Source organism: Dysidea avara, chromosome 1 (assembly GCF_963678975.1).
Source record: "Dysidea avara chromosome 1, odDysAvar1.4, whole genome shotgun sequence".
In the NCBI taxonomy this organism is placed as follows: Eukaryota; Metazoa; Porifera; class Demospongiae; order Dictyoceratida; family Dysideidae; genus Dysidea; species Dysidea avara.
The window spans coordinates 11,773,906-12,917,375 of NC_089272.1; the positions used below are offsets into that span (position 1 = coordinate 11,773,906).

Consider the following 1,143,470-nt stretch of genomic DNA (forward strand, 5'->3'; position numbering starts at 1 on the left):
AATCACCTGGCTCTAATAGTCTTAAAATTCAACATTCCATAGTCAGTTTTATCCATAATACCAAGAATGACTGTTCAATTAGATCATTTTGTCTCTAGTGTGTGTTCTATTAGAGTAACTGAATAAATGGGCTTTGGTTATCCGAAGAAAGTTATGCAGCATTTCTACACAGTCAAGTATGCAGTGCACAAACATTTCTTTCTTTTTCATTTTCACTACTAGAATAATTTTTAACCAGGTGCCCTTCTACATTCACATTGCCAGTCCTGTACTGAGTCAGCCATCAATCACCTGATTGCTTAATAACAAATTATTAAAGGTATTCAAAAAACTAAGGATTCACAATGTAGCAACTCAGGGGTGGATCCGGGGGGGGGGGGCTTTGGGGGCTGAAGCCCCCCCCCCCCCCCCCCTTCATATTTAGGCTTTACTTGATCAATATATGCTGAGTATTATAATGAAATTTTGTCTTAGCATAATTATATGATCACTAATAATACAAATACTCATAAAACCACCTAATAAACATCTTTCCAAGGTATTATCAGTGGATTTATGCTAAAGTTTTAAAATTTAAAATCTGAGAATCACAGGCCACACTAGCATTAGTAGTAGCTTTAGTGGTGGTGACATTTTGAGGTGTACCAATGGCAGAATCATTTTCTTTATTAGCAACACTCCGAACACGCTTTTTCTGCTTTAAACAGGGCTCTGGTCTACTTCGTGGTGGGGGCCTAGGTGGCTTTGTCCAGGCGAAAATGGTCGGAACATCATCATCTCCATTCTTTTTGCCCCCAACAAAATGCCTGCTGCACACCCGTGAATTTGTATTCACAGGAGTATTCTGTCGCTTGATCTTCGCTAACCATTTCTTCAATAAAGCGGGATGATTCAACGGAAGTGCATAAAAAGACACTCCTATACAGCTGTTTCAACGGAAGCTATACAGCTGATTCAACGGAAGTGCATAAAAAGACACTCCTATAAGTTTTAAAATTTATGCTATCAGTGGATTTATGCTCAACAAGGACCTGGATCAGCATTGGAGGTGTACAAGATCAAGATACTCTAATAGAGCAGTCAGCTAACTACTCTAATAGAACATTCACTGGAAACATGTAGTTGGTTCTGGTATGGAATTTTTCCAAATCTGCCTGCACCTATACATACAATGAAGTGCATTGGTCTGTTTAAAGGGCTTCATTCATCTACTTGTGTAGTTAATATGTATGGCAATATTTAATTCAGGTACACAATTTCCATTGAAAATGCTCTCAGATTCAATCTTGTATTGTTCAAATTTCAAAATTTTCTACTTTCAACATTCTTACTCTAACATGCACCTATTCAGTGTTGTGCAATTGTGAGAGGGGTGCATCATGTACTTGGTTGTCTGTACCTACCCAAACTTTTCCATTAGCAAAATGCTTCACAGAGAGAGCCATACCTACAGTATAATCTAAAGGCAGTATATAAAATTTCTACAGGTATGAATTTTATGTGGAAATGTCTCCAAATTGCAGTATTTTAGCATCTATTTTTCAAAATTTTCCTGGGGGGGCATGCCCCCAGACCCCCCTAGTTCCAGCATACTTCACACACCTCTACCCAAGAGATTAGTACCTGAGTTAGCCCCCCCCTTTTATAAATCCTAGATCCGCCCCTGCAACTCCAGTATGGAAGTTGAGTCCTTGTATGAACTATGTAACCAGCTGCAGGAATAGTGTGGTAGTAAGTGGCTCAACTGGCTTTAAAATAAGGTATCCATTGTGTGGTTAATTCAGTACAGGACTAGAATGAAAAAGAAAGGAATTAACTGAGTAGTTGACTATGTAGAAATGTTGCATATTTTTTCAATACTTTGTATATTATGCAAACTCATATGCACTCACCTTTGATATACAGAACGTGCATGACTACATGTGCTTATACCCATGTGAAGCAAGTTGTGCATACGTATCCACACTTTACTACACATACAGCATTGTTTACAATAGAAGCCCTTAGGATCAGCACTTCTATTAACACCATGTATGTATCTCTACCGTAATAGCATGTTAGTATGGCATTTATAATTCATTTAACAATTTATAGGTAAAGGTCATCACTATAAATGAAAGCTTGCAGTTAATTACAACATATAAGCATCTTTCTTGTCCACAGGCAGAAGCCAGGTAGCCAGATATGACTCAAACATACTTAACATTGTTCTTCCCAGTGTTGAATTATTGCTGTAATTTATTTCCATTGTACAATATTTATAATTATGAAATTTCTTACACAAACTTTTTGCACAATTAGCTATAAGCATTAGCTGTGTGGTTTACTGCCTTTAATAGCTTTTGGCTAGTATTCAATTAATTCAGACACAGGAAGTGTCAAGGACACGAGAAAATCATTTTATTTACACCATTGTATATGTCTACTGCACCATTGCTGCAAAAATGTATGATGCAGTAATGGAGCTGTCACATCATAGAATTTTCCCTATAATAATAATATTAATAAATTAAAATTCACAAATCCTATCTGCAGTATAGTATAAATCAAAATAGTCAAGCTGTAAAAAATGAGTGCGGCCCCCAAAAAGGCCATGGTGAAAAAAGATGCGAAATCCAAGGTGGCGGACAAGAAATGGCTGTGATGGTAGGTTAATGGCCAAAATTTTAATAATGATGATTCAGCTGAATTTGTGTTGCCTCCTCCACATGTCACTATAAGATTCGGCACCGAATTCACCTGAATTGTCGTTATTAAAATTTTTGCCATTAACCTGTCATTTCTTTGCCACTACCTTGGATTTAACATCTTTTTCACCCTGGCCTTTTGGGGGCTGCACTTTTTCTACAGCTTGGCTGTTTTGGTTTAGATATCGCTTCTTTTTGTATTGCAAGCCACAAAGCTGGCCATATATGGCTTTGATGCTTCATTTTAACTTGTTTGTTTTTCTCACTGCAGGAAATGCCGAATTGCAGGAACAAAAACAAGAAGCAATTATGTGTATACCTTTTTGTCTGAGTAAATATTTGTATATTTTACACTGAATGATATCACACATGTAATAAGGTGATTTCTTTCATAACTGAACTGTAGTCGAAACTCAGTCTCATTGTTTGTAGTCTCTTTTCAGGGTGACTTGTTTCTAGCACATATTCTACAGGGTGATTTGTTTGTAGCTGATCTCTCTATAGGGTAACTTGTTTCTAGCTGATATCTCTGCAGAGTGACTTGTTTCCAGCTGATCCTTCAGGGTGATTAGTTTGTACATAGTATAAATAATATGATCTAGTAGGTATGATCAAGATCTATGGTTTGTAGTTGATCTCTCTACAGGTGACTTGTTTCTAACTGAACTCTCTATGTTGAGAACGATGAGTGACTTCACTCTATAGCTAAACTTTGTTCATGTATTAGGTTAGGTTTACTATAGTTACTCATTATTGTGGTTGTACACGTGATCCTTTGTGTGCATTAGTTAGAATAATCTTTCCCGCCTCGTGTGTGCAACGTGACAGGAGTAGAGTGGCTTTCATCGAACGTCCCACCTAATAGAACCTGGTAACACCGATATTGGAACTATTCGCACATCCATCACATTGGTGCTGTCACCAGAAAGTCTGGTACCGTGGCAAAAGGATAACGGTATCCAGTAAGGCAAGCGACTCTCCCTCTCGATACTGTTATTCTTTTTCGTTTATTAGTTGGCGACCTTCGATGGAAGTTTCACACCTCCGAGGGTTGAGAAGGGCTCACCGCGCTCACCCCACACGAGTGTTCGGAAAGATCGTTCCCACTGGCATTAGACAGTGATGAAGCTCCTAATGAGAGAGACACCGTACCGCCACTCTCCAAACGTCATTGGAGCAGATTGAGGCTATGAGATCTACCTTGGCAGACATGGGATACCAAGATCCAAGCAACAATAGAGGATGCTGATGCACTGGAAACGGAGATACTATATTCATGAGTTACAAGTTAGAAGGTGATCAAACAATATTATTCCAGTACTCGGGTAACTGCAATTGTGTGAATTAGTAATGGGAATCTTTGCTATGTACTACTAACCTGGAGTCCGGGCTGGAGGGCATTACTATTATTGCCTTCTTAGATGGACAAAGTAAAATCTCAAAGATCTTTCGTTGTGACTTCATAACAGATCCCACTGTATTACGTATATTCCAGTCCTAATAGCACTCTCTACATTCATGTTCAATATCCCAACTAACTACAGTATACTATATCATTAGGTTCCCACATTGAGTATCAGAAATGTGATGCTAGCTATGGACTATCCAGAGTTCTTCCTACATGATGTTGACGGGTTGAAGATCATCCTCAGTACCTACCACAATGCTGTCAATGTGGTAAGTGTACCTTATTATACAATGTAGTATCTGTTGTGTGTGTAGGGAGCTCTGTTCTCAGTGGATGCTCTTTATACTGAATGAAAAAATCCTATGGGACAGGTACAGTGTATGTGTGTATGTACTTCCTGTTTTACTGGTTTGTCTTGTTGATAGTTGTCATGGATACATCAAGGCCTCCACTGCCAAGAGTTCAGTTTCACCCAGTTCCCTAGTGGTCGTAAGATAGAAATGGGATCATTTGTGTCTCACCCTGATGAGGAGTCCAAGTTACATTACTACCTGGTCAGTATAGTGAGGTGTAGTGGTCTGTTGCTATAGTGATTGTTAGGATGTCATGGAGCTGGTGGAAACCCTACTCAATATTGCTGACACTGGCACCTTCGATGAAGTTTTCAATTGTTGAGTGGTCCACTGAAACAATGTCCTGAAATATTGTTATTTGGACTATTACAAGCTAAGGTTAGTAAAACTGTGTAATGTGTGTGGTCATATACATGTATATGTTATATAAAATAGATCAGTTAATAGCCACGGCTACTATAACTTGCAGCAAGTAAAACCCTGCAGCTACTATGGGAAGGCTGCTACTATGTTCTTGTGTGGTCGCAGTTCGTGGTGTTTATATGGATTCACAAGTGACTGGAAGCAGAAACCTGACAAAGGAGTTGTTTTAAGCCAGGAAATAGCATTTTTGATATAGGTGAGTGATGGTATCGACAGATGATTAAACAAGGCCAAACTTGTCTTATCAACACTTGCAACAGATCAACACTTACAACAGTTTTTTCAGATACAAGCTATAGCTCTTATCCGAGGGTGACTCTTATTACAATAATTCTAGGCTGTAAAGCATCTAGGGTGGCTATAACTGTACAGCCTAAATATTTCGAGGAAGTAAGTCATGGTCCTTTAAAGTCATAAATGTGGATGTCTGTGTGTGCGTGTGTGTGCGTGTGTGTGTGTGTGCGTGTGTGTGTGTGCAGGGCTTAAAATAATATGCGGTCAACAGACAAAACTTTAAATGTCCGCAGATTTCCATTTATGTAAGGACAAAAAATGTCCGTGCATAAAAGACCTAGAGATGCTACACAAGTAGTTCTATTCCTTCAGAGAAACTAGTGGTTTCAGTATCTACCATGCAGAAATGGATAAGGGGAAATGTTAAGTCTATGCAGTTGATGACGTGGCTGAAATTTAACAGGTTGAAAACGATGTCAACCATGTGACGAGTTTGTGTTGCTCGGTGTGTCAAGAATTTGGTGATAGGCTTAGAGGAATGAGAAGCTATAGTGCCACTTTTGTTAGCCACTAACCTTTGATGTTGAAACTTCAAAGATCATTTCAAGAGCGACATGTATATCTCTGTGTACCACAAAGACGGCTAGGTCTAGTGTTATGGAATCTGCCCCAATTGTCAGAGCTCTGAATATAATGGACAAGTCTCTTGAGGAGAAAATGATCAAAAAAATTTGAAGTTGTGTTTGTTATTGCTAGGAAAGGAATTGCTTTTGTGAAGATGCCTACGCTTTGTGATTTATTTGAGAGACAAGGAGTTAATTTAGGTGAAGGTTATAAAACAAACATGGCCTGTTCTGCATTTGTTGATTTTATTACTGAGGATTTGTGGTTAAATTTTTGCAAGGCTTTACAATGTCGCAAGTTTTTTAGTATGCACATTGATGACAGCACTGATACTGGCAGTGCTGAATAAGAACTGTTTTTATGTACTTACCTAGACTTCAATAACATTGATGGGACTGTTCATGTAAGAAACAATCTTTGTGTGTTCGACAGGCTAAAAATACAACTGTTATTGGCCTAACTGAGTGTGTTAGCAGAGCTCTGGCATACATGGGTCTTGAGCAACCAAAGAAATTGATTTGGATGTGATGGTGCAAATGTTAATATTGGTGATGAAGGATTAAGACAAAAGCTTGATGAAGTCTCAATGTACAAAAGTAATAGCAATAAATTTTTCAACCATATTGGTATATTATTACATCTAGTGATGTTCCACTGATTCAGACAAGGGATCAACAAACTCAATAAAACCACAGACAAGATGTTGAAATCTTACAGATTTTAAGTGAGAATTGTAAGACTTTTATAAGACCTTAATTATTATTAACTTAATTGTCCAGATTTCACCAGCAATCTACTCTTGTGGACCCTAAACTAGAAGCTTCTTGGCTCACGAGCCTTCATGGATCACATGGTCGGTAATCCTATATGGTAGTCAATGCCTAACAGGACTAAGATCCACATGTTGCACACATATACCATTGCATGTTTTGTGTAAATTGAAAGGGGGAAAAAAGACATATGTTTATTCAATTTCCCCAAGGGTTTTGCACAATAGTATTCATTTATGATTTGTTGTTTTTGTGTTAATCTAATGTGGTCTAGATTAATGAGTGTAATGTGAACATGTTACATGTATGTGTGTACTATTCCAATGTTTAGAGTGTTTGTGACTTCATTTCAGATGACAAGATCAGTGCTATTATATCCTCATTGACAATAAGTTGACTGAAGTGGATGTCACTACTGGAATGGACCACTTCACAGTTTTCACTAAATGTCAGAGCCAACACTAGTACTGTAGGTCTAAATTGTATACTTCAAAACACAGGAGCCTTTTGTTGAAATTCTGAAGACTCTATTGATAAGGTCTGAAGATGTTATTGGTATGTATACACGTGTGATGTGTGTGCTTGTGTGTGCATGCACCTGTGCTTGTGAGTACATATGTGACCGGATCTTCGAAAACAGGACATAATCGCATATTTTTCGAATTCCTGTTTATTAAATATTTATAATCTACTTAGCCAAATGTACCCACTTGCAAAGTTTCAGCTCCATATGCCAATAACTCTGGGAGTTACAGTCCTACAAAGTAGCAACAACAGAAAAATATATTTGTACAGCAAGTGTATAGGGAAAATAAATTACAGGCGCTTACTAAAACGGTTGTAACTTACCAACGGATTGAGGTATGGAGCTACAATTTTCACCATCGTGTTCGCCATGAATAGCGGAATCAATATCTGTGTGAGTTTTTCCTTTACTCACTTTTCTTCACTGCATACAAAGGAAAAATTCGTGAAGAAAAATCGACCGCGTACGATCGCTTCGACCTGATGTAAACAAATGCTTGTAACTTCTGTATCCTTGGGTCTACTGCAACGAAACAAAGATTTTCCAACTCCTCTTGCGCAGGCAAATAAGATAGATATCCAGGTTTTTATTGTTAGTCCCTTCCTTCACTAAGAAAGAGGCGTTCAAAAATCACTAAGAAAGAGGCGTTCAAAAAATTTACAGAATTTTTCAATAATACGCAAGTATTTCACCCAATGTATTCAATGCTTTATACTGTAAATTTAAGCTTGTGCGATTATGTCCTGTTTTTGCAGATCCGGTCACATATGTGTTTGTATACATGTTCATACATGTACATGTGTGTGCAGTGTTTATGTAGTATGTGTTGTGTGTGTTAATTGTGTAAGTGTGAGTGTGCGTTTGCGTGTGTGTATTTACATTCTACACTTATCTTGTATTAACTATTACACACTTTGACTTATTGTTGGGCAGTATGGCATTTTTGATCCCGGTATTTGGTATTGAGAAAATACTTTGGTATCCAGTATTTCACACTATCCTGGGAGTCAACTAATAACACACTTTGTTATTGCTTTAACTGTTCCAGTCAAATGTTCATCTGTAGTTACTATCAAATTTGGGTGTATACCACAAGTAAAAGTTAATACATGGCTAACGGGAATTTTGCTGACAACATCTGTACAGTTGATACAAGTAGGCTGGCACACGTTATAACCTGAAACCTCACAGTTTACTGTTAGGATGGCCTCGTGGTCACACCCAAACCATTAACACATTACTCAATTAAATGCCAAGATCTGATGTCTGGCTTCCCTCATAGCACAATATACTCATTCCAATATTACCTCCAATAGAGGAACGCTTATACTTCAGCTAGTGGGTACAATGTGTCCATCTTGAAGTGTTTTATAGTTATTATCAGTTATTGGGTGTAGCATGCCCACCTCAACTTCAGTACAAAGTGGGTATCTGAGCTATTGGGGCAGCATGCGTATATGCATCTCAGCTCAAAAATGGAAAGTGTTCATTGTCTCTGCTCCAAGGGCAAAAATAATTCTTGACTGGTTATTTGGTGTGTACACATTAGATGAGCCTGGCAGATAATGTGTTTTGGTCTCAAAGCAATAAGATTGTAACACCCAATACCAAAATGGGAGCACTATCTGTAAACTGTTATAGGATACTATGTGAAATACATAGGAACACATCATCATGGACATGTTGCACTAAATGACTGCAATAGGAGCACATTTTTCACGAACTGGGTGAGAGTGTGACACCTAATACTGAAATAGAAGTGCTTCATTCATGGCTACACAGGGAACACACAACTGACCATGACTTCTGAAACAGGGACCCACCGTCCACCACAGCTGATGTCTATCCATGTATAAATGATGCGGGAGGTGGTCAAGCGTTCACATCAGCAATAGGCCTTGGTAAATGTCATCGTGCCTTTAGCAGGTTTAAATCCACATAATTGAAGGATTGAGGGGGGGGGGGGGGGGGGGGGGGGGGAAGTCACATACCAAGTGGTGGAGATTAAAACCACTCATAACTCCCAGGAACATAACAAGGGAACCGAAACAGACAGAACACATTATCCTGATGGGAACACACTATCCATAGTACTGAACTACTATGGCATGCCACACCAAATAGCTAACAAAGATAGGAAACCAACACGTAGTCCATGAGCTGTAGTACACCACTATTGTTGTCAGGGTCCAGAAGTTCCTTGATGATACCAAGTTGTACCATGATGAAGCTTTGTATGGTTGACCTGACAGTGAGATGACACTAGGTAAGTAAGTGGCCGGTTGTAGGACTGAGAAACTGCTTGACTGTAACTGCCTGAACAGGTGCAAGTACCTTTATTCTCTATCCTTAGATATGATGCAGTAGTCCATCCATGGTGCACACTGAAGTAAAGTACCGTACCCCAGCTAAAGTAGACATTACAATGCCAGGAACTAAATGGTCCACGATAGGAAATTTTACTTGGTTGGAGACAAAAGCACAAGCTGTCACTCTGATATGGCTCTTGCATAAACAGGTAAGTAATCTGCTTGTCTCCACAAGCTACTCTTTACCAATCACGTGCTGGAGTTATTTGAAATACTATATATTATGGTGCCTGCTGATCCATACAGAGCAAAAAGGTGTTGCTTCAGGTTAACACCCTTTATCCTGCAATTAAATTTGTAGTCATATATTGCCCATTTATCTGGAATAATACTGTTAACTGCATGGATGCCTGGTTTTTAGAAGTATCAACTTGTTTTTGCATATACAGTAGTTGCATATATATTTTCATGATATACGGAGATAGTAAATTGTTATACTGCTGTTCAGCCTTGAGAAATACTGTATCTTATTGTAGAGTAAACCCCTAGACATTAGATGTAATATTGACAATAACACATATTGTGTGGTATTTCTATTATTAGCGAGTCATTCTGTTATCACCATCTACGCTATTTGGAGGCTCGCTTCAATCTCCATGTTTTGCTCAATGGAGTGAGAGGATTAGCTGCTCAGAAATCTGTGCCACATCGTGATCCGCAAGGTATATTTATATTATTACAGTGATATAGCAGTATACTGTGTAATTCCACTCACAGCTAGTTGCTAAATAGTTGTGAGTATGCCTGGCTTCCTAGAAACTAAATATACTCTGTGTGTTTGTTTTGTATCTACTGTATTAATCATCAGTCAGTCATATGTATCTGTCTGTTCATCTGTATATCTAACTACTGTATCTGATAGTGAAACTGTTGGGTGTGTATGTATAAATGTGTGCATAAAAATTAATTGACACTTTGGCTTTAGTGATGGTATAAATGATGTCATACCAGTAGTGTGTGCCTTGCAGCTATTGTGTGCTCCTGGTTACACTATACTAGTGTTTTTATACATTATTTTAATCCTCAGGTGGATACTCATGTACATGCAGCATCCTGTATGAACCAGAAACATTTACTGTGATTCATAAAGAAACAGATGAAGACACAATGTGACATGGTGGTCACTATTAAAAATGGGGAACAGCGTACACTGAAGCAGGTGATGCATATGCACAGTGTGTTTTTTTTGTTAAACCAGAGCTCACAGCCAAACCCAGGCTGGCTGTGGTTGCATGCCTACATGATTTCTTTAAATGTTTTGCGAAAACATGTGTGTTTGTGTGTGTGTGTGTGTGTGTGTGTGTGTGTGTTTTATGCATTTGCATTGCATTCACGTTCTCTAAGAGGAGCATTTGCATTACATTTTTTAAAATATTAGGCAAATGCAAAGGAAACTTTTTGCTTTTACTGCTAATGTAGTAATCAGTGAACTGTACATAACAAAAAAGAACTACAGCTTGATAATTTGAAGTCTCCTCCATGGCATGTTTGGCTTATGAAGACATCAATAGAGGAAAGGAGTGACAAAAGTGTGGTTATCAACCTATAGAAACAAGCAGCCAGGTAAGGTGAATACATACCTACAGGTACATGTATATACTTACAGCATTATATCAACTTGATAGGCTTTGACTTAGAATCGAGAAGGGTCTAGTTCACCTGTAGCCAGTGTTTTAGTGCCACCATATTAGTCTTGCGTGCCAGACAGTTTGTGTAGGGGGCAGCAAATAAACCCTTTGGTCACTGTTGCACACATTCCGGGACCACTGCCGGAATATTGGCAGAGCCAATCAGATCGCTTTGCTGACTCAAACACTAATAATTCTAATTCTTAGTGTAATAAAGAACTGAATCTTGGCTTCAGATTACTTTTTCGAAAGTTTGACACCGCCATGGGTTTAGGATCTTTGTTTCCCTAGTACAGGGCTCTTAAAAGTGTTGGTATAAGAACGATTATGGTTCACTATGGATTTGTGAAACGGCAGAATTATAGAGGAAGATGTTCAGCAATGTTTCGAATACGTCACCAGGACAATGCCAGTACAATTATCGTCTTAGTCTGCTCACAGAAGTGATTGGAACGATATTACATCATCCTTGGTGCAAAACAATACCATGATGTAATCTAATTGCATTCCAGTGAGTTCATGGAAAGTGTGCAACAGTAACCAGACAGTTTATTTGCCGCCCCCACACAAACCGCCTGGCACGCGAGACTACCACATATACGGCATACTACACACTGAGGGTATATTGTGTTCCATGCAAGCACAGCTGCACAGCAAACACAACATGGCTGCATGGTTGGGTGTCACACTTGGGGCCACATGTGGAAATATGCTAAGGTTATTGAAAAGGCACATCTTAGGCAAAGCGAAGTTGAACAGTGAAGATATCAATCCATAGCCGAGTTACAGATGCTTGGCTGGAGAAATCAGTAGAAAATTAAATTTATTGAAAAGAAACTTGTTGGAAGACTCTGAATACATTTACACGTGTAAGTCGCTTGTTACCAATTACGCGTCCAAACAGTTACAAGTATATCAGAGTGATCCAGCTACAAGGACCTCTGTTCAGTCTAAACCAACAATGTGTTCGACGCGTGATCCCACTGACTCCTCACGTGATCCCTCTTCTAATTGTTGAGTCCTTACAACTTCCCCCTCTTTGGAGAACAGACCTCTGGGATGTTCATCATGTTGAATCTAGAGGGTCTCCGTATTTCACGACCACTTCGAGTAGTGACTGTTGGCACTGGTGACTGTAAGTTGTCTGCCATATCACGGTCTTCGTCAGGTTCTGACATTCTGTGTCGGTTAATCTCTCGGCGTTTACGAAGCTTCCTGAATGCCCAATCCACGGGGTAGCATCTGCCATAGCTGGGCCACACAATGATAGCCTTTGCCTCGACACATTCAGCACATCTGCAGAGCTGTCACCCTGTACCTGTATCATGGCATTGGTTGGTGAAAGGGACTTAATCACAGGAGGACCCTTAAATGTTCTGTCTAATTTAAATTGTGGCTGTACCTTGAGCATTTCTCTATCACCAACATTCAATTTAACTTCTTTACTACTTCTGTCATAAAACTTCTGGCTTCGCTGTGCCGACTGAATATGTTGTTTCGCCAACTGTCTGGCCTGTTTAAGTTCTCTCTCAAGTCCCTTGTCATACTCAGTTTCAATAATTGAAAACTTTACCACTGGTGTCTGAAAATCTAGAGATGATGGTAATTTGGGGTCCCTCCCATACATCAGGTAAAATGGTGACATTCCAGTTGAAGAATGCAGTGTGGTTCTGTATGCAAACAAGACTGGTCCCAACAACTGATCCCAATCACGACCACCCCTTACTCACCAGCTTTGATAACATCTGTTTAAGAGTTCGAGTGAATCTCTCCACAAGCCCGTCTGTCTGTGGATGTCCACCAGATGTGGGAAATTGAGACACCCCCATTAGTGTCGCTACTTCCTGTACAACTTCTGATAGAAATTCTGCAGCCCGATCATGTATGATCCTTAGAGGAACTCCATGTTTCCACACAACATCTAGTAAACATTTGACCACTGTCTCAACTTTCCTGTTTGGTACTGCATAGACCTCGGGCCACTTAGTCAAATAATCTTGTAATACAAGAGCATATTTATTACCAGCTTTACTACACTCTAGCTCAATAAAGTCCATTCCTATACATTCAAAAGCACCACCAACAGGTATACTTACCAGAGGGGGTCTCCCTTGGTGCCCTTGCCCTCTAACTGACGCACAGGTAACGCAGGATTCGCACTTCTTGTACACTTGACTCTTCAGCCCTCTCCAGTAGAAATACTGACTGATTCTCTGAGCTATCTTCTTGGTGGCAAAGTTACCTGCGAAAACCGAATCATGGTGTTCATCAATTACCCTGTCTCTCAGATGACTGACGTCTATCTGGCATATCTGTTCCTTCATAATACAATAATTATGCCAAGCCAAGCTGTTATGAAGGAAAAGTGAGGCTGGTTTTTAGATAATATTCTTGGACAACTTCCATGATCCCTACTATACAGCACTATGATACATGTGGGTGTGTATTACAGTGTGTTTTGTAATTTCATTTTTAGGTATTTGATGATTTGCAATTGAAAGCATATGACTTGTATGTGGACAACCTTGATGTTCATGCTGTAAGAACTGTTGACACTTGTGTTGTAGTAGTGTGAAGTTATTTATGTAGTTGACAAACTACTGGTAAATAAAACAGCTGGAAACAAAGGCTTTGATTAGAATGGCACAGAACAAAGTGTCAAAGGCAGTACTATTTGAGAATACATGATTACAATAGTACCATAAAGAGGGACTGCGTGAATTATAAAATGTGATCTAATTTTAGAAAACCGTCGATCTATGCACAATAGTACTTTTGTAATAAAATGTATTCTAAAACAATGAGTTAAAATGCAAGCTTCAGAAGAAAAAAAGATACACAAGTTTTTACCCCAAGTTTTTAGGGAGTTCAAAATTCCTGTTTCATCTTCATAAACAGGTGGGTTTCTGAGTTACAAATGTTTGTTTACGTTGCGGGGACGAAAAAATTTATGACGATTTTTCTTCAATAAATTTGCCTTCTTTCCTGATCACAGAAGAATACCTTTGGCAAAAACTCCATACCTTGGTGGATTCACAATTCATGGCAAATACAATGAGCAAAACTTCAACTCTGATATTGTATCAGTAAGTTATGATGGCTTACGTAAGCGCCTTAAGATTATATTCTCGATGTCTTCTGTACATATTGATTTATTCGCTCGTCCTTGTGACTACTACTGTATTTCCCACACTGCTTATCTTGTGAAGCTGAAACTTAGCCAATCCATTCCTCTGTCCCTGTAAACAACAAAGAACTAATAAAATAGATTTTGATAAATGTGCATATATCACCGTTTTAAAATTAGGTCACAAATGTCATACTAACCATGTGGCTGGTTTGAGGGGTGTCATTGCCACTTCATTTTGTGCATAAAAATTTGTAGTTTTTAAGGCACTTACTTTTACATACATACAGGATCACTGTGCTTATCATTATCTATGCCCTTATAGCAAATGCTACAAATTTCCACCACCAACTAACTTTCAGACACTATGAGTTGATTTAAATACTGTACATGTACATGTGGTGAGCTGCAGGCACTGGTTGCCTACAGATCTCACCCCTTCAAGGTGCCAAATTTTTAGTGACTCATAAATACAGAGTGACTCGCATAGTGAATGCACCTGGCAGCGATGAATGTTGCGCTTGCATGCATGCATGGATGTGACGCTATCACGAAATACAGTTACTTGTCCTTCTCATATCTCCTCTACTTCCTGTGCTGGGGCAGCTGGAGAGGTGGCTATATGAATGCTAACTATATAAAGCACCTGGCTGCTTTGGATAATGAGGAAAAGATACCATCATATACTTCTCTATGGAGGCACTGGTTACGAACCTGCTGGGCGGCACAAGTGTGGAGAAACTCAGCATTCCCTGATGCTTACTTATCCCTTTCTTCTCCCTAACAGAGTGGTTGGATTTATCAGCCTGATGGCACCTACGGAATAGACTGGAAAGTGGCTGAGGTGCAACAAGTAATATAACATACAATGGATTTCTTGCTCGAAGGGTGTGGCTGCAAGAAAGGCTGTATAACCCTCACTTGTGGATGTTATAAGAAGCAGAGTTTCTTTGGCCCAGGGTGTTTGTGCCAAGGCTGCACAGATCTATGGTGATCAAAGCAGTGGATCGAAATAGCAAAGGATCGATTGTGGGTTTAGTTTCCATTAGTAACAAAATATTACTTGTAGGGTTGTTTTCTTAGTAATGGTTTACCGACTGAGCTTATAATTACTATTATGGTCTCATTTTTATTAGTGTTATTTGTGCCAGTCTGAGTACTGGGGAGTATTGACAATGTTGTTTGAGCCAATCTGCATACTGGAGAGTATGGATAGTGTTTGTTGTTTGTGCTATTTTGACTTCAATAACTGTACAAGTAGGAATATGTCTGTAGTAGTGCTGACACAATTATTCTGTTTTTTGGCTAAATGGTCGGCATGATACAATTTGATTCGTTAAGACACTATTTGAATATTCGTTAGCACTTTGTATGCTGTGATCAGATGGATAAAGCCAGTCTTGAAATATAATCTTCTGAACAATGTGGCATATTTATGACGTAAATTTTTTATTTCAGAAGAGATAGAAACTGTCAGTCTTTTCCTTGCTCCCTAGCAAAGGTTCAGTACTTATTGAACAGAAAAACATGATTAAAGAATAATTGAATGCTCAGTTGTTTTGTTCATAGCTATGCGAATAGAAAAAATTGTTATTCCTTTAGATGCGTACCTCCCTATATATATAGGAGAAATTTTGCATACCCCTGCGCAAAATTTCTCCTATATATAGAGGAGTGCTTGTACAGAAATAGCGTACCCCTACGCCAAGCAGCACCCCTCTATATTTTAGGAGAGATTTTGCGTACCCTTTGCAAAATGTCTCCCATATAATAGAGAAGAAATTTTGCATAGGGTATGTATGCAAAACGTCTCTCCTATATTACAATTTTTTTTTTAGAAATGTGCATATCTGACGCAAAATTTCTCCCATATGTTTTGCGTACATAGACATTTTGCTTGGTTGTGCAAGAGGGTTTGGTAAGCAAACAACCTGTACTGTGTTGGTGATAATGTTGAGTCACCATATTCGTACTGTGAGCTGGTTGCTTGGCCATCAATGGAGAGAATTAACTTTATGATGTGGCATGACATGACTTAGTGAGATGTTGTTTATGATATCAGAGTCAATATGTCTCATTTTGTGTACGCAAATGCAAAATGTCTCTTGTCTTCCATATCATACAGTATAATATAGTATCTGTATTAGGGATGAAAATTAGGAATATTTGACAGATTTTTGGCCAAAAATCTCACCCCAAACCAGCCTCACAATACCTGCATGGCACCGTGGCAGCATTGGTTAGCATTTAAAAGTTTCTATTCATCTGATATTTTTGCTAACATACTGATGTCTTCAGCCATAAGTTGACCAGTATTACTATTATGCTACCGGCTTGCCTGAAGCATGTCTTTTTGCCAATCGCAACAGCTATATTGCATGCATCATGAACTCATCCTTCCATTGTACCCTGCTATTGGTGATAGAATATGGTGGAGACAAACAGAATACTGATATAAAACTGTGATGTTAATGCTGCTTATCGTATGACGAAAATGGCTAAAGACTATTTAATTACAATTGCTGCATGTCCAAGGATTACACAAATCAGAAATAGGGATTCCCACACATTTGGGATGAAACCACTTTGCACATTCGGAGCAAGACTTCATAACATCCCTGGATTTGTATCATTGTCTGCATTTGCAGTGGATGTGATATGTAAATGTGCTTTTTATCTCGCTGTTATGTCCAGATTCCTTCACATTCTTTACTCTTTGGATGTCCAAAGGAAATGGAGTCATCTAGCCTGCTTCAAAACATTCTAAAATATGTTGTCACATCAAACTCTGCTTCCACACTATACTGGTTAGATCATTTCCATGCCACAATGAGGTGGCTACTGCAATAGCAAATGTTCCACATGCATCATCACCTTCTTGTTCTTACATCTTCTTACAGGTAATTGTTACACTGTCCTGTTCTGTTTGTATTAATTGCAGAATTTGATCCACTGCTGCCGTAGGTAGTGATAAGTATTTGCTATCATATACTTCAACAAGTGTCTTGTCTTGGTTCACTTGGATGCACACCCAGTGATCACATCGTATATACAATATTTGAATTGCACCTCCTAGTGGTGATTGCAATCCTTTCTTATCAGGAAATTGTTGTCTGAGCAGTTTGCAAGCTACATTCACTATGACATCATCTAGCCATAATTTCTGTTGCAATATAATCTTTTACTCATCATGTAGACGAAGATGACGTATCCATAGAGTTGGATCTAGTTAATGTACAATGTAATTTCACTATATTTTTTTGTGCTATTGTTACCATCTTGTAATTGACTGTTTTTTTACAACTGGTGATTTCTTGACACTGCTTTTCTTTGGCCTTTTATTGCTTACTAAAAGTGTACATTCATGAAATAATTACACGTGAGGCTATTTAAACACATATCTTACCTTGATGAAAATGTCTTTGCTTGTCTGGTGGCCCCTCATCATCTTCAATTTGACATTTCCTTTTTACACGGGACTTTTTGACAGCATTGTTTTTCCTAATCTGTATTCATCATTCCTTTCACTGTAATCTGTTGACAACCCGTCACTCCTTGCCATGTGCTCAAGAGCGGAAGCCATATCAATCTTGTAAGTTGTTAGCAATGCCACACAAAGAATTTCAGGCTTGTTAACTTTTGACAACTGATTGTAGGACTCGACAGCATTGGTTGAAGTGGGCAGGCTGTTGAATTGTTCACTCATGGTGGAAAAGTGGTGACTGAGCATGGCTGTGTATAAACATCTAATCATATACTTGTTAACAAAAAAATAGCATTGCTTACACAAGTGACGTTTTCTTGTCCACCATTCCACCCATGCTGCTGTCTGTTTCCACTCTACTATTATTTCACTATTCACTTGTTTTGGTAAGTTTGCTTTGGATACAGAACATTCTCCTTTCATTATTGCAAACAGTGTCATCACTTCAGCTGCGGTTTTGGCCTTTAGAATTTGTTGACCAATTGTGACAAATATTTCTCAGTGCTTCTTATTCTGATTACTTAACTTCTTAGCAACCCGTTGAACAGATCGAATGAAGTGTAACTGTATTTAAAATGGTATCTACATCCCCTTTCAACTGATACATTGTACCATCCTTACCTGACATCCTTTAAGAATGCTTTCAGCAGTGCTCTTACCAATGACCATTTCTAATCCATTCACTTTCTGATCAGACCAATCGGCAATTATTCCAATCAATGATTCCCCAACCTTAAAGGAGGGATGATCTTCACCAGCTTGCTCAAATATTGCTCTAAAGCACCGGGCATAAGCATTTACATCTATATGATTCATCCGAACATGAGAAACAACCATCCCTGTATGGTAAGTATAAACAAAATGAATGAGACATTTGAGATGATACTTACATCTCATAGTTATGTAATTGAGTGCCACTACGTTGAGCAAGTATGGAAGCTCAAAGCAACTCTTGTATGTAACGTCCACTTCAATAAACTGTGATGTGCTTAAAACTTCCGACATTAATGGGCTCATAACCAGCACCCAAGTGAAATCATCTCCGATTCCATACTTACGTATATAAGGATGAGCAAGTTTGCCATAATGATCCAGATTCTTGCCTAAGAATGGGATAGCAATACATATTATACATGTATTTGTTAAGTTCACTTTCTATCTTATCTATCATGGATTGATCATATTTCTTCGCTTTTGCTTCAAAGCTCAGTATAGCAGATCGTGCATCCAGGTTAGACTTTGCATCTCGTAAAGTGTTTAATCTGATGTTTTTGATTTTAGATCTGTTGGTTGTTGCTAAACATGCCATGCCTGGAATGTAATCCATTCCTTTCCCTACAACAACAAAAAATATCAGTTGTGGTTAATGGTTGAAAATGGCTGATAGAGCATACCTGTCAATAAATCTGATGTTTTCAAGTGAGGATTTTCTATTACTGCTCTTCTAACATCCATGTCTACCTTTACTGGAATTTTCTTCTCTTTGTAATGCGGATGGTTATGCAGATCAGATTCATGCATGTCAGTTCTAACTAGTCCAGTTAGCCACCTTCTCATGTCATTAGCATTCTCAGGCCAAAAGTACAAGAATTCAAATGGACAATTCCCTGAACGTACTAATGGTGAATCAGGGTACTGACTGCACAACTTTATTTCATTGGTAAGGACAACATAGGAGCATCCATCTGTGTACAATGTGCACCTTTTGACTCCACCACAAGGAGCAAATCGATAATAAACAAGAAAGTAATGAAATAAAGTAAGTCATCATTTTTTGGGCAGGAAAACCTAAACCTCCATAATCCCTACTATACAGTACTATTATACACTATGGTAATTAATGCACAGCACATGGATATAACATACCTCCATGACTGTGAAAATGAATGCAAAACACCCTTGTCTGACTTTGACCAAAAAGTAGCATGATAAAAGTCAATGTCTTGATAAAACAAAACACCTACATATGTTTGGCACATACCTATTAAAAAATAATGGAAAATTTGTGTACCTTTAGCAAGTCGTCCATCTCTTTCAGCCCTTCCAAATTCTTGAACCATTGACTCCAGTGTAGGTGGACATCCAATTCGTATCACAATTTCCACATCTGGCTGATCAGTTCCCATACCAAATGCCGTTGTGCACACCATGACTTTTACAGATCCATTTCTCCAGGCTTCAATAGACTGTAGCTTATCATGTGATGAAAGTTTCTGTCCATGATAACTACATGTACTGTATCCTGCTTGACGAAGTGAGATAGCTAGTGGAGCTGCATCTTTAACAAAATCTACATAGATGATTGCTCGCTGGTCTTTGCTGCTTATAACATGACTAATCTGCTTACACATTTGTGTGTATCGGTCTTCACCTAGAACAATGTACAGTACATGTGTATGATGTAATTCAGTAGTCTCAATCTGACATACTATACACACCATTTGACAGCAACTCTAATTGATAGCAACTATAGAAGATATTGTTTTGGTTGACACTTGCAACTGACTGGACTGGATTTCTAAAGAAGTTGATGATTTCTTGTCTAACTGATGAAGTAGCAGTAAGAGCCATGACTGGACAGTGGAATGATTGGCAAAACTTTAAAATCTATCCAAACGCCGGCCTAAAATTATATCACATGTGACACAAAACGTATAATATGTGAATTATCTGGGCTAGCTAATATTAATCATAATACAGCAGTGTACCGAATTTGTATGAAATGGTGCAAAAAAGGCACCAAAACAATTAAATCAGTGAATTTGTACATGTACCGTATTGTCTTGAATAGTGGCCCAGGCGTTTATTCCTTTCGAGCAACTTTCACCCAGACCCAGTGACCTGGGTGAAAAGCTACTTCAGTGAAATAAACATGTAGGCAACTTTTACCCAGGCTATTACGTATTTGAGACCAGGCCACTATCCGAGACCAGCCACTATTTGAGGCAATATGGTAAGTAACTTATGAGTGACTTTTGTTTGTACATTTAGTTGATATATAATTATTAAAATAACACCTTATTAGAATTTCAGAGTTGCACTGAAAGAATGACAATTTATAACTTTGAGGCTACCACTGACAACAATTACCTTATAACAGCCAATTTATATGATATATACCTGAAGTTTTTCCAGCTGTTGATTAAATGTGCTTCATCAATCGCTACTAATCCAATATGCCCTTCATCCATAAGCTGGCAGAATATACCTGATGGGCAACCATCACTGTTGAAAATTTTTTCTGGAGTTATGAAAATAATTTTGAATTCTCCATTTCTTATTTTGTCATCAATATGTGGATCACTTTGGTTGCTTCCTGTGTAGGTTGCTGGAACACCTTTCTTTTGTAAGTTGCAGCACTGGTCTTTCATTAGACTGATTGTTGGAGTCAGCACTATGGTCATCTTTCCATTAATGAATGGTACTAACTGAAAGCAAAGACTTCTTTTCCTGACCCTGTTGGTTGAACTACAAGAGTGTCTCTTCTTTCCAGACATGAAGATATTATTTGTAATTGCCATTCTTTAACTTCACCAACTCCAAAATGCTTAATGGCCATGCCTGTTATATGTGCTTGCAGCTGGTCTGTTATTAAACAGTAGAAATATTCAAGTACATAAATAATCACTAACCTGCTATCTCTCTACTTTCACTGGTTTCCCTTGGAATGATTTGTCTCAGCTTATGGCTAGCTCTACTTGAATGCTCATGTCTGAGTGTTGCACACATGTTACAGTAACTGTTGTTACACTGATCACAGTGTAGAGTTGCAATATCTTGGCAATTTTCACATGTATCTAGAAAATATTGGAATATGAGTAAATGATGGTAAATCAATGCTAATCACTTACCTTCATTATCTTCCCAAACTGAATTGTCAGGCTTAGCTGATTCTATTAGTTGAGGATAACTGTCTTGGATACAGTAGGGATTCTCTTCTCCATAATCATCCTCTTCTCCTTGACTATTCTGAACATCCTCTCCAGCTTCACTGCAATCACTCTTCATGTTGTGAACAATGTGTGGCTGACCTAGTTTTCTGAAGCTTTTATAATCTCCTGTAGGTGGCATATATTGGAAAAGTTAAACGAGACCAAATAAGGTGTTAAAAGATTGATAACAAAGAAATGGCAAAAGTGGCAAACTTGTATGTCTTCATCAAAGGTGGTTTATTAGCCAATGGTAAATACTTTTTTTTGCAGATACCATCACTTATAAACATCTTGCCCGTTTACTCAGTGAGAAGTGGAGTTCCCCATATTCTGTGGTTATGGGTAGGCTTTGCTGTAGTTTGGGGTTCTCCTTGTTGCGCTCTTCAGTAATGTGTATCAGGGGATCGCGTTCTAGATCCAAGCATCTCTGTGTGCCTCCAGCTGGTGTGCCTCCAGCTGTTGACCTTGCTGTTGCTGAGAGGCACCTGTCTCCTTTAGAACAAGGGGATCCCTACTTAAACGGTATGGTATTTTCGAAAGAGTATGCAAAATTTCTCAATAGATCACTTGCAAACTTTCTCAGTAGATCACTTGCAAGCTTTCTCAATAGATCACTTGCAAAATTTCTCAATAGATCACTAAGTAATAGTTAGACACTCACAATAGGTGTCTTCGAGGATTTAAAAACCTGAGGTGACGTAATTACCGAGGCGCAGCCGAGGTAATTATTGACGTCACCGATGGTTTTTAAATCCTCGAAGACGCCTATTGTGAGTGTCTAAGTGTTTTAGACAATGGCGTAGAAGCAGTGAGTTAGTATAGAGAGTTCCCATTGTAAACACCTAGGGTATTTCAGCAAGCAAAAGATGTGAGGTCGCGCAAGCCATGAAGCGCGAATAACTGAAGGTTTGTAAAGTCGATAAAAAGTATGTTTGAGGCATTATAGATACGTGTGAATGGCAGCAAATGGGAATAGCCAGTGCCAACATGGCTGTCTTGCATGGTCTACAGAGCGTGCTTTAATATGGCAAAGGCCACAAACTGAATTAATGGCTTGTACCACGATGGTCTATAAATCCGCTGAGCTACCCATGATAACAGCGTACCTGAGTGTAATTTCTTTGTAATAATCTGCTCGCAATTCCTTGGTGTTTACTGATGTGCGAAATACTAATTGTCCACAAAAGGCTAATTGCATTACTGTAGGCCACATTGTGGTTGTAAACAACTGTCGGGTGTCTTACCAGTAAGACACCTGATACCAGGTTTCTTCGCAAGTAAGAGACCTCCACACATCAAACGAAACGTTGCATACCATTGTCTAAAGAGTGGTACAGTACCACTCTACTTGAAATTTCTTTGATGTGCTTAAAGCAACAGGTTGACTTAGATGTTGACAGTTTTACCGTTCTACCTTATCTTTAGTCTGTCTAGGTGCTATGGAATGACAGCACTTTGCATAGAATATAGTAAATTTTGTGTGGGGTACGCAAGTTTTCTCCTATATTATATGGGAGACGTTTTGCATAGGGTACGCAAAATTTCTCCTGTAATATATGGGAGACATTTTGTGTAGGGTACATAAAATTTCTCCTATAGTATAGAGGGATGCTGCTTGGCCTAGGGGTACGTTATTTTGGTACAGGCACTCCTCTATATATAGGAGACATTTTGTGTAAGGGTATGCAAAATTACTCCTATGTATAGGGGGGTGCAAATCTAATTAGTGTAATTTTATCTTTTCCCAAGTACATGGGAGCCTGTAGTAAGGAGACATACAGGCAGAGACCCTGTGGAATCAGTGAAAGGTTGAGAGAATTAGGATGGTTATCCCACGGCAGGTTCGAGGAGCTGCCTAAAGGCAGGTGGAGCCACCACAGCGGCAGCCACAGGTGCCCCTGATCAAGTTTTCAAGGACCATAGTTGAAGAAAATAAGAAACAGCCAAGGATGGATTTCTTCAGTACTCCCAGTCAGAGAGACTATCTGTTACACAAAACCTGAGATTCTAGTTATATTCTTTACATCATTGGAGTTACATACACAGCCCTACATTACTGTGTATAGCCTTATTAAAGTGCAGTAAGTAACAGTGTAAATAAAAGGCATAATTTTATAGAGTGTGTGTGTGTGTGCATTCGTGCGTCCGTGCATTGATAGGTATTTCCACAGAGTTTCTGGCTTTAAGTCAACACTTCCCCCTCTTTGTTACTCTACATGGTATTAAGTAAACTGGTGGCTGCGCTTGATAGCTACATACCAATATGAATGTGTATGGTGCAGGGTGTGTGGGTATAGGTACTAGATGAGGGTGGAGGTGTATTATCTGTCGGTTGAATGAAGTGAATTATACAGAAAAGAACCTCCAACCGGAATTGAAAGTTGTTGCACGTGCCAGGCACATGTGGGTAGTAGGGTATTTAAATGTGTAAGGTGAGAACGCATGTCATTTCGTATTTCAAAGTGTAGGCTACCCCCACCACCTACCCTTGCAAGAGGTGATTAATGTATGTGTGATTGACATGTTTGTTGGAATCCTTACCAGTTGTAGACCATGACAATTATCATGGTGTTGAATTTGTTGACTGGACGCATACAATACAATTTTGCTGTTTTAGAGGGTGGAATTGCACAAAAGAAAGAAGTGTAAAGCCCATTGGGTTTTTCCCTTAGGCTAACTTGGGCACAGTGAGTCTACAATTTTGCACTGTACAGGCCCCCACCCTCTACTAGGTCATGCCTTGTTATATTTAGTCTTTGTTTTGTAGTAGGTATAGTTTCATATAATTATTGTGGTTTGTAAGTTGTGGTATTTTCTACATGGTATTAAGTAAACTGGTAGCCGCGCTTGGCAGCTACATACCAATGTGAATGTGTACAGTGCAGGGTGTGTGGGTATAGGTGCTAGATGAGGGTGGAGCTTAGCTATCTAACTCTTTGTATATAATACACAAATCACTGTGGCAAGTTCACTTTTCTTTTGTTCAAATAATAGCACTGATGATAGAGACCTATTGATTGGTGTTGATAAAGGCAAGTGTCTTGAGTACTTTTACTGATTGTATTCCAGTTAGGTACTCCATACACAAATGTTGCATGGTTTTCCTTTCTTAGTTGAAGTGTGGCTACCCGTGCCTTCGTTTTTCACTACTAGGTGTCACTCTCCGTTGACTCTCTGTGCCTATCTACTCTATAAAGAGCACCTGGCTATTAATAGTCTTTGATTCTTCGGTCCTTCTTAGCATGGAATGTAATGTTGATCTCTACTATCTTTCCATATATCAGTCCATGGGTTCATCAGGAAATTTTTGTGTATGCAACATACGTACATACCACTTTTGCTACCAAGTGTGTGGCTTTTTAGTTTCTTCAAGACATTTTGGTGCGTGCAATGTACTGTACGTACAGCTGAACTGACAATGCTTGGGCTTGCTCAGGCTCACCCAAATGACTTTTTGTACATTATAATTGCATCAATAGTGTAATTCTTGAGTTCCCAAATACCCTGTAGCATACATTGCACTGCTAGAGTTTCTAATAGAGAAGAATGATGCAGCTGTACGTGCATTTAAACTGGTAAAAACTATAGACAGTATTCACAAAGAAATTATAAAGGAGACACTTAAAATATGTGTGGAAAGAAGCCATTGCTACAATTCAAAAATATCACGTTTTTGTTTTTTCCACTAGACCTGGTACAGCAGCAGCCAATTTGTGGCTATGTGGTAATCACCAATGGATGGGTAATAGCATACTAGAAGTACAACCTCGTAACTGGTCTGCTTTGTGATATTGCAATAGAACTTCCTATCTGCTCACCCACACTTATCACAATATGACTGGTACTGTTGTGAATATTTCAAAAATCAGACCAGCTACTCCATTTTGCTTATAGTATGTCGTTATCGAATTAATAGACTATTATTATACTGCTACGATTTGGTTTTCTCTCTACCTCAGGTGTCAACAAACTATGTGCCAAAACGAAACAATTTTCAGCACATCTTCTCACCATCACATGTGCACTGAACAGCCACTTAATGGCAGTGCAGTAGTCGCCTATCAATGGAGAGTTAAGTATCACAAGGATATGAGTGTAATTAGTATGGCTTGTGAGAAATGACCATGGAGCCCGCCAAGTCCCTACACAAGATGAAACATTCCACTGCTACATCAGGAAGTACAATGTTGATGCTTCTAGTACGTTGTTACCCAGTCATAGGTGGTTATCACATGCCTTAAATAAATGCCGCACTTGTGACGTCACATGAATACGCTCTATTAACCACAAGTTTGCTCCTACTACACAGGTTGTTTAATACGCACAGAGTTTGATAATGAGATTTTTGTGTGCATACAGTACACACATACATAATATTTTAAAGAGATATGCTGCACTGTTCAACTATTCTTTTTTGGGCTGGGGAGAACACATCTGGTACAACTAATAATGTTTATAGAATGTAGCAGTCAGCAGTGATACTAGTATCAGAGTGTATTGGCTGTTGACTGTTTTATTAGAGTATTTTTTAGTATCTTGATCTGATACCATTGACTGTATGATTTTGTGTTCTCTCTTAACTTGTACTCGTGCACTAACACATGCACACAACACACGCACACACACACACATGCACGCATATACACCAGCACACATGCATATACACATTCATAAAAACACATTACCATGGACTTTTTTTACTGAGTTTTTATGGTTTTGAGTGTCTAGTGGTCAGAAAAGTTATAGTACATAATTAATTGTACCTGTGGCTAATGCATTTGACGTTGTGCTTCTCTAACTTTGTGTGCACAACCTTAAGCTGTCACGTGTGCAACTACCATCTTATCACGTGACATGATCTTGCTATTATAAAATGTGTGAATCTTGGTTATAATTGTATTCAAGAGAAAGTAACAATTTTCTGTGATGATTTGTTACTTCGTTGTGGCTAGGTGTTTCTCAATTGATTAGTAACAAGATTAGTAACTTCCTTACTTGTAGTAATAAAATCACTTTATATTCAAGTCATTACAGTAATTTTGTTAACGCATTACATTTGTAAAATAATAATATGCAATACCCAAGTACTCAGTTAAGTACTCAGTTAAGGATTTTGGTACTCAGTTGGTAAAATTGTTACTCGAGTATTTGTTAAGATCACATGACATGCATTATTCATCTGCTATCAGGGAGTGACACAATGAACGCTGTAGAGTTTGATTGCCACAATGTCTTGTCAGGAACACTAACATCAGTACTTTAATACAGTGTGTGTATCATTGTTGTTACTAAAAGATGTAAACTGAGTATTAAACATGTCACATGGTATGTCTACAAGTAGCTAGTATTTGTGAGTACTTGATCGTTAACTACAGGGAATACTCGAATGCTAAAAAACCATGATCATTTTGGCCCTATGTGTAAATAACTAAACTTTAGTAGTTTTTTTATAACATACTTCGATGCATTGCACAAAGGGTAATTATAATACTAAGAAATGTGTTACCTCCGACACTGCTACAATATACCCTACATATAAGCGAAAGTATACTGAACTGTTATTGCAGTTGAGGTGTGAACACGCAGGTACATGTGCATATGTAATAGTTGTAACATGGGCATGAGGGCTTGGCCTGATATGTATGCCCGACCGCCCTCGTGCCTGCAGACCTCCGGTGGTCAGGCATATATATCAGGCAAAGCCCTCATGCCCTGTGTTACAGCTAATATGTAACACTTATCAGGCTGATAGCCTGTATAGGGTAATCGATCACCCAAGCCAATATGAGTGCAGCCACTGGATGTATTATATACAGCTGTATGCATACCAAAAGTTTTTGATTATGGGTCAGCAGCTGGTACGTTTGGTTACGATGAACAGACATATCCTAGAGATATCACAGAGAATTTCGGTTACACGAGTTTAATGTTTTAATCAGTGCTATTGAATTGTTTATGGAATAATGAAAGAGTTTACTAAAGGCCTAGATAGGTAAGCTTGCTTGTAGAGTGGTTACTCCGTGCAGAGTGGTAGCTTCGTGATGGGGACATGTCCATATTCGAAAATGTGCAGAAACGATTGGTAAATGAACTACAGCAGTTAATTCTCATCTTATCCCAACGTTTTTCAGCTCGTAGGATGTCGAGGATAACAAAATGCTGAGTAGTTTTCATGGCGAAATCCAAGTCGTACATTCTAATCACGTGAGTATTTATCGATCCCCACAATTGATTTCAGCATCAACATCTATATAATCACTGCCCCAGTTGTAGCCCGGTCTCCATTTTGTATGTAGCCCGGCTAGCTGGGCTACATACGAAATGTAGCCTGGGCGGCTCCTTTGATCTGAGGTGTGAAAGTGTTACATGTTCGTTTGTATAATTATTTGTTCAGATGTATGCATGTATTTGTGCTCATTTGTGATTTCCACTTCAGATGGAAGAACAAAATGAGTGCCGTTCCCCTCGGTTGGAGGAGGTTGGCAAGATGACTGAAGTTGATGTCACCACGGGGTTCAATAAGATGGCCACTGTGGATGGTCCACCTCACAGTTTTCAGGCACAACAGCTTAGGGCCAGAGCCAACACTGTACCAACTAACCTGACATCACAAATGTCTACTGATGATGATGCGTTCCATCATTTGGCTGTGCAGCTAAACTTGATAGCACAGAGATGGCAGTCGTGGTGCTACTCCTGAATTAACGAGTTCTCCAACCATGAAATATTCACCAGATCTCACAACTGCTGCTGTTACTATCGACCTGGTACATTATTCTGGTCTTGGAGGGAGCATTGATAACATAGAAGTTGCTTCAAATAAATACTTTGAGCTACCCGAGACAGAGGAGGAAAGTCCTAAGGATCCACTACAGCAGAAAAGAGAGAGACATACTTCAACTGGAGATGTGCCGATGCCTTCAGTTTTAAAAGCCACTGGTGTTTGTGCAAGACTAGATAACCCTCGTGTTAATATCACTGGTAAAAGAGATATGAGCGATTTTGCTGGTGTAAGTTTGTATAATAGTTTAATATGTACCTATAAAATTTTATTTCTTGAATTAGTCTATAGTGCTGCTAATTTTTCAGTTGAAGCATGTACGTATCTGTGTGATGGCTCTTGTTGTTCTGGTGAAATTTTTTGTGTATTTGTTTAACTTCATTTGTAAAATGGAATTATTATGACTGGTGAACACACACATACCACATAAATGAAAGAAATGGTGCCGTGTGTCCCAGCTACCAATTATTGTCTGGAAAGTGAAGTATCCATTAAGCTTTGTGGTCAGCGACGTTCGACCCGTTACACAGCGTTACGAATCAAGAACTTTTGAAAAAGCACCTCTGTAATCAAAGTAACTGCTATGAAAAATACAGACAATTTCCATTGTGAAAGGAAGCCATTATGTGCTACTGCCAAATTGGCACCTTTCGCTGTCAGCCAAGATGAATGGGATTACAAAGGAAGACATTGGTTAGTCCATGTATAATGCACTGTGCGTACTACAGTATGCCAAAAGGCACCTCTTGATCTGAAGCAATGCCGAATGAGTGAAAAAAATCAAGCTCATAGCCTTAACTATTATCCAGTTACGCTTGTCTTAGGGCATCAGTCAGTCAGTCAGTCAGTCAGTCAGATAGTCAATTGGTAGAAAATTTTGTAGCAACTTGCTGAAAGCATTTCGGGTTGATTCAAATGCTTGTTGGGCCTAGTTTTACCTGCCTTATCATCGTCAGGAAAAATCGGGGCTGGTTTTGGGTAATGTTTTTTTGTGGGCTACTCCTACACCTTTGTGGTCCCTACTATATAGTACTATTGTACTGTATGATACTAATTTGTTTGGTTTTCTGTTACATGTATACATATGTAACTGTTCTATTAGAGTGACTGCACATGCTGTATTGGAGTATCAAGAGTCAGCCTTTCAGCTACCAGGTGTGATCTCAGTAGTTGATCGTTATTATTCAACCAAGATTGTGTTAATAGATGGGGTCTTGAACCTATTGTGAAGTTGCAGGTATCTACTGAGTGTAAGCATTAAATAATATTGTGGCACTAAATATGCTGCTCAAAGAAAATGTTGATACGGAAAATTAACGCCTCAATATGGTTTCATTGCATGAAGAAGGACGAAGACCAGAAGATAAAATGAAACACTAGGTGCAGAGGGCGCACACTTCCAGAACCTCAAAAGGCATATGCCACTGGTGAGTCTGTTATTGTGGTGTAAAATGGTGGCCATGTGCTGCTTTATGTGGCTTTCAGCCTTGTGACTATGGTCAGGCAGGCAAGCAGGTTGGCAGACAGAAATTAGAGTTTTAGTGATTTTTTAAAATAAATTCTGTATCCAGCTGCCTGTAAGTGTTTTCTAGTTTTTAATGCTATATTTGGTTAGATGGACTAATGTTGGTGATTTTCATTGTGTATGATGTCTCTAGGAAGATTTTTAAAAGCGGAAATTTAGGCATTGTGTGTGACTTTTGGGGAAATACCTGCTTTACCCTTAAACTCACATGTAATTTTAAGGAATACATGATTACACAACATCATTTAAAATGGTCTGTCTAGCTAGATTAGCCTAACTCTATAAGCCTAAAGCTATATACCAACAGAAAGTTTATTTATTGGGCTACTTGAAGAAGTCTAACTAACCACTGTAACAACATAGGCTTACTTGTTATGGAGCGATGGAAAATGGTGGCTTGATTTTCCATTATTTCTCACTCGTGACAGCAACCATGTTAACAATTAATTAAATCAATTGAGCGACATATGGCGTGACTCACCATTGGATAGGGAATCGCCTCGTGTTTATTTCACACGAATCTGGTGAAGTAGCAACGAGATATTAACCATTTTCTAAAGGTATGTAAGGGGTTTGCATACTTATTTTGTGTAACGATAGTTTCAGGGCGAGTTTTGGCCCCATGCTTTTGTGCTAGGGTAAATCCCAAGGTATCATTTTAATCCTTTTTTAATTATGAATAAAATGGTGTTGATTACATAGCCATAAGAAGAATGGTTTGCAAGTTACAGCACTTTGTTTGCAGCTATGCGACAAAGTCAATTTATCGGTGCATGCATGTTTAAGGGTTAAAGAGTGCTACTGTACTGTTCAATACAGAGCATGATAACAAACAAAGAGTTAAATTGGATTTAGTTACATATGTACAGTATTATTATCATGTCTTAAGAAGATATATCTTCATTCTCACCCGGTGAGCATGTACCAGTTTTACCAATTTGCATCAGTTATGTTTGCCATGTATGTACAAATTATATGCAATTACAATTGGTCACAGTATAATAATAATTATTTGCGTGTCGTTTATTCCTACAAGGTTCCTTTGATGACTTCACAGAATCATCAGCAATGTCGTTGTTTGCCTTAAGGCATTGTAGATACTACATGAGTGCGAGTCATCAAGAGTTCAGTAGTACAGCGAGTCTAATGTTAGATGGGAAGGAACCACCCAGTACGACTAGTGAAGTGAAACTTTCCTTTGCTGGAGATGTTATTGGTGAGTTTCTAGAATACTGTATCCATGTAGGTGTGTGTTGTGGTGTGTGTGTGTGTGTGTCGAGTGAGGGATTCAGTGAGCGAGGGAGTCAGCGAGTGAGAGAATGAGCAAGTGAGCAAGCGAGGGAGTGAGTGAGTAAAAACCCTTTCATATGGTCACTTTAAACCAGGTTGAACCCACATTCAACCCAGGTTAACGCATTCATATGACCACCATGACCGGGTTGAACCCAGAAGTCGTAACCGAGTTCAACCCTACAAAGCAGTAGTGTTGAACTCGGGTTGAACTCAGTTTATGGCTTCAAAAGTGAGCGGCGGTTTTTAATGAATACGTAACATGCATAGAAGACAATTATCACTCAACAAATGCCATCATGTGACGATTGCTTGTGAACAGAAACTGGGTTGAATGTGGGTCATTCATCCCTCACTTTTGGGTGGCCATATGAAAAGGGTGTAAGTGAGTGAGGGAGTGGGTGGGTGGGTGAGTGAGTGAGTGAGTAGTGTGTGGTGTAGTGTAGTGTAGTGTAGTGTGTGTTTGTGTGTACAGAACATGGGTGGGTGGGTGGGTAGGGTAGCCCATGCACAACTCAATTTTCCTTGTAACCCTGTAGATTTATTTGGTCCAGCTCCATATATGCTTCTACCATTGTAACAAAGATGCTACAATATTCTGGGTCTAACGGTAACCATTATAGAGAGATTCACACTCTTGTTTGTATTGTTCACTTCTTACAGGTCCCTTACCAAAGGGTCACAGCCAACATGAACCATACACACCACATGATATTGAATTTTCAGCTGCTCTTCCTTATAAGGCAGAAATGATAGATGATGAAGGACGTTTCTTCTTACTTGAACGTTTACCTGAACAGCAGGATGCTGACATCACTAAAGTACAATCTTCTAAAAGTGATTTTGTTCATTATTTGAGCAAGCTAATAACAATGGGATCAAGTGGACCAGTGTAAGTATAAGTATTCTCTGTAAGTGTATAAAGCCACTCCAACTGAATTATTATGTTTCTGGTCGTATGAAATTTAGCTCTGTACATTCGGTACTTTTGCAACGAGTAACAATTTAATGACTGCTCAATTAGAGTATATTTGTACTTAACTGACTATTCTATTAGAGTGTATCAATCTACAAGTATGTTGATCTACACTTATCTCATTTGTGACCATCTCAGCAAAAACCTGACTTGTTTACACAAGTATGTGTATTGAGAAGAAAATAAAAATAATAAATCGTAAAATTGTGCATGTTACAAAGAAAAAAATGCAAATTTTTATACATAGAGAAGGAAGATTCAAATCGATTAAAACTATTCACCATTTTATTTGTCTGCTGATGGAGAGTTCAAAAATCTTTATTTCGTTTCTGTAGCCCTAATGGTATCCATGTAATAAGTCTGCAGTAAACGTAAATAAGATCGTCGTTCCCTTGTTCTTTATACGATGTGTATGAAATTTGGACTATATAACATTGTTACCACTCTCCAACTCTGAAGAAAATTGACTAATGCATGCATAAGTTATAGCAATTTTTCTAAGTGGAACGAAAAGAAGATGAAGTAAAATACAAAGAAAAAAAAACTGAAATGAACTTTGAAGGCACATATCTCAGTGATGGTTTGGTGGATTCCTTTGAAACGGGAGGTGCCTCATCCCAAAGGAGTTTCCACAGCAAAATGGTTAATTTCCATAAGGCATTATCAAGCTACAGATTTGTGAAAAGGGAATTTTCTTGGTTCCTGTAAAATACACACTTGTCTGTTGCATGCCCACACTGGCTGTGCAAGACCACACAACACACTATCGTCTCCCTCCTTTTACCTGAAACCATCCACACTTCACTAGCTTAACATGTACTAACACCTTGGTGTGTAGCTGCAGGCACGGCTACTAACTTATTAATTTAATTCACACTCTAGAGTAATAAAGAAGGGCCAGTGTGACCACCTAACTGGTGACCACAAGGTACATGACACATAACCTAGATACTCTTTAAATCCCAATATTTCTTGGGATAGACAAACGATTCTTTTTGGAGTCTTCCACATAGCCATCCTTGGCCAGTTCAGATTTCCACCTTCTGTGTTGCCAGAACAGGCAGCCTGTGACGCCTGCTTTTGCTGCTGCTGAAGTCCCTCTGGAACGAAGACTATACATGCCAAATCCTTCTGTCGCATATCCCAGCTCTATAAGCTTACTCCTGAATTGCTCCCTAATGGTGGTGTAGCTCAAGTGACCAGAATCTCTCAGACTTTCTTGGTTTTTATAATGCCTTTAAAGACTAATGCATTACTGTTCAATTGCATATCCGCCACAGTCAAGTATCGTTCCAACATAGCTACGGGACTGGTTGAGGAGTCTGTTCTGACAATCAGTACTTTGCTTCCTTGTCTGAATGGCTGAATGGGTATGTCTTCCAGTGTTGTGGCAATGATAATCTAACCACATTTTGTGCTATCTCCATATCGTATGCTCTAATATGCATGGCTTCATCGCATCTCAGGAATCTGTCAAACACCAATAGGCTAATAGTAGTTGTTCTTAAGTTTGCAAGGGTTGGGAAAGAATTGGCATCTTCAACCATATCAGCTAGGATTGGTACAGTTATCAGCTTCTTCTTTTTGCACCGGCTTAGCATGCAACCATTTCAGGCCTTGAAGAATTGTCTGCACAAGTGGGTTAGTGGTTGGGGATTCCAGTTTTGCAAAATGATGCACCCAAGTCAGAGCGTGTACAGCCTCTTCCACTGCTGACTTTAATTGGAGCCGATTGCTAACTCCCTGCAGGTAAAGTACAATATGACGTGCACTGGCCAGAAATACTGGCAGCTTGTGTGCGATAGCCCAGTTCCTCCAGCAATGGTAAGTTTCCTGGGTGTATTGAGATTTCTTTGGGGGGTAAAACTTGTATGGCTGTAACAAACTGGGCAGGCCTTCCTCCCTCAGGAAATATGACTGGACAAAATGGGGCTGAAGGGCACTTTGGCATTATCAGGGTCCCATGCTTTACACCTTTGCATGTGTTGGATGATGTGAGAAATTAAATAAACTGGTGGGCAAACCAGTTGTTTTCTTCTGTCCAGTTGGTGGTAAAGGTATCAACCCCTTCATAGCCTGGGTTGCAGAATTAAAGCATGGAAGTTGTGTGTTGTAGTAGTTTGCAAAATAATCAATTGTGTGGGGCCCCACAGACTATATAGTTGCCTAAATGTATCACCAGCAAGGCTCCAGTCATCACAGTGAGCTGTTTCATTTTTTCCTCTTGAGATCTATCTCTATGTGTATCCGTCGTGCCACAGAAATTGAAAAAAAATAGCTAGAGCCTCTTCCTGTAAATCAGGCTTCCTGCTCCCTACTGATAATATACGTACAAAATTTTGATTGTCAGTAAACTATCGTACTCTCTCATTGGCCAGTTTAGATTCCAGTGTGTCGAGTATCAGTCTGATAGCTCTAAGCTCACGCCGAGTGGGCTCTTAGTGGATTCCTTATGCGACCAGGGGCCTTGGGCTATGGGACATTGATGATGTACTGTAGCCAGCGTAACGATTGTCACTGGCATCCGTGTAACTGTATACCACTCTTAAGGTAGAATTCCCCACCCAAATATTTTTCCCATTAAACCTCTGTATTTTGGTGTTCCAAATTAGGAATTCTGCTCTAGCTTCCTCTGATAATGGCAGTGCCTGGGACCAACTGACTCTGGTATTAAGCAAAGCATACAATCCCCTAGCCATTAACCTTGCTACCGGTCCTATTTCCATTGACATGAAGATGATTTTTCCTGTAAGGCGGGACAGGGTCCAGCGATGTTGCTTGCTATCTGACATAGTTGTGACTCGAGGGCATCAATTTTCTGTTGTGGGACTGAGACTATGCCTTCTGCTATGTCAATTTCAAAGCCAGCCTAGCACATTGTTACGATGGGGTCCACTTCAATTTTTTTGATGTTGGTAATGAAGCCTGCACTACAGAAGTCCTCCTGGATTTTCTTGCTGGCCTTCTGTGCATGTCCACCATCTGCACCTGCTGTGATGCCATCATCCAAATACACTACTACTGTTATGCCTGGATTTAGCCAGTACCTTACTAGGGGTCACAACAGTTTGGTGAACAGATAACATACTGTAGCTTGGCCAAAAGGAAGTACACAGAACACGTAGAATTGTTTTGAGAGGCCTTGACCCCAAGAAAAACCCTATGTTTTTCCGGTGAGAAGTTCAGGGTCACCTTCACCTACTGTTGGCAAAATTGTCATCCAGAGGATAGCAATGGATGCTATTTATCATAAGCACTGCTTAACAGGGTTTTTTACTAGGTACAGATCTAGCACGCGCCAAAAAAAAATGATTACTGGTGAAACCAAGCTGTCATTTGAAGCCATAGCATTTGCAGAACTTATCTCATACATAGAAGTAATAAAGGAGACAGAAGGCAGTATCATCAAGCTCTCCAATTTAGTACAACTGTACAAGTCTCATCTTGAAAAGCTTGGAGAAGACATTTCACAACAGATGAATGCAGCATGACTTAAAGAGAAACTTCTTATGCAAATTCCTAATCTGGAAGCTCATAAAAGCAAATATGAAGTCATTATGTCATTCAAGGAGAATACTGGAGATACCCTATTGGAGGCAACAAAGAGGAATCAAGACAATGATGCAGTTGTCCTCATGCGTGCTGCTGAAATAATCCAAAATGAGATATTTCATATCTAATGGATCCTTGCTTGATGATAACCATTCCACTTCTCTATTAGCATTAGTACAAATGATACTTGGTGGAACTAACATTGAGAAACAAACAGAGAACAACAAGGAGGTGAAAAGTGCTGCTATATCTATTACCCAGCTCTTGACATTCAATGCAGTGAACTGTAGCAGAAAAAGCAGCAATGATGTATGGCACAATGTGGACCAAGAAACAAGGCTTCCACTTTACCTAGGGCTTCTTGTTCATAACAAGACAAGGAAGCAAGAATTGATTGACATTCTATTTAAGAGAGGTTTATCAGTATCATACAACAGAGTGCTTCAACTGTCTACAGATATAGCAAATACTGTTATTGACCAGTATGAAGATGATGGGGTTGTGTGCCCAGCAATCCTGAAAGGTCTGTTCACACTAGGAAATCTTGACAACTTAGACCACAACCCTACATCTACATCAGCCCACACTGCATTTCATGGCACTGCATTGTCAATGACACAGCATGTCACAGATGAGAGTGTAGACCTTGAACATCATTGGAACAGACCATTACTCCATGAAGGAATTGAAAAATCTAAAACCATTAAGCCACTGATGGAATCATACTGTGAAATTCCACCAGCAGCACTTCCTGTTGACAAGCCATCCCCTCGAAATACTTCAGGAAACACTACCGCTCAATGTGCAAGACTTGAATCTGATGAAGCACAAGTTTCTTGGCTGAGAGAGGTTGTCCAGTTGCTGCAAAAAGACCAGCTTGATCACGGCGGCTGTGCTTTCTAAAACTGCGGCTGTGCTGGCTCCCTTTTTATACTATTCACTAGTTACGCCGTTTCCTCTTGTCCAGCTGCGACATTTCTCTCCAGGCTGTCTAGCTTTGTGAACATCTCATGGCAGCTCTTGTCGTGGGCACCTTAAGTGATTCCAGGTTCCTCAGGATGGCCTTCATTTGCTGTTTCATCTCATCCATCACTGGTGTGGTAAACTTATATGCGGAGATCATTGTAGCTGTAGCTGGTGATTAATGGCACGCTGCAGCAATGAAATAGTATTACTAATTAACTAAGAAAAGAAGTAGTAGCCTTCACACTGTTGCAGCTAGTAGTCTAGAATGATATGTATTCACACCTTAGACTTTATATATATACTCACTCACATGACCCACCACACAACACACACGCAATTGGGAGATTATTTTCTGTCTAATTCACAAGTTCAAATGACATAAAATAATGTGTCTTGATCAGTCAGCAGAAAATTCATTTAAGTGCTGTATATGATAAAACTTCTTGACTTACCTCTTTATGAAGATCAACTTGTTTCATTTCTTTCCTAGAAGTCTAGGAGACCAGATATGCTATTTCTGTTGTTTTATGCCAGTATAGTTTATTGTAAAAGGCATATTCACTGCATCTTGTGAACTTGTTTAACCTGCCGTATTTCAAACTGATATGAACAAATTGATCACCTGAAAGAAAACCTTACCTGTCTGGAAGTTTTATACAGACTTTAAATAGTGATATCCAACCTCGTATTGCTAACACAGGGCTGTATAACCTTCTGTAACAACCAATACTTACTTTCATCAAGTTATCACTAAGCGAAATTTTGTTCCTGGATGTCTGCGTTTCTAAATAAAGTTTATTTCAGTTTATTTCGTTTTGTAACTAGTAGGTTATCATATTTCAAAGTAAAAATTTAGGCATCGGATAATTAGAGACAAAAGGTATTACGGTCATGGCACCTGTTAGCTGATTCAGTTAATGGTGTTTCTGCGACATTGCAGCTGGGGTTGAGTTGGCTTCAAGGTGTAATAGGTTTTCAATGGTGCTGATTTCGAATCTGACAAGGTATTCCAGTTAGGTACTCCATACACAAATGTTTCACGGTTTTCCTTTCTAAGTTGAACTGTGGCTACCCGTGCCTTCACTGTTCACTACTAGGTGTCACTCTCCGTTGACACTCTGTGCCTATCCACTCTATAAAGAGCACCTGGTCATTGTCTTTGATTCTTCGGTCCTTCTTAGCATGGACTGTAATGTTGATCTCTACTATCTTTCCATATATCAGTCCATGGGTTCATCAGGAAATTTTTGTGTATGCAACATACGCACATACCACTTTTGCTACCAAGTGTGTGGCTTTCTAGTTTCTTCAAGACATTTTGGTGTGCACAATGTACTGTACGTACAGCTCAACTGACAATGCTTGGGCTTGCTCAGGCTCACCCAAATTACCTTTTGCATTATAATTACATCAATTGTGTAATTCATGAGTTCCCAAATACCCTGTAGCATACATTGCACTGCTAGAGTTTCTAATAGAGAAGAATAGTGCAGCTGTATGTGCATTTAAACTGGTAAAAACTATAGACAGTATTCACAAAGAAATCATAAACGAGACACTTAAAATACGTGTGGAAAGAAGCCATTGCTACAATTCAAAAATATCACGTTTTGTTTTTTTCCTCAAGACCTGGTACAGCAGCAGCACATTTGTGGCTATGTGGTAATCACCAATGGATGGGTAATAGCATACTAGAAGTACAACCTCGTAACTGGTCTACTTTTTGATATTGCAATAGAACTTCCTATCTGTTCACCCACACATATCACAATATGGCGGGCACTGTTGTGAATATTTCAAAAATCAGACCAGCTACTCCATTTTGCTTATAGTATGTCGTTATCGAATTAATAGACTATTGTCATACTGCTACGATTTGGTTTTCTCTCTACCTCAGGTGTCAACAAACTATGTGCCAAAACGAAACAATTTTCAGCACATCTTCTCACCATCACATGTGCACTGAACAGCCACTTAATGGCAGTGCAGTAGTCGCCTATCAATGGAGAGTTAAGTATCACAAGGATATGAGTGTAATCAGTATGGTTTGTGAGAAATGATCATGGAGCCCGCCAAGTCCCTACACAAGATGAAACGTTCCACTGCTACATCAGGAAGTACAATGTTGATGCTTCTAATATGTTGTTACCCAGTCATAGGTGGTTATTACATGTCTCTAATAAATGCCCCACATGCCTTAAATAAATGCCTCACTTGTGATGTCACATGAATACACTCTATTAACCACAAGGTTGCTCCTACCACACAGGTTGTTTTTAATACATACAACATTTGATAATGAGATTTTTGTGTGCATACAGTACACACATACATAATATTTTAAAGAGATCTGCTACACTGTGCATACCTGTCCTTTGGGGTGTAACTAATCACTGGACTGGACTACTGGACTGGAACACTGGACTGGACTACTGGACTGACATATTTTTGGTTTTTACACATTCTGAGGTAGGTTTTATTGAGTCTTGCTAGCCAAGGGCCTTCAGAGAACTTGCAGTCTGCTACTAAAATGATGAGTGTGAGGAGTGGAGTAAGCAGAAACTGACTTCTAGCAATTTCTCTTCTATTTATTATGTTCTTCTACAGTATATACTCCTTATCAGTATGCTGCAGGGAATGTGCTAGTTATGGTTAACCAACAATAATGTCTTGGAGATAGAAGCAAGCTTGTAAATTTGGTCACATATTGTAGTAGTACACCAACCAGCACATGTAAGAACTAATCATGATAGCAGAAAATACCTACAGTTGTACAATGAGTTTGTACATTGCATGTATGAACGAACTTAGCTACAGTAGTCTTAGGAAGGATAGGTTGTGTCCCAGGGGTCTGAGCTATTTAGTTCAAGGATACAGTGTATCATAGGTAGTACAAATATAGTAAAATGATTTTTGGTTAACTATTGCTAGATATTACAATCTCCAAAACACAATACTACGAAGTGTATAAATGCTGTAGAGCATAACAAGTAGTGAGAAGTCAGTTTTTGCTTACTCCACTCCTCACACCCATCATTTTAGTAGCAGACTGCAAGTTTTCTGAAAGCCCTTAGCTAGCAAGACCCAATAAAACCAACCTCAGAATGTGTAAAAACCAAAAATATGTCAGTCCAGTGTTCCAGTCCAGTAGTCCAGTCCAGTGATTAGTTACACCCTGTCCTTTGTTTGGCTGGGGAGAACACATGTGGTACAACTAATAATGTTTATAGAATGTAGCAGTCAGCAGTGATACTAGTATCAGAGTGTATTGGCTGTTGACTGTTTTATTAGAGTATTTGAGTATCTTGATCTGATACCATTGACTATGATTTTGTGTTCTCTCTAAACTTGTACTCACGCACTGACACACACACATGCACACACACACACACATACACACACACACACACACACACACACACACACACACACACACACACACATGCACACGTATACACCAGCACACATGCATATACACACATTCATAAAAACACATTGCCATAGATTTTTCTTACTGAGTTTTTATGGTTTTGAGTGTCTAGTGGTCAGAAAAGTTATAGTACATAATTAATTGTACCTGTGGCTAATACATTTGACGTTGTCCTTCTCTAACTTTGTGTGTACAACCTTAAGCTGTCATGTGTGCAACTACCATCTTATCACGTGACATGATCTTGCTATTGTAAAATGTGTGAATCTTGGTTATAATTGTATTCAAGAGAAAGTAACAGAATTTTCTGTGATGATTTGTTACTTCGTTGTGGCTAGGTGTTTCTCAATTGATTAGTAACAAGATTAGTAACTTCCTTACTTGTTGTAATAAAATCACTTTATATTCAAGTCATTACAGTAATTTTGTTAACGCATTACATTTGTAAAAATAATAATATGCAATACCCAAGTACTCAGTTAAGTACTCAGTTAAGGATTTTGGTACTCAGTTGGTAAAATTGTTACTCGAGTATTTGTTAAGATCACATGACATACATTATTCATCTGCCATGTTCAACCTGTTACACAGCATTATGAATCAAGAACTGTTTGAAAAGCACCTCTGTAATCAAAGTAACTACGTACTATGAAAAATAAGATAATTTGCATTATGAAGGGAAGCCATTGTGTGCTACCACCAAATCGGCACCTTTCACTGTCAGCCAAGATGAATGGGATATAAAGGAGGATACTGATAAGTCCATGTATAAAGTATTGCACGTACTGCAGTATGCCAAAAGGCACCTCTCGGGCCAAAGCAACATTGAACAATGAAAAAATCAAGCCCTGTAGTCTTAGCCATTTTCGAGTTATGTTTGTCTGAGGGCATCGGTCAGTCAGGCAGTCAATTGGTAGAAAATTCCATAACAACTGCATTTCGGGTCGATCTGAAAGCTTGTTTGGGCTTAACCAATACTGCCTCATTGTTGTCAGGAAAGTTGAGGCTGGTTTTTTGGGTGATGTTTTTTTGTGGGTCACACCTACACCTTTGTGGTCCCTACTATACAGTACTATTGTACTGTATGATACTTTTTTATTTGGTACACTACATGACATATGTACACAACTGTTCTATTAGGGAGACTGCGTATGCTGTATTAGAGTATCACGAGTCAGCCTTTCACCTACTAGGGACGTGTCACTATTTCATATTTTTGCTGTGGTAGCTTATGAATACAGCTAGACCAATAATAACATGTGATTGAGTAAATAGATCATTTAGAGGTGTGGTCTCGGTGGTTGATCATTATTAATCACCAAGATTGCATTAATAGATGGGGCCTTGAACCTATTGTGAAGTTACAGGTATCTATTGAGCATAAGCACTTAAATAGTTTTGTAGCACTAAATATGCTGCTCATAAAAAATGTTGATATAGAAAATTAATACCCTTATATGGTTTCAATGCATGAAGAAGGACGAAGACCAGCCTGATTCAAGATAAAATGAAACACTAGGTGCAGAGGGAGCACACTTGCTGGAACCCCTAAAGGCACATGCCACTGGTGAATTTGTTATTGTGGTATAAAATGGTGGCCATGCGCTGCTTCATTTGGCTTTCAGCCTTGTGACTATGGTCAAACAGGCGAACAGGCTGGAAGACAGAAATTAATAATTTTTTATTTTTTTTTAAATTCTGTATCCGTAAGTGTTTTCTTGTTTTTAAAGCTGTATTTGGTTAGATGGACTAGTGTTATTCTGTATAGGTGATTTTCATCGCGTAAGATGTCTCTAGGATGATTTTAAAAGTGGCATTTTAGCCGGCGTGCGTGACATTCGGGGAGATGCCTGCTTAAACAGTACTACTGTACTGTTTGATATAGAGCATGATAATAAATATTGGATATTGTTACGTATGTGCAGCCTTTAAGAAGAATATATTCATTCTCACCCGGTGAGCATGTACCAATTTCACTGCAATTTGTGTCAGTTATGTTTGCATGTACTCATGTGCAAATTATATGGAATTACAGTTAGCACTGCTGTATTTGAAATATACATAGTCTGGTCACAGTAATAATATGTGACCGGCTGAGCAAAAACCGGTCATTTTGTACATTCCTCAAATTCCATTTTATTGTATCTCTGTAATCTATAGTAACAAAAGAGTGGACAGCCAAAATTTCAGTCTTTTGTGGTAAATGGTCTTGTAGTTATAACACTTGACAGTTGGAACCATGATAAACTTGATTTGTACAGCAACAGTACAGGAAATAAATTACAGGCACTTAGATAATCAATCATAACTTACGATTAAAACAAGCTACGAAGATGGGACATGGCTCAATCTGTGCACCATAAGCTGGCAAATCAATCAATGTATAGTGTTTTCCCTGTACTCCTCCATGTTGACAGAGAAGAAGGCCATTCCAGCTAAGAAATGATGACAGTGAACACTGTTTTTATTACATCATAAATAAGCGTGCATAACTCACGTATCCTTTGCTGTGGGAACACAGAACAAAGATTTTCTTACTCTCCCAGAACAGGTGAATCCATTGGAGTATAGGTTGTATTTAATTGAGTTTAATTTCAGTGCATACAAATGCAATTAAAATATTCATATAGCATGCTTATTATTACCCATTGTATTTCAGTATGGTTTTATGACAAAATAGGATTTTGCGAAACGGCTGGTTATCACTCAGCGGGTCACATAATGTTGGTCACATAATGTTGTTTATTCAGCGGGTCACATAATGCTGGTTATCACTCATTTGCATGTTGTTTATTCCTACAGGGTTCCTTTGATGACTTCACAGAATCGTCAGTGATGTTGTTGTTTGCCTTAAGGCATCGTAGATACTACATGAGTGCAAGTCATCAAGAGTTCAGTAGTACAGTGAGTCTAATGTTAGATGAAGAGGAACCACCCAGTACAACATTCTATGTACCACCACAGTCTTCTACTGGTGAGGTGAAACTTTCCTTTGCTGGAGATATTATTGGTGAGTTTCTAGAATATTATACCCACCTAAGTGTGTAGTGTGTGTGTGTGTGTGTGCGTGCGTGCGTGCGTGCGTGCGTGCGTGCGTGTGCGTGCACAGAACATGGATGGGTGGGTAGCCCATGCACAACTCAATTCCTTGTAACCTTGTAGATTTATTTAGTCCAGCTTCATAATTATATGCTTCTACCATTGTAGCAATGATGCTACAACATTTCGGGTCCAATGGTATCCATTATGGAGAGATTCACAATCTTGTTTGTGTTGTTCACTCCTTACAGGTCCTTTACCAAAGGGTCACAATCAACATGAACCATACACACCACATGATGTTGAATTTTCAGCTGTTCTTCCTTATAAGGTAGAAATGATAGATGGTGAAGGATGTTTCTTCTTACTTGAAGGCTCACCTGAACAACAAGGAGCTGACATCACTAAAGTACAATTTTCTAAAAATGATTTTGTTCATGATTTGAACAAGTTAATAGCAATGGAATCAAGTGGACCAGTGTAAGTATAAGCATTGTTTGTAAGTGTATAAAGCCACTCCTACTGATTATTATGTTTCTGGTGATGTGAAATTCAGTTCTGAACATGGAGGAATTTTGCAAAAAGTAACAATTTAGTGACTACTCAATTAAAGTATATTTGTACTTTACTGACCATTCTATTAGAGTATCAAGACACACGGTAGTGTGTCGTGCGGCCCAAGAAGCCGGCGCGCAACCCCGTGAGTATATTGACAGGAAGAAAGAAAACGCAATTTTCGCACCTCCATAGCTCTGTGCTGCCTTGATGAAGCAAGACAAATTTTGCTGTGTACATTCCCTCCAACTTCAGTACTTCACATTCCAAATTTGAGCGAAATCGCTTCAGGCATTCCTGAGATATGTGACTTCAAAAATTGGCTTAGTTTCTTGGGTTTTTTTTCTTCTTATTTTTCTTCCTCTTTTTGCACACTTACAAAAACTGCTATAAAACACGAACGCGTTATCCGATTGCCTTGAAATTTGGCACACAGAAGGGGGGTATAAAGGTGCATCTCTGTACCAACTTTGGCTGGAATACCATAAACAGGCAAAGAGTTATGAGCGATTATGCACGAAAAATAACACCAATATGTTGTCACACCTACAGGGTAAATCGCGTAAGGGAAGAAGCTAAAAATCGGTGGGTGAATAGGTTAACTATTGAACCTCAAACCTTTTGTGGTTTGAAAGAAATCGAGTTAAAAACCAGGAAGATACAGCAAAAAAATCAACAGTGTGTAACAATTATGCAATCAAGATTAGCTAATTTTTATTATTATTATTATTATTATGCTTGCCACGCCTACCAGATAAACCACTTGGGGTAATGCTTTGAAAATCGCTGTACAGATGGAGTTATCATCTTAGAAAGGCTCTTCAATGGTGTAGAAAAATCAGACTTAAAGCCACGGAGTTATAACACGAAATCCAACTTGGTGTAGCAAGTGCGAGATCGAGATACTCTAATAGAGCAGTCATCCTAATAGAGCAGTCACCCTGAACAGAATTCAAGAGATCAGTTAGAAATAAGTAACCTGTATAGAGATCAGCTACAAACAAATCACCCTGTAGAGAGTTCAGCTACAAACAATTCACCCAGTTCAGACATCAGTTAGAAGAAGTTTTCTTGTAGAGAGTTCAGTTACAAACAAATCACCCTGTTGAAAGATCAGCTAGAAGATGTCACCTTATAGATAGTTCAGTTACAAAGAAACCACCATGTAGAGAATTCAGCTACAAACTAGTGACCCTGTAGATACATCAGCTAGAAGAAGTTACCTTGTAGAGAGTTCAGCTACAAAGAAACCATTCTGTAAAGAGCTCAGCTGCAAACAAATCACCTATACAGAATTCAGCTACAAACAAATCACCCTGTAAAGAGATCAGCTAGAAGAAGTTACCTTGTAGATAGTTCAGCTACAAACAAATCATCCTGTAGAGAGATCAGCTAGAAGAAGTTACCTTGTAGATAGTTCAGCTACAAACAATTCACCCTGTACAGAGTTCAGTTAAAAGAGGTTTCCTTGTAGAGTGTTCAGCTACAGACAAATCACCCTGTAGAGAGATCAGTTAGAAGAAGTTACCTTGTAGATCGTTCAGCTACAAACAATTCACCCTGTAAAGAGATCAGCTAGAAGAAGTTACCTTGTAGAGAGTTCAGCTACAAAGAAACCATCATGTAGAGAATTCAGCCGCAAACAAATCATGTATAGAGAGTTCAGCTACAAACAAATCTCCCTGTAGAGAGATCAGCTAGAAGAAGTTTCCTTGTAGAGAGTTCTGCTACAAACAAATCACCCTGTAGAAAGATCAGCTAGAAGAAATCACCTTGTAGAGAGTTCAGCTTCAAAGAAGCAATCATGTGAGAGTTCAGGTACAAACAAATTGTCCTGTAGAGAGATCAGCTAGAAGAAGTTACCTTGTAGAGAGTTCAGCTACAAAGAAACCATCATGTAGATAGTTCAGGTACAAACAAATCACCCTGTAGAAAGATCAGCTATAGAAGAAATCACCTTGTAGAGAGTTCAGCTACAAAGAAACTATCATGTAGAGAGTTCAACTACAAACAAATCACCCTGTAGAAAGATTAGCTATAGAAGAAATCACCTTGTAGAGAGTTCAGCTACAAAGAAACCATCATGTAGAGAGTTCAGCTACAAACAAATCGGCCTGTAGAGAGATCAGCTAGAAGAAATTACCTTGTAGAGAGTTCAGCTACAAAGAAACCATCATGTAGAGAGTTCAGCTGCAAACAAATCACCTGTAGAGAGTTAAGCTACAAACAAATCTCCCTGTAGAGAGATCAGCTAGAAGAAGTCACCTTGCAGGAAGTTCAGTTACAAAGAAATAAACCATGTAGAGAGTTCAGCTGCAAACAAATCACCTGTAGAGAGTTCAGCTAGAAACAAGTCACCCTGTAGAGAGATCAGCTAGAAACAAGTCACCTTGTAGAGAGTTCAGCTAGAAGAAGTCACATTGTAGAGCTACAAAGAAACTACCATGTAGAGTTCAGCTGCAAACAAATCACCCTGTAGAGAACTCAGCTACAAACAAATCGCCCTGTAGAAAGATTAGCTAGAAGAAGTTACCTTATAGGGAGTTCAGTTATGAACAGATCACCCTGTAGAGAGTTCAGCTACAAACAAATCACCCTGTAGAGAGTTCAGTTACAAAGAAACCACCATGTAGAGAGTTCAGCTGCAAAAAAATCAATCACTCTGTTGAGAGTTCAGCTAGAAGAAGTCACCTTGTAGAGAGTTAAGCTGCAAATCAATCACCCTGTAGAAAGATCAGCTAGAAGAAGTTACCTTGTAGAGAGTTCAGCTACAAAGAAACCACCATGTAGAGAGTTCAGCTGCAAACAAATCACCTGTAGAGAGTTCAGCTAGAAACAAGTCACCCTGTAGAGAGATCAGCTAAAATCAAGTCACCCTGTAGAGAGTTCAGCTAGAAGAAGTCACATTGTAGAGAGTTCAGCTACAAAGAAACTACCACGTAGAGAGTTCAGCTGCAAACAAATCATCCTGTAGAGACTTCAGCTAGAAGAAGTCACCTTTTAGAGAGTTCAGCTACAAAGCAACCACCATGTAAAGAATTCAGCTACAAAGCAACCACCATGTAAAGAGTTCAGCTGCAAAAAACTCAATCACCTTGTAGAAAGATCGGCTAGAAGAAGTTACCTTGTAGAGAGTTCAGCTAGAAGAAGTCACGTTGTAGAGAGTTCAGCTACAAAGAAACCACCATTTAGAGAGTTCAGCTGCAAACAAATCACCCAGTAGAAAGTTCAGCTATGAACAGATCACCCTGTTGAGAGTTCAGTTAGAAACAAGGAATCCTGTAGAGAGATCACCTAGAAGTATCGCCTTGTAGAGAGTTCAGCTACAAAAAAATCACCTGTAGAGAGTTCAGCTACAAACAAATCACCCTGTAGAGAGATCAGCTAGAAGAAGTCACCTTGTAGAGATTTCAGCTATAAAGAAACCACCCTGTAGAGAGATCAGCTAGAAGAAAATTAATTACCTTGTAGATAGTTCAGCTACAAACAAATCACCCTGTAGAAAGATCAGTTAGAAGAAGTTACCTTGGAGAAAGTTCAGCTACATAGAAACCATTTTGTAAAGAGCTCAGCTGCAAACAAATCACCTGTACAGAATTCAACTACGAACAAATCACCCTGTAGAGAGATCAGCTATAAGAAGTTACCTTGTAGATAATTCAGCTACAAACAAATCTCCCTGTAGAGAGATCAGCTAGAAGAAATTACCTTGTAGAGAGTTCAGCTACAAAGAAACCACCATGTAGAGAGTTCAGCTGCAAAGAAATCACCCTGTAGAAAATTCAGCCAGAAACAAATTGCCCTGTAGAAAGATCAGTTAGAAGAAGTTATCGTTTAGAGAGTTCAGCTACAAAGAAACCATTCTGTAAAGAGCTCAGCTGCAAACAAATCACCTATACAGAATTCAGCTACAAACACATCACCCTGTAGAGAGATCAGTGAGAAGAAGTTACCTTGTAGATCGTTCAGCTACAAACAATTCACCCTGTAGAGAGAGCAATTAGAAGAAGTCACCTTGTAGAGAGTTCAGTTACAAAGAAACCACCATGGAGATTTCTGTAATCAATATAATATTATGTGACCGGATTTGCGAAAAGGGGTCTTCCACACACATCCAATTCCGTAACCGTTGGAGACCATAACTCAGTGTTCAAGTAACATATTAACCTGAAAATTTCACCGCGTATTCAGCTATAGTGGTGCTCACCACTGTCCAAAATTCAAGGCAATAGCTCTTTCCAATCTGAAGTTATCAATTGTCAAAGTTGGCAAATTGGATGTGTGTGGAAGACCCCTTTTTGCAAATCTGGTCACATATGTATTATACAGTATATATAATTTGTACATTTACTGATAAAATATTTAAAGTACATCTACTTCATCTTTTCTTCTTCCTGTAGTAAAGAAAAAAACATAGGTTAAAAAAGTCCCAAAGCTGGCCATAGGCCGGCTTTGGGGTATACAAATACAAAAAGAAATGAAATCTAATCCAAAACAGCCAAGCTGTAAAAAAAGTGTGCGGCCCTCAGAAAGGCTATGGTGAAAAAAGATGTGAAATCCAAGGTGGCGGCCAAGAAATGGCTGTGATGGTAGGTTAATGGTAAAAAATTTAATAATGACAATTTAGGTAAATTTTGTGAAGCGGCACAAAAATTCACCTGAATTGTCGTTATTAAAATTTTTACCATTAACCTACCATCACAGCCATTTCTTGGCCGCCACCTTGGATTTCACATCTTTTTTCACCATAACCTTTCTGAGGGCCACACACTTTTTTTACAGCTTGGCTGTTTTGGATTAGATATCAATCTACAAGTATATTGTTCTATTTGTGACCTTCTCAGCGAAAACCCAACTTGTTTGTACAAGCATGCATATTATTGAAAAGACAAAATTTTTAAAAATGTGCATGCTACAAAGAAAAATATGTAAGTTTTATCAGGCCATTACTCAGAGAAGGAGGATAAATCGATTTATACTATACACCATTTTATTCACCTGCTCACGTAGAGTTCAAATATCTTCATTTCCCCAATGGTATGCATGTTACGTGTGTGCAGTAAACGTAAAAAATATTTTTGTCATTTCTTCATCTAAACCGCCTTCATACTCATTATGCGTATGTGACTACAGGGCTGATATGTGATCAGATATGCAAAAAGGGATCTTCCATACACATCCAATTTACCAACTTTGACAACCCATAACTACAGACTTGTAAATTTATATTGCATAAAAGGTAAAAAATGGAGTTATTACAAACGTTTGGTGTAATCACAACAATAGTACTTTCAGAACAGTGATGTAAGTGCACTATAGATTGTGTGCCAAGAACACTAATTCTGTTGTGAGGCTTTAGACAACTTCTCTTTTTTGAAACAATGTTACCTGATGTGCTAAATACCCTTTCAGAAGCAGAGCTAGATGCTGGAATACAGAAATATTTTTTAGCTAGTGCTGCCAACATTGGGTAAGATGACGCATGCACAGACCACCACTTTAGGGGATTAGTTTCCTCATCTACACGAGGTAATCTTCGATTTCTTTCTTCACCTTTTCTGTAAAGCTTCCTACTCCTTCTTCAACACCAGTTGTGACTAGCTTGGCTTTAACACCAGTTTAACCTGCTAGGCTGTACTGAGACGTTGTGCCATGATGAAGCCATTGTGTTGACAACTGCTGTTATAAGGCTTTTGCCACCTGGTATGCATGCCACGCGCCTGGAAGCCACACAATAAATAAGTTAAAACAACCACGAACCTCCACACTAACAACCAAACTTTTGCCACCATAGCAATTGAGAAAGGCTTCTACACTGTGACATGCTGCAACCACGCTGTTTCACCTGTTTAAACTGGATTAATAAGTTAACTTAGTAGCCAGGCGTATCCTGCTATATCCGGTGTACTGGTGTGGTCAAAGTTTGAATATCGTTGTACCGGTTTAATAAGCATACTTCCCAGTACTAATGGACGCCTGATTTTTAGAAGTAGCATCACATCAACTTGTTTTTCCATATACTTGCATATATATTTCCATAATATTATACCAAGATGCTAAATTGCTATACTGCTGTTCAGCCTTGAGAAATACTGTATCTTGTTGTAGAGTAAACCCCTAGGCATTTGATGTAATATTGACAATAACACATATTGTGTGGTATTTCTATTATTAGCAAGTCATTCTGTTATCGCCGTCTACGCTATTTGGAGGCTCACTTCAATCTCCATGTTTTGCTCAATGAAATGAGAGAATTAGCTGCTCAGAAATCTATGCCACATCGTGACTTCTACAATGTCCGCAAGGTATATTGATAACAGTACAGTGATATACAACTGTAGTAGTATGCTTTGTAATAGAGCTGTGAAACTTTACCAGTTAACCAATTAATTGACCAGTTATTTTTATAAATTCAGTTATCAGTTATTTTTTCTCATAACCAGATAACTGATCCCTAATATATATACCCTAAAATGCACGGTTTTCATTCTTAAACATTGGTATCCTGTTTGTTATAAGATTCAGCTTTACATATAGTGGAATTTTGGCTATTACTTTGGCTACTACAAGTATAATCTGATGAACTACGTTTACTATAAATTCTAAGGTGCATGTAGCTTAAAAACTAACTTCAGCATAACAATTAGAGAAAATTTTGTTAACCGGATAACCTGCAGTTATGATTTGCTCAGCAACCGGTTATTATATTCTGTCTGGTTTCATAGCTCTACTTTATAATTCCACTCACAGCTAGCTGCTAAATAGTTGTGGGTATGCCTGGCTTCCTAGAAACTAAATACACTCTGTGTGTTTGTGTGTTTGTTCTGTATCTACTATATTAATCATCAGTAAATCAAATGTATCTGTCTGTTCATCTATCCATCACCTATCTATTTATCTCTGTACTGTCTGATAGTGAAACTGTTGGGTGTGTACATATAAATGTGTGCATAAAGATTATATTGACACTTTGGCTTTAGTGATGGTTTAAATGATGTCATACCAGTAGTGTGTGCCTTGCAGCTATTGTGTGCTCCTGGTTACACTATACTAGTGTTTTTATACATTATTTTAATCCTCAGGTGGATACTCACGTACATGCAGCATCCTGTATGAACCAGAAACATTTGCTGCGATTCATAAAGAAACAGATGAAGACACAACGTAACATGGTGGTCACTAATAAAAATGGGGAACAGCGTACACTGAAGTAGGTGATGCATATGCACAGTGTGTTTTTGTTAAACCAGGCATGCGCTCACAGCCAGACCCAGGCTGGCTGTGGTTGCATGCCTGCATGGTTTCTTGAAAATGTTTTGTGAAAAGTGTATGTATGTACGTATGTAGGATAGTTGCATTTGTGTTTATGTTTGGATTTTCTGTGTTTGCATTGCATTCTTGTAAACTGTGTGTTTGCGTTGCAGTCTGCATTTCAGTTGGGTTGCAGTTTCCATGTGTTTTTAGTCTTGCCTGTTTATGAAGCATTGAAGGAAAGCTGGGGATTAACTAATAAATCAATGAAATACAGCGTGATGGTCGATTTATCAGGCTATAGCAATCATATGGCAATCTTTTTTATGCTTTTGTACATCCCATGGCTTTGATTTGTCGAGAGCACCTATAATAACCAGCCAGGAAAGCCTACTCAGTGACCAAGTCTGGACTAAAAACTATGTACCACACACACACATATACACATGCGCGCGCACCACACAAATATTTTGAAATAACTTGCATGGTGTATTTGTCAAAAGTTTAAATAAGCGATTTGTTCACCGACAGGTTGTGGTGGGATTCAAAAGTCTACAAGGTAGCTGAGTTAGTCATCACCTATACTGCTCAGGATACATCCATAAAGGCTGCCACGAGTTACACAAGATACGAAATGGTTAAGCTATCCTGTGAAAGTGTAAGTCCAAGCCCAAGCTGCCAAATTTCTATATGTATGTGACCATTGGGGTTTAAACTGTGAGATTTCGTTTTGTGAAGTGTAGTGTCAAGAGCCACTAAGTGGATACATAAAAGAAACAACAACAACAGAATTTTACAGAGTTGGGTGTTACAGAATTTTACAAAGTTCCTCATACCGTTGTTAATCATACAGTTATCGTACTGTATAGTAGGGACCACAAAGGAGTAGGCGTTGCCCATGAAAAAACATTACCCAAAAACCAGCCTCATTTTTTCCAGACGACAATGAGGCAATATTGGTTAGGTAAAACTAAGCCCAAACAAGCCTTTAGATTAACTCAAAATGCTTTCAACAAGTTGCTACGGAATTTTAAAAAAAATTAACAGAATTTTCTACTGAGTGACTGACTGACTGATGCCTTCAGACAAGCATAACTCGATAACGGCTAAGGCTACAGGCTTGATTTTTTCACTGTTCAATGTCACTTCAGCCCAAAAGGTGCCTTTTGGCATACCAAAGTATGTACAATGCATTCTTCATGGACTTACCAGTGTCCGCCTTTGTGTCCCGTTCATCTTTGCTGACAGCAAAAAGTGTCGATTTGGCAGTAACACTTGATGGCTTCCTTTTGTAACAGATATTGTCCGTGTTTTTCATAGTAGCTACTTTGATTGCAGACGTGCTTTTCAAAAATTTTTTGATTCATACTGCTGTGTAATGGGTTGAACATAGCTGACAACAAAGCGTAATGGATACTTCACTTTTCAGACAATAATTGATATTTGGGGCATGCAACGCCTTTTCTTTCTTTTGATGCAGTATGCATGGGTTCACCAGTCATAATAAAAAAGTTAACCATTAAGTACACAAAATTTTTTGGAATTTCCAACTAGAGTAGGGACCATAGCACATTGATAAAAAGTATTGAAACAAGCTGGAGTAGTGCATGATATTAAATCACAGTAAAACATTAAGAAGTGTTACGTATATCCCTACTGTGCTAAAGACATCACAACAGAAATGCGCAGTAGCAATATAACAGTTTTTATTGTCTTGCTGTGATTTAATATCATGCGCTACTCCTAGAGATGCACCGTTAATCGGATCGGTGATCGGATCGGTTGTTGATATGGCAATTTCTAACATATCGGTAATTGGCACAAACGCTCTGAGAACCGATATATCTGCCAATAGTTTGCATGGTAATGGCAAATATGTGTGCCATTATTTGCAGCAATGAAAAGTCTTTTTGCTCACTACAAACAAATAGAAAACCTCTCTATACTATTTCATAAAAGCGCTAAGTTACGAAAAGCCATACAACTGATCATGTAAGTACTGCTATTTGTGTTAAATCTTCTTACCCAGATCTCCTGAAAATGGCAGCTGTTACACTTTAACAATAAAGAACTACACGGAAAAGCTAAACTGATAATCTGTGTATAGTAGCCATCTTGATAACTAATCAAAACACGGAGTAATCCCGACAAGGGGGCATGTATTAATATATTTGTGTGCCTAATTGTCTGTGTTGTGTAATAGAGGCCACACCAACCAAAAGTAACCAGGTATGGTTGTGCCTTATATTTACTGTACATCACTTCTGTTTTCTCTAAAAAATCATAAGAATATGTATCATGCAGTAGCTATATACCTGTAATTCTATTTTACACTTTACAGAGATTATCTATATGTACAATAATTGGATTGGTATAATTGGTATCAGCTCTTTTAGGTACAGATTAATCGGATATCAGTACAACTGAATAATCCTAATCGGTACACCTCTAACTACTCCAGCTTGTACATACAGTAGCAAAAAATAATTACAGCTTGATATTTTGAAGTCTCCTCCATGGTGTAACAGGCATGTTTGGCTTATGAAGACATCAATAGAGGAAAGGAGTGACAAAGTGTCATTATCAACCTATAGAAACAAACAGCCAGGTAAGGTGAATACATACCTACAGGTGTATACCTACAGCATTATATCAACTTGATAGGCTTTGACTTAGAATCGAGAAGGGTTTAGTCCACATATAGCCAGTGTTTTAGTGCCACCATATATGGCATACTACGCACTCATGGTATATTGTGTGGAATGCAAGCACAAGTGCACGGCAAACACAAAATGGCTGCATGGCTGTGTGTCACACTTGTGGCCACATGTGGAAATGTGCTGAGGTTAGTGAAAAGGCACATGTTAGGCAAAGTGAAGTTGAACAGTGAAGATATCAATCCATAGCCGAGTTACAGATGCTTGGCTGGAGGAATCAGTCAGGCAGTCAGTCAGCTGAAAATTAAATTGATTGTCTGGAAAAGAAACTTGTTGGAAGACTCTGAATACATTTATGAGGTTGGTTATGCCAAGCCAAGCTGTTACAAAGGAAAAGTGAGGCTGGTTTTTAGACAATATTCTTTGACAACTTCTGTGATCCTTACTATACAGTACTAAGATACATGTGGGTGTGTATTACAGTGTGTTTTGTAATTTCATTTTTAGGTGTTTGATGATTTGCAATTGGAAGCATATGACTTGAATGTGGACAACCTTGATGTTCATGCTGTAAGAAATGTTGACACTTGTGTTGTGGTAGTGTGAAGTTATTTATCTTGTTGACAAACTACTGGTAATTAAAACAGCTGGAAAGAAAGACTGTGATTAGAATGGCACAGAACAAAGTGTCGAAGAGAGTACTGCTTTAGAATAAATGATTGCAATAGTACCATAAAGAAGGACTGCATGAATTATAAAATATTGTACTATCCATGTGACTGGCTTGAGGGGTATCATTGCCACTTCGTTTTCATGCATAAGCATTTGTAGTTTTTAAGGCACTTACTTATACGTACATACAGGATCACTGTACTTATCATTATCTATGCCCTTATAGCAATTGCCACAAATTTCCACCACCGACTAACTTTCAGACACTATGAGTTAATTTAATTACTGATCATGTGCATGTAGTGAGCTGCAGGCACTGGTTGCCTACAGACCTTACCCCTTCAAGGTGCCAAATTTCAGTTTGAGTAGATTACGTGTTAGAAGCGTGGGTAAGTTATGGCACTTGGCAATACAAAATAGCATATACAAAGCATCCATACCTCAATATTCGCCTTCTTCATGGTAGCAGGGGGCTTTATTTTGAATTAGTCCATTCCCCCACATGATAAAGATTCTAAAAATAAATAGTATGATGTCATCCAGTTGATTAGTAAGATAGTGTCGCCCATATTTTAATGCCATGGCGATATGGAGAAGACACACTTTCTTTGCTCCATAGTACATGAGTTGTATGTGTGATCTGTAAGTTTTTTAGCTATGCTGGTAGAAGAGAGACATGGCTGGGGTCCACACATTTCACATGCAATTCACACAAGCCATATATGTATAATAACTTTGGTAAAAAAAGGGTTAATGTGTGTTTCAAAATTCCTATGCACTCCCCTATTTTCAACCTATTTAATGGATTTAATGATAATTTAATGTTTATGCACAAAATTCTATGTCATAACATACTAAAGTCTGTTATTATTAATGTACAGTACAGTATGTGTGTCAGTACATATCACCACACCATCTTGTCATGTGTAGTTAATACGTGTGTATGTGTACACTGTTGTAAAGTATGTTTCTCATTTTGTAGGATAGAAACACATTTCATCGATTTAAGTTTAATTTGAAATATAATCCAATTGGTATGCACTGTACTATCTAGAGTGCATATGAATGTATGTATATTGATACAGCATGTACACTGTATGTTTGTTAGAATTTTGTTATTATTAAATTGATATGTTCACATGTTGCTATGGGTGACCTTGATGACATTTTATACTAGTGATATATGGTTCAGTTGGTTTTAATACAGTTGTCTAATTTTTGTAGGTAATAGTACATTGAGGGAGATATTTATGAAAACAGACAACTACATCCGTGGACAGTTCTTTGCATATCTTATCAAAGTTAGTATGTGTATGTAAGTACAACATGTTATGGTACCGCTCATGCGCAAATGTTGTCTCGCGAGAGTGTGAGCAATCAAAAAACTCACCAATTAAAGGGTGTGGCACCCATTTCGCTTGTGAGTATTTATCCCATTTCGTTTGGGAAAATAATCGCAAGTGAAGTGGGTGCCACGCCCCTTAAGTAGCGAGTTTTTAAAAATAGCTTGCACTGTCATAAGATGACATTGCATTTTTGAGCGGTACAGTACATGTGTGTGTGTTTATATGTATACATATGTAGATATAGTATATGTACACTGAGAATAAATAAAAGTTTATGGAAGATATTTTGTAAGTTAGTTATTGCATACTCAACTAGCTAGGAACTTTATTTGATGTGCACATTTAACCCCTACTTTAGTCATACTATAGTATGTACAAGTTGAGCTGGATCCTGAAAAAACAACTGAAAACTGAAAAGTTAAATATTCTCAAGAGAATTAACATTTCAGCCAACCAGATTATTAGGTGACATTAAAGGTGTCAACAACAGACATATGTAGTTTGGCTCCATTACAAGTTCAGGAGAAGGTTGTAATAGACAGTACACTTTATGGTTTCCCCATAGAAAATCTATGGTGAAAATTTAGATTGATCGTAAATGTCGGACATTTCAATGAAAAGATTTTGAAATATTTTTAGTGGGTCAAGCAGTGCTACAAATGAGCCAAATTTCAAGATCATGTGTAATTACATTCATGAGTTATTAAATGTTTTTGAGGATCCAGCTCTACACATACATACTATAGTTAAAGTATGGTGGCTAGAAGCACTTTGAGTCATACTGTCACACTCCAAAGCTCAATTACTGTAAATGTTTAACCAACAATGCCAACTAGTTGTTAAGTTTTGATAATGGCTGCTATTATTAGGCACACGAATACACACCTTTGTGATATCTACTACACAGTACTCTAAAGAGGGAAGAGCTTTATACCATTTTAATACTCTTGGAGTTGGCTGCAATATTTTATCTGTACAGTAATGAAGGTAAGTTAATAGTAGGTAATAACTTCCAGGGAAAAATATGTGAGAATTGCATTACTTTATTTGATTTGAGCCTGCCACTTTATCACAGGAAGTGATGTCAGACCTGGAGGAAAGCAAGTATCAGAATGCTGAGCTGAGGATTTCCATATATGGAAGGTCAATGGATGAATGGGACAAGTTGGCAGAATGGGCAGTTGATAATGAACTGTATTGTGAGAATGTGCGATGGCTGATCCAAGTGCCACGGCTATAGTAAGTGAACTACTAAACCCAAACCAGTTCAAATGTAAAACTACGGGATCTTTGTGATACTATAGTTGCAAAATCGATCATGGTGACTGTGAAATGGCAGCTATGTATGATGTTAACACCCATAATATCTATGACATACGTACATACTATTAAATAGCATTTCTTTGATACTTGTTTCACAAGATTATTGGTCTGCACAATGCACATGTAGAGACCACAAATAGGTTTGGGTGTGGGCAAAAAAATCATCACCCAAAAACCAGCCTCACTTTTCCCTGATGATGAGGCAGTATTGGTTAGGTAAAACTATGCCCAAACAAGCTTTCAGATTGACCCGAAACCCTTTCAACAAATTGCTATGGAATTTAAAAATAAAAAGTAAATGGAATTTTCTACTAACTGATTGACTGGCTGACTGTAACTGATGCTTTCAGAGAAGCGTAACTCGATAACGGCTAATGCTACTGGCTTGATTTTTCACTGTTCAACATCACTTCAGCTGGGAACGTGCCTTTTGGCACACTGCAGTACATACAATGAATTCTTCATGGACTTACCAGTGTCCTCCTTTGTGTCCCATTCATCTTTGCTGACAGTAAAATGTGTCGATTTGGCAGTAGTTCCCTTCATAATGGATGTATTTTTCATAGTGCCTACTTTGATTGCAGACGTGCCTTTTGAACAGTTCTTGATTTGTAATGCTGTGTAATGGGTTGAACATAGCTGACAACAAAGCATAATGGATACTTCACTTTTCAGATGATAATTGATAGCTGGGGCATGTGGCACCATTTCTTTCTTTGCTGTGGTATGCGTGGGTTGAGGTTCACCAGTCATAATAAGTTTATTTTATAACAAGCAAGTACACAAAAAAATCTGGTGAAGTAGGGACCATAGTACATGGATAAAAAGTACTGAAACAGCTGGAGTAGTCCATGATATTAAATCACAGTAAAACAATAAGAAGTGCTACTGTGCATTTCCTTTATGGTATCTTGAGCACAGTACAGTAGGTACATATATAACACTTCTTATTGTATTATTGTGATTTAATATCATGCACTACTCCAACTAGTTTCAGTACTTTTTAATCGATGTTCTATGGTCCCTACTCTAGTTGAAAATTCCATTTTTTGTGTACTTTTATCTTAATTTTAACAGCAGAAACAGTTAAATGTTTAATTCAAACAAAATGTTAAAAGTTGACCTGACATTAATTGTCAAGTGTTCAGCACTACTGCTTATAGATACATGGTCTCTGTTGTCAGTTATAATACAGAGCGGTATATTCATATCTGTACAAAAACAGCCAAGCTGTGAAAAAGGGTGCGACCCTCAAAAAGTAGTAGTGAAAAAAGATGTGAAATCAAAGGTGGTGGCCAAGAAATGACTGTGATGGTAGGTTAATGATAAAAGTTTTGATAATGACAATTCAGGTGAATTGGTGTTGCCTTCAAATCACCCGAATTGTCGTATTTAACCCTTCATTATTAAATGGCTAATATATTGCCAAAAATGCATGTTATGGGTGTCCTTTATATTTGGGCCCATAACTCCTTTGTCCTAGGGGCTACGAAGCTGAAATTGCCACCAATTTGTTGAGTTGGTCCAGGCGTTTCTAATAAAGTTGAACACGAAGCGACAAGAACAAGTATTAGGAACTATCAACACTTATCAACACACAAAAATTTACTAAAAACAATTATAGGCAAGTTCCACTGTACTGTATTACGTGCTGTGTATTTGTGTAACTAAACCCACAGTGATATTTCTCGCTCAAAGAATCTACTGAATAACTTTAATGAGTTTCTGGTCAACTTGTTCATGCCACTATATGAAGTCTCCATTAATCTTGAGTCTCATCCGAAACTGCACAAGTTTCTACAACACGTCAGAGCAAGATACATACATTATATATTAAGTACTATTAAATTAGATCAAAATATCATTTGGAATTTGTATGTTTTATTGGTGCTAAATGAAAAAATACTCTATTTGCTTTTCTTTTCTTCTATTGTATTGTTTATCCATGTTATATAACAGTACTAAGAGATACAGTATCTACAGCAAGTGTATTTAACAGTAGTGGCAATTATATTCTCATACCTCATCATATGTAACCGAATTTTGGAAAACCGTCAATCTACACACAATAGTACTTTTGTAGCAAAACACATTTAAAAACTATGGATAAAAAATGCAAGCTCCAGGAAAAAATTATACAAGTTTTTATCGCCTCACTGGTGGGTGGATTAACACTTCAATGGATAAATCCTAGGCATCGTCGTGTTCGCCTGTTCATAGGGAGTACAAAACTCTTTGTTTCATATCCATACACGAAAGGGTTTCAAATTTACAGACGTTTGTTTACGTTGCGGTGACGAGAAAGAATTTACCGACAATTGTTCTTCAGTGAATTCGCCTTCCTTCTCAAACACAGAAGCATACCTTGGGAAAAAAACTATACCTTGGTGGATTCACAAATTCATGACAAATGCAATTGAGCCAAGATTCAATTCTGTACACTGTTGTATCAGTGAGTTATGATGGTTTATGTAAGCACCTGTAGATTCTTTTCTCGATGGCTTCTATGCATATTGATTTATTTGCCCGTCCGGTTGTCTAGTGCTGTATTTCTAACACTGCTTAACTTATGAAGCTGAAACTCATTCCTCTGTCCCTGTAGACAACAAAGAACATATAAAATGAATTTTGAAAAATGTGCAGATATCAATGGTTTTCTAAAATTAGGTCACATATATGTAATGTTCCTTTATGGTACTTAAAAAGAAACCTTGAAATGGTGCAAACAATGTATGTGAGTTTTTATTAAGATGGTAACATTTCAGTATAAAGTATTCCTCCAGATGATAACAAAACCAGCAATTGAACTTCAACCTTTTGATTAGCTGCAACTATTACCTCCAGGGATAAGCGAGTGGGACCGTTACTCAGTATGCTAAACTTCACCTCACCTTTTCAAATAATTTCCAAATGGCTTAGATCACACAGTGATTGCATGCTAATGTGTTTGGGATTATGTGAAGATGATGTTGAGCATATCAGTGGTGTTAGGCCTGGTTTCCTACAGTTATCCAGGTGCACTCTACCACATTACGCCGGAGAGAAACTCCACCATATCAGGAAGGAGGTAAACCAGACTCTGCAGAAAGGTCAGATGACAGCACTAACACCTGGCTCAAGTAATAGGGAAGCTCCATGTGGAATCCCAAGCATCCTCCCAGCTTCCATTTTATCGGTCCATACAGGGGATCTACAGAAGGTATCGAGCAAGACTAAACTGCATCCCTCACCCTGTCTTCTCCAACCAGGAAAGAGCTACTATGGTGGCTCGCCCAATGGAATGGGGTTTGCCAAATGGTGATAAGGTCAGATGCATTCCTCAGGATTGGGGAGCAGTTTACAGCAGCTCCACCCTGGAGCTGTGAGAAGCAGGAAATTCATTTGGAGTTGATAGCAGCAACCTTGGCAGTGCAATTCTTCTTGGAGCATCAAGTGGGAATATCAGTCTGCTATAGCTCAACAATCAGACGGCTGTAGCATATGATTTTCCTAAATATCTTGGGGTAAAGATTCCAGTCTGTCTGATCTGTCCAAATCCTGGATTCAGCATCTGCCACACAAAATTGGTAATCCTGGGATATGTTTTGCAGCAAGGACAATGTTCTTGGATAGAGCCCAGATCCTTCTCCTGTCTTGTCAACCATGGGGAGACTGTCTTCCTAGATTGCTGATAAATATTTTGTCATTTAGTTGAATATTTTAGTGCTTTTTGTTGCAGTGGTCAAGTGGACAATAATCATGATAATGGCTCAATAATTGTATGGCAGAAATGTTAATACTGCCCATCCCTTGTGCTCATCTCCTCCTATATTAAGAGATAAGGGTGCTTATCGCCTCCTGTCATCCTCATGGGTGAAACTCTTTAATCATCTTTCTTGGCAGCCACATGCTCTACTCTGGGGTGGTGGTTCCTCTCTAAACACTTCAGTGTTGAGGTATGAATGGTCACTAGTGAGAATTACACTCAATTATTGTTTGATGTACATACTGTATCATTTTGTTTCATTGAAAAGTGTACCCTTTAGCATGGGAGTTGAAAGGTACTACTTGGAGTTAAACTATCATTATTTCCAGTACATATAGTGATGTTTAATACAACATATCAATGTATTGGGATATCATGATACTCTGGCTATATCTCAATACTGATACCATGCTCATGTATCAATATTTTTATTGCACAATCACAGAAATGTGAAGGTGTGGTTTTGAACAATTCAATAGTGTACAATTCAATACAATTCAATAGTTATGTACCTACACCACTTTTTCACTACCTATCCGATACCAATACATTTCGATGCAGAAATGGCCAATACCAATCCAACACCAATACTTTGTCACACAGGCATTACTCACAAGAAACAGCTACTAATTCTAACAGTAGTTAAGGTTACGGTATACCGGATGTCATTCAAATTTTTATTATACGCATTCTCCACAAAGTACAGTTATGGCACAAAGACCCTACAAGTTACACACTAAGCTTAGACTGTACATGAAAGAGCAAAGTGTCCTCTACTTGCAGCTATAAATTCAGGTACGTGGGATCTTTATTTGTCAAGTTGTGCCGCGAGATAATTGCGCCTTCAAAATAATGATTTGGCGTCAGATAGCGATAAAGGGAACTGGAGTTAAGCCACTATTGCAACACTTTATGCTAATATAAGGTACTAGTTAGTAACCAGTAACAATGAAGACTAGATAGCTTGTAACACAACGGTGCTATTAACCAGTAAAATTTGCAAGGCATCCGCGAAGTTGTGAAACATCACGTGTGCTATTCGCTACAGCAACAGAAGCCATTTTTTTACACCACTGGTTACTACGCCTATATATATTACACAAGCCAGCACAAATACAGAGGTCTTACTCACTAGTATACTGAGCTCTACTCACCGTTTTGATACCATACTAAAACCACAAATTATCCTTGCCGCGAATTTTTTGTGCGAATGACACAAATCCTCGTAAACAAAGCTCTTTCACTGTTCTACTCACTTGTTTAACTGCATGTCTTCTTCACTGTTACTTACTAAACAACAACTAATTGCTTCTTATTACAAAGCGATGCATTGTAGCCATATTATTATTGCGTAAATGTAATCTCATGATGCAACAAAATGAATTTTTGTGGTGACTATATGGCTTCTTTTCATATGGCTTCCAATAAGCTAAGTTTCCAGTATACCATAACCTTAAAACCAGCTTACTAAACACAGTTGCTAATCTCATCTACTGCAGCTTGCAGGTTTTGTGGTCATCAATCATGAGGATAACAATAGGGTATGGCTTCAATGAATCTTATTTTGTGGCTTATTACTGTTTCCACTGTGCTAATAATGCTAGCAACTGGCTTCTTTCAAAGAATTTGTAGCTTAGATCAGCTCTTACTCAACTTAGTTGGATGCGTCCACCATCTTGAAAAGTAATTAATTGACATCATTCACAGTATCAGTTGGTATTGGGCATTTACAGCTTTACTGATACAAGTCCGATACCACCAAAATAGGGCTGATACTGATACATCACTAATTATCAGCTACTTGCACATAATTAAATTTAATTTGAAGGTCTGTATTTTTGCACACTAAAAATGTATGAGTTGCTTACCACTTTCCTGAGCTTGTTTGTAATACACAATACTGTACATCTCGCAAGAGTACAAGTGATTAAGAAAAAATTGCTAATTAAAGGGTGTGGCACCCATTTTTCTTGCAAGTATTGAATACTTGCAATAGAAATGGGTTCCATACCATGAATTGATTGTACTCTCGCAAGATTACAGATTTGAGCAGTATCGCAACAGTGTGATGGGCATGAATTGGGTACTTAGCTATAAAAATTTATTAGCAGCCCACACATTTAATAGCATGTAGAGCTGTACTATTTGTGTACCTTATCGTATCAGTGACTACACAGCTACATGCTTTTTCAGGTATATCACACATCACTAATTACCAGAGCAATATACGTACTGGGAAGTGGTTTGCTCATCCTTTTATATGATTTATTATGTTGATTGTCACATTATATTGTTTACTGTAGGTGATAGGGTTTGACAGTGTGGATGATGAGAGTAAATTGGAGTCATACGTCTTCTCTAGTGACAGTCCACCACCTCAAGACTGGGATGGTGCAGACAACCCACCATTTTCCTACTACCTCTATTACATGTATTCTAACATCACACAAATCAACAAGCTTAGGAGGTGGGACAGGTTTTTGTGTATTTGTGTGATAATTACTGTAGTACATTTATTACTTCATGTACGTAATTGAATGGTTCAGATCATCATAATTAATTGTTGCCGTATTATATACAAAAGGTACTAGTAGCCACCAGTACCACATTAGCTTGTTTGCTTTTCACTTGGCCTGGACCTAATCTGATGAAAGGCATTTGTTGTGTCTACTAGAGGAACTGATTTTAACTGAGGAATTAGTCCATTTAGTAGGGCAGGCAGAATGCAACTCCAACCTCTCCTAGTAACATTGCTTCTCAGAAAATTCAACATAATTTTCAGTTTCAGGTTTCTGACTCTCTGTGCCACAGGCTAACTTGTTGCCTCCCTGCAGTTCCCTATAGGGATAGTTGAACAATGATAAAAAAAAAAATTTTAAACTGCTGTAGGTAATCTGGGTAATCCTTCATCTAAGTCTGCTACTTTTAACTGTAGCCAAATTGGTAGAGTTTTCATTCAACACTGATCAGCTTGGTGCAGTAGTGATCCAGAAGTCTAGACAGTATCCATGTCTGCTTTCAAAGGTGATACGCTTGGCTTAAACACATTCTGCTTCCAGTCAATGATGGTAATTTTGCATGGAATGCTGTATGCCATAACGTCATTGTTTTAGCCTGACTCATCCTAGTGGTGACTTCTTCCATGTTATGTAACATAGCAGTGTTGATTAAAGTTCTATTAAATCTGTCCATGATTAATACCTACTCCTGGAATGTTTAAGTTAAATTTTATTGTTTATTTAACTATTACATGTAATGTGATCTTTCAGGCTACACAAACTACACCCCTTTGTATTGAGACCACATTGTGGAGAGGCTGGACCAATTAATCATCTAATGACGTCATTTCTGCTAGCACAAAACATCTCTCATGGTCTGCTGCTAAGGAAGGTAATAACCTTTGATATTACATAGCTACAGTATATGTGACCAGCTGGGAAAAATCTCCAAAGCTTCTTTATTACTTCTCTGTTTTTAACAAGATTGTTAAAGTGTCAGCCGTTATTTATGACAGTTGCAACTACAAGAAATTTGATTTGTACAGCAACTATATGACAAAGTATGTTTCACAACTGAAACAAATTACGAAGATTCACTGTAAACAAATGAATCCATTATGAAAGTGCACCTACAAGAAGGCAAATCCAATACTATGGTGATAGCAAGCTTTATTTCTACAGCAAACCAGTGCTTGTAATTTATGCATGTGTCCTTTATTCCATACCTATTGAATCCTATGTTACAGAAAACATACATAAAATTATTTATGTAGCACATATTTTTACTGTGCTTTTTTTTACCCAGTGTATTTCAATAGCATTTATCTCAAAAAATAGTTATGCAAACGAGTCGGGTTTTTGCTTAGTGGGTCGCGTATAATAATTTAATATACTGTATAAGTATAGGTTAGGAACCTAGACTGAGGCTCTTTGTGGTTTTAGAAACCGAGCGAAGCAAGGTTTCTAAATCACAAAGAGCCGAGGGCATGGTTCCTAACCGAGTTAGAAAATGCGGGCATTATATATATCGCTATGTAGGTGGAACCATTGTGGGATAGAGTTATATGTCGTTTCAAAATCGTCAGTGTTAAAACAAGTCATACAACCAGTAGAGAGGATTGTATGTGTTTTCGAATTAAAGCTTGTAGCTAGCTAGCTACATTATCGCTGCTTCTGTTAGCTGGTGGATCAAAACAAAGAGTGATAGCTACTGTGACAATAAAGTTAAAGCCAGCACTAGCTACCAAGGGTTTAAAGTAAGTGGTAACATTGTTGTCAATGGTTAATATTAGAATAATACTTGGTCTGGCGCTAGGCCTTCTGTGTCTAAGCCAGTTCACACCTACATAACTTTTTTTTACAAGAAACATAAACATTAGAAAATGCTATGCATAGTATGCTTTGATCTTTGGCAGATAATGAGGTCTTTAAAAACTATGAAGAAACCTGCTAGTAGGTTTCTAAAATGGTTAGAAACCTGCTAGCAGGTCTCTAACTAACTTAGTTAGAAACCTGCTAGCAGATAGACCTCAGCATTGCAAATCTCACTTTATACCAACAGAGCTTGGCCTACTCCATTCCTTTTATAAGCACACCTACTCCAATTCGATTATGGGAGCTAGACTATAACGTTGTAGGTACGTTTGCTATCATAAGCGGAGAATTACAGAAATATAACGGGGTTCTATTTAATGCCCGTCAAAGTTTCAAGCCTGTTTAATATGCTTTTACTGTACTTTAAGCGGACTCCCTATTAAAAGAACTAAATAGGTAAGCTTTCTTGTAGAATGATTATTTGTTTCTTGTAAAAAAAGTTATGTAGGTGTGAAATCGTGTATAGAGCTTATGCAGGGGGTGTGGTAATTATCTCTAAGCGCCCAGCTCTTACACTCATTAGCACCGTTCCGCCATTTGTAGGGTAGAAATTAGAGGTGTACCGATATACCGATACATATCGTATCGGTGGGAGCCGATATTGCTTCTAAAAACCGATACGATACACCGATATATAACTGAACTATCTTGAGGACACTGTCCAATGATCAAGCCATATTATAAACCCTACTATTTAGCTAACAAGGGTGGGAAACAGTAGTTATCTTCCTTGTCTAAAAGCAGTACGTTACGCGGAGCCATCTAAGTGCGTGGATAATTACTGTTTTGTTGTCACAAAGCTTACCAATCATACAACAAACACTCATAGTGATGAGCCTGGGGAAACAGCAAAAAGATGAACCAAGAGCACAGCATAAAACAACCAGCCATCTCTACAAGCCATTAAAATGTGGAGTAATCCGGACTAATCTTGGCAGGGGCATGTATTAAAATATTTGTGGGTGCCTTATGGTCTGAGCTGTCAATAGAGGCCACACCACCATGGGTAACCAAGCATAGCCAATAATCTTCAGTAGTTTCTTCAGTAGCTAAAATACATGGCATATGTGGTTCTTCAAACATAAATAGCTACACTTAGTTATATCGGTATATCGTATCGGTATCGTATCAGTTTGAAAATGATTAATCCATATCGTATCGGTATCGGATCGGTTTAGTTTTCTTATATCAGTACACCTCTAGTAGAAATGTTGCTTAGTGAAACTGCTCATGGATAGTGCACAACGTGTAAACCAGGCGTTTTCTAATTCACAGTATTATTTAGAACAGTCAGGAGACACCAAGGATCGATATCTCGATAAATTGAAGTTGATTTGTTGCGAGGAAGATCCCTATTGCCAACTGGAGAAGCCTCCATCGTTTTCAGAACGTGCTATTGAGTGGAGTGAATGGCCAGATGTGATGTACGGAGGTGTATATAACTACCTAATACTGACACCTAGTCTTTACACACATGAACAACTTAAAACTTACAAAAGTCTGGAAGCTTTCAATCAAGTTGTGAATGGATGGGTGAGTGATGTTATTTGCAGTGTCAGTCGATCCAGTAGTACCAAGCTTTACTTGTTTACAGCACTTGTTAAACATTCACAAAGCCTTTCATTACCCTCACTGAAGGTATGGGTTTCAGTTAAACAGAGTGGAGAAGTGTTGTGTGCTCACTGTACATGTATGGCTGGTGCTGGAGAGGCTTGTTCACACATTGCTTCTGTGTTGTTTATGTTGGAGTTAAATACTCAGATGAAGCAGCAGTGTTCGTGTACATCATTGCTGTGTTCATGGCTACCAAGCACTTTTCGAAGTGTCCCATTTTCTGAAATTGGTAAAATAGACTTCACTACACCATAGCATAAGCTCAAACAAAATGTCACTGAAGGATGTGGATACCCATCTACGAAAAGCAAAAAGTTTTCTATTCCTAAGTCTACTGATTCTGATTTAGCCACTTTTCGTCTCAAGGGCTGGGTAAACCAGTTGTGCTGTCATTGATGGCTGAGTATAATGATTCTTATGTTCCAGAAACAGAATCTGGGGTTTTACCCAAACCTTTAACAGAGTTGCATGATCCGACAGCAATGGAGCTGGCATATAATGATCTATTGACGAAATGTGAAGATATTTATGAGACTGTCTTTCACATTTAATCAAGCTGTCATGGTGGAGGAGCGCACAAGAGAACAAAGTAAATGTCGAGCTTGGTTTGAGCAACGTGCAGGTAGGATAACAGCTTCTAAGTTGCGTGAAGCTTTGCATACTAACCATTTTCAACCATCTGTTTCCCTGATCAAGGCTATATGCTATCCTGGGCAGCATAAATTTACTTCTTCTGCATGCCAGTGTGGGTGCAAGCATGAAGATATTGCCAGGGTAGCATATACAGAAAAAATGCAAACTTGTCATGAGAATTTTGTGGTAATACAATGTGGCCTTATTTTGGATCCTGAATTTCCATTCTTGGGTGCCACACCAGACGGCCTTGTCTACTGTAAGTGTTGTGAGAGTCGTGTTTTAGAAACCAAGTGTCCTTTCTCCTGTAAGAATAAAGCATTTTCAGAAGCCATTCGTGATAATTCTTCCTTCTTTTTAGAAGACGACAATGGCAGACTCGCACTTAAGGAAGATCATATGTATTATTATCAAATTCCTACTGCAGATGAAGCTATGCTGCATGCAACATTGTGATTTTGTAGCTTGGAGGGAAGGTGAAATATTTCACCAGATGGTAGAGCTGGATTCTGATTTCATTGACTCGGCTATACATGACGTTGAACCATTCATTAAATTGGCCATATTACCTGAACTAGTAGGAAAGCAAGCAACCAATAATGCCACTGCAGTCATCAAGCAGTACAGCTGCTAGTGGTGGTGCAAGCTCCAGTACTAGCGTGTCTGTTGATGCAAGTGTAAACCAGGTGGATTCCACAGACTCTCACATTACTAAGGTGGATGCTACTGCAGGCTCGAGGAGCAATGATGTCCATAATTCAAGTTCTTCAGATGAACAGGAAGGATACTGCTATTGCGGTAAAGGAGAAGACTATGATAACATGATTTGCTGTGATAACAAGGATTGTTTGATAGGATGGTTTCATTTTTCATGTTTAAAAATGACCAAAAAAGATGTTCCGAAAGGGAAATATTTTTGTCCAGACTGCCACAATCAGAGGAGTTCTAAGAGATCAAAGAAGACAATGAAACATCATTAATATACTGTACTGTACATGCACTTTCATATCCTAAATGTAAATAAAATGAATGTTACGTAAATATCAACAATATTATTTATTATTACAATGACAGGTACAACTTAGTAAATAATTAAAATGGTACTACAGAGTCACAACAGTTACATAGCGCACAACATATTACAACTATTTTATCAACAGGAGACACACCACACCCTCTTCGTCACCTTTGAGCATATTAATAGACAGAGTTGATTGTAATATGGGATATTTTTGCCTTACTAGCCCAATAACTCTTTCAACATGAATTCTAACATGAGAAAGCTGACGAGCAGTGTCAACTTCTAGCTTACTTAACTGCTTTTTCCCTCTCGTAAAGGGAGGTACCTTGACTTCTGCACAATACATTCCTGCAGTCTTATCTATTGTGAAGCCACGATCTGCTAAGATGACATCTCCAGGTAACAGTTTTGAGAGGAGACCACAGTTCTCAGTTAAATGTACATCAGATACCCTTCCGTCCCAGCCTTTAGATATAAACGATACTGACCCCTGAGGAGTGATGCCTATTAAGAATTTGCATGTGTTGTGCTTCTTATAGTTCAACCATGTTTGAGCCCTTGCCATCAATGAAGTTGGCCTGTCTATGAATACTTCAAAACAGTCTATAACAATCGTACATTTCCGAAAATTTTTCCTGAAACATGTTGGCATTGTCTTCCGTAACTGATCCCTCTCTGGCCAATAAATCAACGGTGATAACTTTACATGAAGTACATCTAGCCACTTGGTAATGCATCGGGAAACCGTAGATTAGTTTACACCAAAACGATACGCGAAATCTTGATCAGGAATATTAAGTCGTAGTTTAATCAAAGTAATCAAGAGCTGATCAAACATGGGACAGCCAGAAAAATGATATTCAGGTAGACCCTTTATCACCAAATTGTATATGGCTAGCAAAACTGCAAACGATGGTAGGCCTGTATAAAACTTCACTTGCTTATCATTCTCTTCTAAGCTCTGTCGACTTACTATCCTTGTCTGCAACTCATCAACCTTTGTATTCAGTTTAGCTTCTCTTGTTCTTAGCTGTTCAAGCTCTTCTACAGCTTGGTTGTATTTCAGGAGTAGGTCATCATATTTCTTGAGTAGTTCGTGTCTCTTCAGCTTGTTGCAATCTGTTCATTTCATCCAACCTCTTTTGTTTGACATCTTCAATCTCCTTTCTTTGTTCAGCTTCTCTCCTTTCTTCTTCTCTCAACAATCTCTCCCTCTCATCTTCTTCACGTCTTTTCCTCTCCTCCTCTAACCTTTGCTGCTCTTCTATTTCTTTCAGCCTCCGTTCTTCTAATTTTCTTGCTTCTTGCCTTTTGCTAGACTCAGCAAGCTCTTGCATTCTGCTTTCCTTTGCTTTTTTCTTTTGCTCATCAGTGATCTTGGTCTGCTCTATCCTCCATTTTCTGGAAGCTGTTCTTCTTCAAAAATCCACGACCTGAGCTTCCATCTTTCGTTTCATAGGACTGTCAACGCGTTGAAAGATTGTAGGGGTGTAGTTCGGTGCAAATTGGTTGTTACTCTTTTGTACATCAATGAAATGTTCACTACATATTACCGTGTGCTCGGTTGGGTACCAGTTCTTCCTGTTTACAGCAGCAATCCATTTATTTCTTCGATCTAGATCCGTTGGGAAAGTATAAAAACTTAATCCACTCCCTCTTACACACAAAAATTAGAACAATTCACAGCACAACACTCCTTTGGCATCTTGTACCTGTATACCCTACAAATGACGGACTGGTCCTAACGCGTGTCTTAAATTGGTAAGAGCTAGGCGCTTAGAAATAATTACCACGCCCCCTGCATAAGCTCTATATACTGGCTTAGTCACAGAAGGCCTAGCGCCAGACCAAGTATTCAGTATTAACCATTGACAATAATGTTACCACTTACTTTAAACCCTTGGTAGTGCTGGCTTTAACTTTATTGTCACAGTAGCTATCACTCTTTGTTTGATTCACCAGCTAACAGAAGCAGCGATAATGTAGCTAGTTACAAGCTTTAATTCGAAAACATGTTCAATCTTCTCTACTAGTGGCCATGGTCGCATGACTTGTTTTAACACTGTGACGATTTTGAAACGACATATAACTCAATCCCACAATGGTTCCACCTACATAGCGATATATATAACGCCCGCATTTTCTAAGTTGGTTAGGAACCATGCCCTCGGCTCTTCGTGTTTTAGAAACCTCGCTTCGCTCGGTTTCTAAAACCACGAAGAGCCTCGGTCTAGGTTCCTAACCTATACTTCTACAAGAAAACTTACCTATTTAGTCCTTTTAATAGGGAGTCCGTTTAAAGTACAGTAAAAGCATATTAAACAGGCTTGAAACACTGACAGGCATTAAATAGAACTCCGTTATATTTCTGGAATTCTCCGTTTATGATAGCAAACGTACCTACAGCGTTATGGTGTAGCTCCCATAATCAAATTGGCATAAGTGTGCTTATAAAAGGAATGGAGTAAGTCAAGCTCTGTTGGTCTATGGGCTATTAGCCTGTATATACTTTGCAGAGAATACATAGCAAATCAATGATCAAAAGTGAGATTTGCAATGCTGAGGTCTATCTGCTAGCAGGTTTCTAACCATTTTAGAAACCTACTAGCAGGTTTCTTCATGGTTTTTAAAGACCTCATTATCTGCCAAAGATCAAAGCATACTATGCATAGCATTTTCTAATAATAACTTATCATGGCTGGTTTCTCTTCTGGCAGGCTCCAGCAATGCAGTACCTCTATTATTTAGCACAAGTTGGTATTGCAATGTCTCCATTGAGCAACAACAGTTTATTCCTGGAGTATCATCGTAATCCTCTACCAGTCTATCATGCTCGTGGACTGCTTGTCTCACTGTCTACTGATGACCCACTACAGTTTCACTTCACTAAGGTATGTAGTCACAAGGTTGTAGGGTCACTGTACTAGTAGTTGTAGTTTTACCACGCATCATTAACTTGTTAGGAGCCACTGATGGAGGAGTACAGTATAGCAGCTCAAGTGTGGAAGTTGACTCCTTGTGATATGTGTGAACTAGCCAGGAATAGTGTGGTCATGAGTGGCTTTGAAGACAAGGTAACTATTATAGTGCTAATGTGTATGTTAGTATCTGGTATGGTGTCTACAGAGTTAAGTAGTTGGTGTTGTACTACTACTATACACCAAGCACCCAAGTAGTATTCACTGTCTAAATACGGAAGTGATCAACCATGTTTAACCCTTCAACAGCCAATCTCCCATAATGCATGGACTTACATAACTTTATAACCTAGTCACAATGATCAAAAGTCTGTTCAATGGGCTACTTAGAGACTGTTAAATGAACACTGTAATAGCGCTTGAACGGATAGCAATTTTTATTATACGGATATTGTGAACTAAATCTTTGTGGATATCCTATGGATAGAGACATCATCACTTACTATAACATGACATATTTTGCCATGAACCCGCTTGCTATACTCATAATTTAGATCAGAAGCAATCATAGTATTCTACAATGATCAGGATTATAGTATATTAATTGGTGAGGCTTTGTATCAAAGCAAATAATTGCTTTAAATTATTAGGAACTATCCTGATGGCTTCAAATTACTATCTGGATATTGAAATACTATCAGGATAACCGGATCTCTGTTTCAGTCCTATACTGTTACAAAAGCAGCTACTGTAACTTGTTATGAAGCAAAGAATAACAGCAAATCGCGTCTCCATGTTTCAAAATTCTTGCCAACCTTCTTCAGGGGGCAATTGGAAACAATGGAAACTGGAAACGGAAAGTGGAAATGGAAAACGGAAATGGAAAACGGAAATGGTCAAATCATCATATAAATGTACCCTAGAGTGAAACTCTTGTTTAGTGGCCACTTCTTAAAGACCACCTTCTTATAAAGACCACCTCTGTACAGAGACCACTTTATAATTAGATCTCAATGGCATACTGACCACTTCATGGTCACCTTTTATAAAGATCACCTCTTTGCAAAGACCACCTCTTCACATTGCAATAATAGCTAGGTTCCACAAACATCCTATATTTGAAAATGACTAGACTCTTAAGGTCGTCAAACCTCATTTTTCATTGATACAGTAGGTTGTAGTGTACTAGCTACATTTCACTTACATGGAATATATTTTTTTTTGTATGACACATTCTGGTACAAACTAAGCAGTGATGGTATATGACTTGAGTGAAGTGTGGAGAAGGAAATGACATTGATATGAGTCATGAAACACATGTTTGAAGCTTACCAAATATTACCATGTAAAGTAGTGGTCTTTATCAAAAGTGACCACAAAGTAGTCCTTAGCCATCTTAGAGATCTAATTACAATGTGGTCTTTGTACACAGGTGGTCTTTAAGAGGTGGTGACTAAACAAGGATTTCACTCTAGGGTACATTTATATGATGATTTGACCATTTCCGTATTCCATTTCCACTTTCCGTTTCCAGTTTCCATTTCCACTGTTTCCAATTGACCTTCTTCAGGTGGTGTCAATTGTAGATTTACACAAATGAGTCATATACGGCCTGATAGAAAATTTAATTATTCTAGGAGCAAACTGAACTTGTTGCAAGTTGATAATAGTAACCACCATTGAGATATGGATCGTTTTTAAATAGTTTGTGTGTTTTCTTACTGAAAAGTTATGTTTTAGCCTCACCGTTTAACATTAGGGGAAAACCCTTGGTATCATTTAATCCTTGTTACATCACATTCAAGTTGCATGACCTAAATTGTATAGCCATAGGACGGATGCTTTGAAAGTTACAGTATTGTGTGTAAGGCACATATTTTCTGGGCTATGTGGTTTAAGAATTTACTAACACCATGTACTACTCATCAAGAATTTCCTGATAAAATGGTTACATAACAAGTATTGTGAATATCCTTGCTGCTAAGGAAGAATCTTTTTTGATAATCATCTTCCCCAATAATAATAATGGTTTCCCAAATTATATTAGGTTACATTTTGTCATTGTTTGATGACACATTCCTCCATACTTGTACAATAACTTGGCTCTCGAAGGGTAAAGCAGCATGAAGAAACCACCATCAGGCTATTACACCATCTGATTACTATTGTTAAGCCTTGACCCTATGTTGAGGTATTGTAATAGAACATTTAGTCAGTGAATACCTCCAGAAATAATCTTAGAAAACTAAGATTATAATCCTGGGCCAGAGATTGTAATCCTGGGCCAGAGATTTATCCCTGTGGATTTTGTTGTGAACCAGTAACTGATATTGATGAAGCTGTTTGTTGTGACTGCTGTGACAAATGGATTCATGTATCCTGCGATCAGGGGTTGTCATCTGCTGAATACAAGAGTATGGTAAATAATGCATGTGATGGTGTTTTGTTTTGTTACAACTGTGCAACTAAGCTTTCTCAAAGTGCTAAGCCACGTGCTAACACTGGATTGTTATCTTGTGTATGCTTAAATGCCAGAAGTGTTATGTCCAAGAGATTTGATTTCCTAACATGCATTTGTGCACGTGGCTTTGATATTATTGCAGTAACTGAAACTTTCCTAGATGATTCTGTACATGATTCTCATGTTGCACCACCTGGGTACTCAGTGTTTCATTGTGATCGTAATCGACATGGTGGTGGTGTAATGATCTTAGTTCGTGATTGTTTCAACTCTTTCCGTTGTCATGATCTAGAAGCTAATTGTGAACTGTTGTGGATAGAATTACCAACTAAGGCTTCAACCATATTGTTTGGAGTAGTCTATAGACCTCCTCTATCATCTGTGAGTTATTTAGAAGAGCTTCGTACCTCACTATTATGTGCTGTTAAGTATAATGTACCTGTTATTCTTTGTGGCGATTTCAACTTGCCAAACATTGATTGGACCACTGTCTCTCCTTCACCTTGCACACCTGATGCAAGTATGTTCTGTGAGACCATATCTGACTGTTTTCTTTCCCAATTGGTTTCATTTAATACCCGTAAAGATCACATATTAGATTTAGTATTAACTACACATCCAGATCATGTTTCCTTCATCAGTCCTTGTGATAGTTTACCTGATACCGATCATAATGCTATTTCCTTTTCAGTGTCTACAGTGCTTTCTTCATCATCAAATAACACACGGTTTTTGTACAATTATAGTGATATTGATCTAACCCACTTTAATTTTGTGTTCTTTAGAATTCCTTGGAATGTTATTGATCACGATGGTGACATTGAATTGTCCTGGTCTATGTGGTAAGATCTCTTTCTGTGTGCCATTGACTCAACTATTCCAAAAGTTAAGTGGAAGTCCAGAAAACTCAAACACTGGTTTAGTCCATCTACTATAAATCTGATACATAAAAAAGTTATATAAAGCTATGCGTAAGCATCCTACAGCTGCTAACAAATTGAAGTATCGCACCATTAGCAACTTGGTACGTACTATGACAAGATGTGAAACTAAGAAGAGAGCCATTGACCTTTCTCAGTCTTCTCCTACCATCAAGAAGTTCTGGAGTTGGTTCAATTTAGTGAAGCGTCACCGTACAAGTCTACCACCTCTTCATTCAGAAAATACCATTATTACTGACGATATGATTGTGCTAAAGCTGATATGTTTAACAAATATTTTTATTCTGTTTTCACTGATGAGAATACTTCCAATTTAGAGGCATTACAGAGTTCCTTAACATTCTTATCCTCTATCATCCAGTCAGTGACTTTTACGTCTGAAGACGTCTACTATGAGTTAACCAATCTTGATACCAGTAAAGCATGTGGTCCTGATCATATCACTCCAAAATTACTGAAACTTTCTGCAGAATTTATCAGTGGCCCGCTAAGTCAATTATTTAATCAGTCAATGTCATCAGGAACTCTCCCCAAAGACTGGACAACAGCTAATATCGTTCCAATATACAAGAAAGGTGAGCGTTGTCTAGTGAATAACTACAGACCTATCAGCTTGACATCCATTGTAGTGAAAGTAATGGAGAAAGTTATTAGCAGACAATTGGTAACTGCTTTAGAGAAGTCAGGGCATATCAATAATAATCAATTTGGATTCCATGCTAACCGTTCTACTGTTACCCTGCTGTTGTCTGTTATACATGACTGGAGTTCATGTTTAGATCGTCGTAGCACCACTCATTGTGTCTTTTTGGACTTTGCTAAAGCTTTTGACTCAGTACCCCATGAGCATCTTATTCTTAAACTTCATTGTTTAGGTGTCACTGGCCAGTTATTGCAGTGGATTTGATCTTTTCTAACTTGCCGATACCAATGAGTGATCATCAATGGTAGCTATTCCAACTGGTTCCCTATTACATCAGGAGTGCCACAAGGCTCTGTTCTTGATCCCCTTCTGTTCATATTATACATAGATGATTTGCAGAATATTGTAAGCCACTCCACTTTAAAACTATTTGCAGATGATGTTGCATTGTATAGAGAAATAAAAAGTCCTGCTGACAGTTTGTTACTGCTGCAAGATCTTGATAACATCTATTCTTGGACAATCAAGTGGCAGCTACGTCTAAACGCATCTAAGTGTTTGGCATTTTTAATTTCAAACAAGAGGAAACTAATTAATTTTATGTATAACATCAACAGCATCACCATCTCATGGAATTCTATTGTTAAATATCTTGGAGTTTATTCTACCTTATCTTGGTCTCATCATTGTAAAGTTGTTTCTGCCAAGGCCAGGAGATCACTAAACCATCTGCATCACAGTTTATGGGAAGCTACCACAGCTGCAAAATCTGTAGCTTACAAGTGTTTAGTTAGACCACTGCTTAAGTACGCTTGTCAAGTGTGGAGTCCACATACTGCTCGTGATATATCTGGCCTAGAGTCTGTACAACGTCGTGCTGCTAGGTGGGCATGTGGGAGCCAGTGGGATCCTATTTCCAGGAAATGGAGTAAGTCATCTAATGATTGTCTCAATTCACTCCACTGGCCTAGTCTCACTGATTGTCATAACTATCTGTCTGTGTCAACACTGTATGATATCCTCAACAACAGAACATCTCTTAACTTTTATGATTACTATCGCTGTAATACTTCCTGCACCAGAGCCCATGAACTGTCTCTATTGTACCTTTACTATCTTCCATCAACAGTCACCGTTATTCTTTTTTTGTGAATACTGCATTTTTGTGGAACACTGTATCATTTGATACACTCACTATTAAATCTGTAAATTATTTTCGTCGCACCATTTATCATCTTTTTTGTACGTAGCTTTTTAAGTCTCTGTGTGTGTTTTGCTTATTGTAACTATTGTTTCTTTTCTTTGTGGTGTACTTTTGTGTTGTTATTCTTTGTCCTTGTAGTGTTATTTTTGTAATGTATGTGTTTAGGGAAGCACCCTTGTACAGGCTATGCCTTTTGGTGCCACCCTGTCATTTTGACAAATTAGATAAATAATAAAATAATAATAATAACTATTGTAGGGATGAGAGCATGTCTTTTAGAGGTGGGGTGTTTGTATAGAAAGAACTTACTTCGAAAATCCTAGTAGATTATGTACTGCGTATTTAGCTTGTATCCTTAACCCTTAAACCAGAAAACTGGCCCAAATACACATGCCTTGCACAAACCACTGTGACTTTCGTAACATCCATCCTATGGCAATATTATGCAATTTACATCATTCTGCTTGTGATGTAACAAGGATTAAAATGATACCTAGGGTTTTACCCTAATGCTAAATGGTGAGGCCAAAACTAGCCGTGAAAGTATCTTTTCGGTAAGGAAACACTCAAATCCTTTACACACCTTAATAAATGGTCAATTAACTCGATGATAATTGATCCTATCACCAACTTCCATTCGATCCGCCATTAAGTTTTTTATCAGGTAATATGTGACCGGATCAGCAATAACCTGACACAATCGCGCAAGCTTAAATTTCAGAGTGAAGCATTGAATACATTGGGTGAGATACTTGCGTATTATTGAAAAAAATTCCGTAATTTTTTGAACACCTCTTTCTCAGTGAAGAATAGGACTAACAATTAAACCCTGGATATCATCTTATTCGCCTGCTCAAGAGGAGTTGGAAAATCTTTGTTTCGTTGCAGTACACCCAAGGATATGGAAGTTATGAGCATTTGTTTACGTCATGTCAAAGTGATGGTATGTGATCGATTTTTCTTCACACTTTTTGCCTTTGTATCCTGTGAAAAAAGGTGAGTAAGGGAAAAACTTACCAAGTAATTGATTCCCCTGTTCATGGCGAACACGATGGTGAAAACTGTAGCTCCGTACCTCATTTCGATGGTAAGTTACAACCATTTTTGTAGGTGCCTGTAGTTTATTTTCTCTATACTTGCTGTACAAATCGATTTTTCTGTTGCTGCTACTTTGTAGGGCTGTAATTATAACTCCTAAAGTTATTGGCATATGAGGTTGAAACTTTGCCAGAGGGTACACTTGGCTAAGTAGATTATAAATATTTGATAAACAGAAATGTGCGATTGTGTCGGGTTTTCACAGATCTGGTCACATATATTATTCATGTGAGTAAACCCACAATCAAAATCAAGATGTGACTCATCGCTTCATAGCAAGTAACGTTCTCGAAGTGGCTCAGTGAACAGACTTTTAATCGATGTACATTTGTGACCTAATTTTAGAAAACTGTCGATCTATGTACAACAATACCTTTGTAATAAAACGTATTTAAAGACAATGGGTAAAAACATGCAAGCTTCAGAAAAAAATATGGTATGTTTTATTGCCTTGCTGGTCAGGCGAATTGACACTCCAGTGGATAAATCCTGGGCATCATTGTGTTCCCCTATTCATAGGGAGTTCAAAAATCCTTGTTTCATCTTCATATACAGGTGGGTTTTGATTACAGACATTTGTTTACGTTGTGGTGACAAAAGAATCTTTCTTCAATGAATTCGCCTTCCTTCCAGATCACAGAAGAATACCTTTGGCAAAAACTATACCTTGATAGATTCACAAATTCATGGTAAATACAATGAGCAAAGATTCAACTACATATGCCATTGTATCAGTAAGTTATGATGGTTTATGTCAGCGCCTATAGATTATTATTTTTTTCGATGTCTTCTGTACATATTGATTTATTTGCTCGTCCGCTGTATTTCCCACACTGCTTAACTCATGAAGCTGAAACTTAGCCAGTCCATTCTTCTGTCCCTGTAGAAAACAAAGTACCAATAAAACGAATATTGATAAATGTGCATATATCAACGGTTTTCTAAAATTTGGTCACTTTTTTTGTAGGCTGTAAGAATGAAGTTACCCTACCTGGTGTCACCATGTGTGCCCATATTGTGTAAACACACATTTCCCAAAAAATTCTCTGCGGGTTTAAGGGTTAAGCAGCGTCCCTTAGTTAAACTACATTGCTCTTATACCTGTGTCATTGTAGTACAAGAGGCACTGGATTGGTAAGAACTACACTGAGGATGGTCCTGCAGGCAATGACATTCGTTGCAGCGATCTTCCCAACATCCGATCTAGCTTTCGTCATGAGACACTTGTGAATGAGTTAAAGACGATCATTGAAGTTACTCAACAACCAGCTTAATGGAATGTATCATTACCTTGACATTACACTGATTATTAATGAAACATATTTTATAATTTTGTGTTAATTTATTTATATCACAGAAACTGTACACATGCACACTTATACGTTGTGTACTTATAGTGAAATCATGCAATAATGAACTATTATTGTGAAGTGACATACTGTACAAGATGTATTACAGTTGTGACATACAATGGTGTATGAATGATCAAATAGAGCATGGTGTGTTCTCATTACAATAAGAAAATAATTCTACAATGTAAATACTAGCTAAATTCCTAACTAATTTTTTTGGTCCCTACATTACTTAACTATTCCTAACAGTACAGCATAATATAAAACTCCACACACAATATAGTTTATTAGTACCTAAGATAAGTCTAGTAATTGTCACAAACTTATTGTAGTGTATGTGTATGTGTAAATTTCCAAACAGAGTTTACTGTGCCGAATGCCTACACAAATTACACATAATATTGCAAAGAGTAATAACAGTTCACTTACATTTTTATAACATCATCTTCAATTTGTGTGGCAACAACATGTAATTGTTTAGTATGCCTCACAGCAGCTAGGAGCACTGTCCACGTCTTAGGATCACCATGATCAGTAGACAACCATTCTTCCAGTAAACAGAAGCAGCAATCTAATGGATCATGCTTGCACTTTACTCTGATTGTGTCAACTTCATGAAGACTAAAGTTTAAGTTGTAGGCCAGCTTGTCCCAGTGTGCTGCAACCTTATGGTAGACAATACTCAGCAGTTGTTTCATTGTGGGCTCTAATAACACTACAACTACACCTGATATGTAGTGAGGGTATTGTACTAACCTTGATCAAGTATTTCTTTACTATCTGATGTGCTGCTGTGATCAGGTGAAGTGGAGTGGTGAGCTAGTAAACAAAACATGTAATAATATTAAACATGCAGCAAAATATTTGTGAGCCACTTATCGTTTCATGCAAAATAATTCATTTGTTTTCAACCATATAACTTGCAATTGAATCAGTGCTTGTGTATTATATTGTTTGAAGCTATAATCAATATAAAAAGAAACACAAGGAGTCAACTGTTGTTGCTAACATTTTGTTTGCTGGATACTTTTCACAAATCCAGTCACATTTTGTTATGGAGTAATTATAATAAGATGTGAGAAAACGGTCTTATCGCCCTTGACGGCAAATATCAAGAACACAAAGCTATAAAATTAATTATGAACTATCAAATTACACAATCGTAATCAGCCAAACTTGAGTGGTCTGCTTTTCCTAAGTACAGTGGGGTCTGTACAAGCAGTCTGGGGCCCCAAAGGATTGGAGCTCTGGCCAGCCTGGGAATGGCTGTGTGTGGCTGTACAGTTCTGTGGGTTGAATAAAGACCTGCACTTTAATTTTATATAACCAGTTTTGAATCTCAATGGCCTACATTTTTGCCTAATAATTCATCCGTACGCCTTCCTGTTTAATTTTCCTAGACTAGGTCACATAATTATAAGTTCTGTGAAAGCCAATATAAAATTTTTAGACTAGCACTTCCATCACAAAAACATGGATGGAATATATAGAGGCAGATGCTATCATACTGTGTTTATAAAGAAATTTATACTGACTGACTGACCGACATACTAATACTTTCAGACAAGTGTAACTGTAACGGTTAAGGCTGTTCAATGTCGTGCCCAACAGGTGTCTTGACATACCACAGTATGTATAATGCACGAATCAGTTTATCTCCTTTGTGTTCCATTTCCTTTTTGTTGACAGCCCAAGGTGTCAAATTGCAATAGAATAGCACATGATGGTTTCCCTACTTTACTATTGTAAATGGGAATAGTCCACATTTTCTGTGGTGACTGGATTTATTGCAGAGGAACTTCTTCTACCGTTATTAGTTCGTAATCGGCTGAGCATAGCTAAAACCAAAGTGTATTGGCCACTTCACTTTTAAGTCAGTGATTTTTGATAGTGGGGTGCACATTCAGATGAAACCATATCAACCCAATCCTTCTTTTGATGCGGTATGTGTGTATTCAGCAGTCATGATCATACAGTACGATAGTAACTGTATAGTAGGGACCACAAAGGAGTAGGCGTGGCCCACGAAATAACATCGTTCAAAAACCAGCCTCAATTTTCCCTGACGACAATGAGGCAGTATTGGTGAGGTAATACTAAACCCAAACAAGCTTTCAGATTGACCCGAAACGCATTCAACAAGTTGCTATGGAATTTAAATTTTTTTTTATTTGACAGAATTTCTACTGACAGTAAGTAATTGACCGATGCCTTCAGACAAGCATAACTCAATAACGGCTAAGGCTACAGGCTTGATTTTTTCACTGTTTGACATTGCTTCAGCCCGACAGGTGCCTTTTGGCATACCGCAGTACGTACAATGCATTCTTCATGGACTTACCAGTGTCCTCCTTTGTGTCCCATTTATCTTTGCTGACAGGGAAAGGTGTTGAGTTGGCATGAGCACGTGATGGCTTCCCTTCGAAATGGATTTCATCCGTATTTTTCATAGTGGCTATTTTGATTGCAGAGGGGCTTTTCAAACAATTCAGCCTTGATTCGTACTGCTGTGTAATGGGTTGAACATAGCTGACAGCGAAGCATAATGGATACTTCACTTTTGAGATGATAATTAATAAAATTGGGGCGCGGCACCATTTCTTTTGGTATATGTAGATTGTAGAGGTACTTCCAGGGAATTTCTTGATTCGAAATGATGTGTAACGGGTTGAACATAGCTGCCAATGAAGCGTAATGGATACTTCACTTTTCAGACAATAGCTGGGGCGCGTGGCGCCATTTCAGATGCGGTATACGTGGGTTCACCAGTCATAATAAAATTATTTACAAAAAAAGTTAACAAACAAGTACACGAAAAAATTTGGAATTTTCAACTAGAGTAGGGACCATAGCACATTGATAAAAGTACTGAAACAAGTTGAGTAGTCCATGATATTAAATCACAGTAAAACAATAAGAAGTGTTATATCCCTACTGTGCATTTCCGTTATGGTATCTTGAGCGCAGTAGGGATATAACACTTCATGTACCATGAAACCACCTAACTTCAAAGAAGAATTTCAGGGTACATGGCTCATAAACCCTGGCTAGCCATGGTACATTTAAGTTAAACCATGGTTGGCTATGGTACATTTAAAATAAACCATGACTGGCCATGGTACATTTAAATGTACCATGGCCAAGGAATAATTCAAGTTTACACTGATTTTCTTATAATAGGATTACTTGCAACAATAACTTGTGGGTTTCAATCACATCATGATGAACATTTACCACCAAGCAGCAGCATTTGTACAATAAAGAAAGGTAAAAGCACAATAAAAAGTCTAAAACATAGCACTTGGAAGTCTTATAATAGCACCTAACAGCATACCCACATTAGCACAAATAAAACGTTCAATCATCAAGAATTTGTTCCAGGGTAACTCCCTCTAAGTGGTTCTCTCCATCTTTATTATTCTGGATAGCATCTCTTCCTGGAACCACTACTGAGCAACCAGAGAATGTACATCCACTAAACATGATGTTGGGAATGGTACCAAAAGTGGGGATAGAATTATTCTTTACTACTTGATTTGATACTGATACCACAGCTGCAGAACTATCACCCTTGTCATTATTAGACATAATGTTAGAAAAATCTAACAATTGCTTTTCAGAAGGATGCTCGTACTGATGGAGAGCCTCCAATGACTTGTGCCCAGTGCGCTGTTGTACTAACTTTTGTGAAACACCAGCACGAAACATAATAGTAGTCCCATAAGCTCGTAAACTGTGGTTTGTATAGGTTTGAGATATACCAGCTTCTTGACACATAGTCTTCAACGTACAATCTAACCTATTCTTTCCTACAGGCACACTGGTGAACCAAGGCATTGATGGATCACTACGCAATTTCTCAACTGGTCTCAGATAAAAAGCACTATCACTTTCTTTTGCTTTTTGTGGAACAACTTGGAAATACTTATCAAGAATCTTTACATGACATTTGTTGTTTTCAGGGGTACTTTGATACTGATAGACAACTTTGTTATCTAAATTTAGTGAGTTGAACCCACCTTGGTGATTTTTGGAGCCAAATTCACTGTACACATAACATATCCGCTCCATACCATCAACATTTCTGTGTTCCCTCCTAAGTTGTGAGAACTTTAAACCCCGTTGCTCCTTTCCACCCCTTAAACAAAAGTTTTTCCCAATGTAAAAGAAGACGCTCATAACAGGCCCCAAAGATTTTCAATGTTCATCACTCCAGTTTTCCACAACTGATCCTCGTCCTCAACAGATAGAGATGGGGTTTCTTTCTTTTCTGTACCAATTCCTTTGGCATGTAACCTCTTAAATAGTGAGTCACAACAATTCTTTAAGGGCTTAAATTCAGGATCTTGAAATAAGTTGACCACATTTCCTGAATTCCTCATATATCTTTGTAGTCCACATAGCAAGAGATATAAACTGCGGGGGGTATAATGCTCACCATTTGTTTTCCCTGTTTCAACTACAAACTTGCATAACCAATTACAAGTGTTGTTCTTGTCAGCAGAAATAAGAATGTTGTCGGGGTGCTTCTCTCCAGAGATTAAGATTTTCTTATTATTAGCTGTTCGCCAAGATTCAAAGTTGCAATAAGACCACTCCGTGTTCTTCACTGTGTTCTCAGGCACTTCACCTTCTTTATATTGTTCCAATACATTACCTTCTATTTCAAATGAAAAACGGCTCTCTGCTGTCACTTCGCCAAGTTCACCTTTTCCAGCACTGGAACCTTGTTTATCCAATTCTTTAGACAATAGTGCACCTTGTTTATCCAACAGTTTTGCTGTAGACGATGAGACAGTGTTTGCTCCTCGCTTGCGCTTTAAACTAAGCCGACGCTTCACTTCATCCATCACTGGCTGTGAACATGAATGACAAGGGCACCACCCTGGAAATTGTAAACAAAATCTAGGGTTTGGCTCTTTACATTGAGTGACCTTTAGTTTTAAAGCTTTCAACAACGTTTCACTCACAGCAGCTTTCTTCTTACACATGGCATTCCGTACACTAATAACGGATTTTTACATGTCATGTAGACAACATTATTTCAACGTCAATAATTGCCAACGATAATCGAATTCATCAGTCACGCTTATAAATTGAATCAGGAAGTAGATTACGTGTTGGCTAGGGTAATTTATTACCCAGCAGGCTATTAGCCTGCATTAAGGGCGTGGTCTATGTATACCAAATAGACCGCATGGTACATATTAGTTGTATCACGTGCCCTCGTGATTTGCCTGATATGTACACCCACGATCTCGGGCCTAACGGCCCTCGAGCTTGGGTGTACATATCAGGCAAATCACTCGGGTACATGATACAACTATTACTTATTGTTTTATCATGGACTACTCAACTTGTTTCAGTACTTTTTATTGATGTGCTATGGTCCCTACTCTAGTTGAAAATTCCAAATTTTTTCATGTACCTGTAATAATAATAATATAACAATAATAATAATATAACTGGTTGTAATAATTCAAGTGCTGTCAATTATTGGCTGCTAATGTATTTAAACTGTAGCTATAGCTACATACTAAGATAATGATAATCAATCTATATACTCAAAGACTTGAAGAAGAAATACAATAGTATAAGATGTACAAGCTTCAGAATTGTATAATTATGCAGTTAAATCCCTGATATTGACTGCAAATTGTTAACTTGAAATGACTTGACTGCTCTATTAGATTATTTGAGCATTCTATTAGAGTATATTGATATTTTAGAAGTTTTCAGCCTCTTTTCTGCCAGCACTTTGCAGCACTCGTATAATAATGTCAGCTATACATGATTCTTAGTAGCTTAACTTTCCTTCTAGCTATACTCAAGAAGAGACACACCCCTTATTCCCCTGGATGTCCGATAGTTCTAAAATTATTCCTGTAACCATCCTATTATTCCAGAATTATTCTCACAAAATTGGTGACCTATTATTCTGAAAATTATGCCGGCACGTTAGGTGCAGGCCTACTTATTAGGTTATATGTGAGTGCCGAGGATATTATTTTGATGCTCTCCCCCAGTTATGTATAGGCTTCGTATCATAGTGTCAGGCTTAACAGAATTGTTGGAACCTGCATGTAAGTGTAATAAGAGTGGAGATTAATTATCCCTGGGTGATGATGACAAAGTATCTGCTCATTGCATACATTAATTTTCATTTTGTATGGAAGTGATCATGCACAGTATACAAACAAGTGTCCAGTAAAAGCTAACTTACCAATTCTTTCCTTCTCTAAACAACTTTTAATTTCTGCTGTAGAGCTAGCAATGTCAGGAATTTGACTAAACACTTCCAATAATTTGTTGTACGTCTTAGGACCTACTCCTCTACTAGAAGTGATCCAATCCTCAAACAGAGCAGTACAACACTGTCGGGGATCACCCTTGTGTTTCTTCTCCAATTCCTTCTTAAATGCAACATCATATTCTAAGTGAACCAGTACCACATGCCAATAAGCTGACACTTTTGGTGCAATTATATCATTGATCAGTTTCATATCAGAAATAGACAATGCTGCAGCTAAGTGAAAGGTCACATATGCCCAGCCATATATTATACAGAAGTTTCAAAAACTTACAATCTGAATTTGCCTGTTGTCCAGTAGTACTCCTGGTTACAAATGGGTAGGGTAAACCTGTGTGTAGTAATATACCATTAAATGAAAGACATACAACTCTGTCAAACACAACTACTTGTTAACAACACAGAACACCATAAACTACAATGATAACCAAACAACTAATATTATTCACTAACCTCGACTAGCAGCAAGGTTGTGTGGTAGTTGTGGATCACTGAGGTAGTGATGTAGACAATCAGCTGCCAGTAGTGCAGCAGTTGGCTGACACACCCTATCATACTTACTATCTCCTAAATGACCAATGGCCTCCACTATCATAAAATGGATATCGTTTCTCCTGCAGTAATCTGATAAGCTTGCAGTTCCATCCATATCAATACCAATAATGTCATCTGAGCAAACACTTACTAGGTCTAGTTCAGTGATATCATCATTTGAACAATTCCAGCTAAGAATGTTGCCATGTTTCAAACAAGGACTTGACAGATTGGCATCATTCAAATGTGATACAATTTTATTATCTTTTCCTGGCCAGTGTGGTGGCTGATTAAACCACTCACAAAAGAACTGTGACGTTAAGATGGAAGATGTGTCTCTTTCTAGTTTACCATGATGATTAAATGTTGCCATATACAATTTTGAGGACACTAAAACATCCCACATCTTGACATGTCTCATTATGCCATATGCTTCACCAACAGCAAATACTGCACAAAGATTAGGAAAAGAGTTAAATACTATTCTTTTTGTAGTCTGCAAAGTTCTTTCATTTAACATAACAGCAGTTACACAAGAGCCAAATCTTCCAATGATACAAGACATATTACTATGTAGCATACAACAACAAAGTTTACTGTTCTTAGATGGATTGAGATACGTTAACACAGCAAGTTTAGCATGCTCACTGGTTGCTACAAGTACAATTTGAACATCTTGTAGTATTACATCACTACTAGTTATCTGTTCAATGTCATTTTTGTCGCTTGTTCTGCTCAACTCTTCAACAATTCCAAGATTTGCTACAATAAAAAGGAACACTAAATTATGTACTTTAAAAATAATAATGTATTTTCATGCACTGTAGGCCAATATGCATATTGAAATATTATAAACTAGAAGTATGTACTCTAAGGAGGTATGAATTCATGCATGCAAAATTTAATTTTATTACCAAAATTACTATAAAACTATTGGTTAGTTGTATTGAAATTCATTTATCTTACATTTAACAGAAGTGAGATCCATTCCACATGGGCTGTATCTTATTTTAGGTATGCCCTTTAGAGAAGTGGCCTTACAACAACTGAAATACAATTCCTCTTTCATGTAAGGTACATGTGGAGCATCAACATGTGGGCAATATGGACATGAAACGTGTGTAACAGGTTTAGTTGATGAAGGAAGATAAAAGTTCATCAATTTTACAATAGTTTGATTCAAATAAAGCAGTAACTCCTTGAAATTTGTCAAAATTGAGAAATGCAGATTTTCTTTATCCTGGCAACCCTCCTGTTGAGAGACAATCAATTTTATTTGATATGCTCTAAAATTGTAGATGAGTCTGTAAACTTGCAATGTTCCCAAACCAAACTGGCCAAATCCATAATGGATGCTGCAGAAAAAAAATTGTGTTAACACCTAAATACCTGAATATACACTGCTTACTTGTGAATAGCAAATCCTTTCTCCACTGACCATGATAAACACCTGACCAGTAGCTGGTTCACTACACTCTCTGGTAGGTACTGATCAGGGAAGTAAAGCAAGAAGACTTGATCATTATCAGTTGGTTCATACAGTGTGCATGCAGGATTGTTAACAAGTAATGAAGGAACAATGAATGTTCTTTTATCTGAAGCACGTGGTTGGGTTTCCCCTGTAAAATAAGTGCTATTAGGAACTTCTGCTAAAAGATCAAACTTTTTCATTATAGCAATCACAGCATCTTTGTGATCAAGGTAGCCACCTTTATCTAAAATGTAGTCAAAGAAATCTTCCTCTAGGATAGCATAAGTACTATATCTTTTCCAAGCACGTTGAAGTGCAAAACCTTTAGGAACAGAGTCATGAACATTTATAACTGTAGAGAACAGGTCTGATAACCACTGTGGACAAATAAATACTATTTTCAACAAATCGGGCACATCTGGGAAATGCAAAAGGACACCACGTTGAGAACAATAATCTAGTGCTGCTTTAATTGCATCACTATCCTTATCACCACCAATTCCTGCTTCATGGGCTAAATGTGTAAACACTGTAGTGTCTATTAAATTGGCTCCTTCTTCTACTTTGTCCCCAATTGATTCTTCTAGTTTCAAGTAGCTAATGGGACGCTTCTCTTCAAGAGCTGGTGTAGCTGCTTTCAGTACCACAAGCTGCAATCTTGCAATAGCTAACTTGAACTTCTTGCGGTTTTTGTTGCTAATGAAATGAAAAGCATCCTCATTTTTATCAGGTAAATGTTCAGCATATGGCTTTTCAAATAGTGACTCCTGAATGATAACCACAACATTTTCTTGTTTTGCAATTGATATTTTTTCAACATGAGTGCAACAAATAATGACAGTGGGTGAACGTCGAGACATACACCCAATGGGAACAACAGATGTTCCAAAACGTGCACTAATTGACTGTAGCCAAAAGTGGATAGCTTCAAGTGTTGTCATCATCCCTGCTGCTTTTTTTCTGTCTCTGGTATGTCGTAGTTCTTCACGAGGTACTATAGGATCATCCAACTTCACTGAAGCGTTAATAGTTAGAACTATTACATCATGTTTCTTTAGAAACAAAAGTTGAAAACAAAAAAATCTCAGCTGACCACCAAAGTCTGAGATGGAAGCTTTAACAAACAGCTGCTCAGATTTTTTACCATACATTACTTTAGCAGCTCCTTTAATGCTTTTCCCTTCATTTTCAACATCAGACTCTACTACCCCACTTAAAGCACTAGAACTTCCTTCTTCTAGATTAATAGGTAATACAGCTGAATTGTGAGTGTGATCATCATTGTCAATTGATATTATTGGTGAAACTTCTGGTATGCTTGGAACAGAATCAGGCAACAGCATATCATGCATTTCGTCTTGCTGGCTGTCTTCTTTAATCACTGGCTGAATAAGATTTTCTAGCTTTTCATACAGCTCTCTAGTGTATTCTTCATCTAATAAAGTTTTCAATTCTGCTGCAGTTGTTTCTTTCCAATCAACAACCATAGATTTATCCATTTTCAGATAATGTTGCGATGATTCTTCACTATGTGGCTCAAACCAACTGAGGAAGTAATTTACCAAGGCACGGAAAGTCAACGTTGTGCCAACTGTAGAAGGCTCTCTTTCATTGAAAGGTTTACCTAACATCGTACATACGGTGCTGGTCTTGCCAGCTCCCTCAGGACCCACAAATGTAACTTTATAAAACCGAGAGGCTGCTTCTCCTGCAGCACATTGTTTGTTGTATTCTGATATAAATGTGTTGTCAAAGTCAAATAAGACAATTTTTTCGGCAGTAACAAATAGTCCATTGTGATTACAAGAGAAAAACTTTTCATTTCTAAAGGTACCATCACTATTTCCATGCTGTTTCTCCTCCTATAAAGTTTATTACATTGCATAATCACAGTTATATAGTACTACTGTATGTACCAGCATTGAAACCGGGTCACTACTGCTGACCCGGATGACCCACTGACCTGGATTTGACCTGGATGTGACCCGGATTAAATAAAGCTGAGGCGTTCGATAAGAGCTATGTTTCGGGTAGTCTTGAGCGAGCGAGACTACGTTTTGAGCGTTCGATTCGTGCTGAGTAAACGAGTAGTTATGTGATAACTAAGCCGGTAAGTTTATAATTTAAAATCAGTAAGTGGGTTTGGTTCCACGTAGCTACTGTGAGTTTACAGACAGCAATTGGGTGTAGCTTCGTACATATCTAGTATTGCAATTTCTCGATATATTAAAATGGGTGTGGCTCACAAAAGTACTTATCCTGCTGCAAGACTAGACTATATATATACAACTCATACAATAATCGATTAGTGGGCGTGGCTCCACTTAAGCTTGCAGACAGCAACAGACACAGTTTCGTGCTACAGACTGCACTTACTAATAAATGGGCGTGGCTGAGTGTATGTTTGTAATGCGATTAGTGGGCATGGCTCACGAAAGAGCTACGCGATAGTGTTTATAGGTTCCACGTCATCAAACGATCAATTTCGTTTCTCACGTGATCCAATCTGGGTCAGACCCGGATAATTTGTAAACAGGGTCGGACCCAGAGAAAATGTGACCCAGTTGATCCGGATGACCCGACCCGGTTTCAATGCTAGTATGTACCAAGCGTTTTTGTATGGAGAAGACAGTATCTAACACTTCATAGTCCTGTTAATAATGAGTAGGTGAAAGTTAAATGGCTTCCATTTTATGTAATGTATACTAGCTAGAATGTTTTTTGCTTTTAACCACAAACATCATCCCAGACACAAGGGTGTGTGTCAATGTAGCCAGTAAGAGAATTGCTGTTGTATTAAATAGCATGGCTGACAATCTAGAGAATAACTCAGCGCAATGGCTTGGAACTTTAAACTGTGTCACCTTGTTAACAAACAAATCCTGCCTTTAACTGTTCTGTAATTGAAGGAGCACTGTCCTTTGTATACCCTCGCTCAGTCTTCAGTGGTTTGCTGGTTCAGTAGGACTTTAACATTCATCACTGTGCTGTTACTGTGAACTAACTGGTAAAGAACTAACACTAGAAGTCCATTATTTTCCATTGAAAGGAAGCTATCCAATTTCCATACAATTATCATTAAAGGATACCGTATAGAGGGAAATTATGATGGGAAGATCTTGATGAGTTTGGAGATATGCTACAAATCTGCTCAAGTTTAACCTGTCAATTAACTTGTAGCACCTGAGCTTATCATTTTTATAGTTAAAGATTGAGCAAACGTTTATTTTACTAAATGAAATACATTAGCTGGCTATTCACGAAAGTTTACCTCCACCAAACTTTTCCCTCTATGCTGTATACAGTGTTAGATACTCTCCTCTTCATTGCTTTTAATACTAGTTGTGTGTTCTTTATAACTGATATTTATACAAACTACTGTAAAATCAATAGGTAAAAAACCAGTTGATGCCATGAAGTAGAGTGACTACAACAATCACAAGAAATAGTAACTTACTAGCAACTCAACTCCAAAGTATTCTCCTCTCTTGGTAGGAAGAACACCCCTGTACCTGATGACAGCTTTTATCAGAACACTGCAATCGTCCAACTTGACAAGTACTTCATCACCAATTTGGAGTGCTGCAATCTTGTACAGCAAGTTTGAATTTTTGACCAACAATTCAATTCTGGTAGAATAATCCACAGGTATTAGTACTGGCAATAAAGCTGGTAAAATTTTCATGACATCATCAGATGTACATGATACTCTGACATTAGGATTATCAATTGAAAACCATCCTTTTACACCTTTATGTACGTGTATTAGAATACTGCCTTTAGGAATAATTTCTCTGGATATTGGTAAATAAGTAATCCGATGACAGTTCTTTAGAAGTAAATGACCCTATAATAACACACTGTATTCTAACAATGTACTGTAACATATGAATGTATATACAGTGATAATGTGTTTTTAGTGTGAAGGCAACAAACATGTGTATTTTGTATATAATATGGCAATCAAATCATATGTTTGTGGTCACTTGCTTAGCCTTCTTTGGTAGAAGGATTGCTGATATCATTATGCATTCAATGATGGCAAATATATGCAGTATTACATTTTTACACTTAGTTTGGTGATGTACCGATACTGATACGATAATCAGTTCATGTTCACCTGAGTCCCCACCGAAAACAGTCCTATCAAAGAGATGAACATATGTTCATTCCCAATGGTTTTGTACTGCAACAAACATGTTTAGTATTGTAAAATAAGTTTGTGTGCCTGAATTCCCCATACTAAATGTATGGGATATTTGAAAGCCTCATAATTCACCTGTTCTTACATGTAACAAAGTGCTTTTTGATAAACATTCCTGGTGTTTAAAGGGCTTCACAGCAATGCTATAATTATGTTTGAGTAGCTGACCCATGGAACAAGAGTTATTAACCAGAAACAAGGGCTCAAGTGAATGCAAACAGGCTATAGTATCAAAGATCAGCCACATTTTGGTGGTATCAGACTGGTATTGGTAATGCTATAAAATGCCCCTTACCGAGTGATACAGTACCACTCAAATGCAACATCGTCTCGCGAGAGTGCGAGCAATTAATAAACTCACTAATTAAGGGACATGGCATTCTTTTCACTCGCGAGTATTCATCCCAAATGAAACGGGATGAATACTTGCAAGTGAAACAGGTGCCACGCCCTTTAATTATGGAGTATTTTAATCACTCGCACTCTCATGAGACGACTTTGGATTAGGGCTGTACTGTACTTTGCATGACGTCTTTAACCTTAACAGCACATAAGCCTATACAGTATAATATAGTATAATGTAGGCATGGAATAAGCCTATTCATTGTTTATGCATGGCTGTAAACAATGTGCTGTAAATTTCAAGTGTATTTTTGATTTATTCATTACTGTAATAATGATTAAAATGACAAGTAGAAAAAGATCATTTGTAATCAGATTTTAAAAATCGCACATCAGGCAAAATCAAAGTGACACAACCAGTGGTTAGCTACACCACCACACTACTAGCTTTGACCCTCAAACTATTTGAGGCGGGTTTAAGAGACATCTTTCTGGGTGGTGTGTCAAGCTCATTATGGCAATTTTTGATCTTGTAAAGGACCTGGCGTGGAAAGAATCAGTGGTTTACTGGACTGTTTTGTTAGCCAACCGTTTTCTCTGTTGACTTACTGCATATCAGCCACTAAGAAGCTAGCACAGGCCTGTAATCTCATGACTGCATTTCCATTGTGGTCTGCCTCCACTTTGAAATCTATCTCTTGTCCACCCCACCACCCACCCTTTGTGATACTACTTCACTCGTCCAACTGCTAAGGTTTTCTATTTTATTTGGTGGGAAACTCCACAGGCATCTACAAGTGCTGAAAATGGTCTGAAAGGTAATAGATTGATGCATCTCTTCTGTAAATTTCATATGTGCGCTTGCTATCCTTTGAAATTTATACTAACTTGAAATATATAAAACTGTTTATCTTGAAACGTCTGTGTGATATGGATATTTTTTTCCAAAATTTAGTTACATATAACATTCATCTGGCTGTTAAGAAGCTAAACACACAAAAAAATACTTTGGAAACACTCCATGACTAGTCCTTGAGTCCATTATGCTCTACAATTTTCCTATTATGCTTTTTGACATTTCCCCAATTTTCTGCCTATTATGCTTGTTTTATGCTTTTTCAGAAATCCATTATGTTTTTATTTGAACTTTTCTTTGTGCAGAAATTTCTTTCAATGATTAATGTGAATGAAGAAGTGTTGCATCAATTACAACACACCAGTAATAGAAATGGTTTGAAAATGTGATGTGCTCCAGAGTTATTAGACATAATTTTAAAGCAGGATTCTGTAACTCTGGAGGCAAACTACACTGTCTAATACTTTTTATTATAAAACAATCATGCTGGTCTATCTGCATTAAACATGAGTTGTAGAGGCTGGTATCAAAGGACTGAGTACAGTATGTAACTTAAATGTAGCACCATGCCATGAACATACATATTAGTCTCCTGGGAATAAACACTTCAAGGATTCTCATTCTTGTATTGACTGTTCTATTAGAGTATTTGACTGTTCTATTAGAATATTTGACCGTTCTATTAGAGAGAAACATTTTGAAATATTCCCTGATTTGATATTAACCTCAGTTTCACTGCAGATTTTAATATTTTATTGTCTAGATATTCACTAGCACTATCTAACTTTATCATCAGAGTTTCCATACTCTCCGTATATTAGAGATCATGGAGGTTTGGGCTTACTTGTCCAAAACTATCACCAGAAAAACCAGCCTCACTTTACCTTCATGACAGCTTGCCAACATTGGTTACGCATAGACTAGCTGAAAAATCTCTTCAAATTGACTCTAAATCCTTCTAACAAGTTTCTATCATACAGTACAATAGTACTGTATAGTAGGGGCGACGAAGGTGTGAGCATGGTCCACGAAAATAAATCAAGCCAAAATCATCTTCGCAAATCCTTCACAGCCACTTGACAGTGTTGGTCAGGGGTAATCAAGCCCAAACATGTCTTCAAAATGACCCGAAGCATTTTTGAACAGGTGCTACAAAATTTTAAATATATATATACATTTTTGGCAATTTTTTACTGCCTCACTGCCTCACCGCCTGATGCGTTCAGTCAAGCGTAGTGGAAAATTGGCTTCAGCTACAGCCTTACTTCTTTCACGAAAATGCTTAGAATTTCATGGAGATGAAGCTTTTAGTATTTTAAATATCCTACAATGTATGCGCTATTGTCTTACTGATTTTCCTTTGATCCTTCTTTATCGTGGCCATCGCTCATCAGTAGGGCTTCCATAATCATACCGGTACATTACACAGTAATATATTGGAATACATGTGTTATCGCACCAAACTTTTAGAATATGTTTGCGATTTTGATATTTGGTTTATACGGGACCTATCATATGTCGTCGACAACATACACGCGTAAGACATCTTGTTTAGTATTAGTGTGTTTGTTGTTAGCAAAGTTAAGCGGATAGGTTTAACTGCTTGTGTTTCTAAATGCATTTCTTTGCAACTAACACATTCTTCGCTATTACAGTATTTCTCGCTAAACCCAGGCTTTTGTAGAGCCATGCCCATTGATCAGTTGTTATTGTATGAGTAATAATCTAGTACAATAGTGCTGTGATTAACTCTTAAAATATTGCGATTGGTTTTGTGAAAAGCAGGCTATTTAGTGGTCATGAGCTTGCAAAAAAACTTTACAAACAAGTATAAGAAAAAATTAGGAATTTAAAATAGAGTAGGGACAGTGTATAGTGCTGCAATAAAAAGTACTGAAACAAGCTGGATCGAAGTAGTACGTAATGTCCAAATACTGTAAAACAATAATAAGTGAATATCCCTACTGTGCATTGAGTGTAGCACAGTAGGGATATTCACTTCTTATTGTTTTACAGAATTTGGACATTACGTACTACTCCGATCCAGCTTGTTTCAGTAGTTTTTATTGCAGCAATATACACTGTCCCTACTCTAGATCTAATTTAAAATTCCTAATTTTTCTTACACTTGTAACATTTAAAAATATATGTACCAGAATTTTATATTAACTTCAGCCAAGCATAACTTGACAACAGGCTATATCTTCACCGTTCAATATTGCTTCGTCCCAAGACATGCTTTTTGCTAATTACAGTGCACACAATACGGTGCTCTCTTGATTATCTGACCCCCTTGGGACCAAGACATGTTCCGATAATCACAATGTTTGGAAAATCAAAGCCATTTTGTTCTCTGAAGTCTAAAAGTAATGGTAACCATTATAGTATAACTTAAGCTGAAACAAACATTTTTAAAAAATAAGCAAACTAAAGAAAGTTAAGAGAGTAAATGTGACTGGGCCTGTGAATATAGGGCATGTGAGCATATAAAATTAGCCTACGTTTTGAACTTTAATCACCATAACTTTATGTACCAATGTGCTATACCTTTGAAAATTTAAGCACATATTAAGCAATTGATTGGCTGTATAATACAAGTAACAGAATGTAAATATTTTACTGCAGTACTGAGATACGTCCTGTTGTGTGACAGGATGTAGTTTGTGCCCACAGGGCCTATGACAGTTATTGAGACATATGTAACTACGGTATGTATAATGATACCTTCAGGGGGTTATGGGACTATATAATCGTTCAGTTTTTTTCTGACATTAATTGTAATACCTCAGATTTGTTAAATGATCAGGTTATCAAACAATTTTGGGTAAAACTGAAACCCACAGAAGCTATTTTGTAAAATTTGTATGGTTGCTATGCAGCTAATTAAACTTTGGTTGCTATAGTGAAATTCTGAAGGCTGACACCTGTCCAGCAGGTGGAATATTGTTTTAGGTATACAGGACAATCCAAAAGTGCATTTAAATAAATTACAGACCATTTTGCAAACTTCATCCTGCTGTCTGCCAGATTAAATTCTTTAATGCTTGGTGCCATTTTATTGGGAAGTTGATGGTAAGTAACATGGTGGCTGTGGGATCTTTCTGTTGTTAATACCTGAGAAGTTATTTGAGTTTGTATAGAAGCATGCGTTATAGGCTTACAGTTGTCAAAGGGTTAAATATCAGCATGCACCCTTAAACTAAATATTTCATTTATAAAGCAGAAATTAAGTGAGGTGATCAGCTAAGATGGCAGTGGTTTCAGTGGTTAAATATGCAGGTGTTAGGTACAGAGGTCCCCGGTTCGAATTATGTTAAGTGTTTTTTATCTTTTTATTTTTTTGAATTTTTTGTGCATTTTTTACCTTGCAGTGACTGCTCTATTAGAGTATCTTGATCATGTGATTTTACACTAGTTTGATGTTTGCTATACAACTTTGTAGCTGTAACTAGTGCTCTGCGATATAACAGTGATACCGTCGTTTATCATGATAAAGTATCATAACAGGTTACAATATTGTGAAAGCCTCTGATAACCGATATATCGAAATACTGGTATATCGATGAATACCAGTATAGGATTGTTTTTAACCCAGCCTATGGTGTTTAATTACCCAGTTTGTTGATGGTTTAGCAGACATGGCCTAAACAAAAACTTGAGGTTCTCATATTACAACACATGTCTAATTGTATTTTTTTAGTTTTAGGGATGCATACTGCTTTATACTAGGCCCAAGAAATGATGCAATAGTCACAATAACAAGTTAACTATATATCAATATACTGTGATATTTTCCTGATACTAATACCGTATTCAAATTTCAATACCGCCTAGCACTAGCTGTAACTCTATTGCTATCCAAGGCACTACTACAATGATTAATCAAGGTACACACCAATTTTAAAGTTATTCCTGTACTCAGTTTACCCTGTAGCCATGACAAAAATTTGACTTCTTTACATGAACAAATGCTCATAACACCTTGAATATTCATCAGATTGACCTTAGTATGTGAATTCATTTTTACACACTCTTCATTTGTGCCAATGATCGAGGCAATCGAATTACTCATTTACATTTTATAGCAATTTTTGCCAAGTGTGCAAAACTAAATGGCAGCCCCTGTAGCCCCGTACTTCCTAAGGAAAAAAAAACATGAACAACAACAACAACAACAAAGAAATTAAATTGAAACTTTGAACACTCATATCTCACAAAAGGCTGTTACAAATTTGCTATGTGGCCTACCCTACCAGGCTATAATGCAAAAATGATGTACTTTGGAGGAGGAATCATGGAATTATGTACATGTGAAAAAAGCTGTTTGTCAATATATTCATGGTGTGGCACACCAGCTTGTTTGGCTGCATACTCACAGTGTGACACTCCAGTTTTCTTAGCTGCTCAACACACTATCATGTGTCTTGATCATATCAAACAGCCAAGCTGTGAATAAAGGTACAGCCACCAAAAAAGGCCAGGTTGAGATAAGTTTGGTGGCTGCCAAGGAATAGCTGCAATGGTGCTAATGCCAATCATTTTTAATGATGACAGTGTGACCATTAAAATGTTAATGTTATCAGTATCTAATCCAAAACAGCCAAGCTGTAAAAAAAGTGTGCGGCCCTCAGAAAGGCTATGGTGAAAAAAGATGTGAAATGCAAGGTGGCGGCCAAGAAATGGCTGTGATGGTAGGTTAATGGTAAAAATTTTAATAATGACAATTCAGGTAAATTTTGTGAAGCGGCACAAAAATTCACCTGAATTGTCGTTATTAAAATTTTTACCATTAACCTACCATCACAGCCATTTCTTGGCCGCCACCTTGGATTTCACATCTTTTTTCACCATAGCCTTTCTGAGGGCCGCACACTTTTTTTACAGCTTGGCTGTTTTGGATTAGATTTCATTTCTTTTTGTATTTGTATACCCCAAAGCCGGCCTATGGCCAGCTTTGGGACTTTTTAACCTATGTTTTTTTTCTTTACTACAGGAAGAAGTAAAGATGAAGTAGATATACTTTAAATATTTTATCAGTAAATGTACAAATTATATATATAATACATATGTGACCGGATTTGCAAAAAGGGGCCTTCCACACACATCCAATTTGCCAACTTTGACAATTGATAACTTCAGATTGGAAAGAGCTATTGCCTTGAAATTTGGGCAGTGGTGATTTCTTTGCAGCTGAACTCTCCACATGATGGTTTCTTTGTAGCTGAACTCTCTACAAGGCAATTTCTTCTAGCTGATCTCTCTACAGGGAGATTTGTTTGTAGCTGAACTATCTACAAGGTAACTTCTTCTAGCTGATCTCTCTACAGGGTGATTTGTTCGTAGCTGAATTCTGTACAGGTGATGTGTTTGCAGCTGAGCTCTTTACAAAATGGTTTCTTTGTAGCTGAACTCTCTACAAAGTAACTTCTTCTAACTGATCTTTCTACAGGGTGATTTGTTTGTAGCTGAACTATCTACAAGGTAATTTCTTCTAGCTGATCCCTCTACAGGGTGATTTGTTTGTAGCTGAATTCTGTACAGGTGATTTGTTTGCAGCTGAGCTCTTTACAAAATGGTTTCTTTGTAGCTGAACTCTCTAAAAGGTAACTTCTTCTAACTGATCTTTCTACAGGGTGATTTGTTTGTAGCTGAACTATCTACAAGGTAATATCTTCTAGCTGATCTCTCTACAGGGTGATTTGTTTGTAGCTGAATTCTGTACAGGTGATTTGTTTGCAGCTGAGCTCTTTACAGAATGGTTTCTTTGTAGCTGAACTCTCTACAAGGTAATTTCTTCTAGCTGATCTCTCTACAGGGAGATTTATTTGTAGCTGAACTATCTACAAGGTAACTTCTTCTAGCTGATCTCTCTACTGGGTGATTTGTTCGTAGCTGAATTCTGTACAGGTGATTTGTTTGCAGCTGAGTTCTTTACAAAATGGTTTCTTTATAGCTGAACTCTCTGCAAAGTTACTTCTTCTAACTGATCTTTCTACAGGGTGATTTGTTTGTAGCTGAACTATCTACAAGGTAATTTCTTCTAGCTGATCTCTCTACAGGGTGATTTGTTTGTAGCTGAATTCTGTACAGGTGATTTGTTTGCAGCTGAGCTCTTTACAGAATGGTTTCTTTGTAGCTGAACTCTCTACAAGGTAACTTTTCTAGCTGATCTTTCAATAGGGTGATTTGTTTGTAGCTTCACTCTCTACAAGGTAACTTCTTCTAGCTGATCTCTCTACAGGGAGATTTGTTTGTAACTGAACTCTCTACAGGTGATTTGTTTGAAGCTGAACTTTCTAAATGATGGTTTCTTTGTAGCTGAACTCTCTACAAGTTAACTTCTTCTAGCTGATCTCTCTACAGGGTGATTTGTTTGTAGCTGAATTCTGTACAGGTGATTTGTTTGCAGCTGAGCTCTTTACAGAATGGTTTCTTTGTAGCTGAACTCTCTAAAAGGTAACTTCTTCTAACTGATCTCTCTACAGGGCAATTTGTTTCTGGCAGAATTTTCTACAGGGTGATTTCTTTGCAGCTGAACTCTCTATATGGTGGTTTCTTTGTAGCTGAACTCTCTACAAGGTAATTTCTTCTAGCTGATCTCTCTACAGGGAGATTTGTTTGTAGCTGAACTATCTACAAGGTAACTTCTTCTAGCTGATCTCTCTACAGGGTGATTTGTTCGTAGCTGAATTCTGTACAGGTGATTTGTTTGCAGCTGAGCTCTTTACAAAATGGTTTCTTTGTAGCTGAACTCTCTAAAAGGTAACTTCTTCTAACTGATCTTTCTACAGGGCAATTTGTTTCTGGCAGAATTTTCTACAGGGTGATTTCTTTGCAGCTGAACTCTCTACATGGTGGTTTCTTTGTAGCTGAACTCTCTACAAGGTAATTTCTTCTAGCTGATCTCTCTACAGGGAGATTTGTTTGTAGCTGAACTATCTACAAGGTAACTTCTTCTAGCTGATCTCTCTACAGGGTGATTTGTTCGTAGCTGAATTCTGTACAGGTGATTTGTTTGCAGCTGAGCTCTTTACAAAATGGTTTCTTTGTAGCTGAACTCTCTACAAGGTGACCTCTTCTAGCTGATCTTTCTACAGTGTGATTTGTTTGAAGCCGAACTCTCTACAAGGTAACTTCTTCTAGCTGATCTCTCTACAGGGAGATTTGTTTGTAGCTGAACTCTCTACATGATGGTTTCTTTGTAGCTGAACTCTCTACATGATGCTTTCTTTGTAGCTGAACTCTCTACAAGGTAACTTCTTCTAGCTAATCTCTCTACAGGGAGATTTGTTTGTAGCTGAACTCTCTACATGATGGTTTCTTTGTAGCTGAACTCTCTACAAGGTGACCTCTTCTAGCTGATCTTTCTACAGTGTGATTTGTTTGAAGCCGAACTCTCTACAAGGTAACTTCTTCTATTGATCTCTCCACAGGGCGATTTGTTTATAGCTGAACTCTCTACATGGTGGTTTCTTTGTAGCTGAACTCTACAAGGTGATTTTTTCTAGCTGAACTATCTCTTTCCATAGTTGCATGAACTCCCTACAAGGTAACTTCTTCTAGCTGATCTCTCTACAGGGTGACTTGTGTGTAGCTGATCTCTATACAGGTTTCTTATTTCTAGCTGATCTCTTGAATTCTCTTCAGGGTGACTGCTCTATTAGGATGACTGCTCTATTAGAGTATCTCGATCTCGCACTTGCCGCACCAAGTTGGATTTCGCGTTATAACTCCGTGGCTTTAAGTCTGATTCTTCTACACCATTGATGAGCCTTTCTAAGATGATTACTCCATCTGTACAATGATTTTCAAAGCATTACCCTAAGCAGTTTATCTGGTAGGCGTGGCAAGCAGTCGTTTTTTTATTAGCTGATCTCGATTGCGTAATTGTTACACACTGTTGGTTTTTTCGTTGTATCTTCCTGGTTTTTAGCTCGATTTCTTTCAAACCACAAAAGGTTTGAGGTTCAATAGTTAACCTATTCACCCACCGATTTTCAGCTTCTTCCCATACGCGGTTTACCCTGTAGGCGTGACAACATATTGGTGTTATTTTTCGTGAATAATCGCTCATACCTCTTTGCCTGTTTATCGTATTCCAGCCAAAGTTGGTACCGAGATGCGCCTTTATATCCCTCTTCTGTGTGCCAAATTTGAAGGCAATCGGATATGGCGTTCGAGTTTTATAACAGTTTTTGTAAGTGTGCGACAAGAAAAAGAAAAATAAGAAGAAGAAAAAAAACGAAGAAACTAAGCCAATTTTTGAAGTCGCATATCTCGGGAACGCGCGAAGCGATTTTGCTCAAATTTGGAATGTGGAGTGCTGCAGTTGGATGGAATGTCCACAGCAAAAATCGTCTTGTTTCATCAAGGAAGCACAGAGCTACGGAGGTGCGAAAATTGCGTTTTCTTTCTTCCTGTCAATATACTCACGGGTGTTACGCGCCGGCTTCTTGGGCCGCACGACACACTACCGTGTGTCTTGATCATTGCAGCTACAGTACTGTATTTACAACCCAGCCTTTTTGAGGCTGCACCCTTTTTTCATAGTTTAGCTGTTTTGATACATATAGAGAACTGTACTTTGAGGATTACAACAAGAGGCATAATGGTAAAATATACATGTACTGTAGCTTTGTGAAAAATCCATATACAGTTATCATACACACGTCTGCTCTTCTGGTTGTCTTACCCTATGGAAAAGTAGAAATGCTCTGTATGTATAGTGTAATGTGTAACCAATACATCATGTCACCTGTTTTTCATTGTTGGATCACTAATGAATTAGTATGGTTTATACACTTACAATGTTAGCAATCAGCTCTGCCAAGCTGTATTTATTTTTTTCTCTAGCCAGGTCCCATGGAGAGTTACCATCCTATTGCAAAATAATATGTAAAACACATAGTATATTATACATCTGTAACAACTTATAGTACATACGTACATGATTGCACATTAACTTTGCATATGGTGTACACATGTTACATACGTACGTATATTAATATTCAGAAATATCAATGCAGATTAAGGACTGTTATAAAATTGCAGCAACTGCTACCAATCATGCAGAAGGCAAGATTCTGGTTACACTTACAACGTACTGTAGGCACCTGCAATTTTTATTTGAGTGCTACACTGTAACTTGGTAAAATGTGGTCTTATTCACTTAAACTCTTTACTAATGGGCTCTCCAGTGATCCCTTCTTGCCATTTCACCACATCACAACAAAATATGTTACTGGTTGGGCAAAAACTGGTCATTTTCACAAAGTTGTATTTTGCTACTGTCATAACATTGAAATTAACTGGGTATAAGTACGTAAAATAACTGTATACAGTTGTATTTTACGGTCTGCCCCACTCTTCCCGCTATTCTCTGCATGTAAATCGCTCTTGAATTTATAGACATATATACATAGAACCTTTACAACTTACTGTATGCACCTGCAAATTTTTGTTTGAGTGCTACACTTTAACTTTGTAAAATGTGGGATTTTTCACTCAGGTCAATGGGCTCTCCAATGATCCCTTCTTGCCATTTCACTACTTCACAACAAAAATATGTTACTGGTTGGGCTAAAACTGGTAATTTCACAAAGTTCTATTTTGCTACTGTATCATACAGTATGATAGTACTGTATATAGTAGGGACTACAAAGGAATGGGTGTGGGCCATGAAAAAAACATCACCAAAAACCAGCCTCACTTTTCCCTGATGAGAATGAGGCAATATTGGTTAGGTAAAACTAAGCCCAAGCAAGTCTTCACATCAACCTGAAACACTTTCAACAAATTGCTACAGAAGTTTTTTTAAATTATTGAACGAAATTTTCTACTGACTGACTGATGCCTTCAGACAAGCGTAACTCGATAACAGTTAAGGCTATGGGTTTGATTTTTTTCACTATTCAACATTGCTTTGACCCAAGAGGTGCCTTTGGCACACTGCAGTATGTATAATACATTTTTCATGGACTTACCAGTGACCTCCTTTGCATTCCATTCACAGCAAAAAGTGTTGATTTGGCAGTAGGACGTGATAGCTTCCCTTCGTAGTAGTAATTGTTTGTATTTTTTATAGTGGCTACCTTGGTGGCTACTTTGATTGCAGAGGTGCTTTTCAAACAATTCTTGATTTGTACTGCTATGTAACGAGTTGAACATAGCTGTGTAATGGATACTTCACTTTTCAGACAATAATTGATATATCCCATTTATGTCTTTTGATGCGGTATTTGTGGATTGCAAGGGTACTTTTCGAGCAGTCCTTGATTTGTAATGCTGCATAACAAGTCTAACATATATAGCTGACAACAAAGTGTACGCAATAGATACTTCACTTTTCAGACAATAACTGATATAGTTGGGGTGGGCGGTGCCATTTCATTCGTGGTTTGCATGGGTCATGATCAGTATTATTTACAGAAAAATTAACAAACAAGTACACAGAAAAATTTGGAATTTTCAACTAGTGTAGGGACCATAGCACATCAATAAAAAGTACTGAAACAAGCTGGAGTAGTGCACGATATTAAATCACAGTAAATCAATAAGAAGTGTTATATCCCTACTGTGCATGGAAATCTGTGTACGTGCTAAATACTAGTGTTGCACCGATATGCATATTTTCACTTTTACCGATACCGATGTTTCACTCATTCCTGTAGCCGATATGCCGATATTTACCGATATTCTTCTATTCTGTAGGTCAGGGGAGAAGGAGCAAAAATCATCTAAAGTTTATGTGTGTGTATAACATTAGTTGAAATAATTTAATTACTTGCGTGGGCGGCCAATTCTACAATGTTTGCTACCAGTGTGCCACTAACCTCTTACATGGAAATGAAAGCCAAGTAGTTATAAAACACCTCTCAAACGGAGTTTTGGTGGGATTCCAGACCCTTTCCAAATAGTGATTGGTTGATTGCGTGGGTGGCCGATAAATATACACAGCCTATTATAGCCTTGCAGCCACACTATTCACACATAAACAAGCCTAAATCAAGACACACGGTAGTGTGTCGTGCGGCCCAAGTAGCCGGCGCGCCACACCGTGAGTATATTTACAGGAAGAAAGTAAACGCGATTTTCACACCTTTGTAGCTCCGTGATTCCGTTGCTACAGAAATGCCGGCGAGGTAGGGGAGTCCACATACCAAATTTGAAGAAAATCGCTCCAGCCATTTCCGAGATACGAGCGGCCAAAGTTTGGGTTTTTTTTCTTGGTTTTTTCTTCTTCTTTTCGCACACTTTGCAAAATCCGAAATAAAACACGAACGCGTGCTTGGATCGGGCTGAAATTTGGCACACTTAAAGGGCTCATTAAGGCGAATCTCAGTACCAAGTTTGGTAGGAATCCGATGAACATTCACGGAGTTATGACCGATTATCTGGGTAAAATAAGGTCGAAGGTCTGTCACGCCCACAGGGTAAATCGCTTGAAGGAATGAGCTGAAAATTGCTATGTAGATGGAGTAACTATCGTAGGAGTGCCTTTTTGTGGTTTGAAAGGAATCCAGTTAAAGGCCATCGAGATATGACACAAAACCCAACCTATGTCACAATTACGCGATCGACTTTTATGAATAAAAAACTATCAGTTTTCATGCCTACCAGCCAAACCGCTTAGAACAGTGAGCTGAAAATCAGTGTGTAGCTGGAATAATTATCATAGAAAGTCCTTGCAGTAGTACAGAAGAATCGGATTACAAACCACTGAGTTATGATTCCAAAGCCAACTACGTGTAGCATATGCGAGATCGAGATACTCTATTAGAACAGTCACCCTAATAAAGCATTCAGCTACGTTTATAACTTACTCCATTATAGAACTTCTTTGGCATTGCAAGTTATTCTGTAGGGAGTTCAGCTACAGACAGTTAATCTTATAGACAATTCAGCTACAAGCAAGTCATCCTGTAGAGAGTTCAGCTACAAATATGTTGCTGTAGAGATTCAGAACATTATAAGTCACACTGAAGAGAATTCAACTATAAACAAGTCACCTTGTAGAGAGTTCAGCTACAACAAGTCACTCTGTAGAGAATTCAGCTACAAACAAGTCACTGCATAAAGGGTTCAGCTACAAAAAAAGCTACCTAGTAGAGAGTTCATCTAGATCAGCTACAAACAAGTTACTTTATGCAATGTTCAGCTACAAGTAAGTCACTCTGTAGAGAGTTCAGCTACAAACGAGTCACTCTGTAGTACAAACAAGTCACCGTGGAGAGAGAGTTCAGCAACCAATCAAAAAACCACCATGTAAAAGAGTTCAGCTATACAAACAAGATATAACAGTTACTCTATAGAGAGATCAGGTAGAAACTTAACAGATCACACTGTAGAGAGTTCAGCTAGAAACAAGTCATCCAGACTGAGTAGAGAGATCAACTAGAAAACATCACCTTGTAGAGAGTTCAAATCACCCTGCAGATAGTTCAGCTACAAACAAATCACCATATAGAGAGATCAGCTAGAAGAAGTCACCTTGTAAAGAGTTTAGCTACAAAGAAACTACCATGTAGAGAATTCAGCTATGAACAGATCATCCTGTTGAGAGTTCAGCTAGAAACAAGTCATCCTGTAGAGAGATCAACTAGAAGAAGTTACCTTGTAGAGAGTTCAGCTACAAAGAAACAACCATGTAGAAAGTTCAACTGCAAACAAATCAAACTGTACAGAGTTCAGCTACAAACAAATTACCCTGTAGAGAGATCAGCTAGAAACAAGTCACCCTGTAGAGAAATCAACTAGAAGAAGTTACCTTGTAGAGAGTTCAGCTGCAAACAAACCATCATGTAGAGACTTCAGCTGCAAACAAATAACCCTGTAGAGAGTTCAGCTACGAAAGGATCACCCTATAGAGAGTTCAGCTAGAAACAAGTCATCCTGTAGAGAGATCAGCTAGAAGAAGCTACCTTGTAGAGAGTTCAGCTACAAAGAAACCACCATGTAGAGAGTTCAGCTGCAAACAAATCGAATTGTAGAGAGCTTAGCTACCAACAAATCACCATGTAGAGAGTTCAGCTAGAAACAAGTTATCCTGTAAATAGATAAGCTAGAAGAAGTTACCTTGTAGAGTGTTCAGTTATGAACAAACCATCATGTAGAAAGTTCAGCTGCAAACGAATCACCCTGCAGAGAGTTCAGCTACGAGAAGATCACCCTATAGAGTTCAGCTAGAAGAAGTCACCTTGTAGAGAATTCAGCTGCAAAGAAACCACCATGTAGATAGTTCAGCTGTAAACAAATCATCCTGTAGAGAGTTCAGCTATGAACAGATGACCCGATAGAGTTCAGCTAGAAACAAGTCATCCTGTAGAGAGACCAGCTAGAGCAAGTCACTTTGTATGTAGAAAGTTCAGCTACAAAAAAAAATCACCCTGTAGAGAGTTCAGCTACAAACAAATCTCCCTGTAGAAAGGTCAGCTAGAAGAAGTCACCTTGTAGAGAGTTCAGCTACAAAGAACCATCATGTAGAGAGTTCAGCTGCAAACAAATCACCTGTATAGAATTCAGCTACAAACAAATCTCCCTGTAGAGAAATCAGCTAGAAGAAGTTACCTTGTAGAGAGTTTAGCTACAAAGAAACCATCATGTAAAGAGTTCAGCTGCAAACAAATCACCTGTATAGAGTTCAGCTACAAACAAATCTCCCTGTAGAGAGATCAGCTAGAAGAAGTTTCCTTGTAGAGAGTTCAGCTACAAACAAATCACCCTGTAGAAAGATCAGCTAGAAGAAGTTACCTTGTGGAGAGTTCAGCTACAAAGAAACCATCATGTAGAGAGTTCAGCTGCAAACAAATCACCTGTAGAGAGTTCAGCTACAAACAAATCTCTCTGTAGAGAGATCAACTAGAAGAAGTTACCTTGTGGAGAGTTCAGCTACAAAGAAGCCATCATGTAAAGAGTTCAGCTGCAAACAAATCACCTGTAGAGAGTTCAGCTACAAACAAATCTCCCTGTAGAAAGGTCAGCTAGAAGAAGTCACCTTGTAGAGAGTTTAGCTACAAAGAACCATCATGTAGAGAGTTCAGCTGCAAACAAATCACCTGTATAGAGTTCAGCTACAAACAAATCTCTCTGTAGAGAGATCAGCTAGAAGAAGTTTCATTGTAGAGAGTTCAGCTACAACAAATCACCCTGTAGAAAGATCAGCTAGAAGAAGTCACCTTGTAGAGAGTTTAGCTACAAAGAACCATCATGTAGAGAGTTCAGCTGCAAACAAATCACCTGTAGAGGGTTCAGCTACAAACAAATCTCCCTGTAGAAAGATCAGCTAGACGAAGTTACTTTGTGGAGTATAGAGTTCAGCTACAAACAAATCTCCCTGTAGAGAAATCAGCTAGAAGAAGTTTCCTTGGAGAGAGTTCAGCTACAACAAATCACCCTGTAGAAAGATCAGCTAGAAGAAGTTACCTTGTGGAGAGTTCAGCTACAAAGAAACCATCATGTAGAGAGTTCAGCTGCAAACAAATCTCCCTGTAGAGAGATCAGCTAGAAGAAGTTTCCTTGTAGAGAGTTCAGCTACAACAAATCATCCTGTAGAAAGATCAGCTAGAAGAAGTTACCTTGTGGAGAGTTCAGCTACAAAGAAACCATCATGTAGAGAGTTCAGCTGCAAACAAATCTCCCTGTAGAGAGATCAGCTAGAAGAAATTACCTTGTAGAGAGTTCAGCTACAAAGAAACCACCATGTAGAGAGTTCAGCTGCAAAGAAATCACCCTGTAGAAAATTCAGCCACAAACAAATTGCCCTGTAGAAAGATCAGTTAGAAGAAGTTACCTTGTAGAGAGTTCAGCTACAAAGAAACCATTCTGTAAAGAGCTCAGCTGCAAACAAATCACCTGCACAGAATTCAGCTACCAACAAACCACCCTGTAGAGAGATCAACTAGAAGAAGTTACTTGTATATTGTTCAGCTACAAACAATTCACCCAATAGAGAGAGCAGCAAGAAGAAGTCACTTTGTAGAGTGTTCAGTCACAAAGAAACCACCATGGAGAGTTCTGTAATAAATATATATAATTTGTACATTTACTGATAAAATCAGAAATATTTAAAGTACATCTGCTTCATCTTTTCTTCTTCCTGTGGCAAAGGAAAAAAGACAGGTTAAAAAAGTCCCAAAGCCGGCCTATGGCCGGATAGGCCGGCTTTGGGGTATACAAATACAAAAAGAATTGAAATCTAATCCAAAACAGCCAGCTGTAAAAAAGTGTGCGGCCCTCAAAAAGGCTATGGTGAAAAAAGATGTGAAATCCAAGGTGGCGGCCAAGAAATGACTGTGATGGTAGGTTAATGGTAAAAATTTTAATAACGGCAATTTAGATGAATTTTTTGCCAAGACCAAGCGGCACAAAAATTCACCTGAATTGTTGTTATTAAATTTTTTACCATTAACCTACCATCACAGCCATTTCTTGGCCGCCACCTTGGATTTCACATCTTTTTTCACCATAGCCTTTTTGAGGGCCGCACACTTTTTTACAGCTGGCTGTTTTGGATTAGATAGTTATAAACAGGTACAGCAAATAAATGTTTACCACTTACCACTGCATTCACTGCTTTCTTTTAATACTGTCACATGTTTATTACTGTCGTTAATGATTGATTGTGGGTTTAGGTTATCGGCAAATAACTTCCTCTTTGTAGCCGATACCGATACTTGCAAAATCACCTTATATCGGCTGTTACCGATTATTTAACCGATTATCGGTGCAACTCTACTAAATACACAATATTGAAATTAACTGGGTATACGTACGTAAAATACACCTGTACTACATAAAATTTTAATCGCTTTGTTATGCACTGAAACGAAGTTTAAGCAATGAAACCTATGCACTATTGGATTTGCCTATTCATGGAAAGGAAGAAAATTTTCGTTACATAATTTCACAGCAATAGGCATGTACATTATGGGTGCAGATTTACAATGCATTAGAAATGAAGTTTACCATTGTGATGAAATGGCCCTCTTCTTTGCATACACAGATGGGTACAGGAAAAACACTATAGATTGATGACTGACAGTATATGGTGAAGAGATTAAGCCAAGTTCAGTCTTCATAGCTTGTTTCAGTCATAAGGTATGATCAATTAATTACGCGTCTGTAGCTATTTTGCTGTATTGTTGCTCTATAATCAAATTTTATTGCTGTTTCAAGTATCAATCACTCCAACTCCAAGACTATTTCTCACAAAGAGCTGAAATTTTGGCAGTCCACAGCTTTGTTACTACATTGCATAATTTAATAAAGTGGAATTTAAGAAATGTGCAAAAACAACTGGTTTTTGCTCAGCCAGTGAGTGACATAATATAGCATCTTCAATTTGCTGAAGTTTACATTGCATATAATGTTTATAATGCCTGCTTTCTCATTCTCAGATGTACTTCACTGTTTTATTAGAGTACAGTATCTATATTATTTCTCTGTTTGAGTGCCTACCCACATACTACATTCTAATCACCACATGGTAAAAATCACCTGGTATAGTTATTGTACAATTAGTGTGATATCAGCCTTGTATGGTTTATTACTATACAACTAAGCAATAGAATTTGGACTTGAATCGCAGTCGTGTTTAAGTTGTTTGCATAAAAGTATAACAACAAAAAAAGAAAATGACAGACACTGGACAGGTGCAGTGGCGTAACTAGAACCAGACTGACACCAGGGCCCAGTGCAATCAGTGGCGTAGCTAACCAGAAGGTGATGGGGTGACACACCCCCACAGAACACATAATGTCATGATTGTACAAAAAGGCTAATGACCCAATGATGGGCTAGCCAACATACGGTGTGGTATTAGCTAACTTATATCATAAGTAGCTGCAATTACTATCTATGCAAGTATAATGTAACCACCGCAGATTGAGCCTCATCTCACTCTCACGTGTCTCAACTGTACTCCAACATATTCGTCCATGATCAAGTAGAGCTATACATCATCGACAGTATACAATTACTTGTTCTAATGCGTTATAGCTGTTCACAATAGACACTCCTGGCCACACTGATTTCGTCCACTTAATTTAGTGAATTACCACTTCAGGTTCCAGTTTGACTCCTTTTTAATCATCTCTATTTCCGAATAATTCCCTCTATAGCAGACCAACTCTTTCAACAATTCATCACCTTGTAGTGCAGTTTGTCAGTGTTATCTCAAGCCTCAATTGCAGAAGGTCAACTGCCTTTGTTTAAATACACTATCACGTGAGTAAGCTAGTCTAAAAATAGAACAATAATTAGTGTGAGTAACTAATATTTTCATTACTTGTTATCTCAAGCATGAACAATCCTTTTTGTTAACTGTTGCATCACAAGTTTGCTAAATGGAGTGAGTGGAAGTGTTGAAGAGAATAGCACTGACTGGCCATTTAGCATGACTGTTACCATGTGCTAGGACACATGCTCAACATTGTTTATATGGTGCAAACGCCAAAGCCTAATTTATATGCGTGAAATTAATTTAAGGGGCATGGTAGTTTGTGCTTCCATCAAATCAACCAATAGTCCACTATTGCTCACTCTAGAGTATAGACCTAAGACCAGTAAGTCTTCTTCGCTGTTTTGTTCGGATTTTTGATACATCGCCCACGGTCCGTGACGGTTGGCCAAGCCTATCTTGGTGTCGCGGTATACAAAATGTCTGTTTTCAATCTAATAATTTGTAGACACCCGGCGGGCCTAGGCCCGGGTTTAGTTACGCCACTGGACAGGTGTTAATTTATTTCATATGCATTACCACATTGTGTCCTGGAATTTTTAAGACATTATACTGTGACATTATACCTGTGCCTTTACTACTACAATTGTACACAATGTATAAAGAAGTCACCCAGGTGACATTTTTTTCCAGGTTGAGAGTGCATCATAGAGTATCCTCATCCCACATTGCATCACATATTAAAGAAAGCTTTATTATGCTTGACAATGTGTATCACAATGTAGGAGTATGTACTTGTAAGGTTTCAGAGTATATCATTGCTAGTAAAATGATTTTAAGTAAACATCATGAGCTCTTAGGTCCTTTCAGGCTGAATAAGTAACCATATTAGCCAATTTTCCTATAATAGCTAGCACCAATGATGATTAACTGATCTCTAACATACATTACTAACACCAAGAGTTTATAATTTATAGTAGTGAGGGAGAATTTCGAACGGCATATGCAAGCGCCAAATGCACTGCCACTAGTATTGACTTAAAACATCCTAGTGTCTACAATCTCACAGATTAAGTGCCATCAACTGTTGTGACGTGGATGCTTACAAGACCTTACAAAGTTGTTATTGATATCTGGATGAACATGAAAGCATGAGTGACAGTTTATTTTTACCTGTATCTTGATAGTGATGGCGCTGAACAAACTACTGCTAATAAGCTGGGGGGGGGGGGTGGGAGGAAGAGACATAGGCAGTTACATTGTGAAACTGCGTCCTCCATGAAGCAAGATGACAAATGGCACTGAAATAGAACCAGAGCATGAGAATCTACACAAAGGGTAAAAATCCAATGCCAAAACAACAAAAAATTCAATAGGGAAAACTTTGACAAGTGAAGTAGGACTGTTGAATATAAAGAAAGTTGCCATGTCCTCCAGTGAGGCAGGAATTTTGCATCTGGGATACAGGACATGTGTTCAGTATAGTGAGATGCCATTGCACATGCTGACAATGGCATAGGCATGAAGGAGTGCGCAAACACGGCATAAAAATAAGCAGCCAACCCATAAGCAGCCACATGTAGTGTAGACATTGCCTACCTGCATGCAGCAGCTAATGTTCTATTCAGACTGCGATTATCCATTAATACCCCATGCTATAAGAAGTGCACATTTTTGAACACTACATTTTTAAAATTCATGATAAGCAATTTTGTGCAATATTTTTAGATCTTCCTATAGTGAACTATATAAGGTAACACCTATAAATAGTAGCCAGGTTATTTCTAAATAAGGCTCAGACAAGAGAGGAGCTGTAAAGTTGTTTAATGGATTACGCATTCCTCAAGAACAATCTGTGTGAGTGATGTTGACAGTGAAGAATGATCTGGGGTGTTTAAAGGCTGGTTTTCACTGAATTCTCTCTCCCTACTCTGAAACTATCAAATGGGCCAGTCGTGGAATTATTTTGCAATGGTATAGGTGGACTGAGAAACTGTATTATGCGTTGTAAGCACACGCATGCATGCATATGCTTTTGTATTGTTGCAAGATCATCATGCAAAGTTTATCAGCTATTGCATCATTTCCAGCTGTTAACAGTAACTTTCTGTTAATATGTTCAAATTTGGGAAGAATCGGTTTAGGAGAACCATTAAAAAAGTTTCAGAACGTCTTGTGTAAAAATTCATGTCCAACATTAATTTTTGTGCCTTCAATTGAAGAACTACAGCATCACATGGGTGAGCGGTATTGATCAATATCATACCATAGCATTTTGATTATAAATATTGCGGTATTACTAAATATGTACAAGCCAGATACTGACTATTATCCACAATTAATGCTTAACTGTGTTTCTTTTTCTTATTAGGATTTGGAAAGCAGTTGAACAAGTTTAATTATTCACAATTATAATGTCATACTGTAACTGTATACAATCACAATTAACAATTTGTCTTGATGAGTTCTATAAGGTTGATAAGCTAGTCTTTCGTCATCAAAAAGTTGTACAACAAAAAGCTAATGCTTTTATAGACCATTAACTTACAAGTTTTTTGATAAAGAGACTAGCATATCAACCTTGTCAGGTTTCATAGTAGCTCTGAACGGTGAGACAACATTTCCTGCTGTGCGAAACAGCCTCTCTGATGCCAAACTGGTGGCACAAACACACAAATACTTTTGTGCAAGCTTTGCAAGTACTGGATAGTTAAACTGCTGCCTTTTCCACCACATCAGTGGATCCTCTTCAAAATCTAGCCTGTGTCCTGACAGATATCCATCTATTTCCTTCATCACAATCTGTATATGCTGCTCCTCTTGATTGACAAGGGAAGCGTGTTCTTGTTCTTGTTCTCTAATCCTAGACTCAAAGTCCTTGAACAAAGTTCCAAGGTTACATTCCTTCTTTGGGGCTGATGGCTGGAGAGAAGAGTGTGCAACTTCTTGTGTTCTAGATGATTCTGCTCTATATAGAGCTATTCTACTGTACTTCTTGTAGTTCGTGGCAAAGTTCTAAAGTATCATCAGTCACTTTCTGCTTAATGGACAGCAATTCAACTTCTTGAAAATGTTCAAAGTATTTTACCTTGAAGCAAGGATCTAAGAATGTAGCTACTTGAAGAATTTCATTCACGGTGTCATTTAATCTGCTATAGCGGCCTTTGATGTCATCAACAATACAATGCTTGATATCCCTAGTTAACACTGTATCTTCAGCACCTTCCTTCAGCAAGTCAGTTTCCAACAAATACAGCAGATGACAGCTGACACTGTAGCATACTGCTCTCCTGATAAGATGTCTGTCAAGCCAGACAGTGGTGAGACTGCACTATTAATTGATTCCAGAACATCAAGGTCCTGCCAGGTAGGTACCAGATGGCTAGTAGTGCGGTCACTGCTCAGCACTAATCTGATAGGCTCCTTCTGTTCCAAAATTCTTGGTACCATCTTTGACATTGAACCCCACCTGGTAGGGCAGTCCTACAGGTAAATGAAATATTTCATTTTTTATTTGTACAAACATGTTTGTACAAACATTGAAACATACTTCAAATGTTTACCATACTTACTGCAACTAAGGAATGCTGCTTGACATCGATATTAATCTGAGCTTTTGTCAGTTCCCTTTTCCTCTTCCAGTTCATTGAAAAAGAACTGACAATTTTCCTACACACACCAAGTGCCCGACTGCATCGACTGCATTGACTGTCATCTTGCACGGCTTTAGTGACAGCAAGGTGTAAATTTTGGCCAAAACAGGGAAGCCTTAGCCAGTCCAAGATCCTTGCAGCAGAAATGATGTTGCTACCATTGTCTGTTATAAGGCAAATTTGGTTAGTAACATCCAACATCCAAGCTCCAAGTCTCCAACGCTGCTTTCATTGCTTCTGTCAAATTAGCTCCTGTGTGATCCTCAGGTAAATATTGGATCTGTAAGCACTTATTACACAGCTGCCATTCATCATTGATGTAGTGTATGGTGTAGCTGATATAAGGTGCCATCCCCACACTTGACCACATATCTGTCGTTGATGAAAAATGGCTTATCGGGCTAATTTCTTGCTTAACTTGCTGCTTCACGGTGGCATGAAGGCTTGGTAAAGCTATTCTTGAAATATGATTGCGACTTGGAATGTCGCAGCGTGAATCAAAAGTTTTAACCATTTTCCTAAAGCCAGCAACTTCGACGGTGTTAATAGGTAAGCAGTCGTTGGCTATGAAATAAGTAATAGAATCGCTTAGTTCCTTCCATTTCTTTCCCTTCCGATCGTATGGCTGTGAGCGAACCATCGCTTTTTCATAAGTAGGTTGATTAACCGGTGGAACGCATCTTGCTCATCGTTAATTAGAGTCCTCCTTAGCTTTCACTGCGTCCATAGCCTCTTTGTACACTGTTCAGTAATTATTCTTTAAATGTGAAAACAAATTCGAGGTGCTTCCATGTTTAGCCAACACGCGTTTACGACAAAGACGACAAATGGCTCTTCCATCGTCAATCACTCTTCCATTGTCAATCACTCTTCCATCAGCGCCTTTCTCTAAACCGAAATAATCCCATGCTACACTCTTCGGTCCGGTTTTATTAACAAGTTCTGCCATACCGTATAAGCAACTGGCTTATTAGCACCAGCTGGAATAATACCATTCAAGAACTGGTTATTTCCGGTATTCTCGGTATATCGGTATGCGGTATTAATAAATATTAAATATTTAGTTAATCGGTTTTAAAAATATATTGCACAACAACTAAATACGGTATACCGCCCACCCCTACAGCATCACTTTAATCTTAGAAACTATGAGTGCTAGAATACTGATTGAAAGGCTCATCTAATCAAACCAGCACTACTGAAACATAAGGACCTGAGAGAAAGCAAGTTCTGCTGATGGGTAGACGTTTATTATAGCATACGTGTAAGAGTTATAGCAAAAGTCACTACACATGCAGACACTGGCAAAAGCCTAAGTGAACCCGCAACCGGAGCCAACAGAAGCGGCCATGCAGCAAGCCCTCAATGATCAGACACTGGGGCACAACCACACAACCACTGACAACACTAACACACATAGGGACATAGCAGCAAATAACCCTGTGGGTATAACGGTGCCTTACGAGTATCAACAAAGGCATGAAACTATAGTAATCTCAACTGGATCCTTGAGACCCACAAGCCTGGAAAAAACAAAAACAAAAAAACAAACAGATATCCCAGGCATGTCCCACATGCCACCAATGTGCACTGAAGCATGGTCAATAAGGCAAGTAACAACCCACATGCACAAAGACAGATGTGGCACATCTGGAACATGTGTGCAAAGCTTATTAGTGAAACTAAAAACCATTGTACATGCAATCACTGGCAAAAGTGCAAAAGAGGATGAAAATAGAGATTGGGATATATGGCAAGACCAACCCCAGTAATGACATTTTATTTGCCCTACCATGTACAGTGGGACCTCATTTATCCGAACCCGCTGGGACCAAGCCCTGTTCATAACTTTGGATAATCCGTAACTTTGAATCATCCATTAGTGCATGTATAAAAGCAGTCACTTATTCACTATATACCTGTTAAATGATGCTACTAATGGTCAACACTGCAATAAGAGCAGTTAGCACTTCAATACAAGTAGGTTACCCCACTGTCTGCTAGGGTTTGGTCTGTTGTCACCACCAAACTATCAACAAATTAACCAATGATTACCACCAAACCATCATCAATCCATCTAATTACATGCCAATGTCTTTGAATGGCTGCCCTCCAGCTGGCAAGCCAATAATTGCCTTCAATTATTAGTCACCAGCAGTACTTCAGACCCATTCGGTTAACCGAGTGTCCGGATGTTTGGGGTCCGGATAAACGAGGTCCTACTCTATGTAGCAAATCCAGCAAGCACAAAGCAACCACGCAGAGAGCAGCAGCCAACAAGCCACAGGCATGAGGCAGCTAGTGCACAAGTATAAGTGTAGCAGCAAAACTGCACAACCTGAAACACAAGACAAGCAACAAGTTCACAAACACAGTAAAATTTATATTATCAATGTAGATATCGGGGAAGAAACTGCAAATGGATTCAAAAGGCAGCTGCAGCAACCTACAGGGGTGTATGTGCATAATTATGCATGCAGCACAACTAGAATACACAGTTGAAAATCTGTCCTCAATTGGCAATAATCGCCATCAGCTCACTCAAACACTTCACTTATGAAGTTGACAACAAGACGACTAATCTTGAGGGACTTGCTGAAAGTGACGCTGCTTGAACAGTGCCACAATGGACCATATCAACTTGTAGAAGGACAGAAACATCTTCCACACGACTAGAGTCCACAGCATTTGCAAACCTCAAAGATATCCTCTTCTCTAAAAGATTACGCGAATTTACACTCCTGTGTTTAAACTGTCAAAACTTGGTGAAGCAGCATCAGAATCAGTAAAACTTGGACACCATTATTTTTATTCTTTGTGATGTCAGCATTCCGAAACTTTTAATTCTAAGTCCATGTGATCTTCCGTAGATGAGTTATCAATCAATTAATATCAATAGCCACTATAGTTAGTGGCTTATGCGGATGCGGTGCATGCATTTTGTAAAGTTTTATGTGGCTTTAAGGGTTAAAAAACACCTGTAATTTAATTTCTGTACAATTTGCACTTCCATGTGTCTATCATTATAACTCTAAGAGCAACACCATAATTATAAGGCTAAAACTATAACAGCCATTGTTTTTCCCGCTGCTCAACAAAGAAATCATAAAAGATATTCAAGAAAAATGAAAATGCAGGTTTTGCTCAGCGGGTCTCAATTTGTAAAACCATGCTAATGTAGAGAATTTTCCATATATGTAGCTGTTTTATTAAACAGCATTTGTAATAGTAAGAGCATAATACAATGGAACTTGATCATCTGCATTGGGCAGTCACCTCAGCATGACAGCCACGTGGCTACTGTCCGAACTGATTCATAATCAGTTTGTACACAAATAGTTTGCATTAAGCAGTCACCTCTATAACACTTATAACAGCCAGCTTTACAATCCCAAACAGCACTTCGCTATACAAAACACCTCTCACAAAGCAGCCAGCTCCAGCTTACAGCCATTATGGTGAGTAAACTAGCTGCACTATTTAATACTTCTGTACTCCCTTCTGTAACACAAAGAGAGGTTATAAACTTACAGTATAGCTAAACTCATGGCCACTCCATTCTTCACACTATTCTAATATAAGCTCACCTCATGATCTTGATTCTTGTATTTTCAATTGTTCAGTTATCAATTCACCACCTTTATGATGTAAAAGGCTGAAGTTCTATATTATAAACCACTGCTTTCCCTTTGCCCCAAGGAAGTCTATTTAGCTCAATCAGCTAATAATGCACTGTCTCCACTGACTGGTGCTGCCTAGCTTCTGGCTCTTTTCTCTGTCATTTATGTAAGAGGTGTACTGAAGTGTAGCTAAATGCATACATGTGTAGAGTATATAAGTCCCTGGAATCTTTGCATAAAGGCCAAACCTTGGTTTGTGGCCTATGGCTACTTTATGGAGGATATTGAGTTAGGCAGCCACCTCTTTATAAAGCCAAGTATTTCTGACTTGAAGGTGACCACTTTAGACATGTTCAACTGTATTTGTAGTTGTAATAGAGTAATAGTTGTATGTAATCTTTTGCATAACAATTAACATGCTTGCTGTGGGCTGTACCTGCATATAGTTATAACCTAAGTGCAGTAAAGTCATTAAATTGATCATCAAGATGGGCAGCTCATAAATTAGTTTAACAAGTTTCAGGTCATGTGAGGTACCATACCATCAAAGATTAAACTGTTTACCTGTGTTTACTGCAGGCTCACCATTTACTCACAATTCATTGCAGTGTACGCATACTGGTGTAGTTGTTTGAAGGTTTGCATTGTACGTATCTGCAGTTGCCTCACCTAAAATTAAATGTCACCAATGTGGAAATTTATGATAGTCATGCTGTGTTCATGAAATTTGTGCTAGAGATGCACCAATAATCGGATCGGTGATCAGATCAGTTACCAGTATGGAAATTTCTACCATATCAGTAATCGGCACAAATACTCTGAGAACCAATATCGCTGCCAATAGTTTGCATGGCAAATGTGAGTGCCATTATTTGCAGCAATGAAAAGCCTTTTTGCTCACTATAAACAAATAGAAAACCTCTCTATACTATTCCACAAAAGCGCTAAATTACAAGAAGCCATACAATTCCTTGTGTAAATACTGCTATTTGTGTTAAAATATTCTTACCCAGATCTTCTGAAAACAGTAGCTGCTACACTTTAACAATAAAGAACTGCACCACAGGAACTAAACTGATAATCTGTGTATAGTAGTCATGTTGACAACTAATCAAAACATGGAGTAAGCTGGACAAGGGAGCAAGCTGGACAAGGGAGCAAGCTGGACAAGGGAGCAAGCTGGACAAGGGAGCAAGCTGGACAAGGGAGCAAGCTGGACAAGGGAGCAAGCTGGACAAGGGAGCAAGCTGGACAAGGGAACATGTATTAAAATATTTGTAGTGCCTAATTGTCTGGGCTGTGTAATAGAGACCACACCAACCAAAGGTAACTAGGTATATCTGCTTTATAGTTGTGCATTATAGTTACGTCACTTCTGTTTTCTTTAAAATATGCATCATGCAGCCACTATACACCTGTAATTCTATTTTACACTTTACAGATTATATATACAATAATTGGATCGGTACAATTGGTATCGGCTCTTTTAGGTACAGGATTAATTGGATATTGGTACAACTGAAAAATCCTTATCGGTACACACAAGGAGAAACAATACTAACTGTTTTATTATTGATATCTGTAAGTATATAACACTTTCTGTTATGAAACAGTTGTTGGTTAAACATCATGTGTTTTCCGTGTATTTTTTATATTGCCACTATAGTGGCTTATGCGCCTTTAAGGGTTAAACTAATCATGATTCATGAGTCTAACAGGCATTGGGGTTGAGACTTGTCTCATTGTGTTGTGTTCAAGTTTAGAAACAGCGACCATAAAGATATATTTTACTGAAATGTAAATAAACCCACATAATGCCTGTTTGCTTCATGTTAAAGGAAACAATGAAAATATTTAAGATATTTTTACTATCCATGCAGAGACGAATGTGGCGGTAGCTGTACACATTGGCAATTACTGTATACATACAGTACATGTGAATATCACTACAAGTACTTTACATTAATTTTATTTAACATGAATATGCATGATAAGCTACTGACTTTATCAGTAATATCCACAGGAAATAGACTTTGTGTTATCATCCACTTCGTTAAATCAAACATGTTATTTTGTATAGCAATGTGTAGGATGCTTTGTCCATTCTATAGACAGTAAAACAATGATATTGTAAAATAATTACAAATGTATTAACCAATGTGTACACCCTAATAGCTCCCACACATGTACTTATTCATGTTACAATGTGTATCAGTTACAAACAAGTCACCCTGTTGATAGTTCAGCTACATACACTGATGTCACCCTGTAAGGAGTTCAGCTGCATGAACTAAAGTATACTCTCAAAAGGCATGTGCTGAATGAAAGATAATGACAACTGGTCACATGAATAGAAAGAATTCTGAGTAAACTTACACAGTTTGCAAAACTTCAATATTATTGCAGCAGCTCATATACCATTTCTGGTTAATAACTTTATCTTTTAGCAACCTACTGTATAAAAGTTTTATCCAGTAAAGTAAGGAGGTTGTTCTTCGTGGCTAATAATGGGTGTACACTGCAGGATAGATAAACTTCTAGGAACAGGCTTTAAACTTACCTAAATGAGAGTTTAAACATGTTATCTGTTATATTGTGAAAACTCAACATACGTACATACAGTAAGCCCTTGATAATCTGAACAATATGAATGTTTGTTCTATTAAATCAGTTTAACTAGGCTTTGTATATAAATGAATGGCTTCACTAATCACAACAAGTTCACTTACAGTATCATGATTAAACTGTTCAAAAAACAGAGGTCTCACTGTGAAAGAACCTTTTAAGATCCCTTATGACATCTTTATAAAATGGTCTAACAAATGAACTGGTAAATTTTCAACTTCAAACCAGGTCAATGTTACTGACTAGATGACCAATTGATCCAAATAGTAAACAGGATCTGAACTGGATGTGAGCCAACTAGTTAATAAATGCAGTAAAGCTACCTGCTCATCAGCACATTAAGCCATAAGCCATAGATTACAATCTATGATTAAGTCTCTAGATGCAAAATAATAGTTAAAGAACTGAACATGGGGATGATGTAGCCGACCACTACACCATCTCAACACATCAACATATTAATTGTAGCCACAGGTAGATATCACATATTTCTTTACTTTACTTAATATCTAATCCAAGCCGTAAAAAAAGAGTGCAGCCCTCAAAAAGGCTATGGTAAAAAAAGATGTGAAATCCAATGTGGCGGCCAAGAAATGGCTGTGATGGTAGGTTAATGGTAAAAATTTAATAGTGACAATTCAGGTGAATTTGGTGCCGCTTGGTCTTGGCACAAAATTCACCTGAATTGTTATTAAAATTTTTACCATTAACCTACCATCACAGCCATTTCTTGGCTGCCACCTTGGATTTCACATCTTTTTTCACTTTTGAGGGGCTGCACTCTTTTTTTACAGCTTGGCTGTTTTGGATTAGATTTAACTTCTTTTTGTATTTGTATACCCCAAAGCAGTCCTATGGCTGGCTTTGGGGGTTTTTTAACCTGTCTTTTTTCTTTACCATAGGAAGAAGAAAAAGATGAAGATTGTAAATACTTTAACTATTTCTAATTTTATCAGTAAATATACAAATTATATATATATATATGTATATAAATATACAAATTATATATATATATATATATGTATATATATATATATATAATACATATCTAATCCAAAACAGCCAAGCTGTAAAAAAAGTGTGCGGTCCTCAGAAAGGCTATGGCGAAAAAAGATGTGAAATCCAAGGTGGCGGCCAAGAAATGGCTGTGATGGTAGGTTAATGGTAAAAATTATAATAATGACAATTCAGGTAAATTTTTGTGTCACCTACCATCACAGCCATTTCTTGGCCGCCACCTTGGATTTCACATCTTTTTTCACCATAGCCTTTCTGAGGGCCGCACACTTTTTTTTACAGCTTGGCTGTTTTGGATTAGATTTCATTTCTTTTTGTATTTGTATACCCCAAAGCCGGCCTATGGCCAGCTTTGGGACTTTTTAAACCTATGTTTTTTTTCTTTACTACAGGAAGAAGAAAAGATGAAGTAGATGTACTTTAAATATTTTATCAGTAAATGTACAAATTATATATATAATACATATGTGACCGGATTTGCGAAAAGGGGCCTTCCACACACATCCAATTTGCCAACTTTGACAATTGATAACTTCAGATTGGAAAGAGCTATTGCCTTGAAATTTGGGCAGTGGTGATTTCTTTGCAGCTGAACTCTCTACAAGGTAATTTCTTCTAGCTGATCTCTCTACAGGGAGATTTGTTTGTAGCTGAACTATCTACAAGATAACTTCTTCTAGCTGATCTCTCTACAGGGTGATTTGTTCGTAGCTGAATTCTGTACAGGTGATTTGTTTGCAGCTGAGCTCTTTACATAAATGGTTTCTTTGTAGCTGAACTCTCTACAAAGTAACTTCTTCTAACTGATCTTTCTACAGGGTGATTTGTTTGTAGCTGAACTATCTACAAGGTAATTTCTTCTAGCTGATCTCTCTACAGAGTGATTTGTTTGTAGCTGAATTCTGTACAGGTGATTTGTTTGCAGCTGAGCTCTTTACAGAATGGTTTCTTTGTAGCTGAACTCTCTACAAGGTAATTTCTTCTAGCTGATCTCTCTACAGGAAGATTTGTATGTAGCTGAACTATGCATAAGGTAACTTCTTCTAGCTGATCTCTCTACAGGGTGATTTGTTCGTAGCTGAATTCTGTACAGGTGATTTGTTTGCAACTGAGCTCTTTACAAAATGGTTTCTTTGTAGCTGAACTCTCTACAAAGTAACTTCTTCTAACTGATCTTTCTACAGGGCAATTTGTTTGTGGCAGAACTTTCTACAGGGTGATTTCTTTGCAGCTGAACTCTCTACATGGTGGTTTCTTTGTAGCTGAACTCTCTACAAGGTAATTTCTTCTAGCTGATCTCTCTACAGGGAGATTTGTTTGTAGCTGAACTATGTACAAGGTAACTTCTTCTAACTGATCTTTCTACAGGGAGATATGTTTGTAGCTGAACTATGTACAAGGTAACTTCTTCTAGCTGATCTCTCTACAGGGTGATTTGTTTGTAGCTGAATTCTGTACAGGTGATTTGTTTGCAGCTGAGCTCTTTACAAAATGGTTTCTTTGTAGCTGAACTCTCTACAAGGTAACTTCTTCTAACTGATCTTTCTACAGGGCAATTTGTTTGTGGCAGAATTTTATACAGTGTGATTTCTTTGCAGCTGAACTCTCTACATGGTGGTTTCTTTGCAGCTGAACTCTCTATAAGGTAACTTCTTCTAGCTGATCTCTCTACAGGGTGATTTGTTTGTAGCTGAACGATCTACAAGGTAACTTCTTCTAGCTGATCTCTCTACAGGGTGGTTTCTTTGTAGCTGAACTCTCTATAAGGTAACTTCTTCTAGCTGATCTCTCTACAGGGTGATTTGTTTGTAGCTGAACTCTCTACAAGGTAACTTCTTCTAACTGATCTTTCTACAGGGCAATTTGTTTGTGGCTGCATTTTCTACAGGGTGATTTCTTTGCAGCTGAACTCTCTACATGGTGGTTTCTTTGTAGCTGAACTCTCTACAAGGTAATTTCTTCTAGCTGATCTCTCTACAGGGAGGTCTGTTTGTAGCTGAACTATCTACAAGGTAACTTCTTCTAACTGATCTTTCTACAGGGCGATTTGTTTGTGGCAGAATTTTATACAGGGTGATTTCTTTGCAGCTGAACTCTCTACATGGTGGTTTCTTTGTAGCTGAACTCTCTACAAAGCAATTTCTTCTGGCTGATCTCTCTACTGGGTGATTTGTTTGTAGCTGAATTCTGTACAGGTGATTTGTTTGTAGCTGAGCTCTTTACAGAATGGTTTCTTTGTAGCTGAACTCTCTACAAGGTAACTTCTTCTAACTGATCTTTCTACAGGGCAATTTGTTCGTGGCTGCATTTTCTACAGGATGATTTCTTTGCAGCTGAACTCTCTACTTGGTGGTTTCTTTGTAGCTGAAATCTCTACAAGGTAACTTCTTCTAGCTGATCTCTCTACAGGGTGATTTGTTTGTAGCTGAATGATCTACAAGGTAACTTCTTCTAGCTGATCTCTCTACAGGGTGATTTGTTTGTAGCTGAATTCTGTACAGGTGATTTGTTTGCAGCTGAGCTCTTTACAGAATGGTTTCGTAGCTGAACTCTCTAAAAGGTAACTTCTTCTAACTGATCTTTCTACAGGGCAATATGTTTGTGGCTGAATTTTCTACAGGGTGATTTCTTTGCAGCTGAACTCTCTACTTGGTGGTTTCTTTGTAGCTGAACTATGTACAAGGTAATTTCTTCTAGCTGACCTCTCTACAGGGTGATTTGTTTGTAGCTGAATTCTGTACAGGTGATTTGTTTGCAGCTGAGCTCTAAACAGAATGGTTTGTTTGTAGCTGAACTCTCTACAAGGTAACGTTTCTAGCTGATGTCTCTACAAGGTGACTAGTTTGTAGCTGAACTCTCTACATGGTGGTTTCTTTGTAACCGAACTTTCTACAAGGTGACTTCTTCTAGCTGATCTAACACAGGGTGATTTGTTTGTAGCTGAACTCTCTACAAGGTAACTTCTTCTAGCTGATCTCTCTACAGGGAGATTTGTTTGTAGTTGAACTCTCTAAATGATGGTTTCTTTGTAGCTGAACTCTCTACAAATTAACTTCTTCTAGCTGATCTCTCTACATGGTGATTTGTTTGTAGCTGAATTCTGTATAGGTGATTTGTTTGCAGCTGAGCTCTTTAAATAATGGTTTCTTTGTAGCTGAACTCTCTCAAGGTAACTTCTTCTAGCTGATGCCTTTACAGGTTCACTAGTTTGTAGCTGAATTCTCTACATGGTGGTTTCTTTGTAACTGAACTCTCTACAAGGTAACTTTTTCTAGCTCATCTTTCTACAGGGTGATATATTTGTAGCTGAATTCTGTACAGGTGATTTGTTTGCAGCTGAGCTCTTTAAAGAATGGTTTCTTTGTAGCTGAACTCTCTACAAGGTAACTTCTTCTAGCTGATGTCTCTACAAGGTCACTAGTTTGTAGCTGAGCTCTCTACATGGTGGTTTCTTTGTAACTGAACTCTCTACAAGGTGACCTCTTCTAGCTGATCTTTCTACAGGGTGATTTGTTTGAAGATGAACTCTCTACAAGGTAACTTCTTCTAGCTGATCTCTCTACAGGAAGATTTGTTTGTAGCTAAACTCTCTACATGATGGTTTCTTTGTAGCTGAACTCTCTACAAGGTAACTTCTTCTAGCTAATCTCTCTACAGGGAGATTTGTTTGTAGCTGAACTCTCTACATGATGGTTTCTTTGTAGCTGAACTCTCTGCAAGGTAACTTCTTCTATTGATCTCTCCACAGGGCGATTTGTTTGTAGCTGAACTCTCTACATGGTGGTTTCTCTGCAGCTGAACTCTACAAGGTGATTTTTTCTAGTTGAACTATCTCTTTCCATATTCGCATGAACTCCCTACAAGGTAACTTCTTCTAGCTGATCTCTCTACAGGGTGACTTGTGTGTAGCTGATCTCTATACAGGTTTCTTATTTCTAGCTGATCTCTTGAATTCTCTTCAGGGTGACTGCTCTATTAGAGTATCTCGATCTCACATTTGCTACGCGGAGTTGGCTTTCAAATGATAACTCAGTGGTTTGTAATCCAATTGCTATGTACTACTGCAAGGACTTTCTATGGTGATTATTCCAGCTATAGACCCATTTTCAACTCACTGCTCTAAGCGGTTTGCCTGGTAAGCATGAAAATTATTGGTATTTTTATTCACGAATATCGATTGTGCAATTGTTACACACCTTCGGTTACATGTCATATCTCCATGATCTTTATTTCGATTTCTTTCAAATCACCAAAAGGCACTCCTACAATGATTGATCTATCCACAAAACGATTTTCAACTCATTCCATGAAGCGGTTTACACTGTAGGCATGACAACAAATCGATCTTGTTTTACGTGAATAATTGGTCATAAATCCTTAACCATTGCACCAAATTTGATATTAGAATTCACCTTTAGACTGCATTTCTGTGTGCCAAATTTCAAGGCGATTGGAGTATGCGTTTGTGTTTTAGAGCAAACGAAGAAGAAAAAAACAAAATTTGGCTGCTCGTAACTCGGAAATGGCTTGAGCGATTTCCTTCAAATTTGGAATGTGGACTCCCCTAGCTGGCGGGCAACTCTGCAGAAAATTTGATTCCAATCGGATAAGGTATCACCGAGATACAAAGGTGTGAAAATGATGTTTTCTTTCTTCCTGTTAATATACCCACGGTGTGGTGCACCGGATTCTTCGGCCGCACGTGTATCTTGATATATGACTCTATATGGACCAATGTATAAATAGACTGCTATGGCTTAATACCTTCAATCTTCCCCTTTCTGTAGTTGCAAAGCTTCTCAGAATCTCTATAAGACTGTACCAAATGCCCCAGATACAACAAAAGGAATATTGCTGCTAAGTACTTAATTAGATGTTATAAAAATTCCATGCAATACAATACTCATCAACTACTGTTTCATAAATTTTTTGAGGTGCAGCTACCTGCATATGCTGTTATACCTGTTCCTATGCTAATGTAAATAGCCACACCCACCACTATTAGCCACACCCTCCATTTATTAAAACTTTATAACCCAGTAAGACCATTGTTTTCGATTATAATAATAAGCTTCTTCAGTTTTCACTTTCAATGTTGTACAAACAATCACTAATTATTTGCTAATTAGTTTGGGTGGCATTAAAAAGACCATGCATGACCATGTGGTCAATTGTGTAAACAGTTTTGATAAGGTTTCATGAATGAATAGTATTGGACCAGGGACTTAATTAAGGTTTGTAAATCAGTTTTTGTGTGATTATTAAGCTAGTATATTTCAGACAGCTGCTTTTAAAACATGGACATTAATTGGATTACAATCCTTCCTCAACCACTCAGTTCTCAATCTTCATTTCATGGAACTGGAATCAGTCTTTTCCAATTTCCAACAAAAGATAACCCTGGCACTAACAGACCACATAAACCATTACCAGATTCTACAGGTAGGAAATACAACCTCCCAGATTGCTATGAAATTGTTCCTGCTGTTGCTTTGAAAACTAATGATATTGCTGTTCCAAGGCAAAGTTATGTAGTAGAAAAAGGACAAAATCATCTTGATGAAGCAACCACAAAACAAAAGTCATGGGTTGATCCTGCTTTAGGTCTTTTGGCAAAGGAAGATCTTATAAATGACAACAAAATGGTTTGGGGTGCTTACCATGCTTTATACCAACTGCCTGTAGAAGATCCTCCAAGTGTCTGTACACTTCTTCCACTTTTCTATGAGAAAGCAGCTACTCCCTCGATGATTAAGCATGGAATGGATGCTCAGAGACAAGCAATTGCATATTTAAATCCAAACCAAATTCCTGTTACCACTTTTGACCAGCCTCTCTTTGCTATTGCTAAGCATGTACAATGGAAATGGCCAATTACGCATGGTGAACATGTGCATGTAGTGATGCTTGGGGGACTACATACAGAAATGGTTCTTTGGAAAACATTAGGAGATGTTCTGGAAGGCTCTGGCTGGACAACAGCATTGACAGAAGCTGAAGTAGCTTCCTCTGGCATAGTTGATTCCTTTTTGAATGTAGCACACCTTGCCCAAACCAAACATGCTCACCAAGTGACCATTATAGCTCTTCAAAAACTTCAGCAAGAAGCTTACTTGCAGTTGAATACTGACATTTTGTTTACAGTTTGGAGAGACAAAATGTGTACAAGTTGTCCTACCTTTAGGTTCTGGGACTTCATTTTAAGATATGAGATGCTAATTCTCATTTTTGTTGCTGCACATAGAGAAGGAAACATTCAGCTTTATGTTGAAGTTTTGGAGAAGCTTACTCCACTGTTTTTTGCAATGGACCATGTGAACTATGCACGGTGGATGCCAGTTCACATTAGAGATATGAAGTGTTTGCCAGAGTCAATCAAAGAGGAGTTTGAAAAGCAAGGACATTGAGTATTGTCAAAAACTAACAAATTGTTTTCTGCAATCCCCATTGATCAAACTCATGAGCAGGAGAATGCCAGTGTGAAGGGTTCCGGTGGTTTTACTGGCCTAACAGAAAGCCCTATTGCATTGAAACGCTGGATGCTGTCAGGACCTGAATTAGCCAGGTTACAAAGTCAGTTTGAAGCTGAATACCTCCCATTTAGTGAATCAGATGACCCTAAATATTTGCAGAACCATGAAAATGGATTTACAACTCAGAAGCTGTTTCACAAGCAAGTTTGCAGTCTACATTCAGCAATTATGAATATGGGAAACCCCTTTTTAGATGATTTTGCTGAGCTTGTTACTCTTGACAGTCGCAATTGCATGGATGATTTGGCAGTGCACACACTGTGCACACTTGAAGACACAGGCACAAAGCAGTATCAGGAGTTCGTAAAAAATGTACTGGAAGAATGTAGTATATCAATCCATGATCCAATAAAGAAGAATTCTATGTTTATTTTCAAGCAGGCTCAGCATAAAATAATATTAAAACAGGGTGAAAAGGTTAAGATGCTGCAAAACAATGTAGCACTTTTTGGTCAACTGTATATTTCTATGCAAAGCCGTGATGGTGATTTAAAAGAATTCTTTTCCCATGAGATACATCTTTTCCACCTTCATTGTCTGACTATGGAAAGCTTCACTTACCCAGCACCAAGTCTGAGTTGCTGAAATATATTCCACCAATTGCACAGTTTGAACCACTGCTGTTTTATGATTGTCGAGTTTTGGATGGTGCTGCAGTTATTCATTTTCTCCCAATTGCAGGCACTGTTACTTTTAATGATTATGCAGAAAACATTTTTATTCCTTATCTCTCAATGCAACTGCAGAACAGCAAAAGAATAGATGTTGTATGGGACACATACCTACCAGACAGCTTAAAAGAGTCAACTGACTCAACTTGAGAAAAGAGAGGTAAAGGGTTACGCAGAAAAGTATTGGATCAAGCAAAACTTCCTAGGAAGTGGATGGATTTCCTACATGATTCAAAGAACAAAACTGAACTGTTCACTTTCCTAACAGACCAAATTTCTAAGTTTACATTTCCACCTAGCAAAATAGTTTACGTCCGATCAATACATCAAGCAGGAGTGTGGACTACTAGTACAAGTACACAGCAAGCTGTTCCTTCACCTGAGGAGTTTTCTTGGACTAAAACATCGGGCACATGGATGCCACTTTGGATGAGTATGCCTGAAGTTTCGAAAGTATGTCATGAACTTATCAGGTGCTGCTGTAAAGGAAACTGTACAAATTGTACATGTGCTAAAGCTGGTATTGCTTGTTCACCACTCTGTAATTGTAAGTGTAACTGATGATAAATTTATAGTATACCAGGATTTCTCTTTCAATTGATGCTTTAACTTTAACAGACAGTTGTGAATTTATTTTTATAGTCTTTTTGGTATAATTACAATTGTATTTTATTCAATATATAGGTATTTTAGGCCAATACAATGGCAAATATTTATTATTAATGCTTAAATAATATAAAATAATGATCAAAAGAAAAGAAACCAAGGTTGATACTATCGTGTCAGCCATTTTGTTTTCCCACCCATCCCTAAATAGTTTTTGTGGGCACCCCTTCTAATATTGATCAGTACACTCTAAAGAAGCTGTGTACCAAAAAATGGCACTTTTATCCGCCCCGTAAACATAATTTTGCTAAGCTACCTCACTAAATGGAACTGTTGCAAAAGTTTCTAAGTCAGTATGTGGAAACAAAGGAGAATGCTCAGAGACACTTTGCTAACATTAAAGGATATGTATCTGGAGTAAGAGATGGTGAAAGTCGTCAAGGTTATCAGAGGTATACTCGATACCCGAATGATCATAACAGGGATACAAAACCATCCTCAGCTTCTGTGGAAACCTTTGCAGCTAATGTACAAAGGAGAGGTAAATTTGTGTATAATCCTTGTGCATTTTGTCAAGGTGAGCATTTTAATGATGAGTGTGATCAATATAGAGAGTTGTCTGATCGTAAGCAATGATTGCTCACTCAAGGATGATGTTTTCTTTGTTTGAAGACTGGCCATGTGTTTAGAGGTTGTTCATTTGTTCAGAAGAGTGGATGTTATTACTGTTGGAAAAGGAGACATCACAATCGGGCTATTTTCCCACAGAGATTTGGAAATTCGGCTCAACATCAACCGAAGAGTGAAAATGTAGTTGTAACACCTACTCAACTAGATGATAATGAAGCAGAGAAAGTGGAAGTCTTAAACTCCACAAGTGTTCAAACCCAGACATTGGTCAGTTTGGTAAGCGGGTTTTACTTCAGACTGTTATAGTCCCAGTGCAGTCAAGTGATAAAAGGAAGACTATCTTAGTCTGATAGTGCCAGCCACCGCTTCAACAATTACAGTTAACCCCACAGTACAAGGAGTCATTATCAGTTTCAACCTTTGCCGCTAGGAAGCCATAAGATGTGAGTACATATGTTGTTGAGTTTAATGTAATAACAAACGACAAATGTTGTATGCATTTTCACACCAGTGTCATTTAACAAATAACAGGACCAATTCAAAGAGGGTCTCTACAACCTGCAGGCATGGATTTTCGGAGGTCCATTTCAACTGATAGATTAGTTGATTCTATTCCTACTGTAGGAAACTCAGAACCATATGCTGTGGATCTATTGATAGGTTTGGATTATTTTTGGTCAGTTGTTGGTACGGAGAAGATAGTGTTACCATCAGGACTGCTCCTTATATCATCTAAGATTGGTTATATTTTAACTGGAAGTTACCTGAATCCCACGAGCTGTCAGAAGGGGATACCTGTATCATCATATCTTGTTATGACACAAGTTAACTGTGTTGTACCAGCAATGAAGTTGTTGTCATCTGCTGACAGCCCAGTTACTGGGAATCCTAATGTTGAGGATCTCTGGAACTTGGAAACAATTGGTATTGTAGAGTCGTTGGACATTACCAATGATGATAGAGCCATGGAACAGTTTAACAAGTCAACTTATTGTGAGAATGGAAGATACTATGTTACTTGGCCTTGGAAGTGTGAGTATCCTGATCTTCTGGAAAATTTTGATGTTGCTATGAGTAGGATGAGGTCTTTTGCAAAACATTTTGAAAGGGATAAAGATCTTTTAATGAGGTACAATGAAGTTATTCAAAGTCAGATAAAACAAGGAGTGGTGGAAAGAGCAGTTGAAGATAAGAAAGAAACTTTAAAACATTATCTGCCTCATCACCCAATTTTGACACCTACTAAAAGTATAACGAAAATACGAGTGGTGTATGATGCATCAGTGAAGTCCAAGAAAGGAGCTAAAAGCCTCAATGAGCGTTTGTATCATGGACCAGTACTTCTACCAGATCTTTGTGGAATTTTATTTAGACTACGACTTCATCCCATAGCAGTACTTGCGATATTGAGAAGGCCTTTTTGCAAGTGGGCATTCAGGAACCAGACAGAGATGTGACAAGGTTCTTATGGTTTAAAGATGTTGATGATGTAAGAGTGTCAGAATATGATGTGTACAGATTATGTCATGTTCCGTTTGGGATCATCTGTAGCCCATTTTTGTTAGCCGGAACAGTTAAGTTTCATTTGTAACAGTTTAGAACTCCAGTTTCTCTGTCTATTGGTGATAATATATATGTTGGATGCTGGGAGCTACGTCAGTTGAACAAGTTTACAAAATTTATGTGGAGTCAAAAGAAATTTTTCAAAAAGCATGTATGAATTTAAGAGAGTGGATGTCTAATTCTACTGAGTTTTTGAATTTGTTATATCAACTGCTGAGACATCAGAAGGATGTGTTGTGAAGGCCTTTGGGATACTGTGGAATTGTACAGATGACCTTTTACAAATTCAAGGTGTCACTCTTTCTGATGAAGATGTATCACCTACTAAAAGGGAAGTGTTGAAAGTTATTGGTAAAATTTTTGATCCTTTAGGTTTGGTTACTCCTGTGTTGTTCTATGGCAAGGTATTTATCCAAGAATTGTGGAAAGAGGGATTGACATGGGATGAGCCATTACCTGAGACGTTACACAAAAGATGGAACAGTGTCTTAAAGAAGTTGAAGCTAATCTCACAACTGAAGGTACCTTGTTTTATTGGTCATGTGAGTGATACTTGTAACTACGAACTTGTCGTGTTTTGTGATGCCTTTAAAAGGGCATATGGCACACAGTGATTTATCTTTGTGCTGAGTATCAGGATAATTTTAAAGTTAATTTAGTGTTTTCAAAACTGAGATTGGTATTGATTGATACAGAAAACAGCAAAAAGCCTAAGAAGGAAATTACTCTTCTACATTTAGAGTTATTGGTAGTGACTATTGGAGTTCGTGCTGCTAATTTTGTCACTAGGGAACTGAAGATCCCCTCTTTAAAACGAACAATCTGGACAGACTCTACCGGTGTTTTGTACTGGCTTTGAACTGGCAAACCACTATCATTGTTCGTGGATAACTGTGTGAAGGAAATTCAAAGGCAAGGTGGTTTATTTTATTATGTACCATCAGGTGAAAATCCAGCTGATTTTCCAACTCGGGGATTAACAGTACCTGAGATTGAACAGTCGAGACTTTGGTGGAGTGGTCCAGAGTGGCTAATGTCTTCACATGATTCTTGGCCTAAGTGGCAACCTCCACAGCCAGTACTACAAGATGCGGAAGCAGAAACTAAGACTGGAAGGGTGTTATATGAGTGTTCTAATGTCGTGACTCATGGTATACAGGATGAGAAATTGTCTGTATGTGGACTTGATGAAACGAAATATTCCACTTTACGAAAACTTCTCAGAGTGACTTGTTACTGTTTAAAGTTTGTGAAGAAGCGACTATGGGATGTACTTCAGAATCAAGGAGAGAGATTATTGGAAAGACACATGCTTTGTTGGCTGAGATGTTTAATTCATTGTGTGATGGACAGTTCATATGTGCAAATGATATCAAGTTGGCTATGTTATTGTGGATCTATTGTATTCAACAGAATAGGTTTCGTGATGTGTTGTCTGCTATTGAGGAGAATAAGTCTCATTGTTTGAAACAGCAACTTGGACTGAAGATTGATGACTTAGGTATACTGAGATGTTACGGAAGATTCTTAAATACCACTCTAACTGAGAGTGTAAAACATCCTAAGTTACTTCTCCTAGAAGAGAACACCTTACTGGCTTATTGATTACTGAAGTACATTGTAGACTAATCCATGCTGGTGTTGCCCATACACTGGCCCAAATAAGAGAAGAGTACTGGATTCCACAAGGAAGGGCAGAAGTAAAAAAAGTATTGTTTCAATGTTTATTGTGTCAAAGACTAGAAGGGCCATCATTTCGACTCCCATCTATGCCGCCTTGGCCTAGGGAACGAGTTTCCAGATCTGATCCTTTCCAATTTGTGGGTTTGGATTATTTGGGACCTATCAATGTGAAGTATGAATCTGATTTGAAGAAGACTTGGATCTGCCTTTTTACATGTCTCTCGATAAGAGTGATACACTTGGAATGGACATTAAATTTGTCAGCCAGCCAGTTTATCAATTGCTTAAGAAGATTTGTCTCTCGTAGAGGCAAACCAGATGTTATCATTTTAGATAATGCTCCTCAATTTGAGCTTGTATGTACAGTTGTGGACAGAGAATGGAGGAAAGTTTTTTAAGGACGAAGAAGTGATGAGCTATATTTCAGCAGAAGATATTAAATGGAAGTACACGATTGCCTTTGCCCCTTGGCAGGGTGGTTTCTATGAAAGATTGTTTGGTCTAGTGAAGAAATGCATGAGGAAATCAATAGGCAGAAAGCACTTTTCTTTGGAGCAATTAGCAACTCTTTTGACAGAGATAGAAGCGGTTCTCAACTCTAGGCCTCTCACATATGTCTACAAAGATCTAGAATCTGGCTTTACATTGACCCCTGGACATTTCTTAGCAACCAATATAAAGCTTGGACTCTGCAATTCCAGTGATACTGACTATCATTGTGATGAGGATTTTCAACCTAGCAAAGACTCTGCTACAAAGTTAATAGAAATTTGGAAAAAAGGACAAAAACAAGTCGGTTTATTTTGGAAGGTGTGGAAAGAGGAATACTTAGTAAGTCTTAGAGAAAAACTTCCTCTTGAACACAAACATCCTAAGTCACAGAGTCTTATGGAGCCTAAGGAAGGAAGTATTGTTATTGTGAAAGACAATAATTTACCTAGGAGTACTTGGAAACTTGTGTTTAATACCTAGCAGTGATTCTAGAGTTAGATCTGCTGAAATACTACTACCTGGGTAGTGAATAATTTCTCAAGCGATTAATCATCTATTTCCCTTGGAAACACCAGTATCTGATAAGCCTGTGTTGCAATGTTGTACAAAAAGGGACTCGTCAGGAACTCTTGCAAAGCAACAGATTGAATTTGAAGATGATAATACTAAAGATAGAAGCTGTGAAGAGAAAAGACCAAGAAAGGCATCAATAGAAGCTCGCAAGGCCATTTATGATTCATTTGAGGATGATTGTTGCACCGTACTATTTTATGCCCCCTGGGAGTGTCATCAAGATTCTGCACTAAGCTGGACTTAACTATTTGATTATCAGCTAATCATAATTGTAATGATGTAATATAATTAAGCTCACGTGATGTACCCTATAAAAGTTGTGTCTCTGTACAATTCTTTGGTCCTGACAATAATAATCACAGTTGTTACAGTGAACTTGCAGCTTGTCTTCGTGACACCAATTATAGTTTTGTACATTTGATTGGTAATTTTTGCAATAACTCCCTTCCTGTCGAAGGACTGCCAAACTCCCCACAAATTTTAAACTCATGATCCATAAACTAGAGCACTAGCTCAAAAACTGGCACAAAATCCTCTAGGGTTACATGAAATCAAAAATGTGTACAAAGAAAAATCAAAATCATACACAAGCACAAAAAATCTGAAGATCATAGTCCTAGGAAAGGAAAACAATTCAAAGGTCAGGTTTAGTTCAGAATAACTAGCCATCGTGATTGCCAATTGAAGAAGAAAAAGCGATAAGTTGTTTTAAAGATAAGAGTACAGCTACAGCCTCTGAAGAAGAGATAATGTATACGTGTGGATCGGATAGAAGAACTCACAGTAGGAGCTGTCCACTAAATCCTCGAAATCGTTGACTGTAACTTGACCTTTCATTTTACTGATCCACACTTACATTTCCCCTCTGTTCTTGAAGAGGTAGTATCTTGTTCATTGTGACTGCTGTCACCCAAGTCATCGTCATCATCTTCTTCTTCATCTGAGTCATAAGTATGCTGAATCCTTTGTCTGCGAATCCACTGCTTCCTTTCTTCTTGCTCTTGAACTTGGGTTTTCTTCCAGCTAGTAAAGTTCTCTTTAGACTGTTCTGTTTGCTTCTTTTCAAGGTTGTTTGCATGGACTTTATTCCCACTCTGTAATGCTGCTGCCATTCCATCAAACTAAGGCAATTGTAATTGGCAAAACAATTCCAGCAACCAATGATAAGACATCCCATATTTCTTGTTTAGCCAGGTTATGTTGGCTTGCATTAAGCCCGTGTTGGTGCTTAGTATGTAGTGAATGCTCTGGAGGTATTTGTCCTTTGACTGATACCTTACTAGAACATTGTGACTGGCCTCTGGGTAGTTTGAATAGCATCGCCCCATTTCGGTATGAATAATTTGTGGGGCCTGTGATGCATGGTTAAAACACTCAACTTCACAAGCAAGCGCATGAAATGGACATGTCAGAGGGTTCTTCGAGTGGTAATCCTTACCCTCACACTCTATAGTGTCACCTTTGCAATTACCACAACAGCAAGCCTTCATACCATGAGAATTACAACTGCCCCCCAATCACAACTGCCCCCCAATCACAACTGCCCCCTTTCCAAGTATGAATGTCATGGGCATGATACTTCCCTAAAGCAAGATGAGCCGCAAAAAAACTGTGAATCAGTTTCTGCTTGCAATAGACAATAAAAAAGTCAGTTCGAGCACCACACAGTAAAGACTTGGAAAGACAGGCACATTTCTTTTTATGTCGCTTTGGACAGTGACATTTTACTGTTGTAACTTCAAGAAATTTTTCTTTTAGTGCATCTGGCATTAATTGTTTCATAGAAAGAATTTTGCTTTGCATTTTCCCTGAGATGTTTAGTGTGAGCGCATGCAACATGACCACCACACAGCATTACTTTAGATTTTTGTGTATCAGTGTAATGCATCCTAAAAGCTTTTGCTGAAGATAAGTCTCCAACCTGCCACTGCACTTCTATTATCATAACTTCTACTTTAGCATGACCAAAAGAAATGTCAGCTGCATGCCCTTCTGAACCACGATACAGTTGATCCTGTCCTTTTCCTTGCATGCACAAGTGTACAAAATAAAGCAAAGAATTGTTGACATAGTTTCTTATAGTGAATGTACAGTTTTGACTGTATTTAGCCCTTGTCAACCATGCTCCATCTGAAGTAGTGATTACCCGCTGCCAACTGTCAACCATTGATGGATCAAATGCTTTCATTTCACTTTTAGCCATTTCACACATCTCAGTTACCATAGTATTCACAATGGGATGCAATTGTTTCATAAAAGATTTTGGTAGTAACTGCTGCCATCCCTAAGCCTTGCTTCAAAACTTTATTATACTGTGAATGCATTGAGCCACTGGCTATAAAAGTAACTTGTACAGCCAAACTGCAAACCAGGAGATGAGAAAATGCAACATTAACAGAACTTGTTAAACCAATCATTCGTTCAGCACAACCACTACACTTAAATGTAATCACTACACACCCACCAAGTCCTAAAAAATTTACATTTATAGGGATAAGTTTTCCAGCGCACTCTGGTGTGTAGCATTCTGTAGTTGCATTTATTTGGTCAATAAACTGTTGCAGTTGTGTAGTTTGGCATAAAAACATACTATTGCCAAGTTCAATTGGACCAGCTGCAGTACGAACCTTTTTCAAAGGGGTGGGAGAAAATTCCGAGCTACTATCAATAGAGTTAGTTTCACTTGTTGACAGTGTACTGTCAGTATCTGAGTCACTGCTTGTCACACCATTAGCAATTACTGATTCAATGACACTCACACTTGTCTGTGGTGCCTCATCGTTGTAGGTATTTTCACCCTCATTCTGTACTTTTGAACTCGTTCCAGGATTGTTGTTACCTGGGTCAGCATTACTTTCACCCTCCATCAGTATGTTCTGTATTTCTAAACTTGCTACAGAGATGTCATCACTAAAATTCACATTATTCTCACCCTCCATCACTGACGCTTGTACTTCTGAATTTGTTCCAGGGACATTATCATCATCATTTTCACCTTCCATCAATAAGTCGTGTACTTCAGAACTTGCACCAGGGGTGTTATTGTCTATAGTACGTTCACATTGAGCTGAATCCTGGGCTGTTGATTAAGAAGTCATACAAGATCAAAGGCTTTAAACATGATGTTCATGACACATTTATTCATAAGCTCATGTAACAGGCATGCACTTAACTGTCGAAAATATGGCGTCCAGTGCAGCGTCAGTGAGTGCAGAGTGAAACCCTCTTGAAAAGAGGTTAAATAGCCAAACAAAGGTTCTACTCATGAAGCTATGGGACTACTATACTTTGAGCAAGAAGCAAAGAAGTCTAAAGTTTCCATCAATGTGAAGCAGAGAATCTCGAAGGCCACTGGTATAAAATATTTTCTTTGCAGCTTGGTTTGGTATTCATTTCGCCACGTACGGATTTCGGAGTCATCTATTGTAAGAGCGAGGATGGAGTACAGCAAGAAAGGTGGGTTTTCTATGCCAAGAAAAAGACAGACGAAATATACATTCGTTGTATGACAAGAAAGAAAATCTATCACCGTCAAAGATTTTGGTGGGTGAATTTTGAACGCTCGAGCCTTTGGCCTTGTTACTCCATCTACAGTCAAAACTTCGGAATGATGGTGTTTTCTCCGGGGGGAAGAACATCACTTAGGAGGGTATTAAAGGATATGGGATTCAAGCATAAAACCATTAATGACAAGAGGTTAGCATTGCACCAGTTTGGGTGTTTTAATTTTACTACACATACATGCAGGGTATACTATGAGCAGCCCCACATAGTCCATCAGCGTCATAAATATTTGAGACGAATGAGGTGCAACAGAACTGAAGGAAAACCAGTGGTGTACTTGGATGAGGCTTGGGCCAATGCGCATGATGGAAAGTCCAGAGCTTGGGTAGAGGCTGATAAGACTACTGGGGGGACTATAGGAGGAGTCAGGTTCGTTAAATAGCTTTCAAAATTCTTCTTGTTTAACCTAATTTATATATAGCAAGCCAAGAGAATTTTGAAAGATGGTTTCAAGAAAGGTTACTTCCAGCATTACTAGCCAATTGTCTGATTGTACTGGACAATGGCAGTTAACATAGGTAGGTGTTACATTTGTCAACTGTAAATATTACTGTATTAACTGCAGTCGCTATTTGGAGGAGCAACTAAAGAAAAAGTGGCAAAAATCACAGCTGAAAGAGTGATTAGATAAGAAATGTAAGGCAGTTTGCATATACTGTCACTGTTTCAGTATGTGACTGTATGATGATTCACAGGTATAGCATATCCAAAAAGTTCACTGAACAGAGATCTGTGGGAAATCATCAAATGAGCAAAAACTCCTCCAAGATATGCTATAGATGAGATAGCTGGAAGTAAAGGTGTGTTAATTGTATACATTGTGGCTCTGAATTTTTCTGGTATGGCTTTTTTCTTGTATACTGTTGTGATTCCAGTTCTTTTGGCAGATTACCAGTTGCACACTGTGAACTGAATCTAGGCTTGGGTACATTGTACTGTTAGATGCAAATACCATAGCAATACTCTCCAAAATACCAAACTACATGGTAACATTCTAACATTAAGAAGGCACTACGAAGGTGCATGTATCCCATGGTGGACTGTCACAGTGTCACCCATGGAACTAGTGGGCCCACAGACCAAGGAGAGTAGATGATTACTGGGACCTTAGGTACCTAAAGGAGACGTCTAAGTTACCTACAATACATCAAGGAACAATTTCAATGTGCAAACATACCTGGAATCAGCACGGGACCAACCCCTACACCACCTTACCTTGAATTCTCTGACCAGCATGGGAATGACATCATTCATTGATGGTTTTCGCTTGGTGTTGCTGCTGCAACCCGTTCTGTCCATTGCCGTCATCTACCATCGCCTTTACCGTTATTTCTGCTGGACCTGATACTGTTTCCGCAGCCTGGTCTACTGCTGTGGTGTTCAGTGTTGTTGTAAAATGCCTCCTCATCAGTTTCTGCCATTCACTGAGTGCTGGTATCGCCAGGTGGGTCATGATCTCCCTGTGTAATTCAGTGCATTTTTAAGTTCTCTCGCATTGTGGTATTATCATAGGCTAGCAGCGTACACTCACAAACAGCTTTGCCATGCCTTTTGACATTTTTCTACCTGCCTTTTGTCCGACACATGCACAACAATTATTCTCCAGTTAATGATCACCCCATTTCTAGTTATTGCCACCTTTTCAATCCTTGATCACGAATGTTGGTGATATCAACTGTGCTTGCTACACTAAAAGTGACTCACACCTAGCCCACTACCATCAGGTCAGTATCACACCATCAAAGAAAAAACCACATTGTAATCAGTCGCTAAATTAAGTTAGTTTAACTGGTTAAACTTCATATAATGTAGTCTAGGCAGAAAAGTCCATTTAATGACATGTTTTATGGAACTGCTAGTATCACTGTTGCAGGTTCTATTCCAAAAAGTAACCTTCAGACATCAATGAACATTCTGCACATCTGTGATAACATTGGAAGGATGAGACATTGTGAACTTTGTTAGCAAAGGTTCATTCCAGTACATCAATGTATTATCACAATTACAACCAGCATATTAACTTAATTAAGAATCAACTATTACAAACTGTTTCTGGACATTTGTTTCTAGGAGTAATGAATGCTTGACAATAAAATTTCCTTCTCTCCTCACATCAAATAACCATAGAAGAAACCTATACAATGCTCTCAATTCACCAAAGCCAGTTCTATGGTTCGTCCTATTCTAGAATACTGTTCTACAGTGTCGGATCCATATTTACCGAAGGACATTAATGAATTCAAAAAGGAACAGACAAAAGCTGCAAGATGGACAATGTCAAATTATAACTGGTCAAGCTCTGTTACTTCTATGCTGGAATTACTACAATGGCACACTTTAACCACTTGTAGACACATATCAAGACTACACATGTTTACAAATCTAATAATTACCATCTTATAGCAGTACAGCTACCACCTTACTTCACCAGAACCCAACAATTTACCCATTAGTACCACCCTCTACATTTCATTATACCTATTACTGATTGTGATTATTACAAAATTATAGCTTTATCCCCCCAAAAACAATACGAGTTTGAAATGATTTACCTTGTGGCTTAATTGAAAGTAACTCTACCCCTGTTCAAATCCAAGCTGCAAGCAATAATTAACTCGACTCTTGATTGACAACTTTTTATAGCAAATATCACTGTAGATATAATATGTATGATTGTGATGTAATCTTTTGGAATCGTCCCATGAACGCATCAGACACTATCTGTCTGTCCAGTAAATTATAATAAATAAAATAAATAATTGTACATTACATAGAAATCACACCACAATTATACAGGCATAGCAACTTTTAAACATCACTTGCAAAATAACAAAAAAATGTTACTACATACACACGTACATATATACAGTCACTACCACAAACACTGTTACACTCACATTATCAGTACTATCCACAGGAACAAGATTTTGGTTAATAATCCACTTGGAAATATCAGAACGGTTGTGTTGTACTGCAATATGTAGTATGTTCTTCCCACTCTATAGATAGTAAAACATGTATTGTATAATTATTCATACCATACTGTATACAACTAATACTGTATATACATAGTAGCTATCTATACAGTAGTTACACATGTACTATGCCTATTATAAAAGGCTCACACTACACAGATACAGTGGACAGTAGATTATCCAGATGCCAAAACGACCGTTTTATTAGACTATTTTGTCAACAGGCGCATACTCTATTAAAGTGATTGACAAAGTTTTGTATACTATAATATTTGTGACCAAATCTGACACATTTGTGCAAGACAGTATAAAAATAGCTAGTTTATTCATTGGTAGCGTGTTTGTCATGTACGAGCACTAGGTGCCATTATTGATGCCAATCACTCCAGTCATTGTACTGCTTGTCTGCTCCAGTCATTGTACTGTTCAGGATTGATTATTACAAAATTATAGCTTTCCCCCCAAAAAACAATACGAGTTTGAAATGATTTACCTTGTGGCTTAATTGAAAGTAACTCTACCCCTGTTTAAATCCAAGCTGCAAGCAATAATTAACTCGACTCTTGATTGACAACTTTTTATAGCAAATGTAATATGTATGATTGTGATGTATTCTTTTGGAATCGTCCCCTGAACGCATCAGACACTATCTGTCTGTCCAGTAAATTATAATCTAATCCAAAACAGCCAAGCTGTAAAAAAACAGTGCGGCCCTCAAAAATGCTATGGTGAAAAAAGATGTGAAATCCAAGTTGGCGGCTAAGAAATGGCTGTGATGGTAGGTTAATGGTAAAAATTTTAATAACGACAATTCAAGTTAATTTTTGTGCCACTTGGTCTTGGAAAAAAAATTCACCTAAATTGCCGTTATTAAAATTTTTACCATTAACCTACCATCACAGCCATTTCTTGGCCGCCACCTTGGATTTCACATCTTTTTTTTCACCATAGCCTTTTTGAGGGCCGCACTGTTTTTTTACAGCTTGGCTGTTTTGGATTAGATTTCATTTCTTTTTGTATTTGTATACCCCAAAGCCGGCCTATGGCCAGCTTTGGGACTTTTTTAACCTGTCCTTTTTTCTTTACTACAGGAAGAAGAAAAGATGAAGTAGATGTACTTTAAATATTTCTGATTTTATCAGTAAATGTACAAATTATATAATACATATATTTATCATAGAACTCTCCATGGTGGTTTCTTTGTAACTGAACACTCTACAAGGTGACTTCTTCTTGCTGCTCTCTCTACAGGGTGAATGTTTGTAGCTGAATAATCTACAAGGTAACTTCTTCTAGCTGATCTATCTACAGGGTGATTTGTTTGTAGCTGAACTATCTACAAGGTAACTTCTTTTAGCTGATCTCTCTACAGGGAGATTTGTTTGTAGCTGAACTCTCTACAGGTGATTTGTTTGCAGCTGAACTCTCTACATGATGGTTTCTTTGTAGCTGAACTCTCTACAAGGTAACTTCTTCTAGCTGATCTTTCTATGGGTGATTTGTTTGTAGCTGAACTCTATATAAGGAAACTTCTTCTAGCTGATCTCTCTACAGGGAGATTTGTTTGTAGCTGAACTCTCTTCAGGTGATTTCTTTGCAGCTGAACTCTCTACATGATGGTTCTTTGTAGCTTAACTCTCTACAAGGTGACTTCTTCTAGCTGATCTTTCTACAGGGTGATTTGTTTGTAGCTGAACTCTCTACAGGTGATTTGTTTGCAGCTGAACTCTCTACATGATGGTTTCTTTGTAGCTGAACTCTCTACAAGGTAACTGATGTCTCTGCAAGGTCACTAGTTTGTAGCTGAACTCTCTACGTGGTGGTTTCTTTGTAACTGAACTCTCTACAAGGTGACTTCTTCTAACTGATCTTTCTACAGGGCAATTTGTTTCTGGCAGAATTTTCTACAGGGTGATTTCTTTGCAGCTGAACTCTCTTCATGATGGTTTCTTTGTAGCTGAACTCTCTACAAGGTAACTTCTTCTAGCTGAACTCCCTACATGGTGGTTTCTTTGTAGCTGAACTCTCTACAAGGTGACTTCTTCTAGCTGATCTTTCTACAGGGTGATTTGTTTGTAGCTGAATTCTGTACAGGTGATTTGTTTGCAGCTGAGCTCTTTACAGAATGGTTTCTTTGTAACTGAACTCTCTACAAGGTGACTTCTTCTAGCTGATCTTTCTACAGGGTGATTTGTTTGTAACTGAACTCTCTACAAGGTGACCTCTTCTAGCTGATCTTTCTACAGGGTGATTTGTTTGTAGCTGAACTCTCTACAAGGAAACTTCTTCTAGCTGATCTCTCTACAGGAAGATTTGTTTGTAGCTGAACTCTCTACAGGTGATTTGTTTGCAGCTGAACTCTACACATGATGGTTTCTTTGTAGCTGAACTCTCTACAAGGTAACTTCTTCTAGCTGATCCCTCTACAGGATGATTTGTTTGTAGCTGAACACTCTACAAGAAAACTTCTTCTAGCTGATCTCTCTACAGGGAGATTTGTTTGCAGCTGAACTCTCTACAGGTGATTTGTTTAAGGCTGAACTCTCTACATGATGGTTTCTTTGTAGCTGAACTCTCTACAAGGCAATTTCTTTTAGCTGATGTCTCTACAAGGTCACTAGTTTGTAGTTGAACTCTCTACATGATGGTTTCTTTGTAACTGAACTCTCTACAAGGTGACTCCTTCTAGCTGATCTTTCTGCAGGGTGATATGTTTGTAGCTGAACTCTCTACATGATAATTTCTTCTAGCTGATCTCTCTACAGGGAGATTTGTTTGTAGCTGAACTCTCTACAGGTGATTTGTTTGCAGCTGAACTCTCTACATGATGGTTTCTTTGTAGCTGAACTCTCTACAAGGTAATTTCTTCTAGCTGATCTTTCTACAGGGTGATTTGTTTGTAGCTGAACTCTCTACAAGGAAACTTCTTCTAGCTGATCTCTCTACAGGGAGATTTGCTTGTAGCTGAACTCTCTACAGGTGATTTGTTTGCAGCTGAACTCTCTACATGATGGTTTCTCTGTAGCTGAACTCTCTATAAGGTAACTTCTTTTAGCTGATGTCTCTACAAGGTAACTAGTTTGTAGCTGAACTCTCTACATGACGGTTTCTTTGTAACTGAACTCTCTACAAGGTAACTTCTTCTAGCTGATCCCTCTACAGGATGATTTGTTTGTAGCTGAACACTCTACAAGAAAACTTCTTCTAGCTGATCTCTCTACAGGGAGATTTGTTTGTAACTGAACTCTCCACAGGTGATTTGTTTGCAGCTGATTTTTCTACATGATGGTTTCTTTGTAGCTGAACTCTCTACAAGGTAACTTCTTCTATTGATCTCTCTACAGGGAGATTTGTTTGTAGTTGAACTCTCTACATGGTAGTTTCTTTGTAGCTGAACTCTCTACAAGGTAACTTCTTCTATTGATCTCTCTACAGGGCGATTTGTTTGAAGTTGAACTCTCTACATGGTAGTTTCTTTGTAGCTGAACTCTACAAGGTGATTTCTTCTAGCTGAACTATCTCTTTCCATAGTTGCATGAACTCCCTACAAGGTAACTTCTTCTAGCTGATCTCTCTACAGGGTGAATTGTTTGTAGCTGAACTCTACACAGGTTACCTGTTTCTAGCTGATCTCTTGAATTCTCTTCAGGGTGACTGCTCTATTAGGATGACTGCTCTATTAGAGTATCTCGATCTCGCACTTGCTGCACCAAGTTGGATTTCGTGTTATAACTCTGTGGCTTTAAGTCTGATTCTTCTACACCATTGAAGAGCTTTTCTAAGATGATTACTCCATCTATACAGCGATTTTCAAAGCATTACCCCAAGCGGTTTATCTGGTAGGCGTGGAAAGTAATCGTTTTTATTAGCTAATCTCGATTGCGTAATTGTTACACACTGTTAGTTTTTTTGTTGTATCTTCCTGGTTTTTAGCTCGATTTCTTTCAAACCACAAAAGGTTTGAGGTTCAATAGTTAACCTATTCACCCACCGATTTTCAGCTTCTTCCCATACGCGGTTTACCCTGTAGGCGTGACAACATATTGGTGTTATTTTTCATGAATAATCGATCATAACTCTTTTCCTGTTTATCGTATCCTAGCCAAAGTTGGTACAGAGATGCGCCTTTATACCCCGATTCAGTGTGCCAAATTTCAAGGCAATTGGATATGGCATTCGCGTTTTATAGCAGTTTTTGTAAGTGTGCAAAAAGAGGAAGAAAAATAAGAAGAAAAAAACCAAGAAACTAAGCCAATTTGTGAAGTTGCATATCTCGGGAACGCTTGAAGCGATTTCGCTCAAATTTGGAATGTGGAGTGCTGAAGGTGGAGGGAGTGTCCACAGCAAAAATCGTCTTGTTTCATCAGGGCAGCACAGAGCTACGGAGGTGCGAAAATTGCATTTTTTTCCTTCCTGTCAATATACTCACGGGTGTTGCGCGCCGACTTCTTGGGCCGCACGACACACTACCGTGTGTCTTGATAAATAAAATAAATAATTGTACATTACATAGAAATCAAACCACAATTATACAGGCATAGCAACTTTTAAACATCACTTGCAAAATAACAAAAAAAATGTTACTACATACACACGTACATATATACAGTCACTACCACAAACACTGTTACACTCACATTATCAGTACTATCCACAGGAACAACATTTTGGTTAATAATCCACTTGGAAAGTTTAGAACGGTTGTGTTGTACTGCAATATGTAGTATGTTCTTCCCACTCTATAGATAGTAAAACATACATTGTATAATTATTCATACCATACTGTATACAACTAATACTGTATTTACATAGTAGCTATCTATACAGTAGTTACACATGTACTATGCCTATTATAAAAGGCTCACACTACAGATACAGTGGACAGTAGATTATCCAAATGCCAAAACGACCGTTTTATTAGACTATTTTGTCAACAGGCGCATACTCTATTAAAGTGATTGACAAAGTTTTGTATACTATAATATTTGTGACCAAATCTGACACATTTGTGCAAGTCTAAATTTACAGTATAAAAATAGCTAGTTTATTCATTGGTAGCGTGTTTGTCATGTACGAGCACTAGGTGCCATTATTGATGCCAATCACTCCAGTCATTGTACTGCTTGTCTGCTTCGGATCATTTAGATGGGTGTAGCTGAAGTGTCTGATATTGATTGTTGAGTGGTGCAGCACTATAATAGCCTTGGTTAGCTTAATTTATTGGTAAATGTGCGAGTGGTATACAGATACCAATACAACCTAGCATTTGTACTGCTTCCCCATTCATTCAGACGAGTGCACTGTTGCGTGTTTATTCATAAAGAATGATTTACCTCCTTGTCAGTCCTTGATATATTAGCCTTGTACTGTGACTTCCTGTGTGGGTCTGGTATTTGGTTTTGTTTAAAAGTCATTGAACTACTTAGTGGTGAGACTGTGTGGCCAAACGAGGTACATAGCCATGTTACAATTATTTGTAAACTGGTTTACAACTGATTTGTAACACTGGTGATAGCCTTTGACATACCCACGCACCATACCACAAATGTAGTTGAAGTTTAACCATAGCAGCAGTAAAAAGTATCGTAGTTTGACATCGTACTACAACATTTAGTACAAAGTAGTGGAATGGAAACTACGATCATGCTATGCCACGTACATTTCAGATGGGTAGGTAGCTGATCATTGTATGCTCAGTGCTAGCTAGCTATGTAGTTATTTTATTCTTGCTATGCTGTATTGTTTCTCTCTACACAGGTGTTTGGTGATTTTCACATGGAACTAACTCTGTCTATGCAGGACATCAGAAACTATAAGATGCTATTCTATGAGCTACTATCCACACTTTCAGAGTATGTATAAACTAATGTGTGTGTGTTATGTGTTTGTTCTAATAGTTACACAGGTGTCTTTGAGCTGAAATCCCCCTGGAAATCCCTGATGTACACCTCGTCCTCAAGCAACCACTATTTTTGCTTATAACACATGTTTATAAACTTTTGTTTATACCTACCTATCTTTACAAGTACACAAAAAATTGGAATTTTCAACTAGAGTAGGGACCATAGCAAATCAATAAAAAGTAATGAAACAAGCTGGAGTAGTGCATGGTATTAAATCACAGTTAAACAATAAAATAGGTCCTTATACCAAGAGTATACAATAGTAACCAAGAGTGTTAATGGCATATTACCCTGTGATTAATGATTGCAGAGAGTTACACAAATATTTCAGTAACTGTTCATTTACTGTGTGCTATTGTTAATGGTTGCTGTATTTGGCCACTACAGTAAGTGAAAACATGATAGCGTTAAAGCAAAATGGCTAATGATAGCAGTGTACAATATAAGGGAAAATTATTGCTAGGACAGAATGGCCAATCAAAAGTAAATTTGATTGGTCATTTCTGAAATTGCATGGCCATAAGATAGAGGTGTACTATCCTAGTGTGCGAAGCACACCCCGCAGTGCGAAGCACAAGCCTTCTAGGGGGGTCTGGGGGCATGCCCCCCCAGGAAATTGTTTAAAAAGGATCACTCTGAGATTGAATCTGAGACCACTTTCAGCTACTTATCACTGAACTTTATGCACATGCATTTTACAGAGAATTAATTGTTTATTAGTAATACTTGTACAAATTTGTGTTGCTGCATACATATTTTACAAACAAAAAACTATGAATCAATGTATTGTACAGCCAGTTTGTAGACTTAGCTAGGCTAAATGCTTTGTTACAAGTGGTGTTGAGTCAGTACAGATTGAATTATCAACTAGCTATTGCTAAAGTTTCTCTTGTGTATAGCAATAGATCAAAACTTACACTCGCACTTTCCGTGTGCAGAACACTTTTATCACGTGACTCTCATTCCACTTTCTCCAGCCACTGCATTTCTACAGATTATAACTACGAAATGGCCATCTTATACTTAATATCGTACCTCCACTTCGCAAATATTACTTTCTTTTCTTCTCTTGGAAGGCGCCACTCATGTAGTCAGTGTAGTGATTGCTTCTTCACAACATCGACAGTAACCCACAATCGATAATTTGGGCAAATACGAGGTGCAGTGCTCTAGCTTACGCATGCGCATCGAGTCGATGCTTTGACGGGATCGAGACTTCACGTAGTGATTAAATAGCTTCGGTAAGGAAAGTTAACGATACGACAATAATAATAACTATAATATTACATGTTATAAAGACTAATAAAGAATTACAGTTGTAAAAAATTTGATCGGCACAAATGGCCGACCAATGGCTACATTGATCGGTCAACAGCATCACTTGGTCGGAAAATGGCCGAGGGCTGACCGTTATATTGTACTCTGGATAGAGTTCTGGTATTGCCAAGCTTATTCCCAAAGGTGTGGCAACATGTTTGTTTCACTTCTTTCAAGAGAGAGATGAAGTTATCTTGGGTCCTTACTACACTTTCCTTGTACAACAACCATTGAATATAACTGGTGAAAACAGACGCATTGTCACTTACACATTTCAAATTACGATTCATGTACAGTTAAATGAACAGTAATTATTACTGATATCTATGTTATTCTATCCAGACATTAATCACGAAGTAATAACCTGTTCCATAGTCATGGTTCCATTATACTTTATGGGCAATGAACTCTTGGAATAGCTGCAGGTGTAGACCTTGTTTCATTTCTATGATGCCTGCAAACATTGTAATGTGTGTAAGTAGTTAGGTCACAGTGCTCTTTGTGGTCAAACTAAAAGATTAACATGGGAATTCTGTTAGCTGCTACTGTGTTCCCAGAAAATTTTAGTGCTATCACATTACATAATGTCTATACTAATGTAATGGAGATTTAGTACTTGTAGACTTATTTAATGCCTACACCACGGTAGAGGAAATTTAGTGCTTTTGACATATTTTATTCCCTATATAATGTAGCCTAGGCAGAAAAGTCTATTTAATGACATGTTTTACGGAACTGCTAGTATCACTGCTGCAGGTTTTATTCCAGATAGTAATCTTCAGACATCAAAGAACATTCTGCACATTTGTGATAACATTGGAAGTATGAGACATTGTGAACTTTATTAGCAAAGGTTCATTCCAGTACATCAATGTACCATCACAATTACAACCAGCATATTAACTTAATTAAGAATCAACTATTACAAACCATTTCTGGACATTTGTTTCTAGGAGTAACGCTTGACAGTAAAATTTACTTCTCTCCTCACATCAAATAACCATAGAAGAAACCTATACATATGTTCTCTATCTACCAAAACCAGTTCTACGGTTTGTCCTATTCTAGAATACTGTTCTACAGTGTGGGATCCACATTTGCCTAAAGACATTAATGAATTCGAAAAGGAACAGAGAAAAGCTGTAAGATGGACAATGTCTAATTATAACTGGTCAAGCTCTGTTATTTCTATGCTGGAAGTACTACAATGGCACACTTTAACTACTTGTAGACACATATCAAGACTACACATGTTTACAAATCTAATAATTATCATCTTACAGCAGTACAGCTACCACCTTACTTCACCAGAACCCAACAATCTACCCATTAGTACCACCCTCTACATTTCATTATACCTTTTACCAATTGTGATTATTACAAAATTATAACTTTTTTCCCCCAAGAACAATACGTGTTTGAAATGATTTACCTAGTGGCTTAATTGAGTAACCACAAGCATTTTTACTTGTGGTATTCAATTTGAAGTTTTCTCAGTGAAACTGTTGGTTGAGTCAGTACAACTACATGTGTGTGTTGCAAACTTTTGAGACATGCATTTAACCTTTAATAGGCTGTGATTTATAATTTGTAAACAAGAACCAGCTCCATTTATTAAAAGTTCGAAAGATTCATGAATTTTAGTTGATGAATATTCGAACCCTGACAATCCAAGTTCATTTGGGCCCTAAATTCCCTAGCGTTTGGTGATTTCACATGGAAGGAAGTAACTCTGTCTATGGTAGGACATTGAAAACTATAAGATGCTCTTATATGAACTACTAGCCACACTTTCAGAGTATGTATAAACTAATGTGTGTGTGTTATGTGTTTGTTCTAATAGCTACACAGGTGTCTTTGAGCTGAAATCCCCTCAGAAATCCCGATGTACACCTCGTCCTCAAGCAATCACTATTTTTGCTGATAACACACGTTTATAAACTTTTGTTTGTGCTTACCTATCTTTACAAGTGCACAAATATTGGAATTTTCAACTAGAGTAGGGATCATAGCACATTGATAAAAAAAGTATTTGAGCATGGTAGGGATATAGCACTTCTTATTGTTTTACTGTGATCTAATATCTCGCGTTTCTCCAGCTTGTTCAGTACTTTTTATCAATGTGCTATGGTCCCTACTCTAGTTTAAAATTCCATTTTTTGTGTAATTGTTTGTTTTTTTTTTTGTAAATAATGAATATGACTGGTGAACCCACGCATAATACTGCATCTGAAATGTTGCTGCATTCCCCAGCTATATCTATTATCTTCTGAAAAGCAAAGTATCCATCATGCTTCATTGTCAGCTATGTTCAACTAGTTACACAGCAGTACGATTCAAGAACTGCTCGAAAAGCACCTCTGAAATCAATCAAAATAGCCACTATGAGAAATAAGGAGGATTTCCATTTCGAAGGGAAGCTACAGTCAGGCAGTCAGTTAATCATTCAGGCAGTCAGTCAGTCAGTAGAAAATTCCGTAATATAATTTTTTTAAATTCCGTAGCAACTTGTTGAAAGCTATTCGGGTTCATCTGAAAGCTTGTTTTGGGCTTAGGTTTACCTAACCAATACTGCCTCATTGTCATCTGGGAAAATTAAGGCTGGTTTTTGGGCGATGTTACTTTGTGGGCCACGCCTACTCTTTTGTGGTTCCTACTATAGAGTACTATCGTACTGCATGATAACTGAATATTTTATTGTAGTTAGCTGGCTACATGCATACATAAGGTCTGTAATTACTAGGCGAGGTAGCACAGTGAGGTGTATAGCTTAGCACTGAGCACAGCATCCATACGGCTTGTAATATAGATAAAGGCCTAACCAGTATTGAGCCAAATGAACACTACAATTAATTCTAGGACATTGACGTAGTTTTCTATTCAGTTTACAGCCAGATATAAATACTGCCATTTTTGGAATAAATAGGGTATACGCTGTAAAGTTATTCTTTAAATGGGTACTTGGAAGAGTTAAGTTTAAGACATACACGGTGCTATCATCATTGTACAGTATACAATCCACACTGCGTGCGTGGCTGAATTGTAGCTATGTAGGGGGTTGTTTGTATGAGCATAAGTTGTTACAAATTGCAGTACATGCAATTATTGCACTACGTGTGAAATTAGCTAACAAGCATGCAAACAGTCATAGGGAACTTCCAGGGCAAGTCCCAGTATTGGCACAAGCAAAGTAAACAGTAATGAGGACAGCTTGTACCCAACACAACACAGTGATGTCACCAGGAAACTATTATACTGGGAAGCTTTGGCTGTTGTATAAACTGAGTGTAATAACAATTTTATGATGATTACAGTGTGATTGTAAAAAATAGACATTTATAGCTAGTTACCTTATAGCTAATGTCCCAGTGTTGTAATTCACTTTCATCACAGGATAGTTAATGTCCAAATGCCTTCACTGCATGACCAATCTGACATGCAAAAGGCTGCAATGCATAACTATTAAAACATGGAACACTAATTGTCAACACAACAGTGCTAGGTGTCTTGAACTGAAGCCGTGAGGAGTCGCTTCAACTGATGTAGAGTCGTAACGCCATGACACTTGTCTATAATGCCACCGGCTACACACGTATACAGGGTTGCTGCCTGACTTCTTACAGAATGGAGAAGGAAATACAATGTTACTGTATCTGAATACATATATACTACAATATAAATTAGAACAGCTATAGACAAAATGTATAATTCGTAATACTTTTGTAGTTAGGCGTAGAACTAAGCCATAGTATGAAGCGTATTACTGTGTAGTATGGTTACTCCCATACTGTAGTATAATTGTAAAAACTTTGTACTATGACTGTAGTATGGCTATGGCTACGTTAACTTTGTTTTGATGCATACCACACGAGTAGCTGGAAATAGAATTTAAACAACTTGCCAAAACTCTAATTTTTGCCTCACTGCCTGCCTCCTTGCCTGCCCGCCTGCCTGTCTCACTGCCTGGACACAGTTGCAAGGCTAGAGCCCAAACAAAGCAGTGAATGGCTATCATTTTAAGCTACATACATACATAAATACACCTGTACTACATAAAATTTTAATCGCTTTGTTATGCACTGAAACAAAGTTTAAGCAATGAAACCTATGCACTATTGGATTTGCCTATTCATGGAAAGGAAGAAAGTCTTCGTTACATAATTTCACAGCAATAGGCATGTACATTATGGGTGCTGATTTACAATGCAGTTGAAATGAAGTTTACTATTGTGATGGAATGGCCCTCTTCTTTGCATACACAGATGGGTACAGGAAAAACACTATAGATTGATGACTTTGACCATATATGGTGAAGAGATTAAGCCAAGTTTAGTCTTCATAGCTTGTTTCAGTCATAAGGTATGATCAATTAATTACGTGTCTGTAGCTATTTTGCTGTATTGTTGCTCTATAATCAAATTTTATTGTTGTTTCAAGTATCAATCATTCCAACCCCAAGACTATTTCTCACAAAGAGCTGAAATTTTGGCAGTCCACAGCTTTGTTACTACATTGCATAATTTAATAAAGTGGAATTTAAGAAATGTGCAAAAACAACTGGTTTTTGCTCAGCCAGTGAGAGACATAATATAGCATCTTCAATTTGCTGAAGTTTACATTGCATATAATGTTTATAATGCCTGCTTTCTCATTCTCAGATGTACTTCACTGTTTTATTAGAGTACAGTATCTATATTATTTCTCTGTTTGAGTGCCTACCCATGTATTACATGCATAGTAAAAATCACCTGGTATAGTTACTGTACAATTAGTGTGATATCAGCCTTGTATGGTTTATTACTATACAACTAAGCAATAGAATTTGGACTTGAACAGCAGTCATGTTTAAGTTGTTTGCATAAAAAACATAACAACAAAAAAAATGACAGACACTGGACAGGTGCAGTGGCGTAACTAGAACCAGACTGATACTAGGGCCCAGTGCAATCAGTGGTGTAGCTAACCGGAAGGTGATGGGGTGACACCCCCCCACAGAACACGTACTGTCATGATTGTACAAAAAGGCTAATGACCTAATGATGGGTTAGCCAACATACGGTGTGGTATTAGCTAACTTATATCATAAGTAGCTGCAATTACTATCTATGCAAGTATAATGTAACCACCATAGATTGAGCCTCATCTCACTCTCACGTGTCTCAACTGTACTCCAACATATTCGTCCATGATCAAGTAGAGCTATACATCACCGACAGTATACAATTACTTGTTCTAATGCGTTATAGCTGTTCACAATAGACACTCCTGGCCACACCGATTTCGTCCACTTAATTTGTATAGGTAATCACACACATTTGAGTGCAATTAGGGAATAATTGTACGAGTAACAGTCAAAATTGCACGAGGCGAAGCCGAGTGCAATTTTGGTTACGAGTACAATTATTCCATAATTGCACGAAAATGCGTGTGATTGCCTACTAATCACATAGTGACCACCCTTCATGGTTTGTAGTACACATCTATCCAGTTCTATGTGGCCATTAACTTCTACCAGGTGATTGCATCATCCTTCTTTGTATTACATCATTTGTTTTTGCACTTAAAAGGCTTCGTGTGTCAGCAATTCTGATTGGCTACTCAAAATATCTACATATGTTGCACTTAAAAGGCTTCTATTGTCAGCTTCTTTGATTGGCTATTCATTATATCTCTTTCTTGTTGCACTTAAAAGGCTTCTGTTATTCTGCTATTTTATTGGCAACTTTACAGTGCAATTACAGAAACAAGGCCATGCGATTTGGGATTAATTGCACTCCTACTATTGAGACTAATGTATGGCAAATTAAATCACTATGTGATTAAGTGAATTACCACTTCAGGTTCCAGTTTGACTCCTTTTTAATTATCTCTATTTCCGAATAATTCCCTCTATAGCAGACCAACTCTTTCAACAATTCATCACCTCGTAGTGCAGTTTGTCAGTGTTATCTCAAGCCTCAATTGCAGAAGGTCAACCTCCTTTGTTTAAATACACTATCACGTGAGTAAGCTAGTCTAAAAATAGAACAATAATTAGTGTGAGTAACTAATATTTTAGTTACTTGTTATCTCAAGCATGGACAATCCCTTTTGTTAACTGTTGCATCACAAGTTTGCTAAATGGAGTGAGCAGAAGTGTTGAAGAAAATAGCACTGACTGGCCATTTAGCATGATTACCATGTGCTAGGACACGTGCTCAACATTGTTTATATGGTGTAAATAAGTCTAAGTCCTTGAAATTAGGTTAGGTAATCCTAAGGCTGCAGCACATGTTGCTGTCAGACCTTCAGTGCTGGTCACTGTAAAGTGTTAGTAATAAATACTTAGGTTTAAGGAAGAAAATCCATCCCTTCTGGAGGAAGACTGAGTGTGGCCCCGACTAGACATTGGGTGACCTGCAGTTCGAATCCTGGGGTTGGAGGGATTTTTTTCCTTTCTTTGGCCCCTTTTCTGTTACACCTTTTTGGTCATTAAGTCAGTCACTATGTCAAGTCAATAAGTCTAAGTCCTTGAAATTAGGTTAGGTAATCCTAAGGCTGCAGCACATGTTGCTGTCAGACCTTCAGTGCTGGTCACTGTAAAGTGTTAGTAATAAATGCCACAGCCTAATTTATACGCGTGAAATTAATTTAAGGGGCATGGTAGTTTGTGTTTCGATCAAATCAACCAATAGTCCACTATTGCTCACTCTAGAGTATAGACCTAAGACCAGTAAGTCTTCTTCACTGTCTTGTTCGGATTTTTGATACATCGCCCACGGTCCATGACAGTTGGCCAAGCCTATCTTGGCATCGCGGTATACAAAATGTCTGTTTTCAATCTAATAATTTGTTGACACCCGGGCCTAGGCCTGGGTAGGCCCGGGTTTAGTTACGCCACTGGACAGGTGTATTAATTTATTTCATATGCATTACCACATTGTGTCCTGGATTTTTTAAGACATTATACTGTGACATTATACTTGTGCCTTTACTACTACAATTGTACACAATGTATAAAGAAGTCACCCAGGTGACATTTTTTCCAGGTTGAGAGTGCATCATAGAGTATCCTCATCCCACATTGCATCACATATTAAAGAAAGCTTTATTATGCTTGACAATGTGCATCACAATGTAGGAGTATGTACTTGTAAGGTTTCAGAGTATATCATTGCTAGTAAAATGATTTTAAGTAGACGTCATGAGCTCTTAGGTACTTTCAGGCTGAATAAGTAACCATATTAGCCAATTTTCCTATAATAGCTAGCACCAATGATGTTTAACTGATCTAACATACATTACTAACACCAAGAGTTTATAATTTATAGTAGTGAGGGAGAATTTCAAACGTCATATGCAAGCCCCAAATGTACTGCCACTAGTATTGACTTAAAACATCCTAGTGTCTACAATCTCACAGATTAAGTGCAATCAACTGTTGTGATGTGGATGCTTACAAGACCTTATAAAGTTGTTATTGATATCTAATTGAACACGAAAGCATGAGTGACAGTCTGTATCTTGATTGTGATGGAACTGAACAAACTACTGCTAATAAGCTGGGGGGGTGTGGGAGGAAGAGACATAGGCAGTTACATTGTGAAACTGCGTCCTCCATGAAGCAAGATGACAAATGGCACTGAAATAGAACCAGAGCATGAGAACCTACACAAAGGGTAAAAATCCAATGTCAAAACAACAAAAAATTCAATAGGGAAAACTTTGACAAGTGAAGTAGGACTGTTGAATATAAAGAAAGTTGCCATGTCCTCCAATGAGGCAGGAATTTTGCATCTGGGATACAGGACATGTGTTCAGTATAGTGAGATGCCATTGCACATGCTGACAATGGAATAGGCATGAAGGAGCGCGCAAACACGGCATAAAAATAAGCAGCCAACCCGTAAGCAGCCACACGTAGTGTAGACATTGCCTACCTGCATGCAGCAGCTAATGTTCTATTCAGACTGCAATTATCCATTAATACCCCACGCTATAAAAAGTGCACATTTTTGAACACTACATTTTTAAAATTCACAATAAGCAATTTTGTGCAATATTTTTAGATCTTCCTATAGTGAACTATATAAGGTAACACTTATAAATAGCAGCCAGGTTATTTCTAAATAAGGCTCAGACAAGAGAGGAGCTGTAAGGTTGTTTAATGGATTATGCATTCCTCAATAACAATTTGTGTGAGTGATGTTGACAGTAAAGAATGATCTGGGGTGTTTAAAGGCTGGTTTTCACTGAATTCTCTCTCCCTACTCTGAAACTATCGAATGGGCCAGTCGTGGAATTATTTTGCAATGGTATAGGTGGACTGAGAGACTGTATTATGCATTGTAAACACACGCATGCATGCATATGCTTTTGTATTGTGGCAACATCATCATGCAAAGTTTATCAGCTATTGCATCATTTCCAGCTGTTAACAGTACCTTTCTGTTAATGTGTTCAAATTTGGGAAGAATCGGTTTAGGAGAACCATTAAAAAAATTCAGAACACCTTGTGTAAAAATTCATGTCCAACATTAATTTTTGTGCCTTCAATTGAAGAACTACAGCATCACATGGGTGGGCAGTATTGATCAATATCATACCACAGTATTTTGATCATAAATATTGCGTTATTACTAAATATGTACAAGCCAGATACTGACTATTATCCACAATTAATGCTTAACTGTGTTTCTTTTTCTTTTTAGGATTTGGAAAACAGTTGAACAAGTTTAATTATTCATGTCATACTGTAACTGTATACAATCACAATTAACAATTTGTCTTGATGAGTTCTATAAGGTTGATAAGCTAGTCTTTCGTCATCAAAAAGTTGTACAACAAAAAGCTAATGCTTTAATAGACCATTAACTTACAAGTTATTTGATAAAGAGACTAGCATATCAACCTTGTCAGGTTTCATAGTAGCTCTGAATGGTGAGATAACATTTCCTGCTGTGCTAAACAGCTTCTCTGATGCCAAACTGGTGGCACAAACACACAAATACTTTTGTGCAAGCTTTACAAGTACTGGATAGTTAAACTGCTGCCTTTTCCACCATATCAGTGGATCCTCTTCAAAATCTGTCCTGTGTCCTGACAGATATCCATCTATTTCCTTCATCACAATCTGTCTATGCTGCTCCTCTTGATTGACAGGGGAAGCGTGCTCTTGTTCTTGTTCTCTAATCCTAGACTCAAAGTCCTTGAACAAAGTTCCAAGGTTACGTTCCTTCTTTGGGGCTGATGGCTGGAGAGAAGAGTGTGCAACTTCTTGTGTTCTAGATGATTCTGCTTCTATATAGAACTATTCTACTGTACTTCTTGTAGTTCGTGGCAAACTTCTAAAGTATCATCAGTCACTTTCTGCTTAATGGACAGCAATTCAACTTTCTGTTCCAAAATTCTTGATACCATCTTTGACATTAAACCCCACCTGGTAGGGCAGTCCTACAGGTAAATGAAATATTTCATTTTTTATTTGTACAAACATGTTTGCACAAACATTGAAACATACTTCAAATGTTTACCATACTTACTGCAACTAAGGAATGCTGCTTGACATCCATATTAATCTGAGCTTTTGTCAGTTCTCTTTTCCTCTTCCAGCTCATTGAAAAAGAACTGACAATTTTCCTACACACACCAAGTTCCCAACTGCATCGACTGTCATCTTGCACAGCTTTAGTGACAGCAAGGTGTAAATTGTGGCCAAAACAGGGAAGCCTTAGCCAGTCCAAGATCCTTGCAGCAGAAATGATGTTGCTACCATTGTCTGTTGTAAGGCAAATTTGGTTAACAACATCCAAGCTCCAAGTCTCCAATGCTGCTTTCATTGCTTCTGCCAAATTAGCTCCTCTGTGATCCTCAGGTAAGTACTGAGTCTGTAAGCACTCATTACACAGCTGCCATTCATCATTGATGTAGTGTATGGTGTAGCTGATATAAGGTGCCATCCTCACACTTGACCACATATCTGTCGTTGATGAAAAATGGCTTATCGGGCTAATTTCTTGCTTAACTTGCTGCTTCACGGTGGCATGGAGGCTTGGTAAAGCTATTCTTGAAATATGATTGCGACTTGAAATGTCGTAGCATGAATCAAAAGTTTTAACCATGTTCCTAAAGCCAGAAACTTTCTACACGATTTTCTACATGATTCAAAGAACAAAACAGAACTGTTCACTTTCCTAACAGACCAAATTTCTAAGTTTACATTTCCACCTAGCAAAATAGTTTACATCCGATCAATACATCAAGTAGGAGTGTGGACTACTAGTACAAGTACACAGCAAGCTGTTCCTTCACCTGAGGAGTTTTTCTTGGACTAAAACATAGGGCACATGGATGCCAGTTTGGATGAGTATGCCTGAAGTTTCGAAAGTATGTCATGAACTTATCAGGTGCTGCTGTAAAGGAAACTGTACAAATTGTACATGTGCTAAAGCTGGTATTGCTTGTTTACCACTCTGTAATTGTAAGTGTAACTGATGATAAATTTATAGTATACCAGGATTTCTCTTTCAATTGATGCTTTAACCTTAACAGACAGTTGTGAATTTATTTTTATAGTCTTTTTGGTATAATTACAATTGTATTTTATTCAATATTTGGTATTTTAGGCCAATACAATGGCAAATATTTATTATTACTGCTTAAATAATATAAAATAATGATAAAAAGAAAAGAAACCAAGGTTGACTATTGGTAGAATTCATGTTTTAGCATGTGTTTTAGGTTGTATGCATAGAAAACATACTAAAACAATTATTTAATACTATCGTGTCAGCCATTTTGTTTTCCCGACCATCCCTAATTAGTTTTCGTGGGCACCCCTTCTAATATTGATCAGTACACTCTAAAGAAGCTGTGTACCAAAAATGGCACTTTTATCTGCCCACGTAAACATAATTTTGCTAAGCTATCTCACTAAATGGAACTGTTGCAAAAGTTTCTAAGTCAGTATGTGGAAACAAAGGAGAATGCTCAGAGACACTTTGCTAACATTAAAGGATATGTAACTGGAGTAAGAGATGGTGAAAGTCGTCAAGGTTATCAGAGGTATAATCAATACCCGAATGATCATAACAGGGATACAAAACCATCCTCAGCTTCTGTGGAAACCTTTGCAGCTAATGTTCAAAGGAGAGGTAAATTTGTGTATAATCCTTGTGCATTTTGTCAAGGTGAGCATTTTAATGATGAGTGTGATCAATATAAAGAGATGTCTGATCGTAAGCAATGATTGCTCACTCAAGGACGATGTTTTCTTTGTTTGAAGACTGGCCATGTGTTTAGAGATTATTCATTGGTTCAGAAGAGTGGATGTTATTACTTTTGGAAGAGGAGACATCACAATCGGGTTATTTGCCCACAGAGGTTTGGAAATTCGGCTCAACCTCAACCGAAGAGTGAAAATGTAGTTGTAACACTTACTCAACTAGATGATAATGAAGCAGAGAAAGTGGAAGTCTTAAACTCCACAAGTGTTCAAACCCAGATATTGGTCAGTTCTGGTAAGCGGATTTTACTTCAGACTACTATAGTCCCAGTGCAGTCAAGTGATAAAAAGAAGACTATCTTAGTCAAGGTACTTCTTGATAGTGCCAGCCATCGCTTCTTTATGACTAAAAAGTTAGCAAAACAATTATAGTTAACCCCACAGTACAAGGAATCATTATCAGTTTCAACTTTTGCTGCTAGGAAGCCACAAGATGTGAGTACATATGTTGTTGAGTTTAATGTAATAACAAAGGACAAATGTTGTATGCATTTTCACACCAATGTCATTGAACAAATAACAGGACCAATTCAAAGAGGGCCTCTACAACCTGCAGACATGGATTTTGGTCCATTTCAACTGATAGATTAGCTGATTCTATTTCTACTGTAGGAAACTCAGAACCATATGCTGTGGATCTTTGATAGGTTTTGGTCAGTTGTTGGTACGGAGAAGATAGTGTTACCATCAGGACTGTTCCTTATATCATCTAAGATTGGTTATATTTTAACTGGAAGTTACCTGAATCCCACGAGCTGTCAGAAGGGGATACCTGTATCATCATATCTTGTTATGACACAAGTTAACTGTATTGTACGAAGTTGTTGTCATCTGCTGACAGCCCAGTTACTGGGAATCCTAATGTTGAGGATCTCTGGAACTTGGAAACAATTGGTATTGTAGAGTCGTTGGACATTACCAATGATGATAGAGCCATGGAACAGTTTAACAAGTCAACTTATTGTGAGAATGGAAGATACTATGTTACATGGCCTTGGAAGTGTGAGTATCCTGATCTTCCAGAAAATTTTGATGTTGCTATGAGTAGGATGAGGTCTTTAGCAAAACGTTTTGAAAGGGATAAAGATCTTTTAATGAGGTACAATGAAGTTATTCAAAGTCAGATAAAACAAGGAGTGGTGGAAAGAGCAGTTGAAGATAAGAAAGAAACTTTAAAACATTATCTGCCTCACCACCCAATTTTGACACCTACTAAAAGTATAACGAAAATACGAGTGGTGTATGATGCATCAGTGAAGTCCAAGAAAGGAGCTAAAAGCCTCAATGAGTGTTTGTATCGTGGACCAGTACTTCTACCAGATCTTTGTGGAATTTTATTTTGACTACGACTTCATCCCATAGCAATACTTGCAGATATCAAGAAGGCCTTATTGCAAGTGGGCATTCAGGAACCAGACAGAGACATAACAAGGTTCTTATGGTATAAAGATGTTGATGATGCAAGAGTGTCAGAATATGATGTGTACAGATTTTGCCGTGTTCCACTTGGGATCATCTGTAGCCCATTTTTGTTAGCTGGAACAGTTAAGTTTCATTTGAAACAGTTTAGAATTCCAGTTGCTCAGTCTATTGGTGATAATATATATGTTGACAATGTGGTGCTGGGAGCTACGTCAGTTGTACAAGCCTACAAAATTTATGTGGAGTCTAAAGAAATTTTTCAAAAGGCATGTATAAATTTAAGAGAGTGGATGTCTAATTCTACTGAGTTTTTGAATTTGTTACCAACTGCTGAGAGATCAGAAGGATGTGTTATGAAAGCCTTTGGGGTAGTGTGGAATTGTACAGATGACCTTTTACAAATTCAAGGTGTCACTCTTTCTGATGAATATGTATCACCTACTAAAAGGAAAGTGTGGAAAGTTATTGGTAAAATTTTCAATCCTTTAGGTTTGGTTACTCCTGTGTTGTTCTATGGCAAGCTATTTATCCAAGAATTGTGGAAAGAGGGACTGACATGGGATAAGCCATTACCTGAGACGTTACACAAAAGATAGAACAGTGTCTTAAAGAAGTTGAAGCTAATCTCACAACTGAAGGTACCTTGTTTTACTGGTCATGTGAGTGATACTTGTAACTATGAACTTGTCGTGTTTTGTGATGCCTCTAAAAGGGCATATACCACAGTGATTTATCTTCATGCTGAGCACCGGGATAATGTTAAAGTTAATTATTTAAGTGTTTTCAAAACTGAGATTGGTATCGATTGATACAGAAAACAGCAAAAAGCCTAAGAAGGAAATTACTCTTCCATGTTTAGAGTTATTGGCAGTGACTATTGGAGTTCGTGCTGCTAATTTTGTAACTGAAGATTCCCTCTTTAAAATGAACAATCTGGACAGACTCTACTGGTGTTTTGTACTGGCTTCAAACTGGCAAACCACTATCATTGTTCGTGGAGAAACGTGTGAAGGAAATTCAAAGGCAATGTGATTTATTTTATTATGTACCATCAAGTGAAAATCTAGCTGATTTTCCAACTCGGGGATTAACAGCACTTGAGATTGAACAGTTGAGACTTTGGTGGAGTGGTCCAGAGTGGCTAATGTCTTCATGTGATTCTTGGCCTAAGTGGCAACCTCCACAGCCAGTACTACAAGATGTGGAAGCAGAAACTAAGACTGGAAGAGTGTTATATAAGTGTTCTAATGTAGTGACTCATGGTAAATAGGATGAGAAACTGTCTGTATGTAGACTTGATAAAATGAAATATTCCACTTTATGAAAACTTCTCAGAGTGACTTGTTACTGTTTAAAGTTTGTAAAGAAGCAACTATGGGATGTACTATCAGAATCAAGGAGAGAGATTATTGGAAAGACATATGTTTTGTTGGCTGAGATATTTAATTCATTGTCTGATGGACAGTTCATATGTGCAAATGATATCAAGTTGGCTATGTTATTGTGGATCTATTGTATTCAACAGAATAGGTTTCGTGGTGTGTTGTCTGCTATTGAGGAGAATGAGTCTCATTGTTTGAAACAGCAACTTTGACTGAAGATTGATGACTTAGGTATACTGAGCTGTTACGGAAGATTCTTGAATACCACTCTAACTGAGAGTGCAAAAAATCCTAAGTTACTTCCTAGAAGAGAACACCTTACTGGCTTATTGATTACTGAAGTACATTGTAGACTAATCCATGCTGGTGTTGCCCATACACTGGCCCAAATAAGAGAAGAGTACTGGATTCCTAAGGAAGGGTGGAAGTCAAAAGAGTATTGGTTCAATGTTTATTGTGTCAAAGACTAGAAGGGTCATCATTTTGACTCCCATCTATGCCGCCTTGGCCTAGGGAACAAGTTTTCAGATATGATCCTTTCCAGTTTGTGGGTTTGGATTTTTTGGGACCTATTAATGTAAAGTATGAATCTGATTTGAAGAAGACTTGGATCTGCCTTTTTACATGTCTCTCGATAAGAGCGATATACTTGGAATGGACATTAGATTTGTCAGCCAGCCAGTTTATCAATTGCTTAAGAAGATTTGTCTCTCGTAGGGAAAACCAGAAGTGATCATTTCAGATAATATTCCTAAATTTGAGCTTGTACGTACAGTTGCGGACAGAGAATGGAGGAAAGTTTTTAAGGATAAAGAAGTGATGAGCTATATTTCAGCAGAAGGTATTAAATGGAAGTACACGATTGCCTTTGCCCCTTGGCAGGGTGGTTTCTATGAAAGATTAGTTGGTCAAGTAAAAAGATGTATGAGGAAATCAATAGACAGAAAGCACTTTTCTTTGAGCAATTGGCAACTCTTTAGACAGAGATAGAAGCGGTTCTCAACTCTAGGCCTCTTACATATGTCTACGAAGATTTAGACTCTGGCTTTACATTGACCCCTGGACATTTCTTAGAAACCTTGGACTCTGCAATTCCAGTGATACTGACTATCATTGTGATGAGAATTTTCAACCTAGCAAAGACTCAGCTACAAAGTTAATAGAAATTTGGAAAAAAGGACAAAAACAAATTGATTTATTTTGGATGATTGTTGTACTGTACTATTTTGTGCCCCCCGGGAGTGTCATCAAGATTCTGCACTAAGCTGGACTTAACTATTTGATTATTTTATTGTATCAGCTAATTATAATTGTAATAATGTAATATAATTAAGCCCACATGATGTACCCTATAAAAATTGTGTCTGTAGAATTCTTTGGTCCTGACAATAATGATCACAGTTGTTACAGTGAACTTTCGGCTTGTCTTCGTGAAACCAAATGTGACCGGATTTCACATAACAAGGCTTCCACACACACAAAATCAAACTTACGATTTTACCAGAAATGGATTGCTGGTCTAATACACTATCATATTTCACACTGTACTTCCTTCAGCACTGACAAGTCTGGTTTCTGTAGCAGCTTTCTTCCGACCCTGTCAAAGCCACGAGTGTGAGATTGGCACCATTAAACGGCCATGGCTTTGTGATAATGGTGTGTAGTGAGCTGGGACTTCACAGAGAGCTCTCCAGTAGTGTTCTTAGGTCAATTTGGAGTAATTTGAGGGCCATGGAGGGCCATGGAGAGCCCAAACTTGGCCTCTGGATTCCAATCGTCTTCTTACTTCATTTTATACCCGTATATTAAGACCACCGTCCACCCCCACCCTCCCACCCTATTACTATCACCTGTGATATTATTACCCGCTCGAAAAAAGCTGCTCAAAACAGGGCAAATTTTGGGTATCAGAAATGCATACACCCACTGAGTGATAGCTAGTGAACGGATGAACAATTGGTGCAAATTTTGTTTGCACAGCTGTAGGAACTGGGAAGTTATTACACAATGATTCCTTAAAATCGCCATATCTACTAACTAAGCTTTGTGCGTCGAAGCCTTGTTTTGTCAAATTCAGTCACAAATATAGTTTTGTACATTTGATTGGTAATTTTTGCAATAACCCCCTTCCTGTCGAAGAACAGCCAAACTCTCCACAAATTTTAAACTCATGATCCATAAACTAGAGCACTAGCTCAAAAACTGGCACAAAACCCTCTAGGATTACATGAAATCAAAAATGTGTACAAAGAAAAATCAAAATCATACACAAGCACAAAAAATCTGAATATCATAGTCCTAGAAAAGGAAAACAATTCAAAGGACAGGTTTGGTTTAGAACAACTAGCCATCGTGATTGCCAATTGAAGAAGAAAAAGTGATAAGTTGTTTTTGAAGATGAGATTACAGCTACAGCCTCTGAAGAAGAGATAATGTATACGTGTGGATCAGATAGACGAACTCACAGTAGGAGCTGTCCAATAAATCCTCGAAATCGTTGACTGTAACTTGACCTTTCATTTTACTGATCCACACTTACATTTCCCCTGTGTTCGTGAAGAGGTAGTATCTTGTTCATTGTGACTGCTGTCACCCAAGTCATCGTCATCATCTTCTTCTTCATCTGAGTCATAAGTGTGCTGAATCCTTTGTCTGTGAATCCACTGCTTCCTTTCTTCTTGCTCTTGAACATGGGTTTTCTTCCAGCTAGTACAGTTCTCTTTAGACTGTTCTGTTTGCTTCTTTTCAAGGTTGTTTGCATGGACTTTATTCCCACTCTGTAATGCTGCTGCCATTCCATCAAACAAAGGCAATTGTAATTGGCAAAACAATTCCAGCAAACAATGATAAGACATCCCATATTTCTTGTTTAGCCAGGTCATGTCGGCTTGCATTAAGTCCATGTTGGTGCTTAGTATGTAGTGAATGCTGTGGAGGTATTTGTCCTTTGACCGATACCTTACTAGAACATTGTGACTGGCCTCTGGGTAGTTTGAATAGCATCGCCCCATTTCGGTATGAATAATTTGTGGGGCCTGTGATGCATGATAAGAACACTCAACCTCACAAACAAGCGTATGAAATGGACATGTCAGAGGGTTCTTCGAGTGGTAATCCTTACCCTCACACTCTATAGTGTCACCTTTGCAATCACCACAACAGCAAGCCTTCATACCATGAGAATCACAACTGCCCCCCAATCACAACTGCCCCCTTTCCAAGTATGAATGTCATGGGCATGATACTTCCTTAAAGCAAGAAGATGAGCCGCAAAAAAAACTGTGAATCAGTTTCTGCTTGCAATAGACAATAAAAAAAAGTCAATTCGAGCACCACACAGTAAAGACTTGGAAAGACAGCCACATTTCATTTTATGTCACTTTGGACAGTGACATTTTACTGTTGTAACTTCAAGAAATTTTTCTTTTAGTGCATCTTGCATTGTTTTAGAGAAAGATTTTTGCTTTGCATTTTCCCTGAGATGTTTAGTGTGAGCGTGTGCAACATGACCACCACTCAGCATTACTTTACATTTTTGTGTATCAGTGTAATGCATCCTAAAAGCTTTTGCTGAAGATAAGTCTCCATTCTGCCACTGCACTTCTATCATTATACCTTCTTCTTTAGCATGACCAAAAGCAATATCAGCTGCATGCCCTTCTGAACCAGGATACAGTTGATCCTGTCCTTTTCCTTGCATGCACAAGTGTACAAAATAAAGCAAAGAATTGTTGACATAGTTTCTTATAGTGAATGTACAGTTTTGACTGTATTTACCCCTTGTCAACCATGCTCCATCTGAAGTCATGATTACCCGCTGTCAACTGTCAACCATTGATGGATCAAGTGCTTTCATTTCACATTTAGCCATTTCACACATCTCAGTTACCATGGTATTCACAATGGGATGCAACAGTTTAATTGTTTCATAAAAGATTTCGGTAGTAACTGCTGCCATCCCTAAGCCTTGCTTCAAAACTTTATTATACTGTGAATGCATTGAGCCACTGGCTGTAAAAGTAACTTGTACAGCCAAACTGCAGGCCAGGAGATGAGAAAACGCAACGTTAACAGAGCTTGTTAAACCAATCATTTGATCAGCACAACCACTACACTTAAATGTGAACACTACACACCCACCAAGTCCTAAAAAATTTACATTTATAGGGATAAGTTTTCCAGTGCACTCTGGTGTGTAGCATTCTGTAGTTGCATTTATTTGGTCAATAAACTGTTGCAGTTGTGTAGTTTGGCATAAAAACATACTATTGCCAAGTTCAATTGGACCAGCTACAGTACGAACTTTTTCAAAGGGATGGGAGAAAATTCCGAGCTACTATCAATAGAGTTAGTTTCACTTGTTGACAGTGTACTGTCAGTATCTGAGTCACTGCTTGTGACACCGTTAGCAATTACTGATTCAATGACACTCACACTTGTCTGTGGTGCTCCATCATTGTAGGTATTTTCACCCTCATTCTGTACTTCTGAACTTGTTCCAGAATTGTTGTTACCTGGGTCAGCATTACTTTCACCCTCCATCAGTATGTTCTGTATTTCTAAACTTGCTACAGAGATGTCATCACTAAAATTCACATCATTCTCACCCTCCATCACTGAGGCTTGTACCTCTGAATTTGTTCTAGGGACATTATCATCATCATTTTCACCTTCTATCAATAAGTCGTGTACTTCAGAACTTGCACCAGGGGTGTTATTGTCTATATAGTACACTCACATTGAGTTGAATCCTGGGCTGTTGATTAAGAAGTCATACAAGATCAAAGACTTTAAACATAAGCTCAAGTAACAGGCATGCACTTAACTGTCGAAAATATAGCATCCAGCGCAGCGTCAGTGAGTGCAGAGTGAAACCCTCTTGAAAAGAGGTTAAATAGCCAAACAAAGGTTCTACTCATGAAGCTATGGGACTACTGTACTTTGAGCAAGAAGCAAAGAAGTCTAAAGTTTCCATCAATGTGAAGCAGAGAATCTCAAAGACCACTGGTATAAAATATTTTCTTTGCAGCTTGGTTTGGTATTCATTTCACCACGTAGGGATTTCGGAGTCATCTATTGTAAGAGAGAGGATGGAGTACTGTAAGAACGGTGGGTTTTCTATGCCAAGAAAAAGGCAGACGAAAGATACATTCGTTGTATGGCAAGAAAGAAAATCTATCACTGTCGAAGATTTTGGTGGGTGAATTTTGAACGCTCGAGCCTTTGACTTTGTTACTCCATCTACAGTCAAAACTTCGGAATGATGGTGTTTTCTTCGTTGGGAGAACATCACTTAGGAGGGTATTAAAGGATATGGGATTCAAGCATAAAACCATTAATGACAAGAGGTTAGCATTGCACCAGTTTGTGTGTTTTAATTTTACTACACATACATGCAGGGTATACTATGAGCAGCCCCGCATAGTCCACCAGTGTCACAAATATTTGAGACGAATGAGGCGCAACAGAACTGAAGGAAAACCAGTGGTGTACTTGGATGAGGCTTAAGCCAATGTGCATGATGGAAAGTCCAGAGCCTGAGTAGAGGCTGATAATACTACTGGGGGGACTATAGGAGGAGTCAAGTTGGTTAAATAACTTTCAAAATTCTTCTTGTTTAACCTAATTTATACATAGCAAGCCATCAGGTAAAAGAGAGCACCTTATTATCTTACATGCTGGTAGTAAAGATGGATGGATTCCCTGTAATTTTCTATGATGTCAAGTATCCAGTAAACGCAGTTGTTCTTTCAGGTTGTGATTGGGTTTTTAAAGCCGAGAAAGGATCTGCAGCAGATTACCATCAAGAAATGAATGCAGAGAATTTTGAAAGATGGTTTCAAGAAAGGTTACTTCAAGCATTACCAGCCAATTGTCTGATTGTACTGGACAATGGCAGTTATCACAGGTAGGTGTTAAATTTGTCAACTGTAAACATTACCGTATTAACTGCAGTCGCTATTAAGAGGAGCAACTAAAGCAAAAGTGGCAAAAACTACGTGCCTTTTGTCCGACACATGCGCAACAATTATTATCCAGTTAATGATCACCCCATTTCTAATTATTGTCACCTTTTGAATCCTTGATCACGAATGTTGGTGATATAAACTGTGCTTGCTACACTTAAAGTGACTCACACCTAGCCCACTACCATCAGGTCAGTATCACACCATCAAAGAAAAAAACCCATTGTAAACAGTCGCTAAATTAACTCAGTTCAACTGGTTAAACTTCATATAATGTAGTCTAGGTAGAAAATTCTATTTAATCGGAACTGCTAGTATCAAGTCTGCAGGTTCTATTCCAGATAGTAACCTTCAGACATCAATGGACATTCTGCACATCTGTGATAACATTGGAAGGGTGAACTTTGTTAGCAAAGGTTCATTCAAGTACATCAATGTACTATCACAATTACAACCAGCATATTAACTTAATTAAGAATCAACTATTACAAACTGTTTTTGGACATTTGTTTCTAGGAGTAATGCTTGACAGTAAAATTTCCTTCTCTCCTCACATCAAATAACCATAGAAGAAACCTATACAATGCTCTCAATTCACCAAAGCCAGTTCTATGGTTCGTCCTATTCTAGAATACTGTTCTACAGTGTGGGATCCACATTTACCGAAAGACATTAATGAATTCATAAAGGAACAGACAAAAGCTGCAAGATGGACAATGTCGAATTATAACTGGTCAAGCTCTGTTACTTCTATGCTAGAATTGCTACCATGGCACACTTTAACCACTTGTAGACACATATCAAGACTACACATGTTTACAAATCTAATAATTACCATCTTATAACAGTACAGCTACCACCTTACTTCACCAGAACCCAACAATCTACCACCCTCTACATTTCATTATACCTATTACTGATTGAGATTATTATAAAATTATAGCTTTTCCCCCCCAAGAACAATACAAGTTTGAAATGATTTACCTTGTGGCTTAATTGAAAGTAACTCTACCCCTGTTCAAATCCAAGCTGCAAGCAATAATTAACTCGACTCTTGATTGACAACTTTTTTATAGCAAATATCACTGTAGATGTAATATGTATGATTGTGATGTATTCTTTTGGAATCGTCCCCTGAACGCATCAGACACTATCTGTCTGTCCAGTAAATTATAGTAAATAAATTGTACATTACATGGAAATCAAACCACAATTATACAGGCACAGCAACTTCTACACAGCAGTTACAAATTAACAAAAAATGTTACTAAATACACACGTACGTATATACAGTCACTACCACAAACACTGTTACACTCACATTATCAGTACTATCCACAGGAACAACCTTTTGGTTTATAATCCACTTGGCAACTTCAAAACTGTCCTTTTCTACTGCAATATGTAGTATGTTCTGCCCTCTCTATAGATAGTAAAATATGTATTGTATAATTATTCATACCATACTGTATACAACTAATACTGTATATACACAGTAGCTATCTATACAGTAGTTACACATGTACTATGCCTATTATAAAAGGCTCATACTACAGATACAGTGGACAGTAGATTATCCAAATGCCAAAACGACTGTTTTATTATACTGTTTTGTCAACAGGCGCATACTCTATTAAAGTGATTGACAAAGTTTTGTATACTATAATATTTGTGACCAAATCTGACACATTTGTGCAAGTCTAAATTTACAGTATAAAAATAGCTAGTTTATTCATTGGTAGCGTGTTTGTCATGTACGAGAACTAGGTGCCATTATTGATGCCAATCACTCCAGTCATTGTACTGCTTGTCTGCTTCGGATCATTTAGATGGGTGTAGCTGAAGTGTCTGATATTGATTGTTGAGTGGTGCAGCACTATAATAGCCTTGGTTAGCTTAATTTATTGGTAAATGTGCGGGTGGTATACAGATACCAATACAGCCCAGCATTTGTACTGCTTCCCCATTCATTCAGACGAGTGCACTGTTGCATGTTTATTCATTCCAGAATGATTTACCTCCTTGTCAGTCCTTGATATATTAGCCTTGTATTGTGACTTCCTGTGTGGGTTTGGTGTTTGGTTTTGTTTGAAGTCAATGAACTACTCAGTGGTCAGACTGTGTGGCCAAAAGGAGGTACATAGTCATGTTACAATCAGTTGTAAACTGGTTTACAACTGATTTGTAACACTGGTGATAGCCTTTGACATACCCACGCACCATGCCACAAATGTAGTTGAAGTTTAACCATAGCAACAGTAAAAAGTATTGTAGTTTGACATCGTACTACAACATTTAGTACAAAGTAGTGGAATGGAAACTACAATCATGCTACGCCACATACATTTTAGATGGGTAGGTAGCTGTTCATTGTATGCTCAGTGCTAGCTAGCTATGTAGTTATTTTATTCTTGCTATGCTGTATTGTTTCTCTCTACACAGGTGTTTGGTGATTTTCACATGGAACCATCTCTGTCTATGCAGGACATCAGAAACTATAAGATGCTATTCTATGAGCTACTATCCACACTTTCAGATTATGTATAAACTAATGTGTGTGTGTTATGTGTTTGTTCTAATAGCTACACAGGTGTATTAGAGCAGAAATCCCCCTGGAAATCCCTGATGTACACCTCGTCCTCAAGCAACCACTATTTTTGCTGATAACACACGTTTATAAACTTTTGTTTGTGCCTACCTATCTTTACAAGTACACAAAAAATTGGAATTTTCAACTAGAGTAGGGACCATAGCAAATCAATAAAAAGTACTGAAACAAGCGCTGGAGTAGTGCATGGTATTAAATCACAGTAAAACAATAAAATAGGTCCTTATACCAACAGTATACAATAGTACTTGAGATTGAACAGTTGAGACTTTGGTGGAGTGGTCCAGAGTGGCTAATGTCTTCACGTGATTCTTGGCCTAAGTGGCAACGTCCACAGCCAGTACTACAAGATGTGGAAGCAGAAACTAAGACTTGAAGGGTGTTATATGAGTGTTCTAATGTCGTGACTCATGGTAAACAGGATGAGAAATTGTCTGTATATGGACTTGATGAAACAAAATATTCCACTTTACGAAAACTTCTCAGAGTGATTTGTTACTGTTTAAAGTTTGTGAAGAAGCGACTATGGGATGTACTATCAGAATCAAGGAGAGAGATTATTGGAAAGACACATGTTTTGTTGGCTGAGATGGTTAATTCATTGTCTGATGGACAGTTCATATGTGCAAATGATATCAAGTTGGCTATGTTATTGTGGATCTATTGTATTCAACAGAATAGGTTTCATGATGTGTTGTCTGCTATTGAGGAGAATAAGTCTCATTGTTTGAAACAGCAACTTGGACTGAAGATTGATGACTTAGGTATACTGAGATGTTACGGAAGATTCTTAAATACCACTCTAACTGAGAGTGCAAAACATCCTAAGTTACTTCTCCTAGAAGAGAACACCTTACTGGCTTATTGATTACTGAAGTACATTGCAGACTAATCCATGCTGGTATTGCCCATACACTGGCCCAAATAAGAGAAGAGTACAAGGAAGGGTGGAAGTCAAAAGAGTATTGTTTCAATGTTTATTGAGTCAAAGACCAGAAGGGCCATCATTTGTGACTGTCTCTGGGAAAACTGGTCTTATTACCCATTTAAAAGTATCGAGAAACATCGGTTTTAAATATTCAGTGTGTTGTAGCTGGCCAATGGTGGTAGCTACGCATACCAAATTTTCACATGTTTTAGAACACTTTCTTACCTTCCTGGTCATCCACTGAAGAAGTAGTCAACAGCTAAGTTTCCCGCCATTTTAGATAGTTTTTAAACTGAGGTTGTCTGTATCAGGCGAGCTCCAGAAGGGTGGGAGGCGGGGGCCCTGGAAGGCGGGCAAGATGGTGTTCAAAAATTGAAAAGAAACGTGCTGAGATGAATTAGGCCAAGTCATAGGCCATTCAGGGCTCAAAACTGGCTAAAATGAAAGGAAATTTACAGTACAGGTCATTGTCCAACACCACGGAGCTGTACAGCCACACACAGCCATCTCCTGGTTGGCCAGGGCTCCATCAAGACCCCAGACCACTCGTACGGCTCGCCACTGTGCCCTAAAAAAGCAGCCAGCAAAAGCAGACCACTTTACTCTGGTCGACTGTGGCAGTGAAACTTGATAGTGCAATCATTAAGCTTTGTGTTTGTGTGAAAAAAATCAAACTTCCTGTCTTGGGCGATAAGAACGGTTTTCGTAGATCCAGTCACATTTCGACTCCCATCTATGCCGCCTTGACCTAGGGAATGAGTTTCCAGATCTGATCCTTTCCAATTTGTGGGTTTGGATTATTTGGGACCTATCAATGTGAAGTATGAATCTGATTTGAAGAAGACTTGGATCTGCCTTTTTACATGTCTCTCGATAAGAGTGATACACTTGGAATGGACATTAGATTTGTCAGCCAGCCAGTTTATCAATTGCTTAAGAAGATTTGTCTCTCGTAGAGGCAAACCAGATGTTATCATTTTAGATAATGCTCCTCAATTTGAGCTTGTACGTACAGTTGTGGACAGAGAATGGAGGAAAGTTTTTAAGGACAAAGAAGTGATGAGCTATATTTCAGCAGAAGGTATTAAATGGAAGTACACGATTGCCTTTGCCCCTTGGCAGGGTGGTTTCTATGAAAGATTGGTTGGTCTAGTGAAGAGATGCATGAGGAAATCAATAGGCAGAAAGCACTTTTCTTTGGAGCAATTAGCAACTCTTTTGACAGAGATAGAAGCGGTTCTCAACTCTAGGCCTCTTACATATGTCTACAAAGATCTAGACACTGGCTTTACATTGACCCCTGGACATTTTTTTAGAAATTAATAGAAAGCTTTGACTCTGCAATTCCAGTGATACTGACTATCATTGTGATGAAGATTTTCAATCTAGCAAAGACTCTGCTACAAAGTTAATAGAAATTTGGAAAAAGGACAAAAACAAGTTGATTTATTTTGGAAGGTGTGGAAAGAGGAATACTTAGTAAGTCTTAGAGAAAAACTTCCTCTTGAACACAAACATCCTAAGTCACAGAGTCTTATGGAGCCTAAGGAAGGAAGTATTGTTATTGTGAAAGACAATAATTTACCTAGGAGTACTTGGAAACTTGGGAGGATTTTGTGTTTAATACCTAGCAGTGGTTCTAGAGTTAGATCTGCTGAAATACTACTACCTGGGTAGTGAATAATTTCTCGACCGATTAATCATCTATTTCCCTTGGAAACACCAGTATCTGATAAGCCTGTGTTGCAATGTTGTACAAAAAAGGAACTCTTGCAAAGGAACAGATTGAATTTGAAGATGATAATACTAAAGATAGAAGCTGTAAAGAGAAAAGACCAAGAAAGGTATCAATAGAAGCTCGCAAGGCCATTTATGATTCATTTGAGTATGATTGTTGCACCGTACTATTTTATGCCCCCTGGGAGTGTCATCAAGGTTCTGCACTAAGCTCAACGTAACTACTTGATTATCAGCTAATTATAATTGTAATGATGTAATATAATTAAGCTCATGTGATGTACCCTATAAAAGTTGTGTCTCTGTTCAATTCTTTGGTCCTGACAATAATAATCACAGTTGTTACAGTGAACTTTTGGCTTGTCTTCGTGACACAAATTATAGTTTTGTACATTTGATTAGTAATTTTTGCAATAACTCCCTTCCTGTCGAAGGACAGCCAAACTCCCCACAAATTTTAAACTCATGATCCATAAACTAGAGCACTAGCTCAAAAACTGGCACAAAATCCTCTAGGGTTACATGAAATCAAAAATGTGTACAAAGAAAAATCAAAATCATACACAAGCACAAAAAATCTGAAGATCATAGTCCTAGGAAAGGAAAACAATTCAAAGGTTTGGTTCAGAATAACTAGCCATCGTGATTGCCAATTGAAGAAGAAAAAGCGATAAGTTGTTTTTGAAGATGAGATTACAGCTACAGCCTCTGAAGAAGAGATAATGTATACGTGTGGATCGGATAGACGAACTCACAGTAGGAGCTGTCCACTAAATCCTCAAAATCGTTGACTGTAACTTGACCTTTCATTTTACTGATCCACACTTACATTTCCCCTGTGTTCGTGAAGAGGTAGTATCTTGTTCATTGTGACTGCTGTCACTCAAGTCAACGTCATAATCTTCTTCTTCATCTGAGCCATAAGTGTACTGAATCCTTTGTCTGCGCATCCACTGCTTCCTTTCTTCTTGCTCTTGAACATGGGTTTTCTTCCAGCTAGTAAAGTTCTCTTTAGACTGTTCTGTTTGCTTCTTTTCAAGGTTGTTAGCATGGACTTTATTCCCACTCTATAATGCTGCTGCCATTCCATCAAACAAAGGCAATTTTAATTGGCAAAACAATTCCAGCAACCAATGATAAGACATCCCATATTTCTTGTTTAGCCAGGTCATGTTGGCTTGCATTAAGCCCATGTTGGTGCTTAGTATGTAGTGAATGCTGTGGTTCTATTTGTCCTTTGACCGATACCTTACTAGAACATTGTGACTGGCCGCTGGGTAGTTTGAATAGCATCGCCCCATTTCGGTATGAATAATTTGTTGGGCCTGTGATGCATGGTTAAAACACTCAACCTCACAAGCAAGCGCATGAAATGGACATGTCAGAGGGTTCTTCGAGTGGTAATCCTTACACTCACACTCTATAGTGTCACCTTTGCAATTACCACAACAGCAAGCCTTCATACCATGAGAATCACAACTGCCCCCCAATCACAACTGCCCCCTTTCCAAGTATGAATGTCATGGGCATGATACTTCCCTAAAGCAAGATGAGCAGCAAAAAAAAAAACTGTGAATCAGTTTCTGCTTGCAATAGACAATAAAGAAAGTCAGTTCTAGCGCCACACAGTAAAGAATTGGAAAGACAGCCACATTTCTTTTTATGTCGCTTTGGACAGTGAGATTTTACTGTTGTAACTTCAAGAAATTTTTCTTTTAGTGCGTCTGGCATTAATTGTTTCATAGAAAGATTTTTGCTTTGCATTTTCCCTGAGATGTTTAGTGTGAGCGTGTGCAACATGACCACCACACAGCATTACTTTACATTTTTGTGTATCAGTGTAATGCATCCTAAAAGCTTTTGCTGAAGATAAGTCTCCATCCTGCCACTGCACTTCTATCATTATATCTTCTTCTTTAGCATGACCAAAAGCAATGTCAGCTGCATGCCGTTCTGAACCAGGATACAGTTGATCCTGTCCTTTTCCTTGTATGCACAAGTGTACAAAATAAAGCAAAGAATTGTTGACATAGTTTCTTATAGTGAATGTACAGTTTTGACTGTATTTACCCCTTGTCAACCATGCTCCATCTGAAGTCGTGATTACCCGCTGCCAACTGTCAGCCATTGATGGATCAAGTGCTTTCATTTCATTTTTAGCCATTTCACACATCTCAGTTACCATGGTATTCACAATGGGATGCAACAGTTTAATTGTTTCATAAAAGATTTTGGTAGTAACTGCTGCCATCTTGCTTCAAAACTTTATCATACTGTGAATGCATTGAGCCACTGGCTATAAAAGTAACTTGTACAGCCAAACTGCAAGCCAGGAGATGAGAAAATGCAACTTTAACAGAACTTGTTAAACCAATCATTCGTTCAGTACAACCACTACACTTACATGTTATCACTACAAGTCCTAAAAAATTTACATTTATAGGGATAAGTTTTCCAATGCACTCTGGTGTGTAGCATTCTGTAGTTGCATTTATTTGGTCAATAAACTGTTGCAGTTGTGTAGCTTGGCATAAAAACATACTATTGCCAAGTTCAATTGGACCGGCTGCAGTACGAACCTTTTTCAAAGGGGTGGGAGAAAAGTCCGAGCTACTATCAATAGAGTTAGTTTCACTTGTTGACAGTGTCTGAGTCACTGTTTGTCACACCATTAACAATCACTGATTCAATGACACTCACACTTGTCTGTGGTGCTCCGTCGTAGGTATTTTCACCCTCATTCTGTTCTTTTGAACTCGTTCCAGGATTGTTGTTACCTGGGTCAGCATTACTTTCACCCTCCATCAGTATGTTCTGTATTTCTAAACTTGCTACAGAGATGTCATCACTAAAATTCACATCATTCTCACCTTCCATCACTGAGGCTTGTACTTCTGAATTTGTTCCAGGGACATTATCATCATCATTATTTTTCACCTTCCATCAATAAGTTGTGTACTTCAGAACTTGCACCAGGGGTGTTATTGTCTATATTACTTTCACATTGAGCTGAATCCTGGGTTGTTGATTAAGAAGTCATACAAGATCAAAGGCTTTAAACATGATATTCATGACGCATTTATTCATAAGCTCATGTAACAGGCATGCACTTAACTGTCGAAAATATGGTGTCCAGTGCAGCGTCAGTGAGTGCAGAGTGAAACCCTCTTGAAAAGAGGTTAAATAGCCAAACAAAGGTTCTACCCATGAAGCTATGGGACTACTGTACTTTGAGCAAGAAGCAAAGAAGTCTAAAGTTTCCATCAATGTGAAGCAGAGAATCTCGAAGGCCACTGGTATAAAATATTTTCTTTGCAGCTTGGTTTGGTATTCATTTCGCCACGTACGGATTTCAGAGTCATCTATTGTAAGAGCGAGGATGGAGTACAGCAAAAAAGGTGGGTTTTCTATGCCAAGAAAAAGACAGACAAAAGATAAATTCGTTGTATGACAAGAAAGAAAATCTATCACTGTCGAAGATTTTGGTGGGTGAATTTTGAATGCTCAAGCCTTTAACTTTGTTACTCCATCTACAATCAAAACTTCGGAATGATGGTGTTTCCTCCGGGGGGAGAACATCACTCAGGAGGGTATTAAAGGATATGGGATTCAAGCATAAAACCATTAATGACAAGAGGTTAGCATTGCACCAGTTTGTGTGTTTTAATTTTACTACACATACATGCAGGGTATACCATATAGCGGGAAATTTTCGAAAGGTTAAATTTTCAAAAATAACAATGTGTTTTATATAAATGATTTTTGTGAGTGCACGCATGCATAGGTTTTACTAATATCAGTTAGCTATAGGCCTAATGTCTTATAGCTAGGCACTGGGCCACACACAAGTAGCTTGCCATGTAGCTATAGCTACCACACGCGCGTGCATATGAGCGAGTACGAATGACACCACGAGTCTTGAAGCCTATAAGAGCTCAAGAGACCAGAAATTACTAGGAAAGACTATAATTATCAACAAACATCTATATGGGCTGAAAAATGCCATGTACTTAGCTATGGCTTGATCCGCAGGCCACTGAGGCGAAGTCCACCAAACAACATGGTTCAACCTACAAAGGAAGACCCTAGGATAGCTATACGAGATTCTATCAAAGCCAGATTGAACGTTTATCTAGCTGTACTGAACAATTAAAGCAGCTATGTATGTGATCAATGTAACCACAGTTAGCTTCCTCCGTGAATTAATTATCTACGGTGCGGTGCGGCACGATAAAGAGACATTGTTTCGAAAATATTTTTTCGAATTTCCAATCAAGCAGTCTTTTTCGAAAATTTAACGTTTCAAAAATTTCCTGCTATACGGTACTATGAGCAGCCCCGCATAGTCCACCAGCGTCATAAATATTTGAGACGAATGAGGTGCAACAGAACTGAAGGAAAACCAGTGGTGTACTTGGATGAGGCTTGGGCCAATGTGCATGATGGAAAGTCCAGAGCCTGTGTAGAGGCTGATAAGACTACTGGGGGGCTATAGGAGGAGTCAGGTTCGTTAAATAGCTTTCAAAATTCTTCTTGTTTAACCTAATTTATACATAGCAAGCCATCAGATAAAGGAGAGCACCTTATTATCTTACATGCTGGTGGTAAAGATGGATGGATTCCCTGTAATTTTCTATGATGTCAAGTATCCAGTAAACGCAGTTGTTCTTTCAGGTTGTGATTGGGTTTTTAAAGCCGAGAAAGGATCTGCAGCAGATTACCATCAAGAAATGAATGCAGAGAATTTTGAAAGATGGCTTCAAGAAAGGTTACTTCCAGCATTACCAGCCAATTGTCTGATTGTACTAGACAATAGCAGTTACCACAGGTAGGTGTTACATTTGTCAACTGTAAACATTACTGTATTAACTGCAGTCGCTATTTGGAGGAGCAACTAAAGCAAAAGTGGCAAAAAGCACAGCTGAAAGAGTGATTAGATAAGAAATGTAAGGCAGTATGCATATATTGTCACTGTTTCAGTATATGACTGTATGATGATTCACAGGTATAGCATATCTAAAAAGTTCACTGAAGAGAGATCTGTGGGAAATCATCAAATGAGCAAAAACTCCTACAAGATATGCTATAGATGAGATAGCTGGAAGTAAAGGTATGTTAAGTGTATACATTGTGGCTCTGAATTTTTCTGGTATGGCTTTTTTCTTGTATACTGTTGTGATTCCAGTTCTTTTGGCAGATTACCAGTTGCACACTGTGAACTGAATCTAGGCTTGAGTACATTGTACCGTTAGATGCAAATACCGTAGTAATACTCTCCAAAATACCAAACCACATGGTAACATTCTAACATTAAGAAGGCACTACGAAGGTGCATGTATCCCATTGTGGACCATCACAGTGTCACCCACGGAACTAGTGGGCCCACAGACCAAGGAGAGTAGATGATTACTGGGACCTAAGGTACCTAAAGGAGACGTCTAAGTTACCTACAATACATCAAAGAACAATTTCAATGTGTAAACATACCTGGAATCAGCACGGGACCAACCCCTGCACCACCTTACCTTGAATTCTCTGACCAGCATGGGAATGACGTCGTTCATTGATGGTTCTCACTTGGTGTTGCTGCTGCAACCCGTTCTGTCCATTGCCGTCATCTACCATCGCCTTTACCATTATTTCTGCTGGACCTGATACTGTTTACGCAGCCTGGTCCACTGCCGTGGTGTTCAGTGTTGTTGTAAAATGCCTCCTCATCAGTTTCCGCCATTCACTGAGTGCTGGTATCGCCAGGTGGGTCATGAGCTCCCAGTCTAATTCAGTGCATTTTTAAGTTCTCTCGCATTGTGGTATTATCATAGGCTAGCAACGTACACTCATAAACAGCCTTGCCATGCCTTTTGACATTTATCTATGTGCCTTTTATCCGACACATGCGCAACAATTATTCTCCAGTTAATGATCACCCCATTTATAGTTATTGCCACCTTTTCAATCCTTGATCACGAATGTTGGTGATATAAACTGTGCTCGCTACACTTAAAGTGACTCACACCTAGCCCACTACCATCAGGTCAGTATCACACCATCAAAGAAAAAACCACATTGTAAACAGTCGCTAAATTAACTTAGTTTAACTGGTTATAAACTTCATATAATGTATGTAGTCTAGGTAGAAAATTCTATTTAATGACATGTTTTCCAGAGCTGCTAGTATCAATTCTGCAGGTTCTATTCCAGATAGTAATCTTCAGACATCAATGGACATTCTGCACATCTGTGATAACATTGGAAGGATGAGACATTGTGAACTTTGTTAGCAAAGGTTCGTTCCAGTACATCAATGTACCATCACAATTACAACCAGCATATTAACTTAATTAAGAATCAACTATTACAAACTGTTTTTTGGACATTTGTTTCTAGGAGTAATTCTTGACAGTAAAATTTCCTTCTCTCCTCACATCAAATAACCATAGAAGAAACCTATACAATGCTCTCAATTCACCAAAGCCAGTTCTATGGTTCGTCCTATTCTAGAATACTGTTCTACAGTGTGGGATCCACATTTACCGAAAGACATTAATGAATTCAAAAAGGAACAGACAAAAGCTGCAAGATGGACAATGTCGAATTATAACTGGTCAAGCTCTGTTACTTCTATGCTGGAATTGCTACCATGGCACACTTTAACCACTTGTAGACACATATCAAGACTACACATGTTTACAAATCTAATAATTACCATCTTATAGCAGTACAGCTACCACCTTACTTCACCAGAACCCAACAATCTACCCATTAGTACCACCCTCTACATTTCATTATACCTATTACTGATTGAGATTATTACAAAATTATAGCTTTTTCTCTCAAGAACAATACGAGTTTGAAATGATTTACCTTGTGGCTTAATTGAAAGTAACTCTACCCCTGTTCAAATCCAAGCTGCAAGCAATAATTAACTCGACTCTTGATTGACAACTTTTTTATAGCAAATATCACTGTAGATGTAATATGTATGATTGTGATGTATTCTTTTGGAATCGTCCCCTGAATGCATCAGACACTATCTGTCTGTCCAGTAAATTATAATAAATAAAATAAATAATTGTACATTACATAGAAATCAAACCACAATTTTTTTTATTTTATTTATCAATGCTTTACAGCACAAGTGCTGAAGGTCTGTAGGGCTCCTGGTCCTACAGCCTGCCCAAAGACTTTAGCTACATAAGGTGTGTTTGAAAAGTTGGAGAAAGGAGAAAAAATCCATGACTGAACCTAGGTAGCCTCGAACCTGCAGCCATCCGATTTACGCTCGAATGCTTACAGGAGTCTACCAGGTGGTCAGGATGTTTTCTCCTTGTTATTTTCATGTAATTATATCCATAGGAATTCTAGAGAGTAACTCATTATCTCTAAGTACCCCAAGTAGAACCAAATGGACACTAATTTATTTATTAATGCTTTACAGCACAAGTGCTGAAGGTCTGTAGGGCTTCTGGTCCTACAGCCTGCCCAAAGACTTTAGCTACATAAGGTGTGTTTGAAAAGTTGGAGAAAGCAGAAAAATATCCACAAGCATAACAACTTTTAAACATCACTTGCAAATTAACAAAAAAATGTTACTACATACACACGTACATATATACAGTCACTACCACAAACACTGTTACACTCACATTATCAGTACTATCCACAGGAACAAGATTTTGGTTTATAATCCACTTGGCAACTTCAAAACGGTTGCATTTTACTGCAATATGTAGTATGTTCTGCCCACTCTATAGATAGTAAAATATGTATAGTATAATTATTCATACCATACTGTATACAACTAATACTGTATATACATAGTAGCTATCTACACAGTAGTTACACATGTACTATGCCTATTATAAAAGGCTCACACTACAGATACAGCGGACAGTAGATTATCCAAATGCCAAAACGACCGTTTTATTAGACTATTTTGTCAACAGGCGCATACTCTATTAAAGTGATTCACAAAGTTTTGTATACTATAATATTTGTGACCAAATCTGACACAATTGTGCAAGTCTAAATTTACAGTATAAAAATAGCTAGTTTATTCATTGGTAGCGTGTTTGTCATGTACGAGCAACTAGGTGCTATTATTGATGCCAATCACTCCAGTCATTGTACTACTTGTCTGCTTTGGATCATTTAGATGGGTGTAGCTGAAGTGTCTGATATTGATTGTTGAGTGGTGCAGCACTATAATAGCCTTGGTTAGCTTAATTTATTGGTAAATGTGCGGGTGGTATACAGATACCAATACAGCCCAGCATTTGTACTGCTTCCCCATTCATTCAGACGAGTGCACTGTTGCGTGTTTATTCATTCCAGAATGATTTACCTCCTCATCAGTCCTTGATATATTAGCCTTGCATTGTGACTACTTGTGTTGGTCTGGTGTTTGGTTTTGTTTGAAGTCAATGAACTACTTAGTGGTCAGACTGTGTGGCCAAAAGAAGTTACTTAGCCATGTTACAATTATTTGTAAACTGGTTTACAACTGATTTGTAACACTGGTGATAGCCTTTGACATACCCACCCACCATACCACAAATGTAGTTGAAGTTTAACCATAGCAGCAGTAAAAAGTATCGTAGTTTGACATCGTATTACAACATTTAGTACAAAGTAGTGCGATGGAAACTATGATCATGCTACACCACATTTTAGATGGGTAGGAATCAACTATAGCTGATCATTGTATGCTCAGTGCTAGCTAGCTATGTAGTTATTATATTCTTGCTATGCTATATTGTTTCTGTCTACACAGGTTTTTGGTAGGGATGTGCCGATTTTGCAAGCAATTTTTTTGGAATAATATGTTGGTAAAAGCAAAGAGCAAAATGCTGGAAAAATAGGTGGACAATTGGAAAAATGGGCACCAAGGAATGGAAACTTAGCACATTTTGTATGAAAATGATCAAGATACTTTAATAGAAAAGTCACGTATAGTATTAAGACAACATATGCTCATAGGAAATGGTGACTAAAGACTGAGATACTCTAATAGAGCAGTCACTATGTACGAAATATTCTAATAGAGCAGTCACACATGTTGTAAGCTTGAGATACTGCAATTAATTTTCACTGATGCTCAGCAAAATATAAAAAAAGTTTGAGCAAAATACGTAAGAAATAAAGCTGGAAAGAAAAATAGGTGGAAAAAAGGAAAATAGGTTCATCCCTAGTAGGGCCCAAACGAACTTAGGTGAATTCGAAGGTTCGTTTGTTCAAACGAACATTCAATTGTGAGTTGAACAGTTAAGCTATTCATCTTGCTGTGTTCCATAATGATGTGGGGGAAGCTAGGCATGTGGTATTTGGTATTTAATTAAGTTATGTGTTGATGGTTTAGTGGTGGTCACAGGCCATGCCTCTATGAGATTTTAGGGTTTCTATGTGGTGTCACCACTTGTCTCAACTGTATAGCGGTAGTAAAATGTATTTAAAATCTAGTAACCACAAGCATTTTTACTTGTGGTATTCAATTTGAAGTTTTCTCAGTGAAACTGTTGGTTGAGTCAGTACAACTGCATGTGTATGTTGCAAACTTTTGAGACATGCACCAGCTCCATTTATTAAAAGTTCGAAACATTCATAAATTTTAGTTGATGAATATTCGAACCCTGACAATCCAAGTTCATTTGGGCCCTAAATTCCCTAGTGCTTCTTGATTTCATATGGAAGGAAGTAACTCTGTCTATGGTAGGACATTGAAAACTATAAGATGCTTTTATATGAACTACTAACCACACTTTCAGAGTATGTATAAAGTAATGTGTGTGTGTTATGTGTTGTTCTAATAGCTACACAGGTGTCTTTGAGCTGAAATCCCCTCGGAAATCCCGATGTACACCTCGTTCACTATTTTTGCTGATAACACATGTTTAGAAACTTTTGTTTGTGCCTACCTATCTTTACAAGTGCACAAATATTGGAATTTTCAACTAGAGTAGGGATCATAGCACATTGATAAAAAAGTATTTGAGCATGATAGGGTTATAGCACTTCTTTTTGTTTTACTGTGATCTAATATCATGCGTTTCTCCAGCTTGTTCAGTACTTTTTATCGATGTGCTATGGTCCCTACTCTAGTTTAAAATTCCATATTTTGTGTACTTGTTTGTTAATTTTTTTTGCAAATAATGAATACGACTGGTGAACCCACGCATACTGCATCTGAAATGTTGCTGCATTCCCCAGCTATATCTATTATCGTCTGAAAAGTAAAGTATCCACTATGCTTCATTGTCAGCTATATTCAACTGGTTACACAGCAGTACGATTCAAGAACTGCTCGAAAAGCACCTCTGAAATCAATCAAAATAGCCACTATGAGAAATATGGAGGATTTCCATTTCGAAGGGAAGCTACAGTCAGGCAGTCAGTTAGTCATTCAGGCAGTCAGTAGAAAATTCCATAATATAATTTTTTTAAATTCCGTAGCAACTTGTTGAAAGCTTTTCGGGTTCATCTGAAAGCTTGTTTTGGGCTTAGGTTTACCTAACCAATACTGCCTCATTGTCATCTGGGAAAATTAAGGCTGATTTTTGGGTGATGTTACTTTGTGGGCCACGCCTACTGTTTTGTGGTTCCTACTATAGAGTACTATCGTACTGCATGATAACTGAATATTTTATTGTAGTTAGCTGGCTACATGTGTACATAAGGTCTGTAATTACTAGGCGAGGTAGCACAGTGAGGTGTATAGATTAGCACTGAGCACAGCATCCATACGGCTTGTAATATAGATAAAGGACTAACCAGTATTGAGCCAAATGAACACTACAATTAATTCTAGGACATTGACTTAGTTTTCTATTCAGTCTACAGCCAAATATAAATACTGCCATTATTGGAATAAATAAGGTATACGCTGTAAAGTTATTCTTTAAATGGGTACTTGGAAGAGTTAAGTTTAAGACATGCACGGTGCTAACATCATCGTATAGTATACAGTCCACACTGCATGCGTGGTTGAATTGTAGCTATGTAGGGGGTTGTTTGTATGAGCATAAGTTGTTACAAATTGCAGTACATGCAATTATTGCACTACGTGTGAAATTAGCTAACAAGCATGCAAACAGTCATGGGGAACTCCCAGGGCAAGTCCCAGTATTGGCACAAGCAAAGTAAACAGTAATGAGGACAGCTTGTACCCAACACAACACAGTGATGTCACCAGGAAACTATTATACAGGGAAGCTTTGGCTGTTGTATAAACTGAGTGTAATAACAATTTTATGATGATTACAGTGTGATTGTAAAAAAATAGACATTTAAAGCTAGTTAGCTTATAGCTAATGTTCCAGTGTTGTAATTCACTTTCATCACAGGATAGTTAATGTCCAAATGCCTTCACTACATGACCAATCTTACATGCAATAGGCTGCAATGCGTAACTATTAAAACATGGAACACTAATTGTCAACACAACAGTGCTAGGTGTCTTGAACTGAAGCCGTGAGGAGTCGCTTCAACTGATGTAGAGTCGTAACGCCATGACACTTGTCTATACTGCCACCGGCTACACACGTATACAGGGTTGCTGCCTGACTTCTTACAGAATGGAGAAGGAAATCTAATGTTACTGTATCTCAATACATATATACTACAATATAAATTAGAACAGCTATAGACAAAATGTATAATTCGTAATACTTTTGTAGTTAGGCGTAGAACTAAGCCATAGTATGAAGCGTATTACTGTGTAGTATGGCTACTCCCACACTGTAGTATAATTGTAAAAACTTTGTACTATGACTGTAGTATGGCTATGGCTACGTTAACTTTGTTTTGACGCATACCGCACGAGTAGCTGGAAATACAATTTAAACAACTTGCCAAAACTCTAAATTTTGCCTCACTGCCTGCCTGCTTGCCTGCCCGCCTGCCTGTCTCACTGCCTGGCCACAATTGCAAGGCTAGAGCCCAAACAAAGCAGTGAATGGCTATCATTTTAAGCTACAATAGCAAACTCATCAGTGGGATGTACCTTTGGGGCTCTGATGAGCTTGCGCTCTCTGCGCCTTGTTTTTCCTTTTATTTTCAATCAGGCTCTTCATCTTCTTGTTGCAATAAAACCATATCAAGGCATTAATTTTCCCTATCAACACTTTCTTTGAGCAGCATATTTAGATGTCGCAAACTTATTGCGCTCGGTAGGTACCTGTAATTTCACGATAGGTGTAATGCCATGCGTAATAATCAATTAACATGATCTTTGTTGATTAATAATTATCAAGCACTGAGACCACATCATTTAATAAGTGCTCAATGGTATAACGACATATACTAAAGGACTCGCCTGACAATAATAAACAACATTATCTAACTTACCTAGATGTAGAGTCAATGATTTACACTGCACAAGCAAAAAGGTGAGTTTCAAACACCTACACATGATCGATTTCTTCGTGACACAATCAATAAAAATGGTCTGCCATTTAGTTTTAATAAACTGCATCATGTGATCTTGTATATCAAATTGTTTGTCTCTAATTGTTGAGCACTCTAAGCTTTATTTGAAGTAAATAGGATGAATACAGCCAAAGGTATGGAGAGATTTCTACAAGTTTAGTTTATTGTTGCTTAAATATTAAATGTTTATACTTTGTAAGGGTGGCTTAGTTTTGTGTGATGAGTTGGCTTTACCTATCAAGAATCACCTAATACCAAAGTAGTATTCACCCATCAGCAAAGATTTTACATACCAAGTATGGTTAAACTATGTATGAGCTTCTGGGGGTGTATAAATGGTGGAATGGACTACTGGAATGGTGAAATGGAAAAATTTTAAAGTTCAATATCATTTTTTTGCATATAATATTGCATATAATAAGTACAACTCCTCCCCTTAGGTAAGCAAATAAATAGTATTCCCCTTGAAGTCAGCTCTTTTAGCATACTTTTTCTCATCACAACACTTGTATGACTTATAACTCAATACTTGTCTGAAACTAACTGTCTTAATGAAGGTTCAGTTCTGTGTGCAATGTGATACTGCCACAACAAACTTTAGCTTAAATTTTGTTTTCTGACATAATTGTGGAAAAGGCTCATTGTAAACGCTTACAAGATAGTCCCGTTTCACTTTACCCAAAGATTTTGCTTAGGCTCCTAGGTTAGTGGTAAACACCTCATACAAGCTCTGCCTTCTGTGTTTGCCCTCCATAGCCAAACTGGTAAAGTTGATAATAAATAAATGTATACTTTGAATGTACTTTTACAATGCATACATGTAATCAGCTAGCTAGCTAACTTTTTATCATTTGGGAACAAGGGTTAAGTCAGGAGTCTTCTTGGTATACCCAATAAACTGCTTTGCAACTGACATTCCAGTATATTACATTTTGTCTATGGTGAGGTGAATTATGCTGAAAGAGCTGACTTTAAGGGAATCTTATTTATTTACTAAATTAAGGGGAGGAGTAATAGTTATTTGGATATAGAAACTGATATTGAACTTTAAAAAATCCCATTCCACCATTCCAGTGTTCCACCATTCCAGTAGTCCATTCCACTGTTTATACACTCCTATGAGCTTCCTGACCAGCTAGGCAAGCCAGGTATTTGGGAAAATTGCCCAAAATGGCACCCTTTCTTCATCACTTACTCTCTCAACAACTTAAAACCGTAATTCTTGGTGTAAAATAACTTTAATGAGGTTTACATAGCATAAAATAGGAGCAATGCATGAGTCAGTCGAGCATTAACTAGAGTATTAGTGAGCATCAATCAGAGTTTACGCATGCATAACAGTCAACACGTGCTTTAAGTGTGAAGAGTAGTATGACTGGTTAAGCGATAGTGCAATTTCGAGAATTATGCCTAGAATGAAGGGAAGTGACGGAAAGAAGAAAACAAATAGTCGTCTCAAGGACACTTCAAGGACGTCAGAGAGACAAGTGGCTACTACTGGAACCTCAACCGGAACAACAACAAGAAGAGGGGGCAAGAGCCGTCCGGCCAGTGCTGGAAAGGAGTCGTCACGGGCTACCAAATCGACCAAGACGAGCAACAGGACTGCCCATTCACCACGTCCCAAACGTTGTCGGTTACGCGAGCAAGATGATGACTCTTCCTCCAGCAAAGATGCTGAAGGATTCGACGATGTCCCACTGATGAAGGCTGACATCCCGAAGATAGTGGAAGCGGTGATGAATCAATTCTCAAAGAAAGGTGATGACTCTCAAGATGAAGACCAAGACAATCCTAATCCACACCTCAACAAGTATCTTACTGATGTCAGCATCTCTGTATGAGTCGCGTGACAGTGAGAGTTACGCGCAACAGTTTTAAAAAAAAATCGAAGGGTAGGGGTACAAAGTCTGCTTGTGGTTACAATATGTGACCGGGCCTGCGAAAACAGGGCATGTGGGCACAAACTACACCCCGTCATTCTACAGGTCATATCTCAGTACTGGAATAGTATTTCTGCATTCTGTAACTTGCATCATGATGCCAATGAAATGCTTACTAAGAGCTGAAAATTGCAAAACTGTAGCATAATGGTACAAAACGTTATGAATGATGAAAGTATGAAAAAGTAGGTAAAAATAATGTGCCCACATGCCCTATTATCGCAGGCCCAGTCACATATTATTTCAAACAAGGGTCACGTGCACTTCTCACGCGATTCAGACATTGTTGCAAGTATCACAGTAGTGTGTATGTATTATATATAGTAAAATAAAAAAATAGTAACTAGCTAGGTGCAGTAATGAGTGGCAATGTGCACGTGTAAAGCATTAGTATTAATAATGAAATTAGTACCATGCTTGTAAGTGTGTGGGTAATGCAACAGTTGCGTATTAGTAAAAAAATTAAAAAATAAATAAATAAAAAGCTTAGCTAGGTAACTACATTACCACAAAGCCTTATAGGTAGACTAGTCTATTACGTGTGTGAAAGTCCATGGGATCATAAACTCTAATTACATCCACTCATCCTATTCTGACCCTTTGCCAGTATATCACTTCATATTGTCCTGTCTCCTCTTTCTCAGATCTGGAGCACGTCAACGTAATCTCATCTCACCGGAAAAGAGCTCCTCCCCCCACTAACCACCATATTGCTTCAGCTCCATCTGCTGGATCATCTATGCCACCAGTACCATCCATCCTTGTGGCAAAGATTGAATCTGGAAAGTTTGTAGAGATGGGAGATCTTGTTCCAAGCCACTTAAGTTTTGAGGAGACAGCAGGAGCAAAGTCAAAACAACGATGTATTGCCAACATTTCTGAGTGGCTTCAAGCAATTGCTGTCTATGTATCAATTATTGCCAAAAAGCAGCCCCAGCGGGTACCAGATTTGATGGGCTACCAAATTCTTATGTTGGAAGCCAGCATCGAATACCAAAATAATTGTTGGCTGGCATATGATAGGCAATTTCAACAGCAAGCCGCCTCCCAACCTGACTGCAAGTTGTCTATTACTGAATCCACACTTTGGAACTTTGCTTTCACAGGCCAGGCCAGAGCAAGCCGTTGTAAGCACTGCTTTATCTTGTTCCACCAGTTGAAGGATTGTGAGTTTTCCCCTAACACAACCTCCAGCTCACATGATCTGCCACCATACCAAACTCCAGGTCATCGGAGATACATTTGTCGCCAATGGAATGAACAGTATGCCCAAGGGTGTTCTTTCCTGAATTGCCACTACGAGCATGTATGCTATTACTGTGCCTTTAATCCAGCGTCAAAGGATAGTAATCATAAAGAATTGTTCTGCCCAAACCCTCCTGCTCAGCAGTCAGTGACCCAGCAAAGGCCTAGACCACTCTTTCCATAAGTTACGTAAATGACTGGTACCACTTATGAAGGACAGGACTAACTGATGCACACACATACCTTAATATATTGTTTTACTTATGCTGTACGAATTTATGCAAATATTTAATAAATCTGCTATGCCATATAGTTAACAGGTCACTGGTATATTTCAACACAGTATTTACCTTTATGAATTGTCCTTACTCTTATATATTTTCAGACACTCTCCTGGAGCCAATCCATCGGCAGGATAGAAAATCAGTGCCATACCCTCAATGGCTACAACAGTGGCAGACTCACCTCACCCCCATCCCACTTTTCAATAACATTCCTTTAGTCGCCAGCTTCGTCCATACTCCACTAATCCCAGCTGCTTGGCTACATCACATGAGACACCACCCCCATCAAGACCTAGTGCAGTATTTCCTACAGAGTATCACCACGGGCTTCAGACTGGGTTCTGATGGAAGTGCCACACAATCAGCTAAAAGGAATCTTCAAAGTGCAGCTGACCATCCTGCCATAGTTGATGAATATCTTCACAAGGAATTATCTCTTGTCAGGATATCTGGCCCATACCCACCATCAACCTGCCCAGGAGTCCAGATAAACAGATTTGGGGTTATACCAAAGAACCACCAGCAGGATAAGTGGCGCCTTATTACAGGCCTTTCTCACCCCTCTGGTAGCAGTGTAAATGATGGCATACCCTCCCAGCTATGTACCTTAACCTATGTGACAATAGATGAGGCCATATTAAGCATACTTAAATCAGGAAGAAACACAATGTTGGCAAAAATTGACAGTAAAAGTGCCTTTCATTTACTTCCAGCGCACTCGGCAGATCGACATCTACTAGGGATGAAATGGAGAGGCAATGTTTACATTGATCATTGTATCCTTTTTGGTCTTCGCTCAGCACCGAAATTGTTTAAAATCCTTGCCGATCTCCTAGCATGGATTACAGAGAATGAAGGTGTTTCCTACCTCATTCATTATTTGGATGACTACTTGACAATGGGACCACCAGGCTCTACAATATGCTAACAGAATGTTAACATTTTATATCCTTATGTGCCAAATTAGGTGTCCCACTCGCATCTGAAAGTTTAGAGGGTCTTTCAACGTCATTGTCTTTCCTAGGAATTATATTAGATACCAAGCACATGGAGATATGGCTACCAGCTGACAAACTAGCTAGGATTAAGCAACTCTTGACAACATGGCTACCCAGACGAAAAGCTAGAAAGAGGCAGATTCTATCACTCGTAGGTACTCTCGACCATGCTACAAAAGTTGTCCGCCCAGGCAGAGCCTTTGTAGCAAGAATATACTCTACAGCGGCTAAGCTGTGCAAGATGCACTTTGTTACTAGGCTAAATAATAAAAGCATTCAGATCAGATTTGCTATGGTGGTATACGTTTCTGCAGGTTGGAATGGCTTTAGCATCCTTAGACATCCCACTATCTCACACCCAGATTTTTGTGTCCAAACTGATGCGTCAGGAGCATGGGGTTGCGCAGCAGTACTGGCCCCCTACTGGCTACAGTGACAATGGCCCCCAGAATGGCAGAATATTGGGATCATGGCTAAAGAGCTTGTGCCAATCATTCTTACTTGTATCGTCTGGGGGTCATATTTGTCTAAGCACCACATTAATTTTCAGTGTGACAATGCCAACCTGGTCATCTCCATTAATAAGGGCTCAAGCAAGGATAAGCTTGTAATGCATCTGCTCCGCTCTTTGTCATTCTTCGTCACACACTTCGATATTTATCTCACCACTACTCACCTACCAGGAGTGATAAACGCTACCGCTGATCACCTCTCTCGGCGCAACTTCAGCAAGGTTTCGAAACTGCTCGCAGTCTGACAGCAGAGCCTACACTGATACCTCCTTCCGCCTTGCAGTTAATCTCACCTCATAGGCTTGATTGGATTTCTCCTCATTTTCTTCAACTGTTTCAGCAAACTTTATCATTCATTTACCAACAGTCACGTTAATCATGTAACCTATACACCATACATTGTACATGTAATACTGTGTGACCATGCTATTAACACTGCAGTACTTCATAATATTATTATCACTGTGCTTATTAATATTATAATTATTACTAATTTCCTCTATATTTTGTACCTACAGACCTGCCATCGGTTACTGTAACCCAACTGAAGGCTGTAGCACAAACTTACCTTAATCTGGGAATATCCACATCCATAAAGAAAGCATATAGAACTGGCCTCCACAAGTACATGACCTTCTGCACGGAAACTAACCAGCGGCCAGTACCAGTTTGTGAGGATACATTGCTTTTCTTCGCTACATACTTGGCACAACAACACCTTTCATATGCGACAATACAGGTTTACCTCTCTGCTGTGAGATACAATCAGATTATAGCTGGCAAATTATTGCCCTCAGTAACTCTGCAGTTAAACTGTGTACTAAAAGGCATACGAAGTTCATATGCTATCACCTATCAACCCAAAGATAGATTACCTATTATGTTTCCAATTATGGCACGCCCTTCATGCTGTATTTTCGATGCACCCTGGAAACTACAGAGATGTTATGATTTGGGCTGCCTGCTACCTCCCTTACTTTGGACTTCTTAGAGTAAGTGAATTCACCACGTCCTCGCCCAATCACTTCAACCCTTCAACGGACCTGCTGTTATCTGACGTTGCCTTGGACAACCGAGCATCCCTTTCACTTGCACAAATTACACTAAAGCAATCTAAAGGAGACCAGTTCAGGAAAGGTGCACAGATATATTTGGGGAGAACTTCCCATGTTGTATGTCCAGTACATGCCTTAGTGCAATACCTAGCCAGGTGGGGTGGCACTCCAGGACCACTCTTCTCTTCTTATTCTCTGACAACAAATCATTAACAAGAACATCATTCAGTGCAGCTCTCAACAGAGCTTTAAAGGAGCTCCAAATGGACCCCTCTCAGTTCAATACACACAGTTTTAGAATTGGTGCTGCTACATCAGCTAAGCAAGCTGGCATCAGTGACTCACACTTAAGAGTCCTTGGCAGGTGGAATAGTGATGCCTAACTAAAATATGTTAGACTATCACCACAAGATCTGGCCGGATTGTCAAAATCTCTTGCTTCTATGCAATGCGTGAAACTAACCTACGTAGGTGTATTACTGCAGATGTATACAATACTTAACTAATTAATTTCATATGTGCATGATGGTATGTACACATGTTCATAGGTATACCATATAGAGGTCCCAGTAACCATGACTATGTGAATAGCTCACAGGATTGTAACAGTAAAAAAAAATAACAAAAAATATAATAAAAATAAATAAAAAACTAAGTAGCTGGTTCCTTATATATGCTTGGGTGGAAAGTCATGTGGTATGCCTTTCTATGGCCTGATACACCCAAGCTATGTCATACAGTCAGAATATTTGCCCTTAGCCATTCAAAGTACCCCCTCCAATCCAATTAATATGTACACAAATAAAAAATTATCCCAAAAAATTAAATCCCTGCCTTAATTGGTTAGGTTCCCACTGGCAGACAGAGTCCTTGTACAACTACCAACCCCACCATCATCAACCGACGGTGGTGGATTAACTGATTAGGTCAAGTATGTTGGAGGTGAGCAAACTACATTAAAGATCCATAACATGTACCATATATTAAAAAAAAAATTGGCAGTAAAAAAGTTTGGCGAATAATATTACAATTGCCAAAATTTTATCTGCCAATTATTTTTAGCAATCAGATGAGCAGATTAGCCATGTTGAAAGGACAAATGTACCATGAAACCACCTAACTTCAAAGGAAAATTTCAGGGTACATATCTCATAAACCCTGGCTTGCCATGGTACATTTAAGTTAAACCATGGCTGGCCATGGTTTATTTTAGTTAAACCATGGCCTTGATATCTGGTGAGGTAACGTTAGTTTGTTTTTAGAAGAATCCTGGCAGCATTCGATTGTGGGAGTTTAGTATTGTTCACGTGATGAAAACCATGAGGCTGATTTTCCATCCTACTGCACTCAGACGGAGGCGATTCGACTCCCTCACCACCCTATGAGTTGACAAACAAAAGTTCAAGATGAGAACTAGTGTCATGGGTAATTTACAAGCACTTCTCCACGTGTTTGATTATGTACCACGCCCACTTTTCATATATCACGAGGTAACCACTCTACAGCAAAGCTTACCCCTCTAGATGTTTAGAAAACTGTGTAAACAGTGTTTAAGTGATGTAGCAACTCTGAAACACTTGTAAAATCACTAAATTGAGTGTTTCTGTGATATCCTTAGGATTTGCCCATTTATGTTAACCCAATATTACCTAAGTTTTAAATAACGCGCAAGTCCTTTATTACCGAATGGCTAATATATTGCCATAATAACGGTGCGCGCTTAAACAAGCGTATCATCTACGGTGAATATCCGATTAATATGCGATTTGCACCATTGTCTTGGCAATGAAATAACCTTCAAACTGCTACCAAAACTGTTAAATTGTGATGAAGTATGGCAGGGATAACATTGCTGGAACTGGCGAGATTGTTAGAAGAAGTCTTCGACTGTAACAATTCAAGCGTGCGCGTTTAAACAAGCGTATCATCTACGGCGAATATCCAATTAATAAGCGATTTTTACCATTGTCTTGGCAATCGAGGAGGCTTCCAGGTGCTACCAAAACTTTTAAATTTGGACGAAGTATGGCTAGGATAACGTCGCTGGAGCTGGCACGCATGTTAGAAGAAGACAGTGACTGGAATGATTCGGATGAAGAATGTCACCGTGGCGATAGAGACGATTCTGATGATGATTTAGTCGACAACAATGGTGCTGAAGATTGTCCACTTGATTTCATCGAGCGATACGAGGTATTCCATTGTGTTTCAAGTTGTAACAGAGCTGGAAACTCTTATTTCTTCGCGCATGTTCTTTACCGTCTGGTCCCAAGGTGATTTCAAGTGAATACAATTTTTTGACAATGTTGTACTTATCTATCCAGTGCAAGTTACCTTTGTACTATGTTTTTATTAGTGTTATGGCAGTCCTTCTTAATCTTACAATTATTTTTACAGATGTATGAGGCTGATTTCCAAGACTGGGGACCACCTCCAAGTGATTTTGTGGACAAAACTGTAAAGCCCTTACAGTTAGAGGCTGGAATCGTTGAAGGTGACAATGACAGGGAGGTGGAACAGATGGCTAATGTCGATGTATGTGAATAATATGTTTGTACACTGTATATAGCTACTACTTAATTTGTTAGGTTTGCCAAGAAACCCTAGAGGCTGGTGTTATGAGTAGTGAAATACAGCAACTGGTATGTTCCAATTGTTTTGTAAGCACTTGTAAATAAGTTTACTCTTATAGGATGCTGATGTTGACATTGAGAGCATGGAGGTATGTTCCAGTTGTGCTTGTGAACAGTTTTTGATTCATTTTTTCAATAGCATGCTGACGTTGATGTCCAGGACGTGGCAGGGACAGCTGATGTTGATGTCCAGGATGGGACAGGGACAGCCGATGGTAACAATAGTGCAAGTAATGATAATGGACCTAACGGGGAAACACCATCTCTGGGCGTTTCTATAGATCTTTCCAGTCTTTTTAGACCACCCACCAGGCCAGCTAATCCACCTTTGCCATCAACCTTTACGATTCTCTTCTTCATCGCATTGTGTATGAGACCAACCTGTATGCAGAGCAAAAAGGTAAGTATGCTAAAACTTGGTATGATCTGACGGTCCCAGAACTTAAGGCCTTTTTAGGGGCGTGCATTTTAATGGGAATAACGAGAATGCCTCGAGCTACCCAATACTGGCTCAAAAGTGACATCTTCGGTGTGTTTCCCGTCATAACTGGTGCTTTAGTTCGTGATCGTTTCATGGATATCTTGTGGACCTTACATTTCAATGATAATGAGAAGGCTGCACCTAGGGGGTCCAGTGAGTACGATAAGTTGTACAAAGTTAATCCTTTAGTAGACAAGCTTTCTAAAAACTTCTTGGCATTGTATAATCCGCACAGGGAAAACTCCATCGATGAGGCTATGGTGATATATAAGGGTCAATCCTCACTTAAACAATACATGCCCAAGAAGCCTATTAAAAGAGGTTTTAAGGTCTGGTGTAGGTGTGATAGCAAAAACGGGTACACTTGCAGCTTTCAGGTTTATACAGGTAAGATAGGGAACACCACAGAGAAAAACTTAGGTGCCAGGGTAGTGAAGGATTTGTCTGCGCCTATCAAAGGTAAGGGTTACCACTTATACTTTGATAACTTTTTTTCTAGTCCTAGGCTATTGGCGGACTTGGTGGCTGAGGAAATCTATTGTGTAGGTACAGTGGTAACCAATAGAAAGGAGTTCCCTAAATTTGGTAAAGCTCGCATAAATGCATTGGGTAGAGGGGACCATTTAGAGAAGCAGGTTATAGGTGATGCAGTCCATTGCTTTGTGTGGAGAGATAGGAAACCTGTGGCTTTCGTTGATACGATTTGTGATCCCAGTGAGACAACTGTTGTATCTCGCAAGCTTAGTGATGGTAATCATGCAGATTTTACTTGCCCAGTAGCTGTCAAGCTTTATAACCAGAACATGGGGGGTGTAGATTTGGCTGACCAACTGCGGAAGGCATACACTTGTAGCAGAAAATCTAAATCTAGGTGGTACATGCGTTTGCTCTGGTTTTTTTATGATGTAGCTATTCAAAATTCTTACATTTTGTTCTGTGAGAGTCCAAACCATGATTTGCCTCGATATATCTCTGGACGATCAAAATATACCCACTTAGAGTATAGAAGAGACCTAGCAAAACAGCTCATTGCAACTTTCACAAATAGGAAGCACGTAGGTAGGCCAAAAAAACGCCCATCTAAATCTTCTGTGCATTACCCCAAAAGGTTTGATTGTGCGAGAGACTGTGTGCACTGTAGTACAACTGAGAAGCGTGTGCGTCCTTCAACTGGTTGTGAGACTTGTAACCTCCATATGTGTATAGATTGTTTCAAACCCTACCATATTAAGCATAAGCTAACATAGTATGTATATACGTAGCAATATTGTTTATCCACATAATTTAGCCTTTCAGATGAGATATGTTCTGCTGTTCGTCGATGTCGACTATATGGACACATATATATATATGTATGCGTGTATGTATGTGTTTGTGATAACAGCTAGGGATCGAGCTGAAACTCATGGGTTTTTCCTCATGAATGTATGAGGTTTTTTCCCTGGAGATGGGGGCCCTAGCCATCTCCTAAATGAGGCTAAACCATTTTATTGCTGGCCCCGGCTCGTATTTTATTGTCTTGTAATTTTATTGAATTTTACAAAATAAATTATTTTTTCAATAATACATTTTTTTAAAATTCATTACAACAACTGATAAGGTTTCGTGGTCTAGTAGATGTCACACACAGGAAGTGTGTCTCTCTGCGAGTTCCGTTTCCAACTTTGATGTTGATAGCTCCTTATGTGTCGAAGACATGGCCGCCTAGAGCGAGGAGTGTACGCGTCTTCTGTAATAAAAGGATGCATGGTTATCACTGATTCGCTATACTTGGCTTACCTTGTAAGGCCGTCACTGATCGACAATTGACGTTCATTTCAGCCAGTTCGGCGGTAGCACTTCGAAGATATTCACTGTGGAGATGAACGCATATATAATTTATCCCGCTCCTCAATATTTTTATAAGCTTGCGTACTTCCAGATTTCGAGGGCCCCACTCATCAGCACTGTTTTAAGTGCAAACGAATTTTTGTGGTTATACAAACGTCACACACCGGATGTTTATCTAGTTGTGTATCTTATGTCCAAATTTGGAAGTACTGGCCTTTTCTATGGCGACGATATGAATGTTTCGAGCGGATGGCGCAACTTTCCCCTGTAGTAAAAAGAAGAACGGTTTACGCTACGAAGTACAATATACTCCAACTACTAGAACAATTCATTGTGAGTTCTTATGCTAAGTTTCAGACGCCTAGGGACTTGGGTGTTGAAGTTAGAGCGTTTTGAACAAACTCGCTTATATCAAGAAAGTACCAAAAAAAAACTTCGGTAACGCCCGTTTATGGCAATATATTAGCCATTTGGTAATAAAGGGTTAACAAATGTAGTCACAACATTAGTTGTTGTTGTCCCATAATTGAATTTCACAAGTTGGTCTATATAATGAATTCAGTGGTTGGCCTCATATTGGTTTGGGTGATTAGTCTCCTGCAGGCTCTTAGCCTGAATTGGCATGGTACATATCAGTTGTATCACGTGCCCTCGTGATTTGCCTGATATGTACACTCACACTCTCGGGCCTAACGGCCCTCTAGCTTGGGTGTACATATCAGGGTCCGAGAGCGTGAGTGTACATATCAGGCAAATCACTCAGGTACATGACACAATTATTACATGATAGAATGGGTATTGGAATATCGTTACATGTATCATGGGCATTTCCAAGCTTTCCCTTTGACTGTCGAGAGATTCGTTGTCCCACAAGAGTTCACGAATATCCAAACATTGCTCTCGACATTACAAGAACCAGCAAATGATGTTTACAAAAACAATAACTTCCCCCTATGCTGACCTCTCTGGTTTGACCACCTACTGTGGCGCTTCGCCAGTATCTGAATGGCCTGCAGATCAAAGACAGGCTAGGGATAGATTTTTTCAAACTCCTTCTAGGCATTTGTCCCATTTCACTGTAGTCAACGATCTTTGCTTACGTTCCTTGGGTCATGGTAAGCACCTCGTACAAGCTTTTCCTCCAGTGTCTAACTAGTAAAGCAGATAAAAACAAACAAAACGAACAAAACTTTTATGGTAGCTACCACTTGAATGCAACGTTGCTCCGTACAAATGCAAGCAATTAAAAAAACTAGCTAATTAAGGAGTGTGGCAGCAGTTTCTATCGTAAGTCGTCATCCAGATAAAGACTCATGATTGAAATGGCTGCTACTCTCCTTTATTGGAGAGTTGTTTAATCAATTTCGCAGGGTTTGCACTAAACTTTTTTACTGAAATATATGTTACGTAACTAACAGCAAGAATTTTGTTATAGCACCAATAGTTTACTTCAAGTTATAAACTGTAGCATGTGGTGTGGCATTTGTATTTTTTTTTGTTTCTTTGTGGCACTACAAACATTTGTGGCATGACATGTTTAACTTTGGCATGTATATCTAAATTTTGGACTCACGTGGTTGAGTTTGGCTACAGCTATCAATAGCACTATAAGCCAAATTTATGTCCATAATACTGTACGTCATGTTATGGCTGTTAAAACAACTGGACAAGACATCAAGTTCGAGATCAATTGTTGAATCATCATAATGATGGAAATTATGTACATGAGCCTGAAGTTATTTGAATAAACGCCTACAAGTATATCAGTTTAATTTTATGATTTCTAACAAAACTCAACAAAATTCTGGATGTTACCTAGTATGTTAGCAATCTTAAAGTTGTTTTATGTTGAGAATTATGGTGTTAAGTTGTTGAGGGAGCAAGTGATGAGAAAAAAGAGCTATTTTGGATAATCTTTTGTCCAATACCAGGCTTGCCCAGATGGTTAGCAATCTCAGAATTTGGTACACAACTTTTTTGCTGATGGGTGACTACTTTTGTGGTGTGAGGAAGTTTGGGCTATCATTTGTTTAGTCTTCATGGACAAAAACCTGTTTTTGGACCTCAACATCCTGTCTAAATGATGCAGCAACAGTAATCATGCCTCACTAATCATTCCATCATTAGTGAAGGTTTGCTCACAGAGAAATGTTAAAGTGCAGTATTGTGATAAAAGATCATTGTTTCTGGGACTGTAAGATCGTGATTCGCAGATATTCTCATCGATTTCTACCACAAGAAGGCAATAGAATTTACTGCCACTGCAGCTGTATTCAAACGAGTGTTGGTCCAACATGTAACAGCAGTTAGCAAATTATGTTGAAGATGACAATTTTTACATTGGTAACCCTATCTTGGCTATCATCATGTACAGTAGTCAGCAAATGTTTGTTAACATTTAAGGGCAAACTATGAAAATAATTTAACGGTAAATTGAAGCCATACAGTACACTATCTATGCATGTCATGAGAAGCTCCAGAAATTTTGATGAGTCAGACCTGTCTCCAATCTAAACATTTAGTGATGCCAGGGACTACAGCAGGATTATGGCTAAACTCATGAATGTACAAAGGAAGGCCTTTACCTGTACTGTATGTACCTTAGTATGAGAAGCACACTAGCATACAAAGTCTGCAAATCTAGAGGAATCTGGCCATCTGGGGAGCTCCCCTTGGAAAGTTTTTGACTGTTGTATTAAGTTGACTATTCTACTATGGTTGATCTTTCTTGGTCAGTTTCTGTAAACCTCAGAACCCCCCATGGAGATTCCCTTGTAAGCATGTACATCCTTTTATTTAGGCAGCTATGTAGCAGTTTTACATGCTGGAATGCTAACAGTGTTAAAAGTAACAGAATTCTAACTTTTGACTTTATTGTACACTTCAAGTCATCGTAGTGCCAGTATTTATACATGTGTACATAAATGTGAAAAATAATTCTTGCACCTGTGTATCACAATCAAAAGTCATACATATCAAATAGTACAGTAATACCGTTTAAGTAACGATTGGGCCGAAAATTTTGTGTGCCGCCCAAAATTTCGCCTTTGAAAAGCACCCTAGAAACATCTCACGCAACGAAAATCACTTTTACGGAATAGTACTAGTTCATATGATATAATTATAATACAGCATAAAATACAACAAAACACTAACAGGTGGCCGGATGGATATGAGTAAAATGCAGAACAGATTGGAAAGTGGACTCGCAAACGGACTGGGCAAACTTACCCCAAATGTCTATTTATCACAGTTACCCACTCCAAAACAATATTAGATGCTGCAGTGACAGTAAATAAACCTCTGAACATCGTCGCAAAGTTTGCTTAATCCAATATTAAGCACCGCACTTAAAACTGCTCTTGGATTCATTCTTTAGTTGTGCTACAGTACAGCTCACGAGTAACGTCGCATGTACACGCATGACGCGCGTGATGTGCACTCAAGTGACACGTGTGGATGCAGCAAGGCTACAGTAATGCTCCATGATAGCTAACTTTACTCGAGAGCATCACGCAAGACCAGATAATAGGTCTTACCTATGGTCTTGGGAGGCGACACTGGCTCAGTTCCGCCATCTGTGAAATCTCCCATTGCAATGCCTGTGTTGTAGCTACCGAATACTTGGTAACTTAGCTATTGACTTGACCTTGACTCTGTCGCGGACTACAGTCAGTGCTGTAGCTAGCAGTATAGCTACCGTAAACCTAGATGGATTGGTCGCCAAGTATTGTCACAGAACCCCAGTTAGTCCATATTTCTAATTCGTATTTTCTTTATCTAGATAGTTAAAGGAATGGCCAACCAAAGTTTCAACTCTAGAAGCCAAGAAATTTCGAAGTTACAGCGCTACGAAGTGCTAACAGCAAAAAATTGATCTGTACAGTGACAATAAACTACAGGCGTTTAATAAAACGATCATAACATTTGGATGCAGTCCTCTACCAAGATGCAACTTGCACCATCCAATTTACCATGAACAAGCAAATCCATTGCTGGGTAAGTTGTGTCTTTCAGGCCTTTCCTACGTCCACGGGGGACTGGTAAAGGCAAACAAACATGAGAAAAAGCGATAGTGAACTGCTCGTCTAACGCAAGGCAGACTAACGCTGATATCTTCTGCCTCCTTGAGAGTACTGACATGAAACAAAGATTTTGGAACTCCTCTTGCTTTTGGGATCACGATGCTGCCAAAGTTTTTGGTGTTATCACTTTCTTTCATTGTGAAACAAGCGCTTTAGAATTTACGGATTTTTTTCTTTTTCGTAAATATTCCACCCATTGCGTTCTGCGGGCCCAGGCGTGCGTTTATTGCATTCTACTGTATAATTAGCTAGCTAGGCTTGCACAAACATAATTATGGGACCAATCACAAATGTTTATGTGGTTTAAGTGTTGTATGAAGTTACTAAACTCAGTAGCGAGTGTTCTCATGAGTGGCGAGTTTCTCGCACGGCTAGTGCATATTCACGCGATATTTAAACAGTGTTTATAAAGAGGTGGTCTTTGTTAGAAGGTGGTCTTTATAAAGAGGTGACTAGTAATTGAAATTACCTAAATACTATTCCATTGCACCATTCAATTCCAGTCAACCATTCCATTCCACCATTCCATTCCACTGATCCAGATGCCCCAGAGCCTTTGCCACCAGCCTTCTGGTGGTACTGCAGCTGCTGCTGCTAAATAGACCAATAATCTGCTGGCCACAGCCCATTACAACCAATTTCCAATTATAGTAAAAACAGCTAATTATCAGCTTCTAGCAATCACCGGGTTCTAGAAATCACCGCTCCGATTAGTAAAACTCTAGTATATTTGTACTTTCATGTGCTGACTGAACTTCTGGGATTCCTTGTACACAATATTGTTTTGTAAAATGATGAGTCATTCCTTATCACCATGCTTTTAAGCAAATCTAGACTGTTGAACTCCTGTAAGTCTGATTGTATGATTTGTGTTGGATTGAGCAGCAGTTTTCAGATAGACCGCATTGGCATCCTGAATCAAAGCTAGTGTTATTACTTGAGATATAGGCTTGTCTGGGTCTAGAAGTTTCTTTGACACTTGTTTAAAATATTGACGAAGAGTTATGGATACCGCCATTTAACAACATACTGCTGTGTATGTACATGCCCACACTATGCACATTTGACAACCATATAATTCAATATTTTGTATAATAGAATGTCTTGACATAAATTTAAGAATTATTTATTTGAATTATATACAAAATTATAAACCCTTCAATAATAACCCACTCTATGGAATACTGGTACTCTTAGCATTACTGTACAAGTAGAAGGAAAAATTAAAATTCGGCTAGGTTGGGCAATATTGAACTTGTGACATGCGATTATTACATGAGGCGATTATTGCAATATTGCATGTGAAAATTGAAACACGACCACAGAGTGAGACAAGCCAGAGTCCATATAACTACTTGTTTTCATTGAGAATTAGGTTAAAAGCACAATTTCTTTGCTAACAAGGTAACAAACTGGCATAGTTAGCAATGATATGCATGAACTGTATCAAATGTGAGGCCTAGATCAGAGATGCAAAATAGATAATAAATGCAATGATTATTGCAAATTATGATAAATGTTGCCTATGTAATAATATTACAAAGGTGAAAACTTGTGTCTTGTGATAATAGTATTGCAAGAACTTGCTTAGGTGATGTTGGTGATTTATTGAAACATTGCCCAACCTTAGAAGTACATAAACAAGTAAAAAGTAGTGAGATTTCCTATACCTGCATATTTAATTTACTAGTAGATGTTGCTTAATCCCTAATTCAGTCAGTATAGAATCAGAGATTAATGTCTATATACTAGTATGTCTGCAGTATACTTTTTAAAATGGTAAATACACAAGTACAATAAACAAAACAGAAAGCTCATACAGAAATCAGTTCTTTAAGCGTGATTCCAGTCTAACCAGATCCACTGGAGGTGGAGTTCTGTCAAAGTGACCAGATGATGATCAAGCACCATGGATACAGCCATCATACAGGCAATAGCAGAGTGCAGCAAAGAAAGATGGCAACTGAGCCAGCCTAGAGTAACCGAGTAACTATCCCCCCACTCAATGGACAAAAGAGAAGCCAGACGTTTGTAAAAGATAGTGGCTTCATCAGCCAGACCTCCAGTATACTTGAACATTTGTTAACCTTTTACATGCATATTGAATTATAGCTGGTGAATCCATACGTAATGGTAATACGGATAACAATGGTGATATGGGTATAAGTAAAAGTAATCCTGGCAACATGTATAATACTGGAGACATTGTACTGTAGCTATACAGCTGCATATAAAAAGTGTAAATATACAATTGGCTTAGTAGCATTTCTAACTCATATGAACTTACAAATCTAGGCCCCTTTAGGCAGATCGCCTTATTGGTAAGTACAGATCACTGGCCACTGAGTGATTTCAGAATTTATTCCACATTTTTTGATATACGTGACTGGATCAGCGAAAAAGGGTCTTATATTGTACAGTACACTGCAAAAGAATGATCCTGCGAGAAGATGCGAACATTACTCGAATGTGTATACTCACGACGTCACCTTTGAGCTGTACTGTAAATCAAAAATGCATTCTTCATTGTGCGTGATTGTATAATGCTGTAAACAAGCAAGATACAAGATTCAAGAATGTTGAAGAGACGTTTGTTGCTAATAAATTTGTGTTCAGGTTAATTTCGCAGCTGCTTCTCAGTTTAACAGGTGACGGGAATCTTTGAAGTCACACCACGTTATTTATTTCATCAGCTGGCAAGGCTGACTGCAACAATAAATTCACACTATGTTAATTATACTTCAACCTTGTTTACAGCACTGTGACAATTTCACTATGTTAAGCCCTAGTGTGACTTCGAAGCCTGTCCATCGTGAGCCCACAGCCACACTGGAAAGCAGCCGCAAAACTAATTGCAACAATAGACCTAAACATAAATCTATCAGTAACAGCATCTCTTCAACAAGTCTTGAATCTTGTATCTTGGCTTGTTTACAGCATTATACCGTCACGCACCATGAAGAATGCACTTTAAATTCAGCACAAAAACAATGAAGTTCAAGAGCAGTTTTAAGTGCGGTGCTTAATATCAGCTACAGTAAGCTTTGAGATGATGTCCAGAGGTTTATTTACTGTCACTGCAGCATCTGATATTGTTTTGGAGTGGGTAACTGTGATAAATAGACATTTGGGGTAAGTTTACCCAGTCCGTTTGCGAGTCTATTTTCCAGTCTGTTCCGCATTTTAGTCACATCCGTGGCCGCATATAGAATTTTTTTTTAAATTGCCAAAACTTGAATTTAGACTCACTGCCTGACTGATCACAGTCACAGGGCTAGAGGACAAACAATGCAGCACACGGTCACCATTTTATAACACAATAACAAACTCACTAGTGGGATGTGCCATTTGGGGTTCCGAGGAGTGTGGATTCTCTGCGTCTTGTCTTTTCTTTTATCTTCAATCAGGCTGCTTGTCTTCTTCATCCAATGAAACCATATTGAGGCATTAATTTTCCGTATCAACACTTTCTTTCAGTAGCACATTTAGACGCCACAGATTTATTTCAGAGCTTGATATTTGAAGAGTTTAGTCCTGGCGCTACTACAAGAGGTACAATAGCTAGATATCTGCAACTTCGCTATTGGGAAATGCGCCTGCAAAAGAGCGATTGCCGCCACACTAATTCGCGATAGGTTTGCGGCAGTACCCATCTAGGCAGACTAATCATGATAGAGTACGGAGATCACACCTCTTCACAATCTAGTTATTTGCTAAACAAAGAACAAGACCTTATTGGTGTAGCTAGCTGTACACCCCTTGTCCGACTTGAGATACTCTAATACAGCAGTCATGCATTTATGATATTTTAACAAATACACTGAAAAATTTGGAATTTTCAACTAGAGTAGGGACCATAGTACATCGATAAAAAGTACTGAAACAAGCTGGAGTAGAGTGCACAATATTAAATCACAGTAAAACAATAAGAAGTGTTATATCCCTACTGTGCTCATAATGGAAATGCACAGTAGGGATATAACACTCTTATTGTTTTACTGCGATTTAATACCGTCCACTACTCCAGCTTGTTTCAGTACATTTCATCAATGTACTATGGTCCCTACTCTAGTTGAAAATTCCAAATTTTTCTGTGTACTAGTTTGTTTACTTTTTTTGTAAATGATTATTATGACTCGGTTAACCCATCCACAATTATCATCTGAAAAGTGAAGTATCCATTACACTTCATTGTCAGTTATGTTCAACCCGTTACACAGCACTTCGGATCTAGAACTGTTCGAAAAGCACCTCATGCACACCGAAAGAAATGGTGCCATGCACCCCAGTTATATCAATTATCGTCTGAAAAGTGAAGTATCCATTACACTTCATTGTCGGCTATGTTCAACCTGTTACACAGCAGTATGAATCAAGAACTGTTAGAAAAGCACCTCTGCAATCAGAGTAGCCACTATGAAAAATACAAACGATTTCCGTTTCAAAGGGAAGCCATCATGTGCTACCGCCAAATCGACACTTTTCGCTGTCAGCAAAGATGAACGGGACACAAAGGAGGACACTAATAAGTTCATGAAGAATGCATTGTATATACTGCGGTATGCCAAAAGGAACCTCTCGGGCCGAAGCAATGTCAAACAGTGAAAAACATCAAGCCTGTAGCCTTAGCCGTTATCGAGTTACACTTGTCTGATGGCATCAGTCAGCCAGTAGAAAATTCCGTTAAATAATTTAAAAAAAAATTCCATAGCAACTTATTGAAAGTGTTTTGGGTTGATTTGAAGGCTTGTTTGGGCTTAGTTTTACCTGCTTCATTGTCAGGGAAAATTGAGGCTGGTTTTTGGGTGATATTATTTTGTGGGCCACGCCTACTCCTTTGTGGTCCCTACTATGCAGTAACTATTGTACTGTATGACAGAACAGTCCCCGAGCTATAACAAAAATAGTATTTTTTTAAAAATTGTCATTTAAAAAATGAAGTAGGGATCTACGCAATAAAAAAATTTTGAAACAAGAGATGAATGATGGTAATACAGCATGAAAGTCCCTACTTTGGCACTGTTACAGTATGTATGTACATGTACATGTATGTATACCTGTACCTACAATAAATCAAGACACACGATAGTGTGTCGTGCGGCCCAAGAAGCCGGCATGCTACACCGTGAGTATATTAACAGGAAGAAAGAAAACGCAATTTTCACACCTATGTAGCTCTGTGATCCCTTATCCGATTGGAAAGTCCCTACTTTGGCACTGAATAAAAATAATTGTTACAGCTACTGTGCCAAGGTAGGAACTTTACCACCGAGTTATGCTGTAATACCATCACTCATCGCTTGTTTCACTACTTTTTATTGCATAGATCCCTACTTCATTTTTTACTGTAAATTGAAATTTCTTTAAGATATAAATAATATTATTGTGAATACACTCCTCTGGATGTGTTGACTCATCTCACCATGGAAGTGGTATGCACAGTAAATACCACTCTGAGGATTTGTTTATAGTCAGCACGCATTCACCTGAGCCCCGCCAAATAGAGTAATATCAAAGAGGTGAACATGTGTTCACTCCCAATGGTTTTGTACTGGAACAAGTATGTTTTCATGGTGTAAGCATTTTTGTGCACCTGAATCATCCATACTAAATGTATGGGATATTTCTAGAGCATCATAATTGACTTAGTCTTGTCCATAACAAAGCGCTTTTTTGATTAACAGTTCCACATTTAAAAGGCTTCACAGCACTACCAAATGTTTGGGCAGCTGGCCCATGTAACAAGGGTTATTAACAAGAAATGAGGGCATTTCTATTCTTATACAAGGGGTAGTCACTTCAGTACCGTCTGTTGAAACATTTGCGACCGGAATCAATATTTAATCAAGCGATCAAGGGGCTTTTGTACAGTGAATCAAGTGATCAAAACGTCTGCAAAAGTGACGATCAAGCACCTTTCAAAGCTAACTTTAGCAACACAATAATTTACTAATATTTTACGGTAGACCATTAAGAATCAAGGCACTTTTATAAGTGTAATCAAGCGATCAAGGCAAAATTTCGACGATCAAAATTCTTGATCCCGGTCGCAAGTGTATCAACTGGCGGTATGGAAGTGACTACCCCTTGTTATAAGATTAATATATTTACTGTAGGTACAGGTATACATACATGTACATACATACTGTAAGTACAGTATGTACATACTGTATGTACACTCACACATACACATGTAATATTGCTACAAACATACTTTGTTCCTATGATCTACTGGAATAGTTGTATTGTCCAATAACCATTGGACACACTTCAAATGGCCTTTGTAAGCAGCACGATGGATAGCTGTGTCTCCATCCTGGTGTAAATAAAGATAACAAGTTAACGGATTACACAAACACAAAACAATTACACATACCCATTTAATACACACTATTGTATTACATGTAACTATTATTACCATATATGTAATGTATGTACTACTAACTCTTATTAGGTGTGGAACATGTAGATATAGTTTAGAACATGAACGGTGATTCTAACATTTGAGTATTTTCTTATTTGCTTAGTGTTCGTCGTTGTTAACATTTAGTACATAAGTTTTACGCTAGTAAGGAAATAGTTCACAGGAAAGGTTGGACTTGGTAGTTCATATGTAGTCACTATTAATCTTATGTATACAGTATGCTTAATTTTTTGGTAGAAAAAACTTTATACCTGTCATTGATAAAATTATACATTTTACATAAAGCTTTGTAAAGCTAAAGCTGCAGTCGAGCTCTGTTCATAAAGCAATAATAAGATTCCATCTGTAAATTTTATTGAGGAAGTCTCACAGTTCTCTAAATAACTTCATTTCTGTGTACCACAGACCTTCAATAGAGGTACCAGGGATGTGCTATTAAAACTATGAAGTTTTATGAATCCCACAAGTCAAAGGTAACACTGGTAAACATGATTATAAATGCATTTTCATAGCTGACAAGCAAAAGTAGGCTGGTGTTGATACCTAGAGTCTGTTTGAGGTTTAGTCTTGTGGCACCATAAATCATCAACAAATAACACTGCCTTTATAAGGCTGCTTTCTGGTATTATTTAGACACAGTATTCATGGCACCAAAGACCTGTCATGTGTTAGAACCTTTACCACATTACATCACAAACACAGCTTTGTGGTTCACATTATGTAACAAATCATCATGTTCCTTGCTCTATAGTGAGTAATTTGATATATATATGAGATTCATAAAATATTGAACATTTTAAAAGGGGAATAGGGATCACTGAAAAAGGTCAAGAAGGGATCGCTGGGATGGTGATGTACATGTAAACCGCAAATCCCTATTTTGACTCATCTCAAAATGACAGAGCATTTATAACTAAAATTTATGAAATAGGGATTGTGGTTTTCATTACCACCCCTTCTTGCTTCATGGCTTTTTTCAGCGATCCCTACTCCCTTTTAAAATTTTAATTTTTTATTCATCTAGTTTGTGTATTTTTTACTAATCCAGTAATGGATTTGTTTTATTGATAATGATAATTGTTATAGATACGCATAGCAATTTACATTAGTGGCTGTCAAGTTCAGTGTAAGCTTTGTTGTTATCAGACACACTTGACTGCATTATTAGAGTATTTAACGGCTGTAGACGAGACTATACATGTACATTACACACATTCCAAATATTGAGCAGCTGTTGTATGTGTCAGGACACTTAGTCATTGTAGTATCTTCATGCAGTGTTCATGAATACTCACCAAATGGTAAGATACTGAGCTAGCTACTTGTCATAAGACATGTAACTCTGACAAGGATATAAATATAAGTTAAACATTCAGTATTTGTGCATTATCATTTCAGCTAAGACTGTACACAATAAAAATCATATGCAGATTTTCCAGGTGTGCATGGACTACAATAATTATACTGAGAATAATATTTTAAATATTGTTAATTTAAAAAAAAAAGAAGAAGGGATCTATGCAATAAAAGGTAGTGAACCAAGAGATGAATAATGGTGATACAGCATAACTCAGTGGGAAGTCCCTACTTTGGTATTGAACAAAATGTTACCAGATCTGTGAAAACCCAACACATTTGTGCAAGCTTACAATTACAGTATAAAACATTTGAATACATTGGGTGAAATACTTGCGTATTATTGAAAAATTTAGTATATTTTTTGAGTGCCTCCTTTTTAGTGAAGAAAGGGACTAACAATAAACCCTGGATAACATTTTGTTTGCCTGCTCAAGAGTAGTTGGAAAATCTTTGCATCACTGCAGTAGATCCAAGGATATGTAAGTTATGAGCGTTTGTTTATGTCACGTCGAAATGATTGTACGCTATCAATTTTTCTTCCCGAGTTTCACCTTTGCATGGAGTGAAGAAGGGTGAGTAAAGGACAAACTTACCCAGTAATTGATACCACTCTTCTTGACGAACACGATGGTTAGTTCCATACCTCAATAGGTTGATAATTTACAACCACTTTTGTAAGCGCGTGTAATTTATTTTCCCTATACTTGCTGTACAAATCGATTTTTCTGTTTTTGCTACTTTGTAGGGCTGTAACTCCCAAGTTGTTGGCATAATTATGAGGCTGAAACTTTGCCAGAGGGTACACTTGGCTAAGTAGAGTCTAAATATTTAATAAACAGGATTTGAATTTGCAGATCCAGTCACAAATAATAATAGCTAATATGCCAAAGTGGGGACTTTCCCACTAGCTATGCTGCAACACCATCATTCATTTCTTGTTTCACTACTTTTTATTGCACATATGTAGATCCCTACTTTCTTTTAAATTAACAATTTTAAAATACTAGTTTGTTCAGTTGTTTTTTGTTGTGTCACAACTAGCTACATTGTAACTTGTATTAGTCCACTTGCATTTTCCACATCTGTAAGTATGGGAAAGACAGATACCATCACTATAGTATGTTCACGTTGAGCTGAACCCTGAAAAACAGCTAAAAATTAAAAGTGGATTTTTTCTCAACAGAGTTAACAATTCTGCCAACCAGATGATTATTGGTAACAGCAAAGGTGTCAACAACAGACACATACGGTTTGGCTCCATTACAAGTTCGGGAAAGGGCTCTAATGGACACTGTACTTATATGGCTTCTCCATAGGAAATGTATTGTGAAAATTTTGATTGGCCATAAATATTATGTCAAACATTTGAACAACAAGATTTTGAAATCATTTTAGTGGGTCAAGCAGTACTACAAATGAACCAAATTTCAAGATCGTGTGTAATTGAATCCATGAGTTATTAAATGTTTTTGAGGATTCAGCTCAACGCAAACATACTATAATAAACATCATAGGGGAGAAGTGGAGTTCCCCATATTCTGTCGTTATGAGCAGGCTTCGCTGTAGTTTGGGGTTCTCCTTGCTACAGTCTTCAATAATGTGTAACAAGGATCAAATTCTAGATCCAAGCGTCCCTGTGTGCCTCCAGCCATTGACCTTGCTGTTGCTGAGGAGTACCTGTCTCCTTTTGAACAATAATTAATTTTTTATATTGTGCTTGCTTATTTTATTTTTCTTATAAAATTAACCATGTCTACCAGAACAGTGTATCTGTTCTATCATACATGACTGCTGTATTAGAGTATATCTCATGTCAGCCAGGGATGTGCAGCTAACTACCTAGACCAATAAGGAGTGAGGTGATCTTGTTTATTGTAAGTAAATAGCTAGATTGCTAAGAGGTCGGGTCTCAGTACTCTTTCACTATTAGTCCACCTATAGATCTTTTTTCATTGTCACAAGCCCATTGTGAACCGGATCCCAATCGTGAGGTTGCAGATATCTATCAAGTGTACCTCTTGAATGGAAGATTGTAAGTATTAGAGAATCTGCACATAACCATATTTTAGATGTTAGCAGAATCAGCTGTTTATTGCTAAGAACTGTTGACTCTTTTTCCATATTTGGATGTAAGAATAAGCTGTTTATTGTTGAGGACTACATGACACATCAGGTGATTGGACTGAGGTCACAACAACAACTTGCTATATAAAAAGGGCTAACCGATAGCAAACCACCTGAGTCTGTAAGGATCAATAAGAGGAAGAACAGTTAAGCAGAAGAAAAATAGTCATAGGATTTTACCAGTGCTGGGGAAGAAGATATTTTAAGAAGAAGACTAGACTGAAATTTACTATCTATTTTTTTATTGCTGCTAAATAATCAAAATCTAAAAATATTGAAAAAAACTGGTAGCAGAGGATGGTTCAAGATGGCTGAAGATCAGGATAAAGGTCAGGAAGAAACTACTTTACAAACAGAGAATGGTCTTATTGATGGAGGCTTTCTGACACTGGAGAAGGCAATGGGGGTAATGGAGTACTTAGTAATATGCTGCTGCAAAACCATGGAGCACATTATTTATCATTCTATTATACCACATCTGAACTCCTTCAATGTACTCATTGAAAACCAACACGGATTCAGGTCTCAGCACTCCTGTGTCACTCAACTTATTTCCCTGTTAGAAGATTTATCATATTCCATGGATCATCACCAACAAACGGATGTTATTCTTCTTGATTTTGCAAAAGCATTTGACAGTGTCCCACACCAGAGACTTCTTGTAAAACTCAGACATTATGGCATTACTAATAATATCTGTCACTGGATCAGTACCTGGCTTACCCAAAGATCTCAGCAAGTAGTATTAGATGGTGCCTCATCTGAATCGGTATCCGTTCAGTCTGGAGTACCTCAAGGAACTGTCCTTGGTCCCTTGATGTTTCTCATATACATTAATGACATCACAGAGAGCATAAGTTCACCGTTACGACTATTCGCTGATGATTGTATACTTTACAGAACTATTACTACTGAAGAAGATGCTGTCCAACTACAAAATGATCTTGACCATCTATTTGCCTGGGCAATAAAGTGGCAACTACATTTTAATGTAACAAAATGTACTATTATGCACTTCACCAGATCTTTATCACCTATTCTATTCAATTATAAACTGAATGATTGCAATTTAACAACATCTGGTCAACACTCTTACCTTGGAATTTTATTAGATAATAAACTATCTTGGTCATCTCACATAAAAAACACATCTGATAAAACTTTAAACTTTCTCAAACGAAACCTTAGTAGTTGCTCGCCAGAAGTAAAAGCATCAGCTTACCTCACCATGATTTGTCCTGTAATGGAATATGCTGTGGTTGTATGGGACCCATACTATCAAACTGATATCCAACAGTTAGAGGCGCAGCATAGAGCTGCAAGATGGGTTTTAAATGATTTTAGTAGATACGTACAGTTCAGTCACAAATATGTTACAACAGCTTTCTTGGCCAAGTCTCTAAGTACGTCGTAAGATATGTAGGTTACAAACACTATTTAAAATCATCCACAATGTGTACCCTTTATCTATCCCATCCTACTATTTAGAAATGGAAAGAGCCACTAGACAATATCATCCTAGACGTTACATTCTTCCTACTTCATCCACCAACATATTCCAGCATAGTTTTTATTTCAGATCAATTTGTGATTGGAACGCTTTATCACCCAGATTAATTGATCATGATAACATTGATCAATTTACTAATGAAATCCAGCAAATTTATAAGTCCTTCTGTACGCATGTAATCATTGTAACTATGTTTGTAATTGCTACATTTTCCTGAGTTAATCAGCACTGAGTGCTGCCTGCTCAGTAATAATAAATAATTAAATAAAGTAACAAGGTACAAGATAGAGAAGGAACATAGAAATGTCGAGAAGCTTAGTGGAGAAATAGAACAGATCCAAATTGAATATAGCGATATGCAGAATCGAGTGCAACAAGTGGTAGATGTGCTAAGCAACCCCAGAGTCTATGATAAATTTCTAAAAGCACTATCAAATAAGGAAGCAGAAGTTTCAGCAGAGCAGACAGAGACACATCAGACACCCCCACCAGCCATAAGTGACAGTAGTCAGGAAGTGCCACCAACTGTAAGTTTGGATTATACCGTATAGCGGGTTATTTTCGAAACAGAAATTTTTGTACAAGAAGCAAAATATGAATTTCGAAAGATTTTAATTTCAAAGAGTGCATATTTCGAAGTCCGGATGGATTTCAAATAAACGGAAAATCGTGTCATAAATTATGAAGATGCGTGAATGTTTGCCGAAAACTGACTTACTGATGGAATAATCCCCATTCCTGTGCACTGGAGAGAAGACTGAGGGAGTCTCGGGTGGAGTGAACTCACTGGCACGATCACGCTTGATCATAGCTAGCTCATAATCACCATAGATTGTAGAACAGACGGCATCAATTCCCATTCTGGATTCTGGTTATTGGTACAGTAATGAAACAGTTTACCCATTATCATCAGCAATACTGAGCTAAAACTCGAGGAATACACTGGCGAACGAATCACCAAAAGTTAGATGGTTGCTTTCACTTGTGGGAATTTATTTTCGAAAAACAACCGGACGTGAGAATTTATTTTTGAAGAGAAGGGCCTCTTCGAAATATCCGAAAATAAAAACCTTTCGAAAATTACCAGCTATACGGTAGTGTTAATCAAGGTCAATTTTCAACAGACTTAGTTCTGATTGGGCTAGACATGTGGAAGCAACTAAAAAAAGAGTGACAATACCAGTATTCTCAGGAGATAAGAGAACATATTCGAATTGGAAGGCTGCTTTCACTGCATATGTAGATAAGGCACCAGCAACAGCTGAGTATAAGCTGCTGCAGCTGAGACAGTGCCTAGCAGGAGAGGCTTTAAAAGCTATCGAGAACTTGGGTCATTCAGCAACAGCATATCAGACTGCAAAGGAAAGATTAGATAGGAAGTTTGGGGGGGCAATGTCGTCAGATTGCTTTATATTGGGAGGAAGTCGATAACTTTAGACCGATATTCCTAGACAATTCCCGAGATTTAGAGAAGTTTGCTGATCTCTTGGATATTACAATCGTGGATTTAAATGAAGCAGATAGATCAGGATTAATGATGGTCTGCTGTTAATCAAATTGCAGAAGATGCCTGCACAAATGTTGGCTAACTATCATAGATAAATTTTTGAGAAGCAAAAGAGGAAGTCATGAAGCACTATAGGAGTGGGTAATTAAGCAAGCTGAGTTCCAAACCAAAATACTAGAAGCAGTTCATGAGCTTTCTACACCAAAATCAAGGAAGTTTGAGACTAAGAGATTTAAGAAGGAAATTGCTCACTCATTTCTTGGGAAGTCTCACACAAAGTCAGATGTTGGTGCACAATGACCGTATTCATAAGAACATGTACTGTAGAACGTGTGGTAAATCTCACGGGGTATGGGCATGTCCAGAGTTCAAGCAGATGAATGCACAGAACAGGCGGGCTTGTGCTAAGCAAAATAAATTTTGTTTTCATTGTCTAGGAGAAGGCCACCAGGGACAGTTTGTAACAGCACGAGGGTGTGTGGTATTAACAACTGTAAGGAGGTACACCATCGACTACTACACAGTGGTTCAAGTCAATCATCCCCAAACAATCAGACAAATGAATTGTATCTAAAGTGAAGGAGGAGATACAGCCACTTAGACAACAAGAGGTCAAAGCAGGAGAGAGAGTAGTGATTGCGGTGAAGGGAAGCCAAAAGAAAAGAGTCAGAAAGAAGGTACATTTACAACAGTGATAACAAAGAAAGGAGATACATCAGGTACAATGGCTTTAAGAGAAATTCCTGTATTTTTAAGAAATGGGCAAAAAATGGTGAAGGTAAATGCACTATTGGATGATGCAAGTACTAAGACCTATGTTAATTCAGATGTTGCTGCAGAGTTAGGTCTTCAGGAGTGTCTACAACAAGTGAGTGTTGGTGTCTTGAATGGTCAGGTTGAAACCTTTGAAACCTTACCAGTGCAATGTATAATTGAGAGTTTAGATGGGAAATCCAAATTAAATATTACAGCCTTTACAGCAGAAAAAGTTACAGGAGACATAAAAGCAATAGACTGGAGTACATTTTCCAGACGGTGGCCTCATTTACAGAAGTTAGAGTTTCCTAAGTTGGGATCAAGGCCAACAGTTGATGTTTTAATAGGCCTGGATTGTAGTGATCTTCACTATTCATTCCAAAATGTGTGAGGAACACCAGGACAGCCAGTGGCACATTAGACGCCGCTAGGTTGTACATGCATTGGTAACGTAGGAAGCAATAAACAAACTAACGCTAATACTAATTTTACTTACACTTACTATTCTGCAGGTCAACAGGACATGGAAAGAATTAATTTAATGGTACAAAACTTCTGGGAAACTGAGACAAGTGGCATAGAGAAAGGACCATTATTTAAGACAGACAAGAGGGCTGCTCTAGATATGGCAGAAAGATCTATTACATGCAACAACAGAAGCTGTAGAATTGCTATACCCTGATAGGATAATTTAATCAACTTACCAAACAATGTTGATATGGCAGGACAGAGACTACAAAATTTGGAGAAGAGATTGTCTAGGCAACCTGAAATTGCTGAAGAACATACCAGAATTATTGGTGAACACATTAAGAAGAGATATATTACTAAGTTACCTCCAGTGGAAGATGATAAGATTGTCAAATGGTACTTCCCTCATTTTCCAGTCATAAGGAAGGACAGGTCAACTACGAAGGTATGGATTGTATTTGATGCATCAGCTCGATATAATGATATTGCTTTAAATGATGTTATTCACCAAGGACCTAAGTTGCAAAATGACCTATTTGATGTCTTAATTCGTTTTCAAAGGTATATAGTAGCTCTGAGTTGTGATGATATGGCCTGTCATCGGTTCTTATGGAGAGATATGAATATGAAACAAAAACCAGAAGAATATGAGTTCAATCATCTAGAATTTGGAATAAATTCATCACCTTTCCTAGCTCAATTTGTTTCCCAGTTCCAGTTTGCTATCGGTTAGCCCTTTTTATATAGCAAGTTGTTGTTGTGACCTCAGTCCAATCACCTGATGTGTCATGTAGTCCTCAACAATAAACAGCTTATTCTTACATCCAAATATGGAAAAAGAGTCAACAGTTCTTAGCAATAAACAGCTGATTCTGCTAACATCTAAAATATGGTTATGTACAGATTCTCTAATACTTACAATCTTCCATTCATTCTCTCCCTCCTTGTCATGGTCAACATGACAAGTCAAAGATTAAAATTTATCACTATCGATATACGTACTTCCTATTTTCTTTCTAACTACAGTGTATTTAGTTAAGTATTCCATAACATTAATCAAATTCCAATGGACAGACCTTTACAATAGGTCTTTATTATCAACTTGTAACTTCACTGTTCTTACTTTGCCATCTTTCCCTGGATATACTTCTAATATTCTGCCTAATGGCCATTGACCTTGTGGTATGTCAGATGAAACTACCAAAATAACATCTCCAGGTTTAACATTTTTCATCTTGAACCATTTCTGTCTTGGGCTTTCTGTTGGAATGGCTTCTAATACCTTGGTTGCATTAAAAATCCATTTGTGAGTCTGCATCCCACAGCTCTGACAAGTCTTTGAAGAGTTTAACACCTTGTGCATCATCAATTACTGAGTCTATGTTGTCATCCGTATAAATATACTTTAAGATGACTTCTGCTCTAGGATACCTTTGTTCATAACGCTTGGCATGTAAGGATCAATAAGAGGAAGAACAGTTAAGCAGAAGAAAATAGTCACAGGATTTTACCAGTGCTGGGGAAGAAGATAAAGACTAGACTGAAATTTACAATCTATTTTATTATTGGGTTTAGCCTCTTTAAGGGTTTAGGGTAGGTGCCAACCTTATGCAGGATAGTGTATTTGTTTTCCTGGCTACATATGTTGTGAAGTAAGGTTCTCTACTTCTTTTTTCTGATATCTCATGTGCAGTGTTGGGAATAGCGTGTTACTTTAGTAACGCGTTACACAATAGTTATTACATTTTGTGATTTCAAGTAATATAACACATTATTATTCATAGTATAGTAATATAACTTTAGTTACTTTCAAGGAACCCACAGTTTGCTATATTAGTAACGAAAATAACGTGTTATTACCTAACGCGTTACTATTACAGTTTGTTAGTGACGTGTAACGATATTCATAACACATTACCAGGTCCATTACTAACCAACTAGTGTTACTCAACAGCTTAATGGCTGCAATAATCTACTGTCCTGATCCCCTATAACAAAATTATCCATATTAGTTCATACCTCAGACAACTGGTGATGTGATTTTCCAGCAATGCTTAGGTATGGCTGAAGAGAGCATCTCTACACAGGTGCAAGAAACCAGTAGCTATATTTACAGGAGTGTTTACTATATGCTAGCTCAGTAACTAACATGCAAGGTGTAAAGGAAAGGTATATGGTCAGAGCAAAAGTAACTTGATGTAATATATTAAGTTACTTTTCTTTTGGAGTAATATGTAACTGTAACTTATTTAATACATTACCCAAAAGTAAAGAGTAATATGTAATATATTACATTGACAAAGTAACTTTCCCAACACTGCTTATGTGGTTGTTGTAGCTGTGGTCACTCCACATCTACGTACCTTGATTCCTAGAAATGCCCCAGGCAGGTAATGGACCCCAATTAATTTAACTGTGATTGGTCTAGCAGGATCATGAGGTTGAAGATTGTGGACATGCAGTAGTTTCTTGTGCAGTCCCTTGCCACCGGCTGCAGTACAAAATCATCAATGGTGTCCAGTCCTTTTGCTTGAAATCCGAACACTAGCCCAGACATTATAAGAGTAGCCAACCTTGTTCATATAGATTGATTCGATACCCAGCAAATGCTGAGCTGCACAGCTGGGATTATCCTGTGTACTTTGCTTTTACTTAAAGAGAATCCAGGAGCTACTACAATAGCCGTGTCATTTTTTCAATGTGTGTAAGACAGCTGTGTTTCTACCATTTTCACTTAATTTTCCACAATCAAATAATTTCTGTTATTTAATTGCTGGAGAACAGCTTTACAAAGGCAGTAATATTTAATGTGGCATCTCAAGCCAACTTTTGAGGTTTGTACACCAGCCTACTGTACTTGTACTCGTCAGTTATGAAACATGTTGAAACCTGTTTTCCTGCTTGGACTACTACAAACAGTACATACATTATGTTATGACATTGGTTATACTACTTTGATTTGTGCACTGAAAACTCTGAACTGGTACTAGTACATCAGTACATTTTAGTGCTTTGTCCAGACAAAATCCGTGTTACTCTGACAGTTTGACATATGCTCAAAAATAAATAAATAATTATTAGGAGCCCTGTTATTATACTCCCCCACAAGGAGATCAGCAATCAGTTACTGTTTTTCTGGTTTACTTTATTAGGCATTAGTCTCAAGAAGACAACCCTTTGACATTGCACCCACAAAACACTTTTACCTTCTTAATAGTACCACAAGTCTTGCTAGATAGCAATCGCTTCGCTTTGATATGTTGCAGTGTATATTTACCATTTTTACTGCTCAAAATAGCATTCCACAAATCAGACAATTTCTGTTACTTTATTGCTGGAGACCAGTCTTACAAAGGCAATAGGCCACAAGCTTTATCTCACACCAACTTTTGAGGTTTGTGCACCAGCATACGTACTTGTACTTGGCAGCTATTAAACATGTTGAAGCTTAGCTTAAAGCACCTGCTTTCCTGCTTGGACTACAAACAGAATATACATCATATTATGACACTGTTACACCACTTTTTGTTTGCGCACTGAAAAAATCAGAACTGGTACTAGTACGTTTATGTGCTTTGTCCAAACCAAATCCGTGTTGTACTGACAGTTTGACAGTACAATCAAATATATATATATATATATATATATTATCGAGAGCCCTGTTATTATACTCAAGCACAAGGAGATCAGCAATCAGATGCCATTTTTCTGGTTTACTTTGCTTAGGTATTAGCCTCAAGGAGACAACCCTTTGGCATTGCACCCACAAAACACTTCTACCTTCTTTATAGTGCCACACATCTTGCTATATAGTCAATCACTTTGCTTTGATATGTTGCAGTCGATATTTGTGGTAGATGACTCTTGTACGTCCAAATAACCTTTATGACTACTGTCTGGGACAGCGTTGAAACCGGGCCACTACTGCTGACCCGGATGACCCAGATTAATTAAAGCCGAGGCATGCGATAAGAGCTATGTTTCGGTTAGTCTCAAGCGAGCGAACGAGACTACGTTTTGAGCGTTCGATTCGTGTTGAGTAAATATTGCAACTTCAGCCTAGCTGTAGGATGAAAACCAAAAAAAAAAAAAAAAAAAGGTCATCACCTACTGACAATAGCTACCTCTCACCACAGATACCCTTAGTTTTGTGCTACATACCGCACTTACTAATAAATGGGTGTGGCTGAGCGTATGTTGGTAATGCAATAAGTGGGCGTGGCTCACGAAAGAGCTACACGATAGCGTTTATAAGTTTCCACGTCGCCAAATGAACAATTTCGTTTCTCACGTGATCCAATCCGGGTCAGACCCGGATAATTTGTAAACCGGGTCAGACCCAGATGACCCGGAGAAAATGTGACCCGGTTGACCCGACCCGGTTTCAACGCTGGTCTTGGATATAATTAGCAACTGAGATATCCATGATCTGATAGTTCCCATATCCACTGCTCCTATATCCACTGCTCCAAACAGAGTGAGGGTATCCATCCCATCATAAAGGGATCAGTGGCTGCAGCCCTGTTTACTGTCCCAAACTCATAGGTGATTTATGTACACGTAATGGCCTTCTTTCTGAGAGAATATGACAACCAAGATAAGCAAGAAGAGGCCTGATAAATTACACACCCTGAGGTGGAAAGCCAGGCCTCTCCCTAATGCCATACCCTACTAGTCCTGAAGATCCACTCATCTGATCTGGTATCTAATAAACACCACATAGTTAATGGGTTTTTGAAACAAACAAACAGACAGGACCAATTGGGTATGGCATTATCTGGGGTAATCATACAATTGAAACATAATTCCTTGAGACCTGAGGTACCCACCGATTTGTCAAGTGTCAATGAACATAGCAACCACTGAGACGGGGATTCCTGTAATGGCTACTACTGATTTGTTGAGTCTGCTATTTTACAAAATTAAATCTTGCAGCAGCAGAAGTTGAACTGTGATTGTTGATAACCCCAATAGCAGGTTGGTGGCACCACCTGTATGTGCTGACTAGCCAACTTACCATTTATAAATGATATAACTTGCTATATACAAGCCCCTAACTGCCAGGTAACACTATGAGTACACCCCTACAAGCTAGTATGTACATCCCTGTCATACAGCAAGCCAGTAGGTACACCCCTACCATACAGCAAGCTGGTATGTACACCCCTACCATACAGCAAGCTGGTAGGTACACCCCTACCATACAGCAAGCTGGTAGGTACACCCCTACCATACAGCAAGCTGGTAGGTACACCCCTACCATACAGCAAGACGGTAGGTACATCCCTACCATACAGCAAGCTAGTATGTACATCCCTGTCATACAGCAAGCCGGTAGGTACACCCCTACCATACAGCAAGACGGTAGGTACATCCCTACCATACAGCAAGCTGGTAGGTACATCCCTACCATACAGCAAGCTGGTAGGTACACCCCTACCATACGGCAAGCCAGTAGGTACACCCATACCATACCGCAAGCTGGTAGGTACACCCCTACCATACAGGAAGCTGGTAGTACATCCCTACTATACAGCAAGCTGGTAGGTACACCCCTACCATACAGCAAGCCAGTAGGTACACCCCTACCATACAGCAAGCTGGTAGGTACACCCTACCATACAGCAAGCTGGTAGGTACACCCCTACCATACAGCAAGCTGGTAGGTACATCCCTACCATACAGCAAGCTGGTAGGTACACCCCTACCATACAGCAAGCCAGTAGGTACACCTCTACCATACAGCAAGCTGGTAGGTACACCCTACCATACAGCAAGCTGGTAGGTACACCTCTACCATAAAGCAAGCTGGTAGGTACACCTCTACCATACAGCAAGCTGGTAGGTACACCCTACCATACAGCAAGCTGGTAGGTACACCTCTACCATAAAGCAAGCTGGTAGGTACACCCTACCATACAGCAAGCTGGTAGGTACACCCCTACCATACAGCAAGCTGGTAGGTACACCCCTACCATACAGCAAGCCAGTAGGTACACCCCTACCATACAGCAAGCCAGTAGGTACACCTCTACCATACAGCAAGCCAGTAGGTACACCCCTACCATACAGCAAGCTGGTAGTACATCCCTACCATACAGCAAGCTGGTAGGTACACCCCTACCATACAGCAAGCCGGTAGGTACACCCCTACCATAAAGCAAGCTGGTAGGTACACCCCTACCATAAAGCAAGCTGGTAGGTACACCCCTACCATACAGCAAGCTGGTAGGTACACCCCTACCATACAGCAAGCTGGTAGGTACACCCCTACCATACAGCAAGCTGGTAGGTACATCCCTACCATACAACAAGCTGGTAGGTACATCCCTACCATACAACAAGCTGGTAGCTAGATACATACTTACTATACCTCAAGCCTACCATACAGCAGGTTTATAAGTTGTACACCTGGTCAGTAATGTACTTTACTACTTGAGCCCTGAAGAGTAAACACCGTAGTCCCCGAGATGTTCACAACAAATGTTGTTAACTAATACCTCCCATAAAAATTGCACCGGTCAAGAGTAAACAACACTTCTAATTCTAAGATGTAACAATTGGGTGCACATTTACATTAAAAATACTTATGCTTTAATTTCTGATAAAAAACTTTTGATAATTCTTAGCGTTCTAAGCCAACTATTAATGTTTCGTGTCCATAAATCATGGCTCTTACTCTGTGATTATTGAGTGAAATTGATACTACACTAACTATATTTTGCAAGTGAAAACCCCAACATACTTGTGTACCTGTGAAATGTGTCTTGCAGCAATTTAAAACAAAATTCTATAATTCCCACAGTTTAAGGGTATGTACTAGTTAGCCTCAGGCTGTTTAAACTAATTGGTAGAGTGGCAAAAATATTTGTTTGCTGCTCCATCCAATTTTCATCTTTAATAGTAAAGTTATCCTGATGTTCTACAACTTAAAACAAATATAAGATCTACAATTATGTGTTTACCATGAGTCTAGGTTTACCCCTGATCACCAGGAAGGTATAGTACCACCTCTACCTACAGTATCCCTGTAGGTACCATACAACAAATTAATCAGTGGGTACATCCCTACCATACAACAAATTAATCAGTGGGTACATCCCTACCATACAACAAATTAATTGGTAGGTACATTTCTCTAGCATTAAGGGATAGCTATGACATTAGAGGAGATGCCGCTTAACTGATCTCACTTCAAAGTCCTAAGCCAAATATACCTACTTCCAGAAATTTAATTATCACATCACAGTACAGTAGTAACCATCCTGTTTACCACATCATTGCCTTAAACAGGAAGTGAGGTGCTATCTCAGCCAGTGTCATACCCCTCTACAGAATGTATTTCTTCCATGAAATGCATGCTGTGTCCAGGTGCATTACCAGTCTGCTGGTTCCCCTATGCTGGATCCCTTGACTTATGCAAGACAACAAGCATATAGCTGCGGCATGCTAAGCATTGTAACTAACTATAAGAGCTTAATAGTACCCTAATTACCTGCATTAGCATACACACATGACTGTCAACTGTGGAGCCGAACAAACTGCTGTAGTTGTGACTCAGAAATAAGATATGCTTGCTGCCACAATAGCATCTAAAAGGCTAACTGAAAGTACATGCCTACCACAGCCACATTATCTACATGATGTCAACCTGGGGTGAATGGTCTAGTTGTAGCTCAGTGGAGGTTGATGATAATGTTGTAGTAATACTTTGCTGCTCCCATACTTGATAAGTTCCAGTATTAATATCAACTCAATAAAACTTTTCCAGCACTGCAAACAATTAGTGATACTGCTGCTCCTTATCTGCCATTGCTACCCTGCTATAGCATAGAATGATCTAGAACAGGAAGGCTGCTACATATGGTACCACCGCAAACCTGTTGTTGATACCTTCTAATACATACCACAATAACTAAACCCTATTGTTAGTTGTTTACTGACACCTTACCTGCATAGTGTTTAACCAGTCCCATAGACTAATGTTGCTATGGCTACCTTCAAGTTAACACTGTTTAACAGTTAACACTGTTTAACCTTTAATTAAACTTGTACTCCACCCAACTTTAGGCTTTGCTTGGAAAGGAAATATGGTTTATAGAAACTAATTTCATAGCAATGAATAATCTCTGATATTACAGCTATCACTTCGTTATGTCTCTGAAGCGCTCATGGTGGCTCTAGCAAATCGTGATCGTGCACTTACAGGAAGAAGTATACTATATTCACCATGCATGGATACTATGCGCGATCTTCTAAGTGTAAGAAGTGCTGTTACAGCTTTCAGCCTGACTAACCCTACAACAAAGCACAAAGGATTTCACACAATAGAATCCTGTAAATTTATTGTTATACGGTTTCTTTAGCATACTGAACTGCTGCCAATAGTGAACGGTGAGAGAACTTCGAAAATTTCAAGGTATAGGGTGATTGGCAATCTGTGGAATACGGGCATATTAATAGGTCAGAGACACACGGAAGGACTCTGTAAGCATGGCTATATAGCTTTTAGCATGAAAAAGTGGATAACTCTTGCTGTACATGAGTGAAACAGAATAAAAAGAATAATAATAATATGAACAAAACGACAAATTTCAGTTTTGTCCCAAATACACGTACTGTTTCCTTTTCACTTGATACTTACTAGTGGACCAATACTCATTGCAAATAAACACCAGAGGGTGGTTTTGAGTTGGAGGATACTTTCCAGGGTGGTTTTTTGGTGTACGTTCTATTAGAGTTTTTGCAAAAAACATGGGCGAACCTTATTATGAACCCACTATCGTGGTTAATGATAGTTTGATGGGCAGTTTAGAAGCAATAGACTGAAGCCTTTAAATGTTCAGTGGTGATAGGGATAATTATGTAATTATAAACAACAAGAAAATTACAATTTTAAGGACAATGAGACTATGTATATATGTAACTGACAGCAGTGAAACTGGGTCACAATTGCTGACCTGGATAACAACCTGGGTCAGACACACATTTGACCTAGATTAATTAAAACTGAGGTATGAACCAAGAGCTACATTTTGGGTGCTCCACTAACAGACAGTATAGCAGGTTTTTGTAGCAAGGAATTAATTTTAGCGTTTGGGGTCATTCACTAAAATTTACTTCATGAGAATTTTAGCATCATGATAATAATGTTGTCACGTGATTTAGTCTAAGGTCACAGCTTCATCACTAAACACTCTGGAAAGATACGTTGCCCAGCTAAAACCAGGGATGCAGCTGTGAACGGTTATGCGAGTAGAAGTAAGAAGTGCAGATATTGAAAGGTGCACATGACCCACACTAACCAATAGCTCAAACTAAAAGTAATTGTTATTTAACCTGCAGGCCTGTTAGCAAGGGTCCTGTTCTCTAGTAAATCTTTCTCCCAGCCAATTTAGAGTGTATAGTTTAACAATGGCTACAGTACGACCCAGGATGTGAAGGACAGCAGACAAAGCAATGTAATGGTTGCGCGTATGATACCATGCAGCATGAATTGCTCTGTTTTCACTCTACTACGTAGTTGAAACAAAACTGTTTTGCATTTGCTACAAGTATTACCACATAGGATTTTTGTGCGTATTTTAATCAAAAGCGATATTTAAATTTTAGCGTTGCCATCAATCACTAAATTTTCTGCCACTAATTTTAAATTTCGCAGGAAATTTCAGATGCTATAATATCCCACTGTACAGTACTACAGTAAGTTAAGTAAATGGGTAGCTATACAAGAACTAAACAGGTACAAGTTTTAAACAATCAGTCAGTAGGTGGGGTTCAAAATACATAGCTATGTACATTTACTGATAGCAAAACATTTTTGCTACCCTGTACTATAAATGGGTATTCTGTCATCCATACAAACTTCTTAGTGATAAGTTAATGTGGCTCCATGCCTACAGACAATATGACACATTCTTGATAAGTGGGTGTGTCTCACAAAAAAGCTATCTTGCTGCAAGTCTACACTATAACTCATACAATAACTGTGTGTATAATCACATTGATTTGTACATAAAAATAATTGGTTACTGGATGTGGCTCCACATAAGCCTGCAGACAGCAATGACATAGATTTACCTACAGACTGTACTACACTAATAAATGGGCATGGCTCCACACATTCCTATAGACAATGACACAAAATTTTGTACGTGGGTACAGCTCACAAAAAAAGCTGAGACTAGACTATGATGCACTAATTAATATACTTCCTCATTGCTAAACTAATTAATTCATTTTCAATCCAAATCATACTTATAAAGCAGGACAGACCCACATGACCTCCTGCCCAGACAAAACATGACCAGGGTGACGTAGTTTCTACACTGATAGATGACACTGTTGTAAAACTGCAATTCAATTGTTATAACTTGCTGACATAGGGATGTAAAATCAAGTTCGACAGACCCAGCACTTGCCAGACCAAAATGGCCACATTATGACAAATATACTCTAATAGAGCAGTCATACACTCTAATATAACAGTCAGTTATTCTTTCTAATGCATTAACTACACAGTATATTAACAAAAGAAGTTAACGATGATGAAAGGTCACTCACTGCAATTTTTTGTTAAAAGTTATAGTTACTGTACGTATGTGACTAATCTGAGATTGCTTTCTACTCACTTGCCTTGTCAAATGATAAGTATAATTTTATCATCAAGACATTTTAGTTACCATTATGTCAACAGACAAATATTTACTGTAGATATGTCAAGCATTTTGGAAAATTATTTTCAAGGATACACAAAACTTTAGTAAATAAAGTATTGTGCTAGCTTATCAAAGAAACAAAAACAACAAAATAGTATACTGTAATTTTTGCCCTTAAGGTGGCTCAGAACAATTTTCATAAGAGTTCAACATGGTTGTGTAAGCTATCACTGAGGCTTAAATATAATCATTGCTGTGGTTAACCACCAGATCCTATCAAATATAGACATGTGCAAATGAATAAAATTATATTATGATCATCAATACATTTAATGAGATAGCTGCGCACTATTATTAAACTACTCGCTGGTTTTTCAATACACGACTGTCAAATTTTTGGTGGACAAGCAGTAGTAGATACGTAAGATGCAATTGTGCAGAAGCTGATATTTTATATATACTCACTTCTGCCCGGTAATGGCAAATTTAAAATGAAGACATTTTAAATCTTATGTGACTTGGATAGAAGTAATGTGTGACCTAATAAGAAAGTAGCTCTGCACAATGAGGTAAATAGCAAATCTAGCCTCATTGTGCCAAGAGTGAAGGAAGAAGAGTTCACTCTGCAGGACTAAGTTTGTAATCCATGCTACATGCATCCCAGAGAGTTCCTGTTTGCTGTAAAGGATAGACAACTATAGATTTCTGTTAATACAAGGTGCTTCAGGTGATAGCTTGCTTGTTGTGGCTTACTTTATTCGACGGACTGGACTCACGTACTGGACTCGCGGACTGGACTGATGGACTGAGCTGGAAACAGCTTTTAAGCAATAATCCAGGCATTATCCATCTCTTGCAACACTGGAGAGTAGAAACACCACTATCGAGCTACAACTGCTGGTACTGCTCTTCCTTACAAGTCATGAATCTAGCGCGTGCACTAATTAATTAGAATCCACTTACAATACATGTGTACTAGCAGTGATATAGCGTGATAGAGGCTATTGATGTAGCGTAGATGTTGTTTTAGCACTAGCTAGTGTTACAGCTGTAGAGATGAGCCAGTAATTATTCTTAGCAGGTAGCTAGCTAGGTGGTAACACCAGGCAAGGTGATGGGGCTTTGCAAATAAACTGGCTCATCACTACAGTCCTAACGCTAGCTAGTGTTAAGTACTGAAGCAACAAAAGAAAACATCTACGCTACAACACTAGCCTCTATCACGCTTTATCACTGCGAGTACACATGGATCATAAGTGTATTCTAATTAATTAGTGCACGTGTTAGTTTCATGACTTGTAAGGAAGAGCAGTACCAGCAGTTGTAGCTCGATATTGGTGTCTCCGGTGTTACAAGAGATGGAGAATACTTGGATTATTGTTTAAAAGCTGTTTCCAGCTCAGTCCGTCAGTCCAGTCTGCGAGTCGAGTCCGTGGAAAAAAGTAGGCCGCTTGTTTTAGGTAATCCAAATTTCATGGAGAAACCATATGGAAACTGTTCCCAGCCACCTTAAAATTAATAGTTGTAGGCTGTTGAAAACGGTAGGTTGTACGTTATACAATTGGATAATATTGTCTTTACTATCAACTCTTACTGGAGATTTTAGGAGCCCCGTACATTGCAAGTTTCAAAATACACTAACGCATATTGTAACAATATCACTGTAACATTACATCATGTACAGATACTAGTGTACTAATTTTAAGAGTTGTATTATAAGTGAGGTCGTTGTGTAGTTCAACATAACATGTATAATACTTACCCAGTTAACAACATTAAAATTATATCCTGTTTGCTTCAATCTTTTTAGTTCCTCCAAGTCTCCATTTCTAGCTGCCTCTATCACTTTATACTCCTCATCCCACTATAATAGTAATAATCATATATACTAATTGGGGACAGTGACCATTACAACTAAACACATAATGGAGTACTAAAAAGGCACTTGAATAAAAGTATGAAGCTTAAAAAGCATAATTATATAAAAGTGGTGCCAGCCTTCGAACGTTGCTCTTGCTCGCACCGCTCAATTGTGAGTGATTAAAAAAACTCACAAATTAAAGAGCGCAGCACCCATTTCCTTCACGTCTTATGGGATGAATACTCACGAAGGTATGGGTGCCACACCCTTTAATTAGTGAGTTTTTGATCATTTACAATCAAGCGGTGCGAGCGAGTGCAACATTACGTTTGAGCAGTACTGTACCTGTATTGCAGTTAGCAAATAACCTGTACTCACTATTAGTAACTTTTACTTGTGGTATATGTATCTTTAAGCTAAACAGCAATTACATATGGTCTGTATGGATAGTTGAAATGTTACTGAGTAAAACATAGTGTGGTAAATGTGTGTAAAACTTATAACACTATATGGATACTGTGACATTTTCTTAATACCCACAATTGTCATACCACCCAGTACTATTGTAGTGTATGAACCAGTAGATGATCTAGAGGACTCCAAAAAGTTTATCATCCTAGGAAGGTAAGAACACTGGACTGGACTACTGGACTGTAGGGCTGAGCGATATTATCGTTTTAGCAATATATCGTGATATTTTTGAAAGTATCGATATCGCACTATTTTGTTATTGACTATAATTCCCATGTTTGAAGCAGTATTGAAGAGAGATAGCTACTGCTAGATTTGCACGAAGACACAGTGTAAAAAAAAATTTAGAGGATTAGATGTTGAAATGATGCACATGTACTAACCCATAATTGAATCTTTCATGGATGCATATATAATACATCAGTGGTTGCACTTGTATTGGGGCTTTTGTCTGATATGTATACCCTCAGACCTTGGGCTGTCAGGCATACATATCAGGTAAAGCCCTCATGCCAGTGTTAGAACTATTACATGTATTATGTGTTGTACCACTACTGTGTTTATGTACACATTGGCTTAGTATCATCATACATGTGCATAATTCTTATCTGTAAAATTGAATGATTTGGTAGAGAAAGCACCAAGTAGGCATTTCAAAGAACTAACAATAGGGAAATCAATTATAATTTATCACCATAACATAACCTCAAAGCATGTGTTACAATAACTGTTACTGTAAACAAGGATGATGTGGCCAGTTTGATGCTACCTTTAAAGACTTCCTACAGGAATACTGTATGTAGCACCAGCTATGAATGACTTATTCGTAAGTATCGTGAACTATTCAGTATTGTGAATAGTGGCTTTAGTATCGATCGTGATATCGCTCAGCCCTACTGGACTGGTGTATGATTACTGGTTTTTGGTAGTATTTTTCAATAGTTTTGTTAGACAAATTGGCTGTTATACTCTCTTCAACACACTTTTAGTCTTAACTGCTTGTCAATGAATGTGAGTGTGACATGTCCCAAGATTATTGCACTAGCTATGGTACTGGTGATAATACACATTCAAATTTAAAACAGAGTATGCTATGTATGTATGTATGCAAGTAGTCTGCATTAGGGGTGTATCCATTCATTGGACTGGACTACTGGACTGGCATATTTTTGGTTTTTGCACATTCTGTGGTTAAAATTTATTGAGTCTTGCAAGCCAAGCGTCCTGAGGGAACCTATAGCCCACTACTAAATGCTGGATATGAGCAGTAGAGTATGTGATAACTGTCTTTTAATAGTTTCGCTGTGATTTATTATGTCCTACAACACTTATTCCTTACCCTGGTGTATAGTGATGCTGTAGGGAATGTATATCAGCAATAATTAACCAGCGATCAACTCTCCAGTTGACAAGATATCCTTAGCGTGAGCTCAAGGAGCAAGCTATATGTAGTATAGTCTTGCATGGCAAGACCTTTACTTCTGGAGAAGGCTTATCAATTAGAAATTCTTTCAGCATGTGCATAATTATAATCATTGCGTCCCACAGCACTGAAAACAAGTCCGTCCATGCTAGCTCAATTCCTGAGCTTACACTAAGGATATCTTGAAGGATATTGTCAACTGGCAAGTCGATCACTGGTTAATTATTGCTGATATACATTCCCTACAGCATCACTATACACCAGGGTAAGGAATAAGTGTTGTAGGACATAATAAATCACAGCGAAACTATTAAAAGACAGTTATCGCATACTCTACTGCTCATATTCAGCATTTAGTAGTGGGCTGTAGGTTCCCTCAGGACCCTTGACTTGTAAGACTTACATTTTAACCACAGAATGTGCAAAAACCATAAATATACCAGTCCAATAGTCCGGTCCAGTATTCCAGTCCAGTAGTCCATTCCAGTGAATGGATACAACCCCTGCAATAGGATGCTTTGGTGGAGAATGTAACAAGTGGGCATTTCTTTTTCACAAATACAGCAACAAACACAACCATGCATATACCCAGGAATGTAAAACAATGAAAGTAAGAATCAAAAACACTAGTCCAGTGCTGGTTGTATACAATCACTGGACTGGACTAGTGGACTGGACTGGTGGACTCAGTTTTCTTTTCATTTCAGCACATATTTGGGTAATTGATTGTAGCTATTGCTACATTGAATGTAAAATATGCAGGTGGACCTGTCTACTTGGCACTATCTCTTATCTTAGGATCATGTGCAATTCTCTTTCTTGACATAATCTCTATTGTATGACTACCATTCGTCTTATCATGAAGTACAAACCATACAGCACATGTGTATGTAGTGTTGTAGTAACCATGTATCCTACAAGTTATAGTCATGGAGTCGGCTAAATTAAGTGGTGACAGTTAACTGTCTTGCTATTCGATAGCTGATACAAAGGTTCTATAGTTTTTGCACGACAGCAACAACAAGTGAAATCATGTGCTCAAGATTTCAACCAATCAAGTTCATTCAATTTGAAATTTAAACTATAATTACCGCATGTGACTTCTGTTTTAGATTTGTTGACGTGCAAGAACTATTAGAACCTCTATACATAGCTGAAGTTGACAAGTCTGGCATGATCACACCTTTCTTTAGTTTGTGTGTGGGTTTCTTTAAATGTGGGGGAGTGGTCTAACTACATGAGACTAGCATACTTACAACCAGTTTCCCAAATATTTGATTTTAAAAGGGAAAATACCTAAGTCCAGTAGTCCAGTCCACCAGTCCAGTCCACTAGTCCAGTCCAGTGATTGTATACACCTGTCCAGTGCTTGTACCTTCCCCATGACCTCAAAACCTCCCTAGGTGATGGTTGTATACAATCACTGGACTGGACTAGAGGACTGGACTAGTGGACTGGACTAGTGGACTGGACTACTGGACTCAGGTATTTCCCTTTTTTACCAAATATTTGGGCAACTGGTCATAAGTATGCTAGTCTCATGTAGTTAAACTACACATAAAGAAACCCACACAAGAAAAGTGTGATCATGCCAGACTTGTCAACATTACCAGCTGCAGCTATGTTTCAGCTATGGAATAGCAAGACAGTTAACTATCATCACTTAATTTAGCTGACTTGATGACTGTAACAAGTATTTAGGATACATGGTTACTATGACACTACCTACACATGTACTGTATGGTTTGTACTTCATGATCCCTGTGTTCACAGGCTTTAAGCCTTCTCACAGGTCCCTAGTGATAGCATTCACAGAATAGAACAGAATGATTAGACAAGTGGTAGTCTTACAATAGAGATTATGCCAACAGAGAGAATTGCACACAATCCTAAGATGAACAGGCAGTATGTTCACCTACATTCACTGTGTAACAATAGGTACAACCAGTTGGGTGTAACTAATCACTGGACTGGACTACTGGACTGGAACACTGGACTGGACTACTGGACTGACATATTTTTGGTTTTTACACATTCTGAGGTTGGTTTTATTGAGTCTTGCTAGCCAAGGGCCTTCAGAAAACTTGAAGTCTGCTACTAAAATGATCAGTGTGAGGAGTGGAATAAGCAAAAATTTACTTCTACCTCTATTATGTTCTTCTACAGTACATATACTGTACTCTTTATCAGTATGCTGCAGGGAATGTGCTAGTTATGGTTAACCAACAATAAAGTCTTAGAGATAGTAGCAAGTTTTTACAATGCTAATAAATTTGGTCATATATTATAGTACACCAACCAGCACATGTAAGAACTAATCATGATAGCAGAAAAACCCTACAGTTGTGCAATGAGTTTGTATATTGCATGTAGGAATGAATTTAACTACAATAGATTGTCTAGAAGGGATAGGTTGTGTCCAGGGGTCTGAGCTATTTAGTTCAAGGGTTTATAGGTAGCACAAATATAGTAAAATGATTTTTGGTAGCTATTGCTATATTTATTACAATCTCCAAAACGAAGTGTATATATGTTGTAAAGCATAACAAGTAGTGAGAAGTCAGTTTTAGCTTACCCCACTCCTCACACTGATCATTTTAGTAGCAGACTGCAAGTTTTCTGAAGGTCCTTAGCTAGCAAGACTCAATAAAACCAACCTCAGGATGTGTAAAAACCAAAAATATGTCAGTCCAGTAGTCCAGTCCAGTGTTCCAGTCCAGTAGTCCAGTCCAGTGATTAGTTACACCCCAACCAGTTGCCCAAATGTGTCCTAAAAAGAAAGAAAACCTGAGTCCAGTAGTCCAGTCCAATACAAGCTGCTGTGGTGGAAGCAATTGACTGCCCTTTTCCACCAAAAAAAAACTTGTTCTATATGGTAGTGCCACACCAAGGTATGTTCTGTTCCTCTAGCCTCTGTACACATCTTCTGGTATCAATGATACATGGCTTTTTAGAACCTCTTTGGTCATTAGAATTCAACAAAGTCACACCTTTCTTTTGTTGCAACTTTATTCAGTGTCATTGTATCATCGCATTTCTGTTCTTGTAACTCAGTACAGTAGTGAAACTATAATGTATTTTCTGGAGGTTGAACGTAGTGAATTAAAAAAGAAAATAAACTCCCACAAGAATAAATAATGTGTTGCATTACGCCTCACATGACGCAGGGGGTGTATAAGGTGGGTTGTCACAATTTACTTACATGGCAGAGTGGAGCTATTTTGGATTTTTCCCTGATGGTCATTAAAAAAAATGCCATCAGGTTTTTTCCTAGGGCTGCTTGGGCTGAGCAGTTCTGAAATTTTTTGTTGTTGATAAGTTTATTATTATTATGCTAGCCCCCACTCTGCCACCCAAGCATTCATGTAAATTGTCAATTATGATAGTAATGTAGTGTATGGTGATGTGTTTTTGCTTCTGTGTATGGTTACAAAGTCATTATCAGTAGCCAACCGCTGTGGTGGCACAACCCCATTGGGTGAGAGAGTATATGCATGTGTACTGGGGGTGTATGGTGTAGTCAGGGTATGATGTGGGAGTTTGTCTTTCAAGCCTTATTCTAATGCTTAGGTAGTTAAATAAAGCATAAGATGGTGACAAGCTTTGTTCACAGGTTCTAATCCTTTCTCGCAAAATCTCCAGAACTCCATCAATGGCCAAAAAACTTAGTATGCCATGCAAATATGGAAATCACACTGGCGTGTGACACCATTTCCAATAGTCGTATATCTGTAGGGAAGTTTGGAATACGGAATAACGGAATTGCGGAATAACTACACAAGCAAAACTTACTTTTGCAGATGTACAAATAGTTACATGCTCTATAGCAATCATACTTTATTTACACCTTGCAACAGCTCTGCATGGCACGCCACGGCGATGGATAAACAACAACTGATCGAGTCAACATGGAACTATTAGAAGATGAAGGTAAGTGGTAGTAAACAAATTATGACAATGCAAATGGGACAAATCAAAACAAACACAAATTTGTTCATTTGTAATGGAAGTACTGTAAGAATGTGTGACCTACGTCTGGCCTTGTTAGAATTTATTATGCTATTATAGCAAAATTCCAATAATAAAGTCCTCGTCTGCCACTACTGCGATTTTTATCAGATGTAGCTCATTAGTACATATGTACTATATACAAGCAGAAGGAAAAATTGAAATATTAAGTTAGATTAGTGATCAATTAATAAAAAGTAGTGAAACAAGGGAATGGTGACATAAGAGAGGTTGTCTACACCTTCAGATATATGTACTAATGTAAATCTAATCCCTATACTTCAATCTGACTGAATTAGTGATTAAATGAACATTAGTACACATTTGCAGGTATATAGGCGACCTCTCTTCAGTGTGTGAAATAACTTTTCATACATGTCCTGTCATACTGACAGGGCATTGCAAAACTTGAGTGGACATCAAGCAATTTGACCAGGCATTTTAACTTTTATTGTTTCTCCTTTCCTGTGTTTCTAACACTTGGAATGTTTGTTTCAAACATTGGGACCACCAATGTACTGTAGAGCTGATTACTTATCAACCACTCACTGATACTGATAGTACAGCATTTCAAAGGGTAGCTACTGGCCACATGAAAGGGTTTCTATAGATCCAATTGGGCCTTTGTAGGAAAGGAGTTATAAGGACATCAGTCAAGGCCTTCTACTTGCCTTGGAATGATATAGTTATATGGTCAAACTTTGCTTATGCTGTCATGGCTTAGAATATATAGTGGCTCTATCCCTAATATGAACAGATGCACTGATGACTTGTTCATTCTAGCTTAAAAACTGGTTGTGCAGGTGATCATGAATACCACAAGTATAAGTTATAAACACATTTTACTACTGCAGTACAGGTGACTGATACAAGTAGGCTGGCACCTTGTGTAATTGACCAGAAATTGTCTGGTGTCCGGATGTTACTTCACATGCTGCTCTTGTTTCATTACTTAGCTTTTTGATCCCTAATCCAACTTAAAATCTCTATTTTCCTTCTACTGGTTTGCTTACTGTTATGTAGTTATCACTAATAACCTATGAATACTGTATCAAAAGAAAGGTAAGTCATAAAATTAATTTTGCATCTAACCATGTGCCTCGGTAACCAATTACTGCAAAGTGCAATGCCAATTATTTTGCTCCATCTTCAGTTATGTTCCGCCTGTTACACAGCAATACAAATGAGGAACACAACGAGAAGTGTCTCAGCAACCATTACAGAAAATAAGGGACGATAAGCATAATAACTACCACCACAGCCACAGGGAAGCCATAATGCACTATCATCAATTGACACCTTCAGTTGTCAGTGAAAAGAACTGGGACACAAAGGAGGACCAAGGTAAGTCCAGTATGCGTGTATTGTATGTACTACAGTTGGCAAAAGGCATGTATTGTGACAAAGTGATCCATGTCAAAACAGTAAGCCTGTAGCCTTATGCGTTATTGAGTTATGCTTGGGAGAAAGCATCAGTTAGTTTAGTTAGTGTTACTGTAGATAAAAATTTTATAGAAACTTGTAGGAAATATTTGGAGTTGCTCTTAAGGCATTTTTGGGCTTGGTTATGCTTAAACAATACTGCCAAGCTGTTTTTGGGGGGGGATTTTGAATGGTAAGAAAGCTCAAAAATCCATGACCCCTGATACAGTAATGTATATGATTATGTTACAAGATTTTGTAATAGAATGTGGCACCTTAGCAATTGTATTTTTGTGCTTGTATGTACAGTAGGTAACATATTGGTTGAGTTTGCTGAAAACTTTAGTTCTACAGTGTACAGGCCAGCATATAAATTTATATCAGTAAGTTATTTTTGACATACAGTACAGTCAACAATGACTGTGTGAAGTTGCTTTTAAAGGAATTATGTCCTACTTTATGTGCTTAAAATATCTGATGGTATAATGCCTGTGATCAATAATACTTACTGTAGAAAATTTAGCACTGGAAAATATAATTTATTAACTAGCAGAGGGAGTAATTACAAACTACCTAAGTTTTAAAAAACCATCAGTTGTTAGATGAACTATACATGTAGTCACTATTCTCTATTGTTACAAGAGTCTTCTAGAAAATCACATCCATGAGGATCCAGCTCAACAAATACATACTATAGAGTTTGCTCAATACTATCAATTGACCATGTATAGTGACACACAATCTAGTACTACTTGACCAGCTAAAAATATTTCAAAATCTTTTTGTTCAAATCTCTTTATACAATATTTATAGTGAATCAAAATATCCACCAAACATTTCCTGTGGTGAAGCCATAAAAGTACACTATCCATTAACAGCTTTTTTTCCCTCAAACTTGTGATGGAGTCAAACCACAATTGTGTATTGATGACACTTTTACTCATATCACAAACTTCGACATATTTACTGTACAATTTATGTTTTACGAATTAAAAGTCACAGAAAATAACACCGTTTTTCAAACAATGCATCATAATTTCTGCACACTTCAGTTTACGGAGATGGGGTTGCATTTATCAGAATCATTGATAAATTGCGCATCGAGTGATATGAGTGATTTTGTATAGCGACCAATGGAAGAGAGGAGAAAGCCTTGTATGGTGAATCTATGCAACCAGGTACGAAATTGTACTATGAAAAACATTGTATTGTATTGTATTAATGCTTTACAGTGACCAGCACTGAAAGTCTGACAGCAACATGTGCTGCAGCCTTAGGATTACCTAACCTAATTTCAAGGACTTAGCTTATAGAAGGCTTAGAAGAAGGCCTTAGAAGGCCTTAGCAACCAATGGAAAAGAGAGGAGAGAGCCTTGTACGGTGAATCTATGCATCCAAGTACGAAATTGTACTGTGAACAAAGTATGTTTTGTGATGTATCTCTGTAGAATGGCCAATTAAGCCATTAGTATAGGTGGATTGTTAATCTGTACAATTCAACTTATTGAATGAGATCAAGTTTAGTGTATTTGGGTAAGGGCAATCTAGGGCACTTTTGAGGTTTAGGTACTGAGGTAATGAATTTCTCCTATAGAAAACTGTATGGAGCTTTCATTGTTGTGGAGTCAACTATGAATAAAAGTTTGGATGCCATTGTATAGAGAAATTCAAGGGCTTTGTTTTTATGTATGGTTTGTTGGGCAAATTATGGATTCTAACAAGTGTAGTTTTGCCTTATTTGTATATAATGTAATTTCTGTTGGGCAAGAAACAATGGCTGTTCAAAAAAATTTAAACTGATCAGTGGAAGCAAGCTAAAGCTACAAAAAGGACGTGAAGTAGTTTTAGGCTGTTTTAATACACATTTTGTAAGAACTAAGGTTAAAATTTAGTGCTTTGTAAAATTTTCCAAATGTTACAATTTCCATTAGCCTTTTTTGATATGTGTCACCAATAGTGTAAGTGACTGATTATCGAACAAGGTTTATACTTTACTTCATAAATATCTCCATGAACGTAGTATCAATCTCGAATTTTCACCAGGAGGTAGCATCTATCTTGTGGAACACCTCAAAGTCATGCATATCTAACTTGGAAGGAATATACTTGTCATAAAACACTATTACAAATAAATACAAGAACTATAAATGTATCATACAAATTACTATAATGTTGAAAACCAATATGGTTATCAGTCTAACCTACATGATGGGTATAAATTCTGTAACACATATCAAAATCTTACAGATTAAGTACCCAGGAAAGGTAGAATAAGTACACACATCAAAGGTTTGATAATTCATCATTAAGTAAATTGCTCCTGTGTACTGGTGTTTGATAATAGGCAAACTATAGGCTGTGTAGTTTTGGTAATATGATGTCATGTTAAGTTGTTTAATTTACTGCTCTACTGAATATTATTCAAATTAGGAGTCTGTGCATAAAGAGTTAAATGTATTTGTTAATATATAACATGTTCGATTGATGGTAACTTATGGAAACAATAGTGTAACAGAAAATAGTCCACCCATTTGGAAAATTTTACAAAGCACTAAATAAGTTCGCTGTACAAGCTCTCTCTTCTCTTTTCCATTGGTCGCTGTAAAAATGATTCTTGTTAGTGTGTCAGTGTGTCAGTGTGATAACTTATGACGTATGTCAAGATTTGCTATTTAAAGTAAAAGTACTAGCAATTCACCATGAGGCAGTTTTGATTTTATTTAAACTGCCAATCCAATGAAAACAATAGTGTAACAGAAAATAGTCCACCCATTTGGAAAATTTTACAAAGCACTAAATAAGTTCGCTGTACAAGCTCTCTCTTCTCTTTTCCATTGGTCGCTGTAGAAAATCTTGCATATCACCCGATGCGTAGTTTATCAAGGATTCTGATAAATGCAACCCTAGTTCCACAAACTGACGTATGTGGAAGTTATGATGCATCATTTGAAAGACAATGTTATTTTCCATAATTTTTAATTCATAAAACATTAAATGTACAGTAAACGTGTCACAGTTTTTGATATGCACATGTAAATGTTGTATGACAGAGTGGAGGACAGGAATATATTTCAAGTCTACAGCCAGTTGTTATTATTATTATTATTATCAATTTACCACAGACCGGGAAGGACAAGTACAAAAAAGGTGTAAGCCTGTACAAGGTACTGTCCAGAATACAAAAATAACTACAAAATACAACATTACAAAACAAAGACAACATTACACAACAAAATACCAATACACGAAAGCAAGAGTTAATAATAGCATAGATTATATATTCGTTACCCGGGATATGAAACGGAGTACTTCGCTTTTGACACTCCGTGTTGTTGAGGAGCTTAACTACAATGCACAGGTGATGGCAAACTCCTAAATGACTCGCTAAAAGAACCATTTGAAGGTGAGCTAAGATAAAAATAAGGTAGTTATTACCAAGCTACATTCTTTATCCTCATTTTTTTTTATCCAATTTATAGCACAGCTACCAGATGTCAAGCGTTAATGAGCCGCTAGACCTTACAGGAAGCCAGGAGAACTGTGTACATATTCTGGCGACTCAGTCACCAGAATTCATGGCACTTATAAGCACCTTCCCGAGCAGATGTATACCCGGCATGAGAGGAGCATGATCTGGCTACTGTAGTTGCTGTATGAAAGCATATGGCACTATCTATGCTGGCACGCATTCCGGACTAACTGGTTTTCGCACTTCAGTGACTGCTCCTGGGACTGATGGGTTTTGTGTTGTACAAGACATAGTCATAGACGATATTCGAATCTGTGACATTACAAGAACATATCTAAGGAACAGTAAGACGATGTCCTATGCTACATGCAATGCTACACCCATATCATGTGAATGAACACCTGAAAAGTGGAAGAGGTAGTTACAGTAGTTTAAACAAATGGAGTGCGTGATAATCGAGATGGTACTGTTTCATATCCCTGATAAAGATATAATAGTCTGTGTCACTGTGTAATCACCATTAACTAAGACAATGCAACTGGATTTGCCTGAACAACAGGCATGAATGTAACATCTGCTAAAGAATTGTTGTAGCTGCATGAAGCCGTAGAGTGGGGGTGTTTATTATCTAGGGTGAAGCATATGGCGACATCATTTGTTTCATCTAGAGTGTACCGGATTGCATTCATTTCCAACCAACCTCTGCAATTAAGCCTTTTCACAAGGTACTGGTGGAAAATGTATTGTACCAGAGATGCGATTAATGACATGATCAAACGATCGATGCCGCATGGTCATGGATGCAACCTCATAAATGGAATACCTCTGAGATTCACTAGTGGTAGATAGACATGCAAAGTTTCTTGAATGAATGACTGAACTCCAAGTGGCTGATGTAAAAATAATTTGAAGGACAGTCATATTTTATTACGTTTTCTACATACAGTGTGTTATATCACAATTATTGTGCTACAATTACATATACAACATGAGTACTTCCATTTTACTGCTAGATGTGCATGTGGTCAACTGACTACTGATTTACAAGTTGTGTTTCACAGTAAACGTTGGTATATGATGTACATGCAGATTTGAACAGCATATATATTATCACGTGGCCAGGTTGTACATGATGGCACTCTGTAGATAGCAGTGGAGACCACCATTAGCCTGACCATTAAAAAGTACAGCATCACCACTGACAACATATAGTGCTATCGTATTATGATGTCAGGTATGTGTCATCTAATGTGCTGTCTAGGGGAGTCTAATCAAAAAATTTCATCACTTGCCGAAGTCAGATATATATGATGAAATCCACTAAAACTGTTGAATAGCTCTCAAAAATGTAACTAGACAATTTAAATTTTAGAAGACGAAGGCAACCTGGCTGCTCTATTAAAAGTAGCTGAATTGGTGTTTCACATCTTTTGTAGTGCTAAATCACCTTCAGTAGTTTCCGGCCAAGCAGGCAGCTGCCTCCATTGCTCCAGTGGTAGCTACACAACCTTCCTTTATTGGAATGGCAGGTTGTTTTCTACTAAATTTATCTGTATAACAACTTAGTGTAATAAATACAACACATATAGAAGTGTAAAAATACATCACACATAAGGCCACTCCAAATAAATTCTGTTTCCCGTCCACCGCCAGCATCTAGTTACTGCCAGCTATAAATATTCCATTATTCCGTATTCTTGCATTATTTTCCGGTTATTCTTGCATACTGATAGGCTCAGTAAAAGCCATCTTGAAACAGTGTCAGCTCACTTGTCAACAGTGCTGTCAAGTCAGCACAAACTTCACGTTTGTGTTGTTTTTGCAACTTACAAAGGAAGGAACAAGCTTAAGCATGCTTTTATGCAGCTTTGTTGGCTGTGCCAGGCAAATAATGGCTTGAAAAGCTAGCCAATCTTATAATGAAATAATGGAAATGGACCGCCCGCCCGAATGCAAATATGCCCTAGTCCAGGACGGGAAACAGAGAATTTATTTGGAGTGGCCTAAATGAATTCTGTGAGTCATAGAAACAATCACCAGTAACACAACACTTTATTATATGGCTCATCTCAAACTATAACAACAGTAGATAACTTTCAATATAAAAATTATTGAAATAGTACCAGCAGTTCAGCTTGGCAGGTCCACAAAAGTTCTTGTTGCTATTAACAACTCTTACAAACAGCAGTCCACAACCAGACGTACCAGGATGAAATTAATAATATAACCAGTTATTATTAATCTTGGGTGAGTTCTTTACTGTAGAAAAGCATCGGACTGTCTAAATAGAAGTGTTATTGCAATGAATTTGGCACACAAAAATAGGCATGGTCCGCTTCGCCCCAATTTCTCAGAAATTCCATAGAAACGTCAAAACACGGCCGAATTTACCAATTCTTTTTAGCAGAATGGTCTTTCAGTTACTTAAACTCACTTTTAAACGAACAAACAATGAAGAAGAGTCGGTAGTATTGCTTCACCGCCTAGCAAGAATGAGGAGCGCATAGAAATAATTAACAACACGGATGCGGAATTTGGAATGTATTGTTGCTATTGGAGTGCGCGGTTACGTTTCATATCCCGGGTAACGAATATATAATCTATGATAATAGAGGGAGGGAGAGTATCCAACACTCAATAGGCCTGTGTAACATGAGCGCGCACCTTGGATGGCTTCTGGCTAGACGTAAAATCGATTATCATCGTACTTGTCCGTAATTCGAATACGTGTTAATAATTGGATTAGTCGCTTCTTGCTGACTTAGCCGGTTCAATATTTTGTACCAATATTGTAGCCGAGTGGAACCCATTGTGTGCGCGTCATGGATGCTCCGGTCCGTAACCCGGCACGTCGACAGATTAGAGAGGAGTCTTCTACCCGGAGAATCGAACCCCCAGCTGACGTTCAACAGGAGGATGTTTCTAGTAATGAAATGATGGATGGTTTGAGTACGCTTCAACTGGAATGGATCTGTAGTAAGGAAGGACCCAAATTTCCAGAGCTCGTAGTTACCCTCTCATACACACTTGACGGAAATAAACCTATAATGGTTGTTACACAGCGTGAATTAGCCTATCATCCATCACATCTCACGTTCAGATAACACTTCAAGAAGATGGAAGATATCAAGTACGCGTCTTACTGCAAGAACTGGAAAGTGGCACTCTCAGCAACCAGCAGGAAGTACACGAATTGTTGAAAAGGTTTAGCAAGACGACTCCATACAAATTTTGTCCAGGGATAGAGTGGACATATTACCAGGAGCACTACCATGAGGTGATACGTTTCCACATAAAGAGTGTGAGATACATAGAGTCACCATTTTATCGGGTGGAGTCTGTCAATTGCAATCGGTTGTTTACACTGCCATCCAATGCCCCAGTTGCAGACAAATGTAAAGCTGAAGTTGTCTGCTCAGCTTGCAAGAGATTAATCTCTCATCTAGACAGACAATTACAACGCACCAAATGTGAGAGTCCAGCAAGGAAGATCAAAAGGCAAGCTTCCTCTTCAAAAGCTAGATTATCTTATATGTCCCCAAGAAGTCAAATGAAGAGGAGAGAAAATGCTTCAATGGAACGAGGTATTGATAAGAGGAAGCTTGCCAAATATGAAAGTACCGAGATAACTTTGTCGGATCACCAGCACACACAGATGTGTGATGTGATGAGTACTGTTGATGGTGTTGCTGTTGATAAATTACAGCATATATTTGAGGAAAGAGAAGCCCATGGTGTTAGTGACAAGTTAAGGGAGATATGGACGACAGATAAGAGGGATCAGCTGGAACAATTTAAGGAAGATCAAGCAAGGAATGGATAGTAAATGCGAAAAAAATAAAATTAATGCAATTTGTATTTCCTAGTCACTGGCAAACGAAACAATCGATGGAATATGATCACTATCCGGATTGGTAAGGCTATTGTAGTATGTCAATTTTGAGTTCATATGTGGTCTATATTTTATAGCTTTAACTATTTTTACCAGAAGTGCCGCAGCTTATGAAGCACTTAAGAGCTTTGATATTTTGCAGCTGCTTTCTAGGTCATTATTGCAATCATACACTGGTACATTTTTGCATGAACCAAGTGCCAGTAGCAATTCCATATCTGACCAGGTTGCTCAGTATGTCTTGTTCAAAGCTGAGTGTGAGAAGCAAGGCAAACATCTCCCCAAGTCAGATGGTGTGCTGGTGTTCGATGAGGTCAAAGTGGCATGCCAACTAATGTGGAATTCACGAAATAACACATTGTCTGGACTAGCAATGACCAATAAAGATCTGATGTCACTTACTGATGTTTACCAGCTCCTGCAGGCACCCAAAGTTGTAGCACAGACATCTTAAATACTTCAATTTTTGTGGCGTGATTTGACCAGCACCTATGACATTGTTGGTCCATATTTTACTTGTGCTGATTCAGTTGACAGCAAATTTGTTTTGACATGTGTGCTTGAGACTATCAAACTATTCCAACATCATGGATTGAAGACTAGTTTGTTAGTATGTGATGGTTGTGCTGCAAATCTTACAACCATCAAGGCTACTCAAGGACAGCATGGTGCATATTCTCTTCAAGCTGACTCCACAGACAAGTTTGAAATTGAGCCTTGGTTCATCAATCCGTTTAGTCCTCCAGACTTAATTTTTTGGTTGGTCTGTCCAACACACCAGGTAAACAACTTTGTGTATTTTTAGTACCACTTTTTAATAAACATTTAACAGCTCAAGAAAATGATTAATGCTGTATTTTCGTCGAAGATTGGAGGTACTAAGCTTTTTCAACATGGAAAAGGACAGAGTTCTTTTGGGTGGGCCACCATTGTGGATATGTATAAACGAGAGGTTGGTAGAGCCAGACAACAACAGACCCGCATGGTTCCACGTCTGAAAGAAGTACATGTACTAAGGGACTCTTGGACAAAGCTAAACGTTTCGCCGGCCAAAATCATGCAGGTTTGTTAAATTTCTCAATATATTTAAAGCTAAAGTTGTTTATGCAGCAGGAGGAAGTATTGACAGAGTTGTACTCCTACATTCATCAAGAACCACCACCGCCCAATGTAGCTTCTACCATTGAAGCCCATAAATACCTTGAGGCTTGTAGCCTAATATTTGAGAAGGGATTTCTTTGTCATGACAAAATTTGTTCCATGGATTCCACTGTTTTACAAAACATTTCTCAAGGCTATAAGTATTTTACTACATGGATTTCAACACTGCTTTCTGAAGGTACTATACTAGTTGCTGACTGCACTTGCAACATGCCTTAAATAATTATTTATTGTCTAGATAAAGATTTTGCCCATACGTCTAGCACACAAAAGGTCTTTCTATCATGGCAGAGTAAGTTAATTAATTGTTTGTGTGTAATTTTATTCTTTGATTTTACCAGCATGGGATTTGCTACGTATAGACATTTATGAATTCCAAGCTTTCTGTAAGTATTTTCTTGAGAAATATCCAGGATACTTTGTTTCTCCACTGAGGATATCTGGTTCATCCACTGAAAGTCTCTTTAGCCAGTTTAAGCACAACGCAGGTGGAAAACTTGACGCCTGCAACTATGCTACTTCTAGATGTGCACACCTAGTGAAACAGTGTGCTGCTGTACATCACAGTGGGGCTGGATATCGTGATCAGACACTTAGTTGCCTTGAAATCCCCCTAAAGAAGAAGACGTATGGCACCAAGATAACTTTGGAATGACATAATACATCTATTATTACCTCTTGTATGATTTATTTGGGCTTATGAACCTTTAATGACATAAAAGCTTACGTACAAATTTTTGAAATACATGAATTTTGTGGTTGTTTGTCTGCCAATGAAAATTTCATGATAAACCTTAATACAGTGTACCTTGAAAATTTGTACATATATGGTATATAGACTATAACATGTATCCCACAAAAACAAACATAATATTATTTTCCTACTTTACTGGACAATTTGCATGGTCACTTAATAATGTAATACGTAAGTTTGTATCGACAGTTGATGTTAATCCTTTCTTGGCTGCGAATTCCTGTTTTGTGGCTGATATAAATTCCTGAATCCTTGCATTGCAAAGTTTCCTAGTAAATTCTTCGTATATGTTATTCATTGCCAACTCGCTTTCATTGTCAAAAATGGTTGCTGGAAGTTGCTGTTTTAATGCACTACTGAAATCATCCTTGTATGAGCCTTTTCTCAATTCATCGTGAGTAACCTTTAAAAATTAAGTAATTCAGTAGAGAACACACAAGGAGTATGACTTACCTTTATCAAGTTGTCCCCATGCTCATTAAAGATTCTATGTTCACAAGCAACTTAACTTTAGTATCTATTTTCTGTAGAAATGATATAAATACCTTATGAGGGAAGTACATAAAACCTCGATCTCTATATTGAAGGTATCCAGGTATATCGGATTTATCTTTAGTGTTGATGGCCTGCAACATACTTATTTCTATTGATGTCAAATTCTTGTTCCTTGATGTTTTTATCTGCTTGTATCGTCGTTGCAGCATTTCACATAGGGCTCCTCCACCAAAACGATAATAGACTCCTTCTTCTTCAATATCAGGAGCCACACTACTTGTAGCTGTTTTACCTTGTTTGGTTTGAAATGATGATACATGTTCCAGGAGTGTGTTACATACTGCAGATGACAAGGATGTCATAACTGGTCTACAAATAAGGACTGACATGGTGTGCTCCTTCAAGAAATCCAGCCATTTCTGCCTGACATTTGTTAATTCCGGGGTCTCTACCAAATGAAAAGCTGCCAAAGTGTATTTTTCTACCAACAGAAACGCGCTACAATATTCCAGCCACCTTAACTGGAATCGCATCTGCGAGTTTTTCTCCTTTTTGCACTCGCAGTGAAGCGTTACAAAAGTTTGACGATGATTCTCGACCAGTCCTTGTAACAGTTGCTTCTCTTTACGCAGTTCTTCAATGAAACACATCAGTGAGCTATTCATAAATTCTTGATTCAAACACATGACTGCTTCGCTTACAAGAACACTCGCGTCTAGAATCCTGTAACGTCTTACACGTTTTCTTCGGCATGACCTTTGTTTGACGCTACTTCTTGGGCTTGGGTACTACACCGCGTTCTTTTAGAAGCCATTGCGGCCAGCTCACAAGATACAGGCAGACATGGGGCCAAGTACATGAGTACTTATACTTAAGTACACTTAAGTACAGATTTGAAAGTACTTGTACTTTACTTAAATACTTTCTTAATTTCCCCAATGTACTTGTACTTATACTCAAGTACTTCACTAAGTACTTGTATGTACTTGAGTACTTAAAGTACTTGTAAGTACTGCAAACATTGTACGTAGTTTGTACACAGTGGGTGAAGGTGCAGTTTACAACTTTTTGCGATTCTTCTACTGCCTTCCCAAATCTTACTATGTACCATGTTGCCACGATTAATGATGTCATAGCATTCTGGCAAACAAAAACAATGCTGCTATTCAAGTCAGTGAATTTTAAGAGTTTAAGAGAGAGAATGGTTGACAAAAACCATCCCCCTAGGCGCACTTACATACTACAATACACTGAACACAGCATAAATTTTACTACAGCAAAATGTACTTGTACTTTACTTAAGTACTTCCAGCATGTACTTGTACTTTACTTAAGTACTCTCTTGATTACTGCTGGAGTACTTGTGCTTGTACTTGGAAAATTCAAAAGTACTTGTACTTTACTTAAGTACTTTTAAATGTACTTGGCCCCATGTCTGGATACAGCACTGTAAAATCGTATCGATATTGCAGTCCAAACGTGCGCCTCTTTTTGCTCCTCCTTTGAGGTTGTTAACACGTCTGGCCAGGAAGCCAAGCAAGGTGCACGCTCATATTACACAGGCCTATTGGGCATTGGATACTCTCCCTCCCTCTATTATTAACTCTTGACGAAAGCAATACAACATTAACAATAAATTACTTAGAAAATGCCACAGAAGTGTTTATATGCAGCATGGCGAAAGGCAGTACGGGTTGCAATTCCCAAGATATCAATAGGCACTTGATTCCAGACAAAACATACCCGTACAAAGTAAGAATACCTCCTTGTACAATACAAAGTACAGTATAAAATAAAGCAACAACACTACATATACTACCAAGTTAACAGAGGAGGCTAAGGTACTAACAGTATGTATGATGATCTCATGTACTCATGAAGGGAGGCTGGTCTCATATCCAGACTACTATTCCGGCCTTTTGTACATGTATTAGAGTGGGGAAGAAGGTGCTAACAGTTTAGTGGTCTTTCCCCACACCCAAATACAAAAAAGCGGTTCAAGTTGGGTACGAGACTCGATCAGCCTTGGTGCGTAGTCTCGCGTGCCAGACGGTTTGTGTGGGGGCGGTGTGTGGCACGCGAGACTACTTGGTGCGCTTCCCCTAGTCTCGTGCCCAGACCACTTTTTTTTCTTTTTGTGTGGGGGCGGAGAAAAAAAGGGTCTAGTGGATCTCCAATACATTTTTTGTGCAGCCGGATCTACACTTTTGGGGATCGTTGATTAGTGGTGATGAATAGCAAAGGCTTGTTAACGAAGCGACAATAGGAAACACGGCGCGCGTTTGCTTGGCAAGGCTGCATCCTTGGGTACGCGCGCCGTATTTACTATTGTCGCTTCGTTAACAAGCCTTTGCTATTCATCACAACTAATCAACGATCCCCAAAAGTTGTAGATCCGGCTGCACAAAAAATGTATTGGAGATCCACCAGACCCTTTTATTCTCCGCCCCCACACAAAAAGAAAAAAAGCGGTCTGGGCACGAGACTACGCTTCCCCATCCTTACCAACACAAAAAGTAATATGGAACATGTTAGAACAACACGTGTGTTAAATTTACATTGCACTTACACGGGGAATTTCCTTCAAGCGAGCTCGTGGTGGTCGAGAATCGTCCTTCAGGTTCACGTCCTGCTGTGCCATTTTAACCACGTGATGCTGAGTGGGAAGAGCTATATGCAATGAAAGGATCGATTGTGGCATACGTTATGATGTGATGAGCGTCTCCCATGGTAAACAAACGCTTCAAGTGCCGACGACCCTGAACAAGTGGACTGGATCCGACAACCGCGAGCCGGAGTGGAGTGGAGTGGAGAAATGCTACTATACAGCAAAGTTCACGTGTGGGCCGAGACATGGAATATCAAAGCCGATCGTGTACAGCTTGTGAGTTTGTTTATTTGACAGAGTTACTAATTAAGACCAGGCTGTATTGTGTATGCAACCTTAAAGCATGAGGAATGTGTTTGATAGCGTCAACCATGATATATTACTATCCAAGCTGGCATGTTATGGCATAGATATTATATACTACGTACCCGGGATTGCGTACCGACTTCGTTAACACTTATGCGCCTATCAATGTAATGCCCGACTACCAGTAATACGGGCTGAGGACGGGGAAATATCGGGGAATTGATCGCTAAATTTCCCCGACATAGTGGGGATTTGTCTTCACCAAAGAAATTCACTCAGACAGCAAGGGTGTATGCTTTCAGTTTAGGAAGGAGTGTCTCAGGTGCTAGCTACTACGTTCATACCAGAATCCACTCGAACTAACTCATCACTAGACCAACGCCACATGAACGTTCAAATCCCCTCCTACCCCCAGTATTCCTGGGGCTTGCAGGTCGAGACTTGGTCGGGGTTTGCATTGCCAGTACCTCCCAGTAGGTGGGGAATTGTAATTTTCAGTGATGCAAATCCCCACCTTCTCCCACCTCAGCCCATATTAGTGGTAGTCGGGGATTACATTGATAGGTGCATTATCAACACTGCCAATCCACGTTGTACTTCAATATACAGTCTTCTGTAAACGTTTCCCGTGAAACTGGCCACCTCCTGGCGATTTTATTAATACGAAAGATTTAACCTCTTCAACATTATGTAAACAGTGAAAGGATACACTAGAACGTGACATATTTAGCCATTTAACAAAAACTGAGATCCCTAAACACCTTCCAACAACCCGAAGCGGATACCACTACTTTACCACTCAGCTTGTGCCGATTTTTTCTGGCTTTGACACTTAGCTAATCAGGATCTCTCCTCTAGCCATTGGAATGAGCTCCAGTACTAAGCTGCTTAGTACAACACTTGCGCAGTACACTACAAAGGAAAAGTGTTAACGAGTATATACAACGATGATGGTTCCTTTGAAAACCAGCAGTACGCAATCCCAGGTACATAGTATACACTATATATGGTTATGGTGTGTTAGAACACTCTCACTTGGTTTGCGAGTTACTTATCATGTCGTCAGTGGCAAGTTTGTATCATCTATCTGGGGTGAAGTACATGTTGGTGTGCCTCAGGGGTCGATTTAGGCCTATTATTGTTTAGCATTTACATGAATGACTTACTGACTGTTATACAGAACTGTGAACTAAATTTGTATGCTGGAGATGCACTGTAGCAAAATTAATCTATCTTGTGCCAAACATGACCTTCAAGAAGATATTAATTTTTTGTATTCTTGGCTTTGTGTAAACCTCTTGAGCCTTAGTATTAGGAAATCTAATGTAATGTGGTTGGTTCACGTCAAAAACTTCAAAATCATGACTTAATTGTTACTATTGATGGCAGACCACTATCTCATGTCTCCTCATTTAAGTACCTTGGGCTCTTCATTGATGAGAATTTAACTTGGCATGAGCATACTACAAGTGTACTGCAGAGAGTTTTATCTAGAGTACAGTGCCTTTATCATTTGAATCCCATTCCTAATGACCTACTTGGCAAGCTATATCGTGTGTTTGTGTTACCAATATTAGACTACTGTGATATAGTGGGGACACCTTCCTCTACCATATATTTCAAGCAACTTGAAAGACTACGCGCAAAATTTTCCAATTTACGATCACTACCTGCAGTTCTATGAGTATTACTTTGACAGAGCGACGACGGTATCATACAGCCATACAAGTTTATAGAACTTTACACAAGATTTCACCATCATATCTACGTGATACGCAAATTTAGAATTTGCTAAGTCCCACACTTTATGAAGCAAGGAAACTGGTAGATTTAAATTTTTTATATAAGTCACTTCTATGTACGTAATTGTGTGTGTTTAATAACTGTATGTTTGAGGACACTGCTGAAAAGCAATATTTTTACGCTGAGCAGTCTTCCCTTCAAAAAAGAAAATGGGTTATTAGTAGACTAGGACAAGCTAGCAACCTAGATCCTGTATATCAAACCATTTGGCAAATATACAATTTGACACCCATTTTTGCATTGTAAATGGAGGTAAATGCGACTGGGGAAACTTTGTTAATTTTAACTTTGACAAGCTGTAACTGCTGATCAAAATAATTATGGTGATTGTCTGTGCCAAGGTGGAAGTTTCTAGATCTAGGCCCATCAACTAACCACATAAGCAGTTAATAATTTATTATTATGTGCATTAATCAGAGACAAATATAACAGTTGGTCTCTGTCCAAACAGTGTTTGTATCTGACCATAACTCAGTTTGCTCAGACATAATGTCCTAGCTATCAAAAGAAAGAGGATGGAACCTAAGGAATACAGTTTATCTGTTTGGTTTATGGCTTGTAACTGCCACTTGGTTGCTAGGAGACACTACATTCTTACAACCCAAGGGGGGTGGCCATGAATGTACTAGCATACTCCCATCAATTAGCAATGTTACAGTAGCTCACAACAAGAGCAATCAATGATGTGGACAGTAGATACCAGAATTACTAACCATGTACAATCTAACTCTTAGTTGAAATGTCCCACTCTGTCCTACCACAACTGATCAAACCTGCACATGACAGGACATTATGACCAGTCTACTACAAAATGTTATATTTGTCTCTGTATTTAACCAATTACAGTAGGGTACAATAGTACAAGGAATTTATTGGAATATGAAAAGGGACTATGGTTGTGAGAGTTCGTTCTGATGAATTGGCTCAACCGTTCTTGTGACAGTGTCTCCAGTGTCTCCAAATATTGCACTTTGAGAGAGCGAGGTCTGGGTTAGCTGATGAGGCTGTAATTTGACAATATGCTGAGCTCTTCCATTGACCCAAGGTCTGAATAGTATAATCTTGAATACCTACAATTTCTACAGTTGTAGCAGCATCCCTCCTGAAGCTGTACCTTATGGCTTCAGTTAGGTTCTGCTCTTACTTCCTCCACATACTTTGACTTAGTAAGTGGTACACCATTCTCCCACTGAAACAAAGGGCCTGGACCATTGCCCTGAAGAGATAGGTAATCCATGATTGCTGTGATAAGGCACAGGTCTTCATCAATAACTCCTGGCCTGTCTTTGTCTGTTTTGGAATCCTAAGAGAGATTGAATGAGGGTGAAGGGGATGGTCTGCTCAGAGGTTCTATGATAGTTTACATTGTAGCCTTTCTCAGTAGGAACAGTGATTTCACCTGATCTATAGAATGAAAAGAAGTTAGTAGTGGAGGTTGCCCCACATGCATGACTGATTTGTAAGACTTGCTTCTGTGAAACCACATGGCCTTTATTTTTCGAGAAGAATGGGTAGAGAATATTTCTTTGAAGTATTATTCATGTTCACAATGTTCCAGACTGATTTTTGTGTTTAGACTAGTTTAAGGTGAACTCCCATAGTCTTGGTAGCAGGTGAATCCCACAATACATTATGTATTGGGCAAACTGATGAACCGGGGTCAGTAACTGTGGTGGGCCCATGTATCTGCTGGAGCTACAGCCATGAAAATAAGGTGGAGTATTCCTTAGAAGTATTTGAGTAATTAGCAGACCATTTTTTGTGGGTACCACTACATAATGTTGTGGGTGCTTCGAAAATGTACAAAAATCACTGTGTTTTTACATCATTTTAAGCATTTTACGTATTTGTGGGGGCGTATCTCTTTCAATATTAATGTATTGATTATTAACCAAATAAACTCAATATGATACACTAAAAAATGAAACAAAAATACTAGACCAGCAGTACAGTCCCCCGATCCATTCTGCTGTTTATACCCTCCATCACTTAAGTGTATTCTTGATCACTTCTTCATTAGGTACATTAAACATGTCCTATGTATCTCCTAACATGACGGTAATTGTTAGCAATTGACTGAACAATCCTTAGGCTCCCTTAGATATCCCTTACAAAATAGATCTTGTCTTCAATCCTGTCAATATTCACATACAGATCAAGAGCCTGTCACAGTACTGTATTGTAGATATACTGCCCTGGACCATTCCTGTAGCAGGATGGCCAGACAGGCCTGCTACATGTTGATAATTGTATTGTGGCAGCTCAGGTAGACTGTAAACTATTGATTTACAGTCCTATCACAGTCATATGTTCTAGTACATCCTGTTAAAACAGTTTCTTATAGGCCTGGTATATACATGTGCCCTGTTGCTATGGTGATTACTGTTGCTGCTGTTTACTGTAATTGTTTAGTCACTAATGGCCCACTTAACACTAAGCAAGTTCACTGCACTATCTTCCTATTATACAGGTTTCATTTTGTATATGTATATAACCTAACCAACAAGTGTCATGTTTCATTGTGGGATTTGAAATACAGAAGCTTGTATCAGACCTAAACATCTACACCCCAAAATAAATGAATTTCTACAGACTTGTCATAGCACTTACATGTTTCACAGACTCGTTACCAGTTTACAAATACAGGCCTGTCTAAAATGTAACACAAGCCTGTTGTACAGATGACAGTCCTGCTAACATACAAGATCACTAATTCAAAATATTTATCGTCCACAAATGTGACAGGACACACAGGCTTGTAACAAGTTTATAGATTTTGAGAATGTTTATAACAGGCTTGTGGCACATTTAGGTGAACTGTACAGGCCTGTAGCCATCTTAGAATAACAGCTTTATACAGGCCTAGTACCACCTCACTACCTGAAGCAGGCAGTTCACAGACCATAAAGCAATACATACATGCCTGTATTTGGCCTGTAACAGTATAAAACATTGTAAGGGATGATCATTTGTCAAGATACATGTTTGACATTCATGTTATTGTCTGTCTTAATTTGTGCATTTATTACAAAAGTGTTTAATCGGATGCTTGGTTTGTACACGTCTTGTTGTTCTCTCCTTACAGGTCCCTTATCAAAGACATGGTTACAGTCAACATGAAGCAGAAACATTTCATAAAGAGACAGATGAAGACACCATATCTTATGGTGGTCAACATAACACATGTACACATTGAAACAGGTAATGTATAGCTGTTCTTTTGGTAGTAATGTGGTTAAATGTTCTACTGAATTTTTATGCTTACATTCTTAAGCTGGGATAATTTGTTCAAAAATTTGAGCTTTCGTTTGATTCCTTATTAGTCATATTCCTGATCCACTGTGTTTTCTGTTGATAATTTTATTGTTTAGTTGGTGACTTTAACCAACCTGGAAGTTACAAATCTTTGACACTAGTACAATTGGTCTGTAGACCTCGCTAATAAGACCACCTCATTATAGTGACCATGTCAAGTAAGTCCCAAACATAGCTAAGATGTTTTCACAAGACCATCTCATTACAGTGACCATAATAATGTTTGTTACAGATGGCCTTCCTATGTACAGTATTTTATGATGTTCTATTTACTTGTCCTGAATCGTAATTGCAGTCTTAAAAATTGACTTCATATGAATATCCCTCTGTAGCAACTTGGCCTAGTAACATAATAGATTTGTTTTTGACATACACCCTGTATAATGTTTTTGACATGGAAGTGGCTATGTTTACGGGCCCGTAACGAAGGATTTTTTGCTATATTTACGGCATTCCTAAGTGCGCATGTGAGATAAAATCGTGACACAAAAAGGAATAAGAATTGAAGAAAAAAGCGTGATGTTATCGAGGTTCGAACCCACACATCCAGGATTGGAGTACCCACGCTCTACCACTGTACCACTGGTACTTGCTGCCTATTTCTCTTGTTTTTGTACTATTTAAATGTTACAAATCTATAGTCTAACCCATACCAGTGAAGAAGAAACCAAAGCTGAACCCGACCCTAACCCTAACGTTAACCTGACGTTTGCCTGTTAAACACAATGATGACTTTCACTGTCTGTATGAAGGTAAGTTTTTGGGTGAGTTCGAGGCGAGCTAGGGTTGGAGCAAGCGAAGCGAGCATCCCGGATAAGCCGGGCCAACCCTAGCTCGCCTCGAACTCACCCAAAAACTTACCTTCATACAACTAGTGTGTTTGATACTTGAGTTATACAACTAACGACCAGGTGAATAAATATTTGCACCTTGACCGACTAAGTCACGAGATGCTTGCACATGCGCACTTAGGAATGCCGTAAATATAGCAAAAAAATCCTATGTTACGGGCCCGTAAATATAGCCACTTCGTTTTGACATACACCCTGTATAATCAAGTCAAAGATGTGGTTGCTAATCACATACAAGCACTACACTCTGCTATGAGCCAACACCTCCTAATATGGACAAAAACTCATACACATAATCACATGACCACTATGGTGTGATGGTCAGACTTCACACCTCAGTGGCAAGTGACCACTAGTAGGTCATGAGATTAAATTCATTAGACACACAAAGATATCTCGTAAACAACCACCTGAGGGCATTGATATGAACAAACATTACCAATACTACAACATAATCTGACATGTGTACAAGTGTAAATAACAAATTATTCCATAGCCCATACATGTAACTTATCTACCAGAAGTAACTTCATAGCTACCAAGACAAGTCATGATTATTTGTGATCTGTTGTTTTTGTGTGTTAATCTAATCTGGTCTAGAGAGGTTTAGTATGTGTGATTTGTGTACAGTAGAATTTTCCTTTGAAGTGTATAGTGTGAACATGGTACACTTTGGTGTTGTTGTTGTTTCCTTGAGCAAGCGTCTAACCAACTGTTAGTGGAGACCTGGTGGCCTGGTGTCATTTGGGAAAGCAGCTCACCCAGCTGTAACATCAATGGGCACCTGCTATTAACTGGGGAAGCAAATGCCCAACTGTCATTGTCTCGCTTAGCAGTGTTGAGGTCATTGTGGAACTTTGGGTTCCGCAACCTCTCTCCATGAAACCTGGACAGTCCTCCTGCTGGTTATTAGCCCTGCCCCAGGAGGATTTGCCTGCACAAGGCTCAAGTGTCTAAGTAGTGCACAGGCATCCCAGTGCTGGTTTCACTGAGTGGCAATTAGGGTGGGAAATGATCAATTTTTAGTAGTTGTGCAATATTTTTTTACAGCCAAATCACTAAATATTTAACAATTAGTAATTACGCATACCAACATATCGAGAATACTGGGAGAATACCAGGAATTACTGGTTTTCAAATTATTTAAACAGTAGAACTTGTTAGCAAGAGTGGAACAAAGAGCGTAGCATGGGATTACTAATAAGGTACTAATGGGATATGAGAGTGCTTTTTGTTACCTCTGTCTAAAAAGTTTGTTGGCTCTCTCTAAAAAGTTTGATGGCTAATGCCTCCAATTTGTTTTCCCACTCGAGGAGTAAGCACTGCATAGTCTACAATGAGGCTATTGATGCAATGGACACTTAGTGGGTATTTAGTAACACTGCAATATTTATTATTAAATACTGCTGTAATATTGATCAATACTGCCCACACCTATGTACTGGCAATAGCTGTGCTTTGTATGGCTGCCATAGACTTTGCCTTTTTTGTTTTGTGTGTGTGTGCATATGCATGCACACTTGCATATGTATATATATATGTGTGTGTATACGTGTGCATGCACACGTTTGTGTGTGTGTGTGTGTGCACGCCCACTTTCCTGTAATCTTCACAAGTCAGACATAATTAAGTCACACAACAGCTACACTTTTTATGTTTTTAAATTGTCTGTATAATTTAGAATTCTTCAACGGCTTCCCATTTAAGTTGCCGTTATGCTTGAGCATTTCCCAATTATGTTCCAGAATTTTTTTTGGTCTTTACTGCTATTACAACAAGTAATAGAAGTAGACAATTTATTCCATTGTTTTGGCTTTCTATCAGGGTATTTTAAGGAATGCATTTTATGCAAAAAAATTATGTAGATAGACCGGAATTGAAACTAGGTCAGGTCAACTGGATCATATTTTGTCCTGGTCATCTGGGTCTGACCTGCTTTACAGATTGACCCAGATTGGATCACATGTTAGATGAATTAATTAGTTAGACGTTGTGGATTATCACAACATGTATAGTCGCAGCTCTTTCATGAGTCACACCCACTTATCAAAATAGCAAGCATATGTTGAGCCATGCCCATTTATTGGTATGTGCATGTATTATAGTTGTAGGCAAACGTAAATCCATTTCTGTAGCTGTCGGCAAGCTTTTATGGATCCTCGCCTACTAAGCAATTGTTGGTGTACAAATCATAGTCTAGGTTTGTGGCAGGCCAGTATGTGAGCCATACCACTTTAATATTGAGAATGTGTACAGTGTAGTGTGCGTGCTAATCGAGCACCCAAAACATAATCTCGTGCACATGAGACTACCACAAACATAGCCCTTTGTACACTCCTCAAAATTGAGTTAAGTGTTTCTTTGAGTCTTAAATACTCTGAATCATTTCTGATGGGCTGAAGGAGAAAGTTGAGTGTTGTTCAGGACTATGGTGTAGACTAGAATATACAGAAAAAATTGTCAATGATTGTTGCATGCTTCCAGGAAGCACATGGCTTTTTTACTAATTGGACTTACCGGTATCCATGGTTGTGAAGCTTTGGTACCTGTAAAGGTAAAATGCTTCCAAGGCTTTGTTCCAAATCAGTTGTACTAGAACCTGTACTACAGCTGCAGCGAAAAAAGAATGGAGACCATACCTGTAGTTATGATGTCCTACTGTATACACATGACAGGAAGTTGCAGTGCTAAATCTAAGCAAACGATGTGATATGTGATACTATGTAGTTTAGCGTACAGGTAGAGGAAATGTGAGACCTACAATGTATATGGTCTGTTGGGAAATTCAGTCGTGAAAAAAGCACTCCTTTTACCCTTACTGTCTCTAACAATAACAAGTGTAAAGAATTTTTGATTAGGAATCATAGAAAAAAAATTGGGGTCGCCTAGCTACACCTGCAGATATGCTATGGACATTTAATCCATAATTCAGTCTTCTATAATTCCTAATTAAAAAATCCTTATACTTGTTTCTTTACTTTTTGTAACATCATTATAACTGGTGAACCCACGCATACCTTATCAAATGAAAGGAGGGCACCAGAGGTAATGCTTTTGACTGAACGTGCCCCCAATATCAATTACTGACTCGAAAGTCAAGTGCTATTACACTTTCCTTTCAGTTGTGTTCAGCATGTTACACAGTGTTACAAATAAAGAACAGTAGGAGAAGCACCTCTGCAATTGATCCAGTCACCACAAAATACGGATGATTCACATACCCCAACTATCAATTACTGACTCAAAAGTGAAAGTGGCCATTACTCTTCACTTTCAGTTATGTTCAGCATGTTTTACAGTGCTGCTAATGAAGAACAGGTAGGAATAGCGCCACTACTCGATCCAGTCACCACAGAAAATATGGATGATTCCCATAGGGAAACCATGGATCACGTCACCACGAATCGACACCTTTGGCTGGCAGCAAAAAGAAATGGAACAGAAAAGAGGACAAACGTACGTAAGTCCATGATGCATGCATTGTATGTACTGCAGTATGCCAAAAGGCACATATCGGAGTGAAGCGACATTGAACAGTGAAAATATTAAGCCCGTAGCCTTAGCTGTTGTCTTCTTATACTTTTCTGAAAACATCAGGCAGACAATTAGTCAGTCAGTATAAAATTCCATTGAATTTAAAATTTATAGTGAAATATTGGAAGTAGAGCTGGGCGATATACTGCTATTGTTAGTAATCTGTGATATTTAAGTCATACTGGTTTTGATACCGCCTGTTTTTTTTAATACCATCATACCATCTGGGCACTATGGCCTCCCTGTGGGCTTGTTTCATCCCATATGTAGAAGGCAACCAGACATGTGACAATGTTTGTAGGCAGGTGCTGATGTAGTCAGCTAGCCAAACTATGTAAACAAGTTTGTTTGTGGTAATTTGTACCTGAGATGACCTACCATGGGTATTCAGTGCTTTATGGCTTTTACATTAATACTGAGTTATTTAGTAATACCATGGTACTGTACTTTTTATGGAAGGTATACCGTTTGCTATTTTTCAATACCGCCCAGCACTAATTGGAAGCATTTTGGGTTGTACTGAAGGAACTTTTGGGCTTGATTATACCTAACCAATACTGCCAAGGCACAATGAAGGTATTGTGAAGCTGGATCTTTTTGACCAGAAAAACCGATCTCTAATATACAGTACTATCTTACTGTACAGTACATGTACTTGGTTGGGAATTAATGCAACAATGTGTTGGTCTGGTTCAGTGACTTTTAAAAACTGGATTGTGTAAATTAGTGAAAACATTTTTCAAATCCTCAATTTTATCATACAGTGGGATAGTACTGTTATCTAAAATAATATCACCCAAAAACCAGCCTCCTGACAGCGATGAGGCAGTATTGGTTAGGTAAAACTAATCCCAAACAAGCTTTCAGATCGACCCAAAACACTTTTAATGGGATTTTCTACTGACTGAGCAACTGACTGATGCCTTCAGACAAGCGTAGCTTGATAACAACTAAGGCTACTACGGGCTTGATTTTTTCACTTTTTGATGTGGCTTTGACACGAGAAGTGCCTTTTGGCATACCGCAGTACGTACACAGCATTCTTCATGGACTTACTAGTGTCCTCCTTTGTGTCCCATTCATCTTTGCTGACAGCAAAAAGTGTCAATATGATGGTAGCACGTGATGGCTTCCCTTCGTAACAGAAATCGTCCGTATTTTTCGTAGTGGTCATTTTGATTGCAGAGATGCTTTTCAAACAGTTCTTGATTTGTACTGCTGTGTATATCAGGTTGGATATAGCCGACAATGAAGCGTAATGGATACTTCACTTTTCAGACAATAACTGGGGTGCGCGGCACCATTTCTTTCTTTCAGTATGCATGGATTGCAGAGGTGCTTTTCAAACAGTTCTTGATTCGAAATGCTGTGTAACAGGTTGAATATAGCTGACAATGGATACCTTTTTGAACGATAATTGATATAGCTGGGATGCACAGCACCATTTCCTGTGGTACAGGTGTAGCTATGCGTGAGTTCACCAGTCTTAATACTTATTTGCAAAAAAAGTTAACAAACAAGTACACAGAAATTTGGAATTTTCAACTACAGTAGGGACTATAATAACACACACACACACACACACACACACACACACACTCACACACACACACACACGCACACACACACACACACACGCACACACACACACACACTACACCTGCAAGTTATATGTTGTACTGTTTTTCCTCTAGTGTTTGATGTTGATGTTGAAGGCTACACAGTTCCCATTTGTCATCGACCTTGCCTGCCTGGCAGCTCTTAGAGACTACCACAAGCTAAACATGTGGGTGTCTGAGAGGATCAAATCTCATCAGGTACTACACCATATCCGTTTGCTGAGCAGTTACTTATACACTACTGATACACTTATTTAAAGTATCATGGTATCCACTATAATATGTGGTCCTTATCTGAATGTCATTCATTGTACAATTTGATTGTTATATCTACAGCTCCATCTTACTGTACTGTGTTTTGATACCTCCCTACAGGAGTCATTTGTGGTAGCTTGTATAAACTTCTTAGTGAAGAAGGATCACGATCCTCAACCCAACCTGACCACAGAGAATATTGTCAGCATGCTAGCTTGTTTACAACCTTTTGGGTGAGTGAGATATTATAATAAGATTACTTTTGCAGTAACCAGTAATTTAATGCATTACATGACAAAGTAATGAGTCATACTCTATAATATGTGACTGGATCTGTGAAAACCCAACACTATCATGCATTTTTTGAATCCTTGTTCATTAAATATTTATAGCCAAATGTATACTCTGGCAAAGTTTCAGCCTCATATGCCAATAACTTTGGGAGCTACAGCCCTATAAAGTAGCAACAACAAAAATGTCAATTTGTACACTCAGCAAGTACGTATAGGAACAATAAATTACAGGCACTTACTAAAATGGTTGTAACTTACGAACAGAATGATGCAGGGTGTTGAAATTTGCACCATCCTGTTTGCATGAGTAGAGGAATTGATGACTGGGTAAGTTTTTCCTTGTATCACCTTCCTTCACTATATACTAAGACAAAATTAGTGAAAAAAGATCGATCACATACTATTACTTTAGTGTAAACAAACGCCCATAATTTCCATATCCTTGTATCTACCACAACGGAACAAAGATTTTTGAAGTCCTCTTGAGTAGGTAAATAAGATAATATCCAGGTTTTAATTGCTAGACCCTTCCTTCACCAACAACAAAGAGTTTTAAAATTTTCTGCGTTTTTTAATAATACACAAGTATTTCTCCACACTTTATACTGTAAATTTAGGCTTTTGTGGTTATGTTGGATTTTCTCAGATCTGGTCACATATGATGGATATGTGTGTGTTCTATTAGAGTAAATGAACAGAGCTATGTATATTTCACAAATTCACTTACAGTGTGTACTTTTGTCTAACTCTAACAACAAGGGTGTTTGGATAACTGAAGATCCTGTTGTATTTGATGTTTATTAAAATTGGTTTGTAGAAGTGTTGTTGTTATCACCTTATAGGTCCCTTACCAAATATGGTCATGGTAAACATAAACCATACAGACCACATGATGATGATAAAGGAGCAGTTGCTCTTCCTTATAAGGATAGATGATTATTTGATTACATGGCTAATGGACATGGTGATATTGTGAAAGTACAGTTTACTGTTAGTAGAGACAGTGATGTACATGTAATGTTACTAGTAATATAATGGCTGTGTTGTGTTGTGTCTGCCACTGAGGGTGTCCATCTGTTTTATTAATTTATTGTTTATAATATTATACATATCCCATGTATACCATAGTAAACCTGGAGGAGGAGGAAGAGTGTCCTGAGGAGTCACTACAGGAGAGTAGTGAGGCACTCACTGGAAATCTTTTCAGGTAGTAGAAGTGATTATCGTATTACAGTATTTTGTCAAAAGTGTGTGTTCTATTGGAGTAGTTCAATGAAACTGTGTAGTGACTATATTCCTTGAGCTGACATTAAACATCTTTCATGGCTTGTTGGTTAAATAGGTAATCCTCTTTGGTACTAACTATATGTGACCGGATCTGTGAAAACGCGACACAATCGTTCAAGCCTGTACAAATAAGCTCCGTTAACATTTTCAGCTGAGCAGTTAGCCTGTCAATATTTACATCACACTCAACTCAGTGGGTATTGTGGTAAAGCTACCATTAGCAGCATATAACAAGATTTTTTTTCCAATAGGCATTCCCCTATTTTGCTGAAACCTAGCATGCAAATCAGTGACAACATTGTCATGTACTTCAAAATACTGTAAGCTTGAGGGGTCTCAAAAAGATGCGCTGATGATGCACTAGCTCTTTGTCTTGGTAGCAGGGGCGGATCCAGGAAGTGGCAAGGGGAGGCTGGGGCAAAAACAGGGTAAGTTGTAGGTGAGCCAGATTCTCTAGTTCAGTGCTGCATTTTCAAGCAGCAAATATATAATCACCTCTTATAGTACGTTCACGTTGAGCTGAACCCTCAAAAATATTTAATAACTCATGGATGCAATTACACACGATCTTGAAATTTGGCTCATTTGTAGTACTGCTTGACCCGCTAAAAATATTTCAAAATCTTTTTGTTCAAATGTTTGACATAATATTTATGGCCAATCAAAATTTTCACAATACATTTCCTATGGGGAAGCCATATAAGTACAGTGTCCATTACAGCCCTTTCCCGAATTTGTAATGGAGCCAAACCGTATGTGTCTGTTGTTGACACCTTTGTTGTTACCAATAATCATCTGGTTGGCTGAAATGTTAACTCTGTTGAGAAAAAAATCCACTTTTAATTTTTAGCTGTTTTTCAGGGTTCAGCTCAACGTGAACATACTTTAGTAGTGTCTTGCTGTTGATTTTTGCAATTTTGGCCTTTTCAGATGGTCGTGAAGTCTTAAAGCTGTTTAAAGGGCTCTGAATGTCTTAAACAGCAACACGCTAATTATTTTTAGAGGAGCTTAGTATGGATGAAGTTGCTGGATGACAATTTAACAGTTAGTTTGACTTTCGTTCGCTTTGGTTTCAGATAAATTTGTAGTAAAATGTACATATTATTTTCATGAGTTGATAAACTGATCTTGGCCTGACAAAGATTAGTACCTATTTTAATCAGAAGCATGGCTGGCTCCTCCACAAGGTGAGGGGGGAGGGGGTATTTGTCCCAAATGCCCCATCCTGGATCCGCATTGGGTAACCTCTTAAATTGTGGTAAAATTGGCTGGTTAGTGAGATCATCTAATGCTTCAAGTATTCTTGAATAAAATGAGTTGAGTGAATTATCATCTCGCTGCCTTGCTAGAAAACCATTAGTCAGCCTCAATGTCTGTAACGCTTGCTGCAGAGATGTTTCTTTCCCTTGAAGCGTAATGGAAAGCTGTTCTGTGGCTCAGAATATAAAGCATGACAATTGGAGTCCAAAGTACATACTAAACTTCTCTATTATTACTAGTACATATATCCTCAAATTGTGTCTTATGTTACTGTTTGCATATTGTAGTAACCTGCCTCAATTGCTACTGCCACTAACATCGATACACTACTGGTACATAGCTGCTGACAAAGAAGAGAGTGAAAAGGAGCCACAGAAGCTATGAAAGATAAGACCCACTTTATCTTTAATAACTTGTCAGCTAATAGCCTGCAACAAAGGTGTGTGTGTGTGTGTGTGTGTGTGTGTGTGTGTGTGTGTGTGTGTGTGTGTGTGTGTGTGTGTGTGTGTGTGTGTGTGTGTGTGTGTGTGTGTGTGTGTGTGTGTGTGTGTGTGTGTGTTAGGGTTAGACAAATACTGTAGTTCAAAGGCTACAAAGCTTCGTTCAGTTTCATAACATTCAGATTGGATGCTGCTTTACCCCGCCAAAGCTTTGTTACCATGGATACTAACAAGTTTATAACCAGTTGTGCGAGTATTGTCATCCCTTGTGAAAGCTGTTATTTACATATTATAGTTTAAACAATGGTTGTACTGGAGCTACAGTATAACAAAGTGTGGGAGTTCCTATGTATACACCCTAATAACCATCAATTGTGTTCATTGATTGTTGACATGACATTTGTAAGAAAGTTGTGAAGCTTTGGTAACATTTTCAAAAGAAGCTTCAGAGGATGTATTAGTTGTGTGCGTGTGCATAAGGCAGCATAGCCAAGTAGCTAGAGTATCAGCCTAGTAATAGGCCTTATGCAAAATGCTTGAAGCCATATAAATACTCGTACACTAAGCGGATACTTACCGCTACATGTCTGTGTCATGTCCGTGTCATGTCCGTGTTATCGCCGCGACACGCTTTACGTGGGGTCAACTTTGTACAGAAAGTATTGAGAGCTTTGTGAGATAAGCGCTTTGTAACGGCTGTACTGTTTTCTCCTTTCAATATTGTATTGCGCGTGAGGTACTTTACCGTATGCACCCGTGAAAGCAGCGCTATCATGTTTGTAAAGTGACTTGTTGTAATAGCGTGCATTAATTAGAATTTAGCAAAGCAAAGTTAATCTTCATTATTTTTTCAGTGTATTGCCATGGCTACTAGCTCTAAGTCTAAGAAGCCAGAAAGAATGCTTGTGCAAGAACTGAGGTTGATTTTGGCGCGGAATAATGTACCAACCAAGGGAAAAAAAGCTGAACTAGTGGAAAGGTTGGTATTTGTGTCTGCGTGATACGTATATGTAATAATTTTGTATGTAGGGTACATGAACACAGTTTAATGGGTCAGGGGAGACAAGCTTTGGAAAGGCCAGATACTCGACTGAATGTAGCTCAAGACTGTGTATTAAAGCCAATTGCCGAAGTATTTAAAGATTTTCCAAACTTCACAAGCCAAATGCTTGTAGATTATTTTATTTACATGAAAGAAGAAGATGGGCTGGAACGCCAAGACTGGAAAAATCCGGATACCGTCTGTTTAAGGAAGGACATGTACAGCAGTTAAAAGTTTCTTCACAGGAACCTTTTGTTGTTAAAGTAATTTGCCTTCCTGAAATGAAGAAAGACCGCGAATATAGTACCACTGTCATTTTACAGCAAGAACCAGCAAGTGTTTTGGAAGCCAGCTGCACTTGTCCAGCGGGTAAGGGACCCTGGGGTAGCTGCAAACATCTGGCAGCATTGTGTTACTGCTTAGAAGATTTTGTGAAGATGAGATCAACTGCTATTCAGCTTGATGAAGCCAGCTGTACTTCTGTTTCGCAAAAATGGAACCAACCAAGGAATAAACGCCTTGACAGTAAGATGGTAGAAGATATTTCATTTGAATCAGCAGTTTTTGGGAAGAAGAGAAAAAGAAAAGAGAGAATTTTTCGATCCAAGACCACTGTCAATGAGGAAGACATCTCAAGATGAACTAGATGAGGTAGGTGATAGCCTAAAGACACTACCGTATACATGTGGGTTTACAGAACTTTTTGCTCCACAGTGTACTAGTGCTGATTCCAGCATAACATTACTGCCACTAACTCCAAGGAGTGTACGAGCCCGTGTACAGGCTGAGCTTTGTCAAACACCGCTACCTCCTCCACCTAATGTCATTGTTGGTTTTGGTGAAACATTTTTGAAAGGTATTACACCTACAGTTGCTCAGAAAGAGCTAGTTGAAACCAAAACTAGAAAACAGGCTGTGTCATTGCGCTGGCATGAGGAGCATTTTGGGCGATTAACTGCATCTAATTTTGGTAGAGTATTGTTACGCAAGTCTGCATTTGACAAACTAGGATGTGACCTTCACTCAAAGGATCTTTCCAATGTTGCAGCTATAAGATGGGGAAGAGAACACGAACATGTTGCTTTTGATCGGTACGCTGCTATCCTACCGCAGCGCCACAGAAATTTGAAACTTTGTAAGGCTGGATTTTATATAGGAGAACCTGGTTATTTAGGTGCCAGTCCAGATGGAGTATTGTTCAGTAGTTCCAGAAGAGAGGTTGGTATTTTAGAGATCAAGTGCCCCTATTCAGCCAGTAATTTAACTATACTGGAGGCTTGCCAACATTGTCAAAGTTGCAATGAAGATGGCTCTTTGTTATGGACAAATCTCACAACTACTATTATCAAATACAGGGTGCAATTGCCATTACACAGACCAACTTTTGTGACTTTGTAGTATGGACCCCTACGTCCATGGAAATATTAAATGTAGAGTTTGATAAGCAACTGTGGGAGGACGAATGCCTACCTCGGTTATGTAGCTTTTATCAAGAGTTTATGCTACCAGCATTTCTCTACTAGATCACCAGTCTGAGCAGCTGCTTATGTGAACCATCATACAACTGTATTGATATTGTATACAATGGCTTTTTGATAAATTATTGTTCATCATCATGTTCTATATCATTTACAAGTATTGGTAAAAAGTTTGTTAGCATGGCACATACAAAAAAAGATCTGGTTTATTTGGTTATGCATGGTATTAGGAACATTGTGCAATATGTGGTATGTCTTTATCCGACGAATGGCTCTTTCTACGTGTATACGTACCGAAGCTATTCTTCTTGTGGTAGTTCGTTCCTCTTCTGTCAACTGCCCAGTTTCGTTTAACATAGGTGGTACATTTAATGTGACACCAGGTGGCAATATATCACTGGTTGTAAACCCACGATCTGCCATAATGGAATCACCTGGCTCTAATAGTTTTAAAATTCAACATTCCATAGTCAGTTTTATCCATAATACCAAGAATGACTGTTCAATTAGATCATTTTGTCTCTAGTGCATTTTCTATTAGAGTAACTGAATAAATGGGCTTTGGTTATCCGAAGAAAGTTATGCAGCATTTCTACAAAGTCAAGTATGCAGTGCACAAACATTTCTTTCTTTTTCATTTTCACTACTAGAATAATTTTTAACCAGGTGCCCTTCTACATTCACATTGCCAGTCCTGTACTGAGTCAGCCATCAATCACCTGATTGCTTAATAACAAATTATTAAAGGTATTCAAAAAACTAAGGATTCACAATGTAGCAACTCAGGGGTGGATCCAGGGGGGGGGGGGGCTTTGGGGGCTGAAGCCCCCCCCCCCCCCCCCCCTTCATATTTAGGCTTTACTTGATCAATATGCTGAGTATTATAATGAAATTTTGTCTTAGCATAATTATATGATCACTAATAATACAAATACTCATAAAACCACCTAATAAACATCTTTCCAAGGTATTATCAGTGGATTTATGCTAAAGTTTTAAAATTTAAAATCTGAGAATCACAGGCCACACTAGCATTAGTAGTAGCTTTAGTGGTGGTGACATTTTGAGGTGTACCAATGGCAGAATCATTTTCTTTATTAGCAACACTCCGAACACGCTTTTTCTGCTTTAAACAGGGCTCTGGTCTACTTCGTGGTGGGGGCCTAGGTGGCTTTGTCCAGGTGAAAATAGTCGGAACATCATCATCTCCATTCTTTTTGCCCCCAACAAAATGCCTGCTGCACACCCGTGAATTTGTATTCACAGGAGTATTCTGTCGCTTGATCTTCGCTAACCATTTCTTCAATAAAGCGGGATGATTCAACGGAAGTGCATAAAAAGACACTCCTATACAGCTGTTTCAACGGAAGCTATACAGCTGATTCAACGGAAGTGCATAAAAAGACACTCCTATAAGTTTTAAAATTTATGCTATCAGTGGATTTATGCTCAACAAGGACCTGGATCAGCATTGGAGGTGTACAAGATCGAGATACTCTAATAGAGCAGTCAGCTAACTACTCTAATAGAACATTCACTGGAAACATGTAGTTGGTTCTGGTATGGAATTTTTCCAAATCTGCCTGCACCTATACATACAATGAAGTGCATTGGTCTGTTTAAAGGGCTTCATTCATCTACTTGTATAGTTAATATGTATGGCAATATTTAATTCAGGTACACAATTTCCATTGAAAATGCTCTCAGATTCAATCTTGTATTGTTCAAATTTCAAAATTTTCTACTTTCAACATTCTTACTCTAACATGCACCTATTCAGTGTTGTGCAATTGTGAGAGGGGTGCATCATGTACTTGGTTGTCTGTACCTACCCAAACTTTTCCATTAGCAAAATGCTTCACAGAGAGAGCCATACCTACAGTATAATCTAAAGGCAGTATATAAAATTTCTACAGGTATGAATTTTATGTGGAAATGTCTCCAAATTGCAGTATTTTAGCATCTATTTTTCAAAATTTTCCTGGGGGGGGCATGCCCCCAGACCCCCCTAGTTCCAGCATACTTCACACACCTCTACCCAAGAGATTAGTACCTGAGTTAGCCCCCCCCTTTTATAAATCCTAGATCCGCCCCTGCAACTCCAGTATGGAAGTTGAGTCCTTGTATGAACTATGTAACCAGCTGCAGGAATAGTGTGGTAGTAAGTGGCTCAACTGGCTTTAAAATAAGGTATCCATTGTGTGGTTAATTCAGTACAGGACTAGAATGAAAAAGAAAGGAATTAACTGAGTAGTTGACTATGTAGAAATGTTGCATATTTTTTCAATACTTTGTATATTATGCAAACTCATATGCACTCACCTTTGATATACAGAACATGCATGACTACATGTGCTTATACCCATGTGAAGCAAGTTGTGCATACGTATCCACACTTTACTACACATACAGCATTGTTTACAATAGAAGCCCTTAGGATCAGCACTTCTATTAACACCATGTATGTATCTCTACCGTAATAGCATGTTAGTATGGCATTTATAATTCATTTAACAATTTATAGGTAAAGGTCATCACTATAAATGAAAGCTTGCTGTTAATTACAACATACAAGCATCCTTCTTGTCCACAGACAGAAGCCAGGTAGCCAGATATGACTCAAACATACTTAACATTGTTCTTCCCAGTGTTGAATTATTGCTGTAATTTATTTCCATTATACAATATTTATAATTATGAAATTTCTTACACAAACTTTTTGCACAATTAGCTATAAGCATTAGCTGTGTGGTTTACTGCCTTTAATAGCTTTTGGCTAGTATTCAATTAATTCAGACACAGGAAGTGTCAAGGACACGAGAAAATCATTTTATTTACACCATTGTATATGTCTACTGCACCATTGCTGCAAAAATGTATGATGCAGTAATGGAGCTGTCACATCATAGAATTTTCCCTATAATAATAATATTAATAAATTAAAATTCACAAATCCTATCTGCAGTATAGTATAAATCAAAATAGTCAAGCTGTAAAAAATGAGTGCGGCCCCCAAAAAGGCCATGGTGAAAAAAGATGCGAAATCCAAGGTGGCGGACAAGAAATGGCTGTGATGGTAGGTTAATGGCCAAAATTTTAATAATGATGATTCAGCTGAATTTGTGTTGCCTCCTCCACATGTCACTATAAGATTCGGCACCGAATTCACCTGAATTGTCGTTATTAAAATTTTTGCCATTAACCTGTCATTTCTTTGCCACTACCTTGGATTTAACATCTTTTTCACCCTGGCCTTTTGGGGGCTGCACTTTTTCTACAGCTTGGCTGTTTTGGTTTAGATATCGCTTCTTTTTGTATTGCAAGCCACAAAGCTGGCCATATATGGCTTTGATGCTTCATTTTAACTTGTTTGTTTTTCTCACTGCAGGAAATGCCGAATTGCAGGAACAAAAACAAGAAGCAATTATGTGTATACCTTTTTGTCTGAGTAAATATTTGTATATTTTACACTGAATGATATCACACATGTAATAAGGTGATTTCTTTCATAACTGAACTGTAGTCGAAACTCAGTCTCATTGTTTGTAGTCTCTTTTCAGGGTGACTTGTTTCTAGCACATATTCTACAGGGTGATTTGTTTGTAGCTGATCTCTCTATAGGGTAACTTGTTTCTAGCTGATATCTCTGCAGAGTGACTTGTTTCCAGCTGATCCTTCAGGGTGATTAGTTTGTACATAGTATAAATAATATGATCTAGTAGGTATGATCAAGATCTATGGTTTGTAGTTGATCTCTCTACAGGTGACTTGTTTCTAACTGAACTCTCTATGTTGAGAACGATGAGTGACTTCACTCTATAGCTAAACTTTGTTCATGTATTAGGTTAGGTTTACTATAGTTACTCATTATTGTGGTTGTACACGTGATCCTTTGTGTGCATTAGTTAGAATAATCTTTCCCGCCTCGTGTGTGCAACGTGACAGGAGTAGAGTGGCTTTCATCGAACGTCCCACCTAATAGAACCTGGTAACACCGATATTGGAACTATTCGCACATCCATCACATTGGTGCTGTCACCAGAAAGTCTGGTACCGTGGCAAAAGGATAACGGTATCCAGTAAGGCAAGCGACTCTCCCTCTCGATACTGTTATTCTTTTTCGTTTATTAGTTGGCGACCTTCGATGGAAGTTTCACACCTCCGAGGGTTGAGAAGGGCTCACCGCGCTCACCCCACACGAGTGTTCGGAAAGATCGTTCCCACTGGCATTAGACAGTGATGAAGCTCCTAATGAGAGAGACACCGTACCGCCACTCTCCAAACGTCATTGGAGCAGATTGAGGCTATGAGATCTACCTTGGCAGACATGGGATACCAAGATCCAAGCAACAATAGAGGATGCTGATGCACTGGAAACGGAGATACTATATTCATGAGTTACAAGTTAGAAGGTGATCAAACAATATTATTCCAGTACTCGGGTAACTGCAATTGTGTGAATTAGTAATGGGAATCTTTGCTATGTACTACTAACCTGGAGTCCGGGCTGGAGGGCATTACTATTATTGCCTTCTTAGATGGACAAAGTAAAATCTCAAAGATCTTTCGTTGTGACTTCATAACAGATCCCACTGTATTACGTATATTCCAGTCCTAATAGCACTCTCTACATTCATGTTCAATATCCCAACTAACTACAGTATACTATATCATTAGGTTCCCACATTGAGTATCAGAAATGTGATGCTAGCTATGGACTATCCAGAGTTCTTCCTACATGATGTTGACGGGTTGAAGATCATCCTCAGTGCCTACCACAATGCTGTCAATGTGGTAAGTGTACCTTATTATACAATGTAGTATCTGTTGTGTGTGTAGGGAGTTCTGTTCTCAGTGGATGCTCTTTATACTGAATGAAAAAATCCTATGGGACAGGTACAGTGTATGTGTGTATGTACTTCCTGTTTTACTGGTTTGTCTTGTTGATAGTTGTCATGGATACATTAAGGCCTCCGCTGCCAAGAGTTCAGTTTCACCCAGTTCCCTAGTGGTCGTAAGATAGAAATGGGATCATTTGTGTCTCACCCTGATGAGGAGTCCAAGTTACATTACTACCTGGTCAGTATAGTGAGGTGTAGTGGTCTGTTGCTATAGTGATTGTTAGGATGTCATGGAGCTGGTGGAAACCCTACTCGATATTGCTGACACTGGCACCTTCGATGAGGTTTTCAACTGTTGAGTGGTCCACTGAAACAATGTCCTGAAATATTGTTATTTGGACTATTACAAGCTAAGGTTAGTAAAACTGTGTAATGTGTGTGGTCATATACATGTATATGTTATATAAAATAGATCAGTTAATAGCCACGGCTACTATAACTTGCAGCAAGTAAAACCCTGCAGCTACTATGGGAAGGCCGCTACTATGTTCTTGTGTGGTAGCAGTTCGTGGTGTTTATATGGATTCACAAGTGACTGGAAGCAGAAACCTGACAAAGGAGTTGTTTTAAGCCGGGAAATAGCATTTTTTATATAGGTGAGTGATAGTATCGACAGATGATTAAACAAGGCCAAACTTGTCTTATCAACACTTGCAACAGATCAACACTTACAACAGTTTTTTCAGATACAAGCTATAGCTCTTATCCGAGGGTGACTCTTATTACAATAATTCTAGGCTGTAAAGCATCTAGGGTGGCTATAACTGTACAGCCTAAATATTTCGAGGAAGTAAGTCATGGTCCTTTAAAGTCATAAATGTGGATGTATGTGTGCGTGTGTGTGTGTGTGTGTGCAGGGCTTAAAATAATATGCGGTCAACTGACAAAACTTTAAATGTCCGCAGATTTCCATTTATGTAAGGACAAAAAATGTCCGTGCATAAAAGACCTAGAGATGCTACACAAGTAGTTCTATTCCTTCAGAGAAACTTGTGGTTTCAGTATCTACCATGCAGAAATGGATAAGGGAAAATGTTAAGTCTATGCAGTTGATGACGTGGCTGAAATTTAACAGGTTGAAAACGATGTCAACCATGTGACGAGTTTGTGTTGCTCGGTGTGTCAAGAATTTGATGATAGGCTTAGAGGAATGAGAAGCTATAGTGCCACTTTTGTTAGCCACTAACCTTTGATGTTGAAACTTCAAAGATCATTTCAAGAGCGACATGTATATCTCTGTGTACCACAAAGACGGCTAGGTCTAGTGTTATGGAATCTGCCCCAATTGTCAGAGCTCTGAATATAATGGACAAGTCTCTTGAGGAGAAAATGATCAAAAAAATTTGAAGTTGTGTTTGTTATTACTAGGAAAGGAATTGCTTTTGTGAAGATGCCTACGCTTTGTGATTTACTTGAGAGACAAGGGGTTAATTTAGGTGAAGGTTATAAAACAAACATGGCCTGTTCTGCATTTGTTGATTTTATTACTGAGGATTTGTGGTTTAATTTTTGCAAGGCTTTACAATGTCGCAAGTTTTTTAGTATGCACATGGATGACAGCACTGATACTGGAAGTGCTGAATAAGAACTGTTTTTATGTACTTACCTATACTTCAATAACATTGATGGGACTGTTCATGTAAGAAACAATCTTTGTGTGTTCGACAGGCTAAAAATACAACTGCTATTGGCCTAGCTGAGTGTGTTAGCAGAGCTCTGGCATACATGGGTCTTGAGCAACCAAAGAAATTGATTTGGATGTGATGGTGCAAATGTTAATATTGGTGATGAAGGATTAAGACAAAAGCTTGATGAAGTCTCAATGTACAAAAGTAATAGCAATAAATTTTTCAACCATATTGGTATATTATTACATCTAGTGATGTTCCACTGATTCAGACAAGGAATCAACAAACTCAATAAAACCACCGACAAGATGTTGAAATCTTACAGATTTTAAGTGAGAATTATAAGACTTTTATAAGACCTTAATTATTATTAACTTAATTGTCCAGATTTCACCAGCAATCTACTCTTGTGGACCCTAAACTAGAAGCTTCTTGGCTCACGAGCCTTCATGGATCACATGGTCGGTAATCCTATATGGTAGTCAATGCCTAACAGGACTAAGATCCACATGTAGCACACATATACCATTGCATGTTTTGTGTAAATTGAAAGGGGGAAAAAGACATATGTTTATTCAATTTCCCCAAGGGTTTTGCACAATAGTATTCATTTATGATCTGTTGTTTTTGTGTTAATCTAATGTGGTCTAGATTAATGAGTGTAATGTGAACATGTTACATGTATGTGTGTACTATTCCAATGTTTAGTGTGTTTGTGACTTAATTTCAGATGACAAGATCAGTGCTATTATAACCTCATTGACAATAAGTTGACTGAAGTGGATGTCACTACTGGAATGGACCACTTCACAGTTTTCACTAAATGTCAGAGCCAACACTAGTACTGTAGGTCTAAATTGTATACTTCAAAACACAGGAGCCTTCTGTTGAAATTCTCAAGACTCTATTGATAAGGTCTGAAGATGTTATTGGTATGTACACGTGTGATGTGTGTGCTTGTGTGTGCATGCACCTGTGCTTGTGAGTACATATGTGACCGGATCTTCGAAAACAGGACATAATTGCATATTTTTCGAATTCCTGTTTATTAAATATTTATAATCTACTTAGCCAAATGTACCCACTGGCAAAGTTTCAGCTCCACATGCCAATAACTCTGGGAGTTACAGTCCTACAAAGTAGCAACAACAGAAAAATTGATTTGTACAGCAAGTGTATAGGGAAAATAAATTACAGGCGCTTACAAAAACGGTTGTAACTTACCAACGGATTGAGGTATGGAGCTACAATTTTCACCATCGTGTTCGCCATGAATAGGGGAATCAATATCTGTGTGAGTTTTTCCTTTACTCACTTTTCTTCACTGCATACAAAGGCGAAATTCGTGAAGAAAAATCGATCGCGTACGATCGCTTCGACCTGATGTAAACAAATGCTTGTAACTTCCGTATCCTTGGGTCTACTGCAATGAAACAAAGATTTTTTCCAACTCCTCTTGCACAGGCAAATAAGATGATATCCAGGTTTTTATTGTTAGTCCCTTCCTTCACTAAGAAAGAGGCATTCAAAAATCACTAAGGGGCGTTCAAAAAATTTACAGAATTTTTCAATAATACGCAAGTATTTCACCCAATGTATTCAATGCTTTATACTGTAAATTTAAGCTTGTGCGATTATGTCCTGTTTTTGCAGATCCGGTCACATATGTGTTTGTATACATGTTCATACATGTACATGTACATGTGTGTGCAGTGTTTATGTAGTATGTGTTGTGTGTGTTAATTGTGTAAGTGTGTGTGTGTGTGCGTGTGCGTGTGTGTATTTACATTCTACACTTATCTTGTATTAACTATTACACACTTTGACTTATTGTTGGGCAGTATGGCATTTTTGATCCCGGTATTTGGTATTGAGAAAATACTTTGGTATCCAGTATTTCACACTATCCTGGGAGTCAACTAATAACACACTTTGTTATTGCTTTATTTGTAACAGTCAAATGTTAATCTGTAGTTACTATCAAAGTTGGGTGTATACCACAAGTAAAAGTTAATACATGGCTAACGGGAATTTTACTGACAACATCTGTACAGTTGATACAAGTAGGCTGGCACACTTATAACCTGAAACCTCACAGTTTACTGTTAGGATGGCCTCGTGGTCACACCCAAACCATTAACACATTACTTAATTAAATGCCGAAATCTGATGTCTGGCTTCCCTCATAGCACAATACACTCATTCCAATATTACCTCCAATAGAGGAACGCTTATACTTCAGCTAGTGGGTACAATGTGCCCATCTTGAAGTGTTTTATAGTTATTATCAGTTATTGGGTGTAGCATGCCCACCTCAACTTCAGTACAAAGTGGGTATCTCAGCTATTGGGGCAGCATGCCTATATGCATCTCAGCTCAAAAATGGAAAGTGTTCATTGTCTCTGCTCCAAGGGCAAAAATAATTCTTGACTGGTTATTTGGTGTGTACACATTAGATGAGCCTGGCAGATAATGTGTTTTGGTCTCCAAGCAATAAGATTGTAACACCCAATACCAAAATGGGAGCACTATCTGTAAACTGTTATAGGATACTATGTGAAATACATAGGAACACATCATCACGGACATGTTGCACTAAATGACTGCAATAGGAGCACATTTTTCACGAACTGGGTGAGAGTGTGACACCTGATACTGAAATAGAAGTGCTTCATTCATGGCTACACAGGGAACACACAACTGACCATGACTTCTGAAACAGGGACCCACCGTCCACCACAGCTGATGTCTATCCATGTATATATGATGCGGGAGGTGGTCAAGCGTTCACATCAGCAATAGGCCTTGGTAAATGTCATCGTGCCTTTAGCAGGTTTAAATCCACATAATTGAAGGGTTGAGGGGGGGGGAGTCACATACCAAGTGGTGGAGATTAAAACCACTCATAACTCCCAGGAACATAACAAGGGAACCGAAACAGACAGAACACATTATCCTGAGGTGGGAACACACTATCCATAGTACTGAACTACTATGGCATGCCACACCAAATAGCTAACAGAGATAGGAAACCATCACGTAGTCCATGAGCTGTAGTACACCACTATTGTTGTCAGGGTCCAGAAGTTCCTTGATGATACCAAGTTGTACCATGATGAAGCTTTGTATGGTTGACCTGACAGTGAGATGACACTAGGTAAGTAAGTGGCCGGTTGTAGGACTGAGAAACTGCTTGACTGTAACTGCCTGAACAGGTGCAAGTACCTTTATCCTCTATCCTTAGATATGATGCAGTAGTCCATCCATGGTGCACACTGAAGTAAAGTACTGTACCCCAGCTAAAGTAGACATTACAATTCCAGGAACTAAATGGTCCACGATAGGAAATTTTACTTGGTTGGAGACAAAAGCACAAGCTGTCACTCTGATATGGCTCTTGCAGAAACAGGTAAAGTAATCTGCTTGTCTCCACAAGCTACTCTTTACCAATCACGTGCTGGAGTTATTTGAAATACTATATATTATGGTGCCTGCTGATCCGTACAGAGCAAAAAGGCGTTGCCTCAGGTTAACACCCTTTATCCTACAGTTAAAGTTGTAGTCATATATTGCCCATTTATCTGGAATAATACTGTTAACTGCATGGACGCCTGGTTTTTAGAAGTATCAACTTGTTTTTGCATATATAGTAGTTGCATATATACAGAGATAGTAAATTGTTATACTGCTGTTCAGCCTTGAGAAATACTGTATCTTATTGTAGAGCAAACCCCTAGGCATTTGATGTAATATTGACAATAACACATATATTGTGTGGTATTTCTATTATTAGCGAGTCATTCTGTTATCGCCGTCTACGCTATTTGGAGGCTCGCTTCAATCTCCATGTTTTGCTCAATGGAGTGAGAGGATTAGCTGCTCAGAAATCTGTGCTACATCGTGATCCGCAAGGTATATTTATATTATTACAGTGATATAGCAGTATACTGTGTAATTCCACTCACAGCTAGCTGCTAAATAGTTGTGGGTATACCTAGCTTCCTAGAAACTAAATACACTCTGTGTGTATGTTTTGTATCTACTGTATTAATCATCAGTCAGTCATATATGTATCTGTCTGTTCATCTGTATATCTAACTACTATACTATCTGATAGTGAAACTGTCGGGTGTGTATGTATAAATGTGTACATAAAGATTAATTGACACTTTGGCTTTAGTGATGGTTTAAATGATGTCATACCAGTAGTGTGTGCCTTGCAGCTATTGTGTGTTCCTGGTTACACTATACTAGTGTTTTTATACATTATTTTAATCCTCTCACGTACATGCAGCATCCTGTATGAACCAGAAACATTTGCTGTGATTCATAAAGAAACAGATGAAGACACAATGTGACATGGTGGTCACTATTAAAAATGGGGAACAGCGTACATTGAAGCAGGTGATGCATATGCACAGTGTGTTTTTTTTGTTAAACCAGAGCTCACAGCCAAACCCAGGCTGGCTGTGATTACATGCCTGCATGATTTCTTTAAATGTTTTGCGAAAACATGTGTGTGTGTGTGTGTGTGTGTGTGTGTGTGTGTGTGTGTATTTGTGTATTGCGTTTGAAGGCTTATTTGCATTGTATTCATATTCTCTAAGAGGAGCATTTGCATTGCATTTTTTTAAATACTAGGCAAATGCAAAGGAAACTTTTTTGCTTTTACTGCTAATGTAGTTATCAGTGAACTGTACATAACAAAAAAGAACTACAGCTTGATAATTTGAAGTCTCCTCCATGGCATGTTTGGCTTATGAAGACATTGATAGAGGAAAGGAGTGAGAAAAGTGTGGTTATCAACCTATAGAAACAAGCAGCCAGGTAAGGTGAATACATACCTACAGGTGTATACTTACAGCGTTATATCAACTTGATAGGCTTTGACTTAGAATCGAGAAAGGTCTAGTTCACCTGTAGCCAGTGTTTTAGTGCCACCATATTAGTCTTGCGTGCCAGACAGTTTGTGTGGGGGGCAGCAAATAAACCCTTTGGTCACTGTTGCACACATTCCGGGACCACTGCCGGAATATTGGCAGAGCCAATCAGATCGCTTTGCTGACTCAAACACTAATAATTCTAATTTTTAGTGTAATAAAGAACTGAATCTTGGCTTCAGATTACTTTTTCGAAAGTTTGACAACGCCATGGGTTTAGGATCTTTGTTTCCCTAGTACAGGGCTCTTAAAAGTGTTGGTATAAGAACGATTATGGTTCACTATGGATTTGTGAAACGGCAGAATTATAGAGGAAGATGTTCAGCAATGTTTCGAATACGTCACCAGGACAATACCAGTACAATTATCGTCTTAGTCTGCTCACAGAAGTGATTGGAACGATATTACATCATCCTTGGTGCAAAACAATACCATGATGTAATCTAATTGCATTCCAGTGAGTTCATGGAAAGTGTGCAACAGTAACCAGGCGGTTTATTTGCCGCCCCCACACAAACTGCCTGGCATGCGAGACTACCACATATATGGCATACTATACACTGAGGGTATATTATGTTCCATGCATGTACAGCAAACACAACATGGCTGCATGGATGGGTGTCACACTTGGGGCCACATGTGGAAATGTGCTAAGGTTATTGAAAGGACACATTTTAGGCAAAGCGAAGTTGAATAGTGAAGATATCAATCCATAGCCGAGTTACAGATGCTTGGCTGGAGGAATCAGTCAGGCAGTCAGTCAGTAGAAAATTAAATTTATTGAAAAGAAACTTGTTGGAAGACTCTGAATACATTTACATGTGTAAGTCGCTTGTTACCAATTACACGCCCAAACAGCTACAAGTATATCAGAGTGATTATTAACACTTAAAAATCAATAACAAATATACAATACACCAGCAACAAGGACCTCTGTTCAGTGTAAACCAACAATGTGTTCAACGCGTGATCCCGCTAACTCCTCACGTGATCACTCTTCTAATTGTTGAGTCCTTACAACTTCCCCCCTCTTGAAGAACAGACCTCTGGGATGTTCATCATGTTGAATCTAGAGGGTCTCCGTATTTCACGACCACTTCGAGTAGTGACTGTTGGCACTGGTGACTGTAAGTTGTCTACCATACCACGGTCTTCGTCAGGTTCTGACATTCTGTGTCGGTTAATCTCTCGGCGTTTACAAAGCTTCCTGAATGCCCAATCCACGGGGTAGCATCTGCCATAGATGGGCTTTGCCTTGACACATTCAGCACATCAGCAGAGCTGTCACCCTGTACCTGTATCATGGCATTGGTTGGTGAAAGGGACTTAATCACAAAAGGACCCTTAAATGTTCTGTCTAATTCAAATTGTGGCTCTACCTTGAGCATTACTCTATCACCAACATTCAATTTAACTTCTTTACTACTTCTGTCATAAAACTTCTTCTGGCTTCTCTGTGCCGACTGAATATGTTGTTTCGCCAACTGTCTGGCCTGTTTAAGTTCTCTCTCAAGTTCCTTGCCATACTCAGTTTCAATAATTGGAAACTTTACCACTGGTGTCTGAATATCTAGAGATGATGGTAATTTGGGGTCCCGCCCATACATCAAGTAAAATGGTGACATTCCAGTTGAAGAATACGGTGTGGTTCCCGCCCATACATCAGGTAAAATGGTGACATTCCAGTTGAAGAATGCGGTGTGGTTCTGTATGCAAACAAGACTGGTCCCAACAACTGATCCCAATCACGACCACCCCTTACTCACCAGCTTTGATAACATCTGTTTAAGAGTTTGATTGAATCTCTCCACAAGCCCGTCTGTCTGTGGATGTCCACCAGATGTGGGCAATTGAGACACCCCCAGTAGTGTCGCTACTTCCTGTACAACTTCTGATAGAAATTCTGCAGCCCGATCATGTATGATCCTTAGAGGAACTCCATGTTTCCACACAACATCTAGTAAACATTTGGCCACTGTCTCAGCTTTCCTGTTTGGTACTGCATAGACCTCGGGCCACTTAGTCAAATAATCTTGTAATACAAGAGCATATTTATTACCAGCTTTACTACACTCTAGCTCAATAAAGTCCATTCCTATGCATTCAAAAGCACCACCAACAGGTATACTTACCAGAGGGGGTCTCCCTTGGTGCCCTTGCCCTCTAACTGACGCACAGGTAACGCAGGATTCGCACTTCTTGTACACTTGACTCTTCAACCCTCTCCAGTAGAAATACTGACTGATTCTCTGAGCTATCTTCTTGGCGGCAAAGTTACCTGCGAAAACCGAATCATGGTGTTCATCAATTACCCTGTCTCAGATGACTAGGTGCAACAAGTCGACGTCTATCTGGCATATCTGTTCCTTCATAATACAATACTCCATTGATCAAATAATATCCCTTCTGTGATTGATTCACTACTTCCTTAGCTTCACTAGGATCACTTGGTAATGACTCATCATCTAGGTATGCAATCAGTCTTGCTAACTCTCCATCTTGCCTCTGTTCTTCCATAACCAATTGTACTGCTGGCTGTGTAGTCTCCACACGCATCACTGGTGCCCTCAACAAAGCATCAGCCACAACATTGGCTGCTCCAGGCTTACATTCCAACTTTAGAAGTGGTAGAAACCTTGAGATTCTAAGATACCATCTGGCTAGCAAACCTTTTGTCAGATTCTTCATGTGTGAGAGAAATGCCGTGACCAAGGCTTGATGATCAGTATATACAGTGGTATGATTTCCCAACACATACACTTCAAAATGCTCCATGGCATAGACGAGTGCAGCAACCTCCAGCTCTGTTGGTGCATACTTTGCCTCGGCTGCATTGGTTTGCTGACTAGCATATGCTATGGGATACCTCTTGCCATCATCAGCACACTGTTCCAGTAGAGCACCAAAGCCTTTAGCGCTGGCATCTGTCCACAAGTAAAATGGCCTTGAGAGGTCGGGAGGGTGTAGCATTGGGGCTGACACTAACATTTCCTTAATCTTATTGCAAGCAAGATCACAGTCTGTGTCCCACACAAACGGCACAGTCTGACCCGTTATCTTGTCCTTACGAGTCAGTGCTGTGAGAGGTCTAGCAATTACAGCAAGATTAGGTACATGTCTTCTATAGAAGTTCACTAACCCAAGAAAACTCCTTACCTCCTTAGAGCAAGTTGGCTGTGGAAACTCTTTTACAGCTTGGACTTTCTGATCATTTGGGACAACTCCCTCTGCAGTTAGTGTGTGCCCCAAATAGTCAGCTCTAGTATGTGCAAACCTGCACTTAGATGGCTTCAACTTAAGTCCAGCTTTGTGTAACTGAGCAAGAACCTTCTTGATGTGTTCTTGGTGTTCTGCTGCAGATTGTGATACAATAAGTAGGTCATCAAGGTACAGGAACACAAACTTCCACTGTTCACCACTAAACAACTGGTTCATGAGCCGCTGAAAAGTAACTGACACATTTGTGAGACCGAAAGGCATTCTCCTATATTGATACAAGCCAAGATGGTACGTAAAAGTAGTCTTGGTCCTCGACTCTTCCTCCATTCTGATGTGGTGATAACTCTTCATTAAATCAAGGGTTGTAAAGAACTTCCCCTTACATCGCCCTACCATATCAATTAAATCGTCTATACGTGGTATAGGATAGCAGTCTGGAATTGTATCCTTGTTTATCCCTCTGTAGTCCACATAAAAATTCTAAGTCCACCATCCTTCTTGCGAACTAGTACTAGTCCAGATGTATAGGGGCTGGTTGAAGGTTCAATACATCCCGACCCTAACAACTGTATCAGTTCTGCATCTAATTCAGTCCTTAGGGCGTATGGTAGCCTTCGTGGAGATGTACGAAACGGCCTGCTCCCTGGTTCTAAGTTAATTTGATGCTCCACAAGGTCTGTCTTACCCAGTTCGTGATCTGACAAAGCAAACACTTCATTGATCGAACCAAGAAACTTCTTCAAACACTTCTGTTCCTCTGATGTACCAGCATCACCAATATTCAACTGACTAAGCAGAGTTCCTTCCCTCTGTATTACTTCTGTGGTAGAAATTGTCGCAACTGAGGGAAACGGGTCTTCATCCCATAAACTGTCATGAGAAGCAATCAGATCTACTTCTTCAATGTTACCCACTACACTTCCCTTCTCCAACTGAACTGGTCTGGTTTCCCAGTTAGTCATTGGAACATAACACTCAGAATCACCCGTCCAGAATCCATCTAGAATATCACACTGGTGAGCTGCTAGCACATTCTTAATAATGCCTACTGACTCTGTTGGTTCATCATTACTTACTTTCACTTTAACAGAACAAGTCTGCTGAGGTCCAATACGACATTTCTGACAAAGCGTCAGTCTCCTCACTACTAAACTATCACTTGTCATCTCAACAGCTGGTTGTGATACACTTGCCTGTGACTGAAACATGGCTGTGAACCATTGGACTGATTATTCATATCTGTTGGGACAGAATCAACGCTCTGTGAAACCTCCTCTTGTACCTGTTCGCTAGGTGGCTCACCATCTGATTTCACTTTGGCTCCAGACCTGTCCACAATATAGAAACCCAAGTCCTCTAGTGCATTAGTTCCCAGTACCATAGCACAATCGTTCATCTCTCCACTCCATATTGGTTTACATGAAGGAAGGACATAGCAGGGGATCTGCTGTGGTTGTGAATCCACATCACTAACTACCTGTAACATTACTGCTGATGTGGCACCCAGTGTCTGCCAACTTGCACCAGTTGATTGCCCTTCTAGGTCACAATTTCTAGCATGGCATTCTTCTAGAGTCCAATTGTTCTTTTCCTGAATCTTGGGCAGAAGTTCTCCACGCACTAGTGACACTTGTGCCGCGTGATCTAGCAAAGCCCGTACTTTCACTCTATCAACAAAAACATCTACTTTGTACGATGGTCCCCTCATTCCACAAGACTTAGGTGATGTTAGTGTTCCTATCCATGGAGGGTCTGTCTCTTGTAAAGTAGAACACCATGGGTCTAGTATGTCACCATCTTTCTCAGATACCATTATCCTGTAGCTGCTATTTCCACGTTTCTTAGGCTTCTGGCAGTCTCTAGCTAAGTGTCCAAACTCTGAACATCTATAGCACTTCACAGCTTGTAAATCCAATTCAGGTTTTGAATTACCTTTTGATGTAGATTTGCTGGGAGGGATCGGCTTTTGCTGGTGGCTTTCTTGGTTTTAGGATCCATGATCTTTCTTTCGACGGGGTTCTGGTGCTGTCTTTCGTTCTCGCTCCTCTACTACAGACTCAGCATGTAGTAGCTTCTGTAACAACTCTTAAACGGAACCATCAGTGATTTCCTTCACTTCTCTTTGCAGCTTGAGGGGGACTTTATTTCACAATATTGATTCTAAAGCTGCATCCGTCAACTTCTGGGGAGCCATCCTTTGATAGTCCCTCATTGCATCTACTACTAATCCTTGTACAGACTTGAACTGCTCATATTGAAGTTTGTGACATCGCTGATATGCGGCCCTCGGATCCATGTGAACCCCATACTGTCCTCGATACACGCTCACTATTTGTTTCCATGACCCTTTCTGCTCTGACTTCAGGGTTCGCTGCCAAATTGACTTCGCAGGACCGGTTAGGAACCAGGAGAACCACTTAGCTTGGTCTACATCAGTCCAACCACAATCACCGGTTGCCTCCAGGAAGTCTTCAAGCCAAACTTCAAAGTCAGCTTCTCTTGTATTTCCACTAAACTTGTCAACTCTAAACCGCAACTCCTTAAATCCTTTAGGATGGGTTGAGCCAGTTGGTGTGTACTGCTCCACCCCTTCTTCGTCTTCTGAACTTGACGAATCACTGGACTCCTCCAGCGACTTCGCAGGTAGGTCGGCATGGGTGTCTATATCAACAGGTTTTGGCTTCACCTCAGTCTCACTCTTCGTCGAGGCATTCTTTGCCGACGCTAATTCTAGCTTTGCTACCCCGGCAGTTATTTGACCTGCCTTGTGTTTACGTGTCTCACCCAACAACCCATGCAGAACATCGACCTCCGTTTGCAGACGTTCCTTGTCTGCTCTCAAATTACGCACACTATCACGTGCCTCTTCGACGGCGCGCGCTGGCCAGCCACTGCTCGTCCGCTACCGCAAAATCAGACTAGCTTATACAATTGTTTAACAACACTACCCTTTCTTCGACAAGTTGTACAGCAAAATAACAATGCCTTACTTCGACTTTCCACCAACTCTGCGTATAACTTGTCAGGTATTATGTCTGGTCGACGTATGCACTTCACGTGTTCCCACGTCTCACAAAAGTCACACTGTAATCCGTGCTGATCCGGCTCACTTCACTGCCACAAGTTCCACATACATCACAGTCCACTTCTTTTGTTGTTTGTACTCTAGGAGTCCACATTGTTGGTAAAATCTTTGTTTATCTCGGTGGGATCCTCCAAGTTGTGAGTCACTTGTTACCAATTACGCGTCCAAACAGTTACAAGTATATCAGAGTGATTATTAACACTTAAAAATCAATGACAAATATACAATACACCTGCAACAAGGACCTCTGTTCAGTCTAAACCAACAACGTGTTCGACGCGTGATCCCACTGACTCCTCACGTGATCCCTCTTCTAATTGTTGAGTCCTTACAATGTATGAGGTTGGTTATGCCAAGCCAAGCTGTTATGAAGGAAAAGTGAGGCTGGTTTTTAGATAATATTCTTGGACAACTTCCGTGATCCCTACTATGCAGTACTATGATACATGTGGGTGTGTATTACAGTGTGTTTTGTAATTTCATTTTTAGGTATTTGATGATTTGCAATTGGAAGTATATGACTTGAATATGGACAACCTTGATGTTCATGCTGTAAGAACTGTTGACACTTGTGTTGTAGTAGTGTGAAGTTATTTATGTAGTTGACAAACTACTGGTAAATAAAACAGCTGGAAACAAAGGCTTTGATTAGAATGGCACAGAACAAAGTGTCAAAGGCAGTACTATTTGAGAATACATGATTACAATAGTACCATATAGAGGGACTGCGTGAATTATAAAATGTGATCTAATTTTAGAAAACCGTCAATCTATGCACAATAGTACTTTTGTAATGAAATGCATTCAAAAACAATGAGTTAAAATGCAAGCTTCAGAAGAAAAAAGATACACAAGTTTTTACCACCTTGCTGGTTAGGGAGTTCAAAATTCTTGTTTCATCTTCATAAACAGGTGGGTTTCTGAGTTACAAATGTTTGTTTACGTTGTGGTGACGAAAAAATTTATGACGATTTTTCTTCAATAAATTTGCCTTCTTTCCGGATCACAGAAGAATACCTTTGGCAAAAACTCTATACCTTGGTGGATTCACAAATTCATGGCAAATACAATGAGCAAAACTTCAACTCTGCTATTGTATCAGTAAGTTATGATGGTTTACGTAAGCGCCTTAAGATTATATTCTCGATGTCTTCTGTACATATTGATTTATTCGCTCGTCCTTGTGACTACTACTGTATTTCCCACACTGCTTATCTTGTGAAGCTGAAACTTCGCCAATCCATTCCTCTGTCCCTGTAAACAACAAAGAACTAATAAAATGAATTTTGATAAATGTGTGTATATCACCGTTTTAAAATTAGGTCACAAATGTCATACTAACCATGTGGCTGGCTTGAGGGGTGTCATTGCTACTTCATTTTGTGCATAAAAATTTGTAGTTTTTAAGGCACTTACTTTTACATACATACAGGATCACTGTGCTTATCATTATCTATGCCCTTATAGCAAATGCCACAAACTTCCACCACCAACTAACTTTCAGACACTATGAGTTGATTTAAATACTGTACATGTACATGTAGTGAGCTGCAGGCACTGGTTGCCTACAGACCTCACCCCTTCAAGGTACCAAATTTTTAGTGACTCATAAATACAGAGTGACTCGCATAGTGAATGCACCTGGCAGCGATGAATGTTGCGCTTGCATGCATGCATAGATGTGACGCTATCACGAAATACAGTTACTCGGTCTTCTCATATCTCCTCTACTTCCTGTGCTGGAGCAGCTGGAGAGGTGGCTATATGAATGCTAACTATATAAAGCACCTGGCTGCTTTGGAAAATGAGGAAAAGATACCATCATATACTTCTCTATGGAGGCACTGGTTACGAACCTGCTGGGTGGCACAAGTGTGGAGAAACTCAGCATTCCCTGATACTTACTTATCCCTTTCTTCTTCCTAACAGAGTGGTTGGATTTATCAGCCTGATGGCACCTACGGAATAGACTGGAAAGTGGCTGAGGTGCAACAAGTAATACAACATACAATGATTTCTTGCTCAAAGGGTGTGGCTGCAAGAAAGGCTGTATAACCCTCAGTTGTGGATGTCATAAGAAGCAGAGTTTCTTTGGCCCAGGGTGTTTGTGCCAAGGCTGCACAGATCTATGGTGATCAAAACAGTGGATCAAAATAGCAAAGGATCGATTGTGGGTTTAGTTGCCATTAGTAACAAAATATTACTTGTAGGGTTGTTTTCTTAGTACTGGTTTACTGACTGAGCTGATAATTACTATTATGGTCTCATTTTTATTAGTGTTATGTGTGCCAGAGTGAGTACTGGGGAGTATTGACAATGTTGTTTTGCTTAGTACTGGGGAGTATTGCCAGTGTTATTTGAGCCAATCTGCATACTGGAGAGTATGGATAGTGTTTGTTGTTTGTGCTTCAATAACTGTACATGTAGGAATATGTCTGTAGTAGTGCTGAAACAATTATTCTGTTTTTTGGCTAAATGGTCGGCATGATACAATTTGATTCGTTAAGACACTATTTGAATATTCGTTAGCACTTTGTATGCTGTGATCAGATGGATAAAGCCAGTCTTGAAATATAATCTTCTGAACAAAGTGGCATATTTATGACGTAATTTTTTTATTTCAGAAGAGATAGAAACTGTCAGTCTTTTCCTTGCTCCCTAGCAAAGGTTCAGTACTTATTGAACAGAAAAACATGATTAAAGAATAATTGAATGCTCAATAATTGAATGCTCAGTTGTTTTGTTCATAGCTATGCGAATAGAAAAAATTGTTATTCCTTCAGCACTAACATTTCGGCACATACCTACGTTAGCTTCACATATACATCCTAGTTGTATTCATAAATAGACTATCAGAGTGTACTTGAGGACCTACGAGATCCAGACTGGTGGTGACTGGTGGTGACTGGTGGGTATTTTGGCACATCTACCATGAAGGAAGGACATGAGTCATGTACAAGTTTACACTAATTAGATGCGTACCCCCCTATATATAGGAGAAATTTTGCATACAATTTCTCCTATATATAGAGGAGTGCTTGTACAGAAATAGCGTACCCCTACGCCAAGCAGCACCCCTCTATATTATAGGAGAAATTTTGCGTACCCTATGCAAAATGTCTCCCATATAATAGAGAAGAAATTTTGCATAGGGTATGTATGCAAAACGTCTCCCCTATATTACAAAATTTTTTTTAGAAATTTGCATATCTGACGCAAAATTTCTCCCATATGTTTTGCGTACATAGACATTTTGCTTGGTTGCACAAGAGGGTTTGGTAAGCAAACAACCTGTACTGTGTTGGTGATAATGTTGAGTCACCATATTCGTACTGTGAGCTGGTGGCTTGGCCATCAATGGAGAGAATTAACTGTATGATGTGGCATGACATGACTTAGTGAGATGTTGTTTATGATATCAGAGTCAATATGTCTCATTTTGTGTACGCAAATGCAAAATGTCTTTGTACGCAAAATGTCTCTTGTCTTCCACATCATACAGTACAATATAGTATCTGTATTAGGGATGAAGATTAGGAATATTTGACAGATTTTTGGCCAAAAATCTCACCCCAAATCAGCCTCACAATACCTGCATGGCACCGTGGCAGCATTGGTTAGCATTTAAAAGTTTCTATTCATCTGATATTTTTGCTAACATACTGATGCCTTCAGCCATAAGTTGACCAGTATTACTATTATGCTACCGGCTTGCCTGAAGCATGTCTTTTTGCCAATCACAACAGCTATATTGCATGCATCATGAACTTATCCTTCCATTGTACCCTGCTATTGGTGATAGAATATGGTGGAGACAAACAGAATACTGATATAAAACTGTGATGCTAATGCTGCTTATTGTATGACGAAAATGGCTAAAGACTATTTAATTACAATTGCTACATGTCCAAGGATTACACAAATCAGAAATAGGGATTCCCACACATTTGGGATGAAACCACTTTGCACATTCGGAGCAAGACTTCATAACATCCCTAGATTTGTATCGTTGTCTGCATTTGCAGTGGATGTGATATGTAAATGTGCTTTTTATCTTGCTGTTATGTCCAGATTCCTTCAAATTCTTTACTCTTTGGATTTCCAAAGGAAATGGAGTCATCTGGCCTGCTTCAAAGCATTCTAAAATATGTTGCCACATCAAACTCTGCTTCCACACTATACTGGTAAGATCATTTCCATGTCACAATGAGGTGGCTACTGCAATAGCAAATGTTCCACATGCATCATCACCTTCTTGTTCTTACAGGTAATTGTTACACTGTCCTGTTCTGTTTGTACTAATTGCAGAATTTGATCCACTGCTGCCATAGGTAGTGATAAGTATTTGCTATCATATACTTCAACAAGTGTCTTGTCTTGGTTCACTTGGATACACACCCAGTGATTACATCGTATATGCAATATTTGAATTGCACCTCCTTCAAGCACTTTGAAATTTCTTGTTGCTGCCACTAGTGGTGATTGCAATCCTTTCTTATCAGGAAATTGTTGTCTGAGCAGTTTGCAAGCTACATTCACTATGATATCATCTAGCCATAATTTCTGTTGCAATATAATCTTTTGCTCATCATGGAGACGAAGATGACGTATCCATAGAGTTGGATCTAGTTAATGTACAATGTAATTTCAATACATTTTTGTGCTATTGTTACCATCTTGTAATTGACTGTTTTCTTCATCATTTATGACTACAACTGGTGATTTCTTGACACTGCTTTTCTTTGGCCTTTTACTGCTTACTTAAAGTGTACATTCATGAAATAATTACACGTGAGGCTATTTAAACACATATCTTACCTTGATGAAAATGCCTTTGCTTGTCTGGTGGCCCCTCATCATCTTCAATTTGACATTTCCTTTTTACACGGGACTTTTTGACAGCATTGTTTTTCTTTAATCTGTATATCTGTATTCATCATTCCTTTCACTGTAATCTGTTGACAACCCGTCACTCCTTGCCATGTGCTCAAGAGCGGAAGCCATATCAATCTTGTATGTTGTTAGCAATGCCACACAAAGAATTTCAGGCTTGTTAACTTTCGACAACCAATTGTAGGACTCGACAGCATTAGTTGAAGTGGGCAGGCTGTTGAATTCTTCCTCACTCATGGTGGAAATGTGGTGACTGAGCATGGCTGTGTATAAACATCTAATCATATACTTGTTAACAAAAAAATAGTATTGCTTACACAAGTGATGTTTTCTTGTCCACCATTCCACCCATGCTGCTGCCTGTTTCCACTCTACTATTATTTCACTAGTCACTTGTTTTGGTAAGTTTGCTTTGGATACAGAACATTCTCCTTTCATTATTGCAAACAGTGTCATCACTTCAGCTGCGGTTTTGGCCTTTAGAATTTGTTGACCATTTGTAACAAATATTTCTCGGTGCTTCTTATTCTGATTACTTAACTTCTTAGCAACCCGTTGAACAGATCAAATGAAGTGTACCTGTATTTAAAATGGTATCTACATCCCCTTTCAACTGATGCTTTGTACCATCCTTACCTGACATCCATTAAGAATGCTTTCAGCGGTGCTCTTACCAATGACCATTTCTAATCCATTCACTTGCTGATCAGACTAATCGGCAATTATTCCAATCAATGACTCCCCAACCTTATAGGAGGGATGGTCTTCACCAGTTTGCTCAAATATTGCTCTGAATCACCGGGCATAAGCATTTGCATCTATATGATTCATCCGAACATGAGAAACAACCATCCCTGTATGGTAAGTATAAACAAAATGAATGAGACATTTGAGATGATACTTACACCTCATGGTTAAGTAATTGAATGCCACTACGTTGAGCAAGTATGGAAGCTCAAAGTAACTCTTGTATGTAACGTCTACTTCAATAAACTGTGATGTGCTTAAAACTTCCGACATTAATGGGTTCATAACCAGCACCCAAGTGAAATCATCTCCGATTCCATACTTACGTATATAAGGATGAGCAAGTTTGCCATAATGATCCAGATTCTTGCCTAAGAATGGGATAGCAATACATATTATACATGTATTTGTTAAGTTCACTTTCTATCTTATCTATCATGGATTGATCATATTTCTTCGCTTTTGATTCAAAGCTCAGTATAGCAGATCGTGCATCCAGGTTAGACTTTGCATCTCGTAAAGTGTTTAATCTGATGTTTTTAATTTTAGATCTGTTGGTTGTTGCTAAACATGCCATACCTGGAATGTAATCCATTCCTTTCCCTATAACAAAAAAAAATCAGTTGTGGTTAATGGTTGAAGATGGCTGATAGAGCATACCTGTCAATAAATCTGATGTTTTCAAGTGAGGATTTTCTATTACTGCTCTTCTAACATCCATGTCTACCTTTACTGGAATTTTCTTCTCTTTGTAATGCGGATGGTTATGCAGATCAGATTCATGCATGTCAGTTCTAACTAGTCCAGTTAGCCACCTTCTCATATCCTTAGCATTCTCAGGCCAAAAGTAAAAAAATTCAACTGGACAATTCCCTGAACGTACTAATGGTGTAACAGGGTGCTGACTGCGCGACTTTATTTCATTGGTAAGGACAACATAGGAGCATCCATCTGTGTACATTGTGCACCTTTTGACTCCACCACAAGGAGCAAATCGATAATAAACAAGAAAGTAATGAAATAAAGGAAGTCATCATTTTTTGGGCAGGAAAACCTAAACCTCCATGATCCCTACTATACAGTACTATTATACACTATGGTAATTAATGCACAGCACATGGATATAACATACCTCCATGACTGTGAAAATGAATGCAAAACACCCTTGTCTGACTTTGACCAAAAAGTAGCATGATAAAAGTCACTTTCTTGATATAACAAAACACCTACATATGTTTGGCACATACCTATTAAAAAATAATGGAAAAGTTTGTGTACCTTTAGCAAGTCGTCCATCTCTTTCAGCCCTTCCAAATTCTTGAACCATTGACTCCAGTGTAGGTAGACATCTAATTCGTATCACAATTTCCACATCTGGCTGATCAGTTCCCATACCAAATGCCGTTGTGCACACCATGACTTTTACAGATCCATTTCTCCAGGCTTCAATAGACTGTAGCTTATCATGTGATGAAAGTTTCTGTCCATGATAACTACATGTACTGTATCCTGCTTGACGAAGTGAGATAGCTAGTGGAGCTGCATCTTTAACAAAATCTACATAGATGATTGCTCGCTGGTCTTTGCTGCTTATAACATGACTAATCTGCTTACACATTTGTGTGTATCGGTCTTCACCTAGAACAATGTACAGTACATGTGTATGATGTAATTCAGTAGTCTCAATCTGACATACTATACACACCATTTGACAGCAACTCTAATTGATAGCAACTATAGAAGATATTGTTTTGGTTGACACTTGCAACTGACTGGACTGGATTTCTAAAGAAGTTGATGATTTCTTGTCTAACTGATGAAGTAGCAGTAAGAGCCATGACTGGACAGTGGAATGATTGGCAAAACTTTAAAATCTATCCAAACGCCGGCCTAAAATTATATCACATGTGACACAAAACGTATAATATGTGAATTATCTGGGCTAGCTAATATTAATCATAATACAGCAGTGTACCGAATTTGTATGAAATGGTGCAAAAAAGGCACCAAAACAATTAAATCAGTGAATTTGTACATGTACCGTATTGTCTTGAATAGTGGCCCAGGCGTTTATTCCTTTCGAGCAACTTTCACCCAGACCCAGTGACCTGGGTGAAAAGCTACTTCAGTGAAATAAACATGTAGGCAACTTTTACCCAGGCTATTACGTATTTGAGACCAGGCCACTATCCGAGACCAGCCACTATTTGAGGCAATATGGTAAGTAACTTATGAGTGACTTTTGTTTGTACATTTAGTTGATATATAATTATTAAAATAACACCTTATTAGAATTTCAGAGTTGCACTGAAAGAATGACAATTTATAACTTTGAGGCTACCACTGACAACAATTACCTTATAACAGCCAATTTATATGATATATACCTGAAGTTTTTCCAGCTGTTGATTAAATGTGCTTCATCAATCGCTACTAATCCAATATGCCCTTCATCCATAAGCTGGCAGAATATACCTGATGGGCAACCATCACTGTTGAAAATTTTTTCTGGAGTTATGAAAATAATTTTGAATTCTCCATTTCTTATTTTGTCATCAATATGTGGATCACTTTGGTTGCTTCCTGTGTAGGTTGCTGGAACACCTTTCTTTTGTAAGTTGCAGCACTTGTCTTTCATTAGACTGATTGTTGGAGTCAGCACTATGGTCATCTTTCCATTAATGAATGGTACTAACTGAAAGCAAAGACTTCTTTTCCTGACCCTGTTGGTTGAACTACAAGAGTGTCTCTTCTTTCCAGACATGAAGATATTATTTGTAATTGCCATTCTTTAACTTCACCAACTCCAAAATGCTTAATGGCCATGCCTGTTATATGTGCTTGCAGCTGGTCTGTTATTAAACAGTAGAAATATTCAAGTACATAAATAATCACTAACCTGCTATCTCTCTACTTTCACTGGTTTCCCTTGGAATGATTTGTCTCAGCTTATGGCTAGCTCTACTTGAATGCTCATGTCTGAGTGTTGCACACATGTTACAGTAACTGTTGTTACACTGATCACAGTGTAGAGTTGCAATATCTTGGCAATTTTCACATGTATCTAGAAAATATTGGAATATGAGTAAATGATGGTAAATCAATGCTAATCACTTACCTTCATTATCTTCCCAAACTGAATTGTCAGGCTTAGCTGATTCTATTAGTTGAGGATAACTGTCTTGGATACAGTAGGGATTCTCTTCTCCATAATCATCCTCTTCTCCTTGAACATCCTCTCCAGCTTCACTGCAATCACTCTTCATGTTGTGAACAATGTGTGGCTGACCTAGTTTTCTGAAGCTTTTATAATCTCCTGTAGGTGGCATATATTGGAAAAGTTAAACGAGACCAAATAAGGTGTTAAAAGATTGATAACAAAGAAATGGCAAAAGTGGCAAACTTGTATGTCTTCATCAAAGGTGGTTTATTAGCCAATGGTAAATACTTTTTTTTGCAGATACCATCACTTATAAACATCTTGCCCATTTACTCAGTGAGAAGTGGAGTTCCCCATATTCTGTGGTTATGGGTAGGCTTTGCTGTAGTTTGGGGTTCTCCTTGTTGCGCTCTTCAGTAATGTGTATCAGGGGATCGCGTTCTAGATCCAAGCATCTCTGTGTGCCTCCAGCTGGTGTGCCTCCAGCTGTTGACCTTGCTGTTGCTGAGAGGCACCTGTCTCCTTTAGAACAAGGGGATCCCTACTTAAACGGTATGGTATTTTCGAAAGAGTATGCAAAATTTCTCAATAGATCACTTGCAAACTTTCTCAGTAGATCACTTGCAAGCTTTCTCAATAGATCACTTGCAAAATTTCTCAATAGATCACTAAGTAATAGTTAGACACTCACAATAGGTGTCTTCGAGGATTTAAAAACCTGAGGTGACGTAATTACCGAGGCGCAGCCGAGGTAATTATTGACGTCACCGATGGTTTTTAAATCCTCGAAGACGCCTATTGTGAGTGTCTAAGTGTTTTAGACAATGGCGTAGAAGCAGTGAGTTAGTATAGAGAGTTCCCATTGTAAACACCTAGGGTATTTCAGCAAGCAAAAGATGTGAGGTCGCGCAAGCCATGAAGCGCGAATAACTGAAGGTTTGTAAAGTCGATAAAAAGTATGTTTGAGGCATTATAGATACGTGTGAATGGCAGCAAATGGGAATAGCCAGTGCCAACATGGCTGTCTTGCATGGTCTACAGAGCGTGCTTTAATATGGCAAAGGCCACAAACTGAATTAATGGCTTGTACCACGATGGTCTATAAATCCGCTGAGCTACCCATGATAACAGCGTACCTGAGTGTAATTTCTTTGTAATAATCTGCTCGCAATTCCTTGGTGTTTACTGATGTGCGAAATACTAATTGTCCACAAAAGGCTAATTGCATTACTGTAGGCCACATTGTGGTTGTAAACAACTGTCGGGTGTCTTACCAGTAAGACACCTGATACCAGGTTTCTTCGCAAATAAGAGACCTCCACACATCAAACGAAACGTTGCATACCATTGTCTAAAGAGTGGTACAGTACCACTCTACTTGAAATTTCTTTGATGTGCTTAAAGCAACAGGTTGACTTAGATGTTGACAGTTTTACCGTTCTACCTTATCTTTAGTCTGTCTAGGTGCTATGGAATGACAGCACTTTGCATAGAATATAGTAAATTTTGTGTGGGGTACGCAAGTTTTCTCCTATATTATATGGGAGACGTTTTGCATAGGGTACGCAAAATTTCTCCTGTAATATATGGGAGACATTTTGTGTAGGGTACATAAAATTTCTCCTATAGTATAGAGGGATGCTGCTTGGCCTAGGGGTACGTTATTTTGGTACAGGCACTCCTCTATATATAGGAGACATTTTGTGTAAGGGTATGCAAAATTACTCCTATGTATAGGGGGGTGCAAATCTAATTAGTGTAATTTTATCTTTTCTCAAGTACATGGGAGCCTGTAGTAAGGAGACATACAGGCAGAGACCCTGTGGAATCAGTGAAAGGTTGAGAGAATTAGGATGGTTATCCCACGGCAGGTTCGAGGAGCTGCCTAAAGGCAGGTGGAGCCACCACAGCGGCAGCCACAGGTGCCCCTGATCAAGTTTTCAAGGACCATAGTTGAAGAAAATAAGAAACAGCCAAGGATGGATTTCTTCAGTACTCCCAGTCAGAGAGACTATCTGTTACACAAAACCTGAGATTCTAGTTATATTCTTTACATCATTGGAGTTACATACACAGCCCTACATTACTGTGTATAGCCTTATTAAAGTGCAGTAAGTAACAGTGTAAATAAAAGGCATAATTTTATAGAGTGTGTGTGTGTGTGCATTCGTGCGTCCGTGCATTGATAGGTATTTCCACAGAGTTTCTGGCTTTAAGTCAACACTTCCCCCTCTTTGTTACTCTACATGGTATTAAGTAAACTGGTAGCTGCGCTTGATAGCTACATACCAATATGAATGTGTATGGTGCAGGGTGTGTGGGTATAGGTACTAGATGAGGGTGGAGGTGTATTATCTGTCGGTTGAATGAAGTGAATTATACAGAAAAGAACCTCCAACCGGAATTGAAAGTTGTTGCACATGCCAGGCACATGTGGGTAGTAGGGTATTTAAATGTGTAAGGTGAGAACGCATGTCATTTCGTATTTCAAAGTGTAGGCTACCCCCACCACCTACCCTTGCAAGAGGTGATTAATGTATGTGTGATTGACATGTTTGTTGGAATCCTTACCAGTTGTAGACCATGACAATTATCATGGTGTTGAATTTGTTGACTGGACGCATACAATACAATTTTGCTGTTTTAGAGGGTGGAATTGCACAAAAGAAAGAAGTGTAAAGCCCATTGGGTTTTTCCCTTAGGCTAACTTGGGCACAGTGAGTCTAAAATTTTGTGCTGTACAGGCCCCCACCCTCTACTAGGTCATGCCTTGTTATATTTAGTCTTTGTTCTGTAGTAGGTATAGTTTCATATAATTGTTGTGGTTTGTAAGTTGTGGTATTTTCTACATGGTATTAAGTAAACTGGTAGCCGCGCTTGGCAGCTACATACCAATGTGAATGTGTACAGTGCAGGGTGTGTGGGTATAGGTGCTAGATGAGGGTGGAGCTTAGCTATCTAACTCTTTGTATATAATACACAAATCACTGTGGCAAGTTCACTTTTCTTTTGTTCAAATAATAGCACTGATGATAGAGACCTATTGATTGGTGTTGATAAAGGCAAGTGTCTTGAGTACTTTTACTGATTGTATTCCAGTTAGGTACTCCATACACAAATGTTGCATGGTTTTCCTTTCTTAGTTGAAGTGTGGCTACCCGTGCCTTCGTTTTTCACTACTAGGTGTCACTCTCCGTTGACTCTCTGTGCCTATCTACTCTATAAAGAGCACCTGGCTATTAATAGTCTTTGATTCTTCGGTCCTTCTTAGCATGGAATGTAATGTTGATCTCTACTATCTTTCCATATATCAGTCCATGGGTTCATCAGGAAATTTTTGTGTATGCAACATACGTACATACCACTTTTGCTACCAAGTGTGTGGCTTTTTAGTTTCTTCAAGACATTTTGGTGTGCGCAATGTACTGTACGTACAGCTCAACTGACAATGCTTGGGCTTGTTCAGGCTCACCCAAATGACTTTTTGTACATTATAATTGCATCAATAGTGTAATTCTTGAGTTCCCAAATGCCCTGTAGCATACATTGCACTGCTAGAGTTTCTAATAGAGAAGAATGATGCAGCTGTACGTGCAAAGCTATTTTCGATATTTCTCCTTGAAGGGGGAAAAGAAAGCGAGAAAAAACGGGGGGAAACGAAAAGACAGACATTTACTTAGTAAGGATTCCTTATTATCGATAATATCAATCCTAGTTTGCCACAATCAAATGATATAGCTACTTTAGCTGTTACAATGATGGAAGTTTTAATGCTGTATTCTCCTGATAGCTATGCATAAACAGTTCCTTTGTAATAGCTATATGCTTCTACGCAAATTACTCACCATAAGTGTTAATCGCTATCATATCTTGCTGTTTAATAGTTATATCAATTGCGTTACTGTATCTATAATAGCTAATACCAAAGTAGCTACCTATCAAATGTGTAATTTTGATTATAATGTTTGCTACTGTAGCTATACTTACGTAGTATGTAGCCTATTCACTTCAGCTACACTTTACTGATGTCTGAAACAGCGTATAGTAAGATAGCTACAGTTTTATTACAAGCATGCACTGTTCCAGAAAGTAAGAGTAGCTGTACATGTCATCCAAAGTTGCTGAATTAGTTTTGCAACTAGCCTCTTTAAAGAACAGGGAAGGGGTAGAAAGATGTATGACATTGATTTTGAATTAGCTTGTGTAAGTACATAGCTATTAATTTTATTAAATATTCTGTCATGATGATTTCTGTATGGTCTCATGATTCACTGATGTATTTTGGTTTTTATTGCATGGCTGGCTATAGGCATAATTAATATATAGCTATGCTCCGTATAATATAAGCAATCACTTTACATCTTTTCAAACATGGGTGTTTTGAAGGCTGCCCTCTACAGGTTGTGGATAATATAGCTATGCAAATATGCACGCAGAATAGATTATGTATATACACATAGACCTATATACACAACAAACACCAATCCCATCCCATTGACTTTAATACTGTTCAACTAGCCAAATTTTACTTTCTACTTCGAAATTCTGCATAGGTATGAGAATGTATAATAGCAACAATTAGCCACTCCATACTGATGCTACATTCAATTCACTAGCTGTAGAGTCTACAACTGTAGAAAACAAGGCAAATATTTAGCAGTGTAGAAAATAATTGCTGATAAGTAGCTTAACACTTAATACAAAGTATTGCCACACACACACAACACACACGAGTATGTATAGAAATACAAAGTAAGGTGTGTTCTGTATATTAAGTATTTAATTATAATCATGAATAAATATACTACACATAATCAGATTTTGGGGCTCGAAGCACCTGTACATGTACTGTTCGCGCCTGCCGCAGTTGTGTACTTATTGTTGCTGATGATAGGCTGGGGTGTAAAGTTGAAGTTGTTGCAGCTATTGATGTCTGCTTCAAACTTGCGACAATTGGTGAGGACTGTTGTACCTGCATTATTAATGGCTTTGGTGGTATTGATGCACAGTTTTGTAGCATCTGATGTATTTGCTTTTGTTGGTGTTGTTGTTGCTGTTGTAGCTGCTGCTGCTGTTGTTCTTGCTGCCTGTCCTGTTGTTGTTGGTGCTGCTGCTGCTGCTCCTCTTCTTGTGAGTTATGTTTACTCTGCTTATGTGCTTTTCTCCTAACCTCAAGCCACTTATCCATTGAAATCTGCCCTGGCTCATTAGGACAGTACCTTATGCCATGAAATTGTGTATGGCCAGTGTCCACTAAATGGTATAGTTGATGAAGAGCTATGTAAGCACACTGACTAAGATGAAACTTACAATTCATCACCTGACCTCACTTTGCACAGCAATACGGTCTTCTGCGTTTAGGTGGAGGGGGAACATCTAGGCCAGCAGCAGCTTCTGCTTGTCTTCTCTTCTCCCGCCACTCACATGTTTTAGACATGGTTCCTATAAGATTTAAACACATTAGCAATTCCAAAAACTCACACAATACGTACGTGGTGCCACAGCTACCTCTACTTCTCTCACTACTGGCACTAGTTGGGTCCCAGTACATCCCTGTCAATAGCAAACATGAAAAGTGTATATATTGAGAAATAGTGAAGTTCATTATACCTCTGCACTAGTAAATGTAGGATTTGTTGTTGAGGTAGCTAATACTCTACACAGCACGCGTGGTGCCACACGAATAACAGGTCCAGTGGTCACAAGGAGATGTGGGTTGGCATTTGTATTTGCTGCTCCTGTATTTGTGCTGGTGGTAACTGTTTTTCTAACCTGCCTGAGTGTCTCTTCTGGCTCAGAAAACTCATGTTCTGGCCCTGGAGGAGTGCGAATAGACACAGGATATTCTTGTGCAGCAGGAATGTCAACCGCTGAATGTAATGGTGGTGTGGGCAGTTGAATTCCCTGCAATCTTGAAGTTACTTCCTCCATCCTGACATTATCCTGGTACCACTTTCGCTATAGAAGTAGTAGCAATTTGATTAATGCAAAAAACTCAATTTTTTTTACCAAAGTAGTCCGATTGATATGGTACAGAGCTAAGTTTGTCTCTTCCAATACCCCCCATGAATGGTACAGTCGAGACCGGATAGCATTGTAATCCTTAAGTACTAATTTCCACCTTGGTAAGTATGCTCTTCTACAGCCACCTGTGCAGTATTACAAATTTCCTCACTACAACCACAGTAACATCACAATACCTGAACCAGAACTTCTCCCAGCATCAAGATGTCTTTGACATAATAGGATGCATACTGCCTCAACAATCCGACTTTCTTTTGGACCAAGGGGGGAAGGACTGCCAGAAAGGAGGGACCTGTGTCATATGCATAAATAAAAAGTTAATAATGATGTTGTTACAGTGACATGCATATATGTACCTGCTCATCAGTTCTTCATGTGTATTTCCCGGCCTCTTTTTTCTGCAAAAGCGACCCCTAAGTTGTGGCAATGTTTTGAGGTGAACTTTGATATTCTGTTTATCATAGTCATCAAGAGCATCATAAAGAGCCTTAAGCTGGCCAGCTTGATGAGTTGATACTGCTATCCCAGTCAATTCTGTTAATAGTTTAGCTAAATTACCAACTTTATCCCAACCAGGGATCCCTCTGGTGTCTGATGTGGTAGTGTCTACAGCAGCAGAGCTACTGATGACTTCTGTACTGTTAGAGGTAGTAGTATCCTGATGCCATGCATGAAATTTTGTAACAGAGGTGTTTAGCATACATATATGTACATACTAGTTCTTCATCATCATCGTCATCGTCACGTTCCTGTTCACCAGCCAATTCCTCATTTAGCTCATTTGTCAAAAGATCCTGCTCTTGAATAGGTGATATGCCATTCTCGTCCACAAAACCGTCATCTGTATTATCTTCAGTAGCATCTTCATCATCTTTGTCATTTTGCTCTATTTCTTCCATGGAAGGCAGGGTACCTCCAGCTTGGCGGAACAGATACTCTACCCCAAAGTATTCTCCCTCATGGTGGCACATAGGAGCATGGTGGTGTGGAAGCAACTTACTACTATGGAATGTTAGACTGTAGCGGTTGACCTAAGAGTCCTTTACAATCACTTGTGTAACATTGTATATAACACAACCTTGTAGGCAAGCTCAAGGTTAAAAGTTCTTAAATCTTTGCACTGCTGCTGAACTGCTGCCCGTTCTCGTGCTTGGTTCCACCTCAATAGACCCTCCAGTAGATACACTTGGAAATGTACATCACTAGCTGAAGTGCCAGGGATGAATCTAAATATAGCAAAAGATATTATAGGATAGAAGTTACACATAGACTTGTCATACCTTGCCACGTGAAGATGAAAGGACTCCAAAGAAGTTGTTCCTCGTGAACATCGGTACACAGGCAGACGAACTCCACCCTTCATAATGTAGCCCGTAATAGTGTATAAGCACATCCCAGGAGGATCTTGAATACATGGCACATGCTTCTTCTGCTCCTCCCATATAGTAGTCATGTCTTCATTAAACAAAGGCACACCAACAGAGTCAGTGGCTGTCCCCAACTTCAGCAACAGTTCCTCAATAAGCTGTATGGTCAACTCTACACCCCTAGTTTTCCTACGGCAGTGGCGAGACAGCTCATCCTTGGTTATGGCTTTCTTTACAGCACTAACAGAAGGTTGGCTTATCCCCTGTTGTTTCAAGTAGCCCCTCTTTGCATCACACAGTCGACTACACACAATATGTACCCTGGAAACATGATTTTAAGTACAGTAAATGTTTACCTATAATCAGCTTCATCCCACTCAAATATTACATCAGACAGTGATGCCATAAACTTTCCATAAATGGGATGGGATTCAGAAGTACAAACTCTGGACAACCTTCTCATATAATGCCATATATCTAACCGTACCTATATAACAGTTTGATCAGTAATACAGAAATATGAAAGTATTTGCTTACAACAAGGTTTTCCCATTCATTAAACAGCTTTGCACAGTGAGAACGGCCTCTGATACTGCAGCAGTCTCGATCAGTGTACAACAACTTTGGGGGATCCTGCTTGGCTTTCTCATACCTGATCAAAAGTGCAGGTTGCAAAAATTCAACTAGTTGTGTAAGCAACTAATACCTTCTAATTAATCCCACAGCCATGGGACGTAAGCCATCAAGTCCCTCTGACTCAGTAAGCACTGATGTCAAAATCTCACCCCTCTCATTACCCACATTAGTACACCAAGAAGCAGTACCAGCAGCTCTTCCTTGCAGTTTCCTACACACCTTTTTGGTGGAATCTATTTTCAAGACACTACCAAATACAGCCGTGCAGGTAGCAAGAATCTGAGGTAATCGCTTGAGAATGTCCTTGGCGTACACCTTGAGAAACCAGCTATACATACAATGGACACACATAAAATTGACAGTATTCAAAGCAGAAGCAGCTAATACCTAGCACCTCCAATCTTCTCAATTGGCAATGGTTTATCAATAACAAAAGAAGTCATTATTTGTAGCCCAGTCATTCCTTTGCTACAAAAAGAAATGTTAAAACATTCGACTAAGATTGAACTGACCTATACTCTTCACAGTCTGCATAGTACATAACAGCCCTCTTCATCCACTCCTCTGTGTGCTGTTCTTGTACTCTGTTATACAATGCAGTAGAGCTATTTCCTAGTGTTCGATCCCTCAAACAAGCCACCACAGACACATCACATGCTCTTTTCTTAGTAAGAATGGCAGGAAATTGGGATATCCGTCTTGTAGACAGCTGACTAAGTAAGCTGTACATAAAACAAATGTATATAATGTACAGTGCCATGAAGACATGGTGTGAAAATTTACCGCTCATCCCAACCCAGAAAAGTTTTTTCACAGGGTTTGTTGTTACACTGGAGCTCTTCTGTGGTTAGGTAATAGTGGTTAGTGTAGTCCACCACACTGCGTATTGTCTTCTTGTACACACCCTTTGATCTGTTGCATAATATGATCAATAACTCTCATAATATTCATTAATGTCTCTTACGTTAATGTACCCAAACGACATGTTGGACACTTGAATACCACATTCCAAGCCATTAATGGCATCCACACACAGAGCCTGTGCATTGCATACACATCTGGTTGTGGCTTCCTTCCAGTTACCATTTTGACAGGTGGAGGATACCACCACAACGTAGAGAGAGCACCATCCTTAATCCTGTTTTTACTCTTAAACAGAGCCTCACCAATCCACTGCTGTTCAGCTGGAGACATCTTAGATCTCCAGCCATCTGGTATATAATCCATCTCCGGCTAACAATAAGCAGAGTCAATGCATAATTACATAGTTAAATTATGCTCACACTACGTTGCAATCGATGGTCATTCTTGTTGTTAGCAGTGGAAGGCTCAGTACATCCCAACAGTGCTGTACTCTATAAAGAGTATCACTCTCAATTCAATGTTTAAAAATTACCTCTGCTGTAGTGGACACTTTGGTAAAAGCATCAGCTGACTGCACCATAGTGTTAGATGAGATAGACACAGGAACTGACAAAACATTGGTAGAAGTTGGCATCTACATGAGACAATTCACAGTATTCAACAAGTGACTAAAAGTTTTACTAGAAGCTATTGATTAGCAAAATGATGCATGGTTGGTTGTTGTTGGGGATTAATGCACAGCAATCAAGTAAAAACATTTACTAATGACTCACAGATAAAATGGTTGAGGTGTTACCCAATAATGCTGATTTGCTGGATGGAGGCAATACATTAGAGATGGGAGTATCAGAGGAAGAGGAGGTATGGGTACTAATGATGGTAGATGCAGTGGTAGTAATGGTACAATGTGATATTTCCTTATGGGGTTTAACAGCGGGTGGATAAACAGTAGATAAATGTGGAACATCACTACTGACTCTAGATCTATCCTGGAGAACACACATCCATATATATATTTATGCAAATTATAGAAGATATAAATACTAACATTAAACACACTTGCAGTAAGTGTATGACTGGTTCCTACTTGTCGCTTAGTCACCTCAAGTAAATCAAGCAATATTTGCATGAAACAATGTGTAACTTGGCTTACCAACAGTGGTGTAGAGATAGGTGTATTTGAAGTTGTGACCATTTGTGTTCTGCGAGAAACTTCCAAAGTGGATTGCACTAATCCCTGGTGAAGTATAAACCCAACTACATAGTAATGCTGATAGTAAGGGTGCATGCATGTGCAGTACCTGTCCAACAAGGCCAATAGGTTCAAATTCATGACCACTTAGATTAGAATTCGATGGTACTGCAGACTCTTCCTAGAGAAATAGTAGTACTATAACTACAGTACATAAGGTAACTAATACAGCATGTCTACTGGAAAATATGGTAATATGGTAGCTAACATGTGTTCATAATACAATTATATATTTACTATTATAAAAATTTTTTTTTTCACGTTATCAGCACCAGCCATATATATATTGCTAAGTTGGTTTGATCTTTTTTATTTGAATGTGTATTACCGTCACAGAGCTGTTCTGTCCTACCAGAGTACATATACATACAACAGCATGAGCAATACCAAAACATACATGCATTCATAAGCCCAGAGTCTCAGCCAAGATATAATGATGAATCATTGGAAAGAATTAACAACTCCTGTAGCCTTATTTGTGCAACTGATGAGAGCAGAGTTTCAAATAATTGGTAGGCTGACATTTGATCAGAGCACAATCAATTCTACATTATAGATATTGCAATGTAGCTATACACATAGTCTGCATGCATGATAGTAAGAACTTGAGGTTTCATCTCAATGTCATAGCTTGTGCAGCAAAAAATGGATCACAGCTACATAATATATATATAGTGGCCATAGTTACACAGTAGCTAGCTGTAATGATTTTACTACCTTTCTTTCTTTATGAAAAATGTAGTTGAACAAATGATGAAAACCATCACCGGCTGACAAATTATGATACAGAATGTGAAAAAAATTAAATGGTACATAAGTCCTCCATCACATGTGACTAAACAGGACCGCAAAAAAGTGATCTGCAATGGGCATAGCAAGAAAAGTGTGGTTAAAAAATAAAATGATTACAACAGTTAATTATAGCTAGCTTTAGTGCACCAAGCTAGCCGTAAACCATGAACGGTGGTAGTTAATATGGCAAATATATTAAACTTTTGTAGCATGCAAGTGTAATTAAGGTTGGCTGAGTCCACCCACTCTTTGTATAATGTAAGAAAAGTTAATTAAACTCAGCATATTGTTCATGACATTATGGTGTCTGTGACATAATAATCACAGGAAAAGGCACAATGAAATTAAGCATAGAACTCTACAATAGCTTTATTGCTCTGTAGAATTAATGCTGAATTAAACAGACTATGGCAACAAGAATTATGCCAGATTATTCCTGTTAATATAGTCTGTTCAATTTGGCATTAATTTTACAGAGCACCTGTGAATGGCACATGGTCACATCACAACAATCATATCAACTTACAGATCGATGATACTGACACACGCATTCCTTGTTTTTGTCAACATGAGCAGCGCAGTTGGTTATTCGTTGAATGGCTGAGTGCCACTGGGAGCCTTTGGCTGGCTTCTCTCCTCGGCTAAAATTTTCCCCTGCAGCGAAACGAAACAGACGTTGCTTCCAATCTCTCGGAGATTTAGCCTTATGGCTTTTCTTCTGAGAGCGAGAAGACATAGCTAACGACCAGTCGACCACCACGTGTTAGCACCAAGACAGAAAATTAACTACCAGTAAATAAACGATTATCGACTTTTTAAGAGTATCACGTGTGGAATTTCTTATTTGCTGGGTTTCACAAAACACGCGCATGCGTAACCATGCGCGCAGGCACAAAGTTTCTTAAGGTTTCGTATGATAGAGAAATACGAATGACGGTGAGCGGACATTTAAACTGGTAAAAACTATAGACAGTATTCACAAAGAAATTATAAAGGAGACACTTAAAATATGTGTGGAAAGAAGCCATTGCTACAATTCAAAAATATCACGTTTTTGTTTTTTCCACTAGACCTGGTACAGCAGCAGCCAATTTGTGGCTATGTGGTAATCACCAATGGATGGGTAATAGCATACTAGAAGTACAACCTCGTAACTGGTCTGCTTTGTGATATTGCAATAGAACTTCCTATCTGCTCACCCACACTTATCACAATATGACGGGTACTGTTGTGAATATTTCAAAAATCAGACCAGCTACTCCATTTTGCTTATAGTATGTCGTTATCGAATTAATAGACTATTATTATACTGCTACGATTTGGTTTTCTCTCTACCTCAGGTGTCAACAAACTATGTGCCAAAACGAAACAATTTTCAGCACATCTTCTCACCATCACATGTGCACTGAACAGCCACTTAATGGCAGTGCAGTAGTCGCCTATCAATGGAGAGTTAAGTATCACAAGGATATGAGTGTAATTAGTATGGTTTGTGAGAAATGACCATGGAGCCCGCCAAGTCCCTACACAAGATGAAACATTCCACTGCTACATCAGGAAGTACAATGTTGATGCTTCTAGTACGTTGTTACCCAGTCATAGGTGGTTATCACATGCCTTAAATAAATGCCGCACTTGTGACGTCACATGAATACGCTTTATTAACCACAAGTTTGCTCCTACTACACAGGTTGTTTAATACGCACAGAGTTTGATAATGAGATTTTTGTGTGCATACAGTACACACATACATAATATTTTAAAGAGATATGCTGCACTGTTCAACTATTCTTTTTTGGGCTGGGGAGAACACATCTGGTACAACTAATAATGTTTATAGAATGTAGCAGTCAGCAGTGATACTAGTATCAGAGTGTATTGGCTGTTGACTGTTTTATTAGAGTATTTTTTAGTATCTTGATCTGATACCATTGACTGTATGATTTTGTGTTCTCTCTTAACTTGTACTCGTGCACTAACACATGCACACAACACACGCACACACACACACATGCACGCATATACACCAGCACACATGCATATACACATTCATAAAAACACATTACCATGGACTTTTTTTACTGAGTTTTTATGGTTTTGAGTGTCTAGTGGTCAGAAAAGTTTATAGTACATAATTAATTGTACCTGTGGCTAATGCATTTGACGTTGTGCTTCTCTAACTTTGTGTGCACAACCTTAAGCTGTCACGTGTGCAACTACCATCTTATCACGTGACATGATCTTGCTATTATAAAATGTGTGAATCTTGGTTATAATTGTATTCAAGAGAAAGTAACAATTTTCTGTGATGATTTGTTACTTCGTTGTGGCTAGGTGTTTCTCAATTGATTAGTAACAAGATTAGTAACTTCCTTACTTGTAGTAATAAAATCACTTTATATTCAAGTCATTACAGTAATTTTGTTAACGCATTACATTTGTAAAATAATAATATGCAATACCCAAGTACTCAGTTAAGTACTCAGTTAAGGATTTTGGTACTCAGTTGGTAAAATTGTTACTCGAGTATTTGTTAAGATCACATGACATACATTATTCATCTGCTATCAGGGAGTGACACAATGAACGCTGTAGAGTTTGATTGCCACAATTTCTTGTCAGGAACACTAATATCAATACTTTAATACAGTGTGTGTATCATTGTTGTCACTAAAAGATGTAAACTGAGTATAAAACATGTCACATGGTATGTCTATAAGTAGCTAGTATTTGTGAGTACTTGATCGTTAACTACAGGGAATACTCGAATGCTAAAAAACCATGATCATTTTGGCCCTATTTGTAAATAACTAAACTTTAGTAGTTTTTTTATAACATACTTTGATGCATTGCACAAAGGGTAATTATAATACTAAGAAATGTGTTACCTCCGACACTGCTACAATATACCCTACATATAAGCGAAAGTATACTGAACTGTTATTGCAGTTGAGGTGTGAACACGCAGGTACATGTGCATATGTATTAGTTGTAACATGGGCATGAGGGCTTGGCCTGATATGTATGCCCGACCGCCCTCGTGCCTGCAGACCTCCGGTGGTCAGGCATATATATCAGGCAAAGCCCTCATGCCCTGTGTTACAGCTAATATGTAACACTTATCAGGCTGATAGCCTGTATAGGGTAATCGATCACCCAAGCCAATATGAGTGCAGCCACTGGATGTATTATATACAGCTGTATGCATACCAAAAGTTTTTGATTATGGGTCAGCAGCTGGTACGTTTGGTTACGATGAACAGACATATCCTAGAGATATCACAGAGAATTTCAGTTACACGAGTTTAATGTTTTAATCAGTGCTATTGAATTGTTTATGGAATAATGAAAGAGTTTACTAAAGGCCTAGATAGGTAAGCTTGCTTGTAGAGTGGTTACTCCGTGCAGAGTGGTAGCTTCGTGATGGGGACATGTCCATATTCGAAAATGTGCAGAAACGATTGGTAAATGAACTACAGCAGTTAATTCTCATCTTATCCCAACGTTTTTCAGCTCGTAGGATGTCGAGGATAACAAAATGCTGAGTAGTTTTCATGGCGAAATCCAAGTCGTACATTCTAATCACGTGAGTATTTATCGATCCCCACAATTGATTTCAGCATCAACATCTATATAATCACTGCCCCAGTTGTAGCCCGGTCTCCATTTTGTATGTAGCCCGGCTAGCTGGGCTACATACGAAATGTAGCCTGGGCGGCTCCTTTGATCTGAGGTGTGAAAGTGTTACATGTTCGTTTGTATAATTATTTGTTCAGATGTATGCATGTATTTGTGCTCATTTGTGATTTCCACTTCAGATGGAAGAACAAAATGAGTGCCGTTCCCCTCGGTTGGAGGAGGTTGGCAAGATGACTGAAGTTGATGTCACCACGGGGTTCAATAAGATGGCCACTGTGGATGGTCCACCTCACAGTTTTCAGGCACAACAGCTTAGGGCCAGAGCCAACACTGTACCAACTAACCTGACATCACAAATGTCTACTGATGATGATGCGTTCCATCATTTGGCTGTGCAGCTAAACTTGATAGCACAGAGATGGCAGTCGTGGTGCTACTCCTGAATTAACGAGTTCTCCAACCATGAAATATTCACCAGATCTCACAACTGCTGCTGTTACTATCGACCTGGTACATTATTCTGGTCTTGGAGGGAGCATTGATAACATAGAAGTTGCTTCAAATAAATACTTTGAGCTACCCGAGACAGAGGAGGAAAGTCCTAAGGATCCACTACAGCAGAAAAGAGAGAGACATACTTCAACTGGAGATGTGCCGATGCCTTCAGTTTTAAAAGCCACTGGTGTTTGTGCAAGACTAGATAACCCTCGTGTTAATATCACTGGTAAAAGAGATATGAGCGATTTTGCTGGCGTAAGTTTGTATAATAGTTTAATATGTACCTATAAAATTTTATTTCTTGAATTAGTCTATAGTGCTGCTAATTTTTCAGTTGAAGCATGTACGTATCTGTGTGATGGCTCTTGTTGTTCTGGTGAAATTTTTTGTGTATTTGTTTAACTTCATTTGTAAAATGGAATTATTATGACTGGTGAACACACACATACCACATAAATGAAAGAAATGGTGCCGTGTGTCCCAGCTACCAATTATTGTCTGGAAAGTGAAGTATCCATTAAGCTTTGTGGTCAGCGACGTTCGACCCGTTACACAGCGTTACGAATCAAGAACTTTTGAAAAAGCACCTCTGTAATCAAAGTAACTGCTATGAAAAATACAGACAATTTCCATTGTGAAGGGAAGCCATTATGTGCTACTGCCAAATTGGCACCTTTCGCTGTCAGCCAAGTTGAACGGGATTACAAAGGAAGACATTGGTTAGTCCATGTATAATGCACTGTGCGTACTACAGTATGCCAAAAGGCACCTCTTGATCTGAAGCAATGCCGAATGAGTGAAAAAAATCAAGCTCATAGCCTTAACTATTATCCAGTTACGCTTGTCTTAGGGCATCAGTCAGTCAGTCAGTCAGATAGTCAATTGGTAGAAAATTTTGTAGCAACTTGCTGAAAGCATTTCGGGTAGATTCAAATGCTTGTTGGGCCTAGTTTTACCTGCCTTATCATCGTCAGGAAAAATCGGGGCTGGTTTTGGGTAATGTTTTTTTGTGGGCTACTCCTACACCTTTGTGGTCCCTACTATATAGTACTATTGTACTGTATGATACTAGTTTGTTTGGTTTTTTGTTATAGCATACAGCTACATGTATACATATGTAACTGTTCTATTAGAGTGACTGCACATGCTGTATTGGAGTATCAAGAGTCAGCCTTTCAGCTACCAGGTGTGATCTCAGTAGTTGATCGTTATTATTCAACCAAGATTGTGTTAATAGATGGGGTCTTGAACCTATTGTGAAGTTGCAGGTATCTACTGAGTGTAAGCATTAAATAATATTGTGGCACTAAATATGCTGCTCAAAGAAAATGTTGATACGGAAAATTAACGCCTCAATATGGTTTCATTGCATGAAGAAGGACGAAGACCAGAAGATAAAATGAAACACTAGGTGCAGAGGGCACACACTTCCAGAACCTCAAAAGGCATATGCCACTGGTGAGTTTGTTATTGTGGTGTAAAATGGTGGCCATGTGCTGCTTTATGTGGCTTTCAGCCTTGTGACTATGGTCAGGCAGGCAAGCAGGTTGGCAGACAGAAATTAGAGTTTTAGTGATTTTTTAAAATAAATTCTGTATCCAGCTGCCTGTAAGTGTTTTCTAGTTTTTAATGCTATATTTGGTTAGATGGACTAATGTTGGTGATTTTCATTGTGTATGATGTCTCTAGGAAGATTTTTAAAAGCGGAAATTTAGGCATTGTGTGTGACTTTTGGGGAAATACCTGCTTTACCCTTAAACTCACATGTAATTTTAAGGAATACATGATTACACAACATCATTTAAAATGGTCTGTCTAGCCAGATTAGCCTAACTCTATAAGCCTAAAGCTATATACCAACAGAAAGTTTATTTATTGGGCTACTTGAAGAAGTCTAACTAACCACTGTAACAACATAGGCTTACTTGTTATGGAGCGATGGAAAATGGTGGCTTGATTTTCCATTATTTCTCACTCGTGACAGCAACCATGTTAACAATTAATTAAATCAATTGAGCGACATATGGCGTGACTCGCCATTGAATAGGGAATCGCCTCGTGTTTATTTCACACGAATCTGGTGAAGTAGCAACGAGATATTAACCATTTTCTAAAGGTATGTAAGGGGTTTGCATACTTATTTTGTGTAACGATAGTTTCAGGGCGAGTTTTGGCCCCATGCTTTTGTGCTAGGGTAAATCCCAAGGTATCATTTTAATCCTTTTTTAATTATGAATAAAATGGTGTTGATTACATAGCCATAAGAAGAATGGTTTGCAAGTTACAGCACTTTGTTTGCAGCTATGTGACAAAGTCAATTTATCGGTGCATGCATGTTTAAGGGTTAAAGAGTTCTACTGTACTGTTCAATACAGAGCATGATAACAAACAAAGAGTTAAATTGGATTTAGTTACATATGTACAGTATTATTATCATGTCTTAAGAAGATATATCTTCATTCTCACCCGGTGAGCATGTACCAGTTTTACCAATTTGCATCAGTTATGTTTGCCATGTATGTACAAATTATATGCAATTACAATTGGTCACAGTATAATAATAATTATTTGCGTGTCGTTTATTCCTACAAGGTTCCTTTGATGACTTCACAGAATCATCAGCAATGTCGTTGTTTGCCTTAAGGCATTGTAGATACTACATGAGTGCGAGTCATCAAGAGTTCAGTAGTACAGCGAGTCTAATGTTAGATGGGAAGGAACCACCCAGTACGACTAGTGAAGTGAAACTTTCCTTTGCTGGAGATGTTATTGGTGAGTTTCTAGAATACTGTATCCATGTAGGTGTGTGTTGTGGTGTGTGTGTGTGTGTCGAGTGAGGGATTCAGTGAGCGAGGGAGTCAGCGAGTGAGAGAATGAGCAAGTGAGCAAGCGAGGGAGTGAGTGAGTAATAACCCTTTCATATGGTCACTTTAAACCAGGTTTAACCCACCTTCAACCCAGTTTAACGCATTCATATGACCACCATGACTGGGTTGAACCCAGAAGTCGTAACCGAGTTCAACCCTACAAAGCAGTAGTGTTGAACTCGGGTTGAACTCAGTTTATGGCTTCAAAAGTGAGCGGCGGTTTTTAATGAATACGTAACATGCATAGAAGACAATTATCACTCAACAAATGCCATCATGTGACGATTGCTTGTGAACAGAAACTGGGTTGAATGTGGGTCATTCATCCCTCACTTTTGGGTAGCCATATGAAAAGGGTGTAAGTGAGTGAGGGAGTGGGTGGGTGGGTGAGTGAGTGAGTAGTGTGTGGTGTAGTGTAGTGTAGTGTAGTGTGTGTTTGTGTGTACAGAACATGGGTGGGTGGGTGGGTGGGTAGGGTAGCCCATGCACAACTCAATTTTCCTTGTAACCCTGTAGATCTATTTGGTCCAGCTCCATATATGCTTCTACCATTGTAGCAAAGATGCTACAATATTCTGGGTCTAACGGTAACCATAATAGAGAGATTCACACTCTTGTTTGTATTGTTCACTTCTTACAGGTCCCTTACCAAAGGGTCACAGCCAACATGAACCATACACACCACATGATATTGAATTTTCAGCTGCTCTTCCTTATAAGGCAGAAATGATAGATGATGAAGGACGTTTCTTCTTACTTGAACGCTTACCTGAACAGCAGGATGCTGACATCACTAAAGTACAATCTTCTAAAAGTGATTTTGTTCATTATTTGAGCAAGCTAATAACAATGGGATCAAGTGGACCAGTGTAAGTATAAGTATTCTCTGTAAGTATATAAAGCCACTCCAACTGAATTATTATGTTTCTGGTCGTATGAAATTTAGCTCTGTACATTCGGTACTTTTGCAACGAGTAACAATTTAATGACTGCTCAATTAGAGTATATTTTACTTTACTGACTATTCTATTAGAGTATATCAATCTACAAGTATGTTGATCTACACTTATCTCATTTGTGACCATCTCAGCAAAAACCTGACTTGTTTACACAAGTATGTGTATTGAGAAGAAAATAAAAATAATAAATCGTAAAATTGTGCATGCTACAAAGAAAAAAAAATGCAAATTTTTATACATAGAGAAGGAAGACTCAAATCGATTAAAACTATTCACCATTTTATTTGTCTGCTGATGGAGAGTTCAAAAATCTTTATTTCGTTTCTGTAGCCCCAATGGTATCCATGTAATAAGTCTGCAGTAAACGTAAATAAGATCGTCGTTCCCTTGTTCTTTATATGATGTGTATGAAATTTGGACTATATAACATTGTTACCACTCTCCAACTCTGAAGAAAATTGACTAATGCATGCATAAGTTATAGCAATTTTTCTAAGTGGAACGAAAAGAAGATGAAGTAAAATACAAAAAAAAACAAAACTGAAATGAACTTTGAAGGCACATATCTCAGTGATGGTTTGGTGGATTCCTTTGAAACGGGAGGTGCCCCATCCCAAAGGAGTTTCCACAGTAAAACGGTTAATTTCCAATAAGGCATTATCAAGCTACAGATTTGTGAAAAGGGAATTTTCTTGGTTCCTGTAAAATACACACTTGTCTGTTACATGCCCACACTGGCTGTGCAAGGCCACACAACACACTATCGTCTCCCTCCTTTTACCTGAAACCATCCACACTTCACTTGCTTAACATGTACTAATACCTTGGCGTGTAGCTGCAGTCACGGCTACTAACTTATTAATTTAATCCACACTCTAGAGTAATAAAGAAGGGCCATTGTGATCACCTAACTGGTGACCACAAGGTACATGACACATAACCTAGATACTCTTTAAATCCCAATATTTCTTGGGATAGACAAACGATTCTTTTTGGAGTCTTCCACATAGCCATCCTTGGCCAGTTCAGATTTCCACCTTCTGTGTTGCCAGAACAGGCAGTCTGTGACGCCTGCTTTTGCTGCTGCTGAAGTCCCTCTGGAACGAAGACTATACATGCCAAATCCTTCTGTCGCATATCCCAGCTCTATAAGCTTACTCCTGAATTGCTCCCTAATGGTGGTGTAGCTCAAGTGACCAGAAGCTCTCAAGACTTTCTTGGTTTTTATAATGCCTTTAAAAACTAATGCATTACTGTTCAATTGCATATCCGCCACAGTCAAGTATCGCTCCAACATAGCTACGGGACTGGTTGAGGAGTCTGTTCTGGCAATCAGTACTTTGCTTCCTTGTCTGAATGGCTGAATGGGTATGTCTTCCAGTGTCGTGGCAATGATAATCTAACCCCATTTTGTGCTATCTCCATATCGTATGCTCTAATATGCATGGCTTCATCGCATCTCAGGAATCTGTCAAACACCAATAGGCTAATAGTGGCTATTCTTAAGTTTGCAAGGGTTGGGAAAGAATTGGCATCTTCAACCATATCAGCTAGGATTGGTACAGTTATCAGCTTCTTCTTTTTGCGCCGGCTTAGCATGCAACCATTTCAGGCCTTGAAGAATTGTCTGCACAAGTGGGTTAGTGGTTGGGGATTCCAGTGTTGCAAAATGATGCACCCAAGTCAGAGCGTGTACAGCCTCTTCCACTGCTGACTTTAATTGGAGCCGATTGCTAACTCCCTGCAGGTAAAGTACAATATGGCATGCACTGGCCAGAAATACTGGCAGCTTGTGTGCGATAGCCCAGTTCCTCCAGCAATGGTAAGTTTCCTGGGTGTATTGAGATTTCTTTGGGGGTAAAACTTGTATGGCTGTAACAAACTGGGCGGGCCTTCCTCCCTCAGGAAATATGACTGGACAAAATGGGGCTGAAGGGCACTCTGGCATTATCAGGGTCCCATGCTTTACACCTTTGCGTGTGTTGGATGATGTGAGGAATTAATTAAACTGGTGGGCAAACCAGTTGTTTTCTTCTGTCCAGTTGGTGGTAAAGGTATCAACCCCTTCATAGCCTGGGTTGCAGAATTAAAGCATGGAAGTTGTGTGTTGTAGTAGTTTGCAAAACAATCAATTGTGTGGGGCCCCACAGACTATATAGTTGCCTAAATGTATCACCAGCAAGGCTCCAGTCATCACAGTGAGCTGTTTCATTTTTCCTCTTGAGATCCATCTCTATGTGTATCCGTCGTGCCACAGAAATTGAAAAAAAAATAGCTAGAGCCTCTTCCTGTAAATCAGGCTTCCTGCTCCCTACTGATAATATACGTACAAAATTTTGATTGTCAGTAAACTATCGTACTCTCTCATTGGCCAGTTTAGATTCCAGTGTGTCGAGTATCAGTCTGATAGCTCTAAGCTCACGCCGAGTGGGCTCTTAGTGGATTTCTTATGCGACCAGGGGCCTTGGGCTATGGGACATTGATGATGTACTGTAGCCAGCGTAACCATTGTCACTGGCATCCGTGTAACTATATACCACTCTTAAGGTAGAATTCCCCACCCAAATATTTTTCCCATTAAACCTCTGTATTTTGGTGTTCCAAATTAGGAATTCTGCTCTAGCTTCCTCTGATAATGGCAGTGCCTGGGACCAACTGACTCTGGTATTAAGCAAAGCATACAATCCCCTAGCCAAGCAAAGCATACAATCCCCTAGCCAAGCAAAGCATACAATTCCCTAGCCATTAACCTTGCTACCGGTCCTATTTCCATTGACATGAAGATGATTTTTCCTGTAAGGTGGGACAGGGTCCAGCGATGTTGCTTGCTATCTGACATAGTTGTGATTCGAGGGCATCAATTTTCTGTTGTGGGACTGAGACTATGCCTTCTGCTATGTCAATTTCAAAGCCAGCCTAGCACATTGTTACGATGGGGTCCACTTCAATTTTTTTGATGTTGGTAATGAAGCCTGCACTACAGAGGTCCTCCTGGATTTTCTTGCTGGCCTTCTGTGCATGTCCACCATCTGCACCTGCTGTGATGCTATCATCCAAATACACTACTACTGTTATGCCTGGATTTCGCCAGTACCTTACTAGGGGTCACAACAGTTTGGTGAACAGATAACATGCTGTAGCTTGGCCAAAAGGAAGTACACAGAACACGTAGAATTGTTTTGAGAGGCCTTGACCCCAAGAAAAACCCTATGTTTTTCCTGTGAGAAGTTTCAGGGTCACCTTCACCTACTGTTGGCAAAATTGTCATCCAGAGGATAGCAATGGATGCTATTTATCATAAGCACTGCTTAACAGGGTTTTTTACTAGGTTCAGATCTAGCACGCACCAAAAAAAAAATGATTACTGGTGAAACCAAACTGTCATTTGAAGCCATAGCATTTGCAGAACTTATCTCATACATAGAAGTAATAAAGGAGACAGAAGGCAGTATCATCAAGCTCTCCAATTTAGTACAACTGTACAAGTCTCATCTTGAAAAGCTTGGAGAAGACATTTCACAACGGATGAATGCAGCATGACTTAAAGAGAAACTTCTTATGCAAATTCCTGATCTGGAAGCTCATAAAAGCAAATATGAAGTCATTATGTCATTCAAGGAAGATACTGGAGATACCCTATTGGAGGCAACAAAGAGGAATCAAGACAATGATGTAGTTGTCCTCATGTGTGCTGCTGAAATAATCCAAAATGAGATATTTCAAATGGAATACAGATCTAATGGATCCTTGCTTGATGATAACCATTCCACTTCTCTATTAGCATTAGTACAAATGATACTTTATTTATTTATTTATTTATTTATTTATTAATGCTTTACAGATCAAATAACACAAGTACAGAACATTAGACAAATCAAAAAGGGAAATTACATGATCTGAGGGTCAGCTAGCCACCAGTGCCAGCTGCCTTAAATTAATTAACTACTTAGCTACTTATTTACAACTAAACTTTACTTACGTACAGTACAACTACAAAATATTAAAGTTACATGAGTGGGGAAGCTTACTACAGTTCCTACAAGGACATAAAAAATGCAAAGTACAATTGCTGTTAGTGTCAAAAGTATTTGTAAAATGATTCCATAAAAAAATAATAAGTTTATGTTTGATAGTAGGGAGGGAAAGGGATAAGTCAATGATAGGTAATGCATTCCACAATCTAGGGATTCTGTAAAAATATGAATTTGCTGTAATGACATTGTCAGAATTTCTGTGGCATAACTTGCTGCTGGATGATCTGGTACGACTGTTGTTGAAGCAAACATGGTCGGATATGTTGAAGCTACTAGTAGGGGAGTTCAAAGATTTTATTAGAAAAAGAACATCATGTAATTCTAACACATACATCAAAGGTAAAAGCTTCAGATGAAACAATCTTGTTTTGTAATCCATAGTATAGTTATTCAATATAAATTTAGTTGCACGGCGCTGGACTTGCTCCAACAACAAAATGTCCTTCATAAGATGGGGTCGCCATAAGGCAGAACAATATAAAAGCTTGGATCTCACTAGAGTTAGATATAGTGTTTTTCTAGCTTGAATAGAGAAGGTGTTCTTAAAAGTTCGGCGGAGTAGGCCAAAGGACTTATAAGCCTTAGCCACTGTAGAATCAATATGACTGGCCCAAGACAAATTTTTGGAGAAAACTATTCCGAGGTCACGATGTTCTGTGACATTAGATAGTTGAACACCATTAATGAAATAGTTTGTGTCGTGTAATGTGACCTTGAAATGTAAAACGACACACTTCTTAATACTGAAAGAGAGATCATTATCAAGACTCCATCCATATAGGGAGTTTAAATCATTCTGAAGTTGGTTGGAGTCAGTGATACAATGGATTGCCTTGAAGCATTTGAGGTCGTCAGCAAACTTAAAGATTGTGGAATTCTCAACTTTATCACACAGATCATTAACAATGGTCCCAAGATGCTACCCTGAGGTACACCAGATTTAACAGGTAGAGAGCAAGATAAACTATTATTGACCAAAACACGTTGACTACGGTCAGACAAATAGGACCGTAGCCATGACCACACATCACCTGTGATGCCAGCAGACCATAACTTCAACAACAGTTTAGTATGTGAAACACTGTCAAAAGCTTTGCTGAAGTCAAGGTAAATACTATCAGTTTGTTTCTTGTCAGAACATAGATCATCAAAATATAGTAACAACTGTTGCAAAGTAGATTTGTTTTTACAGAATCCAAATTGATGGCGTGATATGGAGTCTGAATAGAAATCAAGAAGTTTGTTATGTACTAGTCGTTCTAAAACTTTAGATACATTGCATAGTAATGAAATAGGCCGATAGTTTTTGACAGAAGATTTATCACCCGACTTATAAACAGGTATTATGTTGTGGCATTTCCAGTCACTGGGAATGACACCATTTGCCAAAGACAGAGAAAATAGATGATGTAGAGGTGCAGTCAATGAATCTGCACAGCTATTTAGGACTTTAGGTCCAATATTGTCTGGACCAACAGCTTTAGAAGTCTGTAAAGATCTTAACTCTTCAAATATGTCTTGGGAACTGAGAGTAATATCAGGAATAGTACTGGATGGAATGGACACCTCTTCTAAATTTGGTAAAGGGGTGGCAGCATCAGTAAAAACGGAGTAGAAATATTGGTTAAACAGTTCAGCCTTATCCTTATCTGACACAGCTTTTACAGAATCGTTGACTAAAATTGAGGGAAGGGATCCAAACTTGGTGATACTTTTGATATAATGAAAAAGTTTTGGGTTCTTAGATTGTGCGTAACTGTTAATCAGTTCTTTCTCATAAGTTTCCTTTGCATTATATAACTCTTGTTGGGTGAGCTCTTCAAGTTGGATCAAACGTTGTAGGGAGGCAAGAGTAAAATGACGACGTAATTTTTTACGAAGAGTACGGAGACATTTAAGATGATGTCTAATTGTTGGAGAAGACCAGTTGGGATACTGAGTGGGTTTTAGTTTGATTTTAGGAAAAATACTTGGTGGAACTAACGTTGAGAAACAAACAGAGAACAACAAGGAGGTGAAAAGTGCTGCTATATCTATTACCCAGCTCTTGACATTCAATGCAGTGAACCGTAGCAGAAAAAGCAGCAATGATGTACGGCACAATGTGGACCAAGAAACAAGGCTTCCACTTTACCTAGGGCTTCTTGTTCATAACAAGACAAGGAAGCAAGAATTGATTGACATTCTATTTAAGAGAGGTTTATCAGTGTCATACAACAGAGTACTTCAACTGTCTACAGATATAGCAAATACTGTTATTGACTAGTATGAAGATGATGGGGTTGTGTGCCCAGCAATCCTGAAAGGTCTGTTCACACCAGGAAATCTTGACAACTTATACCACAACCCTACATCTACATCAGCCCACACTGCATTTCATGGCACTGCATTGTCAATGACACAGCATGTCACAGATGAGAGTGTAGACCTTGAACATCATTGGAACAGACCATTACTCCATGAAGGAATTGAAACATCTAAAACCATTAAGCAGAGACAATTATAACGGTCGGTCATCGGACATTTGTCAGGCTAATTGGGCTGTTTGGCAGTGCATTAATTCATTTGGCCGGTCATCAATGGCCGGTCATCAATGGCCGGTCATCAATGGCCGGTCATTAAAAAAAAAGTTTAATAATAATAAACTCGACTATAATAGTAACGTACATCGAAGGAAAGCTACCAGCATTGTTGCAAAGCGTTCAACGCTAACTGCCTTCAAGCAACTTACCGAAGATACGTATGAGCTAGTACATCGTCAAGGGGTGTGTGGCCGCTAGCTACAAAGTCCGGAGGTAAGCCGTAATTTTTATGTTTGCATTGTTCACGGAAATTAAATGGCGACTAGAAAGCGTGGTCCCTCCACTACAGATTCATGTGCAAATTCAAGCAAGAAAGCTGCGAGAAGACTTTCCAGAGCAACGTTTGATAAATGGAAGAGGGATAACGAGGTAAGTCACCAGACGATGTCATGGTTATGTTGTGAACTAGAGAGAGACAAGAATTTTGTTGCAACGCTCTATTGTTCCGTGTGTAAAAGATTCGAGCAACACATACAGTCTGGGAGGAACTTTTCTGTAGCGTGGATCACTGGATCGGCTAATAAGAAACTGAGTAATGTTATCGACCATGCCAAGAGCGATGCTCACAAGGCTGCCATGTCAAGACTACGTAATGAACAGGTAAGACAAAGTGGCTCGTCTGTAGTTTTGAGTTCTAGGATCAGTCAGTCTTTGTTAAATCTCGATGAAACTACTAGGCAAAGAATGAGAAAGAAATTTGATGTTTGTTATATGATGGCTAAGGAGAGTGTCCCATTTGTAAAGTACCCAGCGATTTTAGAACTGGAGAGCCAGCATGGTGTTAATTTAGGTCCAGCTTACAGGACCCCTGATTCTGCTAAAGCATTTACAAGTTATATAGCTGAAAGCCTCCACCAAGAGTTTTTAGATAAACTCTCCAGTTCTACAGGCCCTAAATTTTTCAGCTTTTTGATAGACGGCACTACAGATGCTGGGAACCAGGAAGACGAGTTGGTTGTGTTGGTGTATTGTGATAAAAATGAAGCGACAAGTGAGATCACTACTTGTACACACTATTTTTCAGTGCATACTCCATCAAGGGCTGATGCTAGTGGTATTTTAAGTTGCATTAGGGATGCATTAAAGCAAGTAGGCATTGAAGATTTATTGGATAGTGAGTGTGTGCTGGGAGTTAAGAATTTTCCTGTGTTGGTTGGTGGTGGTACAGACGGAGCAGCTGTCAATGTGGCAGGAACTGGTGGGCTAAAAGGTCAACTAACGCAAGCATTACCTTGGATTTATTGGTCATGGTGTTATGCCCATCGCCTCGAACTTGCTTGTAGGGATGCATTCATTAGTCCATTGTTTTCTGCCATAGAGAATTTGCTTCTCCGTCTGTACTATCTGTATGAGAAGTCACCGAAGAAGTCACGTGACCTAGCTGCCATAATAGAAGACCTAAAGGAAATTTTTAGTTTTCCAAATGGTGGTAATCTTCCAGTACGTTGTCAGGGCACAAGGTGGGTTTCCCATAAAAGGAAAGCCCTCCAGCGGGTATTAGATAGGTACGGAGCTTATATTGCTCATCTCATTGCACTGACTGAAGATAGGTCAATTAAAGCAGAGGACAGGGAACGCTGCAGAGGTTATTTGCACAAATGAAAGCAACCTAAAATATTGATTGGTTGTGCCATGTATATTGAGGCTTTAAAACCAGTCTCACTGCTCAGTTTGTCATTGCAAGGTGAGGGAGCAGATATTGTGTTGTCTTTGGTGAACACCATGAAATCAGTGAAATCACTGAAGAAGCTGACACAGCAAGAGGTCAGTGAATGGCCAATGGTGAAGCTTGTTAAGAAGAGGTTGAAGGACGCAGATGGAAATCAGGAGTACCAAGGAGTGGCTATTTCAGATTTTGATGCTACTTTAGAGACATGTAGTAGGGATGTGATGGCTGATCTGCGACGCCTTGATGGCAAGATCAAAGCCCGCCTAGAGTGGTCTGATACTGATTTACTGAGGGCGGTTGTTGCATTTTTAAGCACCCATAATTGGCTTATGAGGGAAGACACTCAAGACAGTGATGAGGAAGGTATTATAGATCCTGATGAGGTAAGTAGTGATATGAGGGAAGCAGTGGAGTACATAATCACTGTATTTCGGGCTCCACTAGAAGCTAGGGTGTTTTCAGCAGAGGCTATTCTTGATGAGCTTGAAGAAGCAATTAGTTATGCACGAAAATATCTCCCTATTGCCACAGAGACCTACAAAAAGATTTGGTACGCATTGCATACTTGTCCAGATGCTTCAAAGTGGCCAAACGTCCTCATGTTGTGTCAACTAATCTTTAGCCTACCATTTTCTACCAGCCGAGTTGAGCAGGTTTTCTCTCGGTTAAAAGTGATCAAAACTAATTGTAGGACCAATCTCCAAAATGATACGTTGCATGCTCTCCTAGAGATATGTGTTGAAGGTCCTCCTTTATCAACTTTTAGTGCTGACTCAGCAGTTGATCTGTGGTGGAGGAGTTGTTCTACCACACGTAGAGTGAATCAGAATCCTAGGAAAGAGTATAGGCAACGGGAGAAGGTGAATGATGAGGAAGATGGTAGTGGTAGCTCTGATGATGAAGTTACTTCTTTCCTAGATGATTGGGATGACTGGTTCTCAACAGACTCTGGACTTTAACATGTGCGTCGTAACGATACCTGTAACCAAGTGATTAGGTTGCTTTATACTCTGTTGATAGTAGGCATCATGTAACTTATGATCGATCATGAACTGCAGCTACATTATTTATTATTATAATGAATAATCATCATTAATAATGTAAATATTCTCATGTAATTTTAGTTACAATTTAATAACAATATTCACCAATTGTAAATATAATTAATATGCATTATTTAATTTTATTGTAAAATACACATACGATTGTTAGGGCTGAGCAATAGTATCGATAGTGCGATATATCGCGATAGTAAATCACTATCGTTATCGCGATAGTAGGGATATCACTATCGCGATATTTATGATAAGCTCATATCTGCATTAAAATGGTATTAATAACCCTTCTATCAGTCGGTATTACCAACTTTCTTACAAAGGAGTGGCCTGTATTGTGTAAAAGCTTTACCAAAAGTCCACATTCATCGGCCACCCACACAGTTAATTAACAAATGTCCTGTGCATGCAAAATATGGCTGCAAATAACTAAGACTTTGTTAAGAGCAAAGTGTTTCATAAACTATATATCGGGATAGTATTCACTATCGCGATATTTAATGAGTAACTATCGTGATAGTAAAATTTTTACTATCGCTCAGCACTAACGATTGTACAATGCCAATATAGTAATAATTTATATTAAAAAATGATTTTCACTAAATGTAAAATATAAAGTTAAAAGTTGTAAAATTTAATCCTGAAGTACCCATTTTTTTCAAAATTTTCTGGGGGGCATGCCCCCATACCCCCCTAGCTAAGGCATGCCTATGCACCTTCCCCCTTACATATGTCTGATCAATCTGATGATATGTCAGATCAATTGCTAGTATGGCCTGACATAATGTCAGACCACTTCAAAAAAGTTATAATTGTCTCTGTTAAGCCTGGAATCATACTGTGAAATTCCACCAGCAGCACTTCCTGTTGACAAGCCATCCCCTTGAAATACTTCAGGAAATGCTACCGCTCAATGTACAAGACTTGAATCTGATGAAGCACAAGTTTCCTGGCTGAGAGAGGTTGTCCAGTTGCTGCAAAAGGACCAGCTTGATCAAGACGATAATATCTCATGGTCAGCTTACTTTGCACATCTTCAATTTGCTGTTCATCATCCACCTGCAATTTCTGCTTTGATGCCTTTGTTCCGTGGTAATGCACACTCTGTGGCCATGGTAAAGCATGGAATGGATGTTATTATGAAAGCTACTGAGCTTGTGAATCCTGCACAAATTCCAGTCTTAATCCTTGATCAATCACTATACACAATTGCAAAGCAAGTACAATGGAGTTGGCCAAGCATTTATGCTGAAGAAAAGTATGTAGTTCTTATGGGTGGACTCCACATTGATTTGTTGGAAGGAAGTGGTTGGGCTGCCTTTATGGCTTTTGCTAATGTTACGACAGAGGGAAGAGCTGACACCCTTCAGAGTGGTTCACACACTTCAAGAGCCCAGTGTGCTCATCGAGTATCAGCAGTAGCTTTATTCTGTCTACAAAGTCAAGCATTCACGGCATATAAGGATAATTTAGAGGTTGATAACATAACAGCAAAGCCATTTCATGAGTGGTGTGCAGACATGGAAAGTAGTCACCCACAATTCTTTTCCTGGGGCAAAACTCTGAAGTTAGAGGTTCTCTTCCTCCAGTTCATGCGATCACAAAGAGATGGAAACTTCTTAATGTACTTGGAAGCACTGGGTAGCATTATCCCTTGGATGCTTGCCATGGATCACTTCCATTATGCGCGATGGCTTTCAGTACATGTGAAGGACCTCATGCAGCTGGAAGATGAATGCCCCACAGTCTGGAATGAGTTTCTTAAGGGGCATTTTGTCACTCAGAAAACCTCACACAAATTCTCCATGATGGCCCATGACTCAGATTCATGAGTAGTTGAATGCTATTGTGAAGGGTGATGGTGGAATAATAGGAATTACTGAAAGTGAATCAGCAGTGGCGGATCTAGATGGGTTTCTGGGATGTCGACAGAAACCTCCTTTTAAATTTAGCTCAGTGGCAGTATCTATTGTTGTACTGGCAATTTATCATAGCAAACAACTATATACCACTGTATTTCAGTAGCATGCATGTAGTTACACTTACCTAACACCATTTATAGCTATTAAACCCTCAGCAATGCTTCACTTTTCATCTCCCACTGCATTAAAAACGATCGAGATACTCTAGAGCAGTCAAGTAACTACTCTAATAGAGCAATCAAGTAACTACTCTAATAGAGCAACCAAATCTACAGCTTGTAGTCACCATATTTGCTCTATAGTTAGCTATGTAGTATTTACAGTTTAAAGCATTAAGTTTATTGTAATTGCTAACTAAAATCTAAAATCCGATCTTACACAGCTTCTAAAATCTCACTTTTCTGGAGAAATGTCATCAGATGTCTTATTCAGCTATACTAACTTTCAGAAACCCCCTTTTAAAAATCCTAGACCTTCCACTGATCAACTATGCGGCGCTGGATGATTGCTGGTCCAGATATGGCTAGGATAGTAAGTGAGGTCAACATAAAACAGTGTAAAGATCCAAAGAATAGTCACCATGAACAAACTCAAGTACGCAAAACAGGTTTGCAAGAAATGTGAAGAGTGTGTGATAGATATTTTCAATGAATGGGGAAACCCTTTTACAGAAATGAGCTCAAATTTGTTTGCTGTTGACACAAACGTACTCATGACTAATTAAGTTGTTCAAAGTGTAAGAGAAGTTGAGGATCTAGGTAAAGCTCAGTACAAGGCTTTTGTTGATGACCTTATGATCAACTTGACCAAACCAATCTATGACACTATACCAAAGAACAATCTAATCTTATTTAAACCAGGCCGAGAAAAGAGGTCATCAAAAACAAAGACAAAACTCTCCAACGTGAAGAGTGACATAGAATTGTTCTCCAGGATGTACATTTCTTGTCAGGCTAGAGAAGGAGAAATGGATGTATTTTTTTAGCACGAAAGTCATGCTTGGCCACCATCACTAGCTGAAAATAACTCAATGCGTCATAGCAGCAAAGCAGATTTGTTGAAATGTCTAGAACCATTTGTACCAAGTCCACCATCACCACCTGAGGTAGATGTAAAACTTTTTGATGGAGCAGCCCTTGTTCATACAGTGGAGCACAAGAATGCAGTCTCTGCTGTCAAGACATGTAAGGATTATACAGAGAGTTTTTTTGCCCTATTTATTCAAACAACTTCACATTGTCAAGCAGATAGATGTAGTGTGGGACTCATACAATGCCGACAGCTTAAATGCACATTTGAGAGGGTGCCATGGTACTGGACTTCATTTGTGTGTATCTGAGAGAACACTTATACCTCAGAACTGGAGGAGCTTTTTGCGTGTTGATTCCAACAAAACTGAACTCTTCCAGTTTCTTGCTTCAATGATTAAATCTGCTGTCACACCTGAGGGGAAGATATTTGTCAACACAAAAGGAGAAAGAGTTATATCAACCAGCACATTAGACATCTCTGCTCTTCAGCCTTGCACATAAGAAGAAGCTGACCATCATATTATGCTTCATTGTGCTCATGCTTACCAACATGGTATGAAGAAGATTATGGTACATGCAACTGACACAGATGTGCTTGTACTTGCCATTGCTACAGCCAGTGTATTGGAAGGATGCTAGCATTTGGTCACAATAAGAACTTCAGATACATTGCAGCTCACACAATTGCAGCTCAACTTGGAGATGATTGGTGCAAGGGATTGTTATCCATGCATGCTTTTTCAGGCTGTGATACAGTCTCATCTTTCTGTGGTATAGGAAAGAAAACTGTTTGGGATGTTTGGTGGTCTTTACCAAGCCTAACAATTCTGTTTGGTTGTCTTTCTCATTCTCCAGAGGCAATTACTGATGATTACATGAAATATTTGTGGTTTTATTGTACAGCCGTACTTCCCAACTTCTCACTGTCAATGCTGCAAGAAAGCAACTCTTTTCCTATGGGAATAGAAAGCTGGAAAATCTTCCTCCTTCGAGAGCAGCTCTATATCAGCATGTGAAACATGCATCATTCCAAGCAGGCTATATTTGGGGGTCAAGCACTATTAGCTAACCCATCTCTTCCAAGTCCTGGTGATTGGGGTTGGAAGAAAGATGCAGATGGAAAATGGACACCATTATGGACAACACTTTCGGAAGCTTCAAAACAATGCAGAGAGCTGATCAAATGTAACTGCAGGAAATGCTGTCTTGGACACTGCAAATGCCGCAAGGCCAACTTGAAGTGCACAACGTTGTGCTATTGTAGTGGACAATGCACTGAGCAAGAGATGCAATAAATTTGAACAATAGTTATGGTATATTAAGTTTATGACTGTGTTGTTTAGAACAAGAGTTAATAAAGTGATAACATTTGCTTAGAATGTAGTTAACAAAACAACTAATGTCAAAGCTAAACATCATGACTAAAGCCATACTGAGCTCAACTTTAACCAGGAAGCCTTTCTCTGATGAGCTGGTTCCACTTAAATTCAGCATGTTCTAAAACCCCAAATACCAAGTTTCATGCTTTCTGCCAGAAGTGAACATCTTCGCCTTTTTGTTGCATATCCACTCCACTACAAGTGTAAACATGAAAGTGATATGTCAGCACAATACTGAGTATATGCAGTGACACCCAAAGGAAGGTACCAATTTTTATGAAAGGAAGGAAGGTACCAAAAACCCCAAGGTACCAATTTTTATGCTTTCTGCCAGAAGTGAACATGTGCTTCACTTATCTACTGCACTATACTACTAACACATCATTCAAAGGAGTATTGTGGACACTACTATTTGCTGTATCAGCTGAGCCTGCATCAACAGCCCCTTGTACATTGACCCCATCCTGCTTATTACCCATACTACTATCAACCCATTTGGTAGCACATCATCCAAAGGAGTGTTACAGTCACTACCATGGGTTAAGCTACAATCGACAACCTTGTGTGTAATAACTGAGATAATAAGTCACTCTCTAGAGATCCTTGGATACATATACATGAAATTGACAAGGAGAAAACATCCTTACCGCCTGGTAGATTCTTGTAAGCGTTTGAGCGTTAATCGGATGACTGCAGGTTTGACGCTGCCTAAGTCCAGTCATGGATTTTTTTTTCTCCTTTCTCCACCTTTTCAAACACACTTTCTGTAACAACTTTAAACAGGCTGTAGGACCAGGTGTCCTACAGACCCTCAGCACTTGTGCTGTAAAGCCTTAATCAATAAATTTAAAAAAAATTTTAATCCATCATGCTTCTTTCCCATACCACTATCAACACTAGTAAGTAACACATTACTCAAAGGATATGGTTTGGTTGTCCCCATTGGACACTATATGCCTTGAGGTGTCTCATCTGTTAACAGTTAAAACATGAGCCTGGCATCTGGGATGGGGGTCCTCTAGGCCCAAATGCTCTGGCAGGCATTAGCGGCTAGGGAGGCGGTAGGGGAACAAACGCTGTTGATGTGGGCAGTGGCATCACTGTGTGTGTTGGGAGTCTCTTTTATCATAGTCCCTAGGTCCTCTTTCGACGCATCTTAGCTTCCATTGACTTCTCCGCATCCACTCATTTCTTGGCCTCCTTTTCATCTTTCATTATATCCTCCTGTAGGTACTCCTCCACTGCCTCCCAGCTGTACTATGAGCGGTCTGCAAAGCAGATTAGTTTCTGTCTCTCTTTTATAGCCTTCATACCTTCTTCCAACTTCTCTTACTAATAGCTGTCTTCAGGATGGCCATGGCTTGTCGCTGCTTGGGCTTCAGCTTCTCCAGGGGCCTGACTGCTGTTTAGACAGAATCATTTCGCTGGGTGTTGAAGGTGGACTGCCTTTCATTCCCTTATTGCCTAAACTGCGGCTGTGCTGGCTCCCTTTTTATACTATTCACTAGTTACGCCGTTTCCTCTTGTCCAGCTGCGACATTGCTCTCCAGGCTGTCTAGCTTTGTGAACATCTCATGGCAGCTCTTGTCGTGGGCACCTTAAGTGATTCCAGGTTCCTCAGGATGGCCTTCATTTGCTGTTTCATCTCATCCATCACTGGTGTGGTAAACGTATATGGGAAGATTATTGTAGCTGTAGCTGGTGATTAATGGCACGCTGCAACAATGAAATAGTATTACTAATTAACTAAGAAAAGAAGTAGTAGCCTTCACACTGTTGCATCTAGTAGTCTAGAATGATATGTATTCACACCTTAGACTTTATATATATACTCACTCACATGACCCACCACACAACACACACGCAATTGGGAGATTATTTTCTGTCTAATTCACAAGTTCAAATGACATAAAATACATGTGTCTTGATCAGTCAGCAGAAAATTCATTTAAGTGCTGTATATAAAACTTCTTGACTTACCTCTTTATGAAGATCAACTTGTTTCATTTCTTTCCTAGAAGTCTAGGAGACCAGATATGCTATTTTCTGTTGTTTTATGCCAGTATAGTTTATTGTAAAAGGCATATTCACTGCATCTTGTGAAGTTGTTTAACCTGCCGTATTTCAAACTGGTATGAACAAATTAATCACCTGAAAGAAAACCTTACCTGTCTGGAAGTTTTATACAGACTTTAAATAGTGATATCCAACCTCGTATTGCTAACACAGGCTGTATAACCTTCTGTAACAACCAATACTTACTTTCATCAAGTTATCACTAAGCGAAATATTGTTCCTGGATGTCTGCGTTTCTAAATAAAGTTTATTTTAGTTTATTTCGTTTTGTAACTAGTAGGTTATCATATTTCAAAGTAAAACTTTAGGCATCGGATAATTAGAGACAAAAGGTATTACGGTCATGGCACCTGTTAGCTGATTCAGTTAATGGTGTTTCTGCAACATTGCAGTTGGAGTTGAGTTGGCTTCAAAGTGTAATAGGTTTTCAATGGTGCTGATTTCAAATCTGACAAGCGTACAAGCCGAAAACGTAAGGTATTGCTAGTATGGCAGGCGTTTATACTAGGGCCCAAACGAACTTAGATTTTCATGGTTCGAACATTCATTACTTAAAGTTCACGAACCTTTCGAACTTGAAGTAAAATTGGTTAACACATGGTTTACAGTAACAAGTTAACAATTTTAAAAGTATACACATGGTTTAAAGTAACATCTTGTAGCAAGTTCACAATTCTAAAAGTACACACACATAGCTTGAAGTGATCATACTAATAAACTGTAGTTGTTGTGGAGAAAAATCAAGGCGTTTACATTATCCCTGCTCAAACTACTACGTAGTCTAGTGACAGTTAAGCCTGCTACTGAAAACAGCCTTTCACTACTTGTTGAAGTTGCTGGGATAGCAGAGAGGTTGAGGCGGGGATAACGTAATGAGTTAGCTTTCCACCAAACTAGAGGATTAGAATTCCTAGGTGTGCATGTTTCAGAGAAGTACAAATCTACTTCATCCTCTAACCTTACAGATGTATCATTTTCTTCTGGTCCAAACAATATGTCAAGTGCCTTCTTTTCCATTGATGGTTGAGCCTGTGATTCTGAGTTTGAACTATCACTGTCAATTTGAAGGTTTTGTGTTTTATGTCTTATTTCTGTTTTAACTTCACATATTTTTTCTACAGAAAGAAATTTTGAAGTTTTGTATCGAGGATCCAAGGCTGCTGCAATCACTTTGATATCTGAAGAAGCAATGTCATTCAAATCCTACCTACTTTTAATTTGAGAGTCGACAGACATCGTGAATCTTCTAATATTTGTGAATCACCTTCTTTAACCTCTAAGTGCTTCAAAATTCCAAAAAGAACAGGAAGAATGGATGATATAGATGATGTAGACTCAGAACACAGATGATTTGTTCCTATTTCTAGTGGGTGAAGAATTTTCACCAAATCACCAAGTAGCTCCCACTGTGCATTTGACAAATCTAGCCTTCTATGCTCCACCCTAGTAACAGATTCATCTGCTATAACAGCCAAAGCTGGCCACCTGTTTTGAAGAAGGGACTGACACAGTTAAAATGTACTATTCCAGCGTGTTTTACATTCATTGACCAGTTTGTGTGTAGGTCGATTCATACTTTCTTGTTTCTTCCTTAACTCTTCAGTAGCCTGTACACTGTGATGGAAATGCTTGACCAATGTTTTTGCAGCAGCTAAAGATTGTGCTATATCATTTATGCCAAATCCTACAATAACACACAATTGTAAGCAATGAACTGCACAGTTCAAACTATTCCACTGTTTGTCAGCTTCTAAAAGACGCCCTGCACGTTGGAAATTGGAGCCTTGGTCATGAACAATATCAAATATACTATTGTTATCGATTTCATACTCATCAACAACTTCCTTCAATTTCTCCACAATGTTGTCACCTGTGTGCTGCTCTGGAAATGGATATGTAGTCAGCGTATAGCTCCTCAGTTCCCAACACTCATCAATAAAATGAACAGTCAGTGAAATATAGGCATCATTGGCAAAGCTGGTCCAAATATCTGTTGTCAGTGAATACTATGTTGTTTTTCCACTTTCAGCTAAAATTCTTTTAAGCTTTTCCTTAGCCATGGTATACTTCCGACGAATAACATCCATTCTGTGTACCGATAATGGGATAACATAGCCAGGCTCCAGGTAGGATAAAAGTTGCTTAAACCCTTCCCCATCAACAACTGCAGCAGGTCGTAAATCTTTTTCCAACATGAATGCAATCAATTCTGTAACCTTCTGGGCATGTGATGGCGGGCACTTGCTGCGAGTAAAAAAAGCATCCATGCTAGTTTTTTCCTTGCCATGGGAAGCTTTGTTACTTCCACTTTCGTTTCATTTATACTTCTCTTTGTGATAGCGAAGCAAATGTTCTCTCAAGTTACTTGTTGTTCCAAGGTAAGAGTATTTATTCTTGCACAATCCACACAACACTTTCTTTCCACCAGGTACCTTCGTAAAGAAGTCCCACACGTCTGAGCGAAACTTTTTCGGCTTCGGCCCTTCACTGCCTACAGAAATACTTTCTGTTTCACTCTCTTCAGTCTCTCGATTGTCTTCAGCGATTTCCTCAGTCTGAGATTCACTTATAAGGCTTGTGCTCGAACCACGTGTAAAACGCACACTTCCTCCAGATGTGGACGCCATGTTCTAAGCTATGGAAATTATTGTACACCTTTCTGTATACTATTTAATTGCATAATTCAAGTTGGTTAACCCGCATTCGAAGATTCGTTAGTTCGAACGAATGTTTGAATTCAGCTAAGTTCGTTTGGGCCCTAGTTTATACTACATTTTACTGGCTGTATGCAATATTTTCTCATGTATACACTTAGTCGAGTATATTAAGTTGTTTTAGATATATTTGTAACATAGCTGAGCTGAGCAATGTGCATACTAGTTCCACAATTCAGTTTACTTGCTCTGTAATATCATGGAATGGATGGAACATTGGATGAATCTTATCACTGGACTGCTGTGTGATGAGATAGGGCTGTATGCTGAAATTATGCAATAGATTTTAATAGGATAAATTGGTATAGATGGGATTAAGTCTAGGAGACCAGATATGCTATTTTCTGTTGTTTTATGCCAGTATAGTTCATTGTAAAGGCATATTCACTGCATCTTGTGAAGTTGTTTAACCTGCCGTATTTCAAACTGGTATGAACAAATTAATCACCTGAAAGAAAACCTTACCTGTCTGGAAGTTTTATACAGACTTTAAATAGTGATATCCAACCTCGTATTGCTAACACAGGGCTGTATAACCTTCTGTAACAACCAATACTTACTTTCATCAAGTTATCACTAAGTGAAATTTTGTTCCTGGATGTCTGCGCTTCTAAATAAAGTTTATTTCAGTTTATTTCGTTTTGTAACTACTAGGTTATCGTATTTCAAAGTAAAATCCATTAAAATTTAGGCTTCGGATAATTAGAGACAAAAGGTATTACGGTCATGGCACCTGTTAGCTGATTCAGTTAATGGTGTTTCTGTGACATTGCAGTTGGAGTTGAGTTGGCTTCAAGGTGTAATAGGTTTTCAATGGTGCTGATTTCGAATCTGACAAGCGTACAAGCTGAAAATGCAAGGCATTGCTAGTATGGCAGGCGTTTATACTACATTTTACTGGCTGTATGCAATATTTTGTCATGTACGCACTTAGTCAAGTGTATTAAGTTGTTTTAGATATATTTGTAACGTAGCTGAGCTGAGCAATGTGCATACTAGTTCCACAATTCAGTTTGCTTGCTCTGTAATATCATGGAATGGATGGAACATTGGATGAATCTTATTACTGGATTGCTGTGTGATGAGATAGGGCTGTATGCTGAAATGATGCAAGGATAAATTGGTATAGATGGGATTACTGAAGGTATTGCTCCAGAATTAAGCTAATTTTTGCAGAAGCAGTAATTTTCCTTGATGTAAGTTTGATACATGGTTGAAAGCACTATGTCCAGCCTCTTACCTGTAAACACGTTAAGAATAGTATTAGTGGTTTGTATGAACAATTTGAGTTGGTATAGTTGTATGAAAAATTGTAGAAATCGCTAGCTAATTTTCCCTTCAGTGCCATTTTTCCTATGTAAAATGGGCCTAATTTTAATGACATTGTAATAGCTGTAACTTCACTATAGAATACAGTACTGATCTGAAATTTTTGGTAGAAGTTACATGTTAGTAGTTTATATGGGGTGTGTCATTGGTGCTAATTGAGAGTTGTTGGACATCACTACTTTAAATGTGTGGTGGAAGCTGTAGACAGCTCATGCTATTCGGAGTTGTGATAAGTTAATGTTTTTAAAGTGTGTTATATCAACAAAAGTAGCTGGGCAGTTTAATAGAGCTTGTTCTGTCTACTAGGATGCTTTGCTGTGTTCTTTGGATTTCCACATTTGTTTGCACATTACCACACACTCTGTTCAGTTAGCTTTGTATGGCTGCTCTTAGGTAGACCGGCTCCTGACTAGTACATTTTCCCATGAATTATGTACATGGAGATACAAACTAACGTGAGAGATACACTCCAACCATTATCTGTAACAGAAACATCCTATCCATAAACTGGGATGAGAAAACTTGTGTTCAGAAACTGAAATAGCTACACACTACCCAAAATTTGGGATGGACACCAGTAGGGCTGGGACAAAGCTTCGGATGTTTCATGGGTTTGAAGGCTAAGTAAACTTCGAATTATAAAAGTATCCTTTGAAGCTTCATAATACACTATTCTACAAATGAATTACAAATAAATGCCGTTATCTCTTTATTGCAACTGTTTATTCATCTTGCTTGATCGATGTTTATTTCTTCGCAAAATCAATATTCATGTGCTATGCCCACTTTTAAACTATTGCAGATTAGCTTGCTACCATAGTTGTAGCCTTAAAACACCTTATAAAGTGATAGATAATGCATGTAAAAGTGTTCTTTTAGCTGTTAGTTGTTGTTTACCTATCCATGATTATAGTATGGTTGACACGCCCATTTACAATCAATCAATCATGTCATTCAGTACTGTTGCTATGCACTTTCCAAATGCTTACAAACTGATTAGAATAAAACTAAAGAAGGATGTGCATAAATATGAGAAAACTTGAAAGCTAACACTGAAGCTTCAACTTATCGAACATTTTATTAGCGAAGGTTAATTTCAATATTCATCCCCACCCTAGACAACGGTCACCTTAGCTCGTGGAAAATGTGTTCTATCTTTGTTATTGGGTACAGCATGCCCACCCTGGCTCATGTCAGGATAATGGATGCAACGTGCTATCTCAGTTCATGGATAAAGTGTTCTTAAGTATTGAAAGCAACTCACATCTTTATTTTAGTTACTAGATTGTGGTACACTCACTTCAGCTCAGGTTCCTATCTCACAGGATATAGCATGCCCATCTCAGCTTCAATTAAGTGCTTTTTATCTCAGTTACTGAGTGTAGCATGCAATTGTCAGGTCCAATACACAATCGCTTTCAGATGTAGCACACCTATCTCAGCTCCAATAGAAAATGCTTTTATTTTGGCCATGGGATGCAGCATACCCATCTCATCTCCAATAAAGGAACATTTATACAGTATTTCAGCTAGTGGGTACAGCGTGCCCATCTTTGAAGTGCTTTACTTCGGTTATAGGATGCAGTACGGCCATCTCAACTTCAGTAAAAAGTACTAATGTATTTGTGAGATATTGGGGCAGCATGCCCATATGCATCTCAGCTCTAATGGGAAGTACTGCTACATCAGGTTACAAATTTGGCAGTGTCAGTTTCGAGGGCAAAAATAATTTTACATTGGTTATTGGGTGAGTGCAATCCACCCATATTAGATGAGCGTGGCAGATAATGTGTTTTGGTCTCCAACTACAGTAATAGGACTGTGACTCTCAATACCAAAATGGGAGCACTATTATGTAAACTGGAATAGGATGCTATGTGAGATACATAGGACATCATGAACATGTTGCACTAAATGACTGCAATAGGAGCACATTATTTATGTGCTTAGTGAGAGTGTGACCCCCGATACTGAAATAAAAAATGCTTCATCCATGAACTGAGATGGCTACACAGGGAACACATAACTGACCATGACATTTGAAACAGGGACCCACCGTCCACCACAGCTGACATCTATCCATATAAATGATCTGGGAGGTGGTCAAGTGTTCACATCAGCGATAAGCTTGCTAAATGTCATCATGCCTTTAGTAGCTTTAAATCTGCAGAATAGAATAGTGGGGGGGGGGGGGGGGGGGGGGTAGGACGTTAGATACCAAGCGGTGGAGATCAAATTCCCCCAACCTCCCAGGATCATAACAAGGGAACTGAATCAGAACACATTATCCATGGAATTGAGGTGGGAACACACTATCCATAATACTGAACTGTTGTGGACACGCTGCACCAAATAGCTAACAGAGATAGGAAATCAACATGTAGTCCATGACCTGCAGCATGCTACTATTGTTGTTAGGGTCCAGAAGCTCCTTGACGATGCCAAGTTGTACCGTGACAAAGTATCATATGGTAGACCTGACAGCGAGATGTCACTAGGTAAGTGACTGGTTGTCTGACTAAGAAACTGTGTAAGGTCAGCTGTAAATGCCTGAACAAGTGCAAGTACCTTTATCCTTGGATGCGATGCAGTAGTCCATCCATGGTGCATGCTAAAATATAGTACTGTACCCCAGATAGAGTGGACATTACAATGCCAGGAACTGAAGGGTCCACAATAGGAAACTGGACTTGAGCAGAGACAAACTACGAGCTATCACTCTGATATGGCTCTTGCAGAAACAGGTAAAGTAATCCAGTTGTCTCCACAAGCTGCTCTTTACCAATCACGTGCTGGAGTTACCGGATCTGCAAAAAAGGGACATAATCGCACAAGCCTAAATTTACAATATAAGGCATTGAATACATTGGGTGAAATACTGGAATATTACATAAACTTTTTAGCCCCTCTTTTTTAGTGAAGGAAGGGACTAACAATAAAAACCTGGATATCATCTCATTCGCCTGCTCAAGAGGAGTTGGAAAATCTTTGTTTCATTGCAGTAGACCCAAGGACACATACATTATAAGTGTTTGTTTACGTCATGTCGAAGCAATCATATGCTATCAACTTTTCTTCATGAATTTCACCTTTGTATGCAGTGAGGAAGGGCGACTAAAGGACAAATGTACCCAATGATTGATTACCCTGTTCATGGTGAACACAATGGTGAAAATGTTAGCTCTGTACCTCAATCTGTTGGCAAGTTACAACCGTTTTTGTAAGCGCCTGTAATGTATTTTCCCTATACTTGCTGTACAAATCGATTTTTCTGTTGTTGCTACTTTGTAGAGCTGTAACTCCCAAAGTTATTGGTATATGAAGCTGAAACTTTGCCATTGGGTACACTTGGCTAAGTAGATTATAAATATTTAATAAACGGGAATTTGAAAAATGCGATTATGTCCTATTTTCACAGATTCGGTCACATATACTAGGGTGCCTGCTGATCCATCATACAGTATAATAGTAACTGTATAGTAGGGACGACAAAGGAGTAGGCGTGGCCCACCAAAAAATCATCCAAAAACCAGCCTCAATTTTCCCTGATGATGATGAGGCAGTATTGGTGAGGTAAAACTAAGCCCAAACAAGCTTTCAGATTGACCCGAAACGCTTTCAACAAGTTGCTACGGAATTTTAAAATTATTTTTATTCAACGGAATTTTCTACTGACTGAGTAAGTAACTGACTGACTGATTCCTTCAGACAAGCATAACTCGATAATGGCTAAGGCTATGGGCTTGATTTTTTCACTGTTCGATGTCGCTTTGGCCCGACAGGTGCCTTTTGGTATACTGCAGTATGTACAATGCATTCTTCATGAACTTACCAGTGTCCTCCTTTGTGTCCCATTCATCTTTGCTGACAGGGAAAGGTGTTGATTTGGCACGAGCACATGATGGCTTCTCTTCGAAATGGAAATCGTCCGCATTTTTCATAGTTGCTATTTTGATTACAAAGGTGCTTTTCAAACAGTTGTTGATTCGTATTGCTGTGTAACAGGTTGAACATAGCCGACAGCGAAGCGTAATGGATACTTCACTTTTCAGATGATAATTAATAAAATTGGGTGCAGTACCATTTCTTTTGGTATGCGTAGATTGTAGAGGTGCTTCCGGAAAAGTTCTTGATTCATATTGCTGTGTAACGGGCTGACAATGAAGTATAATGGATACTTGACTTTTCAGACGATAATTGATATAGCTGGAGTGCACGGCACCTTTTCAGATGCGGTATGCGTGGGTTCACCAGTCATAACAAAATTGTTTACAAAAAGAAATTAACAAACAAGTACACAAAAAAATTTGGAAGTTTCAACTAGAGTAGGGACCATAGTACATCGATAAAATGTATTGAAACAAGTTGGAGTAGTCCATGATATTAAATCACAGTAAAGCAATAAGAAGTGTTATATCCCTACTGTGATTTCCATTACTAACTAGCAAGTCATTCTGTTATTGCCATCTACACTATTTGGAGGCATGCTTCAATCTCCATGTTTTGCTCAATGAAGTGAGAGAATTAGCTGCTCAGAAATCTATTCCACATCGTGACTTCTACAATGTTCGCAAGGTATATATATATTTTTTTTTAACAGTGATAACAGTGTACTTTGTATATTTAAATCCAAGAGTGTGGGAGTGTCAAAGTGCCGCGCTGGGTTGTAACTACCATACAGCTAGAAAGAGTGTGCTGCTGCTGTACGATACATTAGTACATAGTTATCACCCTGTTACGGAGCCACTCAATCTCGTTTGTGACATCATAATAACCACGAATGATATTGTGTACCAATGGAACAAAAAGCCAAATAAGGAAAAACATTGATACAAAACACACCAGTACAGTACTTAAACCTGCTAAATCTTACAATAAAATGGACGTCTGTATTTAGCGGATCACGGATCGGCGGATCATGTGATATGCATGCTCAACTCGATTTTGAGCACTGGGAAATATTTATACCCTAGTGTAACATACAGCATACTGTAGAATTTATATTTTATCCACAGGTAGGAACCCTGAAGAGATTTCAATCGATACTATATAACTATAATAATTAGAGCACGCGCGTATTGAAAATTTAACACACGTACAGAGTAAGATTATTTTAATTCACCTTAAAACTGAATCACTGATGTATTCTTTACACCAACACAATATTCAATAGACTAGTTCTGTATTGCAAAAACAAACGACAAAGGATACGCTAGTGCACTCACGTGTGAATAGGCTTCTAATATGTTGGTGTGTATCCTTTGTCGTTTGTTTTTGCAATACAGAACTAGTCTATTGAGTATTGTGTTGGTGTAAAGAATACATCAGTGATTCAGTTTTAAGGTGAAATAATCTTACTCTGTACGTGTGTTAAATTTTTAATACGCGTGCTCTAATTATTATAGTTATATAGTATCGATTGAAATCTCTTCAGGCTTCCTACCTTTGGATAAAATATAAATTCTACAGTATGCTGTATGTTACACTAGGGTATAAATATTTCCCAGTGCTCAAAATCGAGTTGAGCATGCATATCACGTGATCCGTTGATCCGTGATCCGCTAAATACAGACGCCCCAATAAAACTGTTAATATCCTTTACACAGTAACACTACAAGTTACCATTACGATAGTTTAACAAATGTCATCAACAGTCTGTGCCGATTTTCGCTCCAGCAATCAGTCTCAACAGTCATTATGGTGAAGAAATAACTTCTTTCGATAATCTCTAGCTTCATTGTTCTATCTCGGAATACAATAGCCACTTGTTGGTCTTTTTTTTTCTTTCTTTCACGCAACGCAACACCACCATACCAACTTCTGACGAAGGTGAACTGTACCTGGAAATGCTGCTGCTCTGTAACATTGCTGTTCACTACAGTTTATATGCAGTATGCAGGATCTCTGTTGTAGCTACGAAGTTGAATCTCCACATAATTTGGACGAAATCTTGAGCACAGTGACAGGAACTCAAACTGGAACTTAATTTACTATCCGTAAACTTCCATGCACTCCCACACACTGGGATATAAAATGGTTATATCCCATATACTCGGATGATATCATTGTTACTTCGGCTCCATCTCAGACTCATGTAATAACAATGATATCATCCTTGTAATGGGATATAACTATAACATAACAACTGTATTGTCTGACAATGAAACTGTTGGGTATGTATAAATGTGTGCATAAAGATTATGTTGACACTTTGGCATTTAGTGATGATGTCATACCAGTAGTGTGGTTTTATACATTATTTTAATCCTCAGGTGGATACTCACGTACATGCAGCATCCTGTATGAACCAGAAACATTTGCTGCAATTCATAAAGAAACAGATGAAGACACAACGTAACATGGTGGTCACTAATAAAAATGGGGAACAACGTACACTGAAGCAGGTGATGCATATGCACAGTGTGTTTTTGTTAAACCAGACATGTGCTCACAGCCAGACCCAGTTACATTCCTGCATGATTTCCTGAAAAGTTTTATGAAAAACATGTATGTGTGTATGCACATACGTACGTACGTATGTATGTATGTATGTATGTATGTATGTATGTATGTATGTATGTATGTATGTATGTATGTATGTATGTATGTATGTATGTATACTGCCAGACATCGCAACTTTCCAAAAACCCAAAGTGCTATATAATTTAATCGGCTGTTACGCATGGTTGTAAATAAAGTGCTGTCATTTTAAAAGTGTTTATGTTATGGATACGCAATCAACGTAATTACACTTGTAATGTAATAAGGATTAAAATGATACCTAGGTATTTACCCTACAACAAAAGCATGATGACCAAAATACGCCGTGAAAATAAATTTTAGTTTATAAGAACGCCAGTTGATCCCATTCACTCCAAATAACTGCTAGCTGAATCGCAATTCAATGGTGAGTAAGACCATATATAGATCACATGATTCAAGTGCTGATAAACATGGCAGACAAAGTGTGGAATGTGACGTTGCAATAAAACCAGTTGTTGTTCTTCATCGCTTTATAACAAGTAACCCTCTGATGTTATAGTGGTTATTTAGCCTTCCCCTAGTAGCTTAATGATAAGCTTTTCTTTTGACATGTGGTTTAGGCTAATGAAGTTAGGAAGACCAAGTAACCTGGCCCTATAGCTCGGCCTGTTTGGTATAAACACGCATTCCTCAAATAACTTGTGTGGTGGCTCTAAAGGTTAAAGCTGGTTCCTCTATTTTAAAAACTTGTAACTTTTGACTAAATCTTATTTTTGAAAAATCTGGTCTATGGATTTCTCGTACATGTTTTATTATGTCTGTGTACCAAGTTTCATTGTCATTGTTGTATCACTTGCAGAGAAAAAGTGATCTTTTTGTTACCGTTCAATTTGTGGCTTGCACCTACATGGAGAAAAACTGAACAATTATAAAATACTGGTTATTACACCATTTGCATGAAAAGTTCACATTGATATAACTTCAAGTAAACACAATGGTGACATGCATCACCTATTCAAATTTCATTAGCATAGAACACAAAGTTATGACATCACAAACACAAAAAACAACTTTTGGAAAGTTATGATGTCCAGCACTACGTATATGTATGTATATATGTGTGCGTGCGTGCGTGCGTGCGTGCGTGCGTGCGTGCGTACGTACGTAGGTATGTATGTGTATTTGTTTGTCTTTCCACACTCATCTTATTGAAACTAAGCAATTACAGTAGCAGCCAAAATAGTTTCGTTTACATTTTGTTGTTCTATGTTTGCATTGCATTCTTTTAATCCAACAAGTGAATGTGTTACAATATAATACTTTCAATAGCAGCTTGACGTATTATATTGAAATACGTCAAGCAATTAGCCAACAGAATTAGTATTACACTTGTTTGTCGAGGGTAGGGGGGCTAGTGCCACTCCCTCCCCTAGAGTTTTTTTATATAGTGTTGTTCATTGAACATAGCTAGGCACTTTAGACATAATTCAAACATTTTTTATGCAGTTTATGACTATGTGTAATATAATAAATCTGTCTCTAGCAAATTATTACCTATATTGACATAGCACAAGGAGAACTAGGTGGGATAGACACCCTCTACATTTAGAAATCGAGTTACTGTAATAGAGCAGTTACTTACTCTAATAAAACAGTCAAGAGTAATATAATTATAAAACACTGTTTATCATTTTGAACAACTAAAAACCTGTTCTAAATTGAGTTAATGACTCTATCCACACCTAGTGACTATATTTAGAAATTCTCTGGAGATGCAGCTGCACACCAAATGCCATGATTATCTATATCCTTAAAGATTTTGTGATGCTTGTGAAGAGGACCTTATGCTAATTCTAAAATTTTCAACTTAATTTCAGCCAAAATTTAGTACCAAAATCATTCTCAAAGTCAACTTTTCAAAATCTCTTTGTAGCTACTAACAGCTCAGCAGCTTCCAACATTGAAATTTTCATAAGCATTTACAAAATTTCAGTCAAAATTGCCACCAAATTCATTCTCACAATGTTAAGTTTACAAAATTTCATTAGGGAGCAGTTTAAACTAATTCTCTAGTTTTTAACTCCATGTCTCGGCTTCAGTCGGTAGAGTCTTATTCTACCCACTCACTTACGTTCCTCCTGCCTCGTGTTGGGTACCGGAAACTCTCTGATCAATCATTAGAAAAACATGCGCACGTGCACAAACAATTATTACATCACAAAAATTTCTAGTCCATTACACTCCCCGTGTTTGAGAGTGTAGCTATCAAACAGTTATATACATAAAAGGCCTAAAGGATCAACTAATTTCTAATACAATCCAACAATCTAGTTCAAGTGTTCATTCTTCGGCAAATCTCTCCAACTATTGCTGCTTCTCTTCTCCTTCAAGTATTACTCGGTTCTGTCACCTCATCTAAATCATTCACTGGGTTTCCCTCGCTGCTGCTGGAAACGACACAATCACCCGTAGATACTTCTATTGGGTATAGATGCTTGATGCTACGACGAATGACTTGCACACGTCGATCAGAGCGACCAGCCCTCACCTTAGCAGCACGAACATGTCCATCAGACCCACTCAACAGTTCTTCAACAACACCAAGTTTCCAAAAGGATCTCTTGGTCTGGTCATCCTTGATCACAACAACATCTCCTAGTGCAATTTTTGATCCTCCACTCCCTCTTGATCTCTGGTCAGATTGGTGATTCTCTCTCAAACTCATCAAGTATTCTCGTTGCCATTGTCTAGTAAATTGACTTAATAAATGTTTCTGCTGCCTTGCCCTTTTCGTCAAAGAGTCATTAGTACTGATCACTTCAAAGTGTGAATCATTGGGAGCACTAGTGATTTTCCTACCATATATCAGATGTGATGGAGACAGAACATAACTCGTGCCACTAGTATCATCTTCTGCATATGTCAAAGGTCTAGAGTTAACAACCCCCTCTACTTCAACTAAAAGTGTGTTCAACTGGTTGAAATTCAATGTGGAGCAACCAAGGACCTTTCTGAGACTGCGCTTTACACTCTGAATCAAATGCTCCCAAAATCCTCCCCACCAGGGAGCCTTCTCAGCAATGAACTTCCAAGAGGTATGGTTGCTTGCCAGGTATCTTTGAACTTCGGAAGATCGGGCTACCTTAGATACTTCTTTGCTGGAGGATCGAAATGTCTTAGCGTTGTCAGAAATCAATGTTGCTGGCAAACCTCTCCTGCCAGCAAATCTCCGGAAACATAGTAAAAATGATTCAACCCCAAGGTCCCGTACCAATTCCAGATGTACAGCACGGGTGGCTGCACATGTGAAAAGACAAATGTAGACTTTTTGCGGTTGGCCATTTAAGTTTATGTACAGAGGACCAGCAAAATCTAACCCTGTGTGGGAAAATGGTGGATCTTTTGGCACTCTTTTGGGAGGCAAATCTGCAACTGGGCATGATCCATATGGTTTGCATTCTAGTTTTCTACAAATAACACAAGCTCTAACTATAGTCTTAGTTGCCTGACGACCTCGCAAGATCCAGTATCTCTCTCTTAACAAGGTGAGCGTTTCATTCACTCCACCATGCTTGCAGCGTTCATGCGATTGCTGTATCAACAGGGTAACAAAAGATGTCGTTGGCAAGAGTGCCAGTTTCTTGTTCCCAAATGACAACTCTGGTGAATTGCTCATTCTCCCTTGGCATCGCATCAACTGTCTGTCATCAATAAAAAGGTCGAACTGATGAACCAAGATAGGACAGGCACCCTTATGATTCAACAAGTACTGTATTTCCTGGTTAAAGCAACTCTGTTGCACAGATATGATCCATGCGGCCTCAGCTCTCTTGATGTCTCCAGCATCAATCAGTGGCTCATCATCACTTCTGAGACTTCTGCATCGCTTCAGCCTTGCAACAAACAACAGCACACATGCAGTAACACGAAGCATGGTATCTAGAGTACTATAACGAGTGCAGTCAATCAAGTTGTCTAAGCGCATCGCCTTATGCTCTTTGTTCATGATTAACAAAGTATGGGTAGATATATACTGTGAATTGGTCAATTCTGCCTCCACCTCACACGAAACATCCACATCTGGTAGCATGGGTTGACTAACAGTCTTCTTAGCAATAATGTTATGTCCATGCCACCAAATTGAACTATGTACAAGTTCCTTAGCAGACACTCCTCTAGAGAGCAAGTCAGCAGGGTTCAATTCCCCTTGGCAGAAATTCCAATCTTCACCATTCGTCAGTCCTTTGATCTCCTCAACCCTATTCTGAACGTACTGTTTCCAAGCTCTTCTGTTGCATATCCAATGCAGCACTACCATGGAGTCCACCCACAAGTTAACACTGTTCAATCGAGGTAGGCAAGCTACAACACTGTGTACAAGCCTGGCCAAAATCAGTGCCCCCAGTAGTTCTAAACGGGGAATAGTTTGCTTCTTAGTTGGCGCTACCCTGGTCTTCAAACACAGCAGATTAACTTCAACTTGACCATCAAGGTAAGTGAAACTAAGATACAACACTGCCGCATAGGCATGCTCAGATGCATCACTGAACCCATGTAGAGATATGGAAACAGGATGAGAAGATATGAGAAAACAACATCGGGGAATCTTCAATTCAGAAAGCAAGACCAGATCCTTCATCAACTGCTCCCATCGAACTTGTGTATCTGTATGCAAGGGTTCATCCCAATCAGCCTTACTGGTACACAAAACTTGAAACAACATCTTAAGAGTGATAGTAAGGAGACTCAATATTCCCAGAGGATCAAAAATACTTGCAGTCACCCTCAAGATTGATCGTTTGGTATGTGGTAAGCATTTCATTACATTAAGTTGTTCTGTAAAATCAAATGTGAACTTATCTTGCATCTTATCCCAAGAAACTCCCAGCAACTTAGACATATCTGTTCTATTATCATCAATCTTAACAGTTGCATCACAAGGGTCAGTGCCAGTACCTTCCACGGAAGATGCCTCATCTTGCTCAATCATGTCATTTAAAGTCTTGGAATTTGTATTCCATTTTCTCAAGTTAAAGCCTCCGCGATGCAAGATCCACTTGGAGGATTTGTAAACTTCAAAAGCTTCTTGTACGGTAGCACCGCCAGATACCAAATCATCAACATAAAGTGACTGTTCTATCTTGTCAACTACTCGTGGGTGCTCTGATCGATACTTCTCCAAGTGATGGGAAATCACAAAGCCCAGAATGGCCGGCGACGGCCTCAATCCGGACACTAGTCTAGTACATCGAAAGTGTAGAAGTTTACTGCTCTCTTGAAGAGGGTCTTCAAGCCAAAGAATCTAAGCATGTCTCTATCTGATTCACGGATGCTTATCATCAGAAAGGCCTTCTCAATATCACCTGTAAGAGCCACTTGATAACATCGAAACCTAATGAGAACATTAAACAACTTAGGGATCAGATTGGGTCCAACCTGCAGACAATCGTTAAGTACAATGTTACATTCATGTGAGGTAGCCGAACCATCATATATAACACGCACCTTAGTCGTGATGCGGCCTTGCTTGACCACCGCATGATGTGGCATATAATGGATGAATTTATCGGAAGACTCATTACTGTTGTCCACAGGTTTGATAATATTGTAGCGCAACTGTTCATCTATTGTGCCTTGATATTCCTTCAAAATCTCAGACTGTTTAATTAGACGTCTCTGCAGATACCTCAACCGATTATAACACAAGTTAAAGTGGTCAAGTATATCACTTTTACTTCTAATCCAAGGGAGTCCGACCTCATAGCGACCCTGCACAAACGTGACTCCATCAAGAAATGATACAGGTTCCTTGCAATATTGGGCATCATAGATTCCTAAGGATTCCAACTCCCAGAAGGACTTAAGAATGTCATTAAGGCCACTGTATTCATTGGTGGAAGGTTCCAACTCATTGAATCCCTGGCATACAGCCAAGTGAGAGAAGGTCGAGACATGAGAGTGCGGTGAAGTAAGAGGACCAGAAAGAAGCCAACCTAGTTTACTCCTAACTGCAGTAGGGCCATTGTCTGTGCGGATAGTTTCTTCCTCTACAATGTTCCAGTAATGTTCGGACCCAACAAGGAGATCAATGACTTCAGTGCTCTTGCCAGGAGGGTCAGTTGCAGATCACATAACTGAGGGTATTTATCTAAGTGTACCACATTCGGCAGGGAGGAGCAAATGGTCGGGAAACTAAGTGCCTCCAGCACTAAACAATCAAAGCTGCCAATCTTATATAACCGTATCTGAACCAGATCACAAGTCTTGCCCTTAAATGCAGGCTCTCCAAAGGTGTTTAAATACAATCTCTCCTTTACAGGCTTAAGACGTAGGCGTCTGCAGAGAGCCTCTGTTACATAAGACCTCTGGCTCCCTGTATCAAATAGAATCCGGATATTAACTGATGTTCCACCCTCTTTACCGGAAGCCATGGCTCTTGCTGTTTGCAACAACACCAATCCACTACTTCGTGCCACATTAGATGTGTTGTTAATAGTCTCTAAAACTTCAGGTGGCTTAACAGAATCCGGTGGGTGCACCTGATCACATATTGATTGGTGATGCTTCTTGTGACAGTGCCTGCATTTCTTATGTGAATCACAATCTTTGGCACGGTGATGGGGCCTCAGACAGTTAAAGCAGCTACCTCCTCTAATTAGGATAGCCCGTCTATCCTTCACTTCCTTAACCAAGGTGCACTAGGAAGGATGATGTTCTCCATTGCAATAAGGACATCTTGGAGCAGCATTACCAGCATAGAATGAATTAGCTGTAGAAGGAGGTGGTTTGGGTGGATGGGGGAGTCGAAAGGTATTGGATTTAATCAAATTGCTGGCCTCTCTCGCTTCAGCTTCCGCCTTGATTGTTTCTAAGAGGTCCTCCACCTTCCAAATGGTGCCATGATGCTGACGTGCCATGCGAAGGTGGACTTCATTAGGCAGTTTCGGCATAACAATTGGGATCAAAGGCTACCATAGTGACGTAGGTCTATTCCCAGTGAACTTAAACCCCTAGTATGAACAGTGATTCATTCGTAGATATTACGAAGTGCAGAAGGCCGATCAGCTGTACAGTCTGGCAACTTAAGCAGCTCGTCCATATGAACTGCTATTATAGCTTGTGGATCACCGAAACGTTCTTTCAACATAGCAATAGCAGAGTCGTAATTACCCTCAGTCAGTCCAAGACCTTGAATTGCCTTACTGGCAGTACCTTCTAAAGAAGAGTTTAAGTAATGGAACTTATCTATCTTACTTATGTCGGTGTTTTCATGGACAGCCGACTTGAAAGTGTCCCAGAACGTTGTCCAGCCAGTCACTTCTCCTCTAAACTTGCCCAGTTCCAAATGAGGTAGGCGCGTCTTCGCAACAACAGGCGACGGAGCTACAATTGCGGGCGTGGTCTCAGGTGCTGGTGGAGGTTTCAAGCACGCGTCAATACGGCGTTTATAATCAATCACTGTGGCGTTAATAGTCTCTGATTCATCAATTTCGCGTGCTATATCGTCAATTTCGCAGAGAGTCAAAATGTCGGAATCGAATTTTTGCAACACGTTGAATTTATTTTTTAATTGTTCATTAATCACCTGCAATCTACCAATATCTCTCGGCTCACCCACAAGCAGCGTATCTAGCTCTCTTGTCAACTTCGTGATGACTCCCCGGTGACCACCTCTTACTGATCTAAGCCTCTCCAGATTCGTGACGTCCGGATCTTGCCTAAGGATAAGGGAACGAGCGAGGAACGATGTAACAAACTATGACAAGTACCTCTACGGGTGCCGTTACACCTGACACCAAGGAATTCGAGTTTGTCTTCAGGTTATCGTGCCCCACGTTGGGCGCCACTTGTCTCGGCTTCAGTCGGTAGAATCTTATTCTAGCCGCTTACTTACGTTCCTCCTACCTCGTGTTGGGTACCGGAAACTCTATAATCAATCATTAGAAAAACATGCACACGTGTAGTGCTGCCACGATATAGAAAAACTCTATATCATATATCACCAAGGTTTATATCACGATATGAACATATATCACGATATAGAACTAACTATAACATCTGCAAGACAAACATATTCATTGTAAGTTTAAATGTATACCACAAGCAAAAGTTACTCTTGTTTATCAGGTTTTAAATGCATTTTGCTACTGCTTTACAGTTGAGACAAGTGGCTGGCACTACATAGAAACCTTAAAACCTCCCAGTTTACTTTGGGGTTGGCTTGTTTACCACGCTACACCATCAACACATAACTTAATGAAATGCCAAATACAGTATGTCTGGCCTCCCCCACATCATTACACTAAGGCGGTGCCACTATTGCGCAACCATTGATATAACTGATTGGTATATCATATCATATCATATCACAACCTTGTTATATCGATACTATCATGGCAACACTACGCACATGCACAAACATAATTATTACTATTACATAACAAAAATTTCTAGTCCATTACACTCCATATCTTCCAGTGTTTGAACTATCAACAAATTTCAGTCAAAATTGTCACCAAATTCAATTTCAGAATGTTGATTTTTCAAAATTTCTTAAGAAGCAGCCTAGGCCTTTAGCTACACTAATTCTGGTTTTTAACTCAGTAGCTTCCAGTGTTTGAACTGTCAACAAATTTCGATTAGACTAAATTAAATCTCAGAATGTTAATTTTCAAATTTCCTTATGGAGCAGCCTAGACCTTTACACTAATTCTGGTTTTTAACTCAGTATCTTCCAGTGTTTGAACTATCAACAAATTTCAGTCAAAATTGTCACCAAATTAAATCTCAGAACATTAAAGTTTCTGGGGGGGGGGGGGGGGGGGGGATGCCCCCAGACCCCCAGAAAGCTCATGTTTCGCATTTCACGGGGTGTGCTTCGCATACTGTGGAGTGACCCCCACCCGCGTGCCCCCCCCCCCCCCCCCCCCCCCCCCCCAGCAAAATCCTGGATCTGCCCAAGGTCCCTTGACAAAAATCTGCGATACTAATTTGATTGGCTAAAACAGTGTGGTGTGTTCCTATTAAAAGTAAATATCTGACTTGATAACTAATGTTACCATAATGATAAATGGAATAGCAACAATATGGTCGCTTAGCAATGGTTGCTAAGTAAGGTAAATGTCATTTTGAGACCATAGCAACGGTTGCTAAGTGTGATTAGTCTTTGGCAGTGATTATTTTTAAAATTTCTGTTGCCTAGTAACAGTTGCTATGGTTGTTGAATTAATTTGCAATAAGACGGATGGCTGTGGTATTCGGGATTAATACTTCTTGCATTGTTAACAGTAAGTAAATAGTGCTCAGCTTCCCTTCACACTATGTTACTCCTTCCTGTTTACAATGCTCGCACCATTAATCCCGAATACCACAGCCATCCGTCCTATTACATATACAAATAGTGTATTTGCATTGTGGTTTGCGTTTCATTTGGTTTGCAGTTTCCATGCATATTTTAGTCTTGCCAGTTTACAGAGCATTGGAGGAAGGCTGGGAATTAACTAATAAATTAATGAAACACAGCATGACAGTCTATGTATCAGGTTATAGCAATCATATAGCTATCTTTATGCATTTGTGCATTCCTATGACTTAGACTTGTCCAGAGACCTACAATGACCAGCCAGGAAAGTCTACTGTGCGTGACCAATTTCTGGACTGAAACTACCACACACATACACACACACACATACACACACAAACACACACACAAAATAATTTACATAGTGCATGGCATACAGTGTATTTATTGAAAGTTTAATAAGGGATTTGTTCACTGACGGGCTATGGCGGGATTCAAAAGTCTACAAAGCAGATGAGTTAGTCGTCACTAAGGATATATCCATAAGGGCTACCATGAGTTATAGGAGATATGAAATTTAAGCTAACCTGTAGAAGCGTAAGTCCAAGTCCAAGCTGCCAAATCACTTTATGGGTTTGTCCATGGGGGTTTAAACAGTGAGATTTCGTTTTGTGGAGTGTAGTGGCAGCACCACTAAGCGGCTACATAAAAGAAAATTCCTCATACTGATATCAAGACACACGGTAGTGTGTCGTGCGGCCCAAGAAGCCGGCGCGCCACACCCGTGAGTATATTGACAGGAAGAACGAAAACGTCATTTTCACACCTTTGTATCTCGGTGATCACTTATCTGATTGGAACCAAATTTGCTACACAGTTGCCCGCCAGCCAAGGGAGTCTACATTCCAAATTTGAAGGAAATCGCTCCAGCCATTTCCGAGATACGAGCTGCCAAAGTTTCGTTTTTTTTTCTTCGTTTTTTTTTCTTCTTCGTCTTTTCGCACACTTGCAAAAATTGCTATAACACGCAAACGCGTACTCCGATCGCCTTGAAATTTGGCACACAGAAAGGGAGTCCAACGGCAAATCCTAGCATCAAATTTGGTACAAATCCGATGAATGGTTCAGGAGTTATGACCGATTATTCGCGTAAAACAAGATCGATTTGTTGTCACGCCTACAGGGTAAACCGCTTCATGGAATGAGTTGAAAATTACTATGTAGATGGAGTAACCATCGTAGGAGTGCCTTTTGGTGGTTTGAAAGGAATCGAGATAAAGACCACGGAGATATGACACAAAACCCAACCTGTGTCACAATTACGCGATCGATTTTTATGAATAAAAAAGTATTAGTTTTCACGCCTACTAGGCAAACCGCTTAGAGCAATGAGCTGAAAATCGGTGCATAGCTGGAATAATCTTCATAGAAAGTCCTTGCAGTAGTACAGAAGAATCGGATTACAAACCATTGAGTTATGATTCGAAAGCCAACTGCGTGTAGCAAATGCGAGATCGAGATACTCTAATAGAACAGTCACCCTAATAGAGCATTCGGCTAGTTTATTTATTCCATTATAGAATTTTATTACATCACAAGTTATTCTGTAGGGAGTTCAGCTGCAAACAGTTAATCTTATAGACAGTTCAGCAAGAAGACAATCACCATGTGGAGAGTTAAGCAAATATATCACTATAGAGATTCAGAACATTACAAGTCACACTGAAGAAAGTTCAGCTATAAACAAGTCATGCACTGTGTAGAGAATTCAGCTACAATTAAGTCACTCTCTAGAGAATTCAGCTACACACAAGTCACTGTGGAGAGAGTTCAGCTACAAACAAATTACCCTTTAGAGTGATCAGCTACAAACAAAACACTTTGCAGGTTGTTCAGCTGCAACAAATCAACCTTTAGAGCGATCAGCAATGAACAAATCAACACAAATCTACCTGTAGAGAGATAAGCTATAAACAAATTACCCTGAAGAGAGTTCAGCTACAAAAAATCACCCTGTAGAGACATCAGCTAGAAACTAGACACAATGTAAAGAGTTCAGCTACAAGCAAATCACCCTGTAGAGAGTTCAGCTACAAACAAACCAACCTGTAGAGCGATCAGCTAGAAACAAATTACCCTGAAGAGAGGTCAGCTACAAAAAATCACCCTGTAGAGATATCAGCTAGAAACAAATCACCCTGAAGAGAGGTCAGCTACAAAAAATCACCTTGTAGAGAAATCAACTACAAACAAAACACTTTGCAGAGAGTTCAGCTACAAACAAATCAACCTTTAGAGCGATCAGCAACAAACAAATCAACCTGTAGAGAGATAAGCTAGAAACAAATCACCCTGTAGAAAGTTCAGCTAAAACAAATCAATCTGCAGAGAGATCAGCTATGTACAAATCACCTTATAGATAGTTCAGCTACAAACAAATTACCTTGTAGAGAGATCGGCTATAAACAAATCACCCTGCAGAGAGAACAGCTACACACATATCAACTTGTATAGAGATCAGCTACAAACAAATCACCCTGTAGAGAGATCAGCTACAAACTAGACACAAAGTAAGGAGTTCAGCTACAAACAAATCACCCTGTAGAGAGATCAGCTACAAACTAGACACAAAGTAAGGAGTTCAGCTACAAGCAAGTTACACTGTAGAGAGTTCATCTACAAGCAAATCAACCTGCAGAGCAATCAGCTAGAAACAAATCACCCTGAAGAGAGGTCAGCTACAAAAAATCATCCTGTAGAGAGATCAGCTAGAAACAAATCACCCTGAAGAGAGGTCAGCTACAAAAAAATCACCCTGTAAAGAGATCAGCTAGAAACAAATCATCCTGAAGAGAGGTCAGCTGCAAACAAAACACTTTGCAGAGAATTCAGCTACAAACAAATCAGCTTGTAGAGAGATCAGTTACACACAAATCAACCTGTAGAGAGATAAGCTAGAAACAAATCACCCTGTAGAGAGTTCAGCTACAAGCAAAACACCCTGCAGAGAGTTCAGCAACAAAGAAACCACCATGTAGAGAGTTCAGCTGCAAACAAATCACCTTATAGAGAGTTCAGCTACAAACAAATCACCCTGTAGAGAGATCAGCTAGAAACTAGACACAATGTAAGGTTTTCAGCTACAAGCAAATCACTCTTTAGTGAGTTCAGCTACAAACAAATCAACCTGCAGTGAGATCACCTACAAAAAAGCACCTTGTACAGAGTTCAGCTACAAACAAATTACCCTGTAGAGAGATCGGCTACAAACAAATCAACCTGTAGAAAGATCAGCTACACACAAATCAACTTGTAGAGAGATCAGCTACAAACAAATCACCCTGTAGAGAGATCAGCTAGAAACTACACACAATGTAAGGAGTTCAGCTACAAGTAAATCACCCTGTAGAGAGTTCAGCTAAAACAAATCAACCTGCAGAGAGATCAGCTACAAATAAATCACTTTATAGACAGTTCAGCTACAAACAAATTACCTTGTAGAGAGATCGGCTGCAAATTAATCAACCTGCAGAGAGATTAGCTACACACAAATCAACTTGTAGAGAGATCAGCTACAAACAAATCACCCTGTAGAGAGATCAGCTAGAAACTACACACAATGTAAGGAGTTCAGCTACAAGTAAATCACCCTGTAGAGAGTTCAGCTAAAACAAATCAACCTGCAGAGAGATCAGCTACAAATAAATCACTTTACAGACAGTTCAGCTACAAACAAATTACCTTGTAGAGAGATCGGCTGCAAATTAATCAACCTGCAGAGAGATCAGCTACACACAAATCAACTTGTAGAGAGATCAGCTACAAACAAATCACCCTGTAGAGAGATCAGCTAGAAACTAGATACAATGCAAGGAGTTCAGCTACAAGCAAAATCACCCTTTAGTGAGTTCAGCTACAAACAAATCAACCTGCAGTGAGATCACCCACAAAAACGCACTTGTACAGAGTTCAGTTACAAACAAATTACCCTGTAGAGAGATCAGGTAGAAGAATTCACCTTGTAGAGAGTTCAGCAACAAAGAAACCACCATGTAGAGAGTTCAGCTGGAAACAAATCACCCAGTAGAAAGATGAGCTAGAAGAAGTTACCTTGTAGAGAGTTCAGTTACAAAGAAACCATCATATAGAGAGTTCAGCTACAAAGAAATTACGCCGTAGAGAGTTCAGCTAGAAGAAGTCACCTTGTAAAGAGTTCAGCTACAAAGAAACCATCATGTACAGAGTTCAGCTACAAAGAAACCACCTGTACAGAATTCAACTACAAACAAATCACCCTGTATAGAGATCAGCTAGAAGAAGTTACCTTGTAGATAGTTCAGCTACAACAATTCACCCTGTAGAATGATCAGCTAGAAGAAGTCACCTTGTAGAGTGTTCAGTTACAAAGAAACCATCATGTAGAGAGTTCAGCTGCAAACAAATCACTCTGTAGAGAGTTCAGCTACAAAGAAACCGCCATGTAGAGTTCAGCCTCATACAAACCACCTTGTAGAGTATTCAACTACAACAAATCACCCTGTAGAGAAGAAGTTACCTTGAGAGTTCAGCTACAAAGAAACCATCATGTAGGGAGTTCAGCTACAAAGAAACCACCATGTAGAGAGTTTAGCTGCAAACAAATCACCTGTGGAGAGTTCAGCTAGAAACAAATCACCCCGTAGAGAGATCAGCTGGACGAAGTCACCTTGTAGAGAGTTCAGCTACAAAGAAACCATCATGTAGACAGTTCAGCTGCAAACAAATCACCCTGCAGAGAGTTTAGCTACAAAAAAATCACCCTGTAGAGAGTTCAGCTAGACGAAGTCACCTTATAGAGAGTTCAGCTACAAAGAAACCATCATGTAGAGAGTTCGGCTACAAAGACACCACCATGTAGAGAGTTTAGCTGCAAACAAATCACCTGTAGAGAGTTCAGCTAGAAACAAAATACCCTGTAGAGAGACCAGCTAGAAGAGGTTACCTTGTAGAGAGTTCAGCTACAAAGAAACCATCCTGTATATAGTTCAGCTACATTTCAAGTCACCCAGTAGAGAGATCAGCTGCAAAAAAATATCCTGTGGGGCATAATGGGCATGTAATAAATATATGTATATAATTTGTATAATTACTAATAAAATCAAAAATAATTGAAGAACTAAAATTCTTCTTTAAGTTCTTTTCTTCTTCCTGTAGTGAAGAAAAAAACACATGGGTTAAAAAAGCCCCAAAGCCAGCCATAGGCCGGCTTTGCAGTATACAAATACAAAAAGAAGTGATATCTAATCAAAAACAGCCAAGCTGTAAAAAAAGGTGCGGCCCCCAAAAGGCCATGGTGAAAAAAGATGTGAAATCCAAGGTGGCGGCCAAGAAATGGCTGTGATGGTAGGTTAATGGTTACATTTTAATAACGACAATTCAGGTGAATTTTGTGCCGCTTGGTCTTGGCACCAAATTCACCTGAATTGTTGTTATTAAAATGTAACCATTAACCTACCATCACAGCCATTTCTTGGCCGCCACCTTGGATTTCACATCTTTTTTCACCATGGCCTTTTGGGGGCCGCACCTTTTTTTACAGCTTGGCTGTTTTTGATTAGATTAGTATAATACAGTTCATTAAATGAATGTTTCTAACTACATAGGAATTAGGGATCTGTAATACATATTGATACAGCAATATATCGATACAGCAATTAAGTATCATAATTCAATACTAATATCGATATATCGAAGTTTTCTAGTAGAAGTCAGTGATTATATTCCAGAAGGCTCAGTCTCGCATATCAATGGTGTTCCTAGAGTTACAGCTAGTTAGTCATTAAAATATTAGGATACGAAGCACATGCGCTACTGCGCATGCGCGAAACATCCATATAAAATTTGCCACGCTTTCACACCTTTGGCCTTTTTTCTAGCTCGCTAGTGTAGTCGTTTGTGTTTCTTGTCAAGGTCATTGATGAATCGTTACAATGTCTGGAGACAGCTCTAGCCAACTTGCTATTATCCAAGATGCTCTACTGAGGATGGAAGGTCAACTGTCGACGGTCTGTACTGACGTGGAGAATTTGAAGCGCACTCGCCCTCAAGAACAGGGGGCACAGCTTCCTGGGGAACAACAAGTACCTGGCATGGCATAAAGTGCCGCCAATTCTCCGGTAACAGGCGTCGATGACAACGTGGTTACGAGGCTGTCTTGGGAGGACCAAATGGAACTCGAAGATGAACGGGACGCCAACTCAGTCGATACCAAGGTGAATCGCCCAAAGGGTGAAAAGCTTTGCCTAACTGAAGTCAAAAAGGAAACAAGGGACTTCCTGCATGAGGCATTCAATACCCTGGATAATGAAGATCGCAAAGATATCCAGAGGAAATTTATTGTACCAGATACATCATTTACTACTCCGCCTCGCCTTGATAAAGTCATGGCTGCGGAGTGCTCAAAGAGTACGAAATCCACAGACAACACACTTTCCAGGATTCAAGCGCTCTTCTTAGATGCTGTGGGCCCACTGATTGGGCTAATTGATGAAATAAACAAAGGGAATGAAATTTCCATTGAAGATGTGGAGGCTGCAGTGAAGGCTGCATTAACCCTCGTGGGGAATGCCTCTTCCCATTGTAATGCAGAAAGAAGGACCCTTGTGCTTGAAGAATACAACAAAGACTTAGTCTCCTTTGGTCAAGACTCGGAGCTCTACTCATCAGTAACTACTGCCCTATTTGGGCCATCTTTTCCTGAAAAGGCAGTGGAACACCTCAAGCAACTTCACACTCTCAGGCAAGCTCGAGGTACCCCCAAAACTACTCAGGGCTTTAATAAACCTCTTCAGCGCTATTCCAGTTCACAGAGGGGAGGTAGAACTGGCGCTCTTCAAAGGCACCACATGACACAGCCCTACTCAAGAGGAAGCAATAGTTCCCGAGGCCGGGGGCAACATTATCAAGTCATCAGACCAAGTCTGACTAACTCCAGTGCAAATGACTAAATTCCTGTGCACACACCTATTTAACAACATCAAAGAACTTGTGAATCACTTAGTTGTTCACCTTACTTTTGCGAAGCCACAGATAGCACAGCTGTCTTAAGGTGGCAGGGAGGTACATCAAAAGAACTCAAATTATTGTTCACATAATTAAACAACGGACAGCACAGCTGTCTTGAGCTGGTGGACAGATTAATTCACTTCTGTAATTCTACAAGACAGGAAAAGAGTAGTTGAGGCAACCCAAGGTTGTCAAATGGCCATTGTCAATTTACCAGATGAACTAGCCCTTACTGTACTCCAAAGAGCAACCTAATCTTGTTGCAGGAGGGGAGTTGTACATGTTGCATAGATCCTTCACCCACCTAGGATCTATGGTATTGTCAATGCTACTGATACTCATCTCAAAAGAGTTTTAGTGGCACTGAACTCTATCTGGTTCCTAAAAGGTATATAGGCCAGTTGAGACCAATATTATTATCAACCTAAAAACAAGATTGAAGGAATGGACTGGACTCTGTACTTCCAGACAAAGGCCATGGAAACACTGGGGAAGCTGTTGAGGGTGTATGACTGGTTGACAATGGAGGAGCTCAATGTTCAATGTCCCATTACACCCAGATTACTAACCATTTCCCCTGTTTGTCTCTCAACCTTTCCTGGGGTTATGATGTCATTGGACAGTTTCTCAGAAATGTGGGAGTCTGCATGTTTAATAACAGGTTCTGTGACCTATACAAATATAATATTAATGGCTGTGGACCCTGTCCAGGGATATCGCTCAGATAGCAGAGCACATTTCAGTGGTAAGCAACTATAGGTAATGCCAAGTCTAGAATTTGGATGGACCAGATCTAGACAAACTAGAGGACTTTATCCCAAATGAAGTAATTTGGGGCCCTCTAGGTGCAGATTCACACATCTTCCAAGTTCCTTCACTCAAAGACTAAACTCATTTAACAGATGTAACAGAGGTTTCAACCAACATGGGTCCCTATCTCCCACGGTACCTGGTAGGCAGAATTGTGTTCTGGTGGCCAGCCTGGAAGGGTCACCAATTCTTCTAGGGATCATTGTTGCATGATTTCCCAAGACAACTTATGTGTAACTATTATACTTGGACTTGCAGGGAAAGCAAAGCTAAAGGGTTTTCTCTTTTCATCGTGAATAGACAAACATCTCAGTCATAATTTAAAAAAAAAAAAATGTTTGAGCTAGCAGTGCCAAATTTTTGCTTATTTCACCCTCAGGGGTTATCAGAAATTCTCTGGACAGTTATTAATCTGTAGTACACTTGACAAAATGGCTCGGCAGGCTGGAAGAAACCCCAGTGGCAGCCATGAACCTATCATAGGACACTTGCTCCTTGGCACCTGGAATGTCCAGATGGTTCTCAGTACTATACAGTAGTATGGTAACAGTGTCACATTTGATAACTTTATAGCAGACATTTTTCATTTGGCTATGCTATACAATCTCTAGAGACAGACAAATCGGAGGGGGTAATTTTCATATAAATACACTAGTTAAACTTCCGAGGCATTGGTGCATAGTTTTTTGCAAGTTTCTGGAGACAATTCATCAGTATCTTCAGGCTACATTCCCATTAAGGGAGGATTTATCCAACTGTTGTCACCGATGATCTATCTGCATAACACAAGCCAGCAACCGGCATTTGTACAATAGTTAATGGTGGTTCTAAACTGTATGGTATAGAAGTTTTGCGTCTTTTACCGTGCATTCTACTAGAGGACTTTGTTTGTGACTGCTGGCTGTGGATTTTAGCATCAATACTATTGGTTTTCTAGAAGCACTATCTGGAACACAGAATCCAGTGTTGGGAAAGGTTTTATTACTGGCCAACTCATGATCATACTGTGCTGCCCTGTGTAGTCCACATTCCACAAGAGGTGCTTCATCTCTGGTGCTGACTCTGGGATTACTACTGTTGACAAATTGAAAGCAACTGTCTGGACTACAGAGTATTTTCAGAATATTTTACTATCGTTCCAGCAGTGATCCTGCATATGGCCGAGCTCTGTTATTCACAGGAGCAGTGAGACCTAATCATGTGTAGTAATTATTGTAGTGTTGACCATTGTGATTTGATGTGCTATATATACTGTAGCATAGTATCATGCTCAATTCTACCTTCTAAATACAGTAGGTCGGTTGTGAGCTACGAACAACACCATTGATATGCAAGACTCAGCCTTCTGAAATATAATTTCCAAATGGCTCAGATCACGCGGTGATTGCATGCTATTTGGGAATATATGAAGAAGGTGAAGTCGAGCATATCAATGGTCCCTCCCACCTATTCCCTACATTTCTCATGCACTTGGCTCGCTATCAAAAGGCCAAAGGTGTGAAAGCGTGGCAAATTTTATATGTATGCTTCGCGCATGCGCAGCAGCGCACGTGCTTCGTATCCTAATATTTTAACGACTAACTAGCTGTAACTCTAGGAAACCAGGCCTAGCACCATTGATATGCTCGACTTCACCTTCTTCATATAATCCCAAATAGCATGCAATCACTGCGTGATCTGAGCCATTTGGAAATTATTCTATTACTGTAGCTAACAATGATCTGTAGATACTCAAATAGTAAGCCTCTCTATTTACCTGTGCTATAAAACACAGTATTACAAGAAGCCATACAAATATGTGTGTATAAGTACTGCTTTTATGGCTAAAATATTCTTACCCAGGTCTTCTAAAAACGGTAGCTGTTACACTTTAAGTATAAAGAATTGTACCACTAAGCAGTAAACAATTTGCTGTATATGACAACTCATCAAAATGCAGGACAAGGCTTTGTGGGAGCATGTGTTAAAGAGATCATTTGCGTGTGTGTTTGGGTGATGTAGCGACACAGTGCAGCTATCCAGTCTTAGATAGGTACATAGCACCCTGCATCACGATACTAGATGTAGTATAGAACAGTATGTATTAATTGGAAACATTATAAACGTATGCTTAGGAAAAATACCGCATGTATGGGTCATTCCAAATGGGTGACCAGGTGGTACAAAAAGTCCCCTTCCATAGTCTACCCCTAAGAACAGGAGACTGTGTTGTAAATGAGTACATAAACCAATTACGTTAGCGCTGCTATAAGAGCAAGTACATGAAAAAAAATTGCAATTTTCAAAGTACTGAAACAAGTTGGAGTAGTCCATGGTATTAAATCACTAAGAAGTGTTATATCCCTACTGTGTTCAAGGTACCATAACGGAAATGCACAGTAGGTATATAACACTTCTTATTGTTTTACAGTGATTTATAATTGCACAGTAGGGATCAGACATGGGGCCAAGTACATGAGTACTTATACTTAAGTACACTTAAGTACAGATTGAAAGTACTTGTACTTTACTTAAATACTTTCTTAATTTCCCCAATGTACTTGTACTTATACTCAAGTACTTTGCTAAGTACTTGAGTACTTAAAGTACTTTTAAGTACTTGTAAGTACTGCAAACATTGTACGTAGTTTGTACACAGTGGGTGAAGGTGCAGTTTACAACTTTTTGCGATTCTTCTACTGCCTTCCCCAACCTTACTATGTACCATGTTGCCACGATTAATGATGTCATAGCATTCTGGCAAACAAAAACAATGCTGCTATTCAAGTCAGTGAATTTTAAGGTTTAAGAGAGAGAATGGTTGACAAAAACCAACCCCCTAGGCGCACTTGCACATTACAATACACTGAATACAGCATATATTTTACTACAGCAAAATGTACTTGTACTTTACTTAAGTACTTCCAGCATGTACTTGTACTTTACGTAAGTACTCTCTTGATTGCTGCTGGAGTACTTGTACTTGTACTTAGAAAATTCAAAAGTACTTGTACTTTACTTAAGTACTTTTAAATGTACTTGACCCCATGTCTGGTAGGGATATAACACTTCTTATTGTTTTACAGTGATTTAATATTGTGGACTACTCCAACTTGTTTCAGTACTTTTTATCGATGTGCTATGGTCCCTACTCTAGTTGAAAATTGCGATTTTTTTTGTGTACTGGTTGGTAACTTTTTTTTGTAAATAAATTTATTATGACTGGTGAACCCACGCATACTGCATCTGAAAAGGCACCGTACGCCCCAGCTATATCAATTATCATCTGAAAAGTGAAGTATCCAGGAAAACTTAAGAATTTTTAATTAGGGATCATAGAATAAAATGGTGGGGTCACCTACACCTAATTGAAAATTCCTTATACTTGTTTTTTTATTTACTATTTTGTAACATTATTATGACTGGTGAACCCATGCATATCTTATCAAAAGAAAGGATGGCGCCAGAAGTAATGCTTTTGACTGAACGTGCCACCCAATATCAATTACTGACTCGAAAGTGAAGTGCTATTACACTTTACTTTCAGCTATGTTCAGCCTGTTTTACAGTGCTGCTAAGGAAGAACAGTAGGAATAGTGCCACTGCAATCAATACAGTCACCACAGAAAATACGGATGATTTCAGTAGGGAAGCCATGGATCGCGTCACCACAAATCGACACCTTTGGCTGTCAGCAAAAAGAAATGGAACACAAAGGAGAACAAATGTAAGTGCATGATACATGCATTGTATGTACTGCAGTATGCCAAAAACTGCTCTATTAGAATATTTCATCATTAGGTGAACATTCTATTAGATGTTCTATTAGAGTAGTTGAACACAACTCTGTATATTAATGAATGGACTTCATTTATCTAAACAAATTCAGTTATCTGAACACTTTTATGATTGAACTGGCACACAGGTTTTCAGATAATGAAGGTCCTACTGTATTAAAGGATGATTAAACAAGGTCCGTCATTCGTGAATCTGTATAAATGCCACAGGCTACTGCACACAAGCCTCTGGTAGCCTCCATTGCATAGTAGCCACAGGGTTTTCCTTGCTGAAAGTTATAGTAGCCGTGGCCATCAAATACGGTATTCCTAGTCTTCTAAATTTTTCTGGATACATCCTTGGAGACATATTAGCCACTAAAATGCTCCCATAATGAAATTTCATTGTATTTTGAGAACTGACTGCATCACTACAACAATAGCCAAGATCACCTGTAGCCAGCCCTACCTACACTACTCCACAATCATCAAAACTATCACCAATCCCCAGAACCCCTAGAAGTGGCTCAAGTACGTAGAACTTTTACTGTATTGTTGATGGCTAGAATCCCACAATGACACATAATCAATATTTTTATTACAATGTCTACTACATTATCACTTGTAGCTCCACCACACTCCAGTCACAAGTCACCAGCTGGATCACCCGGAGCTGCTAAGAGAAAGGTAAAGCTGGGCTATGAGACTTTTGTGTCCATGTGATGTCCATTATTTGAGCATCTATAGTTGTGTTTTCTGTAATGTATAGCATTGTTAGTTCAGTCTGCACACAGCACACATACTGTATGTATATATATTATATAATATATATCCTCAAATGGTGTCTTGTGTTACTGTTTGCATATTGTAGCAACCTCCCTCCATTGCTACTGCCACTAACATCGATACAATACTGGTAGCTGCTGACAAAGAAATGAGCCAACAGAAGCTATGCAAGATAAGACCCACTTTATCTTTAATAACCTGTCAGCTAGTAACCTGCAACGAAAGGTGTGATTGTGTGTGTACACGTGTGCGGTGTAGTTGTGTGTGTGCGTGTGCGTGTGTGTGTGTGTGTGTGTTTGGTGTGTGTGTGTGTGTGTGTGTGTGTGTGTATGTATATGTGTGAAGATTCTTGGAGGTCGTCTATATAACATACTAATGTACAATTGTTTTATTAAAATAATTTGTCAGTATATCTGTTCTATTATAAAAATTGGTCATGTGAGCTGCATTGATATACTTATTGGGGATATGTTGTAACTTTATTGTTATAGCATCTATTCATAAAGGCACAAAGGGTGTCCACTTACATTCCGGGTGCACCTACTAGTGATACAGACCAACAGCATGGCATAGCCGCAGACTAATTCACTAACATGCAGACTAACTCACTGACGACAATGGTCTACTTTCATACATGCTCTATTTTACATACCATTCCACAAGCAGTCCATTTCCTGGTGGCAAGTGACATCTCATCTACAGTGGAGAACATGGAGAACAGCTCACTAAACTATCCGTACTATATTCCAATATGTTGGTGCAATAACATTGTGAAACATGTACACCTGGAAATCAAAGCCATACTGTGCTATGGCTGGCATAGTACAGTAAATGGAAGGATAAAAGTAAGACAATTATGAATTTGCCAAAGGTTTCTTCTTAAATGAGTTCAAAGCATTTCTGTGAAAGAAGTAGGGAAGTAGCCGTAGCCACTTTTCAGCCAGGGGGGGTAGGTCATGACACGTATCATACGTAAAAATAATTGCGGCACCCCACTGAGTCATTGGACCACTAATCTAATAGTCTGGTGTGTTGAGAGCTGAACTAATCCTGTGGTGAGATCTGAATCTTCATTGCGTTATTAATCATATAATCTACCTAGCCCCATCGAATAAGGAAGATAATAAGAATTGTGCGATAATTGGAACTATTCTATAGCTACTCCGTGTACGAGAAGAACCACGGAGAACAGGGCCAAATATGGCCGAAGGAAATGCTGGGAGGATTTCTGACGAAGACATGCTGCCGTCTATGTTAAACTATATCCAGATTGGTACCCCGAACTCTAAGGGTGATAGGGTTTCAAGGATCAGAGGTCGAACTCATCCTAGAGTGTTGTTTCCAGCAGAAGTCCCTAGAGTACAGAATAAAGGATGCCCAATAAAGTGGTCTGAATCAGAGAAGTGTGCCCTTGTAAGATTTGTATGGCAAGAAAGTGGTGGAAAGGTGATGCACAAGCACATGGAATATTGGAATCGAGCAGCTGCTTTTGTTCAGCGAGAATCAAAAACTATTCATCATCGCACTGGTAAGTATTGCAATGACTGATAAAACTGTTGTTTTTTAAATGATTTTCATTGATAGGATCATCGTGCAGAACAATGGTTTGCCTTATGCCAGCAGATCTCTTTACTCCTGTGCATAGCTCGTCTGAACAGCCACCATCATTACTTGTACAGCCTACAGTAAGTGTGTCGTGTAGTGTTAACCAGTCACGAGTGACATTTACGCCAACTGATTGTCCACCACTTATATTTCCATTGATATCCCAGTCACCTAGTCAACCTCAGCTGACTTGTATAATGACAACACCTCATCGCCCACTAACCTGTTTTACAACAACACCTCATCATCCACCAACCTGTGTAAGGACAACAGCACATCATCCGCCAACCTGTGTAACGGCAACACCTTATCGTCCACCAACCTGTGTAATGGCAACACCTTATCGTCCACCAACTTGTGTAACGGCAACACCTTATCGTCCACCAACCTGTGTAACGGCAACACCTTATCATCCACCAACCTGTGTAGTGACAACACCTCATTGTCCACCAACCTGTGTAGTGACAACACCTCATCGTCCACTATCCTGTGTAGTGACAACACCTCATCGTCCACTATCCTGTGTAGTGACAACAGCACATCGTCCACCAATCTGTGTGACGACAATGCCACATCATTTATCGGTTACATTGCCACAGGTTATACCGTCATCGATAACTGCACTATTCGGTCAATCTCAGGTACCATGTTTATTGCCTACTCATTCTCAACTAGTTTCGACATACTTGCCAATCACACTGCCACCATTGGGTTACCAAACCTCAGTCTCAGTAATGGATGTTTCACATCAACCATCACCAGTATCTACATCTAATGTCCAACACTTGTGGAACGAGACACTTCCACTGGAGCAAAAGTTTACAGTTCTTTCACAGTTGTTTTGCAAGGCTATGCAAGAAAAACACAACATTAAGGTACCTTCAGATTTCCTTGAGTTAGCAGCTGCTGGAATGGTGCATCTTCTAGACTGCAATCGAGCTAATGTAACATATTTATTAACACGGGCGCTTGGATCTATGAGAGCTGATGAATCAGACTCTCTTCTACCAGCCAAGCATATGCCAATGGGTTTGATTGAGCACACTATCAACTTCTTTAATGCTGAACATGTCAATGAAGTGAGTTAATTCACTGCTGTTATTTGTGATCACATTGTTGTCTATGTATACTCAGCTAAAGTGCCCACCAGACTATCGGCTATGGCTGGAAACAATGTATAATTTGTTTGGGACAAAGTGGTGTCGCATATTTAGTGGTCCTATGTGGAGTTATGTGTCTATAGCACAGTCAGAAGCACAGTCAAATGAGAGTGCAATAACAAAGGAACCAAGCAAGGTATATATACTTATTTCACGCGTAATTATTAAATTGCTTATTCAACTCTTTAAGGCGTTAGTGAACATCCCTGCTATCTCGGAACGCACACTCCAGCGGAGTGTTGAATATGGTGACTTTACAATAGGGACAAACATTCAGGTGTGCTTATAGACAGTTGATACATGTCCTACATTTTATATCACAGACAATGGTGCTTGAGAAAGTAGCTAAGATAAATCCAGGTGTACACTGGTGGTTGAAAGGGGACGGAACTGACATTGTTAAGGGTCTATGGCAGTCGACTTCTGGTGAATGGTCAGGAGACGTTGACTTGAATGATGGGAAGTTGCAACAAGAGTACAATAGATATAAGCTAAGAATGGAGGCAATTGACAGTGTTGGCCTACATAAGTCACTGGTAGAAACAAAGTCTGACCTTAGTCATGAATTGGATGTCATCAAAAATGAGCTGAAGTTTGTTTCCCAAGGTATGTATCTGTACTATTGTATAGCTGGATATTTACACCGGAGTATTGTTTTAGCGAAGCTTGCTAATGCACCTTGAGTGGTTATTTTTACAGATTTTTTTCCACTGGTCTTGTTGCTACACATTCCTGGCCATTTGTTTAACCTACATATTTTGCAAAATTTGTTGTCAATGTTGCAAAGAATGTGATATTTAAATACCCTTGAACATATCCAGCTATACAGTGTTTTATTTCCTAAATTAAAATCAGCACATTTACAGAATTACAAACAGCGAACACTGCATATGAAGAAAAACTAAAGGATGGTAGCAGAACAGATCAAACTATGTTTAATCTTTCTTGGGATGTAGAAGAACTGAAGTGGATATTTAGTGAAGGACGTGGAATTTGTGGAGACATTCATGCTTGCATCGAACATTGCACTGCTGACTTATTTCAGCTGCATAATGTTCCAAACAAATTAACCTCTATTCGGTCAAGGTTGCTGCAGTTTGTCAAGAGAGTAGAGCACTTTAAAAGAGTACCAGCCAGTCACGTATTTGTATTAATGATCAGTGCAGAACAGCGTAACAGGAAGCCATATGCTGTACCTGTGCAGTGTGTTCCTTATGCTGGCCTTAAGGAGAAGGATATACGTAATCTAGTGTCAGCATTATGTAGACAAATGATACAATATGGGATGAAAGTTTCTGGTATGTTTAATGGTTGCTATGTCACAATTTTCATTATTTTCTCTAGGGTTTGTTAGTGACGGAGAATTCAATTACCTGCGCACAAAGGGGTACACGCGTCCCCTTTCTGTGCTTCAGATTCGTTGTCATGTCCGCAATAAATACAGCAGGTTGTCTCGTAAAAGGTTACTAGCAATGCTGACTCCTAGAAGTTAGTATGAAACTTTTGTAAGTTTGCAGCAATTATAATTTTTACATAGGACTTGCCAATGGTACAATAACAACTGAACACGATGATGTGGTTGTTCCTAGTGATACCCTAAATGAGATGTGGGAATGGAGGATGAACCAACATGTTACAATGGAAGATGTTGTTGACCGTTTACGTGGGAGGACTGTGCCGAATGGCTATACATATTGCAATTGGAAGCAAGGTGAATAGTGCATACCAAATATAGGTGTGTAGTGACAGTAAAATGTGGCAGGTAAAACTGAATCTTTTGAGGATTAGCTCAAATCAGTATTGGCACAGTTTGAGTTTTCAAAAACTGTGAGGGAATACAATTCAAAAGGAATACAATTTCAAACTTATATGTATGTCCCTGAAACACACCCGGACACTAATAGAGTTTTTCTCAAGGTAAACAAAAATACACTTGATACATAGCCCATAGAGAATTGCCAACCATACCCGGAGCGGTGGTCCCAACCAGTTGAAGCTGGAAAGATACGTAGAAGCTCTGCAAGATCCAGCATCCAATCTGACCTATCCAGCATTGACCGGTTCACGAAAACAGTCAGTCGTGGACGCTGAACGTCTATTTAATCCTGACCTAGAGAGATTTATGGTTGGCAAAGGATACCAGTTCGAGGTTAACTACATAAAGACCCTAAGGAATTGGAGAAGAGCAAATGATGAATGTGGTCTTAAAGAAAGGGAGCGATCCAAGTACAACTACCAGTTGTATAACATGATACTCAATGAGCTCATGCTGTGGCACCAGGAAGAGTACGATTTCAGTTTATTGGAGGTCAACAGGTAAATGTACAGAATAAAATGTAGGTATTTCACAGTAATCATTTACAGAAACATAAACAATATATTGGGTTTTTCTAAGGAAACACTTGTAGCTTTGATCACCAATATTGAAGGACGGGAATGGCACAGAAGAGAGGTGATGTGTGGTAACAGAAATAAAGAACATCCCAGAGCCTCTACCACGGACGATGTTGAGTGCTTTTTCTCAATGATGAGGGGCAACATTGGGCAGAATTTTACATCAAAACAAGTAAAATTCAACCTTCGTAAAGTGTACGGGGAATTTACAAAACGCCTGGACCCTGATCTGCCATTTTATTACTACACTTCTGCTCATTCTAGGTACTATATTACAATTAAGATATCTAGACCCAAATATTGTTTTATTGTTACACTTAGGTACTACGAAGGGAATTTGCCATGTTTTGATACCACAGCTTCAAAACCGCCAGCGAAAAAGAGAGTTCCAAGGAGAGAGCAGCCAAGTGCCTTTGCACCTCGTCGTGCTACTATGCCTGTAAGAGGGAGTTTAGCAGTCAGGCCAAAATTTCATAATTTGCCATTAGAACTACCTCCACCACCTGGTGGACCAGTTCATTTATTGGACCATTCTTATGTTTAATATCATGTTTGTTAATCATGAAAACTTATCTGGTGCTTGCACAATTGACAACTACAACTGGCCACTGTCCATAAATTGTAATGTTGATACCGGCATAATAGCCAGGTCCAGATCTAGGCCAGGTTATTAAGTATTTGATCCAGGAAAATTCAACTGCTGCGATGCTTCTTTGGTCACGTGCAGAGTGCACACTTTCTAATGCTTCCTTGACTATGTAGCCGATCCTATTCCAAGCTCCATCAACAAAACACTTAAAAGCAATGGCTTTACTGTCATAAGGGTTATCTGGTTCAGGAATTATGTTGACTGGAACATGTTCACTTTTGTTAAGCAATCTGCTAGCTCTACACAAAGTGTCTTGGGCATCCACATGATGTGTAGTTCCAATACACTTGAAGGTTACTGTGTGTGTTCTTGAGTCATCACCGTCATTGGACTCATCATCCTCTTTGTTATCCTCATCTTCGTCACAGCTGCTTTCAATATCCGGGTTGATAGCAGTAATACCCTCTGATGATGTCTCTGAAACATGGTCAATATCATCTTGCCATTCCCACTTCCACACAACTATCACGCCTTGAGCAGGAAGATTCAAGCCAGATGTATCAACACTAACTTGGAATTCTCTTTCCTATAAAATTTTATTAATATTGTATTCATGTTAATAGCCATACTTACCTCGATTATAGTGAAATCCTTTATGACCATCAAGCTAGGGTATGCCCTGCAGAGGGAATCATCATTTCTTATAAACAAATCCATGTGTTTTTCTTCTCCGTCTATTTTGCTGTAACCACTGATTGGAATTTGCCTTAATTCCACCGCAAGCACATCAAAACTCGGTATGACATACATAAACGGATCTCCAATTGAATTCACCCAAACTTCATCGTCTTCATCGTTAGAACCGTCGCCAGGTCGAAACTCCTTGGGCATGAAATGCACAGCAAGGTCTTCGCTGTCCGCCATTTTTATCTCGCGTTTATCATGCGGCAAAAAGCACATCAGCACACGTCATAACGCATCATGACCTACCCCCCTGCTTTTCTGCTATTCTTACCTGAACACATCAAGCAGGCAGGCAGTCAGTAGAAAGTTCCATTAAATATTTTTTTTATTATTCTGTAGAAACTTGACAAAAATGTTTCGAGTTTATCTGAAGGCACTTTTGGGCTAGCTTTTACCCAACCAATATTGTCATGTCATCATGTGTGGAAATCGAGGCAGGTTTTGAGTGGTATTTTATCGCGGGCCATGCCCACACCTTTGTCGTCTCTGCTATACAGTACCATTCATTGTATTGTATGACATATATTGACTACTGAAATTTAAGTATTTGATATACCTACAAGTCGGTTAACACCCAGTACACTTTTGTTTTGTTTTTTAGTTTGACTGGTTATGGTTAGGTTTTATGTTTATGAGTGAGTATACAGGAATTTTCCTTTAAAGTGTATAGTGTGAACATGTTACATGTATGTGTGTACTATTTGTTTAGTGTGTTTGTGACTTCTTTGCAGATGACAAGATCAGTGTCATTAACCTCATTGACTGGGCCAAGTTTTCTAAGTTAATGTCAACACTGGAATTGACCACCTCACAGTTTTCACTCCTGGTCAGTGCCAGTGTAGTACAGTGGTGTTGGTTTAATGTTTGATATTAAGGGACTGCCCAATAGGACATTGTGTACCTCATAGTCTTTCTAGCAGTGAGGTGAAACTTTCCTTTGATAGCGACGTTGTTGGTGTGTACACCATGTTAGAAGTGTGTGCATGCGCGTGCATGCATTCATTTGTGTGTTTCACATTGTTAATGTCACATTTTTATTAATGGCCACATTGTAACCAATAAACATCATGCTAATATGTGCATAAAATATGCAGCTAGATTTTGTGCTAAAAATTAAAACACCGACCACCCTTATTTAGTGGTCACCCTTTTCTAGTGACCACCCTTGACTAGTGGCCAACCTTTTCTAAAATAGTCACCATCCTTGACTATCAATGAACCCTTGATTAGTAGCCACCCTTTACTAGTAGTCACTCTTGACTAGTGGCCGTCCTTGGCTAGTGACCACCCTTAACTAACTGATCACCCTTAAATAGTGGCTGCCTTGACTAAGTGACCATCCTTGACTAGTGACTACCCTTGGCTAATGGGCACACTAGACGAGTGGCCACTCTTAAAATACTGACCACCCTTGACTAGTGGTACTATACTAAACATCTTGCAATATAGTGGCAGTAAATATTAGTGGCTACTGATGTTAGTGTGGTTGTTCAGACTAGCATACCTGCAGTACAATCATGGTGTTGTGTGTGAAAGTGTCACTGTGTGTCAAGTAACCTTTATCAATGTCTGAATAATTATTGTATATATACTAGTGACCTCAAATTTGTTTACATACATTGTAATGAAGCTGCTATTACATTTGTAATTGATTTAGTATTAATACTAGTATGTATTCTATTAGCACTACCACTTCAACCTACATAGTTCTGTATCAATGTAATGAGAAATCCCATACCACTTTGCCAATTTCACAATGATCTTGATCATAAGGTGAGAGAGTGAGCAGTTGTGTGTTGTGAGTGTGTGCCATCATAGTAGATGTGTACATGCATACATGCATGTAGTGTGTATGTGTGTGTGTGTGTGTGTGTTTGTTATTGTGTGTGTGTGTGTGTTATTGTGTGTGTGTGTTATTGTGTGTGTGTGTCTTATTGTCTGCGTGTGCATGCATGCATGTGTGTGGTGTTTGCGAGCATATGTACATGTGTGCATGCATTAAAAGAAAAAAATGGCAACACGGTGCCAAAAATTAAGTTAGCATCAGAACGCACACCCCAACAATCAATTGATAATGGAAAGGGCCGGAAATGGCCAATATGCCTTGTTTTTAGCTATTCTCCACTCGTTACGCGGTGTTACAAACGATGAAGAGTAACAGAAGCATCTCTACAATCAGTCCAGTCAACAGGTAATAACTATTATATCCAACATAACCACAGGGAAGCTGCATCGTGCTATCATGAATCAACACCTTGCGTTGTCTGCTAAAGAACTGGAACACAAAGGCAAATCCATGATGTACATGTTGTACGTACTGAGGTTGGCAAAAAAAATGAAGTGGTGTTGAACAGTGAAGAAGTCAAGCCCATATCCTTATCCATTGTCAAGTTATGCTTGGCTGGAGGCATCAGTTAGTTGTTTTAGTTTATCATCAGTCAGTCAGCATAAAATTCTGTTAAATACAAAAAATTTTAAATTCCATAGTAACTTTTTGCAAGAGTTTGAGGTTTTCTGAAGATTTTTTTTGAGCTTGGCTCTGCCTAACCAATATATTAATGCTGCGAAGTTTTCATGAAGGGAAATTGAGGCAGATGTTTCTGGCTGGAAAAGCTGAATTTTTCATGATCCCTAATAAACAGTACTACTTTAGTGTATGATATAATCACTGCTCAGTTGTAGTCTGGGCAAAGTTACTAACTGGGCTACATTCACAATGTAGCCCGGGTGGCTCCTTTGATCTGAGGTGTGAAAGTGTTACATACAGTACAGCCGTTTTATTAGTATAATTTGTCATTATAATGTGCTGCAGTACTCTAATATTTAAAAATGTATTTGTAATGTGTATCGTTATTGATTGATTAGAGCACATGGCATGTGTCCAAATGTGACATCCCTGAGGGCTTACTGCAAAACAATGAAGAGGCATTCACCTTCCTGAGACATGTCTTTAGTTTTGAAGACCACTGGCATTTGGAACATCCACATGTGATTATTATCATTAAAATAATTATGAATGATTTTGTCTATGTAAGCTTGACATGTACATATTGAGTATGACATGAGTAATATTTCAATTTCAAAATCATTGAACCGGGAAGTTTACTGTAACTATGTGTTCTGTACTAAAATAAAATGTTATATAACTATCAAATAGTAGCAGCTGACTCACATGGACAAGACACATGGTAGTGTGTCGTGTGGCCTAGAAAGCTGACACGGCACACCATATGTATATTGACAGAAAGAAAACACAATTTTCATGTCTGTATAACTCCATTGTCCCTTCTCCAAAGCACACCATTTTTGAATTATAGCTGTACTGCTACAGGGTAAACAGCTCATGAGAATAGTTTGAAATTTTGATGTGTACATAGGTTAGCCATTATAACAGTGCCTTTTTTGTTTTTTTTTGACAAACAAAGAAGTAACACCTAACTAATAGTTACAATTTTTTACAAAACAAAAATCAAACAACTGTAAATCACGGGTTAAGAGATATTTAGAACAGTCACTGCAGGGTGAGAAAGTGCATGAAAATATTGACAAAAAACTTGCCAGGGTTCCAGCCATCTGAGCACCCAAATACTGAACCACTGTTATCATGGATCACTTAACTTGTACTGCATAAATGAAAACTCTATACTTACAAAATAATACATTACTTTCTGTCTGCAATAATCATCACTGTGTCTGTAGATAAGAAGAAATGTGGGTGAAAAAACTCCAAAGCCAGTATTGTAGTCATTTTTTGTATTCAAGCATTTAAAGTGGTCATTTTTGATGGACTAATGCTGAGTTAGATACTCTCTTCTCCATTATTTTACCTTGTTGTATAGCATACAAAAAGATGAAATCCATGCAAAAGCAGCTAAGCTGTAGAGAGTGTGTGGCCTTCATTATCAGTGAAACATGTTATGCATTTATCAAGACACAATAGTGTGTTGTGCAGCCAAGTACAGCCAGTGCAGGTGCGTGACAGACAAATGTATTTTACAGGAACCTGGAAAATACAGTTTTCACACATCCATAGCTCACATTTACAAGGGTACAGATCAGACAAAGAACAAGGGAGTTATATGCGATTTTTCAAAATTCCAAAGGCAATTTGTTGTCACGCCTCCAGGGTAAACCGCTTGACAGAAAACCTTGAAAATTGGTCTATACATGGAGTAACTATTGTTGTGCAAACCTTTTGTGGTTTGAAAGAAATTGCACTAACAGTCATGGAGTTATAACAAAAACGCCAACCATGTGTAAAAATTGCATGATCGAGTTTTTAGTATACTTACCATGCCTACCAGTAGTCTTGCGTAGCCAGACCACTACTTTTCTTTTGTGTGGGCATCCTACTTTTCCTGACACCCACACAAAAGAAAAGTAGTGGTCTGGATACACGAGACTAGCCTACCAGGCAAATAGCTAGCTAATGGAATCAGCTGAAAATTGGTAGATAGGTAGAATAATTATTGTACAATGATGTTTGAGTAGTGTACAAGGAATCAGATCAAAAACTACTGAGTTACACTACAAAAGTCAACTAGGTGTAACAAGTGCACAATTGGGATACTCTAATGGAGCAGTCACCCTAATAGAGCAGTCACCCTAATAGAGCAGTCAGCTAAGAGGTAAATAATTACTCTCTTAAAACATTCATCTATGGATTGTAACTGTTATAAGCCACTGTGTATGGAGCTTAACTAAACAGCTAGAAACAAATCACCTTGTAGAAAGTATCAGCTTGAAACAAATCATTCTGTTGAAAGATCAATTAGAAAGAAGTCACTCTGTAGAGCCATCAGATAGAATGAAGTCACCGTTTAGCTAACACTACCAGAGAACAGTGCCATGAAACAATCGCCATAAAGTGCCATGAAAGTCATTTCATAGATATTTCATGGTAATATCCATGCATGCCTTGAAAAGTGGAGATTTCATGGTAATTTCATAGCACTGGCAAATTATTTCATGGCACAAGGAAATTTCATTTTTGCAGAGGCCATGAATAATATTGTTAAATATTCATAGGAAGTGTCCATAAATTGTCATATGTTCACAAGCAGTGTCCATGAAAACTACATGTTTGACCATGGCAATTTCATAGGCTGTTCTATGGGAGTTCAGCTAGAAATAAGTCAGATTAGTCAGAAACAAATCATGCTGTAGAGAGATCAACTAGAAAAGAATCACTATATAACAGATCAGCTGGAAACAAGGCACCCTGTAGAGAGATCAGCATGATCAAGTCACCCTGTAAGAGCCCAGCAATTCAAGTCACCCTCATGGAGAGTCCAGCTACGAACAAATCTCTCAGTAGAAAGATCAGCTAGAAATAAATCACCCTGTACAGTATTCATTTAGAAAAAAATCCCCCTGTAGAGAAATCAGTAAGGCAAGTTATCCTGCATTACCTGCAAAAAGCTCAACTATTTTTCAAGTCACCCTGTAGAGAACTCTGTAGCACAAGTAGCACAAGCATCCCTGTAGAGAGATCAGCTAGAAACAAATCACCTTGTAAAGAGATCAGCCAGAAACAAATCACCCTGTAGAGAGATCAACTTGATCAAGTCACCCAGGAGGCAGTTCAACTACATTCTAAGTTACCCTGTATAGAGTGTAGCTATAAACAAGTCACCCCGTAGAGAGATCAGCTAGAAACAAGTCACCTTGTAGAGATCAGCTAGAAACAATCGCCCTGTAGAGAGATTAGCTGGAAACAAGTTACCCTGTAGAGAGATCAGCTAGAAACAGGAGAGAATTCAGCTACATTTTGTAGAGTGTTTCAGCTAGAAATAAGCCACCTTGTGGTGAGTTCAACTACAAACCATTCGCCATGTAGTCAAAGAACATAGTTACATTATTAGGCTCCCTAAAGAACTTTCAGCTACATGCACATTTCCATGTAGAGTATTCAGCTGCATACAGTTCAACATGTGTGACTTATTTTTATGATCAATCAACATAATTGTAAATAATTTAATGTATTATTGCCTAAATGTACATTATCATTGTCACTGTTACTGAGCAGACGAGCACAACAATCTTAATAAGTATCCAATATAGTTGCAGTGTTTGTTTCAGCCACAGTAGGGAGATAGCATATAGTGGGAGCTTTTTTAGGGGGGTTGTTTTTACAGAGTGCCACTATCCATGAGGAATTTCTTCACTTTTCAGGATCTTTTATACATTTATAATACTCAAACAATGCCATCATGATTGATTTGCAAACTTCAAGGGGGGGATTAGTTTTCAGGGATATAGCTGCTGATCCAAGAAAACTGTGAAGAATTTTTTTTTACCTTGTAACCTGCTATATGGTAAGTGGTTAGTAAATCTGATAATTTCTGATAGCTGTTGTAACTGGAATCCATTAGGCATGAGGCTATTATGCTCCAAAAATTGAGCATTATGCTTTTGAGCAGTGCTCAAAAAATCACCTATTATGCTTTTGAGAATTGCCCATTATTCCCAAAATTATGCCACCATAATTGGCTAATAATGACAGTTTATTCCTGTATCAGCCCATTTTCATTGATGTTTAAGCTTCAAATAGTCTTGAATTTTTAGCTGGTCGCTGTATTAGAGTATTTCATATCAATGTGACTGCTTTATTAGAGTTTCTGACTGCTCTATTAGAGTATCTCGATCTTTTTTAACGGAATTATGCAATCTGCAGATTTTCCTACTGTTAAAGCTTTATAATCACCTAAAAATGCTAGCATAATTCCTGATTCCCACACATACCTATTATGCCCGAAATTATGCTGGCATAATCGCCGCATCCCTAGAATCCATCAAAGCATGTGGCACACATGACAAAAAATTTTGTCATGGGTATCTAATCAGTCTAGATACTGTGGGTATATATATAATGTCTCTTACTAGGAGGGTCCTTCAAGAGAGGTTCCACTACAAATTATGCGTACAAGTAGTTAACAGAAGTGCATACTAGTTTGCAGTAACTATATTATATTTATCACTATAGTTGACCAGGAAGAGCAGCAATCTTTGGATGAATCCTTGGTGCTCCCTCTCAACTCCAGTGGGATTCTTGAATGTTTTTCGAACAGTGACGAAGAAGAATACAACTCCAACTTTTCTGCTGAAGATGCAGTTGAAGAATACAAAGATTGTTTAGATCAGCCTAAAGATACAATTAAAATAATATCAGTGATGGCTATGGATACATTCATAAGCCAGTTCGGATTAACCCAGGTAAATGCTGCAAAAGAAACCAGCTTATTTATTGGGCGCAATTACAATGAGAAAACCATTTGGTACTGGAGAAAAGATTACTACACAAGCCACGGGGAATTTTCCGAATCACACTAGGGTAAACATGCTAGACCATTTATTTTAGATGATGAAAGTAGTCGACAAAAAGCTGCTGAGTGGGTTAGAAATAATGCATTTATCCACGGAAACCCCAACATGACATCTGCAGATTTCAAAAATTGTGAATTGCTTCCAAGTACTGTAATACCCTTGAATTGCCCCTCACAGATACAGAGCAGAACAGCTAGAAAATGGCTCCACGAGCTTGGATTTCGACCTCATTCACACAAAAAAGGTGTATTTATAGATGGTCACGAGAGAGATGATGTAAAAGAATATCGAAAGTTATTTTTATGTAAACTTGAAGTCCTTGAATCTACGCATTTACCTCCACCTTTGCCAGCTGATGGAAAATCAATACAGTAGATCGGTAATCCTGAAGCTACTAAACGTCTTGTCCTGATTTTTCATGATGAATCAATATTTCATGCCAATGAATCACAATCAGTCATGTTGGCTGAAGAAGGGAAAGTGCCTATTCAGCCTAAATCTTTAGGGAGAGGTGTAATGGTAGTGATTTTGTTACTGAACACGATGGTTTGCTGAAGTTGTCCAACTCAGAACTAGAAATTGTGCGGTTGGAAAATATAACTATTAATCAGGAAGCTAGGGAACTCCTTAACTATGGAGCTGCAGGCCAGGGGTATTGGACAGGTAAAAGATTTCTTGCACAGGTCACAATTGCAATGACAATGCTGAATTTAAATATCCGAAGGATTTAAATACACTTGTTTGGCTGTTCGACCAGAGCAGCTGCCATTGCGCATATAAAGAAAACGCTCTTAATGTTAAGCGTATGAATGTTAAACCTGGTAGTGCTCAACCCAAGATGAGAGACTAAATACAATGGAATCCCACAAACAATGGTTTTATCTGATGGAACACCAAAGGGTATGAAATTGGTGCTTGAAGAACGGAAAGTTGACACAAGCAATATGAAAGCAGCTGATATGGCTTTGATGTTGGGAAATCACCATGATTTCAAGCATGAAAAGACAGCTGTGGAATGTTTAATCACAAGCAGAGGACACTATTGCATGTTTATCCCCAAGTTTCATTGCAAACTTAACCCAATCGAAAGAGTTTGGGGTAAGGCTAAGCAATATACGAAATCACACTGTAATTACTCTTTCCCTGGTTTGCAAGCTAATATAGTTCCAGCTATTGAATCTGTTGGCACTGATACCATTAGAAAATATTACAGGAGGGTCAGAGAGTACGGCTTACAGGGAAGGCATCACAGATGGTGTGAAAGTGATCGAAGCTCATCAAACTTACAAGTCACATTGCCGAGTTTATGGCCATATTGACTAAGCTGTTGTAGAAATTGTGTAATACTTTATGTAGAAACTTTTCTGTGAGATTTTAATTTAATGTGTTAGCATCATTTTGAAGTACAGTACAAAGAAATATTCATTACAGTTAATGTTAAATGTCTAATTACAAAAAATCTATGAAAATTTAAAGAAATGTCAATAAAATTGGAAAAATGATCAGTATTAAAAATTCTTTCTGTGAAAATCTTTGTTTTAGTGTATAAAACATGCATGGTTAAAATTACATCCTTGCATAAAAGTAAACAACTGAAATTACTCAAAATGCTAGAAAACATAAAATTATGAAATATTGGTTAGCCATGCCCCTTTACATCTGCAAACAGAGTATGTGGTTGTTTAACCTAGAAAGAAATGGCTCTAAAAAAGCTATAGAGAATGAATAAACACAGAAGAAAATATGGGCTTAGGAAATTACTAATAGATTATAGACGTTAATGAGTGCCAGCACTATATATTGGCTATTAACACCTCATTTACGACAAAATTTCAAAGCATATTATGCATGCCATAGTCTAAGTTGTAAAATTCATACAAAACTCAAGTTTGATGAATTTCTCCACATGATCTTTATTCCACAAGCAATAAAATATTGCTACTGTATTATGTCATTTATTATAATTCCAAGTTACAAATTGTATCGGAGCTTTATGTTAAATATTGTGGTATGTTTATACAGCACACAATGGGCATTAGGGACCCACCAATTATGTAATGAACATAATAGGTGCCTGAAAGCATTGAGCATATTGCTAGCATTATAGACAGAACACTTGTGCATTACCATAAATTCTTGCTTATCAGAATACATATTACAGAGAAAGATTGATATACTGTTCTATTAGAGGGTATCTAGAGTGTATTGTTCGCAAGTGGTGCCAGCCAGCTCAGCCCAGCTGACAAACTCTGCAGAGTCAGCTGAGATCAGGAAGTATTCTTCTCTGACTCCAGGCCATTTTTTACTTCTCCCCTCTAATATGTGTGGATGCTTGGGATCATGTGCACGCTCATTAGTGAGGCGGATAGGTTCCCAGGTAATGGAGCAGTCTGGTGATAATAGGGCTACCCAATTATTGATTCAAAAGGTTGCTATCAATGTTCAACTTGGCAATGTTGCATCTGTACTGGCAATGATTCCGTCGACACAAGATTGAGCAGAATTTTTGCCTCTCTTCTCACAGTTAATTGAGCGTGTTGACTTTCTTTTTCCTTTATTTATTAAAATTCTGTATTGTAAACTTGTTTGCATGTATGTGTGTATCTCAAAACAAATTGATCTTTTCTGTGACATGCATTTTAACAAGCAAGGATTTAGATTCTGTGTTTGCTCTTTTGAGTCTTTCTGTAGGTAGAGTTGAATAAGACTAGACACTCATCAATAACATGATGCTCCAGCAGTTCTGGAAGGTTCACAAGTTGACTGTCCTCAACCAGGTCAATAACTGCCCTAAGAACATTTTGCTCCATCTCAGTAGCTCTCACTTTGTGGTCCTCTCTAGGTTTTTCATTGCTTGATCCTCTATGTTAAGCATTTGCTCAAAGGGACATGTTCATGGAGGGAGAATGGTCAACTTTTTCTCTTCTGCAGCATTAGCTGAGTTAAAGTCTGCAGTGAGTTTATCAGAGGCAGACATGGCTGATTATAGAGTGCAAAGGACAGGTGAGGATGGGTTAAATGGAAAAGAGTCAAACTCAAATAATATAAACAAATTACAAAATCTTGCATGCGCTGTTCATCTTCATCCATCTTGAGCTACATTCTGCTTGAATTCTCTTCTATTTGCCAGGGAATTATGAGCAGCTCTAATTCGGGTCACTTGGTTCACTTTTCTGCAGTGAACTAAGAGCTGCTTTTCATTCTTGAGGATAGATAGCCAGCCAGAATTCATTTTATTTAACTTATTTATTGTGCACTCTATCCACATGTCTCGGGCCATGTTGGAGTAGGGGTTGCCAGTGATGGATGGAGTAAAGTCAGTGCGGAGACTTAATTTAAAGGAAGTGTTGTAAGCATCGCCCAAGTAGCCATCTCCCATACCCATTGTTGTCATATGTTATCATCCATGGTAGCATGGCACACTGTGAGCTGACATACTCATCCCAGTTGCAGATATGGACTGCATGCATATACTGCATGAGCGCATCTACCATGGACAGGAAGTCTTTCCAATAGTTTGGCATGTACTGACATCCGCATGGGTGAATAAGATAGTAACAAGTCTTCTAAGTCAGCATCCTCCTCCAGTGCCTATGTGCATAAGCATGAGATTCTTGAGAAAGATTTGCATTTCTCAGAATTTCAAGATTTTAAAAATAATAATTAATTAGCCAGGTGTGGAATGAGTCTCCTTCACTAGCTGACTCATAAGTGCTTCATATGTACACATGCTTTAAGCAATGCAGCCCCCTTTTTGAAGTGCTTGCCCTATAGAGCATAATCAACAGAGCCATCAGCAATGACGTAGACATCTCCAGCCACAAGAAAATCTTTCAGCTCACTACCCTTGTAACATTATTTTGTAGATAGCACTCATCATTGAACACTGTGTATAGACTGGACCAAGTAAAGGCACAATAATTATTATGATACTTTACTGGATTCTCAGCCTTGAGCAGAGTGACAAGGACACACAGAAGATGATCTCCCACCAAGAAGGCAAAGGGCTTGTGATTAACTGATAACTTATTCATTATGTCATTTACAGCTGATTTGTTGGGTGGCTAATTATAAGACATATGAAATAGGCATTACTCTTTTCCTGTTCCACATTCAAGCTAGCATGAAAGCATCGTACATACTAACATGCTAGAGTGATCAGCAGCATACAAAGTGATTACCAGCATTACCAACATACTAAAGTGATTTTTGAAATGATAGCCATGTAGCCTACACAATGGAAGGGAAAGAAAAGGCAGATGTAAGTTATGAGGTTGTATTACAACTTTTCTGTCAGACAGATTATAGGCCATGTGTGCATGCGCATTTGTATAGATACAGCCTTAATGTGCACCAATACATTTGTTAACCAACCAATAGTGTTTATTGTACTGTAAGAAACATCAGAACACTCTAACCTAGAAACACTTGCACCAAATTGAAGGCATGGTTTTTGCCATTAATTGCTATACAAAATTCTTGTGGTTGCTGTTATGTACACACTAGCTGAATAATCAAATTACTTATACCACAAGAAACAATATTATTATCCAGGTTTAGGGTATTAATTGCTTTAATTTGTGAGATAGAGTAGAAATGAGTTGCTGTGTTGCAGCCATTTTTCATTCTGCCCTCTGGCAAAAAATGCTGAAAGTTTTGGGAAGGACCTGGAAGCTAATTATTTTAGAAAGGGTCCCTGGAACTCAATTCCACCATCAAAACATCTTAGCCAAAGAGTGGTCATGGAATTGGGGTTTATGACCATACTATTCGTTGGATTTTTTATGCACAAAAACTATGGCAATAATCTGAAATTTAAACGTAGCTACATTGTTAATAACGCAAAGAATAATCAGTGTCATTTACTGATGATCATAATAAGGATATGTATGTCATTGAATACTGTTGTTTACTGATGATCCATATAAGGATTCATTTTTCATTGGTAATATGAAGAATAATGTGTCATTTACTGATGATCATGTTAAGGTACGTATGTCATTTGTAGCGTAGGTATATAGGTAGGGGCATCTACTAAGTGAATGCATAGCATTGAAAGGGAAAGCCTACAATCTGATAGTGATGACTTATTCAGGTACTGACAGTTTTATATAGACATTCTACAATGTACATAATTCTCAACTGCAGAGTTCAGCACAAAATTACTATGTGAAAGACATATATTTTGAACATATCAAATTTATATCGGCACACAGAGGCATGACATACACCCTGTACAAATACTGCATAAATGACCGGTCAGTATCTCACAAAATCAAGGATGACAGGCCAGGGTTGTGCATTATTATATATGTGCATTGGTATAAGTGCTAGATATTACCACTAAGGACTGTATAATGGCTTGACAGTAGTTTGTATAGTTAGCACTTAAATGGCATAATTTATGGTTGTGATGCATAAGGAATGAATATAGGTGGGTTAGCTTTTGGTCTACATGATAATAGCCTTTAACCCTTATAAGGGAGATGAACATATGGTACATACAAGCAAGCAACATGAATCCATCACAATTATCATCAAAATGGTGGGACCGCTAAGGCTTGCCCCAATTGTCTATGTTTGTAGCAAGAATTGATAATGTTTTACTGGTCATGACAAGCTAGTGCATACGTTAGTTACCTTCAGGAAGCTAAGAAAAGAAAAAAGAACATAGCTAAATGGACTGCAAGCAAAGAGTGCTTGAAGCACTGAGAGGATGATGTAATATAGAATTTGTCAGAGAATTCATATAATTATATTCCAATTACAGTCACCTTGGAATGTCTACCACCCCAGTAACTTTACACCCTGCAATAATATTGTAAAAGATGCAATTTAAAATGATGTTTTCATCATTTTGTTGTCAATCTGTATAGCTATAGCTAGTACTCTTATATTCACACATTATTCATTTTGTGTTCCTGCATTATATACAGTATAAACCAGTACAGTGGAACCTCAGTTATCTGGATACTGATTCTTGGTTAACCAAAGTACAGAAATGACTGCTCTATTAGAGTAGTGACTGTTCTATTAGGGTAGTTGATAAAATGATTTTTTTTAAATGTTCTTTATGCTATTTTAAAGTTATTTTATACACAGGTTTAGAGATACAGACTTAAGGACCTAAGGACCACCCCTGGTCCTAAGGGTTTCCGATAACTGAGGTTCCACTGTACTAACAACGTAATTAATTATTGACATTTAAATCATTTTAAAAACAACATTGCAATAATCATTGGCATTAATAATATTAATAATACCACATTATTATTTCATTAGCCATGCAGTCAACAAGACATACTGGTGTGTGCATTAGCACATCAATCACTGGAAGAATTTTGTCAAAATTGTGTTCTCTGTCATGCCTTTGATCATGTAGATGTCAATGATGAAAATAGCTGTTTTAAGATTGAACCAGCAATTGACATTTCACTGAATTCTCATCACTTGTTGTTGCCTTTCCACTCAGAAATATTGTAGCCTGCAGCTGGATGTCGAAGGTAAAACAATTATCATATCCGGAAATAAAATTAATAGTAACAAGTTGAAGATAAATTTGGTATCATTAGATGTAGAGGTTTCTGGAGAATAACATACATATTGAAAATCCTGTTTGGGGAAAAAGTTCTGGATGTTTGAAATTTTAGGCTAATAATTGCATTCTTTGAACAAAGGAGGTTGCGTTGGTCAAAACATTATTCCAGCATGGAATGTAACTATAACAGTCATGTGAACTAAATAAATATAATACAATGTGCATGTGGTTAGTATAGGATATGTGTATTTTGTTGATTAATTATCTAGGTAGGTTACTGTACATATTATGGAACAAGTGAAACTATGGACTTTTCAAGTACTTTGTCATTATGGTATTGTGTACAATAAATGATTCATTCTTAGATATGGTCAACGTGATCAACAGACTACAATGCCTAGTGTGAATGAAGAAAAGGGCTGCCAATTATGTTATAAATCTACCAGAGGGTCTCACTTCACTTATCTAAGCCCATTCATTATTATTATTTCAACATGCTTTGTCACTATAGAGCTACTAGTTTACTGTAGTATTCTGAGTAGATTATTATTATTATTTTACATCAAACTAAGTGTAAAGCTGGCCATAAAGGCTGGCTCCTGGTGGCTTGCATTATAGTCATACCAATCTGTGAAAAGAGTCTGACAAGATGAAAAGTAGCAACATAGAAATGGTAGCATTGGTGTTAGTGCCAATTATTTTAATGATCACATGATGTTGCTGTGTTAGTAAAGTGATCATGAGTCATTTACGTTATTGTAGTCCTTCTTGACCATCACCTTCGATTTCAAAATGTATTTAACCCTGGAAAATTTAAAGATTGCTCCCCCTTTCTAGGCTTGATTGCTTTGGCATGGATTTGAAGTATGCTTGAATATGAAGATGCACCTGTACTGATACACACTGATTGTGGACAAGGAGTTAATGCTATGGAAATTATTGCCACTAAGTCACTGAATACAGTTTGTGTGGTAATATCATACACTTAGGTAATAATAACAAAAGGTCCAGGTTTAGAAATACTTTATGATGATTCATGTAATGTGACCGAGTCTGATAAAATGGGGCTTATAGCCGGAAAATACATGTGTTTGCTTAATAATGTGTATCTCCATTTCTGTGTAAGCTGTAACAATTCTGTAAGTTGCAGTAAAATCACCATACATTTTTACATAAGTGGTGAAAAATATTAATAGCTATCATGTCCTACGAAAAAGTTATACAATTTCTAACATTGAAATTATGATCAAAATTTGACGGGCTATAAGCCCCATTTTATTAGACCAGGTCACATACATGATGTCAGAGAAAACTGTTTCTAGGCTAGCACAATGTGTGGATTTACTATAATACAGTAGCTGCATTGATTTAACAAGCTAGTGCTACAAGCATTGCCAGACTGTCATCAACCCTATAGTAGATTCAAAGATGGTGCTAGTTTCTCAAACAATTATACAGCGTTGGGATTGAAGCAATAACTTATAATTTCTGTTATAACTATGCATGATGGAGAACGAATTTTTGACACAAACATATTAATATTATGCTCTTCTACAGCATTAATAATAGCTATCATTGCAAAAATTAATGGACAGGTGTGGAAAATAAGGAAACTTATAATATCACATCTTTTGTTTCCCATGTCTGGAGTGGTTGTGACACCATACATAATTATGGGCAGGGAAATACCATGCAGTTATGCTGCATGGAGAATCAATTATACACACCATATGTCACTGTTAATTAGTGAATATGATGCTGCTGATACATCAACAGAGCAATTAGAAAAGCTAACATAACATTATTAGACATCAATGTGGTGGAAAGTATTAACATTGAAGTATTTAAAGTTTACAGGTTTACTTGCAGGTCACAGAGGTCACAAAGTTGTGTAATGCTTTAAGGTGTTGCATTCTAACCAGTCATGATGCAGTCACAAAGAGTTCATTGAAGCTTATACTGCAAATTGTCATGTGAAAATCCATATAAATGTTATATCATAATAACAGTCAGTCAATTGTGGATTAAGTCTGTAACAGCTGGTGGAGACTGTTGGGGAGAACATTGCTAAATAATAAAACGATTATTACTAAAGACACATTGTCTCTGAGAAAGCAGATACAGAAGAAATTGCATGAGCGGAGGCACTTTTATAGCTTTTACATTGACGATTCAACAATTCAATATCATGAATATTAATGCTGTAGATCAACTTGACATCAAACATATTCCAAATTAAATAAGAAATTTAATTTTGAGGTAAAGTGCTGGAAGGAATTTTACACTTGTGTAGGAAGCATGATTCCTACATGTGTAGAGCTTTATTGAGAATTTTCGCAGAATTTTGTAGGAAATATTCCCACTCTATTGAATTTTGTAAGAAAGATTCCTACACATGGCACAAAGTGTAAGACATCTTCTTGCAGTGTAGGAATAATTCCCACAAGTGTAGGAATAATTCCCACAAGTGTAGGAATCCAAATGTAGAAATAATTCCTACACTTGTAGGAATTATTTCTACGCAATATGTCATGTGTAGGAATCTTTCTTACAAAATTCAACAGTGTGGGAATATTTCCTACAAAATTTCTTAATGTTGCCCTACACGTGTAGGAACCATGCTTCTTACACAAAGGTAAAATTTGGTACATCACAGAAAATTTACTGTGTTTTGAGGAAAAACTTGCCAAATCTTAAAGTTTTGGCTTCTTATTTAGTTTGGAACATGTTATCAGTGAAAATGAATTTGTTTAGTAGCTACAATAGAGCATTTTAAGTATTTAGAGTGTTTAAAACTTAGCTATTTTCTTTTAATTAATATCTGGATAATTGACATTAATTAATGTTGCTATTTGCCATATTTGGCAACTGTGTACATTAAAATTAAAACAATTGTAGAAAATATTCCCTAATAATACTTTAGAGGATTTTGGATTATTATGTTATTCTCCAGAAATTCAGCATCTAATAATACCAAATAATTATCTTGGTACCATTTTTTCCACATGTCACCATTTAACAGCCAGGCTATAGCTTCAATACACATTTTCCCTTTAACTAGCAAATTATCCTTTTCAGCTGCACAACTTTGCCCAAATCTGCTTATTACTCTTCTCTACTACAAAATACCAAACAAAGGTAATCATGAATCACACACAATATTATAAACAACTCATGCAACCTGCTCAGGCTAACCCCACAATGTTATTAACATCTGTCTAGTAATTTGCCTTGATTAGCAGCCACTGTTGAATATATAGTAAGCACCATTATAGTAGACCTCACTTGAATAGTGACAGTCTAAATATATATACAGTAACCATCCTGATTTACAGAGGATATAGCTAGTCTGTTTCACACTACTATCTGTATGTCTATAAATGAAAAATGCTAGTTAAACACCAGTACTGTAGCTATCAATTAATGTTATCCATATGTAATTGGCAGAGGGAGACTGGGAGAGTTACACAGAGTGTCTTAATCAGAGGATGTGTATAAACTGTGTAATGAACTAATTTGGGCTGTAAAATTATAATATTACATTGCTTAGAAACCAAGTGGTAGTTATTTACAGGTAAACAGCAACCTTTATAGGCTCCTTTCTTGTGTTTTGGTCTAGAGCCAAACTTCATAATTGTCTAAGATTTATTTATCAACAGCTATGTGTCTATGACTGTTCAGACAACTGAAGTACCTGGGTTAAAGTATATAGTCTGGAAAAGGTTCCACTCTACTAACCACCATTCACTAGTGTCCAGTCTTGACTACTGTAGATTAACACTCTTTCCTTTATTTTGGTCACTGGGTATCCATGAATAGTAGCCACACTTGAAGAGTAGCAACCCTTGTTTATTGACCATTGTTCAAAATTGTTCCATCAAAAGTTGATGGAACAATCTAATCCTGGACACTTGTGATTGGCCACATTGATGATAATAGCATACATAGCTACATTAGCTAGGTACTGTATTTATCTATATTACACTATGCTGGGTTGCTCAAAACTTCAGCTACTACTATGCTCACCATTCTGACCTCAAAACTCTCTAGCAGTGGCCATGACATTAAAATCTGTATAAACAATGCAGTTCACAAACTATAGAGCATTCAGTGTCCTGCAAAGCAGAGAGGTCTGGCTGTACCAGTGTATAGGTGGAAAAATAATTATGTACACTGAAAACACAATGCAAAGATGTTTTTGGTAAGGAGACATACATGACGTTGTGTTAATAAATATTATATATGTGTGTTTATGTGTATGTGAGCAATTATACATCACTGCTTGGCCCATTGAGTTGTATAGTATTAGTGTGTAAGGTGCATCTGTATGTCTGATTTTGTGTTTATTTGCTGTATGAAGGTGGCAATATACACGTGTTGCTCTATAATGCACACATCTTGTTAAATTTTCTGATATGTACTCTTTTACAAGAGGTTTGTTGAAGGCAAGTGGTTTATATACCTGTTTAGTAATTAACCCTTGGTTTCCCAAATATTACAAATTCTTTTAACCAAACAATTACACTACTTTTATATCATAATAACTTCTGTATATTTACAGGTATCATCACAAAATTACCTTTAGTGCAACTCCTATCTGTTCTGACTCGCACAACTTGTAAATGTACAGAATAATATTTGTTGCACTATAAAGCCTATTAATAATAATATATTTTAAAAAGGTAAACAGCTCTTCTCTACATACCTGTAATTATGCACCAGTGATGGCCACTGAAGATTTATAATGTGATTAAAAGTTGCATAGTGGGTAGGATGATGTGGAAAATTTTGTTGCAACACATGCAGAAAAAAATTGAGGAGAAAATATTGTTGTATGGTAGTTTTACAATGGAAATACTGTCATTGGGGAAAATAATGCACATAGATGGCTTGATATAATAGTGCTACTTATAAAGTGGGCTTATAGAAGTTACTAATACAATAAAAATGTATAATATTGTGAGAATGGACCTGTTTCTATTTATCTAAAAAATCCAAAAGTCAAAAAGTATGGCAAAACTTTTGGTGGGAAACCAAACATTAATGTGTCAATTTTGCTGGAGTAATAATTTAGAGCAATACAGTAGGAAGAATACAACAGCTAGGATACCCACTTAAGCAAAATGTACTTGAAAGTAAACAAGCTGGTCATGGAGGAGGTGTACTTATTCAAATTCATTGTTCATCAAACTTTACACCTTGTGGTATGATAAATAACTTGGGAATATTTAAGGAGGTTCCTGGGGTTCTGGAGCACCCTTTGAAATTTTACTTCTAGGCTTGCAGTGCAAAACACTATTCTATCTTAGTTTGGCAGTACAAAAGTACACAATTAGTTTAAATGGAGCAGGGCAGTATAATTAGAAGCTAATCTGATTTCTCAAAAGTGGATGAAGGGAGCACAAGGAGATACTCTAATAGATCAGTCATGCAGATGTATTCTAACAGAGCAGTCAGAAGTACTTTAATACGATATCCATAACAAAGTACAATCTTTTATACTAAAGAATAACATAAGTGTTGAATTAAGGAGTAATTTAGCAGCTAACCTTAACTTAAATTATTCATTGAGAATTTGGAATGTTCTTAGATCATTACAATACCTGGCAAGCCGTATGCATAAACCATAAAATTTAGGACTTGAGAAGCTAATAACAGTTTATAAAATACATGTGAAATTTTAAAGCATTTTAATGCTTAAAATCTGTGGGCTGTGCCCCAAGATTCCTACCACCATATAGCTACAACTCCGTAACTCAATTTCTCCATATAACTCACCACCACTGAAATCTGGAAACTAATAAATTCTGGATGTATGCCTGTGAAGAGTCTTTTTGGGAGTTTGTTGAGCCAACTTTAATGAAACACTTTTGCTGGGGATATTAATTTATCCCTTAGGTCTAGCACTGATAATAATGCAAAATTCAATTAAACCATACAAAAAATTATATAATTAATCATTATTGTAGTTTTACTTACCCAGAAAATAATTTAGCAGTTTCATTCAGCGATAGGTTTCCAGCAATGAATTTTTAGACTTTTATAATTAAATATGTGTGAAGATGTTCAAAATACACAGAATCCTACGGGATTAGCAGTCATTTCTACTAGACTCCTGCCCTGAGGTTATTAGCAACATCACGTATTTAGCCCCATAAGGATGTAGTGATCATAACTTGTTACTGTGGAGCTGCTCATATTTGTAGCTATCAGCCAGTTCCACAAACTTCACCAATTTATTCATGGAATTACTCCAGAGAAAATTGCAAAGGATTCAACAATAATATTACTGTCACCAATTAGATTGGTCACTAACAATATTGAACATAACTGGTCTGTACTAAAACAGCACATAATTATCGGGACTCGGGAATTATTAATTCCCAAAATCATTAAGAAATCCAACCCAACATTGTACCATGGTGGTGAAAGCAGCAGTAAACAGGATTTAAGAGGTACGACTACATAATGTACCTAAGATCACAACTTCACAAGCAAAATTCCAATTTTACATATAATTGCTTGTAGGAACAAAAGCAAAAGATATATAACACATCAAACAAGATTGAACTATGATAGTAAACTATGATAGTAAACTATGATAGTAAACTATGATAGTAAACTATGATAGTAAACTTATTGTCAATAGCTATAGACATATATGTAGAGCCAGCAAAAAGGACATACTAATATATTGAAATCTAATCTTAGTGGTTCCGACCAAATCAGAGCTATAACCAGCTTTGCTGTGCCTGTGATTTGGTACACAGCCAGTATCATAAACTGGACAGTAAGTGAATGTGCTGAGCTGGATAGAGTAACCCGACTTTGTACAAGGCTCTGCATCTGCAGGCAGATGTGGACCGGCTGTATGTGCCCCATGGGGATGGTGGTAGAGGTTTACTCTCTGTTGTTGATGTAGTATCACTGTGAAAAAAGCTCAGAATAATAAGGTATATAACAGTCTTATTATGTTAGTATTGGAATGAAATAGTACAGCATATATTATTAGATTAGGACTTTACTATAACAAGCTTATTGAATACATTTAAGACAGTCATATATTAGAGATTAAATCACTAGTATACTGCGGTGTATTATCAGACTATACTAAGCCTATTTCAACCATATATTGGCTACTATACTACTGTACTTTTTTACTTTCCTATAATCTGTGGCTACCTTAATTAAATAATTTCTATAATTATATTTGTAATGAATTTAATTCTGTAAATATGTTAAAACCACAATAGGTACAGCTAGTAAATCAATGTCTCCTTGGCCATGGTAGTATCAAATCAATTTCGTCATTTATCAGTCTTTATCCAACTGCAGCAGGTAAGGCAGTAAATATAATTCACAAGTTCCATTACAAATTACCTGTATTATCATCACTATGTAGAACTCTGTGACAATCTGTTAGTCGTCTGGTAGAACTGTCCCACAGCTCTAATACAAAGATGGTAAATATAATGTGTATTCTGGATAATCGTTGGACTTACAGTTTGTAACAATAAGAATCTCATAAAACCACGACCTTGTCTGGAAACCTAGTATTACCATGTAGAATGGTGGCTAGGTACCACAACTCTATTAAAGATGGTAAATATAATGCGTATACTGAACAACCATTATACTTACAGTTTGTAACAATCTTTTAAAACTGAGACCGACAATCCATGTACATCTAAGACAAGTCTGATAAGACCAGGTCTCACAACCCTAAATGGAGGCAAACATAATTCATATTCTGGATTATTTGGTGTACTTACAGGTGTTATCAGTGAGTCTAACCAGACATAAAACAGCCACTTAGTATGTGACTTTGTTGGGCTAACGTGTTACGTAAGCTCATAAGAAGCATCTGATACACTCATTACCAAGTCCAAGAATCTTGTAATCACTAAGTACAACTGAAACAAGACTAAATATAATATAATTTGCATACTCTCAGTGAACTTACTTTTGTTAGCAATACGAGCATGGTCAGTGAAATAAGGACAAACAAGACAGAACAGGTTCTTGAAAGCACTCAACTCATTTACAGTGCCAGACAAGGTAGCAGCCGTCAGCTGTTGATAAAAAGTAGTGAAAAACATGAAGAAATGAGACCGGTTCCCAGAAACCTAAACGAAGGTAAATATAAATTGTATACTGGACACTCTCAGTGTACTTACTTACAGATGTTAGCAATAAGAATCACCAAGTCTGTAATTCCTACCCCATTGAAAAGAAAATGAATAAAAACACAATCAGGCTTAATGCACTTACAGCTGTAAGTAATTAGATGACGTTGAACAACTCCGTGAAAAAAAGAACAAAACTGTCCACATATGGTCACTACCAGATTCTTTAAAGGAAGCAGCTGCCATTGAAGGAAACTAACACTGCAGATATTGTAGCTACACTGACAGCCTGTAGAACTAAGAGGTTCGACAAGAAACTGTACCTCTGAAGAGATAATATACAAAATCGTAAGAGCAGACCATGCATACTCTTACCGTTGATGGCTGATGAACTGTGTCCACTCGTCATCCGCCATAAGCTGAGATATAACAGGATATAAAACATGTAATACGTACACAGCAACACCAAAGTTGAATCATTTGCAGGCCATTGTCATACAATACACAATAAACAATTTAATACGGCTAAACCTATCGTACAAGCTATCATTTTAGTCTAATACTTACTCATCTAGAGCTGTTTTTGATTGCTGCCATCGAAGGAATTGTCCACTTGGCGGCGCCACTTCACCACTACAGCCAGCAGGGATGTACAGTTGTGGTCCATAACTATCATCGTGGCTCATTGGACGATGGCGCCGATCGCGTACACTCTCTCCGCGAGATACACCGTCGTATCACTCACATTTACAACCTCTGATACAACAATAGCGACAAAGATGGCGACTTAATTGCATCAGTAATACGCATGCGCTCCCCTTCAATTTTAAAACAAGCATTACTACGAACTTTTGCAGCTGTGCTAACTGTGCAAGAAACTCTAGATTTGTATGGCTCTTAGATTGAATAATTAATTTTACTGGTATTATATGCTTTGCTATATGAAAATGTGTGCATATGAATGAATTATCACAACAAACTGAAGCTAGTTAGCTAGATATAGTGATTAACAGAAGTGTAGCTACTTATTGTAAAATCATCATGACTTTGTTTGGTACAGTAAAAAAACCTTAAGTCACATGAGATGGTGATAATGAGATGGTGAAGCTAAAAATGAGACAATAATGGTGAAGCTAAAAAGTTATCACATTTAGTTAAGTAAACAAAGCCATACAAAGAATGTGTATTAAACTAAAGTATAATCTGTTTCCCATAATATAAGATGGGGTTTATACTAAAGTATAAGATAGTTAGTATAATGCAAGGCTATACTGAGATTATTTGTATAGTTTAAGCCATTAGATATACCATATTATATTCCTCTTTTTTCACAGTGTATGTCTGGAGAAGCATTCACTGGCTTTGTATGTAAGTAAGTGTCAAGAGCCAATTATGGCTAAAATAAAGGAATTCTCTTTAATTCATGATAGATCCTCTACCAACACATCAAGATCAACTGTGGTCGCAATCCACAGGGACCAGTGGTATGGCAAATCCATCCATGGCCAATGTCCAAACCTGATGAACCAGTTGCAGGCAGACTCTTCCAGCTGGCTTCAGCGTGCACATCTCAAGCCAGTTACGCAATCAATAATCATTGCAGTCCAGTACCAGGCATTGAACACTCACTGGCTTGGGTACCACATCCTTGGTACAAGTAGTACTGATCTCTGTAGAAGATGTCGCCAGTATCCTGAAACAATTGAACATATAGTAGCTGGTTGCCCATCAGTAGCACAGACTGTTTACCTAGAGAGACACGATGTGGTGGCTTCTGTTGTGCATTGGTGCTTGTGTGGTATGTGTGGCTTTGAACGCTCAGGTCAGTGGTGGTGCCACCACCCAGAAGCTGTCTTGGACAATACTAGTTATAAACTGCTTTATGATTTTAACATTTATAGTGATCGTGGTATTGCTGCTAGATGACCTGATTTAGTTTTGGTAGATAATATTGCCAGGTGTACCAAAATTATTGATATTGCTTGTGTGATGGATCGCCATGTGATTGATAAGCATAAGGAGAAAATTGAAAAATATTTAGACTTGACAATTGAGCTGCAGGTATTGTGGAACTCCAATGTTGAGGTAGTACCATTAGTTTTTGGTGCTCTGGGTACTCTACATGAAAAGATAGTCAAAAATTTTAAACTGCTCCAGTTAACAGAAGTTAGTGTTCACTAATTACAGAAGACAATGCTGCTTAAGACTGATATAATGCTGAGGAAACATCTCTCACTCTAAAGTTTGAGTTGAACTTGAGTGACATTGATTTGAATCTCCTGTATGTATGCTTTAAAGTATATATATGGTGTTAAAAAATAAAAAATACAGTACTAGCTGCAGCTTCTCTTCCAGATATAATAATTATTGTGAAGGACCAAAGGTATTATTTTCTGCTTGCTTCAATTTACAGTTTATTATTGTATTAAATACAGCCTGCAATAATATACAGGGAATGTTTCATGGGCACATTATCAACTTCTAATCCATGTTATGAAGCTGTCTGTCTACATTCATTTGACATCAAACAATTATCTTGCTAATCAATGCATGTATCAAAGCAACTGCTGTGTCAAACAAAACACTCATTATGTAGGAATTACATCATTTTAAAATGAAGCTTCTAACTGCCATCATTTGTCATTTACAGTGCAATTAGTGCAAGAGTGTAGACAAAAATGTGTTTGAATTTTTTTCTGTAAACCGCATGCAAACCACAAGTAAACAGCTTTCCATTCAACTTAAGCATGCTTTATAAACAACTTATAGGCTTAAGTGAACCACAGATCACATTTGATGAAGCAGTAGAGCATTCAACTTGCAAGTATTCCCAGATTGAATCTCAGTGGTACTGTGTAGCTAACATTGCCGGTTTTTTTTTTTTTTTTTTTTTTTTTTTGCTTCAACAACCGTTTTTGTTACAACTTCAAATTCTGGAAACCTTTTAGTTACACCTTTTTTTTATGTTACATTTACTGCCACACCATACCATTATTCTCTCACTGATCACCTGCTTACCTATTTCAACATTTTTTCAAGTGTTTTTATCCTTGCAAACAATGCAGTTCATACTTTACTGAGGAAGGTGTTGAGGTGATGACAAGATAGTATCGTTTTAGTACATTATATAGGTTAACATTAATATTGCTTTAGTGCTTTAATTTGTCCCATTTTTTTGTTTCACTTATTGTTAGCTAAGATAAGTAATTGTATATTATAGTCTCAATATCCAGTTTGTTAGGTTAGGTAATCCAAAGAATGCAGCATGTGTTGCTGTTATACCTTCAGTGCTGGCCACTAAAAGATTTAATAAGAATAATATATCATTAAATATACAGAAATTATAGTTTAACTAATGGCATGTAAAGAATGCACAGGTATCAATCACAACACTATCACCTTACTTGAATGCATAACATGTGAACCCCTGCACCATACTATAGTGCTGTAGGGCAGTGTATACTGATGCTATATGCTACATTATGTACAAATTTATTTCTTTCTGTAGCCAGTAAGTCAAATGTCATGTAGAAACTGAAATGCAAGGTATCATGGCCTGTATGGCAGTTACTACTAACATTGTATCATTGTTTACACATTTGTGGTAAACATGTGGGATAATAATTATCTAATCCAAAACAGCCAAGCTGTAAAAAAAGTGTGCGGCCCTCAGAAAGGCTATGGTGAAAAAAGATGTGAAATCCAAGGTGGCGGCCAAGAAATGGCTGTGATGGTAGGTTAATGGTAAAAATTTTAATAATGACAATTCAGGTAAATTTTGTGAAGCGGCACAAAAATTCACCTGAATTGTCGTTATTAAAATTTTTACCATTAACCTACCATCACAGCCATTTCTTGGCCGCCACCTTGGATTTCACATCTTTTTTCACCATAGCCTTTCTGAGGGCCGCACACTTTTTTTACAGCTTGGCTGTTTTGGATTAGATTTCATTTCTTTTTGCATTTGTATACCCCAAAGCCGGCCTATGGCCAGCTTTGGGACTTTTTTAACCTATGTTTTTTTTCTTTACTACAGGAAGAAGTAAAGATGAAGTAGATATACTTTAAATATTTTATCAGTAAATGTACAAATTATATATATAATACATATGTGACCGGATTTGCAAAAAGGGGCCTTCCACACACATCCAATTTGCCAACTTTGACAATTGATAACTTCAGATTGGAAAGAGCTATTGCCTTGAAATTTGGGCAGTGGTGATTTCTTTGCAGCTGAACTCTCCACATGATGGTTTCTTTGTAGCTGAACTCTCTACAAGGCAATTTCTTCTAGCTGATCTCTCTACAGGGAGATTTGTTTGTAGCTGAACTATCTACAAGGTAACTTCTTCTAGCTGATCTCTCTACAGGGTGATTTGTTCGTAGCTGAATTCTGTACAGGCGATGTGTTTGCAGCTGAGCTCTTTACAAAATGGTTTCTTTGTAGCTGAACTCTCTACAAAGTAACTTCTTCTAACTGATCTTTCTACAGCGTGATTTGTTTGTAGCTGAACTATCTACAAGGTAATTTCTTCTAGCTGATCTCTCTACAGGGTGATTTGTTTGTAGCTGAATTCTGTACAGGTGATTTGTTTGCAGCTGAGCTCTTTACAAAATGGTTTCTTTGTAGCTGAACTCTCTAAAAGGTAACTTCTTCTAACTGATCTTTCTACAGGGTGATTTGTTTGTAGCTGAACTATCTACAAGGTAATATCTTCTAGCTGATCTCTCTACAGGGTGATTTGTTTATAGCTGAATTCTGTACAGGTGATTTGTTTTGCAGCTGAGCTCTTTACAGAATGGTTTTTTTGTAGCTGAACTCTCTACAAGGTAATTTCTTCTAGCTGATCTCTCTATAGGGTGATTTGTTTGTAGCTGAACTATCTACAAGGTAATTTCTTCTAGCTGATCTCTCTACAGGGTGATTTGTTTGTAGCTGAATTCTGTACAGGTGATTTGTTTGCAGCTGAGCTCTTTACAGAATGGTTTCTTTGTAGCTGAACTCTCTACAAGGTAACTTTTCTAGCTGATGTCTCTACAAGGTGGCTAGTTTGTAGCTGAACTCTCTACATGGTGGTTTCTTTGTAACTGAACTTTCTACAAGTTGACTTCTTCTAGCTGATCTTTCAATAGGGTGATTTGTTTGTAGCTTCACTCTCTACAAGGTAACTTCTTCTAGCTGATCTCTCTACAGGGAGATTTGTTTGTAACTGAACTCTCTACAGGTGATTTGTTTGAAGCTGAACTTTCTAAATGATGGTTTCTTTGTAGCTGAACTCTCTACAAGTTAACTTCTTCTAGCTGATCTCTCTACAGGGTGATTTGTTTGTAGATGAATTCTGTACAGGTGATTTGTTTGCAGCTGAGCTCTTTACAGAATGGTTTCTTTGTAGCTGAACTCTCTACAAGGTAACTTCTTCTAGCTGATCTCTCTACAGGGTGATTTGTTTGTAGTTGAACGATCTACAAGGTAACTTCTTCTAGCTGATCTCTCTACAGGGAGATTTGTTTGTAGCTGAACTCTCTACAGGTGATTTGTTTGAAGCTGAACTCTCTAAATGATGGTTTCTTTGTAGCTGAACTCTCTAAAAGGTAACTTCTTCTAACTGATCTTTCTACAGGGTGATTTGTTTGTAGCTGAACTATCTACAAGGTAATATCTTCTAGCTGATCTCTCTACAGGGTGATTTGTTTATAGCTGAATTCTGTACAGGTGATTTGTTTTGCAGCTGAGCTCTTTACAGAATGGTTTTTTTGTAGCTGAACTCTCTACAAGGTAATTTCTTCTAGCTGATCTCTCTATAGGGTGATTTGTTTGTAGCTGAACTATCTACAAGGTAATTTCTTCTAGCTGATCTCTCTACAGGGTGATTTGTTTGTAGCTGAATTCTGTACAGGTGATTTGTTTGCAGCTGAGCTCTTTACAGAATGGTTTCTTTGTAGCTGAACTCTCTACAAGGTAACTTTTCTAGCTGATGTCTCTACAAGGTGGCTAGTTTGTAGCTGAACTCTCTACATGGTGGTTTCTTTGTAACTGAACTTTCTACAAGTTGACTTCTTCTAGCTGATCTTTCAATAGGGTGATTTGTTTGTAGCTTCACTCTCTACAAGGTAACTTCTTCTAGCTGATCTCTCTACAGGGAGATTTGTTTGTAACTGAACTCTCTACAGGTGATTTGTTTGAAGCTGAACTTTCTAAATGATGGTTTCTTTGTAGCTGAACTCTCTACAAGTTAACTTCTTCTAGCTGATCTCTCTACAGGGTGATTTGTTTGTAGATGAATTCTGTACAGGTGATTTGTTTGCAGCTGAGCTCTTTACAGAATGGTTTCTTTGTAGCTGAACTCTCTACAAGGTAACTTCTTCTAGCTGATCTCTCTACAGGGTGATTTGTTTGTAGTTGAACGATCTACAAGGTAACTTCTTCTAGCTGATCTCTCTACAGGGAGATTTGTTTGTAGCTGAACTCTCTACAGGTGATTTGTTTGAAGCTGAACTCTCTAAATGATGGTTTCTTTGTAGCTGAACTCTCTACAAGTTAACTTCTTCTAGCTGATCTCTCTACATGGTGATTTGTTTGTAGCTGAATTCTGTATAGGTGATTTGTTTACAGCTGAGCTCTTTAAATAATGGTTTCTTTGTAGCTGAACTCTCTCAAGGTAACTTCTTCTAGCTGATGTCTTTACAGGGTCACTAGTTTGTAGCTGAATTCTCTACATGGTGGTTTCTTTGTAACTGAACTCTCTACAAGGTAACTTTTTCTAGCTCATCTTTCTACAGGGTGATTTATTTGTAGCTGAATTCTGTACATGTGATTTGTTTGCAGCTGAGCTCTTTAAAGAATGGTTTCTTTGTAGCTGAACTCTCTACAAGGTACCTTCTTCTAGCTGATGTCTCTACAAGGTCACTAGTTTGTAGCTGAGCTCTCTACATGGTGGTTTTTTTGTAACTGAACTCTCTACAAGGTGACCTCTTCTAGCTGATCTTTCTACAGTGTGATTTGTTTGAAACCGAACTCTCTACAAGGTAACTTCTTCTAGCTGATCTCTCTACAGGGAGATTTGTTTGTAGCTGAACTCTCTACAAGGTAACTTCTTCTAGCTAATCTCTCTACAGGGAGATTTGTTTGTATCAGAACTCTCTACATGATGGTTTCTTTGTAGCTGAACTCTTTGCAAGGTAACTTCTTCTATTTATCTCTCCACAGGGCGATTTGTTTGTAGCTGAACTCTCTACATGGTGGTTTCTTTGTAGCTGAACTCTACAAGGTAATTTTTTCTAGCTGAACTATCTCTTTCCATAGCTGCATGAACTCCCTACAAGGTAACTTCTTCTAGCTGATCTCTCTACAGGGTGACTTGTGTGTAGCTGATCTCTATACAGGTTTCTTATTTCTAGCTGATCTCTTGAATTCTCTTCAGGATGATAGCTCTATTAGGATGACTGCTCTATTAGAGTATCTCGATCTCGCACTTGTCGCACCAAGTTGGATTTCGTGTTATAACTCCGTGGCTTTAAGTCTGATTCTTCTACACCATTGATGAGCCTTTCTAAGATGATTACTCCATCTGTACAACGATTTTCAAAGCATTACCCTAAGCGGTTTATCTGGTAGGCGTGGCAAGCAGTCGTTTTTTTATTAGCTGATCTCGATTGCGTAATTGTTACACACTGTTGGTTTTTTCGTTATATCTTCCTGGTTTTTAGCTCGATTTCTTTCAAACCACAAAAGGTTTGAGGTACAATAGTTAACCTATTCACCCACCGATTTTCAGCTTCTTCCCATACGCGGTTTACCCTGTAGGCGTGACAACATATTGGTGTTATTTTTCGTTAATAATCGCTCATAACTCTTTGCCTGTTTATCGTATTCCAGCCAAAGTTGGTACCGAGATGCGCCTTTATATCCCCCTTCTGTGTGCCAAATTTCAAGGCAATCGGATAACGCGTTCGCGTTTTATAGCAGTTTTTGTAAGTGTGCGACAAGAAAAAGAAAAATAAGAAGAAAAAAAAAAACGAAGAAACTGAGCCAATTTTTGAAGTCGCATATCTCGGGAACGCGCGAAGCGATTTCGCTCAAATTTGGAATATGGAGTGCTGCAGTTGGAGGGAATGTCCACAGCAAAAATCGTCTTGTTTCATCAAGGAAGCACAGAGCTACGGAGGTGCGAAAATTGCGTTTTCTTTCTTCCTGTCAATATACTCACGGGTGTTACGCGCCGGCTTCTTGGGCCGCACGACACACTACCGTGTGTCTTGATAAGGCTTAGCTTAGAGCTACATCTAGCTTGCAAACTTTAAAAGTGGCATCACCATGCATGCTACATAGTTACATGAATGGTACTGATGTTTAATGCTTGGTTTAATGCAGAGATGATTTTAGCACATAACATGCACTGTAAGGCAAGTACTGCACTGTGAAGCAGGTACTACAATGGTATGTACAAATTGACATGTCTTTTGTTGTTTGCATTTTAAATGTTATCATTAATGATGTTACATAATATATATCGTGCATAATAGGACAGGTACTACTATCACTATCACCATTTGTACTTTATGGTAAACACTATAGGTATACACAATACACTACAGTTTGATTCTGAACATTATTGATGCAACATTTTTTCTGAATGTGTGCCTTGAATGTTTTATGTTTTATACTTGGGTTATGTGCCTTGAATGTTTTATGTTTTATACTTGGGTTTCAATGCTGTGTAGGAATTTTTGTCACTAGATAGCTACAAGGTTAAACTTAGTGTAAAGTGCATGACATTGTAAGCAGTGTTGAACCATAGGGAAGGTTCCAGTGCTAGTCCTCTATAAGAGAATTTTATTCAAATGGAGTATATAGCTATTACGATAACATTATTGGTATGGTGCATGCGTACACTATAACTTTGTATTTTCCTTTTGGTGAAATAAACAATAATTATATAATCATTTTACACCATAATATTATAAGTAACTTGTGGCATATTAAATATTTATACCATGGCCATGAGGGATTTGTCTGATATATATGTTCATGCCCTCGGTCCTGCAGCCATTTCATTTGATCAAAAGTGTCAAAGTGGTATTTATCCTTCACTTGCATGGTTGGTCAAATGTATACTCTATAGCTATTAGAGCCTTATGACATGAAAACTTGTCAATAAACCACTTTATTATAAATGAAATCAATTTTATATCCAAGAGATGACTATAATTATTAGAGTGTATCAACATGTCATGAATAGGTGACTGCTCTATTAGACTATCTTGATTTTATGGAACAGTATTGCATTTTATGGAGTGTGCATGTTACTATAATAATACACTGACATTAGTGACACAATTATAATTGTGGCGTATGTGCAAGCATAAAAACAATTAAAGCCAGTGAAGGTTGCTACTATAATTTATGCAATGAAGGTCACTGCTACAATACTCACTATTTTATGTAGTGACATTGATGTATTGTGGCAGAAATTACACTGGAAGAACACTACTACATATTAAATATTTTTTGCAGTGTATAGTATTGTGCATCCTCATATTGCATGAGCAAAGTATAATAATTAGTACAGACAATTTTCAAGCTTAAGCCTAGGCCTGATCATGAGTCAAAGTTTACCCACACTGCTTTCAGCCAATTTTTTCTCTTATTATGCTTTTCAGGTGTGTCCATTATGCTTACATCATGCTCCTAGGTTAGCAACGTTTCTTTTAATTTTCTTGGAACATTTTAATCAGTGAATGCTCTATTAGAGTATTTCACTACAAATTAAAGTGACTGTTTTATTAATCATAGGAGCTATTCTCAATGCATTTGAGTACTCTATTGCAGTTCGTCATTTCCACTGACTGCTCTATTAGGGAGTATCAATCTATATTCATGAAATTAAGAATATCCACTTAATATGCTAGCATTGTGTTGGCATAGCACTCAAGCCTATTATGCTTTTTATTATGCTAGCAAATTTGATACAGGCCTAGACTGTACTATTAGAGGGTATCGATCTGCAGTTTCCACTGACTTTTCTAATAGGGAGTACTGATCTATTTTCATGGAACTAAGCTGCATAGTTTGAAATATCCATCTAATGCTGGCACAACACTCCAGCCTATTATGCCTTTTATTATGTTGACATATATATTATTTTGACACAGGACTACTTAAGCCTCAACATATGAAAGCAATGTTACAAGTATCACTGCATTGCACAAAATTTCAAAACTAAGCCTAAAGTATGATCAAACTTCAAATGCTTTCAGCAATTTCCCAAAAATTTACCTGTCATGCTCTTCATTGTTCCAATTATGCTTGATTATGCTCCTAGGTTAACAATATTATTACAAACATAATCAGTGTGATTCAGTGATTACTGCTCTATTAGAGTATTTCATTGCAAAGTGACTGTTCTATGAGAGTATCGATCTAAGGAGCTACGTACGATGCATTTGAGTGCCTTATTGCAGTTTCCGCAGACTGCTCTATTAGGTAGTATCAATCTCTTTTCATGGAACTATAAGCTTGAAATATTCACCTAATATGCTGCATAGCTCAGCTTATATATGCTGGCCTATTTGACACATGCCTACTCAAGACCTTTTATTATGATGTACTGCATTCTATATACTTCTGCATCATACTTCTGACCACTCACAAGTTGCAGTAATGTACGTAATGCTACAGAAACAGAACTAATACTATAAACTAAGTTACAATGCAGCACATACAATGTAATGGTCAATCTCTTGTATATTAAACAGTTTCATATCAGATCAACCTTGTAGGTATTAAGTACAGCTGATCCAATAAACAGTTGAATTGGTTTATTTTGTTATACACACAATAATTATTTTCAGAGTTATTTTAACTTTCTCTTCACTGTATAATTATGTAGTTGTCAAAGTTTTCAGCAAGATTTGAAGTTAATCAGTAGAGTTATTTATTTGGATTGTGGAAAGATGCATTGAATAATTCATAAACTATTTCACTGCTAGTTCTATTAGAATATGTGACTTTTCTATTAGAGTGTATTTATTTATTTTATTTATTTATTAATGCTTTACAGCACAAGTGCTGAAGGTCTGTAGGACACCTGGTCCTACAGTCTGCACAAAGACTTTAGCGTATCAATTTTCATCTGTACCAACTACTCTCTGAAACCCTTTCATGCTCAAATGACAAAATATTTCTGAACTCTGTAATCCCAAAAATTGTTTGGGTATAATTTGCAAATGCCTAACAATATAATGTTTCTGACTCTCCCTGTTATACAAGCCTTTTTCTGTGGGAGTTATTATATTATTACCAAACAAGAAGTTGTGAAATTAATGTGTGTTCTAATAATATGTAGAATTATATGTAGTGTATTCCAATTTCACACAAGTGTGATGTATGTACACTATACACTTACATCATAATACTACAAACATTTACAAGTCATCTCAAAATGAAAACTACTGCACATAGCTATGTATGTACCATATTACCTCAAGTTACGGTTGGTCTCTTATACATGTCTGGTTTTGTTAGTCACCTGGATAAACAACATCATATTCATAGTTTTAATAGACATATCACTCAACATCAACTTGAGTGTGACAAAGGAAACCATTAATTTTTAAAACTTTTAATGGATGATAAGTATATACTTAAAGCAAATTCCTGGGCCACAATTCAAGGCAATACAGTATGTATGCAATAATGACTACTACAAGAATTACCTCTACTATGTGTGTCTCTCACACAACTCTAAAGTAATCGTGCATGTGTATGTGCAGCTACTAAACTATATTTATGTGTAAATGTTCAAAACAGGTATACCTAACCTATGTACATGTAGCTATAAAGTGGGGAAAACAACTATAGTGTGTGTAGCTAACAAAAATGGGGAACAGTGGAATATAACTATAAAAAGAAATAACAAACCCAGAGGAGGTTGGACAAGATACAAGTGCTTCTGAAATTTATTACTATTAATTGCATATTTCTAATATGTGATGTGGAGTAAGTGTTAAAAGAAGTGTTTAGCAATATCCACACCACATTACCTAGTGCTTCTTAAGATGAACAGCAAATTTTTATTTGAAGGCAGGTGTGTGACTTTCTAATTCTCTTTTCGATTCTCTGTGAGGCCAAACAAGCGGCGTCCGCTCTTCTTTTTCAATACCCCGAGAGGCTTTGTTAGCATGCACATTGCTTTCTTCAACAATTATTGTGCTTAAATACATGTACATAAGGCATCCCTATAGTATTACACATGGATTCCACCCAGCAAACGCTTATACACGTGATCTCCATAGATTTCAAGAGCAATTTACTTTCCTGGAGTAGTGGGGTTGAATGGGGTTGACCAGCTGAATAGACTAAACTTGAAGTGCACTCTCTAATGGTATTTGTGAAAACTTTTGTGAATGCTTGGTTAAACTTTCAATACAAAATGTATGTGCTCACGTGTGCATGTCCAACCTCCTCTGTAGCAAACCTATATAAAAGTAATGACATTATATTCATTCGGTTAAAACTTGTCACTCAAAAACTCAGCCAGAGTATACTCTCCTATGACATCACTGGCTAATACACCAATCAATGTCTTCCAGGGGTAGGCTCTGGAGTATGTACCGATAATCAGATCAACTAAAATAATTATTGCCCACCATTATGGTAATTTTTACCAATATCAGTATCAGTGCAGAACAGTAAGAGGCCTGATGTTAATACAAAAGCAATAGTTTGTATTATTATTATTGGTTTTCCCCGTTATCCATGTGGCTGTTTAGTGCCAGTGGCTTATTGTTCACTCTACAACAAATGCTACGCTTAGCCTATGAGAAGCAATATAAATATATTAGATTTCATCATGTGTTGCTGGAAAGCTTATTGTAGTTATCACAGTCTTTACAAACAATTATATAGTACCAGTACCTTTGTAATAAAAAGAAGAACCACAGGATAACTTGCTGTACCAACTTTCTCACAAGCCATTAAAATTCCATTAAAATGTGAAATAATGCAGAAATCTGTTTAAGGCTTCATGGGAGTATACATAACAAAGTTTGTAGGTGCCTAATTGTCTGGATTGCACAATAGAAACCCAAGCTACCCAAGTACAGCAATGAACATACATGCACATGCTGTTGTAGGGTAGGCTAATGTACACCTTTGTTTGCTAAAGCTGTAATACAAATATCGGATCAACTGTTGGTTATCGGCTTCTTTTGGTGGCATCAATATCGGATATTGGTACATGCTAAAAACCCATATTGGTACACCTCTAAACACCATGTTACTTCCTGATAAAAATAACACAGTATATATTGCCAAGTCTTGCAAATATGTTTGCCTAAAACCACTCTAAGAAAGAATTTCTTTGATAACTATCTGCCATCACTCTACACCCAGATTTCGTCATACCGTAAATAGTCAGGTTCACTATGTCAAAAAATACACTTTTGTTCAAATTTTGTAGGGATTAGCAAACCTATACATTTTTGGAAAGCTTAGAGCATAAGGAATCTGAAAATTAATGTTTGCATTTGCACAGATTCCTGCAAGGTCAGCATTTTTTAATTTCAAAGTGACAGTTAATAAAGTAAGAAAACTCTAACATAATTTATTAAGTTTAATTTGACATAAAATTTAATAAATGAACTCAACAAATTCTCTCATTCTCTAGTGACATTTTACACATCTATTCATTAGAGGTGTGACAGTTAATCATGAATAATTAAAAGTTTTTACAAAAGGAATAGAAGAACATCTATTATACTGCAATAATTCAGGAATAATATATAGTGAACAAATATTCTGGATTATTTGGGTATAACTGGTGCAAAGTATACTGTAACTAGTGAAAAGTATAATTTGACTTCTACTAAAAGGTTCAAACTTTAAAAAAGCTGAAAATTTAGATGCTTGAATAAAGCAGTCACTTATAAGCAGTCAACTTTTGAGCCTGTTTTTTGTTCCCTAAAAGGGAAGTTACCTTTTCACATAAACAATTAGCAACAATGAATTTACTCTGATCATCAAGAGCAATTTTATGCACCAGATAAACATGCACCGACAACTGGCGACAAGTTAAAATTGATACACAATCTTTGAAAATTATAGGATCCACTGTTGTCTAACTGTTAATCCAATGAAAATTTGCTTTCCAGTGACAGAATGACTGCATATCACACATGTTTCCAAATACCGACTGTGACCGGATTTGCGAAAAGGTACCTTTTCCACACATTTGACATACCAGCAAACAAAATGATGTAACACTTGACTCGTTATAGCTACTGATTAACTTGCTCTTAGTATCACAATGTAGCCAGATACTGTAGCTACATTCATTGAAAATTTCAAGCAAATATTTGCCACGATTAAAAAGTTATGAAGCTTTAAAGTTCAAAAAATGGGTCAAATTTTGTGTGTGAAAAAGGTACCTTTTCGTAAATCCGGTCACCCGTAGAGTCTGGTTGTTAAGCGCATACCCTTAATAAATGTTTGACGAAAAAATTTTAAATTAACATATACTTGTTAAGCGCATGCGCCTAATAAACATTTTATGATGGATTTGTTCCTCTTGTGGTGGTATGGTTTGCAGTTGCTTCGCAGTTTGGCTCAGTTTGTGTTCAAATCCTTCGTGAATAGCATGAATTTATAGTTTAGATGACACCGTTACTTTAGTGGAAGGTACGCTATTAGGCCATATCGATGGCCACACCTCCATATATCGCACTAAATTTCGTGCCTTGCACTGTTAGCGAACCCTTAGCGTTTCTTCTCTTGTACAGCTGCAACTAGCGCTGGATTTTCGTGTTCATCCATACATGCGCTTATCAACCATGGTTAAGTACCAGAACCGAGTGTGCATGCGCTTAACAAACAATATGCGCTTAATAAATACATGCGCTTAACAACCAGACTCTACGTTCAGTGGAGGGATTCTTATCCAGAAGATGACAAAATCAAAGACATTTGGCATAGTAATAAAATATCTAGCCAACATGTTTTTAATGACAGGCTTACAAGTGACTGCTCAATGCTAAAATGCTAGTGCTATTGCAACAGTTATTTACTTTGCATAGTTGTGTGGTACCAGGAGCTTATAAGCGCCAAAGGCTCTCTTTATAAGGACATGTTTCATTAACAAAAGATAGAACACAGCTATACCTTGAGTGTTACGCTCCTTCGCGCCTTTGGCACTTATATTCACTGCTACTTAGTGGTTTATTGCATCATCACCTTCAAACCGTTTATCTTCAAAGGCAGCCATGATGAGTCTAAGTACTTGTCTGCTATTTGTAAACTAAAAGAGACTGAACAACTCTTAACAATGAACCAAGTAGCCATATGTTTTGTAAGCTCTGTGTGCTGTACTGAGGACCAGAAACAGAGCTGTGTTGAAATAATTCTTTTAATTACCCTACCAGTATTACTGACACTCTATGGCTGCATATTAACTGCTAGCACCTGTTAACATAACCAAGCACAGCCCAGGAAATTAATGCTCTCTTTATAAGGACATGTTTCATTAACAAAAGATAGAACACAGCTATGCCCTGAGTGTTACGCTCCTTAAGCTCCTGGTGGTACAGACGAAGATTTAAACATACAAGTAGAAGGAAAAATGAAAATTTAGGAATCAAAAAATAGGGAATTACTACAAGTAGTAAAAGAAGAGTGAAAGAAAGTGAAAGAAGAGAGGTTGCCTATACATCTGCTTATATACTAGTGGACATTTAATCCCTATACTTCATTTAGTCTATAGCCACAACTGAATAAGATTAAATGTCCACTGCAGCATATATGCAATCTCTCTTTATTCACTAGTGTATTAGACTGAAGTATAGGGAATAAATGTAGGACTGTTTTTGTAACATAATTATGACTGGTGAACCCGTGCATATACTGCATCAAAAGGAAGAAGGGGACCTGACAAAATATATGTCTGGTCACATTCCCCAGCTATCAATTACGAAGCAAAAATGGAGGAAGCCATTACACTTCATGTTCAGCTATGCTTTTTCCATTACACAGCATTGCAAACAAAGAACAACGTGAGAAGTGTCTCAACTATTAATCATATTGCTATGGAAAACACTGGCAATAAGTTTACACAGCCACAGTTAAGCCATATCATGCTATATAGTGTGAATTGACACCTTGCATTGTCAGCAAAGAGACCTAGAACACAAAGTAAACAAATGCAAGCCCATGATGCATGTATTGTATGTCTGCGGTTGGCAAAATCAAGTCCGTATGTCAAGTTATACTTGGCTGTCAGTCAGTCAGTCAGTCAATCAGTCAGTCAGTCAGTCAGTCAGTCAGTCAGTCAGTCAGTCAGTCAGTCAGTCAGTTAGTCAGTCAGCATAAAATTCTGTTAAATAGAAAAATTTAAAATACTATAGAAAGTTAGTCTGAAGACATTTTTGTGCTTGGCTGTGCCAAACCAATGCTGCTAAGCTGTCATGAAGGGAAATTGAGACTGGTTTTAGAGTGATACTTTGAACTGGAAAGCTCCTGTATGATCCCTATTATATAGTGTTATCCCACTGTATAGTGCATCAAAAATGACGACGGTAACAGTGCTGATGAATGTCAGGCTCATATCTTTGAGTTAACAGCAGTACATTATACATATATGTACGTAGATACATAGCTGTGATGTCTTTATATGTAGCTATACCCTACATCTCAATGTTAATAATTCACTTTGTTTCATGCAATGACTATCTGCCAAATTAAGTTTCTTTGCACTTTAGAGGCTATCGATGCATTCCATATGGGTGTGAGAACATAGAAATAGTGTTTGTTGCAAATAAGAGGCTGACATATGGAGAAATTTGCACCATATGGACTGCTATTTTCAAACTGCTAATTGACTAACATGTAGGTATCTGTATAAATGTATGACTTTCACTGATCTCTACGCTCTCAGCTTTTTAATAATAATTATGTAGGCCCATAAATTGTGAGCACAAAGTTATCTTTGACATAATTAACTGTGTCAATGCATGCCACCAACTGGTGCAAAAGTGCTCTTGGATCTAGTCAGGTGAAATCATAGTTTCCAATTGATAATTTTCAAAGTTACCTTTCAAAGGAGAATGTTTTGTGCAAATTACAATTATTCTTTCAAAGTTAGTATTAGCTAATCTCCTGAAAATTATCCCTAACATAAGCACACTAGCTAGGATTTCACAAAAGTGACTGCTACATTAGAAATATGGACTCAATGTTGACTGCTTTATTGGAATATGTGACTGCTCTATTAGAGTAACTCAATCTTTTGTGCTGCTTTTAGGCTTGAACTGTTACGTGGAATACGAATTTATACTTTGCACCAGTTATACATAGATCTCATCCATTTGATCTGAAATATTCCTCAATTCTTTTGCTAAAAATTATTCCTGAGTTATTGCAGCATAATGGATGCTATTCTATATCAGCGTTGAAACCGGGTCACTACTGCTGACCCGGATGACCCACTGACCCGGATAGCAATCCGGGTCAGACCCGGATGTGACCCGGATTAAATTAAGCCGAGGCGCGCGATAAGAGCTATGTTTCGGGTATTCTCGAGCGATCGACACTACGTTTTGAGCGTTCGATTCGTGTTGAGTAAACGAGTAGTTATGTGATAACTAAGCCGGTAAGTTTAATCAGTCAGTGGGTTTGGTTCCACGTAGCTACTGTGAGTTTACAGACAGCAATTGGGTGTGGCTTCGTACATACTTAGTATTGCAATTTCCCAATATATTAAAATGGGTGTGGCTCACAAAAGTACTTATCCTGCTGCAAGACTAGACCTAGACTATATACAACTCATACATTAATCGATTAGTGGGCGTGGCCCCACGTAAGCTTGCAGACAGAAACGGACACAGTTTCATGCTACAGACTGCACTTACTAATAAATGGGCGTGACTGAGCGTATGTTTGTAACACGATAAGTGGGCGTGGCTCAAGAAAGAGCTACGCGACTAGCGTTTATAGGTTCCACGTCGTCAAACGATCAATTTCGTTTCTCACGTGATCCAATCCGGGTCAGACCCGGATAATTTATGACCCGGAAAAAATGTGACCCGGTTGACCCGACCCGGTTTCAACGCTGTTCTATATTCTGTTTGTAAAAAATTATGATTAACTATCACTTCTAATGAATAGGGATGTGAAAAATGTCACCAGAGAATCCGTTGAGTTCATTAATGAACTTTTATGTTAAATTAGATTACAACAAGTTTGATACTGAAATTTGATTGGCTGAAAACGTGGTCTCTAAATCTCGTAGAGCCACGGTCATGTCCAATAGAGACCACGCTCTGAGGCGATACGAAACACGATAATTACGCGCCTGTAACATTGGCAACGCATGGGCATTTAAATGGCTAGTAACAGCCGTACTGAATTAGAGGGAGGTGTAATGGGCTTGTTTGTACTAATCAACACTACATTACTTTCTTACAAGCAGCTGTCGAGGCACAACAACAGCATCAATGAGTTGTAGTCCACTCGCTGAGTCCAGTACTTCGATACACGCGCCTGTAACATTGGCAACGCATGGGCGTTTAAACGGGTAGCAACAACCACGCTGAGGTCCCGCCATGTCGGGAGGTGTAGAGGGTTTGTTTCTAGTAATTAGCCATACATTTCCTATTTACAAGCAGCTGTCAACTCAAGGTACAATAACGAGTTGTAGTCTAAATAAGTTAGACGTCAAGAACCACTGGGTTCTACGGGATTTAGAAAACCCTCAGGCCCTTAGTAGCGCCCTCGCTGCGCTCAGGCGCTACAGCCCAGGGCCTTCGAGTTTTCTAAATCCCGTAGAACCCTGGTTCTTGACGTCTAACTATTATTTAAAATTGATATACCAGGAATTTCTTACTTTATTAGCTACCGTTTTAAATTTCAAAAATGCTGACCTTGCAGAAATCTGTGTAAATGTAAACATTTATTTTCAATTTCTCATGCTCTAAGCTTTCCAAAAATGTATAGATTTGCTAATCCCCCAAAAAATTGAACATTGAAAGTACATATTGAACTTGACTAAAATGGGAAAAGTTTTACTGGGCAAATTTTTCACTTTTTTGTAGTTTCAAAGCAAACTGTGAAATTAAAGTTTCCCACTAAATCAATGATTTTACAGTGTACTACATACCACTGTAAAGCATGCTCTCACCCCACAAAGATGTATTTCTGAAGGTATTCACTGACTGATTGTTCTATTAGGGTACTGGGTTAAAGCTAACAATAGTTATCACATGGTGTACATAATACACATAGCCTGACGGTGGTTTCTTCATGCTGCTTTACCCTTTGAGGGGCCAATCATTTTACAAATATGGAGGAATGTATAATTTTTCATTTGTATACAAATCAAATCACCATCATGTGCTGATTCTAATGGAATATATTTTGACTGGGAAAGTACAATGAAGATACCATAAATGAGGAAATGTTTCATGGTTAAGGCTTGCTGAGACTATTTTAGGGACCCGCCGATTATGCCAGCATAAATTTGAGCATAATGGATATATTAAAGCACTGAGCATAATGCGAGCATAATAGGCGAAAATTTTAAACATTATAGTAAAGAACGATTAAAGCACTTCAAAAATTATTATTGTTAACTGTGCGCTTATATTTGAATTAGCTATAAATTTGCCACGAGGTACACCAGTTCTGTACAACATCGTAAGCATGGCAGCTGGGGAAAAAGACAAAATGGTACAACAAATTTGTAATATTTCATCTGATTCTTCGAGTGAATATGACTCTGGTGGTGAGATTTCTTCTCAAAGCAGCATGGCATGTGTCACGAGTACTACAAGTACAAATGAAACAGCTCGGAACGAAACTGCTAGTATCAGGTCACTGTTATCAATTCTGCGAAGGCCAACATCTTCAGATCTGTGTCGGAAAAGAATTGTCCGACAAAATCCACCAAAAGGAAAGAAACGCAAGGTTTCATCGTCGTCCTGTAGCACTGATCCCAAATCAGTCACTCCTGCTCAAAGATGTTCAGAGTTTCCAGGTGAGTTTTTTGGAATTTCAGCTGGAAAATTGTTTTGTCATAGCTGTCGAGAAGAGTTGTCACTTAAGCGAAGTATTATCAAGAATCATGTTGCATCATTGAAGCACAAGACCAGTAAATCAGCAAGAACCAAACAACAAATCGCTGATAAATCAATTGTAGAATCACTAAAAGCCTATGAAGCTAATGCTAACCCAAGAGGAGAAAGCTTGCCTGAAGCTCAGAAATTGTATCGTGTGAAGGTGGTAACAGTTTTCTTGAAGGCTGGAATTCCATTAACAAAAGTAGAGTCCCTACGTGAAATACTTGAAGAGCATGCATACAGATGAACTGATGCTAGAGGAATGTTTGATCTTATACCATTTGTTCATAGCCAAGAACAGCAAAAAATTCATGAAGAACTGAGTGAGCAGTATGTGTCTAATTTTTGATGGAACTACAAGGCTTGGGAAGGCCTTTGCAGTTATGCTGCGCTTTATTTCTGACAAGCAACTCAAGCAAAGGTTAGGGACCCGCCGATTATGCTCATAATTTTACCTATTATGCTATGCTGCACTGCTCAAAATTTACCTATTATGCTTAAATATATGCTCAATACTTACCCATTATGCTCAAATTATGCCTAATTATTTATGCTTCAGTTCCCATGCTCTAGTAATAATTTCCAATTTATGGATAAATAATAAGTGGCTGAAGCACAAACTTACTTGTCAAAATGTATATCACAGAAAAGATCGATATACTCTAATAGAACAGTCAGTTATATGATTGTTCTATTAGAGTTACTGACTGTTCTATTAGAGTATATCGATCTTTTTGTGATAGCTATTTTTATAAGCAAGAATTCATACTATTACACAAATATTCTACCTATTATGCTAGCATCATGCTCAATGCTTTCAGGCACCTATTATGCCCATAATTATGCCAGCATAATCGGCGGGTCCCTAGCAAAGGTTAATTAAATTTCAGATACTCACAAAGTCTATGACAGGTGAAGAAATTTCCCGGGAAGTCATAAGCATTCTGCAAGTTACATATGGAATCTGTGCAAATAAATTACTGGCATGCATGCATGATAGGGCATCAGTGAATGGTTGTGCTATGCGAACTATCAAAATTGTTTTTCCATATGTTGTAGATGTTGGCTGCTACTCACATACAATTGACCTAGTAGGTGAGAAATTTGATACACCTATTTTGGATGAATTTATCACATTGTGGATAAGTTTGTTTGCTCATAGTTCTCTTGCAAAAGTAGAATGGAGAACTAAAACAGGGATATCAGTAAAGTCATTTAGTGCTACCAGGTGGTGGAGCAGATGGGAGGTTTTTCATCAGGTGTTTTTACTTTTTGGGGATGTTTTACCGTTTTTAAAAGAAACAAAAGCATCACCTGCAACAAGTAGCAAGCTCCTGCAGTTGTTTCTGAAAGGCGTAAAGTCGAATTTCTACAATTAGAACTTGCAGCAGTTGTCAATGCAGGGGAGCCATTTGTTAAGGCAACATACCAACTTGAAGGAGATAGTGCCTTGGTATTCAGGTGCTATGAGATATTTAGCACATTAGAAGCAGCTATAAAGTTGCAAAACTTTCCCAATCTCCATGCTGTGGCCAACAAGTTGGTTGGCAGATCAACTGAACTGCTCAACAAGTTTATACAGTATGGAAAAGCACGGATTCAACCAGGATTGCAATATTTCAAAACTAAGTTTTCTAATGAACTGTCTGCTAGTTTGTCTGCCTTCAAAGCTGCTCGTCTTTTTGTCCCAGCCAAACTAAAGGAAATGAAACCAGGTATCACTATTGTTAACACATTAAGGAACTTCACCTTTCTTAATAGTCAGAGCATTTTGGATGATCTCAAATCTGAGTTTCCTCAATATGTTGCAAAAGCAGCCGATACCTCACCAGATGTAGACACCCTCCTTTGATGGCTAAATCACAGTGAAGAGCTTCCAAATTGGTCATCAGCTGCACAAATGGTAGTGTTGGTCCAACCGTCCTCAGCAGCTGTTGAAAGAGTGTTTTCAATACTGAAGGCATCATTTGGACACCTGCAGGACAATGCACTGCAGGATTACATTGAGTCTTCATTAATGCTACAATACAACAAGTAAAACTTGATACTTTGTTTTATTGTTAACTACATAGTCTACATTGTACCCTTGTACTGTTGTTATCATTGGTTTTTATTGCTTTTTATATAATCAGTTAATCACATTGCCAAAGCTCTATGACTCGAAGACAACGTTTTATAAGTTACTGTATATCATACATCAGCACAATGAAATAAAGTGAGCATAATATTGAGCACAACGAAATAAAGTGAGCATAATATTGAGCATAATAGGGGAAAATTTGAGCAATGCAGCATAGCATAATAGGTAAAAAAATGAGCATAATAGGCTGGTCCCTAGACTATTTTCAGTAAACTATAGTTACACATAGCTGGGGTATTTGCATAGAAAGAACTCACTCTAGTAGATATTATCTAATCCAAAACAGCCAAGCTGTAAAAAAACTGTGCGGCCCTCAAAAAGGCTATGGTAAAAAAAGATGTGAAATCCAAGGTGGCGGCCAAGAAATGGCTGTGATGGTAGGTTAATGGTAAAAATTTTAATAACGACAATTCAGGTGAATTTGGTCTTGGCACAAAATTCACCTGAATTGTTGTTATTAAAATTTTTACCATTAACCTACCATCACAGCCATTTCTTGGCCGCCACCTTGGATTTCACATCTCTTTTTACCATAGCCTTTTTGAGGGCCGCACAGTTTTTTTACAGCTTGGCTGTTTTGGATTAGATTTCACTTCTTTTTGAATTTATATACCCCAAAGCTGGCCTATGGCCTGCTTTGGGACTTTTTTAACCTATCTTTTTTTCTTTACCACAGGAAGAAGAAAAGATGAAGCAGATGTACCTTAAATATTTCTGATTTTATCAGTAAATATACAAATTAGATATATAATATATATATTTATTACAGAGCTGTCCATGGTGGTTTCTTTGTAACTGAACACTCTTCAAGGTAACTTCTTCAAGGTAACTTCTTCTAGCTGATCTCTCTACAGGGTGATTTGTTTGTAGCTGAACTATCAACAAGGTAACTTCTTCTAGCTGTTCTCTCTACAGGGTGATTTATATTTGTAGCTGAATTCTGTACAGGTGATTTTTTTGCTGCTGAGCTCTTTACAGAATGGTTTCTTTGTAGCTGAACTCTCTACAAGGTAACTTCTTCTAACTGATCTCTCTACAGGGAGATTTGTTTGTAGCTGAACTCTCTACAGGTGATTTGTTTGCAACTGAACTATCTAGATGATGGTTTCTTTGTAGCTGAACTCTCTACAAGGTAATTTCTTCTAGCTGAACTCTCTACATGGTGGTTTCTTTGTAGCTGAACTCTCTACAAGATAACTTCTTCTAACTGATCTTTCTACCAGGATATTTGTTTGTGGCAGAATTTTCTACAGGGTGATTTCTTTGCAGCTGAACTCTCTATATGGTGGTTTCTTTGTAGCTGGACTCTCTACAAGGTGACTTCTTCTAACTGAACTCTCTACAGGGAGATTAGTTTGCAGCTGAACTCTCTTCATCATGGTTTCTTTGTAGCTGAACTCTCTACAAGGTAATTTCTTCTAGCTGAACTCCCTACATGGTGGTTTCTTTGTAGCTGAACTCTCTACAAGGTAATTTCTTCTAGCTGAACTCCCTACATGGTGGTTTCTTTGTAGCTGAACTCTCTACAAGGTGACTTCTTCTAGCTGACCTTTCTACAGGGTGATTTGTATATAGCTGATTTTTTTACAGGGTGATTTGTTTGCAGCTGAACTCTCTATATGGTGGTTTCTTTGTAGCTGAACTCTCTACAAGGTGACTTCTTCTAGCTGATCTCTCTACAGGGTGATTTGTTTGTAGCTGAACTCTCTTCATGATGGTTTCTTTGTAGCTGAACTCTCTACAAGGTAACTTCTTCTAACTGAACTCTCTACAGGGAGATTTGTTTGCAGCTGAACTCTCTTCATGATGGTTTCTTTGTAGCTGAACTCTCTACAAGGTAACTTCTTCTAGCTGATTCTCTCTACAGGGTGATTTGTTTGTAGCTGAACTATCTACAAGGTAACTTTTTCTAGCTGATCTCTCTACAGGGTGATTTGTCTGTAGCTGAATTCTGTGCAGGTGATTTGTTTGCAGCTGAGCCCTTTACAGAATGGTTTCTTTGTAGCTGAACTCTCACAAGGTAACTTCTGCTAACTGAACTCTCTACAGGGAGATTTGTTTGCAGTTGAACTCTCTTCATGATGGTTTCTTTAAATTTGTAGCTGAACTCTCTACAAGGTAACTTCTTCTAGCTGAACTCCCTACATGGTGGTTTCTTTGTAGCTGAATTCTCTACAAGGTGACTTCTTCTAGCTGATCTTTCTACAGGGTGATTTGTTTGTAGCTGAATTCTGTACAGGTGATTTGTTTGCAGCTGAGCTCTTTACAGAACGGTTTCTTTGTAGCTGAACTCTCTACAAGGTAGCTTCTTCTAGCTGATGTCTCCACAAGGTCACTAGTTTGTAGCTGAACTTTCTACATGGTGGTTTCTTTGTAACTGAACTCTCTACAAGGTAACTTCTTCTAACTGATCTTTCTACAGGGTGATTTGTTTGTGGCTGAACTCTCTACAAGGAAAATTCTTCTAGCTGATCTCTCTACAGGGAGATTTGTTTGTAGCTGAACTCTCTACAGGTGATTTGTTTGCAGCTGAACTCTCCACATGATGGTTTCTTTGTAGCTGAACTCTCTACAAGGTAACTTCTTCTAGCTGATCTCTCTACAGGGTGATTTGTTTGTAGCTGAACTATCAACAAGGTAACTTCTTCTAGCTGATCTCTCTACAGGGTGATTTGTTTGTAGCTGAACTATCAACAAGGTAACTTCTTCTAGCTGATCTCTCTACAGTGTGATTTGTTTGTAGCTGAATTCTGTACAGGTGATTTGTTTGCAACTGAGCTCTTTACAGAATGATTTCTATGTAGCTGAACTCTTTACAAGGTAACTTCTTCTAGTTGATGTCTCTACAGAGTCACTAGTTTGTAAATGAATTCTCTACATTGTGGTTTCTTTGTAACTGAACTCTCTACAAGGAAACTTCTCCTAGTTGATCTCTCAGGAGATTTGTTTGTAGCTGAACTCTCTACAGGTGATTTGTTTGCAGCTGAACTCTGTACATGATGGTTTCTTTGTAGCTGAACTCTCTACAAGGTATCTTCTTCTAGCTGATCTCTCTACAGGGTGATTTGTTTGTAGCTGAACTCTCTACATTGTGGTTTCTTCGTAGCTGAACTCTACAAGGTGATTTCTTCTAGCTGAATTATCTCTTTCTATAGTTGCATGAATTCCCTACAAGGTAACTTCTTCTAGCTGATCTCTCTACAGGGTGAATTGTTTGTTGCTGATCTCTATACAGGTTACTTGTTTCTAGCTGATCTCTTGAATTCTCTTCGGGTGACTGCTCTATTAGGATGACTGCTCTATTAGGATGACTGCTCTATTAGAGTATCTCGATCTCGCACTTGCTACACCAAGTTGGATTTCGTGTTATAACTCCGTGGCTTTAAGTCTGATTCTTCTACACCATTGAAGAGCCTTTCTAAGATGATAACTCCATCTGTACAGCGATTTTCAAAGCATTACCCCTAGCGGTTTATCTGGTAGGCGTGGCAAGCAGTCGTTTTTTATTAGCTAATCTCGATTGCGTAATTGTTACACACTGTTGGTTTTTTCGTTGTATCTTCCTGGTTTTTAGCTCGATTTCTTTCAAACCAAAAAAGGTTTGAGGTTCAATAGTTAACCTATTCACCCACCCATTTTCAGCTTCTTCCCATACGCGGTTTACCCTGTAGGCGTGACAACATATTGGTGTTATTTTTCGTGAATAATCGCTCATAACTCTTTGCCTGTTCATCGTATTCCAGCCAAAGTTGGTACAGAGATGCGCATTTATATCCCCCTTCTGTGTGCCAAATTTCAAGGTAATCGGATATGGCGTTCGCGTTTTATAGCAGTTTTTGTAAGTGTGCGAAAAGAGGAAGAAAAAAACGAAGAAACTAAGCCAATTTTTGAAGTCGCATATCTCGGGAACGCGTGAAGCGATTTCGCTCGAATTTGGAATGTGGAGTGCTGAAGGTGGAGGGAGTGTCCACAACAAAAATCGTCTTGTTTCATCAAGGCAGCACAGAGCTACGGAAGTGCGAAAATTGCGTTTTCTTTCTTCCTGTCAATATACTCACGGGTGTTGCGCGCCGGCTTCTTGGGCCGCACGACATACTACCGTGTGTCTTGATGTACTATGTGTAGCTTGTATTCATTTATTCCCTGATTAAAACTATATTCTTCTTATACCTGTTTCATTGTAGTACAAGGGACACTGGATTGCATGGTGAGAATTGCAGTGAGGATGATCCTGCAGGTAATGACATTCGTTGCAGCAATCTTCCCAACATCTGATCTATGCATAGTTTTCGTCATGAGACAATGAATTGAAGACAATCATTGAAGTTATCACGCAAACACCATAATGGAATATCAAGACACACGATAGTGTGTCGTGAGGCCCAAGAAGCCGGCGCGCCACACCGTGAGTATATTAACAGGAAGAAAGAAAACGCAATTTTCACACCTATGTAGCTCTGTGATCCATTATCCGATTGGAACCAAATTTGCTAGAGACGTGCCGACCAGTTAGGGGAGTCTACATACCAAATTTGAAAAAAAAACTCAAGCCATTTCCGAGATACGAGCGAACAAAATTTCGTTTTAATTTCTTCGTTTTTTTCTTCTTCTACTTCTTCATTTCGCACACTTCGCAAAATCCGCCATAAAACACGAATGCGTGCTCGGATTTGGCTGAAATTTGGCACACTTAAAGGGCTCATTAAGGCGGATCTCTGTACCAACTTTGGTAGGAATCCGATGAACATTCACGGAGTTATTACCGATTATTTGCGTAAAATAAGGTCGAAGGACTGCAGCTGTCACGCCTACAGGGTAAACCTCTTGGAGGAATCAGTTGAAAATTGATATGTAGATAGAGCAACCATCGTAGGAGTGCCTTTTTGTGGTTTGAAAAGAATCGGAATAAAGACCATGGAGATATGACACAAAACCCAACCTGTGTCAAAATTACGCGATCGATTTTTATGAATAAAAAAACTATTAGTTTTCGTGTCTACCAGGCAAACCGCTTAGAGCAACGAGATGAAAATCAATATGTAGCTGGAATAATCATTATGGAAAGTTCTTGCAGTAGTACAGAAGAATCGGATTACAAATCACTGAGTTATGATTCGAAAGGCAACTATGTGCAGCAAATGCGAGATCGAGATACTCTAATAGAACAGTCACCCTAATAAAGCGTTCAGCTGCATGTATAATTTACTCAGTTACATTACATTGCAAGTTATTCTGTAGGGAATTCAGCTACAAACAAGTCACCCTGTAGTCAGATCAGCTAGAAGAAGGTACCTAATAGAGAGTTCAGCTACAAAGAAGCCATCATGTAGAGAGTTCAGCTCAAATAAATCACCATGTAGAGAATTCAGCTACAAACAAATTGCCCTGTAGAGAGATCAGCTAGAAGAAGTTACCTTGTAGAGAGTTTAGTTACAAAGAAACAATGATGCAAAGAGTTTAGATGCAAACAAATCACCCAGTACTCAGAAAGTTCTGCTATGAACAAATCACACTATAGAGAGTTCAGTTAGAAACAAGTCATCCTGTAGAGAGATCAGCTAGAAGAAGTCACATTGTAGAGAGTTCAGTTACAAAGAAACAATCATGCAAAGAGTTTAGCTGCAAACAAATCACCCAGTAAAAAGCTCTGCTATGAACAGATCACACTGTAGAGAGTTCAGTTAGAAAAAAGTCATCTTGTAGAGAGATCAGCTAGAAGAAGTTACCTTGTAGAGAGTTCAGTTACAAAGAAACAATCATGCAAAGAGTTTAGCTGCAAACAAATCACCCAGTAAAAAGTTCCGCTATGAACAGATCACACTGTAGAGGGTTGAGTTAGAAACAAATCATCCTGTAGATATATCTAATCCAAAACAGCCAAGCTGTAAAAAAAGTGTGCGGCCCTCAGAAAGGCTATGGTGAAAAAAGATGTGAAATCCAAGGTGGCGGCCAAGAAATGGCTGTGATGGTAGGTTAATGGTAAAAATTTTAATAACAACAATTCAGGTGAATTTGGTGCCGCTTGGTCTTGGCACAAAAATTCACCTGAATTGTCGTTATTAAAATTTTTACCATTAACCTACCATCACAGCCATTTCTTGGCCGCCACCTTGGATTTCACATCTTTTTTCACCATAGCCTTTCTGAGGGCCGCACACTTTTTTTACAGCTTGGCTGTTTTGGATTAGATTTCATTTCTTTTTGTATTTGTATACCCCAAAAGCCTGCCTATGGCCAGCTTTGGGACTTTTTTAACCTATGTTTTTTCTTTACTACAGGAAGAAGAAAAGATAAAGTAGATGTAATTTAAATATTTTATCAGTAAATGTACAAATTATATATACTGTATAATACATATGTGACCAGTTTTGCGAAAAGGGGTCTTCCACACACATCCAATTTGCCAATTTTGACAATTAATAACTTCAGATTGGAAAGAGCTATTGCCTTGATATTTGGACAGTGGTGAGCACCACTATAGCTGAGTACATGGTGAAATTTTCAGGTTAATATGTTACTTGAACACTGAGTTATGGTCTCCAACGTTTACAGAATTGGATGTGTGTGGAAGACCCCTTTTCGCAAATCCTGTCACATATATTGATTACAGAAATCTCCATGGTGGTTTCTTTATAACTGAACACTCTACAAGGTGACTTCTTCTAATTGCTCTCTCTACAGGGTGATTTGTTTGTAGCTGAACTATCTACATGGTGGTTTCTTTGTAGCTGAACTCTCTACAAGGTAATTTCTTCTAGCTGATCTCTCTACAGGGAGATTTGTTTGTAGCTGAACTATCTACAAGGTAACTTCTTCTAGCTGATCTCTCTACAGGGTGATTTGTTCGTAGTTGAATTCTGTACAGGTGATTTGTTTGCAGCTGAGCTCTTTACAAAATGGTTTCTTTGTAGCTGAACTTTCTCCAAGGTAACTTCTTCTAGCTGATCTTTCTACAGGGTGATTTGTTTGTAGCTGAACTATCTACAAGGTAATTTCTTCTAGCTGATCTCTCTACAGGGTGATTTGTTTGTAGCTGAATTCTGTACAAGTGATTTGTTTGCAACTGAGCTCTTTACAGAATGGTTTCTTTGTAGCTGAACTCTCTACAGGGTGATTTGTTTGTAGCTGAAATCCCTACAAGGTAACTTCTTCTAGCTGATCTCTCTACAGGGTGATTTGTTTGTAGCTGAACTCTCTACAAGGCGATACTTCTAGGTGATCTCTCTACAGGATTCCTTGTTTCTAACTGAACTCTCAACAGGGTGATCTGTTCATAGCTGAACTTTCTACTGGGTGATTTGTTTCTAGCTGAACTCTCTACAGGTGATTTGTTTGTAGCTGAACTCTCTACATGGTGGTTTCGTTGTAGCTCTACAATGTGACTTCTTCTAGCTGAACTCTCTACAAGGTGACTTGTTTCTAGCTGATCTCTCTAGAGGGTGACTTGTTTCTAGCTGAACTCTCTACAGGTGATTTGTTTGCAGCTGAACTCTCTACATGATGGTTTCTTTGTAGCTGAACTCTCTACAAGGTAATTTCTTCTAGCTGATCTCTCTACAGGCCGATTTGTTTGTAGCTGAACTCTCTACATGATGGTTTCTTTGTAGCTGAACTCTCTACAAGATGATTTCTTCTATAGCTGATCTTTCTACAGGGTGATTTGTTTGTAGTTGAACTCTCTACATGATAGATTCTTTGTAGCTGAACTCTCTACAAGGTGATTTCTTCTATAGCTGATCTTTCTACAGGGTGATTTGTTTGTACCTGAACTATCTACATGATGGTTTCTTTGTAGCTGAACTCTCTACAAGGTAGCTTCTTCTAGCTGATCTCTCTACAGGACAATTTGTTTGTACCTAAACTCTCACATGATTGTTTCTTTGAAGCTGAACTCTCTACAAGATGATTTCTTCTAGCTGATCTTTCTACAGGGTGATTTGTTTGTAGCAGAACTCTCTACAAGGAAACTTCTTCTAGCTGATCTCTCTACAGGGAGATTTGTTTGTAGCTGAACTCTCTATACATGATTTGTTTGTGGCTGAATTCTCTACATGATGGTTTCTTTGTAGCTGAACTCTCTACAAGGTAACTTCTTCTATATAGCTGATCTCTTTACAGGGTGAATTGTTTGTAGCTGAACGATCTACAAGGTAACTTCTTCTTACTTATCTCTCTACAGGGTGATTTGTTTGTAGCTGAACTTTCTACAAGGAAACCTCTTTTAACTGAGCTCTGTACAGGGTGAATTGTTTGTAGCTGAACTATCTACAAGGTAACTTCTTCTAGCTGATCTCTCTACAGGGTGATTTGTTTGTAGCTGAATTCTGTATAGGTGATTTGTTTGCAGCTGAGCTCTTTACAGAATGGTTTCTTTGTAGCTGAACTCTCTACAAGGTAACTTCTTCTAGCTGATGTATCTACAGGGTCACTAGTTTGTAGCTGAATTCTCTACATGGTGGTTTCTTTGTAACTGAACTATCTACAAGGTGACATCTTCTAGCTGATCTTTCAACAGGGTGATTTGTTTGTAACTGAACTCTCTACAAGAAAACTTCTTCTAACTGATGTCTGAACAGGGTGAATTGTTTGTAGCTGAACTCTCTACAGGGTGATTTGTTTGTAGCTGATCTCTATACAGGTTACTTATTTCTAGCTGATCTCTTGAATTCTGTTCAGGGTGACTGCTCTATTAGGATGACTGCTCTATTAGTGTATCTCGATTTCGCACTTGCTACACCAAGTTGGATTTCGTGTTATAACTCCGTGGCTTTAAGTCTGATTCTTCTACACCATTGAAGAGCCTTTCTAAGATGATAACTCCATCTGTACAGCGATTTTCAAAGCATTACCCCAAGTGGTTTATCTGGTAGGCGTGGCAAGCATAATAATAATAATAATAAAATATAAAAAAAATAGCTAATCTCGATTGCGTAATTGTTACACACTGTTGATTTTTTCGCTGTATCTTCCTGGTTTTTAGCTCGATTTCTTTCAAACCACAAAAGGTTTGAGGTTCAATAGTTAACCTATTCACCCACCGATTTTCAGCTTCTTCCCATACGCGGTTTACCCTGTAGGCGTGACAACATATTGGTGTTATTTTTCGTGCATAATCGCTCATAACTCTTTGTTTATGGTATTCCAGCCAAAGTTGGTACAGAGATGCGCCTTTATACCCCCCTTCTGTGTGCCAAATTTCAAGGCAATCGGATAACGCGTTCGCGTTTTATAGCAGTTTTTGTAAGTGTGCGAAAAGAGGAAGAAAAATAAGAAGAAAAAAAAACCGAAGAAACTAAGCCAATTTTTGAAGTCGCATATCTCAGGAATGCCTGAAGCGATTTCGCTCAAATTTGGAATGTGGAGTACTGAAGTTGGAGGGAATGTACACAGCAAAATTTGTCTTGTTTCATCAAGGCAGCACAGAGCTACGGAGGTGCGAAAATTGCGTTTTCTTTCTTCCTGTCAATATACTCACGGGGTTGCGCGCCGGCTTCTTGGGCCGCACGACACACTACCGTGTGTCTTGATCAGCTAGAAGAAATCACTTTGTAGAGAGTTCAGCCACAAAGAAACCACCATGTAAGAGAGTTCAGCTGCAAACAAATCACCTGTAGAGAGTTCAGCTAGGAACAAGTCACCCTATACAGAGATCAGCTAGAAACAAGTCATCCTGTAGAGAGTTCAGCTAGAAGAAGTTACATTGTAGAGAGTTCAGCTACAAACAAACCCCCCTTTAGATAGTTCAGCTAGAAATAAGTCACCCTGTAGAGAGATCAGCTAGAAACAAGTCACCGTGTAGAGAGTTCAGCAGAAGAAGTTACATTGTAGAGAGTTCAGCTACAAAGAAACTACCATGTAGAGAGTTCAGCAGCAAACAAATCGCCCTGTAGAGAATTCAGCTACAAACAAATCACCCTGTAGAAAGATCAGCTAGAAGAAGTTACCTTGTAGAGAGTTCAGCTACAAACAAATCACCCTGTAGAGAGTTCAGTTAGAACTAAGTCACCCTGTAGAGAGTTCAGCTAGAAGAAATTACATTGGAGAGAGTTCAGCTACAAAGAAACTACCATGTAGAGAGTTCAGCTGCAAACAAATTGCTCTGTAGAGACAAACAAATCATCCTGTAGAAAGATCAGCTAGAAGAAGTTACCTTGTAGAGAGTTCAGCTACAAACAAATCACCCTGTAGAGGGTTCAACTACAAACAAGTCACCCTGTAGAGAGTTCAGCTAGAAGAAGTTACCTTGTAGAGAGTTCAGCTACAAGAAACTACCATGTAGAGAGTTCAGCTGCAAACAAATTGCCCTGTAGAGAATTCAGCTACAAACAAATCACCCTGTAGAAAGATCAGCTAGAAGAAGTTATCTTGTAGTGAATTCAGCTACAAACAAATCACCCTGTAGAGAGTTCAGCTAGAAACAAGTTACACTGTAGAGAGATCAGCTAGAAACAAGTTTCCCTGTAGAGAGTTCAGCTAGAAACAAGTCACCCTGTAGAGAGATCAGCTAGAAACAAGCCACCCGTAGAGAGTTCAGCTAGAAGAAGTTACATTGTGGAGAGTTCAGCAGTTTAGCTGCAAACAATTCGCCCTGTAGAGAATTCAGCTACAAACAAATCAACCTGTAGAAAGATCAGCTAGAAGAAGTTACCTTGTAGAGAGTTCAGCTACAAACAAACTACCCTGTAGAGAGTTCAGCTACAAACGAGTCATCCGGTAGAGAGATCAGCTAGAAGGGTCACCTTGCAGAGAGGTCAGCTACAAAGAAATCACCCTGCTTCATCTTTTCTTCTTCCTGTAGTAAAGAAAAAATGACAGGTTAAAAAGCCCTAAAGCCGGCCATAGGCCGGCTTTGGGGTATACAAATACAAAAAGAAGTGAAATCTAATCCAAAACAGCCAAGCTGTAAAAAAAGAGTGCGGCCCTGAGAAAGGCTATGGTGAAAAAAGATGTGAAATCCAAGGTGGCGGCCAAGAAATGACTGTGATGGTAGGTTAATGGTAAAAATTTTAATAACAACAATTCAGGTGAATTTGGTGACTCTTGGTCTTGGCACAAATTTCACCTGAATTATCGTTATTAAAATTTTTACCATTAACCTACCATCACAGCCATTTCTTGGCCGCCACCTTGGATTTCACATCTTTTTTCACCATAGCCTTTCTCAGGGCTGCACTCTTTTTTTACAGCTTGGCTGTTTTGGATTAGATATCCTTACCTTGACATTACACTGATTTATTTAAATTGAACATATTTTATAATTTGTGACTGAATCTTCAGGAATCCCACATGTTAACACACAAGTCTAATTTTACAGCAGAATTGCAATGGGTAATTAAAATGTTTACAAAATTGAAAAAAATCCGTGATTTTTTAAGCACTTGTTTGACAATGAAGAAAGGTGATAAAGGCAAAAGCCTTGGTAGTATTGTGATTCCCAAAGCAAGAGGAGTTTGAAAAAATCTTTGTTTTGTGTAATTGTATATTCCCAAGGAGAGGGAAGATACGCATTAGCCTTGCATTGGACGAGCAGTACATTACCATCTTTTTGTCATGTTTTTGCTCTCATCTTGGTCGTAGCTAGGAAGGGCCTGAAAGACACAACATACCCAGCAATGGTTCGCCTGTCCATGGAAAACCCAGTGGTTAAAGTTGCATCTCTGCTGAGGACTGCATCCATGAGTTATGATCATTTGAGTATGTGCCTGTAGTTTATTTTCCTTATTAATTGTCACAGTACAAAATCAATTTTTCTGTTGTTGCTTCTTTAAAGTATTGTACTTCAAAATTTCTAGAGCTAAAACTTTGGTTGACCAATCCTTTGCAATTGGCTATCTAAAATGTAATAAATGGAATCCAAGAAAAATATGCTAACATGTGGAGTTCTTTCAGATTCGGTAACATCTTGTGTTAATTTTATTTATATCACAGCGGCTGTACACATGAACATTATAATTAGTGTACATGTGTTGTGTTAATAGTGAAATCAGTGAATGATAATAAACTATTGTAATATGAAGTAACATATAATATATTGTACAAGATGTATTACTGTTATGAACATAAAATTGTGTATGAATGATCAAATGGAGCATGGTGTGTTCTCATTACAATAAGAAACTAGTTCTAAAATGTAAAGTGTTAATTAAATTCCTAACTAATTTTTTTGGTCCCTACATTACTTAGCTACACCTAAGACTACAAAATATTACAAAACAATGTTATGTTGTCCACACACAATATAATTAGTACCTATGGTAATCTAGTTACTGTCACATACTTATATAGTGCATGTGTAAATTTCCAAACTGACTCTACTGTGTTGAGTGCCTACACAAATTACACATAAAATCATAAGGAGTAATAATACACTCACATTTTTATAACATCATCTTCAATTTGTGTGGCAATGACATGTAATTGTTTAGTGTGCCTCACAGCAGCTAGGAGCACTGTCCACGTCTTAGGGCCACCATGATCAGTAGACAGCCATTCTTCCAGTAAGCAGAAGCAGCAATCTAATGGAACCTGTTTGTATTTATCCCTAATAGTGTCAATGTCATGAGCACTAAAATTTAAGTTGTAAGCTAGCTTGTCCCAGTGTGCTGCAACTTTATGGTAGACAACATTCAGCAGTTGTTTCATTGTAGGCTCTAAAAACACTACAACTACACCTGATATGTAGTGAGGGTATTGTACTAACCTTGATCAAGTATTTCTTTACTATCTGATGTGCTGCTGTGATCAGGTGAAGTGGAGTGGTGAACTATATATAGTAAGAAACATGGTGCAATAACTGAACTGATTAAAGATCTAGCCGGCATCACCCATGGCATCACATTTGATTATTTTTTCACCAAGAACACAAAGCTACATGAATAAACTACCTAGATTTCATAATCAAAAACAACTAGACTTTTGAGTGGTGAGTTTTGCTAGCTACTGTTGCTAGCTGCTTTTTCCAACCACAGTGGCAATCCGTACAAGCATTCTGGGCACAATGGAGCTCTGGCCAGCCTGGGGATGGCTGAATGTGGCTGTACAGCTCTGTACATGGTGTTAAATAAAGACCTGTGCTGTAAATTCTATCTAGCCAGTTTTGTAATCAGAATGGCAAATAACTTGGCTCCTTTAGGCCTTCCTGTTTAAGTATATTTTAGAGCATTGCTATGACTGCTATATGAAAAATAAAGTACAAGGCATGCGGCCAAGATACTAATAAATATGAGGCAAAGCCGGGTGCTTTATTAGCATTGAGGCCAAGTGCCAAGTGCTTTATTTGTCATATAGCATGAGCAAGGCAATTCTTTAAATGATTCATGGAATTTTCTAGTCGTGTAGCTTCACCATACACTAAGAGTTGTAATTAACACGCGTTGCACGAACTGTTAGCAGCTTGAATGCACACAAACTAGTTTAACAAAGTAACTCACACATAGTTCACCATAATTATTTTGGCATAGTAGATGTTCATCATGTATTTTGGCAGGCTATAGTCAAAACCCACAATCGATTCTGTTGTGACACATGGTGAAGTATTTCTGTGATATCTCCAGGACTTTCCCATTTACATTAGCAAACGTAACAGCAACATTACCTTCTCCCACCCATCATCGAAGCATTTAGGTATGTCTATAAAAGCAATCCAGTGGTAGAACTCGTATTGGCTGGGGTAATTGATCACTCAGCGTGGCGAGGCTAACAGTCTTCACTGGCTTGAGTGATTAGTCTACTGGCATGAGCATCGCAGGATATTAGCCTGCTAAGGCATGTGGGAAACTGTGCTTTATTGTCCGCAAAGAGTGCTTTATTGCATAAAGCAATAAAGCACTCTTTGCGGTACAATAAAGCATTGTTTGCCCTAAAACGTATTTTATGAAATTTAAAGTACACCTTTCCCTTTTATCTTGCCCATGCAAAGTTCTACAATTTTTTTAAAATAACCCTCTCCACCTACCCCTTTTCGAGCTGGTCTAACACAGTCAACCTTACTACCTGTATCTAAAATAGTGGGAAATTTAGCTGTTGCCTACTTTTTAGTGCTGAAACAAATAGCAATTTGAATATTTGTGGGACAAAATGACCGAATATTCGATGATTGTTTAGGCGGTCATGCTTTAAGCGCCGTTAAAATATATTATACAAATGGTTTGTTTATAACGTGCTGAAGAACACTAAGCTTATGACAGGAGTTACCATGCAATGTTTATTGCTGCTTCATATGGTATGCGAAGGGCTGAGCTAATTGCACCTGATATACGTGACATTGTTAATATCGCCATAAACCAAAGGGGTTTTGAAAAACCAAACATACCATCTTAAAACTTACACTAAACCCAATTCGATTATCCAGTAAACCCCATTCAACCCCACCGTTTGCTAGATTTGTATTGGGTGTATTGAGGCTCATGTGAAATACCAAGTTCAACTATGCAATTAAAGCAATAATTTTACATAACGCCTAAAGCGTAACCACCCTCCTCTGCTTTAAGCTTATACTTCTACAGAATAAGTGCTGAAATCTTTTGTTAGGGAGCAAGGTGAAGCCCAAGAGCTATTTCTATCTTTTCTAAAATAAAAATTTTACAGTATAGATATATCACTTCATTCACAATCTTAAGTTTCAAGGTTGACTTTTCCATCTGAATACAGTGTACAAAGTGCTAACGACCATTAAAATAGTGTGTTAACAAATTGAATAGTGTCATACTGACCAAATAGTCAACTAACCGAATAACTGTTTCAGCACTAGTACAATACAATAGATGCTCTGGAAGGCAAGAAATTGGTGTAAAACAAGTGAAAACTTGGTACATACATGTAGCTTCAATCATCGATGACCTACAACACACTGAACACTTAAAAACCAGCATTTCTCAATACTTTTAAATTGGCAACAAGACCAGTTTTTCCGGACTGGGTCTAGAGCTATGAAACTGGACAGAAGATCATAACCAGTTACTGGGAAAATTATAACTGCTGGTTATCTGGTTAACTGAAAATTTCTATAATTTTTATGCTGGACTTAGTTTTTAAGCTACGTGCACCTTAAAATTTATAGTTGATTTTACTTGTAGTGGCCAAAGTAATAGGCAACAAGTCATTATATGTAAGTTGAATCATACAACAAATGTGATATCAATGCTGAAGAATGAAAATAGTACCCAAACAATACATTTTTGAGTGAAAATATTAGGGATTGGTAATCCAGTGATGATAAAAAATAACTGATAACTGAATTTATAAAAATAACTGGTCAGTTAAACGGTTAAGTGTCACAGCTCTAACTGGGTCACATTTGCTTTACTAACAACTGGTCACCATGTCCGCCACTTAGCTCAGTAGATACCTGTATTTTGCAAATTAATTATGCAAATTGTATTGTATAAAAGACAATTACTGATAAAGAAAAATTAATGTAAGTGCAGAAAATGATGGAGACATAGTATAATGGCATTAAAATTAATACTATTGTCACAAAACCATTATTTTCACAGACATAGCCATGCTGTGCCCTGATTGTTTATGGATAGATTCTTTTCTGCATGCTTTTAATAAAGTGTCAGTATTTATGTATATACCTTTGAAAGACTCAATTTCACTTTTCATTTCAGACACCACTTGAATACTGGCAGCATTACCATGATCTTCTATTGTTGTGAGGAAAATATAAAAACTTTGAGTCTGACCAGCTTGTAAAGATGATGAAATCTTCCTCAGAACATAAACAGCCTGTTTAACACTTGCAGAAATAGCATGGAGCTCTTCTATTTCAGTTGTGTTGAGTAACTTTTTACTAACAAGATGAGAAGATAAGGTAGCAACTGGCAACACTGATGCAAGGATCCCATAGAATTTAATGAACACTTCGTATTCTTTAATGGCATCTGTAAGTTAGAGAAAAAAAACATAGTACACTGATTAAGGTGGACACTGAATTAATTTTTGTGTAAGCAGTACGTACAGTGTATACAACCTAATTATGCAACTCCATTTCAGTTTGCACACCAGACAAAAGCAAGTTGATCATACCATTGGGTAACTATACTATGACTGCTGATTTTAACCCTTAAACTACACAGGCTGGTTCGGAGTTAACTATGTGACAGGAATAAGTGATACAAGGAATAGGATTTATAGTATGGTCTACCTCTTGTACAGGTTGTGCACTTCAATAAATATGACTGTGTGATTATCATAACTGCTAATAACTGAGACTACAAAACTTTTCTCATGCTACTTTTATTGTTTAGACAATGGCATGCAGCATTTCCTTTGATGTGTGGAGGTGTCTTATTTACAAAAAACCTGGTATCACATGTATCACTGGTAAGACACCTGACAAGGGACCCACCGATTATGCTGGCATAATAATGAGCATAATAGGTACCTGAAAGTATTGAGCATAATGCTAGCATAATATGCAGAACACTTGTGCATTACCATAAATTCTTGTTTTTGCTACAGAAAAAGATTGATATACTCTAATAGAACAGTCAGAGAATAACAAGCAAGGATTTAGAGTCTGTGCTTCAACGACTTACTGTTTTCCCATAAAGTGCAAATTTAATTTTAAAAAAACATGGGAACTGAGGTATAAATATTTAGAATATTGAGCATTAATTTAAGCATAATAGGCAAAATTTTGGGCAGGTCCTTACACCTGATTCAATTAGGACAACCACAAAGTGACCCGCAGTAATGCAATTAGCCTCTCTTGTGTATTTAGCATATCAGCAAACACATAGGAAATAATGCGATTGCAAGTGGATTGTAAGAAAGAAATTACACTGAGGTATGCTGTTATCTGTGGCTAGCTCAGTGGGAATTAGACCATTGTGGTAGCTGGTTAATAAAAAGGCCAGTACCGTAATTAGTTGTTTTTTTTCATTGTAAGATAATTTTTGTATGCAAAATTTGTATGAAAATTTCTTACACAAAAATTTTTACTGAAGATCGAACTACTCTAATAGAGCCATCACTCAACCAAATCACATGAAAATACTTTAACACAAAAACTAGCTTTTCATTCATCAGAGTTTCCATCATTTAATTCAAATGGTCAGGCAAGATAGACAAAATTTTATGCTGATGCTAAGTTATGTATCTAGGTTGACTGTTTCATCAGGCCTTGTACTAATTGGCACATGACTGCTTGTGTGAAGCTTTAAAATTTAAATCCACTGTGGACAGTATTCATTCTGTAGAGTGTTCGATTGGCCCTAAAATTGCAGTGATACCTCACCATCCAAAACCGGTCAGCGTCCTTGATTTTTGTAGCAGAAATTGGACTTGTTGTGGCAGAAATTTCCACACTTTATATATATATATATCACTATCTTTCATGCTTAATACGCCTATAAAATTATGCTGGCATAATCCACAGAAACCTACCATTTGATACTCACCTGCCACACTTCACTCTATGCAATGTGGTACTAAGCATCTATCTAAATGCTGTATTTAGTGCAGGAACACCAGTGATGAAAAATTCAAAATGAGCCTGCCACCCTTGGCAATTAAAATCTATAATACCATCTAATAACATTGCTACATAAACCTCTGATGTGCAATTTACAATGAATTTGTAATATACACCAATAATATACTGACATACATTACCTGTAAGTGATATTATTCCACTTTTAATCTCAGATACCAATTGAATACTAGAAATATCACCATGGTTTTCTATTAATGACAAAAGAGAATGAAAACTTTCTGTGAACCCTCCTTCAAGATGTGCTGCTATCTTTCTCAGCACAAAAGTAGCTTTATCAGTACTGTTATCAATAGCATCAAGTTGCTCCTCTTCATTTGTAGTAAGTATCCTTGCAGATACAAGGTGATGTGATAAAGAAGAAACTGATAGTACTGTAGCAAGTCTTACATAGAAATATGTAAAAAGTTCATATTCACCTGAAACAAAGAATACAGAATACATTTGGTACATATAATATGGTGGATGTAAACTGTTAGCAGTGACATTATACTTGAATCTTACCAGTTGCAGAAGGAGATCTAGGATCAGTACTAGGAGACTGATAATTCTTACCCTTGGTGACTGAATCAGTTGAACCTGCAAGGTGCATATTATTATGATATCACACAACACAGCAAACTGTAGAATACATGTTTGTGCAAGAAATACAGTACTTGTGAAATGTTTATAAGTGTTGATCTATGTATACACACAATTCTGTATAATAGCCAACTGTAAAATTTGATTATCACATACATCTTGAAGTAGTATAGTGCTAGTGTTGCACCGATAATCGGTTCAATAATCGGTATCGGCCGATATAGGCTACTAGCCGATTAATCGGTTTTGATTAAATCAAGGCCGATGTTAATCTCCACTGCGCTGTGTAGTATAATGATGTGGGGGAGGCTAGACATAAGTTATTTGGCATTTTAATCAAGTTATGTGTTAATGTTAGTGACTACAAGCCATGCCCATAATAAACAGTCAGGGTTTAGGCCATGCCCAACAATACCAACAATAAACTGAGGTTTTTAGGTTTCTATGTAGTACCAGCCACTTGTCTCAACTGTATAGCAGTAGTAAAATGTACTTAAAACCTGTTTACCATGAGTAACTTTTACTTGTGGTATACATCTATCTAACTTTACATTTTAGCCTAGAATGAGCTGTATATCAATGGTTATGTCACTAATATGAGCCATTTAATAATGGTGAGGATGAGTGTTAGTGTTATTAGTGTATATCGGATCGGTTATCGGTATCGGCTAATTATGTTGCTTAATATCGGTTATCGGAATAATCGGCTAATTTGGATATCGGTGCAACACTAAAGTAGTATACCTCTTAAGTAGGGACCCACTGACTATGCATAGGTGCCTGAAAGCACTGACTAGGATAACAGGTAGAACACTTGTGCAATACCATATATTCTTGCTTATCAAACACATACCACAGAAAGAATCTATGTACACTAATAGAACAGTCAGTAACTCTAATAGAATAATCAGGTACCTGACTGTTCTATTAGAGTATATCAATTTTTTGTGTGACATGCACTTTGACAAGCAAGGATTAACAGTATGTGCTTCAGTCACTTCTCCCATAAAGTGCAAATTTACTTGGAACCATAGTATAAAATATCAAGCATAGTAGTTGTAAAAGTTTTGTGTAGTGCAGCATAGCATTATAGATAAAATGATGAGTATAATCGGCTGGTACTATTCAAAGGGATTTGACACATAGAAAAGTTGAAGTGGATTGCTACCCTTTAGTTGCAAAAGACATCACATTGATCATAAAAACATGTTAACCATTAACAATTAATTCTGCAGTTCTCAGACTTTGAATGTCACACAGACACACCATATACTATCATAGTACAAACAAGTTTTCTTTATTAACCCTTAAACGCGCACGCGAACTTACGAAATATTGCACTGAAATCGCAAGGGCCATTTAAGTGGCCCACCATATTTGGCACAGAGGTGCGCGCGCTAGGATTACGTGATCGTGAAACGGTTTAGTGCAACGGAAAGCCACGTTTCTGGGCTTTAATTCGAGCTCAAGAACTTTGTGCTGTGATTAAAGATAAGCGAGATATGGATGAAAATACTGTTGTTGATCAACTTTTCTATAACGACACCGACGATGACTGGAACAACTCGGACGAAGAGGACTCTTTTGTCCATGGAGAAGACTCTTTTGTCCTTGATAGGCTTACCAGGGAACAAGACGGTAAAATGGCGGACAGATGAATCGGTCCTATCACTTCGCCTGCCATTATAGATGATTATGGCGATGTGGAAGAAAATGATCGTGAGGAAGAGTTCAGCAACGACGAAGAAGACATCTGGGAAAAAACAAACGATGATTATGAAGGTATAATGCTTTTCACATGTTTTATAACTTGAGTCCTGCTTCTTCTAATAGCTGATGTGAGCTATTGTGAAGGTCATGATGAGTCAAGCCATCCTGGACCATCTGGGCTACATAGTGGAGTGAGTGATGGTGGGATGGGTAGCCTGGAAACTGAATACCCCTGTAGTGGTTCTCCTGTGGCTTACCATGGCTCTCCTGTTAGTTCTTCCCTACGTTCTCGTTCTTCTCCGCATGCCCCATTTTCACCTAGTGATAGAGGCAGGGACTACTCACCATCTCCATCTGATCCTTTGTCTGGTAGAAATAGAGGTAGAGGGAGGGGTAGGGGTAGAGGAAGGGGTAGGGGAACCGTGTCTCCAATGGATCTTGTGCCTAGTCGAGGTAGGAGGAAAGGTACTGGTAGGGGTAGAGGTACCGGTAGGGATTTGGCTATCGATAATGCTTATACTCTAGAGTGCTGTTTCACACCTGTGAATGATCGTAGGACCATCAAAAGCTTTAGGGAACAACTGGCTACTAAACTTTTATGTCAACATAGCTCACGCCAGCATGGAGGACGTCAATCACAGGCTCTTCCACCTCAATCACCTGCGAGGCTTGAGGAACGCCATTTCATAGAGAACCTTGGGACTGACGGTGACTGCAGTGTGTTCTGACCGGAAGACACATAGAAAACGTACTAAGTATGGCTGCGTAAATTGTGGAATGGTTCATTTGTTCTTTGAAAATTGTTTTAAGATATACCACAACAAGGAAAACTATAAATAAATAAGGGGTGTATGCTATTTACTGTGTCTTAGACTTTTTACAGGTTCAGCCGATGTACGTATATAGTTTAGATGTGTTGACAGTATTACTGTATCTGTTTAGTTATGTACAGAGCTGTTTGTATTCAGGTTTTTCTACGATTGTGGTTTTTTTTCTCTGAAATCACTTGGATCGGTGGTTTCTAAATGAGGCAAACCCTTTACTGAGTAAAGATCCCAGCTCTTTAGTGTACATATTTCATGTACATTTTGTTTGAAAAGTTTTTCAAATTCTAATGCTAATAATAATACTTTATGTTTGATGAACAGTGCATGATAAAATGGATTGCTGTTGGTATTTGATTGACCAGTCACCAGAATACGTCTTGGCAGCACGTTGAAACGCCACAGTGATTGTGTTGGAGTTCTTTGTTACATGCCTACAGGGTAAAAATAATTATGAGAATACGACAATTTTTTTTCAATTCACAACTACCTGAGAGTTGTAGCTATGTCAATGGAATTTCACTACCTTGTATCAAGGGTACCACCCTTTCTAAACACCAAGTGTTGAGGCGAATGGACAGAGGAGCTGCCTACCATGATGATTATTTCCAAATGATGCGCGTATTGCTGTGGATAAATGGAGAAGTATTATTGATAAAAACATAATAATAATATTGGATAAACCCCAGGTTATCCACCGTCTGTGTACCAAGTTACAAGCTGATACATCAAGGATTTTCACAGATACAGTCGTGTAAAGACGTGCGGTTACTTCGCACAATTGTGTGAATACCACAAGTTTTTTCTAAAATTCATAAATACCTGAGAGTTGCAGCTATGTCAATGGAATTTCACCACCTTGTATCAAGGGTACAACTCTTTCTCGACACCAAGTATTGAGGCGAATCGCCAACGGAGCCACCTACCATGACGGTTATTTCCAAGTTATGCGCATATTACTTCGGATAAATAGAGAAGCATTAATGATAAACAATTGATAGTCACGATGGGTAAACCCCAGGGTATCCACCATCTGTGTACCAAGTTTCAAGTTGATACGTCGAGGATTTTCAGAGATACAGCCTTGTAAAGACGCGCGATTATTTTCGCGAAAGTAAGCATAAACTTTCGTGCGTTTTCGGTGTAATAAATAATAGGGCCATTATAATGGCCTTTGCGCGTTTAAGGGTTAAGAACAGAAACCATTCATGCACATTATGTATTTATGTTAGTTACATGTGTCATTGGTATAATTACTTTTATCAACATAATTCACAGTACAATTGTTTACATAGCACATTCCAGTACACAACTACAAAGGCATGTGCAGGCTTACTAGTGATGATTCCTTCTTTCACTAAACATTGTTTTATTTCAGCTGTATAATTAGAAGTTTCAGAAAATTGACTCAAAACATCTAACAACTTGTTGTAGGTCTTGGGAACTACTCCTCTACTAGAAGTGATCCAATCCTCAAACAATGCAGTACAACACTGTTGGGGATCACCCTTGTGTTTCTTCTCCAATTCTTTCTTAAAAGCAACATCATATTCTAAATAAACCAGTACCACATGCCAATAAGCTGACACTTTTGGTACAATTATATCATTGATCAGTTCCATATCAGAAATAGACAACTTTTCAGCTAAATAAGAGGTCACATAATGTATGATAACATCATTGTTATATACTGTAGAAGTTTTAGCAACTTACAAGTTGAAGCTGCATGTTGTCCAGTAGCACTGCTGGTTATAAATGGGTAAGGTAAGCCTGTGTGTAGCAATATAGTATTAAATGAAGGAAAATACAACAGCTTGGTAAAACACAATTATTGTAAACAACACCGATTGTCATGAATACAATGATATAACCAAACAAGCAATATTATCCACAAACCTCTACTAGCAGCAAGTTTGTGTGGTAGTTGTGGATCACTGAGGTAGTGATGTAGACAATCAGCTGCCAGTAATGCAGCAGTTGGCTGACACACCCTATCATACTTACTCTCTCCTAAATGACCAATGGTCTTCACTATCATAAAATGGATATTGTTTCTCCTGCAGTCATCTGATAAATTTGCAGTTCCATCCATATCAATACCAATAATGTCATCTGAGCAAACACTTACTAGGTCTAGTTCAGTGATATCATCATTTGAACAATTCCAGCTAAGAATGTTGCCATGTTTCAAACAAGGACTTGACAGATTGGCATCATTCAAATGTGATACAATTTTATTATCTTTTCCTGGCCAGTGTGGTGGCTGATTAAACCACTCATAAAAGAACTGTGATGTTAAGATGGAAGATGTGTCTCTTTCTAGTTTACCATGATGATTAAATGCTACCATATACAGTTTTGAGGATACTAACACATCCCACATCTTGACATGTCTCATTATGCCATATGCTTCACCAACAGCAAATACTGCACAAAGATTAGGGAAAGAGTTAAATACTATTCTTGTTGCAGTCTGCAAAGTTCTTTCATTCAACATAACAGCAGTTACACAAGAGCCAAATCTTCCAATGATACAAGACATATTACTATGTAGCATACAACAACAAAGTTTACTGTTCTTAGATGGGTTGAGATAAGTTAACACAGCAAGTTTAGCATGCTCACTGGTTGCTACAAGTACAATTTGAACATCCTGTAGTATTGCATCACTACTAGTCATCTGTTCAATGTCATTTTTGTCACTTGTTCTGCTCAATTCTTCAACAGTTACAAGATTTGCTATAATAAAAAGAAACACTAAATTATGTACTTTCAATAAAATGTATTTTTATGGCAGGCCAATATGCATGCTGCAATATTATAAGCTAGAAGTATGTACTCTAAGGAGGTATGAATTTATGCATACAAATTTACTTTCGTTACCAAAATTACTATAAACTATTGGTTAGTTGTACTGAAATTCATTTATCTTACATTTAACAGAAGTGAGATCCATTCCACATGGGCTGTATCTTATTTTAGGTATGTCCTTTAGAGAAGTGGCCTTACAACAACTGAAATACAATTCCTCTTTCATGTAAGGTACATGTGGAGCATCAACATGTGGGCAATATGGACATGAAATGTGTGTAACAGGTTTAGTTGATGATGGAAGATAAAAGTTCATCAATGTTACAATAGTTTGATTCAAATAAAGCAGTAACTCCTTGAAACTTGTCAAAATTGAGAAATACAGATTTTCTTTATCCTGGCAACTCTCCTTTTGAGAGACAATCAATTTTATTTGATATACTCTAAAATTGTAGATGAGTCTGTAAACTTGCAATGTTCCCAAACCAAACTGGCCAAATCCATAATGGATTCTGCAAAAAAACAAGAAATTGTGTTAACACATAACTACCTGAATATATACTGCTTACTTGTATATAGCAAATCCTTTCTCCACTGACCATGATAAACACCTGACCAGTAGCTGGTTAACTACACTCTCTGGTAAGTACTGATCAGGGAAGTAAAGCAAGAAGACTTGATCATTCTCATTTGGTTCATACAGTGTGCATGCAGGATTGTTAACAAGTAATGAAGGAACAATGAATGTCCTTTTATCTGAAGCAGGTGGTTGGGTTTCCCCTGTAAAGTAAGTGCTATTAGGAACTTCTGCTAAAAGATCAAACTTTTTCATTATAGCAATCACAGCATCTTTATGATCAAGGTAACCACCTTTATCTAAAATGTAGTCAAAGAAATCTTCTTCTAGGATAGCATAAGTACTATATCTTTTCCAAGCACATTGAAGTGCAAAACCTTTAGGAACAGAGTCATGAACATTTATAACTGTAGAGAACAGGTCTGACAACCACTGTGGACAAATAAAAACTATTTTCAACAAATCGGGCACATCTGGGAAATGCAAAAGGACACCACGTTGAGAACAATAATCTAGTGCTGCTTTAATTGCATCACTATCCTTATCACCACCAATTCCTGCTTCATTGGCTAAATGTGTAAACACTGTAGTGTCTATTAAATTGGCTCCTTCGTCTACTTTGTCCCCAACTGTTTCTTCTAGTTTCAAGTAGCTAATGGGACGTTTCTCTTCAAGAGCTGGTGTAGCTGCTTTCAGTACCACAAGCTGCAATCTTGCAATAGCTAACTTGAACTTCTTGCGGTTTTTGTTGCTAATGAAATGAAAAGCATCCTCATTTTTATCAGGTAAATGTTCAGCATATGGCTTTTCAAATAGTGACTCCTGAATGATAACCACAACATTTTCTTGTTTTGCAATTGATATTTTTTCAACATGAGTGCAACAAATAATGACAGTGGGTGAACGTCGAGACATACACCCAATGGGAACAACAGATGTTCCAAAACGTGCACTAATTGACTGTAGCCAAAAGTGGATAGCTTCAAGTGTTGTCATCATCCCTGCTGCTTTTTTTCTGTTTCTGGTATGTCGTAGTTCTTCACGAGGTACTATAGGATCATCCAACTTCACTGAAGCGTTAATAGTTAGAACTATTACATCATGTTTCTTTAGAAACAAAAGTTGAAAACAAAAAAATCTCAGCTGACCACCAAAGTCTGAGATGGAAGCTTTAACAAACAGCTGCTCAGATTTTTTACCATACATTACTTTAGCAGCTCCTTTAATGCTTTTCTCTTCATTTTCAACATCAGACTCTACTACCCCACTTAAAGCACTAGAACTTCCTTCTTCTAGATTAATAGGTAATACACCTGAATTGTGAGTGTGATCATCATTGTCAATTGATATTATTGGTGAAACTTCTGGTATGCTTGGAACAGAATCAGGCAACAGCATATCGTGCATTTTGTCTTGCTGGCTGTCTTCTTTAATCACTGGCTGAATAAGATTTTCTAGCTTTTCATACAGCTCTCTAGTGTATTCTTCATCTAATAAAGTTTTCAATTCTGCTGCAGTTGTTTCTTTCCAATCAACAACCATAGATTTATCCATTTTCAGATAATGTTGCGATGATTCTTCACTATGTGGCTCAAACCAACTGAGGAAGTAATTTACCAAGGCACGGAAAGTCAACGTTGTGCCAACTGTAGAAGGCTCTCTTTCATTGAAAGGTTTACCTAACATCGTACATACAGTGCTGGTCTTGCCAGCTCCCTCAGGACCTACGAATGTAACTTTATAAAACCGAGAGGCTGCTTCTCCTGCAGCACATTGTTTGTTGTATTCTGATATAAATGTGTTGTCAAAGTCAAATAAGACAATTTTTTCGGCAGTAACAAATAGTCCATTGTGATTACAAGAGAAAAAATTTTCATTTCTAAAGGTACCATCACTATTGCCATGCTGTTTCTCCTCCTATAAAGTTTATTACATTGCATAATCACAGTTATATAGTACTACTGTATGTACCAGCATTGAAACCGGGTCACTACTGCTGACCCGGATGACCCACTGACCCAGATTTGACCTGTATGTGACCCGGATTAAATAAAGCCGAGGCGTGCGATAAGAGCTATGTTTCGGGTAGTCTTGAGCGAGCGAGACTACGTTTTGAGCGTTCGATTCGTGTTGAGTAAACGAGTAGTTATGTGATAACTAAGCCGGTAAGTTTATAATTTAAAATCAGTAAGTGAGTTTGGTTCCATGTAGCTACTGTGAGTTTACAGACAGCAATTGGATGTAGCTTCGTACATACTTAGTATTGCAATTTCTCGATATATTAAAATGGGTGTGGTTCACAAAAGTACTTATCCTGCTGCAAGACTAGACTATATACAACTCATACAATAATCGATTAGTGGGTGTGGCTCCACGTAAGCTTGCAGACAGCAACAGACACAGTTTCGTGCTACAGACTGCACTTACTAATAAATGGGCATGGTTGAGTGTATGTTTGTAATGCGATTAGTGGGCATGGCTCACAAAAGAGCTACGCGATAGTGTTTACAGGTTCCACGTCGTCAAACGATCAATTTCGTTTCTCACGTGATCCAATCCGGGTCAGACCCGGATAATTTGTAAACAGGGTCGGACCCGGAGAAAACGTGACCCAGTTGACCCGGATGACCCAACCCGGTTTCAACGCTGGTATGTACCAAGCGTTTTTGTATGGAGAAGACAGTATCTAACACTTCATAGTCCTGTTAATAATGAGTAGGTGAAAGTTAAATGGCTTCCATTTTATGTAATGTATACTAGCTAGAATGTTTTTGCTTTTAACCACAAACATCATCCCAGACACAAGGGCGTGTGTCAATGTAGCCAGTAAGAGAATTGCTGTTGTATTAAATAGCATGGCTGACAATCTAGAGAATAACTCAGCGCAATGGCTTGGAACCTTAAACTGTGTCACCTTGTTAACAAACAAATCCTGCCTTTAACTGTTCTGTAATTGAAGGAGCACTGTCCTTTGTATACCCTCGCTCAGTCTTCAGTGGTTTGCTGGTTCAGTAGGACTTTAACATTCATCACTGTGCTGTTACTGTGAACTAACTGGTAAAGAACTAACACTAGAAGTCCATTATTTTCCATTGAAAGGAAGCTATCCAATTTCCATACAATTATCATTAAAGGATACCGTATAGAGGGAAATTATGATGGGAAGATCTTGATGAGTTTGGAGATATGCTACAAATCTGCTCAAGTTTAACCTGTCAATTAACTTGTAGCACCTGAGCTTATCATTTTTATAGTTAAAGATTGAGCAAACGTTTATTTTACTAAATGAAATACATTAGCTGGCTATTCACGAAAGTTTACCTCCACCAAACTTTCCCTCTATGCTGTATACAGTGTTAGATACTCTCCTCTCCATTGCTTTTAATACTAGTTGTGTATAACTGATTTTTATACAAACTACTGTAAAATCAATAGGTAAAAAACCAGTTGATGCCATGAAGTAGAGTGACTACAACAATCACAAGAAATAGTAACTTACTAGCAACTCAACTCCAAAGTATTCTCCTCTCTTGGTAGGAAGAACACCCCTGTACCTGATGACAGCTTTTATCAGAACACTGCAATCGTCCAACTTGACAAGTACTTCATCACCAATTTGGAGTGCTGCAATCTTGTACAGCAAGTTTGATTTTTTGACCAATAATTCAATCCTGGTAGAATAATCCAGAGGTATTAGTACTGGCAATAAAGCTGGTAAAATTTTCATGACATCATCAGATGTACATGATACTCTGACATTAGGATTATCAATTAAAAACCATCCTTTTACACCTTTATGTACGTATATTAGAATACTGCCTTTAGCAATAATTTCTCTGGATATTGGTAAATAAGTAATCCGACGACAGTTCTTTAGAAGTAAATGACCCTATAATAACACACTGTATTCTAACAATGTACTGTAACATATGAATGTATATACAGTGATAATGTGTTTTTAGTGTGAAGGCAACAAACATATGTATTTTGTATATAATATGGCAATCAAATCATATGTTTGTGGTCACTTGCTTAGCCTTCTTTGGTAGAAGGATTGCTGATATCCTTATGCATTCAATGATGGCAAAGATATGCAGTATTACATTTTTACACTTAGTTTGGTGATGTACCGATACTGATACGATAATCAGTTCATGTTCACCTGAGTCCCCACCAAAAACAGTCCTATCAAAGAGATGAACATATGTTCATTCCCAATGGTTTTGTACTGCAACAAACATGTTTAGTATTGTAAAATAAGTTTGTGTGCCTGAATTCCCCATACTAAATGTATGGGACATTTGAAAGCCTCATAATTCACCTGTTCTTACATGTAACAAAGTGCTTTTTGATAAACATTCCTGGTGTTTAAAGGGCTTCACAGCAATGCTATAATTATGTTTGAGTAGCTGACCCATGGAACAAGAGTTATTAACCAGAAACAAGGGCTCAAGTGAATGTAAACAGGCTATAGTATCAAAGACCAGCCACATTTTGGTGGTATCAGACTGGTATTGGTAATGCTATACATTGCCCCTTACCGAGTGATACAGTACCACTCAAATGCAATGTCGTCTCGCGAGAGTGCGAGCAATTAATAAACTCACTAATTAAGGGACATGGCATTCTTTTCACTCGCGAGTATTCATCCCAAATGAAACAGGATGAATACTTGCAAGTGAAACAGGTGCCACGCCCTTTAATTAGGGAGTATTTTAATCACTCGCACTCTCATGAGACGACTTTGGATTGAGCTGTACTGTACTTTGCATGATGTCTTTAACCCTTAACAGCACATAAGCCTATACAGTATAATATAGTATAATGTAGGCACGGAATAAGCCTATTCATTGTTTATGCATGGCTGTAAACAATGTGCTGTAAACAATGTGCTGTAATTTTCAAGTGTATTTTTGATTTATTCATTACTGTAATAATGAAAATGATAAGTAGAAAAAATCATTTGTGATTAGATTTTAAAAATTGTACATCAGGCAAAATCAACTAGTGGTTAGCTACACCACCACACTACCAGTTTTGACCCTCAAACTATTCAAGGTGGGTTTAATAGACATCTTTCTGGGTGGTGTGTCAAGCTCATTATGGCAATTTTTGGTCTTGTAAAGGACCTGGCATGGAATCAGTGGTTTACTGGACTGTTTTGTTGGCCAACCGTTTTCTCTGTTGACTTACTACATATCAGCCACTAAGAAGCTAGCACAGGCCTGTAATCTCATGACTGTATTTCCATTGTGGTCTGCCTCCACTTTGAAACCTATCTCTTGTCCAGCCCACCACCCACCCTTTGTGATACTATACTTCACTCGTCCAACTGTTAAGGTTTTCTATTTTATCTGGTGGGAAACTCTACAGGCATCTACAAGTGCTGAAAATGGTCTGAAAGGTAATAGATTGATGCATCTCTTTTGTAAATTTCATATGCGCGCTTGCTATCCTTGGCAATTTATACTAACTTGAAATATTTAAAACTGTTTATCTTGAAACTTCTGTGTGATATGGATTTTTTTTTCTCCAAAATTTAGTTACATATAACATTCATCTGGCTGTTAAGGAGCTAAACACACAAAAACATACTTTGGAAACACTCCATGACTAGTGCTTGAGTCCATTATGCTCTACAATTTGCCTATTATGCTTTTTGGCATTTTCACAATTTTCTGTCTATTATGCTTGTTTTATGTTTTTTTCAGAAATCCATTATGCTTTTATTTGAACTTTTCTTTGTGCAGAAATTTCTTTTAATGATTAATGTGAATGAAGAAGTGTTGCATCAACTACAACACACCAGTAATAGAAATGGTTTGAAAATGTGATGTGCTCCAGAGTTATTAGACGTAATTATTAAAGCAGGATTTTGTAACTCTGGAGGCATATCTACAGCCTCCTGAAATTACACTGTCTAATACTTTCTATTATAAAACAATTATGCTGATCTATATGCATTAAACATGAGTTGTAGAGGTTGATATCAAAGGACTGAGTATAGTATGTAACTTAAATGTAGCACCATGCCATGAACATACATATTAGTCTCCTGGGAATAAACACTTCAAGGATTCTCATTCTTGTATTGACTGTTCTATTAGAGTATTGATTGTTCTATTAGAGTATTGATTGTTCTATTAGAGTATTGATTGTTCTATTAGAGTATTTGACCGTTCTATTAGAGAAAAACTTTTTGAAATTTTCCCTGATTTGGTATTAACCTCAGTTTCACTGCAGGTTTTAATATTTTATTGTCTAGATATTCACTAGCACTATCTAACTGTATCATCAGAATTTCCATACCCTCCGTATATTAGAGATCATCAGGGGCGTAGGCAGGATTTCCAAAAGGGGGGTTCTGCCCTAAGTATTGATAATGCAAACACAACTAGCTGGCCTAACCACGTGCAGCTGTATCTGCAATTAGCCACAAAATTCTTGCACAGAAATATGCCTATGTGCTACAACTTACTAGAATCTGGCCTTCTAGATTCTGCATGGATTCTTTTCGTAAAAAACTTTAGAATGCCACCTGAGGTAGCACTTTTACGCTTCATTTATTTCGTAGGTGTGCACATGTAAACACGTGTAAACGTGTAAACATGTGTATTCTTATAAATTCATTTGCAATAGCGAGTAGAGGTACTTGAATTCCTCTGCCTGAAGACCTGTAGCTACCCATTTCAGTGGATTTGTGTAAGTTAATTCAGTTCTAGTTAACCAGTATCACGATTTAAAAAAACTTAACTCTGAAAAGGGGGTTCGTCCGAACCCTTTGAACCCCCCCCCTGGCTACGCCCCTGATCATGGAGGTTTGGGCTTACTTGTCCAAAACTATCACCAGAAAAACCAGCCTCACTTTACCTTCATGACAGCTTGCCAACATGGTTAGACATAGACTAGCTGAAAAATCTCTTCAAATTGACTCCAAACCCTTCCAACAAGTATCTATCATACAGTACTATCGTAGGGGTGATGAAGGTGTGGGCGTGGTCCACGAAAATAAATCAAGCCAAAATCATCTTCGCAAATCCTTCACGGCTACTTGACAGTATTGGTCAGGGGTAATCAAGCCCAAACTTGTCTTCAAAATGACCTGAAGCATTTTTGACTAGGTGGTACGAAATTTAAAAAAATATATATTTTTTGCGGATTTTCTACTGCCTCACTGCCTGCCTACCTGCCAGCCTGATGCGTTCAGTCAAGCATAGTGGAAAATTGGCTTCAGTTACAGCCTTACTTCTTTCACAAAAATGCTTAGAATTTCATGGAGATGAAGCTTTTAGTATTTTAAATATCCTACAATGTATGCACTATTGTCTTACTAATATTCCTTTGATCCTTCTTTATCATGGCTATCGCTCATCAATAGGGCTTCCATAATCATACCAGTACATTATGCAGTAATATATTGGAATACATGTGTTATCGCACCAAACTTTTAGAATATGTTTGTGATTTTGATATTTGGTTTATACGGGACCTATCGTATGTCGTCGACAAAATACATGCGTAAGACATCTTGTTTAGTATTAGTGTGTTTGTTGTTAACAAAGTTAAGTGGATAGGTTTAACTCCTTGCATTTCTAAATGCATTTATTTGCAACTAACACATTCTTTGCTATTACAGTATTTCTTGCTAAACCCTGTTGCTTGCAGGCTTTTGTAGAGCCATGCCCACTGATCAGTTGTGATTGTATGAGTCATAATCTAGTACAATAGTGCTGTGATTAACTCTTAAAATATTGCGATTGGTTTTGTGAAAAGCAGGCTATTTAGTGGTCATGAGCTTGCAAAAAAACTTCACAAACAAGTATCTAATCCAAAACAGCCAAGCCGTAAAAAAAGTGTGCGGCCCTCAGAAAGGCTATGGTGAAAAAAGATGTGAAATCCAAGGTGGCGGCCAAGAAATGGCTGTGATGGTAGGTTAATGGTAAAAATTTTAATAATGACAATTCAGGTAAATTTTGTGAAGCGGCACAAAAATTCACCTGAATTGTCGTTATTAAAATTTTTACCATTAACCTACCATCACAGCCATTTCTTGGCCGCCACCTTGGATTTCACATCTTTTTTCACCATAGCCTTTCTGAGGGTCGCACACTTTTTTTACAGCTTGGCTGTTTTGGATTAGATTTCAATTCTTTTTGCATTTGTATACCCCAAAGCCGGCCTATGGCCAGCTTTGGGACTTTTTTAATCTATGTTTTTTTTCTTTACTACAGGAAGAAGAAAAGATGACGTAGATGTACTTTAAATATTTTATCAGTAAATGTACAAATTATATATATAATACATATGTGACCGGATTTGTGAAAAGGGGCATTCCACACACATCCAATTTGCCAACTTTGACAATTGATAACTTCAGATTGGAAAGAGCTATTGCCTTGAAATTTGGGCAGTGGTGATTTCTTTGCAGCTGAACTCTACACATGATGGTTTCTTTGTAGCTGAACTCTCTACAAGGTAATTTCTTCTAGCTGATCTCTCTGCAGGGAGATTTGTTTGTAGCTGAACTATCTACAAGGTAACTTCTTCTAGCTGATCTCTCTACAGGGTGGTTTCTTTGTAGCTGAACTCTCTAAAAGGTAAATTCTTCTAACTGATCTTTCTACAGGGCAATTTATTTGTGGCTGTATTTTCTACAGGGTGATTTCTTTGCAGCTGAACTCTCTACATGGTGGTTTCTTTGTAGCTGAACTCTCTACAAAGTAATTTCTTCTAGCTGATCTCTCTACAGGGTGATTTGTTTGTAGCTTAATTCTGTACAGGTGATTTGTTTGCAGCTGAGCTCTTTACAGAATGGTTTCTTTGTAGCTGAACTCTCTACAAGGGAACTTCTTCTAACTGATCTTTCAACAGGGTGATTTGTTTGTAGCTGAACTATCTACAAGGTAATTTCTTCTAGCTGATCTCTCTACAGGGTGATTTGTTTGTAGCTGAATTCTGTACAGGTGATTTGTTTGCAGCTGAGCTCTTTACAGAATGGTTTCTTTGTAGCTGAACTCTCTACAAGGTAACTTTTCTAGCTGATGTTTCTACAAGGTGGCTACTTTGTAGCTGAACTCTCTACATGGTGGTTTCTTTGTAACTGAACTTTCTACAAGGTGACTTCTTCTAGCTGATCTTTCAATAGGGTGATTTGTTTGTAGCTTCACTCTCTACAAGGTAACTTCTTCTAGCTGATCTCTCTACAGGGAGATTTGTTTGTAGCTGAACTCTCTACAGGTGATTTGTTTGAAGCTGAACTTTCTAAATGATGGCTTCTTTGTAGCTGAACTCTCTACAAGTTAACTTCTTCTAGCTGATCTCTCTACAGGGTGATTTGTTTGTAGCTGAATTCTGTACAGGTGATTTGTTTGCAGCTGAGCTCTTTACAAAATGGTTTCTTTGTAGCTGAACTCTCTACAAGGTAACTTCTCCTAACTGATCTTTCTACAGGGCAATTTGTTTGTGTCAGAATTTTATACAGGGTGATTTCTTTGCAGCTGAACTCTCTACATGGTGGTTTCTTTGTAGCTGAACTCTCTACAAGTTAACTTCTTCTAGCTGATCTCTCTACATGGTGATTTGTTTGTAGCTGAATTCTGTATAGGTGATTTGTTTGCAGCTGAGCTCTTTAAATAATGGTTTCTTTGTAGCTGAACTCTCTCAAGGTAACTTCTTCTAGCTGATGTCTTTACAGGGTCACTAGTAGTTTGTAGCTGAATTCTCTACATGGCGGTTTCTTTGTAACTGAACTCTCTACAAGGTAACTTTTTCTAGCTCATCTTTCTATAGGGTAATTTGTTTGTAGCTGAATTCTGTACAGGTGATTTGTTTGCAGCTGAGCTCTTTAAAGAATGGTTTCTTTGTAGCTGAACTCTCTACAAGGTAACTTCTTCTAGCAGATGTCTCTACAAGGTCACTAGTTTGTAGCTGAATTCTCTACATGGCGGTTTCTTTGTAACTGAACTCTCTACAAGGTAACTTTTTCTAGCTCATCTTTCTATAGGGTAATTTGTTTGTAGCTGAATTCTGTACAGGTGATTTGTTTGCAGCTGAGCTCTTTAAAGAATGGTTTCTTTGTAGCTGAACTCTCTACAAGGTAACTTCTTCTAGCAGATGTCTCTACAAGGTCACTAGTTTGTAGCTGAGCTCTCTACATGGTGGTTTCTTTGTAACTGAACTCTCTACAAGGTGACCTCTTCTAGCTGATCTTTCTACAGGGTGATTTGTTGAAGCTGAACTCTCTATATACAAGGTAACTTCTTCTAGCTAATCTCTCTACAGGGAGATTTGTTTGCAGCTGAACTCTCTACATGATGGTTTCTTTGTAGCTGAACTCTCTACAAGGTAACTTCTTCTATTGATCTCTCCACAGGGCGATTTGTTTGTAGCTGAACTCTCTACATGATGGTTTCTTTGTAGCTGAACTCTACAAGGTGATTTCTTCTAGCTGAACTATCTCTTTCCATAGTTGCATGAACTCCCTACAAGGTAACTTCTTCTAGCTGATCTCTCTACAGGGTGACTTGTGTGTAGCTGATCTCTATACAGGTTTCTTGTTTCTAGCTGATCTCTTGAATTCTCTTCAAAGTGACTGCTCTATTAGGATGACTGCTCTATTAGAGTATCTCGATCTCGCACTTGCTGCACCAAGTTGGATTTCGTGTTATAACTCCGTGGCTTTAAGTCTGATTCTTCTACGCCATTGATGAGCCTTTCTAAGATGATTACTCCATCTGTACAACGATTTTCAAAGCATTACCCCAAGCGGTTTATCTGGTAGGCGTGGCAAGCAGTCGTTTTTTTATTAGCTAATCTCGATTGCATAATTGTTACACACTGTTGGTTTTTTCGTTGTATATTCCTGGTTTTTAGCTCGATTTCTTGCAAACCACAAAAGGTTTGAGGTTCAATAGTTAACCTATTCACCCACAGATTTTCAGTTTCTTCCCATACGCGGTTTACCCTGTAGGCGTGACAACATATTGGTGTTATTATTCATGAATAATCGCGCATAACTCTTTGCCTGTTTATCGTATTCCAGCCAAAGTTGGTACCGAGATGTGCCTTTATATCCCCCTTCTGTGTGCCAAATTTCAAGGCAATCGGATGTGGCGTTCGCGTTTTATAGCAGTTTTTATAAGTGTGCGACAAGAAAAAGAAAAATAAGAAGAAAAAAAAACGAAGAAATTGAGCCAATTTTTGAAGTTGCATATCTCGGGAACGCGTGAAGTGATTTTGCTCAAATTTGGAATGTGGAGTGCTGCAGTTTGGGGGCATGTCCACAGCAAAAATCGTCTTGTTTCATAAAGGAAGCACAGAGCTACGGAGGTGCGAAAATTGCGTTTTCTTTCTTCCTGTCAATATACTCACGGGTGTTACGCGCCGGCTTCTTGGGCCGCATGACACACTACCGTGTGTCTTGATAAGAAAAGTCAGGAATTAAATTAGAGTAGGGACAGTGTATAGTACTGCAATAAAAAGCACTGAAACTAGCTGGATCAGAGTAGTACGTAATGTCCAAATACTGTAAAACAATAATAAGTGAATATCCCTACTGTGCATTGAGTGTAGCACAGTAGGGATATTCACTTCTTATTGTTTTACAGTATTTGGACATTACGTACTACTCCGATCCAGTTTGTTTCAGTAGTTTTTATTGCAGCAATATACACTGTCCCTACCCTAGATCTAATTTAAAATTCCAAATTTTTCTTATACTTGTAACATTTAAAAATATATGTACCAGAATTACTTCAGCCAATCATAACTTGACAACAGGCTACAGGCTTGATTTCTTCACTGTTCAATATTGCTTCATCCCGAGACATGCTTTTTGCTAATTATAGTGCACACAATACGGTGCTCTCTTGATTATCTGACCCCCTTGGGACCAAGACATGTTCCGATAATCACAATGTTTGGACAATCAAAGCCCTTTTGTTCTCTCAAGTCTAAAAGTAATGGTAACCATTATTGTATAGCTTAAGCTGAAACAAACATTTTTTTAAATAAGCAAACTAAAGAAAGTTAAGAGAGCAAATGTGACTGGGCCTGGGAATATAGTGCATGTGAGCAAATAAAATTAGCCTACTTTTTGAACTTTAATCACCCATAACTTTATGTACCAATGTGCTATAGCTTTAAAAATTTAAGCAGATATTACACAATTGATTGGCTTTATAATACAAGTAGTAGAATGCAAATATTTTACTCCAGTACTGAGATATGTCCTGTTGTGTGACAGGGTGTAGTTTGTGCCCACAGGGCCTATGACAGTTATTGATACATATGTAACTACGGTATGTATAATGATGCCTTCAGGGGGTTATGGGACTATATAATTATTCAGTTTTTTTCTGACATTAATTGTAATACCTCAGATTTGTTAAATGGTCAGGTTATCAAACAATTTTGGGTAAAACTGAAACCCACAGAAGCTATTTTGTGAAATTTGTATGGTTGCAATGCAGCTAATTAAACTTTGGTTGCTATAGCAAAATGCCGAAGGCTGACACCTGTCCAGCAGGTGGAATATTGTTTTAAGTATACAGGACAATCCAAAAGTGCATTAAAATAAACTATAGACCATTTTGCAAACTTCACCTGGCTGTCTGCCAGACTAAATTCTTTAATGCTTGGTGTCATTTTATTGGGAAGTTCATGGTAAGTTATTATGGTGGCTGTGGGATCTTTCTGTTGCTAATACCTGAGAAGTTATTTGAGTTTGTATAGAAGCATGCGTTATAGGCTTACAGTTGTCAAAGGGTTAAATATCAGCAAGCACCCTTAAACTAAATATTTCATTTATAAAGCAGACATTAAGTGAGGTGATCAGCTAAGATGGCAGTGGTTTCAGTGGTTAAATATACAGGTTTTAGGTATAGAGGTCCCCGATTCGAATTATGTTAAGTGTTTATTTTTTAATTTTTGTGCGGTTTTTTACCTTGTAGTGACTGCTCTATTAGAGTACCTTGATCATGTGATTTTACACTAGTTTGATTTTTGTTATATAGCTTTGTAGCTGTAACTAGTGCTCTGCGATATAACAGTACTACCGTTTATCATGATAAAGTATCATAACAGATTACAATATCTTGAAAGCCTTTGATAACCGATATGTCGAAATACTGGTATATCGATGAATACCAGTATAGAATTGTTTTTAACCCAGCCTTTGGTGTTTAATTACCCAATTTGTTGATGGTTTAGCATACACGGCCTAAACAAAAATTTGAGGTTCTCACATTACAACATATGTCTAATTGTATTTTTTTAGTTTTGGGATGCATACTGCTTCATACTAGGCCCAAGAAATGATGCAATAGTTACAATAACAAGCTAACTATATATCGATATACTGTGATATTTTCCTGTTACTAATACTGTGTATTCAAATTTCAATACCGCCGAGCACTAGCTATAACTCTATTGCTATCCAAGGCACTGCTATGATGATTAATCATGGTACACACTAATTTTCAAGCTATTCCTGTACTCAGTTTACCCTGTAGCCATGACAGAAATTTGACTTTCTTACATGAATAAATGTTCATAACACCTTGGATATTCATCAGATTCACTTTAGTATGTGAATTCATTTTTATACACTCTTCATTTGTGCCAATGATCGAGGCAATCAAATTACCCATTTACATTTTATAGCAATTTTTTGGCAACCCCTGTAGCTCCTGTACGTCACAAGAAAAAAAATAAAATAAAAACAACAAAGAAATTAAATTCAAACTTTGAATACCCATATCTCACAAATGGCTGTTGCGAATTTGCTATGTGGCCTACCCTACCTCAGGCTACCTGGCTATAATGCAAAAATGATGTGCTTTCGACCATAGAATTATGCACATGTGAAAAAAAGCTGTTTTCTTTCTGTCAATATATTCATGGTGTGGCACACCAGCTTGCTTGCCTGCACACTCACAGTGTGACACTCCAGCTTTCTTAGCTGCTCGACACACTAACATGCATCTTGATCTATATCAAAACAGCCAAGCTGTGAATATAAAGGTTCAGCCCCCAGATTGAGATAAGTTTGGTGGCTGCCAAGGAATAGCTGCAATGATGTTAATGCCAATGATTTTTAATGATGACAGTGTGACCATTAAAATGTTATTGGCATTAGCATCATTGCAGGTACAGTACTGTATTTTTAGCTGCCAATTTTATATTAACAACCCAGCTTTTTTGGAGGTGCATCTTTTTTCATAGCTTAGCTGTTTTGGTACATATAGAGAATTGTACTTTGAGGATTACAACAAGGGGCATAATGGTAAAATATACATGTACTGTAGCTTTGTGAAAAATCCATATAGCTATAATACACATGTCTGCTCTTCTGGTTGTCTTACTCTATGGAAAAGTAGGGATGCTCTGTATGTATAGTGTAATGTGTAACCAATACATCATGTCACTTGCTTTTCATTGTTGGATCACTAATGAATTAGTGAAGTTTATACACTTACAATGCTAGCAATCAGCTCTGCCAAGCTGTAATCTAATTGTTTTATAGCCAGATCCCATGGAGAGTTACCATCCTATTGCAAAATAATATGTAAAACACATAGTATATTATGCATCTGTAACAACTTATAGTACATACATACGTACATGATTGCACATTAACTTTGCATATGGTGTACACATGTTACATACGTATATTAATGTTCAGAAATATCAATGCAGATTAAGGATTTATAAAAAATTGCAGCAACTGTTTCCAATCATGCAGAAGGCAAGATTCTGGTTACCCTTACAACGTACTGTAAGCACCTGCAAATTTATATTTGAGTGCTACACTGTAACTTGGTAAAATGTGGTCTTATTCGCTTAAAATCTTTACTAATGGGCTCTCCAGTGATCCCTTCTTGCCATTTCACCACATCACAACAAAAATATGTTACTGGTTGGGCAAAAACTGGTCATTTTCACAAAGTTGTATTTTGCTACTGTATAAATACATAATATTGAAATTAACTGGGTATAAGTACGCAAAATAACTGTATACAGTTGTATTTTATGGTCTGCCCCACTCTTCCCCGCTATTCTCTGCATGTAAATCGCTCTTGAATTTATAGACATATATACATAGAACCCTTACAACTTACTGTATGCACCTGCAAATTCTTGTTTGAGTGGTACACTTTAACTTTGTAAAATGTGGGATTTTTCACTCAGGTCAATGGGCTCTCCAGTGATCCCTTCTTGCCATTTCACTACTTCACAACAAAAATATGTTACTGGTTGGGCTAAAACTGGTAATTTTCACAAAGTTCTATTTTGCTACTGTACCATACAGTATAATAGTACTGTATATAGTAGGGACTACAAAGGAATGGGTGTGGGCCATGAAAAAAACATCACCCAAAAACCAGCCTCACTTTTCCCTGATGAGAATGAGGCAATATTGGTTAGGCAAAACTAAGCCCAAGCAAGTCTTCACATCAACCCGAAACACTTTCAACAAATTGCTACAGAATTTTTTTTTTTAATTATTGAACAAAATTTTCTACTGACTGACTGATGCCTTCAGACAAGCGTAACTCGATAACAGTTAAGGCTATGGGTTTGATTTTTTCACTATTCGACATTGCTTTGACCCAAGAGGTGCCTTTGGCACACTGCAGTATGTATAATACATTCTTCATGGACTTACCAGTGACCTCCTTTGCATTCCATTCACAGCAAAAAGTGTTGATTTGGCAGTAGGACGAGATAGCTTCCCTTCGTAATAGTAATAGTTTGTAATTTTTATAGTGGCTATCTTGGTGGCTACTTTGATTGCAGAGGTGCTTTTCAAACAATTCTTGATTTGTACTGCTATGTAACAGGTTGAACATAGCTGTGTAATGGATACTTCACTTTTCAGACAATAATTGATATATCCCATTTATGTCTTTTGATGCGGTATTTGTGGATTGCAAGGGTGCTTTTCGACCAGTCCTTGATTTGTAATGCTGCATATCAAGTCTAACATATATAGTTGACAACGAAGTGTACGTAATAGATACTTCACTATTCAGACAATAACTGATATAGTTGGGGTAGGCGGTGCCATTTCATTTGTGGTTTGCATGGGTCATGATAAGTATTATTTACAGAAAGATTAACAAACAAGTACACAGAAAAATTTGGAATTTTCAACTAGAGTAGGGACCATAGCACATCAATAAAAAGTACTGAAACAAACTGGAGTAGTGCACGATATTAAATCACAGTAAATCAATAAGAAGTGTTATATCCCTACTGTGCATGGAAATCTGTGTACGTGCTAAATACACAATATTGAAATTAACTGGGTATACGTACGAAAAATACACCTGTACTACATAAAATTTTAATCTCTTTGTTATGCACTGAAACAAAGTTTAAGCAATGAAACCTATGCACTATTGGATTTGCCTATTCATGGAAAGGAAGAAAATCTTCGTTACATAATTTCACAGCAATAGGCATGTACATTATGGGTGCTGATTTACAATGCATTAGGATTGAAGTTTACCATTGTGATGGAATGGCCCTCTTCTTTGCATACACAGATGGGTACAGGAAAAACACTATAGATTGATGACTTTGACAGTATATGTGACTGTCTCTGGGAAAACCGGTCTTATCGCCCATTTAAAAGTATCGAGAAACGTCGGTTTTAAACATTCAGTGTGTTGTAGCTGGCCAATGGTGGTAGGTACGCATACCAAATTTTCACACGTTTCACAGCAATTTCTTACCTTCCTGATCATCCACTGAAGAAGTAATCAGCAGCTAAGTTTCCCGCCATTTTAGATAGTTTTTAAACCGAGGTTGTCTGTATCAGGCGAACTCCAGAAGGGTGGGAGGCGGGGGCCCTGGAAGGCGGGCAAGATGGTGTTCAAAAATTTAAAACAAACGTGCTGGGATGAACTGGGCCAAGTTATAGGCCATTCAGGGCTCAGAACTGGCTAAAATGAAAAGAAATTTACAGCACAGGTCATTGTCCAACACCACGGAGCTGTACAGCCACACACAGTCATCACCTGGTTGGCCAGGGCTCCATCAAGACCCCAGACCACTCGTACGGCTCGTCACTGTGCTCTGAAAAAGCAGCCAGCAAAAGCAGACCACTTCACTCTGGTCGACTGCGGTAGTGAAACTTGATAGTGCATTCATTAAGCTTTGTGTTTGTGTGAAAAAATCAAACTTCCTGTGTTGGGTGATAAGAACGGTTTTCGTAGATCCAGTCACATATGGTGAAGAGATTAAGCCAAGTTCAGTCTTCATAGCTTGTTTCAGTCATAAGGTATGATCAATTAATCACGCGTCTGTAGCTATTTTGCTGTATTGTTGCTCTATAATCAAATTTTATTGCTGTTTCAAGTATCAATCACTCCAACTCCAAGACTATTTCTCACAAAGAGCTGAAATTTTGGCAGTCCACAGCTTTGTTACTACATTGCATAATTTAATAAAGTGGAATTTAAGAAATGTGCAAAAACAACTGGTTTTTGCTCAGCCAGTTAGTGACATAATATAGCATCTTCAATTTGCTGAAGTTTACATTGCATATAATGTTTATAATGCCTGCTTTCTCATTCTCAGATGTACTCCACTGTTTTATTAGAGTACAGTATCTATATTATTTCTCTGTTTGAGTGCCTACCCACATACTACATGCTAATCACAACATCGTAAAAATCACCTGGTATAGTTGTTGTACAATTAGTGTGATATCAGCCTTGTATGGTTTATTACTATACAACTAAGAAATAGAATTTGGACTTGAACAGCAGTCATGTTTAAGTTGTTTGCATAAAAACAAACAAAAAAAATGACAGACACTGGACAGGTGCAGTGGCATAACTAGAACCAGACTGACACCAAATCAGTGGCGTAGCTAACCGGAAGGTGATGGGGTGACACACCTCCACAGAACACATAATGTCATGATTGTACAAAAAGGCTAATGACCCAATGATGGGCTAGCCAACATACTGTGTGGTATTAGCTAACTTATAGTATAATGTAACCACCGCAGATTGAGCCTCATCTCACTCTCACGTGTCTCAACTGTACTCCAACATATTCGTCCATGATCAAGTAGAGCTATACATCACCGACAGTATACAATTACTTGTTCTAATGCGTTATAGCTGTTCACAATAGACACTCCTGGCCACACTGATTTCGTCCACTTAATTTAGTGAATTACCACTTTAGGTTACAGTTTGACTCCTTTTTAATTATCTCTATTTCCGAATAATTCCCTCTATAGCAGACCAACTCTTTCAACAATTCATCACCTCGTAGTGCAGTTTGTCAGTGTTATCTCAAGCCTCAATTGCAGAAGGTCAACCGCCTTTGTTTAAATACACTATCACGTGAGTAAGCTAGTCTAAAAATAGAACAATAATTAGTGTGAGTAACTAATATTTTCATTACTTGTTATCTCAAGCATGAACAATCTTTTTTGTTAACTGTTGCACCACAAGTTTGCTAAATGGAGTGAGTGGAAGTGTTGAAGAGAATAGCACTGACTGGCCATTTAGCACAACTGTTACCATGTGCTAGGACACGTGCTCAACATTGTTTATATGGTGTAAACGTCAAAGCCTAATTTATACGCGTGAAATTAATTTAAGGGGAATGGTAGTTTGTGCTTCGATCAAATCAACCAATAGTCCACTATTGCTCACTCTAGAGTACAGACCTAAGACCAGTAAGTCTTCTTTGCTGTTTTGTTCCAATTTTTGATACATCGCCAACGGTCCGTGACGGTTGGCCAAGCCTATCTTTGTGTCGCGGTATACAAAATGTCTGTTTTCAATCTAATAATTTGTTGACGCCCTGGTAGGCCCGGGTTTAGTTACGCCACTGGACAGGTGTATTAATTTATTTCATATGCATTACCACATTGTGTCCTGGAATTTTTAAGACATTATACTGTGACATTATACCTGTGCCTTTACTACTACAATTGTACACAATGTATAAAGAAGTCACCCAGGTGACATTTTTTTCCAGGTTGAGAGTGCATCATAGAGTATCCTCATCCCACATTGCATCACATATTAAAGAAAGCTTTATTATGCTTGACAATGTGTATCACAATGTAGGAGTATGTACTTGTAAGGTTTCAGAGTATATTATTGCTTGTAAAATGAATTTAAGTAAACGTCATGAGCTCTTAGGTCCTTTCAGGCTGAATAAGTAACCATATTAGCCAATTTTCCAATGATAATTAACTGATCTAACATACATTACTAACACCAAGAGTTTATAATTTATAGTAGTGAGGGAGAATTTCGAACGGCATATGCAAGTGCCATATGCACTGCCACTAGTATTGACTTAAAACATCCTATTGTCTACAATCTCACAGATTAAGTGCCATCAACTGTTGTGATGTGAATGCTTACAAGACCTTATAAAGTTGTTATTGATATCTGGATGAACACGAAAGCATGAGTGACAGTTTATTTTTACCTGTATCTTGATAGTGATGGAACTGAACAAACTACTGCTAATAAGCTGGGGGGGTGGGAGGAAGAGACATAGGCAGTTACATTGTGAAACTGTGTCCTCCATGAAGCAAGATGACAAATGCACTGAAATAGAACCAGAGCATGAGAACCTACACAAAGTGTAAAAATCCAATGCTAAAACAACAAAAAATTCAATAGGGAAAACTTTGACAAGTGAAGTAGGATTGTTGAATATAAAGAAAGTTGCCATGTCCTCCAATGAGGCAGGAATTTTGCATCTGGGATACAGGACATGTGTTCAGTATAGTGAGATGCCATTGCACATGCTGACAATGAAATAGGCATGAAGGAGTGCACAAACATGGCATAAAAATAAGCAGCCAACCCGTAAGCAGCCACACATAGTGTAGACATTGCCTACCTGCATGTAGCAGCTAATGTTCTATTCAGACTGTGATTATCCATTAATAATACCCCACGCTATAAAAAGTGCACATTTTTAAAATTCACGATAAGCAATTTTGTACAATATTTTCAGATTTTCCTATAGTGAACTATATAAGGTAACACCGATAAATAGTAGCTATTTCTAAATAAGGCTCAGACAAGAGAGGAGCTGTAAGGTTGTTTAATGGATTACGCATTCCTCAAGAACAATTTGTGTGAGTGATGTTGACAGTGAAGAATGATCTGGGGTGTTTAAAGGCTGGTTTTCACTGAATTCTCTCTCCCTACTCTTAAACTATCGAATGGGCCAGTCGTGGAATTATTTTGCAATGGTATAGGTGGACTGAGAGACTGCATTATGCGTCGTAAGCACACACATGCATGCATATGCTTTTGTATTGTTGCAAGATCATCATGCAAAGTTTATCAGCTATTGTATCATTTCCAGCTGTTAACAGTACCTTTCTGTTAATGTGTTCAAATTTGGGAAGAATCGGTTTAGGAGAACCATTAAAAAAATTTCAGAACATCTTGTGTAAAAATTCATGTCCAACATTAATTTTTGTGCCTTCAATTGAAGAACTACAGCATCACATGGGTGGGTGGTATTGATCAATATCATACCACAGTATTTTGATCATAAATATTGTGATATTACTAAATATGTACAAGCCAGATACTGACTATTATCTACAATTAATGCTTAACTGTGTTTCTTTTTCTTTTTAGGATTTGGAAAGCAGTTGAACAAGTTTAATTATTCACAATTATAATGTCATACTGTAACTGTATACAATCACAATTAACAATTTGTCTTGATGAGTTCTATAAGGTTGATAAGCTAGTCTTTCGTCATCAAAAAGTTGTACAACAAAAAGCTAATCCTTTTATAGACCATTAACTTACAAGTTTTTTGATAAAGAGACTAGCATATCAACCTTGTCAGGTTTCATAGTAGCTCTGAACGGTGAGACAACATTTCCTGCTGTGCTAAACAGCCTCTCTGATGCCAAATCGGTGGCACAAACACACAAATACTTTTGTGCAAGCTTTGCAAGTACTGGATAGTTAAACTGCTGCCTTTTCCACCACATCAGTGGATGCTCTTCAAAATCTAGCCTGTGTCCTGACAGATATCCATCTATTTCCTTCATCACAATCTGTCTATGCTGCTCCTCTTGATTGACAGGGGAAGCGTGCTCTTGTTCTTGTTCTCTAATCCTAGACTCAAAGTCCTTGAACAAAGTTCCAAGGTTATGTTCCTTCTTTGGGGCTGATGGCTGGAGAGAAGAGTGTGCAACTTCTTGTGTTCTAGATGATTCTGCTCTATATAGAACTATTCTACTGTACTTCTTGTAGTTTGTGGCAAACTTCTAAAGTATCATCAGACACTTTCTGCTTAATGGACAGCAATTCAACTTCTTGAAAATGTTCAAAATATTTTACTTTGAAGCGAGGATGTAAGAATGTAGCTACTTGAAGAATTTCATTCATGGTGTCATTTAATCTGCTATAGCGGCCTTTGATGTCATCAACAATACGATGCTTGATATCCCTAGTTAACACTGTATCTTCAGCACCTTCCTTCAGCAAGTCAGTTTCCAACAAATACAGCATTGGGACGACAGCTGACACTGTAGCATACTGCTCCCCTGATAAGATGCCTGTCAAGCCAGACAGTGGTGAGACTGCACTATTAATTGATTCCAGAACATCAAGGTCCTGCCAGGTAGGTACCAGATGGCTAGTAGTGCGGTCACTGCTCAGCACTAATCTGATAGGCTCTTTCTGTTCCAAAATTCTTGATACCATTTTTGACATTGAACCCCACCTGGTAGGGCAGTCGTACAGGTAAATGAAATATTTCATTTTTTATTTGTACAAACATGTTTGTACAAACATTGAAACATACTTCAAATGTTTACCATACTTACTGCAACTAAGGAATGCTGCTTGACATCCATATTAATCTGAGCTTTTGTCAGTTCCTTTTTCCTCTTCCAGCTCATTGAAAAAGAACTGACAATTTTCCTACACACACCAAGCGCCCGACTGCATCGACTGTCATCTTGCACAGCTTTAGTGACATCAAGGTGTAAATTGTGGCCAAAACAGGGAAGCCTTAGCCGGTCCAAGATCCTTGCAGCAGAAATGATGTTGCTACCATTGTCTGTTGTAAGGCAAATTTGGTTAACAACATCCAAGCTCCAAGTCTCCAATGCTGCTTTCATTGCTTCTGCCAAATTAGTTCCTCTGTGATCCTCAGGTAAGTATTGAGTCTGTAAGCACTTATTACACAGCTGCCATTCATCATTTATGTAGTGTATGGTGTAGCTGATATAAGGTGCCATCCCCACACTTGCCCACATATCTGTCGTTGATGAAAAATGGCTTATCGGGCTAATTTCTTGCCTAACTTGCTGCTTCACGGTGGCATGGAGGCTTGGTAAAGCTATTCTTGAAATATGATTGCGACTTGGAATGTCGTAGCATGAATCAAAAGTTTTAACCTTGTTCCTAAAGCCAGCAACTTCGACGGTGTTAATAGGTAAGCAGTCGTTGGCTATGAAATAAGTAATAGAATCGCTTAGTTCCTTCCATTTCTTTCCCTTCCGATCGTATGGCAGTGAGCGGACCATCGCTTCTTCATAAGTAGGTTGATTAACTGGTGGAACGTATCTTGCTCGTCGTTCATTGGAGTCCTCCTTAGCTTTCACTGCGTCCATAGCCTCTTTGTACACTGTTGAGTGATTATTCTTTAAATGTGAAAACAAATTTGAGGTGCTTCCATGTTTATCCAACATGCATTTACGACAAAGACGACAAATGGCACTTCCATCGTCAATCACTCTTCCATCAGCGCCTTTCTCTAAACCGAAATAATCCCATGCTACACTCTTCGGTCCGGTTTTATTAACAAGTTCTGCCATACCATATAAGCAACTGGCTTATTAGCACCAGCTGGAATAATACCATTCGAGAATCAGTTATTTCCGGTATTCTCGGTATATCGGTATTAGTAAATGTTAAATATTTAGTTAATTGGTTTTAAATATATATTGCATAACAACTAAATACCGGTATACTGCCCACTCCTACAGCATTACTTTAATCTTAGAAACTATGAGTGCTAGAATCCTGATTGAAAGGCTCATCTAATCAAACCAGCGCTACTGAAACATAAAGACCTGGAATCCTGATTGAAAGGCTCATCTAATCAAACCAGCACTACTGAAACATAAGGACCTGAGAGAAAGCAAGTTCTGCTGGTGGGTAGACGTTTATTATAGCACACGTGTAAGAGTTATAGCAAAAGTCACTACACATGCAGACACTGGCAAAAGCCTAAGTGAACCCGCAACCAGAGCTAACAGAAGCGGCCATGCAGCATGCCCTCAATGATCAGACACTGGGTCATAGCCACACAACCACTGACAACACTAACACACATAGGGACATAGCAGCAAATAACCCTGTGGGTATAACAGTGCCTTACAAGTATCAACAAAGACATGAAACTATAGTAATCTCAACTGGATCCTTGAGACCCACAAGTCTGGAAAAAACAAAAACAAAAAAAAACAAACAGATAACCCAGGCATGTCCCACATGCCACCAACGTGCACTGAAGCATGGTCAATAAGGCAAGTAACAACCCACATGCACAAAGACAGATGTGACACATCTGGAACATGTGTGCAAAGCTTATTAGTGAACTAAAAACCATTGTACATGTAATCACTGGCAAAAGTGCAAAAGAGGATGAAAATAGAGATTGGGATACATGGCAAGCAACGTTGAAACCGGGTCACTACTGCTGACCCAGATGACCCACTGACCCGGATAGCAATCCGGGTCAGACTCGGATTTGACCCGGATGTGACCCGGATTGACCCAGATGTGACCCGGATTGACCCAGATGTGACCCGGATTAATTAAAGCCGAGACGTGTTTCGGCTAGTCTCGAGCGAGCGAACGAGTCTACATTTTGAGCGTTCGATTCGTGTTGAGTAAATATTGCAACTTCAGCCTATCTGTAGGTTGAAGACCAAAAAAAAAAAAAAAGTCTTCACCTACTGACAATAGCTACCCTCGCGTATGTTGGTAATGCGATAAGTGGGCGTGGCTCACGAAAGAGCTACGCGATAACGTTTAGAAGTTTCCACGTCGTCAAACAAACAATTTCGTTTCTCACGTGATCCAATCCGGGTCAGACCCGGATAAATTGTAAACCGGGTCAGACCCGGATGACCCGGAGAAAATGTGACCCGGATGACCCGACCCGGTTTCAACGCTGATGGCAAGCCCAACCCCAGTAATGACATTTTATTTTGCCCTACCATGTACAGTGGGACCTCATTTATCCGAACCCGCTGGGGCCAAGCCCTGTTCATAACTTTGGATAATCCGTAACTTTGAATCATCCATTAGTGCATGCATAAATGCAGTCACTTATTCACTATATACCTGTTAAATGATGCTACTAATGGTCAACACTGCAATAAGAGCACTTAGCACTTCAATACAAGTAGGTTACCCCACTGTCTGCTAGGGTTTGGTCTGTGGTCACCACCAAACTATCAACAAATTAAACTGATTACCACCAAACCATCATCAATCCATCTAATTACATGCCAATGTCTTTGAATGGCTGCCCTCCAGCTGGCAAGCCAATAATTGCCTTCAATTATTAGTCACCTGCAGTACTTCAGACCCATTTGGTTAACCGAGTGTCCGGATGTTTGGGGTCCAGATAAACGAGGTACTACTGTATGTAGCAAATCCAGCAAGCACAAAGCAACCACGCAGAGAGCAGCAGCCAACAAGTCACAGGCATGAGGCAGCTAGTGCACAAGTATAAGTGCAGCAGCAAAACTGCACATCCTGAAACACAAGACAAGCAACAAGTCCACAAACACAGTAAAATTTATATTATCCATGCAGATATCGGTGAAGAAACTGCGAATGGATTCAAAAGGCAGCTGCAGCAACCTACAGGGGTGTATGTGCATAATTATGCATGCAGCACAACTAGAATACAACACAAAGTAGAGATGTACTGATAAGGATTTTTCAGTTGTACCGATATCCAATTAATCCTGTACCTAAAAATGCTGATAACAATTGTACCGATCCAATTATTGTATATATAATCTGTAAAGTGTAAAATAGAATTACAGGTGTATAGCTGCTGCATGATGCATATTTTAGAGAAAACAGAAGTGATGTAACTATAAAGCACAACTATAAAGCACAGATAGACCTGGTTACCTTTCGTTGGTGTGGCCTCTATTACACAGCCCAGACAATTAGGTACTACAAATATTTTAATACATGCTCCCTTGTCCAGCTTGCTCCCTTGTCCAGCTTACTCCATGTTTTGATTAGTTGTCAAGATGACTACTATACACAGATTATCAGTTTAGTTCCTGTGGTGCAGTTCTTTATTGTTAAAGTGTAACAGCTACTGTTTTCAGAAGATCTGGGTAAGAATATTTTAACACAAATAGCAGTACTTACACAAGGAATTGTATGGCTTCTTGTAATTTAGCGTTTTTGTGGAATAGTATAGAGAGGTTTTCTATTTGTTTATACAGTGGAACCTCCCTTAACGGTCACCTGAGTTGGGCGGTCACCTCAACATAACAGCCACGTGACTACGGTCCCGACCAATTCCCAATCAGTTTGTACAGAAATAGTTTGCATTAAACGGTCACCTCTATAACACGTATAACGGCCAGCTTTAGCAGTCCCAAACAGCACCTCGCTATACAAAATTCCTCGCACAAAGCCGAAAAAGCAGCCAGCTATAGCCATTACGGTGAGTATAAACTAGCTGCACTACTTCATACTTCTGTAATACGGAAAAGTTATAAACTCACAGTATAGAAAAGCTTGTGGCCACTCCATGGCTTTGCTTCTTCGTGTGATTCTAATTAAAGCTCACCTCACAATCTTGATTCCTGGATTTGTAATTGTTTAGTTAACATTAATAGTTCACCATCTTTAAGGAAGTCCCTGTTTTACTTCACAGACTTTGTAGCTAGGAATCATAATCAGCTCAATTGCTGTCTCTAAACTCAGAGTAGCTTCAGGCTCTTTTCTGCTAGCTAGCTAATATTTGTCTGCTGTGTAAGTAGGCGGTGTACTGGAGTGTAGCTAAATGCATTTTTATGTAACTAAACGTGAGTTTATAAGTCCCTGGAACCTTTGTTTAAAGGCCAAACCTCGGTTTATGGCCTATGGCTGCTTTATGGAGGATATTGAGTTAGGCAGCCACCTCTCTATAAAGGCCAAATATTTCTGGCCCGAAGGTGACCGCTTTAGACAGGTCTCACTGTAGTGAGCAAAAAGGCTTTTCATTGCTGCAAATAATGGCACTCACATTTGCCATGCAAACTATTGGCAGCGATATTGGTTCTCAGAGTATTTGTGCCGATTACCGATATGGTAGAAATTTCCATATTGGCAACCAATCTGATCACCGATTTGATTATCGGTGCATCTCTAGCACAAATTTCATGAACACAGCATGACTATCATAAATTTCCACATTGGTGACATTTAATTTTAGGTGAGGCAACTGCAGATATGTACAATGCAAACCTTCAAACAACTACACCAGTATGCGTACACTACAATGAATTGTGAGTAAACGGTGAGCCTGCAGTCAACACAGGTAAACAGTTTAATCTTTGATGGCATGGTACCTCACATGATCCGAAACTTGTTAAACTAATTTATGAGCTGCACATCTTGATGATCAATTTAATGACTTTACTGCACTTAGGTTATAACTATATGCAGGTACAGCCCACAGCAAGCATGTTAATTGTTATGCAAAAGATTACATACAACTATTACTCTATTACAACTACAAATACAGTTGAACATGTCTAAAACGGTCACCTTCAAGTCAGAAATATTTGGCTTTATAAAGAGATGGCTGCCTAACTCAATACCCTCCATAAAGTAGCCATAGGCCACAAACCAAGATTTGGCCAATATGCAAAGATTCCAGGGACTTATATACTCTACACATGTATGCATTTAGCTACACTTCAGTACACCTCTTACATAAATGACAGAGAAAAGAGCCAGAAGCTAGGCAGTGCCAGTCAGTGGAGACAGTGCATTATCAGCTGATTGAGCTAAATACACTTCCTTGGGGTAAAGGGAAAGCAGTGGTTTATACTATAGAACTTCAGCCTTTTACATCGTAAAGGTGGTGAACTGATAACTAAACAATTGAAAATACAAGAATCAAGATCATGAGGTGAGCTTAAACTAGAATAGTGTGAAGAATGGAGTGGCCATGAGTTTAGCTATACTGTAAGTTTATAACCTTTCTTTGTGTTACAGAAGGGAGTACAGAAGTATGAAGTAGTGCAGCTAGTTTACTCACCATAATGGCTGTAAGCTGGAGCTGGCTGCTTTGTGAGAGGTCTTTTGTATAGCAAAGTGCTGCTTGGGATTGTAAAGCTTGCTGTTATAAGTGTTATAGAGGTGACTGCTTAATGCAAACTGTTTGTGTACAAATTGATTATGAATCAGTTCGGACAGTAGCCACGTGGCTGCCTTGCTGAGGTGACTGCCCAATGCAGATGATCAAGTTCCATTGTATTATGCTCTTACTATTACAAATGCTGTTTAATAAAACAGCTACATATATGGAAAATTCTCTACATTAGCATGGTTTTACAAATTGACACCCGCTGAACAAAACCTGCATTTTCATTTTTCTTGAATATCTTTTATGATTTCTTTGTTCAGCAGCGGGAAAAATAATGGCTGTTAAAGTTTTAGCCTTATAATTATGGTGTTGCTCTTAGAGTTATAATGATAGACACACGGAAGTGCAAATTGTACAGAAATTAAATTACAGGTGCTTTTTAACCCTTAAAGCCACATAAAACTTTACAAAATGCATGCACCACATCCACATAAGCCACTAACTATAGTGGCTATTTATATTAATTGATTGATAACTCATCTACGGAAGATCACATGAACTTGGAATTAAAAATTTCGGAATGCTGACATCACAAAGAATAAAATGGTGTCCAAGTTTTACTGATTCTGATGCTCCTTCACCAAGTTATGACAGTTTAAACACAGGAGTGTAAATTTGCGTAATGTTTTAGAGAAGAGGATATCTTTGAGGTTTGCAAATGCTGTGGACTCTAGTCGTGTGGAAGGTGTTTCTGTCCTTCTACACGTTGATATGGTACATTGTGGCACTGTTCAAGCAGCGTCACTTTCAGCAAGTCCCTCAAGATTAGTCGTCTTGTTGTCAACTTCATAAGTGAAGTGTTTGAGTGAGCTGATGGCGATTATTGACAGATTTTCAACTGAAACCAGATGAAGAAGACCATGAAACACAAGGAGAAACAATACTAACTGTTTTATTATTGATATCTGTAAGTATATAACACTTTCTGTTATGAAACAGTTGTTGGTTAAACATCATGTGTTTTCCGTGCATTTTTTATATTGCCACTATAGTGGCTTATGTGCCTTTAAGGGTTAAACTAATCATGATTCATGAGTGTAACAGGCATTGGAGTTGAGACTAGTCTCATTGTGTTGTGTTTAAGCTTAGAAACAGCGACCATAAAGATATATTTTACTGAAATGTAAACAAACCCACATAATGCCTGTTTGCTTCATGTTAAAGGAAGCAATGAAAATATTTAAGATATTTTTACTATCCATGCAGAGATGAATGTGGCGGTAGCTGTACACATTGGCAATTACTGTATACATACAGTACATGTGAATATCACTACAAGTACTTTACATTAATTTTATTTAACATGAATATGCATGATAAGCTACTTACTTTATCAGTAATATCCACGGGAACCAGACTTTGTGTTATCATCCACTTTGTTAAATCAAACAAGTTATTTTGTATAGCAATGTGTAGGATGCTTTGTCCATTCTATAGACAGTAAAACAATGATATTGTAAAACAATTACAAATGTATTAACCAATGTGTACACCCTAATAGCTCCCACACATGTACTTATTCATGTTACAATGTGTATCAGTTACAAACAAGTCACCCTGTTGATAGTTCAGCTACATACACTGATGTCACCCTGTAAGGAGTTCAGCTGCATGAACTAAAGTATACTCTCAAAAGGCATGTGCTGAATGAAAGATAATGACAACTGGTCACATGAATAGAAAGAATTCTGAGTAAACTTACACAGTTTGCAAAACTTCAATATTATTGCAGCAGCTCATATACCATTTCTGGTTAATAACTTTATCTTTTAGCAACCTACTGTATGAAAGTTTTATCCAGCAAAGTAAAGTAAGGTGGTTGTTCTACGTGGCTAATAATGGGTGTGCACTGCAGGATAGATAAACTTCTAGGAACAGGCTTTAAACTTGCCTAAATGAGAGTTTAAACATGTTACCTGTTATATTGTGAAAACTCAACATACGTACATACAGTAAGCCCTTGATAATCTGAACAATATGAATGTTTGTTCTATTAGATCAGTTTAACTAGGCTTTGTATATAAATGAATGGCTTCACTAATCTGAACAAGTTCACTTACAGTATCATGATTAAACTATTCAAAAAAACAGAGGTCTCACTGTGAAAGAACCTTTTAAGATCCCTCATTACATCTTTATAAAATGGTCTAACAAATGAACTGGTAAATTTTCAACTTCAAACCAGGTCAACGTTACTGACTAGATGACCAATTGATTCAAATAGTAAACAGGATCTGAACTGGATGTGAGCCCACTAGTTAATAAATGCAGTAAAGCTACCTGCTCATCAGCAAATTAAGCCATAAGCCATAGATTACAATCTATGATTAAGCCTCTAGATGCAAAATAATAGTTAAAGAACTGAACATGGGGATGATGTAGCCGACCACTACACCGTCTCAACACATCAACATATTAATTGTAGCCACAGGTAGATATCACATAATTATTTCTTTACTTTACTTAATATCTAATCCAAGCCGTAAAAAAAGAGTGCGGCCCTCAAAAAGGCTATTGTGAAAAAATATGTGAAATCCAATGTGGCGGCCAAGAAATGGCTGTGATGGTAGGTTAATGGTAAAAATTTTAATAATGACAATTCAGGTGAATTTGGTGTCGCTTGGTCTTGGCACAAAATTCACTTGAATTATTATTAAAATTTTTACCATTAACCTACCATCACAGCCATTTCTTGGCTGCCACCTTGGATTTCACATCTTTTTTCACTTTTGACGGCTGCACTCTTTTTTTTTACAGCTTGGCTGTTTTGGATTAGATTTCACTTCTTTTTGTATTTGTATACCCCAAAGCCGTCCTATGGCTGGCTTTGGGGGTTTTTTAACCTGTCTTTTTTCTTTACCATAGGAAGAAGAAAAAGATGAAGATTGTAAATACTTTAACTATTTCTAATTTTATCAGTAAATATACAAATTATATATATATATATACCACACCTGTGGTTGAGATCAAAAGCGCCGCGCAGTGGTATATAACTGATATACCATGGCAAACTGTGGTATATAACTGATATACCACGCTTTGTGGCTACGCTTACCATATATGGTGTAACTTCACACATTCCACGAAATCCTTATCTAAATGGTAAACAAGTCTCTAATAACAAGCACCTAAATCAACCAACAATTATTCACCTCAGGAACTGGAACAAGTTTCGATGAACACTTGTCTCCTTCGTGGATAACTCACTAATCGCGACTATGTGGGCGTGGCACCACTAAAAGTGTAAAATGTCTGATCCATCAAGAATTTCTATTGATTTCTATCTCCAGGAGGTGCTGTTTCACTATAACTTACTATCTATAATCGTTGTTATCTACTGGGGTGTAGAATATAACAGTTATAACACGATCACTCGGGATATGACTAAATATATGCACTCTCACTCCAGCGCTGCACGCTCATTTTAGTCATATCCCTCATAAGCGTGTTATAACTATAAAATATAATACATATATTTATTACATATCAATTATTCCCTACGGATAACTTGTTTGCAGCTGTTCTCTCTACTGGGTGACTTGAAACGTAACTGAAGTCTCTACAGGGTGATCTGCTTGTAGATGAACTCTCTACAGCGTGGTTTCTTTGTAGCTGAACTCTCCACAGTGTGATTTGTTTCTATCTGATCTCTCTACAAGGTTACTTTGTGTGGCTTATCTCTCTAAAGGGTGATTTGTTTTTGTAGCTGAACTCTCTACAGGTCATTGGTTTCTAGCTGATCTTTCTACAGGGTGACTTGTTTGTACCTGAACTATCTGCAGGGTGATTTGTTCGTAGCTGAACTCTCTACAGGGTGATTTTTCTAGCTGATCTCTCTACAGGATAACTTGTTTCTAACTGAACTCTCTACACGGTGATTTGTTTGTAGCTGAATTCTCTACAGGGTAATTTATTTGCAGCTGAACTCGATGGTTTCTTTTTAGCTGAACTCTCTACAAGGTAACATCTTCTAACCGAACTCTCTACAGGGTGATTTGTTTGTAGCTGAACTCTCTACATGATGATTTATTTGTAGCTGAACTCTCTACAAGGTAACTTCTTATAGCAGATCTTTCTACAGGGCAATTTGCTTGTAGCTGAAATCTCTACAGGGTGATTTGTTTGTAGCTGAACTCTCTACGTGGTGGTTTCTTTGTAGTTGATCTCTCTACAAGGTGACTTCTTCTAGCTGAACTCTCTACAGGGTGATTTGTTTGCAGCTGAACTCTGTACATGATGGTTTCTTTGTAGTTGAACCTCTATAAGGTAACTTCTTCTAGCTGATCTCTCTACAGGGTAATTTTTTGTAGCTGAATTCTCTACATGATGGTTTCTTAGTAGCTGAACTCTCTACAAGGTAACTTCTTCTAGCTGATCTCTCTACAGGGTGACTTGCTTGTAGCTGAACTATTTACAATATTAACTGGTTGCTGCTGAACTGCCTACAGCATAACTTGCAATCTATAATGGAGTAAGTCATAAACTAGCTGAATGCTCTATTAGGGTGACTGTTCTATTAGAGTATCTCGATCTCGCATTTGCTACGCAGAGTTGGCTTTCGAATGATAACTCAGTGGTTTGTAATCCGATTGCTCTGTACTACTGCAAGGACTTTCTATTGTGATTATTCCAGCTATAGACCCATTTTCAGCTCACTGCTCTAATTGGTTTGCCTGGTAGGCATGAAAATTATTGGTATTTTTATTCACGAATCTCCATTGTGCAATTGTTACACACCTTCAGTTACATGTCATATCTCCATGACCTTTATTTTGATTTCTTTCAAATCACCAACAGGCACTCCTACAATGATTGATCTATCCACAAAACGATTTTCAACTCATTCCATGAAGCGGTTTACCCTGTAGGCATGACAACAAATCGATCTTGTTTTATGTGAATAATTGGTCATAAATCCATAACTGTTGCACCAAATTTGATATTAGAATTCGCCTTTAGACTGCATTTCTGTGTGCCAAATTTCAAGGTGATTGGAGTATGCGTTTGTGTTTTATAGCAATTTTTGCAAGTGTGCAAAAACATGAAGAAGAAGAAAAACCAAAATTTGGCTGCTCGTAACTTGGAAATGGCTTCAGCAATTTCCTTCAAATTTGGAATGTGGACTCCCCTAGCTGGCGGGCAACTCTGCAGCAAATTTGATTCCAATCAGATAAGGTATCACCGAGATACAAAGGTATGAAAATGATGTTTTCTTTCTTCCTGTTAATATACCCACGGTGTGGTGCACTGGCTTCTTGGGCCGCACGTGTGTCATGATATATGACTCTATATGGACCAATGTATAAATAGACTGATGTGGCTTAATACCTTCAATCTTCCCCTTTCTGTAGTTGCAAAGCTTCTCAGAATCTCTATAAGACTGTACCAAATGCCCCATATACAACAAAAGGAATACTGCCGCTAAGTACTTAATTAGATGTTATAAAAATTCCATGCAATACAATACTCATCAACTGCTGCTTCATAAATTTTTTGAGGTGTAGCTACCTGCATATGCTGTTATACCTGTTCCTATGCTAATATAAATAGCCATACCCACCACTATTAGCCACACCCTCCATTTATTAAAACTTTATAACCCAGTAAGACCATTGTTTTCGATTATAATAATAAGCTTCTTCAGTTTTTACTTTCAATGTTGCACAAACAATCACAAATTATTCGCTAATTAGTTTGGGTGGCATTAAAAAGACCATGCATGACCATGTGGTCAATTGTGTAAACAGTTTTGATAAGGTTTCATGAATGAATAGTATTGGACCAGGGACTTAATTAAGGTTTGTAAATCAGTTTTTGTGTGATTATTAAGCTAGTATATTTCAGACAGCTGCTTTTAAAACATGGACATTAATTGGATTACAATCCTTCCTCAACCACTCAGTTCTCGATCTTCATTTCATGGAACTGGAATCAGTCTTTTCCGATTTCCAACAAAAGATAACTCTGGCACTAACAGACCACATAAACCATTACCAGATTCTACAGGTAGGAAATACAACTTCCCAGATTGCTATGAAATTGTTCCTGCTGTTGCTTTGAAAACTAATGATATTGATGTTCCAAGGCAAAGCTACGTATGTAGTAGAAAAAGGACAAAATCATCTTGATGAAGCAACCACAAAACAAAAGTCATGGGTTGATCATGCTTTAGGTCTTTTGGCAAAGGAAGATCTTATAAATGACGACAAAATTGTTTGGGGTGCTTACCATGCTTTATACCAACTGCCTGTAGAAGATCCTCCAAGTGTCTGTGCACTTCTTTAACTTTTCTATGAGAAAGCAGCTACTCCCTCGATGATTAAGCATGGAATGGATGTTCAGAGACAAGCAATTGCATACTTAAATCCAAACCAAATTCCTGTTACCACTTTTGACCAGCCTCTCTTTGCTATTGCTAAGCATGTACAATGGAAATGGCCAATTACGCATGGTGAACATGTGCATGTAGTGATGCTTAGGGGACTACATACAGAAATGGCTCTTTGGAAAACATTAGGAGATGTTCTGGAAGGCTCTGGCTGGACAACAGCATTGACAGAAGCTGAAGTAGCTTCCTCCGGCATAGTTGGTTCCTTTTTGAATGTAGCATACCTTGACCGAACCAAAAATGCTCACCAAGGTACCATTATAGCTCTTCAAAAACTTCAGCAAGAAGCTTACTTGCAGTCGAATACTGACATTTTGTTTACAGTTTGGAGGAACAAAATGTGTACAAGTTGTCCTACCTTTAGGTTCTGGAACTTTATTTTAAGATATGAGATGCTAATTCTCATTTTTGTTGCTGCACATAGAGAAGGAAACATTCAGCTTTATGTTGAAGTTTTGGAGAAGCTTACTCCACTGTTTTTTGCAATGTACCATGTGAACTATGCACGGTGGATGCCAGTTCACATTAGAGATATGAAGTGTTTGTCAGAGTCAATCAAAGAGGAGTTTGAAAAGCAAGGGCATTGGGTATTGCCGAAGACTAACAAATTGTTTTCTGCAATCCCCATTGATCAAGCTCATGAGCAGGAGAATGCTAGTGTGAAGGGTTCCGGTGGTTTATTGTCCTAACAGAAAGCCCTATTGCATTGAAACGCTGGATGCTGTCAGGACCTGAATTAGCTAGGTTACAAAGTCAGTTTGAAGCTGAATACCTCCCATTTAGTGAATCAGATGACCCTAAATATTTGCAGAACCATGAAAATGGATTTGCAACTCAGAAGCTGTTTCACAAGCAAGTTTGCAGCCTACATTCAGCAATTATGAATATGGGAAACCCCTTTTTAGATGATTTTGCTGAGCTTGTTACTCTTGACAGTTGCAATTGCATGGATGATTTGGCAGTGCACACGCTGTGCACACTTGAAGACACAGGCACAAAGCAGTATCAGGAGTTCGTAAAAAATGTACTGGAAGAATGTAGTATATCAATCCATTATCCAATTTAGAAGAATTCTATGTTTATTTTCAAGCAGGCTCAGCATAAAATAATATCAAAACAGGTAAAAAGGTTAAGATGCTGCAAAACAATGTAGCACTTTTTCCACTCTGCAATTGTAAGTGTAACTGATGATAAATTTATAGTATGCCAGGATTTCTCTTTCAATTGATGCTTTAACCTTAACAGACAGTTGTGAACTTATTTTCATAGTCTTTTTGGTATAATTACAATTGTATTTTATTCAATATAATTATAGGTATTTTAGGCCAATACAATGGCAAATATTTATTATTACGGCTTAAATAATATAAAATAATGATAAAAAGAAAAGAAACCAAAAGGTTGACTATTGCTAGAATTCATGTTTTAGCATGTGTTTTAGGTTGTATGCATAGAAAACATACTAAAACAATTATTTCATACTATAGTGTCAGCCATTTTGTTTTCCTGCCCATCCCTAATTAGTTTTCGTGGGCACCCCTTCTAATATTGATCAGTACACTCTAAAGAAGCTGTGTACCAAAAATGGCACTTTTATCCACCCCGTAAACATAATTTTGCTACGTAAGCTACCTCACTAAATGGAACTGTTGCAAAAGTTGCTAAGTCAGCGTGTGAAAACAAAGGAGAATGCTCAGAGACACTTTGCTAACATTAAAGGATATGTAACTGGAGTAAGAGATGGTGAAAGTCGTCAAGGTTATCAGAGGTATAATCGATACCCGAATGATCATAACAGGGATACAAAACCATCCTCAGCTTCTGTGGAAACCTTTGCAGCTAATGTTCAAAGGAGAGGTAAATTTGTGTATAATCCTTGTGCATTTTGTCAAGGTGAGCATTTTAATGATGAGTGTGATCAATATAGAGAGTTGTCTGATCGTAAGCAATGATTGCTCACTCAAGGACGATGTTTTTTCTTTGTTTGAAGACTGGCCATGTGTTTAGAAAATGTTCATTTGTTCAGAAGAGTGGATGTTATTACTGTTGGAAGAGGAGACATTACAATCGGGCTACTTGCCCGCAGAGGTTTAGAAATTCGGCTCAACCTCAACCGAAGAGTGAAAACGTAGTTGTAACATCTACTCAACTAGATGATAATGAAGCAGAGAAAGTGGAAGTCTTAAACTCCACAAGTGTTCAAACCCAGACATTGGTCAGTTCTGGTAAGCGGGTTTTACTTCAGACTGTTATAGTCCCAGTGCAGTCAAGTGATAAAAGGAAGACTATCTTAGTCTGATAGTGCCAGCCACCGCTTCAACAATTATAGTTAACTCCACAGTACAAGGAGTCATTATCAGTTTCAACCTTTGCCACTAGGAAGCCATAAGATGTGAGTACATATGTTGTTGAGTTTAATGTAATAACAAAGGACAAATGTTGTATGCATTTTCACACCAGTATCATTGAACAAATAACAGGACCAATTCAAAGAGGGCCTCTACAACCTGCAGACATGGATTTTCTGAGGTCCATTTCAACTGATAGATTAGCTGATTCTATTCCTACTGTAGGAAACTCAGAACCATATGCTGTGGATCTATTGATAGGTTCGGATTATTTTTGGTCAGTTGTTGGTACGGAGAAGATAGTGTTACCATCAGGACTGTTCCTTATATCATCTAAGATTGATTATATTTTAACTGGAAGCTACCTGAATCCCACGAGCTGTCAGAAGGGGATACCTGTATCATCATATCTTGTTATGACAGAAGTTAACTGTGTTGTACCAGCAATGAAGTTGTTGTTATCTGCTGACAGCCCAGTTACTGGGAATCCTAATGTTGAGGATCTCTGGAACTTGGAAACAATTGGTATTGTAGAGTCGTTGGACATTACCAATGATGATAGAGCTCTGAAACAGTTTAACAAGTCAACTTATTGTGAGAATGGAAGATACTATGTTACTTGGCCTTGGAAGTGTGAGTATCCTGATCTTCCAGAAAATTTTGATGTTGCTATGAGTAGGATGAGGTCTTTAGCAAAATGTTTTGAAAGGGATAAAGATCTTTTAATGAGGTACAATGAAGTTATTCAAAGTCAGATAAAACAAGGAGTGGTGGAAAGAGCAGTTGAAGATAAGAAAGAAAATTTTAAAACATTATCTGCCTCACCACCCAATTTTGACACCCACTAAAAGTATAACGAAAATACAAGTGGTGTATGATGTATCAGTGAAGTCCAAGAAAGAAGCTAAAAGCCTCAATGAGTGTTTGTATCGTGGACCAGTACTTCTACCAGATCTTTGTGGAATTTTATTTTGACTACGACTTCATCCCATAGCAGTACTTGCGGATATCGAGAAGGCCTTTTTGCAAGTGAGCATTCAGGAACCAGACAGAGATGTGACAAGGTTCTTATGGTTTAAAGATGTTGATGATGTAAGAGCGTCACAATAATTATGATGTGTACAGATTATGCCGTGTTCCGTTTGGGATCATCTGTAGCCCATTTTTCTTAGCTGGAACAGTTAAGTTTCATTTGTAACAGTTTAGAACTCCAGTTTCTCTGTCTATTGGTGATAATATATATGTTGGCAATGTGATGCTGGGAGCTACGTAGTTGAACAAGCCTACAAAATTTATGTGGAGTCAAAAGAAATTTTTCAAAAAGCATGTATGAATTTAAGAGAGTGGATGTCTAATTCTACTGAGTTTTTGAATTTGTTACCAACTGCTGAGAGATCAGAAGGATGTGTTGTGAAGGCCTTTGGGATAGTGTGGAATTGTACAGATGACCTTTTACAAATTCAAGGTGTCAATCTTTCTGATGAAGATGTATCACCTACTAAAAGAGAAGTGTTGAAAGTTATTGGTAAAATTTTTGATCCTTTAGGTTTGGTTACTCCTGTGTTGTTCCATGGTGAGGCATTTATCCAAGAATTGTGGAAAGACGGACTAACATGGGATGTGCCATTACCTGAGACGCTACACAAAAGATGGAAAAGTGTCTTAAAGAAGTTGAAGCTAATCTCACAACTGAAGGTACCTTGTTTCATAGGTGGTGGAGACGGGGGGAAGGGGCATGGCCCCCCCACTTTTTGGGACACTGTTTGCAAAAAAGATCGAGATACTCTAATAGAACAGTCAGGATCAGGATATTCTAATAGAGTAGTCACAGTATTCAGAGAAGCAGTGTAGCAAATTTCTTAGCTACGTATGTGTAGTTATAAATAAGGAGACGTAATTGGTGGAGAGCAGCTATTGTCAGCAGGCTGTGACCTTTTCTTTTGGTCTTCAACTTACAACTAGCCTGGCCCCCTCACTTTTTGGCCTGCTCCACCGCCCCTGCCTTGTTTTATTGATCATGTGAGTGATACTAGTAACTATGAACTTGTCGTGTTTTGTAATGCCTCTAAAAGGGCATATGGCACACAGTGATTTATCTTCGTGCTGAGTATCAGGATAATTTTAAAGTTAATTTAGTGTTTTCAAAACTGAGATTGGTATCCATTGATACAGAAAACAGCAAAAAGCCTAAGAAGGAAATTACTCTTCTACATTTAGAGTTATTGGTAGTGACTATTGGAGTTCGTGCTGCTAATTTTGTCACTAGGGAACTGAAGATCCCCTCTTAAAAAAGAACAATCTGGACAGACTCTACTGGTGTTTTGTACTGGCTTTGAACTGGCAAACCACTATCATTGTTCGTGGATAACTGTGCGAAGGAAATTCAAAGGCAAGGTGATTTATTTTATTATGTACCATCAAGTGAAAATCCAGCTGATTTTCCAACTCGGGGATTAACAGCACTTGAGATTGAACAGTCGAGACTTTGGGGGAGTGGTCCAGAGTGGCTAATGTCTTCACGTGATTCTTGGCCTAAGTGGCAACCTCCACAGCCAGTACTACAAGATGTAGAAGCAGAAACTAAGACTGGAAGGGTGTTATATGAGTGTTCTAATGTCGTGACTCATGGTAAACAGGATGAGAAATTGTCTGTATGTGGACTTGATGAAACGAAATATTCCACTTTACGAAAACTTCTCAGAGTGATTTGTTACTGTTTAAAGTTTGTGAAGAAGCGACTATGAGATGTACTATCAGAATCTAGGGTAGAGATTATTGGAAAGACATATATTTTGTTGGCTGAGATATTTAATTCATTGTCTGATGGACAGTTCATATGTGCAAATGATATCAAGTTGGCTATGTTATTGTGGGTCTACTGTATTCAACAGAATAGGTTTCTTGATGTGTTGTCTGCTATTGAGGAGAATAAGTCTCATTGTTTGAAACAGCAACTTGGACTGAAGATTGATGACTTAGGTATACTGAGATGTTACGGAAAATTCTTGAATACCACTCTAACTGAGAGTGCAAAACATCCTAAGTAACTTCTCCTAGAAGAGAACACCTTACTGGCTTATTGATTACTGAAGTACATTGTAGACTAATCCATGCTGGTGTTGCCCATACACTGGCCCAAATAAGAGAAGAGTACTGGATTCCACAAGGAAGGGAGGAAGTCAAAAGAGTATTGTTTCAATGTTTATTGTGTCAAAGACTAGAAGGGCCATCATTTCGATTCCTATCTATGCTGCCTTGGCCTAGGGAACGAGTTTCCAGATCTGATCCTATCCAATTTGTGGGTTTGGATTATTTGGGACCTATCAATGTGAAGTATGAATCTGATTTGAAGAAGACTTAGATCTGCCTTTTTACATGTCTCTCGATAAGAGTGATACACTTGGAATGGACATTAGATTTGTCAGCCAGCCAGTTTATCAATTGCTTAAGAAGATTTGTCTCTCGTAGAGGCAAACCAGATGTTATCATTTCAGATAATGCTCCTCAATTTGAGCTTGTACTTACAGTTGTGGACAGAGAATGGAGGAAAGTTTTTAAGGACAAAGAAGTGATGAGCTATATTTCAGCAGAAGGTATTAAATGGAAGTACACGATTGCCTTTGCCCCTTGGCAGGGTGGTTTCTATGAAAGATTGGTTGGTCTAGTGAAGAGATGCATGAGGAAATCAATAGGCAGAAAGCACTTTTCTTTGGAGCAATTAGCAACTCTTTTGACAGAGATAGAAGCGGTTCTCAACTCTAGGCCTCTTACATATGTCTACAAAGATCTAGACTCTGGCTTTACATTGACTACTGGAAATTTTTTTAGCAACCAATAGAAAGCTTGGGCTCTGCAATTTCAGTGATACTGACTATCATTGTGATGAAGATTTTCAATCTAGCAAAGACTCTGCTACAAAGTTATTAGAAATTTGGAAAAAAGGACAAAAACAAGTTGATTTATTTTGGAAGGTGTGGAAAGAGGAATACTTAGTAAGTCTTAGAGAAAAACTTCCTCTTCAACAAAAACATCCTAAGTCACAGAGTCTTATGGAACCTAAGGAAGGAAGTATTGTTATTGTGAAAGACAATAATTTACCTAGGAGTACTTGGAAACTTGGGAGGATTTTGTGTTTAATACCTAGCAGTGATTCTAGAGTTAGATCTGCTGTAATACTACTACCTGGGTGGTGAATAATTTCTCGAGCGATTAATCATCTATTTCCCTTGGAAACACCAATATCTGATAAGCCTGTGTTGCAATGTTGTACAAAAAGGAATTTGTCAGGAACTCTTGCAAAGGAACAGATTGAATTTGAAGATGATAATACTAAAGATAGAAGCTGTGAAGAGAAAAGACCAAGAAAGGCATCAATAGAAGCTTGCAAGGCCATTTATGATTCATTTGAAGATGATTGTTGCACCGTACTATTTTATGCCCCCTGGGAGTGTCATCAAGGTTCTGCACTAAGCTGGACTTAACTATTTGATTATCAGCTAATTATAATTGTAATGATGTAATATAATTAAGCTCACGTGATGTACCCTATAAAAGTTGTGTCTCTGTACAATTCTTTGGTCCTGACAATAATAATCACAGTTGTTACAGTGAACTTTCGGCTTGTCTTTGTGACACCAATTATAGTTTTGTACATTTGATTGGTAATTTTTGCAATAACTCCCTTCCTGTCGAAGGACAGCCAAACTCCCCACAAATTTTAAACTCATGATCCATAAACTAGAGCACTAGCTCAAAAACTGGCACAAAATCCTCTAGGGTTACATGAAATCAAAAATGTGTACAAAGAAAAATCAAAATCATACACAAGCACAAAAAATCTGAAGATCATAGTCCTAGGAAAGGAAAACAATTCAAAGGTCAGGTTTGGTTCAGAATAACTAGCCATCTTGATTGCCAATTGAAGAAGAAAAAGCGATAACTTGTTTTTGAAGATGAGATTACAGCTACAGCCTCTGAAGAAGAGATAATGTATACGTGTGGACCAGATAGATGAACTCACAGTAGGAGCTGTCCACTAAATCCTCGAAACCATTGACTGTAACTTGACCTTTCATTTTACTGATCAACACTTACATTTCCCCTGTTCTTGAAGAGGTAGTATCTTGTTCATTGTGAGTGCTGTCACCCAAGTCATTGTCATCATCTTCTTCTTCATCTGACTCATAAGTGTGCTGAATCCTTTGTCTGTGAATCCACTGCTTCCTTTCTTCTTGCTCTTGAACATAAGCTTTCTTCCAGCTAGTACAGTTCTCTTTAGACTGTTCTACTTGCTTCTTTTCAAGGTTGCTTGCATGGACTTTATTCCCACTCTGTAATGCTGCTGCCATTCCATCAAACAAAGGCAATTTTAATTGATAAAACAATTCCAGCAACCAATGATAAGACATCCCATATTTCTTGTTTAGCCAGGTCATGTTGGCTTGCATTAAGCCCATGTTGGTGCTTAGTATGTAGTGAATGCTGTGGAGGTATTTGTCCTTTGACCGATACCTTACTAGAACATTGTGACTGGCCTCTGGGTAGTTTGAATAGCTTTTCCCTAATTGGAATGAATAATTCGTGGGGCCAGTGATGCATGGTTACAACACTCAACCTCATAAGCAAGCACATGAAATGGATATGTCAAAGGGTTCTTGGAGTGGTAATCCTCACCCTCACACTCCATAGTGTCACCTTTGCAATTACCACAAGAACAAGCCTTCATACCATGAAAATCACAACTGACCCGTTCCCAAGTATGAATGTCACGGGAATGACACTTCCCTAAAGCAAGTAGACGAGTTGCAAAAAAACTGTGAATCAGTTTCTGCTTGCAATAAACAATTTAAAAAGTTTGTTCGAGTGCCACACACAAAAGACTTGGAAAGACAGCCACATATCTTTTTGTGTCACTTTGGACAGTGACATTTTACTGTTGTAACTTCAAGAAATTTTTCTTTTAGTGCATCTGGCATTGTTTCAGGGAAAGATTTTTGCTTTGCAATTTCTCTGAGATGCATAGTGTGAGCGCGTGCAACATGACCACCACACAGCATTACTTTAGATTTTTGTGTATCAGTGTAATACATCCTAAAAGCTTTTGCTGAAGATAAGTCTCCATCTGCCACTGCACTTCTATAATCATACTTTCTTATTTGGCATGTTCAATGTCAGCTGCATGCCCTTCTGCACCATTATACAGTTGATCCTGTCCTTTTCGTGCATGCACAAGTGTACAAAATAAAGCAAAGAATTGTTGACATAGTTTCTTATTGTGAATGTACAGTTTTGACTGTATTCAACCATGCTCCATCTGAAGTCGTGATTACCTGCTGCCAACAGTCAACCATTCATGGATCAAGTGCTTTCATTTCACTTTTAGCCATTTCACACATCTCAGTTACCATGGTATTCACAATGGGATGCAACAGTTTAATTGTTTCATAAAAGATTTTGGTAGTAACTGCTGCCATCCCTAAGCCTTGATTCAAAACTTTATTATACTGTGAATGTATTGAGCCACTGGCTATAAAAGTAACTTGTACAGCCAAACTGCAAGCCAGGAGATGAGAAAATGCAACATTAACAGAACTTGTTAAACCAATCATTCGTTCAGCACAACCACTACACTTAAATGTAATCACTACACACCCACCAAGTCCTAAAAAATTTACATTTATAGGGATAAGTTTTCCAGCGCACTCTGGTGTGTAGCATTCTGTAGTTACATTTATTTGATCAATAAATTGTTGCAGTTGTATAGTTTGGCATAAAAACATACTATTGCCAAGTTCAATTGGACCAGTTGCAGTACGAACCTTTTTCAAAGGGGTGGGAGAAAATTCCGAGCTACTATCAATAGAGTTAGTTTCACTTGCTGACAGTGTACTGTCAGTATCTGAGTCACTGCTTGTCACACCATTAGCAATTACTGATTCAATGACACTCACACTTGTCTGTGGTGCTCCATCGTTGTAGGTATTTTCACCCTCATTCTGTACTTCTGAACTCGTTCCAGGATTGTTGTTACCTGGGTCAGCATTACTTTCACCCTCCATCGGTATGTTCTGTATTTCTAAACTTGCTACAGAGATTTCATCACTAAAATTCACATCATTCTCACCCTCCATCACTGAGGCTTGTACTTCTGAATTTGTTCCAGGGACATTATCATCATCATTTTCACCTTCCATCAATAAGTTGTGTACTTCAGAACTTGCACCAGGGGTGTTATTGTCTATAGTACTTTCACACTGAGCTGAATCCTCGGTTGTTGATTAAGAAGTCATACAAGATCAAAGGCTTTAAACATGATGTTCATGACACATTTATTCATAAGCTCATGTAACAGGCATGCACTTAACTGTCGAAAATATGGCGTCCAGTGCAGCGTCAGTGAGTGCAGAGTGAAACCCTCTTGAAAAGAGGTTAAATAGCCAAACAAAGGTTCTACTCATGAAGCTATGGGACTACTGTACTTTGAGCAAGAAGCAAAGAAGTCTAAAGTTTCCATCAATGTGAAGCAGAGAATCTCGAAGGCCACTGGTATAAAATATTTTCTTTGCAGCTTGGTTTGGTATTCATTTCACCACGTACGGATTTCAGAGTCATCTATTGTAAGAACGAGGATGGAGTACAGCAAGAAAGGTGGGTTTTCTATGCCAAGAAAAAGACAGACAAAAGATACATTTGTTGTATGACAAGAAAGAAAATCTATCACTGTCGAAGATTTTGGTGGGTGAATTTTGAACGCTCGAGCCTTTGACTTTGTTACTCCATCTACAGTCAAAACTTCGGAATGATGGTGTTTTCTCCAAGGGGAGAACATCACTCAGGAGGGTATTAAAGGATATCGGATTCAAACATAAAACCATTAATGACAAGAGGTTAGCATTGCACCAGTTTGTGTGTTTTAATTTTACTACACATACATGCAGGGTATACTATGAGCAGCCCCGCATAGTCCACCAGCGTCATAAATATTTGAGATGAATGAGGCACAACAGAACTGAAGGAAAACCAGTGGTGTACTTGGATGAGGCTTGGGCCAATGCAAATGATGGAAGGTCCAGAGCCTGGGTAGAGGCTGATAAGACTACTGGGGGGACTATAGGAGGAGTCAGGTTGGTTAAATACATTGTAGCTTTCTTGTTTAACCTAATTTATACATAGCAAGCCATCAGGTAAAGGAGAGCACTTTATTATCTTACATGCTGGTGGTAAAGATGGATGGATTCCCTGTAATTTTCTATGATGTCAAGTATCCAGTAAATGCAGTTGTTCTTTCAGGTTGTGATTGGGTTTTTAAAGCCGAGAAAGGATCTGCAGCAGATTACCATCAAGAAATGAATGCAGAGAATTTTGAAAGATGGTTTCAAGAAAGGTTACTTCCAGCATTACCAGCCAATTGTCTGATTGTACTGGACAATGGCAATTATCACAGGTAGGTGTTAAATTTGTCAACTGTAAACATTACTGTATTAACTGCAGTCGCTATTTGGAGGAGCAACTAAAGCAAAAGTGGCAAAAAGCACAGCTGAAGGAGTGATTAGATAAGAAATGTAAGGCAGTTTGCATATACTGTCACTGTTTCAGTATGTGACTGTATGATGATTCACAGGTATAGCATATCCAAAAAGTTCACTGAAGAGAGATCTGTGGGAAATCATCAAACGAGCAAAAACTCCTCCAAGATATGCTATAGAAGAGATAACTGGAAGTAAAGGTATGTTAAGTGTATACATTGTGGCTCTGAATTTTTCTGGTATGGCTTTTTTCTTGTATACTGTTGTGATTCCAGTTCTTTTGGCAGATTACCAGTTGCACACTGTGAACTGAATCTAGGCTTGAGTACATTGTACCGTGAAATCAGCACCGGATCAACCCCTGCACCACCTTACCTTGAATTCTCTAACCAGCATGGGAATGATGTCGTTCATCGATGGTTCTTGCTTGGTGTTGCTGCTACAACCCGTTCTGTCCATTGCCGTCATCTACCATCGCCTTTACCGTTATTTATGCTGGACCTGATACTGTTTCCGCAGCCTGGTCCACTGCCGTGGTGTTCAGTGTTGCTGTAAAATGCCTCCTCATCAGTTTCCGCCATTCACTAAGTGCTGGTATCGCCAGGTGGGTCATGAGCTCCCAGTCCTAATTCAGTGCATTTTTAAGTTCTCTCGCGTTGTGGTATTATCATTGGCTAGCAGCGTACACTCATAAACAGCCTTGCCATGCCTTTTGACATTTTTCTACGTGCCTTTTGTCCGACACATGCACAACAATTATTCTCCAGTTAATGATCACCCCATTTCTAGTTATTGCCACCTTTTCAATCCTTGATCACGAATGTTAGTGATACCAACTGTGCTCGCTACACTAAAAGTGACTCACACATAGCCCACTACCATCAGGTCAGTATCACACCATCAAAGAAAAAACCACATTGTAAACAGTCGCTAAATTAAGTTAGTTTAACTGGTTAAACTTCATATAATGTAGTCTAGGCAGAAAAGTCCATTTAATGACATGTTTTACGGAACTGCTAGTATCACTGTTGCAGGTTCTATTCCAGAAAGTAACCTCCAGAGATCAATGAACATTCTGCACATCTGTGATAACATTGGAAGGATCAGACATTGTGAACTTTGTTAGCAAAGGTTCATTCCAGTACATCAATGTATTATCACAATTACAACCAGCATATTAACTTAATTAAGAATCAACTATTACAAATTGTTTCTGGATATTTGTTTCTAGGAGTAATGAATGCTTGACAATAAAATTTCCTTCTCTCCTCACATCAAATAACCATAGAAGAAACCTATACAATGCTCTCAATTCACCAAAGCCAGTTCTATGGTCCGTCCTATTCTAGAATACTGTTCTACAGTGTGGGATCCACATTTACTGAAAGACATTAATGAATTCAAAAAAGAACAGACAAAAGCTGCAAGATGGACAATGTCGAATTATAACTGGTCAAGCTCTGTTACTTCTATGCTGGAATTGCTACCATGGCACACTTTAACCACTTGTAGACACATATCAAGACTACACATGTTTACAAATCTAATAATTACCATCTTATAGCAGTACAGCTACCACCTTACTTCACCAGAACCCAACAATCTACCCATTAGTACCACCCTCTACATTTCATTATACCTATTACTGATTGTGATTATTACAAAATTATAGCTTTTCCCCCCCAAAAACAATACGAGTTTGAAATGATTTACCTTGTGGCTTAATTGAAAGTAACTCTACCCCTGTTCAAATCCAAGCTGCAAGCAATAATTAACTCGACTCTTGATTGACAATTTTTTATAGCAAATATCACTAGATGTAATATGTATGATTGTGATGTATTTTTTTGGAATCGTCCCCTGAACGCATCAGACACTATCTGTCTGTCTAGTAAATTATAATAAAATAAATAATTGTACATTACATAGAAATCTAACCACAATTATACAGGCATAGCAACTTTTAAACATCACTTGCAAAATAACAAAAAAAATGTTACTACATACACACGTACATATATACAGTCACTACCACAAACACTGTTACACTTACATTATCAGTACTATCCACAGAAACAACATTTTGGTTAATAATCCACTTGACAACTTCAAAATAGTTGTATTGTACTGCAATATGTAGTATGTTCTTTCCACTCTATAGATAGTAAAATATGTATTGTATAATTATTCATACCATACTGTATACAACTAATACTGTATATACACAGTAGCCATCTATACAGTAGTTACACATGTACTATGCCTATTATAAAAGTCTCACACTACAGATACAGTGGACAGTAGATTATCCAAATGCCAAAACAACCATTTTATTAGACTATTTTGTCAACAGGCGCATACTCTATTAAAGTGATTCACAAAGTTTTGTATACTATAATATTTGTGACCAAATCTGACACATTTGTGCAAGTCTAAATTTACAGTATAAAAATAGCTAGTTTATTCATTGGTAGCGTGTTTGTCATGTACAATCACTAGGTGCCATTATTGATGCCAATCACTCCAGTCATTGTACTGCTTGTCTGCTTCGGATCATTTAGATGGGTGTAGCTGAAGTGTCTGATATTGATTGTTGAGTGGTGCAACACTATAATAGCCTTGGTTAGCTTAATTTATTGGTAAATGTGCGGGTGGTATACAGATACCAATACAGCCCAGCATTTGTACTGCTTCCCCATTCATTCAGACGAGTGCACTGTTGCGTGTTTATTCATTCCAGAATGATTTACCTCCTTGTCAGTCCTTGATATATTAACCTTGTACTGTGACTTCCTGTGTGGGTCTGGTATTTGGTTTTGTTTAAAGTCATTGAACTACTTAGTGGTCAGACTGTGTGGCCAAAACGAGGTACATAGCCATGTTACAATTATTTGTAAACTGGTTTATTTATAACACTGGTGGTAGCCTTTGACATACCCACGCACCATACCACAAACGTAGTTGAAGTTTAACAATAGCAGAAGTAAAAAGTATCGTAGTTTGACATCGTACTACAACATTTAGTACGAAGTAGTGCGATGGAAACTACGATCATGCTACGCCACATTTTAGATGGGTAGGAAGCAACTATAGCTGATAATTGTATGCTCAGTGCTAGCTAGCTATGTAGTTATTTTATTCTTGCTATGCTGTATTGTTTCTCTCTACACAGGTGTTTGGTGATTTTCACATGGAACTAACTCTGTCTATTGCAGGACATCAGAAACTATAAGATGCTATTCTATCAGCTACTATCCACACTTTCAGAGTATGTATAAACTAATATGTGTGTGTTATGTGTTTGTTCTAATAGCTACACAGGTGTCTTTTAGCTGAAATCCCCTCGGAAATCCCTGATGTACACCTCGTCCTCAAGCAACCACTATTTTTGCTGATAACACACATTTATAAACTTTTGTTTGTGCCTACCTATCTTTACAACTACACAAAAAATGGAATTTTCAACTAGAGTAGGGACCATAGCACATTGATAAAAAGTATTTGAGCACAGTAGGAATATAGCACTTCTTATTGTTTTACTGTGATCTAATATCGTGTATTACTCCAGCTTGTTTCAGTACTTTTTATCAATGTGCTATGGTTCCTACTCTAGTTCAAAATTCCAGTACTAGTTTGTTAATTTTTTTGGAAATAATGATTACGACTGGTGAACCCACTCATGCTGCATCTGAAATGGCACCGTGTTCCCAGCTATATCAATTATCATCTGAAAAGTAAAGTATCCACTATGCTTCATTGTCAGCTATGTTCAACCAGTTACACAGCAGTATGATTCAAGAACTGCTTGAAAAGCACCTCTGAAATCAATCAAAATAGCCACTATGTTAAATACGGAGGATTTCCATGAAGAGAAGCCACAGTCAGGCAGTCAGACAGTAGAAAATTCCATAATATATATATATATATATTAAATTCCGTAGTAACTTGTTGAAAGCTTTTCGGATAGATCTGAAAGCTTGTTTTGGGCTTAAGTTTACCTAACCAATACTGCCTCATTGTCATCTGGAAAAATTAAGGCTGGTTTTTGGGTGATGTTACTTTGTGGGCCACGCCTACTCTTTTGCAGTTCTTACTATACAGTACTATCGTACTGTATGATAATTGAATATTTTATTGTAGTTAGCTGGCTACATGCGTACGTAAGGTCTAAAATTACTAGGCGAAGTAGCACAGTGAGGTGTATAGTTTAGCACTGAGCACAGCATCCATATGGCTTGTAATATAGATAAAGGACTAACCAGTATTGAGCTACAATTAATTTTAGGGCATTGACGTAGTTTTCTATTCAGTCTACAGCCAAATATAAATATTGCCATTTTTGGAATAAATAAGGTATATGCTATAAACTTATTTTTTTAATGGGTACTTGGAAGAGTTAAGTTTAAGACATGCACGGTGTGAACAATGCAGTATGTAGTGGGGTCAAGTTACTGACAAGTTTACTAGGTCATTCTGGAATTCTCACGATCGAAATGAACCACTGGAAGACCTCGCAATTATATACATCATGTACAGTCCACAATTCAGTTCTTTTTACAAATTGCAGTATATGCAATTATTGCACTATGTGTGCAATTAGCTAACAAGCATGCAAACAGTCATGGGGAACTCCCAGGGAAAGTCCCAGTATTGGCACAAGCAAAGTAAACAGTAATGAGGACAGTTTGTACCCAACACAACACAGTGCTGTTGCCGAGAAACTATTATACAGGGAAGCTTTGGCTGTTGTATAAACTTAGTGTATGATGATTACAGTGAGATTGTAAAAAAAATAGACATTTATAGCTAGTTAGCTTATAGCTAATGTCCCAGTGTTGTAATTCACTTCCATCACCAAATAGTTAATGCCCAAATGTCTTCACTGCATGACCAATCTGACATGTAAAAGGCTGCAATGCTTGACTATTAAAACACGGAACACTAATTGTCAACGCAACAGTGCTAGGTGTCTTGAACTGAAGCCGTGAGGAGTCGCTTCAACTGATGTAGAGTCGTAACGCCATGACACTTGTCTATACTGCCAATGGCTATGCACGTATACAGGGTTGCTGCCTGACTTCCTACAGAATGGAGAAGGAAATATAATGTTACTGTATCTCAGTACATATATACTACAGTATAAATTAGAACAGCTATAGACAAAATGTATACATCGTAATGCTTTTGTAGTTAGGCGTAGAACCAAGCCGTAGTACAAAGCATATTACTGTGTAGTATGGCTACTCTCATACTGTAGTATTATTGTAAAACCTTTGTACTATGACTGTAGTATGGCTACGGCTATGTTAACTTTGTTTTGTTGCGTACCGCACGGGTAGCTGGAAATAGAATTTAAACAACTTGCCAAAACTCTAGTTTTTGCCTCACAGTCTGCCTGTCTCACTGCCTGGCCACAGTCGCAAGGCTAGAGCCCAAACAAAGCAGTGAATGGCTAGCATTTTATGCTACAATAGATAACTCACCAGTGGGATGTGTCTTTGGGGTTCCGATGAGTTTACGCTTCCTGCGCCTTGTCTTTCCTTTTATTTTTCAATCAGGCTCTTCATCTTCTTGTTGCAATGAAACCATATCAAGGTATTAATTTTCCCTATCAACACTTTCTTTGAGCAGCATATTTAGATGCCGCAAACTTATTGTGCTCAGTAGGTAACTGTAATTTCACGATAGGTTCAATGCCATGCCTATTAATCAACTAACGTGATCTTTGTTGATTAATAGTTATCAAGCACTGATACCCTAATAATCTATCATGATTACACACCCCGTCATTATTAGATGTCATAATGCTAGCACAATGAAAATATAAAATAGTGTCACATCCCCTGGCTAACGTAAACTACTCTAATACAGCAGTTACTCTAATAGAACAGTCACACTTGTGTACCTGTATGCTATAAACAAACTAGTATATTTAAAATTATTAATTTAAAAATGAAGTAGGGATCCAAGCAATAAAATGCATGGGATGAATGATGGTATTACAGCATAGCTTGGGTGGGAATATCTCTACTTTGGCATAGAACTAAATGATCATAATAACATGCCAATGTAGAGATATTTCTATGAGTATGCTGTAATACCATCTATCATCTCTTGTTTCACTACTTTTTATTGCTTGGATCTCTACTTCGCTTTTAAAATTAATAAATTTTAATATACTAGTTTAATACAGAATGTGATAGATTTAAAACATACAAAACAATATCAATGAGTGTTTACTATATGTACAGTACATACTAAATACTAAGGTTTAGCAACCTTGTTATTTCACTGTATACATTCAGAAAGCAAAACAATAATTTTTGATAATTTACAGTGAAAACAACAGGGGTGGATGCAGGAGCTGGCAAGGGGAGGGGCACAAATAGGCTAAGTTGTAGGTGGTAAGGGAGAGCAGATTTTTTGGTAGTTCCTGTATATTTTAAGAGGTGATGATGATTCCTTAGTAGATTGATGTTTGTCATTATGGCCTTTGTGAAGTCTAAAAGCTGTTTAAAAGGGATACTAAGTCTTAGACCACAGCAAGTTGAAATACTCAAATTTCATTGGCTACTAGATCCCTTGTTTATGTATCAATAGATCCCTGTCTCTGGGGCGATACAAAACACAGCAATTACGCACCTGTAACATTGGGAACACATGGGTGTTTAACTGGATAGTAAGTGCTTTTACAAGCTACAGAGGGCTTGCTCTATTCATGAACACTACATTTCTCTTGTTACAAGCAGCTGGGAAGGTACAACAAACAGCAGCGAGGAGCTGTGGTCTAAATTAGTTAGACATCGAAACACAGGATTCTAAGGAATTTAGAAACCTGAAAGGCCCTGTGTGTCTAACTATTATTTAAATACTAGCAATAAACAAGTATTTTTACATCTACCAAAGGGAAGGTAGTAACTAACACAATGGCAGAGCAACCAACACAATGGCAGAGCTACTAACCCAATCTCTCAATCTGGAGCAGTTCAGGAATATAAAATCAGTGGAAATTACACCCAAAGATAATTCCATGAACAGTTTTCTACTGAACACCAAATATAGTTTTGTACATTTGATTGGTAATTTTTGCAATAACTCCCTTCCTGTCGAAGGACAGCCAAACTCCCCACAAATTTTAAACTCATGATCCATAAACTAGAGCACTAGCTCAAAAACTGGCACAAAATCCTCTAGGGTTACATGAAATCAAAAATGTGTACAAAGAAAAATCAAAATCATACACAAGCACAAAAAATCTGAAGATCATAGTCCTAGGAAAGGAAAACAAGTCAAAGGTCAGGTTTGGTTCAGAATAACTAGCCATCGTGACTGCCAATTGAAGAAGAAAAAGCGATAAGTTGTTTTAAAGATAAGAGTACAGCTACAGCCTCTGAAGAAGAGATAATGTATACGTGTGGGTAAGATAGATGAACTCACAGTAGGAGCTGTCCACTAAATCCTCGAAACCATTGACTATAACTTGACCTTTCATTTTACTGATCCACACTTACATTTCCCCTGTGTTCTTGAAGAGGTAGTATCTTGTTCATTGTGACTGCTGTCACTAAAGTCATCGTCATCATCTACTTCTTCATCTGAGCCATAATTGAGTGTGCTGAATCCTTTGTCTGCGAATCCACTGCTTTCTTTCTTCTTGCTCTTGAACATAAGCTTTCTTCCAGCTAGTACAGTTCTCTTTAGACTGTTCTGCTTGCTTCTTTTCAAGGTTGTTTGCATGGACTTTATTCCTGCTCTGTAATGCTGCTGCCATTCCATCAAACAAAGGCAATTTTAATTGGCAAAACAATTCCAGCAACCAATGATAAGACATCCCATATTTCCTGTTTAGCCAGGTCATGTTGGCTTGCATTAAGCCCATGTTGGTGCTTAGTATGTAGTAAATGCTGTGGAGGTATTTGTCCTTTGACCGATACCTTACTAGAACATTGTGACTGGCCTCTGGGTAGTTTGAATGGCATCGCTCCATTTCGGTATGAATAATTTGTGGGGAATATGATGCATGGTTAAAACACTCAACCTCACAAGCAAGCGCATGAAATGGACATGTCAGAGGGTTCTTCGAGTGGTAATCCTTACCCTCACACTCTATAGTGTCACCTTTGCAATTACCACAACAGTAAGCCTTCATACCATGAGAATCACAACTGCCCCCCAATCACAACTGCCCCCTTTCCAAGTATGAATGTCATGGGCATGATACTTCCCTAAAGCAAGATGAGCCGCAAAAAAAAACTGTGAATCAGTTTCTGCTTGCAATAGACAATAAAAAAAGTCAGTTCGAGCGCCACACAGTTAAGACTTGGAAAGACAGCCACATTTCTTTTCATGTCGCTTTGGACAGTTATATTTTACTGTTGTAACTTCAAGAAATTTTTCTTTTAGTGCATCTGGCATTAATTGTTTCATAGAAAGATTTTTGCTTTGCATTTTCCCTGAGATGTTTAGTGTGAGCGCATGCAACATGACCACCACACAGTATTACTTTAGATTTTTGAGTATCAGTGTAATGCATCCTAAAAGCTTTTGCTGAAGATAAGTCTCCATCCTGCCACTGCACTTCTATCATTATACCTTCTTCTTTAGCATGACCAAAAGCAATATCAGCTGCATGCCCTTCTGAACCACGATACAGTTGATCCTGTTCTTTTCCTTGCATGCACAAGTGTACAAAATAAAGCAAAGAATTGTTGACATAGTTTCTTATAGTGAATGTACTGTTTTGACTGTATTTAGCCCTTGTCAACCATGCTCCATCTGAAGTCGTGATTACCTGCTGCCAACGGTCAACCATTGATGGATCGAGTGTTTTCATTTCACTTTTAGCCATTTCACACATCTCAGTTACCATGGTATTCACAATGGGATGCAACAGTTTAATTGTTTCATAAAAGATTTTGGTAGTAACTGCTGCCATCCCTAAGCCTTGATTCAAAACTTTATTATACTGTGAATGCATTGAGCCACTGGCTATAAAAGTAACTTGTATAGCCAAACTGCAAGCCAGGAGATGAGAAAATGCAACATTAACAGAACTTGTTAAACCAATCATTCGTTCAGCACAATCACTACACTTAAATGTAATCACTACACACCCACCAAGTCCTAATAAAATTTACATTTATAGGGATAAGTTTTCCAGCGCACTCTGGTGTGTAGCATTCTGTAGTTGCATGTATTTGGGCAATAAACTGTTGCAGTTGTGTAGTTAGGCATAAAAACATACTATTGCCAAGTTCAATTGGACCAGCTGCAGTACGAACCTTTTTCAAAGGGGTGGGAGAAAATTCCGAGCTACTATCAATAGAGTTAGTTTCACTTGCTGACAGTGTACTGTCAGTATTTGAGTCACTGCTTGTCACACCATTAGCAATTACTGATTCAATGACACTCACACTTGTCTGTGGTGCTCCATCGTTGTAGGTATTTTCACCCTCATTCTGTACTTTTGAACTCGTTCCAGGATTGTTGTTACCTGGGTCAGCATTACTTTCACCCTCCATCGGTATGTTCTGTATTTCTAAACTTGCTACAGAGATGTCATCACTAAAATTCACATCATTCTCACCCTCCATCACTGAGGCTTGTACTTCTGAATTTGTTCCAGGGACATTATCATCATCATTTTCACCTTCCACCAATAAGTCATGTACTTCAGAACTTGCACCAGGGGTGTTATTGTCTATAGTACTTTCACACTGAGCTGAATCCTGGGCTGTTGATTAAGAAGTCATACAAGATCAAAGGCTTTAAACACGATGTTCATGATGCATTTATTCATAAGCTCATGTAACAGGCATGTACTTAACTGTCGAAAATATGGTGTCCAGTGCAGCGTCAGTGAGTGCAGAGTGAAACCCTCTTGAAAAGAGGTTAAATAGCCAAACAAAGGTTCTACTCATGAAGCTATGGGACTACTGTACTTTGAGCAAGAAGCAAAGAAGTCTAAAGTTTCCATCAATGTGAAGCAGAGAATCTCGAAGGCCACTAGTATAAAATATTTTCTTTGCAGCTTGGTTTGGTATTCATTTCGCCACGTACGGATTTCAGAGTCATCTATTGTAAGAGCGAGGATGGAGTACAGCAAGAAAGGTGGGTTTTCTATGCCAAGAAAAAGACAGACAAAAGATACATTCGTTGTATGACAAGAAAGAAAATCTATCACTGTCGAAGATTTTGGTGGGTGAATTTTGAACGCTCGAGCCTTTGACTTTGTTACTCCATCTACAGTCAAAACTTCGGAATGATGGTGTTTTCTCCAAGGGGGAGAACATCACTTAGGAGGGTATTAAAGGATATGGGATTCAAGCATAAAACCATTAATGACAAGACGTTAGCATTGCACCAGTTTGTGTGTTTTAATTTTACTACACATACATGCAGGGTATACTATGAGCAGCCCCGCATAGTCCACCAGCGTCATAAATATTTGAGACAAATGAGGCGCAACAGAACTGAAGGAAAACCAGTGGTGTACTTGGATGAGGCTTGGGCCAATGCAAATGATGGAAGGTCCAGAGCCTGGGTAGAGGCTGATAAGACTACTGGGGGGACTATAGGAGGAGTCAGGTTGGTTAAATACATTGTAGCTTTCTTGTTTAACCTAATTTATACATAGCAAGCCATCAGGTAAAGGAGAGCACCTTATTATCTTACATGTTGGTGGTAAAGATGGATAGATTCCCTGTAATTTTCTATGATGTCAAGTATCCAGTAAACGCAGTTGTTCTTTCAGGTTGTGATTGGGTTTTTAAAGCCGAGAAAGGATCTGCAGCAGATTACCATCAAGAAATGAATGCAGAGAATTTTGAAAGATGGTTTCAAGAAAGGTTACTTCCAGCATTACCAGCCAATTGTCTGGTTGTACTGGACAATGGCAGTTACCACAGGTAGGTGTTAAATTTGTCAACTGTAAACATTACTGTATTAACTGCAGTCGCTATTTGGAGGAACAACTAAAGCAAAAGTGGCAAAAAGCACAGCTGAAGGAGTGATTAGATAAGAAATGTAAGGCAGTTTGCATATACTGTCACTGTTTCAGTATGTGACTGTATGATGATTCACACGTATAGCATATCCAAAAGTTCACTGAAGAGAGATCTGTGGGAAATCATCAAACGAGCAAAAACTCCTCCAAGATATACTATAGAAGAGATAGCTGGAAGTAAAGGTGTGTTAAGTGTATACATTGTGGCTCTGAATTTTTCTGGTATGGCTTTTTTCTTGTATACTGTTGTGATTCCAGTTCTTTTGGCAGATTACCAGTTGCACACTGTGAACTGAATCTAGGCTTGAGTACATTGTACCGTGAAATCAGCACGGGACCAACCCCTGCACCACCTTACCTTAAATCCTCTGACCAGCATGGGAATGACGTCGTTCATCGATGGTTCTTGCTTGGTGTTGCTGCTACAACCCGTTCTGTCCATTGCCGTCATCTACCATCGCCTTTACCATTATTTCTGCTGGACCTGATACTGTTTCCGCAGCCTGGTCCACTGCCGTGGTGTTCAGTGTTGTTGTAAAATGCCTCCTCATCAGCTTCCGCCATTCACTGAGTGCTGGTATCGCCAGGTGGGTCATGAGCTCCCAGTATAATTCAGTGTATTTTTAAGTTCTCTCGCGTTGTGGTATTATCATAGGCTAGCAGCGTACACTCATAAACAGCCTTGCCATGCCTTTTGATATTTTTCTACGTGCTTTTTGTCCGACACATGCGCAACAATTATTCTCCAGTTAATGATCACCCCATTTCTAGTTATTGCCACCTTTTCAATCCTTGATCACGAACATTAGTGATACCAACTGTGCTCGCTACACTAAAAGTGACTCACACATAGCCCACTACCATCAGGTCAGTATCACACCATCAAAGAAAAAACCACATTGTAAACAGTCGCTAAATTAAGTTAGTTTAACTGGTTAAACTTCATATAATGTAGTCTAGGCAGAAAAGTCCATTTAATGACATGTTTTACGGAACTGCTAGTATCACTGTTGAAGGTTCTATTCCAGAAAGTAACCTTCAGACATCAATGAACATTCTGCACATCTGTGATAACATTGGAAGAATGAGACATTGTGAACTTTGTTAGCAAAGGTTCATTCCAGTACATCAATGTATTATCACAATTACAACCAGCATATTAACTTAATTAAGAATCAACTACTACAAACTGTTTCTGGATATTTGTTTCTAGGAGTAATTCTTGACAATAAAATTTCCTTCTCTCCTCACATCAAATAACCATAGAAGAAACCTATACAATACTCTCAATTCACCAAAGCCAGTTCTATAGTTCGTCCTATTCTAGAATACTGTTCTACAGTGTGGGATCCACATTTACTGAAAGACATTAATGAATTCAAAAAGGAACAGACAAAAGCTGCAAGATGGACAATGTCGAATTATATCTGGTCAAGCTCTGTTACTTCTATGCTGGAATTACTACAATGGCACACATTAACCACTTGTAGACACACATCAAGACTACACATGTTTACAAATCTAATAATTACCATCTTATAGCAGTACAGCTACCACCTTACTTCACCAGAACCCAACAATCTACCCATTAGTACCACCCTCTACATTTCATTATACCTATTACTGATTGTGATTATTACAAAATTATAGCTTCCCCCCCCTCCCAAAAAACAATACGAGTTTGAAATGATTTACCTTGTGGCTTAATTGAAAGTAACTCTACCACTGTTCAAATCCAAGCTGCAAGCAATAATTAACTCGACTCTTGATTGACAACTTTTTTATAGCAAATATCACTGTAGATGTAATATGTATGATTGTGATGTATTCTTTTGGAATCGTCCCCTGAATGCATCAGACACTATCTGTCTGTCCAGTAAATTATAATAAATAAAATAAATAATTGTACATTACATAGAAATCAAACCACAATTTTTTAAATTTTTTTATTAATGCTTTACAGCACAAGTGCTGAAGGTCTGTAGGGCTTCTGGTCCTACAGCCTGCCCAAAGACTTTAGCTACATAAGGTGTGTTTGAAAAGTTGGAGAAAGGAGAAAAAAATCCACAGGCATAGCAACTTTTAAACATCACTTGCAAATTAACAAAAAATTGTTACTATACATACACACATACATATATACAGTCACTACCACAAACACTGTTACACTCACATTATTAGTACTATCCACAGGAACAACATTTTGGTTAATAATCCACTTGGCAACTTCAAAACTGTTGTTTTCTACTGCAATATGTAGTATGTTCTGCCCTCTCTATAGATAGTAAAACATACATTTGTATAATTATTCATATCATACTGTATACAACTAACACTGTATATACATAGTAGCTATCTACACAGTAGTTACACATGTACTATGCCTATTATAAAAGGCTCACACTACAGATACAGCGGACAGTAGATTATCCAAATGCCAAAACGACCGTTTTATTAGACTATTTTGTCAACAGGCGCATACTCTATTAAAGTGATTCACAAAGTTTTGTATACTATAATATTTGTGACCAAATCTGACACAATTGTGCAAGTCTAAATTTACAGTATAAAAATAGCTAGTTTATTCATTGGTAGCGTGTTTGTCATGTACGAGCAACTAGGTGCCATTATTGATGCCAATCACTCCAGTCATTGTACTGCTTGTCTGCTTTGGATCATTTAGATGGGTGTAGCTGAAGTGTCTGATATTGATTGTTGAGTGGTGCAGCACTATAATAGCCTTGGTTAGCTTAATTTATTGGTAAATGTGCGGGTGGTATACAGATACCAATACAGCCCAGCATTTGTACTGCTTCCCCATTCATTCAGACGAGTGCACTGTTGTGTGTTTATTCATTCCAGAATGATTTACCTCCTTGTCAGTCCTTGATATATTAGCCTTGTACTGTGACTTCCTGTGTGGGTCTGGTATTTGGTTTTGTTTAAAGTCATTGAACTACTTAGTGGTGAGACTGTGTGGCCAAAACGAGGTACATAGCCATGTTACAATTATTTGTAAACTGGTTTATTTATAACACTGGTGGTAGCCTTTGACATACCCACGCACCATACCACAAACGTAGTTGAAGTTTAACAATAGCAGAAGTAAAAAGTATCGTAGTTTGACATCGTACTACAACATTTAGTACAAAGTAGTGCGATGGAAACTACGATCATGCTACCCCACATTTTAGATGGGTAGGAAGCAACTATAGCTGATCATTGTATGCTCAGTGCTAGCTAGCTATGTAGTTATTTTATTCTTGCTATGCTGTATTGTTTCTCTCTACACAGGTGTTTGGTGATTTTCACATGGAACTAACTCTGTCTATGCAGGACATCAGAAACTATAAGATGCTATTCTATCAGCTACTATCCACACTTTCAGAGTATGTATAAGCTAATATGTGTGTGTTAGGTGTTTGTTCTAATAGCTACACAGGTGTCTTTGAGCTGAAATCCCCTCGGAAATCCCTGATGTACACCTCGTCCTCAAGCAACCACTATTTTTGCTTATAACACACATTCATAAACTTTTGTTTGTGCCTACCTATCTTTACAACTACACAAAAATTGGAATTTTCAACTAGAGTAGGGACCATAGCACATCGATAAAAAGGAATTTTCTACTTCTTATTGTTTTACTGTGATCTAATATCGTGTATTACTCCAGCTTGTTTCAGTACTTTTTATCGATGTGCTATGGTTCCTACTCTAGTTCAAAATTCCAGTACTAGTTTGTTAATTTTTTTTGGAAATAATGATTATGACTGGTGAACCCATTCATGCTGCATCTGAAATAACACCGTGTTCCCAGCTATATCAATTATCATCTGAAAAGTAAAGTATCCACTATGCTTCATTGTCAGCTATGTTCAACCAGTTACACAGCAGTATGATTCAAGAACTGCTTGAAAAGCACCTCTGAAATCAATCAAAATAGCCACTATGTGAAATACGGAGGATTTCCACGAAGAGAAGCCAAAGTCAGGCAGTCAGACAGTAGAAAATTCCATAATATATATATATTTTAAATTCCGTAGTAACTTGTTGAAAGCTTTTCAGATTGATCTGAAAGCTTGTTTTGGGCTTAAGTTTACCTAACCAATACTGCCTCATTGTCATCTGGGAAAATTAAGGTTGGTTTTTGGGTGATGTTACTTTGTGGGCTACGCCTACTCTTTTGCAGTTCCTACTATACAGTACTATCGTACTGTATGATAATTGAATATTTTATTGTAGTTAGCTGGCTACATGCGTACATAAGGTCTAAAATTACTAGGCGAAGTAGCACAGTGAGGTGTATAGTTTAGCACTGAGCACAGCACACATATGGCTTGTAATATAGATAAAGGACTAACCAGTATTGAGCCAAACGAATGCTATAATTAATTTTAGGACATTGACGTAGTTTTCTATTCAGTCTACATCCAAACATAAATATTGCCATTTTTGGAATAAATAAGGTATATGCTATAAACTTATTTTTTAAATGGGTACTTGGAAGAGTTAAGTTTAAGACATGCACGGTGTTAACAATGCAGTATGTAGTGGGGTCAAGTCACTGACAAGTTTACTAGGTCATTTTGGAATTCTCACGATCCAAATGAACCACTGGAAGACCTCGCAATTATATACATCATGTACAGTCCACAATTCAGTTCTTTTTACAAATTGCAGTATATGCAATTATTGCACTATGTGTGCAATTAGCTAACAAGCATGCAAACAGTCATGGGGAACTCCCAGGGAAAGTCCCAGTATTGGCACAAGCAAAGTAAACAGTAATGAGGACAGCTTGTACCCAACACAACACAGTGCTGTTGCCGAGAAACTATTATACAGGGAAACTTTGGCTGTTGCATAAACTTAGTGTAATAACAATTTTATGATGATTACAGTGAGATTGTAAAAAAAATTGACATTTATAGCTAGTTAGCTTATAGCTAATGTCCCAGTGTTGTAATTCACTTTCATCACAAAATAGTTAATGCCCAAATTCCTTCACTGCATGACCAATGTGACATGTAAAAGGCTGCAATGCGTAACTATTAAAACATGGAACACTAATTGTCAACGCAACAGTGCTAGGTGTCTTGAACTGAAGCCGTGAGGAGTCGCTTCAACTGATGTAGAGTCGTAATACCATGACACTTGTCTATACTGCCAATGGCTATGCACGTATACAGGGTTGCTGCCTGACTTCCTACAGAATGGAGAAGGAAATATAATGTTACTGTATCTCAGTACATATATACTACAGTATAAATTAGAACAGCTATAGACAAAATGTATACATCGTAATACTTTTGTAGTTAGGCGTAGAACCAAGCCATAGTACGAAGCATATTACTGTGTAGTATGGCTACTCTTATACTGTAGTATTATTGTAAAACCTTTGTGGTATGACTGTAGTATGGCTACGGCTATGTTAACTTTGTTTTGATGCGTACCGAAAGGGTAGCTGGAAATAGAATTTAAACAACTTGCCAAAACTCTAGTTTTTGCCTCACTGTCTGCCTGTCTCACTGCCTGGCCACAGTCGCAAGGCTAGAGCCCAAACAAAGCAGTGAATGACTAGCATTTTATGCTACAATAGATAACTCACTAGTGGGATGTGTCTTTGGGGTTCCGATGAGTACGCTTCCTGCGCCTTGTCTTTCCTTTTATTTTTCAATCAGGCTCTTTATCTTCTTGTTGCAATGAAACCATATCAAGGTATTAATTTTCCCTATCAACACTTTCTTTGAGCAGCATATTTAGATGCTGCAAACTTATTGTGCTCAGTAGGTAACTGTAATTTCACGATAGGTTCAATGCCATGTCTATTAATCAACAAAGATCATGTGATCTTTGTTGATTAATAATTATCAAGCACTGAGACCCTAATAATCTATCATGATTACACACCCCTTCAATATTAGATGTCATAATGCTAGCACAATGAAAATATAAAATAGTGGCACATCCCCTGGCTAACATAAACTACTCTAATACAGCAGTTACTCTAATAGAACAGTCACCCATGTGTACCTGTATGCTATAAACAAACTAGTATATTTCAAATTATTAATTTAAAGATGAAGTAGGGATCCAAGCAATAAAATGCATGGGATAAATGATGGTATTACAGCATAGCTTGGGTGGGAATATCCCTACTTTGGCATAGAACTAAATGATCATAATAACATGCCAATGTAGAGATTTTCTATGAGTATGCTGTAATACCATGTATCATCTCTTGTTTCACTACTTTTTATTGCTTGGATCTCTACTTAGCTTTTAAAATTAATAAATTTTAATATACTAGTTTAATACAGAATGTGATAGATTTAAAACATACAAAACAATATCAATGAGTGTTTACTATATGTACAGTACATACTAAATACTAAGGTTTAGCAACCTTGTTATTTCACTGTATACATTCAGAAAGCAAACAATAATTTTTGATAATTTTACAGTGAAAACAACAGGGGTGGATGCAGGAGCTAGCAAGGGGAGGGGCACAAACAGTTTAAGTCGTAGGTGGTAAGGGAGAGCAGATTTTCTTGGTAGTTGCTGTATATTTTAAGAAGTAATGATCATTCCTTAATAGATTGATGTTTGTCATTATGGCCTTTGTGAAGTCTAAAAGCTGTTTAAAAGGGATACTAAGTCTTAGACCACAGCAAGTTGAAATACTCAAATTTCATTTGCTACTAGATCCCTTGTTTATGTAACAATAGATACCTGTCTCTGGGGCAATAAAAAACACAGCAAATACGCACCTGTAACATTGGGAACACATGGGTGTTTAACTGGATAGTAAGTGCTTTTACAAGCTACAGAGGGCTTGCTCTATTCATGAACACTACATCTCTTGTTACATGCAGCTGGGAAGGTATGACAAACAACAGCGAGGAGCTGTGGTCTAAATTAGTTAGACATCGAAACACAGGATTCTAAGGAATTTAGAAACCTGAAAGGCCCTGTGTGTCTAACTATTATTTAAATACTAACAATAAACAAGTATTTTTACATCTACCCAAGGGAAGGTAGTGACTAACACAATGGCAGAGCAACCAACACAATGGCAGAGCTACTAACCCAATCTCTCAATCTGGAGCAGTTCAGGAATATAAAATCAGTGGGAATTACACCCAAAGATAATTCCATGAACAGTTTTCTACTGAACACCAAATATAGTTTTGTACATTTGATTGGTAATTTTTGCAATAACTCCCTTCCTATCGAAGGACAGCCAAACTCCCCACAAATTTTAAACTCATGATCCATAAACTAGAGCACTAGTTCAAAAACTGGCACAAAATCCTCTAGGGTTACATGAAATCAAAAACATGTACAAAGAAAAATCAAAATCATACACAAGCACAAAAAATCTGAAGATCATAGTCCTAGGAAAGGAAAACAATTCAAAGGTCAGGTTTGGTTCAGAATAACTAGCCATCGTGACTGCCAATCGAAGAAGAAAAAGCGATAAGTTGTTTTAAAGATAAGAGTACAGCTACAGCCTCTGAAGAAGAGATAATGTATACGTGTGGATCAGATAGACAAACTCACAGTAGGAGCTGTCCACTAAATCCTCGAAACCATTGACTATAACTTGACCTTTCATTTTACTGATCCACACTTACATTTCCCCTGCGTTCTTGAAGAGGTAGTATCTTGTTCATTGTGAGTGCTGTCACTCAAGTCATTGTCATCATCTACTTCTTCATCTGAGCCATAATTAAGTGTGCTGAATCCTTTGTCTGCGAATCCACTGCTTCCTTTCTTCTTGCTCTTGAACATAAGCTTTCTTCCAGCTTGTACAGTTCTCTTTAGACTGTTCTGCTTGCTTCTTTTCAAGGTTGTCTGCATGGACTTTATTCCTGCTCTGTAATGCTGCTGCCATTCCATCAAACAAAGGAAATTTTAATTGGCAAAACAATTCCAGCAACCAATGATAAGACATCCCATATTTCTTGTTTAGCCAAGTCATGTTGGCTTGCATTAAGCCCATGTTGGTGCTTAGTATGTAGTAAATGCTGTGGAGGTATTTGTCCTTTGACCGATACCTTACTAGAACATTGTGACTGGCCTCTGGGTAGTTTGAATGGCATCGCCCCATTTCGGTATGAATAATTTGTGGGGCCTATGATGCACGGTTAAAACACCCAACCTCACAAGCAAGCGCATGAAATGGACATGTCAGAGGGTTCTTCGAGTGGTAATCCTTACACTCACACTCTATAGTGTCACCTTTGCAATTACCACAACAGCAAGCCTTCATACCATGAGAATCACAACTGCCCCCCAATCACAACTGCCCCTTTTCCAAGTATGAATGTCATGGGCATGATACTTCCCTAAAGCAAGATGAGCCGCAAAAAAAAACTGTGAATCAGTTTCTGCTTGCAATAGACAATATAAAAAGTCAGTTCGAGTGTAAGACTTGCAAAGACAGCCACATTTCTTTTTATGTCGCTTTGGACAGTGACATTTTACTGTTGTAACTTCAAGAAATTTTTCTTTTAGTGCATCTGGCATTAAGTGTTTCATAGAAAGATTTTTGCTTTGCATTTTCCCTGAGATGTTTAGTGCGAGCGCGTGCAACATGACCACCACACAGCATTACTTTAGATTTTTGAGTATCAGTGTAATGCATCCTAATAGCTTTTGCTGAAGATAAGTCTCCGTCCTGCCATTGCACTTCTATCATTATACCTTCTTCTTTAGCATGACCAAAAGCAATATCAGCTGCATGCCCTTCTGAACCACGATACAGTTGATCCTGTCCTTTTCCTTGCATGCACAAGTGTACAAAATAAAGCAAAGAATTGTTGACATAGTTTCTTATAGTTAATGTACAGTTTTGACTGTATTTAGCCCTTGTCAACCATGCTCCATCTGAAGTCGTGATTACCTGCTGTCAACGGTCAACCATTGATGGATCGAGTGCTTTCATTTCACTTTTAGCCATTTCACACATCTCAGTTACCATGGTATTCACAATGGGATGCAACAGTTTAATTGTTTCATAAAAGATTTTGGTAGTAACTGCTGCCATCCCTAAGCCTTGATTCAAAACTTTATTATACTGTGAATGCATTGAGCCACTGGCTATAAAAGTAACTTGTACAGCCAAATTGCAAGCCAGGAGATGAGAAAATGCAACATTAACCCTTTATTACCGAAGTTTTTTTTACAAAACCGCAAGTGTGAAAACTTTTATGGCTTGTGTGAAATGTGGGCGATACGAGTGGACCCCACCCATTAATTAACCCATCAAGCTATATACCGTTTGATAGCCAACTCTCTCTTCTACCAACACAGCTAGAATACTTACAGATCACACACACAACTCACGCGCTATGAAGCGAAGAAAGCGTATCTTCTCCGTATCGCCATGGCATTGAAAGATGGACGCCGCCATCTTACTAATCAACGCGATGACATCACACTATTTATTTTTAGAATCCTTATCACGTGGGGAATGGAGTAACTCCAACTAAAGCCTCCTAGTAGCAGGGAGAAGGCGAACATGGAGTTTTAAACAGGTATTATTGTTTTGTATACGCTATTTTATATTGCCAAGTGCCATAACTTTCCCATGCTTCTTCCTATCGCCGAAAGAAAAGAGTCAGAAAGAAGGAGGAGATACAGCCACTTAGACAACAAGAGGTCAAAGCAGGAGAGAGAGTAGTGATTGCGGTGAAGGGAAGCCAAAAGAAAAGAGTCAGAAAGAAGGTACATTTACAACAGTGATAACAAAGAAAGGAGATACATCAGGTACAATGGCTTTAAGAGAAATTCCTGTATTTTTAAGAAATGGGCAAAAAATGGTGAAGGTAAATGCACTATTGGATGATGCAAGTACTAAGACCTATGTTAATTCAGATGTTGCTGCAGAGTTAGGTCTTCAGGAGTGTCTACAACAAGTGAGTGTTGGTGTCTTGAATGGTCAGGTTGAAACCTTTGAAACCTTACCAGTGCAATGTATAATTGAGAGTTTAGATGGGAAATCCAAATTAAATATTACAGCCTTTACAGCAGAAAAAGTTACAGGAGACATAAAAGCAATAGACTGGAGTACATTTTCCAGACGGTGGCCTCATTTACAGAAGTTAGAGTTTCCTAAGTTGGGATCAAGGCCAACAGTTGATGTTTTAATAGGCCTGGATTGTAGTGATCTTCACTATTCATTCCAAAATGTGTGAGGAACACCAGGACAGCCAGTGGCACATTAGACGCCGCTAGGTTGTACATGCATTGGTAACGTAGGAAGCAATAAACAAACTAACGCTAATACTAATTTTACTTACACTTACTATTCTGCAGGTCAACAGGACATGGAAAGAATTAATTTAATGGTACAAAACTTCTGGGAAACTGAGACAAGTGGCATAGAGAAAGGACCATTATTTAAGACTGACAAGAGGGCTGCTCTAGATATGGCAGAAAGATCTATTACATGCAACAACAGAAGCTATAGAATTGCTATACCCTGATAGGATAATTTAATCAACTTACCAAACAATGTTGATATGGCAGGACAGAGACTACAAAATTTGGAGAAGAGATTGTCTAGGCAACCTGAAATTGCTGAAGAACATACCAGAATTATTGGTGAACACATTAAGAAGAGATATATTACTAAGTTACCTCCAGTGGAAGATGATAAGATTGTCAAATGGTACTTCCCTCATTTTCCAGTCATAAGGAAGGACAGGTCAACTACGAAGGTATGGATTGTATTTGATGCATCAGCTCGATATAATGATATTGCTTTAAATGATGTTATTCACCAAGGACCTAAGTTGCAAAATGACCTATTTGATGTCTTAATTCGTTTTCAAAGGTATATAGTAGCTCTGAGTTGTGATGATATGGCCTGTCATCGGTTCTTATGGAGAGATATGAATATGAAACAAAAACCAGAAGAATATGAGTTCAATCATCTAGAATTTGGAATAAATTCATCACCTTTCCTAGTTCAATTTGTTTCCCAGTTCCAGTTTGCTATCGGTTAGCCCTTTTTATATAGCAAGTTGTTGTTGTGACCTCAGTCCAATCACCTGATGTGTCATGTAGTCCTCAACAATAAACAGCTTATTCTTACATCCAAATATGGAAAAAGAGTCAACAGTTCTTAGCAATAAACAGCTGATTCTGCTAACATCTAAAATATGGTTATGTACAGATTCTCTAATACTTACAATCTTCCATTCATTCTCTCCCTCCTTGTCATGGTCAACATGACAAGTCAAAGATTAAAATTTATCACTATCGATATACGTACTTCCTATTTTCTTTCTAACTACAGTGTATTTAGTTAAGTATTCCATAACATTAATCAAATTCCAATGGACAGACCTTTACAATAGGTCTTTATTATCAACTTGTAACTTCACTGTTCTTACTTTGCCATCTTTCCCTGGATATACTTCTAATATTCTGCCTAATGGCCATTGACCTTGTGGTATGTCAGATGAAACTACCAAAATAACATCTCCAGGTTTAACATTTTTCATCTTGAACCATTTCTGTCTTGGGCTTTCTGTTGGAATGGCTTCTAATACCTTGGTTGCATTAAAAATCCATTTGTGAGTCTGCATCCCACAGCTCTGACAAGTCTTTGAAGAGTTTAACACCTTGTCATCATCAATTACTGAGTCTATGTTGTCATCCGTATAAATATACTTTAAGATGACTTCTGCTCTAGGATACCTTTGTTCATAACGCTTGGCATGTAAGGATCAATAAGAGGAAGAACAGTTAAGCAGAAGAAAATAGTCACAGGATTTTACCAGTGCTGGGGAAGAAGATAAAGACTAGACTGAAATTTACAATCTATTTTATTATTGGGTTTAGCCTCTTTAAGGGTTTAGGGTAGGTGCCAACCTTATGCAGGATAGTGTATTTGTTTTCCTGGCTACATATGTTGTGAAGTAAGGCTCTCTACTTCTTTTTTCTGATATCTCATGTGCAGTGTTGGGAATAGCGTGTTACTTTAGTAACGCGTTACACAATAGTTATTACATTTTGTGATTTCAAGTAATATAACACATTATTATTCATAGTATAGTAATATAACTTTAGTTACTTTCAAGGAACCCACAGTTCGCTATATTAGTAACGAAAATAACGTGTTATTACCTAACGCGTTACTATTACAGTTTGTTAGTGACGTGTAACGATATTCATAACACATTACCAGGTCCATTACTAACCAACTAGTGTTACTCAACAGCTTAATGGCTGCAATAATCTACTGTCCTGATCCCCTATAACAAAATTATCCATATTAGTTCATACCTCAGACAACTGGTGATGTGATTTTCCAGCAATGCTTAGGTATGGCTGAAGAGAGCATCTCTACACAGGTGCAAGAAACCAGTAGCTATATTTACAGGAGTGTTTACTATATGCTAGCTCAGTAACTAACATGCAAGGTGTAAAGGAAAGGTATATGGTCAGAGCAAAAGTAACTTGATGTAATATATTAAGTTACTTTTCTTTTGGAGTAATATGTAACTGTAACTTATTTAATACATTACCCAAAAGTAAAGAGTAATATGTAATATATTACATTGACAAAGTAACTTTCCCAACACTGCTTATGTGGTTGTTGTAGCTGTGGTCACTCCACATCTACGTACCTTGATTCCTAGAAATGCCCCAGGCAGGTAATGGACCCCAATTAATTTAACTGTGATTGGTCTAGCAGGATCATGAGGTTGAAGATTGTGGACATGCAGTAGTTTCTTGTGCAGTCCCTTGCCACCGGCTGCAGTACAAAATCATCAATGGTGTCCAGTCCTTTTGCTTGAAATCCGAACACTAGCCCAGACATTATAAGAGTAGCCAACCTTGTTCATATAGATTGATTCGATACCCAGCAAATGCTGAGCTGCACAGCTGGGATTATCCTGTGTACTTTGCTTTTACTTAAAGAGAATCCAGGAGCTACTACAATAGCCGTGTCATTTTTTCAATGTGTGTAAGACAGCTGTGTTTCTACCATTTTCACTTAATTTTCCACAATCAAATAATTTCTGTTATTTAATTGCTGGAGAACAGCTTTACAAAGGCAGTAATATTTAATGTGGCATCTCAAGCCAACTTTTGAGGTTTGTACACCAGCCTACTGTACTTGTACTCGTCAGTTATGAAACATGTTGAAACCTGTTTTCCTGCTTGGACTACTACAAACAGTACATACATTATGTTATGACATTGGTTATACTACTTTGATTTGTGCACTGAAAACTCTGAACTGGTACTAGTACATCAGTACATTTTAGTGCTTTGTCCAGACAAAATCCGTGTTACTCTGACAGTTTGACATATGCTCAAAAATAAATAAATAATTATTAGGAGCCCTGTTATTATACTCCCCCACAAGGAGATCAGCAATCAGTTACTGTTTTTCTGGTTTACTTTATTAGGCATTAGTCTCAAGAAGACAACCCTTTGACATTGCACCCACAAAACACTTTTACCTTCTTAATAGTACCACAAGTCTTGCTAGATAGCAATCGCTTCGCTTTGATATGTTGCAGTGTATATTTACCATTTTTACTGCTCAAAATAGCATTCCACAAATCAGACAATTTCTGTTACTTTATTGCTGGAGACCAGTCTTACAAAGGCAATAGGCCACAAGCTTTATCTCACACCAACTTTTGAGGTTTGTGCACCAGCATACGTACTTGTACTTGGCAGCTATTAAACATGTTGAAGCTTAGCTTAAAGCACCTGCTTTCCTGCTTGGACTACAAACAGAATATACATCATATTATGACACTGTTACACCACTTTTTGTTTGCGCACTGAAAAAATCAGAACTGGTACTAGTACGTTTATGTGCTTTGTCCAAACCAAATCCGTGTTGTACTGACAGTTTGACAGTACAATCAAAAAAATATATATATATATATATTATCGAGAGCCCTGTTATTATACTCAAGCACAAGGAGATCAGCAATCAGATGCCATTTTTCTGGTTTACTTTGCTTAGGTATTAGCCTCAAGGAGACAACCCTTTGGCATTGCACCCACAAAACACTTCTACCTTCTTTATAGTGCCACACATCTTGCTATATAGTCAATCACTTTGCTTTGATATGTTGCAGTCGATATTTGTGGTAGATGACTCTTGTACGTCCAAATAACCTTTATGACTACTGTCTGGGACAGCGTTGAAACCGGGCCACTACTGCTGACCCGGATGACCCAGATTAATTAAAGCCGAGGCATGCGATAAGAGCTATGTTTCGGTTAGTCTCAAGCGAGCGAACGAGACTACGTTTTGAGCGTTCGATTCGTGTTGAGTAAATATTGCAACTTCAGCCTAGCTGTAGGATGAAAACCAAAAAAAAAAAAAAAAAGGTCATCACCTACTGACAATAGCTACCCCTCACCACAGATACCCTTAGTTTTGTGCTACATACCGCACTTACTAATAAATGGGTGTGGCTGAGCGTATGTTGGTAATGCAATAAGTGGGCGTGGCTCACGAAAGAGCTACACGATAGCGTTTATAAGTTTCCACGTCGCCAAATGAACAATTTCGTTTCTCACGTGATCCAATCCGGGTCAGACCCGGATAATTTGTAAACCGGGTCAGACCCAGATGACCCGGAGAAAATGTGACCCGGTTGACCCGACCCGGTTTCAACGCTGGTCTGGGATATAATTAGCAACTGAGATATCCATGATCTGATAGTTCCCATATCCACTGCTCCTATATCCACTGCTCCGAACAGAGTGAGGGTATCCATCCCATCATAAAGGGATCAGTGGCTGCAGCCCTGTTTACTGTCCCAAACTCATAGGTGATTCATGTACACGTAATGGCCTTCTTTCTGAGAGAATATGACAACCAAGATAAGCAAGAAGAGGCCTGATAAATTACACACCCTGAGGTGGAAAGCCAGGCCTCTCCCTAATGCCATACCCTACTAGTCCTGAAGATCCACTCATCTGATCTGGTAGCTAATAAACACCACATAGTTAATGGGTTTTTGAAACAAACAAACAGACAGGACCAATTGGGTATGGCATTATCTGGGGTAATCATACAATTGAAACATAATTCCTTGAGACCTGAGGTACCCACCGATTTGTCAAGTGTCAATGAACATAGCAACCACTGAGACGGGGATTCCTGTAATGGCTACTACTGATTTGTTGAGTCTGCTATTTTACAAAATTAAATCTTGCAGCAGCAGAAGTTGAACTGTGATTGTTGATAACCCCAATAGCAGGTTGGTGGCACCACCTGTATGTGCTGACCGAGAACATCAGTATATATTATAGCCAACTTACCATTTATAAATGATATAACTTGCTATATACAAGCCCCTAACTGCCAGGTAACACTATGAGTACACCCCTACAAGCTAGTATGTACATCCCTGTCATACAGCAAGCCAGTAGGTACACCCCTACCATACAGCAAGCTGGTATGTACACCCCTACCATACAGCAAGCTGGTAGGTACACCCCTACCATACAGCAAGCTGGTAGGTACACCCCTACCATACAGTAAGCTGGTAGGTACACCTCTACCATACAGCAAGCTGGTAGGTACACCCCTACCATACAGCAAGACGGTAGGTACATCCCTACCATACAGCAAGCTAGTATGTACATCCCTGTCATACAGCAAGCCGGTAGGTACACCCCTACCATACAGCAAGACGGTAGGTACATCCCTACCATACAGCAAGCTGGTAGGTACATCCCTACCATACAGCAAGCTGGTAGGTACACCCCTACCATACGGCAAGCCAGTAGGTACACCCATACCATACCGCAAGCTGGTAGGTACACCCCTACCATACAGCAAGCTGGTAGTACATCCCTACTATACAGCAAGCTGGTAGGTACACCCCTACCATACAGCAAGCCAGTAGGTACACCCCTACCATACAGCAAGCTGGTAGGTACACCCTACCATACAGCAAGCTGGTAGGTACACCCCTACCATACAGCAAGCTGGTAGGTACATCCCTACCATACAGCAAGCTGGTAGGTACACCCCTACCATACAGCAAGCCAGTAGGTACACCTCTACCATACAGCAAGCTGGTAGGTACACCCTACCATACAGCAAGCTGGTAGGTACACCTCTACCATAAAGCAAGCCAGTAGGTACACCTCTACCATACAGCAAGCTGGTAGGTACACCCTACCATACAGCAAGCTGGTAGGTACACCTCTACCATAAAGCAAGCTGGTAGGTACACCCTACCATACAGCAAGCTGGTAGGTACACCCCTACCATACAGCAAGCTGGTAGGTACACCCCTACCATACAGCAAGCCAGTAGGTACACCCCTACCATACAGCAAGCCAGTAGGTACACCTCTACCATACAGCAAGCCAGTAGGTACACCCCTACCATACAGCAAGCTGGTAGTACATCCCTACCATACAGCAAGCTGGTAGGTACACCCCTACCATACAGCAAGCTGGTAGTACATCCCTACCATACAGCAAGCTGGTAGGTACACCCCTACCATACAGCAAGCTGGTAGTACATCCCTACCATACAGCAAGCTGGTAGGTACACCCCTACCATACAGCAAGCCGGTAGGTACACCCCTACCATAAAGCAAGCTGGTAGGTACACCCCTACCATAAAGCAAGCTGGTAGGTACACCCCTACCATACAGCAAGCTGGTAGGTACACCCCTACCATACAGCAAGCTGGTAGGTACACCCCTACCATACAGCAAGCTGGTAGGTACATCCCTACCATACAACAAGCTGGTAGGTACATCCCTACCATACAACAAGCTGGTAGCTAGATACATACTTACTATACCTCAAGCCTACCATACAGCAGGTTTATAAGTTGTACACCTGGTCAGTAATGTACTTTACTACTTGAGCCCTGAAGAGTAAACACCGTAGTCCCCGAGATGTTCACAACAAATGTTGTTAACTAATACCTCCCATAAAAATTGCACCGGTCAAGAGTAAACAACACTTCTAATTCTAAGATGTAACAATTGGGTGCACATTTACATTAAAAATACTTATGCTTTAATTTCTGATAAAAAACTTTTGATAATTCTTAGCGTTCTAAGCCAACTATTAATGTTTCGTGTCCATAAATCACGGCTCTTACTCTGTGATTATTGAGTGAAATTGATACTACACTAACTATATTTTGCAAGTGAAAACCCCAACATACTTGTGTACCTGTGAAATGTGTCTTGCAGCAATTTAAAACAAAATTCTATAATTCCCACAGTTTAAGGGTATGTACTAGTTAGCCTCAGGCTGTTTAAACTAATTGGTAGAGTGGCAAAAATATTTGTTTGCTGCTCCATCCAATTTTCATCTTTAATAGTAAAGTTATCCTGATGTTCTACAACTTAAAACAAATATAAGATCTACAATTATGTGTTTACCATGAGTCTAGGTTTACCCCTGATCACCAGGAAGGTATAGTACCACCTCTACCTACAGTATCCCTGTAGGTACCATACAACAAATTAATCAGTGGGTACATCCCTACCATACAACAAATTAATCAGTGGGTACATCCCTACCATACAGCAAATTAATTGGTAGGTACATTTCTCTAGCATTAAGGGATAGCTATGACATTAGAGGAGATGCCGCTTAACTGATCTCACTTCAAAGTCCTAAGCCAAATATACCTACTTCCAGAAATTTAATTATCACATCACAGTACAGTAGTAACCATCCTGTTTACCACATCATTGCCTTAAACAGGAAGTGAGGTGCTATCTCAGCCAGTGTCATACCCCTCTACAGAATGTATTTCTTCCATGAAATGCATGCTGTGTCCAGGTGCATTACCAGTCTGCTGGTTCCATTATGCTGGATCCCTTGACTTATGCAAGACAACAAGCATATGGCTGCGGCATGCTAAGCATTGTAACTAACTATAAGAGCTTAATAGTATCCTAATTACCTTCATTAGCATACACACATGACTGTCAACTGTGGAGCCGAACAAACTGCTGTAGTTGTGACTCAGAAATAAGATATGCTTGCTGTCACAATAGCATCTAAAAGGCTAACTGACAGTACATGCCTACGACAGCCACATTATCTACATGATGTCAACCTGGGGTGAATGGTCTAGTTGTAGCTCAGTGGAGGTTGATGATAATGTTGTAGTAATACTTTGCTGCTCCCATACTTGATAAGTTCCTGTATTAATATCAACTCAATAAAACTTATCCAGCACTGCAAACAATTAGTGATACTGCTGCTCCTTAGCTACCACTGCTACCCTGCTATAGCATAGAAAGATCTAGAACAAGGCTGCTACATATGGTACCACCGCAAACCTGTTGTTGATACCTTCTAATACATACCGCAATAACTAAACCCTATTGTTAGTTGTTTACTGACACCTTGCCTGCATAGTGTTTAACCAGTCCCATAGATTAATGTTGCTATGGCTACCTTCAAGTTGACACTGTTTAACCTTCAATTAAACTTGTACTCCACCCAACTTTAGGCTTTGCTTGGAAAGGAAATATGGTTTATAGAAACTAAATTCATAGCAATGAATAATCTCTGATATTACTGCTATCACTTCGTTATGTCTCTGAAGCGCTCATGGTGGCTCTAGCAAATCGTGATCGTGCACTTACAGGAAGAAGTATACTATATTCACCATGCATGGATACTATGCGCGATCTTCTAAGTGTAAGAAGTGCTGTTACAGCTTTCAGCCTTGACTAACGCTACAACAAAGCACAAAGGATTTCACACAATAGAATCCTGTAAATTTATTGTTATACGGTTTCTTTAGCATACTGAACTGCTGCCAATAGTGAACGGTGAGAGAACTTCGAAAATTTCAAGGTATAGGGTGATTGGCAATCTGTGGAATACGGGCATATTAATAAGTCAGAGACACACAGAAGGACTCTGTAAGCATGGCTATATAGCTTTTAGCATGAAAAAGTGGATAACTCTTGCTGTACATGAGTGAAACAGAATAAAAAGAATAATAATAATATGAACAAAACGACAAATTTCAGTTTTGTCCCAAATACACATACTGTTTCCTTTTCACTTGATACTTACTAGTGGACCAATACTCATTGCAAATAAACACCAGAGGGTGGTTTTGAGTTGGAGGATACTTTCCAGGGTGGTTTTTAGGTGTACGTTCTATTAGAGTTTTTGCAAAAAAAAGGGGGGGAAACTTATTATGAACCCACTATCATGGTTCATGATAGTTTGATAAGCAATAGACTGAAGCCTTTAAATGTTCAGTGGTGATAGGGATAATTATGTAATTATAAACAACAAGAAAATTACAATTTTAAGGACAATGAGACTATGTATATATGTAACTGACAGCAGTGAAACTGGGTCACAATTGCTGACCTGGATAACAACCTGAGTCAGACACACATTTGACCTAGATTAATTAAAACTGAGGTATGTACCAAGAGCTACATTTTGGGTGCTCCACTAACAGACAGTATAGCAGGTTTTTGTAGCAAGGAATTAATTTTAGTGTTTGGGGTCATTCACTAAAATTTACTTCATGAGAATTTTAGCATCATGATAATAATGTTGTCGCGTGATTTAGTCTAAGGTCACAGCTTCATCACTAAACACTCTGGAAAGATACGTTTGCCCAGCTAAAGCCAGGGATGCAGCTGTGAACGGTTATGCGAGTAGAAGTAAGAAGTGCAGATATTGAAAGATGCACATGACCCACACTAACCAATAGCTCAAACTAAAAGTAATTGCTATTTAACCTGCAGGCCTGTTAGCAAGGGTCCTGTTCTCTAGTAAATCTTTCTCCCAGCCAATTTAGAGTGTATAGTTTAACAATGGCTACAGTACGACCCAGGATGTGAAGGACAGCAGACAAAGCAATGTAATGGTTGTGCGTATGATACCATGCAGCATGAATTGCTCTGTTTTCACTCTACTATGTAGTTGAAACAAAACTGTTTTGCATTTGCTACAAGTATTACTACATCGGATTTTTGTGCGTGTTTTAATCAAAAGTGATATTTAAATTTTAGCATTGCCATTCAATCACTAAATTTTCTGCCACTAATTTTAAATTTCACAGGAAATTTCAGATACTACAATAACCCACTATACAGTACTACAGTAAGTTAAGTAAATAGGTAGCTATACAAGAACTAAACAGGTACAAGTTTTAAACAATCAGTCAGTAGGTGGGGTTCAAAATACATAGCTATGTACATTTACTGATAGCAAAACATTTTTGCTACCCTGTACTATAAATGGGTATTCTGTCATCCATACAAACTTCTTAGTGATAAGTTAATGTGGCTCCATGCCTACAGACAATATGACACATTCTTGATAAGTGGGTGTGTCTCACAAAAAAGCTATCTTGCTGCAAGTCTACACTACAACTCATACAATAACTGTGTGTATAATCACATTGATTTGTACATAAAAATAATTGGTTATTGGATGTGGCTCCACAAAAGCCTGCAGACAGCAATGACATAGATTTACCTACAGACTGTACTACACTAATAAATGGGCATGGCTCCACACATTCCTATAGACAATGACACAAAATATTTGTACATGGGTACAGCTCACAAAAAAAGCTGACACTAGACTATGATGCATTAATTAATATACAATGGCGGATCCAGGATGGGGCATTTGGGGCAAATGCCCCCCCCCCCCTTCAAGAAATTGCATACAAGATCGAGATACTCTAATAGAGCAGTCAATTACTCTAATAAAGCAGTCACAATGTTCATGAGGCAGTGTAGCTTACCTATGAAGCTATAAATAGGATTTTATTTTACATAACAGACGTGATATATTTGGTAAAGGATAACTAGCTATTATTGTTGTGACCTTTCTTTTTTTTTTTTGGTCTTCAACTGTTTTTCAGCAAGGTGCCCCCCCTTTTTCCAAACTCTGGATCCGCCCCTGATATACAGGTACTTCCTCATTGCTAAACTAATTAATTCATTTTCAATCCAAATCATACTTATAAAGCAGGTCAGACCCACATGACCCAGACAAAACATGACCAGGGTGACGTAGTTTCAACACTGATAGATGACACTGTTGTAAAACTGCAATTCAATTGTTATAACTTGCTGACATAGGGATGTCAAATCAAGTTCGACAGACCCAGCACTTGCCAGACCAAAATGGCCACATTATGACAAATATACTCTAGTAGAGCAGTCATACACTCTAATATAACAGTCAGTTATTCTTTCTAGTGTATTAACCACACAGTATATTAACAAAAGAAGTTAACGATGATGAAAGGTCGCTCACTGCAATTTTTTGCTAAAAGTTATAGTTACTGTACGTACATGACTAATTTCTACTCACTTGCATTGTTAAATGATAAGTATAATTTTATCATCAAGACATTTTAGTTACCATTACGTCAACAGACAAATATTTACTGTAGATTTGTTAAGCATTTTGGAAAATTATTTTCAAGGATACACAAAACTTTAGTAAATAAAGTATTGTGCTAGCTTATCAAAGAAACAAAAACAACAAAATAGTATACTGTAATTTTTGCCCTTAAGGTGGCTCAGAACAATTTTCATAAGAGTTCAACATGGTTGTGTAAGTTATCACTGAGGCTTAAATATAATCATTGCTGTGGTTAACCACCAGATCCTATCAAATATAGACATGTGCAAATGAATAAAATTATATTATGATCATCAATGCATTTAATGAGATAGCTGCGCACTATTATTAAACTACTTGCTGGTTTTTCAATACACGACTGTCAAATTTTTGGTGGACAAGCAGTAGTAGATACGTAAGATGCAATTGTGCAGAAGCTGATATTTTATATATACTCACTTCTGCCCAGTAATGAAAAATTTAAAATGAAGACATTTTAAATCTTATGTGACTTGGATAGAAGTAATGTGTGACCTAATAAGAAAGTAGCTCTGCACAATGAGGTAAATAGCAAATCTAGCCTCATTGTGCCAAGAGTGAAGGAAGAAGAGTTCCCTCTGAAGGACTAAATTTGTAATCCATGTTACATGCATCCCAGACAGTTCCTGTTTGCTGTAAAGGATAGACAACTATAGATTTCTGTTAATACAAGGTGCTTCAGGTGATAGCTTGCTTGTTGTGGCTTACTTTATTCCACGGACTGGACTCACGTACTGGACTCGCGGACTGGACTGATGGACTGAGCTGGAAACAGCTTTTAAGCAAAATCCAGGCATTATACATCTCTTGCAACACTGGAGACACCACTATTGAGCTACAACTGCTGGTACTGCTCTTCCTTACAAGTCATGAATCTAGCATGTGCACTAATTAATTAGAATCCACTTACAATACATGTGTACCAGCGTTGAAACCGGGTCACTACTACTGACCCGGATGACCCACTGACCCGGATAGCAATCTGGTCAGACCCGGATTTGACCCGGATGTGACCCGGATTAAATTAAGCCGAGGCGCGCGATAAGAGCTATGTTTCGGGTATTCTTGAGCGAGCGAGACTACGTTTTAGCGTTCGATTCGTGTTGAGTAAACTAGTAGTTATGTAATAACTACGCTGGTAAGTTTATAATTTAAAATCAGTCAGTGGGTTTGGTTCCACGTAGTTACTGTGAGTTTACAGACAGCAATTGGGTGTGGCTTCGTACATACTTAGTATTGCATTTTCCCAATATAATAAAATGGGTGTGGCTCACAAAAGTACTTATCCTGCTGCAAGACTAGACCTAGACTATATACAACTCATACAATAATCGATTAGTGGGCGTGGCTCCACGTAAGCTAGCAGACAGCAACGGACACAGCTACATGCTACAGACTGCACTTACTAATAAATGGGCGTGGCTGAGCGTATGTTTGTAATGCGATAAGTGGGCGTGGCTCACGAAAGAGCTACGCGACTAACGTTTATAGGTTCCACGTCGTTAAACGATCAATTTAGTTTCTCACGTGATCCAATCCGGGTCAGACCCGGATAATTTGTAAACCGGGTCAGACCCGGATGACCCGGAGAAAACGTGACCCGGTTGACCTGGATGACCCGACCCGGTTTCAACGCTGATGTGTACTAGCAGTGATATAGCGTGATAAAGGCTATTGATGTAGCGTAGATGTTGTTTTAGCACTAGCTAGTGTTACAGCTGTAGAGATGAGCCAGTAATTATTCTTAGCAGGTAGCTAGCTAGGTGGTACCACCAGGCAAGGTGATGGGGCTATGCAAATAAACTGGCTCATCACTACAGTCCTAACGCTAGCTAGTGTTAAGTACTGAAGCAACAAAGGAAAACATCTACGCTACAACACTAGCCTCTATCACGCTTTATCACTGCGAGTACACATGGATCATAAGTGTATTCTAATTAATTAGTGCATGTGTTAGTTTCATGACTTGTAAGGAAGAGCAGTACCAGCAGTTGTAGCTCGATATTGGTGTCTCCGGTGTTACAAGAGATGGATAATACTTGGATTATTGTTTAAAAGCTGTTTCCAGCTCAGTCCGTCAGTCCAGTCTGCGAGTCCAGTCCGTGGAATAAAGTAGGCCGCTTGTTTTAGGTAATCCAAATTTCATGGAGAAACCATATGGAAACTGTTCCCAGCCACCTTAAAATTAATAGTTGTAGGCTGTTGAAAACAATATGCTGTACATTAAACAATTGGATAATATTGTCTTTACTATCAACTCTTACTGGAGATTTTAGGAGCCCCGTACATTGCAAGTTTCAAAATACACTAATGCATATTGTAACAATATCACTGTAATATTACATCATGTACAGATACTAGTGTACTAATTTTAAGAGTTGTATTATAAGTGAGGTCGTTGTGTAGTTCAACATAATATGTATAATACTTACCACGTCAACAACATTAAAATTATATTCTGCTTGCTTCAATCTTTTTAGTTCCTCCAAGTCTCCATTTTCAGCTGCCTCTATCACTTTATACTCCTCATCCCACTATAATAGTAATAATCACATATACTAATTGGGGACAGTGACCATTACAACTAAACACATAATGGAGTACTAAAGAGGCACTTGAATAAAAGTATGAAGATTAAAAAGCATAATTATACAAAAGTTGTGCCAGCCTTCGAACGTCGCTCTTGCTTGCACCGCTCGATTGCGAGTGATTAAACAAGTTGATGTTGTGCTACTTCTAAAAACCAGGCGCCATGCAGCTAGCTAACTCATCTGGAATAACTATAGACAGTATATACTACTATGAATTAACCAACTATGTATTACTACTTTACAATATGGTAGTTTGGGTTGTGCAATAATATAATTAGTTATTTCTCGTAATTCATGAAATATTCGTAATTCATTCAATTACGTTGCTATGCACTGCTAAGGAAGCGTTTGTTAAATAAACTGCTTTTACCAACATATTACGCACAAAACTATCTTCTAAACTGTTTTATAGTGTGACTAACGTGTTTTTTCCCACAAATTCTCTCGACAAAGCCTCAAAGCTGCTCTTCATTTTCGTTCGCGTACGTAAGGGATACGCCCCCTTTCAACTCGAAGCGATAGGCTATTCCTGGTAGTGTACGAGGCCTGCACCGTTGTTTTTCAGTTGCTAAATGCCTGAAAACCTCAAGGGGAAGGTAGTCTGAGGAAAGTCACCACACCCGTATTTCAGTCCGCCGAAAAGAAACCACCTCAGAGCAAAGTTCACCTGTGCAGAAGTTTAATACAGACTTCATTTCACTTTTACTTCTTACGTAAAAGCTGCTTTCACCGTTATTAAACGATTTTGCTCACGTGGGTGCATACGGACAAACATAGCTAGGTAGATAGGTAGATAGGTAGATAGGTAGATAGGTACACACACACACTTTTACGGAAACAATTACAGTAAACCAGGCGCACGCCCACAGCCGGCCTTCGGCCGGCTGGGGGCGTGCGCCTGGTTTAAAAAACTCATGAATTAAAGAGCGCAGCACCCATTTCCTTCACGTCTTATGGGATGAATACTCACGAAGGTATGGGTGCCACACCCTTTAATTAGTGAGTTTTTGATCATTTACAATCGAGCAGTGCGAGCGAGTGCAACATTACGTTTGAGCGGTACTGTACCTGTATTACAGTTAGCAAATAACCTGTACTCACTATTAGTAACTTTTACTTGTGGTATATGTATCTTTAAGCTAAACAGCAATTACATATGGTCTATATGGATAGTTGAAATGTTACTGAGTAAAACATAGTGTGGTAAATGTGTGTAAAACTTATAACACTATATGGATACTGCGACATTTTCTTAATACCCACAATTGTCATACCACCCAGTACTATTGTAGTGTATGAACCAGTAGATTATCTAGAGGACTCCAAAAAGTTCATCATCTTAGGAAGGTAAGAACACTGGACTGGACTACTGGACTGTAGTGCTGAGCGATATTATCGTTTTAGCGATATATCGTGATATTTTTGAAAGTATCGATATCGCAATATTTTGTTATTGACTATAATGCCCATGTTTGAAGCAGTATTGAAGAGAGATAGCTACTGATAGATTTGCACGAAGACACAGTGTAAAAAAAAAAATTAGAGGATTAGATGTTGAAATGATGCACATGTACTAACCCATAATTGAATCTTTCATGGATGCATATATAATACATCAGTGGTTGCACTTGTATTGGGGCTTTTGTCTGATATGTATACCCTCAGACCTTGGGCTGTCAGGCATACATATCAGGTAAAGCCCTCATGCCAGTGTTACAACTATTACATGTATTATGTGTCGTATCACTACTGTGTTTATGTACACATTGGCATAGTATCATCATACATGTGCATAATTCTTATCTGCAAAATTGAATGATTTGGTAGAGAAAGCACCAAGTAGGCATTTCAAAGAACTAACAATAGCGAAATCAATTATAATTTATCACCATAACATAACCTCAAAGCATGTGTTACAATAACTGTTACTGTAAACAAGGATGATGTGGCCAGTTTGATGCTACCTTTAAAGACTTCCTATAGGAATACTGAGCAATACACTATGTAGCACCAGCTATGAATGACTTATTTGTAAGTATCGTGAACTATTCAGTATCGTGAATAGTGGCTTTAGTATTGATCGTGATACTAAAATGGCAGTATCGCTCAGCCCTACTGGACTCGTGTATGATTACTGGTTTCTGGTAGTATTTTTCAATAGTTTTGTTAGACACATTGGCTGTTATACTCTCTCCAACACACTTTTAGTCTTAACTGCTTGTCAATGAATGTGAGTGTGACATGTCCCAAGATTATTGCACTAGCTATGGTACTGGTGATAATACACATTCAAATTTAAAACAGGGTATGCTATGTATGTATGTATGCAAGTAGTCTGCAATAGGGGTGTATCCATTCACTGGACTGGACTACTGGACTGGAATAGTGGACTGGAGGCTGGACTGGCATATTTTTGGTTTTTGCACATCCTGTGGTTAAACTTTATTGAGTCTTGCAAGCCAAGGGTCCTGAGGGAACCTACAGCCCACTACTAAATGTTGAATATGAGCAGTAGAGTATGCGATAACTGTCTTTTAATAGTTTCGCTGTGATTTATTATGTCCTACAACACTTTTTCCTTACCCTGGTGTATAGTGATGCTGTAGGGAATGTATATCAGCAATAATTAACCAGCCATCAACTCTCCAGTTGACAAGATATCCTTAGCGTGACCTCAAGGAGCAAGCTATATGTAGTATAGTCTTGCATGGCAAGACCTTTACTTCTGGAGAAGGCTTACCGATTAGAAATTCTTTCAGCATGTGCTTAATTATAATCATTGCGTCCCACAGCACTGAAAACAAGTCCATCCATGCTAGCTCAATTCCTGAGCTTACACTAAGGATATCTTGAAGGATATTGTCAACTGGCAAGTCGATCACTGGTTAATTATTGCTGATATACATTCCCTACAGCATCACTATACGCCAGGGTAAGAAATAAGTGTTGTAGGACATAATAAATCACAGCGAAACTATTAAAAGACAGTTATCGCATACTCTACTGCTCATATTCAGCATTTAGTAGTGGGCTGTAGGTTCCCTCAGGACCCTTGACTTGTAAGACTCAATACATTTTAACCACAGAATGTGCAAAAACCATAAATATACCAGTCCAACAGTCTGGTCCAGTATTCCAGTCCAGTAGTCCATTCCAGTGAATGGATACACCCCTGCAATAGGATGCTTTGGTGGAGAACGTAACAAGTGGGCATTTCTTTTTCACAAATACAGCAACAAACACAACCATGCATATACCCAGGAATGTAAAACAATGAAATTAAGAATCAAAAACACTAGTCCAGTGCTTGTACCTTCCCCATGACCTCAAAACCTCCCTAGGTGATGGTTGTATACAATCACTGGAGTGGACTAGTGGACTGGACTACTGGACTCAGGTATTTCCCTTTTTTACCAAATATTTGGGCAACTGGTCATAAGTATGTTATTCTCATGTAGTTAAACTACACATAAAGAAACCCACACAAGAAAAGTGTGATCATGCAAGACTTGTCAACATTACCAGCTGCAGCTATGTTTCAGCCATGGAATTGCAAGACAGTTAACTATCACCACTTAATTTAGCTGACTTGATGACTGTAACATGTATTTAGGATACATGGTTACTATGACACTACATACACATGTACTGTATGGTTTGTACTTCATGATCCCTGTGTTCACAGGCTTTAAGCCTTCTCACAGATCCCTAGTGATAGCATTCACAGAATAGAACAGAATGATTAGACAAGTGGTAGTCTTACAATAGAGATTATGCCAACAGAGAGAATTTCACACAATCCTAAGATGAACAGGCAGTATGTTCACCTACATTCACTGTAGCAATAGGTACAACCAGTTTCCCAAATGTGTCCTAAAAAGAAAAAAAAAATGAGTCCAGTAGTCCAGTCCAATACAAGCTGCTGTGGTGGAAGCAATTGACTGCCCTTTTCCACCAAAAAAAAACTTGTTCTATATGGTAGTGCCACACCAAGGCATGTTCTGTTCCTCTAGCCTCTGTACACATCTTCTGGTATCAATGATACATGGCTTTTTAGAACCTCTTTGGTCATTAGAATTCAACAAAGTCACACCTTTCTTTTGTTGCAACTTTATTCAGTGTCATTGTATCATCGCATTTCTGTTCTTGTAACTCAGTACAGTAGTGAAACTAATGTATTTTCTGGAGGTTGAACATAGTGAATTAAAAAAGAAAATAAACTCCCACAAGAATACATAATGTGTTGCATCACGCCTCACATGACACAGGGGGTGTATAAGGTGGGTTGTCACAATTTACATACATGACAGAGTGGAGCTATTTTGGGTTTTTCCCTGATGGTCGTTAAAAAAATGCCATCAGGTTTTTCCTAGGGCTGCTGGGGCTGAGCAGTTCTGAATTTTGTTGTTGTTGTTAAGTTTATTATTATTATGCTAGCCCCCACTCTGCCACCCAAGCATTCATGCAAATTGCCAATTATGATAGTAATGTAGTGTATGGTGATGTGTTTTTGCTTCTGTGTATGGTTACAAAGTCATTATCAGTAGCCAACCACTGTGGTGGTACAACCCCATTAGGTGAGAGAGTATATACATGTGTACTGGGGGTGTATGGTGTAGTACGGGTATGATGTGGGAGTTTGTCTTTCAAGCCGTAATCTAATGCTTAGGTAGTTAAATAAAGCATAAGATGGTGACAAGCTTTGTTCACAGGTTCTAATCCTTTCTCGCAAAATCTCCAGAACTCCATCAATGGCCAAAAAACTTGGTACGCCATGCAAATATGGAAATCACACTGGCGTGTGACACCATTTCCAATAGTCGTATATCTGTAGGGAAGTTCGGAATATGGAATAACGGAATTGCGGAATAACTAAATAAGCAAAACTTACTTTTGCAGATGTACAAATAGTTACATGCTCTATAGCAATCATATTTTATTTACACCTTGCAACAGCTCTGCATGGTATGCCACAGCGATGGATAAACAACAACTGATCGAGTCAACATGGGACTATTAGAAGATAAAGGTAAGTGGTAGCAAACAAATTATGACAATGCAAATGGGACAAATCAAAACAAACACAAATTTGTTCATTTGTAATGGAAGTACTGTAAGAATGTGTGCCCTACTTCTGGCCTTGTTAGAATTTATTATGCCATTATAGCAAAATTCCAATAATAAAGTCCTCGTCTACCACTACTGCGATTTTTATCAGATGTAGCTCATTAGTACATATGTACTATATACAAGCAGAAGGAAAAATTGAAATATTAAGTTAGATTAGTGATCAATTAATAAAAAAGTAGTGAAACAAGGGAATGGTGACATAAGAGAGGTTGCCTACACCTTCAGATATATGTACTAATGTAAATCTAATCCCTATACTTCATTCTGACTGAATTAGTGATTAAATGAACATTAGTACACATTTGTAGGTATATAGTCGACCTCTCTTCAGTGTGTGAAATAACGTTTCAGACATGTCCTGTCATACTGTCAGGGTATTGCAAAACTTGAGTGGACATCAAGCAATTTTACCGGGCATTTTAACTTTTACTGTTTCTCCTTTCCTGTGTTTCTAGCACTTGGGATGTTTGTTTCAAACATTGGGGCCACCAATGTACTGTAGAGCTGATTACTTATAAACCACTTACTGATACTGATAGTACAGCATTTCAAAGGGTAGCTACTGGCCACATGAAAGGGTTTCTATAGATCCAATTGGGCCTTTGTAAGAAAGGAGTTATAAGGACTTCAGTCAAGGCCTTCTACTTGCCTTGGAATGATATAGCTATATGGTCAAACTTTGCTTATGCTGTCATGGCTTAGAATATATAGTGGCTCTATCCCTAATATGAACAGATTCACTGATGACTTATTCATTCTAGCTTAAAAACTGGTTGTGCAGGTGATCATGAATACCACAAGTATAAGTTATAAATACATTTTATTACTGCAGTACAGGTGACTGATACAAGTAGGCTGGCACAACATAGTAAACTGTTAACCTCAGAGGTTAACTTGGGCATGCCTTTGTGGTCAGTACAAACCAAAAACACATAACTTAATTACATGTCAATACCATCATGTCTGGCCTCCTCCTAGCCAAATGCTAACACTGTAAACTTTGAAAGGATAGTATTTCTGAACAAATTCAATTATGGCCTGGCACCTTGTGTAATTGACCAGAAATTGTCTGGTGTCCGGACATTACCTCACTCACTGCTCTTGTTTTATTACTTAGTTTTTTTATCCCTAATCCAACTTAAAAATTTCTATTTTTCCTTTTACTGGTTTGCTTACTTTTTTTATGCAGCTATGACTAGTGGTGTGCGATATATCGAAAAATATTGATATCGCGATAATTTGTCAATATCGTTATCGTATCGATTTCTATACGGCTTTAGCAGATTTTGATACTTATTGAACAGTTTCGATACTTATCGAAATATCGAAGAATATTTCAATAATTCAACAGCATTTAGTGTGTGATTATGCAATCATGCTAAAAACGAAGGTTGGTTCTGTACAATCTAGCCACTTTAAAAGCTTGTCTACCAGTTTTCTAGGCTTATTATTAGTTCTATGCAATAGTTTTGGAGTGTAAATTGTATTTGAAGCATATTTATAAATATCAACCGCCCACGCAATTACTCCATCCACAATTAAAACTTATCAAAAATCGAAATTTTGATATTTACCTTATTATCGTATCGATATTGTATCAAAATGAAAATCCTGATATTGCACACCACTAGTTATGACTAATAAACTTATGCATACTGTATCAAAAGAAAGGTAAGCCATAAAATTAATTTTGCATCTGAGCGTGTGCCTCGGTAACCAATTACTGCAAAATACAATGCCAATTTTGCTCCATTTTCAGTTATGTTCTGCCTGTTACACAGCAATACAAATGAGGAACACAACAAGAAGTGTCTCAGTAATCACTACATAAAATAAGGGACAATAAGTATAATAACTACCACCACAGCCACAGGAAAGCCATAATGCACTATCATTACTTGACACCTTCAGTTGTCAGTGAAAAGAACTGGGACACAAAGGAGGACTAAAGTAAGTCCATGATGTGCGTATTGCATGTACTGCAGTTGGCAAAAGGCATGTCTTGGGACAAAGCCATCCATGTCAAAACAGTAAGCCTGTAGCCTTATGCATTGCTGAGTTATACTTGAGTGAAAGCATCAGTTAGTTTAGTTAGTGTTGTATAAAAATTTTATAGAAACTTGTAGGAAATATTTGGAGTTGCTCTGAAGGTATTTTTGGGCTTGGTTATGCTTAAACAATACTGCCAAGCTGTTTTGGGGGTATTTTGAATGGCAAGAAAGCTCAAAATTCCATGATCCCTGATACAGTACTGTATATGATTATGTTACAAGATTTTGTAATAGAATGTGGCGCCTTAGCAATTGTATTTTTGTGCTTGTATATACAGTAGGTAACATATTGGTTGAGTTTGTTGATAACTTTAGTTCTACAGTGTACAGGCCAGCATATAAATTTATATCAGTAAGTTATTTCTGACATACAGTACAGTCACCAATGATTGTGTGAAGTTGCTTTTAAAGGAATTATGTCCTACTTTATGTGCTTAAAATATCTGATGGTATAATGCCTGTGATCAACAATACTTACTGTAGAAATTTAGCACTGGAAAATATAATTTAATAACTAGCAGAGGGAGCAATTAAAAACTGTCTGAGTTTTAAAAAACCATCAGTTGTTAGATGAACTACACATGTAGTCTCTATTCTCTATTGTTACCTATTACCAATTGTGATTATTACAAATATAGCTTTTTTCCAAGAACAATCCGAGATTGGAATGATTTATCTAGTGAATTGATTGAAAGTAACACTCTACCCCTGTTTAAATCCAAGCTGCAAGCAATAATTAACTCGATTCTTGATTGACTTTTTATAGCAAATATCTTTGTATAGATAGGTATATGATTATAATGTATTCTTTTTGGCTGGTCCTCTGGACGCATCAGACACCGTCTGTCTGTTTGTCCAGTAAACAAAATTAATAAAAAAATTTAAAAAAGAGTCTTCAAAGAAAAAAAATTTAAAAGCTAAAGTACTAACTTTTATGCAGTTCACCATGAGGAAATTTTGGTTTTACGGTGTATTTTTAAAACTGCCAATCCACTGAAATCAATACTGCATGTAACCACCCATGCATGCATGTATGCATGGCAGTGTGGAGGACAGGAATTTATTTAAGTGGCCTAGACAGTCCACAGCCAGTAGTATAATATAAAGTGTAACATAAAGCAATAACACTACATACACTATTAACATCAAGTATATACAAGATACAACAGAGGAGGCTAAGGTACTAACAGTGTGTATACATATGAAGAAGTTTGCCGGCTACAAGAAACAGACATCATTGTGCTTAAATCAATGAAACACTGTAATTTTCATAAACTAACCTGCAGAACTAATTCACAATATATGTTTCTGTTTCATCATAACACTAATATAGTATAGGCTAATGGATGTAAAAACGTCAAAATTGCAAACCCACCATTCAATTCGTAGCAAAACGACACACTTTAAACTTCACTGCTCTTTCCAACCAGAATCTAAGGCATCTAACATGTGTCACAAGTAGTGATGTGCGATACTTATCGATATATCGGAATATCGTGATACTCCAGTTGTATTGCGATACCGATACACACGTACACGTATCAATATTTAGATTGCACAATCACGGAAATATGAAGGTCTAGCTTTCTTCAATTTAAGAGTGTAGCTGGGTCTTTTACCTGTTTCCTAGACTCCTTAAGCTTGCTATATAATAGTGCAATGGTGTAATGGCTGGTACTAAACAATAAAAATTTATCGTCTGCCCACGCACTTAGCTTCTTTGTACAAAGGATGCACTGTATCGCATATCGATATTGTATCGTGACTACACAGCTGTTAGATACAGATACACTATTTCAGGCGTATCGCACATCACTAGTCACAAGTTATTATGCCTTTTATCACATGTGGGAAATTAAATGGGGAAATTTTCTACACTTGGTTGCTTATAATTAGGCCATTTGACGTACCAAAAGTTTCATGAATTGAACTTCTTTTAGCATCATTATTCTTGCAGAGAGTTGCTCTACATGTATCACACCATGAAAGTTACTAAACAGACTCAAGTTAGGTGATACACAATAATTAATTTTTTTAAACCAGGCACACGCCCACAGCTGGCCTTAGGCTGGCAATGCCTGGTTTACTGAAATTGTTTTTTGTAAAAGTGTGTGAGTGTGTGTGTGTGTGTGTGTGTGTGTGTGTGTGTGTGTGTGTGTGTGTGTGTGTGTGTGTGTATGTGTACCTATCTATATCTACCTATGTTTGTCCGTACGCACCTACGTGAGCAAAATCGTTAAATGGAAAAGCAGCTTTTACATAAGAAGTAAAAGTTAAATGAAGTCTACATTAAACTTCCGCACAGGTAAACTTTGCTCTGAGGTGGTTTCTTTTCGGCGGTCTGAAATACAGGTGTGGCAACTCTCGCCAGACTTTGTGAATTACTTTCTCTTCAGGTTTTACAGGCGTTTAACAACTGAAAAACAACTGTTCAGGCTTCATAGACTACCATGAATAGCCTATCCCTTCAAATTGGCATATCCCTACATACGCGAACGAAAATGAAGAGCAGCTTTGAAGCTTTGTTGAGTGAATTTGTGGAAAAAACACGATAGTCAAACTATAAAACAGTTTAGAAGATACTTCTGTGCATAATGTGTTGATAAAAGCGGTTTGTTTAACAAGTGCTTCCTTAGAAGCGCATAGCAACATAATTGAAGAATTATGAAAACTTCGTGAATTACAAAATACGAGAATTACAATAAAATAATTATGTATTATTGCACAACCAAAAACCTATAATACATGTAGTTGGTTAACAAGTTATGGCACCTGGTTTTAGAAGTAGCACAACATCAACTTGTTTAATCGACATGCCTGTTCCAGCTGGCATCAACAAAAGTATAGCAAATGTCTGCAAACTTCGTATTGAATTTATTTGGTTATAATAATCAATATATTACTATTGAAAGGGATACGCCCCCAAAAGTACATAAAATGCTTGAAATGGTGTAAAACACAGTGATTTTCGTGCATTTTCGAAGTGCCAACAATATTACATAGTAATACCAACAAAAAAAAACAGTCTGCTAATTACTCACATACCTCTAAGGAATACTCTACCTTATTTTCAAGACTGTAGCTGCAGTGGATACGTGGGCCCAACACTGTTTCTGAACCCGGTTTGTCATTTTGCCCAATACGTAATGTATCGTGGGATTCACCAGTTACCAAGGCTATGGGAATTCACCTTAAACTAATTAGTCTAAACACAAAAAATGGTCTGGAACATTGTGTACACGAACAGTACTTCTGTAATTCGAGGGAATTGTATGAAGAGTTGTTGCCCTCAAGCGGGCCATTCAGTTTAAAGACAAAAGTTAAGGAGAACCGCTTCGAGAAAGTGCTGCGTGAGTAACTTAGTAGTTTCTGTAGGCCTATAAACAGACACTATGATTCCTAACCCAACTTTTAGTGGGTTTCTTGTACGTTTTTGAACTTACCATGTCAGTAGATATGCGGAATTCTATAAATTTTATTAGGTTTGCAATCCCAATGGCTATATTTAAGATTTAAGATTTAAGATTAGGTACTGGGCAGTCAGCTCAGCTGGTTTGCCCAGGGGGTGAAAACCCCAAATGGTACAATCAAATACATACATACATACATGCAATTTGATAATTAATTACAGTAGTGAAGGTTAAGTACGTAAATAAATTCATCCAAATTTCTTGATTCTATTATATTAATTGGCAACTCATTCCAGTCTTTAACAGTTCTAGGATAGTAACTATATTTATAGGTGTTGAGGGTTGCTTGTGGCAGAATGAAATGATTGGGGTGATGTTGCCTGGTACAAAATTGAGTTCTGTGATAATGTGAGGGGATGGAGATCGGTAGTGTATTATTAATTAATTTATAGAATAGTGTTAATCTTGATGACTGACAGCGTTGTTGTAATGTAGGTATACTAAGAGAGGACAATAATGACGTAACACTATTTCTGGAGTAATCTGATAAAATCCATCGAGCAGCTCTTCTTTGCACCTTTTCTAACTTATAAATGTCAGTGTTATAATACGGATCCCAAACTGGGGCGGCATATTCCATAATTGGTCGAACCAATGTTAAATACGCTGTTCTTTTAGTATCAGATGGGCAGTTGTTTAATTTCAATATGTCTTGATGTGAATTTTGTGTACTACCCTAAGGAGTGAGAAGGGAGGATAGCTACTCCTAGTTTTGTGCAGACTATTTTTACATGCAAACGTGTGGATGAAAAAAGTTGTTAACAGTTAAGTGGTTTTCTTTCCCCAACAAAAAGCAGTCTGGGTACGGGAATCAGTTTCCCTACCCTTACCTGGCTAATAAAAAATCCCAGAACAATATACAGAATGGGATATTATAGTACTTACGGGATAAGTTTCCTTCAAGCGAGCTCGTGGTGGCCGAGAATCGTCCATTAGGTTGATATTCCGCTGTGCCATTTTAACCACGTGATGCTAGTGGGAAGGCTGTTTACATGGTAAGAATCGATTGTGGCATGACAAGGCAAACAAAGAACGCTTCAAGTGGCAACCCAGATGCACTCAAGAAAGTGGATCCAACAACCGAGAGGGAATGAGCAAAGTTTACGTATGTGCCCCTGAGGCGTGGAAGACGATTGGCGTGTTAGTGGAAACTCTTAATTTTATTGGTAAGTGACACAGTTACTAAGTAATTATATAAGGCCAGACTGTACTGTGTATACAATGAGGGATGTGTTATTAGCGGATTAGACTAGATCTCGCATATAAAAGGAAACTATCAGTATTAGTCTCGCGTAGCCAGGCCCTTTTCTTTCTTTTGAGTGGGCGTGGGAAAGAAAAGGGTCTGGTGAACATAGTATAGCATCGTCGTTGGACTATCCCGAAATTGTGGGGATTCTACTGCGCAGTTTCCAGATTGTTGTTTGGTGCAAATGACGTGATCTGCTGCATTTGCGTCCTGTTACCATAGATATTTCAGTAGTAGCTATGGTAACAGGATGCAGATAATGCAAATATTAGGAAATCACGTCATTCGTGCCAATCTGGAAGCTGCGCAGTAGAATCCCTACAATCTCGGGATAGCTCAACGACGACGCTATACTATGTTCACCAGACCCTTTTCTTTCCCCGCCCCCACATAAAAGAAAGAAAAACGTCTGGCTATGCGAGACTACTACCAGTATGTCAAATATACTGTATGTGCAATTAATTTCATACCCGTTTTATGCTAGTCCAGCACCTAAGTCATGAAACTGTTCAGTTTTTGACAAAAGCACCAAATTTCTTTTGGGGTTTGTAGCACGTGTACTTTTTAATTTTTTTTACCCACCAACCCTAATGACACTCCCTTCCACCCACATGTCTCTATGGAAAACAATCTAGAAGAAAAATAAATAAATGTAAGAATTTATTTATAGAAAAGACACCTAAAAAAGAACCTACAGAATCCCAGAAAGTGTTAGTGAACTGGTAAATTCCCATCTACAATGGCAAGATCTATTGCTGGAGGCACACCAGGGCACGTGATCGAGAACCCTGGATGCGTGTGATGGAGGAACGAAGCAAGACAAACTGCAATGGAGCCAGCCCATCACCAATGAATATGGGAACTCCACTTCTCACTGAGTAAATGAACCAAATATTTATAGGTGGTAGTGGCTACTTTCCCCATTCCACCAGAGGAAGAAAAAAACTAATGGGGTAAAGATGTTTCTCAGCCTCATGCCTACAAAAAGTGGCAGTCAAGGTGGTAGACTGATTGGAAGCTACAAAAGAATTAAAAATGCTAACATCAAAAAGGTGCGATGATGTACTGTAAGCACCTCCAAATACCTGATACTCTGATGTCCACTTTAAAGTTTTGCATTTCCATTACACAGTCACAGCTCTGTAGTGTCATGTACAAGGGATCATCCTGATGTGTATTGTTGCTTTATCGAAGACACATAACAAAGTTATTGAGTGATTGGTTACAGATAGAATTTATTAAAATCTTTCTGTATACATAAATCAAGCAATTATCCTTACAATGTTGATCAAATTGCAAACACAACTTGTTGATTGGTACACTGATGTTGATATTCCAATGATTTTATGACCAATTAAACTTCATTACTCAACAACTTTGCTATAAACCTTCAGTAAAGAAATGATACACATCAGGATGATCCTTGTACACAGGGGCAGTGGAATAGGCCAAAGAGTGAGGGGGCCAGGCTAGCTGTAAGGTGAAGACCAAAAAAAAAAATGGTGACTACATGCTGACAATATAGCTGCCTCCACCAACTGTATCTCCTTACTTATAACTAACTACACATACGTAGTGAAGTAGCTTGCTAGACTACTTCTCTGAATACTGTGACTGTCTGCTCTACTAGAGTATCATGATCCTGACTGTTCTTGTTCTATTAGAGTATCTCGATCTTTTCTTTCAAACATTGTCCCATAAAAGTGGAGGGGGGGCTTGGCTCCCCTACCCCTCTTCCCCCCATCTCCACCACCTATGCTTGTACATGATACTACAGAACCAGGGGGTAGGACATTATGTCATAACATTATGATTTTGCATAATGGAACTGAATTACAATGTTAATTACATGATGAAAAACTAACTGTACCAGCTGCTTATCAGGCTGAGAACATAGTTTGTTTTGTATGGCTTTTGATGGTCCATTTGTTGCAGCTGCAGGCTTTGTACTGGTCTAATACTAAATCAACTAATAGGATATTGACTGTTTTTCATGTAAACAAATAGTTTTATTAGCAAGGTCCAAAAAACAGGGTTCCCAAAGGACTTTTACATGCCTCCTATTTCTAAAATCATATAGTACATGTCATAAGAAATTTGGTGCTTTTATCAAAAAGTTAACAATCGTCTCAACTAGATGGTCTGAGGTATTTTATATACAATTTTTATAAAAACATGTTAAATTACATTGAATTTTTTTTATTTTTTTTAAAATTCTGGAGTAACTTAACAGAAACACTTTGGGTCGATCTGAAGACACTTTGGGGCTTGATTATACCCAACCAATACCGTCATGTTGTTGTGAGGAAAAATCAACGCAGGTTTTAGGTTATATTATCGTGGGCCACGCCCACACCTTCAAAGTTTAATCAGTCCATTTCATGATCTACTGTAAGACAGAAAATAAAGGACACTGATAATGTACAATATTGCTCATAAAATGATCACTGGCTGTAAATGTGTTATTGACAAATGACTTTTTAAATTCCAATAGTGTGTGTTTGATGTGAGCTTGATTCCTTGTTTATCATACTACCCATCACTTCCACACTTAAGTACCACTCCTGATTTTATTATTGCTGTAATTAGTCAAGTATGTATACTTTTAACTGTTTACACCAAAATATGTTGTATGTTATTTTGATTGTTAGTAACTAGTATATTAGTAAAAATGAATCCCCAACTCAGAGCCTCCAGTCTCTTGTGCTACTTCCTAACCATTGACCTACCACTGCTATCTCAACATGAGCTTGAAGTTCATCTAGTTGAATCAGATGAGTCAGTGCTGCTCCAGAATATAGGTTAGAACATACCATATTCCAACACAGGGTGAATCCAGAATTTATATAGAGATTATGATACAAGTTGTTATTGGCCAGCAATCACAATTAATGACTGTTTGTGTTCAGTATAGTGGTATAACAAGTTGATGTTCTGCTTGTTCTAAAAACCAGGCACCCAGCACATTAGGGGTAGGGAAAAATAGTGGACCCAGGGAACGAGGAACCATTACCAGGAGACCCAGGGACCCAACTCTTCTTGGAATTTTATACACTTCACAATATTCTATACTTGTACTAGGTACCTCTGCAAGTAGTCTTGCATGGCCAATCCACTTTTTCCCTGTCACAGTGTCTCACACGATGTTTAAACCAATTAGAAAATTATAAGCGTCTCTGAAAAAGTGTCTGAAGCTGTAGGCCACTTGCTTGCTGCACAATGAGCATACTAGTCTATTATGTTGACTCGCTACTAAAATTTAGAAACATCATGCAAATACACCATGATGTACTGTATGAAGTCTGGTTGAATGTTGAGCTGCTGGACTGAATCTAGTAATCGCTACTTCCCCTGAATATTTGTTTACAATATTTCTAAATGTTAGTTGCATGTCAAAATAACAGATTGTATTTGTTTGTAATTAATTGTTTGCACTCTTGTTAAATGTAATTTTTCGTGAATATGTGTAGCCTTCAAAACCAGTTTACATATAGTTAGACTTTGACACATTTCTCTACAAGCTAAAATAACTTTGCAAGTATTAATGGTGGAAAGATCCCACATTACTGCATTATTCACCATAAACTCCACAATAAAAATGCCTTTCATCACGCCACTTAGAAAACAGCCTTCTTCATCAAATGTCCACCATGGCTGTACACTTGATAATTACTTGATCCTTTTAATATGGAAATGACAGATGATGTGTTTGTACATTAAGACTTGTCTGATTTGTGTGATTCTAACATTTTGAAAGTGAGAAGATTTTGAAACTACCACAAAAACGTTTGATACACCATGCTTCTAGTTTACTACAAGCATCTCTTTCTGGATGTGATGAAAACTATTTAATCCCTGCCAGTCACCCTATACCCAATAGTGTTTATTAGTCAAATCGATAAGGGAACTCCCCTTTGCTTAACACTGATACTACAGTACAACATAATCTGACATGTGTACAAGTGTAAATAACAAATTATTACATAGCCCATACATGTAACTTATCTACCAAAAGAAACTTCATAGCTACCAAGACAAGTCATGATTGTGTACAGTAAAATTTTCCTTTGAAGTGTATAGTGTGAACATGTTACATGTACGTGTGTACTATTCCAATATTTAGTGTGTTTGTGACTTCATTTCAGATGACAAGACATTCACCTCATTAACTGGAACAAGTTTTCTGAAGTTGATGTCACTACTGGCACCTCACTTAAGGTCAGAACCAACACTGTAGTACATACAGTAGGTCTAAATTACACACTTTAAAACACAGGATTGTTTTGTGGAATTGAGAAGATATTCTGAAGCCTACACATTCTGTACCAGATGAGGTGAAACTTTTCTCTTTACTAAATATGTTACTGTACACGTGTAACATTGTGTGTGTGTGTGTGTGTGTGTGTGTGTGTGTGTGTGTGTGTGTGTGTGTGTGTGTGTGTGTGTGTGTGTGTGTGTGTGTGTGTGTGTGTGTGTGTGTGTGTGTGTGTGTGTGTGTGAGCAATGAAACCGGGTCACTACTGCTGACCCGGATGTGACCCGAATTAAATTAAGCCGAAGAGCTATGTTTCGGGTATTCTCGAGCGAGCGAGACTACGTTTTGAGCATTCGATTCGTGTTGAGTAAGCGAGTAGTTATTGATAACCAAGCCGGTAAGTTTATAATCAGTCAGTGGGTTTGGTTCCATGTAGCTACTGTGAGTTTACAGACAGCAATTGCAGGGGCAGATCCAGACTTTTAAAAACGGGGGTTCCACTCTGGAATTGCAACTTCAGGTTAGCGGCTGTAAGTTGAAGACCAAAAAAAAATAATAAAAGAAAAAAAGGTCTTCACCTGCTGAATATAGCTTCCCCTCACCATAGATGCTCTCACCAACTATAACTGGATACATAGCTTGCTACACTGCTCCTCAAGACTACTGTGACTGCTCTATTAGAGTATCTCAATTTGACTACTCTATTAGAGTATCCCGAGTAAGAAAGGCTCTTTCAAAAGGGGGGGGGGGGGGGGGGGTTCCGTGGAACCCTTTGAACCCCCCCTGGATCCGCCCATTGGGTGTTACTTTGTACATACTTAGTATTGCAATTTCTCAATATATTAAAATGGGTTTGGCTCACAAAAGTGCTTATCCTACTGCAAGACTAGACCTAGACTATATACAACTCATACAATAAATCGATTAGTGGGCGTGGCTCCACATAAGCTTGCAGGCAGCAACGGACACAGTTTCATGCTACAGACTGCACTTGGGACTGCACTACAGACTGCACATAAATGGACGTGACTGAGCATATGTAACGTGATAAGTGGGCGTGGCTCACGAAAGAGCTACGCAACTAGCGTTTATAGGTCAAACAATCAGTTTCATTTCTCACGTGACCCAATCCGGGTCAGACCCGGATAATTTGCAAACCGGGTCAGACCTGGATGACCCGGAGAAAATGTGACCCGGTTGACCCAGTGGACCCAGGGAACGTATCAATTTTTAGGGTGGGCAATGTATCAATTTTTAGTAGTTGTGCAATATTTTTTTAAAGCCAAATCATTAAATATTTAACATTTAGTAATTACGCATACCAACATATCGAGAATACTGGGAGAATACCAGGAATTACTGGTTTCAAATTATTTAAACACTATTATATAGCAGAACTTGTTAGCAAGAGTGGAGCAAAGAACGTAACATGGGACTACTAGTAAGGTGCTAATGAGAGACCAGTCAAATATGAGAGTGCTATTTGTTACCTCTGTCTAAAATGTTTGTTAGCCCTGTCTAAAAAGTTTGATGGCTAATGCCTCTAATTTGTTTTCCCACTCGAAGAGTAAGCACTGCATAGTCTACAATGAGGCTATTGATGCAATGGACACTCATACATATTTAGTGGGTATTTAGTAACACTGCAATATTTATTATTGAAATACTGTGGTATGATATTGACCAATACTGCCCACACCTATGTACCAGCAATAGCTATGCTTTGTATGGCTGCCATAGACTTTGCCTTTTTTTGCTTTGTGTGTGTGTACATGTGCATGCATGCTTGTTTATGTATATGTGTGTGTGTGTGTGTGTGTGTGTGTGTGTGTGTGTGTGTGTGTGTGTGTGAGTGTGTGTGTGTGTGTGTGTGTGTGTGTGTGTGTGTGTGTGTGTGTGTGTGTGTGTGTGTGTGTGTGTGTGTGTGTGTGTGAGCGTGTGTGTGTGTGTGTGTGTATACGTGTTTGTGTGTGTGTGTGTGCACGCACGCTTTCCTGCAATCTTCACAAGTCAGACATGATTAAGTCAGACAACAGCTACACATTTTATGTTTTTAAATTGTCCGTATAATTTAGAATTCTTCAATGGCTTCCCATTTAAGTTGCCATTATGCTTGAGTATTTCCCAATTATGTTCCAGAATTTTTTTTGTCTTTACTGCTATTACAACAAGTAATAGAAGTAGACAATTTATTCCATTGTTTTGGCTTTCTATCAGGGTATTTTAAGGAATGCATTTTATGCAAAAATTATGTAGATAGACCAGCATTGAAACTAGGTCAGGTCAACCGGGTCATATTTTGTCCTGGTCATCTGGGTCTGACCTGCTTTACAGATTGACCCAGATTGGATCATATGTTAGATGAATTAATTAGTTAGACGTTGTGGATTATCACAACATAGTATAGTCGCAGCTCTTTCATGAGCCACACCCACTTATCAGAATTGCAAGCATATGTTAAGCCATGCCCATTTATTGGTATGCAGAGGCGGATCCAGGAGCTGGCAAGGGGAGGGGCACAAACAGGCTAAGTTGGTAGGTGGGGGAGAGCAGATTTTCTTGTTAGTTGCTGCATTTTTGAAGCAGCAAATAATCACCTCTTAGTAGTGTCTCACTGTTGATTTTTGTCATTTTGGTCGTTGTGAAGTCTTAAAAGCTGCTTAAAAGGCTTTGAATGTGTTAAATAACAGCAACACGATAATTATTTTTAGAGGCGCTTAGTACGCACGAAGGTGGTGGTTGACAATTTCACACCTAGTTTGACTTTGGTTTGCTTTGGTTTCAGGTGAATTTGTAATAATACTAGTAAAATATGCATATTTTCATGAGCTCATAAACTGATCTTGGCCTTGGTATTTACTAGAAGTATGGCTGGCTCCTCCAAAAGGTCAGGGGGGGGGGCATTTGCCCCAAATGCCCATCCTGGATCCGCCATTGGTATGTGCATGTATTATAGTCTGTAGGCAAACATGAATCCATTTCTGTAGCTGTCGGCAAGCTTTTATGGAGCCTCGCCTACTAAGCAATTGTTGGTATACAAATCATAGTCTAGGTGTGTGGCAGGCCAGTATGTGAGCCATACCACTTTAATATTGAGAATGTGTACAGTGTAATGTGCGTACTAATCGAGCACCCAAAACATAATCTCGTGCACATGAGACTACCACAAACATAGCCCTTTGTACATGCCTCAAAATTGAGTTAGGTGTTTCTTTTGAGTCTCAAATACTCTGATTCATTTCTGATGGGCTAAAGGAGAAAGTTGAGTGTTTTTTCAGGAATACGGTGTAGACTAGAGTATACAGAAAAAATTGTCAATGATTGTTACATGCTTCCAGGAAGCACATGGCTTTTTTACTAATTGGACTTACCAGTATCCATGGTTGTGAAGCTTTGGTACCTGTAAAGGTAAAATGCTTCCGAATCTTTGTTTGTACTAGAACCTGTACTACAGCTGCAGCGAAAAAAGAATGGAGACCATACCTGTAGTTATGATGTCCTACTGTATACACATGACAGGAAGTTGCAGTGCTAAATCTAAGCAAACGATGTGATACTATGTAGTTTAGTATACAGGTAGAGGAAATGTGAGACCTACAATGTATATGGTCTGTTGGGAAATTCAGTTGTGAGAAAACACTCCTTTTACTCACCCTTACTGTCTCTAACAAGTATAAGGAAAACTTGAGAATTTTCAATTAGGGATCATAGAAAAAATGTTGGGGTCACCTAGCTACACCTGCAGATATGCTAATGGACATTTAATCCCTAATTCAGTCTTCTATAATTCCTAATTAAAAAATCCTTATACTTGTTTCTTTACTTTTTGTAACATTATTATGACTGGTGAACCCACGCTTACCTTATCAAATGAAAGGAGGGCACCTGAGGTAATGCTTTTGACTGAACGTGCCCCCAATATCAATTACTGACTCAAAAGTGAAAGTGGCCATTACGCTTCACTTTCAGTTATGTTCAACATGTTTTACAGTGCTGCAAATGAAGAACAGGTAGGAATAGCGCCACTAATCGATCCAGTCACCACAGAAAATATGGATGATTCCCGTAGGGAAACCATGGATCACGTCACTATGAATCGACACCTTTGGCTGGCAGCAAAAAGAAATGGAACACAAAAGAGGACAAACGTACGTAAGTCCATGATGTATGCATTGTATGCACTGCAGTATGCCAAAAGGCACATATTGGGGTGAAGCGACATCGAACATTGAAAATATTAAGCCAGTAGCCTTAGCTGTTGTCTACTTATACTTTTCTGAAAACATCAGGCAGACAATTAGTCAGTCAGTAGAAAATTCCATTGAATTTAGAATTTATAGCGAAATATTGGAAGTAGAGCTGGGTGATATACTGCTATTGTTAGTAATATGTGATATTTAAGTCATACTGGTTTTGATACTGCCTGTTTTTTTTTAATACTGCCACACCATCTGGGCACTATGGCCTCCCTGTGGGCTTGTTTCATCCCATATTTAGAAGGCAACCAGACATGTGCCAATGTTTGTAGGCAGGTGCTGATGTAGTCAGCTAGCCAAACTATGTAAACAAGTTTGTTTGTGGTAATTTGTACCTGAGATGACCTACCATGGGTATTCAGTGCTTTATGGCTTTTACATTAATACCGAGATATTTAGTAATACCATGGTACTTTTTATGGAAGGTATACCATTTGCTATTTTTCAATACCGCCCAGCACTAATTGGAAGCATTTTGGGTTGTACTGAAGGAACTTTTGGGCTTGGTTATACCTAACCAATACTGCCAAGGCACAATGAAGGTATTGTGAAGCTGGATCTTTTTGACCAGAAAAACTGATCTCTAATATACAGTACTATGTATCTTACTGTACAGTACATGTACTTGGTTGGGAATTAATGCGACAATGTGTTGGTCTGGTTCAGTGACTTTTAAAAACTGGATTGTGTAAATTAGTGAAAACATTTTTCAAATCCTTAATTTTATCATACAGTAGGATAGTACTGTTATCTAAAATAATATCACCCAAAAACCAGCCTCCTGACAGCGATGAGGCAGTATTGGTTAGGTAAAACTAATCCCAAACAAGCTTTCAGATCGACCCGAAACACTTTTAATGGAATTTTCTACTGACTGAGCAACTGACTGATGCCTTCAGACAAGCGTAGCTTGATAACAACTAAGGCTACTACAGGCTTGATTTTTTCACTTTTTGGTATGGCTTTGACACGAGAAGTGCCTTTTGGCATACCGCAGTACGTACACAGCATTCTTCATGGACTTACTAGTGTCCTCCTTTGTGTCCCATTCATCTTTGCTGACAGCAAAAGTGTCAATATGATGGTAGCACGTGATGGCTTCCCTTCGTAACAGAAATCGTCAGTATTTTTCGTAGTGGTCATTTTGATTGCAGAGATGCTTTTCAAACAGTTCTTGATTTGTACTGCTGTGTATATCAGGTTGGATATAGCCGACAATGAAGCGTAATGGATACTTCACTTTTCAAACAATAACTGGGGTGCGCGGCACCATTTCTTTCTTTCAGTATGCATGGATTGCAGAGGTGCTTTTCAAACAGTTCTTGATTCGAAATGCTGTGTAACAGGTTGAATATAGCTGACAATGGATACCTTTTTGAACGATAATTGATATAGCTTGGATGCACAGCACCATTTCCTGTGGTACAGGTGTAGCTATGTGTGAGTTCACCAGTCTTAATACTTATTTGCAAAAAAAGTTAGCAAACAAGTACACAGAAATTTGGAATTTTCCACTACAGTAGGGACTATAGCACATCGATAACACACACACACGCACACGCACACACACACACACACTACACCTGCAAGTTATATGTTGTACTGTTTTTCCTCTAGTGTTTGATGTTGATGTTGAAGGCTACACAGTTCCCATTTGTCATCAGCCTTGCCTGCCTGGAAGCTCGTAGAGACTACCACAAGCTAAACATGTGGGTGTCTGAGAGGATCAAATCTCATCAGGTACTACACCATATCCATTTGCTGAGCAGTTACTTGTACACTACTGATACACTTATTTAAAGTATCATTGTATCAACTATAATATGTGGTCCTTATCTGAATGTCATTCATTGTACAATTTGATTGTTATATCTACAGTTCCATCTTACTGTACTGTGTTTTGATACCTTCCTACAGGAGTCATTTGTGGTAGCTTGTATCAACTTCTTAGTGAAGAAGGATCACGATCCTCGACCCAACCTGACCACAGAGAATATTGTCAGCATACTAGCTTGTTTACAACCTTACACTGGGTGAGTGAGATATTGTAATAATATTACTTTTGCAGTAACCAGTAATTTAATGCATTACATGACAAAGTAATGAGTCACACTCTATAATATGTGACCAGATCTGTGAAAACCCAACACTATCGTGCATTTTTCGAATCCTTGTTCATTAAATATTTATAGCCAAATGCATACTCTGGCAAAGTTTCAGCCTCATATGCCAATAACTTTGGGAGCTACAGCTCTATAAAGTAGCAACAACAAAAATGTCAATTTGTACACTCAGCAAGTACGAATAGGAAAAATAAATTACAGGCACTTACTAAAATGGTTGTAACTTACGAACAGAATGACGCAGGGTGTTGAAATTTGCACCATCCTGTTTGCTATGAGTAGAGGAATTGATGACTGGGTAAGTTTTTCCTTATATCACCTTCCTTCACTATATACTAAGGAAAAATTAGTGAAAAAAGATCGATCACATACTATTACTTTAGTGTAAACAAATGCCCATAACTTCCGTATCCTTGTATCTACCAGAACGAAACAAAGATTTTTGAAGTCCTCTTGAGTAGGTAAATAAGATAATATCCAGGTTTTAATTGCTAGATCCTTCCTTCACCAACAACAAAGAGTTTTAAAAATTTTCACGTTTTTTTTAATAATACACAAGTATTTCTCCACACTTTATACTGTCAATTTAGGCTTTTGTGGTTGTGTTGGATTTTCTCAGATCTGGTCACATATGATGGATATGTGTGTGTTCTATTAGAGTAAATGAACAGAGCTATGTATATTTCACAAATTCACTTACAGTGTGTACTTTTGTCTAACTCTAACAACAAGGATGTTTGGATAACTGAAGATCCAGTTGTATATGATGTTTATTAAAATTGGTTTGTAGAAGTGTTGTTGTTATCACCTTATAGGTCCCTTACCAAATATGGTCATGGTAAACATAAACCATACAGACCACATGATGATGATAAAGGAGCAGTTGCTCTTCCTTATAAGGATAGATGATTATTTGATTACATGGCTGATGGACATAGTGATATTGTGAAAGTACAGTTTACTGTTAGTAGAGACAGTGATGTACATGTAGTGTTACTAGTAATATAATGGTTGTGTTGTGTCTACCACTGAGGGTGTCCATCTGTTTTATTAATTTATTGTTATAATATTATACATATCCCATGTATACCATAGTAAACCTGGAGGAGGAGGAAGAGTGTCCTGAGGAGTCACTACAGGAGAGTAGTGAGGCACTCACTGGAAATCTTTTCAGGTAGTAGAAGTGATTGTTGTATTAGAGTATTTTGTCAAAAGTGTATGTTCTATTGGAGTAGTTCAATGACACTGTGTAGTGACTATATTCCTTGAGCTGACATTAAACATCTTTCATGGCTTGTTGGTTAGATAGGTAATCCTCTTTGGTACTAACTATAGGTGACCGGATCTGCAAAAACGCGACACAATCGTGCAAGCCTGTACAAATAAGCTCCGTTAACATTTTCAGCTGAGCAGTTAGCCTGTCAATATTTACATAACACTTATATATTTTCAACTCAGTGGGTATCGTGGTAAAGCTACCATTAGCAGCATATAACAAGATTTTTTTCTAATAGGCATTCCCCTATTTTGCTGAAACCTAGCATGCAAATCAGTGACAACATTGTCAAGTACTTCAAAATACTGTAAGCTTGGGAGGTCTCAAAAAGATGCGCTGATGATGCACTAGCACTTTGTCTTTGTAGCAGGGGCAGATCCAGGAAGTGGCAAGTGGGAGGCTGGGGCAAAAACAGGGTCAGTTGTAGGTGAGCCAGATTCTCTAGTTCAGTGCTGCATTTTTGAAGCAGCAAATAATCACCTCTTAGTAGTGTCTTGCTGTTGATTTTTGCCATGTTGGCCTTTTCAGATGGTTGTAAAGTCATAAAGCTGTTTAAAGGGCTCTGACAGCAACACGCTAATTATTTTTAGAGGTGCTTAGTATGGATGAAGGTGCTGGGTGACAATTTAACAGTTAGTTTGACTTTTGTTTGCTTTGGATTCAGATAAATTTGTAGTAAAATGTACATAATGTTTTCATGAGTTGATAAACTGATCTTGGCCTGACAAAGATTAGTACCTATTTTAATCAGAAGCATGGCTGGCTCCTCCACAAGGTGAGGGGGTGGGGGGCATTTGTCCCAAATGCCCCATCCTGGATCCGCATTGGGTAACCTCCTTAATTGTGGTAAAATTGGCTGGTTAGTGAGATCATCTGATGCTTCAAGTATTCTTGAATAAAATGAGTTGAGTGAATTATCATCTCGCTGCCTTGCTAGAAAACCATTAGTCAGCCTCAATGTCTGTAACGCTTGCTGCAGAGATGTTTCTTTCCCTTGAAGCATAATGGAAAGCTGTTCTGTGGCTGAAAATATAAAGCATGACAATTGGAGTCCACAATACATACTAAACTTCTCTTTTATTACTACAGTGGAACCTGTCTATAATGGTCACCTTGGAACCAGATATATCTGACCTTTATATACAGGTGGCTGTTATAGAGAAAACCTGTATAAGGTGGTCAGCAGCATTTTAGTGGCTATTGCTGTTATAAATGAGTGATTATTATTAAGAGGCTCGCGCCAACTGTAATGCAGTAATATTTTTAGTACAGAAAGGACAAGGTGAGTTTGTTATGAATGTTGGTTATAGCTATTGAATACGTTTAAGCAATGAAGCCTGATAGGTTATATAGTATTCATTGAAAGGCTGGAAGTGTGATAATTGCGCATTAATTGAAACGGTGCCGTGGTGCCAGACAGTTGGCTTAACAAGCCACCATAAAAGGTAGCAACCGTTATAAGAAGGAGAAAGTTATGTATACAGTGATTCATAGGCGAATTCTTGGTTGGCCGTTATAAGCGTTAGACAGGTGACCGCTAAATGCAGACAACAATGCATACATTTGTATGAGAAAATATTTGGGACCTACTGTCCATGGCCGTTATGCAGAGGTGACCGCTTAATCCAGGTGACCGTAACACAGGTTCCACTGTAGTACATATATCCTCAAATTGTGTCTTATGTTACTGTTTGCATATTGTAGTAACCTGCCTCCATTGCTACTGCCACTAACATCGATACACTACTGGTACATAGCTGCTGACAAAGAAGACAGTGAAAAGGAGCCACAGAAGCTATGAAAGATAAGACCCACTTTATCTTTAATAACTTGTCAGCTAATAGCCTGCAACAAAGGTGTGTGTGTGTGTGAGTGTGTGTGTGTGTGTGTGTGTGTGTGTGTGTGTGTGTGTGTGTGTGTGTGTGTGTGTGTGTGTGTGTGTGTGTGTGTGTGTGTGTGTGTGTGTGTGATGTTTGCAAGCACACATGTGTCTCAGGGTTAGACAAATACTGTAGTTCAATAGCTACAAAGCTTCGTTCAGTTTCATAACATTCATATCGGATGTTGCTTTACTCCACCAAAGCTTTGTTACCATGGATACTAACAAGTTTATAACCAGTTGTGCGAGTATTGTCATCCTTTGTGAAAGCTATTATTTACATATTATAGTTTAAACAATGGTTGTACCGGAGCTACAGTATAACAAAGTGTGGGAGTTTCTACGTATACACCCTAATAACCATCAATTGTGTTCATTGATTGTTAACATGACATTTGTAAGAAAGCTGTGAAGCTTTGGTAACATTTTCAAAAGAAGCTTCAAAGAGTGTATTAGTTGTGTGCGTGTGCATAAGGCAGCATAGCCAAGTAGCTAGAGTATCAGCCTAGTAATTAAAAGGTACCAGTTTGATCTCCAGGTTGTTATTACTTCCTTGGGTAAGAAACTTTACTCACATTACTCCAGTGTACCCAGCTGTATAATGGGACCTGCATGGTGGCCTGGTATGAAGTTGTAACAGTAATGATACCTGGTATTAAACGGGAAGTAAATTCCCAAACTGTCAGTTATTTAGCTGCTTTATTGGGTCATTACTGAACTTCAGGTTCTGTGGCCTCTTTTCATGAGATCTAGACCATCCAGAGATTGACCATGTTCCAGTACATGTAAACAATATTAAAGTACTGGTTAGTTGGGCAGTAATACTATAGCTATGTTGCACATGCACATGGCTGCTGAGACCTTGGACTTTTTGTTTTGTTTTGTGTCTATACATACATGTGTGTGTGCGTGTGTAAGATTCTTGGGGGTCATCTGTGCAATGTATAGTAACATACAGTATATGTGTTCTATTAGAGTAATTGAATAGAATTGGTCATGTGGGCTGCATTGATATATGTTTCTAATTTACAATTTTATTATTCGATTATAGCATGGCATGTTTCAAAAATGTGACATCCGTGAGAGCTCACTGTAAAAGTAAGAAGGGGCATTCACCATCCGGAGACATGTCTTGAGTATTGAAGACCACTGGTTATCTGCGCAAGAAAAGTGGACCATCCACATGTGACAGTAATAATGTATTATGAATGGTTTTGTCTATGTAAGCTTGATATGTATAAAATATGGTTTGAATAATATTTTAATTTCAAAACCATAAAACTGGGCAGTTTGCTGTAACTATGTGTTGTACATAAAAACTATTGAAGTGTATTTGTGACTGTATTTGACAGAATCCGGCTTTGACGCATAAAGCTTCATTTGGAGATATGGCGATTTTAAATAATCATTGTGTAGTAACTTCCCAGTGCCTACAGCTGTGTAGTCAAAATTGCACTAATTATTCATCTATTTACTAACTATGACTGTGTGGGTGTATAAATTTGTGATACCCAAAATATGCATTGCTTTGGACAGCTTTTTTCGAGTAGGAAATAATATCACAGGTGGTAGTACTAGGAGCAATGGGTGGGGGTGATGGGTGCACTTAATATAGGGGTACAAAATGGAACTAGAAGACGAATGGAATCCAGAGGCCACGTTTGGGCCCTCCATGGCCCTTAAATCACTCCAAATTGATTGAGAACAATACCTCTGCAAAGTCCCAACTCACTACACACCATTACAACAAAGCTATGGCCATTTAATGGTGCCAATCTTCCACTCGTGGCTTTGACAGGGTTGGAAGAAAGCTGCTGCAGAAACCAGACTTGCCAGTCCTGAAGGAAATTCAGACTGGAATATGATAGTGTATTAGACCAGCAATCCATTTCTGGGGAAAATGTAAGTTTGATTTTGTGTGTGTGGAAGCCAAGTTACATGAAATCTGGTCACATTTATAGCTATCAAATAGTGTAAGCTGACTCACATAGGGTAACTTGTTTCTTAAAAAGTGATAGTTGTTATTAGTACTGTTAAAAATTCTGCACTCTTGTTATTATAGAAGACTATATACAATAATTATTCGGCTGTAGTAGGTTTTGAAGGGGAATTAGTGCTGCCATGATAAATCGATAATACATCAATAGTATTGATATAACAAGGTGGTGATGTGAAATGATATTATAGCCAATCAGTAATATCAATGGTTGTGCAAGGCTGCTGAGTATAATGATGTGGGGGAGGCCAGACAGATGGTATTTGGCATTTAAGTTTGTCTTGCAATTGTTACAGTTAGTTCTATATCGCGATACGTATATGTTCATATAGTGACTGATGTACGATATAGAGTTTTTCTATATCGTGGCAGCACTAAGGGGAATATTGTTATTATAATTTTCATGGATTGGCAGCTATGCATGGAAACTTCCCTCTTCAAAGTTTGTCGCTCAATCAAATTGGCATTGTTTGAGTGTTAGTAGCAAGCAAGATTGTGAAGAAATAAAAATTTTTACACTTAAATCTGAAAAATTTCCAAAAATCCCACTATACAATGTATATTTAGTAATACTTGGGCTGAACCAAATACTGGAGCTAATTGGATACTCATTAAAATTGATTTAAATTGGTACTTGATTACTCTTTAAAATTATGTTATCCATTTATATCAGCTTGCTTGACTATTAAGTTTATGTAAAAGAATTTTTAAACTAGAGTAGGGACAATGTAGTACCGCTGTAATAATAGTACCGAAACAAGCTGGATGGGAGTAGTATGTAACATCCAAATGCTGTAAAACAATAAGAAGTGAATATCCCTACTGTGCTACAGAAATTCTACAGTCAAAATGCACTGTAGTGTTTTATAGCTATCAAATAGTGTTAGCTGACTTGCATAGAGTCCATGTACAGTAAGTTCTTAGCAAAAAAATGATAGTTATTGTTAGTATACTTAAACTCCCACAACTGTTCAGATTTTTTACCATACACCACTTTAGCAGCTCCTCTGAGGCTTTTCTCTTCATTTTGATCATCTAACTCTATACTCCACTTGAAATGCTAGAACTTCCTTCTAACTCAACAGGTAACACAGGACAATTATAAATATGGTCATCATCATTGCTAGTTTTGGATGAAATTTCTGTCACTGAGTCTGTAGGGAATTCATCTTGTACTGGTTTTCATATTTTATTACTGGTTGAATGAGGTTCCATACAGCTGTTTACTGTATTCTAAGGTTTTCAGCTCTGCAGTGTTTGTTTCTTTCCAATCAACAACCACAGATTTATCCATTTTTATAAATTCCTGTGAAGGTTCTTCACTATGTGGCTCAAACCCACTAAGGAAGTAATTTACCAAGGCACTACCAATTCACCTGAATTGTTGCTATTAAAATTTTGCCGATTGCCTACTGTTAACCATTTCATGGCTGCCACCTTGGATTTCACATTCTTTCACTATGGCTTTTTGAGGGCTGCACCCTTTATTTACAGCTAGGCTGTTTTGTATTAAATTATAATCATTGACATTAGAGAAGAGGGCTGTGTAGACAACTACATATCCTGCAGGAGATAAAGTAAATAAGGGAGGTTCCTATTGTGCTAGCAGCAAACCTTGTTAAGTGACTACTCTAGCCACTCTTGAATAGTTTGTTAGTGACCAACATTGACTAGTCTTTACCAATACTATAGTAGCCAGCCTTGTCTAGCCTTCACTACAGTGACTAGCTAGTATCCAACCTAGCCTGAATCTAGTATATAACCACTCTTGACTGTAGTAGCTAGTAGTCACTATTCTACAGAATGGAATGGAACAGAATGATGGACTAAACTATGGAATGGAACGCTTTTTCAAATGGGAGCTTTCAACTTACCATTGCTGAAACTGCCCTTACAAGTTTTCAGTGGCACTTCCAGCGGGTGATTAAACATAAGATAAAATCAATTAAAGGATTGATTGTGGGTACGTTCTTGTTGGTTGTCATTAGTAATGAAGTACTAATTGTGTGATCAGCTGTCTCAGTGTTGTTCATCCATGGTTTATCTACAGATATATCAAGAAGGGTACTTGTTTGTACCAAAGTTTATAGTATGTGAGCTGTTTTTGCTTATTTTGCTTCAAAAAAGAGTCTGGGCTGGCATTTCAAAATCATAAATCAGTATACTGGATATAGTTATACTACAAATAAAGCAAACAGGAAGACACTGGTGACAGGAAAGAGCCAGCTGAATTAAAACTTGATGAATTTTGTGCAGTGTGTGAGGAGCAAATAATTATTTTGGTAGATACCACAAGGAGGCTGCATATTCTGCAAACATTAAAGTGCATGCATGGAGTTATTAACAGCCAGTGCAGTGGACTAACATCAGACATACAGTATTCAGTAGTGAGCTGATTTTTCTGTTGCACAAATTTAAGAATGAGCCTGACTGCCATAGCCATGAATCAGGCTAAATTCCAAAACTCCAAGATCAACCAGATTTATATTATGCCTTCCATGCATGTGAAATCATGCCCATAGCCACCAGGCAAGTGTGATTTGGACCAAGATGTATATAATAATTATGTGCGTGATTTAAATGTATCTAGTCAGACCTGAAATGGAACGCTCACATTAATTACATACCACCTAAGAATCCTAGGATTTCTTAACTGTAACATTTCGCATGCTTCAAAATGATAATTATTATGTTAAATTTGTTCATCTATTTTCAAATGATTCCCAGTCCAGCTGGTCCATGAAATTACAGTGGGATCGCATGTGTGCAGCTTTGACTAGACACCACCCTATATGTGTCATATTGTATAATGTGCTCACTGTGTATATTGTTCTGATTTGTGCATACGTTATTGTTGTACATGTCAATCAACAGTTTCTAGCTACATACAGTAAAATGTGTAGATTATGTAGCTACAGTATACATCATCAATAAATCACTGTCACACCTTGAATAGCTATATACCCTTAAAGTGCTACCCTTGACTACTTACATGATTGTATGTGCGTTATATTATGTACTGATGTTCATACTTTGCTAATAGTAGACAGCATGGAATTGTTTTACTATGAATTCAATTTCTCTCTGTAGCAAAATTAATCTGTGGGTTTATAATGAAGTGTTGAGAGTACTGAAGGCATATTTATCCCACTTATGATTATAGCTGGCAACCTAGAAATGCTCCACATATAGGTGTATGCTAGGAAAGTTGCAGCTACCACTAACAAAATACACGCACTCTGTGGCTGAAATGACAAGATGTCTACCAGGCACCAGCCTGTTTTACTGACGAATAATACATGTCTTCAAGAGCTAGTAATACAGGTAGAATAATAATGCTTCACTGTAAGTCCTGGCCCATGTCATGGAAAATCATAATAGAACATTAAGTTATTAACCATTTTCAATATCAGTTTTATAAAGCTGTCAAATAAACATTTTACCATGGGCAACAATATCTTTACTTATTCACATGCAGCTAAATAGTTGTTATCAGTCTTTCATAAAGTGTAACTTTATAACTTTAAGCAAAATATGGAGCCTGAGGTATAAAATAAAATTAATACTGAGCATAATAGGTTGAATTTTTTAGCACTATAGAGCATAAACAAGCAAAATTAAAAATACAATAGGATAAAAGAATAAGTCAGGTGGTGCCTAGTCTACAGTATACGATATGATTAACTCTACCTTACAGGATATGTAGTAGCAATCCATTCACCAGATTAATGATCCACTTTATATAATTGATTAGTAAAATCACCAATGTTAATTCCCACAAATTTAATGAAATGCATAGGTTATTTGCTGACACATCAGTTAGGAATAGACCCCAGTGAAACACACTTAACTTTTATTTAATTTTCACATGACATACGTACATATATTATACTACTTACATTCCAAAATTGGAGTTGATGGACAGTCTGTTCTTAACGTTGTTGTGTACAGGAATGGCAGTAATGTTTATGAAAATACAAACATACTTTTGATGTGAATTAATGCAGCCTCATTACTACAAAACCAAAATTTGAACTTTTAACAAAAAGTAAAATGCATTCACATAATTTACTTTGGAATGACATCGGGTTTGTTTACAATGATGAGGCTGATGTATTATGATGCAACATTTACAGTTAATAGTGTTTACTCCTGTACTACTAAATATAAGAGTATCACAGAGTGAGTTGCTTTTCTGCTGTATGGCACAAGTATGTAGTCAAGAGCTTGTAGGTGTAATAAGGTGTATGTAGGTATGTTCTTTAGAACATAACAGAATACTGATATTAATCGATTGTGACAATCCCAATAGTAGAAGTGATTGTTCTATTACAGCATTAGGTGTACATTCTAATGGACTAGTGATCATCATTACGGTAGGCCAATTGATACTGTCTATGTGTAACAATAATTTTAATCCACTGTGTTTAGTACATTGATTTATTTTCTGGTGACACATATGTATGTTGACAGGCTCCGCTCCAGCAATGCTGTATATTAGTATTGTTTTCCTTTGTAAATTAGTCATCATGATTCTCTACCAGTCTATCAATTATCTCACTATCTACTGATGATCTACTACAGTTTCACTTCACTGCATGAGGTGTGTAGTCACAAGGTTGTAGGGTCACTGTACTAGTAGCTGGTGTGAATGTGCCTATAGAGCATAATATTATTGGGAATAATAGCTATGCATGTATGAAAATCAGACATTATGCAAAGCAATTTTAATGCTTTGTCAGTTAGAAAACTTTCAAAAACAGTGTAGCTAATAGGACAGTTAAGCTGTTGAATTTTTGTAGTATTCTAAGAAAGCTGTCAGATTACAGTACAACAGTTCTTTGGCCAGTGTCAAGTCAAATGGGCCACTTTTTGTCTGGGTCATCCAGGTCTGTCCTGCTTCACAGATAATCAGATTTTTTTTGTATCTGACCTTCCTCACATATTATCCAGGTCTGACCCATACATTATACTTGGTTAAACAAAACAACAAAACTGAGTTATCCATAATACCAAGAATGACTGTTCAATTAGATCATTTTGCCTCTAGTGTGTGTTCTATTAGAGTAACTGAATACATGGGCTTTGGTTATCCGAAGAAAGTTATGCAGCATTTCTACACAGTCAAGTATGCAGTGCACAAACATTTCTTTCTTTTTCATTTTCACTACTAGAATAATTTTTAACCAGGTGCCCTTCTACATTCACATTGCCAGTCCTGTACTGAGTCAGCCATCAATCACCTGATTGCTTAATAACAAATTATTAAAGGTATTCAAAAATCTAAGGATTCACATATGGAAGTTAAGTCCTTGTATGAACTATGTAACCAGCTGCAGGAATAGTGTGGTAATAAGTGGCTCAACTGGCTTTAAAATAAGGTATCCATTGTGTGGTTAATTCAGTACAGGACTAGAATGAAAAAGAAAGGAATTAACTGAGTAGTTGACTATGTAGAAATGTTGCATATTTTTTCAATACTTTGTATATTATGCAAACTCATATGCACTCACCTTTGATATACAGAATGTGCATGACTACATGTGCTTATACCCATGTGAAGCATGTTGTGCATACGTATCCACACTTTACTACACATACAGCATTGTTTACAATAGAAGCCCTTAGGATCAGCACTTCTATTAACACATTGTATGTATCTCTACCCTAATAGCATGTTAGTATGGCATTTATAATTCATTTAACAATTTATAGGTAAAGGTCATCACTATAAATGAAAGCTTGCTGTTAATTACAACATATAAGCATCCTTCTTGTCCACAGGCAGAAGCCAGGTAGCCAGATATGACTCAAACATACTTAACATTGTTCTTCCCAGTGTTGAATTATTGCTGTAATTTATTTCCATTGTACAATATTTATAATTATGAAATTTCTTACACAAACTTTTTGCACAATTAGCTATAAGCATTAGCTGTGTGGTTTACTGCCTTTAATAGCTTTTGGCTAGCATTCAATTAATTCAGACACAAGAAGTGTCAAGGGCACAGGAAAATCCTTTTATTTACCATTGTATATGTCTACTGCACCATTGCTGCAAAAACGTATGATGCTGTAATGGAGCTGTCACATCATAGAATTTTCACTATAATAATAATATTAATAAATTAAAATTCACAAATCCTATCTGCAGTAGTATAAATCAAAACAGTCAAGCTGTAAAAAATGAGTGCGGGCCCCCAAAAATGCCATGGTGAAAAAAGATGCGAAATCCAAGGTGGCGGCCAAGAAATGGCTGTGATGGTAGGTTAATGGCCAAAATTTTAATAATGATGATTTAGCTGAATTTGTGTTGCCTCCTCCACATGTCACTATAAGATTCGGCACTGAATTCACCTGAATTGTCGTTATTAAAATTTTTGCCATTAACCTGTCATTTCTTTGCCACCACCTTGGATTTCACATCTTTTTCACCCTGGCCTTTTGGGGGCCGCACTCTTTTTTTACAGCTTGGTTGTTTTGGTTTAGATATCGCTTCTTTTTGTATTGCAAGCCACAAAGCTGGCCATATGGCTTTGATGCTTCATTTTAACTTGTTTGTTTTTTTCACTGCAGGAAATGCTGAATTGCAGGAACAAAAACAAGAAGCAATTATGTGTATACCTTTTTGTCTGAGTAAATATTTGTATATTTTACACTGAATGATATCACATATGTAATAAGGTGATTTCTTTCATAACTGAACTGTAGTCGAAACTCAGTCTCATTGTTTGTAGTCTCTTTTCAGGGTGACTCGTTTCTAGCACATATTCTACAGGGTGATTTGTTTGTAGCTGATCTCTCTATAGGGTAACTTGTTTCTAGCTGATATCTCTACAGAGTGACTTGTTTCCAGCTGATCCTTCAGGGTGATTAGTTTGTACATAGTATAAATAATATGATCTAGTAGGTAGCTATGATCAAGATCTATGGTTTGTAGTTGATCTCTCTATACAGGTGACTTGTTTCTAGCTGAACTCTCTATGTTGAGAACGATGAGTGACTTCACTCTATAGCTAAACTTTGTTCATATATTAGGTTAGGTTTACTATAATTACTCATTATTGTGGTTGTACACGTGATCCTTTGTGTGTGCATTAGTTAGAATAATCTTACCCGCCTCGTGTGTGCAACTTGACAGGAGAGAGTGGCTTTCATCGAACGTCCCACCTAATAGAACCTGGTAACTGTGACGACCAATATTGGAGCTATTCGCACATCCATCACATTGGTGCTGTCACCAGAAAGTCTGGTACCGTGGCAAAAGGATAACGGTATCCAGTAAGGCAAGCGACTCTCCCTCTCGATACTGTTATTCTATTTCGTTTATTAGTTGGCGACCTTCGATGGAAGTTTCACACCTCCGAGGGTCGAGAAGGGCTCACCGCGCTCACCCCACACGAGTGTTCGGAAATATCGCTCCCACTGGCATTAGACAGTGATGAAGCTCCTAATGAGAGAGACACCGTACCGCCACTCTCCAAACGTCGTTGGAGCAGATTGAGGCTATGAGATCTACCGTGGCAGACATGGGATACCAAGATCCAAGCAACAATAGAGGATGCTGATGCACTGGAAACGGAGATACTATATTCATGAGTTACAAGTTAGAAGGTGATCAAGCAATATTATTCCAGTACTCGGGTAACTGCAATTGTATGAATTAATAATGGGAATCTTTGCTATGCACTACTAACCTGGAGTCCGGGCTGGAGGGCTTTACTACTATTGCCTCCTTAGATGGACAAAGCAAAATTTCAAAGATCTTTCGTTGTGACTTCATAACAGATCCCACTGTATTACGTATATTCCAGTCCTAATAGCACTCTCTACATTCATGTTCAATATCCCAACTAACTACAGTATACTATATCATTAGGTTCCCACATTGAGTATCAGAAATGTGATACTAGCTATGGACTATCCAGAGTTCTTCCTACATGATGTTGACGGGTTGAAGATCATCCTCAGTACCTACCACAATGCTGTCAATGTGGTAAGTGTACCTTATTATACAATGTAGTATCTGTTGTGTGTGTAGTGAGCTCTGTTCTCAGTGGATGCTCTTTATATACTGAATGGAAAAATCCTATGGGACAGGTACAGTGTATGTGTGTATGTACTTCCTGTTTTACTGGTTTGTCTTGTTGATAGTTGTCATGGATACATCAAGGCCTCCGCTGCCAAGAGTTCAGTTTCACCCAGTTCCCTAGTGGTCGTAAGATAGAAATGGGATCATTTGTGTCTCACCCTCATGAGGAGTCCAAGTTACATTACTACCTGGTCAGTATAGTGAGGTGTAGTGGTCTGTTGCTATGGTGATTGTTAGGATGTCATGGACCTGGTGGAAATCCTACTCGATATTGCTGAGACTGGCACCTTCGATGAGATATTTCAACTGTTGAGTGGTCCACTGAAACAATGTCCTGAAATATTGTTATTTGGACTATTACAAGCTAAGGTTAGTAAAACTGTGTGTGGTCATATACATGTATATGTTGTATAAAATAGATCAGTTAATAGCCACGGCTACTATAACTTGCAGCAAGCAAAACCCTGCAGCTACTATGGGAAGGCACTATGTTCTTGTGTAGTAGCAGTTCGTGGTGTTTATATGGATTCACAAGTGACTGGAAGCAGAAACCTGACAAAGGAGTTGTTTTAAGCCAGGAAATAGCATTTTTGATAGAGGTGAGTGATAGTATCGACAGATGATTAAACAAGGCCAAACTTGTCTTATCAACACTTGCAACAGATCAACACTTACAACAGTTTGTTCAGATACAAGCTATAGCTCTTATCCGAGGGTGACTCTTATTACAATAATTCTAGGCTGTAAAGCATCTAGGGGTGGCTATAACTGTACAGCCTAAATATTTCGAGGAAGTAAGTCATGGTCCTTTAAAGTCATAAATGTGTGTGTGTGTGTGTGTGTGTGTGTGTGTGTGTGTGTGTGTGTGTGTGTGTGTGTGTGTGTGTGTGTGTGTGTGTGTGTGTGTGTGTGTGTGTGTGTGTGTGTGTGTGTGTGTGTGTGTGTGTGTGTGTGTGTGTGTGTGTGTGTGTGTGTGTGTGTGTGTGTGTGTGTGTGTGTGTGTGTGTGTGTGTGTGTGTGTGTGTGTGTGTGTGTGTGTGTGTAGGGCTTAAAATAATATGCGGTCAACAGACAAAACTTTAAATGTCCGCAGATTTCCATTTATGTAAGGACAAAAAATGTCCGTGCATAAAAGACCTAGAGATGCTACACAAGTAGTTCTATTCCTTCAGAGAAACTAGTGGTTTCAGTGTCTACCATGCAGAAATGGATAAGGGAAAATGTTAAGTCTATGCAGATGATGACGTGGCTGAAATTTAACAGGTTGAAAACGATGTCAACCATGTGACGAGTTTGTGTTGCTTGGTGTGTCAAGAATTTGATGATAGGCTTAGAGGAATGAGAAGCTATAGTACCACTTTTGTTAGCCACTAACCTTTGATGTTGAAACTTCAAAGATCATTTCAAGAGCGACATGTATATCTCTGTGTACCACAAAGACGGCTAGGTCTAGTGTTATGGAATCTGCCCCAATTGTCAGAGCTCTGAATATAATGGACAAGTCTCTTGAGGAGAAAATGATCAAAAAAATTTGAAGTTGTGTTGTTATTGCTAGGAAAGGAATTGCTTTTGTGAAGATCCCTACGCTTTGTGATTTACTTGAGAGACAAGGAGTTAATTTAGGTGAAGGTTATAAAACAAACATGGCCTGTTCTACATTTGTTGATTTATTACTGAGGATTTGTGGTTAAATTTTTGCAAGGCTTTACAATGTCGCAAGTTTTTTAGTATACACATGGATGGCAGCACTGACGCTTGCAGTGTTGAATAAGAACTGTTTTTATGTACTTACCTAGACTTCAATAACATTGATGGGACTGTTCATGTAAGAAACAATCTTTGTGTGTTTGACAGGCTAAAAATACAACTGCTATTGGCCTAGCTGAGTGTGTTAGCAGAGCTCTGGCATACATGGGTCTTGAGCAACCAAAGAAATTGATTTGGATGTGATGGTGCAAATGTTAATATTGGTGATGAAGGATTAAGACAAAAGCTTGATGAAGTCTCAATGTACAAAAGTAATAGCAATAAAATTTTCAACCATATTGGTATATTATTACATCTAGTGATGTTCCACTGATTCAGACAAGGGATCAACAAACTCAATAAAACCACAGACAAGATGTTGAAATCTTACAGATTTTAAGTGAGAATTGTAAGACTTTTATAAGACCTTAATTATTATTAACTTAATTGTCCAGATTTCACCAGCAATCTACTCTTGTGGACCCTAAACTAGAAGCTTCTTGGCTCACGAGCCTTCATGGATCACATGGTCGGTAATCCTATATGGTAGTCAATGCCTAACAGGACTAAGATCCACATGTTGCACACATATACCATTGCATGTTTTGTGTAAATTGAAAGGGGGAAAAAGACATATGTTTATTCAATTTCCCCAAGGGTTTTGCACAATAGTATTCATTTATGATCTGTTGTTTTTGTGTTAATCTAATGTGGTCTAGATTAATGAGTGTAATGTGAACATGTTACATGCATGTGTACACTATTCCAATGTTTAGAGTGTTTGTGACTTAATTTCAGATGACAAGATCAGTGCTATTATAACCTCATTGACAATAAGTTGACTGAAGTGGATGTCACTACTGGAATGGACCACTTCACAGTTTTCACTAAATGTCAGAGCCAACACTAGTACTGTAGGTCTAAATTGTATACTTCAAAACACAGGAGCCTTTTGTTGAAATTCTGAAGACTCTATTGATAAGGTCTGAAGATGTTATTGGTATGTACATGTGTGATGTGTGTGCTTGTGTGTGCTTGTGTGTGCATGCACCTGTGCTTGTGAGTACATATGTGACTGGATCTTCGAAAACAGGACATAATCGCATTTTTTCGAATCCCTGTTTATTAAATATTTATAATCTACTTAGCCAAATGTACCCACTTGCAAAGTTTCAGCTCCATATGCCAATAACTCTGGGAGTTACAGTCCTACAAAGTAGCAACAACAGAAAAATATATTTGTACAGCAAGTGTATAGGGAAAATAAATTACAGGCGCTTACTAAAACGGTTGTAACTTACCAACGGATTGAGGTATGGAGCTACAATTTTCACCATCGTGTTCGCCATGAATAGCGGAATCAATATCTGTGTGAGTTTTTCCTTTACTCACTTTTCTTCACTGCATACAAAGGAAAAATTCGTGAAGAAAAATCGACCGCGTACGATCGCTTCGACCTGATGTAAACAAATGCTTGTAACTTCCGTATCCTTGGGTCTACTGCAACGAAACAAAGATTTTCCAACTCCTCTTGCGCAGGCAAATAAGATGATATCCAGTTTTTTATTGTTAGTCCCTTCCTTCACTAAGAAAGAGGCGTTCAAAAATCACTAAGAAAGAGGCGTTCAAAAATCACTAAGAAAGAGGCGTTCAAAAAATTTACAGAATTTTTCAATAATACGCAAGTATTTCACCCAATATATTCAATGCTTTATACTGTAAATTTAAACTTGTGCGATTATGTCCTGTTTTTGCAGATCCGGTCACATATGTGTTTGTATACATGTTCATACATGTACATGTGTGTGCAGTGTTTATGTAGTATGTGTTGTGTGTGTTAATTGTGTAAGTGTGTGTGTGTGTGTGTGTATTTACATTCTACACGTATCTTGTATTAACTATTACACACTTTGACTTATTGTTGGGCAGTATGGCATTTTTGATCCCGGTATTTGGTATTGAGAAATTACTTTGGTATCCAGTATTTCACACTATCCTGGGAGTCAACTAATAACACACTTTGTTATTGCTTTATTTGTAACAGTCAAATGTTAATCTGTAGTTACTATCAAAGTTGAGTGTGTACCACAAGTAAAAGTTAATACATGGCTAACGGGAATTTTACTGACAACATCTGTACAGTTGATACAAGTAGGCTGGCACACATTATAACCTGAAACCTCACAGTTTACTGTTAGGATGGCCTTGTGGTCACACCCAAACCATTAACACATTATTTAATTAAATGCCAAGATCTGATGTCTGGCTTCCCTCATAGCACAATACACTCATTCCAATATTACCTCCAATAGAGGAACGTTTATACTTCAGCTAGTGGGTACAGTGTGCCCATCTTGAAGTGTTTTATAGTTATTATCAGTTATTGGGTGTAGCATGCCCACCTCAACTTCAGTACAAAGTGGGTATCTCAGCTATTGGGACAGCATACCTATATGCATCTCAGCTCAAAAATGGAAAGTGTTCATTGTCTCTGCACCTAGGGCAAAAATAATTCTTGACTGGTTATTTGGTGTGTACACATTAGATGAGCCTGGCAGATAATGTGTTTTGGTCTCAAAGCAATAAGATTGTAACACCCAATACCAAAATGGGAGCACTATCTGTAAACTGTTATAAGATACTATGTGAAATACATAGGAACACATCATCATGGACATGTTGCACTAAATGACTACAATAGGAGCACATTTTTCACGAACTGGGTGAGAGTGTGACACCTGATACTGAAATAGAAGTGCTTCATTCATGGCTACACAGGGAACACACAACTGACTATGACTTCTGAAACAGGGACCCACCGTCCACCACAGCTGATGTCTATCCATGTATAAATGATGCGGGAGGTGGTCAAGCGTTCACATCAGCAATAGGCCTTGGTAAATGTCATCGTGCCTTTAGCAGGTTTAAATCCACATAATTGAAGGATTGAGGGGGGGGGGGGGAGGAAGTCACATACCAAGTGGTGGAGATTAAAACCGCTCATAACTCCCAGGAACATAACAAGGGAACCGAAACAGACAGAACACATTATCCTGATGGGAACACACCATCCATAGTACTGAACTACTATGGCATGCCACACCAAATAGCTAACAAAGATAGGAAACCAACACGTAGTCCATGAGCTGTAGTACACCACTATTGTTGTCAGGGTCCAGAAGTTCCTTGATGATGCCAAGTTGTACCATGATGAAGCTTTGTATGGTTGACCTGACAGTGAGATGACACTAGGTAAGTAAGTGGCCGGTTGTAGGACTGAGAAACTGCTTGACTGTAACTGCCTGAACAGGTGCAAGTACCTTTATCCTCTATCCTTAGATATGATGCAGTAGTCCACCCATGGTGCACACTGAAGTAAAGTACCGTACCCCAGCTAAAGTAGACATTACAATGCCAGGAACTAAATGGTCCACGATAGGAAATTTTACTTGGTTGGAGACAAAAGCACAAGCTGTCACTCTGATATGGCTCTTGCATAAACAGGTAAAGTAATCTGCTTGTCTCCACAAGCTACTCTTTACCAATCACGTGCTGGAGTTATTTGAAATACTATATATTATGGTGCCTGCTGATCCATACAGAGCAAAAAGGTGTTGCTTCAGGTTAACACCCTTTATCCTGCAATTAAATTTGTAGTCATATATTGCCCATTTATCTGGAATAATACTGTTAACTGCATGGATGCCTGGTTTTTAGAAGTATCAACTTGTTTTTGCATATACAGTAGTTGCATATATATTTTCATGATATACGGAGATAGTAAATTGTTATACTGCTGTTCAGCCTTGAGAAATACTGTATCTTATTGTAGAGTAAACCCCTAGACATTAGATGTAATATTGACAATAACACATATTGTGTGGTATTTCTATTATTAGCGAGTCATTCTGTTATCACCGTCTACGCTATTTGGAGGCTCGCTTCAATCTCCATGTTTTGCTCAATGGAGTGAGAGGATTAGCTGCTCAGAAATCTGTGCCACATCGTGATCCGCAAGGTATATTTATATTATTACAGTGATATAGCAGTATACTGTGTAATTCCACTCACAGCTAGTTGCTAAATAGTTGTGAGTATGCCTGGCTTCCTAGAAACTAAATATACTCTGTGTGTTTGTTTTGTATCTACTGTATTAATCATCAGTCAGTCATATGTATCTGTCTGTTCATCTGTATATCTAACTACTGTATCTGATAGTGAAACTGTCGGGTGTGTATGTATAAATGTGTGCATAAAAATTAATTGACACTTTGGCTTTAGTGATGGTATAAATGATGTCATACCAGCAGTGTGTGCCTTGCAGCTATTGTGTGCTCCTGGTTACACTATACTAGTGTTTTTATACATTATTTTAATCCTCAGGTGGATACTCACGTACATGCAGCATCCTGTATGAACCAGAAGCATTTGCTGTGATTCATAAAGAAACAGATGAAGACACAATGTGACATGGTGGTCACTATTAAAAATGGGGAACAGCGTACATTGAAGCAGGTGATGCATATGCACAGTGTGTTTTTTTTGTTAAACCAGAGCTCACAGCCAAACCCAGGCTGGCTGTGGTTGCATGCCTACATGATTTCTTTAAATGTTTTGCGAAAACATGTGTGTTTGTGTGTGTGTGTGTGTGTGTGTTTTTTGCATTTGCATTGCATTCACATTCTCTAAGAGGAGCATTTGCATTACATTTTTTAAAATACTAGGCAAATGCAAAGGAAACTTTTTGCTTTTACTGCTAATGTAGTTATCAGTGAACTGTACATAACAAAAAAGAACTACAGCTTGATAATTTGAAGTCTCCTCCATGGCATGTTTGGCTTATGAAGACATCAATAGAGGAAAGGAGTGACAAAAGTGTGGTTATCAACCTATAGAAACAAGCAGCCAGGTAAGGTGAATACATACCTACAGGTACATGTATATACTTACAGCATTATATCAACTTGATAGGCTTTGACTTAGAATCGAGAAGGGTCTAGTTCACCTGTAGCCAGTGTTTTAGTGCCACCATATTAGTCTTGCGTGCCAGACAGTTTGTGTAGGGGGCAGCAAATAAACCCTTTGGTCACTGTTGCACACATTCCGGGACCACTGCCGGAATATTGGCAGAGCCAATCAGATCGCTTTGCTGACTCAAACACTAATAATTCTAATTCTTAGTGTAATAAAGAACTGAATCTTGGCTTCAGATTACTTTTTCGAAAGTTTGACAACGCCATGGGTTTAGGATCTTTGTTTCCCTAGTACAGGGCTCTTAAAAGTGTTGGTATAAGAACGATTATGGTTCACTATGGATTTGTGAAACGGCAGAATTATAGAGGAAGATGTTCAGCAATGTTTCGAATACGTCACCAGGACAATGCCAGTACAATTATCGTCTTAGTCTGCTCACAGAAGTGATTGGAACGATATTACATCATCCTTGGTGCAAAACAATACCATGATGTAATCTAATTGCATTCCAGTGAGTTCATGGAAAGTGTGCAACAGTAACCAGACGGTTTATTTGCCGCCCCCACACAAACCGCCTGGCACGCGAGACTACCACATATACGGCATACTACACACTGAGGGTATATTGTGTTCCATGCAAGCACAGCTGCACAGCAAACACAACATGGCTGCATGGTTGGGTGTCACACTTGGGGCCACATGTGGAAATGTGCTAAGGTTATTGAAAAGGCACATCTTAGGCAAAGCGAAGTTGAACAGTGAAGATATCAATCCATAGCCGAGTTACAGATGCTTGGCTGGAGGAATCAGTAGAAAATTAAATTTATTGAAAAGAAACTTGTTGGAAGACTCTGAATACATTTACACGTGTAAGTCGCTTGTTACCAATTACGCGTCCAAACAGTTACAAGTATATCAGAGTGATCCAGCTACAAGGACCTCTGTTCAGTCTAAACCAACAATGTGTTCGACGCGTGATCCCACTGACACCTCACGTGATCCCTCTTCTAATTGTTGAGTCCTTACAACTTCCCCCTCTTGGGAGAACAGACCTCTGGGATGTTCATCATGTTGAATCTAGAGGGTCTCCGTATTTCACGACCACTTCGAGTAGTGACTGTTGGCACTGGTGACTGTTGGCACTGGTGAATGTAAGTTGTCTGCCATATCACGGTCTTCGTCAGGTTCTGACATTCTGTGTCGGTTAATCTCTCGGCGTTTACGAAGCTTCCTGAATGCCCAATCCACGGGGTAGCATCTGCCATAGCTGGGCCACACAATGATAGCCTTTGCCTCGACACATTCAGCACATCTGCAGAGCTGTCACCCTGTACCTGTATCATGGCATTGGTTGGTGAAAGGGACTTAATCACAGGAGGACCCTTAAATGTTCTGTCTTAATTTAAATTGTGGCTCTACCTTGAGCATTTCTCTATCACCAACATTCAATTTAACTTCTTTACTACTTCTGTCATAAAACTTCTGGCTTCGCTGTGACTGAATATGTTGTTTCGCCAACTGTCTGGCCTGTTTAAGTTCTCTCTCAAGTCCCTTGTCATACTCAGTTTCAATAATTGAAAACTTTACCACTGGTGTCTGAAAATCTAGAGATGATGGTAATTTGGGGTCCCTCCCATACATCAGGTAAAATGGTGACATTCCAGTTGAAGAATGCAGTGTGGTTCTGTATGCAAACAAGACTGGTCCCAACAACTGATCCCAATCACGACCACCCCTTACTCACCAGCTTTGATAACATCTGTTTAAGAGTTCGAGTGAATCTCTCCACAAGCCCGTCTGTCTGTGGATGTCCACCAGATGTGGGCAATTGAGACACCCCCAGTAGTGTCGCTACTTCCTGTACAACTTCTGATAGAAATTCTGCAGCCCGGTCATGTATGATCCTTAGAGGAACTCCATGTTTCCACACAACATCTAGTAAACATTTGACCACTGTCTCAACTTTCCTGTTTGGTACTGCATAGACCTCGGGCCACTTAGTCAAATAATCTTGTAATACAAGAGCATATTTATTACCAGCTTTACTACACTCTAGCTCAATAAAGTCCATTCCTATGCATTCAAAAGCACCACCAACAGGTATACTTACCAGAGGGGGTCTCCCTTGGTGCCCTTGCCCTCTAACTGACGCACAGGTAACGCAGGATTCGCACTTCTTGTACACTTGACTCTTCAGCCCTCTCCAGTAGAAATACTGACTGATTCTCTGAGCTATCTTCTTGGTGGCAAAGTTACCTGCGAAAACCAAATCATGGTGTTCATCAATTACCCTGTCTCTCAGATGACTGACGTCTATCTGGCATATCTGTTCCTTCATAATACAATAATTATGCCAAGCCAAGCTGTTATGAAGGAAAAGTGAGGCTGGTTTTTAGATAATATTCTTGGACAACTTCCATGATCCCTACTATACAGCACTATGATACATGTGGGTGTGTATTACAGTGTGTTTTGTAATTTCATTTTTAGGTATTTGATGATTTGCAATTGAAAGCATATGACTTGTATGTGGACAACCTTGATGTTCATGCTGTAAGAACTGTTGACACTTGTGTTGTAGTAGTGTGAAGTTATTTATGTAGTTGACAAACTACTGGTAAATAAAACAGCTGGAAACAAAGGCTTTGATTAGAATGGCACAGAACAAAGTGTCAAAGGCAGTACTATTTGAGAATACATGATTACAATAGTACCATAAAGAGGGACTGCGTGAATTATAAAATGTGATCTAATTTTAGAAAACCGTCGATCTATGCACAATAGTACTTTTGTAATAAAATGTATTCTAAAACAATGAGTTAAAATGCAAGCTTCAGAAGAAAAAAAGATACACAAGTTTTTACCCCAAGTTTTTAGGGAGTTCAAAATTCCTGTTTCATCTTCATAAACAGGTGGGTTTCTGAGTTACAAATGTTTGTTTACGTTGCGGGGACGAAAAAATTTATGACGATTTTTCTTCAATAAATTTGCCTTCTTTCCGGATCACAGAAGAATACCTTTGGCAAAAACTCCATACCTTGGTGGATTCACAAATTCATGGCAAATACAATGAGCAAAACTTCAACTCTGATATTGTATCAGTAAGTTATGATGGCTTACGTAAGCGCCTTAAGATTATATTCTCGATGTCTTCTGTACATATTGATTTATTCGCTCGTCCTTGTGACTACTACTGTATTTCCCACACTGCTTATCTTGTGAAGCTGAAACTTAGCCAATCCATTCCTCTGTCCTTGTAAACAACAAAGAACTAATAAAATAGATTTTGATAAATGTGCATATATCACCGTTTTAAAATTAGGTCACAAATGTCATACTAACCATGTGGCTGGTTTGAGGGGTGTCATTGCCACTTCATTTTGTGCATAAAAATTTGTAGTTTTTAAGGCACTTACTTTTACATACATACAGGATCACTGTGCTTATCATTATCTATGCCCTTATAGCAAATGCTACAAATTTCCACCACCAACTAACTTTCAGACACTATGAGTTGATTTAAATACTGTACATGTACATGTGGTGAGCTGCAGGCACTGGTTGCCTACAGATCTCACCCCTTCAAGGTGCCAAATTTTTAGTGACTCATAAATACAGAGTGACTCGCATAGTGAATGCACCTGGCAGCGATGAATGTTGCGCTTGCATGCATGCATGGATGTGACGCTATCATGAAATACAGTTACTTGTCCTTCTCATATCTCCTCTACTTCCTGTGCTGGAGCAGCTGGAGAGGTGGCTATATGAATGCTAACTATATAAAGCACCTGGCTGCTTTGGATAATGAGGAAAAGATACCATCATATACTTCTCTATGGAGGCACTGGTTACGAACCTGCTGGGCGGCACAAGTGTGGAGAAACTCAGCATTCCCTGATGCTTACTTATCCCTTTCTTCTCCCTAACAGAGTGGTTGGATTTATCAGCCTGATGGCACCTACGGAATAGACTGGAAAGTGGCTGAGGTGCAACAAGTAATACAACATACAATGGATTTCTTGCTCGAAGAGTGTGGCTGCAAGAAAGGCTGTATAACCCTCAGTTGTGGATGTTATAAGAAGCAGAGTTTCTTTGGCCCAGGGTGTTTGTGCCAAGGCTGCACAGATCTATGGTGATCAAAGCAGTGGATCGAAATAGCAAAGGATCGATTGTGGGTTTAGTTTCCATTAGTAACAAAATATTACTTGTAGGGTTGTTTTCTTAGTAATGGTTTACCGACTGAACTTATAATTACTATTATGGTCTCATTTTTATTAGTGTTATTTGTGCCAGTCTGAGTACTGGGGAGTATTGACAATGTTGTTTGAGCCAATCTGCATACTGGAGAGTATGGATAGTGTTTGTTGTTTGTGCTATTTTGACTTCAATAACTGTACAAGTAGGAATATGTCTGTAGTAGTGCTGACACAATTATTCTGTTTTTTGGCTAAATGGTCGGCATAATACAATTTGATTCGTTAAGACACTATTTGAATATTCGTTAGCACTTTGTATGCTGTGATCAGATGGATAAAGCCAGTCTTGAAATATAATCTTCTGAACAATGTGGCATATTTATGACGTAAATTTTTTATTTCAGAAGAGATAGAAACTGTCAGTCTTTTCCTTGCTCCCTAGCAAAGGTTCAGTACTTATTGAACAGAAAAACATGATTAAAGAATAATTGAATGCTCAGTTGTTTTGTTCATAGCTATGCGAATAGAAAAAATTGTTATTCCTTTAGATGCGTACCTCCCTATATATATATAGGAGAAATTTTGCATACCCCTGCGCAAAATTTCTCCTATATATAGAGTAGTGCTTGTACAGAAATAGCGTACCCCTACGCCAAGCAGCACCCCTCTATATTTTAGGAGAGATTTTGCGTACCCTTTGCAAAATGTCTCCCATATAATAGAGAAGAAATTTTGCATAGGGTATGTATGCAAAACGTCTCTCCTATATTACAATTTTTTTTTTAGAAATTTGCATATCTGATGCAAAATTTCTCCCATATGTTTTGCGTACATAGACATTTTGCTTGGTTGTGCAAGAGGGTTTGGTAAGCAAACAACCTGTGCTGTGTTGGTGATAATGTTGAGTCACCATATTCGTACTGTGAGCTGGTTGCTTGGCCATCAATGGAGAGAATTAACTTTATGATGTGGCATGACATGACTTAGTGAGATGTTGTTTATGATATCAAAGTCAATATGTCTCATTTTGTGTACGCAAATGCAAAATGTCTCTTGTCTTCCACATCATACAGTATAATATAGTATCTGTATTAGGGATGAAGATTAGGAATATTTGACAGATTTTTGGCCAAAAATCTCACCCCAAACCAGCCTCACAATACCTGCATGGCACCGTGGCAGCATTGGTTAGCATTTAAAAGTTTCTATTCATCTGATATTTTTGCTAACATACTGATGTCTTCAGCCATAAGTTGACCAGTATTACTATTATGCTACCGGCTTGCCTGAAGCATGTCTTTTTGCCAATTGCAACAGCTATATTGCATGCATCATGAACTCATCCTTCCATTGTACCCTGCTATTGGTGATAGAATATGGTGGAGACAAACAGAATACTGATATAAAACTGTGATGTTAATGCTGCTTATCGTATGACGAAAATGGCTAAAGACTATTTAATTACAATTGCTGCATGTCCAAGGATTACACAAATCAGAAATAGGGATTCCCACACATTTGGGATGAAACCACTTTGCACATTCGGAGCAAGACTTCATAACATCCCTGGATTTGTATCATTGCAGTGGATGTGATATGTAAATGTGCTTTTTATCTCGCTGTTATGTCCAGATTCCTTCACATTCTTTACTCTTTGGATGTCCAAAGGAAATGGAGTCATCTGGCCTGCTTCAAAACATTCTAAAATATGTTGTCACATCAAACTCTGCTTCCACACTATACTGGTTAGATCATTTCCATGCCACAATGAGGTGGCTACTGCAATAGCAAATGTTCCACATGCATCATCACCTTCTTGTTCTTACATCTTCTTACAGGTAATTGTTACACTGTCCTGTTCTGTTTGTATTAATTGCAGAATTTGATCCACTGCTTCCGTAGGTAGTGATAAGTATTTGCTATCATATACTTCAACAAGTGTCTTGTCTTGGTTCACTTGGATGCACACCCAGTGATCACATCGTATATACAATATTTGAATTGCACCTCCTAGTGGTGATTGCAATCCTTTCTTATCAGGAAATTGTTGTCTGAGCAGTTTGCAAGCTACATTCACCATGATATCATCTAGCCATAATTTCTGTTGCAATATAATCTTTTGCTCATCATGTAGACGAAGATGACGTATCCATAGAGTTGGATCTAGTTAATGTACAATGTAATTTCACTATATTTTTTTGTGCTATTGTTACCATCTTGTAATTGACTGTTTTTTTACAACTGGTGATTTCTTGACACTGCTATTCTTTGGCCTTTTATTGCTTACTAAAAGTGTACATTCATGAAATAATTACACGTGAGGCTATTTAAACACATCTTACCTTGATGAAAATGTCTTTGCTTGTCTGGTGGCCCCTCATCATCTTCAATTTGACATTTCCTTTTTACACGGGACTTTTTGACAGCATTGTTTTTCTTAATCTGTATTCATCATTCCTTTCACTGTAATCTGTTGACAACCCGTCACTCCTTGCCATGTGCTCAAGAGCGGAAGCCATATCAATCTTGTAAGTTGTTAGCAATGCCACACAAAGAATTTCAGGCTTGTTAACTTTTGACAACTGATTGTAGGACTCGACAGCATTGGTTGAAGTGGGCAGGCTGTTGAATTGTTCACTCATGGTGGAAAAGTGGTGACTGAGCATGGCTGTGTATAAACATCTAATCATATACTTGTTAACAAAAAAATAGTATTGCTTACACAAGTGACATTTTCTTGTCCACTATTCCACTCATGCTGCTGTCTGTTTCCACTCTACTATTATTTCACTAGTCACTTGTTTTGGTAAGTTTGCTTTGGATACAGAACATTCTCCTTTCATTATTGCAAACAGTGTCATCACTTCAGCTGCGGTTTTGGCCTTTAGAATTTGTTGATAAATTGTGACAAATATTTCTCAGTGCTTCTTATTCTGATTACTTAACTTCTTAGCAACCCATTGAACAGATCGAATGAAGTGTACCTGTATTTAAAATGGTATCTACATCCCCTTTCAACTGATACATTGTACCATCCTTACCTGACATCCTTTAAGAATGCTTTCAGCAGTGCTCTTACCAAATACCATTTGTAATCCATTCACTTGCTGATCAGACCAATCGGCAATTATTCCAATCAATGACTCCCAACCTTAAAGGAGGGATGGTCTTCACCAGTTTGCTCAAATATTGCTCTAAAGCACCGGGCATAAGCATTTGCATCTATATGATTCATCCGAACACGAGAAACAACCATCCCTGTATGGTAAGTATAAACAAAATGAATGAGACATTTGAGATGATATATACATCTCATGGTTATGTAATTGAATGCCACTACGTTGAGCAAGTATGGAAGCTCAAAGCAACTCTTGTATGTAATGTCTACTTCAATAAACTGTGATGTGCTTAAAACTTCCGACATTAATGGGCTCATAACCAGCACCCAAGTGAAATCATCTGCGATTCCATACTTACGTATATAAGGATGAGCAAGTTTGCCATAATGATCCAGATTCTTGCCTAAGAATGGGATAGCAATACATATTATACATGTATTTGTTAAGTTCACTTTCTATCTTATCTATCATGGATTGATCATATTTCTTCGCTTTTGCTTCAAAGCTTAGTATAGCAGATCGTGCATCCAGGTTAGACTTTGCATCTCGTAAAGTGTTTAATCTGATGTTTTTGATTTTAGATCTGTTGGTTGCTGCTAAACATGCCATGCCTGGAATGTAATCCATTCCTTTCCCTACAACAAAAAAATATCAGTTGTGGTTAATGGTTGAAGATGGCTGATAGAGCATACCTGTCAATAAATCTGATGTTTTCAAGTGAGGATTTTCTATTACTGCTCTTCTAACATCCATGTCTACCTTTTTTTACTGGAATTTTCTTCTCTTTGTAATGCGGATGGTTATGCAGATCAGATTCATGCATGTCAGATTCATGCATGTCAGATCTAACTAGTCCAGTTAGCCACCTTCTCATATCCTTAGCATTCTCAGGCCAAAAGTAAAAGAATTCAAATGGACAATTCCCTGAACGTACTATTGGTGAATCAGGGTGCTGACTGCACAACTTTATTTCATTGGTAAGGACAACATAGGAGCATCCATCTGTGTACATTGTGCACCTTTTGACTCCACCACAAGGAGCAAATCGATAATAAACAAGAAAGTAATGAAATAAAGGAAGTCATCATTTTTTGGGCAGGAAAACCTAAACCTCCATGATCCCTACTATACAGTACTATTATACACCACAGTAATTAATGCACAGCACATGGATATAACATACCTCCATGACTGTGAAAATGAATGCAAAACACCCTCGTCTGACTTTGACCAGAAAGTAGCATGATAAAAGTCAATGTCTTGATAAAACAAAACACCTACATATGTTTGGCACATACCTATTAAAAAATAATGGAAAATTTGTGTACCTTTAGCAAGTCGTCCATCTCTTTCAGCCCTTCCAAATTCTTGAACCATTGACTCCAGTGCAGGTGGACATCCAATTCGTATCACAATTTCCACATCTGGCTGATCAGTTCCCATACCAAATGCCGTTGTGCACACCATGACTTTTACAGATCCATTTCTCCAGGCTTCAATAGACTGTAGCTTATCATGTGATGAAAGTTTCTGTCTATGATAACTTCATGTACTGTATCTAGCTTGACGAAGTGAGATGGCTAGTGGAGCTGCATCTTTAACAAAATCTACATAGATGATTGCTCGCTGGTCTTTGCTGCTTATAACATGACTAATCTGCTTACACATTTGTGTGTATCGGTCTTCACCTAGAACAATGTACAGTACATGTGTATGATGTAATTCAATAGTCTCAATCTGACATACCATACATACAATTTTACAGCAACTCTAATTGATAGCAACTATAGAAGATATTGTTTTGGTTGACACTTGCAACTGACTGGACTGGATTTCTAAAGAAGTTGATAATTTCTTGTCTAACTGATGAAGTAGCAGTAGCAGTAAGAGCCACGACTGGACAGTGGCACGATTGGCAAAACTTTAAAATGTATCCAAACGCCAGCCTAAAATTATATCACATGTGACACAAAACGTATAATATGTGAATTATCTGTGCTAGCTAATATTAATCATAATACAGCAGTGTACTGAATTTGTATGAAATGGTGCAAAAAAGGCACCAAAATAATTAAATCAGTGAATGTGTACATGTACCGTATTATCTTGAATAGTGTCCCAGGCGTTTATTTCTTTCGAGTAATTTTCACCCAGACCCAGTGACCTGGGTGAAAAGCTACTTCAGTGAAATAAACATGTAGGCAACTTTTACCCAGGCTATTATTTGAGACCAGGCCACTATCCGAGACCAGCCACTATTCGAGGCAATACGGTAAGTAACTTATGAGTGTCTTTTGTTTGTATATTTAGTTGATATATAATTATTAAAATAACACCTTATTAGAATTGCAGAGTTGCACTGAAAGAATGACAATTTATAACTTTGAGGCTACCACTGACAACAATTACCTTATAACAGCCAATTTATATGATATATACCTGAAGTTTTTCCAGCTGTTGATTAAATGTGCTTCATCAATCACTACTAATCCAATATGCCCTTCATCCATAAGCTGGCAGAATATACCTGATGGGCAACCATCACTGTTGAAATTTTTTTCTGGAGTTATGAAAATAATTTTGAATTCTCCATTTCTTATTTTGTCATCAATATGTGGATCACTTTGGCTGCTTCCTGTATAGGTTGCTGGAACACCTTTCTCTTGTAAGTTGCAGCACTGGTCTTTCATTAGACTGATTGTTGGAGTCAACACTATGGTCATCTTTCCATTAATGAATGGTACTAACTGAAAGCAAAGATTTTTTCCTGACCCTGTTGGTTGAACTACAAGAGTGTCTCTTCCTTCCAGACATGAAGATATTAGTAATTGCCATTATTTAACTTCACCAACTCCAAAATGCTTAATGGCCATGCCTGTTATGTGTGCTTGCAGCTGGTCTGTTATTAAACAGTAGAAATATTCAAGTACATAAATAATCACTAATCTGTAATCTAACTACTTTCACTGGTTTCCCTTGGAATGATTTGTCTCAGCTTATGGCTAGCTCTACTTGAATGCTCATGTCTGAGTGTTGCACACATGTTACAGTAACTTGTTACACTGATCACAGTGTAGTTGCAGGCAATTTTCACATGTATCTAGAAAATATTGGAATATGAGTAAATGATGGTAAATCAATGTTAATCACTTACCTTCATTATCTTCCCAAACTGAATTGTCTGGCTTAGCTGATTCTATTAGTTGAGGATAACTGTCTTGGATACAGTAGGGATTCTCTTCTCCATATTCATCCTCTTCTCTTTGGCTATTCTGAATATCCTCTCCAGCTTCACTGCAATCACTCTTCATGTTGTTAATGATGTGTGGCTGACCTAGTTTTCTGAAGCTTTTATAATCTCCAATAGGTGGCATATATTGGACAATTAAATGAGACCAAATAAGGTGTTAAAAGATTGATAACAAAGAAATGGCAAACTTGTATGTCTTCATCAAAGGTGGTTTATTAGCCAATGGTAAATACTTTTTTTGCAGATACCATTACTTATAAACATCTTGCCCATTTGCTCAGTAAGAAGTGGAGTTCCTCATATTCTGTGGTTATGGGTAGGCTTTGCGCTCTTCAGTTATGTGTATCAGGGGATTGCGTTCTAGATCCAAGCATCTCTGTGTGCCTCCAGCTGTTGACCTTGCTGTTGATAAGAGGCACCTGTCTCCTTTAGAACAAGGGGATCCCTACTTAAATGGTATGGTATTTTCGATAGGGTATGCAAACTTTCTCAGTAGATCACTAAAGAGTGGTACAGTACCACTCTACTTGAAATTCCTTTGATGTGCTTAAAGCAACAAGTTGACTTTGATGTTGACAGTTTTACCGCTCTACCTATTCTTTAGGTGCTATGGAATGACAGCACTTTGCGTAGAACATAGTAAATTTTGTGTAGGGCACACAAAATTTCTCCTGTAATATATGGGAGACATTTTACATAGGGTACATAAAATTTCTCCTATAGTATAGAGGGATGCTGCTTGGCGTACGGGTACGCTATTTTGGTACAGGCACTCCTCTATGGGTTTTTCCCTTAGGCTCACGTGGGCACAGTGAGTCTAAAATTTTGCACTGTACGGGCCCCCACCCTCTACTAGGTCATGCCTTGTTATATTTAGTCTTTGTTCTGTAGTAGGTATAGTTTCATATAATTATTGTGGTTTGTAAGTAGTGGTATTTCTACATGGTATTAAGTAAACTGGTAGCCACGCTTGGCAGCTGTAACGAAGAAACGAAACACGTGTTGACCGCCATGTTATTCTAATTAATGTGTCAAGAAAAAGGGCGCATGCGTAATAATGCTAATTAGCTACAACAGCAAAATAATGGCCTAATTGTCTATAACATTCCCGGGGGGTTTTGATTACCCCGCGAAATCAAAAAGTTACACGAACATAAAAGATAATCACAACCAGTCAAACATCTGCTTCTAACCATATCAAATGTTGTATTGGACGCCTTAGATTGATGACTTTCTCCTTGCTTAGTACCTGAATCTTTGCTGATCTAACCTTTCCATCTCGTCCTTCTAGTGTTTCAGTCACCTTAGCTAATTTCCACAAACATTTGGCTGTTCCATCTTCTTTTAGTATCACAATATCTCCAACTTGTATCCTCCTAGCATTGTCATTAGGTGTCTTGATTGCTCTTCGTTCTTGTAAGCTTAACAGATAATCTTTCTGCCATTGTCGAGTAAAACTGTTCAGCACACGAAATTGGTGTTTCGCTCGTTTAGTCAGTGTTTTGTTAGTACTTGAAACCTCAAATTGACATCCATTGGGTGTAGTAGCTAACCTTCATCCATAGACTAAACTAGCTGGGGTTAGAGCATAGGACACACCTTCATCATCATCCTGCACGTAGGTCAAGGGTCTATTGTTCAGTGTTGCCTCAATTTCTGTAACAGTTGTCACCAACTCATCAAACCTTAAAGTGGATTTTCCCACGACCTTCCTCAAGCAACGTTTCACACTTCTAACCATTCTCTCCCAAAATCCCCCCCACCAGGGGGCCTTCTCTGCAATAAACATCCATCGGATCTGTTTGTTTGTCAGGTGTTGATGGACTTCTTCTGATCGTACCACCTTCATCACTTCCTTAGCACAATGCTTAAACGTTTTTGCATTATCTGACATAACAAGTGATGGTACTCCTCTCCTGCTACAAAAGCGTCTGAAAGCTAACAAGAAAGTGGTAGATGTCATGCCATCAGTAACCTCTAAATGCAATGCTCGAGTGGAGGCACACGTAAATAAACAAATGTATGCCTTACTACTCTGTGTCCCTGCACCACTCCGAACATACAAAGGTCCAGCAAAATCTACCCCTATATTGTTGAAGGGTGGGTCTTCACTTACTCGCTCAGTTGGAAGATCAGGTATCTGTGGTCCGGAGTATGGTCTACCTTCATAACGTCTGCATACATTACATCGTCTTATAATCTTCTTTACAGCTTCACGGCCTCTGAAAATCCAGTAATGTTCACGTAAGGAAGCCAATGTCTCTGAGACACCATCGTGATGCACTAATTTGTGACTCTCTCTAATTAACAGCTCAGTAAAGTAGTGTTTTGTTGGTAACAATACTGGGTACTTCATAGTTTCTGATAGGTTTGCATTACCTAAGTGTCCTTTACAACGGATAAATTTCTGATCACTTAAAAATTGGAATTGCCTCTTGTAGGTAACTGTCTTACCCTTCTGTAATTGTTTGTGCTCTTCTGGGAAGGAGTTCTTCTGTATTGATCTGATCCATAGGTTCTCAGCCTCTCTCAATTCCTCACCATTCAAATCTTTTGATACTTCTGTTCCGTTTTTAGATTTCAACAAGTTGGCAAATTTCAACACAGTTCCCGTCACTCTTAACACTTTAAGCTTAGAATTGTACCTTTTCAGGTCAAATATGGCTTCAAGATTTAAAACTTCATCTCTGTCTTCTGCAACTGATATTATCGAGTGTACTATGACTGGTGAGTTCTTCACTAATTCTGCACTAGCCGCTGTACATTCATATTGTGTGGGGTGATCAGGCCACTTGTCAGGATCTTGTTTCAAAAAATTTGGACCATTCCACCATAGCTCATTGGATATCAGCTCACTAGCTGTACACGATCTGGATGGTATGTCTGCTGGATTCTTCAATCCTGGGCAAAATCTCCAGCTCTCTCCCGTAAACTGGCGTATCTCTGCTACTCGAATCTGTACGTACTGCTTCCAATGGCGGTGGTTTTTGATCCAGCACAACACTGTCATTGAGTCTGTCCAACAGTATACTTGTGGCCTTATAGGCAGAGACTTCAAGATAGTATTGACCAATCGAGAAAGTATGGTAGCTCCCAACAATTCTAGCCTAGGTATGGTTTGCCCTTTTATAGGTGCAACACGGGTTTTTGATGCCATTACACATGTACTCACCGTTCCATCATTATAAGCAGACCTCAAATAAACGACTGCTGCATAGGCCTTTTCTGAGGCATCACTGAATCCATTAATTTCCAATGCGGCAGGCGTCAGCTCTCTGATGTGATAATATCTTGGGACGCTTATCTGTGACATCACATCTAGGTCATTTGTAAACTGCTCCCACTTAGTTAATGATGGTTCAGTTAACGTTTGGTCCCAATCCACCTTGTCCTTGCACAAAATCTGGAACAGAATCTTGGCTGCAATGATAATTGGACTAAAGAGTCCTAGCGGATCAAACAATTTAGAGGATGTCTTTAAGACTGACCGCTTAGTAGGTGGTAATGACTTGGCAAACATCATGACATCTTTAAAACTGAAGTGGAAATCATCTGTTTTTGTATCCCAGGTAAGACCAAGTATCTTAACACCTTCAACTTCACTTGGAATTGTGGTATTATCTGTGGAATCAATTTTTTTGCTGTAAGGACTCTGAATTGGTTCTCCACTTGCGGAGGTTGAATCCTCCACTTGCGGAGGTTGAATCCTCCACTTGCTATGAGTTGTCTGGCCTTCTCATATGTATGGATTCCTTGTTCTTCATTTTGCACACCACAGATGAGATCATCTACATAAAAAGACTGTGACAGTAATTCTGCGATCTCTGGTTCCTTAAGCAGAAAACGGGTCAAGTGGTATTGGATTGTTTCTGTCAAAATTGCTGGACTAGGTGTTAAACCAAATACTAGTTGACAAAATCGGTATTGTATTACCTCAGGCATTGGCTTCAAAATGTCATCAATCCACAAAAATCTCAGAGCATCACGATCCTTTGGGTCTATGACAATTTGATGGAATGCCTTTTCTATGTCAGCAGTAAGACCAATTGGGTGACTTCGAAAGTTCAAGAGTAAACTAAATATGTGCGGTATCCCATTTGGTCCTTTCTCTAAGCAGTCATTTAATGAAAGTGATGTTTTGTTGGCTTTGGCTGATGCATCAAAGACAATTCTCAATTTGGTGGTCTCTCTGTCAGTCTTTATGACAGCATGGTGAGGTAAAAAATAACAGCCATCTTGGTGTGTTTTGCTAGGGATATGCTCTATAATACCATCCTGTACCTGCATCTTGAAAGTTGCATCATACTGTTGAAATAGAGATTTATCCTTTTGTAACTTGCTTCTTAACTGATTAAGTCTAGCCACGGATATTTCATAACCATTGCCTTGAGGTCTGAAATCTGTTTTCCAAGGAAGAGTGACCTGGTATCTGCCCAGGATCCAATCATATTTCAAATCAACAAACAAAGAACTCATGGAAGCCGTCTGGGTTTCTTCAGCTATACCGATTGACTCGGTCTCCCAGAAACGGTGCAAGTCATTACTCAAATCTTGGTCACTACACTGTTCACTGAGTGAACCAACTCCTTCTATTACCAAATTAGACAATGCATAATTCACTTCTTTGTTTCCTGCATTGACTGGTCCAGATAGAAGCCATCCAAACTTGCTACTCACAGCAGTTGGCCCTTCATTTCCACGTTTAATGTCTCCAGTGACAATATCCCAATAGAAATCTGATCCAATGAGCATATCAACTTTGTCAGACGAATGCTTGGAAGCACTTGTATCTGCTAGGTCTAATTCTTGTAAGTGGGAATATTGCTGTGGCTGGACAGGTATTTGCAATGGTGAACAGATGGCATGGTAGCTTAGTGCTGTAATCTCTACATCCTTGCCTTGCTTTGCTTGCAGTCTAACTTTAACCAAGTCACATTTTTTCTTATTGAACTCTTCACTTCCGAATGTGTTCACCGTCAAAGTTTCTTGTTTCAGGGGTTTCAATTTCAGCCTCATCTTTAGCTCATTAGACAGGTATGAGCGCTGACTTCCAGCATCCATCAGTATTCTCACAAGTACTAAATCACTATTTGCTGTGTAGGCAAAAGTGCGAGCAGTCTGTAGTAAAACTTCATTCTTGCACCTTGCTACAGTGGTTACTTTGGGTGTGGAGGTGTCACTTCCTTCGGTGGTACCACTGGCCTCTTTGTGTGGCTCTGGAGCAATACTCTGTTCACACAGGGACTGATGGTGCTTCCTTCCGCACTTACGACATCGCCTATTCACAGAACATTCAGAAACGTGGTGACCATTACTCAAACAAAGAAAACAACGACCTTCTCTTTTCAATACTGCCACCCTTCCTGAAATAGTATTTATCTTTTCACAGCTGGCTGAATAATGTTCAGCTTTGCAAAATATACATTGCACCTTACGCTTCGACTTATCCTCTTGCACTAGTAAGGAAGCTGCAGTGGGTGGTGGCAATCTCTTTTGCTGGTCCATATTTCTGGTATCAAAAAATTTCATGCTCTCACTCATTTCCCTGGCTTCAACTTCATTCTTTATTACCTCCAAGAGTTCATCCACAACCCATACATCCCTCTTTATAAGTCGAGCTATCTGTAGACAGATGTTGTATGGTAACTTGGTCATTATCACAGGGATCAATAAACAACCATATTGTTCACGGGCAATTCCTAACGCTTCAAGTGCTCGGACATTCACATTAATTTTGTTGTACACTAAACGAATCTGAACAGCTTTATCTCCATTACAGTTAGGTAGTTTCACAAGTTCTTCCATGTGGGCTGCGATGATGTTTTGTTTCTTCCCAAATCGTTCCTTTAGCAACTCCAAAGCTGCTGCATAGTTACCTTCCGACAGTGTGAGTCCTTGTATTGCACTGGCCGCAGGTCCTTCTACAAGTCCTTTGAGGTAATTAAACTTGTCAATCACTGATAAATCAGGATTTTGATGTACTGCAGAAGTAAAGCTTTCCCAAAATGACTGAAAATGAATTACCTCTCCGGAAAATTTAGGCAGGTACAACTTTGGTAACTTAGGTCTAACTCTACTTTCATCTAACCTTGGAGTGTTTCTTCGAGTGATTTCGCTCGTCTCTGTAACGGAAGCATCAGTAGACATACCAACTGGCAACGTATCGGGCTTCTTAAGATATGCTTTGATCTCGCCACATAATTGTGAAACCTTATCAGCAATAGCTTCCGCCTCCAGCACATCATTCTCGATTTCTTTCACGTCTATTAATGTTACCATATCTTCATCAAAACCTCGTAATACCTTGAGCTTTTCTGTTAACTGTTCGTCGATAATACGTAAACGAGTGATAGATTTCTCAACTCTTTCTCCTTCAAGCAACGAAGCAGCTTCCTTTATCAACCTGGTTACAACTCCACGGTGGCCCTTTCTTCGTTGCTTCAGTCTTTCTAACTGTTCAGACATGGCGGCGATCTTGGGTGCGTACTCTCAGCTGGGATCTTTCTACAAGTACAGCCGAGAACAACAAATCTATACGAAACACACGGACTACCTTTCGGGGTGCCTATTCACACCCGGCACCAAGGAATTCAGGACTCGGTTGCCCCACGTTGGGCGCCATGTAACGAAGAAACGAAACGCGTGTTGACCGCCATGTTATTCTAATTAATGTGTCAAGAAAAAGGGCACATGCGTAATAATGCTAATTAGCTACAACAGCAAAATAATGGCCTAATTGTCTATAACAGCAGCTACATACCAATGTGAATGTGTACAGTGCAGGGTGTGTGGGTATAGGTGCTAGATGAGGGTGGAGCTTAGCTATCTAACTCTGTATAAGTTGTAGACCATGACAATTGTCAAGGTGTTGAATTTGTTGACTGGACGCTTACAATACAGTTTTGTTGTTTTAGAGGGTGGAATTGCACTTTGGTTTTTTCCTGATGGGCACAAAAAGTAAAAGGATAAAAAAGGAAGAAGTGTAAAACCCATTGTATATAATACACAAATCACTGTGGCAAGTTCACTTTTCTTTTGTTCAAATAATGGCACTGATGATAGAGACCTATTGATTGGTGTTGATAAAGGCAAGTGTCTTGAGTACTTTTACTGAATGTATTCCAGTTAGGTACTCCATACACAAATGTTGCACGGTTTTCCTTTCTAAGTTGAACTGTGGCTACCTGTGCCTTCACTGTTCACTACTAGGTGTCACTCTCCGTTGACACTCTGTTCCTATCCAGAGCACCTGGCTATTGTCTTTGATTCTTCGGTCCTTCTTAGCATGGACTGTAATGTTGATCTCTACCATCTTTCCATATATCAGTCCATGGGTTCATCAGGAAATTTTTGAGTATGCAACATACGCACATACCACTTTTGCTACCAAGTGTGTGGCTTTCTAGTTTCTTCAAGACATTTTGTGTGTGCAATGTACTGTACATACAGCTCAACTGACAATGCTTGGGCTTGCTCAGGCTCACCCAAATTATTTTTTGCATTATAATTACATCAATTGTGTAATTCATGAGTTCCCAAATACCCTGTAGCATACATTGCACTGCTAGAGTTTCTAATAGAGAAGAATGGTGCAGCTGTATGTGCATTTAAACTGGTAAAAACTATAGACAGTATTCACAAAGAAATCATAAACGAGACACTTAAAATATGCATGGAAAGAAGCCATTGCTACAATTCAAAAATATCACGTTTTGTTTTTTTCCATCAGACCTGGTACAGCAGCAGCCAATTTGTGGCTATGTGGTAATCACCAATGGATGGGTAATAGCATACTAGAAGTACAACCTCGTAACTGGTCACTTTTTGATATCGCAATAGAACTTCCTATCTGTTCACCCACACATATCACAATATGGCGGGTACTGTTGTGAATATTTCAAAAATCAGACCAGCTACTCCATTTTGCTTATAGTATGTCGTTATCGAATTAATAGACTATTGTCATACTGCTACGATTTGGTTTTCTCTCTACCTCAGGTGTCAACAAACCATGTGCCAAAACGAAACAATTTTCAGCACATCCTCTCACCATCACATGTGCACTGAACAGCCACTTAATGGCAGTGCAGTAGTCGCCTATCAATGGAGAATTAAGTATCACAAGGATATGAGTGTAATTAGTATGGTTTGTGAGAAATGATCATGGAGCCCGCCAAGTCCCTACACAAGATGAAACGTTCCACTGCTACATCAGGAAGTACAATGTTGATGCTTCTAATATGTTGTTACCCAGTCATAGGTGGTTATCACATGTCTCTAATAAATGCCGAACATGCCTTAAATAAATGCCTCACTTGTGATGTCACATGAATACACTCTATTAACCACAAGGTTGCTCCTACCACACAGGTTGTTTTTAATACATACAACGTTTGATAATGAGATTTTTGTGTGCATACAGCACACACATACATAATATTTTAAAGAGATCTGCTACACTGTGCATACCTGTCCTTTGTTTGGCTGGGGAGAACACATCTGGTACAACTAATAATGTTTATAGAATGTAGCAGTCAGCAGTGATACTAGTATCAGAGTGTATTGGCTGTTGACTGTTTTATTAGAGTATTTGAGTATCTTGATCTGATACCATTGATTGTATGATTTTGTGTTCTCTCTAAACTTGTACTCACGCACTGACACACACACATGCACACGTATACACCAGCACACATGCATATACACACATTCATAAAAACACATTACCATGGATTTTTCTTACTGAGTTTTTATGGTTTTTAGTGTCTAGTGGTCAGAAAAGTTATAGTACATAATTAATTGTACCTGTGGCTAATACATTTGACGTTGTACTTCTCTAACTTTGTGTGTACAACCTTAAGCTGTCACGTGTGCCACTACCATCTTATCACGTGACATGATCTTGCTATTGTAAAATGTGTGAATCTTGGTTATAATTATATTCAAGAGAAAGTAACTGCGATGATTTGTTACTTCATTGTGGCTAGGTGTTTCTCAATTGATTAGTAACAAGATTAGTAACTTCCTTACTTGTAGTAATAAAATCACTTTATATTCAAGTTGTTACAGTAATTTTGTTAACGCATTACATTTGTAAAAATAATAATATGCAATACCCAAGTACTCAGTTCAGTACTCAGTTAAGGATTTTGGTACTCAGTTGGTAAAATTGATACTCGAGTATTTGTTAAGAGCACATGACATACATTATTCATCTGCTATCAGGGAGTGACACAATGAACGCTGTAGAGTTTGATTGCCACAATGTCTTGTCAGGAACACTAACATCAGTACTTTAATACAGTGTGTGTATCATTGTTGTTACTAAAAGATGTAAACTGAGTATAAAACATGTCACATGGTATGTCTATAAGTAGCTAGTATTTGTGAGTACTTGATCGTTAACTACAGGGAGTACTCGAATGCTAAAAAACCATGATCATTTCGGCCCTATTTGTAAATAACTAAACTTAAGTAGTTTTTTATAACATACTTCGATACATTGCACAAAGGGTAATTATAATACTAAGAAATGTGTTACCTCCGACACTGCTACAATACACCCTACATATAGGCAAAAGTATACTGAACTGTTATTGCAGTTGAGGTGTGAACACGCAGGTACATGTGCATATGTAATAGTTGTAACATGGGCATGAGGGCTTGGCCTGATATGTATGCCCGACTGCCCTTGTGCCTGCGGACCTCAGGCGGTCAGGCATATATATCAGGTAAGGCCCTCATGCCCTGTGTTATAGCTAATATGTAACACTTATCAGGCTGATAGCCTGTATAGGGTAATCGATCACCCAAGCCAATATGAGTGCAGCCTCTGGATGTATTATATACAGCTGTATGCATACCAAAAATTTTCGATTATGGGTCAGCAGCTGGTACGTTTGGTTACGATGAACAGACAGATCCTAGAGATATCACAGAGAATTTCGGTTACACGAGTTTAATGTTTTAATCAGTGCTATTGAATTGTTTATGGAATAATGAAAGAGTTTACTAAAGGCCTAGATAGGTAAGCTTGCTTGTAGAGTGGTTACTCCGTGCAGAGTGGTAGCTTCGTGATGGGGACATGTCCATATTCGAAAATGTGCAGAAACGATTGGTAAATGAACTACAGCAGTTAATTCTCATCTTATCCCAACGTTTTTCAGCTTGTAGGATGTCGAGGATAACAAAATGCTGAGTAGTTTTCATGGCGAAATCCAAGTCGTACATTCTAATCACGTGAGTATTTATCGATCCCCACAATCGATTTCAGCATCAACATCTATATAATCACTGCCCCAGTTGTAGCCCGGTCTCCATTTTGTATGTAGCCAGGCTAGCTGGGCTACATACGAAATGTAGCCTGGGCGGCTCCTTTGATCTGAGGTGTGAAAGTGTTACATGTTCGTTTGTATAATTATTTGTTCAGATGTATGCATGTAGTTGTGCTCATTTGTGATTTCTACTTCAGATGGAAGAACAAAATGAGTGCCGTTCCCCTCGGTTGGAGGAGGTTGGCAAGATGACTGAAGTTGATGTCACCACGGAGTTCAATAAGATGGCCACTGTGGATGGTCCACCTCACAGTTTTCAAGCACAACAGCTTAGCGCCAGAGCCAACACTGTACCAACTAACCTGACATCACAAATGTCTACTGATGATGATGCGTTCCATCATTTGGCTGTACAGCTAAACTTGATAGACACAGAGATGGCAGTCGTGGTGCTACTCCTGAATTAACGAGTTCTCCAACCATGAAATATTCACCAGATCTCACAACTGCTGCTGCTGTTACTATCGACTTGGTACACTATTCTGGTCTTGGAGGGAGCATTGATAACATAGAAGCTGCTTCAAATAAATACTTTTGAGTTACCCGAGACAGAGGAGGAAAGTCCTAAGGATCCACTACAGCAGAAAAGAGAGAGAAATACTTCAACTGGAGATGTGCAGATGCCTTCAGTTTTAAAAGCCACTGGTGTTTGTGCAAGACTAGATAACCCTCGTGTTAATATCACTGGTAAAAGAGATATGAGCGATTTTGCTGGCGTAAGTTTGTATAATAGTTTAATATGTACCTATAAAATTTTATTTCTTGAATTAGTCTATAGTGCTGCTAATTTTTCAGTTGAAGCATGTACGTATCTGTGTGATGGCTCTTGTTGTTCTGGTGAAATTTTTTGTGTATTTGTTTAACTTCATTTGTAAAATGGAATTATTATGACTGGTGAACACACACATACCACATAAATGAAAGAAATGGTGCCGTGTGTCCCAGCTACCAATTATTGTCTGGAAAGTGAAGTATCCATTAAGCTTTGTGGTCAGCGATGTTCGACCCATTACACAGCGTTACAAATCAAGAACTGTTCAAAAAGCACCTCTGTAATCAAAGTAACTGCTATGAAAAATACAGACAATTTCCATTGTGAAGGGAAGCCATTATGTGCTACTGCCAAATTGGCACCTTTCGCTGTCAGCCAAGATGAACGGGATTACAAAGGAAGACATTGGTTAGTCCATGTATAATGCACTGTGCGTACTACGGTATGCCAAAAGGCACCTCTTGATCTGAAGCAATGCCGAATGAGTGAAAAAAATCAAGCTCATAGCCTTAACTATTATCCAGTTACGCTTGTCTTAGGGCATCAGTCAGTCAGTCAGTCAGATAGTCAATTGGTAGAAAATTTTGTAGCAACTTGCTGAAAGCATTTCGGGTCGATTCAAATGCTTGTTGGGCCTAGTTTTACCTGCCTTATCATCGTCTGGAAAAATCGGGGCTGGTTTTGGGTAATGTTTTTTTGTGGGCTACTCCTACACCTTTGTGGTCCCTACTATATAGTACTATTGTACTGTATGATACTAGTTTGTTTGGTTTTTTGTTATAGCATACAGCTACATGTATACATATGTAACTGTTCTATTAGAGTGACTGCACATGCTGTATTGGAGTATCAAGAGTCAGCCTTTCAGCTACCAGGTGTGATCTCAGTAGTTGATCGTTATTATTCAACCAAGATTGTGTTAATAGATGGGGTCTTGAACCTATTGTGAAGTTGCAGGTATCTACTGAGTATAAGCATTAAATAATATTGTGGCACTAAATATGCTGCTCAAAGAAAATGTTGATACGGAAAATTAACGCCTCAATATGGTTTCATTGCATGAAGAAGGATGAAGACCAGAAGATAAAATGAAACACGAAGTTTACTGTAACTATGTGTTGTGTACTAAAATGAAATGTTATATAACTATCAAATAGTAGCAGCTGACTCACACGGACAAGGCACATGGAGTGTGTCGTGTGGCCTAGAAAGCTGACACGGCACACCATATGTATATTGACAGAAAGAAAACACAATTTTCATGTCTGCATAACTCCATTGTCCCTTCCCCAAAGCACACCATTTTTGAATTATAGCTGCACTGCTATAGGGCAAACGGCTCATGGGAATAATTTGATATTTTGATGTGTACATAGGTTAGCCATTGTAACAGTGCCTTTTTTGGTTTTTTTGACAAACAAAGAAGTAACATCTAACTAATAGTTACAATTTTTTACAAAACAAAAATCAAACAACTGTAAATCACGGGTTAAGAGATATTTGAATAGAACAGTCACTGCAAGGTGAGAAAGTGCATGAAAATATTGACAAAAAAAACTTGCCAGGGTTCCAGCCATCTGAGCACCCAAATACTGAACCACTGTTATCATGGATCACTTAACTTGTATTGCATAAATGAAAACTCTACTTACAAAATAATACAGTACTTTCTGTCTGCAATAATCATCACTGTGTCTGTAGATAAGAAGAAATGTGGGTAAAAAAACTCCAAAGCCAGTATTGTAGTCATTTTCTGTGTTCAAGTATTTAAAGTGGTCATTTTAGATGGACTAATGCTAAGTTAGATACTCTCTTCTCCATTATTTAACCTTGCTGTATAGCATACAAAAATATGAAATCCATGCAAAAGCAGCTAAGCTGTAAAAGAGTGTGTGGCCTTCATTATCAGTGAAACATGTTATGCATTTATTAAGACACGATAGTGTGTCGTGAGGCCAAGTACAGCCAGTGCAGGCATGCGACAAGTGTGTATTTTACAGGAACCAGGAAAATGCAGTTTTCATGCATCCATAGCTCACATTTACAGGGGTACAGATCAGACAAAGAACAAGGGAGTTATACGCGATTTTTCAAAATTCCAAAGGCGATCTGTTGTCACGCCTCCAGGGTAAACCGCTTGACAGAAAACCTTGAAAATTGGTCTGTACATGGAGTAACTATCGTTGTGCAAACCTTTTGTAGTTTGAAAGAAATTGCACTAACATTAATGGAGTTATAACAAAAACGCCAACCATGTGTAAAAATTGCATGATCGAGTTTTTAGTATACTTACCATGCCTACCAGTAGTCTCGTTTAGCCAGACCACTACTTTTCTTTTGTGTGGGAATCCTACTTTTCCTGACACCCACACAAAAGAAAAGTAGTGGTCTGGATACACGAGACTAGCCTACCAGGCAAATAGCTAGCTAATGGAATCAGCTGAAAATTGGTAGATAAGTAGAATAATTATTGTACAATGATATTTGAGTAGTTTACAAGGAATCAGATCAAAAACTACTGAGTTACACTACAAAAGTCAACTAGGTGTAACAAGTGCGCAATTGAGATACTCTGATAGAGTAGTCAGCTAAAGTAAATAATTACTCTCTGAAAACATTCATCTATGGATTGTAGAGAATTTAACACTATTATAAGTCACTGTGTATGGCACTTAACTAAAAAAGGTCACCCTGTAGAGAGATCAAGTTAACAAGTCACCCTGCAAAGTGTTATACCACATTTCAAATCACCCTGTAGAATATTCAGCTGGAAACCAGTCAACCTGAAGAGAGTTCAATTATACTTCAAGTCACCCTGTTGAGAGTTCAGATGGCAACAAGTTACCTTGTAGAGAGATCAGCTAGAAACAAGTCACCCTGTGGAAAGATCAGTTACACAATCATTCTGTAGAGAGATCAGCTAGAACAAGTCACCTGTAGAAAAATCAGCTAGAAACAGTTCACCCTGCAGAGATCAGCTAGAAACAATTTATCCTGCAAAGGGTTCAACTACATTTCAAATCATCCTGTAGTGTGATCAGCTTATAGAGAGTTCAACCAGTAAGAAGTCACCCTGTCATGTACGTAAATCAGCTAGAAAAATCATCACATGTAGAAAGATTAGCTAGAAATAAGTAACCCTGCAGAAGGATCAGGTAGGAATTAGTCACCCTGTAGAGAGATCAGCTAGATACAAATCACCTTGTAGAAGTATCAGCTTGAAACAAATCATTCTGTTGAAAGATCAATTAGAAACAAGTCACTCTGTAGAGACATCAGATAGAATGAAGTCACCGTTTACCTAACACTACCAGAGAACAGTGCCATAAAAGTCATTTCATAGATATTTCATGGTAATATCCATGCATACCTTGAAAAGTGGAGATTTCGTGGTAATTTCATAGCACTGGCAAATTATTTCATGGCACAATTGCGCAAGAAAATTTTATTTTTACAGAGGCCATGAATAATATTGTTAAGTATTCGTAGGAAGTGTCCATGAATTGTCATATTTTCACAGGCAGTGTCCATGAAAGCTACATGTTTTACCATGGCAATTTCATAGGCTGTTCTCTGGGAGTTCAGCTAGAAATAAGTCAGATTAGTCAGAAACAAATCACGCTGTAGAGAGATCAGCTAGAAAAGAATCACTATATAAGAGATCAGCTGGAAACAAAGAGAGATCAGCATGATCAAGTCACCCTGTAAGAGCCCAACTATTCAAGTCACCCCCATGGAGAGTCCAGCTACGAACAAATCTCTCAGTAGAAAGATCAGCTAGAAATAAATCACCCTGTACAGTATTCATTTAGAAAAAATCCCCCTGTAGAGAGATCAGTAAGGCAAGTTTATTTTTAGTATAGCTAGACTGATTGAATGGATCACATGAGATCAAAATCTTTAAGTATCCAATATAGTTGCAGTGTTTGTTTCAGCCACAGTAGGGAGATAGCCCATAGTGGGAGCTTTTTTAGGGAGATTGTTTTTACAGAGTGCCACTATCCATGAGGAATTTCTTTACTTTTCAGGATCTTTTATACATTTATAATACTCAAACAATACCATCATGATTAAGCTGCAAACTTCAAGGGGGGAAGTTTTCATGGATATAGCTGCTGATCCAAGAAAACTGTGAAGAATTTTTTTCACCTTGTAACCTGCTATATGCTAAGTGGTTAGTAAATCTGATAATTTCTGATAGCTGTTTAACTGGAATCCATCAAAGCATGTGGTACACATAACAAAAAAAATTTGTCACGGGTATCTAACCAGTCTAGATACTGTGGGTATATATTGGCTATTAATACCTCATTTATGACAAAACTTCACAGCATATTAGGCATGCCATAGTCTAAGTTGTAAAATTCATACAAAACTCAAGTTTGATGAATTCCTCCACATGATCTTTATTCCACAAGCAACAAAATATTGCTGCTGTATTACATCATTTATTATAATTCTAAGCTACAAATTGTATTGGAGCTTTATGTTAAATATTGTGGTATATATGTTTATACAGCATACAATTGGCATTAGGGATCCACCGATTGTGTAATGAACATAATAGGTGCCTGAAAGCATTGAGTATATTGCTAGTATTATAGGCAGAACACTTGTGCATTACCATAAATTCTTGCTTATCAGAATACATATTACAGAGAAAGATTGATATACTGTTCTATTAGAGGGTATCTAGAGTGTATCGTACCAAAGTGGTGCCAGACGGCTCAGCCCAGCTGACAAACTCTACAGAGTCAGCTAAGATCAGGAAGTATTCTTCTCTGACTCCAGGCCATCTTTTTACTTCTCCCCTCTAATATATTATGTGTTGAGACCTTGGATGCTTGGGATCATGTACATGCTCATTAGTGAGGCGGATAGGTTCCCGGGTAATGGAGCACCCTGGTGATAATAGGGCCACCCAATTATTGATTCAAAAGGTTGCTATCAATGTTCAACATGGCAATGCTGCATCTGTAATGGCAATGATTCCGTCGACACGAGATTGAGCAGAATTTGCCTCTCTTCTCACAGTTAATTGAGTGTGATGACTTTCTTTTTCTTTTATTTATTAAAATTCTGTACTGTACACTTATTTGCATGTATGTGTGTATCTCAAAAAAAATTGATCTTTTCTGTGACATGCTTAAGCAAGGATTTAGATTCTGTGCTTGCTCTTTTGAGTCTTTCTGTAGGTAGAGTTGAATAAGACTAGACACTCATCAATAACATGATGCTCCAGCAGTTCTGGAAGGTTCACAAGTTGACTGTCCTCAACCAGGTCAATAACTGCCCTAAAAGCATTTTGCTCCGTCTCAGTAGCTCTTACTCTGTGGTCCTCTCTAGGTTTTTCATTGCTTGATCCTTTATGTTAAGCATTTGCTCAAAGGGACATGTTCATGGAGGGAGAATGGTCAACTTTTTCTCTTCTGCAGCATTAGCTGAGTTAAAGTCTGCAATGAGTTTATCAGAGGCAGACATGGCTGATTATAAGGTGCAAAGGACAGGTGAGGATGGGTTAAATGGAAAAGAGTCAAACTCAAATAACATAAGCAAATTACAAAATCATGCATGCACTGTTCATCTTCTTCATCCATCTTGAGCTACATTCTGCTTGAATTCTCTTCTATTTGCCAGGGAATTATGAGCAGCTCTAATTCGGGTCACTTGGTTCACATTTCTGCAGTGAACCAAGAGCTACTTTTCATCCTTGAGGATAGATAGCCAGCCAGAATTCATTTTATTTAACTTATTTATTGTGCACTCTATCCACATGTCCCAGGCCATGTTGAAGTAGGGATTGCCAATGATAGATTGAGTAAAGTCAGTGCGGAGACTTAATTTAAAGGAAGTGTTGTAAGCATCGCCCAAATAGCCATCTCCCATACTCATTGTTGTCATATGTTATCATCCATGGTAGCATGGCACACTGTGAGCTGGTATACTCATCCCAGTTGCAGATATAGACTGCATGCACATTCTGCATGAGCGCATCTACCATGGACAGGAAGTCTTTCCAATAGTTTGCCATGTTACTGGCATCCGCATGGGTGAATAAGATAGTAACAAGTCTTCTAAGTCAGCATCCTCCCCTGGTGCCTATGTGCATAAGCACGAGATTCTTGAGAAAGACTTCCAGATTTTCTTTTATTTAATTTTGCCAGATGTGGGGGTGAGTCTCTCCTTCACCAACTGACTCATAAGTACTTCATATGTACACATGCTTTAAGCAATGCAGCCCCCTTTTGAAGTGCCTGCCCTTTAGAGTATAATCAACAGAGCCATCAGCAATGACTCCTCCAGCCAAAAGAAAATCTTTCAGCTCACTATCCTTGTAACATTATTTTGTAGATAGCGCTCATCATTGAACACTGTGTATGGAATGGAATGAGTAAGGGCACAATGTTATGGTACTTTACTGGATTCTCAGCCTTGAGCAGAGTGACAAGGACACACACAGGATGATCTCCCACCAAGAAGGCAAAGGGCTTGTGATTAACTGATAACTTATTCATTATGTCATTTACAACTGATGTGTTGGGTGGTTGATTATAAGACATATGAAAACAGTCATTACTCTTTCCCTGTTCCACATTCAAACTAGCATGAAACCATCGTACATACTAAACATACTAACATACTAGAGTGATCAGCAGCATACAAAGTGATTACTAGCATTACCAACATACTAAAGTGATTTTTAAAATGATAGTCATGTAGCCTACACAACGGAAGGGAAAGAAAAGGCAGGTGTAAGTTACGAGGTTGTATTACAACTTTTCTGTCAGACAGATTATAGGCCTTTGTTAACCATCCAATAGTGTTTATTGTACTGTAAGAAACATCAGAACACTCTAACCTAGAAATGTTTGCACCAAATTGAAGGCATGGTTTTTGCCATTAATTGCTATACAAAATTCTTGTGGTTGCTGTTATGTACACACTAGCTGAATAATCAAATTACTTATACCGCAGGAAATAATATTATTATGCAGGTTTAGGGTATTAATTGCTTTAATTTGTGAGATAGAGTAGTTTGCAAGGAATGAGTTGCTGTGCCGGTTGCAGCCATTTTTCATTCTGCATGCCCTCTGACAAAAAATACTGAAAGTTTTGGGAGGGACCTGGAAGCTAATTATTTTAGAAAAGGTCCCTGGAACTCAATTCCACCAACAAAATATCTTAGCCAAAGAGTGGTCATGGAATTGGGGTTTACGACCGTACTATTCATTGGATTTTTTATGCACAAAAACTATGGAAAATTTACACGTACATTGTTGCTAATGCAAAGAATAATCAGTGTCATTTACTGATGATCATATAAGGATATGTATGTCATTGAATACTGTTTTTTACTGATGATCCATATAAGGATTCATTTTTCATTGGTAATATGAAGAATAATGTGTCATTTACTGTTGATCCTGTTAAGGTACGTACTACATTTGTAGCATGTATAGGTAGCGGTATCTACTAAGTGAATGCATAGCATTGAAAGGGAAGCCTACAATCTGATAGCGATGACTTATTCAGGTACTGACAGTTTTAAATAGACATTCTACAATGTACATAATTCTCAACTGCACAGTTCAGCACAAAATTACTATGTGAAAGACATATATTTTGAACATATCGAATTTATATCGGCACACAGGGGCATGATATACACCCCTGTACAAATATTGCATAAATGATCAGTCAGTATCTTACAAGCTATCAAGGATGATAGGCCAGGGTTGTGCATTATTATATATGTGCATTGGTATAAGTGCTAGATATTACCACTAAGAACTGTATAGTGGCTTGACAGTAGTTTGTATGGTTAGCACTTAGATGGCATAATTTATGGTTGTGATGCATAAAGAATGAATATAGGTGGGTTAGCTTTTGGTCTACATGACAATAGCCTTTAACTCTTATAAGGAGATGAAGTAAATTCAAGCAAGCAACATGAATCCATAACAATTATCATCAAAATGGTGGGACCGCCAATGGCGGATCCAGGATGGGGCATTTGGGGCAAATTCCCCCCCCCCCCCCCCCCCCTTCAAGAAATTGCATACAAGATCGAGATACTCTAATAGAGCAGTCAATTACTCTAATAAAGCAGTCACAATGTTCATGAGGCAGTGCAGCTTACTTATGAAGCTATAAATAGGATTTTATTTTACATAACATACATGATATAATATATTTGGTAAAGGATAACTAGCTATTATTGTTGAGACCTTTTTTTTTTTTTTGCTCTTCAACTTTTTTGAGCAAGGTGCCCCCCTATTTCCAAACTCTGGATCCGCCCCTGACCGCTAAGGCTTGCCCCTATTTTCTATGTTTGTAGCAAGAATTGATAATGTTTTACTGATCATGACAAGCTAGTGCATACGTTAGTTACCTTCAGGAAGCTAAGAAAAGAAAAAGGACATAACTAAATGGACTGCAAGCAAAGAGTGCTTGAAGCACTGAGAGGGTGATGTAATATAGAATTTGTTAGACAATTCATATTATAGTCCAATTACAGTCATCTTGGAATGTCTACCACCCCAGTAACTTTACACCCTGCAATAATATTGTAAAAGATGCAATTTAAAATGATGTTTTCATCATTTTGTTGGCAATCTGTATAGCTATAGCTAGTACTCTTATATTCACACATTATTCATTTTGTGTTCCTGCATTATATACAGTATAAACCAGTACAGTGGAACCTCAGTTATCTGGATACTAATTCTCGGTTAACCAAAGTACAGAAATGACTGCTCTATTAGAGTAGTGACTGTTCTATTAGGGTAGTTGATAAAAATATATATATTTAAATGTTCTTTAAGCTATTTTAAAGTTATTTTATACACAGGTTTAGAGATACACACTTAAGGACCAAAGGACCACCCCTGGTCCTAAGGGTTTCAGATAATTGAGGTTCCACTGTACTAACAATGTAATAAATTAGTCACATTTAAATCATTTTAAAAACAACATTGCAATAATCTTTGGCATTAATAATACGACATCATCGTTTTATTAGCCATGCAGTCAACAAGACATACTGGTGTGTGCATTAGCACATCAGAATCTTGTCAAAAATTGTGTTCTCTGTCATGTCTTTGATCATGTAGATGTCAATGATGAAAACAGCTGTTTTAAGATTGAACCAGCAGTTGACATTTCACTGAATCCTTATCACTTGTTCTTGCCTTTCCACTCAGAAATATTTTATCCTGCAGCTGGTAAAACAATTATCATATCTGGAAATAAAATTAATAGTAACAAGTTGAAGATAAATTTGGTATCATTAGATGCAGAGTTTTCTGGAGAATAACATTCAAAATCCTGTTTGGGGAAAAAAGTTATGGATGTTTGAAATTTTAGGCTAATAATTGCATTCTTTAAGCAAAGGAGGTTGCGTTGGTCAAAACATTATTCCAGCATGGAATGTAACTATAACAGTCATGTGAACTAAATAAATACAATACAATGTGCATGTGGTTAGTATAGGATATGTGTAGTTTGTTGATTAATTATCTAGGTAGGTTACTGTACATATCATGGAACAAGTGAAACTATGGACTTTTCAAGTACTTTGTCATTAGGGTATTGTGTACAATAAATGATTCACTCTTAGATGTGGTCATTGTGATCAACAGACTACAATTCCTAGTGTGAATGAAGAAAAGGGCTGCCAATTATGTTATAAATCTACCAGAGGGTCCCACTTCACTTATCTAAGCCCATTCATTCAACATACTTTGTCACTAGAGCTACTACAGTTTACTCACTTACTGTAGTATCAGTCTTACTCACTTACTGTAGTAACATTGAAATTGAAGCAATGACGTATAATTTCTGTTACAACTATGCACAATGGAGAATGAATTTTTGACACAAATGTATTGAATTTTTGACACAAATGTATTAACTTTATGCTCTTCTACAGCATTAATAAATAGCTATCGGTGCACAAATTGATGGACAGGTGTGGACAATATGGAATCTTATTGCTATAAAGTTGGTGGTAAAGTACAGTGACATCACATCTTTTGCTTCCCATGCCTGGAGTGGTTGTGACACAACATATACAGCATACCAGCATGCATAACTATGGGCAGGGAAATACCATACAGTTATGCTGTGTGGAGTATTATACACACCATAATTATGTCACTGTTGATTAGTGAATATGATGCTGCTGGTACATCAACAGAACAATTAGGGAAAGCTAGCATAACATTATTAGACATCAATGTGTGGAAAGCATTAACATTGAAGTACATATTTACAGGTCACAGAGGTCACAAGGTTGTGTAATGCTTTAAGGTGTCAGTCATGATGCAACCACAAAGAGTTCATTGAAGCTTATACAGTCTAAACGCATATTGTCACATGAAAATTCATATAAATGTCGTCATAATAACAGCCAGTCAATTGTGGATTTAAGTCTGTAAAAGCCAGTGGAAACTGTTGGGGAGAGCATTGTTAAATACTAAAAAGATTATTGCTAAAGACACATTGTCACTGATCAACTTGACATCAGTGAAAATGAATTTGTTTAGTAACTATCAGAGCATTTTAAGTAGTTAGAGTGTTTAAAACTTAGCTATTTTTTTATTGAACTCTGAATAATTGATATTAATTTATGTTGCTATTTGGCAACTGTGTACATTAATATTAAAACAACTGTAGAAAAATTCCCAAAGAATATTTTAGAGGATTTTATGTTATCCTTCAGAAATTCTGCATATAGTGATACCAAATAATTATCATGGCACCATTTTTCCATGTGTCACCATTTAACAGCCAGGCTATAGTTTCATCAATACACATTTTCCCTTTAACTAGCATATTATCCTTTTCACCTACACAACTTTGCCCAAATCTGCTTATTATTCTTCTCCACTACAAAATACCAAACAAAGGTAATCATGAATCACACACAAAATTATAAAAAATTCAACCTGCTCACAATGTTATTAACATCTGTCTAGTAATTTAACATCACCCTTGATTAGTGGCCACTGTTGAATATATAGTAAGTACCATTACAGTAGACCTCACTTGAATAGTGACAGTCTAAATATATCTAATCAAAAACAGCCAAGCTGTAAAAAAAGGTGCGGCCCCCAAAAAGGCCATGGTGAAAAAAGATGTGAAATCCAAGGTGGCGGCCAAGAAATGGCTGTGATGGTAGGTTAATGGTTACATTTTAATAACGACAATTCAGGTGAATTTTGTGCCGCTTGGTCTTGGCACCAAATTCACCTGAATTGTCGTTATTAAAATGTAACCATTAACCTACCATCACAGCCATTTCTTGGCCGCCACCTTGGATTTCACATCTTTTTTCACCATGGCCTTTTTGGGGGCCGCACCTTTTTTTACAGCTTGGCTGTTTTTGATTAGATATCACTTCTTTTTGTATTTGTATACTGCAAAGCCGGCCTATGACTGGCTTTGGGGCTTTTTAACCCATGTGTTTTTTTCTTTACTACAGGAAGAAGAAAAGAACTTAAAGAAGAATTTTAGTACTTCAATTATTTTTGATTTTATTAGTAATTATACAAATCATATACATATATTTATTACATGCCCATTATTCCCCACAGGATACTTTTTGCAGCTGTTCTCTCTACTGGGTGACTTGAAATGTAGCTGAACTATATACAGGATGGTTTCTTTGTAGCTGAACTCTCTACAAGGTAACCTCTTCTAGCTGGTCTCTCTACAGGGTATTTTGTTTCTAGCTGAACTCTCTACAGGTGATTTGTTTGCAGCTAAACTCTCTACATGGTGGTGTCTTTGTAGCCGAACTCTCTACATGATGGTTTCTTTGTAGCTGAACTCTCTATAAGGTGACTTCGTCTAACTGAACTCTCTACAGGGTGATTTTTTTTGTAGCTGAACTCTCTGCAGGGTGATTTGTTTGCAGCTGAACTCCCTACATGATGGTTTCTTTGTAGCTGGACTCTCTACAAGGTGACTTCATCCAGCTGATCTCTCTACGGGGTGATTTGTTTCTAGCTGAACTCTCTACAAGTGATTTGTTTGCAGCTAAACTCTCTCTCTACATGGTGGTTTCTTTGTAGCTGAACTCCCTACATGATGGTTTCTTTGTAGCTGAACTCTCTACAAGGTAACTTCTTCTCTACAGGGTAATTTGTTGCAGTTGAATTCTCTACAAGGTGGTTTGTATGAGGCTGAACTCTCTACATGGCGGTTTCTTTGTAGCTGAACTCTCTACAGAGTGATTTGTTTGCAGCTGAACTCTCTACATGGTTATTTCTTTGTAGCTGAACTCTCTACAAAGTAACTTCTTCTAGCTGATCTCTCTACAGGGTGATTTGTTTGTAGCTGAACAATCTACAGGGTAACTTCTTCTAGCTGATCTCTATACAGGGTAATTTGTTTGTAGTTGAATTCTGTACAGGTGGTTTCTTTGTAGCTGAACTCTGTACATGATGGTTTCTTTGTAGCAGAACTCTTTACAAGGTGACTTCTTCTAGCTGAACTTTCTACGGGGTAATTTCTTTGTAGCTGAACTCTCTATATGATGGTTTCTTTGTAACTGAACTCTCTACAAGGTAACTTCTTCTAGCTGATCTTTCAACTGTGTGATTTGTTTGCAGCTGAACTCTCTACATGGTGGTTTCTTTGTTGCTGAACTCTCTACAAGGTGAATTCTTCTACCTGATCTCTCTACAGGGTGATTTGTTTGTAACTGAACTCTGTACAAGTGCGTTTTTGTGGGTGATCTCACTGCAGGTTGATTTGTTTGTAGCTGAACTCACTAAAGGGTGATTTTGCTTGTAGCTGAACTCCTTGCATTGTATCTAGTTTCTAGCTGATCTCGCTACAGGGTGATTTGTTTGTAGCTGATCTCTCTACAAGTTGATTTGTGTGTAGCTGATCTCTCTGCAGGTTGATTAATTTGCAGTCGATCTCTCTACAAGGTAATTTGTTTGTAGCTAACCTATCTGTAAAGTGATTTATTTGTAGCTGATCTCTCTGCAGGTTGATTTGTTTTAGCTGAACTCTCTACAGGGGGATTTACTTGTAGCTGAAATTCCTTACATTGTGTCTAGTTTCTAGCTGATCTCTCTACAGGGTGATTTGTTTGTAGCTGATCTCTCTACAAGTTGATTTGTGTGTAGCTGATCTTTCTACTGGTTGATTTGTTTGTAGCCGATCTCTCTACAGGGTAATTTGTTTGTAGCTGAACTCTGTACAAGGTGCTTTTTTGTAGGTGATCTCACTGCAGGTTGATTTGTTTGTAGCTGAACTCACTAAAGGGTGATTTGCTTGTAGCTGAACTCCTTACATTGTGTCTAGTTTCTAGCTGATCTCTCTACAGGGTGATTTGTTTGTAGCTGAACTCTCTATAAGGTGATTTGTTTGCAGCTGAACTCTCTACATGGTGGTTTCTTTGTTGCTGAACTCTCTAAAGGGTGTTTTGCTTGTAGCTACTCTCTACAGGGTGATTTGTTTCTAGCTTATCTCTCTACAGGTTGATTTGTGTGTAACTGATCTCTCTACAAGCTGATTTGTTTGTAGCTGAATTCCCTGAAAAGTGTTTTGTTTGTAGCTGACCTCTCTTCAGGGTGATTTGTTTCTAGCTGATATCTCTACAGGGTGATTTTTTGTAGCTGACCTCTCTTCAGGGTGATTTGTTTCTAGCTGATCGCTCTACAGGTTGGTTTGTTTGTAGCTGAACTCTCTACAGGGTGATTTGCTTGTAGCTGAACTCCTTACATTGTGTGTAGTTTCTAGCTGATCTCTCTACAGGGTGATTTGTTTGTAGCTGATCTCTCTACAAGTTGAATTGGTTGTAGCTGATCTCTCTGCAGGTTGATTTGTTTGTAGCCGATCTCTCTATAGGGTAATTTGTTTGTAGCTGAACTCTCTATAAGGTGATTTGTTTGTAGTTGATCTCTCTGCAGGTTGATTTGTTTTAGCTGAACTCTCTACAGGCTGATTTGTTTGTAGCTGAACTCTCTACATGGTGGTTTCTTTGTTGCTGAACTCTCTACAGGGTGATTTTTTTGTAGCTGACCTCTCTTCAGGGTGATTTGTTTCTAGCTGATCTCTCTACAGGGTGATTTTTTGTAGCTGACCTCTCTTCAGGGTGATTTGTTTCTAGCTGATTGCTCTACAGGTTGATTTGTTTGTAGATGAACTCTCTACTGGGTAATTTACTTGTAGCTGCACTCCTTACTTTGTGTCTGGTTTGTAGCTGATCTCTCTACAGGGTGATTTGTTTGTAGCTGAACTCCTTACATTGTGTGTAGTTTCTAGCTGATCTCTCTACAAGTTGATTTGTGTGTAGCTGATCTCTCTGCAGATTGATTTGTTTGTAGCCGATCTTTCTACAGGTAATCTGTTTGTAGCTGAACTCTCTATAAGGTGATTTGTTTGTAGCTGATCTCTCTGTAGGTTGATTTGTTTTAGCGGAACTCTCTACAGGGTGATTGCTTGTAGCTGAACTCCTTACATTGTGTCTAGTTTCTAGCTGATGTCTCTACAGGGTGATTTTTTGTAGCTGAACTCTCTTCAGGGTGATTTGTTTTTAGCTGATCTCTCTACAGGTAGATTTGTGTTGATTTGTTCATTGCTGATCGCTCTAAAGGTTGATTTGTTGCAGCTGAACACCTTGCAAAGTGTTTTGTTTGTAGCTGATCACTCTAAAGGGTAATTTGTTTGTAGCTGAACTCTCTCCACAGTGACTTGTGTGTAGCTGAATTCTGTGTAACTGAATTCTCTAGAGAGTGACTTAATTGTAGCTGAATTCTCTACACAGTGCATGACTTGTTTATAGCTGAACTTTCTTCAGTGTGACTTGTAATGTTCTGAATCTCTATAGTGATATATTTGCTTAACTCTCCACATGGTGACTGTCTTCTTGCTGAACTGTCTATAAGATTAACTGTTTGCAGCTGAACTCCCTACAGAATAACTTGTAATGTAATAAAATTCTATAATGGAGTAAATAAATTAGCCGAATGCTCTATTAGGGTGACTGTTCTATTAGAGTATCTCGATCTCGCATTTGCTACACGGAGTTGGCTGTCGAATCATAACTCAGTGGTTTGTAATCCGATTCTTCTGTACTACTGCAAGGACTTTCTATGAAGATTATTCCAGCTATACACCGATTTTCAGCTCATTGCTCTAAGCGGTTTGCTTAGTAGGCGTGAAAACTAATACTTTTTTATTCATAAAAATCGATCGCGTAATTGTGACACAGGTTGGGTTTTGTGTCATATCTCCGTGGTCTTTATCTCGATTCCGTTCAAACCACCAAAAGGCACTCCTACGATGGTTACTCCATCTACATAGCAATTTTCAACTCATTCCATGAAGCGGTTTACCCTGTAGGCGTGACAACAAATCGATCTTGTTTTACGCGAATAATCGGTCATAACTCCTGAACCATTCATCGGATTTGTACCACATTTGATGCTAGCATTCGCCTTTGGACTTCCTTTCTGCGTGCCAAATTTCAAGGCGATCGGAGTACTCGTTTGCTTGTTATAGCAATTTTTGCAAGTGTGCGAAAAGACGAAGAAGAAGAGAAAAAAAACGAAGAAAAAAAAACGATACTTTGGCAGCTCGTATCTCGGAAATGGCTGGAGCGATTTCCTTCAAATTTGGAATGTAGACTCCCTTGGCTGGTGGGCAACTGTTTAGCAAATTTGGTTCCAATCAGATAAGTGATCACCGAGATACAAAGGTGTGAAAATGACGTTTTCGTTCTTCCTGTCAATATACTCACGGTGTGGCGCGCCGGCTTCTTGGGCCGCACGACACACTATCGTGTGTCTTGATATACAATAACCATCCTTATTTACAGTACACAGGATATAGCTAGTCTGTTTCACACTACTATAGGGTCCGCAATCCGAAAAATCAACTTTCACAAATCGATCCCCCTACCATTGTGGGATGTTCATTGTAGTATCCCATTGCTAGATCCACCATGAAACCGGAGGCACGGTTGTTGTCTTCACAGAACTATCGATTTTAGTATTTCGTAAGATGAAAAAATTATTTTTAAAATTTCGGGCTCCACACAAAGAACAGGATAGAACTTGCTGCTTAGCTAGATATTATCTAGAGTTAATGTAGTTAAAAAGTACGCACAGCAATAAGCAAATGATTCACTGAGTTCCCGGCACAGGGTTGCTTTCTCTCAAAAAGCAGAAAACGAAACACAAATTTTCGAATTCAAACTGCCCTACCAGCCAAGACAAGAAAAGCCAACTCTTCCTCATAGTGATGTGTTAAGGTTGGATGCATAGTCCGTCTATGCTGTTAGTTTGGAAAGGATCTGAGACTTCTCACCATCTGGGTGAAGAACGTCAAAATTTTCTTGCGTCATTTCAAGGGATTCTCTCAATGGTACCAAACTGCTTTCCAGTACTTCTGATGCCACACTGGTCACTTAATTTTGTTTAGAATGATGATAAATGATGGTTCAAAACGTTTGGTAGTAGTAGTAGTAGTAGTTGATGTTTCTGTGATTTCATATGATGCAGTATACCAGCAGCTCACCAGGAGCTCCACCCAGCTCGAATAAAAAATGAAAGATTTTGTGCATTTTTCGGTTTGTTTTGGGATGTTTTGCAGCATAATGGTGATGTAGGGTGATCTAGTGAAGATTTGAAACTGCTGTGGAGCGTTAGAGGTGAAGTCAAATTTGGACGATTTTGCTGCCTCCCTTGATGCATAGCTTAGAGCGAGGCGTGGAAGCTGTGGATGAAATAATAATTGACAACCGCTGTTACCAAACGTTCAGGGACATCTTTTGCCATAGTTTTAGTCTATAATTGATGATTGTTGTGGCTGCAGAAGCGCTGGAAATGGGTAGAATTCGCAACACAATTCTTTGATGCTACAAAAAATTTTTACGCTCGTCACCCAGATGGTGAGAAGTCTCAGATCTTTTCCAAACTAACAGCATAGACAGACTATGCACCCAACCGTATCGAAACACTATGAGGAAGAGTTGGCTTCTCTTGCTCTGGGTGGTAGGGCAGTTTGAATTCGAAACTTCGTATTTCTTTGTCTGTTTTTCAAAGAAAGCAACCCTGTGCCGGGCACCCAGCAAACCGTTTACTTATTTCTGTGCGTAGTTTTCAACTACAACAACTCTGGATACGATTAGGCTAAGTAGCAAGTTTCATCCGGTCCTTTGTGTTGAGCACGAAATTTTAAAAATAAATCTTGCATCTTGTGAGATACTGAAAATGATATTTCTGTGAAGACAACAATCGTGCCTCCGGTTTCATGGTGGATCAAGCAATGGGATACTACAATGAACATCCCACAATGGTAGGGGGGTTGATTTGTAGAAGTTGATTTTTCGGATTGCGGACCCTAACTACTATCCATATGTCTATAAGTGAAGAATGCTAGTTAAACACCAGTACTGTTATAGCTATCAATTAATGTTATCTATATGTAATTGAGACTGGGAGTGTTACCACAGAGTGTTCTTAATCAGAGGATGTGTATAAACTGTGTAATGGACTAATCTGGGCTGTAAAACTATAATATTACATCTCCTAGAAACCAATTGCAAGTAGTAGTTATTTACAGGTAAACAGCAACCTTTATAGGCTCCTTTCTTGTGTTTTGGTCTAGAGCCAAACTTCATCATTGTCTAAGATTTACTTATCAACAGCTATGTGTCTATGACTGTTCAGACAAATGAAGTACCTGGGTTAAAGTATATAGTCTGGAAAAGGTTCCATTGTACCAACCACCATTCACTAGTGTCCAGTCTTGACTACTGTAGATTAACACTCTTTCCTTTATTTTGGCCACTGGGTATCCATGAATAGTAGCCACACTTGAAGAGTAGCAATCCTTGTTTATTGACCATTGTTCAAGATTGTTCCATCAAAAGTTGATGGAACAATCTAATCCTTGACACTTGTGATTGGCCACATTGATGATAGTAGCATACATAGCTACATTAGCTAGGTACCAGATTTATCTATATTACACTATGCTGGGTTGCTCAAAACTTCAGCTACTACTACTATGCTCACCATTCTGACCTCAGAACTCTCTAACAGTGGCCATGACATTAAAATCTGTATAAACAATGCAGTTCACAAACTATAGAGCATTCAGTGTCCAGCAAAGCAGAGAGGTCTGGCTGTACCAGTGTATAGGTGGAAAAATAATTATGCACACTGAAAATACAATGCAAAGATGTTTTTGGTAAGGAGACATACATGATGTTGTGTTAATAAATATTATGTGTGTTTATGTGTATGTGAGCAATTATACATCACTGCCTGGCCCATTGAGTTGTATAGTATTAGTGTGTAAGGTGCATCTGCATGTCTGATTTTGTGTTTATTTGCTGTATGAAGGAGGCAATATACACGTGTTGCTCTATAATGCACATATCTTGTTAAATTTTCTGATATGTACTCTTTTGCAAGAGGTTTGTTGAAGGCAAGTGGTTTATATAATTATCTGTTTAGCAATTAACCCTTGGTTTCCCAAATGTTATAAATTCCCTTAACCAAACAATTACACCAGTTTTTTATTTCCTAATAACTTCTGGATATTTGCAGGTATCAGCACAAAATTACCTTTAGTGCAACTCCTATCTTGTAATTGTACAGAATAATGTTTGTTGAAGATTTATAATGTAATTAAAAGTAGCATAAATGTGGAAACGTTTATTGCAACACAAGCAAAAAATATTTGAGGAGAAAATATTATTGTATGGTAGTTCTACAATGAAAATACTGTCATTGGGGGAAATAATACAGCTACAAACAAGTCACCCTGTAGAGATATCAGCTAGATATAAATTGCCTTATAGGGATCAGCTACAAATAAATCACCCAGTAGAAATATGTGTTCAAAACAAATCACCATGTAGAGAGTTCAGCTAGAAACAAGTCACTCTGAAAAGAGTTCATCTACAAACAATGGGAGTTTCAGCTACAGTTCAGTTATGTATAAGAAGTCACCTTATTACCTACAGTATGATTATCTTTCATTGTTAAATATACATTTAATCAGACAAATAACTGTACACTACATTTCTTTCTTTGTTCCTCTATTCCTGCAGAAAAGAAAAAAACAAGTTAGAAGGAAGCACCAAAGCCAGTTAATGGCTGGCTTTGTGGCTTGCAATACAAAAAGAAGTGATATCTAAACCAAAACAGCCAAGCTGTAAAAAAGAGTGCGGCCCCCAAAAAGGCCAGGATGAAAATAAGATGTGAAATCCAAGGTGGCGGCCAAGAAATGGCTGTGATGGTAGGTTAATGGTAAAAAATTTAATAATGACAATTCAGGTGAATTTTGGTGCCACTTGGTCTTGGCACAAAATTCACCTGGATTGTCGTTATTAAAATTTTTATCATTAACCTACCATCACAGCCATTTCTTGGCCGCCACCTTGGATTTCACATCTTTTTTCACCATAGCCTTTTTGAGGGCCGCACACTTTTTTTACAGCTTAGCTGTTTTGGATTAGATTTCACTTCTTTTTGTATTTGTATACCCCAAAGCCGACCTATGGCTGGCTTTGGGACTTTTTAAACCTATCTTTTTCTTTACCACAGGAAGAAGAAAAGATGAAGCAGATGTTAAACACTTTAGAATTTATCAGTAAATGTACAAATTATATATATATATAATCCATATATTTATTACAGAACTCTCTGCATGGTGGTTTCTTTGTAACTTAACACTCTACAAGGTTGCTTCTTCTAGCTGATTTCTCTACAGGGTGATTTGTTTGTAGCTGAATTCTGTACAGGTGATTTGTTTGCAGCTGAGCTCTTTACAAAATGATTGCTCTATGATTGATTGTTCTAAGTGTGACTGCTCTATTGAAATCAGTGCTTGTCATGCAATATTAACTTCGCTCACCCAGCCCAATCATTATTAGTGTATTAACCACAACAGGCACATCCAACTTAGTACCCTATATACCTGTATACGGCCTGCCATCTTGCTCCATCTCTGTATTTGACTGTATATTCTCTGTATACGTCTGAAAATGACTGTTTTGTATATATCCGTATATGTTTCCAGTTGCGCTGTGTGTACCAACCACCATTCACTAGTGTCCAGTCTTGACTACTGTAGATTAACACTCTTTCCTTTATTTTGGCCACTGGGTATCCATGAATAGTAGCCACACTTGAAGAGTAGCAACCTTGTTTATTGACCATTGTTCAAGATTGTTCCATCAAAAGTTGATGGAACAATTTAATCCTGGACACTTGTGATTGGCCACATTGATGATAATAACATACATAGCTACATTAGCTAAGTACAAGGTTTATCTATATTACACTATGCTGGGTTGCTCAAAACTTCAGCTACTACTATGCTCACCATTCTGACCTCAGAACTCTCTAGCAGTGGCCATGACATTAAAATCTGTATAAACAATGCAGTTCACAAACTATAGAGCATTCAGTGTCCTGCAAAGCAGAGAGGTCTGGCTGTACCAGTGTATAGATGGAAATATAATTATGCACACTGAAAACACAATGCAAAGATGTTTTTGGTAAGGAGACATACATGACGTTGTGTTAATAAATATTATATATGTGTATTTATGTGTATGTGAGCAATTATACATCACTGCCTGGCCCATTGAGTTGTATAGTATTAGTGTGTAAGGTGCATCTGCATGTCTGATTTTGTGTTTATTTACTATATGAAGGAGGCAATATACACGTGTTGCTCTATAATGCACACATCTTGTTAAATTTTCTGATATGTACTCTTTTGCAAGAGGCTTGTTCAAGGCAAGTGGTTTATATATCTGTTTAGTAATTAAACCTTGGTTTCCCAAATATTACAAATTCCTTTAACCAAACAATTACACTACTTTTTATATCATAATAACTTCTGTATATTTACAGGTATCATCACAAAATTACCTTTAGTGCAACTCCTATCTGTTCTGACTCGCACAACTTGTAAATGTACAGAATAATATTTGTTGCGCTATAAAGCCTATTAATAATAATATATTTTAAAAAAGTAAACAGCTCTTCTCTACATACCTGTAATTATGCACCAGTGATGGCCACTGAAGATTTATAATGTGATTAAAAGTTGCATAGTGGGTAAGACGATGTGGAAAATTTTATTGCAACACACGCAGAAAAAAATTGAGGAGAGAATATTATTGTATGGTAGTTTTACAATGGAAATACTGTCATTGGGGAAAATAATGCACATAGATGGCTTGATATAATAGTGCTACTTATAAAGTGGGCTTATAGAAGTTACTGATACAATAAAAATGTATAATATTGTGAGAATGGACCTGTTTCTATTTATCTAAAAAATCCAAAAGTCAAAAAGTATGGCAAAACTTTTGGTGGGAAACCAAGCATTAATGTGTCAATTTTGCTGGAGTAATAATTTAGAGCAATACAGTAGGAAGAATACAACAGCTAGGAAACCCACTTAAGCAAAATGTACTTGAAAGTAAACAAGCTGGTCATGGAGGAGGTGTACTTATTCAAATTCATTGTTCATCAAACTTTACACCTTGTGTTATGATAAATAACTTGGGAATATTTAAGGAGGTTCCTGGGGTTCTGGAGCACCCTTTGAAATTTTACTTCTAGGCTTGCAGTGCAAAACACTATTCTATCTTAGTTTGGCAGTACAAAAGTACACAATTAGTTTGAATGGAGCAGGGCAGTATAATTACAAGCTAATCTGATTTCTCAAAAGTGGATGAAGGGAGCACAAGGAGATACTCTAATAGATCAGTCATGCAGATGTATTCTAACAGAGCAGTCAGAAGTACTTTAATATGATATCCATAACAAAGTACAGTCTTTTATACTAAAGAATAACATAAGTGTTGAATTAAGGAGTAATTTAGCAGCTAACCTTAACTTAAATTATTCATTGAGAATTTGGAATGTTCTTAGATCATTACAATACCTGGCAAGCCGTATGCATAAACCATAAAATTTAGGACTTGCGAAGCTCATAACAGTTTATAAAATCCATGTGAAATTTTAAAGCATTTTAACGCTTAAAATCTGTGGGCTGTGCCCCAAGATTCCTACCACCATATAGCTACAACTCCGTAACTCAATTTCTCCATATAACTCACCACCACTAAAATCTGGAAACTAATAAATTCTGGATGTATGCCTGTGAAGAGTCTTTTTGGGAGTTTGTTGAGCCAACTTTAATGAAACACTTTTGCTGGGGATATTTATTTATCCCTTAGGTCTAGCACTGATAATAATGCAAAATTCAATTAAATCATACAAGAAATTATATAATTAATCATTGTTGTAGTTTTACTTACCCAGAAATTAATTTAGCAGTTTCATTCAGCGATAGGTTTCCAGCAATGATTTTTTAGACTTTTATAATTAAATATGCTTGTGAAGATGTTCAAAATACACAGAATCCTACGGGATTAGCAGTCATTTCTACTAGACTCCTGCCCTGAGGTCATTGGCAACATCACGTATTTAGCCCCATAAGGATGTAGTGATCATAACTTGTTACTGTGGAGCTGCTCATATTTGTAGCTATCAGCCAGTTCCACAAACTTTACCAATTTATTCATGGAATTACTCCAGAGGAAATTGCAAAGGATTCAACAATAATATTACTGTCACCAATTAGATTGGTCACTAACAATGTTGAACATAACTGGTCTGTACTAAAACAGCACATAATTATCAGGACTCGGGAATTATTAATTCCCAAAATCATTAAGAAATCCAACCCAACATTGTACCATGGTGGTGAAAGCAGCAGAAAACAGGATTTAAGAGGTACGACTACATAATGTACCTAAGATCACAACTTCACAAGCAAAATTCCAATTTTACATATAATTGCTTGTAGGAACAAAAGCAAAAGATATAACACATCAAACAAGATTGAACTATGATAGTAAACTATGATAGTAAACTATGATAGTAAACTATGATAGTAAACTTATTGTCAATTGCTATAGACATATATGTAGAGCCAGCAAAAAGGACATACTAATATATTGAAATCTAATCTTAGTGGTTCCGACCAAATCAGAGCTATAACCAGCTTTGCTGTGCCTGTGATTTGGTACACAGCCAGTATCATAAACTGGACAGTAAGTGAATGTGCTGAGCTGGATAGAGTAACCCGAAAGCAAATGACTTTGTGCAAGGCTCTGCATCTGCAGGCAGATGTGGACCGGCTGTATGTGCCCCATGGGGATGGTGGTAGAGGTTTACTCTCTGTTGTTGATGTAGTATGTCTGGAGAAGCATTCACTGGCTTTGTATGTAAGTAAGTGCCAAGAGCCAATTATGGCTAAAATAAAGGAATTCTCTTTAATTCATGATAGATCCTCTACCAACACATCAAGATCAACTGTGGTTGCAATCCACAGGGACCAGTGGTATGGCAAATCCATCCATGGCCAATGTCCAAACCTGATGAACCAGTTGCAGGCAGACTCTTCCAGCTGGCTTCAGCGTGTACATCTCAAGCCTGTTACGGAATCAATGATCATTGCAGCCCAATACCAGGCATTGAACACTCACTGGTTTGGGTACCACATCCTTGGTACAAGTAGTACTGATCTCTATAGAAGATGTCACCAGTATCCTGAAACAATTGAACATATAGTAGCTGGTTGCCCATCAGTAGCACAGACTGTTTACCTAGAGAGACACGATGTGGTGGCTTCTGTTGTGCATTGGTGCTTGTGTGGTATGTGTGGCTTTGAACGCTCAGGTCAGTGGTGGTGCCACCACCCAGAAGCTGTCTTGGACAAAACTAGTTATAAACTACTTTATGATTTTAACATTTATAGTGATCGTGGTATTGCTGCTAGATGACCTGATTTAGTTTTGGTAGATAATATTGCCAGGTGTACCAAAATTATTGATATTGCTTGTGTGATGGATTGCCATGTGATTGATAAGCATAAGGAGAAAATTGAAAAATATTTAGACTTAGCAATTGAGCTGCAGGTATTGTGGAACTCCAATGTTGAGGTAGTACCATTAGTTTTTGGTGCTCTGGGTACTCTACATGAAAAGATAGTCAAAAATTTTGAACTGCTCCAGTTAACAGAAGTTAGTATTCACCAATTACAGAAGACAATGCTGCTTAAGACTGATATAATGCTGAGAAAACATCTCTCACTCTAAAGTTTGAGTTGAACTTGAGTGACATTGAATTGAATCTCCTGTATGTATGCTTTAAAGTATATATATGGTGTTAAAAAAATAAAAAATACAGTACTAGCTGCAGCTTGTCTTCAGTGTTGGGAGTAACGCGCTACTTATGTAACGCGTTACGTAATATTATTACTTTTGTGGTAACAAAGTAATATAACGAAATACGCTATGAAAACAGGTAATATAACGCAAGATACTTTACTTACAAACGTAACGCGTTACCTAAGTAATATAATTACTGTAACGAGTCTAATATGACGTAATATTATTATTAAAAGTAACGAGGTTACTAATGTCGTTGGTAATCCTCTGAGTAACGCCTAACCACAACGAAGTAACGAGGCCTACTGAATGAAGCTTATTCACTAGCTTCTTACTTATAACCAAGGTTTGCACGTTGTCCAACAACGCAATCATGTCACGTGATAAGGTGGTAGTTTCACACGTGACAGCTTAAGGCTGTGGACACAAAGTAATATAATATGTAATATTATTACAGTTACTTTATTTTATGGGTAATATGTAACTGTAACTAAATAGTTCTGTTGCAGGTAATATGTAATATGTAACTAGTTACTTTTACAAAGTAACTTGCCCAACACTGCTTATCTTCCAGATATAATAATTATTCTGAAGGACCAAAGGTGTTATTTTCTGCTTGCTTCAATTTACAGTTTATTATTGTATTAAATACAGCCTGCAATAATATACAGGGAATGTTTCATGGGCACATTATCAACTTCTAATCCATATTATAAAGCTGTCTGTCTACATTCCTTTGACATCAAACAATTATCTTGCTAACCAATGCATGTATCAAAGCAACTACTGTGTCAAACAAAACACTCATCATGTAGGAATTACATCATTTTAAAATGAAGCTTCTAACTGCCATCATTTGTCATTTACAGTGCAATTAGTGCAAGAGTGTAGACAAAAATGTGTTAGAATTTTTTTCTGTAAACCGCATGCAAACCACAAGTAAACAGCTTTCCAATCAACTTAAGCATGCTTTATAAACAACTTATAGGCTTAAGTGAACCACAGATCACATTTGATGAAAGCAGTAGAGCATTCAACTTGCAAGTATTCAGTATATACCCAGATTGAATCTCAGTGGTACTGTGTAGCTAACATTGCCGTTTTTTTGTTTTTTTTTTGTTTTTTGTTTTTTGCTTCAACAACCGTTTTTGTTACAACTTCAAATTCTGTTTTTTGGAAACCTTTTAGTTGCACCTTTTTTTTGTTACATGTACTGCCACACCATACCATTATTCTCTCACTGAACACCTGCTTACCTATTTCAACATTTTTTTCAAGTGTTTTTGTCCTTGCAAACAATGCAGTTCATACTTTACTGAGGAAGGTGTTGAGGTGATGACAAGACAGTATCGTTTTAGTACATTATATAGGTTAACATTAATATTGCTTTAGTGCTTTAATTTGTCCCATTTTTTTGTTTCACTTATTGTTAGCTAAGTTAAGTAATTGTAGTCTCAATATCCAGTTTGTTAGGTTAGGTAATCCAAAGGATGCAGCATGTGTTGCTGTTATACCTTCAGTGCTGGCCACTAAAAGATTTAATAAGAATAATATAATTATCATTAAATATACAGAAATTATAGTTTAACTATTGGCATGTAAGGAATGCACATGTATCAATCACAACACTATCACCTTACTTGAATGCATAACATGTGAACTCCTGCACCATACTAGTGCTGTAGGGCAGTGTATACTGATGCTATATGCTACATTATGTACAAATTTATTTCTTTTTGTAGCCAGTAAGTCAAATGTCATGTAGAAACTGAAATGCATGGTATTATTACCTGTATGGCCTGTATGGTAGTTACTACTAACATTGTATCATTGTTTACACCTTTGTGGTAAACATGTGGGATAATAATTATAAGGCTTAGCTTAGAGCTACATCCAGCTTGTAAACTTTAAAAGTGACATGACCATGCATGCTACATAGTTACATGAATGGTACTGATGTTTAATGCTTGGTTTAATGCAGAGATGATTTTAGCACATAACATGCACTGTAAGGCAAGTGCTGCACTGTGAAGCAGGTACTACAACGGTATGTACAAATTGACATGTCTTTTGTTGTTAGCATTTTAAATGTTATCATTAATGATGTTACATAATATATATCGTGGATAATAGGACAGGTACTACTATCACTATCACCATTTGTACTTTATGGTAAACACTATAGGTATACACAATATACTACAGTTTGATTCTGAACATTATTGATGCAACATTTTTCTGAATGTGTGCCTTGAATGTTTTATGTTTTATACTTGGGTTTCAATGCTGTGTAGGAATTTTTGTCACTAGATAGCCACAAGATTAAACTTAGTGTAAAGTGCATGACATTGTAAGCAGTGCTGAACCATAGGGAAGGTTTCAGTGCTAGTCCTCTATAAGAGAATGTTATTCAAATGGAGTATATAGCTATTATGATGACATTATCGGTATGGTGCATGTGTACACTATAACTTTGCATTTGCCATTAATTTTGGTGAATGAAATAAACAATAATTATATAATTATTTTACACCATAATATTATAAGTAATTTGTGGCATATTAAATATTTATACCATGGCCATGAGGGATTTGTCTGATATATATGCTCACGTCCTCGGGCCTGCAGCCGTTTCCTTTGATCAGAGGTGTCAAAGTGGTAATTTTATCCTTCACTTGCATGGCTGGTCAAATGTATGCTCTATAGCTATTAGAGCCTTATGACATGAAAACTTGTCAATAAACCACTTTATTATAAACGAATTCAATTTTATATCCAAGAGATGACTATAATTATTAGTGTATCTCATGAATAGGTGACTGCTCTATTAGACTATCTTGATTTTATGGAACAGTATTGCATTTTATGGAGTGTGCATGTTACTATAATAATACACTGACATTAGTGACACAATTATAATTGTGGCATATGTGCAAGCATAAAAACAATTAAAGCCAGTGAAGGTCGCTACTATAATTTATGCAACGAAGGTCACTGCCACAATACTCACTATTTTATGTAGTGACATTGATGTTCACTACAAAAGTAGTAAGTATTGTGACAGAAATTACACTGGAAGAATACTACATAATATTTTTTGCAGTGTATAGTATTGTGCATCTTCACATTGCATGAACAAAATATAATAATTAGTACAGACAATTTTCAAGCTTAAGCCTTGGCCAGAAACTCCTTTCAGGAATTTCTCAATTTTTTCTCTTATTATGCTCTTTCGGTGTGCCCATTATGCTTACATTATGTTCCTAGGTTAGCAACATTTCTTTTAATTATGTTGGAACATTTTAATCAGTGAATGCTCTGTTAGAGTATTTTACTACAAATTTAAGTGACTGTTTTATTAGAGAGTATTGATCATGGAGCTATACACAATGCGTTTGAGTGCTCTATTGCAGTTCGTCATTTCCACTGACTGCTCTGTTAGGGAGTAACAATCTACTTTCATGCAATTAAGCTCCATAGTTTGAAATATCCACTGAATATGCTAGCATTGTGCTGCCATAGCACTCCAGCCTATTATGCATTTTATTAATTTAATTTTTTGTTATGCAAGACTCCAAATTTCCACAGGTCTAGACTGTACTATTAGAGGGTATCAACCTGCAGCTTCCACTGACTGTCCTAATAGGGATACTAATCTATATATTTTCATGGAATTAAGCTGCATAGTTTGAAATATCCATCTAATGCTGGCACAACACTCCAGCCTATTATGCCTTTTATTATGCTGACATATTATTTTGACACAGGACTACTTAAGCCTAGGCATATGAAAGCAATATTACAAGTATCACTGCATTGCACAAAATCTGAAAACTAAGCCTAAAATAATTATGATCAAATTGCCTTTCAGCAATTTCCCAAAATTTCACCTGTTATGATTTCAGTGTTCCTATTATGCTTGATTATGCTCCTAGGTTAACAACATTATTACAAACATTTTAAATCAGTGATTAATGCTCTATTAGAGTATTTCACTACAAAGTGACTGTTCTACTAGAGTATCAACCTAAGGAGCTATGTACAATGCATTTGAGTGCCTTATTGCAGTTTCCACAGACTGCTCTATTAGGGAATATCAATCTATTTTCATGGAACTAAGCTTGAAATATTCACCTAATATACTGCATAGCTCAGCTTATTATGCTGGTCTATTTGATGCAGACCTACTCAAAACCTTTTATTATGATATACTGTATTTAATATACTTCTGCATCATACTTCTGACCACTCACAAGTTGCGGTAATGTATGTAATACTACAGAAAAACAGAACTAATACTATAAACTAAGTTACAATGCAGTACATACTATTAACACAACAATGTAATGGTCAATCTCTTGTATATTAAACAGTTCCAACCTTATCGGTATTAAGTACAGCTGATCCTATAAACAGTTGAATTGGTTTATTTTATTATACACAAAATTATCCTGAGTTATTTTAACTTTCTCTTCGCTGTATAATTTTGTAGTTGTCAAAATGTTCAGCAAGATTTGAAGTTAATCAGTAGAGTTATTTATTTGGATTGTGGAAAGCTGCATTGAATAATTCATAAACTATTCCACTGGTAGTTCTATTAGAATAGGTGACTTTTCTATTAGAGTGTATCAATTTTCATTTATACCAACTATACTCTCTGAAACCATTTCAAATGACAAAATATTTCTAAACTCTGTAATTCCAAAAATTGTTTGGAAATAATTTGCAAATGCCTAACAATATATTGTTACTGACTCTCCCTGTTATACAGGCCTTTTTGTGTGGGAGTAATTATATTATTACCAAACAAGGAGTTGTGAAATTAACGTATGCTCCAAAAGAGGTTTGTAGAATTATATGTAGTGTATTCTAATTTCACACATGTGTGATGTATGCACACTATACACTTGCATCATAAATACTACAAACATTTACAAGTTAAAGTCATTTCAAAATAAACACTACTGCACATAGCTATGTATGTACCATATTACCTCAAGTTATGGCTGGTCTCTTATACATGCCTAGGTTCATTTAGTCACCTGTCATATTCATAGATTTAATAGACATCACTTAACATCAACTTGAGTGTTACAAAGGAAGCCATCAATTTTTAAAAACTTTTAATGGATAAATACTTAAAACAAATGTCTGGGCCACAATTAAAGGCAGTACAGTATATTATATGCAATAATGACTACTACAAGAATTAACTCTACTATGTGTGTCCCTCACACAACTCTAAAGTACTAGTGTGTGCATATGTACAGCTACTAAAATATGTGTAAAGGTTCAAAACAGGTGCTATAAAATGATAGCTATAAAGTGGTTGAAAACATAGTGTGTGTAGCTAAAGAAAAGGGGGAAGTTGAATATAACTATAAAACAAAAATAGCAAACCTATATAAAAAGTAATAAGACATCGTATTCATTCAGTTAAAACTTTTCACTCAAAAACTCAGACAGAGTATACTCTCCTATGACATCACTGGCTAATACACCAATCAACTTCTTCCAGGTAGGCTCTGGAGTGTGGTACAACCATCGGATCATTATTGTGTAACTGGCCTCAAGGTCCCTATCTTTACTTTGATCCTTAATTGTGGCAAGTTCATCCTTGTCAAGACCAAGACATTTACCAACAAGGTAACATTTAGTGGCTATCTGACTGCAGACATGTTTCACTAAGTCTTCCATTTGAGGAGCTAAAGCAATCAAAAATATCATACAGTATGATCAAGACACACGATAGTGTGTCGTGCGGCCCAAGAAGCCGGCGCACCACACCGTGAGTATATTGACAGGAAGAACGAAAACGTCATTTTCACACCTTTGTATCTCGGTGATCACTTATCTGATTGGAACCAAATTTGCTACACAGTTGCCCGCCAGCCAAGGGAGTCTACATTCCAAATTTGAAGGAAATCGCTCCAGCCATTTCCGAGATACGAGCTGCAAAAGTTTAGTTTTTTTTTTCTTCGTTTTTTTTTTCTTCTTCGTCTTTTCGCACACTTGCAAAAATTACTATAACAAGCAAACGCGTACTCCGATCGCCTTGAAATTTGGCACACAGAAAGGGAGTCCAAAGGCGAATCCTAGCATCAAATTTGGTACAAATCCGATGAATGGTTCAGGAGTTATGACCGATTATTCGCATAAAACAAGATCGATTTGTTGTCACGCCTACAGGGTAAACCGCTTCATGGAATGAGTTGAAAATTGCTATGTAGATGGAGTAACCATCGTAGGAGTGTCTTTTGGTGGTTTGAAAGGAATCGAGATAAAGACCACGGAGATATGACACAAAACCCAACCTGTGTCACAATTACGCGATCGATTTTTATGAATAAAAAAGTATTAGTTTTCACGCCTACTAGGCAAACCGCTTAGAGCAATGAGCTGAAAATCGGTGTATAGCTGGAATAATCTTCATAGAAAGTCCTTGCAGTAGTACAAAAGAATCGGATTACAAACCACTGAGTTATGATTCGAAAGCCAACTCCGTGTAGCAAATGCGAGATCGAGATACTCTAATAGAACAGTCACCCTAATAGAGCATTCGGCTAATTTATTTACTCCATTATAGAATTTTATTACATCACAAGTTATTCTGTAGGGAGTTCAGCTGCAAACAGTTAATCTTATAGACAGTTCAGCAAGAAGACAGTCACCATGTGGAGAGTTAAGCAAATATATCACTATAGAGATTCAGAACATCACAAGTCACACTGAAGAAAGTTCAGCTATAAACAAGTCATGCACTGTGTAGAGAATTCAGCTACAATTAAGTCACTGTCTAGAGAATTCAGTTACACAGAATTCAGCTACACACAAGTCACTGTGGAGAGAGTTCAGCTACAAACAAATTACCCTTTAGAGTGATCAGCTACAAACAAAACACTTTGCAGGGTGTTCAGCTGCAACAAATCAACCTTTAGAGCGATCAGCAATGAACAAATCAACACAAATCTACCTGTAGAGAGATCAGCTAGAAACAAATCACCCTGAAGAGAGTTCAGCTACAAAAAATCACCCTGTAGAGACATCAGCTAGAAACTAGACACAATGTAAGGAGTTCAGCTACAAGCAATCACCCTGTAGAGAGTTCAGCTAAAACAAATCAACCTGCAGAGAGATCAGCTACAAACAAATCACCTTATAGAGAGTTCAGCTACAAACAGATTACCTGTAGAGAGATCGGCTACAAGCAAATCAACCTGCAGAGAGATCAGCTACACACAAATCAACTTGTAGAGAGATCAGCTACAAACAAATCACCCTGTAGAGAGATCAGCTAGAAACTACACACAATGTAAGGAGTTCAGCTACAAACAAATCACCCTGAAGAGAGGTCAGCTACAAAAAATCACCCTGTAGAGAGATCAGCTAGAAACAAATCACCCTGAAGAGAGGTCAGCTACAAAAAAATCACCCTGTAGAGAGATCAGCTACAAACAAATTGCCCTGTAGAGAGATCAGCTACAAGCAAAACACCCTGTAGAAAGTTCAGCAACAAAGAAACCACCATGTAGAGAGTTCAGCTACAAACAAATTACCCTGTAGAGAGATCGGCTACAAACAAATCAGCCTGTAGAGAGTTCAGCTAAAACAAATCAACCTGCAGAGAGATCAACTACAAACAAATCACCTTATAGAGAGTTCAGCTACAAACAAATTACCCTATAGAGAGATCGGCTACAAACAAATCAACCTGCAGAGAGATCAGCTACACACAAATCAACTTGTAGAGAGATCAACTACAAACAAATCACCCTGTAGAGAGATCAGCTAGAAACTACACACAATGTAAGGAGTTCAGCTACAAATAAATCACTCTGTAGAGAGTTCAGCTAAAACAAATCAACCTGCAGAGAGATCAGCTACAAACAAATCACCTTTTAGACAGTTCAGCTACAAATAAATTACCTTGTAGAGAGATCGGCTACAAACAAATCAACCTGCAGAGAGATCAGCTACACACAATTCAACTTGTAGAGAGATCAACTACAAACAAATCACCCTGTAGAGAGATCAGCTAGAAACTACACACAATGTAAGGAGTTCAGCTACAAGCAAATCACCGTGTAGAGAGTTCAGCTACAAACAAACCAACCTGTAGAGCGATCAGCTAGAAACAAATCACCCTGAAGAGAGGTCAGCTACAAAAAATCACCCTGTAGAGATATCAGCTAGAAACAAATCACCCTGAAGAGAGGTCAGCTACAAAAAAATCACCCTGTAGAGAGATCAGCTAGAAACAAATCACCCTGAAGAGAGGTCAGCTACAAACAAAACACTTTGCAGAGAATTCAGCTACAAACAAATCAGCTTGTAGAGAGATCAGTTACACACAAATCAACCCGTAGAGAGATAAGCTAGAAACAAATTACCCTGTAGAGAGTAGCTACAAGCAAAACACCCTGTAGAGAGTTCAGCAACAAAGAAACCACCATGTAGAGAGTTCAGCTGCAAACAAATCACCCAGTCGAAAGATCAGCTAGAAGAAGTTACCTTGTAGAGAGTTCAGTTACAAAGAAACCATCATATAGAGAGTTCAGCTACAAAGAAATTACCCCGTAGAGAATTCAGCTAGAAGAAGTCACCTTGTAAAGAGTTCAGCTACAAAGAAACCATCATGTACAGAGTTCAGCTACAAAGAAACCACCTGCACAGAATTCAACTACAAACAAATTACCCTGTATAGAGATCAGCTAGAAGAAGTTACCTTGTAGATAGTTCAGCTACAACAATTCACCCTGTAGAAAGATCAGCTAGAAGAAGTCACCTTGTAGAGTGTTCAGTTACAAAGAAACCATCATGTAGAGAGTTCAGCTGCAAACAAATCACTCTCTACTTCAGCTACAAAGAAACCGCCATGTAGAGAGTTCAGCCTCATACAAACCACCTTGTAGAGAATTCAACTACAACAAGTCACCCTGTAGAGAAGAAGTTACCTTGTAGAGAGTTCAGCTACAAAGAAACCTTCATGTAGGGAGTTCAGCTACAAAGAAACCACCATGTAGAGAGTTTAGCTGCAAACAAATCACCTGTAGAGAGTTCAGCTAGAAACAAATCACCCCGTAGAGAGATCAGCTGGACGAAGTCACCTTGTAGAGAGTTCAGCTACAAAGAAACCATCATGTAGAGAGTTCAGCTGCAAACAAATCACCCTGCAGAGAGTTCAGCTACAAAAATTCACCCTGTAGAGAGTTCAGCTAGACGAAGTCACCTTATAGAGAGTTCAGCTACAAAGAAACCATCATGTAGAGAGTTCGGCTACAAAGACACCACCATGTAGAGAGTTTAGCTGCAAACAAATCACCTGTAGAGAGTTCAGCTAGAAACAAAATACCCTGTAGAGAGACCAGCTAGAAGAGGTTACCTTGTAGAGAGTTCAGCTATAAAGAAACCATCCTGTATATAGTTCAGCTACATTTCAAGTCACCCAGTAGAGAGATCAGCTGCAAAAAAATATCCTGTGAGGAATAATGGGCATGTAATAAATATATGTATATAATTTGTATAATTACTAATAAAATCAAAAATAATTGAAGTACTAAAATTCTTCTTTAAGTTCTTTTCTTCTTCCTGTAGTAAAGAAAAAAAACACATGGGTTAAAAAAGCCCCAAAGCCAGCCATAGGCCGGCTTTGCAGCATACAAATACAAAAAGAAGTGATATCTAATCAAAAACAGCCAAGCTGTAAAAAAAGGTGCGGCCCCCAAAAAGGCCATGGTGAAAAAAGATGTGAAATCCAAGGTGGCGGCCAAGAAATGGCTGTGATGGTAGGTTAATGGTTACATTTTAATAACGACAATTCAGGTGAATTTTGTGCTGCTTGGTCTTGGCACCAAATTCACCTGAATTGTTGTTATTAAAATGTAACCATTAACCTACCATCACAGCCATTTCTTGGCCACCACCTTGGATTTCACATCTTTTTTCACCATGGCCTTTTTGGGGGCCGCACCTTTTTTTACAGCTTGGCTGTTTTTGATTAGATAGTAACATATAGTAGGGACAACAAAGGAGTAGGCGTGGCCCACAAAATAACATTGATATCACCCAAAAATCAAATTCAATTTTCCCAGATGACGATGAGGCAGTATTGGTTTGGTAAAACTAATACTAAACAAGCTTTCAGATTGACCCGAAACACTTTTAACAAGTTGCTACGGCATTTAAATTTTTTTTATTTAATGGAATTTTCTAGTGACTGACTGACTGAGTAACTGACTGATGCCTTCAGACAAGTGTAACTCGATAACGGCTAAGGCTACCGGCTTGATTTTTTCACTGTTTGATGTCTCTTCGGCCCGAGAGGTGCCGTTGGGCACACCGCAGTACGTACAATGCATTCTTCATGGACTTACCAGTGTCTCCCTTTGTGTCCCATTCATCTTTTCTGACAGCAAAATATGTCAATTTGGTGGTAGCACGTCATGGCTTCCATTCGTAACGGAAATCATCCGTATTTTCCATAGTGGCTATTTTGATTGCAGAGGTGTTTTTGAACAGTTCTTGATTCGAAACACTTTGTAACGGGTTGAATATAGCTGACAATGAAGCATAATGGATAGTTCGCTTTTCAGATGATAATTGATATATCTGGGGCACATGGGACCATTTCAGATGCGATATGCATGGGTTCACCAGTCATAATAAAATTATTTACAAAAAAGTTAACAAACATGCACAATAGAGATATTACACTTTTTTGTTTTACTGTGATCTAATATCATGGACTACTCCAACTTGTTTCAGTACTTTTTATCAATGTGCTATGGTCCCTACTCCAGTTGAAAATTCCAATTTTTTTCGTTTACTGGTTAAAAATGATACAAAGCATTGGCTAACTCATAAGAAGGTACAACAGATGATAATGTAGGATTTTTAAAACGGAATTTCTGAGAAATAATGTAGAATGTACTAAATATAAGAAATAAAATTCCTCCAGAGTGTTCTGAAAATTTAAGATTAGATTAAGGAATTGTAGTAAAGTTAACAGCCACAGTAAATCCAATGTTGTAAAGCAGGTACATAGTCAGACTTTTGTGATGCCAGAACCTATAACTAGCTATAGGGAGCATGCCAGCCTAGTAGGAATGGAGGCATGCTAGGAAACTTATTGAAAATTAAACCCTTTGAGGTTGAATCTGGGAGTGATTTCAGCAGTTTATCACAATAATAGCTACAGAATATTTTAGTTCTTTGACTGTTGCATTGAAATGACTGCTCTTTTATGGTATCTCGACCTTGGTACTACTGTAAATGCATTTCACCCAGTATTAGACCCTCTGAAATACAATGTGAGTCTGATTTCACCCTTTTAATAGAATATTTATTATTATTCTTTCAATCAGCAGGACTCTCAGTGCTGATGTACAATAGCTAATCACAATCTATTTACAGTAAATTATACAACTTAGCTATAAAATTATTATAGTGATTGCTAGCTTTGTATTAATGCTACAAACACATTCAGTTTTAATAATCTTATAATACAGCCTATTCCATGTGTTTTAGCTACTATTACTGAATATTTGCATGACTGCTGTATTAGGGTGACTGTCCTGTTGGAGTAGTTCGATGGTTTAATACAGTCAGAATGAGAAGTGTTACTGAAGGTTCAATGGACATGCAATTGCATGCATGCTAGTGGTATAATAGACTTCTGCTATGATAAATTGCTAGTACAGTAATAATAAAGCTCCCACTGCATGAGATACATTTAAAGGTTTTTTTTTGTCAAAACCTCAGAAATCCACCCAGATCTGCAACTGTTCTACAACTCCATGTGTGCATGAAATGGGATGTACTGAGTGTTAGTGAGGTCATTATATTTGACTATCACAAGCTCAGCAATACATAATTTAAAAACAAAATTATTGTGTATGTATTTGTATCTCATCTACATAATGTGATATCCATACAAACAATATTATAAATTTTACCATTTTTAGGATTCCTTTCCATGAAATTGTCATCAATAGTAGCTAATGTAGGTTTGTTGTGTGAACCAGAGTTCTGTAGCAACTGTGATTGACTAACATTCAGCACTAAAAGGAAAAGATGGTTTTGTACGTGTAGTGAGAGACAGTATACAATCACAACAGTCACTAACATAATGTAATTAATTCTGTCATATCATGTATAAAAGTATGCTGGGTAGTAAAAACTCTACTGAGTTTTTTTAATGTTTAATTGCATGTTTTCATAATTAATATTCTCTGCAATTATGATTGCTATGCATTACCACTGACGTTACTCATATTCGTCCTCAATATGTAACAAGCTACACAGCAACACCATGGTGTTACTGATGTGGATTAAATGGCATGCATATAAGTACGGTACTAAAAAGAGATACTGAGTAATAGAAATTATTATTGACCATTTCATTAAACATTATTTGCAGATTTTTAATTTGGTAAGTGGATTTCCTGCTATGGATGTAATTATCATGGTAATAATAGCAAGGACCTTTTTAGAGGAAGGAGGGATTTATATATATAATATATATTGTAGTATGGTGTGTGGGCAGATCAAAGGCTGCCGCCAGTGTTACAAATCAGTTAACCAGTTTACAAATAATTGTAGCATGGCTAAGTACCTCCTTTTGGCCACACAGTCTGGCCACTAATTATTTCAAACATTTCAAACGAAACCAAACCCCAGACCAACACAAGAAGTCACAATACAAGGCTAATACATCAAGGACTTACTAGGAGGTAAATCGCTCTGGAATGAATGAACACACAACACTGCACTCATCTGAATGAATGGGAAGCAGTACACCGCTGGGCTGAGCCCGGCATCTACTATACGCTCATTCGCCAATACATTAAGCAAACCAAGACCATTATAGTGCTGCACCACTCAACAATGAATATAAGACACTTCAGCTACACCTGTCTAAATGATGCAGAAGCATTACAGGCAACGGCTGGAGTGACTGGCATTGATGTTGGCACCTCGTGCTTGTGCATAACAAATGCACTATCAATGAATGAACTAGCTAGCAATGAATTAACTAACCATCAAGACAGAAATTGGTGAGTAAAATTGTTCCTTGTACATAGCACTTAGTGGTACTGTAGCCAATAATATTAGCCTTGTGTTCTTGTTCCTTCCATGTTACAAATGGGTGTCTTTGCTCTCTACATGCCCCATACCACAAATCAGTTAAAACACACCCTTTTGGTTTGTATCTGATTTGTAAACACTCCATCCTCGGGCCTGTGGCCCTCGGGTGTCATGATTACAGACCAGATACAAATCTCATGGGTGCATTACAACTATTACTTGCATTGGTATTAACATGCTGAACAATGTCCTTCCTTGCTTACACAATAACACATTATACTTCAGCACATCATGGCATGTGTATTTACATAGTACACCCATTCACAAAATCCCATGTATAACATCACAGCATGCACTGATAACAAACATCCATATACAGACTATACACTGAACTGGCACAAAACAAACAATTTGGGGGGGCCAGGATTCTGCAGTTGAGTTATTGCTGGTAATGTATGTTATCATCTCAAACATTCTGTATTAATTTATTGCCTGTTGTAGAGATCATGTCAGTGTTGTGTGTTGTAGTGCTTGTGTCTCTGTACTGCATGTTGTACTGCTTGGGTTGTAACACAAAATTAATTATGTGGAACACATCGTTTCAAACATATTATGTCATAACAACACACTACACATGTGTCGTGTTTTCTTTTGAATGTCAATAAATCTTTTACTATGACTATAGTAACACTACTATATACCTACTACTAATTAAGGGAAAAGGAGATTGTCATCAATATCACTGCCTTGAAGGGCCCAGTACCTTAAAATCATTCTGGAATTTCTCATCCAAGTGTCGTGTTGTAACACATATCGTGTCAAACACATTGTATTATTGCAGTACAATACAAATATTACAACATATACTGTGTCAAACATATCATGCATAACAACATGTCAAACATGCTATGTTGTAACACATATCGCATCAAACACATCTCATCATGACAGCACAATGCACACGTCATACCAAATATTTTGTCAAATACATCACGTGAAAGCACATTACTAATGTTACAACATGTAATGACCTCATATGTTGCATTGAAAAGCATATATCATTCACAACAACAGTTTCACACATACAGTTTCAATAGTGAGTAATGCTGTGTGAATTGATGTGTTGTTAAATGTATGGTGTATGTAATGTGTTCACCTTAAGCCTGTGTGATGATAACATTTCATTACTGTTTTCATATGTTTATTCTAGTAATTAACTGCACCATATAGAGTTTATTCATTCCTTCTACTATTTTGTCTAGAAACAGACCGTTCTATTACATAAGGAAGGTAATGAATTTTGTTACATTTATTCCAGCAGCTAACTAAATAAGTCCACAGAGGGTGAATGGATGGGTAATTATTCTCAAATGACTACTCCCCATTTGGTGGGTGCATGGGTATTATTGTATCCAGTAATTACAGTACTATAAATTCTAACGAGGTACCACTAAATGTGACCGGATTTGCGAAAAGGGGTCTTCCACACACATCCAATTTGCCAACTTTGACAAATCATAACTTCAGATTGGAAGGAGCTATTGCCTTGCAATTTAGTCAGAAAAGAGCAATAACATAGCTGAATAGATATTGAACATTTCAGGTTAATATGTTGCTTGAACACTAAGTTATGGTCTCCCACCTTTACAGAATTGGATGTGTGGAAGACCCCTTTTCGCAAATCCAGTCACAAATATCCAACCACTTATTCCACTGTACTGACAAACACTAACTCAGAACATGATAATTAAATAATCCTGTTGGTTTACAAACCAAACTGGACTGGAAAGAACAAAAGATGCTAAATACGATTTACCACAGTACCCACTATGCACAGCCAAAACCATATGTGGTTCTACTACAACTTGATCCTTGCCCATTAACTTTTGTTTGTTAGGACAAATCATTATTACGTTCCCTTGCAATCAAACCACACTCATACAGTAATGGTGTGTCCACATACCTGTGGAAGATTCAATTTCACTTTTCATTTCAGACACCACTTGAATACTGGCAGCATGACCATGTTCCTCTATTATTGTGAGGAGAATATAAAAACTTTGTGTCTGACCAGCTTGTAAAGATGCTGAAATCTTCCTCAGAACATAAACAACCTTTTTAACACTTGTGGAGATAGCATGGAGCACTTCTAGTTCAGTTGTACTAAGCAAATTTTTACCAACAAGGTAAGGAGATAAGGTAGCAACTGGTAACACCGATGCTAGTTTGCCATAGAATTTAATGAAAATTGGATACTCTTTCACTTTGGTATCTGTAAAATAAAGATACAATTAATGTACATGAATTTTACAAAAGCTACAAAATTACCCAATAGTTCACTTTGGTGACATTACTTACGGAGTCCTGCCACCAGCCCTACTATATAATTATTGCAAATAAATGTTGCATCTACAATTAGTGTAAAAGGATATTTGTGACCAGATTTTACAAAACCAATCCAAATTGCACATAGGGCAAAATACTAACACCTAGCTACACTACCATACTATTGGTTTTTACCCTCAGCATTACTTAAACTATATACTCAAGGCTGGTTGTAAGAGATGTCTTTTCTGTGTGGTGTGGCAAGCTCAAATGACAGTTGCTGCCCTTGTGAAGGATGAACATAAGCTTGACAAGAATCAGTGGTGTACTGGTGGATGGTCTCACATAGTTGGCTAAATGCTTTCTGTGTTGATTTGGCTGCATATCATCCACTGAGAAGCCAACACAACCCTGTATTCTCGTGTCTGGACTTCAATCATGATCTGCCTGCATGTTGAAGTCTATCTCTGGTCCACCATTGCCCCTTTGTGAGCACCAGTGATACTACTTTGCTCACCAACTTATCAGATTTTCTATCACATTTGGCAGGAAGCTCTAAAAGCAGCTACTAGTAATGGAAGTGGTCTGAAAGGTAATAAAGTGATGAATATCTTGCGTAAATTTCATGTGTGCTTGCTATTCTTGGCAGGTTATAATGGCTTGAATTCTTAACTGTATATTTTACATTTCCATTGGATCATTTTTTTTGCAATATCCAGTTACATTATTATTTATGCGTATGCATATAATGTACTGTATGTAGGAATGTAAGGTGGAGGGGCATAAGTTGAATTAGGTGTAACAAACCATTACCTTGCTTGTATGTTAAATGTTTATTTTAAATATTAATTTACTGTTACTAATCAAAAATTAATGAACTGTGTTCATACTCATATGATATAATAAATACCCAGCCAACATTGTTGCACTAAGAAAGGAAAATTTTCATGATTATAGGGATGGACCAATTTTGCAGCAAATTATTGGTTGGTAAGAACAATGAGCAAAATTCTGACATATTAGGTAATTTTTGGAAAATGTGGATATTGAACGAAATGTACAGGATATTTGGTATGAAAGAGATCAAGAGACACCCAAATAGAAAAATCACACTTACTCAGATCGAAATATTTTAGCTTCTTAGGCCATGCCAATTTAATTGGGCTGAACTGACACATTTCCTTTCTTTGGCCCTTTTCTGTTTCACATTATTGTTAGCTGGGTCATGTGATCTTTAAGTCTCCAGTTCCAGTTTTGTTAGGTTAGGTTAATCCAAGGGCTGCAGCACATGTTGCTGTCAGACCTTCAGTGCAGGCCACTGTAAAGCTTTAATAATAATAATAATCACGAGAAGATTAATAAGTACCAAGATTTACGAGTTGAATTAGAGCGACTTTGGAAAATGAGAACTAGTGTACTACCAGTGATTATCGGTGCCTTGGGTTATATCTCACAAAACTTTGATAAATTTGTAGAAAATTTAACACTTCCATCTGTGAATAAGTATGTTCTCCAAAAATCAGCTCTGCTTGGATCAGCACGAATTATGAGGCAAGTTCTGTAGCTCGCTGGAGCCGGGTTGGCTCCTGAACTGGACTGAACTTTTTTTTCCTATTCCTATTGTTACCAGATTATGTTCTGTGTTGTATCAAATAATAATAATAATAATAATAATTTTCTTCACAGATTAAAGAAAGGGTGAAGCAACATGTACCACTACAGTTTGATCAAGAATTATGTAACATTTACTCTTGCTGGAATGACTGTTCATAAACACATACACACACACACTCAAGCCATAATTCCAATACGTAATTTGAATAGATTTGTTGCATGTCACAAGCTGTGTCTGTATATGTATGCAAATGTTGTTTAAAACATGTGTATAAATGTTGTTGGTCTCACACTTCAGGTTCAGGTGATAGGGTAAGTGAATATATTTTTGAACACAGTTAAAGCTTTTCACATTAGTCAAATTAAAGGTATAGCTACAGTTTCTCTGAGCTATAGATACTTAGTGCAATGTTTGGTTACCTGCAAAGGCGACAATTCCACTTTTAATTTCAGATACCAAACAAATGCTTGAAATATCACCATGGATTTCAATTATTAACAAAAGTGAATGAAAACTTTCAACATTCCCTCCTTTAAGGTGTGCTGCAATCTTTCTCAAAACAAATGCAGCTCTTTTATTACTATGATCAAGTGCGTCAAGCTGCTCCTCTTCATCAATAGTAAGTATTCTGGCAGATACAAGATGATGCGAATAGCTAGTAACTGACAACACTGCAGCAAGCCTTGCATAAAATGCTGTGAAAACTTCATATTCATTATTGGAGCCTAAGCACACAGAAGACAATACTCATAGTAACATACTTAAGGTACTGTATATAACATTTCTTACCAGTTAGTTGTACTCTTAGACCACTAGTAGGATTTACAAAACCAACAGGTTGATGGTGATCATCTTCTTTGATAGCTGTGCTCAAAACTGCAAAGAAAACATGCAAATTACATAAGAACTGCAAAATGTCTGAAATTTCAATCTGTGTCCCTAAATCACAAACATTATACAATTATAGTTATTTATCAATATTACTGTCATGGTGACAAAAATTACAATGTTGATATTCCACAATCACAACAACTTGACAAAACTTTCATTTACCTGTCTCACGTCTTACATTAGCAGCATGAATACCACAAGGAATGTAACGTGATCTGGTAATTTCTCTAGGTCTGTCTCCTCTCCTACAACACATTACTGGTGCTGTATGATAAAATTCAATATGAGGAGGATCATCCTCTTTGCAGTGAGGACACATCACATGAAGGTTTGGCTTGGTAGCATGTGGAATATAAAAATCCATTATCTCAGTTATTGACTGCTGCAAATGTTCCAATAGTTTTAAGTAGTCCTCTATGATATCAGAATGAAATTCCTGTGTTTGCAAACATACATTTAACTGAGAAACAAACAACTTTAAGGAAAAGTGCTCAAAATCATAAATCAAATGGAACGACTGAAATTTTCCAAGACCAAACTGTCCAAATCCAAACTGTATTCTGTGGAGAAAACAAGAATTACAGTATATACTTGGAAACGTTATAAATTTGTATTACAAACTTTGTCACAATAAGAAAAAATGCACATAATACACAACATACTCATGAACAGCATATCCATTAAACACATTCCAGTTAATGGTCTTCACCAAAATCTGATTCATGATTGACTCTGGAAAGTACTTATCTGTAAATGAAAACAACAGCATTTGATCAGACTCATTTGGTTTATACTGATACTGCTTTGGTGTAGAGACAAGTAGAGCAGGAACAATAAAAACTTTTCCAGATATGGCAGGTATGTCAGGTTCTGTAGCTAACTTAGCATTTGAAAGAATTTCAGCTAGTAAAAAGAAATGCCTTGTTAAGGATAAGATTGTTTGTTTATGTTGCAAAACTCCAGCTTCTTGAAGAATGTAATCTAAGAAAGATTCTTCTAAAATGCCATGATGATCATACCTCTCCCAAGCACGTTGAAGATTGACTTTGTTTGGCTTAAGATCATGTGCTTTTACAACATGAGAAAGCAGATTGCACAGCCACTGGGGGGAAATGAAAACAGTGTCTACTAGAAAGCTAATTTCAGGGAAGTACAAAATCACACCTCTCTTGGAGCAGTAATCAAGGCAAGAGGATATAGCTTCACTGCTAGTATCACCATGAATACCTGCTTGGTTTGCCAAAACAGTAAACTTCAAAAGATTCAAGGTGTCAACACCTTCTTCTGTTTTTCTAGCAATTGATTCTTCAAGTTTCAAATATGTAATAGGACGTAGTTCATCCAAGGTGGGCTTGGCAGCCTTCAACAGTGTTAGCTGTAAACGGATTATATTGACTTTGAACTTGCCTCGTTTTTTGTTACTGATCATGTGGAAAGCATCCTCATCACTGTCAGGCAAATGGGCAGCATAATCTTTTTGGAACAAAGTTTCACGAAATATGCAAATAATTTTTCTTTGCTGTTTTTCAGACAACTTGTCAGCATGTGTAAAGCAAGCGATTACAGTGGGAGAACGACGTGATAAACTACCAACTGGTACATCAGAAGTTCCACAATGTGCACTGACTGACTGTAACCAGTAATGCATTGACTGAATAGTAGTCATCATACCAGGTTTCTTTTTCTTTCTAGTGTATGCTAATTGTTCACGTGGTATCACTGGATCATGAGGATTAACTGAAGCATTTACTGTCAGCACTACAACATCTTGTCTTTTGAGAAACAGTAACTGAAAATGAAAGAATCTCATTTGACCTGCAAAATCAGACAAAGAAGCTTTAACTGCCAATTTATCTGTTTTACTACCAAAGACAACTTGCTTTGTCTTCTGATAAACTTCTTCCTTATACTTAGGCATATCATCATTCATGACTTGTTGGCAAGCATCATTATGTATTTCAGTAGTGCATACTGGGGCAGATAAGTCAGGAAAGTTTTGAGGTGTACCTTCACTCATAAAAGAAATTGTGGATTTATCTTCACTTATAATAGAATTTGTGGGAATGTCATCATCAGAATAGTAGTCATCATGATCTTCATCTTCAAGGTGAGTGATGGTCTCTTCTTGAGTTTGTATTGGTGATGCAGTAGGAGTAATGACTGGCCTTACTAATTTCTCCAGTTTTTCATACATTTCTGTGCTGTATTCTTTATCCAACAACTCTGTGAGGTCTTCCACAGTAGCTTCTTTCCACCCTACTGCAATATTTTTATCAAGTTCAAAACCTTGTTGAACTTCAGGTTGTTGTAACAATCTAAGAATAAAACTGACTATGGCTTGAAAATTTAAGGAAGCTCCAATTGTAGAAGGTTCTTTAGGATCAAAAGGTTTGTTTAATAGTGTACGTATAGAGCTGGTTTTACCTGCCCCTTCAGGTCCAACGAATGTGACCTTGTAACTACGAGAGGTAGATTTACCAGATGCACACTGTTTTTCATATTCAGATATAAGATCATCATTGATGGCAATCAGAGAAATCTTATCAATTGTTACAAAGAGCCCATTTTTTGAGGGACAACTGAATTTACGCTCAGATTTAATCATTCCATCAGTATCACCATATTGAGTTCCTTCCTACACATGCACATTATGTAAAAGGTAAAATGCAACAGACTGATGATGCTTTACACATGTACAGTCCATACTATAACATTGTAGCTAGTATTCATGCAACCAAGTATGTGTACATGACTCCACATAATTTATTAAACATGCCGAGAGAATATTATTTTTTGCAAACATTTCAAAGCTTGACTAGCCTCATCCTCAATTTGCTGTCCTTAACAACCCAAAATGTAGAACAATGACTGTGTCTTACTTGCATTATTTAGTAAACGAATGGGTTAATAGTAGGAAAATGTATAACAGACCCTATTATGGTTGTATTAGAAAGTGGGGCGAGGTAGCAGTATGAATGATGTGCTACCTATAATCATAGTTTGCATTTGAACACAAGTTTAGTCTGTTATTAAGGCACAAAATACTTTTCTACGTACCACATACAACTTTGTATTACCACACATGACTATGCATGGTCCTGTGCAACAACATACTATGTGTTATGCAGCCATGTAGTGTGGGCCTCACAGCCACGTACAGTGCCATGCAAACATAAGACATGTGCTAACATACTGTACCACCCGAGAAGTAAGTTTATACCATGTGTGGCAACTAGACTTGCGCCCATTATGCTCAAAATTTTACCTATCATTCCTTCCAGAATTTCCCAAAACTTTCACCTATTATTCTTTTTTTATTCTTGTGTCTAGCCTATTATTCCAAACTTATTCTCATTTAGCTTCTGTAGCTAGTCACGATCTGACTGCTCTATTATAGTATTTGAACGTTCTATTAGAGTATATTGATCTTGTATAGGCTTTCATCTCCTTTTCAGCCAGCACTCGTATACTAATGTCAGCTATATATCACTCTTAGTAGCTTGACTCTTTCTTCTAGCTAATCAAGAATAGACATGCCCTTTAATTAATCCCATGTACATCCGATAATTCTTAAATTATTCCTTTAACCATCCTAGTATTCCAGAATTATTCTCACGAAATTGTGGTGACCTATTATTCTCAAAATTATGCCAGCATAATAGGCGCAAGCCTAGTGTCAACACATTATGGCGTCGCTACAATACTGGCCACACATGTTCCAAAAACTAGAGCTATGTACTCACTCCCAAACCTAAAGCCTGTCCAGCTGATAAAATGCTGTGCATATAATAGGTACACATTCACCTCACCTATTGTAGTTGTTAGGCTTCTCCCTCCCTCTTCACCAGTGTCATTATGGGCTCAGGTGCCATACTTTAGAGGAGACTTTCAACTAGCAGTTCTCTATTTATGTCGCAAGGTATTAATGTATTTATAACAATACTGAATTACACACTTTCAACCGCAAGATCAAATTTCTACTAAATTTCTAACTTTTATCAAACCTAAAAGAAAATATTTCCTGTGAGCTACCCCTTAGTCTTCTACAACACATCGTGGTTATTGCTGAGAAGACCTATAGCATCATGCGTGGAAGTAGTGGAGGAGCTAATTAGTAATAATGCACCCAGTACATGAACTTCACCTCACAGAGCAGAGATTTTAAGTAGTTAGGCTATCCATCAACTGCAGTGGAGGTCATAATTATGCACACTCTTTATTGATCTGTTGTGATATTTAAATCAGAGATTATCTGTTTTCATGTGATACACAACTATATACATGTTACATGTTCTAATCACGTTCAGCATGCATATGTATGCAAAGCGACATTCTTCATGGACTTACCAGTGACCTCCTTTGTGTTCCATTTATCTTTGCTGACAGTGAAATGTGTCGATTTGGCGGTGGTAGCACGTGATGGCTTCCTTCGTAACGGAAATCATCTGTAGCGGCTATTTTGATTGCAGAGGTGCTTTTCAAACAGTTCTTGATTCATACTGCTGTGTAACAGGTTGAACACAGCAGACAACAAAGCGTAATGGATACTTCACTTTTCAGATGATAATTAATATAGTTGGGGCACGCGGCACCATTTCAGATGTGGTATGCATGGGTTCAGCAGCCATAATAATTATTTACAAAAAAAGTTAACAAACAAGCACACAGAAAAAGTTAGAATTTTCAACTAGAGTAGGGACCATAGTACATCAATAAAAAGTACTGAAACAAGTTGGAGTAGTGCACGATATTAAATTACAGTAAAACAATAAGAAGTGTTATATATATCTAATCCAAAACAGCCAAGCTGTAAAAAAAGTGTGCGGCCCTCAGAAAGGCTATGGTGAAAAAAGATGTGAAATCCAAGGTGGCGGCCAAGAAATGGCTGTGATGGTAGGTTAGTGGTAAAAATTTTAATAATGACAATTCAGGTGAATTTTTGTGCCGCTTCACAAAAATTCACCTGAATTGTCGTTATTAAAATTTTTACCACTAACCTACCATCACAGCCATTTCTTGGCCGCCACCTTGGATTTCACATCTTTTTTCACCATAGCCTTTCTGAGGGCCGCACACTTTTTTTACAGCTTGGCTGTTTTGGATTAGATTTCATTTCTTTTTGTATTTGTATACCCCAAAGCCGGCCTATGGCCAGCTTTGGGACTTTTTTAACCTATGTTTTTTTCTTTACTACAGGAAGAAGAAAAGATGAAGTAGATGTACTTTAAATATTTTATCAGTAAATGTACAAATTATATATACTGTATAATACATATGTGACCGGATTTGCGAAAAGGGGTCCAATTTGCCAACTTTGACAATTGATAACTTCAGATTGGAAAGAGCTATTGCCTTGATATTTGGGCAGTGGTGAACACCACTATAGCTGAATACATGGTGAAATGTTCAGGTTAATAATTATGTTACTTGAACACTGAGTTATGGTCTCCAACATTTACGGAATTGGATGTGTGTGGAAGACCCCTTTTCGCAAATCCGGTCACATATATTGATTACAGAAATCTCCATGGTGGTTTCTTTGTAACTGAACACTCTACAAGGTGACTTCTTCTAATTGCTCTCTCTACAGGGTGAATTGTTTGTAGCTGAACGATCTACAAGGTAACTTCTTCTAGCTGATCTCTCTACAGGTGATGTGTTTGTAGCTGAATTTTGTATAGGTGATTTGTTTGCAGCTGAGCTCTTTACAGAATGGTTTCTTTGTAGCTGAACTCTCTAAAAGATAACTTCTTCTAACTGATCTTTCTACAGGGCAATTTGTTTCTGGCAGAATTTTCTACAGGGTGATTTCTTTGCAGCTGAACTCTCTACATGGTGGTTTCTTTGTAGCTGAACTCTCTACAAGGTAATTTCTTCTAGCTGATCTCTCTACAGGGAGATTTGTTTGTAGCTGAACTATCTACAAGGTAACTTCTTATAGCCGATCTCTCTACAGGGTGATTTGTTCGTAGTTGAATTCTGTACAGGTGATTTGTTTGCAGCTGAGCTCTTTACAAAATGGTTTCTTTGTAGCTGAACTTTCTCCAAGGTAAGTTCTTCTAACTGATCTTTCTACAGGGTGATTTGTTTGTAGCTGAACTATCTACAAGGTAATTTCTTCTAGCTGATCTCTCTACAGGGCGATTTGTTTGTAGCTGAATTCTGTACAAGTGATTTGTTTGCAGCTGAGCTCTTTACAGAATAGTTTCTTTGTAGCTGAACTCTCTACAGGGTGATTTGTTTGTAACTGAAATCCCTACAAGGTAACTTCTTCTAGCTGATCTCTCTACAGGGTGATTTGTTTGTAGCTGAACTCTCTACAGGTGATTTGTTTGTAGCTGAACTCTACAAGGCGATACTTCTAGGTGATTTCTCTACAGGATTCCTTGTTTCTAACTGAACTCTCAACAGGGTGATCTGTTCATAGCTGAACTTTCTACTGGGTGATTTGTTTGCAGCTGAACTCTCTAAATGGTGGTTTCTTTGTAGCTGAACTCTCTACAATGTGACTTCTTCTAGCTGAACTCTCTACAAGGTGACTTGTTTCTAGCTGATCTCTCTACAGGGTGACTTGTTTCTAGCTGAACTCTCTACAGGTGATTTGTTTGTAGCTGAACTCTCTACATGGTGGTTTCGTTGTAGCTGAACTCTCTACAAGGTAACTTCTTCTAGCTGATCTTTTTCACTGCATATTTGTTTGTAGCTGAGTTCTCTACAGGGTGATTTGTTTGCAGCTGAACTCTCTACATGGGAGTTTCATTGTAGCTGAACTCTCTACAATGTGACTTCTTCTAGCTGAACTCTCTACAGGGTGACTTGTTTCTAGCTGAACTCTCTACAGGTGATTTGTTTGCAGCTGAACTCTCTACATGGTGGTTTCTTTGTAGCTGAACTCTCTACAAGGTAACTTCTTCTAGCCGATCTTTCTACAAGGTGATTGAGTTTTTTGCAGCTGAACTCTTTACATGGTGGTTGCTTTGTAGCTGAACTCTCTAAAAGGTGACTTCTTCTAGCTGAACTCTCTACAGGATGATTTGTTTGCAGCTGGATTCTCTACGTGGTAGTTTCTTTGTAGCTGAACTCTCTACAATGTGACTTCTTCTAGCTGAACTCTCTACAGGGTGACTTGTTTCTAGCTGATCTCTCTACAGGGTGACTTGTTTCTAGCTGAATTCTCTACAGGTGATTTGTTTGCAGCTGAACTCTCTACATGGTGGTTTCTTTGTAGCTGAACTCTCTACAAGGTAACTTCTTCTAGCTGATCTTTCTACAGGGTGATTTGTTTGTAGCTGAATTCTCTACAGGGTGATTTATTTGCAGCTTAACTCTCTACAAGGTGACTTCTTCTAGCTGAACTCTCTACAGAGTGATTGATTTTTTTTTGCAGCTGAACTCTCTACATGGTGGTTTCTTTGTAACTGAACTCTCTACAGGGTGATTTGTTTGTAGCTGAACTCTCTACAGGGTGATCTGTTCATAGCTGAACTCCCTATAAAGTAACTTCTTCTAGCTAATCTTTCTACAGGGCGATTTGTTTGTAGCTGAGTTCTCTACAGGGTGATTTGTTTGCAGCTGAACTCTACATGGTAGCTTCTTTGTAGCTCTACAATGTTACTTCTTCTAGCTGAACTCTCTACAAGGTGACTTGTTTCTAGCTGATCTCTCTACAGGGTGACTTGTTTCTAGCTGAACTCTCTACAGGTGATTTGTTTGCAGCTGAACTCTCTACATGATTGTTTCTTTGTAGCTGAACTCTCTACAAGGTAATTTCTTCTAGCTGATCTCTCTACAGGCCGATTTGTTTGTAGCTGAACTCTCTACATGATGGTTTCTTTGTAGCTGAACTCTCTACAAGGTGATTTCTTCTATAGCTGATCTTTCTACAGGGTGATTTGTTTGTAGTTAAACTCTCTACACGATAGATTCTTTGTAGCTGAACTCTCTACAAGGTGATTTCTTCTATAGCTGATCTTTCTACAGGGTGATTTGTTTGTACCTGAACTATCTACATGATGGTTTCTTTGTAGCTGAACTCTCTACAAGGTAACTTCTTCTAGCTGATCTCTCTACAGGACAATTTGTTTGTACCTGAACTCTCACATGATTGTTTCTTTGAAGCTGAACTCTCTACGAGGTGATTTCTTCTAGCTGATCTTTCTACAGGGTGATTTGTTTGTAGCAGAACTCTCTACAAGGAAACTTCTTCTAGCTGATCTCTCTACAGGGAGATTTGTTTGTAGCTGAACTCTCTATACATGATTTGTTTGCGGCTGAATTCTCTACATGATGGTTTCTTTGTAGCTGAACTCTCTACAAGGTAACTTCTTCTAGCTGATCTCTTTACAGGGTGAATTGTTTGTAGCAGAACGATCTACAAGGTAACTTCTTCTTACTTATCTCTCTACAGGGTGATTTGTTTGTAGCTGAACTTTTTACAAGGAAACCTCTTTTAACTGAGCTCTGTACAGGGTGAATTGTTTGTAGCTGAACTATCTACAAGGTAACTTCTTCTAGCTGATCTCTCTACAGGATGATTTGTTTGTAGCTGAACTATCTACAAGGTAACTTCTTCTAGCTGATCTCTCTACAGGGTGATTTGTTTGTAGCTGAATTCTGTATAGGTGATTTGTTTGCAGCTGAGCTCTTTACAGAATGGTTTCTTTGTAGCTGAACTCTCTACAAGGTAACTTCTTCTAGCTGATGTATCTACAGGGTCACTAGTTTGTAGCTGAATTCTCTACATGGTGGTTTCTTTGTAACTGAACTATCTACAAGGTGACATCTTCTAGCTGATCTTTCAACAGGGTGATTTGTTTGTATTTGAACTCTCTACAAGAAATCTTCTTCTAACTGATGTTTTAACAGGGTGAATTGTTTGTAGCTGAACTCTCTACAGGGTGATTTGTTTGTAGCTGATCTCTATACAGGTTACTTATTTCTAACTGATCTCTTTAATTCTGTTCAGGGTGACTGCTCTATTAGGATGACTGCTCTATTAGAGTATCTCGATCTCGCACTTGCCACACCAAGTTGGATTTCGTGTTATAACTCCGTGGATTTAAGTCTGATTCTTCTACACCATTGAAGAGCCTTTCTAAGATGATAACTCTATCTGTACAGCGATTTTGAAAGCATTACCCCAAGCGGTTTACCTGGTAGGCGTGGCAAGCATAATAATAATAATAATAAAATAAAAATATTAAAAATTAGCTAATCTCGATTGCGTAATTGTTACACACTGTTGATTTTTTCGCTGTATCTTCCTGGTTTTTAGCTCGATTTCTTTCAAACCACAAAAGGTTTGAGGTTCAATAGTTAACCTATTCACCCACCGATTTTCAGCTTCTTCCCATACGCGGTTTACCCTGTAGGCGTGACAACATATTGGTGTTATTTTTCGTACATAATCGCTCATAACTCTTTGTCTGTTTATGGTATTCCAGCCAAAGTTGGTACCGAGATGCGCCTTTATACCCCCCTTCTGTGTGCCAAATTTCAAGGCAATCGGATAACGCGTTCGAGTTTTATAGCAGTTTTTGTAAGTGTGCGACAAGAAAAAGAAAAATAAGAAGAAGAAGAAGAAGAAGAAGAAGAAGAAAAAAAAAACGAAGAAACTCAGCCAATTTTTGAAGTCGCATATCTCGGGAACGCGCGAAGCGATTTCGCTCAAATTTGGAATGTAGAGTGCTGCAGTTGGGGGGCATGTCCACAGCAAAAATCGTCTTGTTTCATCAAGGAAGCACAGAGCTACGGAGGTGCGAAAATTGCGTTTTCTTTCTTCCTGTCAATATACTCACGGGTGTTACGCGCCGGCTTCTTGGGCCGCACGACACACTACCGTGTGTCTTGATATATATTTAACACTATAACGCTAACACTAATATATAACAAGGTAATTTTGTGCTACAATATAATTTCATATCTAACAGCTATTAGCTAGTTTTACTTCTATAATTTTTTTTTGAAAATGAAAATGTAGTTTTTTTTTAGATTTGGAAGTGATTTAGTTTGTGAAAAGGTACCGTTTTCACACACAAAGTTTTACCCATTTTTGAACTTCGATACTTCATAACTTTTTAACATCACATAGCAGCTATGAAATTATCAATGCAATGCTATGCAGATGATTCACAGGAAATTTTGCAAAGTACAACACTATCAACATAGTAATTAATGTATAGATCAAGCATGTAGTTAGAACAGTGACTGTCTGCTCTATTATCACGATGATTGCTTTATTAGAGTATATTGCAAAAACTATTGGAGTACATGTACAAGTATCCCAATATTTTATATAAGTGTTCACAGCTAATGGTGGTCCAGCCAAACTGTGATGTGAATAAGCACACCATCGGTGGAAATATGACTGTTGATTATTAATCATCTAGTGATGACATCTTCACATGTGGCTAAAGTTTATGCCACATGTAAAGTTGTAGTTAATATACCCATGCATTGCACCACAGTATCATGCATGTATGAAGCATTGCACTGTACTATAACTGCTTTTGTCTATTCCTTTGAGCTAGTACTTATTGATTAGAGACTTATGTTCCAAGGCATTTATACTAGTAATATCTAATCTGTAACTACAGTGTATGTGTATGTTGAAATGGGTGGTCTAAAACATACTGTAAGCGTTCGAGTGTAAATCGGATGGCTGCAGGTTTGAGGCTACCTAGGTCCAGTCATGGATTTTTTCTCCTTTCTCAAACTTTTCAAACACACCTTAAGTAGCTAAAGTCTAAGTAGCTTTAGAAAATGCTATGCATAGTATGCTTTGATCTTTGGCAGATAATGAGGTCTTTAAAAACCATGAAGAAACCTGCTAGTAGGTTTCTAAAATGGTTAGAAACCTGCTAGCAGGTCTCTAACTAACTTAGTTAGAAACCTGCTAGCAGATAGACCTCAGCATTGCAAATCTCACTTTTGATCATTTATTTGCTCTGCATGCTCTGCAAAGCATATACAGGCTAAGAGCCCATAGACCAACAGAGCTTGACCTACTCCATTCCTTTTATAAGCACACCTACGCCAATTCAATTATGGGAGCTAGACTATAACATTGTAGGTACGTTTGCTATCATAAGCAGAGAATTCCAGAAATATAATGGAGTTCTATTTAATGCCCGTCAATGTTTCAAGCCTGTTTAATATGCTTTTACTGTACTTTAAGCGGACTAAATAGGTAAGCTTTCTTGTAGAATGTTTATTTGTTTCTTGTAAAAAAAAGTTATGTAGGTGTGAAATCATGTATATATTGGCTTAGTCACAGAAGGCCTAGCGCCAGACCAAGTATTATTAACCATTGACAACAATGTTACCACTTACTTTAAACCCTTGGTAGTGCTGGCTTTAACTTTATTGTCACAGTAGCTATCACTCTTTGTTTGATCCACCAGCTAGCTAACAGAAGCAGCGATAATGTAGCTAGTTACAAGCTTTAATTCGAAAACACGCTCAATCTTCTCTACTGGCCATGGTCGCATGACTTGTTTTAACACTGACGATTTTGAAACGACATATAACTCAATCCCACAATGGTTCCACCTACATAGCGATATATATAAGGCCAGCATTTTCTAAGTCGGTTAGGAACCACGCCCTCGGCTCTTCGTGTTTTAGAAACCTCGCTTCGCTCGGTTTCTAAAACTATGAAGAGCCTCAGTCTAGGTTCCAAAGTCTTTGAGCGGGCTTAGGGTCAGGTGTCCTGTGGGCCTTCAGCACTTGTGCTGTAAAGCATTAATAATTAAATAAATATTGTATATTCTTCTTTAAAAATTAATCCACCAGCAATAACACACATACTATGAAAACTTGTGAGCACTTAGACATACAATACCATTGTCACAAATAAAAATTTCAATGTGTAATTCACCATGTAATTCAATCCAAGTTGGACCCAAATATTTTATAAAGGAAAGGAGACTTGACCTGAACAAAAAGGCATGGCAAAGATGATTAAAACAGGGGTTTGTTAGCCATACAAATACAGCAACTGTGTATAGTCACATAATAAGTGTTTTGATATGCAGTTATTTAGAGCATAATGACACTAAAATTGGTCAATAATGCTTTTGATGACCTACCCTGTATTGTACAACGGATTTAGCTATACTCATCAGTCAGTGGCTAACCATAAAACAGTGTTAACAATGAGTCAGTACTTATATAGACAATAAACTAGCCATGTGACTGGGAACAAGCTAATCACACAACCTGTGTATTAGCAATTAAATGTACAGTATGCTGTCTAAATCTATGGTCCAGCAAAGAGAGTTATGAGTCATAAAATCCTTGAAAATCACATACAGTACAGAGATTACCATTAATGTGTATATATATACCACTTTAGTGTGGGCATTAAAAGGTGCCGCTTGGGGTTTAACTCGCATATTTCCCAGGTTATATCATGGGAAAGCGGTTTTGCCAATGACTTTGATACCCAGCCAGTTCAAAGAAACAATGCACTTTGACTCGTTACATTGAGCGACATAGAGCTTTGTATTGTGGGACTCATTTTTGAAGTGGTTGCTAAGCTGAGTACCGTAGAGTCGGGTTGTTAAGCGCATGTATCTATTAAGTGCATATTACTTGTTAAGCGCATACACATTCCTTGTAATTATAACCATGGATAATAATCGCACACGGCAAAATGCAATGATAAAGCTACACACAGCTTGAAACAGCAAGAAAAGCTGAAAGTACTGAAAAAGTAATGTCTCCTCAAGCACTTACACCTCCCTTGAGGTCTCTCTTTGCTATGTATACAGCAAATCAGTCATCTGGATAGTGATAATCTCATTCATCACGAAGGATTTCACCCAGAAATGGAGTCAAATATCCTTACATACTGGCGTGGTGACCAGCACAAACTATTAACTACTCTATTACAACGTAGCGATAGTATGATTTTACAAAAAGTTTCCCCGAAAATTATAAGCGCATGTGCTTAACAACCCGACTTTACGGTATATTTACTAAGATAGATTAGTTGGTTGTTAGCAAAGGGCACAAAATAATTGTTTGGGTGATTGTGGATGCGTATTTCTACCCACTGCATATCAGCCTTTGAACAGACCATGGGACAATAAAGCTACTATTGCTACGTTGAAATAGGTTAGTCACTTACAGTCCTAAGTACTTAACTTAGTATAATAACTTACTTACTGTCCCAATAGCGAAGTTAGTTGGCTTAACTTAGTACAAATATGATAACAATATAAATTCAATCCCACAATTGCAAGTTTTCTAACATTGCATGTTGAAGCATAGTAACGTATTAATGATAATTTAACATATGGACAACGTTTTGATGGCTATTAGCCCACGCTATTAAAACCACAATCGATCTTCAGATGCTACTGTATAAAACAAATGGGATGAGTTCTCGTTAGTTCTTTCACCTACTAGGTGAGTGCGCCCCAAGTGATATATATCACTTGTACCATGGCTGCTTGGGATTTTGCTGACATATACACCCGCAGCCCTCGGGCTTTGAGTGTATATATCAGCAAAATCCCTCGCAGCCATGGTATAACTATTAAATGTACCAAGTTTTGCATGTCCAGCTACATTTAAAATGCATACTCCAAAATGGACTTACCAATAATTCAACTCCAAAATAATGTCCTACCATTTCTGGGAGACCACCTTTATATCTTATTATAGCCTTAAGCGCTAATTTATTGCTTCTGACATCAACCAACACATCAGCTTCATCACCAAGCACTAAGTTAACCAATTTGTTGAAGTTATTTAGTTTATTTGCAAACACTTCAAATCGTATTCTAGGATCAGATATTGCACAAAGAAATGAAAAAGCACAACTTGAAATAATTGCAACATCACTGTATTGACAAGACACTTCAATTGATGGATCTATACGTAAACACCATGTTTTCTTGTCTGTAAAAATGACAAATTCTCCTTTAGGAACTATTATGTTTGATTTCCTTGAGCTTATTTGTGGGCAATCTTTGATTATCATTAAGTGACACTGTTAAAAGTAATTGTACAAAAAGATAAACAAAATATTGTTTATAATATGTGATCCAGTTTCGAAAAAGGGGTCTTATTGTTTATTTAAAAGTATCAAGAAATGCCTGTTTTAAGCATTTAGTGTGTTGTAGCTCGCCAATGGTTGAATCTATGTATACCAAATTTTCACACGTTATATATTAATTTCTTACATTCCAGAGCATCCACTGTGCAAGTAGCTAACAGCTAAGTTTCCTGTCGTTTTAGATAGTTTTTAAACTGTGGTTGACTGTATCAGGCAAGCTCCAAAAAGGGAGGGAGTTGGGGGCCTGGAAGGAGGGCATGAGGCTGTTCAAAATATTGAAAAGAAAGGCAAGGGATGAATTATGCCAAGTTATGGACCATTCAGGTCTCAAAACTGGCTATAGTGAAAGGAAATTTACAGTACGGCCCTTATTCAACACCACATCCCCAGGCTGACCAGAGCTCCATTAAGGCCCTACACCGCATGTACAGATTACAACTGGGAATGGGTTTGGGAAAAGCAGCCAGCAAAGGCAGACTGCTCAAGTCTAGCTGATTTTGATGGTGAAATTAGATAGTTTGTTCATGTAGCTTTGTGTTCTTGGCAAAAAATCGAATCTGCTTACATGGACGATAAGACCGGTTTTTCCAGACTGGATCATACATAACTATGTACATACAGTAATGTAAATGTTGTACAATACATGTACACTGTATGCATGCATTACATACGTAAAATTGTTTCAACTTCCACATGCAACTATCACCTTATATCTACTATTATTAATATTTTTCCAACAATGTGAATTTGAGACCGATCTTGAGGAAAATAGATAAAATGGTTCTAAAGATTTCAAGACATTGTTACTTGCCATGGAAGTGAGCACATGTACAAATTTTACTACTCCAAGCACTCCCTGTACTTGTATATTTGTAGCTGTTTTTCTGCCAAATACCGCATTTATCTGTATAGATGCTTAGCATTTATTTTTATAATCCACTTGTGAACCTGCTGAAACATCTTGTTGCTCCTTGTAGCAGCTGCTGTTGACATCTTTGTGGCAAGTCATGGGCTTCATTATTTGTACACTTTTAAGCCACTGTAATCTCGTACCTGCCCTTACAATAAGGTAGTATCCCCTGGCCTTCGTTTACATGTAGGACCCAGTGTTAGGTTGAGCCCAGCTTTAATATGGATAAATATGGCAACATTGAAAATAAATTGAGGAGTACATTAGCATCACAAGTGTTCATACATTAAAGCCTTGAGACAAACTTACAATTACATGTACAGATTTGTGCTGGCTCCCTTGTAGCTGACTCACAGCAGAATCAGCCCTGTAATACTCGGTCAAACATTACAATAGACTGTTAATTTGAGGAATATTGAGGCTTAAATAAAATATTCTGTTAGTGTATAGCTACTAGTGGTGGTGTTACTTGGTGTTGCACATTGTGCTACATATTGGATCAGTTTTGTAAAATCTTGTCATTTTTACTTCGGCTTTATTTGCTGGACACAAGAAACTCATTCCAATAAATATTGCTTTATGTTGTGCTTTGTACAAAGAGTGACTTCTATGTATATGCCATTACTGTAACTAACTGTCCAACTATAACTAATCGTCCAACTGACTAACTGCCCAAATAACTAATTGTCCAAGTATTTGATTAACTGGCTAATCTCTTTCAGACAAACATATGTATATAAGGCCAACATTTGTATTTCATTTGTGGTAATTGCATTTGTGGTAATTGTGGTACTGCATTGGTAATTATAGTAATTAAGATTTATTAAAAACTAATTATTTCTATGCTTAAGATTGAGATACTTTAATAGAGTAGTCAGCAACTCTAATATAACACTCAATCTTACCCGTTATTTATTAATTTCTTGGGAGATATTCAAACTCATGTTATTTTGTTACTAAATTTAATGGAAAGTGCTTTGTTGTACTTATGAACAGCTTACACTCCTTTGAAACATCTATCCTGTTGCTTGAAACTAATTCACTGGTGGACAACATATTGTCATTTTCAAAATTCACCAAAATTATGAAATTTTAGTTATTAATAATAATAACTGTCTGCCTTCACTACCTGATTGCTCTCAAGGTGTTGGGAAACAAGGAATCTTATTGTGTTGGCCTAAAAGTGAATAATTCTCTAGATTCAGTCATTTTAGTTGGATGTCATTGTGCCCTGACACAAGCCATGCTGCTGAGTTTATAGTACACTGTGTGCACCATGAAATTACGTGTTTACCTTTGTCCTATTTTTAAGTCTATTTTTTTTCTAGCAGTGTTACTGTTATTGTTATTAGTGCTTTACAGTGACCAGTACTGAAGGTCTGACAGCAACATGTGCTGCAGCCTTAGGATTACCTAACCTAATTTCAAGGACTTAGACTTAGTGACTTATAGCTGAAAAGGTGTAACAGAAAAGGGGCCAAAGTAAGGAAAAAAATCCCTCCAACCCCAGGATGTCACCCAATGTCTAGCGGGGCCACACTCAGTCTCCTCCAGGAGGGATGGATTTTCTTCCTTTAACCTAAAGTATTTATTGCTATTAGTGCTTTACAGTGACCAGCACTGAAGGTCTGACAGCAAGATGTGCTGCAGCCTTAGGATTACCTAACCTAATTTCAAGGACTTAAAGTGTAAACTGTTGATTTGTTGGTACCACATAGCTTATATACAAATGAATTAAATGGCATTGTCCATAATTTTTGCACCACACTTAGAGTACAGGCAATCATCACTGATTCATTTACTGTACATAAGGCTGTGTAATATAGGGTCATATAGGGAGTACAACACTACGCAACAGAGTGAAATGGCTGTTTATAAAATTAATTTTGCCACAAATACTATACTGAGGTACTATACATACATACATACACACATATGTACAATAGTATGAGACAAAATCAAGTGCTTTATCTTTCATACAGTATGAGCAAAGCAATTTTATGGAACAGTCCCAGTAGATGGAAAAGCCTACTACAAACAGCTGTCAAGACTTCTTATAATGTATAACAAGCCTTTTGATTAGTGGAGCTTTGTAAACCTCAGTAATTTATGAAGCTTCTGATTACTGAGTACTCTAATAGAGCAATCAAAGCTACAACATATAGTCACCACCTTTTTCCTATATTGTCATTGCTAACTAAAAGCAGCCTAAAATCCAATCTGAGAGCTTCTAATATAAAATCTCAAAATTTTCTGGAGAAATGTCATTAAATGCCTTATTCAGCTATACCAACTTTCAGAAACTCCCTTTTAAAAATCCTAGATCTGCCACTGCTAATCACTTAGTCACCTGGCATGCTCACTTAGTCACCTACACATGCACACTTAGTCACCTGTGTGCCCTCAAGAAATTTTGCACATTATAACACAAAAGACACACTGCAGTACTTGGTATCTTTCTATGTCTCACTCCAGCATTCTGTGTATCACTGACTGTTCACAACTCGGTCTGTAAATTAGCAGAGCCAGTTAACGTTTGCTGTCATGAATAATTATCCAGCAGCATCTTGGAAGCAGAGTTGAACTTTCGTTTTCATCTTTAATGCATATTCTGTCCACTGTAGCACTTCTCTTTCTTCTCTGTGTTATGCAAATAATTTTGGACAAATAGTAGACTACGTGCATTGTTGTTACTCTGGTTACAGGTATACCCACCTCTTGAATAATTATTGTTCTGGGTGCCATAGGAACGTCAGGACAAGTGTCTGGAGGCTGTTTTTTGTTGCTTGTTCATGCCACACTCATGCCATGGCTACAAAGGTGTGTACTTTAAACCTTTGCAATGCGTGCATAATCTAAATAAGTTAGACATCAAGACCTATGGGAAATACCCCTCAGGCATTTAGTAGCACACTTGCTGCACTCAGGATGCTACAGCCTTGGGATTTCAGGGTTACTAAATCACTTAGTTTTGTATCTAACTATTATGTAGTGAATATAAAATAATAAAGTTCACTTTTTCACTTGATCTACTGTAACTTATGTAAAGTTTATTTCTGTTACTACGTACATGTATAGTATATACAGTAGGGGACTTTAAAAAGTTTACATATGGTTCAAAAGAACTATTGTAAAACTATTGGTAATACTATTAGTAATTACCATTGATTTTTACGATTGCTTTAGTAATTACAATAGTAATTACGATTGCTTGTGCTGTGTTGTATGTTGTACAGCTATTGTTTTGTTAATTGACTGCTACATGACAGCTGCAAAGTTACAAATTTCACTGCCCCTGCTGTTATCAAGCTTGTTGCCAGCTGGTAGTTACACATTTAATTTGTTCTTGCCCCTCTGTGTGTGGTTGTGCATGCAACTGGCAACTAGACTTGTTTTGTTTTAAACATGTAAACATATTGTAAACATGATAGTAATTACGATGTGTTTGGTTTTTACCATTACAATGGTCATCGTAAAACTATTGCATTACAATGGCCTTTACAAAACCAAATGTAAACTTTTTAAAGTCACCTACTGTATACTATGCCAACAAGGCTAGCTGTGCATACTAGTATACAGTGTTGTGATCACAGATTTGTAGGTGCTTCTTTCGTTGGAATTTGATGCCAAATGTTTATTTCAAAGGCACATTTTTACCTGTGGTGTAAGTTGGCAAGTAAAGATCCTACTTCTCTGATCTTATAGCCATGAGTTGAGGGTACATTGCTTTTTCAATTGCAATATGACTTGTATGTGTAACCTGTAAGGTCTGTGTGCTAGAACTAAAATTAGAAGAGTATGTGATTTTTGGAATTTCAATGGCTTCCAGTATACCACTACCTTAACAAGAAATGAGAGTGAATGCGAAACAACTCCAAGTAGCCCAGTAAACAGACTGTGCAGTTGTAGGCTATAAGGATTAAGTTACCTCATCTAGTGTTATCATGTATGCCCATATTGTGTAAACATTATTGTGTAAGCATGCATTTCCCTAGGGTGAAACAACAAACGTACATGTATGTAAACTTACAATGCCAGCAAGAAACTCTGCTATAGTGCGTCTTCTCTTCTGTACAGCAATATCCCATGCAGTGTTACCATCCTTTTGTAAACAATAAAATACAAAATATTGTGTTTTGTTACCAGCTAACAAGTATACATTGTTCTTATTGTGCATTAACTGTAGAAGTGCAGTATCATCTACTTAGGACTTTTAATATGCAGGATAATGAAGAACAGGGACTGCTTTATAAAGTTTTGATAGGCATACTGAACAAACTCGATGTTACATGTACACCAACAATTACACAATACAACTTCTGCAGCACTGCAATAATTTTCAACAATAAAAATAACATTATCACACAGTGCGATAGTATTGTATAGTAGGGACCACAAAGGAGTAGGCGTGGCCCACAAAATAACATCACCCAAAAACCAGCCTCAATTTTCCCAGACAAACATGAGGCAGTATTGGTTAGGAAAAGCCCAAACAAGCTTTCAGATCGACCCGAAACACTTTTAACAAGTTTCTACAGAAGTTTTAAAAAAAAAATATTTAATGCAATTTTCTACTGACTGACAGAGCAACTTACTGATGCCTTCAGACAAGCATGACTCAATAACGGCTAAGGCTACGGGCTTGATTTTTTGTCTGTTCGACATTGCTTCAGCCCAAGAGGTGCCTTTTGTCATACCACAGTACATACAATGCATTCTTCATGGACTTACCAGTGTCCTCCTTTATGTCCCATTCATATTTTCTGACAGCGAAGTGTTGATTTGGTGGTAACACGTAATGGCTTCCCTTCAAAACAGAAATCGTCCGTATTTTTTATAGTGGCTATTTTGATTGCAGAGGTGCTACTTGAACAGTTCTTGAATCGTACCTGCTGTGTAACGGGTTGAACATAGCCGACAACAAAGCATAATGGATACTTCACTTTTCAGACAATAACTGATATAACTGGGGTGTGCAGCACAGCACGTGTTGTATTCGAGTTACCTACGTATATACTGTATGTGTATGGCTAGCAACTGTGTTTCTGGGGTTAGGCAGATGACTTGACTTCCTGTTTGTGCTTCTGATTATCTGCTGTTATCTGGCCTTTGCTATACATTTTCTTGCCATGGTATGTATTTGAGCTATTTAATCATAATTTCATTCCATGTACATCACATGCTGCTGCTGCAACAAGCCCCATATGACTGTTACATGTTCCTAATGTGTATAATTTGAACGTGTACCCCTCCTTTTAATACTAAGGCTTAAATTATAGGTATATACCCATGGAATGTATTCCATATGTGTGTGTGTGTGTGTGTGCGTACGTGTGCAATACTAACTAATATAGTAGTATTTCTGTAATGGGAAGATAGGGAACAAAGGAAATTTGGGGAGAATTTGGGCAGAAGTATTAAATCAATCATGCTAAATTTAACTTTTATTATGATATTCAGTGGTTTCTGCTATTACATTGTGTTGCTATGCACATACTGTGCATTGCTGTAATCTTGCACTATTATTGGAAGACCTATTTGCAACTGATAATTCAGTTATGTATGTACCATAAGCATGTACAATGCTTATCTGCCTGGCTTGTGCAAAAGTTATTACGCCTTACTGCAATAATTTCTGCCCATTCCCCAAGTTACAATACAGCTCACAGCTAACATCACGCGTTTTGTGGTTGACTCTCGAGTTTGTGATGAGTGTGAGCACAAATTAATTTATGAGTACCTGCAATAGACTTGTGATGTGATGTACTTGCAATAGCTAAACTCAAGTTTGCTTTAGCCTGCTAGTAACTCATTCTGATACACTAAAACTTTTATTGGAAAATTCATTATAATCAGTACTATAACCTACTTTTACAATGCAGTAACTATAGTTGTTGTTAACTATGTATTCAGTACAGCTTACAGCTAATGTCGTTAGTATCACAGTTGACTAGTGAGTTTGTGTACAAAATAAGCTATGAGTACCTGCAACAGACTCATGATGTGATGCACTCAGGATAGCTAAACTTGCGTGTGCTTTAGCCTGCAAGTAATTTGTTCTGATTCACTTGGAAAAAATCATAAAATCAGTGCTACACCCTACTTGCTACACCACAATAACCATAGGTTAACTATTCACATACATATATTTTTTATTGTTGCAGGTGCTAGCTAGCCAACTAACGATGATGTTGAGCTATCCTGAATGATGTAATTTTTGTAGGCATGAAGTACCTCTCTTAAAAGTCAGCTAAAGGATCGCTGTTGCCATATTATTTTTATGTCGTGTAATAAAAATTTTATGTATCAAACTGTGCTAATTAATGGGAAACCGTCCATACTATCTTAGTCTACACACAGATGCTAATAGTTGAGATAACATTATAGCATACAGTTACAGTTGCTAGTACCTTTTGTATGACTGAAGTTTGGGTGTGATACTTGGGCAAAAATAATAATAATACAATATAGGCAGTTAACAGAAAGGCGTGAATATGTAGCTATCCACTGGCCCTGTTGGATTGGGATTCGTGATAGAGTTCAGCATCATAGACACTGATACAAAGGTTTAATGGTAATTGTGTGTTCCCACTAAAATGCCATTATGGTACACCTCATCCCATTACAGTAACCTTTAACCCAACCCCCATTGTTCCTACAACCAGCTACACCAGTACCGAGGAGATAGCTGCCAACTAGTGCAGGCTACCGTAATTAAATTTCAACATTCATTTACACAAGAACAGTGCAGCAGTAAATGGCAGCATGGTGAGGCAGAACAGGGGTCAGAACCAATTTTAAAGCATGCATAATTTAGGAGTTGATGACCCACACAACTCCAAGGGAAAACCTGGCAGACCACCTAAGCTTTGAAATTGCAAAAATATTCCAGGAAAAACCTGAAAGTTATAAACTCTGCTCTACCATGCATATCTAGCAAACACTACATACACAGCCTAAGACAACTGCTTAAAGGAGAAAACTAACTCATGATCAATAAAACAACTAAAACACATAACAATGCCTTTTAATGTCTTTTATGTGCGATAACTGCAGATGCTGTAATCAACTTTAACGAAGTTAAGGAAACTTCAGCTGGGTGGGAGGGAAGGGAAAAATAACAGAGAACACTACAAAGCAAGAACAGTAGCACAACACTCAGCTAGATTGAATTATTGGATTACTAACCACCCATATATATGCTAGCCCATGTGCTCCCTCCATTACATCACACCAGCGGGAGCTTATTTTCTGTCTAATTCACAAGCTCAAATGACAGAGAATACATTTCTGCAAATTTCCAGCTAATCCAATTGGCTGGATTCAGCTTAGGCCAGAAGTTAGTACTTCTATGTATGTCGTATCACACTCTGTAGCTGTTCTTCTGTAAGCATCCAATTTATTACTAGCTATAATTTGTTTTGTAATAGAGCAATTATTAATACAGCAATTTACACTTATAATATTAATAGTGAAAACATATTAGAACAATATTCCACATAGCTATCATTAGCTACATAGTTATGCTGCTAGACATTATGCAATGGCATCCGTGCACCGATTCCTACATGTACATAAAATGAGAAATACCAACATGGTTTAAACATAAATACCTAGTTACTCATGTACTATTGTAGCAGTGCTATCTGCCTATGAATACCAGCATGAGTGCTCAAGATGTACACACAAGCTTGCATGAGTTTCATGCAAGTCACTCATGATAAAACTGTGAGTGCCTGCAATGTAGGCTGTGAGCTGTATTGAATATGATATCCATGATAGGTGGTGATTGCACATCGGGGGTATGCACTGCTCGAACCTGCCAATTGCTCATCACCCCGGGGTGTTGCCACACCATTCAGCATGTTACATAAATACATACGACTATACTGTACATGCAGGATATGTAATAGTTATAAGGGCACAATGTGGAGTCTATGAAATTTATAAACCTGAAGGCCCAGGCTGTAGCGCACGAGCGAAGAGAGGGCGCTACTGCGCCTGAGGGTTTATAAATTTCATAGACTCCACATTGTACCCATATAACTGCTTTAGACTCTATTTCACATTACACTCAGAATACTTACCTCGTCCACGGCTGTTTCTGCTGTATTCTCGGCAAAAACAGGTGGTTTTCTTGCGATAATACTAGCGCCATGGCAACTATGCATCCTCACATGACAAAATAATCGTGCTCGGTAAATCAGTACACGTGAACAATGCATAGCGATTGGACAAACCTAGATTTTGAGCATATGTTATATTGTGCCTGAAGGCGTGGAGTATATTAGAAAACAGGGTGGAGTATATGAGATTTATTACCCACCCAAAAAGAGTCTAAATACATACATACACAAACAAATCTAGAGTTTGCAAAAACAGTGTGTGTCATTACTACTAATTATAATCGAAGGAAAACTACAAATATGCTGTACTCTAACTATTACAAATACTGTTCATACTTCAACCAAACAGCTATATTGAAAAATCTCTACATTGGCATGCTTTAACAATTTGAGACCCACTGAGCAAAACCTGCATTTTCATTTTTCTCGAAGATTTTATGACTTGTTTGCTGTCTAGTGAGAAAAATAGTGGACTGTTAAAGTTTTAGCGTTAATACTGGTTGCTTTTGGAGTTATAGTGATAGACAGAAGGAAGTGCAAACTATATGGAAATGAAATTGCAGATGCTTATCAACCAATCATAAGTCAAGAGTGCAACAGGCTATGGATTTGGGACTTGTTTCATTGTGTTGTGTTCAAGCTTAGAAACAGCGACCATAAAGGTATATTTTACTGGTGCTGGGTGATATTGAAAAATGAGAACAACATAATCATATACACTAAATACAACTGTATCATGATTTTACAATGCATCATGAAATTCATAGTAAAGTAAAAAACCAGAGAAACACAAAAAGTTATATGGTGTCATCCCACAACGAAAAGCTGCTAATGGTCGACAGGTTATAAATACATAGTCACAACATGCTTCAAGTAGGCTGGTACTGCATCTTAACCACAGAATATGTTTACTGTATGTGTTGTGGGTGACCAAAACACAGGCAGCAACCACAAATGTAACTCTTTCACACCTCAGATCAAAGGAATTCCGGAGGATACATTTGCCATGTATACCTCAACACAGGGAGACATCTAAATTTACACTGGTGTACACTGAAATGTATCCCGGGAAAGTGGTTACACTTCTAAAAGAGCAAGCCACTTTCATTGAAGTAAGTAAGGCCTTGATGTGGATGAGGTAGTCGTACCACCCTCTGTTTATTTTATACAAGTTCAGACCGAAATCGATTGTGGGAATAAATCAATGTTCACGTGATGATTACCACAAATTGAAGTGTTGCCAGAAGCAGCAGTCAAATGAAGGCATTTTGGTATCCTTGCCATTCTACAAGTTGGAAAATGTTACTTAATGGTGAGAACTAGTCTTACAGTGCATTCCCAAGCATTTTGGCATGTATTTGAATGTGGAAACGGCCACATAATAGATGACATGAGTTAACCACTCTATAACAAAGCTTACCCCTTTAGGTTTTTAGTAAACGTTGTGATTAGCCTTTGAACAATGCGAAAGAAATTTGTCCTACTCGACTTTCTGCGATATCCGCAGGACTCGTCCATTTATTATAACAATCATAGCTACAATTTTACTTGCTGCCTAACCATAATCAAATCTTTCAGGCATGCATATAAAATTACAACGAATCCAGTGATTCCACTCGAATTGGAATTAAGGCTATCAGCCTTAACGGAAGTGTTACATATTAGCTGTAACATGGGCACTTGTGATTTACCAGAAATGTATGCCCGCAGTCCTCGGGCTGCACCCTCAGACTTTGGGCATACATTTCTGGTAAATCACTCATGCCCATGTTACAACTACAAAGTGTACTCAGGGGCAGGGCATGTGGTCACCATTTTAATACTAAAAACTCAATTAAAATGCTACTAATCCCTTAGGGAAGTCTGCTTACAGCATTATAGTGCCACTCAATGATTTGACGGTATGTTGATTGACATACCTGTATGCACACTGGTATTAATTTAATATTGTAAACGATAAATGTGACCGAGCCTGCGAAAACAGGGAATGTGGGCACAAACTACACTCCATCACTCAACATGTCATATCTCAGTACTGGAATAGTATTTTTGCATTCTGTAACTTGCATCATGATGCCATGCAATTAAATGCTTACTAAGAGCCAAAAATTGCAATACCACAGCATAATGGTGCAAAAAGGTATGAGTGATGAAAGTGTGAAAAAGTAGGCAAAAATCATGTGCCCACATGTCCTATTATTGCAGGCCCGGTCACAAATATACCAGTATACTGCCCAGTACTATATTGCACTGAAATGTAAACAACCCACATAATTCATGCTTGCTTCATGGTAAAGAAATAACGAAATTACTATTAATGCAGAGACGAAAGTGGTGGTACCTGCATATTGGCATTTACACAAAAAAGGCTGTATACATACATGTGAACATGACTACAAGTACTGCTACGTTGATTCAGCATGAATATGCATGATAAGCTACTTACTTTATCAGTAATATCTACAGGAACCAGATTTTGCGTTTTCATCCAATTTACTAACCGATAATGGTTGTTTGCAACAGCAATGTGTAGGATGTTTTGTCCTTCCTACACGCAGTAAAACAATGCTAATATAAAATAATATTAACCAATGTGTACATCCTACACATGTACTTATTAATGTTACAGTGTGTATCACTACAAGTTTATATGCAGGATATATACACTGTACTACATACAAAAGGATAAAAATAAATACAGTTTGCTAATTGAAGGATAATTACCAATTATATGCTGTTATCTAATTACCCATGAAAACACAAGGTAGTGCATCGTGTGATGCAAGAAGCCAACATGCCACTGTGGGAATATTGACAGAAGTAAAAAATAGCAATATGCACACATATGTAGCTCCGTGATCCCTTAACCTACTGGAACCAATTTTGTTGTAAAGATATCCACTGGTTCACATACCAAATTTGAAGGAAATTACTACAATATAAATTAGAACAGCTATAGACAAAATGTATACATCATAATACTTTTGTAGTTAGGTGTAGAACCAAGCCGTGGTACGAAGCATATTACTGTGTAGTGGTTTGCGATATCATGATTTTTATTTTGATATGTTATCGATACGATATTGGGGTAAATATCAAAATTTCGATACGATTTTCGATAATTTTTAATTGTGTGGGTGGTGTAATTGCGTGGGCGGTCGATAATTATAAATAAGCTTGAAATACAATTTACACACAAACTATTGCATAAAACTAATAGGAAACTGGTAGACAAGTTTTTAAAGTGGCTAGATAGTACAGAACCAACCTTCATTTCTAGCGTGATTGTGCAATCACACACTAAATGCTGTAGATTTATCGAAATATTCTTCGATATTTCGATAATTATTGCAAAATATTACCTTTTCGATAAATATCGAAATCTTCTAAAGCAGTATTGAAAATCGATACGATAACGATATCGACAAAATTATCGCGAAATCGATATTTTTTCGATATATCACACATTACTACTGTAGTGTTATTGTAAAAACTTCGTACTACAACTGTAGTATGGCTACGACTACGTTAACTTTGTTTTGATGCATACCGCATGGGTAGCTGGAAATAGAACAACTTGCTAAAACCCTAATTTTTGCCTCACTCAATGCCTGCTTACCTCACTGCCTGGCCACAGTCGCAAGGCTAGAGCCCAAACAAAGCAGTGAATGGCTATCATTTTATGCTACAATAGCTAACCCATCAGTGGGATGTGTCTATGGGGTTTCGATGAGTTTGTACTTCCTGTGCCTTGTCTTTCCTTTTATTTTTCAATCAGGCTCTTCATCTTCTTGTTGCAATGAAACCATACCAAGGCATTAATTTTCCCTATCAACACTTTCTTTGAGCAGCAAATTTAGATACCGCAAACTTATTGCGTTCAGTAAGTACCTGTAATTTCACGATAGGTTCAATGCCATGTCTATTAATCAACTAACGTGATCTTTGTTGATTAATAATTATCAATCACCGAGAACCTAATAATCTATGATGATTACACACCCCGTTATTATTGCCCTAGCTGATGTCATAATGCTAGCACAATGGAAATATAAAATGGTGGCACATCCCCTGGCTAACGTAAACTACTCTAATACAGCAGTTACTATAATAGAACAGTCACCCTTGTGTACCTGTATGCTATAAACAAACTAGTATATTAAAAATTATTAATTTAAAAATGAAGTAGGGATCCGATTTAATGCAAGGGATGAATGATAGTATTACAGCATAGCTTGGGTGGGAATATCCCTACTTTGGCATAGAACTAAATGATCATAATAACATGCCAATGTAGAGATTTTCTATGAGTATGCTGTAATACCATCTATCATCTCTTGTTCCACTACTTTTTATTGCTTGGATCTCTACTTCGCTTTTAAAATTAATAATTTTTAATATACTAGTTTAATACAGAATGTGATAGATTTAAAATTAAACATACAAAACATTGTCAATGAGTGTTTACTATATGTACAGTACATACTAAATACTAAGGTTTAGCAACCTTGTTATTTCACTGTATACATTCAGAAAGCAAACAATAATTTTTGATAATTTTACAGTGAAAACAACAGGGGTGGATGCAGGAGCTGGCAAGGGGAGGGGCACAAACAGGCTAAGTCGTAGGTGGTAAAAGAGTGCAGATTTTCTTGGTAGTTGCTGTATATTGTAAGAGGTAATGATCACTCCTTAGTAGGTTGATTTTTGTCATTATGGCCTTTGTGAAGTCTAAAAGCTGTTTAAAAGGGATACTAAGTCTTAGACCACAGCAAGTTGAAATACTCAAATTTCATTGGCTACTAGATCCCTTGTTTATGTATCAATAGATCCCTGTCTCTGGGGCGATACAAAACACAAAACTTATGTGCCTGTAACATTGGCAATGCATGGGTATTTAACTGGATAGTAAGTGCTTTTACAAGCTACAGAGGGCTTGCTCTATTCACAAATGTTACATTTCTCTTGTTACAAGCAGCTGGGAAGGTACAACAAGCAGCAGCGAAGGTACATGAACGAGCTGTGGCCTAAATTAGTTAGACATCGAAATACAGGGTTCCAAGGAATTTAGAAACCCGAAAGGCCCTGTGTGTCTAACTATTATTTAATTACTAGCAACAAACAAGTATTTTTACATCTACCCAAGGAAAGGTAGTGATTAACACAATGGCAGAGCAACCAACCCAATCTCTCAATCTGGAGCAGTTCAGGAATATAAAATCAGTGGGAATTACACCCAAATATAATTCCATGAATAGTTTTCTACTGAACACCAAATGTCTCAAGATTCTGCACTAAGCTGGACTTAAAACTATTTGATTATTTTATTGTATCAGCTAATTATAATTGCAATGATGTAATATTATTAAGCTCACGTGATGTACCCTATAAAAGTTGTGTACGTGTCTGTAGAATTCTTTGGTCCTGACAATAATAATCACAGTTGTTACAGTGAACTTTCGGCTTGTCTTCGTGACAAAATGGCGCAGTGAGCAGGGTACATTCATGATGTCAGGACCCATTTGAAGGTTTATAGGACCAGCGAAGTCCTGGGAACAACGAGCTATTGAAGAAGCAAACATTCTTTTACAAACTGGACTTGATGGAGAAGACCTGGATAAGGATGAAATAGATGCAGAAACATTAATAAACAGGTTGACGCTTAGCATATCGATGCTGGAGAGATGCAACAAAGACTGGACTGGAACAATAAAGGACTTGAAAGGCGAAGCGAAAGCTACCGATGAAAAGGAATATGCATGTGCTGCTGAAGGAGATGAAGGATTTATTGAAGCTATCATCGCTGGAAATGAAGTAGTTGCAAGAATGAAAGCTAGAATCAAGACACACGGTAGTGTGTCGTGCGGCCCAAGAAGCCGGCGCGTAACACCCGTGAGTATATTGACAGGAAGAAAGAAAACGCAATTTTCGCACCTCCGTAGCTCTGTGCTGCCTTGATGAAACAAGTGCCTTGATGAAACAAGACGATTTTTTCTGTGGACACTCCCTCCACCTTCAGCACTCCACATTCCAAATTTTAGCGAAATCGCTTCAAGCGTTCCCGAGATATGCGACTTCAAAAATTGGCTTAGTTTCTTCGTTTTTTTCTTCTTATTTTTCTCCCTCTTTTCGCACACTTACAAAAACTTCTATAAAACGCGAACGCCATATCCGATCACCTTGAAATTTGGCACACAAAAGGGGGGTATAAAGGCGCATCTTTGTACCAACTTTGGCTGGAATACGATAAACAGGCAAAGAGTTATGAGCAATTATTCACGAAAAATAACACCAATATGTTGTCACGCCTACAGGGTAAACCGCATATGGGAAGAAGTTGAACATCGGTGGGTGAATAGGTTAACTATTAAACCTCAAACCTTTTGTAGTTTGAAAGAAATCGAGCTAAAAACCAGGAAGATACAACGAAAAAACCAACAGTGTGTAACAATTACGCAATCGAGATTAGCTAATAAAAAACGACTGCTTGCCACGCCTACCAGGTAAACCGCTTGGGGTAATGCTTTGAAAATCGCTGTACAGATGGAGTTATCATCTTAGAAAGGCTCTTCAATGGTGTAGAAGAATCAGACTTAAAGCCACGGAGTTATAACACGAAATCCAACTTGGTGTAGCAAGTGCGAGATCGAGATACTCTAATAGAGCAGTCATCCTAATAGAGCAGTCATCCTAATAGAGCAGTCACCCGAAGAGAATTCAAGAGATCAGTTAGAAACAAGTAACCTGTATAGAGATCAGCTACAAACAAGTCACCCTGTAGAGAGATCAGCCACAAACAATTCACCCTGTAGAGAGATCAGCTAGAAGAAGTTACCTTGTAGGAAATTCATGCAACTATAGAAAGAGATAATTCAGCTAGAAGAAATCACCTTGTAGAGTTCAGCTACAAAGAAACCATAATGTAGAGAGTTCAGCTACAAACAAATCGCCCTGTAGAGAGATCAGCTAGGAAAAGTTTCCTTGTAGAGAGTTCAGTTACAAAGAAACCACCATGTAGAGAATTTATTTACAAACTAGTGACCCTGTAGAGACATCAGCTAGAAGAAGTTACCTTGTAAAGAGTTCAGCTACAAAGAAATCATTCTGTAAAGAGCTCAGCTACAAACAAATCACCTGTACAGAATTCAGCTACAAACAAATCACCCTGTAGAGAGATCAGCTAGAAGAAGTTACCTTGTTGATAGCTCAGCTACAAACAAATCACCCTGTAGAGAGATCAGCTAGAAGAAGTTACCTTGTAGAGAGTTCAGCTACAAAGAAACCATCATGTGGAGAGTTCAGCTGCAAACAAATCACCTGTAGAGAGTTCAGCTACAAACCAATCTCCCTGTAGAGAGATCAGCTAGAAGAAGTTACCTTGTAGAGAGTTCAGTTACACCACCATGTAGAAAGTTCAGCTACAAACTAGTGACCTTGTGGAGACATCAGCTAGAAGAAGCTACCTTGTAGAGAGTTCAGCTACAAAGAAACCATTCTGTAAAGAGCTCGGCTGCAAACAAATCACCTGTACAGAATTCAGCTACAAACAAATCACCCTGTAGAAAGATCAGCTAGAAGAAGTCACCTTGTAGAGAGTTCAGCTACACAGAAACCACCATGTAGGGAATTCAGCTAGAAGAAGTTACCTTGTAGAGAGTTCAGCTACAAAGAAACCATCATGAAGAGAGTTCAGCTGCAAACAAATCTCCCTGTAGAGAGTTCAGTTAGAAGAAGTTACCTTGTAGAGAGTTCAGCTACAAAGAAACCATCATGAAGGGAGTTCAGCTACAAACAAATCACCCTGTAGAGAGATCAGCTAGAAGAAGTCACCTTGTAGAGAGTTCAGCTAAAAAGAAACCATTCTGTAAAGAGCTCAGCTGCAAACAAATCACCTGTATAGAATTCAGCTACAAACAAATCACCCTGTAGAGAGATCAGCTAGAAGAAATTACCTTGTAGAGAGTTCAGCTACAGTAAAAAGAAACCACAATGTAGAGAGTTCAGCTGCAAAGAAATCACCTTGTAGAAAATTCTGCCACAAACAAATTGCCCTGTAGAAAGATCAGTTAGAAGAAGTTATCTTGTAGAGAGTTCAGCTACAAAGAAACCACCATGTAGAGAGTTCAGCTAGAAGAAATTACCTTGTAGAGAGTTCAGCTACAAAGAAACCATCATCTAGATAGTTCAGCTGCAAACAAATCACCTGTAGAGAGTTCAGCTACAAACAAATCTCCCTGTAGAGAGATCAGTTAGAAGAAGTTACCTTGTAGAGAGTTCAGCTACAAAGAAACCATCATGAAGAGAGTTCAGCTGCAAACAAATCACCCTGTAGAGAGATCAGTTAGAAGAAGTTACCTTGTAGAGAGTTCAGCTACAAAGAAACCATCATGAAGAGAGTTCAGCTGCAAACAAATCACCCTGTAGAGAGATCAGTTAGAAGAAGTTACCTTGTAGAGAGTTCAGCTACAAAGAAACCATCATGAAGAGAGTTCAGCTGCAAACAAATCTCCCTGTAGAGAGTTCAGTTAGAAGAAGTTACCTTGTACAGAGTTCAGCTACAAAGAAACCATCATGAAGGGAGTTCAGCTACAAACAAATCACCCTGTAGAGAGATCAGCTAGAAGAAGTCACCTTGTAGAGAGTTCAGCTACAAAGAAACCACCATATAGAGAGTTCAGATGCAAACAAATCACCCTGTAGAAAAATCAGCTACAAACAAATCACCCTGTAGAAAGATCAGCTAGAAGAAGTCACTTTGTAGAGAGTTCAGCTACAAAGAAACCATCATGAAGAGAGTTCAGCTGCAAACAAATCTCCCTGTAGAGAGTTCAGTTAGAAGAAGTTACCTTGTAGAGAGTTCAGCTACAAAGAAACCATTCTGTAAAGAGCTCAGCTGCAAACAAATCACCTGTATAGAATTCAGCTACAAACAAATCACCCTGTAGAGAGATCAGCTAGAAGAAATTACCTTGTAGAGAGTTCAGCTACAGTAAAAAGAAACCACCATGTAGAGAATTCAGCTGCAAAGAAATCACCCTGTAGAAAAGTCTGCCACACACAAATTGCCCTGTAGAAAGATCAGTTAGAAGAAGTTATCTTGTAGAGAGTTCAGCTACAAAGAAATCACCATGTAGAGAGTTCATCTAGAAGAAATTACCTTGTAGAGAGTTCAGCTACAAAGAAACCATCATCTAGATAGTTCAGCTGCAAACAAATCACCTGTAGAGAGTTCAGCTACAAACAAATCTCCCTGTAGAGAGATCAGTTAGAAGAAGTTACCTTGTAGAGAGTTCAGCTACAAAGAAACCATCATGAAGAGAGTTCAGCTGCAAACAAATCTCCCTGTAGAGAGTTCAGTTAGAAGAAGTTACCTTGTACAGAGTTCAGCTACAAAGAAACCATCATGAAGGGAGTTCAGCTACAAACAAATCACCCTGTAGAGAGATCAGCTAGAAGAAGTCACCTTGTAGAGAGTTCAGCTACAAAGAAACCACCATATAGAGAGTTCAGATGCAACAAATCACCCTGTAGAAAAATCAGCTACAAACAAATCACCCTGTAGAAAGATCAGCTAGAAGAAGTCACTTTGTAGAGAGTTCAGCTACAAAGAAACCATCATGAAGAGAGTTCAGCTGCAAACAAATCACCCAGTAGAAAGTTCAGTTAGAAGAAGTTACCTTGTAGAGAGTTCAGCTACAAAGAAACCATTCTGTAAAGAGCTCAGCTGCAAAAAAATCACCTGTATAGAATTCAGCTACAAACAAATCACACTGTAGAGAGATCAGCTAGAAGAAATTACCTTGTAGAGAGTTCAGCTACAGTAAAAAGAAACCACCATGTAGAGAGTTCAGCTGCAAAGAAATCACCCTGTAGAAAATTCTGCCACAAACAAATTGCACTGTAGAAAGATCAGTTAGAAGAAGTTATCTTGTAGAGAGTTCAGCTACAAGGAAATCACCATGTAGAGCGTTCAGCTAGAAGAAATTACCTTGTAGAGAGTTCAGCTAAAAAGAAACCATCATCTAGATAGTTCAGCTGCAAACAAATCACCTGTAGAGAGTTCAGCTACAATCAAATCTCCCTGTAGAGAGATCAGCTAGAAGAAATTACCTTGTAGAGAGTTCAGCTACAGTAAAAAGAAACCACCATGTAGAGAGTTCAGCTGCAAAGAAATCACCCTGTAGAAAATTCTGCCACAAACAAATTGCCCTGTAGAAAGATCAGTTAGAAAAAGTAATCTTTTAGAGAGTTCAGCTACAAAGAAACCACCATGTAGAGAGTTCAGCTAGAAGAAATTACCTTGTAGAGAGTTCAGCTACAAAGAAACCATCATCTAGATTGTTCAGCTGCAAACAAATCACCTGTAGAGAGTTCAGCTACAAACAAATCTCCCTGTAGAGAGATCAGCTAGAAGAAATTACCTTGTAGAGAGTTCAGCTACAGTAAAAAGAACCACCATGTAGAGAGTTCAGCTGCAAAGAAATCACCCTGTAGAAAGATCAGTTAGAAGAAGTTATCTTGTAGAGAGTTCAGCTACAAAGAAACCACCATGTAGAGAGTTCAGCTAGAAGAAATTACCTCGTAGAGAGTTCAGCTACAAAGAAACCATCATCTAGATAGTTCAGCTGCAAACAAATCACCTGTAGAGAGTTCAGCTACAAACAAATCTCCCTGTATAGAGATCAGTTAGAAGAAGTTACCTTGTAGAGAGTTCAGCTACAAAGAAACCATTCTGTAAAGAGCTCAGCAGCAAAAAATCACCTGTACAGAATCCAGCTACAAATAAATCACCCCGTAGAGAGAACAGTTAGAATAAGTTACCTTGTTGATAGTTCAGCTACAAACAAATCACCCTGTAGAGAGATCAGCTAGAAGAAGTTGCCTTGAAGAGTGTTCAGTTAAACAGAAACCACCATGGAGAGTTCTGTAATAAATATATGTATTATATACATAATTTGTACATTTACTGATAAAATCAGAAATATTTAAAGTACATCTGCTTCATCTTTTCTTCTTCCTGTGGTAAAGAAAAAAAGATAGGTTAAAAAAGTCCCAAAGATACAAATACAAAAAGTAGTGAAATCTAATCCAAAACAGCCAAGCTGTAAAAAAAGAGTGCGGCCCTCAAAAAGGCTATGGTGAAAAAAGATGTGAAATCCAAGGTGGCGGCCAAGAAATGGCTGTGATGGTAGGTTAATGGTAAAAATTTTAATAACAACAATTCAGGTGAATTTTGGTGCCACTTGGTCAATTGGCACAAAATTCACCTGAATTGTCGTTATTAAAATTTTTACCATTAACCTACCATCACAGCCATTTCTTGGCCGCCACCTTGGATTTCACATCTTTTTTCACCATAGCCTTTTTGAGGGCCGCACTCTTTTTTTACAGCTTGGCTGTTTTGGATTAGATAATATTTATTTCTCGAAAACGCGACAAGGTTAACCTGGAATCCAGTCGTGTATCAACCTTGACTCCTTCTCAGGCAGGCATGATTGAACACACAGCAGTACAAGCATCATGTGCAGCAGTTCAAGAGAGTTTGTTTTTAACACAGTTGACCCCTCGAACTTTAGATACATCCTTATCAGCTGATACAGCAATGCGTCTTCTGAAACTTCACCTGCCAAGCTTTGGTGGAAATATTTTGAAATGGCCTGATTTTAGGATGTTTTCAAATCGTCTGAATCGTCTGTGGACAAACAAAATATTTCCAAAGTGATGAAATTTGGTTATTTGAAGGGAGCCTTTCATGGAGCAGCCTTTACAGCTATTTCGGGAATTGCGTTCAGTGATGTGCCTGTTACCCTATTGAAGCAGAAGCTTGGAAGACAGGATTCTATTATTGAGATGCTTTATTCTAAGCTTCAGCATTTATCAACAGCATCACAGAGATTTAATGATATTAAGAGAACATATGAAAATATTGAGAGGGTTCTTCGGCAATTGGAATCACAGGGAGAGAATGTTAATGGCCAGAAGATATTGATTCATCAGATCCTTAGTAAGTTTCCTCTTGATGTTATTTTGAGGTTAGAGGATACCAAAACATTTGGCCAAGTGTGGACAATGGAACTGTTGCAAAAGTTTCTAAGTCATTATGTGGAAACACAAGAGAATGCTAAGAGACACTTTGCTAACATTAAACGATATGTAACTGGAGTAAGGGATGGTGAAAGTCGTCAAGGTTATCAGAGGTATAATCGATACCCGAATGATCATAACAGGGATACAAAACCATCCTCAGCTTCTGTGGAAACCTTTGCAGCTAATGTTCAAAGGAGAGGTAAATTGTGTATAATCCTTGTGCATTTTGTCAAGGTGAGCATTTTAATGATGAGTGTGATCAATATAGAGAGTTGTCTGATTGTAAGCAATTATTGCTCAGTCAAGGACGATGTTTTCTTTGTTTGTAGACTGGCCATGTGTTTAGAGATTGTTCATTTGTTCAGAAGAGTGGATGTTATTACTGTTGGAAGAGGAGACATCACAATCGGGCTATTTGCCCGCAGAGGTTTGGAAATTTGGCTCAACCTCAACCGAAGAGTGAAAATGTAGTTGTAACACCTACTCAACTAGACAATAATGAAGCAGAGAAAGTGGAAGTCTTAAACTCCACAAGTGTTCAAACCCAGACATTGGTCAGTTCTGGTGAGCGGGTTTTACTTCAGACTGCTATAGTCCCAGTGCAGTCAAGTGATAAAAGGAAGACTATCTTAGTCAAGGTACTTCTTGATAGTGCCAGCCATCGCTTCTTTATGACTGAAAAGTTAGCAAAACAATTACAGTTAACCCCACAGTACAAGGAGTCATTATCAGTTTCAAACTTTGCTGCTAGGAAGCCACAGGATGTGAGTACATATGTTGTTGAGTTTAATGTAATAACAAAGGACAAATGTTGTATGCATTTTCACGCCAATGTCATTGAACAAATAACAGGACCAATTCAAAGAGGGCCTCTACAACCTGCAGACATGGATTTTCTGGGGTCCATTTCAACTGATAGATTTGCTGATTCTATTCCTACTGTAGGAAACTCAGAACCATATGCTGTGGATCTATTGATAGGTTTGGATTATTTTTGGTCAGTTGTTAGTATGGAGAAGATAGTGTTACCATCAGGACTGTTCCTTATATCATCTAAGATTGGTTATATTTTAACTGGAAGTTACCTGGATCCCACAAACTGTCAGAAGGGGATACCTGTATCATCATATCTTGTTATGACACAAGTTAACTGTGTTGTACCAGCAATGAAGTTGTTGTCATCTGCTGATAGCCCAGTTACTGGGAATCCTAATGTTGAGGATCTCTGGAACTTGGAAACAATTGGTATTGTATAGTCGTTGGACATTACCAATGATGATAGAGCCTTGGAACAGTTTAACCAGTCAATTTATTGTGAGAATGGAAGATACTATGTTACTTGGCCTTGGAAGTGTGAGTATCCCGATCTTCCAGAAAATTTTGATGTTGCTATGAGGTCTTTAGCAAAACGTTTTGAAAGGGATAAAGATCTTTTAATGAGGTACAATGAAGTTATTCAAAGTCAGATAAAACAAGGAGTGGTGGAAAGAGCAGTTGAAGATAAGAAAGAAATTTTAAACATTATCTGCCTCAACACCCAATTTTGACACCTACTAAAAGTATAACGAAGATACGAGTGGTGTATGATGCATCAGTGAAGTCCAAGAATGGAGCTAAAAGCCTTAATGAGTGTTTGTATCGTGGACCAGTACTCCTACCAGATCTTTGTGGAATTTTATTTTGACTACTACTTCATCCCATAGCAGTACTTGCGGATATCGAGAAGGCCTTTTGCAAGTGGGAATTCAGGAACCAGACAGAGACGTGACAAGGTTCTTATGGTTTAAAGATGTTGGTGATGTAAGAGTGTCAGAATATGATGCGTACAGATTTTGCCGTGTTCCGTTTGGGTTCATCTGTAGCCCATTTTTGTTAACCGGAACAGTTAAGTTTCATTTGAAACAGTTTAGAACTCCAGTTGCTCAGTCTATTGGTGATAATATATATGTTGACAATGTGATGCTGGGAGCTACGTCAGTTGAACAAGCCTACAAAATTTATGTGGAGTCTAAAGAAATTTTTCAAAACGCATGTATGAATTTAAGAGAGTGGGTGTCTAATTCTACTGAGTTTTTGAATTTGTTACCAACTGCTGAGAGATCAGAAGGATGTGTTGTGAAGGCCTTTGGGGTAGTGTGGAATTGTACAGATGACCTTTTACAAATTCAAGGTATCACTCTTTCTGATGAAGATGTATCACCTACTAAAAGGAAAGTGTTGAAAGCTATTGGTAAAATTTTCGATCCTTTAGGTTTGGTTACTCCTGTGTTGTTCTATGGCAAGCTATTTATCCAAGAATTGTGGAAAGAGGGACTGACATGGGATGAGCCATTACCTGAGATACTACACAAAAGATAGAACAGTGTCTTGAAGAAGTTGAAGCTAATCTCACAACTGAAGGTACCTTGTTTTATTGGTCATGTGAGTGATACTTGTAACTACGAACTTGTCGTGTTTTGTGATGCTTCTAAAAGGGCATATGCCACAGTGATTTATCTTCGTGCTGAGTATAATGTTACAGTTAATTTAGTGTTTTCAAAACTGAGATTGGTATTGATTGATAAAGAAAACAGCAAAAAGCCTAAGAAGGAAATTACTCTTCCATGTTTAGAGTTATTGGCAGTGACTATCGGAGTTCGTGCTGCTAATTTTTTCACTAGGGAACTGAAGATCCCCTCTTTAAAATGAACAATCTGGACAGACTCTACTGGTGTTTTGTACTGGCTTCGAACTGGCAAACCACTACCATTGTTCGTGGATAACCATGTAAAGGAAATTCAAAGGCAAGGTGATTTATTTTATTATGTACCATCAGGTGAAAATCTAGCCGATTTTCCAACTCGGGGATTAACAGCACTTGAGATTGAAGTAATTCTTGGCCTAAGTGGCAACCTCCACAACCAGTACTACAAGATGTGGAAGCAGAAACTAAGACTGGAAGGGTATTATATGAGTGTTCTAATGTCGTAACTCATGGTAAACAGGATGAGAGATTGTCTGTATGTGGACTTGATAAAACAAAATATTCCACTTTATGAAAACTTCTCAGAGTGACTTGTTACTGTTTAAAGTTTGTGAAGAAGCGACTATGGGATGTACTATCAGAATCAAGGAGAGGGATTATTGGAAAGACACATGTTTCGTTGCTTGAGATATTTAATTCATTGTCTGATGGACAGTTCATATGTGCAAATGATATCAAGTTGGCTATGTTATTGTGGATCTATTGTATTCAACAGAATAGGTTTCATGATGTGTTTTCTGCTATTGAGGAGAATAAGTCTCATTGTTTGAAACAGCAACTTGGACTGAAGATTGATGACTTAGGTATACTGAGATGTTACGGAAGATTCTTAAATACCACTCTAACTGAGAGTACAAAACATCCTAAGATACTTCTCCTAGAAGAGAACACCTTACTGGCTTATTGATTACTGAAGTACATTGTAGACTAATCCATGCTAGTGTTGCCCATGCACTGGCCCAAATAAGAGAAGAGTACTGGATTCCACAAGGAAGGGAGAAAATCAAAAGAGTATTGTTTCAATGTTTATTGTGTCAAAGACTAGAAGGGCCATCATTTCGACTCCCATCTATGCCGCCTTGGCCTAGGGAACGAGTTTCCAGATCTGATCCTTTCCAATTTGTGGGTTTGGACTGATCCTTTCCAATTTGTGGGTTTGGATTATTTGGGACCTATCAATGTGAAGTATGAATCTGATTTGAAAAAGACTTGGATCTGCCTTTTTACATGTCTCTCGATAAGAGTGATACACTTGGAATGGACATTAGATTTGTCAGCCAGCCAGTTTACAATTGCCTAAGAAGATTTGTCTCTCGTAGAGGCAAACCAGATGTTATCATTTCAGATAATGCTCCTCAATTTGAGCTTGTACGTACAGTTGTGGACAGAGAATGGAGGAAAGTTTTTAAGGACAAAGAAGTGATGAGCTATATTTCAGCAGAAGGTATTAAATGGAAGTACACGATTGCCTTTGCCCCTTGGCAGGGTGGTTTCTATGAAAGATTGGTTGGTCTAGTGAAGAGATGCATGAGGAAATCAATAGGCAGAAAGCACTTTTCTTTGGAGCAATTAGCAACTCTTTTGATAGAGATAGAAGCGGTTCTCAACTCTAGGCCTCTTACATATGTCTACAAAGATCTAGACTCTGGCTTTACATTGACCCCTGGACATTTTTTTAGCAACCAATAGAAAGCTTGGACTCTGCAATTCCAGTGATACTGACTATCATTGTGATGAAGATTTTCAATCTAGCAAAGACTCTGCTACAAAGTTAATAGAAATTTGGAAAAAAAGACAAAAACAAGTTGATTTATTTTGGAAGGTGTGGAAAGAGGAATACTTAGTAAGTCTTAGAGAAAAACTTCCTCTTGAACACAAACATCCTAAGTCACAGAGTCTTATGGAGCCTAATGAAGGAAGTATTGTTGTTGTGAAAGAGAATAATTTACCTAGGAGTACTTGGAAACTTGGGAGGATTTTGTGTTTAATACCTAGCAGTGATTCTAGAGTTAGATCTGCTGAAATACTACTACCTGGGTAGTGAATAATTTCTCGAGCGATTAGTCATCTATTTCCCTTGGAAACACCAGTATCTGATAAGCCTGTGTTGCAATGTTGTACAAAAAGGAATTCGTCAGGAACTCTTGCAAAGGAACAGATTGAATTTGAAGATGGTAATACTAAACATAGAAGCTGTGAAGAGAAAAGACCAAGAAAGGCATCAATAGAAACTCGCAAGGCCATTTATGATTCATTTGAGGATGATTATTGCACCGTACTATTTTATGCCCCCTGGGAGTGTCATCAAGGTTCTGCACTAAGCTGGACTTAACTATTTGATTATCAGCTAATTATAATTGTAATGATGTAATATAATTAAGCTCACGTGATGTACCCTATAAAAGTTGTGTCTCTGTACAATTCTTTGGTCCTGACAATAATAATCACAGTTGTTACAGTGAACTTTCGGCTTGTCTTCGTGACACCAATTATAGTTTTGTACATTTGATTGGTAATTTTTGCAATAACTCCCTTCCTGTCGAAGGACAGCCAAACTCCTCACAAATTTTAAACTCATGATCCATAAACTAGAACACTAGCTCAAAAACTGGCACAAAATCCTCTAGGGTTACATGAAATCAAAAATGTGTACAAAGAAAAATCAAAATCATACACAAGCACAAAAAATCTGAAGATCATAGTCCTAGGAAAGGAAAACAATTCAAAGGTCAGGTTTGGTTCAGAATAACTAGCCATCGTGATTGCCAATTGAAGAAGAAAAAGCAATAAGTTGTTTTTGAAGATGAGATTACAGCTACAGCCTCTGAAGAAGAGATAATGTATACGTGTGGATCAGATAGACGAACTCACAGTAGGAACTGTCCACTAAATCCTCGAAATCGTTGACTGTAACTTGACCTTTCATTTTACTGATCCACACTTACATTTCCCCTGTGTTCTTGAAGAGGTAGTATCTTGTTCATTGTGACTGCTGTCACCCAAGTCATTGTCATCATCTTCTTCTTCATCTGAGTCATAAGTGTGCTGAATCCTTTGTCTGCGAATCCACTGCTTCCTTTCTTCTTGCTCTTGAACATGGGTTTTCTTCCAGCTAGTAAAGTTCTCTTTAGACTGTTATGTTTGCTTCTTTTCAAGGTTGTTTGCATGGACTTTATTCCCACTCTGTAATGCTGCTGCCATTCCATCAAACAAATGCAATTGTAATTGGCAGAATAATTCCAGCAACCAATGATAAGACATCCCATATTTCTTGTTTAGCCAGGTCATGTTGGCTTGCATTAAGCCCATGTTGGTGCTTAGTATGTAGTGAATGTTGTGGAGGTATTTGTCCTTTAACCGATACCTTACTAGAACATTGTGACTGGCCTCTGGGTAGTTTGAATAGCATCGCCCCATTTCGGTATAAATAATTTGTGGGGCCTGTGATGCATGGTTAGAACACTCAACCTCACAAGCAAGCGCATGAAATGGACATGTCAGAGGGTTCTTTGAGTGGTAATCCTTACCCTCACACTCTATAGTGTCACCTTTGCAATTACCACAACAGCAAGCCTTCATACCATGAGAATCACAACTGCCCCCCAATCACAACTGCCCCCCAATCACAACTGCCCCTTTCCAAGTATGAATGTCATGGGAATGATACTTCCCTAAAGCAAGATGAGCCGCAAAAAAAACTGTGAATCAGTTTCTGCTTGCAATAGACAATAAAAAAAGTCAATTCGAGTGCCACACAGTAAAGACTTGGAAAGACAGCCACATTTCTTTTTATGTCGCTTTGGACAGTGATATTTTACTGTTGTAACTTCAAGAAATTTTTCTTTTAGTGCATCTGGCATTAATTGTTTCATAGAAAGATTTTTGCTTGCATTTTCCCTGAGATGTTTAGTGTGAGCGTGTGCAACATGACCACCACACAGCATTACTCTAGATTTTTATGTATCAGTGTAATGCATCCTAAAAGCTTTTGATAAGTCTCCATCCTGCCACTGCACTTCTATCATTATACCTTCTTCTTTAGCATGACCAAAAGCAATGTCAGCTGCATGCTCTTCTGAACCACGATACAGTTGATCCTGTCCTTTTCCTTGCATGCACAAGTGTACAAAATAAAGCAAAGAATTGTTGACATAGTTTCTTATAGTGAATGTACAGTTTTGACTGTATTTAGCCCTTGTCAACCATGCTCCATCTGAAGTCGTGATTACCCGCTGCCAACTGTCAACCATTGATGGATCAAGTGCTTTTATTTCACTTTTAGCCATTTCACACATCTCAGTTACCATGGTATTCACAATGGGATGCAACTGTTTAATTGTTTCATAAAAGATTTTGGTAGTAACTGCTGCCATCTTGCTTCAAAACTTTATTATACTGTGAATGCATTGAACCACTGGCTATAAAATTAACTTGTACAGCCAAACTGCAAGCCAGGAGATGAGAAAATGCAACTTTAACAGAACTTGTTAAACCAATCATTCGTTCAGCACAACCACTACACTTACATGTAATCACTACAAGTCCTAAAAAATTTACATTTATAGGGATAAGTTTTCAAGCGCACTCTGGTATGTAGCATTCTGTAGTTGCATTTATTTGGTCAATAAACTGTTGCAGTTGTGTAGTTTGGCATAAAAACATACTATTGCCAAGTTCAATTAGACCGGCTGCAGTACGAACCTTTTTCAAAGGGGTGGGAGAAAATTCCGAGCTACTATCAATAGAGTTGGTTTCACTTGTTGACAGTGTACTGTCAGTATCTGAGTCACTGATTGTCACACCATTAACAATTACTGATTCAATGACACTCACACTTGTCTGTGGTGCTCCATTGTTGTAGGTATTTTCACCCTCATTCTGTACTTCTGAAATCGTTCCAGGATTGTTGTTACCTGGGTCAGCATTACTTTCACCCTCCATCAGTATGTTCTGTATTTCTAAACTAGCTACAGAGATGTCAGCACTAAAATTCACATCATTCTCACCCTCCATCACTGAGGCTTGTACTTCTGAATTTGTTCCAGGGACATTATCATCATCATTTTCACCTTCCATCAATAAGTTGTGTACTTCGGAACTTGCACCAGGGGTGTTATTGTCTATATATAGTACTTTCACATTGAGCTGAATCCTGGGCTGTTGATTAAGAAGTCATACAAGATCAAAGGCTTTAAACATGATGTTCATGACGCATTTATTCATAAGCTCATGTAACAGGCATGCACTTAACTGTCGAAAATATGGCGTCCAGTGTAGCGTCAGTGAGTGCAGAGTGAAACCCTCTTGAAAAGAGATTAAATAGCCAAACAAAGGTTCTACTTATGAAGCTATGGGACTACTGTACTTTGAGCAAGAAGCAAAGAAGTCTAAAGTTTCCATCAATGTGAAGCAGAGAATCTCGAAGGCCACTGGTATAAAATATTTTCTTTGCAGCTTGGTTTGGTATTCATTTCGCCACGTACGGATTTCAGAGTCATCTATTGTAAGAGCGAGGATGGAGTACAGCAAGAAAGGTGGGTTTTCTATGCCAAGAAAAAGACAGACGAAAGATATATTCGTTGTATGACAAGAAAGAAAATCTATCACTGTCGAAGATTTTGGTGGGTGAATTTTGAACGCTCGAGCCTTTGACTTTGTTACTCCATTTACAGTAAAAACTTCGGAATGATGGTGTTTTCTCCGGGGGGAGAACATCACTCAGGAGGGTATTAAAGGATATGGGATTCAAGCATAAAACCATTAATGACAAGAGGTTAGCATTGCACCAGTTTGTGTGTTTTAATTTTACTACACATACATGCAGGGTATACCGTATAGCGGGAAATTTTCGAAAGGTTAAATTTTCGAAAATAACAATGTGTTTTCGAAATAATTTTTTCAAAAATAGTACATCCCGGCTTTGAAGTGAAAATCAAAGAAGGTATAGCTAGGTATATATAAATGATTGTTGTGAGTGCACGCATGCATAGGTTCTGCTAATATCAGTTAGTTATAGGCCTAATGTCTTATAGCTAGGCACTGGGCCACACACAAGTAGCTTGCCATGTAGCTACAGCTACCACACGCGTGCGCATATGAGCAAGCACGAATGACACCACGAGTCTTGAAGCCTATAAGAGCTCAAGAGACCAGAAATTACTAGGAAAGACTATAATTACCAACAAACATCTATATGGGCTGAAAAACGCCATGTACTTAGCTATGGCTTGATCCGCAGGCCACTGAGGCAAAGTCCACCAAACAACATGGTTCAACCTACAAAGGAAGACCCAAGGATAGCTATACGAGATTCTATCAAAGCCAGATTGAACGTTTATCTAGCTGTACTGAAAAATTAAAGCAGCTATGTATGTAATCAACGCAACCACAGTTAGCTTCCTCCGTGAATTAATTATCTACGGTGCGGCACGGTGCGGCGCGGTAAAGAGACATTGTTTCGAAAATATTTTTTCAAATTTCCAATCAAGCAGTCTTTTTCGAAAATTTAACCTTTCGAAAATTTCCTGCTATACAGTACTATGAGCAGCCCCGCATAGTCCACCAGCGTCATAAATATTTGAGACGAATGAGGCGCAACAGAACTGAAGGAAAACCAGTGATATACTTGGATGAGGCTTGGGTCAATGTGCATGATGGAAAGTCCAGAGCCTGGGTAGAGGCTGATAAGACTAATGGGGGGACTGAAGAAGGAGTCAGGTTCGTTAAATAGCTTTCAAAATTCTTCTTGTTTAACCTAATTTATACATAGCAAGCCATCAGATAAAGGAGAGCATCTTATTATCTTACATGCTGGTGGTAAAGATGGATGGATTCCCTGTAATTTTCTATGATGTCAAGTATCCAGTAAACGCAGTTGTTCTTTCAGGTTGTGATTGGGTTTTCAAAGCCGAGAAAGGATCTGCAGCAGATTACCATCAAGAAATGAATGCAGAGAATTTTGAAAGATGGCTTCAAGAAAGGTTACTTCCAGCATTACCAGCCAATTGTCTAATTGTACTAGACAATGGTAGTTACCACAGGTAGGTGTTACATTTGTCAACTGTAAACATTACTGTATTAACTGCAGTCGCTATTTGGAGGAGCAACTAAAGCAAAAGTGGCAAAAAGCACAGCTGAAAGAGTGATTAGATAAGAAATGTAAGGCAGTATGCATATACTGTCACTGTTTCAGTATGTGACTGTATGATGATTCACAGGTATAGCATATCCAAAAAGTTCACTGAAGAGAGATCTGTGGGAAATCATCAAATGAGCAAAAACTCCTCCAAGATATGCTATAGATGAGATAGCTGGAAGTAAAGGTATGTTAAGTGTATACATTGTGGCTCTGAATTTTTCTGATATGGCTTTTTTCTTGTATACTGTTGTCATTCCAGTTCTTTTGGCAGATTACCAGTTGCACACTGTGAACTGAATCTAGGCTTGAGTACATTGTACCGTTAGATGCAAATACCATAGTAATACTCTCCGAAATACCAAACCACATGGTAACATTCTAACATTAAGAAGGCACTACGAAGGTGCATGTATCCCATGGTGGACTATCACAGTGCCACCCACGGAACTAGTGGGCCCACAGACCAAGGAGAGTAGATGATTACTGGGACCTTAGGTACCTAAAGGAGACGTCTAAGTTACCTACAATACATCAAAGAACAATTTCAATGTGTAAACATACCTGGAATCAGCACGGGACCAACCCCTGCACCACCTTACCTTGAATTCTCTGACCAGCATGGGAATGACGTCGTTCATTGATGGTTCTCACTTGGTGTTGCTGCTGCAACCCGTTCTGTCCATTGCCTTCATCTACCATCGCCTTTACCGTTATTTCTGCTGGACCTGATACTGTTTCCGCAGCCTGGTCCACTGCCGTGGTGTTCAGTGTTGTTGTAAAATGCCTCCTCATCAGTTTCCGCCATTCACTGAGTGCTGGTATCGCCAGGTGGGTCATGAGCTCCCAGTCTAATTCAGTGCATTTTTAAGTTCTCTCGCGTTGTGGTATTATCATAGGCTAGCAGCGTACACTCATAAACAGCCTTGCCATGCCTTTTGACATTTTTCTACGTGCCTTTTATCCGACACATGCGCAACAATTATTCTCCAGTTAATGATCCCCATTTATAGTTATTGCCACCTTTTCAATCCTTGCTCACGAATGTTGGTGATATAAACTGTGCTCGCTACACTTAAAGTGACTCACACCTAGCCCACTACCATCAGGTCAGTATCACACCATCAAAGAAAAAAACCCATTGTAAACAGTCGCTAAATTAACTTAGTTTAACTGGTTATAAACTTCATATAATGTAGTCTAGGTAGAAAATTCTATTTAATGACATGTTTTATGGAACTGCTAGTATCAATTCTGCAGGTTCTATTCCAGATCGTAATCTTCAGACATCAATGGACATTCTGCACATCTGTGATAACATTGGAAGGATGAGACATTGTGAACTTTGTTAGCAAAGGTTCATTCCAGTACATCAATGCACTATCACAATTACAACCAGCATATTAACTTAATTAAGAATCAACTATTACAAACTGTTTTTTGGACATTTGTTTCTAGGAGTAATTCTTGACAGTAAAATTCCTTCTCTCCTCACATCAAATAACCATAGAAGAAACCTATACAATGCTCTCAATTCACCAAAGCCAGTTCCATGGTTCGTCCTATTCTAGAATACTATTCTACAGTGTGGGATCCACATTTACCGAAAGACATTAATGAATTCAAAAAGGAACAGACAAAAGCTGCAAGATGGACAATGTCGAATTATAACTGGTCAAGCTCTGTTACTTCTATGCTGGAATTGCTACCATGGCACACTTTAACCACTTGTAGACACATATCAAGACTACACATGTTTACAAATCTAATAATTACCATCTTATAGCAGTACAGCTACCACCTTACTTCACCAGAACCCAACAATCTACCCATTAGTACCACACTCTACATTTCATTATACCTATTACTCATTGTGATTATTACAAAATTATAGCTTTTTCCCCCAAGAACAATACGAGTTTGAAATGATTTACCTTGTGGCTTAATTGAAAGTAACTCTACCCTTGTTCAAATCCAAGCTGCAAGCAATAATTAACTCGACTCTTGATTGACAACTATTTTATAGCAAATATCACTGTAGATGTAATATGTATGATTGTGATGTATTCTTTTGGAATCGTCCCCTGAATGCATCAGACACTATCTGTCTGTCCAGTAAATTATAATAAATAAAATAAATAATTGTACATTACATAGTAATCAAACCACAATTAATTTTTTTTAAATTTATTAATGCTTTACAGCACAAGTGCTGAAGGTCTGTAGGGCTCCTGGTCCTACAGCCTGCCCAAAGACTTTAGCTACATAAGGTGTGTTTTTAAAGTTGGAGAAAGGAGAAAAAATCCATGACTGAACCTAGGTAGCCTCGAACCTGCAGCCATCCGATTTACGCTCGAATGCTTACAGGAGTCTACCAGGTGGTCAGGAAGTTTTCTCCTTGTTATTTTCATGTAATTATATCCATAGGAATTCTAGAGAGTAACTCATTATCTCTAAGTACCCCAAGTAGAACCAAATGGACACTAGTTTATTTATTAATGCTTTACAGCACAAGTGCTGAAGGTCTGTAGGGCTTCTGGTCCTACAGCCTGCCCAAAGACTTTAGCTACGTAAGGTGTGTTTGAAAAGTTGGAGAAAGGAGAAAAAAATCCACAGGCATAGCAACTTTTAAACATCACTTGCAAATTAACAAAAAAATGTTACTACATACACACATACATATATACAGTCACTACCACAAACACTGTTACACTCACATTATCAGTACTATCCACAGGAACAACATTTTGGTTTATAATCCACTTGGCAACTTCAAAACTGTTGTATATTACTGCAATATGTAGTATGTTCTGCCCACTCTATAGATAGTAAAACATGTATTGTATAATTATTCATACCATACTGTATACAACTAATACTGTATAGACACAGTAGCTATCTATACAGTAGTTACACATGTACTATGCCTATTATAAAAGGCTCACACTACAGATACAGTGGACAGTAGATTATCCAAATGCCAAAACGACCGTTTTATTAGACTATTTTGTCAACAGGCGCACACTCTATTAAAGTGATTGACAAAGTTTTGTATACTATAATATTTGTGACCAAATCTGACACATTTGTGCAAGTCTAAATTTACAGTATAAAAATAGTTAGTTTATTCATTGGTAGCGTGTTTGTCATGTACAAGAACTAGGTGCCATTATTGATGCCAATTACTCCAGTCATTGTACTGCTTGTCTGCTTCGGATCATTTAGATGGGTGTAGCTGAAGTGTCTGATATTGATTGTTCAGTGGTGCAGCACTATAATAGCCTTGGTTAGCTTAATTTATTGGTAAATGTGCGGGTGGTATACAGGTACCAATACAGCCCAGCATTTGTACTGCTTCCCCATTCATTCAGACGAGTGCACTGTTGGGTGTTTATTCATTCCAGAATGATTTACCTCCTTGTCAGTCCTTGATATATTAGCCTTGTATTGTGACTTCCTGTGTGGGTTTGGTGTTTGGTTTTGTTTGAAGTCAATGAACTACTTAGTGGTCAGACTGTGTGGCCAAAAGGAGGTACATAGTCATGTTACAATCAGTTGTAAACTGGTTTACAACTGATTCGCAACACTGGTGATAGCCTTTGACATACCCACGCACCATACCACAAATGTAGTTGAAGTTTAACCATAGCAGCAGTAAAAAGTATCGTAGTTTGACATCGTACTACAACATTTAGTACAAAGTAGTGGAATGGAAACTACGATCATGCTGCGCCACGTACATTTTAGATGGGTAGGAAGCTGATCATTGTATGCTCAGTGCTAACTAGCTATGCAGTTATTTTATTCTTGCTATGCTGTATTGTTTCTCTCTACACAGGTATTTGTTGATTTTCACATGGAACTATCTCTGTCTATGCAGGACATCAGAAACTATAAGATGTTATTCTATGAACTACTATCCACACTTTCAGAGTATGTATAAACTAATGTGTGTGTGTTATGTGTTTGTTCTAATAGCTACACAGGTGTCTTTGAGCTGAAATCCCCCCGGAAATCCCTGATGTACACCTCGTCCTTAAGCAACCACTATTTTTGCTGATAACACACGTTTATAAACTTTTGTTTGCGCCTACCTAACTTTACAAGTACACAAAAAATTGGAATTTTCAACTAGAGTAGGGACCATAGCAAATCAATAAAAAGTACTGTAACAAGCGCTGGAGTAGTGCATGGTGTTAAATCACATTAAAACAATAAAATAGGTCCTTATACCAAGAGTATACAATAGTAACCAAGAGTGTTAATGGCATATTACCCTGTGATTAATGATTACATAGAGTTACACAAACTGTTCATTTACTGTGTGCTATTGTTAATGGTTGCTGTATTTGGTCACTAAACTACAGTAAGTGAAAACATGATAGCGTTAAAGCAAAATGGCTAATGATAGAGTTTTGACATTACCTAGCTTATTCCCAAAGGTGTGGCACACGTTTGTTTCACTTCTTTCAAGAACGAGATGAAGTTATCTTGGGTCCTTACTACATTTTCCTTGTACAACAACCATTGAATATAACTGGTGAAAACAGACACATTGTCACATACTCATTTAAAATTACGATTTCATGTACAGTTAAATGAACAGTAATTATTACTGATATCTATGTTATTCTATCCAGACATTAATCACGAAGTAATAACCTGTTTGATAGTCATGGTTCCATTATACTTTATGGGCTATGAACTCTTGGTATAGCTCCAGGTGTAGACCTTGTTTCATTTCTATGATGCCTGCAAAAATCGTAATGTGTGTAAGGTCACAGTGCTCTTTGTGGTCAAACTAAAAGATTAACATGGGCATTCTGTTAGCTGCTACTGTGTTCCCAGAAAATTTTGGCATAATCACATTACATAATGCCTACACTAATGTAATGGAGATTTAGTACTTGTAGCACTATTTAATGCCTACACGACGGTAGAGGAAATTTAGTGCTTTTGACATATTTTATTGCCTATATAATGTAGTCTAGGCAGAAAAGTCCATTTAATGACATGTTTTACGGAACTGCTAGTATCACTACTGTAGGTTTTATCTAATCCAAAACAGCCAAGCTGTAAAAAAAGAGTGCGGCCCTGAGAAAGGCTATGGTGAAAAAAGATGTGAAATCCAAGGTGGCGGCCAAGAAATGGCTGTGATGGTAGGTTAATGGTAAAAATTTTAATAACGACAATTCAAGTGAATTTTGTGCCAAGACCAAGCGGCACCAAATTCACTGAATTGTTGTTATTAAAATTTTTACCATTAACCTACCATCACAGCCATTTCTTGGCCGCCACCTTGGATTTCACATCTTTTTTCACCATAGCCTTTCTCAGGGCCGCACTCTTTTTTTACAGCTTGGCTGTTTTGGATTAGATTTCACTTCTTTTTGCATTTGTATACCCCAAAGCCGGCCTATGGCCGGCTTTAGGGCTTTTTAACCTGTCATTTTTTTCTTTACTACAGGAAGAAGAAAAGATGAAGCAGGGTGATTTCTTTGTAGCTGACCACTCTGCAAGGTGATCCTTCTAGCTGATCCCTCTACCGGATGACTTGTTTGTAGCTGAACTCTCTACAGGGTGATTTGTTTGTAGCTGAACTCTCTACAAGGTAACTTCTTCTAGCTGATCTTTCTACAGGGTGATTTGTTTGTAGCTGAATTCTCTACAGGGCGATTTGTTTGCAGCTAAACTGCTAAACTCTCTACAATGTAACTTCTTCTAGCTAAACTCTCTACGGGTGGCTTGTTTCTAGCTGATCTCTCTACAGGGTGACTTGTTTGTAGCTGAACTCTCTACAAGGTGATTTGTTTGTAGCTGAACTCTCTACAAGGTAACTTCTTCTAGCTGATCTTTCTACAGGGTGATTTGTTTGTAACTGAATTTTCTACAGGGCGATTTGTTTGCAGCTAAACTGCTGAACTCTCTACAATGTAACTTCTTCTAGCTGAACTCTCTACAGGATGACTTGTTTCTAGCTGATCTCTCTACAGGGTGACTTGTTTGTAGCTGAATTCTCTACAGGGTGATTTGTTTGTAGCTGAACTCTCTACAAGGTAACTTCTTCTAGCTGATCTTTCTACAGGGTGATTTGTTTGTAGCTGAATTCTCTACAGGGCAATTTGTTTGCAGCTGAACTCTCTACATGGTAGTTTCTTTGTAGCCGAACTCTCTACAATGTAACTTATTCTAGCTGAACTCTCTACGGGTGGCTTGTTTCTAGTTGATCTCTCTACAGGGTGACTTGTTTCTAGCTGAACTCTCTACAGGGTGATTTGTTTGTAGCTGAACTCTCTACAAGGTAACTTCTTCTAGCTGATCTTTTTACAGGGTAATTTGTTTGTAGCTGAATTCTCTACAGGGCGATTTGTTTGCAGCTGAACTCTCTACAAGGTAACTTCTTCTAGCTGACCTTTCTACAGGGTGATTTGTTTGTAGCTGAATTCTCTACAGGGCGATTTGTTTGCAGCTGAACTCTCTACATGGTAGCTTCTTTGTAGCCGAACTCTCTACAATGTAACTTCTTCTAGCTGAACTCTCTACGGGTGGCTTGTTTCTAGTTGATCTCCCTACAGGGTGACTTGTTTCTAGCTGAACTCTCTACAGGGTGATTTGTTTGTAGCTGAACTCTCTACAAGGTAACTTCTTCTAGCCGAACTCTCTACAGGATGACTTGTTTCTAGCTGATCTCTCTACAGGGTGACTTGTTTGTAGCTGAACTCTCTACAGGGTGATTTGTTTGTAGCTGAACTCTCTACAAGGTAACTTCTTCTAGCTGAACTCTCTACATGGTGACTTGTTTGTAGCTGAACTCTCTACAATGTAACTTCTTCTAGCTGAACTCTCTACGGATGGCTTGTTTCTAGCTGATCTCTCTACAGGGTGACTTGTTTCTAGCTGAACTCTCTACAGGGTGATTTGTTTGTAGCTGAACTCTCTACAAGGTAACTTCTTCTAGCTGACCTTTCTACAGGGTGATTTGTTTGTAGCTGTATTCTCTACATGGTAGTTTCTTTGTAGCTGAACTCTCTACAATGTAACTTCTTCTAGCTGAACTCTCTACAGGATGACTTGTTTCTAGCTGATCTCTCTACAGGGTGACTTGTTTGTAGCTGAACTCTCTACAAGGTTAATTTGTTTGTAGCTGAACTCTCTACAAGGTAACTTCTTCTAGCTGAACTCTCTACAGGATGACTTGTTTCTAGCTTATCTCTATACAGGGTGACTTGTTTGTAGCTGAACTCTATACAGGGTGATTTGTTTGTAGCTGAACTCTCTACAAGGTAACTTCTTCTAGCTGACCTTTCTACAGGGTGATTTCTTTGTAGCTGAATTCTCTACAGGGCAATTTGTTTGCAGCTGAACTCTCTACATGGTAGTTTCTTTGTAGCTGAACTCCCTACAATGCAACTTCTTCTAGCTGAACTCTCTACAGGATGACTTGTTTCTAGCTGATCTCTATACAGGGTGACTTGTTTGTAGCTGAACTCTCTACTGGGTGATTTGTTTGTAGCTGAACTCTCTACAAGGTAACTTCTTCTAGCTGACCTTTCTACAGGGTAATTTGTTTGTAGCTGAATTCTCTACAGGGCAATTTGTTTGCAGCTGAACTCTCTATATGGTAGTTTCTTTGTAGCTGAACTCTCTACAGGGTGATTTGTTTGTAGCTGAACTCTCTACAAGGTAACTTCTTCTAGCTGATCTTTCTACAGGGTGATTTGTTTGTAGCTGAATTCTCTACAGGGCGATTTGCTTGCAGCTGAACTCTCTACATGGTAGTTTCTTTGTAGCTGAACTCTCTACAATGTAACTTCTTCTAGCTGAACTCTCTACAGGATGACTTGTTTCTAGCTGATCTCTCTACAGGGTGACTTGTTTGTAGCTGAACTCTCTACAGGGTGATTTGTTTGTGGCTGAACTCTCTACAAGGTAACTTCTTCTAGCTGATCTTTCTACAGGGTGATATGTTTGTAGCTGAATTCTCTACAGGGCGATTTGTTTGCAGCTGAACTCTCTACATGGTAGTTTCTTTGTAGCTGAACTCTCTACGATGTAACTTCTTCTAGCTGAACTCTCTACATGGTGACTTGTTTGTAGCTGAACTCTCTACAGGGTGATTTGTTTGTAGCTGAACTCTCTACAAGGTAACTTCTTCTAGCTGATCTACTTTTCTACAGGGTGATTTGTTTGTAGCTGAATTCTCTACAGGGCAATTTGTTTGCAGCTGAACTCTCTATATGGTAGTTTCTTTGTAGCTGAACTCTCTACAGGGTGATTTGTTTGTAGCTGAACTCTCTACAAGGTAACTTCTTCTAGCTGATCTTTCTACAGGGCGATTTATTTGCAGCTGAACTCTCTACATGGTAGTTTCTTTGTTGCTGAACTCTGTACAATGTAACTTCTTCTAGCTGAACTCTCTACAGGATGACTTGTTTCTAGCTGATCTCTCTACAGGGTGACTTGTTTGTAGCTGATCTTTCTACAGGGTGATTTGTTTGTAGTTGAATTCTCTACAGGTGATTTGTTTGCAGCTGAACTCTTTTACATGGTGGTTTCTTTGTAGCTGAACTCTCTACAAAGTGACTTCTTCTAGCTGATCTATCTACAGGATGACTTGTTTCTAACTGAACTCTCTACAGTGTGATCTGTTAATAGCGGAACTTTCTACTGGGTGATTTGTTTGCAGCTAAACTCTTTGCATGATTGTTTCTTTGTAACTGAACTCTCTACAAGGCGACTTCTTCTAGCTGATCTCTCTACAGGATGACTTGTTTCTAACTGAACTCTCTACAGTGTGATCTGTTCATAGCGGCACTTTTTACTGGGTGATTTGTTTGTAGCTAAACTCTTTGCATGATTGTTTCTTTGTAACTGAACTCTCTACAAGGTAACTTCTTCTAGCTGATCTTTCTACAGGGCAATTTCTTTGTAGCTGAATTCTCTACAGGGTGATTTATTTGAGCTGAACTCTCTACATGATGGCTTATTTGTAGCTGAACTCTCTATTAGGTACCTTCTTCTAGCTGATCTGACTACAGGGTGACTTGTTTGTAGCTGAATTCCCTACAGAATAACTTACAATGTAATATAGCTGAGTAAATTATAAATGCAGCTGAATGCTTTATTAGGGTGACTGTTCTATTAGAGTATCTCGATCTCGCATTTGCTGCACCTAGTTGCCTTTCGAATCATAACTCTGTGATTTGTAATCCGATTCTTCTGTACTACTGCAAGGACTTTCTATGATGATTATTCCAGCTACATACTGATTTTCAGCTCGTTCCTCTAAGCGGTTTGCCTGGTAGATACGAAAACTAATAGTTTTTTATTCATAAAAATTGATCGCGTAATTTTGACACAGGTTGGGTTTCGTATCATATCTCCATGGTCTTTATCCCGATTCCTTTCAAACCACAAAAAGGCACTCCTACGATGGTTGTTCCATCTACATATCAATTTTCAACTGATTCCTCCAAGGCGTTTACCCTGTAGGCGTGACAGACCTTCGACCTTATTTTACGCAAATAATCGGTCATAACTCCGTGAATGTTCATCGGATTCCTACCAAAGTTGGTACGGAGATCCGCCTTAATGAGCCCTTTAAGTGTGCCAAATTTCAGCCAAATCCGAGCACGCATTCGTGTTTTATGGCGAATTTTGCGAAGTGTGCGAAATGAAGAAGATGAAGAAGAAGAAGAAGAAGAAGAAGAAGAAGAAAAAAACGAAGAAATTAAAACGAAATTTTGTTCGCTCGTATCTCGGAAATGGCTGGAGCGATTTTCTTCAAATTTGGAATGTAGACTACCCTAACTGGGCGGCACGTCTCCAGCAAATTTGGTTCCAATCGGATAAGGGATCACAGAGCTACATAGGTGTGAAAATTGCGTTTTCTTTCTTCCTGTTAATATACTCACGGTGTGGCGCGCCGGCTTCTTGGGCCGCACGACACACTATCGTGTGTCTTGATTCCAGATAGTAATCTTCAGACATCAAAGAACATTCTGCACATTTGTGATAACATTGGAAGGATGAGACATTGTGAACTTTATTAGCAAAGGTTCATTCCAGTACATCAATGTACTATCACAATTACAACCAGCATATTAACTTAATTAAGAATCAACTATTACAAACCATTTCTGGACATTTGTTTCTAGGAGCAACGCTTGACAGTAAAATTTCCTTCTCTCCTCACATCAAATAACCATAGAAGAAACCTATACAAATGCTCTCTATCTACCAAAGCCAGTTCTACGGTTCATCCTATTCTAGAATACTGTTCTACAGTGTGGGATCCACATATACCTAAAGACATTAATGAATTCAAAAAGGAACAGACAAAAGCTGTAAGATGGACAATGTCGAATTATAACTGGTCAAGCTCTGTTACTTCTATGCTGGAATTACTACAATGGCACACTTTAACTACTTGTAGACACATATAAAGACTACACATGTTTACAAATCTAATAATTACCATCTTATAGCAGTACAGCTACCACCTTACTTCACCAGAACCCAACAATCTACCCAATAGTACCACCCTCTACATTTCATTATACCTTTTACCAATTGTGATTATTATACTTTTGTAGTTAGGAGTAGAACTAAGCCATAGTATGAAGCATACTACTGTGTAGTATGGCTACTCCCATACTGTAGTATAATTGTAAAAATTTTGTACTATGACTGTAGTATGGCTATGGCTACGTTAACTTTGTTTTGACACATACCACACGAGTAGCTGGAAATAGAATTTAAAAAACTTGCCAAAACTCTAATTTTGCTTCATGCCTGCCTGCCTGCCTGCCCGCCTGCCTGTCTCACTGCCTGGCCACAGTTGCAAGGCTAGAGCCCAAACAAAGCAGTGAATGGCTATCATTTTAAGCTACAATAGCAAACTCATCAGTGGGATGTACCTTTGGGCCTCCGATGAGCTTGTACTCTCTGTGCCTTGTCTTTCCTTTTATTTTCAATCAGGCTCTTCATCTTCTTGTTGCAATAAAACCATATCAAGGCATTATTTTTCCCTATCAACACTTTCTTTGAGCAGCATATTTAGATGCCACAAACTTATTGCGCTCGGTAGGTACCTATAATTTCACGATAGGTGTAATTCCATGCCTATTAATCAACTAACATGATCTTTGTTGATTAATAATTATCAAGCACTGAAACCACATCATTTAATAATCTATCATGATTACACACCCTGTTATTATTGCCCTAGCTGATTCATAATGCTAGCACAATGAAAATATAAAATAGTGGCACATCCCCTGGCTAACGTAAACTACTGTAATACAACAGTTACCCTAATAGAACAGTCACACTTGTAGTAAATTAAAAATTATTAATCACATCCAAAAACAGCTCGTGGCTGTAAAATAAGTGCACGTCCAAGTAAAGCAGAGTTAACTGCGATATAAAGTAATGATATCATGTGGCCATGTGCGAGATATGCAAGTTGCAAAATTAATACTAGCTAATCAGATAATACAATATTATTGTTAAAGGGTTAATGAGAACTATGTGATGTTGCTAGTTTTTAAGTGTGTGAGCATCAGTGTTGGGCAAGTTACTTTTTAAAAGTAACTAGTTACATATTACATATTACTTGCAACTGAACTATTTAGTTACAGTTACATATTACCCATAAAATAAAGTAACTGTCATAATATTACGTATTATATTACTTTGTGTCCACAGCCTTAAGCTGTCACGTGTGAAACTACCACCTTATCACGTGACATGATTGCGTTGTTGGGCAATGTGCAAATGTTGGTTATAAGTAAGAAGATGGTGAATAAGCTTCATTCAGTAGGCTTTATTACTTCGTTGTGGCTAGACGTTACTCAGTGGATTACTAACGAGATTAGTAACTTCGTTACTTGTAGTAATAATATTACGTAATATTAGATTCGTTACAGTAACTATATTACTTAGGTAATGCGTTACACTTGTAAGTAAAGTAACTTGAGTTATATTACCTGTTTTTATAGTGTATTTCGTTATATTACTTTGTTACCACAAAAGTAATAATATTACGTAACGCAATACATAAGTAGCACGTTACTCCCAACACTGGTGAGCATCTTCATAAATGCCCGATTCTCAATAAAGCAATATGTATAGATTCTATGATAGCAATAAATAGTTTGAGTTTGGCCGCTTTTTCTTTGTTCCTAGCGTTGCCGTATACAGGAAAGGTGGCCAAACTCAAACTATTTATTGCTATCAGAGAATCTATATACATTGTTTTATTGAGAATCAAATATGTGTAGCATTTATGAAGATGCTCACACACTTAAAAACTAGCAACATCACATAGTTCTCATTAACACTTTAACAATAACACTGTATTATCTCATTAGCTAATACTAACTTTACAACTTGCACATCTCGCACATGGCCGCATTATGATATCATTACTTTTTGTCGCAGTTAAGTCTGCTTTACTTGGACGTGCACTTTTTTACAGCTACAAGCTGTTTTTGATGGAATTTCAATACTTTTTGTTAGAACAAGCATACACTATTGAAAGCAGTAGCTGAGTTTCCACAGTTTTGACAGAAACCACAGATTACAGTGACAGAATATCAAAATACAACTTCGATTTTAGTGGCATGCAACTGCAGTCAACTAACATCCATTTTAACTAGTAAACTCTTAGTAACATTTTGCCATTTATCCTGTACTGCATTAAAATGATCAAGATACTCTAATAGAGCAGTCACAAACAGCTCTAACAAAGCAATAAAAGTTACAGCATAGTTACAACTTCTGCCTAACATTGTTTACATTACTAGCTACTTAGAGCTATTACAATATTAAAATACAGCACTTGTAGAAACATGAATGTTCTATTAGAGTGATTGACTGCTCTATTAGAGTATCTCAATCATTGACTAATTCAAGCAGAGAATCCATACCCCTGCCAATATTAGTATGAACTCTTGTGAAATGATAGTAGAGAAATGGCAAGTATGTACAGAGACAATAGAGGGAACGTAATTATGTCCTGTTGAGTGTTTTAATAATTATCCCTTCGATGACCAAATTAATTTTCAAGTATGGAGGAACGCGCAACTTTGTGTTATAAGGAAGGCAGTAGCCTTCTGTAAAACGAAGACAGATTATAGTTTGGCATTCATTTAATGGTAATTTCATACACAACAATAATATCATAACAGTTTTGTTCTACACAAAACAGTATTTGTGATGTGAAGCAAAGAACGGGTAATGTCATCTCCACTGAATGTCCGCTTCATTATTTGTATTCATAAGGTAGTCACGTGATCTTTTGTATACATATTGAATCGCCATCACGTGCTGAGTCTAATGGCGTTTAGTTTGATGCGCTATGATGAAGTACCATCGAGATATGGCCGATCAAAGTAGCAGGTGTAGAGTAATGGCGGACGATAATGGAAGAGCTACTTTTTCTTGGCGGCCTAGCAGCGGAGATTCGTTTCAAACCAAGCGATACTTGGTGTGATTTTGTCAGGAATTTCATGGTGAGCATCGTGGTATTAGCGAATTCTTTCTACTGTGTACTGATAAGTAGTTATAATGGCTTATACTAGCCCATGTACTTGAGTCCAATATATTGGACTTTGGTCCTTGAAAGGTTAAATAAACGCCTTTAAAATTTATATTACTAATAAATAAGCGCACCAGAATAAGCTGTAATCTTTGCGAGACTCTTAATGTCTTAAGGCTGTTGTCTCATCACCTGAAGGTTGTGTTTTTGTGTTGAAGAAATTTAGTGCCACTGAGAGACAATTGATTAGTTTAACTATACATGTATTGTATTGTAAAACTTAGCAACTTTGGACCAGTGTGAAAATTTTACTGCTATAATTGGAGGTTGTAGCATATGTATATCTTAGTTTCTCAATAAATAATCCTTCATGATCGCTAATCACTAATAGTATAGTGAAAACTGGTCATGATTCAGGTAGGGACAAAATTTTCTCTGACCTAGTTTATTAAGGAGGTGGCTGCATTTCCGGCAAGATTTTACAGCTTTAAGCAATTGGTAAGGAGCACGCTGTTCTACTGGCTATAGAGATGGATTTAGTGTGTGACAGCATATGAGACAGTGAGTGCTGGCAGCAAGGGGGCAGCCAATCTGTTAGAGTGCCAAAGGCATTGCTTCAGACGTAGGCAGTTGGCTGTCAGCCCAAAGTGTAAAAATTTTTAACTTTTGGTCTGTATAAGCTCCTGATGAAGAAAGTGATGAAGTCATTATCCATAGGATATATATATTTTCAGAGTATCCGTTTCAGTTCTACTATATAGTACCCAAGCATAAGACAAACATAACACAGCATTCCAATGGTTTAGTGGTGACCACAACACTGCCTGAGTAAACTGTGGTGAGATTTCAGACTACCAGAAGCCCTGGAATGCCTTCAACACATGAAATACCAAATATCTAATGCCTGGATTTCATCCACAGTGGACCTGTCTTGGCGGCCACTTATACAGAAGGCTGCCTCTCTAAGAAGGCCAACTTTTAATTCTCCAGTGAGACATTTATATGGTTAAATCAGTGCCTTGCTAAAGCAGGTACCTGCTTATTCTAAGCCAAGAAAATTTGGCCTAAAAGTAACTATCTTACTGCACCTACTTATCTGGTTTACTCAGGTACGGTACTGCTCAAATACAATGTCGCACTCGCTCGCACATGCAAGTTTAGATTTTAAAAATCACTAATTTAGGGGCGTGGAAATTGTTTTGGCTGCAATTCTTGAGAGGGAAACAGCTGCCACACAGTCTTGGAAGCGAAAAAGTTGCCATGCCCCTTAATTATCAATCTTTAAAATCTTGAGCAAAATTATGCACGTGAGTGAGTGAGATGTTGCACTTTGGCAGTGCCATATATATGGTAGCCATATCAGATACTGCCTAGCAGTGACACATCATGAGTATTTAAGTCACAATGCGTTACTTTATCATCCATCTAAATACAATCTAAACCAAAACAGCCAAGCTGTAAAAAAAGAGTGTGGCCCCCATAAAGGCCAGGGTGAAAAAAGATGTGAAATCCAAGGTGGCGGCCAAGAAATGGCTGTGATGGTAAGTTAATGGCAAAAATTTTAATTACGACAATTCCTCCACTATGATTTGGCACCAAATTCACCTGAATTGTCGCAATTAAAATTCTTGCCATTAACCTACCATCACAGCCATTTCTTGGCCGCCACCTTGGATTTCACATCTTTTTCACCCTGGCCTTTTTGGGGGCCGCACTCTTCTTTTACAGCTTGGCTGTTTTGGTTTAGATATCACTTCTTTTTGTATTGCAAGCCACAAAGCCAGGCCATAAACTGGCTTTGGTGCTTCTTTTTAACTTGTTCTTTTTTCTTTACTGCAGGAATTGTGGAACAAAAGAAGTAATTCTTTGTATAGCTTTTTGTCTGATTTAATATTTGTATATTTAACACTGAATAAGATGACTTTTTACATAACTTAACTGTAGCTGAAATTCTCATTGTTTTTAGCTGATTCTCTATAGGGTTACTAAAACTTGTTTCTAGCTGATATCTCTGCAGGGTGACTTGTTTCTAGCTGATATCTCTACAGGGTGACTTGTTTCCAGCTGATATTTCTACAGGGTGATTTGTTTGTAGCTGATCTCTCTACAGGGTGACTTGTTTCTAGCTGAACTCTCTACAGGGTGATCTTGTTCATGGCTGAACTCTCTACAGAGTGATTTATTTACAGTTGAACTCTCTACAGGGTGATTTGTTTGCAGCTGAAATCTCTACATGATGGTTTCTTTGTAGCTGAACCTTCTACAGGGTGATTTCTTCTAGCTGACCTCTCTACAGGGTGACTTGTTTCTAGCCGATCTCTCTACAGGGTGACATGTTTGTTGCTGAACTCTCTACAAGGTGATCCTTCTAGCTGATCTCTCAACAGGATGACTTGTTTCTAGCTGAAATCTGTACAGGGTGATTTGTTCTTAGCTGAACTCTCTACAGGGTAATTTGTTTGCAGCTGAACTCTCTACATGGTGGTTTCTTTTAAGCTGAACTCTCTACAAGGTGACTTTTTCTAACAGATCTCTCTATAGGATGATTAGTTTGTAGCTGAACTCTCTACAGAGTGACTTGTTTCTAGCTGATCTCTCTACAGAGTGACCTGTTTCTAGCTAATCCCTTAACAGGGTGATTTGTTTGTAGCTGAACTATCTACAATTTGATTTCTTTGTAGCTGAGCTGTCTACAAGGTGACTTCTTCTAACTGATCTCTCTACAGGGTGAATTGTTCAGAGCTGAACTCTCTACAGGGTGATTTGTTTGCAGCTGAACTCTCTACATGGTGGTTTCTTTTAAGCTGAACTCTCTACAAGGTGACTTTTTCTAGCAGATCTCTCTATAGGATGATTAGTTTGTAGCTTAACTCTCTACTGAGTGACTTGTTTCTAGCTGATCTCTTTACAGAGTGACCTGTTTCTAGCTAATCTCTTAACAGGGTGATTTGTTTGTAGCTGAACTATCTACAATTTGATTTCTTTGTAGCTGAGCTGTCTATAAGGTGACTTCTTCTAACTGATCTCTCTACAGGGTGAATTGTTCAGAGCTGAACTCTCTACAGGGTGATTTGTTTGCAGCTGAACTCTCTACAGGGTGATCTATTTGTAGCTGAACTCTCTACAATTGGATTTGTTTGCAGCTGAACTCTCTAAATGGTGGTTTCTTTGTAGCTGAACTCTCTAAAAGGTAACTTATACTACCTGATCTCTCTACAGGGTGACTTGTTTCCAGCTGATCTGTAATTTGCTTGTAGCTGAACTCTGTACAGGCTGATTTGTTTGCAGCTGAACTCTCTACATGGCGGTTTCTTTGTAGCTGAATTCTCTACATGGTGACTTCTTCTAGATTATCTCTCTACAGGGTGACTTGTTTCTAGCTGATCTCTCTACAAGGTGATTTGTTTGTAGCTGAACTCTCTACAATTTTATTTGTTTGCAGTTGAACTCTCTACATGGTAGTTTCTTTGTAGCCGAACTCTCTACAAGCTAACTTCTTCTAGCTGATCTCTCTACAGGGTGACTTGTTTGGAGAAGAACTACCTGCAGGGTGATTTGTTTGTAGCTGAATTCTCAACAGGGTGGTTTGTTTGTAGCTGAACTCTCTACAGGGTGATTTGCTTGCAGCTGAACTCTCTACATGATAGTTTCTTTGTAGCTGAACTCTCTACAAGATAACTTCTTCTAGCTGATCTCTCTACAGAGTGAATTGTTTGTAGTTGAACGCTCTACACAGTGGTCTGTTTGTAGATGAACTCTATACAGGGTGATTTGAACTCTCTACAACATGATCCTTCAAGCTGAACTCTCTACAGGGTGATCTGTTCATAGCTGAACTTCCCACAGGGTGATTTGTTTGCAGTTGAACTCTCTACATGATAGTTTCTTTGTAACTGAACTCTCTACATGTAGGTAACTTCTTCTAGCTGATCTCTCTACAGGGTGACTTATTTCTAGCTGATCTGTCTACAGGGTGACTTGTTTCTAGCAACTCTCTACAGCTGATTTGTTTGCAGCTGAACTCTCTACATGGTGGTTTTTTTTTGTAGCTGAACTCTCTATAGGGTTATCTGTTTGTAACTGAACTCTCTACAGGGTGACTTGTTTGTAGCCGAACTCTCTACAAAATGATTTGTCTCTAGCTGATCTCTCTATAGGGTAACCTGTTTGTAGTTGAATTCTCTACAGGATGGTTTCTTTGTAGCTGATCTGTCTACAGGGTGACTTGTTTCTAGCTGATCTGTCTACAGGGTGACTTGTTTCTAGCAACTCTCTACAGCTGATTTGTTTGCAGCTGAACTCTCTACATGGTGGTTTTTTTGGAGCTGAACTCTCTACAGAGTGACTTACTTGTAGCTGAACATTGTATAAAGTAACTTGTTTGTAGCTGATCTCAATAGGTTAGCTAACTTGTGTATACAGATGAACTCTCTACTGGGTAGTTTCTTTGTAGCTGAACTCTCTACTGGATAGTTTCTTTGTAGCTGAACTCTCTACTCAGTGATTTGTTTGTAGCTGAATTCTCTACAGAGTGACTTTTTGTAGCTGAACTCCCTACACAATAACTTGCAGTGTATATAATTTTACAATGGAGTAAATTAAAAACGTATAGCTGAATGCTCTATTAGGGTGACTGTTCTATTATAGTATCTCAATCTCGCATTTGCTACACGTAGTAGGCTTTTGAATCATAACTCAGTGGTTTGTAACCCGATTCTTCTGTACTACTGCAAGGACTTTCTACGATAATTATTCCAGCTGCACACCGATTTATAGTTCATTGCTCTAAGCGGTTTGCCTGGTAGACGTGAAAACTAATAGATTTTATTCATAAAAATCGATTGCGTAATTGTGACACAGGTTGGGTTTTGTGTCATATCTCGATGGCCTTTAGCTTGATTCTTTTCAAACCACAAAAAGGCACTCCTATGATAGTTACTCCATCTACATAGCAATTTTCAGCTCATTCCTTCAAGCGGTTTACCCTGTGGGCATGACAGACCTTCGACCTTATTTTACGCGAATAATCGGTCATAACTCCGTGAATGTTCATCAGATTTCTACCAAACTTGGTACTGAGATTCGTCTTAATCAGCCCTTTAAGTGTGCCAAATTTCAGCCTGACTGGAGAACGCATTCGTGTTTTATTGCGGATTTTGCAAAGTGTGCGAAAAGAAGAAGAAAAAAATGAAGAAAAAACCCCCCAAACTTTGGCTGCTCATATCTCGGAAATGGCTGGAGCGATTTTCTTCAAATTTGGGATGTAGATCCCCCTAAATAGCCGGCAATTCTTAGCAAATTTGGTTTCAATCAGATAAGAGATCACAGAACTACAAAGGTGTGAAAATCGCGTTTTCTTTCTTCCTGTTAATATACTCACGGTGTGGCGCGCCGGCTTCTTGGGCCGCACGACACACTATCGTGTGTCTTGATCCCTGAATGTGTCATTTTGTGTACAGAGCAATATGCTACAAGGTTGGACATAAAGCAGCCTATATCAGTGTATATTGTTAACCATTAATATTGTTCACCATTGTTAATGGTACATACAGTGATACCTCACTTAGCGGCCACCTCTTTAATAAGACCACCTTGTTATATTGACCACCTCTAGTAGGTCCCAAACAAAGCTAAACAGTACATTATGATCTCAGTAATAAGGCCACCTTGTTATTCAGACCAAAATTTTTGGTCCCAGAGCTGCCCTATTACTGAGATTTCACTGTACTTATATGCATTTTTATTTTTCATAACTTTTCTTCTTCAGGTTTACTGATTGGTACTATGAAGTATTATTGACTAGTCCATCAGGAAATACAAAATCAGTGGAAATTACACCCAAAGATAATTAATTTTCATGAACAGTTTTCTACTTAACACCAAATACAGTTTTGTACATTTGATAGGTAATTTTTTTCAATGACCCCCTTCCTGTCGAAGGACAGCCAAACTCTCCACAAATTTTAAACTCATGATCCATACACTAGAGTACTAGCTCAAAAACTGGTACAAAATTCTCCTTTGCTCTTTAAGTACAATGACATCCTTGCAGACCAGAAGCACTGTGGCTTTATCAAGAAAGTACAGCACCAAATCAGCACCACAAGATGTCATTATATTCCACACCATGTTGTTATCAAAGACTTGTTCACCACTCTGATTCATACAGTGTATGACTGAATTTGCCACCAAACCAAGGAACCAATTGCAACCAAGTATGAATGATTGTCTACTCACATGCAATGAATAATTTGTGTTGTATTGGTATTAGGGCTCCGGCTTTAATCTGCGGTAATTTGCACAGATATAAAGAAAGCATTTGCACATCTTGAAGATGATAATGGTTGGACTAGACTTCTCTGGCCAAATGACCCACAAGATCCAGACAATGAGTTTGTAACATACATAATAAGTTGTCCATATGTTCACACTTTATGTTTATGCTGTTCTACACTGTCACTTGGCTCAGTAAATATCAGCTACTGCACAGAACATGCTTGCTAATTTGTATGTTTGTATATGGTGTGTCTGGATGTCCATTACTAAAATGCTCTTTCCAAAATGAAAGACATTCATTTCAACCTAAGGAGCTGGGCCTCCAATAGCCCTTTATACCTTACATCCAAGTCGCCCATTCCTAGTATTACCTCATTGGTCAACGTGATCTTTGCTGATAAATAATGATCAAGCACAGAGACCACATCTCTCAATAATCTATCATCCTTACACGCCCCATTATTATTGCCCTAGCTGTATTCATAATGCTAGCACAATGAAAATATCAAATAGTGGCACACACCCTGGCTGACGTGTCTAATACAGCAGTTACCCTAATAGAACAGTCACACGTACATAACTGTATGCTATAAATAAACCAGTATAATCTAAAATAATAATAATAAATAAAGTAGGGATCCAAGAAATAAAATGCAGTGTAAACAAGAAATGAACGATGATATTATAGCATAGCTTGGTGCAGTGGCATAGCCAGACTTTTTGCCATGTCCGGGCACTGGACAGGCAAGCCATTCAACTCCATGCAACACACATACACATGCCCATCTTCATATGGACATCAATAGACATTTAAAATGTGTTGTGTATCACTACCTACGTATATATTCTGCCTACACTAAGATAACAACCTTACTAATCGCAACTGCTAGCTAGCTAGCTATTGTCTTCTTATCACATACATACAGTGGTGTTTTAATACCAGATTAGCAGGGAATTTGAATGAAAGCACAGAGCGCTTATAGTAGACTACTCGCATCACGTGATGATTTTAAACTGGAAATAAAACAGGAAAAAGAAATAAATGACTATCAACAAGTACTCTATACCGTCTAAACTATAAATCTAAGCCCTGGTATCCATACACACAGCTTGAATGGGTTCCCACATTTCATAGCACCAATTTGAGTTTTCATCAAGGTTTTCATTCACACAGTCCACACAGTCCAAACTTTACCACAAAAACGAAGACACGCTGTCCCTATCTGTATAGAAAAATTTCTGTCTTTAGTCCTTTATCATGATACTGAACGTGTTTTAATCATGTGATCTCATTCTATTTATTGCTTTTCATTAGCTATTGATACCAACATCGAATAACTTACAGGGCAAAGTGACTTGATGCCCGGGCAATGCCCTGGCTTTCCCGGGTCTGGCTACACCACTGGTTTGGTGGAAAAATCCCTACTTCAGCATTAAACTAAATGATCATAATAACATGCCAATGTAGAGATTTTCCTATGAAGTATGCTGTAATACCATGTATCATCTCTTGTTTCAGTACTTTTTATTGCTTGGATCACAACTTCACTTTTAACATTAATAATATTAAGGTTACGAAATAGTTTAAAATGCGTGGGTGGAACAAATTACAAAACCTGCTTTAAACCAAATAATTTCAACAACTGTGTTGTGTTAGCAATACAACTAATTGTGCTTGTTTGTTTTTACTACAGAACAACGACTGTTCTTGGGTGTGTGGTCTACAATAGAGCGATGTTTTATAAAAACGCGCCGCCAAAAACCAGACTAACAGATTACTGAATCCTTATAATTTCAACACAAGTGGCTAAACAACTAAAATATCTAGGTCCTGTGGAAGCGATTTTTTATGTTACTGGTAGTATAGACATTTTATTGAACTTTTAGTTTTTTCGGGTGAAACAAGCTCTTTGAAGGCTTGTATCCGAGTCACTTGGGAGAAACACGCCAAAAACGCTTCCACAGGACCTAACAAATTTAATATACAGTATCACTATGCCCCAGAAAAGCCAATAGAGCCTACAGCTTTTGCTGTATTTGGCGGCGGAAAAACATGGTAGTGACAGCTGGAGCTGAGCGATGTACAGGCTGGCTTACTTGTGTTACTACAACAAATTGTAGTGTTCCACCTGCCTCAAACTACACTGTAGCTACATAAAAACATTAAATAAGAAGGGCTTCATCTTCATTTAAAACTTTTCACGCTGCTAGACTGGTTTTATGGGCTTCTCAAAAAGTATCGATAGCCATTCAAAATTTTGAATGATTGCTCGTGACTATACCGTAACCTTAATATACTAGTTTAATAAGGAATGTGTTAGATTAAAAAAAAACAAAAAAAAAACAATATCAATGGTTGTTTACCATATCTACAGGACATACTAAATACTAAGGTTCTGCAACCTTATTATTTCACTGGATACATTCAGAAAGAAAACAATAATGTTTGATAATTTTACAATGAAAACAACAGGGGAAGATGCAGGAGCTGGCAAGGGGTGAGGTACAAACAGGCTCAGTTGTAGGTGGTTAGGAAGAACAGATTTACTTGTTAGTTGCTGCAAGAGGTAATAATGATCACTCCTTATTAAGTTGATTTTTGTCACTATGGTTTTTGTGAAATCTAAAACTTTTAAAAAGGGATAAAAAGTTTTAAACACCAGCAACAAACAAGTATTTTTAGATGTGAATACCGCATATGAAAGTGGCTGGGTGATGGTTGACAGCTATCTCCGGCCAATCGAATCCATTAACTGTCCTAACTATACCAAATAAATATTAAAAAATATAAAATAAAAAATAAAAACTATCGCTGCACCAATACACACAGTGGGTATTAAGTTAATTACCAGCTTCCCTTACCTCAATGGACTACGTTTGGCTCATCTAATTTTTTCAACAGAAAAATTCTTTATCACCTTGGCAATTGGAGCTGACCAATAATGGAACATTGTAGAGGACTATGTGATCAGGGACAACCGTCCATCTGCTGTAGTATCCAAACTGAGTTATCTACTTGCTGGTCAACTGGATACATCTACTCAAGGGAAGATAGTGACTAACACATTGGCAAAGCAACCAACCAAATCTCCCATTCTGGAGCAGTTCACGAATATAGAATCAGTGGGAATTACACCCAAAGATAAATCCATGAACAGTTTTCTACTTACATCAAAAACAGTTTTGAACATTTAATTGGTGGTTTTTGCAATGCACCCATTTCCATCAAAGGACAGCCAAACTCCCCATGAACTTTTAAACTCATGATCCATGAACTAGAACATTAGCTCACAAACTGGTACAAAATCCTCCTTTACTCATCAAGTACAATGGCATCCTTGCAGATCAGAAGCACTGTGGCTTTATCAAGAAAGTACAGCACCAAATCAGCACCACAAGATGTCATTATATTCCACACCATGCTGTTATCAAAAGACTTGTCCACCACTCTGACATAGTATGGTGTATGACTGAATTTGCCACCAAGCAAGGAATCAACCAAGTATGAATGACTGTATACTTACATGCCAAACTCAGATAAAAAAATAATGTGCTGTTCATTTTAGGGTTCTGGCTTCACACTGTGGGAATTTGCACAGACATAGAGAAGGAATTTCTACACATCTTGAAAATGATAATGACTGGACTAGACTTCTCTGGCTAAATGACCCACAAGATTCAGACAATGACTTTGTAACATACATAATTAGAGTGACCATAAGTTCACCCTTTATGTTGTATGCTTGTACACTGCTCTACACTGTCACTTGGCTCAGATCAAATCACCTACTTCACAGAACATACTTGCTAATTGTATGTTTGCATGTAACCAATATAGTGTGTCTGCATGCCCATTACTAAACTAAAATGTCTACTCCAAAATGACAGACACCTATTTTGGTCTAAGGAGCTGGGCCTCCAACTGCCCTATACTCATGGATCCAGCACAAGGTAGCAGATTGCAGACACTAACAATCTAGTAAATGTCACAGGGCTACAATGGAACAGACAGATGAACACACTATACTTTACATCCAATTCACTCATCCCTAGTATCACCTCACTGGTCACAAAGAGAAGAGTCTTGAAGGAATCATCTAAGGTATTTGATCCACTAGGATTGTGGTCTCCAGTAATCATTCATGCAAAGATATTTATACAGTCATGATGGCAACATGACATAGACTGGGATGAGTCACAGACTATCTGATGAGGACCCACAAACTATGGTTAAACATATCAGTCTTAGTAGAGAATATTATGTTGAACAGCTGTGAAGAAATCCCAAGACAGTACTTCCCTACAGTTAGTGCTTCCAGCAACCTGATAGACTACATGTATTTGCTCATACCAGCCTCACAGCTTATGGATCTATTGCCTTCATTTGTGGGAGCAGTAGTACATCTTTTAATATGGAAAAGTCTGGAGTTGCAACCCTTGAACCACTGACCTTAAACCTATGGGTGCACTCACAGCAGTAACGCTTGTTTTACAAGCTCTCCACTCCCTCAGTTTGCCTATGTTATAGACAATTAGGCCATTATTTGATGTTGTAGTTAAATAATAGTTATACGGGCACAATATGGGGTCTATTATAAAACCAAAGGCCTGAATCTATAGCACACGAATGAAGCGAGGGTGCTACTAAGAGCCTCCGGGCTTATAAATTTCATAGATTCCACACTGTGCCCGTATAACTGCTTTAGATTCTATTTTAGATTACACTCAGATTTCTTACCTTGTAAATGGGTTTTTCTGCTGTAGGCTCGGTAATAGCGGCTGCCTTTCTTGTGATAATAAAAGCACCATGACAACTATGCATGCTTACGTGACAAAATTAGGGCCATCTTTACATCACTAGATGTGAAAAATGCATACTAATTGGATAAACCTAAATTTTGAGCATATGTTACATTGTTCCTGAAGGCATGGAGCACGTATATTAGAAAACAAGGTGGAGTATAAGATTTATTACACACCCAAAACAGCCTAAATAGAGTGTAATTTGCATTATTGTGCATGCACTAACTGTTATATTAATGGGAATAAAAAAGCAGCATGGTGGTCAACACATGTGCTATATGGCACTTAACATGGGGTTTGCTGCCAGGTGTTAAGAGGCACCCTGAAAGGTTACGCATACATGTGTTCCATATTGATTTGTTTTGCTTAGTTTTACTTCTTGTAGAGAATCCAAATCCTAGGAGAGGCTACGCATTCAAGACTGCCATGGCAAATGAACAGTAAGACAGATTAAGTAACAAAGAAAGGACCATTGTGGAGTTTTTAACAGACTGAAAAACAAATTGCTCTGTTACTTGAGGGAGAACGAGCTGAGAGATCTATCAGTTACTGATGAACAGTGAACAGAAAAGCTCAAGGTATTAAGAGACTTTGATGAAGAAATTTTAACATTCATACACATGAAAATGATGTGCTGAAGGCAGAAGTATTAGCAGATAAGGTTTTGCAATTTTGTGAGGAAATCAAAGCATTTCTTGCAAAGCCCAACAAGTCACCCACTACCGACGATGTTCAGAAGGATATGATAGAAACAAAATGACTATCTTTGCATGATATGTGAGCACCCCACCCATTAATTAGCACGGAACGCTATATGCAATATGAAAGCCTTCTTTCCCTTCAACCCAAACATCTAAAAACCTTACAAGAAAACACATTACTCATGCGCTTTGTAGTGAAGAAAGGTATGTTATTATTTTTTCACAATAGCAGTGAAAGATGGGTGCCGCCATCTTGTTATAACCCCCATTTACATCATACTGTATATTTTTAGAATCCTTATCATGTGAGGAACAGTTTGATTCTTAGTAAAAACACCATGATGCTCAGAGCAAAAGGTATCGAATTTTAAACAGGTACAATTGTTTTTAGTACGTTTTTGTGTGTTTATAAGTGTTGATAGTTCCCCATACTTGTTCGGATCGCTTCATGTTAAACTTTATTAGAAATGCCTGGACCTACTCAACAAATTGGTGGTAATTTCAGCTTTGTAGCCCCTAGGACAAAGGAGTTATGGGTTTATTTATAAAGGGCACCTAAAACACACATTTTTAGTCATTCGACAATAAAGGGTTAAACCTAACTTACCAAAATTGTACCAGCCTAAATTTTCAGTAGAGATAATCCACTTTCAAGCTTTTTGGGAAAGCTTTACTTCTGCAATAAATCAAAATCCTGATTTTTCTGTGATTGACAAGTTTAATTACTTTAAGGAACTTGTAGAAGGACCTGCAGCCAGTGCAATACAAGAATGATTCAGGAGAAACAAAACATCAACACAGCACATGAGAACTCATGAAAATGCCTAAATGTGATGGAGACAAGAATACTCAGATTTGTTCAACGTACAATAGATTAATGTGAACATCTGAGCAAATAAAGCTTTAAAAATTTCCTGCAAACAATACACTACCCAGCAATATTGCCATACAACATTTTTCCACAGAGAGCCCAACTTACTAAGAGAGACGGCAAAGAGAGACATATGTATGAGTCATGAATGAAATTTTAGAAATGATAGGGAAAGTCGTTGTTTTCTTTGGCCACTGTGTTTCTCACTATTCTGTAAATGGACAATGTAGAAAGTATGGATAGAAACACCATCAGTTCCTATGTGAACAGTGTGTTGCACCAGAGTCACTCAAAGAGACAAATGTGAACACCAAAGTAACCATGGTAGCAAAGTGCAAGAATAATGTTTAAAGTTAGACTGCAAGCAAAGTATGGTAAGGATGCAGAGATTACAGCAGTATACTTTTATGCCATCTGTTCTAAACTTCAAATAACTGTCCAATCACAACAATATCCTCATAAATTTACAGGAATCAGATCCAATAGATACAAATGCTTCTCAACTTTCGATATGCTTATTGTATCAGACTTCTATTGGTTTGTAATCCAATTGTTCTGTACTACTGCAAGGACTTTCTATGGTGATTATTCCAGCTATAGACCCATTTTCAGTTCACTGCTCTAAGCGGATTGCCTGGTAGGCATGAAAATTATTGGTATTTTTATTCACGAATCTCCATTGTGCAATTGTTACACACCTTCGATTACATGTCATATCTCCATGATCTTTATTTCTATTTCTTTAAAATCACCAAAAGGCACTCCTACAATGATTGATCTATCCACAAAACGATTTTCAACTCATTCCATGAAGCAGTTTACCCTGTAGGCATGACAACAAATCGATCTTGTTTTACGTGAATAATTGGTCATAAATCCTTAACTGTTGCACCAATTTTGATATTAGAATTCGCCTTTAGACTGCATTTCTGTGTGCCAAATTTCAAGGCGATTGGAGTATGCATTTGTGTTTTATAGCAATTTTTGCAAGTGTGCAAAAACACGAAGAAGAAAAAAACAAAATGTGGCTGCTCGTAACTTGGAAATGGCTTCAGCAATTTCCTTCAAATTTGGAATGTGGACTCCCCTAGCTGGCGGGCAACTCTGTAGTAAATGTGATTCCAATCGGATAAGGTATCACCGAGATACAAAGGTGTGAAAATGACGTTTTCTTTCTTCCTGTTAATATACCCACGGTGTGGTGCACCGGCTTCTTGGGCTGCACGTGTGTCTTGATACATGACTCTATATGGACCAATGTATAAATAGACTGCTGTGGCTTAATACCTTCAATCTTCCCCTTTCTGTAGTTGCAAAGCTTCTCAGAATCTCTATAAGACTGTACCAAATGCCCCATATACAACAAAAGGAATATTGCCGCTAAGTACTTAATTAGATGTTATAAAAATTCCATGCAATACAATACTCATCAACTGCTGCTTCATAAATTTTTTGAGGTGTAGCTACCTGCATATGCTGTTATACCTGTTCCTATGCTAATGTAAATAGCCATACCCACCACTATTAGCCACACCCTCCATTTATTAAAACTTTATAACCCAGTAAGACCATTGTTTTCGATTATAATAATAAGCTTCTTTAGTTTTCACTTTCAATGTTGCACAAACAATCACTAATTATTCGCTAATTAGTTTGGGTGGCATCAAAAAGACCATGCATGACCATGTGGTCAATTGTGTAAACAATATTGATAAGGTTTCATGAATGAATAGTATTGGACCAGGGACTTAATTAAGGTTTGTAAATCAGTTTTTGTGTGATTATTAAGCTAGTATATTTCAGACAGCTGCTTTTAAAACATGGACATTAATTGGATTACAATCCTTCCTCAACCACTCAGTTCTCGATCTTCATTTCATGGAACTGGAATCAGTCTTTTCCAATTTCCAACAAAAGATAACCCTGGCACTAACAGACCACATAAACCACTATCACGCGCAGATTCTACAGGTAGGAAATATAACCTCCCAGATTGCTATGAAATTGTTCCTGCTGTTGCTTTGAAAACTAATGATATTGCTGTTCCAAGGCAAAGTTATGTAGTAGAAAAGGACAAAATCATCTTGATGAAGCAACCACAAAACAAATGTCATGGGTTGATCATGCTTTAGGTCTTTAGGCAAAGGAAGATCTTATAAATGACGACAAAATGGTTTGGGTGCTTACCATGCTTTATACCAACTGCCTGTAGAAGATCCTCCAAGTGTCTGTACACTTCTTCCACTTTTCTATGAGAAAGCAGCTACTCCCTTGATGATTAAGCATGGAATGGATGTTCAAAGACAAGCAATTGCATATTTAAATCCAAACCATATTTAAATCCAAACCAAATTCCTGTTACCACTTTTGACCAGCCTCTCTTTGCTATTGCTAAGCATGTACAATGAAAATGGCCAGTTACGCATGGTGAACATGTGCATGTAGTGATGCTTGGGGGACTACATACAGAAATGGCTCTTTGGAAAACATTAGGAGATGTTCTGGAAGGCTCTGGCTGGACAACAGCATTGACAGAAGCTGAAGTAGCTTCCTCCAGCATAGTTGATTCCTTTTTGAATGTAGCACACCTTGCCCAAACCAAACATGCTCACCAAGTAACCATTATAGCTCTTCAAAAACTTCAGCAAGAAGCTTACTTGCAGTTGAATACTGACATTTTGTTTACAGTTTGGAGAGACAAAATGTGTACAAGTTGTCCTACCTTTAGGTTCTGGGACTTCATTTTAAGATATGAGATGCTAATTCTCATTTTTGTTGCTGCACATAGAGAAGGAAACATTTAGCTTTATATTGAAGTTTTGGGAAGCTTACTCCACTGTTTTTTGCAATGGACCATGTGAACTATGCACGGTGGATGCCAGTTCACATTAGAGATATGAAGTGTTTGCCAGAGTCAATCAAAGAGGAGTTTGAAAAGCAAGGGCATTGGGTATTGTCGAAGACAAACAAATTGTTTTCTACAATCCCCATTGATCAAGCTCATGAGCAGGAGAATGCCAGTGTGAAGGGTTCCGGTAGTTTTATTGGCCTAACAGAAAGCCCTATTGCATCGAAACGCTGGATGCTGTCAGGACCTGAATTAGCTAGGTTACAAAGTCAGTTTGAAGCTGAATACCTCCCATTTAGTGAATCAGATGACCCTAAATATTTGCAGAACCATGAAAATGGATTTGCAACTCAGAAGCTGTTTCACAAGCAAGTTTGCAGCCTACATTCAGCAATTATGAATATGGGAAACCCCTTTTAGATGATTTTGCTGAGCTTGTTACTCTTGACAGTCGCAATTGCATGCATGATTTGGCAGTGCACACACTGTGCACACTTGAAGACACAGGCACAAAGCAGTATCAGGAGTTCGTAAAAAATGTACTGGAAGAATGTAGTATATCAATCCATGATCCAATTAAGAAGAATTCTATGTTTATTTTCAAGCAGGCTCAGCATAAAATAATATTAAAACAGGGTAAAAAGGTTAAGATGCTGCAAAACAATGTAGCACTTTTTGGTCAACTGTATATTTCTATGCAAAGCCGTGATGGTGATTTAAAAGAATTCTTTTCCCATGAGATACAGTCTTTTCCACCTTCATTGTCTGACTATGGAAAGCTTCACTTACCCAGCATCAAGTCTGAGTTGCTGAAATATATTCCACCAATTACACAGTTTGAACCACTGCTGTTTTATAATTGTCAAGTTTTGGATGGTGCTGCAGTTATTCATTTTCTCCCAATTGCAGGGGCTGTTACTTTTAATGATTATGCAGAAAACATTCTTATTCCTTATCTTTCAATGCAACTGCAGAACAGCAAAAGAATAGATGTTGTATGGGACACATACCTACCAGACAGCTTGAAAGAGTCAACTGACTCAACTCGAGAAAAGAGAGGTAAAGGGTTACGCAGAAAAGTATCGGATCAAGCAAAACTTCCTAGGAAGTAGATGGACTTCCTACATGATTCAAAGAACAAAACAGAACTGTTCACTTTCCAAACAGACCAAATTTCTAAGTTTACATTTCCACCTAGCAAAATAGTTTACGTCCGATCAATACATCAAGCAGGAGTGTGCACTACTAGTACAAGTACACAGCAGGCTGTTCCTTCACCTGAGGAGTTTTCTTGGACTAAAACATTGAGCACATGGATGCCACTTTGGATGAGTATGCCTGAAGTTTCAAAAGTATGTCATGAACTTATCAGGTGCTGCTATAAAGGAAACTGTACAAATTGTACATGTGCTAAAGCTGGTATTGCTTGTTCACCACTCTGTAATTGTAAGTGTAACTGATGATAAATTTATAGTAAACCAGGATTTCTCTTTCAATTGATGCTTTAACCTTAACAGACAGTTGTGAATTTATTTTTATAGTCTTTTTGGTATAATTACAATTGCATTTTATTCAATATAATTATAGGTATTTTAGGCCAATACAATGGCAAATATTTATTATTAATGCTTAAATAATATAAAATAATGATAAAAAGAAAAGAAACCAAGGTTGACTATTGGTAGAATTCATGTTTTAGCATGTGTTTTAGGTTGTATGCATAGAAAACATACTAAAACAATTATTTCATACTATCGTGTCAGCCATTTTGTTTTCCCGCCCATCCCTAATTAGTTTTCGTGGGCACCCCTTCTAATATTGATCAGTACACTCTAAAGAAGCTGTGTACCAAAAATGGCACTTTTATCCACCCCGTAAACATAATTTTGCTAAGCTACCTTACTAAATGGAACTGTTGCAAAAGTTTCTAAGTCAGTATGTGGAAGCAAAGGAGAATGCTCAGAGACACTTTGCTAAAATTAAAGGACATGTAACTGGAGTAAGAGATGGTGAAAGTTGTCAAGGTTATCAGAGGTATAATCGATACCCGAATGATCATAACAGGGATACAAAACCATCCTCAGCTTCTGTGGAAACCTTTGCAGCTAATGTTCAAAGGAGAGGTAAATTTGTGTATAATCCTTGTGCATTTTGTCAAGGTGAGCATTTTAATGATGAGTGTGATCAATATAGAGAGTTGTCTGATCGTAAGCAATGATTGCTCACTCAAGGACGATGTTTTCTTTGTTTGAAGACTGGCCATGTGTTTAGAGATTGTTCATTTGTTCAGAAGAGTGGATGTTATTACTGTTGGAAGATGAGACATCACAATCGGGCTATTTGCCCGCAGAGGTTTGGAAATTCGGCTCAACCTCAACCTCAACCGAAGAGTGAAAATGTAGTTGTAACACCTACTCAACTAGATGATAATGAAGCAGAGAAAGTGGAAGTCTTAAACTCCACAAGTGTTCAAACCCAGACATTGGTCAGTTCTGGTAAGCAGGTTTTACTTCAGACTGTTATAGTCCCAGTGCAGTCAAGTGATAAAAGGAAGACTATCTTAGTCTGATAGTGCCAGCCATCGCTTCAACAATTACAGTTAACTCCACAGTACAAGGAGTCATTATCAGTTTCAACCTTTGCCGCTAGGAAGCCATAAGATGTGAGTACATATGTTGTTGAGTTTAATGTAATAACAAATGACAAATGTTGTATGCATTTTCACACCAGTGTTATTGAACAAATAACAGGACCAATTCAAAGAGGGCCTCTACAACCTGCAGACATGGATTTTCTGAGGTCCATTTCAACTGATAGATTAGCTGATTCTATTCCTACTGTAGGAAACTCAGAACCATATGCTGTGGATCTATTGATAGGTTCGGATTATTTTTGGTCAGTTGTTGGTACGGAGAAGATAGTGTTACCATCAGGACTGCTCCTTATATCATCTAAGATTGGTTATATTTTAACTGGAAGTTACCTGAATCCCACGAGCTGTCAGAAGGGGATACCTGTATCATCATATCTTGTTATGACACAAGTTAACTGTGTTGTACCAGCAATGAAGTTGTTGTCATCTGCTGACAGCCCAGTTACTGGGAATCCTAATGTTGAGGATCTCTGGAATTTGGATACAATTGGTATTGTAGAGTCGTTGGACATTACCAATGATGATAGAGCCATGGAACAGTTTAACAAGTCAACTTATTGTGAGAATGGAAGATACTATGTTACTTGACCTTGGAAATGTGAGTATCCTGATCTTCCAGAAAATTTTGATGTTGCTATGAGTAGGATGAGGTCTTTAGCAAAACGTTTTGAAAGGGATAAAGATCTTTTAATGAGGTACAATGAAGTTATTCAAAGTCAGATAAAAACAAGGAGTGGTGGAAAGAGCAGTTGAAGATAAGAAAGAAACTTTAAAACATTATCTGCCTCACCACCCAATATTGACACCTACTAAAAGTATAACGAAAATACGAGTGGTGTATGATGCATCAGTGAAGTCCAAGAAAGGAGCTAAAAGCCTCAATGAATGTTTGTATCGTGGACCAGTACTTCTACCAGATCTTTGTGGAATTTTATTTTGACTACGACTTCATCCCATAGCAGTACTTGCAGATATCGAGAAGGCCTTTTTGCAAGTGGGCATTCAGGAACCAGACAGAGATGTGACAAGGTTCTTATGGTTTAAAGATGTTGATGATGTAAGAGTGTCAGAATATGATGTGTACACATTATGCTGTGTTCCATTTGGGATCATCTGTAGCCCATTTTTGTTAGCCGGAACAGTTAAGTTTTATTTTGTAACAGTTTAGAACTCCAGTTTCTATGTCTATTGGTGATAATATATATGTTGGCAATGTGATGCTGGGAACTACGTCAGTTGAACAAGCCTACAAAATTTATGTGGAGTCAAAAGAAATTTTTCAAAAAGCATGTATGATTTTAAGAGAGTGGATGTCTAATTCTACTGAGTTTTTGAATTTGTTACCAACTGCTGAGAGATCAGAAGGATGAGTTGTGAAGGCCTTTGGGATAGTGTGGAATTGTACAGATGACCTTTTACAAATTCAAGGTGTCACTCTTTCTGATGAAGATGTATCACCTACTAAAAGGGAAGTGTTGAAAGTTATTGGTAAAATTTTTGATCCTTTAGGTTTGGTTACTCCTGTGTTGTTCTATGGCAAGGTATTTATCCAAGAATTGTGGAAAGAGGGACTAACATGGGATGTGCCATTACCTGAGACGTTACACAAAAGATGGAACAGTGTTTAAAGAAGTTGAAGCTAATCTCACAACTGAAGGTACCTTGTTTTATTGGTCATGTGAGTGATACTTGTAACTACGAACTTGTCGTGTTTTGTGATGTGTCTAAAAGGGCATATGGCACACAGTGATTTATCTTCGTGCTGAGTATCAGGATAATTTTAAAGTTAATTTAATTTATTCAAAACTGAGATTGGTATCGATTGATACAGAAAACAGCAAAAAGCCTAAGAAGGAAATTACTCTTCTACATTTAGAGTTATTGGTAGTGACTATTGGAGTTCATGCTGCTAATTTTGTCACTAGGGAACTGAAGATCCCCTCTTTAAAACGAACAATCTGGACAGACTCTACCGGTGTTTTGTACTGACTTCGAACTGGCAAACCACTATCATTGTTCGTGGATACCTGTGTGAAGAAAATTCAAAGGCAAGGTGATTTATTTTATTATGTACCATCAAGTGAAAATCCAGCTGATTTTCCAACTCGGGGATTAACAGCACTTGAGATTGAACAGTCGAGATTTTGGTGGAGTGGTCCAGAGTGGCTAATGTCTTCACGTGATTCTTGGCCTAAGTGGCAACCTCCACAGCCAGTACTACAAGATGTGGAAGCAGAAACTAAGACTGGAATGGTGTTATATGAGTGTTCTAATGTCGTGACTCATGGTAAACAGGATGAGAAATTGTCTGTATATGGACTTGATGAAACGAAATATTCCACTTTACGAAAACTTCTCAGAGTGATTTGTTACTGTTTAAAGTTTGTGAAGAAACGACTATGGGATGAAGCAACTATGGGATGTACTATCAGAATCAAGGAGAAAAATTATTGGAAAGACACATGTTTTGTTGGCTGAGATATTTAATTCATTGTCTGATGGACAGTTCATATGTGCAAATGATATCAAGTTGGCTATGTTATTGTGGATCTATTGTATTCAACAGAATAGGTTTCATGATGTGTTGTCTGCTATTGAGGAGAATAAGTCTCATTGTTTGAAACAGCAACTTGGACTGAAGATTGATGACTTAGGTATACTGAGATGTTACGGAAGATTCTTAAATACCACTCTAACTGAGAGTGCAAAACATCCTAAGTTACTTCTCCTAGAAGAGAACACCTTACTGGCTTAGTGATTACTGAAGTACATTGCAGACTAATCCACGCTGGTGTTGCCCATACACTGGCCCAAATAAGAGAAGAGTACTGGATTCCACAAGGAAGGGTGGAAGTCAAAAGAGTATTGTTTCAATGTTTATTGAGTCAAAGACTAGAAGGGCCATCATTTGTGACTGTCTCTGAGAAAACCGATCTTATTACCCATTTAAAAGTATCGAGAAACGTCGGTTTTAAATATTCAGTGTGTTGTAGCTGGCCAATTGTGGTAGCTACGCATACCAAATTTTCACATGTTTCGCAACACTTTCTTACCTTCCTGGTCATCCACTGAAGTAGTCAACAGCTAAGTTTCCCGCCATTTTAGATAGTTTTTAAACTGAGGTTGTCTGTATCAGGCGAGCTCCAGAAGGGTGGGAGGCGGGGGCCCTGGAAGGCGGGAAAGATGGTGTTCAAAAATTGAAAAGAAACGTGCTGAGATGAATTAGGCCAAGTTATAGGCCATTCAGGGCTCAAAACTGGCTAAAATGAAAGGAAATTTACAACACAGGCCATTGTCCAACACCACGGAGCTGTACAGCCACACACAGCCATCTCCTGGTTGGCCAGGGCTCCATCAAGACCCCAGACCACTCAAACGGCTCGCCACTGTGCCCTAAAAAAGCAGCCAGCAAAAGCAGACCACTTTACTCTGGTCGACTGTGGCAGTGAAACTTGATAGTGCAATCATTAAGCTTTGTGTTTGTGTGAAAAAATCAACCTTCCTGTCTTGGGCGATAAGAACGGTTTTCGTAGATCAAGTCACATTTCGACTCCCATCTATGCTGCCTTGGCCTACGGAACGAGTTTCCAGATCTGATCCTTTCCAATTTGTGGGTTTGGATTATTTGGGACCTATCAATGTGAAGTATGAATCTGATTTGAAGAAGACTTGGATCTGCCTTTTTACATGTCTCTCGATAAGAGTGATACACTTAGAATGGACATTAGATTTGTCAGCCAGCCAGTTTATCAATTGCTTAAGAAGATTTGTCTCTCGTAGAGGCAAACCAGATGTTACCATTTCAGATAATGCTCCTCAATTTGAGCTTGTACGTACAGTTGTGGACAGAGAATGGAGGAAAGTTTTTAAGGACAAAGAAGTGATGAGCTATATTTCAGCAGAAGGTATTAAATGGAAGTACACGATTGCCTTTGCCCCTTGGCAGGGTGGTTTCTATGAAAGATTGGTTGGTCTAGTGAAGAGATGCATGAGGAAATCAATAGGCAGAAAGCACTTTTCTTTGGAGCAATTAGCAACTCTTTTGACAGAGATAGAAGCGGTTCTCAACTCTAGGCCTCTTACATATGTCTACAAAGATCTAGACTCTGGCTTTACATTGACCCCTGGACAATTTTTTAGCAAGCAATAGAAAGCTTTGACTCTGCAATTCCAGTGATACTGACTATCATTGTGATGAAGATTTTCAATCTAGCAAAGACTCTGCTACAAAGTTAATAGAAATTTGGAAAAAAGGACAAAAACAAGTTGATTTACTTTGGAAGGTGTGGAAAGAGGAATACTTAGTAAGTTTTAGAGAAAAACTTCCTCTTGAACACAAACATCCTAAGTCACAGAGTCTTATGGAGCCTAAGGAAGAAAGTGTTGTTATTGTGAAAGACAATAATTTACCTAGGAGTACTTGGAAACTTGGGAGGATTTTGTGTTTAATACCTAGCAGTGATTCTAGAGTTAGATCTGCTGAAATACTACTACCTGGGTAGTGAATAATTTCTCGAGCGATTAATCATCTATTTCCCTTGGAAACACCAGTATCTGATAAGCCTGTGTTGCAATGTTGTACAAAAAGGAATTCGTCAGGAACTCTTGCAAAGGAACAGATTGAATTTGAAGATGATAATACTAAAGATAGAAGCTGTGAAGAGAAAAGACCAAGAAGGGCATCAATAGAAGCTTGCAAGGCTATTTATGATTCATTTGAAGATGATTGTTGCACCGTACTATTTTATGCCCCCTGGGAGTGTCATCAAGGTTCTGCACTAAGCTGGACTTAACTATTTGTTTATCAGCTAATTATAATTGTAATGATGTAATATAATTAAGCTCACGTGATGTACCCTATAAAAGTTGTGTCTCTGTACAATTCTTTGGTCCTGACAATAATAATCACAGTTGTTACAGTGAACTTTTGGCTTGTCTTCGTGACACAAATTATAGTTTTGTACATTTCATTGGTAATTTTTGCAATAACTCCCTTCCTGTCGAAGGACAGCCAAACTCCTCACAAATTTTAAACTCATGATCCATAAACTAGAACACTAGCTCAAAAACTGGCACAAAATCCTCTAGGGTTACATGAAATCAAAAATGTGTACAAAGAAAAATCAAAATCATACACAAGCACAAAAAATCTGAAGATCACAGTCCTGGGAAAGGAAAACAAGTCAAAGGTCAGGTTTGGTTCAGAATAACTAGCCATCGTGATTGCCAATTGAAGAAGAAAAAGCGATAACTTGTTTTTGAAGATGAGATTACAGCTACAGTCTCTGAAGAAGAGATAATGTATACGTGTGGATCAGACAGACGAACTCACAGTAGGAGCTGTCCACTAAATCCTCGAAACCATTGACTGTAACTTGACCTTTCATTTTACTGATCAACACTTACATTTCCCCTGTGTTCTTGAAGAGGTAGTATCTTGTTCATTGTGACTGCTGTCACCCAAGTCATCGTCATCATCTTCTTCTTCATCTGACTCATAAGTGTGCTGAATCCTTTGTCTGTGAATCCACTGCTTCCTTTCTTCTTGCTCTTGAACATAAGCTTTCTTCCAGCTTGTACAGTTCTCTTTAGACTGTTCTGCTTGCTTCTTTTCAAGGTTGTCTGCATGGACTTTATTCCTGCTCTGTAATGCTGCTGCCATTCCATCAAACAAAGGCAATTTTAATTGATAAAACAATTCCAGCAACCAATGATGAGACATCCCATAGTTCTTGTTTAGCCAGGTCATGTTGGCTTGCATTAAGCCCATGTTGGTGCTTAGTATGTAGTGAATGCTGTGGAGGTATTTGTCCTTTGACCGATACCTTACTAGAACATTGTGACTGGCCTCTTGGTAATTTGAATAGCATCGCCCCATTTCGGTATGAATAATTTGTGGGGCCTGTGATGCATGGTTAAAACACTCAACCTCACAAGCAAACGCATGAAATGGACATGTCAGAGGGTTCTTCGAGTGGTAATCCTCACCCTCACACTCTATAGTGTCACCTTTGCAATTACCACAAGAACAAGCCTTCATACCATGAAAATCACAACTGACCCGTTCCCAAGTATGAATGTCACGGGCATGACACTTCCCTAAAGCAAGTAGACGAGTTGCAAAAAAACTGTGAATCGGTTTCTGCTTGCAATAAACAATTTAAAAAGTTGGTTCGAGTGCCACGCAGAAAAGACTTGGAAAGACAGCCACATATCTTTTTGTGTCACTTTGGATAGTGACATTTTACTGTTGTAACTTCAAGAATTTTTTCTTTTAGTGCATCTGGCATTGTTTCAGGGAAAGATTTTTGCTTTGCAATTTCTCTGAGATGTTTAGTGTGAGCGCATGCAACATGACCACCACACAGCATTACTCTAGATTTTTGTGTATCAGTGTAATGCATCCTAAAAGCGTTTGCTGAAGATAAGTCTCCATGCTGCCACTGCACTTCTATAATCATACCTTCTTCTTTAGCATGATCAAAAGCAATGTCAGCTGCATGCCCTTCTGCACTATTATTCAGTTGATCCTGTCCTTTTCGTGCATGCACAAGTGTACAAAATAAAGCAAAGAATTGTTGACATAATTTCTTATTGTGAATGTATAGTTTTGACTGTATTCAACCATGCTCCATCTGAAGTTGTGATTATCAGCTGCCAACTGTCAACCATTGATAGATCAAGTGCTTTCATTTCACTTTTAGCCATTTCACACATCTCAGTTACCATGGTATTCACAATGGGATGCAACAGTTTAATTGTTTCATAAAAGATTTTGGTAGTAACTGCTGCCACCCCTAAGCCTTGCTTCAAAACTTTATTATACTGTGAATGCATTGAGCCACTGGCTATAAAAGCAACTTCTACAGCCAAACTACAAGCCAGGAGATGAGAAAATGCAACATTAACAGAACTTGTTAAATCAATCATTCATTCAGCACAACCATTACACTTAAATGTAATCACTACACACCCACCAAGTCCTAAAAAACTTACATTTATAGGGATAAGTTAATTTCCAGTGCACTCTGGTGTGTAGCATTCTGTAGTTGCATTTATTTGGTCAATAAACTGTTGTAACTATGTAGTTTGACATAAAAACGTACTATTGTCAAGTTCAATTGGACCAACTACAGTATGAACCTTTTTCAAAGGAGTGGAAGAAAATTCCGAGCTACTATCAATAGAGTTAGTTTCACTTGTTGACAGTGTACTGTCAGTATCTGAGTCACTGCTTGTCACACCATTAGCAATTATTGATTCAATGACACTCACACTTGTCTGTGGTTCTCCATCATTGTAGGTATTTTCACCCTCATTCTGTACTTCTGAACTTGTCCCAGGATTGTTGTTGCCTGGATCAGCATTACTTCACCCTCCATCAGTATGTTCTGTATTTCTAAACTTGCTGCAGAGGTGTCATCACTAAAATTCACATCATTCTCATCCTCCATCACTGTGGCCTGTACTTCTGAATTTGTTCCAAGAATATTATCATCATCATTTTCACCTTCCATCAATAAGTCGTGTACTCCAGAACTTGCACCAGGGGTGTTATCGTCTAGTCTGTAGTATATGTTCACATTGAATTAATTGCTGGGTTGCTGATTAAGAAGTCATAAAAATCAAAGGCTTTAAACATGATGTTCATGACGCATTTATTTATTAGCTCATGTAATAGGCATGTACTTAATTGTCAAAAATATGGCATCCTGTGCAGCATCAGTGAGTGCAGAGTGAAACCCTCTTGAAAAGAGGTTACACAGCCAAACAAAGTTTCTACTCATGAAGCTATGGGACTACTTTGAGCAAGAAGTGAAGAAGTCTAAAGTTTCCATCAATGTGAAGCAGAGAATCTCGAAGGCCACTGGTATAAAATATTTTCTTTGCAGCTTGGTTTGGTATTCATTTTGCCATGTAGGGATTTCAGAGTCATCTATTGTAAGAGCGAGGATGAAGTACAGCAAGAAAGGTGGGTTTTCTATGCCAAGAAAAAGACAGACGAAAGATACATTCGTTGTATGACAAGAAAGAAAATCTATCACTGTCGAAGATTTTGGTGGGTGAATTTTGAACGCTCAAGCCTTTGACTTTGTTACTCCATCTACAGTCAAAACTTCGGAATGATGGTGTTTTCTCCGGGGGTAGAACATCACTTAGGAGGGTATTAAGGGTAGTGTTGCACCGATATCCAAATTAGCCGATTATTCCGATAACCGATATTAAGCAACAGAATTAGCCGATACCGATAACCAATCCGATATACACTAATAACACTAACACTCATCCTCATCATTATTAAATGGCTCATATTAGTGACATAACCATTGATATACAGCTCATTCTAGGCTAAAATGTAAAGTTAGATGTATACCACAAGTAAAAGTTACTCATGGTAAACAGGTTTTAAGTACATTTTACTACTGCTATACAGTTGAGACAAGTGGCTGGCACTACATAGAAACCTAAAAACCTCAGTTTATTGTTGGGCATGGCCTAAACCCTGACAGTTTATTATGGGCATGGCTTGTAGTCACCGCTAAACCATTAACACATAACTTAATTAAAATGCCAAATAACTTATGTCTAGCCTCCCCCCACATTATACTACACAGCGCAGTGGAGATTAACATCGGCCTTGATTTAATCAAAACCGATTAATCGGCTAGTAGCCAATATCGGCCGATACCGATTATTGAACCGATTATCGGTGCAACACTAATTAAAGGAAATGGGATTCAAGCATAAAACCATTAATGACAAGAGGTTAGCATTGCACCAGTTTGTGTGTTTTAATTTTACTACACATACATGCAAGGTATACTATGAGCAGCCCCGCATAGTCCACCAGCGTCATAAATATTTGAGACGAAAGAGGTGCAACAGAACTGAAGGAAAACCGGTGGTGTACTTGGATGAGGCTTGGGCCAATGCAAATGATGGAAAGTCCAGAGCCTGGGTAGAGGCTGATAAGACCACTGGGGGGACCATAGGAGGAGTCAGGTTAGTTAAATACATTGTAGCTTTCTTGTTTAACCTAATTTATACATAGCAAGCCATCAGGTAAAGGAGAGCACCTTATTATCTTACATGCTGGTGGTAAAGATGGATGGATTCCCTGTAATTTTCTACGATGTCAAGTATCCAGTAAACGCAGTTGTTCTTTCAGGTTGTGATTGGGTTTTTAAAGCCGAGAAAGGATCTGCAGCAGATTACCATCAAGAAATGAATGCAGAGAATTTTGAAAGATGGTTTCAAGAAAAGTTACTTCCAGCATTACCAGCTAATTGTCTGATTGTACTGGGCAATGGCAGTTATCACAGGTAGGTGTTAAATTTGTCAACTGTAAACATTACTGTATTAACTGCAGTCGCTATTTGGAGGAGCAACTAAAGCAAAAGTGGCAAAAAGCACAGCTGAAGGAATGATTAGATAAGAAATGTAAGGCAGTTTGCATATACTGTCACTGTTTCAGTATGTGACTGTATGATGATTCACAGGTATAGCATATCCAAAAAGTTCACTGAAGAGAGATCTGTGGGAAATCATCAAACGAGCAAAAACTCCTCCAAGATATGCTATAGAAGAGATAGCTGGAAGTAAAGGTATGTTAAGTGTATCTAATCAAAAACAGCCAAGCTGTAAAAAAAAGGTGTGGCCCCCAAAAAGGCCATGGTGAAAAAAGATGGGAAATCCAAGGTGGCGGCCAAGAAATGGCTGTGATGATAGGTTAATGGTTACATTTTAATAACGACAATTCAGGTGAATTTGGTGCCAAGACCAAGTGGCACAAAATTCACCTGAATTGTCATTATTAAAATGTAACCATTAACCTACCATCACAGCCATTTCTTGGCCGCCACCTTGGATTTCACATCTTTTTTCACCATGGCCTTTTTGGGGGCCGCACCTTTTTTTTACAGCTTGGCTGTTTTTGATTAGATATCACTTCTTTTTGTATTTGTATACTGCAAAGCCGGCCTATGGCTGGCTTTGGGGCTTTTTTAACCCATGTGTTTTTTTCTTTACCACAGGAAGAAGAAAAGAACTTAAAGAAGATTTTTAATACTTCAATTATTTTTGATTTTATTAGTAATTATACAAATTATATACATATATTTATTACATGCCCATTATTCCCCACAGGATATATTTTTGCAGCTGATCTCTCTACTGGGTGACTTGAAATGTAGCTGAACTATATATACAGGATGGTTTCTTTGTAGCTGAACTCTCTATAAGGTGACTTCGTCTAGCTGAACTCTCTACAGGGTGATTTTTTTGTAGCTGAACTCTCTACAGGGTGATTTGTTTGCAGCTGAACTATCTACATGATGGTTTCTTTGTAGCTGAACTCTCTACAAGGTGACTTCGTCCAGCTGATCTCTCTACGGGGTGATTTGTTTCTAGCTGAACTCTCTACAGGTGATTTGTTTGCAGCTAAACTCCCTACATGATGGTTTCTTTGTGGCTGAACTCTCTACAAGGTAACTTCTTCACTACAGGGTGATTTGTTGCAGTTGAATTCTCTACAAGGTGGTTTGTTTGAGGCTGAACTCTCTACATGGCGGTTTCTTTGTAGCTGAACTCTCTACAGAGTGATTTGTTTGCAGCTGAACTCTCTACATGATGGTTTCTTTGTAACTGAGCACTCTACAAGGTGACTTCTTCTAGCTGATCTTTCTACAGGGTGAATTGTTTGTAGCTGAACTATCTACAAGGTAACTTCTTCTAGCTGATCTCTCTACGGGGTGATTTGTTTGTAACTGAACTCTCTACATGATGGTTTCTTTGTAGCTGAACTCTCTACAAGGTGACTTCTTCTAGCTGATACCTCTACAGGGGGATTTATTTGTAGCTGAACTCTCTACAAGTGATTTATTTGCAGCTGAACTCTTTATGTGGTGGCTTCTTTGTAGCTGAACTCTCTACAAGTTGACCTCTTCTAGCTGATCTCTCTACAGGGTGATTTGTTTCTAGCTGAACTCTCTACAGGTGATTTTTTGCAGCTAAACACTCTACATGGTGGTTTCTTTGTAGCTGAACTCTGTACATAATGGTTTCTTTGTAGCTGAACTCTTTACAAGGTGACTTCTTCTAGCTGATCTTTCTACTGGGTGATTTGCTTGCAGCTTAACTCTCTACATGGTAGTTTCTTTGTTGCTGAACTCTCTACAAGGTGAATTCTTTTACCTGATCTCTCTACATGGTAATTTGTTTGTAACTGAACTCTGTACAAGGTGCGTTTTTGTGGGTGATCTTACTGCAGGTTGATTTGTTTGTAGCTGAACTCACTAAAGGGTGATTTGCTTGTAGCTGAACTACTTGCATTGTGTCTAGTTTCTAGCTGATCTCTCTACAGGGTGATTTGTTTGTAGCTGATCTCTATACAAGTTGATTTGTGTGTAGCTGATCTCTCTGCAGGTTGATTAATTTGTAGCCGATCTCTCTACAGTGCAATTTGTTTGTAGCTGAACTGTCTATAAGGTGATTTGTTTGTAGCTGATCTCTCTGCAGGTTGATTTGTTTTCGCTGAACTCTCTACAGGGTGATTTACTTGTAGCTGAACTCCTTACATTGTGTCTAGTTTCTAGCTGATCTCTCTACAGGGTGATTTGTTTGTAGCTGATCTCTATACAAGTTGATTTGTATGTAGCTGATCTTTCTACAGGTTGATTTGTTTGTAGCCGGTCTCTCTACAGGGTAATTTGTTTGTAGCTGAACTCTGTACAAGGTGCTTTTTTGTAGGTGATCTCACTGCAGGTTGATTTGTTTGTAGCTGAACTCACTAAAGGGTGATTTCCTTGTAGCTGAACTGCTTACATTGTGTCTAGTTTCTAGCTGATCTCTCTACAGGGTGATTTGTTTGTAGCTGATCTCTATACAAGTTGATTTGAGTGTAGCTGATCTCTCTGCAGGTTGATTAATTTGTAGCCGATCTCTCTACAGTGTAATTTGTTTGTAGCTGAGCTGTCTATAAGGTGATTTGTTTGTAACTGATCTCTCTGCAGGTTGATTTGTTTTAGCTGAACTCTCTACAGGCTGATTTACTTGTAGCTGAACTCCTTACATTGTGTCTAGTTTCTAGCCGATCTCTCTACAGGATAATTTGTTTGTAGCTGAACTCTCTATAAGGTGATTTGTTTGCAGCTGAACTCTCTACATGGTGGTTTCTTTGTTGCTGAACTCTCTACAGGGTGTTTTGCTTGTAACTGAACTCTCTGCAGGGTGATTTGTTTCTAGCTTATCTCCATACAGGTTGATTTGTGTGTAACTGGTCTCTCTACAAGCTGATTTGTTTGTAGCTGATCTCTCTGCAGGTTGATTTGTTTGTAGCTGATCTCTCTACAAGTTGATTTGTTTGTTGCTGATCACTCTAAAAGTTGATTTGTTTGTAGCTGAACTCTTTGCAAAGTGTTTTGTTTGTAGCTGACCTCTCTTCAGGGTGATTTGTTTCTAGCTGATTGCTCTACAGGTTGATTTGTTTGTAGATGAACTCTCTACAGGGTGATTTGTTTGTAGCCAATCTCTCCACAAGGTAATTTGTTTGTAGCTGAACTATCTATAAGGTGATTTGTTTGTAGCTGATCTCTCTGCAGATTGATTTGTTTTAGCTGAACTCTCTATAGGGTGATTTATTTCTAGCTTATCTCTCTACAGGTTGATTTGTGTGTAACTGATCTCTCTACAAGCTGATTTGTTTGTAGCTGATCTCTCTGCAGGTTGATTTGTTCTAGATGATCTCATAACAGGTTGATTTGCTTGTTGCTGATCGCTCTAAAGGTTGATTTGTTAGTAGCTGAACTCTCTGCAAAGTGTTTTGTTTGTAGTTAATCTCTCTACAAGATGATTTTTTTGTAGCTGACCTCTCTTCAGGGTGATTTGTTTCTAGCTGATATCCCTCGAGGGTGATTTTTTGTAGCTGACTTCTCTGCAGGTTGATTTGTTTCTAGCTGATCGCTCTACAGGTTGGTCTGTTTGTAGCTGAACTCTCTACAGGGTGATTTGCTTGTAGCTGACCACTCTTCAAGGTGATTTGTTTCTAGCTGATATCTCTACAGGGTGATTTTTTGTAGCTTACCTCTCTTCAGGGTGATTTGTTTCTAGCTGATCGCTCTACAGTTTGGTTAGTTTGTAGCTGAACTCTCTACAGGGTGATTTGCTTGTAGCTGAACTCCTTACATTGTGTCTAGTTTCTAGCTGATCTCTCTACAGGGTAATTTGTTTGTAGCTGAACTCTCTATAAGGTGATTTGTTTGTAGCTGATCTCTCTGCAGGTTGATTTGTTTTAGCTGAACTCTCTACAGGGTGATTGCTTGTAGCTGAACTCCTTACATTGTGTCTAGTTTCTAGCTGATGTCTCTACAGGGCAATTTTTTTATAGCTGATCTCTCTACAAGTTGATTTGTGTGTAGCTGATCTCTCTGCAGGTTGATTTGTTTGTAGAAGATCTCTCTACAGGGTAATTTGTTTGTAGCTGAACTCTCTGTAAGGTGATTTGTTTGTAGCTGATCTCTCTGCAGGTTGATTTGTTTTAGCTGAACTCTCTACAGGGTGATTGCTTGTAGCTGAACTCCTTACATTGTGTCTAGTTTCTAGTTGATGTCTCTACAGGGTGATTTTTTGTAGCTGAACTCTCTATAGGGTGATTTGTTTCTAGCTTATCTCTCTACAGGTAGATTTGTGTTGATTTGTTTATTGCTAATCGCTCTAAAGGTTGATTTGTTGTAGCTGAACACTCTGCAAGGTGTTTTATTTGTAGCTGATCTCTCTAGAGGGTAATTTGTTTGTAGCTGAACTTTCTTCAGTGTGACTTGTAATGTTCTGAATCTCTATAGTGATATATTTGCTTAACTCTCCACATGGTGACTTGCTTCTTGCTGAACTGTCTATAAGATTAACTGTTTGCAGCTGAACTCCCTACAGAATAACTTGTGATGTCATAAAATTCTATAATGGAGTAAATAAATTAGCCGAATGCTCTATTAGGGTGACTGTTCTATTAGAGTATCTCGATCTCACATTTGCTACACGGAGTTGGCTTTAGAATCATAACTCAGTGGTTTGTAATCCGATTCTTCTGTACTACTGCAAGGACTTTCTATGAACATTATTCCAGCTATACACCAATTTTCAGCTCATTGCTCTAAGCGGTTTGCCTAGTAGGCGTGAAAACTAACTTTGGCAGCTCGTATCTCGGAAATGGCTGGAGCAATTTCCTTCAAATTTGGAATGTAGACTCCCATTGCTGGTGGGCAACTGTGTAGCAAGTTTGGTTCCAATCGGATAAGTGATTACTGAGATACAAAGGTGTGAAAATGACGTTTTCGTTCTTCCTGTCAATATACTCACGGGTGTGGCGCGCCGGCTTCTTGGGCCGCACGACACACTACCGTGTGTCTTGATACATTGTGGCTTTGAATTTTTCTGGTATGGTTTTTTTCTTGTATGCTGTTGTGATTCTAGTTTTTTTGGCAGATTACCAGTTGCACACTGAGAACTGAATCTATGCTTGAGTACATTGTACCGTGGAATCAGCACGGGACCAACCCCTGCACCACCTTACCTTGAATTCTCTGACAAGCATGGGAATGACGTCGTTCATTGATGGTTCTTGCTTGGTGTTGCTGCTGCAACCTGTTCTGTCCATTGCCGTCATCTACCATCGCCTTTACCATTATTTCTGCTGGACCTGATACTGTTTCCGCAGCCAGGTCCACTGCCGTGGTGTTCATTGTTGTTGTAAAATGCCTCCTCATCAGTTTCCGCCATTCACTGGGTGCTGGTATCGCCAGGTGGGTCATGAGCTCCCAGTCTAATTCAGTGCATTTTTAAGTTCTCTCGCGTTGTGGTATTATCATAGGCTAGCAGCGTACACTCATAAACAGCCTTGCCATGCCTTTTGACATTTTTCTACGTGCCTTTTGTCCGACACATGCGCATCAATTATTCTCCAGTTAATGATCACCCCATTTCTAGTTATTGCCACCTTTTCAATCCTTGATCACGAATGTCAGTGATACCAACTGTGCTCGCTACACTAAAAGTGACTCACACATAGCCCACTACCATCAGGTCAGTATCACACCATCAAAGAAAAAACCACATTGTAAACAGTCGCTAAATTAAGTTAGTTTAACTGGTTAAACTTCATATAATGTAGTCTAGGCAGAAAAGTCCATTTAATGACATGTTTTACGGAACTGCTAGTATCACTGTTGCAGGTTCTATCTAATCAAAAACAGCCAAGCTGTAAAAAATGGTGCGGCCCTCAAAAAGGCCGTGGTGAAAAAAGATGTGAAATCCAAGGTGGCGGCCAAGAAATGGCTGTGATGGTAGGTTAATGGTAAAAATTTTAATAATGACAATTCAGGTGAATTTGATGCCAAGACCAAGTGGCACAAAATTCACCTGAATTGTCGTTATTGAAATTTTTACCATTAACCTACCATCACAGCCATTTCTTGGCCGCCACCTTGGATTTCACATCTTTTTTCACCATGGCCTTTTTGGGGGCCGCACCATTTTTTACAGCTTGGCTGTTTTTGATTAGATATCACTTCTTTTTGTATTTGTATACTGCAAAGCCAGCCTATTTTGGGGCTTTTTTAACCCATGTGTTTTTTTATTTACCACAGGAAGAAGAAAAGAACTTATAGAAGATTTTTAATGCTTCAATTATTTTTGATTTTATTAGTAATTATACAAATTATATACATATATTTATTACATGCCCATTATTCTCCACAGGATATTTTTTAGCAGCTGATCTCTCTACTGGGTGACTTAAAATATAGCTGAACTATATACAGGATGGTTTCTTTGTAGCTGAACTCTCTACAAGATAAATTCTTCTAGCTGATTTCTCTACAGGGTGATTTGTTTCTAGCTGAACTCTCTACAGGTTATTTGTTTGCAGCTAAACTCTCTACATCCATGGTGGTTTCTTTGTAGCTGAACTCTCTACACGATGGTTTCTTTGTAGCTGAACTCTCTACAAGGTGACTTCTTCTAGCTAAACACTCTACAGGGTGATTTCTTTGTAGCTGAACTCTCCACATGATGGTTTCTTTGCAGCTGAACTCTCTACAGGGTGACCTCTTCTAGCTGATCTCTCTACAGGGTGATTTGTTTCTAGCTGAACTCTCTACAGGTGATTTGTTTGCAGCTAAACTCTCTACATGGTGTTTTCTTTGTAGCTGAACTCTCTACAAAGTGACTTCTTCTAGCTAAACACTCTACAGGGTGATTTCTTTGTAGCTGAACTCTCCACATGATGGTTTCTTTGCAGCTGAACTCTCTACAGGGTGACCTCTTCTAGCTGATCTCTCTACAGGGTGATTTGTTTCTAGCTGAACTCTCTACAGGTGATTTGTTTGCAGCTAAACTCTCTACATGATGGTTTCTTTGTAGCTGAACTCTCTACAAAGTGACTTCTTCTAGCTGAACTCTCTACAGGTGATTTGTTTGCAGCTAAACTCTCTACATCAATGGTGGTTTCTTTGTAGCTGAACTCTCTACATGATGGTTTCTTTGTAGCTGAACTCTCTACAAGGTGACTTCTTCTAGCTGAACTCTCTACAGGGTGATTTCTTTGTAGCTGAACTCTCCACATGATGATTTCTTTGTAGCTGAACTCTCTACAAGGTGACCTCTCTCTACAGGGTGATTTGTTTCTAGCTGAACTATCTACAGGTGATTTGTTTGCAGCTAAACTCTCTGCATGGTGCTTTCATTGTAGCTGAAATCTCTACATGACGGTTTCTTTGCAGCTGAACTCTCTACAAGGTGACTTCTTCTAGCTGAACTCTCTACAAGTGATTTGTTTGTAGCTAAACTCTCTACATGGTGCTTTCTTTGTAGCCGAACTCTCTACATAACGGATTCTTTGTAGCTGAACTCTCTACAAGGTGACCTCTTCTAGCTGATTTCTCTACAGGGTGATTTGTTTCTAGCTGAACTCTCTACAGGTTATTTGTTTGCAACTAAACTCTCTACATCCATGGTGGTTTCTTTGTAACTGAACTCTCTACATGATGGTTTCTTTGCAGCGGAACTCTCTACAAGGTGACTTCTTCTAGCTGAACTCTCTACAGGGTGATTTCTTTGTAGCTGAACTCTCTACATGATGGTTTCTTTGTAGCTGAACTCTCTACAACGTGACTTCTTTTAGCTGATCCCTCTACAGGGTGATTTGTTTGCAACTGAACTCTTTAGGTGTTGATTTCTTTGTAGCTGAACTCTCCACATGATGGTTTCTTTGTAGCTGAACTCTCTACAAGGTAACTTCTTCTAGCTGATCCCTCTACAGGGCGATTTGTTTGTTGTTGAATTCTCTACACGGTAATTTGTTTGAGGCTGAACTCTCTATATGGCGGTTTCTTTGTAGCTGAACTCTCTACAAGGTGACTATTTCTGGCTGAACTCTATACAGAGTGATTTGTTTTCAGCTGAACTCTCTACATGATGGTTTCTTTGTAGCTGAACTCTCTACAAGGTGACTTCTTCTAGCTGAACTCTCTACAGGGTGATTTCTTTGTAGCTGAACTATTTAGGCGGTGATTCCTTTGAAGCTGAACTTTCTCCAAGGTGACCTCTTCTAGCTGATCTCTACAGGGTGATTTGTTTCTAGCTGAACTCTCTACAGGTGATTTGTTTGCAGCTAAACTCTCTACATGGTGCTTTCTTTGTAGCCGAACTCTCTACATGATGGTTTCTTTGTAGCTGAACTCTCTACAAGGTAACTTCTTCTAGCTGGTCCCTCTACAGGGCGATTTGTTTGTTGTTGAATTCTCTATACGGTAATTTGTTTGAGGCTGAACTCTCTACAAGGTGACTTTTTCTAGCTGAACTCTATACAGAGTGATTTGTTTGCAGCTGAACTCTCTACATGATGGTTTCTTTGTAGCTAAATTCTCTATAAGGTGACCTCTTCTATAGTTGAACTCTTTACATAGTGTCTAGTTTCTAGCTGATCTCTCTACAGGGTGATTTGTTTGCAGCTGAAATCTCTACAGGGTGATTTGCTTGTAGCTGAACTCCTTACATTGTGTCTAGTTTCTAGCTGATCTCCACAGTGTGATTTGTTTGTAGCTGATCTCTCTACAAGTTGATTTGTGTGTAGCTGATCTCTCTGCAGGTTGATTTGTTTGTAACTGATCTCTCTACAGGGCAGTTTGTTTGTAGCTGAACTCTCTATAAGGTGATTTGATCTCTCTGCAGGTTGATTTGTTTGTAGCTGAACTCTCTAAAGGGTGATTTGCTTGTAGCTGAACTCCTTACACTGTGTCTAGTCTCTAGCTGATCTCTCTACAGGGTGATTTGTTTGTAGCTGATCTCTCTGCAGGTTGATTTTTTGTAGCTGATCTCTCTGCAAGTTGATTTGTTTGTAGTCGATCTCTCTACAGGGTAATCTGTTTGTAGCTGAACTGTCTATAAGGTTATTTGTTTGTAGCTGATCTCTCTGCAGGTTGATTTGTTTTAGCTGAACTCTCTACAGGGTGATTTGTTTGTAGCTGATCTCTCTGCAGGTTGATTTGTTTGGAGCTGAAGTCTCTACAGGGTGATTTGTTTCTAGCTGATCTCTCTACAGGGTGATTTTTTGTAGCTGACCTCTCTTCAGGGTGATTTGTTTCTAGCTGATCGCTCTACAGGTTGATTTGTTTGTAGCTGAAATCTCAACAGGGTGTATTGCTTGTAGCTGAACTCCTTACATTGTGTCTAGTTCCTAGATGATCTCTCTACAGGGTGATTTGTTTGTAGTTGATCTCTCTGCATATTGATTTTTTTGTAGCTGAATTCTCTACAGGGTGATTTGTTTCTAGCTGATCTCTCCACAAGTTGATTTGTGTGTAGCTGATCTCTCTGCAAGTTGATTTGTTTGTAGTCGATCTCGCTACAGGGTAATTAGTTTGTAGCTGAACTGTCTATAAGGTGATATGTTTGTAGCTGATCTCTCTGCAGGTTGATTTGTTTTAGCTGAACTCTCTACAGGGTGATTTGTTTCTAGCTTATCTCTGTACAGGTTGATTTGTGTGTAACTGATCTCTCTACAAGCTGATTTGTTTGTAGCTGATCTCTCTACAGGGTGATTTGTTTCTAGCTGATCTCTCTACAAGTTGATTTGTGTGTAGCTGGTCTCTCTGTAAGTTGATTTGTTTGTAGTCGATCTCTCTACAGGGTAATTTGTTTGTAGCTGATCTCTCTACAAGCTGATTTGTTTGTAGCTGATCTCTCTGCAGGTTGATTTGTTTCTAGCTGATCTCTCTACAAGTTGATTTGTTTGTTGCTGATCACTCTAAAGATTGATTTGTTTGTACCTGAACTCTCTGCAAAGTGTTTTGTTTGTAGCTGAACTCTCTGCACAGTGATTTGTGTGTAGCTGAATTCTCTAGAGAGTAATTTAATTGTAGGTGAACTCTCTACAGGGTGCATGACTTGTTTATAGCTGAACTCTCTTCAGTGTGACTTGTATAATGTTCTGAATCTCTACAGTGATATAATTATAGCTTAATTCTCCACAGGGTGACTTGCTTCTTGCTGAACTGTCTATAAGATTAACTGTTTGCAGCTGAACTCCCTACAGAATAACTTGTAATGTAATAGAATTCTATAATGGAGTAAATAAATTAGCTGAATGCTCTATTAGGGTGACTGTTCTATTAGAGTATCTCGATCTCGCATTTGCTACACAGAGTTGGCTTTCGAATCATAACTCAGTGGTTTGTACTCCAATTCTTCTATACTACTGCAAGGACTTTCTATGAAGATTACTCCAGCTATACACCGATTTTCAGCTCATTGCTCTTAGCGGTTTGCCTAGTAGGCGTAAAAACTAATACTTTTTTATTGCTAAAAATCGATCGCGTAATTGTGACACAGGTTGGGTTTTGTGTCATATCTCCATGGTCTTAATCTCGATTCCTTTCAAACTACCAAAAGGCACTCCTACGATGGTTACTCCATATACATAGCAATTTTCAGCTCATTCCATGAAGCGGTTTACCCTGTAGGAGTGACAACAAATCGATCTTGTTTTACGCGAATAATCGGTCATAACGCCTGAACCATTCATCGGATTTGCACCAAATTTGATGCTAGGATGCGCCTTTGGACTCCCTTTCTGTGTGCTAAATTTCAAGCCAATCGGAGCACACGTTTGCGATTTATAGCAATTTTTGCAAGTGTGCGAAAAGACGAAGAAGATAAAATAAACCAAGAAAAAAACACGAAACTTTCGCCGCTCATATCTCGGAAATGGCTTGAGTGATTTCCTTCAAATTTGGAATGTAGACTCCCCTAGCTGGCGGGCAACTCTGCAGCAAATGTGGTTTCAATCGGATAAGCTATCACCGAGATACAAAAGTGTGAAAATGACGTTTTCTTTCTTCCTGTTAATATACTCACGGTGTGGCGCGCCAGCTTCTTGGGCCGCACGACACACTATCGTGTGTCTTGATTCCAAAAAAGTAACCTTCAGACATCAATGAACATTCTGCACATCTGTGATAACATTGGAAGGATGAGACATTCTGAACTTTGTTAGCAAAGGTTCATTCCAGTACATCAATGCACTGTATTATCACAATTACAACCAGCATATTAACATAATTAAGAATCAACTATTACAAACTGTTTTTGGACATTTGTTTCTAGGAGTAATGCTTGACAATAAAATTTCCTTCTCTCCTCACATCAAATAACCATAGAAGAAACCTATACAATGCTCTCAATTCACCAAAGCCAGTTCTATGGTTCGTCCTATTCTAGAATACTGTTCTACAGTGTGGGATCCACATTTACCAAAGGACATTAATGAATTCAAAAAGGAACAGACAAAAGCTGCAAGATGGACAATGTCGAATTATAACTGGTCAAGCTCTGTTAACTTCTATGCTGGAATTACTACAATGGCACACTTTAACCACTTGTAGACACATATCAAGACTACACATGTTTACAAATCTAATAATTAACATCTTATAGCAGTACAGCTACCACCTTACTTCACCAGAACCCAACAATCTACCCATTAGTACCACCCTCTACATTTCATTATACCTATTACTGATTGTGATTATTACAAAATTATAGCTTTTTCCCCCAAGAACAATACGAGTTTGAAATGATTAACCTTGTGGCTTAATTGAAAGTAATTCTACCCCAGTTCAAATCCAAGCTGCAAGCAATAATTAACTCGACTCTTGATTGACAACTTTTTTATAGTAAATATCACTGTAGATGTAATATGTATGATTGTGATGTATTCTTTTGGAATCATCCCCTGAACGCATCAGACACTATCTGTCTGTCCAGTAAATTATAATAAATAAAATAAATAATTGTACATTACATAGAAATCAAACCACAATTATACAGGCATAGCAACTTTTAAACATCACTTGCAAAATAACAAAAAATGTTACTACATACACACGTACATATATACAGTCACTACCACAAACACTGTTACACTCACATTGTAAGTACTATCCACAGGAACAACATTTTGGTTTATGATCCACTTGGCAACTTGAGAATGGTCGTATTTTACTGCAATATGCAGAATGTTCTGCCCATCCTATAGACAGTAAAACATACATTGTATAATTATTCATACCATACTGTATACAACTAATACTGTATATACACAGTAGCTATCTATACAGTAGTTACACATGTACTATGCCCATTAAAAAAGGCTCACACTACAGATACAGTGGACATTAGATTATCCAAATGCCAAAACGACCGTTTTATTGGACTATTATGTCAACAGGCGCATACTCTATTAAAGCGATTGACAAAGTTTTGTATACTATAATATTTGTGACCAAATCTGACACATTTGTGCAAGTCTAAATTTACAGTATAAAAATAGCTAGTTTATTCATTGGTAGCGTGTTTGTCATGTACGAGAACTAGGTGCCATTATTGATGCCAATCACTCCAGTCATTGTACTGCTTGTCTGCTTCGGATCATTTAGATGGGTGTAGCTGAAGTGTCTGATATTGATTGTTGAGTGGTGCAGCACTATAATAGCCTTGGTTAGCTTAATTTATTGATAAATGTGCGGGTGGTATACAGATACCAATCCACCCCTGCATTTGTACTGCTTCCCCATTCATTCAGACGAGTGCACTGTTGCGTGTTTATTCATTCCAGAATGATTTACCTCCTTGTCAGTCCTTGATATATTAGCCTTGTATTCTTTAGCATGACCAAAAGAAATGTCAGCTGCATGTCCTTCTGCACCATTATACAGTTGATCCTGTCCTTTTCGTGCATGCACAAGTGTACAAAATAAAGCAAAGAATTGTTGACATAGTTTCTTATTGTGAATGTACAGTTTTGACTGTATTCAACCATGCTCCATCTGAAGTTGTGATTATCCGCTGCCAACTGTCAACCATTGATAGATCAAGTGCTTTCATTTCACTTTTAGCCATTTCACACATCTCAGTTACCATGGTATTCACAATGGGATGCAACAGTTTAATTGTTTCATAAAAGATTTTGGTAGTAACTGCTGCCACCCCTAAGCCTCGCTTCAAAACTTCATTATACTGTTAATGCATTGAGCCACTGGCTATAAAAGCAACGTACAGCCACACTACCACCCAGGAGATGAGAAAATGCAACATTAACAGAACTTGTTAAATCAATCATTCATTCAGCACAACCATTACACTTAAATGCAATCACTACACACCCACCAAGTCCTACAAAAACTTACATTTATAGGGATAAGTTAATTTCCAGTGCACTCTGGTGTGTAGCATTCTGTAGTTGCATTTACTTGGTCAATAAACTGTTGTAGCTATGTAGTTTGGCATAAAAACGTACTATTGTCAAGTTCAATTGGACCAACTACAGTATGAACCTTTTTCAAAGGAGTGGGAGAAAATTCCAAGCTACTATCAATAGAGTTAGTTTCACTTGTTGACAGTGTACTGTCAGTATCTGAGTCACTGCTTGTCACACCATTAGCAATTATTGATTCAATGACACTCACACTTGTCTGTGGTTCTCCATCATTGTAGGTATTTTCACCCTCATTCTGTACTTCTGAACTTGTCCCAGGATTGTTGTTGCCTGGATCAGCATTACTTCACCCTCCATCAGTATGTTCTGTATTTCTAAACTTGCTGCAGAGGTGTCATCACTAAAATTCACATCATTCTCATCCTCCATCACTGTGGCCTGTACTTCTAAATTTGTTCCAAGAACATTATCATCATCATTTTCACCTTCCATCAATAAGTCGTGTACTCCAGAACTTGCACCAGGGGTGTTATCGTCTAGTCTGTAGTATGTTCACATTGAATTAATTGCTGGGTTGTTGATTAAGAAGTCATAAAAATCAAAGGCTTTAAACATGATGTTCATGACGCATTTATTCATAAGCTCATGTAATAGGCACGTACTTGATTGTCAAAAATATGGCATCCTGTGCAGCATCAGTGAGTGCAGAGTGAAACCCTCTTGAAAATAGGTTAAACAGCCAAACAAAGTTTCTACTCATGAAGCTATGGGACTACTTTGAGCAAGAAATGAAGAAGTCTAAAGTTTCCATCAATGTGAAGCAGAGAATCTCGAAGGCCACTGGTATAAAATATTTTCTTCGCAGCTTGGTTTGGTATTCATTTTGCCACGTAGGGATTTCAGAGTCATCTATTGTAAGAGCGAGGATGGAGTACAGCAAGAAAGGTGGGTTTTCTATGCCAAGAAAAAGGCAGACGAAAGATACATTCGTTGTATGACAAGAAAGAAAATCTATCACTGTCGAAGATTTTGGTGGGTGAATTTCGAACGCTCAAGCCTTTGACTTTGTTACTCCATCTACAGTCAAAACTTCGGAATGATGGTGTTTTCTCCGGGGGGAGAACATCACTTAGGAGGGTATTAAAGGATATGGGATTCAAGCATAAAACCATTAATGACAAGAGGTTAGCATTGCACCAGTTTGTGTGTTTTAATTTTACTACACATACATGCAGGGTATACTATGAGCAGCCCCGCATAGTCCACCAGCGTCATAAATATTTGAGACGAATGAGGCGCAACAGAACTGAAGGAAAACCAGTGGTGTACTTGGATGAGGCTTGGGCCAATGCAAATGATGGAAGGTCCAGAGCCTGGGTAGAGGCTGATAAGACTACTGGGGGGACTATAGGAGGAGACTACTGGATGGATTCCCCGTAATTTTCTATGATGTCAAGTATCGAGTAAACGCAGTTGTTCTTTCAAGTTGTGATTGAGTTTTTAAAGCCGAGAAAGGATCTGCAGCAGATTACCATCAAGAAATGAATGCAGAGAATTTTGAAAGATGGTTTCAAGAAAGGTTACTTCCAGCATTACCAGCTAATTGTCTGATTGTACTGGGCAATGGCAGTTATCACAGGTAGGTGTTAAATTTGTCAACTGTAAACATTACTGTATTAACTGCAGTCGCTATTTGGAGGAGCAACTAAAGCAAAAGTGGCAAAAAGCACAGCTGAAGGAATGATTAGATAAGAAATGTAAGGCAGTTTGCATATACTGTCACTGTTTCAGTATGTGACTGTATGATGATTCACAGGTATAGCATATCCAAAAAGTTCACTGAAGAGAGATCTGTGGGAAATCATCAAACGAGCAAAAACTCCTCCAAGATATGCTATAGAAGAGATAGCTGGAAGTAAAGGTATGTTAAGTGTATACATTGTGGCTCTGAATTTTTCTGGTATGGCTTTTTTCTTGTATACTGTTGTGATTCCAGTTCTTTTGGCAGATTATTAGTTCCACACTGTGAACTGAATCTAGGCTTGAGTACATTGTACCGTGAAATCAGCACGGGACCAATCCCTGCACCACCTTACCTTGAATTCTCTGACCAGCATGGGAATGACGTCGTTCATCGATGGTTCTTGCTTGGTGTTGCTGCTACAACCAGTTCTGTCCATTGCCATCATCTACCATCGCCTTTACTATTATTTCTGCTGGACATGATACTGTTTCCGCAGCCTGGTCCACTGCCGTGGTGTTCAGTGTTGTTGTAAAATGCCTCCTCATCAGTTTCCGCCATTCACTGAGTGCTGGTATCGCCAGGTGGGTCATGAGCTCCCAGCCTAATTTAGTGCATTTTTAAGTTCTCTCGCGTTGTGGTATTATCATAGGCTAGCAGCGTACACTCATAAACAGCCTTGCCATGCCTTTTGACATTTTTCTACGTGCCTTTTGTCCGACACATGCGCAACAATTATTCTCCAGTTAATGATCACCCCATTTCTAGTTATTGCCACCTTTTCAATCCTTGATCACGAATGTTAGTGATACCAACTGTGCTCGCTACACTAAAAGTGACTCACACATAGCCCACTACCATCAGGTCAGTATCACACCATCAAAGAAAAAACCACATTGTAAACAGTCGCTAAATTAAGTTAGTTTAATTGGTTAAACTTCATATAATGTAGTCTAGGCAGAAAAGTCCATTTAATGACATGTTTTACGGAACTGCTAGTATCACTGTTGCAGGTTCTATTCCAGAAAGTAACCTTCAGACATCAATGAACATTCTGCACATCTGTGATAACATTGGAAGGATGAGACATTGTGAACTTTGTTAGCAAAGGTTCATTCCAGTACATCAATGTATTATCACAATTACAACCAGCATATTAACTTAATTAAGAATCAACTATTACAAACTGTTTCTGGACATTTGTTTCTAGGAGTAATGAATGCTTGACAATAAAACTTCCTTCTCTCCTCACATCAAATAACCATAGAAGAAACCTATACAATGCTCTCAATTCACCAAAGCCAGTTCTATGGTTCGTCCTATTCTAGAATACTGTTCTACAGTGTGGGATCCACATTTACCGAAAGACATTAATGAATTCAAAAAGGAACAGACAAAAGCTGCAAGATGGACAATGTCGAATTATAACTGGTCAAGCTCTGTTACTTCTATGCTGGAATTACTACAATGGCACACTTTAACCACTTGTAGACACATATCAAGACTATACATGTTTACAAATCTAATAATTACCATCTTATAGCAGTACAGCTACCACCTTACTTCACCAGAATCCAACAATCTACCCATTAGTACCGCCCTCTACATTTCATTATACCTATTACTGATTGTGATTATTACAAAATTATAGCTTCCCCCCCCCACAAACAATACGAGTTTGAAATGATTTACCTTGAGGCTTAATTGAAAGTAACTCTACCCCTGTTCAAATTCAAGCTGCAAGCAATAATTAACTCGACTCTTGATTGACAACTTTTTATAGCAAATATCACTGTAGATGTAATATGTATGATTGTGATGTATTCTTTTGGAATCGTCCCCTGCACGCATCAGACACTATCTGTCTGTCCAGTAAATTATAATAAATAAAATAAATAATTGTACATTACATAGAAATCAAACCACAATTATACAGGCATAGCAACTTTTAAACATCACTTGCAAATTAACAAAAAAATATTACCACATACACACGTACATATATACAGTCACTACCACAAACACTGTTACACTCACATTATCAGTACTATCCACAGGAACAACATTTTGGTTAATAATCCACTTGGAAACTTCAAAACGATTGTATTCTACTGCAATATGTAGTATGTTCTTCCCACTCTATAGATAGTAAAATATGTATTGTATAATTATTCATACCATACTGTATACAACTAATACTGTATATACATAGTAGCTATCTATACAGTAGTTACACATGTACTATGCCTATTATAAAAGGCTCACACTACAGATACAGTGGACAGTAGATTATCCAAATGCCTAAATGACCGTTTTATTAGACTATTTTGTCAACAGGCGCATACTCTATTAAAGTTATTGACAAAGTTTTGTATACTATAATATTTGTGACCAAATCTGACACAATTGTGCAAGTCTAAATTTACAGAATAAAAATAGCAAGTTTATTCATTGGTAGCGTGTTTGTCATGTACGAGCAACTAGGTGCCATTATTGATGCCAATCACTCCAGTCATTGTACTGCTTGTCTGCTTCGGATCATTTAGATGGGTGTAGCTGAAGTGTCTGATATTGATTGTTGAGTGGTGCAGCACTATAATAGCCTTGGTTAGCTTAATTTATTGATAAATGTGCGGGTGGTATACAGATACCAATACAGCCCAGCATTTGTACTGCTTCCCCATTCATTCAGACGAGTGCACTGTTGCGTGTTTATTCATTCCAGAATGATTTACCTCCTTGTCAGTCCTTGATATATTAGCCTTGTACTGTGACTTCCTGTGTGGGTCTGGTATTTGGTTTTGTTTATAAAGTCATTGAACTACTTAGTGGTGAGACTGTGTGGCCAAACGAGGTACATAGCCATGTTACAATTATTTGTAAACTGGTTTACAACTGATTTGTAACACTGGTGATAGCCTTTGACATACCCACGCACTATACCACAAATGTAGTTGAAGTTTAACCATAGCAGCAGTAAAAAGTATAGTAGTTTGACATCGTACTACAACATTTAGTACAAAGTAGTGGAATGGAAACTACGATCATGCTATGCCACGTACATTTTAGATGGGTAGGTAGCTGATCATTGTATGCTCAGTGCTAGCTAGCTATGTAGTTATTTTATTCTTGCTATACTGTATTGTCTCTCTCTACACAGGTGTTTGGTGATTTTCACATGGAACTAACTCTGTCTATACAGGACATCAGAAACTATAAGATGCTATTCTATGAGCTACTATCCACACTTTCAGAGTATGTATAAACTAATGTGTGTGTGTTATGTGTTTGTTCTAATAGTTACACAGGTGTCTTTGAGCTGAAATCCCCCTGGAAATCCCTGATGTACACCTCGTCCTCAAGCAACCACTATTTTTGCTGATAACACATGTTTATAAACTTTTGTTTATACCTACCTATCTTTACAAGTACACAAAAAATTGGAATTTTCAACTAGAGTAGGGACCATAGCAAATCAATAAAAAGTACTGAAACAAGCTGGAGTAGTGCATGGTATTAAATCACAGTTAAACAATAAAATAGGTCCTTATACCAAGAGTATACAATAGTAACCAAGAGTGTTAATGGCATATTACCCTGTGATTAATGATTGCAGAGAGTTACACAAATATTTCAGTAACTGTTCATTTACTGTGTGCTATTGTTAATGGTTGCTGTATTTGGCCACTACAGTAAGTGAAAACATGATAGCGTTAAAGCAAAATGGCTAATGATAGCAGTGTACAATATAAGGGAAAATTATTGCTAGGACAGAATGGCCAATCAAAAGTAAATTTGATTGGTCATTTCTGAAATTGCATGGCCATAAGATAGAGGTGTACTATCCTAGTGTGCGAAGCACACCCCGCAGTGCGAAGCACAAGCCTTCTAGGGGGATCTGGGGGCATGCCCCCCCAGGAAATTGTTTAAAAAGGATCACTCTGAGATTGAATCTGAGACCACTTTCAGCTACTTATCACTGAACTTTATGCACATGCATTTTACAGAGAATTAATTGTTTATTAGTAATACTTGTACAAATTTGTGTTGCTGCATACATATTTTACAAACAAAAAACTATGAATCAATGTATTGTACAGCCAGTTTGTAGACTTAGCTAGGCTAAATGCTTTGTTACAAGTGGTGTTGAGTCAGTACAGATTGAATTATCAACTAGCTATTGCTAAAGTTTCTCTTGTGTATAGCAATAGATCAAAACTTACTCTCGAACTTTCCGTGTGCAGAACACTTTTATCACGTGACTCTCATTCCACTTTCTCCAGCCACTGCATCTCTACAGATTATAACTACGAAATGGCCATCTTATACTTAATATCGTACCTCCACTTCGCAAACATTACTTTCTTTTCTTCTCTTGGAAGGCGCCACTCATGTAGTCAGTGTAGTGATTGCTTCTTCACAACATCGACAGTAACCCACAATCGATAATTTGGGCAAATACGAGGTGCAGTGCTCTAGCTTACGCATGCGCATCGAGTCGATGCTTTGACGGGATCGAGACTTCACGTAGTGATTAAATAGCTTCGGTAAGGAAAGTTAACGATACGACAATAATAATAACTATAATATTACATGTTATAAAGACTAATAAAGAATTACAGTTGTAAAAAATTTGATCGGCACAAATGGCCGACCAACGGCTACATTGATCGGTCAACAGCATCACTTGGTCGGAAAATGGCCGAGGGCTGACCGTTATATTGTACTCTGGATAGAGTTCTGGTATTGCCAAGCTTATTCCCAAAGGTGTGGCAACATGTTTGTTTCACTTCTTTCAAGAGAGAGATGAAGTTATCTTGGGTCCTTACTACACTTTCCTTGTACAACAACCATTGAATATAACTGGTGAAAACAGACGCATTGTCACTTACACATTTCAAATTACGATTCATGTACAGTTAAATGAACAGTAATTATTACTGATATCTATGTTATTCTATCCAGACATTAATCACGAAGTAATAACCTGTTCCATAGTCATGGTTCCATTATACTTTATGGGCAATGAACTCTTGGAATAGCTGCAGGTGTAGACCTTGTTTCATTTCTATGATGCCTGCAAACATTGTAATGTGTGTAAGTAGTTAGGTCACAGTGCTCTTTGTGGTCAAACTAAAAGATTAACATGGGAATTCTGTTAGCTGCTACTGTGTTCCCAGAAAATTTTAGTGCTATCACATTACATAATGTCTATACTAATGTAATGGAGATTTAGTACTTGTAGACTTATTTAATGCCTACACCACGGTAGAGGAAATTTAGTGCTTTTGACATATTTTATTCCCTATATAATGTAGCCTAGGCAGAAAAGTCTATTTAATGACATGTTTTACGGAACTACTAGTATCACTGCTGCAGGTTTTATTCCAGATAGTAATCTTCAGACATCAAAGAACATTCTGCACATTTGTGATAACATTGGAAGTATGAGACATTGTGAACTTTATTAGCAAAGGTTCATTCCAGTACATCAATGTACCATCACAATTACAACCAGCATATTAACTTAATTAAGAATCAACTATTACAAACCATTTCTGGACATTTGTTTCTAGGAGTAACGCTTGACAGTAAAATTTACTTCTCTCCTCACATCAAATAACCATAGAAGAAACCTATACATATGTTCTCTATCTACCAAAACCAGTTCTACGGTTTGTCCTATTCTAGAATACTGTTCTACAGTGTGGGATCCACATTTGCCTAAAGACATTAATGAATTCGAAAAGGAACAGAGAAAAGCTGTAAGATGGACAATGTCTAATTATAACTGGTCAAGCTCTGTTATTTCTATGCTGGAAGTACTACAATGGCACACTTTAACTACTTGTAGACACATATCAAGACTACACATGTTTACAAATCTAATAATTATCATCTTACAGCAGTACAGCTACCACCTTACTTCACCAGAACCCAACAATCTACCCATTAGTACCACCCTCTACATTTCATTATACCTTTTACCAATTGTGATTATTACAAAATTATAGGTTTTTTCCCCCAAGAACAATACGTGTTTGAAATGATTTACCTAGTGGCTTAATTGAGTAACCACAAGCATTTTTACTTGTGGTATTCAATTTGAAGTTTTCTCAGTGAAACTGTTGGTTGAGTCAGTACAACTGCATGTGTGTGTTGCAAACTTTTGAGACATGCATTTAACCTTTAATAGGCTATGATTTATAATTTGTAAACAAGAACCAGCTCCATTTATTAAAAGTTCGAAAGATTCATGAATTTTAGTTGATGAATATTCGAACCCTGACAATCCAAGTTCATTTGGGCCCTAAATTCCCTAGCGTTTGGTGATTTCACATGGAAGGAAGTAACTCTGTCTATGGTAGGACATTGAAAACTATAAGATGCTCTTATATGAACTACTAGCCACACTTTCAGAGTATGTATAAACTAATGTGTGTGTGTTATGTGTTTGTTCTAATAGCTACACAGGTGTCTTTGAGCTGAAATCCCCTCAGAAATCCCGATGTACACCTCGTCCTCAAGCAATCACTATTTTTGCTGATAACACACGTTTATAAACTTTTGTTTGTGCTTACCTATCTTTACAAGTGCACAAATATTGGAATTTTCAACTAGAGTAGGGATCATAGCACATTGATAAAAAAAGTATTTGAGCATGGTAGGGATATAGCACTTCTTATTGTTTTACTGTGATCTAATATCTCGCGTTTCTCCAGCTTGTTCAGTACTTTTTATCAATGTGCTATGGTCCCTACTCTAGTTTAAAATTCCATTTTTTGTGTAATTGTTTGTTATTTTTTTTGTAAATAATGAATATGACTGGTGAACCCACGCATAATACTGCATCTGAAATGTTGCTGCATTCCCCAGCTATATCTATTATCTTCTGAAAAGCAAAGTATCCATCATGCTTCATTGTCAGCTATGTTCAACTAGTTACACAGCAGTACGATTCAAGAACTGCTCGAAAAGCACCTCTGAAATCAATCAAAATAGCCACTATGAGAAATAAGGAGGATTTCCATTTCGAAGGGAAGCTACAGTCAGGCAGTCAGTTAATCATTCAGGCAGTCAGTCAGTCAGTAGAAAATTCCGTAATATAATTTTTTTAAATTCCGTAGCAACTTGTTGAAAGCTATTCGGGTTCATCTGAAAGCTTGTTTTGGGCTTAGGTTTACCTAACCAATACTGCCTCGTTGTCATCTGGGAAAACTAAGGCTGGTTTTTGGGCGATGTTACTTTGTGGGCCACGCCTACTCTTTTGTGGTTCCTACTATACAGTACTATCATACTGTATGATAACTGAATATTTTATTGTAGTTAGCTGGCTACATGTGTACATAAGGTCTGTAATTACTAGGCGAGGTAGCACAGTGAGGTGTATAGCTTAGCACTGAGCACAGCATCCATACGGCTTGTAATATAGATAAAGGCCTAACCAGTATTGAGCCAAATGAACACTACAATTAATTCTAGGACATTGACGTAGTTTTCTATTCAGTTTACAGCCAGATATAAATACTGCCATTTTTGGAATAAATAGGGTATACGCTGTAAAGTTATTCTTTAAATGGGTACTTGGAAGAGTTAAGTTTAAGACATACACGGTGCTATCATCATTGTACAGTATACAATCCACACTGCGTGCGTGGCTGAATTGTAGCTAAGTAGGGAGTTGTTTGTATGAGCATAAGTTGTTACAAATTGCAGTACATGCAGTTATTGCACTATGCGAGCAATTAGCTAACAAGCATGCAAACAGTCATAGGGAACTTCCAGGGCAAGTCCCAGTATTGGTACAAGCAAAGTAAATAATGAGGACAGCTTGTACCCAACACAACACAGTGATGTCACCAGGAAACTATTATACAGGGAAGCTCTGGCTGTTGTATAAACTTAGTGCAATAACAATTTTATGATGATTACAGCTAGATTGTAGAAAAATAGACATTTATAGCTAGTTAGCTTAAAGCTAATGTCCCAGTGTTGTAATTCACTTTCATCACAGATAGTTAATGCCCAAATTCCTTCACTGCATGACCAATCTGACATGTAAAAGGCTGAAATGCATGATTATTAAAATGTGGAACACTAATTGTCAGCACAACAGTGCTAGGCATCTTGAACTGAAGCCACGAGGAGTCGCTTCAACTGATGTAGAGTCGTAACGCCATGACACTTGTCTATATTGCCACTGGCTACGCACACATATACAGGGTTGCTGCCTGACTTCCTACAGAATGGAGAAGGAAATATGTGACCGGGCCTGCGAAAACAGGGCATGTGGGCACAAACTACATCCCATTACTTTACAGGTCATATCTCGGTACTGGAACAGAATATTTGCATTCTGTAACTTGCATCCTAAAGCCAACTAAATGCTTACTAAGAGCTGGAAATTGCATTCCCACAGCAATATGGTACAAAACGTTATGAGTGATGAAAGTTTGAAAAAGTAGGCAAAAATCATGTGCCCACATGCCCTATTTTCGCAGGCCCAGTCACATATAGTGTTACTGTGTCTCAGTACATATATACTACAATATAAATTAGAGCAGCTATAGACAAAATGTATACATCACAATACTTTTGTAGTTAGGCGTAGAACCAAGCCGTAGTACGAAGCATATTACTGTGTAGTATGGCTACTCCCATACTGTAGTGTTATTGTAAAAACTTTGTACTACAACTGTAGTATGGCTACGACTACGTTAACTTTGTTTTGATGCATACTGCATGGGTACCTGGAAATAGAACAACTTGCTAAAACCCTAATTTTTGCCTCACTGCATGCCTGCTTGCCTGCCTGCCTCACTGCCTGGCCACAGTCGCAAGGCTAGAGCCTAAACAAAGCAGTGAATGGCTATCATTTTATACTACAATAGCTAAACCACCAGTGGGATGTGTCTTTGGGGTTCCGATGAGTTTGTAATTCCTGCGCTTTGTCTTTCCTTTTATTTTTCAATAATACTCTTCATCTTCTTCTTGTTGCAATGAAACCATATCAAGGCATTAATTTTCCCTATCAACACTTTCTTTAAGCAGCAAATTTAGATGCCACAAACTTATTGTGCTCAGTAGGTACCTGAAATTTCACGATAGGTTCAATGCCATGTCTATTAATAAACTAACGTGATCTTTGTTTATCAAGCACTGAGACCCTAATAATCTATCATGATTACACACCCCGTTATTATTGCCCTAGCTGATGTCATAATGCTAGCACAATGGAAATATAAAATGGTGGCACATCCCCTGGCTAACGTAAACTACTCTAATACAGCAGTTACTATAATAGAACAGTCACCCTTGTGTACCTGTATGCTATAAACAAACTAGTATATTAAAAATTATTAATTTAAAAACGAAGTAGGGATCCAAGCAATAAAATGCAAGGGATGAATGATGGTATTACAGCATAGCTTGGGTGGGAATATCCCTACTTTGGCATAGAACTAAATGATCATAATAACATGCCAATGTAGAGATTTTCTATGAGTATGCTGTAATACTATCTATCATCTCTTGTTTCACTACTTTTTATTGCTTGGATCTCTACTTAGCTTTTAAAATTAATAAATTTTAATATACTAGTTTAATACAGAATGTGATAGATTTAAAACATACAAAACAATATCAATGAGTGTTTACTATATGTACAGTACACACTAAGTACTAAGGTTTAGTAACCTTGTTATTTCACTGCATCCATTCAGAAAGCAAACAATAATTTTTGATAATTTTACAGTGAAAACAACAGGGGTGGATGTAGGAGATGGCAAGGGGAGGGGCACAAACAGGCTATGTTGTAGGTGGTAAGGGAGTGCAGATTTTCTTGGTAGTTGCTGTATATTTTAAGAGGTAATGATCACTCCTTAGTAGGTTGATTTTTGTCATTATGGCCTTTGTGAAGTCTAAAAGCTGTTTAAAAGGGATACTAAGTCTTAGACCACAGCAAGTTGAAATACTCAAATTTCATTGGCTACTAGATCCCTTGTTTATGTATCAATAGATCCCTGTCTCTGGGGTGATACAAAACACAGCAATTATGTGCCTGTAACAATGGCAATGCATGGGTATTTAACTGGTTAGTAAGTGCTTTTACAAGCTACAAAGGGCTTGCTCTATTCATGAATGCTACATTTCTCTTGTTACAAGTAGCTGGGAAGGTACAACAAGCAGCAGCGAAGGTACATGAATGAGCTGTGGCCTAAATTAGTTAGACATCAAAATACAGGGTTCCAATGAATTTAGAAACCCGAAAGGCCCTGTGTGTCTAACTATTATTTAAATACTAGCAACAAACAAGTATTTTTATATCTACCCAAGGGAAGGTAGTGACTAACACAATGGCAGAGCAACCAACCCAATCTCTCAATCTGGAGCAGTTCAGGAGTATAAAATCAGTGGGAATTACACCCAAAATAATTCCATGAATAGGTTCCTACTGAACACCAAATGTCATCAAGGTTCTGTACTAAGCTGGACTTAACTATTCGATTATTTTATTGTATCAGCTAATTATAATTGTAATGATGTAATATAATTAAGCTCACGTGATGTACCCTATAAAAGTTGTGTACATGTACAATTCTTTGGTCCTGACAATAATAATCACAGTTGTTACAGTGAACTTTTGGCTTGTTTTCGTGACAAAGTGGCACAGTGAGCAGGGTACATTCATGATGTCAGGACCCATTCGAAGGCTTATAGGACCAACGAAGTCCCAGGTATACACAAGCTATCGAAGAAGCAAACATTCTTTTACAAATTGAACTTGATGGAGAAGACCTGGATAAGGATGAAATGGATGCAGAAACCTTAATAAACAGGTTGACGCTTAGCGTATCGATGCTGGAGAGATGCAACAAAGACTGGACCGGAATAATGAAGGACTTGAAAGGCGAAGCGAAAGCTACCAATGAAAAGGAATATACGCGTGTTGCTTAAGGAGATGAAGGATTTATTGAAGCTATCATCGCTGGAAATGAAGTAGTTGCAAGACTGAAAGCTAGAATAACATTTATTTCTCGAAAACGTGACAAGGTTAATCTGGAAGCCAGTCATGTATCAACCTTGACCCCTTCTCAGGCAGGCATGATTGAACACGCAGCAGTACAAGCATCACTTACAGCAGTTCAAGAGAGTTTGCCTTTAACAGAGTTGACCCCTCAAACTTTAGGTACATCCTTATCAGCTGATACAGCAATGCGTCTTCCGAAACTTCACCTGCCAAGCTTTGATAAAAATATTTTGAAATGGCCTGAATTTTGGGATGTTTTCGAATTGTCCATGGATAAACAAAATATTGCCAAAGTGTTGAAATATGGTTATTTGAAGGGACCCCTTTGTGGAGCAGCCTTTACAGCTATTTCGGGAATTGTATTCAGTGCTGTGGCTGTTATCCTTTTGAAGCAGAAGTTTGGAAGACCGGATTCTATTATTGAGATGCTTTATTCTAAGCTTCAGCATTTATCAACAGCATCACAGAGATTTAATGATATTAAGAGAACATATGAAAATATTGAGAGGGTTTTTCGGCAATTGGAATCAAAGGGAGAGAATGTTAATGGCCAGAAGATATTGATTCATCAGATTCTTAGTAAGTTTCCTCTTGATGTTATTTTGAGGTTAGAGGATACCAAAACATTTGACCAAGTGTGGGCAATGGAACTGTTGCAAAAGTTTCTAAGTCAGTATGTGGAAACAAAGGAGAATGCTCAGAGACACTTTGCTAACATTAAAAGATATGTAACTGGAGTAAGAGATGGTGAAAGTCATCAAGGTTATCAGAGGTATAATCGATACCCAAATGATCATAACAGAGATATAAAACCATCCTCAGCTTCTGTGGAAACCTTTGCAGCTAATGTTCAAAGGAGAGGTAAATTTGTGTATAATCCTTGTGCATTTTGTCAAGGTGAGCATTTTAAGGATGAGTGTGATCAATATAGAGAGTTGTCTGATCGTAAGCAATGATTGCTCACTCAAGGACGATGTTTTCTTTGTTTGAAGACTGGCCATGTGTTTAGAGATTAATTACAGTTAACCCCACAGTACAAGGAGTCATTATCAGTTTCAACCTTTGCCACTAGGAAGCCACAAGATGTGAGTACATATGTTGTTGAGTTTAATGTAATAACAAAGGACAAATGTTGTATGCATTTTCACACCAGTGTCATTGATCAAATAACAGGACCAATTCAAAGAGGGCCTCTACAACCTGCAGACATGGATTTTTTGAGGTCCATTTCAACTGATAGATTAGCAGATTCTATTCCTACTGTAGGAAACTCAGAACCATATGCTGTGGATCTATTGATAGGTTCAGATTATTTTTGGTCAGTTGTTGGTACGGAGAAGATAGTGTTACCATCAGGACTGCTCCTTATATGATCTAAGATTGGTTATATTTTAACTGGAAGTTACCTGAATCCTATGAGCTGTCAGAAGGGGATACCTGTATCATCATATCTTGTTATGACACAAGTTAACTGTGTTGTACCAGCAATGAAGTTGTTGTCATCTGTTGACAGCCCAGTTACTGGGAATCCTAATGTTGAGGATCTCTGGAACTTGGAAACAATTGGTATTGTAGAGTCGTTGGACATTACCAATGATGATAGAGCCATGGAACAGTTTAACAAGTCAACTTATTGTGAGAATGGAAGATACTATGTTACTTGGCCTTGGAAGTGTGAGTATCCTGATCTTCCAGAAAATTTTTATGTTGCTATGAGTAGGATGAGGTCTTTAGCAAAACGTTTTGAAAGGGACAAAGATCTTTTAATGAGGTACAATGAAGTTATTCAAAGTCAGATAAAACAAGGAGTGGTGGAAAGAGCAGTTGAAGATAAGAAAGAAACTTTAAAACATTATCTGCCTCATCACCCAATATTGACACCTACTAAAAGTATAACGAAAATACAAGTGGTGTATGATGCATCAGTGAAGTCCAAGAAAGGAGCTAAAAGCCTCAATGAGTGTTTGTATCGTGGACCAGTACTTCTACCAGATCTTTGTGGAATTTTATTTTGACTACGACTTCATCCCATGGCAGTACTTGCAGATATCGAGAAGGCCTTTTTGCAAGTGGGCATTCAGGAACCAGACAGAGATGTGACAAGGTTCTTATGGTTTAAAGATGTTGATGATGTAAGAGTGTCAGAATATGATGTGTACAGATTATGCCGTGTTCCATTTGGGATCCTCTGCAGCCCATTTTTGTTAGCCGGAACAGTTAAGTTTCATTTGTAACAGTTTAGAACTCCAATTTCTCTGTCTATTGGTGATAATATATATGTTGGCAATGTGATGCTGGGAGCTACGTCAGTTGAACAAGCCTACAAAATTTATGTGGAGTCATAGGCGGATCTGAGGGGGGGCCAAGGGGTGCTGTGCCCCCCCTGGCCCTTCCCTTGCCCCCCTTGGATTCACAGTGCTATATTGATACTAGAAACCGTGGAATCATGCATTCACACTGTATTCAGAAGTATAGAAAGCCAATGGACAAATAGAAGACAACAGTTATAAATGTACTTTACAGTTATACTGTACACTGTAAAGAAAGTAAGTTTAAGTTTTTGTGCCAAGATCGAGATACTCTAATAGAGCAGTCACTACTCTAATACAACAGTCACAATTCTAATGTCATTATAACAATACTAGCTACGTACACCTTTATAGCTATTTTGATTTAGCACACTTTACCATCAAACAGGTTTTATCTCAGATAGGCTAACTAATCTTTAGATACATTGCAAGCATACACTTTTTAGCTAAATGTTACCAAAAATGCTCTCAAATCCAAACCTAGGAGGTCTAATTTTTAAAAATTTTCCCTAACTACAATCTTACAATTGTACATGTATGTCTATCATTCATCCAGCTATACTGAATATAGTTATGCAACTAAGTATAACCTGTGTACTAGAATTCCTCTTAGTGGGATAGACACTGTTGTACACTAAAACTTTTTGCCCCCCCTTGGCCCCCCCTGACAGTGCCTCCTAGATCCGCCTATATGTGGAGTCAAAAGAAATTTTCAAAAAGCACGTATGAATTTAAGAGAGTGGATGTCTAATTCTACTGAGTTTTTGAATTTGTTACCAACTGCTGAGAGATCAGAAGGATGTGTTGTGAAGGCCTTTGGGATAGTGTGGAATTGTACAGATGACCTTTTACAAATTCAAGGTGTCACTCTTTCTGATGAAGATGTATCACCTACTAAAAGGGGAGTGTTGAAAGTTATTGGTAAAATTTTTGATCCTTTAGGTTTGGTTACTCCTGTGTTGTTCTATTGCGAGGTATTTATCCAAGAATTGTGGAAAGAGGGACTAACATGGAATGTGCAATTACCTGAGATGTTATACAAAAGATGAAACAGTGTCTTAAAGAAGTTGAAGCTAATCTCACAACTGAAAGTACCTTGTTTTATTGGTCATGTGAGTGATACTTGTAACTATATGAACTTGTCGTGTTTTGTGATGCCTCTAAAAGGGCATATGGCACACAGTGATTTATCTTTGTGCTGAGTATCAGGATAATTTTAAAGTTAATTTAGTGTTTTCAAAACTGAGATTGGTATCGATTGATACAGAAAACAGCAAAAAGCCTAAGAAGGAAATTACTCTTCTACATTTAGAGTTATTGGTAGTGACTATTGGAGTTCGTGCTGCTAATTTTGTCACTAGGGAACTGAAGATCCCCTCTTCAAAACTGACAATCTGGACAGACTCTACTGGTGTTTTGTACTGGCTTCGAACTGGCAAACCACTATCATTGTTCGTGGATAACTGTGTGAAGGAAATTCAAAGGCAAGGTGATTTATTTTATTATGTACCATCAGGTGAAAATCCAGCTGATTTTCCAACTCAGGGATTAACAGTACCTGAGATTGAACAGTCGAGACTTTGGTGGAGTGGTCCAGAGTGGCTAATGTCTTCACATGATTCTTGGCCTAAGTGGCAACCTCCACAGCCAGTACTACAAGATGTGGAAGCAGAAACTAAGACTGGAAGGGTGTTATATGAGTGTTCTAGTGTCGTGACTCATGGTAAACAGGATGAGAAATTGTCTGTATATGGACTTGATGAAACGAAATATTCCACTTTACGAAACCTTCTCAGAGTGATTTTTTACTGTTTAAAGTTTGTGAAGAAGCGACTATGGGATGTACTATCAGAATTAAGGAGAGAGATTATTGGAAAGACATATGTTTTGTTGGCTGAGATATTTAATTCATTGTCTGATGGACAGTTCATATGTGCAAATGATATCAAGTTGGCTATGTTATTGTGGATCTATTGTATTCAACAGAATAGGTTTCATGATGTGTTGTCTGCTATTGAGGAGAATAAGTCTTATTGCTTGAAACAGCAACTTGGACTGAAGATTGATGACTTAGGTATACTGAGATGTTACGGAAGACTCTTAAATACCACTCTAACTGAGAGTGCAAAACATCCTAAGTTACTTCTCCTAGAAGAGAACACCTTACTGGCTTATTGATTACTGAAGTACATTGTAGATTAATCCAAGTACATTGTAGATTAATCCATGCTGGTGTTGCCCTTACACTGGCCCAAATAAGAGAAGAGTACTGCATTCCACAAGGAAGAGCGGAAGTCAAAAAAGTATTGTTTCAATGTTTATTGTGTCAAAGACTAGAAGGGATATCATTTCGACTCCCATCTATGCCGCCTTGGCCTAGGGAACGAGTTTCCAGATCTGATCCTTTCCAACTTGCGGGTTTGGATTATTTGGGACCTATCAATGTGAAGTATGAATCTGATTTGAAGAAGACTTGGATCTGCCTTTTTACATGTCTCTCGATAAGAGTGAAACACTTGGAATGGACATTAGATTTGTCAGCCAGCCAGTTTATCAATTGCTTAAGAAGATTTGTCTCCCGTAGAGGCAAACCAGATGTTATCATTTCAGATAATGCTCCTCAATTTGAGCTTGTACATACAGTTGTGGACAGAGAATGGAGGAAAGTTTTTAAGGACAAAGAAGTGATGAGCTATATTTCAGCAGAAGGTATTAAATGGAAGTACACGATTGCCTTTGCCCCTTGGCAGGGTGGTTTCTATGAAAGATTGGTTGGTCTAGTGAAGAGATGCATGAGGAAATCAATAGGCAGAAAGCACTTTTCTTTGGAGCAATTAGCAACTCTTTTGACAGAGATAGAAGCGGTTCTCAACTCTAGGCCTCTTACATATGTCTACAAAGATCTAGGCTCTGGCTTTACATTGACCCCTGGACATTTTTTTAGCAACCAATAGAAGCTTGGACTCTGCAATTTCAGTGATACTGACTATCATTGTGATGAAGATTTTCAATCTAGCAAAGACTCTGCTACAAAGTTATTAGAAATTTGGAAAAAAGGACAAAAACAAGTTGATTTATTTTGGAAGGTATGGAAAGAGGAATACTTAGTAAGTCTTAGAGAAAAACTTCCTCTTAAACAAAAACATCCTAAGTCACAGAGTCTTATGGAACCTAAGGAAGGAAGTATTGTTATTGTGAAAGACAATAATTTACCTAGGAGTACTTGGAAACTTGGGAGGATTTTGTGTTTAATACCTAGCAGTGATTCTAGAGTTAGATCTGCTGAAATACTACTACCTGGGTAGTGAATAATTTCTCGAGCGATTAATCATTTATTTCCCTTGGAAACAATAGTATCTGATAAGCCTGTGTTGCAATGTTGTACAAAAAGGGACTCATCAGGAACTCTTGCAAAGCAACAGATTGAATTTGAAGATGATAATATTAAAGATAGAAGCTGTGAAGAGAAAAGACCAAGAAAGCATCAATAGAGGCTCGCAAGGCCATTTATGATCCATTTGAGGATGATTGTTGCACCGTACTATTTTATGCCCCCTGGGAGAGTCATCAAGATTCTGCACTAAGCTGGACTTAACTATTTGATTATCAGCTAATCATAATTGTAATGATGTAATATAATTAAGCTCACGTGATGTACCCTATAAAAGTTGTGTCTCTGTACAATTCTTTGGTCCTGACAATAATAATCACAGTTGTTACAGTGAACTTTCGGCTTGTCTTCGTGACACCAATTATAGTTTTGTACATTTGATTGGTAATTTTAGCAATAACTCCCTTCCTGTCGAAGGACAGCTAAACTCCCCACAAATTTTAAACTCATGATCCATAAACTAGAGCACTAGCTCAAAAACTGGCACAAAATCCTCTAGGGTTACATGAAATCAAAAATGTGTACAAAGAAAAATCAAAATTATACACAAGCACAAAAAATCTGAAGATCATAGTCCTAGGAAAGGAAAACAATTCAAAGGTCAGGTTTGGTTCAGAATAACTAGCCATCGTGACTGCCAATTGAAGAAGAAAAAGCGATAACTTGTTTTTGAAGATGAGATTACAGCTACAGCCTCTGAAGAAGAGATAATGTATACGTGTGGACCAGATAGATGAACTCACAGTAGGAGCTGTCCACTAAATCCTCGAAACCATTGACTGTAACTTGACCTTTCATTTTACTGATCAACACTTACATTTCCCCTGTTCTTGAAGAGGTAGTATCTTGTTCATTGTGAGTGCTGTCACCCAAGTCATTGTCATCATCTTCTTCTTCATCTGACTCATAAGTGTGCTGAATCCTTTGTCTGTGAATCCACTGCTTCCTTTCTTCTTGCTCTTGAACATAAGCTTTCTTCCAGCTAGTACAGTTCTCTTTAGACTGTTCTACTTGCTTCTTTTCAAGGTTGCTTGCATGGACTTTATTCCCACTCTGTAATGCTGCTGCCATTCCATCAAACAAAGGAAATTTTAATTGATAAAACAATTCCAGCAACCAATGATAAGACATCCCATATTTCTTATTTAGCCAGGTCATGTTGGCTTGCATTAAGCCCATGTTGGTGCTTAGTATGTAGTGAATGCTGTGGAGGTATTTGTCCTTTGACCGATACCTTACTAGAACATTGTGACTGGCCTCTGGGTAGTTTGAATAGCTTTTCCCTAATTGGAATGAATAATTCGTGGGGCCAGTGATGCATGGTTACAACACTCAACCTCATAAGCAAGCACATGAAATGGATATGTCAAAGGGTTCTTGGAGTGGTAATCCTCACCCTCACACTCCATAGTGTCACCTTTGCAATTACCACAAGAACAAGCCTTCATACCATGAAAATCACAACTGACCCGTTCCCAAGTATGAATGTCACGGGAATGACACTTCCCTAAAGCAAGTAGACGAGTTGCAAAAAAACTGTGAATCAGTTTCTGCTTGCAATAAACAATTTAAAAAGTTTGTTCGAGTGCCACACACAAAAGACTTGGAAAGACAGCCACATATCTTTTTGTGTCACTTTGGACAGTGACATTTTACTGTTGTAACTTCAAGAAATTTTTCTTTTAGTGCATCTGGCATTGTTTCAGGGAAAGATTTTTGCTTTGCAATTTCTCTGAGATGCATAGTGTGAGCGCGTGCAACATGACCACCACACAGCATTACTTTAGATTTTTGTGTATCAGTGTAATACATCCTAAAAGCTTTTGCTGAAGATAAGTCTCCATCTGCCACTGCACTTCTATAATCATACTTTCTTATTTAGCATGTTCAATGTCAGCTGCATGCCCTTCTGCACCATTATACAGTTGATCCTGTCCTTTTCGTGCATGCACAAGTGTACAAAATAAAGCAAAGAATTGTTGACATAGTTTCTTATTGTGAATGTACAGTTTTGACTGTATTCAACCATGCTCCATCTGAAGTCGTGATTACCTGCTGCCAACAGTCAACCATTCATGGATCAAGTGCTTTCATTTCACTTTTAGCCATTTCACACATCTCAGTTACCATGGTATTCACAATGGGATGCAACAGTTTAATTGTTTCATAAAAGATTTTGGTAGTAACTGCTGCCATCCCTAAGCCTTGATTCAAAACTTTATTATACTGTGAATGCATTGAGCCACTGGCTATAAAAGTAACTTGTACAGCCAAACTGCAAGCCAGGAGATGAGAAAATGCAACATTAACAGAACTTGTTAAACCAATCATTCGTTCAGCACAACCACTACACTTAAATGTAATCACTACACACCCACCAAGTCCTAAAAAATTTACATTTATAGGGATAAGTTTTCCAGCGCACTCTGGTGTGTAGCATTCTGTAGTTACATTTATTTGATCAATAAATTGTTGCAGTTGTATAGTTTGGCATAAAAACATACTATTGCCAAGTTCAATTGGACCAGTTGCAGTACGAACCTTTTTCAAAGGGGTGGGAGAAAATTCCGAGCTACTATCAATAGAGTTAGTTTCACTTGCTGACAGTGTACTGTCAGTATCTGAGTCACTGCTTGTCACACCATTAGCAATTACTGATTCAATGACACTCACACTTGTCTGTGGTGCTCCATCGTTGTAGGTATTTTCACCCTCATTCTGTACTTCTGAACTCGTTCCAGGATTGTTGTTACCTGGGTCAGCATTACTTTCACCCTCCATCAGTATGTTCTGTATTTCTAAACTTGCTACAGAGATGTCATCACTAAAATTCACATCATTCTCACCCTCCATCACTGAGGCTTGTACTTCTGAATTTGTTCCAGGGACATTATCATCATCATTTTCACCTTCCATCAATAAGTTGTGTACTTCAGAACTTGCACCAGGGGTGTTATTGTCTATAGTACTTTCACACTGAGCTGAATCCTCGGTTGTTGATTAAGAAGTCATACAAGATCAAAGGCTTTAAACATGATGTTCATGACACATTTATTCATAAGCTCATGTAACAGGCATGCACTTAACTGTCGAAAATATGGCGTCCAGTGCAGCGTCAGTGAGTGCAGAGTGAAACCCTCTTGAAAAGAGGTTAAATAGCCAAACAAAGGTTCTACTCATGAAGCTATGGGACTACTGTACTTTGAGCAAGAAGCAAAGAAGTCTAAAGTTTCCATCAATGTGAAGCAGAGAATCTCGAAGGCCACTGGTATAAAATATTTTCTTTGCAGCTTGGTTTGGTATTCATTTCACCACGTACGGATTTCAGAGTCATCTATTGTAAGAACGAGGATGGAGTACAGCAAGAAAGGTGGGTTTTCTATGCCAAGAAAAAGACAGACAAAAGATACATTTGTTGTATGACAAGAAAGAAAATCTATCACTGTCGAAGATTTTGGTGGGTGAATTTTGAACGCTCGAGCCTTTGACTTTGTTACTCCATCTACAGTCAAAACTTCGGAATGATGGTGTTTTCTCCAAGGGGAGAACATCACTCAGGAGGGTATTAAAGGATATCGGATTCAAACATAAAACCATTAATGACAAGAGGTTAGCATTGCACCAGTTTGTGTGTTTTAATTTTACTACACATACATGCAGGGTATACTATGAGCAGCCCCGCATAGTCCACCAGCGTCATAAATATTTGAGATGAATGAGGCACAACAGAACTGAAGGAAAACCAGTGGTGTACTTGGATGAGGCTTGGGCCAATGCAAATGATGGAAGGTCCAGAGCCTGGGTAGAGGCTGATAAGACTACTGGGGGGACTATAGGAGGAGTCAGGTTGGTTAAATACATTGTAGCTTTCTTGTTTAACCTAATTTATACATAGCAAGCCATCAGGTAAAGGAGAGCACTTTATTATCTTACATGCTGGTGGTAAAGATGGATGGATTCCCTGTAATTTTCTATGATGTCAAGTATCCAGTAAATGCAGTTGTTCTTTCAGGTTGTGATTGGGTTTTTAAAGCCGAGAAAGGATCTGCAGCAGATTACCATCAAGAAATGAATGCAGAGAATTTTGAAAGATGGTTTCAAGAAAGGTTACTTCCAGCATTACCAGCTAATTGTCTGATTGTACTGGACAATGGCAATTATCACAGGTAGGTGTTAAATTTGTCAACTGTAAACATTACTGTATTAACTGCAGTCACTATTTGGAGGAGCAACTAAAGCAAAAGTGGCAAAAAGCACAGCTGAAGGAGTGATTAGATAAGAAATGTAAGGCAGTTTGCATATACTGTCACTGTTTCAGTATGTGACTGTATGATGATTCACAGGTATAGCATATCCAAAAAGTTCACTGAAGAGAGATCTGTGGGAAATCATCAAACGAGCAAAAACTCCTCCAAGATATGCTATAGAAGAGATAACTGGAAGTAAAGGTATGTTAAGTGTATACATTGTGGCTCTGAATTTTTCTGGTATGGCTTTTTTCTTGTATACTGTTGTGATTCCAGTTCTTTTGGCAGATTACCAGTTGCACACTGTGAACTGAATCTAGGCTTGAGTACATTGTACCGTGAAATCAGCACCGGATCAACCCCTGCACCACCTTACCTTGAATTCTCTAACCAGCATGGGAATGATGTCGTTCATCGATGGTTCTTGCTTGGTGTTGCTGCTACAACCCGTTCTGTCCATTGCCGTCATCTACCATCGCCTTTACCGTTATTTATGCTGGACATGATACTGTTTCCGCAGCCTGGTCCACTGCCGTGGTGTTCAGTGTTGCTGTAAAATGCCTCCTCATCAGTTTCCGCCATTCACTAAGTGCTGGTATCGCCAGGTGGGTCATGAGCTCCCAGTCCTAATTCAGTGCATTTTTAAGTTCTCTCGCGTTGTGGTATTATCATTGGCTAGCAGCGTACACTCATAAACAGCCTTGCCATGCCTTTTGACATTTTTCTACGTGCCTTTTGTCCGACACATGCACAACAATTATTCTCCAGTTAATGATCACCCCATTTCTAGTTATTGCCACCTTTTCAATCCTTGATCACGAATGTTAGTGATACCAACTGTGCTCGCTACACTAAAAGTGACTCACACATAGCCCACTACCATCAGGTCAGTATCACACCATCAAAGAAAAAACCACATTGTAAACAGTCGCTAAATTAAGTTAGTTTAACTGGTTAAACTTCATATAATGTAGTCTAGGCAGAAAAGTCCATTTAATGACATGTTTTACGGAACTGCTAGTATCACTGTTGCAGGTTCTATTCCAGAAAGTAACCTCCAGAGATCAATGAACATTCTGCACATCTGTGATAACATTGGAAGGATGAGACATTGTGAACTTTGTTAGCAAAGGTTCATTCCAGTACATCAATGTATTATCACAATTACAACCAGCATATTAACTTAATTAAGAATCAACTATTACAAATTGTTTCTGGATATTTGTTTCTAGGAGTAATGAATGCTTGACAATAAAATTTCCTTCTCTCCTCACATCAAATAACCATAGAAGAAACCTATACAATGCTCTCAATTCACCAAAGCTAGTTCTATGGTCCGTCCTATTCTAGAATACTGTTCTACAGTGTGGGATCCACATTTACTGAAAGACATTAATGAATTCAAAAAGGAACAGACAAAAGCTGCAAGATGGACAATGTCGAATTATAACTGGTCAAGCTCTGTTACTTCTATGCTGGAATTGCTACCATGGCACACTTTAACCACTTGTAGACACATATCAAGACTACACATGTTTACAAATCTAATAATTACCATCTTATAGCAGTACAGCTACCACCTTACTTCACCAGAACCCAACAATCTACCCATTAGTACCACCCTCTACATTTCATTATACCTATTACTGATTGTGATTATTACAAAATTATAGCTTTTCCCCCCCAAAAACAATACGAGTTTGAAATGATTTACCTTGTGGCTTAATTGAAAGTAACTCTACCCCTGTTCAAATCCAAGCTGCAAGCAATAATTAACTCGACTCTTGATTGACAATTTTTTATAGCAAATATCACTAGATGTAATATGTATGATTGTGATGTATTCTTTTGGAATCGTCCCCTGAACGCATCAGACACTATCTGTCTGTCTAGTAAATTATAATAAATAAAATAAATAATTGTACATTACATAGAAATCTAACCACAATTATACAGGCATAGCAACTTTTAAACATCACTTGCAAAATAACAAAAAAATGGTACTACATACACACGTACATATATACAGTCACTACCACAAACACTGTTACACTCACATTATCAGTACTATCCACAGGAACAACATTTTGGTTAATAATCCACTTGGAAACTTCAGAACGGTTGTGTTGTACTGCAATATGTAGTATGTTCTTCCCACTCTATAGATAGTAAAACATACATTGTATAATTATTCATACCATACTGTATACAACTAATACTGTATATACACAGTAGCTATCTGTACAGTAGTTACACATGTACTATGCCTATTATAAAAGGCTCACATTACAGATACAGTGGACAGTAGATTATCCAAATGCCAAAACGACCGTTTTATTAGACTATTTTGTCAACAGGCGCATACTCTAATAAAGTGATTGACAAAGTTTTGTATACTATAATATTTGTGACCAAATCTGACACAATTGTGCAAGTCTAAATTTACAGTATAATAATAGTTAGTTTATTCATTGGTAGTGTGTTTGTCATGTACGAGAACTAGGTGCCATTATTGATGCCAATCACTCCAGTCATTGTACTGCTTGTCTGCTTCGGATCATTTAGATGGGTGTAGCTGAAGTGTCTGATATTGATTGTTGAGTGGTGCAGCACTATAATAGCCTTGGTTAGCTTAATTTATTGGTAAATGTGCGGGTGGTATACAGATACCAATACAGCCTAGCATTTGTACTGCTTTCCCATTCATTCAGACGAGTGCACTGTTGCGTGTTTATTCATTCCAGAATGATTTACCTCCTTGTCAGTCCTTGATATATTAGCCTTGTATTGTGACTTCCTGTGTGGGTTTGGTGTTTGGTTTTGTTTGAAGTCAATGAACTACTTAGTGGTCAGACTGTGTGGCCAAATAGAGGTACATAGTCATGTTACAATAAGTTGTAAACTGGTTTACAACTGATTTGTAACACTGGTGATAGCCTTTGACATACCCACGCACCATACCACAAATGTAGTTGAAGTTTAACCATAGCAGCAGTAAAAAGTATCGTAGTTTGACATCATACTACAGCATTTAGTACAAAGTAGTGGAATGGAAACTACGATCATGCTATGCCACGTACATTGTAGATGGGTAGGTAGCTGATCATTGTATGCTCAGTGCTAGCTAGCTTTGTAGTTATTTTATTCTTGCTATGCTGTATTGTTTCTCTCTACACAGGTGTTTGGTGATTTTCACATGGAACTAACTCTGTCTATGCAGGACATCAGAAACTATAAGATGCTATTCTATGAGCTACTATCCACACTTTCAGATTATGTATAAACTAATGTGTGTGTGTTATGTGTTGTTCTAATAGCTACACAGGTGTCTTTGAGCTGAAACCCCCCCGGAAATCCCTGGTGTACACCTCGTCTTCAAGCAACCACTATTTTTGCTGATAACACACATTTATAAACTTTTGTTTATGCCTACCTATCTTTACAAGTGCACAAATATTGAAAATTTTCAACTAGAGTAGGGACCATAGCAGATCAATAAAAAGTACTGAAACAAGCCCTGTCAGATCTTTTCTCCCCAAAGAACAATACGAGTTTGAAATGATTTACCTAGTGATTTAATTGAAAGTAACACTCTACCCCTGTTCAAATCCAAGCTACAAGCAATAATTAACTCGACTCTTTGATTGACAACTTTTTATAGTAAATATCACTGTAGAAGTAATATGTATGGTTGTAATGTATTCTTTTGGACTGGTCCCTTGAACGCATCAGACACTATCTGTCTGTCCAGTGTCCAGTAAATTATAATAAATAAATTAAATAAATAATAGTACATTACGTAGAAATCTAACCACAATTATACAGGCATAGCAACTTTTAAACATCAGTTATAAATTAACAAAAATTGTTACTACATACACACGTACATACATACAGTTCTACCACAAACACTGTTACACTCACATTATCAGTACTATCCACAGGAACAACATTTTGGTTTATAATCCACTTGGTAACTTCAAAACTGTTGTATTCTACTGCAATATGTAGTACGTTCTTCCCACTCTATAGATAGTAAAACATACATTGTATAATTATTCATACCATACTGTATACAACTAATACTGTATATACATAGTAGCTATCTATACAGTAGTTACACATGTACTATGCCTATTATAAAAGGCTCACACTACAGATACAGCGGACAGTAGATTATCCAAATGCCTAAATGACCGTTTTATTAGACTATTTTGTCAACAGGCGCATACTCTATTAAAGTGATTGACAAAGTTTTGTATACTATAATATTTGTGACCAAATCTGACACAATTGTGCAAGTCTAAATTTACAGAATAAAAATAGCAAGTTTATTCATTGGTAGCGTGTTTGTCATGTACGAGCAACTAGGTGCCATTATTGATGCCAATCACTCCAGTCATTGTACTGCTTGTCTGCTTCGGATCATTTAGATGGGTGTAGCTGAAGTGTCTGATATTGATTGTTGAGTGGTGCAGCACTATAATAGCTTTGGTTAGCTTAATTTATTGGTAAATGTGCGGGTGGTATACAGATACCAATACAGCCTAGCATTTGTACTGCTTCCCCATTCATTCAGACGAGTGCACTGTTGTGTGTTTATTCATTCCAGAATGATTTACCTCCTTGTCAGTCCTTGATATATTAGCCTTGTACTGTGACTTCCTGTGTGGGTCTGGTATTTGGTTTTGTTTAAAGTCATTGAACTACTTAGTGGTGAGACTGTGTGGCCAAAACAAGGTACATAGCCATGTTACAATTATTTGTAAACTGGTTTATTTATAACACTGGTGGTAGCCTTTGACATACCCACGCACCATACCACAAACGTAGTTGAAGTTTAACAATAGCAGAAGTAAAAAGTATCGTAGTTTGACATCGTCCTACAACATTTAGTACAAAGTAGTGCGATGGAAACTACGATCATGCTACCCCACATTTTAGATGGGTAGGAAGCAACTATAGCTGATCATTGTATGCTCAGTGCTAGCTAGCTATGTAGTTATTTTATTCTTGCTATGCTGTATTGTTTCTCTCTACACAGGTGTTTGGTGATTTTCACATGGAACTAACTCTGTCTATGCAGGACATCAGAAACTATAAGATGCTATTCTATCAGCTACTATCCACACTTTCAGAGTATGTATAAGCTAATATGTGTGTGTTAGGTGTTTGTTCTAATAGCTACACAGGTGTCTTTGAGCTGAAATCCCCTCGGAAATCCCTGATGTACACCTCGTCCTCAAGCAACCACTATTTTTGCTTATAACACACATTCATAAACTTTTGTTTGTGCCTACCTATCTTTACAACTACACAAAAATTGGAATTTTCAACTAGAGTAGGGACCATAGCACATCGATAAAAAGTATTTGAGCACAGTAGGAATATAGCACTTCTTATTGTTTTACTGTGATCTAATATCGTGTATTACTCCAGCTTGTTTCAGTACTTTTTATCGATGTGCTATGGTTCCTACTCTAGTTCAAAATTCCAGTACTAGTTTGTTAATTTTTTTTGGAAATAATGATTATGACTGGTGAACCCATTCATGCTGCATCTGAAATAACACCGTGTTCCCAGCTATATCAATTATCATCTGAAAAGTAAAGTATCCACTATGCTTCATTGTCAGCTATGTTCAACCAGTTACACAGCAGTATGATTCAAGAACTGCTTGAAAAGCACCTCTGAAATCAATCAAAATAGCCACTATGTGAAATACGGAGGATTTCCACGAAGAGAAGCCAAAGTCAGGCAGTCAGACAGTAGAAAATTCCATAATATATATATATTTTAAATTCCGTAGTAACTTGTTGAAAGCTTTTCAGATTGATCTGAAAGCTTGTTTTGGGCTTAAGTTTACCTAACCAATACTGCCTCATTGTCATCTGGGAAAATTAAGGTTGGTTTTTGGGTGATGTTACTTTGTGGGCCACGCCTACTCTTTTGCAGTTCTTACTATACAGTACTATCGTACTGCATGATAATTGAATATTTTATTGTAGTTAGCTGGCTACATGCGTACGTAAGGTCTAAAATTACTAGGCAAGGTAGCACAGTGAGGTGTATAGTTTAGCACTGAGCACAGCACACATATGGCTTGTAATATAGATAAAGGACTAACCAGTATTGAGCCAAACGAATGCTATAATTAATTTTAGGACATTGACGTAGTTTTCTATTCAGTCTACATCCAAACATAAATATTGCCATTTTTGGAATAAATAAGGTATATGCTATAAACTTATTTTTTAAATGGGTACTTGGAAGAGTTAAGTTTAAGACATGCACGGTGTTAACAATGCAGTATGTAGTGGGGTCAAGTCACTGACAAGTTTACTAGGTCATTTTGGAATTCTCACGATCCAAATGAACCACTGGAAGACCTCGCAATTATATACATCATGTACAGTCCACAATTCAGTTCTTTTTACAAATTGCAGTATATGCAATTATTGCACTATGTGTGCAATTAGCTAACAAGCATGCAAACAGTCATGGGGAACTCCCAGGGAAAGTCCCAGTATTGGCACAAGCAAAGTAAACAGTAATGAGGACAGCTTGTACCCAACACAACACAGTGCTGTTGCCGAGAAACTATTATACAGGGAAACTTTGGCTGTTGCATAAACTTAGTGTAATAACAATTTTATGATGATTACAGTGAGATTGTAAAAAAATTGACATTTATAGCTAGTTAGCTTATAGCTAATGTCCCAGTGTTGTAATTCACTTTCATCACAAAATAGTTAATGCCCAAATTCCTTCACTGCATGACCAATGTGACATGTAAAAGGCTGCAATGCGTAACTATTAAAACATGGAACACTAATTGTCAACGCAACAGTGCTAGGTGTCTTGAACTGAAGCCGTGAGGAGTCGCTTCAACTGATGTAGAGTCGTAATACCATGACACTTGTCTATACTGCCAATGGCTATGCACGTATACAGGGTTGCTGCCTGACTTCCTACAGAATGGAGAAGGAAATATAATGTTACTGTATCTCAGTACATATATACTACAGTATAAATTAGAACAGCTATAGACAAAATGTATACATCGTAATACTTTTGTAGTTAGGCGTAGAACCAAGCCATAGTACGAAGCATATTACTGTGTAGTATGGCTACTCTTATACTGTAGTATTATTGTAAAACCTTTGTGGTATGACTGTAGTATGGCTACGGCTATGTTAACTTTGTTTTGATGCGTACCAAAAGGGTAGCTGGAAATAGAATTTAAACAACTTGCCAAAACTCTAGTTTTTGCCTCACTGTCTGCCTGTCTCACTGCCTGGCCACAGTCGCAAGGCTAGAGCCCAAACAAAGCAGTGAATGACTAGCATTTTATGCTACAATAGATAACTCACTAGTGGGATGTGTCTTTGGGGTTCCGATGAGTACGCTTCCTGCGCCTTGTCTTTCCTTTTATTTTTCAATCAGGCTCTTTATCTTCTTGTTGCAATGAAACCATATCAAGGTATTAATTTTCCCTATCAACACTTTCTTTGAGCAGCATATTTAGATGCTGCAAACTTATTGTGCTCAGTAGGTAACTGTAATTTCACGATAGGTTCAATGCCATGTCTATTAATCAACAAAGATCATGTGATCTTTGTTGATTAATAATTATCAAGCACTGAGACCCTAATAATCTATCATGATTACACACCCCTTCAATATTAGATGTCATAATGCTAGCACAATGAAAATATAAAATAGTGGCACATCCCCTGGCTAACATAAACTACTCTAATACAGCAGTTACTCTAATAGAACAGTCACCCATGTGTACCTGTATGCTATAAACAAACTAGTATATTTCAAATTATTAATTTAAAGATGAAGTAGGGATCCAAGCAATAAAATGCATGGGATAAATGATGGTATTACAGCATAGCTTGGGTGGGAATATCCCTACTTTGGCATAGAACTAAATGATCATAATAACATGCCAATGTAGAGATTTTCTATGAGTATGCTGTAATACCATGTATCATCTCTTGTTTCACTACTTTTTATTGCTTGGATCTCTACTTAGCTTTTAAAATTAATAAATTTTAATATACTAGTTTAATACAGAATGTGATAGATTTAAAACATACAAAACAATATCAATGAGTGTTTACTATATGTACAGTACATACTAAATACTAAGGTTTAGCAACCTTGTTATTTCACTGTATACATTCAGAAAGCAAACAATAATTTTTGATAATTTTACAGTGAAAACAACAGGGGTGGATGCAGGAGCTAGCAAGGGGAGGGGCACAAACAGTTTAAGTCGTAGGTGGTAAGGGAGAGCAGATTTTCTTGGTAGTTGCTGTATATTTTAAGAAGTAATGATCATTCCTTAATAGATTGATGTTTGTCATTATGGCCTTTGTGAAGTCTAAAAGCTGTTTAAAAGGGATACTAAGTCTTAGACCACAGCAAGTTGAAATACTCAAATTTCATTTGCTACTAGATCCCTTGTTTATGTAACAATAGATACCTGTCTCTGGGGCAATAAAAAACACAGCAAATACGCACCTGTAACATTGGGAACACATGGGTGTTTAACTGGATAGTAAGTGCTTTTACAAGCTACAGAGGGCTTGCTCTATTCATGAACACTACATCTCTTGTTACATGCAGCTGGGAAGGTATGACAAACAACAGCGAGGAGCTGTGGTCTAAATTAGTTAGACATCGAAACACAGGATTCTAAGGAATTTAGAAACCTGAAAGGCCCTGTGTGTCTAACTATTATTTAAATACTAACAATAAACAAGTATTTTTACATCTACCCAAGGGAAGGTAGTGACTAACACAATGGCAGAGCAACCAACACAATGGCAGAGCTACTAACCCAATCTCTCAATCTGGAGCAGTTCAGGAATATAAAATCAGTGGGAATTACACCCAAAGATAATTCCATGAACAGTTTTCTACTGAACACCAAATATAGTTTTGTACATTTGATTGGTAATTTTTGCAATAACCCCCTTCCTATCGAAGGACAGCCAAACTCCCCACAAATTTTAAACTCGTGATCCATAAACTAGAGCACTAGCTCATAAACTGGCACAAAATCCTCTAGGGTTACATGAAATCAAAAATGTGTACAAAGAAAAATCAAAATCATACACAAGCACAAAAAATCTGAAGATCATAGTCCTAGGAAAGGAAAACAATTCAAAGGTCAGGTTTGGTTCAGAATAACTAGCCATCGTGACTGCCAATCGAAGAAGAAAAAACGATAAGTTGTTTTAAAGATAAGAGTACAGCTACAGCCTCTGAAGAAGAGATAATGTATACGTGTGGATCAGATAGACAAACTCACAGTAGGAGCTGTCCACTAAATCCTCGAAACCATTGACTATAACTTGACCTTTCATTTTACTGATCCACACTTACATTTCCCCTGCGTTCTTGAAGAGGTAGTATCTTGTTCATTGTGAGTGCTGTCACCCAAGTCATTGTCATCATCTACTTCTTCATCTGAGCCATAATTAAGTGTGCTGAATCCTTTGTCTGCGAATCCACTGCTTCCTTTCTTCTTGCTCTTGAACATAAGCTTTCTTCCAGCTTGTACAGTTCTCTTTAGACTGTTCTGCTTGCTTCTTTTCAAGGTTGTCTGCATGGACTTTATTCCTGCTCTGTAATGCTGCTGCCATTCCATCAAACAAAGGAAATTTTAATTGGCAAAACAATTCCAGCAACCAATGATAAGACATCCCATATTTCTTGTTTAGCCAAGTCATGTTGGCTTGCATTAAGCCCATGTTGGTGCTTAGTATGTAGTAAATGCTGTGGAGGAATTTGTCCTTTGACCGATACCTTACTAGAACATTGTGACTGGCCTCTGGGTAGTTTGAATGGCATCGCCCCATTTCGGTATGAATAATTTGTGGGGCCTATGATGCACGGTTAAAACACTCAACCTCACAAGCAAGCGCATGAAATGGACATGTCAGAGGGTTCTTCGAGTGGTAATCCTTACACTCACACTCTATAGTGTCACCTTTGCAATTACCACAACAGCAAGCCTTCATACCATGAGAATCACAACTGCCCCCCAATCACAACTGCCCCTTTTCCAAGTATGAATGTCATGGGCATGATACTTCCCTAAAGCAAGATGAGCCGCAAAAAAAAACTGTGAATCAGTTTCTGCTTGCAATAGACAATATAAAAAGTCAGTTCGAGTGTAAGACTTGCAAAGACAGCCACATTTCTTTTTATGTCGCTTTGGACAGTGACATTTTACTGTTGTAACTTCAAGAAATTTTTCTTTTAGTGCATCTGGCATTAAGTGTTTCATAGAAAGATTTTTGCTTTGCATTTTCCCTGAGATGTTTAGTGCGAGCGCGTGCAACATGACCACCACACAGCATTACTTTAGATTTTTGAGTATCAGTGTAATGCATCCTAATAGCTTTTGCTGAAGATAAGTCTCCGTCCTGCCATTGCACTTCTATCATTATACCTTCTTCTTTAGCATGACCAAAAGCAATATCAGCTGCATGCCCTTCTGAACCACGATACAGTTGATCCTGTCCTTTTCCTTGCATGCACAAGTGTACAAAATAAAGCAAAGAATTGTTGACATAGTTTCTTATAGTGAATGTACAGTTTTGACTGTATTTAGCCCTTGTCAACCATGCTCCATCTGAAGTCGTGATTACCTGCTGTCAACGGTCAACCATTGATGGATCGAGTGCTTTCATTTCACTTTTAGCCATTTCACACATCTCAGTTACCATGGTATTCACAATGGGATGCAACAGTTTAATTGTTTCATAAAAGATTTTGGTAGTAACTGCTGCCATCCGTAAGCCTTGATTCAAAACTTTATTATACTGTGAATGCATTGAGCCACTGGCTATAAAAGTAACTTGTACAGCCAAATTGCAAGCCAGGAGATGAGAAAATGCAACATTAACAGAACTTGTTAAACCAATCATTCGTTCAGCACAACCACTACACTTAAATGTAATCACTACACACCCACCAAGTCCTAAAAAATTTACATTTATAGGGATAAGTTTTCCAGTGCACTCTGGTGTGTAGTATTCTGTAGTTGCATTTATTTGGTCAATAAACTGTTGCAGTTGTGTAGTTTGGCATAAAAACATACTATTGCCAAGTTCAATTGGACCAGCTGCAGTACAAACCATTTTCAAAGGGGTGGGAGAAAATTCTGAGCTACTATCAATAGAGTTAGTTTCATTTGTTGACAGTGTACTGTCAGTATCTGAGTCACTGCTTGTCACACCATTAGCAATTACTGATTCAATGACACTCACACTTGTCTGTGGTGCTCCATCGTTGTAGGTATTTTCACCCTCATTCTGTACTTCTGAACTCGTTCCAGGATTGTTGTTACCTGGGTCAGCATTACTTTCACCCTCCATCAGTATGTTCTGTATTTCAAAACTTGCTACAGAGATGTCATCACTAAAATTCACATCATTCTCATCCTCCGTCACTGAGGCTTGTACTTCTGAATTTGTTCCAGGGACATTATCATCATCATTTTCACCTTCCACCAATAAGTCATGTACTTCAGAACTTGCACCAGGGGTGTTATTGTCTATAGTACATTCACATTGAGCTGAATCCTGGGCTGTTGATTAAGAAGTCATACAAGATCAAAGACTTTAAACATGATGTTCATGACGCATTTATTCATAAGCTCATGTAACAGGCATGTACTTAACTGTCGAAAATATGGCGTCCAGTGCAGCGTCAGTGAGTGCAGAGTGAAACCCTCTTGAAAAGAGGCCAAACAAAGGTTCTACTCATGAAGCTATGGGACTACTGTACTTTGAGCAAGAAGCAAAGAAGTCTAAAGTTTCCATCAATGTGAAGCAGAGAATCTCGAAGTCACTGGTATAAAATATTTTCTTTGCAGCTTGGTTTGGTATTCATTTCGCCACGTACGGATTTCAGAGTCATCTATTGTAAGAGCGAGGATGGAGTACAGCAAAAAAGGTGGGTTTTCTATGCCAAGAAAAAGACAGACAAAAGATACATTCGTTGTATGACAAGAAAGAAAATCTATCACTGTCGAAGATTTTGGTGGGTGAATTTTGAACACTCAAGCCTTTGACTTTGTTACTCCATCTACAATCAAAACTTCGGAATGATGGTGTTTCCTCCGGGGGGAGAACATCACTCAGGAGGGTATTAAAGGATATGGGATTCAAGCATAAAACCATTAATGACAAGAGGTTAGCATTGCACCAGTGTGTGTTTTAATTTTACTACAAATACATGCAGGGTATACCGTATAGCGGGAAATTTTCGAAAGGTTAAATTTTCGAAAATAACAATGTGTTTTCGAAATTATTTTTTCGAAAATAGTACATCTCGGCTTTGAAGTGACAATCAAAGAAGGTATAGCTAGGTATATATAAATGATTTTTGTGAGTGCACGCATGCATAGGTTCTACTAATATCAGTTAGCTATAGGCCTAATGTCTTATAGCTAGGCACTGGGCCACACACAAATAGCTTGCCATGTAGCTATAGCTACCACACACGCGCATATGAGCGAGCACGAATGACACCACGAGTCTTGAAGCCTATAAGAGCTCAAGAGACCTGAAATTACTAGGAAAGACTATAATTATCAACAAACATCTATATGGGCTGAAAAACGCCATGTACTTAGCTATGGCTTGATCCGCAGGCCACTGAGGCGAAGTCCACCAAACAACATGGTTCAACCTACAAAGGAAGACCCTAGGATAGCTATACGAGATTCTATCAAAGCCAGATTGAACGTTTATCTAGCTGTACTGAACAATTAAAGCAGCTATGCATGTGATCAACGCAACCACAGTTAGCTTCCTCCGTGAATTAATTATCTACGGTGCGGTGTGGTGCGGCAGGGTAAAGAGACATTGTTTCGAAAATATTTTTTCGAATTTCCAATCAAGCAGCCTTTTTCGAAAATTTAACGTTTCGAAAATTTCCTGCTATACGGTACTATGAGCAGCCCCGCATAGTCCACCAGCGTCATAAATATTTGAGACGAATGAGGTGCAACAGAACTGAAGGAAAACCAGTGGTGTACTTGGATGAGGCTTGGGCCAATGTGCATGATGGAAAGTCCAGAGCCTGGGTAGAGGCTGATAAGACTACTGGGGGGACTATAGGAGGAGTCAGGTTCGTTAAATAGCTTTCAAAATTCTTCTTGTTTAACCTAATTTATATATAGCAAGCCATCAGATAAAGGAGAGCACCTTATTATCTTACATGCTGGTGGTAAAGATGGATGGATTCCCTGTAATTTTCTATGATGTCAAGTATCCAGTAAACGCAGTTGTTCTTTCAGGTTGTGATTGGGTTTTTAAAGCCGAGAAAGGATCTGCAGCAGATTACCATCAAGAAATGAATGCAGAGAATTTTGAAAGATGGTTTCAAGAAAGGTTACTTCCAGCATTACCAGCCAATTGTCTGATTGTACTAGACAATGGCAGTTACCACAGGTAGGTGTTACATTTGTCAACTGTAAACATTACTGTATTAACTGCAGTCGCTATTTGGAGGAGCAACTAAAGCAAAAGTGGCAAAAAGCACAGCTGAAAGAGTGATTAGATAAGAAATGTAAGGCAGTATGCATATACTGTCACTGTTTCAGTATGTGACTGTATGATGATTCACAGGTATAGCATATCTAAAAAGTTCACTGAAGAGAGATCTGTGGGAAATCATCAAATGAGCAAAAACTCCTCCAAGATATGCTATAGATGAGATAGCTGGAAGTAAAGGTATGTTAAGTGTATACATTGTGGCTCTGAATTTTTCTGGTATGGCTTTTTTCTTGTATACTGTTGTGATTCCAGTTCTTTTGGCAGATTACCAGTTGCACACTGTGAACTGAATCTAGGCTTGAGTACATTGTACCGTTAGATGCAAATTCCATAGTAATACTCTCCAAAATACCAAACCACATGGTAACATTCTAACATTAAGAAGGCACTACGAAGGTGCATGTACCCATTGTGGACCATCACAGTGCCACCCACGGAACTAGTGGGCCCACAGACCAAGAAGAGTAGATGATTACTGGGACCTTAGGTACCTAAAGGAGACGTCTAAGTTACCTACAATACACCAAAGAATAATTTCAATGTGTAGGAATACCTGGAATCAGCACGGGACCAACCCCTGCACCACCTTACCTTGAATTCTCTGACCAGCATGGGAATGACGTCGTTCATTGATGGTTCTCACTTGGTGTTGCTGCTGCAACCCGTTCTGTCCATTGCCGTCATCTACCATCGCCTTTACCATTATTTCTGCTGGACCTGATACTGTTTCCGCAGCCTGGTCCACTGCCGTGGTGTTCAGTGTTGTTGTAAAATGCCTCCTCATCAGTTTCCGCCATTCACTGAGTGCTGGTATCGCCAGGTGGGTCATGAGCTCCCAGTCTAATTCAGTGCATTTTTAAGTTCTCGCGTTGTGGTATTATCATAGGCTAGCAGCGTACACTCATAAACAGCCTTGCCATGCCTTTTGACATTTTTCTCTATGTGCCTTTTATCCGACACATGCACAACAATTATTCTCCAGTTAATGATCACCCCATTTCTAGTTATTGCCACCTTTTCAATCCTTGACCATGAATGTTAGTGATACCAACTGTGCTCGCTACACTTAAAGTGACTCACACCTAGCCCACTACCATCAGGTCAGTATCACACCATCAAAGAAAAAAACCCATTGTAAACAGTCGCTAAATTAACTTAGTTTAACTGGTTATAAACTTCATATAATGTAGTCTAGGTAGAAAATTCTATTTAATGACATGTTTTACGGAACTGCTAGTATCAATTTTGCAGGTTCTATTCCAGATAGTAATCTTCAGACATCAATGGACATTCTGCACATCTGTGATAACATTGGAAGGATCAGACATTCTGAACTTTGTTAGCAAAGGTTCATTCCAGTACATCAATGTACTATCACAATTACAACCAGCATATTAACTTAATTAAGAATCAACTACTACAAACTGTTTTTTGGACATTTGTTTCTAGGAGTAATTCTTGACAGTAAAATTTCCTTCTCTCCTCACATCAAATAACCATAGAAGAAACCTATACAATGCTCTCAATTCACCAAAGCCAGTTCTATGGTTCGTCCTATTCTAGAATACTGTTCTACAGTGTGGGATCCACATTTACCGAAAGACATTAATGAATTCAAAAAGGAACAGACAAAAGCTGCAAGATGGACAATGTCGAATTATAACTGGTCAAGCTCTGTTACTTCTATGCTGGAATTGCTACCATGGCACACTTTAACCACTTGTAGACACATATCAGGACTACACATGTTTACAAATCTAATAATTACCATTTTATAGCAGTACAGCTACCACCTTACTTCACCAGAACCCAACAATCTACCCATTAGTACCACCCTCTACATTTCATTATACCTATTACTGATTGTGATTATTACAAAATTATAGCTTTTTCCCTCAAGAACAATACGAGTTTGAAATGATTTACCTTGTGGCTTAATTGAAAGTAACTCTACCCCTGTTCAAATCCAAGCTGCAAGCAATAATTAACTCGACTCTTGATTGACAACTTTTTTATAGCAAATATCACTGTAGAAGTAATATGTATGATTGTGATGTTTCTTTTGGAATCATCCCCTGAACGCATCAGACACTATCTGTCTGTCCAGTACATTATAATAAATAAAATAAATAATTGTACATTACATAGAAATCAAACCACAAATTTTTTTTTATATTTATTAACGCTTTACAGCACAAGTGCTGAAGGTCTGTAGGGCTCCTGGTCCTACAGCCTGCCCAAAGACTTTAGCTACATAAGGTGTGTTTGAAAAGTTGGAGAAAGGAGAAAAAATCCATGACTGAACCTAGGTAGCCTCGAACCTGCAGCCATCCGATTTACGCTCGAATGCTTACAGGAGTCTACCAGGTGGTCAGGATGTTTTCTCCTCGTTATTTTCATGTAATTATATCCATAGGAATTCTAGAGAGTAACTCATTATCTCTAAGTACCCCAAGTAGAACCAAATGGACACTAGTTTATTTATTAATGCTTTACAGCACAAGTGCTGAAGGTCTGTAGGGCTTCTGGTCCTACAGCCTGCCCAAAGACTTTAGCTACAAAAGGTGTGTTTGAAAGTTGGAGAAAGGAGAAAAAAATCCACAGGCATAGCAACTTTTAAACATTACTTGCAAATTAACAAAAAAATGTTACTACATACACACATACATATATACAGTCACTACCACAAACACTGTTACACTCACATTATCAGTACTATCGACAGGAACAACATTTTGGTTAATAATCCACTTGGCAACTTCAAAACTGTTGTATTGTACTGCAATATGTAGTATGTTCTGCCCACTCTATAGATAGTAAAACATGTATTGTATAATTATTCATACCATACTGTATACAACTAATACTGTATATACATAGTAGCTATCTATACAGTAGTTACACATGTACTATGCCTATTATAAAAAGCTCACACTACAGATACAGTGGACAGTAGATTATCCAAATGCCTAAATGACCGTTTTATTAGACTATTTTGTCAACAGGCGCATACTCTATTAAAGTTATTGACAAAGTTTTGTATACTATAATATTTGTGACCAAATCTGACACAATTGTGCAAGTCTAAATTTACAGTATAAAAATAGCTAGTTTATTCATTGGTAGCATGTTTGTCATGTACGAGCAACTAGGTGCCATTATTGATGCCAATAACTCCAGTCATTGTACTGCTTGTCTGCTTCGGATCATTTAGATGGGTGTAGCTGAAGTGTCTGATATTGATTGTTGAGTGGTGCAGCACTATAATAGCCTTGGTTAGCTTAATTTATTGGTAAATGTGTGGGTGGTATACAGATACCAATACAGCCCAGCATTTGTACTGCTTCCCCATTCATTCAGACGAGTGCACTGTTGCGTGTTTATTCATTCCAGAATGATTTACCTCCTTGTCAGTCCTTGATATATTAGCCTTGTATTGTGACTTCCTGTGTGGGTTTGGTGTTTGGTTTTGTTTGAAGTCATTGAACTACTTAGTGGTGAGACTGTGTGGCCAAAAGGAGGTACATAGCCATGTTACAATTATTTGTAAACTGGTTTACAACTGATTTGTAACACTGGTGATAGCCTTTGACATACCCACGCACCATACCACAAATGTAGTTGAAGTTTAACCATAGCAGCAGTAAAAAGTATCGTAGTTTGACATCGTACTACAACATTTAGTACAAAGTAGTGGAATGGAAACTACGATCATGCTATGCCACGTACATTTTAGATGGGTAGGTAGCTGATCATTGTATGCTCAGTGCTAGCTAGCTATGTAGTTATTTTATTCTTGCTATGCTGTATTGTTTCTCTCTACATAGGTGTTTGGTGATTTTCACATGGAACTAACTCTGTCTATGCAGGACATCAGAAACTATAAGATGCTATTCTATGAGCTACTATCCACACTTTCAGAGTGTGTATAAACTAATTTGTGTGTGTTATGTGTTTGTTCTAATAGCTACACAGATGTCTTTGAGCTGAAATCCCCCCGGAAATCCCTGATGTACACCTCGTCCTAAAGCAACCACTCTTTTTGCTGATAACACACGTTTATAAACTTTTGTTTGTGCCTACCTATCTTTACAAGTGCACAAATATTGGAATTTTCAACTAGAGTAGGGACCATAGCAGATCAATAAAAAGTACTGAAACAAGCCCTGTCAGATCTTTTTTCCCCAAAGAACAATACGAGTTTGAAATGATTTACCTAGTGATTTAATTGAAAGTAACATTCTACCCCTGTTCAAATCCAAGCTACAAGCAATAATTAACTCGACTCTTTGATTGACAACTTTTTATAGCAAATATCACTGTAGATGTAATATGTATGATTGTAATGTATTCTTTTGGACTGGTCCCTTGAACACATCAGACACTATCTGTCTGTCCAGTGTCCAGTAAAATTATAATAAATAAATTAAATAAATAATAGTACATTACGTAGAAATCAAACCACAATTATACAGGCATAGCAACTTTAAAACATCAGTTATAAATTAACAAAAATTGTTACTACATACACACGTACATACATACAGTTCTACCACAAACACTGTTACACTTACGTTATCAGTACTATCCACAGGCACAACATTTTGGTTTATAATCCACTTGGCAACTTCAAAACTGTTGTATTCTACTGCAATACGTAGTATGTTCTTCCCACTCTATAGATAGTAAAACATACATTGTATAATTATTCATACCATACTGTATACAACTAATACTGTATATACACAGTAGCTATCTATACAGTAGTTACACATGTACTATGCCTATTATAAAAGGCTCACAATACAGATACAGTGGACAGTAGATTATCCAAATGTCAAAACGACCGTTTTATTAGACTATTTTGTCAACAGGCGCATACTCTATTAAAGTGATTGACAACATTTTGTATACTATAATATTTGTGACCAAATCTGACACAATTGTGCAAGTCTAAATTTACAGTATAAAAATAGCTAGTTTATTCATTGGTAACGTGTTTGTCATGCACGAGCACTAGGTACCATTATTGATGCCAATCACTCCAGTCATTGTACTGCTTGTCTGCTTCGGATCATTTAGATGGGTGTAGCTGAAGTGTCTGATATTGATTGTTGAGTGGTGCAGCACTATAATAGCCTTGGTTAGCTTAATTTATTGGTAAATGTGCGGGTGGTATACAGATACCAATACAGCCCAGCATTTGTACTGCTTCCCCATTCATTCAGACGAGTGCACTGTTGCGTGTTTATTCATTCCAGAATGATTTACCTCCTTGTCAGTCCTTGATATATTAGCCTTGTATTGTGACTTCCTGTGTGGGTTTGGTGTTTGGTTTTGTTTGAAGTCAATGAACTACTTAGTGGTCAGACTGTGTGGCCAAAAGGAGGTACATAGTCATGTTACAATAAGTTGTAAACTGGTTTACAACTGATTTGTAACACTGGTGATAGCCTTTGACATACCCACGCACCATACTACAAATGTAGTTGAAGTTTAACAATAGCAGCAGTAAAAAGTATCATAGTTTGACATCGTACTACAACATTTAGTACAAAGTAGTGGAATGGAAACTACGATCATGCTATGCCACGTACATTTTAGATGGGTAGGTAGCTGATCATTGTATGCTCAGTGCTAGCTAGCTATGTAGTTATTTTATTCTTGCTATGCTGTATTGTTTCTCTCTACACAGGTGTTTGGTGATTTTCACATGGAACTAACTCTGTCTATGCAGGACATCAGAAACAACTATAAGATACCATTCTATGAGCTACTATCCACACTTTCAGAGTATGTATAAACTAATGTGTGTGTGTTATGTGTTTGTTCTAATAGCTACACAGGTGTCTTTGAGCTGAAATCCCCCCCACCCCCCCCCGGAAATCCCTGATGTACATCTCGTCCTCAAGCAACCACTATTTTTGCTGATAACACACATTTATAAACTTTTGTTTGTGACTACCTATCTTTACAAGTGCACAAATATTGGAATTTTCAACTAGAGTAGGGACCATAGCAGATCAATAAAAAGTACTGAAACAAGCCCTGTCAGATCTTTTTTCCCCAAAGAACAATACAAGTTTGAAATGATTTACCTAGTGATTTAATTGAAAGTAACACTCTACCCCTGTTCAAATCCAAGCTACAAGCAATAATTAACTCGACTCTTTGATTGACAACTTTTTATAGCAAATATCACTGTAGATGTAATATGTATGGTTGTAATGTATTCTTTTGGACTGGTCCCTTGAACACATCAGACACTATCTGTCTGTCCAGTGTCCAGTAAAATTATAATAAATAAATAAAATAAATAATAGTACATTACATAGAAATCAAACCACAATTATACAGGCATAGCAACTTTTAAACATCAGTTATAAATTAACAAAAATTTTTACTACATACACACGTACATACATACAGTTCTACCACAAACACTGTTACACTTACATTATCAGTACTATCCACTGGAACAAGGTTTTGGTTTATGATCCACTTCGTAACTTCAGAATGGTTGAATTGTACTGCAATATGTAGTATGTTCTGCCCACTCTATAGATAGTAAAACATACATTGTATAATTATTCATACCATACTGTATACAACTAATACTGTATATACATAGTAGCTATCTATACAGTAGTTACACATGTACTATGCCTATTATAAAAGGCTCACACTACAGATACAGTGGACAGTAGATTATCCAAATGCCTAAATGACCGTTTTATTAGACTATTTTGTCAACAGGCGCATACTCTATTAAAGTTATTGACAAAGTTTTGTATACTATAATATTTGTGAACAAATCTGACACAATTGTGCAAGTCTAAATTTACAGTATAAAAATAGCTAGTTTATTCATTGGTAGCGTGTTTGTCATGTACGAGCACTAGGTGCCATTATTGATGCCAATCACTCCAGTCATTGTACTGCTTGTCTGCTTCGGATCATTTAGATGGGTGTAGCTGAAGTGTCTGATATTGATTGTTGAGTGGTGCAGCACTATAATAGCCTTGGTTAGCTTAATTTATTGGTAAATGTGCGGGTGGTATACAGATACCAATACAGCCCAGCATTTGTACTGCTTCCCCATTCATTCAGACGAGTGCACTGTTGCGTGTTTATTCATTCCAGAATGATTTACCTACTTTTCAGTCCTTGATATATTAGCCTTGTATTGTGACTTCCTGTGTGGGTTTGGTGTTTGGTTTTGTTTGAAGTCAATGAACTACTTAGTGGTCAGACTGTGTGGCCAAAAGGAGGTACATAGTCATGTTACAATCAGTTGTAAACTGGTTTACAACTGATTCGTAACACTGGTGATAGCCTTTGACATACCCACGCACCATACCACAAATGTAGTTGAAGTTTAACCATAGCAGCAGTAAAAAGTATCGTAGTTTGACATCGTACTACAACATTTAGTACAAAGTAGTGGAATGGAAACTACGATCATGCTACACCACATACATTTTAGATGGGTAGGTAGCTGATCATTGTATGCTCAGTGCTAGCTAGCTATGTAGTTATTTTATTCTTGCTATGCTGTATTGTTTCTCTCTACACAGGTGTTTGGTGATTTTCACATGGAACTATCTCTGTCTATGCAGGACATCAGAAACTATAAGATGCTATTCTATGAACTACTATCCACACTTTCAGAGTATGTATAAACTAATGTGTGTGTGTTATGTGTTTGTCCTAATAGCTACACACGTGTCTTTGAGCTGAAACCCCCCCGGAAATCCCTGATGTACACTTCGTCCTCAAGAAACCACTATTTTTGCTGATAACACACGTTTATAAACTTTTGTTTGTGCCTACCTATCTTTACAAGTACACAAAAAATTGGAATTTTCAACTAGAGTAGGGACCATAGCAAATCAATAAAAAGTACTTAAACAAGCGCTGGAGTAGTGCATGGTATTACAGGTACATCACAGTAAAACAATAAAATAGGTCCTTATACGAAGAGTATACAATAGTAACCAAGAGTGTTAATGGCATATTACCCTGTGATTAATGATTACATAGAGTTACACAAATATTTCAGTAACTGTTCATTTACTGTGTGCTATTGTTAATGGTTGCTGTATTTGGTCACTAAACTACAGTAAGTGAAAACATGATAGCGTTAAAGCAAAATGGCTAATGATAGAGTTCTGGTATTGCCTAGCTTATTCCCAAAGGTGTGGTACACGTTTGTTTCACTTCTTTCAAGAGCGAGATGAAGTTATCTTGGGTCCTTACTACATTTTCCTTGTACAACAACCATTGAATATATAACTGGTGAAAACAGACGTATTGTCACATACTCATTTAAAATTACGATTTCATGTACAGTTAAATGAACAGTAATTATTACTGATATCTATGTTATTCTATCCAGACATTAATCACGAAGTAATAACCTGTTCGATAGTCATGGTTCCATTATACTTTATGGGCTATGAACTCTTGGTATAGCTCCAGGTGTAGACCTTGTTTCATTTCTATGATGCCTGCAAACATTGTAATGTGTGTAAGTAGTTAGGTCACAGTGCTCTTTGTGGTCAAACTAAAAGATTAACATGGGCATTCTGTTAGCTGCTACTGTGTTCCCAGAAAATTTTATTGCTATCACATTACATAATGCCTACATTAATGTAATGGAGATTTAGTACTTGTAGACTTATTTAATGCCTATACCACGGTAGAGGAGATTTAGTGCTTTTGACATATTTTATTGCCTATATAATGTAGTCTAGGCAGAAAAGTCCATTTAATGACATGTTTTACGGAACTGCTAGTATCACTGCTGCAGGTTTTATTCCAGATAGTAATCTTCAGACATCAAAGAACATTCTGCACATTTGTGATAACATTGGAAGGATGAGACATTGTGAACTTTATTAGCAAAGGTTCATTCCAGTACATCAATGTACCACCACAATTACAACCAGCATATTAACTTAATTAAGAATCAACTATTACAAACCATTTCTGGACATTTGTTTCTAGGAGTAACGCTTGACATTAAAATTTCCTTCTCTCCTCACATCAAATAACCATAGAAGAAACCTATACAAATGCTCTTTATCTACCAAAGTCAATTCTATGGTTCGTCCTATTCTAGAATACAGTTCTACAGTGTGGTATCCACATTTACCTAAAGACATTAATGAATTCAAAAAGGAACAGACAAAAGCTGTAAGATGGACAATGTCTAATTATAAGTGGTCAAGCTCTCTTATTTCTATGCTGGAATTACTACAATGGCACACTTTAACCACTTGTAGACACATATAAAGACTACACATGTTTACAAATCTAATAATTACCATCTTATAGCAGTACAGCTACCACCTTACTTCACCAGAACCCAACAATCTACCCAATAGTACCACCCTCTACATTTCATTATACCTTTTACCAATTGTGATTATTATACTTTTGTAGTTAGGCGTAGAACTAAGCCATAGTATGAAGCATATTACTGTGTAGTATGGCTACTCCCATACTGTAGTATAATTGTAAAAATTTTGTACTATGACTGTAGTATGGCTATGGCTACGTTAACTTTGTTTTGACACATACTGCACGAGTAGCTGGAAATAGAATTTAAAAATCTTGCCAAAACTCTAATTTTTGCTTCATGCCTTCCTGCTTGCCTGCCCGCCTGCCTGTCTCACTGCCTGGCCACAGTTACAAGGCTAGAGCCCAAACAAAGCAGTGAATGGCTATCATTTTAAGCTACAATAACAAACTCATCAGTGGGATGTACCTTTGGGCCTCCGATGAGCTTGTACTCTCTGTGCCTTGTCTTTCCTTTTATTTTCAATCAGGCTCTTCATCTTCTTGTTGAAATAAAACCATATCAACGCAATAAAACCATATCAAGGCATTAATTTTCCCTATCAACACTTTCTTTGAGCAGCATATTTAGATGCCACAAACTTATTGCACTCGATAGGTCCCTGTAATTTCACGATAGGTGTAATTCCATGCCTATTAATCAACTAATATGATCTTTGTTGATTAATAATTATCAAGCACTGAAACCACATCATTTAATAATCTATCATGATTACACACCCTGTTATTATTGCCCTAGCTGATTCATAATGCTAGCACAATGAAAATATAAAATAGTGGCACATCCCCTGGCTAACGTAAACTACTGTAATACAACAGTTACCCTAATAGAACAGTTACACTTGTAGTAAATTAAAAATTATTAATCCCATCCAAAAACAGCTTGTGGCTGTAAAATAAGTGCACGTCCAAGTAAAGCAGAATTAACTGCGACATAAAGTAATGATATCATGTGGCCATGTGCGAGATATGCAAGTTGTAAAATTAATATTAGCTAATCAGATAATACAATATTATTGTTAAAGGGTTAATGAGAACTATGTGATGTTGCTAGTTTTTAAGTGTGCGAGCATCAGTGTTGGGCAAGTTACTTTGTAAAAGTAACTAGTTACATATTACATATTACTTGCAACTGAACTATTTAGTTACAGTTACATATTACCCATAAAATAAAGTAACTGTAATAATATTACGTATTATATTACTTTGTGTCCACAGCCTTAAGCTGTCACGTGTGAAACTACCACCTTATCACGTGACATGATTGCGTTGTTGGGCAATGTGCAAATGTTGGTTATAAGTAAGAAGATGGTGAATAAGCTTCATTCAGTAGGCTTCATTACTTCGTTGTGGCTAGACGTTACTCAGTGGATTACTAACAAGATTAGTAACTTCGTTACTTGTAGTAATAATATTACGTAATATTAATTCGTTACAGTAACTATATTACTTAGGTAATGCGTTACACTTGTAAGTAAAGTAACTTGAGTTATATTACCTGTTTTTATAGTGTATTTCGTTATATTACTTTGTTACCACAAAAGTAATAATATTACGTAACGCAATACATAAGTAGCACGTTACTCCCAACACTGGTGAGCATCTTCATAAATGCCCAATTCTCAATAAAGCAATATGTATAGATTCTCTGATAGCAATAAATAGTTTGAGTTTGGCCGCTTTTCCTTTGTTCCTAGCGTTGCTGTATACAGGAAAGGAGGCCAAACTCAAACTATTTATTGCTATCAGAGAATCTATATACATTGTTTTATTGAGAATCAAATATGTGTAGCATTTATGAAGATGCTCACACACTTAAAAACTAGCAACATCACATAGTTCTCATTAACACTTTAACAATAACACTGTATTATCTGATTAGCTAATATTAACTTTACAACTTGCACATCTTGCACATGGACGCATTATGATATCATTACTTTTTGTCGCAGTTAAGTCTGCTTTACTTGGACGTGCACTTTTTTACAGCTACAAGCTGTTTATGATGGAATTTCAATACTTTTTGTTAGAACAAGCATACACTATTGCAAGCAGTAGCTGAGTTTCCACAGTTTTGACAGAAACCCCAGATTACAGTGACAGAATATCAAAATACAACTTCGATTTTAGTGGCATGCAACTGCAGTCAACTAACACCCATTTTAACTAGTAAACTCTTAGTAACATTTTGCCATTTATCCTGTACTGCATTAAAACGATCAAGATACTCTAATAGAGCAGTCACGAAACAGCTCTAACAAAGCAATAAAAGTTACAGCATAGTTACAACTTCTGCCTAACATTGTTTAAATTACTAGCTACTTAGAGCTATTACAATATTAAAATACAGCACTTGTAGAAACATGACTGTTCTATTAGAGTGATTGACTGCTCTATTAGAGTATCTCAATCATTGACTAATTCAAGCAGAGAATCCATACCCCTGCCAATATTAGTATGAACTATTGTGAAATGAAATGAGAATAGTAGAGAAATGGCAAGTATGTACAGAGACAATAGAGGGCATGTAATTATGTCCTGTTGAGTGTTTTAATAATTATCCCTTCGAGGACCAAATTAATTTTCAAGTATGGAGGAACGCGCAACTTTGTGTTATAAGGAAGGCAGTAGCCTTCTGTAAAACGAAGACGGATTATAGTTTGGCATTCATTTAATGGTAATTTCATACACAACAATAATATCATAACAGTTTTGTTCTACACAAAACAGTACTTGTGATGTGAAGCAAAGAATGGGTAATGTCATCTCCACTGAATGTCCGCTTCATTATTTGTATTCATAAGGTAGTCACGTGATCTTTTGTATACAAATTGAATCACCATCACGTGCTGAGTCTAATGGCGTTTAGTTTGATGCGCTATGATGAAGTACCATCGAGATATGGCCGATCAAAGTAGCAGGTGTAGAGTAATGGCGGACGATAATGGAAGAGCTACTTTTTCTTGGCGGCTTAGCAGCAGAGATTCGTTTCAAACCAAGCGATACTTGGTGTGATTTTGTCAGGAATTTCATGGTGAGCATCGTGGTATTAGCGAATTCTTTCTACTGTGTACTGATAAGTAGTTATAATGGCTTATACTAGCCCATGTACTTGAGTCCAATATATTGGACTTTGGTCCTTGAAGGGTTAAATAAATGCCTTTAAAATTTATATTACTAATAAATAAGCGCACCAGAATAAGCTGTAATCTTTGCGAGACTCTTAATGTCTTAAGGCTGTTGTCTCATCACCTGAAGGTTGTGTTTTCGTGTTGAAGAAATTTAGTACCACTTAGAGACAATTGATTAGCTTAACTATACATGTATTGTATTACAAAACTTAGCAACTTTGGACCAGTGTGAAAATTTTACTGCTATAATTGGAGGTTGTAGCATATGTATATCTTAGTTTCTCAATAAATAATCCTTCATGATCACTAATCACTAATAGTATAGTGAAAACTGGTCATGATTCAGGTAGGGACAAAATTTTCTCTGACCTAGTTTATTAAGGAGGTGGCTGCATTTCCGGCAAGATTTTACAGCTTTAAGCAATTGATAAGGAGCACGCTGTTCTACTGGCTATAGAGATGGATTTAGTGTGTGACAGCATATGAGACAGTGAGTGCTGGCAGCAAGGGGGCAGCCAATCTGTTAGAGTGCCAAAGGCATTGCTTCAGACGTAGGCAGTTGGCTGTCAGCCCAAAGTGTAAAAATTTTAACTTTTGGTCCGTATAAGCTCCTGATGAAGAAAGTGATGAAGTCATTATCCATAGGATATAAATATTTTCAGAGTATCCGTTTCAGTTCTACTATATAGTACCCCTAGCATAAGACAAACATAACACAGCATTCCAATGGTTTAGTGGTGACCACAACACTGCCTGAGTAAACTGTGGTGAGATTCCAGACTACCAGAAGCCCTGGAATGCCTTCAACACATGAAATACCAAATATCTAATGCCTGGCTTTCATCCACAGTGGACCTGTCTTGGTGGCCACTTATACAGAAGGCTGCCTCTCTAAGGCCAACTTTTAAATTCTCCTGTGAGACATTTATATGGTTAAATCAGTGCCTTGCTAAAGCAGGTACCTGCTTATTATAAGCCAAGAAAATTTGGCCTAAAAGTAACTATCTTACTGCACCTACTTATCTAGTTTACTCAGGTATGGTACTGCTCAAATACAATGTCGCACTCGCTCGCACATGCAAGTTTAGATTTTAAAAATCACTAATTTAGGGGTGTGGCAATTGTTTTGGCTGCAATTCTTGAGAGGGAAACAGCTGCCACACAGTCTTGCAAGCGAAACAGTTGCCACGCCCCTTAATTATCAATCTTTAAAATCTTGAGCAAAATTGTGCATGTGAGTGAGTGAGATGTGCACTTTGGCAGTGCCATACATATGGTAGCCATATCAGATACTGCCTAGCAGTGACACATCATGAGTATTTAAGTCACAATGCGTTACTTTATCATCCATCTAAATACAATCTAAACCAAAACAGCCAAGCTGTAAAAAAAGAGGGTGGCCCCCATAAAGGTCAGGGTGAAAAAAGATGTGAAATCCAAGGTGGCGGCCAAGAAATGGCTGTGATGGTAAGTCAATGGCAAAAATTTTAATTACGACAATTCCTCCACTATGATTCGGCACCAAATTCACCTGAATTGTCGTAATTAAAATTTTTGCCATTAACCTACCATCACAGCCATTTCTTGGCCGCCACCTTGGATTTCACATCTTTTTTCACCCTGGCCTTTTTGGGGGCCGCACTCTTCTTATACAGCTTGGCTGTTTTGGTTTAGATATCACTTCTTTTTGTATTGCAAGCCACAAAGCCAGGCCATAAACTGGCTTTGGTGCTTCCTTTTAACTTGTTCTTTTTTCTTTACTGCAGGAATTGTGGAACAAAAGAAGTAATTCTTTGTATAGCTTTTTGTCTGATTTAATATTTGTATATTTAACACTGAATAAGATGACTTTTTACATAACTTAACTGTAGCTGAAATTCTCATTGTTTGTAGCTGATTCTCTATAGGGTTACTAAAACTTGTTTCTAGCTGATATCTCTACTGGGTGACTTGTTTCTAGCTGATATCTCTACAGGGTGGCTTGTTTCCAGCTGATATTTCTACAGGGTGATTTGTTTGTAGCTGATCTCTCTACAGGGTGACTTGTTTCTAGCTGAATTCTCTACTGGGTGACTTGCTCCTCCTAACTGATCTCTCTACATGGTGATTTGTTTCCAGCACTTATACTGGGTGAAGCTGATAACTTGTATTTAGCTGATGTCTCTATAGGGTGACTTGTTTCTAGCTGAACTCTCTACAGGGTGATTTGTTTGCAGCTGAAATCTCTACATGATGGTTTCTTTGTAGCTGAACCTTCTACAGGGTGATTTCTTCTAGCTGACCTCTCTACAGGGTGACTTGTTTCTAGCCGATCTCTCTACAGGGTGACATGTTTGTTGCTGAACTCTCTACAAGGTGATCCTTCTAGCTGATCTCTCAACAGGATGACTTGTTTCTAGCTGAAATCTGTACAGGGTGATTTGTTCTTAGCTGAACTCTCTACAGGGTAATTTGTTTGCAGCTGAACTCTCTACATGGTGGTTTCTTTTAAGCTGAACTCTCTACAAGGTGACTTTTTCTAGCAGATCTCTCTATAGGGTGATTAGTTTGTAGCTGAACTCTCTACAGAGTGACTTGTTTCTAGCTGATCTCTTTACAGAGTTACCTGTTTCTAGCTAATCTCTTAACAGGGTGATTTGTTTGTAGCTGAACTATCTACAATTTGATTTCTTTGTAGCTGAGCTGTCTACAAGGTGACTTCTTCTAACTGATCTCTCTACAGGGTGAATTGTTCAGAGCTGAACTCTCTACAGGGTGATTTGTTTGTAGCTGAACTCTCTACAGGGTGATCTATTTGTAGCTGAACTCTCTACAATTGGATTTGTTTACAGCTGAACTCTCTACATGGTGGTTTCTTTGTAGCTGAACTCTCTACAAGGTAACTTATACTACCTGATCTCTCTACAGGGTGACCTGTTTCCAGCTGATCTGTAATTTGCTTGTAGCTGAACTCTGTACAGGCTGATTTGTTTGCAGCTGAACTCTCTACATGGCGGTTTCTTTGTAGCTGAACTCTCTACATGGTGACTTCTTCTAGATGATCTCTCTACAGGGTGAATTGTTTCTAGCTGATCTCTCTACAAGGTGATTTGTTTGTAGCTGAACTCTCTACAATTTTATTTGTTTGCAGTAGAACTCTCTACATCTGAACTCTCTACAAGATAACTTCTTCTAGCTGATCTCTCTACAGGGTGACTTGTTTGGAGCAGAACTACCTGCAGGGTGATTTGTTTGTAGCTGAATTCTCTACAGGGTGATTTGTTTGTAGCTGAACTCTCTACAGGGTGATTTGCTTGCAGCTGAACTCTCTACATGATAGTTTCTTTGTAGCTAAACTCTCTACAAGATAACTTCTTCTAGCTGATTTCTCTACAGAGTGAATTGTTTGTAGTTGAATGCTCTTCACAGTGGTCTGTTTGTAGATGAACTCTATACAGGGTGATTTGTTTGTAGCTGAACTCTTTACAACGTGATCCTTCAAGCTGAACTCTCTACAGGGTGATCTGTTCATAGCTGAACTTCCCACAGGGTGATTTGTTTGCAGTTCAACTCTCTACATGATAGTTACTTTGTAACTGAACTCTCTACATGTAGGTAACTTCTTCTAGCTGATCTCTCTGCAGGGTGACTTGTTTCTAGCTGATCTCTGGATGACATGTTTCTAGCTGAACTCTCTATAGGGTTATCTGTTTGTAACTGAACTCTCTACAGGGTGACTTGTTTGTAGCCGAACTCTCTACAAAATGATTTGCTACTAGCTGATCTCTCTATAGGGTAACTTGTTTGTAGTTGAATTCTCTACAGGATGGTTTCTTTGTAGCTGATCTGTCTACAGGGTGATTTGTTTCTAGCTGATCTGTCTACAGGGTGACTTGTTTCTAGCAACTCTCTACAGCTGATTTGTTTGCAGCTGAACTCTGTACATGGTGGTTTTTTTTTGTAGCTGAACTCTCTACAGAGTGACTTACTTGTAGCTGAACATTGTATAAAGTAACTTGTTTGTAGCTGATCTCAATAGGTTAGCTAACTTGTGTATACAGATGAACTCTCTACTGGGTAGTTTCTTTGTAGCTGAACTCTCTACTGGATAGTTTCTTTGTAGCTGAACTCACTACTCAGTGACTTGTTTGTAGCTGTATTCTCTACAGAGTGACTTGTTGTAGCTGAACTCCCTACAAAATAACTTGCAGTGTATATAATTTTACAATGGAGTAAATTAAAAATGTATAGCTGAATGCTCTATTAGGGTGACTGTTCTATTAGAGTATCTCAATCTCGCATTTGCTACACGTAGTAGGCTTTCAAATCATAACTCAGTGGTTTGTAATCCGATTCTTCTGTACTACTGCAAGGACTTTCTACGATAATTATTCCAGCTGCACACCGATTTATAGTTCATTGCTCTAAGCGGTTTGCCTGGTAGACGTGAAAACTAATAGTTTTTTATTCATAAAAATCGATCACGTAATTGTGACACAGGTTGGGTTTTGTGTCATATCTCGATGGCCTTTAGCTTGATTCTTTTCAAACCACAAAAAGGCACTCCTACGATAGTTACTCCATCTACATAGCAATTTTCAGCTAATTCCTTCAAGCGGTTTACCCTGTGGGCATGACAGACCTTCGACCTTATTTTATGCGAATAATCGGTCAAAACTCTGTGAATGTTCATCAGATTTCTACCAAACTTGGTACTGAGATTCGCCTTAATCAGCCCTTTAAGTGTGCCAAATTTCAGCCCGACTGAAGCACGCATTCGTGTTTTATTGCGGATTCTGCAAAGTGTGCGAAAAGAAAAAGAAAAAAACAAAGAAGAAAACCTCAAACTTTGGCTGCTCATATCTCAGAAATGGCTGGAGCGATTTTCTTCAAATTTGGGATGTAAATCCCCCTACTTAGCCGGCAATTCTTAGAAATTTGGTTTCAATCAGATAAGAGATCACAGAGCTACAAAGGTGTGAAAATCACGTTTTCTTTCTTCCTGTTAATATACTCACGGTGTGGCGCGCCGGCTTCTTGGGCCGCACGACACACGCCTATATCAGTGTATATTGTTAACCATTAATATTGTTCACCATTTTTAACAGTTCACCATTGTTAACGGTACATACAGTGATACCTCACTTAGCGGCCACCTCTTTAATAAGACCACCTTGTTATATTGACCACTTCTAGTAGATCCCAAACATAGCTAAACAGTACTTTATGATCTCAGTAATAAGGCCACCTTGTTATTCAGGCCAAAATTTTTGGTCCCAGAGCTGCCCTATTACTAAGATTTCACTGTACTTATATGCATTTTTATTTTTCATAACTTTTCTTCTTCAGGTTTACTGATTGGTACTATGAAGTATTGTTGACTAGTCCATCAGGAAATACAAAATCAGTAGAAATTACACCCAAAGATAATTAATTTTCATGAACAGTTTTCTACTTAACACCAAATACAGTTTTGTACATTTGATAGGTAATTTTTTTCAATGACCCCTTCCTGTCGAAGGACAGCCAAACTCCCCACAAATTTTAAACTCATGATCCATACACTAGAGCACTAGTTCAAAAACTGGTACAAAATTCTCCTTTGCTCTTTAAGTACAAAGACATCCTTGCAGACCAGAAGCACTGTGGCTTTATCAAGAAAGTACAGCACCAAATCAGCACCACAAGATGTCATTATATTCCACACCATGTTGTTATCAAAGACTTGTTCACCACTCTGATTCATACAGTGTATGACTGAATTTGCCACCAACCAAGGAACCAATTGCAACCAAGTATGAATGATTGTCTACTCACATGCAATGAATAATTTGTGTTGTATTGGTATTAGGGTTCCGGCTTTAATCTGCGGTAATTTGCACAGATATAAAGAAAGCATTTGCACATCTTGAAGATGATAATGGCTGGACTAGACTTCTCTGGCCAAATGACCCACAAGATCCAGACAATGAGTTTGTAACATACATAATTAGAGTTGTCCATATGTTCACACTTTATGTTTATGCTGTTCTACACTGTCACTTGGCTCAGTAAATATCAGCTACTGCACAAAACATGCTTGCTAATTTGTATGTTTGTATATGGTGTGTCTGGATGTCCATTACTAAAATGCTCTCTCCAAAATGAAAGACATTCATTTCAACCTAAGGAGCTGGGCCTCCAATAGCCCTTTATACCTTACATCCAAGTCACCCATTCCTAGTATTACCTCACTGGTCAACGTGATCTTTGCTGATAAATAATGATCAAGCACAGACACCACATCTCTCAATAATCTTTCATCCTTACACGCCCCATTATTATTGCCCTAGCTGTATTCATAATGTTAGCACAATGAAAATATCAAATAGTGGCACACACCCTGGCTGACGTGTCTAATACAGCAGTTACCCTAATAGAACAGTCACACGTACATAACTGTATGCTATAAATAAACCAGTATAATCTAAAATAATAATAATAAATGAAGTAGGGATCCAAGAAATAAAATGCAGTGTAAACAAGAAATGAATGATGATATTATAGCATAGCTTGGTGCAGTGGCATAGCCAGACTTTTTGCCATGCCCGGACACTGGGCGGGCAAGCCATTCAACTCCATGTAACACACATACACATGCCCATTTTCATATGGACATCAATAGACATTTTAAAATGTGTTGTGTATCACTACCTACGTATATATTCTGCCTACACTAAGATAATAACCTTACTAATCGCAACTGCTAGCTAGCTAGCTATTGTCTTCTTATCACATACATACAGTGGTGTTTTAATACCAGATTAGCAGGGAATTTGAATGAAAGCACAGAGCGCTTATAGTAGACTACTCGCATCACGTGATGATTTTAAACCGGAAATAAAACAGGAAAAAGAAATAAATGACTATAAACAAGTACTCCATACCGTCTGAACTATAAATCTAAGCCCTGGTATCCATACACACAGCTTGAATGGGTTCCCACATTTCATAGCATCAATTTGAGTTTTCATCAAGGTTTTCATTCGCACAGTCCACACTTTACCACAAAAACGAAGACATGCTGTCCCTATCTGTATAGAAAAATTTCTGTCTTTAGTCCTTTATCATGATACTGAACGTGTTTTAATCATGTGATCTCATTCTATTTATTGCTTTTCATTAGCCATTAATACCAACATCGAATAACTTACAGGGCAAAGTGACTTGATGCCCGGGCAATGCCCTGGCTTGCCCGGGTCTGGCTACACCACTGGTTTGGTAGAAAAATCCCTACTTCAGCATTAAACTAAATGATCATAATAACATGCCAATGTAGAGATTTTCCTATGAAGTATGCTGTAATACCATGTATCATCTCTTGTTTCAGTACTTTTTATTGCTTGGATCACAACTTCACTTTTAACATTAATAATTTTAATATACTAGTTTAATAAGGAATGTGTTAGATCAAAAAAACAAAACAATAAAAAACAATATCAATGGTTGTTTACCATATCTATAGGACATACTAAATACTAAGGTTCTGCAACCTTATTATTTCACTGGATACATTCAGAAAGAAAACAATGATGTTTGATAATTTTACAGTGAAAACAACAGGGGAAGATGCAGGAGCTGGCAAGGGGTGAGGTACAAACAGGCTAAGTTGTAGGTGGTTAGGAAGAACAGATTTACTTGTTAGTTGCTGTAAGAGGTAATAATGATCACTCCTTATTAAGTTGATTTTTGTCACTATGGTTTTTGTGAAATCTAAAACTTTTTAAAAGGGATAAAAAGTTTTAAACACCAGCAACAAACAAGTATTTATAGATGTGAATACCGCATATGAAAGTGGCTGGGTGATGGTTGACAGCTATCTCCGGCCAATCGAATCCATTAACTGTCCTAACTATACCAACTATCGCTGCACCAATACACACAGTGGGTATTAAGTTAATTACCAGCTTCCCTTACCTCAATGGACTACGTTTGGCTCATCTAATTTTTTCAACAGAAAAATTCTTTATCACCTAGGCAATTGGAGCTGACCAATAATGGAACATTGTAGAGGACTATGTGATCAGGGACAACCGTCCATCTGCTGTAGTGTCCAAACTGAGTTATCTACTTGCTGGTCAACTGGATACATCTACTCAAGGGAAGATAGTGACTAACACATTGGCAAAGCAACCAACCAAATCTCCCATTCTGGAGCAGTTCACGAATATTGAATCATAGGGAATTACACCCAAAGATAAATCCATGAACAGTTTTCTACTTACATCAAAAACAGTTTTGAACATTTATTGGTAGTTTTTGCAGTGCACCCATTTCCATCAAAGGACAGCCAAACTCCCCATGAACTTTTAAACTCATGATCCATGAACTAGAACATTAGCTCACAAACTGGTACAAAATCCTCCTTTACTCATCACGTACAATGGCATCCTTGCAGATCAGAAGCACTGTGGCTTTATCAAGAAAGTACAGCACCAAATCAGCACCACAAGATGTCATTATATTCCACACCATGCTGTTCTCAAAAGACTTGTCCACCACTCTGACCTAGTATGGTGTATGACTGAATTTGCCACCAAGCAAGGAATCAACCAAGTATGAATGACTGTATACTCACATGCCAAAGTCAGATAAAAAATAATGTGCTATTCATTTTAGGGCTCTGGCTTCACACTGTGGGAATTTGCACAGACATAGAGAAGGAATTTCTACACATCTTGAAAATGATAATGACTGGACTAGACTTCTCTGGCTAAATGACCCACAAGATTCAGACAATGACTTTGTAACATACATAATTAGAGTGACCATAAGTTCACCCTTTATGTTGTATGCTTGTACACTGCTCTACACTGTCACTTGGCTCAGTACAAATCACCTACTGCACAGAACATGCTTGCTAATTGTATGTTTGCATGTAACCAATATAGTGTGTCTGCATGCCCATTACTAAACTAAAATATCTACTCCAAAATGACAGACACCTATTTTGGTCTAAGGAGCTGGGCCTCCAACAGCCCTATACTCATGGATCCAGCACAAGGTAGCAGATTGCAGACACTAACAATCTAGTCAATGTCACAGGGCTACAATGGAACAGACAGATGAACACACTATATTTTACATCCAATTCACTCATCCCTAGTATCACCTCACTGGTCACAAAGAGAAGAGTCTTGAAGGAATCATCTAAGGTATTTGATCCACTAGGATTGTGGTCTCCAGTAATCATTCATGCAAAGATATTTATACAGTCATGATGGCAACATGACATAGACTGGGATGAGTCACTGACTATCTGATGAGGATCCAGAAACAATGGTTAAGCATATCAGTCTTGGTAGAGAATATTATGTTGAACAGCTGTGAAGAAATCCCAAGACAGTACTTCCCTACAGTTAGTGCTTCCAGCAACCTGATAGACTACATGTATTTGCTCATACCAGCCTCACAGCTTATGGATCTATTGCCTTCATTTGTGGGAGCAGTAGTACATCTTTTAATATGGAAAAGTCTGGAGTTGCAACCCTTGAACCACTGACCTTAAACCTATGGGTGCACTCACAGCAGTAATGCTTGTTTTACAAGCTCTCCACTCCCTCAGTTTGCCTATTTTATAGACAATTAGGCCATTATTTGATGTTGTAGTTAAATAATAGTTATACGGGCACAATATGGGGTCTATTATAAAACCAAAGGCCTGAATCTATAGCACACGAATGAAGCGAGGGTGCTACTAAGAGCCTTCCGGCTTATAAATTTCATAGATTCCACACTGTGCCCATATAACTGCTTTAGATTCTAATTTAGATTACACTCAGATTTCTTACCTTGTAAATGGGTTTTTCTGCTGTAGGCTCGGTAATAGCGGCTGCCTTTCTTGTGATAATAAAAGCACCATGGCAACTATGCATGCTTACGTGACAAAATTAGGGCCCTCGTTACATCACTACATGTGAAAAATGCATACTGATTGGATAAACCTAAATTTTGAGCATATGTTACATTATTCCTGAAGGCATGGAGTACGTATATTAGAAAACAAGGTGGAGTATAAGATTTATTACACACCCGAAACACCCTAAATAGAGTGTAATTTGCATTATTGTGCATGCACTAACTGTTATATTAATGGGAATAAAAAAGCAGCATGGTGGTCAACACATGTGCTATATGGCACTTAACATGGGGTTTGCTGCCAGGTGTTAAGAGGCACCCTGAAAGGTTACACATACATGTGTTCCATATTGATTTGTTTTGCTTAGTTTTACTTCTTGTAGAGAATCCAGATCCTTGGAGAGGCTACGCATTCAAGACTGCCATGGTAAATGAACAGTAAGACAGATTAAGTAACAAAGAAAGGACCATTGTGGAGTTTTTAACAGACTGACTAACAAATTGCTCTGTTACTTGAGGGAGAACGAGCCGAGAGGTCTATCAATTACTGATGAACAGTGAACAGAAAAGCTCAAGGTATTAAGAGACTTTGATGAAGAAATTTTAACATTCATACACATGAAAATGATGTGCTGAAGGCAGAAGTGATAGCAGATAAGGTTTTGCGATTTCGTGCAGAAATCAAAGCATTTCTTGCAAAGCTCGACAAGTCACCCACTACCGACAATGTTCAGAAGGATATGATAAAAACAAAATAACTATCTTTGCATAATGTGTGAGCACCCCACCCATTAATTAGCACGGAACGCTATATGCCATATGAAAGCCTTCTTTCCCTTCAACCCAAACATCTAAAAACCTTACAAGAAAACACATAACTCACGCACTTTGTAGTGAAGAAAGGCGTGTTATTATTTTTTCACAATAGCAGCGAAAGATGGGTGCCGCCATCTTGTTATAACCCCCGTTTACATCATACTGTATATTTTTAGAATCCTTATCATGTGAGGAACAGTTTGATTCTTAGTAAAAACACCATGATGCTCAGAGCAAAAGTTATCGAATTTTAAACAGGTACAATTGTTTTTAGTACGTTTTTGTGTGTTTATAAGTGTTGATAGTTCCCCAGACTTGTTTGGATCGTTTCATGTTAAACTTTATTAGAAATGCCTGGACCTACTCAACAAAGTGGTGGTAATTTCAGCTTTGTAGCCCCTAGGACAAAGGAGTTATGGGTTTATTTATAAAGGGCACCCAAAACACACATTTTTAGCCATTCGACAATAAAGGGTTAAACCTAACTTACCAAAATTGTACCAGCCTAAATTTTCAGTAGAGATAATCCACTTTCAAGCTTTTTGGGAAAGCTTTACTTCTGCAATAAATCAAAATCTTGATTTTTCTGTGATTGACAAATTTAATTACTTTAAGGGACTTGTAGAAGGACCTGCAGCCAGTGCAATACAAGAATGATTCAGGAGAAACAAAATATCAACACAGCACATGAGAACTCATGAAAATGCCTAAATGTGATGGAGACAAGAATACTCAGATTTGTTCAGCGTACAATAGATTAATGTGAACATCTGAACAAATAAAGCTTTGAAAATTTCCTGCAAACAATACACTACCCTGCAATATTGCCATACAACCTTCTTCCACAGAGAGCCCAACTTACTAAGAGAGATGGCAAAGAGAGACATAAGTATGAGTCATGAATGAAATTTTAGAAATGATAGGGAAAGTCGTTGTTTTCTTTGGCCACTGTGTTTCTCACTATTCTGTAAATGGACAATGTAGAAAGTATGGATAGAAACACCATCAGTTCCTATGGACAGTGTGTTGCACCAGAGTCACTCAAAGAGACAAATGTGAACACCAAAGTAACCATGGTAGCAAAGTGCAAGAATAATGTTTAAAGTTAGACTGCAAGCAAAGTATGGTAAGGATGCAGAGATTACAGCAGTATGCTTTTATGTCATCTGTTCTAAACTTCAAATAACTGTCCAACCACAACAATATCCTCATAAATTTACAGGAATCAGATCCAATAGATACAAATGCTTCTCAACTTTCGATATGCTTATTGTATCAGACTTCTATTGGGATATCATCACTGGAGACATTGAACGGGGAAGTGCCAACTGCTGTACAGTCAATTGCAGAATTCTTGAAAAAAGTATGCCGTACCATGAGTGCTTCCGTAAGGCTCCCTGTGAGTAAATTTTATTGTTCTTGCCACGGATTCAACAGCAACTGAACCACACTAATCTTTTCCTCAATCCGGGTGATCCGGCGTCACTACAAATAGTTTTCCAGCCCACGGAATGTTTACGGCATGGGAAGAGGAATTTCAACAATTCTGCAATCGACTGTAAGCAGTAAATTCTGATAGCTTCTGTCCTTACCAGTCAACACCAGTATAAGGGAGCAAATTATGTAGTATCTAATTTGGTGATAGAAGGAGGTGATTCACTCAGTGAACATCGTGGTGACCAGGAATTAAATGATGACTTGTGCCATTTTTGAGAGGCAGAGTCAACAGGTAAAAAAAACCCAGACAGCTTTCACGAGTTCTTTGTTTGTTGATTTGAAGATTCTGGGTATGTACATGGATACCAGGTCACTATTCCATGGAATAAAGATTTCAGCCTCAGAGATACCTTTGGCTAGACTTAATCAATACAGTAGGGGCCATTAAAAGTGTACACTCTGTTTGGTTTTAAAAATAATGATAGTGAAACATTGTCACACAAAAATGCATTTTAACAAAACAGTTGTTTAATATGTCATGACAGTATGTTTTATCACTAGATGAATAAAAAATTGCAAAATTTAAAATGGAAATAGGTATTGCTGAAAAAAGCCACCAAACAAGAAGGGATCGCTGGGGTGGTAATGTAAACCACAAATCCTTATTTTGACTCTCTGTCATAAATATTTAGTTACATGCTCCAAGCAGTCATTTTGAAATCAGTCAAAATAGGGATTTGTGGTTTACATTTCCACTCCAGTGATCTCTTCTTGTTTGGTGGCTTTCTTTCAGCGATCCCTATTTCCACAAGTTTAAGGAAAAATTAGGAATTTAAGTTTGATTATGGATCATAGAAAAAAAAGTAGGGAAACAAGGGAGGTCGCCTACATTTGCAGATACACTACATAGTGACTATTTAATCCCTAATTCAGTCTATACTCAAGACCAAGACTTAATTAGGGATTAAATGGTCACTAGTGTATCTGCAGGTGTAGGTGACCTCTGTTGTTTCCCTACTTGTTTTCTGTGATCCCTAATTGAACTTAAAATTGTTAATTTTTCCTTAAGCTTGTTTGTTTACTTATTTTGTAACATTATTATGACTGGTGAGCCCAAGCATACTGCATCAAAAGAAAGGATGGCACCAAAATTAATGTTTTCGTCTGAACAGGTGCTCCAGCTATCAAATATTGCTTTGAAAGTGTAGTGGCCATTACACTTTGCTTTCAATTATGTTTAGCCTGTTACACACGAAAAACAGTAGAAGAAGTGCCTCTGCAATAAATCCTGTCTGATCCAGTCACCACAAAAATACGATGATTCATGTATCCCAACTATCAATTACTGCCTCAAAAGTGCAGCAGTCATTATGCTTCACTTTCAGCCATGTTCAGCCTGTTACACAGCAGTACAAATGAAGAACAGTGCTAGAATCACCTCTGCAATCAATCCAGTTACCACGGAAAATATGAACGATTCCTGTGCCCAACTATCAATTGCTGCCTTGAAAATGCAGTGGTCATTACGCTTCTCTTTCAGCCATGTTCAGAACATTACATAGCGGTACAAACAAACAACAGTGCTAGAATTGCCTCTGCAATCAATCCAGTAACCACGGGAATATGGATGATTCCCATCTATAAATGCAGTGTAGGGAAGCCATGGATTGCACTACTGCAAATCTACACCTTAGATTGTCAGCAAAAAAAAGAAATGGGATACAAAGGAAGACAAAGGAGGGTGAATGATGCATGCATTGTACGTACTGCGGTATGCCAAAAGGCACATCTCGGGATGAAGCAACATTGAACAGTGACAAAATCAAGCCCATAGCCTTAGCTGTTATTGAGTTGCGCTTGCCTGAAGGCATCAGGCAGGCAGTTAGTTAGTCAGTAGAAAATTCCATTGAATAATATATTTTTTTTAAATTTCATCACAATTTATTGGAAGCCTTTAGGATCGGCACTTTTGGGCTTGATTATACCTAATCAATACTGCCAAGGCACCAGGATGGTATTGTGAAATTGGTTCTTGGGTGATATTTTTGGCCAGAAAAGTCCAAATATCCATGATCCCTATACTACCATACTGTATGATATTAAAATTTCCAATTTTCTATTCATCTAGTAGTTAGTGTACTTTTTATTAATCCAGTAAGGGATTGGTTTTGTTGATAATGATAATTGTCATAGATATGTATAGCAATTTACTATTAGTGGCTGTCAAGTTCAGTATAACACACCATTCACACTAGCACGCTGGCACGGTTTGGTTTGGCATAGTTCAGTATGGCACAAATTACATTGTGTTCACACCACAGAATCTCGCATGCTAAACAGCTTGGTTTAAGTAAACGCGTACAAGATAATCATTTTATATTAATTGTGCGCTTTTATCTGGAACGGCATTAACCTGGAAACGACGCTAGTATTGTCCTTGTTTTTGCTCTTGAAATTGTTTAAAGTAAGGTGTATGGCACTACAAAAAAGGTATCAACAATTAGAGAAGGCACAGAAGCGTATACAGTAGATGTCTTGAAGAGACAAGCTAGGAAGCAAGGAATGCTGCTTACACTAGTGCTGTCACAGAATGTGTGCCTGCCAATTGAATGACGATTTTGGGTGTCTTCCTCAAGGCAATATTTCTAATGTAGTTTACGGTGTAATAATAAATATATATAATTAAAAAATTGAATATTATGCTCCTATCAATGTCACAACCCATCTACCCCAGGTAGTGGAGATTTGTAGGGGATTCATCACCCAAACTCGTCCCCAGGGTAGGGGCATTTGCAACATGAATAGCCAATTATTAGTGATTCCTGGGATAAATAATACAAATTAGTAGAGGATTTGTAATTCGAAGTTGTCCCCAGGGGTGGGGAATGTGTCATCTAGCTGTCATCTAGCATTTGCAAATCCCCACCAATCCCCACCTCTGCCCGACCTGGGGCTTGACATTGATAGGTACATTTGTTGTCTACGATACATGGCATTGTGTTTGTTGTAAGCCCCTGTTGTACTATGCATTTTTCTTTAAAGGTCTGATGTGTGGTGGAATACGGTTCCGTACAAAATGGCACTAAAAGGGGTTCATTTCCTACACTACTATAGGGGAGATTTAGCGCCACAAGCACTAAATCTTCCCTACAGTAATGTAGGAGATGAATTATGCTCAACACTAAATCTTCCCTACATTAGTGTAGGAACTTTATTGTGCTCCAGGCACTAAATCTTCCCTACATTAGTGTAGGAGATGAATTGTGCTCAACACTAAATCTTCCCTACATTAGTGTAGGAACTATATTGTGCTCCAGGCACTAAATCTTCCCTACATTAGTGTAGGAACTATATTGTGCTCAGGCACTAAATTCTATTGAAGTGATCATAGTGAATTGTTGCTGTTTTAGTTGCAATACTTCAACTGCTTGTACTTTATTTTCCATACAACCTCATAACAACCTTCTACCTTTGATGCTAAGGCAGTAGTACCCTTTGATTCCTGGTATAACATATTGTAAACATGTGACTATGGGTTATAGTAGTTTACTTAGTTTTAAAAATGAGAGTTTAGTACTTCTTGTAAGTATGCATATTTATTACTATAGCAACTTCTTTGCATATAGGTCTGCTTCTTTCTTGGATACATAATTTAATGTTGCATGGAATCCCATGGTTGATTCTTGCTATGCGTATATACATACAAATATAAATGAGTTGCACTTATGGACCTTATCCATGATGTCACAAGACACATAAAGGCCAACATAGTTGGGACAGCAGGATTACGGTTACATAGAAACCATTTAAATTAACTAATACAAATTAGCATTTCATGAAATACTAATTACATAATAATACTAATTACATAATAATTGTAATTACTGCAAAATATGAAATGGTTACTAAGGAACGCTCAACTTGCAATATAGTTAAACCCACAAATGCATGAAGAGAAGTATAGCTTGGTTAACGTGTTTTCAAAGAAAACTATTCAGCCCTGGTTTTCATACACATACTAGCTGGACACGCCCTCAATTCCAACTCAAAGTGCTATGCTATTCCTAGTAACTCAGGAAGCTGGTAGTGTAGTTTTGTCATTTTTAAACACCCATAGAACCCACAACAAAACGTTCACAAAGTTTTAGAAAGCTGCCATGCCTAAACTGCATTAGAGCAAGAGCAAAACTTACCTGACTATATAGGCGCTTAATACCGTACACTGGGAAACTTTGACGAATCAAAGTGAATTCGTCAAAATTTATTTCGTCAACATAAAATAAGTGCCCAGGTTCTTATTGGTGATTTCAAACAATTCGTCAAAGTTTATTTCGTCAACTTTACCTAAGAGCAGATTCATCAAAGTTTACCCTCGTCAAAGTTTGCCGGTGTACAGTATAGTTCTTATGCTGCCTCCATTTCTAACACATAGACTGCTTTTGACACAAACCCATTAGCTCACATGGGTGCAGACAGACACACATGTACACGCATGTACGTTTCTTTCTGGAAACAATTATAGTAAACCAGGCGTGCGCCCTTGACAACCTGCAGTGCCAGGTGCATGCCTGCAAATTGCACGGGGAACAGTAGGGAAGAACAATCACACCTTGGGCCAAGATGGCAAGCTCTAATCAACAGATATGGTAATTATAACAAAAACCATAATCAGTCGAAAGGCACCTAGACATTTTTATTGCAATATGTATCTGCTGGTATAGGCTGTAGCTATAATTGTTTAAATAATTTCTTCCATACATGCATGCATAAAGTTATAGACTTTAGCAAAAAAAAAATCAAGCAAGTTATGAATATAAAGCGGTTGTATCCCAGTAACATGCACCCAAGTCTGAGACTATGGGTGATAACCTACGATAATACCCTCAAATAAATTCAATTGAGTTATTGTACTAAAACCTTTAGGCAAAATAATCAATATAATCAATATTTTTGATTTAGTCTAGATGCGCCAGTTAGGAAAGAGAGATTTTAATTTCCAATGGTGATGGTATTCGAGACTTCTTGCTTTGTGATGGAAATGGGGAAAAACATTTAGTCTCAAAACATTGCATCAGGTGTTTTCGCATTTCTTTTTGATCATAACAAAGAGTGGTGGGGTCGTCTCCAAACATTAGTGATACCCAAAATGCAATTGCAAAGCAGCCACAGTCTTTGTTTCCCTTTTGAAGTTGAACTTATGGAATTTCACAATCCGGTTCCCATATAATGAATGCAGTTGTTCGGCAAGAGTTGAGTTGATGCTTTTAGGTTGAAGAGAATCGTACAAATAAACTACGTTATCTCTGATGTGCGATAATGCCCAATGCTCACAAAAGTAGTGAAAAAGAAAGACTTCTCTTCTGCTTCTTTTATCAATTCTGGTCGTGCATTGTTTAATATTCGTAAGCAGCATGAAGCTGCACGCTAGCAACTGACAAAGGTAGGAGACTGAGTAGCAATGCACTACCTGCTTTTATATGCAACGCTGGGCATACTTGTAAGACTAGCTTTAAAACCAGTACAACTGGATAGTGGACTGGTATTACAAATTGTAAAATACCAACACCTTTCAAGGAATAAACAGGACACAGAGAAATATTTTTAGCTAATACCAACACCTTTCTCTGCCAGACATGTCAACTAGCATTCAAGGAGTAAACAGGACACAGAGAAATATTTTTAGCTCTAAACAAGGTGGAGTGTTAATAATGAAGTATTATTTTATGAAGTATTATTTTATGCCTACAACAATGTAGGGAATAATTAGTGCTTCTTTGAACAATATTTTGCCTACTACACTGTAGGGAACATTTAGTGCACCTTAGCACTAAATCTTTCCTACATATAAGGGCAAGAAATAATATTTGAGTATAGTGCTTCATCCCACATGTATTATAGGGAAGATTTAGTGCTTAGTGGCACTAAATCTTGCCCATATATATAGGAACAAAAGTGCATTTAGTGCCATTTTATCTGGACCCGTGGAATACTGTGGTGATGAGAACGTTTACTCATCAAGATTGGATTGAGAATTTCCGCACGTGCAAAGAAACTTTCTTGTACATTTTTAACAAGCTGGCACCAACATTGCATAGGACTGACACAATTCTAAGAAGGCCCCTGTCTGTTGAAGGAAGAGTAGCAGTTGCTCTGTGGTGTATTGCAACCCCTACAGAGTATCATACTATTGCCCATTTATTTGGGATAGCTAAATCTACTGTGTGCGAGATAGTACATGAAACGTGCCAGTGCATTTTGGATGTTTTTATGAAAGACTACATTCAATTCCCTACTGGTAATAAACTGGATCAAGTAGTTGATGAATTTAAGACAAAATGGGGTGTACCACAGTGTTTCAGAGCTACTGATGGATCACATGTGCCCATATCAGCTCCAAGCAATTTACATACTGATTACTACAACCGTAAGGGGTTGTATTCAATGTTGATACAAGGACTTGTTGATGCAAATTATTTCTTTTGTGTGTGTGGGATGGCCTGGTAGTGTACACGATGCTAGAGTTCTTGTAAATTCCTCTCTTTACAATGAGATCGAATGCAATCATATTCTTCCAAATAGGATTGTGTCGATTTCTGGTATTGATTTGCCTCTGTACATGATAGGAGATTCAGCTTATCCTCTGAAGAAATGGTTAATGAAACCATTTGCTCATAATGCAGTTTTGAACGAACAACAAGTAACTACAATTACAGGGTATGCAGAGCAAGAATTGTTTCAGAAATTGCTTTTGGAAGGTAAAAGCAAAGTGGCGGCATTTGCTGAAATGTAATGACATGCTTGTTGAGAACATACCCAATGTCATAACTGCTGCGTTTGTGTTGCATAATATCTGTGAGGTCCACCATGAGCATTTCAATGATTTATGGCTGCAGGACTCAGAAGAGCATGTCCAGCCTTCAGCAGTATCAACAAGTAGGGACACTTCTGCAGGACTTACTCAAGACATCAGAAAAGCCCTGGTACAGTACTTTCACCACAACTAATTATTAGTTTACACATCTGAATTATTGACCTGTAAAGATTAACTCCTACATATCAAATGTTTTAATGATGATTAATGTCAGTTACTATGTAATATCACCAGAACGTTAACTACAGTCCATCTTGGGTTGCATCAGGGTCAAACTCAGTGCTAAAATCAAATGAAGAATGCATTGGCATACTATAATGCGGCACTGGTGGATTGCCTTGCCTCACTATCGTTTGCATGAGTTGTACTCTGAAAGGAACATTCTTCTCGCTTGAGCTGAACGTCTAGCTCCATCTGCCTCTCCTCGATTCTTGCTCTCTTCTCTTCAAGCTTGAACATCATTTCATCACATCTTCACCATCTTTTCAAGAAGAACATTATTAGCTTCACTCTTACTCCACTTTCTTTTCTTCGATTTGTTATCAGCATGGTGACCTTCATTACTAGCATCGGTATTTAGGCTGTTGCGAGATGTTGTGCTACTACTTGACATTGGACTAGGTACACTTGTTACATCTGGTTCTGCTGCTCCAGACATGTCCTGTGTTTCATCATCAGGTCCAATTTCAGTACTGGAGAAGGCAGTGGAAGTACTAGGCAAGCTTTCAACAACAACTGGTGGTTCAGTGGAATGTTTGTGTGCAATAACATCATCCAATGCATCATAAAATTCCCATTCAGGAAAATGCATTTGACCTGTTTCCTTTCACTTGTCTTTTACCCTGTTGTACTCAGCTCTCAGTTTTTTCATCTTATCCCTACATTGTTCAAGCATTCGAGAAAACCCAGCTTCACAAAGACTGTCTGCTATTTTTTTGTATACTTGACTGTTTCTACGACAGCCTTCTAGTTATTCCTGAATCACGTCATCTCTCCATAGGCTTATAAGCTTGTACACTTCTTCGCAACTCCAGTTGACAACAGCCATACTACTAGGTTTTTTTTTTCAGGCATTTGAGCTATGGCTTAACCGTACTGAACTGTGCCAGCCCATTTGTATCGTGCAAGCTTGACTCGGCTCGGTACGGTTTAGTTTGGGAGCGTTCACACTGTACTTTTTGTCGAGCCATGCCGAACCGAACCTTGCCAGCGTGCTACTGTGAATGAGGTGTAAGCTTTGTTGTTATCAGACACAATTGACTGCATTATTAGAGTATTTACCTGACTGCTTTTGGCTGTAGACACGACTACATTCCTAATATTGAGCAGCTGTTGGTCTTACTACATGTGTCAGGACTCTAGTCTCTTAGTAATTGTCATTATATTAGCATCCTAATGCAGTGTTCATGAATACACATCAGATGGTATGATACTGAGCTAGCTACCTGTCACAACACATGGAACTCTGACAAGCATATAATTATAAGTTAAAATAGTCCTTGGTTGTGCATTTTTTTTATACTTCAGCCAAGACCATACACAATAAGAAAAATCACATGAATATTTCCATGGGTGCATGGACTACAACACTGGCTCAGTGGTGCACAGTAGTATAAATGATAATATAATGCTACGTAATATAGTTTGTGCAGCTAGAGTATGTTGTTCATATGAGTATTGCATCCATTGGGTACACTACAGGAAAGAAATCTATGTTGTGGACATGTATGAATGCACATGGCTTCCCACAAATAATATGTGGCATCCATAAATAATTTGTTTCACACACCACATCATATACATATACAGTTAGCCTGTAGAGTAGCTAATCTGCATGCACACACATCATTCAGTCAGATACTGTGTAGCTGTAATGTCTACTGTAAACTATGGGTTATCAGCAGCATGAAGCCATGTTGTTTACACAATGTGGTCAGTCAATTAAGGCACTTACAAACAGTTTTAATTTTAATTAAGAAGACTAACTGACTCTGAGGCTTTGCAAGGAAAGGAAAGGGTTTACAGAAACTACATTCATAACAATGAATAATCTCTGGTATCAGTGCTACCACTTTGTTATTTCTCTATGAGAGAGCACTCGTATAGTCACTCATATAGCAAATTGTGATCGTGCACTTACAGGAAGAAGTGTACTCACCATGCAGAGACACTATGCGCGATCTAAGTGTAAGAAGCGCTGTTACAGCCTTAGGTACTGCTTCAGCCTTAGGTACTGCTTCAGCCTTAGGTACTGCTTCAGCCTTAGGTACTGCTTCAGCCTAGATTAAACACTACAACCTCACAAAATGGAATCCTGTAATTTTATTGCTATGAGGCTTCTTTAATATACAGAAATGTGCCAATAGTGTATGGTGAAGAGAACTTGGAAAAACTTTGAGGCGTAGGGTGGTTCGCAATCTGTGGAATAAGGGCTTATTAATAGCTCACGGATATGTGGAAGGACTCAGTAAGCATGGCTAGATACTTTTTAGTGTGAAAAAGTAGATAATTTTTGTTGTACTTGAGTGAAACAAATGAATATATGAGATGAACAAAATAGCAAATTTCACATTTGTCTGAAATACAGATACTAATTTCTTTTCACATGATACTTACTAGTGGACCAATACTCATTGCAAATAACAACCAGAGAGTTGTTCTGAGTTGAAGAATGCTTTTCAAAGTGGTTTTTAGGCGTATGTTCTATTAGAGTTTTTTCAAAAAACATGGGCAATCCCTATTATGAACATAACAACGATATGAACTGTTATTGTTAAAACAATTAGTTAAAGCAATAGTTTTAACTATTTGTATTGTTAAAACAATAATGTTAATATGTCATATCGTTAAAACAATAGTTTTAATCATTCATGATGTGTTACTTACTGCAATTGTTTGGCTTCATTTAAAAAAGGTAGTTCTATTAAACCAATTGTACTTTTATAATGATTTCAATGTTCTAACTTGCCTGCTTGGTGGTCTAACTTGCCCGGGTGAGTCTTTACAAAAACTCTACCATAGTGAGCCAAACTTTCCAATGTATAATAATTCTAGGTGGTGACTTTAACCCACCAAGGATTTTGTGGGATGATGGACTTGGCCAAGTAAAACCTAACCCAGCATATGGCCTCAAAGTTAACCATCCTCTAATTGATATTCTAAACGACAACTATCTTGAGCAACTTGTCACCCAACCTACTCATGGCAATAACATTTTAGACCTTTTATACTACACATGCCCGCTTTCATCTCTAATGCACAAATAGTGCCAGGGATATCAGACTACAAAGCCAGTACTTTTAATTATTACTGTGAATGCAGTCTTCCTATGGATGCATCTGATCACTCTGTACCTCTACCTCTGTACCATAAAGCTGACATGAACAAACTAAAAGCCACCATGCTCAACTTTCAAGAGCACTTCTTTAATTCATCTCCTTACTCACAGAAAATAGAAGTTAACTGGATAAGATTTAAGCAAGCAATATCTCATGCTGCGAATGAAACTATACCAAAGAAAACTTTTAAATCCAAAAACCAACTACCTTGGATTGCCCACTATATTATGCACAAAATAATGGAAAGGAAGTGATTATACAAGAAAGCTAAATGCCTACAATCTGAGAGTGCAATGGTCAGCATACCGCCTACTAAAAAACACAATCACTAAAGAAGTTAGAGTTTCCCATGCCAATTATCAGAACAATCTCTTTGACATTAACACTGATGACATCATAAAATGTTCTGGAGATATATCAAAAGCCAATGGAAGGATCAAACAGGAATTGCACCACTCCACATTGATGACAAAGTGCTTACTAACAGTAAAGACAAAGCGAAGCACTTGATAAACTATTTATTCAGTTTGACTGAATTTTGTTTGGCATCCGAATGTTATCATAAGCTCTGATATTGTACTTCATCTCAGGGATAGAGATACAGTTTAGGCCTGATAAAGTGTCTGTCACTTAAGAAAGTGCTATATAAAACTTCTTCACAAACAATGATTTTAAATATTGCTTCCATGAGCCCTAGATATTAAAGTTATGTAATGATATGTGTTGAAGTGTTAAGGATTCGGTAAACAGTTAGTGGTTTGTGATGATGATTCTGTGTTGCGAGGAGCCAAGTTGTATGGCCATGACTATACAACCAAGTAACTGACAAGACATCTAATGATACACAGTCAGAGGCTTTTACAAGGGATGTACATAACATGACCATGTAGGCTAGTAGGTAGCTATATAAAGTAGGGGGTCTTGAGGCAGAAACTATAGGTATTTTACATGTTTCAGGACTGATGTAGAGTAGTTCAGTGCACAAAATCATAAATCAATAGTCCGGTTGTTGAAGGCAAAAAAATGACCATACCCGGAAATAAATTGTATCAAGACAAATTTGGTATCATTAGATGCAGAATTTTTTGGAGAATAACATATCCAAAATACTCCGAAATCCTCTCTGTGGAAAAAAAAGTTATGGACGTTTAAAGTTTCAGGGTGATAGTTGCATCTTTTCAGTGAATAAGTTAACGTTTGTCAAAATAACGTGTTTCCTTCAAACAGGTTTGTGCAATTGAATTTGTTGCCTTTGCGATTGAATTCATCCCATTTGCAATTGAATTTGTTGATTTTGCAGTAGAATTCATCCCATTTGCAATTGAATTCATCGGTTTTACAATTAAATTCGTCAGTTTTACAGTTGAATTCGTCGGTTTTGCAATAGAATTCATCTCATTTGCATTATAACTCGTCATACACAAAACAGCTCCAAGAAACCAACCGTTCATTAAGAGACAAATTATTTACACCATGGAGAGTTACACTTGAGACACTAGAAGGTAATTGTAGCTGGTAGTACAGGAAGCTGACAGCTGTCTGACAAGTTAATTAGCTTGCTCGCGAGTGACCACACCCATCATGAATGAGTTTGGAATTTTGCTGGATAGGCTGTATAAGAAGAATTATTGCCTTATAAAGAGTTGTTTACAACTGCTGTACTTGAACAAGTTCTTGTAGCAGCTGCTACACCATGTTTTTGTGTTTTCTCCAGCTGCCATTCTAGTTACAGACAAATTTAACCGCAAAAGTGATGAATTCTATTGTAAAACAGGCCAATTCAATTGCAAACGGGACAAATTCAATTGCAAAGTCGCTGAATTCAATTGCAATAACCTGTAATAATAGTCATGTGAACTAAATTAGTACTATACACCTAGTAGTAATTGACCTTCTATGTTGCTATTAGGATATGATACATGTTTGATTGTTTAGGAAACATTCTTTTCTACCATGGAACAAGTGAAGCCCAAAAATGCATATTACACTTTTGTAGCTATATTTAGGCATGTAGAGATACTTGCAGGTGCTTTTTTGTGTTGCAACTAGGACATGATGCATTTTTAATTGTTTGGGGACATCCTTTCCAACCCCTTTACACTACTTATCCTTGATCAATTTGGTAAGCCACAAATTCAGGGTAGTCATGTCATTTTATTACCATTACTTTTACTTGCAGTCGATGACCACGATGGAAGATAAGCAAAACTCACAGCATGCTTTAGATTAACAGGAAATTTGTTGTGTTATCTGCAAACTTGCTTTTGAGGATGAAGAGTCAATCACTGTAACAAAAAAGGCATTTTAATTGTTAGCAAATATAGTGAAACGTGTGGATTTTCAGATCTCGGTGCCTATTTAACAGAACGTGTTAGTATGACACCAGTTGGCACTGTTTTAGTGCATAAAAAGTGTTGCAGAAATTTTACTGACCAAAAAAGAGCAATGCAAAGCAGTGTAAAAGACAATGAAATCCCTTGTGTTAAAAAGTTAAGATCTAGTCTGCTTCCATTTAACTTGAAAGAGCTTTGCATGCTCTGTGGAAAATCTGCTGTAGTTGACATTCGTCATCCAAACAGAACACAAGTAAAAGCAGTACCTACACTTCTAATACGCAGCAATATTCTGGAGCAATGTAATAAGAGAAGGGATTCATGGGCTTCTGAGGTTCAAACTCTTCTTCAAGGCTGCATTGACCTAGTTGCAGCTGAGGCTGTGTACCATTCTAATTGTTTCTCACTGTTTATGCTAAATAAGAATTAGATCAAGCTTCTGTAGGTTGTGATAGTAAGCTTCATGGCAGACCACAAGATCAAAGGATGTCAGAGTGGTTCAAAATGCTTTGTCAGTGGTTTGAGTCAGAAGCTGATGCAGAGTCACATACACTCACAGAATTGCACAGGAAATTGCTGGAGAAACTGAAGTCTACACTGTCAAAAGACTAAAACAGAAGTTGCAAGAACATTACAAGATTTCACTTTTTTGCTGGGGTAGAAGTCCATGGTAATGTTGTATGCTTTAGAAATATGGCAAAATATATTATAAATGAAAAGTGGTACCCAAAGAGGAGGGCCAATATTGAAGACGAAGCAGAGCATATAGTAGTTACTGTTGCAAAAATCATAAGAGCTGAAATCAGAAACAAAAAATAAAATTCTGAAATGTATTCAACAAATGAAGACATTGCAAACCTTGAGAAAAGTAGAGAATGGATACCATTCCATTCACAGACACTACTGAAAATAATTGTTTCATCAGAGCTAAAACAGAACAGTATTGGACATTGTATTGTACAAGAAGCTCGGCCAAGATCAGTTGTAACTCCAACACTCTTTGGCTTAGGTGTTGAGATGGACCATGTTTTTGGATCAAAGTGGCTAATAAATGAATTACCTAGGTTAGGATTCTCTGTTCTTATGATGAAGTAAACCGATACAAACAGTCTGTTATTCAAAATGAGACCCCAGAAAGTGTGCTAACAGAGTATCTTCCTGGTACTTTTACTCAGTAGGTGGCAGATAATGTTGATCACAATGTAACTACTTTAGATGGAGAAGGTACTTTTCATGGTACGTATGTGAATTATTGTGATTTCAACCTCAAAAGATAAGACACCTCTTGTTACAAGGCCATCCATACTCAAAAGACTGCAATGGATAAAAGTGAATGAATTGATAAAAGAAAAAGGAGTGCCAATTATTCCGCACATAATCCACCAAGAAAAGGTCTAGCTTCAGTTATCTAAAAGCCCATTCATCATCTGCTATTACCACACACTTTTCCACCAGAAGTGTGTTCTGATTTACTGTGGCATTCTGGGTGGATAGTTTGATAGGTCGATTATTTATGAATTATTTCATAGAGACTGGAATATTGATATGCGCTCCTTTTGTTGACTGTTTACCTTAAAAATGAAAATGACTGAAAAAAATTCCAAAAATTCCATTATTTTCCATGTATCATCTTTCAACAGCCGGACTACAAGGGCTGCATGTAGGGTTAGTGATAGTCATGGGTTTAGCAATCAAAAAAATTTTTTGCAAAAAAATTCTTTTAAACTATATAGCTATAAATGCGCCTTTGGGTTGGTACTATACAGATGCAAGTTTTCATACTCAGTGGAGGATTGTAATAGTGTTACACCAGATGACTGTTTTATTAGAGTATTTGTGACCTAATTTTAGAAAACTGTCGATTTACGCACAATAGTACTTTTGCAGTAAAATGCATTTAAAAACAGTGAGTAAAAAATGCAAGCTTCAGAAACAAAATTTACGCAAGTTTTTATCACCTTGTTGGTCGGTGAATCGACACTCCAGTAGATAAACCCTGGGAATCACCATGTTACCCTATTCATAGGGAGTTCAAAAATACTTGTTTCATCTTCATATAGTGCCACCATGCATAAACTTCCAAGACTTAGTCACGATTTTTAAAATTCTGTAACTCTGTAATGGAAAGTGCTATTACCATGAAATTTGGAACAGTTAAACAAAATTAGGCACCTACAATTTGAGTCAATTTTCAGGTTGTTTCAAAGTTGCATTTCTAAGTTGCAGACCTATCCCTTCATAAATCCTGATTTTTCACGAAAAATGCATCAAGTCAGTGACAGTTGAAGATAAACTAGATTTACAGCATTCGATGTGTTCACCTATGGTACTGTGAAAAAGTACAAAGCATTTTCTTGATTGCTGCTTTAAAATGAGTTATACAAGCAAATAACTAAAAAACTTAAAAACGCATCAACTACTGCATACTTGCAGGAATCTAAATTCTTTTCACAGAATAGAATGTATATTATATATGTTAAAAAGTTACAGAACCATTTTAGCATAGCTTATTTGGTTGAGTAAGTATTGCTCAATCTTTGCAGGCGTGTAGAAATTTTCACTTTAAAATTTTGTAAAATCAATTAAAAATATGTGATAATCTAAGTTCATTGGCCTAAATTTTGTTCAGCAGTTCATAAAAAGCAGCACAAAAAGTGTGTGAGGTGGTAAGAAGTTGCAGTTTTAAAGTTGAAAAAAATTTTTTTTGGAAGTTTATGCCTGGGCGCACTATATACAGGTGGGTTTCTGAGTTACAGACATTTGTTTATGTTGCGGTGACGAAAGAATTTACGATGATTTCCGGATTACAGAAGAATACCTTTGGCAAAAACTATACCTTGGTGGATTCACAAATTCATGGCGAATACAATAAGCAAAGATTAAACTCCGTATACAATTGTATCAGTAAGCTATGATGGCTTATGTAAACGCCTGTACTTCTGTACATATTGATTTATTCGCTTGTCCGGGTGTCTACTGCTGTATTTCCCACACTGCTTATCTTATGAAGTTAAAACTTAGCCAATCCATTCCTCTGTCCCAGTAGACAACAAACAACCAATGAAACAAAGTTTGATAAATGTGTGTATATCGACGGTTTTCTAAATTATAGTAGATCACATTTTATGACTGGTGTGTGTTTGTGTGTGTGTGTGTGTGTTTGTGTGTGTGTGTGTGTGTGTGTGTGTGTGTGTGTGTGTGTGTGTGTGTGTGTGTGTGTGTGTGTGTGTGTGTGTGTGTGTGTGTGTGTGTGTGTGTGTGTGTGTGTGTGTGTGTGTGTGTGTGTGTGTGTGTGTGTGTGTGTGTGTGTGTGTGTGTGTGTGTGTGTGTGTGTGTGTGTGTGTGTGTGTGTGTGTGTGTGTGTGTGTGTGTGTGTGTGTGTAGGGGTAGGAGGGTGGTAGGGAGACTGGTGTTGAGTGGTTGCCAAAGCCTCAGCCTGTGCATAGAGCCAAGCTCCGTTGTAAGGAAGGTAAAGCAGGACCTGATTCAAGAGATTTAGATCCAGTATTGCCTTGCCAAAGACAGAAACGTGTGGAGAAATGCATGCCAGGAAGGACAGAAGAAGGTGCAGAACACTGCTCTTTCTGCACAGTTTATTTGTGAAACTTGCCACCATGAATTTCGAAGGAGACAGGACATCACCAGACACAAGTGTCAAGCAAAACGTCCACGAGGCAGGAAGAGGAAGCCATGGTTTGGTCTGCTACCAATATTGGGAAGCATCATCTAGCATTGAACACTTTTCCCTATTGATATGTATACATGTACTGTAGTATGTGGAAATTTAATGTTTCATAAAATATTATAGTATTGTCAATACAGTACATATACTGTGTGCATTGACTTCAGGTACGGTGACGCTGAACCAATTAAGGGGGAATTAAGGGCAGCCATACAAAGCTAATTTGACAGCATGTCTGTGGTTATGCACAATAAACGCAGAAACCCATAGACCATATTGAAGAATCTCAGTGAACTAACAGAGCAACCTTATTTAAAGGTGGCAGAATGGAGCTGATAATTATTATTGGAACCATCAAATTTGATGAAGTAATAAACAACATGTACAATTCCTCTGTCATGTGCAACCACAAAGACCAAAGTCAAAGTAGGTATGGCAAGGATGGATACAAAACAAAAACAAAGAAAACAAAGTAATTGGGTTGCTGCAGGCAAAGGATATTCTCTGGGAAGTAGTAATAGCAGTTGCTGCTGCTCTATCGAGTGCTGTTTTGGAATGGGAGAAACTTTGTTTCAAAATGTTTTCCATTGCCGTAATGGTTTCATTAACCCTTAAACGCGCATGAAACTTTTAAGGAATTAGTCCTGAATGTGCACAGAACATTTATGGAAAGCGTGTTTACACAAAACAAACTTATATGGTGATGTAAGACAGCCTTTCCTGAATCTATTAGCCTAAAACCATATATTAATAGAAAGCTTATTCATTGGCCTACTTGGGGAAGGCTAAATAACCACTATAGCAACAATGGCTTACTTGTTATAAAACGAAGAAAATCAATGTCTCGCTTTATCGCAACGCCACATTCTTCGCTTCAATCGTAGTTTCTAATGTGGGTTTAGTCATGTGAGTTATATATGGCCTGATTCGCCATTGAATGGCCATTCGAATAGTACTTGTTTGAAGCAAATCGGACGAACTGTCAAGGAGTTATGGATCATTTTCTAAAGGTATGTAATATATTTTTTGTGGTTAGTTGTTGAAAATTATTTTCATGGCGATTTTTGGTCTTATGCTTTGGTCGTAGGGTAAACCCCTAGGTATCATTTTAATGCTTATTACATCACGAATAGAATGGCACAAGTTACAAAGCCATATGGTAAACGCTTCAAAAGTTACAGCGCTTTGTTTACAACTATGCGTAAAAGCCTATATATAGGCTTATACGTTTTCAAGACCATGCGTAATCTGCCTATATATAGGCTTATGCGCGTTTAAGGGTTAAGGTAATGGCCAAGTGGCCAAGGCAGCCCAATTTCTACAGTGTGGCACTGACTCATGAAGCCCAGCTTATCAAGCTAAGCAACTATTTGTTGGTACTCAGGCTTTCCTTCTTTTCTATGTTGATGTGCAGCAATAAATGGGCAATTGAGCTCCAGTAATGACACAGTTTTCAGTTCTTCATTATACACAACTATATCAGGCCGGTTAAACATACTAGTAAAGCAGGTGGAATTGTGACAGGAGGTGAATCTGATGCATGTTTGCCATCCAAATCAGCAAATATTTCGACACTGTCTAGACAAGCTTGCAGTTCAGCCATCAGGCATGACAACTCAGTATCATTACAATAAGTATACCTGCCTTGTTATAAAGCTGCAGGACAGGCATTTAATACATGATGGGAGGTAGGACGAGGCAACTGACAAAGAGAACAAGTCGCTCCTGTTTGTATGTGTCAGCGACATAAATTTAGCAAGGTATCTGATGAAGCTCGTAATACAAATGAGAGCTGGCCTGGATGAAATCCTAAAAGAAGCCGGTTCCACAACTTTTGATTCGGCTTCCAGAGTAGCACTGTTTTCAATTGCGTAGAAACAGCCTCTGGTACATCTTTACAATCAGAATTTTAAAGGAGACTGCTGCAATTCAGGGAACAGTTAATGGCCAAAATGAATGATTTAGATGAATCTTTATTATGTGGCAATAGGTTAAGGTTGGCTATAGACATCACAGTGAAAACCAGTTACTGATGAGGACGTTTAAACATTGGTAATTGAGTGGATAATATGGACATCAGAGATACCCTTTCCACAGCAGTGTAAATGTGATTATCACAAAGTTCTAATAATGTACTTATCCCTAATAGAACAATCACCAATATGTTATCAGTACAATAATTATTATTGTTTCACACTATTAGAGAGTAGCTGGGAAAGAAATAACAGTAAATTCTGCCTAAAATTATACTACAGTTGACATTACAGTGTTTCCACCACTCATTGAGAACTGTGTGAAGAATCAAATGCAATGACCATTAACATGAAGTGACAAACACACACACACAGACACAGACACACAGACACACACTTAACAGGCTGATCTTCAAATTATATTGATCTAATCAAAAACAGCCAAGCTGTAAAAAAAGGTGCGGCCCCCATAAAGGCCATGGTGAAAAAAGATGTGAAATCCAAGGTGGCGGCCAAGAAATGGCTGTGATGGTAGGTTAATGGTTACATTTTAATAACAACAATTCAGGTGAATTTGGTGCCAAGACCAAGCGGCACAAAATTCACCTGAATTGTCGTTATTAAAATGTAACCATTAACCTACCATCACAGCCATTTCTTGGCCGCCACCTTGGATTTCACATCTTTTTTCACCATGGCCTTTATGGGGGCCGCACCTTTTTTTACAGCTTGGCTGTTTTTGATTAGATATCACTTCTTTTTGTATTTGTATACTGCAAAGCCGGCCTATGGCTGGCTTTGGGGCTTTTTTAACCCATGTGTTTTTTTCTTTACCACAGGAAGAAGAAAAGAACTTAAAGAAGAATTTTAGTACTTCAATTATTTTTGATTTTATTAGTAATTATACAAATTATATACATATATTTATTACATGCTCATTATTCCCCACAGGATTTTTTTGCAGCTGATCTCTCTACTGGGTGACTTGAAATGTAGCTGAACTATGTACAGGATGGTTTCTTAGTAGCTGAACTCTCTGTAACAGGTGATTTGTTTGCAGCTAAACTCTCTACATGGTGGTGTCTTTATAGCCGAACTCTCTAAGTGATGGTTTCTTTGTAGCTGAACTCTCTATAAGGTGACTTCGTCTAGCTGAACTCTCTACAGGGTGATTTTTTTTGTAGCTGAACTCTCTGCAGGGTGATTTGTTTGCAGCTGAACTCTCTACATGATGGTTTCTTTGTAGCTGAACTCTCTACAAGGTGACTTCGTCCAGTTGATCTCTCTACGGGGTGATTTGTTTCTAGCTGAACTCTCTACAGGTGAATTGTTTGCAGCTAAACTCTCTACATGGTGGTTTCTTTGTAGCTGAACTCTCTACAAGGTAACTTCTTCTCTACAGGGTGATTTGTTGTAGTTGAATTCTCTACTAGGTGGTTTGTATGAGGCTGAACTCTCTGCATGGCGGTTTCTTTGTAGCTGAATTCTCTACAGAGTGATTTGTTTGCAGCTGAACTCTCTACATGATGGTTTCTTTGTAACTGAACACTCTACAAGGTGACTTCTTCTAGCATGATCTTTCTACAGGGTGAATTGTTGTAGCTGAACTATCTACAAGGTAACTTCTTCTAGCTGATCTCTATACAGGGTGATTTGTTTGTAGTTGAATTCTGTACGGGTGGTTTCTTTGTAGCTGAACTCTGTACATGATGGTTTCTTTGTAGCTAAACTCTTTACAAGGTGACTTCTTCTAGCTGAACTCTCTACGGGGTAATTTCTTTGTAGCTGAACTCTCTATATGATGGTTTCTTTGTAAATGAACTCTCTACAAGGTGAATTCTTCTACCTGATCTCTCTACAGGGTGATTTGTTTGTAACTGAACTCTGTACAAGTGCGTTTTTGTGGGTGATCTCACTGCAGGTTGATTTGTTTGTAGCTGAACTCACTAAAGGGTGATTTTGCTTGTAGCTGAACTCCTTGCATTGTATCTAGTTTCTAGCTGATCTCTCTACAGGGTGATTTGTTTGTAGCTGATCTCTCTACAAGTTGATTTGTGTGTAGCTGATCTCTCTGCAGGTTGATTAACTTGCAGCCGACTTCTCTACAAGGTAATTTGTTTGTAGCTGAACTGTCTATAAAGTGATTTATTTGTAGCTGATCTCTCTGCAGGTTGATTTATTTTAGCTGAACTCTCTACAGGGTGATTTACTTGTAGCTGAACTCCTTACATTGTGACTAGTTTCTAGCTGATCTCTCTACAGGGTGATTTGTTTGTAGCTGATCTCTCTACAAGTTGATTTGTGTGTAGCTGATCTTTCTACTGGTTGATTTGTTTGTAGCCGATCTCTCTACAGGGTAATTTGTTTGTAGCTGAACTCTGTACAAGGTGCTTTTTTGTAGGTGATCTCACTGCAGGTTGATTTGTTTGTAGCTGAACTCACTAAAGGGTGATTTGCTTGTAGCTGAACTCCTTACATTGTGTCCAGTTTCTAGCTGATCTCTCTACAGAGTGATTTGTTTGTAGCTGAACTCTCTATAAGGTGATTTATTTGTAGCTGAACCCCTTACATTGTGTGTAGTTTCTGGCTGATCTCTCTACAGGGTGATTTGTTTGTAATTGATCTCTCTACAAGTTGATTTGTGTGTAGCTGATCTCTCTGCAGGTTGATTTGTTTGTAGCCGATCTCTCTATAGGGTAATTTGTTTGTAGCTGAACTCTCTATAAGGTGATTTGTTTGTAGTTGATCTCTCTGCAGGTTGATTTGTTTTAGCTGAACTCTCTACAGGCTGATTTGTTTGTAGCCGATCTCTCTACAGGGTAATTTGTTTGTAGCTGAACTCTCTACAAGTTGATTTGTGTGTAGCTGATCTCTCTGCAGGTTGATTTGTTTGTAGCCGATCTCTCTACAGGGCAATTTGTTTGTAGCTGATCTCTCTACAGGGTGATTTTTTTGTAGCTGACCTCTCTTCAGGGTGATTTGTTTCTAGCTGATCTCTCTACAGGGTGATTTTTTGTAGCTGACCTCTCTTCAGGGTGATTTGTTTCTAGCTGATTGCTCTACAGGTTGATTTGTTTGTAGATGAACTCTCTACAGGGTAATTTGATTGTAGCTGAACTCCTTACTTTGTGTCTAGTTTCTAGCTAATCTCTCTACAGAGTGATTTGTTTGTAGCTGAACTCCTTACATTGTGTGTAGTTTCTAGTTGATCTCTCTACAGGGTGATTTGTTTGTAGCTGATCTCTCTACAAGTTGATTTGTGTGTATATAGCTGATCTCTCTGCAGGTTGATTTGTTTGTAGCCGATCTCTCTACAGGTAATCTGTTTGTAGCTGAACTCTCTATAAGGTGATTTGTTTGTAGCTGATCTCTCTGCAGGTTGATTTGTTTTAGCTGAACTCTCTACAGGGTGATTGCTTGTAGCTTAACTCCTTACATTGTGTCTAGTTTCTAGCTGATGTCTCTACAGGGTGATTTTTTGTAGCTGAACTCTCTTCAGGGTGGTTTGTTTCTAGCTGATCTCTCTACAGGTAGATTTGTGTTGATTTGTTCATTGCTGATCGCTCTAAAGGTAATTGATTTGTTGCAGTTGAACACCCTGCAAAGTGTTTTGTTTGTAGCTGATCACTCTAAAGGGTAATTTGTTTGTAGCTGAACTCTCTCCACAGTGACTTGTGTGTAGCAGAATTCTGTGTAACTGAATTCTCTAGAGAGTGACTTAATTGTAGCTGAATTCTCTACACAGTGCATGACTTGTTTATAGCTGAACTTTCTTCAGTGTGACTTGTAATGTTCTGAATCTCTATAGCGGTATATTTGCTTAACTCTCCACATGGTGACTGTCTTCTTGCTGAACTGTCTATAAGATTAACTGTTTGCAGCTGAACTCCCTACAGAATAACTTGTGATGTAATAAAATTCTATAATGGAGTAAATAAATTAGCCGAATGCTCTATTAGGGTGACTGTTCTATTAGAGTATCTCGATCTCTCATTTGCTACACGGAGTTGGCTTTCGAATCATAACTCAGTGGTTTGTAATCCGATTCTTCTGTACTACTGCAAGGACTTTCTATGAAGATTATTCCAGCTATACACCGATTTTCAGCTCATTGCTCTAAGCGGTTTGCCTAGTAGGCGTGAAAACTAATACTTTTTTACTCATAAAAATCGATCGCGTAATTGTGACACAGGTTGGGTTTTGTGTCATATCTCCGTGGTCTTTATCTCGATTCCTTTCAAACCACCAAAAGGCACTCCTACGATGGTTACTCCATCTACATAGCAATTTTCAACTCATTCCATGAAGCGGTTTACCCTGTAGGCGTGACAACAAATCGATCTTGTTTTACGCGAATAATCGGTCATAACTCCTGAACCATTCATCGGATTTGTACCAAATTTGATGCTAGGATTCGCCTTTGGACTCCCTTTCTGTGTGCCAAATTTCAAGGCGATCGGAGTACGTGTTTGCTTGTTATAACAATTTTTGCAAGTGTGCGAAAAGACGAAGAAGAAAAAAAAAACGAAGAAAAAAAAAACGAAACTTTGGCAGCTCGTATCTCGGAAATGGCTGGAGCGATTTCCTTCAAATTTGGAATGTAGACTCCCTTGGCTGGCGGGCAACTGTGTAGCAAATTTGGTTCCAATCAGATAAGTGATCACCGAGATACAAAGGTGTGAAAATGACGTTTTCGTTCTTCCTGTCAATATACTCACGGTGTGGCGCGCCGGCTTCTTGGGCCACACGACACACTACCGTGTGTCTTGATCTAAGAACTAGTTGATGTGACTCAACATTACTGGAAATGACAGTTAAAACCTTTCACCTTATGCTGTGTGGTGATAAACAAAAACTAAATAAAGCCTACATTATTGAGGTGATTTTCAACTGCTCTATTAGAGTATCTTGATATGCTTGATTTCAACAATGGTAGCATTAGGGTGACTGCTCTATTAGGGTATCACAATATTTTTAGTATAAGCTTTCTTCTGGATACATAACACCCAGGAAAACTTTAAACTTAAGACCCTATGAAATTGAATGTGAGATGGATTTCAGCAGTTTATTAGAATAGCTACTACTTAATACTCTGACTGCTATATTAGCATGACTGTTCTATTTAGAGTATCTCGATCTTTTAGCTATGCTCGGACCTTGGCCCAGATACTGGCTATGCCTCTGTTAACCTGGTGCTATCTTTTGGCTCTGCCCCTACATAGAACTTACAACACTTCTTTAGTTGTACATTTTCTGCTTCAGCCAGTTCATTTGATTCACCCTTGTTGTTCAGTCCTACTGGTTGAGTATCTCACACACCAAGTTTCAATAGTACAGTACCAGTATGGGAGTACCCTAGCCGATGGCGGTTCATCCTAATCTGCTGAGTTTATCTTGATTAAGTTTGAAGTAGTATCTAACGCCTAGTTTAACGTACAGCGCATAGCTATGAACTAGGTTGCTATAACCTACAAACCGGTTCTTGAACCAGTTATACAAGTTCAATGTTTACTATTGCACATAGTGCATATAAACTGGTTGCTGTACACTCAAACTGGTTATACAAGTGGAATGCATTGTAACTAACACGTGCTGTGTTTGAACTGGTTGCCAGGTACTGAAGAGATGTTACTATGGATAGAGTTATATAGAAAACCTAACTTGGTAATGACCAATACAGGTTAGTGTTCTGTTCTATACCTTGCAGTTTTGCCAGTGAATTGATTAATTATTTATGATGTCAAGTTTCTGTTATTTTTAGCAAGAGTATAATTATAATGGGGAGGGAGAGTGTTGAACTGTGCAATACGCTGTGAAAAATGAGCACGTAAAGTTCTATGGCATTGTTCAAAATAATTGATGATCTGCGTTGATTGGTGACTAATTATAAGCTGAGTGGGCGCACTTTGTATTTATGACTACTGAGTGAAACACCGGTGTACTCAAGAAAAGTATGGCACATCACAGGAACTTGCTGTACAAAGAGAAAGACACAAGCAGCTAACCTGGAAAGCAAACATCAAGGTTTCATCATGGTCTAGCGAGATCAATATTTCATTTGTTATTTCATCACGGGCGAGATTTCATCATGGTCACCATACCCTGCCTCGCCTTGACAGTTCTACTAGCAAAAGTGACACGTCTAAGTGAATTTCAGCCATTGTGATTCCATGTGGACCACCTATCAAAACATTTAAGGTGTTAAATCTGAGCAATCAACAACGGTCAGGTTAACGAGAAGAAACGAAGATATGCGGGTTACATTAAAGGCTCATTTTTCACAGCATATAGCACAGTTCGACACTCTCACTCCCCATTATATACTCTTGTTATTAGTACTTGATTATATAACTAGGACCGGGTCACATACAACCAAGTACATATACCAACGTGACAACCTACCAATAGGGCATGTATAAACAATGTCATAGCCAGCACGCAGAGCAGTAGATGGTCTGGCAGAAATGATACGCATGCATATACAGGAAAGAGTTTAACTGACATCAGAAAATCACAATACTAAAATGTAGCTTAACAAGAAATGAGAGAACTATAGTGGCATTAAGTGATTTGTTTACATCAAGAGACTCAATCAAAAACTAAGGCCACTATGCATGACAAGGTGGTGAAGGCCAGCACAATCAGCATATGATACCAATAGGGCACAGACTAAAGGCAACCATCATGGCTCACCAACCTATACCCCCCCCCCCCCCCCCCCCCCCTAAATAAAGGTGTCTCTGCCGCCTCTGCTACTGACACATACCAGTGGCCAACAGAGTTTATTGTGATCGTTCATGACTGGTGTCTCTTTGTTTAACAGGTGGCACAGCGAGTCCCAAGTAGCTGCAGGGCTGCTTCATCCTTCATCTGGCTTGCTAATAAAATGATTTTCCACCATCAGTGTTGCCATTAATACATTGCTGTATACAGTATTGCTTTAATGTGTATCTCCACTATGTCAACTATGGCTCAGAATGTTGTGTATGCACATAGTGTGTACACATCAGCCACACCACTGATGTACTGGTACTTAGCTACCCTAGTTGTAAATCAAAGACCAAAAAAAGGTCACTACCTGCTGGCAATAGTTTCCCTCCACCAACTAGACTATATCTCCTTCCTTATAACTACATACGTAGCTAGCTATACTGAGAATATTGTGACTGCTCTATTAGAGTATCTCAATCCTGACTGCTCTATTAGAGTACCAATTATTGATGCTATATATAGAGCTAGGCTCTCCATCACAGATACAGATAGTTTTAGAGGGGCTAAGTCCCTCCATAATTTTTTTCACAGGGGCTACAGCCCTCCTTCTCCGCTGCCCCTGGTCAGCAGTGTTACATTGGCACAGTGATGACAGTCTATAATAATATGCGTACATACTACATAACATACAGTAGATAGTTATACATCATTGTATATGCAACAATGTATCTTATAGATCACAGACAATTGAAACTACAGAAAAATAATTTCAGTTAGCAAGCCAGGTGAAGTACAAAGCAAAGTATAAATGTACAACACATTGAACCAAGTGCATGCACCAACTTTGCAACACATAATATTCAACATACATAGTAGGTTGAATATTATGTAAGTGGGTTGTATTTTTAATTGCTACAAACAGAAGACATCATGTTCTATTTAAAGCACATTAAACACCATGTGGCTTAGTTTATAAGACAAATGAGCCAGCATGGCTTGAGATCTTGTACAAAACAGTATATTTGTACATGGCAACTTGTTGAAATCTTTTGTTTTAGATAAAAGTTGCCATGGAGGGGAAGTGCTATTTTGATTGGAAGTTTAAATGCAATCATTTCTTAAGAAGTACAGGACTCATTAACATTAAGGCTAAGCGAATTCAGAACATTGTTAGGTGTAGTCAGCTATACCAGGATAACATTGATGAGAAACTGCAGCCACAGTTTGATAGCAATTTAGGTCTCATCCTTCAAGCCCCACAAGATATGCATAGAAAAGAACCTTCATCCTAAGGAAGATCAAAAGGCTATGAAACACCATGCTGGTGATGCAGATGTGAGTATACCTGCCCCCAAAAGAGCAAAACAGTCTGAGGTCCCCAAATTTAACTTTCAGCAGCACTGTATTTACTGTGGAGAAGAATGTCTAGTTAAAAATTATCCAAAAAATCTTTCAAGATGGAGGCCAGCTTATATTTGCACACAATTTGTAAGAATAGGACAAAAACAGTCATTGAAGCATGAAATCCTCAAGAAATGTGATGAACAAAATGATGAATGGTTGTCTCAAGTTAGAGTCAGGGTGTGCGGAGCTGTTAGTGATTTACATGCTGCTGATGCATGCTATCACAAAAGCTGTCGTGTAACTTTTATGTCTCCAAATTCCACAAGTGCTGCTCTAACAGTGGAACAGGAGGGCCATGAAGATAAATCATTGCAGGTCATCATAAGTGTATTAAATGAAAACCAGTGGAATTCATTTGAAGTGCACACTTTATATGGAGATAATGGAGGAAGTGACCTTTCTCGGTGTTTGCTTGTAACTAGACTTTTGGAGTGCTTTGGTGATAAATTTGTAGCACTATCATATCCAAGAATAGCTACTATTTTGGCATTTCGAAGTGGTGCAGCCAAGGCTCTACGTATCATTCCAGATGAAGATGATGGTGACATAGATATTGCAGTTGCCAAGTTGAAGAAAAAGATCTGTTAAGAAGTGAACTGCGTTAGTGTTGACAAAAACAGCTATAAAACACATCTTGATTATAACGATAGATTAGAGCTTGTTAGTAACACTCTCCTTAATCTACTTTCCAGTTTGTTGCCAAAATTAGACCACACTCTACCAGCTATGCTCATAGGTAACATCATTACATCTGCACTAAAAAACCACCCAACTCAACTGCAGATCAGCCTGGATGTACTTTTGCAGGACTTCAAGGAATTGGTGAAGACGATGAATGATTTGGAGTTACTTGTACCTATGATGAGCTATTACGCTTCAAAAAGTCTGTAGCTGTAACAACAGCTACAAGTTCTGAATTAACAACCATTTCGAAAGTCGAGGATGGTCTTGTTCAAGATGTGGTGGATATTTTTGATGTAGAATAGCATCCCAGAATGGTAAATTGTCAACTCATTCATTAGCTGTTCAATTAACCCAGCCTAGTGCTAGCTCAACTTATCAGGAACACAGCATACCATGGCTCAAGAAAACTGAGATGTCGATATAAATGATTATCAGCTTGATATCGTCAGGTACAATGGACTCAAGAAACCAAAGTTTCCACCTCAGTTTCTGAAGAAGCAAGTACCATCACTGAAAATACTAGCCCACGAGTTTCTGTCACAGCAGAGAACTAGTGAGCATGACTTCACTTTTCTGAAAGATGTGATTGTGAGTAATAACTGTGCAGAGTTCAATGGGTACAATACTTGCTTGTGTCGTGAACAAGGAAGATCTCCTGAGCCAAAGACTAAGCATTTTATCTGCCATTGATTGATATGCCATCAGTTCATCCTGATACTATCATGACTGCTATGAGCAAAGCACAGCAATTAACGGAAAAAATTGGACAACATTTTACTGTGTTCACAGCTGATCAACAACTTTACAGAGTTGCAGTGGATGTTCAATGGACACATCCAGATCTATTTCCAAATCTGATCCTAAGGTTGGGTGGAATAGATATGCTAACGATTATGTGGATGCTATTGGAACATTGATGACTGAGACTTACCTGTCAGAAATTTTGAAGTCTGTCTTTGGAGGTGTCAAAAAATGCTAACAGGAAAGAAGTTTCCAATGAACATGAGAGCTATGCGCATGGTTGCTGAGGAGCTGCTTAGAAATGTTAATGGTAAAAATAAGCTGAAGGGCCATCATGATTGTATTAATGAACTTGAAGACTTGGCATCCAAAAGTCGCACTTCAAAAATGTGGGTTGATGTGTTCATAAAACCAGTCCTTATAATGATGTTGTATGTAAGGGTAGAATGAGAAGGTGATTGATCTCTTTATCTGCAGGCAGTGAAACTCACAATGCCATACTCGCATGGCACAAGGCATTACCACGCGTGGAAAAAAGATTGCCACTCCATGATAATTCAACAAGTGAAGTCCTCTGATTACCATGATTGGAACCATTGCAACGCATGGCTAATATTAGCCAATGCCCTTCTTAACTTTTGTCTTTCTAATACTATTTAATTAGTTTGTAAGCATTTGGAAAGTACATAGCAGCAGTACTGAATGACACGATCGATCGATTGCAAATGGGCATGTCCACAATGCTGCAATCTTGAACACCAACTAATGGCTAAAAGAAGTTTTTCATGAATTATCTATCATAATAAGGTGTGCTAAGGCTACAATTATGGTAGCAAGTTAAACTTCAATGGTTCAAAAGTGGGTGTGGCACATTAAGATAGATTGCGAAGAGACAAACATCGATACTTTTATAATTCGAAGTTTACTTAACCTTCAAACCCACAAAACATTTGCAGTTTCGTCCCAGCCCTATAGTACAGCACTGTACATGTAACTAATGTAGAGTTTGTAGTTTACACACACACACATGGTTGACAGTCATGCGTGGTGTAAGGATGATGCATGGCAGCCAGTGAGGGCTATGCGTGGCACACAACTGGCATGGGTCATGTAGCAATGTTTCGCGACAAGTGCCGTGGTGCTGTGTGGTGCCACGCCAAAAATGCCTCGTGTGTTAAGCAGTGGCATAGCCAAAGCTTTTGCCATGCCAGGGTACTGGGTAGACAAGCCCTTCAACCATGCAACATACATATACATGCCCATCTTCATTTGGACATCAATACAGCATTTTAAAAACGTGTATGCATCACTATGTATACTTTACCTACACTACTGTATGCATGACTAATGTACTTCAACCTTACTCTAGGTGAATGCTAGCTATTAGCCTCCTTATTCTATATACACATCTCTGTCTTAATTAATACCAGACTTGGAAGAAACCTTGGTTAAAGCACAAGGCACTTATGGTGTTGTATCACGTGATGACTGTGCTCTGCTAGTGCCACAGCCTAGAAATAAAAAGAAAGCAATAATATTGCTGACTGAATAAGCATTCCATACTGTTTGAACTATCACTTAGTAGTATCTACGTAGCTAGGCGGGTGCCAATGCCTCAAATATCTTGCCTCTATTCTCCGTTTTGACTGCACCAATAGTTACACAAGTTGATACAATTGTTAACTGCCCATCCCACTATAATGGAAGAGTTAATAATAATCCTTGTCCTTCACTCCTTGTCACAATGCTGCACATTGTTTTGTAATCACATGATCTCACTTCTATTTATTGCCTCCTATTATTTGTACACAATCGAGCTACTCAAAGGAAAAATCCCTTGGATAATCCCATCTTTATCCATCAACTAGTTGGAAAGAAAGACATTGGTGAAAATAACATGGTTAGTAAGTTATGCTATCTACCGGTATTCTTGTAGCTACAATAATGGAATAGTTAACTTTAATCCAGCCCACGTATTTAATTGCTCAGGGCTCTGGGTGGCTGATGGTGTAGCAAAATAGTCTTATGCAAGGCAATTCCTGGTGTTAAGTTATAAATGGACTGCACTAAATTTCTTCATTTATTTATGATGTAATTTTATTCGCATTTCGTATTTTTCTTAGTACTTGGTTGTATATTTAATAAGATCGATATACTTCAATAGAGCACTCACTTATGTACTCTAATAGAGCATTCAGGAAAGACTGATATACTCTAATAAGCAGCAAACTCTAGAGCATAATCTTGAGCATGATTGGCTGGATTTTTAGCACTGCTCAAAAAGCATAATTGGCTATTTTCAAAGCACAATTCCCACAACACTATCTTCAATCTGCTTGTTGTTTTCTTCCATTAATTTCAGTATCAATTTTTAGCTGGACACCACAAGTTTATTAAAATGCTTATGCTGATACATATGTTACTGGTAGACAGTTGGTAGACACTGTACCTGCACGATAGAACCTTTTATGAACTAGCTGGGCCAATAATGATCAAGCAACATATCCCTTTACGATGGCTGGACTAATAACAATTAAGAAACACTCCTCTTAATGATCTAGTTGTACTTATAATAATTTACCATTAAATACACACTTTTTGGTAGCACAGTGAAAGACAAGACACGTTATTACCATGTCCCTTAATTAAATACTCATCTCTTATAGCTCAGTTGGCTGAGGCCCACTTGAGATACTCTAATATAGTAGTCTCTTAACACAACAGCCATGTAAATAAGACACATGTGGATATCATAGCTGTAGTGATAACCATAGAGTATCTATGATATAAAAAAATAACCAAACTACACCTCCTGTAGTAAACAAGTTCATACTGTGCTAATTCTAAAAACCAGTAAATACTATCCCTTGAATTAATCGACTCTTTATAAATTAAATTAAGCACACAACATGTTATAGTGCCTTGTTTTGTTATGATACATTAAAATTAAACATATTTTGTAATTCACTAATTATGATTTTGTAATTCACCCTCTATTTCATAATTTCATCAATTATGTTACTACGTATACATCACAAGGAAATGTAACTCAAGAAAACCACTTTACATCACATAATTTTGCACAGAAGTATTTTCTTAACTGTTTTATAGTTTGTTTATTGTGTTTTCATATGATTCTCTATATTATGCCTCATAGCTGCTCTTAATCTTCTTTTGCATACAAAGGGTATACGTCCCCTCTTAACTCAAAAAGATTTGCCATTCCTGGTAGGTTGCAAAACCAATCAAACTGATTTTCATTTGCTATACACCCATTAAAGTATGTAGGCTACGTCACCCCTACTGAACTGTTTCACCTGGCTTCAGTTCAAGCATCTGTTCACCTGGCTTTACCATATACCCTTTAAGTAAACGCTACAAAAACAAAAAGTTAAGCTTTAATACATTAAAACAGCTTTTACACATTAAATTAAGATTTAATAACTGTAGCTCAAAGCATGTTTGCTCGTGTGGGTGTAGGATAGACACAAAGACATGCAGACACATGGTTTTTTCCAAACCAATTTCCAGAAACCAGGTACCCCTGTACATGACCACAGATGGCCAAAGTGCCTCTGCAATCAATCAAATCACAATAGAAAATGCAGATATTTCCCATTTACAAATGTAGTGAAGCCATCGTGTTACCGTGAATCAACACCTTCGGCTATCAACAAAAAAAAATGAGACACAAAGGAGAACAAAGTGATGTCAGCATTGTACGGATTGCAGTATTTTAAAAGGCACCTGTTGGACTGAAGTGACATCAAACAGTGAAAGATCAAGCTCATAACCATAGCTGCTATTGAGTTATGCTTCTCTTAAGGCATCAGGTAATAAATTACATTGAATAAATTTTGTACAGTAGCAATCTATTGGAAGCATTCACATAGGGTCATACTGAAGGCACTTTTAAGGCTTGGTTATACCTAACCAAAACTGCCAAGGTGCCACAATGACATTGTGAAGCTGATTTTTGAGTAGATATTTATACCCAGAAAAACCCAAACCTTCATGATCCCCAAAATACAGTACAGTAACAGTTCTACCATACTGTATGATACTAATTATAATTCTTGCACTTGTTTGTTGCAATCAAAAATCATACACAGAAATATTGTGACTACATTCATCACTCATCACAAGGTGAATCATTTCACCATGGAGAATACCACTTGAGATACTAGAGAGTAATTGAAGCTGGTTATACATGATTCCATTAGCTGTCTGTCAAGTTAATTAACTTGTTTGCGAGTGACCACACCCATTGCCAATGGCAAAGTACAATTGCAAATGTTGCTGAAGAAGCTGTAGCAGAAGAATTATTACCTTATAAAGAGTTGTTTACAACAGCTGTACTTCAATAAGATCATGGAGCAGCTGCTACATCTTGTTTTCGTGTTTACCTCAGCTGGAAATCTGTTGTGGACAAATTCTTGTGCAAAAGTGATGAATTCTAATGCAAAAGCGACAAAATCAATTGCAACGTGACGAATTTAATTGCAAAACCGATAAATTCAGTTGTAAATGGAATGAATTCTACTGCAAAGACGACAAACTCTACTGCAAGCAGGACAAAGTCAATTGCAAGGTGCCGATTTCAATTGCAAAAACCTGTAACATTTTAAAACAAGCTCCCATGGTTTATTTGTGATTAAAACAGATAACTGTTAATTTGTAACTACTATCCAAAGTTATGTAGATATACCACAAGTAAAAGTTACTCATGGCTAACAAGTTATAAATACATCTTACTAACTGATAGTAGTATGCTGACACTACATTGTAACCTGAAATCTCACAGTTTACTGACAGGAGTTTTGAGGTCACCATCAAACCATCTACACATAACTTAATTATATGCCAAACATCTGGTAGCATAATACATTCATCCCAATTCTACCAGTGTAATACCTTTGAACTGGTTTGATAAAAATAATGAAATACACTGGAATGCCACAGCATTGTTATGTTCACACATACACGTGCAATATTAATACATATGTATGTACCTTGTTACTAATGTTTGCTGGAATAGATGTATGTTCCAAGAAGTATTGTACACACTTAAGATAACCTAGCTTAGCAGCCGTATGGATTGCTGTGTCTCCCAACTGGTGTGAATAAAGATAACAAGTTAATGTATTACACAAACACCAAACAAATTATACACAGCTACCCATTCATTACACACTATTATACTACTAGTACTTATATCTTCAGGTGTAGGCAACCTTTCTTGTTTCACTACATTTTATTTCTTTGATCCCTAAATTCCTAATTTTACTTGCACTTAATTGTTTCAGCCATGCTGAATACATCATAAATAAAATTGTGAAGTCATAGGTACAAAATGGTGAAAGATACGTATAACTAGTGTTTTTATATAATCATGCAGTTATGTTCATTATACTGTATGTGTGTGTTTGTTTACATGTTACACTACATAATGTCTTGCCACTCAAAGGACATCATGTGACTACCACATGTGTAGCTATTTCTTAAAGAATTCTTGTACTTGTGTCATTGTAAAAAGTTAACTTATTGATAGTTGTCCAGGTAGTTATCCATTAAACCTAACACTCTACAAGTGTCTAACAAATGTCCAATTGGAATTCATCAACCTCATTATACCATTGAGATATCCCAATGTGTATAATATGAATCCCAAACATACCTCACATGTAATACAAATCCAATCATGGCTAATTTTACTTGCACTTGTTTGTTTACTTTGTGATGACTGGTGAACCTGAATTTCACCAGGCTTATTGAACTTAAATTTTTTAAGTTCAATATCAATTTTTGCATCTAAATAAGTACAACTCCTCCCCTTAGATAAGCAAATGAATAGTATTCCCCTTGAAGTCAGCTCTTTTAGCAAACCTTTCCTCACCACAACACTTGTATGACTTATAACTCAATACTTGTCTGAAACTAACTGTCTTAATGAAGGTTCAGTTCACTGTGCAATGTGGTACTGCCACAACAAACTTTAGCTTAAATTTTGTTTTCTGACATAATTGTAGAAAAAGCTCATTGTAAATGCTTACAAGATAGTCCCGTTTCACTTTACTCAAAGATTTTCGCTTAGGCTCCTAGGTTAGTGGTAAACACCTCATACAAGCTCTGCCTATTGTGTTTGCCCTCCATAGCCTAACTGGTAAAGTTGATAAGAAATAAATGAATACTTCATTATACTTGAATGTACTTTTACAATGCATACATGTAGTCAACTAGCTAGCTAACATTTTATCATTTGGGAACAAGGGTTAAGTCAGGAGTCTTCTTGGTATACCCAATAAACTGCTTTTGCAACTGACATTCCAGTATATTACATTTTGTCTATGGTGAGGTGAATTATGCTAAAAGAGCTGACTTTAAGGGAATCTTATTTATTTGCTAACTTAATGGGAGGAGTAATAGTTATTTGGATATAGAAACTGATATTGAACTTTAAAAAATCCCATTCCACCATTCCAGTGTTCCACCATTCCAGTAGTCCATTCCACTGTTTATACACTCCTATGAGCTTCCTGACCAGCTAGGCAAGCCAGGTATTTGGGAATACCCAAAATGGCAGCCTTTCTTCATCACTTACTCTCTCAACAACTTAAAGCCATAATTCTTGGTGTAAAATAACTTTAATGAGGTTTACATAGCATATTTAAACCAAGTTAATGTAGGAGCAATGCATGAGTCAGTCGAGCATTAACTAGAGTATTAGTGAGCATCAATCAGAGTTTATGCATGCATAACAGTCAACACGTGCTTTAGGTGCGAAGAGTAGTGTGACTGGTTAAGCGATAGTGCAATTTTGAGAATTATGCCTAGAACGAAGGGAAGTGGCAGAAAGAAGAAAACAAATAGTCGTCTCAAGGACACTTCAAGGACGTCAGAGAGACGAGTGGCTACTACCGGAACCTCAACCAGAACAACAACAAGAAGAGGGGGCAAGAACCGTCTGGCCAGTGCTGGAAAGGAGTCGTCACAAGCTACCAAATCAACCAAGAGGAGTAACAGGACTGCCCATTCACCACGTCCCAAGCGTCGTCGGTTATGCGAGCAAGATGATGACTCTTCCTCCAGCGAAGATGCTGAAGGATTCGACGATGTCCCACTGATGAAGGCTGACATCCCGAAGATAGTGGAAGTGGTGATGAATCAATTCTCAAAGGAAGGTGATGACTCTCAAGATGAAGACCAAGACAATCCTAATCCACACCTCGATAAGTATGTTACTGATGTCAGCATCTCCGTACAAGTCACGTGACAGGGAGTTACGCGCAACAGTTTAAAAAAAATCGAAGGGTAGGGGTACAAAGTCTGCTTGTGGTTACAATATTATTTCAAACAAGGGTCACGTGCACTTCTCACGTGATTCGGACATTGTTGCAAGTATCACAGTAGTGTGTATGTATTATATATAGTAAAATAAAAAAAATAGTAACTAGCTAGGTGCAGTAATGAGTGGCAATGTGCACGCGTAAAGCATTAGTATTAATAGCGAAATTAGTACCATGCTTGTAAGTGTGTGGGTAATGCAACAGTTGCGTATTAGTAAAAAAAATTTAAAAATAAATAAATAAAAAGCTTAGCTAGGTAACTACATTACCACATAGCCTTATAGGTAGACTAGCCTATTACGTGTGTGAAAGTACATGGGATCATAAACTCTAATTACATCCACTCATCTCATTCTGACCCTTTGCCAGTATAGCACTTCATATTGTCCTGTCTCCTCTTTCTCAGATCTGGAGCACATCAACGTAATCTCATCTCACCGGAAAAGAGCTCCTCCCCCTACTAACCACCATATTGCTTCAGCTCCATCTGCTGCATCATCTATACCACCAGTACCATCCATCCTTGTGGCAAAGATTGAATCTGGAAAGTTTGTAGAGATGGGAGATCTTGTTCCAAGCCACTTAAGTTTTGAGGAGACAGCAGGAGCAAAGTCAAAACAACGATGTATTGCCAACATTTCTGAGTGGCTTCAAGCATTTGCTGTCTATGTATCAGTTATTGCCAAAAAGCAGCCCCAGCGGTTACTAGATTTGATGGGCTACCAAATTCTTATGCTGGAAGCCAGCATCCAATACCAAAATAATTGTTGGCTGGCATATGATAGGCAATTTCAACAGCAAGCCGCCTCCCAACCTGACTGCAAGTGGTCTATTACTGAATCCACACTTTGGAACTTTGCTTTCACAGGCCAGGCCAGAGCAAGCCGTTGAAAGCACTGCTTTAGCTTGTTCCACCAGTTGAAGGATTGTGAGTTTTCCCCTAACACAACCTCCAGCTCACATGATCTGCCACCATACCAAACTCCAGGTCGTCGGAGATTCATTTGTCGCCAATGGAATGAACAGTATGCCAAAGGGTGTTCTTTCCCGAATTTCCGCTACCAGCATGTATGCTATTACTGTGCCTTTAATCCAGTGTCAAAGGATATTAATCATAAAGCAGTGTTCTGCCCAAACCCTCCTGCTCAGCAGTCAGTGACCCAGCAAAGGCCTAGACCATTCCTTTCCATAAGTTACGTAAATGACTGGTACCACTTATGAAGGACAGGACTAACTGATGTACACACATACCTTAATATATTGTTTCACTTATCCTGTACGAATTTATGCAAATATTTAATAAATCTGCTATGCCATATAGTTAACAGGTCACTGGTATATTTCAACACAGTATTTACCTTTATGAATTGTCCTTACTCTTATATATTTTCAGACACTCTCCTGGAGCCAATCCATCGGCAGGATAGAAAATCAGTGCCATACCCTCAATGGCTACAACAGTGGCAGACTCACCTCACCCCCATCCCACTTTTCAATAACATTCCTTTAGTCGCCAGCTTCGTCCATACTCCACTAATCCCAGCTGCTTGGCTACATCACATGAGACACCACCCCCATCAAGACCTAGTGCAGTATTTCCTACAGAGTATCACCACGGGCTTCAGACTGGGTTCTGATGGAAGTGCCACACAATCAGCTAAAAGGAATCTTCAAAGTGCAGCTGACTATCCTGCCATAGTTGATGAATATCTTCACAAGGAATTATCTCTCGGCAGGATATCTGGCCCATACCCACCATCAACCTTCCCAGGAGTCCAGATAAACAGATTTGGGGTTATACCAAAGAACCACCAGCAGGATAAGTGGCGCCTTATTACAGGCCTTTCTCACCCCTCTGGTAGCAGTGTAAATGATGGCATACCCTCCCAGCTATGTACCTTAACCTATGTGACAGTAGATGAGGCCATATTAAGCATACTTAAATCAGGAAGAAACACAATGTTGGCAAAAATTGACAGTAAAAGTGCCTTTCATTTACTTCCAGTGCACCCGGCAGATCGACATCTACTAGGGATGAAATGGAGAGGCAATGTTTACATTGATCATTGTATCCCCTTTGGTCTTCGCTCAGCACCGAAATTGTTTAACATCCTTGCCGATCTCCTAGCATGGATTACAGAGAATGAAGGTGTTTCCTACCTCATTCATTATTTGGATGACTACTTGACAATGGGACCACCAGGCTCTACAGTATGCTAACAGAATGTTAACATTTTATATCCTTATGTGCCAAATTAGGTGTCCCACTCGCATCTGAAAGTTTAGAGGGTCTTTCAACGTCATTGTCTTTCCTAGGAATTATATTAGATACCAAGCACATGGAGATATGGCTACCAGCTGACAAACTAGCTAGGATTAAGCAACTCTTGACAACATGGCTACCCAGACGAAAAGCTAGAAAGAGGCAGATTCTATCACTCGTAGGCACTCTCGACCATGCTACAAAAGTTGTCCGCCCAGGCAGAGCCTTTGTAGCAAGAATGTATTCTACAGCGGCTAAGCTGTGCAAGATGCACTTTGTTACTAGGCTAAATAAAGCATTCAGATCAGATTTGCTATGGTGGTATACGTTTCTGCAGGTTGGAATGGCTTTAGCATCCTCAGACATCCCACTATCTCACACCCAGATTTTTGTGTCCAAACTGATGCGTCAGGAACATGGGGTTGCGCAGCAGTACTGGCCCCCTACTGGCTACAGTGACAATGGCCCCCAGAATGGCAGAATATTGGGATCATGGCTAAAGAGCTTATGCCAATCATTCTTACTTGTATCGTCTGGGGGTCATATTTGTCTAAGTACCACATTAATTTTCAGTGTGACAATGCCAACCTGGTCATCTCCATTAATAAGGGCTCAAGCAAGGATAAGCTTGTAATGCATCTGCTCCGCTCTTTGTCATTCTTCGTCACACACTTCGATATTTATCTCACCGCTACTCACCTACCAGGAGTGATAAACACTACCGTTGATCACCTCTCTCGGCGCAACTTCAGCAAGCTTTCGAAACTGCTCCCAGTCTGACAGCAGAGCCTACACTGATACCTCATTCCGCCTTGCAGTTAATCTCACCTCATAGGCTTGATTGGATTTCTCCTCACTTTCTTCAACTGTTTCAGCAAACTTTATCATTCATTTACCAACAGTCACGTTAATCATGTAACCTATACACCATACATTGCACATGTAATACTGTGTGACCATGCTATTAACACTGCAGTACTTCATAATATTATTATCACTGTGCTTATTAATATTATAATTATTACTAATTTCCTCTATATTTTGTACCTACAGGCCTGCCATCGGTTACTGTAACCCAACTGAAGGCTGTAGCACAAACTTACCTTAATCTGGGAATATCCACATCCATAAAGAAAGCATATAGAACTGGCCTCCACAAGTACATGACCTTCTGCACAGAAACTAACCAGCGGCCAGTACCAGTTTGTGAGGATACATTGCTTTTCTTCGCTACATACTTGGCACAACAACACCTTTCATATGCGACAATACAGGTTTACCTCTCTGCTGTGAGATACAATCAGATTATAGCTGGCAAATTATTGCCCTCAGTAACTCTGCAGTTAAACTGTGTACTAAAAGGCATACGAAGGTCATCTGCTATCACCTATCAACCCAAAGATAGATTACCTATTATGTTTCCAATTATGGCACGCCCTTCATGCTGTATTTTCGATGCTCCCTGGAAACTACAGAGATGTTATGATTTGGGCTGCCTGCTGCCTCCCTTACTTTGGACTTCTTAGAGTAAGTGAATTCACCACGTCCTCGCCCAATCACTTCAACCTTTCAACGGATCTGCTGTTATCTGACGTTGCCTTGGACAACCGAGCATCCCTTTCACTTGCACAAATTACACTAAAGCAATCTAAAGGAGACCAGTTCAGGAAAGGTGCACAGATATATTTGGGAAGAACTTCCCATGCTGTATGTCGAGTACATGCCTTAGTGCAATACCTAGCCAGGTGGGGTGGCACTCCAGGACCACTCTTCTCTTCTTATTCTCTGACAACAAATCATTAACAAGAACATCGTCCAGTGCAGCTCTCAACAGAGCTTTAAAGGAGCTCCAAATGGACCCCTCTCAGTTCAATACACACAGTTTTAGAATTGGCGCTGCTACATCAGCTAAGCAAGCCGGCATCAGTGACTCACACTTAAGAGTCCTTGGCAGGTGGAATAGTGATGCCTACCTAAAATATGTTAGACTATCACCACAAGATCTGGCCAGATTGTCAAAATCTCTTGCTTCTATGCAATGCGTGAAATTAACCTAGGTGTATTACTGCAGATGTATACAATACTTAACTAATTAATTTCATATGTGCATGATGGTATGTACACATGTTCGTAGGTATACCATATAGAGGTCCCAGTAACCATGACCGTGTGAATAGCTCACAGGATTGTAACAGTAAAAAAAAAATAACAAAAAATAAAAATAAAAATAAATAAAAAACTAAGTAGCTGGTTCCTTACATATGCTTGGGTAGAAAGTCATGTGGTATGCTTTTCTATGGCCTGATACACCCAAGCTATGTCATACAGTCAGAATATTTGCCCTTAGCCATTCAAAGTACCTCCTCCAATCCAATTTAATATGTACACAAATAAAAATTATCCCAAAAAAATTAAATCCCTGCCTTAATCGGTTAGGTTCCCACTGGCAGACAGAGTCCTTGTACAACTACCAACCCCACCATCATCAACCGACGGTGGTGGATCAACTGATTAGGTCAAGTATGTTGGAGGTGAGCAAACTACATTAAAGATCCATATAACATGTACCATATAGCAAAAAAAAATTGGCAGTAAAAAAGTTTGGCGAGTTTGGCGAATAATATTACAATTGCCAAAATTTTATCTGCCAATTATTTTTAGCAATCAGATGAGCAGATTAGCCATGTTGAAAGGACAAATGTACCATGAAACCACCTACTGTAACTTCAAAGGAAAATTTCAGGGTACATATCTCATAAATCCTGGCTTGCCATGGTACATTTAAGTTAAACCATGGCTGCCCATGGTTTATTTTAGTTAAACCATGGCCTTGATATCTGGTGAGGTAACGTTAGTTTGTTTTTAGAAGAATCCTGGCAGCATTCGATTGTGGGAGTTTAGTATTGCTCACGTGATGAAAACCATGAGGCTGATTTTCCATCCTACAGCACTCAGACGGAGGCGATTCGACTCCCTCACCAACCTATGAGTTGACAAACAAAAGTTCAAGGTGAGAACTAGTGTCATGGGTAATTTAGAAGCACTTCTCCACGTGTTTGATTATGTACCACGCCCACTTTTCATATATCACGAGGTAACCACTCTACAGCAAAGCTTATCCCTCTAGATGTTTAGAAAACTGTGTAAACAGTGTTTAAGTGATGTAGCAACTCTGAAACACTTGTAAAATCGCTAAATTGAGTGTTTCCGTGATATCCTTAGGATTTGCCCATTTATGTTAACAAATGTAATCACAACATTAGTTGTTGTTGTCCCAAAATTGAATTTCACAAGTTGGTCTATATAATGAATTCAGTGGTTGGCCTCATATTGGTTTGGGTGATTAGTCGCCCGCAGGCTCTTAGCCTGAATTGGCATGGTACATATCAGTTGTATCACGTGCCCTCGTGATTTGCCTGATATGTACACTCACGCTCTCGGGCCTAACGGCCCTCGAGCTTGGGTGTACATATCAGGCAAATCACTCGGGTACATGATACAATTATTACATGAAAGAATGGGTATTGGAATATCGTTACATGTATCATGGGCATTTCCAAGCTTTCCCTTTGACTGTCGAGAGATTCGTTGTCCCACAAGAGTTCACGAATATCCAAACATTGCTCTCGACATTACAAGAACCAGCAAATGATGTTTACAAAAACAATAACTTCCCCCTATGCTGACCTCTCTGGTTTGACCACCTACTGTGGCGCTTCGCCAGTATCTGAATGGCCTGCAGATCAAAGACAGGCTAGGGATAGATTTTTTCAAACTCCTTCTAGGCATTTGTCCCATTTCACTGTAGTCAACGATCTTTGCTTACGTTCCTTGGGTCATGGTAAGCACCTCGTACAAGCTTTTCCTCCAGTGTCTAACTAGTAAAGCAGATAAAAACAAACAAAACGAACAAAACTTTTATGGTAGCTACCACTTGAATGCAACGTTGCTCCGTACAATGCAAGCAATTAAAAAAACTAGCTAATTAAGGAGTGTGGCAGCAGTTTCTATCGTAAGTCGTCATCCAGATAAAGACTCATGATTGAAATGGCTGCTACTCTCCTTTATTGAAGAGTTGTTTAATCAATTTCGCAGGGTTTGCACTAAACTTTTTTACTGAAATATATGTTACATAACTAACAGCAAGAATTTTGTTATAGCACCAATAGTTTACTTCAAGTTATAAACTGTAGCATGTGGTGTGGCATTTGTATTTTTTTTTGTTTCTTTGTGGCACTACAAACATTTGTGGCATGACATGTTTAACTTTGGCATGTATATCTAAATTTTGGACTCACGTGGTTGAGTTTGGCTACAGCTATCAATAGCACTATAAGCCAAATTTATGTCCATAATACTGTACGTCATGTTATGGCTGTTAAAACAACTGGACAAGACATCAAGTTCGAGATCAATTGTTGAATCATCATAATGATGGAAATTATGTACATGAGCCTGAAGTTATTTGAATAAACGCCTACAAGTATATCAGTTTAATTTTATGATTTCTAACAAAACTCAACAAAATTCTGGATGTTACCTAGTATGTTAGCAATCTTAAAGTTGTTTTATGTTGAGAATTATGGTGTTAAGTTGTTGAGGGAGCAAGTGATGAGAAAAAAGAGCCATTTTGGATAATCTTTTGTCCAATACCAGGCTTGCCCAGATGGTTAGCAATCTCAGAATTTGATACACAACTTCTTTGCTGATGGGTGACTACTTTTGTGGTGTGAGGAAGTTTGGGCTATCATTTGTTTAGTCTTCATGGACAAAAACCTGTTTTTGGACCTCAACATCCTGTCTAAATGATGCAGCAACAGTAATCATGCCTCACTAATCATTCCATCATTAGTGAAGGTTTGCTCACAGAGAAATGTTAAAGTGCAGTATTGTGATAAAAGATCATTGTTTCTGGGACTGTAAGATCGTGATTCGCAGATATTCTCATCGATTTCTACCACAAGAAGGCAATAGAATTTACTGCCTGCCACTCCAGCTGTATTCAAACGAGTGTTGGTCCAACATGTAACAGCAGTTAGCAAATTATGTTGAAGATGACAATTTTTACATTGGTAACCCTATCTTGGCTATCATCATGTACAGTAGCCAGCAAATGTTTGTTAACATTTAAGGGCAAACTATGAAAATAATTTAACGGTAAATTGAAGCCATACAGTACACTATCTATGCATGTCATGAGAAGCTCCAGAAATTTTGGTGAGTCAGACCTGTCTCCAATCTAAACATTTTGTGATGCCAGGGACTACAGTAGGATTATGGCTAAACTTATGAATGTACAAAGGAAGGTCTTTACCTATGCTGTATGTACCTTAGTGTGAGAAGCACACTAGCATACAAAGTCTGCAAATCTAGAGGAATATGGCCATCTGGGAAGCTCCCCTTGGAAAGTTTTTGACTGTTGTATTAAGTTGACTATTCTACTATGGTTGATCTTTCTTGGTCAGTTTCTGTAAACCTCAAAACCCCCCATGGAGATTCCCTAATAAGCATGTATATCCTTTTATTTAGTCAGCTATTTAGCAGTTTTACATGCTGGAATGCTAACAGTGTTAAAAGTAACAGAATTCTAACTTTTGACTTTATCGTACACTTCAAGTAATCGTAGTGCCAGTATTTATACATGTGTACATAAATGTGAAAAATAATTCTTGCACCTGTGTATCACAATCAAAAGTCATACATATCAAACATTACAGTAATACCGTTTAAGTAACGATTGGGCCGAAAATTTTGTGTGCCGCCCAAAATTTCGAATTTGAAAAGCACCCTAGAAACATCTCACGCAACGAAAATCACTTTTATGGAATAGTACTAGTTCATATGATATATAATACAGCATAAAATACAACAAAACACTAACAGGTGGCCGGATGGATATGAGTAAAATGCAGAACGGATTGGAAAGTGGACTCGCAAACGGACTGGGTAAACTTACCCCAAACATCTCTTTATCACAGTTACCCACTCCAAAACAATATCAGATGCTGCAGTGACAGTAAATAAACCTCTGAATACCGTCGCAAAGTTTGCTTAAGCCGATATTAAGCACCGCGCTTAAAACTGCTCTTGGATTCATTCTTTAGTTGTGCTACAGTACAGCTCACGAGTAACGTCGCATGTACACGCATGACGAGCGTGACGTGCACTCGAGTGACACGTGTGGTGCAGCAAGGCTACAGTAATGCTCCACGATAGTTAACTTTACTCGAGAGCATCACGCAAGACGAGATAACAGGTCTCACCTATGGTCTTGGGAGGCGACACTGGCTCAGTTCCGCCAGCTGTGCAGTCTCCTATTTCAATGCCTGTGTTATAGCTACCGAATACTTGGTAACTTAGCTACTGACTTGACCTTGACTCTGTCGCGGACTACAGTCAGTGCTGTAGCTAGCAGTATAGCTACCGTAAACCTAGACGGATTGGTCGCCAAGTATTGTCACAGAACCCCAGTTAGTCCATATTTCTAATTCGTATTTTCTTTATCTAGATAGTTAAAGGAATGGCCAACCAAAGTTTCAACTCTAGAAGCCAAGAAATTTCGAAGTTACAGCGCTACGAAGTGCTAACAGCAAAAAATTGATCTGTACAGTGACAATAAACTACAGGCGTTTAATAAAACGATCATAACATTTGGATGCAGTCCTCTACCAAGATGCAACTTGCACCATCCAATTTACCATGAACAAGCAAATCCATTGCTGGGTAAGTTGTGTCTTTCAGGCCTTTCCTACATCCACGGGGGACCGGTAAAGGCAAACAAACATGAGAAAAAGCGATAGTGAACTGCTCGTCTAACGCAAGGCAGACTAACGCTGATATCTTCTGCCTCCTTGAGAGTACTGACATGAAACAAAGATTTTGGAACTCCTCTTGCTTTTGGGATCACGATGCTGCCAAAGTTTTTGGTGTTATCACTTTCTTTCATTGTGAAACAAGCGCTTTAGAATTTACGGATTTTTTTCTTTTTCGTAAATATTCCACTCATTGCGTTCTGCGGGCCCAGGCGTGCGTTTATTGCATTCTACTGTATAATTAGCTAGCTAGGCTTGCACAAACATAATTATGGGACCAATCACAAATGTTTATGTGGTTTAAGTGTTGTATGAAGTTACTAAACTCAGTAGCGAGTGTTCTCATGAGTGGCGAGTTTCTCGCACGGCTAGTGCATATTCACGCGATATTCCACAGGTATTGTACAGTAAACTGCAAAAGAATGATCCTGCGAGAAGATGCGAACATTACTCGAATGTGTATACTCGCGACGTCACCTTTGAGCTGTACTGTAAATCAAAAATGCATTCTTTATTGTGCGTGATTGTATAATGCTGTAAACAAGCAAGATACAAGATTCAAGAATGTTGAAGAGACGTTTGTTGCTAATAAATTTGTGTTCAGGTTAATTTCGCAGCTGCTTCTCAGTTTAACAGGTGACGGGAATCTTTGAAGTCACACCACGTTATTTATTTCATCAGCTGGCAAGGCTGACTGCAACAATAAATTCACACTATGTTAATTATACTTCAACCTTGTTTACAGCACTGTGACAATTTCACTATGTTAAGCCCTAGTGTGACTTCGAAGCCTGTCCATCGTGAGCCCACAGCCACACTGGAAAGCAGCCGCAAAACTAATTGCAACAATAGACCTAAACATAAATCTATCAGTAACAGCATCTCTTCAACAAGTCTTGAATCTTGTATCTTGGCTTGTTTACAGCATTATACCGTCACGCACCATGAAGAATGCACTTTAAATTCAGCACAAAAACAATGAAGTTCAAGAGCAGTTTTAAGTACGGTGCTTAATATCAGCTACAGTAAGCTTTGAGATGATGTCCAGAGGTTTATTTACTGTCACTGCAGCATCTGATATTGTTTTGGAGTGGGTAACTGTGATAAATAGACATTTGGGGTAAGTTTACCCAGTCCGTTTGCGAGTCTATTTTCCAGTCTGTTCCGCATTTTAGTCACATCCGTGGCCGCATATAGAATTTTTTTTTAAATTGCCAAAACTTGAATTTAGACTCACTGCCTGACTGATCACAGTCACAGGGCTAGAGGACAAACAATGCAGTACACGGTCACCATTTTATAACACAATAACAAACTCACTAGTGGGATGTGCCATTTGGGGTTCCGAGGAGTGTGGATTCTCTGCGTCTTGTCTTTTCTTTTATCTTCAATCAGGCTGCTTGTCTTCTTCATCCAATGAAACCATATTGAGGCATTAATTTTTCGTATCAACACTTTCTTTCAGTAGCACATTTAGACGCCACAGATTTATTTCAGAGCTTGATATTTGAAGAGTTTAGTCCTGGCGCTACTACAAGAGGTACAATAGCTAGATATCTGCAACTTCGCTATTGGGAAATGCGCCTGCAAAAGAGCGATTGCCGCGACACTAATTCGCGATAGGTTTGCGGCAGTACCCATCTAGGCAGACTAATCATGATAGAGTACGGAGATCACACCTCTTCACAATCTAGTTATTTGCTAAACAAAGAACAAGACCTTATTGGTGTAGCTAGCTGTACACCCCTTGTCCGACTTGAGATACTCTAATACAGCAGTCATGCATTTATGATATTTTAACAAATACACTGAAAAATTTGGAATTTTCAACTAGAGTAGGGACCATAGTACATCGATAAAAAGTACTGAAACAAGCTGGAGTAGAGTGCACAATATTAAATCACAGTAAAACAATAAGAAGTGTTATATCCCTACTGTGCTCATAATGGAAATGCACAGTAGGGATATAACACTCTTATTGTTTTACTGCGATTTAATACCGTCCACTACTCCAGCTTGTTTCAGTACATTTCATCAATGTACTATGGTCCCTACTCTAGTTGAAAATTCCAAATTTTTCTGTGTACTAGTTTGTTTACTTTTTTTGTAAATGATTATTATGACTCGGTTAACCCATCCACAATTATCGTCTGAAAAGTGAAGTATCCATTACACTTCATTGTCAGTTATGTTCAACCCGTTACACAGCACTTCGGATCTAGAACTGTTCGAAAAGCACCTCATGCACACCGAAAGAAATGGTGCCATGCACCCCAGTTATATCAATTATCGTCTGAAAAGTGAAGTATCCATTACACTTCATTGTCGGCTATGTTCAACCTGTTACACAGCAGTATGAATCAAGAACTGTTAGAAAAGCACCTCTGCAATCAGAGTAGCCACTATGAAAAATACAAACGATTTCTGTTTCAAAGGGAAGCCATCATGTGCTACCGCCAAATCGACACTTTTCGCTGTCAGCAAAGATGAACGGGACACAAAGGAGGACACTAATAAGTTCATGAAGAATGCATTGTATATACTGCGGTATGCCAAAAGGAACCTCTCGGGCCGAAGCAATGTCAAACAGTGAAAAACATCAAGCCTGTAGCCTTAGCCGTTATCGAGTTACACTTGTCTGATGGCATCAGTCAGCCAGTAGAAAATTCCGTTAAATAATTTTAAAAAAAATTCCATAGCAACTTATTGAAAGTGTTTTGGGTTGATTTGAAGGCTTGTTTGGGCTTAGTTTTACCTGCTTCATTGTCAGGGAAAATTGAGGCTGGTTTTTGGGTGATATTATTTTGTGGGCCACGCCTACTCCTTTGTGGTCCCTACTATGCAGTAACTATTGTACTGTATGACAGAACAGTCCCCGAGCTATAACAAAAATAGCATTTTTTTAAAAATTGTCATTTAAAAAATGAAGTAGGGATCTACGCAATAAAAAAATTTTGAAACAAGAGATGAATGATGGTAATACAGCATGAAAGTCCCTACTTTGGCACTGTTACAGTATGTATGTACATGTACATGTATGTATACCTGTACCTACAATAAATCAAGACACACGATAGTGTGTCGTGCGGCCCAAGAAGCCGGCGTGCTACACCGTGAGTATATTAACAGGAAGAAAGAAAACGCAATTTTCACACCTATGTAGCTCTGTGATCCCTTATCCGATTGGAAAGTCCCTACTTTGGCACTGAATAAAAATAATTGTTACAGCTACTGTGCCAAGGTAGGAACTTTACCACCGAGTTATGCTGTAATACCATCACTCATCGCTTGTTTCACTACTTTTTATTGCATAGATCCCTACTTCATTTTTTACTGTAAATTGAAATTTCTTTAAGATATAAATAATATTATTGTGAATACACTCCTCTGGATGTGTTGACTCATCTCACCATGGAAGTGGTATGCACAGTAAATACCACTCTGAGGATTTGTTTATAGTCAGTACGCATTCACCTGAGCCCCGCCAAATAGAGTAATATCAAAGAGGTGAACATGTGTTCACTCCCAATGGTTTTGTACTGGAACAAGCATGTTTTCATGGTGTAAGCATTTTTGTGCACCTGAATCATCCATACTAAATGTATGGGATATTTCTAGAGCATCATAATTGACTTGGTCTTGTCCATAACAAAGCGCTTTTTTGATTAACAGTTCCACATTTAAAAGGCTTCACAGCACTACCAAATGTTTGGGCAGCTGGCCCATGTAACAAGGGTTATTAACAAGAAATGAGGGCATTTCTATTCTTATACAAGGGGTAGTCACTTCAGTACCGTCTGTTGAAACATTTGCGACCGGGATCAATATTTAATCAAGCGATCAAGGGGCTTTTGTACAGTGAATCAAGGGATCAAAACGTCCACAAAAGTGACGATCAAGCACCTTTCAAAGCTAACTTTAGCAACACAATAATTTACTAATATTTTACGGTAGACTATCAAGAATCAAGGCACTTTTATAAGTGTAATCAAGCGATCAAGGCAAAATTTCGACGATCAAAATTCTTGATCCCAGTCGCAAGTGTATCAACTGGCGGTATGGAAGTGACTACCCCTTATTATAAGATTAATATATTTACTGTAGGTACAGGTATACATACATGTACATACATACTGTAAGTACAGTATGTACATACTGTATGTACACTCACACATACACATGTAATATTGCTACAAACATACCCAGTCTTTATGATCTACTGGAATAGTTGTATTGTCCAATAACCATTGGACACACTTCACATCGCAACTGTAAGCAGCATAATGGATTGCTGAGTCTCCAAACTGGTGTGAATAAAGATAACAAGTTAACAGATTACACAAACACAAAACAATTATACATACCATTTAATACACACTATTGTATTACATGTAACTATTATTACCATATATGTAATGTATGTACTACTAACTCTTATTAGGTGTGGAACATGTAGATATAGTTTAGAACATGAACGGTGATTCTAACATTTGAGTATTTTCTTATTTGCTTAGTGTTCGTCGTTGTTAACATCTAGTACATAAGTTTTACGCTAGTAAGGAAATAGTTCACAGGAAAGGTTGGACTTGGTAGTTCATATGTAGTCACTATTAATCTTATGTATACAGTATGCTTAATTTTTTGGTAGAAAAAACTTCATACCTGTCATTGATAAAATTATACATTTTACATAAAGCTTTGTAAAGCTAAAGCTGCAGTCGAGCTCTGTTCATAAAGCAATAATAAGATCCCATCAGTAAATTTTATTGAGGAAGTCTCACAGTTCTCTAAATAACTTCATTTCTGTGTACCACAGACCTTCAATAGAGGTACCAGGGATGTGCTATTAAAACTATGAAGTTTTATTAATCCCACAAGTCAAAGGTAACACTGGTAAACATGATTATAAATGCATTCTCATAGCTGACAAGCAAAAGTAGGCTGGTCTAGAGCCTGTTTGAGGTTTAGTCTTGTGGTACCATCAATCATCAACAAATAACACTGCCTTTGTAAGGCTGCTTTCTGGTATTATTTAGACACAGTATTCATGGCACCAAAGACCTGTCATGTGTTAGAACCTTTACCACATTACATCACAAACACAGCTTTGTGGTTCACATTATGTAATAAAAAATACACAAATCATCATGTTCCTTGCTCTATAGTGAGTAGTTTGATATATATATGAGATTAATAAAATATTGAACATTTTAAAAGAGGAATAGGGATGGCTGTAAAAGGCCATCAAACAAGAAGGGATCGCTGGGATGGTGATGTACATGTAAACCGCAAATCCCTATTTTGACTCATCTCAAAATGACAGAGCATTTATAACTAAAATTATGACATAGAGTCAAATAGGAATTGTGGTTTTCATTACCACCCCTTCTTGCCTCATGGCTTTTTTTCAGCGATACCTACTCCCTTTTAAAAATTTTAATTTTTGATTCATCTAGTTTGTGTATTTTTTTACTAATCCAGTAATGGATTTATTTTATTGATAATGATAATTGTTATAGATACGCATAGCAATTTACATTAGTGGCTGTCAAGTTCAGTGTAAGCTTTGTTGTTATCAGACAAACTTGACTGCATTATTAGAGTATTTAACGGCTGTAGACGAGACTATACATGTACATTACACACATTCCAAATATTGAGCAGTTGTTGTATGTGTCAGGACACTTAGTCATTGTAGTATCTTCATGCAGTGTTCATGAATATACTCACCAAATGGTAAGATACTGAGCTAGCTACTTGTCATAAGACATGTAACTCTGACAAGGATATAAATATAAGTTAAACATTCAGTATTTGTGCATTATCATTTCAGCTAAGACTGTACACAATAAAAATCATATGCAGATTTTCCAGGTGTGCATGGACTACAATAATTATACTGAGAATAATATTTTAAATATTGTTAATTTAAAAAAGAAGAAGGGATCTATGCAATAAAAGGTAGTGAACCAAGAGATGAATAATGGTGATACAGCATAACTCAGTGGGAAGTCCCTACTTTGGTATTGAACAAAATGTTACCAGATCTGTGAAAACCCAACACATTTGTGCAAGCTTACAATTACAGTATAAAACATTTGAATACATTGGATGAAATACTTGCGTATTATTGAAAAATTTTGTATATTTTTTGAGTGCCTCCTTTTTAGTGAAGAAAGGGACTAACAATAAACCCTGGATAACATTGTGTTTGCCTGCTCAAGAGTAGTTGGAAACTCTTTGCATCACTGCAGTAGATCCAAGGATATGTAAGTTATGAGTGTTTGTTTATGTCACGTCGAAATGATTGTACGCTATCAATTTTTCTTCCCGAGTTTCACCTTTGCATGGAGTGAAGAAGGGTGAGTAAAGGACAAACTTACCCAATAATTGATACCACTCTTCTTGACGAACACGATGGTTAGCTCCATACCTCAATAGGTTGATAATTTACAACCACTTTTGTAAGCGCCTGTAATTTATTTTTCCTATAGTTGCTGTACAAATCGATTTTTCTGTTTTTGCTACTTTGTAGGGCTGTACCTCCCAAGTTGTTGGTATAATTATGAGGCTGAAACTTTGCCAGAGGGTACACTTGGCTAAGTAGAGTCTAAATATTTAATACACAGGATTTGAAAAAATGCGCAATTGTGTCAGGTTTTTGCAGATCCAGTCACAAATAATAATAGCTAATATGCCAAAGTGGGGACTTTCCCACTAGCTATGCTGCAACACCATCATTCATTTCTTGTTTCACTACTTTTTATTGCACATATGTAGATCCCTACTTTCTTTTAAATTAACAATTTTAAAATACTAGTTTGTTCAGTTGTTTTTTGTTGTGTCACAACTAGCTACACTGTAACTTGTATTAGTCCACTTGCATTTTCCACATCTGTAAGTATGGGAAAGGCAGATACCATCACTATAGTATGTTCACGTTGAGCTGAACCCTGAAAAACAGCTAAAAATTAAAAGTGGATTTTTTCTCAAAAGAGTTAACAATTCTGCCAACCAGATGATTATTGGTAACAGCAAAGGTGTCAACAACAGACACATACGGTTTGGCTCCATTACAAGTTCGGGAAAGGGCTCTAATGGACACTGTATTTATATGGCTTCTCCATAGGCAATGTATTGTGAAAATTTTGATTGGCCATAAATATTATGTTAAACATTTGAACAACAAGATTTTGAAATCATTTTAGTGGGTCAAGCAGTACTACAAATGAACCAAATTTCAAGATCGTGTGTAATTGAATCCATGAGTTATTAAATGTTTTTGAGGATTCAGCTCAACGCAAACATACTATAATAAACATCATAGGGGAGAAGTGGAGTTCCCCATATTCTGTCGTTATGAGCAGGCTTCGCTGTAGTTTGGGGTTCTCCTTGCTACAGTCTTCAATAATGTGTAACAAGGATCAAATTCTAGATCCAAGCGTCCCTGTGTGCCTCCAGCCATTGACCTTGCTGTTGCTGAGGAGTACCTGTCTCCTTTTGAACAATAATTAATTTTTTATATTGTGCTTGCTTATTTTATTTTTCTTATAAAATTAACCATGTCTACCAGAACAGTGTATCTGTTCTATCATACATGACTGTTGTATTAGAGTATATCTCATGTCAGCCAGGGATGTGCAGCTAACTACCTAGACCAATAAGGAGTGAGGTGATCTTGTTTATTGTAAGTAAATAGCTAGATTGCTAAGAGGTCGGGTCTCAGTACTCTTTCACTATTAGTCCACCTATAGATCTTTTTTCATTGTCACAAGCCCATTGTGAACCGGATCCCAATCGTGAGGTTGCAGATATCTATCAAGTGTACCTCTTGAATGGAAGATTGTAAGTATTAGAGAATCTGCACATAACCATATTTTAGATGTTAGCAGAATCAGCTGTTTATTGCTAAGAACTGTTGACTCTTTTTCCATATTTGGATGTAAGAATAAGCTGTTTATTGTTGAGGACTACATGACACATCAGGTGATTGGACTGAGGTCACAACAACAACTTGCTATATAAAAAGGGCTAACCGATAGCAAACCACCTGAGTCTGTAAGGATCAATAAGAGGAAGAACAGTTAAGCAGAAGAAAATAGTCATAGGATTTTACCAGTGCTGGGGAAGAAGATATTTTAAGAAGAAGACTAGACTGAAATTTACTATCTATTTTTTTATTGCTGCTAAATAATCAAAATCTAAAAATATTGAAAAAAACTGGTAGCAGAGGATGGTTCAAGATGGCTGAAGATCAGGATAAAGGTCAGGAAGAAACTACTTTACAAACAGAGAATGGTCTTATTGATGGAGGCTTTCTGACACTGGAGAAGGCAATGGGGGTAATGGAGGACTTAGTAATATGCTGCTGCAAAACCATGGAGCACATTATTTATCATTCTATTATACCACATCTGAACTCCTTCAATGTACTCATTGAAAACCAACACGGATTCAGGTCTCAGCACTCCTGTGTCACTCAACTTATTTCCCTGTTAGAAGATTTATCATATTCCATGGATCATCACCAACAAACGGATGTTATTCTTCTTGATTTTGCAAAAGCATTTGACAGTGTCCCACACCAGAGACTTCTTGTAAAACTCAGACATTATGGCATTACTAATAATATCTGTCACTGGATCAGTACCTGGCTTACCCAAAGATCTCAGCAAGTAGTATTAGATGGTGCCTCATCTGAATCGGTATCCGTTCAGTCTGGAGTACCTCAAGGAACTGTCCTTGGTCCCTTGATGTTTCTCATATACATTAATGACATCACAGAGAGCATAAGTTCACCGTTACGACTATTCGCTGATGATTGTATACTTTACAGAACTATTACTACTGAAGAAGATGCTGTCCAACTACAAAATGATCTTGACCATCTATTTGCCTGGGCAATAAAGTGGCAACTACATTTTAATGTAACAAAATGTACTATTATGCACTTCACCAGATCTTTATCACCTATTCTATTCAATTATAAACTGAATGATTGCAATTTAACAACATCTGGTCAACACTCTTACCTTGGAATTTTATTAGATAATAAACTATCTTGGTCATCTCACATAAAAAACACATCTGATAAAACTTTAAACTTTCTCAAACGAAACCTTAGTAGTTGCTCGCCAGAAGTAAAAGCATCAGCTTACCTCACCATGATTTGTCCTGTAATGGAATATGCTGTGGTTGTATGGGACCCATACTATCAAACTGATATCCAACAGTTAGAGGCGCAGCATAGAGCTGCAAGATGGGTTTTAAATGATTTTAGTAGATACGTACAGTTCAGTCACAAATATGTTACAACAGCTTTCTTGGCCAAGTCTCTAAGTACGTCGTAAGATATGTAGGTTACAAACACTATTTAAAATCATCCACAATGTGTACCCTTTATCTATCCCATCCTACTATTTAGAAATGGAAAGAGCCACTAGACAATATCATCCTAGACGTTACATTCTTCCTACTTCATCCACCAACATATTCCAGCATAGTTTTTATTTCAGATCAATTTGTGATTGGAACGCTTTATCACCCAGATTAATTGATCATGATAACATTGATCAATTTACTAATGAAATCCAGCAAATTTATAAGTCCTTCTGTACGCATGTAATCATTGTAACTATGTTTGTAATTGCTACATTTTCCTGAGTTAATCAGCACTGAGTGCTGCCTGCTCAGTAATAATAAATAATTAAATAAAGTAACAAGGTACAAGATAGAGAAGGAACATAGAAATGTCGAGAAGCTTAGTGGAGAAATAGAACAGATCCAAATTGAATATAGCGATATGCAGAATCGAGTGCAACAAGTGGTAGATGTGCTAAGCAACCCCAGAGTCTATGATAAATTTCTAAAAGCACTATCAAATAAGGAAGCAGAAGTTTCAGCAGAGCAGACAGAGACACATCAGACACCCCCACCAGCCATAAGTGACAGTAGTCAGGAAGTGCCACCAACTGTAAGTTTGGATTATACCGTATAGCGGGTTATTTTCGAAACAGAAATTTTTGTACAAGAAGCAAAATATGAATTTCGAAAGATTTTAATTTCAAAGAATGCATATTTCGAAGTCCGGATGGATTTCAAATAAACGGAAAATCGTGTCATAAATTATGAAGATGCGTGAATGTTTGCCGAAAACTGACTTACTGATGGAATAATCCCCATTCCTGTGCACTGGAGAGAAGACTGAGGGAGTCTCGGGTGGAGTGAACTCACTGGCACGATCACGCTTGATCATAGCTAGCTCATAATCACCATAGATTGTAGAGCAGACGGCATCAATTCCCATTCTGGATTCTGGTTATTGGTACAGTAATGAAACAGTTTACCCATTATCATCAGCAATACTGAGCTAAAACTCGAGGAATACACTGGCGAACGAATCACCAAAAGTTAGATGGTTGCTTTCACTTGTGGGAATTTATTTTCGAAAAACAACCGGACGTGAGAATTTATTTTTGAAGAGAAGGGCCTCTTCGAAATATCCGAAAATAAAAACCTTTCGAAAATTACCAGCTATACGGTAGTGTTAATCAAGGTCAATTTTCAACAGACTTAGTTCTGATTGGGCTAGACATGTGGAAGCAACTAAAAAAAGAGTGACAATACCAGTATTCTCAGGAGATAAGAGAACATATTCGAATTGGAAGGCTGCTTTCACTGCATATGTAGATAAGGCACCAGCAACAGCTGAGTATAAGCTGCTGCAGCTGAGACAGTGCCTAGCAGGAGAGGCTTTAAAAGCTATCGAGAACTTGGGTCATTCAGCAACAGCATATCAGACTGCAAAGGAAAGATTAGATAGGAAGTTTGGGGGGGCAATGTCGTCAGATTGCTTTATATTGGGAGGAAGTCGATAACTTTAGACCGATATTCCCAGACAATTTCCGAGATTTAGAGAAGTTTGCTGATCTCTTGGATATTACAATCGTGGATTTAAATGAAGCAGATAGATCAGGATTAATGATGGTCTGCTGTTAATCAAATTGCAGAAGATGCCTGCACAAATGTTGGCTAACTATCATAGATAAATTTTTGAGAAGCAAAAGAGGAAGTCATGAAGCACTATAGGAGTGGGTAATTAAGCAAGCTGAGTTCCAAACCAAAATACTAGAAGCAGTTCATGAGCTTTCTACACCAAAATCAAGGAAGTTTGAGACTAAGAGATTTAAGAAGGAAATTGCTCACTCATTTCTTGGGAAGTCTCACACAAAGTCAGATGTTGGTGCACAATGACCGTATTCATAAGAACATGTACTGTAGAACGTGTGGTAAATCTCACGGGGTATGGGCATGTCCAGAGTTCAAGCAGATGAATGCACAGAACAGGCGGGCTTGTGCTAAGCAAAATAAATTTTGTTTTCATTGTCTAGGAGAAGGCCACCAGGGACAGTTTGTAACAGCACGAGGGTGTGTGGTATTAACAACTGTAAGGAGGTACACCATCGACTACTACACAGTGGTTCAAGTCAATCATCCCCAAACAATCAGACAAATGAATTGTATCTAAAGTGAAGGAGGAGATACAGCCACTTAGACAACAAGAGGTCAAAGCAGGAGAGAGAGTAGTGATTGCGGTGAAGGGAAGCCAAAAGAAAAGAGTCAGAAAGAAGGTACATTTACAACAGTGATAACAAAGAAAGGAGATACATCAGGTACAATGGCTTTAAGAGAAATTCCTGTATTTTTAAGAAATGGGCAAAAAATGGTGAAGGTAAATGCACTATTGGATGATGCAAGTACTAAGACCTATGTTAATTCAGATGTTGCTGCAGAGTTAGGTCTTCAGGAGTGTCTACAACAAGTGAGTGTTGGTGTCTTGAATGGTCAGGTTGAAACCTTTGAAACCTTACCAGTGCAATGTATAATTGAGAGTTTAGATGGGAAATCCAAATTAAATATTACAGCCTTTACAGCAGAAAAAGTTACAGGAGACATAAAAGCAATAGACTGGAGTACATTTTCCAGACGGTGGCCTCATTTACAGAAGTTAGAGTTTCCTAAGTTGGGATCAAGGCCAACAGTTGATGTTTTAATAGGCCTGGATTGTAGTGATCTTCACTATTCATTCCAAAATGTGTGAGGAACACCAGGACAGCCAGTGGCACATTAGACGCCGCTAGGTTGTACATGCATTGGTAACGTAGGAAGCAATAAACAAACTAACGCTAATACTAATTTTACTTACACTTACTATTCTGCAGGTCAACAGGACATGGAAAGAATTAATTTAATGGTACAAAACTTCTGGGAAACTGAGACAAGTGGCATAGAGAAAGGACCATTATTTAAGACTGACAAGAGGGCTGCTCTAGATATGGCAGAAAGATCTATTACATGCAACAACAGAAGCTATAGAATTGCTATACCCTGATAGGATAATTTAATCAACTTACCAAACAATGTTGATATGGCAGGACAGAGACTACAAAATTTGGAGAAGAGATTGTCTAGGCAACCTGAAATTGCTGAAGAACATACCAGAATTATTGGTGAACACATTAAGAAGAGATATATTACTAAGTTACCTCCAGTGGAAGATGATAAGATTGTCAAATGGTACTTCCCTCATTTTCCAGTCATAAGGAAGGACAGGTCAACTACGAAGGTATGGATTGTATTTGATGCATCAGCTCGATATAATGATATTGCTTTAAATGATGTTATTCACCAAGGACCTAAGTTGCAAAATGACCTATTTGATGTCTTAATTCGTTTTCAAAGGTATATAGTAGCTCTGAGTTGTGATGATATGGCCTGTCATCGGTTCTTATGGAGAGATATGAATATGAAACAAAAACCAGAAGAATATGAGTTCAATCATCTAGAATTTGGAATAAATTCATCACCTTTCCTAGCTCAATTTGTTTCCCAGTTCCAGTTTGCTATCGGTTAGCCCTTTTTATATAGCAAGTTGTTGTTGTGACCTCAGTCCAATCACCTGATGTGTCATGTAGTCCTCAACAATAAACAGCTTATTCTTACATCCAAATATGGAAAAAGAGTCAACAGTTCTTAGCAATAAACAGCTGATTCTGCTAACATCTAAAATATGGTTATGTACAGATTCTCTAATACTTACAATCTTCCATTCATTCTCTCCCTCCTTGTCATGGTCAACATGACAAGTCAAAGATTAAAATTTATCACTATCGATATACGTACTTCCTATTTTCTTTCTAACTACAGTGTATTTAGTTAAGTATTCCATAACATTAATCAAATTCCAATGGACAGACCTTTACAATAGGTCTTTATTATCAACTTGTAACTTCACTGTTCTTACTTTGCCATCTTTCCCTGGATATACTTCTAATATTCTGCCTAATGGCCATTGACCTTGTGGTATGTCAGATGAAACTACCAAAATAACATCTCCAGGTTTAACATTTTTCATCTTGAACCATTTCTGTCTTGGGCTTTCTGTTGGAATGGCTTCTAATACCTTGGTTGCATTAAAAATCCATTTGTGAGTCTGCATCCCACAGCTCTGACAAGTCTTTGAAGAGTTTAACACCTTGTGCATCATCAATTACTGAGTCTATGTTGTCATCCGTATAAATATACTTTAAGATGACTTCTGCTCTAGGATACCTTTGTTCATAACGCTTGGCATGTAAGGATCAATAAGAGGAAGAACAGTTAAGCAGAAGAAAATAGTCACAGGATTTTACCAGTGCTGGGGAAGAAGATAAAGACTAGACTGAAATTTACAATCTATTTTATTATTGGGTTTAGCCTCTTTAAGGGTTTAGGGTAGGTGCCAACCTTATGCAGGATAGTGTATTTGTTTTCCTGGCTACATATGTTGTGAAGTAAGGCTCTCTACTTCTTTTTTCTGATATCTCATGTGCAGTGTTGGGAATAGCGTGTTACTTTAGTAACGCGTTACACAATAGTTATTACATTTTGTGATTTCAAGTAATATAACACATTATTATTCATAGTATAGTAATATAACTTTAGTTACTTTCAAGGAACCCACAGTTCGCTATATTAGTAACGAAAATAACGTGTTATTACCTAACGCGTTACTATTACAGTTTGTTAGTGACGTGTAACGATATTCATAACACATTACCAGGTCCATTACTAACCAACTAGTGTTACTCAACAGCTTAATGGCTGCAATAATCTACTGTCCTGATCCCCTATAATAAAATTATCCATATTAGTTCATACCTCAGACAACTGGTGATGTGATTTTCCAGCAATGCTTAGGTATGGCTGAAGAGAGCATCTCTACACAGGTGCAAGAAACCAGTAGCTATATTTACAGGAGTGTTTACTATATGCTAGCTCAGTAACTAACATGCAAGGTGTAAAGGAAAGGTATATGGTCAGAGCAAAAGTAACTTGATGTAATATATTAAGTTACTTTTCTTTTGGAGTAATATGTAACTGTAACTTATTTAATACATTACCCAAAAGTAAAGAGTAATATGTAATATATTACATTGACAAAGTAACTTTCCCAACACTGCTTATGTGGTTGTTGTAGCTGTGGTCACTCCACATCTACGTACCTTGATTCCTAGAAATGCCCCAGGCAGGTAATGGACCCCAATTAATTTAACTGTGATTGGTCTAGCAGGATCATGAGGTTGAAGATTGTGGACATGCAGTAGTTTCTTGTGCAGTCCCTTGCCACCGGCTGCAGTACAAAATCATCAATGGTGTCCAGTCCTTTTGCTTGAAATCCGAACACTAGCCCAGACATTATAAGAGTAGCCAACCTTGTTCATATAGATTGATTCGATACCCAGCAAATGCTGAGCTGCACAGCTGGGATTATCCTGTGTACTTTGCTTTTACTTAAAGAGAATCCAGGAGCTACTACAATAGCCGTGTCATTTTTTCAATGTGTGTAAGACAGCTGTGTTTCTACCATTTTCACTTAATTTTCCACAATCAAATAATTTCTGTTATTTAATTGCTGGAGAACAGCTTTACAAAGGCAGTAATATTTAATGTGGCATCTCAAGCCAACTTTTGAGGTTTGTACACCAGCCTACTGTACTTGTACTCGTCAGTTATGAAACATGTTGAAACCTGTTTTCCTGCTTGGACTACTACAAACAGTACATACATTATGTTATGACATTGGTTATACTACTTTGATTTGTGCACTGAAAACTCTGAACTGGTACTAGTACATCAGTACATTTTAGTGCTTTGTCCAGACAAAATCCGTGTTACTCTGACAGTTTGACATATGCTCAAAAATAAATAAATAATTATTAGGAGCCCTGTTATTATACTCCCCCACAAGGAGATCAGCAATCAGTTACTGTTTTTCTGGTTTACTTTATTAGGCATTAGTCTCAAGAAGACAACCCTTTGACATTGCACCCACAAAACACTTTTACCTTCTTAATAGTACCACAAGTCTTGCTAGATAGCAATCGCTTTGATATGTTGCAGTGTATATTTACCATTTTTACTGCTCAAAATAGCATTCCACAAATCAGACAATTTCTGTTACTTTATTGCTGGAGACCAGTCTTACAAAGGCAATAGGCCACAAGCTTTATCTCACACCAACTTTTGAGGTTTGTGCACCAGCATACGTACTTGTACTTGGCAGCTATTAAACATGTTGAAGCTTAGCTTAAAGCACCTGCTTTCCTGCTTGGACTACAAACAGAATATACATCATATTATGACACTGTTACACCACTTTTTGTTTGCGCACTGAAAAAATCAGAACTGGTACTAGTACGTTTATGTGCTTTGTCCAAACCAAATCCGTGTTGTACTGACAGTTTGACAGTACAATCAAAAAATATATATATATATATATATTATCGAGAGCCCTGTTATTATACTCAAGCACAAGGAGATCAGCAATCAGATGCCATTTTTCTGGTTTACTTTGCTTAGGTATTAGCCTCAAGGAGACAACCCTTTGGCATTGCACCCACAAAACACTTCTACCTTCTTTATAGTGCCACACATCTTGCTATATAGTCAATCACTTTGCTTTGATATGTTGCAGTCGATATTTGTGGTAGATGACTCTTGTACGTCCAAATAACCTTTATGACTACTGTCTGGGACAGCGTTGAAACCGGGCCACTACTGCTGACCCGGATGACCCAGATTAATTAAAGCCGAGGCATGCGATAAGAGCTATGTTTCGGTTAGTCTCAAGCGAGCGAACGAGACTACGTTTTGAGCGTTCGATTCGTGTTGAGTAAATATTGCAACTTCAGCCTAGCTGTAGGATGAAAACCAAAAAAAAAAAAAAAAAAGGTCATCACCTACTGACAATAGCTACCCCTCACCACAGATACCCTTAGTTTTGTGCTACATACTGCACTTACTAATAAATGGGTGTGGCTGAGCGTATGTTGGTAATGCAATAAGTGGGCGTGGCTCACGAAAGAGCTACACGATAGCGTTTATAAGTTTCCACGTCACCAAATGAACAATTTCGTTTCTCACGTGATCCAATCCGGGTCAGACCCGGATAATTTGTAAACCAGGTCAGACCCAGATGACCCGGAGAAAATGTGACCCGGTTGACCCGACCCGGTTTCAACGCTGGTCTGGGATATAATTAGCAACTGAGATATCCATGATCTGATAGTTCCCATATCCACTGCTCCTATATCCACTGCTCCAAACAGAGTGAGGGTATCCATCCCATCATAAAGGGATCAGTGGCTGCAGCCCTGTTTACTGTCCCAAACTCATAGGTGATTTATGTACACGTAATGGCCTTCTTTCTGAGAGAATATGACAACCAAGATAAGCAAGAAGAGGCCTGATAAATTACACACCCTGAGGTGGAAAGCCAGGCCTCTCCCTAATGCCATACCCTACTAGTCCTGAAGATCCACTCATCTGATCTGGTATCTAATAAACACCACATAGTTAATGGGTTTTTGAAACAAACAAACAGACAGGACCAATTGGGTATGGCATTATCTGGGGTAATCATACAATTGAAACATAATTCCTTGAGACCTGAGGTACCCACCGATTTGTCAAGTGTCAATGAACATAGCAACCACTGAGACGGGGATTCCTGTAATGGCTACTACTGATTTGTTGAGTCTGCTATTTTACAAAATTAAATCTTGCAGCAGCAGAAGTTGAACTGTGATTGTTGATAACCCCAATAGCAGGTTGGTGGCACCACCTGTATGTGCTGACCGAGAACATCAGTATCTATTATAGCCAACTTACCATTTATAAATGATATAACTTGCTATATACAAGCCCCTAACTGCCAGGTAACACTATGAGTACACCCCTACAAGCTAGTATGTACATCCCTGTCATACAGCAAGCCAGTAGGTACACCCCTACCATACAGCAAGCTGGTATGTACACCCCTACCATACAGCAAGCTGGTAGGTACACCCCTACCATACAGCAAGCTGGTAGGTACACCCCTACCATACAGTAAGCTGGTAGGTACACCTCTACCATACAGCAAGCTGGTAGGTACACCCCTACCATACAGCAAGACGGTAGGTACATCCCTACCATACAGCAAGCTAGTATGTACATCCCTGTCATACAGCAAGCCGGTAGGTACACCCCTACCATACAGCAAGACGGTAGGTACATCCCTACCATACAGCAAGCTGGTAGGTACATCCCTACCATACAGCAAGCTGGTAGGTACACCCCTACCATACGGCAAGCCAGTAGGTACACCCATACCATACCGCAAGCTGGTAGGTACACCCCTACCATACAGCAAGCTGGTAGTACATCCCTACTATACAGCAAGCTGGTAGGTACACCCCTACCATACAGCAAGCCAGTAGGTACACCCCTACCATACAGCAAGCTGGTAGGTACACCCTACCATACAGCAAGCTGGTAGGTACACCCCTACCATACAGCAAGCTGGTAGGTACATCCCTACCATACAGCAAGCTGGTAGGTACACCCCTACCATACAGCAAGCCAGTAGGTACACCTCTACCATACAGCAAGCTGGTAGGTACACCCTACCATACAGCAAGCTGGTAGGTACACCTCTACCATAAAGCAAGCCGGTAGGTACACCTCTACCATACAGCAAGCTGGTAGGTACACCCTACCATACAGCAAGCTGGTAGGTACACCTCTACCATAAAGCAAGCTGGTAGGTACACCCTACCATACAGCAAGCTGGTAGGTACACCCCTACCATACAGCAAGCTGGTAGGTACACCCCTACCATACAGCAAGCCAGTAGGTACACCCCTACCATACAGCAAGCCAGTAGGTACACCTCTACCATACAGCAAGCCAGTAGGTACACCCCTACCATACAGCAAGCTGGTAGTACATCCCTACCATACAGCAAGCTGGTAGGTACACCCCTACCATACAGCAAGCTGGTAGTACATCCCTACCATACAGCAAGCTGGTAGGTACACCCCAACCATACAGCAAGCTGGTAGTACATCCCTACCATACAGCAAGCTGGTAGGTACACCCCTACCATACAGCAAGCCGGTAGGTACACCCCTACCATAAAGCAAGCTGGTAGGTACACCCCTACCATACAGCAAGCTGGTAGGTACACCCCTACCATACAGCAAGCTGGTAGGTACACCCCTACCATACAACAAGCTGGTAGGTACATCCCTACCATACAACAAGCTGGTAGCTAGATACATACTTACTATACCTCAAGCCTACCATACAGCAGGTTTATAAGTTGTACACCTGGTCAGTAATGTACTTTACTACTTGAGCCCTGAAGAGTAAACACCGTAGTCCCCGAGATGTTCACAACAAATGTTGTTAACTAATACCTCCCATAAAAATTGCACCGGTCAAGAGTAAACAACACTTCTAATTCTAAGATGTAACAATTGGGTGCACATTTACATTAAAAATACTTATGCTTTAATTTCTGATAAAAAACTTTTGATAATTCTTAGCGTTCTAAGCCAACTATTAATGTTTCGTGTCCATAAATCACGGCTCTTACTCTGTGATTATTGAGTGAAATTGATACTACACTAACTATATTTTGCAAGTGAAAACCCCAACATACTTGTGTACCTGTGAAATGTGTCTTGCAGCAATTTAAAACAAAATTCTATAATTCCCACAGTTTAAGGGTATGTACTAGTTAGCCTCAGGCTGTTTAAACTAATTGGTAGAGTGGCAAAAATATTTGTTTGCTGCTCCATCCAATTTTCATCTTTAATAGTAAAGTTATCCTGATGTTCTACAACTTAAAACAAATATAAGATCTACAATTATGTGTTTACCATGAGTCTAGGTTTACCCCTGATCACCAGGAAGGTATAGTACCACCTCTACCTACAGTATCCCTGTAGGTACCATACAACAAATTAATCAGTGGGTACATCCCTACCATACAACAAATTAATCAGTGGGTACATCCCTACCATACAACAAATTAATTGGTAGGTACATTTCTCTAGCATTAAGGGATAGCTATGACATTAGAGGAGATGCCGCTTAACTGATCTCACTTCAAAGTCCTAAGCCAAATATACCTACTTCCAGAAATTTAATTATCACATCACAGTACAGTAGTAACCATCCTGTTTACCACATCATTGCCTTAAACAGGAAGTGAGGTGCTATCTCAGCCAGTGTCATACCCCTCTACAGAATGTATTTCTTCCATGAAATGCATGCTGTGTCCAGGTGCATTACCAGTCTGCTGGTTCCCCTATGCTGGATCCCTTGACTTATGCAAGACAACAAGCATATAGCTGCGGCATGCTAAGCATTGTAACTAACTATAAGAGCTTAATAGTACCCTAATTACCTGCATTAGCATACACACATGACTGTCAACTGTGGAGCCGAACAAACTGCTGTAGTTGTGACTCAGAAATAAGATATGCTTGCTGCCACAATAGCATCTAAAAGGCTAACTGAAAGTACATGCCTACCACAGCCACATTATCTACATGATGTCAACCTGGGGTGAATGGTCTAGTTGTAGCTCAGTGGAGGTTGATGATAATGTTGTAGTAATACTTTGCTGCTCCCATACTTGATAAGTTCCAGTATTAATATCAACTCAATAAAACTTTTCCAGCACTGCAAACAATTAGTGATACTGCTGCTCCTTAGCTGCCACCGCTACCCTGCTATAGCATAGAAAGATCTAGAACAAGGCTGCTATATATGGTACCATTGCAAACCTGTTGTTGATACCTTCTAATACATACCACAATAACTAAACCCTATTGTTAGTTGTTTACTGACACCTTGCCTGCATAGTGTTTAACCAGTCCCATAGACTAATGTTGCTATGGCTACCTTCAAGTTAACACTGTTTAACCTTCAATTAAACTTGTACTCCACCCAACTTTAGGCTTTGCTTGGAAAGGAAATATGGTTTATAGAAACTAAATTCATAGCAATGAATAATCTCTGATATTACTGCTATCACTTCGTTATGTCTCTGAAGCGCTCATGGTGGCTCTAGCAAATCGTGATCGTGCACTTACAGGAAGAAGTATACTATATTCACCATGCATGGATACTATGTGCGATCTTCTAAGTGTAATAAGTGCTGTTACAGCTTTCAGCCTTGACTAACGCTGCAACAAAGCACAAAGGATTTCACACAATAGAATTCTGTAAATTTATTGTTATATGGCTTCTTTTAGCGTACTGAACTGCTGCCAATAGAGAACGGTGAGAGAACTTCAAAAATTTCAAGGTATAGGATGGTTGGCAATCTGTGGAATACGGGCATATTAACAGGTCAGGGACACACGGAAGGACTCTGTAAGCATGACTATATAGCTTTTAACATGAAAAAGTGGATAACTCTTGCTATACATGAGTGAAACAGAATAAGAATAATAATAATAATATGAACAAAACGACCAATTTCAGTTTTGTCCCAAATACATATACTGTTTCCTTTTCACTTGATACTTACTAGTGGACCAATACTCATTGCAAATAAACACCAGAGAATGGTTTTGAGTTGGAGGATACTTTCCAGGGTAGTTTTTAGGTATACGTTCTATTAGAGTTTTTGCAAAAAACATGGGTGAACCTTATTATGAACCCACTATCATGATTCATGATAGTTTGATGTGCAGTTTAGAAGCAATAGACTGAAGCCTTTAAATGTTCAGTGGTGATAGGGATAATTATGTAATTATAAACAACAAGAAAATTACAATTTTAAGGACAATGAGACTATGTATATATGTAACTGACAGCAGTAAAACTGGGTCACAATTGCTGACCTGGATAACAACCTGAGTCAGACACACATTTGACCTAGATTAATTAAAACTGAGACATGTACTAAGAGCTACATTTTGGGTGCTCCACTAACAGACAGTATAGCAGGTTTTTGTAGCAAGGAATTAATTTTAGCGTTTGGGGTCATTCATTAAAATTTACTTCATGAGAATTTTAGCACCATGATAATAATGTTGTCGCGTGATTTAGTCTAAGGTCACAGCTTCATCACTAAACACTCTGGAAAGATACGTTTGCCCAGCTAAAGCTAGGGATGCAGCTGTGAACGGTTATGCAAGTAGAAGTAAGAAGTGCGGATATTGAAAGGTGCACATGACCCGCACTAACCAATAGCTCAAACTAAAAGTAATTGCTATTTAACCTGCAGGCCTGTCAGCAAGGGTTCTGTTCTCTAGTAAATCTTTCTCCCAGCCCATTTACAGTGTATAGTTTAACAATGGCTACAGTACGACCCAGGATGTGAAGGACAGCAGACAAAGCAATGTAATGGTTGCGCGTATGATACCATGCAGCATGAATTGCTCGGTTTTCACTCTACTATGTAGTTGAAACAAAACTGTTTTGCATTTGCTACAAGTATTACCACATCGGATTTTTGTGCGTATTTTAATCAAAAGCGATATTTAAATTTTAGCGTTGCCATTCAATCACTAAATTTTCTGCCACTAATTTTAAATTTCGCAGGAAATTTCAGATGCTACAATATCCCACTATACAGTACTACAGTAAGTTAAGTGAATGGGTAGCTATACAAGAACTAAACAGGTACAAGTTTTAAACAATCAGTCAGTAGGTGGGGTTCAAAATACATAGCTATGTACATTTACTGATAGCAAAACATTTTTGCTACCCTGTACTATAAATGGGTATTCTGTCATCCATACAAACTTCTTAGTGATAAGTTAATGTGGCTCCATGCCTACAGACAATATGACACATTCTTGATAAGTGGGTGTGTCTTACAAAAAAGCTATCTTGCTGCAAGTCTACACTACAACTCATACAATTACTGTGTGTATAATCACATTGATTTGTACATATAATTGGTTACTGGATGTGGCTACACATAAGCCTGCAGACAGCAATGACATAGATTTACCTACAGACTGTACTACACTAATAAATGGGCATGGCTCCACACATTCCTATAGACAATGACACAAAATTTTTGTACATGGGTACAGCTCACAAAAAAAAGCTGACACTAGACTATGATGCATTAATTAATTAATATACAGGTACTTCCTCATTGCTAAACTAATTAATTCATTTTCAATCCAAATCATACTTATAAAGCAGGTCAGACCCACATGACCCAGACAAAACATGACTGGGGTGACGTAGTTTCAACACTGATGGATGACACTGTTGTAAAACTGCAATTCAATTGTTATAACTTGCTGACATAGGGATGTCAAATCAAGTTCGACAGACCCAGCACTTGCCAGACCAAAATGGCCACATTATGACAAATATACTCTAATAGAGCAGTCATACACTCTAATATAACAGTCAGTTATTCTTTCTAGTGTATTAACCACACAGTATATTAACAAAAGAAGTTAACGATGATGAAAGGCTGCTCACTACAATTTTTTTGTTAAAAGTTATAGTTACTGTACGTACATGACTAATCTGAGATTGCTTTCTACTCACTTGCATTGTTAAATGATAAGTATAATTTTATCATTAAGACATTTTAGTTACCATTACGTCAACAGACAAATATTTACTGTAGATTTGTCAAGCATTTTGGAAAATTATTTTCAAGGATACACAAAACTTTAGTAAATAAAGTATTGTGCTAGCTTATCAAAGAAACAAAAACAACAAAATAGTATACTGTAATTTTTGCCCTTAAGGTGGCTCAGAACAATTTTCATAAGAGTTCAACATGGTTGTGTAAGCTATCACTGAGGCTTAAATATAATCATTGCTGTGGTTAACCACCACATCCTGTCAAATATAGACATGTGCAAATGAATAAAATTATGTTATGATCATCAATGCATTTAATGAGATAGCTGCACACTATTATTAAACTACTCGCTGGCTTTTCAATACATGACTGTCAAATTTTTGGTGGACAAGCAGTAGTAGATACGTAAGATGCAATTGTGCAGAAGCTGATATATATATATATACTCACTTCTGCCCGGTAATGGCAAATTTAAAATGAAGACATTTTAAATCTCATGTGACTTGGATTGAAGTAATGTGTGACCTGATAAGAAAGTAGCTCTGCACAATGAGGTAAATAGCAAATCTAGCCCCATTGTGCCAAGAGTGAAGGAAGAAGAGTTCAATCTGAAGGACTAAATTTGCAATCCATGCTACATGCATCCCAGAGAGTTCCTGTTTGCTGTAAAGGATAGACAACTATAGATTTCTGTTAATACAAGGTGCTTCAGGTGATAGCTTGCTTGTTGTGGCTTACTTTATTCCACGGACTGGACTCACGTACTGGACTCGTGGACTGGACTGATGGACTGAGCTGGAAACAGCTTTTAAGCAATAATTCAGGCATTATCGATCTCTTGCAACACTGGAGACACCACTATCGAGCTACAACTGCTGGTACTGCTCTTCCTTACAAGTCATGAAACTAGCACATGCACTAATTAATTAGAATCCACTTACAATACATGTGTACTAGCAGTGATATAGCGTGATAGAGGCTATTGATGTAGCGTAGATGTTGTTTTAGCACTAGCTAGTGTTACAGCTGTAGAGATGAGCCAGTAATTATTCTTAGCAGGTAGCTAGCTAGGTGGTACCACCAGGCAAGGTATTCTAATTAATCAGTGTACGTGTTAGTTTCATGACTTGTATGGAAGAGCAGAACCAGCAGTTGTAGCTCGATAGTGGTGTCTCCGGTGTTACAAGAGATGGATAATACTTGGATTATTGTTTAAAAGCTGTTTCCAGCTCAGTCCGTCAGTCCAGTCCGCGAGTCCAGTCCGTGGAATAAAGTAGGCCGCTTGTTTTAGGTAATCCAAATTTCATGGAGAAACCATATGGAAACTGTTCCCAGCCACTAGGCTGTTGAAAACAATATGCTGTACATTATACAATTGGACAATATTGTCTTTACTATCAACTCTTACTGGAGATTTTAGGAGCCCCGTACATTGCAAGTTTCAAAATACACTAATGCATATTGTAACAATATCACTGTAACATTACATCATGTACACATACTAGTGTACTAACTTTAAGAGCTGTATTATTAGTGAGGTCTTTGTAGTTCAACATAATATGTGTAGTACTTACCTCGTCAACAACATTAAAATCGTATCCTATTTGCTTCAATCTTTTTAGTTCCTCTACGTCTCCATTACAAGCTTCCCTTATCACTTGATACTCCTTACCCCACTATAATAGTAATAATCACATATACTAATTGGGGACAGTGACCATTACAACTAAACACATAATGGAGTACTAAACAGGCACTTGAATAAAAGTATGAAGATTAAAAAGGATAATTATACAAAAGTTGTGACAACCTTCAAACGTCGCTCTTGCTCGCACTGCTTGATTGCGAGTGATTAAAAAACTCGCGAATTAAAGAGCGCAGCACCCATTTCCTTCACGTCTTATGGGATGAATACTCACGAAGATAATGGGTGCCACACCCTTTAATTAGTGAATTTTTTATCATTTACAATTGAGCGGTGCGAGCGAGTGCAACATTACGTTTGAGCGGTACTGTACCTGTAATGCAGTTAGCAAATAACCTGTACTCACTATTAGTAACTTTTACTTGTGGTATATGTATCTTTAAGCTAAACAGCAGTTACATATGGATAGGGATGCGCCGATTTTTCCAGGAAAATTTTTGGAAAAATATGTTGGTAAAAGCAAAGAGCAAAATGCTGGAAAAATAGGTGGAAAATTGTAAAAATGGGTGCCAAAGAATGGCAACTTGGAAAATTTTGTATTATAAAGATCGAGATATTCTAATAGAACAGTCACGCATAGTATTAGGACAACATACTCATAGGAAATGGTGACTAAAGATCAAGATACTCTAATAGATCAGTCACTATGTACGAAATATTCTAATAGAGCAGTCACACATGCTTGTAAGCTAGAGATGCTGCAATTAATTTTACTGATGCTCAGCAAAATAGTAAAATTTCAAGCAAAATATTGAACAAAATAGGTAAAAAAATAAAAGAATTACTGGAAAGAAAAATAGGTGGGAAAAAAGCAAAATAGGCTCATCCCTACATATGGATAGTTGAAATGTTACTGAGTAAAACATAGTGTGGTAAATGTGTGTAAAACTTATAACACTATATGGATACTGTGACATTTTCTTAATACCCACAATTGTCATACCACCCAGTACTATTGTAGTGTATGAACCAGTAGATGATCTAGAGGACTCCAAAAAGTTCATCATCTTAGGAAGGTAAGAACACTGGACTGGACTACTGGACTGAGCGATATTATCGTTTTAGCGATATATCGTGATATTTTTGAAAGTATCGATATCGCAATATTTTGTTATTGACTATAATGCCCATGTTTGAAGCAGTATTGAAGAGAGATAGCTACTGCTAGATTTGCACGAAGACACACAGTGTAAAAAAAAATTTAGAGGATTAGATGTTGAAATGATGCACATGTACTAACCCATAATTGAATCTTTCATGGATGCATATATAATACATCAGTGGTTGCACTTGTATTGGGGCTTTGTCTGATATGTATACCCTCAGACCTTGGGCTGTCAGGCATACATATCAGGTAACGCCCTCATGCCAGTGTTACAACTATTACATGTATTATGTGTCGTATCACTACTGTGTTTATGTACAAATTGGCTTAGTATCATCATACATGTGCATAATTCTTATCCGCAAAATTGAATGATTTGGTAGAGAAAGCACCAAGTAGGCATTTCAAAGAACTAACAATAGGGAAATCAATTATAATTTATCACCATAACATGACCTCAAAACATGTGTTACAATAACTGTTACTGTAAACAAGGATGATGTGGCCAGTTTGATGCTACCTTTAAAGACTTCCCACAGGAATACTGAGCAATACACTAAGTAGCACCAGCTATGAATGACTTATTTGTAAGCATCGCGAACTATTCAGTATCATGAATAGTGGCTTTAGTATCGATTGTGATACTAAAATGGCAGTATTGCTCAGCCCTACTGGACTGGTGTATGATTACTGGTTTCTGGTAGTATTTTTCAATAGTTTTGTTAGACACATTGGCTGTTATACTCTCTTCAACACACTTTTAGTCTTAACTGCTTGAATGTGAGTGTGACATGTCCCAAGATTATTGCACTAGCTATGGTACTGGTAATAATACACATTCAAATTTAAAACAGAGTATGCTATGTATGTATGTATGCAAGTAGTCTGCAATAGGGGTATATCCATTCACTGGACTGGACTACTGGACTGGAATAGTGGACTGGAGTGCTGGACTGGCATATTTTTGGTTTTTGCACATTCTGTGGTTAAAATTTATTGAGTCTCGCAAGCCAAGGGTCCTGAGGGAACCTACAGCCCACTACTAAATGCTGAATATGAGCAGTAGAGTATGCGATAACTGTCTTTTAATAGTTTCGCTGTGATTTATTATGTCCTACAACACTTATTCCTTACCCTGGCATATAGTGATGCTGTAGGGAATGTATATCAGCAATAATTAACCAGCGATCAACTCTCTAGTTGACAAGATATCCTTAGGTGAGCTCAAGGAGCAAGCCATATGTAGTATAGTCTTGCATGGCAAGACCTTTACTTCTGGAGAAGGCATACTGATTAGAAATTCTTTCAGCATGTGCTTAATAATAATCATTGCGTCCCACAGCACTGAAAACAAGTCCGTCCATGCTAGCTCAATTCCTGAGCTTACACTAAGGATATCTTGAAGGATATTGTCAACTGGCAAGTCGATCACTGGTTAATTATTGCTGATATACATTCCCTACAGTATTACTGTACACCAGGGTAGGGAATAAGTGTTGTAGGACGTAATAAATCACAGTAAAAATATTAAAAGACAATTATCGCATACTCTACTGCTCATATTCAGCATTTAGTAGTGGGCTGTAGGTTCCCTCAGGACCCTTGACTTGTAAGACTCAATACATTTTAATCACAGAATGTGCAAAATCCATAAATATACCTGTCCAATAGTCCGGTCCAGTATTCCAGTCCAGTAGTCCATTCCAGTGAATGGATACACCCCCTGCAATAGGAAGCTTTGGTGGAGAATGTAACAAGTGGGCATTTCTTTTTCACAAATACAGCAACAAACACAACCATGCATATACCCAGGAATGTAAAACAATGAAATTAAGAATCAAAAACACTAGTCCAGTGCTTGTACCTTCCCCATGATCTCAAAACCTTCCTAGGTGATGGTTGTATACAATCACTGGACTGGACTGGTGGACTGGACTAGTGGACTGGACTAGTGGACTGGACTGGTGGACTGGACTACTGGACTCAGGTATTTCCCTTTTTTACCAAATATTTGGGAAACTGGTCATAAGTATGTTATTCTCATGTAGTTAAACTACACATAAAGAAACCCACACAAGAAAAGTATGATCATGCCAGACTTGTCAACATTACCAGCTGCAGCTATGTTTCAGCTATGGAATAGCAAGACAGTTAACTATCATCACTTAATTTAGCTGACTTGATGACTGTAACATGTATTTAGGATACATGGTTACTATGACACTACATACACATGTACTGTATGGTTTGTACTTCATGATCCCTGTGTTCACAGGCTTTAAGCCTTCTCACAGGTCCCTAGTGATAGCATTCACAGAATAGAACAGAATGATTAGACAAGTGGTAGTCTTACAATAGAGATTATGCCAACAGAGAGAATTGCACACAATCCTAAGATGAACAGGCAGTACGTTCACCTACATTCACTGTAGCAATAGGTACAACCAGTTTCCCAAATGTGTCCTAAAAAGAAAAAAAAAAATGAGTCCAGTAGTCCAGTCCAATACAAGCTGCTGTGGTGGAAGCAATTGACTGCCCTTTTCCACCAAAAAAAAACTTGTTCTATATGGTAGTGCCACACCAAGGTATGTTCTGGGTGTAACTAATCACTGGACTGGATTACTGGACTGGAACATTGGACTGGACTAGTGGACTGACATATTTTGGGTTTTTACACATTCTGAGGTTGGTTTTATTGATTCCTGCTAACCAAGGGCCTTCAGAAAACTTGCAGTCTGTTACTAAAATGATGAGTATGAGGAGTGGGAGTAAGCAAAAACTGACTTCTAGTGATTTCACTTCTATTTATTATGTTCTTCTACAGTACATACACCTATACTACTTATCAGTATGCTACAGGGAATATGCTAGTTATAGTTAACCAATTGGAGATAGTAGCAAGCTTGTACAATGCTAATAAATTTGGTCACATATTATAGTACGCCAACCAGCACATGTAAGAACTAATCATGATAGCAGAAAAAACTCTACAGTTGTGTAATGAGTTTGTATATTACATGTAGGAACAAATTTAGCTACAATAGATTATCCTAGGAAGGATAGGTTGTGTCCCAGGGGTCTGAGCTATTTAGTTCAAGGATACAGTGTAAGATAGGGAGCACAAATATAGTAAAATGATTTTTGGTTAGCTACTGCTAGGTATTACAATCTCCAAAACACAATACTAAGAAGTGTATAAATGCTGTAGAACACAACAAGTAGTGAGAATTCAGTTTTTGCTTACTCCTGTAGCAGGCTGCAAGTTTTTTGAAGACCCTTGGCTAGCTAGACTCAATAAAACCAATCTCAGAATGTGTAAAAACCAAAAGTATGTCAGTCCAGTAGTCCAGTCCAGTGTTCCAGTCCAGTAGTCCAGTCCAGTGATTAGTTACACCCGTATGTTCTGCTCCTCTAGCCTCTGTACACATCTTCTGGTATCAATGATACATGGCTTTTTAGAACCTCTTTGGTCATTAGAATTCAACAAAGTCACACCTTTCTTTTGTTGCAACTTTATTCAGTGTCATTGTATCATCGCATTTCTGTTCTTGTAACTCAGTACAGTAGTGAAACTAATGTATTTTCTGGAGGTTGAATGTAGTGAATTAAAAAAGAAAATAAATTCCCACAAGAATACATAATGTGTTGCATCACGCCTCACATGACGCAGGGGGGTGTATAAGGTGGGTTGTCACAATTTACATACATGACAGAGTGGAGTTATTTTGGGTTTTTCCCTGATGGTCGTTAAAAAAATGCCATCAGGTTTTTTCCTAGGGCTGCTGGGACTGAGCAGTTCTGAACTTTTTTGTTGTTGTTAAGTTTATTATTATTATGCTAGCCCCTACTCTGCCACCTAAGCATTCATGTAAATTGTCAATTATGATAGTAATGTAGCGTATGGTGATGTGTTTTTGCTTCTGTGTATGGTTACAAAGTCATTATCAATAGCCAACCGCTGTGGTGGCACAATCCCATTGGGTGAGAGAGTATATGCATGTGTACTGGGGGTGTATGGTGTAGTACGGGTATGATGTGGGAGTTTGTCTTTCAAGCCTTATTCTAATGCTTAGGTAGTTAAATAAAGCATTAGATGGTGACAAGCTTTGTTCACAGGTTCTAATCCTTTCTCGCAAAATCTCCAGAACTCCATCAATGGCCAAACAACTTAGTATGCCATGCAAATATGGAAATCACACTGGCGTGTGACACCATTTCCAATAGTCGTATATCTGTAGGGAAGTTTGGAATACGGAATAACGGAATTGCGGAATAACTAAATAAGCAAAACTTACTTTTGCAGATGTACAAATAGTTACATGCTCTATAGCAATCACACTTTATTTACACCTTGCAACAGCTCTACATGGCATGCCACGGCAATGGATAAACAACAACTGAGCGAGTCAACATGGAACTATTAGAAGATAAAGGTAAGTGGTAGTAAACAAATTATGACAATGCAAATGGGACAAATCAAAACAAACACAAATTTGTTCATTTGTAATGGAAGTACTGTAAGAATGTGTGACCTACTTCTGGCCTTGTTAGAATTATGCTATTATAGCAAAATTCCAATAATAAAGTCCTCGTCTGCCACTGCCACTACTGCAGATGTAGCTCATTAGTACATATGTACTATATACAAGCTGAAGGAAAAATTGAAATATTAAGTTAGATTAGTGATCAATTAATAAAAAAGTAGTGAAACAAGGCAATGGTGACATAAGAGAGGTTGCCTACACCTTCAGATATATGTACTAATGTAAATTTAATTCCTATACTTCAGTCTGACTGAATTAGTGATTAAATGAACATTAGTACACATTTGCAGGTATATAGGCGGCCTCTCTTCAGTGTGTGAAATAACTTTTCATACATGTCCTGTCATACTGACAGGGCATTGCAAAACTTAAGTGGACATCAAGCAATTTGACCAGGCATTTTAACTTTTATTGTTTCTCCTTTCCTGTGTTTCTAACACTTGGGATGTTTGTTTCAAACATTGGGACCACCAATGTACTGTAGAGCTGATTACTTATCAACCACTCACTGATACTGATAGTACAGCATTTCAAAGGGTAGCTACTGGCCACATGAAAGGGTTTCTATAGATCCAATTGGGCCTTTGTAGGAAAGGAGTTATAAGGACATCAGTCAAGGCCTTCTACTTGCCTTGGAATGATATAGTTATATGGTCAAACTTTACTTATGCTGTCATGGCTTAGAATATATAGTGGCTCTATCCCTAATATGAACAGATGCACTGATGACTTGTTCATTCTAGCTTAAAAACTGGTTGTGCAGGTGATCATGAATACCACAAGTATAAGTTATAAACACATTTTACTACTGCAGTACAGGTGACTGATACAAGTAGGCTGGCACCTTGTGTAATTGACCAGAAATTGTCTGGTGTCCGGATGTTACTTCACATGCTGCTCTTGTTTCATTACTTAGCTTTTTGATCCCTAATCCAACTTAAAATCTCTATTTTCCTTCTACTGGTTTGCTTACTGTTATGTAGTTATCACTAATAACCTATGAATACTGTATCAAAAGAAAGGTAAGTCATAAAATTAATTTTGCATCTAACCATGTGCCTCGGTAACCAATTACTGCAAAGTGCAATGCCAATTATTTTGCTCCATCTTCAGTTATGTTCCGCCTGTTACACAGCAATACAAATGAGGAACACAACGAGAAGTGTCTCAGCAACCATTACAGAAAATAAGGGACGATAAGCGTAATAACTACCACCACAGCCACAGGGAAGCCATAATGCACTATCATCAATTGACACCTTCAGTTGTCAGTGAAAAGAACTGGGACACAAAGGAGGACCAAGGTAAGTCCAGTATGCGTGTATTGTATGTACTACAGTTGGCAAAAGGCATGTATTGTGACAAAGTGATCCATGTCAAAACAGTAAGCCTGTAGCCTTATGCGTTATTGAGTTATGCTTGGGAGAAAGCATCAGTTAGTTTAGTTAGTGTTACTGTAGATAAAAATTTTATAGAAACTTGTAGGAAATATTTGGAGTTGCTCTTAAGGCATTTTTGGGCTTGGTTATGCTTAAACAATACTGCCAAGCTGTTTTTGGGGGGGATTTTGAATGGTAAGAAAGCTCAAAAATCCATGACCCCTGATACAGTAATGTATATGATTATGTTACAAGATTTTGTAATAGAATGTGGCACCTTAGCAATTGTATTTTTGTGTTTGTATGTACAGTAGGTAACATATTGGTTGAGTTTGCTGAAAACTTTAGTTCTACAGTGTACAGGCCAGCATATAAATTTCTATCAGTAAGTTATTTTTGACATACAGTACAGTCACCAATGACTGTGTGAAGTTGCTTTTAAAGGAATCATGTCCTACTTTATGGCCTTAAAATATCTGATGGTATAATGCCTGTGATCAATAATACTTACTGTAGAAAATTTAGCACTGGAAAATATAATTTATTAACTAGCAGAGGGAGCTGCATAAGTTTTAAAAAACCATCAGTTGTTAGATGAACTATACATGTAGTCTCTATTCTCTATTGTTACAAGAGTCTTCTAGAAAATTGCATCCATGAGGATACAGCTCAACAAATACATACTATAGAGTTTGCCCAATACTATCAATTGACCATGTATAGTTACACACAATCTAGTACTGCTTGACCAGCTAAAAATATTTTGAAATCCTTTTGTTCAAATATCTTGATACAATATTTATGGTCAATCAAAATATTCACCAAACATTTCCTATGGTGAAGCCATGAAAATACTCTTTCCCCAAACTTGTGAAGGGGTCAAACCACAATGACACTTTTACTCATATCACAAATTTTGACACATTTAATGTTTTACGAATTAAAAATCACAGAAAATAACACTGTTTTTCAAACAACGCATCATGACTTCCACGTACTTCAGTTTACGGAGATGGGGTTGCATTTATCAGAATCATTGATAAATTGTGCATCGAGTGATATGAAAGATATTATATAGCGACCAATGGAAAAGAGAGGAGAAAGCCTTGTACGGTGAATCTATGCATCCAAGTACGAAATTGTACTGTGAACAAAGTATGTTTTGTGATGCATCTCTGTAGAATGGCCAATTAAGCCATTGGTTTAGGTGAATTGTTAATCTGTACAATTCAACTTATTGAATGAGATCAAGTTTAGTGTATTTGGGTAAGGGCAATCTAGGGCACTTTTGAGGTTTACATACTGAGGAATGAATTTCTTCTATAGAAAACTGTATGAGAGCGCTGTGGAGGCAACTATGAATAACTGCCACTATGAAAGTGTTACAACAAAAGTTTGGATGCCATTGTATAGAGAAATTCAAGGGCTTTGTTTTTATGTTATGGTTTGTTTGACAAATTATGGATTCTAACAAGTGTAGTTTTGCCTTATTTGTATATAATGGAAATACATGTAATTTCTATTGGGCAAGAAACAATGGCTGTTCAAAAAATTTTAAACTGATCAGTGGAACCAAGCTAAAGCTACAAAAAGGACATGAAGTAGTTTTTAATGCACATTTTGTAAGAACTAAGGTTAAAATTTAGTGCTTTGTAAAATTTTCCAAATGTTACAATTTCCATTAGCCTTTTTGATTGTCACCATTAGCTAATCATCTGGTTGACTGAAATGTTAACTATCTTAAGTGAAAAAATCTGCTTTCCATTTTTACTGAACTGTTTTTCAGGATCCAGCTCAACTTGTAGATACTATACTATAGTCTGTCACGTTCACCATAATGTATCTGTTTACAGTCTGTACTAAATATTTATACTTTCTTCTACACTTTCTGACTTTTCTTACAAACTAGTACAATTCCCCTGTTATAGAAACAGGACAGTAAAGACTAACTAATGTCCTTCTGTAACACCCAACATCGCATGTTAACAATAATATTTTCTATTACTTAAATATTCTAGTAGCTCTAGTGGATATATGGGAGTAAAGTCACTGCAAAATAAACAGACAAATAGTACAGTCATGCATATCTAACTTGGAAGGAATATACTTGTCATAAAACACTATTGCAAATAAATGCAAGAACTATAAATGTATCATACAAATTACTATAATGTTGAAAACCAATAGTATAAATTCTGTAACACATATCAAAATCTTACAGATTAAGTATCCAGGAAAGGTAGAATAAGTACACTCATGAAATGTTTGATCATTAAGTAAAGTGTTCCTGTGTACTAGTATTTGATAATAGGCAAACTGGCTGTGCAGTTTTGATAATATGATGTTACATGTAATAGTTGTATCATGTACCCGAGTGATTTGCCTGATATGTACACCCACGCTCTCGGGCCGTCACCCAAGCTCAAGGGCCGTTAGGCCCGAGAGCGTGGGTGTACATATCAGGCAAATCACGAGGGCACGTGATACAACTGATATGTACCATGTAGGCTGATAGCCTACTGTGGTGGGTGACTAACCACCCAAGCCAATACGAGGCAACCCACTGCATTTATTATATAGAGAGTCTTGTAACATTCGATTATGGGTCAGCAGCAAGTAACGTTGCAGTTACGTTTGTTAACATAAATGGGCAAATCCTATGAATATCACAGAAACACTCAACTTTGCGATTTAACAAATGTTTCAAAGTTGCTACATCGTTTAACCACTGTTTACAATGTTTTCTAAACATCCAGAGGGGTAAGCTTCGCTGTAGAGTGGTTACCTCGTGATATACGAAAAGTGGGTGTGGTACGCAATCAAACACGCAGACATTCGATTGTAAATTAACCATGACACTAGTTCTCACCTTAAACTTCCGTTTGTCAACTCATAGGGTGGTAAGGGCGTCGAATCGCCTTCGTATGAGTGCTGTAGAATGCAAAATCGGGTTCATGGATGTCATCACATGAGTAATAATAACCTCCCACAATCGAATACTGCCAGGATTCTTATAAAAACAAACAACGTTACCTCATCAGATATCTAGGCCACGGTACATTAAATGTACCATAGCCAGCCATGGTTTATTTTAAATGTACCATAGCCAGCCATGGTGTAACTAAAATAAACCATGGCCAGCCATGGTTTAACTTAAATGTACCATGGCCAGCCAGGGTTTATAAGATATGTATCCCTGGAATTTGCCTTTGAAGTTAGGTGGTTTCATGGTACATGTTCCTTTATAGCCTGCAGCTCGTTGTCATCAGGAAGCCACAAGCCACCGACCAAACTGATAGAGAGACTAATTGTTTACAGTGTGCATGCATGTGTGCATGTTATTGTAGATGTTATTGCATTTCTAAGTTATAATTTAGTAATGTATCACAACGCATATGCAGTGTGAAGTGTCTTGTCCTGCATCATACTTCAGTCGTTATTATTTGTTGTTATTGCTAGTGTAACTAGTCAAGCAATTTTTGCTCCAAATTTACACCAGATTTAACCTCAGATGGGTGAATTATCAAAAAATTTCCTGTGGGGGCATGCTCCCAGACCCCTTTAGATGAGAGCATGCATTAGCATGCTCTAGGTTATGCACTGTGTATGTGCTCAAAACCTCTTCGTTTTAAACAACACCCACCATAATTTGCTGATTTTATTACAGGCATTTTTCTAGCTCGATGTATGTGATTTATACCTTGAAAAGTAGACTATCTCATTTGGCGCCAGTTTCAGCTAGCTACTACTTTCGAAGTTTACTTGTAGGGGATAACAGAACACCCATAATTATTTGGATTGAGCTTTCTAAGTAAGGTCAGTGCTGGATTGGCCTATTAATGATGAATGACGTACTCAATACATCAGAGAAGCACTTTCTAATCGGGCGCATCGCTGGACGTTTATGGATGACCTAGAACCACAAGAAGATGGCTGTATTTAGCGTTGATCTAAACCTACATCTTAATGATGAGTCGAAACTAACAGATTCAACCTACTTCGTAGGGTGAGTGAGTGTATTGTATGTTAAATCCATACATTTGTGCCTACTGAACCATAGTCAGTATTGCCACATGTAGAAAAGGATGTCAATCCTACCAAATGGGTCGTTAATCCTCTATTTATACATATTCCATTACCTTCACTACAAAGCGGATATTGTATAGCGCTATTTGAGATGTATTTCCAATCCAACACTATGTCAATTCCATTTTTAAGCAGTAGGCCAATGACCTCTAATTTCTGGTATTGGGATATGCACATGTAAATGTTGTATGACAATGTGGAGGACAGGAATTTATTACAACTCTACAGTCAGTTGTGCAATACAAAGTATAAAATGAAGCAACAACACTACATTTAGATGTAACAGAAGAGGCTAAGGTACTAACAGTGTGCGGCATGTTGATCTTGTGTGCTCATGAAGGGAGGCTAGCTTGTCTCAAACTCACACTGCTATTCCGACGTTTTGTACATGTATTTGAGTGGGGGGAAAGGTGCTAACAGTTTAGTGGTCTTTCCCGCCACCCAAATACAAAAGGGAAGAAAGCGGTCTGGGCAGTCGAAACGCAAGCGACAAAAAACGGGAGTTTTTACTTGCACGCGCAATTTACGACAAGTCCAAAATGGCGTTTTCGCCAGGCCACGCGGACGAGAGAAATGGCGTTCAACCAGTAAATTTCTGGCGTATTTTCGAATAAAAACACTTGAGGAGATGATTTATGGAGACAATTATTCAGTTTATTTAATCTTGAAACGTGCGGGCTGAAAGTATTTTAGTGTTAGAATTGAACAAGAATTTAGCTGCTCCCGATTTCACTTTGCTGTGGATAAACGAAAAAGAGTGCACAAAATCTGAGTCAACGAAAGTGATAAGGTTTGTATAGAGCACGTCTAGTAGCTGTATGAAACTGTATACATTTGTGAAACAAATTTGTACTCTGTTAATATAGAAGAGGGTGTTATTCAGTATCTTGTTATACACAATAAACCATACATCACAGTGTCATAAGGTGTTAAAACAACTTTTGTGGATTGCCAAAATGTAAAAACATTTTTGAAAGAAATTTTTGTGGTTCAGATATAGCTCTCTCAATAGTGAAAATATCTCAGTTGCTCCACACCTTTAGTACATGTACTGTGTAAGTAGAGATTCATAACATGGACAATCCTCATTACAAGTTCAGTAGTCAACAGTATCAGCCTCAGTTTACAGAAATGTAACCTTCATACAAATCTTTGCTAATACTGAAAAAATTCTCGTACCTTATCTTGATGCTTTGAATAGTTAAACCTGGGCAACCATAGCGATGAAGTTTGGAATAAACTGGCTGCATGCCACTGTGATTTGATAACACTCACCCAATGTAAAAGTGAAACTATCAAGATATTTCACGAGGAAGCAAAGTTGAGTTAGTGAGATAGTCTGGACTCATAACAAGGATTGCCCGTGCATAAAACTATTAATTCCTATGGAAAGACATCACCATTGCAAATCCCTACATTATCAGATGCCTACAAAATCCATGCAATCTTTTTATCCCACATCTTGAGAAATAATCATTACTGCTACCTTAGTGGTGCACATGTTAAAAATAGATCAATCAGTTACGACCTCTTCTACTAGGTCAGACTCTTGCAGTGCAGCTGAATTCAGGAACTTGTGATTCACATCCAATGGTAAGGGCTTCCCACAGCAAAATCTGGCAATTTAGAGCATTGCTGTATATTATGTAGATTTAAATGTTGTCCCATGGTACCCTGAATTTTTGACAAGCTTTATTTAGACCAGTTGCAGTTGCTTAATGTGTTTCACTATGTGTTTCACTATGAAACTTTACCAGTACATAAAATTAGAAACATGGAGCTACTATATATAATATAGTAATACAAATAACTCCTTGAAGTTTTAAAATCGTAATCACTGCTGGAAATTGATAATTACTCAAAATGGATGCTTACCATAAGGCAGGAAATTTTTGCTCGAGAAAATTTGACAAATAATTAGTTTAGATTGTAAACTATAAATTCATTAAATGCTCATGAGCACCTTTAAAAGTATGTGTTTAGATCTATAATTTCTCGATTTTTAAGGATGTTTATAGTAATTCACCAAAACTGCTGAAATGTAGATTCATCAAATTTTCTTGTCATACGGTATCTCTTTTCTGAGTCCCTGCTTTACAAATTTTGTTCCTGTTAGCTTGTGAAATCCTGGATCTTCTCCTGATTTAGAATGATGGTCTTTTAAAGTCTCATGTGTACCCATGTGTACTTGAGACGTTTGTACTGTACAGGTAACTGATGATAACCTTGGTTTGTTAAAGCTTTCAGAACAAACTGATTGTACCAGTTACAGTGTCGTACCATGATAACTCTGTTTTGGAATGAGAAAGCCCTTCTGAAGCAACAATAATTTGGCTAGATGAAAGTGGCCTCGGTACGTAAATTGGTCTGTTGTGACTGCTCTCTTTCAGTGTAGCTAGCTATCCATTCCTCAATAGATTTTAGTAACATCAAGAGTTAATACTCCACTATTATTAACTCTTGGTAACATTTTTACTTTTCTTTTGACCAATTTACCTCAAATTCTATGTATTTAGTAATACTGCGTTCTAACAGCTAGTACATCCAGTTGTATTTTTGAAACTAATACAGGTTAGGACTGTGATGGATGACCAGACCTCTGTGTATCTCCATGACAGGAGCAGTACTGCGCGGGATTTACCCTGGACACAGTAGGAATGGAGTCCTTGAAGATGGCTGTACCCAAGCAGTTACAAGTTATTATTGAATTTGATGGTAGAAACTTTCATCTCTGGTCAACTCGGAGTAGTAGTAGCAGTATTCTGGCACAGGAAGTCTCCGCCTGATAACTTTTATAGAAATTGTTGATTTAAAATGTGTAAAAATGCTATTTGTCAACAATCACTGTATGTGTAAACAGCAGCCAAAGTGCACAACTTTTTACAACATAATTATCAAGTTTGGGCTTTTGTCTAGTTGTGCAAATTAATTAGAAACACTAATATGGCTTGAAACAAATTTGTACCACACCTCAAAACCACCTTGTTATTACTCACCAACTTTGTTCTGTGCTTTGTAGCTTGTTGCTAACTAACTGCAGCTGCCGAATTTGGTTGCTGTGGGAAAGACAAGTGACGTGTTGTTGCGTGACACCCAGTGCAAACAGGAAAGAGCGTTGCATCTGGAAGCTACAAGCGTTTGTAGTCAGATGGTGTTCTACCCGAAGAAGCGCTTGTTTCTTCGCGGGAAAACAAGCTGTGCAATTAAATATGCGTAATAAAGCATATTTTTGCCACTTGCGTTTCGACTGTGGGTACGAAACTTAATCAGCCTGCCTTCCCCATCCTTACCAACACAAAAAAGTAATATCATTATATGTTAGAACAACACTTGTGTTTACATTGTACTTACATATTTGACTTCCTTCAAGCGAGCTCGTGGTGGTCGAGAGTAGTCCGTTGAGTTGATATACTGCTGTGCCATTTTAACCACGTGATGCTAGTGGGAAGAGCTATGAAGCCTATGTGCAGTGAAAGGATCGATTGTGGCATGCATTATAATGTGATGAGCGCATGTGAGCGCCTTCCATGGTAAGCAAACGCTCCAAGTGACGGCCCAGAACAAGTGGACTGGATCCGACAACCGCGAACCGGAGCATAGTATGTATCTATGACCGGAGTGGAGTGGATAAATGCTACTAGTCTATACAGCAAAATTCACGTGTGTGCCGAGGGCGGGCCGAGGCATGGAATATCAAAGCCGAGCGTGTTTGAGACAGCTTGTGAGTTTGTTTATTTTAACGTGACAGAGTTACCAATTAAGACCAGGATGTATTGTGTATGCAACCTTAAAAGTAGTCTGGCGCGGCCGCCCCTTCGCAAACAGGAAGGGTCTGGAGACTCTAGCATAGTGTACTTGTGCGAATGGAATGTAATTAGTGGGTGAGACGTGGTTTTCCGTAATTAGATTGCACTATTATCGTTAGTCATTGCAATATTCATATCCAGTGGAACGCTCAAAGAACTCACCGCTTCTAACTTACAAGACTACTTAATGTACTCTTTGTACTTTTTTAATATGCCATCCTTATTCCTTCACGATAAGTTGTTGTAATTGGACAAGACTCGTGACAATCAAGAAGCCATAGTTTTCCGCCTATCAAGTTAGCCAAAACGGATATCCACATCACTAAATGAGCAGGCAAGTGATTTGATTGGACGCACCAGTTTTCGGTAAGTTCACACAAGTACACAATGCTAGAGTCCCCAGACCCTTCCTATTTGCGAAGGGGCGGCCGCGCCAGACTACCTTAAAAGCACGAGGGATGTGTTTTTACTGATTTGATTATTTAACCTCCTAGCAATCGGCTTCCTTGCCTGATTTACTTCTCTAGCTTGTTTTCTAACAAAGACCGTTTTGTTGTGTTACAACGATGTTAACTGCAACAGCAAATTTGCATGTTTTAAATGAAAAATTTGTATAAACATGCCTAATAAGGTAAAAGGAGGAATACTTTGTGTTCAGGTCCATAACTTACGATCCACAAAACTGAAAGCCAATTCATGTTGCATGCAAGCTGTTGCTATGGTTACTGTTGTTTCTATTGGTTACTGTATCCTAGTACGCATGGTAGTAGTTAGACAGTCATATTCCACTGACATATCAAATAAATATTCCTCATTACATAAAGTTTTAGTTTGTATTTATAATCTAATCAACAAGCATAAGGTTTCATTGTGGGATTCTACATGAAATGTGTACAACATGACTGTACCATACATGTTGTACATGTCATTGGATCATAAGATTTCACATACATGTAACACTCATGTACCACTAAACATTTCATGTACCTGTAGGTGTATGGTCACATGTTACATGTACCTAAATGCTGGACTGAGACAAACACAGTTACTGGAGAGAATAGGGGATGGGATTATGGGCCTGATAGTGGTGCTCTTGAAACAGGTTCAACTGATACCAGTACCACCAGGTTGTTGTTACCCTTGGTCAGTTGCAGTAATTTGACATTACGCCGAGCTCTTCCATTGACCCAAGGTCTGAATAGTATAATCTTGAATACCCACAATTTCTACAGTTGTAGTGGCACCCCTGAAGCTGTGCCCTATGGCTTCAGTTAGGGCTGCTCTTACTTCCTCCACAAACTTCAAATGGCTTAGCTAGTAGCACACCATTCTCCCACTGAAACAAAGGGCCTGGACCATTACCCTGAAGAGATAGGTAATCCATGATTGCTGTGATAAGGCACAGGTGTTCATCAATAATTACGGTCACTCCTGGTCTGTCTTGGTCTGTTTTGGAATGCTCAGAGAGATTGAATGTGGGTGAAGGGGATGGTCTGCTCAATGGTTCTATGATAGTTTACATTGTAGCCCTTCTCAGTAGGAACAGTGATTTCACCTGATCTACAGAATGAAAAGAAGTTAGTGGTGGAGGCTGTCCCACATGCATGACTGATTTGTAAGACTTGCTTCATATGGCCTTTATTCGAAGAATGGGTGGAGAATGTTACTATGTATTCATGTACACAATGTTCCTGACTGATTTTTTTGTTTAGACTAGCTTAAGGTGTATTCCCATAGTCTTGGTAGCGGGTGAATCCCACAATACATTACGCATTGGGCAAAATGATAAACCGGGGTCAGAAACTGTGCTGGACCCACATATCCGCTGCAGCTACAGCCATGAAAATTAGCAATTGACTGAACAATCCTTAGGCTCCCTCCTTATGCTTAGATATCCCTTGCAAAAATAAATCTTTTCTTCAATCCTGTCAATATTCACATACAGATCAATAGCCTGTCACAGCACTGTACTGTAGATATACTGCCCTGGACCATTCCTGTAGCAGGATGGTCAGACAGGCCTGCTACATGTTGACATGTACAATTGTATCATGGCAGGTAGTCTGTAAACCATTGATTTACAGTCCTATCACAGTCATGTGTTCTAGTACATCCTGCGAAACAGTTTCTTACAAGCCTGGTACATACATGTACTCTGTTGCTATGGTGACTACTGTTGTCACTGTTTACTGTAATTGTTTAGTCACTAATGGCCCACTTAACACTAAACAGGTTTACTGCACCATCTTCCTATTATAAAGATTTCATTTTGTATATGTATATAACCTAACCAACAAGTGTCATGTTTCATTGTGGGATTTGAAATACAGAAACCATTACAGGCAGACCTAAACATTTACACCCCAAAATAGATGAATTTCTACAGACCTGTCACTGCACTTACATGTTTCACAGACTTGTTACCAGTTCACAAATACAGGCCTGTCTAAAATGTAACACAAGCCTGTTGTACAGATGAAAGGCCTGCTAACATACAAGATCACTAATTCAAAATAATTTTTGTCCACAAATATGACAGGTTACACAGGCTTGTAACAATTTTAAGATTTTGAGAGTGTTTATAACAGGCTTGTGGCACATTTATGTGAAGTATACAGGCCTGTGGCCATCTTAGAATAACAACTTTGTACAGGCCTAGTACTATCTCACTACCTGTAGCAGGCAGTTCACAGACCATAAAGCAATACATACAAGCCTGTTGACCTGTAACAGTATAAAACATTGTAAGGGATGATCATTTGTCAAGATACATGTTTGACATTCATGTTATTGTCCATCTTAATTTGTGCATTTATTACAAAGTGTTTATTTGGATGTTTATTCAAGTTGGTTTGTACACATATTGTTGTTCTCTCCCTACAGGTCCCTTATCAAAGACATGGTTACAGTCAACATGAAGCAGAAACATTTCGAGACAGATGAAGGAACCATTTATGGTGGTCAAAATGGAGGAATAGCACACACTTAAACAAGTAATGTATAGCTGTTCTTTTGGTAGTAATGTGGTTAAATGTTCTAATCAATTTTTATGCTTACGTTCTTAGGATAGGATAAATTGTTCAAAAATTTGAGCATTCGTTTGATTCCTTGTTAGTCATATTCCTGAGCCACTGTGTTTTCTGTTGATAATTTTATTTTATTGTTTAGTTGGTGACTTTAACCAACCTGGAAGTTACAAATCTTTGATACTAATACAATTGGTCTGTAGACCTCGCTAATAAGACCACCTCATTATAGTGACCATGTCAAGTAAGTCCCAAGATGTTTTCACAAGACCATCTCATTACAGTGACCATAATAATGTTTGTTACAGCTGGCCTTCCTACATACAGTATTTTATGATGTTTCTATTTACTTGTCCTGAATCGTAATTGCAGTCTTAAAATTGTACATGAATATCCCTCTGTAGCAACTTGGCCTAGTAACACAGTAGATTTGTTTTTGGTAGTGTCTAATCCATCAACATTTCATTACTGAGTGGTGAATATGATACTTTAATCCTAAAAAGTAGCTGTGATAGCCAATTAAATGCATTTCTATTCACTGCTACTCTACTGTATGGCATGCAGATATGTATACCCAAAAATGTTTCTCTCACCGTTAGGCACACATGATTATTGTGATACAACTTCCTATAACATATATGGTGTGTGTGTGTGGGGTTTGTATGAACACACATACTAGATCCCATTGCATAACTGGTTATTGCCAGAATGAAACATCTACATTCTGTAAATTGTACTACAATGCCACTTAGTTTACTGGACTGGACTACTGGACTGACATATTTTTGATTTTTGCACATTCTATGGTTGGATTTATTACAGAGTCTTGCTAGTAAGCACCCGCAGCCCACTTCTAAACGTTGAAGACGAGCAGTGGAATATGCGAAAACTGAATTTACTACCATTCATTATGCCACTATCATGACAGCACTTATTCCTTTCCCTGGTGTGTGGCAAAGCTGCAGGCAGTGCAGGGAATGTGCGGACAGCATTAGTTAACCAGCGATCAACTTGCCTGTAGACTTAGAGCAAGCTTGAGGAACAAGCTAGTCTCGCTGCTATAGACTTCTGTTTCAGTGCAGGGGCTTATCAATTAAAGATTATAGCTAAGTGCCCGTGCTGAAAATCGAATTGGTAAGCTCCTGCACTGAACTAGAGGTCTGGCCATGCGAGACTAACTTGCTCCTCAAGCTTGCTAAGGATATCTCGAAGGATATTGTCTACTGGCAAGTTGATGACTGGTTAACTGTTGCTGTCACATTCCCTGCACTGCCTACAGCATTACTACACACCAGGGTAAGGAATAAGTGTTGTATAATAGTAGCGAAATTATCAAGAGACAGTTTTCGCATATTCCACTGTTCGTCTTCAGCGTTTAGAAGTGGGCTGCAGGTGCCCTAAGGGTGCTTACTAGCAAGACTCCGTAAATCCAACCATGGAATGTACAAAAACCAAAAATATGTCAGTCCAGTAGTCCAGTCCACTGAATAGTAACCCCCTTTTTGACATACACCCTGTATAATGTTTTTGACATACACCCTGTATAATGTTTTTGACATACATCCTGTATAATCAAGTCAAAGATCTGGTTGCTAATCACATACAAGCACTGTACTCTGCTATGAGCCAACACCTCCTAATATGGACAAAAACTCATACACATAATCACATGACCACTATGGTGTGATGGTCAGACTTCACACCTCAGTGACAAGTGACCACTAGTAGGTCATAGTGTATGTAAGATTGAGTTCATTAGGACACACAAAGATATCTTGTAAACAACCACCAGAGGGCATTGATATGAGCATACATTACCAATACTACAACATAATCTGACATGTGTACAAGTGTAAATAACAAATTATTCCATACATGTAACTTATTTACCAGAGGTGACTTCATAGCTACCAAGAGAAGTCATTATTATTTGTCATCTGTTGTTTTTGTGTGTTAATCTAATCTGGTCTAGAGAGGTTTATTTAATTGAGTATGCGTGAGTTGTGTACAGTAGAATTTTCATTTGTGGTACAGTGTGAACATGGTACACGTATGTGTGTATACTATTCCAATGTTTAGTCAACTTTAGTGTCAGTGTTTGTGACTTCATTTCAGATGACAAGACAGTCACCACCAAGTTGACTGAAGTTGATGTCATTACTGGAATGGACTACTTCACAGTTTTCACTTAAGGTCAGAACCAACTGTAGGTCACTTCACAACAGGATCTGTGAAATTTGCAGTAATATTAAAGCCCTACATTCTCTACCATCAGTACCATGCCATTTCTGTTGATGAAGTGAAAGTTTCCTTTTCTGAAGATGTTATTAGTTTGCGCATGTGTGTACACCTGTGATGTGTGTATGTGCGTGTGTGTATGTAGTGTAGTGTAGTGTAGTGAGTGTGTATGTAGTGTAGTGTAGTGAGTGTGTATATTGTATATTGTATTAATTCTATACCTTTCCCTTCTATTAATCATTCCACACTTTAGCTACATAGTTATAGAAATTGCAGAGTTGTTATTCTATGTTTCATGTTACCACTTACTGTCAGAGTTTGAATCATGACTCTAACTCATTACATTTTACTCATTACTTCTAACGTGTCACAGTTAGTGCATATTACATGTTACCCTGAGGATAATATCAATTACATACAGCTTGTTTTACATTTGTTTATTACCAAGCTTCAAACTAAACCCAACATTCTAAATCCAGGCTCCCAGCCTACAACTACAAGTGAAACATGCATTTCTCTGGTGTGGCCACTAACTAATCAAGGGTGGTTGCTAGTCAAAGGTGGCTATACAAGTTAAGGACGTCCATGTTGAATGGTAAAATGTGGCCATACACTAGTCAAGGATGGTCACTATTCAAGGGTGGATAGTGGTTAGCAGTCAACTGTGGTTAGCAATTTGATCCTCCAGCACAAAGTAAAATGCATGCATATAAGCAGAGTTGGGGAGTGACATGTTACATAATAATATTACTTTTGCAGTAACCAGTAATGTAATGCATTATATGACGAAATACTGTATATGACGAATATTACATATGGAAATTTGTAACATGTTCTTTTTGATGTACATTGTACCCAGCACATGATTGGTTGAATTTTGGGCCCTGTCAGCACTGGAGACAGCATTACGGTCAAGAACAAAGAGTAATAGGGAGTGCCCTTGAGACCAAGGTACTATGTTTTAGAGATACCCTTGACTAGTGACCACCCTTAATTAGTATCCACCCTTGAATAGTGATCACCCTTAACTAGTGACCACCCTTAACTACTAGCCACCCTTGACTAGTGACCACCCTTAACTACTAGCCACCCTTGACTAGTGACCACCCTTAACTACTAGCCACCCTTGACTAGTGACCACCCTTAACTACTAGCCACCCTTGACTAGTGACCACCCTTAACTACTAGCCACCCTTGACTAGTGACCACCCTTAACTAGTAGCCACCCTTGACTAGTGACCACCCTTAACTAGTAGCCACCCTTGACTAGTGACCACCCTTAACTAGTAGCCACCCTTGACTAGTGACCACCCTTAACTAGTAGCCACCCTTGACTAGTGACCACCCTTAACTAGTAGCCACCCTTGACTAGTGACCACCCTTAACTAGTAGCCACCCTTGACTAGTGGCCACCCTTAACTAGTAGCCACCCTTAACTAGTCGCCACCCTTAACTAGTAGCCACCCTTAACTAGTAGCCACCCTTAACTAGTAGCCACCCTTAACTAGTAGCCACCCTTAACTAGTAGCCACCCTTAACTAGTCTCCACCCTTAACTAGTCGCCACCCTTAACTAGTAGCCACCCTTAACTAGTAGCCACCCTTAACTAGTAGCCACCCTTAACTAGTCGCCACCCTTAACTAGTCGCCACCCTTAACTAGTCGCCACCCTTAACTAGTAGCCACCCTTAACTAGTAGCCACCCTTAACTAGTAGCCACCCTTAACTAGTCTCCACCCTTAACTAGTCGCCACCCTTAACTAGTAGCCACCCTTAACTAGTAGCCACCCTTAACTAGTAGCCACCCTTGTATTCAATATAGTGACCAAATCAGTATTTTGTTCTGTGTGTTCTATTAGAGTAATTGAACTATTTGAATGTTTATTGATTAAAGTTGGCTTGTAAAAGTGTTGTTCTGACTTACAGGTCCCTTACCAAATATGAGTATAGTTAACCTTAACTATACCAGAACACATGATGATGGAGTAGTTGCTCTTTCTTACAAGGATAGATGATTCCTTGGACTTGATGACTTCTTTGATGGAGTTGGTGATATTGTTAAAGTACTGAGAAACATGTTAGTAGAGACAGTGATGTACATGTAATGTTACTAGTAATATAGTGGTTGTGTTGAATTAGTGTCTACCACTGACGTTAACTGATTGTGTGTCCATCTGGTTTTTCAATTAATCACATAATGATAAAGTTTACCGTGTGTTATGGCCAATAGAACGAGTGCAATTAATCCTAAATCACATGACTTGTTTCTAGTAATTGCACTAAAAGGTAGCCAACCATAATAGGAGAATACAGAAGCCTTTAAGTGCAACATGGTAACTACATCACTACTAGTGAATCAAAATCACACTGATCGTAATGGCTTCGTATAGCAACAGTGAGTTATTAGGATGGCTGAAAAAATCATTTTAGAAGATTTTCTTGCCCAATAGGACATAGTGTACCTCATGGAATTCTACCAGTGAGGTGAAACTTTCCATTGATAGAGATGTTGTTGGTGTGTACACAATGCTACAAGTGTGTGTGTGTGTGTGTGTGTGTGTGTGTGTGTGTGTGTGTGTGTGTGTGTGTGTGTGTGTGTGTGTGTGTGTGTGTGTGTGTGTGTGTGTGCATGCCTGCATTTGTATGTGCATGTAAATTTGTGTTTTTTACATCATAAATATCACACCTTTAATTAGCCACATTATAACAAATATACATTGTGTTAAGTGTACATAGAATATGCAACCGCTTACATTTTAACTTAACTAATTTACTTTATGCTGAAAATCAAAGTACCAACCACCCTTGATTAGTAATCAGCCTTGTGTAAGTGACCACCCCTGACTGATGACCACCCCTTGACTAAGTGTGTAACTTAACCAATTTGACTAGTGGTCACCCTTGACAAGAAGCCATCTTGTTTCCTTGAGCAAGAAACATTGCTTAAGTTTACCCAGCTGTATAATGACCCGACCTAATATCAACTGGGAAGCTGTAACATCAATAATGGTTGACTATGCCCAACTATCCTGGTCTCACTTAGTGGTTTTATGGGGTTGTTATTGAACTTCAGGTTCTATGGCCTCTTTGAGATCTAGACATTCCAGGGATCGACCATGTCCCAAGTGGGGCAGCAATAGCTGTGTTTCAGATGGCTTTTGGAGATTTGTTTTTGCTCTGTGTGTGTGTTGTGTTTGCAAGCAAATGTGTGTGCATGTATGTATACATGTGTGTTAGGGTTGAGACAAATACTGTAGTTCAAGGTTTTAATGCTTCGTTTGGTTTCATAGCATTTGGATGCTGCTTTATCCCACCAATGCTTCTTTTAATGGATACTAACAAGTTAAACCAGTTGCATAAGTATTGTCACTCATTGTGGAAGCTGCCATTTACTATTTTTGGTTAGTTATAGTTTAAACAAGGTTGTACTGGAGCTATAACAAAGTGTGGGAGTTCGTACATCCTATTAACCATCAATTGTGTTCATTTATCGTTGACATATCAAAGCTTCGGAGTTTCAGTAACATTTTTAAGAGAAGCTTTGGAAGATGTATTTGAACATTCGTGTACGTGCGTGTGCGTGTGTGTGTGTGTGTGTGTGTGTGTGTGTGTGTGTGTGTGTGTGTGTGTGTGTGTGTGTGTGTGTGTGTGTGTGTAAGCATGCATGTGTGTGTGCATAAGGAAGCATAGCCACGTAGGTAGAGCATCAGCCTGCTAATTGAAAGGTACCAGTTTGATCCCCAAGTTGTTATTACTTCCTTTAGTAGGAAACTTTACTCACATTGCTCCAGCCTACCCAGCTGTATAATGGGTTAGGAGGTCGTCATTGAACTCCTAAGATCTAGACAATCCAGAGATTGACCATGTCCCCAGTACTCTTTAGTTGGGTAGTAGTAGCTGTGTTTCACATGACTGCTGCATGGGGCCTTGTATTTTGTAGTTTTGTTTTTTGCTTTTTGTTTGTGTACTTACATGCGTGTATGTGTGTGTAACATTCTTGGAGATCATCTGTATAATATACAGTAATATACTAATGTGTAATTGTTTTAATAAATAATTTGAGTATTTGGTCATGTGAGCTACATTGATATACATATTGGGGATATGTTTCTAATTTACAACTTTGTTTGATTATAGCATGGCATGTGTCAAAATTTGACATCCCTGAGGGCTCACTGTAAAAGTAAGAAGGGGCATTCACCATCCGGATACATGTCTTGGGTTTTGAAGACCACTGGTTATCTGTGTAAGAAGACTGGAACATCCACATGTGATTGTTACCAGTAATAGTGTATTATGAATGGTTTTGTCTATGTAAGCTTGATATGTATGAAATATGGTTTAAATAATTTCAAAACCATGAAACTAGGCAGTTTGCTGTAACTATGTGTTGTATACAAAAATTAATACATGTAGGCATGTAGCTATCAAATAGTATTAGCTAACTTACTTAGAGTTCATGTACAGTAATTTCTATAGCAAAAAGTGATAGTTATTGTTATAGTTAAACTCCCTCCTTGTAATTTACAATTTTGTTATTGTTGGATGACTACAAAATGTTTACTGTATAGCAAATTTTTGAAGGGATATATAGTTGGTGCACGTTCACCTGAATCATTCATACTAAATGTATGGGATATTTTTAAAACCTCATAACTGACTTGTTTTTGACAGTATCAAAGTATCAAAGCACTTTTTTGATAACAGTTCCGGCATTAAAGGGCTTCACAATGCTACTAAATGTTTGGGCAGCTGGCCCTTGTAACAAGAGTTATTGACAATAAACAAGGGCTCAGGTAAACACAAACAGAATTTCAATTTTCGTGGATTGACAGCTATATGCATAAAAACTTCCTTCCTCAAAATTTGGCATTGGTTGAGTGTTAGAAACGCACAAAAGATTGAGTAGTTTTTGTGAATTTGTGGCTCAATGATGATAATAATGCTATGATATACTTGTTTCTCATGTGAAGGTATTTATGCAACTTGAGTTGTGCACTGCCTAAACAATGCAAAGATATTTTGGTGTATGTTGTGCATTTATAAATACTATAAGTAAGTGCATGTAAGTAATTACGTAAGTAGGTGCGTTTACATGTATATTATGTACCTACTGTGAGTGTAAGCAGAAATGTATTGTTCTATAATGCACAAGTACACAACAAAATTTGGAATTTTAAACTAGAGTAGGGACCATAGCACATCAGTAAAAATTACTGAAACAAGTTGGAGTAGTCCATGATATTAAATCACAGTAAAACAATAAGAAGTGCTATATCAGTACAAGTGTATATGTTAGCAGCAGCTATGCAATTTGCTGGCTTGTCAAAGTTTGCGGCTAGCAGTAAGACACCTGTGTACAGGTCTCTTAGCAGAATAAAAATCCTGCATACAAGCATATATATACTTTGAAAAGATGCCATAGTCGGATTGTCTAAACCATACAGTATATAACAGTGTCCTCACACTGCACACATATGCATGAACGCACACATGCACAAACTACACAATTATATGTAGACGACAAGAAGTAGCTTTTTGCATATCCTAATTGTTGAAAAACAACTGTAGTTTCTTTACTGAAATGCTTAAACCTATAATGAATTGCAATTGATTCTCCATTAATCAAGGAATCCCACCCCCGTATCTTAAAGCATGTGGAAGGCTAACATTAATATTCTGGTATGCGTGTTGTCCATTCATCATGGTGAATAGTCGACCCCATGTGAAGAACATTATTTTACAGTACAAAAATTTATAATACTGTACGTAGAAATATTTAAGTGCCTATATAGTAGAACCCCAAACTACAGCCAATAGTAGACACATTCATACATAGACTTTATATATAAAATGCACACAAGGCAAAAAGTAGTATTCAATATCATGCATATGTTTCTTTACAGAGTAACTTCCTCTTCAATATGTGCAGCTGTAGATTGTAATTGTTTAGTTTTCTTCACAGCAGTTAGAAGCACTGTCCACGTCTTAGGATCACCATGATCAGTACACAGCCATTCTTCCAGTAAACAGAAGCAGCAATCTAATGGATCATGTTTGCACTTCACTCTGATAATGTCAACTTCACAGAAACTAAAATTTAAGTTGTAAGCTAGCTTGTCCCAGTGTGCTGCAACCTTATGGTAGACAACATTCAGCAGTTGTTTCATTGTAGGCTCTAATAACACTACAATTACACATAACCTGTGCTGAGGGTATTGTACTAACCTTGATCAAGTATTTCTTTACTACCTGATGTGCTGCTGTGATCAGGTGAAGTAGCCCAGGAATGGTGTGCTATATAGCATAAACATTAACATCTGTGTACGTATGTTTGGTGAATACGTTTTTGCAAACAGTCAATGTACGTACGGTTGTGTAATATCCCAGTATTATTTGCATCCTTTATTTACTTTTGTGTTGATTATACTAGTCACGTGCATGTGTGTAGCACAAAAATCTTTGTACTGCATCATTTAAACTGCAATAACGAAATCCATGGGACTATTAGCATTAAAATTTATGCACAAACTGAATTGTGTATTTTAGTGGTCTGCCAACTAAAAATATTAAATCCACAACACATGTAATGGCTATACTGTACATATTTATGAACACTATACACAAAGCACATACAAGCCTTAATAGTTCTTTCCTTTCCCAGCAAACACCTTATTTCTGCTGCAGCATTAACAAGTTCAGGAATTTGATTAAGCACATCCAACAATTTGCTGTAGGTCTTGGGGAATACTCCTCTACTAGAAGTGATCCAATTCTCAAACAGAGTAGTACAACACTGTCAGGGATCACCCTTGTGTTTCTTCTCCAATTCCTTCTTAAAAGCAACATCATATTCTAAGTAAACCAGTACCACATGCCAGTAAGCTGATACTTTTGGTACAATTATATCATTGATCAGTTTCATATCAGAAATAGACAACTCTTCAGCTAATACACAAAATCACAGATGACACCAGTGTAACTTTAGTCTACATACAGTACCTTACCATCTGAATTAAAATGCATTTGTTCATGATCAGTGACATCGCATGTTACTACCTGGGAGCATAATCCTGCATAGAAATTTACTACATTATAGCATCTGAGAACAGTGGAATTAAGTGTGTATGTATATGCAACACATGTAAGAACTGAGCATTTAAAACTGACTATACTACATACAAAGTTCGTACTTTACATATACGTGTGTACCTTTTGAGTCTATTCCACAAGGAATGTACCTAGCCTTGGGTATCTCAACAACAGGATTCCTTTTACAGCAATATAAATACATTTCATCTTTACTATATGGAACATGAGGAGGATCATTGAGTGGGCAGTACGGACAGGAAACAAATACCACGGGTTTAGTAGCTGATGGTAGATAAAAGTCCATTAATTCTTGCAGACTATTTTCTAACTGTAGGAGCAATTCTTGGAAGCTTTCCAAAATTGAGTGTTGCAGTTTCTTTTCCTGCCAACATGACTCCAACTGACTGACAATTAGTTTTAGCTGAGAGAATTTTTGATTATAGACAAGACGGTAAACTTGAAATTTTCCCAAAGCAAACTGACCAAAACCATATTGAATGCTACAAAGATTACGGTATTAAATAAGACAAACCACAAATTTATGCAAGACTTACTTGTGAATACCAAATTCTTTTTCAACTGACCATGATATAAACCTGACTAGCAGTTGGTTCAGTACACTCTCTGGAAGGTACTGGTCAGGAAATGAGTACAGGAGTACTTGATCTTTTTCATTTAGTTCATACGAGGAACTTTTGGGATCACAAATAAGTAGAGAAGGAACAATAAATAACCTTTTCCTTGATTCAGAATGTTGAGTTTCCCCTAAAAAGCTTGTCTTGCTTGGCACTTCCGTTAAAAGATCGAATTTCTTCATTATGGCAATGACGGTGGTTTTATGATCTAGGTAACTACCTTTTTCTAAAACATAGTCAAAGAAATCTTCCTCTAGTATAGCATGAGTGCTGTACCTCTTCCAAGCGTGTTGAAGTGAAAAACCTTTAGGAACTGAGTCATGCACATTAACAACTGTAGCAAACAAATCCGATAACCACTGGGGAGAAATAAAAACTAAACTAGAGATATCAGGAACATCTGGGAAATGCAAGAGAACACCACGTTGAGAACAATATTCAAGTGCTGCTGTAATAGCATCACTGTCCTTATCACCAACAATTCCAGATTGATTGGCTAAATGTGTAAACACTGTAGTGTCTATCAAATTAGCTCCTTCTTCTACTTCATCCCCAATTAATTCTTCTAGTTTCAAGTAGCTTATGGGACGTTTCTCTTCAAGAGCTGGTGTAGCTGCTTTTAGTACCACAAGCTGCAACCTTGCAATAGCATATTTAAACTTTTTACGATTTTTGTTGCTGATTAAATGAAAAGCTTCTTCATTTTTATCAGGTAAATGCTCAGCATATGGCTTGTCAAACAGTGACTCACGAATAATATCTACAACACTTTGTTGTTTGGCAACGGATAACTTTTCAGCATGAGTACAGCAAATAATAACAGTGGGTGAACGTCGAGACATACACCCAATGGGAACAACAGACATTCCAAAACGTGCACTAATTGACTGCAGCCAAAAGTGGACAGCTTCAAGTGTTGTCATCATCCCTGCTGCTGTTTTTCTTTCCCTAGTATATTGAAGTTCTTCACGAGGTACTATGGGATCATCCAACTTCACTGAAGCATTAATAGTTAAAACTATTACATCATGTTTCTTTAGAAATAAAAGCTGAAAACTAAAAAATCTCAACTGACCTGCAAAATCAGATATAGCAGCTTTAGCTGACAGTTTCTCAGCTTTGTTGCCATAGACAACCTTTACAGTCCCTTTAACACCATCATCCTCATTTGGAAAGTCTGGTGTAACCTGTGAAGGACTAGAGGAACCATTTTCTTTACAATCTGCAGATGCTATTGTTGAATATTGATTATTGCTTCCTCCATTGCTGCTTATGGATGATGTGGGTGCAGTGTCTGGTAGATCTCTTACATCATCAGTGAGTAAATTATTTGGCTGATCAATCACTGGTTGTATAAGACTTTGCAGTTTCTCATAGAGTTCTCTAGTATATTCTTTATCCAGCAAAGTTTTAAGTTCTGTCGCAGTTGCTTCTTTCCAATCTATCGCAACAGATTTGTCCAGTTTTATTATTTCTGGTACTTTTTCCTCACTATTGGGCTCAAGCCAGCTAAGAAAGTAATTTACCAAGGCACGGAAAGTCAATGATGTTCCAATGGTTGATGGCTCATTTGGATCAAAAGGCTTTCCTAACATAGTACGTACAGTGCTGGTCTTGCCAGCACCTTCAGCACCAACAAAGGTAACTTTGTAAAAACGCGAAGCTGCTTTTCCTGAAGCACATTGTTTGTGGTACTCTGCTATCAACTTACTGTCAAAGTTTAGTACAATTAGTTTGTCAGCAGATATAAACAAACCACTGTTAGGAGGACAAGAAAAGAGTTGCGCGCTTTGGTACTTTCCATCACATTCACCATGATGTGTTTCTTCCTATTAGACATAAACACAGTTTTTATGAACAACGTAAATGTATGTTCAGGAAAGGATGTACATATACATGTAGTCATTTGCTATATAAGCACTGCAGTCATTGTGGGTTCATATGACACGTATGTCACCACACATGACTCAGTAGTAGTCGAATCACAGTAGAAAAACAACTACTCAAACAAGTACTAGTGTCAGAAGATAGATTTCAAAACTTCTTTCTAGTGATTTACTGTCATAGTATAAGGCAATTCATGCAAACAAGTGGAGGGTTCACTGTTTACATACATAACATACAGTATGTACATACCAACAGTTGAACTCCAAAATATTCTCCTTTCATGGAAGGAAGTATACCTCTGAACTTGATAACAGCTTTCAGTGGAATAGAACAGTGATCCAACTTGACGTATACTTCATCACCAACTTGTAGAGCTGAAATTTGGTCCAGTAGGCTTAACTTTTTAATGAGTAATTCAAGTCTCATAGTTGGTTTAACTGGTATTAGTAGGGGTAGAAGTACTGATGGAATTCTGATTATATCATCAGCCTTGCAGGAGATTCTGGTGGTAGTACTATCCATCAAAAACCAACCTGATCTTCCCTTACAAACAACAATGTTGCCTTTTCTAACAATTTCTTTCAAAGGTGACAATACAGTGTGCTGGCGACAGTCTTTTATGAACAAATAACCCTATAACAGATTTACATGTTCAACACCTGTATACGTGTATACACACAATAACAGGGGAGAATGGAAGGGGCTTCCTGGGGTTTTGAGAACCCTCCTTTGAAATTTGTACTTGAGGACTTGCAGTAGGAACACCAAATATCATGTTTGGTGATACAGAAAAAGAAAGAATAGTGTAGTGCTACAGATACGTTTTACATAAGTACATATATAATAATTTCTAGGTTGTATATACACAGAAACAAAGGTACGTACATGTACATGCTTTGTTTTGTTTTGTTTTCAATTTCTTTCATGGAAGGCTGTACTTGTGGGTGAGCTATAATTGATATACCCAACCTCAGTAGCAGCAGTTCCATAAAAGAATGCTTTTGAAACTTTGTGTGTATATAATGCCTCATCAGCATTGAATTCTAATTATTTTATTTTAGCATAAACACTCAGTATAGCCATTCTTCCATACAAGAGCATACAAAGAACAATTACAAAAACAATGTACAAGATCTGCAAGAATCCTACTTATTAGTGCAAGCCTAAATTTACGGTAAAATGCAATCAATGCAATGGGTGAAAATCAATTCCATAAATTTTTGAACACTTGTTTCAAAATGAGGGAAGGTGACAGACAACGGTGAAAAGCTTGGTAGCATCGTGACCCTCAAAGTAAGAGGAGTTCCAAAACCTTTTATTTCATGCCAATATTCCCAAGGAGATGAAGATATGAGTGTTGGTCTGCCTCGCATTGGATGAGCAGTTCACTACTGTTTTTTTTTCCTTAAGCTTCCACCTTTACCCTGGTTGTAGGAAGGGCCTGGAAGACAAACTTACCTAGCAATGGATTTGCCTCATGGAGAACCCAATAGCATAGGTGGATCTGAGGGGGGGGAAAGGGAGGCATTGCCCTACCCCAGCCCTTCTCTTGCCCCTCTTGGATTTACAGAACTATATTGACACCAGAAACAGGAATCATGCATTCACACTGTATTCAGAAGTGCAGAAAGTCAATGGCCAAGTAGAAGACAGCAGTTATAAATGCAGTTTATTTTACAGCTATACACTGTACACTGTGAAGAAAGTGAGGCTAATAAGATTGAATTTTTGTGCTGAGAATGAGGTACTCTAATAGAGCAGTTACTACTCTTAGACTAATAGAACAGTCACAATTCTAATGTCATGAATTAATTTCTTTTTTTGAAAATTACCATAACAGGTTTTATCTCAGCAAAGCATAGCTCAATAACTACCAAAAATGCTCCAAAATTCAAACCTAGGAAGTCTAAGTTTAAAAATTCTCTCAGAAGATATCCAACTAGAGTCTTAGAAAGTGCATGCCCTTCATTCATCCAGCTAAAGTTATGTGAATGAATATATCTTGTGTACTAGAGTTAAAATCTTCTTCTCTTAGTATAATAAGCACTGTTTTATCCTAAAACTTCTTGCTCCCTCCCCCCAACAGTGTTTCCTAGATCCGCCTATGCCTGATAGTATAAGTTGTATAAGTTTCACCTCTGTAGAGGACTGGATTCATAAGGTATGAAAGTGCCTGTAGTTTAATTGTCACAGACTGTACAAATTGAATTTTCTGTTGTTGCCACTTTATAACGCTGTAACTTCTATATAGAGCTGAAACTTCGGTTGACCATTCCTTTGGCTATCTAAAGAAAATGTAATAAAATGTAAGTAAAGAAATGCACTAACATGTGGGACTCTTGCAGATCCGGTCACATACATATATAAGCACACACATGTACTAAAAATTAATAATAGTTATAGCATATGGGCACAATGTGGAATCTATAGAATTTATGCACACAAGTGAAGTGAGGGTGTTACTAAGAGCCTGGGGGTTTATAAATTCCATAGACTCCACATTATGCCTGTATAACTTGGCTGCTGTGGACTCTACTTTACATTAAACTCAAATTAGTTACCACTCCATGGCTGCTTCTGCTATAGCATTAGTAAAAGTGGCTGGATCTTTTGCAATGACAACCATACATACTCACATGACACAATTTAGTGCCCCATTACATCACAGCATGTTATGAATGCATATTCACTGGGAAAACCTAGATTTTGAGCATGTATATTATGCCTGAAGACGTGGAATGCATTAGAAAACAAGGTGGAATGTATGAGATTGATTACCCACCCAAAACAGCCTCTATAAACACTTAAACATAAATGTGTCATGAGGTTGGGATATGGAAGAGGATACTGAGCTCCTAAATAATGTACACAGTAGCAGAGTTTTAAAAATGTGTATGGCAAACATGTATGGTACTGATTTACGTGCACTTACATAGGTAGCAAGTAATTCTGCTATAGTGTGCTTCTGATGTTTTCTTGCAGTGTCATATGCCGCGTCACCATTCTATTGATATCATTACAATCACATGAGTGCATGTGCACACATACGTACTTTGTTGGTTAGATCAATAGGAAATTTATTGTCTAATATCCAATCAACAAGAACTGGTTTATCATGTTTAGCTGCTATGTGTAGAATGCTGTCACCATTCTAGAGCAAAATTGCACACATTTACATTATTACAGCAGTTTGATGTTATGCTACATACTTCTAAAAACCAGGCACACAGTTAAAACTATCCCTAAAAAGTAATTCAATCAACTATGTACACATGCACCATGCAATTAATTATTTAAATTGTAATGGATGTATTTTACAATTTACCAATTATTTTGTATAGCATCAATTACATTGATATACATTGCTATGGAAGTATAACTCAAATAAAAGCACAAAATAATGCACATAAGTAAAAATCACAAACTTCTGTATAAAAGTGATTTCATGTACTAAGTTTACTATGAATCTGATAAATATCCTCAGTGCTATATAATATGAACTTTACTTGTATAAAAATTACACTTGTCATGGCTACAGGTTGAACTGTGTCTGGAAATAGCTTGAAAATAGATGTGTACATACATGCAGTACATATGTCAATCATTGTAGTAGTGCCTTTTTAAACACAAAATAGCAGAGTTAAAAAAAGCAAATACAGTGAAACCTCACTTAGCGGCACCTCTTTAATAAGACCACCTTGTTATTGTGGCTACCTCTAGTAGGTCTCAAATACTGCTAAGCAGTACTTTATGACCTCATTAATAAGGCCACCTCATTATTAAGGCCAAATTTTTTGGTCCCAGAGGTGGCCCTTTTAATGAGGTTTCACTGTACCTAGCAAGTTTTCTCCAACCTAACACCCATTTCTCTAGTCTGTAAAGGCTATAATCAAAATGTTGTATATAAAGCACATGCATACATAATGGAATGTTTTAACAGAACTGAAATCTGCACACATACATTTTTTGCCAAACCAATTTTCAGGAAAGCAGGTCACAACTGGCCTTCACAATCATTAAGCATTGATTTTCATACTGTGAAAAAGTAACTATGAATCTTGCAAGTATATCAGGTGGTAGTAGTTTGAGGGCATATAATTTTGGAATACAATAGTTGATCCATAGACAAAAAAGGCACTAGTACAGATACGTGTGTATAAAAATATTGCATGTGAGTTAAGGCCACTCTGAAGGTACGTAATAATGTATTGACATGTACATGATCAATGCTGAGTCTTGCAAAACACCAACTACAACTATTGTATGAAAAGTTTCAGTGTGATTTTCCCATCTACGTACTATCCCCTCATGGCTACAAGAGTGATCAACAATAGTTAATGTTATATTTCAAACACACCATGAACTAGTTCTCAACTGATTCCTGCTAACACGCATGTATATATTATTAACTTACTTTGTCAGTAGAATCGACTGATATCAATTTGTTTCTTATTATCCAGTGCAATGTCACAGAACTATCACACATGGTAGCAAGATGTAATATGTTTTGACCATGCTAAAGAAAGGTACACAGCAGAGCATTCATAAATTTGGTACAACTATTTACGTACAGTCATACACTATGTGTAGAATAGAAATGGACAACATGATTACAAGCACATATTCCTACATATACCATACCATTCAAACACAACATCATCTCGAAAGAGTGAGAGCAACGAGGGGTCTGACACTTCTGAAATCGCGTATGAGATTTCCTGATTTCCACCATGATTTCAGATTTCCAAGTTGATTTCTGCTGATCTCACTGACGTAAATTATCGTTTACGGAAAAATCTTTCCTGAGAAATGCAGAAGTTACAAGCTTGATTTCTACCACAAGAGCATACAAAATTTCTCAAAGTGTCAGACCCGCAACAAGCGATTAAAAGCTTGCTAATAAAAGGGTGTGGCACCCATTTCACTCATGAGTATTCATCCCAAATGAAATGGGATGAATACTATCGAGCGATTTGTCTAGCACTTTTAATATCTTTAGTGCTAGGGGTGGTGGCAAAGGGTGCTGGTAACCCTGGGGAATAAAATAATAATTTTTTAAAAAGCTAAAACAGATACCACACCCTTTAATTAGCAAATTTTTCAATTGCTCACACTCTCGCAAGATGACATCGTGATTGAGCAGTACTGTAATATCATGACTATAGCAACACTTTACGACAGCAATATACACACTATTACTTTTAAAAATTTTAGTTTGAAAGCTATATTTCTGATTTACTTTGTTTGATACACTCATTATAATCAACTGTTTCTCTTTAATCCACTGGACGATATTCAAGTGACCATACAATGCAGCTAAGTGTAAGATGTTGTTACCACCCTAGGGAACAGGAAATAACAATTAAAATAAGCATATTGGAAAACCACCCATATCATTTAACTGCAGTACATCAGATACGTGTGCGTTCACACATACAAATGTGCTCATGTACACATGCACACACTACAATATATACTACCAGAAACCTAATAGTGCCACAAGGAGCACTCCCCTTGCAGTGCTCCTGATACGGAGGCTTTCAGGCTAGTTGACCACAACTATGTTGTACATGTACAATGAATAGCCAATGACATTTAATCAGTGAATTTGAATTCTACAAAGAGTAAACTTCATTGGCTATTCACTGCACATGCACTACTGGACAACCAATCTGAAACCTCTGTACCACACACACGCATGCACACAAGCACATATGCACACATGCATGTACATACACAAAACAAAGCCAAACCTTGGCTACCTTGTCACACCTACCTAATTGACCAGTACACTGGGACAACTCAGATGCTATGGTACGAGTCAACGCAGGCAAACACACACACACACATGCATGTACGCACACATGTAAATGCACGCACGCACGCACGCACACGCACACACACACACAGGTGTATCCATAATATATGACATGCAGTAACCAAACATAGCTATATACTTATATGTATAAGTTCTGTGGTCAACCACTAATAATGTGCTACTACAGTTAGTCTACAGAACTACAGATCATTTTAGTGGCTGGGAGTTGTATCCTTGGCCCCCAATTGTGATTCAAGGAAGCCCCTTGGATAACTCAACTAGTTATTTGTATGACTCACATTATTTGTTACACTCATTGTAATCAACTGTTTCTCTTTAATCCACTTTAGTATATTCAAGTGACCATATAATGCAGCTAAGTGTAAGACATTGTTACCACCCTAGAGAAATAATGAAAATTTTACAAACTTGTAGTATATTTATGAGTACCTATATATATGTACATATAATATGTAGTCAGAAGATCTGTTCATACACATGCACATAATAATATTATCACGATCCTTATAATTATATCAAGAAGCTTACATGGGAGGATCTAAGTAAAAACGGTTTTATAATATCCATATCGAACACATATTGGGCAGTTCTAGAACCTTTTCAATAGACCACAGTTCTATATCAGAACTGCCAGGCATATTTGCAGGCTAATAGCTTGTTTCAAGTAATATAAATCACCCATTCTGGCCAGTACATCCAATCAAGCAAGCCAGTGTAGGCCAATAGCCACTGGCTGACCAGTCAACCCAACCATTATGTGTAGATCCATATGGACATACTTGAAGATGGTGGTTAGCAGCAGTGAATGTTCTTGCTACGTTTTGCTGAAATAAACATACAAGTCCTAGGAATGTCATGGAAATATGCTTATTAAGTACCACAATTGAAAACTTTCAGCCATTACGAAGACAGACTAGACTCATCCACGTCCAGAACAATGGGCGAAAATGTATATTATCTACCAAGGACAACCGATTTCAGGAGTACTCTGTGAGTTTCTAATTGTCGTGCGTTGTGTGTACCTCAAGTTGATGGTTCTCTATATCAGTTAAAGCACTGCCTAGGCTCGTGCTGTACATCAAATATAACACTCAAAAAGTGGTCTTGATACAAAAGGGAGCTCACCGAATTGTATGGACAAGGGAGCGTGTAACTCCGTACACTACCAATACTATGGGCGAAATTCAAACATGGCATCAAGTGTTACTATGTATATAATTGGTTACATCATTCTTACGCACAACAGAGACACACTGAATGGGGTACTACTCCATTGTTTTATGTAAAACTGCCTCGATAGGAAGATTGTTGAGTCGAAGGTAGAGCTTGGAATAGTCAAGTGGAGCAATTTCACATGATTTCACATGATTAGTGACTGTAGAAAGACTATCCTGCTCAGCCTGTGCTACTATTCCTTCGTCGTGCCATTGAACTTCGTTTCCATAGCTTCGCTTCGTTGCAGTGGAAACGTGATGTACTCGAGCATGCGCCTCTGCATAATATCCTAATTAGGAAATTTTAAAAGTTAATTATTATAGTACACGGCAGCCATGGTTGAATTTCGCTGCTTACAGAGTTACATGCTCCCTTGTCCATAGGATTCGATGCGCTCCTGATGCAAAATATAGCACTATGCTTTGCCTTGTGCTATAGTTGTCTCTCACCCACTCTTTTACATGCAATATTTGATGTATAGCACTCACGGCAGTGCTTTAACTCTTACATATATGTAATAACTATACCATAGCTGTGAGGAATTTTGCTGATATACCTGAAGCATGATGGCCACAGGCCCGAGGGCTAAGCATGTATATGTCACCAAACCCCAACACAGTCGCGACATAAGCATAATGATGTATGAATAATGTTCTGAAGGCTATTATGTCCATGCTACATATTAAAACCATTATTGATCATGATGTACTGATCTATAAAAGAAACAGAGCAAGTGTTCTGTAGTTCTTTCACCTGTCAGATGAGTGTTGCCTAGAGTGATGTATATCATTTTACATGCAACACCAGAAAAATGCAATTGTGGGATCTAGATTTTTAGTTTTAGCATTTTGTACTACATTAAGCCTACTAACTTCACTGTTGGGACAGTAAGTAAGCTAATATACTAAGTTAAGTACTTAGTACTGTAAGTTACTCACCTATTTAAATTCCTTGCATAGCTGGCACTTGGTAGGTAGAAATATGCAACCACACATTGCTCATCATTCATCGTTTAGTAACTATCAACTATTTGAAACTAGTAACTACACTGAGACTAGCTAACCTGTAAACCCAAACACACAATTAAACCCTCTGTGTTGCTCAATATAATGAGTCAAAGCAAATTGCACCTTTGAACTGGTTGGGAATCAAAATGATGAGCAAACCTATGATATTGCTTGGGATATTACCTGGGCAATATGCAAGTTAAGCCCCAAGCGGTACCTTTGAACACCCACGCTAAAGTGATATATGTATAGTTATGCATCAGGTCTGTTTTAAGATTTTAAGAATTACAAGATCTGATATTGATTGATTGATTATTTATTACCTCTAAACAGTTGGACAAGCCGCTCTTCCCTGCCAGAGGGGCATACGGCGTACATACATACAACAACATAAAGTACAACAAACATACATAGAGATACTACGAAGACAATAAACACAGCAAACAGTTAGCAGTTAATTACAACACATAATTATTACAAATCAAACTAAAATTTAAGAAATCAATCATTTTCCAAAAGATGCTGTAACGTTTGCTTCTTAAAGCCGTAACTATTTGGCTGCATAAAGATAAAAGACGACGGTAAATTGTTCCACCAGTAGGTCCCTTTTGAATGAAAAAAATTATGTGTAAATGAAAGTCTAAATCGACATGGGACAGAAAAATGATTCTGGTGTTATCGTGTGATTGTCTGCCAAATTGAATTGGTGGACTTGATAATATAGTATTTTCCGTGTCATTATGATAATGGCGGCAAAACATAAGCAAACAATGGTATTGGATCAGTGATTGGACAGAAAGCTACCCAAGGCTCCTCCGCAGAGGACTCTTCTGCAGAGGACTAACATGGTTGAACCTCCTCAGTCCATAAACAACCCTACACAACAGTATGATTAACCATCCTCTCCAATCTGGGCTGCAGATCATGACTCAAAGATGGCCCCCAAACAGACACCGCATAGCGTAGGTGAGATAGCACAAGACACAGCATGCATACATGCTAGGGTGTTGATTACAGTCTATTCTGATAGACTGTTTATTATTAGCAGTTGTCTAACACAATTACATCTGCTCCTGACTATCTGAATAATAAATTGATGATGTGATATATGGTATGGTAGTACTGTTTACCATACTGTTTAGTAGCCCCACCCCCTACCTAAAATGAATGGGACCCACCAAAATGCTGCCATTAAAAGCCATCACAAAAATATTATATGCAACGAAAATCACCTTTAGTTAATACGTAGTGAGTGTGAAATGCTTACAGATGGCTGGATATTATTTTTGTTGTTGCCAAAACTAGTTCTTGGTCTGGCAGCCAGGTCTCGCCCACCAGCTGGTCAGCCAGACAGCCTTATCACAGTCACAAGGCTAGAGGCCAAATGAAGCAGTATATGACCACCTTTTCACGTCACAATAACAAACTTAAGGATGACGTATGCCTTCTTCTGGTTCTAATGATAGTCTGCCTTCTGCATGCATGTTGTCTATCCTTTTATACTCTCAGTTGTCTTCTTCCACAGGTACTCGATTTGAGGATTTTTGTTCTTGACCACGCAGCTATTTGAAGGATCTGGATTGATTTTTACTTCAAGCATCATACAAATTGCCAAAGTGCATCTGAGCTAAGTAGCACACAATAGCGACAATTTCTGTGTGAGAAATAGTCCAGTAGGCCAGCTTCTTTCATGAGCCACACCCACTTTAATATCAGGAATATGTGATACTGTCTGTTATTTTACTAGTTTGTCCTCTGATTTGTCACAATGTTCAGGTACATACAAAATGTTGGAGCCTTGTGTACACTTCTTGTCTATGATATCTTCCAAACGGTCATTCAGACTTCACACAGTTAACATTTTAACCAAACTGAATTATTTCTTTACATGGTGCCGTATATGAACAACAAAAATTTGATCATATTAACTTTAATTTTACTGCAGAAATCTGTTACAGTATAGCTGGTTTATGAGAAAGCAGATGTTAAAGATGGAATGCTTCATTACCTGATTAACTCTGATGATGTTTATATAAACATCTTTTAAAACAAACTATGTGTTTAAAAGCTAGAGAATTATCTAGAGAATTCGCATATGAAATACAGTTGAGAAGATACTTCTGTGTACAGTTATAATTGTTTAAAGTAGTTTGTTCAAATTAGCTTCCTTTGTGATGCATAGCAATATAATTGATGAATTATAAAATAATTCGTGAGTAACAAAAATTATACCAAGTATAATTATTTGCATGCATTTTTACTAATTTTACATTATGTGATAGTTTTAATTGGGTACATGGTTTTTAGCAATAGCACACTATCAATTTGTTACAGAGCTTAAATCTTAAGTGATACATGTATATTGCAGTCTCAAAGTAAAAGTGTTTTCATTACTTTGTCATGTAACTTGCTATAGCAGATTGTTTCTGCTAAAGTAACATTGTACTTACATAACGCAGTAGGTGACATTGAAAATGTATTACCATACAAGTGGAACTTTTTGCTGTAATTTTCATGGATTTCACATACATTTTCATTGATTTCGCAGTAATTTTCATGGATTTCACAGTAATTTTCATGGATTTCGTGGTTAGTAAAGCTACTATGAAATTTTATCATGTGAAAATTTATGTGTATACTCACCTTACTGATAATTTAGTGTAGCTCCTAGTGTGTGATATTGTTTGTAGGTATGTGTGGACTCATGTAGTGGTGGACTCGCCATATGCTTGGGCTAAAGCAATGTCTAACAGTAAAATAACCAAGCCTGTAGCCTTTGCCATAAGTCAGTCATGCAGTCAATCAGCCAATCAGCAGAAACTTCCATTACATAAAAACAATCTAACTAATTTTCATAGCAACCTATCAAAATGGTCATACTGAAGACATTTATAGGCTTAGTTACTATACCTAACAAATACTGTCAATTGCACTATGAAGGCATTGTGAGGCTGGTTTCTGGTCGTGAGAAAGTGCAACCTCCATGATCCCTAACGTACATACTGTATGATATGCACACAAGCACATGTACAGGAATACATGATATATGATATGCACACTGTACATGCTTACGTTAGTTTTGTGGTCAATCATTAATGATGTATTACTCACTAGCCATTTAATACAGCCTAGGTGACCTTCACCAGCAGCACAATGAAGAGCTGTCCACCCATCCTGGACAGAAAGTACACATTAATGAATTGCCAGTCTCCTACGCATTCCACATCCTCATTGTGTGTATACATGTACAAACAGAATATTTTCACAACAAACGAATGATAAATATATCATCATGTAATACAATCTGCAACCATATAAAGTTTAGCAAATTAAAAGCTTTCCGAATATATAAGTTATCAACTACAAATATACCAATGCAGATGATGGCTATTCAATTATAAATATATATTTAAGTCCTAAAGGCTCAGTGGACAGTAGGTATGCAATATGATTGAGCCTCTAGGTACTGTAAACATAGTATGACAAACTAAAGGAAGTAAAAAATTAATAACTGACTTTATCTGTACCTACCCTATAGGTAAAATTCAATAGTAAACACATGTAGCCTAGCAGATTATTCTACATGATGTTGCATAGTGAGCGTTTTTAATACAAAATGACATGCAGTATAACATTGTGTGTCATATTGCAAGGGGAGAAAAACATGCAGACCAAGTTTACTGTAGTCAACAGCAGTACATAAACACAGAAGCCAAAGCACTAACATACAACATATGAAATTGAACACAAGACCACTAACTAAATCAAGTGCAGTAACCATCATATCATCACTCTTTCTTAGATATGATGACACTTAAAGCTGTACAAATAATGTTGTAACTGCATGAAGTAACTGGCACATACAACAATCAGTTAGCTAACACTTTAATCACTTCCTATACATTGTATACCACACATACACAATGCACTACAAAAATTATTATTCACTGTAATGCTTGACTGCCAACTGTAATATACTTATCACTCACCCAGTCAACAATGTGAAAGTTATTTTCTTTACTTTGCAATTTCTGCAGTTCATGAAGTTTACCTTCTTCTGCTGCCCACAATATGTCATATTCTTTATCATCCTATATAGTTTGAGCATATAGTATGGTAATTTTTTTCCTTTTTTTAAATTGAAGCTTTACACTGTACTTTCACTATATACCTCTATGCATGGCTATAGCACTATACAATGTTTCACAAGTGTGTCATGCAATGCAGCCAATGACCCGCAAGCCTTGTGAGATAAACTGTACCCAATCAAATTATTGTGTGTACTTAATTTAATGCTGAATTTGAGGACAAAATTAATTATTATTTAGCAATATTGCCAACATATTAGCTAAGCTTCCACAGATAAAAAATGTTGTTATAAATTTTTCAAAAAGATCATACATCTGCACAGGCTTAATAACACCCTTAAAATTAAATCACCATGTATAAGCTTTTGTTCCCGGTCTTGAAAATATTCTTGCACCTTCCATGTTTGTCCGCTACTCAAAGATTCTCCTAGACTAGTGGTTTGCCCTCCAGTGCCTAACTCTACTTTGCCTAACTGGTAATAAATACATGCCCACACTTGGTTGCATGTGTCCAAAGACTTATATCTGTCATTTATGTATGTAATTTTTATACACAGTGCTGTGCACATTCTAGCTACGTAATTGGTTTCATCACTTGACTACACATCTACATCATGTAAAGCATACAAATAATATCAAACATTCACATTGGTGTATCACTATGTAGTGGCTATAGCTACATTGTCAATGTTCAATAAGTCATGCGTATTTATATACCCAAACTGTTATAATCTCACCGTGATCATCATTACCTATAGAGCTCCCCAGCTCTTTCATTTAGCTATAGCTATGCACCAAACATAGATATTATGATAGTAATTATATCCTGACACAGCGCAGGGGTATATTACCGTAATTGTGGCTACATGGCAGCCACTAAGGTGTTTGGTTAGGTACTTTAGTGGTACTTTCTTTGGTGATAAATTAGCTAACGTGTTGTAGCTAGCAATTATATAACTCAATATACTTGTAAGGATTCGTGGCACTATGATTGATGGCTTGTGGTTACAAGAATAATTAGGTAAAACAGCTATAGTTTGATTTGTATGCTGCAGTGCATGCAGCCCATGACATAGCTATTCAAACATTTTGAGCTACAGTACGGAAAACAGGCTTTGCCTCCAGTGCTCGCCAGTGCCTAACTGGTGAATGAAGTAGATAAAAGCAAACAAACACCCGATCGCGAAACAACGATATCATTATTGTTTTCATCCTACATCTCGATCATCACGAGTGTGACTACGTTCCTCACGTAGGACTACTAGTACATGCATGACATGCGCAGTCTTCCACATTTAAACAATGGCACAGATTATTGTGGCAACTATTAATATGTTGTAGTAGACTGTAGACTATAACTAACGATAGAGATCTCCTTAAGATGCACCGGGCTAGATCCTCCTCCTCTAGGCTGGATGCTAACGCTGCCATGCTGGTCATCGCTAATAGAGGCCATGTCAACTATCACATAACCCAGTGATACTATATCATAATAGCAACGTAGAATTTAAGCTGACATCAACAAAACCTGCCCTTGTAATTAGCGCGGGCCCCGTTAACCATAACAACCACACCAAATATTGTGAAGTTACGTACTTCATAGATAGTGGAGATCTGAGTGTACAGAATATCTAATTTTTTTTTTTGCCTTTTTTTACACCTGTGAACTAGGTTAGCTATTTTTAGCATGAAGTAATGTATAGTACATACAACAACATACATACTGGCCATAACATACAACATAAATAAACTCGAAATGCAATAGTAGCTAGACTAGGTGTTTGGGGTGTATTATTGAGGTGGTACTGGTGTACCATTTGTTGGTGGTTGATCACTGTTGACTGGAGTGGCTGGCTTAGTACCTGCTGTATCACCTGCAGCCTGACTGGATGGCCTACTACCAGTAACACTAGGGGTAGGAGGCTTCACTGCTGGTGTTGAAGGCTTGATTGATCCTGATGACGTTGACGGCTTGATTGATCCTGATGGTGTAGAAGGCTTGACTGGTGTAGCTGGTTTAACTGGAGTGGTATCACCTGGTTTAGACAGAACTTGGTCATTTAGTGGTGTACTAGGCTTGGGAGATGTGGTCTTTGCTGGAGATACAGTCCTCTTGTCACCGTCTTCAACTTTACTACTAGGTGTAATTGGCTTGCTGCCAACTGGCTTGTCTGCTGACTTAGCTGGTAATTTTATGATAGTGCGAGGGTTCATCAGTTTTGTCTTTGTCATCAGCTCTACTGGTTTTTGTTCTGCCTGCCACGTCCCTATAAATGACCCCCATGGTGACTCGGTACTCCTGGGAATGCCATGTACTAGGTGACCTCTATCATTGGCTATCACTCTAGTAGCTCCATTGTGTGCTGATGGTCTCTGTTTAACAACATACACAATATGAGTAACTTGTGATAATAGTGAGGGTCAAATACACTATAACTTAATGCACATTCCATATAGCCACAAATGAGGAAACACTGTCGAACTGTTTTGTTGAGCTTACGTAGTTTACCCCTAACGTTCAACAGTTTTGTCCTTTGAAGTAAATCACTTACGTACATATACATATTAGGTATATAGGGTATATCTAATCAATTAAACTTTGGAAGGTCAAATACATTATGTTACAGCCAAACATACAGTATTCAATTAATTCATTACCTTCAAGCTACACATGTAAAGCAATAATGACATGTAGCCATGGGAATCAAAATTTCAAATGTTCTAATAGAGTCTTGAGGACTCTACATGACACATGAGTATACACATATATGGAGCATACTTCTTTGTGGTCAGCAGGAACTTGGTAGTTTTGTAGCCGATGTGCAGTAAATGCATTTTCATACTGTGGGAATAAGACTGCATGAATATACAACACTTCACTACAACGAGCAATGCACAACAGTAAACAATAACTGTACAAGTGATTTTTGTCACTGAGGACTATCATGCTTAATTTTCAAGGACAACTCCATACAAATATTTGGAAATAATTTCACACCCTTCAAATTTGTACAAAATTTCTGGTCTTACTACATGGTTAATACACAATGAAGGTAAGGCACATGTTAAGTGTAGATTTTTCCATTAATAAGATATTGGATTGTTGCACACATCATAATTTGCATTTCATTATGAAATACTGGACATGAAGTCAAGGTGGCCAGTCTAATGGTGACATGTGAAACATTCCTTCAGTCAACAGTCACTCTTGACAGGTAGCTATATTCACATTGACAAAGTTTCAATTAACACTACCCAGCACTACAACAGATATCGATCAGTCACTTAGCACAACATCCTCCTCCACGCATACCCACTTATGCATACATGTCACTCTTACCACCTCTCAACAATCAACTGAAACAACAAATATTACACTACTGAGCTTAGCATTCAGCTTGCCAGTAAAGATATCTCAGGCTTGGTGAGGGTGGGCCTTAACTTTCCCAGTGTAACACTCCATAAAGCATAGATCTTCAGCACTGACAAATACGTCTATAAGAGAGTTTTTGTAACAATCACATACTGACGGGAGCGAATGTTGCATATCTAATCTGGACACGGCGTTCTCGAACTTCAGGAACGTGTCGAACACGAACTGCACTGGCTAGGAATAGTGTAACTAAACCAAGTGTGTTAATTCTTCGCTTCCGTCACTAGCTTAGCGATACACATACACAATCAATTACTGACCTGATTTGCACTGAAATGAGTCGCCATCCTTGTTGCTACGCAGCGCCTCGCAACCACGTTACTATATTGATCACGTGAAGAAATACCGACACTAATATTTTCGTTGCAACAGCTTGTGATTACGTGCAGCAACACAATGTAAAGCGAAATAGGTCAGTCAAATAAAATAGTGGATTCTATTAATGCACAACAAAACAATATGTTCCAAAGTTCTTGCATATCTCCATGGTAACTGGATCACCTGTAGAACAAGACAGCACAGAATGAGATCAAGCACACAATTTAATAAACCCTTTTGAGACCTGAAGTGTGTTTGTGTTTTTGTGATTATTCGCTGTATGCTCTAGTCTTCTCCCCAGTTACACGAAAACTTTATGAAGTCAATCTATACACATTAGCCAACCTCAAGCTCTACAGCGATTACAGGCAGATCATGGAGTAGAACATGCCAGACAATCCTCAGCCTTTTCTTGTAGACGATCCTATGTGGTTTTACATGTCTTTTGTAAAGTATCCATATCTCAACAATGCTAACTCCCATCATCGAAAACATTTTTATGCCGAATCACATGGCAAATCCAGTGATGTTTATTCCAAATTCATATGCTGAAGTATGCGGGAGTTATGGCCCATTTATGTTTCGAAGAAGACATAATGTGCTTTAAAATGTGGCATCTTGTTCAAAATGATGTTATTTACTGCTTGCTTGATGTCTTTTGGCATAAAATTATAAGAGGGAACTTTGGCGGTTGGCGAATAGCAAGCTGGCAAAATAAAATTTAGCAAATTCAAGCTCAAGCTTAGATGCTACGAGTAATTGGCGGGTTAAACTGTGGCGAATTTGTAGTGAATCGCAAAATTCGTCAAAGTTTCCCTCTATACGGCACATCACTCAAACCCCCACTCATCAAGCAATCCATGAAATGTGACCCCGTTATTATAGCCCAAAGCACGCAGAAGCTACAGCACTGTGAAGTTATCAAAATTTTCTAGGGTCGAGTCAACTCTCCTACGGTCTCAAAGGGTTTTAAGCAGTATAAGTATCTATTATTTATTTAGTGCTAACCAGAGGCCTATTGTCTCAAAAACTCAACACAATTCTAGTTTTCTACATTTTTATAGGGAAATAAACTTTAGCAGCAAAAATGGACCCTTCTGAACCAAAAATCACTGACACCACAGATGGCACACTGACCTCACTTATTCTGGAACTCCTTGATGTACTTGGCAATGTTAGCACCATACTGAGCATCTGCCTGACTGAAGTTATTGACCTAATGTACAGATACACATTATCAATTATAATACACGTAAGTAGACAACTATGTCCATACAACATGCAACATCGTAGCTCACCGCTCTATCTTGGATGAACTGTGTAGCATTCTTAAGGTGGCCAGCAATGTTCCTGCACAGACGATCCTTCTCCTCAGCATTCAACACATCACGGTAGAAGATTCCAGTCTACAATAAATAGTATGGATTTAAGTGGAACCAAACTCCCTGAATTAAGGACACAATAGAAAAAACCTCCATAATAAGGACAAAAATTTTGGTCCCAACAGGTCTGGTCAGGAGTAAATAAAGATAATATTATGTACTCTTGGTCTGGTTAATACTTCTGAAAGAGGAAACCCTCTATATTACAGCAAAAAGTGGCCAAAATTTCTGTGTCCCAAAATGTCCGTAATAGAGAGGTTGCACTGCTAAAATGTCCGTAATAGAGAGGTTGCACTGCACAACCAACCAGCAACATATGTATTAGTTAGAAATAGCTGACAAGGTTTCTATGCTATTTAGAAACCTGAAGTCGATCTGTGCGAGACTACCCACAAACTTAATTACTACATTGCCTGAGGGGCGTAGAAACCCACGTTGGCTTGTTCTAAGTACTTTAGAAAAATAACTGTCTTCTCCGGAAAGTAAATGGGTGTTAGCATCGAGTGTTATCCCTTCAAGTTTATTGTGTAAGCGCCAAACTGTGACATTGGTGTAGCTATCAAGGTCTGGCTAGGTCAATGCTAATGATGCCTCCTGGTAACCCCACCACAGGTTTAGTGACCTCAAACATCAAAAGAAATATCAGGAGCTTATATTATTGCATAAAATCATGCAATGTAATAGATACTATTAAAGATCGATCTATGACATACTTGTGTAAAGTTGTCCTCATCAGCAGAATTCCATCTCTTGACATCTTCAGCTAGCTGTAGCATTACTAATGATAATACAATGGCCACTACACAATAACAGTGGCTTACAGTTTTGAATTTAGACTGAGCATACTTCTCATTATCAACTGGACCCATGAAGCTATTGGGATAGTAATTGGGGGCACCAGCTTGGTTATCTCCGAAGCATAGGGGTCCATCTCTCTGGTAGTTCCTGGCAGGACACTTCGGGGCATTAACTGGAAGATGACTGAAGTTGGTACCAAGTCTGTGTCGATGTGTATCATCATATGAGAAGAGACGACCCTACAGGACAAATGACAATTAACTGGAGGCTGTCTGGAATAAGTTGACGGTAAAATAGCAAGAACTAAGTAATTGAAGTACATCCGGAACATGCATGCAAGTACCCTCTGGAGTTATTGTATTTACCTGCAACATTTTGTCTGGGGAAGGCTCAATGCCTGGCACCATGTTGGATGGAGCAAAGGCAGCTTGCTCAACTTCAGCGAAGTAGTTCACTGGGTTCCTGTTCAACACCATCTTACCCACTGGGATCAGTGGGAACTCCTTATGGGGCCACACCTATTATACCATATGATAAGACATTGCTACCATCACCATACACTGTACCTTTGTGAGATCAAACGGATTAAACTTCCACTTTTCCGCTTGTTCAAATGTCATCACTTGAATGGACATTGTCCATGATGGCTACAATGATAATCCACATGTATGAACACAAAATTAGTATTGGAAATTCTGTTCTTTAAAATGTATCTCATGGTTGTGGATATTTATGATGCCACTACTGGCCCACAGTGAAACTTACAAAGTTCCCATTAGCGATGGCATCATACAAGTCTTGTATAGCATAGTCAGGATTGGTACCAGCAGTTACAGCAGCTTCTTCCACTGGGTAGTTCCTGATGCCTTGATCAGTCTGAAGGACAGGGAAAATTACCCAGTACATTTGAGACTACTGTATACATGCACAAAACAAAGCCTAGCGAAACACAACTATTGCCACCCAGCTAACCAGTACTGGGATGCCTGTGCACCACTCATACACACACATGGATGCATACACACACATGGATGCATACACAAACAACATTTACCTTGTAGTGGAATTTACAGTAGACAGGTGTACCATCCTTGTTCACCATCTTGAAAGTGTGTGAGCCATAGCCATTCATGAATCTGTAGCCATCTGGGATACCTCTGTCACTGAACAAGAATGACACCTGATGGGTGGTCTCTGGTCGTAAACTGATGAAGTCCCAGAACATGTCAGCATCCTACATGAATGGTAAGTATGAATAGTGATAATACTGTGATGCTGCAGTACCTTCAAGTGAGTCACTGGGTTCCTCTTCTGAGTGTGGATAAAGTTGGGGAACTGCAAAAAAAATTATTTACATAAGCATGTACACCTGGAATACAAAAAGCACACGGTGTATGTACATGCATACACTTACATGTAGTGGGTCTCTGATGAAGAAGATTGGTGTATTGTTACCTACAAGATCCCAGTTACCCTCCTCAGTATAGAACTTGACAGCAAATCCTCTAGGATCCCGAACAGTATCAGCACTTCCTGACTCTCCACCTAAATGACACAAAACACATAATTTACAAAACAGAACAGAAAAGAAAGACACATACACTCCCCACAATTTATCATCAACTCACTAAAAGTTCAGCCAACATAGTGACAGCTAGTCAACTTTAAGAGTTGATAATGTTACAACACTACGAACAAACAGAATGCATACCACTGAGCTCACCCAGCCATCACATGTACGCTGATACTGACACACACGCAACCACACACGCTACCAGTTGCTTTGTAAAGTGAAAACTGTGCTAATGTTGTGAACTTCTAGTCACATGACATATCAACCTGTTATACTTAAAAGGTTAAAGTACTCTAGTGGTTTACACACCTTGTTGATTAACCACATGTGTGTGCTGGGGATTCTTCTAGAACAATCTTGATGCTTGAAGCCTTACACAACAACCATTACTTGTTATGTGAAACAAGATAAGCCAGTTGTAGATCAAACATGTGCTAAATCAATCAGAAGAGGATTGTGAGTGAGTGAGTGAGTGAGTGAGTGAGTGAGTGAGTGAGTGAGTGAGTGAGTGAGTGAGTGAGTGAGTGAGTGAGTGAGTGAGTGAGTGAGTGAGTGAGTGAGTGAGTCACACACAAAGCTTTTGATAGCATGGTTGCATCTACCCAGCCAACCCACTGGGACACCTGCCAAGTGCTATCAAGACAATCCTCCTGGGGCAAGACTGGTAACCCAGAGGAGGTTGTACCATGTCTCACAGGCGAAGGTGTAGGCACAAACACAGAAGCACCTCTCTATTACATGCACAATTTAGGACCCAAGTATTTATCCAAGGTTGCTTATTTGTGGGCATATATGTTGGGACAAAAATATTTTTCAGGCAATTAGAAATTTTCTACTATAGCTAAGCAATATACAGTCAAACTAACCAACAGTAGAGAATCTCACTCCCAGTGGAGTCTTCTTGCCAACCTCTGAGAATATCGCTGCCTTACAATACTTAGTGATGTCATGTGTGACCTCAAAGTAGCCAAATGCACCTAAACAGATATAAAATTGAAAACACAGAGATGACTAGCCAATAATACACAGAGGTCACTATAATAATGGATCCATTTTATTAATTCTTTACTATATAATATTACTGTTCATTAACACAAATATCTCTGCACTTTGAACTAGTGTTTGTTTACTGAGATTAGCCAGAGAGACTATAGCTAACACCAACTTTAAATACTATAATCTCATCTCCTTACCAGCTCCCTTGGCATGGACCACTCTCTCTGGGATCCTCTCCCGGTCAAAATGTGCCATCTCATCCATGTATACTAAATCCTGCATCAACATTGGTCCTCTTGGACCGGCTGTGATGACATTTTGTTTGTCATCGACGGGAATACCTTGTCCTGTGGTCAGTATTTCCCTTGCCTAAGGGAGGAGCAAACATCATACAAATTATTGATCTGTATACCAACATCAATATGATTAACAGTCACCCATAGAAGTACTAATGAAATTTTAAAAATTTACACCACCATTTGTACCTCTAGCCACACCCCCTTGCTATCACAAACATCACTATCACATAGTTCTCTTACAATAGTGAAGACACTTATTATATTTGCTCTAAACTAGCGAGCATAAACCTCCATGCACGCAAGTCAAAGGTGCAGATTAACTGCCACATGTAACTAGCCATATACCATCACATGATTGATGTTCAAATATTATACAAAACAAAGTCTTACATACACAACTATGATATGAACACGCATAATATTATGCCTACATTACTACATAAGAGACTGTAACATCTCCATCACGTGATCGTAATTAAATAACTCCACATAACACAGTTACATAACCTATCCAGTACATCCACTAAGCGTTAAACTCTTTAACCATCATCACTACGACTTCAACTAATCAACGACTAGCTAAATGGTTTGAAGCTCAAACAAAAACACAAAGCTAACACCTGGACACAAGAAGCTACGAATCACTCCACAACTCCAACTCCCCCTGTAACAACTTTAGCCTCCCCCAAGTTACGCGCGAAAGCAGCAATTGTTGAAGATACGAGCTACAAGTCTGTAAACTGCAGAAGCTAACTTCTACCAAGCACAATATAAACACGCAACTAATCACCCAGCAATAAATAAGTCGCTTACCTTCTTCGTTTTAGCAAATTCCACCAGTTGTTCAGCAGATTTCACTCTAGTAGCCATCTTGAACTGTTTTGAATCTGATTCAGAGGAAAACAAGCGAACGCTTGGAGCAGCAGTTACACGAAGAGAAAATACACGCAACGAGGAGCTACAACGTGCTAGCCATAGAGCGCAAGCCATGTAAGGAAGTTAGTGGTGGGCTTGTGATATTTTTATAGGTTAAGTCACGTGGCCACATAAAGGTCAAATTTTTAGTATCGATTAGCGCTTCGATTTGTCGACTATCGTGATAAATTTTTAATGACTAATTATTAATAAAATCAAACAATTAACACATGATATAGATGACAAGTTTGTGTTCTTATACTTGTTGCTGTATGTTTCTGCATCATTAGCTGGAACCTGTAAGGAGACAAAACAAACCAATGATGGACACCACATTACACACACCAATACACTTCTTGGAATACGTCAAGGATTCAGGCCATCACAAAGAAATCATTTATATGGGTAGTAAAATACAGGTAATGGCTTAAGGTGGTTGTCAAGCAGGTAGTTAATTATTTACTGCCTTGTATAGAAAGCTACATTCTAGGTCTTGATTATAAGCCGGCTGGTTTCCAGCACACAGGAAAAATAAACAAATACAGGCCCAGGCTATTATAGGTTAACTTTAATTTACTGCTGTCATTCTTTCAAGTTAAGTTTAGAGCCATCTAAGGGATGAAGGCGTAATCAGTAATCAAGCGAGCAGTTCATGTGAGTTATGCAAATATGTATCATCTAACTGTTTGCCAATTGCTTTAAGCCTGTACTTGTAACACTGTGACTCAAGTGTCTCCATACAAAATAAACACCCAAAGGCCTTGCTCATTTACAGCCCAGGTCAAAAATGCTGGAAAGGAAATCAAAGCTTTTTGAAAGAGAAAATACAGTTATCTTTCTCTCCACAGAGTTCAGGGAAGATTAGAACAAGAAGGCATTCTGCTGTGTGACGAAGACTATTTCATAGTTTCAAAATAATGGTTGAATCATATATACGCACAATCCCCTTTGGTTGCAAGTGAGTCTTAACAGACTTTGTATTGCTGTGTATTATGGGCCATACACTATACCCACACTAGGCTATAACTCTAATCCAAAACACTGAACTGCAGTGACATGATAATACAAGATAAGCCATCTGTAAACAAGGGATGTTCAAAAATTGGAATGAGAAATGCTATAGCTCCAAGCTATCACATCACGTGTAGAAATTATACAATGGGTATAAAATAGTTGAGAAAGATCACCTGCTTTCTTTTTAGTATTTTACACTTTTACACACGACATTATGTGTGTGTTTAAGCTTGTGGTCCAACTGGATATAGACAGCATATATTTAGTAAAACCACATCACCATGGCAACAAAACCAAATCCAGCACTGTATGCCCAGAAATTTTTGTGGTGGTATGTATATATATATTTCATGGTTGTGTGCTTTGTCAGGATTTACGCATTTTAAATTTCATGGAACACTGTTGTTTGATTTGAAGATTTTGTTCTCGACAACACAGCTACAAAGAGTCTGGAATGATTTTTACTTCAAGCATCACACAGATTGCTAAAGCACATCTGAACAAGTAGCACAGTAGTGGCAATCTCTGTGCAACATAGTCTAGTCTTGCAATAGGCCAGCTCTTTCTTGAGCAACACCCACTTTATACCATTTGTAAGTATATGTGGTACGCCTACAAACAGTGAGCCACACTAATTTATCAATAAAGTGAGTTTGTAGGAGACACAAATTTTCATGTGATACAATTTCATAGCACTTTCACTAACCACGAAAATTTCATAGCACTTTCACTAACCACGAAAATTACTTACCACAAAAATTTCCAGGTATACAGTAACTATGGTACTAGTTACATCATGCAGTGATATATTATAGGCACTATACTGTTTAAACAATACCGTAGGCAGGGAAAGTTACGCGTGGGAAATGTTTCGCGAATTTTGCGATTGCAGTAGCTATCGTGAAACTTTTACACCGGTTAGCTTCTACATGCTTGTATTTGTACAGTAATAAATCAGTATACAAAATCAGCATCGCGAAACTTTTACGCCGGTATACAAGGTAGAGCGCAATTCGCGAAACTTTTCCCACGCATAACTTTCCCCGCCTACGGTACCTGTTGCATTGACAGCATACAATTTAATATCTGACTATGCCTTGCACGTAAGCTTGAAAATTGCATAAGCACAGTATGCCACCAAACATCTTAACCTTGCATTCGTTTTGGGGTGTGCATAAGGTGCATAGCAACATATTCTATACAATGCTCACCTATTTGTTTGACATATCTAACTTGGGAAACTCTTCCATATTACCAGACCCGTACACACGCCGCAGTCTCTCCTGCTCTTCCTTCAGGCGCTTCTCTGACTCTGGAGTAACCTGAAATTTCTTGCCTTTCTTAACATCGTTCAGTTTATCCAGAATTATTCGCGTGGTTGGATCAACCTTCGCAGAAGTAGCGAACAAGCATCTTTGTAGAGCGTATCTGCTTAATGGCGTTGAAGTTAATGAAAGTAATCCACGCGACGCCATTTTTTCAGGGGTTTCTTTCGCACGTGATTGGTTTTTTTTTTCTTTGTCGTTTAGGCACTATTTATTACTGCTGCACTTCAGGGCGACACAAGGTCAGCAGATTATAATAGTACTAAAACTGTACAAGTTTAGCAATGTTTACTGCTGGCATGCATTTTCACTGCGGAGTAGGCGTCATTTAGAATTGCTTTCTTTTGTGTCGTGCGCAAGTGTGCTTTATAATGTTGTAACTAATCAAGCCATTGTCATTACAGGGTGTATAGGAGATGTTGACCAAGTTTGAATCAAAATCAAACAGAGTAAAAGGTACGTGTATGTGTTGATTTTGTGTGTACAGTCCCCAGGTGTTTATCATTGTTAGACTATTTGTGTTTGCACATTCACAGATGTAAAACCAGTGCTTTGTCATTTCATTCATTGGTAATAAAACAGATCGTGTTGTGTCAAATCCATGCTTTACATAGTGTAATGGCTGATTGTAGTCGCATGACATTTCTGTACTTTCCTGTTTGTCGATGATGATTATATTTCTCTAATTTTATAGGACTGTGTTTCCACCCTATTCGTCCCTGGGTGTTAGCTAGTCTCCACAATGGACTGGTCCAGTTATGGGACTATCGTATGTGTACATTGATTGAAAAGTTTGATGAACATGATGGTGAGTGGTGTGTTGGGGTATTAGTACTTTTGTCCATATTAGTTACACAGTAGAAACAGGTAATTCCATTGTTTACATGTACATGAAATAGAAAGTGCAATATAATTTTTATATGTACAACAACCAAATTTATTTACTGTTTTCATTTCACAGTACTGTCAGTTAGTAGGGTGAATTGGGTTTTTCCTGTAGCGATTTGCCAAAGTACTGTTTCATGTATATCTCATCAGTTTCAAGTAGTGGTATGCTGTATAAAAAGTATAGGAAACACTACAACTTTTTGACCAGATAATTAAATAACCACTACAGACACTGTATATATGCACTATGTACAAACTTTGTTTAACCGTTTAGTGGCATTTTGTATTCTATACAGCATGGACTATAGTGGTAATATTTTTGTTGTACACAGGTCCAGTACGTGGTATTGACTTTCATCCCAATCAACCATTGTTTGTATCTGGTGGGGATGACTACAAGATTAAGGTTTGTTGTTGTTTGCCTCAGGGTGTTGTTAGTTTCATCACTTAAACGTGTTTGTAGGTGTGGAATTACAAGCAGCGACGATGCTTGTTCACTCTACTTGGTCACCTTGACTATATTAGGACTACATTCTTCCATAAGGAGTACCCATGGATTATTAGTTCTTCAGATGACCAAACTATTAGAATATGGAACTGGCAGTCTCGAACTTGTACCTGGTGTGTGATACTGTGTAGTGTGTATGTGTCTCTGTTTGTAGGTTTTCAGTGCATATCTGTTTGTATATGTTTGGGGTACATGTATACAGGGTACAAGCACAAAATTGAATTTTGTTCCTTGCAATATTTTTTAGTTGCCATCACAACAGGGAAAAGTGTATATCCATTCAACTAAAACTTGCTAGTGTACTGTTTGTAGTAACCACATGCATGCGGCCTATTAAATGGTAAACTTCACATAATAAAGAATGCAGTAAATGATAGTGAGAGTGGCTATTGTCATAGGGGTGGGCAATATACCAATTTTTAGTCGTTTTGCAATATATTTTTTTAAACCAAATTAAATATTTAACATTTAGAATACCAGAAATTACCAGAACAGTATTATAGCAGAACAGGTTAGCAAGAATGGAGCAAAGAGTGTAGCATGGGACTACTAGTAAGGTACTAATGAGAGACCAGTCAAATATGAGAGTGATATTTGTTACCTCTGTCTAAAATGTTTGTTAGCCCTATCTAAAAAGTTTGTTGGCTAACTCCTCCAATTTGTTTTCCCACTTGAAAAGTAAGCACTGTGTAGTCTACTATGAGGCTATTGATACAATGGAAGCTTATACATATTTACTGGGTATTTAGCAACACTGCACTATTTATAATTAAAATACTGTGGTATGATATTTAGGGCTAAAACGAATAAACCGAATATTCGAATTTGCTTGAAACAATTTGTGACCGGATCTGCGAAAACGCGACATAATCGCACAAGTCTAAATTTACGGTATAAAGCATTGAAAACATTGGGTGAAATACTTACATATTATTGAAAAAATTCTGTAAATTTTTTGAACACCTCTTTCTTAGTGAAGGAAGAGACTAACAATAAAAACATGGATATCATCTTATTCGCATGTTGGAAAATCTTTGTTTCGTTGCAGTAGATCCAATGATACGTAAGTTATGAGCGTTTGTTTACGTTATGTCGAAGCGATCGTACGCGATCAATTTTTTTGTCATGAGTTTTGCCTTTGTATGCAGTGAGGAAGGGTGAGCAAAGGAAAAACTTGCCCAGTAATTGGTTCCCCTATTCATGGCGAACACGATGGTGAAAATTTCAGCTCTGTACCTCAATCTATTGGGAAGTTACAGCCGTTTTTGTAAGCACCTGTAATTTATTTTCCCTATAGTTGCTGTACAAATCGATTTTTCTGTTGTTGCTACTTTGTAGGGCTGTAACTCACAAAGTTATTGGTATATGAAGCTGAAACTTTGCCAGTGGGTACACTTGGCTAAGTAGATTATAAATATGTCATAAACAGGAATTCAAAAATATGCGATTATGTCCTGTTTTCACAGATCCAGTCACATTTTGTAATTTGAAACACTGAGGTTGCTAGCTAATTACAGTAAAGATAGCGGACACTAGTAATGAGGAATCTTTGTCAGTTTCTACAACTGCAACAACATCAGACACTCGACTAGAGATGTACCAATATTCAGATCGGTGATCGTGGGGGTGATTGGATCGGTTGCTGATATGCCTTCCCTATCAGTGATGGGCACAAACGCTCTGTAAACTGATTAGTTTGCATGGAAAATATGAGTACTCTCTACTGTGAAATGCTAAGTTAAGAGAAGCCATATGACTATGCGTGTAAATACTGCTGTCAGTGTTAAAATATTCTTACCCAGAACAGTAGCTGTTACACTTTAAGAATAAAGAACTGCACCACAGGAAAACTGAACTAGTAGTCTGTGTATAACAACATCTTGGTAACTAATCAAATCACAGAGTAATCCAGACAAGGGAGCTTGTATTAAAGTATTTGTGGTGCCTAATTGACTGGGTTGTGTAATAGAGATATAGTTGTGCTATATAGCAAAAGTTACATCACTTCTGTTTTCTCAATGCTAAAAAATCATTAGAATAATACATCATGCAGTATAGCTACATCTGTAGTTCTACTTCACAGAATATACAATAATCGGATGGGTATAATCAGTATCGGCTCTTTTAGGTACAGATTAATTGGATATCAGTACAACTGAATAATCCTTATCAGTACACCTCTAATAGCTACATCATCAGACACTTCTACTTCATTTCAAAAACCACCTACTGAAGTTATTAAGATATCAAATTTTAATGATATTTGGAATAAGATATAACACACATCAGGAGCTCATCGAATCCTATGGACAAGGGAGCGTGTAACTCCGTACCCTACCAATACTACGTGCGAAAATCAAACATGACATCCAGTATTACTATGTATATAATTGGTTACATCATTCTTACGCGCAACAGGGAAACACTGCCGGAATGGGCTGCTACTCCATCGTCTTGTGTGAAGGTAGCAAAGTTGCTTCAATAGGAAGATCGTCGAGGCGGAAGGTAAAGCTTGGAATAGTCTAGCGGAGTAATTTTGCATGATTAGCGACTGTAGAAAGGCTGTCCTGCAATCCTGTGCTACTATTCCTCCATCGTGCCATTGAACTTCGTTTCCATAGCTTCGCTTCGTCGCAGCGGAAACGTGACATGCTCGAGCATGTGCCTCCGCATAATATCCTAATTAATATAGTACATGGCAGCCATATTTGAACTTCGCTTTTTACGGAGTTACATGCTCCCTTGTCCGTAGGATTCGATGCGCTCCTGCACATATACACTGTATTTCAGTATTATACTGTATATAGTTCAATTATTCATCCTTGACTAAAAACATTCGTTCTCTTTCATTTAGAATATTCATTTTAGCCCTAATGATATTGATCAATACTGCCCACCCCTATTGTCAGACACATTGTAACTGCTTGTTGTAGTGTGCATGCGCACATGTATATGACTAGGTTAGCTTGAGTTAGCTTCCTTCCCCACATTTATACCATACATAGTACTGTATAATGAGTCATTTTTGGTTGCAAAATTTCCTAAGACCAGCTAGTAAAATTAATTTCAAAGGCTTTGTTTTTAATGCAAAGAGTCTAAGAGTTATTTTTAAAGTGCGCAATTTTTAGCATAGCGCCATACTGTGTGACGTGTTGCTGGGAAACCTTGCATTAGGATTGGTGACCACATGTACCAGTACAATTGAAATAGTGATGGTGACTAGTCCACAAAGAAAATTGTACTATTTCATTAGGGGGTTTTGCAGATGAGAAACTGAAAATCTTCACATTGATTCGCCATTGCAGTTATGTAAGGCAGTGAAATTGTTAGTGAAATTGTTAGCCACATGTTGGGGGAAATTTCATCTCAATGCAAAGCTATAATGCAAAGTCTTCTACACCACGCTTCAGCACAAGTTCTCACATAAAAGTTCAAATTTAGATTGTGGTGTCTATGCCGCACACTAGCTTAATTTATACATTATTTGAAGAGTTAAATTTTCATGGAAGCTATGTACTAGAATAATTATTCCTTCAAACTTAACCCGTTATACGGTATTCTTATCCTTGCTAACTTGTTTCCTCACAGTGTTCTAACAGGACACAATCACTATGTGATGTGTGCTCAGTTCCATCCATCAGAAGATCTCGTTGCCTCTGCTTCTCTTGATCAAACTGTTCGTGTATGGGACATTGCAGGTATTGTGATGTATTTGATGCCCTGGGGGGTTGTATTGTATTGTTGTTTGTTGGTAGGGTTACGTAAGAAGACAGTAGCCCCAGGAGCTGGTGGATTGGATGAACATCTAAAGAATCCTGGCTCTACTGATCTGTTTGGATCATCTGATGCTATAGTGAAGCATGTCTTAGAGGTGTGTAGTGTGTGTGTGGTGTGTGTAGTGTAGTGTAGTGTGTGTGTGGTGTGTGTAGTGTATTGTGTGTGTGTGTGTTTTGTACACATACCAATAGATCCCTCACTGTTATCCATTCTAATCCACTCACTCCACAGGGTCATGACAGAGGGGTCAACTGGGTGTCATTCCACCCCACCATGCCACTACTAGTATCAGCAGCGGATGACAGACAAGTCAAGCTATGGAGGATGAATGGTAAACACTAGCACACTAGCATCTTAAGATTTAGTGACTTACCTTCACAGATGCAAAGGCCTGGGAGGTGGACACATGTAGAGGCCACTACAACAATGTCTCCTGTGTTATGTTTCACCCCAGGATGGACCTGATTATCAGTGAGTTGTCCTGTTAGGGCATTGATGTGCACTAATTAAAAAAATGGCTCTTTGCTTAACCCTTTAAGGACCGCTGCCGTAATATTACGTCCAAAATAGGTATTGCTCGAAAGACCAGCGCCGTAATATTACGTCCAAGATTATTGGCAGTAAACAAAGAGCTATAACTTCGCAACAAATAAAGCTATTAGATCGAAACAGGGGCCATTGTATTCGCCATTCATAGGCGATTCTTTTGATATATAAGGCCAACTTATCACTCAAAACTAAGCCTGTGTAAAATTCCTAACAAAATACAAACATTTAATATTTACACAACAATAAAACTAACCTTGTAGAAATCGCTCCATAACTTTGGCTGTGTTCATCGTATTAACTTCAAATAAAGCTCAGAGTGCTCACTATTTAGAGGCGAATAATTTGATATGCAAGATCACGTGATACGGTCTTAAAAAAACTAAAATGGCGGACTGTTTTTATTGATTGTGTCACGAAGAAATCAATCGCGTGTAGGTGTTTGAAACTAACCTTAGTGCTTTAAAGACATTGGTTCTACACTTTGGTAAGTTAGATAATGTTGTTTATTATTGTCAGGCGAGTCTTTTAGTATAATTTGTTGTACAATTGAGCACTTGTAGGGGCTTTGTCAATGCTATAAACTTATTATTATTTTTTTTAAAACACTAAATGCGCAATAATCATAAAACGTGTGGGCTTTCAGGGTAGATTATGCACACAATTCTTGGTCCTTAAAGGGTTAAATGTGATGTCAAGCTGTTTTGATGTTATCGCCTGTGTATGTTATATGTTACATTATATACATCTGTTAAACCACCAGTGTAGTTTTATGTATATTGTATTCATGTATTCTATAGCTGCATTTTTTTCCATCAGGTAATTCAGAGGACAAGACCATCAAAGTTTGGGACATGTCTAAACGGTTTGTACTTACATTGTGCACATGTTCTTGGTATATACTTACATATTTCAAGATAGAATGTATTCTTGTGTACATAATTATGTATTTTGTACTGAATTCTCCTTTTCCCACACAGCGGATATCTAAACTACTCTAATAGAGCAGTCCCTTATACATCAGGCGCTGTATGTTGTGTTCAAAGCTCTGTATTGAGTGTATTCTATAATGCACTATATCTCTATAGTACTCTGTGTGTGTATGTCTGTACTGCAATATCATTGATGTTGATCCTCCCTCACAGGACTGGTATTCAGACATTTCGTCGAGAGAATGATCGCTTCTGGGCAGTGGCTGCCCACCCCACTCAGAACCTGTTTGCTGCTGGTACATAATACATTGAACATGAAGTAGTAGTAAATTAGAAAATTTGACAGGGCGTTACATTTGGTAGTTGGTGAATTTCAAAATTTAAGGTCGTCAAATAAGCTATAGTTTGAGCCTTTTGTGAATTAATATCACTGTCAGGTATATAATTAGGTGATTGTTTGAGTTGGGATCATTAATTGAAATGAAAAAGTAGTGAAATAAGTGGAGGGGGGGGATCCCCTAATCTATCCTAATGTTTCCTTACACTTATTGCAGATTTATAATAACAATAACCCACAATCACAGCCTACAACATAACTATAATACGACTATAGCACTACTCCTCAAAGCAGGAGAAGTGCTGTAGAGTCACTTAATCAGTATATCATACGATTGCTTGCATTATTGTCCAGTTAAATTTTCTGCTTTTACAATAGTGTCACGTGTGTACAACTAGCTGAACTCTAAAATCAGTTTCTTTTAGTTACTCAGAAGCTATACATAGTTGCATACAGTATGTACTACAGACATGTAACAAACACTGACGTACACTTCACACCTTGTTATTATTCAGGTCATGATAGTGGCATGTTGGTGTTTAAGTTGGAGAGAGAGAGACCTGCATATGCTGCCCACAAGAATACCCTCTACTATGTTAAGGTATACTATTCAATTTGGTAGTCAGTCGGTCAATCGGTAAAGACTGTTTTTATAATATTTCAGTAGCTCACTTTTTGTGTAATTACACTGTAGTAAATTATTTAGTGTTTGAGTAAGGATTATTTACACTGAATTTATTAACCACATACAGGAAAGATATTTAAGGAGATACGAGTTTGGTACATCTAATGATGTTCCTGTGATGGCCATCAGGAGGTGAGGATATCACGTGATTTAGTGATGACATCACTATAAAACCATATTAGGAATGGAGGTGGTCACCTTAGATCAACAGCTCATCACATTTCTTATAGTCCAACTACTGATGCCATGTTGATCTGTTCTGTGAGTCTGGTTGTATGTCTTTTACATCTGTGTGTGTGTGTGTGTGTGTGTGTGTGTGTGTGTGAGTGTGTCCTGTATATTGTCTGTTGGTATACCCTGTATGTATGTACATCTGTTCATGTTCATGTGTGCTATCAGTTGATTGTGTATGTATATGCATTGAGCCAGTATGTTGATTAAATATTGTTCTATCTTTTGTCTTACTGTGTATGCTATTGTGTATTTATTTGTCTTGTACCACAAGTCTGTTGTGCTGTATTAGCTGTTCACTGTTATTTTACTGTCATGTGCTACACAGAACACCACTAGTCCAGAGACAGCATTTTATGAACTGTTCACCATCCCCAAAGAAACTGACCCCTCCAACCCTGATTGTAAGCCACACACTGTACTACACCATGTCATGTCTATATATAATGTACTACATTCCTTGCACACAATATATTTAATGGTGTGTAGTTGTGGAGGGCAAGAGGTCATCTGGTAAAGCTGCAGTCTGGGTGTCTCGTGATCGGTTTGCTGTCTTGGATAAGACTAACCAGGTGTGTAGTATGTGCTCTGTAGTATACAAGTCTACTACATGTAGTGATGCACCGATACCACATTTTCACTATCGATCCGATGGAAATGACCGATCCGATACCGATACTTTGCCACACTCACAAAAACAGCTAGTAGTTCCAATAGTAGTTGATAGACTAGCTTACTTAACACATTAGCTAATTTCATAAACTGTAGTTCCTGGTTTTGTGGGCATCAATCATGAGGACAACAATCATTTATGGCTTCAATGAATCTTGTTTCGTGGCTTACTGCTGTTTCCACATACTAATAATGTTAATGGCTGGTTTCTTTAAAAGAATTCATGGCTGCTTATATCAGCTTTTGCTTAACTCCGTTTGACATGCTACGTATGTCCGCCATCTTGAAAAGCAATTAGGTTACGTCATACAAAGTATCGATTAGTATCGGGACGTTTATAGCTTTACCGATACCAGTCCGTTACCGCCAAAATAGGGCTAACTACATGTACATGTATTATTCTACTGTTGTTCAGATCACCATCAAGAACTTGAAGAACGAGTCAGTCAAGAAGGTGCAGGCACCAACGTGTGACACTATATTCTTTGCCGGCACTTCACGGTTATTACTAAAGGACAACGACAGTGTCATATTGTATGAACTGCAGCAGAAAAAGTGAGTCACTGCTTGTATTATTCAAACATCTCACTCCACAATACACTACATGCATGTATACACACATACGCATGCAATTTTAGTGCACACTCTAATCTTAACATGCAACTCCGTGTCATGTATTGATTAGATCATTGGCTACCGTCAAAGTTAGCAAGGCCAAGTATGTGGTGTGGGCACAAGACATGAACCATGTAGCTATCCTGGGCAAACATGGTGAGTTATTGTGAAATAGTCTGTATACCTGTGATAATTTTTGTGAATAAAGTGTGTTCCTTTCTGTTTGCACCCTAAAATAAGTATATAGTGAACATATTTTTATAATGCTATGAAGGTCTAATATTGTACTGCGCATGCATGTAATCACATTTATTCTCTACAGATATTGCCATTTGTAACAAGAAGCTGGAGTGTCTGTGTACAGTGCATGAAAACATTAGAATCAAGAGTGGTGGATGGGATGATAACGGAGTATTCATCTACACTACTAGTAACCACATCAAATATTTGTTGAAGAATGGGTGAGTGTGTTATTACCGTATTTCCTTGAATAAAAGCCGCCCGTCTCAAGTATGAGCCAGGAGATTTCCAGCACTTTTGGGAAATAAATACCTGGTCTCAAATAGAGGCCCAGACTATCACTCGAGTCTACTGTTTATGGCTTTATTTGTTTCCTTTGTTGACGCTGCTTCTTCATACTTGAATTTTGAGCTTTCTGAGGGATGGAGTAATCACGTGAGTAGTCGGGGCGAGTCTGCATGCATGCAGATATGTATGATACGACTGTTTTCCTGTAGATATTAGAGCTCTAATATCTATGGTTTTCCAGCCTTGCCTACACTTGTTTATATAGTCAACACACTGTATCACTGTTTTCTATGCTTACCATTTCAGTAATCCCTTTCTACCACCACCCAAATTCAATTAAATGCTGGGCGTTGGTCGGACCAATCCAAAAATAAGCACCCGGTTTCAAATAAAGGCTCTATTCATTTATAGGCCAGGTCAAAAATGCTGGGAAGGAAATAAAAGCCGGGCTTCTATACAAGGAAATACGGTATTGGACTTTTAAACTTGTGACTGCTTTATTAGAGTGTTTTCCAATTAATGTATGCATGTGTGTTCTATTAGAGTATAAAAGTGAATGCGTAGGGTTACTGTACTTGTTGTAGTGATGGTGGTATTATCCGGACGCTGGACCTACCCATCTACATTACTATGGTGAAGGGGACCAACGTATACTGCCTGGACCGAGAGTGTAAGGCCAGGGTGTTAACCATCGACCCTACTGAGTTCAAGTTTAAACTGGCCCTGATCAATAGGAAATATGATGAGGTAATGTTGTCTGTATGTTGTACACACCACACATGAATGTATGTATATATTTTGTGTACAATTACAGTTTTTCTGTTGTTCCAGTTTATTTTACAAATGGTCTACTTACTGCAGGTGCTCCACATGGTGAGACATGCCAAACTGGTGGGTCAGTCATTAATATCCTACCTGGAGAAGAAGGGATACCCTGAGGTGGCACTGCATTTTGTGAAGGATGAGAGGACCAAGTTTGGACTAGCTATTGACTGTGGAAACATTGAGGTGTGTGTGTGATGTGTACTGTTCATTGAGTAATTTGTATTCTGTTTATCATTTTTAATTTGTTTATCTAGTCTATTGCTCTCACCTTTCCCACCTATTTCATTAGGTTGCCCTGGAAACCGCCAAGACATTGGATGACAAGGCATGTTGGAACAGGCTCAGCAAGTTAGCCCTGGCACAGGGAAACCATCAGGTGTGTTCTAGCATACATGCAGTAGATCTAGATCTTACACTCTTACTAATATATAGATATGTATTTCACACTAGTGTATTTCGCTGTGTGCTACACTTAACTAATGCAACTTGTATTGGTTCTTTTCTAATAAATAGTGTTAGTTATAGAGCAGGATCTTGATTATTCAAATTTTAATTATCCAAACACAAGTGACTGTTCTATTAGAGAGTATTTTGTCAGAGATTGTATGTACTATTAGAATTAATTGATCAAACCTCTGTGCACAAATGAATGGGCTTTGTGTATAACAATTCACTTATCTTAATGCTCTAGTTAACTGTGTTCAGATAGTTGAGGTCCCACTGAACTAGTGCAAATTCCTGTAACAGTTGTATTATGGTATTTAATATTTTGTATGTTATTCTGGATGGCTTTGTTGTCAGGTTGTTGAGATGTGTTATCAGAGGACAAAGAATTTTGATGGTCTGTCATTTCTCTACTTGTTAACTGGTAATGTGGATAAGTTAAAGAAAATGACCAAAATTGGTAAGTAATGTCATATCACTGTGTGTTCTTAATGTGTGTTATTATGGTAGTGTATGTTGTATACAGTGGAATCTCTATTCCAGTATCTGGAACTGAATTGAAGTGTTTTGGTGATCCACCAACCTATATGTGGATGGTCCAGAGCCTGAAACACATCAGTCTGTACCATCCAATCGTCCTTTGTCTCAAATGTGGCTCTGGTAATCCACCTTTAGTTTATGCTGATGAGGTTACGTGCCGCCATGGAAACACTTTTGTGAGGCTTTCCTTCTGAACAAAGTGGGTTCTTGCCACATGTGGAGCTTTTTTTACCTTTCTGCTGTACACCAAGTACCATGAGCCACATAGTGCCTATGTTCAACTGTGAACCCCCGTAACGTGTCGCTTGTGTTACCCTCACTGCTAAAGGACTGTGCCGAATATCTCAGCTATTGATTTAGTCAATTAGGCCCTGCTTAAATCGTAAACCCTGCTTTACTTCTGGGGTCAGGTGTAGCACCTGACACCAGTATTGGCAGCTGTTTAGTAAGGAGTACATGCTTCTGGGAATTAGGTAACTGGTCCTACATCTAGGGATAATTTTTCCCATTACACCGACCAGCTGGTATCCCCTCAAGTGACAACAATTTTGCCTTTAGTTACAACACACCATTATTCAAATCCAAGTCAGGTAGTCTGTTGTGATACTTTTAACTGTATGCTTGACCAGTCCTGCTGTATTGTAAGTCCTTACTCACTTCATAGCTACGTGTATCAGCTACTTCTTTGTCAGACACCTCCACATTCACATCATCATGGTAGAACCTGATTAATCTTCTAAGTAATTTGGTGATAACATGGTGAAGCAGGACAGCAGAGGGTAAGAAAACAGCAAAATCATAATATTGAGTTTAGCCATGCACTTCCAACTAAGTATCTCCTATGAAGTTCATAGATGTCTCCATGACGATAACTGGACTTGAGGTCAAATGAGAACATCTACTACCTTTGGTACATCAACAGTCCTCATATTTTAACTTTTCTAGCCACTAAAACTACAGTAGCGGAGGATTAGCACAAGTTACCTTCATTACAGAGAAGGGGCTGCGCTAATGTGGGGGCTCAAACACTCTTGCAGTGTGACAGTTTTTCTCAAGATCTTGTAGGGATTATGAACTCTTTGTAGTCCAGAACTGACTGCTGATTGGATTTACTGAACTTTTCTTGTAACAGTTTATAGCCATTATGGATAAGGTTAATAATCCAAGGTGCTGGTTCTAGTACCTTTTCCCCAAAAGCCCAGAAACTTTTAAAGCCTACCCTTCACATCAACTGTACATTGCTCCACTTGCCAGAACGTGGACATACCCTGACAGTCAGGGACCTCAGAAGAATAATCTTATGGCTTGTATTCTCTTCTGTCCTGTAGCTCCAAGCTTTGGTACGGTTGCTTGGTCCTTACCTTTTGTACTAACCTGTTGTAAGGGTCCGCACCCTTTAGGCATGCGGTATGGTTTGTGACTTCAATGAGTGCATGGGACTATTACCACCATGTAGAACAATAAGTTAGCATGGCTTAGGACTACCGTAAGCATAATAGACTATCTTTAAACTTTGCGTTACTAAAAATGAGCTAGGCCGATTCTCACATTTGTCAAATCATTCAAAAAAATTGTACTCTTCTGCTGCAACAGCCTCAGAGTACTTGTCCTTATTTCTCATGTTATGTAAAAGATGGCTTAATGGCAGTGGATTAGTGCCACTAAGATGCGTCAAATTTCTATGTTTATTGGCTGTGGAGATACAGTACCTACTTCTACTTCTGTGAAGAATGGTAAGTAATGTTGAAAATGGCCAAAAGTCCCTGCATTGTGTTGGCTTAAGTTTGCCCAAACACGACGCATCAGAACCTATAGAGACTGTGTCTATGCATATGGAATATATGTACATTGAACTAAATACTCAAATATTTTTGGATCTAAAGTACAGCTGATTATCTGGCCAAAATCTATAAATAAATACAAGTGTTTCCGGAGATGAAATATGTGGATCTGCAAGAATCCCGTATGTTAGCAGAGCTTACGATAAGAATTCTTTGTTATCCTGTCGCAATATCCTGGCAAACCAGAATTGGCCAGACAATTGCCTAAATTGACTGAACATGTAGAAGATGAATACCCAATATGTCCACTGTAGCATAGCAAATGAACATTACAGTGGTAAGATGTCACATGCCTTAAGGGTGCTAGTGGGTTGTTGAAGCCATTCAAGGGACAACCCACATAACCACATGCGGCTGTTACATCATAATTGGCAATATTGTGCATACACAAAGTATCCGTGTTAGGTGGCCATGTTTTGCACCAAAGGAATTGGCCAAGAAACTACCTGTTTCGTTTGAAAACCATCACGAAAATGATCGTCTGGGTGTCCAAGAGTGACAGTAGAGTGAATTAGCCTGAAAGGTGCTAGTTTTGAAGATATGTGCAAACACAAGCCAAGACACAAGCTGATTTCTAGCCAACACACGTTCTTCCTGCGTTTTCTGGAGTAATAGTGTACGCTGGTAAGTTATATTTGTATTGTACGCCACTACCTATCGAAGAGCAGACTTGGTGATTCCACAAGCAACAGGAAGGCATCCCGGTGTGTAAAGAAAAGGAACAAGAGCTTTCTTTTGTTCAGAACTTCATTTATATCTTGTTATTTAATAAAGTTGGAATTTGCGGAATTTGTTGTAATAACTGGTCGGTGTGCCCAAGTTCTACACTGCATTGTAAAAGGCAATATTCTGGAATACACGATAGTTGAATCTCTACCAAACTTTTGGTGGACCATCAGTGATAAATTTGCAAACTTTTAGTACATGGAATTATAGTTGTTGTGATCCAGCACGAAGTTACAAGGCCCTGGAGTCGAAGTTCACTCGTGGGCACTCGATCTTTGTTTTATAACTCAAGAAAGAAGTGCAAAGACAAATCCCTGCGCTAAGTTTCCACAAGTTTGTTGAAGAATCTTCACAGCGAATTTGATGCCTGTGTAAGCAGCCAGTATCTCAGAATAAGAAAAATGTATGGGTTAACTTTGAGGGACTATAGTGCGTGAATGAAGCAAGGTACAATCTTATACTTTGGTCTCTATAGTAGAAAGTTAGATCAATCTTCAAAGCAGTAGTTTAGATTCCTGTAGCTTTCTTTTTGCCTATACCAAAAATAAAACAACAGCATTTGTGTGGCTTCAGAAAGGCGCTAGCACCCTTAGTGCAGCTGTTGTGTGGTTACAGTACACCAGAGGGTTGGCAATGATACATTTGTGATCACTCCCTTGGATTGTGAGAATGTATACTATCTCCTGGCAACCAAGTGACTGTTATTGTTGATAGCATGCTAGCTCAGCCTTAGGTTCCCTCCGTGCTCTGGTTAGACACTGTTTCTGACAAATTGCATTATGGTCAGTCATCTATGCAATTTTACTGGATTTTGTCTGGTGTCTGGACTGGACTTTATCATAGTTAGCACAAACCTAATTTTACAGTAGAATGCAATAAATGCAATAGATGAAATGTTTACAAAATCGGGAAAAAATTCCATATTTTTTTAGCGCTTGTTTCACAGTGAAGGAAGGTGGTAATGGCAAATAACTTGGTAGCATCGTGATCCCCAAAACAAGAGGAGTTCGGAAATCTCTGTTTCGTGTCATTGCTCCTAAGGAGACGGAATATATGAGCTTTGCACATTGGACGAGCGATTCACTATTGTTTTTTTTTTTCTCACGTTTTCGCCTTCTCCCTGGTTGTAGAAAAGGCCTAGAAAACAAAACTTACCCAGCAATGAATTCGCCTGTTCATGGAGAATCCGATGTAGGTTATGACTGTTTAATTAAATGCCTGTTTTTATTTTCTGTATTGTCATTGTACATATCAATTTTCCTGTTGTTGCCACTTTGTAATGCTGTATCTTTGAAAGTTCAAAGCCTCCAAAGTTGCCATCAAGGCGCAACCTATCATGTGAACCAGGATACCATGGCCCACTCAACCTGGGATACTGTGCTTTGTAGTGACTAAACTGTTTGCAAATAAAAACACAGGCCTAGTCTGTTACCCACAGACTGCTGCATGGGAAGACCAGGTTGCAACAACGGTGGTGGAAGAGGCATCAGCAGTCGTGATGGAGGGAGCCGCTGTATGCTAAATACTGGGGAGTTGTTGGGACAGTGTATTTGCTGGTTTCTCTGACACCTCAGATTTCCTGTATTGGGCCACCTTGTATTCAGCCTCCTTGTCCACTAGCTTAATATGTTGTCTCCCAGTCACCACTGGGTCTGGGATTTTTTTCTGCATTCTTCAATGTTTCAGTTACATGTTTCTGACTCCCTGTATTCACAGGCTTTAACCTTCTCACAGGTCCCTAATGGGAAATAAACTATATGGTCTTTGGCATTCTGTGGAGAGGTTCCCCTCTTGTATGCCACCACTGCCCTCCAGCTGAACTTGGACTAATCTGTGATACAGATGTGTGACACAGATGTGTGTCTTCCAGAGTGTCCATACCAGCGTTGAAACCGGGTCACTACTGCTGACCCGGATGTGACCTGGATTAATTAAAGCCGAGGCGTGCGATAAGAGCTATGTTTCAGCTAGTCTCGAACGAGCGAGACTATGTTTTGAGCGTTCGATTCGTGTTGAGTAAACAGGGGCGGATCCAGACTTTTAAAAAGGGGGTTCCACTTTGGAATTGCAACTTCAGCCTAGCTGTAGGTTGAAGACCAAAAAAAAAAAGGTCATCACCTATTAACAATAGCTACCCCTTACCATAGATACCCTCAGTTTCGTGCTACATACTGCACTTACTAATAAATGGGTGTGACTGAGCGTATGTTTGTAACGCGATAAGTGGGCGTGGCTCACGAAAGAGCTACGTGATAGCATTTATAAGTTTCCACATCGTCAAACGAACAATTTCGTTTCTCACGTGATCCAATCCGGGTCAGACCCGGATAATTTGTAAACCGGGTCGGACCCGGATGACCCGGAGAAAATGTGACCCGGACGACCCAACCCGGTTTCAATGCTGGTCCATACCTTCCTTTAGCTCTTTCCAAGCATATTAGCTTCTTTGTCATTAGGAATGAACTTATTTTCTTGGCAGCCATCTCAATCCTGTCTCCCACCTCTACACTAAAGTAAAACTGTTCCTTGTGATGTTTTCTATGGAACTCAAGAGAGCAGTCCATTGTGTCCTTTTATGGGCATCTTCCTGTGGAGTTGCCACCTCCTGCTCCAGCCTTGCAAACTTTGAACTGGGTTGCTGCTTGACAGTGCCAACGAGACTCTCATTAGCTCATCTTCATAATGGTTGACATTTGAAGTTGCTGGTATCCTGCACTTGGATAATAAACAGCTTAACACATCCATAGATACTGTCACCTTAATTTACACGCGCAATGACTTACACATTGTTCAAATCCTGAAGGAGGCTTTGCTTAACTTTATTTGTCTTGAACAATACTAGTGACTGTCAGGGCTCAATCCAGGATATTAAGCTAGGGGGGGCAAAGTAAGTTGTTTTGGAATGTAGGAGGGGCATTTGGTTTTAGTAGTTTAATAGGAATATGAGGATCACAGGGGCGTCGGAAGCAATCTGTTACTGGTCCGGCTCAGATTGTGAGAGAGTCATGATGACTTGTTCAGTGGGCAGTGTGCGAAGCACACTCAGCGAAATGCGAAGCATGAGCCCTCTAGGGGGGTCTGGGGGCATGCCCCCCCCCCCCCCCCCCCCCCAGAAAAATTTTGAAATTTAAGCCATTTGAAATTGAATTTGGAAGCAATTCTGACTGAAATTATTAATGATTAGCGTTAATTGAAACCTATTATTGACTGCTTTATTGAAGTATTACACTGACTGTTCTATTAGAGTGTCACGTTGAATGCTCTATTAGAGTATATCGATCTTTTGTTACTAAAATGTGGTCCGGCCAAAACCGGACCAACCGGACCGGTTCCGACGCCCCTGCTACTATAAGTCACACTCCGAATTGCGAAGTATAAGGTTTCTAGGGAGTCTGGGGGCATGCCCACAGGCCCTCCAGGAAAATTTTGAAAAATTAGGTGTGAATATACATGATTTTGGTGAATTTTTACCGTGATGCCACTGAATATGACCATTTGATAATACAACTTAGGGAAAGATCATCAATTTTCACTTCTAACTAAACTTATAGAGAATACTGTAGGTGAAGGCAAGCTAGTTGGTAACTTTGCATTGACTGACACATATACTACACATGACACATACAGTAATATTCTACAGTAAATACTAATATTAATTAACAAAATTCTGGTAACACAATTACAAGTGTTCTTAATTAGTGTGACTGTCAAGGGACAACAGTTTAGTTTTTAAATTTTATCATGTGGCTTTGAAGAATACTAGCACTGCAGGATGTCTAGACAGCTGAACCTTGCAAGGAAGCTGTTTGTAGTCTGTGTGTGGTTTGTCAACAATATTAATTTTATTTGAGTCAGCATTTCCTGTACATAAAGAGCATACCCACAGCCATAGTTTTCTTTTTAGTGTGAATCAAACTGAATTGTTTAGTGTGAACTTTAGTGCCAGTGATGAGTGGTATTCTCAAGTTTTTACAGACAAAAACAGCTTATACTGCAAGTTCTAGTTCCTCTAAAGATGTAGAACCTGCCAGTGATTCTTCAGATTCAGAGCTTGATGAATCTGGGCCACCCAATAAGAAAACTTGTAGAGACAAGTCTAGACCCTTGAAAAGCAAAAGGAAGTATTCAAAGAATTGGGAGAAAGATTTTTACTGGTTAGTTTATGATGAGGACATTGATGGTGCTTTTTGCAAGGTTTGTAAACAAGTAACAGCACAAAGGAACACACAACATACAGGAGGAGTTTGGGTTTCAAAGCCATTTACAAACTGGAAAAAGGCAACTGAAAAGATGAGGGCTCATGAAAAAAGTACCCTTCATACTACAGCCACTCAAGCACTCCTTATTACATCAAATGAAGGCTTAATTGCTCACCAAATGCAGAGGATAGGAATGGTTGACAGAGAGAAAAATAGAAATGCTATGAAAGCACTAATAAGGTGCACACACTTTCTCACCCGTCATCACATTGCTCATACCACTAACTTTTCTGAGTTGGTTGATCTAGTTGTTTCTTGTGGTTCTAGAGAACTTCAAGTGTTTTTGGATAATGCCGCAAAAAATGCAGTCTACACGTCTCACAGAGCAGTGGCTGATTTTATAGAAGCGCTTGCTAAATGGGTTGAAGAATCTACATTAAAGAGGCTTCAAAGTGTACCTTTTTTTAGTGTTATGGCTGATGAGTGCACTGACGTTACTACTATTGAGGAGCTGTCAGTATTTTGCCGTTGGGAAGAAAATGGTGTGCCAGTTGAATGTTTTCTAGAAATCATCCCTTTAAAAAAAGCAGACGCTGAAAGCATATATTTGGCAATTGTGAAGTGTTTGAAAGAAAAGAACCTGCAAGTCAGCAATATTGTTGGAATGGGCTTTGATGGTGCTAGTACATTTTCTGGCAAGAAAACTGGTGTTCAGGCAAGATTAAAGAAACATTCGCCACATGCTTTATTTGTCCACTGCCACTGCCATATGCTCCAATTAGCTTGTGTGCAAGCTGCCAATAGCACACCTGGAATAAAGCATGTATATATTACACTGACAACACTATGGAAGTACTTTCATTACTCACCGAAACGAGCAGAATCATTGAAAGCGATTCAGAATGTGCTTGAACTACCTGAGCTAAAGGTCATCAAGCCATCTGACACCCGTTGGCTTGCTCATGAACAATGTGTGAAGGCAGTGAAGGCAAGCTACACTGCACTGGTTGTTACCCTGGATAGCAACTATGAAAATTTCCATGAACCAGAAGCATTAGGACTGCACAAGGCCTTATCTAAATTCACTAGCATTGCTGCTATCTATCTGCTTGATTACATCTTACCAAATGTGGCAAAACTCAGCAAAACAATGCAAACAAAGCAGCTTGATTTATCAGCTATCTACTCTTTAGTTGAGTCAGTTCTGCAGTCATTGGATGATGCCATTACTCCTGCAGCAAATTGGGTTTTGGAACTTTTAGACTCTGAAGATGACATTAAACAAGCAACAGGAGAAACTATCAGTATAGAAAAAATTCAAGCATTCCAGGAGAAAGTTGGCACACCATTCGTAGCCCTTTTAAAACAAAACATTTCGAATCGCTTTTCTTCTTGCAATATCCTCTCAGCATTGGCTATATTTGATCCTAAGAAAGTTCCAAGCTCGAATTCTTCTGAATTCTCTACTTATGGAAAAAAATCAATTGAAATCCTACTTCATCACTATGGAACAGAAAAACCTGCTTTGACTATAAACGATGAAAATACCATGAAATCCCCATTAATAAATGAAGAGGTGCATACTGAATGGATCACATTTCGTAGGCTATTAGCAGAGAAACCAAAGGATGACATTGCTTTACAACTTCAATATCTAATCACCGATGACATGTTAATTACAATGTTTCCTAATTTGCATAAATTAGCTACTGTTTGTGTGACAATTCCGGTCTCTACTGCCTCTGTCGAACGGAGCTTCTCCCAGATGAAGCTCATCAAAACACGACTTCGTAATTCATTGAATGAAGTCAGTCTATCACAGCTGATGAAAATAGCCATTGAATCACCTGAAAAACTTGACGATAGCCATTTAGAAGAAATTTTAGACATTTGGAATAAGAAACCACGTAGGATTTCTATTTAAGCATTTTATTATGTTATGAATTTGTTCGACAGTTTGGGTTTATATAACACATACATGGTACATGTAGATACATTTCCCCTAGGATTATACCTAAAGTTTTGCTACGTAACCAATGACATGATTATGTATCAAGGTTTAGGTATAATCCTAGGGGGGGCAATAGCTAACCCAGGGGAGGCGAGTGCCCCCCGCCCCCCCCCCCCCCCCCCCCCCCTAGATTAACCCCTGACTGTTCAATTAGAGTGTTTGTGGCACCAGTTGTACTTTCAGTGATAAGTAGACAACTAGTTGTGCCCTCATGCTTGTTGCTTATGTGCATGGTATTGTCCTATATTCTCCCCCACAGCTGAAGTACGCAAGGATGTTAGTGGTCAGTTCCACAATGCCATCTGTTGTGGAGACATTGAGGAGCGTGTGAAAGTATTAAGATCTGTTGGACAAGGTCAGTCATTTTGTATTATAGTATCAGTGTGGTTGTGTATGTAGTAAGTGTGTGTACACAAGGGTAATTGGAAATATGTAAACAATTTCCATAATTTTCTATTTCCTTACGTATAGATATCCTCCCGAGATGAGCACTAACATAATATGCAGAAAGGCTTTGATTTACATTAATAATATTATTGTCATAAATTATATTCTCTTTTTGTATACAGTACTCTTATTTCCTTGTAGACATGTTGGCCTACCTCACAGCTAAGACGCATGGGTTAGAAGAAGAGGCTGAAAACATTGCAGCCAGTCTGGGACTAGGGCCTGATGAGGTAGTGTTTGTTTATATATTGCTTAGTTGTAATAGTAGTCTACTATGTGTGTCATAGGAGTGACCATGTCACAATTGTAAACTACCAACTGTATTATATCTGTGTATGTACCACTCTGCGTGGGCAGTTCAAAGACGCTGCGAGTGTTTTAATTCATATATAGCACTGCTGCACTAACCACAGCAAGTGCATTATAACTTATAATGCACTGACTGCAGTGCAATATATTTATATTGGACTAAGGCCGCTACGACACCTCACCTAATAGGTGGCAAGACGCTACACTGTTTACTCGAATTCTTATATAGCCTAACATGCAAAATTCAATTGTGTGGCCATTCAGGGAACAGCACTACTATGTTATACATGCGATCTAAAAGCAGCCAATGGCAATCAAAGAGGCAAACACAGCAGGTAAAACTCTATTTATATATATAGATATATATAAACGTAGTTACACACCTTAATAGTTTGATCGAAGCTTCCACCTTAACAAATAGCTTTTTAAAAAAATAATATTATTCTAATTGATACTCACCATAACAATCAATTGTGGCGTTGCTATGTGATTGTATGGTCAAGGCCATGCTTGATACGTAATAATGTCGTTAGTTTTAGAGTGTCACAATCGATATCGGCCTTCTACCTTACAAAAGAAATGTAGCTGTAGCGTTGGATTTTTCCACCTATTAGGTGAGTGGTACATAACAGATATACAACATACACTTGTGTTCTGCCTGTATAAATGCACTCGTGCCCATTGTATAACTATATAAGGTCTACCTATTGCAACCTCCTGCTTAATAGTGTCTCAATTCTGTAGTGGTGGGTTAGAGTAAAAGATTGTATATAATTATATGCTTTACTATACAGGAGAAAATCATAAGAACAAAGTCCAAATATGGCTAGGCTTCCTGTTGCCATACTGTATTTATGCTCGTAATAAAATCAGTTGTGCTTCATCTTGTATTTCTTTGTTAAAATTTAATATGTGGTGTCTGTGAGTATGTGTAGGTAGTGAGTAATTTATGTGTTTGGAACTTATGAAGTTAATTTAAACTGTAACTTGTTCACAGTTACCCGCAGTCAAGCCAGATGCTAAACTATTACTACCTCCAATGCCAGTAAAACAGATGCAGTCAAATTGGCCACTACTCACAGTATCTAAGGGCTTCTTTGAGTCAGCAATGACAGCTAAAGGTGAGTAGTGTCTGTATATATTTCATGTTTTTCCTGTATACCTTGTACTTACAATTATTGAAAACATTTGCATACATGTAAGTATAATTTCATAAAATAAAACATTAATTTTGTGGATTTTTGTCTGTGGTGCACTTTTTATGTGAGCCAAGCTTGTCCAACTTTTGAAAATACGAAAATTATGTTATGCGAAATTTTGTTTTCAGATTTTCAGTATGTACAGTATTTGTACTATTGCAATTTTCTTAGCGAATAGGAGGTATTTTGTAAAACGTTCAGATTTTGACTTTCGTGAATGTGCAAGTGTATTTTATGCAAACATTTCTTGATTCCAGCGCATTTTAAATCCAACCTTCATTTTGTTGTACCACATAGCGTTTTCTTAAAAATCAGGTATGGGGTTTGTGTTAAGGAAGGATTAACCTTGCTGGAGGCAATTGTATGCATACATGTATCTGTTTGGGGAGTGGGATGAGATGATTGGGTTGTACCATGGCAGAACACTAACATGACATACCGTACAAAGTGTTTTTTTGTCACATTTTAGTAGACAATAAAGTAGTGTTAACTGACATTATTTCAACTAGGTGTACGTGTATGTACGTAGTAGTACTATACAGGCTTCCTCTACTAGTAATAAAATACTAGTGGGTAGTAGTGACACTTCAGTAGTCTGGTGTGTGTACCAGTAGTTGGTTGTGTGAAGATCACTAGTTAGTTGTTGTGTGAAGATACTACTACTACAAGAAGGAGACATGAACAGTGTAATGGATTTCTCTGGATCAGTAATCAACCAGGAGATAGTTGATGATGAGGGCTCTGTTCTTCCAGGATATGTTCCCTACCTATCCTTGGTGTTCAAGATGATCATTACGACAGCCATCTTACTACTGTCTGGGTGGGTGGTTTACACTATCAAAATCACAGGAAGTTTACACAAACCTCACAATATATTTGTGGCCAACCTGCTGATATCCGGTATGATAGCTACCCTGCTTCTCTCTGCTGTACCCTGTACCATGATGATCAGTTTTCAATTGGGAGTGGAGTCTTTCCTGGGTTGTTTTGCATGGCAGCTACGATTCCTTCCATTCCACGTCAACAACATATCATTGGTGATAATAGCAGCTGATAAGGTGTTAGCGATAACTTCTCCTTTCAAGCACAAGAGAATGATGTCAGCTCGTGTTATAGCTGCTGTCATCAGTGGATCATGGCTGTTAGCTGTTGTACCTACTGTCTATAACTTGGTTAATGTAAGCAAAGGTGTTGAAGTGCTGGAGTATGGTGCTTGCATAGTAGAAGAAAACTCGTTGCTTACATTTGCCCTTGCTTTTGTACTACCAATGATAACATCGTCAATTCTAATGGTAATTCTCAATGCTCACTTAACTATCAGAGCTTACCAGGTCCACAAGCAAATTGAGCGGGAGATGTCATTGTCTGGCCAGTCTGAGAATGTTATAACTTTGAAGAAGAAGCAACACAACATCAGACGTAACAGGAAGCCGATTATCACACTTCTTGTAGTTGTTTTCGGTAGCATATCTATTAATGTGGCCCTTGCTGCATTTTACCTTGTGGGAAGGCTGTGGATCACCTCGCCAACTTATCACGATGTCATGGAGTATGTCATTGCTCCAAATACAGGTTTAGTAGCGAGATTCATCCATCCACTCGTATATGGGCTATACTTTAAACAAGTTCGTAAACCAATGATAGCATGTTTGAAAAGATTTGTGAGGATGAGCAAAGTCAACTCAGTTGCTCCACAACCATGAAGGACCACATGAACATGACAATGTATTTTATTTATGTTATCAACGTACTGTGTATTGTAATTTGTAGATGCTGTACACTTTATTGTACACTTTATTGTACATGTGGTATGCTACAGTAGTATGGTATTTCTTAACCTGGTCATGTATGTTAGCGTTTGTCTTGTGATAGTATATTTTATTAATCACTGTGTATAGTACAGTAGTGCTGTACTCGTGTTATAGCTGCTGTCATCAGTAGATCATGGCTGTTAGCTGTTGTACCTACTGTCGATAACTTTGTTAATGTGGATGCTATGTCAGAATATGGTACTTGCTTAGTAGAAGGTAGTGCGTTGGTCTTTGTGTTTATATTACCTATCATCGATTGTTACCATAGTCATGTTCGCTTAGCCATCAAAGCTTACCAGGTTCACAAGCAGATTGATAAGGAAACAGCATTATCAGGTCAGTCTGATAGCTTAACAGCCTTGAAGAAGAAGCAGCGCAACATCAGACTCCACAGGAAGCTGATTGTCACACTACTTGTGATCATTCTGGACTTATCCCCTTGCTGTTTCCACCATTGCGTCTTGGGAAGATTTCTGGTTGACTTGCAAGTTTACCAACAATCCATGGAGTATATAATTGTTCCAAACACTTCCATCCACTTGTATATGGGTTGTAAGTTTGTGAGCCAATGATAGCATAAAGGCACATACATTGTTGGGGTCATTTCTTTTATAAAGTAATTCGCTACATGTAACTCTTTACTTTGAAGAAAGCTTAATGTATTTCTTTTACACAATCATGCATATATACACATCAGGCAAATAGAAAACTGAAACAAGTATAGCTAGTATGCTAAACAAGTATAGCTAGTATGTTAAACAAGTATAGCTAGTATGCTAAACAGCCAAAAGTTAAGCAGTTACAATAAGAAATGTCATAGTTGCAATTACAGTTATAGGAAGTGTTTGTTGTAACGCATTAGTAGGAGCATCAGCAAGTCTATTGCATTTAAGTGTCAGTACCAGGCTTAGCAGCCTCTCCACAGGAGCACTGGAGGACAGTGTGATGTGATACTTTAAAAACAATGCCTTTATAATTGGGTACTTGTGAAGGTAGTTTAGTTTCTTTGCAGTACTCAAGTAGTTGACAGCTTCTACTTTCTTAGTATCTGTCAAGGTACTTTCATCATCTGATTGAAATTCATGCTTGCTTCATCTTGTTCTGTTCTACTTTGTACTGTAGCACCCTCATTTTCCGCAAATTGGTTTTCTTCAACAAATCGACACATCTCATCAATAAGCATTTGCTTGTAACAGTCTTTCTTGCTTTATGTGTCTACCCACCGCAACTTGAATTTGGGCAAAGTTATGGTTGCAAGAATTACTTCTTTTAAATCAAAATGTTCTAAAGCAGTGCATCGAACCTTCAATAGAGTATGCTAAGCCAGATCTTTTTAAGGACTGTTTCTTAAGTGGGTAGAAGTGTTCCGTAAAAACATTTGTTTTCGCCTTGAAGAATGTCAAAATCTTTACTCTTACTAAAATCAGTACTCTTTTAAGAATGACCACTCTCTTTCAATGAAGCAGCGAAGGGTTAGTTTAGTACATAATTCATCTAATTCAACTGATGCAGTTTCTATAACTCATGCTACAGTATTGTAATTTGAATTCCAACGTGTTGGTGTTGGAACAATTAGTTTCCTTTTCAAAGTGGCTTCAACATTGTCTGATGTTAGTGTGGATTGACTGTCTTTGTTCCACAGTGCAGTACATTTGGCAAAAGAGCCTCTATATACTGTTCTTTCACTGTGTGGATTCACTTGGCTGCACATCTTTCGTGAGCTGGAAAATCATATTCTACTTGGGTTCTATCCATGTTATCTAATGCCAATGTATCATGCACATCTTCGAAGTTGGCTTCTTCCTCATTTGTACAACCTTCTTCTGGACAGTATTCTTAAACAATCTCTGTAGATGTTGAATCTGCGACAGAGAATGTTTTAAAAGCCTTTGACAACCATTGTTTTCCGGTAAGGTTGTAGCTACAATGAATTGACTCAATCTTTGAGGCTAAGATATCATAGGTACGATGACCAATTAATCTGGTACAGGAAATAACAGCCTTGCAACGTGAGTACTATTAGTTTTGTGTGGACAGCTCGCAACGAAAACTTTTTCAGCATGACGGTGCACTGGATCAACCCCATCACGCTCTTTTCCATCATGTCAAAAGCTTTATCTAAATGTGCCGTGAAAGACTTTCTGTCTGGCAATGATACTTCAGCTGAAGACATACCACTTATTAACTTTCTGATTCAATCGTGGAAATGGCAACATATCTCAGATTACGTACTCCGATATTTAAGCTTTTGGTGGAATTGCACTTCTGCTAACAAAATAACCACCGTCTTTTTGCTTGTGGTTCCACAATTTCAACACGTACATAGAATGATGCTGTCTTCACTCTGTTTGTTACAGCAGAAGGTCCTTCTATAGCAGCTACAATATGACAATAGCAAAACAATGTGTAAAAATGTGACAAAACATGCCACTGCTATAACCCATATGATCTCAACGATGGGCATAATTTGGAATGTTGGTCATGTGGGCAGACATTAGTGATGCACAACAACATCACAGGTGACATGTTACATTTTAGCTTGCTGCGTTACTTTTCATGATTTGTACGTAGTTGTTTCAGAAAGTAATTTTACTGCATGGTACACAATATTACTTTGTTACGTAATGCATTGTATTAGTAGCATGTTACTTCTCCCTGTGAAGTAATGCAAGGTATATTACTGCTAACACATTAGATTACCGTGTTACTTTTATAAGTGTATTAATAACATGATGATTACTAATGTACTTGAATAATCACCTTTCGTCTCAGATGTTGCTTCTTCAGACACCTTGACTACATTTTCTGCCAATATCCTTTGTTAAGCTTGTAATTCTGTATGTGGCTGGCAGTCTCAGGGTTTTTGCTCTGCATGATAAGTGTTACTATTCTCCCTTGTGGCTGCATCTTGTATCAAGACATACCGTAGGAAATTGAGTTATGCTTGGATTTGTTGAGAAGTATTTACCTGTAAATGGAGATGGTGGCCTAACAATGACCTTCCACAGCTCAATATTTGTACAATTGCTGGCTGTATAAGAACCCCGTCCTATATAATCATTTGTAGAGTGTGTGCAAGGGCTGCAGACTGTATGTTTGAAATAAAAGCTATATGCATAGCCTTATTGCATTTGAAACTATATTTGAGATGCCACCATTGTTGACTTTTTCCTCATCAGTAATATTTTTTTCTACTAAGCTTAGCACTTTCTCAACAGCTAATCGAAAAAAGGTTTCATGAACATTTTGAAATTTTTTCATGGATTAGAAATAAAGTTGGAGTTACAAGTTACTCTTTGATAATGACATGCTTGAACAGCAGCACAGATACATAGAAATCACCTAGCTAAAAGGTTGTATCATAGGATAGTAACTTTGGCAAAGTACAGTCAACTGCTGCACATGCAATAATTTTCTCACAGTCCAAAATCTATGTACAAGTCTTCCTGTATAGAACCTGTATTTGATTTCCAGGGGGGTAAGCCTTGCTTCAAGGTGGTTCATTCTTTCCTGTTTAATGCAAATGTGAAGCAACTTTTTGAAGTTACTGTAAATGTCTTTTCCAATAGGATTAAGCATCTGAAATACAATGTACAGTTCTTGGGCAGGGATAACCAATTCTCTCAAGTAGAAGAGGGATGTATCCCTTATGTATGCATATGGAAGTGTACGGCAGCTTTTTTTGTGTTTTATCAAAACAGTTTTGCATGATATAATGTTCAGGGCTGGTAGCAACAATATGACTATTCAGGTTTTGTTCAGATCACTGGATACTATTACTTATTATACTCCAAGAAAAGAGTTCATGTCACTTGTATCTAATCCAAAACAGCCAAGCTGTAAAAAAAGTGTGCGGCCCTCAGAAAGGCTATGGTGAAAAAAGATGTGAAATCCAAGGTGGCGGCCAAGAAATGGCTGTGATGGTAGGTTAGTGGTAAAAATTTTAATAATGACAATTCAGGTGAATTTTTGTGCCGCTTCACAAAAATTCACCTGAATTGTCGTTATTAAAATTTTTACCACTAACCTACCATCACAGCCATTTCTTGGCCGCCACCTTGGATTTCACATCTTTTTTCACCATAGCCTTTCTGAGGGCCGCACACTTTTTTTACAGCTTGGCTGTTTTGGATTAGATTTCATTTCTTTTTGTATTTGTATACCCCAAAGCCGGCCTATGGCCAGCTTTGGGACTTTTTTAACCTATGTTTTTTTCTTTACTACAGGAAGAAGAAAAGATGAAGTAGATGTACTTTAAATATTTTATCAGTAAATGTACAAATTATATATACTGTATAATACATATGTGACCGGATTTGCGAAAAGGGGTCCAATTTGCCAACTTTGACAATTGATAACTTCAGATTGGAAAGAGCTATTGCCTTGATATTTGGGCAGTGGTGAGCACCACTATAGCTGAATACATGGTGAAATGTTCAGGTTAATAATTATGTTACTTGAACACTGAGTTATGGTCTCCAACATTTACGGAATTGGATGTGTGTGGAAGACCCCTTTTCGCAAATCCGGTCACATATATTGATTACAGAAATCTCCATGGTGGTTTCTTTGTAACTGAACGCTCTACAAGGTGACTTCTTCTAATTGCTCTCTCTACAGGGTGAATTGTTTGTAGCTGAACGATCTACAAGGTAACTTCTTCTAGCTGATCTCTCTACAGGTGATGTGTTTGTAGCTGAATTTTGTATAGGTGATTTGTTTGCAGCTGAGCTCTTTACAGAATGGTTTCTTTGTAGCTGAACTCTCTAAAAGGTAACTTCTTCTAACTGATCTTTCTACAGGGCAATTTGTTTCTGGCAGAATTTTCTACAGGGTGATTTCTTTGCAGCTGAACTCTCTACATGGTGGTTTCTTTGTAGCTGAACTCTCTACAAGGTAATTTCTTCTAGCTGATCTCTCTACAGGGAGATTTGTTTGTAGCTGAACTATCTACAAGGTAACTTCTTATAGCTGATCTCTACAGGGTGATTTGTTCGTAGTTGAATTCTGTACAGGTGATTTGTTTGCAGCTGAGCTCTTTACAAAATGGTTTCTTTGTAGCTGAACTTTCTCCAAGGTAAGTTCTTCTAACTGATCTTTCTACAGGGTGATTTGTTTGTAGCTGAACTATCTACAAGGTAATTTCTTCTAGCTGATCTCTCTACAGGGCGATTTGTTTGTAGCTGAATTCTGTACAAGTGATTTGTTTGCAGCTGAGCTCTTTACAGAATAGTTTCTTTGTAGCTGAACTCTCTACAGGGTGATTTGTTTGTAGCTGAACTATCTACAAGGTAATTTCTTCTAGCTGATCTCTCTACAGGGCGATTTGTTTGTAGCTGAATTCTGTACAAGTGATTTGTTTGCAGCTGAGCTCTTTACAGAATAGTTTCTTTGTAGCTGAACTCTCTACAGGGTGATTTGTTTGTAGCTGAAATCCCTACAAGGTAACTTCTTCTAGCTGATCTCTCTACAGGGTGATTTGTTTGTAGCTGAACTCTCTACAGGTGATTTGTTTGTAGCTGAACTCTACAAGGCGATACTTCTAGGTGATTTCTCTACAGGATTCCTTGTTTCTAACTGAACTCTCAACAGGGTGATCTGTTCATAGCTGAACTTTCTACTGGGTGATTTGTTTGCAGCTGAACTCTCTAAATGGTGGTTTCTTTGTAGCTGAACTCTCTACAATGTGACTTCTTCTAGCTGAACTCTCTACAAGGTGACTTGTTTCTAGCTGATCTCTCTACAGGGTGACTTGTTTCTAGCTGAACTCTCTACAGGTGATTTGTTTGTAGCTGAACTCTCTACATGGTGGTTTCGTTGTAGCTGAACTCTCTACAAGGTAACTTCTTCTAGCTTATCTTTTTCACTGCATATTTGTTTGTAGCTGAGTTCTCTACAGGGTGATTTGTTTGCAGCTGAACTCTCTACATGGGAGTTTCATTGTAGCTGAACTCTCTACAATGTGACTTCTTCTAGCTGAACTCTCTACAGGGTGACTTGTTTCTAGCTGAACTCTCTACAGGTGATTTGTTTGCAGCTGAACTCTCTACATGGTGGTTTCTTTGTAGCTGAACTCTCTACAAGGTAACTTCTTCTAGCCGATCTTTGTACAAGGTGATTGAGTTTTTTGCAGCTGAACTCTTTACATGGTGGTTGCTTTGTAGCTGAACTCTCTAAAAGGTGACTTCTTCTAGCTGAACTCTCTACAGGATGATTTGTTTGCAGCTGGATTCTCTACGTGGTAGTTTCTTTGTAGCTGAACTCTCTACAATGTGACTTCTTCTAGCTGAACTCTCTACAGGGTGACTTGTTTCTAGCTGATCTCTCTACAGGGTGACTTGTTTCTAGCTGAATTCTCTACAGGTGATTTTTTTGCAGCTGAACTCTCTACATGGTGGTTTCTTTGTAGCTGAACTCTCTACAAGGTAACTTCTTCTAGCTGATCTTTCTACAGGGTGATTTGTTTGTAGCTGAATTCTCTACAGGGTGATTTATTTGCAGCTTAACTCTCTACAAGGTGACTTCTTCTAGCTGAACTCTCTACAGAGTGATTGATTTTTTTTGCAGCTGAACTCTCTACATGGTGGTTTCTTTGTAACTTAACTCTCTACAGGGTGATTTGTTTGTAGCTGAACTTTCTACAGGGTGATCTGTTCATAGCTGAACTCCCTATAAAGTAACTTCTTCTAGCTAATCTTTCTACAGGGCGATTTGTTTGTAGCTGAGTTCTCTACAGGGTGATTTGTTTGCAGCTGAACTCTACATGGTAGCTTCTTTGTAGCTCTACAATGTTACTTCTTCTAGCTGAACTCTCTACAAGGTGACTTGTTTCTAGCTGATCTCTCTACAGGGTGACTTGTTTCTAGCTGAACTCTCTACAGGTGATTTGTTTGCAGCTGAACTCTCTACATGATTGTTTCTTTGTAGCTGAACTCTCTACAAGGTAATTTCTTCTAGCTGATCTCTCTACAGGCCGATTTGTTTGTAGCTGAACTCTCTACATGATGGTTTCTTTGTAGCTGAACTCTCTACAAGGTGATTTCTTCTATAGCTGATCTTTCTACAGGGTGATTTGTTTGTAGTTAAACTCTCTACACGATAGATTCTTTGTAGCTGAACTCTCTACAAGGTGATTTCTTCTATAGCTGATCTTTCTACAGGGTGATTTGTTTGTACCTGAACTATCTACATGATGGTTTCTTTGTAGCTGAACTCTCTACAAGGTAACTTCTTCTAGCTGATCTCTCTACAGGACAATTTGTTTGTACCTGAACTCTCACATGATTGTTTCTTTGAAGCTGAACTCTCTACGAGGTGATTTCTTCTAGCTGATCTTTCTACAGGGTGATTTGTTTGTAGCAGAACTCTCTACAAGGAAACTTCTTCTAGCTGATCTCTCTACAGGGAGATTTGTTTGTAGCTGAACTCTCTATACATGATTTGTTTGCGGCTGAATTCTCTACATGATGGTTTCTTTGTAGCTGAACTCTCTACAAGGTAACTTCTTCTAGCTGATCTCTTTACAGGGTGAATTGTTTGTAGCAGAACGATCTACAAGGTAACTTCTTCTTACTTATCTCTCTACAGGGTGATTTGTTTGTAGCTGAACTTTTTACAAGGAAACCTCTTTTAACTGAGCTCTGTACAGGGTGAATTGTTTGTAGCTGAACTATCTACAAGGTAACTTCTTCTAGCTGATCTCTCTACAGGATGATTTGTTTGTAGCTGAACTATCTACAAGGTAACTTCTTCTAGCTGATCTCTCTACAGGGTGATTTGTTTGTAGCTGAATTCTGTATAGGTGATTTGTTTGCAGCTGAGCTCTTTACAGAATGGTTTCTTTGTAGCTGAACTCTCTACAAGGTAACTTCTTCTAGCTGATGTATCTACAGGGTCACTAGTTTGTAGCTGAATTCTCTACATGGTGGTTTCTTTGTAACTGAACTATCTACAAGGTGACATCTTCTAGCTGATCTTTCAACAGGGTGATTTGTTTGTATTTGAACTCTCTACAAGAAATCTTCTTCTAACTGATGTTTTAACAGGGTGAATTGTTTGTAGCTGAACTCTCTACAGGGTGATTTGTTTGTAGCTGATCTCTATACAGGTTACTTATTTCTAACTGATCTCTTTAATTCTGTTCAGGGTGACTGCTCTATTAGGATGACTGCTCTATTAGAGTATCTCGATCTCGCACTTGCTACACCAAGTTGGATTTCGTGTTATAACTCCGTGGCTTTAAGTCTGATTCTTCTACACCATTGAAGAGCCTTTCTAAGATGGTAACTCCATCTGTACAGCGATTTTCAAAGCATTACCCCAAGTGGTTTACCTGGTAGGCGTGGCAAGCATAATAATAATAATAATAATAAAATAAAAATATTAAAAATTAGCTAATCTCGATTGCGTAATTGTTACACACTGTTGATTTTTTCGCTGTATCTTCCTGGTTTTTAGCTCGATTTCTTTCAAACCACAAAAGGTTTGAGGTTCAATAGTTAACCTATTCACCCACCGATTTTCAGCTTCTTCCCATACGCGGTTTACCCTGTAGGCGTGACAACATATTGGTGTTATTTTTCGTGCATAATCGCTCATAACTCTTTGTCTGTTTATGGTATTCCAGCCAAAGTTGGTACCAAGATGCGCCTTTATACCCCCCTTCTGTGTGCCAAATTTCAAGGCAATCGGATAACGCGTTCGAGTTTTATAGCAGTTTTTGTAAGTGTGCGACAAGAAAAAGAAAAATAAGAAGAAGAAGAAGAAGAAAAAAAAAACGAAGAAACCCAGCCAATTTTTGAAGTCGCATATCTCGGGAACGCGCGAAGCGATTTCGCTCAAATTTGGAATGTAGAGTGCTGCAGTTGGGGGGCATGTCCACAGCAAAAATCGTCTTGTTTCATCAAGGAAGCACAGAGCTACGGAGGTGCGAAAATTGCGTTTTCTTTCTTCCTGTCAATATACTCACGGGTGTTACGCGCCGGCTTCTTGGGCCGCACGACACACTACCGTGTGTCTTGATATTAGAAGAGTTGTCAGTGATTGTTCTATTAGAGTATTTTAGTACATTTTCTACACTTTACGTGCACCGTACTCAACTCTGCAAAGTAGTGTTAACTATCACGTTCTTTGTACTACTATATCTACTATACAGGCTTCCTCTACTAGTAATAAAATACTAGTGGGTAGTAGTGACACTTCAGTAGTCTGGTGTGTGTACCAGTAGTTGGTTGTGTGAAGATCACTAGTTAGTTGTTGTGTGAAGATACTACTACTACAAGAAGGAGACATGAGCAGTGTAATGGATTACTCTGGGTCAGGAACCAACCAGGAGATAGATGATGATGAGGGCTCTGTTCTTCCAGGATATGTTCCCTACCTATCCTTAGTGTTCAAGATGATCACTACAACAGTCATCTTACTACTGTCTGGCTGGGTGGTCTACACTATCAAAACCACTAGAAGTTTACACAAACCTCATAATATATTTGTGGCCAATCTGCTGATCTCTGGTGTGATGTCAGCACTGTTTCTCTGTGTTATACCCGGTACCATGATAATCAGCTTTCAGTTAGGAGTGGAGTCTTTCCTCGGTTGCTATGCGGTTCATTTTCGTTTGCTTTCATTACACATCAACAACATGTCATTGGTGATAATAGCAGCTGATAAGGTGGTAGCAATAACTTCTCCTTTCAAGCACAAAAGAATGATGACACCACGTGTTATAGCTGCTGTTATCACCAGTGCATGGCTGTTAGCTATTGTGCCTGCTGTCTATAGCATTGTTAATGTGGATGTTCTTGTCGAAGTACCAGAATATGGTACTTGCTTAATAGAAGAAATGGCAGTTTTTGAGGTGGTCTTCATTATTGTATTGCCAATAATTGTATCATCAATTGTTACCATAGTCCTCAATGTTTGTTTAGCCATCAAAGCTTTCCAGGTTCACAAGCAGATTGATAAGGAAACAGCTTTATCAGGTCGGTCCAACAGCATTACAGCCTTAAAGAAGAAGCAACGCAACATCAGACGCCACAGGAAGCCAATTATCACACTACTCGTGATCATTCTGGGTAGTGTACTTATCCCCTTGCTGTTCACACCGTTGCATGTTTTGGGAAGATTTCTGGTTGACTCACAAGTTTACCACCAGTCTATGGATTATGTCATTGTTCCTAATGTTGTCTTTGTAGTGCGTTTCTTCCATCCGCTCGTGTATGGGCTGTACTTCAAACAAGTTCGTGAACCAATGATGGCATGTTTGAAGAGATTTGTGAGGTTGAACAAACTCAACTCAGTTGCCCCACAATCATGAAGGACCACATGAACATGACAATGTATTTTATTATATCCTCCTTAGTTGTTGTACACGTCATCATTGTAGATGAGTACATTTGGCATGTTATATAAGCACAGAATGTTCAGTTTACTTTAATTTTTTTTAGTTGTCGTATGTACTGGTGATGTATTGTATTAGTTGGTATTATAACAGCTGCTACTATAGTAGCTATAGAAAGTTGTGAAACAAATTGTATATGAATAACGGTATTAGAAAATAGCTTGGATGGGAACTCCCTACTTTCACATTTAACGAATTCTGATACCGTATAATAAGTAATTTTTGAATGGATAAATTTTCAAAAAAAAGTTGACTTGAAAAAATATTTTCGAAAACTTCATACCAACCTGCCTTAATTGAAGTGAACAGTGCACGACAGAACGCGTATGAACACACGATGTCACAAGTCACTATGAGATATTGTACTGTTGCAACACTCAAATGTATATTCAATGGATTCTATTGTTTGTGGACACCATGTGTACAAGACAATTTGGAGCCCCATTTTGGAAGAAGAACTACAGTGTTTCTGAGAAACTGGTAATGTCAATGATCTGTACACTGTGTCCATGATTAAACCAGGAGCTGGTATTGTTGGTCATGTTCAAAGGGAGTATTCAACTCCTTGTAACGTTGTTATTCAAAGTGGTGGCATTGTTACTTGTATATTTACTGGTAGCCATCAACATGCACTAATCATTCTCATGGGTGTGCTGTGCTGGTTGGTTTTTAAAGGCAACAAGGAGATTCTTAAGACAGCCATTGTCACAAAGTGCATCTCAACTTATACCTATGGTTACAAGTCAAGCTACTGTTAAATGATGAACTCCCTCCAGTAACAGACATTCCAGTACTGGAATTACTGAGTTAGTTGTCAGTGTAAATTCCAAACCTGTTAGTGCAGTATCCATTGCACTACCACATTTGGTGGATGACACTGGCGTTAAAGCACTTCTGGCTTTATTTCAACCCTCGTCCAGTACAAACCTCTACCAATATAATTGACAACAGGCATATAGATTTTCTACTGTCGTGCATGTCACTGGGTAGTAGGATGTAAAGAAAATCCCAGTAGTGATGTTGAAGTGTATGATTCTCTCTTTGATTCAGCAGATGATATTGTTGCTACTGTAATTTCAAGCATTTTTGAAGTCTCAATCATCATGGTGGTCTGGTGATCCCAATACAAAAGCAGTCTACTGGGTCACATGATTTGCCATAGCAGTGTGTATGGCACTTTGCTTAAACAAAATCCTAGGTAGGTGGTAACTGGCTGCAGGACACGTTCGCTTACAAGTGCCCTTATTATTATGGTATGCAGATTTCACTGTACCAGTATTCAAAAAGTTTCCCATTGAGCTGTAATGATATTCATGGTACATAATTATGATGAATACAGGAGTCTAATGTTAATGTCATACGGTTACACTGTTATCGGTTTACCATACCAGTCCCGTGCTGTGAAAACCATTGACAACAAACTCTGCATGTAGTTGTAAGTAATCCATAAGTGCAATAAGTCTAGTAACACTCAATTGTTCCACAATTACAAGATGCAAGTCAACTGGCTGTATGTTGTCTACGCCGCAATTCAGTTGACTACAAACCTGATGAGAATACCAATAGTGAAACTATGCCCTTAGAAACTTCTTAGCGGGTTTATTAACAACATCTAAAAGGCTGCAGCTGGTCAGTGCAGCACAGTTGGTCTTCTTCAAGGACTTCTACAACAGTATCAGTGGCACTACATTTTAAACCTGTCAAATATTACCAAGCAAGTATGATGGGGGAGAAAGTCTTTTCTTGCCTTGCATGGGATCACACTACCATAAATTCTATACCTGTTAGTTCATGGACTATGTATGAGAAAGGCAAAAGGGGTGGTATGAATGACGAGGCAGATACAGTGGTATTGGGAGTTTCCAAAAATGGCCACTGTTTACCACCACAAGTTATTTACACAGAGAAAACCAACAGGTCTTACCAGAAACTGCTGAGTGGCACAGATGGCTTGGAATACTACCACACATGTGCTGTACACCATACGCAGAACATGTTTATAACACTGGCCAAGTGTATCCTACATCTAGAGCAACGTCTTCCAAAGTTTATCTGACTGATTAACACTGTAAGTATAAATATATGTTCACTAACCCATTGCTGTTGAGTTTAAAGCAAGAACTACACTTCGCCACACCCTCCTTTCTTCATCATCACCTTCAGGCTGTGTACCACTGAGGAAAGTTTGAATCATCATCCTGCAGCTCTCTTTTATTATTACAGATATTATTGTATTATTGTTATGTGGTAATCAGAAGTTCCAATGTAGCAAGCTGACCAAATTCGAATGAAATTTTGCACATGACAGGCCAGTTCAATACCTTGTGGCTATTGTTGAATCTAGTGTGAAGACATTATGGCATTGATGTGGGGTCCAACTGGTAAGTTCTTGAAGGTGGAATGGTAATTTGTTAAGCATGTCCAGTAGTGTTCTGCAATACAGGGCATTTTGGGTATTGTGTATCACCGTAACAAATCTACTCGATACGATACTGAAGGAAACCGATCATGGACTATATGCAGTACAGTACCCACACAGTACATACTGTAGCTAATTTAAACATCATAACTGTATGTTGTATATAGTCATGTTTTAATACAGTTTGATTTTGTAAATAAACTTTCAATGTTGTACAACTGAACACTTACAATATAAAAAAGCTTATCATTTTCACATCAAGTAAACTGAAAACTTGGATGAGACTAATCCATAAGATTTTCATATAAGAATACAAGCCGGTTCACATTCTCTGGTAGCAGTCTGTTTCTTTTATGTGTTAACACGTTGCCTGCTGTGGAAAACACCTCTTCTGACCTTACACTTGTTGCAGGCATGCACAAATACTTTTTGACTATCTTTTTAAGGTATTCGTATTGAACTTCTCATGTGCTCCACCATTTCAGTAGGTCATCATTTAAACCAGCAATTACGTCATGACGATAGCATTGAATTTCTGATCTGATCATTTCCAAGTTTGTGGGCTTCTTATTAGTTTTAGTAGCAATCACATCACCCAATAACCTGGATAGAACTCCTTCTTTTCTCTTCTTTGTGGCTGGCTCTGTCTGCTCATCATCCTCATCATCATCCAGTCGAGAAGGTAACTCCACAGTTTCGTCATTTAGATGTTCTTCACAAGTAAGCAAAATTTCAGAAATTACATCTTTTGCCACATCTTCACGGTCAGTTTCTGCTACAAATGGATCAAGCTGCTTAAACCTAGGATCTAAGAACGCTGCAACATTTAACAATTTTTGAATTTCCAGAGATGCATATCGACCTTTAAGATCAGTGCAAATTGCATGTTTAACCGACTTAACAATTGTGCTATCCTTGTCATCTTCCTTTAGCGTGATATAAATAAGCTTGTATAGTATTGGAGCAAGCAAAGAAATTGTTGCATACTTAGAACCACTCAGTACCTTTGTAGCATCCGTAAATGGTTTAAGAATGGCAATAAGATCTTCAATTATGCCCCACTCACCAGCATCTGGTAAAAGAGCTCTCACGTGCTTTTCTTTGTTTTCCATCAAAACAGCATACAATGCTTGCTGCTGCTCCAGAACTCTCTCAAGCATCTTATAACAAGAACTCCCAACGAGTAACACATTCTTGTATAAGCTCATGCTTTGGGAGATGAAGAATATCTTGCTTTTCTCATAATGCATATGTTTCATTATTGGACCTCTGGAAGTGAGCCACTAATCTTTTAACTTTTCCTAACACACGATCAACTTGGCTTAACCTGAAAGCTTTTCCAATACTTAATTGAAGAATATGTCCCACGCAACCAAAATGTGGTAATTCCAACTCATTAACAACGGCATTTGTAATGTTAGCAGCATTGTCAGTAGTAATCATGACTGGTCGATCTAGTGTTTCCCACCGTTCTAGACTGTTTCTCAGATCATCTGCAAGGTTGACTGCAGTATGTGACTCAGTAATTTCTTGAACTTGTAAACAATAGTGCTTCAAATTCCATGAAGGATCCACAAAGTGATCAGTGACTGAGATGTATGATTGATTATGACATCCAGACCATGCATCAGTTGTATCTGACAGATAATCAGCTTTGTGTAGACTATCTTTTACCTTAGATTTAGTCTAATCGTACAGATTAGGTATTACCACCCTGGTAAAATGACTGGCAGAAGCCGGAGTGAACTTTGGATCGAGAGTTTTGAGTAACTGTAAGAAGGGTGGGCTGCTAACAACGCTCAGTGGTTGTAAATCTAAGCACAAAAAATTGCTAATGCCTCTTCGCAGGCTTTGTATCTTGGATTATTTTTGCGGTAAGGTTCCACTGAAGGATAAGTATCCGTAATCCTTGTTTGTGAGCGAGCTAACTTACTAGAGCACTGTGGCTGTTGAGAATGGTCGTCACTGTTAACTTAGTATACTCAGTAGGGTGGTGCCGCTCTAAGTGCTTCGACAAATTAGTTGTGTTTTTTGAGTAACCAACTTTAGCATTGCAATTCAGTACTTGGCAAAAAACAACACTGTTTTCTTGAATCCTGCCATTGTCGTCTGCTTCAAAGGCGAAGTATTTTCATACTTTACTTTTTGCTCCAGGTATCGGTATGAAGTGGCGACAACGAGTTGGTACCTGGCTTGTTTCAGTAACAATTACAGTACAATCAGCATTTTCTGCTTCTGCATCTTCATCATTAGAGCTTGTCTCAGACCTTCTTGCATACGCCGACATTTTATTTTCACACGTGATTTCGTTATATCACGTGCCTGGTATCAATACTCCTGTATGTAGTATCGTATCGTGATACATAAAAATTGTATCGATATATTGCTGCATCGATATGTATTGCAGACCCCTAATGTCCAGTATGTGAACTTTGACCTCAACGTATACATGTACAGTACTGTGTGAACAAGAAACGAATGTGAGATATTCATACGTAGATATAAAATGCATAATCATGAAGAACTCTTTCTAAAGCTTCAACAAGCTATTTCTCCTGTAGTAGAGTTTGGTAGATAACGACATAAGTAGACCTACACTGAAAAGACAGGGTAAGTAGCTATACATATGTATAGTAAGCATACGTAGTTGCACTGCACTTGTGTAGTAATGACATATACCACTGGCTAAATAACTGACTGTGCTGTGTTCTTCATGTATTGCCTGTGGCTTTTACCAATGTGGTCACAGAATAGTTCAGTTACAAAGAAACCACCATGTAGAGAATTCAGCTACAAACTAGTGACCCTGTAGATACATCAGCTAGAAGAAGAAGTTACCTTGTAGAGAGCTCAGCTGTGGCATTCCCCATGCAGAAAGATGTGTGGCACTATGTACAAAATGCCTCGGGTGTGTGACATTGTAAGCGGACTGTACTGTACATGTGCTGTTGTTTGTCCTCTTGAAGTCCATGTTGTAGAGAAAACCTAAGCTGCATTCCTTTGCAAACTGCAGATCAAACTGTTCAACTGGTAGAATTCCCAACTTGCATGTAATAGTGTGTTTACACTAGTAGCTCCAGCTCAGTACGGTACAGCACAGTTTGGTACACTACGTTTTAAGTGCACGTTTACATTGGTAAGCAAATAACTGTGCTGGGCAAGTTTATACATAAGCACGTGATGGCTAAAGTATTGTCCTACGAGATGCCCTCACCGTTTTCAAACTTGTTTCAAGCTGTTGCTGTCATACAAGTTACCAGCAATCCGTTTGAGGGACAATATCAGCAGCTACCGCTCGATGGACAACTCATTTCAAGTCGAATGTGGTAGCTGGAGTTTGTTTCACATTTGGCCATGGTAGAAGCCATCGTATTTACGTACAGCAGCCAAGGATATAGCAAGATTTGTTTCAATTTGTCTACCGTGCCGTGCTGTACCGAGCCAGCACGGTTGAAGTAGCAGGGCCAGGGGAGCCCGGCACGTAATGGTTTGGCTCGGATCAATACCCTTTTACACTAGCAAAATTAAGCGTGCCGTGCTGTACTGTGCCATACCGTGCGCAACTGCTAGTGTAAATGCACTATCTATAAGATTTAAGAAAGGTTAAGTTGTAGGTTAGAATCCTGCTGGTGGCATACTGTTCTTCTAACATGCGAACTCTTTTTAAGACTTTACGGTTTTGCTCTTACTTATGCATGCCTACAGAAATCATCTTTCAGAGCTATTTCACCATTGTCCTCACACTAGCTGATGCATGACTGAATATGCAGGGCTGGTAGGAGCAGTGTTGCTAGGTCAGCTCACTGCATGAACATCATGATACTCCACCAGAGAAGTTATCTAAGGTGAGCAATCAGCGATTGTTCTATTAGAGTATTTCACAATAGTTATATGATTTTTTTTTAAATAATAAATTTCATGCACTATATATACTCAACTCCGATTGCAAGATTTTTCTTACAATCATAATGGCCTCCTGTTACTTTGAGAACATGTAGTATGCCTCAGGACAGAAGATTTCTGGTGTCATACTTTGGTTGTTAGCTGACAATAAAGTGGTGTTAACTATCACGTTCTTTGTACTATATCTACTCTACTATACAGGCTTCCTCTACTAGTAATAAAATACTAGTGGGTAGTAGTGACAATTCAGTAGTCTGGTGTGTGTACCAGTAGTTGGTTGTGTGAAGATCACTAGTTAGTTGTTGTGTGAAGATACTACCACTACAAGGAGACATGAGCAATGTAATGGATTACTCTGGATCAGGAACCAACCAGGAGATAGATGATGATGAGGGCTCTGTTCTTCCAGGATGTGTTCCCTACCTATCCTTAGTGTTCAAGATGATCACTACAACAGTCATCTTACTACTGTCTGGCTGGGTGGTCTACACTATCAAAACCACAAGAAGATTACACAAACCTCATAATATATTTGTGGCCAACCTGCTGATATCCGGTATGATAACTACCCTAACAGGCTTTCTGATCGCTAGTACTGTGATGGTCTCTTTTCAGTTGGGAGTGGAGCCTTTTATCACCTGTATTGCTGTAAAGCTCCGATTGCTTCCATCTCTTGCTAACAATTTCTCATTGGCAGTTATAGCAGGGGATAAGTTACTAGCAATGGTGTATATTAGGACATTTCCTTTCAAGTACAAGAAGATAATGACACCTCGTCTTGTAGCAGGTATTGTTAGCAGTGTGTGGCTGTTGGCTATTGTACCTACTGTTTACGCTGTTGCCTTTAACACAGATGGTTATGTCATGGTGCCAAAGTACGGTGCTTGCTTGGCGAATGACAATGCCTTCCTTGAAGTAGTCTTCGTTTTTGTAATACCGATAACCGTTACACCAATTCTGACAATATCTCTCAACCTAATCATAGCTCTAAAGGCTTATCAGGCCCACCAGCAGATTGTTTACCTACAAGAAGATAACACTGGGTCTGAAATGATGAAATCTCTGAGGCAATTGCAATGCAACATCAGACAGAATATGAAGCCAGTAATCACCTTGCTTGTTGTAGTTGTGAGTGGTGTTTCTCTTAACCTCCTCTTCATTATTGTTTACCTCTTGGGAAGGTTTCTTGTTGACTCACAAGTTTATCATGAGTTCATGGAATATGTTATTCGGCCTAATTCTGGCTACGTTTTTCGTTTCCTTCAGCCACTAGTGTATGGGCTATACTTCAAACAAGTTCGTGAACCAATGATGGCATGTTTGAAGAGATTTGTGAGGAAGAACAAAGTCAACTCAGTTGCTCCACAACCATGAAGGACCACATGAACATGACAATGTATTTTATTGTCAACAATGTTATTATAATCCTTAATTGTTGTAGTTTTCAATAGTGTATAAGGATTAAAATAGTATATATGTAGGGATTTACCATACCATGAAAGTATGAGGTTAACACTCATCATAAAACTACGTATTATTACATGAAAAACTCTTACATGGCTTTTGAAAGTGATCAGTTTCTTTTTTACTTCATCAAATTGAGGTGGAACAAGGCAAGTCACCATTCAATAGAGAGTCATGCTATATATATAGCCTGTTTGGCAACATGGCAGTCACCACGAGCAAACAAACAAACAACAGCAACAAAGAAAGAACGAATCACTGTTTTTCGGGGAATATGATTTCCCGGACCAGACCAGACCAGACCAAAAGTCAATTCTTCGAGTAAACTGTTTTCACACAGTAAACTATACAGTACACTCCTCACCTTGTAGCAACTCTGTCGAGGATGAATCACGGTAGTCGAACAGCAATCTGACGGGCTTTAATTAGGATGCGCACAAAACTACTAATACAATCTAACTAAGTTAAATTACTTTTTGATGCATTTCACTACACAATCGCTACAAAACTACTACTTTCTGTTGTACTCAACTGATACACACAAGATTCCAAATTTTTTTACGTACTTGTTTGTTAACTTTTTTGTAAATAATTTTTGTAAAATTATTATGACTGGTGAATCCAAGCAATATCACATTTAAAGAAAGAAATGGTGCCGCACTCCCCAGCTATCAATTATCGTCTGACAAGTTAAGTATCCATTACGCTTCGTTGTCAGCTATGTCACCCGTTACACAACATTATGGATCAAGGACTGTTTGAAAAGCACCTCTGGAATCAAAGTAGCTACTATGAAAAATACGGACGATTTCCGTTACCAAGGGAAACCATCACGTGCTATCCCCAAATGGACACTTTTCGCTGTCAGCAAAGATGAATGGGATGCAAAGGAGGACACTGGTAAGTCCATGAAGGATGCATTGTACGTACTGCGGTATGCCAAAAAGCACCGCTTGGGCCAAAGCAATGTCAAACAGTGAGCCCATAGCCTTAGCCGTTATCGAGTTACGCTTGTCTAAAGGCATTGGTTACTCAGTTAATCACTAGAAAATCCTGTTTAATTTTTTTTTTTTTTTGAATTTCAAAGCAACTCAGCATTTCATGTTGATCTGAAGGCTTGTGCTTCATCATCGTCAGGGAAAATTGAGGCTGGTTTTTTGGGTGATGTTTTTTCATGGGCTACGCCTACTCCTTTGTGGTCCCTACTATACAGTACTGTCATACTGTATGTTGTAGAACAAAGGTTTATCTACCCTAAAATAATCTACCTAATACAATCTGCTACTAGCTTACTTTCCTTAACAGCTTAGACATCCATGACTATACGTACATTAATTTAAAATAAGTTCGAAGATTAAAAATAAACTCTTGTTACTTTGTAGAACACGACTCTAATAAATTCGTGCGGTTACTCGTCAGTGGCGTAGCTACACCTGGGCATTTCCCCGGGCATCAGAAAATGATTGAGTCACGCAGCTACTCAAAATATTGCATTTAGCACATAAATCCTCTCCCACCCCCGTTACCATTAATTCTACACCATTTGCCGACAGCTTCTGCCTCTGGTTCTGCCTGCCATTGACACTTTCATCCTCCGGTCTCTAAAAAGGGGTGCACTGCGATATGAAACAAATTAGTGTTGCGTGTTCAGTTAAAATCAGAAAATGGTGCCATGTGTGAGCGTCCACAGTTGGCTGTTAGTTCGATATTGTCTGATTATTGTTTGATGGTGTGAGGTCCATGATAAATGTTCTAAATAGAGTCCTCCAATAGTGCCCGAATTTATTTAGATGCAACATGACACAAGGGGAAACAGTGTGGAGCGAGGTGTGGAGTCAGTGTTGTACGATTTAGGAGTTTATAGTAAAAATGGTTTACTCAAAGAATTTACTTTTGGTCTGTCCAGTCCAGGAAATCATATTCCCCCTGTGTTCACCTGCTCACACCATAAGCCTATGTATTGAATGACCTCCTGTTATACATTTTTGGCAGTGATTCTAATCTGTCTAGACAAGCCATTTCTACCTGTTTCTGAGTAAACAGTCACTATCTAATGACTACGTTTTTACCACAGGAAGCAGGTTAGCAACACAGTCCCTACTTGATGCTGATGTTGATGAAGATGATGTAGAAGCTGAAGGATGGGGGGATGATGAGGAGCTTGATATTGATGAGGGTATGGTTTTGTGTGTGCGTGCACTGTGTGTACGTGTGTGTGCGTGCGTGCGCACGGTGTGTGTGTGTGTGTTTGGAATATAGCGTGTACTGTATGTAAGTCTGCTGTGTAAGTATTATAAACACAACACACACACACACACACACACACACACAAAATGACAATAACTACACATTGTATATGTTGGTATGTAGCTGGTGATGTAATCCCGGGAGAGGAAGTTGCAGCCGAGGATGGTGGTGGATGGGATGTGGGAGATGATCTTGAGCTACCAACTGATCTGGTTAGTTATTATTATACTACTAATTCCCAAGTGCTTGTAATTCGTAAGTGTGTTGTGTGTCAGCTTCTGGTCTTTATTCATACTTAATACTTAAGCACATGCACACAAGAATACTCACTTTGACATGATCTCTCTCTTACAGGAAGTCGATGTTACTGCAACTTCTGGTGGTGAAGGTTACTTCGTACCCCCAACCAATGGCATATCACAACAACAGGTAAACAATGTGTGTATTCACATCTGTGTCTAATGTGTATCTGTGTTGTGCAGTATTTGTGTGTGTGTGTACACTGTTACATGTATATACCCTTGGTTGTTTGTAATATGTTTAATACCATATGAAACTGTTGTACATTTTCTTTCCTTGAAAAGACATTTTGTCAAGTTTTTTCCATATATTGTATGGAAAAAACATTTTGTCAAGTTTTTTCTTTCCTCTTCTTACATTGGGACTTTGTTGTTTAAAATGTTTGTTGTTTATTATTGCACAAACAGGTATGGGTAAACAACTCACAGCTACCGGTGGATCATGTTCTAGCTGGATCATTTGAGTCAGCAATGAGAGTAAGTGGAGTACCTGTAATACATCTTCATGTTTGAAAAATCAGTTAGTGGTGATCTTTGTATACAAATGTAATGACTTGTTTAGGACAGATTCCATACATGTCTAGTTCTTGTGAGATATATGTAGTTGAATGTAATTTACAGTAACATGCAATAGATATATTGTGCTGTAAATGGAAAAGATTATTCTATTATTATATGTCATGTTGATATTATATTCATTTCACCATAGCTATTACAAGATCAACTAGGGGTGGTGGAGTTTGAGCCATACCGGCCATTGTTCATGAGCACCTATGCTCGATCGCGATCAGCCATTGTAGCTCTACCAGCTACTCCTTGTCTGTTTGGGAGCCCTCACAGAAACTGGTAGTGTGTGTGTGGTGTGTGTGGGTGTGGTATGTGCGTGCGTGCGTGTGTGTGTGTGTTAAATGTAGTGTTAGTCACTGCCTAGGTATTCATTTAGGAAATAACTGGGGGAAAGGGTACAAATATGGGGGGATTTTTTAAGTAGAGGTAAAAATCCATGTGCTTACCATGGGGCCAGGGGGCATGCTGCTCCCCCACCCCAAGGAAATTTTAGAATCTCTCAGATTGTTTCTGACCAGAAGAAACTGGACAAAGATATCATAACTGGTTTCTGGGCAAATCATACACGTAACTGCCAGTTATCCAGTTCACTAAACTTAATTCTCTAACTTTTATGCTGGACAAAATTTGTAGTATAATTTATCAGATTATGCTTGTGATTAAGCAACAAGTCATTGTACGTAAGATTGTATCCTACAACAATTGTGATATCAATGATGAAGAATGAATAGAGTAGTGTTGCACCGATACGCATATTTTCACATTTACTGATAACGATTATTTGCTTATGCCCAAAATTTTTCCAGCATAATCACCGTATCCCTACTTACAACCAGACTTTTCACAGATAAACAAGCCACAACTGTTATAAAATAGTTGCAACAAATAAACTGTTTTACCACTGACTGCTACATTCACCACTTCCTTTACTCCACCTGTACTGATTGATTGTGGGATTTAGTTTTCTGCTTCGTTGCTGATACCAATATTTGCAAAATTAGCTAATATCGGCTGTTACTGATTATTGGTACAAATCCGGAAAAGAGTAATTTTTGAAATATTAGAGACCGGTATTATCAAGAGTTCATAATATAGAGAGGGAGGGAGAGTATCCAACACTGTATTACCTGATCAAAACACACTGTGTTCAAAGGTTGCGCAATGACTATGCGCACCAAAACTTATTAAATCACTACTGAAAGGGTGTTAATTCTATTAAAGCAAAGCACTAAGAATGCTTCCCTTTGATAAATCAACACCTATCAACGCTCTTCAGTAGTGAAGCCAGGTGACGAATTTGTATGGAATTATACTGAAGTATACTGAAATATTCAGGATATGATGCAATCTTTGAACACAGTGTGTTTTGACCAGGTAATACAGTGTTGGACACTCTCCCTCCCTCTTTATATTATGAACTCTTGGTATTATGCAGCTGTGAGAAAAAATAACTGATAACTGAATTTATAGATATCAGTTAACGGTTAAATTTCACAGCTCTAACTGGTCAGTTTGTTATTGTTCCTATAGCATTCTCAGGTACAGTTCTCAGCTACTGTACCTGCCAAATTCACATATTACTTATTTCATTCAATATTACAATAATTATTGTTGTTGGTATAAGTCCTCACTAATTTATGGGGGGCAGGACTTTGTTAAGGGGAGGACAAGCACCCACTGCCCCCTGAATAAAGCCACGACTGCATATGCCCCATGATTAGCTGGTATGTTGTATATGTAATAAAATGCTGAGTTTACAGAATGGAGTGGGTTAGAGTGTGTGGTTTGGTTGTCATAGGCAAGAGGCTGGTGCCCGTAATGGTCTACCTGCAGTTGGACTGAAGCTATCACATCTCGTAGAGAAATTACAGGTAACAGTGTATTTACTTGCAGTATATATCAATTATTGACCATGTTACGTACCCCTTTAAAATTCACACAACTGGGAGATAGTTTTTTAACGTTTTACCACCAAGTAATAAACACAACCTTCATCTACTTACCAATTCTTGCAAGGAACTTTAGGGAGATGTGTGTTTACACTCTATGAGCACTCATGGTGGAGTGGCTTAATTTTTATAGCCTACAACTACACAATGTCTGTTAACTGGGGTGTAACTAATCACTGGACTGGATTACTGGACTGGAACATTGGACTGGACTACTGGACTGACATATTTTGGGTTTTTACACATTCTGAGGTTGGTTTTATTGATTCCTGCTAACCAAGGGCCTTCAGAAAACTTGCAGTCTGTTACTAAAATGATGAGTATGAGGAGTGGGAGTAAGCAAAAACTGACTTCTAGTGATTTCACTTCTATTTATTATGTTCTTCTACAGTACATACACCTATACTACTTATCAGTATGCTACAGGGAATATGCTAGTTATAGTTAACCAATTGGAGATAGTAGCAAGCTTGTACAATGCTAATAAATTTGGTCACATATTATAGTACGCCAACCAGCACATGTAAGAACTAATCATGATAGCAGAAAAAACTCTACAGTTGTGTAATGAGTTTGTATATTACATGTAGGAACAAATTTAGCTACAATAGATTATCTTAGGAAGGATAGGTTGTGTCCCAGGGGTCTGAGCTATTTAGTTCAAGGATACAGTGTAAGATAGGGAGCACAAATATAGTAAAATGATTTTTGGTTAGCTACTGCTAGGTATTACAATCTCCAAAACACAATACTAAGAAGTGTATAAATGCTGTAGAACACAACAAGTAGTGAGAAGTCAGTTTTTGCTTACTCCTGTAGCAGGCTGCAAGTTTTTTGAAGACCCTTGGCTAGCTAGACTCAATAAAACCAATCTCAGAATGTGTAAAAACCAAAAGTATGTCAGTCCAGTAGTCCAGTCCAGTGTTCCAGTCCAGTAGTCCAGTCCAGTGATTAGTTACACCCTGTTAATTGGGCTACTTGGAGAAGGTTAAAGGGGCTATGTGCTCAGATTGTTCACATCGTTAAGCTGTTCAAGTTTATGATGTAATTATAACAAAGCACATTATTAGTGAACACCTGTGCCATTAAAATGGTGTTATTTTATGCTCGAGGTTATGCTGGTCTTGTAGAAGGATTATAAGACAGATAACACAACGTAGCTCAGTGGGAAGTCCCTACTTTGGTATTGAACAATTAATAATAGCTAATGTGCCGAAGTAGGAACTTTGAAGATAAAGATAACGTAAACAGTGATGCTACAAAAGTGTGTCCTCTTTGTTAAATGTTATCAAACGGTATGGTAGTACTGTTTAAGTAGAGATCCCCTCTAAAATTTTGCACTCCGTCCAAAATTCCGCCTTCAAAAATCATCCTAGAGACATCTTACGTGACAAAAATCACCTTTATGGAATAGTACTAGTCCATATACCCAGTGGAAGATGGTCACCTTTGGGTCAAGATTTTTTGGCCTTAATAGGCAGGTGATTGCTTTAAACAGGTGAATCAGTATATAAATAGCTCACCTAGGGATTTTACAAGTGGTTTTTTTAAGAGAGGTGGCCTTTCTAAACAGGTGGCCACTAAGACAGGTTCTACTGTAATGCATAATACAGCCTTAAATATAACAAAACACTCACAGGTGGCCAGATATAGTATTTTAAAAATCGCCAAAACTCAAATTTTAGTCTCACTGACTGCCTCACTGCCTGACCACAGTCGCAAGGCTAGAGGCTAAATGAAGTAGCACAAGGTCACCATTTTACACCACAATAACAAACTCACCAGTGGATGTGCCTTCTGTCTCCTTTAGAACAATAATGTAATATAATAATACAGACTTTATATTGTGCTTGCTTCTTTTTCTTATAAAAATAGCTATGTCCACCAGAACAATGTAACTTTCATATGTATGACTGTTGTATTAGAGTGACTATTGTATTAGAGTATACAGTGTGTATATCAAGTCGGCCAAGGGGTGCGCAGCAGCTAGCTAGACCAATAAGGAGTAAGGTGATCTTGTTTACTGTTAAGTAAATAGCTAGATTGTTAAAAGGTGGGATCCATACTACTTCGTTATTAGTCCACCTAGATCTTTATTTGGTGGGTGTGGTCACAAACCGGATCCCAATCGTGAAGTTGCAGATATCTAGCAAGTGTACCTCTTACAGTAGCACCGGGACTGAAGCACTTCTGAAATACAGCTCTGAAATAATTCTGTGGCATCTAAATACTGTATGCTGCTGAAAGAAAGTGTTAATACGGAAATTAATGCCTCAATATGGTTTCGTTGGATGAAGAAGAAGACAAGCAGCCTAATTGAAGATGAAAGGAAAGACAAGGCGCAGAGGGCTTAGACTCATCAGAACCCCAAGGTGCCCTGCAGCAACAGCAAGGTCGATGGCTGGAGCCACACAGGAACGCTTGGATCTAGAACACAATCCCCTGATACACATTACTGAAGAGTGCAGCAAGGAGAACCCCAAACTACAGCGAAGCCTGTCCATAACCACACAATATGGGGAACTCCACTTCTCACTGAACAAATAGGAAAGTTGTTTATAAGTGATGGTATCTGCCTTTCCCATACTTACAGATGTGGAAAATACAAGTGGACTAATACAAGTTACAGTGTAGCTGGCTGTGCCACAACAAAAAACTAAACAAATTAGTTTTTGTTTTTTTCAATTGTAAATTTAAAATGAAATGCAATTAAAAGTAGTGAAACAGGAGATGAATGATGGTGTTACAGCATAGCTTAGTGGGATAGATCCATCTACCACAACTGCATCTAAGCCACGCCTTTCTGTTTCCACATCACTGAACAAGCTAAATCACTATTTCTGTTAGAATTAGACCACCAGACAGTTCACACAGCTAATCAATTTTAATCAGCCAAGTATAATGAACAGAATGAAAATACAACACGACCACGTGAAGCCTGCAAAGGGAGTCTGCCTGTGTGTTGTCAATGCCTGGACGGTGTCGCACTGTGAAGTTGTAGGTCCATAGTTCCAGTGACCACCTTTCCAATCATTGAGAGAGGGCATGGCTTGCCTTAGCAGATTCCAACCACAGGATCTGTCTCCAGGGTAAATGATGTTCCCAAGAGATAGTGACGGAGTTTACAAACAGCCCAAACTATTGCAAGACATTCCTTCTCTGTGGTACTGTATTTGAGTTCTGCTAGACTGAGTGTTCTACTGGAATATTCAATTACAGTGCCCTGCGCTATGGAGAGGACTACACCTAGCCCCAAGTCCGAAGCATCTGTACTAAGGATGAACTGGTCAGTTGTGGTTGGGTAGTCTAGGATGGGTGGAGGTACTAAAGCATTGCGTAAAGTGTCGAAAGCTTGCTGGTGCTCTGATGTCCAGGAAAAAGGTACTTTGTTGCTGGTAAGGTGGGTGACGGGGGCTGTGATATCTACAAATTTGTTGACAAAATGCCTGTAGAAGTTAGCTAATCCCAAAAGTGACTTCAGTTCCTTGGTAGATTTTGGAGGTGACCAATTAGCAACAGCTTGTGTTCTCTCTGGTGAAGGGGTAACACCATTTGAAGAATACTGAAATCCAAGGTGACAGACAGTGCTCATACCAAAGCAACATTTAGAACCTCTCAAGGTAAAACCATAGTTGTCCCAACACCTTGCGTAGATCTGAAATGTGAGATTACATGTCATCAGAGTACACTATACATTCATCCACATAATTATCTACACAATACTTACAGTTCTGTAACACTGTGCCAGACCCCATTGACAGGTTTGGGTGGCTCCAGTTAAGCCATAGGGCATCACTAAATTCCCAGAGCCCATAGCCAGGTCCCGGGCAGAATGCTGTTTTCTCAATTGAATAATGACTGTGCATAGGGAACTGCCAGTAAGCACTGCACAAGTCAAGCTTGGAGAAGATACATGTACCTGCAAGTTTGAACTGTGGTCCCTCAGCTTGGGGAACTGGATATGAGTCCTTTTTGGTGACCCGGTTCAGTTGGACAAAGTCAATACAGATACGAAGTTCTCCGTTGCTCTTTGGGACATAAACTGCTGGTGTACACTGGGGCTGTTGCTTGGCCTGATGATTCCCTCCTGTGCCACTTCCTGGAGTTGATTATGAACCTTCTCTACATAGTAAAATGGGATGGGACATGGGGGAACCCTTATAGGGGTGGCATTGCCAGTATCAATCACATGATTGGTTACATCGGTTTTCCCCAAGTGTTCGGAAAATAGCAACTTGTGGTCTGTGATAATATCACGGAGGGAAGGGTGGACATCTGTTGGCAAGTCAAAAGAAGGTAGTTGAGAGCAATTAGCTGTAGTTGGTATAGAATTCATCATCCAATGTTAGCTTGTTACAAGGAACAGTGCCGGCTGTCTGTAACTTCAGCTGAAAGCCAGGGGTCATGGTGCAGCAGGCTATCGCCTTACCAAAATCAATGATGATATTGTACTTCATTAAAAAGTCACAGCCTTAAGATGACAGGTGTTGATAGGGCATCAACTACCATGAAGGTGTGTTCAGCTTGCAGGTTTCCCAGGCTAACTGACATCACAGATGTCCCAGAAGGAAAGATGTGTCTTCCATCAGCATTGACTAACTGGACACCATGTAAGGGTTGCAAGTCTGTGACAGGTATGTCTCTACCAAAGATAACAAAGCAGGAAGCACCAGAGTCCAATAAAATTGTAACAGGACGACTGTTGATTGTTCCAGTGACTTTGGCTACTTTAAGTGTGTGCTTGGTGTGTGCAAGTGTTGGTAAGTGTTCTGTTATGCGAGAATCTTCTATGGACGGGGGGGGGGGCACTCCTTGCTTGACAGTTCTGAGTACCCCCTCACACATTTCCCTGGTTCCAGCAATCTTTGGCATAGTATCCTCGGCCTTCACAACTGTAGCATTCAATTTGAGGGCGGATTCTACATTGACGTGACATGTCGCCTGGCTTACCACACTTGAAGCATCGGATGGGTTTCTGGCTAGGATGCTGAGTTTAGAGGGTTGTTCTGACGTCACCTGTATTGCCTCTTCCAACTTTAACAGTCGTCCATCACCAGTACTAGGGTTGAACTGGGATTGGTTGAGGCTCTGGGATTCCTCCATCCTGTTATAGATCAGTCATAACTCCCTGGATTTGGTAATGGTTTGACTGTAGTTGACCTTTGGTTGTAGTTACAACTGAAGTGATATTTGCTCCGGTAGCGAGTTAATGAGGTGAAAATGCAGTTCTGAATCCTTTACAGCAGCAGGTAATCCCTGGAGTGGCCAGGTCTAGTAGTTTCTTTAAGTCACGAGCAAGTTCATCTATGCTTTCTCCATCACGTAATTGTCTTTGCAACAGACGCTCACGAGCAACTATTTTGTCTTCTTCCATGTCTGGACCCATTCTACTCACACTGGCAGGTTTAAGGTGGTCCTACATGTCTGTCTCGGTATCACTTAACAAATCAAATATCACCCAGGCTCTGCCTCTAAGGAGCATAGGCAGTCGTAAGAGCTGCTTTCCGGCATCCCAACCATTTGCGAGAGAGCACACCTCAAATCGCTTGAACCATGATTTGGCATCTTTGTTGTGCAGTGGTTCGGGTAGAGCAAGACCTCCTCCTGTAGCCATATTATCGTCGAGTTTCGGCACCAATGTAATCAGCCAAGTATAACGAACAGAATGAAAATATAACATGACCACAAGTACAATGACGTGAACACACTGAGGGGGGACTTCAATTAGAATACAACAATAATATTGGAATACTAAGCAAGACCTATTACACAATCAATGCTTGATAGACATGGCATGCAATTACATGTACGTGATTTACAAAAAGAATGATCAACATTGATACCTGCCTAAATATAATAGTTGTGATTAAATGTGTGATTACAAACCTGATTAAATACAATAGTTCAATTCCTTGCTACTGAAATTGTTAGTCTCCAACACTCCTTCTCAGTCTCAGTCAGCAAGTTCAGCAACTCCAGCTAAGCATTGAAGCTTCACAGATGCTTTGGTAGAGATTCCTTTAGTGAATATGTCGGCTACCATTTTTCTAGACCATACAGACGATATCCTTTCTGACCATAGTCAATTATTACACCTTCTTTGGGGTCTACCTTGAGCCTTTCAACTTCAGGCACATGGGCATATGCACTGCAGCCAAAGATGCAAAGGGAACTTGCGTTCAGTTTGATACCACACCACCCTTCATAAGGAGTACAGTAGTTCTGCTTATTGGACCATGATATCTTAGATAAACACATGTAGACATTTCCTCTGCCCAGAACCTGTGACAAGAGTCTGCTAACATGGTATGTACACCCTTGATGAACATTTGATTAAGCCCGTCAGCAATACCATTCAGGTGGAATGCGTGAGGTGTTGTCAGCTCTTGTTTGATTCCTTCTTGGGTAAGATACACACAAATTCACCAGAGGTGTATTTGCCTCCATTTTCACAACGTAGAGCCTTAACCTTTCTTCCAGTTGATCACATGCTGCATGTATGGGTATGTGTTTTTAAACACAAAAGCAGTTTAGAAAATGGAGAGCTCTTAAGTACTCACCTCCTCCCAGGGATCGGGTTCCTATTCTGTCACATTCATCACTGTGTACCAGCTCCAGTAGGTGGTTGGCCCTCTTAAGACTGAAATGGCAGACAAATGAGACAATGGCTTTTTCCTTCAACACAACACTCACAAAAGCCAAACTCTTTTTCCCATCAACATCTATTCCTTCCACCATTTTATTTCTTGCATTCCTTGAGCCCCCAAGTAGCCAAATCTGCGATACCAGAGTCTTGCCTTACAACTAACCTGTGGGCAGGCTTGATGTACACCAGAAGTGTGAAGTCAAGGATACCAAGTCTACTGATTTGGCTGTTGGGTGCAGAGAAGGGAGTTTGTACTACGTTGATTATAATGATGTGGTCACTTTGCCTTTCTTGGATGCTGAAGTCACACTGAACAGGTTGTATGTCTGATCAAGTACAAGAAGTACATCATGAAGTGTATATGCTTTTGATTTACCAACACAACACTTCCTTGGTTTATTGCCTGCAAGCCCAAGCACAACATTTAGTGTTGTTTGAAGACTTGATAATGACTGAACAGCATCTCATATTGCATGTGGCTCGTGAGTCTAGTGTCCATCTGTCATGAGCATTACATTCAGATGACAGGGCATGCTGCACTACCAACCAGTGCTGTTGCTGTCATCACTGATGTCATATTCAGTTATAGTTACCTTCATCTTGGTCTTTTTTCTTCACCTGTACTGACCCTTTAACTTTGCAAGTTCCTCACAATTTTTCTTGGCTTATTGCAAAAATGACACCTTAACGTCCTTTTGAAATTGGCTGCGAGTGCTTCTTCCTGACTTTGCTGGCCAGCTTGATCTGCTCTTCATTTTAGTTTCTTCATGTAACAGCCTCTCCCTCACAGCAGCCAAGGAAGGCACTTCAGCACTTGTTTTCAATGCAGTTACAAGCTACTCTTATATTTTGGGACTGCCAAACTGAACCCATTTTCAAAATGATGAGAGCTTAGTTCTTCTGCTTCTGAAAACTGTCAAAACATTATTAGTATTTTAGTATTAGTATTACAGGTAAAGAAGGCTCAAGGAGCCTGTAAAGCCTGATCTGTACAAAAAGAATTTAACAAATTTGCAACTACATAGCAAAAACTTATATACAAAATAATTAACTAATTAATGATCATACAATAAAGTAGACCAGCCACTGTCAAGTTAAAATCATTAAGTGTGGGTGCATTAACTATGTGATTGGGTAAACTGTTCCAGTCATTGATGGCTCGTACAGTGAAAAAAGTAGATATTATTGCTGAATACATCTTGGCCTTCCTCCTGCTCATCACCATCTAAAGTACACATACAAACGGGAGTTCAAAAAACACAGAATAAGTAGAAATTGCATTCTTAACATTTTACTACTATTTATACCCTCTACAGTATTTATACAATACTCACCTCGTAACAATTCCACCGAAAATGCAACCGCAATGGCAGACAACACAAAGGCGATCCTCAGAGTAGGCTTTAAATAGAATGAGCACAAAACTAACCACTCCAGAATAATCTAACTAAGCTAAACTACTTTCTAATACACTGTACTACACAATTGCTACAAAACTATAAGCTCCTTCTGCTACACTTGCTTATACCAGTCATCACACACGAGTGACTGTCCAAGTTTATTAGAGTGAAGTGATGGGAGCTAAACACAGTACTTAACTCCTTTGAATTTATATCACAGTTGTTTGGTGATGGATAATTCACAAAGTTGAGGAAGGTTAGCTAAAGTAGATTATTTCAGAGTAGATTTCTTGGGGATGGAGTGTTTTGTCACTAATTAATTCAGGCAGTTACTCGTGTGCGACAGTTGGTATAAGCGAGTATAGTAGAAAGAGCTTATAGTGTTGTAACGATTGTGTAGCAAAGTGTATTAGTAAGTGGTTTAGCTTAGATGGAGTGGTTAGTTTTGTGCTCATTCTATTTAAAGATTGCCCTGAGGATTGCCTTTGTGTTGTCTGCCATTGCGGTTGCATTTTCGGTGGAATTGTTACGAGGTGGGTATTGTATAAATGCTGTAGAGGGTATAAATAGTAGTAAAATGTTAAGAATGCAATTTCCGCTTATTCCGTTATTCCGTATTCTGTGTTTTTTGGACTCCCCATATAAACTGAGCTACTATTAATACTATACCTATCACTGCATCATTTTCTTGGCTGTATAAAGCAAAATTCTTTTGTCAGGATCTGAAATTGAGGCATTAAAATTAATGATTAATGCAAGATGTACACACCTTCAGTCACATTTTGAATGCATTGCCTTGACCTTCAGAAACAACATCTGAAATAAAAGAGTCAACGTGTTAGAATTATTGACCATCAAAATGGTAATGAACATGCCATCACATCCTCACCTCCTTGGCTGCCTGTTAGATGCAACAGAAACACTCACACATGATATGGAATATTGGTTAAAAGAATAAACAGCTGTTTTTTCTGTAGCCAGACACAACATTTACTGGTGTAATAGCATTCAGCCACGCATTTTGAAGTACAAAGTTGAAGTTTATGATGACTGTCCCAGGATTTGTAGAGTAATATTTATGGAATTCCTGTCTCCAATAATCCTTAAATAGACTGCAATCTAGGGGCTGGTGCTCATGGGTTGTATGAAGGAGCAGATGAAATATCGTCACTTTGTGTGGTCTCTAGTAAACTTCAGTGGCATCAAATCTGAGTGGGTGCTGTGACCATATAACATTAACAACAGGGGGAGCGTGCAACTACATGCACTAAAAGATGCTTTTCAAGTCAATCCAGCCCTTTTCACTGTACGCATAGTTGGTCCCACTCACTTCATTCCTACACCACAAGTGATTCATTTTTTGTAGCAAAAATTACAAAATGATGTAAGCACTGTCCAGTGACACTTACACAGCCAATCACCATTATCTGCTGCTTTTGCCAGGTGTTTGATAATGGAACTTCCTTTGCCCTTTCTTTGAAGCAATCTTTAGCGAACGAGGTTCTAGTGGCATACCAGTATCATCCATGTTGTAAATTGCTTCTGGGTGATTCCAAAACCCTCTGTCATCAAAATATGTTCTTTAACTTGTCAAAGTGATTATACATGCTTTCTTAACTTACAGCATTTGTCCTAATTGCAGCAGTGGAATTGCCCGGCACGAACCCAAAGATGAGCTCCCCTTTAGAAACCTCTACCACTCATGAGTAACCCTGGAAGCTATCAAGGATACATTCGCTTTTAGCACCACATATAGATAGATATAATAAATTTTCCACAAGTTTTGCCATAGCCAATATTTGCTGCGTCAATTAAATGCCCTGCCAGCTTTTCTTCCTCTGCTGCAGATAATTATAGGTTTAGTCCCATGTACAACTCTCCCACTCAGTATATCCTTAAGAGTAGAACAAGGTATGCCGTGCTTCTGAGAAGCTGTATTAGGCTTGAGGTGACACATCCTGCATTTGCTGGTCTGTCCACTGTTTCCTCACCGATTTGTGATTGTTCTGTGGTGGACTTGGCATTGTAGTGCCATTTGAATGCCATCTAAATGCCTTTTTCTTGTATGGCATGCCACACAATGGACCTACAGCAAAAAAAGACGATTACACGTTTAGCAAATACAGCAGATATTAGTTAATAAACCATTTAACAACAAACCGTTTCATGTTCTGCCAAGGATAGAATACAGTAGCTTCTAGACGATTTTAAATGGGCAAAACAATATAAGTATTATTGCCAGATGTTGAGCGAAATACATAGCTGATAAATAGACGTCGGTTGATATTTGATTGCTTACATTAGCTGTATGCATGTGCATTCATACATGTGTGTTATTATTCTCTGTGTGTGTTGGAACAAGTGTTGTGTTTATACGAGTACACCATACTACACATGCTATAAGTGTCATTTATCACTTGATCGACAATAGGCAGCCTACCAGTCCACCACAACAGGCAAATTCCAAGATGCAGTCCACAAGTTCCAGTCACTACTACTCAGTATTACACTATTGATGGTGGATAACAAACAAGAAATTGCTGAGGTTTGTACACCTCCACTACATGTGCACATCATCCCACAGGCTATGTATGTTTGTTAGTGTTGTGTTTCCTATATAATATATTGTCAGTTGGCAGTGTATGTTGTATTAGAGTGTTACATTGATTGTAGGCACAGCAATTGATGTCAATATGCCGAGAGTATGTGGTGGGACTGAGTATGGAAATCACCAGGAAGGATCTTCCTAAGGTAACTATCACCTGAAGTATCTATAGTGTGTGTGTGTAATTGTGTGCCATCGCATGTGATGTGTTTATGCTGCATTACATATGCACAATGCTCACTCATAAAATACCTGTAGTATTAGTTGTGTTGTTCACTTTAGGGTAATTTGGAAGAGCAAAAGAGAATATGTGAGGTGAGTAGTGTCTCAGTGGTACTGTATAAAATGGATATTAATACAGTGGAACCTCTCTTATCTGGGCAGTCTGGTACATACTACTGTCCATATCTCAGAAATGTCCATAGCTAAGAATAACATGCTATTAAGTTAAAATGGCTAACTTAAATACAAGTCATGTTGTTATTGCTATCAGTTAGTGGTATGCAGTTCAGTTGGGGATGGTATATTTAGTGGAATGGCGGAAACGGCGAAGTAACGGAAACAGCAGAATCATAGCTTACAGATTATGGACAGCCTTAGAACACCCATCACCACCTAGCTGCTCACTGTTACACATATAAAACAGCTACATAGAACTCACCACGATTAAAGCATATGGTCTATGTATCACTGATCTTGTAGCTTAACATCATCTGTAGCAATCAATTCTCAGAGTGTAGTCATATCTCAACCATCACACCCCATATAATATTTTGAAGCACATGTTACTAGAAGCGCCTTCAAGGGGGACGGTTATAATTGAAAATCTATAAAAGCCACCTCACGAAAATAGAGTATGGCCACCTAAAACTAAGCCTGACCGTTCAACACCAGTTAAAGAATATTCTAGAATGCTCTTATCATGTGTTTGGTAACTAGCTATAAGGCACTTCTAGTAACATGCACTTTAAAATATGGGGTGTTAATTGGAAGGTGATGATCAGTAAATCATTAAATTAACTGATGAGGCTCGAGATATGACTAAAGTCTAAGAATTGTTTGCCACAAATGATAGAAGACAGAAAATCAACACTACAAATACCATGCACTTCAATTGTGGTGAGTTCTATGCAGCTGTTCTATGTAGCTGTTCTATGTAGCTGTTCTATGTAGCTGTTCTATGTAGCTGTTCTGTGTAGCTGTTCTATGTAGCTGTTCTATGTAGCTGTTCTATGTAGCTGTTCTGTGTAGCTGTTCTGTGTAGCTGTTCTATGTAGCTGTTCTGTGTAGCTGTTCTATGTAGCTGTTCTGTGTAGCTGTTCTATGTAACTATGTAGCTGTTCTGTGTAGCTGTTCTATGTAACTGTTCTATGTAGCTGTTCTATACGTAACAGTGAGGAACTAACTGGTAGTGGATGTTCTAAGACTGTCAATGATCTGTAAACGATTCTACTGTTTCCGCCATTCCGCTAAATATACCATCCCGTTTGGTGGGCAGAAGGGGAGTCATTACAGAGCATTCATGGTCACTCACCTGGGTTGTAAAAATCCATATCACCTAGCAACCAAGTGGTAGTTATTAGTGGTAGTTATTAATAGAATAAACAAGCCACCAAACAGTCCCATAAACAGCAACCTTTAGGCTCCCTCCTTGTGCTTTCATCTAAACCAAACTCCATTATGGTCAATAAACTACAAGCTACATGACCAATTTGGGCTGTTGGGACAATGGAGGTGCCTGGATAATAGAGGTCCAGATAAGGGAGGTTCCACTGTATATCTAACGTAATATTTTACTGAAGAATGGCTGTTTTTATATGTATCTTATTCTCAACAGATGGCAGCTTATTTCACACATTGTGACTTACAACCAGTACATCTCATTCTCACACTACGAACTGCCCTCAATTTATTCTATAAGGTGCACACCACACATAACTGTTGCTACAATTATATACACATGTGGTTGACAGCTCAAGAATTTCAAAACAGCAGCATCATTTGCTAGGAGGCTACTAGAACTGGGACCGAAACCAGAAGTTTCAGCACAGGTAAGAAAGACCATGAACACGTCTAGTAATAGTTTCATGACCGACTACCTCTGAAAGGAAGCTTACTGTACATTGTGACCATATTACTTGAACCAATTAACTTTTATAGTGATGTGTATGCAACTCCATTATTTTCACACACAGACAAGGAAGATTCTACAAGCTTGTGACAAGAACCTCACAGATACTCACAAGTTACAATATGATGAGCATAATCCCTTCACCGTTTGTGCATCCACCTACAAGCCACTCTACCGGTAAGTAGTCTAGCCAAGACTTCATAACATTTTGTATGGAATAAAGTATCTAACTGCCTAAAAGAGCCTGTACAAACACACTGTGTTAAATTCACCTTTGATCCTCTAATGATAATAGAGAACTCCATGTTGTTTAGTGATTAGGTCCATCTTTATTATGAGAACAGCTTATTTAAGGTGTTACTTAACTCAGTGTGTTTGCTGGGTGTACTTAAAGTAGGATACTCTCCCTCATAAAAACTTTGTAATCCCCTTACTATTTTATTATTATCCTCCCACAGTGGCAAGGCACAGGAGAAGTGTCCATTATGTCAGGCCAGCTATGTTCCCGACTATAAAGGAAATGTCTGCAAAGTGTGCATGGTAAGTGATAGTGCAATAACTATTTCTGTAGGTGACAAAGCAACTTTAGAATTGCATAAATTCAAACTTCAGTGACATATTGGCATATGTAGTTAAATGTTGTAGACCTTGTAGTTGATTGTTGTGTAGTCCGTAGATGCTTGTACATGGCACAAACCAGGTAAAGTAATAAGCAATGAATTAAACCAGGCATTCACTATGCTAACAATTCACCAAATTTCATTTTGCCTACAATGCTATTTTGTTTTATTAGCCAAAGTTCCTTCCATACAGTACTGTCTGTATCTGCAGTTATGTGAATTATTGGGTAAATACGTAATATACAAAACAAAAAAACCATCACTGTATGCTGTAAGTGATACAATGCATGACTACTCTTACAAATACAGTGATGGACTTCGGTGTTTAGATATTGAAAACCGGCTAGCATAACCAGAGGACAAATCGCAAGAATTTTTCGTGATACAGTACATTCAGTATCTCACATCAATTTGGTCAGATAAACACTAAAAATGATGTCTGATGTATGAGGCACTTCCATATTTGAAAATACCAGATATTATTACCAGTGTACAATATACGGTCGGCCATCAGCCATTTTCCGACCAAGTGATGCTGTTGACCAATCAATGTAGCTGTTAGTCAGCCATTTGTGCCGATCAAATTTTCACAACTGTAATTCTTTATTATTAGTCTTTATAACATGTATTACTATAGTTATTATTATTATTATTATTGTCGTATCGTTACCTTTCCTTAATACCGAAGCTATTTAATCGCTGCATGAAGTCTTGATCCGTCGAAGCACGACTCAAGAGCACTGCACCTCATGCTTATCCCCAATTATCGATTGTGGGTTTCAGTCGATGTTGTGAAGAAGCGATCACTACACTGACTACACGAGTGCCGGGCACTTTCCAGGAGAAGAAAAGAAAGTAATATTTGTGAAGTGGAGGTACGATATTAAGTATAAGATGGCCATTTCATGGTTAGAATGTGTAGAGAATGTACTGGCTGGAGAGAGTGGAATGAAAGGTAGGTGGTAACTGTTCTGCACACAGCAGGTTCGAGAGTAAGCTTTGATCTATTGTAATTCACAAGAGAAATAGCTAGTTGGATAGTTATAATTTAATCTGTGTTGACTCAACACCACTTGTAACAAAGCATTTAGCCAAGCTAAGTCTACAAACTGGCTGTACAATACATTGATTCATAGTTTTTTTTTGTAAAATATGTATGCAACAATACAAATTGTGTACATGTATTACTAATAAACACAACTAATTGTCTGTAAAATGCATGTGCATAAAGTTCAGTGATAAGTAGCTGAAAGTGGTCTCAGATTCAATTTCAGAGTGATCCTTTTTCAAAAATTTCCTAGGGGGCATGCCCCCAGACCCCCCTAGAAGGCTTGTGCTTTGCACTGCGGGGTGTGCTTTGCACTGCGGGGTGTGCTTTGCACACCAGGATAGTACACCTCTATCTTATGGCCATGCAATTTCAGAAATGGCCAATCAAATTTACTTTTGATTGGCCATTCTGTCCGAGCAATAATTTTCCCTTATATTGTACACTGATTACATCTACTAACAATAACAAATGGTTGTTTTAACTTTAAAAATTAAGATTATATATACCCTCTGGAATAGTGAATATTTGTCTGGACTCCAGGGTTTGAGGTTACCACATGCACTACCAAGCTCAATATAGCTTGATGACACTGGCAGTACTCTAGCTTGATAGCCCAGTAGCACTTCGGTACTAGTGATGGCACAAGAGACTGTTTGGTTCCATCAACAGCAAGTTCTTCACAGGTAAATATTTGGAAAGGAGAAAATGTAGCAAAGTCACATAAAGTTCGTTGGCGCTAAAATTTTCCTCCATACGGAACACTTCGGCGGCACTTTGATCCTACCACACAAAGTGCAGTATATGTACATTCTTTGATTTATTCTGACACTTTGTCAGGGAATTTTGAAATTCCAATTTCATGCTCTGAGCTGAATAAAGGCCTACATCTGATTCTAATGAGTATTGTGTTTGCATGAAGTGTCATTGTGTTCATATTCATTTGAAACTTGACTTAACTGTCACCTCTTTAATAAGACCATCTTCATATTACAGTGCTCCTTCGATTATCCGAACCTCTATCATCCAAGTACTTAGTTATCCAAACAGTAGAAATGACTGTTCTATTAGAGTATTTGAACAGGGCTCTGTATACAAATGAATGGGCTTTGATTATCTAAACATGTCTTGGTCCCAAGGGGGTCAGATAATCGAGGGAGCACTGTTTTGTTTCTTATACACTATTGATGAGGGGCTCTTGTCATATCAACACCTACATACGTACATGTTATAATGTCACTGTTTGTTCTCCTACAGGTGGCAGAAGTTGGTAGGGATGCAATCGGCCTTCGCATTAGTCCAATTCAGTTTCGCTAAAACTGTTTAACAAGTTTATCTTTGTACTAGTCAAATGAATTGTATGAATTTTGTTTGCCTTTTCCTTTACAGGCAAATATACTACACTATTATACAGTGGTAATGAGGGGCATAGGGTATATGCAAGTGTGAGGGTTCGAGGGGCACTAACCTATAACTAGATACATAAGGTCAAGTGTACCAGCAAAATTGCGTAATATGTTATCCAACAGAATCATGAGTATGAAATTATACTAATTTCCAGGTCAGTATATATTCAATGTACTATTAGGAAGTTTAAGTCTCAAGTGTTTGGACTAAGCAATGGCTTGAGTAGTATATCAATTTGTCCACGTAAGGATACAATTATACCTCAGATAATATTTTCCTACCACACTGTGCTAAACATACTGTTTAATTTATCCACAAGATTTTATTGTGATATGGAAAATTTTCACACCACTGAAATACACAACTAAATTAAACATACATAGTACAGAGAGTTTTTTGATTAATCTCAGCCCTGAGTTGCTACAAAAACAAGTGGCATTATGTAATTAGACCAGTACATACAAAGACACTACACACACCTGTGGTTATCCCTTTGAGCAACAGTACTATGATGATGCCAACCAGTGCAACGATGATAGCCACTAACACATAGACCGTTCGAGAGGACTGATCTGTAGAGGAAAAACAATTATCACTTGATGTTTGCCATCATATGTTACCAGTATGAGGACTTGTGAAACATTTGAAAAGATGAGAAATACTTGGGGGGGGGGGGGTTGTATTTAGTTAATGCACTTTTGTCTCAATAGTTTTTTTGAAAAAGTAAAAGCTGTTTCACTCGTAGATTTTATAACCAGGTCTGTATATTCTCTTAACATCTCTGCCTGACAGGTGCAAGGAATCAAATTGGTACATCATGGAAATTTGATATACATACAGCAGGGGCGGATCCAGACTTATGGAAAGGGGGTCAAAAATGAACTGAGGCAATACATTGTCTCTAGTTTGATAAGGTGAGACCAAAAAAAAAAAAAAAGGTCACAGCCAGCTGGCAATAGTTGCCCACCTCACCAACCATGCATTTATAGCTGATGAACATAAAAATCCTTAAATAGCTCACTACACACTGTCTAATACTGTGACTGCTCTATTAGAGTATCTCGATCTTGGTATACTTGACCCCCCCTGTACAGTGTATGAGATCACAGGTATGAGGCTATTAGCTCATAAAGTTGAGGTGCTTATAAAATCACCCATTTTGTTTTTATTAATTAGACCATAGAATGATGCTTCAGCATCAAAAAGGCTTCTTTGCTAGCTGGTTTCCATATTAGGGTATTTTGCCACATATTTGTGACATACTGTCTGACTGCTTTATTAGAGCAGCTTAACTAAAGTGACTGTTCTATTAGAATTTAGACTGCTCTATTAGAGTATTGATCTTTTATTTTTAATGGAATTGTGGATTTTCTTACTGTTAAAACTTTGTAATCACTTCAAAATGCCAGCATAACTGATTCATTACCACATCCCTAACTCTAACAAAGCAGTCATCTTAATACGACAGCCATGTTTTTTTAAACATAGCAGTCACACATGTACATCTTAGCTATGCTTCAGCAAAAGTGAACAGACAACAGACTGGTGTAATAAAAGTTTTTGATTTAAAGTAGTAAAACAAGCCACATAATGGTAGTACAACATAACCACGTGGGTAAATCTTTACTGGCATTGAGCAAATGAAATTGTAATAATCCAAAAACCTAGCTCTTTATTTTAATATACTTAATTCCACATAAATAATTATGTAAGTGATTACTGTACAAAATGTTCATAAACCCACACATACCTTGCTTCTTTTCTAGTAAAACGCTCAAGTCCTGCCTGAAGTGATGTTGTAGATAGTCGTTAGCGGCTAAGGCAGCAGTGGGCTGCCAATCATCAGTCTTCTCCCCAGCATAATCACATACACCCTTGACAATGATACAGTCAATAGATGATTGCATTATCCCAAACCCCTCCATTTCATAACCCTTTGCTTCCTCGCCAAAGTATTGCAGAAGTCTTTTTCTTTCTTCTTTATCATCCATTAGAACGGGTTTACTTAAAATAAGGCCAGACTTTATTTCACAATAGCGTTGCTTATCTTGTGTACATGGATACATCCATTGAAAAGGTTCTTGTAAGCGCTGAAGCATTAAGCTGCAAGCATTTTTGATATTGCCACGTGGTATATCTTTGCCATCCTTCTTTTTATATTGATCACAATCGTGGATTCGGTTAGACACCAACACATCACCAAGCTTAACACCATTCTCGCGAAAGCCAGCTGCAACGCCAACACCAACAATAAGCTTCACTTTAGGGAAGGTATCTTTATCAGCATGAGAGACAGCATGATGACCATGTCCTGCCTTAACCCTAATCACCGCCACTGGACACTTTCCAAAGTCTCCAAACCAGAGAGGATGTGTAAGCAAATCAGGGCCTACTTTTGTTCCTCTTTCAGTTTTTAAAACATGTTCTAAACCATTGCGTGGCTTTAGGTAACACATGGTAGCCATGAACTCAATGGAATTCACCACTACAATTATTGCTTGTGTATCAGATATGACTCTTCTCTGTAAGTTCATCATATTGCAGAAAGTTTACATCTGTTTTGTCTTCTTGGTGCTTTGATTTCAAATAGTCTTCAGTATACAATGGCTCTAAAGTAATTAAGACAAAGTATATGAGTATCATACAGTATGATAGTACTGTAGGTGTATGTACATTATATATATACATGCCTTCATGTGTATCTGTAATATCTTCAACAGCTTGTTTGCTAGGTATGACATTGAGAGGTTCAGATTCAGGTACATCTTTCACAACAGGTTCTGTATCGTCCATTGCAGCAGGTTCCACTGTAGCTACGTATATACACATACCGCAAATGTTGTTAGTCTACAAAACACAGCTAATACACAACATCTCAAAAATTTATGTACCAGCTACACAGTATTCTTAACTATGTTGTATGACACAATTTTGGAATCAAGACCTTTCATAATTAAAGCATAGCTTAGGTGCATCTTATTCTTCACAACAGGTCCATTACAATATACAGCATATTTATTGTCTATACACAAAGCACTGCTAATACACACTATCTCACAAATTTACTATCCAGCCACATAGTATTCTCATGAACAAGACAGATATGGCGGCTGTTTTGAATGTAGCAGGGGCGTAGCTAGCCAGACGGTGGTGGGGGGGCAGGCATCCCCCACAAAACACTCGACATTGTTCATAATTGCACAAAAGGCTAATGACCCAGTGATGGGCTAGCCAACATACGGTGTTGTATTATTACAGCTTATGTAACTAGCTACATAACTACTTCATTACTGATTGCTACCAGTCAATGGAAGTATTTTCGTCGAGCATCACCGCACGTGCCACAACTGTACTCCAACAAATTCGCCCACAATCCAGTAAAACTATTATTGTGAATATTTTAGTACAAATACAATGTGTCACAGTTACTTACGTCAGCCACAGTCTGTGCTGCAGTCCTAGCACACTGGCATAGTATGACGAGCTCACTTGCTTCAGCCGGCGAAATTCAAATGCCATGTATTGGCACGAAATCCCAACTCTACACCTTTCTTGTTAGAATTTGTAAGCTCGTGACGGATCATCTGACTGACAAAGTGAAAAAATTAAACTGGCATGCCACTACATTGTACGAAGATCCAGTGTGATTAACTTGGGAAAATAAAGTTGGTCCATTTAACACTTTATCACCTCGTAGGTTTGTAGCATCACATATCACTTCTGAGTTGCAACTCTTTCAAAGTCACTTTAAGCAGGTCATCTGTCCTTTTATGTTCGAAAAATGCACTATCACGTGAGTAGTGTAAACATATAGAATTGTGTCTAATATTTTCGTTCGGTAAAGGCATAGTGTCTATACGGGGGGAAACCCCTGGGGATTCGGGCATACCTTATTTTTAGCGCATCATTTTATTAATTGCTTGTAACGCGCAAGAAATCATCGTATTATTATCACCATTCACAAACGAGTTGAATGTTGTGTGCACTCGCGTAGTAGCGCACAAACAGTAATTTGGGATGCGTGTCAGTTAAAGCTTGTGACGGAAGTTAAAAAAAAACATCACTTAGTGACAGGGGGGAAAATGCCTCCCCTTGCCCCCTTGACTACGCCACTGGAATGTAGAAGTTGATGAGAATATAGTTGAGAATAGTGTACTACCATCTAGCCAATTGCTAAGAAGTATGGTATGTCCACCATTAAGTTCCACAATTGGAGTTCAAGGTGCACCACTACATGCAGATATCGAGAACAGGGCAAAGAGAAACACCTAGATATGGTATGTACGTAGAAAGCTAGTTGTTCCACTGCTAATTACTGTAGGACTATTAAATGACCACTGTGTGTTGAATTATCAAACAATTATGTATGCATTTTAAAAATCAAAACTATTGTCTGATGTATTGAATTTTGCATGGGTATTGCAATGGCGGATCCAGGATGGGGCATTTGGGGCAAATGCCCCCCTCCCCCCCCCCCCCCTTGGAAGAACCATACTTCTGATTAAAATACTAAATATTATATGTACCAGGGCTAGATCAATTAGCTCATGAAATGATATGCACATTTTAGTAGCATTTATTACAAATTCACCTGAAATCAAAGCAAACCAGTCAAACTAGCTGTGAAATTGTCCCTAGCACCTTCGTGCGTATTAAGCGCCTCTAAAAACAATTACCGTGTTGCTGTTGTGTAAGAGATTCATAGCCTTTTACACAGCTTTTAAGACTCCACAACTATCTGCAAAAGCCAAACTGTCAAAAATCAACAGTGAGACACTACTTAGTAGCGATTATTTGCTGCTTCAAAAATGCAGCAACTAACAAGAGAATCTGGCTTTCCCCATCCACCTACAACTCAGCCCATTTGTGCCCCTCCCCTTGCCAGCTCCTGGATCCGCCCCTGTATTGGTTAGGCACCCATATTGTAGGAATTTTATCAAACTTTTAGCAGCTGTGTGTGTAACATAGTGGCCAGTTGTTAGATAATTTTCCAGATATTGAAACATGCAAGCATACAGAGTTCCGGTGACTAAGCCATGGTTCTGTTAAATGGTTACTTTGATTCTGCGCTATTACTGGGCAGGGGAGGCACCTTTTGAAACTAAACTTTACACAGGAAGATGAAGTCAAGTGGAATACCTCTGCCAAAAATCATGTTCTAGGAAAGTTTGGATGAGGAGGGACGTGTGGCAGAAATAAATGTTCCGTTAATTGGTTGCTTATGCTGTGATTTTTTTTTGCATGTGCTCAGTGTCTTGTTTTGTGATTCAGTAATGTTTTGTATCATCTTGTGTATGTTACTCTCCTGTATTGGTCTGTGTGTTTTTATCTCCTTGTAGCATAGATTTTAGTGTGGAAGATGGGTGAATTATACAACCAGGTACAAAGAATAATACAAAATGCGGTTAAAATTATGTCATAAATAAATAATTAATTAATTAATAATTAATGTTTCATGTGAGAAAACTACGAGGCCTAGAGACATAAACTAACCGGGGATCGATTCGCCTGTGAACAAAGGCACAAACGTATAATTGTTGTGCCCGTTCGTGCTGATGACTTGACCATACGTGTAATTCTATACAACACCCAGTACCACACCCTTTATTACAGATTGCGCGAAGGAGAAGATTAGCGAATGTCCGTGAAGTGACTTCAGGAGAGCGAGAGACCACTTTACACGTAAACAAGAAGATTACAAGTACGTTTTTATGTTTGTAACGTCTCAAGTCTCCATGCTAGCTACCAGTCACATAAAATATTAATTAATTAACAATACAAGAAAACATTAAAACACATGCCATGCTCTTTACAATATAAAATACAAGTAAACAATCTTGTCTTGTGCAGCTGGCATGGCGAACTTCCTTTGTGTTGGTGTCAGGCAATTCAATACATGCTTAATCTTTTTTGCCTTCACCTGGCTTAGCTACTAGGTTCTGGCTGGCTTGGCTGTCTTCCTTTATCTGGTTCATCTGGCTTGCATACTCCTACAGTATTGTGTAGCTATCTCCTGCAAGTTGTGTATGCATAATTATAGTGTGTCACCCATCACTGTGCCATTGCTATACCACTGATGAACCTTATTTAGCTCTAGTTGATGTTGATACTTTACTGTATATTGGCTAATAATTTTTATTTGTTGATGTTGCCTATAATGTATTGCTGCATACAATACTGCAATAATGCATCTCTCCTGTACGTTTTGTATACATAATTTACATATACTGTGTACACATCACTGTGCCATTACCACACCAATGATGTACTGGCACTTAGCTACTGGTGGCCTTTAGTTACGATGCCACTATTGTGTTGTATCTATCACTACTGTGACCTATTGAGTTGATTTGGGGATCATGCCTTCACCACCTAATAGCCTCACCAGGGGGCTGTCACATTGGTGTATGTACTTGGTTGTATGTGATGCAGTCCTAGATAAATAGTAATAATAGATCAGCGGCCAAGAACAACGCAAACACAGGCTGAACATTCTATTGAAAATTTTCTACTTCTTTGAATATCATGATATAGTGTGCTGCAGACATATACATTGTCCAGCATTTATGACATTCTTTCCATAAGCTCTATTAATTATTTTTCTCTATCAATTCTGGAGTAGATGGAATTTGTGAACCCTAGGAACCAGCCTCTAGTTTTACTACTAGATTAGGTTTGTAAAAGGTATCCATTCTTGGTATGTATGCAGTCTCAGAACACAATACTTTCCACCTACCTCCTTGTAGCTCCAATTCAATAGAATTAACAAACTCTTGTGTATCTGGTTTCCCATGTTGTTTCATTATTTCCAACATAATATAGAATCCTCCAGTTTGACCACCATCTAGAGGACCTGATATGTGTGCTAACAAAGCTTGTCCTCTTTGCGTTACAGCAGTATTGCGAATTACTTCCTCATGATCTCTGGAGATGATCCTTTCCTCAACAAACTTTGGCAGCAAGGTGACTTCATGTTTAAGGGAGTCACAAAATTTTCCATAATTCTTAGTGAACACCATTTTCTCTTTTGTAGCCATGGTAACTAAAATGTACAAAAGGAACTATTTGTGATTGCAATAATAATCTAATTATACACAGCAAAGTTTTTCAACAAATACAATTGCAGCCATTTCTCAGCTACCACCTTTAATTTTGTAACTTTTCACGACAGGTTATATACTATTGAAGGCTATATCCTTTATTTTCACTTAGCCATCATTAATTTTGTATAAACAGTCATTGGGTTTAAACTTGCATGCCGTTATTTGCTTACTTTCAATATTCCCCACAGGTATATGATGGAGTATATCACAGCATTGTATATTAAAGATCATGGACATTAATTTTGCACATTCTGATAAAATATATTGACCTGACACCATCCTCACAATACCTTCACAGTGCCTCAGCAGCATTGGTTAGGTATAACCAAGCCCAAAAATGCCTTCAGTATGTCCCAAAATGTTTCCAATAATTGCAAGTTGCTACAATTATGTTTTGTAAAACAATTCTATTTAGTGGAATTTTGCGCCGACTGACTGATTCCTTCAGAGAAGCATAACTTGACAAGTAGATGCAAAAATCAGGAAATTTTAGGGATCACAGAAACAAAAAGCAAGAAACAAGGAAAGTTGCTTACACCTACAGATATACAAGTGAACATTCAATCCCAGCATAGTCTGAATCAGCATGACATGGTGGCATGATAGAAATCAAGACTAGCATGATAAATACAGTAAACTCCATAATCTAGCATGATAAGCAGTAATGATTTCATATATTCTGGTTTCCTTCAATGCTCAAATATATACAATATTTTTAAAGACATACACATGCTGTAGCTGAACAGACCATTATTGACTAATGCACAGCACTACAACAGTAGGAAGTTTACCATGTATTCTTTCTGTACATATGAGAGGAATTACTTTGTATACAGACTTACTGTAGCCTTGTGCACTACGCCAGTATAGAAAATCACTTTGTCAAATTGCATTTTCCTTAGCAAGTTATTATCTTGCCAATAAATAACACACAGTAAATTAGTCCATAAAAGACAGTGCCTCACACACATTTAAATACTGATGCACGCGTATATGCATCCAACATGACCACATACACACACACAATCACACATGGATTTAAGCAGAGGCTTCAAGAGACTCCAGTATTAAACCAGAAGCCACTCCTGGCAGAATAATTTAGCTAGTAATCTCACATTCTCACTTTTTGGTACCTAGTGTCCACCGTTTTTTCATACAGCTAAGCCAAACTCCTGAGACATTCATTGGGCCAGGGTTCCTGGTATTTCGAACATACTGCATACAACCAATCCAACTAATGAAACTTTGCAGATGTGTAAAGGGCAGATCAAGATGCTTTCTGCAACTATGACATATAATGTGCTCTACTTGAATCATGCATGAATATGAGGTAATTATGTTGTTGCAAGACAGCCTGCTACATATTCATGATGACAGTTGATAAAAACTTGCAGACACAATTAACACCTACACGATTCAGTTTAGTGGAGTGTTTAGTACTACAACGATGTGAGCCATGGCCAGTTACAATTAAGATGATAATGATCAATTACAACAATATTATTGTGCAGCTCACTTGCAGACATAGTAACACTTATGTATAACTAGTGATAGTTGGTGATTTTTACTGTTCTGCTGTATGCAAATGCTTTCACTGAAATACTATACAGCAGTGGCATAGCCAAGGCGAGCCTGGATGGTGATGTGCCTACCCAAAACTTCCCCAGCAGTGCCCACTCACTGTTGCTGTAATGAACAATGGACAAGTAGTACATACGTACCTTAGTAGAGCAATGTTTTCGTTATGAATGAACAACTGATTCTGTATAGTGGAAAACTTTGGCAGTGCAAAGCATTGGTGAATTTGGCAAAATGTCCTTCCACCAAAGAATATTTCCAGCTGCCATTATCTAATGATAATGTGCAATAGTACGTGACAAAACAACACTTCTTCAAAGCTTTTTTCAGCTTGCTAAAGTTGCATGGCATCAAGCTTTCCTACTATGAGAAAAGTTCAACAAGTACATCATGTGATCCCAGTTTCTGTTCTATACAATGCACATCACAAGATCATTTTTGGGTGGGTATGAGAGGAACATGAGGGAGAATACTGACGTGTTGGAAGTTGCATAGCCTAAATTGAAAAAAAATTGTCTGGTAGGAGATCAGCTGAATCAAACTGTGTGATTGTCTCAAGAGTCAGGCTGCAGTATATAGAGTTGCGTGCAAACACAGATGAGTAAAAAGAGAAGTAGACAAATAAGTGTAACAAGTCTTTTTCACATGATGTTGCTGCTAGCATCTGTATCATTCATGCAGTAGCTATATAGAGGTGTTTAATGAAGAGGTGTGGTCATAAAAGTCATGTGTCACATGCACAAATTATCAGCCATTTTTGTAGGGCAAAAGAAAAAGCGATGTCAACTGGAACTTATCAATCAAGCAACGATAAAAACTGGTGGCTTGACGACTAAAACCATTAATAAACTCAGGCATGGTAAAATAAGTTATCTTTTAGACGTTAAATTTTTTAAGGAGGTAATTTAAATTTCATTATGAACAGATGTTGTTTACCTATGGCATGAAAAGGTGTGTGCAATGAATAGTCTATTGTCACTTGTAGCATGGCTTCAGATGTCTACTGATGGCTTCTAGCCAGCTGCTACATATATAGTCATACTTTATCAATACTCGGGATTTGCTGAAAAAGAATAACAGGGTGACTTTTCTGTACAGCTGGTTTGTTTTCCCTTTTGTATAAATGTTTTACATGTTCACATTGTCATCAGTGGTTGTCCAAGTCATCAGTAGAACATGCAACCTCAACCTGCAGTCAATCCTTCAAGGCCACGACATCTCTTACCTACAACTACAAGGTTTGTATTTCAGGTAGCGATTACATGATGCAGTATTACAGTGCTCAGAAACACTTCGAAAACGTTTGCACTACATTGATTTCCCCGATCTTTTTGCCTTACACAAATCCAGAATACGCTACACAAAAATGATGTAATATAGTGCCATGCCTTCTTGTTAAACCTGTCTATAGATCTAGACTAATAGAATAAACTGCAGGAACAATGCATAATTAGCTAGCTAGATACATTTTTGCATTTTAAATTGTTGTTTACAACAAAAGTGTATGTATAGTTCACTGAGGATGATCATTAGGGTGAAACATGTTGGTAAGTGTGCCCACCCACTCTCTAAAGGTCTGGTTATACGCCACCTACAAGTGTAGTCACTTTCAGACTGGCAGTTGATGCACAGGGATCAAGAATTATGATCATTGAATTTTTGTGTTCACCTTCGTAGGTGTTTAGCTAATTGCCACTTCAGTGGACATCTTGATCCCTTAATTCGATCACTGCAAAAAAAAAAACTCAATTGTATCTTTATCCTGGTTTTAAGTGTTTCAACAGACGGTATGGAAGTGACTACTCCTTGCACTGACATGCAACATAAGGATGTTATGGCTAATATAAGTCACTTTGAGTTCCGAAAAATATTAGCATGATTGCATGTGGCTGTAGGACAGTAGTGGTAGTTTAATCAGTAGAGACATTAACACGCAACAGTATGTCAGCACAATATTATTATAACATTAAACACATAATAACTCTCGTAATAGCTATATAGGTAGCTGAACGGAGCATACTTCATACCTATTACAAGCGCCTTTGATCTCTGACGAGGAGTCAAGTTTAATAGTTTGTTTGCTGTTAGAGAGAAAGAGAGACACACCAGATTAGCCAAAAATGTAACCACAAAAAGAGGAGATAGGGAAAACCAGTACATTGTAAGGCGACATCCGTGCGTGACATCACTAGCTTAACGTGGTTCTTGCTGGTCACGTGATCAGTTTATTTTGCGCCTCGATCCGTCGCTTCCAGCCTTACTTGATCTCGTACTTGATAGTGAAATACAGGTGAACAACTACTATTTGTACACGCGTGCGTCTATGGAGGCGTACATAGTAGAGAGCGCCTTGCGGCGCTCTGGCGTATGACGTTGCGTGTGTACATACTGAGATGATAATAATATAGTGTGTATGTATATATAGTGTGTATATGTATATATAGTGTGTATATGTATATATAGTGTGTATATGTATATATAGTGTGTATATGTATATATAGTGTGTATATGTATATATAGTGTGTATATGTATATATAGTGTGTTCGCGTGCAGTCTTAGTCTGGCCCCCTTGTGGTCACTAATAGTGCAGTGTGTTTGTTCTCTCCATCAGGGTTCAGTACACGCGCAAAATGTGCCCTTAGGCTGATAATTGCTGTGTGCATGGTTGAGTACAACAGAAAGAACTAGTAGCGATTGTGTAGTGAAATGCATTAGAAAGTAATTTAGCTTAGATTGTATTAGAGATTGTAGTTTTGTGCGCATCCTAATTAAGCCCCATTAGGTTGATGTTCGGCCAAAATATATCTAATTACTAGCTTACTTTCCTTAACAGCTTAGGTATCCATGACTATACATGGCTGCAGGTTCGAGGCTGCCCAGGTCTAGTCGTGGATTTTTTCTTCTTTCTCCTATTTTTCAAACATACTTAGTGAAGTTAACATGAACATCTTTAGTGGGACCATGTGTCCCACAAGCCTTTGTAAGGCCTTCTGGTATACAGGCTCTGCCTTTACCAAGTACTTTAATCATAATACGTAAGTTCGAGGATGGCTGTTATCTTTAACTCCTGTTACTTGTACAACACAACTATAATAAATTTGTGTGGTTACTTGTATGTATCAATTGAGTACAATTAACAGAAAGAACTAGACTAGCGGTTTTGTAGCGATTGTGTAGTGAAATGTATTGCAAATGTATAGATTGTATTAGAGTAACTTTATGCGCATCCTAATTAAGGCCCGCCAGATTGCTGTTCGATTACCGTGATTCATCCTTATTTACAGTAAAAATGGTTTACTCAAAGAATTGACTTGTCCAGTCCAGGAAATCATATTCCTCCTGCGTTCACCTGCTCACACCATAAGCCTCTGTGTTGAATAACTTTCTGTTATGTTTTTTGGCAGTGATTCTAATCTGTCTAGACAAACCATTTCTACCTGTTTGTGAGTAATTAGTCACTATCTAATGACTACATTTTTACCACAGGAAGTAGGTTGGCAACACAGTCCCTACTTGATATTGATGTTGATGAAGATGATGTAGAAGCTGGAGGATGGGGGGATGATGAGGGTATGGTTTTGTGCGTGTGTGTGTGTGTGTGTGTGTGTGTGTGTGTGTGTGTGTGTGTGTGTGTGTGTGTGTGTGTGTGTGTGTGTGTGTGTGTGTGTGTGTGTGTGTGTTGGTAGTATAGTGTGTACTGTATGTAAAGTGATAGTAGTCAGTTGTGTAGTATTATAAATACACAACACAACACACACACACACAATGGCAATAACTAGACATTGTATATGTTGGTATGTAGCTGATGATGTAATCCCGGGAGAGGAAGATGCAGCTGAGGATGGTGGTGGATGGGATGTGGGAGATGATCTTGAGCTACCAACTGATCTGGTGAGTTATTATTGTACTACTAATTCCCAAGTGCTTGTAGTTCATAAGTGTGTTGTGTGTCAGCTTCTGGTCTTTATTCATACTTAAGCACATGCACACAAGAATACTCACTTTGACATGATCTCTCTTACAGGAAGTCAATGTCACTGCAACTTCTGGTGGTGAAAGTTACTTCGTACCCCCAACCAATGGCATATCACAACAACAGGTAAACAATGTGTGTATTCACATCTGTGTCTAGTGTGTATCTGTGTTGTGCAGTATTTGTGTGTGTGTACACTGTTACATGTATATACCCTTGGCTGTTTGTAATATGTTTAATACCATATGAAACTGTTGCACATTTTCTTTCCTTGAAAAGACATTTTGTCAAGTTTTTTCCATTTATTATATTGTACTCTTCTTACATTGGGACTTTGTTGTTTAAAATATTTGTTGTTTATTGTTGCACAAACAGGTATGGGTAAACAACTCACAGCTACCGGTGGATCATGTTCTAGCTGAGTCAGGAGTGAGAGTAAGTGGAATACCTGTAATAAATCGGCATGTTTGAAAAATCAGTTAGTGGTGATCTTTGTATACAAATGTATTGACTTGTTTAGGACAGATTTTTGTCATGTCTAATTCTTGCGAGATATATGTAATTAAAATTTGATATAATTATTGTGATGTAAATAGGATCGTCATCCAAAATGATTATTCTACTGTTATACGTCATGTCGATATTATATTCATTTCACCATAGCTATTACAAGATCAACTAGGGGTGGTGGAGTTTGAGCCATACCGGCCATTGTTCATGAGCACCTATGCTCGATCACGATCAGCCATTGTAGCTCTACCAGCTACTCCTTGTCTGTTTGGGAGCCCTAACAGAAACTGGTAATGTATTTGTGTGTGAGTACATGTACATGTGTGTGGTGTGTGTGTTAAATGTAGTGTTAGTCACTGCCTAGGTATTCGTTTAGGAAATAACTGGGGGGAGGGGTACAAAATAAGGATAAGTAAGGGGTAAAAATCCATGTGCTTACCATGGGGACAGAGGGCATGCTGCTCCCCACCCCAAGGAATTTTAGAACCTCTCAGATTGTTTCTGGTCATATACCTGAGAATGACCAGAAGTAGAACTGTGAAACTGGACAAAAATATCATAACTGGTTTCTGGGCAGATCATCATAACTGCTGGTTATCCAGTTCACTAAACTTAATTCTCTAATTTTTATGCTAGACTTAATTTTTAAAATTTGTAGAATAATTTGTAGAATAGGCAACAAGTCATTACACATAAAATTTTATCCTACAACAAGTGTGATATCAATGTTGAAGAATGAAAAGAATATAGTGTTGCATATTTTCAAATTTACTGATACCAATTATTTGTCTATGCTTGAAATTATGCTGACATAATTGTTGCGTTCCTACTTGTAACCAAACTTTTCGCAGACAAACAAGCCAAAACTGTTACAAAATGGTTACAACAAATAAAAGGTTTTACCACTGACTGCTACATTCAACACTTTCTTTACTGTCACATGATTATTACCATTTTTACTGATTGATTGTAAGTTTCACAACTCTAACTGGTCAGTTTGTTATTGTTCCTATAGCATTCTCAGGTATAGTTCTCAGCTACTGTACTTGCCAGAATTTATTTTCATCCAGTGTTACAATTATTGTTAGTCTAAGTCCTCATTATTTATGGGGGGCAGGAGCTTGTTAAGGGGAGGGCAAACACCCACTGCCCCCTGAATAAAGCCATGAGTGCATATGCCCCGTGATTTACTTGCGAAGCTGGTATGTTATGTAAAATACACACATGTGTGAGTTTACAGAATAGAGTGAATTAGTATGTTGTTGCTATATAGTGAGAGTGTGTGGTTTGGTTGTCATAGGCAAGAAGCTGGTGCTCGTAATGGTCTACCTGCAGTTGGACTGAAGCTATCACGTCTCGTAGAGAAATTACAGGTAACATTGTATAAGAAATCAATTATTGACCATGTTATGTGCCCCTCTGAAATTCTCACAACTGGGAGATAAAATTTTTAACGTTTTACCACCAAGTAATAACCACGACCTTCACCTACTTACCAATTCTTGCAAGGAACTTTAGGGAGATGTGTGTTTACACTCTATGAGCACTCATGGTGACACTAGGTGGGGTGCCTTAATTTTTTAGCACTACACATTGTTTAAAAGTCTGTTCACTGAGCTACTTGGAGAAGGTTGAAGGGGCTATGTGCTCAGATTATTTACATCATTAAACTGTTCAAGTTTATGATATAATTATAACAAAACACATCATTATTAGTGAACACCTGTACCTGGTGCTATTTTATGCTCGAGGTTATGCTGGTCTTGTAAAATTATAAGACAAGTGAGCTAGCTTATAATGTTTCCTGAACTGTCTAACATCGTAAGAAAGGTGATACACTGTAGTAGAAGGAGTGGTAATTCTGTTTGAGATGAAGCATTTCATTTTGTTGCAATGACACTGCTGTTACAACTGGCCTGGTTGTGATACCTGAACACAAGTTGTTGTGTAGCATTAATTATTCCTCAAATGCTTGTTTATGCCTTTTACAGCAGTAGACTGTTATCTCAGCTGGTTTTTAATATTGTTCTCCCACATAACTACTGGTGCTGAATCATGTCAGTATACGAAATAAATGTTGTGTAAATGTTGCATAAAATTCATAATTTCACTGCCAGTAAAATTCTTCAACAGCTCCTTCATAGCCTCTCAAATGAACACTGTAACTACGGTGCCTTACTTGTTATGAAGCAATGAATTACAGCAAGTTGCATCTCCATGTTTCAAAATTCTAGCCACGTGTTTAATTTCGATTGTGGGTTTACTCACATAAGTCGAATATGGCCTGATAGAAAATTTAATGGTGAATTGAACGGAACTTGCAGCAAGGTGATAGGAGCAACCATTATCGAGTTATGGACCATATCTTATGTATAGTGTTTGTGTGTTTCCTTACCGTAAAGTTACATACATGGCTAGTTTTGGCCTCACCTTTATTGTGGTCATGTCAAAAGCTAAGATATTCTACAACTGCTGTGATATAACTATAAAAAATATGGAGGTATCAGTTTATCCTTGTTACATCACAAGTATAATGATGTAAATTGCGTAGCCATAGGACAAACACTTCGAAAGTTACAGCACTTTGTGCAAGGCACGCGTATTTATGTTTAAATCCAGTCTTTGGGTTTAAGGGATAAGAAGCTATCTCATACTGAGGGAGTGTTATAAGGAATCATTTATCATTGCTTGACATCAATTGTCGGCCGGTCAGTAACCTCCGTACATCTATTACCGGTTGATTTTAGTAATCTCTCATGCCACTCGGGTGCTTTTAAAATCTGGATTCTGCCAACTTCTCAAAATAATCTTTGACGTCTATTTGTAATTACACCAAAATTCTTATGCGCAAAATTAGAAATACAGTAAAATGAAATTTCAATACATTGATTTACAGCATTTAATAAATTATATTTAACAAAGAGGACACAGTTTTGTAGCATCACTGTTCATGTTATCTTCATGGATCCATCTACCACAACTGCATCTAAGCCACTCCTTTCTGTTTCCACATCATCACCGAACAAGCCAAAACATGTCTATTTCTGTTAGACCACCAGACAGTTCACACAGCTAAACAATCAATGCTTGATAGACATGGCATTCAATTACGTGATTTACAAAAAGAATGATCGGATTATTAATCTCCAACACTCCTCGATCTCAGTCAGCAAGTTCAGCAACTCTGGTTAAGGATCGAAGCTTCACAAACACTTTGGTTGTGAATATGTTAGCTATCATTTTTTCTAGATCATATAGCCAATATCCTTTCCGACCATAATCAATTATTACACCTTCCTTGGGGTCTAGCTTGAGCCTTTCAACTTGAGGCACATCGGCATATTCACTGCAGCCAAAAATGTGAAGGGAACTTTGATACCACACCACCCTTCATAAAGGGTACAGTATTCCACTTAATGATTTTTTGAACAATGATTTCTTAGATCAACACATGTTGATAGTGCCTCTGCCCAGAACCTGTGAGGCAACCCTAGAGTCTGCTAACATGGTATGTACACGCTTGAGCGTTTGATTAAGCCTGTCAGCAGTACCATTCAGCTGGGGCGTGTGAGGTGTTGTCAGCTCTCTTTTTAATTCTTTCTTGGGTAAGATACGCAACAAATTCACCAGAGGTGTATTCACCTTCATCATCACAACGTAGGGCCTTAACCTTCCTTCCAGTTGATTTCTCAGCATTTGTTGATGATGACACACTGCACATATGGGTATATATTTAAACACAAAGCAGTTTAGAAAATGGAGAGCTCTTGTTGCTACAAAGTACTCACCTCCTCCCAGGGATCGGGTTCCTATTCTGTCACATGCATCACTGTGTACCAGTTCCAGTAGATGGTTGGCCCTCTTAAGAATGAAATGGCAGACAAACGAGACAATGGCTTTTTCCTTTAACACAACATTCACAAAAGCCAAACTTTTCCCATCAACATCTATTCCTTCCACCATTTTATGTCTTGCATTCCTTGAGCCCCCAAGTAGCCAAATCTGCGATACCAGAGTCTTTCCTTACAACTAACCTGTGGGCAGGCTTGATGTACACCAGAAGTGTGAAATCAAGGATACCAAGTCTACTCTTTTGGCTGTTGGGTGCAGAGAAGAAAGTTTGTACTACATTGATTGTAATGATGTGGTCACTTTGCCTTTCTTGGATGCTGAAGTCACACTGAACAGGTTGTATGTCTGATCAAGTACAAGAAGTACATCATGAAGTGTATATGTGTTTGATTTACCAATACAGTACTTCCTGGGCTTATTGCCTGCAAGCTTTGACCACCCCCAAGCACAACGTTTAGTGGTGTTTGAAGGCTTGATAATGACTGAACAGCATCTCCTGGTTGTACATGTGGCATGTAGCTCCTGAGTCTAGGACCCATCAGTCATGGGCATTACACTCAGGGCATGCTGCACTACCAACCAGTGCTGTTGCTGTCATCACTGATGTCATATTCAGTTATAGTTACCTTCATCTTGGTCTTTTTTTTTTTTGGACCTGTACTGATCGGGCCTGACCCTTTAACTTTGCAATTTCCTCACAATCTTTCTTGGCTTATTGCAAAAATGACACCTTAACCTTCCTTGAAACTGGCTGTGAGTGCTTCTTCCTGACTTAGCTGGTTTGATCTGCTCTTCATTTTAGTTTCTTCATGTAACAACCTCTCCCTCACAACAGCCAAGGAAGGCACTTCAGCACTTGTTTCCAATGCAGTTACAAGAATGACCTCTCATATGTTTGGACCGCCAAATCAAACCCATTTTCAAAATGACAAGAACATAGTTTTTCTGCTTCTGAAAACTGTCAAAACATTATTGCTGAATACATCAATTCCTTGGCCTTCCTCCTGTTCATCAACATCTAAAGTACACATATAATCTGAACTACTATTAATACTATATATATATATATATATATATCACACCATCATTGTCTTGGCTATATAAAGCAAAATTCTTGTGTCAGGATCTGATCTTGAGGCATTAAAATTAATGATTAATACAGATGTACTGTAACACCTTCAGTCAGATTGTCATTTCCTTGAATGCATTGCCTTGACCTTCAGAAACAACATCTGAAATAAAAGAGTCAACATGTTAGAATTATTGACCATCAAAATGGTAATGAACATGCTATCACATCCTCACCTCCTTGGCTGCCTGTTAGACGCAGCAGAAACACTTACACATGATATGGAATATCGGTTAAAAGGATAAACAGCTGTTTTTTCTGCAGCCAGACACAACATTTACTGGTGTAATAGCATTCAGCTACGCATTTTGAAATATGGAATTGAAGTTTATGATGACTGTCCCAGGATTTGTACAGTAAAACTTATGGCATTCCATTCCTGTCTCCTAAAATCCTTCAGTGGCTTAAATAGACTGCAATCTAGGAGCTGGCGCTCATGGGTTGTATGAAGAAGCAGATGAAATATCGTCACTTTGTGGTTTCTAGTAAACTTCAGTGACATCAAATCTGAGTGGGTTCTGTGACCATATAACGTTAACAACAGGGGGGCAGCGTATAACTGCATGCGCTAAAAAATGCTTTTCAAGTCAATCCACACCTTTTTCACTGTTCACTTTCGGTCACTTCATTCCTACACTACAAATGATTCAGCAGCAAAAATTACAAAATGAGGTAAGCACTGTCTAGTACAGCCAAACATCATTATCTGCTATTTTTGCCCAGCTGTTTGATAACGGAACTACAGCATCCATCCTAATTGCAGCAGTGGAATCGCCCAATCATGAGCTCAAAGATGGGTTCCCCTTTAGAAACCTCTACCACCACTCATGAGTAACCCTGGAAGCTATCAAGGATACATTCGCTTTTAGCACCACATATAGATATAATAAATTTTCCACGAGTTTTGCCATAGCCAATATTTGCTGCATCAATTAAATGCCCTGCCAGCTTTTCTTCCTCTGCTGCAGATAATTATAGGTTTAGTCCCATGTACAACTCTCCTACTCAGTATATCCTTAAGAGTAGAACAAGGTATGCCGTGCTTCTGAGAAGCTGTATTAGGCTTGAGGTACACATCCTGCATTTGCTGGTCTGTCCACTGTTTCCTCACTGATTTTCAACTGTTCTGTGGTGGACTTGGCATTGTAGTGCCATTTGAAACCCTTTTTCGTCTTGTATGAGTAAAGTAAGATATTTGTATAATGACTCGCGTTCCTTCCACCATAATAAAGGTTGCTTGTTTTCTGAACCAACTGGTTCCTCAAGTTCATACTTTTGTAGTTCTGTTTCAGCAACCTCTGAACCAGCACCATTTTCTCCTGCCCTTGGTCTAAAAGCACCATCAAAAAACTTCTCTAACTTTGTACGCTTAGGTCCATAAAACTGTTCCCTTCACTCAACGTTGCCTCGTCAAAATCAATCAAGACTATTTCAAATGGTTCATTAAAACAAATATTGGGTATCCTTATATCATTGTGACAGATTTACTGACAAGCTAGTGACACATACCACCTTCAATTTAGTCAGCAAGTCATGTAAACACTTTACTGCATCTTCATATTGCATTGGTCCATATTTCACTTTCTCGTACATGAAGACATTAGGCACCTCCTGATGAAATTTATATTCAATTGCAAAATCTAATGGTTTCCGGTGATGTAAAGCTAAAAGCGTTGATAGTGTATTTTCATACTTTGGTTTTTTACAACAATATGTTTTGCTTTCCTTAGTCACTTCAAAGAGCAATCCAAACTTCACATACCTTTGCACTGGGTTACAACCAAACACACTCATTTCACGCTCGCTCAAACAAAGGATAAAAGCTTTAGAGCACTGAGGAGCATTTTTGTATTGACAATCTTGTAGAACCTTGAGGTTTCTTTTAATAGCTAAGTGTAGCTCCACAGCAAAATTTTCACTTCTAAGTGGTTCAGAGAACACATCAATAGCCATTTTTAGTAATCTGTATTTTACTTCTGTCTTCACTGCAATAGTTTTTAAATGTAAATTTGGCAATGAAAAACCTCCACCTCTTCAACCTGTTCATGACACTTTACAATTCTTGCTAACTGAATCAATCCATGAATGGTTTTTGATATCGTCTGCTCGATGGGAGATGAATTAACTTCTATATTAACAAGGTTCATCATCTTTTGTCCATCATTTTTCACCACAGCAACATCTGATAAGTTATTAGGAGTGTCGTATCGTTCAAGGAGACTGTCTACATTAACTCCATTAAAAATTAGCTTCGGGTGGATATCAGTTGTTAGTTTCATAGCTGCTAATGTATCACTGGCCGCTACAAGATGACTAATTAATTTCTGTGCAGCATAATCCGACTGGGATCTCTTTATCTTTTATATCTGCCTGCGTAGAACCTGGTGCACCTGACTGTGATTTTAATTTATCCTCATCCGAATCCAACTCGATGCTATATCTTTTCGCAAGGTGTTTCTAGGTATACCCATGTTGGTATACAGCGTTCCGGACAGTTCTTTCATCCATTTTAATCCTTCCATGATAACCACTTATTAGTAATAAGTTCATTAGATCTCGTAACACCCTAGAAGCATTGCTAGATGAACTTAATTCTTCACCTATGTCAAGAAAATCATTAGTACAGTGGAACCTCTCTTAAAGGACTCTCTGAAGTAAGGAAACTTCTGTACTAAGGACAAAGTATTTTGGTGCCAAAAAGTTTTTGCGCATCACAGCCACTGGCATACCTAGTGAGCGACTTTTCAGTGCTGCTGGAAACTTGGTTTCTGAGAAAAGATCTTGTTTAACATCCGACAATATTGACAAACTCATTTTCCTATATGAAAACAAAACTGCATAAACTGTCTACCATGTAGTAGTAGTAGTAGTAGTAGTGTGATCACATTGTCTTTTACATGCTTTTATTATATCATCCCACGAAGCGGTGACACAGTGAACAGTGAAGCTAATATAGCTTTTTGTGCTATGCTGAGCTGTCCAGATATCCATAGTCACACTGCAGTACTGCACAGAAGATAACAATTTCTCAGTTTTCTCTCTTTTATGGGTGTACATAGCTGGAATCACCGTATTTGTAAAGTAAGGTCAAGACGGAATTTTAAAACGTGGCTCAGCTGTGTACATCAATTGTTTGAATCCAGCATTCTCCACCACGGACAATGGCTGCATATCAGACGCAATGAAGTTACCAACTGCTTCAACCAAACTTTGCCATCGTTCACTATCTTTTGGTAGTGGCTGACTTTGTTCTAAAACCTTTAGTAGCGTTGGCTGTGCTTGTTCTAAAAGTTTGTCTTTTGTCTCCCCCCTCCCTTAACAATAGTGAGTATTCATTTCGATGGTGCCGTTTCAAATGAGTACGAAGGTTATAGTATGTTCACGTTGAGCTGAATTCTCAAAAACTTTTAATAACTCATGGATGCAATTGCACATGATCTTGAAATTTGTCTCACTTGTAGTACTGTTTGACCAGCTAAAAATATTTCAAAATCTCTGTGTTCTTTCCTATGGGAAGCCATATAAGTACAGTGTCCATTACAGCGCTTTCCCGAACTTGTAATGGAGCCAAGCCATACGTGTATGTTGTTCACACCTTTGCTGTTACCAATGATCATCTGGTTGGCTGAAATGTTAACTCTGTTAAGAAAAAAATCCACTTTTAATTTTTAGCTGTTTTTCAGGATTCAGCACAACGTGAACATACTATAGTTGTGTTCTTAAAATATAAAACTTCTGACAAACAAAGTCGACAAACAACTTTCTCTCTTACCAGAATCCCTTCTTCATTAGTGAAAAACCCAAAATGCTGCCACATGTGCCCATAGGTTTCGGACTATTCTGTTTCGTGTATCACTGCCAGACGCCATTTTCAACAACTCAGCAAATACGTTAATTGGTTCAAGTGTGCATGCGCAAATATTGATGTATCAATTCACTTAAATTTGAATCGATCCTGTATCACTCTCATTATGCATCGATTTATATCGATACATCATTGCAACTCTACAGCAGATATTAGCTAATAAACCGTTTAACACAAGCCTTTTCATGTTCTTCCAAGGATAGAATACAGTAGCTTCTAGGCGATTTTAAACGGCCGAAACAATAAAGATAACTAGTATGAGGATAGTATTAAAACCTTCCGTATACTTTGTCAGATGTTGAGCGTGCCGATAGACGTTGGTTGATAATTGATTGTTTACAATAGCTGTGTGCATGTACATTCATACCTGTACATGTGTGTTATTGTTTTCTGTATGTATTGGAACAAGTGTTGTGTTTAGTACACCATACTACACATGCTATAAGTGTCATTTATCACTTGATCCACAATAGGCTGCCTACCATTCCACCACAACAGGCAAATTCCAAGATGCAGTCCACAAGTTCCAGTCACTACTACTCAGTATCACTATTGATGGTGGATAACAAGCAAGAAATTGCTGAGGTGTGTACACCTCACTACATGTGTACATTGTCCCACAGGCTGTAACAGTAGTGTTGTGTTTCTATGCATTATCAGATGTACAGTGTATGTTGTATTAGAGTGTTATATTGGTTGTAGGCACAGCAATTAATGTCAATATGTCGAGAGTATGTGGTGGGACTGAGTATGGAGATCACAAGGAAGGATCTCCCCAAGGTAACTGATCTGTGTAGTGGTGTATGGTGGTGTGTTATTACATGTAATGTGTTTACCACATTACATATGCACAATGCTCACTCACAAAATACCTATAGTATTAGTTGTATATTATTCACTTAGGGTAATCTGGAAGAGCAAAAGAGAATATGTGAGGTTAGTGTCCCAGTCATGTAGAATAGACTGTAGTAATGTCTGTCTCTACTGTAATGTTCTGCTAAAGAATACCATTTATTATATTTTTCTTATTCTCAACAGATGGCAGCTTATTTCATACATTGTGACTTACAACCAGTACATCTCATCCTCACACTACGAACTGCCCTCAACTTATTCTATAAGGTGCACACCACACATAAATGTTGCTATGGATTACATATATGTGTGGTTGACAGCTCAAGAATTTCAAAACAGGAGTATCATTTGCTAGGAGGCTACTAGAACTGGGACCAAAACCAGAAGTTGCAGCACAGGTAAGCACGACCAAGTAATAGCTAAAGTGTATTTCATAACTGACTACCTCTGAAAAAAGCTTATTATTGAGACCATATTGTACTTAAACCAGCAAGAACATTTCTTGTAGTACACACACGTAACTTACAGGTAATCAATTAGTACATGAAATTTGAAAAACTAGTTACTTTAATCACAAGTGACATCAATGGTAGCATTGTTGGCTTTTGTATGTAGTATGTGTATGTGACTCCATTATTTTCACACACAGACGAGGAAGATTCTACAAGCTTGTGACAAGAACCTCACAGATACTCACAAGTTGCAATATGATGAGCATAATCCCTTCACCGTATGTGCATCCACCTACAAGCCACTCTACCGGTAACTACAATAGCCAGAATTCATAACATCTTGTTATATGTCTACTAATAATAGAATAGTCTGTGATAAGGTCACATTTAAGTAGTTTAAGGTATTGTTTAACACAGTGTGTTTGCTGAATGTGTTTCGCTGTCTTTCATATAAATGTTGTGAGATAGTTATTGTTATTATTCTCCTCCCACAGTGGCAAGGCACAGGAGAAGTGTCCATTATGTCAGGCCAGTTACGTTCCAGACTATAAAGGAAATGTCTGCAAAGTGTGCATGGTAAGTGATTATGTTAGGGCTTTGCAATATTTGGTCATACTGAGATATCACCAAAGCCACAATACCGTACATGAGACCTTAAAACTGAAACCATAGTACAGTAGGACCTAAATAACCCAAACCCTCGATTATCCAAACAGTAGCGGTGACTGTTCTATTAGAGTATTTGTCACATAGCAAGTTCTGTTAAAGTAGTGTATGTTCTATTAGAGTAGTTAAACACAGCTCTTAGTTATCCAGTTATCTGAACACTTTTATCATTGAACTGGCACACAGGTGTTCGGATAATGGAGGTCCTACTGTATCGAAATATCAAAAATACCAAATATATATGTAGTAAAGTATAAGAAATTAGTTATTACTTTAACATGTATTTTGTTATTATTTTTCTTATACAATATCCATTCAAAGGCAGTACCTATATTATTTAGCAAAAATATAAAGTAGTGAAACAAGAGAAGTTGCCTATATAAATAGACATTAATTTTAATCCGTACACTTCAGTCTACAAACTTTGACTGAATTAGGGATTAATGTCCATTAGTTATATCTACTGCCTCTCTTGTTTCACTACCTTTTGATCCCTGTTACAACTTAAATATTTCCTTCTACTTGTTTGTTTACTTTTTATAACAGCTATGACTAATGAACCCGCACATACCACATTAGGGCTGGGACGAAGCTTCAAATGTTTCGTGGGTTTGAAAGTTAAGTAAACTTTGAATTATAAAACTATCCTTCAAGTTTTGTAATGCACTAGTAACCTATGAAAGAATTTAAACTAAATGTCTTTATCTTTATTGCAGCTGCTTATTTATCTTCCAAAATCGATGTTCGTCTCTTCGCAATCAATCTTCATGTGCCACGCCCACTTTTAAAAACCATCGCAGTTTAGCTTGCTACTGCAATGATAGCCTTAAAACACCTTATAAGGTGATAGATAATGCATGGAAAAGTGTTCTTTTAGCTGTTAGTTGGTGTTTGCCTATGCATGATTGCAGTATAGCAGACACGCCCATTTGCAGTCGATCGATCGCGTCATTCAGTATTGCTGCTATGCACTTTCCAAATACTTGCATAGGATTAGAAAGACAGAATGTGTATAAACTTAAGAAAACCTGTAACTTGAAAGCTAGCACCGAAGCTTCAAATGTTTGAACATTTCATTAGCGAACGTTCGAAGGTAAATTTCAATATTCGTCCCAGCCCTGTACCACATCAACAGAAAGAATGGCACCAGACATTCCAGAAAATTAACTTTGCGTCTGAACACACACCCCAGCAATCAATTACTAAAAATGCAGTGGTCAATACGCTTTGTCTTCAGCTATGTTCCGCCCATTACACAGCAATACAAACGAAGAACAGTACAAGAAGTGTCTGCAATCACTATGGAAAATACAGCCAATAAATGTAATAACTACCACCACAACTACAGGGAAGCTGTATTGTCCTACCGCGAATCTTGTCAATGAAAAGAACTGGGACACAACGGAAGATAAAGATAAGTTCATGATGTGTATTGTATGTACTTTGGTTGGCGAAAAGACACGTCTTGGAACAAAGCGATGTCAAAACCAAGCCCATAGCCTAATGCATTGTCAAGTTATGCTTGGCTGAAAGTATCAGTTAGTTAGTTAGTCAGTTAGTAGAAAAACTTAGGAATTTTTTAGAATTCCATAGAAACTTGTTGGGGTCGCTCTGAAAGCTTTTTGGGCTTGTTTTATGCTTAGCCAATACTGCGAAGTTGTTTTGAAGGTGGAAACAGGGATAGTTTTTTGGGTGATTTTGAGAGGCAAGAAAGCCATTATCCAATACAATACTACTATACTGTATGGTCAGTGTTGGGGGTAACCAGTTACTTTTGTAACTAAGTTACGTAACTGATTACTTTTAAAGTAACTAGTAATATAACTAGTTACTTGCTTAGTAACTTGTAACTAGGAGTAATTGTCTGAAAAGTAACTAAGTTACAATAGTTACATTGTAACTATAACTAATTATGCTTTAAAAGCAAGAGCACTTCAATTTTTGTGCCATATATGCTACAGTCACAGTAAGTAGACAGATTCTGTTCTCTATGATTCAGCTTGAGTAACAGGCGTAGCAATAATTAAAACTGACCTGAAATAGCCACAGAAGTGTTATTTCAAGTGAACGTATGTATTGCATCTCTTACTGATGTATATCTGAGCAAAATTCATGTTACAAAAGCTAAAAACAAGTCATAATTTCTAGTACGAAAGTAACTAGAGTACTTAGTTACCTTTAGAAAAGTAACTATAACTAAGTTACATGGGATAAAAGTAACGTGTAACTAGTTACTTTTCTGAAGTAACTACCCCAACTCTGTGTATGGTGTTATCTTAAAATATACCAAATAAAGGTATTTGGCAATACCACAAAGCCCCACTTATGCAATAATTATTTTCTAGGTAACAAGACAATTTGAGATTTCCACTAAATATTTGCATGCACACATTAAAACTTCTGTGACATGTTTGTTTACAGGCTTGAATTTACATATGCCCAAGTGAACAAGACAGAGACCACAAATTAAATTGGTTAACTAATTGTCTTTCTTAGAACTTGTTTTTGGATACCTTATGTTTTTGACAGAAGGTTGTGATAATACAAGAGAAGCCATTCAGCTTCTTTTCTGGGTATAGTGTTTGTGTGATGATATACTGCTTTGATCTGACATGCTATCAGGAAGAATACAAAATGCCTTTTATTTGTCCTTTGATTTTTCTATATCAACACCAGAGTAGGTCACTAGTTTTATAATAGTCATAGCAGTACGACTAACATCATACAACAGTAGTGTTGGTATTCATAGTATAGGAAAATATTTATTGCATGAAGTAGGACCCTTTAATTTGTCTAAAGGCCTCTTTGGGACATGGTTCTTACATGAAATGTCATTGTGTGCATGTGCATTTGAAATCACTTAGCAGTCACCTCTTTAATGAGACCACCTTGTTATAGTGGCCATATATTATTTTGTACATTGGAGCTCCAATTAATTTTAACTGCTACTTAACATAACATTACATGTAATAATGTCACTGTGTCTTCTGTACAGGTGACAGAAGTTGGTAGGGATGCAATCGGCCTTCGCATTAGTCCAATTCAGTTTTGCTAAAACTATTGAACAAGTTTATCTTTGTACTAGTCAAATGAATTATATGAATTTTGTTTGCCTTTTCCTTTACAGGCAAATACTACTACACTATTATACACTGGTAATGAGGGGCACAAGTTTGAGGGTTGAAGGGTAACTCATCTTATAGCTAGATGAATGAGATGAAGAATATGGCAAAATTGCATAGCAAAATGTATGTATAAGGTTGAAGATAATATTTCAATACAACTAAATACTATAGCCTACACTATGGAGAGAGCACAAAATAGAAAGTCTTTGTTTAATCTCAGCTCTGCTGCTTTTGAGTTGCTACAGAAACACACACACACACGTAATTGAGACCAGTACATATGAAGACACTACATACCTGCAGTTATCCTCTGAGCAACAGTGCTATGATGATGGCAAGCATTACAATGATGACAGCCAGTAACGCGTACACCGCTGGAGAGAACTGATCTGAAGAGGAATACCATTATTATCACTACACATGCTAATAATAGTATGTTATCCTGTATATGGGGACTCAAAATTTTTGTCTAAAAATGTGGAAAACACTTTGAATGCTGTTACTTCTATACCACACATAATCCAGGGAATATTTGCTATACAATACTTACTGTTTGGTTGTTGTGGTACTGGGTAGTAGTGTGTCAGTCCACTATCAGGTTCTTCTCTCACTAAAGAATAACATGTAAGAGTGACCATTAATTGTGTGTATATCGTACAAAATTATACTTAATGACGGTCCAGGGTACCTGACAATCTGTAGATTATAATTTGTGAATATTCTAAGTTTTGTGAACAAACTTGTGGGAAAGGGCTTAAATTCAAAATAGCATTGAACACATTAATTCAGTTATCTTTACCAGCTAATGAATTTACCCAGAGGTGGTTACCTTATTTTGGTATTACATAGATACACCTCCTATACCACATTGTTAACAATACTACTATGGGTTATTCACATCAAGACAAAAATATGTCACTAATTGTATCTCACATGTAGTAGTAGTAGGTTAGCTCACTGTAAACACAATAAAACATTTTAAAGTGGTAGCACTTAAAGTGATACATTAAGCTGTAATGATATCACTTGGCTGTAATGTAACCACGAAGTTTAGTGGTTGTTATGGTTCTTTGTGTGGGCCAGTGTTCCTTGTCTTTGATACTTTACTATGTCACAGATTTATACATGCAAACCACAAAACATCTTTATATGGGAATGTTTTTATTATAGTTTATGTCATTACTACACCCTTGACAGCATCTCCATTGTGGATGATGACTACAGTTGTTACGTTAAAAAAAACAAACAAGCAACTTGTAAGCTCTTGATATATATATACCTGGCAATTGAAAATGCAAAATCTTGTTTGCGGCCTTGTGTTACTTTTTACATTACAATACACACAGTCTCAGAACACTATCATAGTTGTTAGCCATCCTCTGACTGTCAACAATTATTATACAGCAGTATAATTTATCTCTACAATAATATACTAAAACTATGTATATGTTGACATACCCTTCTGCACCTCAACAAGATCCATGTTTATCCTGCTCAAGTGGTAGTGTAAGTAATCGTTGGCAGCTAGGGCAGAAGTCGCTTGCCATTTCTTCGTCTTCTCACCAGCAAGATCGCAAACACTCTTGACAACAATGGCTTCAACTTTCCCGAACAATTCAAACCCTTCCATTTCGTAGCCATCAGCCTCCTTCCCAAAGAACCGCAAAATTTTCTTTCTTTCCTTCGGGTCATCCAACAGGACTGGCCTACTCAGATACAAGCCAAATTCGACATCTGCTTTGTTATTTTCTGCTGCTTTAGAGCACTGAAAATCCCAACCTCCATAGTTTTTGAGACACTGTATCATGTACTCCGAGCCGGAAAAGGTCTCTCCACGAGGAATGTATCTCCCATCTTGTTCTTTCATTATCGAGCAATCGGTAACCCTCTCAGACACTAAGATATCAGCCATTCTGCAACCATTCTCAGGAAAGCCTGCAGTCACTCCAACTGCACAGACAAGTACGCAATTTGGGAAATAGTCGGTCTGTTCAACTGCAAGACCTCCGTGACCTGCTTCAACCCTCATAACAGCTACCAGACACTTGCCATACAAGCCAACATGAAATATAGCTGTCTTGATATCATGGCCGCTTGTTATCTGGCGATGAATCTCCATAAAGGTTTTGTCCTTGTCTGTTGGTGGTCTCAAGTATGACATGCAGGCCTTGAACTCTCGTTCGTTAACAACAACCAACATCACTTGTACAGATTGGCGTATCTTCTCTTGCTCAGGAGTGAGCCTGTTGTACAGCACTGGTGCGGTTGACATTGTGGCGTGTTTGAATCTCTCATCAAGATCATCATCAGAGTAAAATGGATCTGTAATGTAAAAGCAGTGAATGTATTCCAACAGTACTCTATTATATTGGGACCTATCGATTTTAATGAATGCCACAAAGAGATGGTCCTTCTTTCAGAAGTAAAAGTATAAAGAAGTCTATAGGGGCCTCAGAAACTGTCCTTTATAAGAGAGGTTAAATGTATACAGTGTCCTATACATGGAGGGTCCATTGTAATAGTACTAACCATTAACGTTTTGCACCATAGCATGTTATCAGTTTGTATTAATATTTATTTGGACGCTTGTGAATTTTAATTGCAAATAGATAAAAAGAATGAACTTGAAAAAACTGTAAATCATACACTACGATAGTAGTGTATAGTAGGGACCACAAAGGAGTAGGCATGGACCACATAATAAAATCACCCAAAAAACAGCCTTGATTTTACCTGACGACAATGAGGCAGTATTGGTTAGGTAAAACTAAGCCCAAACAAGCTTTCAAACTGATCTGAAACGCTTTCAACAAGTTGCTACGGAATTTTTAAAAATTTTTATTTAACGGAATTTTCTACTGACTGATGCCTTCAGACAAGCGTAACTCGATAACGGCTAAACCTACATGCTTGATTTTTTCACTGTTCGACATCGCTTTAGCCTGACAGGTGCCTTTTGGCATACCGCAGTACGTACAATGCATTCTTCATGGACTTACCAGTATCCTCCTTTGTGTCCCATTCATCTTTGCTGACAGCGAAAAGTGTCGATTTGGTGGTAGCACGTGATGACTTCCCTTCGCAACGGCAATAGTCCGTATTTTTCATAGTGGCTACTTCGGTGCTTTTTGAACAGTTTTGATTCGTACTGCTGTGTAACGGGTTGAACATAGCTAACAACGAAGCGTAATGGATACTTCACTTTCAGACGATAATTTATATAACTGGGGCGCGCAGTACCGACCCTTTCTTTCAGTATACGTGGGTTGCAGAGGTACTTTTCGAACAGTTCTTGATTCGTACTGCTGTGTAACCGGTTAAACATAGCTGACAACGAAGCGTAATGGAAACTTCACTTTTCAGACGATATAGCTGGGGCACGCGGCACCATTTCAAATGCAGTATGCGTGGGTTCACCAATCATAATATTATTTACAAAAAATTAACAAACAAGTATTTTTTAAAATTTGGAATTTTCAACTAGAGTAAGAACCATAGCACATCGATAAAAAGTACCAAAACAAGCTGGAGTAGTGCACGATATTAAATCATAGTAAAACAATAAGAAGTGTTATATCCCTACTGTGCATTTCCAATATGGTATCTTGGAGCACAGTAGGGATATAACACTTCTTATTGTTTTACTATGATTTAATATCGTGCACTACAGCTTGTTTCGGTACTTTTTATCGATGTGCTATGGTCCCTACTTTAGTTGAAAATTCCAAATTTAAAAAAATACTTGTTTAATTAAAAACATCAATATAAAATGAGTTATAAAAATAATACCTCCTTAAAATTAATTATCAATTGTCAGCAGCTTAGGCATATAATACAATGCTAATATATAGTTGTCACAGCATGCTATATGTTATGTTATAACTCATTCTTACAATAATATTATTTTCAACTTCTGCAATGTGTCTGAATGGAATTCATGTATGATGCTTGCCTTATTAATTATAATATTATTAGACCTAATTATTATTACAGATTCTTAGGCAACACTGACCTTCACCAGCCCTAGCATTGTAGGCATATTTATCAGGTGATTCATCATCGTCATCTGTAAAACAAGAAACGCACGTCATGAAGGTAACACATGCACATACGCACGCATGCACACAACACATGCAGTATATCTGTACAAAGACGGACAACATGCATAACATTACTACGCACCTTGTTACAAACAGGACAATACACATACTGTATAGCTACTGACCAATATCTTTCATTTCCACCTCCACATCAACGATAAACTTCTGTGTATCAGGAGTGCCATGTTCCTTCATGACTTTCAACATGGTAATAAATCCTTCTGTGTTGTCACCGTCCAGGGCTTTGGAAATGTGTACCAGGAAGTTTGGCCCTTTATCTGAGGATGATGCAGCACAGATCTCTTTCAGCTGGTCGGCTGTGATGATGTTCTGTTCCACAAACTTTGGCAGTAGATCTTCATGTTTGATGATGTCACAGAACACCGAGTAATATCTTGTGAACATTTTCTTCTCCTTTGAAGGGGTAGCCATCATCAGCTATATACACCATTGAAAAATAGTACACAAAAAAATATAATTATATAAGTTAAACACACCGCACACATAAAAGGCCTGCAAAAGTGCACAATCAATATGAACCCATATCACATTTAATTGTACAACACCCACCACAGAGTGACCTTGTAAAAATAAAGCAACTACATGAAATATGAAAGGAAAAGCCAACCCGCAGTGCAACTTAATCCACATGCAGGCACATCGTGCCAAATATAAGTTTACTTTTATGTCTTCGTACTCCTAACTAGTGCTGCCACGATATAGAAAAACTCTATATCATATATCACCAAGGTTTATATCACGATATGAACATATATCACGATATAGAACTAACTATAACCATATACCATATGTCTGGCCTCCCCCACATCATTACACTAAGTGGCGCCACTATTGCACAACCATCAATATAACTGATTGGCTATATCAAGAGTAAATAATGGAAGAGAGAGTATCCAACTGCCATATACTGCATCAAAAATGAGCACATCAAGTAGAGAAGCCATCCTGTAGTGCTTTCAAAGGCAGTGTTGAATGAAGTAATAAACACCTTCTAGCTCAGACTGTTTGACTTCAAATTATGCCTGGACACTTCAAACAGTCTGAACTAGCAGGTGTTTATTACTTCATTCAGCACTGCACTACAGGATGGTTTCTCTACTTGACGTGCTCATTTTTGATGCAGTATATGGCAGTTGGATACTCTCTCTTCCATTATTTACTCTTGGCTATATCATATCACCACCTTGTTATATCGATACTATCGATGTATCGTGGCAACACTACTCCTAACTACACAGTGTCCGGGACCCGCCGGCTGGGTTAATTGCTGCAAATCAAGGCCACCCAAATCCGAGCCCAAATCTTTCTGACTGAGTTTTGCTTTCGGAAGTTTTACAGATGGTAGCTAGATAGTTTTATCCACCCAGCTTCTTGCCTAAATTCCTATGGCTATTTCAGCCAGGGACAAGTAGTTTACAGGTTTACTGGCCGGTCAGCCAGTTCAGTTGCCCGGTCCGCGTTGAGCACCCCAATTTGAAAACTGAATCACCCGTACGTACTGAGTAGCTAAACAGGTATACGAGCAAGCATACCGGCTATACTGAGCAAACAAGTATGACTCACTTAAAATACCGTACGAAGAGCAAGACGAAAAGCGTGAGTCTCTAAGAACAAAATTTTCTTTTTCCAGTGTCTCCACTCAACCTCCGGCTGTTTGGCACGTGTATCTATGGTTTAATATATGGACTGAATTGGGGGCGCACGCACAGCGGATTTTCAAAAATTATTTGTGACCAGATTTGCGAAAAGGTACATACCTTTTCCACACATTTTACATGCCAGCAAACAACACTTGACTCATTATACTGATTAACTTGCTGTCAGCTTCAAAATGCAGCTAGATAGCTAGCTATAGCTAATTTGGCAGCACTCATGGAAAATTTCAGGCAATTGTATGTATTAAATGATAAAAAGTTCAAAATTCAAAAAATGGGTCAAATTTTGTGTGTGAAAAAGGTACCTTTTTGCAAATCCGGTCACATTTATAATACTCCATAGACAGACAGACAGACAGACACACATGCACACATGACAATTCAATTATAAAGCAGTCCTAGCTCTCTGCAGATAGTGATATATCTAGCTATAGCTACATCTGCATCATTTTCCTTCACTGCAAGCTGGATGTCATCAGATCAGTCCCAGCCATACACTAACAGGGGCGAATCCAGACTTTTAAAAAGGGGAGTTCCACTCTGGAATTGCAACTTCAGCCTAGCTGTAAGTTGAAGACCAAAAAAAAAAAAAAAAGGTCATCACCTGCTGACAATAGCTACCCCTCACCATGGATGCCCTAGTTCACCAACTATATTTCTTTATAACTAGATACATAGCTTGCTACACTGCTACTCAAAAGACTATTGTGACTGCTCTATTAGAGTATCTCGAGTAAGAAAGGCTCTTTCAAAAGGGGGATTCCATGGAACCCTTTGAACCCCCCTGGATCCGCCCCTGACTAAGTAAACATGCAGACTGAGAGGAAAGCTAGAGGCTTGATGGGTAGGTGCAGCACCATATAGCATAGAGCACCATCAGTACATCATTGCATTAGCTGTTTGCATGTTGTCAGTGGCTTGAAGATTTCATTGTCCCTGTACATATTTTTGTGTGTCATGTGTTACTAATGTATGTAAAAAATAAGTAGTGACCATAATCAATAAGTAGTGGCCATAATCAGTGTTTATTCTAGGATTTCTCCATTGGGGGTGAATCAGAAATTTGGGACGGGGTGACCAGATGAAAATATAGTTGTCCAAGTTCACAACTATTGAAACAGTTGCTAGTCATATATCATGTAATATTTGGGACAACCGTGTGTATCTCACAATCATGTACAATATTATAGCTAGTAGTGCATTGTTGTATCTAAACAATTTCTGTTAAAACTTAGGCTTCTTGAAATTGCAAGACAAGGAAATTTTTTAAACCGTGGGGTATGTTTGCTGACAGTGCATGCTATTTTGAGAGCAAACTTCACTAGAATTTGCAGTGACGTTCACCATTTGCCGCGGTATTCTCTACTTATGTTTACAGTATAAGCACATCATCCAAACCTCCATGAGAGATGGTGCATACCCATGCAGTGAAAAAATTTCAAAGAATATCAGTTAAACAAAAGTGTGCATATTGACTTACATGTCAGGATGAAATATGGCTTGAACATGTATAACATCATCAGAAAATGATATAATTATACTTTTCATTTCTGAGATTATCCAACAGGTTTCATGGCAATGCTATACTAATGGGATAATAATGAGCATATCATTGATGGAGACAATAATATGCTGCATAAAGCAAAACAACTAGGGAAGTTTTGATGATCATGAGATGAGTCTAAAATCACTAAGATGGCACCGGGGTCTAACAATTATACATACATATAATATATATATATATATACATGCATGCATGATGCATTCAACTATAGGTATTCATATGTATGTCACAGTAGGTACTTAGTTATACAGTACACAACACTAGTATCACTTGATTGATTAATGGATTCGTAGAATCCATTATCAAAATCAGAACCATATAATTAGTGTGCACTATATAAAGTATACATACATGATTCAAGCGTGTGATTATCGGTATGATATAGTCACTGTGTAGTCACTGTGTAGTCACTGTGTAGTCACTGTGTAGTCACTGTGTAGTCACTGTGTAGTCACTGTGTAGTCACTGTGTAGTCACTGTGTAGTCACTGTGTAGTCACTGTGTAGTCACTGTGTAGTCACTGTGTAGTCACTGTGTAGTCACTGTGTAGTCACTGTGTAGTCACTGTGTAGTCACTGTGTAGTCAGTGTGTAGTCAGTGTGTAGTCACTGTGTAGTCAGTGTGTAGTCACTGTGTAGTCACTGTGTAGTCAGTGTGTAGTCACTGTGTAGTCACTGTGTAGTCAGTGTGTAGTCACTGTGTAGTCACTGTGTAGTCAGTGTGTAGTCACTGTGTAGTCAGTGTGTAGTCACTGTGTAGTCAGTGTGTAGTCACTGTGTAGTCAGTGTGTAGTCAGTGTGTAGTCACTGTGTAGCGAGCTATGTAAGGACTTTTATGTAGTTTATCAGCTAGAAATGGTAGCTGGTGAGGTGGAAAGCTCTTGTTAGTTGGTTGTGACCTTTTTCTTTTTCTTTTTTTTGTCTCACCTTACCAAACTAGAGATAAGCCTGGGTCAGTCCAGCCCCCCCTCATATCAACTACTTCCTCCGCCCCTGGTTTGAAATGTATACAGGCTAATACATAGTGGTCATGGTGTAGGCTTGAGTCTGTTATATGCCAGGCATAATAGGTAAGCAAAAATATCAAGCATAATAGACATCATTTCAGTAATATAGGTTTTGTAGAAGCTCCCGCCAAATGAAGTTGCAATAAAATTAACTATTCGTTCCATTGAACACTGTTAGCTACTGATCTTGTAAGAAAATGGTAAAATTAAGTGTTTGTGGTGTAATTTATTCAGTTTAATTACCAAGGTTAAGTATAAAGGTACATAAAATTTTTGCAATTTATGTAACAGTAGTTGTAGCTTTGTATGGTTGAAAGGTGAGGCATATTTATTTAATTATTTATTTATTATATAGCTACTTGGAAAAGGATGAGCATAGTACGTAAGTAGGCTATAATTTTGTAGGCAATTGTAAAAAGCATAATAGGTAAATATTTTAAAGTATAATAGACTCAAGGTGACAAATGCTGAAATACTTTTTAACAGTAATTAGCTATACGTAGCTGCAATCTTGTAAAGAACTCTAGCTGCCAGTAATAAGATCCACCAACAATGCCAAATGGTAAATCTGGCTATATACACAACACAGACATGTTCAAAGGAACCAGTATAGAGAAAGGTTGGATGAGCTAGTGCATGTTTGTTAACTTGATGCTGTTATAATATACACTAGCTAATTGGTGTTAGCTAAAGACAATTGCTCCAGAGGATGGAGAAAGATCACTACGCCAGTTACATAGCAGTTTGTAGAGATCTGATGGTGACAATGTTGAATGATAATAATCAACTATGATGACCCATACAATGAAGCATGCAGAAATGTGATACACCTGTAGGTTATCAGAAACAATCTATACTGATATACATGGATGGTGTGTTGAATTGATTCCACACAGCATGCAGATAATTTATATGATGACTACATACAAAATGCACATTAGTATGGTATTCCTATAATTTGATTGCTTACGTGATTCTACATTTGCTGCTGTTAGGACATTTCTCATGAAATACTATGAATAGGAAGATCAGAATGTCACATTTAGGCTATTCATAGTTTAAAAATAAACTCAGGGCTTAAGTGGGGTCATTGGCCATGGGGGTGTGCAAATCTTAGACACCTGGTATGGAGAATCCCTCTGTAAAGCTATTGAAAATCAGCAGTGGAGATGATGGTAGCACATTCCAGGATGCAGGGAAGGAACAACCTCACCTGTTGGCTTCACAATAGTATAAAATGTGACACATTATTATTATACAATTGTTACAGTAGTAAAGTTGATTCACACTTCGTTACCTAATATTTATTTTTCAAGAAAAGCATATATTTATAGCAGTGAGCAAAGGTCATGCATGCTTTGTGATATGTTATTGAGGACAGTATGATGGTACAGTTACAGTAAACACTTCTTATCAGCCTAGATTAGAACACTGGGTACACCAGAAGTTCATCACAAATACAAAACAAAAAAACAAAAGTTTAACCTTACACAGTCTGGTCAAATGAAACACCACAAAACATGTACAGGAGTCAATACTGTACAGTTCTAACATTCTGCAATGATGCATGGTTTGTATAGAATATGATATCTCAAGCAATTGCAATTGCTTTCAATCTGAAAAGTTGTGTGATACTGTGCATGTTATGAGGAATCCCTGTACAATAACAGGTCACAACTAGAGTCTATTACAACAATAGTATTATCGGTATAATAGGAAGGAAATATCTAATTAGAATGCAGGCAATAACTGTAAACCTATTCCAGTCATTGAATGCACAGTACCAATCACTGTAGGAGGAAAATGGTAAGAATACAACAATTGTTGGGAATAATTTCAATTCTGGGGATGAGTTAATTATGGAGTGTTTACTCAAGTTTGAATACATTATAGCACATGTTGTCAGATACAATGCAATTTATGTACTGTAATTCGCCTTTTTTTTTGTTATAAAATAATTGCATGTTACTTGCATGAATTTTTTTTTGTAACAAAACGAGATACTCTAATACAGTCATTCAAGCATATCATACAAAAATAAAAGTGTTTCTTACAAGAAAATTTTTATCATGATTTTTTTTGTGTGAAAATATTATGGCAATAGGTTGCAGCTTTGGTATGGTGTAAAGTTTAGCATACATGGTGAGCACAATAGACTCAACCTATAGCTAGTCATAATGTTAATGTTACTACAGCTACAGTATAATCTTCCTAAAGGCATATGGCAGATGTCAGTAGGAACACAAGTAGCCTTCATATCAATCCAATTCACTAAAACTATGCTAGTCCATGAATTTAGTTAAATCCCGTGTTGATTGATTGTTGATGTAAACTCCACCAACTGGCCATGGCCATTCCTCCTTGGCAGAGACACACATACAATAGTACACCACACAATGCATACATACACAATACAATTACAACAACAAAACTTACATTTAATACACATACATAACACTACAACGTAAAACAAAGAGAGGGGGAAAATAAAATAATTAACTAAGTAGATCAGTGTCCATAAAGAGTATGTAAAAAGTCACCAGACTGAGGAAATAGTAGATGGTAAACTGTTCCACCACATGGTTGCTTTACAGCAGAAAAATGTTGGCCAAAACTACAGCTCTCGTATAAATGATTTGATCTAAACTCAAGTGGTGACTCAAAGGAAATTGGAGTATGATTAATATACAGGCGATGTGTCATGATGAGTGCTCTGTACTACACTAGCAGGTTAAATGGTAACCATCCAAGATGATAGCGACTGTCAGAAACATGATTAAACTTATGCAGACCAATTATATATGTACAGATTTAGATTTCATATAATGTAAATTCCATTGTAAACTAGCAAATGTCATTATAAAAACTAAAGAATATAAATACTATAAAAAATTATGTTTGCAGCATGTACAGACTAATATAAAGAAGAATTTTTACACTAGTAATCATAGTGAGCAACAAACTCAATATGCTTTTGATCACACTTGCATTTCTTTAGGATTTCTATTAGTTCGGGTTTTTACTTTCAACATACTGAGCAAGTGTTTCATATGTTCTTTCTTCCTTGGTAGTCAACCTTTTCTGTTTGTTTATCATCCAGACCAAAGTAGCAATATAATTTTCTGTAATTAACTCCATAATTGTGGAGCATTTCAGCTAACTCTGTTATCATATCAATATGCTTATTGTTATCTAACTTCACATCATCTGCAAATTAACACACACCAAATTAATCGTATGTTCCACCAGGGAGCACATTGAATCTTTGTCCATCGGATTTGATGCACTCCTTGTTTCATGGACAATTTTACATTCTAGTAGTGACCTGCCAGGTCAAAATAAAAATTTTACTGTTGTATTAGAGTATAAATGACTGCTCTATTAGAGTATCTTGATCTTAGATACAGGAGCTAAAAACATATTGTATTATTGTATTGTATTAATGCTTTACAGTGACCAGCACTGAAGGTCTGCAGCAACATGTGCTGCAGCCTTAGGATTACCTAACCTAATTTCAAGGACTTGACTTATAGCTGAAAAGTACGTAGCAAAGAGCTCACATAATTTTTGGGCTTACAAAAAATTCTGACCCACCACAGTCACATAGCTTAACTGCTGGGAGGTACATAGAATTATGATTTCAACAAAACAATTGTTACTGGCATGTAAAATGACAGTAACAGCTTTAAGTTATAGACAATAGACATACAATAATCTTGTTATTCATATTAGGGCCTAGTATATTGCTGTATGCACTGTAGCAAGCTACAGATATACAATACATACATTGTATATTTAAAACCCTGTATGCATGGCAAACTGCAGTAAACATGGTATAAATTTGAAATTAAAGTGTACAATAACACATCATCGCAACCTGAGGTTCTAGCCAAATAATAACAGAACAGCAATAGTTTTATTACATACATGTTAGAAGAGTATAATGCTAGTTAGCATTTTCAGAAACCTTTTATATTATAACATTTATTTAAAGCACTTGCGTGGGCAAAAATGAAATGAATAATATCGCTATTATTTCCACACAGCACTGAAAGGAAAACACAGCACTGCGTACAGAAAATATAGCAATGTTGATCATGTGTGTAGCATTTAAATTGCCAGAAGTAGCCAAAATGATGCTATCTGTTTACTTTATGAACAAACTTGTACTATATAGACACTTAGCGATTGTCTGATGGCTGAAAACTGTCACAGTTCAAGTTTACAAAATGAGTCTACAAATTGAACACTCTGAACAAACACGACCAGAAAGTACTTTAAACCAGTTAAACACTGCCATGCTTGTGCAATATGAGAAAATAGCACTCTGGCATGGTCTCAAGCCAAATACAGCACTCAGCTTTGTATTAGTCTTTCACCCACGCCCTCATGCCATTTTTTCCATGTTGCACTTGTGGCAGTGCTTTAACTAGTATATACATATTTGTTGATGCATTCATTCATGAGCTGAGCATGCTATTTTCAAGCTCATGTCCTTGCCATTGGTGAGGTATTAGGTGAAAGCTATAGAGCTACTTAAATACCAAGTACAATAAAATGTATCTTGCCAACATATTTTCTTGATAAATACATGTTAGGAGGAACATACTATTTTGTTTTAATCCAGGACCATCACACTCTTCTGGTTGATCTTCTCCATCAGATCCAATATCCAGTATCTAGCCTGACCCTTTAACTTTGCGATTTCCTCACTTCCTCACAATCTTTCTTGGCTTATTGCAAAATTGACACCTTAACTTCCTTTTGAAACTGGCTGTGAGTGTTTCTTCCTGACTTTGCTGGCTTGATCTGCATAGTTTCTTCATGTAACAACCTCTCCTTCACAACAGCCAACGAAGGCACTTCAGCATTTGTTTTCAATGCAGTTACAAGAATGACCTCTCCTATTTTGGGACTGCCAAATCGAACCCATTTTCAAAATGACGAGAATATAGTTCTTCTGCTTCTGAAAACAGTCAAACCATTATTGCTGAATACATCAATTCCTTGGCCTTCCTCCTGCTCATCAACATCTAAAGTACACATATAAATTGAACTACTATTAATATTACACATATCACAGCATCATTGTCTTGGCTGTATAAAGCAAAATTCTTGTGTCGGGATCTGATCTTGAGGCTTTACGAAAATTTATGATTAATACAGATGTACTGTAACACCTTCAGTCAGATTGTCATTTCCTTGAATGCATTGCCTTGACCTTCAGAAACAACATCTGAGATAAAAGAGTCAACATGTTAGAGTTATTTAGCATCAACAGTGTTGGGCAAGTTACTTTGTAAAAGCATAGATCCTTTATAAAGGATCTATGGTAAAAGTAACTAGTTATATATTACATATTACTTGCAACTGAACTATTTAGTTACAGTTACATATTACCCATAAAACAAAGTAACTATAATAATATTACATATTATATTACTTTGTGTCCACAGCCTTAAGCTGTCACGTGTGAAACTACCACTTTATCACGTGACATGATTGCGTTGTTGGACAATGTGCAAATCTTGGTTATAAGTAAGAAGCTGGTGAATAAGCTTCATTCAGTAGGCTTCATTACTTCGTTTTGGCTAGGCGTTACTCAGAGGATTACTAACGAGATCAGTAACTTAGTTACTTGTAGTTATAATATTACGTAATATTAGACTCGTTACAGTAACTATACTATTACTTAGGTAACGCGTTACATTTATAAGTAAAGTAACTTGGAGTTATATTACAGCGTATATCGTTATAATTTATTCACAAAAGTAATAACGCGTTACTTATGTAACGCGTTACTCCCAACACTGACCATCAAGATGGTAATGAACATGCCATCACATCCTCATCTCCTTGGCTGCCTGTTGGACGCAGCAGAAACACTCACACATGATATGGAATATCAGTTAAAAGGATAAACAGCTGTTTTTTTCTGCAGCCAGACACAACATTTACTGGTGTAATAGCATTCAGCTACGTATTTTGAAATACGAAGGTGAAGCCGGTTTATGATGACTGTCCCAGGATTTGTAGAGTAAAACTTATGGCATTCCTGTCTCCAATAATCCTTCAGTGGCTTAGATAGACTGCAATCTAGGGGCTGGCGCTCATGGGTTGTATGAAGGAGCAGATGATATATCGTCACTTTGTGGTTTCTAGTAAACTTCAGTGACATCAAATCTGAGTGGGTGCTGTGACCATGTAACGTTAACAACAGGGGGGCAGCGTACAACTGCATGCGCTAAAAAATGCTTTTCAAGTCAATCCACACCAGCCGTTTTTCACTGTACACATAGCTTGTCCCACTCACTTCATTCCTACATCACAAGTGATTCATTTTTTTTTGCAGCAAAATTTACAAAATGAGCTAAGCACTGTCCAGTGGCACTTACACAGCCAAGCACCATTATCTGCTGCTTTTGCCAGGTGTTTGATAACGGAACTTCTTTTGCCCTTTCTTTTCAACAATCTTTGGTGGATGAGGTTCTAGTGGCATACAGTTTCATCCATGTTGTAAATTGCTTCTGGGTGATTCCAATACTCTCTGTCATCAAAATACGTCCTTTAGCTTGTCAAAGTAATTATCCATGTTCTCTTCGCATCCATCCTATATGCAGCAGTGGAATCACCCAATCACGAGCTCAAAGATGTGCTCCCCTTCAGAAACCTCTGCCACCACTCACGAGTAACCCTGGATTCTATCAAGGATACTTTCACTTTTAGTGCCACATATAGTTATAATAACTTTTCCACGAGTTTTACCATAGCCAATATTTGCTGCGTCAATTAAATGTCCTACCAGCTTTTCTTCCTCTGATGCAGATAATTATAGGTTTACAGGGGCGGATCTAGGATTTTTTGAAAGGGGAGGGCTAAGGGACATAGGTAACTAGCCAGACCCTAGAAGATACCAAGCTTTCTCACAAGGTGAGATTCATATAGTATCCAGGGGCGGATCCAGACTATTAAAAAGGGGGGTTCCATTTTGGAATTGCAAACTAGCTGTAAGTTGAAGACCAAAAAAAAAAAAAAAAAAAAGTCATCACCTGCTGACAACAGCTGCCCTCACCATAGATACCCTTACGAACTATATTTCCTTATTAATATCTAGATACATAACTTGCTACACTGCTCCACAAAAGACTACTGTGACTGCTTTATTAGAGTATATCGATTTGACTGCTCTATTAGAGTATCTCGAGTAAGAGAGGCTCTTTCAAAAGGGGGGTTCCATGGAACCCTTGGAACCCCCCCTGGATCCGCCCCTGGTATCCATGGTCAAATTAACTATTTGGAATAATGACTACACAGCATGTGAAGCATGCCAGCCTAGGGGGTCTGGGGGCATCAAAATAAGGTCCTCCAAAGGTGAATCTGTGAGTGTTTTTAACAGTTTTTCTGTGGAAAATAATGGAATTTCAGTTTATCAAAACACTTTTACTTTTCCATTAAATCAAGACTGATTGCAATATGCATTGAGTAGCTATCATGCATGCATAATAATCTTTTCATTTTGTAGCTACCAAGCATTTAGATATAGCTGCTAGCCATATACCATAATGCATCAGCTCTTCTTCAGCAGCCTCAACTGTCTATCTTACTGATAAAAATAATGTTGTTGGATCCCACATTGGAGTAGATACATCATGAAGTTGGAAGAATTGTGGAAAATGCTTACCCCAGCCTCAACATCAACAGATTCAAGGCAGACTCTCTTTATGGAACACTTGACTATCATCTTCTAAAGACCATCTGAGATTCATCAAGATTGGGTGACTATGACTACAAACTACACAAGTTTGACTGTGATGATTTTGCAGTCTGCATGAAGGATGCTATTTTTATAAATATTCCCATGATCAAACAAAGCTAGACAATAGGGGAAGCCTTAGTGGGATAATGTGTGGAAAAAACATGTATAGCTAAACAGAGGCAGAAACATTTATAGCTAAGTAGTAGTGGTGTTGAACATCAAGCACAATTATTAGTATGCATGCTCCTTAGCCTATAGTGGTACTTTGTTAGCCTTAACACCAATAAAGTGTATTGAAACGCAGAATGTAGTAAAGGGTACTAGTAGCTATCAGCTAGTCCACTGGAAGTCCTTAGCAAAGCGCAACTATATTTGCATTTATGGGGTTTCTGAATTTGCTGTTGTGATAGTCAACTTATTTCTTGATCTGCCAGGTTATGAAGACTGATCTATAGCTAGCTACAAATACCAGCACCATAACCCACAGCATGGAGTCATATCAGAAGGTAACTGATACACATTTTACATTCATAGACAAAAGTGCTATAGCTACCTTATAAACTTGTAAAATATCAAAAGACTACAGTTTGCTAAGGCTGAGTTGGTAACTACATGTTATACTGAAACTGATAACTCTAACCAATTAAACCAACTAACACTTTTCGTTGAATCATATAATAAATTCATTTTAACCACACTAATCACTTCTAATAGCCATAGTGGAAAACACTGCTAATTATCTGAATTAAACTAAACCCACAATTAAAACTTCTGTAACTAAAGATGCAACCCACAATCGAAACCTTTTCTTGAAGAACTCTTGAGAAAAAGGAAGCTATACTCTCCTGGAACAGTAGGTATACATTATCTGTGTTGGTAATGATGCATAGCTCCTGAATTAGTCTGCTTTTGATACACATAGAAGATTTAGGGTTTTATTGGCCAAGTACTAACTTAGAAAGGAAAGGGAGGCTACAGCCCCTTTAGCCCCTCCCCTAAATCCGCCCCTGGTTTAGTCCCATGCACAACTCTCCCACTCAGTATATCCTTAAGAGTAGAATGAGGTATGCCATGCTTCTGAGAAACTGTATTAGGCTTGAGGTGATTGTGTGTAATACATCCTGCATTTGCTGGTCTGTCCACTGTTTCCACACCAATTTGCAATTGTTCTGTGGTGGACTTGGCATTGTAGTGCCATTTGAATGCCATCTAAAACCCTTTTTCTTGTATGGCATGCCACACGATGGACCTACAGCAAAAAAGACGAGTTGAGCATTACATGTTTAGCAGATACAGCAGATATTCGCTAATAACCATTTAACAACACACCTTTTTGTGTTCTTCCAAGGATAGAATACAGTAGCTTCTAGACGATTTTAAATGGCCAACACAATAAAGATAATTAGCAGTATACTTTGCTGGATGTTGACCGTAAATACAGAGCCGATAATAGACGTTGGTTGATAATTGATTGCTTACATTAGCTGTATGCATGTGCATTCATACATGTGTGTTATTATTCTCTGTGTGTGTTGGAACAAGTGTTGTGTTTATATGAGTACACCATACTACACATGCTATAAGTGTCATTTATCACTTGATCCACAATAGGCAGCCTAGCAGTCCACCACAACAGGCAAATTCCAAGATGCAGTCCACAAGTTCCAATCACTACTACTCAGTGTCACACTATTGATGGTGGATAACAAACAAGAAATTGTTGAAGTGTGTACACCTCCACTACATGTGTACATTGTCCCACAGGCTGTGTTTGTTTGTTAGTGTTGTATCTCCTATGTGTTATCATATAATATATTGTCAGTTGGCAGTGTATGTTGTGTTAGAGTGTTACATTGATTGTAGGCACAGCAATTGATGTCAATATGCCGAGAATATGTGATGGGACTGAGTATGGAGATCACCAGGAAGGATCTCCCTAAGATAACTGTCACCTAAAGTATCTGTAATCTGTGTAATGGTGTGTGCTGATGTGTCATTGTGTAACAGTGTGTGTATGTATGTGATGTGTTTATATTTGCACAATGCTCACTTGCAAAATACCTGTAGTATTAGTTGTGTCGTTCACTTAGAATAATTTGGAAGAGCAAAAGAGAATATGCGAGGTGAGTGTCTCTGTGGTATAAAATGGATAGTAATATGTCTAGTGTAATGTTTTACTGAAGAACAATCGTTTTTATATTTCTCTTATTCTCAACAGATGGCAGTTTATTTCACACATTGCGACTTACAACCAGTACATCTCATTCTCACACTACGAACTGCATGCCCTCAATTTATTCTATAAGGTGCACACCACACATAACTGTTACTATGGATTACATATACGTGTGGTTGACAGCTCAAGAATTTCAAAACAGGAGCATCATTTGCTAGAAGGTTACTAGAACTGGGACCGAAACCAGAAGTTGCAGCACAGGTAAGTAAGACCACCTCTTTATAGTGACCATGTCAAGTAGGTTCCCAACACAGCTAAAAGACTACCTCAGCATTTTATCTTGTAAAACACTTAACTATATTACTAAACCAGCAAGTGGCCCTATTAATGGTATTTCATTGTAGTATACACATGTTTGATCACATACGATACCAGTGGTAGCCTAGTTGGCTTTTGTAGTGATGTGTGCAACTCCATTATTTTCACACACACACAAGGAAGATTCTACAAGCTTGTGACAAGAACCTCACAGATACTCACAAGTTGCAATATGATGAGCATAATCCCTTCACCGTTTGTGCATCCACCTACAAGCCACTCTACCGGTAACTACGTACAATATAGTAATAAAGCATTTGTATGGAATAAATACCAACATGTACAAACACACTGTGTTAAGTTCACATCATGTTACATCTCTACTGATAATAGAGAACTCCATGTTGTTTAGTGATAAGGTAGTCACATCTGAACAGTGTAAGGTGTTACTTAACACACTGTGTTTGCTGAATGTATTTCCAGTTAGATACTGTCTCTCGTACAAGCATTGTAAACTCCCTTACAGAGCCTTACTGCTATTATTATTATTCTCTTCCGACAGTGGTAAAGCACAGGAAAAGTGTCCATTATGTCAGGTCAGTTATGTTCCTGACTATAAAGGAAATGTCTGCAAAATGTGCATGGTAAGTGATTGTGCAATAAATATTCCCTAAGTAAGAAAGTAACTTAAAAATTGTACAAGCTAAAACTTCAGTGGCATGTTTGTATAGGGGGGATTGAATAAGACGTTAAATTTGGTATATAATTTTTAAAGGTAGAAAAGTGAAAATTTTTTGTCTTCTAACATGAACTACTGTCCTAGACCACAATTCACATTTTTCTCTATTGTATAATGTTTGTACATATATTACCATCCCGGCGATCCCTTCTTGTTTCATGGCTTTTTTCAGCGATCCCTATTCCTCTTTTAATTTTTTCAATTTTTTCATCTGTATGCAAAACTTATCTTGTACGAAAGTTTTGCAAAAGTTTAATATACTCTAATTTACGTAAATTATACAAAAGCAAACGTTTTTGGTATGAAATTTTATGATAATGAAGTGAATTACCTTGTACTATGTTTAGAAAGTGATATGTCAGTAGTGCTTTATAGCTCCAATCAAGAACTAAAGTTCCTGAGAACCTCTAGTTTAGTAAAAAATAACTGCAAGTTATTTTTGAAATCACTTGTGGCTTAAATGAATAAGAGAAGACCACTAATAGGTTACTAATTGTCTTTCTTAGAAATTGTTTTTGGTGGACACATTATGTTTTTGACTGGTCAAGAGTTAGTGATATAAGTGAAGAAACCTTTCAGTTCTTTTCTGGGTAACTTTGTATGTAAATTTTCACATCTAACTGCAAAGATATCCCAGACACAGGGCTTGTGTTTAATCATAGCAAGAGCAGTACCATTGTAAAGAGCATAATTTTTAGTCGCTATCTGACCAACTGTTTCTTTGATTTGACATTCTATCAGGATAATACACCACAAATGCTTTGTACTGGTCCTTGTAGTGTTGCACTGACAATCGGTTCAATAATTGGTATCAGGCTGATATTGGCTACTAGCTGAGTAATCAATTTTGATGAAATCGATGTTAACCTCCACTGCACTGTGTAGTATAATGAAGGGGGGGAGGCTAGACATAAGTTATTTGGCATTTTAAATAAGTTATTTTTTGATGGTTTAGAAGTGACTACAAGCCATGCCCATAGTAAACGGTCAAGTTTTAGGCCATGCCCAACAGTAAACTGAGGTTTTAGGTTTCTATTGGCACCAGCAACTTGTCTTAACTGCATAGCACTAGTAAAATGTACTTAAAACCTGTTTACCATGAATAACTTTTACTTGTGGTATACCTCTAACTTTACATTTTAGCCTAAAAATAAGCTGTATATCAATACTTATATCACTAATATAAGTTATTTAATAATGATGAGGATGAGTGTTAGTGTATATCGGATCGGTTATCAGTATCGGCTAATTCTGTTACTTAATATCGGTTATCGTAATAATCAGCTAATTTGGATATTGGTGCAACACTGGTCATTTGGTTATGTGTAGTTGAATTTCCATATCCAGACACCGGAGCTGGTCACTAGTTTTGCAAGAGTAGTCATAGCAGCACTGCTATATCAATTTCATACAGCAGTAATGATGATGTTCATAGTATTTGTATTGTAGGTCGTGACGTCAGACCAAACTTTTATATGTACAAACAGTCTTGATTTGTTCTACATAATGGGATGTGGCTGTAATGACGCTGTGTGCATTTGAATCTCACTTAAGTCACCTCTTTAATAAGACCACCTTGTTATATTGGCCACATATTTTGTTCTGGTACTTGCCATGATACCATCAACTTACATGTTATAAATGTCACCATATCTTCCTGTACAGGTGGCAGAAGTCGGCAGGGATGCCATCGGCCTATGCATTAGTCCAATTCAGTTTCGCTAAAACTGTTTAACAAGTTTATCTTTGTACTAGTCAAATGAATTGTATGAATTTTGTTTGCCTTTTCCTTTACAGGCAAATACTACTACACTATTATACAGTGGTAATGAGGGGCATATAGACTGTACATAAGTTTGGGGGTCCAAGGGGGCACTGATCTATAGCTACAGTAGATGAATAAGGTGAAGGCTACAGCAAAATTGTGTAATAAGCTATCCAAAAGAGTCACAAGTATTAACCAATAAAATTTCTCTGTCAATTAATGTTGGAAGAATTTTGGGCCTGCAAGTGCTTGGATTATGCAAATGTCTTGAAATAGTGAATTAAAGTGTCCAATATCTCAGACAACTTCACTGTTAACAAACATGCTATGTAATTTTTAGTATACGTATAATATTTTAATGTGACATACATAACATTTCACACCACTGAATTACATCCAAATATATAGAAAGTGCACAAAAGAAATGGTCCTTGTTTAATTTCAACCCTGCTTCTTTGAGTTGCTACAGAAAGAAGTAAGTATAACTAATACATACAAAGCAGTACACACCTGTGGTTATTCTCTGAGCAACAGTGCTGTGATGATGGCAAGCATTACAATGATGACAGCCAGTAGTACATACACTGTCGGAGTGGATTGATCTAAAGAGGAGAAACCATTATCACTATGTATTTGCCACCGTTGCTATGTTACCAGTAAGAGGACTTGTGGAACATTTGTCTAAAAAGGTGAGAAACACTCATAGTCGTGTCACGTGATCCTTAGGAGTCGTAATACTAAACTGGTAGAATTAGATCGTACAGTGTCTTACTTGTTAATTTTATGCACTTTATTCTGTAAAAGTGCTTTGTTTTTCAGACGCAATTTCACTCTGTCTCAGAAAAGCAACTTGTTTCTAGACACCAGGAAAGGTAAAGATCAGATTCATACGTATCACACACATTTTGAGCTATAGAATATTTTTGAACAGCTAAACAGGATGGTATACAAGTTGTATCAATCAAGAATTGCTCCACCGAGTAACACAATAATTATAAAATTTGAGTGTTTTTCATCTACACCACCAGGAAATAATTATCTGATATACACAAGACTTACTATTTGGTTGTGGTACTGCTAGTCCACTATCAGGTTCTTCTCTCTCTAAAGAATAACATGTAACAGTGACCATTAATTGTGTGTATACTCAATAAAACAGTTCATGGGGACTGCCACCAGTTGAAACTTTGTGCAATATAAATTAAAACCTATCCCCCAGCATTATCTGTAACTATAACAGTTTTATACATGAAGCCAGAAGCCTAAAAGCTTTGTGAAACAAAACTATGGGGAAAGACTTAAATTTGTTAATTCAAATAGCATTCTAATACATGAATTCAGTTATATGACAAGTGGCCTGATCACCTAGTATTTACCCAGAGGTGATCACTTCAATAACCTGTTTTGGTATCACTTCCTACCACATTGTTAACAATCACTTAAACCACAACTATGAGTACTGTACCTTATATGGAATACAGTAAGCAAATTGTAAACATAATAAATCATTTTTAAGTAGTAGCACTTGTAGTTTACATAAGCCTGTGATGTGTTTTGACACCATTGTCTTGAAAGACATTTGCTAATGCATCTCCCATGAAATGATTTGCATAATGATCATTGCATTTCAAAGAACTCAGAACAATTAATTAACTTGGCTGTAATAGTTTTCTTTTGTGTGGGCCAGTGCATTTGTGTGTAGAAAGTCTTGTAAGCTCTGAAATGTGGGCAATTGAAACTACAGTTATTTGTGGCCTCACAACACACTGGTCCCACCAAATAGTTAGCCATTCTAACTGTCAATTATAAACCTCTACAATATGCACTGTAACTATGTATATGTTGACATACCCTTCTGCACCTCGACAAGGTCCATGTTTATCCTGCTCAAGTGATAGTGTAGGTAATCATTGGCTGCTAGGGCAGAAGTTGCTTGCCATTTCTTTGTCTTCTCACCAGCAAGATCGCAAACACTCTTGACAACAATGGCTTCGACTTTCCCGAATAATTCAAAGCCTTCCATTTCGTAGCCATCAGCCTCCTTCCCAAAGTATCTCAATATTTTCTTTCTTTCCTTCGGGTCATCCATTAGTACTGGCCTACTCAGATACAAGCCAAATTCGACATCTGCTTTGTTATTTTCTGCTGCTTTAGAGCACTGAAAATCCCAGCCTCCATAGTTTTTAAGACACTGTATCATGTACTCCGAGCCGGAAAAGGTCTCTCCACGAGGAATGTATCTGCCATCTTGTTCTTTCATTATCGAGCAATCGGTAACCCTCTCAGACACCAAGATATCAGCCATTCTGCAGCCATTCTCAGGAAATCCTGCAGTCACTCCAACTGCACAAACAAGTACACAATTTGGGAAATAGTCAGTCTGTTCAACTGCAAGACCTCCATGGCCTGCTTCAACCCTCATAACAGCTACCAGACACTTGCCATACATGCCAACATGAAAGATGGCTGTCTTGATATCATGGCCGCTTGTTATCTGGCGATGAATCTCCAAGAAGGTTTTGTCCTTGTCTGTTGGTGGCCTCAGGTATGACATGCAGGCCTTGAACTCTCGTTCGTTAACAACAACCAACATCACTTGCACAGACTGGCGTATCTTCTGTTGCTCAGGAGTAAGCCTGTTGTACAACACTGGTGCAGTCGACATTGCGGCATGCTTGAATCTCTCATCAAGATCATCATCAGAATAAAATGGATCTGAAATGTAAAAGCAGTGATAATTATTAAACATAAAAGATTTCTGACTTTAATGAAATTTTACTATTACTACAATTCAAGGAGGTTGTCCTTTTTTCAGAGGTAAAAAGTGGCTAGGGAACCTCAGAAACTGTCCTTTATTGAGAGGTTAAATGTACTATACAGTGTTCTTTATATGGAGGGTCTTCTAAGAGTGGGTCCACTGTAATTGGGGCAGTACTAAGCATTCACTATCTACATACTTCCATACTTGTGAATTTCAAATGAACCCAGATAGGGTGAACTTGAAATCAAAACCAAAAATGTGTGAGTTGTGAAAAGTACATGCTAAGTTTAATAAAAGAAGTTAACAAATATCACGCCTCATTAAAATCAATGCTCAATTATCAGTAGCCTAATGCATACTGTGATGATAAAGAATTTTGTCGCAGTGTATAGTATGTATGCATTGAGCTGGATCCTCAAAAACATTTAATAACTCATGGATGATGTAGTTACACATAATCTTGAAATTCGACTCATCGGTAGCACTGCTTGACCTGCTAAAAGTAATTCAAAATCTTTTCGTTCAAATGCCTAACACAATATTTATGGCCATCATCTGGTTGGCTGAAATATTAATTCTCTTGAGAAAAATCCACTTTTCATTTTTAGGATCCAGCTCAATTTGTAAAAGTAGTGTATGTGCAGGTATAGACAACCTTCCTTGTTTCACTACTTTTAAACTATTCCCTTGGTCCACTACTCCATTATTTACTCTTTCTACTACTATTTTCTTTGATCCCCATTCCAACTTAAAATTCCTAATATTATTTCCTTCTGTTTACTTTATTATAACATAACTGTGACAAACGAACCAATGCATACCACATCAAAAGAAATAATGGTGTTAGGCATGCCATTTGTGTCTGAACATGCACCCCACTGAAAAGGTGAAGTGTCCATTACACTTCGTTTTCAGCAATGCTTCACCCGTTACATAGCATTACACACGAAGAACAGTACAAAACGTCTCTGCAATCAATCCAGTCGCTACAGAAAATATGGGCAATAAGTGTGATAGGCAGCCACAGGGAAATTGTATCGTACTACCATGAATCAACACCTTTGCCTTATCAACAAAAAAGAACTGGGACACAAAGCGGGACAAAGGTAAGTCCATTATTCATGCATTGTACTGTAGCTGTTGTGGTTGGCAAAAAGGCATGTCTTCGCCTGAAACAACATCAAAAAATGAAGAAATCAAGCCTGTAGCCTTATCTGAAGTCAGGTTATGCTTGGCTGGAGGCATCAGTCAGGCAGTCAATCAGTTAGTCAGCAGTAAATGCTATAAAATAGAAAATTAGAGGGGTTTGGGGTTGCTCTGAAAACATATACTGGGCTTGGTTATGCCTAACCAATACTATCAAGCTGTCATGAAGGAAAAGTGAGGATGGATTTTGGGTGAAATTTCCCAAACCTTCATAATCCCTAATACCCAGTACTATCGTACTGTATTATGTGTATATACCCCTTAATTAGGTAATTATACTGACCTTCACCAGCCCTAGCATTGTAGGCATATTTATCAGGTGATTCATCATCATCTGTAGAATGAGAAATGTACACCATGAGGGTAAGACACATGCAGTCACACATACCACAATGTACTATGCATATCTAACTACACCTACAGTAGATATTCAGCTACTGACCATTTTCTTTCATTTCGACCTCCACATCAACGATAAACTTTTGCGTATCAGGAGTGCCATATTCCTTCATGACTTTCAACATGGTAATAAATCCTTCTGTATTGCCGCTGTCCAGGGCTTTGGAAATGTGTACCAGGAAGTTTGGCCCTTTGTCTGACGATGACGCAGCACAGATCTCTTTCAGCTGGTCAGCTGTGATGATGCTCTGCTCCACAAACTTTGGCAGTAAATCTTCATGTTGATGATGTCACAGAACACTGAGTAATATCTTGTGAACATTTTCTTCTCCTTTGAGGGGGTATCCATTGTCAGCTACACCAAATGAAAGATAGCATACAGAGTTACACACACACAAAGGCCTGTAAGCCTGCAGAGGTGTTTAATAATAAGCCATATCCTAATATATACAGAAACTAGTCTCTGTACCACAACACCTAAAACAAACTACAAACACCGGTGGCCTGGTAAGTATTTAAAGGGAAAGCCGGTTTGCAAAGCCACTGACAGTAAAGACGGAGCTAAACGTACGCATTTCTGAAGTTTAACCTACGGCTGGGAGATCACAGAAGGTAGCTAGCTACCCTCCCAGCCTAGGCTTCAGCCAAGCACGCCCAAGCTGATATTGATCTAGCTTGTCATCCAATAACATCGAATATTGATCTGGCCTACTCCGAGAGTTGCTTGGAGTCTAGAGGCCTTGTTTAATTGCTGGTCTTTCTAGTTGTCCAGCACTTTAACACCTAGTGCTGGGGGTGGTGGCAAGGGCAGTCCATCTAGCCGGAATTTTAAAAAACATTATGCTGGTAGCTTGTTTTCTTTTCAATTTATTTTACAGCATCAACCAAGGCTGTTCTTCAACTGTGCCCTGAAATACACACACTTATGTTCCCGGTTTAACAGTTGGGTGGCTGGAGCAATGGGGGTAAAGTTTCTTACTTAAGGAAACAACAGTAAGTCCCTAGGTGCTCGAGCATCGAACCTAGCTGTTGTGGCATAAGTTTTGCTTACCGACAAACAAACAAACAAACACACATGCACTGAAAGAGATAAAAAGTCGTCAGTCATTCTCTTAGCTCTTAAAGAGGCAGACCGACAAGTAAAAAGGTTATTGGGTGCGGTCCCCAAAGGTCCCCGGCCTGCCGTCCGTCAAAACCCCTTGGTCAAAACGATGTGGTACCGAACAATACTATGACTCACTTGAAATACCGTAAGAACAGCAGGACGAAAAGTGCGAGTCCTTATGAACAAATTTGATTTCCCAGTGGCTCCACTCGAGCTTTGCGTTTCTTTTTATAGCTACCCGGCACCGGTACAACACACATATTTTTGGCGAGACAAAATTCTGGCTATTTAACTCGAGATATAATTTGGCGGGTAATATTTTGGCGAAGCGGTAGTGTAGCAACATGCAGCTCCAGAGACTGGGGCGAATATATTCACTGTTTTTCCTGGGGTTCCAGAAACCTCTCTGAAATTATGGCATGGGAAAAGCGGACTCATCATACTGTAGTTCCCAGGGAGAAATCATGTGCAAGACTTTCTTCAAGCAAGATTCTTGCATGGAATGCAAGTCTAGCTTACAAATAACTTGCACTATTCTTGCAAGTCTTGCATGATTCTTGCAAGTAAAATCTCCCTCTTCTTCTTGCAAGTTTCTTGCAAGTCACTTGCAGTCTTGCCGCAAGAATCTTGCAACTCATTTCTCCCTGGATTTTAACAGCACATGCAACTGCTGAGCACAGAACACTGATGGCCCAGGACAGTATAGCTAGCTGGTAGGAAACTTATCATGATTCCTCAAAAAGTGGATTAAGGGAGAACCAGGATATGCATTGAAAAACTGTACTCTAATAGAGCAGTCAGATGTTTTCAAAACTACTTTCATAACGGTATTTTAATACATATGCATAATCTGTCAGCTGTTATGCCCGGCCCAGACCCCGTATATGTCAGTATAACTCACTGACAAAATTTATTGGAAACCACCATGGAAAAATCCTGAATGTGCCCCTGACAAATTGAAAGTTACAATACGCATTTCAGAGAAGTCAATTAAGTGTTATAATAAAACACTGAGCCAATCACCATATAATCTAATGCAGAACTTAGCTACCAATAATTTTTATAGTTGGTATCAATGCAGTACACTCATTGTGTGCTTGGCATTTTATTATATAGCTACGTATATATAGCATGCATGCTGTTTAACAATTACTGGAAGATGTATATCAGTAGTGTTACCAACTATATTGTATAGCATTGATATTGTCAATGTAAATTACTGCATGTATTCACCACAGTATTTATTATATATCAATCAAAGAAATCCATAATCCATCACTGGATTATTAAAAAATACTTAAACTATAGATGAATAAAAAATTGAAAATTTTAAGAGGGAGAATATAGGGGTTGCTGAAAAAAGCCACGAAACAAGAAGGGATCGCTGGGATGGTAATGTAAACCACAAATCCCTATTTTGACTCATTTCAAAAATCCCTATTTCAAAATGACAGAGCAAGTATCTAAAGATTTATGACAGAGTCAAAATAGGGATTTGTAGTTTACATTACCATCCCAGTGATCCCTTCTTGTTTCGTGGCTTTTTCCAGCGACCCCTATATTCTCCCTCTTAAAATTTTCAATTTTATAAATAAAATCTTATTATATAAACTAACAGAGCTTATGTGACAGTGACAAATACTCTTTTAAAACTCAATACAGCATGCAATAAGTTATATAGCTCAGTTTTGTACATAATTACAAATGCAGCAAAGAAGTTTACAACCAACTGAGGTTATGAAAGTAAATTCTCTGACTCTAATAGAGCACACGAGACAAGCATACTATACACAGACAGAAATATGTTGCCTCCAGGTTCTATCATCGACACATGTTATGCTAATATACTTCTCTAGGAGTCTATAAGATAAGCAACTTCCATACCAGAGCTGTAACAGGTCTTTCTTTTTAAAGAATTAAGTGTACGCAAAAAAAAGCTGTGCAATCAGCTGGATTTGAATGACATGACTGACTTCATGTTTGCAAGTCATGTGTTTTACCCGTTGAACAGTTTGTGTTGTGCATGCATCGGAATGCAGCTAAAATCTTGCCTCAACAAACAGCAATATAACAAACTTTTATTCATGTTCCCAGATGATATAAGGGTTTTATTCTTGGCACTTAGGTGCAGTGGTTGGCAAGATAGCTGTCTGATGACAAATAGAATGCATTTTCAGCTTAGCTACCTTCAAGATCATTTCCATGCTGAACTGAACAACTAATATATTAAGGCAGTTGGGTAATGTTACTCAGTGTGTATATCACCTGCAAGGCTGAAACTATATAGGTGGTAATGAAAAATGTATGTGCTAGAATCAGGGCCTAGAATAATTATGTGTTATTGTAAATTCATTAAATCTATTATATAGCTTATAAAACTACATGCATGTAAAGTAGAAAAAGTGACTGCACAAGGATAAAATGAAAATTAAGAAAACTGCAAGTCACTGCAACATGCAAATGTACAACTCAGGTTCATGCAAAAACAGAAATACTTGCATGGAGAATAACTTTAAGTCATCCCCACTACTAGCACCAGATGAGCAAAGCAAAAAAATTAATATAAAACAACTAAGGCTGCCTTCAGTCATGGACGTTGAGAAGCCACATAGATAGAAATAATTTATGGAAAGAGAAGCAAGCAGATGATCAAGCAACTAAGGACTTTATTGCTCATGTACATGAACAGTATCTATATATATTCCACTCGATGCTACAAATTTCATAGATGGGTTCTCTGCTTCTTCTGCTACGTACTTGTGATTATCTACATAAAAATACATATTATTATTGTAAAGCTAATCAGTGACAAAAAGAGACAAGAGTAACTGATACATCAGCAAAGGCTTATAAGGCAAGTTATTACACCCATGATGGTCAGTGAACTAATTTCAAAGAATAGCAATTAAGTAAATCCTGACAAGTGCACATACTAAATCATTGATGTACATAACATGTCTGGGATGAAATTGAATGTACTGCTGTATGCATGTATGTATGTACATTATGTACACTTAACATCAAAACAAAATACAGGTATAACATCTGGAGAAAGATATCCTGCAAAAAAGCAAAAATGTTGCATGAATGCCACTAATGAAATGTTACTACTTTACAGTGACCAGCACTGAATTTCTGATAGCAACTTTTGCTGCAGCCTTTGAGGTCCCTAATCCAACCAAAACAGGACTTGACATGCAACTTTGACATTGTTAATCATGTGAAACAGAAATGGGTCAAAGAAAGGAAAAAAAAACCTCCGGCCAACCCAACTACAGGCCACCCTATGTCTAGCCCTCAGGTGACCTATCATCTATGGAGACAATGATATGCTGCATGAAACAGTTTTAGACCTGATCATGAATTCGAAGTATTTACAGTAGTATTGTAGACTTCATGTAACCATGCAGCAGCAAAGTTTCTGTGTAGTTCAGATGAGATTAGTTTAAAATCAAGATGGTAGCAAGGTCTAACAAATATACATGCACTAGCTTCATTATCAGTACACATGTGTAATCAGAATCTGCATGACTCATGGCTTTCTAACAAATACTATATACAACATTCTGTTTGAGCATGCAATAGCGGCATAATATTCAACCAGACTATACACACTTTAGATATTCCTATGTTTGTAATTGTAGTCTACCACTTATTGATTCACTGTTAGCTATGCGGTATTAATTAATGGATTCTTAGAATCTATGATCACGTTGAAACAATATATATTATGAGTGTGATTATGATCTTTATAGATACTACGTATATATATATATATATATATATATATATATATATAGTTATAATATTATACACACGCATGGTATTTGTTTACTGTTAGTGACTAGTTGTAACATCTGTATAATGGGTGACTTCAATTCACACAAACTGACTCTGGCCAATTGTTATATACATTAACTATACATATCATACATTATCATGTCTATACATCATGTATACTATAAACAGCCAGTATATATAGTCTGGGGTTTGCTTGACTGCATGAGCCTGTGCATGGGCTTAGCTATATGCATATACTTTTCTAGTTCTTAGAACACCACACGTACTTATTTCTATTGCAATGAATTTCTTACACATGTAAGGATTAAAATGATGTCATTAACTAGCTCAAAATTTAGCTGTGGACTGTATCAATCCATAATTATGGGATGTGCATAATAGTTGTTATGATTACAATAATAATTCATAATGATGCTAAATGACTATATGTTAACAAAGGAATTCAAATTAAATTTATAGTGTTGGAGACATTGTTATATGTGACATAAATTTCTACCTAAATCATTAGCAGTGTATAAGATGATGAGATAAGAGGAAGGTAATCTGATTGGTTAGAATTTGAAATAACAGAATAAAAGTGCTGGTATATTGACATGACTAAATACTTTATTTTCTTTTTAGTATTATAATGCTTTGTAATTACTTGCAATTGGTGGAAACTCTACATAATTACTAGTATACAGCAGTTTATGATGCAGGCTGATTAGTAAGAGTTATAATTATGATGGTAAATCCAGTAATTATGGTGTGCCGTTTGTTTCAAAATTATCTCTATTTTGATGGGTCGATTTTCTGCAAAATCTAACCCATTCGCTTGGTGTGTATTTTGATGAGAGAATTTCATATAGTCTCCATGTTTGTTATCCAAGCACTATTGGTACCAACTTTAATTTGTTCTAGGTGTGATTATAAATGGATACACCAATCAGACATGACATGCTAAACCCAAAGCCTATCAAATATAATAACCACATTCCATATTACTGGACTCTTTGTTCAGATACCTTTTTAAAGAGATTAGCCGTATTATATGATCATTACTTTGTATACCACACCCTCAGGGTTCTCAGTGTCTTGTCTTGCATTTTAGAGGCACATACAACTAACAGTATAGTCTAGTTTTAGTGGCTATATCTCGGAAACCGCAAGTCATGTATTAACTTCTCATGGCTAGACTAATCAAGACCACGTGATTGTTTCTAAGCAATGACTAGAGGCTTTTGGGGTACCTGGATATATGATAGTATCTGAAGTATTTATTGTTAAAGACCACATGTAACCAGCAAAGTTTCTAGTTCAGATAAGATTAGTCCAAAATCCAGATGGTACATATATAGCAAGATCTAATGAATATACATGCAACTTTATAGCTTTATTATCGGGTCCCCTTATTTATCAGTATCAACTATTATATAACTAACTGCATGACTCATAGCTTTCAGGGCTTCTACAACATTCTGCTTGGGCATGCAAGGCCATAATATTCAACCAGATTATCAGTATTCACTTTAGGTATTTCTACATTATCTTTGTAGCATATTGATTCACTGTTTAGCTACGTATGTGTTAGTTATAGTTAATGGATTCTTAGAATCTATTATCAAATTGAAACACTATATATCTAAGAGGGTGATTATAAGTGTGATTTAATTCTTGTGTTTAGATACTAGCTACATGATGAAGTATCCACATGGTACTTGTTTACTGTTAGTGACTAGCTGTAACGAGTGCCTTCAATCCACCAAAATTGACTCTGGCCAAATTTTACATTAACTCCAGGTCTATACTACATGTATACAGCTAGCATATAGACTGCATGGGTGTACATGTTGTGTTGTATTTGACTACATGAGTATTTGCATGGCCATGGGTTGTACACATTATATATTTCTAGTATTGTGGACACCGCAAAGCTAGTTATGCTGAGTCTATTGCTGACTGACTTACTCATTTCTATATAAAAATCATGCAATGAATTTCTTACACATACAAGACATTATAATTTTATAGCTGGCTATTAACTAGCTCAAAATTTAGCTGTGGACTGTATCAATCCATATAGTTATGGGATGTGCATACTAGTTCATATGATTACAATAATATTAATGACTATCAACAAAATAATGGGAATTCGAAGTAAACTGCTTGATGTCATTATAGAGACATTATTGGAATGTGACATCATTTCTACCTAAATCATTAGCAGTGTATTACATGATGAGATAAGAAGGTAAACTGATTGGCTAGAAACAATAGAATAAAAGTCCTGGTATTGACACAATAGTATGGAATCATGGAAGGCACCTCATTGATAGTGATCAAATGTGACATAATATGATTTTCTTCCTAGTATTGGATGGCCAGGCATGGTTATTGGCAATAACTTTATATGTAGTTACTAGTATACAGCAGTTTATAAAATACAGGAATAGTTATATATGATGGTAAAATTAATCCTGTAATACCCACAGTAGTAGCTGCAATCTTGTAGAGAACTCTATAGGTTTATAGTTAGACTCATGCACCGACAGTTTCCAATCTGGCTATTTGCACAAAGTATATAGTTGTTGCTTTGTTATGGTGTAGTTGAGCATGTATATGAGCAAATTTAAAAGTACAAACCTATAGCCATGCATAATGTTGCTATAGCTGTATGTCTTCCTAAAGGCATACAGAAGATGTCGGTGTATATAGGAACACAAGCAGCCTTCACATCATTCCAATTCAGTATTCAGTTTCTAGACAAGTTTAACTCTATAACAAATAAATTGTATGAATTAAGTTACTGTGTATAAATTTCATTTGAACCTGACAACATGTGCTGTAATTGGCATGTTAAGCAAGTGTGTGTGTGTAGTAGTAAATAATGTGGTAATGTATACTTTTTGGCTGTTGTTGCCTTTTTCTTTTTTTTTTTTACAGGTAGTCAATACCCCTATATAACAATATTTTGGCCACTTACAGCTGTCTATACAACATAACCCATTAATTTTAATAGTGACAACTAGGGTTTCACACGATTATGAGCATAATGGTAGGTTATTTTGTTATAAACATGACCGATATTTAGCAACAGCATTCACTGCTTCTCAAAATCATTTACCATATTGGCAGATCACTAAAATCCTGTCACAGTTATTGTGTATGTACAGAGTTAAATGGTTTCATATAATGTAAATTCCACTGTTAGCTATGCATATAAAACTAGGGAATGTCAGTATAAAAACTAAAAGAATATAAATACTACAGAAATATATTTATGTGTGCATGGTGTAAATAGATTAATACAAAGATGAATCGTTGCACTAGTAATTGTAGTGAGCAACAAACTCAATATGACTTTGATCACACTTGCATTTCTTAAGAATTTCTATTAGTTCATCAACCATGGGTTTTTTACTTTCAACATACTGAGCAAGTGTTTCATACGTTCTTTCTCTCTTGGTAGGATTTTCTTCAACCATTTTCTTTTGTTTATCATCCAGACCAAAGTAGCGATACAGTCTTCTGTAATTAACGTCATCATTGCAGAGCCTTTCAGCTAAATCCGCTATCATATCATTATGCTTATTGGCATCTAACTTTGCATCATCTGGAAGTTAACACAAACCATTGTAAGGCCATACCAAATTAATCATATATGTGACCGGATTTGCGAAAAGGTACCTTTTTCACACACAAAATTTGACCCATTTTTTGAAGTTTAAAGCTTCAAACATTTTGACCATGGCATATAATTGCTTGAACTGTTCAATGAATGTAGCTACAGTATCTGGCTACATTGTGATACTAAGAGCAAGTTAATCAGTATATGGAGTCAAGTGTTATGTCATTTTGTTTGCTAGTATGTCAAATGTGTGGAAAAGGTACCTTTTCGCAAATCCGGTCACATATTTCATGGACTGTTCTAACTCCTAGTAGTGACTCGGCAGGTCAAAATAAAAATAATGCTTATGACCATTTTAATAGAGTTTGGACCACAGCAAGATGAAATACTCAAATTACATTGGCTACTTACAGTTATATAAATCCCATAGACCCCTTGTTTATGTCTCAATACCTGTCTCTGAGGCGATACAAAACATGGCAATTACGTGCCTGTAACATTGGCAACGCATGGGCATTTATCTGGACAACAAGTGCTGTACTAATTACAGGGAAGTGGAATTGGCTTGTTAACGTTACTCAACACTAAATCTCTTGCATCTCAAGCAGCTGTGAAAGTACAACAACGAACTGTGGTCTAACTTTAGTTAGACATCGAAACACAGGAATTTAGAAATCCTCAGGCCCTGTAGTAATACTCTCGTTTCGCTTGTGCGCCACAACACAGGGCCTTTTGGTTTACTAAATTCCGTAGAACCCTGTGTTTCGGTGTCTAACTACTATATATGTGACTGGATTTTGGAAAAACGATCCAAATCGCACATTAGAAGTTTCGAGATAAACGGTTTTAAAGAATTGAAGCCAGCATAACTCTCCAAGGATAGCAAGCACGCGTATGAAATTTACACGAAAGATGCATCAATCTGTTACCTTTCAAGCCAATTCCAGTACTTGTAGCTGCTTGTACAGTTTCCCGCCAAATAAGGTAGAAAATCTGAGCAGTTGGACGAGCGAAGTAGTATCACGAGTGCTCACAAAGGGGTGGAGGCTGGGGGGTGGCAGGGAGGGCAAAAGATAGGCCTCAAAATGGAGGCAGACCACGATTGGAGTCCAGACACGAGATTACAGGGCTGTGCTGGCTCCTCAGTGGCTGATATGTAGCAAAATCTACAGAGAACACGTCTGGCCAACATTATAAGGCTGTCCACCAGTAAACCACTGATTCTTGCCAAGCCAGGTCCTTCAAAAGGCCTGAAACCGCCATTTGGGCACTCCACACCACCCAGAAAAGACGTCTATTAAAACCAACCTCGTGTAGTTTGAGTAGTGCTGAGGGTCAAAACTTGTAGTACGATAGAGTAGCTATCCACTGGTGGTGTTAGTTTGATTTTGCCTGATGTGCGATTTGGTTCGGTTCTGTAAAATCTGGTCACATATATAATAAATGACTGCTCTATTAGAGTATCTTGATCTTAGATGCAGGAGCTATAAGCCTTTTTGAAATATAGCAAACTTTCTCCCCTTTGCTACTAATCTATGACTACTTGCACAATACTTGACAGATGACAGCTACATATAGTAGCACTCTTTTATGATCACATGATTTATATTTATTTTTGGGTTTACAAAAACACTGACCCACCACATCCATAAAGCATAAAATTAAATTGTCATAGCTTAACTGCTGGGAAGATATAGAATTATGCTTACTTACTGTAACAAAATTATTATTGGCATTTAAAGTTTACAGTAACAGCTTTAAGTTAAAGACATACCTAAATGTATTTGTTATTCTTACTATGGCCCAGTATATTACTGCATGCACTGTAGCAAGCTACAGATATACTGTACATTTAAAAGCCTGCATGCATGGTAAACTGGCATAAATTTGAAATTAAATAAGTACAATACCACATCATCACAACCTGAGGTTCTGGCCAAATAATAACAGTACAGCAGTAGTTTTATTAAATGCTCTTAGCAGAGTATATAACGCCAGCTAGAAACCCTTTCTACTAATCAGAATGTTTTATATACATATTTAAATTCATTCATGAGCCGGGCACACTATTTTCAAGCTCACGTGTTTGCCATTGTACTGAATTGGATGAGGTATTAGGACACAGCTAGTTTAGGTGTATCACACATCTATACCAAGTACAATAAAATGTATCTTGCTATTTAGCATGCGATGATAACTAGATGTTAGGAGAAACATACTATGTTGTTTTAATCCAAGACCATCACTCTCTTCCATTTGATCCTCTCCATCAGATCCAGTATCTATTGTTATATACAGTACATCATACATGCAGTAATTGGCTTATGAAATTGAACTAGATACAGTACCTATAAAAAATATTATATAGAGGTTTTCAGAAGAATCTGAAAGCATGTATATTTACAGAAATCCATTACATTTGAATTTACGGTATGTAATAGCCGCATTGTTTTATGGAACCTAGGTTACTATGGATGTATAAAACATGGGATGTCTTGAAAATTACCAGTGCGAATCGGCTACTGAACAAATATGTTGTTAATCACTATACCCATATTGCCTGTGGAGCATTGTGGCTAAACCTGCTTTACCGTGCTGGTGGGGAGAATTTCGCATTTGGCCAAAAACTTTTGGGCGACTAAAGCATACTTAGTCACTGACTTTTTCTTCAAAATAATGCTGGACAATCTTTGTTTACCATACTGACAAACATCCATCCTTCACTGTTTCTTTTATGAGTCTCTAACAACCATTAGTCCATTATTGAAGTCAAGATACAAAAATTCATATATCCGGAAGTTTGAAGCACATCTATTATTTTTTACACAATTTCTGTAGATTGTCGTGGCTATTACATGATGTACAGTCATATGTAATGGCGTCCCGTAAATATACATGATTCTTCTGAAAACCTCTATAGGCTATTGCAGATTGTACTTATATTAGAAATTCCATCATGCATGTACATGTGTTTAAGCATTGTCACAAGTTCTGTTATATCAGGCATGTGGATGAGATGCAGGGCAATACGAGGCTGAAGTGATTTATTCAATACAGCAGAAGCAAGGCAATACTTCACAAGATTTATTAAACTTTCCTACCGGATTGAAGCTTATTGCATAAAATGCACTAATGTGGCAGCTTATCTATCTCTGATATACATACATATGTGTTAACAGTATGTATTATTCAGTACTTCCCCTTGTAGTGTATAACAAGTAATCTTTTCTGAACTTCAGTAGTCAACATAATCTACATGTTGCTTAACAAATTCTGATATTTTGTTGGTGCCACCCAGCTGTCGTGGGTGTTGTTGACAATGAACTGTTCACACCTTACCGTCAAAACTTTATAAAGTTTGTTATTCAAGTAATAAAGTACTGTATACGAATACACCTCAACTACATGTACTTTATGGAAAATTATCCCTGCATGGTACATGTACGTGAGAGATAATTATGTATATATGTATGTCAAAATTTCAAAATGCTATTTATGATACGAGCAGAGCTACTTGACCAAACTTTATTCAGAACTAGCTTGACACTGCACAAGTGCTACAATGTCATACAAGCTCTATAAATAGCACTAAAGTACAAAAGTTGATTTAATATAATCTTCAAAGAACTAGCTTATGTATGAGGTTGGAAATATGTCAGCCATTGTGAATGTCACAAAGACCATTTATTCTGGTCTCTGATGTTACTGTAGCTTTTGCCAAACATTTCATTAAGTATGTAAGAGTCATAGAGCTTTAAATGTTACTTTTACAATTACTGTATTAATTTTGGGAAACCAAAGGATATTGCATTCAAGTCCATAAACACAATAACTTAAAATTTTCTGTGCCCAAACTCACTTTTAGCTCTGACATGAACAAGCACAGGTTGTTTTGGGCCATGAACTTCAGGCTTGGCATTTTCTGTAGATATTATACACATGTGAAAACCATGTACACATTTATAATTGTACTGCATATATGTATAAACATACTTTATATTATATATATATATATGGCCATACCAGAATCACTATGGAGGCATACACATGCACATCATTATATATCAACAAATATGGATAGTACTGCGATATTCTGTTTTGTACTTTTTGTTTACCTATAGGTTTATCCTTCAGCACTAAGGCCACATAAACTTAATTATTAGTTTCTCATCCTCCTGCACTCAAAATACCAGTGCCGGAGGGTAGATTTTTATTTTATTTTTACAAACTAGATAGCTGAATTAGCTAGCTAAAACGACTCAGAATACAGGTTTTTTAGACTGCTCTAGCAAGGTACCAACTTTACAAGGTGCTGGATGGCTGCACTAAGCCATCAGTGGTGCAAAAAATCCTTGATGAGGTAACAAAAAATGGTGGTTGCAGGCGGGGATGAGAAACTATTAATTAAGTTTATGTGGCCTAACCCTGTCTTGTGACTCAGGAGCTCATAAACGCCACAAGGCACCTTTGGCACTTATAAGCTCCTGGCACTACTAAGGAAGTGTAACTATAACAAACCACTTCAAACCACAAATTACACAGAGAGGTATCTTCTCAACTGTTTTATAGTGTATTTATCGTGTTTTCTTGTGTGAACTGTATAGATAAAGCATTGAGGCTACCCTTCATTTTCATTTATGTAGGTAAGTACGGGAAACATCCCCCTTTTAACTCGAAGGATACGCTACCTCTGGCAGTCTAAGTGGCCTTCAACATTGCTTTAAAGTTGGTAAACATCTAAGGGAAGACTGTTCAAGAAGTATACTTAGAGTTCCCATACCCGTATTTCAGACCGCCAAAAAACCTGTGTGTGGAAGTTCAATAGACTTCATTTCGCCTCAACTCTTACATCCTGGCTCTTTTTGCCATTTTTGCTCACGTGGGTGGATATAGACAAACAAACAAAGGTAGGTAGATAGATAGGTAGGTAGATAGATAGGTAGGTACACACACACACACACACACACACACACACACACACACACACACACACACACACACGTTTTTACGAAAACATTTTCAGCAAAACAGGCATGCACCCACAGCCAGTCTTCAGCCAGCTGTGGGCGCGTGCCTAGTTTAATAAAACAAATTTAACACAAAAAATAATAATTGATAAGTCAATAACACTGCACTTCAGTATGGTGAATGTCTTCACCAACTTGGGTTCAGCTAGCAAATTATATTGACTTGCTGTTGATGAAGCTTTGGACTAACTGTTACATGCAGTGGTGTTCTGAATCAGCCAGCAGGTGAAGACGTTGTGACTATTTCCTTTGTAATTCAGTCATACAGGAGGATTCACCTTGATTAGGCTTCTACAATTTTGCATATTTTGTTGTTTATCAAAGTGCCAAAATTACTCTGTGTCAAATCTAAGACTACTTTAATGCTGAAATGTTGATGATTTATGGTACACACAAGTTTTGGCATTATGTTGTAGATACATCAAAACCAGCTGTAGTCACAATGTCTGTTTAATGTAAAGACATACATTTGCATAAAAATGAACACATTAGGAGTGACAGAACAGATCCCAACCTCATGTACTGTAAACTTTAATAGTGGAGTGACTAAAACGGAGTAACCATGTAGTTAGTGTCCCATTACGTATATGCAATGCAGCTTTTAGACTTCATACAGCATTGATGGATAGTTGCATAAATGAATCAAGATTAGTACAATATCACTGTATATACAACAGGTTGCAGAATTTAGTGCTTCACTGTAAATAGTACAAATACACATACTTATATACTTACAAGGTAAATGTGTGTATTCTTAATTTTTAGTACTGCAAACTAACCTTTGGGTTGCACATGTTCAGGCATAGGTTGCTGTGGGCCATCATGCTTGCAGCCTTCTGGTTTGTCATTTTCTGCATGTAAGTAAATACAGTATTTAAGTATGTGAAAATAAGGCATAGCCATGTGCTGTATATGCACACACATGACGATCATGACCACTAACATGTAAACGTACTGTACCACAAAAGTGAACAGGTCAGGAGGGTATAGCAGGCCAAAGAGTGAGGGACCAAGTGAATTGTATACAGTGGAATTTGAAACATATGTACAACAAACGTGGTTGTTATTCTTGTCTGGAGGCTTACCACCAGGGAAATTTTCATAATTATTAGAAGCAATGAGAGCCTATTTTAGACTATGTTACTTTGTTTCTTTGTAAATAAACTGAGTAGCTACTTGCAACTATTAAAGGAAATGTAAAGATGACTGTGGTTCACTATTTTATTAAACTATCTCATCCTTTCTTGCAAATATTGTCAAACAAAAGTGGGCATGCCTTCCCTCCCCCCATTTTCACTGTCTATGGAACAGGTATTCAGAAATTCATAGCACACACAAATTATGGCAATCATTTTTGGCTTATTTCATCTGAAGTTCGTCGTGTTTTATTCAGATTGGTAATGGCGACAATATATTTGAGCTTATAAAAAAATTGATCTTGATTTTTTTAATATTTGTACTTACGTAATGCCAAGTCTGATTTGTTTAGGTGATGGTACAGGTAATCATTTGCAGCTAGGGCAGCAGTACTTTGCCATTTCTTAGTTTTACCACCAGCAAGATCACATACACCCTTAATAATGATGCAGTTAATCTTTCCAAACAGTTCAAATCCCTCCATTTCATAACCCTTAGCTTCAATTCCAAAATACTTAAGAATCTTCCCCCTCTCTGCTGGATCATCCAAAAGGACTGGTTTGCTAAGGAAGTGACCAAACTTAACTTTAGACTTGTTATTATCTGCTGCGTTGGAGCACTGAAATTCCCATCTCAAATCGCTTTTAAGACGTTGCATCATATAAGCACATGCTCGAAAAGTTGTGCCTCTATGAATGTATGCGTCATCTTGGTATTTATATTTTGAGCAGTCTGTGATCCTATCAGAAACTAGTACATCCCCAATTTTAACACCATTTTCAGGAAAGCCAGCAGCAACTCCAACTGCAGCAACAAGAACAATATTTGGAAAAAGGTCAGTCTGATTTATAGCAACTTTTGCACACCCTGCCTCTACCCTCACAACAGCTACCAGACATTTTCCGAACATTCCAATGTGGAATATGGCAGTTTCCGGGTTGTGTCCAATGATGATTTTACGATGAACCTCCAAAACAGTCGTGTAACTTTCATTAGGTGGTTCTAAGTATGACATGGTGGCCATGAGCTCACGCTCATTCACATTAATGATCATAGCTTGAACAGCATGACATATTTCATTTTGCTCTGGACTCAGCTCATTAAATAGCACCACTCCATTTGCTGTTTTGGCATTTTTGTATTTCTTTTCCAAGTATTCATCAGAGAACATTGGGTCTAAATAAAGAAGGATGAATATAATTATTATTAACCAATAATAATAAACGATAATAAAATTAATGAGACCAGATTTGCTAAGGTCAGATTTAAAACCCAAATATTTATGACCAAAATAAACCTTTACAGTAGAGATCGCAATGCGTGTATCAATGGCTTTGGGTGTTCTGTCATGGATGTTAAGATTAAAACCCTTAATTCAATCCCTTAGTTTAATGTTTATAATACTGCCAAGCATTGTGAATGGATAATATAGTGACAATTATTTCAGCGTAAAGGTATCTTTGCACTCCTCATATAAGTGAGAATTAAACTTACACTGTACACTAATAATGAATCCAGTTATATAAACATGTCAGATTTCAAGTGATAAGTTTTGAGAGTCAGAGCGATACACACACACACGCACACTCACAAGCGAGCCAAAGTAAATACATTCAGTGCGACGACAGTTAGGGGGAAAGTGGGGAATTAAATCTGTAAGCATAACAAAAAAATCAAATTTGTAACTTTAAAATTGATTCATAAATTTAATAAGCAGTGTATTACAGAATCTTTACACAAATCAGAAAAAATGAGTGCCAAGAGAACATTAGCCAAAGTTCATTGCTAAATATTAGTTAGAATGGGTTGACAAGGTTTCTATGCTATTTAGAGACCTGAGGACGATGTGGGAGAGGCTATCCACAAACTTAATTACCAAGGCTGCAGGACAAGGTAATTAATTGTGGGTAGCCAAGCCCACATCATCTGAGGGGTTCTAAATAGCATAGAAACTGATATTGACTCAATCTAAGTGATTTAGAAAATTTCCTAGGTTAAGAAAGATTGAGAGAAAGTGGCAAACTGTGTATGCTATAGCATTGGGATTTATCCTTAAGTCGAGTTGATCATGTCAGTGTCACTGCACCGGCGTGACATTCACAACTGTTGCGTGACTATAGTGCCAGTACCAAGTAGTTACTATGGCTGGGCTAGAAAGATGCTTGTCTTGTCTAGATATAAGCTATTAAGAAGCAAACTGTGAGTGCTAGCATCAAGATTCATCCTTTGAGTTTGTTGTTCCCCCTTGTGCCAGGAATTGGTATTGAACGTCTAGCTGAATGCTAATGATGCCTGTCTTCATCCAGAAAGTAAGCTAACGGTAAGGACATTTGTTTTTGACTTTGCTGATTTTCATTTGATGAATGTAGTAAACAGCCACCGGCGAGACCACAGGTTACTAGCTACTTAGTAACCACAGGTTTCCATTGGATTAAATAACCTCAGACATCAAAGTGAAATATTATGTAAAATTTTCTGATTACATTTGCTATGGTCTCCCTTATTTAGGCACCACTGTTGCCATATTTTCATTACAATAATACACATTACATGAATACATTCTATTTTTCAACTTGAAAGAACATTTAATTACCTACCCTGGTTGGGTCTATACGCATCTTTGTATAAATCAGTAGCTTTTTCACTACCACCTGCAAAGCATAAATTCACATACATAATTTGTTAGTTTCAGTATGTACTTGAATTATACTATTACTGATTGTCATGGAGCTCAGGTCCATGTTATAAACCTCGTTGTTATGATTAATAAATGTTGATTAACACTTGAACCTTCTTAAAATTTGACTTGGAACAATGATCAACAGCAAAGAAAACTATTAGACAACTATTATAAGCTAGTTTTAGAGATACAGTGGACCCTAACTTATCCGAATCTCAGTTATCCGAATCCCTTGATTATCCAAACACAAAAAGTGACTGTTATATTAGAGCATTTTGTCATTAGTGTGTACTCTATTAGAGTAAACGACTGTTGTATTAGAGTAATTGAATAGTATTCTGATGTACAGGGGTGTATATACGTATAAACAATGGGCTTCAGTTATCCGAACACTTTCACATGTCTGAACACTTTTGGCTAACTATAAGAACAAAGATGTTGTGATCTACTGTATATTCCTTATTAATGCACAGTTCCTGGGCCAAAAAGTTGGACTAATGTGACTAAAATACCTTCACGTGATCAAGCACATGGGTGACTGGGGACAAGGCTAATTTTCATAGCTTCTCTGCTTGTCATACGTATGTAGATTCTATTTACAAACATTCATTGTGAGTATGGTTATAGCATGGTGCTGCAAATGCAAATTTCATATAACATTAACTAGTGACTGTCCTTTGCACACCACAGATCAGGTGCAGCAGTTCAGGGGGAGTCCAGAAATTATTCAGCTGATAAACTAACAGAACACTCAATGTATAAATCAAGTAGCCTGAAACCGAAGTCACTTTATGATAAAGGAGATTACATATTGTACAACATAAAGAAACCTTAATCTGTTTCTACGGCTACTGTTAAAGCCTAGTATGGTAAGATTTAACTGTGAAAATGATGTTTCAGTGTATACCTTTTACGTATATGTACGTAGATATAGTTAGACATCGTGGTTTCAGAGTAGAAGCCACTCCCTTTTAAAATTCGGCTCTATTGCCACTGTGATAGGAATACCTTACATGGGTAAAGCAACTTGGGAGGAGTTGGTTGAAACATTTCAGTCATAAATTGCTCTAAGAAAAACCAACTTATGTTCAATGAAGACCACTTAGGTTGCATATGTTACCACAAAAAAACTGCACTACACCAAAAAGAAATGTCCACATGTAGCTTTTTGGGGCTACCCTAGTACATTGTGATGCACTGGTCATCAGTTAAACAATCAAAATAAGGCTGATACTACCAACTGATTTATTGGAATTGCTTTACAAATTTAATTATCTAATTACACCTATTAGTTATAAAAACTGTCCTTATGATGAGTGCTAGTGTCATATTATTGTAGGTTAGCGATATCGGCCTTAAATATATATATATATATCATAGTGATGATTAGGTTATTAGACGAACACTCCACCCTTTGTGGAATCCAGGATCCACTCCTAGGACAAGGAACTATTAAACTACTATGTACAAGTTGTGCTAAATATAACTTTCTAACATTACCATTTCCTAACCATTTAGATGATCTTCATTTATTGCTGCACCATCAGTACGACCTTGTACTTGCTGCTCTATTTTCATAGCCAATTGATTTGTACCAAGCTTTCCATGTATTTTCATTATCTCCAACATGATGTAAAACCCATTTGTCTGACCAGCCTCAAGAGGGCCAGAGATATTCATTAGGAAAACCTGTGATTTTCTTGTTATCGGAGTACCACGAATTTCCATTGCTTGATCAGCAGAAATGATTTTCTTTTCAACAAATTTATCCAACAAGCTGTCTTCAGTTTTAAAGATGTTACAAAGGTCACCATAATTATTGGTGAATACATCTCTCTCCTTTGTTGTCATGGTTCTAGTGAAACAATAGCACAGTAAATTTACTACCAATTGAGTACTGCTGTATATGGTACCACTCAAATGCAACGTTGTCTTGCAAGGGTACAAGTGATGAAAAAAACCACACTAATTAAAGGGTGTGGTGCCTGTTTCGCTCATGAGTATTCATCCCAGATGAACCAGGATGAGTACTCTTGAGTGAATTAGCATTTTTAAAATCATTTGTACTCTCGCCAGATGGCATTGCATTTGAGTGGTATCATATAACTAATGTACAATAACATTATATGTTAATGTCAGGGTACTCAATAGACATCAGAGAGGATCATAAAGGACATTTACCAGCTATAATATCTTGATAGGCAATTCCATTTTTACAAAATTTCAAATGTGGGTTACGCCCCTTTTCCATTGACCCTTTCAACTGTGTCTCTAGTTTCATGGTTGATAGAGCATTGGTTAACTATGATGAATAATATGAGATACAAGATATTAATCCATCTGGCATCTGCTACTGTATGGGTACTTTTTTGAGAAGTAAAGAGTACAAAAAATTCCAAACTGCTTCAAGAGAAGCCAACTCTTCCTCACACTGTTGTGAAATGACTGGATTCATAGTCTGTAATATGCTGGAAGGATCATCTGGTAGGAAGTGGCATGTTTACTGTAAAGGATTCTCCCAATGATTTTATCATAATGGTACCATTATTGCTTAGCCGATGATCATGACCAAAGTTGTCAGTATTTCTATGATGTCATAGTGTGTTGTATACAAGCAGCAAACTGCATGGGAGCTCCACCTATTTTGTTAAGCTAGACAAAAATATACTTGGTAATACACTGTATTTCATTTTTGTATGTTTTTGCTGTTAAGACAGCACTCAGTGGCTCTGCAGTGAAAAATTCCCATCTCTTAATTGTAACGCGCTCAATGACCTGACGTTGTCACGTTTAGAAATACTGTAGTTCTGATAACATTTTCTTTTGTGTGAAGGCAAGAAAAGAATGGGTGTGCTGAACATATGTAGCATAACACTGTCACTCTGCAGTGGACACAGGGCCAGGGCCGCTATTGAATGGCTTTTAATTGGCATCAGAGAGGCTTGTTGATTAGTAAGAAGATTGCCTGAAGCTAGCACATACAGTTTTCCCAAAGTTGAATGTACCTCCCTGCTGCAGCCAACGTACATGTGAAACGTGCCACCAACATTTCTAGAGAACCAAGTGAGGGCAACCCACAAACCATTTAGAAATCCAAGGACAATATGGGTGAGGAATACCTACAGGTAGGCCTCTGTAATTAGTTTTTGGGTAATGCCCTGGCTTCCAGCTTTAGCAATCAATGGCATAGACACTTTGTTGACACATTCAAAGTGTTTTAGAAACTTTTCTTGACTAACGTATATAAAGAAAATTAAATAGTGAGAGAAAGAGGGTGAGTAGCGAACAAAATAATAGCCTGATTACGTGTGCATCCAGAACTGATTGACTAGCGACTACATTTAAAATTTGAAGGCTTAACATTTGCAAGTCTAAAATTGATGCTCTTCCAATCTATACTGCAACCTTTTCCAAAAGCTATGGTCAGCACATCTGCCCCTCCCAACAATTATCTTGAGTAGCCAGAACACATTTTTTTCTTTTGAAGGGAAAAGAAACTTCTTTACTTCGATGAGTAAAGAAGAAAAAGTGTATGGCTATGTGGAACTGACTGAGAATCGCCCATCGGTGATGTGCAAACACTATATTATTTCAATAATCACACCTACGTACATAGACTGCACAATCCGTTAACTCAACTACAGTTATGTGTCAGTTTAACTATGGTATAACAGCCATCATGTGATTTAGCATTAAGAAAGCATTTACCTAATTGCACTAAACAGCATTGATTCACTGATGTAAGTTTCAGCATTTTATTTCATAATTTTTTTTTGTTTTGTTTTGTATTTGTACTCCCTGCCACATTTTTGGCTAGAAATAAAATTTATGACCTCCAAAGCTCAAAATGGTGTACGAAAATCCCAATGAGTAATTGACATTTCAATAAATATTCATAAATATAATTTTATTTCCATTTTACTAAGATGTTTTTTACTTCTACTTGCACTGGAAATGGTAGACAACAGGGGACCAGAAGAACCTTGACATGAACACAAGTGTACTAGTCTTTGTACAGATTAATTCACGAAACATCCAGTGGTCAATTACTCCAAACAACCGCATTATCTATGGTCACCTTTGACAGTCAACCTTCATCGTGATCTCACAATCATGACTTTAGTTACTCCCCTAAACATTCTCGTAATTAATAAGATTGAATGCATGAACGGATGGAAGCAAAAATAACCATATTTGTGGGTCATTTCAGATTTCAAAATATTTAATGGATTTCTCGGTGTATGAGAGTCCCAGCTTGTATGCTACTCCCCTTAGTTTAGCAAAGTGAAAACAAACAAACCGGAAAACACTGAAACAAACAAAACAAAAAAGCACCTAGCCTAGTAGGCCTACAAAGATTGCCAGCACACGCACTGGCAATCTCCAAACAGGGGCATTAACAAGAAAGCTCAAGACTGAGCACACTGCAGGGAGTGGGAGTAAGAGGAAGAGTCCGGCTAACTTCCACAGAGGCCAGGCGGGACTCACTGCAGCCGTAGCTACCGGAATAAGCAGGGGGACCAATTATTTTCGGTTAGTCAATAGCCCTCGCATTTATAACCTCTAGTTTTTTTAAGTAGCTAAACTTGGGTATCACTATATGTGAGTATCGCTCAGAGTTATCTCCCCTGATCGAGCCATCCGCATCGAACTACACTGAGGGCGGAGACATTTAGACCACTGACTTTCAGTCATTAGTACCATCAAGAGTACCCCATTATATACTCTTGGTACTATGTACTATGACACCATAGACTTCAACTTACTAAATCTTAGTCTTCTCCGATCTCAGTTCTCTGCATTCTCTGACACGACTAATTTTCTTTAGACCCCACCTTCAGTATACGTAAGTAATCGGACATGCACAATGACCACGAGCTGCCAGCAAGGGGCGGGCGGCGCCAGTGACTGAGCAACCGGAAACTCTCTTTTATAGCTAGCTACAGTGTATTAGGAAACTTAAAGGAAACACATGAGTATGAATTTACTACAAGGAAAAACATGTATGAAGTCACCACTGCATGGGTCTGGGATTTTTTTTTCTTTCTTCTTACATGTTTCTGACTCCCTGTATTCAAGCCTTCTTAGTGGGATAGCATTCACTAAATAAAAAAAAAAGACGCTGATAAAGAGTCAAAACTACCCTAATAGAACATTCATAATGAATTGAGTGTTGTTATCAAAATGTGTAAAGTGCTGCATTGTAGCTATGTATACAGAGTATGTATCATATGGTATAAACAAACCAGTTCACTATAGTCAGTTTGCATTCACTGGCATCTGATCCCTCATTTTTGTTAATAGCTAATTCTTGCTAGCTACATGGACCAGCTACCCAAACATTTAGTAGCACTGTGAAAGCCTTTTAAACACCATATCAATTTATCAAATCTATCCACCACATCTGTTATCTATTTATTTATTTACCACTTTGATAATGGGACTAACAAGTGCAACGTAGCACGTAACAGCAACTTTTAGGCTAACTCTTTGCGTTTCCAATCTTCATTATCATGATTTCCAGTAGACTACAAGCCATGCATGTGACTAATTTTGGCTGCCTGAATAATGCAGGTGCCCATACAACAGAAATCTGGATAAGGGAGGTTCTGTATGTCTCTGTAGATGAACCCCTCGCTTTTGGTTTGGGGGTTTATCAACAGCAACTTCATATTTTGGGTGTACTATATAAGTACAATACAACTTGTGGCCATGGTTTACATGTTACATGTATACGTACAAAAAGCATGAATTCACATTTGTTGGCTTTACACCAATGCATGTAATTATAAACAAGGTGTAGTGTTTATTGTATATAGAGTAGTACTTGTTTTATGAGAACTCCTTCATCATAAAATGATTGATCATAACAGATCCTTACTTCAAGATCTTCACTACTGGTTGATGGTATCTGTCGATGGAACCACGGTAGGTTAGGTTGGCAACAACATCTATTTCCACTACTACAGCTGTAGCCATCCCATAAGGGGTCTTCTATAAAATAGGTGGAGGAAGGAACACTGCTGCCACTAGCTCCTGAGTCGGTCCTGACTCGCTATATAATGGTCCTTGACAAATGATCGTGGTGAAGTGCCTCCAAGACTTGAGCATGGACATGTGTTAGTACGTGTGAAAGGATATAATGTTCAATCACACCAGCTCCAAAAGACTAAATATGCTTCCTTGGAGACCCATACTGTATGTTACTGATACACCATCCAAATATGCATTGTCGATTGTCCTCAATCCCCCTGTCCACTGAGCAAATCCATCAGTAGTGCCTTTCTGATATCCAATAACCATTCCACTTACTCTGCTATACTGGACACTATGAGTAGTAAAGGTAACTGGGAAACATCCACCATTGTCATTGGGAGCTCTACAAGCAGCAACAGGACTAGTTATCTTATTCCATCCAGTGGGACAGTTATCGTCAGCAGCAGGGTTAACATTGGCTATCCTCATCCAACCTCTTTCATTACCAAATTCCAGAGATATCACAATATACAGTTATTAGCTTATCAGTCCTTATAATGTAATCTAATCCAAAACAGCCAAGCTGTAAAAAAAGAGTGCGGCCCTGAAAAAGGCTATGGTGAAAAAAGATGTGAAATCCAAGGTGGCGGCCAAGAAATGGCTGTGATGGTAGGTTAATGGTAAAAATTTTAATAACAACAATTCAGGTGAATTTGGTGCTGCTTGGTCTTGGCACAAAATTCACCTGAATTGTCGTTATTAAAATTTTTACCATTAACCTACCATCACAGCCATTTCTTGGCCGCCACCTTGGATTTCACATCTTTTTTCACCATAGCCTTTCTCAGGGCCGCACTCTTTTTTTACAGCTTGGCTGTTTTGGATTAGATTTCACTTCTTTTTGTATTTGTATACCCCAAAGCCGGCCATAAAGCCGGCCTATGGCCGGCTTTAGGGCTTTTTAACCTGTCATTTTTTCTTTACTACAGGAAGAAGAAAAGATGAAGCAGGGTGATTTCTTTGTAGCTAACCTCTCTGCAAGGTGATCCTTCTGGCTGATCTCTCTACCGGATGACTTGTTTGTAGCTGAACTCTCTACAGGGTGATTTGTTTGTAGCTGAACTCTCTACAAGGTGACTTCTTCTAGCTGATCTTTCTACAGGGTGATTTGTTTGTAGCTGAATTCTCTACAGGGCGATTTGTTTGCAGCTAAACTGCTACAATGTAACTTCTTCTAGCTGAACTCTCTATGGGTGGCTTGTTTCTAGCTGATCTCTCTACAGAGTGACTTGTTTCTAGCTGAACTCTCTACAGGGTGATTTGTTTGTAGCTGAACTCTCTACTTCTAGCTGATCTTTCTACAGGGTGATTTGTTTGTAGCTGAATTCTCTACAGGGTGATTTGTTTGCTGCTAAACTGCTACAATGTAACTTCTTCTAGCTGAACTCTCTACGGGTGGCTTGTTTCTAGCTGATCTCTCTACAGGGTGACTTGTTTCTAGCTGAACTCTCTACAGGGTGATTTGTTTGTAGCTGAACTCTCTACAAGGTAACTTCTTCTAGCTGATCTTTCTACAAGGTGATTTGTTTGTAGTTGAATTCTCTACAGGGCAATTTGTTTGCAGCTGAACTCTCTACATGGTAGTTTCTTTGTAGCTGAACTCTCTACAATGTGACTTCTTCTAGCTGAACTCTCTACAGGGTGACTTGTTTCTAGCTGATCTCTCTACAGGGTGACTTGTTTCTAGCTGAACTCTCTACAGGGTGATTTGTTTGTAGCTGAATTCTCTACAAGGTAACTTCTTCTAGCTGATCTTTCTACAAGGTGATTTGTTTGTCTCTACAGGGCAATTTGTTTGCAGCTGAACTCTCTACATGGTAGTTTCTTTGTAGCTGAACTCTCTACAATGTAACTTCTTCTACGGGTGACTTGTTTCTAGCTGATCTCTCTACAGGGTGACTTGTTTCTAGCTGAACTCTCTACAGGGTGATTTGTTTGTAGCTGAACTCTCTACAAGGTAACTTCTTCTAGCTGATCTTACTACAGGGTGATTTGTTTGTCTCTACAGGGAAATTTGTTTGCAGCTGAACTCTCTACATGGTAGTTTCTTTGTAGCTGAACTCTCTACAATGTAACCTCTTCTAGCTGAACTCTCTACGGGTGACTTGTTTCTAGCTGAACTCTCTACAGGGTGACTTGTTTGTAGTTGAACCCTCTACAGGGTGATTTGTTTGTTGCTAAACTCTCTACAAGGTAACTTCTTCTAGCTGATCTTTCTACAAGGTGATTTGTCTGTAGCTGAATTCTCTACAGGGCACTTTGTTTGCTGCTGAACCCTCTACATGGTAGTTTCTTTGTAGCTGAACTCTCTACAATGTAACTTCTTCTAGCTGAACTCTCTACAGGATGACTTGTTTCTAGCTGAACTCTCTACAGGGTGATTTGTTTGTAGCTGAACTCTCTACAAGGTAACTTCTTCTAGCTAAACTTTCTACAGGGTGATTTGTTTGTAGCTGAATTGTCTACAGGGCAATTTGTTTGCAGTTGAACTCTGTACATGGTAGTTTCTTTGTAGCTGAACTCTCTATAATGTAACTTCTTCTAGCTGAACTCTCTACAGGGTGACTTGTTTCTAGCTGATCTCTCTACAATGTAACTTCTTCTAGCTGAACTCTCTACAGGGTGACTTGTTTGTAGCTGAACCCTCTACAGGGTGATTTGTTTGTAGCTGAACTCTCTACAAGGTAACTTCTTCTAGCTGATCTTTCTACAAGGTGATTTGTCTGTAGCTGAATTCTCTACAGGGCAATTTGCTTGCTGCTGAACTCTCTACATGGTAGTTTCTTTGTAGCTGAACTCTCTACAATGTAACTTCTTCTAGCTGAACTCTCTACCGGTGACTTGTTTCTAGCTGATCTCTCTACAGGGTGACTTGTTTCTAGCTGAACTCTCTACAGGGTGATTTGTTTGTAGCTGAATTGTCTACAGGGCAATTTGTTTGCAGTTGAACTCTGTACATGGTAGTTTCTTTGTAGCTGAACTCTCTATAATGTAACTTCTTCTAGCTGAACTCTCTACAGGGTGACTTGTTTCTAGCTGATCTCTCTACAATGTAACTTCTTCTAGCTGAACTCTCTACAGGGTGACTTGTTTGTAGCTGAACCCTCTACAGGGTGATTTGTTTGTAGCTGAACTCTCTACAAGGTAACTTCTTCTAGCTGATCTTTCTACAGAGTGATTTGTTTGTAGCTGAATTCTCTACAGGGCAATTTGTTTGCAGTTGAACTCTGTACATGGTAGTTTCTTTGTAGCTGAACTCTCTACAATGTAACTTCTTCTAGCTGAACTCTCTACAGGGTGACTTGTTTCTAGCTGAACTCTCTACAGGGTGATTTGTTTGTAGTTGAACTCTCTACAAGGTAACTTCTTCTAGCTGATCTTTCTACAAGGTGATTTGTTTGTAGCTTAATTCTCTACAGGGTGATTTATTTGAGCTGAACTCTCTACACGATGGCTTCTTTGTAGCTGAACTCTCTATTAGGTACCTTCTTCTAGCTGATCTGACTACAGGGTGACTTGTTTGTAGCTGAATTCCCTACAGAATAACTTGCAATGTTATATAACTGAGTAAATTATACATGCAGCTGAATGCTTTATTAGGGTGACTGTTCTATTAGAGTATCTCGATCTCGCATTTGCTGCACGTAGTTGCCTTTCGAATCATAACTCAGTGATTTGTAATCCGATTCTTCTGTACTACTGCAAGAACTTTCTATGATGATTATTCCAGCTACATACTGATTTTCAGCTCGTTGCTCTAAGCGGTTTGCCTGGTAGACACGAAAACTAATAGTTTTTTTATTCATAAAAATCGATCGCGTAATTTTGACACAGGTTGGGTTTCAGTTGTGTCATATCTCCATGGTCTTTATCCCGATTCCTTTCAAACCACAAAAAGGCATTCCTACGATGGTTACTCCATCTACATATCAATTTTCAACTGATTCTTCCAAGGCGTTTACCTTGTAGGCGTGACAGACCTTCGACCTTATTTTACGCAAATAATCGGTCATAACTCCGTGAATGTTCATCGGATTCCTACCAAAGTTGGTACGGAGATCCGCCTTAATGAGCCCTTTAAGTGTGCCAAATTTCAGCCAAATTTCAGCCCAATCCGAGCACGCATTCGTGTTTTATGGCGAATTTTGCGAAGTGTGCGAAATGAAGATGAAGAAGAAGAAAAAAAACGAAGAAATTAAAACGAAATGTTGTTCGCTCGTATCTCGGAAATGGCTGGAGCGATTTTCTTCAAATTTGGTATGTAGACTCCCCTAACTGGGCGGCACGTCTCTAGCAAATTTGGTTCCAATCGGATAAGGAATCACAGAGCTACATAGGTGTGAAAATTGCGTTTTCTTTCTTCCTGTTAATATACTCACGGGGTGGCGCGCCGGCTTCTTGGGCCGCACGACACACTATCGTGTGTCTTGATTACCAGACTTCCCATGGCTGGTTGGGTTTAGCAGATAAATGTCTTTACAGGATTGACCAGGTAGTCTCTTTGTAAGACCATAAAACTAATACCGAGCCTCAACTATGCTAACTAGCACAAGTACTCCACACCAGTGATAATACATTTTAAAGTGTTACTGTATAGTGCTGCATTTTAAGTGATAAATCGACACCTATAAACCACACACACATCACCTTTATTAACTATGGTTTCCTCATTGGTTACCCACAAAATAACTTGAATTTTTTGCTATTCAAAAACAACTCCCTTTGTCCTGTTTACAGTTTTTATAGGTACAGTATGTGTGTGTATTATGTAAACTGTACAAATACCAATGTATAATGTATCTGTACAATAGTTTTAAGAACTATATGTAGCTATTGCATGGATGGTACGGATACGTATTATGTATGTGTGTGCGCATATCACTGGTCAAATCAATTGCAGCACTTCACACATTTTGATAACAACACTCATCACAAAAAATGGTTTGTGGTAAGCAGGGTTTCCTTCTGGAATCTGGACACTCTTGTTAATAATATAAATAATAGATATAGTTATTTATCTATACAGATTAAATTATTTCTGTATGCTATGTAAATGTGCACCAGCATACCTTCCACTTTTAGTTACAATTTAGTCTGTAGAAGATCAAGATCCTTGCCTTGCTGGATTTCAAATTATGCATAATTAGTTGCCCCAGGATATTATAATATCAACCTCTAGCCGAGTTGAGCTGAAGTAATGTTGAGGCCATTTCCATTCCTGAGTCTAATGTCCACATACTTAGAATATGTTTAATACATGGATGCATGGTTTTAGTGGGATATGTAAAATTTGCAATTGATGAGTTCCACCATCAGACTACTCAGAACTGTGACACCAAAAATGAAAATGTGTATGACAGGTTAAGTATGTATACAATTGCAATTTTGCTATCCTATGTAGCTATATACAAGAAAAGAAGGCATCAGAATTTTAATGCACTAAAATTCCATGCAGACATAGTGGTGTTGACTTAATCTTACAGCAACATGCAGCCAATCTTTATAGTACCAACAGCTGGTATCTGGAATTTCTTCAAGATACGAAGATGATTTTCAAATAATTCAAGACATTACAACTCACCAAGGTTGATAAGCAGATGTATAAATTATTTGTAAACTTACATATGTACATATGCTACTATGCTGTAAGTTATAATTTTAATTCACAAAAGGAGTTAATTGAGTACTGAAATGGATGTATATGGCAAAGCGTAGCAACTAGTACATTACAGATTGTGCAGTTACTAGTAGTAGTCCCACATAAATTTCTATTGAAATTGTGAAAATAAACCACTTGTGAAAAAGGCACCAGTTCAGGGGCGGATCTAGGATTCCAGAAGGGGGTGCTAACATGAATGGTTGGTTGGCTAAGAAAAGCAACAACTGGTTAATACAAATAGCTACAGTGTGCTCGGCATGTGGAGCATATTGTATCTAGGGGAGTCTGGGGGCATGCCCCCACAGAAAATTTTTGCCAATTTAGCCTATTCAGTATTAAATTTGGTAATATTTTTGACTGAAAAATGATGCCACTTTGTTTAAGTGATTCACAATGCATGCAAAGCATTGTGAGTCACCTAAGTGTAATAATGATGAAATGACATTATTATTCCAGAACAGTTGTAATACTAGCTGTCATATGAGGGCACAGCCAGTAACTAAAAAATCTATTCTTCACATAAAGAACCGGAAGGGGAAGGATATGAATATCAACCAGCTATACACGATCCATTAATTTTGTGCTTAATTTAGCGGTACATTAATTTAGTGTTTTTTTGCTAATTGATCACAAATTAATAAAATTTACATTGTAAATTCATCAAAATACAAGATTACAAAATTTAGTGTATTACTTGGCTTAAGGTATAGCTACTGTGCTTTACAGTCTCATGGTTCAAACTATAACAACAATGGAGAGAGGGCTTGAGAAGGCAAGTACTGTATACACTCACCATCAGTGTGCATGTAGAGTATAATGTAGAATTTTCCAGCTAGGGGGCTAGGGTCTGGAGTGATGCTTCCTCTGAAAATTTTTGGAACATAGCTATCACAAGATTGAATCTGGAAGCTATATTTAACCAAATACTCTATTGTACTGAAAGATTGTGGGTACAAGATGGATGAGTGCAGTTGTAAGCAATTTTATAAAAACAGAACAAGCTAGCTACACTTTTAAATGCTATTGGATTATATGGCAATACATAATAGTAGATTGTCAAAGACAGTATGCGCAGGTCGATTGCTGACTTTTACAACTGTGGCCACATGCATCACCATAATATTATTAATTTTTTACAACATGAGTCCAAAGTCACTTACATATACAACTAGTTTTTGGCCACAACTAACTCCCTTATAGCATGACAGCATAAATGAGCATAAATGCTGCAGTATCATTTGAGCTTATAAAGTTGAACTTCAAGGGGTTTGGGAGTGAAAACCCTGTATGACATTAAATTTTATTAGCTTCAATTGATGCTAGATTCAGATAAATGCAGCACGGAACTTTGGTACTGATAAAGCAAAAACAAACATTTCTCAGATGTTACAGCCTTGTTAACTGTACACATTCTAAGAAATTAACTGTTTTACTACTTAAGCATGCATGTCAACCCAGGCATCAAGTTTGTAGCAACCACTGATAATACCTACTATAATATTAAACCATTTGACAGAAGTTGTTCTCAGAAAGTAATTAGTATATGGCAGTATTTTGGAGCAATGGTAAGATAGCAGTGCACAGGTCAAGAAAACACACTGGCAACTTCTTGAAAAAACATTATGATGGATGTATTATTAGAGTAATTGACTGTTCTATTAGAGTATTTCGATTTTTAGCAGCTTTTAGGTTAAGTCTCACACCAAAAATATAATCTGAACCTCTCTTAGAAAGATCAGCCATTCTCCCTTCTTTTTCCATATGCATCTTTTCATTGCCATGCATACGTATAAGATGCAATTGCATCTGTACTGTAACTTCTAGAAGCTTCCTAGCTTGCACATGGTAAAAGTTTGGAAGGGGGCACCCCAATCACCCCCCATAAATCCGCCCTTGCAGTTGTGGTAACTGTATCACTTTAAGTCTCATATACCTGTCCCAAACACTTGCACTATATCCACCATGCCTATTAGTGTGAGTAAAACTGAGCTATGGCCTCCTAATTGTTTATGTTTATGTTTATGTTTAAATATTTAACCACCACAACAGATGGCTTCATTTCATTAACCAGCACAGTATAATAGATTCAGTACAAACATGTGTATGTATATAAACAGTTCAGGAATTATTTTCCTCTACATTGCTACTGTGACACTAAACAAACTAGAGGAGGATGGTCATCTGAAGGAATAATACAAGATGATGATGCTAGTCTACCTATACTGTGCAGTAGTGCACACTTGACTAGTTTTTCTTTACTGATAAATGAAGCAGTTAATGAGAAAGTGAGTAACTACTTAATACAAATCAAAAATTAATCGTCAGTATTATCCATGAAACTGAGTTCTCCTAATCTTCATATTACGGTCTACATTGGTTGTAGCATATCAGTTTTGTGCTTAATGTTAACGATTTTGAGTGGCTTGCTGTCAAGGTATGTATGTATACTTGTGATGCACACATGATATATATGAATGCATACTATATCAATTTGTACATTAGAATTGTGAATGTTGTAGTAAACCTAAGTCTACTGTAAATAGCTATCTAATCCAAAACAGCCAAGCTGTAAAAAAAGTGTGCGGCCCTCAGAAAGGCTATGGTGAAAAAAGATGTGAAATCCAAGGTGGCGGCCAAGAAATGGCTGTGATGGTAGGTTAATGGTAAACATTTTAATAATGACAATTCAGGTGTGAAGCGGCACAAAAATTCACCTGAATTGTCGTTATTAAAATTTTTACCATTAACCTACCATCACAGCCATTTCTTGGCCGCCACCTTGGATTTCACATCTTTTTTCACCATAGCCTTTCTGAGGGCCGCACACTTTTTTTACAGCTTGGCTGTTTTGGATTAGATTTCATTTCTTTTTGTATTTGTATACCCCAAAGCCGGCCTATGGCCAGCTTTGGGACTTTTTTAACCTATGTTTTTTTTCTTTAATACAGGAAGAAGAAAAGATGAAGTAGATGTACTTTAAATATTTTATCAGTAAATGTACAAATTATATATATATAATACATATGTGACCGGATTTGCGAAAAGGGGCCTTCCACACACATCCAATTTGCCAACTTTGACAATTGATAACTTCAGATTGGAAAGAGCTATTGCCTTGAAATTTGGGCAGTGGAGATTTCTTTGCAGCTGAACTCTCCACATGATGGTTTCTTTGTAGCTGAACTATCTACAAGGTAACTTCTTCTAGCTGATCTCTCTACAGGGTGGTTTCTTTGTAGCTGAACTCTCTAAAAGGTAAATTCTTATAACTGATCTTTCTACAGGGCAATTTGTTTGTGGCTGTATTTTCTACAGGGTGATTTCTTTGCAGCTGAACTCTCTACATGGTGGTTTCTTTGTAGCTGAACTCTCTACAAAGAAATTTCTTCTAGCTGATCTCTCTACAGGGTGATTTGTTTGTAGCTGAATTCTGTACAGGTGATGTGTTTGCAGCTGAGCTCTTTACAGAATGGTTTCTTTGTAGCTGAACTCTCTACAAGGTAACTTCTTCTAACTGATTTTTCAACAGGGTGATTTGTTTGTAGCTGAACTATCTACAAGGTAATTTCTTCTAGCTGATCTCTCTACAGGGTGATTTGTTTGTAGATGAATTCTGTACAGGTGATTTGTTTGCAGCTGAGCTCTTTACAGAATGGTTTCTTTGTAGCTGAACTCTCTACAAGGTAACTTTTCTAGCTGATGTCTCTACAAGGTGGCTAGTTTGTAGCTGAACTTTCTACAAGGTGACTTCTTCTAGCTGATCTTTCAATAGGGTGATTTGTTTGTAGCTTCACTCTCTACAAGGTAACTTCTTCTAGCTGATCTCTCTACAGGGAGATTTGTTTGTAGCTGAACTCTCTACAGGTGATTTGTTTGAAGCTGAACTTTCTAAATGATGGTTTCTTTGTAGCTGAACTCTCTACAAGTTAACTTCTTCTAGCTGATCTCCCTACAGAGTGATTTGTTTGTAGCTGAATTCTGTACAGGTGATTTGTTTTGCAGCTGAGCTCTTTACAGAATGGTTTCTTTGTAGCTGAACTCTCTAAAAGGTAACTTCTTTTAACTGATCTTTCTACAGGGCAATTTGTTTCTGGCAGAATTTTCTACAGGGGGATTTCTTTGCAGTTGAACTCTCTACATGGTGGTTTCTTTGTAGCTGAACTCTCTACAAGGTAATTTCTTCTAGCTGATCTCTCTACAGGGAGATTTGTTTGTAGCTGAACTATCTACAAGGTAACTTCTTCTAGCTGATCTCTCTACAGGGTGATTTGTTCGTAGCTGAATTCTGTACAGGTGATTTGTTTGCAGCTGAGCTCTTTACAAAACGGTTTCTTTGTAGCAGAACTCTCTACAAGGTAACTTCTTCTAAATGATCTTTCTACAGGGCAATTTGTTTGTGGCAGAATTTTCTACAGGGTAATTTCTTTGCAGCTGAACTCTCTATATGGTGGTTTCTTTGTAGCTGAACTCTCTACAAGGTAACTTCTTCTAGCTGATCTCTCTACAGGGTGATTTGTTTGTAGCTGAACAATCTACAAGGTAACTTCTTCTAGCTGATCTCTCTACAGGATGGTTTCTTTGTAGCTGAACTCTCTAAAAGGTAACTTCTTCTACCTGATCTTTCTACATGGCAATTTGTTTGTGGCTGTATTTTCTACAGGGTGATTTCTTTGCAGCTGAACTCTCTACATGGTGGTTTCTTTGTAGCTGAACTCTCTACAAAGTAATTTATTCTAGCTGATCTCTCTACAGGGTGATTTGTTTGTAGCTGAATTCTGTACAGGTGATTTGTTTGCAGCTGAGCTCTTTACAGAATGGTTTCTTTGTAGCTGAACTCTCTACAAGGTAACTTCTTCTAACTGATCTTTCTACAGGGCAATTTGTTCGTGGCAGAATTTTATACAGGGTGATTTCTTTGTAGCTGAACTCTCTACATGGTGGTTTCTTTGTAGCTGAACTCTCTACAAGGTAACTTCTTCTAGCTGATCTCTCTGCAGGGTGATTTGTTTGTAGCTGAACGATCTACAAGGTAACTTCTTCTAGCTGATCTCTCTACAGGGAGATTTGTTTGTAGCTGAACTCTCTACAGGTGATTTGTTTGAAGCTGAACTCTCTAAATGATGGTTTCTTTGTAGCTGAACTCTCTACAAATTAACTTCTTCTAGCTGATCTCTCTACATGGTGATTTGTTTGTAGCTGAATTCTGTATAGGTGATTTGTTTGCAGCTGAGCTCTTTAGGTAATGGTTTCTTTGTAGCTGAACTCTCTCAAGGTAATTTCTTCTAGCTGATGTCTTTACAGGGTCACTAGTTTGTAGCTGAATTCTCTACATGGCGGTTTCTTTGTAACTGAACTCTCTACAAGGTAACTTTTTCTAGCTCATCTTTCTACAGGGTAATTTGTTTGTAGCTGAATTCTGTACAGGTGATTTGTTTGCAGCTGAGCTCTTTAAAGAATGGTTTCTTTGTAGCTGAACTCTCTACAAGGTAACTTCTTCTAGCTGATGTCTCTACAAGGTCACTAGTTTGTAGCTGAGCTCTCTACATGGTGGTTTCTTTGTAACTGAACTCTCTACAAGGTGACCTCTTCTAGCTGATCTTTCTATAGGGTGATTTGTTGAAGCTGAACTCTCTATATACAAGGTAACTTCTTCTAGCTGATCTCTCTACAGGGAGATTTGTTTGTAGCTGAACTCTCTACATGATGGTTTCTTTGTAGCTGAACTCTCTGCAAGGTAACTTCTTCTATTGATCTCTCCACAGGGCGATTTGTTTGTAGCTGAACTCTCTACATGGTGGTTTCTTTGTAACTGAACTCTACAAGGTGATTTCTTCTAGCTGAACTATCTCTTTCCATAGTTGCATGAACTCCCTACAAGGTAACTTCTTCTAGCTGATCTCTCTACAGGGTGACTTGTGTGTAGCTGATCTCTATACAGGTTTCTTGTTTCTAGCTGATCTCTTGAATTCTCTTCAGGGTGACTGCTCTATTAGGATGACTGCTCTATTAGAGTATCTCGATCTCGCACTTGCTGCACCAAGTTGGATTTCGTGTTATAACTCCGTGGCTTTAAGTCTGATTCTTCTACACCATTGATGAGCCTTTCTAAGATGATTACTCCATCTGTACAACGATTTTCAAAGCATTACCCCAAGCGGTTTATCTGGTAGGCGTGGCAAGCAGTCGTTTTTTTTTATTAGCTAATCTCAATTGCGTAATTGTTACACACTGTTGGTTTTTTCGTTGTATCTTCCTGGTTTGTAGCTCGATTTCTTTCAAACCACAAAAGGTTTGAGGTTCAATAGTTAACCTATTCACCCACCGATTTTCAGCTTCTTCCCATACGCGGTTTACCCTGTAGGCGTGACAACATATTGGTGTTATTTTTCGTGAATAATCGCTCATAACTCTTTGCCTGTTTATCGTATTCCAGCCAAAGTTGGTACCGAGATGCGCCTTTATATCTCCCTTCTGTGTGCCAAATTTCAAGGCAATCAGATGTGGCGTTCGCGTTTTATAGCAGTTTTTATAAGTGTGCGACAAGAAAAAGAAAAATAAGAAGAAAAAAAACGAAGAAACTGAGCCAATTTGTGAAGTCGCATATCTCGGGAACGCGTGAAGCGATTTCGCTCAAATTTGGAATGTGGAGTGCTGCAGTTGGGAGGCACGTCCACAGCAAAAATCGTCTTGTTTCATAAAGGAAGCACAGAGCTACGGAGGTGCGAAAATTGCGTTTTCTTTCTTCCTGTCAATATACTCACGGGTGTTACGCGTCGGCTTCTTGGGCCGCACGACACACTACCGTGTGTCTTGATTTATTGTAATGGTATAAGAAATAGAAATGAGCAGGGGTAGCTTCCCCCAGTATCATTGGTCAATTCAGTTTCAGATACATGTTTCTGACTCCCTGCATTTACAGGCCTAGCCTTCTCACAATTAGAATTGGCATCCATGTTGGTGTTATATGTTTTAAACTCCACTGTGTAAATTTTAATGCTAAAGTTGGTTAACTTACTTTGTGGACTGCTTTACTGTCCCTGGTATAATGTGTGTAGAACAGTGCCAGTTTGGCCAACACAAGTTTTTGGTATGAAGCATTTTGTCAGGCTTGATTACTGAAGCAGTTTATTGTTTTAGGAATGATAGTGATTTTTAGTGATCATGAAGGTTTGGGCTTTGCTGGCCAAATTTATCACCCTAAAACCAGCCTCACAATACCTTCATGGTGCCTTGGCAGTATTGGTTAGGTATAACCAAACCCAAAAACACTTCAATGTTATCTGAAGTGCTTCCAAAAAGTCTACAATTAAAATATATATATATATTTAGTGGATTTTTCTACTGACTAATGTACTGACTGATTAACTGACTGACTGACCGGCTGGCTGACTGATTGACTGGCTGACTAACGCCTTGAGACAAGCATAACTCAATTACAGCTAAGGCTACAAGCTTGATTTTTTCACTGTTTGACATCACTTTGTCCCAAGACATGCCTTGTGGCACACCGTAGTATGTATGTACAGTGCATGTATCATGGACTTACCTTTGTCCTCCTTTGTATCCCATTTCTCTTTGCTGACAGCCAAAGGTGTTGATTAGCGCAATGGCTTCCCTACGTTTTGTAAACTGGAATCTTCAATAGTTTCCATGATAGCTGCAGAGGCGCTTCTCCTATTATTTTTCATTAGTAGTACTGTGTAATGGGCAGAATAAAGCTGAAAGCAAAAATGTAATGATTATTTTAATTTTGAGTCAGTCATCGATAGCTGGCCATGGGTTGCACGTTCAGATGAAAACATTAAGCCTGGCACTTTCATTTCTTTTAATGCAATATGCATGAGTTCATCAGTCATAATAATGTTACAAAAAAGTAAACAAAAAGTACAAGGAAAATTAGGAATTTTAAGTTCCATTAGGGATCATGGAAAAGTAGGGAAACAAGGGAGATCACCTACACCTGCAGATGTACTAGTGGACATTATTTATGTAATCCCTAATTCAGTCATGTGTATAGACTGAAGTAGGGAGTAAATGTCTACTAGTATATTTGCAGGTGTAGGAGACCTCCCTTGTTTCTCTACCTTTTTCTGTTATCTCTAATCGAACTTAAAATTCCTGATCTTACAAAGTATAATAGTTTTGGGATAATACGAAGCAAAATTTAATGTATATTGTGATATAACACAGCCATATGCATAATTAAGTATATATATATATATATATATTCACTTGCAGAAGTGACACTTTCAAGAAGAAACCAAATTTCATATATTTCAATCTTTTTGCTGCAATTCTTCTTGCACGTATTGTGTTCATCAGTGGGATAGAATCTGCTAAGAATAACGCAGTAAGTAATTGTGCTGTAAGTATAGTGCTCCCTCAATTATCCAACCCCGAGACATGTTCAGATAATCAAAAAGTTCAGATAATCAAAGCCCATCACAGTTCAATAATTGAACATACAACTTAGACAAAATACTCTAACAGAGTAGGCATTTCTACTGTTCGGATAACCAAGTGTTCAGATAATCTAAAGAGCACTGTACAGTGTGTGTTAACCAGTATTAACATGCTGATTGGTGTGGCAACACAGGGCCATAGCCAGACTTTTATCTGGGTAGGTTCTTTTAGAAGAAAAGTGGATCTTTTTATATCACATATTTCAGCTTATATTATGATGTGCATACCTGGAATGTGGAGCATGCTGAAACTAGAAGGGTCTGGGGGCATGCCCCCCCCCCCAGGAAAAGTTTTTAAAATAGGTACTAAAAGGTTGAATTTAGTGGCATTTCAGTCAATAAAAATAACAAATATTTAGGTAAGCTGAAGATCAGCTGTATGGATGATATCTGGAAAAATATCTCTACTGCTACTGTAATAATACTATCTGCACATGCATGTGTCTAAATATAATATATTGGAATGTCACAGTGAATAAGAATGGGGAAGATTGAGCACTCCGCCATGATCAACAGGGGCAGTGGAGCAAACAAAGCTTGTCTTAAACAGTGAAATTTACACATTGCATGAAGTTGAAGCATGGATGCTATTCGCTGGCTCTGCATGGAGGGGCTTGTCCACCAAAATCTTATATTTTAATGAAAGCTCGATTTAGACAATCTACATGTAAATCAAGTAGCTTTTAAAAGAAAATGTAATAGTGACTGTTCTATTAGAGTGATTGTTCTGATAGAGTGGTTGACTGCTCTTTTAGAGTATCTTGATCTTGCATTGTATTTAATACAAGCACTGAATGAATTACTTGTAGCATCTTATTAGTGGTATCTAGTAAACTGTAGCTAATGGACTTTTGCTCCTGAAAATTTGGACTTGTATATTAAAATTGTGTACCTTTTTGGTTAAATTATGGACCTTTTTGCTAAAATTGTGGACCTTTTTACTGAAATTGTGGCCTTTTTTTCCAAGGGGGCGGTTCTTCAGAACCCTCCAAACCCCCCCTGGCTACAGGCCTGCAGCACACCAGGCAGTATGCATTTGGCAGATTCAAGCAGTGCATGTCCCAGAGTGACAAAATACACATGAGCTATACATACCACCCTTCCACTGCACCTAGCTCTATTGCCTACTTTTCCTTAATTCTAACCCCAATAACATTTTCCACAAAGCCATAGAGTGCATGCAACAACACTGAACAAACAAACACTCATGCGAATATCTACTACATAACATTGTACACATGCCATAAAGTGTACATATTTCATTTCATTTTATTAATTAGCAAAGCCCCTAAAGGGGTAAAATGCTAATACAAAAACTTTATTTAGTTATTAGTTAATACAAGTTTAAAATCTGCAAGGGATAGGTTATTAATGTTATTGATTTGGAGACTGTTCCATTCAGGTATCGTTTTGGGGAAGAAGGAGAATTTGTAAGTATCACAAGAGGTTTGAATTAGTGTTGTTTTAGTACAGCAAATTCATTTTAGTTTAGTTCTAGTTCTAGTACTCCAATTCTGTCATAGTTTTAGTTAGTTTTAGTTCTAGTATCCCAATTCCACCAAAGTTTTAGTTAGTATTAGTTCTAGTGCCCCAATTCCACCAAAGTTTTAGTTAGTATTAGTTCTGGTACCCCATATTTCTGTAATTTAGTTAGTATTAGTTTCATTTTAGTTAGTGTTAGTTTTAGTGTTAGATATCTTCACATATACTAACCTTGGTAGCACCCCCTAAACTTACAGAAACTTTAGATTTGGTGTTTTGATGTTCAGCACTATTTCCACTTACCATTGTGCACAAATGAACAAATGCTCTAATAGAACTGAGCTTAAATAACCTAAATAGGCAGAATTAATGCTGAATAGCAATGTTTCAGAGGAGGTTGGACACGATACAAGCACTTTTGAAATTTATTTCTGTTAATTGCATAATTCTTATATACGTATGACAAGGAGTAAGTGATAGAAGAAATGTTTAGCATGCAATATCCACATCATGTTACCTTGTGCTTCTTAAGATGAACAGCAAATTCTTATTGCAAGGCGGGTGTGTGAAGTTTCTAATTCTCTTTTCGATTCTCTGTAAGGCCAAACTAGCGGCGTCCGCTCTTCTTTTTCAATACTCTGAGAGGCTTTGTTAGCATGCACATTGCTTTCTTTGACAATCATTGTGTTTAAATACACGTACATAAGGCATTCCTATAGTATTACACATGGATTCCACCCAGCGAATGCTTACACACATGATCCTGTAGATTTCAAGAGAAATTTACGTGCCTGGAGTAGTGGGGTTGAATGGGGTTGACCGGCTGAATAGACTAAACTTGAAGTGCATTCTCGAATGGTATTTGTGAAAACTTTCGTGGACGCTTGGTTAAACTTTCAATACAAAATGTATGCACTCATGTGTGCATGTCCAACCTCTTCTGACAATGTTTATGGTAGCATTTGCAGGTATTTGCAGGCATTTTCAGGCATCACCATCTTCAAAGAAAAGTGTTAAGTGGTTATAGTGTACAACACCCTTTTATGTAGGATTGCTTGAGAAACCTTTTAGTTAGCTCTAGTTCTTGAACTAAAAGTTTTAAAGGTTTTGGTTTAGTTCTAGTTTTTGAACCAAAACTTGAAAGAATTTTAGTTTAGTTTTAGTTTTAGAACTAAAATAGACCACAATTTTAGTTTAGTTCTAGTGTACTAGAACTAGAATTAAATTGCTGTACTAAAACTAGATTTAGTTCTAGTTCCTTAGAACTAAAACAACACTAGTTTGAATGTGGTAAAATTTACAGGGATGATTTGATCTAGTTGATGTCAGTCTTGCGGGTGAGGGTAAATATTGTTCAGGTATTAATTGAAGATGATTTACAACTTCGAATACTAGGATTAATCTAAGATATTAGCGATGACTTTGGAGTGTTGGCCATTTCAAATCATTTAGCATCACAGTTACACTGTCCAAATTATTATTCCATGGTTTGTTGAGAACAAATCTTGCTGATCTGCATTGAACTGACTCTAGTTTGTTGATGTCTGTTTGATAGTGAGGGTCCCAAATAGGAGCACAATATTCAAGTAGTGGAAGCACTAGTTGTTTGTATGCTTGTTCTGTCAAGTAAGTAGGGCGGGTTCTTAGATTTCTTTGTAGGAATCCCAGTGTTTGATTTGCTTTGTTACAAGTATACAGGATGTGAGTTTGCCATGACAGCTTTTCATTGATCCAGACTCCAAGATATTTATGTTCTTTCACTGACTTTAGTTGAGTTTCATACATTGTATAGGTGTAGTTACGTGTAGTGTGGAGATGTGATGTTCGTAAAATGTTACATTTGGATATATTAAATTCCATTTGCCAGGTTGTAGCCCACTTGGATAGCTGGTTTAAGTCTTGTTGTAATGTTGTATGGTCTTCGGGAGTGTTTATGGTTCTATATATTATGCAGTCATCTGCAAATAGACGAAGTTGGCTTTGTATACCATTAGCTATGTCATTGATATACACAAGGACAAGTGTTGGGCCAAGTACAGACCCTTGAGGTACTCCAGAATTGACCTACATGGGGAAGATAATGCACCATTTATAGTTACTTGTTGAGAACGATCTGATAAGAAAGCTGCAAGCCACGATAAAGTGTCACCAGTAACAACACAAAACAAATAAACACTCATAATAAGTATCTATATACAAGTACTTTGGTGAAAGGACAACTGAGGAAATCATTGGAGTAGGATGTAATAACTTTTGCATATGTCAGGCAGATAAGCATTGTGGATTGGCACAATACATAACTGGATTAACAGATGACCATGAAGTAAATATGTCTTTCAATAAATAATACAAGATTGCAGCAATGCACAATGTATGCTTAGCAATGCAATGTGATAGCAGCAACCACTGAAATAATCATATAAGTTGAATTTATGTGATTGATTTGGTTTTGCCAAGTACAGATAATTAGCACTTCATCTGCCTGTCCTTGGTCCTCAGTTTTTATTTAACTGTATAATAATTATGTATGTTTACCTAAGTTCAATATAGTAATTGGATGTACAGTAATATAACTAGTAAGTAAATAATGTAACTAAGTTTTACGTACATGCAACATATGGTTCAATCTTTATACATGGATATTCACACAAAGCGCATACGGCACTACATGCACTGGCACATATACTTAATACATGGTTTGAGAGGGAACAATTTTTCTGTCTGCAAACAGACCATGTATTTTGTGAGGAATCTTGTGATCTTAAACCTGCCAAACTAGTTTATGAATTATACAATGAATCTTATCCTACAAGATTGGTTCATGTTCTAACTCGAATCAAGCATATTGATTTCAATTCGTGGTGCTAAGACAAAGACAGAACACAAAAGGCAAGTTTAGATTCTCTTATTTTCCCTAAAGCATGTTGGCTTTATTTATTGTGGTATGGTATGTGGAAAATTGCATTGTATTTACTCTACACCTACAACAAGGCATGTTAACTTTGTGTTTCAATAAATTACATTAAAGGCTCATTGACAGGCAAGACTTCGTTTTGGTTAGAACTAAAATTATTAGTGTTACAATGTAACAGTAATAAAGCAACAGTGCATGCTGAGAATAGAAAAGATAAGCCATGAAGTGAAAGATAAGGGTTCAATCCTTGCTGATGACAGCAGAGTTTTTTTGTGTCACTACTGATATACCACTTTTACATCTCACTTCAAAGGGAAAAGAAGGCATATAATCCATATAGCCTGCTGTCAGTGCTCAGGAATGTAATTATGATAGTATCTATATCAAATACTTTATATAGTGTGGGCCCTCTTGGAGTTTAACTCACATATTGCCTGTTGAAATTGGCCAGGCAATATCATGGGAATGTGGTTTGCTCATGAGCCACATGGAGCATTAAATTTTGGGTTATGGTTCACAGGTTAGGTTCAATGTAGTTCCTACTAGTTGATGGTTACTAAACTAATTCTGATCAGTAAAATAATCATTTGGGCAATGTATGGATGTGTATTTCTACGCTCTACATGTCGGCCATTGAGCAGACCACAGTACAACACAAAGAGGTAAACTAGACTTAAATAGATAAGTAACAGTGCATAACTTAGTGAATTAACTTACCTACTGCCCCAATAGCAAAGTTAGTAGGCTTAATGTATAGTAAAACTAAGAACTAGATCCCACAATTGCAGTTTTGCTGACATTTTGTGTAGAGAAGTATAATGATATTATGAATAACACTCTGAGGGCTATAGCCCACTCTATTAAAACCACTATCGATCATCAGATACTGGTGTATAAACAAACAGGGTGAGTGCTCGTTAGTTATTTTATCTATTTGGTGAGTGTGTCTAGAGTGTTATTCATCACTTATACTATGGTTTTGCTGATTTAACAGCCCTTGGGCCTGAGGCCCTCAGGTTTTCAGTGTACTGTATATATCAGCAAAATTCCTTGCAGCTGTGGCATAACAATTACTTATCCCTCCCAGGAGGGAGTATATATTTGATATAGCTACTATACCTCCACTTCTCATTATAATGCAATCCAAGCTTCCCAGAAATCATCACATTTCTTTATTCTCTCCTACTTTAATGAATAAACAGATGTAATGGGCTTTAGATTTGTGACTAGTCTATGAACTTAGAAAAATCACTGTTTATTGAATGAAGAAAATCACAGGTTAGTTTATATTGCTGTTTTGATTGACATTACAAGTCACCCAGTAGAGAGTTCAGCTAAATACAAGTCACTCATAATAGACACCTGTTGCAATGTCACATGTAGCTAGCTAGCACATAGTGTGGCACTTAATAGATTTAGCCATTAGCACTATAAATATACTCATGACTTTTGTTTATTTATGGCTAACTTAAGTGCACTTATATAACATCATTATGAGCTTGCTTCTCCCAACCACAACTGAATGTGAATTTCATTTGTGGGTCCTATGTGAAGGTGTTATTGAGGCCAAACACTAGTGTAAAGACATGAGAATACAGAAAACTTTCCCAATATAAATACACTCGTGAGAAGCATGTCTGCAGTTCCCACACTTGCGGAGTAGTCACTCAAGTGGAATATATGGGCACTTGTCATTTGCCTGAAATTTACACACTTGCACACTCAGGCCTGCAGCCCTCATGCTTGTGTGGATATACTAGGCAAAGCACTCATGCCCATGTTACAACTATTACTTAATATGGGCATGCTTTTGTCAGAGCTTTTAATAACCGAGTTAATAAATGTTCTATTACAGCTTCTCCAATGTTTAAGCAGCATTTCTCCACTCCTAGAGACATAATTTCACCCATATCTCATCTTGAGGATAGCCCTTCCCTAGCCAGGTAACGTGTGAAAGGGTGGGTACTAGTCCTCTAAAATTCTATTTTCTGTTTATGTGGCCAGTTGAATTTTTAGTAGCTATGGTAAAATCCTCTTATTTTAGCCATGCTAACCACATTTGTCATCCCAAACCATTTCCCACAAAACTGTTGTTGGCAACTGTCATATCTCTGCTATTGTATTCATACTGTAATACTTTTCTGTTTATTTTACATTAGAATGCATGGCTGCATTGTAGTAATCACTCTTTTTCACTGACTATTTATTTGTTGCTGGACAATGTGTGAAGGAATTATCATCTGCGTACAACTGGTCACTTCAGATTTCTACAATGGATTATTTAAAAATATTTATTTCTATCTTATACGTAGCTGGTTGGGGTAAGCATTTGTCTATTGCAGATGAACTTGTAGTTGTTGACTTACTAACTGTAGAAGTGATATCAGAAATTGCCAAAAATATATATACACTGTATATACAGTACTTATGTATTCACATAATGATATTAGTGGTTTACTTGTTTTCTAGGTTTGCCAATCCCAATTGCTGTTGTGTCTACCATATTTTCATATGATAATTATGGAATATATTACAACAATGAGAGACAAATGTAAGAATCTGTTTAGAAGCAGTTCATGTAGGGTAATTGCTGTATTTTGTGGCTGTTATCAATCAAGTTAATCTGTATAGAAAATAAATTACCATTACTATTCAAAGCCTATAGATACTGGTATTTTAGTATTATGTACAAAACACTGCTGAATGTAGAGAAATCCCAGACCTCTGTGGTTTAATAGCATGTACTTGTCAAGTGAGTCCTCAATTACAGGGGAATGCTCCTATAGCACCAATTTCCTGAATGTACTGTTTGTCTACAGTATATTTCTCTAGCTATGACAAGTAATCCACTGTAACTGTACAATCATTCAATGTTATTATTATTTATTCCAGCTGCTGGATTTCAAATGAGAAAATATCATATGGGCATTCATCACTCCAATGATTGTTGCAATGCTGGTAGGTGTATAACCTACTATTCAACTGTGGTGCTTGTGCATATCATATTTTTTGCATAGATTAACTATGCCTTCATAATGGCTTCATGGATAAAGTTATACCAGTAGACTTCCTTATCACGTGGACATTTGCAAAAATATTTTATTAGAGTATACTTGACTGCTCTATTAGAGTATATCGATTTTTGTTATTTTAAAACTTACAGTGACCAGCACTGAAGGTCTGACAGCAATATGTGCTGCAGCCTTAGGATTGCCTAGCCTTAAAAGTAGGAACTTAAGACTTAAACACAATACTTAACCTACAGTAGCGTGAAACAGAAAATGTGACAAAGAAAGGAAAAAATCACTCCTATAGAAGTTTCATGTCCCCTCCATAGATCTTTCCATAAAGAAATGATATAAACTATAAATTGGCTGTACTGTGTGCTATTACTCTTTCACTCCTGTGCTTCCAAACTTAGTGTGTTACCTAGTTCCTGTCTAAATTTCAAAGGGGGATTTCCTGAAACTCTTGGAACTCTCCTCCCTATGCCCCTGAACTACTTTACCATTTTACAACAAGGGCTACTATAACTTTCAACAAATTAACATGCGTAGCTTGCACATGCATATGCGAAAACATGACTTCTTTCTGAGGACAGCTACCACAGTATTAATAAGCCGTGATTTCTCCTGTAACAGGTGATAATTATGTTTATTTACTTGTTGGCCCCACTAGAAACAGATTAATGACTATGAAATTCCACTTACACAGTACTAGCATGATTCATATGTAACTAGGAGAATTTATGATTGTGTGATGGGGCTACTACACAAGGGCAGCAATTGTATGATTCCAGGATATTAATTAACTAGTTACATGCTAAATGTGGTACATTTTCATTTATACTTTATAGTGCTTTATCTACTCTCTCTTCAGTGCTGTATTGTGAGATGATGGTGTGGTAGTTAATTGTGTAGTTTTAGTTTGGAATAGATTTTATTCTCATGATGAAGTAATTTTCTTAATGTAGCCAATAGTGAATAATATTATTCACTCTTAGTGTAGCTGTACAGTGAAACCTGTGTATTAAAGACACCTTGGACTGACCACAAGTTTCCTGATTGTCAAGGTGTCCTCATTTTCAGGTCTGTTTACAAGCTAAGGGATAGTCTGGGACAATTGCCAAGTCTCCTCATTTTCATGTGTCCTGATTAACAGGTTCCACTGTAGCTAGGTGGATGTGCTTTGCATTGATATTATGGCTGTAAGTACATGCACCATTAGTACATTTTTCAAAATTTAAAGCTGGCAGTTATGTAACTATTCTACATGAATATTTATTACTTACAGATGGTGAGAGAGAACTGGAAAGTGATGCCATGTAAAGAAATTAATATGAATCATGTATTGATGTAAACAGAATATAATAATTAATTTTTGTGGTACGCTCCCTTGATTTCATTAACACTTTTTACTATGTTGGTGGGATTACAATGCAAAAGATGTTAATTGTTGTTTCACTAAGCAGTAAAAATCAAAAGTGCCAAAGTCATTGCTACAAATTTTCTTTTAGGTTGTAAGGTAGTGGATGTTTTGACAGAATGGATGAGTGGGTATTACTACCAATAAAGGTTAAACTTGCTGTTGACAGCTGTCTATATCTACCATTTGATATTAATACAGTAAATAGCTACAGTATATAAGTCTCTTCATTGATATTATGAGCAGTCTTTTGTCTCAGTTCTCAGTTTTTGCTTTGTTTTAACAAGCACACTAGTTTTTCAGAAGCTGATCACACATGAGGTTGCTCATAAAAGTAATGAATTGTGGTATTCTTGTGTATAGTTAGTTAGATATAACTAAACCACGGGGAGAACAATTGATGGGCAGATTTTAATTTGGAACTTTATACCCACATAATCACAAACTACATCAACAAACATTTCATAGCTCTTCAATCCCACACAAATAAGCTATGTATATCCTTTGCTTATATAGTGAGGGTCACAACATTTTACCAGAGCCTATGATATATGTTCTTATCAAAACACTATAATTGTTATTCTCTGCGATTAAGCTGAAAATCATTTGTCCATTTGTCAAGAAGTCCAACTTTTTTATCTGTCAGCTGCAGCACATTATCACCAAAACAGTTCCCGAGAACTGAAGCAACTTTTACATGAAACAAACCCATGTTGCACTCTATTGCAAACTGCCATTGGAATAACTACATGTAAGTGGTGAACTGGGGTTAAACGAAATGGAGTGATGGACTACTCAAATGGAGGAATGGAATACCAATGACCACTTTCTTACAAAGACCACTATTATATATGTATTATAGCAATTTTTAAGAACCATGCTACAGTATAGTTATTATTATTCCTACTTTTCCCATGTCTCTTAGGCCACTACAAGTAGCTATATTTATTGTTTACTATTTCTAGCCTGCATGTAGATTCTTTGCTGCATGGTTTTATTCATTATGCTGTCAAATGAACTTAGCTAGAGTTTCCACTAGTGTTGCAACGATACAGTGTGTAGACATATCGATATATTGCCTCTGGTGTATCACGATACAGCGATATATTGTGTGATACAAAGTGGAATCTAAGCAATGGTCTATGTTGTTTTTATTTTTTTTTTGTTTTTAAAAAGAAATAAGTGAGTTAATTTTTCTTTGAGAAGCATTACATACTATTCAATTTAACTACAGTGTACAGTAATGTGATCGTCAGACATGTTAACAAGCCATGATATGTCGATATATCATGATACGCGATATATTGATATGGTTTGACTTTGTATCGATACAGCGATATTGTCCTAATACGATACAATACGTGATATATTGTTGCATCTCTAGTTTCAACTGAAAATAGGTAGATGCTTCTTTTTGTTGATTTTTGTGATTTCAGTTTCACACAGACTGACTTTTATGATTAAACAAACATACAAGTGCTAATATAATATAAACTCCACCTATTGCTTTCAATATCAGTGCAGTTTAACATGCATATCCAAAAAAAGTGGTCATATTACTAGCAATCCCATAACAGTTATATTGGCAGGGGCGGGTCAGGGCTATAGCCCCCTTTTCCTTTTAAAGTTAGTACTTGGCCAATAAAACCCTAAATCTTCTATGTGTATCAAAAGCAGACTAGTTATTTTAGGAACTATGCATCACTAAGGTAAATGAGGGTATTTCCAGACACTCTTTGATAAAATCACTCTAACATTGCACTCACAACGAGTTAAGACAAACTCTAGGAATCGTTGTAAAGCCTATTTTATGGTGCATCTGCAGTACAAATTTTGTTTCGATACAACTAACTGCTAAGGAGTTATGAACCGAAATTTAACAGCATGTAAAAATGCAACATGTGGCTAATTTCGGACACTTCGAATAACAAGCAAGTAGAGCCTTCCACAGGTTACCAATCCTCTTTTACAAGTATGGAGACTAAAGTACCACTCATCTGCAGCTTATATATAAATCAAGTAGAAAGTTCATACCATTTGGGAGAAAGCAGCAGTGCGTATTTTTAAAAATGTTTATGCAATTCGCAAATGATTGAGACCATTATTAATAAATAATGAGAAGACATACAAATCCACAAAAACCTCGGTCTCATGCGACCACAAAATACTGGTTTGCAAATGAACCCAGTGTCGGCATGGCAAGGGTGGAAAAAAAATGACCTACAGATATATAAGGCTATACAGTAACTACATGTATAACATACAAGTAAACATTAGGACTACAATAATTACGCAAGTACTAGGCTGGACACAGCCACTCCCTGCAATCTCTCGCCATAAAAATTCACTGGGATGCTGCAACACACACCTTTGAGGCATCATCTAGTAGTTGTCTCACTGAGGATTTGGTAATAGACAAATCCTGGTCAACAAAACGGAGTGCATTGTAAGTGTTAATTGGTAACAGAATATTGATGGTAGTGCCCTAGCACACTGATCTCAAGGGTCTCATAATAGTTGGTAATATCTAGCCGATCTAGTTCTGATAGTATTTGGTGGTACTCAATTTTATCTTGCTTACGAGATCTAGCTTCTCTAAGATGGTGGGTACTGTCTAATGGACACGTCAGTTCAAATAACAACAAACTGGAAGCGATGGTATTGTGTATAACAACGTCCGGTCTAAAAGGAGTCACCATCACCCCTGTTGGAATAGTAGACAAAGGTGACTCACTGGCTTGCAAATTGGGAAGATCAGCATAGACACGAATAAATGGCAAATTGGTAAAAAATTTGATAATGTAGGTGACCAAAGACTGAAGTACCAAGTCATGTCGATAAGTGTACCTATCCTGAGATAATGTAGTTGGACAGCCACTTAAGATATGAGCAGTGGTGGGGTGCGAAGAATCACAAAGAGTACATTTTGCACTGCACTGAATATTCCACCACCACAAATTCATCGCAGTTGGTAATGTGTCAGAAGCTGCCCGTAAAAGAAATGACAATTGGCCAGGATGGAGACAGGACAATAATCGGTGCCAGGTTCTACAGGAGGTCTCAAATTTGGACTGGACAGAAAGTGTTTGAAGATGATCCTCAGAGGTGGACTTGAGTTCAATGAGCAGTTGATTCTTAGCTCTCACATAGAGAGACCTAGTAGTTGGCAAAGAAGAGAGTTGTTTCCTAGCAGTCAACAGGATGGAATAATCATGCTCATGAAATTGTAGAAAATCTCTCCCTAAGTGTAGATGTACACCCAGTTCTTGAAGCTTAGGGTCCGAGGAAGCGTTAATGCATGACAGGAGGCTAAGCTTAGCTTCTCTTGTAATATGAGACACACTTGGACAACAGATCCCTGGATAATAAAGGGTCACACGTGTAGCACTTCGTGGAAGGTGTAACCACTTCTTCAAATGGGAAGCAATAAAACCCGGAATACGGAATAACGGAACAGCGGAATAAGCGAAAATTACATTCTTAATATTTTACTACTATATATACAGTCTATAGCATTTATACAATACTCACCTCGTAGCAACTCCACAGAGAATCACTAAGGCGATCCTCAGGGCGATCTTTAAATAGAACTAGCACAAAACTAACCACTCGAGAATAATCTAGCTAAGCTAAAATACTTTCTAATACACTTTACTACAAAATCGCTACAACACTATAAGTTCTTTCTGCTACAGCTACTTATACCAGCCATCACACACGAGCACCTGCCCCGAATTTATTAGTGACAACATTCCATCCTAAGAAATCTTCTCTGAAATAATCTACTTTGGCTAACCTGTTAGTTATCCATCGCCAAACAAGCTTAATGTAAATTCAAAAGGTTAAGTGCTGTATTTAGCTGACATCACTTTGTGCAGCTTGATTCTAATAAATTCGGGCAGTTACTCGTGTGTGATGGCTGGTATAAGTAGCTGTAGCAGAAAGAACTTATAGTGTTGTAGCGATTTTGTAGTAAAGTGTATTAGAAAGTATGTTAGCTTAGTTAGATTATTCTAGAGTGGTTAGTTTTGTGCTAGTTCTATTTAAAGATCGCCCTGAGGATCGCCTTAGTGATTCTCTGTGGAATTGCTACGAGGTGAGTATTGTATAAATGCTATAGACTGTATATATAGTAGTAAAATATTAAGAATGTAATTTTCGCTTATTCCGCTGTTCCGTTATTCCGTATTCCGGGTTTTATTGCTTCCCTTCTTCAAATAGCGTGTAACCATAGACTCCATCTTTGATATGGCAGTAGGTGTAACTGCATCGACGCTAAGATGAAAACGTAACAGAGAAAGAATATAGTTTCGATAGATCCACAGTTTGTACTCTCCGCGAATGTGCAGAGTATCAGTAGCTGATAGTAAGTCTGTAAGTCGATCTACCATACGTTTATTAGCAGACCTCTTTCAATGGCGGATCCAGGATGGGGCATTTGGGGCAAATGCCACCCCCCATTACTCACCTTGTGGAGGAGCCAGTCATACTTCTGATTAAATAGCTACTAAACTTTGTCAGGCCAAGAAACTCATGCCATTTTACTAGCATTTATTACAAATTTACCTGAAACCAAAGCGAACCAAAGTCAAACTAGCTGTGAAATTGTCACCCAGCACCTTCGTACTTATTAAGCGCCTCTAAAAATAAGTATCGTGTTGCATCTGTTTAAGACATTCAGAGCCTTTAAAATAACTTTTAAGACTTCACAACCATCTGAAAAGGCAAAAATCAACAGTGAAACACTACTAAGAAGTGATTATTTGTTGCTTCAAAAATGCAGCACTGTACTACAGAATCTGGATCTCCCCAACCACTTACAACTTAGTCTGTTTGTGCCCCTCCCCTTGCCAACTCCAGGATCCGCCCCTGTCTTTGTAACACTCAACGATACATCGATAAGTTTCCCTAAAAACTTTGCACCCCTTTCAGTAATTGACTTTGTAACACCTTTAGACAAGGGTATGCCTTTTTGTAAACACTTTTTACCATCAAACAAGTAAGATACACATTTCACAGGCTTGAAGGACAGGTCCAGATCACTTGCTCTTTGGTTGACTGATTGGAGAACAACAACGTGGGCATCAAAGAACCATTTTCTTTGTATTTCCAACCAAAGAGTTGCTGAAAAATCGACTGCTACTCTGCCTGTGCTGCATGGATTCTTATGATTTTTGGTATGCAATTAGCCAAGGGTATGATCTTTCTATAAATTGTAGAAATTGAAATTATGAACTTGGCTAACTAACATTTTCAAAGTTTTTGAATAAAATTACCTGTGATTGCACTACAAATTCGTGCCAAACTTCGCGGTGGATAACAAATTTGCTTCAGTTTTGGTTTGTAGATAGGCCATAGGACACTGCCTTAGCATACCAAATTATAGGCCCAGGGATACTACCATTGTTGAGAACGATCTAAGTGTCAGGAATTAGCGGCTGTCCGGAATTACCCACACTTAGACCAGGCAAAGTTGATTGTTAGATTCCCGTTTCCGCCCGCATGGTTTAATAGAAATTCCACAAAATTTTCATTATAGATTCTATGGCTATTTCCACCTCATGGATTTTCAAATATTCACAATAATTTCATCATTGTAATAGTGGGTTTATTTTAGTGTTTTCTTCAAGGTTTTAGCCATAATGAATAATGACCGCCCGCCCGCCTGATATTTTGAAAACCTTGAAACGGGAATCTAACAATCAACTTTGCCTGGCCTTAGTGCCTTACCAACACAAATAATGTCTTTGTAACTATACCTATTATTCAACTCTGTTCCAGGAGAGTATAGCTTCCTTTTCCTCAAGAGTTCTTCCAAACACAGGTGGTTGCATCTCCAGTTACAAAAGATTTAATTGTGGTTTTGTTTCATTCAGATGTTTTTCACTATGGCTATAAGAGGTAATTAGTGTGGTTTTTATATTATTTTTAAAAACCACACTAAATGAACGAGGAAATTGTGCCTTGTTCTAACGAGTGAGGAAATTTGTACCCTTGGATGGTAAACCTATCTTTACTAAAGTCAGCTGGAAACCATCTCTGAAATATGCTGACTCAATGGAGCATTCTTTTAAAGGTTATGCTGATGATGTGATTTTGATCTCTGATGACTTATTTTGATCTCTACTCATAAATCTGTTTTACAACTTCTTGACCTGAAAGCCACTGATTTAGATTTAGCTTTCAAACCTGCCAAGTGTATTTCTTTCCTTTTTTAATGGTGCCAAACTTCTCTCACAAGGCATAGCTTTATCTAATGGTATGACCAGATCCATCACAGAAGGTCATACAAAGTTTCTGGGGAAGGCAATTGATATTTCCTTAAGTGCTACAAAGAAGACTGCAAACAAGCGCATGTTGTGTCGCCTGTCTGACTTGCTTACCGCCACTGATTCACTCCCTATTTGTGAAGAGTATAAGATGTGGATATACAGGAACTATACTATAATATCATCGCTTCGGTTTCACCTGTGCGTTGATGCTGTCTCCAGCTGGTCCATCTCAAAATTGGAATTTACTGTCACTCGTTTTTTGAAGAAATGGCCACATTTGCCTTGGAGTGCTACTCGTGTTGTTCTCTACTATCCTGGGGTTTGTTGTCCAAGCATTTCTCATGTCTCAAGAGGAGCTAAATTAAGTTTACTAGCATGTGTCAGTGCTTCTGCTGATCAGCGTTTTCGGGAACTTGGCCTCCAACTGCATCTTGGCAACGTTGCCATGCAAATATAGAAGTTAATACTTATTCCATCCTGTTAAATGCTAAAAAGCAGTGATCAACACTTCCATCTGCACGCTCCCTGTATCACTGTGCAAAAAGTGGGATATAATATGGTATTTCCAGTGGCTTATTGAATACAAATAAGCCTTAATATAAATCCTGTATTATACTCATTTTGTACTTTAGTATAATCCATACTATACTATTGCATATATGGTTTCAGTTTATTTACCACATTACCTCAATAGCTTATATCTAATATAATGCCCACACTATACCATCGCATATATGGTTTCAGTATATTTAACACATTAACTGAAGTCTTACATGAGATTGTTAGTATAATACAGGTTATACCAAGCTTTTTTGTATTCAATAAGCCACTGGAAATACCATCTTATATCCCTCTTTTTTCACAGTGTATGTCAAAGCCAAACACTTGTTGAGAGATCATACTACAAGTCAATGTAAACATCATTTACAGACATTGTCTGTATAGTGCAAGTTTGAAGGTTCAGTGGAATTAGAAAACTCTTGTAAAACTTGGAATAGACTATTAAGCGGTTTCCACCCTGGCCAACTATCCTTTCTATTGCGTGCAGCATCTGATACTCTGCCCACTGCTGTTAATTTACAGCGGTGGTCAATTCAATGTGAAGCTAAGTGCTCTCAGACTCTTTGTGACTCAAATCATCCCACAACAGCTCATGTTTTAAGCAATTGTCCTACTGCTTTAAACCAACAAAGATATACTTTCAGGAATAATCAAGTCCTTTCCATTTTGGCCTCGTCACTTATTGATATCTTTGCTGATACTCCATTTGTCAAAGTGTTTGCAGATTTACCAAATTTCTATGCTAATGATGCTCCCCAGGTGACAATCCCATCTGATCTTCTAATTACTTCCTACTGCCCTGACATTGTGATATATAACGCCAAATGCCCTCTATCACCCTCCTAGAATTAACCTGCCCTTTGGACTCCAGTCAGCATATTCAGACTGCCTGCAATAGGAAGCAGAATAAAGTGGAATATCTCCAATTGTTAGCTGAATTTGACTGTCTAAACATCTCTAACTATTATGACACAATTGAGATATCTGTCCTAGGCAATTACCAACCATCCATGCACAGTCACAAATCTGCTGAATTTATTAACTTTTGTCCATCCTGTAGTGAAACCATCAAGGTCAGCCATCAAGAAACTTCTAGATACTGCTGCTTCTGCCAGTATGTTGGTACCCAGGAGAATATTCTTGGCGAAGGACTGTAGGGAGTGGGACCCTAATTAAGTAACATCCATATAATTGTATTTTTTGTATTTTCCCTTGCCATGCCCACATTAGTTCCATTTGTGGTCCTTTTTGTGGTCATATGTTGACCAAGGGCCCACATGCGTATTTATTTGTACATATTTTCATCATTTGTGATTGTTTCTCTCTCTAATAATATGATCAAAAAGTGTTAGTTGGTTTAATTTGTTAGAGTTATCAGTTTTAGTATAATATGTAGCTAGTTACCAGCTCAGCTATTTAGCAAACTGTAGTTGTTTGGTAATCTACAGTCTCATAAGGCAGCTCTATAGCTATAGATCAGTTACATGACTTAGATTCTGTAAAGGATCTATGCTTCTGATATGACCCCATGCTGTAGGTTATGCATGGTGCTAGCTAGCTATAGATCAGTTTTCATAACCCAGCAGATCTAGAAATAAGATGACTATCACAACAGCAAATTCAGGAAACCCATAAACACAAATATAGTTGCACTTTGCTATGGATTAGCTAGTAGCTACTAAGTGCCAGTACATCATTGGTGTGGTAATGGCACAGTGATGTGTACACAGTATACAAAACAATCAGGAGAGAACTATACGCTATTGCAGTATTGTATGCAGCAATACATTATAGGCAACATCACCAGATAATTAATTTTATTTATTGTTACTGGGCAGACGGCAATTGTCAATGCACCCAGGGGGCAATCAACACCCCAAAGAAATCACACGTACACATGAAATATACAGCAAACAATTAGATAGATAATAAGTAATTAGTAAATGTATCTATGTTTTCTGATTCTATGACAGATACTGGCAAGCTGTTCCAATCTTTGATTGTTCTTGGAAAAAAAGAATATTGGTAATAGTTGGACTGTGTACAGGGTTGGATAAAGTGGTCAGTGTGGTGGTGTCTGGTGGATCGTTGAGTTGGCAAGAAATATGGTGGAATGGATAATCCTGATAAACTGTTAATCCCTTTATAAAATGTTTGTAGTTGACCAATTCTTCGTCTAGATTCAAGTATCGGCCAACCCCAAATCTCTAGCATATCAGTTACACTGCTAAATCTATTTTAATCAGACATTGCTCACCGAGCAGCTCTACGTTGGACCTTTTCTAGGGATAACATGTCATTTTGTTGGTATGGGTCCCATACTGATGCTGCATACTCTAAAACAGGATGAACTATAGTAAGGTAGGTGGTGGCTTTAACTGAGGGAGAACAGTTACTCAAGTTGCATCTTAAAAAGTTGAATAATTGTGATGCTTTTGCAGCAGTTCTAGTAATATGATTAGACCATGATAGGGATTCGTGTAACAGGACATCCAAATACAAATGCTCATCTCTTACTTCTAGAATATGATTATGTAGTTGGTAGTCATATTGAAATGGATAGAGTGATTGAGAGCATTGAATTAGTACACACTTAGATACGTTGAACTTCATTTGCCAAAGTGTTGCCCACTGAGACAATAGATCAAGATCATGCTGAAGGATAACAGAATCATTTTTAAACTTGATAACTCTGTATAAGATGCAGTCATCAGCAAACAGACGAATTGAAGATGACACTCTATTTGCAATATCATTAATGTATAATAAAAACAACAAGGGACCCAAGACAGTCCCTTGAGGCATACCTGATAGTATGGAAACCGGTGAGGAACTAGTACCATCTACAACAACAGATTGTGTGCATTGGGTAAGCCAGGATTTGATCCAAGTCAAAATAAGATTACCAATTTTACAATTTTGGAACTTATTAAGGAGACGTATGTGAGGGACAGTGTCAAAAGCTTTACTAAAATCCAGTAGTATCACATCTGTCTGAAGTCCATTGTCCATTGCATGAGATATGTCTTCTACCAGTGAGATTAATTGTGTTTGGCAGGAAAATCCTGACTTAAATCCATGTTGATTATCAATTAAAATGTTATTATGTTGCACATGATCCATTATAGAGTGAAATAATATATGTTCCATTATCTTACAACAAGATGATGTTAAGGAAATGGGACGATAATTAGATGGCATGTTACGGTTACCTTTCTTAAAGACAGGACAGACATTTGCAGTAAGCCAGTCAGAAGGGAGAACCCTTGAGTTTAGTGACTGCTTAAAAATATTGGAGCTATTTCTGCAGCACAGTTCTTTAATACAAAGGGGGCAATCTTATCGGGGCCTTGAGCCTTGTTTGGGTCAAGGTTATGTAATAAAGTTTGTATACCACTGGTTGAAAAAGAAATTGCTGGCATAGAAGTAATAAAACTGTTGTCATCCAATTTAGGTATATTTGATGTGTCCTCTAGGGTAAATACAGGTTGGAATTGATCACTTAAAGCAGCAACTTTTCCCTGTGGATCAGATACTATGGAACCATTCATAAGTAAAGGAAAAATTCCTGATGAATCTTGGCGTTTGGCTTTGATGTACTTCCAAAACTGTCTGCGATTGCTAGAAAAAGAATCATCAAACATTCTTCTACAGTAGGAAGAGTGTGCTAACTCCAGTTTACTATTCACTTCATTTCTTGCTGAACGGTATGCAGCCCAGTCTTCATGTGTATTAGTTTTTTTTGCATGATTATAAAGGCGTTTCCTTTGTTTCATACAACGTTTAATGTCATGGTTTATCCAGGGCAAGCTTTTCTGGTTTCTGATTGCTTTTTGTGGTATATACTTGGTAATACTTTCTAGCAAACCTGTCTTGAATAATTGCCAGTTCTCCTCCACAGTCCTAGAATAAGGGTCAACCGAGATATAAGTATAGTACAAATCTATCATATCTTTCCTGATTGCATCAATATTTCCCTTATGATATAAGAATACAGTAACAAGTTGATATTGTACTACTTCTAAAAACCAGGCGCCATGCAGCTAGCTAACTCAAGATCACCAACAGGATATTAACAATTAACTCAACATATTTTATGAAACAACATCAAATTTGTAGATCTAACAATGCCACTTACCTAGGAGTAACAATAGATGAACACTTGAAATGGACAAACCATATCCATCATGTTACCTGTAAAGCGAACTCAGCCAATGCCTTTTTGCGACGTAATATTAGCTCTTGCACTCAACAAACTAAGAAGCTGTGTTATCTAGCAGTGGTACGTCCTATCTTAGAGTATGCATCAACTGTCTGGTCTCCATACACTAACAGTAACATCTATAAGTTAGAAATGGTCCTATGAAGAGCTGAAAGGTTTATTACAAACAATTATTCACCCTGGGCTAGTGTAACTAAGATACTAGATCACCTGAATCTACCAACTCTCGAACAGCGATGGAACAATTTGAAGCTAGTTATGATGTATAAAATGGTGCATAGACAAGTTCACATCGATAATAGAAACTATTTAATCCCAACAGCAAGCCAAACACGAGGTCACAATCAACGATTTTTGCAGCCCCACACCAGAATTGACCCTTACCTTTACTCTTATTACCCTTCTACAATTAAATTATGGAATAATTTATCTAGCAGTACTGTGGAATCACCTACCTTAAGCACATTTAAACAATGTATTAATTATAGCTATAAGTACAATCACTACAATTTATTCTTAATTTAATCTGTTGTACTATATACTCCATATGGAGGTTTCTGTACAGTTAATAATAATTATACAACCAAGTACTAAGAATAATACGAAATGCGGTTAAAATTACGTCATTAATAATGAATGAATAAATAAATAATGTTTGAGAAAACTACGAGGCCAAGAGACCAGGGGCGTATCTAGCCCAAACATGATGCCCGGGCAAGCCCATTTACCTGTACACTAGTCCAGTGAACAACCTGTGTGGGTTTATACGTGCATTCATAAAATTGTTGTTTTCAAGTGCATGGCATGGCTAGCTACCGTTATTAACTCTTATCTGTATGCATATATAATAGCTCAGTCTGCAATCACTCCATATAGTCTCTAGCTACGATGCATGTAATCGATTGTGGGACTGCAGCATCACGCGCCACACAAAAGGATACTTTCAACTCATAATGAACATTACTACTGAACCGCCGATAGATTTCTTGCACTAACTCGTACTTGTGCGGATCACAAAACCGTCATGACACCGGTTCATCTACGTACTCACTAGGGGCATCCATTCCCTGCAACCACCCGCCAACTCTACCACGTCCTGCTGAGTGGTCCTACAAAATATCGTCAGCAGTTCTCTCACGTTATTCCCCTGACATTCCTTCGTCGTAGTTGTATTACAATAAATCCGGGCACTCATTGTTCAGAATTAGACCGCTACCTGCTGAAATCAAGTAGCCAAACAGCTGGTCGTTTTCCACTTCACGCGGTCTACATACAGGCAAACTCCAAACTATCATCACTTAGACGAGACTACAAATTGGCACTATTCACTAGATTTTGGACGGGCACATCTCCGTTTTTCAGATTTAAATATAGTAACTTGTAATCTACGGGGCTATTAGTAGAAATCAGACTCTTAATTAAACGCGCATCGCTTATTTTCCATGTAAAAATTAGCTGCGAACGTTCGCTACAGTCAATGGTGGATATCGTAATTACTGAATTGTGAGCAGTGTATTTTCATGCGTGGCTACCATGCCAGAAGATTTTCTGATGCCCGAGAAAGGTGAGCTGATGCCTGGGCAAATGCCCGGGTATGCCCGGGTGTAGATACGCCACTGCAAGAGACATGAACTAAGCGGGATAGATTCGCCTGTGAATGAAGGCACAACCGTATAATAAGTACGCCTATTCGTGCTGATGACCTTACCGTTCGTGTAATTCTATATAATGCCCGGCACCACACCCTTGTTTAATTACAGATTGCTCGAAGGAGAAGATTATATTATTATTTATTTATTTATTTTATGGCAAGTATGCCAAAGGTCTGCAAGCACCAGTTGCTTGCAGACCTTTGGCATACTTGCCATAAAGTAATAATAAATTAATAAATAAAATAAATAAAATGGTTACATTGTTATGGAATATTGTCACACAATACTTCATAATCACACACTCAGAACCTTGGGTGATTTATTGACATACTATGGTGACGATTTGCCTGTTGAACACAGAATTATGGCCCTTAGTGATATTGCAGAAGGTTTACAGTACCTTCACTCTAATGATCTAGTGCATGGTGACATCAAACCACACAATGTATTGGTGGCAGGATCAGAACAGGAGTTTTTGTTTAAAATTACTGATTATGCCTGTTACAAATACAAAACTGCTAATCAAATTTCTTCCCGGTCAACTCCTCTCAAACAGCTAATGACACCAGGGTATTTGGCACCAGAATTGATAAGTGATATAGGTAGCTATTTACACCCAACTAAAGCCTCAGACATATATTCATTTTCTATCTTGGCTTATGAAGTAGCCTTTATTCATGAACCATGGCCAGTTGTCAACATGCAATTAATTGAATCTGTTAAAAGAGGCAATAGACCTGTTGTTCCAAACAATGCTTCAACATTTATTTCCTCATTATTACAGAACTGTTGGAAGCATGATAGCTTATCACGCCCAAGTGCTTTGTATGTGTCACAGTCCATCCAAGATTACTTGGAATCATCATCTCCACAAATTTTTGTTAAAGATACCAGTAACATAAATCCTGGCCAGATTCAGAATCTATCGACAGCTAGTAGTGTTGCGATACATCACTCAATAGACAACGTTGCAAGTACTACTTTATTAAGCGAACAGATAACCCCTATACCTAACTCAAATTTCTCTGTGTCTGCTAAAGCTGGAGGGTCTCAGACACTATTTGGTGATGTATCTTCCATTCATTCGGACAATAATGGAGCAGGCTTTAATTCTAACACACAAGGTAATGAAATACAACAAGATAGTCGTGGTGTTACTGCTGACATATCAGAATCTCCTTCAGATTCTTTACTCTCTACCCACAATGATTATGCTCTGGAATACAATGAGTGTGTAGCTCCTTCAGAATCATCAACAGATGGTTTTGATTCTATTAGTAAGCAAGTATTATGCAGCTCTGATCCTAGTACAGTAGTTTCACCAATTCATTGTACTACAGATATCCAGGACCAAAGTGTGATTTCCCAACATATTAGCTGCTCAGATGTGTTATGTGGTGATGATATAGAAAAGATTAAGACTGCCCTAAATGTCAGAGAATTAAAAGAGTTTCAAGTACAGTGCATTAATGCAGTTCAGCAAGGAAGGGATGTAATGTTAGTTCAACCAACTGGCTCAGGAAAGTCATTGTGTTTTATTTTCCCTGCACTTCTCAATCCTGGAAAAGTTTGTATTGTCGTTGAGCCAGTGGTGGCAATAATTAATAACCAAGTAGAAGCATTGGAAAGGAAAGGCATAGATGCTGTAGCATTAGGTAGGGCAGCAGAAAAAAAGAAGAGGTCACCAAACTTTAGACGTGTGTTTTACAGTTCCAATCTTCCTACCCTGGCATTTTGTACTCCTGAGTATCTATTCGGTGCACCAAGTAATGACTCTTTCTCAGGGTCAAGTGGTCAATCCCATTTGTTGCCTGAAATACAGGACAAGATTTCTATGGTAATTATAGATGAAGCCCATAAAATCTTTGACCGCATGCCAGATTATCGCCCAGCTTTTGATGAAATGAAGCAATTATGCAAACTTCCGTGCCCACTTGTTGCAATGTCTGCAACATTAACAAGTTCACAGGTGAATACTCTAAAGCAAGAGTATTTAAGAAGCGATCAGTGTCTTGTACTAACTAAAGGGGTACACCGAGACAATTTGCAGCTACATATGCAACGCTATAGGCGCCGAAAGCTAAACAGCTTAGGAGAAGGCATGGTGGATGATCCTGATAGCGACAAAGAAAATGACGATGACATATCCATTTTGAGCAATGATATTTCAGCTAGTGTATATATATCTATGTGGGCAGACAGCATGAGTAGGATTAGCTCATTGTTTGAAGGTCACTCATCAGTGCTCTACTTAGATTTTGTTAAGGATGTTGAGGAAATTGCTAGTATTTTAGGCCAAAGCAATGTTAAAGTGGGTAAGAATACTGGAGAAATGCAGATAGATGACCAAAAATGGCAGACAGACAGTTTTTACATGGTGAAATATCAGTGTTAGTAGCAACTGAATCTTATGAACTAGGAGTTGATAATCCTAATATCAGTCAGATTATTAGAATTGGCTGCCCCCGTAATCTGGGTGTGTTCTTGCAAGAAGTAGGTCGTGCAGGTAGAAAGCCGAATAGTACAGCAAAAGGATGGCTACTTTTCAGTGAATACATTGATGATAAGCGTTTGGGTCAGTGGTTGAAATCGTCACTGAGCCCTAAAGGAGAAGATCCGGCATTTAAAGCAGTGAAGTTGAGCATTCTTGATACATACACCAAAGCTTGGAGGTTCATTTATTCGATTTATAATGGGAAATGCTTATCTCGAGCTCTTGCTTACTTTTACGGCGGTGTTAATGATAACAATCCACCAACTTGCTTTGTGGCTAATAGTCCTCTGTGCATGGTATGTGAACATACTGAAGAAATGTGTGAAGTTAGCATAGACATTAAAGATTTCTTGTTAGTGTTGCTGAATACTATCAAACAGCTATGTACAACTGGTTTTGCAGGTGTGACCAAAACCCTACTGATATCTGTTTTGCTTGCCAACAATGAGAAGTACGTTCGTACATTTGAGGTTTTAACAGATATATTTGATAGCGAAGACACTTGTTGGGGGTCCGGCATATCTATTAATGGCACAGCAATGTCACAATCTGCTTGGCACAAAGTATTGTATGTAGCAGTACATCTCGGTTTGATTGATTTGAACTTTACATTCAGACCATTTGAAAACCACTACGAAGTGCACAGAAAATATATTCTGTCTTCTGCAGGAAATGAGTTTTTGCAAGCTCCAGTAGCAATTATGTCACTAGATCCACATGCTTGCTTTGTTGATAGAATTCTAGGTGTCACACAAAGAGTTTCTAAAAGATGCAATCAAAATCGTGGTAAGCAACTGAAACCACGTATAGTAGCTGCATTGGAAGAATGCCAAGAAGAAGGAACTGTGGATGACTTGAAATTGATTGGTTTTGAACGTGAAAATGATACATGCATATTTTTCAAGGGTTGCTTTTCTCTTCCATGTGCAACAAAAGATCCACATTATCTCCTTGAATCCATTCAGTTATCACGCACTCAAGCTGGTATTAAAGAAATGTCAGCTGTGATTGATGGGGTCACAATGAATCTTATGTGCAATCGATCATACTGTTCTGGTGTGAAAATGTGTGGAGCAGATGATTGTACTTATACAGTGTCCACCAAACAAAGGGTGAACAGATGCAAAGCACACCCAAAAATGGGTCTTTTGCAAACTGGTCCTTGTAGTTGCTATATTGCATACTTTTACCCACTAGATCCCAAAGAGGATGGGAGACGTTGGTTTGTGGTGATAAATGCAGAAAGCACTACTGCAGCTAATCACCTGCCACCATCAGAATGGAAACTTCCCCCAAAAATGATTAGTGATATTGTTGATGCAACAAAACGAAACATTCAGCTAACACCTAAAGAAATACAAAAAGGTGCTGGAATGGACTACAGACCAATGCAGGTGTCATTGGCTGCATCTCACATTGGCAGAATACGAGCTGCTGTGAAAAAGGGTAGGCATGATGTAGACAAGGTTGATCATGAAAAGGTAAATCCTTTTGCAATAATTGCATCTTTTCCATCAATTAAAGAACGAGTAGACCAGAGTAATACATCTGATATACAAGGAATTGATGACATGATTGGTAAGTACCAACTTGATGGTGATGACGCTTACTCATTCGGAAGAGATAGACAATTTGCTTGGTTTCAAGCCCCATTTCAAGCATACCATTGGGCAAAAGCAGACGTTTTATTTGCAGATATTGACTATACAGGGTGCCACCATTTTCCTTACCTTCTGAATGTTGTGTGTAAGAACACCGTGTTGCAGCAGTACATGGCTTGTGGCAGGGTGCTGCTAAATCGTCAAGATCGTACATCTATAGGGAAAGCCTTGTCTAAATTAGAGTGCAATATTAAAACCTTGTACAAGGAATACAACATCTCAAGAGATCACAAGGAAATTTTATTAGATTTTGACGAGGTTGAATCTAATGCTTTTGTTGAAGCTTTTGGCAAGGAAATAGGAAATATTTTGCGAGGGTGCTCAGTGCATTTTTTTCGCTCAGCAATGCGTGTGGCAAAGCTGGTAAATTTGCCAACTTCCTCACAGGGATATCACATTTTTATGTCAATTGCTAAAAAGATACCTGATGAACCTTCACCAAATACTGTGATGAAAGCATTTGATGTGTTGTGTGGCTTAAAGTCTTTTGAAATATTTCCTTCCCAATTACCACCTGATTTAAAGTCGTTAAAAGCGAATAATGTTGACACTAGCAAATGGGGGGATACACAAACCTGGGTAGACTGGTGGAGTCGGCCACAGATTTTAAAGAAACTAACTGTGGCATTTAGTTCAATTTCTATAGAAGATTGGCAAGATCTTCCAGGTACCAATAATCCTGTTGAATCAATTAACAGACAAAGCACTCCAGAGAATGTAAAATCAGTCTCTTTGAAACCTCTTATTGAACATTTTTATCTGGAAGACAGAGGAATAGCTATAATGCAAATTGCTTCTTCTGCAAATGTAACAATTTCATATCAAGCAAATCCCAGAAAAAGAAGACGTCGCCCTGCAAAGTCTCCAGAGAAGAAAGCCTCATTAAGTTCAGTTCCTAAGGGAACCAAAGCAATTGGATGCAGAGTAAATGTAGAATTTTATGAAGGAGAAGAAGGGGAAAGTTATCAAACAACTAAGTGGTACAAGGGCACAATTATTGCATACAGTAAGAGGGGACATGTTGTTACTTTCGATGGATATGGTCCAGAACATAATGAAACAATAAAGCAACTGAAGAAGTCAGTAGAGAAGGGAGAGGTTCGGTTACTGTAGACTATAGGCTAGTGTACGTGCGTGTATTTTTACTTCTAGCCAACTAATATACTTATAACTCATTGTTCACTATCTTTTCTGATTTATGATTTGATGTAATTTTTAACTTTAAATTTGGTTGCTGTAAGCTATAGACTACTGTACATGCATGTTTGTCATTTATTACTTTACTCTTGTTTATTGTATCTTGGCTGTAGCTTCAGTGTTATTTGTCTGATTCACGATTTGTTGTAAATTTTATTAATTTAGAAACATTTTTTTAACAGAGGTCTATACTAATTGTGCAGCTGTATAAACATGATGAATAGCTATAGTTATATAATAATTGCAAGACTCCAATATACATGCAACATAACAATAACAGTATACGCCATTGACCACTTTCTGACTAATTTCAGCATTAGGCCATGGCCAGCCAAAATTCATTTTGTTTGAACATATTTTCAATGGAGAAGCCATGCATTGATTGCCCTTGGCCTCTGCTATTGGATGGTGGTGTGTTTGGTATTACATTAATTTAAGTTAATTGTGGGAGGGCTGAGCATTGATAACATAGACAACCAGGAAATTCAGAAATTATCATTATAATTGTAAGACTCATATGTATGAGCATAGTACAATGATTAGTTACAAATTAAATTAGAATGTAAGTAAGTAAATTAATTAAGTACAAGTAATTATGTATAGAAGAGATCACTGGTGTACAAGTGTAGAGAACTGTTGTAGAGGTGGTGCAATGACAGTGACACTTGGTAAAGCATTCCACTGAGGGGTTACTTGTGGAGATGAACTTGTAGCTATTAACTGTCGAAGATATTGTAATAAATCTTTTGTTGTGACTTCTAGTGATAAGAGAGTTATTAATCATGCATTCTGGGAGTGAAATGTCCAATAAACCATTTAAGATTTTATAAAGAACACATAGAGACCAAATATCTTGTCTCTTCTTCAAGCTGTCCCACTGTAAAGTTGATAACATTTCACTAACACTGCTGTATCTGTTAATTGGTTGAGAATTCTTTAAAGTGCAGCTTAAAATTAATGTGTATCTATGATTCCATAATATGACATTAAAAGTGCTGATGTATGGAGGAAAGTGATGCAGAATTAATATTCTAACTTATGACAGTTTCCAAAATCTTGTGCAGTTTGTGGTAAATTTATAATGTTCATATAGTGTTGAAATGATCAGATGGTTCTTAAGGCTATAAAAACCTCTAATCATCGAGTACATTAATGATATTAATTGTATAAGTTAATTTGTTATGTGTAGCCCTAAGTTAAATGTATTCCAGAGTGATGATTATATATGCAAAGCTGAGAGCAGACTTGAATACTTTATTATATAACTATAGAAGTGGCTAATAGCATAACTACATGCTTTGTAGCTATATATATAATTTATAGTGCTATAGCTATAGGCTGAAAACATATAATCATGCATGGCATCATGAGAAATTCATATAGGTAGTGTCTGCATGCATCATGGTATGTGAATGATGGGATACAATCAGCTATAGCTATATAGCTAGCTATAAATGCAGGTCGCCATGATCTCAGCGAATGCTCTACCTTTTGGGTTAAAGAAATGCAGGTCGCCATGATCTCAGCAAATGCTCTATCTTTTGGGTTAAAGAAATGCAGGTCGCCATGATCTCAGCAAATGCTCTATCTTTTGCGTTAAAGAAATGCAGGTCGCCATGATCTCAGCGATTCGCCTATCCGCATATCATAGTATATTAAAAGAAATGAAGGTCGCCATGATCTCAGCGAATAGCATTTCCTTTGAATAAAAGAAATGCAGGTCGCCATGATCTCAGCGAATAGCATTTCCTTTGAATAAAAGAAATGCAGGTCGCCAAGATCTCAGCGAATGACAGGCATTTAAGTAGCAAAATACTTAGTAGCTGCAGCAACTGCTGGGATCTCTGCAATTGAAATGCCTTTTGATTAAACGTGTTGCGAATTCCTGTTATCTTAGCCAAATATATGGGTTTGAATGAAACGTTCTAACTCGACATGTATTCACCGAGTAGCATTTTTGCTTTTAACAAAAGGACTTTTAGGCGAAATGTAATCGTTTAACCGAAACGCCTTAACTATGAAAGTTTTGATATAGTCTAGAATCCGATGAGTGATGTAATACTTGTACTGGTAGTTGTATTATACATCTTCATCCTTCATCTGGCTTGCTAGCGGCTGGAATTATTTTCCACTCGGCTTAACTACTACTCTACTGTGAGTCTGTAATAGCTAAACAAGAAGCCGATGCAGTGCTACATATACAACAATGTGTAACTATCTCCTGTATGTTGTGCATGGCTGTATACATAATATTATAGACTGTAATCACGGTGCCAATGCCACACCGCTGATATACTGGTACATCACCAGTGGCCTCTAGTTACAACAGAGTCTTTTGTGCCATATTGGCTTGATTGGGATCAATTGCTAATTGTGCCTTCACCATATCCCTTATTCTGCATAGCCTCACTTCACTGCTGAGTCATCTTCAGAGACACGTCACACCTACAATATATAGTTACTTTCAATATATCTAACTTAACTGGTTTTTGTGTAGGTTGTGTTTTAGAATTGTGATTTTCTGATGCCAGTTAAACTCCCTTGCCTGTGTACGTATGCATATGTATCATTTCTACCGGTACACGCACACTGCTCTGAGTGCTGCCTATGGCACTGTTTATACTTGCCCAATGGGTAGGTTGCAACGTTGGTGTATGTACTTGGTTGTATGTGACGTGGTCCTAGTAATAATAATAATTATACAACCAAGTACTAAGAATAATACGAAACGCGGTTAAAATTACGTCATAAATGAATAAATAAATAATTAATTAATAATTAATGTTTGAGAAAACTACGAGGCCTAGAGACATGAATCAATCGGGGATAGATTCGCCTGTGAATGAAGGCACAAACGTATAATCGTCGCTCCTGTTCGTGCTGATGACCTGACCATACGTGTAATTCTATATAACGCCCAGTACCACACCCTTGCTTAATTATTTACAGATTGCGCGAAGAAGATTAGCGATGCCCGTGCAGGAGAGCCAGAAGCCACCTGTGCAAACAAGAAGATTACAAGTAAGTTTTTATGTTTGTAACATCTCAAGTCTCCATGCCAGCTGCCAGTGGATTCATTCACGTAAATAAACAATACTACAAGAAAACATTAAAACATATGCCACGCTCTTTACAATACAGTTACATATAGAATACAAGTAAACAATTTTGTCTTGTGCAGCTGGCATGGCGAACTTCCTTTGTGTTGGTGTCAGGCAATTCAATACGTGCTTAATCTTTTTTGCCTTCACCTGGCGTAGCTACTAGGCTCTGGCTGGCTTGGCTGTCTTCCTTTATCTGGTTCATCTGGCTTGCATACTCCTACAGCATTGTGTAGCTATCTCCTGAAAGTTGTGTATGCATAACTATAGTGTGTCACCCATCACTGTGCCATTGCTATATCACTGATGAACCTTACTTAGCTCTAGTTGATGTTGATATACAGTGCTGTATATTGCCTAATAATTTTTATTTGGTGATGTTGCCTATAATGTATTGCTGCATACAATACTGCAATAATGTATAGTTCTCTCCTGTATGTTTTGTATACATATACTTTGTACACATCACTGTGCCATTACCACACCAATGATGTACTGGAACTTAGCTACTGGTGGCCTTTAGTTACAATGCCACTATTGTGTTATATCTGTCACTACTGTGACATATTGAGATGATTTGGGGATCATGCCTTCACCACTTAATAGCCTCACCGGGGGGCTGTCACGTTGGTGTATGTACTTGGTTGTATGTGACGCGGTCCTAGTAATAATAATAATAATAATAATAATAACTCATCTGGAATTAACTATAGACAGTATATGCTACTATGAATTCCAACTATGTATTACTACCAGTGTTGGGCAAGTTACTTTGCAAAAGTAACTAGTTACATATTACATATTACTTGCAACTGAACTATTTAGTTACAGTTACATATTACCTATAAAATAAAGTAACTATAATAATATATTACTTTGTTTCCACAGCCTTAAGCTGTCACGTGTGAAACTACCACTTTATCACCTGACATGATTGCGTCGTTGGACAATTATGTGCAGATCCTGGATATAAGTAAGAAGCTGGTAAATAAGCTGCATTCAGTAGGCTTCGTTACTTCGTTGTGGCTAGGCGTTACTCAGAGGATAACTAACGAGATTAGTAACTTCGTTACTTGTAGTAATAATATACGTAATATTAGACTCGTTACAGTAACTATATTACTTAGGTAACGCGTTACATTTGTAAGTAAAGTAACTTGAGTTATATTACCCGTTTTTATAGCATATTTCGTTATATTTAATACTTAGTTACCACAAAAGTAATAATGTTCTATACCATATGCGTACGGTACGATTTTCCGTACCATACGCGTATGGCCATGGTACGTACCATATGCGTATTATGCCTTTTCTCAGTGTCTTCTAGCCTTGCCATCACCTAGCTACAATGGGCTATCTTTACAAGCATTTCTAGCTGAGTAAACTTAGAACACAACATAATAATCTGCTTAGCTGTAATTATAAAATTGTTCATTAGCACACACGCATGCATTCATTTTTGGCCTTGCCATGCCCATGCATTTCCCACTATAGTCCTACTGATGTACCTAAATCTTATGTACATGATCTCACGTTGTCTGCAGAACTTCACATGAATGGTACTGTGTATGCTACTTTATAGCTATCAGAAGCATGCAAATGGTCTTATTATATAAGTGTGGATAACTGAAAATTTACAACACAATTGGGTAAATAAGCAAGGAGAGCAATTACAATGTCACCGTGCATGGTAGCTAGTAAGTTCTAACTGAATTATACATATACTGCTTGTGCAAAGCTAACAACTTGAAAAAAGAACTTTGTAAGTGTTATCAGTTGTGCAACATCAGTGGCCCCTCACTGTCTTTGCATCTTTATCTACTATATACACTCTTCTTCTTTTGAGGATCCAATTTCCTGTTTGTGTACTTTTCTTGTTTATACATACTGTAAATAGTACCACCACTTACATTCATCACACTGGACCTACAGCACAAATTAATGTGGACGTTGTTAACTTTATTATACATTCAGATAAGAGTATAGCTAAACACATTGTCCCATCCACAGTAAGTATAGTGAGTGGCTATAACACACTTAACAATTAAACAATGCTAGATAATATACATTCATTACTGAAATATTCATTAGAACTCATAAACTCACCATAAAATCTCTGCCATGTTATGTTTTCCTCTTCATCTCAGTAGGCAATATCATGCCTCATTCAATAGCAAAGATTCAGTTTAAAAAGAATTTATTGCACATGCCTGCAATTAATTATGCTAATAATGCTACGCTACAGCCAGATTTACATTAATTTGCAAACTGGAATATTGCTTTCTCTACAGTTAAATCTCTTTGCTACCTCCCTCAATGTCATTGTATCAGCATTCTCCAGGTCTTCCTCTGTTTGAGAAATCATTACATTGTACTTCTCGAGCTCATCTGATTAAAATTGTCTGCTCAACACTCCTTTAGTGCGTGCCATCAGGCATAAATATCCATTTTTCAGTGGAAGCTAGTGTACTAACAAATTAAAGCTAAACAATAGATTATGTAGCAACAATAGAATAAAATATTTAACGAAGTAATATACATATACAGTATATGACTGAAAAAAATTGGCTCAATTTTCCAATGGATACAAATTAATTAATATGGCTGCTATAGCATATGTGTGGGTATATTGTTCTATAATTGTAGGGAAGTTGGCTCTTGGGCAAATCTTTTATAAGCAGAACAGACCACTGTATATAATTATTATTATTATTATTAATGCTTTACAATGCAACATACAATTACAATTATACATGTGTAGGTGGGTATAGATGAAGAAAAAGTTGCATTGATGGTCTGCCAGCAACCTGTGCTGGCAGCCGGGAGTTAATTAAACTTATGAAGTAAAGTTAATTGTCAGTCCAGAATCATAGCACTTGCTGCATCTACAGCAGTAATGATAGGTGCAGGGATTGTCAGGAGAGAAATATGTGGTGAAGTGTTGCCATAAATAGTTCTGAATAGTAGCTTTGATGACTGGTAGGGACTGGTTGATGTCAATGCAAGGTAATTGGTTCCATATCCTGGGAATTCTATTAAAGTAAAAGTTTCTGGCATAGTTACTATTAGTGCGGACATGATTTAGTTTGTTAGTAGATGAAGACCTGGTGTTGGAAGAGCTAAATGATATGTAGTTGTATATGTTAAATTGAGAAGATGGCTGTTGTAAAGCTTTGACAAGGAACATAATATCATAGAGATCGAGCATATACATTAGAGGTAAGATACCTAACCGGAGTAAGCGTGTTTTATAGTCACTGACATAATCAACTAGAATGAACTTGGTGGCTCGTCTTTGTACTTTTTCAAGAATAGTGGTATCTTTGATCATATAAGGATTCCACAATTGTGAGCAATAAGTTAACTGAGATCTCACTAGAGTTAAATAAAGAAGTTTTCTGGCTCTGATAGAATGGCAGCTATGGAAGACACGCCTCAGCAGTCCTAAATATTTATAGGCTTTAGCAGTTATGATTTGATAGTGCTTGAACCAGGACATATCTGATGAAAGCTGCAAACCTAAGTCACGATGAGAAAGAAGCTGTGGGAGTGGGCAGCCATCAATAGAATATGTGGTAGTGAATTTACTGTTGAAACTCAGGTGGATGCATTTGGGTACACTGAATCTAAAATCATTGTTAACACTCCAGGTGATTAAATGGTTGAGATCTTCTTGTAAGCACAGTTGGTCAGAAGAAACAGCAATACTTTTAGATAGTTTGGTATCATCAGCAAACTGGAATATATTTGAGAATTTTATGACAGATGGTAGGTCATTGATGTATAGCAGGAAGAGCAGTGGGCCAAGGGTGCTACCTTGAGGCACCCCAGACAGGACAGGAAGTAAGTTGGAAATGGAATTACAGATTCTTACACATTGTAGACGATTATGTAGATAACTGCTGAACCACTTATGGAGATTACCGGAGATTCCACAAGACTTCAATTTATTTAGCAGTTTCATATGTGGAACACTATCGAAGGCCTTGCGAAAATCCAAATAAATAGAGTCTATTTGATGGCCTTGAGTGGTGACTTGATGAATGCTGTTCAAGTATAGCAACAGTTGTTGGGTAGTTGATCTACCAGGAAGGAACCCAAATTGACAATTTGTGATATGGCTGAGTGTGTGATTGATTATGTTGTTATAAACTAAAGTTTCAAGGACTTTAGACGTGTTGCTGAGGAGGGAGATCGGACGATAGTTCTTTACTGAAGATCTATCTTCTGATTTGTATACAGGTACAATTAAATGAATCTTCCACTCCTCAGGAATTGACCCAGTTGACAGACTGAGATTAAAAAGATGGCATAATGGACGGGTTAGTGAGAAAGCACAGTTTTTGAGGACCTTGGGACTAATTTTGTCGATACCAGTAGCTTTGTTAGGGTCAAGTTGGCACAGAACATAGTATACTTCATCCTCAGTGAATGTTAGAGAATTAATTTGATCTGGATGGAGTGATGGAATGGTTTGTTCAGAAGATGTTGGAGCTGTAAAAACTGAGTGGAAGTATCGATTGAACAGACTAGCTCGGGAAGCATCACTTGAAGCTGTAGTGTCATCGAGATGTACAGTAGGTGGTATTGTGCCAGATTTAGTATAACTTCTAATATAGTGATAGATAGCAGGATTAGAGGATTCGGCATAACTGTTTATGAGGGAAGACTCATAGTTAGATTTGACCAAAGCTACACTTTGTTGAAAATGTTCATCAGCTAGACGAAGTTTAGCAGTATTATGGGGAGTGGGTGAACGTTTATGAGTTCTTCTGAGAGTGTGAAGGCACTTCAACTGATGCCTTATATCACGACTAAACCACTTTGGATACTGATTAGATAGCAACTGAAACTTGGGTATAAACAAGGACATTGCTTCTGAGATGACCGATTTGATGGTAGACCAAGTGCTTTCAACATCATCACAGGTTAAGCAGTCAGCAATGTTAGAATTTAAAATAAAGTCATTCATACTCGTAAAGTCAGCTTTTGAATAATCATAAGCTTGTAATGTAGTAGTATTGTGAAGTGGTAGACAGTTTTGGTTAATACTGAAGGAAATTGGGAAATGGTCAGATGAAATCTGAGAACATTCTGGAGAATTAACTGAGACATTTATGATGAGGTCTTCGTCATTGGTAAGAATGAGGTCAAGTATGTTGCCATGAATATGTGTTGGGTAGGTTATAAGTTGGACAAGATTCAATTCAAAGGTCATGTCGCATAAGTCTTCAGAGGCTCGACAATTACCACACATTGTTTCCCAGTTTATATGTGGTAGATTAAAATCACCTAGAAGAACAACACTGTGTGACTGCTGGAACTGTGTTATGTGATCTGATAGGGATCGAATTTGAGATGATGTTGGATCAGGAGGAAGGTATACCACACTTAAGATTAGGCGTTTGGGTAGCTTTAGTTCAACAGTCAACATCTCAAGATTGGTGGGGGAGGGTAAGAGTTTACTGATGATATGAGTTCGAACGGCAATTAGGACCCCTCCACCTCTAGACCTACGATCATTGCGATAGATAATGTATTGATTTGGTAGAATTTCATTGTTAAATACATTGCTGGTTAACCAGGTTTCTGTAATAGCAACCAAGTCATATTCATGAGAGTAAACTAAGGATTGGAATTGTGTTAACTTATTAACAATACTTCTAGTGTTTATGTAGAAACAATTAGGTAGTCATTGATTTTGATTAGGAACAGAGGGTTGTTGATTAGGGACAGAGTCGGGTGCAATACTAGCAGATGTAGAGCTTGTAGTAGATGAACCACTGGAGGAATTAACAAATTTGAAGTCTGTAACTATGCCATGAAGTCTGTTGTTGATAAGAATCTGACAGTTGCGAAGTTTTATAGCCTTACGGTCTATTCCTTGTTGAATAAGGTTCCAACGTTCATGAAGAAGGATTGAATCTATCTTTCTCTCTTCAGGTGTCATGTCAGGTTTAATCAGGATAGGTTTTTTGGTTTTGCTTCTGTTGAATAAGACAGTGTTGGCATCAAGTGTACGGAGAAATTTAACTACTATTGGTCTTGGACGATTGTTATCAGCTGAGAATTTTCCCAATCGGTGAATGTCATTAATTGAAGTATCACCAATACTAGTGTCGATGGTGTTAAGGATCGGGAGAACTTTCTCCAAGTCAAGTTTAGATCTGGCGACTCTTGGCATATTTGGAGGGCACTCTTGGATACCGTAGATGACAATGTTGTGGTTTCTGTCAGTATTTCTGGCTTTGGTATTGGTTATATTTGCAGAAGTATTGACACTGGCTTCTGATGGGATGTTAAGAGATGTCGATGTGTTGCCCGCTGTCTGGTCTGATTGATTTGTGTTGTTGACAGATGACTGTAGTTGGGTGATTGTTTCTGTAAGTGAAACTATGCTGGCGTTTAGGTCTTTAATGGTATTCATTAATTTGTTTATTTCACTGTTTTGGTTAACCAGCATACAATGAGAGCATAAGTACTGAGAGTCAGACTCACCTAGTTTGAGAAATGCTGGACGGGTCAGGCCCGCGCATTTTCTGTGGATCCAGCCTTGACAGTCACCTTCACAGAATACGGCTTCATCACCATCAGAATTTTCGCCAGGCTCCAAGATCGCTTCTTCGCAGACTATGCAGTCGGCTTCACTGTTCTTGACGTTTTTAGATTTTCTTTTGGGCGGAGAGCTTCCTGCCAGCTTCCTCTTGGGTTTTCGAGGGGTTGCCATAGTTTCCACTCCAAAAGTTTACGTCTAAAAATGTCTTCTGGCGAGGCTGGCGACTATCCTAGTCGATAATTCGACTGGGACGGGTAGAGTAACACAAAATAAACACAAAAAGACGCAGTTCTCGGGTCTTAAACTCTTCAAGGGAAGAAGAGGAAGACCCTTGCCACACTCGCGTCACGTGATTTGTTTAGTAAAGCAATATTATTAATCAATAATTGAAAGCACACAATAACAACTAACTCTTACAACTACAGTACACAATATTAATATTACAAGTATGCGTAATGAATTATTACATCATGTCACATCATTATAAACTCTATTACAGGTATGAAGGAGGAGTAGCATTATGTAATAATGGCCTGATTTTTGAATTTTCAGTGTATCAATTAAACAATGGATCATGAATCCAATAGCTAGGAAGTAATATATGTGTAGCAATTGCAGCCACAATGTACTGCATGGAAGAAGAAACAAAAATTAAAATTTACAATACGTTTTCAGTGTATGTGGTTGCTATGCAACAGCTAGATAATTATCTCGACTATTCTAAAGAACATACAGTACTATAGTATACCAGCTTGTGTACTTTCAAAGTAATAGCATTTCCACTGTGGAGATAAAAAGCACTTGTGCATTCCAGAGTGGAAGGGTAGAATGTGACAGCTTTATTATCAAAGTCAACCACTCATCATAGTATTATTGTGAAATATTACATCATCTGCAGTTTCACAATTGGTGTAACATTCCTGGAATGTCAACAATCTACAAACAGTACATAACACTATCAGTCAGTCAGCATGCAACTTACCGCTTTCAAATCTATACTTAAACATTGTTTCAAAATGTATATAAACCTATATCATCAAGCCTGGAGTTTGATTGTGGGTTTAATTTCACTCAGCTGAGGCTACCTTAAGATATGTACGGGCCCCCACTGATCATCTTTTTCATCTCTCTACTGTTGACTGGATTAATCTAATGGAAATTCTATGAGTTAATGTTACTCAAGAGTAAATTTACTCTTGGTTAATGCAAATTGGTTACTTTATTGATACAACCATACCAGCTTTGTTCACCAACTTGAACTGTCACTACAATAAAATGTGTTTTGTGCATATCACACACACACACACACATCACATACTTCAGCGGAGTATGTGATGTGTAGGAGATGATGGTTCACATTATTATTATTAACACTTTACAGTGACCAGCACTGAAGGTCTACAGCAACATGTGCTGCAGCCTTAGGATTACCTAACCTAATTTCAAGGACTTAGACTTAATGACTTATAGCTGGAAAGGTGTAACAGAAAAGGGGCCAAAGTAAGGAAAAAAATTAGTTAACTAATGGACAAATGGGTTCACATTTGCTAACTAATGGACAAATGTGGACAATCATCTCCTACACAAATACACACTTTATTGTAGTGTCTGTGTAATGGCTTAGCACACAAAATAAGTTTATTTAGCTATAGCACATAAATTCAATAAAATTGATGCTTTTCTATACATCCTACTACCTCTAAATAATAAAGGATGCCATGTACACCAATATACGGTCACACTGCTTGTCTTGTGTGCTTCACACACTATATCCTGAAAGTGTGCCTGCACCCCAAGGGTGTGCTGCTGGTTAAGTGTGCTATGACCACCTCAGTATTAACAGTGTAGGTTTGCATCATGCAGTAAAGCAAATTATATCTTAATTACACTAAAGCAAAATGCATCTCAGCAACTAATCAGACCAAAATATGATTGCTCTATAGAGGTATATACCTAGCTAGCTCGATCTTCACTGAACAGAAACCGCTAAGCGAGACTAGCCCCTTCCCCTCCCTCTTCCCCGAAAAGAAATGAAAGCAGAGTGCCATCCGGCATAGTCAATAGGTACGGCAGTGCAAAAACCTTCTGCTTGATATTATACGCAAAGCAGGTTAGCTATAGCCTATACTCAGATGGTACAATTTTCCGTACCATACGCGTATGGTACAAAATACGCATATGGTATAGAACAATAATATTACGTAACGCGCGCGCGTTACTTATGCGTTACTCCCAATACTGATTACTACTTTACAATAGGGTAGTTTTGGGTTGTGCAATAATATTGTTAGCTAATTCTCGTATTTCGTAATTCATGAAATATTCGTAATTAGTTCAATTACGTTGTTATGCACTGCTAAGGAAGCGTTTGCTAAACAAACCGCTTTTACCAACATATTACGCATAGAACTATCTTCTAAACTGTATTGTAGTGTGACTAACGTGCTTTTTTCTCACAAATTCTCTCGACAAAGCCTCAAAGCTGCTCTTCATTTTCGTTTGCGTACATAAAAATCTCGAAAATTACGAAGCTCATCTTCTCTAGTCGTCAAACATCCCCTCTACCAAACTTCAAGACAAATCTAAACGACGTGGTACCGTGTCAGCTTTAACGGTACCTTAAAAGGCCAGCAGTATTGGTGTCTTTCTGTTGCTTTGTGTGTTGTTTTTCAGCTCTACACTGAGCGTCAATTGGAGGATCCATGTTTGCGAACAGAATCAAGCGACCTAGAACTGAATCACCATCGAAAAATAACCCGGAGAACTGTATTGTATGCTCAGAAAAGGCTATTTACGATGTATTTGAGTACTGCTGGTGTGAGTCGTCAGCACAGTGCTTGTGCCAAGATCTCAGCATATCAAAACATGCTATTGGGATTTGTAAAGTCAAAATGGCAAAAATGGCAAAAATGGCAAAATCAAATTTACAGCCAGTAATCATTTTATCAGCAATATTGTACATTACCAGTGTCCTTTGTTTGTTTTCTGCCCTTAGATAACGAAATGGACTGATTAAACATTGATTTTTTCAAAGGTCTCAGGATGGATGGATCACCTTTTCAATTTCTCCAATACAAACATACATTTTACATCATTTTGTATATTCAATAATTGCAAGCACTAGACACGATCAAATACCATAAAACGTGGTATCATTCAACTCCTTATGAATTGCTCTATCTGATTCCGGCCGAACAAAATTCGCAATCACCATGGTAACGGCGTGATTCCGCTATTTAATTAGAACGCGAAATTCGTAATTTGCTCTCCAATGGATTTTGTATTGCGTAAGTTGCTACTTACCATCGTTTGTTGTAAATTTGCAAGTTGTAAACACTTTAGCTTCGAATAAATTTTGTTACTATCGGATAGAGGAGTGTTATGCGTGTTAGGCGCAAGCTGTGAATTTGCGCAGTTTATAAATTGCGCAGCGTATTTTGAGAATTCATAAAATGCGCAACAATTTATAAATTGCGCAGGTGTCGTGCTGCCATATGGCAAGGCGAGATGCGACACGTACAGCTTGTTGTATCGATTGCCGACTTACTGTCGTTCCAAGTGTTGGATCACGAGATTTCCTCGTGGCAGTGTATGCGAGGTATGAATTTCACTATGAGTTTGTGAGGTACGTCAAAAGAGGGTCACAGAGAGCCGGCTATTCGAAAGGTTCTGTAGAGGAAAATGTCTTGGTCCCAATCACACCTCCAAAAAGCAAAAAAATATAGTAACGGAGGAGAAGGTGCAGAAGATCATGTTTGATATCAGACCGTTTTGAATGGAGTGGAAAAAAGTTATGCTCTAATTAGCCCTGCCTTTCATTACTACAACAAAGAAGTTTGTTTTGTTAAGCTATCCAGAGCTGAATTTGGAACAAAGGGTAAGAAACTTTATGCCTGCCCTTCACAAAATTTTGTAATTACAGAATGAGAATGACCATCATTTAGTTGCAACAGTTGAGAAATTTTATGACATAGTAGAGCGTGTGCATTCAACTGAAAATGGACATGTAGACTACAAGAAAATACTTGCAGAGATATGGAAGTATAGAGAACTATGTATGCTATCATATTCTCAAGCATCACAAAAATTTATAGCCACTATAGTCATACGTTGTGGAGATGGGTGATACCAATATTCTGTACTGAACAAGTAGTCCGGTTCCCAAGTTTGTAATAATGCCAGTTGTGAAGGACAAGTCAGGCTGGATTTTAGCTGATATTTTTGCAAGAGACCAAACCTTTGTGGTCCCCATCGACCTATCAATTTATGGAGCCCACCTATCAATTTTCTGATATATGTAGAATGTATTGTGGTCCCCAGATGACGTCACCATACTCTAACACTGGGCGGATATATGATTTATACAAGTTGATGAATGTAGCATGGTCGAAATTCTGAAAAGTCTTGTGAATAACTGCTAGTAGTCTGTTAGCTTTCTTGGAAACTGTGGTGGTATGATCGTGAAACTTTGACTGATTGTCAATCATTATTCCCAAGTCCCTTACAACATCACAAGATGTAATAGTAGTGCCATCAATTACATATTCACCAAATCCGTGAGGTTTACCTAAGTGTAACCCATTACACTTACTAATGTTGAACTTCAGTTGCCATTTCTTAGACCATGTAAAAAGCAAATTTATATCTTGTTGAAGTTGGCAAAAGTTATGGCAACCATAAGGATATTATGTACTTTGAGCATATTCAGCATCGAGTGACAAAATACATTATGAACAACTATGATACCAATTATAAATCCAGGCTACTTGAACTCTAACTCCTATACATCTAATGTATATCTTGGAACATTTTAACATTCTTCACATCTTCAAGTTCATGCATGTTTGCACAAAATTAATGGTGTCACATCATAACTTATACATCTATATCTGTAAGACATAATAAACCAATAAACCATATCTATATACTCATTGTCGATTGCATCTTATCCAATCAACTACATATTTTGGGTGACTTAATGTGAGGCTACTTCAGCAGTTTTTTTGAGTAGCTGCTATATTACTGAATATTTACCAGACTACTGTACGGTGGCTGTGGGTAAACACCTCGAACAGGCTCTGCTTTTTGTGTACATCCTCCAGTACCTAACTAGTAAGGTAGATAATAACAATGACTGTTCTATTAGAGTATCTCGATCTTGATTTTATTATAATGGTGCAATAATTAATGCCACTGGGCCTGGGACACAAGTGACCCGGGTTTTGGCTACGCCTCTGTCAAAGAGACACAACTGAAACCGTGTACAGTAATAGCTATATACAGATATAGTACGTAGCTATAGCAATTATGGTCTGCTATAGGTGCCAACTTCTTCAGCAACTGTCTGTATAACTTTGTGGAAGTACAATGCCTGAAATTAGGTTAGGTATTCCTAAGGCTGCAGCACATGTTGCTGTCAGACCTTCAGTGCTGGTCACTGTAAAGTGCTATTTATACAACCAAGTACTAAGAATAATACGAAATGCGGTTAAAATTACGTCATTAATAATGAATGAATAAATAAATAATAAATAATTAATGTTTGAGAAAACTACGAGGCCTAGAGACATGAACTAAGCGGGGATAGATTCGCCTGTGAATGAATGCACAACCGTATAATATGTACGCCAGTTCGTGCTGATGACTTTACCGTACGTGTAATTCTATATAACGCCCGGCACCACACCCTTGTTTAATCATAGTTATTATAGTAACCACGGGATTGGAAACGAAATAGATTTGTCGCGGACACTCCTCTTGTAAGACTTCTTAATTCTCCGTTTATTTTCTGTTTTGTTTCCATATATTTTTCGTTTCAAGTGGTGTCACAGTAGATTAAGTTGCTTCGTTGTGTTGAATTCGAAAAGAATGGCATCTTCTCGGCCGAGTAGTACAGCTTCTAGTATGTTAAATAAACTGTAACGATTCTATTTAATGCACACAAACCTGTATCACACTCTTAATGGCAGTTTTTCATAGCAATACATGCAATAGCAGGATAGGAAATGAGTGTTTCACGTCTTTTCCTGCTATGTGGACAGACCATCCACCATTATTTCATGTGTGGAGAATTTGTATGTGTAATGTCTGGTATTAAATGTAGAGTATTTACACTGCAGAGTTTACTAGTTTCGTTTTTAATTTTTTTTATACCCTGATATTCTGGTGCAACAAGCTGTTGAGGATCTACTTGGAGAAGAGCCAATCTCAGAGCAAGCTAAAGCAATGAATGACTCAGCTTAAGTAATGCTTGGCTGGATAAATAATCCACAAAATAAAGCAGCTTGTACCGGGTTCTGTGAACATTTGGTAAAGTCTCTGAAAACTTGTCTGCCAATGCCAGTCAAAGCATCAGCCAAATGTAGAGCACAGATGTGGGAGAAGCTTTTCAAATTACAAACTTCTCAAACCTTTGTTGATCACTGGATGATGATATCTACCAAGATAGGAATCGAAGGAAGTCCTCTCTTTTACTAGTGTGTCACAGACTTGGTTGCTGAAAAAATCATACATGAACACTTCATTGTGGTAGAAAACAGAATGAGTACTACCAGTGATGGCCTAAGTTATGAAGAGCAAAATGCTTTGAGGTATGCCTCAGGTTATATCATAAGAGCACTCAGGAAACGCTTGAAAATATCTGCTCACTCCCTCAAGCAGTCTCTCTTATTACACTTAGAGGAACTGACAACCACTCCAGACTCTGACGATGAGTCATCTTCAAGTAGTGACAGGATAAAACTTATTGACCGTGGTGGCCTGGTCCATGTCAATGAGATGATGTACATGACAGTTTTCCAAATGGAATTAGAGTTACGGCCAATGCTTGAAGAAGGGTTACATGGAATTGAGTATGACAATGTCATAGAAAGAATTACAGAGAGGTTGGTGAACAGTGCTGATGCATGTGCTCTTTTATTGGAACATTGTGTCAGAATCTTGGGAGGAGGAAGTTGCAAGTACTCTGCTGCGTATGATCGTAAATCTTTGGATTACAATACGAAAGTTTTCAGCTGCTTCTGGATGGATCGAAATTCATAAACAAGCCAGCTCAAAACAGCTACAAAAGTCCAAGGGAGTTAGAAAACGGTTGAATATTACTTAAACTGAGTATATGCTATATCCCACACATACATGATAACGTATTAAGTATATTATGTGATGTACAAGCATACTGCACAGTCATTACACACATAATAACATGATAGAAATAATGTGATGTACAAGCACAATAAGAGAATCACTTCTTTGTCAGGGATGACCTTCTTGCTCTTTTTGGTAGGGGCTTACCCTCTTCTATTTCTTGGGCCAGGTCTAACTTTCTCTTCTCTGCGACAATTTCCAACTTTAATGTGTACGTTTCTACATACTGAATTTGCAACTCGTAGTGTCTGCGTGATATCCTTAAATTCTGACACTGTCGGATTTTCATTACTTCCTCTGTTCTGCCTCACCATGCCAAAGTACTTCTCCAATCCATCTTGATTAACTTTAGAGCTAAGGAAGACTTTAACACCAGGAACAGTAAACAAGTACTCTACCAACTCCACAAATGAATTCACTGAAATGAACATCAAATTAATGTATTGCAGAATTATTATTTTTTGCACAAACTTGTCATTCGAATTCCATAAAGAGTTTCATCACTTAACATCATTCTCTTTTGATCCTTTGCATCAAGATCAGTTGCACGTGCTTGCCTCTCCCATTCCGTCAAATATGCTAAACATTCATCTTGGAGCCACTGCGGTATTTAAGTATATTACTAACACAAAATACATTACACCACCTTGATTCTAAAATCATCTGATTTCCTGTAAGGATTCTGAAAAACTTTCCTTTCTTTCTTGCATTTATCAAAGTTGGTATATGACATGCCACTTGAAGGATTCATCAATTACCAACTGGAAATCCTTGCTCTGGATACTTAAACTGTCTATCACAGCAGGAGACACAGACCAGTTAGTAGGAAAGTATGTACAATGGTAAAAGCTTAGCTTTCGAGGCATGCCCTGCAATGTAAACAAATATCCATGTTGTGTTACTGACAAACACTCAACATCATGTAAAGCCTCCTGTCACATTGCTAAAACATTATGAATAATTATAACAATCAACTCTTACAATATAAGCACTATACTACGTATTTCTAAAAGAAAAGTCTCCCTTGCTCATAGCATTGAGTTACCACAGGGGTCCAAAGATTGACTATAAAAACATGAATTTTAGCCTATTGTGTCGAGATTTCCATCGCTGTAGCCTGTAATTACGCATTTTATGAATTGTTTATCCGCTATCCTTGTTTTCAATAACGTTTTCGCAAATAATAGAGGGTGAAATACAAGAAAGCTTCGTCGATCAGGATGTACTAAGGGTCCAAAACTAACAATTTCGATGGCCGCCATATCAAACGTGACAAAAGTAGACTAGATTAACACTGACCTGATTAACTGTCCTTGATAACGTTCGAAAAGGCTAGTAACCTGCCCTCAAGAAACTAGAACGCCAGAAAACTCACCAAATACAACGGTCAGCAAAGTTTTTCTTTTGCGAGCAGGTGCTGCAAGGATAGCCCACCAGGCAGTACGCGTTTTCTATGGAGCACGTGATCACGTTTCCAATCCCGTGGTTACTATAATATCTATGGTTTAATTACAGATTGCTCGAAGGAGGAGATTAGTAAACGTCCGCGGAGAGGCCAGGCGCCACTTTACTGGTAAACAACAACATTATAAGTATGTTTAAATGTTTGTAACTGTGTATTTTGTGTGCAGGTTATGCGCTCCAGGCGTCATGCAGTGAACAACGAGCTGATGACCAGTTGGGATACCAGCTGCAGGGGCGGATCTATATAGGATTTATAAAAGGGGGGGCTAACTCAAGGTACTAATCTCTTGGGTAGAGGTGTGTGAAGTACACTTCCCAGCATGCGAAGCATGCTGGAACTAGGGGGGTCTGGGGGCATGCCCCCCCAGGAAAATTTTGAAAAATAGATGCTAAAATACTGCAATTTGGAGACATTTCCACATAAAATTCATATTTTCTGCCCGTAGATATTTTATATACTGCCTTTAGATTATAGGTATGGCTCTCTGAAGCATTTTGCTAATGGAAAAGTTTGGGTAGATACAGACAACCAAATACATGATGCACCCCTCTCACTATTGCACAACACTGAATAGGTGCATGTTAGAATAATAATGTTGAAAGTGGAAAATTTTGAAATTTGAACAATACAAGATTGAATCTGAGAGCATTTTCAATGGAAATTGTGTACCTGAATTAAGTATTGCCATACATATTAGCTACACAAGTTGATGAATGAAGCCTTTTAAACAGACCAATGCACTTCATTGTATGTATAGGTGCAGGCAGATTTGGAAAAATTCCATAACAGAACCAACTACATGTTTCCAGTGAATGTTCTATTAGAGTAGTTAGCTGACTGCTCTATTAGAGTATCTCGATCTTGTACACCTCCAATGCTGATCCGGGTCCTTGTTGCATAAACTTTAGCATAAATCCACTGATAATACCTTGGAAAGATGTTTATAAGGTGGTTTATGAGTATTTATATTATTAGTGATCATATAATTATGCTAAGACAAAATTCCATTATAATACTCAGCATATTGATCAAGTAAAGCCTAAATATGAAGGGGGGGCTTCAGCCCCCAAAGCTCCCCCCTGGATCCGCCCCTGAGCTGATACGGTCATAAACAACCAGCTGGAACAACAAGGTAATGGGTAATGTAATACTTGTACTGGTAGTTGTATTATACATCTTCATCCTTCATCTGGCTTACTAGCGGCTGGAATTATTTTCCACTCGGCTTAACTACTACTCTACTGCGAGTCTGTAATAGCTAAACAAGAAGCCACAACAATGTGTAACTATCTCCTGTATGTTGTGCATGGCTGTATACATAATATTATAGACTGTAATCACTGTGCGGCCAATGCCACACCGGTATTTTATTCTTTAACTTGTACTCTTTATAGCTACCCCTTGTAATTATTTGTAGTTTTATAGCTTATTGTAATTTGTAAGTAATTAATTATGGCTACCAGTGCAAGATACTGGTAGACCTTCAGTTCTGTAATTTTATCGTTATAAGCTCTTAAATATTGTTTAATTTTGTTTATTGATTTGTACAGTTCTGTAAAGTATTAATAAATAAATAAATAAATAAATATACTGGTACATCACCAGTGGCCTCTAGTTACAACAGAGTCTGTTGTGCCATATTGGCTTGATTGGGATCAATTGCTAATTGTGCCTTCACCCAGTGGCGATTCTAGACCTGACCTACAGGGGGGCCCAGTAGGGAACAACATAACTATTGTTGTTTGGCTATAGTATAAAGTAGAATTTTCAGGGGGGTCTGGGGTGCAACCCCCAGACGCTGCAGGATTTTTGCAATTAAAGGCTTGAAAACAGCCTACAATTTGTTCTAAAAACATGAAAAATGCTAAAAATAACAATGCCAATCTATACAGCAACTTTTCCCCAAGATTTTTTAAAAGTTATTTTTTAACAGGGGGGGTCTTGGCCCCCCCTGGTCCCCCCTTAGAATCGCCTATGCCTTCACCATATCCCTTATTCTGAATAGCCTCACTTCACTGCTGAGTCATCTTCAGAGACACGTCACACCTACAATATATAGTTACTTTCAATATAGCTAACTTAACTTGGTTTTTGTGTAGGTTGTGTTTTAGAATTGTGGTTTTCTGATGCCAGCTATACTCCCTTGCCTGTGCACGTATGCATACGTATCACCGGTACACGCACACTGCTCTAAGTGCTGCCTATGACACTTTTTATACTTGCCCAATGGGTAGGTTGCAACGTTGGTGTATGTACTTGGTTGTATGTGACGCGGTCCTAGTAATAATAATAATAAAAATGCGAAGATGGTAGCTACTCCGCCAGTATATTCGCTAACTGCTGAGGACTATTAAACTGTCTCCAGACTTTGACTTTGGTTAAGTTGGTAGTATAATTAGGCATAATGATTTTACTCATTTATTGATATGTGCATGGGGGTTTTAATATGAAAGATATTGTTTGGTCTAACATGTCAGTGAACCCAAGGAATACTTATGTTGAATCCTTCATAGACATTATTCAAGATCTTTTTTTATTCCAGCACATTCAAGAACCAACTCGTTTTAGACCAGGTACTACTCCCAGTTTGCTTGACCTTGTGTTTACAAATGAAGCTGATATGATTAATCACATTGACTATCTTCTAGGCTTGGGAAATAGTGATCATGTATGCATTCGTTTTCACCTATCTTGCTATTCTACCATCAAACCAAACCACACCCCTAGATACAATGTTAACAGAGCTGACTTTGACAGTATGCGTGCAGGATTTCATACCATCGATTGGCCTGACATCATGGAGTCTATGAATACTCAAGAAGCATGGGGATTTTTCAAGACAGTACTTCAAGATATTATTGATAAATTTGTACCACTAACAACAGGAGTAAGGAAGAAAAGAAATATTTACATGTCTCCTGAGGCATTCAGAATGAAGAAATTAAAGCGGAAATTGTGGAAAAATTATACCTTGTTTAAAGCTGACCATGACTACAAAGCTTTTAAGGAAGCTAGAAATAAGCTTCGGCGTTTAACAAGAAATTTAAGGATTAATCACGAACAACATCTAGTCTCTAACATTGGAAGAAGCCCTAAAAGGTTTTGGCGTTATGTAAATTCAAATATGAAAACAAGATCTGGTATTGATAGTATCCAACGTCCTGATGGTTCTACAGCTACGTCTGATCCAGAGAAGGCTGAATTATTGAATTCATATTTTGCGAGTGTTTTCACTAATGAAAATTTAACCAATTTTCCAGCCCTAGATCCAGGAGCTTCGGTACCAAAGTTGGAAAACATAACAATAACTGCTTCATTAGTATTTGATGAATTGAATAGGCTAAAAACAGATAAATCTCCAGGTCCAGAGGGTTGGCCTCCACGTATATTCAAAGAATTTTCTGACCAACTATCAGTTCCACTGTCCAACTATCAGTTCCACTGTCCATTTTATTTAATAAGTCTTTCCAGTCTGGTGTTCTGCCATCGGAATGGAAAATTGCTTTTGTTACCCCTAGTTATAAGAAGGGAAGTAAACATCTTGCATGTAATTATAGACCTGTCAGTCTTACATCTACAGTAGTTAAGGTTATGGAATCCATTATTAAAACTAATATACTAGAACATCTGAACTCCAATAACTTGTTGACATCCCACCAGTTTGGCTTTTTAGAGGGCCATTCGTGCACTACCCAATTACTTCATGTTATGGATATTTTAACAAAATCACTTGATCATGGAGTACCTGTTGATGTTATTCACATGGATCTGCAGAAAGCTTTTGATAGTGTGCCACATAAACGTTTATTGTATAAGATTGAACACTATGGAATTACAGGCAACCTTCTTAGATGGATTGTTGGATTTCTATCCAATAGGAGACAGCGCGTTGTTCTAAACGGGGAAAAATCATGTTGGCAAGATGTGAAGAGTGGTGTTCCACAAGGATCAATTCTTAACAAAATCACTTGATCATGGAGTACCTGTTGATGTTATTTACATGGATCTGCAGAAAGCTTTTGATAGTGTGCCACATAAACGTTTATTGTATAAGATTGAACACTATGGAATTACAGGCAACCTTCTTAGATGGATTGATGGATTTCTATCCAATAGGAGACAGCGTGTTGTTTTAAACGGGGAAAAATCATGTTGGCAAGATGTGAAGAGTGGTGTTCCACAAGGATCAATTCTAGGACCTCTTCTCTTCCTTATTTATGTTAATGATATGCCTAAATCCATCTCAAGTCATGTGTTTTTATTTGCAGATGATACCAAGCTTATACGAACCATTTCTACATTGGCAGACCATGTACAACTACAAACTGATTTAGATAATCTAGCCAAATGGTGTGATGTGTGGCAACTGAAGTTCAATGTTACTAAATGTAAAGTGATTCACTTTGGTCGAGCCACACACAGCTTTGGAGGCTACTATCTTAATGGTGTCTCATTGGACTCAGTTAATTGTCATAAGGACTTGGGTATTATATTTGATGCGAATTTGAAGTTCCACCAACACGCTTCTGAAGTAGCTATGAAAGCGAACAGGGTATTGGCTTGTATGAAAAGAAGCTTTATCGATTTGAATGAATTTGTACTATCACGGTTGTACAAATCAATAGTTCGACCAATATTAGAATACGGAAATGTAATTTGGGGACCCCATTATGTATTAGATCAACGTAAACTTGAGGGTGTGCAACGGCGCGCTACAAAACTAGTACCATCTTTAAGAGACAAGTCCTACATAGATCGACTGACATCAATGAATTTACCATCTCTTTTGTACAGGCACAGACGAGTGTAAAATTAAAGATTTTATGTGAATTGTGTGGTATTTCAAAAGATTTGAAATACATCAAATCCTTCCAAATCCTGTTCAAAATCCCAAATCTTAGCTTGAATCTAGCTAATATTGAATCTAAGGTCTACGTGTCGGACCCCTCAGGCACAGACGTGGTGACTTAATATTTCTTTTCAAGTTGAATTGTTGAACGATTGCTTCAATCTGAATCACTCCAACTTTTTTACTTTCCCCCACAATACACAAACTAGAGGTCACGCATATAACTTACTTAAGTCCCTTGCTCACCTTTCATGTCGGGTCAACTATTTTGGTACTAGAGTAATTAATGATTGGAACAATCTTACGAGTGATATTGTAGGAAATTCTTTATTAAATAATTTTAAATCAGCTATAGATAATTACTTTTATGACCATAGATTTATGTTAATGTAATAATTATATTCATAGTTAAATTTTGTTTATTGTGTCTAATTTATGTATGTATATGTATGTAATTGAATGGGTGTACAGGCTTCTAAGCCTCAACCCAAATCACATCATAATCATAATCATAATCGGTACTATTTTTGTCACTCAGTATAGCTAGTCACAGCAAGTGATGACTGGCTTAATTAGCTTTAGCATTGACATTTATAACCCTGACCAGTTTTGCTCGGGTATAAACCTATTGTAAAATTAACTAATCTACACTTCCATACAGCATACTGACAGCCAACTTCAATTTCCTAGCACATGGAAGCCCTCCACACTCGAGTCCCTTAGTTGGCAATACTTCTTTCCAGCTATACAATATTCTCGGCCGGTCCTCCTGTTGATGGTCTTGGCTTGTACTCCAATATGTTCAAGACATCCCGTACCCACAACATGTAACAAACAAATCATTCATCAAGTAAATATACATCAATAATTCACAGTTTGTGCTAACCTGACACATGTATAACACAACCATTCAAGTTTAGCAGCTACTGCCTCGTAATATGTCCCAACCGACGATTGAACGGTCCTTCGCTATTTCACTCGCGCCATTTCAACCATGCATCACGTGCGCAATTTATCACGTGGTGCAATAGATCTGCTTTGCAATGGTTCATCATTAATGTGATGTGACCCTCAAGAGTAGTACAGAGGAGCGCCAGTGGGCAAGTAGCTACCGGAGAGCTCCAGAGCTGTATGGTTTGGTGTGATTTTTATTTTTTTTACAAAAAAATCTGCCTCTGAAAGGGGGGTTCGTCCGAACCATCCGAACCCCCTGCCTACGCCCTTGAGTTATGGCTAAAAGGTTAAAAAAGCTGGTGGAGGACCTTTGCACAGTTCGAAATGAGGAGTTCATTAGCTACTAACTCCCTACCAGCAGAAGTTGTTTCAGCGCCAACAATCTCTACTTTCAAAGCAAGTCTTGATAATTATTGGAATGACATAGGATATGGATATGAACAAAGGCCTATAGTGCCTAAACTTTATTTTTGTAACCCTGTTTGTATATCCATCCATTAATAATAGATCTTATTCACTGAATTAATTTCATAGCGCTTACAACCCGTTGCAAAGGAGTTGTCCGCCAATATTCGCCATTTGCAGTACCAAAACCATAGTAATGTTAGGCGCAATCTGTGAATTTGCGCAGTTTATAAATTGCGCTGCGCATTTTGTGAATTCATAAAATGCGCAACAATTTATAAATTGCGCAGGTGTCGCGCTGCCATATGGCAAGGCGAGATGCGACACGTACAGCCTGTTGTATCGGTTGCCGACTTTCTGTCATTCCAAGTGTTGGATCACGAGATTTCCTCGTGGCAATGTATGCGAGGTGTGAATTTCACTGAGTTTGTGAGGTACGTCAAAAGAGGGTCACAGAGAGCCGGCTATTCGAAAGGTTCTGTAGAGGAAAATATCTTGGTCCCAATCACACCTCCAAAAAGCAAAACAAAACAGTAACGGAGGAGAAGGCGCAGAAGATCATGTTTGATATCAGACCGTTTTGAATGGAGTGGAAAGAAGTTATGCTCTAATTAGCCCTGCCTTTCATTACTACAACAAAGAAGTTTGTTTTGTTAAACTACCCAGAGCAGAAGTTGGAACAAACAAAGGGTAAGAAACTTTGTGCCTGCCCTTCACAAAATTTTGTAATTACAGAATGAGGATGACCATCATTTAGTTGAAATGGTTGAGAAATTTTATGACATAGTAGAGCGTGTGCATTCAACTGAAAATGGACATGTAGACTACAAGAAAATACTTGCAGAGATATGAAAGTATAGTGAATTATGTATGCTATCATATTCTCAAGCGTCACAAAAATTTATAGCCACTAGTCATACGTTGTGGAGATGGGTAATACCAATATTCTGTACTGAACAAGTAGTCCGGTTCCCAAGTTTGTAATAATGCCAAGTTGTGAAGGACAAATCAGGCTGGATTTTAGCTGATATTTTTGCAAGAGACCAAACCTTTGTGGTCCCCATCGACCTATCAATTTATGGAGCCCACCTATCAACTTTCTGATATATTAGTTTGCAAAAAGATTACGACACTCTAATAGAACAGTCATTTGTTCTAATAGAGCAGTCAGTAAGTGATCTCAGAAGGAATCTGTAGGGGCATGCCTCCAGACCCCCTAGTAAGACCATGTGTGTATTTTGCACACGATACTTAGCTTTCCAACTACCTGGAACAGACCTCCTACTTAGCTTTCCAACTACCTGGAACAGACCTCCTGCTACGGGCTTGATGTCTTCACTGTTCAACGTTGCTTGGTACCTTCATTTGGCATACTACAGTACGTATAATGAGAACACCATGGACCTACTTGAGTCCTCCTTTATAGTCCGGTAGAATAAGTGGCTTTTTTGGCTGAACTTTGCAATATGGTCTATAGTTTATTTTATGTCACAAAATATTTCTACATACTATGGACTACTCAAAACCACCTGCTGGACCTCCATCAGCATTGGGAAAATTGGGATATTAACTCAGGAAATTCTAGTATTTTTGTCATTCCATGCTAATTATCAAAGAAATTAAATTGTTAACCCACTCTTTCCAAATTTCTTCAAAATAGGCACAAAGACAGTGCATCATGAGTCAAAGTCATACACCAAGTTTCATTTGATTCCTTTAATCACATTCCGTGTTATGTCTGTTTGTTTTACTGGTATTTTATGGCATGTGTGATTACACAATACTTCTAATATTCAACTATACAATGAAACCTATCCAACTGAATCACTGTATAATAAGGTCACCTGATTTAAACTGACTATTGTAACGGTCTCCTAATTGTGTCATTTGTGCACAAAGTGACTTTAACATATTTAATGCAACCACCTCCTTGGTCTGGCAGAGGTGACTGGAATGAACAAGTTCACTATTACTCTTATGCTGAGCGATTAAGTAAATTTATACTAGTAAAGTAATGTAATCTCATTAACTAAATGGTTTTAGATATAAGTAAATTGTCTAAATTCTGTTTTCAACACCAGCTTGACTTTCTGCCTTGAATAGAGCACATGTAAAGTAGTAAATGATGGGATCCATGCCAAAATAGCCAAGCTACAGACAGAATAGCCAATTTGTACCGCATATGTGTGTGTATACGACAGGCTGTTGCTGACCCCAATATATGCTGTTGATAAATTCCGATAGAGGAAATCATTAGTGGAGCAAATAGGTGGCAGCAGGAAAGACTTTTAAGTCTAATTTCGTTTGTGCAATATAATGTGATGGATGCTGGATTTGTGTCTTCCACACGCAATTCCAAATTGTATGGATAACTTTGTCTGTTCTCACTCACTTCTGCTCAATCACTTCTGTCTGTATCTTTTGTTACTTTCACTGAAATGGCCATCAAATCATATTCTTTTATATAGCTAGAGGCTCTCACAACACTATTCTTGACACCTTAAGACTCCACTATACTGCTCTTATTGGAAAGTTGTCCTGATCTTAGAGGCTTCAGAATAGTATTGTGAGATCCTCTAGCTATATAAAATATAGCTAGAGGCTCTCACAATACTATTCTGAGATCCCACTATGCTGTTTTTTATTGGAAAGTTATCCAGATCTCAGAGGCTTTATTGTATGTGTGTTTTATACAAATGGGACCTTAGACAAAATAATATCTTGGTATCACGGTGTCCACATTTCAGGGTATATAGGGGTACAAGAGGCAGCTACTGTACTGCATGGATACCACATATGATGCCCCAAATAAGGCATAACTTCCATTATTTCTTGAAAATACGTAAGCTAAGTGAGCTAGATGATAGTGGAACAGGTGTGAAAAATCTAAACACCAGGCAGATATTAAGCACAGATGAAGAACACACACATGTTATTCACAGTATATAGTGAGTGCTTTGTGACATACTCTGCAAGTAGATAGCAAATACTATTGAGCTTACATCTGATGATCTACGTACTTGTATATACATTTAACTTCTTTACATATAAAACTCAAATTCTATCATTAGCACCAATGTTATTTAACATTTTGTAATACTGCACCTGATAAATTGTTTGCACTTCATGGACTTTAGCTGGAGAAAGGGTATATTATTTAACTGAGCTTTTTCCACACCAGCAAAACCAAACAGAGGCAAATCATTATCACTGAGACACTTGATTCTATCATAATGGTTTAGAAGCATTCAACAGGAAAAGGCCAGAATTAAATTTCCTACCACAAAACTGTGTTTGTTCTCTCAAGTCTAAAAGTGATGGTAACCAACATATAGTATAACTCAAGCTAAAACAAACATTTTTAAAAATAAAGAAAGTCAAGAGAGCAAATGTGACTGGGCCTGTGAATATAGGGCATGTGAGCACATAAAATTGTCTACTTTTTGAACTTTAATCACCCATACCTTTACGTACCAATGTGCTATAGCTTTGAAAATTTAAGCAGGTATTAAGCAATTGATTTGGCTTTATAATACGAGTAGCAGAATGCAAATATTTTACTCCAATACTGAGATACATCCTGCTGTGTGACAGGGTGTAGTTTGTGCTCGTAAGGCCTATGACAGTTATTGAGACATATACGTAACTACGGTATTCATATTGATGTTTCAGGGTTTATGTGACTATTTAATTATTCAGTCTTTTCTAACATTAATTGCAATACCTCAGATTTGTTAAATAGTCAGAAACGTTGGTTGCTATGGCAAAATTCCCAAGGCTGACACCTGTCCAGCAGGTGGAATATTGTTTTAGGTATACAGGACAATCCAAAAGTGCATTAAAATAAACTATAGACCATTTTGCAAACTTCACCCTGCTATCTACCAGACTATTATGTATCTTTACTGACAGTGGAAGGTGTTGATTTGTGGTAGCTAGCACCATGTAATGGCTTCCCTCAAAAATTATTATAATTATGCACCTATTAATTGTTTCAGCAATCAGTTCGATATACATCATCACATTGTGTCATTTGTACCATTAAGTAAACATGTACGTGTTTGTTCATGTTGTGGTAAAATGTATCTATATTAGCTTAAATAACCTTCTTGATGAATAGTTGGACTTCTTGGTTAACCAGCAACTTTCTTTTCATCGTCTGTTGTATTGTACCGATCAGTTATGATGTGTCACATGCATTATAATGTTTGTTTATTTAGAATCATTGGATGACTATTGTCAATCTTGTGGAATGATTAGTTTGGATGATGATACAACTGACATGGTGAGGTCTAGTTATGCATACAAATTAATGTGTGGATTCCATAGGTCAGGTGCAATAGTTGCTCATGGGGGTACCATGAACGGTGTTTAGGAAGACATGTGGTTATAGCCAGGCAAGATGAAAATGGATACAACTTTTCTGGGTCTTGCTGTTCATCAAATGGAGCTGTACCTTTGTAACTCATGTATTGGAGCATACTTAGCTATATGTGTAACACAGCATACCTGATTCCAAACACTATATGTTTGCACTAATAACTAGGGACCCGCCGATTATGCTGGCATAATAATGAGCATAATAGGTGCCTGAAAGCATTGAGCATAATGCTAGAATAATAGGAAGAAACTTGTGCAATGCTATAAATTCTTGCTTATCAAAATATATATCCAACAAAAAGATCGATATACTCTAATAGAACAGTCAGTAACTCTAATAAAATTATCTGGTAGCTGACTGTTCTATTAGAGTATATCGATCTTTTCTGTGACATACATTTTGACAAGCAAGGATTTACAGTCTGTGCTTCAACCACTTACTGCTTTTCCATAAAGTGAAAAGTTATTAGAAAAACATGGGAACTGAGGTAAAAATATTGAGCATAATTTGAGCATAATAGGTAAATATTGAGCATTAATTTAAGCATAATAGGTAAATTTTTGAGCAGTGCAGCATAGCATAATAGGTAAAATAATGAGCATAATCGGCGGGTCCCTACTAATAACTGTATCACACAGAGGTGACATTATGTAGCTAACCACGTGTTGTGTTACATCTGGATGCATGGGATAATGTGAGAGTGAAACTAACTACGTGTACCATTTAAGGCTGGACATTAAAGATATGATGTTGGACTTGAGTTACAATGTACCAAACCTTATGTGCTGATCAGTGGCGATTCTAGACCTGACCTACAGGGGGGGCCCAGTAGGGAACAGCATGACTATTGTTGTTTGGCTATAGTATAAAGTAGAATTTTCAGGGGGGTCTGGGGGTGCAACCCCCAGAAGCTGCAGGATTTTTGCAATTTAAAGGCTTGAAAACAGCCTAAAATTTGTTCTAAAAACATGAAAAATGCTAAAAATAACAATGCCAATCTATACAGCAACTTTTCCCCAAGATTTTTTAAAAGGTATTTTTTAACAGGGGGGGCCAAGGCCCCCCCTTAGAATCGCCTATGGTGCTGATATTCATTTCATTACTTGTGCAGTGCTTGCATGTGCTGGACAACTGCTAGGAAAAGTAAAACATGCAGGCTGGACTGTGTCCATCAATTACAGCTGATCGAACGAATGGCTTAGCCTACCACAAATGCTGTAGTATACGCAGCGCAACACTGAGAGAGAAAGACAGTGCACCTTATCCAGGCCAGCTGCAGGGTACGCAAAGGAACCTTGGAGGGAGAGATAGTCGGGTAGAATGCGTCTTCACTTTATCCATGTCCCTTCAGCTAGCAAAAGGGGGTAAAATGAGAAGCCTGTCATTCCTCCCTGTGATACGTACTTGAATCATAGATTTATAAACCCCAGGTACGGGATAGCACACAGACTAATTAACGCCAACGTGCGCGTTTTGTCCGTGTCCGATTAACTTTCAAAATACTTCAGTGAAATGCTATCATATTTCAGCAATTATATGCAAATCATATTTTATATAGCTCACATTTCGAATCTGCAACAGCGAAACCTGACGAAGATGGCAAAACCTCCACAAAATAGGGCACTTAGTAAGTCAGTGTGTTGTCACAAGTGAATTATATATGTTCTAAATGGGTTTTTGACAACTGCTGTGGAGTCCGTTTTGAGTGAACCACGCTTTCAGTTCGACACGCCAGCAGCTAGAAGAGTTTTCAAACTAGCGACCATCTTTCTGGAGGAAAGTACGGGCATATACAAAGAATCTATCGTTCACTTTGCTGGGGTGCTTGAAAAGGAGCTAAAAACCTGCTTTATTACCACACACAGAACAAATAACTTGAAGCAAGAAAAGATGTGGGGTGAGTATCACAAGTTGAGAACTTCAGAAGGCTTTGCTACAAAATGGCAATCGTTGCTAAATCACTTGAAAACTACAGAAATGTCTCCATGTGCTGCTTTTATTCAGCACATTACACATGAAGTTTTCAAGAAGATTGAACACCCATTACCAATGGCCACGAATGAAACTCTTCCTCCTTTAACGAATATGGAAATTAATGCACTACGTTATGTTGCTGGATATGTGTGCCGCACACTCCATGATCGTTTAAAGTCATCAAGTGTTGAAGGAAAAGAGGCAATGGTGCTGTATCTAAGCGACCTCAATGGTAGTGACAAAAGTGGAGATGGGGAAGAATGGATAAATGCAATAAATCGTGGTGGCTTGTGGCAAGTTAATGATGATGTGTTCCAAACATTCATGATTATTGAAGAAATAGTTAGAAAAGGATTGCGTCTTGACAAGTGTATATATGAAACGAAGAAAGCACAAATTATAGAGAAAGTACTAACCAATAAAGATCTTCTGCATCAGTGGTCATTCTGCATGTTCGATGCTGGTGAACATGTTTCTAATGCCATTTTACATAAAGTAGTTGAGCTGTACATTACAATTCGTGGGTTTGCATTTGCATCATCATGTGTTGAACTTTACAAGCAGTCCAGCAAAAAAGCATTATCAAAGAAAAAGGTATTGCGCACTGAACTGAATTTATCTTAAATGCAATAATAAACTGTTATTCTAATAATTTAATACGATGTGACTTATTATTTGTTGGAATCATTTGGTATATGTTTTTTGTATGTACGTTTGCACAAAGGTGCGTTTTCGGTTCCCATGATGTTCTGTCCACTCTTTGAGCCTCTGCAGTTGCCTCTAATAGTAGAACAAGTAGAGTTGATGACACGTAGGGCTTGAGTGTTCTTCAAAAACTGACTGGCATTTGGGTTTTCATGTGTCCTTCCTCTTTGACGCTGCCAGCCAAAAAAGTTTTCTATACAGTCTTGACACAATTTGTTGCTATACATGATGGTCACTTCTGGGATGGTGAAAGCAAACTTCACTAGCTCAACGAATGACTTCACTGAAATAATATAAACAGTAAATGAAAATACTGTGCCAAGAAAAGCAAGATACCTATGATGGTGATTCCCTGTCGTGTCTCTAATGGTAACAGCATCTTGTTCTGAGCAGTCTTGTCATTTTCGTACTCAGCTCGCCTTTTCACACTATTCTCCCATTCATCCAAATACACTAACAGTTGCTCGATTAACCACTGTCAAATGCATACGTACTAGTTACTAACAAATATAAATACCCCTTACCTTCAATCTAAAGTCATCAGCTGAACGATATGGGTTTTTAAAGCAGTTTCTTGACTGCTTACGGACATAAGAGTTAGAGACATTGAGACAGTCAAAGAACATGTCGAACATCTCAGCAAACTTAGCAGTTTCAGTAGCCTCCTGACCCTGAGTCATCTTAATAGCCTTGGCTACTGAATTACTGAGTGCCTATAATACGCAGAAGACAAATGACACACAGATCTATCAACAACTTTCTTACCTGAGCAGCTAAGTCTACCCTCATCTTGCTGTAGCTTGTCAAAAAAATATGCTCGTACTTCAGCTTCGGTAACAATGCCAGTCCTGGAGCTTGTGAAGATCGATTATGGTAGTACAGCTTGACAAGATGGCTCCATAATATCTCTTTTCCGTTACACTATACATACATGTTAATAGAGATAATACGCAATCATCAAAGTTACTTACCCACAAATGCCGTTTAGAGTTAGACCAAGCATTCCTCACACATTTGATTAAATGTGGGGGATCACAAAAGAAGAATAGATCACGTCCATCATCTGCATATGGGTTTTTAACTTTATGCAAGATGTCAGATGGCTGGGCACTTGGATTATGCAGTCGAAAAAGCTTACGGTTGGCTGCAAGCCCATCACACACCAGAGCAAGTACTTTAAACCCACATAGCTCAAGCCTAGCAACAGCTGCCCAAACTGGATCATACATCTGAGCTCCGGTAAGATCACAACAAGGAAACTGATCATAAGCAAATTCTAGTGAGCTAAAAAGCCCCTTTACAAACAATACTAGCATGGATGTTGCAGGTTTTAGTGCATCTGATTCATCAGCCTTTTTCTGTTCAAGGGCATTCAAGTGCATACTGACGTCGCCAAGGTTGGCAAATCCAATGATGGACCCTATGAAAAACAAAGAATCAACCCTAGTCAAATATCTGATGGGTGGGCCCTATGAAAGTATATTCTACAACTTGGTGAAAGCATCCCAAATACAATTGTAATAGTTATGTACCTGAGTGCTTGTCATACACAATGTCCTCCTTAATGTGCATCTCGTCCATAACAAGAATAACATATCTCTCTCTCTCAGGACAAGTGCGGATATGTGCCACCTCCATTAGCTGTTGGTCAACGTCATCACCGAAACCAGATTTAGTTTTCGTGTAATACGTATAATCACGAAGCGTCCTCTGTGAAGGGAGCTTGATTGCCCCACTCTCTCGTAACATTTCATATGCACTGCTACCTGCCAAGTGCCGCAGGTACAAGCACCATCGTATCATCACTGGATCCCATCTCATTCCACATAGATTCTTCACAGACAAATCCCGCTTCTGCGCATTCCAAAATACTTGTCCAAATGTTCCCTCTTCAAGTAATTGCTCTATTTCACTAGATTTCATAGTAGCAATTTCTGTCAAGTGGTCATCTAAGTCCATTTCAACAGGTGCACTTCACTCTTCAATCAGTTTCTCAACACGATCCTTTAACTGGGCAATCTCCCTCCTTGACCTCACAGATTCTTGGTGAAAGTTTTTAAGCCGCTCTGAACTATCACCAGGTGTTAAATAACGATAGTTGGTGTGGCTATCACATGCAGTCCGGTCCTGGTCTCGTCCTTGTTCATGTATCATACGATATAAAATCCGATTTAGAGATTGGCGGTGCTTCTCACAGGACCCACACCTCTGCTTGTCATCAGCCTTTGGTATCAAGACAGAACAAGTCACTGACTGGATTGTCTTCCTTTGTTCATTGTAAAAAGCAACTTTGTTCTTTCCTATAAAATGCACAACTGATTAACTAAACTATTGCTGGTCAAAAACATAAATAACCCAACAGTTCTATAATTATATACTTCACATTTCAAACCTATCATACATTTCCAACTATACAATATCTCTATGTACACATACATACCAGACTGGTCCATAAATACTCCCTTCTTAAGCACAACCAACTCTTCAAACTTTGTGTCGCTGTTGCCACAACAAATGACCATGTTGTTAAGAGAAGATAAAATCAGTTTAAGGTCACTAAGTGTAGTTACAAGTTCTGGGAAACTAGAAAGTTCTTTAGGGTTGAGCACAAAGTTGGTGACAGAAATTTCCCAGGCTCCATGATAGGTGACCTTCAATGATAATGCTATATGAAATTCGCCAGCTTCATTTGAGTCTATTTTCAAAAAACTAATTGATTTGTTAGGATCACAAACAGCATCAATCCATCCTAAATGTAAACAATCAGCAATAGCAAATAAACATATTCTGCCATACCTTTTGGAATGATCTGCAGCAGTTTAGCATGGTCAAGAATGGTATTAAAGTTGACTGGTGCATGCTCAATGACATCACAAGGAATGGAAACACTAAGTGACAATGGCTCTTGGAATGATAGTGAATTTGTCTGTTCTGTGCTCCTCAGAGATACAAGATTCAGTGGAATTTGGAGAGGAAAAGATGGAGTAACAGTAACATTGTAGCCTCGCTGTTTTGCATGTTTCTTCCGGAACTTGTTCTTTCGATGGACAGAAAGCCAAAAAGTTCGACTCATATCAATGACAAGTTTACCAAGTGACATGAAAATAATACTCAAGTTGAAATTTACAATATATTATACTCCAGTAAGCATCGCTATCTCAACCCAATGGCAATAGTATTTCGGGTACACATGCCTAACAGTGTTCCACCAACTGTGCTAATCTGATAGCAGTTAGAGCATGAAAAAAGTACTATGCAAAACAACATGACTGCACCTTCTTCTCTTTAATTCTATATAATGCTAGGGCTAGCCAAGTCTTCATAAGAGTGCTACAAAAAAGTGAATTTGCCAGACTGAAGAAATAGCGGATTTTAGTGCTTTAAAATATGTGCTGTTTATTGCAACAATCTTTATATAGCTCATGCAAAAATATATGTCTTTTCCTATCAAATAAGCCTATTTGCAGTGTCATAGGACCATCACTCATTGAACAGGAGTGCTACAAAAAATGTGATAGACCGTGTGTTCTTAAATAAAGTTAAAAACAACCCACCTTTAGCCACTATATACCCGTAAATACCCACACAATCCACTATATATCGTTTTCCCAACGTTACCTAGTTTAGTAGAGGAGAATTGTTCATAAACCATCGCTCCATGCTCGTTCACTACACAAAAGGCGCGCTTTTTGCTTGTGATCTCACGTGCAAAAGGTGTTGAATACCTTGTGGCTAACGGGCACGGACATTTTGTATTAGGCATATAGGGCGCGCCGCTAGTGTGCTATCCCGTACCTGGGGCTTATAAATCTATGCTTGAATCGGCCAAGAACGTAACGGCGGTACCCAGTTCATAAAATGCGCAGCTCTTACGGTAGTTCACAAACTGCGCAACAATTTATAAATTGTTGCGCATTTTATGAATTCACAAAATGCGCAGCGCAATTAGGCATCGGCCTATAGAGCATTTTCAACACGTGATCTTCATTACGTAATTTAAAGTTTCGCCTACGCGTCCACCATATTGGTGAACCACTGTACTGGTGTACCGTGTAATAGTTCGCTCAGTGTATCGTGTTTACAGTATTCTTCTGGCGGTGAAGAGAACTCATACTAGAAGTGGAAGAGAAGTATACCTCTGCCAATTCTTTACAAGGTTGATTAGTAACTGCACGAAGGGGCGGATTAAAAATAGAGCCTCGACACGATTGAATAGAGCCGTTCAACAGGGAATTTCTCTTAAAGGCTATTCCGGACAAGTTTTGTTACTCTGTTTGCTGTTGTTACTAAAGGAATTGGTTACTGGCTGGAGTACCGCCCGGGATTTAACTCAGCAGATCCACTAGTGTAGCTGAGTTCGAGCTACTGAGTGTGAATGGTTCAGGCTCAGCCTGATTTTTAGTGAAATATGAGCTCTGTATGTCTTTGTAAATGTTATTAATTGTTTCATGATAGAAAAGGCTTAGCTATGATGTTCTATGATTCTTTGGTCCATTGTATATGTAGCCAGCTGTCACCTAGAAATATTCAGTGCACATATTGCAATTGGGATTGCCGAAAGGAAGACTCTGGGAGGTGTCTTTCAAACATCTTGCAATCAATGCTATACTTTTAGGCATTACTGCTGAGGTGATGTGACCGAATATGTTAAAGTGTCTACGTTTGATGACTTATTACAGTGGCCCTTCCTTTATACGGCCATATCTGAACTGTAGAAATGACAGTTTTGTTAGAATAAGTGAGCATTCTATTATACTAATTGAACAGTTCTGTATAGAAATGAATGAGCTTCAATTTCAGTTCAATTATCTGAACACACTCTGGGTTCGGATAATAGATGGGTCACTGTACTAATTGTCTCTGCCCCTATGCAAATGCAAAAACTTACGAAACCAAACATATAACAATAATCATACACTAAATGCAAGAACTTCATGAAAAATATAATTTTGGGTGATCCACTTGAAGTGGTCTGTCTCAGTGGTGGTTAATACAATAAACCTTTCTGACATGATTGTCATAACTGTGGCTTATCCAGTGTACATAGATGTGAGAAGTTGAACTACATTGATGTAGTGTTGATGGGACACATGGACAGACATGACAACATTTAATCAGAAGTGATCAATTCCCCTGATGTGTGTACTGTTTACGTCATAAATTGCAGATACTGGTTTTCTGGTAAACAGTGAATGGAGTCCAAGAATATGGCTGTTTTTCTATAACAAAACAACAAATATTACAAACGACACAAATGTGTGCCATTTGTTGTAAATAGATTTTCTGGACATCTACTATCTAGTCTACTACTCTAATTTTGCATCTATATGACACTTGAGTTTGCATGCAGGTGTGCAGAAGATCTTCATGTAACTCTGTTTCGTGTGCAGCACTTGCCATGGAGAAACAACTATATTATCTGTAAATTGCCCAATAACACCAAGTGTCTAGTCATACCACCATGGCATAGCTATCAAGAACAGAACACATGTGGCACTCAGTAAAATCCAGCTTATTGAGATTTGCATTTGCTGGTCATATTTCAGCAGTCATAATTACAGTTGTCTCACTTTCATGTTAGTTGTGACAACCCAAGCCTATCCAACACCTAGTAAGCCATACTAAGTGCTGTACCTGGGTGTTGTTATTGCTGGACAGCAACCTAAAATGAGCACAGCATACAGGTATCAACATGACCACTGCAAAGGCAAATTCAGTAAAGGGCCTTTTACAATGTAACAAAACAAAATGTCTGGTTTTATAGCAGTTAGCTAAATGCTATTGTTGTAATACATGTGTTTGTCCCATTCTTGAATATGCCTGTATACAGTCTGGTCTCCATACCATGAACAAAACATTTACAAACTAGAGATGGTGCAGAGAAGGCCAACAAGGACAACTACAATATAACTAGCTAGTGCCCAACCCCCCCTTACGCGGAAATATTGAACAGCCTTACCCATCCCAGTCCATTGACATTGAACCACTACACACTGGAATGATCACTCTTGTCAGGGATACCAAGAAACGGGTGATTAACACGGAGAAATTTCCTCGAGATTCTTTATAAAGAACGGCCTCTTTCAGTTCAGTCCCGGTGTCACAGTGATATATGTTTCCCCGGGTAACGTGTTTCCCGCACACATATCCCTAGGGATCCGTGTTTCCCCGCACACATATCACTAACTCGCTAACTACCTACAAGTCACAGTGATATGTGTTTCCCCGAGTAATATGTTTCCCCTTTATAAAGTCATGTGCATGCAACGTACGTATAGTGTTAGCATAGGCGCGCATGCACATTTAATAATCATAGCTAGCCATATACCTATATACAACTAATACTATAATTATACATGTTGTTGGAGGAAATCAAGCCATGGCATTCAACTATAACTGCTAAACTGTGCTGTGATTTGGCTATGTAGCTACAGCATCAGTTTAATAAAACAGTAGCTACAAGTACATGTATACAATAAAATACTATTTCTAGCTATATAGAGTAAATCATGTGATTGCAGCTATGTATAACTAACCAATGTAGCTATACAGCTTTGGCATGCAGTCAGTCATTATTACCCCCTTGCTGGTTCTATCTGGGGTTCCCAAAGGGAGTATTTTGGGACCCCTACTCTTCATTATTTACATGAATGATTTTCCATCTTGTGTTACCATCAGTAAAACTTTACTATTCATTGACGACACCAAGATTTATAATACTGTTTGTAGTCCTGGAGATATTTCACTGTTTCAAAATGATTTAGACTCAGCAACTTTGTGGAGTACGAGATATAATATGTTCTTTAATCCAAAAAAGAGTGTCCACCTATATTAATGCAAAAGTCATCACTAATTACAAAATAGCTCAGTGACACACAGGTTTTAACAAATAGTTCACATAAAAATCTCAGTATTATAATATCATCAGACCTATCTTGGGATCAACACTACAAAAACATAATCCCTAAGACCTACAGAATGCTAGGACTGCTCCATCTCAGCTTTAGCAAGCATCAAACAGTGACAGCCAAGAGAACTTTGTATATTTCCTTAGTGAGATCGCAAGTTATGTCCTGTTCAGTGATTTGGAAACCTAACCATATCAAGCAGGGGCGGATGCAGGGGGAGGGGTTGGGGCTTCAGCCTTAATATTTAGGCTTTACTTGATCAACTTATATGATGCTGAGAATTATAATGAAATTTTGTCTTAGCACATTAGCTAAATTATATGATCACTAATAATACAAATACTCATAATACCACCTTATAAACATCTTTCCAAGGTATTATCAGTGGATTTATGCTAAAGTTTATGCAACAAGGACCCGGATCAGTATTGGGGAGGTGTACAAGATCGAGATACTCTAATAAAGCAGTCAGCTAATTACTCTAATAGAACATTCATTGGAAACATGTAGTTGGTTCTGTTATGAAATTTTTCCCAATCTGCCTGCACCTATACATACAATGAAGTGCATTGGTCTGTTTAAAGGGCTTCATTCATCCACTTGTGTAGTTAATATGTATGGCAATACTTAATTCAGGTACACAATTTCCATTGAAAATGCTCTCAGATTCAATCTTGTATTGTTCAAATTTAAAAAATTTACACTTTCAACATTATTATTCTAACATGCACCTATTCAGTGTTGTGCAATTGTGAGAGGGATGCGTCATGTACTTGGTTGTCTGTAACTTTTCCATTAGCAAAATGCTTCAGAGAGCCATACCTATAATCTAACGGCAGTATATCAAGACACACGGTAGTGTGTCGTGCGGCCCAAGAAGCCGGCGCGCAATCCCGTGAGTATATTGACAGGAAGAAAGAAAACGCAATTTTCGCACCTCCGTAGCTCTGTGCTGCCTTGATGAAACAAGACGATTTTTGCTGTGGACACTCCCTCCACCTTCAGCACTCCACATTCCAATTTTGAGCGAAATCGCTTCAAGCGTTCCCGAGATATGCGACTTCAAAAATTGGCTTAGTTTCTTCGTTTTTTTTCTTCTTATTATTATTGGCCAACATTCACTCTGCAACTTTCAAGAACCATGCTCGCCACAACTTACGCTCTGCTCACATTGAATATTGGAAGTCAAAACTGGAACCATTAACTGTTCAAAATAAATTTTTAGATATTGTAACTCTGGAGCAAGCTTGCCCTCTGTGGAAGAGACTGATGTATGGCCTCCCTGAAAAACAGCTGTCCTTCCTGCTACGTGCTGGTTGTGACACTCTACCAACCCCTATGAACCTGGCCAGATGGAACATCATTACTGACCCTAGATGTGCTCTTTGTCAAGCTCCTCAACCCACAACAAACCATATTTTGACTGGCTGTCCTGCTGCTCTAGATCAAGGCAGGTATACCTGGAGACATGATTCAGTTTTACAGGTCCTTGTTCATGGGCTCCAACAGCATTTACCTGAAACATTCAAACTTTACGCTGACCTTCCTGGTTATCTAGCTAGTTCCAGCCCCCCTAGTACCATCCCAACCAATCTTTCCTCCACCCTCAGCAGGCCTGACTTGGTATTGGTTTCTAATGATTCCATTTGTTTGTTCGAATTGACAGTACCAACTAATACCCAGCAACATCTTCTTGCTGCTAGAGCTAGAAAGGAAGATCGATATAGCTCCTTGCAATATGACCTCCAGCTTTCTGGGTTAACTGTCAATCTTGTTCCAATTGAAATTGGTTGTTTAGGCCACTTTTTGCCAGAAACAATTGCTCAAATGGCTACTGCTTGTGAAGTGCCAAAGAAAACCATAAGATCCTTGTTTGAGCAGGCAGCTCGCATTGCTGTGTCCTGTTCTTACAGAATTTTTAATTCTAGAGCCTCCCCGGGCTGGGATCTTTTAGACCACCTTAGGTAAACTTTAAGTATTACATATATGTAGATATAGTTTTTTTTTTTTGTGTATTGTAATTTAATTTACCTTTAGTTAATGTAAGTCTTGCCAGGGCTCCTGTACTGATCCATCAGCACATGGTACCCCTGTGTCTAGGCCCCTGTATGCTTGTAATGTATATTTTGTCTTAATCATTAAGACGTTTATTCTCTCTTCCTCTTTTCGCACACTTACAAAAACTGCTATAAAACGCGAACGCCATATCCGATCACCTTGAAATTTGGCACACAGAAGGGGGGTATAAAGGCGCATCTCTGTACCAACTTTGGCTGGAATACGATAAACAGGCAAAGAGTTATGAGCGATTAATCACGAAATATAACACCAATATGTTGTCACGCCTACAGGGTAAACCGCGTATGGGAAAAAGCTGAAAATCGGTGGGTGAATAGGTTAACTATTGCACCTCAAACCTTTGTGGTTTGAAAGAAATCGAGCTAAAAACCAGGAAGATACAACGAAAAAACCAACAGTGTGTAACAATTACGCAATCGAGATTAGCTAATAAAAACGACTGCTTGCCAGGCCTACCAGGTAAACCGCTTGGGGTAATGCTTTGAAAATCGCTGTACAGTTGGAGTTATCATCTTAGAAAGGCTCTTCAATGGTGTAGAAGAATCAGACTTAAAGCCACGTAGTTATAACACGAAATCCAACTTGGTGTAGCAAGTGCGAGATCGAGATACTCTAATAGAGCAGTCATCCTAATAGAGCAGTCATCCTAATAGAGCAGTTACCCGAAGAGAATTCAAGAGATCAGTTAGAAACAAGTAACCTGTAGAGAGATCAGCTACAAACAAGTCACCCTGTTGAGAGATCAGCCACAAACAATTCACCCTGTAGAGAGATCAGCTAGAAGAAATCACCTTGTAGAGTTCAGCTACAAAGAAAGCACAATGTAGAGAGTTCAGTTACAAACAAATTGCCCTGTAGAGAGATTAGCTAGAAGAAGTTACCTTGTAGAGAGTTCAGCTACAAAGAAACCATCATGTAGAGAGTTCAGCTGCAAACAAATCACCTGTAGAGTGTTCAGCTACAAACAAATCTCCCTGTAGAGAGATCAGCTAGGAGAAGTTTCCTTGTAGAGAGTTCAGTTACAAAGAAACCACCATGTAGAGAATTCATTTACAAACTAGTGACCCTGTAGAGACATCAGCTAGAAGAAGTTACCTTGTAAAGAGTTCAGCTACATAGAAACCATTCTGTAAAGAGCTCAGCTGCAAACAAATCACCTGTACAGAATTCAGCTACAAACAAATCACCCTGTAGAGAAATCAGCTAGAAGAAGTTACCTTGTTGATAGTTCAGCTACAAACAAATCACCCTGTAGAGAGATCAGCTAGAAGAAGTTACCTTGTAGAGAGTTCAGCTACAAAGAAACCATCATGCGGAGAGTTCAGCTTCAAACAAATCACCTGTAGAGAGTTCAGCTACAAACCAATCTCCCTGTAGAGAGATCAGCTAGAAGAAGTTACCTAGTAGAGAGTTCAGTTACAAAGAAACTACCATGTAGAAAGTTCAGCTACAAACTAGTGACCTTGTGGAGACATCAGCTAGAAGAAGCTACCTTGTAGAGAGTTCAGCTACAAAGAAACCATTCTGTAAAGAGCTCAGATGCAAACAAATCACCCTGTAGAAAAATCAGCTACAAACAAATCACCCTGTAGAAAGATCAGCTAGAAGAAGTCACCTTGTAGAGAGTTCAGCTACAAAGAAACCACCATGTAGGGAGTTCAGCTAGAAGAAGTTACCTTGTAGAGAGTTCAGCTACAAAGAAACCATCATGAAGAGAGTTCAGCTGCAAACAAATCTCCCTGTAGAGAGTTTAGTTAGAAGAAGTTACCTTGTAGAGAGTTCAGCTACAATGAAACCATTCTGTAAAGAGCTCAGCTGCAAACAAATCACCTGTATAGAATTCAGCTACAAACAAATCACCCTGTAGAGAGATCAGCTAGAAGAAATTACCTTGTAGAGAGTTCAGCTACAGTAAAAAGAAACCACCATGTAGAGAGTTCAGCTGCAAAGAAATCACCCTGTAGAAAATTCTGCCACAAACAAATTGCCCTGTAGAAAGATCAGTTAGAAGAAGTTATCTTGTAGAGAGTTCAGCTACAAAGAAACCACCATGTAGAGAGTTCAGCTAGAAGAAATTACCTTGTAGAGAGTTCAGCTACAAAGAAACCATTCTGTAAAGAGCTCAGCAGCAAAAAAATCACCTGTACAGAATCCAGCTACAAATAAATCACCCTGTAGAGAGAACAGCTAGAAGAAGGCCTACCGGATTCTAGGTCTCATCTGTAAATCATTTGAGTGTAAGGATTCTGATGTCATGGTAAAACTATATAAACACTTGTCCGCCCAATTGTTGAATATAACAATGTCATATGGGGACCTTCTTACACACTTGACAATCAAAAACTTGAAAGAATGCAGCGTAAAGCAACCAGAATGATTCCATCTATCAACCATTTATCATACTACGACAGATTAAGACATCTAAACATACCATCTTTACAACACCGTAGACGAAGGGGTGATTTGATGTATTTGTACCAAATTCTCAAAGGCAGTTATGATATAGAAAATCATTTATTTACCCCATCCACTTCTACTGTAACAAGAGGTCACACAAGGAAATTATTCAACATCACACTAATTCGTATACAAGATCTAATTTTTATAGTAACAGAGTAATCAATGACTGGAATTCATTACCCCAATCTATTGTTGATTCTCCCTCTGTCAAAACACTGCTGGACAGACACTATAGTAATTGCTTATTTGATTTTGTATAGTAATTAGAATAGCTAAGTACATAATAATTATTAATTTTGTTTATGGATGTACAGGCATAAGCCTTTATCCTTAAAATACAAATACAAATACAAATACAAGTTACTTTGTTGATAGTTCAGCTACAAACAAATCACCCTGTAGCCCTTAAACGCGCACGCGAATTTACAAAATATTGCACTGAAATCGCAAGGGCCATTAAGTGGCCCTCCATATTTGGCACAGAGGTGCGCGCGCTAGGATTACGTGATCATGAAACGGTTTAGTGCAACGGCAAGCCACGTTTCTGGGCTTTAATTCGAGCTCAAGAACTTTGTGCTGTGATTAAAGATAAGCGAGATATGGATGAAAATACTGTTGTTGATCAACTTTTCTATAGCGACACCGACGATGACTGGAACAACTCGGACGAAGAGGACTCTTTTGTCCATGGAGAAGACTCTTTTGTCCTTGATAGGCTTACCAGGGAACAAGACGGTAAAATGGCATACAGATGAATCGGTCCTATCACTTTGCCTGCCATTATAGATGATTGTGGCGATGTGGAAGAAAATGATCGTGAGGAAGAGTTCAGCAAGGACGAAGAAGACATCGAGGAAGAAACAAACGATGATTATGAAGGTATAATGCTTTTTACATGTTTTATAACTTGAGTCCTGCTTCTTCTAATAGCTGATGTGAGGTATTGTGAAGGTCATGATGAGTCAAGCCATCCTGGACCATCTGGGCTACATAGTGGAGTGAGTGACGGTGGGATGGGTAGCCTGGAAACTGAATACCCCTGTAGTGGTTCTCCTGTGGCTTACCATGGCTCTCCTGTTAGTTCTTCCCTGCACTCTCGTTCTTCTCCACATGCCCCATTTTCACCTAGTGATAGAGGCAGGGACTACTCACCATCTCCATCTGATCCTTTGTCTGGTAGAAATAGAGGGAGAGGTAGAGGAAGGGGTAGGAGAAATGTGTCTCCAATGGATCTTGTGCCTAGTCGAGGTAGGAGGAAAGGTACTGGTAGGGGTAGAGGTACCGGTAGGGGTAGGGATTTGGCTATCGATAATGCTTATACTCTAGAGTGCTGTTTCACACCTGTGAATGATCGTAGACCATCAAAAGCTTTAAGGAGCAACTGGCTACTAAACTTTTATGTCAACATAGCTCACGCCAGCATGGAGAACGTCAATCATAGGCTCTTCCACCTCAATCGCCTGCGAGGCTTGAGGAACGCCATTTCATAGAGAACCTTGGGACTGACGGTGACTGTGCAGTGTGTTCTGACCGGAAGACACATAGAAAACGTACTAAGTATGGCTGCGTAAATTGTGGAATGGTTCATTTGTGCCTTGAAAATTGTTTTAGGATATACCACACCAAGGACAACTATAAATAAAGAAGGAGTGTATGCTATTTACTGTGTCTTAGACTTTTTACAGGTTCAGCCGATGTATATAGTTTAGATGTGTTGACAGTATTATCTGTTTAGTTATGTACAGAGCTGTTTGTAATTCAGGTTTTTCCACGATTGTGTTTTTTTTCTCTGAAATCACTTGGATCGGTGGTTTCTAAATGAGGCAAACCCTTTACTGAGTAAAGATCCCAGCTCTTTAGTGTATATATTTCATGTACATTTTATGTTTGAAAAGTTTTTCAAATTCTAATGCTAATAATAATACTTTATGTTTGATGAACAGTGCATCATAAAATGGATTGCTGTTGGTATTTGATTGACCAGTCACCAGAATACGTCTTGGCAGCACGTTGAAACGCCACAGTGATTGTGTTGGAGTTCTTTGTTACATGCCTACAGGGTAAAAATAATTATGAGAATACGACAATTTTTTTTCAATTCACAACTACCTGAGAGTTGTAGCTATGTCACTGGAATTTCACCACCTTGTATCAAGGGTACCACCCTTTCTAAACACCAAGTTTTGAGGCGAATGGACAGAGGAGCTGCCTACCATGATGATTATTTCCAAATGATGCGCGTATTTCTGTGGATAAATGGAGTATTATTGATAAAAACATAATAATAATATTGGATAAACCCCAGGTTATCCACCGTCTGTGTACCAAGTTACAAGCTGATACATCAAGGATTTTCACAGTTACAGTCGTGTAAAGACGTGCGGTTACTTCGCACAATTGTGTGAATACCACAAGTTTTTTCTAAAATTCATAAATACCTGAGAGTTGCAGCTATGTCAATGGAATTTCACCACCTTGTATCAAGGGTACAACTCTTTCTCGTCACCAAGTATTGAGGCGAATCGCCAACGGAGCCACCTATCATGACGGTTATTTCCAAGTTATGCGCATATTACTTCGGATAAATAGAAAAGCATTAATGATAAACAATTGATAGTCACGATGGGTAAACCCCAGGGTATCCACCATCTGTGTACCAAGTTTCAAGTTGATACGTCGAGGATTTTCAGAGATACAGCCTTGTAAAGACGCGCGATTATTTTCGCGAAAGTAAGCATAAACTTTTGTGCGTTTTCGGTGTAATAAATAATAGGGCCATTATAATGGCCTTTGCGCGTTTAAGGCAGGCCTACCAACCCTCACGGATTTACCGTGAGACTCACGATTTCACTATCAAGCTCAAGGTCTCACAAGCAGTAGCCCAAAACTCACGGATTTTTAGTTCAGTCTACCAATTCTCACGGATCATCACCGTAAAACTCACGATTTCTTTCACTTTCAAGCTCAGGCCAGACTCAAAGCTCTCAAGAATGCCCTTTACCTGGCCTAATCAAGTTCTCGGGATTTTCCCAGGTACGTAATTGTGGTACAACTAAGCAAGATCACGTGATTATAAAGGCGGGCATTGTGACGTGGATTCGCCTTCGGCCTTCTATTTAATACCAATGCATTGGAGAGTATTTGGAGCAAGATCTGGAGTTGATTTTAAGTGGTCAGAGCTCTGATCAGAATACCAATTCTGAAGCGCTTGGTTTGCACGTCACACAACTGAGATCCCCACACAAGAGCACCTGCGCGCTTTCCTGGGTTTGTAGCCTATACAAATGGTATGTTCTATGTGTTTGGAGTATTTTATTTGCTTTCAGCCTCTAGGATGAAATTGACACATCTCTAATTCATCACGTGATATTATAAACACCTAGTGGCTTATATCAAGAACGTTCCATAGTCCGGTCACGTGTTACAACTTCACAGCAATAAAAGATTAACTGTTTCAACACAGTGACTTCCGAGTAAGTACATTTATTAGGTGAAATAAGACTCGTGCACAAATTTACTGCAAGTCTAGCAATTCCATGCATAGATTAGTGATGTGCAACATGTTTTAAATCCTATATTGATGCCCATATGAAGATGGGCATGTGTATATGTGTTGCATGGTAAAGGTGGCCTACCTGCCCATTGTATGGGTATGGGAGCTGTTGCAACTTGCTGTGTCTGCCTATAATAATGTGCAGATACAGCAATCCATTTGGGATGTCAAGATTGAGTCTCAAGGTTTTTCTGTTTCCCAGGTTGGCAGGCCTGTTAAGGGGTAGAGAGATCAACTAGAAGAAGTTGCCTTGAAGAGTGTTCAGTTACACAGAAACCACCATGGACAGTTCTGTAATAAATATATGTATTATATATATAATTTGTACATTTACTGATTAAATCAGAAATATTTGAGGTACATCTGCTTCATCTTTTCTTCTTCCTGTGGTAAAGAAAAAAAAGATAGGTTAAAAAAGTCCCAAAGCAGGCCATAGGCCGGCTTTGGGGTATACAAATACAAAAAGAAGTGAAATCTAATCCAAAACAGCCAAGCTGTAAAAAAAGTGTGCAGCCCTCAAAAAGGCTATGGTGAAAAAAGATGTGAAATCCAAGGTGGCGGCCAAGAAATGGCTGTGATGGTAGGTTAATGGTAAAAATTTTAATAACGACAATTCAGGTGAATTTTGTGCCAATTGACCAAGCAGCATCAAAATTCACCTGAATTGTTGTTATTAAAATTTTTACCATTAACCTACCATCACAGCCATTTCTTGGCCGCCACCTTGGATTTCACATCTTTTTTCACCATAGCCTTTTTGAGGGCCGCACACTTTTTTTACAGCTTGGCTGTTTTGGATTAGATATAATCTACAGGCAGAAAATATTATGAATTTTATGTGCATGGGGATGTCTCCAAATTGCAGTATTTTAGCATCTATTTTTCAAAAATTTCTGGGGGGGAGGCATGCCCCCAGACCACCTAGTTCCAGCTACTCTCTACCCAAGAGATTAGTACCTTGAGTTAGCCCCCCCCCTTATAAATCCTAGATCCGCCCCTGTCAAGGACATCACACTTATTGAGCAGGTCCAGAGAAGAGCAACAAAGTTTATTGTATTAGCTTATATAGTACACTGTTAAAACAGGGGAGTAACAGTAACTATGGGGAGTAAAATATTTTACTCTGAAAGGGGAGTTCAGATTACTAGGAGAGTAACGGTAACCCACTAAGGGTAAAGAGAACTCCAAGTGAGTGAAGGCACCAAACTGAAGAGTTCCCATTACCAGCTAGCTAGTAGCTATAAGGTGAACTCAGTGAGCCAGTATACCCACTGAGTGAGCATATCAAAACATATGTATGGGATTTGTCAAATCAAGCATTTTCAGGTGGTCAACATTAAAAGTTTTCAAACACTGGGTTAAACCTTTAAAATTTAAGAATTATGCATTAAATAAATCTAATATCTGTTTAATATCCTTTTTGAAACCTCAACTTGGTCAAGGTGGTCAACATTAAAAGTAATGGTTACTCCTTATTTTTAACAGTGTAGCTATATAGCTAGTTAGCTAACTATAGCTATATACATGCAATATGCATGGGTGTCTATTAGCTAGATAGCAATATATCTACTGAATGGCCGGTTGGATCGCGTACTGTTTGCAACTAGCCATAGGACCTTGGAGTTACTGCACGATGGCTATATCGTAGTGGGAAACACGGATCCCTGGTTATATATGTGCGGGGAAACACGAATCCCTAGGGATATGTGTGTGCGGTGAAATATAAAAGAATCGTTACGGGAAACACATATCACTGACAGCTTTTGGTGGGAAACATGGATCCCTAGTGATATGTGTGCGGGGAAACACGGATCCCTATGGATATGTGTGCGGGAAACACGTTACCCGGGGAAACATATATCACTGTGACACCGGCACATTTCGTGCTTATTAATCACCCTCCTAGCCTTAAAGCACTGCCAAAGATGCAATTCTCTTCCACAGCGACCATGACTTCTCTCCACTGCCAGAAGAATACTGTAAACACACTATACTGAGCGAACTATTATACGGTTCACCAGTGCTTGGTTCACCAGTATGGCGGACGCGTAGGCGATATTTGAAGTTACGTAATGTAGATCACGTGTTGAAAATGCTCTATTATGCCTGAAATTTTACCTATTATGCTTTTAAGCATTGCTCAAAAATTAAGCCTATTATGCTCAAAATGATGCTTTCAAAATCAAGATTATGCTCTAGAACTGACTGTTTTATTACAGTATATCAGCCTTTCCTGACTGCTCTATTAGAGTAAGTGACTGCTCTATTAGAGTATCTCGATCTTATTTCTGCAAAGTGTGAATAACCAACAAAGAAACGGTTTAATAAGTTATATTACGTGTTTTTAATTATAAAATGCACTAATAATACTATTGGCAGTGAATATTTGCTTTCTTTCAGGCGCGCGTATTGCGCATTTAATTAATTTTTCAAACATCGTCCCTACATGATTATGCTGGCATTATTCTTGATGCTTTTGGTCACCTATTATGCTTTAAATTATGCCGGCATAATCGGCCGGTGCCTAAGCGCAATTTATAAACTGCGCAAATTCACAGATTGCGCCTAACAGTAACATCACAATTCTCCGCCAAATTCGCCATTTGCAGTACCATAACTATGGTAACATGATAGCAACCGTTGTGCTCGCCCAGTTTTAGAACTCAAAATGGCGTCCGAAAGACCATCACCATGGCAAATAGGGAGCCTTGTGTGGCTTCGCGTGACATCAGAGGGCGCTTACTGTTCTAAATGAATAAGGTCTATTGTATCGTATAAAAGGATGTATCTCAGTTGAAGCGGAGAAAGAAGACATCTTTTAAGAATATGTACAAGTACTTCGCGGAGACTATGTCACGATACTTGAAGGGCATGAATATGGATGCTGAGTACAACAGTCCAATTTTATGGCAGTTCTGGACTGCATGTCATGTTTCTTGTGTAGCTAGCCAATATATAAGATGGTAGTGGACTCGTAAGTCTCGAGGTATAGTAGTCGTATGCGCATAACAATTCACTATTGTAGCAGCAAATCCCATGTATCCATATTATTTATGGATGCATGGGACAGTCCAACATGCACCCATATTATTTATGGATGCATGGGACAGTCCAACATGCACCCATATTATTTATGGATGCATGGGACAGTCCAACATGCACCCATATTATTTATGGATGCATGAGTTAGTCCAACATGTAACAGCAGTTAGCAAATGATTTTGAAGAAGTTGAATTTTTACATTGGAAACACTACCTAAGGTGGAATTGTGGTTTCAATTATGACATTGGTATGCTGAATTTGAAGTGCTTTATACTTTAGAGCTGATGACACAGCCATCAGAAAATTGCTCTGGAGCTGAAAATCTTTACAACACCGTAGACGAAGGGGTGATTTGACCTATTTGTACCAAATTCTCAAAGGTAGTTATAACATAGAAAATCATTTATTTACCCCATCCACTTCTACTGTAACAAGAGGTCACACAAGGAAATTATTCAAACATCACACTAATTTGTATACAAGATCTAATTTTTATAGTAACAGAGTAATCAATGACTGGAATTCATTACCCCAATCTATTGTTGATTCTCCCTCTGTCAATAATTTTAAAACACTGCTAGACAGACACTACAGTAATTGCTTATTTGATTTTGTATAGTAATTAGAATAGCTAAGTACATAATTTGTTTATGGATGTGCAGGCATAAGCCTTTATCCTTAAAATACAAATACAATACAAATACAATACAAAATCGCTAACCCAAGTGAAGTAACTACACACTTTAAAGTAAGCACCAGTGACTACCTTCCACCCTGCAGTACGTTTTTAAAAGTTTAAAGTATTCTACATACATTACAAGGCTTGAAAAGATTACAAAACAACACAAAACTTACTTATATCAGGGGCGGATATAGGATTTATAAAAGGCGGGAGCTAATTCAAGATAATATTTTCTGCCTGTAGATAATAGTTGGTTCTGTTATGGAATTTTTCCAAATCTGCCTGCACCTATACATACAATGAAGTGAATTGATCTGTTTAAAGGGCTTCATTCATCTACTTGTGTAGTTAATATGTATGGCAATACTTAATCCAGGTACACAATTTCCATTGAAAATGCTCTCAGATTCAATCTTGTATTGTTCAAATTTCAAAATTTTCCACTTTCAACATTATTATTCTAACATGCACCTATTCAGTGTTGTACAATTGTGAGAAGGTGCATCATGTACTTGGTTGTCTGTACCTACCCAAACATTTCCATTAACAAAATGCTTCAGAGAGCCATACCTTAGTAATCTAAAGGCAGTATATAAATATGCTTCCAGTGAATGTTCTATTAGAGTAGTTAGCTGACTGCTCTATTAGAGTATCTCGATCTTGTACACCTCCAATGCTGATCCGGGTTCTTGTTACATAAACTTTAGCACAAATCCACTGATAATACCTTGGAAAGATGTTTATAAGGTGGTTTTATGAGTATTTGTATTATTAGTGATCATATAATTATGCTAAGACAAAATTTCATTATAATACTCAGTATATTGATCAAGTAAAGCCTAAAAGTGAAGGGGGGGGGGGCTTCAGCCCCCAAAGTCCCCCCTGGATCCGCCCCTGTATATGTAACGCGTATGATAAAACTAAGATTTTCATGATGATCAGCGTGTGGGCAAACTCCACAGCGGTTTTCATTCTCATTGGAGCTCGGACGCATATCAAAACATATGTATGGGATTTGTCAAATCAAGCATTTTCAGGTGGTCAACATTAAAAGTTTTCAAACACTGGGTTAAACCTTTAAAAATTAAGAATTATGGATTAAATAAATCTAATATCTGTTTAATATCCTTTTTGAAACCTCAACTTGGTAAAACAGGCTGATCATAAAATCTCATCATTCCATGTCATTTTTTCTCCAATACAAAATACATGTATTTTACACTACACGCTAAAACACTAATTTACAACCTTTAACTCACAAAATTTCTACAGCACACCATACAATAAAAGAAAGCCCTTCAATTTCTCTATCCAATTCCGACCGTACAAATGGGAAAATGTCGCCATAGCGACAGTTATTTACTGCTGATGATGACATAATACGCGCTCCATACATTAGCCTATTGGAAAATTTAATTATCTCGCCGGGAAAATCCCAATTTACAAGTTGTTATCCTCAACCAAATTCGCTAAATTTGGTATCATTCTACGCAGCGAAGGATGCTTAATAAGACTCCGACCGTACAAATTGTTAAACAGGTTAGTTTATAGAAATATGTTTAAAAACACGTGTTTTTACGGGCATTCTGAACACGTAAGTTTCGTGGTACAAGGCTCCTTTCTAACTTCCCCTTCGTTACTACACAAAGAACTTACACATGAATCGAATCGCCTTTCATCAAGGAATCTGATAAACCAATCTTCGTGTCTGTCAACCAAAATACGAGGAAGTTATGGCGCCTTGTTTAGAGGACGGTGTTACTTTATACGAAACGGGCGTAACCTATTCGGAAATCCGGAATATCTTACACAAGTTTTGATATGCGACGGAGCAATCCCAAGTTACCACGGAGCAATCCCAAGTTAAACACGAGTTGTCATTGTGTGCCAGGGTTCTATTGAGGAATATACTGAGATATTTTTATTAAAAAATCTCGGATACTGGAATGCCTAATAATAATAATTAGGACCGGGTCACATAGACTACAGCCAAGTACATATACCAGCGTGACTATACCCATAGGGCATGTAATGCCATAGCCAGCACTCTTTAAAAAAATTAAAAAGGAGCAGTGGGTGTGCCAACAGAAATGATACGTGTGCATACACAGGAAAGAGTTTAACTGAAGTCAAAAAATCATAGATATGGCTCAATATAGGGCAAATTGGTGGTTGAATGTGAATAAAACCTGGTTATAAAGGTTTTAAGGTTTTGGGAATCTCTTAAGGTATTGCAGTGGTAATGGAGAAGTGTAGCTACATGCAGGAGACAACTGTGGAGGCTTGAAAGATTTGAATGTACGATTAGGAAGATGTAGGAAGTAGCCATAGCTATAGAGGTATGTATAAAATGTTGGTTGGAAACCTTCTGCTTTTACCAATAATTATGTTGTTGATTGACTGACAAGTAGGAGATCATGGTGATGCTTATTGAGAAACTCAATCTGTGGGGGAAGTATGCAGCTTGATTGGGAAGGAGGTTTTGGGTTTTAAAGGTTGTATATATAATATTTTTTGAATATTAGTAGCTGAGCATGCATGGAGCTTGACTCGTATGTTAAAGAGGTTGTTGGGTGTTGAGGGCTTTGAAGATTAAAATGCTTCTTAAGATAGTATAGTAGCTAGCTAGCTAATCTAGGTTGGAAAATTTGATATTGTTGCCAACAAAGTGCTTGCAAGATATAGCTCAGTGTTATCATCAGAAGAAGTATACAGTTTTACTGGCCTATAGAGGCTTATGGATTTTGAAGGTTTTACAATGTTTAAATGTCAGTAAGGGAAGTATGAAGCTAAGCTGGCATAGAAGTTTTGGGGTTTTGACTATATATAGCTAGATAGCTAACATCCTTACATCGTGTATTGTTAAATTGTAAACATTAAGGTCTTTGCTTTCAATGTGCCTTAATTTTGTTAAAGAAAGAGCTCATTATATTATAGTGGTGCAATGACTTCCATGTTAGCATTATAGGTTTATTATATGCTGCATGTTCCATAGACATTGTTTAATATTTGCTTCTACACTTTCACCTTTTAGGTGAAATTATGCCAAAACTTGTTTCATTGGATCCTGCTGTAGATGTAATCATTAAACCAATAAGGAAAGTTGATGATAATCCCCAAAAAAAGATGTTTGTAAGAAAGGATGGGGTGTTGATATTAATGTATGTCCAAAAGAAGTGTGCAAAATCAAGATAGATCGACTGAGAACATGGTGGATTGAATGTTATATCTGTAAACATTGGTTCCACCAGAGATGTATAGGGATGAGTAAGAGAAAGGGACGAATTGACGATGAAGACTTTTTGTGCATCAGGTGCCGGTTGTGAAAAAGAAACAGATATTTAATTGTGTGACATGTGTGGACTGTAGATCTATGTAATTGCATTTTGATCAATATACGTGCAATTAAACTTATTATAATGTACAATATTATTGCAATCCTTACTTTTCAGCAAAACTATAATCTTATTGCATTCATATAGCATGCAGTTTGATGCGATTTAGTAGGTGTGGCAAGAGTTGGCACAAGAATTTTCTGCATTGATCACTAATCATTTCAACAGTCCTAATGAATGAACAGTTTTACCACCTGAATGAAAATTTTTCTGCTACTTAGTGTAACACTAGTATTTAAGAAAGATAAGAGATCTGGTCCCTCAAATTACCGGCCAGTTTCTTCAGTGCCTAAAATAACTGTTATTTCAACACTGCATATAGCTTTAAAGTATGTCTGAAGGAACATTTGGGGGTGTACATTTAAGGTCATTGCAGATATTTGGTTGCCAGGGCCTAGCTACATAATTGAGAGCTAGGTGGTGCTACTCAATGATAGCATTGTACATGTACATATGTATGAAATATTAGCCTGAAGAGCTTAGGGATATGCCTCCAGGGGAAATTGTGTGAAAATTAAGGTTTTAAAATGACATTACATAGTTATGGTTTATTAGAATTTTAGATTGTAAGCTGGTATTTAGTTATAGTTAATAGATTGGTACATAGCACAATTGTTGGGATTCATTATTTTAATTAGAGAGACTTATTCCTTTCTTTGTGGTTACTTCACATATGGGCACTACACAGTAAAAACAAACTAGTGAACATCACTACTAATGTCTGCCACAATACTCGCCATTTTTGTGTAGTGACATTCACTACTAAGTTTGTAGTGAACGTCACTACATTGACCACCAAGTAGTGACGTACGTTCACTGCAAACAGTAGTGACGTTCACTACAAAACTTAAAAGTAGTGAGTATTGTGGCAGAGCAATTCACTACTAATTTTTTACAGTGTAATTATTGTTCAAAATGTGTGTGTAGTAATTAAAGCATGCATGAATAGTTGTCATATGCAAGTGGGAGAATAAAAGGAATGGCATGCAGCAGCCCTTCTTGTAGCTTAAAATCCTCAAAATCCTAAAACTCTATGCCAACTATGCTTGAAAACCCAAACACTGTCTGTGGCTAGTGAGTTAATTGAAGCTTAAAAACTCCACAAAAATCCCAAAACCTCAAGCTCTATGCTATCTTGTTTTAATTTCTAGTCCTGAGCTAGGTACTTCATCAGCCAGCCCTTCTTGAAGGTTAAAATCCTCAAAACCCTAAAACCCTAATTGTGACTGGATTTGTGAAAAGGTACTATTTCCACACATTTGACATATCAGCAAACAAAATGATGTAATACTTGACTCCTTATACTGATTAACTTGCTCTTAGTATCACCATGTAGCTAGATACTGTAGATACATTGTTTGACAATTGCATGCAATTATATGCCATGATCAAAAAGGTATGAAGTTTTAAAGTTCAAAAATGGGTCAAATTTTGTGTGTGTGTGAAAAAGATACCTTTTTGCAAACCCGGTCACCTATATTATACGTTGGCATGTTTGAAAATCAAAACCCGTTTGTCACTAGTCAGTTGCAAAAACCCATAAACCCTAAAACCCTATGCCACTTGAAAACCCCATAACTGTCTGTGGCTAGCGAGTTGAAGTTTAAAAACTTCCAAAACCTCTATGCTATCTCAAAAACCATCCATGGTTAGTCAGTTGAAGCTTGAAAACTTCCTGAAAGCTAGTCAGTTGAAGTTTGAAAACTGCACAAAACCCCAAAAAGTAGTCAGTTGAAGCTTGAAAACTGCACAAAACCCTGAAACCTTATGCTGAAAACCCAAAAACAATCCAGCTGTGCAGGCTATAAACCCCACAAAACTTTCAAAACTTCTGTGCATGTTATCATGTTTTCATTTCTATAGCTCTGAGCTAGGTACAAGGTAGCTATAGCTAGCTTCTGTATGACTTGAAGCTATAAACATTATCGGAGATGCCTAGTTATCCAAATTCTGCACCAGGGCTCTCCAACTGATCAGCCTTGAATTTGGACGGTATTCCAAAACAAAATGAATGTCAAGTCAGCTTCCAAGGAGATTGCAGACTAGTAAGCGACTGAACAAGGAACAATTAGTGGTGCAAAATGAATTTCAAGTCACATTAAGGTGAGAGGATTATGGTATATCTATCTACATGACACTAAAAACCTAAAAACCTTTATAAAATCTAGTTTTAATGGCTGCTCAAAAACATTTTATCCCTATATTGAGCCATAGATGGAAAATCACAATACTAAAATGTAGCTTACACAAAAAACGAGCGAACTATAGTGGCATTAAATGATTTGTTTATATAACGATAAAAATACTTTCGATTGTGGGAAACGTTTATGCTGTTTTTGCTCAGGACTGTTTCCTCTCGTGTTCTCCGCCACTACGTTGAGACGCTGTTGTACCGTGGCATGTTATTAATAACGGTACCACCTAAGGCTAGTCACTGTGATTTCAGGTTCGTTTTTTTTTCTTCATGGTGTTCTTTATTTAGATTGAGGCGGCAAAATGTCAACAACCCCACGTTCCAAGAGGAAGCGACCACCGCCAAACTCACCTGGCGATTCTGATGCAACGATCTGTCCAATCTGTTTGGACTCTATCATAGATGCCACAAAAGATGCAGAAGGACAAGAAGCCATATACTGTGAAAGTACTTGCAACGCCTGGATTCACAGGCAGTGTGCCGGTCTCTCACAAACACTTTACAAAGTCTACCAAGATGGAGATGATCCATTCTACTGTCCCCACTGTCGCCTAGCCATTCAAGAGCAGCAACTACATGAGCTTACATCCGCCATAGATAGCCTCAAAAAAGAAGTCACAGACTTGAAAGCTGAAAGTCCCCAACCCAAGGAAATTGTTGGTATCACTCAACATATCATTCCAGAGCCACAACTGATCACTTCAGAATCTTCTACCAGCAAATCACAGTCTACTCCTTCACCAAACAACAAACATGTAGCTGTGCCTGACAATCCCATAGATCGCAAATTCAATGTCGTGGTTTATGGTATCAAAGAGAATCCCACTGGCACTCCTAGGAGTGCCCGCACTAAGTCAGATATCGATTGTTGTGTCCACATTTTGAAGGAAGCAAATAATGACATCACTGAACAGTCTATTAGAGACTGCTTCCGACTGGGAAAGTTCGATTCAACTAGAACAAAGCCAAGACCTCTACTTGTGAAATTATCTCGTGCTTTTGATGTAAATACTATCCTTTACAATAGATCCAAAATCCCCGAAGGCACACAAGTCAAACCGAATATGAGTAAAGAAGAAAAGCTGAGAGAGCAACTACTATTAAAGGAACGTTGGAGCCTGATTAGTTCAGGAACTGATAAAAAACACATTAAAATTCGTGGCACTAAAATTTACGTTAAAAACCAAATACATGGTGAACTAGTTGATTCAACCTTTGTATATACCTAAATCTGGATCTGAAGCATCAAACACTTCTAATAGTAATTCTACAATGGAAGTTGTCACACCTACCTCTCAATGACTCTCTTTTTTCTATACCAATTCCAGAAGTATAGTAAATAAACTCCAGAAATTCCAATCTGTAGCTTACTCTAAATGGTTTGATATAATTGGCTTAACAGAAACTTGGCTTTCCGATAGCATATTTGATAATGAAATTCTACCCTCCAATTATACCCTGTTTCGTCACGATCGTCAATCTCGTGGTGGTGGGGTCCTCATTGCAGTCAACGACAAAATCTCCTCCCAGAAATTAACTTCACCTGTAAACTTGGAAGCCGTATGTGTCATACTGAATCTACCTAATCCTGTCACCGTTTGCACAGTTTACGTACCCCCCAACAGTACTGCTACTTATTATGAAACCCTGTTCGATTTTCTCTCAAATTTATCTAATGCGTCTGATCAATTAATCATTCTTGGTGATTTTAACTTTCCAGGCATAGACCGGGACTCATTGTCAAGTCATTCTCTTCCTTCCAATCAGTTTTGTGATCTGGTTTTCCAGACTGGTTTAAGTCAGCTCATCGACATACCTACCCATAATCATGGCAACATACTAGACCTGGTTCTTACTAATTTAGATGACAATATTTCCAATTTACAAGTCCATTCAACTCTACTACTACCATCTGATCACTTCAACATTACCGTTTTCACTGTCTACAAGTACTACAATGTCTTCTAAGCCAACCACTTACTTTACATTTGGTTATTCCAAAGGTGACTACCAAGGTTTACATGACTACCTATGTTGCTCTGACTTTACATCATGCTATTCAAGTGATGACGTTGAGTATATATGGCACATTGTTGAATATCAGATAATTACAGCCATGGAACTGTTCATTCCTGTAAATAAAGTTCATTCAGACCGACACCCCATATGGTTCAATTCAGAAATAAGGCACTGCATCAAACGTCTCAGAACTCTTCGACGTAGAAATAAGCGGCACCCAACATATCACATTTCCCATATCATTGACTCCCTTGAGAACTCTCTTCAAGACAAAATAAAAGCAGCCAAACAGAACTATGAATTTCACCTCATAAACAATTTTGCCCCAACTAACAACAACAAAATATTTAAATATCTAAAATCTATCACTAAGTCTAATACTAATCCTCCTATCATGAACTTTGACTCTTCATCTGCTAGCACTGACTCCAGCAAAGCCAATTTGTTTAATCAATACTTCCACTCTGTTTTTCACAATTCATCTTCACCAGCAAACCATGACAATTACCCAGCCACACATGAATCCTTAAACTCCATAACTATTACTGTCACTGATGTTTTTGAAGCTCTCATTTCATTAGATGTTGAGAAATCTTGCGGCATTGACAGAATTGCTCCTAAAGTACTTCACAGCTGTGCTGGACCTCTGTGTGAGCCACTACATCATCTGTTTTCCATGTCACTACGTCATGCCACCTTACCTTCTAGCTGGAAAATTCACAAAGTAATACCTATCTTCAAAGCTGGCGACCATTGTTCTGTAAGAAATTATCGTCCCATCTTGCTCCTATCCAACACATCTAAAGTTCTTGAAAGACTAATCTACAACAAAATAATCACTCACATTAGTAAATATATTAGTTGTTCTCAGTTTGGTTTCACTAAAAACTGTTCAACCTTACAACAAATGCTAATTTTCCTAGACTACATAATTAACAGCCCCTCACAAACTGATGTGGTGTACTTCGATATCAGTAAAGCCTTTGATACCGTATCTCATGCCATCTTGCTCAACAAGCTTTGGTCTGCTGGAATAACTGGTACACTCTGGGCTTGGTTCAGGGAATATCTGACTGATCGATATCAACGTGTTTGCATTAACAACTGTTACTCCGATTTATTGCCAGTTCTCTCAGGTGTACCCCAGGGCAGCATACTTGGCCCCGTGCTATTTCTAATTTATATAAATGACATGACATCATATATACACCAAAGCCAACTCCTAAAATTTGCCGATGATACCAAGTGTTTCATGCACATCTGTACTACATCTGACTACATCGCTGTGCAAGAAGATATCATCGCTTTATTTACTTGGTCCAGAGAGACAGATCTGAATTTTAATCTAAAAAAATCGTACATTTATCATTTAAATGCAAGTTTGAAACCACTTACACCATTTCGGATATTACTATACCACATAATGACTCACACAAGGACTTAGGGCTCATATTATCTGAGAATCTAAGTTGGGACAAACACTACAAATCAATCTCTGCTCGTGCATACAAGGTATTGGGACTAATACGTCGTACTATTACTTCTACCCATTCTACTTCTACATTGGTCACATTATATATTTCAATGGTTCGATCTCAGCTGCTCTATTGCACCCAACTATGGCGTCCACACCTGATGAAAGACATTTTAACTCTCGAGCAAATCCAGTGCCGTGCCACTAAGTATCTATTAAATGATTACACCAGTAGTTACAAAACCCGTCTAGTAAACTAAGGATCCTTCCTCTGATGTACCTGTTCGAGTTACAAGATATATTATTTGCAATCAAATCAATCAAGGTACAATCTAAACAGTTCAATATTCATGATCATATCAACTTCAGCTCAGCTAATACTAGATCCGGCACCAGCAACAAATTGATCATCCCTCATCATTTAAATAACGTATCTAGACATTCTTATTTCCATAGATTACCAACTCTCTGGAATGCCATGCCTATCCTTAACTTGGATCTAACGTTTCCTCTGCTAAAATCAAAACTAAAAACTTTTCTCTGGGATCATTTTATAACTAACTTTGAAGATAACAACAATTGCTCATTGCACTATCTCTGTCCTTGCTCAAGATGCTACCAGTCACGTCCACCCACCTCAAACCTGAACTACTTGTAGAATCTGTATGTATGTGTGTATATAAGTAAGTAAGTAAGTAGGTGAATAAGTAATGTAATGTAATGTACCATATCAGACAATTCAATGTATTTTAATGTCATTCAGCTACAGTATGAAAATGTACTGTTTGTTCAATTAGAATTTTAAAAATAAAACTGATTCTACAAAAACCTGTTAATTTTAGCAACTTTTATATGCTCAGCTGTATAGCACGTATATCATATAGGGGGTGGGTGGGTGGGTGGGAGGGTGCGGAGGGAGGGGTGGTGTGCCGCCCACGTGCAAGAAGTGGTTGACAGTGAAAAAACAGTCTATAAGTATCATACAACTGTTTAAATATATACGTTATTTGATATTGTATATGCATTAGTTTGCCAGTGATAGTTATAAACAGCAAAAAGAATGTAATGAATTGCCCGCCCACGCCCAATTTGCGGCTTCGTTAAAATGGCCTTGCTCAAAGACGATTAAATGTCTATGACATAGTTTTCTGTATAAATACTTTGGTTTGTTTATCATGCTGTAATATTGTGCTGCTGTGTTATGCTATAATAATATTAATGCTTATATTATTTAATGATGTTTGTTTCTATTACTTTAGTGCACGGTGGGAGGTGGAAGCGTCCATGATGATGATTGGGCAATGTGCAAATAAGGTGAGTGTATGCTTTGTAAAAAGAAGCCCACGTAGCTGTACAGGGCTCATCTTCTGTACAGATCAGCTTCTGTATAGTCTTTCATTATTTTATTTTTCCCGAGGGGTAGCCAACGCCCACGAAAAACACAGAAATGGTGTACCAGAGGGGTTGCCAACGCCCAAGCAAAGCACCGAACTGGCGTATACGAGACTCCCAATCTTTATGTATTTTTAAAAGCATTTAGTGATATTGCTAACTAGTAACTACCTGTACAGTTGTTGATCTACATCTTGTTCTAGTTATTCATGATCGATCATTGTCTACTTTGTTAAACTCACTTTCTCCTTTATTTTTACATGATTTTGGATTTAGGATTTGGTATTTGTGTATTTCTGATTGGATTTCTCACATAGCATACAAGATTCCCAAGGCATTGGCTACCCCTCGCTTTTTACCAATAGCCAGTTCATCTCTAGTTGACAAAGATTTATATTACAAACTAAATTAAATTCTTGATCACAGATACACATTTCCCTTGTTGCTATATGTGGCACACCACAAAATTAACCAATGTAAACAACCATTACCATACCTTGTAGTGTTTTATTTTTATGTGAATATGTAGTGAAGTGTGTGTAGTGTGTGTGTGTGTGTGTGTGCGTGTGCGTGCGTGCGTTCATGTGTGTGTGTGTGTGTGTAGTGTGTGTGTGTGTGTAGTGTGTGTGTGTGTGTGTGTGTGTGTGTGTAGTGTGTGCGTGATAAAGATTTTTTTAAATTCACCAATTTAAATGTGACTGTTTTTTCCACAGGTTTATACGTTGGAGAACTGCAAACAAATAACTTGAAATTTTTATAATGACCATTTTTCAAAATATTTATTTGATTACATGTACAAAATACAAAGATGTATCACGTGATCAAAAAAGTTATTAGCATGATGTACAAGGACTATTGACCATTGAAAAGTTGATGAATTAAACATTCAAGAACGTAATACTTCTCCATTGCAACTCTCCCACGCAATATAGCGCGCGCGTCATTAATAATCAGTGCTCAGCCAGGATATGCGACTATTGGATTGAGATAGTGATTTTTATAAAATTATTTGTACCGTGTAAAACGTTCGTCACGAACGGTATAGCTAGCTGAAGTATTCAAGAAAGGATAGATCTAGCCTGGTATAACCTGGAATCGTTAAAAAGTTTGCGCCTGGATTGTTGGGGTGAGCCAATATTTTCATGGCCAATGGTTCTATGTGTAATGTTAAACCCCCTACTTTGTACCATGAAGAAGGCCGTATTAAGCTGTTACATTTTACGTGAAAGTAGATGTCATGCTGGCCATTCCTGCTAGAACCTGGAAAGAGTTTAAAAGTTATCTGACGCTCCATAACAGAGCCTTGAAAACCTGCTTCCAGTGTAGACGCGTGTATCTTGCCAATAAAATTTTTTTATTAAAAGTCGCTTAATTGTTGGATATGCTTTCGCGGCTGTTGGTACATGTTACCAACAGACCTTTGGTGTGTTTACACCATAAAGCAATAAATAATAATAATAAATAAAG

The 1,143,470-nt window shown here is 38.1% G+C and overlaps 38 protein-coding genes, 11 long non-coding RNA genes and 1 pseudogene across 141 annotated transcripts in view; 29 read left to right on the top strand and 21 right to left on the bottom strand.

Annotated features, from left to right (window-relative positions):
- Positions 1-140,053, bottom strand: part of LOC136256555 (uncharacterized) — a 294,555-nt gene extending 154,502 nt beyond the window's left edge. Inside the window, exon 1 of the long non-coding RNA XR_010701539.1 lies at positions 139,952-140,053. This is a non-coding gene — a long non-coding RNA (uncharacterized lncRNA). The remainder of the gene's footprint in view (positions 1-139,951) is intronic.
- LOC136256291 (AMP deaminase 2-like) lies at positions 3,428-79,073 on the top strand. 20 transcript variants are annotated; one of them, XM_066049279.1, is made up of 35 exons: positions 3,434-3,982; positions 4,248-4,364; positions 4,410-4,466; positions 4,521-4,649; positions 4,696-4,826; positions 4,884-5,067; positions 6,162-6,325; positions 6,374-6,453; positions 6,509-6,582; positions 6,853-7,054; positions 9,212-9,291; positions 9,379-9,543; positions 9,938-10,056; positions 10,422-10,553; positions 10,773-10,957; positions 13,499-13,561; positions 28,002-28,575; positions 29,449-29,501; positions 29,553-29,583; positions 29,692-29,773; positions 30,908-31,087; positions 31,825-32,053; positions 49,855-49,984; positions 50,762-50,889; positions 51,462-51,588; positions 54,095-54,157; positions 55,242-55,293; positions 55,484-55,560; positions 56,681-56,844; positions 58,608-58,734; positions 62,977-63,140; positions 63,943-64,063; positions 71,032-71,205; positions 71,278-71,388; positions 78,695-79,073. In XM_066049279.1, exons 21-35 carry the CDS (start codon positions 30,940-30,942, stop codon positions 78,851-78,853), a joined length of 1,974 nt encoding a protein of 657 aa, XP_065905351.1. In that variant the 5' UTR covers positions 3,434-3,982; positions 4,248-4,364; positions 4,410-4,466; positions 4,521-4,649; positions 4,696-4,826; positions 4,884-5,067; positions 6,162-6,325; positions 6,374-6,453; positions 6,509-6,582; positions 6,853-7,054; positions 9,212-9,291; positions 9,379-9,543; positions 9,938-10,056; positions 10,422-10,553; positions 10,773-10,957; positions 13,499-13,561; positions 28,002-28,575; positions 29,449-29,501; positions 29,553-29,583; positions 29,692-29,773; positions 30,908-30,939; the 3' UTR covers positions 78,854-79,073. The 20 variants fall into 20 exon arrangements, with proteins under 20 accessions (XP_065905384.1, XP_065905393.1, XP_065905407.1 ...); XM_066049312.1 differs by adding an exon at positions 31,701-31,771 and having other exon boundaries at positions 3,428-3,982; positions 29,449-29,773; XM_066049272.1 differs by having other exon boundaries at positions 29,449-29,583.
- On the bottom strand, positions 16,554-21,634 carry LOC136256152 (uncharacterized). The gene is made up of 13 exons (XM_066049095.1): positions 21,485-21,634; positions 21,266-21,430; positions 20,754-21,218; positions 20,072-20,256; positions 19,645-20,004; positions 19,028-19,593; positions 18,786-18,968; positions 18,524-18,736; positions 18,255-18,472; positions 17,936-18,197; positions 17,556-17,881; positions 17,425-17,497; positions 16,554-17,374 (listed from the first exon to the last, which is right to left on the bottom strand). Exons 6-10 carry the CDS (start codon positions 19,188-19,190, stop codon positions 18,132-18,134), a joined length of 843 nt encoding a protein of 280 aa, XP_065905167.1. The 5' UTR covers positions 19,191-19,593; positions 19,645-20,004; positions 20,072-20,256; positions 20,754-21,218; positions 21,266-21,430; positions 21,485-21,634; the 3' UTR covers positions 16,554-17,374; positions 17,425-17,497; positions 17,556-17,881; positions 17,936-18,131.
- Positions 78,992-144,762, bottom strand: LOC136256268 (uncharacterized). Its single transcript, XM_066049196.1, has 12 exons — positions 144,667-144,762; positions 119,101-119,202; positions 101,455-101,526; positions 90,704-91,093; positions 87,184-89,108; positions 86,742-87,130; positions 85,695-86,537; positions 85,516-85,572; positions 85,155-85,457; positions 79,688-79,750; positions 79,361-79,646; positions 78,992-79,311 (listed from the first exon to the last, which is right to left on the bottom strand). Exons 2-12 carry the CDS (start codon positions 119,161-119,163, stop codon positions 79,296-79,298), a joined length of 4,407 nt encoding a protein of 1,468 aa, XP_065905268.1. The 5' UTR covers positions 119,164-119,202; positions 144,667-144,762; the 3' UTR covers positions 78,992-79,295.
- An 11,341-nt stretch (positions 144,763-156,103) lies between these two features.
- LOC136257812 (zinc finger BED domain-containing protein 4-like) lies at positions 156,104-157,187 on the bottom strand. The gene is made up of 3 exons (XM_066051142.1): positions 156,762-157,187; positions 156,553-156,681; positions 156,104-156,481 (listed from the first exon to the last, which is right to left on the bottom strand). The coding sequence occupies exons 1-3, from the start codon at positions 157,185-157,187 to the stop codon at positions 156,104-156,106; spliced, it is 933 nt and encodes a 310-aa protein (XP_065907214.1).
- An 11,415-nt stretch (positions 157,188-168,602) lies between these two features.
- On the bottom strand, positions 168,603-246,489 carry LOC136256525 (cyclin-dependent kinase 4 inhibitor C-like). Of its 2 annotated transcripts, none has more exons than XM_066049514.1 (7): positions 246,379-246,489; positions 226,616-226,717; positions 206,259-206,360; positions 190,938-191,210; positions 190,836-190,894; positions 190,529-190,780; positions 168,603-168,705 (listed from the first exon to the last, which is right to left on the bottom strand). In XM_066049514.1, the coding sequence occupies exons 1-4, from the start codon at positions 246,448-246,450 to the stop codon at positions 191,163-191,165; spliced, it is 324 nt and encodes a 107-aa protein (XP_065905586.1). In that variant the 5' UTR covers positions 246,451-246,489; the 3' UTR covers positions 168,603-168,705; positions 190,529-190,780; positions 190,836-190,894; positions 190,938-191,162. The 2 variants fall into 2 exon arrangements, with proteins under 2 accessions (XP_065905586.1, XP_065905578.1); XM_066049506.1 differs by having other exon boundaries at positions 190,938-191,478.
- LOC136257884 (uncharacterized) lies at positions 188,521-189,378 on the top strand. Its single transcript, XM_066051224.1, has one exon. The coding sequence runs from the start codon at positions 188,521-188,523 to the stop codon at positions 189,376-189,378; it is 858 nt and encodes a 285-aa protein (XP_065907296.1).
- On the top strand, positions 192,938-194,078 carry LOC136241618 (uncharacterized). Its single transcript, XM_066032864.1, has 5 exons — positions 192,938-193,208; positions 193,413-193,550; positions 193,604-193,657; positions 193,708-193,737; positions 193,788-194,078. Exons 1-5 carry the CDS (start codon positions 193,041-193,043, stop codon positions 194,076-194,078), a joined length of 681 nt encoding a protein of 226 aa, XP_065888936.1. The 5' UTR covers positions 192,938-193,040.
- Positions 241,403-243,340, top strand: LOC136241627 (uncharacterized). The gene is made up of 7 exons (XM_066032876.1): positions 241,403-241,421; positions 241,477-241,832; positions 241,875-242,180; positions 242,232-242,462; positions 242,510-242,738; positions 242,799-242,852; positions 242,902-243,340. The coding sequence occupies exons 1-7, from the start codon at positions 241,403-241,405 to the stop codon at positions 243,213-243,215; spliced, it is 1,509 nt and encodes a 502-aa protein (XP_065888948.1). The 3' UTR covers positions 243,216-243,340.
- LOC136256517 (uncharacterized) lies at positions 246,407-264,102 on the top strand (annotated as a pseudogene).
- A 3,663-nt stretch (positions 264,103-267,765) lies between these two features.
- LOC136256906 (uncharacterized) lies at positions 267,766-273,013 on the top strand. Its single transcript, XR_010701724.1, has 11 exons — positions 267,766-268,312; positions 268,578-268,694; positions 268,740-268,796; positions 268,851-268,979; positions 269,026-269,156; positions 269,214-269,397; positions 270,470-270,633; positions 270,682-270,761; positions 270,817-270,890; positions 271,160-271,361; positions 272,999-273,013. It is a non-coding gene; the product is annotated as an uncharacterized lncRNA (long non-coding RNA).
- A 1,697-nt stretch (positions 273,014-274,710) lies between these two features.
- On the top strand, positions 274,711-538,801 carry LOC136256582 (AMP deaminase 2-like). Of its 24 annotated transcripts, none has more exons than XM_066049582.1 (15): positions 274,711-274,833; positions 275,071-275,256; positions 282,163-282,225; positions 305,227-305,800; positions 306,679-307,003; positions 308,138-308,317; positions 309,053-309,281; positions 333,608-333,737; positions 335,435-335,566; positions 533,799-533,921; positions 534,060-534,214; positions 535,120-535,255; positions 535,400-535,478; positions 537,285-537,436; positions 538,511-538,801. In XM_066049582.1, exons 6-12 carry the CDS (start codon positions 308,170-308,172, stop codon positions 535,211-535,213), a joined length of 1,011 nt encoding a protein of 336 aa, XP_065905654.1. In that variant the 5' UTR covers positions 274,711-274,833; positions 275,071-275,256; positions 282,163-282,225; positions 305,227-305,800; positions 306,679-307,003; positions 308,138-308,169; the 3' UTR covers positions 535,214-535,255; positions 535,400-535,478; positions 537,285-537,436; positions 538,511-538,801. The 24 variants fall into 24 exon arrangements, with proteins under 24 accessions (XP_065905654.1, XP_065905661.1, XP_065905644.1 ...); XM_066049589.1 differs by having other exon boundaries at positions 275,113-275,261; XM_066049572.1 differs by having other exon boundaries at positions 275,113-275,256.
- LOC136258101 (uncharacterized) lies at positions 279,041-279,754 on the bottom strand. Its single transcript, XM_066051430.1, has one exon. The coding sequence runs from the start codon at positions 279,752-279,754 to the stop codon at positions 279,041-279,043; it is 714 nt and encodes a 237-aa protein (XP_065907502.1).
- On the bottom strand, positions 287,803-290,539 carry LOC136248508 (ATP-dependent DNA helicase Q1-like). The gene is made up of 6 exons (XM_066040285.1): positions 290,432-290,539; positions 289,701-290,377; positions 289,019-289,203; positions 288,592-288,951; positions 287,974-288,539; positions 287,803-287,916 (listed from the first exon to the last, which is right to left on the bottom strand). Exons 3-5 carry the CDS (start codon positions 289,149-289,151, stop codon positions 288,388-288,390), a joined length of 645 nt encoding a protein of 214 aa, XP_065896357.1. The 5' UTR covers positions 289,152-289,203; positions 289,701-290,377; positions 290,432-290,539; the 3' UTR covers positions 287,803-287,916; positions 287,974-288,387.
- Positions 295,587-301,259, bottom strand: LOC136256160 (uncharacterized). 4 transcript variants are annotated; one of them, XM_066049112.1, is made up of 23 exons: positions 300,666-301,259; positions 300,518-300,601; positions 300,413-300,466; positions 300,138-300,353; positions 299,897-299,998; positions 299,784-299,855; positions 299,465-299,733; positions 299,284-299,412; positions 299,013-299,222; positions 298,888-298,968; positions 298,571-298,828; positions 298,402-298,516; positions 298,221-298,351; positions 297,778-298,167; positions 297,576-297,723; positions 297,214-297,528; positions 296,854-297,155; positions 296,674-296,789; positions 296,483-296,622; positions 296,084-296,431; positions 295,966-296,026; positions 295,784-295,915; positions 295,587-295,726 (listed from the first exon to the last, which is right to left on the bottom strand). In XM_066049112.1, the coding sequence occupies exons 2-22, from the start codon at positions 300,557-300,559 to the stop codon at positions 295,800-295,802; spliced, it is 3,615 nt and encodes a 1,204-aa protein (XP_065905184.1). In that variant the 5' UTR covers positions 300,560-300,601; positions 300,666-301,259; the 3' UTR covers positions 295,587-295,726; positions 295,784-295,799. The 4 variants fall into 4 exon arrangements, with proteins under 4 accessions (XP_065905184.1, XP_065905174.1, XP_065905191.1 ...); XM_066049102.1 differs by having other exon boundaries at positions 300,413-300,601; XM_066049119.1 differs by lacking the exons at positions 300,138-300,353; positions 300,413-300,466.
- On the top strand, positions 359,904-364,077 carry LOC136256571 (uncharacterized). Of its 2 annotated transcripts, XR_010701541.1 has the most exons (10): positions 359,904-360,025; positions 360,081-360,242; positions 360,297-360,383; positions 360,430-360,712; positions 360,973-361,404; positions 361,451-361,594; positions 361,644-361,817; positions 362,051-362,422; positions 362,471-362,764; positions 362,822-364,077. XR_010701541.1 is itself a non-coding variant. In XM_066049555.1 (8 exons), the coding sequence occupies exons 1-8, from the start codon at positions 359,924-359,926 to the stop codon at positions 361,892-361,894; spliced, it is 1,410 nt and encodes a 469-aa protein (XP_065905627.1). In that variant the 5' UTR covers positions 359,904-359,923; the 3' UTR covers positions 361,895-361,931. The 2 variants fall into 2 exon arrangements, 1 of the variants encoding a protein (XP_065905627.1); XM_066049555.1 differs by lacking the exons at positions 362,051-362,422; positions 362,471-362,764; positions 362,822-364,077 and adding an exon at positions 361,869-361,931.
- On the bottom strand, positions 384,883-386,753 carry LOC136248516 (uncharacterized). 5 transcript variants are annotated; one of them, XR_010697762.1, is made up of 10 exons: positions 386,391-386,753; positions 386,199-386,242; positions 385,969-386,148; positions 385,879-385,914; positions 385,661-385,769; positions 385,470-385,610; positions 385,339-385,419; positions 385,200-385,287; positions 385,078-385,146; positions 384,883-385,026 (listed from the first exon to the last, which is right to left on the bottom strand). It is a non-coding gene; the product is annotated as an uncharacterized lncRNA (long non-coding RNA). The 5 variants fall into 5 exon arrangements; XR_010697763.1 differs by having other exon boundaries at positions 385,470-385,621; XR_010697760.1 differs by having other exon boundaries at positions 385,661-385,823.
- LOC136256562 (uncharacterized) lies at positions 420,054-816,921 on the bottom strand. Its single transcript, XM_066049542.1, has 26 exons — positions 816,773-816,921; positions 811,073-811,174; positions 760,157-760,258; positions 758,275-758,376; positions 756,406-756,507; positions 744,036-744,137; positions 742,169-742,270; positions 721,173-721,274; positions 716,108-716,209; positions 665,652-665,753; positions 489,936-490,037; positions 478,811-478,912; positions 460,826-460,927; positions 446,545-446,616; positions 435,567-435,956; positions 432,060-433,984; positions 431,614-432,002; positions 430,576-431,418; positions 430,393-430,449; positions 430,016-430,324; positions 426,068-426,142; positions 425,686-425,982; positions 423,645-423,950; positions 420,767-420,829; positions 420,440-420,716; positions 420,054-420,393 (listed from the first exon to the last, which is right to left on the bottom strand). The coding sequence occupies exons 13-26, from the start codon at positions 460,865-460,867 to the stop codon at positions 420,378-420,380; spliced, it is 5,061 nt and encodes a 1,686-aa protein (XP_065905614.1). The 5' UTR covers positions 460,868-460,927; positions 478,811-478,912; positions 489,936-490,037; positions 665,652-665,753; positions 716,108-716,209; positions 721,173-721,274; positions 742,169-742,270; positions 744,036-744,137; positions 756,406-756,507; positions 758,275-758,376; positions 760,157-760,258; positions 811,073-811,174; positions 816,773-816,921; the 3' UTR covers positions 420,054-420,377.
- On the top strand, positions 427,557-428,977 carry LOC136256705 (uncharacterized). The gene is made up of 3 exons (XM_066049716.1): positions 427,557-427,783; positions 427,835-427,927; positions 427,979-428,977. The coding sequence occupies exons 1-3, from the start codon at positions 427,648-427,650 to the stop codon at positions 428,581-428,583; spliced, it is 834 nt and encodes a 277-aa protein (XP_065905788.1). The 5' UTR covers positions 427,557-427,647; the 3' UTR covers positions 428,584-428,977.
- LOC136256909 (uncharacterized) lies at positions 523,358-526,224 on the top strand. The gene is made up of 3 exons (XR_010701725.1): positions 523,358-523,590; positions 524,341-524,722; positions 526,165-526,224. It is a non-coding gene; the product is annotated as an uncharacterized lncRNA (long non-coding RNA).
- LOC136256716 (AMP deaminase 2-like) lies at positions 546,537-577,034 on the top strand. 36 transcript variants are annotated; one of them, XM_066049750.1, is made up of 20 exons: positions 546,537-547,069; positions 547,335-547,451; positions 547,497-547,555; positions 547,610-547,738; positions 547,785-547,916; positions 547,967-548,146; positions 549,402-549,565; positions 549,614-549,693; positions 549,749-549,822; positions 550,092-550,186; positions 550,239-550,293; positions 551,952-552,016; positions 552,072-552,190; positions 552,466-552,545; positions 552,633-552,797; positions 553,193-553,311; positions 553,677-553,808; positions 556,758-556,820; positions 575,304-575,882; positions 576,761-577,034. In XM_066049750.1, exons 17-19 carry the CDS (start codon positions 553,746-553,748, stop codon positions 575,571-575,573), a joined length of 396 nt encoding a protein of 131 aa, XP_065905822.1. In that variant the 5' UTR covers positions 546,537-547,069; positions 547,335-547,451; positions 547,497-547,555; positions 547,610-547,738; positions 547,785-547,916; positions 547,967-548,146; positions 549,402-549,565; positions 549,614-549,693; positions 549,749-549,822; positions 550,092-550,186; positions 550,239-550,293; positions 551,952-552,016; positions 552,072-552,190; positions 552,466-552,545; positions 552,633-552,797; positions 553,193-553,311; positions 553,677-553,745; the 3' UTR covers positions 575,574-575,882; positions 576,761-577,034. The 36 variants fall into 36 exon arrangements, with proteins under 36 accessions (XP_065905822.1, XP_065905838.1, XP_065905813.1 ...); XM_066049766.1 differs by having other exon boundaries at positions 550,092-550,276; XM_066049741.1 differs by having other exon boundaries at positions 551,952-552,190.
- LOC136248533 (uncharacterized) lies at positions 559,816-561,119 on the bottom strand. Its single transcript, XR_010697765.1, has 3 exons — positions 560,806-561,119; positions 560,677-560,749; positions 559,816-560,626 (listed from the first exon to the last, which is right to left on the bottom strand). It is a non-coding gene; the product is annotated as an uncharacterized lncRNA (long non-coding RNA).
- On the top strand, positions 652,910-655,633 carry LOC136258175 (uncharacterized). Its single transcript, XM_066051530.1, has 4 exons — positions 652,910-653,509; positions 653,605-654,489; positions 654,532-654,716; positions 654,979-655,633. Exons 1-4 carry the CDS (start codon positions 652,910-652,912, stop codon positions 655,631-655,633), a joined length of 2,325 nt encoding a protein of 774 aa, XP_065907602.1.
- On the top strand, positions 662,386-662,944 carry LOC136258258 (uncharacterized). Its single transcript, XM_066051612.1, has 4 exons — positions 662,386-662,516; positions 662,569-662,636; positions 662,686-662,839; positions 662,887-662,944. Exons 1-4 carry the CDS (start codon positions 662,386-662,388, stop codon positions 662,942-662,944), a joined length of 411 nt encoding a protein of 136 aa, XP_065907684.1.
- LOC136258337 (uncharacterized) lies at positions 702,415-704,057 on the top strand. The gene is made up of 6 exons (XM_066051682.1): positions 702,415-702,499; positions 702,551-702,601; positions 703,473-703,632; positions 703,682-703,776; positions 703,820-703,952; positions 704,000-704,057. The coding sequence occupies exons 1-6, from the start codon at positions 702,415-702,417 to the stop codon at positions 704,055-704,057; spliced, it is 582 nt and encodes a 193-aa protein (XP_065907754.1).
- Positions 730,239-731,120, top strand: LOC136258424 (uncharacterized). Its single transcript, XM_066051764.1, has one exon. The coding sequence runs from the start codon at positions 730,239-730,241 to the stop codon at positions 731,118-731,120; it is 882 nt and encodes a 293-aa protein (XP_065907836.1).
- Positions 731,580-732,179, top strand: LOC136258514 (uncharacterized). Its single transcript, XM_066051857.1, has one exon. It carries the CDS (start codon positions 731,580-731,582, stop codon positions 732,177-732,179), a length of 600 nt encoding a protein of 199 aa, XP_065907929.1.
- LOC136258581 (uncharacterized) lies at positions 733,199-734,651 on the top strand. Its single transcript, XM_066051950.1, has 2 exons — positions 733,199-733,447; positions 733,683-734,651. The coding sequence occupies exons 1-2, from the start codon at positions 733,199-733,201 to the stop codon at positions 734,649-734,651; spliced, it is 1,218 nt and encodes a 405-aa protein (XP_065908022.1).
- Positions 739,580-740,135, top strand: LOC136258668 (uncharacterized). Its single transcript, XM_066052043.1, has 4 exons — positions 739,580-739,710; positions 739,760-739,827; positions 739,877-740,030; positions 740,078-740,135. Exons 1-4 carry the CDS (start codon positions 739,580-739,582, stop codon positions 740,133-740,135), a joined length of 411 nt encoding a protein of 136 aa, XP_065908115.1.
- LOC136258734 (uncharacterized) lies at positions 753,142-753,700 on the top strand. Its single transcript, XM_066052110.1, has 4 exons — positions 753,142-753,272; positions 753,325-753,392; positions 753,442-753,595; positions 753,643-753,700. The coding sequence occupies exons 1-4, from the start codon at positions 753,142-753,144 to the stop codon at positions 753,698-753,700; spliced, it is 411 nt and encodes a 136-aa protein (XP_065908182.1).
- Positions 814,769-815,626, top strand: LOC136258821 (uncharacterized). The gene has a single exon (XM_066052198.1). The coding sequence runs from the start codon at positions 814,769-814,771 to the stop codon at positions 815,624-815,626; it is 858 nt and encodes a 285-aa protein (XP_065908270.1).
- Positions 816,922-834,908: 17,987 nt separating the features above from the next.
- Positions 834,909-835,517, top strand: LOC136258885 (uncharacterized). Its single transcript, XM_066052288.1, has 2 exons — positions 834,909-835,389; positions 835,456-835,517. Exons 1-2 carry the CDS (start codon positions 834,909-834,911, stop codon positions 835,515-835,517), a joined length of 543 nt encoding a protein of 180 aa, XP_065908360.1.
- A 23,203-nt stretch (positions 835,518-858,720) lies between these two features.
- Positions 858,721-861,083, top strand: LOC136256911 (uncharacterized). The gene is made up of 2 exons (XR_010701730.1): positions 858,721-859,032; positions 860,814-861,083. It is a non-coding gene; the product is annotated as an uncharacterized lncRNA (long non-coding RNA).
- Positions 861,084-866,949: 5,866 nt separating this feature from the next.
- On the top strand, positions 866,950-869,372 carry LOC136248541 (uncharacterized). 2 transcript variants are annotated; one of them, XR_010697766.1, is made up of 4 exons: positions 867,207-867,267; positions 867,318-867,414; positions 868,172-868,263; positions 869,238-869,372. It is a non-coding gene; the product is annotated as an uncharacterized lncRNA (long non-coding RNA). The 2 variants fall into 2 exon arrangements; XR_010697767.1 differs by lacking the exon at positions 867,318-867,414 and having other exon boundaries at positions 866,950-867,267.
- A 3,767-nt stretch (positions 869,373-873,139) lies between these two features.
- Positions 873,140-890,597, bottom strand: LOC136256917 (uncharacterized). Of its 2 annotated transcripts, XM_066049991.1 has the most exons (15): positions 890,438-890,597; positions 888,976-889,077; positions 888,059-888,160; positions 883,043-883,144; positions 882,165-882,266; positions 881,340-881,441; positions 879,978-880,076; positions 879,858-879,929; positions 877,175-877,558; positions 874,958-876,867; positions 874,524-874,903; positions 874,319-874,384; positions 873,948-874,259; positions 873,540-873,608; positions 873,140-873,489 (listed from the first exon to the last, which is right to left on the bottom strand). In XM_066049991.1, exons 1-13 carry the CDS (start codon positions 890,528-890,530, stop codon positions 874,111-874,113), a joined length of 3,663 nt encoding a protein of 1,220 aa, XP_065906063.1. In that variant the 5' UTR covers positions 890,531-890,597; the 3' UTR covers positions 873,140-873,489; positions 873,540-873,608; positions 873,948-874,110. The 2 variants fall into 2 exon arrangements, with proteins under 2 accessions (XP_065906063.1, XP_065906069.1); XM_066049997.1 differs by lacking the exons at positions 882,165-882,266; positions 883,043-883,144; positions 888,059-888,160; positions 888,976-889,077; positions 890,438-890,597 and adding an exon at positions 881,567-881,702.
- A 154-nt stretch (positions 890,598-890,751) lies between these two features.
- On the bottom strand, positions 890,752-892,839 carry LOC136257005 (protein Flattop homolog). Its single transcript, XM_066050095.1, has 3 exons — positions 892,768-892,839; positions 891,854-891,916; positions 890,752-891,447 (listed from the first exon to the last, which is right to left on the bottom strand). The coding sequence occupies exons 1-3, from the start codon at positions 892,792-892,794 to the stop codon at positions 890,866-890,868; spliced, it is 672 nt and encodes a 223-aa protein (XP_065906167.1). The 5' UTR covers positions 892,795-892,839; the 3' UTR covers positions 890,752-890,865.
- Positions 892,840-892,906: 67 nt separating this feature from the next.
- LOC136256948 (catalase-like) lies at positions 892,907-898,883 on the bottom strand. Of its 2 annotated transcripts, XM_066050033.1 has the most exons (14): positions 898,687-898,881; positions 897,772-897,943; positions 897,445-897,555; positions 896,420-896,550; positions 896,290-896,340; positions 896,060-896,239; positions 895,771-895,881; positions 895,572-895,652; positions 895,371-895,523; positions 895,029-895,244; positions 894,921-894,974; positions 894,124-894,231; positions 893,963-894,041; positions 892,907-893,008 (listed from the first exon to the last, which is right to left on the bottom strand). In XM_066050033.1, exons 1-13 carry the CDS (start codon positions 898,861-898,863, stop codon positions 893,964-893,966), a joined length of 1,623 nt encoding a protein of 540 aa, XP_065906105.1. In that variant the 5' UTR covers positions 898,864-898,881; the 3' UTR covers positions 892,907-893,008; position 893,963. The 2 variants fall into 2 exon arrangements, with proteins under 2 accessions (XP_065906105.1, XP_065906098.1); XM_066050026.1 differs by having other exon boundaries at positions 894,921-895,244; positions 898,687-898,883.
- Positions 898,884-901,265: 2,382 nt separating this feature from the next.
- LOC136256936 (coatomer subunit alpha-like) lies at positions 901,266-991,436 on the top strand. Of its 2 annotated transcripts, none has more exons than XM_066050014.1 (40): positions 901,266-901,369; positions 901,532-901,583; positions 901,822-901,935; positions 902,348-902,421; positions 902,479-902,636; positions 906,112-906,221; positions 906,279-906,394; positions 906,532-906,631; positions 906,682-906,771; positions 907,666-907,711; positions 907,992-908,074; positions 908,631-908,716; positions 908,868-908,932; positions 908,983-909,061; positions 909,360-909,435; positions 909,521-909,603; positions 910,119-910,258; positions 910,389-910,474; positions 910,641-910,779; positions 911,431-911,593; positions 911,708-911,854; positions 911,961-912,047; positions 912,473-912,575; positions 921,692-921,787; positions 922,021-922,109; positions 923,186-923,309; positions 945,458-945,559; positions 945,754-945,842; positions 945,985-946,059; positions 946,338-946,406; positions 946,639-946,775; positions 948,295-948,367; positions 958,923-959,036; positions 959,165-959,242; positions 959,379-959,411; positions 960,934-961,017; positions 961,070-961,147; positions 987,818-987,930; positions 988,115-988,196; positions 991,282-991,436. In XM_066050014.1, the coding sequence occupies exons 2-40, from the start codon at positions 901,544-901,546 to the stop codon at positions 991,339-991,341; spliced, it is 3,681 nt and encodes a 1,226-aa protein (XP_065906086.1). In that variant the 5' UTR covers positions 901,266-901,369; positions 901,532-901,543; the 3' UTR covers positions 991,342-991,436. The 2 variants fall into 2 exon arrangements, with proteins under 2 accessions (XP_065906086.1, XP_065906077.1); XM_066050005.1 differs by lacking the exons at positions 987,818-987,930; positions 988,115-988,196; positions 991,282-991,436 and adding exons at positions 961,292-961,404; positions 961,686-961,767; positions 964,153-964,327.
- On the top strand, positions 923,326-925,224 carry LOC136256978 (olfactory receptor 8H1-like). The gene has a single exon (XM_066050070.1). It carries the CDS (start codon positions 924,065-924,067, stop codon positions 925,088-925,090), a length of 1,026 nt encoding a protein of 341 aa, XP_065906142.1. The 5' UTR covers positions 923,326-924,064; the 3' UTR covers positions 925,091-925,224.
- LOC136256969 (D(1)-like dopamine receptor) lies at positions 941,931-944,420 on the top strand. Its single transcript, XM_066050058.1, has one exon. The coding sequence runs from the start codon at positions 942,253-942,255 to the stop codon at positions 943,291-943,293; it is 1,041 nt and encodes a 346-aa protein (XP_065906130.1). The 5' UTR covers positions 941,931-942,252; the 3' UTR covers positions 943,294-944,420.
- Positions 955,727-958,578, bottom strand: LOC136257012 (uncharacterized). The gene is made up of 3 exons (XR_010701773.1): positions 957,261-958,578; positions 957,161-957,213; positions 955,727-956,316 (listed from the first exon to the last, which is right to left on the bottom strand). It is a non-coding gene; the product is annotated as an uncharacterized lncRNA (long non-coding RNA).
- Positions 964,613-975,144, bottom strand: LOC136256988 (death domain-containing ATP nucleosidase-like). Its single transcript, XM_066050081.1, has 6 exons — positions 975,011-975,144; positions 971,039-971,344; positions 966,993-967,115; positions 966,053-966,911; positions 964,782-964,874; positions 964,613-964,722 (listed from the first exon to the last, which is right to left on the bottom strand). Exons 4-6 carry the CDS (start codon positions 966,837-966,839, stop codon positions 964,709-964,711), a joined length of 894 nt encoding a protein of 297 aa, XP_065906153.1. The 5' UTR covers positions 966,840-966,911; positions 966,993-967,115; positions 971,039-971,344; positions 975,011-975,144; the 3' UTR covers positions 964,613-964,708.
- Positions 973,995-987,379, top strand: LOC136256996 (coatomer subunit alpha-like). Its single transcript, XM_066050093.1, has 11 exons — positions 973,995-974,221; positions 976,471-976,554; positions 976,787-976,875; positions 977,009-977,083; positions 977,333-977,392; positions 977,621-977,757; positions 978,768-978,840; positions 986,787-986,898; positions 987,016-987,093; positions 987,217-987,249; positions 987,352-987,379. Exons 1-8 carry the CDS (start codon positions 974,107-974,109, stop codon positions 986,877-986,879), a joined length of 726 nt encoding a protein of 241 aa, XP_065906165.1. The 5' UTR covers positions 973,995-974,106; the 3' UTR covers positions 986,880-986,898; positions 987,016-987,093; positions 987,217-987,249; positions 987,352-987,379.
- A 67-nt stretch (positions 991,437-991,503) lies between the features above and the next one.
- Positions 991,504-997,211, bottom strand: LOC136256961 (death domain-containing ATP nucleosidase-like). The gene is made up of 7 exons (XM_066050047.1): positions 997,096-997,211; positions 995,637-995,949; positions 995,424-995,477; positions 992,870-993,733; positions 991,962-992,021; positions 991,709-991,800; positions 991,504-991,650 (listed from the first exon to the last, which is right to left on the bottom strand). The coding sequence occupies exons 2-6, from the start codon at positions 995,944-995,946 to the stop codon at positions 991,715-991,717; spliced, it is 1,374 nt and encodes a 457-aa protein (XP_065906119.1). The 5' UTR covers positions 995,947-995,949; positions 997,096-997,211; the 3' UTR covers positions 991,504-991,650; positions 991,709-991,714.
- Positions 997,212-1,012,841: 15,630 nt separating this feature from the next.
- LOC136257018 (death domain-containing ATP nucleosidase-like) lies at positions 1,012,842-1,018,255 on the bottom strand. Its single transcript, XM_066050115.1, has 7 exons — positions 1,018,118-1,018,255; positions 1,016,921-1,017,232; positions 1,016,762-1,016,812; positions 1,014,363-1,015,226; positions 1,013,571-1,013,615; positions 1,013,022-1,013,113; positions 1,012,842-1,012,974 (listed from the first exon to the last, which is right to left on the bottom strand). Exons 2-6 carry the CDS (start codon positions 1,017,000-1,017,002, stop codon positions 1,013,028-1,013,030), a joined length of 1,128 nt encoding a protein of 375 aa, XP_065906187.1. The 5' UTR covers positions 1,017,003-1,017,232; positions 1,018,118-1,018,255; the 3' UTR covers positions 1,012,842-1,012,974; positions 1,013,022-1,013,027.
- Positions 1,018,256-1,024,890: 6,635 nt separating this feature from the next.
- On the bottom strand, positions 1,024,891-1,039,100 carry LOC136257024 (uncharacterized). The gene is made up of 8 exons (XM_066050123.1): positions 1,039,001-1,039,100; positions 1,035,746-1,036,089; positions 1,034,152-1,034,205; positions 1,031,882-1,032,730; positions 1,031,197-1,031,268; positions 1,029,250-1,029,312; positions 1,027,610-1,027,672; positions 1,024,891-1,025,375 (listed from the first exon to the last, which is right to left on the bottom strand). The coding sequence occupies exons 2-8, from the start codon at positions 1,036,083-1,036,085 to the stop codon at positions 1,025,089-1,025,091; spliced, it is 1,728 nt and encodes a 575-aa protein (XP_065906195.1). The 5' UTR covers positions 1,036,086-1,036,089; positions 1,039,001-1,039,100; the 3' UTR covers positions 1,024,891-1,025,088.
- A 46,899-nt stretch (positions 1,039,101-1,085,999) lies between these two features.
- Positions 1,086,000-1,086,862, bottom strand: LOC136257059 (uncharacterized). The gene is made up of 3 exons (XR_010701791.1): positions 1,086,479-1,086,862; positions 1,086,283-1,086,298; positions 1,086,000-1,086,229 (listed from the first exon to the last, which is right to left on the bottom strand). It is a non-coding gene; the product is annotated as an uncharacterized lncRNA (long non-coding RNA).
- Positions 1,086,863-1,106,184: 19,322 nt separating this feature from the next.
- Positions 1,106,185-1,110,282, top strand: LOC136257045 (uncharacterized). Its single transcript, XR_010701781.1, has 3 exons — positions 1,106,185-1,106,434; positions 1,109,965-1,110,029; positions 1,110,074-1,110,282. It is a non-coding gene; the product is annotated as an uncharacterized lncRNA (long non-coding RNA).
- Positions 1,110,283-1,124,770: 14,488 nt separating this feature from the next.
- Positions 1,124,771-1,126,191, top strand: LOC136257037 (uncharacterized). Its single transcript, XM_066050150.1, has 3 exons — positions 1,124,771-1,124,986; positions 1,125,038-1,125,130; positions 1,125,182-1,126,191. Exons 1-3 carry the CDS (start codon positions 1,124,851-1,124,853, stop codon positions 1,125,739-1,125,741), a joined length of 789 nt encoding a protein of 262 aa, XP_065906222.1. The 5' UTR covers positions 1,124,771-1,124,850; the 3' UTR covers positions 1,125,742-1,126,191.
- LOC136257049 (uncharacterized) lies at positions 1,125,956-1,127,268 on the bottom strand. Of its 3 annotated transcripts, none has more exons than XR_010701784.1 (3): positions 1,126,690-1,127,268; positions 1,126,361-1,126,497; positions 1,125,956-1,126,304 (listed from the first exon to the last, which is right to left on the bottom strand). It is a non-coding gene; the product is annotated as an uncharacterized lncRNA (long non-coding RNA). The 3 variants fall into 3 exon arrangements; XR_010701783.1 differs by having other exon boundaries at positions 1,127,144-1,127,265; XR_010701782.1 differs by having other exon boundaries at positions 1,126,361-1,127,268.
- Positions 1,127,269-1,143,470: the final 16,202 nt, after the last annotated feature.

Coding starts and splice junctions, on each gene's coding strand:
- LOC136258337 (XM_066051682.1), top strand. CDS start 702,415: ATGAAGCTATGGGACTACTTTGAGCAAGAAGTGAAGAAGTCTAAAGTT. Junction 702,500..702,550: donor GAGAATCTCGAAGGCCACTG/GTATAAAATATT, acceptor TTTGCCATGTAG/GGATTTCAGAGTCATCTATT. Junction 702,602..703,472: donor GATGAAGTACAGCAAGAAAG/GTGGGTTTTCTA, acceptor AGCCCCGCATAG/TCCACCAGCGTCATAAATAT.
- LOC136256562 (XM_066049542.1), bottom strand. CDS start 460,867: ATGATAACACAAAGTCTGGTTCCCGTGGATATTACTGATAAA. Junction 430,450..430,575: donor CAAACTTGCTGCTAGTAGAG/GTTTGTGGATAA, acceptor TGCTACACACAG/GCTTACCTTACCCATTTATA. Junction 420,830..423,644: donor TGAAATTGAGTCTTTCAAAG/GTATATACATAA, acceptor TACTATATATAG/TTCACCACTCCACTTCACCT.
- LOC136256917 (XM_066049991.1), bottom strand. CDS start 890,530: ATGGCCTCTATTAGCGATGACCAGCATGGCAGCGTTAGCATCCAGCCT. Junction 888,161..888,975: donor ACTTTCACATTGTTGACTGG/GTGAGTGATAAG, acceptor CTTTCTGTCCAG/GATGGGTGGACAGCTCTTCA. Junction 881,442..882,164: donor TAATGAGTGTATCAAACAAA/GTAAATCAGAAA, acceptor ACCTTTCTTTAG/CATGGTCAAAACATATTACA.
- LOC136257005 (XM_066050095.1), bottom strand. CDS start 892,794: ATGGCGACTCATTTCAGTGCAAATCAG. Junction 891,917..892,767: donor CTCATTTCAGTGCAAATCAG/GTCAGTAATTGA, acceptor TTATTCCCACAG/TATGAAAATGCATTTACTGC. Junction 891,448..891,853: donor TTCCTGCTGACCACAAAGAA/GTATGCTCCATA, acceptor GTTGTTAAACAG/AGACCATCAGCACACAATGG.
- LOC136256978 (XM_066050070.1), top strand. CDS start 924,065: ATGAACAGTGTAATGGATTTCTCTGGATCAGTAATCAACCAGGAGATA.
- LOC136257812 (XM_066051142.1), bottom strand. CDS start 157,187: ATGGCACCTTATATCAGCTACACCATACACTACATCAATGATGAATGG. Junction 156,682..156,761: donor CCTTAGTTGCAGTAAGTATG/GTAAACATTTGA, acceptor ATTTACCTGTAG/GACTGCCCTACCAGGTGGGG. Junction 156,482..156,552: donor TTTGCCACGAACTACAAGAA/GTACAGTAGAAT, acceptor TCTTCTCTCCAG/CCATCAGCCCCAAAGAAGGA.
- LOC136256525 (XM_066049506.1), bottom strand. CDS start 246,450: ATGGCACAGCAGGACGTGAACCTGAAGGACGATTCTCGACCACCACGA. Junction 206,361..226,615: donor ATTTTAATGTTGTTAACTGG/GTAAGTATTATA, acceptor TATTTACACCAG/GATGGAGACACAGCTATCCA. Junction 191,479..206,258: donor CAGTAGATCATAGGAACAAA/GTATGTTTGTAG, acceptor ACACCTACGTAG/GTTAGTTTCACGCATTGCAT.
- LOC136257884 (XM_066051224.1), top strand. CDS start 188,521: ATGAATTGTCCTTACTCTTATATATTTTCAGACACTCTCCTGGAGCCA.
- LOC136256291 (XM_066049223.1), top strand. CDS start 10,491: ATGAAGACACAATGTGACATGGTGGTCACTATTAAAAATGGGGAACAG. Junction 10,554..13,498: donor AACAGCGTACACTGAAGCAG/GTGATGCATATG, acceptor TTTCATTTTTAG/GTATTTGATGATTTGCAATT. Junction 43,096..43,375: donor CTTTGCTGGAGATATTATTG/GTGAGTTTCTAG, acceptor CACTCCTTACAG/GTCCTTTACCAAAGGGTCAC.
- LOC136256716 (XM_066049778.1), top strand. CDS start 553,746: ATGAAGACACAATGTGACATGGTGGTCACTATTAAAAATGGGGAACAG. Junction 553,809..556,757: donor AACAGCGTACATTGAAGCAG/GTGATGCATATG, acceptor TTTCATTTTTAG/GTATTTGATGATTTGCAATT. Junction 556,821..575,303: donor ACAACCTTGATGTTCATGCT/GTAAGAACTGTT, acceptor TTTCTACTTCAG/ATGGAAGAACAAAATGAGTG.
- LOC136241627 (XM_066032876.1), top strand. Junction 242,181..242,231: donor TGGTCTGTCCAACACACCAG/GTAAACAACTTT, acceptor AACATTTAACAG/CTCAAGAAAATGATTAATGC. Junction 242,739..242,798: donor TTCAACACTGCTTTCTGAAG/GTACTATACTAG, acceptor TTTATTGTCTAG/ATAAAGATTTTGCCCATACG.
- LOC136256582 (XM_066049582.1), top strand. CDS start 308,170: ATGTCGTTGTTTGCCTTAAGGCATTGTAGATACTACATGAGTGCGAGT. Junction 309,282..333,607: donor ATGGGATCAAGTGGACCAGT/GTAAGTATAAGT, acceptor ATTACTAACTAG/CAAGTCATTCTGTTATTGCC. Junction 333,738..335,434: donor ACTTCTACAATGTTCGCAAG/GTATATATATAT, acceptor TTTAATCCTCAG/GTGGATACTCACGTACATGC.
- LOC136256988 (XM_066050081.1), bottom strand. CDS start 966,839: ATGATGAACTTACAGAGAAGAGTCATATCTGATACACAAGCAATAATT. Junction 964,875..966,052: donor TTTACTAGAAAAGAAGCAAG/GTATGTGTGGGT, acceptor TTTCCTCTACAG/ATCAGTCCTCTCGAACGGTC.
- LOC136256705 (XM_066049716.1), top strand. CDS start 427,648: ATGGATGAAAATACTGTTGTTGATCAACTTTTCTATAACGACACCGAC. Junction 427,784..427,834: donor GCTTACCAGGGAACAAGACG/GTAAAATGGCGG, acceptor CTGCCATTATAG/ATGATTATGGCGATGTGGAA. Junction 427,928..427,978: donor AACAAACGATGATTATGAAG/GTATAATGCTTT, acceptor TTCTTCTAATAG/CTGATGTGAGCTATTGTGAA.
- LOC136257018 (XM_066050115.1), bottom strand. CDS start 1,017,002: ATGTTGAAAGTCATGAAGGAATATGGCACTCCTGATACGCAAAAGTTT. Junction 1,016,813..1,016,920: donor GGTCGAAATGAAAGAAAATG/GTCAGTAGCTGA, acceptor CTCATTCTACAG/ATGATGATGAATCACCTGAT. Junction 1,015,227..1,016,761: donor CAATGCTAGGGCTGGTGAAG/GTCAGTATAATT, acceptor TTTACATTTCAG/ATCCATTTTATTCTGATGAT.
- LOC136256571 (XM_066049555.1), top strand. CDS start 359,924: ATGAGAGCTGATGAATCAGACTCTCTTCTACCAGCCAAGCATATGCCA. Junction 360,026..360,080: donor ATGCTGAACATGTCAATGAA/GTGAGTTAATTC, acceptor ATGTATACTCAG/CTAAAGTGCCCACCAGACTA. Junction 360,384..360,429: donor CAATAGGGACAAACATTCAG/GTGTGCTTATAG, acceptor TTTATATCACAG/ACAATGGTGCTTGAGAAAGT.
- LOC136256160 (XM_066049102.1), bottom strand. CDS start 300,559: ATGGTCACAACTTCAAATACACCTATCTCTACACCACTGTTGGTAAGC. Junction 298,352..298,401: donor ATGAATGGGAAAACCTTGTT/GTAAGCAAATAC, acceptor ACTGTTATATAG/GTACGGTTAGATATATGGCA. Junction 297,156..297,213: donor ACGATGATGATGAAGAACTA/GTATGTACATAT, acceptor GCATGGCATCAG/GATACTACTACCTCTAACAG.
- LOC136257037 (XM_066050150.1), top strand. CDS start 1,124,851: ATGGATGAAAATACTGTTGTTGATCAACTTTTCTATAGCGACACCGAC. Junction 1,124,987..1,125,037: donor GCTTACCAGGGAACAAGACG/GTAAAATGGCAT, acceptor CTGCCATTATAG/ATGATTGTGGCGATGTGGAA. Junction 1,125,131..1,125,181: donor AACAAACGATGATTATGAAG/GTATAATGCTTT, acceptor TTCTTCTAATAG/CTGATGTGAGGTATTGTGAA.
- LOC136256268 (XM_066049196.1), bottom strand. CDS start 119,163: ATGTTTGATTTAACGAAGTGGATGATAACACAAAGTCTATTTCCTGTG. Junction 87,131..87,183: donor AAAGGATTTGCTATTCACAA/GTAAGCAGTGTA, acceptor TTTTTTCTGCAG/CATCCATTATGGATTTGGCC. Junction 85,573..85,694: donor CAACCTTGCTGCTAGTCGAG/GTTAGTGAATAA, acceptor TACTACACACAG/GTTTACCCTACCCATTTGTA.
- LOC136256961 (XM_066050047.1), bottom strand. CDS start 995,946: ATGATGGCTACCCCTTCAAAGGAGAAGAAAATGTTCACAAGATATTAC. Junction 993,734..995,423: donor CAATGCTAGGGCTGGTGAAG/GTCAGTGTTGCC, acceptor TTTACATTACAG/ATCCATTTTACTCTGATGAT. Junction 991,801..991,961: donor AGTACCACAACAACCAAACA/GTAAGTATTGTA, acceptor ATTCCTCTTCAG/ATCAGTTCTCTCCAGCGGTG.
- LOC136256936 (XM_066050014.1), top strand. CDS start 901,544: ATGTTGACCAAGTTTGAATCAAAATCAAACAGAGTAAAAG. Junction 906,632..906,681: donor CAAGCTATGGAGGATGAATG/GTAAACACTAGC, acceptor TTACCTTCACAG/ATGCAAAGGCCTGGGAGGTG. Junction 988,197..991,281: donor ATGTCTGCAAAGTGTGCATG/GTAAGTGATTAT, acceptor TCTTCTGTACAG/GTGACAGAAGTTGGTAGGGA.
- LOC136258101 (XM_066051430.1), bottom strand. CDS start 279,754: ATGACAAGTGATAGTTTAGTAGTGAGGAGACTGACGCTTTGTCAGAAA.
- LOC136258514 (XM_066051857.1), top strand. CDS start 731,580: ATGAGCTGTCAGAAGGGGATACCTGTATCATCATATCTTGTTATGACA.
- LOC136258424 (XM_066051764.1), top strand. CDS start 730,239: ATGATTGAACACGCAGCAGTACAAGCATCACTTACAGCAGTTCAAGAG.
- LOC136256152 (XM_066049095.1), bottom strand. CDS start 19,190: ATGAGAAGGTGGCTAACTGGACTAGTTAGAACTGACATGCATGAATCT. Junction 18,969..19,027: donor AACATCAGATTTATTGACAG/GTATGCTCTATC, acceptor TTGTTGTTGTAG/GGAAAGGAATGGATTACATT. Junction 18,198..18,254: donor GCATTCTTAAAGGATGTCAG/GTAAGGATGGTA, acceptor TTTTAAATACAG/TTACACTTCATTCGATCTGT.
- LOC136241618 (XM_066032864.1), top strand. CDS start 193,041: ATGGCTAGGATAACGTCGCTGGAGCTGGCACGCATGTTAGAAGAAGAC. Junction 193,209..193,412: donor ATTTCATCGAGCGATACGAG/GTATTCCATTGT, acceptor TTATTTTTACAG/ATGTATGAGGCTGATTTCCA. Junction 193,551..193,603: donor AACAGATGGCTAATGTCGAT/GTATGTGAATAA, acceptor TTAATTTGTTAG/GTTTGCCAAGAAACCCTAGA.
- LOC136258258 (XM_066051612.1), top strand. CDS start 662,386: ATGAGGCGCAACAGAACTGAAGGAAAACCAGTGATATACTTGGATGAG. Junction 662,637..662,685: donor TAAAGATGGATGGATTCCCT/GTAATTTTCTAT, acceptor TTGTTCTTTCAG/GTTGTGATTGGGTTTTCAAA. Junction 662,840..662,886: donor GACAATGGTAGTTACCACAG/GTAGGTGTTACA, acceptor TATTAACTGCAG/TCGCTATTTGGAGGAGCAAC.
- LOC136258885 (XM_066052288.1), top strand. CDS start 834,909: ATGGCAGGACAGAGACTACAAAATTTGGAGAAGAGATTGTCTAGGCAA. Junction 835,390..835,455: donor CCAGTTCCAGTTTGCTATCG/GTTAGCCCTTTT, acceptor TGTGTCATGTAG/TCCTCAACAATAAACAGCTT.
- LOC136258668 (XM_066052043.1), top strand. CDS start 739,580: ATGAGGCACAACAGAACTGAAGGAAAACCAGTGGTGTACTTGGATGAG. Junction 739,711..739,759: donor GGGACTATAGGAGGAGTCAG/GTTGGTTAAATA, acceptor ATTTATACATAG/CAAGCCATCAGGTAAAGGAG. Junction 739,828..739,876: donor TAAAGATGGATGGATTCCCT/GTAATTTTCTAT, acceptor TTGTTCTTTCAG/GTTGTGATTGGGTTTTTAAA.
- LOC136248508 (XM_066040285.1), bottom strand. CDS start 289,151: ATGGCTCTTACTGCTACTTCATCAGTTAGACAAGAAATCATCAACTTC. Junction 288,952..289,018: donor ATTAGAGTTGCTGTCAAATG/GTGTGTATAGTA, acceptor ACATTGTTCTAG/GTGAAGACCGATACACACAA. Junction 288,540..288,591: donor AGATGGACGACTTGCTAAAG/GTACACAAACTT, acceptor AAACATATGTAG/GTGTTTTGTTATATCAAGAA.
- LOC136258734 (XM_066052110.1), top strand. CDS start 753,142: ATGAGGTGCAACAGAACTGAAGGAAAACCAGTGGTGTACTTGGATGAG. Junction 753,393..753,441: donor TAAAGATGGATGGATTCCCT/GTAATTTTCTAT, acceptor TTGTTCTTTCAG/GTTGTGATTGGGTTTTTAAA. Junction 753,596..753,642: donor GACAATGGCAGTTACCACAG/GTAGGTGTTACA, acceptor TATTAACTGCAG/TCGCTATTTGGAGGAGCAAC.
- LOC136258175 (XM_066051530.1), top strand. CDS start 652,910: ATGAAATTTGGTTATTTGAAGGGAGCCTTTCATGGAGCAGCCTTTACA. Junction 654,490..654,531: donor CAGTTACTGGGAATCCTAAT/GTTGAGGATCTC, acceptor GGTATTGTATAG/TCGTTGGACATTACCAATGA. Junction 654,717..654,978: donor GATAAAGATCTTTTAATGAG/GTACAATGAAGT, acceptor TTCATCCCATAG/CAGTACTTGCGGATATCGAG.
- LOC136258821 (XM_066052198.1), top strand. CDS start 814,769: ATGAATTGTCCTTACTCTTATATATTTTCAGACACTCTCCTGGAGCCA.
- LOC136256996 (XM_066050093.1), top strand. CDS start 974,107: ATGTTTTACATGTTCACATTGTCATCAGTGGTTGTCCAAGTCATCAGT. Junction 974,222..976,470: donor CTCTTACCTACAACTACAAG/GTTTGTATTTCA, acceptor TTTTTACCACAG/GAAGTAGGTTGGCAACACAG. Junction 977,393..977,620: donor TAGCTGAGTCAGGAGTGAGA/GTAAGTGGAATA, acceptor ATTTCACCATAG/CTATTACAAGATCAACTAGG.
- LOC136257024 (XM_066050123.1), bottom strand. CDS start 1,036,085: ATGACAACAAAGGAGAGAGATGTATTCACCAATAATTATGGTGACCTT. Junction 1,031,269..1,031,881: donor CAAATCAGACTTGGCATTAC/GTAAGTACAAAT, acceptor ACTTACATGCAG/AAAATGACAAACCAGAAGGC. Junction 1,027,673..1,029,249: donor TGTTCATGTCAGAGCTAAAA/GTGAGTTTGGGC, acceptor ATATAACAATAG/ATACTGGATCTGATGGAGAG.
- LOC136258581 (XM_066051950.1), top strand. CDS start 733,199: ATGAATTTAAGAGAGTGGATGTCTAATTCTACTGAGTTTTTGAATTTG. Junction 733,448..733,682: donor CTGTGTTGTTCTATTGCGAG/GTATTTATCCAA, acceptor GCTGAGTATCAG/GATAATTTTAAAGTTAATTT.
- LOC136256948 (XM_066050026.1), bottom strand. CDS start 898,863: ATGGCTTGCGCTCTATGGCTAGCACGTTGTAGCTCCTCGTTGCGTGTA. Junction 896,240..896,289: donor ACCCAGTGACTCACTTGAAG/GTACTGCAGCAT, acceptor CCATTCATGTAG/GATGCTGACATGTTCTGGGA. Junction 895,524..895,571: donor ATCCGTTTGATCTCACAAAG/GTACAGTGTATG, acceptor ATGGTATAATAG/GTGTGGCCCCATAAGGAGTT.
- LOC136256969 (XM_066050058.1), top strand. CDS start 942,253: ATGAGCAATGTAATGGATTACTCTGGATCAGGAACCAACCAGGAGATA.